This window comes from Lissotriton vulgaris, chromosome 2_1 (genome assembly GCF_964263255.1).
Source record: "Lissotriton vulgaris chromosome 2_1, aLisVul1.2, whole genome shotgun sequence".
Classification (NCBI taxonomy): domain Eukaryota; kingdom Metazoa; phylum Chordata; class Amphibia; order Caudata; family Salamandridae; genus Lissotriton; species Lissotriton vulgaris.
In genome coordinates this window covers 1,821,668,150-1,822,821,582 of record NC_141687.1, presented here as the reverse complement: position 1 = coordinate 1,822,821,582, position 1,153,433 = coordinate 1,821,668,150, and the positions used below count along the sequence as shown (strand labels likewise).

The following is a 1,153,433-nucleotide window of genomic DNA, read 5'->3' as shown; positions in this document are numbered from 1 at the left end:
AAAGAAGGGCGAGAATAGACCAGTGACAGTTCTTGCCAGCTTGCGGCGAAACAGATGCGCCAGAGAAGACAGGCTGATGTAAAGAGGAAGTCGAAGCGTCAGCAGAGGAAGTTGAGGCAGTAGCAGACGTAGTATCGTAGTGAATAGTTGGAGCAGTAGGCAATGTTGTAGAAGTAGAAGGAGTATGTAGCAAAGGCGGCGGCCCTTGAGAAGGCTGTGCCGGAGAAGTAGGAACCAGCTGAAGAGGAGCTGGTGTTTGTGCAAGAGCTGCATTTCGTGCACCTGGGTGCGGTATAACAAAGCGCTTCGGGGGTGCAGTAGCATCTAGCGCATATGGGGGTGGTGAATTCAATAAGTGCGACATTAAAGGATCGTTCTCTGATTTCCCTTTTGAACTTTGTCCTTCATGTGGCAACATCGGGTAGCATTTATCTATTGGCAGTTTCTTGCTTCTGAGCATTTGTTCACTTTCCTGCTCTTCCTCATTATCTCTGTATGCAATGGCGGCTTGCACCATTGACATACCTCTTCTATTCTTCTTTGCTAATCTTATTTCTTTCTGTTTGGCTTCTTTGCGCCATAAGCGAAAAGAGTCAAACATCGCCGGCCGGGCTTTCTTCTTGAACAATTTGACCTCGAGGTTGTCTAATATTTTTGAGTCAAAACTACCATATTGGGGCCATTTTAAAACACCATCCTTGCGGGTGTATTTTATCCATACCTCGTTATACGTAATAGGACCTACTCCATGCTTTATATATAACTCATATGTTGGAGTTCCAATCGGAGGAACCGGACACGAATCCTCTAATCGGGAGTCCTTACTACAACCAAGACAAAACAAGTTTCCAAGTCTGCTGAGACCGGGCATCTTTGCTCACTAGTCTAGCTTCAAACTTCAAGGGATTATCTAATTATGATATTATAGTGAATACACGAACCCCTCGGTTTTGGTGCTTGCAAGTATCAATAATACAAACCGTATCTCTGGGATACCAAAACTAAGAACCAAACTAAGAACTGGGAGACGCTCCACTTATACTTAACTGAATATTGAAGATCGGTGACGTCACTAGAAGACTCGTCTATCGTTTCGCTCTACCAAGGATCACTGGGTCCAAAACAGGGCGATAGTCAGGGCAGCAGTCCTTCGTAGCCGTCGGGACGCGGGGAACCTCGCAGCAAAGACCTTCGGAACCACGTCGACATGCAGGGGTCGCTGAAGTGGCTGGCCGTCCTCCGGAATTTTCACACAAAGCTCCTCACGAACATCTGGCTTGGACCGTCACCGCTTGATATCGCCTCGAGTTGACCCGACAGACCCGAGAGCAGAGGACGGCCCGGGACCAGGGTTCGATTCCCGGCGCGGCAGGTTTCTGGACCAGGGTCGGCGGACTCGATAATTCTCTCGCCTCGGTGCCCACTCTGATCAGCGTTCACACTCGGCAACTCTGGGCATTAGCTTGCCTCATCTTCACTAACGGCCCCACCAGACCGCCGGGGATGCCTGGTCTCACCCTGGAGATACCCATTAAGGGACCATCTCTCAGGGAAGCCAGGAAGGGTTTCGCAGCGGTCGAAGCGCCTTGGGACCCTCCGGGTAAGTAGTGCGCTATATAAATGCCTATACATTACATTACATTACAATACACACCGAGTGTGGGTCTGACAGTCCCATTTTCTTGCCACAGGAAGGACATTGCTGAAATAAAGCAGGCATTCCGACTTGATAAAATTTGGGAAAAAACTAAAAAACAGTAGAATATGCCTCTAGGTATCAGAAATATGTCAAATTTTCTGATAAAATATAAAATATATCACTTTCAGTCGAAAAACTGAAGAGCTCAAACTCCAGCATCCTCACAGAAGGAGTCGGAAAAAAGAACTGACCTGTCACCTGTGCTGAATCATGGGAGCAGAGGGTCTCCTGCGGTCTTAAAGGCACGGTACCCTAACCATTGAAAGCCTTTAAAGGCAAGGTATCAGTTTTTTCTTTGTTTCATTGCTCTGCTATGCAGCCTACAGGCAACTGCCTGCAATTACAAGCTTTTCTTAAGGCAATAAAGCATTGTTGTATGACAATTTCTCAGTGCTTCCTCTTTTCCTTATGGGTTAGGAGGGTATTGTTCTTGCAATGCAAACCTATGTAATTTCGGCCATGTTGGAAACATTCTAGGCTGCATGTATATGTTTTCACATATGTATATATGTATGTGAACACGATCCCCGATAGCACAGGACCTCAAGGCACCAACCAGGAAACTCACCACAACGGCAAGTTTAAGTGTTCAGTGATTTATTTCCCACCATGCAGACATGTATGTATATATATGTATACTTTCTATATGCTCCGGGATGCCGCACATGGACGGGGATTATTAATAGATTATGACTGAGGAGTATCCCCTGGATGAGTAGTCTGATTACTGCTCTCTAACTGGTAGTAGTCCCAGCCATGGCACGCTTGGGGTGGGGATGTTGATGATCATTATAGGTAGTATTCCAAAATTCGACAGAGAAGAAAACAAGTTACTTACCTGTAACTAAGGTTATCCAGTATTGGTATCTTTCATAGATTCACATGCCTGAATTATAACATGTGGCCGAGGCGGGAGTCCCACGGTAATAATACATACAAAAGCAGTGCCTTAGAAAAAATTTGTAGGCTGACAAGACTATAGGCCCCAAAAGGCCCAAAACTTAGCAGCCTATCAACCTCATTATATGAAAAGAACTGAAAGTAGTTCCAACCAATCAGCTGTCATCACCCTCTAAAACCTTCCCAGCAGAGGCAATTCTCCTCAGATTTTTCCAGCACAAGTGAGAAGTACGTATCCCTAATAGAGAACTGTTCTGCCGGGGAGGAGGGTGGGTGAATGTGAATCTATGAAAGATACCAATACTGGATAACCGTAGTTACATGTAAGTAACTTGTTTTCTTATCCAGTATTGGGGTATCTTTCATAGATTCACATGCCTGAGTCAGAATAGCAAGCAGTAAATCTATACATGTCCTTTGCGGAAGGTGGGAGACAAATCGTAATTCTACATATCCCCCACTCATCTGGAAGGTTATAGAGCACTAGAAATGTGAATATACATAAATGCTTTTGAAATGAAAAAATTTATATTCAGAAAACATACTTCATATTAAAAACAGCATTTGATAAAAAAACATTACAGTGGATTATGCTATACTCTTAGGTCATAAATATTGTTGTGTTTATATCTAGCACCCTAATTCGATATTCCCGATCCTTGCCCTTATGAGGTTATAATCAAGAATGTCCTGATAAAGGCATAAGAATCATATCCATATTCAGTTATAGCCCATGCAGTCCAAAGCACAGCACGGCTACTCCCATAGACTCCTAGAAAGCACAACGCGTTCTTTAATCAAACTAAGCCTCCAGCAGCCCGGGAAATCCCCCCTGCTTTTATTTTGATTTGAACAAGAACTCCTGAAGTCTAGAAAGAACTGTTAGTTCTTAGTGATGTCTTATGTCCAACCTTACGTCAAACCCTGCACCTTTCAGGTATAAATATACCAGCAGTTGCCTTAAGCAAACACACAGTGGTTTGGAGCAGAGCACCCATCTACTTGCCCGAGAGCCCAGCTGATACGAGAGCCCACGGAAGCCGCCCTTCCCGTTTGACGCACTGAGAGAGACGCTGTCTTTTTCTCCAGCTGAGAAAATCCAGCTCCGGTGTTTCCAGCCTACCCTTGCGGGTTGCTGGGGGATTGAGTCCTGAGGAAAGAGATACCAGACCTCCCACATTCTATTACCAAGGTAGGGAGCTGACTAAACCCTTAAGAGAATTCTTGATGCAGATTCTAGGCAAAACAATCTTAACCAACTTGACTTAAACTGCTACTTACTTACTCCATCCCAAGTATTAGGCTTAAGTCAGGTACACCGGGGTAGGCGTAGTTAGAAGCACAAGTTGAGTACGTTAGTCAATGTTTTTATGTATGTATATATTTTATCTATTTTAAAGTATCATATGGCTAAGAAACCATATCAATGCTTTTACAGTATTATTTCATAATACTACTTTTACTGTACGCACTTTACTTTATGATAAGTATTGCAATTGTGGCAATTCATTTCTCTTGCATGAGAAAGAAGACTGCTCAAATAACACCTTTTATTGAAAACACCCGTCTCTATTTCTCTGCACTCTGGTGAAACTAAGTATGCACGGTTGACTGAGTGAAATAGCTGCCTATTGTTTTCACACGACTCTAGAGATACACTTATTCTGAGGGAGCAAAGTTGTCATGTTTATGCAGTTGTCAGAAACTGAATCCCTTCTTGTCTGAGTCAGGGAAGTTCATCCCTCCCTATTCATTCAAGAAAGTTTCTAGTGACCTCTGAGCTAGCTGGCGCAAACCTAAATTAAGTTTAACATAGTCAGTAGAGACCTAGATGACCTCAGACCTACGTCTACACTGCTGTTTATTTTAATCCAATGCGCAGAGCCTATTGGGAAAATAGGAACACTACATGGCGCCCAACTTTTGGTAAGGCGATAATCTAACGCAAGACACTAGAGTAACTCAGTCGTGCTTTTTCACACACAACCCTTTTTCCGTAAAAACTCCAAAAGACGTCTGGAGTGGGTGAAATGTTAATATCCGCCGGAACTTAGTAGGATGAGAATCCAATGTATTAGTTTTTGGTTTGATAAACGTTGAAGGATTTGAAGGATACAGTATTCCAAAATATTGTGCACCTAATCTTGGTTTCCTTGAAACTCGATCTGCAACAGAAAACTTTCAGTCAGTAAAATGTCAGAAAGTGACGAAGAGAGAGAAAGAGAAGCCTTAGCAGCTCGACTCTTAGAGGAAGACCCAACCCTCCAAGAAAATGACCCGAGTGTTATAATCATTCCGGTCAATATAAAAAGAACTAGAACTCTTAAACTTATAGAAAACCGACTGACACCACGAGGTGGTACAGTCATATTCGTGGTAGGGGCACATGAATATCGGCAGACAGAGGTATTCTATTCATGGATACCTTTTTCAGCAGCACACGCTGTGACAAAAAACTTCCACTATTACAAAATAGAGGAACCTCCGGGAGAATACACTTTTCGGGGACATCGAAATCCCACTAAATTACCAAGAGCACCTGCTCTGGTTTAATGGCGCCCTAAAACATAATAATCACATCACCAGGCTCGGTCCACTAGGTAGACCAGAAGCAAAGGGACCGGTCCTTCGCAACTACGCAACACACCCAGACTACAAAAGATTGTCAAGCGAAGAACTCCTAGTTAAACTAAAAGAATTAACAAAGGCATATAGAGAATTAGTTCAATTGGCAAGGAATGATATAAAGTAACTCCAGAAATTGAAGGAAACAGATATAGCAGACCAACCATTTGAACTCTCCAGAATCATAGAAAAATCCTATGAAGAACTAGGAAGAGCTAGTTTGGGTGGGAAACTGGTAAAACCCCAACTAACTGAAAATCCTGAAAAAACATGCATTAAAAATAATTTAAAAACTCCAAAAAAAGAGTTGGGATGGTAATAAACAATCCACTCCCAGGGAAAAACATTTCCAGTCCAGAGCAAGGTCTCCTCAGCGGAGAGAGAGATCTCCAGGCCGAGAAGACTAGTCTCCCCAAAGGGAGCCCTCTGAAAGAAGATATAACCTTAGAGATAGGGATAAAATAAGAAAACCCGACAGATAAAGATGTTGATACACATCCCTCTCGATCCTTCTCACTCAATCTTTCTCGATCTTCCTCACAGAAATCGGAAAGAAGAGGACGGTCAGAACACAGAAGAGCACGTCAAGTCCAGAGACAAGGAACCTGCTCATCAAAGTAAAAAATTACAATTTCCCAGAAAGAAGGTAGCAAGTATTAAAATTAAACATGCCGAGAATTCTGAGGACACAACTGAAAAACGGAGAGTGGGCACAGAGAATGCTAGACAGCGCAGCAGAAGTGATAATAGCTCGCAAGATCCTGATGAATCTTTTGGAGACAGTGGACACGAATGAATACATTCAGGTGGAAACTGCAGACACACAAGTTAGTATGCCCCATAAACTATATGAAATAACATTACTTATAGAGGGAGACAAAACTAGGAAAATAAAAGGTCTCTTTTGGGGAAAACTTTCTAAAGGCTATGACATCCTGTTAGCTGAGAAAGACTGGCCACCAGAGTTTGTCAGGAAGTGCCCTCATGGCGAAGAAATGATTATGCCTGCCTTCTCAAATCATATTCCGATTCATAAAAAATACACATTGGCAAGAAAATGGGCAGTGGCCCAAGCTCCTGCTTTATACAAAAATCATGTAGGATGGGATGAGGATTCTCCTCACCACAAAATCCAGTTAAAAAAATCAGCCCACTGCACAAAGGCAGTACCCAGTTAAACAAGAAGCTACAAAGCAAGTCAGGGAGATCTTAGATCAACTTGAATATCAAGGGGTGATCGAAACATGCACCTCTCAAATGAACAATCCTTTGTTTCCTGTCTCCAAGCCAGACTATTCATATCGTCTAGTTTTGGACTACAGACACCTTAACTCCTGTTGTAAAACATTTTCAGTACAAAACTCACTTAGTGCAGCACTAATGAATAACATTGTGCGCAAAAAATATAAAACGACATTAGATATCTCTAATGGATTCTTCTGTCAAAACATTGCAATTGAAAGCAGGTATTTGACCGCTTTCTCAATAATGGGATCGCAAAAACAATTTTGCCGACTCCCACAGGGATTCAAGAATAGCCCAGGGTTATTCTCAGCAAGGGTAACAGAGTTACTACAAATATATGATGATGAGGCATTATCTTATGTCGATGACATCTATCTCACAGATGAGGACCTGGAGACTCACTTAAAAAGAGTGAACACCATAATACTTGGGTTCGCATCAGAGGGTTACAAATTCAACTTTAAAAAGTCACGAATTGCCCATCTAACAGTCCTATTATTAGGATATGAATTATCAAGTGAAGGCAAAAGCCTGGCAGACAACTTCTTAGAGAAATGTGCTGTACTCCAAGCACCAAAAAAGCTGAAGAATTTACAATCAATACTAGGTTTCCTGAATTTCGGAAGAACATACATTCTAAATTATGCAGAGAGGGTTAAACCTCTGTATGAATTAATAAGACCAGATTTTAAACAAATCAATTGGACTCAGAAACACAGGTTTTTGAGATCATTGTAAACAGACATGTTAGCTAAAACAAAATTACAAACTCGCGAAAACATACGCAATCTTGTAATCCGAGTCATCCCAGGAAGATGCGGATTCACATACCTGACATCTAATGAGGGAGAAACGGTACCTATAGCTTACAAATCTCATTTGTACACAAGCTGAAATGAAATTCAGCTCTACAGAAAAAATTCTGACAGAGGTTCAAACTGCTGTAGCAAAAGAAAGAGCCCTAGTACAAGGGAAACAAATAATAATCGTTACACCTGTACCTGCCTTAGAAGCAGTAACAAAAGTAAGCATTCCAAATGCTAAAGCATTACATCCGAGATGGATACAATGGGTTAATTCTCTTGCTGCAACAGACTTAGTATACGAATTTGATCCTAATTTAAAAACACAAGAATTTCTCCAATATGATTATGAATGTCCTCTGCCGACTGAAATCCTGCCTCTGGAACATTACGGTTGTATAATATATACAGACGGATCAGCACAACCCGCAGTTGGGGGTAAACAAGCATATAGTGCTGCATGCGCGATCGTTAAAGGTCGTTGGCATGAAGGGAAATTTAGACCAATGGTCACTAAAACTCAATCTCTAGGAGATTGTACAGCTCAGCGAGCTGAACTATTAGCATTTAAGATGGTGCTTGAAAATACAGATCGTGAGCTCCCCACTCTAATAGTGTGCGATTCATATTACTGCGTTCAGTCTTATAATGAATATTTGCAGAACTGGGTTCAAAATGGCTTTAAAGATGCAAAAGATGGCAGAATCAAGCATAAAACGCTTTGGAAACAAGTAGTTCTTTTACAGAAAGGACTACAAAGGACTCACGTGATACACACACTGAGTCATCAACGTGATGGCGTTCACGTTGCAGGGAATTCATTGGCTGATGAAGCCGCGAAGGCAGCTGTGCAAACGGCTTCCGTAGCTGCTATCACCCGGTCAAAAAAAAATAGACAGCGATATACGACAAGCTGTCAGTGCTTCAGTAAAAGATGACAGAAAAACAGTCCCGAAAGGCTTTCCAGTAAAGTACTCATACATAACTGATGCGAACAATGTTCCATTTGCTCGAATCCCTGGAGTGGGGGATAGAGCAAATCCAAACATGGAACACAGATTAGGACTCATTTCAGCAGCACACGATGGGCTAGCTTCTGCACATGCTGGTATTTCCGCCACAACATCATTATTAAAACAGAGATATTGGTGGCCGGGCATGAGAAAGCAAACTAAGAACTATGTTCTAGAATGCGAAATATGCCTAAGAATGAAAGTATCAAAAGTAAAACGACCAGCACAGACGCCCCTTCTAATCTCAGATAAACCATTAGCATGTGTTTACCTGGACCACTGTGGTCCCTTACACAGGGATGGCAACTATAAATATATCATGGTCGCAGTGGATTCCTGTACGAGATTCATTTGGATGTGGCCCCAGCACTCGGCTGACGCCAGAACTGTTATAAAAGATTGGCGAGTCTTTATCGGCACATACGCAATTGGCATGCTACATTCTGATCAGGGTCCTGCGTTTAGCTCTCGAGCTTACAAAGAGGCCATGAACAGCAGGGGCATTGCATTGCGGTACTCTTCTCCCTTCCATCCTGAGGGAAATGCGGTAGCGCAAAGAAAAAAACGGGACATAAAGTAATCTATAACGGTGAGGGTATTAGGTTCAGGTGATGGGTCAAACATTTAACAAGTGTCCAACGTAGTCTTAATAATCTGCCAAGAAATTCTCTAAAAGGTCTCACTCCATACAAACTATTGTTCGGCACTAGAATGCTCATTCAGGATCTTGATTGTCACACCTCAGTGGTAGAAGAAAAATCCTTTGATATCAAAGATCGTTTGGCTGTTTTACAGGATTTAAATGAAACAAGAAAAAACCTGAGTAACAAAGTTGAAACAGCCGACAGCCACTGAAGAAAAAACACCTGTCCCAGCAAGACCTGTCTGGATTCCAAAGATTGGGGATCTGGTCAGAGAGAAGATCGCGGTGAAGAAGGAATTTGGGCCTTCTTACAGAAAAGCAGTACCTGTCTTAGCTATCAGCGGAACAAGATCAGTTGTACCACCGCCCCTTGCTGGTAAAAAGGAGAACAGAGTTGTATCCATCAACCTGGTAAAACAACAATCATGTGGCCAATAATAAGTAGTAGGCCAAGTGGACTCCCAAGAAATAGCAGAAAACAGAAATTTGCTACAATCCAAGAGGCTCATACTGAGAGACTAATCACATTTGATAAACCTGCAGTGAATAACAAAGGACTATGCAATAATGCCATGAAACTAGTGCCTCTTGAAACCCAAATTGCAACAGTTCGTCAAGAAACACCAGTCTACAATGATGTAGCCTCTGACTAATTGACAGAACTGCATCTGGCTACTTCATCAATTTCGATGACTTCTCCGAAGATCCAAGCGAGCATGAAGAAACGCCTCCAACAAAAACTTTCAAAGACAAAGTAATTGAACTTTTTCACCAACTAAAAGAAACATATCTGATTTCACCATGGATTGAATTTTGGATTGGGTTAGGTGTGCTTACTCTCCTGCTTTGGCTCATCATGGTTCTATGTTTGGGAAAATTCATTGATGGAAAATATAGTACAATGGACACAGCAAGTCAGAACATCAACTTGGTCCTAAAGCCTCACACATCCTCCTACATCGAGAAAAGAGAACTGTCATCTGTAAACATCTCAGCCAATCCAATACCCGGTGGGGTAGCATGGGACAGAACTGATTATGACATTTGTGGCCCGGTTAAGCTCTTGAAATATCCACACCAGTTTAAGGTTATTAAGTGACTTTGTGACACCAAGTACATTCTCTGATGATTGGGACGTTGAAAACATTAATATGATGTCAGATTTAGTAATGTCAGCCAAATTTACAGACCATGATTACTTACAGGGTTCATCGAATTATGAAGAGTTATACTGTTACAATCATTATGGTGATCACTATTTGCATAAAAGTGCTCAGCCTAGAAATGTTTTATCTTATAACCAATGGGAACACTGTCCAACTCCACCGAAAGGCAGTTCGAAAAGATTTTATGAGAAATTCCAGTACTTCTCAGGGTTTAATAACAGTGATCCAGAAACGTTTTATTTTAAAATGTTATTTAAGACAGGAATGAAAACAATGTTGACAAATACTAAATTAATTTATTCTGAAAAATTTATGACAAAATGTCTACATTTGGTTTCGAATTTTGGAAAAACACCATTGAAACAAAAAGGATCTGGGGTTCCAAAGATTGGCAAGTACAAGGCCTAGAAGCATTATTTAGGGCCTGCATGATCCCAGAACAAATGGTATTCTTGAGTGACAATTCAACAAACTACTTGTCTTGACCTAGCTAAGATAAAAGACTTAAATACACCGTCTATTCCGAAACCCATAACTGATAGTGAAAGCACTACAGATGTGGAGATAAACGTATCCCATATTTTACACCAACACAGAACACATCCTGATTGGAAAAAGTGGTTGATCTGGCCAACAGACACGAATAACTGTCAAGATAGATTCCTGAACAAAACACAGGGGTTCAAAATGACCAGGCCAGACCTTAGATACTCCCAGAGAAAACATCCAGGGATAGTTACAACATACAGTGTAGGGAAACTATGCCTCGAGTGGCTAGAGAAATCCACACTGGCTGAAATTAAGCAACACTGGACTTTACTTAAAGACGGTGCTGACTTGCGTGATTTCATATTGGGACCACGCAAACAGCGTCAAAACCGCTTGTTTCATAGCGGCTGGTATATACGCTGCGTACAACGAAGCATGGAAAGTAATGCAAATTAAGACAGCAGAAAAAATACGAGAAATTGATGGTATAAATTTGGAAAAATCACTTTCTGTAGTGGACAATGGGTTAACGACTCTGTCCTCCAGAATATATTCACTGGACAGCATTGTATCATCTGCTTTTGATATAATAAAGCAGGACTTACTAATGTTACAACATGGTCAGTCTCAATTACGTTCTATTGTACAGCTTGGTTGGACGTTGCAAAATCTGCGTTCAGGCTACGTACCATGGCGTTTAATCAACACGTCATTATTCAGTATCTTTAACCTTACTGATAAACAAATCAGTTTGGCACAAAAAGGAGCAGCCTATACGATTCTGAGCATTGAAAAACTTGAAAGATTACCATTGACATTGTCAGAGAGACTTGTCATTGAATGGATAACACACGGAACGATTACAATTCCGATAACAACTTTCCAGTTTAAATACTGCCAAGAGTATATACCTGCAGGCCAGTATGAAAGGTTGGGTAAAGAATACATCAAATCAACCTGGGATTTACCTTATACACACATTATAGTGAAGGGAACAAGGAGGTATTCCTTAGTGGTAAAAATTGTAAAAAATCACTAAGCGGTACACTTCTGTGTCAAGGTATTAACTTGCATGGAGCCTGCAAAGGGTTTTCGAATAACCTTTCATGTCACCTGCACGGCACGCCTGCAAAACAGATAGAGCCATTTTTTAGACCAATTTCTAACGGCAGTTACGTTTTAATAAGTGACCACAGCTGTTGTGGCATGCTGCCAGGAAAAGCCTATCTGACAACTGTAACTTCCAGGGCCGTTTGCTGTATGCAAGTATTGTATCCACAACGCAATCCAGATATGGGGGCTGCATTATGGCCTTCGTTGAATATCTCTTCTATTCGAATTGATACTTAAAGCAGAATGAAGTCTATTCTTTTACAGACAACTGTGCCTTTAACGTCATCGAAAGAAATGTATGATCTGCAAGTGGCAAGGACATTGGCAGAGATGCATTCCCTTTTATCAACAAATTGCCCCGTGTATTTCGTTGAAATGTTAAGCCAAATCTTAAACATGTCTAATACCAGTGGCATCACACATGTATTTAAGACAATTTTTTCGGGACTGTTAGCACCCTTTGAAACAGATCTGGGCATCTTCCCGGATTTTGTCAATTCGGTCTTTGGCGGCCTACCCTTAATCCTGGGACTCGTGGCAGGAATTTGGTTTTTGCTCCTTCTGCACCGATATGGCAAGCCAACCCACAGAGAAGACTCAAGCAATAATGGAAGAAACGATCCTAGCAATACGATACCGAGACCGTATCACTAAGGTCCTCGGATTGGCCCGGCTAAGAGATCTGAGTACAACCTGGTTTCTTTCATTTAGACCGATCTGGCAAGATTGCATCTTACCAGTGCTTCGATGTCTGCTATGCGGAGAAGAATGCGTGTTGGACGTCTGTCTTACACTACAATCAGCAGTACCAATGGATATCGATACTTTGCTAGGTCCTGTAACGACTCATGCATCGTGTTGTCCCCAGCGGCTACCCATTCTGATGACGGCATTCGTTGAGACTTCACCACTACGATTAGGTGGCGTTGAGGTACGAGAGGAAAGCAGCACCAAACAGGTACAACCTTCTGTGAGCATTGCAGAACCAAACATCGATGATAGCAATCACGCAGAGAACTGCACAGTTGCAGTATTTTCGAACTTGGTTGAAATTTCACCTGATGTTGTAGACCAATTTTTTGCGGGTCTGTCTGAAATAATGTTCTCTCCAGTCAACGAAAATAACTCTTAATAAAAACAATGAGCACACAGCGTTCCCTGAACTCTGAATTCGGCCTTCAGTTTTGATAAACAAAGCTACAGAAAATATTTGGAACTATTTTTCCCCTAAAAGCGAAATTTTTGTCCATTTTCCAAAATATTTACCTTTTTTTTGGCTCATGGTACTCTGCTTAAAGTAGAACTATTCTTAGAGAACAGAGCTTCTATTTCTAGGATACTAGAGACAATATTTTACCTCCGCCTCTAGCACATATACAGCATTTTGTATAAATATGTGATGGAATGGTCTCGACCTTTTCTGTATTCAGAGCCATTTCATGTGTAATTTTCGCAATTCATTCAGCTGATATATATGCATTTATCTGAATGACGACACTGCTTGAAAAGCGTACAGTACCAACACTCATTTTCGTGTATTTACCATATACCATTTCAAATGCGAAATATGTATTTTGGGGTGGGTCGGAAAACACACATGCATCGTTAAATGTTTACTATTGCTTAGTTTTTTTAGTAATGATGGACATTAATCCGTGGAGTGGGTGTTGTGTTTATATCTAGGACCCTAATTCGATATTCCCGAACCTTGCCCTTATGAGGTTATAATCAATGTCCTGATAAAGGCATAAGAATCATATCCATATTCAGTTATAGCCCATGCAGTCCAAAGCACAGCACGGCTACTCCCATCGACTCCTAGAAAGCACAACACCTTCTTTAAACAAACCAAGCCTCCAGCAGCCCGGGAAATCCCCCCTGCTTTTGTTTTGATTTGAACAAGAACTCCTGAAGTCCAGAAAGAACTGTTAGTTCTTTGTGACGTCTTACGTCAAACCCGGCACCTTTCAGGTATACATATACCAACAGTTGCCTTAAGCAAACACACAGTGGTTTGGAGCAGAGCGGCCATCTACTTACCCGAGAGCCCAGCTGATACGAGAGCCCACGGAAGCCGCCCCTCCCGTTTGACACAGAGAGACACTGTTTTTTTCTCCAGCCGAGAAAATCCCGCTCCGGTGTTTCCAACCTACCCTTGCGGGTTGCTGGGGGATCGAGTCCTGAGGAAAGAGATACCAGACCTCCCACATTCTATTACCAAGGTACGGAGCTGACTAAACCCCTAAGAGAATTCTTGATGCAGATTCTTGGCAAAACAATCTTAACCAACTTAACTTAAACTGCTACTTACTCCTTCCCAAGTATTAGGCTTCGGTCAGGTACACCGGGGTAGGCGTAGTTAGAAGCACCAGTTGAGTACGTTAGTCAATGTTTTTATGTATGTATATATTTTATCCATTTTAAAGTATCATATGGCTAAGAAACCATATCAATGCTTTTACAGTATTATTTCATAATATTACTTTTACTGTACGCACTTTACTTTATGATAAGTATTGCAATTGTGGCAATTCATTTCTCTTGCATGAGAAAGAAGACTGCTCAATAAATAACACCTTTTATTGAAAACGCCCGTCTCTCTATTTCTCTGCACTCTGGTGAAACTAAGTATGCACGGTTGACTGAGTGAAATAGCTGCCTATTGTTTTCACACGACTCTAGAGATACACTCTTATTCTGAGGGAGCAAAGTTGTCATGTTTATGCGGTTGTCAGAAACTGAATCCCTTCTTGTCTGAGTCAGGGAAGTTCATCCCTCCCTATTTATTCAAGAAAGTTTCTAGTGACCTCTGAGCTAGCTGGCGCAAACCTAAATTAAGTTTAACATAGTCAGTGGAGGCCTAGATGACCTTAGTCCTACGTCTACACTGCTGTTTGTTATTCCAATGCTCAGAGTCTATTGGGAAAATAGGAACTACACTACAATATAATATGACAGACCTTAAAAGTCTAACCTTAATGAAGAAGATGCTGCAGTACAGCTTGTCCCACTGCTGTATCGTCCTGCGATGCCGATTGCAAGCAGTAATGCTTTGTAAATTTATGTACACTTTTCCATGTAGTAGCTCGGCAAATGTCCTCCAGCGTGACCCCTGCAAATAGGGCTGTTGATGTCGACGTCATTCTGGTGGAATGTGCTTTCACCTTTCTGACTAAAGGCTTATTAGCTTTTTCGTGACAGAATTGTATTACTGAAGATAACCATCTGGCTGTCGTTGCTTTCTTCACGGCTTGCCCCCAATATGACTTGACCATAAGCAATAAATAATTGGTTAGATTTTCTGATATCTTTAGTTTTCTGAAGATAGAACTTTAGACAACGTTTCACATCAAGAGAGTGCAGGGTCTTCTCTGCCGGTGTGACTGGATCCGGGAATAAAGTCTTTAACTTTACCGGCTGATTTAAATGAAATTGAGACGGCATTTTGGGAATTAATTTTGGATTTGTTCTCTAAGTGACACAGTCTTTAGAGAAATGAAGGAAAGGTTCTGAAATCGTGACAGCCTGAATTTCACTAACCCTCCGGGCTGAAGTGAGAGCCACTTTCCAGGTTAAATACTCAGTTCAGTTCTGGGAATAGGCTTGAAAGGCCTTCTCATTAACTGAGACAAAATGACATTGAGATCCCATTAAGGTGGTGGAGGCCGAATTGGAGGAAAGGCTCAAAACAATCCTTTCAGAAATTATTTTATCAGTGAGGAAGAACATAGTGATGGCTTGTTCAAACTTTTTCTGAATCTGGATATAGCGGCAAGATGCACTTTGATAGAAGAGAATAATAGACCTGCCTTGACCAGTGACAGCAAGCAAGGAAGGATATCCTACGGTGGAGCCTGGAGCGGATGAATATTATTTGCTTCACACCAACAACAGAAGCGTCTCAATTTAAAACCGTCCGTTCTGATAGTACTTGGAGCACGGGCTTGGGACAGAATTTCTCTACAGTCTTGAGAAATCTTGAGATCCTTAAACTCTAAGAAGTCAGGAACCAGGCGTGCAAGTGAAGCAATTGTGGATCCGGGTGTAGAATCGGACCTCTTTCCCTTGTCAACATTGAAAGTGTCGGTTTGAGACGAATTGGAGGCTGCTGAGACAGCAGGAGCAGTTCTTGGAACCAGTACTGCCTCGGCCAGCAAGGAGCAATGAGGAGAAGAGTGCAATGTTCCCTCTTCATCTTTTGCAGAACCTCGGTATTAACGGTATCGGGGGGAAAAGCGTATGCATAGATTCCTGACCATCTCATGGACAGGGCATTCCCTCTTGATCCCAGTTGAGGAATTCTGCTGGCGTAATAAAGGCATTTGCTGTTCTGTTGCGTCGCAAACAGATCTAGAGTTGGTGTGCCCCATCTTCGAAATACCCTGTTCACCTGTTCTTGTTCCAGCTCCCATTCGTGGCAACCTGTGAGAGATCTGCGGAGGTTGTCTGCTAGAGAGTTGTGAACCCCCTTGACATGCTCCGCTCTGAGGGTTATGCCATGTTGTATAACCCACTCCCACATCTCTTGAGCTTCCTGCGATAGGGAGAGAGATCTCGTCCCCCCTTGCTTGTTGATGTAAAACATGCTGGTGGTATTGTCCGTACGCACCAGCACTGAGGAATTTGCAATTCTCTGAAGGAATGCTTGCAGAGAAAGGAAAATGGCTCTGAATTCTAGACTGTTGGTGTTTCTGCCGATATTTATGAGACCATCGGCCTTGAATTTGAAGGTCTTGGAGGTGACCTCCCCATCCTTCCAACTCCGGAAGGGTTGGAAGGAACATGAGACCCGGAGACAGGTGGCTTCCTTTTGACCACCATTGGAGAGCATGCCTCATTCTGGATGTTACCTTGATGTAATCGTCGAAGGGCCCTCCAATTTGTTGCCATTGTTGTTGCAATTCTTCTTGCAGCGGCCTCATCCTGAGTTTTGCAAATGGGACTAAACTGATCGCTGAAGAGCACATCCCCAGAAGAGACGCAAACATTCGGACAGGAAGTGACTTTTTTGTTGAGATTAGTCTTGCCAGTCTTTGAAGTCTGTTCTGCCGTTCCGGAGACAAGAACACCTTGCACTGTTGGGTGTCCAGTGAAGCTACCAGAAAGGTTAATACTTGGAGTGGTTGCAACTGTGACTTCTGTGCATTGAGAATGAGCCCTAGACTTGAGAATAGACGAAGGCAACTTTTGACAGCTTGTCTTGCAGTCTGTTTTGATGGTCCTTTGAGCAGCCAGTCGCGAGGTATGGGAAGACTTGTATTCCCTGAGACCTCAGTGCTACAGAAACTGGGGCTAAACATTTTGTGAATATTCTTGGTGCCGATTTCAGTCTGAATGGGAGCACCTTGAATTGAAAGTGGACGCCAGCCACCGTGAACCGTAGGTATTTGCAATTTTTGGGGTGTATAGGGATATGGAAGTAAGCGTCTTACAAGTCCAGAGAAGCCATAAAGTCCCCTTCATTGAGGCAACTGAGCACATCTGCCAACGTCACCATGCGAAAACTCTGCTTTTTCAAGAATTTGTTGAGTCTGCGCAAATCCAGAATCAGGCGCCACTCTCCTGACTTTTTCTTTATGAGGAAGAAGCAAGAGTAGAATCCTTTTTGCGAGATTGGAACCTTTCTATCCCATTCTTGCAAAACATGTTTAAGGCTTCTTCGAACAGTAAGTGAAGACGAGGGGGGAGGGGGGCCCTTGGGCGGGGTCGTTGGTGGTTTCTTTAAGAATTCCAGAGTGTGTCCTTTTTCCACCAGGTCGAGGACCCATTGATCTGATGTGATGTTCCGCCATTGTTGGAAAAAGGCGGAGATCTTCGCGCCCACAGGGAGGGGAGAATGTTGGACTGGCCCCCGGCAGAGCTTATTGACGTTTGTTGGAATCTCAGCCTTGATTATTTGATCTTCGTCTTCAGCCCTGATGAGAAATTACTGGAAGTAGATTGCCTGTATGAAGATTGGTAATACAGCTGTTTATACTGAGCATGGTATTGCCTAATTTGCGGATTGTGGTAATTTCCCCTAGAAGAAAAACCACAACCCCGTGGTCCTCTAAAAGAGCCTCTCTTATATTGCAGGGTACCAAGTGATTTCGCGGTGTCGGTATCCGTCTTAATGGTAAGCAAGGCGTCATCTATGTGCTTACCGAAGAGCGAGTCCCCATCGTAAGCCATATCAAGGATTTTCGTTTGCACTTCCGGTCTGAAGGGGGTTGCTCTGATCCAACCCTGGCGTCTGAGGACCGAAGCACCAGCTAACTGTCTAAAGTTAGTATTTGCAATGTCCAGGGCGCAGTCTATTATCTCTGATGCAGCCCTCTCTCCTTCAAGCACTATCTTACGTGCCTCCTGTTGACTGTCTTCTGGTATCAAATCTATGAACTTCGACAAATCTGACCACATCTGTCGGTCATAGCGGGCAAGAATTGCAAGAGAATTCGCTGCCTTGATGGAAGATGCAGCATTGGTGGAGAACTTTTCCCCTATTAAATCCAATCTTCTACCCTCTTTATCTGGTGGTGTAGAGATTGGAGTGGATGGATTCTTGGACCTCTGTTGTGCAGCTTGCGAGATTACAGAGTCCGGACGCGGGTGGCCCACCAGACAAGATGGAGTTTCTGGCGGTGCTCTATACTTCTTTTCAATACGAGGAAGAACTGCAGGAATAGAAGCAGGGGCGGTGCGTCCATTAGGGCGTTGCCCCACCAATTAATTTGAGGCACTCTAGAACAACTAACACGGGTTGCTGTCACTTTCAGTCTCACATCATTTATTTAAATAGCAGCCGCCGGAGCCAGTCAGCTCAGAAGGGGCGGGGCAGCAGGAGTCCAGAGTCTGTCATGAGTCATCGATACGGTTGGCAGAGCACACAGCAAGAGGGCGCATGTTCTGTTTAGGGCTTAAAGAATGTTGCGACCAGCCCGAACATGCGCACTAGGCTGCTCATTAGAAGAGTGAGGGTTGTTCCATGCCAGTCTTCCAATGAGCAGCCTTGAGCGCATGTTCCGGCTTGTAGCAAAATTCTTTAATCCCTAAACAGAACATGCGCACTACCTGAGATGCAGGCGGTACTTGCTAGCCAGCCAGGAGCGAGCGTGACGTCATATCCTCTTCCTCGATGCAGATGCACAAACATGCAGGAATGTTACGGTAATGAGAGCAGAGAGCTCTCCGCCTGGATCCGAGACTTCATCATGAGCCGTGTAGAGGTTCCAGGCAGGTTAATAGTTCTTTACTGTTTAGAATGAGAAATTAGGAGAGGCAAAAAAGTCAATGGTTTCAGGTTTCCAAACATACGAAGGCACGAGAGTCCTCACCACTACATGAAAAACATTGTGAAACAAAGGTGGGCGGGGTACTTCAGAGCGCTGGTGGGAAACATAACATTCACTTAACAAATTGCACACAACACCCTCCACCGTCAATGCACTGTGTTTTGGAACTGCTTCCATGTGCCCCTCCAACCGAAGGCTTGAATAAGTTTTCCTGATATAAATAAAATGATCAGAAATATATTTCTTCCGTAAAATGTCTGGTCCAAGAACACTCAGATGAGCTGTACCCCCACGGGTCACCCCTCGCATGGTAACAGATGAGGCGAGCGTGCGTACCCTGAATCTTAGTTTATCCACCTACCCCGTGCTCAGGGCTGCAAAGGTGTATTTGGAGCACACCAAACAAAACTGAAGAAATGCATACTGTGTGTAAAGTATGACAATCGTAAAAGCAGGGGGTATTTAAGTGTCGTGGAATAGGGGCTGCAATGGGTGCTGCAAAAATGAGCACGTTCAAGGAATATGCTATATTCTCTATGCTCCCGGATACACAGTAAGTGCTTAAACAGCAGGCAGCAAATCTATAAATATACAGAGAACCTTGTGCATGAATTATTTAGCACCAATATTAACTATCTATGAGCACCACGTTAATCATGATAGAACCGTTCACGTATTTAAAACAACGCGGACATCATCATATGCGGACATCATATCCTTAAATTAAGGTGCACTCATCTTAGCTGGAGCACTTTTAGCACGACGTTGAAAACCCTCGACTAGCCAGCCTAATAACTTCATATTCACTTGTGAGTACATACCGCATGTTCTTTCACCACTTTTCAGTTTTTTCTATTCAATGATATGCCATTTAATTTACTCACTACCAGATACCAGCATCGACCGCTTGCACTAACCTAGTTTTTATACACCCCACATTCTTTAAGCTAGAGACTGAACTCCGTGACTCCCGTCTAATGAGCTACACCTTTTCATTCATTTTAGAACATTCTCCAGATGAAGGCCTAAGGCCGAAATCATTGGGACTTCGGAATGTGATAATTGTGATTGAGCATTACTGAAGCACTGTGGGAAATGAAGTGCAATTTCCTGTTTAAGAAATTAAAATGAATACGTGACAACATAATTCAAAGTTGAAACTTTATTGAACTCTTAATCCTCTGTGGAGAAACCAGAAGCTGCGCCTGGGGAACATACCCCACTATTGTGGGGATGCGATCAATTCCACTTTAAAGGAATAAACATCGATTTTCGATCCTTCTGTAATTGTACAAGACAAATAAAGAGACTCTGGGAGACTATTCGGCTCAATGTATGGCATCTCCAGATATATATATAGCGAGAGCTGCCTCCTGGGAGTATCCTCACGGTGGTCCATGCTGAGAGGCATCCTTGGAGTAGTGACAGCCATCCTGAGAGACAAGTTGCTCCTACTTAGGGAGTCATTCGTTATTGTTTGTCGTCGGTGTAACCTGCTCAACCGTTTGTGATGCACCAGAGCACACTATGTTTGACTGCGACTTTGGAATTAGGCATCCTTGCGCAATGTACTGGCCTAGAAAATATTTTCACCTCCGCCTTCTACTTTGGAACTGTCCTCCGCCGGGTTGTGTGTAATGAAGCCTGCTAATTTTTTCTACTGTTTATGAATGTCAGCGAGAAATCCATGACTTGTAATCCTAGTACTCGATTATTTACTCTGAGTTCACAAACAACCTGCCCCCATACATTGGCGAAGAGGCTGCAAAAGTACTCATTCTTCTACTGCATTTCCATGAGCGAACTGCCTCACTTACCCTGCACTACGAGATGAGAGGGCTAGCAGCACTAGACAGGTGTTGTGTCAAAGTATCACTATGTGTGTTAAGCCTGTTAAAAGTTACATTTTCCCTCTACTTCTGAGAGTTTTTAACAAGCATTTACACAATGCAATGGTTTCGCCTTTGGAAAAGTTAGAGCTATTGGCATTGCTCATGACATTTTTTTTTTTATACTTATAAATAAATGGCATTGTTATTTACATTGCCAACAGCTCTCAGCCCTCACAGCCCACACAGCCCTCACAGCCCACACAGCCCTCACAGCCCTCACAGCCCACTGCATCCGATACCTATAGAAAAGCGGATTCTGCTTCTACGCTCTGTTATGTGTGCAGATTTAGCAGGATCTCATCTGTAGATATGTCTGATGAGTCTATGCACTTAGGAAGGGCTCGGAGTGATGGGAGGCTTCCTCACAGATTCTCGCAGCAAATAGGCAGCCCTGAACGATCTCAAGTGTTCTTCATGCACCCGCTGTTGGCCTGGATACCAGGTGCTTAGAAAGCAGAGCATAGACAAAGCCCCCACATGTGAAAGTGAAGCAGAGAAATCAAGGACTGGGCTATCTAGCAAGTGCAACACGTTTATAATCACAGACAGGACGGATGAATGTTGAGTCTGAGATAACCAGTCCGTGGAAGAATATATCTCTTACCCACAAACAAACAAAATTGAGTACAACAAAGCAACTGATCTTTAGCTATAACAACCTGTGTGGCTCTCTTGTTTTTAACTCCATCTAACCTGTAAAAAGTTAAGAATTTGGATTCTGAAATTATATTTTTATAAATGTATTTTTTTTTGTAATTCTTATTATGTCTTTGTCTTCTCTTCTATCCGCCTCAATACTTCTTTAGTTCAAAACGCTTTAGAAATTGGATATAAATAACCTCTTGTGAGTCGTGACTCCAGACAGGCAGGGTAAAGCTGAAGAGCTCCCGTCGTCGTGAATAACGGAGGCAGCGCTATGCTAGGCACTCGACACTGCCCACAGTGATAATTGTGTGGGCGGGCCAGCCATCTTCTGGGTGCACTGCAGCTATGTGTGGCCTCCAAAGGTGAAATGATAGCGATAAACTCCACACGTTTTTAATAGAGCTCAAAACTAAAAGAAGAACCTCGACAGGATTTAAACAAGTCCTTCCCGTTTCCACGGTCACATACAGTAATCAATGCGCCCGTCATGGTGAGACACTTTCTGCCATCAGATGTGCCTCCTGTATTTTAAAAGGGGTTCCATGAGGCATCGGACCTCGGTACCGCAGACAAGTACCCCTGCAAACTACAACAACCAAAGAAAACCATTTAGCGGGTCAGTACTGGTCCTAGTGTTTTCACAACGTACGGTATCGTGTTCATGTCTGGCATGTAAAGGTGACAGATCTCTCATGTTATGAAAAATTATTGTATGCGACAACTAATCATCGTATCTTAAGAACGCAAAGGAAGAGGCGTCATACATTGATACTGTTCATAAGACAGGATCCGGCAGTTTAACGATAAAACAATCAAAATGCAAGTAAAATTAAAAGCCCACCCCAAAAGCTCAATAAGAATGTATGACAAAGTTGTGAGGCGACTCTCCTATATGTCCAGATCTGTCCCTTCTTCAAATGAAAGATTGCATCCCCCCACCCCCTCAACCGGTGATACAGCTTCCGGGAGCCATTATGTCCATAGCAGACTTTTAGAGAGGTGCATTTAAAGATCAGGTCCTAGTCTTCCAAATAAGTGACATTTTGCCTGCTATCTGAATAAGGGAGACTTTATGTATCTGGGGTGACAACCCTACACAATAAAACAGGTATACAATTGAACGCGCAATCCCAATTAACCCTTAAAAGGGCGTTCTGGGACAAAGACCAGAGGCAAAAATGTGCGGAGCTGTAACCTGCTCCTTACAAGCTCAGTCACTAAGAACATGCGGCCTGAACTCTCTGCCGAGCCCTCGCTTGCGGACTTTCGAGTCTAAGAGAACGTAGCTGGTATGGAGACTGTTTCGGACTTTAAGCAGTCGACTACGGCAACTTTTTCTTCACCACGCAGACACACGACTCATTTGACTAATTCACCTGCCCGAGATCGTCCCGCACTCACAGCTTCCTGCCGCCTCCTATCTCCCCCAACGTACAATGCGACAAAATGGCGCCACCACAGGATGCTCAAGAGCACCCCTCGATTACTCTTCTTCACCAAAAGCAAATGGCGACTTACTGACTTCTGTCGTCGAGACTTGTTTCGGAAGCGCTCTCACCAGCCGCGGTGCAGACTGGGAGCGTCATGGCCACGCTCCGATTTCTTTTCTGCTTTTTTCGAATAAAACTTTATGAACAAAATCAAGAATGCACAAAATCAATTGCAGTATGAAAGAGGCATAACACGGCAAAAAATAAACTAAAAGTCATTACATCCCTTAATTAAAAACAATGCTCTCGGCACACCGACACACGGCACCTTGTGCACATGGTGTCCGACGGCTCCGGTGCCTATGAGGACAGCGGGAGGGGGGCGGTAAAGGAACGGACAGCGGGAGGGGCTGGAACGGGAAGACGGACAGCGGGAAAGGGGGGGGGGGAGAATGGGCACTCACCTGGACTTCTTCCGGCGGCGGTCGGCCTGGAACGAAGAAAAGATACAGAAAAAAAAAAACACGCCCATCGCAGAGATGACTAGCACAGAGGGGTGGAGAGGGAAAAAATCTCGGGAACGCCCACGAATCTGGTCCGGCCATGACAGACAGATCTCTGTTCCAATGGCTAGCCTCCATTTATGGCGCTAGCCAATGGAACAGAGGGCGGGACTAAGCCCCACACTGTAGGGACATTAGATTTCTCCTGGGCGGAGCTAGGAGCTCCGGCCCCAGGCGAAACTTAAAAAGGGGTGATAAAGTGGCGTTTCAGCCAAATATACCATGCTATTATTTTGGTAATTCGATTTTAAAAACAACAAAATAAAAGATTACACCGTATAGCATATAGGCATGTTTTTCCCCTGTAAAAGTAGCCAGTAGAAAGACCTTAGATTTTCTAGTATAGTTAATAGAAAGCAGACTTTGTCAACTTGACTGCGCTCCTGAAAAATATATTGTTATTGTTATGTATACTTGTAAAGCGCAACATTCATCCTACCAGGATATCACGGCGCTGCGAGATTGAGCAGTAAAACCTAGGGCAATTACCTGGGACTTATTGGTTATTCTGGTGTGGGGAATAATGCAGTTTTTAGTTTTTTCTTAAAGATGGGGTAGGAGTCCGTGAGTCTGAGGTTGATGGGCAGATCATTCCAACATTTGGCAGCAATGTGTGAAAAGGCACGTCCGCCCATCCTGGATAGCTTGATCCGTGTGATGGCTGCTTTGGCTGAGGCTTGTGAACATAAGTTCCGTGCTGGAGCATAGAACTTAATTTTATTCCGTAGAATGTAAGGGCCATTGTTGTGTATTGTTTTATGGGCGATGCATAGCATTTTGAACGTGGCTCTTTGCCTCATGGGCAGCCAATGTAAGGCTCTCAAGCAGCTTGTAGCTGAATCATACTTTCTTATTGCAAACAGCTTTAGCTGCAGCGTTTTGGACCAGTTGTAGTTTTCTAAATAAGTAGTCCGACATACCAACAAATAGTGAATTGCCATAGTCCAGCCTGCTAACTAGTAGTGACTGGACTAGGATCTGTCTGCATTCCAGTGGGATCCAGGGGAAGACCCGTTTCAGTCTTTTTAGTATGGCAAATCCTTTGCCACATATTGAGGTGACATGGCATTTCATCGATAGAGTGGTGTCCATCTGAATTCCTAAGTTTCTAGCAGACGATGTGGGATTGGGTGGAGAACCTAAAGAAATTGGCCACCAGGTGTTATCCCAGAGCTGTTTAGCCCCACCGAAGAGGAGAATTTCTGACTTGTCAGCATTTACTTTTAAATAATGGCCATGCATCCAAATGGATAGTTCAGACAGGCAGTTTTGCAGTCTACTTTTGGCGTCATTTTCCCCATTTAGGGTTACCATCAGCTGAGTATCGTCAGCGTAGGAGCAGATATTAATGCCCCATTTCTTGCCAATCGACGCCAATGAGGAGACGTATACATTGAACAATGTTGGGCTCAATGTTGCCCCTTGGGGCACTCCATATTTAATCTTTCGAGGGGTAGAGGTAAAGTTGCCTAGACAGATGGACTGGGATCTGTTTGATAGAAAGGACTCCAGCCAATTTAGGGCTTTACCTTGTATACCTTTTGCGGCAAGTATGTGAATTAACAGTTTATGGGACACGGTATCAAACGCCGCTGATAAATCAAGGAGTATCAGGGCGACCGTTTTGCCTTTATCGACCTGCATTCGAATATCATCCATTACAGCCAGGAGTGTTGTCTCTGCGCTGTTTGATCTAAAACCGGTTTGGGAGGCATCTACTAGTTTGTTGGTTTCCAGATAACTTGACAGTTGTTTTGTTACCAGTCTTTCTAAAACCTTGGATAAAAAGGGGAGCTGTGAAATGGGACGATAATTGGCTGGGTCGTTTATGTCCGCGCCCGCCTTTTTTAGTAATGGGATTACCGCCGATTTTTTCCAAACTTCTGGGAATACAGCTTGCTCCAGGGACTGGTTAAGAACTTTTGTGACTGCTGGGCAAATTATGGGAGTTAGTTGAGAGAAAATATAGTGTGGACAGACATCCCATGGCGAGCCTGATTTGATTTCTGACATGGCTTTAGTGACCTCGTCTTCTGAAAACGGGCCAAAGGTAGAGCAGTTGGTTTGCAAAGTAGAGTCCATCTGATACTCCACAGGGGCCTGGCTGTTATTTGTAAAAGAGGCATATATTTTGTCGATTTTATCACTAAAAAAGTCACTAATTTTTGTGCAATTTTCTTGTGATGGGGTCAAGTTAGATGTAAGGCTGGGGGGATTGCAAAGTTCTTTTACGATTTTAAAAAGCTCCTTGGACGAGTTTTTATTCTCTAGTATTTTTTGAGAGAAATAGTCTCTTTGCTTTGCGTATGGCGGTATGGTATATTTTCAGTTGATGTTTGTAAGTGGCTCTGTCTTCAGGGTTTCTACTAACTCTCCATTTATGCTCAAGTGTGGTGCATTTTCTTTTTTCAATTTTTAGGTCTGGGCCATACCATTTCTCAGAGGTTTTTGGTTTAGATCGGTTGGTTGTGCGAGTCCGCGAACAATGGTCTAGTGCTTTCTCTATGTTACCACGCAATAGACAAATTTCTTCTTCACATGTCATTTCAGAGTTGTGAATAGAAGAGAAATCTTCCTTAAATTTTTCCAAAGAGAATTTACTCCAACATTTAGTGGGGTTAGTCGGCTGAGCTGGCGGTCTTTTAGTTTTTATAGGTAGGTTTAATGTAAAATCTATCCTATAATGGTCTGTCCATGTCAAAGTGGTTATATTTGTAATGTTAGTCTTCGATATGTTAGTAAATATAAGATCTAACATGTGCCCCGCTCTGTGTGTGGGGCGAGCAATTTTCTGCGATAGTTGCATAATTTCCATGTCTGTGGCAAGTCGTTTAGTTAGGGGATTGTCAGATAGATCAAAATGAACATTGAAGTCACCGATGACTATGATGTTTTTAAAATTGAGACAGAATGGAAGGATTTGTTCTAGGAGTTGGGTGCTGAAGTCAATTGTACTATTTGGGGGATTGTAGATGATTGCACATCCGAGGATCACCTGAGAATTGATGGAGATGGAGATAATTAAAACTTCCTGTTTGCCTAGTTGTGTGACTGTTTCTTGACGACATGAAAAGCTATCTTTAAATATAATGGCCACTCCACCTCTCTTAGTCGATTGAGATTAATGATTTTGTACCCATTAGGTAGGGCTGCAGTAATATCCGGGGTATTGTGCTCACCGAGCCAAGTTTCCGTAATAAAAGCAAAATCAGGTTTGCTATCCTGTAATATGTCCCATATTTCAATAGAGTGTTTGGGGAGGGACCTTGCATTACGAGGTCAGTCCTTTAGTAGAAAAGACAGGTTCTATTTTTGATTGCCTCTGTCATGTCTATCATTCCATCTGGGTTTGCTTTTTCCCCGAAGAATTTAAGTACACATGATGACATTCCTTCTACAGATAACAGTGTGTTTTTCTCTGCCAATTGTAAGATTACAGAGTCTGGATGCAGAACTTGCATTCTGTAGAAAACAGGCTTTTGTATAGTTCTCACAGAGACACACGCTAAAGCACTTTAATTATCACAGTTTGGATTTCCTTTATATCTTTTAATCATTTGACAGCTCCTATTTGCTAATAACAAACCCCTTATAAAATGGTTTGTCGTTCAAAAAAAATATGTTCGAGCATGCTGTAGCTTTATTTTTTATTCTTCTACAGCACTTCCTGCACACTGCACAGCAGTCTAAATTCCTTAGTAGTTTTGGGCCTTTGAGAATACTGATAATTGCAGCAGCTTTCTGCTCCTCGACTACTGCAATGGTTTTAAAAGTGGGTACATCGGGCCTTTGAGCATCCCAATGTTGGTGGCACCTATATTATCATTTTCTGTCAATTGCATGTTGGGGGAGATTGAATTAACATGATCACCTCCGGAGTAGGAACAGGGTCTCTAGGATAGGCCACATATTTGGCTAGTGGCTCATGCGTAAAATAGATTGTCATTTCCAGGTAAGAGCTTCTGAATCAGGCCACATGGATAATGTTACTTGCGGGTTAGTACATCGAGATTAAGATTCATGCATGGCATCACTTTGTGGGCACCCTTTTAGATGTGTGCACATTAGACTTATAATGCCTGCTTGTGTGCATTAGAATGTCCTTTATGTGTGTACAATCGTTTCATATGTGTGCACATTAGGCTTCTAATGACTGCTGCAGTGGAGAGGAGCAGACCAAAGGGAAGCTTGTACCAGATCAATGGGTTTCCACGTTCTCAATTACAGGCACATGGAGGGAATTGTTTTTGCTTCATCGGGAAGTAGCTTAAGAAGAAACCCCTTAAAGACCTGCGTCCATTCTTGCACAAATCTGGTCAGTTTGAATAGGAAGCAGCGGCAACACCGTCTCCCATAGCAGCAAGTCTGGACACAGACTAGGGGACTGTGCGGGCGGAGTAAATAATTGTTGAAGGGTACTTTATTAGAATAACATCAAGTACTGAGGTGCAGTTTTTGAGAGCAACCAGGTCCCTTCCAGTGATGAAATTTTTCCTATACAACGTACAGGTAAGAAACACCAGTGAGCATTTTATAACTGCTTTAGTTATGAGAGTAACTCCTGACATTTCTGGTTATTTGCAGTAGTCATGTGAGTAAAAATGTGTTTTTCAGTCTCTGCAGATCCTGTCTACTAAATGCCTGTAACAAGTCCGCACTGCCTGTGAGTGCTAGTAGAGCTCGGCATTCGCGCTACAACCGCTGCTGACAGCGTTTGCTCCCACTTCACCATAAAATGTAGCGACCACTACAAAGTAATTGTGTTTTTGTGCAGACAGATGTATTGGTTACTCCACTCTAGTGCCATCCCACCCCCCCACATCCGAGTTTGATAAAATGCAGAGTCCCAGTACAGTGCAGCAGATGCCTTAACCTGCTGGGCTAGGTTGAACGTCATGCTCCACTCCGTGCTATGACTGACCAGAGCACTTCCATGGAGACCCTTCACTTGTTCCTTGTATGTTCCTTTTGGCCTAATGTCCGTCTTTGTGTGTTTTTTTTATAACTCCCTAGTTCATTTTGTTTCGTCTTTTATTACACACTCTGACTGCTTGGGGATCGCAGGAAAAATATTCCTAAACGATTTTAGGAAGTTTAACAGGAAAACAGTTAGTTCAGGGCCAACTGTCCAGCATTAAATTTAGTATTTGCCTTTGATGTGTTTAAAATTGTATTGGGTGTATTAGAATTGTCAAATGGAAATATCTTGTAGGAAAAAGAGTTAGATGTGTTTGCAAGAGAAACACAGTTTTTGGCTTCAATCTACCACTTTACGATACTCCCTCCCCCAAACATGCCAGTGCAGCTGCATTATCGAGCTTTTGTTGTTGATTGTAGGCAGGAGGCAGTTGTTTATATAGCGCCTAATAGTGTGGTTAAGCCTGCTTCTACGTGGCACAAGTTTCGCAAATGGTTAACTGAAGCACAGGGCAGTGGCGCAGCCAGCATCATAACTTGAGTCTGTTGGTACCACAGTGGAACAGTGTTGCACTGAGCATATTAACACCTCTAGTTAGCTGCCTCAATAGTGATGCACCGGTCATCGCTTCCATCTTGTAATGGCAGTGTTTTACAGTGGTATTTGTGGGGTACATCTGTGTTTCGCCATGCATGGTGCGCTCAACCTGTGTTCAACGCCCTGTCTGCATGTATGGCCAACGCCTCAAAGCACTGCACAAAAACATTTTTGATGTGTGAATAGTTTTCGCAGTTCTCTACTCATTTGTAGACTTGCATAAGAGGTGTCTGAAAGAAATGGAGATATGTTTGAGAGCCTTGGAGTGAGAAATTGCTATATTCTCTAAGCGCTAGTATCCAAGAAAATTCATCACCCTGTCAATCATGGTATTGTACATGTTCGCTTGTGGTTATGTCCAGTATGATTAAGAATAGTTGTGCTACTGCGGTACCAGTAAATTGTTGTTCAATTTAGTTCCATATTCACAGAGCATTCTCATTATGGGTCAAACTTCTATAAGGTTTCTTAACTCCCACAACCCTAAACATTAGTATTGATTGAGCTGTTCTTCACATCTTCTGGTTTGCTTGAAAAAGCACCATTTGCCCACTCTTTTTTTCAAAATGTTCTCAGGGGGAGAACCACCCAAACACCCCGTAGGTGGTTCGAGATCGTGCGCGAGCCGCTGTGAAGCGCGACAATTCTTTTACGCTTCACCACTTTCAAATGTCACCACCCGCCCCTGAATAGAAGCCGGCGTCTTCATAATCTTAAGACCTTCCTTCCAAATGAAATCATGATAGGTATAGCCCTGGTGATTTTCCTATACCCCTCTTTAAAATCGTGCAAAAAACAGTCCGGGACTGGGAGTTCAAATCTTGCAGCAGCCCTTTGCATGATATTGTGAAAGCCACCAATGTCCTCAGGTGGAGAGTCAGAGGGTTGCAGCAAAGAAGGCGAAGGCATGGGGATTATGTATTCATCCCACGGATTTCCAGTTGCATTGTCATGAGGCAACTCCATCTTCATCCGAAGAGGAAGTATTCTGATCCTCTTGTGGTGTGGGGTCTACAGTGTGTCTTGGCGACACTGGAATCTGCAGTGGTGGAGGCATAGGTACATCCGCCGGTACAGTTGGAGTGGGCGGTGTAGGCGGGAACCTCTGGCGATAGTCCGCCAACATGGCCTGTAAGTCCTGAATTAAAGAAGGAGGGAGATGACTTGTTTCCTCCGAAGGTGGAGCTCTAAATGGTTGTCTATAAAAAGGTGTAGACAAATCCTCTTGATAGAAATGCTCCTGAATATCCTCTTCATCCTCTTCCTGACATTTTATACTCCATTCTGATGGATTGCGAGCAATCCCAAAGGGACCTTCTTAGTCTCCATCAGATTCCTCCTCTTCAACATATGTTTCCAAAAGGTGCGATGGTAGTAGCGGAAAAATATTAGCATATTCCTGAATGTGACAGGTTTTCAACTGAACATGAGTATGCCACAGGTGAAGCATGAGACACTTAAGGTAAAGCAGGCCAGACTCTTGCAGGTGGAGTCTTGGAAATGACGGGACTTTGTTGATTTAGGCGTCTTAATCAGATGTGTTGAAGGCGGCTGGATCGTTGATGGAATTGCCGTCGACGGGCTCGTCGTTTATGGAATTGTCGTCGACTGGCTCGTCGTTTATGGAATTGCCGTCGACGGGCTCGTCGTCGATGGACTCGTCGTCGACGGTGTTACTGTTGAGGGACTTTGTCGACGAGGCCGCCTTCGACTGAGCTGCTGTTGACTGGGCCGTCAATGGATTCTTCGTCGACGAGGCTGACGTCGACGGGACCGACGTCGACACTTTGATGATCCAGTCGTCGACGGGCTCTTCGACGTCGATGGGCTCTTAGTCGACGATGACTTAGACGTTGAGGGGGTTTAGTCGACGATGGAACTGTCGTCGATGGTATGGTCGTCGACAATGATTTGGGTAAAATGGAAGAACTGTCCTTAGCCCCAGAAGATTTCTTTGAAGAAACCTTGGCTGACACAATAGGTGATGGTATAGCACAAGTAGACACCGTAGCAGAAGAGCTTGAGGTGGTAGAAGTCCGAGACTGTGTGAGAAGACACCAGTGAAACCGTTTTTGCCTGGGCTTTACTCACTGTTTTAGACACTGAAGATCCTGAAGGAGAAGAAGATGAAGAGTCAAGAGGAGGAGAAGATTACCTCCTTTTGGGTTCTGAAGCGCCATGATTTGTGATGTTTTTTCCTCTCAGGAGAAGAGCCATCCCTGGATCTGGCTCTCGTGCTGCAAGTTAAAGCTCTGTCATCATCTGTGGAAGATGATTTGAGCCATAAAACAACCCTCGCTTCCCTGTCCCTGATAGTTTTGGCAGGAAAGGGGCGACAAATCCTACAATCCTTCACAATGTGATGCAGGCAGTAGATGCAGTCTTTATGCTGATCATATACATGGACCCTCTTTTTATCACAGGTCTGCAGGCCTTGAAAAGGGCTTTCTTCTCAGAAATCCTGAAGTGAAAAGTAAAAAAACTGAGTAGGCACTCAGGAAGACTCCCTTCCACACGACGTGCGGTGAAAATCTGAGGAGAACTGCCTCTGCTGGGAAGGTTCTAGAGGGTGCTGACAGCTGATTGGTTGGAACTACTTTCAGTTCTTTTCATATAATGACCTTTTGGGGCCTATAGTCTTGTCAGCACTTCAAATTTTTTTCTAAGGCACTGCTTTTGTATGTATTATTACCGTGGGACTCCCGCCTCAGCGACGGGGAATGATTCAGGCATGGGAATCTATGAATGTTACCCCAATACTGGATAATGTATATTTTTCTTAAATTATAGCCGTCACCTGGTTGTATGTAACAAAAACAATAACATTGTTTGATAAAAAAGGAATATTTGAATTTAACTTTAGTTAATGAGTTGTCCTGCAAAACACAAGCCCTAGATCCAACAGCTGAAGTTCAATGTTGGAAACTGGGTCATTAATTTGGGAGGGGGAGGGGGAAGGGCGCCGATACTAAACTCAAGTAATACTTACAGTGTGGTTCAGGGTGGACAACTAATGTCACTAAATAAACCTGAGCTCAACCACAAGGAAGCTATGGAACAAAGCAGACCGGTTTAACTTCGATGCAATATGTAAAGTATATATGCAGTACTAAAACAGCAATAAAGTCGAAATGCAAAACAAAAAAATACCAAAACAAATTATTTTTCCCCATGTGTTTCACCCAGTACCATGTAAATATGCTCTTTATTTTCAATAAAAAATTACTGAAATAAAAAAAATAAAAAAATAGAGTAAAGGAATAAACAAAATGACGCTGACAGTGATAGAGCACATCTTGGATACAATTACCAGGTTTGTCCTGGCCAAAGGTTTTACCTTCTGAATTTAGACCTTTAAGTTTGAATCCACCACAGGAGTACACTTCTAAAGCAACCCAGGTGAGGCTCACAGGGTGGAAGGCAGAGGCCAACAGGAGAGTCCAGCTGTCACTGGTCAGCTGCAGGAAAGGCCTCTTGTAGCTTGCTGTATCCATGCAACTTTAACAGGAGGTCTGCCATATGATCCTTGGAGTCTACTTCTTTGCGACCTCAAATGAGAGGCGAAGACAGGACCTGCTCTCCCTCTTGTATCCAAGACAGACAGCAGGTCAAGTCTTCTTTTTTTCCTCCACAGATCCAGAAAGTTTTTTAAAGTGGGTGCCTGGAGATGCCACATTTATGACTGACGTGTTAATGGAGGGGATAGACCCTCAAAGATGCTATGACTATTGGGGTAAAGGTTCCCGGGGCTAACAGAACCCAGTTGCACTACAGATCCAACAGCAGCAAAAGCCTTACACCTGGCACTTCAAAATTACCAAATACACTCAAAGCACCTATCTTATATGTAGAAGACAAAAAAGAGCTCCATAAGCTATTAAGCCAAGCCAGCTAAGGAGACCATTTGACATGTAAGCCAAGCCAGCTACATGCACTACCTCTGCATCTCCTGAAAGGTTTGCATTACCTATCGCTTACATGTCAACTGGTTTCCTTAGCATCTACTACAGTTCCAAAGCTCAGCCTTCTGCACAGGCATTTCTCAACTAACAATCGCACTTGTGTACTCTACTTCCATGTCCCATCGCAGCTACACGGGTGGGGTAAAGAGCTGGAGATGCGAGGGGCTTCAAACAGAGGCTTGATGCCTGCTTAAGGGAAACAAGAGGCTTGCAGATTGAAGACCATGGAGCGCTTACAGTTTCAACTACTGCTACAAGCTCTGCTTCATGCTGTAAAGAACAGCTCGCTCTAACAGCAGCCAGTGCATGTCCAGAGAAGGGTGACAACCGAAGTAAAAGAACACCCATCCAGAAACATTTTTTCACGTGCAGCCAGGCAAAACAGACATTTGAATAGGAAAGACAGTGTGTCATGTCACTGAACATATTGGCAAAGAGGTCAACATAGACACAAAAGAGTTCTACTGTTAAAACTTTCTAAGATTTGCACACAAAAAGAGAAAGTTAAAGATCGTGTAATATCAGGAGAATAAAGAGTATAAATGTTGTATCCTGCTTTCAATACAGACATCAAAAATGGAAATATGTAATGCATCGTTATAACCATTTATTTTAATAGAAAATACAACATTTCACATTTACTATTACTACTCAACTCAGTGGAATTTATTTCAACTTTAGAAGAATGAATTAAGCTGCAAAGATTTATGCAAATCACATGCAGATATTTGCAGCAGACACTTAATGCAATTATCTATTTCCCGGTCTGCGAACCTGTGGCTGTTAATTACAAAGGATCTCTGCTACACAGAAGCATGAACCCAATGAGCTAGCTTAGGGTTCAAACATGTGACCTAAATAAATACAATTACCTACAGGTTTCATGCAGTGCGATAGAGAAGCATATTAGGTTTGCTGCTACACTTTGAAAATATTGATAATAAGTGGCATGTAACATAAGGGACACGTGCATGTGGAAGTGTGTGCATGCACTTCAAAACAATTAGCTGCTAAGAGCCACATTGATTCCACTTTCCTCCCCCACCCCCTAAAACACAGGTAGAGATTATCATAGACACAATTTTTGGGCATATATTCTTCTACAACCCAACTCAATGGAAGGCATTTCATCAACGTTCACAGAATATGGCTGGAGAGGATTCATGAAAATCTCATGCATATGTTTGCAATAGACATTTATTGCAATGAACCATTTCCCAGCCTCTAAACTTGTGTCTGTTGATTACAGAGAATCTCTGCAACAGCATAAACTGAATGACCTAGCTTAGGCTTGGCATTGCAGTTTGCAACAGTAAAATGTTCTGAACATCAAGCCCTTACTGAGCTAAGGCACTACTAGCAAAACAATATTAATTATTCTGCTAACTGCAGAATTATGAAATTTACCATGTGTGCATACTAGCAGCTTCATAGAAAGTAGCACGGCAGGCCAGTGGACACAATGGATTTGAAAATTACGCTAATTCAGCATTATGTTCGCAAATTGGCTTTACCAAATAAACTCACAAAATAATTATGGAAATCTGCAATGTGATTGATGGACAATATAACAAGTCTGCTGGCTGATGAATTATGAAAACTAGTGTGTTTTACTAGGCATTATCAAAACTTTTAAAGTGATACTGTATGCAAGTTTGTGCGTAGTATGGAAAACTAAGGTATGCTCACTTGTACATTATGAAACCCATACCTTGAAGGGCGTAGAAACATTTGTTTATGGTGCTCGAGCTTGGCAGAGTAGGGCCTTGTAGCTCAGATATGGAATTTGGACGTAGTGACTTAACATTAGTCATTTAAGCACTATGAAGCTTTGACAAATTCATCTTAAAAATGCACTATTTGCTAGTACATTTCCCAGATATTTACTGAAGGAGAATCCAAAACCTTTGTTGTAAAACCAGCATTTAATCTAGTTTAATAAGCAAAATGTGTGACTAGATATCCCCCAGAAGGTATTGGCGCCAGAAATCATTCGAAGAAGACCCCCTATTATCCTTTGCAAAGTCTTCTTTGTATTTTTCCTGAGTTACTGATGTAATGTACTTTAAAAACATACCTCTTGGCACTAGATATTCCCAAAATTAATTTGGAGGAGACCTCTAAATCCTCACAGCCTACCAACTTTTGCCCACACGTGACAGGTTATCTCTTCAATTTATACCTCTATATGATAAGTCTGTATGGTCTTAATTTAAATTTCTAATATTTTAACACCACATCTAGCTCAATAGGTGTTTTTGAGAGTGTGGCGCTACTGATTGCAGAGATGTTGGATTAGTTGATTCAATGGTATTACACTTTAATGTAAAGTAATGGATGCAATGAACAAACTCGCTAAAGTGATATATCGAATTTGAGTGCATCATCACTAGTCAAGGCCCTCTCTACAGAGGAACACAAGCAACCAACGACCAGATTTACCTTTTCAGCCGGGTCCTGTATGGTTCCAGTGTCACAGTGAGCAGAGGACCTACATCTGGGCACTCTTGGCCACTTACGGTGTTACTCAAAAGGAGATGGGAGGAATGCGTGCAGTTTGGGTTGACTGTTCCTACAGGAGCAGGGCCAAGACTGATTTGTATATGGCTGGAACTAATCTGAAGTGTCTTTGTGGCCAAAGAAAGAATGGGTTGGAATGCTACCTAGAGCGATTTCCAGTGCTTAGGCTATTTGCAAAGGACAAACGAGTAGACTTTTTAAAAGCAACTTGATCAGAACGTCCAAAAAGGATAACCTAACCCCTCCCCCAGAAAAACACTTCAGTGCACAATTTACTCAACTAAAGGAGACCCACTTAAACATAGGTCTCTAATAAAGGCATTATACCAACACAATCAGTTCAAAGTGTTTTAGATGGAGCAGGAACAAATACAATAACTGGTATAGATGCAAAATAGAACACTGTAGTCCCATGATAGCAATGTAAGGTGCAATATAGGTTTTAGATTCTTTCCAGAAAGAGTACCCCACTTCACACAATAGACTCCTTCAAAGGCGATTGCCTTTTTCCATTCCAACATAATATGTAATATACTGACCTTCATAACACTCCAGCACACACTGAACTGTATTCTCCGGTACATCACTTTCACCTACTTTAGCAGAATGCTCAATTACACACCAAAGTGATGTGAGAATACATTGTTACTATGTCTTTTTATATCTCCTCCAGTCCAATTCAACGTAATGGATGGTTCATGTAAAGAAAATAAACCACAAGATGCAAGCACAACTATTGTAGGACCCCCTGGACAGTTTCCAACTTCTTACTGTTAATTTAATGTGAAGCAGTCATACATGTGATCTCATTTCTGACCCAGGGATGCACTTAAACACTCACAGTGAAGGACCCTGCATGGAGAGCACTTCGGGAAAATATCTGCTGTTACTCAAACCACATTTTCAGTTTTAAGCCATTAGTTACTGCAATAGTATTTAACACCATTAGAGGACCGCCCCTTCCGCAAACGAGAGGACCATTAGAGTGCCATGGTGTCAACCACAACCTGCTTTTTTGATCCGTCAAACACTTGCCACCATTTTCAGTGGCTTTTCAAATTAGTCACGGTATTGCATCCAAAAATCAATGTACACCATAATAAAAATAGGCCTCAATATTTTATCAGGTGGAATTACTCCGTCTCTAACAAACTTGCGATTGACACATTAGCTGCTTATATATAACTTGATGGCTATTACTACACATTTCTCGAAAGTAGTAACGTCCAGTCGTTTATAGGACTATCTTAAAATAATCTCTAAACACTGCAAAAAGGTCTTCACAATAGTAATTTTATTAAATTAGTTGCTTTATAAAACACTGCAGAAGTCATAATTGTTAACATAACAATTTAGCCAATCGTAGTAACTTGCCATTTGTTAAGCGTGTCCCATGAGAAAAGAGTTGGCAGGGTGGGGAGAAGGACTTTTTAAAAGAAGCCAGCAACAAGGCAACATTTCCCCTACAGCATTTCAGCAGCTCTCAAAGAAGGCAATACCTTCACAGATGCAGACCTGCTGAGCGGTCAGCACAATGCAAAAACACATCGGCTAACTCTGCACAAGCAACATCCAGTGCTCTTTGCAATGAAAGAGCAGTCCCCTCTGGCTCACCCATACAATGGAGCAGAGACCAAGTCCAAAGTTATTGATCGAACAGTTGGTGAAGAAGTCTTAGACAGTAACCAGCACCCCTCTCCCCAGTACAATTAAAATCTGGAACTCCAGTACTAAGGCAATATATGATGAAGTAATACTAACGACTCAAGCCTGGTCATACACATTCCAAATTGCCATTGTGTGCAATGGAGGTGTCCAAAGTCCCTTCTGAGGAGGTAGGGTAGAGGACTACATTCCGGAATGGTGTTGATAGGAGTCCAACTTGCCATCACTCTCCAATCTAATGTCAAATCTGGTCAGCCAGCAAAACGGTCTCAAAACCTTCCTTGACTGCTGCGCCTTCAGAGGAAAGCGCCAATGGACTGTGGAAGGTGTAGGGGGAAAACAAAATAGCTAAAAATGCAATATTTGGACACTATTCGGCTCAATTACCTACTTTGGAATTCCTTTCTCTGGTTGCTACGAATTAAACACAGGGTCTGTGCTGCACAACATTCACTTTGTTCAGCCGATGCTCCAGTGAACTTATAACCTCATTTAACAGAGTGGAGGTGTACTCTATCAGAAGGACAGATGTAGGACCGCTCAGCAGCAAAGGGATATGACTCCCAAGAGACAGAAAACTTTCCACAAGTTCATTTTTGGTGATTCTAACAAATTATGTCCAGATCATTCCTTGTCTGAAGTGCATCCTGAGAGGCAGAGGTGATAAGAGGCATTTTTGTCAGGGAATAACCCACTGGCACCAAAGGGTCCAGATTTTCCAATAAGCAAACCTGAACACGAAAACACCCAACAACTCCTGGAGCTGTCCCCTCTAGATGCCATGGGGTTAACAGGCTGCATCGGGACACAGGTGTAGCATTCTGCAAATCCATTGAGCAAAATGGAAGATTTGCTACATGGTGTAAACGGGTCGAGGGCAAACAAGAAAAGAAAACCAAGAAAAAAGATAGCTGGTTTCGAGGCCGTCACATAAAATCTTCATATTCTCGTGCATAGCCAGCATCGTACCCGCCATAATCTGCAAGGTCGTCTTTCATGTTTGCTTTGAAACCTCCTCCAGGCAAAACACCTTTTTTCTTCTTTTTTGCTTTGTTCTGTTGACAGAAAAATATGAATATATCTATAAATAAAATACAAATTCAGTACTATGAATATTCATCTTACAGCAAACAGGGCAAGCTGCTTGTAATCAAACCCTTCCAAATTGGTATTTTCACTGAACTCAAACACTGAATAGTGTTGCATTTATGGAGGATCACAGAATCCTTTGTAAAATATATATATTTTTTAAATACCTATCTAAAAGCATAATTTGTTAACCAATTCAAAATAAAGATTTTCTGATAAGTTAAAATGTTAATTTTCACTCTCCAAATTAAAAGCCTACTTGAATATGCATGTGATCCTTTCCTGGGGCAGTCTCCAAGGTAGGAGTACATCTCTTACCAAGAATGAAGGAGGAGTGTTTCAATTTTTGGTAGACTCACTGTTCTGAGTGTAGGTGCAATATGAACTTAGGAAGATAAAGATAGCGGAGACTTCATGAAGTCTCCACCGATGGAGTGTCTGTGCAACATCAAAGCAGATGTCATGATTTTGAAGTTTAAGACTGCTTGTATCCAGATTGAAGAGGCCTTGAAAGTAAATGCTTTGATACCCAGTGTCTTGTGGGTGAGCAGAAATTGAGAGGATCAGGTTTCTCAGTAAGCACTGCACGAGGATCAACTAGGCTCTAATTTTTTTTTTTTTAAAAAGGTTTTTACTAAAAACATCCTGCCATTGTAGGTCTTTTTAGCAAGCCATACAGAAATGCCAATTACTTCTAAATTACAAGTATAGTACTTAAACAGTGATGGCATGGTGTCCATGAGAACGAGGAAGAAGATCAAACAATTTTCTTGGGCATAAAGATTATGGAATTGTCAGAGTACACCAAAAGATGGGAATGGTGCAATCCGAATCAATTTACATTAAATTATCCCAAAAACATGTGAAACAGTCTGGGAAGGAAGAGTAAGAAACAGGTGAAGGTCAGCACTCAAAAACTCTCATCCACAGAACAGAAAGGGAGATGTCTTTTCAAATGCTACTGCAGTGAATCTTAAGACACAAGGAACATTTTATTTAGCTTTAAGTAGCTTTTCATAGCATGCAGAGCTGTACATTCATTTGATTTACATACTCCTGCCACCTAAAGTTTGGCTTGGACACAACTTTCTTGCCAGCTTCCAGGGAGTTCAGTGGGAGCATGTGAATTTACAACAGTATACGCTACAATCCAATGGATACAGGGTAACATTTTCCATTTACAACATGTGATGCTGTAGATGGAAATGTTCTGCATCGACTGTAAGGAATATGCTACTTACCTATATGCATCTGTTCTTGGCATGTAGGGTTGCTGACATTCATATCTGTGCATAGATCGCCGCCTAGTGTTGGGTCCGGATGATAGCACTTAGTTGTCTTGGAAGAGTCTTCGAAGTATCACGAGATAGGTGACTCCTCCCCTGGACTAGTGCGCATGGGCATCTTCTCCATCCTCAGATTGTTTTTCGCCATTGTGGCAGAGATGGAGATAAGTAAAGAAAGATGGCCATGCCAGAGATAATGCTGCAGCTGCGACAGGCACCGGGGAGGAGGGCGGGCAATATGAATGTCAGCAGCCTTACATGCCAAGAACAGATGCATACTGGTAAGTAGCATATTCCGTTTGAGGCATGTGGGCTGCTGAATTCATATCTATGCATAGACTGTATAGCAGTATCTCCTCTAGCGGTGGCTACCTGTGCCAGCTGCAGCAGTTTGAAAAAGAGTTTTGAGGACAGCCTGGCCTACAGCAGCTTGCTGTTTTGCTTGTACGTCTACACAGTAGTGTTTTGTGAAAGTGTGTATGGTGATCCATGTGGCTGCCTTACAGATATCTTCAAGAGGAATATTTCCTAGGAAAGCCATGGATGCCCCCATTTTCCTTGTAGTGTGTGCTCTTGGGGGGACGGTTAAAGTGCGTTTTGCCTTTTGATAACATATTTGAATGCATTTAACTATCCATCTGGCTATTCCTGATTTTGAAATAGGATTTCCTTTGTGTTGTGGTGCAAAAACAACAAATAGTTGTTTTGTTTTCCTAAAAGATTTAGTTCTGTCCACATAATAAAGTAGAGCTCTTTTTACATCTAATGTGTGTAAGGCTCTAAGCTACTGACTGTGGATTTTGAAAGAAAACTGGCAGTTCTATAGATTGATTGGTATGGAAATTGGATACAACCTTAGGCATGAACTTAGGGTTGGTTCTAAGAACCACCCTGTTGGCATTTACCTGCATGAAAGGTTCTTGAATTGTTAGTGCTTGTAATTGGCTCACTCTTCTGAGTTAGGTAATGGCAACCAAGAATGCAACCTTCCACCTTAAGAATTGTAGTTCACATGAGTGTAGAGGTTCGAAAGGAGGACCCATAAGTCTGGTAAGTACTATATTTAGATTCCAGACTGGGGAATGGGGGTGCCTTGGAGGGATCACCCTTTTCAAACCCTCCAAGAAGGCTTTGATTGCTGGTACTCTAAACAGTGAAAGGTGTTGTCTGTTTTGAAGGTATGCTGCTATAGCAGCGAGGTGTAGTCGTATAGCAGTTACATCTTTGTAGATGCAGCAGGTAACATATAATGTTTTGTATGGAAGCGTCTAAAGGGTTGATTTTGTTATTGTTGCAGTAAATAACAAATCTCTTTCATTTAGCTGCATAGCAAGCTCGTGTGGTTGGTCGTCTTGCCTCCCTAAAGATGTTCATGCAATCTGGGGGCAAGTTAAGGTATCCAAACTCTAAGACCTCAGGAGCCAGATCGCTAGGTTTATCTGATTGGGATCTGGGTGTCTGATTTCTCCATGGTTCTGAGTTAGAAGATGGGGTGCAAGGCACAGTCTTTGATGAGGAACTACTGAAAGTTCCAGGAACATTGTGTACCACGTTTGTCTCGCCCATGTGGGAGCAACTAGGATTAGCGTGAGTGAGTTGTCGCAGTTTGCGTGCCACCAGCGGTGCTGGGGGAAAAGCGTACGCAAATCTGCCTGACCAGTTCATCCATATCGCATTGCCCTGTGACAACGGATGTGGGAATCTGGCGGCAAAGTACTGGCATTTGAAGTTTTCTTTTGTGGCAAACAGGTCTATTTATGGGTGACCCCACTCTTTGAAGAATGGCTGGAGAACTTGGGGATGTATCTCCCATTCGTGTAGTTGTTGGCTGTGCCTGCTGAGCAGGTCGGCAATCTGATTGTCCTTCCCTGGAAGGTGTTCTGCTAGGAGAAAAATGTTTTTTGGAATCGCGCACTTACATATGCTTTGTGCCAGATGGGATAACTATGGAGAGTGCATTCCTCCCAGTTTCTGGATATAGTACATTGCGGTCATGTTGTCCGTCCGGATCAACAACGTCTTGTTGTACAAGTATTTTTGAAATGCTTTTAGGGCTAGAAGCAGTAGTTTCTGTCCTGTAACTCCAGTTCTGTAGTAGGGGTATCTCTGTTATAGTCATAATCTAGTGAATAGTCCCGCCCATGTGCGTGGACCCCGGAGCAATCAAAAATAATCTCTTAAAGTGTCGAAAAAATGCAGAACTGCACAGACACTTGAGAGAATTTAAAGACAGATAATGCAGCCTATAAACAGGCTACACTGTCCAGTACTTCAACTAGAAATTCCACCAAAAATCCACAAACAGCAAAGCCTGTCAAGATTTCCCTTGCCTTAGCAGCAAAAACCCTCTGGAATGATAGAGAGGAAGACATGGACAGACAAGCCCCATAGGCTGCCATTATGTGGCTCAAAACAGGATACTGTGCCTTTAAGAGAACTTTCCAGAACTTCACAGTATCCCAGAATACACTGCAGGTCCCTTTTACTTTCAGTTCTTTTTTCCGGCTCCTGCAAGCAGGACCCTGGAGCATTGAGCTCTCCCTTCTTACGGGTTTTTTGGTGATTTTTCACTAGTTTTCTCATAGTTAAGTTCTTTGTTGTACTTTAGTGCCTTTCTCCTTGGTTCTTGCACTCTGTTTTTTTGTCGAATATGCCTGCATTATTCGATAAATGCCCGGAGTGCTCCAGGAAGAAGGCCAAATCGGATCCCCATGAGGTGTGTATCCTCTGCCTTTCTTCACATGTCCCAGAGGATTGTGTGATCTGTCAAGGCTTCTCTGGCAGGACCCTGAAGGACAGGAAGAAGATCAGACTTCAGGGCCTCGAGGAAAGAAGATTGAAGGCACAAGGTGAATCTGGAGGGGCTTCTTCTGTCCATACTGAGGCCTCTGAGGGCTCCCCAGGGGCAGGAAGGCCAGCAAACTTCACCATTCTCCGCCTGGGTCGATTGCGCCCACTACGGCGTCAAGAGGAATGACTACGGTTTGTTCCCCATCGTCTGAGTCTAAACGACGTCGAGGGATGTTACAAGACCATCGAAGTCCCCGGTGACTGTTTCATCGTCGTCAAGGTCGGCGTCGAGCGATCGTCGACAGGCCAGGCGTCGGCGCTCGCCGTTGAGGCGAGATCGCCATTGGCCGTCGGCGAAGAGGAAACGTTAGTCGCCGAGGTCTTCGTCGTCAAGGTCGCCGTCAAGGCACATGTCGCCGTCGAGGCGCAGGTTGCCGCCGAGGCGCAGAAGGTCGCGAAAGAGACGCTCGACGTCAAGGGGCCGGCGCTCGCCGTTCTTCGACGTCGAAGAGAGGTAGAAGGAGGCCTGACGCCGTGGGAAGTCCGCCAGCGTCCCAGACTGGTAGAGAAGGAGGTTCGCCGGGCTCGGTGTATCACGAGGTGTATACCCCGTCAGGGAAGGTGACTCCACCTCCTCCATTGCCGAGGGGTCCCCCTCCGAGGAATCCTACTCCTCCATTGCCTCGACCGCAAACTGGGTCAAGGTTGCCAGTGAAGCCGCCTCCGGTTCCACCGAGGTCGACCTAGTTGCCTTTTCTTCCTACGCCTCCCAAGGGTACGCCTAAACCGAAGGCCCCGTCCAAGCCCAAGTCACCTGCTCCGGTCGATCCGGTTGATCGTCCTCGGCCGAGGAGGTCACGTTCACACTCCGGACGGAGAGGAAGATCAAGGAGTCGTCATAGATCCTCCACCAGATCAAGGCGTCGCCATAGGAGGCGGGGGTCTAGGTCCCGCACGGACTCTTCCAGGACCCGTTCCTACTCGCCGACCTTATCGGACTTCTCCGAGACCAGGGTTTCCCCAGTGGATGACATTGCCACTTTCCAGGAGGTTCTCCTGAGAGGGGCTGCAAAGTTGGGTATCGCTGTGACGGCTCCTACACCTTCTACAGCTGTGGGCTTGGAGAATCCCAAAGAGAAGAAGTCCTACCGGCCGTTCCAAAGACGGTACGGTGCACAAGGAAGAAGACGGGGGCAGTCTTCGGGACAGCAGCAACAACAGCAGCAGTTCTGGAGACCCTTCCAAAAACGACAGAAGGTTAGAGGGGGACAGCAGTCCTCTACTGCGAACAAGGGCTCGGCCAGGTCTCGACCCTGAGCGGTTACTTCCCCTTCACCCATTACCTGCTCCGGTGGGGGGGAAGCGTTCAATTTTTTTCTGGCAGAGTGGAGAAAAATTACTCAGGACAAGTGGGTGCTGAATATTGTTTGCATTGGATACAGTCTTAGGTTCATCAGCCCTCCTCCAGCGATCCCTCCGGTCAGCTCGCAGTATCAACTGCGTGAGCTCCAGGCGGAGGCCGATATCCTGTTAAGGAAAAGGGCAATAGAAGACATACCTCTGTCTCAAAGAGGAAGAGGTCTGTACTCCCGGTTCTTCCTGGTTCGCAAGAAGGACCAGAACGAGTTCAGGACCATTATGGACTTGCGGCAGGCAAACAAGTGGATTCGCAGAGAAAAGTTTTGCATGCTGTCGTTGCATCAGATTTATCCTCAGTTGCAACAGGGAGACTGGCTTTGTGCAATAGACCTACAGGATGCGTACTTCCATGTGCCCATCGCGTGCAAACACAGGAAGTTTCTGCGATTTCAAGTCGGCACCAATCATTATCAGAACACAGTGCTGCCATTCGGGCTGAAATATGCGCCCAGAAAACATTCTCGAAGTGTATGGCAGTGGTAGCGGCACACCTACGGAAGAACAAGGTGTTTGTCTACCCATACCTGGACGATTGGTTGATCAAGGCCTCCTCTTTCTCGGAAGCTCAAGCACACTTCCAGTAGACATGCGTTCTCTTGAACAAGTTGGGGTTTGCCCATCAACATGTCCAAGTCTGTCCCGATCCCGGTCCAGTGCATTCAGTACTTGGGAGCCACCATCAATGCGCTGTCAGCAAGCGTGTCCCCTTCAGAGGAGCGACGGTGATCAATCCTTCGGAAGGCTCAGCCTCTTATGACCTCTCCATCTACAACAGTGAGGACGGTGTCTTCTCTACTGGGGTCGATGGCCTCTTGTACCTTCCTCACTCCTCATGCAACACATGAGACCTCTGCAGGAGTGCTTGGAAAACCAATGGGATCAGAGGAAAGGATCTTGGGACGACCAGATAAGACTGTCTCTGCATGCTCTTCAGTCTCTGAAGTGGTGGTGTTCAGCGGAGAATCTCCTCAGAGGGGTTCCCTTCCACACGGACATTCCTACACAGACTATCGTGACGGACGCCTCTCCACGGCTGGGGAGCGCATTCGGGAGACTTAGATTCAAGGAACGTGGGCTCCGATGGAGTCCACATATCACATCAATTTCCTGGAACTCTGAACTGTTCACTTGGCACTAAAGGCCTTTCATCCGTCCTTCCAGACCAACTCTCTGCTTGTACAGACTGACAATACGACCACGATGTATTACCTCAACAAGCAGGGGGGCTCGAGATCACGCACCCTGTCTCGGGAGGCACAGACGATCTGGCACTGGCTTCTGGCCAGAGGATGGACGATAACGGCTACCCATCTACCAGGTGTGCAGAATGTTCAGGCAGACTCACTGAGCAGACTGATTCAGGAAAACCACGAATGGGTCATAAACGACTAAGTACTAGAAGTCTTCGAAAGGTGGGGGACTCCAGACGTAGATCTGTTCGCCACCGCCGAAAACAGCAAATGCCGAGACCTCGCCTCCAGGTACTACAAGCAAGGGACGCTGGGGAATGCGCTATGTGTCAACTGGTCGAACAGCTTTGTGTACGCTTTTCCACCCATTCCCCTGATTCCAGCGGTGCTCATCAAGCTGTCCCAGTCCAGGGCACGGATGATCCCGATTGCCCCGGAATGGCCCAGACAGTGGTGGTTCACGGATCTGCTTCACCGGTGTCTCCTTCCGCTCAGGCCGGACCTTCTCTCGAAGTTCGGGGGGCAGATGTTACACCCCAACCTCTCGTCTTTGAGTTTGGCGGCATGGCTCCTGAGGTACCGAACGAGCACAATACCGTCGAAGTCGAAGGCCTTTTGAAAAGTTTTGTTTTCGATTCCGAAGTTGGAGTATAGAAGTTAGCATCCGAACCCAATGGCGGAAAAAAAACAATCGGAGGATAGAGAAGATGCCCATGCGCATTGTAGTCCGGGGAGGAGTCACCTATCTCGTGATACTTCGAAGACTCTTCCAAGACCACAAAGTGCAATCATCCGGACCCAACACTAGGCGGCGATCTATGCACAGATATGAATTCAGCAGCCCACATGCCTCGAACAGCAGTTTCCGCCTTAGCAATGGGTAGTGGCCAGTTCATGCAAATGTTAGAACAATGTTCTTAACACGGTTTGGTCAACCATGGCCTATTGATGGGGTAGTTTGTACCCACGGTAGTGCTTTGTAAAGGTGTGCTGTGTAGACTAAGAAGCTGCCTTGCAGATATCTGCTATTGGGATGTTCTCTAGGAAGCCCATGGTATGCCTCGCGCCTCTTGTTTGCATGGAGTTTGCCCTTGGAAGGACAGCAAGTAAAATGTTTAATTTTATAGCAGAAAGTTTTGATACACTTGGCAATCCATCCTGAAGTACCTGCATTGGAACGGAGGTGATCTTTGTGGTGTTTATCTAAAGTTACTAAGCGTTCCGTAGGACGTAGTCCTGCCAACATATAACAAGCGCTGCCTGATGTCTAAGAGATGTAATGTCCTTTCTGCTACAGAATCTGGTTGTAGAAAGAAAACAGGAATCTCAATCTGGTTTATGTGGAAAGATGAGACTACGATGCAGAAAATGACCTTGGATTAGTTGTAAGTACTAATCTGTATTATACACCTCAATGAATGATTTGAATACAGAGTGCTTGTAATTTAGTGAAGTGTCTGAGGAAGGTTATTGTTACTAAGAAAACCACTTTACAGTGAAGAAACTGTAGGTTGAAAAAGGAGAGGGGGTTCAAATGGTTGACCCATAAGCCTTGTGAGAACTATGTCAGGGTTACAGAGGATTAAGGATTTTTTTTGGGGGGGCGATTAGGGATTTTGAAGAGCAATGAGTATTCTCCATTTTTCTCATATTGCTGTAATAGCGGTCTGCTAAGTGAAGGTCTAATGAGGTATATGCATTATCTGTCATTTGATGTTGTAAAAGGTAGCAATGTCATTTTGAACGCTGATTCAACAGTGGACAAATCTCTTCGACTTGCCTGCATTACATGCATGAGTGGTAGATCTACGAGCTGTAAACTCTTGACAGCCATACTTTAAGACCTCAGGTGCCAAAAAGCTAGGATGAGCTGTTAGGGGTTTCTGTGCCTAATTTGGCTGTGTTGAGTGAGAAGGCGTGGCCTGATCGGTAGCTTCGTGGGGACTGATGGACATCTACAATAGCATTGAGTAGGAGGGCTGCCTGGTCTAGGTAACTAGGATGAGGGTCATGAACACTGCTTCACCCCCCCCTTCCAATGGGTTAAATGGGAGACAAGGCAAAGCTTAGGCAAGCATCCATCCAGGACTGATTGATCCACAGTACATTACCCGTGGACTTCATGAATTCTGCCTAGCGGGTCCTCGAAGTTGCTTTCCATACACATTTATACACACAAATACACAAAACTATATTGTATACACACACACATATTCATACATACACACACACACAAGAATCCTAAGTAATTATTGGTTAAAGAATGCCAAAACTGCATTTAATTGTTAATTTAAAATAACACATTTAACATTTCTGTTAGACGGAACTTGAACACCTTAAATTTCACAACTTATTCTTTGACAGGAAACCGGCAAGGGGATGCAAAGCACGGTTAGCCAATCAGCTGCATTAAGAACAGAACTGTGCCTTCAAGACCGCCTCAAACCCATCATGCCCCACAGGTGACAGGCCAAGAACGAACCAAGAAAATATTTGCGGATAATAATCATATCACAGCTGTTGCATAACGTATTCTTCCAGGGAGGATTGCTTATGCCTTTGATGAGCATTCATCTGCAAGAGAACTAGGATTACAGGCAAGTAACTTATCCTTCTCTTTAAGGGGATACTCATCAATAGTGATAAACGCTAAATAGAATAGCAAGTCCATCCCCCATGCCTGTGGGCAAATACACAAATCAGCTGTTAGCAGCTAAGGGCATATTACCCAAACAGATTCCTTACCCCTTGTAGAATGAGCTTTAGACCTACAATGAAGGAGTTTGTTAGATAACTGGTAAGCAAGGGAGATGCAAGAGACTATCCAACTCGAGATGGTTTGCTTGTAAGAAGGTAATCCAGTGAGCACTGAACCATAATTAAAACAAATGATCGGATTTTCTTATCTGTTTGGTTGTGTCAAGGTAAAACTTCAGAACCCTTTTAAGATCGAGGGAGTGTAAAGCCCTTTCTGGTGGTGTGGAAGGGTTTGGAAAAAACGTGGGAAGAATAATGGTCTGATTGATATGGACAACAGAGATGACCTTAGACTAAAAAAAGAGTTTCTTTTTATAACCCCCGTTTGAATGGAAAATCAAATAAGGCTCTTAAGCACAAAAAGCCTAGATTTCACAGACTCTGCGTGCAGAAGTGATAGCCACTATGAAAGAGGTCTTCCAGGAAAGGATCACTGTATGACTCCGCGGCCAGGCTTGCTTACAGGACGTCTGTTAAAGCTTACCATCGTGACATCCTCCTTGAAAAAAAAGGTTATTTTGCAAAGAGGATTGAGACTGCAAAGAGATTTTTACTATTGTGAGGGAATGCCCCACGCACGAATTCGACCAAGGCAGCTCCTTCGGAGCCGTGGGTAAGTGCCCTTGCCAACTTTTTCACCACCAAGATAAAATCGATCCAGGACTCTTTCCCCCTGAGGGCGGCTGGATTATCTCCCAGCACTGAGGGTGGATCAGATTTAACAGCTTGTTCGGATCCGGTTTTGGCAGACTTTCCGCCACTCTCAGTTTCCTAGTCTTTGGAACTTATGGCCAAACTTAAATCTGGATCGCCTCTTGACCCGTGCCCTGCCAAATTTTTGGCGAAAGTGGCGGAAGTCATTAATCCTCTGGTGAATCCCATTCTGAATCTTTCCTTGAATGGGGGGGGATCATTCCTCTACTCAAGAACCCTGGTTTAGATCCCGAGGCTCTTGCCAACTACAGGCCCATCTCTCTCCTGCCTGCTTTTGCTAAGATCTTGGAGAAGCATGCGCACATTGTGCTCTCCAACTTTCTAGAATCCCACAATTTGCTGCATTCCACCCAATCCGGCTTCCGTACCAACTTAAGCACCGAAACAGTTCTTTTGGAAGTGTCGGAGGCAATCAAGGAGGTACTGGATTCAGGAGGCAAAGTAATGCTTGTGATGCTCGACCTGTCGGCGGCTTTTGACACCGTCCCCCATGAGGGTCTCCTCGCCAGACTTCATGAGATCGGTCTGAGGGGGACGGTGCTCAGCTGGTTTAGATCTTTTTTGGCTGGCAGCCGACAAACGGTCTGGGCCTCCCCTTGCTCTGCCGTGATGCCGCCATTGGGAGTCAGAGTCCCGCAGGGCTCAGTGTTGAGCCCGACTCTTTTCAACATCTTCATGACCCCTCTGGCGGCACTGGCGGAGTCTTTTGGGGCCCAGATCGTATCCTATGCCGATGATATCCAGCTCCTCTTTACGTGTGGGAAAGGAGCAGATTTTTACGGAGAGAGTATCCGCGGGTGCCTCGGGGCTGTTTTTAACTGGTTCCAGCTTAACAGCCTAAGTGCAACTCAGATAAATCTGAGGTACTCTTCTTCGGTTGCCGGTCGGACCCAGATTGGCAGAAATGGTGGCCTGTCAACATGTTTCCTCCAGCAGGCTCTTCCCAGCTAGCCAAGAATCTGGGGATCAAGATCGATAATGGCCTGACGTTGAAATCACAGATCCTGGGCCTAACGGTTACATGCTTTGGCCTCCTCAGGATGCTCCGCAAATTTTTTCCTCTGCTCCCGGAAGATCATAGGAAGATCACGGTTCAGGCCTTAATTGGCTCGAGATTGGACTTAGCTGGTCTCGGCTTATCTCGGCTTGCCGGAGTATGTCTTACAACGGCTGCAGGTGGTCCAGAACTCGGCAGCACAGGCCATTTTTGGCCTCTACGGGCGAGCCAGTACCTCCGGCCTCTTGCAGTCACTTCATTGGCTGCCTATCCGGAAGCGGATAGTTTTTAAGGCCTTGACCTTGGCCCACAAGGCTCTTCACGCTTCTGGAGCGAAATATCTCCAAAAGAGGCTAGCCTTCTACCGTCCTGCCCGATCCCTGAGATCCGAGTCTCTGTTCCTTGCCGTGGTCCCTCGAGTAAAAAGGGCACGCATTGTGGGGCCGATCTTTCAGGCTGTTGGCGCCACAGCTCTGGAACACTGCCCGTGGCACTGCGTAGTACCTCCAATCTGTTGGATTTCAGGAAGGGCCTTAAAACTTGGCTTTTTGCTCTTTAGATACGCTCTTTTCTTCTGATTTCTGGTCCTTTTTATTTGCCTTGTGTTTTCTGCTACAGGTTTACAATAAAGCGCCGGGACACTCCTTGGAGTAGCCGTGCGCTATAAAAGACTCAGATAACATAACATAACATAACATAACATAACATAACATGGAGCTGCAGAGTCTCCTTGTGTATAGGCTCAAAAAGAGGGCCAGTTAATTTGGTGAGAACCACATTAAACTACAAGGAAGGAGTGACCTTATAGGAGGATAAATATGTCTTAAACCTTCGAGGAAGTCCTTGACTACAGGCATTTGGAAAAAGGGAAACTTGTGCGGGTGGCTTTCTGGATGGCTGTAATGGCTGCCAGATGCACTTTTATAAATGTGAACTGAAGTTCAGATTTGGCTACGTGTAACAAATAAGGAAAGATCACCTGTTCTTGACCTAAAATAGGATGACTACCATTGCTAGTGCACCATAAGTCTAATATTTTCTGGTAAAAGACCTCCTAGATTCTCACAAAATGTCCATACAGTCTTGGGAAAGGCCTAGATGTCTATATTGCAAGAATTCAGGAGCCAAGCCTCAAAGTTGAGAGGGGGAAGGGTGGGATGGAAAATCCTCCACTCTAGCTAGGACAGGAGATCCAGTCTGCATGGCAATCTCCTGTGTGGTGTTTCGGACAGGCGAAGAAGGTTCGGATACCACCACTGGCCAGGCCACTCCGGAGCGATCAGGAGTATCCTGGTTTTGGCTCTGTAAAACTTGTTGATGACCAGAGGAATGAGGTACGGGGGAAAGCATACAGTAATATGCATGATTAGTTGTTCAAAAGAACATTCCCCTTCGATCCTGGTGGGGGAAATCTGGATGTGAAGATGCACCATTTTGCATTTGCTTCGTCGGCAAACAGGTTGATTTGTGGTGTTCCCAACTGATGGACAAAGTCCTGAACAACTTAGTCGTTTAGGACCCAGATATGCGATTAGACAAAGTAGCGACTGAGGGAGTCTGCCTGCACATTGAGTGCGCCTGGCACATGGATCTCTGGCAAGTGGTCAAGCCCATATGGCTTGAGCCTCCAGAGATAGGGGCCTCCCTGCTTGTACAAATAATGCATTGCGGTTGTATTGTTGGTTTGCACCAAAAGGGTGCGTGGCAGGGCTGAGCGCAGTCTCTCTCGTACTCAAGTCCTTCTACCTATCCATTCAAACATGTTGATATGATACAACTTTTCAGTTTCCGACCATGGACCTTGCACTTGCAGACCTTGGAGTGAAGCATCCGAGAGTCTGTGGAAGGGTGGTGGTGAAAAGGCACTCCATTTGAGCGATTCCTTGGGCATCTGAGAGATATCACCCTGCCTTCAGAGACCCCAGACCTGCAACCATTGGTCTTCTAATGCTTGCTTAAGAGGACACATGTGAAGTCTGGCATTGGGAACAATGTAGATGCATGACGCCATGGACACCCGCAAAGAGGTCACATCTCTGGCCGATGGATAAGGAGTGTGGAGGATATACAGGCACTTGTTGATTGTGGATAACCTTTCCTACGAAAGGATATACTCTTGCATTTTTGGTATCTAGAATTGCTCTCAGGCAGTGAATCTCCTGCATTGGATTGAGAATTGACTTTTTGAAGTTGATTTGGAGGCCCCACTGTTGTAGCACCTGTATGCAGGTCTGACTGTGTTCCTGCAGGAGGAGAAATGAGGAACTTTTGATTAGCCAGTCTAAATACGGGTAAATGAAAAGCTTACATCTCCCCAGATAAGCAGCTGCCACCGCCATGCATTTGGAGGAAGAGCGCAGTGCGGACTTCAGCCCGAAAGGAACAACCTTGTATTGGTAGTGCTTGAAATGCAAGAACTTCTGGTGTTTCCTGATAACTGGAATGTGGAATTAGGCATCCTGCAGATTGATGGCGCACAACCAATCACCCTGTTGGAGTTGGGGGTAGATCTGGCAAGGGGCAAGCACCCTGAACTTCTTGTGGATGAACTTGTTTAAGAGTCTCAAGTCTAGAATGGGTCTGTACTCTTGATTGGACCCCTTTCCCTGCACTAGGAAATAGCAGAAGTATATTCTTAGGCCTTGTAGGAGGTCGGTACTTTTTCAGTAGCATCATTTTGCATCAGAGTGAAGACTTCTGCTTGTAGAACGAGAGTCCTTTGGTAATTTTTACATCTAATGATTTACTACTGATGAACGGTTGATATTTTCAACCCTTTCATCACCTCTCCTTGGCTATTCTTGGAACAGAGTCTGTTCTCACTCATTGTCCTCCACACCCCCCCCCCTCCCTCCTATCAGCGTAGCGTGTAACAGCATCCCTGTTTATTTTTTCTACCCGAGAGTCCTCGCGATTTGCCTGCTCTGGACTTTTCCCAACAAACCAACAGTCTCCAGAGGATCTGTGCATTATGTACAGACCTCCGTTCCTCGAAATAAGAATTAGTTTGTTCCCAGTAAGAGCCTGCCAGACCACATGCTTCCCTCGGCTACACCTCTTACGGGCGTCTCCCTCTGGACCCCTGTCTTGTTTTTTTCCCATGTCTACAGCAGCAGTACCAATCCCTGAAGCGTCGACCCAGAGTCACCGACTGAATTGACGGACCTCTTCATCCTGATCTCTGAGCAAATGTTGTTATCCGGTGAATTTATCAGTCTCACTACAGTTCTGACATTCCTACCAGTATTGTACATATCAGCACTATATATTGTGCCTCCACTGCACTTTTCCACCCCTATCTTACACCGTTCTATTATCCCCCCACCCCCTGCAAACAGACATCCCTGGATCATCCTCATCTTGGATACCTTGTACCTCATTACAGCAGGAACATGGTCCCGTGTCCTCACACCGGTAATACATTTTTCTCCTGCTTGGTCCTAGAGCCTACTTTCCCTACCCAATCTTGGGCTGCAATTCTCATTCCTTCTTACCTTCTGCAGCACTTCATCAAAACCATTAACCTGGTACCGATGAGGACCTGAACTGAAAACAGGTCGAAACGCCGTTGACACCTCATCGAAACTTGGCCCTTCTTTTGTGTTTTCATGAAAACAAAATGTTCCCATCATTATACATCGATATTTTGGAACCACTAAAGTTTTGTAGTTAATATTGATATTTTCTGTTCTCATTGACTTGCGTCACCTTACGCTGTATATGTTATTTTTTACTTTGGCCGTTCACTTTTTACTTCACAAGCACCATTGTGTACAAGTCCTTATGGGCTACATGTACATTTAACATAACTAAGTGCCACAGTATTGTTTTTTCCTGTTTTCCTTCAATATTGCTATGCCGGTGAAAAATAAAATTTGCAATTAACTGCTCAAATTATTGTGGTCTCCCTGCTTTCTCCCTCCGTTTGCAACTTTTTTGTGCATGCTCTCTTGTAAGAAACATTGTCCTTTACTAATGCCTGACATTGTTGCAGGTGATACATATGTACCCAGGTCTCAACTGGGTTGATGGGTAACCTCCTGCTGTATGATTTTATATTATTTAAAAAGCAATCAAACATGGTGTTCTGCTGACCCCAGCAGCCCACCATCCCTGTGATTGTAGCCATTCACAATGGGTCGCAAATGGCGACCTGCCTCATGAATATTGATGAGGCAGGTCTATTTGCGACCCACTGTGAATTGCTAACGGTGTCAAACACACTGTTGTACATTGCAGTTAATGATTTCCTAATAGCGAATCGCAAAAATTCGCTATTTTTAGGATATTGTAAACACGTAATTTGGTACATCTGGCCCCCTGAGATGCGTCCTAGATTGTGATATCCATTTAGATGGTGATTGTTTCTTCTGGGGAGACCTACATGGAGACCTTGTAGTAAATTTGAGGAACTGAGACCCTGGATTGGGAATAGGTCGGCAAGTAGTCCGACCGTGGACTATGATGCAGCACTCTCCATTCCTTCACACTCTGGAACCAACGTGGTGAAAGGTTGATTAGTTCTGTAGTATCCTTTTGGACTGGAGATCCCACTGGGGAAACCTGAACAATTGTGATCCCTGGAGAAGATCTGCATATTACGTCGACTGTCTGGGTCAACGTCGATTTATGCCTATGCGACTTCACCTGACCAGACTGTATATTTCTCAACAACGATGTCTACCAGAGATGCAAAAGCGAGGCTCTTGACGTCTAACCAGGCTAGTCTGGTGGTTTTTTCGATCTCTTGCACGATGTTGAGTGTCATGACTGCGATAGGGTCACCTCAGAATGGAGGACAGTGCATGCAGTCTCGCCGTCTACTTTCTCAGGGTCAACCGAGCGGTTACTAAATGTCTCTACGGCAATCTCTACGTCGGGTGTCTCAATGTCTATGCATTCTGTAATGGCCTCTACGACGTCGACCGTGATGCCGATGGGGGACACACTGGTCATGCAACGTGTACCTCCTACCTGTTGAGGGAGAATGGAGTTTTTGGTGTCTCCCGATTTCCCCGTGTTCAGGTTTTTCACAAGAGGAGGGCTCTTTGTAAGGGGGTTGAGACACTCCAATGCCACTTGAAGGTTGTAACTTGCCTCTTGCAGAGTATGCAGTCTAATAATTCTGTCCTCACAATGTTTGTCTGGAAAATTGTTTACAGTAGTAGCAAGTCTCTGGGTGATGAGAAGAAGGCAAAGATACAATACAAACATACCAGTATTTATCTGGTTTTTCCCTCTTTTTGCCACAAGAAGGGCATTTGTTGAACAGATGCCGTTTTCTGATTTCTTTTTAAAAACATTAGTCAGAAAAGTTGTTAGAAGTACAGCGGGTACTAAATAGTAGAGTTAAAGCAAAAAAGGTGGTTTCTGAAGAGAAAATTGACAGGAATGTCATAACTGAAGAGCTCAGACTCCAGGGTCCTCACAGAAGGAGCCAGAAAAATAGAACAGACCTAACTGTCACCTGTGGGGCATGATGCAATTGAGGTCTTTAAGGCACGATGCCAGTCTGTTCTGTTATGTTTTTAATGCAGCTTATTGGCGAACAATGCCTTTCATTCACTTGATTTTTTCCTTTCAAATAAAGGTTATGTTGTGAAATTTAGGGTTTTATGTCTAGCAGAAATGCTAAATATGTGGTTATTTTAAATGAAAATTTCAAAGCAATGTTGGCATTCTTAAGCCTATAATTATGTAGGCTGCATATCATATATATACATACATATATACATACATATATATATATCTATATACGATATGTAGGTGATTTTGCACATATGTATGCCTTAGAGTACTTAGTACTTGTAGGCTTAAACCTACATAAATAATGTACTTGATATATGCTCCGGGGTCCCAGACCGTGCGAAGGACTATCCAGTGCTTATGACTATAGGAGAGTATCCCCTGGAAGAGAATCGGCCTTCCTTTGGAATGAGTAAATACATGTCTTTGTGGCAAGAAGTGTATAGTGCTCGTTTGGAACAGCACTTTAATTGCTCTTCCAGAAACGTGAGGTGGCCTTGGAAAATAATTTGGGGTGGTGGTGAGTTTTATGGGAGTAATAGACTGAACTGGAGTCAATAGCCCTGCTTGACTACTGCCAAATCCTATTCATCCAAGCTGATACCCTGACAGAGTTTTGGAGGTGGAAGCTTCTTTACCAAAGCCGCCTCTACCCCAAACGTTGTTGTTGCCTCTGTAACCACCCCTTGTATTTATCCTCTCCCTGTAACTCATGAAAGGCCTGCAGTTGGTGCTTGTAGGTTCGTACCCGATTAGGAGGTTACTCTGGCCGCACCACTGGGCTGTCTGAAAAAGGCCGTGCTAGAGCAGCAGTTTGTAGATCACCCATGAATGTCACTACGCAGTCTTATTTTTTCTAATACCTCATTCACATGGGGACCAGCGAGGTGTTTCTTTATAGAATGGAATGTTAAGGAGGTGCTACTGTGTCACCCAGAGATGTGCAGCCATGTCTGCTATAACCTCCACCCCCTGTCCTACAGATTACCCAGAGGTGCTGAACCAATGCCCACATTTTCTCTCAGTGAAACCTGCTGTTCCTCCACAACTTTGTAATCCACCAGTGCATATCTTTCACCACACACCCTTGCCAGCAGTATTAAGGTACTTGCTTTCTTTGTCTGAGAGGAGAGCGTCATCTGTGGCTTGTGCAGGGACATTTTTAAGCTGCATACACCAATAAGGAGTATGGGTGTACCTGGGCAAAGATTTAGAGCGAGTCATGGGGAGTGCTTTGACTTTCTCCATTAGGGGTGGGATAAACTTCACCTTGATGGGCTCTTTGAAGTTGTCCGGTGACAATGTTAACATGTCAATGAGCATAGGGAGGAATGGGTCTGCAAGATCTAGTCCGGAGGGTCTCTCCATCAGCATACGATCCTCCTCCTGTAGGCCATGATTAGCCACCTTGGGGTGGTGAGCTGCCCTTTAAATGACCGCATGAACAGCAGCTGATTCATGTGGGTGAAACTGCTTTGCAGGGTAAGGCTCCAGATCTGTAGGTTCAATAGAATTCTCCCAGAAGTTGTCCCCTTTCCCTGCCCACAGAGGTTTGTCCTAAGGAGCCACACTCCCATAAGGGTTGTTGGATTACAAGAGCGCCAAACTCCCTGGAGACTGGCAGTGGTTGTGGTTTATATGGGGGCGGTAGTGGTGGATGTGGAGACCGGGGTGTTGGCGAATATGGTAACTGTCTGGATGTAGGCAGTTGGGATAGTGGGTGTCATTATGCTTCTTGTCTAGGTGTGTCTTGGGCAATTTTTTATATTTTTTTCAAAGTCTGTGCAAGCAGTGCTCTGTGTCGGCGTGGGGGTTTTCTACCATGACTGTTGTACTGGTGTCAATACACACACCCCTCTGAGTCATCTTTGTTCTCAGCAGAGGATGCCCCACCCTGGGCCACTCACTCGGATGTGCTCAAGGACAGCATGGCTGACCTGTTGAGGGTAGGTTGAGCCGCTGAAAGCTCTGGGGAGGAGGGGGCGGGTGACCTCCTCCTGTGATGTCAAGAGGGTTCTGTTCCTTGTAGGCGGTGGGGGTCGACGAGAAAGATGGAGGCTGCATCTTCCATATGTGCTCAGTACCTTTCCCTTCAACATGTCATGGTCTATTCACAGCAAAAGGTGAGGCAGACTCCACAGGAGAACTTAATGTTTTGAGGTAAAGGCAAAATGTTGCAAACGTAACTTTGGTCACCCAAGGATATTTTGCGTTGCACCTTGGACAGAAATTAAAGGGTGTGCGTTCCACCACCCACTACATGTCTTCACTCTCTGAAGCAAAATCTCCGAAATAACTTCAAGAAGTCTCACCTGGATCAGCCAAGGCCTGATCCTGGGACCTTTAATCGAGATAGTCATAATTGGTGGCTATGGTCAAACTGTCAGCTGGGTAGGTGCTGACTGCATGGTGGTAGTTTATCTGGACTTCGGTCTCGCAGGGTAGAGCAAGTAGGCCGGAAAAGGATAGATGGAGGTAGGTGTAGGGGGAAATTTAGGATGGAGTCTGTGCCTATGCACATTGTGTGTAGTCACAGCCCATCCCAGGACTCAAAACGTCTTAGAAGGAAAACAAATTGAAATATCTGAGCCCAACACTACGTTGCAGGAGTGTGGAAAACATGTACATCTATAGCCACACAGCTGAGAGATGGCACGATCAATTTTCCATTCTCATTTAAAGGCCTCCACAAAGTAATTATAATGTTTATTCGAGCATGCCAAAATGTGCATTTAAGTAAACTAATATAGGACATACTCTGTAAGCATCTATTCGAGACATGTAGGACTGTAGATTCACATGCTCTGCATACTTTGGCCATCTAGTTTTGGGTCTAGATGTGTGCAAGTTGTTTTCCTTTTAAGAAGTCTTGAGTCACGAGGCAAAGGGACTCCTCCTCTTGGTGATAATGTGCATGGGCGTTGACTCAATTGTTAGACTGTTTTCCCACTGGTGGGTGAGAATGGAGTGAGTGTAAGTATCAGAAACGGGATGTACATGCAAATGAAATAGTGTAAAGAAACTGCAATGGCCACAGGTACGCAGGGAGGAGGGTGGGCACATGTGAATATACAGCACTACATGCCACGAACAGATACCTCAAATGAAATATGTTACTTACCCTGTAGGCATGTGTGGCTGTAAATACACATGCTCTGCATAGACTAATGCAGTCCCTCTTCAAAAGCGGTGGCCAGCCTGTGGATGTTGCAGTTGCTTGAAAGAGTTTGTAGCATTGCCTACCCTACCTAGGCTTATTGTGTGCTAAAATAATTGCACAATAATGTTTGGTGAAAGTGGGTGGTGTAGACCATGTAGCTGCCTTACAAATGTCAGCTATTTGAGATATTGCCCAGGAAAGTCATGGACCCCCCCAATTTTACGAGTAGAGTGCACCCTAGGGGTTGTAGGCGAGGTCCATTTAGCTTTGGCAAAACATGTCTGAATGCATTTAATTATCCATCTTGAAATGCCACACTTGGATATGGGCTTTTCTGTGTGAGGAGGAGAAAAAGCAACAGAGTTGGTTAGTTTTACAGAACTCTTTACTTCTGTCAATATAATACATTAGAGCTCTTTTAAAATCTAGGGTTTAATCAGCTCTTTCAGCAACTGAATCCGGTTGCAGAAAGAGAAACGGACAAATCAACTGACTGAGGTGGAAGGATGAAACCCCTTTTGGAAGGAACTTTGGGTTTGTTCCAAGGAGGCTGTGTAGCTGATTGAAAGGTTCTTCCAAGGTTAATGCCTGGAGCTCACTGACAAGCCTAATTGAGGTAATGGCCACCAAAAAAAGCTGCTTTCCAAGACAAGAGTTGTAGGGAACAGCTGCGCAAAGGTTCAAATGCTGGACCCATAAGTTATAAGAGTACAATATTGAGATTCCATGCAGGTGGAACTCTAGGTGGAATTACTCTTTTAAGGCCTTCCATGAATGTCTTGACTTGTACCTTGAACAAGGATAAATGTTGCATGTTCTGTAGATAGGCAGCAATGCAGCTAAATGTAGACATATGGAAGTGCAAGTGAGGCCACATGTCTGCAAATAAAAAACAGTAGAAAACAAATCTTTTCCACTTCACTGCGTAATATACTCTAATTGTAGGTCTACAAGCTTCTTTAAGAAAGGTCATACTTTCAGGGGAAAGATTAAGGGAAACAAATTCTATAAGCTCACTTGGATTTAGGTGCCCGATTTCTCCATGGTTCTGAGTGAGACGGTCAGGGTTGAGGGGAGCTTCTTGTTGGCAACTACAGAGATTTTGAGCAAGTGGGAGTTGCTAGAATGAGGGTGAGAGATGTTTGCCTGAGCCTCCAAACCAGAAATAGAAAAGGGAGGGACAGAAAAGCTTAGGTAAATATCCCTGACTGCTAATCCATAGAGCACCGCCTTTGGATATTGGGTGTGGGAACCTGGAGGAGTAGTCTGGGCATTCTGCGTAGTCTGCAGTTACGAACAGGTCTATCTGTGGAAAATCCCACTTGTGAAATTATGGGAGAAGTATTTGTGGGTGGACTTGTTGCCACATCCTACTGAGAAGGTCGGCAAAGTGGTTGTCCATCCCTGGGAGGGGTTTAAGACTGCAGATGGATGTTGTGAAGTATTACCCAACGACAAATCATCTGATCTAGGTGTGATATTTGTAGACAGTGCCCCCCGCTCCCTACCCCCGTTTTTGAAAATAGTAAATGGTTGTCATGTCTGCCGGACCAAGACAACCTTGCCTGCCAGGTGGGTTAGAAATGCTTTCAATGCTAGGTGAACAACTTGAAGCTCGAGGGAGTTGATGAAGACTATGGTGATTGAAATCCCAGTGACCCTGAACTGCGAGATCCTGAAGGTGAGCACCCCATCCTGTAAAGGATGCATCTCCTGTGAGAATGATATGGGGCACAGGATCGAGGAATGGCCAACCCTTTGATAGATTTTCTATGTTCCACAACAGCGGAGGGCGATGAGTGCGGCTGCCCACCAACACTAGATTTTGTAGCCGACCCTTTGATTGAGACAAATGGCGTGCCACACATTCTTGCAGCGGTCGCATATGAAGTCGAGCATGAATTGGAGTTTATTTATTCAGGATTGATTACTTAAAATCTTTACATGTAAACAAGTTTGGCAATACAGTTTTAAAACTCACAAAAAGAATAAAAGTTGACTTAAGTACTGACGCAGGGTTAATAGGATGCTTTACTGTTCCTTACAGCGTTGCTGTTCCGACTTTAAGGCTTGCTAATTGCTGATAATTATTTTAATTGTTTGTGGCAGGGCGGCCTTGATTGTGTCAGTAAATTTCCCCAATCTGGCCAGGGTTTGTGTTGTGTTGGTGGAGTAACTCATCTCAGAGACTTCTCAGCAGTGTCTGAGGACATAGGACCTGCAAAGTGGAGTTAGTATACATTGTTCACTTGCCATCTTTGGACAGCCACACAGCAGATGAAACCAGGATTCGCGTTTGTAGCTGCACAGGCGACAGGCAACCGGGTCATCCCGCAGGTCCCAAGATGGGTTTAAGTCTGCGATGGGCAGTGCCAAGAAATCTCATGTAGGTAATTTTCTTTCATGCCTGGGCTGTCAATGCTTGCTCGAAGTATGGCTGAGCTTTGACCAAGATATAGGAGGCATCCAAGGAGGCAAGGTTTGATCTATGACATAGACTTTCCATGTCCTTTTCAAATGAGATTTTCTTGACATGTGATTTCACTGTTTTTTTACAAGCTGTTACCGAGATGTAAGAGTAATGCAGATTGCAGACTTTAATTTCGAAAAGGCTTGTGGGCACTGCCAGCTGTGCCTGCCAAGGGGAGCCTACCTCTTGAAAGAGGGTTTTGATTCCTGCATTCAGTGAGAATGCTGTGGCACGCAGGGTACTGATGTAATATCTTAAGTCGCCTAAGCATATAAAATCCAGGCAAGCTAGTCTCAGCTCCAGCCTCACCTGGCTCTACTCGCCTGCCGGGGAAGTGTTAAAAAAAAATTGTAAGCAGAGATTTGGAAATTTTTGAGGTACTTGTTCAGTTCACTGAGGAAAACCAGGAGACCAGAGGTGGGGGGGAGGGGGGTCCTAACTTGGGTCTTAAAACCTTTAATATCCGTTCTGCGGTTGGACTGTAAATGTTGATTTAGTCGTTTCAAACTGTGGAGGATCCGGGCTCCTTTGCTTTTGAGTTGTTTTAAGTTGGCATCGGGTTTGGCACCGTCTGATAGTACGACGGCAAGATAATTGTAACTCTTACATGATTTTATTTGCAGGTCACCAAATTGCCATTGAGCTGTTTTCTTTTGTGGCTATTTCCCAAAGAGGACTGTCTTAGTCTTCCCTTGGTTCACCAAATGTTTGTTTTCATTGTATCTTTCGAGTGCTATGAGGGCTCTCTGTAAATCAAACTGAGTGCTCCATTACTACAATATCATCTGCGTACTAGAGGATTTGGAGCTGCACCTCCCCTATCCTCGGTGTTAAGCTGGCACCTAGCAAGGCTTTGACCAGATCTGCTGTATGAGGTTAAAAAGAAGGGGGTGAGGATACAGCCTTGAGGCAGTTGTTGGTTGGTACCTTTGCTGTTGCAGTTGTTTGGCTGTTTTTAACTCGGACCCACGTCCCCTTGTATAATGCAGTTATCGTCTTTAGTAGCTGTTGGGGGATTCTTCAGGTAACTGGTTTCTCCTACACTTTCCCTCAGTCCACCAGATGAAACGCTGAGCTGTAGTCTACATAACAGCATAAAAAGAGCTGGGTGCTTCGGTTGTGTAGCTAGATTGGACAGGTGACCCAGTGCTAGAATGTTATCTGTTGTGGAGATGACGGGCCTGAATCCGGATTGGAAAAAGGGGAGAATGTAGTTGTCCGTTGGCCAGGCTTCTAGTTCTCCCATTAGTATTGAGGAGTACACTTTTGCTTCTAGATCCAATAAAGCAATGAGCCGGTAATTTTGCGGATTTGTATGGTCCCCTTTTTTGTGGATTGGGAAGAGAATTGATCCTCTTCAAGACTGGAATTTTTGGGGTAGCATAAGCGTGGTTGAATAGTGGAGTAAGCTGTCCGGACCAATAAACGTGCGAAGATTTGAACACTACTGCGTGGGGCTCAGTCATTCCTCTTTTTTGATTGAGTCTGTGACAGTGGCCTCGGCGATACTAGTAATTTGGGGGAGCGAAAATGGTGTGGAGAGTGATTGGTGAGGGTGGGTGTATGAAATGCTCTGATGGTTGAAGTACAACTGCTTGACGTAATTAACCCACTCATGGGCTGCCACTCCATTCTCCTCGGTCTGGCCGGTGTTGCTTCGTTAGTTGATGTGCTTCCAGAGCTGAATCTGTACCCTTTCTTTGAGGAGGTTAAAGATTTTCAGCCATTCTGCTTCAATCATCTTTGTTCTACGCTGCCAGACTTTCTTTTTGTGAATTGCTCAAAGAGCGGGGATTGTTTGTATTTGCAATTTTGCTTCCTTTTCTTCTTGCCTAGAAGGCCTTTAGACGTACTAAGTTTTGTTGTATGTAACTGCTTCGGTTTGATGTGTAGGTGGAATGGGCAGGCATAAGTAGCCAGCATCAGAATAATTCTGGGTCCACCTCCTAGTTCCTGTTGAAGATATGCTAGGCTCCAGTGCTCCGAGAGAGTGACAGTCCCCATTACTATGTGGTTTGACTCTTTATATGTTATCCACTCTGAGTTTTGGACCAAGTTTTGCAGACCAATTTATTCTGCTCAGGGCCTTGTGATGCTCTTCCCCGGTTGGGTCCCCTAATCTTTGGAGTTTGGGAGCAGCTCTACCATCTAGTTGAGGAATTGCCCTCAGTAGTCTATGGTCACCCTTCCCTGTTGTCAACTTCAAAGTTGCTGAGATGTGGCGTCAGCTGGCCAAAGATTAAGATTTAGTTAATTGTAGATTTGTTCCTGAACTAGGGGAGTGGGAGCCATTAAGTGTCCGGGGGTCTCTTTAATTGCATGCACGGAGGCCAGGCTTTGACTGTCAAGGCGCTGCAGAGGGACAGCCACCGTTTGGGGTCGGGGATGCTTTTGCGGATTCCCCAGCTTCCGAGTGTTTAGGTCCCAGACGAGTATTGGATAGTATGAGACATATACTTAAAAGAAGATCGATTATTGTTGCCAATGATTTTAATGCTTGTTTTTAGGTCTCGGCTAGCGTAGGCTGCGCACATGTGCAGTCTCGCTGGTGAGATTTAATGATATTGAGTACGTTTCACAAGCGAGGTTAAGTCCCGCCCCTCTTTTCCATTGTCTGGCATCTCCGTTCATCCTACACGGTGGCCAGCCATTGGAAAAGAGGTCCTAGTGGCGTACTCTTTTCTTTTTTGAAGCCGTCCCACATGGACTAGCGTCTTGACTTACTGCTGTGGTAAAAGGTTTCTTATCTTCTTTATGGGGCGAAACAGATGGCCCCATAAAGAATAATATTAAACCTTTTACCACAGCAGTAAGTCAGGCCAAGCCCATCCAAGTGGGACGGCTCTAAAAGAGAAATTCCTTTTATTTTAGTATAATCGCGGCACTCACGCTTTACTTTTAAAATGTTACAAGTAAAGCGCGGGTGGCGCGATTATACCCAAATGAAAGAAATAGAAAAAACATCCATTTCTTTCATTTTGTTGTAATCGCGGCACCCGCGCTTTACTTTTAAAATATTAAAAGTAAAGCTTGGGTGCTCAGGGACTCAATGAAAGACAACAAACATGCCGAAACTACAGGAAAGCGATACTCTTGCTGGCAGAAATAGGCATATGCGTGCGGTAAGTTTGTGGCTGCCTTATAAGCAACCTGGGTGCGCTTGGCTGCGCTGAGCAGTACGTAATCAACTTGTTGTTTTTGCTGCCCTACTGTTTAAACCTGTTCTCTGATAGTGTGCACGGTTTTACTTTCAAACCGTGCACACCAATGGGCTCCCAATTGTATGCGTGCTCTAGCAAAGGTTTCTCCTCATTGAATCTGTCCTGGTTTAACATGATCCGGTCTCCTGTAAAGCGCTCTTCTTACAACCATGGGCCAATATACTTTTAAAAACGAGGGGGTGAGACATCTCAACACTAATTAAACTGGGTAAAAGCGGACTGGGGTAATCTGGGCCCATTTGGCCGTTAGTGGTTAATATAACTTGTGATGGGACAGTGGGTATTTGGTTTGCAGATGTGACTAGACCAGGCCTGCCTTGTGCTTTAGTGCTAAATGTTAGAGGGAAGAGGGTTGCATTGCTTTAGACTGGAGGGGTAAGGCAAGGTCTGTGATGTCAGTGCACCACTAAAGTGTGTGGTGGGAGGTGGTTGCGGGTCTGGCCCAGACACATCTCCGCTCATGAGGTGGCGTCTCTGCTGTTCCTGTGTCTGCTCTTTGAAGTTGAGCTGCTCCAGCCTGCAGTGAAGTCACCTTTGTGCCTGCTCACCCCCCTTCTATATCTACCACATTCTTCCTGTTTGTGAAGCTCAAGCGCTGCCAAGGCCCTGTGCTCGGCCGCGCCCAGCAGGAAAAAGAAGCCGCCGCTTTCAACAGAGGACCAGAGGGGATCAATGTCAATCATCCCAAGGATCTGTGGGGCTGTGGATATGAATAATCGCCTCCCATGTTAATCAGTGGGTGATCATAGACACCTGTGGTGTAATGTTTTCTGGTTCAACATTTAAATGCTGTGGTGAAGGTTGTGGAACAGAAAAGGGAGGAGGTGGCAGGGAGGTGGCAGAGAAGGAGGAAGAGAAGGATGCAGAGGGTTGGTTGCAAGTCCAACGGCTATAGCGGTTGACTTCGAAGCTGGGGAACCGGGTTAGAGTCTCTGCAGGGATGCTCAACATCCAGCGATGCTTTTGGGGGAGGGGGGAAATCACAATCTCTGCATGCCGAACAAAATGAATGCGTCCGTCTGCAACACAACTGGTAGTCATGTAAAGCACTCCGATACCTTCGGGTCTAGTTTGCACTACATAAACCTCTGGAAAAAAGTCTTTTTAGCAGGCACTAGTATATCTATGGCCTCTGCAAAAGAAAGCTGGTGCTTAGTTCATTTGGATGCAGAGTGAACAGTCTGAGCTAAAGACGGAACATGCAAGAGTGTATATGTAGTTTTTCTGCTTCAGAACAAGCAGCTCCTGCATGATTTGAAGGATTGGTCCCGAGGCTACATGGATGCCGAAGCTGATGTCTTTGGTGCCGAAGTAGGTCTCTTTTTCGGAGCGGAGGTGGTTGGAGCCCAAGATGCTGGAAGCAGGATGCTTGAAAATGAAGAGGCAGCAGTTTGACTTGATGCAGAGTCTGGTAGGTGCAGGGGGTAGGTGTTTTGGCTTTGCTTTCGGTGCTAATCCGGAGGGCGTGGCCTCCGCAGAAGCTGGTCGGTGCCTACCACGGCCTGCTGCAGTGGAGGCCCAGGAGCCGTATTTTCAGTCACAACAGTGTTTCTTGGGAGGTAGAACAGTCATGGGTACGCGGGGTATGCTGGCTCGGAGGAAGATCTTGTTACTGGAGACCGATGGTAAGGTGGGAGGCCTCATGATGCTTTTCCTGCCCCATATCTTGACCAAAGATGCCGGGTGTTTTGGCTATATCTCTGTGCTGCATCTGTCCATGACACCCCAGATGGTCCTGCAATGTCTTTAGATTGATATAAGTTGCAAACCTGATGGACGTCAGTTCTTGGGTAGTACTTTTCGTGGCACCTGGGGCAGAAGTGAAATGGAGTTTGTTCCATTAGCAGCGCATTCTCCGTAAAATCCGGCGAAATAAAGAGTAGGCCTGAACAGGCGAAGCCCAAAGGCTGCGACTGGAGCACATCGAATCGACAGGAAAATGTTTTATGGTTTTCAGTACATGACGATGGAAAACATGATCGGAGTGCTACACAACACGTCCAAACCAGACGGCGGAAACTAACCAATCTACAATGGAGTAAATGCCCATGCGAATTGTCACCAAGAGAAGGAGTCACTCCTCGAAGAACAACAACTTTAACACACAGGGACTCAACACTAGATGGCGGAAGTATGCAGAGCATGTGTATCTACAGCTACACATGCTTCGAACAAATGTTTTTCTGTAAAATGTTAAGCAGACATAATATAGTGTTTATCAATATAGTTCGTATGATGTGAAAAGGACAAAGTCATGCATGATGAAAACACACTTCACTATTGTTCTTTCTGGATACTTTGAGAAATAGAAGCATGTGTTTTGCTTTCAAAAATTTTGGAATGTACCTCAGTTTCTCTAAATATTACAAAATAGGGAACAAAACAATGCTAATAGCCCATTTCAGTTACGTCCAGCAACACTCCAACCTCAGCATCCCAGTACAGAGGCATACACATCTCTGCCAAATCACTTCAATCCTGACTGGTATCAACTAGAATAGCAATAATATTAAAAATACTAACCTACATCTCTCCCGTCAAGCTTCTGTGTGTGTGTACACACACATATACATACATATTATGCATATATTTTAAATATACACACGTATATAAAAAATGCAGCATAAACCATAATACAAGGCTCAAATGTGCCAATATTGCATTGAAGTTTTTCGTCTGAAATACCTAACACAAAATAAAATTTTCATGACAAACATGTACCTCCAAGATATTTTTGAACATAGCCTTTATTTTCAAAGGGAACAAGCATTTGCAATGCAATAGGTCTCGCATTAATTAAGTTTGAGCTATTGGCATTGCTAAAAATTGCAACACCAATTGCAACAAAAGTCTTTAAATTGTAGGCCAAAAAAATGTAAATCTATTTTTGTAGCAATGATGGCATGCTGCGCTTTAGATGAATATGTTTAAAAGTAAAGTGCGCCATACTGCGATTGCTACAATAGTTAATTGTGGATGCGTTAACAATTGATGTGTGCACTGATGGCTGGTGGTGTGTGTGCCTGTAGAAATCATGCACTGATGGATGGTGGTGTGTGCCCCTGGTGGAAGCATGCACTGACTGCTGGTGGTGTGTGTGTGTGCCTAGTGAAAGCGTGCATTGACATTTGGTGGTGTGTGCCCGGTGAAAGCATGCACTGACGGCTGGTGGTGTGTGCGCGCGTGCCTGGTGAAAGCGTGCACTGACGGCTGGTGGTGTGTGTGTGCCTGTAGAAATTATGTACTGATGGATGGTGGTGTGTGTGCCTGTAGAAATTATGCACTGATGGATGGTGGTGTGTGTGCCTGGTGGAAGTCTGCACTGCCAGCTGGTGGTGTGTGTGCCTGGTGAAAGCGTGCACTGATGGCTGGTGGTGTGTGTGTGTGTGTGTGTGTGTGTGTGTGTGTGTGTGTGTGCCTGGAGAAAGCATGCACTGATGGCTGGTGGTGTGTGTGCCTGGTGACAGCATGAACGGACGGCTGGGGGTGTGTGTGCCTGGTGGAAGTGTGCACTGACGGCTGGTGGTGTTTGTGCCCTGTGAAAGCGTGTGCTGACGACTAATTGTGTCTGTGTCTGGTGAAAGTATGCACGGACATTGTGGTTGTGTGTGTGGTTGCGCGTGCGTGGTTGTGGGTGTGTGTGTGTGGTTGTGGGTGTGGTTGTGTGTGTGTGGTTGTGTGTGTGTGTGGTTGTGGGTATGGGTGTGGTTGTGTGTGTGTGTGTGGTTGTGTGTGTGTTGTGTGTGTGTGGTCGTTTAAAGACGGATTCGCCCTTAGGGTGACCAGGTCAAACATCAGAGCTTCTACAGTCAAAGCATGGTTGCCCTGTGCTAGTCAAACAACAAGTTTTTAAAGTGTTGTCATTCTCATTAGGATGGCTACAATTGCTTGCAGAGAATTTGCACACAAAAAAAAACAATAGGTCTCGCCTTTGGGACCTTATAAGTGTTTAGCCATGCAACAGTTGATGTTGCACGAAGGATATTGTACTGGATTACTAAACACCTATAATGTCCCAAAGGCGAGACTTATTGGCTATGCCAATGCTTGTTTTTCAAAGTACGGATGCCGCAATCTGAACGCTTACTAAGCGAATTAAGGAATGTATTTGGTACGTGTTGTATGTACTGGCAGGCGCGTCTCACAGATCACTTTCCCAGCTCCAGTGAGGTTGGCGGCTGAAGCAGGTGTGCAGTTTGTGCCAAGAGGTACTCTGACTCGCTGGCTGCGTGAGGGAGTGTTGTCAGGCTGGGCTGCTCAGCGCCCCCTCCCCCTCCTTCCTACACAGTACACAGTACCACCCCGCATTCTGAAAGGGAAACAAGTTTTTGGAGCCAGCCGGCGGGGTGGGGAATGTTAATAAGTGGCTGTAAGTCGGGCTGCTTCTCCATGGCAACCGGCAGCTCTCCCGGCCTGTGCTTTAAGCCCGGGACAAGAAAGGGCAGTTGTTGAAAAAGAGGTTTTCCCTGAGTGTTCGTGTTAAGATACCACTTTATATTGGTGGTGCATTCTAATTAAAAGTAAAATTATACCAACATGCACGTGTCTGCTTTAACGCTGTCCAAGCGTATACAAGTCCAAATATACATTTATGAAGGTACCGGAAATGAAGACAAAAACCATGTCAGTGCACTGTACCAAGGACTATAAAAAATGTGTCCGTGCTTGTCCTCCGCCGCGCAAAGAATGCGATTGAGTGGGCCCGAAAGAATACGTTTGCGAAGTCATAGATACATTGATACTCCCCCAAGAGAAATGTATTCTGCTTCCTGCCGGTAGGTGTCAGTGTTGGGCTGTGTATGATATCAGAGGATCTCACAAATCTTGGGAAATTCAGCTCTTGGTAGGTAATTCACACCACCTTGCTAATAGGTGCGAACTTGACCAGAGCTGGACTGTAAAATATTAAACTGCACGGGAAGCAGTCTGGACCGCATGTTTACGCCTTTTCATATGCGTGTACATCAGTTTGTGTTTCTGAAATGGCATTGGCACGTGAATGTGCACCCTTGTTTCTGCGAGTATCTTGGTATTTAGTTGGACATTGTTTCTAACTTGTGTTTAAGACTGTGGTCAGTTCATACCTAGTCCGTTATTGTGGATTTACAAAGTCTTTCCAATGTGGAACACTATCCAGAAAACCAAGCTCCGAAAAGCAAAACACTAAATATAAGTGTGTTCACAGCATCACAAGCTGTGTGTCAGAGTCCACTGCAGCTTTGCTAGTATGTGCGCCACAAACAAGCTGGTTAGCCTTGAAGGAAACAACAAAATTAAAACAGTGGAGAAAAAGGAGCAAAATAAAGGAAAAATGTTTGCCACGAGCATGGCGAGCAGGGAGGGGCTGGAGAGGTGAGGGCACAGAGAAAAAAAAATGCGAGTCACGCCCTGGCGGCCGTGAAGTGTGAAGCAGTGGGCAGGGAAGCAGGAGCAAATGGTAAAGGGAGCCTTTGAAGAGCAAGGCAGGGGGATATAAGCGCGTTCACGAGCACGTGCACTTCTACAAATTCTCAGCTTTCTGGTTTGACTGCAATAGGTCTCTCTACGAGACCTAAAAAGGCAAGGTGATAGCAGGCAGATTAGAATGCTGCATATAGACACTCAGAAAAAACAGGTGTAGTGCCTTTAAGACCTCCAGGCTCCCATACTGCTCCACAGGTGACAGGTTAGGTCTTTTTGACGGCGTATGTTATGTTTTAACAGCTTATGTAGCGCTCAGCTGCCCCAGCAAAGGGGCGTCCCGGCGCTTCCAGCAGCTAAAAAACAACGGACTACGATGAAGCCCAGCAAAATAATGTCCAGGAAAACTTATTTTGGGGAAAAAGATGTTTTAACTGCCTTCCTGAAATCCAACAGACCCTCCAGTTCTCGTATGTGTACCGGTAGCGAATTCCACAGCTTTGCTGCCAGATAGCGGAATGAGGGGCCTCCAGCTCTGCAGCGTTTCACCCGAGGTACCAAGACCAAGTGCTGTTAGCATAACGTAATGCACGGGAAGGGACATATGGGGTCAATAGGTTACAGAGCATTTTGGGTGTGGCGAATTTCAGAATTTTAAAAGAGACATAGTGTCTTAAACTGAATCCGCTGAGCCATAGGGAGCCAATGAAGCCTCCGGATGGTGTTGGTGATGGAGCAAAACAGGGAAGACCAACTAAAGCTCTAGCTGCCGCATTTTGGATGCGCTGCATATGGGTGATCTCAGGTCGAGTGGCCCCAAAAGCAGAGAGCTGGCATAGTCCAAGCGAGAGAGAACAGTAGACTGGACTATCAGCTGTCTAGTAGATGAGTCGAAAAACTTTAAAATAGGTTTAAGACCTCATAAAATGCCAAAACATGTGGCAGCAACATTTTTAGTGTGGAAACAGAAACTAACAGAGGAGTCCACACTCCCAAGTTCTTGACTTCTCTCTTAGGTTCCGGGGCCCTATCTAAAGCATTAGGCCACCAGTGGTCGCCCCATAGGTCAATGTTCTTACCGACAAGCAGAACTTCCGTCCTGTTTGCATTTAATTGCAAACAATTAGACGTATGTTATGTTATAACAGCTTATGTAGCGCTCAGCTGCCCCAGCAAAGGGGCGTCCCGGCGCTTCCAGCAGCTAAAAAACAACAGACTACGATAGAGCCCAGCAAAATAATGTCCAGGAAAACTTATTTTGGGGAAAAAGATGTTTTAACTGCCTTCCTGAAATCCAACAGACCCTCCAGTTCTCGTATGTGTACCGGTAGCGAAGGTGCAGATAGTCTGGTCCGGAGCAAGATCTAAATGGAGATTTAGATCGCCAAAAATGCTAAAATTAGTCCCCACAGTAAGCGTTCCAACTGTCTCTAAAAGAACATTTTTAGAAATTGGCAGCTGGTCCAGGTGACATGTATATCAGTAACCCAGAAAGACTTTGTAGCGGTTTCTCATTTTTGTGGCGGCTGGGTGGAAGATGAGCGTTGGTTATTGAATATGTGTTGAAGCACCTTTTGTCCGACTTGTGCTTCCTTGTTCATCTGTATATTCACGCAGTAGTGCTTCGTGAACGTGTGCACTGAAGCCCATGTTGCCGCCAGGCATATGTCCTGGATGGGTGTGTTGGCCAGGAAAGCTATTGTAGCTCCCTTTTTCCTGGTAGAGTGGGCCCGTGTCCCCCCTGCCAGTTTGGGGCAGAATTGTATCGTCTGTGCGATCCATCTCGCAATTGTTCCTTTAGTTACTGGCTTTCCCATGAAGCTCTTTGCGAAGGAAACAAAGAATTGCTTTGTTTCCCTGTGATCCTTTGTCCTTTCAATGTAGTGCATGACAACCCTTCTGGCGTCTAGGGTGTGAAGAGCTCGTTCAGCACTTGTTGTCGGTTTCTGGAAGAAACTTGGTATTTGTAAAGTTTGATTCATGTGGAACCCTGACATCACCTTCGGCATGAAGTGTGGGTCTGTTCTCATTACCACCCTATCATTGTGAATTTGGATGTAGGGTTCCTGTAACGTTAACGCCGGAAGTTCGCTTACCCTACGCAGCGAGGTGATTGCTACCAGGAAAGCTGTTTTCATTGTTAGCCTCTCTAGGGATGCTTTGTGAATTGGTTCGAAAGGATGTTTCATCAGTTCTGTTAGTACCAGGTTAAGGTTCCATGCAGGTGGTGGCACCCTCTTTGGAGGTGCATCCTCTTTGCTCCTTCTAGGAATCTTTTAACCACTTGTGAGGTGAAGAAACTCTTACAAGTCTCCCCTCTTGTGTAAGCGACTATTGTTGCTAAGTGAACGGTCAAGGAGGATAAGCTTAGTTTCTTGTCCAGTAGGTGCGTGAGGTACCTAAGCACCGTCGAGTCCCTTTGCATCTTATTGTGCAGCTTCTCTCTCCTGCACCATAGAGTGAATCTCTTCCATTTTGATACATAGCACTTTCGCGTGCTGGGCCTCCGTGCCTCCCGAAGTACCCTCAGGGTGCTCTCTGGTAGTATTAGATGCGCACATTCGATGTCTTCAGGAGCCACGCTACCAGGCTCAGGCTCCCTGGGTGTAGCACCTGCCCGTTTTGCATGGTGAGCAGGTCCTTTCTCCTTCCGAATCCGTGGGGTGCGCTCTGTGCCATCTCCATGATCTGTGAATACCATGTCTGCCTGGCCCACTGTGGTGCGACCAGTATCAGTGTCATGTTGCTCGCTCTGCACTTGCTGAGGACCTTGTGCATCAGCGGTATCGGGGGAAAAGCGTAAGCAAATGTCCTCGACCAGTCTATCCATAGGGCATTCCCCAGGGACCCCTGCCCGGGCCGCCTGGATGCAAAGCTTCGGCTTTTTGCATTTTGGCGTGTTGCAAATAGGTCCACCGACTGTGTCCCCCACCTGTCGATCAGCCTTTTAGTCTCCTGTGCATTGAGCTCCCATTCGTGGGTTGCCGATGTCTGCCTGCTGAGCCAATCCGCTTCTACGTTTTCCTTTCCTGGCAGATGAATGGCTAGCAGGTCTATGTTGAGAGGGATGGCCCAAGTCCATGTCTCCTGCGCCAGCTTCGAAAGAGTGGCTGATCGTGTTCCACCCTGCTTGTTGATGTAGAACATCGCTGTAGTGATGTACGTCTGGATCAACACCCTCTGGTTGTACAGTTTTGTCTGAAAGGCTTTTATAGCAAGGAAAACTGTCTTCAACTCCAGGAAGTTGATGTGCTTTATAGCATCTGCTGGTGTCCACAGACCCCTCACTTTGAGTTTCTCCATGTGAGCTCCCCATCCCTTCAGGGATGCATCTGTGGTGATGGTCACCGTTGGCGGCGTTAGAGGATTTCCCCTTGTCAGGTTCTCCATGTTCCACCATGCCATTTCTTTCTGCACTGCGTGCGTTACAACCACTAGATCCTCCCAACGCCCTGTTGCTTGTGACCATTGCCCTTGTAAATACTCCTGCAAGGGTCTCATGTGCAGCCGCACATTTGGCACTAGGTGAATGCATGATGCCATCATGCCCATGATCTTGCTCGTTGTTCTCACTGTCCGAGCTTGCCCCCTCTGGTAGAGCTTCGTCTCCTTCACCAGTGCAACTGACCTTCTCGCTTGGGAACACCTTGCTCTGTACGGTGTCTATCTGAGCTCCAAGGAAGATCTTTATTTGTTCTGGTTCCATTGAGGATTTCCCCCAGTGTATGGAGAATCCCAGGTCCATCAGTGTTCTTGTCACTCTCTGTGCATGTTCCTTGCATATCTGGTATGACCTTGCTTTTATTAGCCAGTCATCCAGGTAAGGGTATACGTGTATTCCCTCTTTTCTTAGGTGTGCTGCAACTGTTGCTAGGCACTTTGTGAAGACCCTTGGTGCAGATTTTAGACCAAACGCTAGGGTTGTGAACTGATAGTGGTGTTCCCCTATGGCGAATCTGAGCAGATGTTTGTGACTTCTGTTCATTGGTATGTGTAGATAGGCATCCTTTAGGTCTATGGTGACCATGAAGTCTCCTTTTTGCATTTGAGGGAGCACCTCTTGCAGGGATGTCATTTTGAACTTTTGCATTCTTATGAATTTGTTTAAGAACCTTAGGTCCAGGATGGGTCTCGTTGTTTCGTCTACCTTTGGCACCAGGAAGTACGTACGTAGAATACACCCCTCTGTTCCTTTCTCTGTAAGGTACTGGTTCTATGGCTTGTTTTTGCAGGAGCTCTCCCACTTCCTTTTGGAGCAGCTGCAGCTTTTTCTTTGCTAGTTGCCTTCTCTTTGGCTTTCTGCTTGTTGGTGTCTTTTCCATCTCTATGCAGTATCCGAACTGCATGATGTTTAGAACCCATTTGTCTGAAGTTATTTTCTTCCACTCCTGGAAGTAATGTTTTAGTCTTCCTCCCACTGGTCTCACATGCCCGCAGGCACTTAGTGCGCCTGACCCCTGCTTGCTGTCCTCGTGCTTCACCCTGGGAGCTCTAATTTGGGTGGGCACACGTTGGCTGACCAAGTCACTTGGTGGGGGTTGCTGACCTCCTCTCCTATTCTGCCCCGTCCATTGCCTCTCCCGCGAAAGGGCTGGCCCCTCTGCTGGTATTGCCAGGACTGCTTTTGTTGGCCTTGCTGTGTTGGGTTCTCTGCCTGTTGAGATTGTTGGAACGCCTGGTGCGATGTTCCTGGCTGGTTCCCACCCCTGCCGTTGGGTCTTCGTGATGGGGTGCCCCTTTTGGACCCTCTGAACTGCAATGCCCCCATGGACCTTGCCGTTTCATTGTCCTTTTTTAGTTGGCTGAGCTTTTCGTCTACTGGGGCCCCGAACAAGGTCTGTCCGTTGAACGGGGTGTTCAGTATGCGGTGTTTTACTACTGGCTTGAAGCCCAACACCCTGAGCCAGGCTGGTCTTCTTTCTGTGATGCCCATCATCATGTCCGCTCCGTCCAGAGCTGTCTTGATTCAAGAGTTTACCACATTCTTCCCTTCTTCGACTAGGTTTTCAGCTCTCTGAATTCCTGAGGCATATTTTTCATCAACTTGCCCAGTTCCTCCATGATTTGGTACTGCTGTCTGTTTAGTAGTGCGTTGGAATTGGCCATTCGCCAGTGCATCGCAGCATTCCTCTCAATTCTTCTCCCAACCAAGTCCATCCCCTTGCTCTCCTTGTCTGGAGGTGGTCCTGAGGTAGTAGACACATTAGCCCTCTTCCTTGCTGTGGCAGCAATGATGGAGTCTGCTGAGACCGTGCCCTGGATGTAGGTTGGGTCCTTGGAAGAATGTTTGTACTTCTTTTCAGCCCTTGGGGTGACTGCCTTGCATGTAGCCGGCTCCCTGAATGAGTCTTTCCCTTGTGCCATGACACTTTCTAGCATTGGCAGGTACTGGCTCTTGGTCTGTGTGGGGAGCAATGTCTCGAGAAGAAAGTCAGCCTTCTGCTACTCTTCGTCGAGTTTCACCTTGAAGACAGCCGCTGCATTCCTGATGACCGTGTTGTACACGCCATGTCATCTGGCGGCGAAGGCCTTGAAGGATAAGTGTTGACGCTTACTTTGGGACTCTCTGTGTCGACATCTTGCCAGTCGATCTCCTGACTTTCCGAGGCCGCCGAACTCAGGAGCGTCCTGCGGTCGTCCTCATAGTAGTCGAAGGCCTCTTCTTCGTCCGGTTCGTCGAATGTTTCGACATTCCCCGACTGTTCCTCAACTTCCTCCTCGACCACCTCATACACCTGTGGCTTGGGCTTCGTCGGGATGTAGTCTTTCATCCTTGCGTCGAAATCCTTCTTTCGTTGCAGGATGTTTTCCATTTCGGCTTCGAGACGCCTCCTCTTCTCCATTTCGGCAGCCAGATCTGCGTCTAATGGGTCGGCCAATCTCGTTGGCGGTAAATTTTGCGCCGAACCAATTTTCGGCGTTTAAGGTTTCGGCGCCGAGCTTATCTTCGGCGTCGGCGCTGGGGCCTTTTTTGGGTCCTTCTCCCTCAGCGTCGGACGTTCCTTTTCGGAGACGTTTTTCGACGGCTTTAGCTGTTCTTCAGCTCTCAGCGCGGGGGACTCCTTCTCAGAGGTTCCGCTGGTACTGGGTTTAGGTGCGGGCGCCGAAGCTTTCCGCGCCGGCGCTTGAGGATTTTCCCTCGATCTTTCGAGACTCATGGTCTCTCGAGGCTTCAGGGGCCGTCGATTCTCCTACCTTCTTTGGAGTCTTCGTAATATCGGTCTCCAAGACCGTGTAGCAGTCTTCTTTGTCTGCGTCGTGGTGGTCTTCTTCGTCTGAAGATAGGCCCTGGTCTCGAAGGGATGGAGGCTGGATCTTGCCCTGCATCGTGGCGTTGGCTACTCTCTATCTCGCTCGAACTCGAAGAGTTTTCGGCGTAAAAACTAAGCAGGTGTAGCAGTCGCTGCGCTCGTGGTCTACTGGTAGGCAGAGGTTGCAAACTGGGTGCTGGTCCTTCTGTGCGTACTTGTGGTGGCAATTCGCGCAGAACTTGAAAGGAGTCTTGTACATCTCATGCGTTTAGCGGTCCCCCTGCGCTCGCATTCCTCGATGGAAAATCGAAGTTCTAGAACTTCCTTCCCTATTTCGTCGTTCTTCTCGATGGCTTAGTCTCCTGAAGTCTTCCATGTTTTTCGTACAAAATCTGCGTCTTTTCTTCTTTTTCTCCAAAAATGTCTGGAGCCCTCTCGGGAACGATCAAGACCCAACCGCGGAAAAAAGAATCTGAAGACGGCGTCCAAGAGTGGGTGCTTCCACAGGAAGCGTGCCGACGTCACCGGAAATACACCAAAGAGTGGGAAGTGGATGCCCGCCAGGGCTACAAAAAAAAAAAAAAAAAAAAAAGGGCTACGATTCCGGACCCAACCACAAGACCGCGGAATAATGCACAGCATAGTGAATCCAGAAAGATTCACGCTGCAAAACCAGTGCGCATTGGACCATAGTTAACAAAGATGATCTGACTTCCTTATATCCTTAGTTCTAGCCAGATAGAATTTTAGCACACTTTTCAGATCAAGTGAATGCAACGCTCTTTCAGGAGGCGTGGTAGGATTAGGAAAAAATGTGAATAGAGTGACCTTGATTAATATGAAAATCTGAAATCACTTTAGGTAGGAAACTCTGGTGAGTCCGCATGACCACTTGATTCGTATGGAACATGAGAAGGGTCTGCGGAGCATAAGGCCTGAATCTCGCTTACCCTACGAGCTGAGGTAATTGCCACTAGAAGAGACCTTCCAAGAGAGGTGCTATAGAGAAGCCTTGTGGATGGGTTCAAAAGGGGACACAATTTACAAAGGACCACATTAAGTTCCCAGGTAGGGGAAGGTAACCGAATTGGAGGGTAGACCTTTTTTTAGCCCTTCCAGGAAGTCTTGAACAACTGGCATTTGAAAGAAGGCCTGAGAAGGAGAATTCCTATAAGCTGTAATTGCTGCCAGATTTACTCAGATATAGGAAAATCTTAAGCCTGCTTTAGCTAGGTACAAAAGATATTGCAAACTAACCCGTTGTTGACCCCTGATAGGGTTCTGACCATTAGCTGTACACTATAAATAGAAACGCTTACATTTGAAAGCATATGACTTTCTCGCCGAAGGCCTTCTCGCTTCCTTTAAGGTCTGCATACAGTCTTGCGAGAGGGCCTAGGTGACCATATTGTAAGACCTCAGGAGCCATGCTGTCAATCTCAAGGACACTAGGTTGGGATGGAAAACAAGGCATGGGAACCTCCACTAATGTGTCTAGGAGAGGTGCAACACGTCTGTGTACCACCACTGGCGAGGCCATTCTGGTGCGATCAGGATCATTTCCATCCTGGATTTGTAGAGCTTGTTGATCACCAATGGTATGAGGGTGACTGGTGGAAAGGCGTAAAGTAATTTCTCTGACCAGTCTATCAACAGTGCATTCCCCCGGGAGCCTGGTTGCGGGTACCTGGACGCGAGAGCGCAGCATTTTGTGTTTGCTGCATCTGCGAATAAGGTTATGTCTGGAGAACCCAATGTCCGAAAAATGTCTTGTGCTATTTATTCTTTCAGCACCCAGTTGCGCGCTTCGACGAAGTTTCGGCTTAGGTCGTCCCCCTGTATATTGAGGGAGCCTGGAAGGTGGACTGCAGATATGGACATGTTCCTTGCCAGAAGCCATTTCCTAATTGCTTGAGTCTCCAGAGACAGGAGTCTGGATCTGGTACCTCCCTGCTTGTTCACGTAGTACATTGTTGTGTTGTTGTCCGTCTGAACCAACAGGGAGTGCGACCCTATGGAGGGGAAGAATGCTTTGAGAGCCAGATGCACAGCTCCGCGTTCCAACATGTTCCAACATGTTCCAACATGTTGAAGTCTTCTCCTTGTCCGACCACATCCCCTGCACCTGAAGAGATCCCTTGTGAGCACCCCAGCCCTGGAGAGACGCATCTTTGACGACACTGGGAATTTCCAGATGGAAAGGAACTCCTTGCAGAAGATGAGACTGTTGCATCCACCATCTTATTGAGATTTGGACTGAGTTAGGAAGTGTTATGGTCTACTTACAACCATTGGAAACTTGGGACCACTGGTTCTCTAGCTTTTACTATAAAGGCCTCATTTGTAACCTGACGTTCGTGAAAATTAATATGCATGACACCATCAAACCTAGCAGAGATGATACCGGTCTGGCTATAGGATGAGTTATTTTTAGAAGATTGCGACCTTTGTCGAGTATTGATGTTAGTCTCTCCTCCGAATGAAACGCTCTTGTGTTTGCAGCGTCTAGCGTAGCGCCAAAGTAGTGAATCCTTCGAGTAGGATTTAGGATAGACTTTTTACAAGTTCACACAGAGGCCCAGTCGATTTAAGATTTGGATGCAGAAACTCAGATGATTCTGCAGGAGACTGGGAGAGGCCTGCTCGAGTAACTAGTCGTCTTGATAAGGATAGACAAAGATTTTTTGCTTTCTCAGGAAGGCCGCCACCAACACCATGCATTTTGAGAAGGAGCGAGGAGCAGACTTGAGTCGGAAAGGAAGGACTTTTAACTGGAAATGGTCTGACTCCATCCTGAATCGAAGGAACTTCCTGTGTTTGAGAAATTGGGATGTGAAAATATGCATCCTGAAGGTCTATGGAGCACATCCAATCCCATTGATGGATGTGTAGGATGATTTGATGTAAGGCCAGCATCCTGATCTCTCGCTGAGGACGTATTTGTTTAAGAGTCTGAGATCTAGTATTGGCCTGAACTCCTTTTTTGGACCTCTTTGGAACCAGAAAGTAGCATGAATAAATCCCCTGTCGATGTTACCAGGGAACATTTTCGATGGCCTGTTTTTGTAGCAGGATGGATACCTCCTCTTGCAGCAAATCTAGCCGACTGACTGGGATTTTTCAAGGAGGAACAGATGGTGGTGGAGACTTTAATCAAATTGGGTACCCATTCCGCACAATATTGAGTACCCATTTGTCCTGCATTATTTTAATCCACTCTTCCAAATAAAAACATATACTTACTCCCACCGGAGTGGGTAACAGAGTTGGAGGAACCAAGAACTCACTGCTTAGATTGTGGTTTTGCAGTAGGAGGGGTTGGTCTAGAGCCCCATCTTCCTCTACCAGGCCGTCGCTGATGGAAATGCGATCTCGCATGGTGTTTCTGCGAGGACCAATGAGGTGTTTGAACCCTCTGCTGGTATTGACAACGATCATAGGGTCGGTAACTACGTTGAAAGTCCTTTTTTTCCTCCAAACCAACTGCTTCATAGGTATCCAACTCGGATTTCATCCTTGACATCTCATCGTCCGCACGAGAGCCAAAGAGAGATGTACCATTGAGGGGTGGTTGAGTTTTCATGATCTCTGGTTTTAGACCTTTGAGTCTCACCCATGAGGATCTCCTAGCACAAGTGCCATGTGAATAGCCATAGGCAGCAAGGTCTGAGGCTTCAGCTGCCGCACTGATTCGCCACAAGATCTCCTTCGTGCAGAATCTCCTGAAAATGTTGCCGATCTTCCTTTGGCAATTTTTCTGTAAAGCGTGAGACAGAGTCCCACAGCAAGCGGTCATAACAACCTAGTAGAGAGGATGTGCTTGCCAACTTCATGAAAGAGGCAGAGGTGTTGCACATTCTCTTTCCAATGGCGTCTGTGGCTTTGCTGTCTTTGTCAGGGGGAATAAATGAGGCGGTCCCCGTGTGACCATTTCATGCAGCCGATACAATAACAGTCTGGTGGTGGGTCAGACCTCAGAAAAGAGGGTCCTGCTCTGGAGCACTGTACTTTAATATCCTTGATTACGCCACTCCCACCGAAGTCAGTGCCAGGAAAGTGTGGAGCCCCGGTTCTAGCAAGCCAGGCACCAAGGGAAGAAGAGGTCTTAGGGATAGGTTAGTAGGTGGAGCATGGTGCACTGGAAACGGAGAGCCCTCCAGCGCTACCTGGACGATTCGCAGTTTGAGGATGACACTTCACGCAAGCTCTTTACCAGTCAGATCGTGGATCTACCTCTATGCAGACGGATCACTCAACGTCGACACTGGTGAGTGATTTGTTCTCAGCCTCTTGGCTGGTCGAGACCTATGAATGGAAATAGGCCTCGACATATACCTCCTCGACGCCAACCCTGCCAGTTACCTTATCGGCGTCGGAGATGACCTTTTTCTTGACGGAGGTGACTTCCTCTACGGCGATGCTCACCCTCCTGTCGGCGACAAAGCAGTAGAACGGCTATGAGTGGGTGCCGGGCCTGGGCATCTATGTTTTATGTACTTTCGACGTCGGTGGTGTTTGACGGCGACCTCACCTGTCGGCGAGGTGTCTTAGAGCGTCTGCCTTCATCCATCGTAGCAGAGCCTGACTCAGACCACCTGCGAGAGAGTGTCGACGTTGATAGGTGAGAAGTCTTAGCCGTACCTGTAGTATTCCCCTTCGACGGCGCAACAGACTTTGTCGTCGGTCTCGGCATTGGGGATTTCGACGCTGAAGAGCACCAGGGTATTTTTGCTGTTGACCTTTCCCTCAATGGCCAATTTGACGGATGTCTTCGTTTTACATGTTATTTCTTGTGCTCCACGATCCTCACAAAAGGAGCCCCAAAAAAGAACTGACCTAACTGTCACCTGTGGGGCATGATGGAAGCCTGGAGGTCCTGAAGGTCTTCAAGGCACGGCGCCAGTTTCTGAGTGTTCTATATGCAATATTCTAGGCTAATCTGCCTGCTATCACCTTGCCTTTTTCCATTTGAAAATAAAGGCTATGTTCAACAAGCATTTACAATGCAATGGTTTTGCCTTTGTTAAAGTTAGAGCTATTGGCATTGCTATTGACATTTTTATTTATGTTTTTTTTAACATAAATGGCATTGTCATTTACAATAGCTAATTCAACCACTCATCTAACCCATCTGAACACCCAGCCACTGATCCACCCGCTCATCTATCTACGCATGCGCTTGCCAATCTCTTCATTCACCCACCCAGCTGCTCACTTGTCCATTACGGTACCCACTCATCTATCAAAGCAGGCGCCCGCCGACCTCATCATACATCCGCTCCCTCGTCCCTCCCTCCAGCTGCCCACCTACTCATCCATCCACTCATCCTTCCACCTATTCATCCATCCGCTCACACATCCTTCCACCCGCTCATCCATCCTCACTCATCCATCCGCTCATCCTTCCACCCACCCATCCGCCCGCTCATCCACCCACCCATCCGCCCGCTCATCCATCCACTCATCCTTCCCCCTATTCATCCATCCACTCATCCTTCCCCCTATTCACCCATCACTCATCCTTCCCCCTATTCATCCATCCGCTCACACATCCTTCCATCCGCTCACACATCCTTCCACCCGCTCACACATCCTTCCACCCGCTCACACATCCTTCCACCCATCCTTCCACCTACTCATCCATCCACCCATCCTTCCACCTACTCATCCATCCACCCATCCTTCCACCTACTCATCCATCCACCCATCCTTCCATCCACTCATCCTTCCACCTACTCATCCATCCACTCATCCATCCATCCACTCATCCATCCATCCACTCATCCATCCATCCACTCATCCATCCATCCACTCATCCATCCATCCACTCATCCATCCATCCACTCATCCATCCATCCACTCATCCATCCATCCACTCATCCATCCATCCACTCATCCTTCCACTCATCCTTCCACCTACTCATCCTTCCACCTACTCATCCACCCACCTACTCATCCACCCACCTACTCATCCACCCACCTACTCATCCATCCACCTACTCATCCATCCACCTACTCATCCATCCACCTACTCATCCATCCACCTACTCATCCATCCACCTACTCATCCATCCACCTACTCATCCATCCACCTACTCATCCATCCACCTACTCATCCATCCGACCACTCATCCATCCGACCACTCATCCATCCGCCCACTCATCCATCCGCCCACTCATCCTTCCGCCCACTCATCCATCCTTCCACTCATCCTTCCACTCATCCTTCCACTCATCCTTCCACTCATCCTTCCACTCATCCTTCCACTCATCCTTCCACTCATCCTTCCACTCATCCTTCCACTCATCCTTCCACTCATCCTTCCACTCATCCTTCCACTCATCCTTCCACTCATCCTTCCACTCATCCTTCCACTCATCCTTCCACCTACTCATCCATCCACTCATCCTTCCACCTACTCATCCATCCACTCATCCTTCCACTCATCCTTCCACCTACTCATCCATCCACTCATCCTTCCACTCATCCATCCACTCATCCATCCACTCATCCATCCACTCATCCTTCCACCTACTCATCCATCCACTCATCCTTCCACCTACTCATCCATCCACTCATCCTTCCGCCCACTCATCCTTCCGCCCAAACATCCTTCCGCCCACTCATCCTTCCGCCCACTCATCCTTCCGCCCACTCATCCTTCCGCCCACTCATCCTTCCGCCCACTCATCCTTCCGCCCACTCATCCTTCCGCCCACTCATCCTTCCGCCCACTCATCCTTCCGCCCACTCATCCTTCCGCCCACTCATCCTTCCGCCCACTCATCCTTCCGCCCACTCATCCTTCCGCCCACACTCATCCTTCCGCCCACACTCATCCTTCCGCCCACACTCATCCTTCCGCCCACACTCATCCTTCCGCCCGCTCATCCTTCCGCCCGCTCATCCTTCCGCCCGCTCATCCTTCCGCCCGCTCATCCTTCCGCCCGCTCATCCTTCCGCCCGCTCATCCTTCCGCCCGCTCATCCTTCCGCCCGCTCATCCTTCCGCCCGCTCATCCTTCCGCCCGCTCATCCTTCCACCCATCCATCCGCTCATCCTTCCACCCATCCTTCCACCTACTCATCCTTCCACCCATCCTTCCACCTACTCATCCTTCCACCCATCCTTCCGCCTACTCATCCATCCACCCATCCTTCCGCCTACTCATCCATCCACTCATCCTTCCGCCTACTCATCCATCCACTCATCCTTCCGCCTACTCATCCATCCACTCATCCTTCCGCCTACTCATCCATCCACTCATCCTTCCGCCTACTCATCCATCCACTCATCCTTCCGCCTACTCATCCATCCACTCATCCTTCCGCCTACTCATCCATCCACTCATCCTTCCGCCTACTCATCCATCCACTCATCCTTCCGCCTACTCATCCATCCACTCATCCTTCCGCCTACTCATCCATCCACTCATCCTTCCGCCTACTCATCCATCCACTCATCCTTCCGCCTACTCATCCGCCTACTCATCCGCCTACTCATCCGCCTACTCATCCGCCTACTCATCCTCCCGCCCACTCATCCTCCCGCCCACTCATCCTCCCGCCCACTCATCCTCCCGCCCACTCATCCTCCCGCCCACTCATCCTCCCGCCCACTCATCCATCCGCCCACTCATCCATCCGCCCACTCATCCATCCGCCCACTCATCCATCCGCCCACTCATCCATCCGCCCACTCATCCATCCGCCCACTCATCCATCCGCCCACTCATCCATCCGCCCACTCATCCACCCGCCCACTCATCCACCCGCCCACTCATCCACCCGCCCACTCATCCACCCGCCCACTCATCCACCCGCCCACTCATCCACCCGCCCACTCATCCACCCGCCCACTCATCCACCCGCCCACTCATCCACCCGCCCACTCATCCACCCGCCCACTCATCCATCCGCCCACTCATCCATCCGCCCACTCATCCACCCACCCCAACCCACCCACTCATCCATCCACCCATCCACCCAAACCCGCCCACTCATCCATCCACCCATCCACCCAAACCCACCCACTCATCCATCCACCCATCCACCCAAACCCGCCCACTCATCCATCCACCCATCCCCGCCCACTCATCCATCCACCCACTCATCCTTCCGCCCACTCATCCTTCCGCCCACTCATCCATCCGCCCGCTCATCCATCCGCCCGCTCATCCATCCGCCCGCTCATCCATCCGCCCGCTCATCCTTCCGCCCGCTCATCCTTCCGCCCACTCATCCATCCGCCCACACATCCATCCGCCCACACATCCATCCATCCGCTCATCCTTCCACCTACTCATCCATCCACTCATCCTTCCACCTACTCATCCATCCACTCATCCTTCCACCTACTCATCCATCCACTCATCCTTCCACCTACTCATCCATCCACTCATCCTTCCACCTACTCATCCATCCACTCATCCTTCCACCTACTCATCCATCCACTCATCCTTCCATCCACCCATCCGCCCGCTCATCCGTCCGCCCGCTCATCCGTCCGCCCGCTCATCCGTCCGCCCGCTCATCCGTCCGCTCGCTCATCCGCCCGCCCATCCGCCCACTCATCCATCCGCCCACTCATCCATCCGCCCACTCATCCATCCGCCCACTCATCCATCCGCCCACTCATCCATCCGCCCACTCATCCATCCGCCCACTCATCCATCCGCCCACTCATCCATCCGCCCACTCATCCATCCGCCCACTCATCCATCCGCCCACTCATCCATCCGCCCACTCATCCATCCGCCCACTCATCCATCCGCCCACTCATCCATCCGCCCACTCATCCATCCGCCCACTCATCCATCCGCCCACTCATCCATCCGCCCACTCATCCATCCGCCCACTCATCCATCCGCCCACTCATCCATCCGCCCACCCACCCACCCGTCCACCCAAACCCACTCATCCATCCACCCAAACCCACTCATCCATCCACCCAAGCCCACTCATCCATCCACCCAAGCCCACTCATCCATCCACCCAAGCCCACTCATCCATCCACCCAAGCCCACTCATCCATCCACCCAAGCCCACTCATCCATCCACCCAAACCCACTCATCCATCCACCCAAACCCACTCATCCATCCACCCACCCACCCAAACCCACTCATCCATCCACCCACCCAAACCCACCCACTCATCCATCCATCCACCCAAACCCACCCACTCATCCATCCATCCACCCAAACCCACCCACTCATCCATCCATCCACCCAAACCCACCCACTCATCCATCCATCCACCCAAACCCACCCATCCATCCACCCAAACCCACTCATCCATCCATCCACCCAAACCCACCCACTCATCCATCCACCCACCCACCCAAACCCACTCATCCATCCACCCACCCAAACCCACCCACTCATCCATCCATCCATCCATCCACCCACCCATCCATCCATCCACCCACCCACTCATCCATCCATCCACCCACCCAAACCCACCCACTCATCCATCCATCCACCCACCCAAACCCACCCACTCATCCATCCATCCACCCACCCAAACCCACCCACTCATCCATCCATCCACCCACCCAAACCCACCCACTCATCCATCCATCCACCCACCCAAACCCACCCACCCACCCATCCACCCACCCAAACCCACCCACTCATCCATCCACCCACCCAAACCCACCCACTCATCCATCCACCCACCCAAACCCACCCACTCATCCATCCACCCACCCAAACCCACCCACTCATCCATCCACCCACCCAAACCCACCCACTCATCCATCCACCCACCCAAACCCTTCCACCCACTCATCCTTCCACCCACTCATCCTTCCACCCACTCATCCTTCCACCCACTCATCCTTCCACCCACTCATCCTTCCACCCACTCATCCTTCCACCCACTCATCCTTCCACCCACTCATCCTTCCACCCACTCATCCTTCCACCCACTCATCCTTCCACCCACCCATCCATCCACCCACCCACTCATCCATCCATCCACCCACCCAAACCCACCCACTCATCCATCCATCCACCCACCCAAACCCACCCACTCATCCATCCATCCACCCACCCAAACCCACCCATCCATCCACCCACCCAAACCCACCCACCCATCCATCCACCCACCCAAACCCACCCACTCATCCATCCACCCACCCAAACCCACCCACTCATCCATCCACCCACCCAAACCCACCCACTCATCCATCCACCCACCCAAACCCACCCACTCATCCATCCACCCACCCAAACCCACCCACTCATCCATCCACCCACCCAAACCCACCCACTCATCCTTCCACCCACTCATCCTTCCACCCACCCAAACCCTTCCACCCACTCATCCTTCCACCCACTCATCCTTCCACCCACTCATCCTTCCACCCACTCATCCTTCCACCCACTCATCCTTCCACCCACTCATCCTTCCACCCACTCATCCTTCCACCCACTCATCCTTCCACCCACTCATCCTTCCACCCACATAGCTGCCAAGGTTTCAGATTGCTTTGTGTGACATTTTCAGAATTGTACTTTAATTATGAGTGACATTTAATGACTACGAGTGACACAACGAAAATGAGGGAAATAGGTATAGGCTGAATAAATAAGACTTTACGCAAATGAGTACAGCGTCTTGTTAACAAAACTGTAAATATCACAATCGAACTGCACTTTAACACTATTGAAATCATTAACCCCGAGCGGCCGCCCCTGTTGGCGCGCTGCTACCTGCCCAACCCCGCAGGTATCGGCACACATCAACATGACCCACTGGCTATCACAGAGACTTTGCTGACAGACTTTGGCGACACCACTGGCACAGAAAATAATTGGACGGGCAGCGGCACCACTCATAGTCACAGAATCCATCAGTACTGTGACCCCGACCGTCTCAACAGGAGTTTGTGGGCTTAATGTCACTTAAGTCAGAGAGTAACTTCAGCTGTAACAGGGCACATGTACCAGGGCACACTGTACCCTCTCACCCCTTAGTTGAACCAACAGCACGCATTTTATGTGCAGACTTCTTTCTGGCATCCTGACGCCCTCAGACATCCTGAAGACTCTACCCGCTAAACCCCGCAATGGAGCAGCACCGACAAAGGCAGCAGTTAGGGTTATAAGAAGCAACAATTTTTAAGTTAGGAGGGGCACAGTTTACTTGTAATCCATTAGGGTAAGACACAGTTACCGCTTTCTTTCTTTGCGATGTGTTCCGACCACCGGCCGCTGCAATCGCCGATCACTGTGTGACGTGCAGCTCAGCTGTAACTGAATTAGGACCGGTGCTGGTCCATTAGATTTTGATTGCACGCAGCAGCCCGGACCGGTGCGGGAAGCAGAAGGAGGCAGCGCTGCATGCGCCATGATTAAAGCGCCATCACAAATTTGCCCGTAACAAACCCCTCGGCTTTGGAAGCAGGACGTGACGTCTCCCTCCTTCCGTCGTCACTCGTAGTCATTAAATGTCACTCATAATTAAAGTACAATTCTGAAAATGTCACACAAAGCAATCTGAAACCTTGGCAGCTATGATTCAGAACTGAACTGCAAGGAGAGACGAGACGGATCATGAAACCCACCTCAGACATGGAACAAGGCAAGCAATAGAAGTGTTCCGAGTTAGAACAGTCTTTAGTTGTAGGGGAGGGCTGATGGGCGGGGGCGCCGCGTGAGACAGGAGCAGGAAGGCGGGTGCCCTCAATCCCGGACCAGATTCGGGGGCGTTGACGAGAAGAGGCTTTCGGCTGACGTAGCCAAAAGCCAAAAATTCTCGGGAACGCCCCCGAATCTGGTCCGAGATTGACGGACAGAGCCCTCTCCCAATGGTTAGCCTCCATTTATGGAGCTAGCCAATGGGAGGAGGGGGCGGATACCCGACCCCACACAGAAATCATAACGTTTTTTGGCGCATGCGCACTACGTGCGCATCGCCAGTCAAAACCTAAAACAAGTTCGAGGTACATTTTCTTTGTCATGAAAATGTTATTTTATATGTTTAAGTATTTCAAAAGAAAAAATTCAATGCAATAAAGGCATATTTGAGCCTTGTATTAAGGTTTAAGCTGCATAATTTATATATGCGTGTATATTTGAAATCTATATATCTATATCTATATATATACACACACACACACACACACACATACATAAATAAAGGTAAATAAAGGTATATGCATATATTTTTTGTTAATGCCCCAGGGTGCCTGCACGTGAGCGGGACTATTCAGAGCTAATGACTACTGAGGAGTATCCCCTGGAAGAGAACATGCATTTAAAATGAAGTTGAGGGTTGGGGTAGAGTCACTGTTAGAGGGAGTGAGGTTTGCCCTCCAAACTACTCTCTGCCAGGAGGTACTTATCCATTTCTTCTGAGGGGTTACCACCAATCTACTTACCTTTTCTTGTTTCTGCTTTTCACTATATAGCACAGACAATGAATTAGAAATCTTCTTCAAGTCCTCCACTTCCACTACAAATAAAAAAAGAAAAAGTGAGGTGAATGTAGGAAATAAATGAATTTCTCTTAACCACCAACACTCGCATTATAAAGTTATGAAATATCTGTAGTGATGTATCCCTACATCTGGAGGAAACCCATATGCAGAGTTGCCGCTAAAACCTAACTTCTAGGTATAAGGAAGCAAAGGGTTTTAATTAGTTACGGTCTCTGTACTACTGGGGTTTTGTCTTCAGACCACCAGGATATCTGCACATTTATCTACTACAATCACAGTAATGAGTTATAAGGGTAAAAAAACATTGTTCAAATTTTATTTTGCTATCGTGGTAATTTTAATTGAATGATTGAGACAACAGAATACCTCAATCTATGTACATGATAACAGAACAAATCTTTGAAAAACCGTTTCAGTGAAAAAGCATCTCAGTGATACAGGACTTTTTTTTTAAAGGGCGGCAATCGGAAGCAGATAAAACACTGTTCTAAAAACAAAGTAGAAAATGGTGCATAGCGATCAAACTTTACATACAACATTTGACAATGCAGTTTTAGAGAACCCAAGAGGACCAGTTAACCTGTATACAGTAAGGTAGTGCATTTTGAGAGGAAGACCAAAGTAAGGATCCATGGATTATGTGGTTTGTTAATGAATTCAAAGATGACCTATATGTTAGAGAACTAAGATTACATTAAAATAACAGTTCCTTCAGTATGTATTCTTCTTAATATTCAGAAACAAACAAGCACACACATTTAGACTACAGTGATTGTTTGACAAAGGCATGGAAAGAAAGGTATGAATCTTAACTGACATACTGCAAACAGGTCTGACCCACTAATGGGTCTGTTACAGAGCTAAAGGTACAGTAAAGTATCACAAATGTGTGGACAACTCACCACATCGCTGCTGTGTAGTTCTTGGAGACTGCAACATTTTACAATGGTAGCACTGAACTTCAATAGAAGCATCTTAGGAGCCTTCTGAAGGGGCCTGACACATTTTTAATTAAAAAGGTTAATGTTGTGTGTTACTGATCGTTATTTAGTGTATTGAGGATGCTAAATCAGTTAGGCAAGCTCCTGATTCACATATATGTGAATCCCTGCTCCCGTTCCCGGCAAAAGTGACAGAAAAGATGGTCAACAAACAGCTAACCCGCTACATCGAAGACAACAACATCCTGGACCCTTCCCAATCTGGATTCCGCAGCAACCACATCACAGAGACCGCCCTCATCGCCGCCACTGACGACATCAGGATCCTGATGGACAAAGGAGAAACAGCCGCCCTCCTCCTCCTGGACCTATCAGCAGCCTTTGACACAGTCTGCCACCGAACCCTATCAGCACGCCTCCATGACGCCGGAATTCAAGAGAAGGCCCTGGCCTGGACCACATCCGTCCTCTCCGGCAGAACCCAGAGCGTCCGCCTCCCACCCTTACACTCAAAAACCACGAGATCTGCGGCGTCCCACAGGGATCCTCCCTCAGCCCGACGCTGGTCAATATCTACATGGCACCGCTCGCCCACGTCGCACGACAACATAACCTCAACATCATCTCTTACGCCGACGACACCCAGCTGATCATATCCCTCACCGAAGACCCCCACACCGCCAAAGCCAACCTCCACAAAGGAATGAAGGCCGTTGCCGACTGGATGAAGGACAGCAGACTGAAGCTGAATTCAGACAAGACGGAGATCCTCCTCCCCAGACCCACCTCATCAGCCTGGGACGACTCCTGGTGGCCCACATCGCTAGGTACAGTCCCGGAACCCACAGACCATGCACGCAACCTGGGGGTGATCCTCGACTCCACCCTCTCCATAACCAGGCAAGTCAACGCAGTCTCCGCGTCCTGCTTCAACACCCTTCGAATGCTCCGCAGGATCTTCAAATTGTTCCCCCCCCCACAAGAAAAACTGTCACCCAGGCCCTCATCACCAGCAGACTACTACAGGAACGCCCTCAGGAACAACCAAGCTCCTGAGACGACTACAACGAATCCAGAATGCCTCAGCACGACTGATCCTCGACGTCCCCCGACGCAGCCACATCACACCCCACCTAAGAGGCCTGCACTGGCTCCCCGTCAACAAGAGGATCACCTTCAAACTCCTCATCCATGTACACAAAGCACTACACAACACCGGACCCACATACCTCAACAACCGACTCAGCTTCTACACCCCCACCCGAAGCCTCCGCTCAGCCAACCTCGCCCTCATTCCTCGTATCCAGAAAACCACCACCGGCGGCAGATCCTTCTCCTACCTCGCCGCCAAGACCTGGAACGCTCTCCCTACAAGCCTACGACAGACTCAGGACCTGCTGGCCTTCAGGAAACTTCTCAAGACCTGGCTTTTCGATCAGTAGCAGGCCCCCCTCCTCCCGCGCCTTGAGACCCTAACGGGTATGCAGCGCGCTTTAGAAATGCAATGATTGATATAGAAAGGGACATTCAACTCTCAAAAACACTGGTAAAACAGGGATGTCTGCAACTACACCGGTGATAAACAGTAATAGTATCCAAATCTACTATAAATGGAAATCTGAAGGCCAGAGTAAGCCAAATATACAACAAAGTGCCACTGTACCTTCTTGGACCTTGTGCAAAAACACTGATTCTTTGATACTACAGGGAATCAAGAGCCAGACCATCAAGTCGAGTTCAGGGAAAGCAGGCTGTGAAGAAAGATCTTGCGTGACAATGTGAACTGAAAGGCAAACCTTCCTTGGCACAGTTCGCGTTGCTTTTGAGGCAGGAGAAGATTACCTAAACACCACAATTGGAGTGGGAGGTACAGGGCACTAAGCCCCATCATCATTCTGTATTGCTTCAATTTTGTGACTGTACTGAGGAGAGATACCAGAAAATAAAAAGTTTAGATAGGTTTCTGGAAAGGCCATTACTTTGGAGTTAAATCTATGGATACTTGGATATGAAGTCTGCACCTTTTGCTTATCGGGCAAATATTTCAAAATGTTTACTCTCTCAACAGAGAATGCTTAAACCAGCACTTTGCCTTGCAGTGTACGCTCCCACTCTTCAAAAGGTACTTGTTCAATCAGTTTTCCTTTGACAATTGTAAATCTGGATGAGGTCTTCCTGTATTATAAAGACTGAGGCTAATGTCCGTGCCAAATTCTGAGACACCATGGATGGGGCCCTTGACTGCATCCCATCCATTTGTTCAGATTGTGCAACTGTCTATCTGGATCAAGACTGTGCTTGGTGTTGTGAATAGCAGAAATGACAAATACTGCTCTTACCTTTAGTTTATTTCTATGGAATAATTAGTCCCTGGTTAGCAATTTTCCATGTAGATGAGAAAAGGCCCGCTCAACATTCTCACAATAAAATGACTGTAGAGTTAGAGTAACTTGACAAGAAACTTTCATCTGTTTTCTGGCATTGCAGAGTCTTGATACCCTCATTCAGAGTTTATGTAAAGTCTAACATTTGGGATGGTGAAAACATCATGGATCACAAACAAAGGGTAGATATTTCCACCTCTTTACTGAAAAATCTTAGGCCAAATACATTTTAGTAAAAAGACAGCCAGCCAGCCCTCTAAAGAATAACAGTTTCCAAGTACTGGATCATTTGTACTGGTGTGGTTATTTTCATAGGTTTTCTGGATGAAGTAATAATTTAGATGCTTCTGGAATTCATGATTTACCTTCTGGCAAAACTGAGGTGTAATTAATAGATTATAAAGGTATGGGTAGACTAAACATTCCGGCATCTTCGGTTGCCATACATCTGAAAAATGCATGTGAGGCCAGCATAAAGCTGAAGACCTTTGTACTGTTTAGTGTTGGCTGCAGATCTTGAAATGAAGAAATAGCATGTCCTTTTTTTCAGGATTCATATAAATGTTTGTAGTAGCAGCACCCTAAATTGTTTTGATTTAATGTGGATTGGAAATCCTGATTTGGTCATTTGAGTCGGGTAAAGGCCAAAGTATTTTGTTTATCTGGCATTACCTGACACAACTGGTACAGTAGACAAGGCTTCAACACCCAGAGTGGAACAATGGCTTGGTAACTTGTAAATCCAAGCTTGTACTCTTTCCTTTTGGTCTTGTGTTGAATATGAAGAATTCAATAGGCTACCTGGTGCTGATTTGGTAAATTGTTTCAATTTCTGGAGCTCCCTACCACACTGCCAAGGGTTTTGTTTTTCTGCCCTAATCAATTGTTTGTCTTCATTTACTAAGTTCTTGTTGAAAAAGTATTCTTTCTTCCACTTTTTTCCCCACACAGAACAGTCCAGCCCGAACTGCAAAGCCATGTCTTCCCTGGACCGGAAACAAGCTTCAGAGGACCGGTTTCTGGCATTCCAGCCTTCTTCAGCCCGGCTTGCTTGAATCCAGTGGCAAAGTGAGCAAGGGACTCACGTCTGAGCATACCCTGCCACACTTATGGCGGCCAAAAGCTGTACAAAAGGGGGTGGTGATGGACGGAGCACCTGAATCAAACACTCACACCCAGTCAAAAGATCTGGGTTTAATCCATCACCGTTCTTTAGCTCACTCTGCCACCCCAGTTCAGACATGGCTATATGGAAATCAGTCTGACCAAGTGCCTCATGCGAACAGTCCAGCCGAACTGCCAAGCCATGTCTTCAATGGACCGGAAACAAGCTTCCGAGGACCGGTTTCTGGCATTCCAGCCGTCTTCAGCCCGGCTTGCTTGAATCCAGTGGCAGAGTGAGCAAGGGACTCAGGGCTGGACTGTTCCCATGAGGCACAGGGTCAGACTGATTTGCATATAGCCATGTCTGAACTGGGGTGGCAGAGTGGGCTAAAGAACGGTGATGGATCAAACCCAGATCTTTTGACTGGGTGTGAGTGTTTGGTTCAGATGCTCCGTCCATCACCACCCCCTTTTGTACCGGTATGGATGAGTAGGCATCGCAGGTGGGTGTTGTAAAATCTGATATGTGCGAGAGATAAGGCCCTTCGACTCAAAGGAACGGACAAACTGCTCAAAGGGGGTGATGGACGGGTAGCTGCCTGTTGAATCTCCACCGAGGTGACCTAGTTGCGCATACTGTAGTTCAGATCCCAGTGGGAGGCCAAGTTCTTCCCTGCAGTGCACAAATGTTTTAAGCACTCCCTCCTCGTAGCGGTCGCAAATGGGTACAGGGGAGACCACATCCTCCCTGTACCAATCTATCAGAAGCCTGGGAGCAGTAGGCCGGGGGAAATAGCGGGTTGCCCGCAATGGGAGTGTGGGGAGAGGGAAAGGTTGTAAGGTCCCTGCGCACCGCCACCTTGTCCCAGATGTCCAATACCATTTTAGTGGGTATCTCCATATAGGCGCTTCTAGAGCGCACTGTACGGTGGAGCCACGTAAGGTCCCTGATGGTGCGCCCAGTGACCATCCTGTCCATATGGAACCAGACGTTTTCACTTTCAGTGGTTGTCCACTCCAACGCAAAGCAGAGATGGGAGGCCGAGTAATAGTCTAAAAGGTTGGGACAGGCTAAACCTCCTCTATTGCGCAGCAGCATAAGCATCTTCTGGGAAAATCTCAGTCTACGCCCACGCCATATGAACGCGGGAAGGTCAAGCTGAAGGCCCTGTATCTGATGATGCGGAATCGGGGTGGGTAGGCATTGAAATAAGTACAATATTTTAGGGACTCGCCCGCAGCCTCGCTGAGCCTGCCTCGCCGACCCCGCCCCCCGCCGTATTTGCGTGTACTGTTTGTTTTTATTTTGTTTCCTTTGTTTCCCTGCATCTTGTTAATATTATTATTGTTTTCCCATTTGCTGTAATAGATTTTTTGTGATTGCCTGTGCTGTTGTCCTGTCTCTCTGCCCCCTGTGCCTGCCCGCCCTGCTCCCCGCCGCCGTGCTAGCGGCCACGCCCCCTTTTCCTTCTGTGCCCTCCCCGCTCCCGCCTCCCAGCTGCTCCTCCCTCCCTCCCACTTGGCCATAAATGGCGACCGCGCGGCGTAGGTCAGTGTGACCTGTTCTCAGGACACCCCCGCGCCGCACGGCCACCAGCTGTGTGTGCGACTCGCCCCGCTGCTGCCCGCAGCCTCGCCGACCCCGCCGCCCTGCCGTATTTGCGTGTACTGTTTGTTTTTATTTTGTTTCCTTTTTGTTTCCCTGCATCTTGTTATTATTATTGTTTTCCCATTTGCTGTAAAAGATTTTTTGTGATTGCCTGTGCTGTTGTCCTGTCTCTCTGCCCCCTGTGCCAGCCCGCCCCACTCCCCGCCGCCGTGCTAGCAGCCACACCCCCTTTTCCTTCGGTGCCCTCCCCGCTCCCGCCTCCCAGCTGCTCCTCCCTCCCTCCCACTTCGCCATAAATGGCGACCGTGCGGACGCGCAGCGGGCGTGCCGAGGGCGTGCCAAAGGTAAGCCCGTCTGCGCCCGTCCGCGCCTGGACCGCGCCAGGACCCCTGGCCCCCACCGACGCAAGACGACCCGACAGACCTACGACACCGCCGCCCTCAACGCACTCAATGCCGGCCGGAACCCCGCCTGCTGCCGGGCCGCCCCGAAACGCTTCCACGGACCCTTCACCTGCACAACCTGCAAGTTCACCTGCCTCCGAACATGCACCGCGCCCGCCAAGCCAAACCCCAGCAGCGACCTCAAGTGCATCCTGCTCAACACCCGCTCCGTCCACAGACACGCCGTCGAACTCTGGAACCTGCTCGACACAACATCACCAGACGTCGCGTTCCTCAACGAAACATGGATGAACGCCTCCTCAGCCCCCGCCATCGCCATCCCGGATGGATACAAGATCATCAGGAGGGACCGCGTCAACCAGACTGGGGGAGGCATCGCCATCGTCCACAAGAACACCATCCGCATCACGACCGACGCCGACGACACCTACACCGCCGCCGAACACCTCCACTTTCAGATTCACACAGACCCAAAGACGATCCTCAGAGGCACCCTCATCTACAGACCCCCTGGACCACGCACACAATTCAGCGAAGACATCACAGACTTCATCAGCCCACACGCCCTCTCCTCCGCCGACTACATCCTCCTAGGGGACCTCAACTTCCACCTGGAGAACAACAAGGACCGCAACACCGTCACCCTGCTGGACAATCTCGCCAACCTCGGACTCAAGCAACTGGTCAACACCCCCACCCACTACGTCGGCCACACACTTGACCCAGTCTTCTCATCCAGCAAGCACATCGCCTTCAGCCACTCCACCGGACTTCACTGGACCGACCACAGCTGCGTCCACTTCAGCTTCAGAAAAACCACTACCCACCACCACCCGCAACAGGTTCCTCACAGGAGCTGGAGCAAGATCACCGCCAACCAGCTCACCACCTCCCTCAAGCCAGAGCCCACCTGCCAGAACACCGGACCCCAAAGAAGCAGCCCGCAACTTCACGTGGTGGCTTACCGCCTGTGCCGATGACCTTGCACCACTGAAGAACCCTCCCAGCAAACCCAGAAGCAAGAAGGCCCCCTGGTTCACCGACGAACTCAAGGACTCCAAGAAGACCTGTCGTACCCTTCGAGAAAGCCTGACTCCTCGACCGGACCACTGACAACATGACCGCCCTCAAACACGCGACCCGCAAGCACCACCAGCTCATCCGCACCACCAAGAAGAAATCACTGAAGGATCGACTGGACAACAACGCCCACGACAGCAAGGAACTCTTCAGCATCGTCAAGGAGTTCTCCAACCCCAGCACCGGCAACAACTACATCACCCCTTCACAAGATCTCTGCGACTCCCTCGCCTCGTTCTTCCACCGCAAGATTGCCGACATCCACAACAGCTTTGGTGCACCATCCTCGCAACCAACCGTCGAACCAACGCACCCCACCGCCACCCTCCGCACCTGGACCGCAGTGACCACCGAAGACACAGCCCGCACGATGAACACCATCCACTCCGGATCTCCGACTGACCCCTGCCCCCACCACGTCTTCAACAAGGCGGACTCCACCATCGCACCCCAACTCCGAGACGTCATCAACACCTCCCTCGACACCGCCTCCCTCGACACCGCCACCTTCCCGGAGAGTTGGAAGCATGCCGAGCTCAGCGCCCTACTGAAGAAACCTACAGCAGACCCCACAGACCTCAAAAACTTCCGCCCCATCTCGCTCCTCCCTTTTCCTGCCAAAGTCATCCAGAAGATCGCCAACAGACAGCTTGCCGCCTTCCTCGAGACGAATGGATCCCTCGACCCCTCGCAGTCCGGCTTCAGAGCCAACCACAGCACCAAGACCGCCCTCATCGCAGCCACGGACGACATCCGAGCCCTTCTCGACAACGGGGAAACAGCGGCACTCATCCTCCTGGAACTCTCCGCCGCGTTCGACACTGTCTGCCACCGAACCCTAGTCCAACGCCTCAGCAACACCGGCATCCAAGAGAAGGCATTGAAGTGGATCATCTCGTTCCTTGCTGGAAGAACACAGAGAGTCCGCCTCCCCCCGTTTCGTTCTGAGGCCACCGAAGTCGTCTGCGGCGTCCCGCAAGGATCATCACTCAGCCCCACCCTCTTCAACATCTACATGAGACCTCTCGCAGCCATCGCACGCCAACACAACATCATCTCCTACGCCAACGACACCCAGCTGATCCTCTCCCTCACCAGAGACCCCGACACCGCCAGAACCAGCCTCCACGAAGGGATGAAAGACGTCGCTGAGTGGATGAAGAACAGCCGCTTGAAACTGAACTCAGACAAGACGGAAGTCCTCATCCTTGGACCATCACCCTCCGCCTGGGATGACTCCTGGTGGCCCCCAGCCCTGGGCACCGCCCCCAAGCCGACAGACCACGCACGCAACCTGGGCTTCATCCTGGACTCCTCCCTCTCGATGACCAGACAAGTCAACGCCGTCTCCTCTTCATGCTAGCACACCCTCCGCATGCTCCGCAAGATCTTCCGATGGATCCCGATCGAAACCAGGAAGACAGTCACCCAGGCCCTAGTCACCAGCCGGCTGAACTACGGAAACACCCTCTACGCCGGAACCACAGCCAAGCTACAGAAAAGACTACAACGCATCCAGAACGCCTCCGCCCGACTCATCCTGGACATCCCTCGACGCAGCCACATCTCCGGCCACCTGAGGAACCTGCACTGGCTCCCAGTCAACAAGAGGATCACGTTCAGGCTCCTCACCCATGCACACAAGTCTCTCCACAACCTGGGCCCCAAGTACCTCAACAACCGCCTGACCTTCCACACGCCCACCCGCCAGCTACGGTCCGCTAGCCTCGCCCTCGCCGCCGTACCACGAATCCGAAGAGCCACCGCCGGAGGCAGATCCTTCTCCTACCTGGCGGCCAAGACATGGAACTCCCTCCCCATCCACCTTCGGCTGACCCAGGACCACCTCGACTTCAGGAGACAACTCAAGACCTGGCTGTTCGAGCAGTAGCGGCCCCCTTCCCCCAAGCGCCTTGAGACCCTTCCGGGTGAGAAGCGCACTATACAAGTGCTATGATTGATTGATTAGGGACGACCGACATTTTGATAGCGTTAAGTCTGCCCAGCCATGACGCACAAGTTACTACTTGTGTAACGATATATCTGTAAGAGACATTAGTTAGTGATAGATTCCTTACCTTAGAATATCCCCAGGCGTCAGACTGGATCCGGAAATTTTTGCGTAGCAATACCCCTGCACATCGGTAGGCGGCGTCCGCGGCTCCGCGTCCGTGCCGTTAGCGCCGGAATGACATCGGAGTACTTAGTCACCGCCCATGCGCGCTGACGTCAGTTCTGATACACAGCTTTTCCGCGGCAGATACGCAGAGCCATGATAGAACCAACACTGGTGCCATGAAACTAGGGCCCTGAAAGGGGAGGACCTTAACCCTAGATATCGGTTCGCATAACGGGGAGGATGGGTGGGTCGGTAAGGAATCTATCACCAACTAATGTCTCTTACAGATATATCGTTACACAAGTAGTAACTTGTGCATCTGAAAGACACGTTCGTGATAGATTCCTTACCTTAGAATAGATACCCCAGCAATACCAACCCCGGTGGTGGGTCTGCGAACCAATAATCACACCAGAAAGTCATGGAGGACGGAACGGCCAAAGAAGCCTTCCCTCCAGACTTGGCTGTCCAGGCAGTAGTGTCGTGCAAACGTGTGCAGCGAGGCCCACGTAGCTGCCTGGCAAATGTTCTGCAAGGGCACTCCTCGGCCCAGAGCAGTTGTAGTTGCCGTGGCCAGAGTAGAATGAGCACGCAATCCAGCAGGGGGCTCCTTTTTGGCCATGGAGTAATATGCCTGGATACACAAGGTGATCCACCGCGAGATGGTCCACTTGTGCACCGCCTTTCCCTTTCTAACGCCCACGTAACCAACGATGAGTTGGTCATCCACCCGGAACTGGCGTGTGCAATCTAGATAATGAGAGCGCACGTTTTGGGTCCAGACGGTGGAGCCTTTCTTCCTCTTCCGAGGGATGCGGAGGCGGAAAGAAGGTGGGCAAAGTAATGGACTGCCCGATGTGGAAGGCCGTGACAACCTTGGGCAAGAAGGAAGGTCTTGTTTGCAACACAACCTTGTCCGGATGAACAGAGAGAAAAGGAGGTGTAGAAGAAAGAGCCTGGAGCTCACTCACTCTCCTGGCAGAGGTGATGGCAACCAGGAAAGCAGTCTTCAGAGTATGAAGACGGAGAGGACGGTTATGGAGCGGCTCAAAGGGAGCACACATGAGGTAAGTAAGCACAAGATTAAAGTTCCACTGGGGCATCACAAAGGGAACAGGAGGGAACATGTGTGTGATGCCCTTCAAAAACCTATTTACAAAGGGGGACTTGAACAAGGAAGGCCGATCAGGTAGCCGTAAGAAGGCGGAAAGGGCAGAAAGGTAGCCCTTGAGAGTGCCCAGAGCAGAGCCCTGCTGGGCAAGAGAAAGAAGAAAGAGGAGAACCTCAGAAAGGGGTGCAGAGAGTGGGTCCACAGCCTTTGCTGTGCACCATGCCACAAATCTGTTCCACCTGCAGGCGTGTACCGACTTTGTGGAGGGACGCCTGGCTGCCAGAACGATATCACAGACTTCAGGAGGCAAGTCAAATGGCCCTAACTGCCGCCGCTCAATCTCCAAGCTTGTAGGTGGAGACTGGACAGGTTCGGTGCAGAACCGTCCCCTGCTGCTGCAAGAGAAGGTCCTTCCGAAGAGGCAGACGAATCGGGGGATCGACTGACATGCTGAGTAGCTCGGGATACCAGTATCTTCGTGCCCAGTCCGGAGCCACAAGGATAACCTGGGCCCGGTTGCGCCTGATCTTCAGCACTCTGGGCAGAAGTGGTATAGGCGGAAAGGCGTACAAATGCCAACGCGCAGAACTGATGACATTGCGCGTTCTCTTCTGTGGCGAATAGATCTAACCAAGGCTCTCCCCATTGCTGAAAGAGGCCTTGCGCCACGTCAGAGTTCAGACGCCATTTGTGATCCATCATGCACCGACGGCTGAGTTCGTCCGCCCTGGCATTCAGAGAGCCTGCTTGGTGTTGAACCACCAGGGTCATGCCCTGATGTTCCAGCCACTGCCAGAGGCGCAGAGCCTCCTGGCATAGGGTCCACGACCCCACCCCGCCCTGTTTGTTGCAGTACCACATGGCGGTGGTGTTGTCCGTGAACACCTGCACTACACTCCCCCGAACAGAGGGGAGGAATGCCTTCAGTGCTAGACAAATCGCACGCAGCTCCAAAAGGTTGATATGGAGCCGGGACTCCGCCGGAGACCAGAGGCCTCTGATCTCCGCCTCTCCCATGTGGCCTCCCCAGCCCTGGAGGGACGCGTCCGTCACAACCACGTACTCCGGGTGGGGTAGGGAGAGGGATCTGCCACTGACCCAACCGCGGTCCGTGAGCCACCACTGCAGTTGTCTCGCAGTGCCCTCCGAGATCAAGACATGATCGGACAAGTTGCCCTGATGCTGGGCCCACTGACACTTCAGGTCCCACTGCAGAGCCCGCATCCGCCACCGGGCGTGATGCACCAGAAGGATGCAGGAGGCCATCAGCCCCAGAAACCGCAGCGTCAACCTGACTGAGACTCGGGATAAAGGCTGGAAGATTGGAATCCGAGCCTGTATATGCTGAACCCGCTGTTCGGGTGGGTAAACCCGAAACTGCGCCGAGTCGAGAACCGCTCCAATGAAGAGGAGCTTCACAGAGGGACACAGGTGCGACTTCGGCACGTTGATGGAGAACCCCAGCAGGTGCAGGAAGTCGGCCGTAGTCTGGAGGTGGCTGACGACTGTCTGGGGCGAGCCCGCCTTTAACAGCCAGTCGTCGAGGTTGGGGAAGACGGACACCCCTAACCTGCGCAGATGAGCTGCGACCACCGCCATCACCTTCGTGAACACCCGTGGGGCGCTGGTAAGGCCGAAGGGGAGCACGGTAAACTGAAAGTGCTCGTGGCCTACCGGGAACCGCAGGTAACGCCGGTGGGCCGGCAGGACGGGGATGTGAAAATAAGCGTCCTGCAAGTCCAACGCTACCAGCCAGTCTCCAGGGTCTAGGGCAGCTAAGACCTGAGCCAAAGTCAGCATCTTGAACTTCTCCTTCTGGAGGAAGCCATTGACGTTCCGCAGGTCCAAGATAGGGCGTAGGCCCCCTTTGCCCTTCTTGGGTACCAGAAAGTAGTGGGAGTAACACGCACACCCTACTTTCGGCCCAGGAACGTGCTCGATGGCCCCCTTGGCCAAGAGGGCCGTGACTTCCTCTTGCAGAAGTTGCAAGTGATTCACCGACATGCGGTGGAATTGCGGTGGCATGGCTGGAGGGGTCGCCTTGAAGGGGAGGGAGTAGCCCCTTCGGACGATTTGCAGCACCCACCTGTCAGACGTGACAGTGCGCCAGTGGTAGAGGTGATGGCGAACCCTACCTCCCACCAGCGTCACATGGGCCTGAAAACTCTGAAGGTTTTTTTGAGGCGGGTGCTGCGGAGGGAGGTGTGGACTGGCCTCGCCGTTGTCCCCGACCGCCGCCACGGCGGTTTCCACGGCCACCACCGCGCTGTTGAACATTCTGCGGCATGTGGCTGGCAGCACGTGTGGGGGTGCCCCTTCCTTGGCCACGAAAGGAGCGAAAGGCACCCGATTGCTGGTGTGTGGCAGAGAGGCCCAAGGACTTAGCTGTAGCCCTGGAGTCCTTAAAACGCTCAAGCGCATGGTCTGCCTTGTCGCCAAAGAGGAGACTGCCATCAAACGGCATGTCCAGAAGTGTGGCCTTTACATCGGCCGAAAAGTTGGCGGACCTCAACCAGGCGTGGCGTCGAACCGCCACCGTTGTTGCCATCGCCCTGCCCAGTGAGTCCGTGGTATCCAGCCCACACCGGATGGAATTTCGCGCTGCATCTCGGCCCTCCACAAGGGTTTGGGCGAGTTTAGCCCGGACCTCCTCCGGACATTGTGGCAGCACGTCCGCGACCGCGTCCCACAGGGTGTGGGTGTAGCGGCCCAAGAGACAGGCGGTATTGACAGACCGCAGCCCTAAGCTTAGGGACGAGAACACCTTCTTCCCGAACTGCTCATATCTCTTGGATTCCCGATTGGGCGGAGCAGACGGGAATGCGATCTGGGAAGTGGAGGCCTGGATAACCAGACTCTCGGGGGTGGGATGGGTGGACAAAAAGCAAGGGTCACCCAGGGCCGGGCGGTAGCATCTGGCCACGTTCCTATGCACAGGCGGACCTGTGGCGGGTTTGGACCAAGTGCCCACAAGAACGTCACACAAGGCCTCATTGAACGGCCGCAGAGGCTCGCTGGAGCTTGTCTGCGGTTTGAGGAACTCAATGAGGAGGTTAGTCCTCACGGCCGCGATCGGGAGCCCAAGGTTTAACACCTTGGCTGCTAAGGGTTTTCCCGCTGGGTGCTGGAACTCATTTTTTCCCATTGTTCATGACAAGGTCAGCTCGTCATAAGCGCAGCGCAGGTAACACCCATGACGAGCGGACCTTGTCATTAGCATGGAAGGGGTTAAGGCCTTGGCCGCCCTAGTCAACACTACACTATAAGTAGACCCCTCCTCCGAAGCCACAGTCGGAGGGGAGACAAATCCAGTGTCTGGCGAACTGTCAATACCACTGGCCTCCCCAAGCTCATATGTCCAGTCCTGTTGTGGCTGGTACTCCAGTGCTAGAGGGTCCTCAGACCCCTCCCAATCTCCCTCGTCACCGGTTTCCTGTAAAGCAGGAATAACAGACGGGGCCTCCTCATGGAAATAGAGTCGGACCGAAGGGAACATTGGGGACGGCGTCCACAGTGGGCACCGGGGGCGACACCCGTGGGACCGGTGAGTTAGTGAGGTCGACCGGCGACGACCCGGAAGCGGATCCGGTGAGGTCCGGCGGCGTCGGGGCCGAAACGCCCGGCGGCGTCGGGGCCGAAGCGCCCGACCCGCTAGGGACTCCAGCCGGGACCGTTGGGCCCGGAGGAGCCACGGAACCAGACTGAGGAGGGAGGGACCTCATGGCCATGAGGTACCGATCGATCTCCGGCGTCGCGCCGTGCCATGGACCCGAAGTTGTGGGGTAGGCGGCGACGCTTGCGACTCCCTCAGAGCCGCGTGGGTGGTGTTGCCCGAACACCCGGCCGCATCGTGCGTCGGGGTGGGCCGGAGGAGCGATGAAGTCTCTCCGACCTCTCATGCCTCTTATCGGAGGACTTGGATCCTGACGACCGATATCCACTCCCGGAGCTGCGATGACTCCGACCCCGCGACCGGGACCTGGAACTGCGCGGGGCCAACTAGCGGAGCTCGATTCGCTTGCGGGACCGCTCCCGCCTAGCTTTAGATGTCAGGGCCCAGCAGTCGCAGTAGGTGCGGTCGAGGCCTAAACACTTCAGGCACCGGCGATGGGGGTCCATAACCGACATTAGTCGGTCGCACTTCGAACAGGGTTTGAACCCGGGCATCCTTACCAGCACCGATAAGAGTCGAAGACTCGAAGAAAGAAATGATCAAAAAGATCAAAAAGTTTAGTCAAAAAATGACTAGGGGTAGAGCTTCTCTGGATCTGCGCTAGCTGGCTCGGAAAAAAGAAGAAGAACTGACGTCAGCGCGCATGGGCGGCGTCTAAGTACTCGAACGACGTCATTCCGGCGCTAACAACGCCTACCGACGCGCAGGGGTATTGCTACGCAAAAATTTCCGGATCCAGTCTGACGCCTGGGGATATTCTAAGGTAAGGAATCTATCACTAATGTGTCTCTTTCAGATATCATCTTCGTAAGTCCTCCAGCACGGCCCTCCAACATTCCCGCCAGTTGATTTGAGTCCGTCTAAGGTGGGGGGTTAGTTTAAAATCTAGATATTGAATATGGTTGGCAGCCCACCGATACGGCGCGAGCCTCCCCAGGGTAGGTATCTCCTCCTTGGGAATTGTAAGATTCAAGACCCAAGATTTGCCATGGTTGATTTTGAGGCCTGATGCCCTTTCGAAGGTTTGTAGCAGGGAGTGTAAGGCCGGGAGAGAGATTTGCGGGCGTGAGTGGGAGGATAAGGTCATCCACAAAAAGCGCCACCATGTTCTGTCTACCCCCCATAGGGATGCCATGTATGTCTGCCCTTTGCCTGATCATCTCTGCTAGGGGTTCCACCACGAGGGCAAACAGTAGATGAGACAGTGGGCATTCCCGCAGAGTACCCTATGAATGAGAAAGTGCTCATTGAGTTGTCCATTAAGCCGGACCCTGGCCCTTGAGGAACGGTATGGCGCCATAATCCTAGAGATCATGTTCCGGTCTAGCCCGACTCTGCAGCACTGCTCGAAGGAAAGCCCAACCCACCCGGTCAAATGCCTTCTCCGCATCAAGCGATAGAAGGCAAGCTGGTATGTTTCAGGCGCGTGCTTTCCCTACCAAGTGTGCAATTTTACGTACATTGTCCGCCCCTTGACGATTGCGGATGAAGCCAACTTGGTCCGGCTCCACCAAACCAGGCTTGTGGGGGTCCAGACGTTTGGCAAGAATTTTGGTATAAATTTCAAGGTCAGTGTTCAGTAGCGCTATGGGACGGTAAGAGGTGCACAGTGCGGGATCCTTCCGGGGTTTGGGTATAAGTGCTATTTCCGCAATGCCCATGGAAGGAGTTGGTCAATCTGCGTCTGAGAAAGAATTATACAATCACAAGAGGAGGGCACAAGCTGTGTTTCAAACATGCGGTTGAAGGCCAGTGGCAGGCCATCCGGACCCGGTGTCCTTCCAAGAGGGAGGTCCTTTAGCACCGACGCCATCTCCTCCACAGTTAGAAGCCCCTCCAGAGCCTGGGCGTGATGTGGATGTATCTGGGTCCAAGCACACTGATTTAATGCATTCTCAATGAGCTCTGGGGACAGTGATTCTGCCTCAGAGTGCAGCATAGTAGGCCCTAAAGGCCTCGCATTTGGCCCGCTCTGAGGTGACCTGAGCAACGTCTGGGATGTGAATATTAGCTATGTGAGCCTTCGCTATCCGTGCTCTGGCGCCTTGCCAATAGCCCGCCCACCTTATCCCCCGTTCATAAAACTGCTGCTTCAGGGATCTTTCCGCTTTATTAGTGCACAAAACGCGAAGTTGTCCACGGAGATTTGAAAGCCACCGTCGAGATGCAAGCGAGGTGCGGGCCTGATCTAATTTTTCTGCTGCCTTAATGTCGGCAGAGAGGCTATCTTCCATAAGGCGGGCCTCGAGAGCGAGGTGATGTGACCTCGAATCGTGGCCTTGAAAACATCCCACACCACGGGGAAGGGGGTCTCAGGGGTGTCGTTTCTCACGAAGTAAGTCAATGGCAACCCGTATGCTTTCCACATCTGCCGGGTCCCGCAGGATACTTGGAGGCAAGCGCCATCGCGGAGCGGGTGAGCGGCCGGGTCCTGCAGGAGAAGCTAGACGTGGGCATGATACGAGAGCGATATTGCAGACAGATACCGCCAGCACATCTTGCACCATGGCATGAGAGATAAATAGATAATCGATGCGCGAGTATGAATGATGCACTTGAGAATAGTATGAGAAATCCAGCGCCTCCGATGAATGGTATCGCCATGAATCCATCAAGCCTAGGTACGCTATTTGTGCATGAAGTGTGGAAGACATGGCCCCCGCCCCATGCAAAGATGCACCACTGCCATCCACCCCAGGGTCCCATACTAGGTTAAAGTCACCCCCCCAGGATCAGTGAGGGGTCGCCCTGCGGGACATGGTCCCTCAAGAGTGCTCAGAGGTAAGAGTCCTGAATCTGGTTTGGTGCATAGACATTGCACAGTGTGAATATACGCCTCCCAATTCCAACACTCACCTTAATAAAGCGCCCATCTGGGCAGCGGAAAGCTTTGATTTCCCCCTGCCTGATACCATTCCTGCACAGAATTGCCACCCCAGCCGTTTCAGTGGTCGGCATGGTCCAGAATATATCAATTTATACAGGTATACATTGAGTTCTTCATATCCCCTATAATTATGTTACCAACATTTATGTACCTATGGTCGGTATTTCAAAGCCTGATATAGACATAGCCAAGTGGGGACCGGTATTACATTCTGGTCAGAGTACCTTGATTTTATGAGGTATTTCATATAATCTTTTTTCCTTCCTAGTGTTATGAATATACATTTAGGTGACAAACAGAGTCCACATAATTATAACAACCTATGATATTCACCTATGGAATCTGGGTTGTAAAGATTCGGTTATAAGATTCGGTTGATAGTTGGGTGGTCCCATGTAGAGATCAGAGGAATATGAAGAATGCATGTCTGAGTGAGCAGTGTCAAAGGTCGGAATCTGTTATATGCATTTGTGGCTCAGAGTAGACTACGAGTTCAGATACCCAAGATAGGGAAAATGTGGTTATAGATTTCAATAGATAATTTGTTCAAATACTGCCTTTTTAAAATACAGGAACTTGTTATATGCATTTGTGTATCAATTAGGATTACTTTATGAGGACAATTTGTGGTTTTCATAGATAATCATTTTAGGGTTCAGCAACAGTGCACTGCTCCAGGGGGATTTGATGAAGTAGACTAAAACTGAAAATTTGCTTAAAATGTTTTTTAGAACACTTTATATGACAAGAACATGATATAATTCTAATGTTTGGTTCTATTGTTTTTTAGTTGATATAACTTGAATAAGAGACCATGTATAGTTTTGTCTGGATAAAGGTGGAGCAATATCAAGTCACAACACCGAAACGCGTCAACGCACATATTCATCATTAAATCAGAGGAGCTACCAGGGTGTTATTAGTTGACATTAACTGCACCGCAATAATTGATTCTAATCGGATTAATAATTCAAGATGGTTTCTAAATGATTCACTTTCCTTTTTTGTCTCTTATGTATATTTTACTATGACATTATGTGTAATTTCGTGAAAACTGTTTTTAATACTATGATTTTGAGATTTTTATGTATTTTTAAATGTTTGATGTTATAACTGTATAACAAATTTACAATAGACTAAACATCAGTTAAGTTATTGCTATATTTAAATTCATATATTTTCTGCTATGTTTAGTTTATTAATTTATTTATTTTATTTTGACAGTTTTATATAGCGCGAACAAGATCTTTGCAGATATCAGAGCGCTTTACAGTTCAGTAGTGTTCTGATCTCTGACACTGGAGTGAATGAAGGGTGTTTGAATTAGTATATTATCATTCCGAAAAGCTTTTTTACTTCCCAAGGGGCCTCTCCTTTGTTGATTGCTCTTCTAATGTGGCCAGGAGTTGCCATAGTTGTTTCTGGTCCTCCGTGCGGGCATCAACTGTTTTTTCCTGCCCATTTCCCCAAGTCTGCAACCTCTTTTCTAAGTTCCCGTACACACGAGTGAACCTCCATGCGCAGGGAGCCAATTTCCATCTGGAGTTCGGACATAAAGAAGGCCATGGGTTACCGGCATCGAGTCCCCCGCAGCCTGCGTTGCCACCTCTGCAGGAGCAGACAATCCCATCTTGCCACACATTGCCGCCACTAGATTGTCTCTGGGGGTCGCCGCAAAACTTCCTGGCCCCCTCTGGAGCGCGTCACCGCCATGCCCTTAGTGTCCCGTAGGTAACTGGGTAGCATGGTCTGTGTGAGTCCGCTGTGGTGTACACTAAGTCCACCTCGCAAACAGTCGCAATCCTCCCTGTCTTACAATGTACGAGATTGCCGCAGGGTGAGACCAATGCGCAGGACCCTCAACACTGACTTTAGTCCACCAAGACGCGATTCATATCTTGCCGAGATACTCCGCCTCTCAGCCCTCTCTACAAAAGCATCTGCACGCAGAGCACTCAAGGCACTGAAAGGCCCCCACACGGAGCCAGGGAGTACAGGCGTCCGTTTCTAGGGTCCCTACTATTCAAGGGAAGTCCACTTACACTGCGCACCCCTCCTATGTTAGACAGACTTTAAGCCCTTCGGTGCCAGCAACACATTTCGACACGCTGGGTGGTATCTATCACCCCTTTCCATGACCAGCGCACTGCCTCTTACACCAGTCAGATCACATGCTCAATGGGAAAGACACTGTCATCATGCGGGGGCCAACACCCCCACCTCCGCTATGGACCTCCCCGCGCAACTCCTGTCGGCCAGCGCGTTGTCTCCTTGCACCGTGCCTCTTGCTCTTCCCCCAGCCAGCCCAAGGCAGATCACAGGTTTTCCGGGTCCAAGGGTCGGCTTCCCGGTGTTTCTAGGCCGCCCCTGTCTGGTGGCACAGGGTGGCAGGGTTTTCACAGGGCCAGGCGTACCCCCTCCCCCCCCCGCTCCGTCGCCTAGCTGCCAGTATGCAGGAGTCTCCAAATGGAAGTATATCAGGGCTCTGGATTCAATACTTCCCACAGGGGGACCAATGCTCCGCACCCGCCTCACCCCCTCATTCCGTGCGTCAGGGCCTGGTTTCAAAATGGTGGTCAGACCCCCAGGGAGCTGCAGTCTCGTTGCCCGCCCCGCAGCAGCCTCAGGGGGAGTTCATGATGGCAAGTCCATCCACCGGGGAATCGCGGCAGGCCCGGGGAAACGTCTAATGCAAGGGCCAACTGCAGTCCGGTAAGGGTCCTGCAGGCCACACGCCCAGCAATTGCAGGTCAGCTTTCAGTCCTTCAGATTACCCAGAGCCAGCTCCACGCACTCACCAGTAAGGCCTAGGGAGGCTGTGCAGGCCGCTCATTCACCCTACATAAACAATCATCAGCACTTCAGACCCCCCCCCCCCCCGGGCCACGCGTTGCCACTTGTCTGCAGGGCCCCCTCCGCTGTACTCTGCCGCAAGTGAAGTATTGATCGGTCCTTACTTATGCAGGGGTCCAGCCCAGTCCTCCCACGAGTGGCAGCAGCACTTCCTCCTCAGCTAGGCGCTAGTCTGTTTGGCCACGGTCTGTCGTCTGCGCTTTGTCAGTAGGGCTCTGTGCCCCAGTTACAGTGTTTACTGCTTGCATATATTGGGGTAGACTTTCAAAGACAAGCCGCGCTGTTCCTCCGGGGCTCCACTGCACAGAGGGCTTAAGATGGCGGGTTTCCGCGCTTGGCCGCGCAGCTTACCAGTGTCTTCAGGCGGAGGGTCCGCCCCGGGTGGGGAGATCACAGGATGTTGAGCCTCGTTGCCAAGACTCGAACAGATTCATCAGCTTCGAGGTCGACCGCTGTAGCCGTAAGGCTACATCCTCTCCCCTCATCAGCTCTATGTTTCTGTTGCAAGTGTTAGGATAATTTATTTTGTATTGTTTGCTTTTGCTAGTCAAATATATTCACTGGCACACCTTGTTATGAGCAAAACTGCTGCCTCTACCTACTAAGTAAACACCAACACATTCATTACCTAGGTATTGCCTTTAACTAAAGATGCATTGAGACGTAGGGTGACAAAATGGAGAAACAATATTGCTGAAAATTCTTGAAGGTGGTGAGAAATATATTGACAGAGCCAACAACCTCTGTGCCGTGAACAATGGGTATGCTCACCTTAATTACAGGCTTTGCTTTAAAGTAGACTGCTAGCACTATCTGGCTACCAAATTATAGAAAAAAATGCAAGAATATAAATACAGCCATGCAAGATTTTTAAGATTGTGCCTCGATCCCCAACAGTAGGAAGATTTTAAAGCACATTAAGGAAGGGCAAAGTTGTCAAGTAATGTTTCACCTCAGTGAGAAGCTAAGGTCATCGCCTTCCTGACCGAGATCTGGCTAAACGAAATCTCCGCCCCAGACATCGCAATGGCCATCCACGACGGATACAAGATCTCCCGCAGAGACCGCGCCAACGGAGTCAGAGGAGTATTCGCCATGATCCACAAGAACACCATCAAGGTCTCCACTAACACAGACGACACCCTCACCACCGCCAAACACATCAAGATCCACATGGACCCCAAGACCACCCTCAGAGGCACCCTCGTCTACAGACCACCTGGCCCACGTCCCCAATTCTGATACTCCATTGCCGACTTCATCAGCACGCACGCACTGCCCTCCGCCAACCATATCCTGCTCGGCGACCTGAACTTCCACCTGGCAAACAACGACAACAGCAACTCCTCCACCCTGGTCGATAACCTCGCCACCTTCGGACTGAAACAGATAGTCACAACCCCGACCCACACCGCCGGCCACACACTCTTCTCCTCCACCCCACACATCGCCTTCGGCCACGCCTCCGAGCTCACCTGGACCGACCACCACTGCATCCACTTCACCTTCCAGAAACCCATCACTCACCACCGCACCCCACAGATCCCCCGCCGACGCGGAGGCAAAGTAACCAAGGAATTGCTGGAAGATCACCTCGCAATCAACCCACCGACCAGCCCCACCGACCCAGAGGAGGGGGCCCGCACCCGCAGACTCTGGATGGAAAGCTGCGCCAACACCGTAGCACCAGTGTGACTACCCGCCGACAGACACCAGCCAGAGAGCCAGCTGGTTCACCCCGGAGCTCCTGGACTCCAAGCGCACCTGCTGGAAACTTGAAAACATCTGACTCAGCGATAGAACACCCGACAACCACACAGCCCACAAAGACGCCAGTCGCAACCATCCCCGCCTCATCAGGACCACCAAAAGAGCCTCATTCAAAGACCGCCTCGACAACAACGCACACAACAGCAAAGAGCTCTTCAACATCGTAAAGGAACTCTCCAGTCCCAGGTCCTGCACCAACGACATGCCGCCTTCGCAAGCCCTGTGCGACACCCTCGCCGCCTTCCTCCACCACAAAATCACCAACATCCACATTAGCTTCAACCCACAGACGAAACCAACGAACCCCACTACGACGAACACACCCAACCCCACTGACCACGACCTTCTGACCACATGGACCAACGTGAGCACCGAAGACATAATCAAGACCATGAGCACCATCCACTCAGGCTCCCCTTCGGACCCTCTCCCCCACCACATCGCCAACAACCTCATCGCACCCCACCCGAGTAAACTCATCAACCTCCCCTCCGAAACCGCCACTCTGCCTGAGAGCTGGAAGCACGCCGAGATCAACACCCTACTAAAGAATCCCAAGGCGGACCCGACCGACCTAAAGAACTTCTGGCCCATCTCCCTGCTCCCGTTCCCAATCAAAGTCATCGAAAAGACCGTCAACACCCAGCTCACCCGCTACCTAGAAGACAACAGTATCCTGGACCCCTCCCAGTCTGGCTTCCGCAGCAACTACAGCACCGAGACCGCCCTCATCGCCGCCACAGACACCATCAGAATCCTCCTCAACGGCCAGACAGCAGCCCTCATCCTCTTGGACCTCTCCGCCGCCTTCGACAGTCTGCCACCACACACTGCGCACACGCCTCTTCGAAGCAGAGATCCAAGACAAAGCCCTGGATTGGACCAACTCTTTCCTCACCGACAGAACCCAGTGAGTCCTCCTCCCCCCCGTTCCAATCCGGTACCACCAAAACCATCTGCGGCGTCCCACAGGGATCCTCCCTCAGCCCGACGCTGTTCAACGTCTACATGGCTCCCCTCGCTCACATCGCCAGACTACACGACCTCAACATAATCGCCGACGACACCCAGCTGATCCTCTCCCTCACCAAGGCCCCCCTCATCGCCAAATCCAACCTGCACCAGGGTATGAAGGCCGTCGCCGACTGGATGGAGGCAAGCAGGCTCAAGCTGAACACAGACAAGTCGGAGATCCTCATCCTCGGGCCCAACCCCTCTGCGTGGGACGACTCCTGGTGGCCTCCATCCCTGGGAACCCCCCAGCACCGAACAACCACACACGCAACCTAGGGGTCATCCTCGACTCTACGCTCAGCATGACCAACCAAGTCAAGCAGTCTCCTCCTCCTGCTTCCACACCCTCCGCAAGATCTACAGATGGATCCCGACAAACACACGGAAAACAGTCACCCACGCTCAGCAGCCGACTCGACTACGGAAACGCCCTCTACACCGGAGCCCCGTTCAAACTTATCAGCGGACTCCAAAGAATCCAGAACGCCTTCGCACGCCTGGTCCTAGACGTCCCACGCAGGGACCACATCACCCCTCACCTGAGACCTACACTGGCTCCCCGTCAACAAAAGAATCACTTTCAAACTCATGATCCACGCACACAAAGCACTCCACAAGACCGGCCCAGCCTATCTCAACAGCAGACTCTCCTGCTACGTACCCAACAGGATACTCCGCCGACCTTTCCCTGGCCACCGTCCCACGCATCCACAAAACCAACATCTGGGGCAGATCCTTCTCCCACCGTGCCACCAAAACCTGGAACGCCCTCCCCCACGACAGACCACAGACCTCCCGGCATTCAGAAGACTGCTCAAGACCTGGCTCTTCGACAACTAGCTGCAGCGCCAAGCACCTTGAGACCCTAGCGGGTAAGTAGCGAGCTTTACAAATTTCTTTCTTGATTGATTGGTCAAATTGGTCCCATAAGCTAATACTCTGTCAAAAACTAAAAACTGGCAAAGAGGGATACTAATCACTACCACAATAGTTTAGAGTAGACTGTAGCATTGAGAATTAATGTAACATCACAACCTTTGCACTTGGTTATAACTGGTCACCTTAAGATATTGAAAACCAGGTCAAGACCATTTTCTGCCAACACTTCCTCAATCCGGTTTGGTAAAGTATTTGATGATACTAATAAATTAGGAAAGTCCAAATGGCTGTGACCCAGACTACACCCGACATCCTTTTGTGGCAATCAATTTTTTGCAGATTTTATAACCTGTGTAAGGTAAAGAGTGCAAGAAATTTCGCTGCACTCCACAGCTTTTCCAGTTTCAGACGCGCATTCTCAAAGGAGCAGAAATTGGCTAGTTTTGTTTTACATGTGATGTATCTAACTATTTGAAGAGAAATAACTACAGACATTAGTAAAAGCTTTGCAAGATTAAATGCACATCAAACCTTACATGAAATACAAACATCCCGTAGTAAGGTCTCCAGGAAGTTTGTGTAGTGTAGAGATTTTTCATAGTGGGTGATTTTTTCTTTCAACAACCTTCCAAACTCTGCGAAGTCCTCTTTGGAAGATGGGTTTAGAGCATCAATGTGCACGGCACAGTCACCTAGAAAAGAAAGCAGCAGCTCTTAAACTTATTGGAATGCCCAATCGATTATATTGTACGTTTTGTTTACGTAGAATTGTCCAAAGGAGCGCACATGCATAGAAGCTTTAGATTTTATACTCTAAACTCCCCATGCTACACAAAATGTTACATTCATTTTCAACTGGCCACAATGTCTGACAAGCCATAAGAGAATTTTAAATCTCACATCACTGCTCCCTTAGCAAAGAGGAACAACTGCATAAGAAGATTTTTAATGCTCTTAAGGCAGAAATTGTCTCCATAGTGGCTACTTCGGTGGGGCACTGCCATGCTAAACCCCACTCTTGTCAACCTACACTTACCAAAGGCTTCTTTAGCTAATTCCAAGTCAGATTCCTCCTGAAGTTTCTTTAACCTCAATTTCTCAGCCACCTGTTCCTCTGGTGTAAGTTCCTGCTGGGGTTCTTCTAACTGAAAAAAACAGACCACCAAATTCAAATGTACTTCAACGGCTACCACAAATGGAACAATGTCTGAATCAGTGCCCCTGATACAAACCCATAGGCAGACTAAAGACTCCAGAACCACAAAATGCATGAAAAGAACCAGTTTTATGTATCACCTTTTAGTATGGTTCTACTGGTTTCGAATCAACAAGTTAACTGGGGGACAAAGTGATGTGATAAATTAGGCCATTAGCAATGTCAAGGCCAGTTTTGCCACACAGGAGATGCCACTGTAAGTTTATCACCTTTGGGTACACCTCCTTTTGGCAATGAAAGCATGATTAAGCACGAGGACTCAACATTTAGATCAATTTGAAAAGTTAAAGCCATGTGAAGGACTTACCCAAATTACGCTGCAGTATTAGATTAGGTTAGATCTGCTATGTGATGTCCACCCTGCCGGTTCACAGAGGTCTTTCCTACACTCATCTGAATTTGTTGAATTCCCATCTAATCTGCAGCAGGCAGTTGTAAATAGGTTAACTACAATTTCTAGGCATACTCTTCAGTACCCTTCTGAAAAACATTCACTCATTAGGTCGCAACGACTAGACAGTTAATGCACTGTCTGTTGTAAGACATTCTGGCTTACAAGAACATACAGGGGCTTCCTGTGACTTGCTTTTTATTTGATGGCTTGCCCTTTCCGGCTTCTCTCTGTCTGCCCCTCTCCTGGAGAAGGAATAGGCTACTTACCAGTATGCATCTGTTCTTGGAATGTAGGGCTGCTGACATTCATATCTGTGCATAGATCGCCACCTAGTGTTGGGTCCGGATGATTGCACTTTATTGTCCTGGAAGAGTCTTCGAAGTATCACGAGATAGGGGACTCCTCCCCTGGACTACAGAGCGCATGGGCATCTTCTCCATCCTAAGATTGTTTTTTGCCATTGTGGCAGAGATGGAGATAGTAAAGTAAGAGATGGCCATGCAAAAGATAATGTTGCAGCTGCAACAGGCACCGAGGAGGAGGGCGGGCGATATGAATGCCAGCAGCCCTACATGCCAAGAACAGATGCATACTGGTAAGTAGCATATTCCGTTTGAGGCATGTGGGCTGCTGAATTCATATCTGTGCATAGACTGTATAGCAGTATCTCCTCTAGCGGTGGTTACCTGTGCCAGCTGCAGCAGTTTGAAAAAGAGTTTTGAGGACAGCCTGGCCTACAGCAGCTTGCTGCTTTGCTTGCACGTCTACACAGTAGTGTTTTGTGAAAGTGTGTATGGTAGTCCATGTGGCTGCCCTACATATGTCTTCAAGAGGAATATTCCCTAGGAAAGCCATGGATGCCCCCATTTTTCTTGTAGAGTGCTCTTGGGGGGGGACGGTTAAAGTGCGTTTGGCTTTTTGATAGATAGTTAAATTCATTCAAGTATGCTATCTGGCTATTCCTGACTTTGATATTGGATTCCCTTTATGTTGTGGTGAAAAAGCAACAAATAATTGCTTTGTCTTTTCAAATGATTTTGTTCTGTCCACATAGTAAAGCAGAGATCTCTTTACATCTAGTGTGTGTAGGGCTCTTTCGGCTACTGACTGGATTATGAAAGAACACTGGCAGTTCTATTGATTGAATAATGTGGAAATTTGATACAACTTTTGGCATAAACTTAGGGTTTGTTCTAAGAACTACCCTGTTAGCATGTACTTGCATGAAAGGTTCTTGAATTAATAGTGCTTGTAATTCGCTAACTCGCCTGAGTGAGGTAATGGCAATCAAGAAAGCTACCTTCCACGTTAAGAATTGTAGTTCGCATGAGTGTAGAGGTTCGAAAGGAGGTCCCATAAGGCTGGCAAGTACTATATTTAGATTCCAGACTGGGGAAGGAGGGTGTCTTGGAGGGATCATCCTTTTAAGACCCTCCATAAAAGCTTTGATTGCTGGTACTCTACAGTGAAAGGTGTTGCCTGTTTTGAAGGTATGCTGCTATAGCAGCTAGGTGTAGTCTTATTGAAGAGTATGCTAGGTTGCATCTTTGAAGATCAGGTAACATATGTTTTGTATGGAAGCATCCAATGGGTAAATTTGGTTATTGTTGCAGTAAATAACAAATCTTTTCCATTTAGCTGCATAGCATGCTCTAGTAGTTGGCCGTCTTGCCTCCTTGATAATGTTCATGGAATCAGGAGGCAAGTTGAGGTATCCGGACTTCAAGACTTCAGGAGCCAGATCGCTAGGTTCATCCTATTGGGATCTGGGGGCCTGATTTCTCCATGGTTCCGAGTCAGAAGATGGGGTGCAAGGCACAGCCTTTGATGAGGTACTACTGAAAGCTCCAGGAACGTTGTGTACCATGGTTGTCTCGCCCATTTGGGAGAAACCAGGATTAGCGTGAGTGACTGTTGCCGCAGTTTGCGTGCCACCAGCGGAATCAGCGGTGCTGGGGGGAAGCGTACTCAAATCTGCCTGACCAGTTCATCCATATCGCATTGCCCTGTGACAATGGATGTGGGAACTTGGCGGCAAAGTACTGGCATTTTGAGTTTTCTTTTGTGGCAAACAGGTCTATTTCTGGGTGACCCCACTCTTTGAAGAATGGCTGGAGAACTTGGGGATTAATCTCCCATTCGTGTAGTTGTTGGCTGTGCCTGCTGAGCAGGTCCGCTATCTGATTGTCTTTCCCTGGAAGGTGTTCTGCTAGGAGAAAGATGTATTTTGGAATTGCCCACTGCCATATGCTCTGTGCCAAGTGGGACAGCTGTGGAGAGTGTGTTCCACCCTGTTTCTAGATATAGTACATTGCGGTCATGTTGTCCGTCCGGATCAAGTCTTGCTGTACATGTATTTCTGGAATGCTTTCAGGGTTAGGAATATCGCTAACAACTCTAGTTGGTTGATATGCAGTTTCTTTTGTTTGGTTGTCCAGAGCCCTTGTACTGTGTAGTGAAGGAGGTGGGCTCCCCAGCCTGTCAGTGATGCGTCCGCTGTTAGTACTAGTTGTGGAACCGGCTCTTGGAACAGTCGCCCCTTGGAAAGATTTTGTGGGTTCCACCACTGCAGAGAGTTGTGAGCGCGACTGTCTACCAACACTAGGTCTTTTAGTTGTCCTTGAGCCTGGTTCCATTGCCGTGCTAGGCATTCCTGCAATGGACACATTTGAAGTCTGGCATGGGGGACAATGAATATGCAGGAGGCCATCATGCCTATGAGCTGCATGAAGACTCGAGCTGGCAGAGAGTGTTGTGGCTAAAATTTGCGAATGAGCATCTGCATGCTGGCTATCCTCGCTGAGTTTGGGTATGCCTTTGCCACTGAGGTATCTATAGTGGCTCCCAGATATTGTTGTATGTGGGACGGTTGCAGATGCGATTTTGGGTAGTTTATCGAGAAGCCTAAGCTGTGTAGCAACTGTAGTGTTTGGGAAGTGTTTTCTGCACATTGTTGGTACGATTTTGCTTGTATTAGCTAATCTTCCAGATACGGGAACACATGAATGTGTTGCCTCCTGAGATGTGCCGCTACTGTTGCTAAGCATTTTGTAAACACTCTTGGAGCTGTTACCCCGAAGGGCAAGACCTTGAATTGGTAGTGTTGACCTTCTATTGTGAACCGGAGATATTTTCTGTGAGCTGGATGGATGGGTATGTGAAAATAAGCGTCCTTCAGGTCCAATGTTTCTAGGAAGTCTCCTTGCTGTAGTAATTGGCTCCCGGTGGGCAAAAGGGTCCAGTTCAAAGCATTGTGCTTCGCCTTCAAAATTCTTAAAACCTCCTCCCCCCCAATGCTTCGCCCACTTCTGTCAAAGTACATCCCTAGGAGATTACTCCGGTCAGAGGGGCAGCATCTTGCGATCGTCCCCCGCACCAGACTGGCAAGAGTGGGCGGCCGCTCTTTCAGTTTCCTAGCGGCCAAGCTATGGAACAGTCTCCCTGAAGCTATCCGCGGGATTCAGGATCTCCTAGTCTTCAGAAAGGCTATCAAAACACACCTCTTTCAACAATAGTTCCCTCCTTAGCGTCTCCACCTCACTGTACTCTGTCCTTCCGCAGCGCCGGGACGCCCCTTTGCTGAGGCAGCCGTGCGCTATATAAATCACTATAGCATAGCATAGCATAGCACTTGCTGTAGTGTGATCATATGGAAGTGCTCCGACAGTATGTATTGATTCAGGGGTCTGAGGTCCAATATTGGTCTGAGGGAACGGTCCTTCTTGGGAATAAGGAAGTATAGGGAACATACTCCTGTCCCTTGATGTTGGAAAGGGACTGGCTCTATGGCCCCCTTTTCCAGCATGCATTTCACTTCTTGTTGTAGCAGGGTGATGTGTTCTTTGGACATAGGGCCGTGTCTGGGTGGTATGTTTGGGGGGAGGGGTGGGGGGGGGGGGGTAGAAGTGAGTTCCAGGCAATAACCATACTGGATAATTTGTCTCACCCACCTGTCCGTGGTAATTGCTTTCCAGACAGGTAGGAATTGTTGGAGTCTGCCTCCGACCGGTGTTTGGTGGTCTGGAGGTTGCATGATGAAGTCACTGTTTTGTGGCAGTGGAGGCTCTGGTGTTATTGCCTCCACGTCCTCTTCCCTTATTATTGTTTCCCCTATAACCTCCTCTGTTGGAGTTTTTGGTAAAGGAACTTTGTGTGTTGCCTTTGTATGATGATGATGTTTGGGAAGTATTGCCTCGTGTAGCTGCCCTGTATGAGGAGCGTCGAAAGGAACTTCTGTGCTGCTGAATCTGCAATGCTCCCATTGACTTTGCGGTTTCTGTCTCCTTCATTTTATCTAAAATGGTGTCGACAGCAGGGCCAAAGAGGAAGTCTTGATTGACTGGCTGATTAAGGATGGTGGACTGCACCTCGTTCTTAAAGCCCGAAATACGCAGCCATGCATGTCGCCTTAGTAAAACACTAGTGTTAATAGACCTGGATACAGTGTCTGCTGCATCAAGTGCACATTTGATGGAGGCGTTTGTGATTAACTTTCACTCCTGTATGAGGTCATCAGCTTGGGCTTTAAAAGGCTCAGGTAGGTGTTGCTTTCGAGCTGGGAATAGTGTGCCCTGTCGTAACGAGCTAGCAGTGCTTGTGTATTGGCAATCCTCCATGAATTTTACCTGAGGCTTCTAGTATCTTTGATTCCTTATCGGGGGGGGAGGAGTTTCCCCCGTTGTCTGTGAGTTAGCCCTTTTGCGTGCATTAGCCACCAATAGTGAGTCTAATGGTAACTGCCATCTGATGTAGGTAGGGTCTGTAGGGGCTGCTTTATATTTTTTCACAATCCTGGGATTGATTACCCGTGCCCTGGCTGTATCTTTAAATATGTCAGGTGCGTGTTTTAACACTCCCTTTAGCATAGGAAGTGTTCTGACACTTTTTTTCTGAAGTAGGGAAGGTGTGAAATAAGAAGTCTTCCTCTACAGGGTCATTATGCATATCTACATTGGGGTACTGTGCTGTCCTGTCTTAATTGGTTGAAGACAATGGTGTCATCAGTGGGTGAAGGCTTAGTTGGATAAGAGGAGACATCAAGGATGGGATGGGTGTTACAAGGGTCAGTTGCCCCCTCCCCCCCATAGTTCATCTTGAGGGTTAGGATCCTCTGGATAATCATAATCATGCTGTGGATCCTCCCCTGTGTTTCCCTCATTGTCCCCATAGTAAGAAGGAGTGTAAGGAGCAAAAGGAGTAGTAGGCATAGTGGGATAGAAAGGAACGAAGGGTCTAGAGGGAGAAGTCCCAAAATCTTTCTTTAGTGGAATAGGGGAATGCGAGTCCGTGTCCAGTGGCCTCCTATTCCTGTGCAGGATTGTCACTTTACCAGACTCTGGATTAATATATATTTTTGCCTGGTCGTCTGCTGGATCAGGATGGAAGAGTTCTTCCTCCACTGTTTTTGGTTGTGACTTTTTTGGTTCGACAACACCTTCTGCTGCGACGACTTTTGGTGCCTTAGTGCTTTTCTTCGGCTCGGGCCCTTTTTTCGGGTCGGCGAGTGTTTTTGGGTCAACCGGGTCTTTTGGTTCGACACGTTTCTTGTGCCAGACAGGCTTTTTTGGTTGGCTGTCCTTTGCAGAGTCGATGGTCTTTTTAGGATCGACTGGTGTTTTTGGAGCACGGGTCGAAAGCCTTCTCCGGCCGGATTATAGGCTTCGATACGGCACCCTTCCCGCCGGAGACCTTCTTTGGTTCGGCGACTTTTGACACAGCCGGCTTTTTCAGGACGACGTCCTTTGTGTCGGCGCCCTTCGGCTTGGCGTCCTTTTTGGGCTTAACGGCCTGTTTGGGGTTAGCGCCCTTCGGCTCGACTGCCTTTTTCGGATCGACTGTTTTGTTTGGGTCGACGCCTTTAGGTTGTACGGTCTTCTTCGGCTCGACTGCCTTCGGCTCGACCTTTTTAGGCTCTGGAACCTTCTTTGGGATTGCGGTACTTGGCCCTGGGGTATCTGAAGGTTTCGGAGCCGAGCCGGATGGCGGGGCTGGCAAATGTTTCTTTGGGTCTTGGCTAAGGCCTTTTGGCGACGCCTCGACCGGAGCCTTCGGTAACTGGCTAATCTGTGTCGGGGGCAGTGTACTCACGATTTGCCCCAGTGGGATCTCGTCATCGGAGTCAGAGTAGTCCTCGACGGTGACGATCTCTAGGTCCGAATCTGGAGCTTCTGGAAGTTCTTGGTCATCGTCGAAGATGTTGTCCGGTTCCGGTGTCTGTCGCATCTCTTGCCTAGCGGCCCGTCGATTCCGTATGGTTTTCTTCAACCGAAACAGGGCGCAGGCTGGGTAGGTTTCTTCCTTATGGTCTAGAGAAAGGCACTTGTTGCATACGTGATGCTTGTCAGTATGCGGGAACTTGGAGTGGCATTTAAACTGGCTCCTTTCCATCGACAGCAGGCCCACGTGGTGTCGAAAAGTCCCAACGGCCCGCGTCGATGACAGATTCAAGATGGAAAGCTTTATCTAGTCAAGAGGTACCGAGCGAGAATACCTTCGAAGTCGAAGACCTTTATAAAAGTTTTGTTTCGATTCCGAAAAACAATCGGAGGATGGAGAAGATGCCCATGTGCACTGTAGTCCAGGGGAGGAGTCACCTATCTCGTGATACTTCGAAGACTCTTCCAGGACAACAAAGTGCAATCATCCGGACCCAACACTAGGCGGCGATCTATGCACAGATATGAATTCAGCATCCCACATGCCTCGAACTTCCTTTTTGCTTGTGTCCTTCCATTGCTCATCTTTAGGGACCTACTTTTATTTTTTAACGCAAGAACTCCAATAGAGTACATCAGTTTTCCAACTATCTTCCCTTGACCCCCCTCCCGTGTGTTGTATGCACCCACCATGCGCTTCGCCCAGGCCCATTCGTGCTTTTTCTCCCTTGCTTGTTGCTTTCTTTCCTGTCTGCTTCTGCTTGCCGGCCCACATTTCCCTGCATGCTTCACTTTGGTTTTGCCTATTGCCACTCTCCCCCACGCCCCCATGCCCTCCGCGTTGCTTACTTCCACCCTCTTCTCGCCTACTGCTTCCCCCTGCCTTTGTGTTGCTCCCCCACACTGGCCCTCTGTGCTACTCACCTACTACAATGGCAATACAGGCTGGTCTAATTTTGTAGGCACATCATTTTGTAGGTGAATGCACTACACATGCATAAGACTGCCACGTCCTAGCACATTTCGTTCGGTAGGTTTGTCTTTAGCCATTTTGCACATTGAAACAACGAAAACTCATTGGCAAAGCCAATAAGTCCCAAAGGTGAGACCTATTGGCTTTGCCGGTGCTTATTTTTTTTGATGCGACTTATCCATCTCCAAAGGTTTTCATATTAAGCTCACTTTGTAAACAAAATTGTTAAATGAAGCATCATTATTCATAATCTATCGGGAAATGTAACCGTGATAAGGCTCATGAATACAAAAACTTTTTCCAACAATTTGTTTAATCTAGAAGACCGCAAGTGTCATTTGAGCTCCTTTCTGCCATACTCAATTTAGTTTGGTAAATTCACCATCTCACAAAGTAAACAATGAAAAAAAAAAGCCACTTTGCACATTTGTCTGGCACTCCTACATTGGGGGCTGACAAATGAAAATCATTAGATAGTAGCCTTTAGTACAAAAACAGTACAAGGGAGGAGGAGCTACGCGGCCATCCAAGATGGTCGCGTGAGCAGAGAGCTCCCGAGACCCGCACCGCTCTTCTTGATTTATCCTTCAGTTATCTTGGTCACTTTGACGGGCTTTTGAAGTGTTACTCTTGCTGATGCTGCTGAACTTTTTTGGGCCGAGATCGGACTTCGGGGACCATTTTTACATTGTCTCTAACTTCCTGGCCTAGCCCCGGACGGGACCGGGGACTCTGCTGTCTTGGATGGCCGAGCTGTAATGCAACAACAACGGCTGCCTGTCATCTGCTACACCAGTGAATTGCCACTTTCACTTTGGGTTTCTGGTCCCCCCCGTATCCTGACTCCCTGTGACCTGCTCTTCGATCCTGCTTGGCCGTTCCCACTGGCAATACGCTCTTTCGCAGTGCCGGCTCAGTGGCCTGTGATAATTTCTTGCAAAAACCAGACTTTCGAGGTCGAGAATCGCCGATCTCCTGTCGCACCCGGGTTGTCCCTGTGGGGTGCCGACTTTACCATGGCGACAAAACCCGACATGGAGAAGCGCAGAAAGGCTAGTACTCGTGGGGGGTCGGTCCAGTCCAACGTGATCGACCGCTATACGCAACCGAGAGGTTCCCCCAGTGCTGCCAGCCGAGGCTTGGAAGACCTAAAGACTGACATGGCGACCTCCTCGGACATGTCACTTCAGGACCTACTGGCCGCCATTGCAGGGCTCAAGGCCGATATGAGTCAGCAGTATGAGGCCATCGTGTCGAAGATAGACACGGTGGCGGTAGATGTTACTCTTATTCGAGCCGACCTGGCCAAGACCAATGAGTGGGTCAAGGCGCTAGACCTGAAGACATCCAGTCTGGTAACGGACATGGCGGAAGCACAGTCAGAGATTGGGAATTTGCGTTCATCACAAGACCTGTTGGCCAAACGCATGGAAGACTACGACAATAGGGCCCGGCGGAACAACATTTGCCTAGTCGGAGTGCCGGAGGACAATGGTGTTGCCTCGATCGATCTACTGGTTGAGGAGCTAATTGTCTCTAAACTCGCTCCCACAGGCCTTAGCAAGTTTTTTGCAGTCGAGCGTGCTTATCGCTTCCCGGGTGGACAGGTAAAGCGGGGGGGACCCCCGAGGCCTATCATCGCAGGCTGTTCCATTTTCGGGACAGGGTCGCCATTCTTCAGGCCGCCCGCAAGCACGGCCCGCTGAAGTTCGATAACAACTCTGTCTCGATCTATCCTGACTTCACGCCTCAAGTGCAACGGCAACGTTCTGGATTCCTTGGAGTGAAGCGTTGCTTGAGGGATTTGGGACTAAAATATGCTATGTTATTTCCTGCTCACCTACGTATCGAATACAAGGGACGCGCTTACTTCTTCGATCTACCAGATAGTGCCAGTGACTGGTTGGACTCTTTGCCAAAGGACACCGAGAGCGGAGGCCCCGGAGGCGCGGACGGCGGTGCAACGGCACAGGACTGAATTCGGGCCCCAGAGGTCCGATTTTGGATCATAAACTTTACAGAGTAACTTTTTTCATACGCTCAATGTTTATGTCCGGGGTGGGGCGGGTTGGGGTAGTTACTCCCTTCCTCCTCAGGGGTTTCTTTGTGTAGATCAGATGGGGCGACAGGCACACTGCAGTTTGGGGTGGCTTTCTAGTCAGCAGGGGTGCAGGGTGGGGGGTGTTGTAACGGGTTCATGGTTGGGGGGTGGTTGGTGGGGACTTGGTTGTGTTGTGTGTTTCTTGTTTTTCTTTTCACATGGTATACTATTGATTGCGTGCATCCTTGCTTCGAGGTTCCGGGAGGGGGTTGGGTCGTTCTTCTTGGGATGGGAGGGGGGGGGGGGGGGGGGGGGGGGGGGGGCGGGCGTTGGGAGACCGAATTAAACGTGGCATTGTGTTGCAATTTATAAGACGTCATGCCCCTTATGTTGTGTTACTTCAAGAAACCCATTTGATTGGTAATGCCTGTAAAGCTCCTCACCGTCGTGGCTACCGGTTGGTCGCTCATGCTGGTTTTACGTCCGCTCCCGAGGAGTTGGTATAATGATTAAATCCTCCTTGGCCCTTGAGATTGACGATGTCACCCTTGATGATCGGGGACACTATGCTGCTGTCTCAGGGGGAGGGGAAGCTAATTGTGATAGTGGCTGTATATGTTCCCCCGGGGCTGCAGGCAACTACATATGCTGACCTCGGCAAGACTCTTCTTGGTCTCCCTGATGGCCTACTGATTATGGGTGGGGATTTTAATTCTGTGATGTCTGTTGATTGTGATAGACTGCCTCCTAGAGTTCTGCCGCTGTCCCAGATGTGGCTAACTGACATGGCTGAAACTTTTGGTCTGGTGGACGTCTGGCGTTCGCTACACCCCACGCAGACGCAATACACCTTCCACTCTGGTGCACATGGCAGCCTCTCGAGGATAGACTACTTTTTCATGCTGACCTCTAACCTATCCCTGGTGCGGGAAGTTCGGCATCTCCCCCGGGGTATTTCAGATCATTCCCCTTTGCTGCTTGCGGTTTCTGTGGGTGGTCTTGTTGGTAGCAGAGTTCCCCCTGTCCCGCCCTGGCACTTTCGGAACCCCCGGCTCCGCTCAGATTTGGTAAAGGCCATCGATTGCTACTTCGATGAGAATGTGGGTTCGGTGACTTCCCCTACGACTCTTTGGGAGGCCTTTAAAACTGTTATACGGGGATCCGCACGGTCTCTAATTGCAGCTGAAAGGAAGGTTAGGAGGGAGGCCGTGCTGGCCCTTGAGACCGAAATAGCCACACTTGAAAGTGAGTTGGGTGGGGATGACACGCCAGCGCTCCTGCATACTCTTGAACTGAAGCAGGCGGATTATAGAGCCTGTGTGACTGATGCTGCTAAGGTGATGCGTGTGAACCAGCTGGGCCGTTTGTATGATGTGGGTGACAAGGCTAGCAAACTCCTTGCTTGGCTAGATAAGGCTGAAAGAATGAATCGTGTGGTACCTATTATTACCCGTGAGTCTGGTGAATGTGTGTCTGACCCCGGTGAAATTGTTGACTGTTTCGTGGACCATTTCCAGAAGAAGGTTTATACCCCGGTGAGTGACCGTGATGAGGCAGACTCCCGTTTACTGTTGCGCGATATTGCTCTTCCCTGTGTCTCGGAAGAGGATGGATTGGCTTTGGAAGCCCCTTTTACGGTGGACGAGATCGCCCTACCCATCAGATCCTTGCGTTCGGGTAAGGCGATGGGGCCTAATGGTTTGCCTATCGAGCTCTATAAACTTCGTCCAGACAAAATGGCCGCTCACTTGCAGACCATGTTCCTGGACGCATTTGAGGCTGGAATCCTTCCGTCTGAACAGCGCCTGGCCACCATAGTGGTCATTCATAAGGACGGCAAGCCTCGTGACCGCTGCACCTCCTACCACCCCATTTCATTACTGAACGCGGAACCCAAAATCCTTGCCAAGGTCCTGGCCAATCGGCTGTTGATTGATCTGTGACTTGATACATCCGGATCAATCCGGCTTCATACCCCATCGCAACACGGCCCTTAATCTTCGTAGGCTCCACGGCGTTCTCGCGAGAGCTGCAACTCTCGCTGAACCAGCGGTGGTGGCCTCCTTGGACGCTACCATGGCCTTTGATACCATTGAATGGCCATATCTATGGGCGGCCCTCTCCAAATTTGGCTTCGGCCCTAATTTCATTGCGTGGGTGAGGCTCCTGTACGAGCAACCGTTGGCTCAAGTTGTAGTGAATGGCAGAAGCTCTGACCCATTTCCATTGGGACGCGGCACCCGTCAGGGGTGTCCGCTCTCCCCACTTCTGTTTGCACTGGCGCTCGAGCCCCTAGCGGCATGGCTCCGGTGGGAGCCCTCGATCAAGGGGATCCGGTGGGCGCCGGATTTGGAAGATCGCGTCTCGCTCTACGCCGACGACATCCTTTATTTCACCTCCCCCCCGAAATCTTTGAACGTGCTCTTCGACGTTCTAAATTCTTTTGGTAAGAACTCCGGACTGGTTATCAATTGGACCAAGTCCTGTGTTTATGTCATAGCCGGGGTGTTACCACCGTTGCCCCGTAGGTTTCCAATCCAGGTGGCGGAGGATGGCTTCAAATATTTGGGGATCTATGTTTCCATGGTTCCCGCGGTGCGATACGATCGGAATCTCTATGCCCCCCTCCGTCGCCTCAAGCAAGATGTGAAGCGATGGCGTGAATTGCCTTTATCCCCGCTAGGGCGAGCGGCACTTTTTAAAATGATGTCGCTCCCCAGATTTCTTTATGCCCTACAAAAGTTTTTCGATCCAATCCCTGCTCGCTATTTCTGTGAAATCGAAAGTCTACAGCGGCAATTGATTTGGGACGGACGTGCCCGTATCGCGTTCTCAACTTACACTCCCCTGGTACGATGGCGGTATCGCTCTATCAGATATCAAACGATACTACTGGGCCTCGCAGTTAAGCGCAATTAATCATGTAACATACTCTTCGGAACCCGCTCCTGCCTTCGCCCTAGATAAATTCCTACTGCCCGGCGGCAACTTCAATAGAGCTTTGTATTCGAAGACACCACTCCGTCTCCTGACTGGTCCAACGAAGTGTGCGGTGCGTGCCCGGGAGGATGCTACTGTGGCTACGGGCTGGGGCGGTAAATTGACACGTATGACCCCACTGTATGATTCTGAGCAGCTGGGCAACCTGTGGCGGACGAAAGGGTTCGATAGGTGGGATATGATTGGGATTAGTAAGGTGGAGGATCTCTGGGCCAGGGGCACTGTAAAATCCTTCGAGGCCCTGAAGGTGGAATATCAGCTGGATGATAAGGAGTATTTTCGATATATTCAGGTGCGTCATGCCTTGTCTTCCGCTTTTCCCCCTGGGACTGATATTCCCCAGTCATCCCCACTGGAAGACCGTATTCTGGATGGCCACGTCCTCGATAGCACGATTTCTCTAATCTATAAGAAGCTTATTAAAAACAGGGCTGACCTACTGAAGAGGCTTCGTGCCTCCTGGACGGCGGATGGGCTCGAACTGGACGACGAGGACTGGCAGATGGCTGTTTCCTCTCCTAAAGAGGTGGCTATTCCGGCTCGGCTTCGTTTTGTCCAACTAAAGATCCTCCACCGTGTGTATGTGACTGGTATACATACGTCTGGTGCGAATGGGGCTTGCGGCGGATGGACTGTGTAGACGTGGATGTGGTATGGATGGTACCTTTCTTCATGTCTTGTGGGAATGCCCGGTTGTTTCAACTTTCTGGACCAGGGTGCATGATGTGATGGGGCGTGTTACTGGAGTCCCCCTCCTTCCTGAGGCACGACGCTGTCTGCTCAATGTGTGGGCGCCTACGGATTGTACTGCTGCCCAGACCTTTTGGGTCACTCTCGGCAACATGGTTGCCAAGAGAGACATAGCTCAGCTCTGGGGATCCAATAGACCACCGAGGCTCAGTGCCTGGAAAGACAACATGGACTGGTGCATGTTTCGAGAGAAGACGGTGTATGAGGCACGGGGTCGTCCTAGAAAGTGGAACAGGGTCTGGGCTCAATGGAATGCATACCGAGGTGATATCTGTACCCCCCCACTGGACTATGCCGAGGCTACTCCCTCCTCCCCATGAACGGCGTTCCTTTTCACTACTTACATTCTATATTCCCTCCATAAACCCCCTCCCATGTTAGTCTTGCTCCTGTTCATATCTACACCTTCCCTTCCCCCCCCCCCTCCTGTGAGCCTTACCAATATTATACCATGTGCTTGTTCTTTTCTCACTTCGACAAAACTATAAAATTAAACCTTTGATATCCTGTTGCTTACTATATTGTACACTACACCATAACGGACGCTAGCTGGCCACCTCCATTGCATATGTCTTTATTTATTTCTTTTAATGTTTGTCATAGCGGCCTGCCTGATTGGGTTGTAGGCAGACGCTGTGTATTGTGCACTCAATAAATAAAGGTTTAAAAAACAAAAACAAAAAAAAAAACAGTACAAGGTAGTAGGTGGTGTTTTTATGACATTTTCCATGAATTGACCGAAATTAAGCACTTTGCATCCTAAAAAAATAGGAAATCTTTGAGAGGCAGGACGTGAAGAATAGTGCAACAGAGTCCGTCAGGCAGATGCTAGAAAACCTTACAGGCTTTGAGGACCCAGTGTGTTTTAAGTTCTCTAGATTGGTCTGAAGGAAAGTGCAGTTAAGTAAACTTGTAGCCACATTTATTACATAAATTGGTGTGAAAGAGACTAAGGCCTATGCTGAGTACTTTGTAGTGTGAAAGTATTATATATTTGCACTAAGAAGCCAAAGGTTACAGGGATGCCCTAATTAGGAAATAGAATTAAAAAAAAAAACCTTAGAAATTCAATGAAAAAAACGAAATTGTTACTTACCAGCAGGAATAGTTTTGCAGCTTGAAGACTTTTCTGGATTCCCATGCTTTGCATTATTCCACCGTCTAGTGGTCGTGTCCGAATAGTGTTTTGGGGGGGGGGGGGGAGGGGGGGGGGTGGGGGGGTGTTGTCAGTCATCCTCCATTTGGTGCCAGGTACGTCCCCTGATTGATGTCAGGCGGCTCCCTGGAGGTCGTTGTGAGTGGTAGCCATCTTCGGATTCTTGTTTTTCTGTTTGTGTTTTTTGTCTTTTGTCCTATAGAAGATTTAATTATTGTAACTTGCTTCCCCACCGGGTTGTATTCCTTGCAGGGGAGGCTGGATGGGTCACATGTGAATCCAGAAAACTCTTCAAGCTGATTACGTAGCGGTTTCTCCCATCTTGGGGAGGCTGTGGTAAGAGGAAGACATTGCGAACAGATGTTGAAGTACTTTGTCCTATTTGTGCTTCCTTATTCATTCGTATGTCTACACAGTAACGTGTGGTAAATGTGTGTGGTGATGCCCATGTAGCTGCTGCACATACAGAGTCAATGGGCACATTAGCCATAAATGCCAGGGTTACTCCCTTCTTTCTAGTGGAGTGAGCTGCTGGTTGTATCGCTAAATCCTTGTTAGCTGTGGCATAACATAGTAGGATGGTTTTTACTAACCATCGTGAGATTGTTGCCTTTGTGACAGGTGTTCCTGTGTTGGTATGTGCCTAGGCAACAAACAACTGTTTGGATCTGCGGGTTTGTCCGTTCTCTGTAGGTAGTACAGTAGTGCTCTCCTTACATCCAGGGTATGGAGGCTTCTTTCTCCCTTCATTTTTGAAGAAAACCGGGGGGGTTCCTGTAAGGTCAATGCTTGTAACTCCCTCTCTGTAAGGATGTAATGGCAATGAGAAATGCTGTTTTCAAAGCAATGTGTTTGAGTTCTGCTTTATGAATGGGCGCAAAGGGTTTTGCCATCAGTTGAGTGAGCACTGTATTTAGACTCCACATGGGCACTGGTGCTGTTCTAGGGGGGAACAATTTTTTGATCCTTCTAGGAATAGTTTTAGAACAGGTCTCGTGAAGAAACTTTTGCATGTTTGCCCCTGGTGTATGTTACGATGGCAGCAAGATGCACTTTTATGCTCGAGTAGTTGGTCTGACTGTCTAGGAGATGAATCAGATATGTGATCACTGTGTGGTTACTAAGTTCATTAGATTGCTAGCTGTGCACCAGGTGGTGTACCACTTCCATTTTGCGGCATAGCATTTTCTTGCCTCCTTTAGAATATCCATTGTTCTTTGAGGCAGTCTGATGTGACCAAACTATGTATTCAGGTGCCAAGCCGCTAGATGTAGCGTTGTTGGTTCTGGATGAAAGATTTGGGTCAGTTGCATTGTCAATAGGTCTTTGTTCGATTTAATTTTGATCATTTTTCCTCTGGACAGTTCTAGCAGACGTGAGTACCATGTCTGTCTTGGCCACTGTGGGGCAATGAGATTTAGGTCTTTGTCATCACTAGAAAGACCCAGGTCCTTAAGAGTAGTTTTCTTCAAGGTCTGAGACATTGTGACGTAGTGGGCCTACCACTGTTTTCGGTGAGTCTGGAGTGTTTTCGGCAGGAAAGTCACACAGGCCTCAAAGTCCTTGTCTTTATGATCCTTGGGCAGGCAGAGGTTGCACACGTCGAGTGGGTCCCATTGTGCAAACTTGTGGTGGCACTCGGGGAAGAACTTGAAGGGGCTATTTTCCATAAACCCTACCTCGCCATTTCTTGACCGTAGAGGTCTTCTGTTGTCTCGATCCCGGAGTTCTGTTCTTACTCCTGTCGCGGTGTCGATCGGTAAACTTCACTGGAACTTTTGGGATTTTTCTTCTATTTTTCGGGGATATCCTGAAAAAACTATGCAGCTTCCAGTCTTGCTTTCAGACCCAAAAAAGAATCTGAAGATGGTTACCATGCACAACGACATCCAGGGTGCCGTCTGACGTCACACAGGGGACGTACCTGGCACCAAATGGCGGTTGACAGTGCGCAAACCAAGAAAAAAAAAACAGACACTATTCCGGACCCAACCACTAGATGATGGACTAATGCACAGCATGTGAATCCAGAAAAGGATTCACTCTGCAAAACAAAGGTTACAGGGACGTTATACTTTGGGTAAGATTTTCCACAGATCCATAGAAAGCCAGAGCTTTTTTTTTTATTTACCATGGGTCCTCCATAAATTTGTGGTAAAAATGTTTTTTTTAAAAAACACTTTTGGGCCAATGTGGGGTACCTGTGACCCCCTCCGCCAGACCTAAGGGGTTAAGGTATTCCTACCCTGCCAATTTTTTTTTTGCGTTTTTGGGCGGGACTCAGACTGAGTCACGAGTTGGCTGCCAACACTTCCTGGCTGAAGTGCTGGCAGCCAATCCGATCACACCATGAGATCGGTCAGCTCCACGTCCCTAGATATATAAATATTTTTTCTTCAATAACTCAAAAACTACTGAAAGGATTTACTCTAAATTACAAAAAACACTTTCTGGACCAAGATCTAGCTTTCTGCCAAACTTGGTGTAATTTCATTCAGTGGTTCAAGCTGTAATTATCTTAGATCGGCCACCCACAAGCCAATTATAGGCCTTGACCCCACCCCCGGGGCTGAAATTTAACTAATAGGGGAGTCCCCCCGACCCATTAATGACCCTGGGACCCATCCCCCAGGGATGGTTCACAGGCTATGTCCCAGGGTGCCCATCCCCTGGACACATCTGTTTCCCTGTCCGTCGCAACATGGGCAGGGAAACATACATTTGCTCTCGTTTGGCTAAAGCATTTTTTAAATCTCCTGCCAGGTAGGAGCAAACACCAAGTCCGCTCCCAACTGGCGGAGCTTTAAAAATGCTTCTACAGGCTGGGAGTAGACTTTAGATCTGTATGCCTGCAGTGAGGTGGGCAGGCAAAGCAATTTAAATATTACTCTCACCAGCAAACTGCAGCATGATTAGTAGCTCCCTGCAGGCGGGAGCAACGTCTAATCCCGCTGGATGAGACCGTGTGCACAAGGTGTTAGCCCATCTTCTCAAGTTTTCACAACAGTAAAAAGAGCAGGTAGTAGAATGCGTAGCAGTTTCAGATCTTGGTTATTTTTTCAGATGGTATCTTTTTTTTTTCTTACAACTGTTGCATAGAGTGTACATTGTTCTTAGTAGATACTTTTATAAACTCTGTGGTATTTTTCTTATTTAAGTTTAACTGTTTGCACTCAGTGTGATATATAGTAAGCTCTCTCCATAGAGAGCACTTTTTACAGTACTCCATACTTTGATTTTAACTTAATTTCTCAATGCAGGTCCGGTGCATTTCAGATGTTTTATATAGATAAAAGCTGTCTTCTAAGTCATTTGTTTTGGAACTGACATTCACACTTTTGACTTGCGGTCTCTGAACAGTCGTATATTAAAAGTCAAACATATACACACATCACTAGAAATCCAGGTCCTAACCCCCTCACTGGGTGCTTGAAATAAAACAAACAAAAAAAAGCAGGGCAAATATAAATTCTGCAATAAACAAATTTTGTTTTTTGATTTATAGAGCCTAAATTGCTACACTTATGTTGTTCTGCTGTGACAAGTGGCATGGATAGAGGAGGATTGGAGAAGATTGGAATTTGAGCTCCAAAGGGCGAAGAGGTGGGGTGGCGGGCTAGCAAGAGGGAATGATGGGTGTGGTGAATACGAATGTATGGACCAAGGAGATGGAAGTTTGTCTGGAGCCTGGGAAGAACAAATAGTTTCTTACCTGTCGGTGTAGTTTTGCAGCTTGAAGATCTTTCTGGATTCACTATGCTGTGCATATTTCGCAATCTGGTGGTTGGGTCCGGAATTGTAGTCTTTTTTCTCTTTTTTTCCCCGTAGCCCAGGCGTGCGTGGACGTCCCACCATTTGGTGTACCTTAGGTGACGTCGGCATGCTTCCGGCAGAAGCTACCACCCTTGGGCGCCATCTTCTGATTCTTTTTTCTGTCACTTTTCTTTTCTGTGTTTGTAGTGTATCCATGGCTATGTTTGTTAATCCTTTATCTTTTAATGTAATTCTTTTCACGTATCTTGTAAGCTTCAACTTTCTTTCTTTTTCTATGTGTTTCCACTTTCGCTTCCAGCCTCATCTTTCTGGCAGAGGCGGGTGGGTTCGCTAGTGAATCCAGAAAGATCTTCAAGCTGCAAGACTACAACGACAGGTAAGAAACTATTCGTTTTGCAGCGTGAATCTTTCTGGATTCACTATGCTGTGCATAGATTTTGTAGCGGTTTTTGTTACTTTTGTGGCGGTTGGGTGGAAGATGAGCGTTGGTTGTTGAATATATGTTGAAGCACTTTTTGTCCTACTTGTGCTTCTTCGTTCATTTGTACATCCACGCAATAGTGCTTAGTGAACGCGTGCACTGAAGCCCATATTGCCGCCAGGCATATATCCTGAATTGGTGTGTTGGCCAGAAAAGCAATTGTTGCTACTTTCTTCATGGTCGAGTGGGCTTGTGCCCCTCCTGTTAGCTCCTGTCCCGCTTGCTTGTGGCAGAATTGTATTGTCTGTGCGATCCATCGAGCTATGGTGTTTTTAGTCACTGGTTTACCCATGTAACTGTTTGCGAAGGATACGAAGAACTGTTTTGTCTTCCTGTTTCCCTTCGTCCTTTCAATGTAGTGCATCACTGCCCTTCTTGCGTCTAGAGTGTGGAGTGCCCTCTCCGCGCTTGTAGTGGGGTTTTGGAAGAAGCTAGGGATCTGAATACTCTGATTCATGTGGAACCTTGACACCACCTTCGGCATGAAGTGCGGGTCTGTTCTCATCACAACCCTGTCACTGTGTATCTGGATGTAGGGTTCCTGCAGTGTTAGAGCCTGTAGTTCGCTCACCCTCCGTAGCGAGGTGATTGCTACCAGAAAGGCCGTTTTCATAGTCAGCATTTGCAGTGATGCTTTGTGGATGGGTTCAAAAGGTGCTTTCATGATCTCTGTTAGTACCACATTCAGGTTCCAAGCCGGTGGCGGCATTCTTTTTGGTGGCGCTATTCTTTTAGCCCCTTCCAGGAATCTTTTTACGACTTGAGATGTGAAGAAGCTTCTCCCCGTTTCTCCTCTTGTGTATGCCACAATCGCTGCCAGGTGTACCCTTAGCGAGGATGAGCTTAGCTTAGCCTTTATTAGGTGTGTGAGGTACCTTCGCACCGTAGATTCCCTGGTCAGTTTTCTATGCCGTTTTTTCTTGCAACACCATTGAGTGAATCTTTTCCATTTTTCCCCATAGCACTTGCGTGTGCTGGGCCTTCTTGCCTCTCGCAGCACCCGCTGGTAGTTTTAGATGTGAGAACTCTAAGTCCTCAGGAGCCAGGCTGAGAGGTTGAGGCTCTCCGGCTCTGGGTGTAGAACTTCTCCATTTGTGGCGGTCAGACCGCGGGCGTGTCCCAGCGCCGCTGATAATTTTAACTGCAATTCAGCTGACTACGAGCTGTCTGTGTAATTTTTAACTTGACATTGTGCTTTGTACAACTGCGCCCGCATTTCTAACTTCTTGATTAGGTAAACAGCTTACCTCATTACTCTCGCTCTAGACCCCGGTCCGCCCCGGCAGTGTGCCGTTTGTGCGGAGTGTCCTTCTCACGAGCGACACTTCCTGCTCTGCACCACTTCCGCCCTGCCTCTCCACCGTGCAGGTGAGCGGTCTAGTGGTTCACGTCAGGCAGTATAAATGGCGACCTGGAGGAAGCGCAGCGGACGAGCACAGGGTTATAAATAAAAGTATGTATTCATTTGGAATGTGACTTTTCTGGCGGTTCCCTTTAATTATCAGTAAGGAATCATTCAAGCCACCCTAGAACACAATTAAAAGTGCTTCCTATTTATATTTATATTTGCTGTTCGAAGTACGCACAGTTAAGTGCTGAAATTAGAGCTTTAGGTGACTGTTTATTTTTGTACCGTCGGGGGCATCAAAATAATGAGCTGGCAATCCTAATCGTAAAACTGGAAGTTTGTTGCAGGATTAGCACATTATATCCTTCACCTCACCCTCGATCCCTGATTAATGCCATGATAGCAATAGTTTAATTTATATCTAAAACCCTACACCCCGTCAATACCATGCTGATTTAATTCAAGTGTCTGGGAATGCACCCTACATTCAGACAACTCACTCCTCATTCTCACCCTGCACTCACTGCGCATAGTTATGGATTTCCCGCATCTGCCACATAATCCATAATCTGCTGCATAATTTTCAGATTAAAAAAAAAAAGACTTTTTTCTAGCTCAAATGGTTCAAAAGTTACACGTTACCTCGCAGTGGAAGTCCATTCCTAAAGGTGGACTGCTCACCTTTAAGTTGCTTATTGCTATATGCGGGCGTTAATGTGGTACTTATGAGGGGCAATAAAGGCGAGGACAGTGTTAACAAATGTAAAAATTGGAAAATAATGCAGAAATGCTATTGCATAACATGCAGCATTATGCAGTATAATTGGCCTTCGCTCGCTGCAGAATTTGGTCAACCATGCTGCATAATTTGGCCTTCTCCTGCTGCATAATTCCAATGGCCGTGTTTATAGTGCTAGGAGGTCTCAGTCTGTGGCAGAAAGCACTGTAAATATAAAAGTCATTATTTTAAAACAGTATTTAAATACTCTAACCTAGGCTGCTGCAAAATGATGCCGTGATCGAGATAAAACAAGTTCTTACAAAATACACTTTATAGTAACAAGTAATAAAACTGTATCGAATGTAGGCATTTTTGTAATTGTCTCCACTAGTCCAGATCTCAGCTGATACCACCCTTACATTACATCTCAAAAAGAATAGATCTTTGCCACCATTAAGCTTAAAGCAGAGCCATTGGAATTATTCAGCAGAAGACAACATTATGCAGCAGGCCTGATTAAATTATTCTGCACAATGCGCTACATTTTGTGGTTAGCATTACTTCATTATTTTGTCATTTTAACTCCAGGTGAGGCCGTCAGGGGAAATATTTCACCTCATTAGTAACAGTTTAACACCCAAATACAGCAGTAAGCAACTACAAGTTTACCAGTCCATCTTTGCAAAGGGCCTTCCACTGCTCCGGGAACTGTAACGCTTTAAGTAATTTTTGTTCCGTTTGAGCTAGAATCAAGTTTTTTGTTGTTGAAATCTACAGATTATGTAGACAATGCATTAAACTGATAATTATGTGGAAAACGCTGCTGCTGCAGACACTCAATTCCAGTGGCCCTGTTTTTAAGTGACTCAATTAATGGCAGGTAAAACGGTTTTTTTTTCTGCACTACCGCCACACCCTTCGCTTTCAGGCAGAGGTACCTCAAAGTTAGTATTAACCATTCAGGCACAGTTTTAGTGCGGTACTTAAGCTATAGAAAAAGTATTCCTGAAATCATCTCATAAGTCCCACTCCCTGCACGCAGCCATGTCCCTCCCGCTCCACCAATCCTTGCCATAAGGTTTTGGAGGGACGCCCGACCTCATAACAAATTGCTTTAGGAGGAGGGGGGGGGGGGGGGGGGGGCTTAGAGTAAAAAGTTTGAAGGCCTCTGTTCTAAGGAGATTTAAAATCTTTTAATTTAATGACAATACAAAAGTACCAAATTTGAACATCTGTTTGAAAGGAAGGGAAGAAGCTTAACTGCCAGTTCACTGTGTGATTTGTTCTTTTTTTACTTCTTAATTTAACTAATTTGATCTGATATACAGATACATCTCATATCACTCTATAGCTTTATTTATATATTGCCAATCTGAGAGGTTTGGCTTTGAATCCACAGACTCTTTATGGATGTGAGACAAGACGTCAGGTCCAATCTTTTTTTTTAAATGTTAATAGTGATCCACAAATGGTTACTGATTAATGGTCTACATAGCTCCAACTTGATAGACAGTTTATATGACTAAGGGCTTCTTGAGACATTTTTTATTGCCAATGTCTCAAAAACTACTGAACTGATTTACACCTAATCAAGGAAAAGCACCTGCTTGAGTAAAGATTTACTTTCATGCAAATTCTAGTTTAAATCTGTTTTACCTATTTTTAGGTCTCGCCGAAGACGGCACATGTGCGGTCTGTTGCAAGAAATATTCATAGCTTATAGTGGGCTATTGCTTACCATTGATCGGTTTTATTGGCATCTCATTTGCTTACCTATTCAACAGTTTCAGTGGGCTTTACTTCCTCTTCTGGTGTTTGTCCCTCAGCTGGAGCACGGAACCATTAACTTGTGTCCTTCCACTGCTTGCTTCTCGGGTGCTGTTTTACTTTTTGGTTATGCACTCTACATGAGTGCATGTGTTTCCCATCCATCTCCCTAGAGTACATCATGTTCCTCTTTCTCGCCCATGTTTTTATCCACTCTGCCCTACAATCCGTTGCTGCTTTTGCTTGCTCACCTTCGACCCTCAGTGTACAATCCCAAACCCAACCAGCCACCCTGTTGTCTACTTGCTTCACCATCTCAGTTCTCTCATCCTCCATTGTCTGCGTGCTTTACAATCTTTCCAACCTCAATTGTCTGTGTGCTTCCCCATAATGTTATCTGGGTTTCCCTGCCCTCTGTTGCCTGTGAGCGCCCCTATCCCCCACTCTTTATTGTATTGTCCACGTTTCCCAGTTCTCTTGCTTGTTCTCCACCCTCATCCGGCTCTCACCTTCCATGCCGTCTCATCTTGGTCCATTCCCCACCTCGTTTTACAAAAAAAAAAGTGCTTAGCGATATATACACAAAACATACATACATACATATATCAAACATACATACATATATCATACATCATACATGCATACATACATCATACACGCATACATACATCATACACACATCATACACATACATACATCATAGATACATACATATATCATACATACATATATCATACATACATACATATATCATAGATACATACATATATCATACATACATACATATATCATAGATACATACATATATCATAGATACATACATATATCATAGATACATACATATATCATAGATACATACATATATCATAGATACATACATATATCATAGATACATACATACATCATACATACATACATCATACATACATATATCATACATACATCATACATACATACATATATCACATACATACAAACATACATACAAACATACATACATACACATACATATATACATATATACATACATACATATGTATCTCAAGCATTTGGAATGCAATAGGTTTTGCATTAATTAAGTTTGAGCTATTGGCATTCCTAAATATTGCAACACCAATTGCAATAAAAGTCTAGAAATTGTAGGCCAAAAAAAATGTGGCAATGGTGAAAAATTGTCCACGTTGGGGGGAAAAAAGTATTTACAGTTTCGGTTGCATCTGTGTAACTACGGAGGGTTTGAAGTTTACATGTAACTCAAATTCGGGGAAACTGGGAATGTAACCTCGGTGAGATAAATAGGCAAATCGGCCCTGCCAGATTAATGCAAACATGCATCCTTAAAAATAAGACCAATCTGCGTTGAGCCACTAAACAAAACTACCATGCAAGCTAGGGCAGGGTTAGTAAGTACCCACGCTCAAATTTGCAATGCAAGCAGCTACGGCAGAGATAAACATGGCTTGATGTATCTGGGGATACTTAAGAACAATCTGAAACCGTAAAAATGAAAGTCTGAGTATGGCAGATGAAACAATGCAAGCATAGAGAAATTCTGTTTTATCTGAAAACGAAGTGGGGGGAACCGGTGATATTTGGGAAAAGTGCAAAACAACTCTGCGTACCTACGCATATCCGAGTCTAAATGGGAGACTCCCTCGTCAATTCGAAGAAATTATCATCATCAAGAAGAAAGTGGGGAAAGTGGGGAGGAGGGGAGGAGGGGTCAAAAATCATACCAAATAATAGTGGTTAACATCACAAAATTCCATCCCTACCGTTTGGAAACTGGTAAGCATAGTCTCACCCTGGAATTATCAAAACACTCACAGTGTACTGGGGGAAGTAAATCACCCATGTATTCAAACAATAAACAAGTAGGCACATTTTGAGTCTCGCACACACTCTGTAATAACGTAGGATAAAAGTTCAGCTAGCAGTTTCCAACTACCTCTTTAACAAGCCTGTGCTTGACTGCGGGCTGGCCAGCCAAACTGATAGCCATTGTTGTTGGAGACCATAAGCTTTCCTGTGCTCCGAAGCAGCATTTTCCAGGCCACTAATGTTTCAGATCCTTCAATAAATAAAGCACATTTTTGTGCACTGAAAACATTTTCTACAGAATCAAAACGACAGCATGAATAAGCACTGCAAAATGTGTTGTACTACAATATCATCTGGCTACAGCAGATTTTAAAACAATGTTAATTAAATAAACAAGCATTGGAAATGCAATAGGTCTCGCATTAGGAAAGTTTGAGCTATTGGTATTGTAAATGACACTTTATTTATGTGTTGGTTTTGAAAGTAGCAAAATTAATAGCTTTGTCAGTTACAATGTCAATAGTTTTACCTTTTGCAAATGTGACACCTATAGCATTTGTAATGCAATGTGTGTTGTATTTACGTGACTTAGATGTATTGATATTACAAATAACAATGGCTTTTAATTTTGTAAATAATTAATACTTAAATAAAAGTTATTGTAATTTATAATGGCAATAGCTTAAACGTTTGTAAATAACTTTTGTGAAGATTATGTTCAGTGTATTTTATTGTGACGACAATCCAAGAACATTGCATTTGCACCTACACACACACACAGCCACACACATGTAGATGTGGTGGTGGTGGATCTGGGGGATATGGTGGTGGAGGATGTGGTGGTGGTGGAGGTGGTCGATGTGGTGGTGGAGGTGGTCGATGTGGTGGTGGAGGTGGTCGATGTGGTGGTGGAGGTCGATGTGGTGGTGGAGGTCGATGTGGTGGTGGTGGTCGATGTGGTGGTGGTGGTCGATGTGGTGGATATAGTAGTGGTGGGTGTGGTGGTGGATGTGGTGGTGGATGTGGTGGTGGATGCAGTGGTGATGGTGGATGCAGTGGTGATGGTGGATGCAGTGGTGATGGTGGATGCAGTGGTGATGGTGGATGCAGTGGTGATGGTGGATGCAGTGGTGATGGTGGATGCAGTGGTGATGGTGGAAGCAGTGGTGATGGTGGAAGCAGTGGTGATGGTGGATGCAGTGGTGATGGTGGATGCAGTGGTGATGGTGGATGCAGTGGTGATGGTGGATGCAGTGGTGATGGTGGATGCGGTGGATGTGGGGATGGATGCGGTGGATGTGGATGCGGTGGATGTGGGGATGGATGCGGTGGATGTGGATGCGGTGGATGTGGGGATGGATGCGGTGGATGTGGATGCGGTGGATGTGGGGATGGATGCGGTGGATGTGGATGCGGTGGATGTGGGGATGGATGCGGTGGATGTGGATGCGGTGGATGTGGGGATGGATGCGGTGGATGTGGATGCGGTGGATGTGGGGATGGATGCGGTGGATGTGGATGCGGTGGTGGTTGCGGTGGTGGTGGATGTAGTGGTGGTGGATGTAGTGGTGGTGGATGTAGTGGTGGTGGATGTAGTGGTGGTGGATGTAGTGGTGGTGGATGTAGTGGTGGTGGATGTAGTGGTGGTGGATGTAGTGGTGGTGGATGTAGTGGTGGTGGATGTAGTGGTGGTGGATGTAGTGGTGGTGGATGTAGTGGTGGTGGATGTAGTGGTGGTGGATGTAGTGGTGGTGGATGTAGTGGTGGTGGATGTAGTGGTGGTGGATGTAGTGGTGGTGGATGCAGTGGTGGTGAGATGGATGCAGTGGTGGTGATGGATGTGGTGGATGTGGTGGATGTGGTGGATGTGGTGGATGTGGTGGCGGTGGTGGTGGTGGATGTGGTGGATGTGATGGATGTGGTGGATGTGATGGATGTGGTGGTGGTGGTGGATGTCATGGTGGATGTGATGGATGCGGTGGTGGTGGTGGATGCGGTGATGGTGGATGTGATGGATGCGGTGGTGGTGGTGGATGCGGTGATGGTGGATGCGGTGATGGTGGATGCGGTGATGGTGGATGCGGTGATGGTGGATGCGGTGATGGTGGATGCGGTGATGGTGGATGCGGTGATGGTGGATGCGGTGATGGTGGATGCGGTGATGGTGGATGCGGTGATGGTGGATGCGGTGATGGTGGATGCGGTGATGGTGGATGCGGTGATGGTGGATGCGGTGATGGTGGATGCGGTGATGGTGGATGCGGTGATGGTGGATGCGGTGATGGTGGATGCGGTGATGGTGGATGCGGTGATGGTGGATGCGGTGATGGTGGATGCGGTGATGGTGGATGCGGTGATGGTGGATGCGGTGATGGTGGATGCGGTGATGGTGGATGCGGTGATGGTGGATGCGGTGATGGTGGATGCGGTGATGGTGGATGCGGTGATGGTGGATGCGGTGATGGTGGATGCGGTGATGGTGGATGCGGTGATGGTGGATGCGGTGATGGTGGATGCGGTGATGGTGGATGCGGTGATGGTGGATGCGGTGATGGTGGATGCGGTGATGGTGGTGGATGCAGTGGTGGTGGTGGATGCAGTGGTGGTGGTGGATGCAGTGGTGGTGGTGGATGCAGTGGTGGATGGGGTGGTGGATGTGGTGGTGATGGTGGATGCGGTGGATGTGGTGATGGTGGATGCGGTGGTGGTGGATGAGGTGGTGGTGGATGAGGTGGTGGTGGATGCGGCGTTTCAACCCGTCACAGCTAGTATTTGTGGTTTAGAACAACAGACATATGAACTTCGATTATTTCAAAAGCCAATTTCCAACATGAAAATATTACCTTGTCTGACACAGACTCTTCTCACTGTGGTAAGTGTAATGCCGATAGTTAAACAGCGCGCAGGCTCTTGTGATTATTGTTGAGCATGTTTGGCCCACACCTTATCAATAAAATACACCGAGAGTGTCGTGGCTGACCACCGACACAACAGTAAGGGCACATAGTTAACTGGCTCTCGGAGTGTCAGCTAGTCTTGGATATTTTAACCGAATGGGTAAAGTTACACCACAAGTCCCGACGTGCTAATTATAGACTTAAAAGTCCGAAATTGTTATGCATGGTTTTAGAAGCTGCAGCTCACTGTCAGGAGAGGGAGAGCGGATTAAGGAGAGCGGGAGGAGGCAGCGAAAAATAACTGCCGCAGCGATGCGGTTAAAAGAACAGCGAGCCAAGACGGAGGGCATTGCTGTGGGGAGGGGGGGAGGAGAAATGTGACACGGCAGGCGGGTGATCATTTGAATCTATTTTATGAGTCAAGCATTGTCCGCATCCGTTCCCTGCAGGGTGGACAATGTACTCTAAAGAGCGGTATAGGAACGTTTCAGAATGGCGGTGGTCCTTTGTATATATCTAACCTAAAGGATGTAAACCAATGTCCAATTAAAGCTCTTGAAATCTATTTAAAAGGTTGCTATATGCACTGTAACAGTTGGTGCAGATAGTAATCTTGGTGCCTTGGCGCACAGTCTAATCAGCAAACAAACATTCACACCATAAAACATGACCTCATCTAAATTAATAACAACTGTTTGCTAATGACATGGGAATGTAAAGTGCTATCATGTGTTTGAATCTCTACTAGGGCCGACGAAGCTCGGCATCCTTCTGAGTTCGATTAACTCAAATGCTTTAAATAGGACTATGGCAAAGATCTTATTTCCAGCTTTACAACGCTGTAGGAGCAAGCACAAAGGGGGAGGGTGCATAACACGAGAACATCCGACCACATAAGGGCTTGTGCAGATATGTAGGACCCTCACGGCTCCTAGAGCAGCGAAGGGCGGTGAGGCAGATGGACATATACATGGGGCCCGCGGAGGAAGCACACAGCCTGGTGACACCATGGTTGTGTGCTGATAATGCTCGCTGCAGCCACACTCCGTGCCTAGATTTCCTGCTGGGTTTCCTCGGCTCGCGCCACTACTTCAGCACACAGACCAGTATTTTTAAACCAATCAGGGGTGAAAGATTTTGGGTAAATGCTACCTTTTATTAGCAGCCTAAATAAAGAATGTCAAGTGCTACTGTATTTCTTCTATGTCTATTCTGCAACAAGCGGTCTTAGGTTACTGGAATGGAAGGGAAGGACGGCAGCAAGTGAGAGACACGAGGGAGGTGGAAAAGGATTCAAAGAACGAGTTATGCAAGTGAAAGACAAGGGCACTGGGGTGGCGGGATATGGAGGAAGAGAAAGATGGGTTTGAAGTGACGGGAAGATGGTTGGAGTATTTAGAAGGGAGCAAAAGAAGTATGAGGGACAGAGCGAAACAAGGAGAAACACGAGAGACGGCCTGCGGCCGTCAAAGTGAAAGTACGGCCGGCTGAGGGGATTGCTGTGGGTAGGGGGGATGAGAAATGCGACACGGCGGGCAGGGGAGGGGGCGGAGCGGGGAGAGCGGCATGAGGGTGTGAAGCAGCAGGGGAGGAGTGCTGCTGGCGATTGACTGGCGATTTGATGTGCACGCGCATTTTAGGTCAATGCGCATGCGCATTGACCTAAAAGCGCACGGGCATCGCATCAAATCGCCAGTCAATCGCCAGTCTAGGTAAAGCTTATTTAAGCCCCTATATATCTTCGCTCCCGCTCAATGCGCATGCGCATTGAGACAGGTCGCTCGACCTAAAAAAAAACAAGCGCAGCTGTGAAAGTGAAAGCGACCGTGCTGTGTTAATTTGTAACATGATCCATGAGGTTTCCCGAGAATAAAAAGCAATTACTAGAGCTCAGCGGATTCCAAGCAGCTGTCCGTGATGAAAGGGGTCTGTGGTCGGTGTCAAGGTTCCCCCGCCGGGGGAGCCCTGATAGTGCACACGCGCATCACAGGCTGAGGGTTGGCTGTGCGCGCTGCAGACAACGCACACGCTGCAGGCGGCACTGCATGCACGGAAGCTCTGCAGGGAAGATTTTACATTCTGTGATGAGAAGTGAACTGTTATGACCCTGGTGAGGGAGGCAGCATAAGGGCCCTCCAGTATATCAATTGGCTACGCTGCACGCATTGTTTAGGGTGCTGCAGATAAAACTACTCATCATACAGACGAAGGATATCCTTATCGATAGTGTGCATGCGAGACAGCGCAGCAAGATATTGCACGCGCTGCAAATGACCCATTTGTCACTGAAGACAGTGCACGCGCGTCAGGGGCAAGGTGCACAAGCTGCACAAACCAAAGACAGAGCGCACACTGGAGAGGGTGGCACATGACGAGAGTATAGTACAAGGCAAGAGGTAGCATTGCATCCAGTGATAGAAGTAGCGCTCCAAACGGGGCGAAGCAACGCTGCGAAGACGGCATTGGGATCCACCGCATGTAATTTAAACCGAAACACTGCAGCCGGTTAACCGTATGTTCTGGTTTATACATATATAACAGGATTGGGAACTGAAAGGTGTCGCTCCCACCAAGTTCTGCACCTTGTGCATCCAGCGTTGGAAAACGTATTGTATGAAACGAAGAGGTGTGTGGTGGGAGGGAGACAAACGTGGTACACACTTCTTTTAGTGCAACACTTTCTTTGCCAATGCTGAGCTCCCACAAAGCATACTGGGGTGGCTGACTGCATCCACCATGGATGGATCTGTAGATCTCTGCACTGAGGCCTGAGCATGGTGAGTAAAGGAAGCCCCACGTGGGGAGTGGGGTGGTCTGTGCTGCCGTGGGAACGATACTAGATAGGAGCGAACAGGACGCGTGTGGACAGAACACACATACCAGTTCATGTGCCTTTAACATGTGAATTGTCATAACAAAACAATGGAGTTATTTTCTACCAAAAATGCAAGGGAAGAGGCAGGTATCCCATCCTGCTCATGGGTGGATTTGGACCAACCGGCAAGGATGAGAGGTGGAGAAAAACACTAGCTGCCGATTACTATTTGGTTCCCAGTCAGCAAAGGAAATCCTGCTTGACTGCCAGGGGTAGAAGAAGGTGGAGAAAAAGACGCGGTGTGTCGGGTTGGGGTAGAAGAAGGTGGAGAAAAAGAAGCGCTGTGTCGGGTTGTGACGTATGACAGGTGCAGGAGATTAGTCTGCCCTGTTCCCATGATGCACTGGGCCAGGGACAGACTGATTTGCATATAGCCATGTTCTGAGCTGGGATGGGGCAGTGAGATAAATAACGGTGATGGATCAAGCCCTGATCTTTGGACTGGGTAAGAGTGGTCTGCTCAATTCAGACACTCTGTTCATCACCACCCCCTTTTGTAAATCGATTTTGGCCACTATAGGTGTGGCAGGGTATACTCAAACATGAGTCCCTTTCTCACTGCTCCATCAGGATTCAAGCAAGCCGGGCCGAAGAGGCTGAAATGCCAGAAACCGGTCCCCAGTAGCTTGTCTCCTTTCTGGTAAAGAATTGGCTTGGTAGTTTAGTCTGCCCTGTTCCCATGATGCACTGGGCCAGGGACAGACTGATTTGCATATAGCCATGTTCTGAGCTGGGATGGGGCAGTGAGATAAATAACGGTGATGGATCAAGCCCTGATCTTTGGACTGGGTAAGAGTGGTCTGCTCAATTCAGACACTCTGTTCATCACCACCCCCTTTTGTAAATCGATCTCTGCACTGAGGCCTGAGCATGGTGAGTAAAGGAAGCCCCACGTGGGGAGTGGGGGGGTCTGTGCTGCCGTGGGAACGATACTAGATAGGAGCGAACAGGACGCGTGTGGACAGAACACACATACCAGTTCATGTGCCTTTAACATGTGAATTGTCATAACAAAACAATGGAGTTATTTTCTACCAAAAATGCAAGGGAAGAGGCAGGTATCCCATCCTGCTCATGGGTGGATTTGGACCAACCGGCAAGGATGAGAGGTGGAGAAAAACACTAGCTGCCGATTACTATTTGGTTCCCAGTCAGCAAAGGAAATCCTGCTTGACTGCCAGGGGTAGAAGAAGGTGGAGAAAAAGAAGCGGTGTGTCGGGTTGGGGTAGAAGAAGGTGGAGAAAAAGAAGCGCTGTGTCGGGTTGTGACGTATGACAGGTGCAGGAGATGGGACAGGGTGGAGAATTAGAAAGCGAGTCAGCAAAAGAAGGCACATGCATGAGCAGAGAAAACAGGAGGCGGGAGAAAATATATGAGTGATGGTTAGCGAGGAAAGGGGACACACGTGTGTCATGTGGGCAAGCCGTTAACACGAGTGAAAGGAGAGGTACAGATCTGGGAAGTGTTTGAGATGCATCCTTTTTGGCGGAGGGATTGCAATGACGACTCAGTCAAAAATACAAGTTTACTTCATGAAATAAACCGAGGAAATGCAAATTCAAATGCAACACGCCTAACAAAGAATAGCGTCCTGCGAGTGGTGCGCGCGTGCTGTAAGAACAAGCGATGCGCGCTCTGTGCTGGGGGAGGGCCATTAAAGGAAGGGGTGAGAGGAGCCTGTGAGAACTCGCGGCGAGATCAAAGGAAGGGTGGGCGGCGGAGTGTCGCACACGAAGTGGAAGTGTCTGGTAGCAAATGGCAGCTGTTCACAATGCGCGTGGTTGTGCTCACATGCACTGTACCCGATCCGCAGTTTGGGTACACTTTTGAAAGCCTTTCTATTATCTCGCCAGCATCCCTAACGGGACTGCTTAGGCAAGACCAAAAAAAAGGCACTTTTTGCACAGCTTTGTTTAGTAATCCATCTCCGATTGGGAAATAAAAGTGTGCCTTTTTGCAGGTGTGTCATTTAGCAGGTGTGCACCTATATAATAATGCCATAGCTGCTTCATTGTTTGTTTTTCTAGGTTATATTCAGTCATGCTGCACAGCAACTGCGCTGCTGTATGCTACTTTAAGTCAGGATTCTGTGACCATACAGAGATACTAGGATAAAGGTTTTTAAGTTCAAATAACACAAAGGTGACTTGTTATATCCTTTTTAGGTCTCGCCTAGCGACGTAGCGCATGCGCTGCTCCCCTAGGCGAGATCTATGGTCATGCCTTTTTTGGCTGAATGGAGACAGGGGATGTGCACGCGTGCCTGCCCGGACAGGAGATGTGCACGCGCGTCTCATTTGCTCGCGGCGTCTCTATGCAAATATAAAGCAACATGCAAAGTCACTTCTGCGCGCCGGGCATGCTTTCACTTTTGTTTTTAACAATGACTGTCGTCGCCGTCACCATACCATTCGCAGGATGCTGCCCTTGAGCAATGGCAGCAGCACACAGGCGCAGGACGCGTGGAGTCAGTGGACCCGAACACAGCGCTTCACCTGGGCACAGGCTGGTAAGGTCTATGTATTTCACAGTACACTTCTCTATGCAAATATAAAGCAACAAGCGAAGCTGCTTCTGCGTGCTTTCACTTTGGTTTTGAACAAGTTGTGCCGATCTGCTTAATAGTGTTTTGTCTTTTCATGTAATGTGCAACATACCATTGAAATACTGACACGATGAGGGTACTTAAATCGTATGCACAGTGGGATATTGCAAAAAGTACTTTACACTCAATTTATCTAAACTTTTCACTGACGCTCAACTTGGAGCAGCCACCGTAAAAGCCACTACAAAATCAAAATAAACATTAACCAAGGAGCATCTAATGTACAAATATAATTCAAGCAACAATTTATGCCATTAATCAGGAATCAGCAAAATTGAGAGTTCAAAGCAGGCTTTCTTCTTCACTTAGTCAATTCTTTAATATTATCATTTGATGACGATATCCACTGTATCGGTGTTCATTGCATTTTCACAAACAACTGTTGCATATTCTATACAATTTCCACAGCTACAGCCTACGCGTTTCGTCCCTTCAGGGACATCATCTGGGCTGTGGAAAAATAAAAAACAAAAAGTAATCATTATGGTCTACCACCTATTTAAATACAATTACTCTTACAAAAACATCTCCTATGACCTGCCTATATACCATATACCACCCCCTTTTGTACCGCTTTGTTTGCCATAAGTTGGCAGGGTTTGCTCAGACGACAGTCCCTTGCTCACTTTGCCACTGGATTCAAGCAAGCCGGGCTGAAGACGGCTGAAATGCCAGAAACCGGTCCTCGGAAGCTTGTTTCCGGTCCAGGGAAGGCATGGCTTGGCAGTTCGGGCAGGACTGTTCCCATGAGGCACGGGGTCAGACTGATTTGCATATGGCCATGTCTGAACTGGGGTGGCAGAGTGGGCTAAAGAACGGTGATGGATTAAACCCAGATCTGTTGACTGGGTGTGAGTGTTTGATTGGTTCAGATGCTCCGTCCATCACCGCCTCCTTTTGTACCGCTTTGTTCGCCATTAGTTGGCAGGGTATGCTCAGACGTGAATCCCTTGCTCACTTTGCCAAAGGATTCAAGCAAGTCGGGCTGAAGGCGGCTGAAATGCCAGAAACTGGTCCTCAGAAGCTTGTTTCCGGTCCAGGGAAGGCATGGCTTGCCAGTTATGTTATGTTATGTTATGTTAGTATAGTCTTTTATAGCGCACGGCTACTCCATAGAGTGTCCTGGCGCTTTTATGGACAACCCGTAGCAGAAAAAACACAACACAGTAAAATAACGCGGACCAGCAGAAAGAAAGAAGAGCGAACTAAAAGCGAACTAAAGGGCAAAGCGAACTAAAGGGCAAAGCGAACTAAAGGGCAAAGAGCCAAGTTTTAAAGCCCTTCCTAAAAGTCAGCAAATTAGAGGTGCTACGTAATGCCAGAGGCAGAGTGTTCCAAAGCTGTGGCGCCAACAGCTTAAAAGAGCGACCTCCAATGCGAGCCCTTTTTACTCGTGGGACCACAGCAAGGAACAATGATTCCGACCTCAAAGATCGAGCCGGAATGTAAAAGGCAAGCCTCCTATGGAGATATTTTGCTCCAGAGGCGTGGAGAGCCTTGTGGGCCAAGGTCAAGGCCTTAAAAACTATCTGCTTCCAGATAGGCAGCCAGTGGAGTGACTGCAAAAGACCGGAGACTCTGGCTCGCCTATACAGGCCAAAAATGGCCCGTGCGGCCGAGTTCTGGACCACCTGCAACCGTTGCAGGAGATATTCCGGTAGGCCAAGATATAGGACGTTGGAGTAGTCCAATCTTGAACTAATTAAGGCCTGCACCGTCGTCTTCCTATGATCTTCTGAGAGCAGAGGAAGGAACTTACAGAGCATCCTGAGGAGGCCAAAACATGTTCCCGTAAGACCAAGGATCTGAGATCTTAACGTCAGACCGTTATCAATCTTGATCCCCAAATTCTTTGCTAGCTGGGATGAGCAGGCTGGAGGAAACATTAACAGGCCACCATTCCTGCTAGTCTGGGTCAGATGGACAGCCGAAGAAGAGTACCTCAGATTTATCTGAGTTGCACTTGAGGATGTTAAGGTGGAACCATTTAAAAACAGCCCCAAGGCACTCACGGATACTCTCCATCGAAATCTTCTCCTTTCCTGCACGTAAAGAGGAGCTGGGTATCGTCGCAATAGGATATGATCTGGGCCCCAAAAGACACCGCCAGTGACGCCAGAGGGGTCATTAAGATGTTGGAAAGAGTCGGGCTCAACACAGAGCCCTGCGGGACTCCGACTCCCAAAGGCAGCATCACGGCAGAGCTGGGTGAGACCCAGACCGTTTGTCGATGGCCAGCCAAGAATGATCTAAACCAGCTGAACCTCAGACCGATCTCATGGAGTCTGGCGAGGAGACCCTCATGGGGGACGGTGTCAAAGGCCGCTGACAAGTCCAACATTACAAGCATAGCTTTGCCCCCCGAATCCAGTGCCTCTTTAATGGCTTCAGACACCTCCAAAAGCGCCGTCTCGGTGCTTAAATTGGGGCAGAAGCCGGATTGAGTAGGGTGCAGCAATTTATGAGATTCCAAAAAACTGGAAAGCACAGTGTGCACATGCTTCTCCAAGATCTTAACCAGCGCAGGGAGAAGAGAGATAGGCCTGTAGTTGGCCAAAGCCTCCAGGTCTAGGCCAGGCTTCTTGAGAAGGGGAATAACCATCGCCTGCTTCCAAGCTTGCGGGACCACCCCCCGACTCAAAGTTCGGGCTGGACTGTTCCCACGAGGCACAGGGTCAGACTGATTTGCATATGGCCATGTCTGAACTGGGGTGGCAGAGTGGGCTAAAGAACGGTGATGGATTAAACCCAGATCTGTTGACTGGGTGTGAGTGTTTGATTGGTTCAGATGCTCCGTCCATCACCACCCCCTTTTGAGCCGCTTTATATACCATTCTAGACATACTTTAGTCTCTGACATAGCCTGCCTACATAACAATCTTTGTTATTATCCGTATTGTAACGTGCTGTTTAATCATAAAAAGCAGAAAAACCTCCCTTTGGTGGCCTGTTAATGTAAGCTTATAGACATGCATCATTTCAGAACATTATTGATGGTTGAACATTCTATGTTAAACATTAACACTAATTAATTCGCAATCGTTATTTTCTGACATCATTTCTCACCTTGAAATAGAATTGTCCTTTCTCCAGTCCAAAATACTGCTGTATTAACTATTTGCCTTGTGACTATTATTCAGTGCCCATGATACTAAAAAGAAAACGTAGTCAAAGTAAGAGCCAAGAGTAACTAGCTAAAAAGTCTAATTTCACCAGTCCCAAGACATGAAGTCTCCACTTAAACCCTTATTATTGCACTCACCTAACATATGGCGTACGAAAGTTCGTCAAGATAAAAATATAATGGCCACAGGTCGTCACAAATCTGGCACTCAATATTGCATTGTCCGTCAATGAAACACGGCGACTGATAAGTTGCCTGTAACATATTTACAATAAAGATGTAAATAACTGTGCACTTATTTCAGGCCCCTACTTCTTTTGCAATCTTAGAACATGCCGTACTCCCAAAAAAAAAAAATTTGTATCATATGGACTATTTGGCCATAGTTCTGTTTCCTATTGCCACTATTCATTACTTATCCCCTTACCCTAATCAAGGTATACTCAGGAATTCTTATTTCAAACTATCACACTCCCATTGTCTTCGATAAATATTCAAATGGCTCATCTTATTCTCAATCGCCAGTCGCCCTGTCTTCTTAACTTCACTTAACCAAATTCCCAATCGTTTCCTCATAAGGAGTCATATCAAAGAAGACCTGTGGTCTGAAAAAGCACACTGAACAACTAAGAATACAATTACCACTCGTTCTCGACCAGATTTGCATCTCAAGTTCAAAACGCCTATTCTCTGCGCTTACCTATATACTCGACCCGTATTATAGAAGCATTGTTCCTTCTGACAACCAGTGCAATAATTCCTGCCGTGTCTTTCTGCGTTTGGGACCCCTCTATTTATGGCCGCAAACAGCCAATCGCTTTAAACCAAATTTCCCGCATAATACCGTGATCGCTTCACCCTTGTTTCCTCTGTGGTTCGCACCTCCCTTAGAGTTTTTATTTATTTATTTTATTTTTAAAGTTTTATATAGCGCGGACAAGATCATATCAGAGCGCTTTACACAGAAGGGGTACATGAGGGAGCATAGTCAAACAGGTAGTTCAGAGGAGCAAACAGTACAGTCATGAACATCAATAATACAAATAATACAGATAAGCAACGGGGTCAAATAAGTAGTACAGATCGGTACAAGTTCTTTAAAGGGTCCGAGATAATAATTCAGGTGTATTTTGCCATGAGGATAGCTTTTATTTCTTTCTTAAAGAGTGTAGTGGAGGAGATGAGCCTGGTTTCGGGAGGGAGTGCGTTCCAGATCCTGGGTGCCATTCCTGAGAAGGAGCGTTTGTAAGTTTTTTCCTTCCGGTATCTACGAGGTTTCAGCAGAAAATTGTTTGCGCCTCTGGTGTTTCTAGCGCCGCCAGAGATTGTCAGCTTCTGAGCGAGGTAGCCGGGAGAGTTCAGGTGTACCGCTTTGTGAGTCATGCAGGCGATTTTCAGATGTATTCTGGCTTCAAAAGGCAGCCAGTTCAGGGATTTCAAGTCAGGGGAGATATGAGAGTGCTTTTTTGACCCAGAGAGGAGTCTCGCTGCAGCGTTTAGTGAGGCTCTTAATGGTGCGGTAGTAGTTAGGGGGAGACCGCAGAGGGCGACGCTGCCATATTCTATTCGAGGGATGACTAGTGCTTGTACTGCGGTTTGGAAGTCTTTGGCTGAGAGGAACGGTTTAAGTTTCCTCAGGGTGTTGATTTGGAAGTTCGCTCCCTTAGTTGCCTTGCTGATATGCTGCTGCATGTTGAGATTGGTGTCGAGGGTTATGCCTAAAGCTTTTGCTGAGTCCACTATGGTGGGCTGGACATTGAGTGCGGTTAGGTGTTTAAGCCAGGTTTGAGTGGTGGAGACCTTCGCTGGAGGTGAGATCAGAAGGAACTCTGTTTTCAGAGCATTGAGTTTGAGATGATTATCGGCCAGCCAGGACTGGGTGCTTCTGATCGTTGAGTTCAGGAGCAGAATGTCTTTGGGGGATTGTATTTTGAGATAAAGTTGGGTGTCATCGGCGTACATGTGAAAGTGTAAATTGGATGCCTGTAGCAAGGTGGTGAGAGGTTCCATAACTAGGTTGAACAGGGTTGGGGATAGGGAGGATCCTTGGGGGACGCCCAGCGTTACAGGTATTGGTGAGGACATCGTGTTGTTGATTTTGAATTTCTGCGACCTGTTGTGTAGAAAGGAAGTGAACCACTTGAGAACAGTTCCAGATAGACCCATTCTTATGTTTAGTAGTTCAAGTAAATTCTCATGTTTAACGGTGTCGAATGCTGAAGAGAGATCAAGAAGGATGAGGAGGCAAGTGACGTTTTGGTCAAGCATTTGAAGTGCGTCGTCAATTATGTGAGTCATAGCAGTTTCTTTGCTGTGTCCCACTCGGAAGCCTGATTGATGAGGGTTGAGGAGATCAAACTGTTCAATGTGTTTAGTCAGTTGTAGTTGTGCGCAATTTTCCAGCAGTTTGGTGAGAGTGGGGATATTAGTGATGGGACGGTAATTGTTCAGGTCAGCGGGGTCAGCTGTAGGCTTCTTTAGTAAAGGTGTGACTTGTCCTACTTTGAGGGAGTCTGGTATAGTTCCTTGTTGAAGAGAGCTGTTGATAATTTTAGTCCAGAGTGGGAGAAGCAAAGGGGTAATGCAAATGCTACTTACCAGTATGCATCTGTTCTTGGCATGTAGGGCTGCTGACATTCATATCTGTGCATAGATCGCCACCTAGTGTTGGGTCCGGATGATTGCACATTGTTGTCCTGGAAGAGTCTTCGAAGTATCACGAGATAGGTGGCTCCTCCCCTGGACTACAGTGCGCATGGGCATCGCCTCCATCCCCAGATTGTTTTTAGCCATTGGCAGAGATGGAGTGAAGAATGTGAGTGATGACCATGCCATGAGCATATGTATGCATATGAATGAATTCTGCAGCTGCTACAGGCGCCGGGGAGGAGGGTGGGCGATATGAATGTCAGCAGCCCTACATGCCAAGAACAGATGCATACTGGTAAGTAGCATTTGCAGTTCGAGGCATGTGGGCTGCTGAATTCATATCTGTGCATAGAATACATAGCAGTCCCTCCATTAACGGCGGCCGCCCGTGCCAGCTGCAGCAGTCTGAAAAAGCGTTTTTAGAACAGCCTGACCAACAGCTGCCTGCTGTTTGGAATGCACGTCTACACAGTAGTGTTTAGTGAAAGTATGTGTGGTAGACCATGTGGCTGCTCTACAGATATCTTCTAAGGGAATGTTACCTAGGAAAGCCATTGAGGCCCCCAACTTCCTGGTGGAGTGGGCCCTCGGTGGGATAGTGAGAGTGCGCTTAGCTTTAGCGTAGCAGATCTGAATGCACTTTACTATCCACCTAGCAATCCCTGCTTTAGAGATAGCGTTTCCCTTGTGGTGAGTGGCAAAAGCAACAAAAAGCTGCTTGGTTTTGCGAAAATCTTTTGTCCTGTCTACATAATACATCAAGGCCCTCTTAACATCAAGGGTGTGGAGCATGCACTCCGCCAGCGTTTCTGGGTTTTGGAAAAACACTGGCAATTCAATTGTCTGGTTTAAGTGGAATTGGGATACCACTTTGGGCAGGAATTTAGGGTTAGTGCGGAGCACCACCCTGTTAGCATGTACCTGGAAGAAAGGTTCTTGGATGGTGAGCGCCTGCAGCTCGCTAACCCTCCGTAGCGATGTAATTGCTACTAAGAACGCAACCTTCCAAGTCAGAAACTGAAGCTCACAAGAGTGCAGTGGCTCAAAGGGAGGACCCATCAGCCTCGTAAGAACCACGTTGAGGTTCCATTCTGGAGCTGGTGGGGTCCTTGGTGGAATGACCCTTTTGAGTCCTTCCAGAAAGGCTTTGATAGCAGGAACCTTGAAGAGTGACAGGCGTTGCCTATTCTGGAGGTATGCTGCCATAGCCGACAGGTGAATGCGGATGGAAGAGTATGCCAGATTGCATCGATACAGGTGGAAAAGATAGCAAATGATGTTTTGAATGGAAGCATCTAGAGGGTCAATATTGTGGTTAGCACAGTAGATGACAAACCTCTTCCATTTAGCCGCATAACAAGCTCTGGTAGTGGGCTTCCTTGCCTCCCGAATGATGTTCATGCAATCGGGAGGGAGATTGAGGTAGCCAAACTCTAGGACTTCAGGAGCCAGATCGCCAGGTTGAGCTGTTGCGGATCTGGGTGCTGAATGTCGCCATGGCTCTGCGTCAGAAGGCTGGGAGTGAGATGAAGCCTTTGATGCGGCACCACGGACAGTTCTAGAAACGTGGTGTACCATGGTTGGCGAGCCCACGTTGGAGCAACCAGGATGAGAGTCATCGAGTGCTGCCTGAGCTTGCGTGCCACCAGCGGTATCAGAGGTGCTGGGGGAAAAGCGTACGCAAATCTGCCTGACCAGTTCATCCACATCGCATTGCCCTGTGATTGGGGGTGTGGGAATCTGGCGGCGAAGCTTTGGCATTTTGCGTTCTCCCTTGTGGCGAACAGGTCTATCTCTGGATGACCCCACCTTTGGAAGTACGGTTGGAGTACTGATGGATGTATCTCCCACTCGTGCATCTGATGGCTGTGCCTGCTGAGCAGATCCGCCATTTGATTGTCCTTGCCCGGGAGATGCTCTGCCATGAGGAAGATGTTCCTCTGAATGGCCCACTTCCACATGCTCTGAGCCAGATGAGACAGCTGTGGAGAGTGTGTGCCCCCCTGCTTCTGAATGTAGTACATGGCCGTCATGTTGTCCGTCCGGATCAACACGACTTTGTTGCACAGATGTACTTTGAACGCCTTCAAGGCCATGAAGATTGCCATCAGTTCCAACACATTGATGTGCATCTTCCTTTGCTGTAGCGTCCATAGTCCCTGCACAGTGAAATGGAGTACATGCGCTCCCCATCCCTGGAGAGAGGCGTCCGTCGTCAGGATAATCTGTGGGACAGGCTCTTGGAATGGTCGGCCCTTGCAAAGGTTGTGTGGATTCCACCAATGCAGAGAGTTGTATGCCCGACCGCTCACCAACACTAGGTCTGTCAGTTGCCCATGAGCCTGAGTCCACTGACGTGCAAGGCACTCCTGAAGCGGACGCATATGTAGTCTCGCGTGCGGGACAATGGAGATGCAGGAGGCCATCATGCCTATCAACTGCATGAACACCTTCGCTGGAAGCGAGTGTTGGGGTCTGAATCGTTGGATCAGCGCCTGGATACTGGCGATTCTCACTGAATTCAGCTGCGCGGTGGCTGCCAGAGTGTTGATCGTCGCGCCCAGGTACTGTCGCACGTGGGCGGGCTGGAGATGGGACTTTGGGTAGTTCAGAGAGAATCCCAGATCGTGCAGGAGATGAATGGTGCGTGACACGTGGTCGACGCACTGCTGTTCTGTCCTTGCTTGAATGAGCCAGTCGTCCAGGTAGGGAAAGACGTGGAGGCGACGGAGATGCGCTGCCACCGTCGCTAGGCACTTGGTAAACACTCTCGGTGCCGTGGTGACCCCGAACGGCAGAACCTTGAACTGGCAATGCTGGTCTAAGATCGTGAATCTGAGATACTTCCTGTGGGAAGGATGCAGGGGGATATGAAAATAGGCATCTTTCAGATCCAGCGTCAAGTCAAGTCATAACATTTATATAGCGCACTACATACCCAGAGGGTTTCAAGGCGCTTAGGAAGGGGAGTAGTATTATTTGTCAAATATCCACGTTTTAAGCTGCTTTCTGAACGCTAGGTGATTTTGGGTGAGGCGAAGGTAAGCGGGGAGTGAGTTCCATGTTTTGGCAGCCAGGTAAGAGAAGGATCTGCCTCCCATGGTGGTCTTGTTGATGCGAGGTACAGTGGCGAAGGCTTGGCTGGAAGAGCGAAGTTGGCGATGGGGGGTGTAAAAGGACAGTCGAGAGTTAAGGCACTCTGGTCCGATGTCGTAGAGTGATTTGTGTGCGTGGGTAAGCAGTCGGAAAGTAATCCTCTTATTGACGGGTAGCCAGTGGAGGTCTTTAAGGTGACCAGAGATGTGTTCGTTGCGTGGGATGTCTAATATGAGCCTGGCTGAGGCGTTTTGGATTCGTTGTAGTTTCTTCTGGAGTTTTGCGGTAGTACCTGCGTAGAGGGTGTTTCCGTAGTCCAGTCGGCTCGTGACCAGAGCGTGGGTGACTGTTTTCCTTGTTTCAGCGGGGATCCAGCGAAATGTTTTTCTGAGCATGCGAAGAATGTTAAAGCATGAAGAGGATACGGCGCTGACTTGTCTGTTCATTGAGAGTGAAGAGTCCAGGATGACGCCTAGGTTCCGTGCGTGGTCTGTCGGGATGGGTGCTTTTCCGAGGGCTTCCGGCCACCAAGAGTCACCAAGAGCGTAGCCAGGAAGTCCCCCTGTTGAAGCAGGGGAAGCACCTGCTGCAACGTGAGCATATGGAAGTGCTCCGAGAGGATGTACCAGTTCAGGGGCCTGAGGTCCAGGATCGGCCTGAGGGATCCGTCCTTTTTGGGAATCAGAAAATACAGGGAGTAAACCCCTGTTCCCCGCTCTTGCAATGGAACGAGCTCTATTGCCCCTTTTTGCAGCATGACAAGAACTTCTTGCTGCAACAAGGTCAAGTGCTCGCCTGACATAGGACGGCTCCTTGGGGGTATGTCCGGTGGAATGGACGTAAGTTCTAGACAGTACCCATACTGGATAATAGACCTCACCCACCTGTCCGTGGTGATGTTTTTCCACGCCGGCAGGAACTGCTGGAGTCTCCCCCCGACCGGTGTTGCATGGTCGGGGGGCAGTGACAAGACGTCACTGTTTGTTGGTGGTGGTGGACCTGGAACTATTGTTTCCACGTCCCCTGCCCTTGACATTATTGCCTCTGTAACCACCTCGACCCTTGTTGTTATACGAGGCTTGGGGGTTACTTTTGTAATATTGGGTTGACTGGGACGCCTGTCCCCTTGAGGTGCCTCTGGAGTTTGAGCGGCGAAAGGAACCACTCCGAAACTGCTGACTTTGTAGAGCCCCCATAGACTTGGCAGTTTCCGTATCTTTTTTCATCTTCTCCAGTGTGGCATCCACCTCAGGGCCAAACAGGTGGTCAGGATTCACTGTTTGATTGAGGATCGTAGTTTGGATGTCGGGTTTGAACCCCGAAATTCTAAGCCAGGCATGGCGTCGAAGCAGCACACTGGTATTGATAGCCCTGGAGGCTGTGTCTGCCACATCCAGTGCACATTTGATGGATGCATTCGTAATGAGTTTACCCTCCTGAATGAGCATCTCCCCCGCCTCCTTGTATTGTCAGGCAAGTGTTGCAGTATGGCCTCTAATGTGTCATAATGGGCTCTATCATAACGTGCAAGTAATGCTTGGGTGTTAGATATTCTCCAGATATTAGCTGCCTGTGCAGCAATTCGTTTGCCAGAGGCCTCAAAGATCTTGGACTCTTTGTCTGGGGGAGGAGCGTCTCCAGTAGTTTGAGAGTTCGCCCTCTTCCGAGCATTGGAAACAACCAAGGAGTCCAATGGCAAGTGTCCCTTGATATATGTAGGATCCGTGGGCGCTGCCTTATATTTCCTGTCGATGCGAGGGTTGACCACCTGCACTCGGGTCGGCTCCTTGAAAACCTCCGTTGCATGTTTAAGCACCCCCTTAAGCATCGGTAGCGTTTTGGACTGACTTTTCGGCTACCGAGAAGGTGTCGAATAAGAAGTCCACATCCACGGGGTCCGAGTGCAGCTCGACGTCGTGGTTAGCCGCAGCTCTCTCAATCAGAGCATTGAAGGCCGTCGAGTCCTCAGTCGGGGACGTCTTGGCCGCAAAAAGTTGTGTCCTGACCCGACTGCGGGTCCTCCGTGTCGCCTCCGGCGGACCACGGAACGTGCTCCTCCTCCGGATCCGAGTACGCCGGATAGTCGTACTCTGCATCTTCCTCGTCCGCACCGGCTGCGTCGAAGTGCGTCGGCGAGTGTCCTAGGGTTTGTGGGGACACAGGTTCCACCAGAGCCGAAGAGTCCTCAGAGTCCCTTTTGTTTTTGAGAGGGATCTTAAAATGTTCCAACGCCGGCTCAGTTGTGATCTTCCTTTTGAGGAGCGACAGTTTTCCGGTGTTGGCGTCGATGGTTACCTCACGACGTTCCTCTTCAGCAAGCGGTTGGAGTCGAAGCTTCGACACCACCAAGGCAGCTTTCGGTGCCAAAACCTCCTTCGAGGGTCCACTCTGCTTCGGCGCGAAGGCCTTCGGCGCCGACTTGGGAGGAAAGGTGAAACGGATAGGTGTTTGCTCCTTCGCCGGCTTAGGCATGAGCTTTGGCGCCACAGTGCCCAACGCGGGAACCACACTGTCCTTTCGAATCCGCTGGAGGGATTCCGCCACCTTCTTCGTCAAGGCCGGAGAGGGCTTGACCGGCTCGAGCGACTTCTCAGCATCGAGAGCCCGATCACCCGAATGCGCCTTCTTCGGGGCCGACGGCCCATGGCTATGCGCGTCGTCGCCCTGACGCTTCTTCGGAGCCGACTTCGGGTCCACAACCCCTTTCGGAGCCGACTTTGGGTCCACAACCCCTTTCGGAGCCGACGCAGCCGCGTCGGACGCTTTCGCCTTCGGCACCGACCCCGATGGCTTCGGGTCGGCCATCTTGGCGTGGCTCTTCGAGTCGGCCATTTTGGTTTTCTTGGAAGTTGACGCCTCCAGAACCTTCTTCACCAGCGCAACTTTCACTTTCGGTTCCGCATCCGAGGGTGCGTGACCAGTTGGCTTCACTTTCGTTTTCTTCAACGTAAGTGATGGTTCATAAATGTCCGTGACCGGGCCCGGAGGCGGGGACGTAGGACTCAGTCAGATCTTGGGTAAGGCCCGAAGGCGATCCCTCAACCTGGGCCGTATGAAGGGTAGTAACCCTCGAGTCTGTTTGGGGATGCTCATCCTCCGAGCTATCACCCATCGTGGCAAAAGCCTGTTCGTCGTCCCCTACCTCGTCGGTGACTTCGTCAAAGTTCTCAGCATCCTCGTCGTAGGGTTCCCCCTCGGATGCGGGATTAGAGTCCGAACCTTGCACGTCGTCTTCTCCCTCGACAGATTCCTGGAAAATGTCATCTGGTGGGGGCGCCGTAGCCGATAATTTAGCCTGGAGCCTATTGGCCCGACGAATCTTTAAAGTCTTCTTGCTCCGGAACTTCGAACACGCCATGCAGGTGTCTTCGCGGTGATCCGGTGACAAGCAGGTATTGCACACAGGGTGCACGTCGAGGTGTGAATATTTAGAGTTACACACCGGGCACTTCTTAAACTGAGTTCGCTCCATAGCAAGAGTGTAGTGTAGGCCCGACCGCGCCGAAAGCACGTGGAAGGGCAGCAGAGATCGGAGCTGAGAGTCTGAAAGAAACCCGTACGTAACTATACCGACGCCCAGCCTAAAGACCTTTTTGTCTCGAGTCGAATTTGAACAACTATCGGTTCCGACAGAGGGAACCGAAACACATCCGAACCCAATGGCGGAAAAAAACAATCTGGGGATGGAGGCGATGCCCATGCGCACTGTAGTCCAGGGGAGGAGCCACCTATCTCGTGATACTTCGAAGACTCTTCCAGGACAACAATGTGCAATCATCCGGACCCAACACTAGGTGGCGATCTATGCCCAGATATGAATTCAGCAGCCCACATGCCTCGAACAGTCTTTTACAGCGATAGCAGGAAGGGGGTCTGTGAGGTGATTGGATGGTTTCAATGTGCTGAGCAGTTTGCCGATTTCTTCTTCAGAGTAGGTGCGAAAGGTTGACCATGTAGCATTGTTCTTTGGTTCAATGTGTGAGGGGGGTTTGGAATAGAGGCTAGCGTCAATGAGGAGGTCATTCTTTATGTTGTCAGTTTTTTGGATAAAGAAAGCAGAGAATTCTTCACAGGAGGGAGCTTCGCGCACAGTGCTGAGCGGTAGGGGTTGTTCCTTGGATTGGGTTCTGATTAGCTCAAACAGTTTTCTCGGACGGTTTTTCGCTTGGTCGAGCTGGAGGCTGAAGAAGTCTAGTTTTGAGCGTTTTATTTTCCTGAAATAGGCGTTTCTCTTTTTCTTCAGGGTTTTTAGGTGCAGTGCAGAGGGAGCTGATCTCCAGGTGCGTTCTGCCATTCGCATGTCTCGTCTATCCTCATTGAGACTTCCGTCGTACCATGGATTGGAGATTTTGGTGGAGACTCTTTTTAGCTGCATAGGTGCAGCCTCATTAACCGCATCGCTGCTGCGGCGATTTTTGCGCTGTGCGGCATTTTTTAAATTACCGCGATACAGGACGAGATCAGCTCGTCATCAGCACACGCCACCCGTGGGTGATGACGAGCTGAGCTCGTCATCAGCATCGAAGGGGTTAATTATTGAGGTCATAGTGTTGAGGTAGTGGTCAGTCAGGGGTTGAACGTAATTGACGCTTGCCGGTGGGAGTAGGAGATTGCAGCTGTTAGGAGGCAGAGAGCTTGGGTTGAGTTTTTTCAGGTCTCTTTTCCAGACTTTGGGCTTGGAGGATTGAACCGGGTGAGATTTAACTTTTACATTGATGAAGAATGTGACAATATGATGATCTGACCAGTCACATGGTTGGATGGACTCGAGTTGGATAGAGTCCTCTTTGGAGATGATGAGGTCGATGATAGAGCCTCTCTCATGGGTCGGGCTGTTGCAAATTTGGGTGAGGTCAAGGGCATTGAGGAAAATGTTAAGACTATTTACCACTGCGTCATTGCGATCGTTACAGTGGAGGTTGAAGTCGCCAAGGTATATTTGGGTGAGCTGCCGTCCCGAATTGGTAGAGATCAGATCAATGATTTGTTGGGAGATGGTGGGGTTGTCTCTGGGTGGATGGTAAATGCAGTGTAGAGAGCAAATCGGTTTGCCCCCACTCAATGTCGAGGCAGATGTATTCAAAGGATGCAGGGGCTGATAGGGAGGTGGACTTGCCTTTCAGAACGGAGAGGTTGTTCACCATCATGCATAGCCTACAAGTCTCAAAACGGAAATAATACAGTTATTTGCTGTTCGTAAATTCAGCCAATCACCATCCTTCTTATTTCTATTCATCTTGCACCGACAACTCCCAATGAACATTCACCCCTTGTTCCTCCGTGGTTCGCGCCAAACTTATTATCGTCCGAATCACGAGTTTTCCGGAGGAAGTCCCGGGCCGGAAATACTGCAATTCATGTCCTGTTTGGCGTAATCAACCAATCACCATCATTTCCTATTCCTAAGCGAAATACTGCAATTGACTTCTTATTTGCGTGTCTCGCCTAAAGCAATCCTGGTCGCATTTCTATGCGTCTCGCATAAGAATGTTCCCCCATCAAAGGACCTGATAAATCTAATATAATGCAGCCATGACCGGACCATAATAACATACGCTCCTAACCACAAAAACTACCCAAACATAGAAAGTCGATGTTGACCGCTTGTATATAAACGATCAATACAAAACGCCTACATCTACATTCATAGAATCACTGCATGTGGTCATTTACCCCACTGTACTTCACGCCAATCTTGTGTTACATAACGTAATTCTGCAATCCACAATTAACTGATATGTTCACCAGGTTTCTAAACATCTCACCATCAATTACTAATACCTTTTATTATATCCTCAAATATTGAACAAAAGAGGTCTACTCGCAACGGTTACATAGTCTGTTGCTACAGCTTACAGATTTAATGTCAATAGAACGACCCAAATGCTCAAAAGAGTTAAAATACACTTTCATGTATTAATTGCCTCTACTACTACACTTTCTATTCATACCACAACTTTACAGAAAATCGGTTATGCTAAAATATCCTCACCTATGGCGCTGACGCCCCCATCTGGAGATCTATTTGTACATAATCCCCTTAAATATTATACTACAGGGGCATTAAAGGTCCAACCATTATTGCAAAAAGTTGTGTAATTCTGAATCGCTGTTCAAACCCAACTTAACCGCTCTGCAGCGGCTGATCCACCTTGCTTCTTGCTTTCTTATTAATAATTCCCAGTCACCTCCTCTGTTCCTACGTTCAATTTTCTGAATCCAATGGAATTTAAATTCCTTGAGTATTAGGATTTTCCTTTATATGTTGAAAAATAGGTGACTTAGGTTCTTGGTTCAAAATGGCACGTCTGCTTTTGTATCCTGATTTTAAGATTTCTCTTGGTGCTACCGATATACATTTTTCTGCATGAACAAATGAGCACATATACCACCCCAGTGCTATTATAGTTGATGAATTCCTGAATCCGGTACGACTTCTCACTGTTAGAACGGAATTCCTTGGTACGATTAATGCCAGCATAGCAAACGTTGCACGATTCACAAGTACAAAAATTTATCTTGACGAACTTTCGTACCCCATATGACAAGTGAGTGCAATAATAAGGGTTTAAGTGGAGACTTCACTTCTTGGGACTGGTGAAATGAGACTTTTTAGCTAGTTACTTTTGGCTCTTACTTGGATTTAGTTTTCTTTTTAGTATCATGGGCACTGAATAATTGTCACAAGGCAAATAGTTAATACAGCAGTATTTTGGACTGGAGAAAGGACAATTATATTCCAAGGTGAGAAATGATGTCAGAATATAAGGATTGCGAATTAATTTGTGTTAATGTTTAACATAGAATGTTCAACCATCAATAATGTACTGAAATGATGTATGTCTATCAGTTTACATTAACAGGCCACCAAAGGGAGGTTTTTCTGCTTTTTATGATTGAAGAGCACATTACAATAAGGATAATAACAAAGATTGTTATATAGGCAGGGTACGTCTGAGACTAAAGTATGTCTAAAATGGTATATAGGCAGGTCATAGGAGATGTTTTTGTAAGAGTAATTATATTTAAGTAGGTGGTAGACCATAATGGTTACTTTTTGTTTTTTAATTTCACAGCCCTGATGATGTCCCTGAAGGGACGAAACGCATAGGCTGTAGCTGTGGAAATTGTATAGAATATGCAACAGTTGTTTGTGAAAATGCAATGAACACTGATACAGTGGAAATCGTCATCAAATGATAATATTAAAGAATTGACTAAGTGAAGAAGTAAGCCTGCTTTGAACTCTTTCATTATGCAGATTCCTGATTAATGGCATAAATTGTTGCTTGAATTATAATTGTAAATTAGATGCTCCTTGGTTAATGTTTAATTTAATGTACAACTAACCACAGTCTACTCTGCACAATGCCTTCCCCCACTAACCGGGTACCCCTAAGTTAACGGTTGATTGTAGCATTTATAATGTAATGTAAATAGTGATACAAAATGCTGCGACAAACTGTGTGGCCTTTAATGTATATTCAGAAACAATAAACCTTACCAAAATTTTTTTTTATTTAACAAAGCTTATGTTCAGAGCCAGCTTCTCTTCTGTCACAGCTGACATGCTACGTGCGCTCGAACCATATCGCAACTTAAAGGAGAGTGTTGCTTGTTAATGCTTTCTCCTGTAGAAAGGCCTATCGAAACTGGTGCAGCCACAGAACGGGCAATAAATAATAGACTTGGACGGCTGCCCGGATAAGTTCAGAAGTCATGTGTTTTCGGCATCCGATGGGGATAGAGCAGACTGTGTAGGCCTGCCTGGTCATCATTCTTTGACCTCACTTTCTATGAATCCGTAATGTTTCGGAGCAGTGCTGGGGTGTGGCAGGGGTTAAAGATTTGTTATGGCTTGTCAAAATATTAAGAGCAGTTCTTTTTTGCATGACCGTGCAGACTATCAGAGGAAAAGCTCAGAACCACTCCTCGAGCTGCCAGTCACTTCCTCCATGTGTTTTGCTCTGCTGCAGGGGTCCTGCTTTGACTCTTGGCTTTTTCGCGCCTACTTGCCTATGTCCAGGACCGGCTGTTGCCAGCTCTGAGAACATTGCAATGTGTCAGAGACCCGGTGGAATATAATCTGTAATGTGATATGTCATCATGTACAGCTAGAATGATTGTGCTATATGGAAGCGGCCACATGTGTGGATCTGTTGAATGACATGTTGCGTGCAGCTGTGATGCCAACAAGTTTTGATAACACTGCAGTGTGTAATGTCTGTTTATATGATCCATTATATATAGAATATAGGTGTCTTCACAAGCCTAGCTATAGGTTGCAGCTGGCGTCTCATGAATGTTCTTCTCTGGCAGTTACGTTACCTCTTGAGAGATTACGGTCTAGCCGGACCCGTTACCATCGAACTCTGATAGGATATGGCTTCCATATGAGCAGATAAACCCCAGCTATGAAGGTTGCAGAGTGTGACGGGGAGGTGAGCATACAGATTGGGGTGGAACGCCAGACTTTGGCGGTGCCCAGCTGTAATGGGCCCGGAAATAGGTGGAACAAGTCTAGTGTCTCTACGAAGTAAACCTGAGGATACCGAAAATTCATGTCGCACGTTCCAGAATTTCCTTGTCTCTTCATCTAGACTATTTATACCTTACCAACCTAGTCACAAACTCACAAACCTTAAGAATGATCGGATCATTTGATATAGAAGTCTTCCATTCATCCTCGGTCAAAACACCGTCAGTCACTTCACAGACTTTATAATCATCAAACTCACATTCAGCACCTGCATCATTGCATTTGTCACACGGATCATTCCCTACAAACAATCAGAAACTTTGTTTTGTGTACCAGGTATTTGATGTACAACAAAATCAGTCCTGTAATGCTACAATACACTTTGATTCTTGAAGACACAGCATCAAGACTCTACTTTATAAATAAGTCCTTCAATGGTTTGTGGTCAGATTGAACCGTAAAGAAGCTTCCCCACAGAAACTTCTTAAGTTTAATTGCCCAAAATATACTGAGTCTTTTTCAATTGCAGAATAATGTAGTTCAGGTCCCGTGAGGGCTCTTGACAAAAACATAATCGTTGTTTCGTGATCACCATTGATTTGTTTAAGAACAGCTCCAAGACCTCTAGAGCTAGCATCTGTAACAAGTATAGATGGTGCAGACGTATCGAAGCTGTAAAGAGAAGGAGCATTGCTCAAGGCTCGCTTCACATCATAACATTTGTCCTGACATTTCTCTGACCTTAAAAAGGGAGCAAAGTTTATTTGAAGTGTTCTGAGAGTGTGGGTACGAGAGGCAAAGTGTGGAACAATTTTTTTTATAATACTCTGCCATTCCAAAGAAAGTGACAAGTTAGTCTCTGTTTTGAGGTGCAGGAAGATCAGTAATGGTCTTTGCCAACTTCTCCTTAGGTTTGACCCCCTTCTTAGAGAGTTTGTGACCTAAATAGTGAATCTCACTAAATTTGAATTTAAAATTACTCTCACGTAGTGTCAAACCACGTGATTTAAAACGATCCAGTACAGCCTTGAGCCTTTCATCATGAATATTTTGAGAAGGGCCGTGAACTAACACATCGTCTTGGTATATCTTTACACCGGGCAGTCCCTGCAAGACATCCTCCATAGCTCTTTGAAACAGAGGCTGCCGAATTGAACGGAAGTCTAGTAAACTTGTACGTACCAAACGGTGTTATAAAAGCTGCGAGATTCTGTGATTCTTGATTAATCTTGATTTGGTGGTACGCGGCCCGGAGATCAAGTGTTGAAAATATTTCAGCACCAGCCAGTTGAGTCAACATCTCTGCAATGTTGGGGAGGGGATACCTATCAGGCACAACTGCACGATTGAGAGAGCGCAGATCAACACAGAGACTGACCTCGCCTGAGGACTTTCGTGCAAGAACCACCGGAGCTAACCAATCACTTGCCTCAGTTTTAACAATGATACCTTCCTTAAGTAATTTTTTCAATTCACTCTCCATGGAATCTCTCAGAGCTAACGGCACATTCCGCACCTTAAGAGTTACAGGGATGGCATCAGGTTTTAAGATGATTTTGTGAGTGTAGTCTGATAGACAACCTAGAAGTTCACTAAAGACCTCTTTGAATTTTGAGTGTAGATCATCTACCTGATCTACTTTAGTAAGTTCAAGGTGTGGAGGAGGATGTACGTTCGGTGGCGGTGGTGAAGATTCTCTTGAAGAGGGTGAATGGGTCTTTCTCTTAAGACAATGCAGGGATTACCACCGGAAATTAGCATGACTCCTGTTTCAGCTTGATGAATCCAACTCACTATGCTATCCCCTTTTGAGGAGATCGCTATTTTCCCAGCTGTGAGTCGATCTCTGAACTCAATTTTACCTTCAAAATAACCAATTTGATAGGTCCCCCCGGTATGTGAGGGGCCTTATATCAGGTTTCAAAACTTTTATTTTTACCTTGAGAAAGAAGTCATAAAAAAAACTTCGGGACCAAAGTAATCTTTGCACCGGAGTCGAACAGCATTTTAACTATGTCCGTTTATAAGGACGCTATCAATAGGGTTCGAGTACTTCATTTGAGAAACACGAGTGAAGATCTCACCGCAATGTAGATCATCAGAACTGGATTCAGATCCACTCTGTATCCAAACCTCTTTAACAGGTTTGTTCTTTCTATTCTTTTTCAGCCTACAAACTTTGGCCAGGTGACCAACCTTCCCAGTTGAGACATTTTGCATTTATGGCAGGGCAAGATTTATCAGCCAGATTGCCAGAATTGTCACAACGAAAGCATTTCCCAGGGAAAGGTTTTCTTTGCCATGATGTTTGAGGTTTGAAGCGTTTTGTTTTGATGACATGAGATTCGACATTCTTAGAAGCTCTTACTTGAGACAGCTTGAACCTTCGCATCGGAAGTAGTTTGAGGGTCAGTTTATTTTTCTTTATACTTTCAACACATGCTAACAAGTGCTCAATACGTTTTGCAATTGCGATGACTTAGTCGAGTTTGGGGTCATATTTCTGCCACAATTCATCATTCACTTTCTCAATTGTACAACCAAGCATGAATTGTTCTCTTACTCTTTCTTCGAGAGCACCCTCAAACTTGCAAGTGGATGCGAGTTTACGTAAATGAGATGCATACATTTCTACTGTTTATTTAGGTTGTTGAGTTCTTTTCCCAAAATGATAGCGATCCAAAACTGTGCTCAAGTTTAGGTAGAAAATGTTTGTCTCATTTTTGTATGCAAATGTCAAATTCATTGAGGCAGTCAGATTCGGAGTCATCAAGATCAGGTAAGAGTTCAAAGACTTCCTGCCCTTCAGTACCTAAACAATGTAATAACAAAGCCGATTTCCTCTCGGCACTGAGAGAAACTCCACATACCCTGGCGTAGTTAATAAAAACTTTTTTCCACTTGGACCATTGTACGGTAGGTTCCCCGGGAGTGGAAAGAAAAAATGGTTGAGGCGTGACATTTTGCATAATCAAAAGACAAGTAGAACAATTTTAGACAATGAAATGACCGTATTAAATAAATAAACACTGTAGAATGAGTGTTGTGTTTGTTAACGTTGAATTAACTTGTTCAGAGAATTTTTTAAACCAAGCTTGTCAGAAAAATCAAATATTTGTTTTTATAAAATGAAGCTGTGAAATTTACGCTGTGCGTGTCAGCGAGGAAAAGCTTGACAAGCGTAAAGCTGTGCGTGTTAGCGCAAAAAGAAAATGTACATTTTTGCAGGGTTGGGTACTTTAAGCTGTGCGAGTCAACGCGCAGAGAAGAAATGAGAAAGTAATGCTCTTGACAGGCTAAAAAGGAAACACTAGTTGGGCACTTAAAGCTGTGCGTGTCAGCGCACAGTGAAGAAATAAGATAATGCTCATAACACGCTCTTAAACAACTGTGCATGTCAGCGTTCGCTAGGAAGAGGAGAGAAACAATAACGTGACTTCACATGAACAGCATATGCGCGGGCCGCACAGCATGCTGGTGCTCGCCCGGAGTCATGCGCAGGAGCTCTTGCAGGAAGTAGTGATTCGCGCTCAGTCATGCGCGGGAGCTCGTGAGTTACGTGACTCACGCTTAGTCATGCGCGGGAGCTCGTGAGTTACGTGCGGTCCTGTTGTCTCGCGCAGGGGCAATGGTGTCTTGAAAAACAAAAGTACTTACAGAAAAGCCACATCTAAAGTCGCGGCAGTCGCAGCATGTCAAAGTTAGCCCACCTCAAAGAAGGCGCCTGAGCGGAGAAAGGTTTCACTGCGAAGAAGTCAGAGTAGAGCTGCCCGGGGCCAGAGAGCGGCGAGAAACACGGAAGAATAGGTACCACAGCTGCTTCACCGGTGAAGAGGCTCCGACGTTCACTCCGAAGTTGAAACTGTGGACAGGGAATTCACCAGATGCTCTGCTGTTCAGTCCGAAGTCGAAGCTGCTCACACGGAATTCGCCAGATGTGTTAGGACGTTGGCTGGGTTAGTTTCAAATCGTCGCCAGTGTAATGAAGTAAGTACACTGGTAGAGGTTTGAGAATGGTCTTATTTATTTAGTATATTAAATTAGGTAAGAGGTAATACTTCCTATCCACATTACAACCCTGAGCAACTGCCGACAAAGGAATACAGACTCCTTCTTGAACACAGCACACAATGATGCTAGGCATTCTAAAGGGAAGGCAGGATCATTACAAGAACATACTTGGCTGTGTCCTAGCCATCTTGTTTTGTTTGGCCAACAAAGACCGGAGAACGTCCGGACAGTAGGGAAGCCCTCTCTGGCAATGCCCCATAAAGCATGGCTGTACCAAAGAAAAGACTATCCAGAAGATTGGCTGGAAAATAATTCATACTGACCTTACTAGTTGAATCCTAAGCTACCAGGTTTTCAGGTGTAAGGTTTCTAGTAAAAAATATCTGATAACCCTGGATCAGTCTATGCCGCCTAACCACAGATCAACTGAACGGAAGGCCAGAACACAGCCTAGCCCAGTTCGCCATCAAAGTATCAATGTAAGCTAGATTCCTGGAGAATTTGAGTCTTATGAAGGAGAGCTTGGTCTACTGTTCCTGCATTGCCTTCGGGTACATTAGGAAACACTTGTATGACAGAGTGGTGACCAGGGCTCAAGGACCATAGAGACACATTGTATGGGTCAGTGATCTAAACATGCTTCCTCCAGTCCTTGCGCAGCTGGAATCCGGTCATTTGCAGATTGAAAATTAACCCTAGCACACTGCTATATAAGGATTTTGAAGGTATCAGAGGTAGGGAGTGGAGCTCTGAGCCTACATCTAATGGAGGAGAAAGAACTGATGTCATTGCACAGAGATGGCTCTTATATGTAGCTTTACCCGTTCCAAGACGTCATGAAGTCACTGTAGGTCAACAATGCACCACCTGCCAACACAGGACAATTCTGGAAAATATTTCCTGATTCAGTCTGGCGCCTTGGACTAATCTAAACCAGAGGAATCTGCGTTTAGATAAGTTTGCACACAAAAACCCCAGCTTGATCTACTCCCCACGAAATCTTAAGAGGTAAATCTAACCTCATCTGTGGCCTATCTCTACGACCGGAACACATTAAATTGGACTATATGAAATCAATGTGGTCTTCTTATAGTCCCTGGTTTGGCCCATTCTAGTCTCTGGTAAATATACTCAGCCACACAAGTAAGGTACTGCTTTATTGTGAAAAGTGTGGGATCGCTGGGTAGCAGGAATATTGAAGATACCTGCAGATTCTGAATCGTGGAATGCATGATTTAGCAAATGTTTGACGCCTACTGCTGTGTAAGTAAACTTAGTGGCATCCATGCCAGGCGCATCCCCCTGGATTCAGCTCTCTTTTTACGTTTCAATAATGCAGTGTTCATAGGGTTCCCTAGTTGTTGGTAGACCCGGAGTCCAAATAGTGCAACCATTCCCTTTGGCAAGTGAGAGGAAATGGGATTGATCCCCTCTGCCAGCTCAGATGGCAAAACTACACCCAAAAGAATAAAAATTTCCTCTAGCTTGCCATGGGCATGCTCTAGGCGCCCGGGGCCAGAAAGGATGTTGTAGCTATAGGGGTCGGACTGATAACTGGGCGGGCCATCCATTTTTTATTTCTTTGGAGATCTCAGCGAGCTTTCTGTCTCCCCAGCCTAGACTGGAGGGTGAATATTCCAATTTTCCCCCCAGGGCAGCGGAAACACATGTAACTTGTGGAGTCCCCCAAGGCTTCTTCCTATTACCACATCTGTTCAATGTGTGTATTAGACCATTAATAAAAGAGCTGACTAAGAGAATGCAGTTTGTAAAATTATTTTCGCTATTACTTCACTTTGACAGCTGAACAGCCACATAATTTGAGTATCAGAACACCATGAAGTTTATATGGAGCTGATGGGTATCAATCAAAAATCAATTCAGTAAAAAAAAGAAAAAGTGATCTTAAACAGAATAAACCAGTGGGACAATTATTGCCCGTCAGAGATGGGAAATCCATAGACACCTAAAAAAGAAAAAAGCTTCAGAGTACTCGTAGACAGTCAGCTGACAAGGACATCTCCGATAAGAATGGCGATTTTCAAATGTATTTACCTATAAAAACTATTAGGAAATTAGTAATCCCTCATGCCATTAGAAGCCTTAAAAAATATTGAAACAAATCACAATCAGACTGGACTTCGCAAATTCCATCTACACAGCACTGCTCAATAAGGCTACAAGTGATCCAAAATGAAGCTGCTCGCCTCATACACCATCTTCCCTGAAACTCCCACTGAAGCAACTGCATTGACTGCCTGTAAAATAGGATTGTATTTAAACCTGCTGCACCACATTTAAGGCCATTAAAGGAACAGTCCACCTTCCCAAGTATTCTGAACAGGAAATGTAATAAATATATTCTCACAACAACACTTCAACCCTCTGGACCAAACTACCTAGCCACTCTTAAGATGCTCAAGGAAAGGAATGGCTGACTGGAGTTTTCTGTTCAGGCACCCAAATTGTGGAACACCTTCCTGGATTATCTATGATTGGAAACAGAGTACCTCCCTCTCTAGAAAAAGTACTCTGCGGATCATTTCTCAGATTAGCTATCTTTATAAAGTTTAGCACCAAGGATCATGTGCTTAACCAAGAATAAATAAGAAAGTAACAGACTGCTGATGCTTAGAGTAAGGGGATATGGCCAGACACATCCCGGGCCCCAGCCACATCCATGCCTGTAGTAGGCTTTCTGCCCCTCCTCCCTGGAACATGTGATTTTTCCCAGCTGAAAAAACAACATCACTGAAGTCTTGTGATTAAACGGAGGTTTCTAAGTTATATCCCACATAACTAAAGTCAGACACTGCACTATATCTTAAATTTTGTTGCAGGTTTGCTGAACAAAATTAAACCAATTGAGCAACAGTTGTGATCCTCTGCTACAAACAAATGTGTGTCGTTTTTTGGCATTTACCTTTGACACACCTAGCCTGGTACTTGCAACAAAGTAATTTTGCATTTGTAAAACCATGCTTTTCTATTTACTTGAATGTATGGCATTCAGTTCCAATGCATTACTCATCTTCATAAGTGTGAAGAGAAATCATGTGCTGTACTCCGCTACCAGAGAGCATTGTTCTGAGTGCGGGCAATTACAAAAGGCCTTCCAAGATGGACATACATTCCAAGAGCACCCGTTCGGAGCCAAAGAACAATGGCAAATAAAACATCTGAAAGAAGCCATCCATGCCTAAACTTGAGTGCTGGAGGCAGAAAGGAAGGGTGAGGTGAATACTTTAAAAACAGAATTTGCAGCAGAAAACAGCAGTCAGAATGGACGTTAACCTCAACAAAGGCTGTGGAGTAAGCAGAATTAAGGCAATAAATGAAGAGGGGATAAATGCAGTTGCAGGAAACGAGGGAGTACCCCAGGATCTCAACTGTCCGGGCCAAACACGAACTTCAAGCATAACTATAGTGAGCCTAGGCCCCAGATGAAACAAAGGACCAGAGTAAGTTTGGTCCTTGCCCGACTTGATTCTCCACTGAGAAAAAGGCGAGATACTCTTATCTTACGTGGAGCACCGAAGGGATCAGCTTTCAATCAAACCTTCTATTGAAAAAGCTAGTACTACTGTTTTAAGTATTTTAGCAAACACTATAAAGACGAGAAAGATTCTGCTTATTATCAGAAGCTGCCACATTAAACTGTGTGTAATTGCCTAAGTGGATTTCATAGCTAGTTTCTTCATCAGTAATTTGGATACCTTCAGGCACAGCTAGTTGAAATTGGTAGCACATTTAATGGCAAGTGTGAAAATCTTTAGTTAGTAAAAACCATAATTTTTTTTACAATAAAACAGTTATTAAAATGACAAAGAGGGCACCAATGTGACACCAATGTTGGCCATGGCAAAGAAAGTTATACAGTGAATGAGGACATGTTTACGGTCTGTGTTTAAGGGTATAAAAGTCCAGCGAAATACCTTATGATCTTTGGACGGTGAGTAAATAAAGATGCGGATACCCACGGGGGATGAGGGGGTTTCGGGTGGTCACAGGATCACACTGAAGTTGTCAGTTTTTTTTTTAGGGACGTGCTGCTCCACTTTTTTTTTTTTGAAAATCTTTATTAACATGAAGGCATAATATGCATTTATTATGGTACAATCAAAGTCTGGTTTTGCTTTTTCGTACATCCATATCCACGTAAAGTCTAGTATTCACGTTATAGGCATAATTTATGATGCAGGAATCCACACAAACCCCTATATGCATTCGCATGTATTCTTATAGCAATCATCGTATTTCTTCAATTTTCCCCCTTTACGTGCTGGTCAACATGAACAGGTCCTTTATAATTCAAAGTAAACAAGAACTCCCCTTTCACCCACCCAAACATGAGTCACCACTGCTAATATGCCCACACCCAATCTAACAATCAGCAATTTCCCCTGCCCCCTCGTCACCGCTTAGTTCAGTTGTTACAAAACAGTTCTTCCTCCGTCCCGCTGCGGCCACCATCCCCAGTCTCATCTCTTACTCGTCCTCCTCTTCGGAGTCTAGGTCGTCACCTTCTGGCAAAGGGTCACAAATCTCCCCCCTATATACATTCCATGCTGCCCACACCGTGTTCCATTTGCTGGGGGCCGCTCGAAGGACGTATACCGCCCTTTCTGTAACCATCAGAACGTCCATGTTCTTAGCCCACCGGTTCGCGGTGGGTAATTCTGGAGCCCCCCACTTCTGTGCAATATCCCGTTTGGCTACTGTCATGGACAGGGTTGCCCAAATCAGTCCATACCTATCTAGGTCATTAGGGCCCCATATATTTAGGAGGCATTTGCGTGGTTCCGGCAAAACGGAAATCTTAAGTGTCTGAGAAATCGTGCGCATTAAAGTTGTCAGTTTTTGAGCAAAGGTAGCAAGGTGGGGTTGAAGTAGGTCTTCAAGCTCCTGGACATAATACTGCACCTCAACAGGGTTCGTGTGTCAGTGTGGGAGAAACACAGTGACTATGCCTCCAGGCATGAGTGGATATCCTTTAGATAAACTGGTTTAAGGAGAGATCTTCTGGGGGAGTCGATCGTGGGACAACAGCACAGAAGGTGGAGCCATGATTCTTTCTTGTACTTACACAAGCTGCAGACCCCCTCCTTTCCTGATGGAGCCCATTGGTTGAAATCAGCCACTGGTAGTAAAAAAAAATGTTTGAGGACCCGTCTGTTCATATCTTCTGAGAGGTATGGTTGGGACTTCCCGGTAAGTAAGAATCATTCAGGGGGATAAGATAGTCGAGGACTTTAAAGAGGGGGTATCCAGCAAATGTGAGGTTAGTTTCAGCTGCCTGTTGATGTTGATGACCCTTTTCCAGGCTCTGTGAGTGATAACGTATGAGTTTGTATGAGTTTAGTGGAGTGCCTTCGATTTGTACAGAGGTTATAGATTTTTGGATTTGTCGGTGCCAGGGATACCGATGGCTCTCAATTGCCTTTCAGGTGTGCTTTAAGAGTATTTTCAGGTGCTTTTAGGGCATTTATGTAAAAGTTCAGGGTGTCAGCTACGCAGGTGAGTGATTGTCTTGGAATGCCCAATTCCAAACGTAGTCTGGTCCTTCGTATGTATATGGGCAGTTCAAATACTCACCTATAGGCCGTGCATTGAGCGTAGTCTAGGCTTGCGGCACAAGCCTCTGGGAAGGCCTGTTGCCCATTTTATAGCGCTGGGAGAAGAGTGGCTTTCTTGACTTAGTATAGGAACGACCAATGAGCTGTTTAAGATCTAATTGAGACAGGTCAGGCTCTGTGTAATGGCTCTGGCTTTCTTTTTCAGGGCGGCTAGATGGGTCGCTTGTCTGGAGGTCTCGTTGAAGCATACCCACAGGTAGTGGTACGTTGTGGTTGTTTTAATAATCACAGCTCCCATGCACTAACTTAGAAGTTTCTTTTTTCTACAGTGGCCAAAGATCAAGACGTTGGTCTTGTCCTGGTTGATCGTACGAGAGTTGGCTACAATACAATTTCAGGCCAAATTCACACAAAAGGTAAGAGGTAACCTACTTTTTCTCCTTCACCCACAAAAGACTATGTCCTGGATGTGTTAGGACTGCAAAGTATCTCACAGGTGGAGCGTAAATGCAGAAAGCTAAATAACAAAAGAGGTAATACCTTGATAGAAATTTTAGTCTAACAAAAGGAGGATCAAATAATCAGTAAAGGTTTTTCTCAGTTGATCAAAATGGAGAATAAAGATGTGTGAAAACTCAACACTAGCTGAGAGACAGGAAAATCTAAAAGTGTGAAAGATCTAGGGTTTCTCTATGAAAATTAAAAGACTGAGCCCAATAAAAATCATTGCATAATTTGCGCATACTTTTGAACAAAGATTCCAAGTATGGTGTATGTAGATCACTGCAGGTGAATAAAAAGCAACAATAGGAATACTGCAGAATTTGTCCTTGTTCTAACACTGGATGCTGCAAGAAATAAAGAAGGGGGAATCCAACTAACAAAACATGGAAAAGTTACTTACTTGTAACCCCAGGTCATCACAGTACTCACTTTACATATCAATACTAAATACATCGAAGTGTGAATTCTAGACAGGAAGTAGGGGAGGGACAAGAGGAACACGGAGCACTCCCTAAAAGAGCAATACATTTTCCTCCTAGGTTTCATCTGCAGCAAACCAGAGGCTGCGGAGCAAAACATGTTCTGCTAGACTTGGAGTTCAGGATCAACAGTGAGTGTAGCAGATTCCTCACATTCACAATAATTCATGTCTAGGCAAGAGACCCAAGTTCAGAGTTGCACATTCTCAAAATGATCCCTTTATTATACTAAGGTATGCCCAGGTCAATCTCGGACCCAAAATGTGTGCCTCAGCAAATTTCCTCTATCTAAATAAGTATGCCCAAAGCAAACAGTGCAATTCTGCAAGAGGCATGTGCCGGAACAATTCTTTGCTCAATGTGAGGCTTCCTCCAGTCACTTCCATGATTCAGAATAAGCATTCGGACAAGTTGCTAGACATAAAGCACTCTGAGGTATAATGTCAGTTAGAAACTAGGCATTGCCTGTCCGATTGTCAAGAATAGGCATATAATGTTCAAAGTTTTTGAAGTATCGTATAGGCTTCAGCTGGACCATTCCCATGGTGATCAAGGGACATGCAGATAACAAGTCATATCAAACCAATCCACATGAACATGCATTATAATAAGAGGTTGACTTTCCAAAGAGGTTGAGATTTTATTTTATTACAGCTAGTGTTCTACTGACTTCACGTCAATCAACACAGGAAGACTCAAACTCTTTCTATATATTCACTTCCTTTAATATGCCATGCTGGTTAATGTTAGCATTGCTTTTGCACAGAAAAGCAATATTGTTACATATTTCTTTTCATTCCATTACAGACTTTTATTCAAGTAAGCTGTACTATTTTACATGGACCCTACTTAATTTGTTTTTATTATGCATTGTATCTACTGAAGTGTTCCCAGTGGCAAGAAAGTCAGTCTACCATCTCAGCCAACACTGCAGTACTATTAGCCTGGTCAGAACAGTTGTTCATTTATTTTTTTCCAAGGTCTAAACTGATTAGACTAGGACAGGAGAAACATTAACATTGAGTATGCAGGGTAGCCCAAACAGCATGTGGATGGACTGTCTTAAATGATAAAACTAAAATCTTTTATGTGAATTATATTCTAAATACAAACTCAAAATACAGTATTAAACTTACTTGCTTTTGAACTTCCTCTTGGTTTTTTTTCAATTTCAATTCTTTTTCTTTTATTTTGTCTTGTAATTTTTTCTTTTCTGAAACTTTTGTGTCTGAAAGGAAAACAAGTCTTTGTTATTATAACAAATAGTGAATTAATTCTTACAAGCCAAGCAGAATTTGTTGAAGGTGCAAACTTCAGAACCTCAGGTATGGAAAATGCACAGGACAATGTAAGGTTGAAAAGAGGAAATGTTCTGCTACTTGCAGTTCAGGATATCAATCACTAAACCTCAGGATGGAAATTCAAACAGGTCAAAGAGGTCTCAGGATGTTTATGATCAGCTCCCATTGAAACAGTACGGTAGTGGTAAAGGCACACCGGATCCGTAACCCAAATTCAAAAACAAAATTCAACAAGCATTTACAATGCAATGGTTTCGCCTTTGGAAAAGTTAGAGCTATTTGCATTGCTCATGACATTTCTTTTTTTTTTTACTTATAAATAAATGGCATTGTTATTTACATTGCCAACAGCCCACACAGCCCACACAGCCCTCACAGCCCTCACAGCCCTCACAGCCCTCACAGCCCTCACAGCCCTCACAGCCCACACAGCCCACACAGCCCACACAGCTCTCACAGCCCACACAGCTCACACAGCCCACACAGCCCACACAGCCCACACAGCCCACACAGCCCACACAGCCCACACAGCCCACACAGCCCACACAGCTCTCACAGCCCACACAGCTCTCACAGCCCACACAGCTCTCACAGCCCACACAGCTCTCACAGCCCACACAGCTCTCACAGCCCACACAGCTCTCACAGCCCACACAGCTCTCACAGCCCACACAGCTCTCACAGCCCACACAGCTCTCACAGCCCACACAGCTCTCACAGCCCTCACAGCCCACACAGCCCACACAGCCCACACAGCCCACACAGCCCACACAGCCCACACAGCCCACACAGCCCACACAGCCCACACAGCTCTCACAGCCCACACAGCTCTCACAGCCCACACAGCTCTCACAGCCCACACAGCTCTCACAGCCCACACAGCTCTCACAGCCCACACAGCCCACACAGCTCTCACAGCCCACACAGCTCTCACAGCCCACACAGCTCTCACAGCCCACACAGCTCTCACAGCCCACACAGCTCTCACAGCCCACACAGCTCTCACAGCCCACACAGCTCTCACAGCCCACACAGCTCTCACAGCCCTCACAGCCTTCACAGCCCACACAGCTCACAGCCCACACAGCTCACAGCCCACACAGCTCTCACAGCCCACACAGCTCTCACAGCCCACACAGCCCACACAGCCCACACAGCTCTCACAGCCCACACAGCTCACACAGTTCACAGCCCACACAGCTCACAGCCCACACAGCACTCACAGCCCACACAGCTCTCACAGCCCACACAGCTCTCACAGCCCACACAGCTCTCACAGCCCACACAGCTCTCACAGCCCACACAGCTCTCACAGCCCACACAGCTCTCACAGCCCACACAGCTCTCACAGCCCACACAGCTCTCACAGCCCACACAGCTCTCACAGCCCACACAGCTCTCACAGCCCACACAGCTCTCACAGCCCACACAGCTCTCACAGCCCACACAGCTCTCACAGCCCACACAGCTCTCACAGCCCACACAGCTCTCACAGCCCACACAGCTCTCACAGCCCACACAGCTCTCACAGCCCACACAGCTCTCACAGCCCACACAGCTCTCACAGCCCACACAGCTCTCACAGCCCACACAGCCCACACAGCCCACACAGCCCACACAGCTCTCACAGCCCACACAGCTCTCACAGCCCACACAGCTCTCACAGCCCACACAGCTCTCACAGCCCACACAGCTCTCACAGCCCACACAGCTCTCACAGCCCACACAGCTCTCACAGCCCACACAGCTCTCACAGCCCACACAGCTCTCACAGCCCACACAGCTCTCACAGCCCACACAGCTCTCACAGCCCACACAGCTCTCACAGCCCACACAGCCCACACAGCTCTCACAGCTCACAGCCCACACAGCTCTCACAGCCCACACAGCTCTCACAGCCCACACAGCTCTCACAGCCCACACAGCTCACAGCCCACACAGCTCACAGCCCACACAGCTCACAGCCCACACAGCTCACAGCCCACACAGCTCACAGCCCACACAGCTCACAGCCCACACAGCTCACAGCCCACACAGCTCACAGCCCACACAGCTCTCACAGCCCACACAGCTCTCACAGCCCACACAGCTCTCACAGCCCACACAGCTCTCACAGCCCACACAGCTCTCACAGCCCACACAGCTCTCACAGCCCACACAGCTCTCACAGCCCACACAGCTCTCACAGCCCACACAGCTCTCACAGCCCACACAGCTCTCACAGCCCACACAGCTCTCACAGCCCACACAGCTCTCACAGCTCACACAGCTCACAGCCCACACAGCTCTCACAGCCCACACAGCTCTCACAGCCCACACAGCTCTCACAGCCCACACAGCTCTCACAGCCCACACAGCTCTCACAGCCCACACAGCTCTCACAGCCCACACAGCTCTCACAGCCCACACAGCTCTCACAGCCCACACAGCTCTCACAGCCCACACAGCTCTCACAGCCCACACAGCTCTCACAGCCCACACAGCTCTCATAGCCCACACAGCTCTCATAGCCCACACAGCTCTCATAGCCCACACAGCTCTCATAGCCCACACAGCTCTCATAGCCCACACTATGCTGCTGTCTCCAAGAGAAGCACTTCCCAAATTCAAAACAGATCTCAGTTTCAGAGATTCATTCCCCAAATGCAACTACAGACATGTGCTTTCCCAAGGAAATATACTGCAAAAATAAAACTAGCATTTACAAGTGGGGCCGGAGACACGGACAGCGGGAGGGGGGGCAGGAAAGGGCACACAGACAGCGGGAGGGGGGGGGGGCGGGAACAGGCACAATCAAAAGGCAGAAGGCAAGAAAAAACAAAACAAAGTTGTATATGTTATTTTGGTGCAGGCTAGAACCCACTTGCATGAGCTAGCTGCACAAAGGCGGAGTCTTATTTCAGGCCTGGAGGGACTCCCTGCACAGGGAGGGAGACTGGGGACAGGCCTGAAGGGACTCACTGCACACAGAGGGAGACTGAGGACAGGCCTGGAGGGACTCACTGCACACAGAGGGAGACTGAGGACAAGTCTTGAGGGACTCACTGCACGGAGAGGGAGACTGAGGACAAGTCTTGAGGGACTCACTGCACAGAGAGGGAGACTAAGGACAAGCCTGAAGGGACTCACTGCACAGAGAGGGAGACTGAGGACAGGCCTGGAGGGACTCACTGCACAGAGAGGGAGACTGAGGACAGGCCTGGAGGGACTCACTGCACACAGAGGGAGACTGAGGACAGGCCTGGAGGGACTCACTGCACACAGAGGGAGACTGAGGACAAGCCTGGAGGGACTCACTGCACACAGAGGGAGACTGAGGACAGGCCTGGAGGGACTCACTGCACACAGAGGGAGACTGAGGACAAGCCTGGAGGGACTCACTGCACACAGAGGGAGACTGAAGACAAGCCTGGAGGAACTCACTGCACAGAGACGACGAGTCGGGTCAGGTGTAATCCTTATACATGACAACACCAGACACGTATGTGTACTCTTGTTGTGGGCAATGAGGAGTGTGTGTCTCGTGTTTATCAGTGAAGCCTGCTTGTCTCCTGTTTAGTAGTGAGCCTGTGTGTTTCGAGTTCAGCAATAAGGTCTGCTTGTCTTGTGTTCAACAGGGAGGCATATCTGTCGCGTTCAGCAATGAACCCTGTGTGTCCTCATTAGTAGTGAGGCCTGTGTGTCTTTTGTTCAGTTGTATAGCTCGTGTGTCTCGTGTTCAGCAAGGAGGCCTGTCTGTCTTCTGTTTAGTAGAGAGGCTTCAGTGTCTCGTGTGTAATAGTGAGGCTTCCGTGTCTCATGTGTAGTAGGTTGGCCTGTCTGTCTTCTGTTTAGTAGTGAGGCCTGTGTGTTTCGAGTTAAGCAGTAAGGCCTGTCTGTCTTCTGTTTAGTAGTGAGGCCTGTGTGTTTCGAGTTAAGCAGTAAGGCCTGCATGTCTTGTGTTCAACAGGGAGGCATATCTGTCGCGTTCAGCAATGAACCCTGTGTGTCCTCATTAGTAGCGAGGCTTGTCCGTCTTTTGTTCAATTGTAGGGCTTGTGTGTCTCGTGTTCAGCGGGGGGGCCTGTCTGTCTTGTGTTTAGTAGTGAGGCCTGTGTGTCTCGTGTTCACCAAGGAGGCCTGAGTATACCTATTTAGCAGGAGCCTGTTGATGGTCTTCAGCAGGGAGGCCTGTCTGGCTCGTGTGTAGTAGTGAGTCGGTGTGTTTCTTATTCTTGGGTTGAGCCTGGAGGTCCGCCAGGCTCAGCAAGGCAGACGTGTCGGTGTCTAGCGCCGAAGCCAGCCAGCCTTGCTTCTAGCAGTAAAGCCTGCGGGTCTGCGTGTCTTGTTTTATCACTCACGCGTGTGTCACTATAGCTGGTGATTGATTACCAGTAATGCCCTAGTGCTCCGGAGGGCTGTGACACTGTCTCACTGCAGCGCTATATATAGCACTGAGGTGAGTGTGAAGGTATGACTGGGCTGGCGTTTCATGCCGATGGCATCACGTCGGGGTGTGCCAGTGTGTCACGGTGCCCGAGTAATATGCGAATGGTGCCCTCTTAAGGTCTGCGGTTTTTGTGTGTCTCTCGGTGGTGTGTCAGTGCCATGTTTAGCAGCGAGGAGTGTGGTGATTGCATCACTGTGTCACAATGGCCTGTCTATACATTCTTTTACCATTTTTACTCACCAATCTGAGCTAGAACGGTGAATTAAAAAAAAAAAAGGAGCATGAAATCGTTGTTTTAAAACGCAGCACGAAAGTGCTTAAAATTATTTTTATTTACCAATGGGAGATAAATCCTTAAATAAAGAAAGTATGAAAGCAACGTTTTAAAATGCAGCATGAAAGTGCTTAGACATTGTTTTTTTCCATTAAAAAAGATGACTAGTTGCAGGAGCAGGTTGGAGGACTGGATTGGGGACAAAACCCGGTGAGCCGAGGAGAAAAACAGTGGTCAGGGGAGAATCAACACAATCAAAAGAGAGCAACATGGACCACATGGGGGAGGAGAGTAAGCACACACAGGGGAGAGAGCGCAACACTACTGTGAGTGGGGAGAGAAGCACAGGGGCAAGCGAAAAGGAGGGGAGATAGCTGGAAAACACATACACTCTCATGGGGCTACAAGCCCCTGTATATTCTTGTTAAGCCCACAATATATCTTTTGCAACCACACAGTTTGCGCTGTCTGTTAGGTTCGAACTAAACTAGGCCGGCCGGAGTGGGGCCTCGCTGCCTTGATCCGTTATTGCACTGTTCTTTAAACTGTAATACTATCTGGTTGATATGTAACCGTGAACATTGTATAAAAATATAGGCCTTTAATATTTGCTTGGTACTTGGAACACTAATCATTGACGTTTTCAGGAATCCCATGGATTGCTCTGCCTTTTCCTTTTAATCTACATGTAGATAATAAAAATGTGTACTGGTTAAGATGATTAAAAAAATCTACATGAAGGCTTTTATTGCTATACATTTTATTGCTATACATATATGCACATTAAGATGAAATGTGCATATATGTATAGGGTGGAATACACTTTAAAAGAAGCAGAGCTTGCTGTTCATTTTTAGACAGTGACAATTGCAATGTGTTATTAATGGTTTATGCTGTATTTTAATAATTGTGAAAATCGAAATGTATTTTTTCGCCCACTATTACTGTGGCGTGTTATGTTCGGGTACACATTATTTTGTTTGAGAGTTTGCATTCTGTTACCTTTTCATCTGAACAGAGCAAGTGGATAAAAATTAATTGTGATAATGCTGCACAAACTAACTCAAGAGATTGAAACTATTGTCTGGTCTTTTGTTAATTCGATACTGCTGCACAAAGTGGTTTTAAGGACGAGACAACGCTAAAATGCAATTCGACACAAACATTTGTAAATGGGGGGCAGCACTGCAATGCAAGACGTGCCTTTTCTAAAACAAACCGGAGCAGGTATGCAAAACTGGTCTTTTCTTAAACAAACAGGACAGCAATATCCCTGGACAGGCCCCGCTCATTAAATATTCGTATTTATCTGCCCCTAGCTGGCGAGCCGTCTCCACCGAGGGTTTGGGGAAATGGCTTGGTGTTCGGCGATAGATTTTATGAGCATAACTTCATGATGGCATTAGCATGTGCTTTGATCCACGTGTGAAAGGCACCGGCTCGGCTCTTGTTGCCATATCCAGATGGCGGGACTGGGAACAAACCGTGGTGTTTCAAAAGGCTGTCTAGACTGGCCCTGCAGCAGACAGATACCGCTGCCCATCAAATTAGCGCTTGTCAGATTTATGCTAATGGCTCACCAGAACCCTTCCTGTCACTGGCCGCAGCCACGATTTACACCTCCACAGTTATTTTGTCTTTCACGGGGATGTGATTTCATTTTTTTTTTTTTAAAGTCTCCCTCCGTTTCTTTGAACAGGGGTCACAGTTCTGAAAGTGAAAGCGGTGGCTGCGGGTTAGGCACCGAGCTCGATAGATTGGACAAGCTTGCTGGAGGCCTGGTTAGAGGTTTTGTTGTTGACAAAATATGCCTCTCATCCCCGTTCCGGTAGAACAGAAACATGTGCCGCATGTGTGCCGTCCTGGCCGCGCGGAGATTTCAAGTCTCGCCCCGGCAATCCGAGCTGCGTGCGTCCGCGGCGCGAATTACCTCCTGACAGACAGTATATCCACGCGACTGGAAATGTTTTTCCAAGTCTGGGCAGCGCCTCTTTGATCTTACCTGACTGGATTTGAGGGGCTTGGGTACAGCGCGATGTTAAGACCGCAGGTTTCTGGCACGGCGCCCGGTCAATCCATTTTCAACTGCACGTAAACGCCGTGTGCGCCTGGGCTTCAATAAATAGATCTCCGTCACGCGCATCTACCTCCGCCTTGTAACGGCTCCATTGGTTAGTGCAGGAATCCGCCCACCGCCGAGATGACGTGCACAGAGGGGCGGAGAGGGAAGAAATCGCGGGAACGCCCACGAATCTGGTCCGGCCATGACTGACAGATCTCTGTTCCAATGGCTAGCCTCCATTTATGGAGCTAGCCAATGGAACAGAGGGGCGGATTCCCAACCAACATTTTATTCTCATTAGGTTTTCACCTTCGTGAAAAGCTGCGCAGCTTTCACTTTGGCGAAACCTAAAAAGTAGGTTTTTTGCCTGCGACCGGGGTATTGCGGACTGGTCCACCAGCCTGAGGTGAATAGGAGTGAAATCCCACCTGGAAACATTCCCCAATACACTGCCAAACTCCCAGAGGAGGTTCATCCAATGTTACTCAACAGGAAAGTGATTATTTTGAGTAATTTATACTTTTTATCATCATAGTTATGATGATAGTTTCACTACTATTACATTCCTGCACTTGGATGCACCCGGGATTCTCTTGGTCTTTACGTGTGGTTAACTTCTGGTCCTTTGTCTATTTTTACCCCTTTCTGCATGCAATACGCTTCCTATTGAATCTCACTCATGCAGAATATCTTCCTCCCGAGTATGGCGGTAAAAGTCCTTAGAAACAACATTTTTAATCAGACGTTTGTTCTAGTGTTGAGGCACAATATGGGGCACGCATGTTTTTTTTTACTATTACCTGAAATTCACAGTCACCACGTTAGTTGACCTTCAGTCACATTGACGTGATTAACATTACTGGCATTATGGCACCCACTTTTTTTACCATTATCCTAAACTTATTGTGGAAGAGTTAGTTTACCTTTGGTCACGTTTCCTTTATTAACATCCCTGGTATTTTGCTAAGCATGGCCATCACATATTTTCCGGTTGGCACAATTTCATTTTACCATTCCCCAGTCACCAATTTACTTCACATAAAATCAAGGGCCACTATTTTTATTCCTGTGTCCGCTCTGCGGGGTACAGCTTTCACCTCACTTCATAGCATGATAACACAAATAGTTTTATTACCTTTCACAGTCATCCTTTCCTACATTTTGTACCCAGGTTGGTATGCACTGCACACCCTTACAATGTTTTACTTTGTTTTTACCTCTGTTTTTAACTTGACAGGATTACTGCTTCATTTTTTTACAGATCTATTTTCCACTGATGAAGTGTTCCCCGGAATGCATTGGGTCCGGACGACATGACTCATTCATTTTCTATGACGATGCTACACTCCGAAGGAATCTAGACTTGATTATAACTATGATGCTGATTAAAAGCATATACAACTCTAAATCATCACTTTCCAGTTGATTAATATTGGATTAACCTCCTCTGGGAGTTTGGCAGTGCAATTGGGGGACGTTTCCCGGTGAGATACCGCTTTTCACTTCAAGCTCCCACTGAAAATATCACTTGAGCGATGAAGGGCTGAGTAATAGCATAGTGGGGTAACACAGACCTGGGACTGAGGTCCTCGCTAGAAAAAGCAAACTCAGCAATTCTCAAACAGGATTCCAATCTACCATAGTTACTTGCATCAGGTGGATGTATGTAACCCATTACTGGTAAAGCAAAAAGCAAGGATATCAATGTACATCAGAACATAAAGGTCCATATGTCCCAAACCACGGGAGCTTTATAATGGATAGACGCAACTCGACTTCTGCAGGAGAAAAAACAGTTTCTTTGATAAAGAAAAAAAAAATGCATCCAAGTGCCACAGAATACAATATGCAAAAAGAACAATTGATTGACAGAATGCAGAGCAAAGTCACACATTCACCCTAGTACAGAGATCTGGGCCTTAATCCATCGTTTTTTTGCTCACCATGCTATTCCAGTTTGGACCCAGCAATATGCAAATCAGTCTGGACCCTGCCCCCAATGGAACAGTCCAGCCAAACTGCCAGGCCAGGTCCTCCCTGGACTGGAAACCAGCATCCTAGGACTGGTTCTGGGCTTTCAGGCCTCAACAGCCAGGATAGCTTGACTCCAGTGGCATGGAGAGCACAAGACCCACGTCTGGGCATACCTGTCCCACTCGGAGTGACAAATGCAAAAAACAATTGGACAGAATGCAGAACAATGTCATACCCTGTACAGAGATCGGGGCCAAAATCCATCGTTCTTTTGCTCCCCATGCCATTCCAGTTTAGACCCAACGATATGCAAATCAGTCTTAACCCTGCACCGAGTATACAATATAGCAGCTGGGCTAGTTCATCCACGCACAGTTGCTTCAACAGTTGCTAGTCACCGGATGTGTAAACAGGACAGGTCACCTTCTGCCCCTCCACACCCTTCTCATAAAACTAGTCCTTTATCCGTTAAGCTTCCTAGACAAGGGACACTCCTACTTATTCATACTCCTTTAAATATCTGAGGCTGTAACATTGTCAACCACAATATCCTACTAAGGACTCAGTGACAGAATGGGAGATAAAAAGAAAGGCTCTAGGGCGATTCTATAATAGCAATCAGATAAAAAAAAACCCTCAAGATAAATTGGAATCTAGCTGATCTATCCGCCACTTATTAAGTACTACAGGGCGGTATTCTATCCCCTACTCTCCTCAATCTGTACATGAAACCTATGACCACAATCCTCACACAGTCAAACACTTCCTACTATATCCATGTGGATGATACACAGCCAAACCAAATCTTAAATGACATTAGATTGTGGCTATCTTGCTGGTATCAGATGCTAAATTAACTCAAGATTGAATTCCTCATTTCCCCCCGAACTACAGTGCAATCCAGGTCCAAGACCAGTGGGCCTCTAAATATCTTAACCTGCGAACCCCAAAAAAATTGAATGCTCCAGTTCTCAAAATCAAATAGCACCTGAATTATCAAATACACAGAAAAGCCACAACAAAGTCCCCAGCACCTCAGTATTGCCAAGAATTTTAAACCTATTATCCCAAATTCAGACTTTGAACTTTTAGTACATTCATTGGTCATAGCAAGACTACTAGAGAAATGCTCTTCTCGCTGGTATAAGCAAGGCACACTTTGCACAAAGAAGGCAGTGCTCTGTGCTGCAGGAAGACTTCTCATGAGCTATAATCACGTAACCCAGTTGTCTTCAATCTTAACTGGCTCCCAGTCAAAGCCAGAAGAATCTTAAAAGTATTTTGCATAACTCACAAAGCCTTGTTGTGGCACACCCAAATTACTGGTCTCAAAAACTAATCCTGTCAGGGTAGCCACACTGAGCTGTGCTAAATCACGCTTATAATCACCCAGGTTCAAGAAGCAAAAGAATAATCTTACAAGTGCATCTAGGACATGCAATGCTATCCCCATCACCTCTACAGAGATTAGCACGAACGCCTCCTTACAGTACCAACAAAAAGACCCAAAAAACACTAATCCACAAATACCTTATTAACTAACCTCTTGTTAATTAATGCCCATTTACATAGCCTATAGTTTATTGACCCCTCTATTTTGTTGCAGACTATAATCTTACTTTTAGAAGCAGTTTTCCTATTCAGTCATTAACTTGATTAAGGACACCAAACTGTGACAAAACAATCCTACAGTCTAGTGTGGGCAATAAAAAAAAAATACAAAATGAATAATCTATTTCATCAGTAGGGATGTTCACATCTGTAAACATTCCATTTTATATTGCAATAACCAAGTAGCATTTCCTCTCAGTATATACGCAGTCACATTCAGCGCCATTCATTAGCGCTATGTCATTACAAGCTGCATCGTACACCTCCCACAAGCAACAAAATATACAAAGCCTCAAACCTAGTAGCCAATGGCAACCAAAGCCTTGACCTACCTGGAGAACCACCCTTCGTGCTTCAGTTAACATAAAATTAAACTAACCACTTATACACTTACTAACGTCTGCTGCTCAGAAGCTGTCCACCGAGTCGGTTTAGCTTGTAACCTTACCATTAGATTTTCTCTTCACATACGATCCATAAAAAAATATAATTTTAAAAAACCACACAAAATCCCCCACCAACGAATCGTTTCACTAAAGAAACTTGACAATATCCCCTTCCCAATATCCAATGGGAAAGAAAACAAGCACTGGCATAGCCAATAGGTCTCGCCTTCGGGCCCTTATAAGTGTTTAGTTATCCAGCACAATATACTTGGTGCAACAACATCAAGTGTTGCATGGCTAAACACTTTAAGGTCCCAAAGGCCAGACTTATTGGCAATGCCAATGCTTGTTATGAGTGTCTCGTGCAGGCATGCCACTGTGAGGTAGAGATGCGAGTGCTTTTACAGGAGCCCCTATTAGATTGAGCTTCTTCAAAATGTATCTTGGGTCTGGTGTAATACTTCTAGCCCCTATTCCAGTCTTCTCGCACCCAATGCATCCGTAAATGCCCCATGTACAGTCGGGGTTGACCCTCCTATTACCCCTGCCTCCAGTGACACTTTACCGGTCACGGGTGGTGGAGTTGGACATGGTGGTGGTGGTGGACGTGGGGGGTGGACATGGGGTGGCGGCCGTGGACGTGTGGGGGGGGGGGGGGGGGGGGGGGTGGCCGACATGGGGGGTGGACATGGGGTGGCGGCCGTGGACGTGTGGGGGGGGGGGGGGGGGGGGGCGCCGACGTGGGGGGTGGACATGGGGTGGCGGCCGTGGACGTGTGTGGGGGGGGGGTGGCCGACGTGGGGGGTGGACATGGGGTGGCGGCCGTGGACGTGTGGGGGGGGGGGGGGGTGGCCGACGTGGGGGGTGGACATGGGGTGGCGGCCGTGGACGTGTGGGGGGGGGGGGGGTGGGGCGCGGCGGACGACGTGGGGTGAGGCGCGGCGGACGACGTGGGGTGAGGCGCGGCGGACGACGTGGGGTGAGGCGCGGCGGACGACGTGGGGTGAGGCGCGGCGGACGACGTGGGGTGAGGCGCGGCGGACGACGTGGGGTGAGGCGCGGCGGACGACGTGGGGTGAGGCGCGGCGGACGACGTGGGGTGAGGCGCGGCGGACGACGTGGGGCGAGGCGCGGCGGACGACGTGGGGCGAGGCGCGGCGGACGACGTGGGGCGAGGCGCGGCGGACGACGTGGGGCGAGGCGCGGCGGACGACGTGGGGCGAGGCGCGGCGGACGACGTGGGGCGAGGCGCGGCGGACGACGTGGGGCGAGGCGCGGCGGACGACGTGGGGCGAGGCGCGGCGGACGACGTGGGGCGAGGCGCGGCGGACGACGTGGGGCGAGGCGCGGCGGACGACGTGGGGCGAGGCGCGGCGGACGACGTGGGGCGAGGCGGCGGCGGACGACGTGGGGCGGGGGTGGCGGACGACGTGGGGTGGGGGTGGCGGACGACGTGGGGCGGGGGTGGCGGACGACGTGGGGCGGGGGTGGCGGACGACGTGGGGCGGGGGTGGCGGACGACGTGGGGTGGGGGTGGCGGACGACGTGGGGTGGCGGACGACGTGGGGTGGCGGACGACGTGGGGTGGCGGACGACGTGGGGTGGCGGACGACGTGGGGTGGCGGACGACGTGGGGTGGCGGACGACGTGGGGTGGCGGACGACGTGGGGTGGCGGACGACGTGGGGTGGCGGACGACGTGGGGTGGCGGACGACGTGGGGTGGCGGACGACGTGGGGTGGCGGACGACGTGGGGTGGCGGACGACGTGGGGTGGGGGTGGCGGACGACGTGGGGTGGCGGACGACGTGGGGTGGGGGTGGCGGACGACGTGGGGTGGGGGTGGCGGACGACGTGGGGTGGGGGTGGCGGACGACGTGGGGTGGGGGTGGCGGACGACGTGGGGTGGGGGTGGCGGACGACGTGGGGTGGGGGTGGCGGACGACGTGGGGTGGGGGTGGCGGACGACGTGGGGTGGGGGTGGCGGACGACGTGGGGTGGGGGTGGCGGACGACGTGTGGGTGGCGGACGACGTGGGGGTGGGGTGGGTGGCGGACGACGTGGGGGTGGGGTGGGTGGCGGACGACGGGGGGGTGGGGTGGGTGGCGGACGACGTGGGGGTGGGGTGGGTGGCGGACGACGTGGGGGTGGGGTGGGTGGCGGACGACATGGGGAGGGGGTGGGGTGGCGGACGACGTGGGGTGAGGTGGCGGACGGGGTGGGGTGAGGTGGCGGACGGGGTGGCGGACGGGGTGGGGTGGCGGACGGAGTGGGGTGGGGGTGGCGGACGACATGGGGTGGGGGTGGCGGACGACATGGGGTGGGGGTGGGTGGCGGACGACGTGGGGGTGGGGTGGGTGGCGGACGACGTGGGGGTGGGGTGGGTGGCGGACGACGTGAGGTGGCGGACGGGGTGGGGTGAGGTGGCGGACGGGGTGGCGGACGGGGTGGGGTGGCGGACGGAGTGGGGTGGGGGTGGCGGACGACGTGGGGTGGGGGTGGCGGACGACGTGGGGTGGGGGTGGCGGACGACGTGGGGTGGGGGTGGCGGACGACGTGGGGTGGGGGTGGATGGCGGACGACATGGGGGTGGGGTGGGGTGGATGGCGGACGACATGGGGGTGGGGTGGGTGGCGGACGACGTGGGGGTGGGGTGGGTGGCGGACGACGTGGGGGTGGGGTGGGTGGCGGACAACGTGGGGGTGGGGTGGGTGGCGGACGACGTGGGGGTGGGGTGGCGGACGACATGGGGAGGGGGTGGGGTGGCGGGTGGGGTGGCGGACGACGTGGGGTGAGGTGGCGGACGGGGTGGGGTGAGGTGGCGGACGGGGTGGGGTGAGGTGGCGGACGGGGTGGGGTGAGGTGGCGGACGGGGTGGGGTGGCGGACGGCGTGGGGTGGCGGACGGCGTGGGGTGGCGGACTACGTCAGTGGGGTAGGGGTGTAGCGGCCAACGTGGGTGGGGGTGTGGCGGCCGACGTGGGTGGGGTGGGGTGGGGGTGTGGCGGCCGACGTGGTTGGGGTGGGGGTGTGGCGGCCGACGTGGGTGGGGTGGTGTGGGGGTGTGGCGGCCGACGTGGGGTGGGGGTGTCACAGACTACGTGGGGTGTGGCGGCCGACGTGGGTGGGGTGGGGGACGACGCGGGTGGGGTGGGGGACGACTGTCGGGTAGGAGGGTGCTGGCAGACTGCGGAAAGAGGAGGATCTCGAAGGGGCACATGGGAGAGCAGAAAGAGGCCCAATATTATAAACAAAAAACGGCGAGTAGATAGAACACGAAACAGATTTACAGGGGTGGTCCCTTCTTATAGAGCATGCAAATGTTCCTTAGCACCCCGTTTTTAGTAAACAGGGGGACCGTGGGGAGATTAACTGATTAATCATGCATGATGATCGCGTGCGGAAGCTGGTGTTGCAATATTTAGTAATCTAAATGTCAACAAATTAGGTACAAGGCTACATCTCACAGGAGGTGAGGGTAGAACACTGCTTTCACTTTTCAAGCACTCGCACGCGTGCTTGTGGTGGCATCAACCTTGGGGAACGAGCAGCTGTGCGGCCACATTAATTACCAACAGCGCGCCGCTGTTCGCTCCCGCAAGGTGGATGCAGCCACAAGCACGAAAGCAAGTACTTGAAAAGTGAGGACCGATTGCTAAAGGCCCTCTCTTAGGGCTGAGCATGCGCGCTGCCCAGGCGAGACCTAAAAAGGAAAAAAAATTATAAAATCAAGACTGCCTTGTGCTGGGGGAATAACTTTAAAATAAAACTTAGGTCAATACTACTACAACCAAGACAGCAAATGAAGATACCTTACTTACCATAAATCGGCAATTGAATGCCTCGCTGTGCAATTCTCAATGTCCTTCACCTACCCCATTACATTTAATCTAATGCCAATCCCTCGCACTCCTCTCGAGTTGACAAACACGTACAATGAATCACCCTCTTCAACACTAAAGTCACCAATGTGTCAACTTCCTAGACTCCCACACCGCAAAATAAACAAGTGCGACTTAAGGCTCTCATATATACACATTCTAAGCTATAAGGCAACCTCATCTATTCAATATTGGTAAAAGCCTGGACCTCATCCTATTGCAATCCCCCTCCCTCTGACTTCTGAATTGTCACACTGCCCTAACCTCTCATGACGATTTCTAAACTCCTACAAAGCATTGCAAAAAGCTGTCTTAAGAACTTCCAACAGAACCTTCACCTCAACTGAGCTGCAGATGTGGGCACTCTCCTTGGTTGCAATTCAACCTAACTCCCACACAAACTGCCATACAAAGGTCAAAATCAAAACCAAATAAGCTCTTGTATATACAAGTCCTCTACATATAAAGAGTGCAACAACAAAGTCTTAAAACTTTGAAGGGAACTACTCGGCTCTCAACTGTATTCACCATCCTAAAGCTTTGGCATAGCCAAAACAGACCTCTACATTCATATCATACCTCTCAACAGTTTTGTAAATTCATTCCTACATCTGGTCACACTAGTCTCCATCTAAATATCCACCAATACTAAGCACTTCATTATAACTAAAATAAAGACCATATGCCAGAATAGACAAAACTCTGATCAACAACCCAGTATTGTGCCTCATAACCCTTCTAAACTTGTGCTTCTAGCCTCCTTAAATCAACAATCTAATCAGTACTTTATAATCTCACGGCAGCTTCACAAAGTTAAATACTTGCATCAAATGCTCACATCTCACTTACTGCTCTTATTAATACATCACTGCTTCCTTTTTTCTTTTTTTTCTTCTTTTATTGGGGTGTCAGAACACAAAAAGAAGACGAGCATAATTCATAGACAGACAAAAAACAAAAGCTGTGGCTGATACCAAGTATTTTTTCTGATATTTTCTCCTCCCCCACCCAGGTGGATCTATCTTCAAGCAGAACCAAAAATCAAAGGACCCAAGAGAAAGGAATTACAAGAAAAATGTACATAGATATATCACAACAACAAAATATTTCATGCCAAGCTATTAAGCCAATTAGTCCAAGGCAGCCAGAGCTTCTCTCCTTTCTCTCTAGCCTGTCTTCCCTTCCTCCTCACCACCACTATCTCAATTATATATAGATAGAAATGTATTAAACCAAGCATATTCTGTCGGCGGAACTGCATCAAGCCATGCTGTGGCCAAGCATAAACGATAAACTGCCATAGCGATAAACACCAATTTGCTATGATTTTCATCCATCGCTTGGTTAGAAATTCCCAACGTTATTGCCTGCGGGGTAAGTGTCACCATGTGACCCAGTATAGCCCCCAGCCTTTGTTGAATTTTAGGTAATATTTGGGAGAGTCCCGGACACGTAGCGAACATGTGTGTGCTATCAGCGGCCACCACCCCACAACGAGGGCAGTGAATCCCGGTAGTACCCCCCCCCCCAATCTGTGTATACGAACTGGAGTCACATACAGATTACACCAGGTCTTGAAACCCTGTACTTGCGAATTTGCAGATATACATGCTGTTTGACTGAAGAACAGAGTCCTCACAATCCCCCTGCCCAGCCTGCAGCTTTGTATGCTTAGTAAGATCATCCCCCATTTGTTCCGTAATGGCAGCGGTGGATTACCTTTAAGAAAATCAAAAAGCGGGATTAGATTCCGGTTCTGGCATTTTTTCCTCAAAGAAATAGCGACTTTGTAAGAGTTTTAAAAAAATCCTTATTCCCTATGCCAAATCGGTCTGAGAGCATCAAAGAAAGTAGGTTATCTCCAGAAAGAAGATCCCCTATGCAATAAATCCCTCTATTCCCCCCACCCATCTACTAAAATAAGCATCATCGAAAATTTCCAAGCATATGGCATTATCGGAAAGAGGGAAATACCTATGCAGCTGGCCAATTCCAAACCTTTTCCTAACTGCAGTTCAAACTTTATAGACTCCTATCAGAACCTTAAACTTAACCCACTTATAGTAAGCAAAGTCAATCTGCCGTAATAAAAGGCCTCTGGCTTCTCCCCTGCAGGTAAGTTGGAAGATGGAGATTTCAGGATTGTCCGCATTGTATCCATTTATCAACTCGCCTGAACACTTCAAGGTAGTGGCCCAGTAAAAAGTCTGGAAATTAGGGACAGACCAGTACCCCCGATCTCTGGGTAGCGTCATAAACCTTAATGCCCGTCTTGGGCGCTGTCCCGCCCATAGAAACCAAGAGACAGCCTGATCAAATTTCCGAAACCATAACTTATAAAAACTCCATGGGGATGGCTCTAAAATAATATATCTTGGGTAAAAAAATAATTTTAATAACGTTACATCGACCCATAAGCGTCAGAAAGATTGCTCATCTCCTTGGATTGCTCATCCTCTTGGTATCAGATTTCATTTTGACTGTTAAGGGCGCAAGATTTAAATTTACTATAGCAGCTGGGGTGGAACTTCGACATTTGCATTTGCTACAATCTGTTGATCAACGAGATACACTTTTCCATTGACTATTTGGGTTTTACTTTCGTTCAGATGATAGCCGGACACTTTACCAAATCGAGATAACACATCTAACACCTCCAAAGTCTGCTGTGAAGCCGATGTGACTATCGCTAAATCGTCAGCATAGCCTAGAATTTTTACCCATGCTCCTCTGGCAGAAACTGGTAATATTGCCTGGCTCTCTTGTATTAATCTAATTAACGGGTCAATATAGATTGCCAATAACAAGGGAGAACAGGGGCACCCTTGTCTAGTGCCCCACTCTATATTGATCTCCCCCAAATGTGTTCTCATCAGTGCTAGCTTGGCAATTGGTTCTTGATACATACTTTTAATGGCCCGAATAAAGCCTTCCCCAATTCCATAATGCTTCATGGCTGCTCATAAAAAGGGCCAGGAGACCCTGTCAAAAGCCTTTTCGGCGTCCAATAAAATTAAGGCCATAAGGTCTCCTGTCACCTTGGTGTAATCAAATAGAGTTATTACTCTGCGAATATGATCTGTGGTTTCCCAACCCGGGACAAAGCTGTGTTGACTGTGGGACACCATTTCTTTTATTACAGACGCCAATCTATTTGCCAGGATCTTTGAGTAATTTTTACATCGTTTTTAATCAGAGTGATTGGCCGATAGGCCCCTAGGTCCGTGGCCGCCTTCCCTTTTTAAAAAAAAAATATAACAATTTTGGCAAGCCTCCACAAATCCGGCAGAGGCGCCCCCTTGGATCAAGCTAAATAACTAACATAATTGGTGCAAGCTGTCCTTGGAGTTTTTTTTTTTATTCTCCTGGAAGAAAATCAGGCCCTGCCGCTTTGCCAGATGGGACCGCCTCTAGTACATTGCTGACCTCCCCTAAAGTGATCGGAGCATCCAACATTTCCCTATCTGCCAGGGTCAGTGATTCTATTTTAACCCTATCAAGCAATCCCGCTATTTCATCCTGTAGTGTTAGAATATTCCTCCTATCCTCAGAGTACAGCCTCTGGTAAAAATTTTCAAAGGCGGCAAGGATAGAGTCTGGGTCATTCACAAAACCAATATCTGGGTCATTAACTCCCGTGATCCGACCTTGAACATCTTTTTCCCTTATTCGGACAGCTGACGTATGCCCTACCTTTTCATTACTTTCGTAAATTTTCGTACACCAGGCAAGATACCTGGCTGCAGTTTTGGCTGATGATATCTCAGTTATGGCAGCTCTAGTACTGAAGATCTTTGTTTGAGCTGCCTCAATATCACTTCTTTCTGAAATTACTTGAACCTAGTTTAGCTCAACTTTGATCAATTCTGCATAAAGTTTATTGATCTTATTTTTCTCTAGCTTCTGAGCCCTCCATCCGAACTGCGTGGTCTCCCCTCTTACACCAGCTTTTAGCGTATCCCAGACATTCTGCAAACTAGTACTGCCCCGATTCTTTCACGAATCTAGTGATCCAAACCCCCATATGTTCTACATATTCATTGTCATTCAGCAAGGCCCTATTAAATGTCCAGATAGAGGTATTCTTTGGACACTTAATACACACTTCCAGGACCAGAGGATTATGGTCTAACATAACCTTGGGATATTGATCAATTTTCAGCCCAACACCAGGCTACGAGAAATAGAAACAAGCACTGGCGTTGCCAATAGGTCTCGCAGTAGGAAAGTTTGAGCTATTGGTTGTGTAAATGACAAAGCCCTTTATGTATTCAAAATGATAACAACAGTGAAAGGCATTGTTATTTGCCATTGTAATAGTTCCACCTGTCGTACTGCGAGATCTATTGGCAACGTGAGTGTTTTTCGTGTGTGAGTGGCGTTGTGTGTGTGAGTGGCGTGGCGTAGTTGAGTGGCGTGGCGTAGTTGAGTGGCGTGGCGTAGTTGAGTGGCGTGGCGTAGTTGAGTGGCGTGGCGTAGTTGAGTGGCGTGGCGTAGTTGAGTGGCGTGGCGTAGTTGAGTGGCGTGGCGTAGTTGAGTGGCGTGGCGTAGTTGAGTGGCGTGGCGTAGTTGAGTGGCGTGGCGTAGTTGAGTGGCGTGGCGTAGTTGAGTGGCGTGGCGTAGTTGAGTGGCGTGGCGTAGTTGAGTGGCGTGGCGTAGTTGAGTGGCGTGGCGTAGTTGAGTGGCGTGGCGTAGTTGAGTGGCGTGGCGTAGTTGAGTGGCGTGGCGTAGTTGAGTGGCGTGGCGTAGTTGAGTGGCGTGGCGTAGTTGAGTGGCGTGGCGTAGTTGAGTGGCGTGGCGTAGTTGAGTGGCGTGGCGTAGTTGAGTGGCGTGGCGTAGTTGAGTGGCGTGGCGTAGTTGAGTGGCGTGGCGTAGTTGAGTGGCGTGGCGTAGTTGAGTGGCGTGGCGTAGTTGAGTGGCGTGGCGTAGTTGAGTGGCGTGGCGTAGTTGAGTGGCGTGGCGTAGTTGAGTGGCGTGGCGTAGTTGAGTGGCGTGGCGTAGTTGAGTGGCGTGGCGTAGTTGAGTGGCGTGGCGTAGTTGAGTGGCGTGGCGTAGTTGAGTGGCGTGGCGTAGTTGAGTGGCGTGGCGTAGTTGAGTGGCGTGGCGTAGTTGAGTGGCGTGGCGTAGTTGAGTGGCGTGGCGTAGTTGAGTGGCGTGGCGTAGTTGAGTGGCGTGGCGTAGTTGAGTGGCGTGGCGTAGTTGAGTGGCGTGGCGTAGTTGAGTGGCGTGGCGTAGTTGAGTGGCGTGGCGTAGTTGAGTGGCGTGGCGTAGTTGAGTGGCGTGGCGTAGTTGAGTGGCGTGGCGTAGTTGAGTGGCGTGGCGTAGTTGAGTGGCGTGGCGTAGTTGAGTGGCGTGGCGTAGTTGAGTGGCGTGGCGTAGTTGAGTGGCGTGGCGTAGTTGAGTGGCGTGGCGTAGTTGAGTGGCGTGGCGTAGTTGAGTGGCGTGGCGTAGTTGAGTGGCGTGGCGTAGTTGAGTGGCGTGGCGTAGTTGAGTGGCGTGGCGTAGTTGAGTGGCGTGGCGTAGTTGAGTGGCGTGGCGTAGTTGAGTGGCGTGGCGTAGTTGAGTGGCGTGGCGTAGTTGAGTGGCGTGGCGTAGTTGAGTGGCGTGGCGTAGTTGAGTGGCGTGGCGTAGTTGAGTGGCGTGGCGTAGTTGAGTGGCGTGGCGTAGTTGAGTGGCGTGGCGTAGTTGAGTGGCGTGGCGTAGTTGAGTGGCGTGGCGTAGTTGAGTGGCGTGGCGTAGTTGAGTGGCGTGGCGTAGTTGAGTGGCGTGGCGTAGTTGAGTGGCGTGGCGTAGTTGAGTGGCGTGGCGTAGTTGAGTGGCGTGGCGTAGTTGAGTGGCGTGGCGTAGTTGAGTGGCGTGGCGTAGTTGAGTGGCGTGGCGTAGTTGAGTGGCGTGGCGTAGTTGAGTGGCGTGGCGTAGTTGAGTGGCGTGGCGTAGTTGAGTGGCGTGGCGTAGTTGAGTGGCGTGGCGTAGTTGAGTGGCGTGGCGTAGTTGAGTGGCGTGGCGTAGTTGAGTGGCGTGGCGTAGTTGAGTGGCGTGGCGTAGTTGAGTGGCGTGGCGTAGTTGAGTGGCGTGGCGTAGTTGAGTGGCGTGGCGTAGTTGAGTGGCGTGGCGTAGTTGAGTGGCGTGGCGTAGTTGAGTGGCGTGGCGTAGTTGAGTGGCGTGGCGTAGTTGAGTGGCGTGGCGTAGTGGAGTGGCGTGGCGTAGTGGAGTGGCGTGGCGTAGTGGAGTGGCGTGGCGTAGTGGAGTGGCGTGGCGTAGTGGAGTGGCGTGGCGTAGTGGAGTGGCGTGGCGTAGCGGAGTGGCGTGGCGTAGCGGAGTGGCGTGGCGTGGCGTAGTGGCGTGGCGTAGTGGAGTGGCGTGGCGTAGTGGAGTGGCGTGGCGTAGTGGAGTGGCGTGGCGTAGTGGAGTGGCGTGGCGTAGTGGAGTGGCGTGGCGGAGTGGCGTGGCGTAGTGGAGTGGCGTGGCGTAGTGGAGTGGCGTGGCGTAGTGGAGTGGCGTGGCGTAGTGGAGTGGCGTGGCGTAGTGGAGTGGCGTGGCGTAGTGGAGTGGCGTGGCGTGGCGTTGCGTAGTGGGGTGGCGTTGCGTAGTGGGGTGGCGTTGCGTAGTGGGGTGGCGTTGCGTAGTGGGGTGGCGTTGCGTAGTGGGGTGGCGTTGCGTAGTGGGGTGGCGTTGCGTAGTGGGGTGGCGTTGCGTAGTGGGGTGGCGTTGCGTAGTGGGGTGGCGTTGCGTAGTGGGGTGGCGTTGCGTAGTGGGGTGGCGTTGCGTAGTGGGGTGGCGTTGCGTAGTGGGGTGGCGTTGCGTAGTGGAGTGGCGTTGCGTAGTGGAGTGGCGTTGCGTAGTGGAGTGGCGTTGCGTAGTGGAGTGGCGTTGCGTAGTGGCGTTGCGTAGTGGAGTGGCGTTGCGTAGTGGAGTGGCGTTGCGTAGTGGAGTGGCGTTGCGTAGTGGAGTGGCGTTGCGTAGTGGCGTTGCGTAGTGGAGTGGCGTTGCGTAGTGGAGTGGCGTTGCGTAGTGGAGTGGCGTTGCGGAGTGGAGTGGCGTAGTGGAGTGGCGTTGCGTAGTGGGAGTGGCGTTGCGTAGTGGAGTGGCGTTGCGTAGTGGAGTGGCGTTGCGTAGTGGAGTGGCGTTGCGTAGTGGAGTGGCGTTGCGTAGTGGAGTGGCGTTGCGTAGTGGAGTGGCGTTGCGTAGTGGCGTTGCGTAGTGGAGTGGCGTTGCGTAGTGGAGTGGCGTTGCGTAGTGGAGTGGCGTTGCGTAGTGGAGTGGCGTTGCGGAGTGGAGTGGCGTTGCGGAGTGGAGTGGCGTTGCGGAGTGGAGTGGCGTTGCGGAGTGGCGTTGCGGAGTGGAGTGGCGTTGCGGAGTGGAGTGGCGTTGCGGAGTGGAGTGGCGTTGCGTAGTTGAGTGGCGTTGTGTAGTTGAGTGGCGTTGCGTAGTTGAGTGGCGTTGCGTAGTTGAGTGGCGTTGCGTAGTTGAGTGGCGTTGCGTAGTTGAGTGGCGTTGCGTAGTTGAGTGGCGTTGCGTAGTTGAGTGGCGTTGCGTAGTTGAGTGGCGTTGCGTAGTTGAGTGGCGTTGCGTAGTTGAGTGGCGTTGCGTAGTTGAGTGGCGTTGCGTAGTTGAGTGGCGTTGCGTAGTTGAGTGGCGTTGCGTTTGCTATTACTTTATATTTACATCGGAAGGATGAACCGCCCAGCTGACATTACTTGAATTCAGAATTCTAACTGCAGAACGCATGTTGGTCAGTAGCAGCGTTTAACTTTAGCTCGTTGACCAATCTGGGTATTGAAATCATCAACACATTGTCAGCTTGTTGCAGTTTTGGCAATTCCGCCATGCCTTCCTTATAAGCCACCCCCGTACTATTCACATTTATTAATGTTTTAATTGTGTGCATTTTTTTTTTATAGCAGCTCAGGTTGGAAGTATTTAGAACTGGATAAATAACGCACAGCTCTACAAATTGCGGCCACTTGAGCGTACATTAGGAGCTGTTAGGAGTGGCGCTGATGACTTCCTTCTCTGCTTGCATGTGCCGTTTCTTTTTTGAGCCCTCATAAAAACTAATCTGCGGTCGGAAGTAGCTCTGAAGTTTTAGGTGTGTGCACATGGGCAGGCAGTGTGCTAGCTTGGGGCACCTTGAAAGACACTGCAAGGAGCTAATTGCATAAGACAAGAAGTTATGAATTGCTGTGGGTACATGATAGGCCACGGTGAGGTAATTGAGCAAAATGATAGAGAATGTGAGGAGTTTGCAGTGCCACGATCAAGGAATTGGCCTGTAACTCACTGCAACTAGCACTTTTCACAAGTAGCCCCAGGTGACTTTTCTACACGAGTGTAATCTCACGTAAATCATTATTGTGTTTAGTGTGTCTCTTAGATTTCGGGTGCGGGTGCTTGGCTCTCAAATGTAACAAGAAGCCAACATTTTAGAAGGGAGCGGCCGCGCTCGTAAAAAAAAAAAGAGCTGAGGCTGGAAGGGGTTAATATACCACAATGGCTGCATAAAGGTGAGAGGAAGACGGAGCCTCGGTGGGTCCGTAAAGTGCTGGGAGGGCGCTGGAGCAACAAAGCAGCAGGGCGTGTGGTTTGAGGAGGCCTGAGGCAGTATGGGGAGGCAGGGACATCAGACGCTGGGGCTGCCCATTCATACCTGGGTGAGAGGAGCCACAAGGCTGCATCAAACTCCGATTACCACTGAAACTGTTGGAGAGGAAGTAGAAAGCGGCACACACGAGTTTGGTGGGGGGGGGAGGGGGGTGAATCAGATGTTGAACATGCATTGGCGGCCGCAAAATTAAATTAAAAGCATGCAGGCATGTGTGACTTTCTACGTCATGAGCTGGAGCAGTGCGTTCCTGCGGGGTGCAGAATCAAATCATGTTGCAGAGCTGGTTGGATTCAGCTGCCTAGGAAAGCTAATTATGTAACATGTTATGCAAGTGCATTCTCTGTTGTGGAACATTCTGTGGGATTACTTTGTAGTGCGATTTAGTGCATGGGGAGGGGGCATATTTACAAGGCCAGGAGAGAAAATAAAGAGAAACAAGCGGAAAACTAAAGCCGCCGGGAGAGCCTGGGTCGGGAATGCGAGCGAGGGGAGGCAGGCAGATTACGAGGGAAGCCGGATGGGGGCGGGAGAGCCTGGTGGGGGAGCCTGAGGGGGGAGGAGAGAGTGCGATGCGAGCAGCAGCAGGGAAGGCAATCAAGCGGAAAACGAAAGCCGCCGGGAGAGCCTGGGTCGGGAATGCGAGCGAGGGGAGGCAGGCGGATTGGGAGGGAAGCCTGATGGGGGCGGGAGAGCCTGGTGGGTGGGCGTGAATGCGAGAGAGGGGAGGTGAGCACACAGGAAGGTACCAATGTAAAAAGTAAAAATTAAACAGACAAGCGGAAAACGAAAGCCGTGCAAAACTAGATGGGCCGGCCAGCAGTGAAAAAAAAGTAATGTTTCGGGAGAGCCTGGGGCGGGAATGCGAGCGAGGGGAGGCAGGCAGATTACGAGGGAAGCCGGATGGGGGCGGGAAAGCCTGGTGGGAGGCGTGAACGCCGGATGGGGGCAGGAAAGCCTGGTGGGAGGCGTGAATGCGCGAGGGGAGGCAGGCGGATTGGGAGAGAAGCCTGATGGGGGCGGAAAATAGCAAAGGAAACAAGTAAGGGTAAAAGAGGTTAAAAAACTTGAAAATTGTTACAGAGCACACAGGAAGGTACCAATGTAAAAAGTAAAAATTAAACAGACAAGCGGAAAACGAAAGCCGTGCAAAACTAGATGGGCCGGCCAGCAGTGAAAAAAGTAATGTTTCGGGAGAGCCTGGTGCGGGAATGCGAGCGAGGGGAGGCAGGCAGATTACGAGGGAAGCCGGATGGGGGCGGGAAAGCCTGGTGGGAGGCGTGAATGCCGGATGGGGGCGGGAAAGCCTGGTGGGAGGCGTGAATGCGCGAGGGGAGGCAGGCGGGAGGCAGGCGGATTGGGAGAGAAGCCTGATGGGGGCGGGAGAGCCTGGTGGGTGGGCGTGAATGAGGGGAGGACTGGGCTGGGCTTGCATGCGATGCGCGTGCATGTACACGGGCACTGCATGAAAACCGCGGGGCTGAAAGCCCTTTGGTTTGAAGATGTTTTCGCCACATGAATTCTCGCTACGCTCGATGCGCTTGCGATCATCGATAGGTCGCGAGACCTAAAAATAATCTAATCTTGAATGTGATTAGTGTGGGGCTGAATAATACGTGAACCCATCATCCCCACATCTAATTGCTGCCCAGGCATCCACTAGCGACTAGCCCATGAAGTTCTTTCAGCTGACAGACCTATAAACTTTTGGCTTACGCCCTTGATAAACCAGTTCAAGTTGATTCGATACTGTACAGCCCATATTTATGTTAAAGTCTCCACAGATTATGAGTGGCAGCAGCCACCCCACCAATTCAGTGTTCAGCCAATCATACAACTCTGAAGCATCTAAAACCGGGCCATAGACTAAACACAGAGTAAAGATATTATCAATGACACACTGAGTTATGGCCTGTGAGAAAGTGCCATCTTTCTTGCCTTGGTATGCCCCCACTTTTTTCTGAACTGCTGATGTGCTTTGACTGAGTGTGCCCTGGGTCCCTGCCAACCAGGGACCCAGGGGATGTGTTCCTTCCCTAAAAACTAAAGCTGAAACAAAATACCCAATTGGCATCTCTGGCCACCTGTCAGCCTCTAGTAAATGGTACCCTAGGTACCCAGGGCATGGTGACCAGAGAAGGCCCCTGAGTACTGCAGCACTGATTGTGCCACCCTCAGGGGCACTGTACCCTAGCACCCACACACTGCCTTTGCAGGCTGAGAGCCTAAGTACAGAACTGAAACTAGTGTCGAAATAGCACACATCCCTGTGTGCCATGCCCACAGAACCCACTGCCCTGGCATACCTCAGTCACCCCTCTAGCTGGGTGCCCTATGCCAGAGGTGAGGGAACGGGTGCATGAGCCCTGTGCCCCTACAGTACCCAGGGCCATTCCTGGGCACTGTAAGTGCAGTGATGCCATTTAAGAGTATATGGTGCAGGGGACAAATTTGGTACCAAACTTCTCAGCACATTAAACCCGCACTGATGCCAGTGTGGTATTCAATGTAACATGCACGAGAGGGCATCTTGGAGATGCCCTCCAAAACCCGAACCGGCAATCCACGTCTGGGCTGAGTGGCTGCAAAGGCTACCATACAGCAAACATGTTGCTGGACCCCTGGGTGGAGACCGCCTCGCTCTCCTGCGTCTGCAACAAAGGACATCCTGGGCGAGATGCTATGTCTCCTCCCCCAGGATGGACAGGGGGAAGCTTCAAAGGCATACCGCCTCTGAGAGCTTCTCCAGACCATTTGCTGTACCCAGCAACCAGCCCCCCCACCAGTCCTACCCCCACTCTGGCGGGAAGACTGGCAGGAAAAACTAAGTCAGGAAGGGGGGGTGTGTGCCAATTCCACCCCTCAGGTGGAGGAGTGGAGGTGAAGCACGACCCCGGGCTCCGGCCATCTTCTAGATGGGGAGCCCTGCCCAATCCCAGCTAGGCTCCTGCCCCCTCCCACAGGAGAGCAGGCTAGGGGGTGTACTCACCCCAGGACAGGGACCCATTGGTCCCTGCCATTGCCCTACCTGTAACTCCCCTAAATTTATAATTATGGTGTTCCCTGAACCTTACTTCCTCAGATCTCGATATCAAAAAGAAGAAAAAAAGATCAAAAAGAAGACCCGCCGTGCATCTAATAACAGGACAACAACAACTGACTTGGCCCCAGCCCTACCGGCCTGTTGATCCTGAAACCTGCTCCTACCTAAACCCGGCGACCTCCGGGGACAGCAACCTTGGGACACCCAGAGGACCTGCCTGCCTTGACCCTATCGACAATTGGGACTCCCATCAGCAGAGGCTCTGCTGCAGCAACCCACCTGGTGCCCACCAGGAAGCTCCGGACCAGCCCACTCTGCACCAGCCGAGCCCAGGCCGGGCCAACCCGAACCAAGACCACGAGGACGCCCCCCCACCCGCGACTGGGACTCAAAGTCCAGTGCCCAAAAACCCTCCTCGACGAACCAGCCGACAGCTGCAGACCTAGAACCAGGGTCCACCCCAACCCCGACCAGCAGGGGATAAGCTTTTCCGACCCTTAGGAACACCTCTGAACCCAGCGCCCCATGGCCCCCTGTGCCTCCCTTTGGGGTACCTACCTGTGCTCCAACATCCCAACTTACCTCTCGAAGTGCTGGTCACCCCTGGAGAGTCACCGTCTCCGAGCCTGCAGCCTTTGTTCCCTTTGCAAGATCCTCATTGGATAACATTGAGCGCCCGACGGCTCAAAAGCACCCGGCACCCAATTCCCCCCTTGCCCTGAGCAAGGGACCAGGAGCCCAGCTCCCAGAGCCGCGTGGCCTGCTAGCCAGCAGCCACCAACCGAAGGCCCCCTTTCCCTCATTGGATATCAATGGGCCTAACTACCTCTGCACCCGGCCGCCCCTATGCCGCTGTTATTGAACTAACTGTACTCACCTGACCCTGGGGGACCCCAGAGTCTATACCCAGAACCATAACTTCGCCAACCAAGTACTCACCTTGAAACCGGTAATTCACTTACTTGCCATTGGATAACATTGACCCATTTTGACTCGAAAATTTTCTAAGGGTGAAGATTTGAAAACTGAAAATATTCCAATAAAAATCAGCCAAAGTCCGAAATCAAAAGTACTCACCTGTGATCAGGGGAGAAGCCAGTACTGTACCTATCAGCCCAGTACTGAACTGCAAAAGTAATCCCTAGCTGGTTTACTAGTAATCTGTATTTTCTCCATAGAAACCCATTGTCTGTTTTTCTATGAAATTTCTTTAAGTGTCTACTTTTGACAAATGCAAATATTCTTTAAAAATCGTACGAAATACTGAAACGTAATTACCTACCTGTTTTGAGTTAAGCCCCCAGTGCTGGCCCAAGGAGACTAGTGCTGGGTTACAAAAGTAACGCAATCATACTTTACCTGCAACCTGAATTTCCTCCCATTGAATAACATAATCAGATTTACCTTGAAAAGTTTCTAAGTGTGAACTTTTAAAACGGTATTATATTCATGAAAATTCCTCACAGTAACTAAAAAGTTTTTGCTAATCTGGTTTCAGCTTAGACCCCAGGACTGAATCTTAAATCTAGTCCTGGAACTACCAAAGTAATCCTTTAAAGTAATGTACTGTAATTACCTGTGAAAAACACATTGAGCTCAATGCTAGAGTGTGTTTCAGGACTGTTGCTTACTATCGGTCCTGAAATTATTGTGTGCACAAACTTCATTTGCTTCCCTGCAAAGTATTTATATGAGAGTACTCCTAACTTGAAAAATATATTTTTATAACCGTTGATTCTAAAAATAAAAACTATATCGGAGGATATAATACCAATTGGCCTGGAGTTCAGTTCTTGAGTGTGTGAAACCTTTTGCTGGCTGAGTGTGTACAACAAATGCTTTGCATTGCCCTCTGGTACTGCCTTACTGCTCGACCAAGCTACCACTTTGGAGAGTAAGGTCAGTTTTGACTTTAACCTCTGTTATACCTCTGGGGTTGGTGGACTCTATACACACTGTACTTAATTCTAGTCCAGTATATATAGAGCCACTTTCTCACAAGGCCCATCTGCCATACTTACCTGAAATAGAGCGTGAAAAATGTGCCAAACCACGGCGGGCAAATATGGCCACCGCTCCTGATCTTAACCTCCTGCTTAGAGCATATGATCAGCTGAAAGCCATCTAATTCCATAATTTTGCTTCTGGTGGCTTCAATGTGGGTCTCCTGGAGGCAAATAAGATCTGCCCTAAGAATTTGAAAATCCTCTTTAATCCTGCCCGCTTCGCTGGATCGTTCAATCCACATATATTAATAGTGGCTATCCTGACTCCCCCCATTGGTTATATATACTATACCAGAAATAAACAGAGCGGAAAGAAAATTAAAGATACATCTCCAGAGCTGCCCCTCTTATTTCCGATTCCACTCCCCCCTTAACAAGGATCCACCCACCCCGGCCCCTCCCACCCATCACTTCGGCAAAAAAGGTCTCCAGACCCTTGTGATGCGTCTCACGTTGGTGCGCCCCTGTTGCTCCCTGACCAATATAAAAAATAGCAAGGGGGCTAAACACCCCCATCACCCAGCGCCCTTGCCCAATATCCCCTAACCCATTGTCCCATAAGACCCACGCCCTTGTATACCGCATCGTGAGTGAAAGAAATACAACCGACAACAAGGCCAATAGAAGAAAGAGAAAGGGAGGGGACGGGACAGAATACCTATAGCCCATGGCCTTTGTTTCCCTATTCCCATACCACCCCTATACACCCCCCCCCCTTCTTCTTGATGCCTGGTTTTTATACAGATTTATCTATTCACCCGATATCTCCTTTAAAGAATCCCCTGCCTGAATCTGAGGTGAACACCCTTATTTGACCCTGATAATTCACTTTCAAACGAGCAGGGTTCATCAAATAGACTTCACAAGGAATATGCTACTTACCAGTATGCATCTGTTCTTGGCATGTAGGGCTGCTGACATTTATATCTGTGCATAGATCACCCCCTAGTGTTGGGTCCGGATGATTGCACATTGTTGTCCTGGAAGAGTCTAAGTATCACGAGATAGGTGTCTCCTCCCCTGGACTACAGTGCGCATGGGCATCCTCTCCATCCTTAGATTGTTTTTTGCCATTGTGGCAGAGATGGAGTGTTGTACAGTAAGATATGTCCATGCAAGAAAGTGTGAGTTAGAATGAATGCTACAGCTGCGACAAGCACCGGGGAGGAGGGTGGGCAATATGAATGTCAGCAGCCCTACATGCCAACAACAGATGCATACTGGTAAGTAGCATACCCCGTTCGAGGCATGTGGGCTGCTGAATTCATATCTGTGCATAGAATGTATAGCAGTCTTTCCCTTAGCGGTGGCTACCTGGGCCAGCTGCAGCAGTCTGAAACAGAATTTTTAGAACAGCATGTCCTACAGCAGCTTGCCGTTTGGAATGTACATCAACACAATAGTGTTTTGTGAAAGTATGTATGGTTGTCCATGTGGCTGATTTACATATTTCTTCTAGAGGAATGTTTCCTAGGAAAGCCATGGATGTCCCCATTTTGCGTGTAGAATGCGCTCTTGGGGGAACTGTTAAAGTGTGTTTTGCCTTAAGATAACATTTGAATGCACTTAACTATCCATCTGGCTAGTCCAGATTTAGAAATGGGGTTTCCTTTGTGTTGTGGTGAAAAAGCAACAAACAACTGCTTTGTCTTCCTGAAATCTTTTGTCCTGTCTATGTAATATAGGAGAGCCCTCAACATTTAGTGTGTTTAGAGCCCTTTCAGGAACGGACTGTGGGTTTGGGAAGAACACTGGAAGTTCTATTGTTTGATTGATGTGTAAGTGGGATACCACTTTTGGCATGAATTTAGGGTTTGTCCTAAGCACGACCCTATTTGCGTGAATTTGGAAGAATGGCTCTTGAATAGTTAGGGCTAGCAGCTCGCTAACTTTTCTAAGCAAAGTAATTGCTTAGAGAAAAGCCACCTTCCATGTTAAGAATTGTATTTCACACGAGTGTAAAGGTTCAAAAGGTGGTCCCATTAGTCTGGTTAGAACAACATTTAGGTTCCAGACAGGTGACGGTGGATGTCTTGGAGGGGGGGGATCACTCGTTTGAGCCCCTTCATGAATGCTTTAATTGCAGGCACTCTTGAATAGCGAAATGTGTTGCCTGTTTTGAAGGTAAGCTGCTATGGCAGCCAAGTGTATCCTAATGGATGTATAGGCTAGATTGCAGCGGTGAAGGTGCAAAAGATAGCATATGATATTTTGAGTTGATGCGTCTAGTGGGTTTATGTCATTGTTGTTACAGTAAATGACAAAACGTTTCCACTTTGCCGCATAGCATGCTCTTGTGGTAGGTCTTCTTGCCTCTTTGATAATCTTCATGCAGTCAGGAGGTAAGTTTAGGTAGCCAAACTTTGAACTCAGGAGCCAGATTGCAAGGTTCAGCTGCTGTGGATCTGGCTGCTGAATGTCTCCATGGCTCTGCGCTAAGAGACTGGGTGTTAGTTTTAGTCTTTGATGAGGCACCACGGAAAGTTCTAGGAATGTGGTGTACCACAGTTGCCTCGCCTATGTTGGAGCAACCAGGATTAGCGTCATGGAGTGCTGGTGCAGTTTGCGTGCCACTAGCGGTATCATCGGTGCTGGTGGAAAAGCGTAGGCAAATTTGCCTGACCAGTTCATCCATATCGCATTGCCCTGAGACTGCGGGTGTGGGAACCTTGCGGCGAAGTACTGGCATTTTGCGTTTTCTTTTGTGGCGAACAGGTCTTTCTCTGGTTGCCCCCACTGTTGGAAGTATGGCTGAATCACTGTGGGATGAATCTCCCACTCGTGCATCTGTTGGCTGTGTCTGCTGAGCAGATCCGCTATTTGATTGTCCTTGCCTGGGAGGTGTTCTGCCATGAGAAAAATGTTTCTTTGAATGGCCCACTTCCACATGCTCTGAGCTAGATGTGACAGCTGTGGAGAGTGTGTTCCTCCCTGTTTCTGTATGTAGTACATCGCAGTCATGTTGTCCGTCCGGATCAACACGGCCTTGTTACAGAGATGTACTTTGAAAGCTTTCATTGCCATAAAAATTGCCATCAGCTCCAGTAGGTTGATGTGCATTTTCTTTTGCTGCGTGGTCCATAAGCCCTGCACTGTGTGGTGGAGGACATGGGCTCCCCACCCTATCAGGGATGCGTTCGTCGTGAAGACTATTTGTGGTACAGACTCTTGGAACAGTCGTCCCTTGCAAAGGTTTTGTGGATTCCACCAATGCAGAGAGTACTATGCACGACTGGTCACCAACACTAGGTTGCTTAATTGTCCTTGAGCCCGGTTCCACTGACGTGCTAGGCACTCCTGCAGCGGACGCATGTGTAGTCTTGCGTGAGGGACTATGAAAATGCATGAGGCCATCATGCCTTTTAGTTGCATAAACACTCGTGCTGGAAGAGAGTGTTGGGGCCTGAACCTTTGGATTAGCGTCTGAATGCTGTTTATTCTGACAGAATTTGGTTGTGCCTTCCCTGCCAGAGTGTCTATAGTCGCTCCCAGGTATTGTTGTACGTGGGCCGGCTGAAGATGGGACTTTGGATAGTTCAGCGAGAAACCTAAACTGTGCAGGAGGTGAATTGTGCGTGACATGTGGCTGGCACATTGCTGGGCTGACTGTGCTTGTATCAGCCAGTCGTCCAGATACGGATAGACATGAATATGCTGTCTTCTCAGATGTGCAGCTACTGTCGCTAGGCACTTGGTGAAAACTCTTGGGCTGTTGTCACCCCAAAAGGAAGGATTTTGAATTGGTAGTGCTGATTTTGTATTGTAAACCCGAGATATTTCCTGTGTGCTGGGTGTACTGGTATATGGAAATATGCGTCTTTGAGGTGTAGTGTTGCGAGGAAGTCTCCTTGACGCACCTGCTGTAGAGTGAGCATGTGGAAATACTCTGATAAAATGTATTGGTTTAGGGGCCTGAGGTCCAAAATTGGTCTGAGAGACCCGTCCTTTTTGGGTATTAGAAAATATAGTGAGTACACCCCTGTACCCTGGTGTTCTAAGGGTACCAGTTCTATGGCCCCTTTTTGTAGAATGCTGATGACTTCCTGCTGCTATAAGTGTAGGTGTTCTGCGGACATAGGACGGTGTCTTGGAGGTATGTTGGGTGGTGTGGAGATTAATTCTAGGCAATAGCCATGGTGGATAATTTGCCTCACCCACCTGTCTGTAGTTATGTTTTCCCAGACCTGCAGGAACTGCTGTAATCTCCCCCCGACCGGTGTTACATGGTCTGGGGGTAGTGACAAGAAGTCACTGTTTGGTATTGGTAGAGGATCTGGTGGTGTTATTCCCTCGTCCTCTACCCTTGCTGTTATTGCCACAGTATCCACCTCTACCGTTCTTGTTGTAGGTGTTTTGCGTGTTGCCCTTGTTGTATGAGGTTTACTGTGATGAGCCTGCTCTTGCAGCTCCTCTGTTGCCAGAGCGACGAAAGGAGCCACCTCTGTATTGTTGGGACTGCAAGGCTCCCATAGACTTGGCAGTCTTGGTATCCTTTATTTTGTCTAGTATTGTGTCCACATTAGGGCCAAACAAATAATCAGGGTTCACAGGTTGATTGAGTAAAGTGCTGTGAACTTCATTTTTAAACCCAGATATGCAGAGCCACGCATGTCGTCTAAGCATGACACTGGTATTGATAGCCCTGGCTGCTGTGTGTGCCGCATCTAGCGCACACTTGATGGCGACGTTAGATATGAGCTTTCCCTTTTGTATTAGGTATTCTGCCTGTTCCTTATCACCATCGCTGCTGATGGTTTTCCCCTCCTGTGCTGAGAACCTTTGATTACCATTGTTCATGACGAGCTCAGCTCGTCATCAGCAAAGCTCAACCGTGCCTCATGACGAGCTAAGCTCGTCATGAGCACTGAAAGGGTTATAAAGGTCAGGCAGATGCTGGAGAATATGCTCTAGTGTGTCGTAATGGGCCCTGTCATACCTGGCTAACAGGGCTTGTGTGTTTGAAATTCTCCATATGTTAGCTGCTTGAGCAGCTACCCTTTTGCCCGAGGCCTCCAGAATTTTAGACTCCTTGTCTGGAGGTGGAGCCTCACCAGTAGTCTGCGAATTTGCACGTTTGCGTGCATTGGATACTACCAAAGAGTCTAGAGGTAGCTGTCCCTTAATGTAGGTAGGGTCCACTGGTGCTGGCCTATATTTCTTCTCTATCCTGGGGTTAATGACTCATGCCCTGGTTGTTTCCTTGAATTTGTCCCCTTCTGTCGAGGGCTCTTGCTCTTCATGTGCTTGAGCTCTTTTACCCGTTATCGCCTTTTTTGTTGGCGTCTGGTTGATTTCTGTTGTTGGTTCGACCGTTTTTTGCCTCATGTGCGTTGGAAATCCAAATTTTATCGGTCCGAGGGACTTTGTGCCTCCACAGTCTTTCGGCTGGATGAACTTCTTCGGTGCTGAAATGGTTATCGATCCGACAGTTTTCTTTGATTCAATAACCACTTTTTGGTTTTGTGTCGTTTTCGAAGCCTCCTGCTTCGGAGCGATTATTTGTTGGCTCGGCTCAACGGACCCCTTCGCCTCGATCCTTGCCTTCGGGTCGAGTGTCTTTGTTTGCACCGTCTTTGGCTTGTCGACCTTCTGCTTTGATTCGACAACCATCTTTTGCAGGAGTCCTTTGTTTAAGTTGCCCGGCGTCGACATCGGTCTTGTCGGTTCGACGGCCTTCAGCTTAGGCATGTCTCTGGGTGTACTGGCTCTCGGCTCGACAAGCCTCATACGTGACCCAGCCGGGTCGACGGCCATTTTCTTTTTGGTCGGCGCCGATGGATCCGCACCTCTCGGTCCGAAGACTGTAAAGTCTATCAGTTTCGGTTTCTGTTTTGCTTCCTTCACTTTCTGTTTTGATATTACCAAGGAATGGTAATGTTTTAGTGATGGCTCTTGTCTTATATTCTTAGCCGGGCTAAATTGCGGGGCTATAGCATCGATGTTAGGATCTTGGCTAAGGCCTTCCGGCGATGCCTCGACCTGAGCCTCTGGAAGCGTATCAGTAACAGTACTGGGCTCCGTACTCCCGGTTGGCCCCGTGTCCTCGCCGGAGTCGTCCTCGACAGCTCCTATGCGTGGATCGTCGTCCCCTACCTCGACGATGTCGTCTTCTTCGTCGACGTAGTAGCTGGAGTCATGTTCCGACCCCTGCTCCGACTGTTGGTCTGAGAAATTTTGAGTTACAGTTGGGGCATCTTTTGAATGGACTTCGTTCCATCGACGATCGGCCCTTTGGTGTTGAAAAGGCCACGCGGCCCGATTAGACGTTCTAAGTAGAAACTACAGATTTGTCGGTACCGATCGCAATAACAATACAGACGCCCCCGAAGGCCTTTTAGAAAAGTTTTTTTATCGATTCCGAACTCAGAGTTGGAAATCACATCCGAACCCAATGGCGGAAAAAAACAATCTAAGGATGGAGAGGATGCCCATGCGCACTGTAGTCCAGGGGAGGAGACACCTATCTCGTGATACTTCCAAGACTCTTCCAGGGCAACTATGTGCAATCATCCGGACCCAACACTAGGGGGCGATCTATGCACAGATATGAATTCAGCAGCCCACATGCCTCGAACCCAAGTTTTTGAAAAGGTGAGATCTGCCTCAGGCGCCACCTTCTCTACAAAAGTAGTATGGCAGAAGTCAGGTCACACAAAGTCTGCCCTTCCGCTGATTTCTTGGCATCGAGCTTTTTCGAATACTGCTTGCTGCAATAAGAAACTCCCAAATAATATAACAATAGCTCGCGGCCTTTGGTCCTGCCCGGGATTTTTCCTAACCATTTTGGGGAACCGGTGAGCGCGCTGGATCTCAGCTTCCCAGTTCCAGAATGAAAGTTCCGGGAAGGCAGACTTAAAAAGCTTAATAACAAAGCTGCGTATGTCCCCCCTTCCACTTTTTCTTCGATGCCCAGCAGGCACAAGTTATTTTGTCGCTGTCGGTTTTCCGACTCCGAGCTTCCATAAGATGTCCACCATTCTGGCATCATTGGCGGATGTCTTCTGTTCCGTACTCTCCAGTCCAGCCTCGAGGCCTACCACCCGGTCCTCCAGCACCGTTGTGCGCACCATAACTTCGGTACAGGCTTTTGTTGTCTTCCTAATTGCGCCCTGGATTTTTTTTGTCGCCAATTGAGCCCTCTTATGTTCCTGACTAGCCTCGATTTGCATTGCTTTAAAAGTCGCATATATGAGAGACATTGATGGAGCCGGATCGCCCTTAGCGCCAGAGACCTGAAGGTTCTCTTGGAATCTAAGCCCTTCCTCTTCTCCTTCTCGACCAGGGTTGGTATTAGAATAATCCCACTGGAGATGTATATCAGAGTCGGTATGGGTACTTTAGCGCCGAGAGCCAGGATCTTTTCCCCCTTTAGAGTGGCTGGCAGCTTGTCTAAGTGTGTCTGCAGTGTTGAGTGCACTATCTGTATCACTATCATCGGCCAAGCCATCTCCCTCCGAGGCCTCCATATCACTTACCCCTAAGTCCAATTCTTCTACCATAGAGAAGAAGTTCTCCCCGTCAGGAGTACCAGGTATCGCACCCACTCCTTCCTGCGCCTCCAGAAAAGAAATCCAGTCAGGATCCGGACCCATTTGATCTGGGCCAATGTTATCCTCCACTTGCCTTTCTGTTTGAACCACCAAGGATGGCACTAGGGTGGATGGTGCTGAAGTAATAGATACTGTACCCCCTCCCCCCCCCCCCCCAGGGGGTGGAACCCTTACAGCTTCCAGTCCTGCTGCGGTGCCATCCACCCCAGGTGTTACTTGGCCTAAGTTTGTCTCAGACAAAGTAATATGGCTGGCGTTACTAGGAGTAATAGGGATACTAGGGGTGGTAGAAGTGCTCAGTATAGCTGTAGAGTCAGTACTGGGAGTCATAGTCTTAATCACAACAGCCTCGGATACACCTACTGCAAGCGCATTGGAGACAGTTTTCTTACTCCTCAACTGGATGGGCGCTCGATCAGCATTAGATTTGGGCTGGAGGTTCGGTGTGCGGCTTTCCAGCGAACATGCCAGACACTATCAAAGTCTTTCTCTTGGCCCCAAGATCCAGAGGAGTGTGCTCCATGCCGGGTTTTCCGCTACACTCAGCTGCCATCTCTGCAGTATCTCTTCCCCCCCCCCCATGGTTAGTAGCAGAAGCTAAATCGGGGATAACTAATGTCTCCATTTTTTTCAAGTACTAACGTCCTTACTGTTTGCACCCCCATCCTCTGCAACAACTCGAGGGGGGGAATTTTCTGTCTGCAAACGTTCCTCTCCAGTGGCAATGAATGTGTGTTTTTCGGCGTCAGCGCGCAAGCCTCCAAGCTCCGCGAAGATGCAGTTCCGTCAGATGGAGCAGACAGAGCGTAAAGGTAAATATCATCAGTCTTAGATGATTTTTGCCGGTTAAGAATCTTTAAGGGAGTAATGCGGTATAACACTTCCGTGAGCGCCTTTGGGGTACTCTGGCGTGCTCAGATGGTCAATGGGCGCCGAAAGCAGTTTGAAAAGCTTCACGCGGCCGCCATCTTGCCCAGAGACCTCTCTGCCCACCTCAAACATCACTGCTTCCATCTGCAATGGTACTTACACTTCCACCTAGTAAATTGGAGCAACAGCAAGTAGAAGAACATATTTACCAACACAACTCGTAGAGGCCACAATCAGGGCTCACAGCTTCCGGATTCCTCCATCATTGAAGACTGTCTTCAACACAGCTGGACAGAAACTATTTACCATTACATTACTCTAGCTCCCATGATCCATGCAATAAAGCATAAATTTCAATGTTCCTTATTAAAAGCCACGGACTATAAAAAACTGATTAGGTAGAATACATTCTGTGCAAAAGTTGGATCACCAGCCACAGACCCACAAGAAAAATTACGACACGCACCTATTTCCCTAACCCCTATCAAAATCACCAGCCCCCACCTTCGATCTTCCAGAAGAGTAACAAGCATTTGCAATGCAATAGGTCTCGCATTAGCGAGAGTTTAAGCTATTGGCATTGTAAATAACAATGCCTTTTATTTTTCTGTTTTGATAATTAACACAGAAATAAAAGGAATTGTCATTTAAAATGATAATAGCTCTAACTCTTGTAAATGCGAGACCTGTTTCACTTGAAAAAGCGTACACCGTTGTCCCGGGCTGCTTGGTAAGAAAGCATGCACGAAGCGCTGAATGTTGCAGGAAAGTATGTCGTGCCTGCAGTAGAAATTCGCTCATTAAAGAAAATAGTGCTTACTGACTAAAGACATACCGTGTAAAAACAGAAGCAAAATGGTCCAGTCCTCATTGGAGGTTACAAATGAAGACAGGGCTGTTCTAAGGAGAGACTAACAAGGGTATTAACTAATCCGAAGCAAGCATTTACAAAAGGACAATTACATCAACCAATGAAAAATATGGGAGGAGATTGGGTGGAGCTTCAAGTCCATACTCTAATACAGAATGCCGCAGAGCAGTCCATGCGCTACCAAGCTCGACCCAACAACAATGTACTAATTCCCCTTTCAAATCCATGCCCATCCTTCCATCCCTACTCAATACACTACTAAATACACAAGAAATCAGGAGCACAAACCCAACAAAAAAGGAAAAAAACATTGTTACTAATCTATTAACTATTTACACCTTATCTTGGGTTCCGGAGTATTGTGCTGCTCGCCGCAAAGCACTTCAACGCTCATCAGGGGTAGCAAGTACTATATAAATAACATTTACCTCTGCAGTGTTTCTACTTCAGCTTTATAAACTATCACTTCCAATAAATGACTCTCAATGCAGTGATGTAATCTGATGCACTAAAGTGACATGCACCTTCATTACAAAGAAAAAAATGTTTAGCTTTTATTTGAAAGCCCTTTATTTGTTTAAATGGCATTTATTGCGTCTGGCAAATATTTTGATGGCTTGTGCTTGGGTTCTCAGAGCCAAGCCAGACCCCTGGCTTGGCTCTCCCTACAATTTTCGCCCACCTTTCCACCCCTGTTATTTCCTGCCCTTCCTTTGAACTCCTTCCTTCTCCATTCCTCCCTCTTTTTAAGCCCTCAAATTTCTTCGGTCTCCTCTCCTCTCTTAAATGCCCTTCTTTTGTCCTTTCCATCTCTATCTTCAGACTATAGCTTTTCCATCCCTTCATCCACCCCCTTGCACCCTGCCGGCTCCCCTCATTCTTTTCCCTCTCTCTCCTCCTGCTCTGTGCCTTTCTCTCTTTTTATGGCTTTGTGCTATGCTCACCTCTCCCTCCCCCTCTTAGTCTGCCTTTCATCCTGTGGAACTGCAGAGGAGAGGTGGAGCAGTAAGTGCAGCGCGGCTGGTGCCAGGTCGCTGTGTCCTGCTCCAGCCTTCTCCCTTCCTTCTCACCCTGCGGGCAGGCTTTGCGGAGTCAGTGATTTGATGTTATTGGAGAGGGCCCAGCCTGGTACCCAAATGCCCCCTGGCCGCATGAGAACGACACAACGCTGTGGCCTCCGCAGAGGGTGTTCCATACACACAACCACTTGCTGTAGTGCTTTGTCCACTTGTAACGGAATCTGGAGAAGGCCGGGGGTGAAATGTCAACAGAGGAAAGAAAGCAAACTCAACCTGGGGGCCGGAGCTGGAAGCCATTTTATTATCATAACACCCCTCTTAGCGCTGTATAGACAGATAAGACAGAAACGGGGCTCCAGTTACGAGACGCATGTCTTCAAAATTGCACCCATGACATTTTGTTCTAGTGTTCCTGGTGTCCCGGGTACATGTATTGACACAGCCCCCTGTATTAAACTGAAGTAGCCTATAATTGGGTACATGCACTGAGCTGTCATGAATCCTACCCCCACCACACAAAGGTGGTCTCTTACCCCTTAAAACGGTTCAACACACTGTAGAGGAGACGCCAACTTCACGCATATCTATGCGAACAACAAATCTATGGTTCCAATCGTGGAGTTTAATTCTTCAAAATACACCACATGGGTTCGTGTGGTGTTCGAATTCTAAAAAGTCAGAAAAAAAAACGATCTATTAGTAGATCGATCCCAGTACTGAAAGCTACTTATCTAATTCAAGCAGTGTCCAAAAGATATAAGATAAAGTCAGCAATATAACACCAACCAACCGTACCTGTGTAGAATCACCCTCGATGAGACTCGCGTCCTCGACCCGGAAGTGACTACCACCCGACCCGGAAGGCAAGGTTATAGCCTCCACAGGTAGAGAAAGCCTAGAATGCGAACCTCCGTTGTGGATGGCGAGATAAACAACGGGCTGAATTACCGCTGCGGAGGTTAAAAGTCCCGAAAATATAATTAGGGAGGTTCGGAGTCTCGTTAGTAAAAGTGAAAACCGACAAGTCAAAAGTATAATGAAGCGGCTCCAACTAAATCTTAAGGCCGTATTACGGCTATCCTGACAAAAATGCTCATGTACATAAAAGGCCACCATTAGTAGCACACAAAGGTCCCCATGTAACACAAAGAAAGCGGAAAAGAAAGGGCATTGTGAATAACGAGAAGTTGTAAAACGAAGAAAGAGTGTTATAGCAAGGCAATATGAGAGGCAGGCATGGGAGGAGAGGAGGAGGGGGGAGGAGAGTAGGGGAGGCACGGCCTAGCGGCCGTGCAATCAAGTAGTGAGGGGGCGGAGTTGTGGGAAGGCTGAGAGAGAGAGTAGGCGGCTGGGTGCATGTGCACGCGCATTTAAGCTCAATGCGCATGCGCATTGAGCTTAAATTTATCGTGCACTGCAAGGAATCGCCACGATTCCTTGCAGTGTGGATAAAGAGCCGATAAGTGCCAATACTCTCGCCTTGCTCGATGCGCATGCGCATCGACAGGCGAGACCTAACAACTCACTTACTGTCCACCAGATGCACATAAGGCATGCAGATCTATGCTGCAGAAAGCATTAGGATTCCAACTCCAATATTAACTTCTTTCACAAGGAAATACATCTGATTGTGGAATCCCAAACTTCATTTAAAGGAGTGTTGCGGCTGGTTGCTATATTAATCACTCCCTATTTGCCAAGGTCCCCTGTCCAATGTGCAACTCACAACACGCAGACCTCAATTGTCAAAGATAGAGGAAAGAACAAAAGACACAGACAAGAACATCAGCACTCTGTACAAAGAAATTAAGAACTTCTAAACATATTCCACATTCACTCAGGCTAAATTACAAGACCAAACCACCTTATGGGATCTTACAACCCGCAGAATTCACTGCTAATTTGGGATGGCCAACTACCCCAAGAGGATGAATACATGTTAGATACTGCATTACATCATAATTGGAACATATACGATATGAGGGGCTGGGCATATGCAGTATGTAAAATGCAATATGGCCTCTGCAGCTGCAATTTAGCACCAAACCAAAAAAAGACACCCTTCAAAGACAGACCAGAAATATTTGAACGCAGTGGGCTAGGACATGACAATTGTGGGAAAATGACAGAAGCTATGGAAGAAATAGAATAAAGATAATGTGAGAAGTGGGTTGGGATGAAGCATGTGTGTGGATGGGGTTTCTTTAACTACATTAATCTATGTATGAGGGAGAGGCAGAGTACCTTATAATACATTCCCACTTGTCTTCACTACAGTCGCACTTTTAGAGCCACAATGCCCCCTCTAATATTCAAAACAAGCCATTGCATGTCAGGTACGATCCAGGCAACTAGCAACCTCATAAGCACTATTATCACCAGCCAGCTGGAAGGTTTAACGCCAGTCACTATACCAAGGTTTCCTCAATATACATCTGCCTTACAAGCAACTATGTAGAAAAGTGATTGGCAATATTGCCAGACTGCTTGCTTTTTAAGGCTCCAACCCTTCCGGTTGCAAATTTTAAAATCCTTAACTGCACCATCACTGAATTTCACCCCACCTTAAACTCAGAGAAAGGCCGTGAAGCTCACCCCGCTCAAACCGGGGCAGAATGTGCCACACCTTGGGTTTATTCAAGAATGGAGATTGATGCAACTGTTTATGGTTATGCCATACTCATATCAGTATGTTGCTCATTTTGCAGACGTCAAGTCAAGCACAGAAACCTGAAACAGAAAATGGAGGATGCCCAAAACAGGCAGAAGAGTCCAGCAAAACCTTAATAGTGTAAAGCTTTCATAAACTTTCAAGTCAAAAAGATCTACCCAGGGTTCCGAATGCAGAGCACCTAAATATTTTGTATATAGTCCTCCAAATGTGTGACAATAGGAGAGACAATGATTGACTGGTGACAAGTAGAGGACAATTAAATGTTAAAGTACATGCCCAGAAGCCCTGAAAAGTATCACCTCACCCCATATGAGGTCTGCTCATTAACAACATATACCATTTATCTTCTATATCGACTGATCATGAAAGCACACAATGAATCTTTAGTGGTCGACTATCACAACATAACTTACTCATTTCAAAAGAAACTTTGAATCTACTACTTATTAATCCATTCACTCAGGGTACACTCCACAAGAGAACGTGAAGACAGCTGTCAGTTAAATTTATTTCATAAATTCACGAGTTGCAGCTCTGAATATGGAATTGTGTAAAACTATTCACACCTTTTATTATTTAATTAAGAGCTATGTAAAGCGCAATATGTTGCCTGGTGGGCACTTTCAATCACAGAAGTTACTGAACCAAGCAGCTTCACACCTGTTTTTTCTGCTTCTTTTTTTCTATCTTCTGCTGCTTCCTCTTCATCATCCCAGTTATCCTGCAAAGAAAAATATATTTATTACAAAGTAGCAATGTCAGCCATGCCCAAAGTCCGAAAATTAAGCCAAGTCCAAGATTCTTTACGCAGGCATACACTACCTTAACACTAAATGCAAAGTAAACCTACTGCAACATAACATTCTTTCACAATAAAACGTTAGTGCATTTTGATATTAAATTACTGGGCTTTAATTCATATTGCAGCGTATGCATAACTACAAGTATGTACTGGCGAGGGAGATTGATTTGACACGATCAAGTATGAGCAACTGAATCAGGGAAGCGAACGGGACCCTCTGGTCTCTGAGCAGCACATGGGATACTGTGCTCTCGCTGAAGAACCCATAAACAGAAATTGTGGATCTGAAGGGAAATCTTCGAAAACATGGGGCAAATGGATAGACCACTTCCAAGATATTGTCCTCGGGATATTCTTGTGCAGACTGCAGGTGGGTGACCCAATTCCCTTACGAGTTATGTCTTATATTGAAGTCCATAACATTACAGAATACACATGTACTAACAATGTGCGCTCATGTACGTTTACTGCCTGTTTTGGTTTACAAATAAAAACATGTGTTAAAAAATTAAACCTTTACAAAGACTGCACAATTGAATTACATGTAGCTAACATAACCCTACCAGCCTGAGAATGTGAAACTTGGTTAAGCTTATAGAATTTGCCTAAAATAAGCCCAGCCATTTCTATGACAAAAAAATACAAAGAACAGGTTGGGAACAGTTGTTTTTTTTAAACCAGTGGTGGAATGCAACTGAAGCTTCTCTCATTCTAGATGAGAGAGGGCGAAGTGACTACCTCCAAATCAGGATACGAAAGTTTAATTTTAACAAGTGCTGCCGAAGTAGTTGCCATTTAATTTCTTTTCTGTATGATTATTTCATAATCATGTGTAAGCTTAAAGTATTTGTTTTCAAATTTTCAATGTAACCCTCATTATATGCACCCCTCCCTTTTTACAGTTAGATGGTTATTGCTAAAATGTCTTAATTGTAATAAGTAGCTGGCTCCAAAGATGCATCTAAACCAATCTGGCCCAGAAGTTGTGTAAACTGGCCCAAGTTTAAGCATAAACGTTCTCAGCTATCAGCTTTATCCAGTTTGCCCTAGCTCAAAATGAATGGCACATCTATAAAACGTCTTCAGGAAACCCCCTAACCCAAAAGAAAGGCAACTGAGCAATGAGGCCCTTTACAAATTGTGGCAGTCTCAACTGTAAACCCATATTCTCACTAGAAAAAGAAATACAGACTTAATGAGCAAATATTTCTAAAATTAGCAGCACTTTCAGGTTGAAAGAAAATATACCCAATAGCAATATATTGCTTCAACCAACGTCCACTTTGCAACATCAGCGCATACTAAGTAGACTAGTTCACATACACAAATATAGCCCCATTTCATTATACCACTGAACTTATAGGCCCATATGAATAAACACTCTTCATTGCCAATCATTTTGGTAAACCACACGCCAAACGTATTTTCTGACAGAGAAAAGGATGGAGTCCTAAGCATTCGGCAACACTCGGCAGTAAACATGCCACTTCCTCCCACTGACCCAACGGGTCTTCAAAGGAGGATACTTCTGCACAAAACTGACATCCGTACCAGTCTATGATGTTACAGTCTCTGGAATTTCTAGCAAGCACAGCATCCTTCTGTGTACACGTTTCTCAACTGCCCTCCTTGGCGAAATTATTTAAGGCTACCTAGATTCCATCCAAGACTGTGTGCTGCGCTGCAATAAACACTCAGTAAACTAAAACCGATTGACTGAACTTCTAAAAACCCTACTCTTGCAAACGCCAACAGCCACCGCTACCTAAGATTCACAAAACAATCCTCCAAATCTCAACTTCATCTCAAACTTACTGTTCTGAACCCACCCTGGTTTCCTTCTCCCTCAAAACATGGCCCCTTTAATTGGACCTCCAATATAATTTCCCCTACCCCCAAACACTGTCACACCATGTATTTACATATTATAGTCACCCACTGTAGCTTATAGGACGTGTTCTCTCGCTAAATAATTTGTGTTCTTCACCTGATTGCATGTGGGGGAATAAAAATACAACACAATACAATGTGAAATAGTAGACAGAATGTACACAGTGCGTTACAAAACTCTCAAATACATGAATAAGGAACATATACGATGAACCTATTGAACTGACTGGAATTTTAGTTTTTAAAATGTGGCTAATATGTCGGATTCAAATTACTCTTTCAACACACAAACAAATGAAGGCACACAGAAAAGTGCCCAAGATCACACTCGATATATGGTGTGAAAGCGTGTATTAAAAGCTAGTTAACTGATATTTCAATAGTTAGGTAATATATTTTTGCATATCTTCTGTCATGAACAAGAAAGTAGAATAAAACACATTCTTTTAAGTAACATGAACTTATTAAATATGGGATTTTGAAGACTATTAGCCTTTAAAGCAGTGAGACTTCTCTCTGTGCTGTGCGCTGTCTGGTGGTGTCAGTAATGGAAGAACAAGGTGCCTTGCAGGTCAAATTTGTGGTGCTTTGGCAGGGCTGTGTGTAGGTTCTTGTTCTCAAGTAGTTGGGAGGGTTGCTCAGGGTTGAGGTGGAATTTTAGCGGAGACACTACCAGAAAAGTAATTGGGAAACTTGTTGGTGTTGCTTGCACAGAAACGTGAACATTTTCACAGCACGTTCCTCATCTTCCTTGATCGATGTACAACAGAACATGAAAGTTTAACATGGGGGAGTTACTTTCTTAGGGCAAAGCCACAGAAGGAGTGGTCACGGTTGTAATGAACTAATAATAGTACCAGCTCGCCAGTTGTATCTTCACTCTTGCTGTAGAAACTAACCTTTAACAAAATATTTTCACTACCAAAATACAAGGCAGCAAGTGTTATTGGTTAGCTCTTTTCAGGCTCATTGACTACAGGTGGATGGAAATTACTCCGCTGTACGAATTGGCTAAATAAATTGTGTAGCTTGCTGAGTGAGCCTTGCTGCTGTGTTCAATGCAAAAACAGTTGATGGACAGAATGCAGAACAATGTCATACATTCACCCCAGTACAGAGATCTAGGCCTAAATCCATCGTTTTTTTGCACTCCACACCATCCCAGTTCAGACATGGCCATATGCAAATCAGCCTTGACCCTGTGCCTCATGGGAACAGTCCAGCACGAACTGCCAAGACATGTCTTCCCTGGACCTGAATCAAGCATCCTAGGACCGGTTTCTGGCTATCAGCCGTCATCAGCCAGGATAGCTGGACTCCAGTGGTGTGGAGAGCACGGGACTCACGTCTGAGCATACCCTTCCCACTCGGGTTGACAAATGCAAAAACAGTTGATGGACAGAATGCAGAACAATGTCATACATTCACCCCAGTACAGAGATCTGAGCCTAAATCCATCGTTTTTTGATTCCGGTCCAGGAAAGACATGGCTTGGCAGTTCGGCCTGGACTGTTCCCATGAGGCACAGGGTCAAGACTGATTTGCATATGGCCATGTCTGAACTGGGGTGGCTTGGTGAGCAAAATAACGATGGATTAAACCCAGATCTGTGACTGGGGGTGAATGTTTCGCCATTGTGCAACATTCCGTCCATCATCTTGTGTGTTTTGCTGTGCACCCTATGTGGGAAGGGTATGCCCAGACGTGGGTCCCGTGCTCACTAAGCCACTGGAGTCAAGCTATCCTGGCTGAAGACGGCTGATAGCCAGAAACCGGTCCTAGGGTGCTGGATTCCGGTCCAGGGAAGACATGGCTTGGCAGTTCAGGCTGGACTGTTCCCATGAGGCACAGGGTCAAGACTGATTTGCATATGGCCATGTCTGAACTTGGGTGGCTTGGTGGGCAAAATAACGATGGATTAAACCCAGATCTGTGACTGGGGGTGAATGTTTTGCCATTGTGCAACATTCCGCCCATCATTTTGTGTGTTTTGCTGCTGTGTTCAGCACTCGGGAGAAATTGGACAAGCAGAGAGCTAAGGAGCCTCGTTCCAGTAGCCCCTCAGTAATAACCAGTATAGCTGCTGTGGTTTAGTTTACAAGGTTATGCACAGACATGTGACATCACCTTCGGAATGTTGAGGTGCAATTGGATTGTGGGGAAACTGTGAATGGAAGTTGGTAGAGGCTGTGGTAGGATGCACCTGTGTCCCACTCTCCTTCCTTTTACAATGAAGAATCCTACTAACGCCTGTGTCCAGAGTATCCTTCACTACAATTTGGCAACGACTTTCGGATCCACGCCCTCCCACCTGTATCTTCACACTTCCATGCGAGGGTGTTGCGGTAACCTACATTCTGCCCTGGGATGTGGCAACCTATGCGTGAAGATATTTGTGGCAGTGAGGAGGGCGCAGTATCTCTGCTTAAAGGTATTGTGGCGGTGTTGGCGCTTACTGTTTTTTTTTGGTCCCTGCCTTCCTTCACACTTTCGGATGAACGGTACGCTTTGTGTTAGTGTGTTCTACTTAGGGGCCACTGCTCTGCGCGTTTTGTCACTAGGAAGGAGAGCAGACACTTTCTTAAAGAAACATTTTGGATTTTAACTGAACTGCTGGTTGTGTGCTACTCTATTTTGTTGCGCACCCTTAAAGCATAGTCATTGTGAACTTCTCTGGGGAACAACTCTTGCGTACCTTTGATGCAGCGAAATGCATTGGGATCTGTGAGGTGTATTCTGTTCAGCTGTGTCACTGGCAGTCTTCCCGTACTTTTTGCTCACAACTGCCTGAGCACTCGATCCTCTCGAAAGTTTCAGCGCACTCCCCCAGGTCATCAGCCATTTCCCTCACAACAGTGGCCATCTTATGTAAGCTCTCCTTCCAGTGTGCCTTTTCAAGGTATTCAACAGTTACCTCTACAACGCATGTCTACACGATGACACGCACACCCTTCAGCGTGTGATCAACATCATTAACAGCCATCTTATGTGAGATTGCTTCCCCACGCCAGTGTGCTGCCTTTCCGTGGTACAGCGAAAAATTCCTTAGTGCGTGTTGCATGGTGATGCGCACACCTTTCAGCTGGTCATCTGTTTCTGTACCACCTTTCACATTTGTGTCTCCACAGTGATACACACGCTTTTACTGCTTCGCAAATCGTTACTTGGAAGTTTTTTTTAATCTCGAAGCAAACCACAGTGATAGGAACACTATCACCCTTCACCTCTGCGTGTCAGTGATATGCACACTTACTACAGCGCATCTAAGCACAAGTTAATGCACCCTTTATCGGAATTTAACCCTATTCAAGTGTATCTTGAGGTGATAAGCACACCTTTACTATTAGTGCTTATTCTGTGAATCCTTCAATGGTGACCTACGTATCTGCACCCCCCTGTGCGTGCACACTTTAGTACTCTATACATTGCAATTCTTTGCGCCGTATTTTGTGGTCATCAGCAATGTGTGTGCACAAACATTTTCATTGACACCATCTATTCCTTTTCTCCCTAAACCTGGCGAACCAGCAATGAAATGGTCAGACTGGAAAAGTTTTTTTTTAAATTACTTATCTGCTATAGAATAAGGTAGTGATGAATTTACTAGTAACAGGAAGAAAAAGATTCTATTGCACAGTCTCGCCCCAGAGGGTTTAACGGTGTACAATGAGATAGTAAAAAAAAACCTAGAGATGCTCAGGATTAGTATGTTTTCAAGCATGCCCTAGAAAATCTAGAAAGTTATTACCAACCTGTAATACGTGCAGCCATTGACAGATTTTTTCAGTGGAAGCAAAATAAAACTGTAGAGGATTATGTTTCTGCCCTCACAAAACTTGCAATCAATTGAAAATTTGGCACCCTACATGACAAATGTATATGTGATCAGTTAATAATGCCTTCTGTTAACACTAGTGTACAAGAGAAGTTATGGGTGTGTGGGTATGCATCTCTCAATGAGATTATTGCTATTGTTAAAAAAGCGGAAATATCTAAAAGGTGTGCTATGTCTGCTAAGAAAGATAATGAGATTACAGATTCTGTATGCAAAGTTTCAGATAAGCAAGTAGTTTCTAGTAACAAGAACATACATTCTGGGAACAAAGGAGGCAGTAAAGTGGTTAGAAGTACTTCCGCACATAGCAGGTCACACACTGACAACGTCCTTGCTATTTTAGATGTGGTAGTCATGGACACATGGCTAAAGACAAGAATTGTGCTGACATAAGGTCCAAATGCACCTATTGCGGCCTTGTTGGACATTTCGTTAAGGTATGCAGGAAAAGGTCTAGCAATGCCACAGTCAAGTGTGTATTGCATGAAGAGAACACTGATGCAGAAGGTGAACATGAATTTGAGAATGAGGATTGCTTTCTATGCATTGAAGAAACTGTTTGTCATTGATGTGGTAGTTAAGAAAAAAACATCTTGTCATGTGAAAATTGGGGATGTAGGATGCAGATTCCGGTTTGCCATACACCACAGTACAACAAGAAGTGTGGGAGAAAGAATTTGTAAAAGTCTTGGAAAATCAATTCCCACTGATGTCCACCCTGTGACATTCACTGGTGAAAGAATCCCCATGATAGGCTTTAGACTCCTCAATTTTGAGTTCAAATGCAGACAAACTGTTGGCAAATTTTATGGCATTGGGAATTATCCTTAACCCGAATTGTAAAGGCCAGGTTCTATTGAACGGTAATCCTGTTACATACATAGAAGTGGAATTAAAAAAATATTTTCCTGCGGTTTTTTGTTGAACCATCGGCAAACTGTCAAATTCTCACATAAAATTGTCTTAAAGGAGGGGGGTCACACCAGTAAGTCACAAAGTTCGCAACATTCCATTTAATACCAGGGAAGCTGTACAATTGAGTTGAACAACTTGAAAATAATGGTATCATAGAATCCATAGAGTGCTGAATGGCTTGCACTCTTAATTGTGTAACCAGTGCCTGCTTCGCAGCCAGAGGATCAGGAAAGTCAAAATGGGTGGCCGCGCTTTTTCCTATCTGGGCTCCAAATACTGGAACAAGCGTCCTGAACAAATCTGTTCCCTCCCCCAACCTGCCACAATTTAAGAAGATGCTCAAGACATGGCTATTCTAATAGAGTGTTCCACTTGACCTCCTTCTGGGAGCCGAGAGATCCCCTTGGGGATGATTTGTGCGCCTTACAAATGTGTAATAATAATAATAATAATAATAATAATAATAATAATAAAGTTGTGGCACGCAGGCAGAATAGTAAGTTACGCTTATGCATCGACCTCAGAGCTGAACAAAAATATTGTTATCGACAAGTTTCCTCTCCCTAAAATTGACGAACTAATTGCACAAACTAAAGGGTTCCATTGGTTCGCCATAGATCTCATGACAGCCTACCACCAAATCTCCCTACATCCGTCTTGTAAGAAATGGACATCTTACATTACTCCCTTTGGGTGTTACAGATTTGTGCGTATACCATTTGGATTGGCATCAGCTACCACAGTATCAGTGGCTGATGCAAAAGCTATTCAAAGACTTAAAGGGCGTCTTATACTTTCAAGACGACAGTTATGGGCAAGAACAGAGAAGAGCACGATTTCAAATTGAAACAGGTGTTGAAGTTAGCTGAGAATGGTCTCACAGCAGAAATAGGAAAATGAAAGTTCGCTCTCGGTTCTGTAACTTACTTAGGGCATGAGGTAAGTGACAAAGGCATCACACTTAAAAAATACATTGCCACCGCCATTAGTTCAGCTCCAGCATCTAAATCTAAAGATGAAATTAGATCTTTCCTAGGCCAGGCAGAATTTTATAGGAATACGTTGAAAATGTTGCCACTAAGACTCAGAGCATGCGTCAACTTTCAGGGGAAAAAAAAGTACACCAACTCTTGGAACTCTGAGATTAACCTAGAATTCAAAAGCATCAAATCAGACATTTGCAATGCCATTCCTCTTCATGGATTTGAGATGTCAGCACCGAGCATTTTAACCACAGATGCTAGAAAAAAAGGGTTGGAGGCAGTCTTGTCCCAATTGTCTATTGATGGGTCGGAAATTTCCATTGCATTTGCTTCCCGTTCACTCACCCCCAATGAGAAAATTATCAGCTACCGAGAAAGATGTTGGCCCATGTCTGGGCCATGGAGAAGTTCAGGCAGTATCTGTAGGGTCAAGATTTACCCTCAGAACAGATCACAAACCCTTAGTCAAAGTCCTCATCTCCAGTGGCAATGTGAAAGCCACCCCCCGTATTGCAAAGTTGACCCATATACTATTCGACTATGTCTACGACGTAGACTATCTGCCAGGCAACAACGTGGCAAACTACTTAAGTCGTTCACCTTTGACCTTGGATGAACATCTACACAATGAAAGGGATGATTACAATGTTGCATTCACTGATGAGAAACAGGATGTACAATGTTGCATTCACTGATGAGAAACAGGATGTTATCAGGGCACAGGGATGGGAGTCAGCCTACGACAATGTTCATATGCAACTGAAACATTTTGTAATGCATGGTTGGTCAGAGAAAAGAAAGTTACTAAGTGAACACATGAAATTTTGGGAACTCAGATGAATTATCCATCATTGATGATGCCAAGTTCCTCCTCAGAGAAGACAAAGTAATTCCTCCTCAGAGAAGACAAATAAATTCCTCTTGAAAGCATTAGCAGCCGCATCCTCAACATAATGCATGAGGGACACTTGGGCATCTTAAATTCCAAAAGAAGAGTTATATCATCTTACTGACGGTTTGGCATGGACAATAACGTCGAAAAGAATGCGAGATTGTGTACATATTGCGCCAGTGCTGACAAGTCTTTAACAATGTTGAGGCCTCCATAAGGGGAGGACATGTGCCCAGACAATCCATGGGATGAACTCTGTAGCCATTCTAGGTCCCATTTTAGATTCATGGGGTGAACCTGAATACATTATTGTCTTAATTGACAGACACTCAAAATGGCCAGAGTTAGAAATATGTGAAAAAGCTGATCCTCAGTCATAGCTTTTTTAACCAACACCTTTTTGAGGGATGGTATTCCTAGAACCATAACTTGCGACAATGGTCCACAATTTATCTTAGACAAATGGAAAGCATTCATTAACAGGAATGGGCTCAAAAGCTAAACATACCCCAATTCATCACCCTGTGGGAAACGGGACAGCGGAAACGTTTCAATCAAGTCATTATGGGCTCAGTCCAAGCTGCCATAAATCCCAATTAATTGGGAGAGAGAAGTTTTCAAAACTGTATGGGCTTATCGCATAACCCCCACGGTCTCTGGGTATAGACCCTTCAAAATTTTGCGATACAGAGAACCCTTCACTTAAAGCACAGTATGGATGGACCTCAAACTTCAAAGCAGATAGCCACCCTCGGTGGTGAAGAGCAATCTCATGAAAGCTCAGAAGATCTACAAGGAGTATTACGACAAAAAACATAGGATGAAGGACCCCAAGTTGGCCGTGGGGGATTGGGTCTGATTGAAGCTAGGCATACTCTGCAAGAAAAGTAAGAGCAAGTTCAGTGACTCTCTCCAAGTCATAGAACTTTATTCTCGTTCCGCTCCGTTACACGACAATATATGGTCCTAGGAAAGAATGGCCAAATGCAACAAAGTTCTATGGGGGAAACGTGATGACAACTTGACAAAGGGAGATGATGGTTGGTTATGGTCTGAAGTTGACCCCCTTGACCATGCCTCAAACAATAATGGCCAGGTAACTGGTTCGGGAGGAGGTGTTACTGTCCAGAGTAAGCTTGGTGACTTAACCCTTTTGATGTTGATGACGAGCTCAGCTCGTCATCACCCACGGGTGGCGTGTGCTGATGACCAGCTGAGCTCGTCATGTAACGCGGGTTTTAAAAAAAAAAGCAGCACAGCGCAAAAATCGCCGCAGCAGCGATGCGGTTAAATGAGCTTCGTGACTCAAATGATATACAGGAGTGGAGCAATTACTGTGGACGAGGAGGCTCACATTCCCCCTGTTACTCAAGTGTCCACCTGTACAGGCAGACCGGTCGCTCTACCAAAAGGATATGATGAACTTGCAATAATGCAAAAGTCTTGAATTATTCTGTATACACTTTACCATTGATACTTGTTCAATCATAGCATTGTTATTTATGTATTAATGCACTATTTATTGACCTAGGTATTGATCCGTTCTTTCACATATATTTATTCAAAATGTATATTGCTCTCTGCTTCCCTCATGATGTTCTTTTATTATTGTTATAGAAGGGGGAGATGTGTGGTGTCATCTAGCTTAGTCTAGAACGTTCTACACCTACACCTGTGATGTCACCTTTGGAATGTTGAGGTGGAATTGGATTGTGGTGAAACTGAGTGGCAGTTGGTACCGGCTGCGGTCAGAAGCACTTGTGTCCCTCTCCTTCCTTTCACAATAAAGAATCCTATTTACGCCTGGCTCCAAAATATCCTTCTCTACAGCTGCCCTCAATGGAATTAAACTATAACCGTGGCCTAGGTAACCACAAGGACTGGGTCGGAGTGTCCTCCTCAAAATACAGAATTACCAGGACCTGTGTTAGAGCATGGCTGAAGAGCTGGACAGTGTATCTCTGGCTGCTAATACTTTGCTTTTGATTCAGTTCATCATTTTGGCAGCAAAAAAGTTCAGTCTGGCAGAAATGAGCTGCATTAAATCGGTACTTAATGACGTGCGTGTACAGCGTAACGTTTACTACGGGGCACTTACCACGTAAACGTCTTTTCCACGCAATAATCATTCCGGTCGGGAAAAAAAAGCGTAGGATTAAAAAAAGGGGAGTGGGGGTCTCCCTCTCCCCATAAAAAAAAGAACCTGCCGTGCAGAAGAAATCAGCGTCGTTAGAGAGGAAGCTGGAATAAACTTCCGCTTCCTCTTTAAGACATACGAGCGACGTGGTAAAGGTGATGCGGGGAAAACGAATTCTGTTGTAACGCATGCGTGGAAAAGGCATGCGTTGCAACGGAACACGTAGTAACGACATACAACCAATTTGGGCTTACCCAGAATATCATGCGATTTAGAAGGCAGAAAAAATAAAGCTATGGGGAAGGCAAAGACAGCCCAGTTTGGTATAACCAAAGATAGAAGATGAAAGGGAGGAAATATGTCAGACGGGTGAACTTACCAGGGGGATGGAAGGGTTTACTTTAAACGAACATGTCGGAAAATGGTTCCAGTGAAAAGCAATGACGAGGGAGTAAGAAATAAAGTAATAGTTGGTCAGGAATAAAAAAAAATAATAACTGCCAGGCGAAAGGGAAAAAATGCATCATGGACACACCTGTGTTTATTTTTAAGTTTGGTGAAATGCTTAAAAAAATATTGTATAAAAAAAAAAAGCCAAGGTTTTGCAGGGGGGGGGGGGGGGGGGGGGGGGAATGCCACCAAACACCAATTTGTTTTTTTAAGGTTTATAGAGAACATTAAAGTGTTTTAACCAGTGCAGCGTTATTTACTCTAAATTTAGACCTATGCTGTAACAGTACTTTAACGCCACTGATAAATCTCAGAGAAATTAAATGGACTATATTTTTATATTGCAAGCCCATTTATCACATCAGAGTACTGGGCAGATTCCAAATTACTAACTATATTGAAAATAATCATACCAGTTCTTATAACCTCAGATTTGAAAGTTACAAGACAGGAATATGGATCTGTGTAATAGTCTTCTGTACAAATGCCGCGAGCCAAAGTGATTCCATTAAACTATAAAATAACATTTTACCTTCCTGTACAGACTAACAGTAACTGGTCTCTTTCCATTCTTTCTCCGGCCACCAACTGAAAGACTCTGCTAACAGAGCATGCCACGACATGCAACATCTTGCATTCATTATAAATGCAAAAAAGCAAAATACTCAAACTATCAGGGCCCTGTATTGCATGAATACAAACAAAGGGGCTGGCCAAGCTCTTTCACCAAAGCACTGCAAGGATGCAGGTAGAATGAACAATATGTTCTTCGCTTGCACAATTGTTGTCTGCCAAGGGCGCAAAAAAATGATGGATGAAATGATTTTAAGCATGATCAATCCTTGAATCCACTAACAGTCTGCAATGTTCTTGCCCAAGTCCAAACAGTAGCTGTCCAAAGAGTAACCAATTTAAATGCTGGAATATTTGAGCCTCTCTATGTACAATGGCAAACCTTCTGTATATGCTCCATGTCCTCAAACCACCTGCTATTGGCCATGCATAACTGGATTAAGCACAATCTTATACTGTAAAGGCGATGTGGAGAATATCAGAGTAAATAAATAAAAAATTAAACACACCCCTCATCCCATTCACTATCATCAATATTGCTTGTGATTTTCTTGTACAGCCTGTGAATCCCTGCTGAGGAGTTGCCGGTAAGACCTTAGCTGCTGCATAACTAGGAGGTCTTTATATGACACCATGAACGCGATTAACTATGCACATAAACACAAGGTAAAAGACTTACTACCTTATCTTCTGGATTCAGTAGGATGCACATGTGATTGAACAAGTGTTAATTGATTTTAGTTTTGCCAAGAAATCAGTTCTTCCATGCCCGGAGCAGGTCCTCATACTAGAGTAGCCCCTTCTTTCTCAATATTTCTCCCACCAGATTGCTGTGCTAGAACGGTAGAGCTGTATTACAAAAATACAAAGTAAAAACATAGCATGCAGGCTTCAAGTGAACTGTGTACTTCCGATTATGCTACAGAGCATGGTGGGTGCTGGAAAACAGTTAAATAAGAATAGGTATGTGGAGTTATTTTAGGACTAAAACATCTGAAGGGTTCTGGACACAAAAGTGATAAATGGAAGTGTGAGAAGCTGGACTGGTGCATGGTGCCCACTTACAATAGTGGACATCATATACCAGGGCAGACAACCCATATGGTGATTTAAGAGGTCTTAGACAACCTTAGAAAGCTCTCCAAGTGGTAGCTGTGGAAAGCAGCCTACGGGCTTAGTCCAGGAGGAGTGTAAAGCAGCTTGTTTTACAAGAATGCAACCTTGCACTATAAATTACGTGAAAAAGAACCACACAAGGTGTTTATAAAAATGGGCATTATATAATACTCTTACACGTTTAGATATCTACTACCCGAAGATAATCACAATGCACACAATACTTTGCAAAGAAACGCAGTAAATAGCACAGAATACACAGTGGGCCCCAGGGGGGGCCCCAAACCAGATACTAAGTGGTATAAGAACCACTACTTGGGTCAAGACAAAGTCGAGAGGATGTAGAAGTGCTGGGGACCCAGGGAACCACCCAAAGATGAGGGACTAGGAACCCCACAGAGAGTGTGTGCAGTGTAGGAACACAACCGTGTACTCCGTACAACTCCACACGTAAATCGCAGTTGGATTTGTGAAGATTAAGGACCCTTCTCATTGGACCATGAAGAAACCCAGTGGAAGACAGAAGGTAGGAGAGCCACCCTACCCTTGGCTACCCCTAGTGCCGACGTTACCTGCACCAGAGAAGCGGGATGCATAGAAGCGAAGTGGTGTCAGAAACCGCAGTCGAACCCAATGGAGGACTTCAGGAAAGTGCTGCTGCTAGAGAAGGTGTCCGGTGGAATCCGAAGGTGGATTCTAGTTGAGGTACCTGCAAGCAGAGGGGACAGAGTCTATGTCACTCAAGAGCGACCAGGAGATATGGAAGACGTGTACCCACCAATGTCTGGAGTTGTAGTAGAATGGACAGTGACCTTGACTCTGCAGCTGTGAGGACCAGGCGACGCTGAAGAAGACCAGGAGCTGTGCACGAGCTGTCCCACGAAGGATGTTGAGTGCTGAGGAGTCGGTGTCCGGCAAGAGCACCAACAAGCCTTGGCAAATGCAACCAATGCAGGAGTTGAAGGAGAAACGTCAGGACCTGCCACGTCGAGGGGACTCACCACAAGCAGGGGAGTCAGGGCAGAAGGTGGTCAGTCCCCCAGGGGGTCTGCGAGCCAGCGCTGAGGCTTCCCTGTCATCTGCTCCCCCCATCCTGTCTAGCGGGGGTGCTGCACTGAGAGGCTTGGCTCGGTCTCTGCAGCTGGAGATTTCCGCGCGCACCGCCATCTTGTGCACGCGGGCTGGAGAGCATGCAGCGGCCGGGAGGAGGCTTGAGGCACAGGACCACTGGCCAACCAGATTCCTCCAGAAGCACTTCTGAGGCCGCCCTGTCCATCGCCCGGCCGCGGGTGACAACGCACGTCCGCCCCCAGGACTGGTCCTCCAGCGGCATACTGGTGAGTCGGGTCCATCTTTCCTGGAGCGGGCTGCGGTGTGCGCTGGGGGTTCGGTTACCACATCGGGTGGCGAGCCGAGCTGTGCTGCTACGCCCTCCTTCGCGCCCCCTCCGTTCAGCGGTGTGCCCAGACTGCCATACTGACCGGGCGGCGGTCTGTGGAGCCGTGAACGGGTCCACCCCCTGCGCTGAGGTGTTCCCTGGCCCTCGGCCGAGGGGTTGTGGGCGGCTCAATTCGTGGGTTCGAATGGTGGTCTGGTTGGCCCGTGCCTCCTCCCGGGGTGCCGCAGCGGCCGCCTCTGCATTTGGTGGTCCGGTGCGGACGGGGGTGCTCTGATCCCAGATAGTGCGACATCATTGCTGCCCCCACACGCGAGTCGGATACGGATGAGCCGGGGGCCTGAAGAAGATCCGCTCAGCGTACCGGGTGGCTGAGGCCGCCTGTCCTGTGATGGTCCTCCTAAACTCCTGTCGGGTGACTCCCCGCACCCATGGGCAAACCCCACGCACTCCTGGCCCCTGGCCCCACATCTCAAATGACAATAGACCAGTTCGCTAAAGCGGACCGGGGACCTGGTGGAGGAGTGGTGCCCGGCTCTGGCCCAGCTGGGGGGGGGGGGATCTATCGACCATTCTTCAAGTGATCTCTGCATCCCAAACATCTGTCGAGAGCAAGATAGGGGAGGTGCGCGTCGACATGGCTCTCATCGGCCAAGACCTTCCCAAGCCAACGGAGCGCATTACAGAGGCTGAGTCCCGGATCTCCAATTTGGAGGACGATGTCACTACCCTCAAGTCTCAGATAGCCCGTCTCCAGTCGCAGACCTCTGAGCTTCGTCACCGGGCCGAGGACGCCGAAAACAGGGCACACCGGAACAACCTGCGACTCCTGGGCTTCCTGGAGGGCGTGGAGAAGACCGACGTGGCAACCTTTTTGGAGAACTGGATCCACTCCTGGATGCCTAAGGAAAAGCTCTCTAACCGGCAGGAGCACCAACAAGCCTTGGAAAATGCAACCAATGCAGGAGTTGAAGGAGAAACGTCAGTACCTGCAACGTCGAGGGGACTAGCCACAAGCAGGGGAGTCAGGGCAGGTCCGGAGCAATCGGGGGAGCCCAAAAGAAACAAAGGTGACCCTCATAAGGATCCACAGGCCGGAGGCACTGGAGTCTACTTGGAGCACGAAGATCTTCTTGGTAAGAAGCTGACAAGCCTTTGCAACTGCAAGTTGACGCGGTGCACAGGGGTTCGGTTATTGCAACCCCCATGAGTGATACTGGCCTCAAACTTGGTGAGAGGGCAGGGCAAGCCTCGAGAGCTGTGTGAAACTACCACCTGTGTGGCAGAACCGTACGGAGTCCAGAGGAGCTCAGGATCAGAAGACCGGTTGACTTAGTTACGGGGCCTGCAAATGCAGGGGTGTGACTTTCAGTCCAAGGGAGACTCATTGAGGTGTCTGATGCCCACAGGCCTTGGAAGGTTCCTGTGTGGTGCACAGGCACAACGATGCAGCAGACTGAAAGGGAGCCAAAGTCGAGCCCAAACGAAGTCCAGAGTGCCAAGATGGTAGAATAAGTGCCTGATCTGAATCTTGTCCCATTCAGAATCTAGGGACCTACACCCAGGTAGGCCCTTTAGTACCCCAAGGAAAGGGTTGGGACACTTCAGGGGACAAGTCTGGACAGGGTGGGGGGTTTAATGGGACATTTCTCCCATGTCTTTTGTTCAGATTCACAACAGAGCAGGAGGCAATGGCTCCCAGGACTGGTTAGAACTGGACTAAGCATGGGGACACAAAATGTGCCCATCATGCAGACTGAATGGCATTGGCAAGCGCACCCACCCTACCCCAAAATACTAAATCCTGTCTGTGAGGTGATCACACCTCCCGTTACAGGATGCCTATTAGTCCTTTCCCTGCTTGAGCTTGGCTCAGCAGCAGGAGGGCAGAATCGTGTCTCTGGTCGGCAGCAACCATTTTGTGTTGTGTGGGTCAAGAAGGCTGGTACCAGGAACACAGAGCCTAGCAGAGGGCTTTTCCAGTGCTTAGAATCATACCACCCACAGTTTACCCATGCCCTGGGTACCTTCGTACCATATACTAGGGACTTGGGGGTACCCCAGTACCCAATCTGGGATGTACCCGAGTGTTAGAAAGTGCCATCTTTCTTGCATTGGTATGCCCCCACTTTTTTCTGGCTGCTTATTTGCTTTGACTGAGTGTGCCCTGGGCTCCTGCCAACCAGGTACCCACGACCTGTGTTCCTTCCCGAAAACTGTGTTAAAACTAAAACCCAATTGGCATCTCTGGCCACCTGTCAGCCCCTAGTAAATGGTACCCTAGGTACCCAGGGCATGGTGATCAGAGCAGACCCCTAAGGGCTGCAGAACGACGTATTGTGCCACCCTTAGGGGCCCTGTACCCTAGCACCCACACACTGCTTTTGCAGGCTGAGTGCCTAAGTACAGAGCTAAACAAAGAGTCGATAATGCCCACAAACCCACTGCCTTGGCATACATCAGTCACCCCTCAAGCTGGGTGCCCTAGGCCAGTGGTGTGGGGCACAGGTGCATGAGCCCTGTGCCCCTACAGTACCCAGGGCCATTACTGGGCACTACGTGCAGTGATGCCATTAAGAGTATATGGTGCTGGGAGGTCGACATTACGATATGGTGCTGGGAGGTCGACATTACGAACTACACAACACCATAATGGCTACACTGAAAACTGACAAGTTTGGTATCAAACTTCTCAGCACATTAAATCCACACTGATGCCAGTGTGGGATTTAATGAAAAATGCACCACAGAGGGCATCTTAGAGATGCCCCCTGAAACCTAACCCCAATCCACGTCTGGACTGAGAGGCTGCCTAGGCTGCCACACAGCAGACATGTTGCTGGACGCCTGGGTGGAGAGCCCCCCGCTCTCCTGGGCTTGCAACAATGCACATCCTGGACGAGGTGCTTGGTCTCCTCCCCCAGGATGGGCAAGGGGAAGTTTCTAAGGCCTGCCGCCTCTGAGCTTTGAGAACATTTGCTGTACCCAGCAACTGGCCCCTACCAGTCCTGACCCCCACTCTGGCGGGAGAAACTACGTCAGGAAGGGGGGTGTGCCAACCCCACCCCTCAGATGGGGGGAGACTAGGTATAGCACAACCCCGGGCTCTGTCCATATTGAAGATGGGGAGCCCTGCCCAATCCAGCGAGGCTCCTGTCCCCCTCACACAGGAGAGAAGGCTAGGGGGTGTACCCACCCCAGGACAGGGACCTATTGGTCCCTGCCCTTGCCCTACCTGTAATGCCCCTAAATTCAGCATTTAGGGACTCTCTGAATCTTCTTTCCTCAGATCCCGATAAAAGCAAATCAAGAAGACCCGCCGTGCAGCTGCTAACAGGACGACAACAACTGACTTGGCCCCAGCCCTACCGGCCTGTCGATCCCGGAACCTGCTCCTGTATAATCCCGGCGACTCTTGCAGACAGCAACCTTGGGACACCCAGAGGCCCTGCCTGCCTAGACCCTCTCAAAGCCTGTGACTCCCATCAGCAGAGGCTCTGCTGCAACAACCCTCCTGGTGACAGCCAGGAAGCTCCGGACCAACCCACTCTGTACCCGCTGAGCCCGGCCCATGCCAGAGTGATCCAGGACCACAAGGACGTCCCCCCAGCGACTGGGACCCGAAGTCCAGTGCCCAAAGACCCTCCTCGATGCCCCAGACTACGACTGCAGTCTCTACAACTGCAGTCTCAGGACAAAGGACCCCTTCGACCGCGACCAGCAGGGGTAAGATTTCCCAACCTCAAAAGACACCCCTACACCCAGCGCCCCACGGGCCCCCGGTGCCAAAGTCCTGGGTGCCTACCTATCCTCCAAGATCCCAACTTACCCCTCAAAGTATTGGTCACTCCAGAAGATCCTCCGTCCCCGAGCCTGCAGCCTTTGTTCCCTTTTCAAGTTCCTCATTAAATAACATTGAGCGCCCAACGGCTCAAAAGCCCCCTGCACCTAGCCGCCCGAGTGCCCCTGGCAGTGCAACCTGTACCCTATCCTACTTCCCCATTTGCCCTGAGCAAGTGACCAGGAGCCCAGCTCCCACAGCTGCGGGGCCTGCTAGCCAGCGCCACCAACCGGAGGCCTCCTGCCCCCCATTGGATAACATTGGACACAACTATCCCTGTGTCTCAAGCCTCCTGCCGGCCGCCGCATGCTCTCCAGCCCGCGTGCACAAGATGGCGGTGCGCGCGGAAATCTCCAGTCGCAGAGACCGAGTCAAGCCTCTCAGTGCAGCACCCCCGCTAGGCAGGATGGGGGGGGGGAGCAGATGACAGGGAAGCCTCAGTGCTGGCTCGCAGACCCCCTGGGGGACTGACCACCTTCTCCTCCGCTCAGGCCCCCCTCGATTGGGGACGATGGTGCCCGCTCCGGGCCGGCCTCTCCTCGCAGCTCTCCTGTAGGGATGGCAAGGCCCACACACAGCCCCAACACCAGGCCAGCAGGAGAGCCGATCGCCCTCACCGCCACTCACCAATGGGCAAAACAGCACGTCCTGGGGGCAGTCTTATCGTCTGGGCAGCCCCCACACGCGAGTCGGATACGGATGAGCCGGGGGCCTGAAGAAGATCCGCTCAGCGTACCGGGTGGCCTGTCCTGTGATTGTCCTCCCAAACTCCTGTCGGGTGACTCCCCGCACCCATGGGCAAACCCGCGCACTCCCGGCCCCTGGCCCCACATCTCAAATGACAATAGACCAGTTCGCTAAAGCGGACCGGGGACCTGGTGGAGGAGTGGTGCCCGGCTCTGGCCCAGCCGGGGGGGGAAATCTATCGACTATTCTTCAAGTGATCTCTGCATCCCAAACATCTGTCGAGAGCAAGATAGGGGAGGTGCGCGTCGACGTGGCTCTCATCGGCCAAGACCTTCCCAAGCCAACGGAGCACATTACAGAGGCTGAGTCCCGGATCTCCACTGTGGAGGACGATGTCACTACCCTCAAGTCTCAGGTGGCCCATCTCCAGTCGCAGACCTCTGAGCTTCGTCACCGGGCCGAGGACGCCGAAAACAAGGCACGCCTGAACAACCTGCGACTCCTGGGCTTCCTGGAGGGCGTGGAGAAGACTGACGTGGCCACCTTTTTGGAGAACTACATCCACTCCTGGATGCCTAAGGAAAAGCTCTCTCCCTGGTTTGTGATGGAGCGAGGCCACCGCTCCCTGGCCCCCAAGCCGCCACCGGGAGCCCCAGCTTTTACTTTCATCCTCCGCGTCCTTAACTTTCGCGACAGGGATGCCATCTTGGGGGCGGCCAGGGAGTTGGGGCCGCTGCACCACCAGGACTCCAAGATAATGGTGTCCCCGGACTACTCAAGGGAAGTTCAGTTCTAGCGTCGTTCTTACGACGAAGTTAAGCAGAAGCTTAGAGCAATGGGCCTTCTCTATGGGCTCCTCTTCCTGGCCCGGCTCAGTGATCTTTCAGGGCAAGACCCTCTTCTTCGACTCACTGCAGGCGGCTTGGACCTGGCTCACGGAGGAGAGGCCCCTTCGGCTACAGATGACTCGCTCCCAGTTCCTGAGGGCCCCCAAGTGGACGGACAGTACAGCGCCGAAGCCCAAGCGCCGCAGGACTGGATCCCAGAGGAGGGCTGCCCGCCGAGGGGGAGGGGTCGGGGAGGGGGGGGGGCTCACTCGCCGGAGACACGGCTCCAGCAACCCTCGTTCCAGACTCAAGAGCGCGGCCCTGATCCCCTGCCGCTGGCCTCCTCTCGGATTGACCTAGGCAACGTCCTTGGACCTGCTGAAACCTTACGACGCACCATGTCAGACTCAGACCTGTCCGGAAGTCCGGTGATTCGCGGCTCAGATGGGGATTCCGAACCATGACCAATGTTACCATCGAGGCCTAGCGCTCCGGCCTGGAGCCCACTGCCCACGGCCACGTCTCTGGCTCTGTGATCAGGCTCAATCAGAGATCACCAACTTGAACTGTTGGGGTCACCACATTACTGTAACTCTGGGTTATGACCAATTTACCCCACAGATGCATTTTTAATCCTGTGTGACTTTTTTCCTTTACCCTGCAACACTCTTCTTTGAAGCGCCCTTGTTTAACACTGTTGGCATTTATCCTATAATATGGAGTGGGGTCCTCCTTAGCAAACTCTTGCCGAGTGCTATTTCTCCCTGCTAACCGTTTTAGTTTAGCACCTTCCCCATGCGGGGTCTTTGTTGGATTGGAATTCGGGGCGACAGATGCTTCCTGTTTTGAAGTGTAGGGTGGGGGGAGTTGGGGGGTACGGGTGGGTGGAGAGTCCGTTGCCTCCCATTGGTTTGTTGTTTTCGGCCACCTACGGGCCGCCTTCTGATTTAGCTCTGTTCGGCCGCTCCTCTGCTATTGTTGGTGCTACCTACGGGTGGCTGGTTGCAGCTCTCCTTTGGGAAATGCAGTGGGTGGGTCCACGCCTGACACGCATCTCCTGTGGTCCAACACTTATTTTCGGCCGCCTACGGGCTGCCATGGGGGGCGGGGGGCTGCAGGTGGTTGCCTCCCCCCCTTCTTTCCCCTCGGGCCTCCAATGTTCCACTAACTGCCCCAATTGGCTCCCTCTGGCGCCGCTGGCCCTCTCTCCCTGTGTGCGCTCCCCGGCGATCCTCCGCGCTCCCCCCCCACATCTTCTCCTCCCCTGATGACGTACACGCTGATTAGATCCCTCCACATTCTCTCCTGGAACGTCAATGGTCTCCTGGACCGTATTAAACGCACGGCTATCCTCCAGGCGACCCACCGCCACGCGGCAGATGTCCTTTTTCAAGAGACTCATCTCTTTGGCACGCAATGCAACTTCCTTGCGATAGTTTGGCACTCTAGGTTTAAACGCGGGACCCGAGGGGTGACAATCCTGCTCAGAAAAGGCCTTCCCTTTACCCTAACCAGGGCAGACACTGACCCACAGGGGCGTTATGTGGCGATCTCTGGCATGGTGGAGGGTTGCCCTCTAAATATCCTGAGTCTCTACATCCCGCCCGCCCTCCTGCCCCCGACACTTCGATGCCTTACACTGGTTCTCTCCTCCCTTCCACAGGGCCTCACGGTGGTTGGGGGTGATTTTAACGCCGTCATGCAGCCTCAACGCGACACGACCAGGACTCCGTCCGCTGTCAGGATTTCCTCGGCTGCTGCTCTGTCGGATTGGGCCTCCGCTCTGGGGCTCTGCGACGCTTGGCAGGTCTGGAATCCCCGCAAGGCGCAATATACCCACACAATCACACCCATTCCCGTATCAAACACCTGCTTCCGGCCACTGACTGCCACCTGGTCTCTGGAATGGCTATTCTGCCCTGGAGACTGTCCAACCACTACCCCGCTTCCCTCCAACTTCGTTCTTTAACGTGGCGCGGGCGGTCTGGCATCTCAACGCTTGGTTCCTACAGGACCCCACACTGGTTGACTCACTGGAGCAGGAACTAGGCCACTATTTCTCCACCAATGAAGGTTCAGTTCCCTCGCCTGGGACCTTGTGGGAAACTGGCAAAGCCGTGATTCGCAGGGTGGCAAGGGGGCTTGTACATGCCAAACGTGCGGACCAAATGGCCCGACTCGCAGAGCTGGAGTCCCGGGCTGCGCGGTTGGAGGCAGAGCAATCTCTTGCTGGGCGTGCGGACCCCGCCCGGCAGTTGACATTGGTAAGAGAGGAAATCCATTTCTTTGGACTCAGCCCAAATGCTGTGGCGATCATCGTGGGGCGGGTGTACGGCTGTAGGGACAAAAACGGCAAACTCCTCCATAACTTGGTCTCTTATCTCAAAGTTCATCGCATTATTCCAGAGGTCCGTGCACAAGACGGTACCCTCCAGGTGACCTCCATAGCCGGAACCTTTGCACACTTCTACGCGCGCCTTTATGCAGCGCGACCAGCAGATGCGCCCCCGACCGCCCTGTTGGACGTGCCCGGCTCCCCTCTCGCGCAATTCCGCGGAAGCCCTGGATCGCCCCTTTACCCTGGACGAGGTTCTAGAGGCCATCCCCCGCCTGCACCCTGTCAAGACGCACGGCCCGATGGGTTTCCGCAGGAATACTATGCTACCTTCCGAGATACCCCGGCTCACGACTATTGGTCCTCTTCCAGCATGTGGTGGAAACCGGCTCTTTCCCCCCCGAGTCCGATCTGGCTACGAGAGTTGTCATCCCCAAGACCCAGCCACCCTCCATGAACTGTGCGGATTACCGCCCAATCTCGCTGATCAACAATGACATCAAGCTCTTTGCCACGATATTGGCCTTAAGCCTCTCCTGCAGGATCAGGTTCATCCCGACCAGTGCGGGTTCATGCCGGCTAGGGGCACCCGTCACTGCATTCGTCGCCTCCACCTGGCCTTGGCCCACCGTGCCCACCTGTCCCCGTACCTGGCCCTGCTCTTCCTCGACTTGGAGAAGGCCTTTGATACAGTGAACTGGGACTACCTGCAGGACGTGCTGGAGGAGATGGGCTTTGGCCCTTTGTTACACCACCTCATCAAGGTCCTCTATGCCAACACAAGAGCCCGGGTGCTTGTCAATGGGGAGCTCTCTGAGGCCTTTCACAGTAGAAACGAAATACAGTGGCAGAAACAAACAATACAGAGGCAAAATGCAGAAATAAATACAGAGGCAGAATACAAACAATTGCAAGGACCAGGAACTCAGCTGCAGGGCTGCGGCGAACTCGGCAGAGGCGGGGGGCAGCCTGGGCTCACTCACGGGGAGTGTGCGTGGAGCGACCGGCCCAGAGCAGGGTTAAGGGTCATATCAATTGGCAGGTGACCAGGAACCTAGGTGTAATATGGGAAATTCAGAGCCAATGCATTAGTGTTCCTATAACCAGGGTATGGCTAATGGTCTGGTTTTCATAATAGCTATTTGGCCTACATATGTAAGAAAAGAGACAAATGCTATTGACAAAGATTACAGTGTTAAGTGACTCCCACACAGCTATCAGGCACGGACCAAATACCCCAAAAGTGTAAGCAAATGAGATACCTTACTACTAGCAAAATTGGCTTGGGCTAAAGGAGGAGAAAAAGGTGATTCACCGCGATCGGACAAGGAGGGACCAGTGGTGACCCAGGCGCCAGGACCAGAGTGGACTCTGCATGATGTTATGGGGGCGATAGGTGGAATATGTACCTCTGTGGACACGGTCACAGTGGAGGTCTCATTGCTCAGAGCTGACTTAAGAAAAAATGGATGAGAAGGTGAAAGAATTGAAAATTGTGAAGAGCGCCCTACAAGTGGACACCTAGGAGCTCCAGAGCCAGATGCTAGAGATGCAGAAAAAACAGGAAAGGATGTCGCAACAGCTGGATGATTATGAAGGACGGGCCCGCAACATCCGAATTTTGGGGGTTCCGGAACGGACTGAAGGGCCAGCAGCAGACCTATATGTGGAGGACTTAATCTTAAAACACTTGAAGCCCAAGACAGTGTCCAGCTACTTTTCTGTTGAGCGAGCCCACAGGGTGCCTGGCGGACGACCTAAAACGGGCGCACCCCCGAGGCCGCTGATTGCCAGAGTGTTCAACTACCGTGACAGGGATCTAATCTTGCAAACTTCGAGATCTGGACCCCTCTGAAAGTGGATAATTACGATGTATCGTTCTTTCCGGACTTCACGGCCAAGATCCAGGCGCAGAGGAGAAGCTTTCAAGCGGTCAAATAGGAACTGAGGGGACGAGAGGTGAAATATGCAACGTTCTTCCTGGCGAGGCTAAGAGTGGAATTAGATGGCAAATTGTGGTTCTTTGACTCACCAGAACCAGTGTAGGACTGGATGGAGGGCTGGAGCACGGTAGGGAACCGGAGGAGAAAATCGACCTGATAGACCTGGACGGCAAAAAAACACTCGCTCAGAGGCGGCAGGTACGGAGGCTGCTGTGGAAACAAGCGGACTGGAGGAGTAGGAATGAGCGGATCCTGTGTTCCACGGAGAGACCTTGATATGTGACCATATGCAAGAAGGGGGTTTGTCAGGGGGTGTGACTCTGGTTCATTGAAAGGCTATTGTTTTGTGCACTCGGCGTAAATGATGTGAATTATCTGTGGACTATACTGATGCGATATGATGTTGCTTAGCTTTAGTACTATAAGGATGGCTATGATTTTAGACAACTGTATAGTGTATCTGCAGGAGGTGGGGGGGGCCGGTTCCCTCTGCATTTCTAGTATTTTCGGGGGGTGAGAAGCACTCTGCCATGTTTGGGGGTGGGTAGTTCTAAATCCACAGGCAGGGCAGGAGGGTGGGGGGAGAAGGGGGCAGGGGGGATGGGGGTGTTGGAGGGATTGCGGTTGTTTTCAAAGTATTGATAAGTGTTTTCACAGTGGACGAGCTTGTTTCTTTGTCAAGGGTCTGATACAGTCCTCACTGTGATTGTACTGTACTACACGGTTTCATCTCGTATGTTTCGTTTATATATGACAGACTGAAGGATATTGCGAATTCCTTTGTGTGTCAGTTACAAATGATATTGCTGACCGGGTATCCGAGCTGCGACATATTGTGTATCATTTTGTTAGATGATGGCTGACCGTGATTCCGTGCTCTCCGTCCTTACCTGGAATGTTAATGGTCTGGGTGACAAAATAAAGAGGTATTGTTCAACAACACCTAAAGAGACTAGCCCCGGACCTAGTCCTCTTGCAAGAAACCCACTGGATTGGCAACAAAAGTAAGGCCCTCAATAGATGGGGATACAAGCTCCTTGTTCATGCGGACTACACTACCGGCTCTCGGGGTACAGGTATTTTGGTCAGGAAAACAGTTCCCTTGATAGTTTGGAATACGTGGGCGGACTCGGCTGGGCGGTTTGCAGTGGCTGAGGCTCAGTGGGAGGGGAGAGCCCTGAATATAGTTTGTTTACTTGCCAACGGCACTGGGTAGGGCGGCCTTGGTGGAGCTGGGCCGGGTGCTAACTGATCTTCCCGATGGGGTTCTATTAATAGGGGTGGGGGGGTGGACTACAATATGACCATGAACGATGTAACTGATAGGCACCCAAGACGGCAGGGCATGAGGCCCAATGAGCTTATGGCAGACTTTACCACGGATTTGGGTCTTTCAGATGTGGGACGGGAGTTACAGGGTGCTCCTATAGACTTTACCTATTTTTCTAATGTGCATGGCAGCCTTTCCCGGATTGACTACTTTTTATGTTTAAATTTATCTTATTAGTTTCAGTATAAATCACAGGCAATACAAAGCAATAAAGAGGTCTGCATAGGAAGAAAAGAACAATCCATACATTCATATTGAGCATATTAACCAAGTAGCTGCTGGCTGCACAGACCTTTGCGTGCTCGGAAGGAGGTACCCATCCGCACATAATCAGCCAAACCAGAACATCCAGAAGAGGAAAAACTAAACAAACTAAACTAAACCTCCACCCCCTCCCCACCCAGTGTGCCGGAATTCCGAATTATGGTTTCTAATGAGTTTCGTTCCGTGGCTATGGTCCGTCTGTCTTCCCCGGAGCGTCAGGTGTAGGTGTTTTCAGGCGTAGTAGGCGGAGATATCTGGGGCATGTAATTTCGTTAAATTCTTTGGAGAGAAGAGTGAGTATCGGTAGCCAAACTTTCTGAAAGGTAGCCGATGATTGTGAGAGAGTGGCCTGTATTCGTTCCACCCCATCGTGAACCATATCTTATGCAACCACCCCGTGTGAGTAGGCCTATTGTTGGTGACCCAGAGTGATAGTATATGTTGGGAGGCGGCTTGCATGGCAATGCCCATCTGACGCCCTCTTATCGAAGTCAAGGGGAAGGTGAGTGCGTTCGGGGGGCCGAGAATAGTGAAGGCCGGGAAGCGTGGGATTTCGGTATCGAAGGTGCTGTCTATGTCATTGAGCACAGCCGTCCAATAGTCTCGGACCTCCCTGCAGTCCCATAGCAAATGAGTCAAGGTACCCCTCTCCCCGCAACCCCTCCAGCATAGTGCACTGCGTGCAGGGTTACCCCTATTAAATCTCACCGGCGTAAGGTACCAATACGTGGCCAGCTTTACCGCTGTCTCTGCCTGCTGCATTGCGTGCCATGTGATTGGCCCGGAGGTGGATCGAGCGCCACTCCCGAGGTGATAGTGTTCTCCCCAGCGCCGCCTCCCATCGTTTTTGTCCTGCTGCGTGGAATGTCTCGGGGGAGGGGCGGGGGGGGGGGGGGTGTTTGAGCATCTTGTACATGTCTGTGATAAGCCCTTTATATAAATCCAGGAAGTATTATTAATGCAGTGTGTTACATATGTGACACGGGATATAAGAAATGTTAAGCAGGAAAAGCCATACAGCATGACAGTATTAACACTCAGAACTCAGATTCCTCCCAGGACACAATTATAACACCCGTCGAACATCTCCATCCTTAATAATTAGGAACCCATTTCAACACGAATATAGCGGCATATATCCTCTCAGATCACTCAAACTAATTGTTTTGAGTTACATGGTAATCCGGGACTATTTATATGCGACATTCATTTATCTACACTTCTTTAAATAATTCGCGCTTTAATGCCCAGTTTATTGCTGTTTAATAAATAACTATTTTTGATCGCCAACACCTAGTATTTATCGGCTTGTTCATTTTCATTGTTCGAAACTTCCCATATAATCACGAGTAGAATAGACTTTACAAAATGGCCACCGTTATGCTTTCGCTACTTTAGAACATTTCCGACCAGCGTTTCTCCTTACTCGTTGCATAAAGATTCAAGAGACCTCAGATTCTCTGAATGCGGAAACCTAAACTTCTTTGAAACACGGTGCACGACAAGCTCGTTTTCTTGTCCCCAACGTGAGCGTTTAACAGATTATTGCATGCGAGACTAGAATAACCCTTAAACAGGCCATTTGAGAAATTTACGAGACTTTATCTTGTTTTCAGACAACGGATGAAAATCTTCATAGAAGGTATTTCGACCGGCTTTTACGTTTTTATTATACATTGTATATAATGTGAGAGTATTGCGCTATGCCGATAGTTCCTAAATGAGGTTTTTACATATTCATTTCTAGACATAACCTTCGCAATCATTTAGAAGGCACGAAAACAAGTGGAATTGAGAAGGTATGGATAGTTGGTCTTTGAGTTGGCTGTCATGTTGATACTATTGTTTCCGTGTATTACTATGTAACATTAAGGTCAATTTAGCATCATACGTTATCAACCTAAACGCTGGGAACCCGCGCCGTGGGGCGATGATAGCAGCTCGCGATCCAGGCCTGAAAGCGCTCACCCACCCCGAAATGTGCCAGGAGCTTCTGTAGGAAAGACCAATCGACGCAGTTGAATGCTTTTTCAGCGTCTATCGCTAATAAGGCCGAATCAGACTGCTGGAAGTGGGTTTTGTCAATTAGATGGAGAATCCTTTTAGTATTATCTCTGCATTGCCTCCCGGGGACAAAGCCAGATTGATCCGGCTCAATGATCCCAGGTAAGCACGGCCCAAGTCTCGCGGCCAAAATATCGGTGAAATGCTTCAGGTCTATATTAAGCAGAGAGATGGGCCGAAATGCCTAACATTGTGTAGCCTCCTTGCCCGGTTTCGGCAAGACCACAATCTCCGCCTCCAGCATATCCGAGGGGATGGAACCTGGGCCTTGAGAAGAGTTAAAAAGTTTAGTGAGAAGAGGGGCGAGCAGCGAGCTGTAGGTCTTGTAAAACCCAGCGGAGTAACCGTCTGGACCGGGCGATTTTAGAGGTTTGAGCCGGGAGATAAATGCTATCACCTCATCCAGGCAGATGGGGGCATCAAAGGAATTCGCAGAAGATAGGGCAGTGGTGGCTGCGCCTGCCAGGTAGGCCTCGGCCCCAGTCGCCGGGTTGATTTCGGCGTGGTATAGCGAGGCGTAGTAATCGCGGAAGGCGACTCCTCTCAGAGTTCAACGCCATTCCCGGCACGCAGGTTCTGGATTTTGGAACGTTGGCTCTTCGCCTTCAGCGCGCTGGCCAGTAGTCTCCCTGTCTTATATCCGTCAATGTAGTAAGTATGGTGAAGGCGGAGGGGGGCATATTTTGCTCTATCCGTGTCCAAACTGGCCAGTTATGCCCTGGCGGCTTTTAACTGCTTCCAGACCCTAGGTGCTGCAGTGCGGCCATGGACCCTCTCCAGCTCTACCACCTGGGCCGTCAAGGCCTCACGTTTCGCCTTGCGTTACCTTGACTCCGCCGCCACCACGATCGCAATGAATTCTCTGCGCACCACCGCCTTCAGGGCTCCCCATAGCGCAGCTGCTGACGTCTCAGGGTTATCGTTATTAGTTAAGTAATCAGTGATGCACTGGCGGATCTGTTGGGCCACGTCAGCGCGTTGCAAGAGGGGTTCCCTCAGCCTCCACCCGCCCGGGGGTCTTCTAATCTTGGGAACTGTGAGTGTGAGTTCCACCGCAGCATGATCCGAGATAGCCGCTGGAACGATATCGACATCTGTGACCCGGGCCTCTAGTTCTGAGGACCCGAGAAAGTGATCTAATCTGGCATAAGTGTGGTGTACGTGTGAGTAAAAGATGAATTGTGATGTCCCAGGGTGTTTAGCCCTCCAGAGGTCCACTAGACCCCTTTGCCGCAACCAGTCCCCGCCTGCCTCCGAGATAGCGCCCGCGCTACCATATCTGTGCCCCGACCGGTCCTTGTTAGTGTCCATTACTAAGTTAAGGTCCCCCCCCAGAAGCAGAAGGGGATCAGCAGCAACGCCTCAGAAACCGCGTTCCGCAAAAATGGCTCTTGTCCTGTGTTAGGTGCGTATGGAGACCCTACTGTCAGCTGCTGGTCTACTTGGATGCTGTAGGCCAACAATCTACCCTTAATCTCGCCCACCTTGCCCTTTAGCCCATGAAAATGTTTAGACACTAAAATCGCAACCCTTGCTTTCTTCTCCGGTGTGGAGGAGAAGAATTGATGCGGAAACATGAAGGACCTCATTCTGTGCCAGTCTTTCACGAGTAGGTGAGTTTCTTGGATCAGACATAGCTCAGCCCCAGAGTTTTCCAGGTAAGAAAGCACCGCCCTACGCTTAACGGGGTTGTTCAAGCCCTTTACATTTAGTGTCAGAATCTTCAAGATAGCATCAGCCATCACTCATACCAAGAGCTCGGAATGCTACATAAGGCTGACGGCAGACCGTTACCGTGCCCGGAGAGGCACTGACCTTTGCAACTCGCTGGCCCCCTGCGGCACACTGGTTCCCTCCCCCTTCCCCCCCTCAACTAACTCCCCCCACCCACCCCTCCCCTCCCCCAACTAGGAATCCCCAAATGTAAACCATAGTCCCAGGCCTCTCAGAACTCAGTACAGGCCCGTAGAAACTCAGTGTGGGGGAGTTTGTGGCAGTGGCAGCCCCGTTGGCACCCCCGCACTTGTGGATTCAGTGCGAAGAAATTAAATCCCTTATTAATGTTGCCTCAGTGTGGGGCCATCGTGTCCTTGACCACCTCTTTTAGGGCTGCTGCCTGCTCCTGGGCCATGGTCTTCGGGTCAGGTTTAAGGTCCGCCTTAGGAGAGCGTTGTCTTCTCACTCACTGCCATCCGTCTCTCGACTGCTGCGTAGATCCCTCCTGCGACTGTCGCGGTGATGCCTTCCCCGCCCGTTAGTCCTCCTCAAGGTCGATGTCCAGCAGGGCGCAAGTGTCCCGGAGCGAGGGGAGTTGGTGTAGGGCCCCTTTCCATTTGAAGATGAACCGAAATGGGTGACCCCAAGAGTAGGGTACCCCATTATCCCGCAAAAATGCTGTGGCCACCCAGAAGGTTTTCCTCTTCTGCAGAATAATGGCTGAAAAGTCTTGAAATAAGGCCACAGGATAGTCCTGGAATTGGAGAGGCTGTTTCTGGCGGGCTTCCTTCAGGATCCGTTCTTTCAAGTGGAAATCAGGAAGAAAGGCCAAGATGTCCAGCGGGGGGCAGGCGCACGCCGCGTCAGGGTGACACTGTGCGCCCAGTCTATGCGAATTTCAAAGTCGGCGGGTTCGCCTAGGATCTCCCTGAACAATCCCTGCAGGTAGCAAGTAACGCTGTTCCCCCCTGCCTTCAAATGGTACTCCCCGACCCGTATGTTATTCCTCCGGGAACGGTTCTCGAGATCCTCCGCGTGTGATTGGAGGTCCACTTGTTGCTCCCGGAGGCGGAGGACCTCTTGCTGCAAAAGTTCCACTTCTTCGCTCCGGGACTGGTCCGCCTCTTCAACCGTTGCCACCCTCTCCCCCAGGCTATCCACATCCCGGCGGAGTTTGCGTTCCTCCCCGGCCAAATCTTGCTTCAGGGTCTGGAAGTCTTCCCGCAAGGAGTTAAAGAGCGGCTCCAGGAAGGCCTTAGTGATAGGGGCTCCTCCATCCTCCTGCCCCAGGGTGTTGGCCGGTGCCATCGGGGGTGTCTGGCTTTTCTACCCGTTTGGGGTGCTTTTGATTAACATGTCTGTGATAGTGCGGCCTCCCCTATGCCCCGAGTTGGCCATTCCACCTCGGTTGCGCTGTTCTGGAGGGCCAGGTGGGCCGGCTTCCCCAACCGGGTGCGTTGTAGTGAGTGGGCGCTCCCAAGGCGGCTGGGCAGCTCAGCGGGAGGTCTGGCCGCTCCCGCAAAATCAGTGACTCGAGGGGACCACTCTGCAAGGGGACTGCCTCCCTGCTCGTTCCCGGAGCCCCCCCCCACTGCACCAGATCAGTCCTATTTGTGGCCTGTAACTGGGCACCTCTGCTCCCTCCGTGCCCCTCCTCAACTGTCGGACACCAACTCCTCTTCTGGGCAGTACAGTCTTTAGAGCAGTCTGTGCCCCCGGCGCCGCCTGAAGTCCCTCAGGAGCGCCCGGCACACCGCCTCTTCCCCGCCGGCAGTCGGGTCATCATAGGCCCAAAGCCTGGGCCTCGATTTTCGCGTCTGTCTGTGCCGCCTGCCCCGGCCTCAGCTCACTCGTACAGGACTCTCCACAGGCAGGCGAGCAGCGGGGGCCAGCACCAAGATGGGGCCACGCTGTGGGGCCCGCTGTACAGAGTCCCCGTCCGTGTCAGGGCTGCGGCGAGACCTCGCTCCTCCACAGGTCCGAGACCGGGGTCTCGATTTTCGTGACGTCCCATTAGGTGCCCGCGGGCCGTCACCACCTCCGCCACCAGGTGCTACTCTCTCTGCGCCTGGACCCCCCCCCCTTTCCTGCAACGGGTCCCGGTCTCCCAAGCGTTCGTTCTGTGCCACGCTGCCGGCACCCAGCAGATCGCCCGCCGTCCGAGAGCAGAGTCTGCCTCCTCAATGCTCAGCCGCCATTTCGCCGCGGCTCCCGGTCAGGTCACGAGTTCTGGCGGGATGTGGCTCCTGGGGCCGCCTCTGCGCTGTGCCTTGGTCAAAAGGGCAGCGCCAATAAGCGCAGCTTAGCGGGGTAATATGCCTGCGTTTTCAGGGATTTGCGGGCATATAGAGGGGGCAAAACAGGGTTCAGGGCCGGGGAGCCAATCGAGACGTCTTCAGGCCGCCATCTTGGCCACGCCCCGATTGACTACTTTTTAACGTATGCGGCCTCGGTTGGGAACTTCAGACGACCTAGGACGTATCCTCGAGGCCTATCAGACCATTACCCAGTAGGGATAGACTTCACTCATGGGGAAAGACAGCAGAATCGATCTATAGTCATTAACCCATGGATACTCAAAATCCTGGATATCAGGAAGAGCTTGGGGTGCAGACTGGATATTTTCTGGAAGAAAATGTGGGCTCTGTAGAATCAGCAGACGATCTGGGAGGCGTACAAGGTGGTTCTGAAGGGATATACCCCATCGCTGAAAGTGCAATATGTTGCGATACGGCGTGAGATTTTGGTGCAGCTGGAGGATGCGCCTAGACAGCTTAAGGCGGAATACGCAATACATGCTTCAGAGGGGGCACTCCATACCCTGCCGCTCAAAAAAGAGGAATACAAACTAAAGGCTCGGGAACATATGTTGGCTAAACAGGCGGCTACCCATCACAGGCTGTATGAGCTCAGAGATAGGGCAGGAAAGACGCTGACATGGTTGGAGAGAAAGGAGCAAGGTGCTAGATGGGTGCTTAGATTGACGCTGCCGAGTGGGGAAGTTCTTTACCACCCAGGTGAAATAGCAGATGCATTTGCTACTTATTTCGAAACAATATACTCTCCCTCGGCCATATATACCGCGGAATACTAACGTCAATTGCTGGCAGAATGAGACGTGCCAACTCTTTCGAAGTGGCTAGGGAGCTATTGGAGGAGGACCTTTCCGATGAGGAGATTCGGAAGGCCATTCATTGGTCAAATTAAATCTGGAAAGGCGATGGGGCCCAATGGTACTCCGGTAGAATTTCTTAAGGCAGTGGGTACCCAGATGGTCCTGCTCTTGCGTGGAATGTATCAGGAAAGCTGGGAAAAGGGAACCCTGCCGCCAGATCAGCGGCTGGCAAGCATTGTGGTGATACACAAAGCTGGTAAACCGGTAGATGATTGTCGGTCCTACAGACCGATTTCATTGATTAATATAGAGGCGAAGGTCTTAGCGAAGGTGCTCGCCACGCAGCTAGGAACAGTGAAATCCTCCCTTATGCATCCAGACCAGTCTGGATTTATGCCAGGGAGAAATACGGCCCTCAATATCCGTCGGCTTCATACCGTTCTGGCGCGTCAGATATCTAGAAGAGGATGCAGTCCTACTGGCCCTGGATGCCTCCTTGGCGTTTGACTCGATTGAATGGCCATACATGTTTGAAGTTCTGAAAAGGGCGGGATTAGGCCCTAAATTCATACGGTGGATATGGCTACTTTATACAGAAATTTTTGGACAGGTCAGGGTAAACAATTACACATCCAGACAGTTCTCTCTCCGAAGAGGCCCTAGACAGGGTTGCCCTATGTCACCATTGTTGTTCTCACTCATGTTGGAGCCCTTGGCGGCCTGGGTACGGCGTGATGTTATGACAAGGGGTCTAAGGTGGTCCCAAGATTGCGAAGATAGAATAACACTATGCAGATGATGTACTGCTGTATCTTACGAACCCATACTGGTCCATACATATGGTTCTCAATATTTTCACAAATTTTGGGAAATATTCGGGGTACGTGATTAACTGAGGCAAGTCGGTGTTGTACGTGCTTCATGGACAGACCCCGCGACTTCCAAAAGACAGTGCTTTAATGGTCTCAGATGACGCTTTTAGATACCTGGGAATCTTGGTCATGCCGGATAAGGCCCTCTTTTATAGTCGCAATTTGGCTCCCTTATTGGCAAGATTGCGGGCTGACGTCCAACACTGGCGATCTTTGCCACTGTCACTGGTTGGCAATGCTGCTCTTTTCAAGATGCTCGTTCTTCCACGGTTTCTTTATATGCTGCAAAATTGTCCACAGAGTTCCAGATGCCTACTATACGGCAGTAGAAGAGGAGGTGCGGACGCTACTGTGGGATGGGAAGGCCCCGAGGATTGCGCTTGCGAAATTGATGAAGGGGTGGTATGATGGGGGCATTGCGCTACCTGACATACGGCTGTATTACTGAGCCTCACAGCTGTTGACTGTGAATAGGTGGATATATGCCCCGCCGGATGATCCGGCATGTGCCTTGGATAGATATCAGATGGATAAATCTGGATATCTAGGAGCACTTTATTCTAGTACTAGGAACAAGCACTTTGTGGGTCCCACTCAACACGCTGCAGATCTGGAGACTAGCTAATTCTCGGTTGGGATGGATAGGCAGACTTACCAAAATGACGCTGTTATGGTATTCCCAGAAAGTAGGTATGCTTTGCCAATACCAGGGATTCGATAAATGGGATATGATCGGTATCTCGACGGTTGGTGACTTGATAAAGAAGGGTAAAATCCTTTGGTTTGAGGAGCTACAGAAGGCATACAGGCTAGAGCCCAGCGAGGTCTTTCGCTATCTACAAATACGACATGCCTTGATGATGGCGTTCCCTAGCTGTGTAGATATACCGGAGTCGACCCCTCTGGAGGACCAGCTGATGGATGGGCAGCTGCACACCAAGGCGACCTCCCTCACGTATAGGAAACTTAGTAATAATGTGCATGATCCCTTTGGAAAGCTTAAGGAGAAGTGGGAGGGGGACATAAGGACAATTGAAGAAGAGGACTGGAGGCAGGCGTTAACGTCTCCCAGAGAGGCTGCCATCACGCTTAGATTCAGTCTTATCCAACTCCGTATTTTCCACAGCTCATATCTGACTGGGGTCACTCTTGCGAGGATTGGGTCCAGGCCAGACGAGCTTTGTCTAAGGGGCTGCCGACAGCCAGCCACCTTCTACCATATGATATGGGAATGCCCGATGGGGCAGAACCGTTGGGACAGGATCACGATGCATATGCATTCCGCGCTGGGAAAGCCGCTTACTTTGACGCCACAACTGGGCCTGCTAAATACATGGCAGGCGACTGATCATACGGAGACAGAACAGCAGTTTGTAATACTAGGTTTTACACTCTTTAAGAGGGAAATTGCTAGGGGGTGGAGTACGACCACCTGCAGTGACGGTTTGGAAGAGGGAGCTGGATAGGTGCATGATAGCTGAGAAGGAAGTGTTTAATGCGAGGGGGTGCCCGAAGAAGTGGGACAGGAAATGGTCCAAGTGGAACTTGTATAGGGGAGAGGTTTGTGTATCGCCTAGAATTGTAAAGGAACAGAGATGGGGAGCAAAATGTGTAATATGTATGTCAAACTGAACTGGATTCCTAATATGATGCTAAATGTAACTGACATTGTGAATTGTATGAGTAACAGTGAATTTGTCTAGCATCTTTCAAATAAAAAATATATTTACAAAAAAAAAATTAGATACTGTATAGAGCACGAAGTACAATACTGTGTCTTCAGTCCAACAAATGTGTCACATACGCAGCGCTTTTACTACTGCAACTGTGATCCCTGCAGAGCAAGGGATTAGTCATGCAATTATCTTACAGCTGTGTCTAGTTGCGGTACTGTAGTTGAACTGCAGAAAAGGCCAACCTGAAGCCCCAATATATATGCTCACTTAAGTGCTAGTGTGTTTAATCAGACTACCACTTAAAGTAAATCATATCCTTATACTTTGTTAAAAACAAATAAGCAGCCCCTATACTTAGATCCTTATCTAGAGACTGTCTGTATATTTCTTTGCTGTAATTTAATAAGCAATTGCTCATTAATTCAGGTTACAAGAAAGTAACAAAAAAGTGTATTTAGCATTTTATTTCAAAAACCTAGATTACAAAATGAGATATCAGAATCTTATTAACTCACTCCAGAAGTTAGTAAGTCGGTGCATTCAGTTGAAGCACACAAACTTTATGAGCACAGTAGAAACAGCAGAATGTAGCAGCTAATATAAGAGTATCAATGACATGCATAGAAATGCACATTTAATGTTTAATATAGTAATACCTACTATATAAAAGGAAACAAAAGTAAGAATATTAAAATTCGGTGTCACTCAGGCACTGATTTACGAAGACTGTTGTGCAAGACAAAGAGTTGCACAAAAGCTTATTAGGGATTTTCAAAACTTAGAAAGGCTTGATTTGTGTGGCTCAGTAAAGAAATTAAACGTAACGGCTTGTGTGACATTGTTTACTGATAGGGGTTCCATGGGTGGAGCATGGGCATTCCTGTGTATCCACCCATGGATTTCACACAATTCCAGATTTACTAAGGTTTATAATGTTGGAATTGTGTGTAATCAGTAGGACTACCAGAGGCGTAACGAGGAGAAAAATGTTTAGTTCTCCTCGTTACTTCCGATTTCTAGTTCTCCTCGTTACTTCCGATTTCTAGGTGTGATGCTTTCTCCATCACACACAAAAAGATGACAATGCCTTTTTAGATCATGCCCATAACGCAGGCACATTTGTAGCACAGTGCACGTGTGCCTGCGTGGTGGCTAGGCTTTCACTAATGGACCATCGCTGGGAGAGAGCAGAAGGGAGCCATATCTAAAAAATATGGCACACTGTAGCTCTCTCCTATTCAATCAACGCAGCAACTTGCACTGCTGTACTGTGTTGAGGGAATTCTTAGTAAATCTACCCCCTAGTGTATAATAACAAACATCAGTAGTTTAACGGCTGCTCATCCAGTTGATGTGTAAATGTAGGTCTTTCTTTATACCATTTATTCTTTACAGCATGTGCTTCACCAAAGAAGAAATTTAGGAAAAGCTTCACAAGTGAAAAAAGATAAATACGTTTATGCAAGCCATGAGCCCAGAGAGATAGGAAAGAAGTGGATAGGAACAGTAATAAGGGCAAATTAGCCAAAGAAACTAATCACAGATGGTCAAGCAAATATTTATTTTTTTTTTACATTGATGATCCTTTTTCTAAAAAAATATTTATTCTCCTGTTTCAACTTGTGTGCAGGCCTGGCCTATTTTGCGGAGTTTTGCTACGCGGAACTCCGCAAAGTTACAAAAAACCTCTGCGAAGTTCCGCGAGTGCGAACTGCAGTTTGCTCTGGTATTCCTGCCGCTCGGGTAGAAATTCTACCCGAGGGGTAGCTTGAGCTCGTGAACTAACCATCCGCGATCGCAATTGGGGAATAAACTCTGCTGCACATCGCGAAGCAGAGTTTTCTGCACTCTGCGGAGTGCAGAAAACTCTGCGAACTGAGCCAAGTTCACCGCCCAGGCCTACTTGTGTGCTCCTGCGATACCTCTGTAAATATACAAAGTGTGCCTTATTTTGACTAGGGAATACCACTGCATCCACGCCCCTCTTTTTAACACAAAGAGAAAGTGATTCGCATATGAGAGAGAGAGAGAGAGAGAGAGAGATAGGGTGGGTGGGGGGAGAAAGCTGTGCAAGAACGCCAGTATATTGCTGAAGGCATTCTAATGCGCCCCAACTGGTTTATAAACCAACATCTGCTGCGAAGCACTCAGTACGTAAATCGGGAGGAGTTGGACTTGGTAATAGTTATATCAGAAAATGAACTTCTTTTAAATACCAAAGAATTAGTGTAACATAAAATTATTTGAGCTATGCGGAGGCGATCAATAAAAATCAGTTGGCCCAGTAACCAGTATCCAATTACACTTCACATGAGATCGCAAATGTCGAAATTATGTCCAATGAAGACTGCATACATTTTCGGGACAAAGTACAACATAAGAATTTCTTATTATGATACTTTATTCTTGATTTCTTTTCTTCAAGAAAGTACTTATAGTGGTATAGCCACAGAATGCCCAGTTATTTACCGGTATTTATTTACAGTTATTATCCTTAGTCCCTAGTCCTTGTTACAGTCATTACTTCTGAGGTCGAACCCACCTCAAAAGTAAGGACTGGAACCATGACATGGGAATAATGTAACCGTGTTAGTCAGCTGTTTTCAGAAGCCAGGTTCGGAATAATACAGCCACAGCCAACGGGCATATCAGCAGTGGTGACATGCAAACCTTTGAGCTTTCCCGAGGTTTTGGAAATCGGTCTGCTGCTAAAACAATTCGTGCCCGAAGCAGACGTTCTGCATTTTACATGCAATCAGTTTCGCTGCTGTTGCTCATAGGGTCAGAGACAGCGGTACATTCACTGGCGGTCTGATTTGCTGGAAACGTGTTAAAGTAGCTAGTGAATAGTTACACTAAAAAAATAGTGTTCGAGTAGGAAAAAAGCATGACATTTTGAAAGATTCTATTACAGGACCGGAGGCTTCGTATTATGCTTCTCTTTCTTATATTTGCTACTCACAGCAGCCAATGAAAATCATTTTGTATGCAAATAAAACTACATTTCCCATGATGCTTGCCCATACATCACATCCTGTATAGCCCCAATAAGAGCTGCTGCACCCTGTGTCTCCTCCTCTTTCTTTGCTGCTCACCCAGAAAGTTAAGTGCTTCAGAACTGTAATATAATTTTGTCTTCTTGTATTATTAATGAATTTGTGACGATTGTATTGCTATGCTTGCACGTAGATCGCGCTAAGTTTTAAACTCTGCTGTTTGGTTTGTATACGTGCTTCGCGCTGATTGCTAATATAAATAATTCAACCGCGTGTAACGCGCTAGTGTTTTCAAGCTTCATTTGCAAAGTTGTGCTTTTCAATTTAATGTCCTTAGACTTCCGCACGCACCGCGCTGCGTTTAAGCATTTCGGTGATGCAGCGTGTATCGGATGCATCACGCTGATTACCCGCTAATTAGCCCCTGCCGGGAGAGTTAACTCCAAGAGGCTCTCGCTGAGAGCAGAGGTAAGGCGTCATGCGGGCGGCCCCCGGGCTTATAATTATTCACCCGCGCGGATAAGGGGTCAGTTTGTGTTAGCGCTCCTTCCCCCATTTCAGGCCTAAAATGTCTTCAATGCGGCTGTGCCCAATTGTTTGTCCGCTCATGCGCAAAAGCACTTCTCCCGCTTCCGGCGGGCGTAAAGGCTGTTTTAAGACTTCCAGCCTCAAGGAATATGGGAGAGCCTTACTGCAATATCGCGCTGCCTTTCACAGCATGCTTTCTAGGTGTTCTTTGTGTCTGGTCTCTCGCTGCGGCCGTCTAGTCAGACTTCCTTTGGAAGCACACAGTATAGTGGCTAGCGCTGCCTCCCTCTGGAGCTGTACGTGCAGTATACGTCTGGTGTCGACATCTGCTATTCAATTACGGTGGCTCGCGCTCAGCAAGACTTCCACTCTTGATGGCTTATCCTATTTATTGAAGGTATCCATGGGTATTATACCTCTACATTGAAGGCCTGACGGGCCTCTGTTATATGTAGTCAATGTGTTAATATGTTTTTACAGTGAAGGCCTTGCAGCTCTCTGTTACATATATATTCATAAGTATATATACACCTGTTATAGGAAGGACATTGCAACTCTGTTATCTACTGTTCCCTTAGTTTCTCATACCTATCGAGCGTTCCCGACGGGGATTGTTTTGCGCCAGCGGGCGAGATAATTGGCATGTTCCTGACCGGTTGGGTTTTAGCAATGTGCGCCAAATTGCATTGCCTGCGCAATTTTGCATTATACGCTCATGCCCCAACTGCCTAGTAGATGAATAGGTGTCATTACACGAAAGGTTAATCCCTACCGGTCCCGTAACCTGAAAATGCTCCAATGGGAGTGGATATAGCGTGCTCTCATTTTACATATTAACTCTATGCATATTGGTCCAGCTGGACACAAAATACATACGCACCCAGGAGAGCAATGCACTGCGCTGGGTCCCCAGCGTACCCACTACGCCACTGTCAGGTAGTGAGGATTATTGTGTTCAATGCAGGTGGGTAATATGTTGTTCAGATCTAGTTACCTCAGAGTACGTCCATGTGTTTTATAAGAGAATACTTCCATTCATGGCGCAGTTTCGCGCTTACCCGCCAAAGGCCTTCCCTAGTGGCTGAGTGCGGATTAGAGTCGATGACGCTCCGGGGGGCGTAACCCAATCAGGTTCAATTTATACCAGTTTGGATCACGCACTTCGCACGCGTTCCCAGTTTGCTCCTAGGTTCCTAATGCCTTATGTTCAGATGGAGCAATTTTTGTCTTACGCCTTTCCGGGCTGTAACAACAGGAGGGCCTCGGAGTGCGCACACGCTCCTTATAACTAGACACGGCTCGTACGCCCTTGTGGGCTGGAATGACTTGGACTACAGCTTTGCTGAGAAGCCAGATATATTATTATTATTGTTTCACTTCCAGTGTGCAAAGGGTTGGCTCCCCCTTTACTCCTCCGTGATTGGTGCCTGGCACTACAATATTGCATTCAGACACCCTTACGCAGGAAGGGTGAGATACAAGGAGGATGAAATCTACATTAAAGGAGCGTTTCGCCCCAGAATGAACTGTGTGCCAATCGGGATTTTCCGTCCCGGTGTCGGTAATCAGGGCCCCAGGAATACAGTCCCCAGCACGGGGTAGCAAGTTTCCATGAACGCCCATCATAATTATTTACGCATATCCTTTGGGCGTGGTTGTTGTTTGTCTAATTTCTTGTCTTGTTTCATTTTCTTGTCCTTTTTTCTTATCCTTTCCTCCTATTTCTCTCTCCTAGTGCTAGGGTCGGTCTTCTTCCTACCGTTTATGTCCGCTTCCTCCTGATCTTAGATCTTTATAAGAAGGATTATTCCAGAATTGTCGTGCTAGATGGCTCAGTCTTCCGGTGGCTCCGCGGATTGCAGTGAACACAATATGTTTTTTTTGGGGTGCATTTTTCGTCTCATTTCTTCCAAGAGCTGCAAATCCTTTTTTCTGCAAAATGGATAATTTGACCATGTCAAATGGGTGATCAATGGCCATTAGCTTCGTTGCTTAGGTATCTAGAGCATATGCGCACGTCTAGCTTTCCCCTAGATTCCCAAAGATACTTCATAATGATTCAGGGTGGCAGCTTCCGGTCCCTTTTCGGGAATACACAATATCATGGCTGGTTCCAGTTGCTCTTCAGTTCCCCTATGTCTCAGGGGGTTCGCCTTCCCATCAGTAAATCGTTCACTGACTTGTCTCTGATGGTGCGATCCTTCGCGTATTATTTCCCTCAAAGCTTATTCTGGAGCTTTCAGTGCATGAGTCCCTTCGGGCACTTGTTAGTGTGCTGGTATTATTACCTTCGTTCACGTTAGTTTCTGACACTTGTACAAGGTATTTGTAGCCAAAGCTACCGCCAAATTGGAGGTTTTCCTGATCTGCTTACTGTTGGAAGGGTCAAATCCTAATCTCTCAAACAACCTTCCAAGCCCTTCCATTGGGAAGGGGTGTGGCGCCAAGGACTGACGCTGTAATCTGGGTATCACGGGTCGATCCCCTGCGCCAGATTAGCCCAGCACCATGTGACTCGGGCAATAGCTGGCTTAATCTTCATGACGGCCCTGCGCCTTGAGAAGCCCTTGCGAGTGATCATTCGCGCTTTACATTGTGGATTATTGTTATTACACCTTCACTGTCAGCAGAAACAGATCCTAGAATCTCGGTTGTATGAAGGTTTCTATGCCAACTTCAAAACCCGGGCGAAGGGTTGTGTACTGCTCAAGGGGTTTGTATCAGCTCAGGACTCTACTGTGGGGTTATATTTCCCCCACACGATGGACGCTCTTCTATCCAAAGGTTGTACATATTGATTTTTGCTCGGCTTCCTTCAGCCGTTCAACCGTTTTCGGCTACTTGCCAACAGAGGGTGAATGGATGGGCTTGTGCCAATTTTGCGTCGGGTAGTCTATCAACTCCCTCCTAGATTAGAATATTCCTTTCCAAGGCACAGGTTTTCTTTGGTTTTCCCTATGTATAATAGTCTATTCATACATGCTACCCAGGATTAGATTCCGGTTTATGCGGTGATGCTAGGTTTTTATACCTGTCGCAGTACCTACAGCAGGTATAACGGACTGGATTTTTACAGGTACGGTAGCCATTTTTAAAACACGCTTTCATTTTATACCAGGATCACAGCTTACCAGGATCTGCTGTATAACAAGTTTCCAGCTACAACTTATGATTTACTGTCTTATAATTTACAAACGGTCTTTGTTACTGCGGTCTCGATAGCTACTGATTCGCGTCTGCTATAAAGTAGCAAGGGTTCCTACCCAACTGTTTGGGGCACATTCTGTTCCAGGGCTTCAGTATCCAATATATATTAATGGTTGGTTGCATTACACAAATTATTTTGACAGGTGCCAGCGACTATACTAACCACATGGTTGAGGACTATTATGTCTGGGAATAGTTTCATACCGAATGTCCGGTCACAGTATACTCCTGATGCCATGGTTCTTAATGTTATGATTATTTCTGAATGTTTAATCACCTCAAGGTCTCGATTTCTGAATTCTGTTTCAGCAATTATCACAAATCGGTGGGTGATATAAATGTTGTTGTGTATTATAAGCGTTAAACTAGCATAATGCGAAGCCTTCGGTCCTGTAATAGTATAAAAAATTTGCTAGCATTCGCGCCAAGAATTTTCAATTCTATTAAGGACACGGAGGCGAGGATTATCCCACCCAGTTATTACTATATTGGTAATAATTACCCACCCGCATGTATTTGATATGCTTTTTAAGCAAAAGTTACGGGTTCTTCCTGTCTCGTTCCTTTCAGGTTCGGAACAGACGTCGGAGCAGGTGTGCTTCTGGTTTCGAAGACGTAGACTTCCCAGTCGGAATGTGGTTCTTCCTCGGAGGATGGTTATCGGGATTCCCTCTCCTTGGTTTTGGACTGCTATTATTAATGTTACTGACTGTTAAGCTTCGAGTAAAGAAGAAGGAGCAGGTGTTCTTCTGGCTTAGAAGACGTAAACTTTCCAGTTTGAAGATGGTTCTCCTTGTTGCAGGATAATTATTGGGACTCGTATCCCGCGGATTGGACTGGATTTATTAATGTTGTTTGGATTTATTAATATGTGGTCTATATAAGTTCGAGCAAAGAAAGAGAAGGAGACACAGGGTGCAGCAGCTCTTATTGGGGCTATACAGGATGTGATGTATGGGCAAGCATCATGGGAAATGTAGTTTTATTTGCATACAAAATGTTTTTCATTGGCTGCTGTGAGTAGCAAATATAAGAAAGAGAAGCATAATCCTCGCCTCTGTGTCCTTAATAGAATTGAAAATTCTTGGCGCGAATGCTAGCAAATTTTTTATTCTCATGCACAAGATGCCTGGTGAAAAACGCCCATTTTGTGGGGCATACATACACTGTAGGTGAAGCGTGAAGGTGACAACCTTTGCAAATATGTGTGTGCAAACGTGTCACATTCACAAGACTTTGAAAGGAATTACTGGAATTAGTAACATTATGATGGTGGCCAAATTTTTCTGGTCAAAACAAATATTCATTCATAGCAACACTCCAAAGCCAATCTGCCACACACAGCCACATAGAAACAGCTATATGCTATCCCAAAAGCTGGTATAGAAAATACTTGTTGGAGCAGTTGAATAATAAACAGGAAAAAGCGAGAGGCACTTTCCGCAAACTCCTTGAGCACAGCTTCGTCTGAACGAGCCCGTTTTTGACCGTATGCTTACCATATGCGCACCAAAGGCTTTGCAAATACAAAAGCGTGAGGGTTGGTTGCACCCTTTTGAAATCTGAAATGATCGCTGGCATTTAACGTGCACATACATCGCCCGATACTGTTTTTCTGCCATGCGTAACAGCTGTTCTTAACCAAATCAACAGTGCTCAACTTTCTGACCTCAGAAAAGAGAACTGGCTTGAGTGGCATTGGAGTCAATGACTTGCAGGTCGCAGCTGATGTCAACTGTCAACTTATACTTCACTAAGCCATCCCATCATGCTGTCAATGTCACAAGACACCCCTCCACCCCCCGAATTACCTTCACTTCCTCCTCTTCATCTTCACCGGCCCAACGATCTGCCACCACCGGGACAGTTGCCACTCCCGGGACCTCAACCGCCGGTTCAAATTCGTCCACATCTACAGAATTAAAGAGGGACGAGTCAGTAAGGAAAACTAATGACACGGAATTTAATAGGATAGGAACCAGGAGAAAAGAAAGGTGGGGAAGCCTGGTAAGGAAGAAGGGAAGTGGTGGAAAGACAAATTAAATGATGGCTAGGGACAAAGACAATCTGTAGGTATTTTAATAACTGAGTCCCAACGGCAGAAGCAATCAAATGGGAAGAGAAAGAGCAAAGGTGTAAGTTTGAGGCGGGAGAAAGATTGAATTCAGAAGGCCGAGGAAGCACGACCAGAGATAGACAGAAAGTAGCAAGTCCGTGGCCATTAACGGCTACAATGGAGTAAAGAGTCACATGCCGAAAGAGTCACTGAGGTTAAGGGAAGAAGCAAAGGCCGAGGTCCAAGAATCCGCCTTACCCCAGGAGTCAGGCTCCGCCATCTTTCTTGCAGCTTGCTCCCGTCCGCGCGGTGTATGAGTCACTGTCTGACGCTCTGCGTATCACGCAACCGCACAGTCGTGTTTTCTGATTGGTGAATGCTCTTGTCCATCATCGATTGGAACTATATGACACGCTCTTTGACGCGAGGCAGTTCTGAGTACTAGCACATTGAGATTGCATGATCTAGCCACCCAGTATTATTCGAATGCGCCTCCTTGTTTCTGGAGCCAGGGAGGAATGCAGGGAGACTTACTGAAACTCACAGCACGCCCAATAGTAGGTGAAACAGAAAACGAATCACTTCAGAAATTAAAAAGAAAAAGGTTCACAGTTCTCGCACTGAGTAATCACAGAATTCCATAAAAAAACTAGAGTGCTAACTTTCTGAATGAGACACCGTAAGGTGGCTGCAGGCGCCATGCTGCTTGAACAGACAGCAAATAGTGGCGCTTACTTACGTTTTTGTTCATCTACAGTTGAAACATGCCTTTGAAACAAGCATTTGCAATGCAATAGGTCTCGCATTTGCAAAAGTTTGAGCCATTGGCATTGTAAATGTCAAACCCTTCATCCATGTGTTGGTTTTGAAAACAGATAAATAAATAGCATTGTCATTTACAATGCCAATAGCTTAAACTTTGGCATTGTAAATGACAATGCCTTTTATCCATGTTTTAAAAAAAGAAACATAAATAAAACACATTGGGATTTACAATACCAATAGCTCAAACTCGTAAATACCAAAAATACTCGATCTCTGAACAGCAATTGATGCTTCTGCTTTTCAAACTTAAAAACATATGTTGTATTAGAAACACCTTAAAAAAAAGTAATCCAAAAATTTCCCTTTTTGAAAATATGTCGTCCATACATAAATAGTATTTTATAGGATATGCAATTAATGCACACATCTATGCACGGTCTTCGAAGCACTAGATATAAAGGGGCTTCCAGTGCAGAGAAAAACACAGCCCTGTTTCCCCAGTCCGCAACTTCTAACAACCACCAGTAGAAGTAGAAGTATTTGTGATGTCTGCTGCGGCTTTGAACTGCTCAGTGAAATATCTCACTGGATTAGGTAGGTCACTAAACAAATGCTCCTTTAAATGTCCTGTAATTTCTATGCGTGGATACAGCTGAAGCACACTGTCCCGTTCTACACAACCACTGTCCCTCAAGCAGTGGCAAGTAGAATGTGTGCATTTTTATATAGCACCAACTTTAAATGGGCATGCATGAAAGATTATGAGTGACACTATCCTACCAGCAAAATCAAGCAATATAGACAACAGAGCCATATATAAATATAAATTACACCTATTTGAGCAACAAGAAAATCTAAGATATTAAAACTGCTGTAAGCAAGCACCAGAAATGCAAGGGCACTAAGTTTGGCTGTGCGTCGTTGCAACCAGGCCCCACTGGATCTTACTGATGAACTTCTCGAGCAATCCACCGTGGCGTTGACCAGCTGCGCACCGATCTTAGAACATTGGGTGGCAATGGCGGCTGAAATCGGGAGGGCACGGGTAAAGCTCAGAACTGCGGCCAGGCAAAAAAAAAAATACTCTTCTGTCACAGTCGGGCTGGCATGTCCGGAAAGTGCTGTGTTGCGTGGCTCCACTTGTTTGGGCAGTAAACTGCTAGTTAACGTTATGATCAGGTTATGCTGCCAATTGCAGTCCGCCTGGCCCAATCATGTCAGCCTGCCTTGTGGTGCACGAACACAACAAAAAATGTTAGATGTTGCTGTGCATTCACAATAGGTCGGGCGCAGGACAGCAGAAATGAAAAACACATTTAGAACCTGGGGAAGAAAGGAGCATTCTGCATGTGGGCAGGTACAGTGCACAGAGGCGGTGCATGGAGGAGTAGGCACGTAGAGAAGCTGCACCCACCCAGGGAGTCTGGCACAGGGCGGGCATGGTTAAAGCACCAGCACTTCCAGAGACCAGGAGGAAGAAACGACTGCATTTATTGAAAAAGAAAAGCAATGCTATGGAGGCCAACACAGCCGCGTCTGACGTCATTAACACGCGCAGCGCGGTGTCCTTCCAAAAAGTGTTTTGTTTAAATACACCTACCTTCTTTCTGCTTCCAAAAAATAAAGTTTTTCTAGTTGATTTTCAACGGCGAAGCTGAGCATGTCGAACCTGAGCATGTCTCGTTCTAACTCAGCTATCAACCAATAAAGTTTATTCGTAGCAAGCCTCATACCTGACTGTGACACTGCTGCTTTTGCTGCCGAGTAGTGGGGGCAGGGTCTGGGGGTGTTATCTGTGTCCAGGGCGCAGCAGTGCTGGAAGGCACACAGCGCTTCCGATACAAAGAAAGGCGCCCTTGCTCGCGAAAGTGAAAGCGTGGGGGAGTACAAGAAGAGACTCGCGCGTTCACAGCCCATGTCTCCAAAAGTGCGTGGTCACAGTCATTGTCTCCAATGTGTTTTACAAGCTCGTGCACCTCTCCTGTCCCACTTCGCTAAGCTACCCGGCAACAATAAGTCTCGCTTACACGAACAGCACCATGCAGTGCATGGCGCTGCATCGGTACGCAAGACCTAAAAACGAGAGAAAAAATAGAAAACATTTTATCATTCGTGAAGGAAAGTTTCAATTTTCTTAAGGACAGTGAGGCGAACATTATGCTTAACGTTCGTAATCTCTCACTCCAGTTTTAAAATATTGGCACCTATGTATATCATTCAGTAGTAGCGCTGCTCCGTAAATTGACTGTCTGTTCCTTTGCTATTACGGGTAAGAACATTGGCAAATACAGGAAAACAAAATACTTTTAAAATAGAAAATGTATGATTTCCTTTTGGAACAGCTTTCGGTAAATGCTAATAAAAGTTTAGCTGCTTCCAGTTACCTTAACTGGGTTGTCGTGTTCTTGCTGCACAAACCCAAGCAGCGACACGTCAGTTGCATAAATTGCTTTATTGGTCTTTTCTTTGTGCTACATACATACAGGCCCGTGCCCTCGCTGTCCAGGAATGTCCTTCCCACTCCCTGACGTGGTGTCCGGTTCCTGTCCCTCCCATCATGTGGGTGCATGGTCCTAGTGCCCCCTGACCCTGGTCACTACATCTCCCCCCTCCGTCAAAAGAAATGATGAGAGAAGAGAGAGAGAGTAATGATGACCTTATCCCCATCATTACATTTCTTCTATCAGTCTTGTTGGCCTTTTGCTCATTCTTTTCGGACATGTTCCTTCTGTGATGCCTCTTCTAGTCTCTCACCGTTGTATGTCCTTCTGTTCTTGTCCATAACATACTCTCTTTCATGTCTGTCACTGTTCTCTGCTGCTGTGTCCTCCCCGTTTCCATCCATGGTCTTTAGTCCCTCTGAAGTGAGACTTATCCCGGGTGATCTAGTATGGGCCAGATGCAGCTGTAATCATTGACCCTTTGACGCTTGTTATCGTTAGCGGTTCACTTGAAAATGCACTGTCTGATTTTCTCACTTGCCGCTGACACACCACCACTGAGTCCTCTTGCTTACGGTGCAACGGAGTGGCATGTCTCCAGGGGTGGGGAATTCCTATCTCCCGACGCCCAAGACATCTAGATTTCTTAGGAGGGCAAGAGGTTTTAATTTGCATTTTGTCCAAAGGACAAGTAGACAGTTTTATGGTAATACGATACACAGCTGTTCAACCCTGTAGGTCACAGCCAGTAAATAAGTTGCTGTGAGCAGTTTATTGGCAGTGAAAGGGTCAATGCAAAAGCTGGGGCCTGCACTTTAATTTACCCAGAGCAGAACAACAAAATGATAAAGCAGAGCTCAAAGTTAGAAGCAGCTCGATAAGCTTATGTGGCTTCCAGGCCCTCCCCTGGTCCTTTTATTTTCTTCAAGCATGAGACACACATTGAGCTTCTGCAGCTCCAGTACACTGGCAGCAATGGAATGTAAGAGGCTACTTTTTCTGCCTCTTGGCCCCTTGCTCTGACTTGAACTGTATGACCCCTGCCTTGTATTCTCTCCTCCACTCCTGGGCCTCATAGGGCTCCAATATCCCTGCTCATCTTCACTTTGATTTCCCTTCTCATGCACCCCCTCCTTGGCACTTTGCATTTCCTGTACGCCTTATGTTACACCCGGTGCCTGAACCTGCTAACCCCACCCCACCACCCCACCCTCCGCCGCCCTCTATAATATCCCTGACCCGCTCCCCTTGACCTCTCATATCATCAAGGGCTTACATTAAATCTCATTAGTTTCCCCATGAGCTTTCATGCAGGTCTAAGGCCACCCCCAATTCTGTCCTTGCACTAGGCCTCTCATCACACTTTGTGCCTGCACCAGGGGCATTGTGAACACACCGCTGTAGCAACAACAGCAGCTGTAGAGTTTTTGATGGGCTCTTCAGTCTGCAAGTCCGCAGACAAAGGCCCATAATGGACTTGAAAGGGTGGGTGGGAGAGTGAGTGAAAGGGTGGATGAATAGATGCAGGGATGAATAGTGAAAGGGTGGATGGATAGATGGATGTATGAATAAGTGAAAGGGCGGTTGTACAGATGCATGGATGAATATGTGCACGAGTGGATGATAGATGCATAAACTAATTAGTGAAAGGGTGAATGAATAGATGCATGTATGAATAAGTGAAAGGGTGGAGGCATAAATGCATGGATGAATACGTGCACGAGTGGATGATAGATGCATAAATTATTGAGTGAAAGGGTGAATGGATATTTAGATGAATGAGTGGAGTGAAAGGGTGGATGTGTAGATGCATAAATGAATGAATGAGTGAAAGGGTGGATGGATAGGTGCATGGATGAATGAGTGGATGGATAGATGCATGAATGAATAAGTGAAAGGGTGGATGTATAGATGCATGGATGAATATGTGCAAGAGTGGATGATAGATGCATACATTAATGAGTGAAAGGGTGAATGGATAGATGCATGGATGAATGAGTGAAAGGCTGGATGGATAGATGGATGAATGAGTGGAGTGAAACGGTAGATGCATAGGTGAATGAGTGGATGGATGTAAGGATGGATGTGTGAAAGAATGTCAGGATAAGTGCAAGGGTGGATGAAATGATGGGCGAGTGGATGGATAGGTTGAAAGTGGATTGATGAGTGAAAGGATGGACGGCTTATTGAATGGGTGAGAGAGTAGATGAATAGATGGCTGAGTGGGTGGGGATGGATGGGTGGGTGGGTGGAAGGGTTGATGGGTGGACAGTTGAGTGTAAAGGTGGATGGAGGGATTAGTGAAAGGGTGGATGGATATATGAGCGAAACGGAATATGGACGGGTGAAAGGGTGGATGGACAAGCGAAAGCATAAATGGAGGAAGTGAAAGGGTTGGTGGATAGATGAGTGTAAAGGAGGATGGATGGATGAGTGAAAGGATGGATGGAGGGATGAGTGAAAGGGTGGATGAATAGGAGTGAAAAGGAGGATGTGTGGGATGAAAGGATGGATGGATGAGTGAAAGGAAGGCGGGATGGATCAGTTGAATCAATAGGTTTGGAGATGGCAGGATAGGTTTGAACAGGGGCTTCGTGAACGCCCCGCTTTAGTAGCTACAGTAGAGGTGGAGCTCTTGATGGGCTTCTTCTGTCTGCAGCTCGGCAGACTAAGATTCATAATTAATGTGAAAGGATGAATGGATGTGTGGGTGAAAGGATGAGTGAGTGGAAGTGTTGCTGGCTAGATAGATGGATGGATGGATGGATGGATGAGTGACCAGGATGGTTGAGTGACAGGATGGTGGTGGACAAAGGATGTTATAATGAAGGAAAGGGTGAATGAGTGGATAGGTTACAGGGTGTAAGGATTAGAGAGCGAAAGGATGGATGAGTGTAAAGGATAAATGGATGGATGAGTGGAAGGATGGTTTGATGGATGGTTCGAAGGGTGGGTGGAAGGATGAGTGAAAGGGAGGGTGGATAGATGAGTGAAAGGGAGGGTGTATGGATGAGCAAAAGAATGGATGGATAGATGGGTGAAATGGTTAGGTTTGGAGATGGATGGGTAGGTTTGGATATGGATGAGCGGATGGACTGACGGATGAACAGATGGACGAACAGATTGGTGAAAGGCTAATGGATAAAAGAATGAATGGGTGCCAATGTAAAGGTGAAATGCTAGATATCAGTGGGTGAAAGGATGAATGGATAGATGCTTAGATGGAAGAGACAAGAGAGCTATTCTGTCGACAATTCCAATGACTTTTTTTGCTTGCTTGGTGTCATAAGAACTTTGGATCAACGTGGGAGGTATTTTAATTTTCTGGTTACTCGCTTGACCTACACTATACTCCTTTCTCTACCTTGGGATTATCAGGTAGGCGTGGTGCTGTATGCCAGCGCGTTCTTTGTCTCATAAGGCCACATTGCCAACGAAATTCCTGGAACTGAACAAAACTACTTTGTAAAAGAGCAGAATGCTGTGACACAATGAAGCCAGTTCACAGATAGGAAGAGATAGCATTTTATTAAAAACAAAATATCTTGTTTAACTCAGATGTACTTAGGGGCTCAAATGTTAAAGTCTCAAAAGTGCACCCATGATATAAGTTCTTGTATTAATGCAGATTTACGTTTTTCATGAATTCACACGAATTTCCTTAAGTAGGCCAGGAAACCGTAGTCCTAGAAAATATTTGTGAATAGCATCTTAGCATGAGCAAATATGAATATGCCCCAGCGGAAATCTGTTGAGTGTTTACAAGTTCACCTTTCTCCAACCACATTTTTCCCAGCCCTGGAAGAAACTTTACTTCTTCCATTGTCAGGGGTAAATTGCCGACATTTCTCAGTATGGGAAAAGATTAGAGCAGAGCTGGTGAAAAACTCCAAAATTCAAATCCTGCTATAGTTTTAGCCTGACATAACCAGAGAGGCTATTATCAGAGCTCTTCTATAAAGAGATTGCAGACATTTTTTGACAGCGCTCTACAAGGCACCAAAGGGACAAGTGGATTTTGTTACAGGACATGTAGATTTATGAAGCTACTTGTCCCATGGACAAGTACATATTTCATTAAATTCCACACCCCTGTGTCTCCTAACGTCTGCATATGTTTTAATCTTTTCCTTCGCCTCCTGGTCTCTGAAAGCGATACTGCAGTGTTCCAGTGGCAATTTTGCCTCTAGTTGTGGTAGTCTTGTTCTTCCCAGCACTAGTTCAGCTGGACATCGTCCGAAGGAGCTATGGGGAGTGTTTCTATAGTCCCTTAGTATTTGACAGAGTGCCTGTCCTATGGAGATCTGCGCTAACTTTGCTCTTTGGACAGCCTTCTTTATGTTCCCCATGAACCTCTCCACCATGCCATTCTCTTGTGGCCCCAGAGGCGTTAATTTCCGGTGGTGAATGCTTAAGTAGTCCCTGAACTTGGGAAATTCCTCCCCTGAGAAGGGAGGACCATTGTCTGTCTTTAAGGTCTGTGGGGAACCCAGGCTGCAAATATGTCATCCAGTATTGGCAACGTCGCGGTCACTGATGAATGATGACTGTTGATGAGACATGTCGCACCAATGGGAATCTGGAGTATTCGTCAATGACCACAAGCAAGTAGTTTCCTGTGTCCAGTGGCCCATAGAAGTCTGCTGCCTACGTTGCCCACACTGCCTCTGGAAGCTCCGACATCGGTAGCTTCTCCGGTTTTGCTGGTCATCCTGTTATTTGGCATGTGTGGCAATTTAAGATGGAGTTTTCCACCAGTCTTTCTAGCCCAGGGAGTCATACCTTCTCCCGTAGTATCCTATTTGTTGCTACCATTCCTCTGTGGGATTCATGAGCCAAGTTTACAGTCTGCCGACGTAGTGCACTTAGCATAACAAACCTTGTTCCCCTTAATTATTATTCCCTTTTCAGTTTCTGATATTTTTTCATTTATCTTTTTGAATGCTAGCATTACTTCCTTGTTAACTCCTTCTCCCAAAGCGCTGTTGTTGTTGATGTGCCTGCATCTTTGCTGTCGTGTAATCACTTTGACTGCCTGCATTGTGGCGTCCCTTGCTGTTTCTTGCTCTAACTGTGTTAGTGTGATTGGTGCAGGGGTATTCTGTTTTAGCACAAAATTGAGGTATTCCTCAGCCATTGATGCACTTTCTTGTGCCTGCGGTAAGGGGTTCCGTGACATGTAATCAACCGGATTTTGTTCCTTCCCTGTCTTGTGCACGATATTGAAGTCATAGTCCATCAGTCTTATGCCCCATCGTTCAATGCAGGCGGTATCTTTGCGTTTGGATTGCCGTATATTTTCACTAGGGCCTGATGGTCTGTGATGATGGTAAATGGTTTTCCGTAGATGAATAGTTGGTAGTGTTCACACGCCCATAGCACTGCTAGGCTTTCCTTCTCTGGCTGGGAGTATGCCCTTTCTATGTCCCACAAGCTTTTGCTGGCATATGCAACAATTTCCTGGACGAATCTCTACCTGGCATGTGTTGTGCTATGATTGCTCCTAGTCCTACTGGGCTGGCGTCCACTGTTAGCTTTGTGCATATCAATGGGTCAAAGTATGCAAGATGATCCACAGCCACCATGGCATGTCTGATGGCCTCAAATGCCCGATTGCATTCTTGTGCCCAGATGAATTTTTGACCCTGCTTTGTTAGGTCCCTCAGCGGTGTGCTTACTGTGGTGAAGTCTTTTATGTACCAAGCACAGTAGCTGGCAAGACCCAGAAAAGACCTTACTTCTGCGACGTCTGTTGGAGGATTTGCCTTTTCCAGTGTTTCCACCTTGCGGGGGTCTGGCCTCATTCCATTCCTTGGAAAGATGTGTCTGAAAATACCAGTTCATTCCTCCCAGTTCGCACTTGTCTTCATTTAGAGTTAGTCCTTCGTGTTCCAACTGTCAGCAGACTTCGCGTAAAGCTTTGTCGTGTTCGTCATCTGAACGACCGAATACTAGGATGTCGTCACTGTAGTTCAGACAGTTTTTTACCGACCTTATCACTTGGCGTATCCTTTCTTGGAATATCTCCACTGCCGATGATATGCCAAAACAGAGTAATTTGTAACAAAACAGGCCCATGTGTGTTGAGAACGTGGTGATGTACCGTGATTGCCGGTCGAGCTCCAACTGATGATTTCCTTTGCATAGGTCTAGTTTTGAAAAACGGCAAGGGCCCGTGAGACAGCTAATCATGTCATTAAGGTGAGGTCCAGGGTGTCTTTCCTTCTCAATTGCTGTGTTGGGTACTCTCATGTCCACACATGTGCGAATCTTTGAAGTGTTCTTTTTTTTTGGTACTGCCACTATTGGCGACACCCAGGCGGTCGGCCCATCTGCTGGCTCTATGATGTCCTGGGTCAGCAGGCTTTGTATTTCTTCCTCCACCTGGGGTTGCAAGTGTATGGGCACTCATCAGTGATGTTGGGCAACCGGTTTTATCGCCTCATTAATATGCAAAGTTATTTGTCTTTTTTTTAGTTTTCCTAGCCCTTGGAGTGTGGCCGGATGTTCTCGCAAGATGTTCCGTCTTTCAGACATGCTGTATGTCATTGCTAGGAGACCCATCACCTGTGCTGTGACGTTGCTTAGCAGGCAGGGTGCTGGAAGGTCTCCTCGTAGGACATGTATTTCCTCTGTGCTTGATCTTTCTTTGTAAGTCAATGTCTCTGTAAACGTTCCCATGTTTACTACTGGTTTCCTCAAGCCCCACGTGAATACATTGACAGTGGACGGTGATAGTTTTGGCTTCACTTTGATCTTCTCATACTCAGACATGCACATGATGTTGCATGTCGCCCCACTATCTAGCAAGAAGCGTGTATTGTTTCTCCCCACTTCGATGTCCACTGTCGCTGTCTTCTAGAGCTGATGTTTCTCTATGAGATTGATGTGTTCTGGTATTTGATCTTCCACTGGGGCATTCAACATCAGATATAGCCATTCCACCACTTCTGGCACGGCTGCTTCTTCTGATTCAGCTGAGGAAATGTGATTTGTTCTTTCCAAGTGTCTTGCGTACCTGCTAGGCACCGTCTATGGTCTAGCCGGTCTTCCTCTCTCACTTTTAAATTGACCACTCATGCAGGCACTTGTGAAATCATTTTCCCTGTTGCATTTCCTGCATTTGTGGCCCATTGCCGGGCACGCGCCGACATGCGGAAACTTGAGCCCACACCAATAGCATGTTTTTTCATGCTTCCTTCTTGGTGGTGGCGGTGTGACATCTCTCCTCTTGCTGTTTCTAGTTAGACGGTTCGCTTACTCCACTCTTCTTTCTTTCCTGAGTTCCATCTGTTTGGCATGCGTCGTTGCTCTGGCTTCCGCTCGAGCCATGCTCAGTATTTTCTCTAGTGAGTTCGGCTCTTTCAGAACTCGTGCTCGGAACTCCATTGACTGACAGCCCTCCATGATTTGGTTGATTCTAGCTTAGAGGGCGTTTCCGTAGTCCAGCCTGCTTGTTATGAGTGCATGTGTGATGGTCTTTCTGGATTCGGGAGGGATCCATTTAAAGGTCTTGTGAAGAATTCAGAGGGTGTTGAAGCAAGTGGAGGTGACGGCGTTGATCTGGCGGGTCCTGGTGAGAGAGGAGTCAAGTAGGATGCTGAGGTTCTGGGCGTAGTCAGTTGGGGGGGAATCCCAAGGGGGGGTGGTCCACCAGGTGTTTTCCCAAGCCGAGGGGATGGGTCAGAGGCTGAGGACCTCAGTCTTCTCTGAGTTGAGTTTCAGACAGCTGCTGCTCATCCAGGGCGCAACATCCTTCATTCTTTCCTGAAAACGAAGTCTGGTGGAGTTGGGTTCCTTCATGAGGGAAAGGATGAGCTGGGTGTCGTCGGCATAGGATACGAAGCTGAGTCCATACTATCTAACGATGGCGGCGAGGGGGCCATGTTGATGTTAAAGAGCGTGGGACTAAGCGAAGATCCTTGGGGTAGTCTGCAGTTGAGCTCTGTGGGTTTGGAGAGGAAAGAAGGGAGTCTGATCCTTTGGGTTCTGCCGGCAAGGAAGGAGCGGAGCCAGTCGAGGGCGGTTCCCTGTATGCCAGCGTCACGGAATCTGGCTGCGAGAGTGCGGTGGGAGACGGTGTTGAAGGCTGCGGAGAGGTCTAATAGGATGAGGGCCGCGGTATGGCCTTGGTCGAGGAGCGTGCGGATGTTGTCTGTGGCAGCAAGAAGGGCAGTCTCTGTGCTGTGGTTGCTGCGGAATCGGATTGGGAGGGGTTGCGAATGGCGTTCTCGTTGATAAAGTTTTTCAGCTGGGCGCTGACGGTCTTCTCAATGACTTTGCCTGCAAAAGGGAGAAGAGAGATGGGTTGGTAGTTTTTCAGGTCCGTCGGGTCTGCTGAGAGTTTCTTGAGGAGGGACTTGACTTCTGCACATTTCTTCAGTGGAGACTGGGGTCCAGGTAGTGATGGTAGGCTGGGTGTCGACGTTTGAGGGAGGGGTGGTATCTGGAGTCTGTTCGCAGATTTTGTCATAAAGGGCCTTGATCTTCAGATGGAAGTAGGAGCATAGCTTTTTGCAGAGGTCCTGTGAGGGTGTGACGTCTGTGGCTTCGCTGAGGGGTTTGGTGAATTGCTGGATGATGCAGAAAGGTTCCTTTGTGTTGCTGGAGTTGGCGAGGATTTTGTTCTGGATGAAGGTCGATGTAGTGAGCGCAAGGTAAATAGTTTTATTTATTTATTTACTTACTTTTTTACTCCTGCCCGTCATATGTCCGACTCCACTACCACCCCACCCCACCCAGCCCCTTCCTCGCAGAACTCCCTCTGCGATCCACCACTGCAATTTAGCAAAGACTCAGATTTTGCTTTACTGTTATTCTGAACGTCATGTTTCTGGTATCACTCCAGTAGCTATTTACCTCGGGTTTAACATCTATGACTCCCTCTTGAAGTTTGTCAGTTTTAAACTGCAATCATGGAGTCATCTCCCACTTAGTCTAACAGGGCGATGTAACATCGTTAAAATTAACATTCTCCCTAAATGTCTTAACATTGTTCGTTCAATTCCATTACGAGTGCCTGACTAATTTTTTTAGTGACTTGAGGGGGTCAGCTGCAGTTTTATCTGGGGCTATAAAAGAGCCAGGCGGGCAATGCGCTTCATGAAATTACCAGCTAATCAAGACTGCTTGCTACTGCCTAATTTTAACCCCTTCCATGCTGATGACGGCCGGCAGCCGTCATGGCACACAGTGCTCGTGTGCTGATGACGGCTCCCGGCCGTCATGACCCTACCCGCGATCGGAATTTGCACAGAATCGCGGCCGTTCCCAAGGTTTTAAGTTATATTTCTGGGCAGCTTTTCGACTCCATATGCGGAATTTACTTACATATTTTAATCCTGATTCTTTTGTATTGGATTATCAATTGGCTCTGGGCTCTGTCTTTAGGTTATCTCTTTGCAGGTGGTCAGACTCAAATTATTTTAAACGGGTGTGGTTCAAAATCATTAAAGACATTCATTGGATCTAGGGGGAAATCTGTATTATTATGCCATGCCGCATATACATCTTATACTCCGTTGTGGGCCAAACCTGATTTTCCACCTATCTTCCACGATAAGGTGGTCAGGCTGTGGTTTACACTAGGCTCAGCATGGTTATTTCAGCAGACAACATTACTGATGCATTTGATATCGTGACTACGTTTGTAATTTTTCTTGATGGGTTAGATTGTAACTTCTTTTTTCTCTCTTTTCTTTGTGACGTGTTATATCTTTTCTGTTCCTATATAATTAGAAAAGTATTCTGCTATATTATTTTTACATATTTGTTAATATCTTTTTTAAATGTATCAAGACTGCTGTTATAATGGAACTTACGTAACTAAATAAAAAAAGGAAAAGCATTACAACAGTGCATTCATAGTATGAGACAGAGTATAACCTTTGTGTGTGACATGGAATCCTGATCAACTGGCATGTATTGATGCATTGAAACCGGGTTACATTTCCAACGTAGCTCCTATTTCTAGATGGAGGCCACAATATTGCTCACTGTTTAGTTGCAACTATACTATAGAGACATAGGTAGGTATTTTGCATGCAGTTGGAGATACAAAAATAAATGTGGGTAAACCGTGAGGTTCGACATAATAAGAAAGATAGTGAGCCAAAGTAAACATATGTAGAAAGAGAGGGGAGAAATGCAGAACAAAGCCGTGTAAGTGGCGAGATGACAGAGGTTTGGTAAATTATCTCATCTGGTAGGTCCATATTTTGCAGAGTGGACAGAAGAGCACAGGAAAGTGTGTATGTGTTGCTCGTGTTGGAGGTCTTTGGGGGGCAGGGGAGAGTCAACTGTTTCTAGGTATTCGTCCAGTTTAGCCCAGATAAGTGATGAGAGTTTTAGACACCCTTGTTGTATTGTGTGAATAAATAATTAAGACCCTCTTAGGCATGTGAATCATTTTCCAACACAGTTACATTGATATACGCTTTGCCGATTTCCATTCTGAGAGAATTGGGTTATTGGCTTTTGATCTATAAGTGCCTAGTGTGAGGATGGTAAATTAGGACCCTGGGGGGCAGCGTGTTTTCCTAGTGATGTTGTAACAAAACCAAGATTGATGTGCATTTAGAAAATGTCTTGGAGTTGTACACTTATAGAGCCCCAGAGTGAGTATATCAGCTTGCACTTAAAGATCATGTGTAGGAGGTTGCCTACTTTTTCATTACAGTTCAAACAGGTGTCTGATGTATATAGAGCAAGACTGGTAACTTTAGCTGGCGTCCAGAATGCTTGATGAAGAAAAAGAGTTTGCACTGGAATAACATTGGTATTATTTTATTTCTAAAGGTATTGCCACAGATGGGTACCCAAGCCTCCTTGGATAGGTGTGCCTGTTTAACAACAATAGTTTTGTATTCCACCTACCTAACAGTGGGGCTGTTTTTTGGCTTTATTCTGGTTCATAATTTTCCATTGGGCTTCTCCACTGGGTTGCCTAAGGTCACTTTCCATCAATGGAGCCAACAGAGCATGCATTGACAGAAAGCGGACAGTCTACCCATCTCTAAATGTGGCGGGCAGTCAGTCAAGTTGACGGACAGGGTACTCTGTTGCGTTTGTGAAGGAGTACCCCGCCTGCCAAACTAAAGCCCGCAGTTCCTGTAAATTATTTGTTGAGACAAACAAGTAATTTGCCTTGGTTAATGCTCTTTATGATGGGAAACAGCCTTTACAATGAACCAGCTGCCAATCATTGTTTCACATTTCAGCGCAGGATAAAGAAAGCCTGTGGCTCCAGCATCATGTGCGACGCGCGTGTGTAGAGCCCAGGCAAAGGGCGGGCCCATCCGCACCCGTCAGAGCCCATTCCCCCTGGTGTAAGGTACTGTATGCCTTGCCCCCTGCGCTGCCTGCTGCCCCTGCACTGTCTGCTGCCCCTGCGTTGCCTGCTGCTCCTGCGCTGCACTCTGTCCATTGCTACCTGATGCCCTCTGTCCCTATCCCTGCACTTCCTTCTGCCCCTGTTCCTGCTGTGCCTGCTGCACCTGCTGTGCCTGCTGCCTATGTCCTTGCGTTGCCTGCTGCCGCTGCGCTGCCTGCTACTCCTGTGCCACCTACTACCCCTGCGCTGCCTGCTGTCCCTGCTCTGCCTGCTGCCTCTGCGCTGCCTTCTGCCTATGCGCTGCCTTCTGCCCCTGTGCGGCCTGCTCTTCTACCACCCACCACTAATGGAGGCCTTCGCATGACCAAGCAGTGCCCGCATGCAATAGGGGCATTGCCAACGCACCACTGAGTGGACAATGCCTAGCGCTAGGACCCCTTGCCCTCCCCGCCACCCGACGCTGCACTTCCAAGGAACTCCTGGACCATAGACGCTGAGTCAGCTGCAATTCTTCCTCCCCATGATCCACCAAAGGACCCTTCAGCTGACAACACTGCCACTTCTTCTGCGACACAACCTTTAAAAGATCCTGCACCACTCCTGCCCACACGACAAGGATCTCCCCGCAACCCCTCCATTGTATTCTGCTAAGCGCCATCTCTCTCTGAAAACACGCCAAGGAAATCTGGGATACCATCACCACCCTCTCCACGGACATTGCCTTCATCATCGCAACGTGGCTTTAGCCCTCCTCGAACCCAGACATCACCACCACCATTCCCGAAGGCTTCAAGATGATACACCGAGACTGCGCCAACAAACAAGGTAGAGGTGTCTCCATCATCTTCAAGGAAACCATCAGATCACCATCACCAGCTAGGATACCTGACATGGAACACCTCAACTTCCTACTACAAACCGACGCGAAGACCACTATAAGAGGCACCCTTGCCTAGAGGCCCCCGAGACTCTGAGCAACATTCTGCAACACCATCCCCAACCTCATCACCCCATCCCCCCCACCCCTGACCCTCTTCCCCCCAGCAATCGACTCTCACCACTACATCCTACTCGGCGAACTTAACTTCCACATTGACAAACCCAGTGACGCCAACTCCATCACCCTCCTGGAGAACCGTAACATCAGCCTCACCCAACTGGTCACCGAATCCCCGCACAAAGCCGGATACACACTTGACCTCCTTTTCCCCTCCAGTGACAGAATCAAATTCAACCATACCAAAGAACTCACCTGGACTGACCATATCATTGTACACTTCACCATCACCGATGCCCAGCACACTATCACCAGCCGTCAGATCTCCTTTACTGCAGCTGGAGCAAGATCACCGAAACTCAGGGGTCACAGGCCCTCACCACGTCCAAACTCAAGGCTTCAACTGACCTCAATCAGGCTGTCCAGAACATGGCCGCCTTGATCACTGACAGCATTGACAAAGTCGCCCCACTAAAACTACAAAATCCAACAAGATCCCAAAACATGCCAGCTGGTACTTCCCAGAACTCAGGACCACCAAGTGTAACTACCACCAACTGGAGAAACAATGACACGCCCCCAAGAACCCTGCAGACAGAGTTGCTCACAAAACAGGCCTCAGCAACTATCACCGGCCCGTCAAAGAAGCCAAGAAAGCAGCCATCACCACCCGCAGTGACTCCGCAGACAACCACACCAAGGAACTCTTCACAACAGTGAAATAATTCTCCAACCCGACAACAACACAGAACACCATTCACCCCTCCCAAGAACTCTGCAACACCCACTCAGACTACTTCCACAGCAAAATCACCAACATCTACAGCAATATCAACCTCCTACCCACTACCCTCAACCCAGAGGGCATCAACCAACTAGCGAACACGAGCGAAACCAACACCACCTCGTCACCCCATCTCAGCCATCATGGCTTCCATACATGCCGGGACGCCCATCGACCCCTTGTTTCCACCACCTCTACAACCTTGCAACAAACCCAATCAGCACTCAACTCACCAGCACCCTCAACACCTCAATCTCCACAGCAACCTTCCTGGACAGATGAAAACATGCAGACTACAGGCCCCTCCTAGAGAAAGTCTCCGCTGACCCTAACGATCTAAAAAATTATTGTCCGATCTCCCTGCTCCCCTACCTGGCCAAAGTTCTCAAGAAAGCCATCAACCAGCAGCTCACTGAATTCTTGGAACAAAACCACCTACTGGATGCCACTCAATCAGGATTCTGTGCCAACCACAGCACTGAGACCACGTTGATTTCTACCACAGATGACATCAGAACACTCCTCGACAATGGGGAAACCGTGGCCTTGATCCTCCTCGACCTCTCTGCGGCGCTCGACACAGTCTCCCACGACACCCTCGTCAACAGGCTCCTCAACATAAGAATACAGCAAAAGGCCCTCAAGTGGACCGCCTCCTTAAAGGACGCATACAGAGCATCTGACTGCCTCCCTTCACCTGCTCACCCAAAGACATCATGTGGCGTACCAGAAGGATCATTACTCAGCCCACCCTGTTAAACATCTACATGACTCACCTCGCAGACTTCGTCAGATCCCATGGACTCAGCATAATCTCCTATGCAGATGACACCCTCTTCTCTCTCACCAAGGATCCTTCCAACGCCAAAACCAACTTCCACAGCCCCATAACCAATGTAGCCAAATGGATGAGAGACAATTACCTCCAACTCAACTCTGACAAAACTGAAGTACTGATCTTCGGGGAGAACACCTCCACATGGGACCACAGCTTGTGGTCTGCAGAGCTAGGACCCACACCTACAGGCCACACACGCAATCTCAGCATCATCCTCAATAGCCAACTGACTATGAAACGACATGTTAATGCAGTTGCCTCCTCCTGCTTCCACATACTTCGCATGCTCCACAGAATCTTCAGATGGATCCCTTCAACACCAGAAATATCGTCACTCAGGCCCTTGTACAACCATACCGACTACCGCAACACCCTTTTTACGGGTATCTTCACCCAGTTCCTCAGAAGACTCTATACCATACAGAACACTGCAGTCAGACTCATCCTGGACTTCCCCAACAGACCTTGACTGGCTCCCCATCCAGAAAAGATGCCAGTTCAAGCTCCTCCCGCACACCTACAAAGCACTCCATGACCTAGGACCTGCCTACCTTCTATTCCCACGTCCTCGCATCCATCGCGGATGCCGGTCCTTCTCCTACATTGCTGCCATGACCTGGAAATACTTCCATCTCTGCACAGCCCCTCGCTGGCAGACTTCAGAAAGAGCCTCAAGACCTGGCTCTTTGTCGGAGAAACAGCACCCAGATACCCCTAGGGGTGAAAGTGCTGCACTTTACAAATGCTATTGATTGATTGATTGATTGATTAAAAAAGAGATGAAAACAGATGCTAGCAATAAGTCCATGTACCTGTACAAATGAACACAATTTATGGCTGACTGGAAGAAAATGTACTTGCTAATTTAACATATCACTGAGCAACATGGCTAACACGCTTATGGAGCTATGTCGTTTGTTAGATCTCGCCTGAGACGGCGCATGCGCTGCGAGACATTTTGTAACTGGGCTTTTAAAAGTGCTGCCAGACGCTTCGGCTGGCCTAGTGCTTGCGGCCACGCGCGCGTGCGCCCGCACAGCCACCAGCTTTGTTTACTGTTGCTTAACCGTGCTCAATCGCGGCACCCGCGCTTTACTTTAACCATGTTAAAATTAAATAGCGGGTGCTGCGATTGTAGCAAAAGTATAGAAAAAGATTTTTTTCTATTTCTTTACTTTTGTGCAATCGCGGCACTAGCGCTTTACATTTAATGTGTTAAAGGTAAAGCGCCGGTGCCGCGATTGCTGCAAAAGTAAAGAAATAGAAAAACCCCCTATTTCTTTACTTTTGCTACAATCGCGGCACCTGCGCTTTACTTTTAACATGGTTAAGGTAAAGCTGTGCTTTACTTTAACCATGTTAAAAGTAAAGCTTGGGTGCCGCGATTGTAGCAAAAGTATTGCTGCACCCGCGCTTTACTTTTAATATGGGGTCCGCAAAGGAATGATGTTTTTCAACATGGTGGTTGTTTTTTTTTAGACAAATGTTTGCGTGTGAACCTTGTACCCCAGGCTTTTTACTAAACCGGTCGCCACTTTCTAATAGCGGGTAGGTGCTTTTGAGTTACACGGCAGGGCCTTGTTATTATATAATTGCTGGTTAGCTTTCTGTGATGCATTAGCCACTGATGACTGCCTCAACACACTTCCTGCCATACACTGACATTTGTCTTAATGGCCGCCTTTACATTTCATCCTGCCACCACATGCATGTTACATCAAACAAAACTGTAATATTCTGCTCCGACTCGCTTTAAGTACACGATTTCCCAGCAGATTATTTCTCCCTTGGTTCTTTTATGTCTGTAGTCTATAAACGAAGTTCATTACAGAAGGGTACATATTTTTTTAGTTTATTACATAAGATCAGTAATGCATAAAATGATCTTACACAAAACTGCATTTGAAGGCAGCGCATATTGAACAAAAAAATAAATACTTTGTGATTAAAACTGGCTTTTGAAACACAACAGTATTTCTCAAATATATTTTGATGTATATGATGGAGCCTAATAGGTAGGCCACTTGAAATATGTCTGCCCTCCCTGCCCCTCTCCCTCCATGATTCTCCTTCCCTACGTAGGGAATTAAAATGGTCCGTTTCATTGGGAGCGTATTTTGTTTATGCTCTGCTGTTTGTGCCGAATTTATTATAAATTGGTCCCTTTGGTTTTCAACTTGTTTTCTTTCTTCAGCATGCAGCCACGTTGTCACTGGTGAGGCGGGAGGTACTTAAAATACTTTGGAATTTAAAAACAACACCAGGTATCTCTATACATTGTTGGATACATACGTTTCCCGGATTCTCTTCATTAAGGGTGGCTCTAAGGGACCATTTAAAAAATAAAGGAGTGCCTCAGACACTTACCTCCTTATCTTTGTCTTAATATCGCTATATTTGGTAGTGTTTTGAAGAAATTCTTCCTAAAACATAGCTGATTTTGTCATTTGTGTAGCCTTTTAGTTTGCATGTGTTCCTATTTAGGTCAGTTTGAGTTGTCCTGCCAGGTGTTTCATAGTTTGATTGTTTGATATGGAAAGATAGTTATATTGCGGGGCATAAAAACACATATTTTTCGTTTCTTTGCAGGCATTGACTCGATCTCTATCTCATTAACCCCTTTGCATGAACTCTCTATCACAATAATTCTCCTTTCCGATTTCTGTTTTTTAAAAAGCCTTTAAATAAGTTCTCGAGAACAATAGGGTAGTTTGGTAAGATGCTTGTCCTTCCTTTAGGCTGTCACACTATTACTGTTTCAGTTTCTAGTGATGCCTAGTTCATGGCTGTGCTACATCTATGTAGGTTTTATCCCTCGGATTTATATTTTTGCTTTATAAAAAAGACCTCCCAGTAGGGTGTTGTGGTAATGTTAGAGTAGAGGTATTGTTGTCCCACAGAACCACTACGTCATGCTGACTGAGAGAATTGCCATTACAACTGGTGGTTTCCCCAGTGGTCAATGGCCCCTAGCTTCGAAATATCTATCTTTAGAGAATGGAAACTGTGGTGTCTTCTAGGATAAGAATAAATAGACTGGAAGCAGGAATACTTCAGCGTAGGTTTTATTAAACCTCAGCCACAAATGCTCAGAGTCAACTGACTCAAAACACAATCAACATTCTTGAATACAGAATTCTAGCATGGAATTAAATGACATCAGAGATAGAAGAAATAAAGAAACAGAGAAGAATTAATAAGTGAAACACAACATCACACATTTTCCTTTGCAACAAAAGAAAGAAAGTAAAAATAAAGAATGAATTAAACAAATAAAGAATGAATTAAACATAATCCTTCATGTACATTGGTGCATTACATAACATCATGCTCCTCTTACGGGCATTACAAGATGAAGAAGGAACAGCTGCAGAGAAATTAATAACATTAAATGAATCATTTTCATTAGGCAAATCAGAAACTAAAACATTAGATCTAACAAGCACAACACAACTCTTATTCCAAATTCTCCCATCCTGAGTTTTTATGGCATTCTTGAAAACCTTTATGACTGGTCAGACATTTGTATACTTAGACCACGATTTACAACCAACAGGTGCTTTTATTTTGACAAGATCACCAACTTTAATCTCTTGAAATCGTACACACTTCTTCTTGTCAAAATAAGTCTTTCTCAACAACTGTTTATTCAACTCCCTTTCTCTACATTCTCCTATGCTATTGTCAACCAAACCTTTATTCATTTTCATCCAACCAGGACACCACAAGGTATTAGGTATCCTACCTTTGAACAATTCAAAAGGAGACCTCCCAGTAGAGGAATGAGGAGAACAACAATAAGCATTAATCCTATCCCGAAGGGCCACAATCCAGTTCAAACCATTTGACCTAGCCAACTGTATAGACTCTTTAAGTGTTTTGTTTACCCTTTCAACAGCTCCATTGGACTCAGGATGATATAAAGAGCATCTCTTATGAACACCACCACATTTTTTCAAAAAATCAGAAAACAAACTAGAACAAAATTGAAGACCATTATCAAACAATAAACTATTTGGAAAAATCGCCCTTTTAAATATATCTTCCAAAAATTTAATGACAGAGGTTGAGGTAATGTCTCTAACTGTAGTCACTTCAATCCATCTAGAATACAAGTCAATAAGGACAATCAAGTACGGGGTGTCAGATACACCACTAAGTGGACCTAAAATGTCAATAGCAACCTCATCCCAAGGATGACTAGGCAACTGTCTACACACCATAGGCATCTGTCTAGTTTTTCGAATCTTATCACTCGCACAACATTCAACACAATCTCTGACTAATCTCTCTACTTCTAAATCCATATTAGGCCACCAAAACTGCAAACGCATCATTTCCTTCGTTTTTACAATACCCAAATGACCACTATCAACATGTGACAACAGTGTTTTACGAATACCAACAGGAGGAACTAACTTAGTACCACGAGTCAGCATACCATCAGTAACGGAGAGTTCATCAGCTACAAGAGGCCAGGGTTTATCCAAACGTACATTTCCCTTCAAAGAATTCATAACAGAAATCATCTCATCATCTTTTTCCAATTCACTTTTCCATTCGCATTCTTCCACAGCTCCCTCAGTGACTTCACAAACATTAATAAGCTCCTCCGTATCACATACAGCTTCCGCATCACAACTCTCACAGTCAAATAATCTCGATAAACTATCCGCAGATTTGTTAGCTACCCCCGGAACATATTGTACCTCAAAATCAAATTCTTGCAAGGAAATAATCCATCTTCTAATCCTTGAAGAAATAGAATCCAAACCTTTTTTTAAGAACACTTCTTTCAAAGGCTTATGATCAGAAAATACCACAACCTTGGTACCCCAAATCAAATTTTTGAACTTTCTTAATGCCCAATAAATCGCCAATGACTCTCTTTCAATTACAGAATAATTTAATTCAGACCCCCTTAGACACCTGGAAGAACAACAAATCAACACCTCTTTTCCCTCCTTCTTTTGGAGAAGAACAGAACCAAGACCCTTTTCACTCGCATCAGTAAACATATAAGTAGGAAGAGAAGGAGCTTTTTTTAACTCATTCTTTATACACTCAAACTCATTCTTGCAGTCAGATGACCACTCATACATGACATTTTTTTCCTGTCAAGTTCCTTAGATTGAATGACTTTTCTGCAAAGTTCAGTATAAACTTCCCATAAAATTCTACCATCCCAAGAAATGAAAGCAATTCATCCTTGTTAACTGGCTCTTTAACTTTGTCAATTGAGTCAACTAATTCTTTTTTTGGAAACACACCTTTGCAAGTAATGCGATGATCAAGATAATTTACTTCCTCCAATCCAAATTTACATTTTTCCTTTTTTAAATACATGCTAGCACCATTCAAACGTTCTAAAACAGTACACACACGCAAATTATGCTCCTGGATGTTCTTGCCATAGATCAAAATATCATCCTGATAGCATTTCACACCCTTAAGACCTTTAAGAATCCTAGACATTATACGTTGAAATACAGAGGCTGCCGAAACAAGGCCAAAAGGCATTCTCCTGAATTTTACCGTACCCATAGGTGTAATAAAGGCAGTAAAATCCTGAGAGACTTCATCTAACTCCACCTGGTGATATGCGGAGGCCAAGTCTAATGTGGTAAAGTATTTTGAACCCTCTAGTGTATCAACCATCTCATCGATGTTAGGAAGAGGAAAACGATCTACAACTACCTCCTTATTTAAAGCACGTAAATCAATACATAAACGAATCTCATTATTCGGTTTCTGAGCGATAACAACTGATGCTAACCATTCTGTGGCCTCAACTGACTCAGTAATTTCATTCTTAACAAGTCTTTCAATTTCTTTCTGTACACTAGCTTGTTGAGATAAATGAATTCTTCTTACTTTTGCTACAACGGGAACAGCATGCTCCTTTAACCTAATATGATGTTTGTACCCCTTCAAACATCCTAAACTTTCTTTAAAAACATCAGGAAATTTTCCCAGAAAACATTGCAGACATGTCACATATCTCTTGAACTATAACTTGAGGAGATGCATTGGGATTGAGTTAAACACCAAGATCACGCTGATGTAACCATTCAACAAAGCATCACCTTTCTTTGTCACATATATCTTCCCAACTGTCAAACGACTACCCAATTCAAGCTTAGTAATGAAGTAGCCTAACATTTTGATGGGTTTATCCCCGTAACCCAAAGGAGCAATATCACATCTTAATAGTTTAACTTTACTCTTAAAATTTTTATAAACAGTTCTTCATCAATCATTGTAATATGTGAACAAGAATCACATTTTAGATTTATCATCACATTTTCAACAGAAACTAAATGAGAGGGATGATCATTTTTTTCACAATTGACTTGAAAAGTCACAGTTTTCACTTGTGGTTTGGACCACTTTTTTAGTTGAACTCTCACCACTAAATATTTTAGACCTACAGAATTTTGCAAAATTTCCTTTTTTACCACAAGTGTTGCACAAAGTTTTTAGCGCAGGGCAACTAGGAGAATTTGCTAAATGACTAAATTGTCCACACCTGAAACAAGAAAACCTATTTCCTGAATTAGTATTGGAGACAAATGGCATAGAATTTTGCTTCTCCACAAACACCTCTCTACAAGGAAGGGATTGGTGGACTAGAGGTCCATATGGAGCTAACACCTCAATTTAATGGGTTAGCACTTACTGAGCTGGCACATACCCGAATCTCTACTCCTGTAGCTCCCAAGAATGATACTGAATAACTGGTAAGGTAAAAGATATCCATTTTTAAATGGCACTTATAACAGACAGTTAGCATGTTTCTCTCAGTGCTCCCAGATTTGGCAGGTCAATATAGCATAGGGGTCGTAAACTGATATGATCTCACAGAATATTCACAGGTGGAGTGGTGGAATCACTGCTCAGGATCCTTTGACTGTCAGTGGCAGATCCACTTTAGGGATTTACAAAAGACTTCACACTATATCATAACACTATATCACATGTTCACTAAACATTTTGTTATAACTTAGAAAAAGAATTCAATTTTAAAATATTTTATGGCATTGTAAATGAGACACAGTACATGGTTTATATAAATTAGGTATGAAGGTATGGGAGAGACCCCTTACAACCAAGGGATTAGGGTACTAGTTACTAGTCAACAAACAGATCATCCCTTGGAGAAACCTATCAATATCCTAGGATGTGTACATTTACATCACTACAGCCCAAGTATAAGAAGTAAATATTATCACATCATAAATTTTTCTTTCGGTTGTCTTTTTATTAAAAAATTATTTTTTAGAAACGTTCTTATACAGGTCAAGGGGACCAGCATGGGGGCCACATGTGCCCCCAGTCTGGCCTGCTTGTATGTAGGACATTTTGAACTTACGCACATCTATAATGAGATGGCCCCATACTTTGAAAATGTCTCTCACTGGTATCGTTACATTGACGATATCATCTTCGTCTGGAACGTGAGGACTTACTATCTTTCTTGGAATGGCTGAACATTGGAGATGAGAATCTCAGATTCATAGCACAATATAGCAACATCAGCATAGATTTCCTTGATATAAAGATAAAAGACTCTGATGGAAAATTGGAAGTGGAATTATTTTCAAAACCAACCGATAAAAACACTCTATTGCAGTATCAAAGTAACCATCCCCGCTCACAGAGGGATAATATTCCCTTTGGAGAATTTTTAAGGCTACGACGAAACTGTAGCAATCTAAACGATTTTTATCATCATGCAGGAAATATGGAGAAAAAGTTAAGGGAGCGAGGATACCCAAAAAAGCTGGTGAAGCAATCACTCAAACAAGCAAGATTTTATGACAGAGACCACCTACTCAATATCAACAAAGAAAAAAAGAACAAAGTCCAAAATAGGATAGTTTTCGTGACCCAATTCTCAGGGGTAAGCAACCAAATAAAAAACATTGTCAATTGGAATTGGAAGATCCTGAATGACGGTTTAGTAGCCCCAATACCGAAACCCATGTTCTCGTTTAGACGGAACCAAACCATCAAAAATACCTTAGTACATACATATAAAAGATCAGAAGGCAGTTACCAGAGTACCCTCAGCAGTACCAAAGCAATAGGAAACTACAAATGTGGGTCCTGCTCAATATGTCCAAATTGTATAGAGACAAAATCCCTAAATTTTAATGGAAAAAATGTATCCTCAAAAACACTCAACAATTGCAGGAGCAAGAGTGTTATTTACCTGCTCATCTGTCCTTGCGGACTTGGGTATGTTGGAGAAACAGGAAGGGAGCTTCGGACAAGACTTTTAGAACATAGATCATCTATAAAGAATGAAAAAGAAAATGCACCTTTGACCGACCACTTCCTGAAGCATAATCATGGATGCAATGATTTTTCATGGTATGTTTTAGAAAAGGTAAATATTAGCAGGAGAGGCGGTAACGTAGAAGCAGTGAGAAAAACTTGTGAACAATGGTTCATTTGTTATCTGAACACAGTGGACAGAGGCCTTAACAGTAGAGAGGAATGGATGAGACTAATAGTGTACAAATAGACTGAATAAGAATAAAAACAAATATTGAAATAATACCTGACTAGAAAAAACATGAATGTAATTTAGAGTAAAAAAAGAAAAAGAAAATAACACCACTATAGCAATGAGATGACGATCTAAAGGATCGCTTAGGACAGGTCTTAGTAGGGAAATAATAAGTAAGAAGATAAAAACCGGAATTATATGGACAACGCATTTTGCATGTAAATATGGCACAGAGAAACGTCCTCGCCCAACAGGACAGGACGAAAGAGAGGCTTGGTATTCCTGGCCAATAGAAGAAAAGGAAACATTTATAACGCATTTTGCGTGTAAATACGGCACAGAGAAACGTCCTCGCCCAACAGGACAGGACGAAAGAGAGGCTTGGTATTCCTGGCCAATAGAAGAAAAAGAAACATTTCCTTTCCGGAGTAAATAGTGAAACATAACAGGACTTCCGGTTCAGACTAAGAAAGCGGGATATGTAATAGATAACAGCTGATTCCATTTCAGGTTCAACCAATAAGCCAAAGCGCTGACCGTATAAAAAACAGATCCTGGTAGGCCACAGATAGATATCGGTTGGGTATTTCGAGACTGTGGAGGAAAAATCGAGATTGCGGTAGGACCCGGCGCCCGAGAATATTAAGGTAAATGAGACCATTCCCCTAAACTTAGAAATAAGTGTAGACATCGAGCGGTCTGCTCAAGGAAGGGCAGGGAGGATTCGACCCCTTTTGCAGTGAAAGTGACAATATTTTCCGCATTAATTAATTCGAACATCCACCTAAGTAAGGCCAGTTCCAAATAATATTCGTTTATCTCAATTAGACCGAGTCAAGCAGAGCAAGACATTTTGAAGGGAAACCACCTTGGCCACATGACCAACAAAGAAGATTCCATCTACCTTTTTTTAATGTAAGTGAAAGATGTTACACAAATGAAGTGCAGGTACAGACAAACTAGGCACGGCTTAACTAAAAAACTCAGGGTATCTCTCTAATCTTTAGTGCAGAGGTTACTGAACAACATACCAAATAAGCTACTAGAGGAGTAAAAAATCGAGAACTGGGAGAATTCATCTGGGAAAGCAGTACTGAAACTCCTGAAAGGTATGTAGATGGTTTGAGAACAAGCTGTAAGAATAACAAGCAAAATAGGAGGATCACCTAGATATAACAAACCCGACTTCATATTCCATTTCAGAACCGAAAAGGGAACATCATATTCCCCCCTGGACAGTAGAAAATCAATCAAAGCCTGAATATAAAAGTTAACATACAAGACAGACTATTGTTTTTTAAATAAAAGGTAAAAATAGAACAACAAAACCGAGGCCAGTCTAACCCAGTTGAAAGAGGGAAAAGATCTTCGAAAAAGAGAAATAAACTAAAAAAATCTTTCTTTCTGTCACTCATAGCGCCAGGTGTAAACACAATAGAACCAGAAGAAACAAGGACCAATGGAAGAAAAAAGTCAAAGATGATATAAGGTGAATTAAACAGTAATACATCCAGTTGAGCCCAAATAGTAGGCTTTAATGTAGTGGGTCACCGTAATACAAAACCACGGGGAGGGATACCCAAGGGCCAATGATGAAAAATATGAAGAGCCCACATATAAGAAATGAGAAATATTATAATTTGAGGCTTGGTATGTATGAAAATGTCAAAAAATAATAATGGACAACAATGAATGATCACAATGGCTATACTACCATGTACCAAAATGTTGAGAAAATGCACTGCTATGAATTTATAAACAGAGACAGATGAAACCATTAATATAGTGGATACAATGTAAGGTACCATGATTGAAAATGTTTGTGTGACCACTGTAATAGACAGGCTTGATTTATCACTAAAAGAATACTCATTGAAGTATATCTATTCACAGGTTTCTTGAAAACGGCAACCACCCAGTGCCTGATCACAGGAGAGGCCTATCAAATTTGGTCTTGAAAAAGATGGTCAATTAAAAATAATACCATCGAAACGCGTCAACACCGAATGTAAACACAATCAAGGGATTGAGCCTACTCCATAGATAACAAAATAAGTTTATATCCTGGAGTGGCTTCTAAAAATCAGGCTCCCTGATGTGTATCTAAAAGACAAAAAATACTGTCTGTTTTGCTCTCTCCTAAACACTCTCTCTTGATTCATTTTTCCTCTTTTTAATAATTTCTTTTTAATTAAGAGATCCTTCTTCACAAAAGGATTGCTTTTAACACAAAGTAATGATATTGTAATTGTTTTTTGATGTATTGGATGATGCTTTGTTTTTAATCTTGTATACAGACTGTATAAGAACCTTTCTAAAAAATAATTTTTTAATAAAAAGACAACCGAAAGAAAAATGTATGATGTGATAATATTTACTTCTTATACTTGGGCTGTGGTGATGTAAATGTACACATCCTAGGATATTGATAGGTTTCTCCAAAGGATGATCTGTTTGTTGACTTATATAAATTAGGCACTCGCTGGGCTTGTCCAACTCAATTTCCAGTCAGGATCCGCGCAGATACGTTCTAGGGGAGCAAGTTATAGGGTAAGTGGGTCCCATATAACTTACATTGGAAGGTTTGCTTCCACCTACAGAAAAAACTGCACCGCAGAACAAAAGTATCTGAACCTTGGCATGCAACTAACATTTTGCTCAAAATAGTTCCTTTGGATAGGATTAAATTGGTTCTGTAGTGTTTGAAATATTGTGTTATAAAAAGCTGTCATGAGGGCTTCAAAGGGTTAATCATGGAAGAACCTTTGAATATTGTGTCCATTTATTATGCAGAATCAGGAGTCAATTATCCAATTTTTTGAAAACTCATCAAATATTATTGGACCAGGGAACATTTTTTTCCTTTGTCCAATGCGGGATCCATGGATCCTCAAAGGAGTCATGGATCCACGCAATTTGACTGGCTGACAGCAATTGAAGGATTTTTTTCTAGTGGGTATTACAAGATGCTGGATACTGATGTCTCCATCCTGATAAAAGAGACAGAGTGAGCATAAAGGGGCAGAGAGTATATATGCCCCCTAGAGAGGCAAATAAAAACCGAAAAGTAAAAAAAAAAACTTTTTCACATGATTTTCAGAACCAAATTTGTGTCAACAGATCCATGAATTCATGTGCAGATCAACAAATATCTAAAAAAAAAATAGATCTTATTGTAAACACTAAAAAATTAAGGCAGACGTCACAGTGAAAGTCTGCATGGCAAAGACTGTACACTAGCAGGACTATTGACCCAGTCAAGCCCCAATATGCACATCTGAAGACTGTACAGCAGGGGTTGGGTTCGCAGGAGGATGAGCGCAGGGCCAGGACTTGCGGCCAACCCCCATTACACATGCTGAGCGGGGTTGGACATGGGAAGGTTGAATGCACAGGACGTGGTGCTGAGTGCCAGCCCTCTGGTGCACTTAACTCAAGGCTGATTCAGGCATTCCAATCAATGATAGATCCTTTAGGAAGAATTAATATCTGCAACTCAGATTACCTGCCCTTCATCATAGAAACGTGGCTAGTGGATATCCAAGCAGCCCTCTACGTTACTACAGTCTTGAAACAGTCTTCGTAAGGGGACTCAACTCAGTGTCAGGAAATTATCCCATTATCTGAAATAATCACCATATCCCCAAGTTCAGTTTCCATAAATGCTCGCACACTGACTATCCTAACACAAGAATGCATTTTAGACCATGGAAAATGTGACCTAGACTCCTTTTAGCCTGAACTTTGTGATGCTCTGCTCAAGGACCCAATGATGACAGTCAAAAAGATTCACCTATAGCTCTTTGATGCTTTCAATATAGTGGTTCCCATCAACAACTCGCATTGCCAGCAACACCTCTAGAAGACTATTCTGGAACGACAGTAGAAAAAACACACAATTACAACAGGAGAACTGGCACCTATAATATAACAGAATATACAAATCAGCCATCAAGAAAACCAAAAGATCTCACCACACCCTGTAGATCACTAAAGCAATATTGCCAACTAAATTACTTTTCAAAATCATCTGTCAAATCTGTAATCCTGGTGTCACCTCAACATACCCCATCCATACTCATGAACTTTGTGATTATGTGATGGGTCACTTCATCAGAAAAGCTAATAATCCTGAATAATAATTTCTCTCAAAATCTAGATCAATAGCATTGTCGGCTCACTAACAGAACCATGTCCCATGGAATATTTAAAAACCTCCTTCTTGCATAAACTAAAATCATTCGAGGCAGGGAGAGATTGGTGATTCCTCCCTTTCACCCGGAAGTGTTCCCCACTGTCCTAAAAGATCTAACATAAAACCTGCCCTGAAGAAGTAAGTTCTTGATCACAGGAATTGGACAAACTACAAGCCTGTAACCATCAACATGTTTCTGGATAAGCCTATTGAAAAAAGTATCCTCTTCACAGATCACAATCTTCCTTGAACACAACAACTGCTTTTCGGACAGATAAACAAGACCTAATGTTGAAGATCCTGAAATGACTGAAAGAACACAGCTGATTCTACTGAAGACATTGTCCTCCTCCTACTTGACCTCACCTCAGCCTTTAAGATATGGAATAACCAACTACTACTTCAAAGATTAAACACCATAGGAATTTAGGGTCATGTCCTGAGCTGGATCAATTCTGCCTTTGCTGAAAAAGCCCAAATTGCCGCCTCTGCCCTATTATGCTTAGCACATTTAACCTCTCATGCAGGCATCCCTCACGAAGGCTTGGCCATCACCGCTCAATTCTTCACTGAATATGTTAACTTTTTCAAACCTCAACTCATTAACTCTTACCTGGTATAACTACGCCAACAACGTGCATTCATTTTAAAGATTGAAAAACCTTCACTCCGGGACATCTCAGCCCAATGCCAATGTCCTCAGTCGGTAGACACTGTAATGCAATAGGCCTGTATAAAACTTAATTCCTCTTAAACAGAGATTCTCGCCTGTGGTTCTTAGGTAATGACACAACAATTGCATGGCCTTAGGACAATGAACCGCTTCCAACCCCCTCCTCTGAAGTAAAGATCTTGGCTGTGATAATGGAGTCTAACCTCTCCCTTCAAACACAGTTAATCTAAGTTACCATAATCACTTTCTGTACATTAGGAATACCACACCATACTTTTCTGCAGACTGGATTTCGCCTCACAGTCCATGCAGCAGTAGCTGTAGCGTTGTCTAGTCCCGACTATACCAAGGACTCCTTATCGGAGCCTCTCCGTACACAATGCACAGGCTACAATACATTGTGAGTGCTGCCCCAGACACGTTCTAAACCTGCACAGAAATTACCACATCATCTCAAGTCTCATTGTACGGCCAGCAACAAACTGTAAGATAGATTACCTACCAGACACTCAACATCGCTCAGTGGGCCACTGATTGAACATTAGCAATACTCCATCAATACAAACCCAAAATATACCACCAGTAGAGGAACCTCTGATACCGATGGCCGCACTCCTAATCATCTTCTTATTTAAAAAAACCTGCATGCACAGGTGATCTTTCTGCACATAAAGTAGACTCTTAAACATTATCCCAACATAAATAAGGAAAATCTGCAATTAAGTAAATTTCCAAAAAGCAGTAATCTGGCGGCTCCCTAAAACATCCTGTGACAAGATGTACCAGTTTGTATAGGCACACTGTGATCCTATCTCTCTCTGTTTGACATTTGCGCCTCATACGTAAGCACTGCAGCAATATAAGCACCCCTGAACCTCTCACATGACACCGAGCAGACTTCTCTCAATCTGCACCTTATTCCGACACTCTTTCAACCATGCATAGCAAGCTGAGTAGCTGCTCACTTGACCATCCATAAAGCGCTTTGGTTTCTCATTAAGGGCAGGAAAATGCTGCAATAGAATACAATCGAAAGCAGGGATGCCAAGCATTCCAAATGAAAATTTGTTTTTTTCCTTTTTCACAATCTCCTTCTGATTTTAATTTGTCACAGTCCTGTGGTGACTTTGGGATTGTTCCTTGGAGGATCTTAAAGAAAGATGACTTTTTGCTGGGTATTTTTCCTCCATTGATTTGTGGTGGCAGTTACAGTCAGAGGCTATGGTTCAAAGCGAAGGTGAGAGGGTTGTCAATGCCCATGGGGATGAGCCTGCTCTTCCCCTCAAATCTGCAAAGCTTCTCAATCTGCTCTGCTGGATATGGCACCTCAACTGAACTTAATAGTGTGTCAAACATGGAGTCTCACCGATCCGAGATGGGTGTGTTGGCCTTTGCTCCTAACAACACCACAGATAGACACATGTCCATGGATATTCCGGTAAACCACAAAGGTCTGGCATAATGAGCTTTGAATGGCTTGATCGGTGTGCAGAATCTTCTTGATGGGGCCATAAATATTATGGTAATACATTAGCTGGAGAGCAGAGTACAGCGATGAAAACCCATGTATCCTGCAAGCTGTCACTTGTGTGGTGAGTGTACCGAAAAGCTTTCATTTCTCCCACATGTACATTTTTGTTTGCCCTCCAGGCAGAGAATGAATTGTTCTCTCATTTTTGTGCATAATTTCACACACTGCCTTCAGACTGTGGTTCTTTTGGGGGTTTCCGTTGTGGTCTGCATTCCATTCTCAAGTCTGTGTTGTTGTGCACAAAGTAGCAGGTGTACTCTTCTGTTATTAAAGAGTTTGATGTCGTGTTGGGGAAATGGTATCTCTTGAACAAACGCAAAGAGCAGGATTTTGTTTTTTTCCCCTGAGCTAACTATGTGAAATTTGAGCTTGTAGTCGTGCAGACGCAAGCTCCATCTATCTTTGCTGGAGCGCATCTTTGTGCTTCTGGTGGTTCTGAAATGTCAGGCTCGGTGTTCAGCACAACAATGACATCTTTTCAACAGAGGAAATTGTACAAATATTCGTTGTAGCACACAATTGCCAAACTTTCTTCCTCAGCTTCGGAGTAGGGTTCTCTGACCAAACTTGGTTCCTCAGCTTCGGAGTAGGGTGCTCTGACCAAACTTGGTTCCTCAGCTTCGGAGTAGGGTGCCCTGACCAAACTTGGTTCCTCAGCTTCGGAGTAGGGTTCTCTGACCAAACTTGGTTCCTCAGCTTCGGAGTAGGGTGCTCTGACCAAACTTGGTTCCTCAGCTACGGAGTAGGGTTCTCTGACCAAACTTGGTTCCTCAGCTTCGGAGTAGGGTGCTCTGACCAAACTTGGTTCCTCAGCTTCGGAGTAGGGTGCTCTGACCAAACTTGGTTCCTCAGCTTCGGAGTAGGGTGCTCTGACCAAACTTGGTTCCTCAGCTTCGGAGTAGGGTGCTCTGACCAAACTTGGTTCCTCAGCTTCGGAGTAGGGTGCTCTGACCAAACTTGGTTCCTCAGCTTCGGAGTAGGGTGCCCTGACCAAACTTGGTTCCTCAGCTTCGGAGTAGGGTGCTCTGACCAAACTTGGTTCCTCAGCTTCGGAGTAGGGTTCCCTGACCAAACTTGGTTCCTCAGCTTCGGAGTAGGGTGCTCTGACCAAACTTGGTTCCTCAGCTTCGGAGTAGGGTGCCCTGACCAAACTTGGTTCCTCAGCTTCGGAGTAGGGTGCCCTGACCAAACTTTCTTCCTCCGCTTGGGAGTAGTGTTCCATGACCAAACTTGGTTCCTCAGCTTCGGAGTAGGGTGCCCTGACCAAACTTGGTTCCTCAGCTTCGGAGTAGGGTGCCCTGACCAAACTTGGTTCCTCAGCTTCGGAGTAGGGTGCCCTGACCAAACTTGGTTCCTCAGCTTCGGAGTAGGGTTCACAGACCAAACTTGGTTCCTCCGCTTCGGAGTAGGGTGCCCTGATATTCTCCAGCCCTCAGGAGGCTGTCACATGTTCATAGTACCTCTCTCCTGCTGCTGTAGGAACGCAAACACAAGAGTGATGCAAACGGAATCACAAACTGTGACGTCACTCTTTGCAGGGATAGGAGCATTGCTATATTGAGGGGGTGGGGGGAGGGGAAATATTACATACGTAGGAGGGAGAGATGCATGGGAAGTCACCTCGAGGCAGACATTTTATAAACTCCACGAAGAAAAAGTAACCTGGACAGGCGTGATGTCAGTCAGCTAGCTCAGTAGGCGTAGCTTCATCTGTGGAAATGTGTTTGTAAACTGCAGGTCAGAGGTGCAGACTCAAACCTGTTATTCTGCGGCGGATGAACACACAGTACCACTTACCTGGACAATCATTTAAGGTTGAAGTTTACTTTTCGTTGGCAGTCATGGTTTAGCTGACAATATAAAGAGTACATTAAAACACCTTACCACAGAGTGTTGGCTTGTGGACTGGGCACACCTCTGGTCATATCACCAGCAGTGAGAGCGATCGGGGGGCACTGCTCGAACAACGCCTGAATTTAGAACGGGTTACTGCGAAGTGGACAAATAAGGGCTTCTGGGCACTGTAATGCATACGCACAGAAGAGCGGGGCACACCCCTGGACACTTCTTAATCAGCATTGTCGACAGGGTGGACGTTGCACGTTTTCACACTTTCTATCAATACTGCTCACCTGGACTCTCTGAGAACTCTTCTTTAAGCATCACTGAAAACAGTGAACATCAACAGCGGTTCTTCTCTCACTGCCCCAGACAAGACTACGAGGAGTGCTTCGGACACCATCTCATTATTGCAGGAGCCGCGGTTTGTCTTAATATCCCGCAGGCAACTGAAAAGAAAACAGATCTAACTCCGTGCTGCAGAATTTCTACTTCTATGAATAACAGCTAAAGCGCCAAGACATTTTTGTCTTGTCTTGGTAGTGTGTTTTTTAAAGCTATATTATCATAAGTTAACATGGGTCTTTTTGTATTGCGATGAAGCTTTTATAAAGCGCTGCCCAGATGGTGTTTCAAAACGCTCCACTTTGCATTTGGTGTACTTTTCGAGTTTGTGATTGAAATTAGCTGAAGATTGGCCTATTTTAAGGTGTTGTCGAGGGGTTTGAAGTGCTTAATTTGTACGGGTGAATGCAGTTGGTGGGCACTGGCACTCACTTTTTGGGGGGGACAGAGACCGAGACATATTTTATCATTAGACTCGGACTCAGAGCAAGAGAGAAACCAGCAGAAAGATTAAAAGAATGAGGCAGCGAAAGATAGGAACATTGTGACCCATAGAGCAGGCAGGAACGATAAAGCGCCTGCAAGAGGGAGATAATGAGGCCGGAAATGTAGGGTGGGGGAAGAGGCAGAAGGTAGAATCAAGACTAGGCAGCCTCGGTGTTCGGCTGCTCTGGCAGCAGGCTCCAGAGAAAAAGTTCTCCTGTGTACCTGCGCACGTGTTTGTGTGTATAGTGTGTTTATTATGCACATCCTTGTCGCTCGCTGTACATTGAGCAGTCTGTGCCTGGCTGTGCATGTGCATTTGGAGATGTGTGTCGAGCCTTTGTGTGCACCACTGTGTGTCTGGTTGCCTGCCTGCCTGTACTGTAGCATGTGTGTGTATGCCAGCTAGTGTTTGTCATTGTGTATTAATGAAAGCATGATGTATTTGCTGTGGTACATATGTGCATCATGAAAACCAGGTAGACATGTGCATTACTACAGCAATGTAGAAGTAGGACAAATATGTTTGCTACTGCGTAATTGTATCAATATAGCGCTTACTACCCCTGATGAGGTGTCGAAGGACTTTTCAGCGAGTAGCACGCTAACTCTGGAACCCAAAATGGATTAGTGGTGCAATAGTATAAGGAAATATGGATTCATTTGAGTGGAGGACATGTGAGTCTGTTAGCTGGATTGACAATGATAATGGAGGGATAGAAGAGGGACGAGTCTGGAAAGTGTCTATTGGGAGATCATAGTAGTAAGAGGAGGTTTGGGGGAGTAAAGGAGAGATAGAGGAGGGAAACGTTTCTAGAAATGGATTAGGGATTCCCTAGTAGTAAAAAGAGGTCTCAGATGAGTCTTGGGAGGGATACATAAGGGAAGAATTTAGAAAGGATTGTTTGGGAGATCTGAGTAGTAAAGTGAGATTTGGGCTGAGGCAAGGAGAGTTAAAGGAGGCAAGAGTCTAGAAAAGGTTCTATTAGAAATCATAATAGTAGAATGAGGTTTGGGAAAAGTCAGAGGGCAGAGGTAGAAAATACACAGAGGTATAGGGTAAAACATAGGGTAGTGCATTAGAGAGACGCAAATATGTTTTTATTTAACTATAGGAGTAAAGTAATAAATATATAGATACACAAGTACATGAAGGTTTACATATCAAAGGAAGGTAATATATCAAGATTTAAGTTGTATGTAATAAACAGATTTTCAAGTATTGCTGTACTTTAAGTTAATTTATTAGTGTTTTTTTTCTTTTCAATAATTCAATAGTGAAGTAATTGTAGATAAATAGTTATGTTAGAATGTACATGTTGTGATAAAAGGAGAACCATAAATATCTAATCAAATAACGTGTATGAAAACTATGCAGTGACCTTTAAACATGTTAAGCATAGAATAATAAAACCATAAGTAATATGTACATTTGTTAAGCAGACCTAAAGAATATCAATAAACATTATTATACATATTTATACAAAGAAATACATATATCTAGATCAAATGAAGTGATTATATATACACACAGTGTTATGCTGTACATTTATATTTGAGTATATTGGTTACGTCGGGAAGAGCCAACACTTGAGTAGTCTTAAGAAGTTAAGATAGTTATCCGTGGATCTTATGCTTGCAGGTAACAAATTCCATAGTTTGGCTGCTTTAACAGAGAAGGATGTGCCACTTATGTTTTTTTCCTTGCATGGTGGGAGTTTGCGGCGAGGTGCCAATCTGGAATGGAGGTTCCTTTGTTGAATGTAGTTGGTGATTTTGTTCCTGATGAAAGGTGTCCCTGTTCCATGTATTGCTTTGTGGCTGATACAAAGCAGCTTGAAAGAGGATCTTCTGGCAACCGGTAACCAATGTAGGGCTCTGAAGGCGGGGAAGATGTGGGTTTGTGGCTGTACATGTAGGAGTAGTCTGGCAGCAGAGTTCTAAATAGTTGTAGTCTTTTCATAGTTGATAAAGAGTATCCAAGGTAGAGGCCATTTGCATAATCAATTTGGACAGTACAAGAGAGATAGTAGCCTGGACCTTGTGTGGAAATCCCAGGTGGGGGAAGATGTGTTGCTGTTTTCATAGTAATGAAGCTTGATCTTGCTAATTTGTCCACTTGGGCATTCATTGATAGTTTGGAATCCATGGTAATTCCAAGGTTTCTTACTTCCTTAGATACTTTAGGAGGTGTTCCCAGATCATCGGGCCAGGCAGCAAGTGGGACATCATTTTTCCAATTGTCACATGTGAGTATTTCTGTTTTGGAAGTATTTAATTTGAGATGACTCCGTGTCATCCACAGATCAACGGCTTTGCTGCAACTGAAAATTTAAGAGTTTAACTTTCTAATGTCTTTGGGACTTTCCAGTTTAAGGAATATTTGTATGTCATCTGCATAGTTACAGCATGAGAGGTGAAATTCATTGATCATTGCCGATAATGACTTCATGTAGATGTTGAAAAGCATGGGTAAGATAATAGAGCCTTGAGGGACGCCCAATTTTGTGACGTATGGTTTGGATGAGGAAGTGAGAGAATGGATGACATTTGTTCTGTTTTGAATGAATGAATGAATGAATTCGGATTTCTAAAGCGCGGGTAGCTGCCCTGAGGCGTCCAAGCGCTAAGAATATAGCTGAGGTTTAAGTTGAGAGGAAGGCAGATTTAGCTCCTTTGATTATGTAGTAAACAGTAGCGTTTTCAGCTGTTTGCGGAAGGAGAGAATGTCGGGGTTTGATCTGAGATGCTGAGGCAAGGCGTTCCACTTTTTTGCCACATTGTAGGAGAAGGAACGGCCTCCGGACCTTGATTTCTTTATTTGCGGCACAATGGCTAGATTAGCAGAGGTGGAACGCAGCTGTCTAGTGGGTAGGTAGGGTGTAATGAGAGGGAGATTGATAGCCGGGCCTCGAGACCAGAAAGTCTGGTGTGCGATGCAGAGTGATTTGAAATCTACTCTTTCCTTTACGGGGAGCCAGTGCAGTATCCTTAGTCCTGGTTTTACTGAGGATCTGCGGGGGATTTGTAAAAGTGTTCTGGCTGCGCAGTTCTGTATTAATTGTAGTTTGCGTAAAGTGAAGTCAGGAGCTCCGAGATACAATGCGTTTCCATAGTCCAGCCGCGATTGGATCAGGCCCAGGACTACGGTTTTTCTTGCTTCAAAGGGGAGTAGAGGCAAGATCTTCCTGATGACTCTCAGGATGCCGAAGCAAGTGGCAGAAAGTTTTGTTGCCTGTTGGTCAAAGGACAGGGACCTGTCGAGCCAGACACCAAGGCTCTTAATGGCGTCTTTGGGAGCTGGAGCCGGACCTAAGCTGGGGGGCCAGAGAGTGTCTATGGTAGATGGTAAAGTGTGACCCAGGAGCATGAAGTCTGTCTTGTCTCCATTAAGTTTGAGACAAGACTTGGTCATCCAGCTTTTGACCGTCTCCAGGCAACCTGCGAGATCTACATTCGCCGAGGGACCGCCTGCCTGTGCCAAGGAGACCACCAGCTGGGTATCGTCCGCGTAGGTAACGATCTTAATACCAAACGGGCGGACGATCTCACCCAGTGGCCTCATGTAGACGTTAAATAACGTCGGGCTTAGGGATGATCCCTGCGGGACTCCGCACCCCAGAGGCTTGCTGGAGGAGGTGACATTGCCCTCGTACACCTGGAAGGATCTATCACTCAGGTAGGATTTGAGCCACTCCAGAGCTCTGTCAGATATTCCGTTTTGAAGGTAGGATGTGATCCAGTCGTGAGCAGTTCCTTTTATGCCGGTTTCGTAGGGTCTTTGTATTATGTATTAAAGTGTCATGGTCAACTCTGTCAAAGGCATCTGAAAGGGCCAAGAGAAGTAGAGCAGCAACACCATTCCAATCTACGGTGTTCTGGAGGTCAGATGGCGATGAAGGCAGATTCTGTGCCTCTTCCTGGATGGAATCCTGTTTGGAAATCAGAAAGTATGGAGTTATCTTCAATTAATTGTGGCATCTGGGTGAATACTGCTCTTTCTATCAGTTTACCCAGGGAAGGTCCATTTGTAATTGGTCTGTAGTTTTCAGGGTCAAGCAGGTCCAGATTCGTTTTCTTTAATAATGGGCACATATATGCCTTTTTTAGGTCTTCTGGAAAGATTCCTCAAGTTAAGAAATTATTGTTGATGATTCTTACTGGGACGTCAGCAGAGGTAGTTAGAAGAATGTTATTGAAGGTTTATGGTGACAAGGGTCAGAAGGGCTGCCAACAGGCAAACATTCACTTTGATATTTGTTTGTAGGAATGCCGAGGCTGAGTAAGCCTACTCATGGAGGTTTTTTTTTTAAAGGGTTGCTGGTGGTGGTTTTCCTTTGTTTTAAATAAGAGTCCACTGTGTCTGCTTTGGTTGTGTAAGGATTTGACAGTTTGCTCATGAATTCTTGAGTAATGGGATGAGCTTTTTCTATGCATTTAGGTGTGCAAAATTCAGTGAGAATTTTTATAAAATTCTTTATTTTCACATTTAGCATTTTGAATTCTGTCTGAATAGTCCCTTTTCTTGCTTTTTTAATTGCTAACTTGTATAGTCTGTTAAGTTTCTGTAGGTGAAGGTTGTCTTGTTTGCTGTTTGTTTTAGCCAGGTGTGTTAAAGCTTTCTAATGTGCTGTTTTATCTCTTTTAGTTCTGTATTTCTCCAAGGTGTTTGTTTTCTTTTGCCCTGTTTTGTCGGTCTGAATGTTATTGGGATATCAAAAGCTTCCTGTAGCAACTCATATCGTTTTCAAACTGAATTTATTGTGTTTAGATCTGTGCTGGATGTTAGTCCTGTTTGTAAGTGTTCAAAATTGAGTTTTTTCCATGTTCGATAGGTGGATCCATGTAAGTGGTTTTAGGTGTGTTGCTGTGTGGTGTTTTCTGTTTGAAAGCTAGCAAACGGTGGTCTGACCATGTGACTGGAGTCATCGTTTGAAAGGTAACTTGTTCTGGATTTTAAAAAATGACATCTACGATGTGCCCTGCGATGTGTGTGGGTTTGTGGGCGATCTGATGTAGGTCCAGTGTGTCTAGATCAGTGAAGATGGTTTTTGAATGGGGCATATTGGGTTTGTCAAACCAAATGTTTAGGTCACCAAGAATGCATAGGTTGGAGTGTAGTGTTATCAAGTTTGAAATTGCATCTAGAAATGTGTCTGGGAATGTTGCATTTCTAGGTAGAGGTCTGTAAAGGAGAAGGAAGTTACAGGGGGAAGTTGGTGTAGGGTTGCATCTGGAGCAGAGGGCCTCACAACCTTGTATGGAGACGTCGCCCACTTTAGTGAGTCCACCTCCTCTTTTGCCTGTATGATTTTGTGTGCTAGTTTGATAACCTAGAGGAATGGCTTCATGCAACACAGGAGTCAAGTATCCCAACCATAATTCATTTATGAAGAGTAAGTCAGGGTGAGTGTCAGTGAGTAGGTCGTAGATGTAATGCTTGTTTTTAGAGAGTGATTGAGCATTTATTAGTTACTGGATAACATTGTAACATTAAGTCTGGCTCTCCACTTGATCCCTTCCCCTCTTCTAAGCTTAGATGCCTGGACGAGCCGTCCCTCGAGGTGATTACCAAGCTTCTTAATTCTTTTCTTAAACTGGGCCAGCTGCCTCGTAATTGGAAGCATGCTCTTGTGCTTCCTTTGTTGAAAAAGACTGGCTTAGATCCCCTTTGTTGGTCAAAATACAGGCCTATATCTCTCCTCTCCATTTTCTCCAAAATATTGGAAAAACACATTAACTCCCAACTCTCTGTACATGTGACAAAACATACGTTATTATATCCATCACGGTCTGGCTTTCGTCCTGGTCATAGTACCGAATCAGTGTAACAAAAGTCCTGTGCACACGAAAGTGGTACGTAGTTCTCAGGTGAGAACCAGAATTAGAGAGGTTCTTTGAGCGAAGTAATATACTTTTACAGAAAGTTTTTTTAAAGAAAGGTTTTAATTTATCGGCATTGAAAATCAGTGCAAACAAGAGCACAAAAGTCGACACGCGTTTCGTCACACCGTGTACGGGTGGTGACTCATCAGGGCTACAGGAGTGAGAGTAGGGGTCAAGAAACGCCGAAGGAGGCGATCCTCGCTCCGGGTGGGGGTGGTCGTGAAAATTCACGAGTGCTGTACGAGGACGGGTGCGTACTGGAGAACAAGCTTAATTCAGTGGAGGCACGGGTCGTGCGGTGGTGACGGTCTGCATCCGGGTAGCTTCCACTACCACTACCACTAAAAGGACTGAGAAAACCAAACATTTAATGACTAGTGGTGATTCAGACGATGATTACCTGGAGGATTTATTAATGAAAAATCCACCACCTTATAATGAGGAACCAAGAACAGTAAATCCGAATAACCCGTTTTTTAAACCACCTTATAATGAGGAGTCAAGTACAGCAAATCCGACTGCCCCGTTTTTAAAGCCACCTTTAATTCCACAAGTGATGCATGAGACCTCCATCGAAAGGGTATTACAAGAAAGAGAAAGAGAAGCTTTAAATAAACAGAGAAGTGAATTAATTCAGAAAGTTTCCCAATTAAATACAAGTCCTGAGGCGTTGACAATTCCAGTAACAATTGGCCCAGTTGTTCCCTTGTACGGAGATAAGCAAGCTAGTCCAAAAGCTCCAGTTATAACTGCATCAGTAGTACAACCAAGAAAAGAACCGCTGATAATAGACGATCAGGCAAGCGAATGCGAATCAGTGATATCCTTAATGGATTTACCAATAAGGGAAACTGAAGGTGGTTCAATGAGGAAAACCACACCTACAACCTCAAGGGAAGTACAGATAGAGACTTCATCAGGTACGAGAAGTGCCACTGTAGTAACTCCTGAAGAAATAGACAGATGGACACGAGAAATAGAGAGACCAAAGACACAGTCTAAGCCACTAGACATATACAAATTGAGGATTGAAATAGAAGAAATGATGGCTGGGAATGTGGGAATGGAGAGATTAAATACCCTTAGTGAAGATGAATTACTGTTTATTTGTAAAAGCATTACTAGAAATACAAAGGTGTTTCATGAGAAATTAATGGACACTGCAGCTAGCATGAGAATTGACATCGGGAAATCTAAAGTATTGCAGAAACCCTATCAAGTAGAATTCTCTGACAAAGACTTAGAAAACATGAATGTGTCAGGGAAGAAGGTGCAGATAAGAGAGCTGATGACATTAATGCAAAAATGGGGAGAACTAGAGCAATGGAAAGCAAGATGGGCAAAGAAAAAGGAAGAAATTCGATCAAGACAAATGACTTCAGAATATGTTTTAAAAGAAGCAGAAAAGGTAGAAAAATTATGTCCCATGTGAGAGGTACCAGGTGGAGGTTATGTGCATGTTCCATGGTTCTGACAGGATATTTTGTCATTTACAAATGATTTCCCAGAACTCAGAGAAAAACCTGTAGAGTGGTTCAGACAGGTCGAGAGATTTTTAAAAGTGTCTTTTGAAAGACTAAGATGGCTTATTTGACATTGTAGTCCCCGTAGATTTGTGGACAGAATGCAAAATTGCTGTTGATTGGCCTAGTGATGAGTACCCAAGAGACCCGAAGACAGGGGCACCTTCTACAGATGTAATGAAAAAATAAAATCAGGTAATACTTTACCTAAAAGGAAAGGTGCCTGAAAGGAGGCAGACTGGATGAAAATAGATAGAACCAGTCAGAATAAAGACGAAACAGTGCATTCATATTATGAACGTCTATTACAGACATTTAAACAATACAGCGGACTAGACAACATTGACATGAAAGATATGACACATTTTATCTATCGATTTGTGCTAGGATTGAGACCAGAAACTTCACAATGGATTAAAGACAATAAAATTTGTTGGCAAGCTAAGCCCATAGACGAGGTCCTTAAATATGCAAAATATTGTGAAGATGAGCTAGAAAATAAGCGGAAAGAGTTAAAAGAGAGAGTCATGTGGGCACATGTGAAATTAGCAGAGCAACAAGAACAACAGTTAAATCAAATGGCCAGTAATCAGAATAAGGGTGATGGAAGTGGGAGAAGGCCCAGGGGAAAATTCAATAGAGAAGATGCGAAAAAGAAGTTCCCCTGTCACGGATGTGGCAAGTTGGGGTACTGGACGAGTGTAAGGCTGTGCAGAGTGGTAATGTGCAAAATAATGATTTAAATCCACAGAAAAAGCCTGAGGTGCCACGGAAGACCCAGCAGCAGGTAATACAGAACCAGATACCCCTGGCGCCTATGCCAAATTATAGGAGCAAAGCACAACAGAATGTAGAGACTTCGAATTGGGATGGAAGGCAATTTCTTTTGAATGACACATTCTTTTGTGAAGAACCTTACTGACGGTGCCTGAGAGGGGAGGACGTGGAGTGCGTGCTTGGCGCCTTCTTGCCGGTAGACCAGTCAGGGCCATACATTGAAGGAAATGTTGAAGGAAATGACGTCACCTTTCTGTTGGACACTGGTGCTACCCGAACTACTGTGAGAACAGCAGACGTTCCAAACCTACCCCTCTCGGGAGAAGCGATCCAAATAGTGGTCGTTTCTAATAAACAAATTAGTACCCCAGTTACAGAACCAATGGAAGTAAACATAGGGAATTTTAAAGAAATGCATAGATTTGTAGTTAGTGACTCAAGTCCTGTAAATTTGCTAGGACGAGATTTGTTGTGCAAAATGAATTGCACCATCTTTTGCACTCCAAATGGCGTTGAAATTCAAACCCCAGACAAAGACGGAGTTTATAAGTTAATGTTAGCAAGGCCAGAGACCGAAATTGCAAGAATGACAATAAAAGACTTACCAGAAGAACTACAACAGACGATAAAACCAGAGGTATGGGACTTTACTGGAAAAGATGTAGGATTAATGGCAAATGTTGATCCAATAAAAGTGACCATAAAAGAAGACGCAGTCTACCCAAACACTCGACAGTACAAAATGAGTGCAGAAATAAAGGCAGGTGTTGCAATAGAAATAAAGCGTTTGGTGGAAGCAGGCATTTTGCAAGAAGTAATGAGCAGTCCATGTAACTCCCCCATAATTGGTATAAAGAAACCAAATGGTAAGTACAGGGTTGTACAAGACCTTAGAAAGGTTCATAAGATTTTTGTCCCTTGCTGTCCAGTTGTGCCAAATCCTGCAGTGATTCTGTATCAGATACCGTGGGAAGCTGGATGGTTTACTGTCATTAACCAATGCCACGCATTTTTCTCGATCCCATTGCACCCAGATAGCAAATTTATTTTTTAATTTGAATTTAACAGTCATGTCTATGTCTGCAATCGTGTCCCTCAGGGGTACACAGAAAGCCCCTCAATTTTTAACCAGATTTTGAAAAAGTGCCTTGAGTCGGTAGTAGTACCTGGACAGTCAGTCTTGGTTCAGTATATAGACGACCTTTTGGTGGCCTCCAAATCACGAAAAGACTGTGTGGTCGATACCATAGCATTACTGAATCATCTGGGTGAAGGAGGACATAAAGTGTCCCCAGAGAAATTGCAATTTTGTGCTACCCCAGTGAAATATCTGGGACATCAGATAGAGAGAGGTGTCAGGAAGGTTACCACAGAAAGAATTAGGATAATTTAAAGCATGGATTTGCCAAAAACACAAAAAAAGATCAGAATGTTTCTTGGAGTTGTAGGATATTGCAGGTAATGGATTGTGGGATTCGCAGTCCTTGCAAAACCTCTGATACAAATGACAAAGAAAAGAGCCAAAGATCCAGTAGAGTGGGATGATGAAAGCATGACTACCTTTGTGAATTTATGAGACTGCCTGTGTACAGCCCCAGCATAGGAATGCCTGACTATACTAAAGATTTTGCACTTTTCTGTGACACACAAGATAATTGTGCACTTTCAGTTTTGACTCAGATTCATGAACTAGTGCGACTCCCAGTGGCATATTTTTCGTCCACATTAGACCCAGTGGCAGCTGCATTTCCCGGATGTCTGAAAGCAGTAGCTGCAACTTGCATGAGTCTTGAACAGGATGAATCCATCATTATGGGACATCCTGTAACTGTGTATGTTCCACATGCAGTTGTAATTTTGCTAACCCGGACTAAGACTCAGTATCTCATACCAAGTCGGCTGACTAAGTACGAGAGAATTCTTGTAGGTGCAGGAAATGTAACCATTGCTAGGTGTAACATTTTAAACCCAGCAACCTTACAGCCTAATTCATATAGTGCAGGACTTAAGGCAGATGTGTGACACTTCCTGCTGCGAGAGCTGAACCATTCCGCCAAACTTGAAATGTACGGTCACTAGCCCATTGTAACCTTGATACACATACATTCCAAGTAGCTTATCCTTGCTGGAATGGTGTGATGTTAGATCTGCAAAGCACTACACCAATTCTATATCAATGAGCCAACAAGGTTGTTAATCTTCACGGCACACAAGAGCTTGGAAATGGTGAGCAAATGGATTTCAATTAATTGGTCAGCTCCTCCTGCAAAGGCATCTATGCTTAAGGTGATGTGTCAAGCTACAAGAGATGTACCAATGTTCTTACACCTGTATTGAGAAACACACTCTTGGAAAGTAACTCCTATACACTGCCTCATACATTTCTTACCAGAGACTTTAACACTTTAACAAGGTTCTCTGCCAGGTGGTATTGGGTAGACACATCTCTCCTGATCCCTCTCTGTCTCTTTGGATTTCATGGGATCTTGGAACTCTTCTTGGACATAATTCAGCTGCATTGCCCACCACTGGATGCTTGATTAGCTAAGGCTCTCTCATGTTGCAGGTGATCTTCGACTCATGTTGCAGGTGGTCTTCGACTCATGTTGCAGGTGGTCTTCAACTTACCATTGAAATGCAGAGGGCCTGCCGGGTACTTTGCCCCACACCTTGCAGGCACGCTGTCCCACACACTATGGGCCCGCCCACTTTTCTGAAGCGACTATTCATTATTATCCTCACTCCCCTTTTTCAGTGAAACAAAATGACAAAGGCACGGCATAGTTTTCATAGCCAAATGGCTTTAAAAGGTACGTTTATTATTGCACAAATACACACAGGGTAGACAGAGTCACGTTTTTATTCCACATTTAGAAAATATAACGACTGACAGCTCAGAACATCAAATAAAGAAAGAGGAGAACATTGCACCCCAAGGTGACACTGGCCCGAATGAGGACGCTGCTGGACATTCCTGTAAAACAATAAATACATTCAAATTACAGTTCAGAAGTAAACTTTTGTTGATTAAGGAATTTTACTAAAGCTTGCTTTATCTAATAAAAACACAAGCTCAGACTATGCTAATGTTAATGAGAGGGCAGGAGACGGCAGACCTTCTGCCCAAATGCCTACTGCTCAAACCACACATTTCCCTCTGCATGCTGAGAAAAGAGAAGAAATATGTATATATTGCCCCTTACCCAAGATACATCTGCTCTTGGCATACAAAAGCTGTAGAGTCATATGCTTTGCATAACTCGCCATCTAGTCTTGGGTCCGGATGTTTGCACTTTGTTTTTCTTCGAAGAAGTCTTTCCAGTCACGAGGTAGCTGACTCCTCCTTTCGGTAACAGTGCGCATGGGCATCGACTCCACTGTTAGATTGTTTTCCCGCACAGAGTGATAATGGAGTTAGTAAGAGTAGTAAAAGGAGATGTCCATGAATGCATGTATCTAAGTAAGATGTTACTGCAACAGGTATAGGTCCCCGGGGCGGCAGGTGGACGCTTATGACTCTACAGCTCTATATGCCAAGAACAGATGCATTCTGGGTAAGTAATCGAGGCATATTAGCTGTACATTAAATGCTTTGCATAGTTATCTCGCAAAGGGGTGGCAAGCTGTAGCTGTTGCAGTGTTTTGAAATAGTGTACATAAAACTGCCTGGCCTACTCTAGCTTGCTGTGCTGCTAACACATCCATGGAATAGTGTTTTGTGAATGTGTGAGGTGTAGACCATGTTGCAGCTTCGCATATATCATCTATGGGTATATTTCCTAGGAATGCCATAGAAGCCCCAAGTTTGCGTGTAGAGTGTGCTTTAGGGAGAGCTGTTAATATTCGTTTAGCCTTTGCATAGCATATTTGAATGCACTTGACTATCCACCTTGCAATATCTATTTTTGATATAGGATTGCCTTTGTGTGGTGGATCAAAAGCAACAATAAACTGATTTGTGTTACTGAAAGGTTTTATCATTTCAATGTAATAAAGCAATGCTCCTTTCACATCTAATAGTTGTAGTGCACGTTCTGCCACTGAATCTGGTTGAGGGAAGAACACAGGCAACTCAACAGATTGATTGATATGAAAAGCAGAAATGACTTTAGGAAGGAATTTAGGGTTGGTCCGAAGAACTACTTTGTTTTGATGCATTTGTAAAAAAGGTTCTTCTATAGTTAATGCCTGAAGTTCACCCACTCTTCTGAGTGATGTGATAGCAACTAGGAAAGCAACTTTTCATGTGAGAAATTGCAGTTCACATCTGTGCAATGGTTCAAAGGGTGGACCCATTAGTCTGTTGAGAACAATGTTGAGATTCCACACTGGAGCAAGTGGACGTCTCGGGGGAATAACTCTTTTGAGTCCCTCCATAAACGATTTAATGACTGATACTCTAAAAAGAGAAAGATGCTGTCTATTTTGGAGGTATGCAGCTATAGCAGCTAGATTTATACGTATGGACATGTATGCTTAATTGGAACGTTGTAGATATAACAAATAGAATATAATGTTTTGGACACAAGCGTCAAGTGGGTTGATGTGGTTGTTATTACAGTAAATCAAAAACCGCTTCCATTTTGCTGCATAGAAGGCTCTTGTGGTAGGATGTCTAGCTTCTTTGATAATATTCATACAGTCTGGCGGTAGAGGGAGATAGCCAAACTCTAGGACTTCAGGTGCCAGATCACCAGATTGAGTTGACTGGGGTCTGGGTGTGTTATGTCTCCATTGTTCTGTGTGAGGAGATTGGGAATAAGACGCCGTTTTTGATGAGGAACTACCGAGAGTTCCAATAGGGTTGTGAACCATGGTTGACATGTCCATGTGGGAGCAACTAGGATTAGTGTCAGGGACGCTTGTTTGAGTTTACAAACCATTAATGGAATGAATGGGAGAGGCGGAAAAGCATAAGCAAATATTCCTGACCAGTTCATCCATAGTGCATTGCCTTTGGACAATGGATGTGGATACCTGGACGCGAAGATTGGGCATTTTGCGCTTAGTGTGTGGCGAACGGGTCTATGTCTGGGAGGCCCCACATTTGAAAGAATGGGAGGAGAACTTGAGGGTGTAGTTCCCATTTGTGGGTTTGCTGTGTCTGATGACTTAGCGATCTGCCGTCTAATTGTCTACTCCTGGGAGGTGTTCTGCTAGGAGATATATTTTGTGATGAATGGCCCATCTCCTGACGTCCTGGGCTTGGTGGGACAGTTGAAGGGAATGTGTCCACCCTGTTTTTGAATGTAGTACATGGCTGTCATGTTGTCTGTATGAATTAGTACAGTCTTGCTTGCTAGCTGAGCTTGAAATGCTTTCAAAGCCATAAAAATCGCTAACAGTTCTAGATGATTTATATGAAGCTGTTTTCCACATGCCTTGAATTGTGTGTGTTTGGAGATGCGCTCCCCAGCCTGTCAGTGATGCGTCTGCTGTCAGTACTATCTGTGGAACCGGGTCGCTGAAGGGCCGCACTTTCAAAAGGTTTTGTGTGTTCCACCACTGCAGAGAGCGATGAGTGCGGCCGTCTACCAACACTAAATTTGATAATTGACCTTGAGCCTAGTTCCACTGATGTGCTAGGCATTCCTGTAGGGGACGCATCTGAAGTCAAGTCAAGTCAAGTCAGAGAATTTGTATAGCGCACTACATACCCAGAGGGTCTCAAGGCGCTTGAGGGGGGGTGGGGAATTACTTGTCGAATATCCACGTTTTAAGTTGCTTTCTGAATGCTAGGTGGTTCTGGGTAAGGCGAAGGTAAGTGGGAAGTGAGTTCCAGGTTTTAGCTGCCAGGTAGGAGAAGGATCTACCTCCCATGGTGGTTTTGTTGATGCGAGGTACAGTGGCAAGGGCTTGGTTGGATGATCGTAGCTGGTGGGAGGGGGTGTAGAAGGACAGTCGTGTGTTGAGGCATTCTGGTCCGATTTCGTAGAGTGCTTTGTGTGCGTGGGTTAGGAGCCGGAAAGTGATCCTCTTATTGACGGGAAGCCAGTGGAGGTTTTTCAGGTGACCAGAGATATGTTCTTTACGCGGGATGTCTAATATGAGCCTGGCTGAGGCGTTTTGGATTCGTTGGAGTTTTTTCTGGAGTTTAGCGGTAGTACCGGCGTAGAGGGTGTTTCCATAGTCCAGTCGGCTCGTGACCAGAGCGTGGGTGACCGTTTTCCTAGTTTCGGTGGGGATCCAACGAAATGTTTTTTTGAGCATGCGAAGAATGTTGAAGCAGGATGAGGAGACGGCGTTGACTTGTCTGTTCATTGAAAGTGAGGAATCCAGGATGACGCCCAGGTTCCGTGCGTGGTCTGTCCGGATGGGTGCTTTTCCAAGGGCTTCTGGCCACCAAGAGTCGTCCCATGCGGAGGGGGAGGTACCTAAGATGAGGACTTCTGTTTTATCTAAGTTCAGTTTCAGACGGCTGTGTTTCATCCATTCGGCTACTTCTTTCATACCTTCGTGTAGGTTAGTTTTGGCGGTGCTAGGGTCATTGGTGAGTGATAGGATCAGTTGAGTGTCATCCGCGTAGGAGATGATGTTGAGGTTGTGTTGGCGGGCGATGGCCGCGAGGGGGCTCATGTATACGTTGAAGAGGGTGGGGCTGAGTGAAGACCCTTGTGGTACGCCGCAGATGACTTCAGTGGCCTCTGACTTGAATGGTGGAAGGCGGACTATCTGGGTTCTTCCGGTGAGGAACGTGGTGATCCATTGTAGTGCTTTTCCTTGGATTCCGATGTTTCTGAGGCGCTGTAGAAGGGTGCTATGGCAGACTGTGTCGAAGGCTGCGGAGAGGTCGAGGAGGATGAGGGCGACAGTGTCTCCATTGTCCAGTAGAGTTCGAATGTCGTCTGTTGCTGCGATGAGGGCGGTCTCAGTGCTGTGTTTTGCTTGGAAGCCGGACTGTGAGGAGTCGAGGGATTTGTTGGCTTTGAGGAAGGCGGCGAGCTGGTTGTTGACAGCTTTCTCGATGACTTTGGCCGGGAATGGAAGGAACGAGATGGGGCGGTAATTTTTGAGTTCGGTGGGGTCCGCTGTGGGTTTTTTCAGAAGGGCGCTGAGTTCAGCGTGTTTCCAGCTTTCCGGGAAGGTGGCGGAGTTGAAGGAGCAGTTGATGACGTCTCGGAGGTGCGGTGCTATGATGGAGTCTGCTTTGTTGAAGATGTGGTGAGGGCATGGGTCTGTGGGGGATCCTGAGTGGATGGAGTTCATCAGGCGGATGGTGTCCTCAGTGGAGATTGGGTTCCAGTCATTAAGGATGTTCGAGGGGGGTGAAGGTCCAGCAGATGGTTGGGTGGGTTGGTCTCCGGGTTGGTTGTCGAAGCTCTTGTGGATGTCTGCAATTTTGTTGTGGAAGAATGAAGCTAGGGAGTCGCAGAGGGCTTGAGAGGGGGTGATGTCGTTAGAGTTGCCCGAGGGATTGGTAAATTCCTTGACGATGTTGAAAAGTTCCTTGCTGTTGTGGGCGTTGTTATCTAGTCGGTACTTGAAGGCGGTTTTCTTGGCCTTTCGGATCAGTTGGTGGTGTATGCGGGTGGCGTTTTTGAAGGCGTCCTTGGTGCTGGTGGTTGGGTCTTTTTTCCAGGCCTTCTCAAGGGAGCGGCAGAGTTTCTTGGATTTCTTAAGATCATCGTTGAACCATGAGGCCTTCTTGCTGCCAAGTTTGCTTTGTCGTTTTTTCAGTGGTGCTAGGATGTCGGCGCTGTTGGATAACCATAGGGTGAGGTTGGTGGCGGCTTGGTCGGGGTTTGAGGAGTGGGCTGGGGGGTTTAGAAGGAGCGATGAGGAGATCTGGTCGATGGTGATTTTGTTCCAGTTTCTTTGCAGAGTTGGTAGGCACCATCATTCCCAGTAATTGCATGAATTCTCGAGCTGGTAAGGTGTGTTGAGGCTGAAACCGAGACATCAGGTTTTGAATATTCCTGTTTGTGGCAGGAGTTGGGAATGCTAGAGCTTTTTGTTTGTCTTTAGTAGATCTAGATCGTCTTGAGACATGGATGGTTGGAGATGGGATTTGGTCTGATTTACTGTGAATCCTAGTTGGTGAAGCAGTTGCACAGTGATTTGTGTGTGGCGTAGACAGTTGTTGTGGGAACTGGCCTTTATGAGCCAGTCTTCTAAGTATGGAAAGACGTGAACATGTTGTCTTCTCAGGTGGGCTGCGACTACTGCCAAACATTTTGCGAAAACCCTGGGAGCGGTTGTCACTCCGAAAGGAAGGACTGATATTGAAAATTTTGGCCTGCTACCACAAACCTGAGGTATTTGCGGTGCGCAGGGTCTATTGGAATATGAAAGTAAGCGTCCTTTAAATCCAGAGTGGATAGAAAGTCGCCTTGCTGAAGGAGAGGAAGCACTTGTTGGAGTGTTACCATATGAAAATGGTCCAACCAAATGTATAGATTTAGTTCTCTGAAGTCCAATATAGGCGTCAGAGAGCCGTCCTTTTTTGGAATTAGGAAGTAGAGGGAGTGGTTCTATTGCCCCCTTTTGCAACAGAGAAAGACCTCTTGCTTTAGAAGGGTGAGATGTACTTGTGACATGAGGTGTGACCTTGGAGGAATATTCGGTGGAGTGCCTGTAAGCTCCAGGCAATAACCAGATTGGATAATTTGTAGAACCCATTTGTCTGATGTAATCGTATTCCAAATGGGTAGATTTTGTGAAAGACATCCCTGACAGGAGTGGAATGATTGGGGGTATGGAAAATAAGTCACTGCTTGTTGTTTGCAGGGGAGGCCAGTGTTGAATTACCTCCGCCCCTTCCCTTGCTGTTGTTTCCTCTATATCATCCTCTAAAATAACCTCTTGAAGAGGACGATTGATTGTTGCCCTTGTAAGAGGAGGAGTGATTCTCTGTAGATACACTTTTGTATCTTCCCCTATAGAATGAACGACAAAAGGAACCCTTTTTAGAAGGTGATTGTAAGGCTTCCATGGATTTAGCAACTTCGGTATGTTTTTTCATCTTTTCTAGTGATACATCGAAATCTGTGCTAAAAAGATGTTCCTTATCAAAAGGTTGATTAAGAATAGAGGCTTGTACTTCAGGCTTGAACCCTAAAATCCTTAGCCAAGCATGTCTACGAAGTAGTACACTAGTGTTTACTGCCCAAGCTGCTGTATCTGCCTGATCTAACACACACCTGATAGAGGTATTAGTTATTAATTTGCCTTCGAATAAGGTCACTGGCTTTAGTCTTATGCTCATCCGGTAGGAATTTAATGAGCTTTTAGAGTTCATCATAATAAGCTTTATCATAGCAATACGCCAATTATTAGCCGCTTGTGAGGCTATCCTTTTTCCCGAAGCATCTAATAATTTGGACTCCTTATCAGGAGGAGGGGCGTGCCCTTTTGTTTGAGAGTTAGCTCTCTTACGAGCATTGGAAACGACTAGAGAGTCTAAGGGTAATTGGCCTTTGATATATACACAGAGTCATTAGGTGCAGCTCTGTATTTTTTCTCCACCCTAGGAGTGATGATCCTAGCTTTTACAGGGTCTTTAAAAGATATCTTCAGTGTGTTTGAGCATCGCTTTTAACATTGGTAATGTTTGTGTAGCCTTTTGGGATGAACTCCATGTCACCAACAAAAAATCCTCCTCTAAACTCTCCTTATGAAGCTCTACTCCATGATATTTTGTGGCCCTATTAACCTCTTCTGTGTTGATGACGAGCCCAGGCTCGTCATGCAGCACGGTGCTCGTGTGCTGGTGACGAGCCTGGGCTCGTCATGAGCCGTGGAACGCTCACACGCGGGGATAATTCCCCCGCTGTGCTGAGCGTTCGATTGAGCGGGCGGGCTCATGACGAGCCCAGGCTCGTCACCAGCACACTAGCACCGTGCTGCATGACGAGCCTGGGCTCGTCATCAGCACTGAGGTGTCGTGCGCGGCCCCCCTCCCCCCGCGCCTCGGGGGAATTAGCCCCGCGGCGAAGGGGTTAAGGAGCTCAATGTAACCAATGCTATCATCTGGAGGCGAAGGCCTGGATGGATATAGATCGGGAATATTACCTGGTTGAGGGACAATAATGATCAAATGGATCAGGATCCTGTGGTGCATAGTCATCTATATCCCCATTCCCTATATCCTGTGGTGATGGTGGTGTAGGGGAATGTGTAGGTGTAATGAGTAAGTCTTCATGAATGGGTGAAGAAGGTGAAATATAAGGTGGAGGAGGGTTAGTGGCCACATTTTTCTTCTTTAAAGGAATGTGGTAGTCCTCTGGTAAGCTCATTTTCCTCTTTCCAGAAAGTTTGGCATGAATATGTCCAGTTTTGAGATTAATTACGATTTCCTTTTGTTTCGGATCCGAAGGTGGATGTTTGGTCCGAGGCTCTTTAGTTGCAGTACTTTCTCTAGATGCCGGTTTTGGCATCGAAAATTTTGACTCTGAAGTTTTCGGTTTCGAAGATTTAGGTTTATGCAAAGGTGGCACGGAAACCAGAAGGTGTATCGTTTATGACGCCGAAGGTTTCGGGTTGGCACTGGCGTGGGGACGGGAAGAGCCTGAGCCGGAAGGCTGTTAATGTTTCGGCACCGAGCCCGAAGAGCGGGGTGCTCGAAACCTTTTCTCGGTGCCGACCTTGGCCCGAAGGCAGAGGAGGGACCCGAGCCTTTTTCTTATAAAGGAGATGGTATGGGAACGAAGTCTCTTTACTCACGAGCCGTTGTCCTGGTGTGAGGTCTTCGGCATCGGAGTCAGCTTCGGATACGGAGACGTGCTCCTCTTCCATTTCGGCTTCCTGCGTTTGTGATTCTTCGTGTTCGGACTCTTCTCCAAGGAGGTTCGGTGCAGAGCTGCTTCGTTGGTACTATTCGTGAAGTCAAGCCCAACGGTCATGGAGGGTTTTCTTCGACCAAAACGACCGACACATGTCGCTGTCTGTCTTGTTGTGCTCCGGGGATAAATGTAAAAACAACAGTTGATGGACAGAATGCAGAACACTGTCATATTCACCCAAGTACAGAGATCTGGGCCTAAATTCATCGTTTTTGTGGTCACCATGCCATTCCTGTTTGGTTTGAAAAGTTTCAGGACTCCGTCCATCATCTACTTGTGTTTGCTTTGTTCGTCCTAAGTTGGCAGGGTGTGCCCAGACGTGGGTCCCTTGCTCACTTAGCCACTGGATTCAAGTTAGCCTGGCTGACGAGGGTTGTTAGCCCGAAACCAGTCCCAGGATGCTTGTTTTCCGGTCCATAGCTTGGCAGTTCGGTCTGGGTTGTTCCCATGAGGCACAGGGTCAAGACTGATTTGCATATAGCTGTGTCTGAACTGGGGTGGCAACGTGAGCTAAAGAATGATGAGGGATTCAACCCAGATCTGTGACTGGGGTGAGTGTTTGAAAAGTTTCAGCACTCCATCCATCATCTCCTTGTGTTTGCTGTGTTCCGGGGATAGGCAAAGGTTGCACACTTTGTGCAAGTCGGTGTGCGGAAACTTAGCGCAACACCCTTGACATAACTTGAATGGAGTCCATTCCATCAGCTGCTACCGATCCCGGTGCGGGTAGGCCCAAGGACCTTCCACGAATTTTCCAATCGGAGGTTTTCGAGAGAAAACGATAAGCGGAGAATGGGAAATGTGATCAATAAACAATACCGTTGAGGGTAGTGGATTGCATGTCGAAGGGGGCCTGAAGAACGGTGCTGAACCGGAGCGCAACAATTCACATCCGAACCCGATGGCGGAAAAAAAACAATCTAACAATGGAGTCGATGCCCATGCGCACTAGTACAGAAAGGAGGAGTCACCCACCTCGTGACTGGAAAGACTTCTTCGAAAAAAAACAAAGTGCAAACATCCGGACCCAACACTAGATGGCGATCTTCTATATCTATATATCCTCTTCTCTCGCGTGTTCCTTGCCATTCCAAAACGAGAGTTGCGTCGTCGCTGTGACCCCTCGAGAGCGGGTCCTATAAATCAATTTCAAAATTGACGACGCATGCGGTTTCAACGATTTTATTTCGCTGTGTTTGATAGCTTGATAGTGGCAGCGAAATAAAATCTTTGAAACCGCACACAGCATTGTCAATTTTGAAGTGTATGTGCGCATGTTTGTGTGTGTGTGAGATTTGCCCTAAAGGTTCTGCATAATCTGGGGCCAGTGTATCTTAGACTGGGAGACGTTGAAAGACCACTTCAACTCAGGCCTGCATGCATTGTGTCACCTGCCAGGTTGGGGCAGAATACACCTTCCTAACAAGTGAGTCCACCGCAGAAGGTGTCCAGCATCCACTCAGTGACTTCTTACAAACACTAACTGCTCAACTGTGCCATTCCCAACCATCAAGCATGCAGGAATTCATCATCTTTGTCCTCACTCAGAAGCAGCATCATGGAATCCCTGCTGATATGTGAAGCAAAGACTTCCCAGACCATAGCAGACAGCACTTCTTGCATCTCATCAGAGCTATCTCTCAGATTGCCAGGCTCAAGCATTAGATAGCAGAACTGACCCTCCATTGACAAGAAAACTTGGGAATATTTTATCAGGGAACTTTTGAGTCTGGAGCCTTGGAGTGTGAGGTGAACGCCAGGTTGTGCAGATCCAATAACAGGAAGCCAATGACTGTAGACCTCCCCCAAAGCTGCTGCTCTTTTGTATATCGCATGTGCTACGCACACAGTCTTACCTCTGAAATCAACTAGGTTATCATCCCAAGCCGTAAGCACGAGGCTGACAGCACGCTGTTGCTGCGGGTCCAGAGCACTCAGTTGCTGCGGGGTGATGGCGGCAGCCTGTTGATAATTAAACATCTGCAGCTTGGAAGCACTGAAGACCACCTAGGGAAGAAATCACATTAGCCACAACAGAGGGGCCCACCAAACTCTTCTTACTTCTAAGTTACTTGATTATTTTTATGTTATGTTATGTTAAAATTATTGAGTTAGCACACATACACCAACGTTTCTTGGACCTATAGAATCTAACCCACCAAATCAGCAACACAGGGTGAAAGCAAGCACTAAAATCACTGATTAACCCCTTGCATGCTTCGGACCGCCCTTGGCCATCCGACGTCACGTTGGGCGTGTGCAGAGGATGGCCCCCGGCGGTCTGAATCCCGCCTGCTCTTCAAATCGCCCGCATAGCGTAAAAATGTGCGCCGCATGCAAGGGGTTAAAAAGCCAGGTTTTCTGCTTTTTCTTATAAGGGTGCATGAGTTTTAGAACTTATGTGCAAGTGCATTGAGTTCCAGAGCTCAGGTGCCGCCATAAAGAAGACTGGGGCTGATTTAGATCTCGGCGGAGGGAATATTCCATCACAAACGTGACAGATATCCCGTCCTTGTATTACAATCCCCATAGGATATAATGGGATTGTAATACTGGGGACGGGATATCCGTCACGTTTGTGACAGAGTTTTCCACTCCAAGACCTAAATCAGGCCCACTGTCACCAAAGCACACCTATGTAGACCTGGGGGCTGATGAAAGAAACTGATTGCCACAGCAGATTTCTGATTGGACTATACCACGAGATTTTGGCTGCCAGAGACTTAGTCATCCAACACAATATCTGTCCTGTGTTCAAAAATATATGTACTGAACCAGTAGCACAGTCCCTTCGATTCTGTGATGTGGAACCTCATACTTCCCCCGGCAATGCACCACAATGCTGGTCTGATGTTCTGCACCTAAATGTTTGGATAGCCTGCATGGAGCTCCACTGCCTCAAACTTGAAAATCTCTATAAGTAACAAACACAGTCTATTCAGTATGGTGTGCCTCGAGTTTCTGGTGGATTTCTGTGCACTTACCAGTGATTGTTTGTCTTGTGTTTTTGAACATAGGGACAACATTTCTGATAGAAATGCTCTAGAGAAAAAAAAAAGTCGAACTATCTGTTTATAATATTTATAAAGCAGATACTCATCCCAAAGGAATATCCTGGAGCTAAACACAGTTCTGACTCACTGAAGAAAAGAAAAGAAAAAGCCATTGTCAGGCGAAGAGATGAAAAACCATAGAAGAAAGAGAAACTTCTTCATAGAAAACAGCCACATTTTCGGTAGTTTCCAACATGCAGTTCATTCAGATGTTTAACGCAGTTTTCGAGGAAGAGCATTTCAGTGAGTGGATGCCAGATAAGAGAAAGATCATCCTCCCATGTGAGCCCTGGTAATGCACCTTTGGAAAATGATGGCCTAATTGGCTGATCTGAGTGCTCTAGAGAGCTTGTAAAACAGCCTGTGTTCCTAAGAGCCAGTTGAACAGTAAGATAAATTGGCTGATGCACGTGGCAGAGCAGTTTGAAGGTGGCTCTCTTGTGCATGGGTAGCCAGTGGATAGAAGTTAGGCTCGTAGACTCAGGAGTTCTGGCAGGAAGTTTATAAATCATACAAACAGCCTTGTTTTGAATGCTTTGCAAGTGTATAAAAACATAGTTGGCCATACCTAAATATAAAGTATTACCATAATCAAGCCAACGAATAATAAGTGTCTGAATTATAGTTTTAAACCCATAGATCAGAATCCAGTTCAATATTCTGCAAAGTAGTCCTTGGATGGTAAAGCAGCTCCCGCAGACCTTATTGATTTGGTCTTTAATGGAAAGGTAATTACGCTACAGAAAGCCCAAGTTCCTCGTTGCTTCTTTGGCTTCAGGGCAGATTGTTCCAATAGAATTGACCTTTCTAAATAATAAGATCTCTGTTTTCTTAACTCTAAGCTTTTAGTAGTGGGACAGCATCCAGTCAGCCGTTGCAGTACGACAGAACATAAGATTCCCTCTTCTTGATGTGCATTTTTCATCAGTGGAGACAATTGACTCAATGTCATCAGCAGAAGATGTAATACCAAATACCCCAAGCTCCAACAATACTAGTCAAAGGAGTCATATAGACATTGAAGCGCGTAGGGCTCATAGACGATCCCTGTGGTACACCACAGTTGACCACCTTTGGCTTAGTCCTGAGGGGAGGAAGATGAACAGACTGGGACCAGTTACTCAAGGAGGAGCTGAACCACCTGAGAGTAGTTGAATGCAGCCCAATTTCATTTGATCTTTTTGCAGGAGCAAATAGTGGGAAACCATATTTAAAGCCGTGGACAGGTCCAGGAGGATGAGTAGGTCTGATTTGCCGCCATCCACCAGGAGCCTGATAATGTTGTTTCACTGCTGTAATGCTCTAAATCCCAATTGGGAGAAATCCAGCAAATTGTTATCATCCAACTATTGTGTAAGCCGTCTCCTCCTCCTGCTTCAACACCCTCTGCATGCTCCGCAGGATCTACAAGTGGATCCCCACTGAAACGAGAAGAATGGTCACCCAGGCCCTCGTCAGCAGCAGGTTGGACTACGGAAACACCCTGTGCGCAGGAGCCTCAGACAAACTCCTGAGACGGCTCCAACGCATCTAGAACGCCTCTGCACGCCTGATCCTCGACATCCCTCGCCGCAGCCACATCACACCCCATTTGAGAGACCTGCACTGGCTCCTGGTCAACAAGAGGATAACCTTCAAGCTCATCACCCACGCACACAAGGCACTCCACAACACCGGACCAACAGTCCTCAACAAACGACTCAGCTTCTACACCCCCACCCGCCAGCTCCGCTCCGCCGACCTCGCCCTCGCCACAGTCCCCCGCTTCCGAAGAGCGACCTCTGGCGGCAGATCGTTCTTCCACCTCGCCGCCAAGACCTGGAACACCCTCCCCATCCACCTATAGCAGACCCAAGTCCTGCTGACCTTCAGAAAACTCCTCAAGACCTGGCTTTTCGAGCAGTAGCAGCATTCCCCACCCGAGCGCCTTGAGACCCTCACGGGTGAGTAGTGTGATTTACAAATGATATGATATGATTGAGGTTAATCAGTTTGTCCAGAACCTTCACATGCTAGTTTGGCGTAAAAGAAAGATAATTCTTTGCAGCTATGCTAGTGATACTCCATGTTAACAAATGGGACTTCCAGCAGTGCTACAGTGAAAACGATAATTGCGAGCTTTCACTGTCTGGACATGCGAAACATAAAAGAAACATGTTGTCTTAAATATTTGGCACCCTGCCTTATGGGGTACTAAGGCCCTCCATAAGGGTTACATATAAATGTTTAAAAAGAAGGTTTTGACTTGGCAAAATGATTTATTTTGCCACGTGAGGTAGGAAGTTTACAAGCTGCCGAACTAGGCACAGTGGACTAATAGGCAAGTAAAATTTGCCAGTCAAGTATTAGCCCATTAAACATTGACTTTGAGGGTACAGAGCACATGCGATGGGGCCCGGTAAGCAGAGCCCAAAGCAACTCAGAGTCAAAAAAACAGCAGCATCAGTCAAAAAAGTTAAGGGGGTGAGAATGCAGGAAGAGTCCTTTCCTCACAATCATAAATGTAAATGTAAATGTACAGGAATTTATATAGCGCCAATCACCACTGGTTTCTAAGCGCTTGCTTAGGGAACCCGTCCTGGTATTCCCCTGTGAGATAACCCCGGCAGGGTATCCGCAAGGTGAAAGCCAGGCATCCCACCGCGAGGGGCCGTTGTGGAGATTAAGCAAGCTATTGCCCAGAGTCGCAGAGTGTGAACCTATGAATTGAGTAGGCACCGGAGCGAGAATTGTCGAGTCCATGGACATTTTTTTTTTAGGACTCAAGACCCCGCCGAGCCAGGAATTGAACCCTGGTCCCAGGCTGACCTCTGCTTCCAGGTCTGCCTCCTCTAACCAGTGAGCCACACTTCTCCACCGTGAGCCACATAAATTCCATTGGAAAACATAGGGATGGGCCGATCAAATAAGACTGATATGCTCAAACCTGTGGGTAGGAACATGTTAGTTAGCCAAAAGGATCTGATGGGGTCATCTGGTGGGTTCAGATCAGTCGGCGCTCCCATTTTTATAATTATTTCTTTTACATTTGGTCACTATATAGCCATATCGGAATGCATTTGTTTTTGTTCTAAGAAAAAAATTAAGCTGAAACTACAACTTTTCCACATATGCTTATCTGAAAACGGCTTTGATGCCTGTCGTTTCACTGCATCTGAAAACACTAGTATTGTAGTATTGTCATAGAAGCACACATGCTTAAATATAAATTCTCCTACTTTTTGTAACTATCCATTTTGTAAATCTGCAATCTGCCCAAATGTATCCTTTTAAAAGACTTTATGTAGTCTATACTACGTATAAATGCTATGGGTGTCACTCTGAGGGCCCTGGTAAAGTCGATTCAGGTGCAAATATTACTTACTGTGTGCCTGAATTGGGATTTCAAGTTAAGAACAAATATCCAACAGAGATGACATTTCTTCTCGGCACAAAACTGGCAAAATTTGTGAGGTGGAAAACCACAACATTCCAAGCTATTTATGATAACTACCTATTAGGGGTGGGCGGAAAATCCGTTCCGCTCGCGGATTTTGCGGATTTTCGGGAAATCCGCAATCCGCGAGATTTGCGAATCTCCCGCAAAATCCGCAAATCCGCGAGCAGCGGATTTTGCTCGCACTGCTCGCACTGTTCGCGTGAGTTCGCGCCCCGCGAATAAGTGCAAAATTGCAGAAATACGATCTTAGCAAAACTGAAAGTAACTACTTACCAGGTTCAAAAGTTCAGGCTCATCATTAGTAGCCATTTCCTGTAGTGCTTCCTGAGGGGCCCCTCCAGAGTTCAGTTGCCAGTTGAAACTGTTATGTGACCCTGCTCTGAACCTCAGAATAGTTACACATATGCCACAAAGGTCCTGAATTACAGCTAAGGGAGACAAGCAGGAGCCAGGCTGGAAGTTAAAATCCATTAATCAGCCCCTAATTCATTATTGTCAGTTGGGGCAGGGCAGGTGTTGTAACTAATTTTGCAACAATGAAAGCACTTAGCAAGTGCAAAAGATCACTAATCAGGGCGCACTAAGGAAGCAGGTGCCAGCTAAAAAAATATTCTGTGACACATTATTCAGCCCCAAATTAATTCAGGTCACTTGAGGCAGGGAAGGTGTGCTTTGCTTTGCCGAAAATAATGTACACTGGACAACCAGAGGGTGTGGTGATGAAACAGAGGGTGGCATGGGTGGGCCAGAGGGTGGCATGAGTAGTCAGAGAGTGGCAGTGGTGACAGAGAGTGGCAGTGATGAAGAAGAGTGTCCCAAACAGGCTGGACACGTAGAAACAACAAGTTCGCGAAACTTGCGACCCGACAGGTAAGTTCGCAATTTGCGAAAGTGTACAAAACCCTCGCGAACTGGCAGAAACACGGGCGAACACAAAAAAAAAAAAATCCGCAAATTCGCGGGAATTCGCGGATTTTGCGGATTGCGAATCCGCAAATCCGCAAAATTCGCGAACGCGAGATCCGCAAAATTCGCTCATGCTTACTACCTATGTGACTAATGCACACACAGCCTAGTAGCTCCACAAACCAGAGTTTCCATGATACACAGACTCACAGCAAGCTTTTGGGGAGGAATCAGAGATATCGCCAATGGAGATAGACCTTCAATTTGATCCTTCACCAGGGAGGAGAGTTCCACATCTTGGAGGCCAGCTTAAATAGTTGAAAAGGAAATATGGCATTAATACAGAATACTGCCAAGAAGCTTCCAAAAGTCTACAAATGTAAAGCAATATCAACTCATCTGAAGTGGGATTCACCAGAAAGGAAAAAGCCCTGGTAAGACAAACATCAACTGAAATACAGAACAAAAGAACAGAGACAGGGGCAGACAGAGAATGGGAGAGACATTGAGAGCGAAGGAGATTACGACCCTGGAAAGAGAGAGATGACAGTCTTATTAGGGAGGGTTTCATAATTCCCAAAAGACCTGAAGAACTAAAAGGGCCCTTCCCACAAGAGCAGTGCACGAGAAATACTCTACACAATCAATAGAATAATTACAGACTCTCTTCTCAGCTAAACATCACACAAACTATTTCCCAAACTAATAGAGAAAGTATTCCGCAAGACCTTACCGGCAACAGAACCCATTTCAAGAAAGACATCCACGGTCCATCCACTAACCGACCCGAAGGTGCTGGGCTGGGTGCAGAGCCGGCTGAGGGCCTCAAGCTGTGCCTCGCTGCAGCTCAATGCCAATGTTCCAATGTACAGGACTGACTTGCTGGAAAGATAATCATAATCCTGTTATTCTTTATTGCTGCTTATCTACTATAACATTAGATAACATTAGATTTTCTCATGAAACCTTCTCACAAGACTGACCAGTTTTTTTCCAACTGGAATCCCGTCTGTGGAAGGAGCTTTCCTTGAATATTGTAATGATAGAAGATCACTTCTGCTTTTGGCTTTTTAAAGAAAAATAATTTTAACAAAAATAATGCACTTGTGTGTCGATTGGAACACTGTTTTGTTGTATTTAGTCAACTTATGCAACTGACATGAGCAGTGTTAGACAATACACTTTTAGTATAACATATAACTTGTATGCAAGAAAGGATTAATTTACCTTAATGGTGACTCCATCACTCCTACTCTGTAGGGTTTCTACCATTATTAACGTGGGCGCACCATAGCACCTATTGCCGGAATCAGAAACTGCTACTATGGCAGTTAATATACAGCTTTCCCAGCTGGTAGCATGCATATAGATGTACAACTTATGCAAAAATGTTCCCTTCTCTTTTCCTTTATCTACCTTTCACAAATTCCTTTCGTAAACAGGAGGTTTATTTTTGGATGATGGCTAAGGGGTGATGAGAAGGTTATGAAGGTTATGATATTAGGAGTAGGATCAATGGATTAACAATGTAGGTAAAATTATTCTATACCCGGATCTCATTGAGAGAGAGAAAGTAAGAACAATTGTTACTTACCTGTAAACAGGTGGTTCTCCAGTATTGGTGTCTTTCATAGATTCACATGCTTGAATATTCCCCGTCGTCGGAGTGGGAGTCCCACGGTAAATAAAATAGCAATAACATACCAATATTATGTAAATGTAAAACATAACAGATGAAATACACATTAGATAAACAGGCAGTAAATGCCTAGACATAATTCCTCATAGAAATCCATGAATAGAGAAAAAACACTTGTAGCCTATTCCTGTCATTATGTTGGTCCAAACTGTAGCCAATCAGGCGCCATCAGACCTCCAGAACCTTCTCCTCAGAGCTCAACACCACAGATTTTCGTAGCACAAGAGTGACCACAGAGACTATGAGGAGAAGAGAGCCTCTGAGGAGAGGAGGGTGGGTCGCATGTGAATCTATGAAAGACACCAATACTGGAGAACCACCCGTTTACAGGTAAGTAACAATTGTTCTTCTCCAGTATTAGGGTGTCTTTCATAGATTCACATGCTTGGATATAGAATAGAAAGCAGTAATATCGGAAGAAAACTTCCCAGTCATGATACACATGCATAGACTTATAAAACCAATATGCGTATAGTCATGCGAAACATACAGTAATAAGGTAAACCATAATGGAGGAGGGACAGAGGCTCACCTTATTGAAAAAGATTGCGAAGCACAGCCTGCCCCACTGCAGTGTCTGCTTCGTTGATGGCACCCAGGCAGTAATGTTTCGTAAACATGTGCCTGCTTGACCACGTGGCTGCTCTGCAGATCTGATGCAGCGGCACACCGGCAAACAGGGCAGTTGAAGAAGACATCGCCCTGGTCGAATGAGCCCTCACTGAAGACTGAAGAGGCTTGCCTGCCTGTTGATGGCAGAAAGCAATGGCAGAGGAAACCCAACGAGCAATTGTAGGTTTGGTAACTGAACGCCCTTTGTGGAAACGTCCATAAGCTATGAACAGTTGATCAGCTTTAAGAAAAGGGGCTGTTCTGCTGATGTAAAACTTTAAGCACCTTTTAATGTCCAAGGAGTGCAAACGCTGCTCCGCTGGAGACTGTGGATTAGCAAAGAAAGTCTTCAGGAAAACAGGTTCGTTGATGTGGAAATCTGAAGGCACCTTAGGCAGGAATGTGGGATTAGTACGAAGCACTACACAGTCAGGTTGAAACTGCAGAAATGGAGGATTTATAGTGAAGGCATGTATATCACTTACGCGACGAGAAGATATCAGTGCAAGGAGAAGAGCAACCTTCCAAGTGAGAAACTTCAAGTCTGCCTTGTGTATAGGTTTGATAGGTGCTTTCAAAAGTTGTGACAACACAATGTTAAGGTGCCAAGTAGGAGGAGGGCGCCGAATCGGTGGGAACTTGCGAAATAATCCTTTGAAAAATTGGCGTATTATCCTGGAAGAACAAAGGGAAGTGACGCCATCCTGACGGAAGCGGGAAATTGCCGCCAGAAAAACTCTCAAAGTTGAATGCGATAGTCCAGACTGAGCAAGTTGCAAAAAGAATGGAAGGAGCTGCGCAGGCGTGGAATGAATGGGATGGATCCCAGCAGCTGCGCACCAATGACAGAATCTCTTCCATTTAAGTTTATAGGTTTTAACAGTTGACGGAGCTCTAGCCTGAGCGAGGATGTCTCTACAGTCTGGTGGGATGGCTAAGTGAGCAAATTCAAGGTGCTCAGGTTCCAAGCTGACAAATTCAGAGATGAGGGGTCTGGATGGCAAATCTGACCCCTGTCCATCGTGAGAAGGTCCACCCGAGGACGAAGACGGATGGGCTCGCACTGGGATAGAAGAAGTAGCTCTGAAAACCACGCCTGACGAGGCCATCTGGGGGCGATCAGAAGAATGTGGCAAGGCTGTCTCCGCATTTTCCACAATACCCGAGGCACCAGAGGGATTGGAGGAAAAGCGTAAGCAAAGAGATTGCACCAATTCATCAAAAGGGCATTGCCCTGTGATCCTTGGTGGGGATGCCAGCTTGCATAAGATGGGCATTTCCGGTTCTGTGGTGTGGCAAAGGGATCCAGCGGTGGATGCCCCCATCACCAAAAAATCAGTTCGAGTGATTGATGGTGTAACTCCCACTCGTGGGTCGATGACGTGGATCTGTTGAGGGAATCCGCTAGGATGTTGGAAACCCCTGGTAGATGGACTGCAGTGAGAGTGACTTGATGACTTAGAGCCCAGTCCCAGATCGACTGCGCCAGATGCAACAAGATTGGAGACTTTGTTCCGCCCTGCTTTTTATATAATGCATGCTGGTTGTGTTGTCCATCTGAATAAGGACTGACTCTCCTTGGATCAAGAGATGAAAGGACTTGAGCGCCAGAAAAATGGCCATCAGCTCCAGCCTGTTGATGTTCCAGGCTCTCTGAGGCAAAGTCCACTTGCCCTTTATAGACAGGCCTTGAAGATGAGCACCCCATCCCTCCAACGAGGCGTCTGTCTTCAGAGTAAGTTCCGGAATGATGGAAAGGAACGACGACCCTGTCGAAAGATTGGATGACCGCGCCCACCATTTGAGGGCCGCTCTCATGCGGGCGGTGACACAGACTATGTCGTTGAAGGAACCGGTGACCTGGCGCCACTGTCCATCCAGTTCCTCTTGAATGGTACGTGTCCGTAATCTGCAATTTGGGATCAATGCAATGCACGATGACGCCATTCCTAGAAAGGATTTTAATAGTCGGACAGAAACGGACTGTCTTGCGCACAAGAGAGACACCAATTGAAGAATCTTTTGTTGTCGCTCCTGAGATACAAATGCTTTTGCAAGAGTTGTATTTAACGTGGCCCCTAAAAAGTTTTTTCAGGTTGCTGGATGTAATTGGGACTTGGCCATGTTGATGGATAGACCGAGGGAGCGAAACACCTCCTGACAAAGGTGAGTGTCCTGAAGCAGCTGTGTACGAGACTGAGATTTTAGGAGACAGTCGTCCAGGTAAGGAAAAATCTGTACACCCTGAAGACGTTGATAAGCTACCACAGGAGCCAACACCTTCATAAAGACGAGAGGGGCTGAACGTAGGCCGAAAGGCAGTACTTTGAACTGGACATCCCTCCGTCCCACACGGAAACGTAAATACTTCCGATGTTGCAGTAGAATAGGGACATGGAAGTAGGCGTCTTGGAGGTCGATAGTTGCCATGAAATCCCCCACTGAGAGTAGTCGTAAGATCTCCACCAGTGTTAACATGCGGAAGGATTGGCACTTGAGATATTTGTTGAGTGCTCGTAAATCCAATATCGGCCTCCAATCCAGCGTCTTCTTCTTGACAAGGAAAAAACGGGAATAAAATCCCATTCCCCATTGAGACTTTGGTACCACTTTGACGGCACCCTTCTGTATCATAAGACGAACTTGATGTAATAGTTCCCTGATGTGTGCTGGTGGTGGGCCGGAAGGTGGAGTGGGCGGAGGAAGTTTGACGAACTCCAGAGCATGGCCTTTCTCTACGATGTCCAGAACCCAACTGTCCGAAGTGATGGAGGACCACTGAGAACAAAACAGGGAGATTCGACCTCCAACTTTTTGGGGTAAAGGCAAGTCATTGTCACATGGGAGCAGATCCCCTGTAAGAAGATCTCCCCCTATAGGTTTTAGAAGACTGTTGTCGGGAAGACTGCTGCTGGTTGTTTGAATAGCGTTGGTTGCCTTGGTTGTAGGAACGGTATTGAGTGTTTCCTCCTTGAAAAGTGGAAGAGGTACCGCGTCTACGTGCACCCCGAAAGGGCTGTTTCCGAAACTGCAAAGTTCCTAGAGAGCGAGCAGTGTCCGTGTCTTTTTTAATGGACTGTAAAGCTTCATCAATATGAGCCCCAAACAAAGGCTCGCCGTCATACGGCATATCAAGGATCTTTGCTTGTACTTCCTGTCGGAAAGATGTGGAATGCAACCAACCTTGTCTACGTAGAACCGCCGCTCCAGCGAGTTGCCAAAAACCAGTGCAGGCGATGTCAACGGCACAATCAATTATCTCCTCCGATGTTCTCTCCCCTTCTTGGAGATGTTGCAAAGCCTCCGCCTTTGAAGCATTCGGAATTAAGGCCACATAAGCTGTCATGTCTGCCCACATTTGGCAGTCGTAACGCCCCAAAATGGCCAAAGCATTGGCCGCTCTCACTGTGGTGGAAGCCATCGTAGAAGACTTGCGGCCTATAGCATCCATGCGACGACCTTCGCGATCTGGTGGGGCAGTAACAGCCGATGCAGGATTCCGCGAACGACGCTGAGCTGCTTGTGTAACCACGGAATCGGGTTTTGGCTGTCCAATGAGGCATGCTGGAGTGCCAACAGGTGCCTTATATTTCTTTTCCAACCTGGGCATCTGAGCCGGAAGTGTATTAGGGGTCTGCATCAATTTTACTCCTTCGTCCCAAATAAAGTCAATTATAGGCACAGTATGGACTTGTTTGAAAGGCTGGTTTTTAAAGTCATAGAGAAAACAATCCTCCTCTCTTTGGACCCTAGGCAATTTGAAGCGTTGGGCCGCCCTATCCATCAACTGATGGAAACTCGCAATATCTACATGAGGAGAATCCCCTGGTGAGGCCGAGATGGGGACGGTGTTTGAACTTGGCAATTATCCCACTCTGCCATATCGTCATCCTCATCATCATCACAAACCTCACCATCTTCGCGGTCAGGAGAAACCTCATCCTCATCGTCGGCATACACAGTTGTGTGTATCCGAACAGATGTTTGAACTTGAGGAGCAGAAAATAGGCAAAGGTGCCAAAGGAGCCGGAGCCGGCATAGTAACCGGTGGCAGAATAGATGGGGCTGCAGGCACTTGTGGAGATGACGGAAAACGTCTGTTGTAGTCGTCCAACATATGTTGGAGATTAGAGATAAGCGACAAGGGTAACGTCGTCGTAGGAGCTTGAACCGGCGTAGTTTCCTGCTGGAAATATTGGTCCTCATCATCGTTACTGTAATCTTGGCACTTGATGACCAAATCAGATGGACTACGTGCTGCTCTAAATGATTCGTGAACATCTTCTTCTGAGTCCTGCTCCGAGTCTGTGGCAAACAAAGGCGAGGGAGGCTGCGGATCACTGGAGATGGAAATCTGGTCCACAGGTACCTTGCGGCGTTGGTGAAGAGATTCAACATCGGCAGATCCAGTGGACGACAATGGCAACATTGGCAGTGACTTACTAGAAGTGTAGGGTAGAGCACCGCAGTTTCAACTGAAAGATTTGTGTTGTTTTCGTGCCTCCGGGGCTCTCTCCCCGTCTGGAGAGATATGATTCAAACCTCTGATAGCAGCTATACCTAGCTGGGTGTAGCTGACCCCCCGGGCACCGATATGTGCTGAATCAGCTCTAAGTTTCCTGTTGCTCAGGTACCGAGTTTATAAAGATCTGTGTTCCAAATAAAACGGTTACTCCATTATTGATATGTATTTCATTTATTCTTCATGAAATTATTTTCCAAAAATTAATTTCCATTATTTCACATGAAAATCCAATGCATTTCGGCAGTATGTTTCTGCCTTCATCAGGGAAATAGTAAATCTACAAATTAAAGAAACACGTTTTTAATCTTATGTACATATAGGTATATAGCATCTTTTTCAACTTAACTTTTCGATATCTACAATCATTTCATTATGACTAAATCAGCGGGCATTCTGTCTCAAATTCATGGGGACCTTAGATTCTCATTAGAACTATGGGAATATTACGAACTGGATCCTACTGAATCTCACTCCGTTTCTTAAGACAGATGGATTCGCTAAGCTCGATTCCTAGCTGTTGTTTCCTGCCGTCTGTGAAGCGGTTTAAAAAAATGAATGAAAGCCTCGCGTTACGCGCTGGCGATGTCGGTTTAAACAGAACCGAATATCTAAACGTGGTGCGTGGGCTTGCTATTGCTGGGCAGGGTATGATTACTGGTATTATTCGTATTTTACGCGCTTAAACCGCCTGTGTTGGTTGTTTGTCAGCTTACCTCGGCGTTTCTGCTCCTCGCGCCATTCCTCTACGGACTAATCCTGCTTACTTCCGGTGTTACGCCCCTTGCGCCTGCGCTCTATTTGACTCCCGCTGACCCGTTTTTTTGAATGTGTGTATTCTCGCTAGCTTTATTGGTTTTCTATTGTAGGGGATCTGTGCCAGTGCTCGCTTCCACTATGTGATTGTGCTGTTGCTACGCTAGCACGGTTTTAGTGTAAACTATAGGGATTATACTCATAGGTGTCAATGCAATGAGAATATTTTACTCATTTAGGATGACTCAAATGTTTATAAATAACAAAGAAATTCTGAAAGAACAGAATTTCTTTGTTATTTATAAACATCTATATATATATTATCCAGTTCGTAATATTCCCATAGTTCTAATGAGAATCTAAGGTCCCCATGAATTTGAGACAGAATGCCCGCTGATTTAGTCATAATGAAATGATTGTAGATATCGAAAAGTTAAGTTGAAAAAGATGCTATATACCTATATGTACATAAGATTAAAAACGTGTTTCTTTAATTTGTAGATTTACTATTTCCCTGATGAAGGCAGAAACATACTGCCGAAATGCATTGGATTTTCATGTGAAATAATGGAAATTAATTTTTGGAAAATAATTTCATGAAGAATAAATGAAATACATATCAATAATGGAGTAACCGTTTTATTTGGAACACAGATCTTTATAAACTCGGTACCTGAGCAACAGGAAACTTAGAGCTGATTCAGCACATATCGGTGCCCGGGGGGTCAGCTACACCCAGCTAGGTATAGCTGCTATCAGAACATTGGCAGTGAGGCAAACGTAGAAGAAGTCATCGATGGAGCCACACTGGCAGCATCCGGTATAGTCGACGGTACTGCCGTCGACGGTAATGGCATCGACGTTGCCTTCGTCGACGAAGTAGACGACGAAGATGACTTATTTTTCGTCGACAGGGTCGCCGATGGTGCGGTCGTCGACGGCGCGGTCGTCGACGTCGACGGTGCGGACGTCGACGAGGCTGGGGAAGGCTTCTTCGTCGACGACAATGCAATCGGAATGACAGACAGCACATTCTTGAAACTAAGTGTTACCTTCGTCGACGACGATGACGTGGTTGAGACAGTTGTCGACGATCCAGAAGTAAACGTTGTCGTCACCGTCGTCGTCGATGATCCGGAGACGGCAGATTTTGTCGTCGGAACAACTGTCGACGGTCCCGTCGACGCAGAAGCATGTTTTTTCACAAAAACATGAGCAGAAGATGCAGTAGACGCCTGAGAGCCAGGTCTCGTGGGCGTGGACGTAGTAGGCAGAGGTGAAGACACCGCAGGGGCCAAAGAGAGGGACATCTTCCTCTTCTTGATGAAAGGTGAGGGCAACTCCTGCACACTACTACGTTTAGATACTGCTTGGGAACGACCAGAAGTGAAACTTTCGGCATCAGAAAGTACACCATCCTTGTCCTTGAGTCTCTGAAGCCATAACAGAAGGCGGCCTTCCCTGTCCTTTAGAGTTTTTGTGGAGAAAGTTCTACAGAACTTACACTTTCCCACTTCATGGTCGGGGTAAAGACAGTAAATACACTTACTGTGTGGATCCTCTGAATAAAGACGCAGCTTTCCACAAGAAGAGCAAGGTCTGAAGAGAGATTTCCTACTTGTAGACATTCTGAAAAGCACAGGAAAACCTGAAGAAACTGAGAAAACTGAGCAGAGCTCAGGGAGAGTCCCTTACACACGACCTGCATTAGAAAATCTGAGGTGTTGAGCTCTGAGGATTAGGTTCTGGAGGACTGCTGGCGACTGATTGGCTACAGTTTGGACCAACATAATGACAGGAATAGGCTACAAGTGTTTTTCTCTATTCATGGATTCCTATGAGGAATTATGTCTAGGCATTTACTGCCTGTTTTTCTAATGTGTATTTCATCTGTTATGTTTTACATTTACATATTATTGGTATGTTATTGCTATTTTATTTACCGTGGGACTCCCACTCCGACGAAGGGGAATATTCAACATGTGAATCTATGAAAAACAACCTAATACTGGAGAAGTGTGTGTACACCTGTATGTGCGCGTGTGAGTGCGTGCGTGTATGTATCGATTATAGCTCTGGCGCAGATGTTCTGACACTGGATAGGCAGATTATTAAGCACAATACAACAGTGGTAGAAGAAGGAAGTAATCTGTCTAGCAATCGTGAATTTAGCAACTACTTGAAGGGTGTCATTGCCACCAAAGATCTTTAACAGTTGGACCATGGAATACAGAGTCCTGGTTTAGTACACCATGGTTGAATAGCATTTCCACAGACAAAGTGCACAGATTACAAAAAAGGTGTTGGTCAGGTTGGAGTGGGAGTATTGAATTCGACTTTTCCAATTCTCATTTTTGCATCCAATTTTTTTTTAGTTTTAATTCTTAAAGTTGTTATTGTATAATGTTTTCATTGTTTAATATCTAATGCTTGTAATTAATATGTATAATTATTTATGTTTACATTATAATTGTTTTAAATTTTTATTATGTTTTGGTGTTATTTTAAGTTTGTTACATGTATTATATTCATCAGTAAATTGTTTAATATTTCTAATAGTATAAGTAAAAAATGTTAAATGTAACATTGTTCTTAAAGTTAATATATGTTTATATAGTGTATAATAGTAACATTCAATAAAATTGTGACCTATATTTTCGACATTACATAGAAGGCATGTAAAGTCAATATTTGGGTCCTAAATATTTCATTGGTGATATTTGTGTCCGTGATATTTTGTAAAACAATTGTCAATGATTTGTCCAGCCTTAGAGATGGAGCGCAGAAACTGCAGCAGGAGACAACACTTTTCATGAGTTTGCAAGACACAGTCAACAAGGAAAGTCTACTCTGTCCAAGATGGCGAGGATAATCTGACTATGGAGAAACATTAAAAAGGTTAGAGGTTAGGTGCATGAGCCTACATACCACTCTTAGACACTCCGATTCAGAGTTTGTGACCACAAAATAGCTTTTCCCTATTTATCAAACACATTTTAGGAGGGGTATCTTTTGCCAACCTATTTAGGTATTCTTCCAAATAGTGAATCTGTATGAGATGTATCAATGCTTTGCAACAAAAAAATTACTGACTCTCGAATTGTGGTGCTAACTCATTAACAAAATGAAAGCAGTCCCCTTGTGAATGTAGTGATACCAAAGGGAATGTTAACACAAGGTTTGTTGGGGAGTAGGCAATGCCAACTCTTAACCTTTTAAAAAAAAAGAAAACTTTCTTTTAAGTGCAGCCTTGTTTCATTTAAGCAAAACAGGCTGCATAAAAAAAGTTTACTTTATTTAAAGGTGAATACAGACATGATGTTCTGCTATTCCTCGTAGACCACCAACCCTTTGATGGGCACCAATCTGAGGGAGCCTCAATTTGTGACCTACCTCATTACTATTCATTTGGTAAATTGGATTACAACCCACTCTGAATCAGAATATTACGAAATGACCTAATGGTTTGTAAAATTCTTCACTGGTTGCAAAAATACTGGTCGCATATTGCTACCAATTATTTAAGAACAGTATTTCGTGCACCAGGCCTTTAGTTTTAATGGTGATTCTTCTACATAATAAAGGTGGCAATTCTTCATGCTTGTATAATGCAAATAGATGACTTTGAAGTGAATCTTTTGGTTGACACTGGGTCAAAAATCATCATCATTGCCATGACTATGTACAAAGGAATGCTACATAATAATAAATAAGCAGAGTAACATAAAACCTAAGATTGTACTTAAATGAGTATTTAATGCCAAGATATAAAATAGGGTGAAGCGTTAAAAACAGTGTGTTTTAGACAACGGAGATGGAGTGTGTCAGACCAGGGAGATTTTGAGATGAGGTAAGCGGAGGAAGCTAGGGAAGCTGCAAATGATAACTGATGCATGCAAAAGGACATTCATTTTCACTGCGGTAATGGATGATTTATCTTGAAAACATTCTACAAGATTAAAAAGTGGGTTCAGAGTTAGTAATGTCACTTGGCAAATCATGTATTTTTAAAACACTGGATGTAAATGCAGCTTATCACCAGGTAATGTGCCACACGGAGTCAAGAAAGCTAACTGCTTTCATAATACTGGAAGATTTATTCCAATTCTGCAGCATGTCTTTTGGATTACACTTAACCTCTGCAGTATTCCAATGTATAAATAAATAAATTATTTAAAGGTATGAAAGGTGTTTTGTGCGGAAAAAGGGCTCATTGTAAAAATGCTACACCAGCATTATTACACCATCATATACTCCTATAATCAGTGTTCGGTTGTGCATCTGTTCTCGCTGTAATCCCTTAACTTTCTTGGTCAAGTAGTTGAACCTCTGGTGAATGCTTTTTCTGTATTTGGGAAACTCCAAATACAAATTATGAATTAACAAAAGTCATTTTTGTTATTTTTCCATTTTTCCTTCGTTTCTTGTTTTGATTTTTTTTATCTTCTCTTATTTCCCTTGTATATTGATATCTTATCCCCTTTCTCTCTTGTCACTATTATTCATTTTCTCACTATTCTTCTATTTTGTGTTTTAATCAACTTGATTGTTTAATCTTCCTAATTATTGCTATGCATTCCACTAACACATATGTATATTTCTTTGTATGTTTGGGATTGAGCGGTATTATTTTGGGTTTGGATGGACTGTATTATGAATCTTATGATCATTTTATACTTAACTTATATTTTTATGGACCGTTTTAAAATATGAAATTCCCATAATGATGATTTTATATTTTTATGAAAATGTAATATTTTCCACTATATGCCTAGACGCGGATTTATGATCTGATTTATTAACCATAATTCAGCTTGAATTTATAAAACAATATGAATTTGAAATGTGTTTTTTCGGCTACAAATGGCCGCAATAACGTTTCTATGATGATGATGATGGATATTTCTTTTAATGAATACACTACAGCCTTTAAAAATCCCTAAGCCTGCATGCCATACTGTAGAGCGAAATTTATGTTGGCTAACAATTGTAACAATAAATAACAACAACAATTTAGATCTAAGGAATAGTTATGTCATTCTTAGCACAGGTCTCTAATTGTGTGTTAGAATGTTTTATGAAGAAGTTAATAATATTACCAGAAACATCCTATAATAACTGTCTTGCTATCTGTATATGAACCCTTATACTTTTGAATTAATAAGGAGTAATCAGGAAAAATCTGGTAGAAGCATCCACCACAGGATCAACTAATAAAAGGTGTGTGTGCTGTCCAGAAAGATGTATTGATGCACAGTTCAAAAGCAGGGAGATAGGTTGTAATGTTGAGTTGGCCTGACCTTGAATAAAGGACAAATGCAAGCACAAGTTGAGTACATGGGTCATGTTGTAAGCATAAATGGTGTGCAAACAAACTCATCCTGTGTTTCTGAGGTTGTCAAATCGCCAGCCCTGAAATCCAGTTAATAGGCCTGCAAGCCATACATGTCTTAAGTTTATGCGAGTTCTACTCTAAATTCTTCGCAGTCTTCTGAAAGAAGATGTTGATTGTTAAATGGAAAATACATTGTGAAGAAAACATAAAAAAGGTCAAGGAATAACTGCAAGTTGTACCATCTGTACAAACATTGAAAAATGTTTGTTTTAGTTGGTACTCGATGCAAATCAAGGGCACTTGGATGCAGTATTGAGTCAGATTGATGGTAGCAAATCCAAAAATATACCCTTTGCTTCGAGATAACAAAAAGATTTAGAGAAAAAAGAAATAAGATACTCTGTTATTGGAAGGGAGTTAATGTCATGTGATTGGACTGCAAGCAAGTTGAATACCTTTGAGTGGGAAAGAACATCCATTATTTGAACTGACCACCAATCATTGGTAAACATTTTGATGACAGGTGGAAAGGGTAAGTTCTCAGCACGTACAGCAAAACTGGTGTGCCCGTTACATAATTGAAACTCTAGTTGCATACAATGTTATTGCAGTTTATTTATCTCGTATGCCTTGTCAGGAGGACAATTACAAAGATTATGATGATGTGGAGAATGTATTTGTAACATGTATGTCTAGTGATAAAAAGGGATGGAGTGCAGTTAATGAAACAGAGTTGATGCAGAGCGTGAAGAAGTTAAAGGTCTCATTGTGAGGGAATGGCCAGAGGAGAAAGCCTTGAGCGTAATTCTGCATCCTTATTAGAAGTTTAAAGAAGTTATCAATTGAGTACGAAATCATTGTGCATGAGGGGCATACTGGCATAAGCCGCATAATGAAATGAAATGAAAATTTCTTTTGTATAGCGCATTACTGCCCTGTGGTGTCTAGGCACTTCATGCTGTAGAAAGATAGGAAACAAAAAGGTATGGAGGCTAGTGGGGGAGTTCCTTACAGGGTAGAAAAAAAACGATTCAATAAAAATACATGTTTTCAGGGCTTTCCTAAAAGCACGAAGACCTGTGCATGTCTTCAGATTGAGAGGGAGGGAGTTCCTTATTTTGGATGTACATTGAATGAAAGTCCTGCCTCCCCAATGAGTTCTTCTGGCTTTGAGGACCATCACATTGAGGGCTGAGGTGGCCGGCAAAATTGTAGACGGGTGGCAAATTTCAGTTTCAGATATTTAAGCCAAGGCCATTCAAAGATTTAAAAGTGATGCAAAGTGCTTTGAAGTCAAATCACTTGCAAATAGGGAGCCAATAGAGCTGAGCCAGAGCTTGAGAACCTGTATGATGCTTGGGAATCCTAAGTATTATACGCCCGCACCATTTTGCAGAATTTGCAGTTCATTTATGACTCTCTGCTGTAGATTGACATCAAAACTTGATTATTGCAATGCACTGTATAACACGAGAGCGGTAACTAGCAGGTTCCGTGGAATGAATAGAAAAATCTTCTTCAAGATTTTGACAATGAAAAAGATGAGGAGGTAACAGTATTGATATTTGTATTAAATGACAATTTGTTACGGAAGATGATACCCAGGTTTTTAGCTTTAGAAACCGGTATGGATAGTGCTCCTACATCCCGTGACCACCAAGTAGGGGACCAAATAGATGTATTGTTGCCCAGCAGGAGGACCTCGGTTTTGCAGGAGTTACATTTTTAGCAATTGTTAAACATACAATTACTAATCTTCAGCATGCAGCTATGAAATCTGCCAGTTGTATCCTCCGGGTTGCCAGACACTGAAACTACTATCCTCGTGCCGTCTGCATAACTGGTGACTAAGAAGCTAGACTTTTTGATTAGTGTGGCCAGAGGGGTAACATATAGGTGAAAAAGCATAAGGCTCAAAGATGAGCCCTGCAGAACCCCACATGGTAGCAAGAAGGTGCTGGAGAGCAATCCTCTAGGGCCACAAATTGTCTTCTCTGCGACAGAAAGGATTTTAGAATGACTGCGCAGAGGCCCTTATACCTAGAGCATGGATCCAATCAATCAATATAGCATGGTTAACCTTATCAAATGCAGCTAAACGTTCCAACAGGATTAAAGCTGCATTTAATCCTGCATCAAGATTAGTTCTGAGTTCTTCCAAAGAAACTATCAAGGCTGATTCTGTCTTCTCCCCTGATGCCAAACTATGAATGGGCCCACAGATGGTCAGACTGAAGGACTGTTATCAGCTCTTAATTAAGTGCCTTCTCTATAATCTCAGTGAACAACTGAAGTTGAACTATTGGTGGCCAGCAAAGGATCAAGAATTTCCACACCCCCACACCCCCTGAAGAGATTGACATACAGATCTCGGTGGCCGGGCTTATCCTTGACCTCCCCAGATGGACCCACAGCACCCCTCAGCTTAAGAAGCTCTACTAGCTCCCTGTCCACAAGAGATGCCAATTCAACATTCTGACTGACTCCCAAAAAGCCCTGCACAACCACGGACCAGCATACATCAACCACCGCCTGACCTTCCACCAACCGTGCAGAAGCCTGCACTTTACCTCCCTCTCCCTCGCTCACACCACCCACATCCGATGAAGCAAAAGTAGAGGACACTCCTTCTTCTAACTCATCGCATTGTCCTGGAACAGCCTCCCCTTCCATCTCAGGACATCACCCTCTCCCAAAGGATTTAAAAGGGACCTGAAGACCTGGCTATTCAACTGATGCCACCCGAGCAGCTTGGCTCTTAGTGCCTGTATACCCTTGTGCATGATTAGCTGCACTTTAGAAATCCTGATTGATTGACAATGAAGAAGCCGTATGACTGCCTTAAGGAAACCTGTACCAAGGTAGTGAATGGTGACTGTCAAGATGAAGTTATCTAATCTGAAAACAGGACTAAGTGAAGGAATACAAGCTCAAACATAAAAAGAATGAGTGTCACAAAGGAGGCATCCAGTGCAAAATGTGTTAAGCAGTCTTCCCCTGATGCTATAGATACTGAGAAGACCTCTGCAATTGAGTCTGTGAATATGAGGAATATGAGGAACTGTGATGGCTTCAACAGCAGTGAAGACGACACTGCAATGTTGCAAAATTGGGTTCTATTTGATCATCTTTCTATTTTCCCTCTCTGTGATTCCCTGACCTCAATGCGGTAGGGCCAGGGCCAGACTGGCAATTCCGGGCACCGGGCAATCCCCCGGTAGGCTGGATGGGGTGGGGGCCGGTTTCGTGACAGGGGGCCGGTTTTTTGAGAGGGGGCCGGTTTGGACCCTGGCGTGACCAAGCAGCAAACAAGCATACTGCAACTATTGCATAAAATGCAGCTGCTGCCTTGTGGTGCTGCACGCACTTGTCCATCCGTGTCCAGCACTGCAGAATATTATTTATTTAAAAATCCACTGGGTGGTCTGACCGTTGGCACCATGCGCGGCGTAGTATCCGCCTTCACGTCTGCGTGGGCGTGGCGCATCATTAACTCTTATGGTGGGGGCGTGGGTCTGGAGTCAGTGGTCAGAGGTTATCATGCGGAAGCGCATTGGGGTCACGCAATCGAAAGTGCGAGTGACTGCGACGTAGAGGAGGCCAGAGAGTGAGCGAGAGGCCCCACAATTATATTATTTGTAGCGTGCCTCGGCCCCCGGCTGTGTCTGCAGGCTGCCACCCAGCGTCCACAGGTGAGTGATTACCCTTATCATTTGCAGGCACTGGGACTGTCTAGGGGCGTCGTGTCGTGGCCGGGCCGGAATTAAAAGCAATTAAAGCCTGGTTAGCTTAGGCCCCGGCCCAGTTCCGCAACCGCAGCGTGGTTTTATTCAACGTGACCTTAAGTCAGAATGGGTGAGTGAGCAAAGGTCTGACAATGCGATGTATATTTTACTGTCTTTGTATGTGAAGAGCAATTGTGCCGTGTGGCCGCCACTCTAAGTTCTCTAGCGTGTTTGTGTGGTAGATGGCAGGCAATAATTAGCAATGGTGAATTTCGAGTCCAGTGCCACAAAAGCGAAGCAACGGTCTTACACGTATCGAGGGAGCACAGTAGGAGTATTTACAGGCCCATGTCACTCTGCCCAGTTGAATGCAAAATGCTTTCCATGCTGCAGCAATGATGGGGCTCAGTGTCCTGCTCAGGTACGGTCGCACCATATTGGCAACTCTTTTCAGAATGCCGATGGAGAACTATCTGATAATCAGCAGTCCAGATCACGGGTGCCTTGCTGCTCCAACCTCCACATGCGAGATAGGGTAGGTGTACTTATCAATGAAAGTTGCCATGGGCCGGTTAGTCGAGTTCTGCCACATCTAAGTAAAGTTCTAATGTTGGTCACAGACACACACACAGTAAGAGACTTTTCAGGACTTGGATATGTAGCGATGAGCTGCCCAGCGCTTTTTGAAATAATTACAGCGCCTGCTGTAGTGCCTCACTCAGTCTGAGACTTGCCTAATCAATGCCCGGAAGTGCTGCTCTCGAGTCAGCGAGTTTAGTACTGACTGTTGGGTGTTGATTCTGTACTATAAATTAAGCACCTGGGAGCTAAACGGTGTGCCCCTGGCTGCAGTGCCTGTGGGGCTGGGAAGGTAGCGGCGCACCGATTGTGACAGCTTCGGGTCATGATTTGATTTGGCCTGAAAGTAGTAACAGTTTTTAAATAACTACTCTACAGCGTCCGACCCACCTATCTCACTATGTGTGCCTCAGCCTTGCCCAGTGCCAGACCACGGAAGTGTGTGGAGTCAGCTGACTGTTGACTCCTAATTTTAATTACGCAATGCAGCTGAGAAGGCTCTCCATCTTCTCAGCTGCTGTGCGTAATTAAAATTACGAATTTTGCGTTGTTGAGGCCTCACATCACCAATCCTTTTTTTTTCTCTCCATTCCTTGTATTTTAGTTCTATATTTTACCTTGTGTAAATTCAGAACTAGAAGAACCAAAAAACAAACCTCAACTGGGTGAGCTATGCACAAATTAATGGAATTGAAAACCCTCTTTCAAATAGAAGAGGTGCAACATCTTTAGGTGCCATTCAAGCTTCCTTGCATAAAACAGCGGTATTATGAGCAGTAGGCGCACCAGCTTCCTTGAGGGAAGTATCACAATTTTGTAGCGTGCACTAATAATCCTTGAGCACACAAATAATCTTGAGCATGGGAGCAGCTCCATGTTGCTCTCTCTCACCTGAGTGCTTCTCTTCCTCTCTCCCACGCTCCGTGTTGTATGCTCCTTTGGATCCCACAGTATTCCTCTTCCTTGTGTGCTGCTTTTCCCCTCCCCATTTCATTCCTCCCAGAACTGCACCTCCAATTCCCCCACCACTCAGTCCTATGTTTTTTAATTATTTGTTTTTTTATGTTATACTTTACCGATTCCTTTTCTTAAAAAAAAAAGAGGCACTTGCGTCAATTTGGAAGCATGCATGGTCATGCACAAGGCGCTTGCATAATGACACATATATTACATCACATATGCGCTATCGCAACTTTTCTTTTCTCTTTGTTGCTGTATAGAGTACAGCATAATGGATTGGTAGAGCCAATAGTCCTCAAAGACAAGACCTATTGAATTTGATTGAACCCTAGACGGGGATCCTGGGGGCCCAGCGGGCAAAGCTGGCTGAGGTAGGAATAAAGTTGTTTTTCTGCCGCCCACCCTGCAATACTACTAAAGGCTGAGATGAGAATGTTGTTGGGGCCTCGCATCCTGTTTGGGCCGGGTCCCACGTGGGACAGAGAGGCACTGGAGTCCACACTGTGAAGGTCTGCATCTGCGCATCATTAATAGCCAGGGACCTGGGAGGAGTATGAGGGCTCACTCAAAAGCCTGACTATGGCAATCGGTTGTTAATTGGCTTTTCTGTCGATCCGTCAGGCAACACATCAATAAGTCCAACCAGGCTCAGGTAGCGCAGTCCTATGTCTTCCTGCCTCAGCCTGTGCTCCTGTCGAACCCAGGTGTATGTCTATTTTATGTGCACAGAACTTAATAAAGTACTGCCTCTGAAAAACGTGTTTAATATCATGGTTACACATTCGTTTAACAGGATGATCTGGTTACAAGGGCTCAAGTGCTCTTCAATTTCTGGTGCTTTGCAGTAGTTTTAAAACCTTGTAAGGGTTTCTTGTTGCTCAAATGGTTGTAATTTCTGATATTTATATGATTCCCTTGGCGTCTTTGCTTAATTGTGCTCACAAGAAAGTCACAAATGTCACACATAGCAATCTGAAACCTTGGCAGCTATGCATCTTCCCAGCCCCCATGATCCTCTATTTTCCGTCCAAGTAGTGATCATTACCATGTCGTCTACTTCATGGCCTGCAGCATGTGTTCGCTGGTCCAGAGCCCAACAGATCCACTCTTCATCAAATCCCGGGGGCTCCATTACTCTGCCATTCAAAGGCGAGCTGGCTAGATTTTATGGTTAGTGCGAGCCGGGGGGTCGGAGACTCCCTCGGATCAGGGATGTGCACTGTGATGTTTGCAGCACTTGTCTTTATCCAACATATACCCACAAATTGTATACCCACAAACCAACTATCATACTCCAACACGCAAAACCAAATAAACCCAAATGCAAAGAAATTGTCTAATACTTGGAAAGCAGCAATGCCACAAACCTTTAAATACATGAAACTTAAAAGTTAAGGCATTCCCTCATTGTGATATTTAAACAGTGGCCCTATCACGTAGCCTTCCCCCCAGAAAGACTGACCTCTGTGCACCCGTTACTGGTCGAGCTATTTTTAAGACCTAATTAGCAGCAACAAAGGAGGAATAATATAAATGTTGTGGAAGCCTCATCCAGTGGAAAAAATATGAAAAAGAAAGAATACTTCTCTTTCTGTGAAAATTGGAGCCAGGCCTATAGCTGGAGCGCGCTGACAGGCCGCCGCCTGCCCTGTAGGAGCCCGCCTCTGCCGACTGCCTTCTTGTCCTGTAGGAGGCCGCCTCTGCCTGTAACATGTACCCTGTAGGAGGTCACCTCTGCCTGTAACATGCCTGTGTAACGTGCACTGGCAATGCCTGGGAAATCTTGGCTCTATATGAAAATAGTTGAGCGCCGCAGAGGGAGTGCTGGGACTTGGAGCCCTTCGTCCCGCAGTTGTGAAGGTGGAGGTGCGGGCGGGAAAGCAGCAGAAACCCTCAGAATAAGAATAAGAATTTCCTTCCCTCTGGACTACGAGTTGAAAAAGTAAGCCTTACCAAGAGAACCATTGAGGATTCCGCATGTGGTGGCTGACCCAAGCCCGAAAAATGCAGCCATTCAGCATGGTACTGACCAGGAGCGGTTACAACATGCAGCTGTAGCCAGATGTCAGGTATACAGGTTACTGCCCGCCCAGGTCGACTATGAGGGTATTTTAATCTATTTCCACGTGCACCACATTTTTTCAAATATTCTGGTCCTGACGAGGCGCCAACGACCCTTAAGGCGACACAGGCGCGAAACATGTTGACCTATGTCTATACCCTGGCATAGTATGCCCTTGGGGCTAGATTTTATTTATTCAGCAACTTAGACTGCTTTGGGTATAATTTACAAACATTCGCTGCATGGTTACCCACTATGTACTTTACACAATATTTGCACGCACTTTCTATCACCCTCACATGACCCCTTACCCCGCACACCCACATGCACCATCGGGCAGTCCTAAAAAGATCTCCGATAAAGAGACCCTTCGGGGGGCCCATAGGGAATTGCAGCGCCGGCCCTACGAGGAGCAACTGCCCGATGATGAAGCATGACACCTCTCGAGGTGTGTGAGGGCAACAGAGGACACTAAATGTTTTCCCTGTTCACTGTGGGTCACTTTACCTAGGAATCCTGTTTCTCTTTCCTTCTTGGTTTTCAAATATGGGTGACTTTTTGCACCCGCATACATAGGTGACTTTTTGCACCTTGTATTAGGAACAGTGTCCCCTTTGTTGTAAGCAGTATTAAATTAGGAGCATGGACACTGGACCTGGTCAAGCTCCTTGGTCCCCCTCCTCTCTTTTTGTTAAGTCTATATGAAAATAGACATAGATTTGAGTGAGTCACGCGCATGCGGGTAACTGAAGGGACGGGTTGATATTTATTTCACATTTTATTCTTTATTTTAGGTTTTGTTTTTAAATAAAGGATTTGACCCAAGGGGCACGGACACTGAATATAGCAAGGGGAGGCCTAGAGGAATGGGTTATTATGGCACACAATTGGCGTTTCAACTGCACGGTCCTGTGACCTACTTTTTCAATGCACGGTCCTGTGACCTACTTTTTCAAGTCCCTGCCAGCCTTTTCAAAGTCCAGCCTCTACCACAACAAGCCTGACAGTCAGAGGAACTAGCCTAGCTGACTTGATTTTTATCCCACTGGGTAATATAGTTCCGCATTTAGTGTGTCCCATTTAAGTAGTGAGTCCGCCTTTCATCTGTATGAAGTCAACTGACTAACAGTGAGTTCGGAAATATTAACTCCATTTGTTGAAATGTGTTAAAATTATGCCATATTATGTTACCTAGGATTCCAATAGAACATAGTTATCACCAGTGGGGTATCATGGCTCTTAAACTCTCTGGATGTGGTAATTGTGTTTCAGAATCGGTTTCATCAATGGTTTTGCTTGAACAGTGTTTTTCTGTGTTGTAAACCGGAGACAATTTTGTTTATATTCTGTTTGGACCAGCATCAAAATGTGTGCAAATTTATTTGACCCGTGTTTTTTTTTCTTTGTGCAACTTCCTAGATTTTCTGTAATACTGCCTTATGGTGTTTGTTGATTTATCTGAGATTATTTTGCACCCACAGTCACTGTCTAGCACAACCATTTTAAAAGTCCTCTAGAACTGAAATGTCATTCAGTGCCCATGTTCGGTCTCAACTGGCACTCCCAGCTATGGAAGTGCAGTGTAATCCAGCTCCTACCTCCCCTCTCAAAACAACTGGAACGGAAATGTATTTAACTGCTTGCAATACTTGGCCTGTATCTATGTCTATTCTACCAGGACTGAGATGCAACTAAACTGCAAGTAACCTGCCAGAACGGCCCATGTTCTTTGGTCACACTCGCCCCCTCTCTCTCTCTTTCTCTCTCTCCCTCTCTTGCTCCCTCTCTCTCTCTCCCTCTCTCTCCCTCTCTATTCCTCTATTCCTCACTCTCACTCCATCACACACTCTTTTTATCCCTCTCAATCTCTCTATTCCTATCCCCCTCTCAGTCTCTCTCCCCTCTCTCTCCCTCCCACTCTCCCTCTATCCCCATATCTGTCAGTTCCTCTCTCACTCTCTATCCCTTTCTCTCTATCCTTTTCTCTCTCTATCCCTCTCTCTTTTCTATCCCTGCATTTCTCTCCCCCCTCTCTCTCCCTCTCTCTCCCCTCTCTATCTCTATTCTCTCCTGTCTCCCTCTGTCCCTCCCACTCTTTCTTTCTCTTGCTCCCTCTCTCTCACTTTCTTGCTCCCTCCCTCTCTCTCTATTTCTCTATTCCTCTCTCTCGCTCCCTCACACGCTGTCTATTTATCCCTCTCACTCTCTATATACATATCCCTCTCTCACTCTCTCCTCCTCTCTCTCCCTCCCTCTATCCCCCTCTCTGCCTCTCTATCCCCACATCTCTCTTGGTTCCTCTCTCACTCTCTATCCCTTTCTCTCTATCCTTTTCTCTCTCTATCCCTCTTTCTATCCCTCCCTCTCTCTCTTTTCTATCCCTGTATTTGTCACCACCTCTCTCTCCCTCTCCTCCCTTTCTCCACTCCCTCTATCTCTATCTCTATCTCTATTGTAGGAGAGTAGGGTCTGCTTCCTATGGTCACCCCCACTTTTTGCTCCACTGGTTTTCGACTTTAGTGTGGCTGTGGGCCTGCTAATCAGACCCGCAGCCCAGCTGTGCTCTCTCTAAATTGATACCATGGACTTTAGGTACATGCCACATTGGATAATGGGTCAACCTTGTCAGTCCCTGTACAGTGTACCCTAGGTACCCAGGGCATAGGTGCACCAAGGCCTACCAGGGGCTGCAGCATGTATTATGCCACCCCTGGCTGACCTTCCTAAATTGACAGAACTGGCTGATCACTCAGCTGGGGCAAGGTGGTGTAATCATCCTTTGCTTAGATATAGTGTACCTATATCTGACTTATATATAGACACATAGTAACCTGTAAGCCACTCCTATGGCAGGCCTTAACAATCCTGGAGGCAGAGTGCTTGGTTTTGTGTGAGAGGGTGCCCTAGCATGAGCTAAGCCCCTCTGCAGCTTGCGGAACCATGTCCTTATAGCTGTTCTAGGATATCGCCATACCATATACTCTTAAGTGCATTATAATCCTCGCGGTTATTGCTAACTTTGGTTTGGCTTTATCGAAACATGTCGTGTAAGGTGTCATACGCTTTGGAATACTACCCCCTCGCCAGTTCTGGCGACGGGGGTAGCATTCCACCCTTTTAGAGGGAGAAGACATGTTGTAACTACTGTACCTGGTTAAAGTTAACCAGAGCCTCAGCATCACAAAATGGATGCTGCTGCCACAGACACGAGTCTGACCTCCTGCAGCTGGGAGCCCTTCCAGCAAGGGAGGCCTGGACAATAGGTTTCCTGTCAGGGGAGGTGCTTGCACCTCCCCAGACAGCCATTAGTGTATTGGGGCAGGGTGGGTTGAATGAAATGAGACATGCATAGCCCGGTTCAAACCAGTTGCTGGGACACTTTCATGCTCGACATTTCATTTTTAGTGTTCTCTGTAGGAATGTCTGTGATATATGACTGGGTATCCTGGTGCTCTACAAGGTAATCCTTTACTATGCTTTAAACGTTAATACAATCTAATATGTAATGAGAAATGTGTTGAAAAATGCTTTGTTTGGAGAAGTGTGGCTCAGGGGTTAGAGGCGGCAGACCCGGAAGCTGAGATCGGCCCTGGACCAGGGTTCAATTCCCCGCCTCGGCGGGTCTTGGGCTAAAAAAAAAATTCCACGGACTAGATAATTCTCGCTCTGGTGTCTTCTGGACTCACGGGTTCACACTCTGCGACTCTGGGCAATAGCTTGCCTAATCTCCACAACGGCCCCTCGCGGCGGGATGCCTGGCTTTCACCTTGTGGATACCCTGCCGGGGTTATCTCACAGGGGAATACCAGGACAGGTTCCCTAAGCAAGCGCCGGGAAACCCACTACGGGTAGCTGTGCGCTATATAAGCTCAAATACATTTACATTTGTTTTGGCCTGTCTCCCAAATTTTCGTGGGGGGAGAAGTTCAACTCCCCAAACTCCCCCTAGCAGTGGTTGCTCACTGCGCTTGCTCGCTACCCACTGTGTGGGGGCTGGTCTCACTGTGTTCTCTCTGATTCACTACTTGTGTCTATTTTTGGTGCTTTCTGAAAGAATGTCCTATGGGTACATATGACTGGGTGGGTAACCTGATGTTCTTTAAGGTCATCATCTACTATTTTCTGTGCTTTGAAAGTTGATACAGTTTGAATATGTAATCAAAAATGTTCTGTAAAATTCACCATTTTGGTCTGTCGGTTTCCAAAATTTTCTTGTGGGGAGAACCCCCCCAAACCCACCTTGTGGTGGTCGGGCTCGCTCGCTGCGCGCCATACTGGGGCTGGTCTGGGAAAATTTGCCAGGGCTGCTTTCAGTTCCCAGTCCGAACCTGGGAAGGGCACAAGGTATTTAGGATCTTGAGGTTTGCGGGATGATGGAGGAAGAGCTGAGGGAGTTTAAAGGGCTTCGAGTCATGGTGTTGCGCTAATTGGTAATAAAATGTGTTACACTTCATCTGTGTAGGTGTAGTCTTGTAACAAGGTCCTGCTTCCCTCTTGCCGGTTCCCACTTCTCATATTGCCTTTCTGTCCCCCACCTGTTTCTCACACCTGGCTAGTTCCTGTAGTGTCCTGCTTCTGACCGGTCTACTGGAAAGTCATGTGGCTGCTTGATTATTTGTCCCTCATTTCAAGAAACGTGCATGCTAAGCATGACTGAATGACATGAAACTAATACTGCCTTCTTATTTTGGTACCTCAAAGGACTATTGCACATGAACAGCCAGATATTTAATAACGAGCCAGTGTCCATGAAATGGGTTAGACCTGGAATCTGGGCTTCTCGAGCATCAAGGTTGCTGTGGCTAGGATGCCGGCTAACTTCCATTGGGAAGAAAATCGCCTGTCAAGGTTTGGAGTGGGTACTGAGTAGGATCTATGGCTGGCTTTTCTAGTTCTGGTCTTTTCAGTTAAGTTTTGCTTAGGTTCTCCTTTACTTATATGGAACTTTCCCTGCTGCTGCTGGAAAGAGGCTTTATGGCGAGTGAGGAGCTGGATTCCCCAGTAAAGTCAGTTTCTGGTATGCAGGTGGTTAACTGGGGGACCATCTGCATGCAGTTTCAGATAGTGGTACCCCAATAAAAGCGGCCCCATTAGCTAAAAAAAATGGGCCACATACTGCAAATTGAGGCTGTTTTCCACAAGTAAAAACAGACTGTATAGGTGTTTTGAAAGGCATGCATTTGTAGTTGCTGGAGGCGATTTTTGTCGTATTAGGTGGGAAATTACCAGACCCTAAAAAGGCCCACTGGTGGAGTGATTCCTTTGTCTCCATTGTCCCATTTTCCTTCTTCTCTGTGCACCCTTGCTCTGTTGTCTCCTATTCCATAATCTAAATGATGACTTAACACATGGTTGTTTATTATGACAGTTTTAGGTAAGCTTTTGGGTGCTTAATATTCGTTGTAAGACTTTCAGATGAACAGCATAACGTTTGTCAGATGGCCTTGGTTTGCCCGAGGATTCAGGGCTTGATGATGAGTTCTGCTTTCGTGGAGAGCTGAGGCTGTCACCAAAGTGTGGATGTGCTGCTTCTGCTATGCCAGGTAAAAATAGTGTCTTGATGGGTGAAGGGCCTTTTAGGGCCAAGCGATAGGGCTGGTTTGGGTGCAGTTACTCATACTTGTGTATTAGCACCAGGGTTAGTGTATGGGTCAGTTTATGGATGTACCAAGCATGGTCTCTTGCAGTGTGAGTGCTGGGTGTTTGATTATCCGGAAACCTATTTGCTCCTAGTGTTTCCCTGGGACTATCTTGTAGTGGGTTGTAACAGTTTGCTAGCCCAGCTGAAGTACTGCAGGGAGAGACACAGACGCAGAGGTGCATATATAAGTCGCTCTGGTGTTAGAAGTTGTATTGGTGATTTGGAGAGTAGTTAGTACCAAAATCGTTGGAGCCCAAATCTCTGGTCTTCAGTTTAGGGCTCAAGGCATTCAGAGAAGTATCTGACCTTATGAGGTCAGTTACCAGCAAGAATCACAATCCCTGAATCTCTTGTCAGACAGCAAGGTCAATCCCGCTTTCTCCCCATGTAGGTTAACCCACTTCCTGTAAAGAACTCAGAACAGTGGAGATAACCTAATGGAAAGAAAAAGAGAGGTATGGGAGTGAGTGAGAGAGAGAGAGAGTGAAATATATCTGCAGGCTGGATGTTTGAAGGTGCAGACAGGATTCTCAGAGAGAAGGGATAATTCAGTATAACAGTAGAAAGGTACCAGAGTACAGCGTATCTGGTGAAGTGCAGAGCAGCACTGTAATTAGCCCCAAAGTAAATCTGGAACACCGCCTAAGTGCTGAAGTAGGGAAGAGCTCCAGGACGCCGTAAAGCTGTATAGTGCTGGATACACAAAATGGAGACCGAAGCAGAAGTTCAATACACTGGTTAAACAAGAAGGACACAGAGAATCTGGGTAAGGGAAGCATTGGGTCACCGAGGGAACGGACAAGGGAAAAAACAAAGGTGAGGCATTGAGGTACAGATGCAAACTTGTATGAAAACTGAGGGAGTCAAAACCACCAATGTTGCAAGACAATGGTCTATGGGTCAGAAAACATTATAGGGCTATGCCTCAGCTATTCTGGAAGTCAAATACTAGCGCTGTAGTGGATAGGGGAGTGTGTCTTGGACCCAACTCAGGAAGTCTCTGTCCTTCATGATTGTAGCTTCCATTGCCCCGGATGATGTTTCCTAACTCTCTTGTGGGAGACCTGACAGCTGTGCCCAACTTTGGATATGAGGGGAATGGATAAAGTGATCCACACTGGTCCAGCTGTTCTTAATCTGATGGGCCAGAGGTCTAAGATTTGTCCACCTTCTCAAAGAGGGGTACAACCAATGGGAGGCCCTAACGTAACTATTGAACTTCTGGTGTCATCTGTGACCCCGAGGGTTACAGAGGCCGAATCTCAGTGGGAGAATTTGTGACTAACTTCTGTCCATCAAGAGTGGGACAAAAGAAAGAGTGCCATGTACTTCTTGGTCCAGCCCTTGTCAGGATGAGACTGCAACTCAAAGGAGGGCCTAGGTTCTACTCACTGATGGAATACCTCCCTCCTCTAACAATAACTGGAGCAAATTAAGACTAAGGGGCATATTTACAAGATAATGTCAGTCTGTTGCTGAAAACCATCTTGCTGCACAGAGCTGGGTCATTAGTAAGGTACAGGGATGATTCGCATTTACAACAATACGATGCATCCCTGTGCTTTCCTCTGTGCTGGGGCACAATAGGCTGCCTAGCGCCAATGCAGGCACCTGTGCACCATGGTACAAGAGTGCCTGCGTTGCAGGGATGATTGTTTTTGTGCAGGAAGGTGTGCCTTCCTGCACAAAAACAATCATTGATGGCGTTTTTCTCCTATGTGTGCTGCATTTTGCAGCACACGTAAAAAGAGAAAAAAAACAAGGATAAATAAAAGTATTTCTCCTTGTTGCGCCACTTTTACGCCTCCCCTGAGGAGGTGTTGGAATCTGACACATTTCCAGGTTTATAAAATCTTGTAAATGTGGGAATGCTTCAGAATCCAAGGGTGTTGCGTGGGAACACCCACAGCAACACCCATCGAATGCCCCTTTTACGCAGAGTAATGTGCGAAAGTGGGCCATATTTACAAGCTGATGAAAAGCCAAGCAGGGTTGCTTTGCAAGGCATTGTAAATATGGGCCAGCACACTGCACCAACGGAGCGCCAAAAAAAGTGATGCTGTGGTAGCGCAAGGGCCTTGTAAATATGCCTCTACATTTCCCTAACACACAGATGGTAAAACAACCATGCTTGAATTCTCTATGCCACAAGTCAGAAGAACTGACCTAGAAAGAGAGACTTACTCTATCCCATGGTGTAGTAGTAGGTTTCTGTGAGAAATCGGGGTTCAGGCAGGGAGGGGTACTCAATGGAGTCTCCGGTGTAGATCAGAGTGAGGCTCCTAGAGGGTTTTTAGCTCTTGGACACTTCATGACCTTGCTTTGAACTTTGCCACTGGATCCAGCTGAAGTAAACTGTCTGGAGCTTGGTGCAACTTCAGGGTAACTCAGTGCCACTCACACCACATGGATATTGCCAGTGAGGGCAACCACCATATAGAAAGTGAGTGTCCCTAAAAAGGGTGGCTCACTGTTACATTGACAGTAAAGATGTTCAGTGCATCTGATTTCTCAACCCTTGTATTCTTGATGAGGTCTCTTATTGATGATGAAAGCCAATGTCTCCTGTGGCTTAGGTTTACATTTATCCTACGGACAAGCCACATAGCTCCAGATTGACCAGTATGTATGTTAGCGCATAGAGAAGCACCAGATGGCTACTACCAGAGCGCATGGTATGTGGATCAGCTGCTGCAAACTGATTAAAATCTGGAACAAAAGTGGCTCCATGTCTCTGAGTAGGAAGTTTCTGAATGCTAGAGGGGATTGCAAATCCAATAAATATGTGAAAAAAGGGAACTGACTAACATACACAAAGAAATGGGGGCACTGCAAGACATAAATCACCACTTGTTGCTGCAGGAATGGCATGTGACCCACCAGTCTCCATCTCCCTCGACAGTGCCAAACAGAGCCAAGACAGCGCTTGATGCTGACAGCGAAGAGGGCAAAGGGATATGGATCTGAGAAAAGGTCAAGAGAGGGCGTTGAGTTGTGTTCACAGAGCTCGTCCTGTCAAATGGAGTCTCTCTTGGGCATTGTAAGTCTCTCACAAGTGACTGCATTAAACATAACAGAAAACGACTTTTACTCTCTGCTCTTACAATAACATGCAGTTTTTCATTTACATGGTTGCATACGATTGGTAACATTTTACAGAATCTGATAAAAAAAATTTGAAGGATCACTTTAGCAACAGGTGCACTAAAGCAAACAGTCAAGATACTAATGTCACACCAGCTTTAATCATCAAATGCGGGTCTTGTCCTGTTCCTATGTCCTATACAGAGCTGATAAGGCTCGCAACCGGAGTCACAAAAAAGAAACAAGGTTCACTTTTAGTTACAACTTTTTTCAGGCCAGGGAACATGTGGCAACAAGTTCAACTGGAAACACATCAAGATGTATAATGAGAACGCTCCTCTCGATTTGACAACGCCTAGTAGCACTTCAATGAGTAACAACGGGTTAGATGACACACAGCCACATCTCACCAAAAGGGAACCTAAAAGGCAGAGGAACGCCAGGAATAAGATTCAGTCGCCCTTAAATCAGGGTCAGCTCACTGTTTCCAATAATTACAAAAAGTCCAGCTTTATTCCAAATCCTGCACTGATAAAGGAAATCTAGCGGGGGCAATGGACGATTAGGCAGTAGAGGATGTAACAACACTGCCACCATCTGTAGTAATGGAGAGCCTTTGCTCTGCATTTCAGAATGTTGATCTATTAAATCATGATAATACTGTGAAACTGCTTCAGCATGCCCCAAACCTGTTCCACTTCTCTCGCACTTGTTCAACCACTGGAAAATGTTCCAAGTTATAAAGCTCCAAGAAACACTGGGGCGTATTTACAAGCCCCATTTGCCACTTTTTTGGACGCTCCAGTGATGTAGTGCAATTTCCTATCTTGACAAGGTGGTGCTAAGCCACTTAATGTGGCTTAATGTCCCCTTGTAAATATGCCCCTTTCTGCCGCAATGCTCTGCGACAAAGGAGTGTGCTATGGGTGTCACAGTGGGCTTTCCAGATTTACAAGGCTGAGGCAGCGCTAAAAACGTATGCCAGGGAATACGTGATCTTAGAAGGGCGATACGAGTCTGCAGCACTCCTAGAAAGAGCAAATTGCTATTATTGATTGTTTATGTGCAGAAAGGTGTCCCTTTCTGCACATAAACAATGGCCCCTGCAGTGCATGCACCCTTGTAACATGGCAGACGGGTGCCTGCACAGGTGCTAGGCAGCTTTTTTTGCACCAGCGCTAGGGGAAAAACTGGGGTGCGCCATATTCTTGTGAATACGGCGCATCCATACGTTTAACAACAAATCAGAGGGCCACATTGGCAAATTTGGCATAGCTGCGCGCTCTGACATTTTTTTGTAAATATACCCCATGGTCTATGAACTCCTTGACATTACTGGGCTTTACTGACTTCATTAGCCCGGTGATCAAGTCAACAAAAATAGGCACTTGAAAGTGGGGACTTGCGACTCATATAACTGCGACTTAATAGGTGGAAAGTGCAGTTGTGCACCAAGAGGACCCAGGGCTCTTGATGGTTCAACTGGATAACTCGTCAACTGAACAGTCTTCTTCCTTAATATTAATGAACATGTGTATACACCATGACACAAAAGCTAAAAGAGACCTTTCATATAAGCTAATATCCGTAATTATCAATCTGAAAAAGTGACGGATTCCAAATGAAATCTTGGTGTCTGGGGTTTCAACATGAATTTGTTTCTAGCATTTGAACCTGATGAGCAGATCCTGGATAAGAATTTTACTTGGAGCATCCTGCTCTTGATGTTCCAGCAATCAAAGTGTTGTGACAGGTTAGGGGAGTGCTTCATAACGGAGGATGAGTAGGTGGGGCCAAGGGTGTTAAACGGAAGACTTTCAGGTCCATCATGGATACATTATACTTCAAGAACAAACTCTCTCTTCGATTACACTATTGTTTTCTTCTCACTTTTTAGATACAATAAGATCTTTTAATATTGAGCAGTGAAAGGAAAGCAACCATTTGCCACAGAAAATAGAGCGGGTGGCTACTCCACTTCTACGTTTGTATGCAAAAAATGTTCTAGGCTCAACTTACAATCAAAAACAAGCATTTACAATGCAATAGGTCTCGCCTTCGAAAAAGTTAGAGCTATTTGCATTGCAAATGACAAACTTTTTATTCATGGGTTGGCTTTGAAAACAGATAAATAAATGGCATTGTCATTTACAATGCCAATAGCTTAATCTCTCTCAAATGAGAGACCTATTGCATTTGCACACACCCACACACACAGCCACAGAGACACACACAGAGCCACACACACAGAGCCACACACACACACACACACAGAGCCAAACACACACACAGAGCCACACATACAGAGAGCCACACACACACACAGAGCCACACACAGACACACACACACTGCCACACACACATACACAGAGCCACACACACACACAGAGCCAAACACACACATAGCCACACACACACAGAGCCACACACACACACATACAGAGCCACACACACACACAGAGCCACATACACACACAGAGCCAGACACACACACACAGAGCCACACACACACACACACAGAGCCACACACAGAGCCAGCAGTCATTTCAGCAGTACATGGCGCCACCTGGTGGCTGTGCAAAGCACTGCAGGGACTGATCGCAAACCGTAGTTTAACAGTAAATAGGGTTTATTAATACTGTGCAAAACTCTCACTCTCCTCATGCCCATCGGCAGGGCCCACGTTGTGGAATTGTTCTGGGTAATATCGCAAGGTTCTGAGTTGAGCTGTGCAGCTTATAAAGTGGGAAACGCCACTTGACAGCAAGGCCAAGTTCACGCCACCACCACGTATGATATTACGGTGACACCTGACCACTGTCGAATAAGCACTTACTTCCTCGAGGAGAGACCTCCAGAATCGAAAACACCTTTAGTCCAGGAACACTACGTAGGATTATTACCAGCGTGTAAATATAAGAGAGTCAAGAAAACAACACTGAACCAACAAGGATTGATTTTTGTGGCTCTCTGCTTCCACATAGCCTGCAGTGATCATATTAACCAACATAACGTAAAATAATGAAGTTCCCACTAATAGGAATTCACTTGCATTTTTTTTCATGTGAGGGGGCGTGTGGAAGGCTAACAAAATAGTTTCAGAATATTTTGTTCTTTGTAATCAAATATTTGAGCCTGCCCCACGATCACTGACCCAGGCCCCTTTGCACGGAGGATCAACGTTATAGTAGTTTCTTCACTACACCTCGACAGTCGATTAAAATGTAGAACACTACAAGGCAAAACATTATCGTGCTCAGATTAGGTATTCTTTCAGGAGCCTAACAATCTCTGGAAACCTCAGATGCAAATCACATTCCTAAAATTTCTACTAAACTGCCACATGCAGAAATTTGTGCGCTCGATTTGGAATATGAGATAAATGTTCGTTGCCTACAGCGACACTGCGAGTAAGTAATACTCTCGCTCTCGAATGAGACGCAGCATTTCACACCCCGATCTTGCTACAGTTCCACCCCAAACTGTGCCGTCTTACCAGTAGACAACATTTATTTTCACCGGCATGGCTACAGGACAGTATCACCGACTACAGATCGGACGGACGAAGCTCCACTTCCAGCAGTGACACAATTCCTTACGTGAAAAACTTTGCGCATGCTCCGTCCAGGTATTTAAAAGGACATGCCTGTCCGCCCATTCAACAAAAATGAAAGAAATAGAAAAAACATCTATTTCTTTCATTTTGGTATACTCGCGGCACCCGCGCTTTACTTGTAACATTTTAAAAGTAAAGCGCGGGTGCCGCGATTATACTAAAATGAAAGAAATTTCTCTTTTAGAGCCGTCCCACTTGGACAGGCTTGGCCTGACTTCCTGCTGGAGTAAAAGGTTTATTATCTTCTTTATGGGGCCATCTGTTTGGACCCATAAAGAAGATAACAAACCTTTTACGCCAGCAGTAAGTCGGGGAAGTCCGTCCGAATGGGACGGCGCTAAAAGAGAAAAGAGTACGTCACTGTAACCTCTTTTCCAATGGCTGGCCACCGTTTAGCATGAACGGTGACGCCAGCCAATGGAAAAGAGCGGCGGGCTGAACCCTCGCTAGTGAAAGTACTCTAAAACATTAAATCTCGCCAGCGAGACTGCGCATGTGCACAGCCTATGCTAGCCAAGACCTAAAAACCATAGTGGTCAGACTTTTTAATTGCCACAAAAGAGTTACCCTCCTAGAAAGTAAAGCAATGCTTACTCCATCACAAAACTGGGAACATTTTATGTGAAATCTAAATTTGCCTGCCTTAGCAGAAATAATATTTTGAATTCAGATAAACATGAATTTAAGGCCCACAATAATAAGGCTTCAGCTTCTTGCACGTCGGCAAAAAAGAAAGTTAATCAGGCAGTTAGAAAGTTAAACCTGTCTCAATTCAACAGGCACTTAATAAAAAAAATCTAAGACACAAGAACAATATATAAAAGCCTATGGAGGGAGAAAAATATGCAACAGGATGATTTTTGGGTAAAAGTTGTACAAGTAAGGATAACCACTGCAAAAATGTTTGGAAGGTTTTAAGTAATATTGTCAACGGCAGTCACATTGTCAATAATGCAGATATCACTGAAACCACCTGGTAAGAGTTTTTAAACGCACACTTCTCCATTCCGAAGGAGGCTATGAAAGTTAATCATATTTCAGCGCAAATTAAAACTATCCCCTGAAACTCTCTATTGTTCAATGTGCAACCAGGTTCAAAGATATGTCCACCGCATGAGATGATTACTGACAATGTAGAGGAATAGCTAGAATATACACCTAATCGAATAGCTGTGCAAACAGGAAACTGATAAAGCACCTGGGTCAAATGGCTTTTTCAAAGTGTAATGTCTTGTAAAAAAGAACGCTGGAACTCTTTTGGTTTCCACTGTATACGGTAGGCTTGTGACGTAAGCATTGGAGGGATGAGTCGAAAGCAGACTTAGAATGTTGAGTTCTGCCTTACACGAAGTGGAATAAAGTTGTGTAAAATTACTCTATGTGTGTTGCGTACTTATTGGAGAGTGCCTATGCTGCCAGGGCTCTACACCAACCCTGTATTATTGGTCAGCAAAAGTAATGATGGTCTTCAATCATATACTTTAAATTGAGGAGATACCCAACCCCTGGAGAGGCTTCATAATCAACCCGATCTCTAAAAGATGGGCCAGATTATCACCTGAAAATGACTGTCTAATAGCACTCCTAGACAGAAAAATACTTCCGCTGGTTCTAGTACATTTCACAGCTTGAGCAAAACACAGGGAAATAATTCCCATTAATCAAAAGGGCTTCTGTCATGGGTTGGGCACCTCCATAGACCACCTAGCTCTCTTCCTAATCATGGACAAAATACAGAAGGCCTGACCCTCTCTAATTCATAGTTTTGAAGACATTAATTCTGCATTTGATTGTGTTCTGAGACGTAATTTGTGGGAAAAGCCGACCCAAAGGGATGGGGCCAATCAGCTCCTCTATACTAATACTTGAGTGAGAATAAAGATTGAGGATGGTTTGCCTATCTCCCACAAAATCGACACCTTTTTGCTGCTGAAGCAGGGTTGTGTTTTAGCTCCCCAACCTTTTAATCTCTATTTAGCCAATCATATTTAACCTTAGAGGCTATTAACTTTCATGCACCCAAACTTGGAGGACTCCAACTATCGAACATGCTCTATGCAGATGACGTGATTCGTATCAGTCAAACAAAAGTAAGCCTACAATGACTCTTAAACATACTAGCAGAATGTTCAGCAAAGATCGGCCTCATTATAACCCTAACTAAAACAAAGTTTATGGTGATAGATAAAAATATAAGGAAAGAGGAAAGTTTGGATCTTGGAGACCAACAGATAGATTGGAAAAGTGTAAATAACTTGAGGTGATAAGACTCTAGAGGGTCTTTCCAACCCCACAAGCAGCAACTAAGAGCTAAAAGAAGCACCTTAATGGCAGCATTCTTTAACTTTATATACATCTTTCAGTGGCCTATCTCTTATTCCAATGCTGAAAATAGTCACCACAAACAACTGCCAACAATCACGTACTGTAGCGAAGCTATGCATGGAAGAGGTGCAAGTGTGCTGGACAACATTGTTTCTATCACTTATAAACATCTCTTTGGTCTTCCAAAAACGTATCCCTGACTGTGCAAATATGCCTAAAATTCAGCATCACAAAGCAAAATTAGTGAGATAGGGGGTCTTTATAAAATGCTGCCACAAACTCATAGCACAAGAGAGCAAACCTCAACAGCTGGTAGACAGAATTAGAGAACAGCCAGAACTGCGTCACCAATAGAATCTAGCTGGAAGACTCCTTGAATTTACTCCAGGTAAAAGATCTGTGGAACACGTCAGTCATGCATGTGATTTTCAAAAAACGTGTTGAACAGTGGAGTAAGGAAGTTTGCTCTCCTTTAATACTATACTACTTTGTTGAAACAATCCAATGCATAGATGCTCTTGAACAGTTGCATCAATTTGAAAATATAACTATACCTTGGACCAGGGTTTTCAATCCATGTCAATCCATATAAAGAAAAAGGGATGCTCTTTCGGTTTGGATGTCTTCTATCGCTTGACCATATACCACGATGCATCAAAAACCATGAAAGTAGGAATTGCAGATGATGTGGTAACATAAAGGAAGACAGGATACACCTGACCTGCATTTGCACTATCCTTATGGATGACAGAAGAGAGCTCCTACAAACTGCTTTTAACCAACTGAACATATGCACTTGTAGACATGCCATAATGGCCTGTCTGATTCAATGAACTCATTACTGAATTGCCTATTTACTAAGTTCTTGATAAGGATAGACAAAAAACTAATGACACATTTATTTTTTGTGACATAAACGGCAGAGGATACTTTCAATATAGGACAAGATAATCAAGAATTGAATCCTACTCCTATTTTGTTAAAAAACATTTTGTATTTGATGCTGCTGTTAGCTTTTTACATTTAAATCCCTTTGTATATGTCTTGTGTATGCAATGATTTTAATTAATTATGCATGATAAACTTGCTTGCAAACAAAGTTCTCTCGGGTTTTGTACACAACACAATGAAGGGCCAATAGACAGCTGTTACAGCACAACTTAGAAAGTAAGGCAGAGTTTTGTATGTTGATTAAAGGGGCCAGTCAAAAATCCAACATAAGTTTTACAATCCAAACAAAAATATCAAACTTGTCCTAGCTAATCACTAACCTGAGGCCTATGAAGATAGTGCTGAAAGAGGTTAAAGAGTTCCAAGGATGCAAGGAAATTCTTCGATTTTAAGCTGCAGAAGAATATTCAGGAAGTGTCACATGCAGAAAACCTCTGCAAAGATGAACTCGGGGTTCTGCTTGAGCTGGAGAGCCAGGAACACAAGTGAAAAGTTGAGCCCCAGGAAGGAAAGTCAAGCTACAAGTCTCACCCTGGGTGCGACTGGTATGATCCTAGAATCCTGCAGTAGATCCTTGAATCCCTGGATCCTTGAATCCCTGGATCCTTGAATCCTGCATTAGATAATTGAATCCTACTGTAGCTTGCCAATCAGATAGGGAATACTGTGACAGGTTTTATGGTGCCCACGTGGGACAAAATTTGCTCTGATGATGATGAGAGGAGTCCGAACTGCGTAGCATGGTTTTATAACTTAACAACTACTGCCTAAACCACGACTTCCTGAACAACGATAGCTAAACAACAAACAGTCCTTAACCACTACATTTTTAACAACTACTTCCTAAACCACGAAAAAAAAGATTACATTACCCATTACCAATTAATGCCAGTATATTGTTTCGAATAAACACGCAAAGAGCTGTGTCCAACAACGAGCACATTGAAGCAGAATGAGATGAAATGCTTTGCTTATCTGCTAAATCACCTAACAAGTGACGAAAATAAACACATCAAGCTGTGCACCTCTGCGCTTACACAATCAAGGACTTTTGACTCGTTTTGCTCGTTTTTTAAAATGATTTTGAATACATTTAAACATATAAATGACCTACCTGATAATTTTAGTTAATTCCAAAATATGCTATTCCCATGTCGTGCTACCAAACTTCAAAAATGCAAACTGCATCCAAACACTCTTTTGTCAATCCTCCGAAATGTTTGCAGCAACGCCTTTTAAATTCCATGGATGTCGAAAAATAATTATTATGCAAAAAAAGTGCCATGTCTGTAGCATCGTGCTACAAATAAATACAGACACTGCTTGTAGTTTTACTGGAACTTTATTATGCATGTCCAGCATCAACCCTGTCCCTGCTCTAACTGTCCTGGTTCCTATCACTGGCTCCTCCCGTTCCTGCTCCTCCCTCTTAACTCCACCCCAACCACTAGACTACATCATACAATCCGACATCTCCCCCCTTCTTAACAAAATGAACTTAATTTCCACAGTGTTCGCAATTCTTCAATCCACCACACGGGTTGGTGGACAGCTTGTTCTTCGAACATCAGTAGTGTTGAATCCGTGGTGGTCCTGACGTTGATCAATCTTTCTGGTGTCTTAACCAAGACATCCTTGACTACGGGAGTGCATTTTTGAGAATGCAACCCATTGCGTGTGGGCTGCTTATTATCCGGTTCCGCAGTTATCATGGTTCTTTCATGTTGTGTGACTGCTACTGGCTCAGCTCGGCAGTGGCAGTCTGCTTTCCTTGGTGACTCTTGTTCTATTGACGGTTGATCTCCTTCGGGAGTGGACAATGTTCTGGTCTTCTTCCAAGCTCCCACCTGTAAGGTTATTTCTCTCTGTCTTGTCAGGTTGGGAGCAGCACTGCTCTTCTGTTCACCATCAGGAATGCCAGACGTTAATGTACTATCTGAAATGGGTGTCCGGTCTTGATTCTTGGACTCGTTTGCTGCCTCTGTTTGTCTCTCCCCCTCCCACTCGTGTTTGAGACTGGCGAAATCCCTGACCATCCGGTCATGTACCTGTTTCTCTCTCATTCGGTGACAGTCTATCTCTGTCACCACTTTTGGTCCTCCTCCCGGGGTGACAGGATAATCCTTTTCCACTTGGTAGATACTGTCCCATCTCTTTGTTTTCCTTCCGTCAGTTCTTTTAGCCAGCCTCGCTGACCCCATCAGGGGTGACGGCATATTACTCATGTCTTAATGGCGATGACTGATGTGACATGTTGTCCTTTGGTTCTGTTGTGCGTTCGGGTGATTGATGCCATGGACGTGGTCGGGACCATGATTTTGTTGACCTGAATGATCGGACAGACATGTTTTCCGACTCGGAGGAGTCGTTCGCCGATTCCTTTTGAGAACGTTCCTTTGAGGGCATCGTGACTGATAAGTTTATTGAGTTGGTGGTCTGGGATGACATGCTCCTGGAGTCGGAGCTATCTACGGAGCATTCCTTTGGGTACGTCTCTTTATGTGTCTTTTGTGTTGTTGCGATGGAGAGATTGTTTGCTAACCACACGTTTACTTCTTTAGTTTGATCTCGGAGCATTTGGTCTTTACCCTTTTCACGGGACATCACTTGTCCCTTCTCCGTTTTCTCATTGACACAACTGTCTTGAGTGCACGTGCCCCTCCCTTTTCGGTGTCTTACCACTCCTCATGTGGTTGGTTTCTTCTTCTCGTTTGTTAGGCGTGCTGACGTCCGTGCCATTGGGGTGATATGTCTCGCTGATTGATGCTTCCTCGGACTCATCTATGAACTTTGGTGCATAGCGGGAGGATGCCCGGGGATGTTCGTGTGCCGATTTCCGGCGTTGACGGGACTGGTCCTGTCTTCTGTAGTTTGTCTTGCTTGCCCTCTTGTTGAGCAATCTGCCATCTTGTCCATGGGTGTGATCTGACCCGCTTGACACTTCATCTGCTTCATAACCATTTTCATCATCGGTTGACTGACTCCTTGAGGTTGAGTAACTCTGTGAGGTTGTATCAGTATCATCATCTGTTGACTGACTTCTTGAGGTTGAATAACTCCGTGAGGTTGTATCAGTGCCGCTTTCGCAATCCTGATTCATCCTGGTCTTTTGTGATGGTGACTTGGAGTGTTCCATGACGCTGTGTCTCTTGTTTCGTCTTGGCTCTGATTCACCCGCCTTCCTTTCAGTTTTGTTTGTTTCCTGGGCCTTGCCCCCAGACATGAGGGATGTCTCTCTCCAGACATCCATGTGTCTTGTATTCGATTGCACGTCTTTCGATAAGTCTTTTGCTTTTATCCGCACTCCAACCTCGGCCCCTCTGATGATTCTCTTTAGCGACCACTGTTCCTGAAGAATCTTGCGCTTCGTGTCTGCGCTTGAACAGCCTTCGATTATCCGGAGCCGAACTGCTTCTTCATTTGTAAATGGATTGAAGTAGCAGCAGGGTACCAGACTTAGTAACCGGGTGATGAATTTCGGCAATGGTTCTCCTGGTTCCTGCCGTGCTGTATTGAAAGCGATGCGAACATGATCCACTTCCACCTGTGCATGGAAATGGGCACGTTATGTTATGTTATGTTATGTTATGTTAATAACATTTATTAGGCGCAACAGCTGCCCCAGCAAAGGGGCGTCCTGGCGCCTGATCATATGCAACAACACAACAGATCATAGCTGACAGAGGGGGATATTAGCCTACAGAGATGAACAAGTGGGTTTTGATGGCCCTTCTAAAAAGGGTCAAGCTGTTGAGGGCCCGAATGTGAACAGGAAGGGAATTCCATAAATCTGCCGCCAGCACGCGGAAGGAACGTCCTCCCATCCTGCTAAGCCTGAACCTAGGCTTGTTCGCCCGATACTGGGCTTCGGATCTAAGGGATCGCGAGGGGACATAAGAAGAAATAAGGCCTGTCAGGGCCGGAGGTGAAGACAGCTTTAAGATCTTAAATGCCAGACAGAGAACCTTAAATTTGATTCTCTGTCTGACCGGAAGCCAGTGCAGAGAGGCCAAAACAGGAGAGACAGAACATCGTCTCGGGAGACCTACAATGGCCCGTGCAGCAGCATTCTGCACCCTCTGAAGCCTCGTCGCCTCAACCTGATTGACTCCAAGGAGCAAGGCACTCCCGTAGTCTATCCGAGAGAGGATAGAGGCCTGGACCACCAGTTGACGTGTGGGAGGGTCGAAAAATTTGAGAACAGGTCTAAGTCCTCGCAGAATGCCATAACAGGTGGCTGCTGTCTTCTTTGTATGGCTGGCAAAAGAAAGGTTAGAATCCAGCCATACCCCCAGATTTTTAACTTCGTCCACTGGAATAGGCATCGCCCCCAGTTCAAGAGGCCACCACTGGTCTCCCCAGAGTTCCGCCTGCTTCCCTACAATCAGAACCTCGGTCTTTTTTGCATTAAGCTGTAAGCAGTTGTTACGCATCCAGCTAGCCACAGCTATCAGTCCTGCCCGGAATCTGGGCGCAGTCACCTCAGGGTCCCCACTAAGTGTCACCGCCAGCTGCGTGTCGTCGGCATACGATGTCATCGTAACTTCACTTGGAGTCTTTCATAGCTCTCTGTGTCCCTGTTGGGAAATGTTCTGATTAAGCGTCGGCCCTCATGACCGACCAGTTGAAGGAGTAGCATCAGACATTTTCTATCTCTTCGCTCACCAATTGCCTCAAGAAAATCGTCCAGTGATTCCAGCCACCGGTTCCATTTGAGACTTAAACTCTGACTGTCAGTCTGTTGCACTGGGGGTGGTACTTCAATGCAGAGATTGGACCGATGGGTTGCATTTACCCCCGCCATGATGGAGGAAAGGTATTGTCTACTACCGTCGCAGGATTGTTCACTTTGCCTCCAGTCTTATTTGCTGACCTTCTTCGCCTGAGATTCTGTGTCGTCGTCTCCTTTGATGTTGGGAAGGTTCGCCACTCCTGGGTGACTACTGTATTCTGTCCGCCCTTAGCGCGACTGTCTCGGTAGGCTTCAATGAGCGAGGCTTGAATTTCATGATTCCGAAATTGAGTGAACTTGGGTTTCTGGAGTTCAGGCGGGCTACCCCTCAGCAACCTGTGCGTGACTCGTGGCTTCCTTTCTTTAGAGTCGTATGTTAGCTGCAGGTGATTGAGGGCTCTTTCACGATGATGCCTGACACATTTGGCGTCTTATACATTCATGCATCTCTTCTGGACTAGCACAGGTCCTCCACTCCCTTTGCTGATGAGAGAAGGCTTCCTCACTGCTTGTGTTTGTCGCATTCACGGTTTGTGCAGACTTTAGCTTGTTTTCAGCGCGTTTCTTGTACTTGCCAGTGTCCGCTATGTTTATTGACCCCTGGCTCCTTTCACGTCTCGTTGCTCATTTGCATTCATTGGTTACATTTGATGCGTTCTTCGCTTATTTGGAACTGTCTTCTGCAGTTCGGTCCTCCTCTGGTCGTAATCGGCGTTATCTTTGTTAATCTCGGGCACTTGCTTAGGCTTATGCCTCTGCTTCTTTCGCCTGCTTGCATTTGCATGTGCTTGTCTGTGCTGACCCTTGTGTTCGTTTGTGCGTGTTTACCCGTTCTATTCACTTTTAGTTGGCTAATGCTTGTTTGTTAGTTCACATTTGCATTGGCTCATGCTTGTTTGTGGTAGCAGATTTACATTTGCTGATACTGGTTTCCTTTGTCCACTTGCATTGCTCGATGCTCGTATGTTCTTATTGTCTTTGCCAGTGCTCGTTGCAAACAGTCGCTTTTGTTCATTCCTCTTCTTGTCACTTGTATTGGTGCTTGTTTTCTTTTATATTTCTTGCATTGGCTAATGCTTGTTTTCAGTTTCCAATGTTTGTTTCATCAAGCTGGAGGTTGCCCCTACCACTGCTTCTCCTGCATTTACCAATGCTTGATTGCTTGTCTCTTGCCTTCGCCAATGCTTGTTTGGTCTTCGCCAATGCTTGTTTGGTCTTTGCCAATGTTTGTTTGGTCTTCGCCAATGCTTGTTTGCCTGTCTCTTGTCTTCGCCAATGCTTGTTTGGTCTTCGCCAATGCTTGTTTGATCTTCGCCAATGCTTGTTTGGTCTTCGCCAATGCTTGTTTGGTCTTCGCCAATGCTTGTTTGTTTGTTCTTTGTCAATGCTTATTTCCAAACAGTGCTTGCCTGACTTAAAGATGGCCGCTCCCAATTTTCACAGAGATGTCCCATTGGCTTGCCTGACTCCAATATGGCCGCCGTCCCTGAAATCCCAGCTTGCACGAGACTTTCACTTTGCTCATTCGGACCCGGGCTGACTCAATCAGGACTCACCGGCCGCCGGTCCCAGGGACATCAGCACTTCTCCAGGTCTCCACACTGATCCACAGGTGAGGTTGGGGTGGGCTCCCGCTTCGCTGCGCTAGGGGCCGCGTCTACGCGGCGACAGCATGCCAAAACACACGCATCAGGCGTGAGATTTCTAGCATCGGGGGCCACCGAGGCTCCAGGTCCACCGCGCTCGACTGCGCTCGCTGCCAGACCTTCTTGGGGCACTGCCCTTCACTCAGGCACTGGTCCTCTGCTTCTGGGGCGCTAGGCAGAGTCGGGGTGGGCTCCCGACCTCTGCTCTTTCTGTATGTGCTGGGGTGTACGCATCCAGCGATATTGCGTTTCGGCGCGAACTGTGCCGACTTTTCGAGCGGTCCAACGCTCGTTGCTGCGGCTCCTTCTTTCCTCCCTTGGGGCATCTGGAAGGACAGGGTCACCTGCTGCTGGCCTCTTTCGTCAGGCGGCAGCTCCACACAGCAGCATCTCGTTTTCTTCGGTGCTGCACGGGACAGGGCACATTCGTGAGGTTCTGTGGGCTGTGTTTATGCCCATCCCACCCTCGTCGCCAGTTGTAGCATTGTGCTACAAATAAATACAGACACTGCTTGTAGTTTTACTGGAACTTTATTATGCATGTCCAGCATCAACCCTGTCCCTGCTCTAACTGTCCTTGTTCCTATCACTGGCTCCTCCTGTTCCTGCTCCTCCCTCTTAACTCCACCCCAACCACTAGACTACATCATAGAATCCGACAATGTCCAAATAATGTGAGGCATTTCCAGTTACTAAACTGTTCAATTCAGAAGAGTTGGGGGGCGGAGAATAGTGATGTTATACTCCAACACTGGCGAATCAAAGTGCAGATTAGGTTTTGTGGGAGCGGAAAGAAGTGACGTGCCTAACATTCTTTCTGGATACAAACAAGACGTCAGCATGTATCCGGACTTCGTGGAAGAGTCGTGGTTCCGGACTTCGTTGTTCCGGACCTTGTTGAAGTGTCATGGTTCGTTGTTAGGACTTAGTTATAAAAGTAAGTCGCTGTTAGAAATTCGTTGTATAGGATGTTTCCCGGGTAGTATACATGTTGCAGCTGCAATTCTAGGCAGCATGACTTCTATCACACCACCGTGGATGACATTCTGTGTGGCAGTGCCCTGAGAAAGGGGTGAAAATACCAGAGAAGGATGGGAGAGGCAGAAGACTGTGGCAAGCCACAACAGCCATTGCCTGCTATACAATCAGGTTCTGAACATCCCACATGTTGTAAATAAAAGTGAGTAGGATTGTGGAGTGTTGTTATTATTAATTAGTATTTGTACTGGGCACAATTGAGCTTTTTGTGTCACTGTACCCATGTTTACTTATATTTTTGCTATCATTTTTGGTTGGTTTCTTACATTGTTATTTTATTCCCTGCAGCCCAAGAATTTTGTTTCATTTCTCTGTTGTTGAACCTGTCATGATGTTGGGGTGGAATATCTCATGCATTGTATATGGGCAAATATTCCTGCCCTGAGTGACCGCACTGCATTTGAAACTGGCCAAGCTATCTACCTACTCTGGCATGTAAGCTGTGGCCTCAGCCTGTCATGGTAATTCCAAGGTCCTGAAATGGTTCTGTTATCTGGAGGGGTGCACTATGTGTGCTCTTTTTGTTGACGTAAGACTCCTGTCCATGTCTGGGTTGTTCACATTTATTTTTCATGGCAGCAAACTGATTTCTGGAAATTATTTGTCTTGATCAAACTTTTTTATGTGTCAGAAAGGTATGGCCTATCAGCCCTAATCAGAAAAAGTTCCACTTCAATGTGGCACTAGGGACCTTGCGCTAATGCGTCAAGTGCATTTGTACATTGTACGTTTGTGACATATAGAAGCAAGTGAGACTGTGTGTAATGTAAATATGTTTTCTGGGACTAGTCGGATCTATTTTGGATGGTTTAATATGGCACAAGATAGAGTATGGATACAGCTTCCCCCAGACAGCGACAGTTTATTGCTTACATCCCTGATGCTAAAGTTGGTGACCCATACACTGAAGTGAGGGAGGACAAAGATGGGCTGTCTTTAAGAATTCTAGGGATACCTTTTGGCAAGGAATTGCTGATTAGATTTCTCTGAGCACTGCCATATGGTGGATGATATTCGCAAGGGGCGAGTCTTTAGATTCTACTGTTAAAGGGGAGGATGCTTTTTAGGCAGGAACTCCCCTTTTTCTTATTGCTACTTCAGGAGTGCTGATTACAGCTGGGAGCAGAGTTTTCACACTTCAATGCACCCATGTTTTTGATACTTCTACATGGAACCAGCATCATCACTACCTACTGTGACTTATCAGCTTACATGTACAGGTATGTTTTGTGTATTTGTATAGCGCACAACTCACCCAGGACGCTATCCAGGCACTGAAGCAGCAGATTAAGGGCCAAGCCTCGGGCAGGGCTAGGTGAACAGCCATGTCTTCAGCTTCTTGCAGAATTAAAAAACTGGAGATGTTCAGGGGAAGGTCATTCCAGGCTTTACAAGTGAGGTAGAATGCCCGACCGTCGGATCTGGTTCTGCATATGCAAAGGGTGTGTGACAGGAGGAGTCCAACTGAGAAGAGATGTTTGATAGGTTTGTGGAAGTTTATACTGTTGTTGAGGTATGTGGGGCCAAAGTTCTGTAATGCTTTCTATGTGTGTGAAGTTTGAAGAGTGCTTGTTTGTGGATTGGGTGCCAGTGGAGTTCCTTGAGGTGCAGAGTGAGGGCGAGCCTGGCGGCTGTGTTTCTATAGTCTGGAGTCTTTTGGTCAGTTGAGTGTTGATTCCGGTATAGAGTTTGTCTCCTTAGTCCGACTTACTGCTGATGAAGGATTGGATGACAGTTCTGCAAGTGCAGAATGGTAACCATTTGTAGTGTCTTCTAAATAAAAGAATGCTGGAACTCTTTTAGTTACAATTATACACCGTAGGCCTGTGACATAAGCATTGGAGGGATGAGTTGAAACCAGGCTTAGAATTTGGAGGTGTGACTGACACGTGGTGCAATAAAGATATGTAAAACTACTCTCCATATGTGGTGTGGTTATTGGCACGTACCCGGGCTGGTAGGAAGCTACAACTGGCAACAAGACAGGGGATATGAAGCCCATACACTTGGAGCTTTCTTCAAGAGAGTTTAACATGGTCCAGCAAACTGCTCGTGCATGTGTGCGGCAGTTGAAGTGCAGAATCGATGCTGGCACTGGTGGAGTCTCAGCGCAGTGCCAGCCTGTGTAAAATGCTTGAAGATAAAGAAAGCAACATTGAAAATGTACATGTCGGTGGCCAGGAACTAAATGAAACTGCCGCAAATAAAAGGTACTGCGCCATTATGCAAGTGCATGCCATATGCTATACGGACTAAGAATGCTAAAGGCGGATGCAACCAGTCTATGAAAGCAACGTACAACAATAGTTCAGTACAAGTCAAACTGAAATTCATGTGCCATGAGGTACAGATTAGCCAGGTGTTTGTGAAGGAAGATTTAAGCACGAAGCTGACTGAATATAATAACGTTATCTGCTTTGATGTACTTCTAGTGTACAAAGATTTATGTACTTACCTAAATTACTAACGACTGATCGTGCAACGGCATGCTGCAAAATGGCCCCCGAAGAAAGATCTGAGTTGTGTTTGACAGCTGTGTGTCCCACCACCAAAGCTGTGTGTAGGGAGCCAGAACATCTCCACAGACCGCCACCAGTTACAGAGCTCCTATGGACAGGCAGGGTGAGATTCGCGCTCCAAAAGCCATTAAAGTTGACTGTGAAGCCAGTAGCACCAGGCGCCAGAGAAGCTCTGCCTGATCAAGTTCCACATGAAGCACCTGAGAGATCACTACTATCCACAAATGTACATTGAGCTGCTGCATTCCTAAAACCGGAATCTGCATTTGATACTGCCAAAAAATACAATATTGGCAATAGATGGACTGCATGGACAGAGAGTTTTGAAGATTTCATTGATGCAACAGAGCAAAAGATGATAAAAAGTTTACTAAGTATCTGAGGAACATGGCTGGTGAAGGAGTGAAATAAGGCATAAAAAAGATACCACCAGATGGTGACGTGAGGTACGATCAGATGAAAATAGCCTTGAAGGTTAGGTTTAATCCAGTGCCTAATGTTGTTTATGAAAGATGCATAATCAGTCAAGAACACCCACCTCAGATTAATTGATGGATTTCTGTCAGATTCCTTTTGATGACGAATGCTGAAGTAAACTCTGAGCTTAGAACAGGTACTTAAGGCTGCCCGCGCTGAAGAGCATGCTGACCATCAAGTGACTGACATGGGGGCCGTAGGTGCCTAGAGTGTGTCAGTCATGAGCATGAAAAGTAAAAGTCAGAGGGACACAAGGCGATGTCTCCAAAGAAAAATAACGTGTGTTACAGATGTGGACTGTCGTTTTTACACAAAGGTATATGTCCTGCCTTTGGACCAATATACAGTGGCTGTGGTAAAGTGAACCATTTTGTGACAACTTGCAAGGCGAAGAGAAAAGTAAGTGTGTTACAGCCTGTAGACTAAATGGGCATGTGAATGATACCTCAGCGGCGTTCGACACCCTCCCACAAGGCCAAGTAGTCACACTAACTGAGTCAGATCAACACCAAAGAAAGTCGATCATCATCTAAATCATTAACAAAGTTTCTCAGTATCAGTTTTCAGTGAAAGTGACAATGACAATTGTGCAATGTCGATTTTCACTTCAGAAAGGCATGCACAAGTGGGACTAGTCGAATGTGAGGAAAAACTTAAAGTAAAGAAAAATCGACATGAAAAAAGCACCATAAATATTCAGACATTGTCCAAAGGCCACTCTAACGATAAATTGATGTTCAAGACCATTCATAATTGACAGTGGTGACAAACATTTTTATTGTATATATGTACTTGCCAATTTATATTGTAAAATACTTTGTTGTGTAATTAGGACCCAGTGATGTGATTAACAGTGAAAAGGAATTTATTGTGTATGCTTTGATGGTTTTAAAATTTTTAACAGAATAAAGCGAAATCTTGACTTGACTTGACAGTGGTCCACCGATAGACAAAATTCTTGAGGAGAAGTATCAATAATTATCTCTATTACCACAACTTATGAAGTCAAAGACTAAAGTATACACATGGACTGCCTCAACGCCCTTAATTGTCAAGAATTGTTTGTAGCCACAATAAAACATAAGAAAACTCTGGAACAAGCGCCCTTTCATCTACTTCAAGGAACAGCTTCAAGTGCTGATATCTTTTTTAAGAGTAATCATTATTGTACAGTTAATTAAAACTCACAATTTAAAACTTTCAAGCATTAAAATACATAAATCAGCCTTGTCTCAATATACATTAGTGGTTAAGATTTGCACGTCCAGGTTAGCTTGTTGATGTTGTACTATGAACGAGTGTCCCAGCTCCATTATTTATACGGTCCTTCCAATAAATAAGTCATGGACGAGGCGCGTTGTGCTTCGGGTTGCCAAATCCGGTCACCTTAAAATGAATAAGAGAAAGACATAATAAAGTGCTTGTGCTTCAAGGTGCCAAAACTTGGACAAAACAAACCCGCTTTGGGTTGGCTGTTGGAGTGCTCTGTAAGGTATGCTAGCTGCCTGCTATTCTGCTTCCACATCTTGCTGGTGCTTTAGTCTTCCAGACACTAAATCGAAGTACTTTGCAAGAGGGCAGTTTAGCTGGATCTCTTCTGGCTTAAAACACAGTTTTACAGCCTGCCTGCAGGTCCTGATGCCCTTCTGGTTCCATTTTACTCGAAGTAAGGCGCGCCTTATGTCCATCAAACATGGGTAAATACAGCTAATGTGTATTAGATCCTCATTTCCTGTTTTCCAGAGACGACAGGGCTGTTCTTGTTGTCTCCTTTTCCAAGATGCCAGGTGAGGGAGAATTGGTAAAATGCCAAAGCGCAACTTTAAAATCTTTTCTTTTATCTTCTGTTTAATTCCCTTTTTCAAATAAGCTTGTGTCGTAAGCGCTTTATAGTCATTCAACACTATCTATCCATGAGCCCTCTTGGCCTGAATTTCCTTATCTTCTGGTAAGGATATCATTTTCGTTACTTTGGTTACAACCTTTTTAAAGCTCTTGTAATCTGTTGATGATTCCCAAAGTTCGGACAGTTCGAGGCTTTCTAATGATTCCAACAGGTACTCCCTGGCAAGTGATTTCTCTCATTGTAATGACTCCGTCCAGAGGTGGGCATTCAGAGATCCTTGCTCTGTACCTCTTATCTTGTGCCAACATTTTATATTGGTGCCCCTTCTTTCCACTGTTTGCTTCTGAAGGGCAAATTCGAGGCGTATTTGGGCAGGTGATACATAGTTAGGTAGCTGAAAAATGTGTCTGTATGTACTGCTAATAATTTTATCTAGGACCAACGCATCTTTTCCATGCGTTGGTTTGCTCCCATATGTGAGCATTGGCAGCAGTCGTGCTCTGATCACTTGTAGGAGAGGGTCAAGTGTACAGTCTGGTAGAACTTTCTTCAGGGGCTTCATCGCGAGATAACACATGGTACCCTTTTGACTCAGGGTCGCTAGTTGAGGTTTAAACGAGCCTCTGCTGTCCAGTAGTACACCAAGGTACTTGTAGCTAGTTACCTGATTCAGTTTCCACCCTTCCCAGTATTTTTCCTGGACTTGTTGTAGTTCACTGTCATAATTTTTGTTTTATTTAAATTAATGCTTAGTCTCTTACGTTGCGAGAATTTGCTAGTGGTATCCAGAAGGTGTTGGAGACCGGCTTATTAGGACCAAGTCATCGGCATATAGGAGATTAAACAGCGAGATTTTTCCCAATCGTGGGGCATGTGATGTAATATTGTCCATTCCCCCAAAAGGTCTGCTAGAAAGAGATTGAACAGCATGGGGGCCAGAACGCACCCTTGTTTTAGGCCTTTGGAGGTGTTAATCCGCCTTGAGAGATGCATCCCAGCTCCCAACTTGATTTTGACCCAGGTGTTAGTGTGTAATAAGATCAGCTGTTTCAGAAGAGGTCTCAGGATCCCCACTTTTCCAACTTCTGCCATAGTTTGGCCACATCTACATGGTCAAACGCTGCGCTATAATCTATAAAACATAAAAATAGCGAGCTCTTTGCTACTTTTGCCACGTCCGTCAGCAGGGTTAGCATCATGATGTTCACTGTAGTACCCTGTCCTCTGCAGCATCCTGTTTGATTTGCGGGGATTATGCATTTTGACGATGCCCAAGAAGTTAATTCCTCCAGGACTAGGCCTGCATAATACTTTGCCTCTATATTAATTAGGGCGATGAGCGGATAATTGCAAGGGTTGCTCCTGTCACCCTGCTTATAAAGTGGACGTATTATCGAGCCTTTCCAAGATGCTGGGCTGGTTTCTGACACCTGAATGTCCTTGAAAACTGGTACCAGTATGTTGCTCCATAATTCAATATCTTACTTATACATAATTGGGGGTTTTCCATTTGGACCTGGGGCTTCTTCCGACTTGCCTTTTAATATTTGTGATTTTATCTGAGCCGCTGATATATTAATACTATTTTCTTCACTGGTTAGTGGTACTTTTGGGCTTGTTTTGCCTACCTCCTGATCCTCCTTTTGTTCATGCAGTTTCTCATCCTGTTTGGTGTCCTTGCTAGTCTCTTGTTTAGTCTTTCCTGTGTTGATGCCATTCTTATTCCTCTTAGTGATCCATGATTTCTCTAGAGTTGAATTCCCCTCTTGATTTTTGTCATTGAAGTGATTGTACAAATAATTTGCCCAATCTGCCTCTTCTATATGTGAGCTTATTCCGTGGTGATCTGGCCGTTGGAGGCTATGGATTGTCCTCCAAAACCTGGCGCTGTTTCTCAATTTCGAGTCGTACATTATCTTAGCCCAGAATTCATCATTCACTTGCCTTTTCTTTTCCCAGATCACCATTTTTAGCTTTGCCTTTAGGTTCAGTAGCTCCGTTTAAGTCTTTTTTTCTCGCTAAGTTTGCTTTTCCTAATAAGGGACTCAGAGAATTCCCTTTAAAAATATTTGGCTTTGTGGCATATTTTGTTCCAAGGGCCATTGTAAATTCCTCCCAAGCTTCAATTAGGTTTGTAATCAGGTTCTTATCTTGATGAATAAGTTCCTTTGCACTTGTGGAAGGATTGCACCTTATTCTTATGAAATCCGAGGTGTACTCGGTCCTAGAGCTTATCCTTGTTTCCATGTGGCTCCCTCTGATTACGCTTAGCGTCACTTCTTGCGGTAGGTGGTCCTTTGACCATTCTCGCCCAATCTAAATGATTTGATGATGTCAAATTAAGGAAGAGTTGCCAGAGTGAAATCTAGGTAGGAAGAGATGATTGAGGAGTTATAAGTTGATGGTGGCGGAGTGTCCTCTTTGAATCGGCAGTTCAAAGCCCTCAGGTTTAGTTGTTCTAGATCCTTCCGTAATTGAAATGAGCACCTTGTTTGCCTATTTGGGAGGGCTTGGGCTTGATTTGGTATTCCCCAAGCTATGTTCAGTTCCTGTGCTAGTTCGTCTTCTAATGAAGGTCCGAAGAGGAAAAGATTGAAGTCGCCTGCCAGGATCAAATTCTCCATATCACTCTCTTCTATGATTCTTGTCATTTCTTTGACCAGTTCCTTTGCCCCTTTAATTTTGTGCTTCCAATGTATAGATGAATTGATTATAATAAGTGGCTGGTCCACCTTTTTAATTTTGATTGTTATGGCTATTACCTGTATGACACTTGGGGCTGTAATTTTAACCTTGATCTCTTCTGTTGTTCCGATTGTAAGAATTGAGGCAAATGTCATCAGACCGCCTGAATCATGACCAAAGGTTGAGCTTCTAGTGGCTGGGACGATTTTGACGTGTATCCTTGTAGAGCTATTGTGCTCTTCCCAGGTTTCTTGAAGTAGTATCAGGTCAAATGACCTTAAGTAATTTAATATTTCTGGATCTTCCAACTTGTTTGTCAGGCCATTGATATTCCAGATACATATTCTAGTGTTAGTTGGAATGGTGTGTGATGAAGTCAGGGTGGGTCACTGCCCGCCCCCGTTTGTTATTGTTCACCGTATTTTTGCCCAGGTGGGGACAGATAGTTGTGTTGTTAAGGTTTTTGTGTATAAGTGGTTCCCGTGAGGACCTGGAGAGTGGTAAGCGCACCTTTTAGAATTGATGTTACTGGCCTATTTTACATTCTTCTAAAAAGGGTGTTGGATAGGCAGGTCTTTTTCCTTGTTCCAGCTTTATTCCCCACGCAGATAATTTGTTGATTTCCCCCAGGATTCGTTCAGCCAGCTCATTTGATTTCCATGTTGTGTTTGTCTCTTCTGGGCTTTGTTGGTCAAATGTAGATTGAAATTCGATTGCAAGCAAATCTGTTGAGTTGATGTCTTCCAGTACTTTAATTGAGTGGACGAGTCTCAATATATTTCCTCTGTTTAGAGTGTCCACTCTTCTTCTGGATTTGTATTCTGGGACAAATAGAATAATGTCTGTCTCCTTTGAAGTGGTGGCCCGGGCTTCCTGGAGTGAGGATTCCTCATAATGTTTGACCCTATCAGAGAGTTGGTTGTTATTTTTACTATTTAGTATAGCAATTCCAGCTCAGTTGGATTCTTCCGGTGCCTGCACTATAGCCAGCTTATTCCCACTTTGTATTTTTTCCTTGACAGGCTGTCAGTCTGTCTCCTTGCTCTTGTCACTTTCTGACTCAGTTCTTTCCCATTGTTGCGTGTGTGTTTCCATATTACTCTCCTTCAGCCCAGGCTGTTCGCTTGTTGTCTCAAGTAATTCAGTTGGTGTTGGGATTTCCGGTATATTTGAATTCCTTATAGTTTTCAGTTGCTTGTCAGGGGGTGGGGGGTGGTGGGAGGGGGGGAGGAGGGGAGTCTGCTTGACCTGGATAGAAGTTGGAGTTTTCTTTGTTTGCTCTTTTTTACCAGGGTTACCACTGGCTAATTCTCCTCAATGTTGCTCGCTGCCATTATTTTCCTATTCCTGCCATTCCTTTTTTGTTTTCGGCGGGCTTTTGAATTCATAAATGCCTCTGCGCTGGCTCTTTCAACGTTTGAGTTGGTTAAGATGGAGTTTTCTGGCATTTGTCTAGGGTTGAGGAATAAGTTCTCTTCTTTATGAAGTCTGGTTTGCTTGTTATCGGTTTCTTTTACTCGTTCGCTGAAGGCAGTGCTCAAAGGCGCCGTCCATCATCCCCTTTGGTATCGCTTTGTTCGCCCTAAGTTGGCAGGGTATGCCCAGACGTGGGTCCCTTGCTCACTCTACCACTGGATTCAAGATAGCCTGGCTGATGAGGAATATGAATCCGAAACCGGTCCCAGGATGCTTGTTTCCGGTCCAGGGAAGACATGGCTTGGCAGTTCGGGCTGGACTGTTCTCATGAGGCACAGGGTCAGACTGATTTGCATATGTCTGAACTGGGGTGGTGGAGTGAGCTAAAGAATGGTGATGGATTAAACCCAGATCTTTTGACTGGGTGTGAGTGTTTGATTGGCTCAGATGCTCCATCCATTACCACCCCCTTTTGTACCCCTTATGATGAGGCCATTTAGATCTCCAAATTTCCTCTCTATCCCAGAAGTGAATTCCGCTAGTGTGTGAAGGTCTGTTTACTGTATATCTAATTTATCAGATTGATATTGCAGTGCTGTTGCGGATAGTTGAATAGTGTTCCATAAAGTTAGCCAAAATGCATCTGACGGGCCTGTGCTCCCTTCTCCATGCATGCTGGTAAGTTCCTCTGCATGACGATTTTTGGGGGGTTTTAAGTTGTATGAAGCCACTAGATCCTCCCATTCTTGGGACGCGAGAAAGGTCGTATCGCTGTCTGTGGTGCGCGAGTCCTCCTGTAGCAAATGCAATGAGGAATTGGATTGGTCGGTTTCCCTCTGCTGGTTTGAAGCTATCAAAGTGCCAGCTTGTGCAATCTTCGACATCAGTGAAGGGCTGTTTTTTGACTGGGATGTTATAGTCCTTCTATCCTGTCCATTCTGTGATTTCTGTTCTGGGGTGGGTGTTGACTGGTCCCCCTAAACGTTAGATCCTTGATGTTCTGAAGTGCTTGCTGGTTCTATAGCCCTCTCCCTTTTAACCCTGCTGAGTGTTGTTTCCTCATCTTGTGGGCTTTTTAATGGGTTTTCTATTGGGCTGCTGGCCCCCACAACCCATTCAGCCATTTTTCCTCCTCCGACTCCATCCCCCACTGGGCTTTTTGGCCAGCTTGTGGTGAACGCTGTGTGACTGTTATCCACGTGTATGTCAGCAACTGTGACCTTTAGTGTTCTTGGTGTTCTCAATGTTTGGAGTAATGGATATTCTATTCTCCCGGGCTGCATTGGGGTTTGTAAGCCTTCTATGTTCTCATTTTTTGTGTAGATTGCTTTTCCAGGGTCTTTTAAAAAACAAATTTGGTGTAACTTTTTGGCTGGTAGGAGTTTGAGATTCTTCCAAAGGGTACTCCCTCTATGTTTATACGTTCTTCTATTCTTTTGTCCTTCTCAAGTATGTTGTTTAGTTGGTTTGTGTTTTTTGGTCCTTTTGTGACTCCTAGGCTGCTGTCTTTAGTAGCTTCTATGCCAATGGTCAGACAGGAGCTGATGTCTTTGCAGGTGCTTTTGTTAGTGTTTTTGACATCCTCGTTGTCCTTGATGTTGGTTGTTTCAATGATATCTTTGTTTAAGGCTGCTGTGTTACCGCTGTCTTTTAATACAGCCTCTCTTTTATTCCGTTTTGGTGTTGGCTTTGTAATGGACCTTCTTACTCTGCCCGACCTCATGACTGACCATGTGGGCAGGTAGCTGATATCAAAGACAAGTGCCGAGTCGACCAATTGCTGGCTAGTTTCTGTCCCCTTTTGGTTAGTGATTTGTTTGGTGCTTGGGTTTGAGCCTCGATGTGAGGGATGCTGATCAAGAGAGAAGGAGACGTGGCCACAGGTTTGCAGGGCCTTTTGTGTATATGCCCCCTTTCTTCCAGGCACCTTATCTCCTAGTGGGACTCTAACTCAAGTTCAGCGGTTCTGGTTGTTACCACACATCGTCAGGCTCTTGCAGGTTTTTTACTGTAGACTTTTGAGAGGGCTTGCGGGAGGAGAGGTGACTGGGGAGGGTAGCGGGCCTGTGAGGAGACTGTTAGCAGGCTAACTGCAGGTTAATTGATTTTGAAGGTTAGCAGTAACTCACCTCCATTTCCCGCTTCCTGCCTCTGCTGCACGGCTCCCTCTCACGCTCCTGTGCTCACTGCTTTCTGCCTCGCGCTTCAAACTCTTCACTCCGGCTGCCCAGACTCTTCTCAGTCTCTGCTCCTCCTCTGTACTGCTCCGGCAGCTTTCCCGGTTTCCAGCGACTCCTACAGCTCAGTGGCTCCTAGCTACGGCGGTTCTCCCGCAGCTTCCTCAGACCCGGCGGCAGCTTCGGCGGTTCCTACAGCTGCGGCGGCGCAGTCCGTCTCTCATCCATCTTTCGTCTCAAGAAGTCTCACTCGGCCTGAACTGTAGGTATCAACCCTGGTGGGGTTTCAAGCTCGGTCACCCGTCAGTCTCTCTTCTTCCTCCGGGGTATGAGCGCGCACCATGAACGTACAAAAATGCTGATATGACTCTAACAATGCCAAAGCCCAACTTCTCAGGAAGAACAAATCCGTATCCCGCGCCACCCTGGTGAACTACAATATGAATGCTCATCATTAATTGTAAGTACATTTCCTTCATTATTTCATGGGTTAGGAAAACTCAAAACAATGAAAGTAAGTAACATGTAAAAGAGTATGTTCATCCTGTTGCTCAAAGACAGACAAATTGCGTTTCACTTGCAAGATGCAGTTGAAAAGGAACTTAATTTGTTACTTAAACATTACATCATTGAATGCTCCACTGGTCCTACGTCATGGGTTTCTCCCATTGTAGTAGTGCACAAAAGAAACAATGAAGGAGCTGTATGCATATACATTGACATGTGTCAGGACAACAAAGCCATTGAGAGAGACATCTTGGTCTGCACATTGCTGATATGATAACTCAACTGCATGGTATGAAGTTCTTCTTTTGAAGTGACGTAAATAAGGAATAACACCAATTGGATCTTCAACAAAAATCCAGGTACACTACAAACTTGTTTATGCATATTGGGCTGTTTCGTTATAAGTGATTGCATTTTGGTGTATTCACTGCTGCAAAACATTTCTAAGACGTAATTCAACTTATCTTATAGCCTGTAGTGGATGCATTTAACCATTGTGATGAGGTATTGGTTTTCGGAGCCAAACAGAAAGAGCATGACAAAGCGCTCATGTAAGTATGTTGTTTGCTGAACGATGCAGACTTAACTCTGAATGCTGACAAATGTGAATTTCCCAAGAAAAGCTTGAAATTCTTTGGACACGTCTTTTCTGATGGGGTATGAAACCTGATCCAGCTAAAGTGCAAGAGCTGTCTACTGCAAACCCCCCACAAGACATTTCAATCTTACAATCATTTCTTGGAATGGCCAGTTACTGTTCCAGATACATACAAGAGTTTGCAATGACGAAAAAGAATGTCTTTTCATTGGTCATGTGAATGTGAGACGAGCTTCCAAACAATCAAACAATGTATTGAGAGTGGCCTACTTCGATCTTAAACTCCATACAGAGGTTATAGTTGAAGTTAGCTCTGTCGGGTTAGGCTCAATCCTTGCACAGCATAAAGGACAGCCAAATGCCCAGAGACATATCCTGGCATAGCCAGTAAAAAGCCTGTCACAAACAGAACGTTCTGACTCGCAACCTGAGAACGTTTTGCAGTGGTCTGAGCTTGCGAATATATCCATGTGTTGTTTTACGAAAAGCCTTTCACAATAGTGACTGATCATCAAGCACTGTTGACAATATTTGGCAATCCTAAAGCCATATTGTCTCTTTGAATTGAACATTGAGGTTTAAAGTTGCAAGAATGTAACTATACAGTTCTTCATCATCCAGGGTAAGATCAGAATCCTGCTGATTCTTTTTCAAGAGTGAAATTGCAGTGCCCTGGTACCCCATCTAAGAAACTGGAGGCCTACATCTATTTCATTCTGAACTAGCTGCCATGTCTTTAGAACAAACTGTTACTACTAAGAGCCAAGATAGTGACATGTTAAAAGACATTATTAAGAACCAGCTCACTAGACATCTCAATAGTGACAGGGAGTATTTGAAGTGCTAAAATATAAGAGATGAACTTTCAGTGACTCAAGAAGGCCTCATTCTGTGAGGTACACAAATTGTCATTCCCAGGAGTCTACCACAACAAGTGATCGACGTCGCCCATGAGGGACATCAAGGAATAGTTGCCACTAAGAGAGCTCTCTGTGACTTATTCTGATTTCCTTATCTCTACAAAAGAGTCAAAAAATAATTAAAGACTTGCCATATATGCAAATATCTTTCGTCTCAAGTTAATCAGCACCCTTTGAACATGTCAGAATTGCCACATCAAGCTTGGGAGAGACTTGCTGTTGACTTCCTTGGTCCTCTTGAGAATGGATATAATCTTCTAGTCGTTGTTGATGAATACTCCCATTTTCCATTGGTAAAAGACCTTTCATCCACTACACATGAAAAGGTTATTGAAAGATTAGATGGCATCTTTGCAACATGGGGTGCACCTGCAATCTTAAAATCTGGCAGTGACCCACCATTTCATTGTCAAGGATTCAAAGACTTTCTAAATCACCTCAATATAAAGCATCAAAAAAGCGCTCCTCTTTGGCCCCAGACCAATGGCTTGGTACAACGGTTCATGAGGACCCTAAAGAAAGCTGTTCTGCCTGATGCATTGGAGAAGTTCGACCTCAAGTTCTTTGAAACACTGCTCTCTGAACTTACCATTCAATCCCCCCCACTCAAAGATGGGGAAAAGCCCTGAGACTCTAATGTTTGGAAGAGCCATGACGATCAAGCTGCCCCAATAGGCCAACCTTGGTTTCAAGAATGAGGAAGACATTCATACTATGAGCTTTGGTCAAAAACAGAAAATGAAAATATATGCTGTCAGACGTCATGTGAAAGATGTCACCTTTACAAAAGGAGATCGAGTGGTTGTCAGACAACCCAGCAAAAGAAAGTCTGATGCTCCTTTCAAGGCTGTAGTATTTACCATCTTTATCACCAAAGGACACATGGTGACTGCCCAGTCACTTAAGAGAGATTCCTCTCATATTCGACATGTGGCTCATCACTCACCAAACATCGATGTCAATGTAGAGGGGTAAGGTCCGAACAGACTGTTGATGACTCTGTGCCTGCTGATGATTCCACATGTGCAGATCATTGACTTTGACTGCCAGTTACTGGTTTCCAGTGACCCAATTAGGATGTGAGATTAAGGCGCCATGATGATTAATTGAAGAATTATAATTGCCTGTATATCTATGATCATCTGTGTGTTTATTCATGAATTTATTCGTGTATTTGTTTATTTATCAATTTTGAGAAGCTATAATTTATTATTTAGCAAAATGCAACATGTAGTGTCTTGTAAATAAAATAATGCTGAAACTCATTTGGTTCCCACTGTATACTGTAGGCTTGTGATGTAAGCGCTGGAGGAATGAGTTGAAGGCAGGCTTAGAATGTTGAGTTCTGGCTTACACGCAACTGAATAAAGACATAAAAAACTACACTCTGTGTGTGACGTGGCTATTGGTGAGTACCTAGGCTGGTAGGATGCTATACCATTCAAGATCCTCCTGCCAATATTTCCTGTGTGGAAGTAGGAGATGGAGACTGCAATCATTTGCCCGGTCATGGTGAGTTGGTTGTCAATTACTATTCTTTGAGTTGGTTATTGGGAGGTTTGTAGGTGTGAATTCGGAAGGCCACCAAGTGGAGTCCCGGAGCAAGGTGTCTTTACCAAAGATTACTACTTCCATCTTGTATGTGTTGACATTGAAGTAGTAAGTTTTCAACTGCGTAAAAAACTTGAAACCAAGTCCCAATGTGTATTATGGCATCCCTGCAGCTTGAAGAACTGCTACTGCCGACGTAGGACGCAACCTCAGGGGAGACGTCTCTTAGAAGCAGGAAATTTGTCACAGCCCAGAGGCTACAATTGTAAAACAGCTTCACCCAGTCCAACCTGTTGCTCTGCTACCTTCAAGAGAGAAGACATCTGCTCTGATTGAATGATGCCAAAGAAGATGCTGACAGTGTAAGCTGTCATGCACATCTTTCAGCGAAAGACTGTAACATGAACAAAGATATGCTGCAACAGGAAGTTAACTTATAGATGGGACTATTAGGGATTAGAACTGCTAAAAGTGACTCACAAGTCCATGATGTGGCAACAGATTAATAAAACTTACACCTGTTCCTAATCTTTCCAAAACTCAACTTGTGGTGAGGTCACCACAGACATTAGAGGGCACCGCAGAATGGGGAGAAGGGCAGAAGCTCATCTTAGAGGGTGTAGTGCTTCATGAAGAGCATGTGGGTGAGAATGTTTACATTTGAAGTTGTACCCCCTTTTTGTTTACTATTCTGCACTGCTGCGGTATTAAAATACTTTATTTTACTAAAAAGACAAATACTGGGCTGGACAGTGATTTACTGTGTATATTGTTTGACTTTTGAGTTCTGAGTCTTTGCCTCCCACCCACACTACCTCTTTGCGTAGCCTCTGCCCGATTGCCCTCACTTCCTTGAGAATCAAGTGCAGAAAAGGGTATGACGGGCCGGAGGACAGCTATGACAAATGACGCTAACCACCACAGTTGGGGCTGGTAGCTTTACCTGCCCTGTCGTCCCTGAATGGGGTCTGACAGAGCGCAATTGCAAGCCTCGCAATCTATTTGGCCCAAAAGCCTAAGAAGGACGTGTGAGACTAGGCAATAAAAAGGTTTCTAAATGCTTTAAGTGGAAACTGCACGACAAATGTGGGGTTGAAAATATATCATACTAGATAATTATAAAAATGTTATACTTTGGCAAGCATGTATTATCATGCCCAATCCCTTACTTATGAAGTGCCATTACACTGAGGAAAATCCTACCTGGATTTCTGGTAGGGGCTGTGAGAAAACTACACTTCTTACAGTATTAGTACCTAAAAGACAGTCAGCCACAGTCATTTGAAACTAATTTTTTATGTTACTGGGTTTTATATGGCGCATGTGCACCAAAGGTTTCTTGGCGTAGAGGAGATAAACTGAACCAACATAAATATACAAATGTCTGGGGGAACAGGCAACCTTTCAGTAGCTTCCTAAATTTCAGATACTAAGTTTCCAGTTTAAGGTACAGGGGGCTAGAGTTCAAATTTTAGGAGCTAAGTAGGAAAAACACCTACCACATGGGCGTCAGTTCACCAAAATGCTAGGTATAGCATAAGTGACATCACACATCCTTTGATCCCAGTGACATCATAGGAAGCGATGTCATATTACCTTTGCCCCTGACGTTAAGAAACCCGTAATAAGTTCACAGTTAGTGTGACACAGCAGTTACCAACGTGAATACTTGTCTAGTTTATATACTACTGTATTGTAATTGGGATGCTGACATGATGTGCCAGGAAATCTTTGCACATTTCTTTTCTTTTGAACTGGAGGATATTGTGCTATAAAACAAAACATGTTTTTGGCTTACAGTATTGCAAGGATTGTAAACGTTTTCATTTATGATCACGTAATGACTCTAAGAACAGGGGTGACGGTATGGTTCTAACATAATCTTTCCTGTATTCAAAATAAAGAAACTTGATCATTTGTTCATCAATGTGTGTTTTTATTTAACTTTTTCTTTTTCAGAAGAGTGGCATTCCTGCAGAAGTTATTTATTTTAAAGTATTGAATACCAGTGGGTGCAGCAGAATGTAAACAGTGGTCATCAGGAGACAGTTTCCTTTCTTTTTTGGGACTACTTTTGCCACCTCTGAGGCCTGGGGTCGCAAAGGAAGTGCCAGAAGTTGCAGTGAGCAGGCCAGGGGTCGCAGCTGCAACCCTTAAATGATGTCCATGATCTACCCCCTGTTCTCACTTTCTTGAAGCGAGAAAGAGTTAGCAGGTGTAGGTCAGAGAATCCCAAAAGACGCGTAGGAGTATAGTGAGAAATCCTTTCATTAATCAAATCAGGGGCTCGATAATGACATGTCTTTAAAACAGTGCAGAGTGCCTTACACTGTACTCGTTGAGGCACTGGTAACCAGTGCCAACGGTACAGTTAAGAGATAGCATGGGCCGAACGAGTAAGTTCGATAGAGAGCCTGGCTGCATTGAGGTTGGAAGGCCAAGTCAGGTGGCATTCGCGTAGTCAATACGAGTGAGAATTGTCACCAAAATCTCTTTGCATAATGCCTGGGGTGACAGAAGAGGGGCAGCTTCCTCATAGAACAAAGCAGACCAATACAAGTTGCCGTAATAGAGTTGACTTGGGGCAAAAGAGATAAATGGCAGTCGACTGTCACGCCAAGAAATTTGGCCTTGTGAATGGGGGAGGGGTATGCCCATCTCAGCTGGCTAATAAGGTCCGAGAGCCTGGCTGGATCTTTGATAATGCCCTGCTCAGTGGCACACAATGAAATATCCCCTGCTTCAAGTTCCTGGACTTCTAGACTGTTAGTGCCCTGGAAGCATATTTGGATTTGATTTCTATTCCATGAGACAGGAAAGTGTACATTCAATTTAGACATGACCCCCCCCCCCCCCCTGAAATCTTTCACTGATAATATGGCCTTTCAATCATGTTGCATCCATCTTATGTCCCGGATGCAAGTCTACAAAAGAATTTGTAGCCCATGTTTTATTCGCGTACCGAGCATGTTCTAGTACCCGCTCAAGGGGTGGATCAAACCGGTTGCTAGGGAGCTGCAGCAGATCCGCCCTGAGGATATTGAGAACTGACCCTAGCCTCCTTTAATCTTGTTCTGCCACATTCCTGGGATGTATGTGGACCATCAAGAATCAGGCTATTAAGCAATGGGAGATGAATGTATAATAATGCTGTAAGTGCTAGAACACCTTGCTATGACACTCGTGTATCTGTTTGCCTTCTTGTACTGTGTCCGATGCTCTTTATTTTTACTGCTGCTTCAGAAATGATCTCCTGTATCTTCATGTCTGCCTGAGCTGTTTTCAGCCAGGTCTCTTTATTGTCAGTTACTGAGGTGGGGATATGTAGAACTATGTATGGTGTTATATGTTTCTTTTTAAAGATACCTGAGAATTGACTCTAGATTCCTCCCTGATAGATTCGGGCATGCATCGTCTAGGGGGCACGTGGTCCATCAGAAGATTGATTTCCACAAATGGGGAACGAATATATGACAACATGGTTTTATTTTAACGCTTTTTTAAACACATGGCTGTGTCTAGTAGCAAATTCTAGTCCCCATTCTAGCACCATATTTCAAATGTTGGGTCAGCCTACGGGTTCCTTTGAAACACAACACTATAGATTAATTCCAGTTTGTATTGAGGCTGGATTAGGCTTCCCAAAACAGGTTGCAAATGACAAATGCAGATACCGGTTTTCCGATGGTTTTATACATTTTATTCTTACATTTATGTGTGTGATGCATGTGTTTATCCTTTTTTTTGTGCGGTGCCTTTAAGGCACAAGTTGTCTAAATAAAACTTTTTGAATTAATGAATGACCTGCTCAGTATTGTCTGGGTTCAGTTCCAGAACAAATGATAACCAACGACATAGAAATAGCAGAATATGGACCTCTCTAAAAAAACACAAACGAACACACACACACCCTTTCAAGTACTGTACAACACTTGAATTATATCTTTTTCATTTTGCGTTACTTTTTGAAGGTTGTTTGAGTATTTTGTGTGAGTTTGACATGTTCTTTGTCATCTTACCAAAATTCCTGGGACGACAAGCGTGCCATATCTGATGTTTTCATGCCACACACAATGCCTCCGAGTGCCACCAGTTTCACGGAGTCCAGGTCGCCGACAGACAGCCGCGATGCATTCAGGAAGGAGGTAAAGAGAAGGTTGAGCTGCAAGAGAGGATACAACCTGAGATTACTCCATGGACCACCACACTGTCACCTTCACTCATGAGGATAAAAAAAGATCTCACTTGACCCCGGAAGTCACTACGGGAAATCTCGCGCTAAAGAAATAAGCATTTACACTGTCATGACAGCCTTGAGGTAACAGCAAACGCAATAAATTCAGTATTATTCATTTATTCAAATGCTATATTTTTGGCTTCGTTACAGTGCGACGCTTTGGTGGCGTTTGGTGTGTTTAGGTCTGGTGCTGTAATACCAGCCACCAGAAAACTGTCGCACAAGTTACTACTTGTGTAACGATATATCTGTAAGAGACATTAGTTAGTGATAGATTCCTTACCTTAGAATATCCCCAGGCGTCAGACTGGATCCGGAAATTTTTGCGAAGCAGTACCCTTGCGCGTCGGTAGGCATCGTCTGCGGCTCCGCGTCCGTCGTCGGCGGCGCTGTGATGACGTCGTCGGAGTACTTAGACGCTGCCTCCGCGTGCTGATGTCAGTTCTTGGACACAGCTTTTCCGCGCCAGAAACGCAGAGCTATGCTAAAAACCAACACTGGTGCCTTGAAACTAGGGCCCTGAAAGGGGATGACCGTAACCCTAGATATCGGTTAGCAGAACGGGGAGGATGGGTGGGTCGGTAAGGAATCTATCATTAACTAATGTCTCTTACAGATATATCGTTACACAAGAAGTAACTTGTGCATCTGAAAGAGACATGTTAGTGATAGATTCCTTACCTTAGAATAGATACCCCAGCAATACCAACCCGGTGGTGGGTCTGCGAACCAATAATCACACCAGAAAGTCCTGGAGGACGGAACGGCCAAAGAAGCCATCCATCCGGACTTGGCTGTCCAGGCAATAATGTCTTGCAAACGTGTGCAGCGAGGCCCACGTAGCTGCCTGGCAAATGTCCTGCAAGGGCACTCCTCGGCCCAGGGCAGTTGTAGTCGCCGTGGCCCGAGTGGAGTGAGACCTCAGCCCAACAGGGGGTTCCTTCTTAGCCAAGGAGTAGCACGCCTGGATACACAAGATGATCCACCACGAGATGGTCCACTTGTGTACCGCCTTTCCCTTCTTGGCGCCCACGTAACCAACAAAGAGTTGGTCATCCACCCGAAACTGGCGTGTGCGATCCAGATAGTAAGAGAGCACACATTTTGGGTCCAGACGGTGGAGCCTCTCTTCCTCTCTCTCGGGATGCGGAGGCGGAAAGAAGGTGGGCAAGGTGATGGATTGCCCGATGTGGAAGACTGTGACTACCTTGGGCAGGAAAGAGGGCCTTGTCCGCAACACATCCTTGTCCGGATGGACCGAAAGGAAAGGAGGTTTACAGGATAGAGCCTGGAGCTCACTCGCGCTCATGGTAGAGGTGATGGCTACCAGGAAGGCAGTCTTCAAAGTAAGAAGGCGGAGAGGACAGTTGTGAAGGGGCTCAAAGGGAGTGCACATCAGAAAAGTAAGAACCAAGTTCAAGTCCCACTGAGGCATCACAAAGGGAACAGGAGGGAACGTATGTGTGATGCCTTTTAGGAATCGATTAACAATAGGGGACTTGAACAAAGAAGGTTGATCAGGCAGCCTCAAAAAGGCTGAAAGAGCAGAAAGGTAGCCCTTGATAGTGCCCAGAGCAGAGCCCTGCTGGGCAAGAGAAAGAAGAAAGAGAAGAACATCAGAAAGAGGGGGAGAGAGAGGATCCACAGCCTTTGCTGTGCACCATGCCACAAATCTGTTCCACCTGCAGGCGTATACCGACTTTGTGGAGGGACGCCTGGCTGCCAGAATGATGTTACAGACTTCAGGAGGCAAGTCAAATGGCCTCAACTGTCGCCGCTCAATCTCCAAGCATGGAGGTGGAGACTGGACAGGACGGGTGGAGGACCGTCCCCTGCTGCTGCGACAGAAGGTCCTCCTGAAGAGGCAGACTAACCGGGGGATCGACTGACATACTGAGTAGCTCGGGATACCAGTACCTTCGTGCCCAGTCCGGAGCCACAAGGATGACCTGTGCCCGGTCGCGCCTGATCTTCTTCAGCACTCTGGGCAGAAGTGGTATAGGCGGAAAGGCGTACAACAGACCGCAACTCCACTCGCGACGAAAAGCGTCTCCGAGCGAGTGCCGGGTTGGAAATTCCAACGCGCAGAACTGATGACATTGCGCCTTCTCTTCGGTGGCTCTCCCTACTGCAGAAAGAGCCCTTGCGCCACGTCCGAGTTCGGACGCCATTTGTGATCCATCATGCAACGGCGGCTGAGTTCGTCCGCCCTGGCGTTCAGAGAACCTGCCAGGTGTTGAACCACCAGGGTCACGCCCTGATGTTCCAGCCATTGCCAGAGGCACAGAGCCTCCTGGCAGAGGGTCCACGACCCCACCCCGCCCTGATTGTTGCAGTATCACATGGCGGTGGTGTTGTCCATGAACACCTGCACTACACTCCCTCGGACAGAGGGGAGGAATGCCTTCAGTGCTAGACGAATCGCCCGCAGCTCCAAAAGGTTGATAAGGAGCTGGGACTCCGCCGGAGACCAGAGGCCTCTGATCTCCACCTCTCCCATGTGGCCTTCCCAGCCCTGGAGGGTCGCGACCGTCACAACTACGTGCTCCGGTTGGGAAAGGGAGAGGGATCTGCCGCTGACCCAATCGCGGTCCGTGAGCCACCACTGCAGCTGTCTCGCAGTGCCCTCTGAGATCAGGACATGGTCGGACAGGTTGCCCTGATGCTGGGCCCACTGAAACTTCAGGTCCCACTGCAGAGCCCGCATCCACCAACGGGCGTGATGCACCAGAAGAATGCAGGAAGCCATCAGCCCCAGAAGCCGCAGCGTCAACCTGACCGAAACTCGGGATAAATGCTGAAAGATTGGAATCAGAGCCTTTATATCCCGAACCCGCTGTTCGGGTGGGTAAACCCGAAACTGCGCCGAGTCGAGACCACTCCGATGAAAAGGAGCTTCTGAGAGGGACACAGGTGTGACTTCGGCACATTGATGGAGAACCCCAGCTGGTGCAAGAGGTCTGCCGTCGTCTGGAGGTGGCTGATGACTGTTTGGGTGAGCCCGCCTTCAACAACCAGTCGTTGAGGTAGGGGAAGAATGAAACCCCTAACCTGCGCAGATGAGCTGCGACCACCGCCATCACCTTTGTGAACACCCGTGGGGCGCTTGTAAGGCCGAAGGGGAGCACGGTAAACTGAAAGTGCTTGTGGCCTATCGTGAACCGCAGGTAACGCCGGTGGGCCAGCAGGACGGGGATGTGAAAATAAGTGTCCTGCAAGTCCAACGCTACCATACAGTCTCCTGGGTCCAGAGCAGCTAAGACCTGAGCCAGAGTCAGCATCTTGAACTTCTCCTTCCGGAGGAAGCCGTTGTTGTTCCGTAGGTCCAAGATAGGGCGTAGGCCCCCTTTGGTCTTCTTGGGTATCAGAAAGTAGTGGGAGTAGCAACCACGTCCTACTTCCGGCTCAGAAACGCGCTCGATGGCCCCCTTGGCCAAGAGGGCCGTAACTTCCTCCTGCAGAAGCCGCAAATGATCCCCCGATACGCGGTGGTGTTGCGGTGGCATGGCTTGAGGGGTCGTCTCGAAGGGGAGGGAGTAGCCCCTTCGGACGATCTGCAGCACCCACCTGTCCGAAGTGACAGTGCGCCAGTGAGAGTGGTGATGGCGAACCGTGCCCCCCACTGGCATCACGTGGGCCGAAAAGCACGGACTAGGAGGGTTTAGAGGCAGGTGCTGCGGGGGAGGGTGTGGACTGGCCTCGCGGTTGTCCCCGACCGCCTCCACGGCGATTTCCATGGCCGCCACCGCGCTGGATGTTAGTCTGCGGCGTGTGGCTGGCAGCACGTATGGGGGCGCCCCTTCCTTGGCCACGAAAGGAGCGAAAGGCACCCGTTTGCTGGCGCGGGGCCGAGAGGCCCAAGGACTTGGCCGTAGCCCTGGAGTCCTTAAAGCGCTCAAGCGCATGGTCTGCCTTGTCGCCAAAAAGGCGACGGCCATCAAACGGCATGTCCATCAGTGTGTTTTGGACATCGGCCGAAAAGTTGGCGGACCTCAACCAGGCGTGGCGTCTAACCGCCACCGTCGTTGCCATCGCTCTACCTAGTGAGTCGGGGGTATCCAGCCCACACCGGATAGAATATTTGGCTGCATCCCGGCCCTCCACAAGGGCTTGGCCGAGTTTGGCCCGTACCTCCAACGGACACTCTGGCAGCACTTCCGCAATCGTATCCCACAGAGAGTGGGTGTAGCGACCCAAGAGGCATGCGGTGTTGGAAGACCGCAGTCCCAGACTAAGGGAGGAGAAGATCTTTTTACCGTACTGCTCGTACCTCTTAGATTCCCTGTCCGGCGGAGCCGACGGGAATGCGGTCTGGGAATTGGATGCCTGGATTACCAGGCTCTCGGGGGTGGGGTGGGTGGACAGGAAACACGAGTCGCCCGGGGCCGGGCGGTGGCGTCTGGCCACGTTCCTATCTACGGCGAACCCGTAGCGGGCCTGGACAGGTGCGCAAAAGAACGTCGGTCAAGGCCTCATTAAAGGGCAGCAGAGGCTCGGCCGAGCTTGACTGCGGTTTAAGGACCTCAGTGAGGAGGTTAGTCCTCACAGCCGCGACGGAAGCTCAAGTCCCAAGGCCTTGGCTGCCCTCATCAACACCACACTGTCTTTTGCCCCCTCCTCCGAAGCGACGGTAGGAGGTGAGACAAAACCAGTGTCTGGTGAGGTGTCCAGACCGCTGGCATCCCCAAGTCCACCTGTCCAGTCCTCTTGAGACTGACACTCTCGGGTCAGAGGGTCCTCAGACCCCTCCCAATATTCCTCATCACCCATACCCTGATAGTCAGGGTTGTCAAATGATGGGGCCGGTTCATTGAAGTAAAACTCCCCAAGCGCCGTCGAGAGCGTCGCCCAGCGGCGCTGCTCCGACGCCGGAAGCGTGTTGAGGGAGGCATCGGGGACGGCGCCCCCCGAGGACGGCACCGGAGGTGACACCTGACGGACCGACACCGGGGGGGTCGTAAGGTCCACCGGCGATGACCCAGATCCCGAAGCGGATCCAGTGGGGTCCTGCGGCACCGGGCCCGAAAGCGCCGGCGGCGTCGGGACCGCGGGGCCCTGCGGCGCCGTGTCGAAGGCGCCTGCGGCGTCGGGGACAAAGCACCCGACGGCGTCGGGCCGAAGCCCCGCCCCCCGCTAGGGGCCCCAGAAGGGTCCGCTGGGCCAGAAGGCGCCGCGGAGCCCATCGGAGGAGAAAGGGACCTCATGGCCATGAGGAAGTGCTCGATCTCCTCCGGCGTCGCGTCTCGCCCAGGGACCGGAGGGTGTGGAGCTGGACGCGGCAACCGCGACTCCGACGGAGCCGCGTGGGCGGTGTCACCCGAACCGCCGGCCGCGTTGCGCGAGCGTTGGGGGGAGTCAGAAGAGCGATGACGCCTCTTCGACTTCTTGAGTTTCTTACCTGACGACGACTTCGACCCGGGGGAGTGGTGCCGACTCTCGGAACTGTTGTGGCTCCGACCCCGCGACCTGTCCCTCGACCTCCTGTAGGACCGGGACCTCTCGCGGCGCGGGGCCGACTGCCGGAGTTCGAGTCGCCTGTGGGACTGCTCCCGCCTGGCTTTCGAAGACAGGGCCGGCAGTCGGGGCAGGCCTTGTCGTCGTGGTCGACGCCGAGACAGAGTAGACACCGGCGGTGAGGATCCGTGACCGACATCGTGCGGTCGCAATCCTTGCATGGCTTAAATCCAGGCATCCCTAAGGCATCGATCGGAGTCGTTCGACTTCGAAAAGATGATCAAAATGATCCAAAAAGTTAGTCAAAAAGTGACTAGAAGTTCTGCTTTTTCCAGATCTGCGCTTGCTGGCGTGGAAAAAAGAAGATTTGATGTCAGCACGCGGAGGCGGCGTCTAAGTACTCCGACGACGTCATCACGGCGCCGACGACGGAGGCGGAGCCGCAGACGACGCCTACCAATGCGCAAGGGTACTGCTTCGCAAATATTTCCGGATCCAGTCTGACGCCTGGGGATATTCTAAGTTAAGGAATCTATCACTAACGTGTCTCTTTCAGATAGTAATATGATTCATGTGTGTTGTAGTCAGAGGAATCAATGGATTATGGAGGGCTCTCTGTGTCTATGCATTTAATGGACACATTCATATACAAATAAGGAGGGCCCACACAGCGTTTCTAAAATCAAAAGATAGTGCAACCAAGAATAAAATAACACCTCCAACGTTCGGGCAGGACATTGGTCCTATCGAGCCTGTAATTTAATTACATATTTGAAAGAAACACAGTAATCTGCACAAGATAGATCAGGGCAGCTTTGCAGCACTCCCAGTACAACAAAGCATGGAACGACTGGCAGTCAAAGGCCCACATTGCCCTGGGAGATGCATGTAAGACAGCAGACACTGCTATTAGATCCAGGCAAAAGTGGGCAGTGTGAAATGCTGGCACGAGTTGGGCTAGGGAAAGAGTAAATGACAGTGCAAGGATGAGTGTCATCATTAGGGTCGGAGTAAGGGTTACTGTGAAGATTGATATTAGGGGCAAGGATTTGGCAAAGGATGAGGGTTTAGAGTAAAAGTTAATGTATGTCTTTGTGCAATTCACACATGCAGAGGTAAAAATGTAACTTTTTAACTCCACGTTTGTATTTTCTATGGATATACACGTTTACCACACCTTTTTATCTCTATTGTTTTTACTTTTCCATGTTCCACTCTACTATTTTGCATTCTACTTTATTACATGTAATCCTTTATGGAGCCAGGGAGAGAGGAGACAGTCTACTCAACCAACCTAACCCATAAGCCATTTCTCTGAGGATTTATCCAGATTTTACACCCCACAATCCAAAGACTCGTGTTGGAGTTATAATCAGTAGCATTTATTGCACACATTTTTCACAGTTTCTTACAGGTGTGAAATGCAAGGAGACAGAGACAGAGTGAGCAGTAAACACAAGCATTGAAAATGCAATAGGTCTCGCCCTCGTTTAAGTTAAAGCAATTCTGTTTGTAATTAGGTGGCTTTTTAGCTTAGCTTTTATTAGTGTTTTTCAAACTTTCATGTACATAACATGCATATGTATGCATATATGTATATGTATGTATGCATTTATATTTGTATTTATATAGATATGCAGAAGTATATATATGTTTATATATGTATGTATATATATATATGCACACATACATATATATAAATGCATATATATGCGCATATGTGTGCGCGTAGAGAAAGGTAAAGAGAGAGGTAGAGGGGTAGACAGTAGAGAGAGGTAGAGAGTGAGTAGTAGAGAGAGGATTAGAGAGTGAGTAGTAGAGTAGCTAGTGTGTAGTAGAGTAGAGAGAGTAGTAGAGAGTGAGTAGTAGAGAGTAGTAGAAAGTAGTAGAGAGTAAGTAGTAGAGAGTGAGTAGTAGAGTGAGTAGTAGAGAGTAGTGAGTAGTAGAGAGTAGTAGGGAGTAGTAGAGACAGAGTAGTAGAGAGTGAGAAGTAGTGAGTAGTAGAGAGTAGTAGAGAGTGAGTAGAAGAGATGTGAGTAGTAGACTGAGTACTAGAGAGTAGTAGAGTAGTAGAGAGTGAGTAGCAGAGAGTAGAGTAGTAGAGAGTGAGTAGAGAGTAGTAGAGTAGAGCGAGTAGTAGAGAGTGAGTAGTAAAGAGTAGTAGATAGTGAGTAGAGAGTAGTAGAGTAGAGAGAGTAGTAGAGAGTGAGTAGTAGAGAGTGGTAGAGAGTGGGTAGTAGAGAGTAGTGGAGAGTGAGTATTAGAGAGAGAGTAGTAGAGAGTGAGTAGTAGAGAGTAGTAGAGAGTGAGTAGTAGAGTTAGAGAGTAGTAGAGAGAGAGTAGTAGAGAGTAGCAGAGAGAGAGAGAGTAGTAGAGAGTAAATGTAAATGTATGTATACTTGTAAAGCGCACTGTTACCCCATCACTCAGGGCATCCTGGCGCTGTATACCGCTGGGGAACCCGTCCTGGCTTTCCCTGTGAGAGGGCACCCCCAAGGTGAAGCCAGGCATCCCCGGCGCTGCTAGGGCCGTTGTGGAGATTAAGCAAGCTATTGCCCAGAGTTGCAGAGTGGGACCCATGGTTAGCGTAGGCACCTAGGCGAGAATTGTCGAGTCTGCGGACATTGCCCAAGACCCTGCCGATTGAACCCTGGTCCCAGGCCGATCTCTGCTTCAGGGTCTGCTGCTTCTAACCAGTGAGCCACACTTCTCCACAGAGAAGTGAGTAGAGAGTAGTAGAGAGAAGAGTAGAGAGTAGTAGAGAGTGAGTAGTAGTGAGCAGTAGAGAGTGTAGTAGAGAGTGAGTAGTAGAGAGTGTAGTAGAGAGTGAGTAGTAGAGAGTAGTAGAGTGAGTAGAGAGTAGTAGAGAGAGTGGTAGAGTGAGTAGTAGAGTAGAGAGTAGTAAAGATTGAGTAGAGAGAAGTAGAGAGCAGTAAAGAGTAGTAGAGAGTGAGTAGTAGAGAGTGAGTAGTCAGGAGTAGAGAGTAGTAGAGTGAGTAGAGAGTATTAGAGTAGAGAGAGAGAAGTAGAGAGTGAGTAGAGAGTAGTAGAGAGCAGTAGAGAGTAGTAGAGAGTGAGTAGTAGAGGAGTAGAGATTAGTAGAGAGTGAGTAGTAGAGAGTAGTAGAGCGTGAGTTGTAGAGAGTAGTAGAGAGTGAGTAGTAGAGAGTGAGTAGTAGAGAGAGTGTATTAGAGAGAGTGTAGTAGAGAGACAGGTTCTGAAGATAAAACCACGCCTCTGTCTCCAAAGGACATCTGTGTCACTGCCCCAGGGCAGCAGCTCTAAAAGAAAAGAGCGGAAGTGAAAGCACAGGGAGGCCAACTAAGGGAGGGGCAGGGCTGCTTAATGGATCTGGGAGGAGATGAGGGGGAGCTATTCTTTCACTGAGCACAACTGTGCCTTGGCTGGGGTTTGCACTGAAAACAATTCCCAAGGACTCATCTATAGTTTGGAGGGGTCTTATAATCCTTTAGTTTCTGAAAGAAAATCTAAATGTGGAGAAGGAGCACCCGTAAGAATTTCCTCCAACACATGGATAGCTGGAAAATTCAGCCGATCATTGTACTCCGAATTAAGACTGTCCTCCTGAACTTGGAGAATGTCTAGTTTCCTCCAAACTCTAAATGAAACCCATCGAGATGTGAGTAGTGCTCAAGCAACCGAGGCCAACAAAGGTAGTGCTCAAGAACAGCGAGGCCAACAAAGGGAGGGGCAGGGCTGCTTAATGGATCGGGGAGGAGATGTGGGGGGCTATTCTTTCACTGAGCACAACTCATAGTGAGCATATCACACGTTATATAACCGTTTGTGGGAGTGATGTGGAGGGAAGGGGAATAGACAACATTACAGAGTGACAGGAACTGAAAGGAAAAGAGGCAAAATTGCAAGAAGGAGGAGAGATTGGTACTCTGGTAGACGGCAACATTTAAGCAACGTGTCTCTGAGATAGACGGAAGGGGAAACAAATACTGCTTCCCCAGTAATTAAAGGCAATAGTGTAAGGCCGCGGGTAAAAGACCCAATCCCGGTGGGCGTGCCGCAAAGAAGTCAGGGTGGCAACAAGGAAAGATTGACATGCCTTCAGTGCAATCATTGCACTGCCTTTGGCATAATTTGTGACGCCAAACGACGCACACGAATAAAAGCTGAAGGCTGAGCAGGGACGAGGCTTCTGTAATCATCGATTCCAAGAAGCCTCGTATGATGAGGCAGCGCATGCGCTGTTTACGTCAGGCCGAGACCTATAAAACCTGTACCTGAGGAGAGTTTCACAGTTGATGCCCTGAACATGACTATATTCCACTGTCCCATTCACAAGTGTCAAACCTCACCACGCAGGTAGGAACACAGACCCTTCTCCGGTACAGTCACATGCTTGAATATACCACAAAGGCAATCCAACTCTTCTTTCAGGACCTGCAGGCACTGCTTAATTTATGTGACTGGCAATCAATATTAGGGACCTGGACTCATATTTCATTATCAGACTTTGACCTAGAGAAAGAAGCAGAAAAGTGAAGACGTGGAAAAGGATAAGAACACAACGACAAGGGGAGAAAGCAGATTGAAAACTGTGGGCTCTTCTCCCGGTCAGAAATCTCTGAAATAGCTATGCCAGTGTGGCAGAGTGTCTTCTCCAAAGACCAGCATTCACAATTGGGCATTCTGTGGACCCCACAAATATTTAACCAAAATACCAATTACCTCAGTCCCACTCCAATGAAAATCGTAACCACAATTTTTAATTGCGAAAAACGGGTGAGTTGTGACCTGCAGAGGAATGTGTGTGCAGTAGGGTGGTCAGTAAGTGAGCTTTTGGAGGGGTTCCCCTTGACAAAATGAGGCACTGGAGAGACAGATAAAAATGTTTGTGACAATAGTTTCTTGATTGTAGCAATGAAGATTGTCTCATAGATCCAGCTAAAGGTCCATCTACCAGGGCACTGCTCACTTGCGTGGTCAAACCTAGAAGCAGAGGCCCTTTTCTTTAGTAAGCACTCACTGCTTACCTTGTAGAGAAATCCAGTATCTTTTCCCGTGGCCTTCGGGTACTAACCTAGTTTCATGGGAAGGGAGGCAGGGGCGCTTGATGAGGCAAACCACTGTCCCTTGCTCTGAGCAAGTAATGAAATCCATGGCTACATAATGCAGGGTCACAATACAGGGCAAATGTCCTTCTTCTGGTGTTAGCTTTGACCCACCTGGTTTAGGGTCCAATCAGGGACTTTGCTAAGTGACTGCACTGCCTGCAGGTCGGATAAGTTCAATTTCCGCAGATCTTGATCAGAGAACTGAGATGCGATTCTTCCAAGCTGTGCAACCACAATTGGAGGCATTGTTGCTGCTGCACCGAAGATCTGCAGTGGAAAAAATGACCAAAAGACACCAAGCTCACAACAACTTAACTGAAGGATTTACCACAATATAAAATTCACACAGAAGGATGAACCACAATTCTAAACAGTGCCTTTCAAGGCAGTACTACTATATTAACAATGCCACTGAAGGAAGTACCAATAACATAAACAATGACACAAAACAATAACAACAACTGTATATGTCACCCAATGAAATGGCAAAGACTTTTGGCCAATGAACACTTCCACACAATGCTCCAAAAGCACAAGTCCATAAAATGATTAAGTCAACAAATAATATCATTATCATTAAATTATGTTTTATCTATCGCAAACTTGTGAACCTCTATCCAGTGTAACTTACATCTAAATAAGGCAAAACACAATCATACAGACCACTTAGGGTCCGGTCAATGAGAGCCCCAAAACCGTGAAGGACGGCTAGATTGCAGATGCGCTTCATGACTATGCAAGTAGTGGAACGAATTAAGCAAATGCACTTACAATAAAAACATAATATAACATAAATAGAGCTCAAAGCCTCATATTGAGATTCTGCTTCTTTCTAATTCACTAATATTGAGTACCAAGTTTACTATTACTGTCTGGCATTACCGCACTGTGCATGTGACACAAATCACGTGCAGTAACTCGGAGAGATTGAATCCTATAGGTTTTCCAGAAAACTGACTTGAAAAGGACACAAATTGGAACTCTATTTCTAGATTTCCAGCTAATTTAATTAATTAGCCTATGTGCAGCATGCAGCGCTGCTTCCAGGGGAGCAAAGTGTAGCCTTGGAATCCCATCAAGCAAAGAGATGCCCTAGTCTAATGTTGATAAGACTGGAGATTGAACCACTTGCTTAAATTCTTCAGTGGATATGTAAGGATTAATGACGAGCAGAAATCTGATTTGGAATTCTGCTGTCTTTGCTGATGGGTTCATGTGGATTTGTAGGATGAGCTTATTGTTGAGCATGAAGCCTGATAATTTAGTGCTGACAAGGATGGCTAGGTGACGGCAAGAATGGCAGGCAACAGGCAAGGATGGCAAGGCGACAGGTATGGATGGCTAGGCATGAGTCAAGGATGTTGGTTGTAATTAGCCACACTTTGCCTGGGATTTTCCAGTCGAAGGGAGAGGAACCAGCACAAATTCTGTTATCAAGGGTTTACTTTGAGGTGCTGATGGCTCATCCGGGCATGAATTTGATCAAAAATCAGAGAGGGGACAATGTTCTCAGGGGATGCTACTTCTATGTAAAGTTATAAGGTCAAGAAGTGGTACGAAATGTTGGAGTTTTTCAGAAGCGATCAGAGGGGTTCCTTGTATAGTTTGAAGAGCATGGTCAAAGAGAATGGAACTTTGAGGTAATCCCCTTTGTAGTATGCAAAGGTTGAACAAATAGTTTAAGATTTGTATGGTCTAATAACTATTGATCAGGTGTGAAATGGGTAAATTAAAACCATTTCTCTGAGGCCCATTATCTTTTTGAGGATCTGTGGAATGGTTGACTGTCTCATATACCGTTCCACTGCACAGCTCATCACATTATGTAAACCAACCCCCTCCATTTTTAGGTCAAGCCTAGGCAGCGCAAGCACTGTCTCTTCGAGACATGCTGTATTCCCTCTGTGGGCTTGCAGCCCACCCATTGCCTTTTTATTCATCCCTTTGAATGTCATTCAAAAATGCTTGCTTGCTATTGCTTAATCCTTCCTCTTTGTCCCTCCTTTTTAGGTTTTGCCTGCGAAATCTATTGCATTTAATATATTAAAAGGGCTACATCCCACCCCAACTTTTGATTAGTTCCTGTGCTTGCCACTTACTTTTCCTCGATTTCTATTGGTTGTAACATACTATTTCCTGTTGTTCCTCCTGTGTGTCTCTTATTAGTTACCCAGGGCCCAGCTACTGTTTACATCTGCATGGTGGAACTTCTTTTATTAGGTTTCCCCTACACAGCGTTTACCGTTTACCTTTATCTAATCTCCTCCAGGCTGCATGTATTTGTGTGCTTGTTTGCTGTCTTTTTTCATGCCCACGCCAATTGTTCTAAAACATGTCCTCCTTCCTAACATCACATCTCAGCAAACAATGCTACATTTCTCACCAACTATCACCCCATTTCTTCTGTTCAGCATGTCCTGATCCTCTCAGCATGCCCTTCGTTCCTGCCTCTATTCAACTTGCCCTTTCCACTGCCTCTCCATAGCCATGCCCTCTACTCGTGTCTCTCAAGCTTGCCGCCTCTCCCTCAGTTATTCTGATTTACCATGGCGTCCATACCAAGCATGTCCTATCCTGTTTCAAACAACTTACCCTCTTGTTAATTGTACGCTCCCCTCGCCCTCCAGCTCACCCCCTAGCAATAGGTGCACTCCCATCTTGGAGCTCTGCTCACCCTCTGCAGGACCTGTCCGGAGGTGGACACCTTGCGGATAAGCTTCTGAGGGGCTCCCAACTCGGATTCTAGGTCACTGTCCTAAAAATGCTTAGGCAGCAGTGCTGTCATCCTGGAACTGTGTTCAGGGTTGCGTGGCCCGGCAAGGGGCGACATCTGCCATGTGGAGCTGGAACGACTACAGCCTGGTGATCTGAGGCCTGCTTGCAACCTTGAGTCCTCCGGGTGACTGGCGCTATTGCAGACTGAGATTAGCGGCCTCGAGTGGGAAACATTGCTTACAGTGACTCTAATATATTTTCATGCTTTCAAGGAGACCGATTTTGGGTCTCGTAGAGATGAAAATAATATTATATTATGTGCCTGATTATGTGCTTTACATTTATTTATTTATTTGTAAAGTTTTGTATAGCGCAAACATGACCCGTGAGGGTATCAGAACACTTTACAGATGATCGGAAGGAAGAAACACGAAAGCCAACAACGGCATAATCATTAGAGGTACAGACTGTGTAAGCTCACAAATTGAGGTAAGTTACCTCTATAGGGCCAACTACACCCCTGTGCACACTTATGCATTTTTATTGCACGCAATATATATTGTGATACCACAGAACTTACTGTGTAACAGCAAAACCCGTTTGAAAAAATGTGGGGGAAAATTGTCCTTTATCGTTTTTATACTTTTTTACAGCTCTACAAACAAGCGCTCGTTAAAAGGTTCTGAAGAGGTGTGACCATTATTTCGTTTAAAACACATATCTGTTTCAGATTATGTTCATATTGACCTGAAGTGATCTTTATTACAAATGCGTCCAACACTTGTCAGATCTGTTTTTTTATTTCAATGACCAGTGTACTTTTGAGTCTGATTTACATCAAATTGACTATTTTCCGAGATCTTCTGGGCACAAAGTGCACAAGTTTTTAGGTTTCGCCTGCAGAGCGCTTAGCAGCGCAACTAGTTAAAAACATGGTACTCAGCAGGCAAGCGGCTGTGGCTTAAAGTTCAAAAGTAAGCCCTATGATGCGGTCAACCCTGGCCGCATCATAGTGCTTTTTTGAAACACTTTAAGCCTTGTTGTACAGCAGCTTGAGCTACTATGTAACATGTCTAACTAAACATTGACAAAGTCACTAGTTCTCTCTGGCGGCTGTTATAGGGCCAAGTGATGACTGCACTAAATCCAGGACTTGTAATTTCCAAGCTTGGATGTTTAACATTGTTGTTTATGTTTTATGAGCTGCTTCATTGGGTCTGTGAGATTGGAAATATGAGCTCTGGTTGAAGTGATACTGCTTGCTAAAGGAAAGTTCTTGACTGTATTCTTGACTGGAGTGTCTAACTGCCTAGCGGTGTGAACATGGGCTATTGTGACCACAAGAGTACCATGCCCACTTGCCAAATGTGAGTGGATATCCGTAGAACAGAAAGGGAAAATGCTTGAAAACATGCAATTGGTGTCAGCTGGTTTTCTACTTGTCCAGCAACCTGAGTTATCATCATATTTTTGGATACTATTAATGTGCATTCTTTCCCAGGGGACAACTTAAAAAATGTTATCCATCTGGAAAAAAGAGCAACGTTTCTGACGGTCTAGTTAGCTATCTTTTCATGCCTCTATTGCCTGCTTAATTTAAAATGCCTGCTTTTGTTTATTTAAGGGAAAGTGAAGACACACAAACAGTGGTGTGTACACAGCTTATGTACACTTCATTTCTCTCACACTAGTCCCACATTCACCACGTTGAAGAGCCACTGGCTACATCTGTAATCATGGCCTTGTACATTTTTCAACATGTGAGTAGTTCTTGCCAATAATATGAGAAAGTCTGGATTTGATTTTCAGTCACAGGACTTCAGAGTTGATTGTTCTTGAATCAAATTAGGTTTAACTCAATGTATACTAAATCTTTCCATAATTCCTCGCAAGAAGGCATTTTTCCTTAAAATTTGGCAGCCCCAGCTGTATCTCATCAGAATTCCACTACTAGGTAAAGGAGCGAACTTTATATTACCACCAGTTACTACACAATATATTGCCTTTCTCAAAAAGCAAGTCATAACATTTATAGAGTTTCTTTAACTTATATTGCACAACTATTGCACAACTGCTCACCAACCTTAAACTTAAAAAAAAAGTATTATTAATGGCATAGGTGAAATCTATTGCATTTGCCAATGCTTAATGTGTTTGGTTTCCTTCCACAAAGCACTTGCACAATTACTGTTGACATTATGCTTCATTGTTTATGTGGTCATTTGGGAGACTATTTTTTTCTTTGATTCTTGCTCATGTCACTGTTTGCCCATCTTCGGTGGTTCAGCTTTGGCACCTATCACCTTATCTCCCCGTTCAAATACCGAGATGAAATCTCAGACACTTCTGATGCTGTTTTTGAAATCGCCTCCTTAATTTTCTCCGACTTCAAAGTGTGAAGATTTCCCCCAAACTCCTCCTGCTTCCCTGCTTGTAGGTTTAGCGAGTCTTGATCACCGGACCTTCAGCAGCCTAACCTTGCAGCACAGTTAAGGGCAAGGCTTGGGCAACTCCTGTTGCAGTTTCTCTGAAGCTCGTTTATATAATGTGAACTCGAGCGATCCAAAGGTGTTGAAGCTCTTTACATGAACGCTGGTTACATTACATGTCAGATTAATTTTTGGAGACATCTTTGTAGAGTGCTAATTTGACTGACCCAAAGGCATTGAAGCGCTTTGTCTTAGCAAATCTCTTACTCTAGGTTTTGAGCTAAGAGGAGAAATTGTAGGGAAGACAACTATGTACGTATGATGTCATCCATCATGCAAAGATGGAAAACATTGCAACAGAGGTTGTGCTCTTCCTTAATTATAGTAGGTCGGATTCATGCAGCTTGTATTGCTCATCGCCTCAGAGTAGCCCTCTGTTTTGAGAACAATAGTACAAGTGCCCAGAATGTAGGCCACCTGCACTACTCTTACTCCTATGAAATTAATTCAGTTCTGCCACTGGCCAACTATTGCCATGGCAGCTTTTCTATGCACTTTATATACATTTTGTTTGTAGTTTTTTTATAGTGCGAACCCGACCAAAGGTATCAGAGAACTATACAGGAGCACCAGTTGTATTACAGACAGACACATTAATTTTTTTTAGGCACGTGGAAATTAAGTGATTGGCCCAGAATAACAGGATTTTCAAGGCCTCCCGTCAGACTCGAGCCTGGTCTTCCAGTTTCAAAGTCAGCCACCCTCACCATTAAGGCACGCCCTTAAGTCTCTTTTTAGACGTTAAGTAGAATGTCTATGTGCTTCTAATAAATACTCTACATGCCCCCGGACAGATACACTAAGCAACAAATGTACTACTAAACAGGTATTGTCAAGGGCCTGAGTACAAAACATAGATGATCAGACTCTAGAGTATGCCTTTCAGGGAGCTGTCGGCTGTGGCATGAAGGGGTGTCTGTTCATCAACAGAGAATCCGAGACTTCATTGAATTCTATATGACAACATTGTTCAGAGAGACTTGGTCTAGTATGTTTTTTATTTTTTATTAATTTGAGTTTTATATAGCGCTGGCTAGACCCGGAGGTATCAGAGCGCTTTACATAAGGTACCACAAAGTTACAAAATTACATCCGTTACCAATTACATCAGTTACTAGAAAAACATTTCAAGACTGTCAAGACGAAATAGAAAGGAGCTAAGAAGGGAGAGGGGGTAGGGTAAAGAGATAGAAGGGAAATAGGATAGAGAGACGAGTCTGAGTCTGCCCAAAGTCCGGCAGAGTAGGTGACTGCCGAGGGGGAAGTCCATAGCCCATCTCCTGTATAGCTATCAGGTAGCTCCACCGGGCATCGGCCGATTAGCTAGGTCTCAACTTAATAACATTAGGAAGGGGACAAGAAAATGGAGCATAGAGGGGGAAAGAGGATAAGGTAAAGGGAGGGGGGAGGGAGAATGCGAAAGCGAGATGAGGGAGAGTCTGCCCAAAGTCCAGCTGGGTAGGCTAGACCCGTAGGTGTCAAAACGCTTTCCATTGGGTTACATAATGTTACAGAAACATAATGAAAAATTACACATTACATCAAAATATACAACACTGTATAAGAAAAAAGAAAGGTGAAACAAAGAGAGCAGGAGGGGGTAGGTGCAGGTGTAAAGGGAGAAGATGAGGGAAAAGACTCTAGGAGAGACGAAGAGAAGTCTGCCTAATGACCGACTGGGTAGGTGACGGCCGAGGAGGGAATCCACAGCCCGTCTCCCCTATAGCTAGCAGAGTAGCTCCATTGGGTATCAGTCAGATAGCTAGGTCTCTACAGACGAGGGAAAGTTCACAGAGAGGACAAGAGCTGGAAAGAAGAGAAGAGTAGAACAGATAGGGGTAGGGTGCAGGGGGAGGAAGAAGATCACATCAGGCGAGACAAAGGAGAGTTTGTCCAAAGACCGGCTGGATAGGTGACAGCCGAGGAGGGAATCCATGGCCCATCCCCCCTATAGCTAGCGGGGTAGCTCCACCGAGCATCAGTCAAAATAGCTAGGTCTCAATTGTTCAAGAGGAGTTCATCGAATAAAAGTCCTGGTGTGAGGTTAGGAACAGGGTATAGGCTGGACCCGAAGGTATCAGAGCGCTTTACATGAGGACGGAGCATCAAAACATTTTTACATTGTTACATCAATTAGGATTACAATTAACAATAAATGCTAAGGAAAGAAAGATGTGATCTTGACACAATAATATAAGATATTAGAGCGTAACTTAACCAAGACTCACGTTATAGGAAAGGTGGAGGATAGAGGGGACAGATAGTCCGGATAGAGGCAGGTGGATAAGGACAGGGGGGGTCTGAAGGGGGAAGGTACTCAGTGTGAATATAGCAGTCGAGTAGTTGCAGAGAAGACAGAGGAGCCATGAAGAACAGTGAAAATCAGTGTCCGAAATCCGGCTGGGTAGGTGACGGCCAAGGGGGTGAGCCAGAGCTAGACTCCGCTATAGCTGCATGAGACATCGGTCAGAGTGTTCAGTCTCCACGGTAAAAAAGACACAGTTTAAAGAAGAGAGCAGGGGATAAGGGAGAGACAGGGAGAAGGGGAGACACTGAGTCCAAGGTCCAGCTGGGTAGGTGACGGGCAAGGGGATGAACCAAGGCCGATCTCCTCAATAGCTAAGCTGAGCAGCTCCACCGGGCGACGGACACAATGCTCAGACTCCGCTGTCCGGGAAATGATCAGGTGCGCTCTGAGAGAGACAGATTGGTGCAAGGGGAGTGAGAAACCATGGTCAGAAGGGAATCCGGACTCCATCGTGAGGACAGGCATGTATCTGTAGGGCTGCGCAATGAAAAAGTTCAGCTCGGGGACAAAATCACCACTGGCAGCCATGTTAGGATCAGGCAGCTATCTGCTTCAGCCTCGAGTGTGCAGGGGCCCCCTCTCCACATCAAACGTATACCAGGCCCCACCGCACTTCCTGGGGAAAGAAAGGATGGTCCTGTCATCCCCTGCCACCTGACCCACCTGGACACATCACTCCTCACGGCAGGTCATCGCGGTAGGAGCCGCCATTTTGCGGGGGTGTCCGCTCATCTCTGCCCTCAGCTACTGCTGCCTTCGGGATCAAGGGCAACCTGTCCAGCTGATGAGCAGCCTGTCGCGTTGTAGCCTGGGGCCCAAGCAAAGGCTGGATGGGGTTCCAATTGTCTCCGGCTGGCAATGGAGGTCAAAACAATAATCTGGGGCACAACTCTCCAATTCAGGCTCTCCAGGGACTGCTTACCCCGGGGCTCAGAAGAGGAAGCGGAGGGCAAATCTCAACCAAAGTCTAGAACCATAATGGCACAAAAACGAATATAATCGATGTGAGTAATATAACTGCCTTCTTTGGGTGTTACAATCCTCCAGCCTTTACAGCTACATCTTCTACACTTAAACACTTCAGAACACATTTTGCTTGACATGATTGCAACTTACATGTAAAAAATCTTCATTAAACCTTTTGATTGATGCTTCGCACCAAACAAAACAATGTTAGCAGATTTTTCGTGTTTCATATTAGAGCTGTCAAGGCTGGAGGCTCGCTACACCCGAGAGTGGCCAGTCTGTCGAGATCTTGTCTTTATCTGTCAGATGCCTTCTGACAGTGATGAGTTTTGGATTCCGAGTGGTAACCTCATTACCCCATATTCATTTTGAGTTTTTTGTATCTGTTTCGGTTTTCATATTGATGTGTATTGTATTGTATTGCATTTATACAGCTCTTTCTCCGGGACCCATGAAGGATTAGTGGTGAATTAATATTGTGAACTATGAAAGTAATTTGAGTGGTGGATATTAGTCAGTTATTTGGAGTGAGAAGGATAGCTAAGGGTTAGAAGGGGGAGAAAGGTTTGCATTCATATAGTGCTTGTTACCCCTGAAGGGGTGTTGAAGCACTTTTGTGGCGAGTAGCACGCTACTCCCGAACCCATAATGGATTAGTGCTGAAAATTAGTATAAAGAAATATGAAGTAATTTGACTGGTGGATATGTTATTCAAGTTATTTGGATAGAGACGGGTAGTGGCAGGATAGAAGAAGGAAAGAGGTCTGTATTTATATAGTGCTTGCTAGCCCTGATGGGGTTTGAAGCACTTTTTTTGGTGAGTAGCACGCTACTCTGCAACCCATAAGGATTAGTGTTGAATTAGTAGAGTGAAATATGAAAGTAATTTGAGTGGTGGATATGTTAGTCAGTTATTTGGATTGAGAAGGGTTGGGGAGGGGTAGAAAAGGAAAAAGGTTTACATTTATATAGTGCTTGTAACCCTGATGGGATGTTGAAGTGCTTTATTGGCGAGTAGCACGCTACTCCAGAACCCATAAAGAAAGCATTAGTGTTGAAAATTAGAATAGTGAAATATGAAAGTAGTTTGGGTGGTGAATGTGTTTAGCTGGATAGAGAAAGGTAGCAGAGGGATAGAAGAGGGAAAAAGGTTTGCATTTATATAATGTTTGCTTATTGAAGTGTTTTTTTGTCGAGTAGTACGCTACTCTGGTACCCATAAAGGATTAGTGGGAATTTGTTTTGTGGAATATGAAATTTGAGAAGTGAACATGGTAGTTTGTATTTTGATTGAAAAGGATAGTGGAAGGATAGGAGACTGAAGTATTTGTTTTTTGGAGGTCATAGAGGTAGGAGGAGGCTTTTGGATGAGTAAAAAGGGGTTGTGGAGGGGAAGAGTCAGAGGGAAGAGTTTAGAAAGGTTTGTTTTGGAGATTGTAATAGTAAAAGAGGTGTCAGATGATGCAAAGCGGGGTATAGTAAGGGAGAGTCTAGAAAGGGTTATTCTGGGGATCATAGTAGTGGTATGGGGTTTGTGATAAATGAGAGAGTGGGTATAGAGTATTTATTAATAGATGTATCTGGTGAGAAATACGGTAGCGCATTGGAAAGAGTAGTAATACTAGAAAGAAGTTTGAGATGAGTCAAAGTTGGGTTAGAAGATATATTGAGAGAAGCATAGGGTGAGAAATAAGGTAGTGCATTGGATATGCTGAATTAGAAGAATGTGATCAATAAATAGATCCATAAGTACATTGAAAGTATATAGATGCATAACGGAGGTAGGTATATGTAGGTTAAAGATATTGCTAAAGGTACAGGATGAGAAATAGTGTAGTGCATTGGATATACTTGTCAGGAGGAAAGTAACAAACACACAGATCCAAGTACATGGAAGATACATAGATGCACAATGGAAGAAGTACATGTAGACCAAATATGCACCAAATAAACTCTGGTTTTAAAGTGTTATTGTACTTTAATTTTTTTTAAATATAATTATTCTTCATGTTTATACAAAACAATACACAAAGATAGGTACATATCTACAGTAAAATAAATGATTATATACAGAGGGATATGCTGTAAATTTCTGTTTGCGCATGGTGCTTATGTGGGGAAGAGCCAATTCTTGATCAGTTTTCTGAAGGTAAGGTGGTTGTCCGTGGATCTTATGTTGGGGGGTAAAGAGTTCCATAGTTTGGCTGCTTGAACAGAGAAGGATGTGCCACCCATGGTTTTTTTCTTGTATCTTGGGATTTTGAGGCGAGGTGCCATTTTAGAGTGTGTTTGGCGATTTTATTCCAGATGTAGAGCGGTCCCATTCCATGTATCGCTTTGTGGGTGATACATTGCAGCTTGAACATGGATCTTCTGGCAACCGGTAACCAATGCAGGGCTTTCAAGGCTTTCGATTGCGTGAGTCGGGAGAAGCTCTGGGGCGCCATGGAAAAAATGGGCGTGGATAAAAACCTAGTAAATTTTTTAGAAGATATGCACTCAGATACTAAAGCGAATGTCAGATACACCAAGGACCTAAAAGTGACTAAAGACTTTGGAGTGTATCGGGGCGTCCGACAAGGGTGCATTTTGGCCCCGTTCCTTTTTAACCTATACATTAATGACTTGGAAGAGCACCTTTTAAGCACCAACACAGATTATCCGTATATTGGTCGAAAAGGACTGCCGGTTCTATTATATGCGGACGACGCAGTCCTTTTATCTAGTACGGCCAATGGACTCCAAATTCTATTAGATTCCTTTTACTCTTTTATGAAGACAAGAGATTTAAGTATTAACAACACCAAATCCTACATAATGAAGGTTGGTCAAGGCTTTAAAAAATCAAATCGCTTAAATGTAGCTGGAGTAGAAATCCCTGTAACTCACACATTCTCCTACCTCGGGGTCCTCTTTGACAGTCAACTAAATTGGGGACCCGTGATCCAAAAAAAGAAGGGAGATGTTACTAGGGTAAATGCGGCCAATTTGGATTTCTCCAGAAAAATGGGAAATAGCCCAGTTGCCGCTCTACTCCAACTTTACAAGGCCAAAAGCGTTACCACAGCATGTTATGGCAGTGAAATATGGGGATATGTTCCTCTGGATGCACTACAGATAGTTGAAAATAATTTTTTAAAACAGATTTTAAGGGTCCCCAGGGGTACAGCAAATTTTACTGTGCATGAAGAACTGGGGGTTCCGTACGTATGTGATAAAATTGCAGTGAATCCCCTGTTATGCTGGATGAATTGTTGGCTAAATGACAATATCCCACTTACCAAGCTTATTCTAAGAGAAGCACTTACATGGGATAACAGGAAGGAGGTTCCTTGGCTTAAGTACTTATCTAAGTGCTTTACTGATCTAGGCCGCTCTGAACTTTTTCTATTTCCGGAATCCATCACTAAAATGGATCTTATTACGGTCAAAAATGCTTTTATTGACTCTAGACAACAGGAAAGGGAATCATGTGAACTAAAAAAAGAAAGTGTACGTAACCATATATTAATTAAAAGCACTTTGTTTACGGAACCCTACCTGACATGGCAAATGTCGAGTTATGACCGTTTCCTGCTGACAAGGTTCAGGTTCAACCTGTTTCATTTTTTGTTGGCTGTTCCTAGGGGTTCTCATTGAGGTCAAGTGTTGCCGGCTTGCGGCTGCGACGATAAGTCTCCGCAAGACCTGGCACACTTTTTGTTCTTTTGTCCTTTTTATGCCATACCAAGGAAGCTATACTTGAAACCCTGTTTGAAAAAATTGAACTTTGTACAATTTCGCCCTGCACAACATTTTCTACAGCTGCTAAACTGTGAATACACTTTGTTTATATGTAGTTTTTTAAAGTTGGCAGTTAAATTCAGAAACAGCATGGAAGGATAATAATACTGATATATGAATTGTTATTTATATTTGTTGCTAAAGGAATTCTATTTTTAAACGGTCTTCAATGTCTGATATAGTCTAGTACTCTTAATCTTGTGATTTTTAATTACAATTGAACTCTCTTTTTTAAATGAATATGTGTTTTATTAATTGTAATGTAAATACTTTTATGGTTGTCAAAACGAACAACCGAATAAAGTTTATTGACTTGACTTGACTTGAGGTACATATCTACAGTAAAAATAAATGATTATATACAGAGGGATATGCTGTAAATTTCTGTTTGCGTATGGTGCTTATGTGGGGAAGAGCCAATTCTTGAGCAGTTTTCTGAAGATAAGGTGGTTGTCCGTGGATCTTATGTTGGGGGGTAAAGAGTTCCATAGTTTGGCTGCTTGAACAGAGAAGGATGTGCCACCCATAGTTTTTTTCTTGTATCTTGGGATTTTGAGGCGAGGTGCCATTTTAGAGTGTGTTTGGCGATTTTATTCCAGATGTAGAGCGGTCCCATTCCATGTATCGCTTTGTGGGTGATACATTGCAGCTTGAACATGGATCTTCTGGCAACCGGTAACCAATGCAGGGCTTTCAAGGCAGGTGAGATGTGGTCTCACAGTTTGGTATGCAAGAGTTGTCTGGCATCTGAGTTCTGAATCCGTTGTAGTCTTTTCATGGTTGTTAAAGGTAGAGGCTATTGGCGTAATCGAGTTTGGACAGAACAAGGGAGACAGTTGCTTGACCTTGTGTGGAAATCCAAAATCAGGGAAAATTTGTTGCAGCGTTTTATAGTTGCAAGGCTTGATCTTGTTACTTTGTCCACTTGGGCATTCATCGATAGCTCGGAGTCCATGGTCATTCCGAGGTTTCTTACTTCCTTCGATACTTTAGGTTGTGATCCCAGTTCATCAGGCCAGGCGGCAAGCGGGTAATAATGTTTCCAATTGCAACATGTGACTATTTCCATTTTGGAAGAATTCAATTTGAGGTGGCTCCAAGTCATCCACTGATCCATGGCTCTGAGACAACTGAAAATTGGGGAGTTTCCAATGTCTTTGGGGCATTCCAGTTGAAGGAGTATTTGTGTGTCATCTGCATAGTTATATCATGTGAGGTGAAATTGATTGATCAGTACCGGTAATAACTTCATGTAGATGAAAAGCTAGGGCGAGATGATACAAGCCTTGAGGGACCCCTGCTTTTATGGAGTATGGTTTAGATGAGAAAGGTGGGGTATGGATGGCATTAGTTCTGTTTCAAAGGTAGGACTCGATCCAGTCTAGAGCAGTCTCCTTTATGCCGGCTTCATAGAGTCTTTGTTTTAGAGTATCACGGTCAACCGTGTCAAAGGCAGCTGAGAGGTCCAAGAGGAGAAGCGCGGCAACTCCGTTGCGGTCTACTGTGTTCTTCAGGTCACCCCAGACGGCAAGGAGGGCAGATTCTGTGCCTCTTCCTGGAAGGAAACCTGTTTGGAAGTCTGAAAGTATGGCATTCTCTTCAATGCTTTGTGACATATGGCCAACCACTGCTCTTTCTATTAGTTTGCCCAGGAAAGGTTCATTTGTAATGGGTCTGTAGTTGTCAAGGTTTAGCGGGTCCAAGTTTGTTTTCTTCAGGACTTTTTGAGTTATTCTGGAAATATTACGGTAGTTAAGGAATCGTTGATGATTCTTCTTACTGGAGTGGCAGCAGAGGTTGTTAAAAGAATTGTCTTGAAATTTTGTGGTGGACACGGGTCAGAAGGGCTGCCGGCAGGCCTGCTTGCTTTGACCAGGTCCATAAATTCATTGTGTGAGATGTGTTGGAAGGAACAGACAGGCTGGGTTAGAGTATTCTTGGATTGTTGTTTTGTCAAAGGGTTAGTGCTGGTGCTTTGTCATTCTTTTAAGTATGAGTCCAACGTTTCTGCTTTGTCAGTGTAATGATTTGCCAGTTTGTCTGTGAAATCTTGAGTAACAGGATGAGTTACTTCTAGGCAATTTGGTTTGCGAAATTCATTGAGTATTTTATAGAATACTTTAATTGCACATTTAGCATTTTGAATTCAAATTGAGTTTGTTCCACGGTCGATAGGTGGATGGATGTAAGGTAGTTTTAGGTGAGTCGCTTAGTGTTGTTTTATGTTGGAAAGCAACCATGTGACTGGAATTATAGTTTGAAAGGTAACTAGTTCAGTTTAGCAAAAATGACATCTAGAATATGGCCAGCGATGTGTGTGGGTTTCTGGACAATCTGATGCAAATTTAGTGCGTCTAGGCCAGTGATTATTGTATTTGGATGGGTCAATTTGGGTTTGTCTATCCAAGTGTTGAGGTCACCCAGAACGCATAAGTTGGAGTTTATTGTTATCAGGTTTGAAACTGTGTCTAGAAGTGCGTCTGGAAATGCGCCTTGCTAGGTAGAGGTCAGTAAAGGAGCAGGAAGTTACAGGAGGAAGACGGTGTAGAATTGCATCTGGTGATAAGAGCGTCACAATTCTTTATGGTGATGTTGTCAACTTTAGTGATATGTAATGTTTGCCTGAACACAACAGCTAGGCCACCTCCTTTTTAGCCTATACGGTTTTGGGTGATTGTTTGATAGCCTAGAGAAACAGCTTCATGCAGGAAATACTCCCCACTGCCCAAGCTCCTGTCAACACACCCCCCCTCGGCTCGACCCAAGTTAACAGGTGCTATTCCAACCCCCACACCACGAACTTGAAAAACCACGTCTGTCTCGTGCTGATGAAGGTTTAAATGACCCCCACACCAAGACATTGAAAAACCCACATCTGTCTCGTGCTGATGAATGTTTAACTGACCCAAGTACCCCCCTCCTTGCTGCTATCTGCATCAATGCCCCCCCTCTACCTTGCCACAACTCCTATCACACACGATTCGCTCCAATAACAGGAGTGATGACCACCCTACCAAACCTAACAGTCAGGCAGGATCGGATACTCACCCCTTAGGATCTGGATCTTACAATCTCATGGCCAGGAACCTTGTTGATGTCTCCTATACGCCGAACAATAACAGATACTCACCCACACAACACTACACGCCTCACAATCCTCTACTCCTCCTAAATCCACAGCCTCTCCCTATTCTTGCTCCTAAGTCTGATCTCTATCTCGAGCATGACCCTATCTCCCTATGTAACTGTGCCAATGGTCCTACCCAACCATCTACTAACACTACCACAGCGGAACCTATCCTACCCGAGGAGGCTACTCCTGCAAATAAGTGCTTGAGCAATCAAGACCTTGAGAAGAAGACTGATGACCTCAAACATGATATCTCAGTAGTCAGAGAGTTGGTGCAAAGCATGCTGCAGTTCTCCTTGAAGACAGAGAAGCGTTGAGTTTCACCCCCGCACAGAGGAATGATAGCTACAATTTACAGAAGTTGTACTCTACCCAATTCTTGACATCTTAATCCCTCCCGACTACTCTATTCTCAGAAGTGATCGACTCGATAAAACAGGAGGGGGCTTTGCCTGCATTCATCACTCCAACCTCACAATAGAACAATCATCTTGTACTGTCTTATCTTGTTCACAACAGCTAGTCTCTGAAATCTGGAACAAAAGCAAGAAGATTTGTGTGCTACACTCAATCTATCACCCTCCTGGTGACAATCTAGTCATCACAGAGCAAATCATGGAGTTCATTAGCTCAAGCTCGGATCAAATCTGCCACATATTCCTCGTAGACTTCAACTTTCACTGGAATGACACAAATGATCCAATTGTCCATTCCTTTAAGACTTTCCTCTCTGACCTCAATTTCTCACAGCTCTGTAAAGGCCCTACTCACAACAAAGGCACCACTCTAGACCTCATCATTGAAAAAGACAACCTTACACAAATAGGAGCAATCCTACACTGTGACTGGTCTGATCACTTTCAAATTCCCTTCCTCATCTTAGACAAGGGATTGGGTCGACAGGGACATAAAAACTTTAAATGCTGCACTTACCCAAACTCAGCAATGGTTAACCCAGAATCACATCCTACAAAACACTCTCAAAACAGAATTTCTTTTGATCACCCCACCTAACCACTCAGCTCCTACTCTTCACTGGATTAAGCACCTAACTGCTCTGAACTCACTTTGTAGACTTTGTAAAATCTTTAGGTATTACCTTGGATAAACACCTAAACATGCAAGCACACATCAGTGCTACTACTAAGGGAGCAAATTTCCATCTCAACACACTGAAGAAAATCAAACCATTCCACCCCCGAAGATCTCAGGCCGGCGGTCCAATCCCAGATTATCCCTAGATTGAAATATCGGCTGGTGACCCTCGCAGGACTTCCCACAGCCAGCTTGGCCCCACTCAGAGCTACCTTGAATGCTTCAGCCAGGCTTTTGACAGGTTCTAGGAAATTTGATCACATTTCACCTGACCTTTTGCAGCTAAACTGGCTATCTATTGAAGCTAGAATCCGACTCAAGATAGCTTGCCTAAGTCATAAAGCCATATACCACAATACCCCATACTACCTAGCAAATAAACTGAGCTATCGGGCTCCAGCCGGAACCTCAGAAGTACGTCCATCCTTCTCTTGAAACCTCCAAGATTCAAAAAGAAAAGGTCGTACAACTGTGCGTTCTCCGGTCTTGCTCTGAGAACCTGGAACTCCTTGCCATCTGAGATCAGATCAAATCCTCCCACTACTTCCTTTAAAAGATTAACGTTAATGCACTGATCATGCTCATGTGTTTTGTTAACCCCTTCGATGCTGATGACGAGCTCAGCTCGTCATCAGCTACGGCGCTCGTATGCTGATGACGAGCTGAGCTCGTCATGTAACGTGGGTTTTCGAAAAACCCAGCACACAGCGGGAAAACCGCTAGCGCGCAAGAGGGTTAATAACCAAAATCTTGAAGTATTGTCACTGATGTACTATATGACTTTTATCTTCTTTTGTTTCCAGGTCTCGATAGCTCCTTTAACTACATCACCTATTGAATTGGCTCGTTCATTCTCAGTCAATATTACGTGATGCACATCACACATCTTGGTTCTTCCTAATTTATGATGTTGTACTCGGAGCGCTCTATGGCACCTCAGATACACCCCTTTTATTTATTCCTGAATGTTTTTCCACAGGTTGTAATTTCACTCACCTTAATTATATGCTTGTGTGTTTTATTAATAACCAAAAGCATGAAGTATTGTAAATGATATTGTATATGTTTTTACCTTCTTTTTATTCCTGTCCTTGATAGCTCCTTTAACTGCATCAACTATTGGTTTTTGGGCTCGTTCCCATTTTTTTTGCTAATATTCCTTGATGCACATCGCACATCGTGGGTCTTTCTATTGTATGATATTTTACTCAGAGCGCCTGATACACCCTCCTCTTTATTCTTAAATGTTTTCTCCCAGGTTGTAATTTCACTTACCTTCTTTATGTTTTGTATAATTGCTGATGACAACTCTACACAGCGCTCAATGCCCCTTTGGGTCTTGTTCGCCCTCTATAAAAATTTTCAAATAATAAATAAATAAAAATAAATAAATGTGGAAAGGGATAGCAGAAGATCTGATACATGAGGAAAGGGATAGCAGGAGATCGGATATATGAGGAAAGGGATGGCAGAAAATTGGATATGTAAGGAAAGGGATGGCAGAAGTCTGTATTATTGAGGTAAGAGATAGCAGGATATTGGGTTCATGAGGAAAGGCATGCAAGAACATTGGATACATGAAGCAAGGGATAACATGCAACTGGAAACTCACATACCACTATATCAGAAAACTGGAACCATACATCATCATCTAGATGTCGACCTCAGAAGTGAATTTTTAGATGCTTTTTGGCGGTCTTGGTCAAAGACCTGCATTATTCCATGTTCATGATTGTGTGAATGTTTTGCCTCCAACACAAAGCCCAATGTTTTCAACTGCGGAATTAATATTCAGAATTAACATCAGTAGGCAACAATATTTAGAAAGGAAGTCAGAGATGGTACAGGAGAGGAACATACACTCAGCCTTGTGGGTCAGAAAATTGTGTACCTTCCACGGTTTTAAATTGGTCATAGTTTGAGGAAAACAAAAGAAGTCAATTTCAGATCATATCTTCTGCTATAAATGTGCATCATCCTCACACTGTTTCTAGGCACATCTTTAGTCAAGTAAATGTGCTCTACTGCTTCCATATAAGGGCCGAAGAGAGTAGAGGATGGAAAGAAATGCTGGGCTGACTCTGTACGGCACTCTAAGACGGTTGGTAAGAGAATGCTCGATTCTCACTTGTTGTAGCAGTTCCCCCATTTGGAGTAGAACCAGCCCAGAGGTTGAGCAACAAAAGATCAAGTGATATTTAACCCCTTAAGTGTTGCCTCGGTGCATTGGCCGACGGCAGCACTACCTCCCCAGTGCTGCGCACGACCATTGGACATCCATTCAGCACTAGTTCCAATGGACAGCGCAGCACTGGGGAGAGATGTTTAATAGCATCTATGAGGTTAACGTTGTCAGGAAGGATCCCCGATCTTCAGTACCTAAGGCACTGGGCAGGTCAAGTAAGATCCGTAAGCAGAATTCCGCTTTGTCTATGACACGAAGGGCACGGTCACGGATTGGCAGTATGGCAGTTTTGAGTCTGTAGCTAGGTGTGAACCCAGAATAGAAATCAACCAAGGGGTTGCTGTAAATATTCTCCAATTAGAATGCCACACGACTTTCAGTATCACTGGCCAGAAAAGGAAGATCAGTAACGAGACTCTATTCCTCAAGTCGTATGGGTTGTTGTTATCTATTTAAATGGAGGAGTTTGATTTCTTCAGTTTTCAGGTTATTGGAGAAGGGGATCTTGGGGGGCAGCTGAGCATAGAGAGGTCTGCCCCCCGGGATGTTTGGGGAATGGGAGCGGCACAGGACTCTGCTCCCCCTTCCTTTTGGGCTGGTTGGGCTTTTTGGGCTGGTTGGGCTTGTTGGGCTGTTTGGGCTATTTTCTAGCCCAAGGGATATTTATTCCTCCATTTTGTGTGTTCCTGTCACAATTTTGAGTATTCCTGTTAGCTGGTCCCCAGCTTTCTAGAATTTTTTCTTTGGTGACCTGGTGGCTGGGAGCATTTAGTCAGGAAATTTTTTATTTTAGTCAGGGAAATTTTTGTGCTGCAGTTTAGTTATTTTTGGCTTGTTATGGCTTCGGCTTCTGGACGGAGCAGGTCACAGGGATTTATTAATTGGAGACATAACAGCGGCGTTGGTTGCTTGCACGTCGTAAACGCCTAACAATGAACCCGGTTTTGGAGCAGGACCGCCTGCGGTCTAGAAAAGCGGTGGCGAAGGCAGTGGGAGCGAGGTAAGCGGGGGGTGGGGTGGTGTCATGGGTGGCAGTTCTTGTATGGGAGGGGGAATGGCGCAGTTTGGGGGGTGGGGGGAGTTTCAGCCTCGGGGTGTCTCCTTAGCAGGTCCTGAAAGGGGGAGAGGGTGAGGTGAGGTCTTTTGGATTTTCAGAGGGGGAATTGGTTCCGGTGGCAGGGGTGCACGCTTGGGAGAGCATAGATCCTTTTTTCTTCTTGGGTGAAAGGGGTTTAGGGGCTCTGGGTTTGGGGGGCTACAGGTACCTTAGTACCCCTCCACCAGAGTGAGTCCACCTTAAGGGGCACAGTTCAGCATTTCAGTCATTGTGATGAGGAAGTGAGGTTTGGGGTCTTTTGGGGTTGGTTATGGTGAGTGGGGAGTTTGTCACGCGGGGCCTCCCCCGCGCCTGGTTTTTTCAGGATGTTTTGTGTGGAGTGGGGATGTGGCGGAGGGGGACCCCTCCCCCTCCGCCGCCCTCCCGGATAAGTACGGTGACTTAAGGCTCAGGGGGCAGGGTGCTGCTCGGTTTTTTCGAGGGTGGTCCTTGGGCCAGGGGAGATTGCAGGCCAGTTAGTTTTTGGGCGCTCCCAGCACTCCAGTCCAAATTTGTTTTTAATAAGTTGAGGAGCGTCGTAGGTCGGCAGACTCAGTAGGGTGAAGTGCGGCCCCAATGCACCGAGGAGAAGGGAGGGTTGAGCCTTGCGCGGCACATTCCGTACCGGCGGGGGAGCCCGGTGCGGCCAGCACACGAAGGTCATGCGCGACCTCGCGGGCCCCAACGTAAAACAGGACTCATTCATCAGAGCGAAGTGCGGCCCCAATGCACTGAGGAGAAGGGAGGGTGGAGCCTTGCGCGGCACATTCCGTTCCGGCGGGGGAGCTCGGCGCGGCCAGCACACGAAGGTCAGGCGCGACCTCGCTGGCCCCAACGAAAAACAGGACTCAGTCAGCAGGGCGAAGTCCGGCCCCAATGTAATGAGGAGAAGGGGGGTGGAGCCTTGCGCGGCACATTCCGTACTGGCGGCGGCGTGGTCAGAAAACGAAGGTCAGGTGCGACCTCGCTGACTCCAACGTAAAACAGACGCTGCAGTCACCGCAGGGGGGAGTACCGGCGTGTACAGCGGCTCCCTCGCCAGGAGTATTTTCACAGGCCGCAAGGGCTGGTGTAGGCAATGTTGGGTCGGCTGAGGCCCGCAGTGTGGGTTTCATGATGGATCCTATACAGATTGAGGAATCGTTTGTACTGTATTATGATGACTTCCCTGAGGAAGGGGAGTGGAGGGACAATGTGGAAGGGGGTGCCTTCTCATGTGTCTCCTAGATTTTTTCAGGCACCGGAGGCGGTGCAGCCCATGTGGGCAGCGGCGTTGGGGCCCGGATGAGAGCGCGGCCCTTGGTGAGGGTTCCTCAGACGGTGGACCCGGTTGAGCAAATGGCATGGAGCCAATGGTGTCAGTGGAGACAAAGGGTGAAGTATTTTTGGGAGGAGCTGGGTGGTAAGCTCCGTAGGTGAATCGGTTAAAGAGCGGAGTGAGAGTGTTGTTCCACGGGCCAAACCAAAAATGGTGTCGGTGGAGGCAAAGGGTGACGATGTTTGGGTGGAGCAGGGTGGTAAGCTCCACATGGGTAAATATATTAGAGACCGAGCGGAATGAGATGGTTGTTCCACGGGCCAAACCAAAAATGGTGTCGGTGGAGACAAAGGGTGACGATGTATGGGAGGAGCCGGGTGGTAAGCTCCACATGGGTAATTATATTAGAGTCCGAGGTGTGGGGACTGGTGAAGTGGTGGCATCAGGCACTAAGTGGAGAGTGGCATGAATACTGGACAGAGGGGCTAGGTAAAGAGCCTTGCAGAGTAAAGAGCTAGTTTAATAAAAACCTCCTGTACATGGGTGTAGCAAAAAGCCCCCAGGTGCGCATTTGATGTTGGCCACGAAAGAGCACGTTTAAAGGGGGGGAAAACATTGTAAGGTTGAAGCTACTTCACAAGGAGACACGGTCTAAGGAGGGTCTAAAGAAGAGAGGTATGAGCTGGCCGAGCGGCTTACGGTGCCGTTGACAAATGTAAACTGGAAGGCCTATACTTACCGTAAGTGGTTACCTGTAGGTGCCGGCCCCTTCAGGAAAGGCCTACCCGGGGAGGGGTGGATAGGACAATAGCTACACAGTCAGGATCAGGAGCGTGAGGGGAGTTTTTATGAAGGCTTGTGTACAAGTGGAGTGGTGTGGCTCACTGGTTAGAGGCGGCAGACCCGTAAGCAGAGAACAGCCCGGGACCAGGGTTCAATTCCCGATGCGGCATCCCACTGAAAGTCATCGTTTCGAAACCATAGTAATCTGTCAAAGGAATGCAAAATTGACCTCCTCATGCACAGGTCCACCTACACACCAGCCAACAAGCGGATATAGTGTAGAGGCAGCTAATGACCTGACAACGCCCTACCCAATCTCCTGCAAAAAATCCTACCAGCCCTGACTACCCTACAGCCAACATTGATATAGCCCCGCAAAAACAGGATTTACATCTTGGCAGCAGTGGAAATTATCTACAAGCAGGCGGCTAGGGTTGTGCAGTTTGTGAATTGGTTGCAGGTTTGTTTAGGCTTTATATGGCGTTCTGGGCATTTTTTTATCCCTGGTGTGAACTGGGAATTTTGCAGCTGCTTGGTTTCATTCGCAGAGGAGGGGTTTCTGTGTACTGGCCATTTAGGTGGTTAGGATTCCGACCGCAATACCGGAACAGCTTTGGTATGTATACAACGCAGGGTCTGTCAGCTGGTGGTAGGTTCTTTTTCAGCTCCTACTTGCGGCAGTTCTTTCTCTGGCCTGAGACAATTTATGGCAGGTGTTTGTCAGCGGGAAGAGTCATGGGGGTGACCAGGGGTTGTTTTTCAGTTTAGGGGCGTTGCCTGTATTTTGCAGGGAGTGTTTTTGACGTACACTTGTTTTATGAACAGGCTTGTTTTCTTCTGGGGCCTTTTGGGTATCCGAGCTCTTAGATTATATTTTTCACCTAGGTGTCTCCTGGCAGTAGGTTTTTCTTAGACTTGTTTCATATGTCTGGAGAGGGTTAGGTGGGATTTCAGTTCGCAGGTATATCGTTTTTTGTTGGCTTGGGCTCTGGGACGTGTGGCTCTTCCCTGTGTGAAAGTTTTCTCTGGGCAGGGGTTTGTTCTGGCTCATTGGGGTGGCAAAGGGGTGAATTGGTCCTAGGTTAACCACGTTGCTGTGGGGTTTGCTGGCACTCAGGGTATTGGAAGGCTGCCCATGGGTTCGGAGCATAGCAGGCACTAGGTATTAGGGAGTCGGGCATGTACTGTTGTTAGCAATGTGTTCTGGTCAGGGGGGATACTTCATTTTCTCTACATATTTTTTGGCACATGGCTTTGTGAGGAGAGGGGCCTGGGGGGAGGTAGCTGCTATTCTCTTAAGATAAGTTGTTAGGATTTTACGTTCAGGTGAGTCATTCCATCGGTTGAGCGACGGCCAGGTGGGTTGTGGACTGGCCATTTGGGACATCGGTTGGGTCTGTACACATGGCAATTGGAAGACTTGGAAGGGGTTTGTGCTGCCAGGACTTCTTTTTTCGACGCTCATGTGGCTTGCATTATTCCTTCATCGTAGGATCATTTTTAAGGTTTTTAGTGGTTCCCTTTTCTCGTTGGATCGGAGTGTTTGGTGCAGGTTTCTTTTGCAGAGTTTCGATTGGTTCCCCGTTTTTGGGGGGCAGAAAAAAGGGGAGTTTAGCCCCCCTTTTTTTCTGGGTGGCGGTTGGCACTCAAGTTGACATGTTTTTGCCAAGTTTATTTGTTATTGACAGAGGCAATCCAGGCTGAAAGGGAACGGGCAGACAAATTCTCGAGGTAGGATCTTTAACCCCTTCGAAGCTAATGACGAGCTGGGCTCGTCATGGCGCTTACCTGCCGTGCGCGGATGACAAGGCCAGCTCGTCATGATTTATGGACTTTTTGTTTTTTTAGCGCAGGACGGGAAAACGCCTAGCAGCCATGTGGTTAAGGTGCTTTAGGAAATTAGGTTAGTGACAGGTTAATAGTCGTAAAGGTTAAGGTTGAAAGGTCAAAGGTAAAATGGTAAAGTTCATAGGGAAAGGTCAAAAGGTCACACCAAAGGTTCAAAGGTCAAAGTTCAAAGTGAAAGGCTGGAAGGTCAGTCCAAGGGTAACGTTCAAAGTTCAAAGGTCAAAACTGAAAGGTCACAGTAGGTGGTACTGAATGGCAGGTTTTTTATGTTGTGTGGGAGAACCTTAGGGGTGGGGGTAGCGTAACATAGGTAATAGCTTGTATAGTGAGGTTGTAGTTTTGTTAGGCATTAGGCCAAGGGCCTTGTAATTGTGATGTGCACCTATTTCAATAAAAGCGGCCTTTTTCACACTATTTCGGTGTCAGTGTCTGTGTCGATCCCCATATTCCCCAAACTTTCTTGATAAAAACCGGGAAATACATCAGTTTTGCTCTGTAAGGAGTGGCAGATTTGGCACGAGTAAGCGGAGTACTTCAAAGTATTTACACCTCAAATGGGCTGTATAATGTTGTTGTAGAACAGTGGGTCAAAGGTCAGCCAGTTTCTCACGGATGGAGGAGATGGCAGGGGCAACAACAAAACGCATACACTTAATTCTAAGAATGTACTGTCTTGCCGGACAAAATATTCCTATAGGATACTATAACTGCATCTATTAAAAGTAAGATTATAACTATAGCTGCCCAAAACAAAGCAATAGAAACAACAAGTGCAAGAACTTCCAAGAGAACAAACAGTACAAACATAGGCACAATGAAATGCTCAGCAAAAGGGCAAAGAAAGAACCGGATGACACTTTGGCTCAAAAAGCTATCTTTATTTAACAAGGCTAGATGATTTTGGCAAGTTTAGTAAAAAGACCCTGTATATCCCACACAATTATACTAAAATCTTCCATGAGTAGACAACGACTTCTTCAGAACAGTAAAACAGCTACAGAAACAGTATGAGCTATTGGTATTGTAAATGACACATTTTTTATTTATGTGTTGGTTTTGAAAATAGCTAAATTAATAGCTTTGTCATTTACAATGCCAATAGTTTTAACTTTCGCAAATGTGACACCTATAGCATTTGTAATGCAATATGTGTTGTATTTACGTGACTTAGATGTATTGATATTACATAAAATAATGGCTTTTAATATTTTTTAATAATTAATACTTAAATAAAAGTTATTGTAATTTATAATGGCAAAAGCTAAAACTTTTGTAAATAACTTTTGTGAAGATTATGTTCAGTGTATTTTATTGTGACGTAAATCCAAGAACATAAGTGAAATATTAACATCTTTTTGTGACATTTGTAATAAAGCTTGAAACATTGAGAGAACATATTTGAACCAGTTGTTGTTGATTGGTTGCACAGATTGATGCTGTGGTGGCGCTGAGTGATGTGGTGGCGACGAGTGATGCTGTGGCGCTGAGTGATGCTGTGGTAGCGCATTGTGATGTTGTGGTGCCCCTGCTTGATGCTGTGGTGGAGCGGAGTGATGCTGTGGTGATGCGATAGATAGACAGAGTGAGGGCGGTGAAAACCCTGTGTATATTCCCTATGAAAACCTAAGAGTCCATCCACTGGGAAAACCATGTCTGCATCTTCTGTGAAAACTAAGTGTGCATAACTGTGAAAACTAAGTGTGCATCTACAGTGAAAACTAAGTGTGCATCCACGGTGAAAACCAAGTGTACATCCACTGTAAAAAAACAAGCATGCATGCACTGTGAAAACCAAGCGTCCGTGCCTTGTGATAACCAAGTGTGCATGCACTGTGAAAGCCAAGTAACTTGCCCATGCGAGGCTGCATGCAGACGCCAATAAAACTCTATGGCCAGAGGCTCAATGAAAGCCATACAAGAAATAAGGACATTAAGGAGAAGGGGCTCGGCCTAGCGATAAAATAAATACAGTAACACCGCACGGTGGGTGGTCCGAGGTCGGGTAGGTAGCGGCCCGACCTGCCCTGGCTGGACATGCTGTGGACATGGTACTCAGCTCCTGAGGCAGGGTCTGTGGCACCAGAGACCGGAAGAATGGGGGATACTCGTCTGCCGCGGGATAGTTCACCCTTTTCAGAATGCCTATCAGCTCTGCCTGTGCTCCCTGCAAACACGGCTAAAGGGATGCTTCGCCCACCAGGCATGCTCCATAGATGAGGCTTGCTTTGCAGAAACAAAATGTGCACAAAGAAGTCATGCATTGCTTTCTTCCAGCCTAAACATTTGAACACTTCAGGGACTGGTTCACTTTAAGGTTCTGCTGTAAAGCGCATAGAATTGCGAGGTGCTCCACCTTCGTTACTGACAACTAGGAACAAGTAACACCTTCTGTTACACTTCTTTTAAAGAGGTGGGAAGTTCCCAAAATGCTTGCGGCTCCTCGCAGCAAAAAAAACCAAACAAATTAACAACACTTCCTCTCTGAGTCAACACCTCTTCCGTAACAAACACTTGCAGATAAATGAATGTCTGCTTACAAAAGCAATGTCTGTAGCGCTGTTTTCTAAAAACCCGTCGTGGGATACGCAGTGCGTGTAGACACATTGGCATGCCCCTCCGTTTAGAAGACTGGTCTGCAGTGCTCATATGTTGGTGGAACATGCCTAGGATGACCAAACAAAGGATTTGACGTGCTCAAAGTGCTTCACTACGAGATATCTACAACACGCGAAACAGAAACATTCCTGCAAATAATCAAACAACCCTTTTGCATCTATTACCTTCATAGATCGGCCGAATCCAAATGTCGTCTATGTAGGAGTTTCGAATCCAGTATCTAGGCGCGCGTGTTAGGATTCATGGCCTGTCCCCTTTCTATGACCATGTTATTTCCATCATGTGACTTACCTGATAGGGGATTTAAGTCAGTCCCTCCTCTGCCGCTGTGCTTGGTATCTTTTTCATGTTGGTTCCAGGTCCTGGGTTCATAGCTTTACTGAGGACTGAGCGAAGCGGTGTTCACGGGCTCGTGGGCATCTTAAACCGTCCTTCCCTGTTCCTGGTTTCCGGATCCAGCGTTCGTGTTTGTCCCTCCCTTCCTCCCTGTGGTCCAGCGTTTTGTTTTCTTTGTCCTTGGTGCATTTTGGAGCTTTCCGTATTTTGCCCTGTCCAGGATTCAAGAGGGAGTGTTGGGGCTCCAGCTCCCTCTTTGGGCTTACAAGGAACAAACACCTTGTTGCTGCTAGAATCGGGAGTCGTGCAGTGACTCGCGTCAATATCGCAATCCTCTTCCGCAATACTTTGGACGCTATCCGCATCGTTGTGCAGCAATTGGGTGTATTTCCGGAGTTAGTATGAGGATCGCGTCCGGAAAACCCTTTCCTTTCCCATGTAGGCTCCTCGGTCCCTAGTTCTTCTGGTACATAACGCAAAGCAAAATAGGTTTTTTTTTTTGTCAACTCCTTGACTTTTTCCCCTTCATTTTAGTCTGAGATGGGTTGGGAGTTCTGTTACCTGTCCTTTTGAAACTTAATTCGAATTTCCCACTCGGAGAACAGTACTTGCTGTATGGACTCCTTCACAAGATGCCACCAGCATCCGATAAGGGTAAGGAGGTCATTTGTTCATGGATATGGCATGGTCATGGTTTAAGGTGGAGGGGTGTTATAAGTAGTATGGCAGAGGTATAATGCTGTGCCTTGTTTTATAGGTGCAGATACGTCGAGGCAGTCTGAAGTCCGATTTGGGTAAAAGAAGTCCCTTTTCCTTGTTTTCTTTCCCGCCCTCTCCCCAGAGCTCATTTGTTTACTCATTGTTTTCTATCATATGAGTGGCATTCGGGCTGGCGTAGCGGATCGGGCCATACTACGTTCCCCGGAGTGTTACGGGCATTGGAAGCGGAATCCAACAGCGCGCTTTAAACAAATAATAGAAAGAAAGGGTCTTGGTTGTTATTCACAGACTGTTGATCATGCGGTGGGAAATGTGACTTGAGTCCTTGACATCCATCGATTGATATTGAACAGTGTATGGGCGGGTCTCTGATCCCGTCAATACCTTTTAAAGGGACTCACAAATCAGATGAAGCAGAGAGCCATTGGCAGTGAGGGCATGTGGTCCCGAAGACTGGGAGAAGCCTGTGTGTGCTTGGAGGAGTGTGGTGCACCACCGCCGTTCACAACAGAAATGCGCAGAATGCACCACACAGGAGCAGCAGCAGGTGCAAACGACGTCTGCAGTGCGCACACACAGTGTACAAAAGAGGAATGCAGTGTGCTCCTGCAGAGTGCAACAGGAGCACGCAGTGAAAGTCTGAAACCGCAGTGTGTAACTGAAGTGTGAGGTGTCCAACCACAAAATACAACTGATGTATATGTGCACACAGAGGTAGGAGCCCATGGAAGATGTGACATCACAGAGGTAGGAGCCCATGGCAGGATGTGACATCACAGAGGTAGGAGCCCATGGCATGATGTGACATCACAGAGGTAGGAACCCATGGCAGTGTGTGACATCACAGAGTTACGATCCAATGCTGTGTGACATCACAGAGGCCCCGCTCCCGCCTCTCAGCTGCTCCTCCCTCCCACTTCGCCATAAATGGCGGCGACTGCGTGTACACACAGAGGCCACGTGCAGCGGGCGCGCTGATTGCACGCCGAAGGCACGCCAAAGGCAAGCCCGTCTACGCCCGTCCGCGCCTGGACCGCGCCCCGCGCCAGAACCCCTGGACAGCGCCAGAGCCAGCCAACCCGACTGAGCTACGCCGCCACCACCCTCCACGCACTCAACACCGGCTGACATCCAGCCTGCTACCAAGTCACCCGAAACACACCCACAGAGCCTTCACCTGCCACGCCTGCTACTTCACCTGCACTCGGCCCTGCACCGCGCCAGCCAAAACAGCCGCCAACAACAACCACCTCAAGTGCATCCTGCTCAACACCCGCTCCATCCACAAGCATTCCGTCGAACTATGGGACCTCTCGGACAAAACGGCACCAGACGTAGCCTTCTTCACAGAAACCTGGATGAACGCCTCCTCAGCCCCCGACATCGCCATTGCCATCCCGGACGGCTACAAGATCATCCGGAGGGACCGCGTCAACCAGACCGGAGGAGGCATCGCCATCGCCCACAGAAGCACTATCCACATCACGACCAACACCGAGAACACCCTCGCCACCGCAGAGCACCTGCACTTCCAGATTCACACCGACCCCAAGACCACCCTCAGAGGAACCCTCATCTACAGACCCCCGGAACCACGCTCACACTTCAGCGAGTCCATCGCAGACTTCATCAGCCCACTCGCCCTCGCCTGCCCGACTACATCCTCCTAGGAGACCTCAATATCCACCTGGAGAACGACCAGGACAACAACACCACCGCCCTACTAGACAACCTCGCCAACCTCGGATTCAAGCAACTGGTCAACACCCCCACCCATTACGCTGGCCACACGCTCGACCCTGTCTTCTCCTCCAGCAACCACATCTCCTTCAGTCACACCACCAAGCTCCACTGGACCGTCCACAGCTGCGTATACGTCAACTTCAGGAAAACAACGACCCACCACCGCCCTCAACAAACCCCCCGAACATGCTGGAGCAAGATCACCACCGACCAACTCACCACCTCCTTGCACCTTAACCCTCCCACCAACACCACGGACCCCAACGAAGGAGCCCGCAACCTCACACAGTAGATCACCGACTACACCGACACCCTTGCTCCACTGAAAAACCCTCCCAGCAACCTCAACAGCAAGAAAGCCCCGTGGTTCACAAACGATCTCAAAGACTCCAAGAAATCCTGCAGTGACCTCGAGAAATTCTGGCGCCACAACCAGTCAACGGACAACATGACAGCCCGCAAGAACGCCACCCGCAAACACCACCAGCTGATCCGCACCACCAAAAGGTCAAGCAAGACCACTGACTCATTGTCAGTGAAATTGCTCTCCCACCCTCGCAGCTCCACCATTAAGTGAGGTGCCCCTGCTCCTGCACTCTTGCGTGTTGGTGATCGAGGCCCTCCTCCACACGCAGGTTTCCCTGCGCCTCATCCCTGGTGGTCCAGTGGACCTCTGTCTCCTTTCTTTCTTTCTGCTCCTTCACTCGTTTTTCTCCCCTTTCTATCTTTCACCTTTCTGCACCTCTGCTCTTTTGTGCCTTATTTCTGCCCATTTTCCCTTTCTCTCCCTCTGCTCCTTCACTCGTTTTCACTCGTTTTTCTACCCTTTCTATCTTTCACCTTTCTGCTCTTTTCTGCATCTCTGCTCTTTTGTGCCTTATTTCTGCTTATTTCCCCTTTTTTCTTTATCCCTTCTTTCCTCCCTTTACCTTTCCCCGCCGCTGCTGCCCCCGCGGCCCCTCCCCCCCCTCCAGCGCGACCGGCCCAATCTAGCTCCCCTCCCCGCTCCCGCCTCCCAGCTGTTCAGCCCCCCCCCCCGACCCCTACTTAATGGCGGCCACTGCGCGGCCGCGGGCGCGCCGCTGGTGCACCGAAGGCGCGTCAAAGGCAAGCATGTCTGCGCCCGTCTGCGACCCGTCCACGACCAGCACCAGGAACCCTGGACCTCCGCCCCGCCAACGCTACGACCCAGCAGCACTCCACACACTCAACCCAGGCTGCAACAACAACTGCAAGCTAGCATCACCAGCCGACACCCATGGACCCTTCAGCTGTCACCGCTGCCGGCACACCTGCAGCACCGCCAAGAACACGGATCCAGCACAACCCGTCCACAAGAACACAACCGAACCGAAGACCCTGCAATGCATCCTCCTCAACGTCCGATCCCTCCACAAACACGCTACAGAAATCTGGGACCTCCTCGACAGCACCACCCCAGATGTAGCATTCTTCACCGAAACCTGGACCAACACCACCTCGGGACCGGACATCGCCATCGCCATCCCCCAAGGATACAAGATCTCCAGGAAGGACCGCCCCACCCACCCAGGAGGAGGAATCGCCATCGTCCACAAATCCAGCCTCCGCCTGAGCACACTCCCTGACGAGTCCACAAAACTGGTGGAACACCTTCACTTCAAGATACTGGCCAGCCCCACCGCCGCCCTCCGAGGAACCCTCATCTACCGACCCCCTGGACCCCGCGGACCCTTCGCCAACTCCATCACGGACATTATCTCCCCGCAGGCCATCGCATCCACCAACTACACCCTGCTGGGAGACCTCAACTTCCACCTCGACAATCAACTGGACCCCAACACCACATGCCTCCTGGACAACCTCCACAACATTGGACTCCGCCAGATCATGACCGAGCCCACGCACTCAGCAGGACACACCCTCGACCCCCTTTTCACAACAGGAAACTCCATCACCTTCAGCCACACCACCGAACTCCCATGGACCGACCATCGTTGCGTCCACTTCACCTTCAGAACACCCACCATCCACAGACACCAGCACCTGCTTCCACAAAGAAACTGGACCAAAATCACCGATGACCAGCTCACCTCCTCACTCAACAACTCCACCCCAACCATCGCGGAAAACGACGACCCCAACACCGCAGCCCGAACCCTGCATAGATGGATATCGGACAGCACCAACACCATAGCCCCCCTCAAGAAAAACAACAATACCCGTGCCAAGAAAGCCAGATGGCTTACCACCGAACTTCGAGAGTCCTGGCGCACATGCCGCCGCCTCGAAAAGACCTGGAGAAACACCAAATCCACAGAAGCCCACAACAACTTCAGAGCCACCACCAACGCCCATCATCAACTCATCAGAGAAACGAGGAAAAAAGCGACTGAAAACAGAATCTCCACCCACGCACACAACAGCAAGGAACTCTTCAGCATCATCAAGGAGTTTGCCCAACCCACCAGCGAGTCTACCGACATCCCTCCCTCACAAGACCTCTGCGACAAACTCAGCATCTTTTTTCACCACAAAATCAAGAGCATCTACGACAACTTCGACGAAGACAACCAACACACTGAACCCTCACCAACCACCCCCGACACCCGGAAACCAGCGATTGATGACTGGACAGCCCTCACCACCGAAGACACACTGAAGACAATGAAGTCACTCCACTCAGGGGCCCCCACGGACCCCTGCCCCCACCACATCTTCAACAGAGCCGCCAACACCATCGCACCCATGCTCTGCCACACCATCAACCGCTCCCTGGCGACCACCTCGTTCCCCGACAACTGGAAACACGCCGAGGTCAACCCCCTCCTGAAGAAACCCTCAGCGGACCCCACCGACCTCAAAAACTACAGACCCATCTCCCTGCTCCCGTTCCCAGCGAAAGTCATCGAGAAAGCCATCAACAGCCAACTCGCCACATTCATTGAAGAACACAACATCCTCGACTCCTCCCAATCCGGCTTCAGAAAAAACCACAGTATGGAAACCGTCCTCCTCGCCGCAACAGACGACATCCGCACCTTACTGGACAAAGGAGAAACAGTAGCCCTCATCCTCCTTGACCTATCAGCGGCGTTCGACACAATCTCCCACCGCACCCTAATACGCAGACTCTACGATGCAGGAATCCAGGACAAGGCCCTCGACTGGATCTGCTCCTTCCTCTCCGGCAGGACGCAGCGGGTCAGACTCCCCCCTTTCCTCTCGGACCCCACACCTACCACCTGCGGAGCCCCCCCAGGGTTCCTCCCTCAGCCCGACGCTCTTCAAAGTCTACATGGCTCCACTTGCCCCCATCGTCAGAACCTACGGACTCAACATCGTGTCATACGCAGACGACACCCAGCTCATCCTCTCCCTTTCCAACGAGCCCAATACCGCCAGACGCAACTTTCGAGAAGGCATGGAAGCCGTCGCCAAATGGATGAAAAACAGCTGCCTACAACTAAACACCAACAAAACAGAAGTACTCATCATGGGCCCAAACCCCGACGCCTGGAGCGACACATGTGGTCCACCGCCCTCGGAACCCCGCCAACCCCCACAGACCACGCACGCAACCTGGGAATCATCCTGGACTCTGAGCTCAAAATGGACCGCCAGATCAACTCTGTCTCATCTTCCTGCTTCCACACCCTCCGCCTCCTTCGTAAGACCTTCAAATGGATCCCCCTCGAACGGATCACTGAAATAATATCGAGGGACAAAATATCGACTTGCCAAAATATCGTGGACAAAATATCGACAGTCAAAATATCGAGTTTGTATCTACAAACAGGTAAGTACAAAAATATCGAGTACAAAATATCGTTAACAATAATATAGATGTAAAAAATATCGACTTTATTAAAAACAGTGTTAAATTAAATTAATATTAAATTTTAATTACTAAAATATACTTAAAAATACTTAAATTAAATTATAATAATTAAATAATAAATGAAAATAATAAAAATAATTTTTTATAATCTTATTTGTTGACCCTGAACCCTAAAATATACCCCTTTACCCAAAAACCCAAAACTGACCCTGAACCCTAAAAATACCCCTTTAGCCAAAAACTAAAAACTGACCCTGAACCCTAAAAATGCCCCTTTACCCAAAAACTGAAAACTGACCCTGAACCCTAAAAATGCCCCTTTACCCAAAAACTGAAAACTGACCCTGAACCCTAAAAATGCCCCTTTACCCAAAAACTGAAAACTGACCCTGAACCCTAAAAATGCCCCTTTACCCAAAAACTGAAAACTGACCCTGAACCCTAAAAATGCCCCTTTACCCAAAAACTAAAAACTGACCCTGAACCCTAAAAATGCCCCTTTACCCAAAAACTGAAAACTGACCCTGAACCCTAAAAATGCCCCTTTACCCAAAAACTGAAAACTGACCATGAACCCAAAAAATGCCCCTTTACCCAAAAACTAAAAACTGACACTGAACCCTAAAAATGCCCCTTTACCCAAAAACTGAAAACTGACCCTGAACCCTAAAAATGCCCCTTTACCCAAAAACTGAAAACTGACCCTGAACCCTAAAAATGCCCCTTCACCCAAAAACTGAAAACTGACCCTGAACCCTAAAAATGTCCCTTTACCCAAAAACTGAAAACTGACCCTGAACCCTAAAAATGCCCCTTTACCCAAAAACTGAAAACTGACCCTGAACCCTAAAAATACTCCTTTACCCAAAATGTATCAATATTATTTAATTACCAAATAATTATTAATTAACAATAATAATAAAGTAAATATATTAGCACATTAGCTGTAATTATTTTAATAATTAATATTATTTTTTCCCAATTAATTACTTACCAATAACACACAATTATATATATTAAAATGTACTCTAATTAATGTAATTAACTAATTATAATTAATTAATTACCAATTAATTACTAATACAAAATATGTACAAAATTATATTAATTAATTAACTAATTATTATTAATTAATTATCAATTAATTATTAATTATAAATATTTACAAACATATATTAATTAATTAATTATAATTAAATTACTTCCCACCCTATTCCCCTATAAACCCACAACCCGCTACAGAATTACATTACGCAATTATTAAAAAAACAAAATTCATTTAATAAAATATTTTATAACATTAATACACACTTTTCACACATATTATTACATAAAAATACACTATAAAATATTATATATTATTAAAAATTCGATATTTTTGCTATCTATATTTTACACAGTCGATATTACTTCACTTACCTGAAAAACGATATTTTTGTAGTCGATATTATGTCCAGTCGATATTTTGTCCAGTCTATATTTAAAACTCGATATTATGTCCAGTCGATATTTTGGAGTCGATATTTTGTCTGTGCACCCCCTCGAACACCGAAAGACAGTCACTCACGCCCTGGTCACCAGCAGACTCGACTACGGCAACGCACTCTACGCCGGAATAAACAAAAACCTCATCCGCAAGCTACAGAACATCCAGAACGCCGCCGCAAGACTGGTCCTCAACCTGCCAAAACACTGCCACATCTCCCAGCACCTGCGCACACTCCACTGGCTCCCCATTGAGGCGAGAATCACCTTTAAGATGCTCACCCACGCACACAAGGCCCTCCACGGCACCGGACCAGCATACCTGAACAGCCGACTCAAATTCCACGCACCCCAAAGGACCCTACGATCAGCCCAGCTTTCCTACGCCGTGGTCCCTCGCACCAGAAAGACCATATCGGGAGGCCGCTCCTTCTCCTTCCTCGCGGCCAAAGCATGGAACGCCCTTCCGCTCAACCTCAGACAGACAACATTGCTCCCCATCTTCGCAAGAAACCTCAAAACCTGGCTCTTCGACAGACCCCCTCCTTGATGGGATGGAAACTGCACCCCCCCCACCACTAGCGCCTTGAGACCCTCACGGGTGAGTAGTCGCGCTTTAACAAACTCCTGATTGATTGATTGATTGATCCTTCAGAGAACGACTGGACAACAACACCCACAACAGCAAGGAACTCTCCAACGTCGTGAAAGAGCTCTCCAACCCAAACGCCAGCAACAACGACATCACGCCTTCTCAAGACCTCTGCAATTCTCTGGCCACCTTTTTTCACCGTAAGATCGTCGACATACACGACAGCTTCTGCGCTCAGAACACGTACCCCACCACCGAACCTACACCCCTACCACCACCATGTGCGCCTGGACTCAGGTCTGCACGGAAGATACCACCCACACGATGAGTACCATCCACTCGGGCTCCCCAGCCGATCCCTGCCCCCACCACATCTTCAACAAAGCCGACTCCATCATCGCACCCAAACTTCGGGCCATCATCAACAACTCCTTCATATCCACCACCATCCCGGAGAGCTGGAAGCACGCAGAGATCAGCGCCCTCCTGAAGAAACCCACCGCAGACCCCTCAGACCTCAAGAACTTCCGCCCCATCTCGCTCCTCCCCTTCCCTGCAAAAGTCATCAAGAAAACCGTCAACAAACAGCTGACAGCCTTCCTGGAGACGAACGGCTCCCTCGACCCATCGCAGTCCGGATTCCGAGCGAACCACAGCACCGAGACCGCCCTCATCGCGGCCACCGACGACATCCGGACCCTGCTGGACAACGGAGAAACCGCCGCCCTCATCCTGCTCGACCTTTCGGCTATGTTCGACGCGGTTTGCCACCGCACCCTGGCAACCCGCCTCTGCCACGCCGGGATCCAAGGAAAGGCCCTGGAATGGATCACCTCCTTCCTCTCCGACAGAACCCAAAGAGTCCGTCTCCCGCCCTTCCTCGCAGAAGCCACCAAGATCATCTGCGCTCAGCCCCACCCTCTTCAACGTCTACATGAGCCCTGTTGTAACCTAGTTCTGGTTTCCCCCTGCAACCCTAGGCAATTGTGGTAATAGTAAAGAAAAAAAAACGCAAGACTACTGGAATCCGAGCAAGTTCATGAGGTGAGCCTGGGTAGCCGGGTGGTGGTGAAGTGAGCGGAGCAGGGACCCATACTAACATAACGTCTGTAACCGCATTTAATGATGTTTAAGCTGCGCGTTAGCGTGTGAAGTAAGTACCTCCAAACATTCAGCGCAAACCCAAGGCCAAACGAGTTAACGCTCTGAGGAAAACAAAGAATCACCTGCTAAAAGTACATAAGCATTGAAAGTATTTAGCGTGTCAAATTCCTCACATTGTTGAAGTTAAGTGCAGCGCATGACAAATAAGCCGTGTCCTGAGTGAAAGTGAGGTGCATTTAGAGCGGCGCAAACCCTTGATTGTTTAACAATCCGAAAGAAGAAGGGCGACTCTCCTCAGCGCGAGGCGAAGAGGCTCATTTAAATGTTAGAAGTGAATCGGCATCGGCGAGTGTCAGCTGTCCTTCTGGCCCTTTTCTGTATATTCTATGGAGTGATTAGCTTACCTTGAAGCAGCACATTCGGGAGCTTGAGGGAGGTCGTGGCTGGCAGACCTTGGCGGCGCTCGGCGATCGTAGAGTTTTCCTCAGCACTTTGGCGCGAAGGTGAGAACGACGCACTTCACGCAGCAGCGCCACCTTGCTGTCGAAGGCCGTAACTGCTTATGCACACGATGATTTCGAGAAACAATGAAATCGAGTGGAATAACAAATGAGTGAATAAGAACAGTACCCCTGGGTGGAATTTATGAACTACACTTCAAGAAAAGTGTTAGGAAAAAAATTACCTTATACACTAAATGGGCTGATATAGGGAAATGTTAAGAAAAGGTATACCCAGTTTGTAAAAAAAAAAAAAAGTCTGAACACCCTCTTCTAAGTAAAATTCTGAAGTTATAACTAATGAGCTAGGAAGAAACTACGGTACGGTTAACACATAAGGGAAATTATATAAGTGGAATTTGTTTGCAGCAACTATATGGATAAAAACATAAAGTGCATCTTACCCCCACCAGAGAAAGAAGTCAAGAAGGGAGCAAACAGAAATGTATTTGAGGAGGTGATGGACGATTTAAGTGTACATTACAAACAAAAACTGTTTGTCAACGCACAAAAAGTCAAAATTCAATGGGAATATGGTGTTTGTAAAAATGAATTGGACGTATGTGAAACCAAACCTGAAAGTACAATTGACATAAGTGGAGTTGGAATCGACGTCATCGCTGATTCAGGTTCAAGTTGTACAGTGATAAACAAAGATATTTGGAAGAGTAAATTGACTATGACACAAGGGAATGAATTAGATGAAGCTGACACATCCCCTAAGACATACACAGGAGAAAACATTAACTTAATAGGTTGTAGAGAAGCAAAGTTGAGCTATATGAAGAGAAGTACATGGAGTATAGTTTATATTTCAGAAGAAGGACCCTCGGTACTGGGGTGGGAAGAACAGAAGAAATGTAAAATAATGATAGATCCCAACCGTACTGAACCTTTGAATAGGCTGGCACAAAACAACAACAAACTCAGTACAAGCTCCAAGATGTTGAGTGAGAGAAAGCCATCGTCCACGACCAAAAGTGGATGGACAAAGGCTGCATGGAGTAAAGAATGGAAAAATGAAGCAGCCATTGACAAATTCAAACTAAAACAAAGTGCATTCATGAGTTATGTTGTTGAGGACAATATTAGTGAAGAAGTTCTGGTAGATAAAGGTGAACCGGCCTACGAAGGAACATGTATGGTTTCTCAGTCCACGGTGCTAGTGGAGGACTTTTGTAAATCTACCTGCCACAAAGATGAGGAAGTGTGGCACTCTACTGCAATGATTAAGTCAAAACCCATCACAAGAAAGAATGATGCTGATGACAGTGACCAGGAAGAAGATTATGGTCTGTGTCTGGTGGAGTCTAGGTGTAACATGCTAGGAGAGTACTATGACTGGTTATATAATGTAGAGCCAGGGAATGAAGGTAAAGAGGCTCACAAACACGTACTATGTCCTCACCCCAAAGCTCAGTTAAGGAACAAAAGGTTGGTGGAACACTGGAGAGAATGTGAGTTAAGAGACACAGAGGACACAACCACATTCTCTAGTGGAACTCACTTGATGAAATTGGAAGGAGGACAGGTCTTTGTGGATGCATGTATTGAAGGAGTGAGAGTTGTTGGAAAAGATAGTACAAGTGACACTGGTACAGAGTACAACAAGAGAATTGACGTCAGACATACCACCGAGGGTGACAACGTGAGGGACACCCGTTGTATGAGTAAGCGTAGGCGTAGACGCAGTACATTATGGTCCTGGAAATATCCCAAGAAAAAGGATTCTAAAGCCGTGGTCACTCACCTGGATGGAGAAGTCAGTACAAGTAATAGCAGGCAGGAGCACAATACCAAAAGGGATTGCCAAGGTGGAGTGAACGATGAGGAATCAGAGAAAAGGAACAGGAAGGCACTCAAACCAGCACTATGCCCACACCATGTGGCAAATATAGGAATTGACTAGACGCATACTAGACTTGCGGGCCAGCATAAGACCTGTGGACCAAAAGATTCAGCGAGCCCTCACGGAAGTTCACCATTCACGTTAGGGACCTAACTGAACTGTGTGTGGGCCTGCACGAAACATTGGCAAGTTAAACGATGTAGTGTCAGACGATGAAGAAATGGACACACTCAAACACCTACAATGTTCCCACCCTGAAGGTTCCATGCAAAGAGATGTGAGTTGATGGTGATAGAACCAAGTTGGACGCCGTCCCACTTTCAGAAACACGATTCACACTTTCTCCCACCTGCCACTGACTCAGCTGACTGTCAATCACTCAGACCAGCTTCTGGGGGTCACTCCACGCACTCCGATCACCTATCGGAGCTGTACGGTGACTCCCACTCTGTCTCTGAAGCCTAGTTTGGCGGTCACTGCTGGCAGAACCCACATGAATCCCATTCTGACACAGAGAGTGTTCCTCATGCCCTTGTTACCAAAGGAACATCAGGGAGAGCCGTCCGCTATCCCAAATGTTATCAAGGCCTTGTCGTGACTAATGTTGACAGATATATATATCACCAAAGTTTTCTCTTTGCAGAGTATTCCTCATGCCCTTGTTTCCAAGGTAACATCAGGGTGAACCACCCACAACTCCAAATGTATTTAGACCTTGTTTGTGACTAATGTTTACTAGTTCACTTATCTCCAAAGTTCTCTTTGCCACACGTTGTGCCTACCTGTCAAAACCCTCAAGAGAGGAAGATGTGTTGTAACCTAGTTCTGGTTTCCCCCTGCAACCCTAGGCAAGTGGTGCCTACCAGCTCTCCTGCGCGAGAGCGTCCATTGTTCCCTGCCCTCCTGATTGGTTCCCCAACATTCCGCACTGTCCTGGTTCTGTTCCCTTGCCCCCAACTGCCATAATGATTCTGACTAACTGACCTACGCACTGCCTTAAGGTGTGGGGCTGATTTAATAAAACTTCTATTTCTTTATCTTACCTTGACTCTAACTTTAATTGCAACAAGCCCCCTCGCAGCCATCGCACGCAAGCACAACCTCAACATCATCTCCTATGCCGACGATACCCAACTGATCCTCTCCCTCACCAACGACCCCACCTCCGCCAAAGCCAGTTTCCAGGATGGAATGAAAGACATCGCAGACTGGATGAAGCTCAGCCGCCTGAAACTGAACTCAGACAAGACGGAAGTCCTCATCCTCGGCCCATCCATCACCGCCTGGGACAACTCCTGGTGGCCCCCTGCTCTGGGCCCCCCACCCAAGCCCACGGACCACGCACGCAATCTGGGCTTCATCCTTGACTCCTCCCTCGCGATGGCCAAGCAAGTTAACGCCGTTACCTCCTCCTGCTTCAACACTCTCTGCATGCTGCTTAAGATCTTCCGCTGGATCCCCACTGGAACCAGGAAAACGGTCACCCAGGCCCTCGTCACCAGCCGTCTGGACTACGGGAACGCCCTCTACGCTGGGACCACCGCCAAACTACAGAAAAGACTCCAGCGCATCCAGAATGCCTCAGCACGACTCGTCTTGGACATCCCCCGACACAGCCACATCTCCGCCCACCTGAGGGACCTGAACTGGCTCCCAGTCAGCAAAAGGATCACGTTCAGACTCCTCACCCACGCACACAAGGCTCTCCACGACTTGGGCCCCGAATACCTCAACAACCGCCTCACGTTCTACACGCCAACCCGCCAGCTCCGCTCCGCCAGCCTCGTCTCGCCACTGTCCCACGGAACCGCAGAACCACCACCGGAGGAAGATCCTTCACCTACTTGGCGGCCAAGACCTGGAACACCCTCCTCACCCACCTATGACTCACCCAGGACCATCTCTCCTTCAGGAAGCAACTCAAGACCTGGCTTTTCGAGCAGTAGCAGCCCCCCCCCTTTGCCTTGAGACCCTAGCGGGTGAGTAGCACGCTTTACAAATACTCCTGCTTGCTTGCGCGCGCGTGTGCATCTGTGTGTCTGTGTGTGTGTGTGTGTGTGTGTGTTTGTGTGTGTGTGTGTGCAGGGGGGCTGGCTGTGTGTGTGCGCTGTTACTGCATGCGAGCCAAGCTATAGCAGGGGCTGTGTGTGTGTGTATATGTAAGCGCGTCTGCGCAAGAGCGTCTCAGAAGCGCATCCACAGACCCCAATCGGCGCATCCCCCGGTCTGTACCACTTGGCAGGCAAGTCCATAACAATCGATCTCGCTGTCAACAGCGATTCGTGCTGCATCACCAGTGAGACCTAAAAACAGTGTATTATGAAGATACCATGCTTTTAATCGAAGGCATTAAAACGGGATTAGATCAACCCAAATTTCTGATTCTAGGTGCTAAAGAAGCATCAGGATAAGAGAGATGCCAGACAATTCCACAAGTCATCCGGACTATTCTGTTAGTGACAGAAAACTAAACCCTTGACCTAGACAGTTTTAATGCAAAATTCCACAAAACATTGAAATACTACGCGTCCCCCAAATTACATAGATAACTGTATCTGTTCCAGTTCTATTCCAAAAATACAGCAAATTCCCAACAATCTGAGAAAATTATAGACTGATCTCATTATTAAACAGTGATGGTAAAACATACACACAAAAAATAGCAACAGGCACCCTCGAATGTTAATTCAACATTTATAAGCACAGTGCGGACAGGCTTCCTGAAAAACAGAAAAACAAGACACAACTCCTTTGCAACACTATTGATAAAGCAAACAAAATATGTTTCTCTGGGGCTACTGTTAAGTTCAGTTGCTAAAAACCGCTTTGATAGGGTGTTGTGGGGTTTTCTTCAGGTGGTTCTTACACAACATCACCTCAGGCTGAAATAATGACATAGGACTTAGCTAGGAGCAGAATACACTTTATAACTAACACCGCAACATCTCTACACAGAAAGCCTTCCGACTCCCTACTAACCGCCAACATTTTAAGTACAGCGTGGGAGGTCCTTGCATGCATAGATACGCTAGGGAGGTGTTCAAGGAAAGACCACAAGGGACGAGACAGATACCAAACATGGCAAACCTTGCAAAATGTAAATACCATGGAGATGCTTTGAATAAACTGAGATATTACCCAACCCAAAAATTCATCAAAGGTGTCATGAACCTTAGTCGCCATGTCAAAGAACAGTCACAGTCAGAGGGGTCATCTCAGACTACTTTGAATTTCTTAAAGATACAAAGGGGGGGGGGGAGAATTATATACTTGTGTATAGATCACCATCTGGTGTTGGGCTCGGATGTTTGCACTTTGTTGTTATATTTGAAGAAGATCTTTGTAGTCACGAGATAGGTGAAACCTCCTTAGGACGATAGTGCGCATGGACATCGACTCCATCTTTAGATTGTTTTTCGCCATAAAGGGTGATGATGGAGTTTGTGAGAAATAGAAAAAGATGTCCATGTGTGATGTATCTAAGTAAGATACTCTGCAACAGATACAGGTACCCGGGGAGGCAGGTGGGCGGATATAATTCTGCAGCTCTACATGCCAAGAACAGATGCATACTGGTAAGTAGCATTTTCCGTTCGAGGCATATGAGCTGCAGAATATATACTTGTGCATAGACTGTATAGCAGTACTCTCCCTAGCGGTAGCCACCTGTATCTGTTGCAGTGGTTTGAAAAAGAGTCTTTAGTACAGCTTGGCCCACACTAGCCTGTTGTTTTGAATGCACATCTACACAATAGGGTTTTGTGAAAGTGTGTGGTGTAGACCATGTTGCTGCTTTACAAATGACATCCATGGGAATGTTCCCTAAGAATGCCATAGAAGCCCCTAATTTGCGTGTGGAATGTGCTCTAGGGCGAATGGATAATGTACGCTTAGCTTTTTGGTAGCATATCTGGATGCATTTAATGATCCACCTGACAATTCCAGCTTTTGATATAGGATTGCCCTTATGTGGTGGTGAGAAAGCTACAAAAAGTTGTTCACTTTTCCTGAAAGTTTTTGTCCTTTCAATGTAGTAAAGAATAGCTCTTTTGATGTCAAGTGTATGTAGAGCTCGTTCTGCTACTGAGTCTGATTGAGGAAAAAAGACTGGCAGTTCAACAGACTGGTTAAGGTGAAAAGCAGAAACAACTTTTGGTAAGAATTTAAGGTTTGTCCTAAGAACCACTTTGTTGCGATGTATTTGTAAAAATGGTTCTTGGATGGTTAATGCCTGGATTTCACTAACTCTTCTGAGAGATGTGATTGCCACAAGGAAACCTACTTTCCATATGAGAAACTGTAGTTCACATTTATGTAAAGGTTCAAATGGGGGACCCATGAGCCTGGTAATGACAATGTTTAGATTTCACACTGGAGAGGGTGGAACTCTGGGAGGAATTATTCTTTTAAGGCCTTCCAAGAATGCTTTAACCCTAAACAATGACAAGTGTTGTCTGTTTTGTAGGTAAGCAGCTACAGCAACAAGATGTAATTGTATAGATGTGAATGCTAGATTATATTTTTGTAGATGCAGGAGATAACAAATTATGTTTTGAATTGAAGCATCTAGTGGATTGATTGTGTTGGTATTGCAGTAGATCACAAATCTTTTCCATTTAGCTGCATAGCATGCTCTAGTGGTAGGACATCTAGACTCCTTAATGACGTTCATACAGTCCGGAAGGAGATTTTTGGTAACCAAACTCTAAGACTTCAGGAGCCAGATCGCTAGGTTGAGTTGAGTTGGATCTGGATGCCTTATCTCTCCATGGTTCTGCGTGAGAAGCTTTGGGGAGAGGGGCAACTTTTGATGAGGATCATTGTGAGAGACTGTTGTTTGATCTTGCGCACCAGTAATTGAATTGCGGGAGAGGCGGAAAAGCGTACGCAAATCTGCCTGACCAGTTCATCCATATCACATTGCCTTTTGACAATGGGTGTGGATACCTGGGATGCGAAGCTTGGGCATTTTGTGTTTAAATGTGTGGCAAACAGATCTATGTCTGGGTGACCCCACATTTGAAAAAATGGATGAAGAACTTGCGGATAAAGTTCCTATTCATGGATCTGTTGTTTCTGACGACTGAGCAGATCTGCAATCTGATTGTATACCCCTGGAAAATGTTCTGCTAAGAGGTATATTTTTTGAGGAATGGACCATCTCCATATGCTTTGCGCTAGGCATGAAAGCTGCAGACAGTGTGTCCCCCCCCCCTGTTTTTGTACAAAGTACATTGCTGTCATATTGTCCGTATGGACGAGGACAACTTTGTGTACGAGATGTATTTGGAATGATTTTAATGTGAGAAAAATCGCCAGTAATTCGAGATGATTGATGTGGAGCAGTTTCTGTCGATGGGTTCAAAAAACCTTGAATGGTATGGTTTAAGAGATGAGCCCCCTCCAGCCGGTTTGTAATTAGCTTTCCCTCTTGTATGAGGTTGTTAGCTTTAGACCTATATTGTTCTGGAAGATGTTGCATGAGTGTCTCCAGCTCATCGTAATGCGCTCTATCATACCTGGCCAGCAAAGCTTGGGCATTAGCAATGCGCCAGTAATTTGCGGCTTCTGACGCAACCCGTTTACCAGATGCATCCAATAATTTAGATTCTTTATCCGGAGGAGGGTCGTCACCTGTTGTTTGGGAATTTGCCCGTTAACGGGCATTTGACACTACTAGAGAATCTAGAGGGAGCTACCCATTGATATAAGCTGGATCATTTGGAGCTGGGTTATATTTTTTATCAACCCTGAGGTTGAGAACTCTAGCCCTGTCAGGGTCTTTATACACATCAGGGGCATGTTTAATCATACCTTTTAACATAGGTGAAGTATTAGTTGACTTTTGTGATTGTGTAAAAGTCTCTAATAAAAAATCTTCCTCCAAAGGGTCTGAGTGTAATTCTACTCTATGATCAATCAATCAATCAGAGTACTTGTAAAGCGCGCTACTTACCCGTGAGGGTCTCAAGGGGCTGAGGAGAGGTGGGTGCTGCTACTGATCAAAGAGCCAGGTCTTGAGGAGTCTTCTGAAGGTGAGTAGGTCTTGGGTGTGCCATAGGTGGGTAGGGAGGTTGTTCCAGGTCTTGGCGGCAAGGTAGGAGAAGGATCTGCCGTTGGATGTTGTTCGTTGGATGCGAGGGACAGTGGCGAGGGCGAGGCTGGCGGAGCGAAGCTGGCGGGTGGGGGTGTAGAAGTTGAGTCTGCTGTTCAGGTAGGCTGGTCCGGCGTTGTGGAGTGCTTTGTGTGCGTGGGTGAGGAGCTTGAAGGTGATCCTCTTGTCAACGGGGAGCCAGTGTAGGTCTCTCAAGTGGGGGGTGATGTGGCTGTGGTGGGGGACGTTGACGATCAGTCGGGCGGAGGCGTTTTGGATGCGTTGTAGTCGTCGTAGGTGTTTGGCTGGGATTCCTGCGTAGAGTGGGTTGCCGTAGTCCAGTCTGCTGCTGACGAGGGCCTGTGTCACCGTTCTTCTTGTTTCGGTCGGGATCCACTTGTAGATCCTGCGGAGCATGCGGAGGATGTTGTAGCAAAAGGAGGAGACGGCATTGACCTGTTTAGACATGGAGAGGGTGGAGTCGATGATGAATCCTAGGCTGCGTTCATGGTCGGTGGGTGTTGGTGCTGTTCCCAGTGTGGTCGGCCACCAGGAGTCGTTCCAAGGTGAGGGGGTGGTTCCGAGGATGAGTACCTCCGTCTTGTCCGAGTTTAGCTTCAGATGGTTGTTGATATTTGGCTGCTCTATTTATGCATTGCGCAAAACCTATGTTGTCGTCTGGAGGGGATAGTTTAGATGGATATGAGTCTGGCTCAGGTATATCTGGGATCTTAGTATAATCTTCCCATGGGTCAGGTGGTGGGAGACTGTGGATATCAACATCATCATCCCCTTGTGGCTCTCAATCCCCATCCCCACCCCCAAATTCCTCTTTATCCTCTTGTGGTGCAGGTGAGGAAGGAAGCTATGGAGATTGTGCTGGAGAAAGTGGTATAGTTGGAAGATTTAGAGGGGGAAAGGAGGGTCTGCTATGTCTTTCTTCTTTAAGGGTATTTCAAGTGCCTCCGAGGTGTCCAAATTCCTCTTTTTAGGTGGTATTGTGATGACATGGCCGGTAACAGGGTCAATGTGTAAAGTTTTTTGTTTTGGATCCGAGGGATCTGGTTGAAACAGTTCCTTTGAGGTATTGTCTTTTTTTGGCATTGACGACTTTGGTTCAGAGTGTGCTTTGGTTTAGGTTCTGTAGCTTTAGGAAGGGTATTGGTCTCCTTATGCTACAGTGGAGTTTTCGAGTCTGAAATCTTTTTCAACTTTTTTCGGTTCCGAGGGCTTGTCCTCTGCGTGTTTCGCGATGCCGAAGCAGTCGGCGTCGAAGCCGTCTTCGGTGTCGATAGAAGCGTTTCTGGTTTCGACTTTAGTTTCAGTACCGGAGATGGTGTTTCGGTACCTCTATGTGGCTGGCTCGATCCCGAGTCGCCGGAAGGCTTGTTTCTCGACTTCGGAGCCAGACCCGAGGGCGGGCTTCTGAAGTATTATCACTGTGTCGACCGAGCCCGAAGGCGAAGGTGTCACTGGAGCCTTATATTTTGTTTAAGATGGGGCAGGGGTCTGGATCTGGGTACTCACGATCCGTTGACCTAGAGTAATCGTCTGATCCTCTGCATCTGATTCGTCGACCTCGGAGATGCTGATGTCTTCATCCTCCGGTTGTTGTTCTTCTGGAACATCGGGCCTGCATTGAAGATGTCGTCCGGCGCCGAGGTAGCTGATTGAGACATTACGTGACGTCGAGCGCGGCGATCACGTATGGATGTCTTCGATCTAAAGCACAGGCCTTGCAGTCTTTGTACTAGTATTCTGGAGAGAGGCAAAGGTTACAGACCTTGTGGAGATCAGTGTGTGGGAATTTAGCACCACACAGGGGGCATTTTCTTAAATGGAGTTCTTTCCATTGACTACCGGGCCTGATGGCGCAGATAGGCCCAAGGGCCCGCGTTGATGACTGGAATTAAAGGTCTTGCTGAATGTTTGGGATGCGTGTCGAAAGGGAATGCAATCAAAACAATACCATTGAGAGGTGAAGCATTGCGCGTCGAAGGGGGACTGAGTACGACACCGTCCCGGAGCGCAGCAATTTACATCCGAACCCCATGGCGGAAAAAAACAATCTGAGGATGGAGTCGATTCCCATGCGCACTATTGTCCTAAGAAGGAGTCATCTATCTTGTGACTACAAAGAACTACTTCCAATACAACAACAAAGTGCAAACATCCAAGCCCAACACCAGATGGCGATCTATGCACAAGTATATATTCTGCAGCTCATATGCCTCGAACTGTAAGTTTCTTTCGAATAGATAGGTGTAAGTCATATTTAAGCATAAAATGGATTAGTGAAATCTACAAAGCCACAGCAATGGAAAGAATAACACTTACCGGAAATAGATCAAGTTTCCATGTTCAAGCGTGGGAAAAATTCCTGGACTCTTACGACTAACATTATTGCTAACTATATTATATAATATCAGATATTACAAGCAGGAATAACATCTTATTAAAGAGATAGGAAGGTATCCAGTGAAATAAGCTAATCTTAGGAGCACTAGGAAAGATCAGCTTCATTTATAGAATTTTAAGGTGATCCACTATAGCCGTAATTACGAGCTGCACAGTACTGGGGCAGATTCACTGCACAACAAATGTGCATATTTATTTACCCTTATCATGCAGATGCTGTAAAATTAGATCCAATACCGTGCAATTATGAGTTTATACCCCAATGAAATGGGGAATTGCTGTGTGGGACAGTTTTTGCAGACCTAAACCACATAGAATTTGCTATTCCACGGGTTTCCCCATAATGGGTGATTTGTTAGGGACTTGGCACCATCAAGACAATACTAAGGAGGAATAGGGTAGAGAGGATGTGGTGTTGGAAGATGAGAGGGGGGGTTGAAGCCTCAAGTGAGGACTTATACCAGACATGGCCAAGTACGGGGGCAGGGTGCGGAGATGCTATCAATCAGGAGGCGTGGGTAAGGGGAGACAGTATGGAGAAGTGTGGCTCAATGATAAGAGCAAGACTATATGCAGGAAGGAATTTATCTCTCAGAATTAATCAGTTCAAATCTGCATTTTATTTGCACACTTCTTCTTTTTGAAGAACTAATAATAGGAGAGGCTCCTTCCAACAAAACCAACAGGGTCCTTTTTTAGGAAGAGGCCAAACAAAACCACGAGGGAAGCCGAGATACAACCAACCATGGGAGATGTCAACCAGACGTCACAACTACAAAAACTGACGCCCTCACTGATTTTTAACATCTCCAATAAAGTCCTAACCAAGGATGAAGAAAATATACTCCAGAAAGGACTTACATTTGTCCCTTCCAAAAGGACTGACTTTGTAAAACTAAAAACAGAAACCATTGAATTTTTCCGGAAAGTTAGGTTAAAAACATACTTTACAGAAAATCCAACTACCACCAATATGGAAATTACTGGACTTCATGACAAATCAACTTTTTGTCCCCCCAATTACAAAACACCTAAGGAATTACTAACTTTTGAGAGAACCATCCTCTCAGCAATTGGTGAAATGGAGAAAAAGACCCAGTGGGTGAAATATAACATCACGAAATTGGAGTCCTTAGCACTAACAAACTTAACAAAAGATACATCTGTAGTAATAAAGCAAGCAGACAAGGGAGGATCAATCGTGATATGGGACCGTCAATTGTATCTGAATGAAGTCAAAAAACAACTAAGTGACATCAAGTGCTACCGCAAACTGACCAAAGACCCTACAATGGAATTAAAACACCAATTGCATTCCATCATTGATGAAGCCTACCAAAAAGGATTTCTTGGAAAAAAGGAGTTTGAATATCTAAAAATAAAACAGCCGAGGATTCCACTCTTTTACGTACTCCCGAAAGTACATAAGAACGCCAGTGCTCCACCTGGACGACCCATAGTATCCGGGTGTGAGTCCTTGATGGAACCGATTTCAAAATTCGTGGACTTTTTCCTGAAGCCGTTTGTTCCTAATGTGAAGTCCTACATTAGGGACACAACTGATTTCATCAACAGACTACAAAATGTGAAATTTGATAAAGGAAGTGAGTGGCTGGTTACTATGGATATAACATCCTTATATACCCAAATTCCACAAGATGAAGGAATACAGGCTTTGAAATACTATTTGGAAACACGAGAAAAACCGGAACATGTTCCAACAGAATTCATCATACAGCTAGCACAGTTTGCCTTGAAATACAATTACTTTCTTTTTGATGGAGAGTTCTACTTCCAGATAGGAGGAGTAGCTATGGGCTGTCCATTTGCCCCCGAGTTAGCCATCCTCTTCATGTCCATTTACGAAGAAAAATTCATTTATCAAAATAATCCATTTGAACATGCCATCAAACATTGGAGTCGTTTCATCGACGATGTTTTTTTCATATGGTCTGGCACTGAGGAAGAATTAAAATCGTTCAATCAATGGCTCAACAACAGAACCCAAGAGATCAAATTCAGCCTTGTTTACTCAAGAAATAAAATCCCATTTCTAGATGTGGAGATATACCCTTCGGACGAAGGAGATCTAATAACTACTCTCCACAAAAAAGAAACAGATCGCAACAGACTGTTGCATTTCACCAGTAATCATCCCCGTAGTCTCAAAGAAAACTTACCCTACGGACAATATTTGAGAATTCGGAGAAATTGTCATGACAGACAAGAGTACGAGAAACATGCCGAAAAACTGACAAACAATCTAATCGATCGGGGGTACCCAAAAAAACTTTTACACCGCTCCAAGAAACGTGCATGGTGGACTCCAAGAGAACACCTGCTGGAAAAAAAACAAAAAAGAAACAGGACCGAATAGTCCTAGTGACTACTTTTTGCCCAAATTCAAATATGCTAAAAAAGGTTATAAACAACAATTGGCATCTGGTCAAAAATCTGAGCGAAGAACTAAAAAAACCACCACTGTTCGCCTTCAAAAAAGAATCCAATTTGGCCAACAAATTGGTGAGAGCCGCATTACCGACAAAACCACCCACCAACTTAAGAAGCATGATGGGCTTACCCCCAGTGAAGGGTCACCATAAATGTGGAGGATGTAATTGCTGCGATTCAACCGAAGAAGGATCAGTGTTCAAACACAATGGATTATTGTGGAAACATGAGCAATTTACTAATTGCAAAACAAAATCTGTGATTTATGGGATCAAATGCCCATGCAAACTCCTATATATTGGGAAAACCAATCAGGAGGTACGCTCTCGCATACAACAACATAAATCCAGGATAAAACGGAAGGTACCCAACGCCCCACTAGTCAGTCACTGGCAATCAAAAAATCATGACGACAATGACTTCCGATGGACGGTGTTGATTAAGGTGGAACAAGATCCTAGAGGAGGAGACATAGACATGAAATTGTCTAAAAAAGAGGCCTCAATGATTGTCAGATTCAATACGGCCACCAATGGATTAAATGAATTATCTGAAATGTTCAAACTATAAGAAAACATTGACACTGACGTTATAATTGATGAATAGGTCCCCTATCAAAGAACCCCCCCCCAACGGAGACACTACCGGAACTGATTGCAAAATTATACACGCTTTTTTTGTTAAAAAACATAACTCAACATTAAGAGCAACCAGGACCTCAAGGAAACTTCAAGGGAATATACCAACAGACACAAAAGTTAAGCGTCGACATTTGATAATTTTACCATTCAAATATGGCGACCACAATACTTGAGGAAGTCACGTGACATTTAAACCAGGAAGTTAAAACACCATCGGGTGTCTCCATTACTAGATCGGAGGACGGGACCCGAACGGAGCATACAGCGATCTGAAGGTACGACTACAAACTCGCACTGAAAGCACTTGAACTTGCCTCATATGCGCAAATACTCATTGAGACATTCCCGTTTTTTACCCCACAGACGCGATGCGACTCCGCGCCCGACCAGACACCGATGCTGGCGTTTAGCGTTGCATTTACCGGTAAGAACCGCTACGAAACACAGTCGAGACCTGTAAAGTGCTTGTAGGTTTTGATGAATTACGTCCACCTCGCGCAAATGTTCACTAAGACATTTCTGCTCTTGGCCCCCACAGACGCCCTTTGATCACCAATTTGATTTATCATAAAGCAAACAATGTCGGCGTTACCACCCAACCACCCGGTAAGGAACACCGAGTTATGCATGTGAATTTCAGCTCCAGTTTAAACACAAGCCACTGACATAATCCCTGTCCTTTCCCCATTCCAGAACTAAGGAGACATATATCATGCCAGAAGTAAGTATGAGGTTGAGTATGAGTGTAACGGAATGGTGTCATTAGAAAGTTGTTCCAATAAACGTGTATATTTGCTACACAGGTGGTCCCGCTCCGCGATAGATGTTGAATATATGAGGCACACCTTGCTACACTTAGAGAGGTAAGAGGTAGAGAAGTGGGTGTTGAACCCAAGTAGGCTCACGCAGAAACAGTTCATACATTAACACAGGTCCCCACTTTTTTGTCATTCACAGCCATTGGTCCTGACGAGAACTCCTAAACTCAGGAGTTTGAAACGCGTAGACCCCTTTATATCACGTTTCTCACGTGGAAACCATAAGAGAATTGAACAAATCTGTCGATCAAAGTGATTCATATCAAAAAATGCATATCTATGGTTTCTCGCTCATATATTGTATATAATTGTACTAAAAATGTATTGTCTTTTATAGTGTTAGTAGTTTGAATGAGTTCACAGTATGATTGCAATGTCTTTTTGGAATGAATGGTGTATATAGGTGAGTTGTGACATGATTATCTTTTGTATTGTTCATTTGTAATGTGCTTCAAAAAGTATCTTTGAAATGAAAAAATGTTTTGAAAAAAACACACACAAAAAAGAAGAAGTGTGCAAATAAAATGCAGATTTGAACTGATTAATTCTGAGAGATAAATTCCTTCCTGCATATAGTCTTGTCCATATGCTTGGTACTAAATAAGTGCAGTGAAATCACTTGGCAGTATTGGCATTCAGTTTTGGATTAGTAGTTAAGGCAGGGTTTGGCCTTACTGTCTGGAAACCCATACCCAGTTTTGGTTTATCTATCAATGATAAGAGCGGCAGACCCTGATGCAGAGCCCGGGACCAGGGTTCAATTCCCCGCGTCAGTGGGTCTTGGGCTCAAAATTCCACGGACCTGATAATTCTCGCCTCGGTGCCTATTTCAATCAAAAGGTCCCACTCTGCAACTCTGGGCAATAGCTTGCTTAATCTCCACAACGGCCCCCACAATGCTAAGGATGCCTGGCCTCCACCTTGGGGGTGCCCAGGAGTGGACGCCTCACAGGGAAAGCCAGGATGGGTTCCACAGCGGTATTCGTACAAGCGCCTTGAGACCCTTGCGGGTGAGTAGTGCGCTATACAAGTATCAATTTACATTTACATATGCAAGAGATGGTGGGTGGTAACAGGCAGTAGAGGTGCAGAGTAGGGAAGGGCACAGGGAGCAGGAGAGGAGCTGGATATGGTTGCCAGAGCAGGGTGTAGGGGAAAGGGGGGAGGGAGCTTAACGATAGTGCACCGGACTTGCATTTTGTATTTCAGACTCCGAGTCAGGGGTGACATGCTGTCTTGGGAAAGTCTTATGAGACTAACAAACCCAGAGGAGAAGAGATGACAGGATTTCGGGAGGCCAGCCAGATATCGTTGTGGGACAGCAACAACATTGCCTCAAAAAGGTCTGGAGTGGCCCCTGCAGTGCAACGGCTGAGACAGGTCAATGCAGCCTCTAGGACAGCAAATACAGGTGATAGGCGGAGCAGCTTGTGGGCACAGGCAGGAGGGCGTATCTCAACCCCTTGTCTGCCCTCCGAGTTGGTCAGTGGTTCACAAGTTGGCATGGGCAGCAGGTTGGATTAGCAAAATATGAAGCCAAGAAGGCTGGAAGAGTTAGAGCACAAGTCAGAATGCCTGGATTATGATGAGGTTACATTAGAAGAAGGGGACAAGTGGTGGGGGACAGGGGGTTCACGTAATGCACTTGTTTATAGCTCGTTACAGGAGCATCACGAAAGACTTTGCACACGTCAGATGCTATTGGCTGGTGGAGCCCCTTCACAAGAGGTTCAGGTGCTGGATCCACTTAGTAGGCCAACCTTGATGCCAGTTAAGGTTGCTGTTATCACACAGGCAGCTACAAAGCATGGAGTCTGTGAGGATGACAGTGGGGTTGACAAGGACAGGGTGGGAGATACATTTACATAAGGGAAATATGTAAAGGATACAGGCGTTGCCACGGATGCACAGGATGGTGTGCAGTGGCGGTGCGTCCATTGGGGGCGTTCGGGCGTTGCCCCACTAGCCTGGACGAGACGACCGCCGACTGCACTGAATAAAAAGCATTTGCATTGCAGTATCATCAGTCTGTCAGTATTATTTAAAATTAATTTAAAACTGAGCGCACTAAGGCCCGGGAAAAGCCCGACATGGTCGGGACTGGCACTGCATAGGGAAGTGGGCCGGCGGCGTGGGGGGCGGGGCTGCGTCAGAGTGACAGGCAGGCAGGCAGCACACAGGCAGAGGGATGCGCATGTAAAAGGCAGGAGTAGTCGAGATTTCGACTGGCCTGCGCATGCGCACATTTGAGACCTCCACACCCCTCCCCCTATACCAGTAGTGTCCGACATAGGCATGGACCCGGGTCCAGGTCTCAAAATGGGCAGATATCAGTCTGCTCTTAGGCCAATCCTGGCGCAGTGGCGCTGCTAACGCCGCGCCAGGATTGGCTACTCCAGCAGTATGGTGCCGCGCGTGGGTGTTGGCTGCTCTAAGGGATTGTCGTTGGTGATTGGCCACACTGCGCGTGCTGGAATCATGCCACGAGGCCCACGAGTCCGACAAGTAAGTGAAAGTGAAAGTGGAACTTTACTTTAGTGATGATGTTCATGAGATGAGTCATACTAGAGTCAGTGGGCGCGTGACTGTTGTTGTTGTCGGACTCCGGGACTCGTTGACTCAACTCGACTCGTGACCACCAGACGTGTGTGTTGTGTATGTTGTCACTGACTGACTGGTGTCTGCCACTGGACCGCCTGCCTGGAGGGACCTCACCGAGTCACCTACCTAGTGTGACTGACATCGAGACCGGGTCCCCCCACCCACGTAAGTTAGTTATGCCACCACCACAATAATTTACTACCTTGAGGTTTTGTGTCTATACTGACTGTACTATTAATTTAATTTATAACTGCATTTGCACGACGGGACTGGGGGACGAATAAGTAGTGAGGCGGCCCGTGATTAGAACTGGCTACGTCCCACCCCCACCCCCCTCTTGCAGGTTGAAAAACGAATTCACTTCAGAGGAGCAGGACAGATGCGACACAAGGCCATCCTGCCTCGAGACTGGCACTAGGGGTGACTGTGCATGCCACGCGCCTCGAGGCACTCACGTCTGGTCGTCTGCCCATGAGCGCTAGCTTAGGGGAGTGGGAGTCATCAGCCGAGGGTGCCGGAAGAAGAGGGGGTGCTGTAGGCTGCATCGCGGCGAACCACAGGGCCTGGACACAGTGAATTGAAGCGCAGATGATCAGGGTTCTCGGTAAACGAGAACCCCAAAGACCGGCCCAGGGACAGCGCCTCGAGGAGCTAACTTATATCTAGGAGGGAAGGGCAGGAATCCTGTTTGCAGCGCCTAACACCGGTATTTGCCCAGTATTTGCAGGAGAGCGAGGAGAGAGAGGGAGAGACACAGAGGCAGCAAGAGAAGGGAGTGGGATATAGAGAAAGTGAGAGAATCTGAAAGTGCCTCAGAGCGGTAAGGGAGGTGAAAGTGCCTGTGAATAGTGACAGCTGCATGGGAGGTGAACGTGCCCGTGGATAGTGATAGCTCATAGCTGCATGGGAGGTGAAAGTGCCTGTGAATAGTGATAGCTCATAGCTGCATGGGAGGTGAAAGTGCCTGTGAATAGTGATAGCTGCACAGGTGTGTCTTTACTGTACTATTAATTTAATCTATAATTGCACGACGGGACCGGGACGAATAAGTAGTGAGGCCCGTGATTAGAACTGGCTACGTTGCAATGTTTTCATACGTATTGCAAAAAGCTTGACTATTAGCACCACCCAGTGCTGTAATGCAGCGCCTGCGAATCCGGACACAATGTGTGTGATGCTGGGCGCTGTATTACCGACCCCTGGTGAGAAGTACGTCACCAGGGGTCGGTAATAAAGCCTACCTGTTTTCTGAAGGCAGACACTATCCAGCTTCCAGGAATCGGGATGTGGGCTGGAAATGTTAAAGAGGAAGTTCTCGGCTCTGCCAGGGGCGTTCTCTCGTCAGGCAGAGACAGACCCTTCCTTCACCGCACGGTGCTGTTCCTCGGCCTCCTCCCTGTTCGTAGTTGTGCACTAAGATCTTAGCAGCAGATACATACAGTTCAAAGACAAACTTGCAGATGGGTGTTTAATCCCATTCAAGCCAAACGCATGAACAGATCAATTCAGAGAATCAGAGTAGTGACACTAACCATGACAATTCACAGCATTTGTTTATCAAACGAAAGCTAAAGATTTTTACTAAACAGCTTTTAAAGTAATTGTTATGCTGCGGTCAAATGTCAGCTAATTGCAAGTTAGGTGGTCTGGTCAACAAGTAAGTGTCAGCCCCCACGCAGCGCTGGCTGCGCACGCGACGCCGGTGTTGATGTCCACAATTTTTGTTATTAAAGTTCAGCAGTGCGCACGTCGTCCTCTGGTGCATCAATGCATTATGCCAGCTTGCAATATTGTACAACAGCCAATTAAGTCAGCCCTCACGCAGCGTGCTGCACGGCCTGTGTCACAGTTTATTTTTATAATGTTCAGCACAGCAGTGCCAGTGCACGTCATGCTCTGGTGCACTGCATCAATGCCATTATGCTTGCAATATTGTTCAACAAGTTAGGTACAGTAAATAGTGGCAACTAAATGGAAACGAAACCCCTATAATCAGGTAGGTTACCGTGGACATAATTTACACTTTCTGCAGTGTTCTTCACATGATCAGTGTCCGCCCCACTACTTTCAAATGTCACGGGCCGCCACTGATGGTGTGGTCAAAGCTGGGGTCACTAACATACCCCCTGGGGAACAGGGGAAAAAAGTGGTGGACATTACAGTCACAGAAGGAAAGGAGACGCCGCAGGGGACTGTAAAAGGGGCAGACGCTCAGGAGAAGTCACGGGGATGACACTAAGAAGAAAGAAGGCAAGGAAATAAAGATCCAGAAATTGCCATACATGGGGTGACTAAACCACTGGGTGTGCATCTAATGCTGATGACAAAAGAAAAAATATGGAAAGGGAAATATGTGGAGACTCTGAAGCTCCTCCACAGAATTGAGGGCTAAGGAGGGGTCCAAAGAAGAGGAGTTCGAGTTTGCTAGAATGCCTAGTGTGTGTAAAACGATAAAGACCTGGACAGCAGGCTTTCTTATTTTTGCAAGTGTTTGTGAGAAATATACAGAGCAGTGCGTATCAATATTTGAATATATGGACGTAATCTGCAGGTACCAACGTACATTTGGAGGGGTATACGTGGGCGCATTATGACGAAGAATTTAGGGCACGGATGGTATGAACGCGGAGGCAAAGTGGGGGTTGGGGCAGGGGACACTGACCTATACCAGCAGACAATGGAGTCAATCAAGTTCCGGTAAGACGACATACGCAGCAAGTGGTTTGCCGTTGGTATATCAGCCTTTTCTGCCCCACCCCAATTGCAGGGGGTGACGGTGATGTGCTTGGACTTTAACAAGAGATCATGTACCAAGGATTGTTGCAAGTTAAAACACGAATGCTCGGTGTCTGGGTAATATTCGCTGGGTCAATTCTAGGTTGCAGGAAAGTCCATGCATGGTAATCAGGCAGGACAGTGGAATCAGTATCACTGTGGAGTTACGGACAGTAGGGTAACCCCTTGGCAGCAAACAGAAGAGGACGAGTGACACACAACTAGAGGAGAAAATACATGTACATCAATTAAGGTTGACAGGCTTGAAGCTTGGCTGACGGGATATCAGAACAAACAGGATGCTAAGTTGCTGAGTGATGGCTTCACAGAGGGAGCTCAGCTACAGGGTCCCCAGACTTACCAGATGGGCTTGACAATTTGTTATCGGTGGCCACACATTCAAGTGGTGAGGGAAAAATTGGAAAAAGAGGTACAGGAGGGTAGAATGGCAGGACCTTTTGGACCGTGGCCTATGCTTAACTTGATTGTCTCCCCAATCGGGGTGCTACCAAAAAGGAGCAGGGTCAATTCCACCTTATGCAACACTTATGGCCGGAGGAGAGGTCAATAAATTATGTAATTACAGGGGAGGAGACCTCAGAGTTATATTCCTTGGTTTATGTTGCAATGGAACAGATAAGAAGGGGCGTTCTCATGGCTTTTGTCACAATTGAAGTTCAGCACTGTGATGGGCCTCAGGTAACGGTCAAATGGGTTTGCAGAAATGTCCTCCCGTTTCATCGCAGAGTCTAGTCTCTGTCTGTCAGATGCCTTCTGTCAGTGATGAGTTTTGGATGCCAAGGCCGTAGCCTCACTGCTCCACATTCATTTTGAGTTGTTTTTTTGTCACGGTTTCACAAGGTCAGCGCTGTGATGGGCCGCGGGAAGCGGTCAGAGAGTGGCCGGTTGGAACACCCACATATTTTATACCACGGAGAAGGGTGTAGTCTGGCACAGCCAAGGACAAATGCATCCATTAAAAGTGTTGCCTAAACAGGTGAAGCCTTTGAGTGCGGAAGGAAGCCACGATCTGACAAAAACGTTTCCCTAGTAAGTACTTTAAACATAAACTAAATACAGTATACAACTTCCACAAGGTCTATTAATATTCAGAGTTCTAACAAACGAAGTCTTCAGCACAAACTTTTGTATATTAATAAGTAGTTAAGGAAGGAGGACGAGACAACACATTTTAATAAAATACATCACACGACAGACACAACAACAAATGACGACAAAAGTAAAACCAAAGGGGGAGAAATATCTTCCTTAAAAATATATTTAGTTGAACTAGTTTAAGTACTTAGCAATTATCTTGGTTATCTCCATCATATGTGTCATTGTCTCTAATACCTATTTGATGAATTGTTTATTGATTGGCTTACACTGAAAAGCACTGGTTTGGCACCACTGCGCTGATGAGCATATTTGTTACCACAGTGTTCTATTCTGGCGAAAATGTGAATTGCATTTTTTTCTCAACAGAAGTATTTGTTGGGGCAGGCTAAACCTATCCTGAACTGTACTGCTGCTCCTACGGGTGTAGCAGAATGGGAATTATGAGGAGCTGTGCTTGTGGCCCAGCAGTGCCTCAGGAGGGTCCTGCACAATGAAAGGTTTGGAAATTGGCCAGTTATTTAAAATAAGCATTAGCAATGCAGTAGGTCTCGCATTTGCGAGAGTTTAAGCTATTGCCTTTGTAAATGACAATGACTTTTATTTATCTGTTTTGATAATTAACACACAAATACAAGGCATTGTCATTTACAATGCCAATAGCTGAAAGTCTTGTAAATTGGAGACCTATTTCACTTCAAAGAAGCGGCCGCCATTGTCCCTGGCTGCTTGGAGAGTGAAAGCACGCATGGTGCGTACAATGTTGCAGGAAAGCATGTTGTGCCTGCAGTAGGAGAAACTCATTAAAGAAAATAGTGCTTACAGGCTAAATAAGACATACAGTGTAACAACAGAAGTAAATGGGCCAGTCCTAATGGGAGGTTACAAATTAATACAAGGCAGTAATAAGGAGGGACTAACTAGCCGACTAACGAATCAAAAGCCAGCATTTACGAAGGACAATGATACAGGCCAATGACAAATATGGGCGGAAAGTGGGTGGGGCTTCAAGTACATACTCGAATACAGCATGCCTCACAGTGCAGCGAATGAGCTGCCCAGGCTCAACCTAAAAACAAGCATGTGGCATGGCAAGTTCTTTTGAGAAGACTGGACGAAAGGAATCCCTTTGTCAACAAAGCAGCTTCCAAGAAGTAGCTGCGATGCAGGCGAGTCACCGGAAAAAGTATTGAAACAGGCAGAAGCCTAGAACGCACTCGAATAAACGGTGGTGGCTGCCATCTTGATATTCTCATTAACATATGAATTATAACTGACTAATATATCACGTGTCCTCACAGCAGCAACAAAGTACATTTCCCGAAAAAAATTGAGTTATGAAGTGGTTTTCGTCTACAAGAAGTCATCAGCATAATATTTGAATATCTAAAAGTTGAAAATAGAGAAAATAAGCTTGCGATAAAAACAGATTCGATCAACGGTTCAGAAATATACCAGCATGCATTTAGCATTTTATTTGAGACAATTGTATTGAACATATTCTGTCGCATATTTGAAAAATAGAAAGTGGTAAGAATAATTTCAAAACTACTTAACGAGTAACTCAAACATAGCAGCTTCATAAACATGACTGCTATCAAATATACATTTTTTTGTTCAAGTCCTTTTTTTGTTTTTGCTAGGCAACGGGAGCTGGGGATATACGTCAATGTCGTAGGAAGCCGGCTTTGCGCAAAGGCAGAAGTACAACTGGCTGAAACTGATAGGAGATAAACACAAGAATTTTCAATGCAATAGGTCTCGCATTTGGGAGCGTTTAAGCTATTGGCATTGTAAATGCCAATGCCTTTTATTTATGTGTTTTTAAAAGCTATGGTGCTTTCACCCAAAGTGAAAAAAAATATATTTTCAAAAGCTTCTGTATTGCTGCCGCTACAGTGAAAGTAGCCCACTGGTAATTAAATAAGCGCAGCTGCTAAAGTGAAAGCGGACAGTGCCATATATTAATCAAGTACACGTTGATGCTAAAGTGAAAGTAGACCAAGCCGTATATTATATAATTAAATAAGCACGTCCGCTATAGTTAAAGTGGACCGCGCTGTAATTTGAATAAATAAATTACTTTAAAATAAAAGCAGGCGGGTGCTGCGATGTCGTGGGTGGAATAGGGGAAGAGCATTAAAGAAAATAGTGCTCACCGACAAACCATAACCATGTAGCAACACCACGTAAAATGTCCAGTCGTTGTGGGAGGTTACAAATGCTGACAAGGAGGTACGAAGGAGGGACTTATAAGCCTAATAACGACTCGGAAGCCAGTGTTTACGAAGGACAATGACACAAGCCAATTCAAAATATGGGCGGGACTTCAAAGCCATACTCCACTAATGCATGCCTCGCAGCAGCAATTGCGTTGCCCAGGTTCGACCTAAGAATGTAAGCGATATCTAAGAAATGCAACAATTTTGGCCCAAACATCACTTTGGCAGTCTCCAAAAATACGCTCATTTTGCCATCAAAAACCTTTTTTTGGATTAAAAGGCTCATTTTCCCAAAACAAACGTTTGTCATTTTCATGAACAAAACAACATTAAATTATAGTTTTTTTCCATTTTAGTAAATATTTTTGGTCCCTAAAATCAGCTTGTTATTTTGCACGAGTACTCTTTGACTACCATCACAGACACAGAATCTGACTTGCCTGCCAATTGATCTTCATCAAATGCCAGCAACATCTAACATGTGGCAGAGATTTCTGCCAGGGATAGTCAGAGTTATATATAAAATACACGAAATGTGTCAAAACTTGTACCATTATGCCACAACTCCATTACGGAACAATCAGCCACAAATTTGTCAAGGACAGGCACCTGATTCCACAAGAACCTTTAGGCCACAGATAACCATAATAACGTTATTTTATTTAGAGAATTTTATATAGCGCGAACGTGACCCTTTGGTATCAGAGCGCTTCACATTTACATGAGGTAGGTTTGGTATACATCTTATATGGCATGACAATTCAATGGTATGAGGTAGGTTTGGTATAAAGTTATATATTGAACATTTCACAAAGTATGAAGTAGGTTCGGAAATGACATATATCTGTATAATTCCTGTAAATGTCTATTTTCAAGGTTTCAATGGAAGTTGTTGCACTTGTCTACTGTACTGTACCAGTTGTATTGTGACTCCAGTACCAATAGTTCCGTATTGTCTTTTTCCGTGAATTCTACATCCATAAATCTGGATTAGTATAGTATCGACACAGGTTATCCTCAGTATAGCATGTGACTTTCTCTTCACTTCCATTTGTTGTTCTGTTTTGGAAACACCTATGTCCCGGTGGTGGTGATGCCTTGCCCATTTGAGGAACTTACTCATTACGAAGATCTTAGCTTCCCTCTTGAATGTTGCAGTTTTTGGAATTTTCCTAATATTTGAGGGGAGTGAGTTCCAAATTCTGGGGGCAGCTCCGGAAAAAGCTCTGTTATAAGTTTTCTTCTTCTGGAACATGGGTGGTCTCAGCAGCAACTCCTTGGCATTACTGGCTGGTCTGCATCCTCCAGATAGCTCAATCTTCTGGGCCAGGTATCTTGGTGTTTTGTAGTGGAGTGCTTTGTGGGTAATACATGCCATCTTCAGTTGGATTTTGGCTTCGTACGGTTGCTATTTAATGATTTCAGGTGTGGAGAGATTTGATCGAATTTCTTCGCTCCGGTCATGAGTCTTGCAGCTGCATTGAGGCATGCTTTTAGTAGAGCTGTGGACATTTTTGGTAGACCTGCTAAGGTTGTGCATCCATAATCAATCCTTAAGATAACTAATGATTGTACTGCCAGTTTGAGGTCTGCTGTAGAAATGAATGGTTTCACTCTCCTAATGTAGTTCAGGTGAAAACGGGCACTTTTCGCCATTGATTTAATGTGGGCTTTCATGCCTAGGTTCTTATCTAGCATGATTCCTAGCGATTTCGCTGAATCCACTAGAATAGGGGTGCAGTTTAGTGCTGTGATCAGTTTGGTCCATTCCTTCACTTATGTGTGGTTCTTTGGTGGTGAAATTAATAGGAATTCAATTTTTGTGCATTAAGTTTCAGATGATTGATAGTTAACCAGCAAAGTGATACTTTTAGGGCCTCATTCATTACCTTGATGTCTTCCAGGGATGCGATCTTTATGTAAATCTGCGTGTCATCTGCATACATGTGATAGGATATTTTTGCGTCTCGGAGAATTTCTGAAAGGTGTTCGACATAAAGGTTGAAAAGTGATGGAGATAGTGTAGATCCTTGAGGGACTCCAATTGAGTTAGGACATGATGGGGATAGCGTCTGGTTGACCAGAAATCTTTGCGTTCTATCCTGAAGGGAGGATTCAAACCATTTCAGCACATTTCCTGACAGTCCCATCCTGTCATAAAGCCTGGCTAGTAATTTTCCATGATTAACCGTGTCGAACGCAGACGACAGGTCGAGAAGGACTAGTAGACATGTTCGATCGCGATCTAGGGCCTGTAATGCATCATCAACAATATGTAGGATTACTGTTTCCATGCTGTGGCCTGTTCTGAATCCCGACTGGCAGTTGTCCAGTAGCATGAAATTAACGATGTGTTGGCTCAGTTGATTTTGTACACATTTATCAATGAATTTGACAAGTAATGGAATATTGGTAACTGGGCGAAAGTTATTAGGATCTGCCGGGTCTGCTGTAGGTTTTTTGAAGATGGGGATGACTGGACCTGTTTTTAGGCATTCCGGAAGGATCCCTTGTGATAGTGAGGCATTTATTATTCTAGTCCATATTGGGATAATGATATGGCTGACTTTTTGTAGACATTTAGAAGGGAGTGGGTCATTAGAGTGATTATTAGGTTTGATATCCAAGAGCGTTTTGGCGATGGAAATCTGGTCGTATAGCTTGAAGGTATCCCACTGTGCTTTGGTCTTTGCCCTATCATGGTCAATTGTCAAGGTGGTATTGTTCAGTATTTGTGTTTGGTTGGGCATGTTGTCAGTTGCAGTCCTGAGCTCTCTTTCAAGCGTGTTGGCCTTATCGGTGAAGAAAGCTGAGAATTCTTCACAACTCAGATAAGTTTTAGTAGTTTCTTGGGCAGATTTGGCCAACTTGTTGGATTGCTGCTTTATTATCTTGAATAGTTTCCGTGGTCTGTTTTTCGCGTTATCCAGTTCTGATCTAATAAATTCTCTTTTGGAATTGAGGATATTTTTGTTGTATTCGTTTCTGATTTTTCTGAGCGATTTCAGCTCGAGGGATGATGGGTGCTGTGTCCATTTTCTTTCAGCTTGTCTTAGTTTCCGTCTATCTTCGTTCAGTGTCCCATTAAACCATGGATTTGTATCCTTTTCTATGACTCTTTTCAGTTTTAGTGGCAAGGTAGAGTTGACTATATTTGTTACTGATGTAGTGTAGTGATCCGTTAGCTCATTAACATTCTGTAGATTGTTAGGCGGATTCAGTTCCTTCTCAAAACTTTATACCAGTAGCTCAATATTCGAGTCTTTAGTGTCTTGGGTCCACTTTTTGAGTTTAATAGGCTGCGTGGTCTTGTTCCTTTTCAAGGTGGGTATAAGGAATGTTATGGCATGGTGATCCGACCAGTCGCACGGAACAACTGAATGGATTGAGATATTTTTGTTTCTCTAAATTATCCAGTCCAGTGTTGCTTCTTTCGAGTGTGTTGGCTGTGTGCAGGCTTGGGTAAGGTTTAGCTCCGTTAAAATAGCTTTAGGAGTGTTGATCTGTTTGTCCTTATTGTCGTCCCAGTGCCGGTTAAAGTCGCCTAGGAATATGTTGTTAGAGTGATCGTTAGCGTTAGCCGTGATGATCTCCATTAGCTGTTCTATGAAGGTTGCATTATTACCTGGAGGGTGGTAAAGCTCATGCAAGTTGCACCTTTGATTGTCTGTCGATCCTATATTAAAACCTAGATATTCACAGGATTCAAGTGGGTCGGATTGTGTTATGTTGATCTCTATATCCGATCGGTGGACACAGGCTATTATACTGTCCGCATTCAGCGAGGGATGGGCAGCCTTAGGCCAGAGCAATTATTATTCAAGGATTATGCACTAATCTGCCAAGTGTTTCTACAATATCCAGGTCTGCTTCTTGGCTTTATTAGAACTACCTTTCTTTCTGACCATCTGTTACTTACTGTAACTTGCAGAGGTGCACTTCACATGTCACAGTGATTCTAGTTATTCACAAGTTAGACATTTCTTCTCTGTCTCTCGCTCACTCTTTGACTCTGTGCTTCTCTCGCTTCCCCTTTCAGTCCCTTGAATGTCCTTTCCCCAGGCACAACCCCCCCCCCCCGCGCCCAAAACCACAGCTCAGCTTCTGTGCTGTACAGTGTCCTCCCAGGCCATGTCTGTCCCATGCCATCAGTCTCTGTTTATTGTATCCCACATGAATGTACAGCACTCCGATGTTCAATATAGCTGGACCCGCACTATATTAATCATACATATGGATACATACATGAGCAATGTGAAAGAAAGGTAGAGCATGATCTATATAAAACGTGTACGTATATAAAATTATTCAGAATAAGACCGTAACGTTATCTACCACAATATTAAACAATGCGAAGACACGTGTGATTGGATGCTCAATAATACTGCAAAATTAGTAAAAAAAAAAATCCAAACCATGCCAGCCGAGTATGTATCTGGCTGCCAAATAATTCCATGGCTGGATGTACTGTACTGCACGTCTAAACAATAGGATGGAAAGAAGTACCTGTATTCTAGACATTTCTATGGAAATAGGGAGTAATATTTAAAACAATATCAGGAACAGTTACTCCATAACTCTAATACATCCAAGGAGGAGGTACCACCTGTCTATACACTACAGCTCAAGGATGTACCTCAATCCCAAACAATACCACTTTACAGTAGTCCGTAGTTATCAACATCATGAGGGAGTGTGGTACCATGATTCTGAACAATGCCTGGGACCTCAGAGCTCCAATGTCCTGTGCACATCCCCAGAAATATGCGCTTACGTCAAATACAGTACTATGTCACGCAAAGGGCATTTCTTACACCCGCCAAAATCAATAGATATTTCAACGGTGCGGATGCCACCTGCCCCCGCTGCTCCCTTAGGGACGCAGAGCTAACACGTATGCGGTGGGGCTGCCCACACCTGCGCGCCTACTGGGAGGAAGTCGCAGACTCTTTGCACGGACCGCACGTTACCATTTGACTGGCACTCCTACATCCTGCATTTCTATCGCAGAAGCCGAAACAATAACGTGACCTTCAGGTTTTTAGACTAGGGAATGGCAGTCGCAAACACACTATTCGCAAAAAGATGGAAAAAACCCCCAGACTTACCTCATATACTGCTCACATGGGCCAAGGCCGAAGGCATTGCACTTCGCCGAGAAGACACCATGGGTTGGGTATACTCCAGATCTCATCCCACTTGCTGCAAGCTGGTATGTGATGCCAACTGCGCTACTATACATTCACAGCACCAGTATGGAAACCATATCCTCAGAAAGTCCCACAGCTAGGGAAACTCACTCTCAGTGCAGGAAGGGTTTGAACCGGGACATGGAGGGAACAGACATGACAATAAATGGGAGCACGCACCACTTACCACTACCCCTTATACACATACTGAAGACAAGTACTCGCTGAGAAAAACAATACACAAAACACGCCAAACGGGGCGGGGGGGGGGGGGGGGTTTGGTGGTGTCGGTGGAAAGCTTCAGCATAGTTAAGCACCCACCTGTTATATTTTGAGTTGCCCCGCCACATTATCATATGTCTCCAAAATACATTAGAAAATGTGTAACGATGACCCATAGCGCCAATCACACTGTATAAATGAACACTACTGGCAGCACGTGGAAACTAATACCCATTGTCAAGGTCCTCTTTATGACTAGTTCAGCCATATATATGTTGCAAATGACAGTTTCGATAACGTTTGATATGGAATGCCCACTGACACAATGTCCGTTGCATGTCAACTACTTAATGTTCTGTTTAAAATGTATGTGTATACGGTTGCCAAAATGTGGAAAATTAAAAAATGAATAAAAACAGATTGCTGGGCGCCGGTTTTGCAGAAATGCTGCAATATCGGCCTCCAGTAACAAAATTATGATTCTAAGCAATGCCTCTAAATTGTGTGCACAATGAATTTAAATAATACTATGGATGAATGGGTCCTATGAAAACAGAGGAATGATTTATCATGATCTTAAATGTTTACAAGGGCAACTACAGATTTCTGTGGAAGGGCATGAAACAAAGGAGCACTACAATGGAAAAAGGTAGAGGAGGGAGGGAGCTGCCATCTGACACACTCTCCATCACCACAAGCTGACGCCGTCACCAGCCTCTCTGAAGTACCACTATCTCCCTGTCTGCCAATCCGCCTCTTTCCATCTTCTGGCAGTCCAAAGTCCACCACCTTATATTCCACTACCAAAAAGATTGTAAGCCTCGATTTAAGTTTCAACATGCTATTTTTATGGAAAGCTATTTTAATAAATATTTAACATTCATAGAGGTGACAGTACCTACCAGGCGCACTCTGGCCAGCAGCAGCGACAGGTCACTGGGAGTGAAATGCTCATCTTGCCCCAGTGCCTCCAGGCAGTTTTTGAACTCATCAGTGGGCATGTCAGCCAGGATGTCAGGTGGCCACGCTGAGGGCACGGTGGATTTCACGGCCGCACATGTAGGTGTCAACCCTGTGGAAAAAGCAAACACAAGGTTGCGCTGCCAGATTCTAAGTGTCAGCATTACGGTCAGTTTGTGATGACAAAGCGGCAGGACTCGTGCACACACTAAACACCGGAGATGACAACCAGAGATGTCCCACAATAACTCCAAACACCAGCATCTTTATATCCCTCCACTGGTTACCCATCCTGCAGAGATCTTTGTTCAAACTAGGTTGCCTTGTTTATCGGGCCCTTGATCACTCTGCACCGGCTTTTATCAATTCTCTGATTTCCCTCCACACCCCTGCCCGCACTCTCCGTTCATCTTCCTCTGCCCTCCTCACTGTTCCCCGTTTCCACAAAACTCGCACTGGTGGAACTAGATTCTCTGTTCTTGCACCCCGGTTCTGGAACTCCCTTCCTCTCTCCATGCGCTCTATCCCTATTTTTTCACACTTCCGTAAAGCGCTCAAAACTTTTCTGTTTGCCCTGGCCTACCCCCGCTAAACCTCCTGGCCCTGTCTGTTCTGTTCCTTAGAGCTCTCAGCGCCAGGAAGCCGTTTTGGCCATCGTGCGCTCTACAAATAATTTCATTCATTCATTCATTCATTCATTCATTCATTCATTCATTCATTCATGAGGACTTGGAAGAGACAGAAGGCGTGAACGCCAAACAGGAGAGAGCCAGGCAAAGAGGACACCATGTGGATAGAAAAATACCAATGTCACTGTGATGATCTGGCATAGAGTGACCTGCTTAGACAGCAAAACACCAGGGTCATTGTATGACAACAGAGCAGAGCAAGCAACAGGTGGACGGCAAACCATTAGGCAATACATGAGGACAGGACAGAGGGGCACTGTGCAGACACCAAAACACCTGGACCAATGCATAAATTTGAGTCAGAGGTGACAAAGTGCTAGACTTCAAACAGAAGGGTTAGTAATAATCAAACAGAGGGAGCCCATAGACCACTCTCAGGGCCCCATTACAAGAGGGCTGCATAATAGCTTGCTGTGCCACTGGATTCAAGCTATCCTGGCTGATGAGGGGTGAAACCCTGAAACCGGTCCAAGGATGCTAGTTTATGGTCCAGGGAAGACCTGGCTTGGTGGTTCGGGCTGGACTGTTCCGATGAGGCACAGGGTCAAGACTGATTTGCATATGGCCAGGCTTAAACTGGGGTGTCATGGTGAGCAAAAGAATGATGGATTTAACCCAGATCTCTTGACTGGGGGTGAATGTTTTGATTTGTTCTGCACAGAGGCACAACTAGAGCCACATTCCGGTGGGGGTGGGGGGTAAGAAAATATTTCGGAGGGGGCTCATTTTTCCTGCAATAGGCAGAGTGGAGATGCAGGGGCTCTCAGAAGGGGTGAAAAAACAACAAAGCCTCATAAACAAGCAAAGTACTCGGGCGCGGCTGTGTGTGTGCTCGGGAAGCTGTCTCAGCCCGGGCTGCCCCCAAACGATGGGGGGGAGGAAAGGGGGGGTTCTGAAGCCCTTTGAGCCTAATGGGTGTTGCACGCCTGGTTCTGCATTCCGTCAATTAATTGTGTGTCTTTTGCATAATAGCCCAGCTTTCCACCCCAATCGAATTCCTATACCATAAAAATTGATAATTTTCAGGCATTGGGGCATTACCCTGAATTACAAATTGAACATCAATGGCCCCCTAAGAAATGGATAATTACCAGGGAATTCAAAATGCAGCACTCGGTCCCTGCAGTAATTCTACATTATTTCACCGAGGCACTTCAGCAGCAGAAGTGGGAGGGTGAAAAACACTGGCTGCTTTACAACAGATCTGGTAATCCTGATGTGGCCTGTTACACCGTATCTGGCTTTTTTTGAATTAATATGGGGCTTGTATTGAGCTTCCATAGTGTCTGACCTCAATACTTTCCACAGCTCAAGGTGGAGGTTCGAGGGTCTTTTGAAAGTGATTTGGACCTAACATATGTCCTGCTTCCGATGTTGCGGTAATCCGGAAAATCCCATCAGAAAGTGTGCCCGGTGGAAAGCCTGAGCTGAGAAACCCTCAGTGTGTTTTTAACCACATCAATGCTACAGCAATTCTCCCTCTGTGCTGAGGAGTCTTTAAACACCATGGTTCATGACGAGCTCAGCAGTGTACTGCATGACGAGCTGAGCTCGTCATGAGCATGGAAGGGGTTAAAGAGATGATCCCTGGTACGATCCCTGATGCAGGGACTGCAGGTTTTTTTTTTGTTGAAAATAGTTGTTTTTATTGCCCATCTCCAAAAACCTTTTTGCTGTAGCTTATCATGCTCTGCGTGGCACAGGCAACTTAGTGCCCACAGTGCACAGAAGGACGTGCATACACTTCTGAGTGATAATTTGTGCAAGGAGGATCACTCTTAGAATCTCCAGAGACTTAAAACCTCTTGATGAATATGAGGTCTCTATGAGAGTGTCCCCTGGTCCTAAAGTTTCTCTTTCTGGGATAACAGGTACCACAACATCCTGCAAAAACCACAGGTGATGGACAGAATGCAGAACAATGTCATACATTCACCCCAGTACAGAGATCTGGGCCTAAATCCATCGTTTTTTGGCACTTCACACCACCCCAGTTCAGACATGGCCATATGCAAATCAGTCTGACCCTGTGCCTCATGGGAACAGTCCAGCCCGAACTGCCAAGCCATGCCTTCCCTGGACCGGAAACAAGCTTCCGAGGACCAGTTTCTGGCATTCCAGCCGTCTTCAGCCCGGCTTGCTTGAATCCAGTGGTGTGGAGTGCATGGGACTCACGTCTGAGCATACCCATCCCACTCGGGGTGACATCCTGCACCAGGACCGAACCACTAAACCAGGTGGTGGCATCGCCATCTTACAAAGAGACATCATCAAATGCACTGCCTCCAAGAAACTACTTTCTTTGAAAACCTACATTTCAAGCTCCATATGGACGGCTAAACCACCATCAGGGGGATCCTTGCATACCGCCCACCGGGATCCTCGAGCAACTTCAGCAAACTCCTCACCGATCTTGTCACCCCATTTACCATAAACTTCAAAGACTTCTTACTTTAAGGCGATGTCAAGTACCATCTTGACCATCCCACAGATTCAAACACCATAGACCTACTAGATAGCCTACAAAACATCGGACTCACTAAGCTCATGAAAGGGCCCATGCACATTGCAAGACACACCCTGGACCCTATCTTTACATCCAGTGGCAAAATCAAGGTCAGCCACATCTCTCTGCTCACTTGGATAGACCACTTCATCATACACTTTAACATCTCGATCGCACCCACCACACTGACGGAGAGGTTACACACCACCACCTGCAGCTGGAAGACCGAAGTTGCATGGCTCAACACACTCCAGCTCCACCCCAATATCTTCAGTGACAACACCAAAAGAAACACAGACTGTTTCAATAACTGTCTCTCCAACAGTGCCAACATCCTCGCACCCCTCATAAACACCAACCTGAAGAGGACAAACAAACATGCGAGCTGGTACACCGACGCACTCGGAGAATCCAAGAGGCAATGCAAATAGAAAGAAAATGGAGAACCTCACAAGAGCTTGCCTCCAGGAAGGCATACCAGACTTCATTTAGGCGCTACTACCATGAACTGAAAAAGACGAAGAAGAAAGCTCTGACTCAGAGTATTGAAGCCAGCAACAACAAATACAAAGGAACTCTTCACTACCAGTAAGGAATTCACTCATCCGGCAGTCACCTCCAACTCCATCGCAAGGACTCTGCAACCAACTCTCTGACTTCTTCTATGACAAGATATCTAAAAATCTACAGGAACTTTGACCCGCAACCACATCCGTCCTCTATTTCGACCTCCACCACTAAGATCACCCCACTCACAGTGAGGACCCTGATGACCAACGAAGACAGCAGCTATAATGGCATTCATCCAATCAGGGGCTCCCACAGACTCATGTCTCCACCGCATCTTCAACCTAGGGAGTCCCACAATAAGAATGGCACTCACAACCATCATCAACACCTCCATCAATATAGGCACTTTCCCAGACACCTAGAAACACTGAAAAGTGGCCCTGCTCCTCAAGGTACCATATGCAGACCCAGACGGCCTCGGCAACTACAAACCTATCGCCCTGCTCCCCTTCCCAGCCAAATTCATAAGAAAGGCCATCAACCATAGGCTCTGCCACTACTGTGAACACCACAAACTCGTGGACTGCTTGCAATCAGGTTTCCACAGCAACCACAGCTCTGAGACAGCCCTCAGTACAGCTTCAGACAGCATTCACGCCATACTAGATTGAGGCCACGCTGCTGCACTTATTCTCTTGGACCTCTTTGGTGCTTCCTTTGTCTTAGTCTCCTACAAGTTACAACATACTTATGTCCAGACTCCAAGAAACCGGAATCCAAGGACCAGCTCTCAAGTGTATAACCTCTTTTCTGACTGGAAGAACGCAACAGGTCAAGTTCCTTCTGTACACCTCATAACCCAAGGACCTAATCTTCCACGAACCGCAAGGCTCTTCACTCAGCCCAACGCTCTTCAAAGTACACATGACTCCTCTAGTAAGCATCATTTGGACCCACAGACTTAACATCATCTCTTACGCCTACAACACGCAACTCATCCTATCCCTCTCAGAAGACACCAGCACCACCAAAACTAATTTCAAAATATGCATGTCTAACAATGGCCAACTAGATGAGAAACAACTACCTCAAACTCAATGCTGACAAGACAGAAGTACTGATATTTGGCAACAATAAGAAACCCTGGTACTCCACCTGGTGACCCACAGAACTATGCCCCACCCCTCACACTCCAACCATGACAGAAACCTGGGCAATATCCTGGACACCGACCTCACTGTGAAACATCAAATCAATGCAGTTACCTCCGCCTGCTTTTCACAAGCAGACTGGACTACGGTGATACCCTTTACTAGGGCATCTCCGCACACCTGCTATACAAACGCCAAACCATCCAAAGACCGCAGCGAGACTAATCCTGAACCTTCCTCACCCCATGCACATCACACCTCACCTCCGAAAACCACACTGGCTTCCCAATCAGAAACGTTGACAGTTCAAGATGCTCACCCACGCCTACCAGCCACTTGACAACCAAGGCCCCACCTACATCAACCACTGTCTACACTTCTACCAAGCATCCAAGAACCTCCATTCTGCATCACTCATGTTCACCCACACCTCAGTATCCGTAGGTGCAAGTCAGGAGTTAAGGCCTTCTCTTATCTGGCATCCAAATCCTGAAACGACCTCCTCCTGTACATTAGGACAGCCGCATCACTTATGGATTTCCACCAGAAACTGAAAACCTGACTCTTCATCTGATCCTTCTTGCAGAACCTGCACCTACTCAGCGCCTGGATACCTTCACAGGTGACAAGTTTTGCGCTCTACAAATCCACATTACATTACATATGTTTATTTTACCTGCTTTGGGTTTCATCCTGTTGCCCAGTAGACCGATGGAGTACTGCACTAAGAACTGCTTGGACTGAAGTTGGGCATCCTCGCTTGCCTTTCCCACGTTCTGCTGGCATAATGCTCCAAAGGAGGTCTGAGCCCATTGCTTCTCACTGCCAAACACCAGGTCCAGCCGCTGCTGAGTGATCAGGGTCTACGGAAAAAAGCACATGGGACAGTTAAAGACGAGAGTGATTAAGGGAACTTTGACAGTAAATGCCAAGGACAGTACTGAACGGGGAGAGCAAGAGAAAAGCAAGAAGAGAGAGGGAGGGACAAACAGAGAGTAAAGGAGCAAGAGAAAAGTTGGAAGAAAGAGGAAAGGATAATCATAGAGGAGAAAAGCGAATAGTGAGAAGAAAAAGCTAGGGGGAGTCAGTGAGGTAGAGCAAGAGAAAAATGAGAGCCAAGAGGAAAAAAGAACTAGAGGAGACAACTGGAGAATTTCATGTTAAAGACTGCTAGACATCATTCAGACAACAGAGCAATGTTTTTAATCTTGACCCAAATGTCTTAAAAGATCTATGTGGGAAAAACACTCCAAATAGTGTCAGAGTCTTGTTTGTTTATGTCTTTAGAGTCCCAGAGATGTGCAGTTGAGATTCCAGGTGTCAAGGCGGAAAGAAATTTAGATTAGTTTCATCGCTGACTGGATGAGGAGCAACCGTCTGAAGCTGAACTCGGACAAGACGGAGGTACTCATCCTCAGACCCACCCCCTCAGCCTGGGACGACTCCTGGTGGCCGACCACACTGGGAACAGCACCAACACCCACCGATCATGCACGCAACCTAGGATTCATCCTCGACTCCTTCCTCTCCATGGCTAAGCAGGTCAACGCCATCTCCTCCTCCTGCTAAAACACCCTCTGCATGCTCCGCAGGATCTACAAGTGGATCCCGACCGAAACAAGAAGAACGGTGACACAGGCTCTCGTCAGTAGCAGACTGGACTACGGCAACGCACTCTACGCAGGAATCCCAGCCAAACACCTACGATGACTACAACGCATCCAAAACGCCTCTGCCTGACTGATCGTCGACGTCCCCCGCCGCAACCACATCACCCCCCATCTGAGAGACCTACACTGGCTCCCCGTCGAGAAGAGGATCACCTTCAAGCTCCTCACCCACGCACACAAAGCACTCCACAACGCTGGACCAGCCTACCTTAACAGCAGACTCAATATCTACACCCCCACCCGCCAGCTCCGCTCCGTTAGCCTTACCCTCGCCGCTGTCCCCCGCATCCGACAAATAAACTCCGGCGGCAGATCCTTCTCCTACCTCGCCACATACTGCAGTCCCAAGACCTACTTGACTTCAGAAAACTCCTCACGACCTGGCTCTTCGAGCAGTAGCAGCACCCCCTTCCTCCTCAGTGCCTTGCAACCCTTTCGGGTAGGTAGCGCGCTCTACAAGCACTCTGATTGATTGATTTCAAACAATAGTGACCTTACTTAAGTGAGGCAAGTATTCAAAGTGACTTCCCTCAGAAAATTGATTCACAATGATGAATCGATCATTTAAAATAAATGGCACTTAGTTCTTCACATACATATGCACTGGTTACAATAAACACATCTTGAAAAATGAATATCTCACTATCTTATTGAATAAAGTTTCCTCTCTGTTTTCAAAGTGTAGGCGAACTCTATAAGGGATGGAACCCTGAGGGCAAAGGCCGCCTCCAGAACCGGGGACTTTGGTGAGGTGAAAACTGAGAGAAGGAGATGCAGACATAGGGCATACCAAATTCAAACACAAGGAGAGCTTTCTGAATAGCCAAAGCAGTCACATTCATAAGATTTGATTACGTTTTGGTCGCTGGTAGTCCAAGGGTGCGTGGATAAGACAAGATGAGTAGGGGTGATGGTAAATGCACTGGTGTTTAGCCATTTCAGGTCACTGACTGAGATGGATGCCAATCTCACCAGTCCTGTGGGATGCAGGCAGGTCTCGCAGATGGAGAGTGAACAGAGAGTGAGAAGAGAACAATGTGGAATAGCACTGAGAAGTGGTCGCAAATGGACTCTAGCGCATGGAAGAAGCACTGGAATGGTGGAGGGGAGCTTACGAGTATCCCGACTGATAGGGTAGAGGTGCCGGTGTGGCAGCAGATGCACCCAAGAGTAGTGAACTGGGTAGGGACCTGTGATCGGAGGAGAGACTGGGCAGAAAAGGATAGTGCTTGAGGGATACAAGAGCCAGGAGGCTGGGCTGATAGGGGCTCAATTGGTACTGGACCCCACATGGCAGTGGGGTGTAATGAGAATGTCTGTGACTCATGGAGGGAGAGAAATGAGGGAAATCATGGATCCAGGTGGGAATGTGTGATTTAAAGAAGTGTGGCGAAATACATATTGGAAGTGCATGGGGAGAGAGATGAGGCCGGCTGCTAGTGACGTGATCCTACTGCTGAGAGTTCCCTGGTGATGTCGGGTTCAAACAACTGAAGGTGTGGTTTGCCTCACAGGCATCCATGAGCAGAATGTGGGTGGAAGACCAAGTCCAGAATGCAGAGAAAAGGGCCATGACACATGCAGTCATTCCATGGAGAGAGAAGGGAAAAAGGCAATAAGTCGTTGTCGAGCTGGGTAGACACTTGATGACAGGGGAGAGAATGAAAAGCATGGGATTGACTATGGCACTATGTTCTCATCTTATGCTGAGTGGTCCAGAAAAGGTTGGGGGGGAATTATGTAGACGGTTTTCAATTATTACACTGAGAAATTAGGACAAAAAGAAGTTTCTAAAGATGGGAGGGGGAATTGAAATGTAGGGCAGAAATACCACACACTATTAAAAAGCGGACAAAGTTTTTACAACATCCGGCAGCATAATTCGTCAGGAGGTACCAGTGTTTAGTGTATCTTTGTTCAAATATTTGGAAATTATAAGGCAGGCACAGCCAAATTTGGGGGGACGGCATCATTAACATATGATAAAGAATTTTGGTATACAAAAGTGAGGCCAGGAGCCTACTTTGAGGAGCCTTAGATAAAGGCTTATCGTAATACGTACGGCATCGACCAGGCCATTTATAGGAAAGTACACTCCAAGTGGACATACAGTACCATAATAACAGCTCCCTTTCCAGGGTGCGCAAACAAGGACATGGTGGGTATGTTCACAAAATTAGTAGGCAGTAATGCAGAGTGAGTTAGTCCTTCAATGAGGGTCTATGCACAAAATCCTCATGTAAATTGCAACATAAGTACCCGAATGGTTCCAATGCCACCAGGTGGCAAAAGCATACATTAATGGAGAAAGAGGAGGGAAAGGAGGTGACAGAGGACTTGTAAGAGTCCATTTAGACTGCACGTACTGGCAGGATGGATGTTGCATCATCTGAAACCAAGGGCCACTGTTTACTTGGGAGGGTTTACTCATGGTTTCAAGATATCATATAAGGGACCACAAATACATAGATTTTGGACAAATTGAAGAAGGAGGCTAGAGAGAGATGTATGAATGAGCAATCTAGTTACTTTGCCTTTGACAGACTTCCTCATTTGCCCACTGAATATAATGCCAAAATCCAAATAGGAGTACAAAAACATTCACAGCCTCTCTTGGCCAGAAGGGGGATCTGTAAATGATTTCAATAGCAGGGGTGACTGGCAGGAATGTACCCTAGTGTATCCAAGGCGCTCGAGATGATACTTGTAATTGTATTTACAATATCCAAACCAACCACTTCCAGGGGCTTACATGGAAAATCTCTACATTCCAATGGGGGACACCTCATCTTACACACCTTGTTACTGTTGTACAATACAAATACTCTCTCACCAATCTCTAAATCTGGATGTCCATCCCCAGCCACCAATAGACCATCCTGACTCTTGCCTTAGTTTTGTTTCTACCCTGGCATCCTTCAGGTGCAAGTTCTACAACTCTTTTCCTAAGAGATACAGGCACCACTAATCTCATTTCATGCAACATGCTGGCATTCTCCCATTACAATTCATGCCTCACCTTCTAATAGAACTCAAAATCAGACATGTTGTTCTTTCCCAAACTCTATCCATTTGTATAGACTCACCGCCTTTCTGTAAAACTAGAGCATCTAACCATTCATCTTGTGATGTAGTAACTTCAGAGAGCACACACACCTTTGCTTGTTCATCCTGATTGATTGTTTCCTCCTCTGTAACAATACTTAGCCTAGACAAACAATCCGCAACCTTTTTTCGGGACCCTGGCACATAACACATTTCAAAGCTATACTTCTGAAGTCCCACTAGCCATTTGCTTATCCACATTGAAACAGCATCCACACCCTACTTGCACAAACCCTCCGACAAAAGTTTGTGATCTGTCAGTACGGTGAACAGCTTTACCCATACAGCATTTCTCAAGTTTGCTATGGCCCAGAACACACTCAAAGCCCCTCTCTCCATAGTAGAATTGTTAGACTCCGCTCCATGTAGAGATCTTGACATATGTGTTATGGTGCATTCACTTTGAAGCAAAACCGCACCCAAAAGCACTTGTATCAGGCATTATAAAACACCTCTAGTTGTAATCAAAACATTGCAACCTATTGCCACACTGAAGACCACCTTTTACATTAACAAATTCTTTCTCACAATCCTCACTTTACAAAATCTCCTCTCTTTGTTTAAGTCAGTGTCTCATCCACCTTGTCCTTGATGCCAAATTTGGGATGAACTGAGCATGAAATTCTACCATTCCTAAAAAGGGCATTAACTCCTCCTTCTTCGACAGACTGCATAGTGAGAGTATACATGAAATCAATTCTTTCTTGGGACAAATCACACCACTTTTTATATTGTGTCCCAAATACTCAGTTTTTATCTATAATTCTTTCACTTGGAGAGTTTGAGAGTCAAACCATTCTTCCTTAGTACATCCAATACCTGCCTCACTCTCAAATCGTGTGTTTCCAATATTTCTATAAAAATCTAAATGCCATCCTGGAAACAATTCACTCCTTCCATGCCACCAAATAACATTGCTGTGTGTCTATTTTAGAGAGTGATGTATGACATAAGAAGGCATGCACATTTATCAGCATGTGCCAAAAGGAGTTATAAAAGCAGTGAGATCTTTGGAGTCAGGATACAATCTTATCTGTTGGTTTGCCGCCGTCAGATCTAGAGTGGTGAATAATTTCGCTCAATGCAACAAAGTTACCATCTCATTAATATTAGGAAGTGGGAAATTAACAATCACAATCCACTTATTCAAGGCCCTCAGACCCACATACAACCTGATTTCTCCTGATTGCTTAGATGCAACTACTATTGGAGCACCTCTTCTTAGCTTTCCTCCAACTTTTTGATCCCTTCAAACATAAGAGCGCTCCAGCTTTAATCCTACTGATTTTTTCATGGAAATGGGAATACATCTAACTTTACAAGTGACAGGAATGGAATCTTCGTTTAATTTTATTTGATGGACATACCCTTTTAAATACCCCAATTTATTTTCAAAAACATCCGGAAACTCATCCACAAAATAGTTTTTGAAATCTCCAGTTGTCCTCACAATCTCAAGGCTCTTCACATTAGTTCTCTGTATAACTCTAATATAATCCTCTCTCAGTCTAAAGGGCGGTGAGGCATTAGAATCCAAAAGAATACCCATATCCCTCTGGTGTGGCCAACTCAAAACACTGTCCCTTTTTACTGGAACATACACTTTACCCTGAACTTTACTACTCTGAAATACTATGCCAGCTTCGAAGAACCCCTTCAGCTCAATAGGCTGTCCTCCATAACCACCTGGGACAACAGCAGGTTCTTTTAAAGCTACTTTGTCACTAAACTTCTTGTCAAACAACTCATTAGCTCATTAGATATTAACATGAGACAAGCACAAGTGTCAATCGGTGCTTCCATACATAACGCATCAATAGAAATTATATCTATGGGATACTTTTTTCCAATTCAGTGGAAACTGAAAAAATACAATCTTCAAAAATTTGAATGGACTCTAAAGATGAATCATCACCCTTTCCCATGTTTTGTTTGACCGACAGCACTTGGCAAAGTGTTCCTTCTTATTGCATAATTTGCACAAAACATTCATAGTGGGTCACTTCTTAACGGAAGCAACATGGCTCATGTTACCACACCAATAACAGCCCCCGCTAATATACTCTGAAGCCGTTGAGGCAAAGGGGTGATCTCCTATCGGTGCACCTGCCACCGGATTATGGCCTGCCGAAATCGCAGACCGCATCGCGCTGACAGTGCGGTAGGCCAGTCCGGTCGAAGCTGATTCTGCCAAAAAATTAAAAACTGGCACGCCTGCGACCAGGGGAGCCAGGTCCCGCCGAAGACACCAGCAGGGCCATTTATTCCAGGCAGAGCGCCCTCCCGCTCTGAACCTGCGAACTTTAGGAGTGCAGGCCAGGTGCAGGTCAGCGAAGCGCAAAGCCCTTGTGGGTACATACAATGAGCAAAGGCCCTGTAGAATCTGGGGGCCCTGGCTAGATAAGATCTTATGAAGGATACAGAGAGTTTTAAAGTGGATTCTCTATTCGATCGGGAGCCAGTGTAAGTGTCGCAAGAGATGGGAGGTGTGACAGTATTTAGGAGGGCAAACAGAGTACGGGCAGCAGCGTTCTGCGCTCGTTGTAATCTCTTTGTGACCATTTTGGTAGTGCCCAGTAGAAGTCCGTTACAGTAGTCCAGGCGAGACAAGACTACTGCTTGAATGATCATCTGACGGATGGGGGCAGTAAAGAATCCTAGGATGGGTTTCAGCCCACGTAAGAGGCCAAAGCAGGTGCCTGCCACTTTTTTTGCTTGCAGTTCGAAGGACAGGGAATTGTCCATTAGGACCCCTAAATTTTTTACTGCGTTCTTTGGTTGAGGGGGAGGGCCCAACTCAGCGGGCCACCATTGGTGGTCCCAGTTGTGCGAGTCTCTCCCAAACAGGAGCACCTCCATTTTAGAGGCGTTAAGTTGGATGTAGTTGTCTGCTAGCCAGTCTGAGATTGCCAGGATGTCTTCCTGGAACCTCAGTTTATCTAGGCCAGGGTCTTTGGTGAAGGTAAACAACAGCTGCGTGTCATCAGAGTACAATAGCATCTTAATCCCAGGGGCCTTGGCCGGAAGGGCCAGAGGGCGAATGTAAACGTTAAAGACTGTAGGGCTCAACGCAGAGCCCTGTGGGACACCGCAGTTGAGAGGATGGATATTGGACTGATGAGGTGGGGCATGAATCTGGAAGGAACGTTCAGATAAAAAAAAGATGCAAACCAGGCTCAGGCCGTTCCACAGACCTCGATCTCCCTGAGTCGATGGAGTAGGATCCCATGGGAGACCGTGTCAAAGGCCGCACTCAGATGGAGCAGCACCAGAACAGTGGTGCCGCCCTCATCCAGTACCACCCTCAGCTGCTCTGTGACTGCCAGCAAGGCGGTATCCGTGCTATGATTAGACCAGAACCCGTTTTGTGATTCATCCAGAATCTCATTCTCCTCTAAATACTTGGTAAGGGTGGTGTTAACATGGGATTCCATGACCTTTGCCAGGTAAGGGAGCAATGAGATGGGCCGGAAGTTCTCAGAAGCAGGAGCATCCAATGTAGGCTTTTTTGGGATTGGGACGACCTTAGCGTGTTTCCATGATTTGGGGAGCACCGCTGACTCAAGTGATCTGTTAATCAGCATCCTCCTCTCAGTCAGGAGGCAGTCTTTGAACTTCCTAAAAATGTCAGGTTTGATCGGGTCGGTAGGCGAGCCAGATTTCACCTTGTTAGAGACGATGCCCATGTCTTTCCGGGAAGGGGGGGTAGGGCTTGGAGATGGGGAGAGGAGTCTGTGGTAGTGATAGGAGGCAGAGAATCCGGTGTCGCCCTACCCACATCAAGTGTAGTGTAGATGCGATAAATGTTATTGATGAAATATTGGGCTAGATCTTTTCACTGTTGGTTGGAGGAAATGATATTATTAGTGGTTGCTATGGGCTTCGTCATATAATCGACGAGGGAGAATATGGTTTTGGAGGGATTGGCACTTGAAGTGATTAAATTGGTATAATATGCCGCTTTGGCCTTTTGGACAAGCTTATGATAGGCTTTGATCCCCCGTCTGTTGAGTTGTTTTGCTGAAGGGTCATAGGAGCGTCTCCAGGAGCGTTCAAGGGATTTGCAATGTTGTTTTTCCTGCCTTAAAGACTCATTGTACCACGCATGGGATTTTGTACGCTTAGCGCAAATCAGTTTTTTTGGGATGCAGTAGTGCTGCTAAGCCAGCTCCTATAAGCCTTGCCCACTTCTTCCATATCGTTAGACCAAGTTGGGCAGGAAGCTTTTAGGCTGGACGCAAAGCCGGAGGTATCCAGTTTATGCTATGGTCGTTTCATAGTGGAATGCTGGAGGACTTGAAAAGGGGCGTCTGCGAGATCTAAACTTATATGAATGAGAAAATGGTCAGACCAAGCTAGTTGAAGGGGGGCATGTACGGTGACAGGCTGGATGTTAGAAAATACAGGATCCAGCAGGTGGCCAGCAAGATCGGATGCGCCCACCACTATCTGCATAAGCTGGCAGACCTCCAAGTTCCCCAGGAAATTAACAATATCCCGGGAGTCATGGCGGTCCAGGTGCAGATTCAGGTCGCCCAAGATGCTGAAGTTGGCAGCCTCCAAGGCAAGTGTGGATGCCGAGCGTGCGAGGGCCTCAAAAAACGTTGAAGGGGTCTGGTGGTCAGTAAATAAGGAGGCCTGACATGGTGAAAGTGGGTGATATACTAATTTTAAACTGCGCACACTCGCACTCTGGATTGTCATGGGGAGATAGGGTGCAGGAGAAGGTTTATTTAAATATTACTGCTAGACCACTAGGTCTATTCTGAGCCAACAAAGAATACCCAGAGTAGGGATTGCCACAGAGTCGTTTGTTAGCCATGTCTCAGGTACAAAAAGTATATCTGGTTTAGAGTCCTGAAGGAGATCATAAACGTCTCTGTGGTATTTAACTAGCGACCTGCAGTTCAGACTAAAGATATTGATCTGTAAAGTGCAGGTACGCCGAAAAGGAGGCCTGTTAGACACCTCAGCTTTAAAATCGCATACCATTCAGTGTAAAGGAAGCCTGGCAGGGTACAGACTGTGGTTGCCACATGATGACTGGTTATGCGCGGCAAGCAATTCCTCCCTGGAGTAGGTCTGAGCCTGAATAGGGCCAGGGGGCCTGGCGGCGTACCGGCACGGACGGGCGCAGACGGGCTTGCCCCTGGCGCGCCTTCAGCACAGCAGCAGCGCGCCCGCTGTGCGCGTCCCCTACGCATCTGGGCCGGCATGTGGGAGAAATAGGGCTGAGAGACAAGCGCCCGCCTCCACCGGAAGTGCGTGACCCACAGAGAGGGACGTTTGATTGGTCGGCTAAGCCCTCCACACAGCAGCCTATAGTGAGCGCGGGTGCCGGAATCAACAGCCCAGTGTAGCGAGGGTTGAAAAGAAACTCAGGCATCGCGGAGCTCAGCCAGTAAGTGCAAGTTCAAATACAAGTGCAGTAACACACAAATGAAGTTTTAAAAAGATGCAATCTCAACAGCGTAGCTAGATTTAAAAATATACAGTCTCAACAGCGTAGCTAGCACTATATCTTCGTAGCGCGTAGCGCGTCCGCTGTGCTTCTGGGGGGGAGAAATAGGGCTGAGAGACAAGCACCCGCCTCCACCGGAAGTGCGTGACCCACAGAGAGGGATGTTTTATTGGTCGGCTAAGCCCTCCACACAATCGGCACAAGCCGTGGTGGACAGGGGCGGCGACTAGGAGAATGCGGGGGGTGGGGGGGCAGGGCTCAACAAGAGGAACCCAGGAGGCAGCCTATAGCGAGCGCGGGTGCCGGAATCAACAGCCCAGTGTAGCGAGGGTTGAAAAGAAACTCAGGCGTCGCGGAGCAATGCAACATGTTGCGCCATATTTACGAAGTGTCGCATCCTGGCAGATGCGTCACTTCATAAACCCCTGTGCTACATTATACCTGCATCAGGTATAATGTATGCAGGGTGGGCGTTCTCCCGCAAGAAAGGGTCGTAGGAGTGGCGTAGTGAAATCAATGAGTTTTCACTGCGCACCTTCTAGAACGCCAATCCATCAACCCCTCATGGTTGCCTCATGGCAGGCGTAAGGGTGACGCAGGCTCTTTCACATGGGGCTTGCCCCATGTGAAAGGAACATTGCTGGAGTTCGTCGTGCTTCCGACACAACTCCAGCAATGCTCCACTTTTGCACCGACAGATACGTTAGTAATACTGACGTATCTGTCATTCCTTGCGACATGATGCGTCATACAGTAAATATGATGCATCATTCATGTCGCTAGGAGGGCGCACTGAAAAGTGTTGTATCGCTGCTTTCACGCAGTGATGCAACACTTCTCATAAATTAGGCCCTATATGCCTCCATGTCACAGCATGCTGATATGTATGGCCGGCATGAGGAAGCACTCTCACGAGATATAAGTATATATGTTACGCAGCTTGAAAACACGGCTTAAACCATTCAAAATGCCAAAACCACAAACAAACAAAAAGAGTGGAAGAACACATGGGTGAATTAGCTTTAGACACTGGCTGTAATCCTCTTAAAGAAGTATCGGGAGAGGTAAGATATGCGGTTAAAGCTGCAATAAGCCATATAAGTGTCAGTTAGAAAGGCACACAGATCATCTGGAGATCAGAGGAAGATAACATCCTCATTACACAGAGCCTTTAAAGACGCCAAAAGGTTTAAGTCCGCTTAACGAACCAGCACGCAAAAGTCGCTCACCACTTAAAAGAGGAGTACTTGTAGAAAATGAGTGGTGTTGAGGTGTTCTCGTCCAGTCGTCACCTCTGTCAAGATTCACTTATAAAGTCCTCTTGTAGGTAAAAATCTTCTTTATTACAGAGCACCTCATGCACACAGCTCCACATTCCCAGGTCGGCTCAACTGACACAGAACAGAACTCCTGAGTCAGATCATCACCCCCTAGGAATGCCCGCAGCATACAAGAAAGAGTTACAACAACAATAGCGATTTTGAAGAAGGCCAAAAAGTGCATCTTCCTCTATTTCTGAAATCAGAGTATATGGTTTATTGTAAGAGGAACCAACTTTGGATACCTGCGTGACAATATTTGCTGGATTGATATTCAGTTACATCTGGAGGCAATCTAATCATGAATTAGCTGTGATGTAATGCTCTAGAATTCACAATATGAACTCAGAACTTTGAAAGCAGTGACATAGGCATCTATATATTAATTTTGGCCCTGGAGCTCTAAAATAGAATTTTCGTTGCTGCACGACCAGATTTACCTTTCCTTATAATTACAATAGATTTCTAGTTCTTTCACCGCTATTTGAAATTTGTCGAGCACTTCAACGTCACGTACAGTCAGGCAAATGATCAAATACATTTTGACCCTCCACCGCTAAATAATAATACAGCAGACTTCGTTTGCAGTCAGGTTTGAATTTCAGACAGTCTATTCCACCAAGATAAGCACTGGAAGTCTAAAAGCACAAACGCCATTTCAGTGGAGGCTCCCCTGCTTCCTGCAGAAAAGTGGAGGGTGGTGTTACCAGTTGCATTATGGTTTAAAATATACAGTTTATATAGGAGAATAATAAAATAATAATTGTATTAAAATTAAGCAGAGTTTACTTCCCAACGTTTTTTCCTCACAGCAAAGCGTGCCACAATCTGTGACTACGTAGAACGATTGCAGTAGCTGCAAAACAGTGTAGAGATCAGCACGCGAGTGAAAAGCATGCAAATCGCTGTGTCAAAGTATGAACCCGGCAAAAGCTGCAGAATCATTTGAAGCTTAGCACAAGTGTACTATTCTCTGTTGAGAAATATGACTTTGCGAATCGCTGCAAAATAATTTCGTGTCAGCACAAACAAGCCTGTGTGTCGTTGCACAAAAACCTTGTAAAAGTAAGGTAGGCATATATTTCGTCAGATAAAAGGGTAAAGATGACTGGTGTTCAAGACAGACCAGACCGTTGCTGTCACTTTAGATGTTACCAAAGTTCCTCCTGCAATTACAACAAATGGCCAGTAAGTGTCAGCATAAGCTTGTTGGATTCTTTCATCTCGAAACACCGTGCGGTGCAGCACCATGGGACTCTGGGGAGAGCAACGTGAAGATAAATACTAGTAAGAGAGCAGTGGCAGTGCGGAGCACTTTAAACCACAAAAAATAGGGTTGCACGTTCGTCATTATTTTCTTTTAAGTCTGTAAGCCTTTTAGACCACTGGAGAACAAGTAGGAAGCACGGTTATTTAAAAATACGGCGTCTCACAAGACCAGAGCGCCTACGAGTGTGATGAAATGTAACAATACCACCAACAGCTAAGCGTGAGGGAGCTCATAGAAGTAAAACCGATTATACCAGCACGCATCCTGGGCCTTAAAAGCGGGCAGCAAATAGCTCCCGGTCCTCCCTCAACCCCAGTAGTAAGAGTAGAAAACAAGCATTAGAAATGCTATAGGTCTCGGATTTTTTTGAGTTGGAGCTAATTGAATTGTAAATGGCAATGTGTTTTAGCCATGTGTTATGGAGTGTATGCATGTGGTGTGTAGTGGAAAATGTGTGTTGGATTGGAATAGTTGGAATGGTGGCATGCTGCACTTTAGATGAATATGTTTAAAAGTAAAGGGCATCATATTGCGATTGCTACAATAGTTAATTGTGGATGCGTTAACAATTGATGTCTACACTGATGGGTGGTGGTGTGTGTGCCTGTAGAAATTGTGCACTGATGGCTGGTGGTGTGTGTGCTAGTTAAAAGCGTGCACAGATGGCTGGTGGTGTGTGTGCTTGGTGAAAGGGTACATTGATGGCTGGTGGTGTTTGCACCTGGTGAAAGCGTGCACTGACGGCTGGGGGTGTGTGGTTGTGTGAGTAGTTGTGTGTTTAGTGGTGAGTGTGTGGTGGTGAGTGTGGTGGTGAGTATGTGGTGGTGACTATGTGGTGGTGAGTGGTGATGAGTGTGTGGTGGTGAGAGGCTGGTGTGTTTGTGGTGTGTGTGAGTGTGGTATGTGTGTGTGGTGTATGTGTGTGTGGTGTATGTGTGTGTGGTGTGGTATTTCGTATGTGGTCTTATGTATGTGTGTGGTGGACTTAGTTTGAGTGTTCATCTCCTGCACTCACACAGTGCCCCTATACACTCATACACTGCTCTCCCTGCACACTCACACTGTTCACCCTGCATAGTTTACACTGTTCATCCTGTACACTCACACACTGTGCACCCTGCACACTTACACAATGTTCACCCTGCACACTCACACAGTTTACCTTGCACACTCACACACTGCAGTCACTGTCACTGCACTCACTGTTACTCTGCAGTCACACCCACTCTGCAGTCACTCTTCAGGCACTCTGCAGTCACGCTCACACTGCAGTCACTCTGCAGTCACACTCACTCTGCAGTCAATCTGCACTCGCACTCACTCTGCACCTGCACTCACTGTACACTCACTCTCCAATCACACTCACTCTGCAGTCACACTCACACTGCAGTCACTCTGCAGTCACACTCACTCTGCAGTCATTCTGCACTTGCACTCACTTTGCACCTGCTCTCACTTTGCACTTGCACTCTCTACACACACTCTGCACTGACACTCATTTTGCACTCACTCTGCACTTACACTCACTCTGCACTCACTCTGCACCTGCACTCACTGTGCACTGACTCTGCACCTGCACTCACTTTGCACTCACGCTGTACTCTGCACTCACTCTTTCTGCACTCCCTCTCTGTGCACTCTGCACCAGCTCTCACTCTGGACTCACTGACTGTGCACCTGCACTCACCCTACACTCACTTTGCAACTGCACTCACTCTGCCCCTGCACTCACTCTGCACTCAGCACTCTGCACTCATTTTGCAAACATTCTGCACTCACTCACACTCTGCAGTTACTCACTCTAACTCTGCAGTCATTCTGCACACACTCTGCACTCTGGACTCACTCTGCACTCTCTCTTATTCTGCACTCACTTCCCTCTGCACTTATTCTGCACTCACTCTACACTCACTATCATTCTGCACTCACTCTCACTCTATTTAATTCTGCACTCACTCTGCACTCACGCTGCACTCACTCTCTCTGCATTCGCACTCACTCTGCGCTCACTCTGCAGTCACTCACACTCTACAGTCAATCTCTCTGCACTCACTCTCACTCTGAACTCACTCTGAACTCACTCTGCAGTCAATCTCCCTGCACTCACTCTCACTCTGCACTGACACTCATTTTGCACTCACTCTGCACCTGCACTAACTGTGCACTGACTCTGCACCAGCACTCGCTTTGCACTCACTCTACACTTACACTCACTCTGCACCTGCACTCACTGTGCACTGACTCTGCACCTGCACTCACTTTGCACTCACTCTGCACTCATGCTGTACTCTGCACTCACTCTTTCTGCACTCACTCTGCACTCACTGACTGTGCACCTGCACTCACACTGCACTCACTTTGCAACTGCACTCACTCTGCCCCTGCACTCACTCTTCACTCACTGTCACTCTGCACTCAGCACTCTGCACTCACTGTCACTCTGCACTCATTTTGCAAACATGCTGCACTCACTCACACTCTGCAGTTACTCACTCTAACTCTGCAGTCATTCTGCACTCACTCTGCACCCTGGACTCACTCTGCACTCTCTCTTATTCTGCACTCACTTCCCTCTGCACTTATTCTGCACTTATTCTGCACTCACTCTACACTCACTATCACTCTGCACTCACTCTCACTCTATGTAATTCTGCACTCACTCTGCACTCACTCTCACTCTATTTAATTCTGCACTCACTCTGCAGTCACTCACACTCTGCACTCACTCTGCAGTCACTCACACTCTGCAGTCACTCACACTCTGCAGTCACTCACACTCTGCACTCACTCTGCACTCACAGTCACTCTCGCACTCAATCTGCACTCACTCTGCACTCACTGTCACTCACTGTCACTCTAGCACTCACTGTCACTCTAGCACTCACTCTGCACTCACTGTCACTCTGGCAGTCACTCTGCACTCACGGTCACTCTCACACTCTCACACTTACTCTTGCACTGACTCTGCACTCACTGTCACTCTCGCACTGACTCTGCCCTCACTGTCACTCTGGCAGTCACTCTGCACTCACGGTCACTCTCACACTCTCACACTCACTCTCGCACTCACTCTGCACTCACTGTCACTGGATGGATGGATGGATGGGTTTTTATATAGCGCAATATCACCGCCAGGTCTCAAAGCGCTTTGCATTGGGAACCCGTCCTGGTTTTTCCCTGTGAGATAGCCCCTACAGGGTATCCCCAAGGTGAAAGCCAGGCATCCCGCTGCGGGGGGCCGTAGTGGAGATTAAGCAAGCTATTGCCCAGAGTTGCAGAGTGTGAACCTGTGATTCGAGTAGGCACCGAAGCGAGAATTACCGAGTCAGTGGACATTTTGGGCTCAAGACCCTGCCGCTTCGGGAATTGAACCCTGGTCCCGGGTCTGATCTCAGCGTCCGGGTCTGCCTCCTCTAACCAGTGAGCCACACTTCTCCACTCTCGCACTGACTCTGCACTCACTGACTCTCGCACTCACTCTGCATTCACAGTCGCTCTGCACTCACTCTGCACTCACAGTCACTCTGCACTCACAATCACTGGCACTCAATCTGCTCTCAATCTGCACTCCCAGTCACTGCCGCACTCACTTTGCACTCACTGTCACTCTGCACTCACTGCCACTCTGCACTCACTGTCACTCTACACTCACTCTGCACTCACTCAGCACTGACTCTCACTCTGCACTCACTGTCACTCTGGCACTCACTCTGCACCCAGTCACTCTCACACTCACTCTGCACTCACTCTGCACTCACTCTGCACTCAGTCACTCTCGCACTCACTCTGCACTCACTGCGCCGTGAAACAGATGGAAGTGTTATATGACACCCAACAAGTTGTATACAACATGGCGGCTTACACAGATGGCACCCGAAGAACAGAATTTATGAATAAAATTCCACATTATGCTTTAACAAGACGCATATACAGAGATGCACATACAGACACAAAAACGCAGATAAAAAAGTAAACACAGACACGCACATACAGACACGAGATGTACATACAAAAACAGAGATACACATATATAGAGAGACACGTACACACTAAGACACAAACACAAGCAGAGATGCACATATAGAGACTATAGAGGCAGAAGTGCATACACATAGACACACGCAAACACATTCATGCACTTTCAGAGACATATTGCACATACAAAGACAGTAATACACATACACACCCTGGGCCCTAGAGACATGGGAAACCCAGTGAACCTTGATAATTCCTGTACTTTACTGTTCATCCACTTGTGAATGGGGGACCATTCTCCTTGCTTGCTCTATGGCCCTTGACACACTTGGTATTATGATCGGCATTCAATCAATCATGTTTCAACTCGCTGTGTCTTGTGACTTTAAGAGGCATCCAGCGTGTGAAGTTACAACATAGCTCAAAACGCCAGCAGACATCTTCAAAGAAACACTCTAGACTGCCTGATGCTGGTGATTGCCACGTGCTGGGCTGAGTAAAGAGACTTAGAGCAGACATCTTCAAACTGTGGGTGTGTCCCCCTAGGGATCCGTGGCTGCGTTCCCGGGGGAATGCGAATGTCTCAGTAAATACTTGTAAATTAAGATGGCGTGAAAAGCGTGACTGTGTTTATTTGGTGTGTTTTCAGGCTGTCTTCATGTACAAGCAACCATTAAATGTAAGCATAGAAACTGCGATCCTAAGTTGCATGAGTGCGGGAGTCACCCAGGCTGGAGGCGGGGTCAGTGACCTGCAGAACAATTAGCAGGTATTTTTCTAATGTTAAATCGTCGCAGGACTGAACTGGCTGCTAAATACCAGGTGGCCACAAAATCTGCAAATTGTATAAATGTGACCCCTGTACAAGCGTATTTTGAGGGGCTGCATATTGTAGCTCACTCGAAATGACAGCCCAAATCTGTCCTTATCACGCGAAATAACTGGGACATTTACGAAGAGAGCATTTTATGTTTGTACGACAAGTGCGCACAACTTTCTAATGTTCGTTTTTTCAACGCTGGCCCGGTTTTTAACGTATATTCATAATCCGTGCAGCTGTAGCGCCACTTTTTCTAAAGCGCCAATGCCCTAAAGGCACAGTATTAGTTTACATTGCCTGTGAAATGTCAAGGAGGCGTCTCACCTGAGGATTCATCAACTCTTGAAACTCGCACTAAAGCATCTGATGTTCCGTTCCACATCACTTACACAATATCCACAATTTGGTGAACTACCTCGCCTGTGCTTTGATGTGCTGTCTACCTGATTGCTCCTGGTACACTGACAGCGTGCCTCTCAGCCATTCTCCCCTCGGAGTCATAGCTGTCTGTCACTCTCTCCTGGGCTTCAGATGTCTCCATTTCATGCTCAGCTTTGTCGGCAGTATCTGTCTCCTCATCGCATCCACAGCGCACTCACACACATGTGAAAACCAGCTCTTCAAAGGCCAACACTTACACATGAAAGGATGCAGACGAACGCGCGCCCACCAAACTCACTGCAGACTGGTGAACGCGCCCAGAATATCTGGGTTCAATTACCGCGGCACCCTGACAGCTCGTAATTGACAATTTATTGAACTCCCCTGCGCGTAACCACACAGAATATGCAGGAAGTGCACAGACTGAAATCCATATGGCCTATTGCGTGAAGGCTACTAGAAACACAGCACTGCGAGGACCAATTAGCATGCAGATGCCAAAATAAACTACAGAAAAATCTCGCGCAGTGAGGAATTTCTACTTCACTATTCTGAGCCCCGTAACAAAACGGCTCGGAGCTCCGCCCCGCTTCTGATGAAGTGGTGACGTAGGCAGAGCCCTAAAAACCTCACAGTACTTTTCCTTCAATGGCTGAGTCCATACAGCATCATGTAGTTTGTCGCCAAAATTGTAACTACAGAAGACCATCTTCCAAGGATTGAACTTAGGGCCATATTATCTAGAAAGAGCGATACATTATCGCAGCTTTTATCGGCAGGAAACTGCCGCTAAAGCGGCGATAATGGACTTGATAATATGCCTTTGTGAATTCCCATAGAAGTTTAACAACAATGGAGGAGTACCCCCTAGATGCAAGGTATACAGTTCAGGGATTTCCTCTGTATCTAGAGCATAAGGCTTAGGTTAGCAATAAGTGCCCCAACCTTGAACCGGACAATAGTTGTCTTTTTGAGAAGACCCCTCACTCACCAACCTGGTTGGTGACATGCTTCATCATTGGGGTCCCACCCCATAAGCCGAATGCCTATGGGGTGTGCTGCGACACCTGGTTACAGTGGAGCGGGTTCTTTTGTTTTTTTATATGTGAGAAAATAATAGTGAAAAGTGTATTAAAAAGGGACACAACTGCTCACTGCAAGACTTTATTCTTGAGTGCTTTGTCCCTATTAAAAATTATCGTGTGGCACCTGTGCCTATTTAGGAAGGCTGTGGTGTCTCAAAACGTGTGGTATATCTAAAAATAGCGTAGTGTGCTATGTGTGGTTTAAAATTTAGGTCTACATGTTTCAACCATTTCAAAAAGATTCTATTGGTTTTCTTCAGGACCGTGTTTTTGAACGGGGTGGTCCGCACACGCTAAGGCGCGTCCAGCCCTCGTCCAAATTGAAGACCACAAATTATGGTCTTGTGTAAAAAGTGGTGTTTTATCCTGGATCAGGAAAAAACCTGTAAGAAAAAACATATAAAGGGTTGGGTTGTACGTACCGGGTAAGACAATACAAAGGTACACACTTAGTGGATAGGTGAACTAGGTGGATTCACCAGAGCTGTAGTGGTAAAAAAACCTAAGGTTCAGGTCGTACCAGTGGTCTGTCTCTGATAGAAGACAGTCGTGCCCAGGCAGTATTTACCGCATTTGTGACGTGTTGGGCTAAACTGGTTTGTTCATCAACTGGTTCTGTGGTAAACGATCTATATCGTATGCTAGTGGTAAACATACTGTGGGGGAGGGGAGGTAGGGGAAGAGCGATCACAACCATTCACGCGGCAGACACACAACATGCCGAGGCATACCTACAGGTGAACGTTCAATATACGGCAGTGCCTTGGAGGTGCCGCATGCGTTTGTATAAAATGCACTATGCAAAAAGTGCTAGCGTTGCTTACACGTGAAGCAGTAGATTTGTGCTTCATGGGCAGCTGGAGTTCCAAGACGGCAAGTATCCGTCACCTGGAACAATGCAGTAAATTGAAAACATACACTCCATTAGGATCGTGCCTCGTGTTAGAAGCGTTTCGGTCAGAAAAGTACGACCGCGTCATGCTTAGTTTCATACACCACTTACTTGCGGCTTCTGCTCGTCTGTCTTTAAAACCTACTTGGTTTCCTCTCTGTCCTGCCCCGTGGAGTGAACCGGAATGGAGACGCCGTAGTGAAGTAAGCAGATTGCTACTTCCTGGTAGGGCGTGGCTGTAATCAGAGGTTTACCGCGGGCCAATGGGAGCGCGGTTCGGGGGCGGGTGACAGATGACGCTTTCTGTTGCTTTTGCTCAGAGTGGTTGTCGAGGCAACCGTTAACAGAAAGCGAGTGCGGAACAAATGAAAAGGGATAGAGCTTTTTTGGAACATAGAAGTATTTGGAACAGTGCTTGTTTTTATTGGGACAGTATTTTCTTTTTCAAAACGGACCCGGGTGGTCATAGCTAAATGAGGAAATTATTGTTTCCGGGCATAGAATGGGTATCTAGAGTGGCAAAGATCAGGGAAATATTATAGGTGCATGAGACTACACCTAAATCCTGATGTTTTTGGTGTGTCTCAAAAAGCAAGGCAAAGTAGGAAATTTTAACCCATTACAGAGTGCCATGGGATATTGTCATTCAAACCGGTCATATGTGTTGCCAGTCTGTAGACCCATCGCTGCTCCTTTTCAAAAAGGCGTTGACTCAGGTTTATACCTGGTTTCACTTGCTCGATGATTGTCCATTGGATCTCATCAGGACTATGTCCCACAGAAAGATAATGTTCGGTCAGCCTAGTATTGGATTTTTTGCACCTGATGGTGCTTCTGTGCTCTCCTAGGCGTGTTTTTATTTTTCTGCTGGTCATTCCTACATAGCGTAGGTTACAGGGGCACGTTAGTAGATATACCACATTTTCACTATTGCAGTTAGTGTGCCCTCTGATCGTCCATATCTTGTTAGGCTCCAGTTGTAAGGTTTTGGTATTCTTAGTGAAGGGGCAAACACTGCAATTGCCACACTTGTAGTGGCCAGTTACAAGTGTGGCAATAGAATCTTTTTGAAATGGTTGAAACATGTAGACCTAAATTTTAAACCACACATAGCACACTACGCTATTTTTAGATATACCACACGTTTTGAGACACCACAGCCTTCCTAAATAGGCACAGGTGCCACACGATAATTTTTAATAGGGACAAAGCACTCAAGAATAAAGTCTTGCAGTGAGCAGTTTTGTCCCTTTTTAATACAATTTTCACTATTATTTTCTCACATATAAAAAAACAAAAGAACCCGATCCACTGTAACCAGGTGTCGCAGCACACCCCATAGGCATTCGGCTTATGGGGTGGGACCCCAATGATGAAGCATGTCACCAACCAGGTTGGTGAGTGAGGGGTCTTCTCAAAAAGACAACTATTGTCCGGTTCAAGGTTGGGGCACTTATTGCTAACCTAAGCCTTATGCTCTAGATACAGAGGAAATCCCTGAACTGTATACCTTGCATCTAGTGGGTACTCCTCCATTGTTGTTAAACTCTTTACCAGGGGACCAGGAGTTCCCACTACACATAGCCTGTGTAATCTCCCTTACTCTCTCCTTTGATTTACACACAATTCCCATAGAAGCCCAGGTTGACACCAGGACCTGGGCTTCTATGGAAACGCGCTTCCTGACGCACTACTGGTTGGGGGATGAAGTCCATTTTCCCAAGATCCCAAGACTATGGCTTGGGGGTCAGGGTATTCCTACCCTGCACCCTTTTCTATATTTTCACTTTTTTGGGGGACCCAGTTAAGCCCAAGATGGCTGCCAGCACTTCCTGGCTGAAGTGTTGGCAGCCAATCAGAGCTGTGGATTTCTCTGCACAAGCTTGTCTTAAGGCTTCGCGGCCAGATATAGCACAAACTTTTTCTTCTTAAATTTCTGAAAAACTACTGAACGGATTTGCACCAAATGACAAAAAGATAAATCTGCGTAACAACATCCACCTTTCTGCACAATTTGGTGTAATTCAGTCTAGCGCTTCGGCCTGTGGGTTCGACTACACTTTCTATGGGAATTAAAATGGGAAAAAGACTTTTTTTTAGCCCCCATTTTCTCGGCCCCCTCTCAACGGATCAAACTGAAACTTCCTATGCACAACAAAACTTACTTTGACACTTGGGTTGGAAATGTTTGTGAAGATTCCTTAACTGAGTAGATCCAGTAATTATACTTCCCTGGTGGGTAGGCTTGGCCAATCAGGAGTGAATCCAATGCTGGGAGGGGGCCGGGGGGCATTTTCCCTGTAAGATCCCATTCAGGGGGGTCCCAGGGCAGACAGAGGCTCCTGACCCCCAACTGAGGTGGTTGACATCATTTGCCACTGGTGTTCTGAGACCTGTCTTACTAGGGCTCTGCAAACTGGGCAAGTACACCCCTACTGCACTTGACTATCAGGGCAATGAAGGGCGCAGACCAAAGTGTCTCAGGGAGGTAGTGTCAGGAATACTGTCTCAGGTCTCAAACAGTCACACAATAGATGCAGTAATGTAATGTCCAACCCAATACTTGTCTTTTTATTGAAAGATACGTTTTTAATCACAACAGAACTTTTGTATGGTACACATGGAGTAAGCAACTCTACAGTGATGCACAATGGGGTTCTCCACAGAATGAAAACATGGACGTTATCATGTTTAGACCTCAGATGCAGGCTCACTAAGTTGCAGCAACATAGAGTTCTGTGACCCAGAGATCAGTTCTTAGCACATGTTTAATCAGTTCTTGAGCGGGGATGGCTATCTTCAATATATTATCCCATCAAACTCTGCTACCCAGGTTCACCGCCAATATCTCCCAAACGTATGGAATTACTTGCTGTGGTGCATGTGGTGCATGTGGATGTGGTGATGGATGGGGCATGGGGCAAGCAGTCACACTCACGGTTGCCCTTTGGGCAACCCCCATTCTTCTCTCCAGGTCCATCCGGCTGGCAGGGCAGCAGAGCTGCAAAGACACCTCCTTCAGCCCGCTCCAGCAGTTATGATGGGAGGGTCTTCCTCCTTCGGTCTGTGACACTGGTGAAATTGCTGAAGACCAACCAAGGCAGAGTCAGCACAGGATGGCTGCATCTTTTTCCGTGGCGGTTTCCGAATCAGACAATCTTTACTTTGTGGCGAGTTTGCCCTCTTCTCAGTTGAACTTGACTCAGCAGTCAGGCAAGGAGAACCGAGGACCCTGGGCACCTATGGGTCTTGTTGACACACTCCCACATTTCCTTTGGTCCACTGCTATCAGCAGGCTCAGCAGCTGGGTGCCCCCGTATGGGAAGATAGACTCCTGTGAGACAAGGCTCTCTCCTCTCCCTCCTCAGGCGGCAGAAAGCTCCCAATGTCAAAGCAAAGAACACCGCTTCTTCTGCAAAGAACACCGCTTCTTCTGCAAAGAACACCGCTTCTTCTGCAAAGAACACCGCTTTTTCTGCAAAGAACACCGCTTCTTCTGCAACGAACACCGCTTCTTCTGCAAAGAACACCGCTTCTTCTGCAAATGCTCGCAGAAACCAGATGATGTCCCTTCACATTCGCTGGACTGGCTGTCACTGGAAAGCAGCAGCTGTTGTCCTCATTAACTGAAGCGCCTTAAACAAAAAAAAGTGGGGAGGTTTGGGACCCACTTTTATACAGTATTTTCAGACTGAAGATGTGGATCCAGTGTCTGGTGTATAAATGGGGTTGAGCTGCTTAATTTTCATAGTTCATTTTCCCTCGACAGAGAAGACGTTTGTTGTGCAAGGTGATGGATGCTCCTCACATCAGGATGTGATGATGCTAGCTTTCAGCAGGAGTAAGCACAGCATGACTACACACAGGAGTATCCAGGACATAAGCATAGCAAGTGTGAAGCTCCTCGCCTAGCTCTCATCAGCCTTCCAGGATGGGACACTCAAAGCAAAACAAAGGACACATAAACTTCTACTTCACTAGCAATTGTCCCTTCTAACACACCGCCTATTACCCATCTTTAACCAAGTGGCAGCACTCAGGAAGGACTAAAATCATCAATCGCTTACTAAAAGGGCACACATAAATGATAAAGGGAGTTCTGTTTCCATTCCTCAACACTTCTGTACACAGAGTTACACAATCCTCCTCAGGAAAGTAGGCAATACACTTTCGCTGTCTGGGGGCTGTTTCATAACCTTCATCTTCATCAAACCAGGGGCAATCCAAATTGGATCCTACTGCTAACAGCATACATACCCACTCCTAAATAGCATGGAGCACTACTATCATGCACCGTACATGCACAAGCTCTCAACAGGATGTCAGCGCAGGGTCTACGTGAGTGGAACTTTACTTGAAAGGGCTTGTAGGCATTGCGCACAGATCGCTTAACAGGTAAAAAGGCTTGTGAAGCTACTAATCATGAAACACATGGCAACCTGCCACTACCACTCATTGTATGTGGTCAGGGATACAGATGGTAGTCATGTGGCCCACCAAGGGTCTGCTTCTGGTGCCCTTCCATGATGTAAGAGCCAAACTCTGAGCCTCAATGTCAATTTCAGAGTGGGCATGCAGGATTTTGTGTGTGCTGAAGCAGTGATTATTTTGTAAAACCAATAAGGGCAAGGGCGCTCGCCAGGAGGGCACTGCAGCTTCCAACACATATTGCCCTGCTATGCTGCCAATCATAGTAACAACACAACAACTAACCATCACACTCTTACAAGTGTGACATTTTGGACTTTTTCAACCCAGAAAGCTATAAGAACGGTTTGGGAGGCAGGTAGTAGTCATTTTTAATGAATATGACATAACATGTGTATTTGAAAAGCACAGGCTCGTCCAAAAAGGTACCTGGGCGCTGGATAACCAATGTTTATTGTTACCCAACTTAATGATACTCATTATATCGTCCTCAGAATGATAAAAGTCTGAGTGGACCCACTGGGATTTGAACCTGTGACCATGAGGTCAATGGGCCCTACAGAGAGCACATTAGTACACCAAGCCACCAGACCCAGGTTATATATAGAATAATAATTAACTGTTGTTGCGGTCATCTCTAAATTAGCTAGACAGCACCACCTTGTGGCAGGCTGCCACAAGCGCCGGTGCTGACAATTAAGTGCCAATGTCACGTACCGGAAACCTCTGGCTCAAATTAAGCACTGTGCTGGAGCCACTTGCTGTTGAGTTTCTCAGGGCAAGGCTAGATATCCTCTATCATAAAGGTGGACATTCCCATACCAACACTTCCTGTAGGATGTCCTTTTGTCTTGGGCCTCCTGCATTGATGTCCTTCCTGAGGAAGGCTTAGGCTGACTCAGGTACATGTGAAATGGTTTGAGACAGTGAGGCCATTTCACAAAGCTATGACCATCACAAACAGAACAATGGCAAGGGGTGAGTGTCAATCAGGTAGGGGGAACCCAGCTAGAAGAAAGAGTAGAGGCTGGCTGCCACCTTTTTTAGCACTCTGGGTTTACGTGTTTTCAGAGAAGTAGACTGGACCCATGTACTTGTGGGCCAACATGTCCAGGAAGGAAAACACCAGCCCAGAATAGAGGTGACCACTGGTTGTCCAAACTGTACAACCTACTTCAGATACACCTGCTAGCTCAGGTGCAGCGTACATTCTCCAAGGATGTGTGCACATAACTAGAGAAGGATCTGAATACGAGGGACCCTTCAAAAAATGTATATAGTTTACTAAACTGTTACTTTAACCTTTGCCTCCCCACCGATAGTGATGGTTAATCCTATTTGTTTGTTCCATACACACTTTCTTGACCTGGTTAGCCTTATGTGCCATGTTCAGTTGATTTGTTCCTCAGGTGTGTAGCAGCCCAGGTATTGCCTGTACTTGTAGGTGTCTGCAGATTCCCTTTACCTCAGCCAGTCCATCTCTCTGTAGGGGCTTTGCATTTGGTAGTGAGGCACATCCCTCTCATGCACCAATACCAGGATGGGTAAACTCTCCACGAGACACTATTCCTTCTGTTTCTTTTACCACAACTCAGGACCAACGGTCCTTCACTTGACCAAACTCATATCCAGATAGAAACTCCTGTTTGCCCCTGGGTGTCCAGACCCTGGAAACCCAAGCCACAGAGGGAGAAAAGTACGCCCATGGCAGAGATCAAGGAAAGGAGTGAGGACAGCCTGTCAGAAGGGAGAGTAAAGGTCAATCTAATTGGAGAGATGGCCGTTTAATGGTCAAATGATACAACCCGGGGGCAGGCAATTCAGGGGATCAAAGGGAGAGTTTGAGACGGGAGAGCAGCGGCACTAGCGGAAAAGCGACTAAAAAAGAGATTCAGGAAACAGCAATGAGAGTAATGGAAGGCAGAAAGGAAAAATTATAGGAGATGTCACAAAATTGCAAGGGGAAATCTCTAAGAGGAGTGCAAGGGCACTATTACAACATAAGAGCACATGAGCAAGGCACAGTAATGAACTAGAGTGCAAGGCAAAAGTTAGAAAAGACCGACAGATAGGGGTGTTTGAAAGGATTGGAAGGAAGCAGTCAAATGAATATCCAATGGGACAGTCAAAAGTCAGGTAACAAATAGAGGGGGCAGTAATGAAGCAATCCGACAAGTTATTAAAGAAACAGAGAGACGAAAGCACAGGTACATTTACAGAAGACAGCAAGATAAAAGAAAGGGGAGAGAGCAAGGATCAAGGAGGGCACACTTCTGATGCACAGGCCCAGATGAAAAGCATTCAATCTGAACAAGCCCTCCTGGCAGCTCTTAAATTGCACAGGACCTGATGGACAGCACTCGCATTGGGTACGCCTCTATAGAATGGTGCACACATTGGGCAAGCACTAGGGGTATATGGAACCACAGGACCCGATGGACAGCACTCGTTCCCAAACACCAATCAGTGAGAACCTTATTCTTCCTGGTTTTGAGGCCCAAGAAGGCAGCACTCACCGTGGGCAGGCCAGAGTGGGCAGCACTCACATGGAGTACACCCTCTAAATCAGCGCTTACTTAACATTCCTGAAGGGAATATATGATTATACCACGATTTCAATTACCACGCATGGCTTTACCACGCGAATTTTACATCGCAAGTGGCTTTACCACGCTGGTATTTACAACGTAGGATTTTACTACGCGTAGAAACGTCTTACCTGCACGTCTTTCTCTACGAGCCCTTACTTCCATCCTCCATGGAAACAAGCGTCAAAACACGTATACCAAAATAAAAAAAGGACTGCTTTTTTGACGTACACGGCACGTCTTTGGGGGAGGCTCTTTCCTTATTCTTCTAAAATTATGTTCGTTTTTTTTTAAAGTAACCTGCTTGTTATTTTTTTGGAGGGGAGACCCCCCCCAGCCCCCCTCCGACCCCCCCCCCCTCTGCCCCCCCAAGCCCACGCAGAACGACTTGAAGGAATACCACGTCTCCCCCCCAGCCCGTGGTAAAGACGTAGTGGAAGGCACCCTCGTTTTAAAGACGTTTGCGTGGTAAGTGTCACGTGGTAAACGTTAGTAGTGGTAATGCCTTCGTGGTAAATGATGTTTCCCTCCTGAAGGCAGCACTCACCTTGGACATGTACTGGAGGGTAAAACTCCATCCATTATGGTCATTGGTCATGTAAGTCAAAAAGCTACTGGTTTGTGTAGGTCATAAAGGGCACCGCTCACTATGTGCTGGTGAAGGAGTGCAGCACCCACCTTCAAGGTGTTTTGAAGTGCAGCACTCGTGCTTTTAAAGTCCTGAAAGGCAGCACACACAATGTAAATGTCTCGAAGTACAGCAAACACCTTGCAGGCTTCGAGGGCAGATTTCACCTATTCACAAGGCACAAGGTCTTGTAGGTATGCACTTGCCGTTTGCCAGTTCTGGATGTGAGTGTTTACTTATGTGCAGTTATTGGAGAGATGTGCTCACTATAATCCTTTCTTGGTTGGCAGCACTCACCTTGCCAAGGTCATTGACAACAGCACTCACTTTATCCAGGCCAAACAGGAAAGCACTCAATACGTGCAGAACTTTAACAGCAACACACACTATGCAGGTTTATGAGGGTGGTCCCTTACCTTACATAAGTAGCTTAACTTAAACATGGTCTAAAGAGCAGTACAAACATGTATGTCCTGTCGGCCAGTACTCAACAGTGCACATGTAAGAGAGTAATTAACACCGTGCACACTTCAAAGTCAAAATACAGGTTATTCGGCCAAAGGCCATAAAGGCACACATAAAAGAATAAAACCTAAATTAAAAATGTTATCTTATACAAAAGTTATGTACAGTATTCATTTTCCATGTAACAATTCTATCATAAAACTTTCATAAAAATCCAAAGCAGGTGAGCTAAATCATATCAAACCTTTAGGAAATAGCCATTAAAATTCATATCTCCTCCTAATATGGGACACTGATTTTATTAAATGTAAAACCGCAAAACAAATTTCAAGTGAGCCTAGAGACTTAAAAAATATAGACCATCCTTGTACTGTACACATTGGCCTTGCGCAGCAACAGCACAAAAAAACGGTGTCCTGGCTCTTCATACAAAGAGCAAAACAGAAATAAATGGCTGGTGCTTTGGAATGAGGAATTATCACACACACAGAAAGATATGTCCTGACACTATGCCCCCGGAAACTAGAGGGTTTGCAATCAGCCATCATCTTGTACGCATCCTGTGGGGTATCAAGCGTCTTGCACAGGTCCTAATAAGCAGCATTCATCCAGTGCAGGTTCTGGAATAAAGCACTTACCTTGCTCAGGTCTTTGAGTGCATCCATTGGAAGGAAGAATAGGAACCGGTCAACCTGATCCAAGACAGACGCAGTCCAGGAACCCACGGACCTGGAACAACATCAGGAGAGCTCTGAGTGAGGGCCCTGTTTATGTGGTAAGGCATGAAGTGCAGGGCAAGACACCGTCAGTGTGAGATCCAGTGTTAGTAAGAGTATCTTGAAGACGCGATCGCGCCAACATGGCAATGATGGGGCATAGGATTGATATGAGCGAAGGGAGAGCAGTGTGGTGACAGAGGGGTGGTAGGAGTAGCTTCATGAAAAAAGTGTGAGGAAATAGAAGTAAGTGTGAGGGATCAGAAGACATCCTGAGAGTTTGAGGTCTGCATGGGGTCAGAAGGGGAGCATGATGGTCTGCAACAAAAACATTTCCTGTAAATCTTTTTGATTTTTGGTGAGTGGACAGGTAAATGTAGGCTTTTTAGTCAAATGTTTTACCTTTTAGGTGCCCCTAGATGTGCCATTTAATAAGTTCCCCTAACTCTTTTTTTCAGTGGCTGTGGCTGCTGCTTGTTATTGTGTATAAGAACCAAAGGCGCATTGTCCAGGGCCTCAGAAAATCTAATAGCAAAGAAACAAGGTTCTAGAAGTATTTACTTGCAGCTACGAAAAGCAGTCCATACGCGGTGTGTTAAAAAGAGAGCTCTTAACTTCTTCCTTCTACCACCATGCATTTCTTTTCTCCAAATATCAGTGCAGTTAGAGGTTTGAACAAAATATGCTCTCCTTGTAAGTGTTACATCGGAATGTGGTGATGCTCTCGTCCGGTTGAGACTGGAATAGGGGTCAATACTATGAGTTGAATTAGGGAACCTTTGAGGACCTGAGCAAAAGCTGTGGTAAAGATTCCTGAGTTGGACCAGGAAGTGCCAACTTTATGATGATGGAAGCAGAGGACCTCTAGACCTCATAGTGCTGTGCTCTGAGTATCTGCATTCAACTGGCAGCCTGCATAAGTCCTGGGCAGCCTGAAGCCTGTCTGTACAGGATACAACCTCCTCTTGACTCTGAAACCAACCCAGTTCCGCCCTTTGGTAGAGCTGCCTGCGTTTAGGATCTCCTGCTGATGACGAGATGTTGGATCCGCCCTTCAGCTTTGGGGCGATCCAGTTGCCGAAAGATAGAGCTAAAAGCCATTCCCTGGAACCTCTGACGTCATAGGCCTGCCATCCAAATGCATACAAGTTTCAGTAATCCCCTTTCAGGTGTCTGGAAACTAAAATGTTGTGTCCTGGGGTGTACCAGCAATTGCGGCACACTTGCCTGTTACAGAAGTGGGAGCAGTGACGAGCAATAAATGAAAAATACACTATTTTATCCCCGTGCCACATGTATGTTTCAGAAGATTATCAGTACTTTAAGTCAAAGTGCAGGATACTGACACTGACAGAACTGTCGCTGAAAAAGCTTTATTTCCCTGTGCAGACCCACAAGATACTGCTGGCGAAAGAACATTAATCCCCACTGTTGCCAGTGGTTGCAGTTTTCTCCCTGTGACCCTAAAACTATTGGAGTGATTTCTCTCGAACCATTGGTGGAATGTGGGCCAGGTTTTGAAATATTTACATTATGTCCACCGTAGTACCCTTACACGTTAAAGAGCTGCTTCTCGTAATGTAAATACTCTGCCTGAGCATTCCTTTCTTAAGTACATTTTGACTGCTGGGTTGTAATGAAACGAGGTTCTCTCATCACCTCCTCCACAGCTCTGTCCTTGTCATCGAACTGCTATCAAGGGTGAGCCACAGGGTTGTAGGAACCCTCTACAGGGCACTGACAGAGGTGGTAGCGTGTAGCCTGGGCTGTGCCACTACTAGGCATACCCAGCTCTACTCTGTGGAGACAGACTATGAATTCTACAGGATCTTGAGGGGAGCGAATGAGTCTTGAGGGAACTATGAAAGCTGTCTAAGGGCCTGGGTGGCAGGTTGAGAGTCTGGGTGTTATTTGAAACTTTCTGGATATAGTTTTAGGGCAGGGTCGGTAGAGTGAGGGCTCGGATTAGTACTGTGAATGTCTGGATGGCATTGTGAGTGCCTGGATGTATGTTTAAGGGCTGGGGACAGTATGATGGTGTGTGAGCACACAAGGGACAGTGTAAGTCCTGGAGGGAAGTGTGTGAGCATGGAGTACAGGGTGAGGCTGGGAAGGCAGCGTGGGAGATGGGTTTCTTGAGGGTGTCTAAAGGCTAATCTGTCTTTGTCACTGGCCCCAAAAGTGAGCCCCTTTCAGTTGAAAATAACCCTCTTCTGTGAACAATGTTCTGGGTAGAAGGGCGCAGAGCCACAATGGCACCATAATACATTCAAACAAGTTTGCATTCTTCTCATGAGATCCTCTTACCCAAACATGGCCTTTTCCTGCAGCATGGCAGCCAGCAGCGCTTGCTTCTCTCCATCAAAGCAGAAGGCCTTCATGCTCTCCAAGTTCTGCTTCAGGACTACCCGGGAGATGCTGGTGAAGAGCTCACCATTCACGAAGGCGGTTAGGAAGCCCAAGTCACTGAGGTCTTTCGCAGACAGAGGACCACTGTACATCCCCTGAAACGAAACGATAACACTTGGCCCAAATCAGCACATCCCAGCAGAGATATTCAATTACTCACCACCTTACATTTTGTGTGTCCTTTTGTCTCTTAATAGAACTATCCACACTTGGAGTATGAATTATCAGAAATAGTATCTCCTTATGCTAGTGCTAGTGTGAGAAGAATGAAGCTACCTCTACAGTGACTCTGTAGGCGTTCTGCAATTGTAAACTTTGTGCATACCTTGATACCAACTGTGGTAGGAAAAGAAACATCTTAAGTGGGTCATTCAGAGCTTTTGTATGTTGGTACCATGTATGCAAGGGTGCTTCATATGCAGCATGTCCCTCTACCCCAAACGTATGCTCACTCTCAACACTCTTTTTTGAAAGATGGGGACACTCGGAGGCATATGTACAAACCCCTATCACCACCACAACGTCACTTTTATCGACGCTGTGGTGGTGATAGGGGCTGCGCCTTATTTACAAGGCAGCGTTAAGTCACTTAAAATGGCTTAATGCACCCTTGTTAATAAGGCCCTCTTTCAAGCTATGCTTAGTGTGAAAGGGGTGTGCAGTGGATGTTGCAGTGAACTTTTCACCGCAACACCCATTCATTTTCACGCTGCCCTTGTACATAGGGGGCAGCGCCAAAATTAAGACCAGGGAAAACCTGGTCTTAAATTGGCGAAATGAGGAAAAATTTATTATTTCTCCTCGTTTTTGCTTTTTCCATGAGTGCTGCCTTGTGCACCCCACTGGACCGACCACCGCTGCATCCACTTCACCTTCCTGAAACCCATCATACACCACCGCACCCAACAGATCCCCCAACGCAGCTGGAGCAAAGTCACCGCAGACCAGCTGAACACCAGCCTCGCCCGAAGCCCACTTGTCGACCCCACGGACACCGACTCCGTCGCCCGCAACCTCAGGCACTGGATCGAGGACTGCGCCAACACTCTCCGCCCAAGAAACCCTCCAATAGACGCACCGACAAGAGAGCCAGCTGGTTCACCTCAGTCCTCCAGGCCTCCAAACAAACCGTCGGAAACTTGAGAAGAAATGGCACCACGAACAGGCACCGGACAGCCATACAGACCACAAGAACGCCATCCGCAGACACCATCATCCCATCAGATCCGTCAAGAGGACCTCCTTCAAAGACTGCCTCGACAACAACGCACACAACAGCAAGGAGCTCTACTGTGAAGTAGTGTGGCTCACTGGTTAGAGGCGGCAGACCCGAGAGCAGAGGACGGCCCGGGACCAGGGTTCGATTCCCGGCGCGGCAGGTTTCTGGACCAGGGTCAGCGGACTCGATAATTCTCTCGCCTCGGTGCCCACTCTGATCAGCGTTCACACTCGGCAACTCTGGGCATTAGCTTGCCTCATCTTCACTAACGGCCCCACCAGACCGCCGGGGATGCCTGGTCTCACCCTGGAGATACCCATTAAGGGACCATCTCTCAGGGAAGCCAGGAAGGGTTTCGCAGCGGTCGAAGCGCCTTGGGACCCTCCGGGTAAGTAGTGCGCTATATAAATGCCTATACATACAACATCGTGAAGGAACTCTCCAACCCCAGCTCCAGCTCCAACACCAAAGACATCCCACCATCGCAAGACCTGTGCGACACCCTCGCCACCTTCTTCCACCGCAAGATCGCCAACATCCACAACAGTTTCTACAACCAGACCGCCCTGACAGCCACAGCCACCGACACCTCAGACCCCACACCCCACACCCACCATCGACTACGACCCCCTACTTGCCTAGATCAACATGAACGATGACGACACCATCAAAACCATCCACACCGGCTCACCGTCACACCCATGCCCGCACCACATCTTCAACAAAGCCAGCGCCACCATCTCACCCCACCTTCGCAAAGTCATCAACATCTCCCTCGAGACCGCATCCTTCCTGGAGAGTTGGAAGCACGCTGAGACACCGCCCTGCTCAAGAAACCCAAGGCGGACCCGAGAGACCCCAAGAACTTCTGGCCCATCTCGCTGCTCCTGTTCCCTGCTAAAGTCATCGAGAAGATAGTCAACAGACAACTGACCCGCTACCTCGAAGAGAACAACATCCTGGACCCGTCCCTGTCAGGGTTCCGCAGCAATAACAGCACCGAAACTGCCCTCATTGCCGCCACGGATGACATCAGGACCCTGCTGGACAACGGCGAAACCGCGGCGCTCATCCTCTTGGACCTCTCATCCACCTTCGATACAGTCTGCAACCGCACCCTACGTACACGCCTCCACAACGCAGGGATCCGAGACAAGGCTTTGGAATGGACCACCTCCTTCCTCTCCGAGAACCCAGAGCGTCCCCCTCACGTCCCCTTTCCGATACAAAGCCTCCGAGATCATCTGCGGCGTACCCCAAGGATCGTCCCTCAGCCCGACACTGTTTAACGTCTACATGGCCCCGCTCGCCCATGTCGCCCGACTGCACGACCTCAACATAATCTCCTATGCCGATGACACCCACTTGATTCTCTCCCTCACTAAGGACCCCCTCCCCGCAAAATCCAACCTCCATGAAGGAATGAAGGTTGTCGCCGAATGGATGAAGAACAGCCGACTGAAGCTGAACTCAAACAAGACGGAGGTCCTCATCCTCGGTTCCACCCCCTCAGCCTGGGACGACTCCTGTTGGCCGACTGCACTGGGTGCAGCCCCGACACCCCCCGACCACGCACGCAACCTGGGAGTCATCCTCAACTCAACACTCTCCATGACCAAGCAAGTCAATGCCGTCTCATCCTCCTGCTTCAACACCCTCTGCATGCTCTGCAAGATCTACAGATGGATCCCTACCGAAACAAGAAGAACAGTCACCCAGACCCTCGTCAGTAGCAGGCTGAACTACGGAAACGCCCTCTATGCGGGAGCCCCGGTCAAACTCCTGAAACGACAACAACGTATACAGAACGCCTCTGCACGCCTGATCCTCGACGTACTCCGCCACAGCCACACCACTCCCCTCCTGAGAGACCTACGCTGGCTCCCCGCCAACAAGAGGATAACCTTCAAGCTCCTCACCCACGCACACAAGGCACTCCACAACACCAGTCTGACTTACCACAACAGACAACTCACCTTCTACACCCCAAACCGCCAGCTCCGCTTAGCCGACCTCACCCTCGTCCCTCGCATCCGAAGAGCGACTACCGGCGGCAGATCCTTCTCCCACCTCCCTGCCAAGACCTGGAACACTCTCCCCCTGCTCCTACGACAGACCAAGGACCTGCTAACCTTCAGGAGGCTACTCAAGACCCCCCTCATCGCCTTGAGACCCTAACGGGTGATTAGTGCGTTTTACAAATGTATTGATTGATTGACTGATTGAAGGGCAATCGCTGAGGGTCCTTCAGAGGAGGCGGTGGGTCTGTTAGTTGTGGAGAATCGCAAGATATGTAGATAGCGAGGGAGGTAAGCTCTACGAACTCTGAGGATAAGCCACCGTGGACCCCCAGGTCTTATCAAATTTAGGCAGTGTGTGGTTGATCCCCGCCGTAATCCGTTCTATCTCCACCACCTCCCACAGTTTGTGTACCCAGGAAAACTACAGACTCAGTTCCGCCTCCCATCTACGCTGCACCGGGGATTGGGCCTGGGTTCCCGCCTTGTTGAGAAAGCCATAAATGTCTGACAGAAGGCGTTTGTTGGAAGTGCGCGTGATGAACCAAATCTCAAATTTCGTGAGGAGACGACCTGCATGCAAACAGATCTGGGGCTGTGTGACCCAGTGGCACATCTCCAAGTACTGCCAGTACGCATCATTGGGGATCCCATAGTGAGCCACAAACTTGGGGAAATCCAGGATTCCCAGCTCATCAAAGAGGTCGCCTATACGCTTCCAGTGTGCGTCCAGGTGTTCCCCACGAGGGCCGGGTGAAAATCTGGGTTTCCAATGCAGGGGGTCAAGGGTGAGACAGCCAAGGACAGCTGACACTTCTCCTGGACGCTGTCCCACAACTTCATAGTGGCTCGCAGAACCGGGGAGAGATATGCACCCAGCGGCCGATGACGTCTGGGTAGCCAGGGAACCTGCCAGATGTGGATCCTAGCGACCTCCCTGTCCATGAAACACCAATGTTTTTCGGACTCTAGTTGATGACATTCAATCATCCATCGTAATTGCGCCGCTTCGTAGTAGCGCCTGAGATGCGGAACACCGAGGCAGCCCTTGTCCTGCCCCAAATACGTGGAGTGACGGGTCATGCGCGGTCCCCCCCTCAAATTAAGTTGTTGATGAGTTGCTGCATTTAAGCTAACGTCGTGGGCGGCGGGCATAAGGGGAGTGTCTGCATGATGTAAAGCAGACTGGGCAAAATCGTCATTTTGACGGCCGCAATCTTGCCCAGCCAGAAGAGGACGTGTTTCTTCCAACTGCTCAGTTCGAGGTGCACTTTGTTCAGTGCCTCTGTATAGTTCACCTGAGCCGTCTTTGCGGTGGTCAAAAAAACCTTGAGCCCAAGGTATGTGATATCGGTAGTAGCCCAGGAAAAATGGAAGTGAAGCAACAGTTGGTGTTGATCTGCCGCTGGTAGCATGAGGCTCAAAGCCTGGGTCTTTTTCCAGTTAACTTTAAAACCCACGCCGCACTAAAAGCCTCAACCTCCGCCAGCAGAGGAGGAAGAAAGAGCAGCGGGTGCATTAAGGAAAGGAGCACGTCATCCGCGTATAGAGAGATCGTATGTTCCCCACCCCCATCCAGATCCCAGTGACCGTAGGAAGTTGGCAGATCCTTTCGGCGAATGGCTCCATATAGATCGCGAAAAGGAGGGTGAAAGGGGGGATCCCTGCCGCGTGCCGCATCCGATTTGGAAGGGACGAGGGACCACCCCATTGACCCGGATGCAGGATTGTGGACTGTGGTATACGCAATTTACCCAATTACGGAATCTGTCCCCGAGTCCGAATCGACAGACGACCTGTTGCCAATTTTCCAGTGGACCCGGTCAAATGCCTTTTCGGCATCCACCAAGAGAAGTATCGCCGGAAAATGGGTTTGTTGCGTCTTGTCCAGTAAGTGGCACACATTGCTATTTATGTAAACCATAACTATGTGAGTTTGTATGATTTTCTGTATGGAGAACATTGTTGTCATCCATGCTCACTCTCTCTCTTATTTAAATATGCTGCTAGTATAGAACTATTGCCATGGTCATTTACAAACAGTGCTGTAAGTGAAGCACAATTGTCTTGAATTTTCAGAGTGCCCGAAATGTAAAATACATAGGTGCTTATGTAGGTAATTTCCATTCTGCGATTCTCAAATTGCGATTTTTAAGGAATAGCTATTTGAGAATAGCAAAATGGAATGTAGGTAATAATTCGCACTTTTTTTGCGAATATCTAACATTCCTTATTTGCGATTAGCAAATTGCGAATCGCAATTAAGGAATGAGTGTCCCATTCATTCCTATAAGCCAAAAGGCCCATAGGAATGAATGGGGATACATTCTCAAATTGCGATTTTCTGTGAGAAAATCGCAATTTGAGAATCGCAATTCCAAGGGTGCCAGGGTGTCCAAAGGACACCTGTTGCACCCCTGGAATGTGCCTGTACACTTTGAAATTGTTAAAAAATGCATTTATAAAGGAAATCGCGAAATACCATCTACTTGAAGTAGGTGGTGTTTTGCAATTCCTTATGCCAAAATCACAATTTTTAAGGCACCCCTACATAGCGTTTAAGGAATTGCAAAATTGCGATTCATTAAATGCTATAAGCAAAATAAGGAATCACAATTTTTGCAATTCCTTATTTTGCTAAGTGCCAAAGTACTAAAGGGGCGTTTGCGATTCGCAATCGCCGAAATTCGGCGAATTTCGGAGTTTGCGAATCGCAATCGCCTACCTACATATGCCCCATAGTTAGGTTTTTTACCTTATTTCCCTGTATGACTTGTGAACCAGGCATTGTCATGGCTATTTTCAAATGTAATTGCTTGCTATGTAAGAGATTGCTGCAGTGTCATATTGCTCCTCATCCAGAGGCCAGCACCCACTAACTCATTGGCGACACAAGGTATGAAAGGTTGGAAATCTGATTCAGCACTCAAAGGAGTCACAGTGACTTGGCCACCTGGTTTTGGTGCACTGATAAAGAGCGAACAGGAGGGCAGATGGACAGTGGCAGATTATGGAGACTAACCTCCCCCAAAAAATGCTGTAACACCCCTCCCTGCCCAAGCCCAACCTCACCACTTACATACCTCACCCACCAACTGAGCAGTTGGAAGAAACACGTCCTCACTTTATGTGGATGAGTGTGAGTCAAGGTTGGGTCTTCCTGTCAGTCTGTGGTAGTGTGAGACAGTAATGTATAGCCCAAACTCTGCAAGCGTGAGATAGCAATACTTATTTCCTGGTCTGCGAAGGTGTGCTGCACATTTTCATCAGCCTGTGTGCGCGTGAAACTGTCTAAGTCTGTTGAAGCATGAGACATGTGGAAATGTGTGCGTTGCTCGGAGCTAGTTAAAGCCGAACCACTGTTCTTTTACCCAGTTATTGTTTCACATCTCGCCTCAAGATATGAGATTAGTTTTTTCCTAACTCTTCCTTTCATTAAACCTAGTTCTGACTAGGAATGGAGTTACTTATGACCTTGACAACAGAGCTACATTCAGTTAGGCTGTGCACCATTTCAATTCACCAGCTTTCATTCAGCCAGCAATCAACCTGATCCTCTTTCACCCAAAACAGGAAAATGATTAATTGAGTTTAAGGAGTGCCCTGTGTGCCAATTTGAAGAATTCTTTGCCTTGTGGAGTTTTGTTCAATCAATTTGTGGATATTTTCTTGATAGCAGCTTCTACGCTTGCCCGCAAGGCGTTGTTAAGGCAAGCTTCAGTGTTCCAGGCTAGATCAATGCTGACCCACCTAGATGCAGGAGGCGGTATTGTCAATTGGAAAAAAAATGAAGGAAAGTTTTGATGGGCATGAATTGCTCTTCCAGGGCATCTGCAAGCATGCATCTGAAAGTGCCGCTTGCCTTAAATCAACACTTTTTGTCGCATTGGAGAACCTTTGCAATTAATACACTAACTGAATTGTTATAGACCATTATTTTCTAGAGCCTGAAAGTGTGGGATTGCAGGTGGACTCTTCTAAACAAATGTGTGCTGACATAAATAGCTTCTTTATTCACAAGGTATGGGGCACTAAAAGGGAATGTTCCTGTAATCTAGCCAGGATGTTGACATCAACAGCCAAGCAAAATGGCTTCAAATAATACTTTGCCTTCTCTCACATCAGAGAAGGAGGCTTGAACCCTTTTGGTTGCACGGGGCTCCTCTTAATTTCAGGCTGAGTTCATTTCTCAATAGTTTGCTATATTGTGAGATATTGTGGCCTCTAAAACCTCTGCTCGTGCTGCAGGCCAGTTCCTATATGGCTAAAAGAATCTGTAGAGAAGCCACATTCAAAAAATGGGGGCGAGTATAGGTGGGGTAGGGACAGCGGGAGACCATGGGGGAAGGGAGGGTTGGAAACGGAGGGATAGATAGAGCTTCCACCCCGTAGGAATTTCCATGTATAATTACCATCGGTATTGCACAGTGTGTATGATATTGCAGACTTAAGTGCAGATTAATGTGTCAGAAACTTACCATGGCACGAGGTATGTGGACTAACTCCAGCACGTGATGACCTCCTGTGATTTCTTTGTTGATCTTTTACGTTGTTTATTGTTGAAAAAACAAAAAGCCAAACCTATTTAATTTAGTACATTGATTGTGAATGATGTTCCTTTACTGAAGTGCGAAATAACCAATCACGGACACAGCAACAACTGTATGGACCTCCCCAATATTAGCCTATTTTCGCACTAATATAGCGGCCGGCCCGTTGGGTTGTAGGCCAATGGCTGTGTCAAATGATAAGGAGCAATAAAGGTTTTGGGAAAAAAAAAATGTAAACATGGATTTAATTGTTTTTTTACAACTATGGTCTTATTGCAGTCTTCCAGGAATGTACGAACAGATGCTTGTCTACAAGCAGCAGTTGTTGTCAGAGAATAATCACATGCTAGAATGATCCCAGTGTGACGCCTGCCCCAGTCATGGAACAGATATGGCCCTGTGGCTGCTATGGGGTTATTGGTCAGTCCGCCCATGGTGATGTCCTAGCTGCTGGTGGATCTGCTACAGATTTTAAAACTGAAGGCTTTCAGACCACCTTTATGTGAGAACCAGAGTCTCGAGCACCAGTGCTGCAGCTCATTCGTGGCTGAAAGGAGACACTAATGCGAATGGAAGTGCAGCGGGCAATGGAAAAGGGAAGGATGTTTTCACAACATGAATTCGTGGCTTGGGATAACAATGGACCTTCTCTTTCCCTGCTGCATTTCAACACCTACATGCATACATTTATTTGGCACCTCTATACTCTTGTACAGATAATATATAGGTGTATTAGAAGTCCATAAGGTTGGTTCCCTCATTACTGGAGATCTGCAGGCAGCAAAGTTAGACAACTAAAATTGAATGGGGCCAAAATGGAGGTGCTATTCTGGATTTGCGCCACCTCCTCAACAATCTGTCTCCTATCACAGACTCCTCTGAGCTTTTTAACTTTACTCTGCAATCGATAAAGATATGTGGAACCTGAGGGTTCTCCAAGAAGATGATTTCAGAATGAATCCTCAGATGGGTGCTGCCTTTAGGGGGCCTTGTTTTTCATTTGCCTCTGCGCAATATGTCAGGATGCCTGCCAAGGGACATTAGTCCTGCGTTGATTGTTTCTCTGATGAATAAAAAAATTAATCACCCTCCTGAAATTCTAAGACTGTTGTTACCTGTGAGGATAAGGACCTCTTTTAAGATCTAGGGTATGATCTACAAGTGTATCTGTTGTAGGTACCATCTAGTCGCACAAGGAGATCTGGCACCTTGCACTTGGTCACAAACTGCACTTTTCAAACCTTCAGCTTTTGGAATCTCCTCCTCACCACCCATAGGTTGTCTGGTTACATACGGGCTGAGTCGGGAATACCGAAGACAGAACATTGAAGGGTCACAGTATTGTTACCGAAATATCGAAAGACAAAACATTAAAACGTACATTTGTATAGTTTCTCTTTACCTAACTCCTCTTATGGGTACCTTGGTGATAGATATATCTTTAGGCTATCTAGATGTGGACTTAAGAATAATAAATCTATACCTCTCTGTGTGCACTTACCTTTTCGATATTTTGTGCCTCAATATTCTTGGTCACAATATTGTGACCCTTTGATATTTTGTCTTTGATATGCTTTACTACAATTGTTGAATTTCTGGGCCTTTGGCTCATTACTGCAGAATAGGCATCTCTCACTATTTCTGCCTCTCTATCACTTTTGTTAAGGATGACTTTAAAACCTGCTTTTTTTCCATGTAGAGGCCTGTCACTAAGCCCACTTGCCAAGAATCCCTCTCTAAATTGGCAGTCCACCTGCTCAGGTGAATAGACTCAATGGCAAACAGGTCAAATATGTCTGCTCTATTAGACCAAGAGCATCTGGACTACGAGCTGCCAATCTCCTGCCAGCACCGCTTCAACCCAATGCTGTCTTCAGTCCTATGCACATATACTTTCATGGATGCTGCAAGGGAGAAGCTGAAAGCAAGGAAGGCGGTCAAGATCCTTTAGCCACCAGTGTCAGTGCACTTGTGCAGCTCCCAAGGCTGAAAGACCAGTCCAAAGCCTCAGCACCTTGTCACACCCAGCACCACTGGTACTTAGCAAAATGTCTTAACATGGATCTGGTACCGACCACTCCATCTGTACCACTGACCCCTAGCACTCCTGGCAGGGAATGAAACCATTGATGCTTTAGTGGCAGCTTGTCCACGAAAGACGACCTTGGGTGCCTTAATCTCTTACTCTTTCTTGCATTACTAAGAGGCACTTTTGAGTTCCAGTATGTACAATACAAACCATGAATTAGTAACTACAATAGCCGGTGTGAGACAAAGGTAGACAAAGAACATCAATAAATAACAATGGCACATATGTGTTAGTCATTGCAAGTGTGAGACAGGTATAAATCTCCCTCACTCTGTGCCAGTGTGAAACAGTGAAATGTATTCTCCAGTCCGCGCTATTGTAATAAAAGGATATGTCTCCTCCAGGCGGAGAAAGACCCAGATACACCTGTCACAAAAAACATGTGCTTTAGACTGATGAACTTTCTTCATTTCACAATATATATTGAGTTTTTGTGTCCCGTCTTTCGTAATTACCTACAACCACCCTGCGGGAAAATGCCCATCAAATAGTAGGCTTGCTTTATAGCACTTGTATAGCATTGTGGCACAAGATAGTTTTACATCAGCTTGTATCCTACGTTTTATCTGATTTTAAGGTGAATGCAACATAACTTAATTTCCATCCAGTGGAAATGGGCATAGAATGGCCATGACATCTCATAACTGTTATTATGCACATTGTACTTTCTGTTTGGATTTAGAGCTTAAGTGTACCAGCCAAAAGTTGGACTATTTTATGAAATGAAATGTTTTATTATGTATATGTTTTATGGAATGAAACCTTTCCGTAAGAACCATTTACTTCATTACTTATTTACTTACCAGTCACATCCTGTAGTAGTGTGGTGCAAGAACTTATCGTGCTTGGTCTGAGAATATGGGATGTGTGACCATGTCTGCGGTGATGTATTAATAGGACTGGTCTTTCTTATTCTTTGTTGATTCTGACTATATCAGTCTACAGAAATGTGACACAGGGATGTGTTTCTCAATTTTTCAGCTAGTGTGAGACAGGAGTAAGGCTACAGCAGACTCTGCTACAGAGAGGCAGAAAAACATCTCTCTCAGACTTTATTTGTGTAAAGCATTGATATATCTGTCACAGTATGGACAAGTGTGATATAGGCTGAGAGGGACAATGATATGAATACATTTAATCACAAAACATAGAAAGTGCAATTGAAAGCGAAAAGACACAGAAACCTAGTTCATGGAATCAGTTATGGGAAGAAAAGGGAAGTCGCAGGAAGCATGAGGAAACTGAGGACAAGAAAACAATAAGAGGAACAAAGGATCAGTAGTAGAGAAAGGTTAGAAGGCACATCAAAAATGTGGGCAGCAGACAAAAGCGACAGGATGCACAGTGAGCCACAGGGAAGTGATGGGAGACACACTGTGGAGGGAAAGGGAAGTGATGGGGGATGGGGGTGTGGTGGCGGGGTCTGGAATGCAATAAAAGGTATAGATAAGTGGTGGAAGACTATGCTCAAAGAAGTTGCAAGAAGGACACTGGCAGGCACTAAGAAGTAGTTGGCGGAGGAGCCAAGATGGCGACCGGGTCGGACGCCTAGTCCCTCGGCTCCGAGGACCATCTCCTCCTTCGCTACTATCCTGCCGGCGATCCTGCACCAAGGCGGCACATTGCGGAAGCTGATGTGTTCCGACGACCCACGGTGAAATCCTGAGGCTTGCGCTTCCTCGCAAGTGGGTGAAACGTCCGACTGCAGTTTGCGGCCCGCAGCAGCCCTGGGACCGGGGCCTCGAGTGGATATCGAGGCCGGGTTCCAAGCGAACAACACCGGGCTTCAGCGACTGTGGGGAGCCGGTCGGATCACTTTTACCAAGAAACGGCCGAATTTTGAAACGTATGCCCCGCTGGACTGCAGGTACGGAATAGGCATGGGCGGAAAATCCGTTCCGCTCGCGGATTTTGCGGATTTTCGGGAAATCCGCAATCCGCGAGATTTGCGAATTTCCTGCAAAATCCGCAAATCCGCGAGCAGCGGATTTTGCTCGCACTGCTCGCACTGTTCGCGTGAGTTTGCGCCCCGCGAATAAGTGCGAAATTGCAGAAATACGATCTAAGCAAAACTGAAAGTAACTACTTACCAGGTTCAAAAGTTCAGGCACATCATTAGTAGCCATTTCCTGTAGTGCTTCCTGAGGGGCCCCTCCAGAGTTCAGTTGCCAGTTGAAACTATTATGTGACCCTGCTCTGAACCTCAGAATAGTTACACATATGCCACAAAGGTCATGAATTACAGCTAAGGGAGACAAGCAGGAGCCAGGCTGGAAGTTAAAATCCATTAATCAGCCCCTAATTCATTATTGTCAGTTGGAGCAGGGCAGGTGTTGTAACTAATTTTGCAACAATGAAAGCACTTAGCAAGTGCAAAAGATCACTAATCAGGGCGCACTAAGGAAGCAGGTGCCAGCTAAAAAAATATTCTGTGACACATTAATCAGCCCCAAATTAATTCAGGTCACTTGAGGCAGGGAAGGTGTGCTTTGCTTTGCCGAAAATAATGTACACTGGACAACCAGAGGGTGTGGTGATGAAACAGAGGGTGGCATGGGTGGGCCAGAGGGTGGCATGAGTAGTCAGAGAGTGGCAGTGGTGACAGAGAGTGGCAGTGATGAAGAAGAGTGTCCCAAACAGGTTGGACACGTAGAAACAACAAGTTCGCAAAACTTGCGACCCGACAGGTAAGTTCGCAAATTGCGAAATTGTAAAAACCCTCGCGAACTGGCAGAAACACGGGCGAACACAAAAAAAAAAAAAAATCCGCAAATTCGCGGGAATTCGCGGATTTTGCGGATTGCGAATCCGCAAATCCGCAAAATTCGCGAACGCGAGATCCGCAAAATTCGCTCATGCTTAGTACGGAACCAAGCGTACCTGGCGATTTGATTGGGGGAATCACACGAGTGCAGGAGCCTTGGCTTTTGGCTGCCAAGAAACTGTTTGTGCATTGTCCCGCTATCGGCGGGAGGTTCCCGAATTTTCCGCCTCTTAAACATCGTACAGGGCGGCTTCTTTATGGGACAATGCTTATGGCAACATATCGGTTCTGTCTGCCGCTCCTTCAACATACAGATATCTGATGCCCCACCGTGCGCAGCCTGGCCCGACTCGGAGTGTCCCTACCAACGACCACAGGGGGCACAATGGAGTGCAGCCTTGAGGAGTCTGGGCTACAATGTGGTCGCGGACGTGTGGAGCAGGGGGACTCGTTCGGAGGGGAGCGTGGAAGTGACCGGGGTTATGGCGATCTTCTGGCGGCTGTTGTCTCCCTACATCACGATATGGTGCACTCTGTTCGAACCCTGACCAGCAAGGTGGATGATATTGTGTGTGCACTGGGACGTTCGAGAGTGGCTGACTCGCAGGTCCATAGCGACATTCTTCGCTCCACGTCCGTCTACGACAAGATGGCTGCCCTATGCGACAGTGACGGCTTTGAGACTCCAAGCCCCGAGACGACTCTTGCTGTAGATGATGTTTGCCCGGGACGACGTGAAAACCTCGGATTGAAATCGCGACGGGAGTCTTCTCCCCAAGTCATGCTCCCCGTTACCTGGGGGCTGCTCCAGAAGTGGTTGGACACTGAGACTTTCCTCCCTGGCTCGGCTCCGCTCTATATTATGAGGATGGTGTACTTTTGGCCCAGCCTGGGATCACTGGACCTGCGGGTAAATGATACGGTTGAGTGGTTGAATTGGATTGACACTTTTGGACTGCTGTTCACGCTCTCCTGGGTCACTTTGGTAAGCAGTGGCGGAAAAGTTAAAACGGGACAGGGATGAACGCTTCCTATCACAGACTGGCAGTTTCTTCGTTTCTGACCGAGATAGATGTGCGGCGTGCTGATTTCTCTGATTACGCAATGTGCCGAATTCGTGCTTTGTAAATTGTTTGCTAGTAATGTTTTTTGTCATCGGACTTTACACCTTGTGCTAATATCGGAGCCACGGGAGGGTGATGCCGGGGGACTGGTGGTGGGCTCCTCCCCGTTTCCCACTACTTTCATTGTAGTTATAGATTAGGACCTTTTTCTTACTTTCTATATTTCGGGACTCCTTTTTGTGGGGCGACAGGCACACTGCTATGGGGGGGGGGGGGGGGGGGGTAGGCCGTAGCCAGCTGCAGGGGTGCAGGGTGGGAGGTGGAAGGGGGCTTTCGTTTTTTCTTTTTTGTTCTATGGGCCTTCTATTCTTTTTTCTTTCTTTCTTTTCTTATGGGCTTTAGAGTAAATCGACTACCCGTTTATTGCAGATTGAATGGTGTGTAGTATTGACTATTTAGACGTTTTTCTTCACTGTGGATAGTCGTGGTTCTGGTAATATTAGTGAATTGTGTACTTGTCTCTCCTGATCCTTCAACGCCGGAACCAATGTGCTGACCTAAGACATCCTTGAAAAGCGAATGTGCTAGCCCTCAAAATAATTTTTCTCACTATTTTTGAGAATACACACAAAGAGAAATCTTTTGTTTGTATGGGTAATTTTATTTGACCCTTTTCATAGATTTTCAATCTTTGTTTAGAAACATTTTTTCATAGGTGAGAAAAAAGACACAAAATATTAACATTTACAATATTTACAACTCACATGCATACAACTATCATACCACTATGACGACTGCCATATATACAAATAATCCACAATATATATACAAGCTTCTTTTGAAAGAGGAAATAGATAACAATTAAACAACCACAAATAATTATTCTTTGTGGAAAATCAAGTCATTATAACGCCCAAACAGGGTCAAAAAAACAGAAAAGGCAACAAGAAATTGAATTTTAAACTCTGCAATTAATTCAAATTAGTGAATCAACAACATGAAAATGCTAGATCAGAAATGCCTATTTGCTGTTTTTGCCAAATGCCTATTTGCTGTTTTTGCCGATGCGTTTCGAATCTGGGTGGAGTCTCAGATTCTCCTCAGGGCTCTTTAAATGTAGATATTCTGGAAAAAGAGAGGAAGCTTGTTTTAACCACTATTTTTCGAATTGTGTAGACCCCCTGACTAAACAGATTGTCACAGATTTTACCTTTAGGAATGGATTGCGCGGTCCTGCGGTCCCATTTTTCAGGTAAGGGAAGGGCTTTGATTTTGACAGAGGTTCTGTTAAAGAATATATGATGGTTATCAGACCATCCAGAGACACGCAGTAACTGTGGCTCCAAAACTGAAAAGCTGAAAGGTCCTACCTTGCGTTGTTATAACGGCGAAGCTACTGATTTCTTTAGCGCTGAATTTTCTCCGCTTCCAAGGCGGGATCACTAATGCCTGGAACGTGTAAACACGAGCGGCGCTCAGTACATGTTGATTTAAGCATAACAATATTACAATGACGGGGTATGCGGTGGAATACAGTGGGACATACCTGACAAATGTGTTTTGGAGCAAAGTTGGTTACTAATGAGCCAGCCCGCAGTTCCTTTGTTGTCGTGCGGGCGGCGAGCCGAGAACTCTTACACGGCGTGCCAGAAAGCCGAGATAAATCACGCTGGTTTCTAGAGAAAATTAAATTGTGTTGTTTAGCGCGAAGTGCAAAATCTTCTCCGTCTAAGTATAAAGCTCGGGGCATACTGATCTAGCATTTTCATGTTGTTGATTCACTAATTTGAATTAATTGCAGAGTTTAAAATTCAGTTTCTTGTTGCCTTTTCTGTTTTTTTGACCCTGTTTGGGCGTTATAATGACTTGATTTTCCACAAAGAATAATTATTTGTGGTTGTTTAATTGTTATCTATTTCCTCTTTCAAAAGAAGCTTGTATATATATTGTGGATTATTTGCATATATGTCAGTCGTCATAGTGGTATGATAGTTGTATGCATATGAGTTGTAAATATTGTAAATGTTAATATTTTGTGTCTTTTTTCTCACCTATGAAAAAATGTTTCTAAAAAAAAGATTGAAAATCTATGAAAAGGGTCAAATAAAATTACCCATACAAACAAAAGATTTCTCTTTGTTTGTATTCTCAAAAATAGTGAGAAAAATTATTTTGAGGGCTAGCACATTCACTTTTCAAGTTCATATTAGGTCCAGCTGCCCCTCTGTCCCAGGACCAAACTCCGTTTTGTTTACAAAGACCTAAGACATCCTGACACCGTTTATCCTTATGAACTAAAATTTGAAATTAGACCTCAGTACCTCTGTAATTAATCCTTTGCGCACTGCCATATTGCTATGTACTGTCTTTGTGAGCCTTCAGGCGTTTTGTTGGGCTTTGTGTACAATCTGCTATAAATAAAGGTCTTCCAAAAATAAAAAAAAATAAAAAAGAAGTAGTTGGCGGGGGGTGTGGCTAGGCGCCGGCAGCAATGGCCGCCTAACTCGAGCTAATCTGCCCATAATCCGCGTAGAGCTGCACTCTTAGGGCAGCAATAGCCCGGCATAACACAGCGGCACCTAAGGAGCCAACTTCGGAGATTTGGCCTGTCTCAAATGCCGAGAGACTGATCCTGCCTGGACCCGCGCGCAGACTGGTTGTGCTGGAGCGGTGTGCGCGGGCCGACGATCGCGAGAGTCCCCGGTTCGGCGGCCTCGGGGGAAGAGGGCGGCGCATGCGGAGGCCTGTATCGAGGCCCGCGCTTCCTGCAGAGAGTGCAGCGGCCCCGGCGGGAAAGGAAATATCGGGGGCCAAAGGAAGGACGGACAGCCGACACCAGCTCCCCACGTTGGCAGCGGGGGCTGGCGGAGAAACGGTTTCCGTGTGAGGGGGGAAAGGCCCGGGGACTGTGAGGCCTAAGTGGTGGGCCCGGACGCCTGGCGGGACTATTCGTCTTGACCCTGTGCCTCATGGGAACAGTCCAGCCCGAACTGCCAAGCCATGTCTTTCCTGGACCGGAATCAAGCATCCTAGCCGGTTTCTGGCTATCAGCCGTCTTCAGCCAGGATAGCTTGACTCCAGTGGCTTAGTGAGCACGGGACCCACGTCTGGGCATACCCTTCCCACATAGGCTGAACAGCAAAATACACAAGATGATGGACAGAATGTTGCACAATGGCAAAACATTTACCCCCAGTCACAGATCTGGAATTAATCCATCATTATTTTGCTCACCAAGCCACCCCAGTTCAGAGCAAAGAGGCCAGGTGTACGACAGCGCTTGTGGGCCTGGAGGAGGCGCATTACTACATAGAAGACATCAGACATGCCACGAATATCCGGAGTGGGGATCCAAGCGAGATAGAAGACACAGCACCAGGCCTATCCACGGTGTGATCGGGCACGACAGTCACGATTGGGCCAGCCTACAAGCTCCAGAGGAGGGATAAGGCTGCAGGGACGTCGCGGGAGCCACAAGCGGACAAGAGGTTAGCCAGGGAGTACTTTGACCAGTGGACTGCCCAACTTGCTGGGGACCGCTATCTGTGGGACAGGGCCCCTGCCGGAAACTGCGTGTAATGTCGGCGGTGGCTAGGCGGACGGTGTGTTGGATGAGGAGCAGGGACATACGCTGAGCCCATTCAGAGAGTATGGCTGGTGGGTGTGCCGTGACGCATAGCAACTGGTGGAGGAGTGGACCCCTGGGGTGTGCCACGTGCCCAACGGTGGTGGAAGGGGAAGTCTATCAGCCGGGCTTGTGGCGACTGCAGGACCATAGCGGGGTAAGTGCGTGAGTTCCAGAATGAGGCCCAAGAACATCACATCCACGCAGTCAAATAAGTTAGACAAATACACAGTGCAGATGGGGGCACCCTAAGCGGAGGGAGCAGCAGGAGGTCAGACTGCCCCTAAAGAACCATCGCTGGCCTCCATCATGGTGCCAATACAGACATTGGGTACCAATCTGGAGACGAAAATTGACAAGATCTCTATCGGGGTCAATCTCCTCCGCACTGATCTCAGTAAAACCTCGGAGAAGGCCAAGGCAAATGAAGCTGATATCCAGGGGCTCCGGGCCTCCACTTAGGCACTGGAACAACGCGCCAACGACTTGGTCCACCAGCATCGCCAGGTGGCCCTGCGGCTGGAGGACCAGGAAGGGAGAGCCTGCAGGAGTAATATACACGTGGTAGGTGTTCTTGAGGAGTCCGAGGGGCCCAGCGTAGAACTCTTTCTGGAAGATTTACTCCTCAACCGCCTGAAGCATAAGCGCCTGTCGAAAATTTTCACCATAGAACATGCCCACCATGCACCTATCCCTAAACACAAGCCGGGGGTGCCGCCCAGGACAATCATAGCGAAAATCCTGAATTATAGGGATAGAGATGCCATCTTACAGGCAGCAAGGCAATCGGGTGACCTGCAATTCGAAAACGCCACGATTCGATTTTCCCCGGACTTCACGCTTCAGGTACAGCGAGAGAGGCACTCATTTGCAGGCCTAAAGGCAGCCCTGCGAGTTAGAGGCATCAGATACATTTTTTTTTTCCTGCCAAGCTCAAGGTCCTGGCGGGGGGCAAATCTTTGTTCTTTACTATGCCATTGGATGTGCAAGATTGGCTCGACAGGGAGTCGTCACGAGCGCAGGAACGGACAGAAGGAGAGAGCTGGAGAGACAACCAGGCGACGTCTCCAGGATAGACGGCCGGGAGATCGGATGTGGACGGGCAGAGCCAGCGCTCCAGGAGGTCGAGATCGGTCAGTCCTCGCTGGGGGACTTTGCGAGAGGCGGCTGAGCACTAGCTGTGATGGACCTGCTGACGTAGACCTCTGCGAACTGTAACGTATTATGGGGTTCAGTGCCTGGGTGTGGGTCCTGCTTCTTTGGGGATCCTGGCAGGGAGGGGGGAAACTACTCCACCATTAAAAAACATGTGGCGCTAGTCATGAGGGGAAGTGAATTTTGACGGTCCCCCCCTCTCTCCTGTGCATTTGGGGTAGGTACTGTCCCAAGATGGGCTGCAACGCTGACTATTCATGGTCGGGCCCGGACCTACAATGACAAACTCAAGCCTTGAGGAGTGTAAGCTTTAAGTAGTGCACTGTTATTCTATGAGGGGTGGGCGTGGGCGTCGGCCGGAGCTGGTGTTGGCGCACGCTCCTTTTGGGCAAAGGTTTTTCGAGAGGGGGAGGTTGTTTTTCCTCACGCCAGGTTTTTGGATTCTGGGCGAAAGGCGCTCTGCTAATTGGGGATGTGGGTAGTTCAAAGCCTACGGAGCAGGGAAGCAGGGAGGGGGGTCTGTTGTGGTTGGGGGGGCACCAATTCATGGGGGGGTACGGAGGAGGGGTCATCATTCTTTGGGTCGGGGGAGAGTTGGGGGAGCAGTTGTGGGAAGAGGGGTGGGGGGAGGCAGTTTGGGAAGGTCACACCGAGGTACGCTAGATGAGTGGAGACATGGGTTCAGGAAACGCAGGGAAAGCATGGTAAGCACCTATCTGAATGGCTATGAAGTGGGATAAAAGTTTGAAGCTGGTCAGCTGGAATGTCAATGGGCTGGGGGACAACTTAAAAGGAGTATAGTGTTACAATTCGCAGGAACAATTGATGGACTTTTGTAATTGGTTAAACAGAAGAACGGAAGACATCAAATTCACCGGTAATTTCTCAAGAGATCGGATCACATTCCTTGATGTACAAATTTATGCATCGGAAGGGACACTTGCTACAACGTTGTTAAGAAAAGAGACTGATCGGAATAAGGCATTGCTTTACACAAGTAACCATCCTAGAAATGTATGTCAAAATCTTCCCTTCGGGCAATTTTGAGGATCCAACGAAATTGCACCTTCAAAGATGAGTACTTTCAACATGCAAACAATTTAGTTGACCGTCTATTGGATTGAGGTTACCCTAAAAAACTTTTGAAGCATGCCCTCCGCCGTGCCTGGTGGGTACCATGGGAGACACTACTGAAAAAGAGAATCAAACAGGCTATGCAAAGAATGGTCTGTGTGACCACATTCTGCCCAATGCATATCAGTTGAAAAAAATCATAAACCAAAACTGGCATTTGGTGAAAAACCTGGACGAAGGGTTACGGCAGCCACCCCTTTTTGCTTTTAAAAGAGAAAAAAGCATTGCCAATTATGTGGTACGAGCAGCATTGCCAAAACAGGAAGGAGCTACATTACGGAGCATGATGGGGCTTCAACCAGTTAAGGGCCACCATAAATGCGGAACTTGTGTCTGCTGTGAACAGGCTATTGAAGGGGAGGTGTTCACGCATGAACGCATTTTTTGGAAACATAATACATTTTCAAATTGTAAATCCAAAAATATGATTTATGGGATCCTGTGCCCATGTCCAAAATTGCACATAGGAAAAACCAGCCAGGAGGTACGTCAACGCATTACCCAACACAAATCCAGATTGAGAAGGACTGGGATGAATGCCCCTTTAGTGAACCATTGGCAGATCAAAGAACATGCAGAGAAAGACTTAAGATGGAAAGTGTTGTCCAAAGTTGAAGTACACAGTAGAGGAGGAGACATGGAGGCCAGGTTAAGCCAATGTGAGGCACTACTCATCATGAAATTTAACATAGCCACGCATGGACCTAATGAAGTGTCAGAAATTTTACGTTATGAAACATTGATACCAGTAAGATTGGACCATGCTAAGGACGACAGCTGCCTGATGGATGCTCCCCCAAATGTAGGAGATAAATGGAGCATATAATTATAGAGCACACCAGTTCAGGCTATTAAGAAGCTGCCATCATTCCGTGACATAGAGGGCACGAGGGGGGTCAGGTCGTTCCTAAGCCTTGCCATCCAAGGAGGTCCGCATCCACTAAGCAACTGGCTGTTTCAAGGTCCAACATCAATAAAGTTTCATTGAAAGCAATGCGAAATTCAACCAACTTCATCAGCCATCATGTGACAAGCAGACATTATTGTCCTTTTTGAGTTATCTTCTCCCCTGCCTCTGTATGACATTTCAGCTTCATTTCAACCATTATATTCATAAAGGGTTTTCCACAGCGATGCGTAAGCTGTGCTGGTAACTATGGTTTCCAACACTCCACGGCACCCGATCACGTGACGTCCAGCCGTGGGTCATGATTGGGCGTACGCATTAAAACTACCATTCCCAGCAGCCCGGGCATCCCCGCTCTGCTTCCGGGAACAAACACCACACGCCAGAGCCGAGGGCAGTGTAGGCAGGTTTTGAACAAGTGTGGAATAGATCCAGGTAAGCACTATTCCTTATTCCTCGTGTCATACAAATAATTTTTGCTGAGGTGAAGCCCTAACACGGCTGCCCCCTTGCTTTGCCTCTTAGGTTTAATTAATGTCTGAATGTAAACCGTCTCCGAGCTGGACAATTGCCCTGACAAAAAGATTTGATTTTGTCTTCGTGCATCGGACGCCACACTGAGACGCCGTGCATGGGTAAGACTTCTCCCCGCATACCCCTGCAGTCGGGCCAACTTTACATGACTTTTAGGCTAATTGAAGGTGTGTTGTCTTGTATTGTTTCTCTCTAGATGTGCACAAAAGAATCCTATAACAGAATTTGCCAAGTGGCTGCACCAAAAGCAAGGTAGGCGGCGGACTCCGGTTAAGGCTGTTTTATATTTAAGTCTAGTTAGAAGTTGTATATTTACGAAGGTTTATTTCTTCATTTTCAGAATACTTGTGGTCCTGATGAGAACCGGACAAAGGGTCTGGTTCGAAACACGTCAACCCTGTTGTTTGTCCCTGTCGAAAAGAATTCGTGGATATTTATGAATTTTTCATCCGAATCATTTATGATGTTTACGTATGGAAGATCGTTTAATTAGAATTATTCCTACATTTTCCTATGAGTTATCTGGATTCATCATTTGACGTGGGATTGATTGTGTGTGCTGACCAGTTGAAGTGACACTGGTTTTGTTGTGTGGATGACAAGAGTGAGAATGCATTGTAGTTGTGTAAGAGTGTTGTAATGCTTGGGTGAAAGAAAAGTTAGATAGATTGGGGGTGTTACATTCAAGTTGAGTTTGGTGTGTGTAGGATTTTGTCATTTTCATTGGATTTGTCTCCTTTGTACACATGTATATAAAGTGTTTTTCATGAATTACAGTCCAAATGAGTTTGAAAATAAGAAACAAACATTAATGGATTAACCTCCTAATGCAGGGGTCTCCAAACCGGTCCTGGAGGGCCGGATCCATGCCAGATTTTTTGGATATCCCCATTGAGATACATGTAGTTATTTAAAAATTCTGGCATGGATCCGGCCCTCCAGGACCGGTTTGGAGACCCCTGTCCTAATGCATCTATATGTTTTATTCATATAGTCAAGGTAAAAAGTAATTTTGGTGATTGTTTCTCAGTACTGGCAATTGTTTTGTTGTCTATAGTATACGGACTCAGCCTTACTGAGGTGAGTCAAGGCCCTTGGGTGTTTGTTACAATTCGTAAAGCGGCAGCTCCCTGACGTTGTTCTCCTGCAGGAGACTCACCTGATGGGGAACACGTGTTATGCTCTCAATAGATGGGGATACACCCTGACTGCACATGCAGCCTTTACATCCGGGTCCAGGGGTGTTGGTATTCCTCTAAGACGCAACTTAGAACTTATTGAACACACAGAGGTGGATCCACTGGGGCGCTTTGTTGCTATCTCAGGGGAATGGGAGGGTCATCGACTCAACTTGGTGACGGTCTACATTCCGCCAGGCCTCCAAACACAGTCGTACCACGATCTAGGGAGACTGCTGCTTTCCCTCCCGGAGGGACAGCTCCTGGTGGGGGGACACTTTAATGCTGTGGTGTGGGGGGACATGGACAGGCGCCCGGCCAGAGATATTGGTGCAGGACAAAGATGGTTTCCCAATCTTATGGAGGCGTTTGGTCTAGTTGACCAATGGTGCCTCAAACAACCGACTCAAGAGCAATAGACCTTTTTCTCGGGCCCCCACCACACTTTCTCCCAAATAGACTACCTACTAGCACCAATGTACCAGGATGTAACAATCCGGGAAGTCGCCCATCTGGCGCGTGGTATATCGTATCACTCCCCATTATGGGCACACGTAACTATGGGTGACCAAAGAGAAGGGTGTGTGGCGCCGATTAATGCTTGGTATATTAAGGGTGGGGACACTAAAAAGAAACTGTTACAAGTTATCGATAACTACTTCGGGGAGAACGAGGGTTCGGTCGACTCGTCGTTGGTATTGTGGGAGGCCTTCAAAACGGTGCTGAGGGGTGAGGCCCTGTCGGCGGTCGCGGGTAACCGTAAGGAATGAGAAGCTCAGATTGTAGCAGTAGAAACTGACCTGCTGACTCTTGAGTGCGCTGCGCAGGGAGGTGGGGACCAAGACGCAATACACCAACTTCAACTTAAAACGGCGGAGTATAAGGCCCTGGCCACTGATGCGGCCAAGACTCTGGCACAAGACAGGGAGTGTAGGTTTTATGACCAAGGGGACAAGGCGGGCAAATTAATAGCTTGGCTACACAAGAAACAACAGGCACAGAAGGTGGTAGCCGAACTCAGGGTAGAATTAGGGGCCATTATCACGGAAAAACGCAAGATTGTTAGGGAATTCGCGACTCATTATCAAAGGGTCTACACTAGGAAGTCCGAACGGTCGGAAGAGGAATCGAAGGCTTTCTTGGGCGACATCGCCCTCCCTGCTTTATCTGCTGAACAACGGGAGACTCATGAGGCACTTTTAATAGTGGACGAATTAGTTAAGGCCATTCATGATCTCCATCCTGGGAAAGCTCTCGGGCCAAATGGTATACCGGTGGAGCTTTACAAGCTCAAACCTGACAGCCTTGGAGCACCCCTTCAGCGGATGTTTAACGACAGTAGGGCACCGGGGGCACTACCGGAAGACCAGCGCATAGCTACGATTGTGGCTATCCCCAAGGAGGGAAACCTAAAGAGTTGTGTGCCTCCTGTAGGCCGATCTCATTGCTCAATGCTGACCCAAAAATCCTAGCCAAAGTACTGGCCAACAAGCTTAAACCAGTCCTCCATACACTGGTACACCCAGACCAGTCGGGCTTCATGCCCAAACCGCATACGGCACTTAACTTGCGCCGGCTTCACAAAGTGCTGGGTAGCTGCCATCGGCTGCTCAAAGACGCTGCTGTAGTGTCGCTGGACACGGCAATGGTGTTCGACACTCTGGAATGGCCATACATGATGGCCGTTCTTCGGACATTAGGATTTGGCCCGGAATTTGTGAGCTGGTGCGTCTTCTATATGCCGAACCGTTAGCGCAGGTAGTAGTCAATAATACGGTCTCGGACGTCTTCACACTGGAGAGAGGGACAAGACAGGGGTGCCCCCTTTCGCCTCTGCTTATCGCCCTCTCCCTGACACCGCTTGCGGCCTGGGTTCGGCAAGCTTCCACCATAAAAGGGATACGATGGGCGGAGAACAGGATCTCGCTCTACGCGGACAACATCCTCCTCTACCTTACAAAACCGCGTGAGTCCATTGTGAGGGCGCTGGACATTTTTTATAAGTTCGGTGAATACTCCGGCTACAGTAATAAATGGGGAAAATCCCTCCTTTACCTCCTACATGGCGGCCCCCCTCCGATCCAGTGCGACTGCCCGATCCAAATAGCTGAAGAGGGGTTCACGTATCTGGGTGTCTTTAGCACTAAGGACCGGACTGTCCGGTACGAGCGGAACGTTTTGCCCCCCCTGCAGCGGCTCCAAAGAGACACGGCCACATGGAAAACACTCCCTTTGTCCCTGCTGGGACGGGCAGCGCTGTTAAAAACGATGGCGCTGCCACGGTTCCTTTACGCTCTTCAAAATTATCCGGATTTAGTGCCCCAAAGGTACTTGGCCATTATTGAGACAACCCAGTGGGACCTTCTCTGGACTGGCCTGCCCCGTATCTCCTTGCAAAAATTGACACTGGGATGGTTTGATGGGGGGATAGCGCTCCCAGATATCCAGACATACTATTGGGCGGCGCACCTCTCGGCCATAAACCAGAGCACATACTGTGCAGGGAATGATACCGGGTACGAAATGGACAAATGGCTCCTTTCGGGGGGGGGGGGAATTATGAGGCGGCCCTTTACTCACGCCCAGGTAGATACCGCATAACGGGAACTACCAAACACTCGTTCCAGCTGTGGCACATTGTCCAAAAGAAACTGGGGTGGGCGGGAAAGCTTACCCTAGCAACCCCGCTCTGGGCCTCGGAAATGCTTGGTACTCTTAGCCATACGAAGGGATTTAGAAATTGGGACTTGATTGGGATATCACAAGTTAAAGACCTATGGGGCCCGAATGGGGTAGTATCATCTGAAGTATTACAACACACTTGGCCAAGACGGAACACTTCCGCTACATGCAAGTCCGCATGCACTCCAGACCAACATTCCCCCAGGGACACAACCCCAGAGTCCTCACCACTTGAAGATAGGCTATTGGATGGCCAACTCCCGGAGAGAGCCATCTCTCTGACATACAGGAAACTCATAAATCAATCAACCCACTGTTGGCCCTTAGGGAAAAATGGAAAATAGATGACGAAGAGTGGCGAGAGGCATTGGCATCCCCTAAGGAGATGGAAATCTCTGCAAAATTGCGCCTCATCCAACTGAAAATCCTGCACTGAGTCTATGTCTCTGGCACTAGGATGGTTCTGATGGGCCGTAGTGAGGGCAGACTCTGCCGTAGGGGGTGTGGGGAGGTGGGTACCTTCCTGCACATACTATGGGAGTGCCAAGAGATACAGGCCTACTGGTCCCAGGTGCTAAACTGTATGAATGAGGTGTGGGGAGTTGAGCTGCGACCTGAGGCTAAGAGGTGCCTCCTTAATATATGGGAGCCCTCTGACCTCTCATCAAGGGGTAAATTGTGGGTTATACTAGGACTAGAAATTGCAAAGAGAAATATTGAGAGGCTTTGGGGAGTGGTTGCACCACCTTCTCAGCTCCTGGAAGAAGGACATGGACTGGAGTATGGTTCATGAGAAGACAGTATATGTGGCCCGGGGATGCCCGCGGAAGTGGGTGGCGATATGGTCTAATTGGAATGAATACCGGGGAAGTATATGTGAACCACCATGTATTTCCCGTGACAACGAACTGACTACCATATGAATATAGAAAAAATAGCGTTAATCCTGGACTTAACTATGATTTGGCTGAACTGTAATTCCTGTGACTCTTGTGTGAACCATGTCTTATCTGTATACCTTGGGAGTAACAACCAATGTTTGTTCTGATTATTGCAAATAAAAAGATTTTTTTTTTTAAAAAGAAGTAGTTGGCAGGAGGTGGTTCTGAAAGACTCAAAGAAGTCCTTAGAGTAATGTGACAACTATGGGAGACACTGAAGTGTATGAAGATGCATATGGAAACTATGAAAGGTTAGAGGGGAAGCTGTGGTAGGGAAGCTATTGAAGAAACATACAAGCTGGATGGGAAGAGGGTAGTGGTGTGACCTATGGTTATCAGTGGAAGGCACAGCGAAAGGACCTGATTCACAAATGTAACTTACACTTTTGAGTAAGTTGTGACTTTTGAGTAGGTTTACTGCTTTTTGGTATTCACAAATTCTGTGTGTAAGTCACTACCCAAAAACAGTACTACATCAAGCGCTACATAAGGCCAACCACTAATAATGCAACTCCCTCATTTAGAAAATAATTGAAGAAGGCTCTCATAATAAAACCCCATAGGAAATTGTCAGATTAAATTAAAAAAATTGTCAAAAATATAAATAAATATAAATTAATGTTAAAAAATATTTAAAATAGTACCTATTTTAATTTAATCATATATTTTCGTAACCTATTTTAAATTAAAAAAATGATTTAACAATACATTTTAATTTAAACTTCAGAAAAATACATTAAATTTAATATATTTCTATCATTGAAATTTTAATTCCAAATGAAGTTATTAGTGCTGTAACATTGTTAAAATGTTGTTATGCATTTAAAGTAAACAAATAAAAAAAATATTAATATTTAACATAAAAACATGTTCAATACTTTATGTAGAATTAACTATTTGAAATAATTTATTTTAATTTAACATTATTTTCTTGGGGTTATATATTATAAAACCCTACCCTCTATTATTTCCTATGGGACGGCGTTGCCGTACCAGTGGCTGGCCATATGTTGTGCTGGACTTATCACAAAAGAGTAAGTTACTACAAAAGTGCAGTTTGTGAATACCAAAAAGTAATAAACTTACTCAAAAGTGTAATCTTATTTTAAGTGCAGATTGTGAATCAAGCCCAAGGTCTTTGGAATAGAAGTACATGGATGCACAGAGACGATGTAAGAGGACAGGAAAGATGTGGGGCATTTGGAAATTGTGGAAAGTATGAATGGCATAGGAAGAACATACAAACATTGGGACTAACAGGAAAGGTGTAGGGGGCATATGGACATGGTGGAAGCCACTGGGAACCTGTTGGAGGCAAATGTGAGAAATAATGGGAATGAAGGGAGGCATAAGCAAGCAGTGGCCAGCACAGGGAAGCAGTGGGAGGCAAAGAGATACCATTGGAAGCTCTGGGAAGAGGTTGGGGGGCACAGTGAAGTAGTGAAAGGCCAGGGAATGCTGCAGGAAGTGCACAGAAGCTGAGTGAAGTCTCTGTGAGGCTGAGATCAACAGGCACAGGTGTGACATGCACCGGGAAGCTGTGGGAACCACAGGGAACATCGATGAAGCTGAGGGAACCTGTTGGACGGAGTATTTGGGTTGGATAAGAAACTATGAGAGACACAGTCACTGTTGATTAAGTAGGTGAACCTACGCAATGCAAATAACTAGAAAAGGTGTGAATTCATATGCAGCAAAAAGAGAAGAGAGAAATAATAACATAAGCTGGGAAATAGAAAATCTAGAATATATCCTTTGATAGCTATGAATGAGGTGAAACAGTGGTTATTGCTGAAAAAGAAATGACTAAAGCAGTAACAGGTGAAGGGAAGTACGGTAATGTTGGTGCAGACGTTAAAGAGTTAGACGTGACATCAATACTATAAGTAGAGTAGGGCAGGGTGGGGTAATGGGATGTGAAAAGTAGGAGACAAGAAGTAGGGAAGAAAGGATTTTCCATTTGTAAGTGCTTGTAGTGGAGAGATGATAGGGAACCAGAGTCTATTTACAATTGTTCATGAAAGAAACTGATAGTGTCTCACCAGCCTCTGAATCATTCTGTCCACCAGAAGCAGGCGCTGGTTTGCAGGAAGCTTCATCAAGTATATGGGTTGCAGAAGAAGCTGCTTTTTCAGGGCAAGCATGCTGTCCACTGGGAGTCTTTTAATTATGCTAATCCTATGAGAACCAAAAACACAAGTCTCATTTACTAGCTCTATGTGGTGGCCTATTTCAGACACACGACAACTCTAAATAAGTATCACGTGGAACACCAAGCTCAAGTTTGTTGTAAAGGCAACATATAAGACAGGAGACAACACAAGTCTCCCTACAGGTCCAATAGGAAACCTTCAACAAAACATCCCCTCATGGCACAGGGGGTCTGGCACAATTCAGTCAGCTGCATGTGAGCTATAGGAAACACCGAAAATGGGAACATGTAAAACAGGAGACTAGAACTAAAAAATACTATGAATTCCCACCATCTCTCCCTACAACCTAAACCTTCTCAGGGCCATACAAATTAAGCTGATAGTCTCAAAATGGACCACTAAGTAGAGTAACCAGCTAAATGAACTGTTATCATTTGAAATACCATACAGAGAACTTTCAGAACTGCTAAAAGTTGGTACCTTACGAAAATCGTAACCTGTGAACCTACCTCTTACACATCATCCATCACACTGCTAAGAACTGCGTCCCATAACACAATAAATGCATCTCTGTGGTCATCACGCATGACATGGAAACATTTCCCACATAGCATCAAGACAAAGACAACATCCTGCCAGCCACAAACCCTACACAGTGTAGCATGCCACCCATGTAGGTAATTATTTCAGTGCCCTATATAGGGATAGTAAGTACAGTACAATACAACAAAGATATCACAAAGACAACACAACACAAGAAGACTGTGTCAAGGCTTCACAATGGCATGCACTCTGGCATCAGGGACACCTGACACATGTTTTTCCCTATAAAGGTATCACAAGAAGCATAACAAATAAATACATACCTTAAAGGTATCACATGTGGCACTTAGGTATAGAATATCTATTTACATAGATTACAAGCAACAAGGAATGCTTGCTATAAAGTTATTACAAGATGCAAACAAAAACTCAAGCCAGGAGAACACTCCAGCACAAACCCTGTATAAAGTTACCAAAAGGGGCATGACTTAATACACACCTTCTGTAAGGGACCCATTTAAGACCATATTACATTCATTGCATGGCATCACCACACTAATCCAAAACGAATGCACCATATGAAAGCATGCTACTACTGCATACTCTATCACCTCAGTTTAACAAAACATAGAGCATACTATCATTCCATATGTTCTTGAGAAACCTTAAATATCATGGCTTCTAACCTTCACCCCTCTAGAAGACATCCACACGCTTTTCCTCTTCCTCAATCAATTTAAAATGGAGATCCCTTTCTTTCCTGCCTCTCTTATTTCCACTTCTCCATCTCCCCCTGTTTTCCAAATCTCACACGGCACGACTCACAGTGTCACCTTTGACTCATTAACTTCCTGCATCTACATTGCCTCCATTTCCTGCACTTGTAGTCGCTTTTAGCTTTTTCATTTCTGCCAGGTAACCTGTCTTACCGCATTACCAATTATTAAATGAATGATTCTACTGTTTTTTATTTCCCATGTAGATTATTGTGTCTCTCTTCTCTTTCGACTCTTGATGGAATCGTATCCCCTTATAGCTATTTAAAATGCTGCAGTCCACCTACTTAACATTCCTGTGCTTAGGTCAGTGTAAGACTATGGGACGGTCTACCAAATTAAGAGATGTTTGCTGGCCCCGTGAACATCTCCCTACATTGACAAGTACCATTGTAAATTTGGAAAAAGTTTGACGGGCGGTACAGTCAACCATCACAACCAACGGTCAAAGTTTTCAAAACCTTTTCGGTATTCAAAGACAAATTCCCAAAGTTGGAGTTTGTTTTTGAAAAACGAACAACTAATGACCCCTACACAGGTGGAGCTTTCTCTTAGGGTGTAGGGGTCATTCTTATTTTTTCCCTGTCTCTTACTGCCAGGTTTTACTTTACAGTGACAGGAAGGAAAGAATGGGTATTACACCATCCACCCTAAATACAGTGGACAATGTAATGCCCTTCCTCTGATAGCCCCTACTCTATTGGGCCTTCGGAGGACGTTATCCATCCACAGGGCCAATGGGGGCTATGTCGATGGAATAATTACAGCTCACTGTCTCTAAATGTGGTAGGTAGACCGAGGGTTAGGCGGGCAGGGTACCCGTTTGCATTTGGGACAGAGTACCCTGTCTGCCAAGCTAAAACATCTGGCCTTTATTACAACATTTGTCCTATCCAGCTTCTACATCACAACAAATTCATGCTCCAAACTGACTATCCACAGCCTCTGCCCAGGTATTCCACCATGCAGAAGTGCTTCTAACCCTATTCCTGTTCAATCCCAATAATATTTTTACTCTCACTTTCATCACAGGGGAAACAATCACCAGCCCATCATGCATTAAACACCCACAGCTTGGTGATAAACTGTCATAACCCTTGGACAACAAACCTTTCACAGAGTGATTTTGAGTCAACCTGTTAAACATGGAGTTCCTCAAAAGTCGATGCTTTCACCAGTACTCTTCAATCTCTACATATAGCCACTTAGTTCTATGGTGCATGATAAGAAAATATATCAAATGCCAATACGCTAATAAAATGCAGATATACCACAAAGTTTCCATCTCCTCTGACATCCCATCTCTTAAATTCTTTCTTGAAAAGTTAATTAAATAGATGCTTACTTTCTATGTAAAATTGAACCCAAACAAAACGGAGTTCCTCATACTCCATACGAGGAACTCCGCGCCACCAGTCAAAACATGGCTCTACTCCATTTGCCCATTGTGCAACACACTAGTACATCAGCACAATCCCTTGGTTTCATTATGGGTTCCCAACCTCGACCTAACTGTACACATCAATAAGCTAACCAACTACACATCCTACGGAAAATCAAATCCTATATTTGCCCGGTAGATTTGAGGACTGTTGTTCAACCTTTCCCTCTTTCAATGTTCTCCTTGCTGGACAACAGAAACATCAACTTTATCTCTTGAAGCGACTCTACACGTGGCAGCTCGAATCATCTCTAATACAAAAAAATTAGAGCATTTCACCCTCTCATTAAGCAACTACACTGGCCTCTAGAAGCCTGCATTAACTTCACATTTTTCTGCATTACCCTTAATATAATATGCGCTGGTCTTCCGTCTTCCATCAAACACAACTTTGCACAACAAGCAGATTCACAAGAGGAAAAAACAACCTCCTTCTTGAAAATCCTATATGAAGGAAAAGTCCAATGACTAACAAAGCCTTCTCCTGCCTCTGACCTAGACTTCGGAACTCCATCCTTGATGTCCTCAGAATGTACTCCTCTTCTCTTCAAAAAGCATTTTCCTGTATAAATTTCCATCTCATCAGATCATCTCCCTACCTGCCATGCTCTGTTTTAGTCCTACTTTCCCTGTCCTTCCCTTAATCTCTTGTTAACTTCTTCATGTGGTTTGTACCTCCAACACATTCAATGTGAAGCACGCTGCTCTCCTTTCACTTAGGTCTATGATATATCAGGGGCGGCTCTAGGCTCATGGCGGCACCGGGCAGGGAGCGTAGTTAGGGGGCCCCGGAAGAGGGGGTCCGGGCGGGGCGTAGCGTGGAGGCCATTGAAGAGGGGGGAGGTCAGGTGTTTGGAAGTGGAACAGAGCCGGAGGCCGCCAAATCCCTGCCAGGGGCATCCACGCAAATATGTATGCATCCTCAGAGGATTATTATATTAAGGATATATATTGGCGTGGTGACCCCTGGGTTTTGGTGGCCCTGTGCAGGTGCACAGCTTGCACATGCCCAAGGCCGCCCCTGGATATATAAAAACCTAAAAAAAATAAAAAAACATAATATCCTTGTTCCCTTAGACATATGATCCGCACTATCTACTCCCTAATTTCAAAGGCCATGAACTTTTATAAAAGGCCCAGTCACGACAAAATATAAAAGATAAAACTCACGGCACTTGCACAGCAATCTGAGCCCCTATGTTCTCCAGCAGACTTGGGGTGAGGATGAAATTATTCAGTTCTTCCACAATACACGTTTTCTACCAAAAAAAAATCAGACGACAATTTGCATTAGCCAATATTTAATGAAGAGCCTCTTCCTTATAGTTGGCAAAGGGCAAGTGCACTGGTATCATTGTCTTGCAACATCAGCTTCAGTAACATTTCCTTGTGAGCATTGTGTCCTATGACATAAGATACCTCTTTGAAATCACTGGCTTTGATATCAAATGTTTCTGGGAGTAACAGTATCTGAGATACAACCTGATTATTCTACACAAATGATGAACAATGAAAGGAATAAGTACTAAACACAGAATGAGGATAAGAGATAGATTACCAAGTATGTGTCCAGCTCGATGGGCAAATTCCGGAAGAAGGTCAAGGTCTGCTCGATACTCTCATTGGTCAGCATAGTTCGGAGTGAGCTACAGTCGCTGCCAGCAGCCACAGTGCCTAGAGATCTAAAGATAGACACAGATGAATCTTGCCTTATAAACTCCATAACTACCTAATGTCTATGTGATGGCCACCAAAACTGATGACCCCTTCCAAATTTGTCACTTATGAACTGAATGCTTGGAAATAGAATATAGGGGAATTTTTGATGTTAGAGAAATTATACTTACTGGACAATCCCTGAGCAGTGAGAGCATTCAAGGTTGATGACTACTGAATATTAGATAAGGGGTGATGACTTACTGAAATGGTGCATTCTGAATGTTCCTCTTGAGTAGTGATGTTTTACTGAATTAATCCATGTTGGATGTTGTGTACACCAGTGATGACTTACTGAAATTATACCTGCTCGATATTTCTTAAGGGGTGAAGACTTGTTCACATGGTGCCTGTGAGAGGCTGTTCTGGTATATGATTACCCCTAATGTAAGTGTATTTTAAGAAAACAGTAGTTCAGGGCCGAATCGGTCCCAAAAGAAGCAAGAGCAGTTGAGTTTAAAGCAGTGTTAATCAGTATGCCTGTAACAAAAGGCATATATAGTAGGGCTGGGTGTAGTTCACGAAGCAGTGCTACGTGTAGCTACACTAACTACATTGTTACCCTGTTCGCACTGTGCAAGATGCAGCTTTCAATGATTGCACAGTGCGGACAAGCATCCGGCACTGTGCATTCATTGAAAACGGCATCTTGCACAGTGCGAGCTGTAGTTTTCTGCCGCTCGAGGAGATTTTTGCTTGAGTGGCAGCTTTCTCAACGTGGACTGGTAGTTTCTCATTGCGAGCATACGCGACCACTTGCAATGAGAAACCAGATCTCCCTGCGTTGAGAATCTTGCAGGGAGGATTATTTTCCGCGCTCGCGATCGGCAACTTGGTGTTACTGATCGCGAACGAGGAAAAAGTCTTGCCAGGATGTCATTTTGCTTGCTCAATGTCGCCGACGTTGAGGACCGCGGGCAAGCAAAAAATTACCGCTGCGCTGCACTACGCTACGCATGTTTGCACTGTGCTACGTGCAGTTTGCGTAGTGCGAAGTTGCTCAAACTTCGCAAACTATGCGAGCGTAGAGTTGTGCTTTGCCCAGGCCTAATATATAGGCAATTAATGCTGGACGGAGCACCAGTAGGCAGCTATTTGAATGTAGACAGGCACACAGAGGGGCTTTGGCATCATGCAGTATTTATTTATAAATGATATTGCAACGTATTTTCTGAAATTACAGTTCAATTGCTCACTAGAAGTTGACAGCAAGCCTGAGTGAAAGTGACATTTGAAATATATTCATTGCATTGAAAACAAAGACAGAAGCTCCTGAGTGTAATTTAAACAGTAAAAGGAGTTTCTTGTTGTACAAGGGTCAACAACATTTCGATCTCACTGATTTGAGATCAGCATCAGGACAAAAAGTTGTGAGCATGAAGAATTGAGCAAACAAAAGGAAGCCAATGCGTGGGGATACTCCCTAATGATTTGGGCCGATTAAAAAGGGTCGATGTAGATGAGAACATACCAGCAAGAGGTTTATGTGTTTTGTATTAGGTCCCAATTATTTGAGGAGATGCTGGCACGTAATTAAATTAGACGGCCACAGCAAGGGTAACAATCCACGAGAGGAAGGCAGTCACCGCTTAGTCGGCGTTGCCATATTCAACTTAGTAATGGAGACCACGTGTTTCGGTCGACGCAGTTTGGGATGGGCAGCCTCTCTGTCTCGATTACTCAGTCGAGTGAATGTTGTGCCACTCTGCACCAGTCCAGACAACCCTTATGGTGATTTAAGAGGTTTTGTACAACCTTAGCTCTCTAAGTGGTAGCTGTGAAGAGCAGCCTTTAGGCGTAGTCCAGAAGGAGTGTAAAGCAGCTTGTTTTACCAGAATGCAATCTTATATGAATAGATTAAGTGAAAAAGAACCACCAATGTATTTATAGAAATAGGTATTTATTACGTAACACTCAATTTGTACAAAAATCTCCTACCCGGATATATACACAATGCACACAATACTTTGCATAGAAATCAAGTAAATAGCACATAATACACAGTGGACCCCAGGGGGGGGACCAAACCATATACTAAGAAAGTGGTATAAGAACCATGACTCATGTCAAGACAATGTTGAGAGGATGTAGAAGTGCTGGAGGCCCAAGGAACCACCCAAGGTGAGAGACTAGGAGCCCCACGGAGATTGTGTACATTGTGGGAACATAACTGTGTTCTCCGCACAAACCAACATGCAAGTTGCGGTTACAATTTTAAAGATTAAGGACCCTTCCCAGTGGACCCTGGAGAAACCCCTTGGAAGATAGTAGATTGGAGAGCCACCCCACCTGTGGATACCCTAGTATTCATGGTACCTACACAAGGGAAGCCGGGTGCATAGGTGTGAAGTGGTGTCGGAAATCGCCATCGAACCCAATGAAGGACTTCAGGAAAGTGCTGCTGCTGGAGTAGGAGAAGTGTCTGGTGGAATCTGAAGGTGGATTCAAGTTCAAGAGCACCTGCAAGCAGAGATGACAGAGTCTATGTCACTCAGGAGTGACCTAGAGACCTGGAAGACGAATGGCCACTAATGTCGGGAGTTGCAGGAGAGTTGATGGTGACCTTGACTCTGCAGCTGTGAGGACCAGGCGATGCTGAGGAATACCAGGGTCCATGCACAAGCTGTTCCACGTTCTATGTCGAGAGTTGAGGGGTCGGCGTCCCTCAGAAGCACCAACAGGCCTTGGCAACTGCAAACAATATAGAAGTCGAAGAAGTTGCAATGTCGGGACCAGCAAGGTCCAGGGGACTCACCACAAGCATGGGAGTCAGGGCAGGCCCAGAGCAATCAGAGAAGCCTAAAAGAAACAAAGGTGACCCTCAACAGGACCCACAGGCTAGAGGCACTGGAGTCGAAGAGGACCTCGAGCAGCTCACCCAAAGATGCAGGCCGTGGTGCAAACGATACGGTGTGGATGAAGATTCTGGTCACTGGAGATGCTTGAGGTTAGGGCTACTTGGAGCCAGAAGATCTTGGTGGAAGGAAGCCAACAAGCCTTTGCAACAGCAAGTCGATGCAGTGCACAGGGGTTCGGTTCCTGCAGCTCCCACAAGAGATACTGGTCTCAAACCCAGGGCAGGCCTCAAGAGCTGTGGAGAACCACCACCCTTTTGGAGTCCATAGGAGTTCAGGATCAACAGACCGGTCAGCCTTGTTGCGGTGCCTGCAGATGCAAGGAAGTGACTTCTTCACTTCATGGGAGATTACTTCAGGTGTCTTGGATGCCCACAGGCCGTGGGAGGTTCCTGTAAGGCACAGACTATGCTGCAGACCGAAAGGGGGATGAAATCGAGCCAAAACGAAGTCCAGAGTGCCCAGACGGTAGAAGTTGAAGTGGTATCTAAATTGAATCGTGTCCTACGACAAATCTAGGGACCTACACCAAGGTAAGCCCTAAAGTACCCCAAGGAAAGGGCTGCGATGATTCAGGAGACTCTCCCAAGGGAGGGTTTGGACAGTGGGGACGATACTCCCATGTCCTTTGTCCAGTTTCGTGCCAGAGCGGGAGCCAACGGCTGCCAGAGCTGGTTTGAACTGGACTATGCAAGGAGGCACAAAATGTGCCCCTCATGCAGACTAAGTTCTGCTGGCAAGCACACCCACCCGGCCCCAAAACACTCAATCCTGTCTGGGAGGTGGTCACATCTCCCTGTGACAGGATACCTATTGTTCTGCCTTCCCTTGCTTGAGTTTGACTCAGCAGCAGGAGGGCAGAATTGTTTCTCTGGTCGGCAGCAGCCATGTTGTGATGCCTGGGTCTAAAGACTGATACCGGGAGCACTAAGAGCCTAATGGAGGGGGCTCTTCCAGTGCGGGAGTATGATTCCACTATGTTTAATACCAAACATGATAGGATTTATTACAGCCAATTTTGAGATGGTCATTGTGTAATTACGCAGTGCCCCTCTATGAATGTATGACGTTACAACGCACACATTCACAACGCATACCATCACAACACAACTTTTACAACGCAAGATCCATTACAATGCATGCTATTACAACGCATGCCATTACAACGCAGATGCTATTACAACGCATGCCATTACAACGCAAGTATAGGTAAGTATATAATTTTATTAATATTAATTTAATTACAATTTTTTAAAATAATTTATTTAAATTAATTTTTAATTTTATTTACTAAAATTTAATTCACTATTCTAAATCCAGGGGGGTGTAATGGTAGGGTAAGTGTTGGATAGTGTAAGGGTTAAAATTACTTTTCTAACTACAGGGGGGTGTACTAGTAGGGTAAGTGCTGGATAGTGTAAGGGTTAAAATTACTATTCTAACTCCAGGGGGGTGTAATAGTAGGGTAAGTGCTGGATAGTGTAGGGGTTAAAATTACTATTCTAACTCCAGGGGGGTGTAATAGTAGGGTAAGTGTTGAATAGAGTAGGGGTTAAAATTACTATTCTAACTCCAAGGGGTTTAATTAAAATACATTTAATTCAAAATAAATGTAATTAAAATATTAAAATGTGTTATAATAAATTAAAATATAATTATTTTAAGAACATTTATTTAAAATTAAATTAATAGTATTTTAATTAAATACTTACCTTGTAATGGCATGCTTTGTAATGGATCTTGCGTTGTAAAGGTTTCGTTGTAATGGTAGTGCGTTGTAAAAGTTGTGTTCTTATGGTTGTTTCCCCCCTTCTATATGGTATATGGCTTCTTCACTTACAATCTGGGAGAATGGATTGCGTAGGCTGTAGGGGTGTCCTACTCATGCAGGGGTACCCTCACACTTAGAACCAAGCACCCTGCCTTCAGAATTGATAAGGACTGCTATATGGGTGACTTATAGATTTTAAGTGCAGTGACCCTAGATATAGGAAACCTATATCTTTCGTAGTTGGTGCAAGCAACCAGCTTACACAGGCTGCAAAGGCAGGCCTGTAGTTGCATTTTGAATGGTCTCCCGTGGCATAATGCATTCTTTAGCCCATGAGGGACCTCTTGGATACATATGCCCTGGGTACCTTAGTACCATATACTAGGTACTGATAAGGGTGCCCCAGTATCCAATCTGGTATGTACCTATGTACTGACCACAACAATTAAAGGTAGAAAGCAGAGAGACTGGGGTATTAATTAGCAGGATCCCAGTCAAACTAGTCAGAAACAGTATTACATCAAACAACACGCATTTACAATGCAATGGTCTCGGCATTGTTAAAGTTAGAGCTATTGGCATTGCTCATGACATTATTTTTATTTATATATTGGTTTTTAAAACATAAATAAATGGCATTGTCATATACAATGCCAATATCTTAATTGCGCGCAAATGCGAGACCTATTGCATTTGCACCCACACAGAGCCACACACACAGAGCCACCCACACAGAGTCATTCACATAGAGCCACCCACGCACACACAGAACCACCTACACACACACACAGAGCCACCCACACAGAGCCACCAACACACACAGAGCCACCCTCACACAGACAGAGCCACCCACACATAGAGCCACCTACAAAAAAAGCTACCCACACAGAGCCACACACACACACACACACACACACAGAGCCACACACACAGACAGACAGAGCCACACACAGAGACAGACAGAGCCACACACAGACAGACAGAGCCACACACACAGACAGAGCCCAACACACACAGACAGCCCCACACACACAGACAGCCCCCACACACACAGCCCCCCACACACAGCCCCCCCACACACACACACATCCCCCCACACACACACAGCCCCCCCCACACACACACAGCCCCACACACACACACAGCCCCCCCCCACACACACAGCCCCACACACACACAGAGACACACACAGAGAGCCACACACACACACAGAGCCACACACACACAGAGAACAGAGGCCAGAAAGAACGCTCACAACGAGGAAACAGAGGCCAGAAAAAATGCTCACAACAAGAGCTTTAATTTCACTGTCTCTTTCTCAGACCCCCCCTCAAACACATATGTAACCCACACACTCGCATGTAAACTCAGCGCTTTCTTCTCTTTTAGCGCTGTCAGTGGTTCTACAACTGGATACCTCCTTCACACAGTTTTTCATACAAACACAATTATAACTGGTATATCGGTGACCATAGCTCTGCGTCCTGCAGAGAGGCCAAGGATTGGATGTGCAAGTAGCTAGCACATTGACAGACAGTGAGTGAACTCGCATTTATTTGAGCTTCAACGCCAGAGCTCTCATGCGTGGCGGTCACCAACAGCCACTCACAATAAAAAGTTAATCAGACTCCTAGAAGCCAGTCAGTTCACAGTATGCGCTATACCCATATAAGTTGCATACAAAACCAGAAGCACAACATCTTGAAAAGCAACATTCTTGGGGATGAAAGATAAAGGAAGAGATGTGAAGTGCAAAGCGAGACGCCTTCCTTGGCATGACAACCGTAAGGGTGACTATATAGCGCCCTGACGAGGGGCGAGGCGCTTTTGATGTACGAGTAAGTAGCAAGCTGCTATGCAGGTCGCATTAGTAGGAAGGAGGGCAGTTTGTAACGTGGACAATGTGGGAAACGCAAGAGACAAGTACACAGGCTAACAACACGATTTTTACAGAGAAATAAAAGTGTCAACGCTTCAACGTACGGAAGTTACATCTCTGTTATCGCCTTTCACATGCAGTCTCTCCTGTCACCTCTGGTCTTCTAGCGGTCTCTTCTGCCCCTGTTACCTCGACTCTCTCACTCCTGCGCCTGTCTCAGCTGCCCCTGGTGTCTCAACTGCCTAGTCTAGCGGTCTCTGCTGGATGCTGTCTCGGCTCCCATCCCTCACATGCTGTCGTCTCTGCCACCCCATGTCCCCTAGGGGTCTCTTCTGCCCCTCCTACCTCCAGTCTCTCACCCCTGCGCCTGTTTCACTCTCAGCTGCTCCTGGTGTCTCCACGGCGTCGTCAGCGGTCTCTTCTGTATGCTGTCTCAGCTGCCCTGGTGTCTCCACCGCCTCGTCTAGCCGTCTCTGCTGGATGCTGTCTCGGCTCTCCTCCTGACGGCCTTGGACAGCTCCAAACTTTCTCTAACTCCCACTCAGTGATGTCACCGCGTGTGAGGGGCGGAAGTGAGGGGAGGTGAGCGTTAATGAGGGAGTGACCCGAGGGAGCCTGGGCTGGGAGCTTCAAGGCGGGCACCTCGCCTCATTCACCACACAGCCCGGGCCTTAATGACTAATCGTAAGGGCGGGAGCTGTAAAGATGGACCTACCCACTCCACGTCTGACTCCGATTTCACAGTTTCTGGGTCAGATGTAATTTTCTCATTGTCGCTTTTATTTAATGACAATACCCTTTATCTGTAAACAAGTTCAATATAGTTTCTTCCTAGCGCCGTAAGTCAAATGTAGTGTGCTTGAATAGCTTTTCAGTTCCGTAAACCACACGTACCGTTTATTTTCAACTATCTACATTTCTTCATAAGCAAGCATAGAACAATGAATTTTGCAGCGTGGGTTAAGTTTTCCTTTTGGTAAAGTAAGTTTGTCCTTCACTTAACCCGAGTCACGTGCGCGCACTTACATAGCGCATCTCCCTGGGGGCGGCTCCAAACACATCAATTCCCATGCGTGACGAGGTGTTTATTCACTGTGGTATTCACATCAGAGAGCGCTGCGGCCCTCCAAGTATGCTGACGTCTTGTCCTGCAGTTCTCCTCTGAACACAAGATGGCAGCCTTCCACGGATGCAGCTCTGCGCCGCTTTTCATCTTACACGCCATTAAATTCCTAATTCACACATTGTTTTTGCTGGCCAAAATGTAGCTCATTAAACTTGAACTCGAATAGCTTTTCAGTTCCGTAAACCACACATACCGTTTATCTTCAACTATCTAAATTTCTTCATAAGCAAGCATAGAACAATGAATTTTGCGGCGTGGGTTAAGTTTTCCTTTTGGTAAAGTAAGTTTGTCTCTCACTAAACCCCAGTCACGTGCGTGCATTTACATAGCGCATCTCCCTCGGGCGGCTCCAAGCACATCAATTCCCATGCGTGACAAGGTGTTTATTCACTGTGGTGTTCACATCAGAGAGCGCTGCGGCATGAGTTTACTAAGTGACAATGCTTGATGTGTCTGCTCACGCTGCCTGCACGCCCAAGTCGGCCCTCTGATTGGTTAATAAGGAACACCAATCAGAGAGCTGACTTGGGCGTGCAGGCAGCGTGATGAGGGGCTGCTCTCTCCCGATGACATCAGGGAGAGAAAGAAGAGAAAAAAAACGCCCCCAAATCGGGAAAAGAGGGGGGCTTAATGGGAGTGGCGCCCCTCTCCTCCAATGGCTGGCCAGCCAATGGAGAAGAGGGGCGGGTTCAAGCCCCTATACTAAGAAACATTAAATCTCTGACCGAGACTGCGCAAGCGCAGCCTACGGTCCTCGATCTAAAAAGTGGGGGTAACCATGCAAAAGGATCCTACCTTCCTAGAATGCCTGCTGGCTGTTCCCTAAGTAAGTTACTGAAATTATGCCAGTCAGATGTTTTATTGTGAAGGCACGATTCACTGAAATGATGCCTGATGAGTGTTCTATTGTGCAGTGATGACTTACTGAAATAATGCCGGCTGCATCTTATCTCTCATCCGTGATTTTACAGCTTCCCGGTACAGAAGTTTTGTCTATAAAAGGGAACAAAATTAAGACATTTTAGAAACAGAGACAAAGGTTCTCCCCGAGATGCACCTGTCGAATTCCCTCTTATGATCCCCTGCCTGAGGTTAAATCAAGGTCATGCCCAAATATACTTTTTCGAGGAAAAATTGCATACATTTCGAATTTTTTGATGTTGTCAGTAAGGATTCACATCTAGCAAATGTGCTGGGTGATTCTGCTTACCACAAACCTTAGAGCTCAACGTGCAAGAATTCTCTCTTGCTGTTATACATTTAATATATGTAAATGTAAAGCAAAATATATTACACCTTTGAAGGTTCTCAGGTTTAAAGCCTCTTTTCACAGTGGCAAAACGGAATATTGCCAAGGGGTGGGCGGGGGGCATCCAGACCAGCGGATATTAGGGACTGAGAAGATGATTTAGACTGGTGCTCAGGGGCCGAGAAGGTAACTTATGCAGCCAGAGGGTGCCCAGTGCCCACAAAAATGAGACAAAATATGGGGGCGGTGGAATACGGACAGAGGAATTTAAGATACTATGTACGTTACAAGGGTCTGTTAATGCGGGCATAGAATGTATATGAAGATAAGGAGGGCTGTCTCTCAGGGGAACGACAACAACATCTGATGCAGGGTTGTCAAAATATGAGGAATATGCTGCCTGTATGTGATGAAAAGAAGGTGTTCATGTTTTACTCCATAATTGTACTGAGAGTTATCAATAAAAAAGATGCTTTAAAAAAAACTCTGCAGTTTAGCTCATGCCACTAAAAAAACCTTTACTGGCACCACTCAGTTCAGGGAGTAATCTTCCTCAGGCATGATCTAACTAGGGGTAGGTGTAACAATCGTAATTTCATGTATCTGAATCACATGGAATTACCTAGAAAATTCCAATAGATTACACAGAATTATGCAAAAAGAGTAATTCTGTATTTAGTACTATATATCCCAGATGGATGCGAGGATGCATTTGATGCTAAGAAATCAGATGTGCGGCTCCTCCATAATGGCGGAGGAGCGTCACCCAACTGCTAGGAGGCAGCATATGAAAAAAAAATGATAGTAAAAGAATTTTATTATCATTTTATTTTTCACTTACTCCGCCAAGTCCTCCGCAACCAGAGGCCTCTGAAAACGGTCAACCCAAAGGCAGGGTGTACAATTATTTCCTTTTCTGAATGTGGACCAGACTTTCTCTTATTAGAACAAAGGATGTACCTTTTGGGTTGCTGTCTATAAATTACATGTATATTTTTGGCTGTGGCTTTGTGCTTCCCCTTTATGGATTGCGCACACTTCTGGTACTTAAAGAATTACTGCACAGTATCCTACAGCTGCTCCAAAAATAATGGTAGATTCATCAGAGGCCTGCTCAGTACACAGATCTTCTGATCCACAATGACTTCCAAATACTTTAAATGGATCTGTCTACAAACAGCCTCTGTTGACCTTGTTCCATCTAAGGCCACATCACACATAACTTTGCCATAATCTTCGAAACCTCCACAGAGATTTGAAAAGTCATACGTAAGAAGAAGAGGCACATTTCTGTCCATACCTTTTCCTAGTTGGTAACTGGCCCAGCCAATCGCTCTAAGAACTGCTGCACTGGGCATACTATCACTCCCTAGCAGTTTGACCTATTTACCTGGGCCCTGTGAGTCTTGGGAAGCTAACTGTCTGAAATAACCATGTGGCCCTGGAGACTTGGGGCAGGAGACGGCTAAAACTGTTGCTGGGTTGAATCTGACCTGAGACATTAGTTGGAGCTGAACCATGTGCTGATGGCAGTATTAAGACATAATCTGAAATTTTGTGTGGGAAAAATGATGTGTGCAGCCCACGTGATGACGTATGATTCTAAAATTTTGGGAGGTGATGACTATATGTATAGCTGCGCACAACATCAGATACGCTGTGTTTCTGGAGCTCTACGTGACATTTTATGAAGAAAGTCCTGAGCGAGGCAAAGGTAGTCGGGGAAATTTGACCTCTTGTCCTGGTGCAGCCATTGAAGGAGATGACACATATTATTCACCTGTTGGGTATTCCAGAGTCCTTCCCCCGCACTGCTGATATTCGATAGAAGTGAGTTCAGGCGTAGCTTCAGGGCGAGCAATGGTATGTCTTTTAGGAAAGGATTGAGGGCATTCAACCACTGCGTGAAGTTACTGGAGCTCTGAAAAAAAGAGGCACAAGTTAAAGGGACTCTACTAACAGTAAGTAACAACCTTCAGAGTTAGGCAGACCGTGACTGTAGATTACCGAAAGGTGCCAAGCAAACTATGTTTTAGGAAGCTTTGAACAATCCACAAATGGGGTTCCCAAGCATTACGCTCCCCCAGCATCACTCGTAGGACAGTAAACCCCTGGCTGGCCATTCCTACCATCAACAACAAACCCCACAGTGAGTAACCTCAACACTCGCAGCCTTAAGCACGAGCACCCGAGCTCCAGATACTGGGAGCAGAGGGGAATTCATGGAGGTGGACCATGTCACAGGAGGCATCATGTGAGAACAAGATTTCCAGTCTCAGTTAAGACATTGGATATATAGATCTTGAGAGCCCCAGTTAGAGAGAGCCTCAGGGGCTGGGAGTCCCAAACAATGTGAAAAGAAGCCCTGGCATATCACACCATAGAAGATCAAGACACTATAAGCGCTAAACACCTTAATCCCCAGTCACCACAAAGCCAAGACTTTGAGAGCTCAAATACTGAAAGGCCCAGGCACTGACAGATGCAAACTCTGCCAGACAAAACATTGACACCCACAGGCACGGAGAAATCATATACTAACTGTAGACACTGAAAGCTGTAGATACTTCTAGGTTTAAATGTGTTTTTCTTTGTCTTTTCAAAAACATCAAACCTATAAAGCTATCAGCACAGAGAGAAAAATCCCTCTCTCCTTCCTCCCAACCTCCCCTTCTCCTCAACTCTTCCCTTTTGTCCCCTCGCTCACCCTGGTCGCCCTTCTGTCTTTTTAATCCCTTTTACAACTTAATAAATCACGCCTCTTCGGTACTGTCTACCTCACTGTGGCATATAAGTTGGCAGTTTGAGGCTCCAGTTTAAGTCTTCTAGAACAATAAGTGACCTGAGTAGTTTGAAGCACAATGGTTCTAAAACTTTTTTTTTTTTTTTAACTTTCACCGCTGTACTGCACTGCTTATGACCATACATATTACATCACTGATGACATCTGAAATCTATGGTAGTGACAATCATGCAGTAGAAATAGAATACATCCTTACGAATTTGCGAATGATAGCTAAATATAAAAATCTTCATATATGTTTAAAATCATCCCTCGATCCTTTTTGTCACCATTTTCACATAATGTATTTATGATTTTATTTTTCTGCCTGTACATATTTTATTGCACTTTTATGGTCATTGACCGAAATAAAGTTATCAAAGTAAGTATTATTGTTTTTTTATATATTGTCATTTTCAAATATACATTTATACAAATTTGCAATTAAGCATAGGAAAAAAAGCCAAAAGAAACAATAAATAAAGAAACATCAACCACTGCACCACAGCATTCTGCCTCCCATCACTTGCACAAGTGCATTTTATGCTTCAGACAGCGTGTCATTTATATTATCCATACTTCGCACACTTTGTTCCAGTGACTGCGTTTTTAAATAATCAAGTAAATAAAACCAATAGTCTTTGGGTCGTGATTGAGCTGGGAGCTCCTCTTCATATGTTATCAGTGCATCTTTACAGTAGGTGAGGTCTTCCAACCAGTTCCGTATCGTTGGACATCTTTTACTGTTCCAGTGGAGTGAGATTCTGCTCTTTGCCATCAGCAACGCTACAACACAGAACTTGCACTTCCTTGCTCTGATCTGAGGAACGAGGCCCAGCAGACACACTTTTATCGTGCATTCAATGTGTGTTCCCAACATAGTGCTTAGAGCCTCCATCACCTGAACCTAGTAGTCCGCAACTTTCGGGCAATGCCATGCGAACAAAATCAGCATCATCTCTTCTGCATCTTTTACACTTAGAATCTGCACACAAACCATACCTATAAAGCCTCTGCGGAGTGTAATACATTTGGTGTAGGTATTTATAATGAATGATTCTCAGATTACCATTTGGTGTCAGCATATCAGTCAACATGCAAGTCTCGGACCATTCCTCAGGAGAGAGAGGCTCAGCCAGGTTAGTGTTCCATTTAGCCCTCATTTTCTCAGTGTTACCTGCTATATCCTCCTGCAGTTTGGTATATAATGTCGAGACCATGTGTGCTGCAGTAGGTGCCGTTAGTATAAATTGCAATGAGGACATCTGTTGGGGTTCCACCGGATATGTTTGATAGAGCTCTTTTATCGCCCTTTGCAAACGGTAATATGTGAATGTGAATAATAGTGTTGGATTGCTAATATATCTTAGGCTCTCTAGTGGCTTAAACTGACCCTCAACATATAGATCACCCATTGTATCTATCCCGGCCTGTCGAAGTAGATTCATGCCAACAGGTTCCTGGGTGACTGATAGTGCCGGATGGTGCGGTAGTGGTAAGGCTGGTGAATATAATGGTAGTTTACCAGCTTTCTTGCCCATCAGTCGCCAGGCTTCATTAGTGGCGTCAATGGTGTTTATATCTCGAGCGTGTAAAGGCGGTCGTTTATATGGCAGTATGGCCGACAGAGGGATAGGAAACGCATCACCTGTTTCGACAGCAATATGTGACATGAACGGTATGTCATGATACCAGCAATGTGCAAATTGTGCTTGCGCACATAAATAGTAGAGAAAGAAGTCTGGTACTTTGAACCCACCCTGTGCATAGGGTAGAGACAACGTTTGCAGTTCTAATCTGGCTTGTTTGCCTGCCCAGATGAGACTAAGTACTATTTTGTTTATATTGCGGAATACTTCTGCTGGTGGCTTAATTGGAATGTTGTTAAATAAATAGAGGAACTTTGGTAAAAGCACCATTTTGACTATTGCAGTTCTGTCCGCTAGTGATAGCGGTAGTTTATTCCAGCGATTGATCTTCTCCTCCAATGAAGAGATGACTCTCCCATAGTTTGTGCGAATGACTAATTCTGGATCCCTGTGAAACCACACTCCCAAGTAGCGTGATAGCTCCTCATGCCATTCTAATGGGTAGTCCAACGCAAATGGGATAGTGCTATCCGTCAGTGCTATAATTTGCGACTTGGACCAGTTGATTTGTAGTCCTGAGTGTTGGTCAAATTTTATATATTCACGTAATAGGGGGTTAAGGTGCTGTACTGGATTCTTGACATACAATACCATATCGTCCGCATATAAAGAGATATGTAGGGGTCGCGTCGGGAATTGAAGGGCCGAGTAATGATGATGTTGCCTAATTTTGCATGCGAGGGGCTCCAGTACCAGTGCGAATAGTATTGGGGACAAAGGGCATCCCTGTCTGGTGCCTCTACTTATCCTGATAGGGTCCGAGACATAATTGTTTATTTTTATGCAGGCAGAGAGATCACTATACAGCATCGATATCCACTGTGTGAACATAGTCGGTAAGCCCATGCGTTTTAGGACGGCATGGAGATATGTCCATTCAATCGTGTCAAACGCCTTGGTGGCATCCAGTAGAACCGCCACCGCTTTGGTCTCAGGGGTCAGGTGGTGGGATAGTGCAAATAGTGTACGTGTGTTGTGTGTCGTGGACCGCTCCGGAATAAATCCAGATTGATCCGGCCTAACCAAAAGTGGCATTAAAGGTTTGAGTTGTGTAGCCATTACACTCGCTATAATCTTGGTATCTACGTTAATAAGTGATAAGGGTCTATAAGAATCGCATTGATCTTGATCTTTACCCGGCTTCAGCAAAGCTATCAGAATTGCTTCACGCAGCGATGGGGGAAGAGTTTGGGCTTCATGCGCAGCACCGTACATTCTAACTAGATGTGGGGCCAGTAGATCCGCAAATGCCTTATAAAATTCACCCATGAATCCGTCTGGTCCCGGAGCCTTGCCGTTAGGGGGGGATTTAATAATACCTGTGATTTCCTCTACCGTAACCTGTTGAGATAAATATACCCTATGCGCATCTGAAAGCCATGCAATTTCAATGTCCGCCATATAAGACAATATGTAAGTCGTTGGAACCGTGGGGCATGATTCATATAACTGTCCGTAAGTGGCTTTAAACTCGTCTAGTATACCCTTTATGTCATATTTGAGAGTGCCAGCGTGGTCCTTTACCGCGTGAATGTATTGCGGGCATGTCCTGTGCAGATTTTCTGTGCCAGTGCCCTACCAGGCCTACCACCCTCCCCATACGCTCTCGCCAGCCTGCGTTTTGACACATAGTTAAGTTTGTCCGTTGCATATGTTTGATGTTCTACCAGAGTCAATTGATTTCACCTAATATGGCAGGGTCTCTCGTGTGTTCATACCGTCGCTCTAAATCGCGCAATTTACCTTCCCGAATATTTAGTTGTTGCCTAATGTCTTTGAGGATTCCCGCGGTCGTGCTGATGCATGTCCCCCTTATCGTCGCTTTGAATGCTTCTCACAGGAGGTCTTCGGTCGTGGGAGCATTAAGGTCAAAATACTCCACTACGGCCTTCTGTATGGTGTCCGTGTAGACCGAGTCAAGAAGCGCACCGGCATTGAACCTCCAAGTAAAAGGTGGGGGGATGTAATATGGCATTTGTAGGGACAACAGAACTGGGCTATGGTCAGACAGTGTATGCAGTAAGTGTTTCACAGAGGTGGTCCATAAAGAAACTTCACCAGTCCCCAGCCAGTAGTCAATCCGTGACCAACTGTTGTGCGCCACAGTTATGTGCGTGGCTTCAGTGAGAGTTGGATGTCGCACCCTCCATATGTCATTTAGACGTAAATCTAGCATAGCATCCTGCAGAGGTGCCAGAGCCCGTTTGTGCGGTTCTGTAGTGTTCGGTGAGCGATCTAGTCCCTCCCTCAGAGCAATGTTAAAATCCCCACCCAATACAATGTTCGTAACTTGTAATTCAGAGATGGTATGCCACAATTTAGTGTAGAACTCAGGGTCATCTATGTTTAGACCATATGTGTTTATCAATGCTATGTTCTGGTTACGTACAATGCCAATCACAATGACACTTCTACCATCTGTGTCTTTCAAAACATTTGTGACCTTGAAGTGGACACCTTTTCGTATGAGAATACTGACACCTCTTGAGTAAGAGGAGTAATGTGAGCTGTGTACCGCCTCGGCCCACCTAGAACCCAGTGTGGACGTTGCATTAGCTGCAATGTGCGTTTCCTGGAGGAATGCTATATCGATGTGCAGTCTATCAAAATAGGCAAATATTTGCCGGATTTTCTTCGGGTTATTAAGGCCCGCACATTCCAGGTATTGAAGTTTAACTGCGTGGATTTGACCACATCAGTAGGCATCCTAACTGTGACAGAGTAGTCTGGCTAAACATTTCGTGAGGCAGCATAGTGCCAAGAATCTGGCAAACATTGAATACTGTCGTTTTTTGTGAACTGGAGTTTGCAATGCGTCTTAGGTACAGTGATCTACAACTAACAACCCCCAAAGTCCCTGCCTTCCCCCCTCCCACTTCAGCATCCCAACCTTGCTAAAGCCATATTCCTGAGTGAACAAAACAATAGAAAAAACTCTTGTAGGGGAACACTCACATGAGGGGTCCACCAGGTTCGCACGTCGCCATCCACAGCGTGGATGTGGACGGGTGCACAACCGCAAACACTAAATGTGAAAATAGTGCTACAAACTATACAACAACAGACATAATGAACAGCTTGCAGGCAGGTGTTATACCTGACGATCGTTCAACATTGGCACATATCGTAAAGCAGCGTCTGGACGCAGACCCCACCACAGGGTCCACTACAAGCTTGTGTTATAGGTCCGCCACACTACATGTGCCCCATAATGAAAACCAGTGCGTGTGTCAGTAAGGCATCACAGTAGTGTAAGGCAGTAAGTGGTTGCTCACAAAGGTATACACAGCAGTCAACCTCGCTGTACCGGGTATTTACCCCAGTCAGTTCCAAAGAGAGGCAAGCAATGTTCGAACATGGAGCCACAACAGGCAATATCACAAATGCAGTATGCCCGTTCAGTCTCGGCATCTGTTAAGTACAACGATAGTGTGACTCAGAAGATCGCATAAGCACACAGCAGTCACAGATATTGTCACATGTAGAATAGTGCGTAACAAATGCGCAGTACATCCCACGTCGAGGGCTTACATGAAACAGGAAACGCAGATCCCCGATTCAGCTGGCCCAGAAAAGGAACATTGTTACCTTAATTGAGATACTCAATCCTCATCACTTGGTTGGTCCTCACGCCCAGTCACCCTGTGTCTGCGACCAAATTTCTTTATATATTCATGGGCAGCTTGTGGCGTGGAGAGGTTCGTGGTTCGGCCTGCGTGATTGACTTTGAGTTTTGCCGGGGAAATCATGGCATATGCAATACCCAGCTCCCGTAGTTTTTTCTTCGCTGGGTTATATTCTTTTCGGGCCATTTGTACCGCCATAGTGTGATCCGGGTAGAACTCCAGCTTATTGCCTTGATGGTTGATGTCGCCCTTCTCTCTCGCCAATCTCAGAACTGTATCTCTGTCCCTATAATTTAGCAAACGGGCAATGATGATTCGCGGGGGAGCAACAGGTTTTGGACGGGGCGCAAGTGACCGGTGTGCACGTCCCACAATGAATACTGACGACAGTTCTTCATCTCCAAATAGATCTTTGATCAAACCTTCCACATAATGTTCCATTTTCCCAGTGTTGGTCGATTCCGGAAGGCCTGCTATACGGATGTTTTTTCGGCGGGATCGCGCTTCCAAATCTTCCGCCTTGTTGCGCAGGACTTCCAACGTTTTTTCCATGTTTGCACAAGACTTATTGGTGGTTCTGGATTCGTCCACCACCGCCGAGATTCTCGTCTCCGCCTCCACGAGCCGCTTTTCATGCTTGTCCAGTTTGGCAGCCATGTTGTCCACTCTCTGTGTTAGATTATCCAGTTTCCCATTAATTTCTTGTAGGCTATTTTGAATTGCACGAAGCACGCATTCCATGCCGCCTCCTTCCTCCGTTTCGTTATCTCCCTCAGCTTCTGACAGGCCAGTGGCACCCTTGGTTTGCTTTTCCGCTTCAAATTGGAGCTTTGACTGTTGTTTCTCCGGTTTACCCATGTTGTTTGCACGATACGTGAGGTTCAATCTCCCGCGCGTGAGCACGGTGCTGATGTAGGTGGCTCTGTATAGTGAAATCGCCATATACCAGTATGGTTATTCAGACTGTTAGATATGTATGTTGGAAGCGGTACCTGGCAGCAGCATCAAGGTCCGCAGTAACTGTGGTGGTGCATAACAGCCAATCCTGCACAGATTGAACTGACGAATGGTCGACAACAGCTATATCGTCGTGCAATCACGACCGTTGTTGGGAAAGAGCACCATTCCAAGCAATGAACGACCAACCAAACCAGCCCAGTCGATAAGTCGCATCCGTCTCGCACGCAAGCATGGGACGCACTTCAGCAAAGCGCACGTGTGTAATAAGTGAGCTGACGTGCACAGTTAGCTGCTTGGTATTAATCTGGAAGTCTCTATGTTGATCGCATATGGCCCGTTACTTCGGCATCTCATGATGTGCCAGTGTTTTGTCAGATGTGGGTGGCCGACTCCGCAATGTTCTGCAACCTTACCAGCCATGAGCTAAATAGTTCGTCTGGGCATCGCCGTACACGTACATTCATAGTGTTCACAGTATACACGCGAATGAGCTGATCTGCCCAGTTACACAGCCGCCATCTTAAAGCACAATCACAAGAGTACCCCTCCAGCGAGTGGCGTCGTAGTAATATGTGGCAGTTCCTATCACGATCCATATCCAATTGCAAATCGATTCACTTTGTGCGTTTGCCTGTCCGCAGCAGCTTGGTGTTGCACGATGTTAAGTACGCACCTTTTATGCGGCAGCCACAATTCTAGTCTTCGTGCGTTTCAGCAGCGCCGCCATCTTAGTCGCTAACAAGTACACTTGGAACGCATCATATACGGTACTCACATACAGTGCCTTTCCGTTGCAACTCGCTTTTCGTTACCATCTGCAGTCACACGTAGTCCGTCCAAGACACTGGAGATCTTGTTAGGGTGGTTTTACATGAACCTTGCGACCTTCACAGCATCCCGATATCAGAGCGCGGGTGCCGCCATTTTGGGACTTCAGTAGCAGGACACTCGTTTCTCCTCATAAACAGTGTTGTGATCCATTATCAGCAACGTGAACTCTCGTAGGTCATGGCCACGGTGTTCCGATATCGATATCTGCGATCAAAAGTGCTGTAATCGCCGGCAACACCGCATTTGTAGCGGTAACAGGCACCAGTCCGGCGGAGCTGCCTCAGGAGCCAGCCATTCCGCAGTGCGCCCTCTAGCGCCCCCCCATGGTTCTAAAAGTTTCTGTTGAAGTAGTTCAGCCCATTGTTTTCTGAGTCCGTCTCAATTATTTAACCGAATTTAGACAATTCACTCATCCCTAACACCCAGCACAGTTTGTCCCCTCTTTTGTTTTTAGTGGGTGATGCTCTCTGCCCCCAAAGGGCAAGGATAGACTGCTTCACTGCCCAAGCAAATGGGAGATGAGCTGTTCTTTTCTCCCTGGTAGGGTCCCGGTGGTATACTTTGGTCGATGGTCTGCCTAGGAATAGCACTTCTGAAAAGCAGATACTTCAAAACCTGTTATCTCTTCATTGTTTGGAGAAACTTCTTCCAAAAAGGTTGTACCTAGGGGCAGGCAAGATGATGTGTGTATGTGTACCCCTTTCACCGCATCCACTCCAACATTTCACATCATTGCCAACCTCCAGGGGTGCAGTGTCATCTGTATAGAAGTTTCAACATTGTCTTCCTCCATACCACATGTGTGGCAAAATTGTTTAAAAAAAAAAAATAATAATATTCCATTGATATCTGCACTTCTTTATACCGAGTTAGTTTAAATGGAAATTTTCCTCCAGGTCTGTTTCAGTGAGGAACTTATAGATAGGAGAGGATATAAATCATGTTTCTTATCTTCTCACCTCAGTAATTATTCCTCAAAGGGAATGAGAGCTCTGCTTGCCCACATTATGATGCTAGAATGGAAGAGGCAATGCCTTAATTGGCAATATCGTAAGCGTTCAAGTTCACTTTCAGATCCTCAAATTATTTCACCTCACCATATTCGACCATGTCTCTCATCATTTTGCACACCCCACTTGTCAATGCCCAGGCCCGGCGTAAATTCTCTATTACCTCATACCTGGTCAGGGTGTACAATTTCTCCTGTTACTGTTTGGAGACACAATATTTAATAGTGAGATCAGCCTGTATGAGGCGAATTCATTCGGTCATATACCAGATATGGTGATCCAAAACACGAATGACCCTGTCATAGTGGGTTCTACCTGTTTCTCCCAAATCATCTCCTAAAATGGCCTGAAGAGAAACAGGTGTTTTTTTAGAAGACAAAGGAACCCTAAAGGTAGCCAAGGATCTAGGGTAACAATTTGTTGTATTAAACAATGGTCCTTGTTAGAGCAAAAAATAGAGAATGAATATAGATTCTATATAGTCAACCCAGCCGGATAAACAGTTTAATATACATAAATTAGGTTTTTGTCCGAGGACAGTTGCAATATCCAGTAGGATGAAGACAAGCGGGAGCAAACTGGCACTAAACACCTTATAAAAGGTGGCCAGGAACCCATCTGGGAACAGTGCTTAGGCTGCTTGCATCCTTGAGATGGCTGTTAATATTTAAATTGTTTTCATTGGTGAGTCTAATCTTAGTGGCTCTCTGGACGATAACCCGGGTAGTTGTGAAGCTGCCAGGTACTGCAGTCTCTCCTGATGACATACTGGATCTGTTGCTCACAGATGTTGGTAAAAGCTTTGAAAGCATCTGGCTTTATCATTCTCTTCCGTACATAGGTGACCGTCCTATCCTTTTACTTCCACAATGTGAGTTTTCAGCTGGCATGTTCTCAGCACGTTAGCTAATAGCTTACCAGATTTGTTGCCTAGTTCGTAGACATTTTTATCAAGTTTAATCTAAATTAAATCATAAACTGCTCTGTCAAGTTTTAATGCCCTGATTTGACCTCACTTCATTGTTATCTTTCTCCAGATTTTTTGTACTTGTGTTTGTTTATCAGTTCTTGGTCTTCTTATTCTTCATGCAGTTGGAACTGAAGGGACTCCCTCGTCTTTTTCAGTCTAGCAGCTTCTTCTACAGCGTCTCCTTGAGTACTGCCTTCTGTGCCTCCCACAGGGTTACTGCTTGATCTCTCCTGCATCGTTGTGTTTGATGAATGAGTGGTGATATATTGTGCATGGGAGCTGTACCACTTGGGGCTTGTAGTAAAAGCAGATTTTAATGGCCATGCAAAGTGATTTCAAATGATAAATCGAAAATGTGTGTTTAATTGTGTGATGTTTGTCCTTTTGTGTTCCAGATTATGATCCTGGTCAAGGTACAATTATCTGTTTGACCTGTTAAATGACTAATTACCATAAGCACAACGAATAGAGTAAGGAATCCAGTCATCGAGTAGTGTAGTTTGTTGCTGTGAAGTCCTGAAGAATGGCCACTTGAGCCGATTGGACAGATATAGGCGACATACATGTTGACTGCATATATTTTTAAATAAAACACCTATCAGGCTTATTAGGACAATTAAAGCCTGAATGAGCACCATATTTTTAATTAGATTAGTGAGCTCAATCAATAAAGTTACTTGACTATGAACAATGAGCACCACTAAATCTATTTTAACTCACTCCTGTTAAACATCACTTTACACCCACTACAAACAAAACCTACACACCCCCACTTCATTATACGGCTACTAAAAGATCCCTTGTAAAGAACCCCCTTGTGGATACCCATCGGGCATTGCAGCGCTGGCCAATGAGGAAGGAACAAGTCCAATGATGAAGCATGACACCTTCCGGGGTGTGTGAGGGTGCCTGATCCTATTGGAGAGCCCTCTTCATACTGGAACACAACAAAATCCCCCTCTCCTTTTTTCTCCCAATTATCCCTGGATTCTTAGGAACTGCACACTCCCCCTGTTTATAGAGAACATACAACACAGATAAACTGGGGCAGGACACCAAAGCCCTGTCAGTTCACTGGTTGAGAACGTCTACTGCTGTTAGAAATACTGCAGTGCTGTTGTCCCACAGCATTGACAAGTTACTTCTGTTCAGAAGTCAAGCTGTGAGGGTCATAAAGCACTGATACAGCACTCATTGGGGCTGGACTCAAATACACAGTGTTGGATTCTGAACTGGGGAATAAAGAAGAGGAATTTGCTAACACACACATATTCATACATAGCAATTACATAATTACCATTCATACACATCCTCACACAATTGACACACACAACAATCATTCACTCGTGAGAAATCAAGACCCGTTTGCAGTGTCCCCCCACGTTTTGCCCCCATTCTGACCAAAAGTTACTGGTTTTCTGACTTTGATTGTGCCCTGGGATCAGTTCAACAGACCCAGGACATGTGCTCCAATTAAAAGTACATGGTTAGTTATAATTATAATTAGCCATGACAGACCCCTATAAGTCCCTATATATAATAGGGCAGGGATGTTTAGAGGCCCAGTTGATTTCCTGCACTTGAGTGTGCACTGCTGTGTTGCCCATTGTCATTTTAAAAGCCAGCCCGCCTTGTAGGCTGCGTTTAAATTGTAGTTATATGCAAATTTGACTTCCAAAGTAGTAATGCACCTTGTTTTTAAGTCACCCCATAGGTCTTCCCGGGGTGCACCAGGGGTAGGGTGCCATGTAACTACAGGGACATTATAAAAGATGTTTTATATGCCCTGGTGAGGAAAAAAATGCTAATCTTGTTTTCCCCATTGTAGATAATTATCCACATGTGCTAAATTGGAATATACCATTTATGAATAAGTATAGATAGAAGGAGCTAATTTTGTTTATTAAACTCTCTTTTCTGGATGTCAAAATACAGCCTTCCAGCTGCTCTCTCCTGATTGGCTAGCCGATGACAAATTGAGGCAAGCTGTCTTAAAGAGGTGTGAAGTAGCCTGCTAGAGAGACAATGGGTTTCCTGTTTGAGGAGAACTGAAACTGCAGAAGCAGAAGGCAAGAGAAGAGAGGGGTAGCCAAACTGGTCTTCAGAGGGAGAATGACACTTAAGGACAGCATAGACACCCCCTACATCCTTCCACCTAGTGACACAAGAGCCCCTGTAATTAGAGTAAGGAGAGGGATGGAAGGGGAGTGATAGGGAATCTTAGCCACACCAGTGGGTTGGCTTAGCCTGATGTAACCTCCCAGTTGAGGATTTCTCCATTATGTATTTTGGAAGAATGGTGCTTTCTCTGACAAGAATTTGCCACACATTTTGGAGGAAGTGGTCATACATCTGGGTAGCACCCTGCACCCCTTTGGTCAGAAGTGCCCCCTTGCTTGACATCCAGGGGCACTGCATAAATATGGAAGAGTTGCCAAGCAACTTAGATATGCGTCCTGAAACTAGAAGGAGAAGAAGGACTGCCCTGCTGGAAACCTGATCTTCACCCCAAAGGTCTGCACTCTAAAGGAATGCACCGGTTGCACATTCTGGGACTACAGCCCTAAGGAATTTGCCTTGCTTCAAGAAGGATTAAGGGGTGGACTCCCTGCAAACTACAGGTTAACCGAGCTCACCTTTATCATCTCCACCAAGAAGTCCCCATCCTGTAGTGCGTTCAGTGGACTTTTAAGGATTTGTTCAGGTGCACTGTGGGAATTGCAGTCCCAACATCCCAAGGACCATCTCAGAGAATCTAGACCCCTGGACTGGTGTTGTGGACACTTTGAGCTCTCAAGGAGACCTTCTGGAAAAAGATCCAGAAGTTTGGTGAACCTTTTGAAAAAAGCTCCATTGGGTGACCGACTCGCTGTTGAGAGTCAAGTTGGCTACCTTCAACTGCAACCTGGCCTGGATTTCAGGTTCATCCTGCTGAAAGATTTGGAGCTCCAGACTTCATTGATTTCACTGGGGCCTCACAGAAAGTCAAGTCGAAGAACCCACACCGAATCTGGCCTAAAAAGGAGCCTCTCTCAACATCAAGAGATTATCTTCCAGATAAGTTCCTAATTGTGAAGGTAAAATTTGACCAAGGTCTCCCGCTTAGTGTATCCAACCAGGGCTTTATCGCAGTTGGTCTCAAACTTTGACTTTGTCCCGGACAAGTGTGACCAAATTGATTATTCTTTAAAAATTCATATCTCCGGCTCCCTACATTGTATTTTTGTCGTTTTAGTGTCTATTTGTTCACAAACATACAATCTATTTTTATAAATTGAATTTGGATTTTTATTATGTGTTGCACCTTACTTATTTAGTGTATTTAGTGTATTGGTGTTTTTAAATGTTTTACACGCTTATCTGCTAAGTTACGCCTGCCTGCTAGTTGCCAGCTAACCAGGGTTAAGCAAGGGAAATATTTATTGAAAACTTGACTCACCCTTTTATTGTGTTTGTAGCCTAATTACTAGTTGTAAGTCACTACCTATCACTGATAACCCACTTTCCAACAATTCATACATTCATTCTCTCATTCATTTATGCATACCTTCATGTATTCATTAGCTATATTTCGAAAAGTAAGGACCATGTTCACCATCCAGCAGTCATTTTATTTTGATCAGTAAGTAGCTTTATGTTTTTGATTTATTATCAGTATAAAAGTAAAATGCTACTTACCAGTATGCACCTGTCCTTGGCATGTAGAGCTGTAGATTCATATACTTTGCATAGATCGCCATCTGGTGTTGGGCTCAGATGTTTGCAGTTTGTTTTTGTTCAAAGAAGTTTTTGCAGTCACGAGATAGGTGACTCCTCCTTACAATGACAGTGCTTATGGGCATCAACTCCATCCCCGGATTGTTTTTGCCATAAAGGGTTATGATGGAGTTAGTAAGAATAGAAAGAGATGTCCATGTGTGTTTTATCTAAGTAAGATAATACTGCAACAGATAAAGGTACACGGGTAGGCGGATTGGCTTATATGAATCGACAGCTCTACATGCCAAGAACAGATGCAGACTGGTAAGAAGCATTTTCCGTTCGAGGCATCTGAGTTGTAGATTATATACTTTGCATAGACTATACAGCAGTTTTGTTTGTGGCGGTGGCTAACCTGTATCTGTTGCAGTGGTTTGAATAAGTGTTCTTAAGACAGCCTGGCCCACACTAGCTTGTTGCTTTGCTTGCACATCTACACAATAGTGATTTGTAGATGTGTGCGGTGTAGACCAAGTTGCAGCTTTGCAGATGTCATCTAAGGGAATGTTCCCTAAGATGGCCATAGAAGCCAATAGTTTATGTGTAGAATGAGCCCTAGGGGAAATGGTTAATGTACGATTGGATTTAAGGTAGCATATTTGGATGCACTTAACAATCCATTGTGCAATACCTGCTTTTGAAATGGGATTGCCTTTATGAGGTGGGGAGAAAGAAACAAAGAGTTGATTAATCTTTCAAAAGGATTTAGTTCTTTCAATGTAATAGAGTAGTGCCCTTTTAACGTCTAGCTTGTGAAGAGCCCTTTCTGCCACTGAGTCTGGTTGAGGGAAAAATACTGGTAGTTCAACAGACTGCTTAAGGTGAAAGGCAGACACAACTTTAGGTAAACACTTTGTTGTGATGAATTTGCAAAAATGGTTCTTGTATGGTTAGTGCCTGAAGCTTACTCACTCTTCTAAGAGATGTGATGGCTATATGGAAGGCTTCTTTCCAAGTGAGGAATTGTAGTTCACATTTGTGCAGAGGTTCAAATTGTGGGCCCATGAGCCTTGTAAAGACGATATTAAGATTCTACACTGGAGAGGGCGGAACTCTAGGGGGAATTATTCTTTTAAGTCCTTCCATAAAAGCTTTAATAGTGGGTACTCGAAACAAAGACAAGTGTTGTCTGTTTTGTAGCTAAGCTGCTATTGCAACTAGATGTAGTCTTATAGATGTATATGCTAGGTTACAGCATTGTAGGTGTAATAGATAGCAAATAATGTTTTGACTGGAAGCGTCTAGTGGATTGATTTGATTGTTTGTACAGTAAATTACAAATCGTTTCCACTTCGCTGCATAGCATGCCCTGGTAGTAGGACGTCTAGCCTATTTAAGGACTTTCATGCAGTCTGGTGGGAGATTAAGGTAGCCTCAAACTCTAAGACTTCAGGTGCCAGATCGCAAGATTGAGTTGACTGGGATGTGGATGCCTTATCTCTCCATGGTTCTGAGTGAGACGTTTGGGAGAGAGGTGTAGTTTTTGATGAGGAACTACTGACATAGGGTTGTGAACCAGTGTTGTGGATCCCATGTTTGAGCTTACGAACCACTCATGGAATGAGTGGGAGAGGCGGAAAAGCGTAAGCAAATATCCCTGACCAGTTCATAAATATCGCATTGCCTGTGGACAATGGGTGTGGATACCTGGACGCGAAGGTTAGGCATTTTGCGTTTTGGTTTGTGGCGAATAGATCTATTTCTGGGTAGCCCCACATTTCAAAGAATGGAAGAAGAACTTGAGGATGAAGTTCCCATTCGCGGATCTGTTGTTGTTGAAGACTGAGCAGATCTGCGATTTGATTGTGTACTCCTGGGAGGTGTTCTGCAAGGAGATATATGTTTTGTGGAATGGCCCAATTCCATATGCGTTGAGCTAAGTGTCATTTTATGTTATGTTACATGGTAATTTATAGAGCACTCATTCACCAACAGGTCTCTTGGCGCTATGGGGGCACAGAGGAGGAAGAGAAGACGAAGAGAAGAAAAAAAAAAGGAAAGAAACAGCTAGTTATACGCCAGGGTGAACAGCCACGTTTTGAGTAGTTTCCTGAACCGCACATAATCCGTCTCAAGCCTAATAGAGGTAGGCAATGAGTTCCAAAGCTTCGGGACCAGAAAAGAGAACCGGGTCCCACCAATGGGTTTGTTTCTGACTCTGGGCACTGTCAAAAGATTCAGATGCATTGATCTCAGAGCACGCTGGCGCAGATGCTTATTAATACATGAGGAAATGAACCTTGGGCCAGTTTCTTGAATGGCTTTGAAAAGAATGAAGCCAGTTTTAAACATTACACACGGCTCCACTGGAAGCCAGTGGAGATCTTTAAGCATTGGAGTGATGTGGCATTTTCTATCCTTAAGATAGATGATTCTTGCTGCTTGGTTTTGAATTATCTGAAGACGATGCCTAAAATATAGTGGGATACCAAGGTTGAGGGCATTTCCGTAATCGATTTTTGAGAGAACAAGGGCAATCACGATTTGAATACTGGCCTCTTTACTAAAGAACCGTCTAATCTTACGCAATTTGCGGAGTTGGACGAAGCAGGCAGAAGTAACTGAATTAATTTGGGTGCTCATAGAGAGGTCTGAATCAATATGGAGACCAAGGCTCTTTATCACGGATTTAGGAATTGGGGCCACACCTAGCTCAGGGGGCCAGTAGGATGGTGTCCAATGAGCCAGTTTATTGCTAGGAATAATTATCTCAGTTTTTTCAGAATTGAGTTTCAATTGGTTCTTGTCCATTCAGGTTTTTACATGCATCATGGAGCTCCTGACAAAATCATTTGATTCAGTACTGTTCTCCAGAGTGAAAATTAGCTGCATGTCATCAGCATAGTTGAAGATTTTAACCCCCAACTGCAGGAGACTCGAGATTAGGGGACATATGTAAATGTTGAACAGAATCGTCGAGAGAGAGGAATCCTGTGGGACCCCGCAACTCATTTCAACAGTATTAGATTTAAAAGGTCAAAGCCACACTGATTGTTTGCGGTCCTCTAAAAAGGAGCTGAACCAGTCCAGAGCCAAGCCTCCGAGACCCGCTGTGGTGATGCGATCCAACAAAATGTTGTGGTTCACGGTATCAAAAGCCGCAGACAGGTCTAAGAGGATGAGGGCCTGAGAACGGTCAATGTCAGCCTGTCCTTTAAGATTGTCTAAGACAGATAAAATCACAGATTCAGTTGAGTGTGCTGGACCAAAACCAGCCTGGTGGGAGTCCAGAAATTTCTAAAAAGGAACTAAGGCAGGCTGCTACATGAGTCTCCAGAAGTTTTGCTGGAAACAGCAGTAATGATATGGGGTCTGTAATTCTCCAAAAGTGTGAAAGCTGTAGAGAGTGTGTCCCTCCTTGCTTTTGTATGTAGTATATTGCTGTCATGTTGTCTGTACGGACTAAGACATCTTTGCCTACTAGATGGAGTTGAAAGGATTTTAATGCCAGAAAAATTATGAGTAGTTCCAGGTGTTTTATGTGGAATTGTTTTTTTTGTGCAGTCCATATGCCTTGAATGGTAAGGTTTTGGAGATGAGCTCCCCAGACGGCGAGCGATGCGTCTGTTGTTAGCACTATCTGTGGAACCGGGTCGAGGAACGGCCACCCTTTGGAAAGGTTTTGTGTGTTCCACCAGTGCAGAGAGCGATATGTGTGGCTGTCCACCAACACCAGATCTGTTAGCTGACCTTGAGCCTGGTTCAATTGATGTGCTAAGCATTCATGTAGAGGAGGCATGTAGAGTCTTGCATAAGGGACGATTAGAATGCAAGAGGCCATCATCCCGATTAATTGCATGAACACTCGAGCTGGTAATGAGTGATGAGGCTGAAATTGTGATATTAGAGCCTGTATGTTGCGTTTTCTGCCTGGGTTGGGTATGATAGAGCTTTGGAAGTGTCTATTGTAGCTCCTAGATACAGTTGTGTGTTGGATGGTTGGAGGTGGGACTTGGTGAAATTCATAGTGAATCCCAAGTCGTGAATTGTTTTACAGGTGTGGTGAACGCAGCTGCTCTGTGACTTGGCTTTTATGAGCCAGTCGTCCAGATACGGGAACACGTGAATGTGTTGTCTTCTTAAGTGAGCTGCAACTACTGCAAAGCACTTGGTGAAGACTCTAGGTGCTGTGGTCACCCTGAACGGGAGGACTTTGAACTGGTAGTGTTGACCGTCCACCAGGAACCTGAGATGTTTTCTGTCAGCTAGATGAATGGGAATATGGAAGTAAGTGTCCTTTAAATCCAGAGTGGAAAGAAAGTCGCCTTGTTGAAGCAATGGGAGCACTTGTTGGAGGGTGACCATGTGGAAGTGATCTGACTGAATATAGAGGTTTAGTGGTCTGAGGTCCAGTATTGGCCTTAGACAGCCTTCCTTTTTTTGGAATTAGGAAATATAGGGAGTAAACCCCTGAGCCCTGCTGAGGCAAGGGGCTGGTTCTACTGCATGTTTTTGTAACAGGGAGAGAACCTCTTGTTTTAGGAGGGTCAGATGTTCTGATGACATTGGACGTTGCCTAAGAGGGATATTTGGGGGAGTGAAGGTGAGTTCTAGGCAATTACCAAACTGGATAATTTGTCTTACCCACTTGTCTGTTGTGATGGAGCTCCAGACAGGTAAGAACTGTGAGAGACGTCCCTCAGCAGGATTGGAATGGTCGGGGGGTATTGTAGGGAAGTCACTGCTTGGTGGTAGGGTAATTGCAGGAGTTGTTACCTCTGGCTCTTCCCTTATTATTGTTTCCTCTGTATCCTCCCCCAAAAATATCCTCTGGAGGAGTTAGACTGATTCGGGATTTTGTAAGATGAGGAGGGATTTTCTGACGACATTGTTTTGGAGCAACCCCTGTAAAAGGAGCGGTGAAAGGAAGGAAGTTGCAAGGCCCCATGGACTTAGCAGTCTTGGTATCTTTCTTCATTTTCTCCAATGAAGTATCGACTGTAGGTCCAGAAGATGTTTTTGATCGAAGGGCTGATTGAGTATGGTGGTTTGAACTTCTTGCTTGAATCCGGAGATTCGAAGCCAAGCGTGCCTACACAGTAATATGCTGGTGTTAATGGCACGAGATGCTGTATCAGCCGCATCTAGGGCGCATTTTATGGATGTGTTAGGTATAAGTTTGCCCTCTTGAATGAGTTCATTGGCCTTGTTTTTGTGTTCCTCTGGTAAGTGCTGCATTAGTTTTTCCAGCTCGTCATAGAGCTCTCTGTCATAGCGCACTAAGAGAGCTTGAGCATTGGCAATGTGCCAATGGTTAGCAGCCTGTGACGCAATTCTTTTTCCTGAAGCGTCTGTAAGCTTTAACTCCTTGTCAGGAGGTGGGGCGTTGGCTGTAGCTTGGGAATTAGCCCTCTTGCTTGTGTTAGACACAACAAGAGAGTCTAAGGGTTCCTGGCCTTTGATATACACCGAGTCTGTTGGAGCTGCTTTATATTTTTTATCCACCCTTGGTGTAAGTATTTGGGCTCTACAAGGGTCTTTGAATACTTCTGTAGCATGTTTTAACATGCCCTTAGGCTTTAGCATGGGCAGGGTGGATTTTTGTGAGGGTGCGATTGTTTCCACTAAGATGTCGTCTTCTAGGTAATCGCCCCATGTGATCCCCTAGAAGACGATGATGGCCTAGAAGCTTGTTTCCGGTCCAGGGAAGGCATGGCTTGGCAGTTCGGGCTGGACTGTTCCCATGAGGCACAGGGTCAGACTGATTTGCATATAGCCATGTCTAAACTGGGGTGGCAGAGTGGGCTAAAGAACGGTGATGGATTAAACCCAGATCTTTTGACTGGGTGTGAGTGTTTGATTGGTTCAGATGCTCCGTCCATTACCACCCCCTTTTGTACCGCTTTTGGCCGCCATAAGTGTGGCAGGGTATGCTCAGACGTGAGTCCCTTGCTCACTTTGCCACTGGATTCAAGCAAGTCGGGCTGAAGACGGCTGGAATGCCAGAAAACGGTCCTCGGAAGCTTGTTTCCGGTCCAGGGAAGGCATGGCTTAGCAATTCGGGCTGGACTGTTCCCATGAGGCACAGGGTCCTACTGATTTGCATATAGCCATGTCTGAACTGGGGTGGCAGAGTGGGCTAAAGAACGGTGATGGATTAAACCCAGATCTTTTGACTGGGTGTGAGTGTTTGATTGGTTCAGATGCTCCGTCCATTACCACCCCTTTTTGTACCGCTTTTGGCCGCCAAAAGTGTGGCAGGGTATGCTCAGACGTGTGTCCCTTGCTCACTTTGCCACTGGATTCAAGCAAGCCGGGCTGAAGACGGCTGGAATACCAGAAACCGGTCCTTGGAAGCGTGTTTCCGGTCCAGGGAAGGCATGGCTTGGCAGTTCGGGCTGGGCTGTTCCCATGAGGCACAGGGTCAGACTGATTTGCATATAGCCAAGTCTGAACTGGGGTGGCAGAGTGGGCTAAAGAATGTGATGGATTAAACCCAGATCTTTTGACTTGGTGTGAGTGTTTGATTGGTTCAGATGCTCCGTCCATTACACCCCCTTTTGTACCGCTTTTGGCCGCCATAAGGGTGGCAGGGTATGCTCAGACGTGAGTCCCTTGCTCACTTTGCCACTGGATTCAAGCAAGCCGGGCTGAAGACGGCTGGAATGCCAGAAACCGGTCCTCGGAAGCTTGTTTCCGGTCCAGGGAAGGCATGGCTTGGCAGTTCGGGCTGGACTGTTCCCATGAGGCACAGGGTCAGACTGATTTGCATATAGCCATGTCTGAACTGGGGTGGCAGAGTGGGCTAAAGAACGGTGATAGATTAAACCCAGATCTTTTGACTGGGTGTGAGTGTTTGATTAGTTCAGATGCTCCGTCCATTACCACCCCCTATTGTACCGCTAGAAGGTGGTGATGGCCTGGAGGGATACAGATCAGGGTCATTGTGTAGATCTGAATCTTGATCATAGTCATCCCATGAGTCTGTCTCCTGTGGTATGTTATGGTTGACATCATCCCATAGTGTATCCCCATCCCCACCATCATCATCATCCTGTGGTGCAGGTTAGAGTGTAGGTGATGGTGAGTTTGCTGGTGAGATAAACAAGCTAGGATCACGAGGAGTAGGAGAGGGAGGTATATGAGGGGGAGAAGGGTTAGTACCCGTGTCCTTCATTTAAGAGGTATGTGAGAGTCCTCTGGGAGGTCTAGTTTCAGTTTCTAAGGAGGTTTGGTGAGAAGGTGCCCATTTTCAGGGTCAATATGCAATGTTTTCTGCTTTGGATCTAAAAATTCTAGAGTGGTATGTGTTGTTTCGGCACCGGAAGCTTAGGCATAGAGCGATCCTTAACAGGCTTAAGCTGTGAAGATTTTGTAGGTTGTTTTGTCTCCGAAACGTTTGGTGAGGGAATTTTTGGCTCTGAGATTTTCTACGGCTCCGAGCCTTTTGGTTTGTCCTGTTTCGGCTCCAAAGCTTTCAGTTTGTCCTGTTTTGGCTCCAAAGCTTTCGGTTTGTCCTTTTTCAGCTCTGAAGCTTTCTCTTTTAGTGGCTATGGTGTCGAGGTTTTCGGCGTCGAAGGTGTCTTCGGTGCTGGCAATGAAGGGTGGGGCACCGGCTTGGTTTTAGGCTTCGCTGCCGAAGGTGTATGTTAGGTGCCGGAATGGGGCAGACTTGAGCTCGAGAAGGAAGGCTTTTGTCTCGGTTTCATAGCCGAGTCCAAGTGAAGTATGTTGACAGTGTCGACCTGAGCCTGAGGGCGAACGTGTTACCGGAGCCTTAGGTTTGGGTTTGGTGGCAGCCTGGGTGTTAATACTCACTGTCTGTTGAGCCGGGGTGACGTTCTGCTTGTCTTCCTCAGAGTCGACGACTTCGGACACGGAGATATCCTCTTCTACAGGTTGGAGTTCTGGATGGACATTAGAACCTGCTCCGAAGATGTCTGGAATTGAGCTGCTGCCACATGACATTTTGTGACGTCAAGCCCGACGATCACGGATGATTTCCTTCGACTGGAACGATGTACAGGCCGGGCGTGCTTTTCCTCATGCTCGGGGGGGGTGGGAGGCAGGGGTTACACACTTCGTGTAAGTCTGTGTGTGGGAACTTAGCATCACACCTGGAGTGTTTTTTAAACCAAGTCCGTTCCATCGACGGCCGGCATGGTCGGCGTGGGTAGGCCCAACGGCCGGCGTCAGAGCTCTTGGTCTTGGTTATTTGCAGTTGGAGGATGCGCGTCAAAAGGGGAACGTGATCGAGAACAATACCTTTGAGTGGTGAAGGATTGCGCGTCGAAGGAGTGTTGAAGACGATACCAACCCGGAGCGCAGTAAATCACATCCGAACCCGATGGCGGAAAAAACAATCTGGAGATGGAGTTGATGCCCATGCGCACTATCATTGTAAGGAGGAGTCACCTATCTCGTGACTACAAAGCCTTCTTCGAACAAAAACAAACTGCAAACATCCGAGCCCAACACCATATGGCCATCTATGCAAAGTATATAATCTACTCATAAGCCTTGAACAAATACTTTGTAAGCACATAATGCTGCTGTGTAGTCCCCATTGCAGCACATTAACAAATTAAGAACATTATATTTCAGCATCAATAGGGTTCTGAAGAACACATGTATGACAAATGTTGTATTGCTTGTTTTCAGGTTGTAATGGTATGATCTGTTATATCCATTTCATGAGTTTTTACACTGCCTCTTTTGTTATCATTTATGATGCATTTTCATTAGCTTAAACGAGCGTACCGGTGTTGCACTGCCTTTTTGATCGCATATTTGCTTTTCTCTAACAATTCTGAAACAAGTATCTGTCAGACGTAGTGATTACATTTTGGTTTTCTGCTGCCAGTCTGCAACAAGTGTTTATTTACTTTTATGGTATTTGACATATATTTTTCAAAATGTTTGTTATTGTTTTCTGTCATTGCATTTTTGAAAATTAGAGTTCCCCACCCTATATGATCTGGGTTCAATGCAGCAGTTACATATCTGCATCAAACACTATATGTGAGTACTGTGTCGTGGCACGGGAGAGAAGAGATAGAAGCAGAACAGTGACAGACTCAATGGGTTGCTGTAGTAGAAAGTCTAAAGGTTGGTTCAGAAGACACAGGAACAAACTCACAATCTGAGAGAACACACATTTCCATCTGAATCCTCATTCAGCGTAGCCACCTTTTTTGTTTTGGTGGAAGAAGAATATGACGTACCCACATCCTCAAAGAAAGGACCAGCCTGAAAGTCACCATAACAGATCTCCAATCTTATGACACTTGTTGCACAAAGGTGTATCGATCACCAAAAAGTGAATGTTTCTCAAACGAAAGGTTACTTCCCTACCATGAATTTCCATTATGGCCCAATACATTTTAGTCTGATTGAATGACCCACTTTGGTGCCAGATATCTAGAAAATTGGATGCAATGTCGACTTCAGGCTCACTTTGCTACCTGAAACTCAAAATATCTTGAAAGTTTTTTTTTCTAAATGGGGATTTTCTTTTTCATTTTCTCAGTAAATCATGACTATGAAGGCTTGCGTTTCTTAACGATTTACCTACTGCAATATCTGGGTGTACCTAAATCACATTTTAATCGATTGCAGCTTATTCAAAATGTGTCTGCACACATCTCACAGAAACTAGAGGTTGGAAGTCATGCTTGCCCGCCCTTGCTTCCTTACATTGGTTCACTTGTCAGGGGCATAAGAAAGACAAAGTACTTTCCTTAATCCAAAGACACGGTTATCACGCAACGTCAGGTTCAGATTTATACAAGTGATGATATTGCACAGAGCATATCTGACCCCCAAACGGCTACATAAAATGTTTCCGGATTCCCCCCATAGCTGTCCACGTTGTGGAGAGGATGAGGCTGGTTTCCTCCATATGACCTGGACTTGCATACGACTTCGTGGGTATTGGTTGGAGGTGTGTCAGACGTTACGGTCAGTCACGAACCTGCCGGTACCGGTAAAAGCAGCGTCCTGCTTATTGTGGCTGCGTAGACGACCTAAGCCACTAAAAGCCCAATTGAAATGGCTAGAACTGGCTCTCCTATTGGCCATTAGGGCGATAACGATGAGATGGAAATCCCCTAGGTCACCGGGAACACACCTATGGCAAGCAGAGGTGCTAAAATGGGGAGGTGCTAAAATGGGGACGGGCAGAAGGTGCAGCACTTAGGAGGGAGGAAGCACGGGGCCATAGAAAGTACCCCATATCCCAAGATTGGGAGAGTATGCTCTTAACACTTGAAGATATAGATCTAACCCAGGCACTGGGACACGGGTCGCAGGGCTAGGACGGAGGGGGCAGGGACTGCCTTGTTCGAATCTGAGAGTTCCCGAAGGTCGTACACTACCCTAAGATACAGCACCTGTTAGAGCGCATGAGAGCCAGAGAAGACCGAGCTTAGAAGTGAGAACTTCCTGAACCACCAGGAGACAGGGAGGGTGGGGTTAGTACGAGGGAGGGAGGCAGGGGGGGGGGAGGGAAGATGAGACAGCCTTATTGTTTAATCCCACGCAGTTACTGATTGTACAAACAGGCATGTAAATGAGATGCGATGTAGACTGTAAAGAAATAACTGAACTACCGCTGGTTACATGTGTGAGAATACAACTGTAAATGTGGGAAGTTATGGTTGGGGGGGAAATCAAAAACACCGGCTGATGTAATACAGATGATAAATGTAATGTCATGTTTCTGATGATACAGCTGTGAATAAAGTTAAAAAAAATTAAATAAAATATAATATCCCCTGCCTTGCACTGTACTATCATTCAGAAGCACACGGGCACACTGCTCTATGAGAAATAAATATTCACGTTTCTCAAAAATAAAAAACGTTATTATGACCAAGTACTAATAACTCCTAAATGTGATCATCAGCAGTCATGTTTCATGACGCAGTCTAGTGTTCCCATGACTTGGCTGTCGTGTCTGGAAACAAACAAACACGTGTGTGCACACACACACAGGCCACATGTGTCTTGCCTGGAAGACCCTCATCCCTCAGGCGTGTTGCTTACAGGAGCGTGAACGTACAATTAGTTCCCTTGCACTTACCTCATGTCAGCCCCTAAACAGGATGAACCAGCACCTCCAACGTTCTCATCATCGGTACTCAAACCAAGCAAGCTTCGATTTAACACATGGACCACTCACCACCAGGGCGCCGATGAAGCTTGTCCTCTGGGCTGGGCTGAGGGATGCTTCATACTTCACGAGATCAGGTAAAACTCTGACCAGGGAGTCTGTGGGTAAACTCTGCAGAATGCGAGGGCTGAGGCCGCAGACCAGAGATCCCAGGTTACCCAACACCTCTGGAGATACCTGCCAATGGGAGAGAGGTCAGCTGCAAGTCCCTCTCAGGAGACGGTAGCATGTCAATCAAATCACACTATCCCAGTGCTAAGGCACTACTAGCACCGCCTCACAAAAACAACTCTCGTTAGAATCACCAGAGCTGGGACACAGTCACCACACACTCTTTCAAATACAGCCAGAAACCTGTAACTCCGAGGTATACATTCCACGCAACAATATCAATAAATAAAAGGCGCCAAACTCAGTCCACACAAATCGCACATGGCTCTAGACAGTCACAGAGGTGGCCACACAGTCTAGTGCGATCACATAAATTGGCACAAGCAGACTGACACACAGACCAACAGACACAGTAACACATGCACTCAAACAATAGCAGCTGGCAGACTTACACAATTACACACATTAAGAATACAGTCAAACACAGTCATAGAGCACCACATGCACTGTCACTCAAACTTACCTACACATCTCCACACAGTCACATAAATAGTAATGTGCCATCACATACACGCTGAAATAGAGCCACACACTATTACAAATGGTTTCACAATTGTTCAAACTAGAATCAAATACAGCCAAACAAAGCCATTCAGTGTCACACACAATCGTGAAAACACTCTCACACAATCAGATGCAGCCTCATTCATACACAGTCTCATACTGTTATAAAAGGTCATACAAATGGTCACATGTGGTAACCAGACACAGGCTAACATGATTGTCGTAGAGAGTCACACATGAAAAGACTAATTCATTCACAAGATACTGACCCAAAAAATATTTAGCTACAAATGGTTATAAGAAGACACACACAGTGAGACTTGGTGGTTCCGAGCACACACACACACGCACACACGCATGCAAGCGCGCGTGTGCTCACACACACAAACGCACACACACACACACACACACACAATGATCAGTGGCATGGGGAGATGGATGAAACACAGATACAGGTAAACATTGTGAGGTGTATGGGAGCACCAGGGAAGACGCAGATATAGTCACACGGACATTGAGGCACAGACAGGAGAGACACTTACGGACAAAAAGAGACACCTGCACTGAGACAGACAGAAGAAACCCCACATCCAAAACAAAACAACCTCTACTTAATGCCCACCGCCATAGGAGGTGAAGAGAGCTCCATTTAAATGCACTCACTGTTCCGTTACTGAAGAGTTTGTCCACAACCACGTGAGCCTGCAAGAGAAGTAGTGCTGGTTACTAACCGTACGGGGCCTCGTTTGCTTTGCACTGAAGTCTTACGAGTCGGTAGTAATACCTCATGGCCCAGGTCGTCGCTCACGTGTTCTTTTTTTTTTGTCTGTACTAACAAGATTTTATGAATTCCCAGAGGAGCCCTTCTTAACAGCAGATTCATACAATAAACACAATGAGTGCTATATTAGAAAGAGTGCAACTTATGAAGTGGAAGTAACAAAATTATATGTGTCAAAAGCAGTAACCCACTTACCTGTTTACATATAATACAAATCTGTGAGCTTCATGTTACATGATTTGCTGTTCAGTAAGCACATTAACCCTTGATGTTACTCTATGAGTCAAAACTGTCATTGCAAAAAACACAGATCTCTTCCAGAATGCATAAACCACCAGAGTTATCTTAGTGCTACTATAATACCCTCAAAATTGTTGTACACATAAAGATATCTACAGCTGGAGCCTGTTCCTGTCAGATATTTTAAAATAGGCCTCTTTGTGACCAATTAGGTAAGCTAGAACAGATTTTGTGTCACATTTGTCCTTGTTGCCAATTTCTTTTCAGCAGATGTTTTTATTTATTTATTATTTTTTATTTAATTACTCATAAAACAGACAACAAGCCACAATACCGTAAAACATAAATGATGTGACAAATTACATGATTTTCTATGTTTTTTTTTGTGTTGCATATTTTTAATAAGTAAGGGAGAGAGACATACAGCATAGATAAACGTCATCCAACAGTCAGATGTGACAACTTCATACAGTAGTAAATGAGATGAGACGATACATAGTAATATGAAGGGAGGCCAACGCAAGCGAATAGGGACCTTCACAAAGAAGGTCTCATGTAATGCGCGTTTCAAGTTAATACATTTTAATTTCTTGCACCGCACCTATCCCACTCCAGTCCTGCTGCAGCGTTACTCCCCAGATAGAGGGGGTGACTGCCCCAGATGTGGGGTGGGGTGAGCAGGGTTCCTGCATTTGTCCTGGGGTTGTCCTTTGGTTCAGAGTTTTTGGGAGAGGGCGGTGGACCATATCACTGCCACTACAGGGATTCGCGTTCAGCTGACACCCCTATACTGCTTGTTGGCTTTAGTAGCTAGACCCAGGAAGAGGAAATTGGCTTATAAATTGATGCACTTGATGCTGGTGTTGGCTAGGCGCCGGGTGGCTATAACTTAGATGGGTCAGAGGGCCCCAGAGATTCCCAGGTGGTTGAGTGATGTGCGTGAGTGGTCCCTGGCGGAGGAAGCACATATGCAGAGCTGTAGGAGGGATGAAAGGCTGCAGGAAGATCTGTTGGCATGGCGCATGCTCTGTGCTGAGATTGGGGTCCTGGATCGCGCCTCGCATAGTGAGTCAGAGAGGACGAGTGGAGAACTATTCTCACTGATGGACTCGAGTACTGAGGGGGAAGACGGAGTTCTTCCCGGAGCCGGGGAGGAGGTGCAGTGAGGAGTGGGTACTGGCCCGAATGCTCACAAATGACTGGCTGCTGTTTCATATTTTGTACAGTGTTATTGACGCCTGTGTAAGTCAGTGTGACCGCGGTTCGTCCAGCCGTACCTTAATGAGTCTGTCAATGTGCATAGGTGCAGTTTTGATGCCTCTGGGGGGGAGTTATTATATGTTTTTTCTGTGAAATGACAAAAATAAAGTAAAAAAAAAAATATATATATATATATATATATGAAGGGAGGCGGGTAGGAAAGCACTTGCAGGAGTGAGGTAAGAGACAATATACAAGAGCTACTGGGAGACACTTGTGAAATCCTAAAATCTGAAGCTCTTGTTTTAGAATCTGAATCTCTCATTTTCTAATTAAGCTGTGCTTCATGCATGCTCACCTTTGACCTGTTTTTCAGCCTGGCTCTATCCTTGTCATCACAACTGCATAAACATTAGGTAACAAATCTAAATTGAGACATTGAAGGCTGTGTAAACATGCAAACTTAGCACAAGAACAGCTGATGTCTGCACTGTGGGTTTCAGTTTAAAAAAAAATAGAGGTAAAGCCTTAATTAAAGTCTGTTCAGAATAGCCTATCTTGATATGCAGCTTCAGGAAGCAAAATTTACACAAGACAGCAAGGTTGTTGATTCTTACCATTGTCTCATTTGCATGTTTTTCCCAAAGCTTTATTTACCTCTGGGCATCCCTTGCCTGTCATTTTACCATAAAAACCCATGTAATCTTTGTTCATCGTGCGCCCTCCTTGGGTAGCTCTATGGTACACATTGGATGGAGACCCATTCTGAATGCTTAAATAAATTACCTATGGTTTGACTTCACTCCATTGTCGATTCCTCCTTACTCGATAAGGACTAGTGGCAAGAGTTGGGACCCCGCACCAAGCAGATTAGAATTAATCTGTTCCACAAATTGGCGCCCGAATGTGGATCCCCATCAAAGACTTGCAGTCGGACCAGGGGAGGAGATCGCGTCGGTAAGATGAACTTTGCTGAGGGGCGCCCCACCTGAAGAGACTAGTGTTGCTCATGGTCCAAGGTGATTTTTCAGCTCTCCGACTCTGATCTTCCTGGCGGCTGCTTGCCTTGACTGGGGCCTTCAGATGGTAATTTTTGGGTCAGGGAGGATCGACAGGTGGGAGTCGAAGACTGCACATAAGGTAAATGTATATTGTACCGGTTCATTTGTTTAGGATTTGTTTGATATTTGTTTGATTTGGTATTCGTCTTGACTTGGTATTTGTTTGGTAATCCATTCGGAAGTGGTAAACCGTTCGGAATCTGTTTGGTATTTTGAAACCTAAGTTCTGTTTTGAGACTTGTTATTTCTTTTGGCTAACATTTTTTCTTATAGGTAATATGAGAATATTTTTTATTTCTCTCTGTTTATAAGTTTTTTAAAATCTTATATAACATGCCTGTGACTAGCACTCTTTGGAAGTTTTGTTGTTGCTGCTGCAATAAGCAGAGCATTTTGGAAGCAAGTCAGCTGGCACCACCAGAAGGAACACCGAATTTTGATGTATACATCAAATATAGTATTTTTCCCATCATGTATAATGCATTGTGGAACAAATATACAAAAGGGGGATTGCCAGTTATAATGTCCATTAGAGGGAACCATGGACCCTCACAAATTCGAGTATTTAGAGAAACAACTGTTTTTAAAGAAAATTAAGCCAGCTATGTTTGACAGTTTGCATATGTGAAAGAAAGAAGTAAAGGAGCCCAGCTCAAAGTGGAGCAGATACAAAGGAAACAGGAAAGGAAAACAGAGTATCAGAAGTATAAGGAATTGAAGGATAAGGAAGTTCAGGAGAAAAAGGAATGTTTAGATAGAGAACATAGATTACTAACATCTAAAGAATATATAGTTAGACCAACCGTAGCGTTTAGGTCCACCAAGAAAATGTGGACTCAGATGGGTGTTGATAGAACGACCCCCGCCCCCATATGTACCTTTAACACCTCTTCCCCCTGGACTCCCAAATGTCGCCCCCGATGGTATCCCCGGCTCCCCCTCCTTTGCCCGCTGTAATCCAGCGTACTATTTTTCAACCAGTACCGGTACATCCCTTACCCCCACTGTCCCAAGTCACTGCGCCCCCATCCCAGGCCACTGCATCTGAATTGACTGATGATCCCGTACTTCCTGCATCTGTCCTGACCCCTCGAGTTCTTTGCTCTGCAATACCTCAGTTTTGTCAGGATGCGATAAGATTGATGATATTAAATTGGTTGAGTAATCTAGAAATGGAGGTAGGAGAAATGATAGATTAAATACAGGATTTCTCTGAGGGTGAGCTTCTTTTTCTTATAAATAAACTTTCTCATCAATTTATGGTTCAATGGGAGATGATTACAGGACAGAATGGCCCAGATGATTTTAGAGCTATTAATCGACAATGTCAGATAGGGGCCTTCCCTGTAAGTAGAGTTCATGCTGCCAAAGCAAAAATAATTGTATTCCGGAATGAACTCGCTTCCTCTCCCTGAATAAGATCTATGAGGGAAGCTGCGCCACAGTTCATTCCTAAAAGAGGGAATGCAGATAATGATGACCCTATTGGTCCCAATGCTAGAGCCCATTTTTTATACAATTGGATATATACACCCTGGAAAAGGATGGATGTACGTACTTTAAAAGCCTCCTTACCAGACATAAGGAAAAATGATGATGTCCAGGCAGCCATTGATTCTTGTATCATGACCTTAGCAGATATTTATATGTTTTTCTTGGTATGATCCTGCCACCAGATATGTGGCGACTTGAACGGAAACAGGATCATGTTGTTGATTTGGAAGGAGATTGCACTGTCATAATAGTGGCTGATAAAGATAGGAAGCCTGTTCAGAAACCTATTCAGCTTATACTGGATCTTCCTGGTAACATACTTACTTGTATAAAAATGATGGAAAATAGATTGAGCACTCTTTACTGCTAGGAAACAAAAGCAGGGAGTGGCCGTCCCTGATTTCTTTACTCGCTTTTAGGAAGTTGCCTCTAATGTATGTAACAGCCCTAATCTTCCTGACCTTAAAAGAAGGGATGTAATACAGGATAAACGTTTGTTAATTTGTGATGGATTTGAGGGAAAGTAACAAGATAGTAGTCCCTCAATATCCTATTGTTTCCTAGGTAAAGTTAATACACCTGTGGGATTTTCTGGCATCTCTGTTCAAAGCCCTATTTCACAACAACTGAATGTTGGTATAAGGGTCTTCAACATTTTCTGTAACAAAAGTCACTAGTAATGTAAAATAAGCACCCCATCCAAGAGTGTCAGCAGTGATCAAATTGGTACATTAGGCAGGGTTTTCAGTAGTAATGAAAAAAAGCAAGGCTAGGACAATTTAAACTGAAGACCTACACGTGTAGTACTTGCAAACCATAGCTAGAATACCCCTTGCACCAAGAACGAGAGAGACTGAGAGAGAGACTGACAGAGAGAGAGAGAGAGAGACTGACAGAGAGAGAGACTGACTGAGAGAGAGACTGACTGACAGAGAGACTGAGAGACTGACAGAGAGAGAGAGCCTGGGAGACTGACAGAGAAAGAGAGACTGACCGACAGAGAGAGAGGCTGACTGACAGAGAGAGACTGACTGAGAGACTGACGGAGAGAAACTGACTGACAGAGAGAGAGACTGACTGACCGAGTGAGCGACTGACAGAGAGAGTCACTGACTGAGAGAGAGAGAGGCTGAGAGAGATACCGTCTGACTGCGAGAGAGAGAGAATGAGAATGACTGACTGAGAGAAACGGACAGAGAGAGATAGAGAGAGAGAGAGAGAGAGAGAGACTGTCTGGAAGACTGACTGACTGCCTGAGACAGAGAGACTGAGAGAGAGAGACAAAGAGAGACTGACTGACTGAGAGAGAGACTGACAGAGACTGACTGACAGTGAGAGACTGATTGAGAGCGAGACTGACTGAGAGAGAGAGAGACTGAGACACTAACAGAGAGAGAAAGAGACTGACCGACAGAGAGAGAGACTGACTGAGAGAGAGACTGACTAAGAGAGAGAGACTAAGAGAGAGAGAGACTGGCATAGAGAGAGTGGAGAGAGAGTAGAGAGAGAGAGAGTGGAGAGAGAGTGGAGAGAGAGTAGAGAGAGAGTGGTGAGAGAGTAGAGAGAGAGAGTGGAGAGAGAGAGAGTGGAGAGAGAGACAGTGGAGAGGCAGTGGAGAGAGACAGTGGAGAGAGAGAGAGAGAGGAGAGAGAGTGTAGAGAGAGAGGGTAGAGAGAGAGGGTGGAGAGAGAGTAGAGAGAGAGAGTGGAGAGAGAGAGTGGTGAGAGAGTAGACAGTGGAGAGAGAGTAGAGAGTGGAGAGCAAGAGAGAGCGAGAGAGAAGAGAGAGAGTGGAGAGAGAGAGAGTGGAGAGAGAGTAGAGAGAGAGTGGAGGGAGACAGTGGAGAGAGAGAGTGGAGAAAGAGTGGAGAGAGAGAGAAAGAGAGAGTGGAGAGAGAGAGTGGAGAGAGAGTAGAGGGAGAGTGAAGAGAGATTGGAGAGAGAGTGAGAGAGTGGAAATAGAGCAGAGAGAGAGAGAGTGGAGAGAGAAAGAGGCGAGAGACAGTGGAGTGGATAGAGAGACAGTGGAGAGAGAGTGAGACAGTGGAGATTGAGTTGAGAGAGAGGGTGGAGAGAGAGTAGAGACTGACTGACTGTTTGTTTATTTAGACCATAGTCTTTAAACAGTACAAAACACAATTGGGATCCAGATAGTGTAGACAATCTAAATTCTATAACAAAATAAATAATTAAAATACTATACAAGTTACAAGAAGGTTGCACCCTCGGAAGCATACAATTCATAAAACACAATTTACAAAGAACTCTAAATTCCCCCACAAAAAACACATTAGTGGGAGAGCCCCAAAAAAATTTAAGATCAATGCCTCTCCTTCAGTTTCTCCCTTACAAATTCTTTTGTGGCCTTCAGGAATTTTCCGAGTCCTATTGCAATTTCCAACGACGACATATCTGTAAGTAAACAAACCGCTTGGGCACGCAAATTTATCTTATGTGATCAAAATATTGGGCGTAAAAACAATTTACGTATGGCAAGGACAAATGTGCAATCAAGCAATATGTTCAAAATGTCATTTCTTAGCCCTAGCCAAAAATTACAATTACCATCTGATCCAATCAATGCAGCCTTTATTTTTCCTTCTATCTTCCAAGGGTTAATCCCAACTCGGGTCATTAAGATGTCATGTCGTAAACCTTGGTTGGGCAAAATATCCAAGTACGGAAACCAAGCTTCGTTTGCCCATGAGCTTTTTAACCACTGGACCGATTTTTTCCCTGACATATAATCAAGGTCCTGGGACCTTCAATAAGACTGCCGTTGTTCACTAAGCGTCCTCTTTGTAAAATCGACCACCAAAGCAGAGATTTATACTTATTTATTTAGGGTGGAGCCTGCCAGTAGCCCTGCCTGTAACTTCCTTTACTCCCACTATTGACTATGTCTTCCTGGAGTAAATTTAATTTCTATTTGTTGCACAACATTTCCCTACAGAAATCCATCTGCTTTGTCAATGATGTTAATCCCGGGGACTGAAGCAAACAGTGCACACATTGTGTAGAATTTAGGTAAGCCCACAGTGTATTGAATTATGTAAATTCTTCACAGGAGTTGTTCAAGGGACCGTTCCAAGACTTTGGGTTGTAGAAGACAGAGTGCAAAGTGAACCCAATTGACAACAGAACAGAAAACAGAGGAAGACTGGGGTACAGACAGTCAAACAAACAAATGGAAGGCAATAAGGAGACAACCATCACCTGCGCTGGTGAGAAGGACACCAACTTCATCTTCGGGAGGGCTGTGATGATCTGCTCCGGTAGCAGGTTCTGCAGGAATCCCACTCCCAGGAAGGGCATGACGACTGCCAGGTCCAGGAGCTGCTGCCCACTCAGCTTCCCGGACTCTTTCACACTTGAAAAGCTGAAGAGGAGGTCCATGAGCTTTACGGGATCCAGGAGGGAAAGAAAAATACGTAAGGTCACTGCGTGATGCTTTAAAGTGACAATATCATGGGAGGGAAGAAAGAGCATGCTAGGTGACTGCGTGAAGCCATGCCATATCTCACACTCACAGGATGGAAAAAAGCAAAGGGCTGGTGACTTTGTGAGGGCATGACACATCCCACAATGCCACAGTAAAGAATAAAGCACCGTCAAATTCACTGTATGGTGCCAGGCCACATACCACGACTCTGCATGCATGGTCACTGAATGACACCACGCCACATCACACAATCCAAAAGGAGAGTCACAGGTCTGGTCACTATGTGAGGACAAGTGACGTAAGGAAGGTCACTGTGTGAGACTGTGCTCCATCTGACACAATCCCATGGAGTGTATGAAACTAAACGTCTGGATAATGAGTGAGATGGAGCTTCACATCGCAAAGGGTCATGGGAAGGAATACAACATGAGCGTAACATGCCACAGGAGGTTTTACAGTACAGATATGCACAATGTGTGAGGCTAAGCTACATCACACAATTCCAAAAGAGGGAAATAAGACTAGACCTAGTACCTGTGATCAACTGTGTATGCAAGCCACAGTCCCACAGTGTCTGTCTGGGCGAGGGATGAATCCATTCAGGGTTTGACCATAGTCGCCCCTCTTGTGCATATTTATGGAGTCCAGTCTCCATGCTCATGCCCATAAAACCCTTGACCCTTCTCTTATTGGATTAGCGGTAGTGTAACTGAACCTTTTCAGTACATGACTCCGCTGTAAAGTGGTATATTCTTGACATGAGAGACAATACCAGCTGGTGTGCCTACTCAAGATAGAATCTCAAGGACTTAGGGAGATTATTTAACGAGTTGCCCAGTCACATATAATAACGTTCCCATCCACCATCTCTTCTCTCAATTCAGGGGCCACAGATTTGGTCTATGATGTGAGAATGACAACTTGTGCCATATATGATGACTGCTCCTAGGTCGCGTGCATCTAAAACAATGTCTACCACTTTCCACAGAGGCCGCCAAATGGCCTTGAACAATAACAGGAGCATCTCTCCAGCATCAAATTCATGCCAGCTTACCGTCTCATCAGGGATCATGGTCCCATTCTGGATACACTGCAGCAGCTGAGCCTTTAGGGCACGGAACATTGTGTCGTTCTGTTTGAAGGGGGAAAGATCTGAGGAGTTGGCCAGACACAGAAGTTTACCCAGCCTGGAAATGAAATAATGGACGAAAACATTAGTCACCAGAGACCAGGCATGAGAATCACCAGCTAGTAATGATGGTGGCTTTAGGAGACAAAGGATTACATGACTGGGGGAAAAACACAGGAAGAGCCGTTCTCTAAAGTTACTTTCATCAGGCCTGAAGAATGATGCTCTGGGATGCCATACAACAATTGGGAGTCTGGATGGGATTTTCAGCATCATGGCTTAATACCACAGAGGTAATAAAACGGCACACATCCCCGTAGTGCCTATTCTGTAAATGTACACACGATTCACTGTGCTCCTACTTCGTGCTTGTGCGTAGCCTCCAGAGTAACCCCAATGTTGAGGCCCTACCTCTACCCAAGGCTGCTCCTCTGCTGTGAGCACCAAATCCATCTGGGGACCAAGCAAAGGAGGTGGATGGGGAGCTCAGCGCCTGAAAAAGGATTCTGTGATGTCATTGGAGGTGGAGGTGTGTGATCTGGGATCTGAGTACACACACCCAACAATCAGGCCCTCAGTAGCTGTGAAGGTCTTATGGGTCCTGTAGGGATGGCTTTAAAGGAACAGGTTTATTTCCTGACCCCATTTAAATATCATAGGAAGAGAGGAAGCTTGCTCTATTCCTCTCCTGAGCTCCGAGGGTAGTTAGACAGGCTGTCTCTCTCAATCACTTATCCTATAAATTCTTTCTTTTGTCCCTTCTAGCCATCATTCATCTAAGGCAGGATGTAAGTCAATGACGTTCGGCTCGAGGTAACTAGGAACAGCAATACTTTAATACTTTCTCAATTGTCCATTTTTGGTTGTAATTAAGTTGCATTTTTTTTAATTTTCATTGAAACTGTCACTGGTTGTTTTGCTACTGTTTTAATGATATGTACATGAGAGCAAAAAGGTGTTACTGCGAGTGACCCCCGTGTCTCTATTCCGCTCAAGAGCTTTGCCTGGCCCGAGATACAGATTTCCATCGCCAGGTTGGATTGCGACGTGAGTAATAAAAGGCCTCAACATTTTCGCGCCTCAACATACATACTCTCTGCTCCTGTGCAGGCTGTTCAGAGGAAGTTACTAGACTGAGCTGCACATTCAGAATAATGCACTTGGAAGTCATACCCCGGGAAATCTCAAATGTACTTACATACCAATGATATACGTTGAAGTAGGAGCTACACACTGAAGGTAAGAGTTTAGCCTTATTCTGTAACAAAGTCCTTTAATGTCATGCCTTTCCCAATGGAAGTCTAAGGTGTACTTATGGAATATTGCATGGAAACGCCTTACACTGAAGGTAGCAGTTGGGCTGTACTTTCATAACCATGCTCTGAGTTGGCAAATATTGAGGTATCAGATGGGTTTGGAATGGGAATGGCGATGCCCTGAGATGCTACACAGTCTCGCCTGCATATATCTGGGAATGCTCTGAGGTTTTCCAACACCCCGACAATGCGGGGCAGATTTACAAGCCCCTTGCGCTACTTTTGCGTCACATTTCCCATGTTAAAAGTGTCGCAAAAGTGGCGCATGTGGCTTGTGAATAAGCCCCTTCGTTTTTTGGCAGGCCTTCTCCGTCCTCAGTGTTTACTACATAAGCAGCGCTACATGCAGCAGCCAAGCTTGTCTCCGACAGAAAGTACACTCCGACTGCCCATTTTCTTCACAGTTTTGCACTTTAGATTGAATCTGAAGACTGCATAGAGTGGGACACCCCAATATCGAGCCCATAAAAAGCGCCTCATGGACCGTCAGAAACGTACTAGGAGGCGCACTCATGAAAATAATGCCGGGAAATGGTAAGTACTGGGTGAAAAGCTTCAGTTAATATCCCAGACGAATCTAATTTAACAATAATCTTCTCCACACTGTATTTACTGAATACATCACTCAACTCATAAAAGTTTTTTTCGGGCATTAAACATGACCAATGGGCGGAGTTACCACTAGGGGAACACATTTGTTTCATTACATGCCTTAACAACACGAGCCTCTGTTTCACTGAGAAGGCGCCGGCGGAGCTCACAAACACGGATCTCAGGCACACGATAAGGAAGGTATCGGACTGTACTTACAGAATGATGTCCTGGGAGGTTGCATTTCCGTTTCTCAGCACAGTTCCAGAGATATACCGCGCGCGGGCAGGAGAGACATCAATGCTCAGCAGAGGGCCCAACACTGCCAGGATCTGCAAGGAAGAAGGTACATGGGGTGAAATATGGGGGTTACATCATTCATAATACAACAAAATAACTGCCAGTACTGCTACGCTATTCTCAAAATCTTTTTGGGGGAAACCTATTGATGTGGAACAATAAGTACCATGGATTTCTTTTTCAATCTGAAGTCAATCTATTTCTTTTATTTAATTTTTGTATCAAAAACATTTTTTCATTTTCTTAAATTTAACACATAATTGACATTATGTTCCTATGGCCGAAAGAAAAATGGTCAAAAGACCATTTTTCTTTCGGCCATAGGAACATGCTCATAATGTTATAATTGATACTGAACCATCTTAGCAATCACCCTGAAAAATCTTAAAAGCAAAATAGCAGGACCAAACCTGCTCCCGCTGCTTGAAGTGCTTTGCGCAAAGCTGCTGCCCATGCTCACATACGGCAACGAGGCCTTGCGAGGGTCGGACGAAGAAACCCTCAATAAAACGGTTGCTAAAGCTTTAAGAATAATCTTCAAGCTTCCTAAATACACCTCCCCAGCCCAACTACGCCTCGAATTTGGAATAGTAAACCAGAGAATAAGCAGGAAGGCCGCGTATGTAAAGAGCTGGTATAAAATAAAGAGTGCAGAGGCGGGCTCGCTCAAGGAAACATGCCTCAACGGCCAAAGACTACCTCCAATCAGGGATCAGCTTGTTAGCTCTGGAGAATATATGGGAGTCAGGACTCCCATTCAAGACCGTAAAAGACCTGGTGAATAAGTCAACAAAGCTCGTCTCCACCGCAAATGATAAAGAATGTCTAAATAAGAGGGCCCATAGCTGGTTCGTGATACAAAGCTATCCAAAATGCTCACCACAACCGTACTTCAAGACCAGCTTTTCCGGGCCTTTAAAAGAAGGCTTCTTGGCCTTGAGGATGGGCATCCTTCCTGTCAAACCACATTTGCCCCCCTGGAAACGTATATTCAGATCTACACAATGCAGACTATGTGGCGAAACCAAAGAAGATATGCTGCATCTCCTATGCATATGTAAGTTCCTAGACCGGGAGAGGAGAGAACTGCTAAAACCACATATAAATGAAATGCATATCCGGACGTGCAGACAGACAGTGAAGGCGTGCTTCAGCGGGGCCAACGTTAAATTAGCCTGCAGCTTCGTCCGCTACATGAAAACTGCCCAAACAAAGCTCCTTGTCGCAGCCTGAGCACAGTTGCGTGCACCCAAGCTCTTTTATTCCGGCAACTCTCTTTGACTCCCACTACGTTCCTATCCTGAGGTAGTCGTCCACGACCAAACAATAGACTACTAGAACTATGGATACTGGCGTCACCCCCAGACGGGGACTTACCCTTACTTCTTTTTTAAATTTTATACCTTCATCACAAACAAACTGTATGTAATTTTAACCAGAAAATTGGTCGATTTTAATGCATATTAATCACGCTGTTTTTTTAAAGACAATATGAAATAACGTCACATATATGTATCCTTTTATACATTTTTTATTGATGTGTGTACTGCTAAGATTTTAATTAATCAAGCAATAAACTTACTATACTACTACTATAATTGATACTGACTTATAAAAAACTGTCCATGGCTTTGTTATCATGAATAGATGTAAAATGTATATAGCATTTTTGTAAAATGATCAGTTTTTCTTGAGACAGGTTGTGTATTGTATGGATGGATGTATGTAACAGAATGTGAGAAAGAGAGAGAGTGAATGCAAATGTTTGTATTTTGTTTTCTAGGTATATTAAGGTGCAAATGTCAATTACGTGTTAAATTTATGTAAAGGAAAAATGTTTTTGATACAAAAATAAAATAAAATAAATAGATTGACTCCAGCGGTTGTCATTACTTTTATCAAGAACCTACAGGGGTTTGGACCCACACAACACTTACCATTGGTTGAACTTCCTGTCACTCTCCTTTAGCTGCTCCTAATTTAATTTTTTTTGCCCATCTTGTGTTTGTCCCTCCCATGGAGCATATCCTCTTTACCGATCTCTTTGACAGGCTGGTTTATAAGCTTCCACTGATCGCGTTTAGGGAACTACTTTTTTCTTTTTACTCTATTACCCCAAAGGTGTGCATATGTTTTTCAGGTGTCTCTCCTGTGTGCTTTTCTCCCCCTTCCACATTACTCATTCTGGCCACTGCAATTCTTTCCCTCACAACCACTCACACACGAGATGTGCTACCTGCCTCAGTGTGCTTCTCCTGTACTCCCCTGCGGTCTACATTGCTCTCTTTCACTCATGTTACATCTCACCACCCATGCACTATTTTCTCACCCCAAGCCCTCTACCATAACCCAGCTGCTCTTTTTTGCGCTTTCACACTGCATTTTTGAACTGTACTTTTAAGATCCTTTTAAGGTGTGGCTTGACAGCACAGCTGTCGTGATGTGATTGACCTAAAAAAGAGCTTTCAGGAGTTCTACAGAGAGGGAATTTGGTTCCACCCACATGTCGGTAGCCAGGAGTACATGTTATGAGTGGACAGATGTTTTGTGCTTCAACAGAAAAAAGTGTTTTCCTTCAATACAGCTGTGATTACTTTATTTATTTATCCAGCTGCTGGAGCCAGCAGCAGAATGGCTGCATGAGCTTGAACTTTCAGGAGCACACACCTAACACTGTAATGCTGTTAATGTGTCTTAGTTAGCTAGTTTACAATGTTTTTCTCTGGCGGCAGAACAGATGTGAAGAGGGCAGGTATGAGGAATATATTGCAGTCCCACCCACCTCCATCATTAACTTTAGACTTCAGAGGGCAACTTTGTGTTTGGGAGCAGTATGGAATGTCCAAGGCAACACTAATCTGAATGGAAGTTTAGGTCTGGCGTGACTGGTAGTTATCATTTGACCTTAAGTGATCAACAAAATAGAGCTTTTAGGGTTTTACACAGAGAAGGGCTTAGGCTCCACCCATATGTTGGTTCCCCTGGGTACAGGATTTGATGGGGGCCATGCTCCTGTGATTTAACTATAAAGACTGCTTGAGTTTTTTGACTTGTGGCAAAGCTAATACTCAATACAGCAGAACTGAGTTGGTTATGCCTGCAAGCCAATGATCATGGCTAAAGGCTTGATCTCTTTATTATGACATTTATGAAAAAGGCTCTAGGCCTGTCATATGTATTGTTATAAGCATCTGTTTAAGTCAATAGTCATTTAAGGGATTGTTATTTCTCTATATTAAAGCCCACAGATAGGTATTTTGTTACATGGAACCTCACAGATTCCCGTAGTAGGCAAGTGTTTTGGAAATGGCAACAACTCTGACAACCCTTGGGGTTTTCAAATGGATGATTCTTGTGAGGCCCTGTCAAGAGGAGTTGTATACTGTTCTACAACCTGTGTGTTTCTATACATTTGTAATTTTACAACTGTATGCATGATGGTTGCTAGCTTATGCACACTTGAATAGACCGGTATTGGGCAAGGTGTATAGCCACAATGGTAAGTGATAAAGGCTTCATCTGAAAAAGTCATGTACATTTCATAGGTTTGATCAAATTATTATGAAATGTTATGACAATGCAGTAGGCCTGATCTACTTATTAAGAAAAGCTTGTGTCAAAGACAATAGGCGTTTAAGGATGGATTGTAATAACACTATTGTAAGGAACTTCCTATTTTTTGCATGATCACCCCCAAACATTTGGACTGATGCTGCTGGCTTTTTTTACTCTGAAAGTGCACTGGGACCTACTAACCAGCCCCAGTGCCACTGCTCTTAGCCACAAAAAGTGTATGTACAACTGTGTGACACTTAATTAACATAAGTGAACTTACTTATAAGTCCCTAATACATGGTAACAAGAGCGACCTCTGACCCTGTCTACAGGTTAGGTCGCCCCCACGCCGCTGCTGCCTGCTCTCCCTGTTTGCCCGCTGCCTCATTGCCGCTAGTTTTTCCCGCTGCTGCTCCCTGCTGCCCTGCCCCCCCGGACCTCCCTGCTTCCCCATTCGCCGCCCCGCTCCCGCCACCCAGCGGCTCCTCCCTCCCGTCAGCGCTCTTAAGGAGTCCTCGCGGCAGCGCAGGGAGCGACCTCTGACCCTGTCTACAGGTTAGGTCGCCCCCACGCCGCTGCCGCCTGCTCTCCCTGGTTGCCCGCTGCCTCATTGCCGCTCGTTTTTCCCACCGCTGCTCCCTGCGGCCCCGCCCTCGGACCCACCTGCTTCCCCATTCGCCGCCCTGCTCCCACCACCCAGCTGCTACTCCCTCCCGTCAGCGCTCTTAAGGAGTCCTCGCAGCAGCGCAGGGAGCGACCTCTGACCCTGTCTACAGGTTGGGTCGCCCCCACGCTGCTGCCGCCTGCTCTCCCTGGTTACCCGCTGCCTCATTGCCGCTCGTTTTTCCGCCGCTGCTCCCTGCGGCCCCGCCCCCGGGCCCGCCTGCTTCCCCATTCGCCGCCCCGCTCCCGCCACCCAGCTGCTCCTCCCTCCCGTCAGCACTCCTATGCAGACCACGCAGCGACCGCGCCGCTGGGGCGCCTAAGGCAAGCCTGTCTGCGCCCGTCCACGCCTGTACCGCGCACCGCGCACCGCGCCAGGACCCCTGGACCTCGACGATACCAGCCCTCACGTCGGACCAACGATGCCGCCACCCTCTACGCACTCAACGCCGGCCGGAACCCTGAAGGACTGGGCTATTCTAAGGCCCAGCGCTGCCAGGGGACAACACCTGAAACCTTCGTGGGTTACCTGTTCCGGCGTACAAATCACAGAGACACAGGACACTTCCTTCGGCATCAAAGATCAGCGTTTATTTACTGCAGGGATACAGAGATCGCAAGAAGTACACAAAGTGTAGGTTCTGAGAGACTGCTTCGAATTGCAAAAGTGGATCGCTCCTTTTATACACATTTTCGTCATTGCACAACATGGTGAACAAAAGGTTACAACTCAGTTCCCACAGTAAACTTCAAAAGGGTTGCATTCATGTTTTCAGAAGCCCGGAACATAATTACAGTAGCATTGCCGGTTCCCAACTGTAAAAGCACGTTATCTCCATATTAAGCACATTCCATCGCGACTGTAAACGAGTTAAGAAAAAGGGACAGAAACAGGTGCAAGGAAGACAAAGACAGACAATAGATTGGAAAGAGTGTAGGGGGGCAATATCGGAAGCATGATCGCAGGATCAAAGGATTTGAGCCTAACGCATGCACGGCTGAAACAATAGACCGGCACGGCAAGATGAGCCTTGAGCGGGGCCATCTGCGTTTGCTGTGTCATCCCCCTAGTCATAAAGACACACTCAAAGGGATATGCGTCTTCCGCAAGAGCTTGGGAAACCCAGGGTCATGAAGCGGACATTGTCCGTTCGGCGGCTACGTGAGGGCAAGAAACAAAATGGATGCCGTATCTAAAATGGAACCCGTGGGTTCAGATGAAGAAACCCACGAATAAGACGAATGCTGCAAAGTAGAGTAGCGAAAACGCGTACACCCACTAAACTCGTCATTTGCGGTTCGTAGATACCGAACTCGTCCATATTCGAACAAGCCCAAAACGTCATTACGATTCTCACGGAACCTCAACCCTGCCTGCTACCGAGACACCCCGAAACGCACCCACGGACCCTTCACCTGCCAAACCTGCAAGCTAACCTGCCTCCGGACCTGCACCGCACCCGCAAGACCAAGCACTAGCAACAATCACCTCAAGTGCATCCTGCTCAACACCCGCTCCGTCCACAGACACGCCGTCGAACTCTGGAACCTCCTTGACACAACATCACCAGACGTCGCCTTCCTCACAGAAACCTGGATGAACGCCTCCTCTGCCCCCAACATCGCCATAGCCATCCCGGAAGGCTACAAGATCACCCGGAGGGACCGCATCAACCAAACCGGAGGAGGCATCGCCATCGTTCACAGAAACACCATCCGCATCACGACCAACTCCGAAGACGCCCTCACCGCCGCCGAGCACCTTCACTTCCAGATACACATCGACCCCAAGACCACCCTCAGAGGCACTCTCATCTACAGACCCCCGGGACCACGCACACAAGTCAGCGAAGCTATCGCAGACTTCATCAGCCCGCACGCCCTCACCTCCTCAGACTACATCCTCCTAGGGGACCTCAACTTCGACCTGGAGAACAGCAATGACAGCAACACTGCTGCCCTGCTGGACAACCTCGCCAACCTCGGACTCAAGCAACTGGTGAACACCCCCACCCACTACGCCGGCCACACTCTTGACCCCGTCTTCTCCTCCAGCAAGCACATCTCCTTCAGCCACTCCACTGGACTGATCACAGCTGCGTCCACTTCAACTTCAGGAGAACCACGACCCACCACCACCCGCAACAGGTTCCCCGCAGGAGCTGGAGCAAGATCACCGCCGACCAGCTCACCACCTCCCTCATCCAGAACCCTCCCACCAACACAACGGACCCCAACGAAGCAGCCCGCAACTTCACACAGTGGCTCACCAACTGCGCCGATGACCTCGCACCACTGAAGAACCCTCCCGGCAGATCCGGCAACAAGAAAGCCTCGTGGTTCACCAACGAACTCAAAAACTTCAAGGAAAACTGCCGCACCCTCGAGGCAGCCTGGCGCCACAACCAGACTACAGAAAACATGACAGCCCTCAAGAATGCCACCCGCATACACCACCAGCTGATCCGCACCACCAAAAGGACAACATTCAAAGAACGACTGAACAACAACACCCACAACTGCAAGGAACTCTTCAGCATCGTCAAAGAGCTCTTGAACCCCAGCGCCTGCAACAAAGACATCACACCATCGCAAGACCTCTGTGACTCACTCACCTCGTTCTTCCACCGCAAAATCGCTGACATACACAACAGCTTCGCCTCACAGACCACGCACCCAACCACCGAACCAGCGACCCCCACCACCACCCTCTGCAACTGGACACCGGTCAGCACCGAAGTCATCACCCGCACGATGAACACCATCCACTCTGGATCCCCAACCGACCCCTGCCCGCACCACGTCTTCAACAAGGCCGACTCCATCATCGCACCCCAACTCCGGGACATCATCAACACCTCCCTCACCACCGCCACCTTCCCAGAGAACTGGAAACAGGCTGAGCTCAGCGCCCTCCTGAAGAAACCCACTGCGGACCCCACGGACCTCAAGAACTTCCGCCCCATCTCGCTCCTCCCTTTTCCTGCCAAAGTCATCGAGAAGACTGTCAACAAACAACTCGCCGCCTTCCTCGAGACAAATGGATCCCCCGACCCCTCACAGTCCGGTTTCCGAGCTAACCACAGCACCGAGACCACCCTCATCGCAGCCACCGACGACATCAGATCCCTGCTTGACAACGGGGAAACAGCTGCCCTCATCCTCCTGGATCTCACAGCAGCGTTCGACACAGTATGCCACCGCACACTAATACAGCGCCTCAGCAACACCGGAATCCAAGGGAAGGCACTGGAGTGGATCATCTCGTTCCTCACTGGAAGAACCCAGAGAGTGGGCCTCCCCCCGTTCCGTTCCGCAGCCACCAAAGTCATCTGCGGTGTACCCCAAGGATCCTCGCTCACCCCCACCCTCTTCAACATCTACATGAGCCCCCTCGCAGCCATCGCACGCCAACACAACCTCAACATCATTTCCTATGCTGACGACACCCAGCTGATCCTCTCCCTCACCAACGACCCCGCCACCGCCAGAGCCAGCCTCCAGGAAGGAATGAAAGACGTCGCAGAATGGATGAAGTCCAGCCGCCTGAAACTGTACTCAGACAAGACGGAAGTCCTCATCCTGGGATCATCCCTCTCCGCATGGGACAACTCCTGGTGGCCCCCGCCCTGGGCACCGCCCCCACGCCAACGGACCACGCACGTAACCTGGGTTTCATCCTGGGCTCCTCCCTCACGATGACCAAACAAGTCAACGCCGTCTCGTCATCCTGCTTCAACACCCTGCGCATGCTCCGAAAGATCTTCTGATGGATCTCCACCAAAACCAGGAAGGCGGTCACCCAGGCCTCGTCACCAGCCGACTGGATTACGGGAACACCCTCTACGCGGGAACCACAGCCAAACTACAGAAAAGACTCCATTTCATACAGAACGCCTCCGCACGACTCAACCTGGACATCCCCCGCCACAACCACATCTATGCCCACCTGAGAGACCTGCACTGGCTCCCCGTCAACAAGAGAATCACGTTCAAACTCCTCACCCACAAGGCTCTCCACCACTTGGGCCCCAAGTACCTCAACCACCGCCTCACATTCTACACACCCACCTGCCAGCTCCACTCGACCAGCCTCGCCCTTGCCACCGTCCCACGCATTCGCAGAACCACCGCCGGAGGAAGATCCTTCTCCTACCTGGCGGCGAAGACATGGAACTCCCTCCCCATCCACCTACGAATGACCCAGGATCATCTCTCCTTCAGGAAACAACTCAAGACCTGGCTATTCGAGCGTAGCGGATCCCTCCCCTCCCAGCGCCTTGAGACCCTAACGGGTGAGTAGCGTGCTTTACAAATACACCTGATTGATTGATTACCTAGGGCCTGTAAGTTAAATGTTGCTTGTTGACTGAATCACTTATTGTGCCACCATGAGCATGACAGAGCAAAGCATGGCTCTCAGGCTGCAATTGCATACCAGTTCAGCAGTTTAAAAATGCTAACTCGACTTTGTCTTTACAACTCATGTCAAAGAGCAAACCTTCCTTTTTAGTATTTATAAGTCACCCCTAAGGTAGGCCTGATGTCTTGAAGGCAAAGTGCATTATGTTAAAAAGAAGAACACGTGTTTTTGGCTTTACATGTCCTGACAGTAAAAACCCTTCATTGTCGTTTTTACTGTAGCCAGGCTAGTAGCCCCCTTGGCTAACATGGAGTTAAAGGCTCACCATCCAACTGTGCTAATTTCTAAGTGAGATTACTAAAGTTGATACTTCAAGGTATCAAAATAATTGTTGCATTAAACCTATCTTGTTCTCCTAGTCGAATTTATTTCACATATTTTTTCAAATAGCAACTTTAGAAAGTTACCAATTTTTGGCCATGTTTTCCAATTTCAAACAGCTGCTGTCCCCAAGACAGCCTGCTGACTTCCTGGGGAGCTTAGAGATCAACTCTAAGGAAGAGAAACAAAAGACCTGCTGACAGATGAGGTGTGACCTCCTACTGACAGGATGGCCAGAGTAGGTGTGAGCTTCAACTGGAAAACCACATTTCAATGGCAAATGCTAGTCACATTAGGAGAGGGCTGCTAATTTGTTTAGGCAGACAAGCTGGCATCTGGAGCAAGGAGGAAAATCCCATTGTCAAACCGGTTTCCCAGGAAGAGTGTAGCCCTACACCTATGGGTTGGACTAGGGATCTCAACACATCAAGAGAACAGTCTGGCCACGTTGCCATTGGTCAGAATAGTGCATTGTTGGATAGCTAGTTAACGCTTCACAGGAAGTAGTGGGTGGGCACATGATAGCTCATTGGCTAGTTAGTTGCCACTACTCCTAAGCTGATAGCGGGCATAAAAGTGGCACCTCTGGCACCCATATCTCAGATCACTACTGGACTTGAAAGAAAATCAAAGAAAGACTGCCCTACTGCACTGGACCCAGCAAAGAGAGGCTGCATCAAATACTGGACTGCACATGCAGAACCTGAGGACTGGCTAAGAGATGGTTGTATCTGCAGTGCCCACTTGTGGAAAAGTTGTGCATGTGTGCCAGACTGAAGACGTGATTTTAGGAGTCAGTTGGCTGACTCTCTTTTACAGCTATAAAGTCATAAAAGCTGAGAAGCCTGCAGCCTTGACAGCCCACACCAAGAGCCTGGACCGCTGCTGGGCACCTGGGAGACTGAGTACTGACCCTCACAAGGTGTCACTGAGTCTAATGGACCCAGGAAGCTTTATAGATGAATTTAAAACGTATTTATGAGCCTAATTAATGTGCTATTGTTTTGGAAGTGTCTGCAGAAGGCACTTTCATTTAGCCGCAATGCATAGGCTCCAACCGCATGGCCCAAAATCACCTGTTTAAATGGAATAGGATAGTGAGAAGGGGCACATGCACCTTAGCAAATACATCATAGGTTTGTATCTATAATGAAAATGTCTCTCTGTCTTGAGCACAACAGCATTTGGTTTTGCCATGGAATTGCTGAACGCAGTGCTATACAGAAGCTGCTTGATATTATGCAATGATTGTGTAATGTGTTTCTGTGCAAATGACATTACAGTCTTAGTGGTGGAGCCCTTAACACAGAAGAAATATGACTCTTTGCAGTTTTCATTCTGGCACAAATCTAGGCCAGTGTTCTAGAGCGCATTACAACAGAACCAGACTAGTTAGCAAATTATTAGGTGTCGCCTCTCGCATGTGAGAGATGATTGATTTCAACAAAGGGCTTGGAGCCCGCCCATTGCTTACCATTTGTGGGCTTCATTGTCACTCTCATGTGCTCACTTTTAATGGGCAGTGTGTGCTGGCTTCACTTCCTCTTCTTTCAAGTGGAGCATGGACCAAGTACTGATTGCTTTAATCTTGATTAAGATCCTTCTGCTGCTGGCACTGTGATTGAGATACTGCTTTTTAGGTTTTGCCTGGCGAAAAGATGCGCTCTGCGCATCTTTTTCGCGCAGGCGAAAACCTGATGAGAATAGTACGGCAGACAGGAACGCCCCCGTCTTTCATTGGCTAGCTCCATAAATGGAGGCTAGCCATTGGAAGACGGGCCTGTCCGTCAATGCCGGACCAGATTCGGGGGCGTTCCCGAGATTTTTTGGCTTTTGGCTACGTCACGCTACGTCAGCCAAAAGCCCTCGGGAACGCCCCCGAATCTGGTCCGGCATTGAGCCGGCACCTGCCTTCCTGTGCCCCGTTCCCGCCCCCTACCACTGCCTCGGCTCCCGTTCCCGCCCCCTACCGCTGCCTCGCTCTCCGTGTCTAGTTGCTAATTAAGCCGCTCTGTTCCCATAGACCGTGATAATATCTGTCACATACATCTGCTCCGAGCACCTAGAGGACCTCCCATGCCAGGTACCACTACTGCGTCCCTGCTCCCATAGACCCTGGTCGTTTTACTCGCAGACATCTGCTCCGTGCGCCTAGAAGTCCATTCTTTCTAAATACCGGTACCCATCTCTGTTCCTATAGGCCCGATTAGATGCACTTGCAAATGCCTGTTCCGTGCGCCTAGAAGTACATTCCTTTCAGGGACAGATACTAACTGCACCTCTGCTCCAAAATCCCTGTTATCTTGACTGGTGGACGCCCACTATCTTCTACCTCGAAGTCAGTCCCTTCGAGGCACTTGCATAAGGTCCATGCTTCTGTAGTGAGTCCTACTTATACTGACAGACACCTCTTCCGAGCGCCACGAAGTCCATCCCTTTAGGTCTGCTCCCATAGACTTTTCCAGCTGCGCTCGCAGACACCTGCTGCGCGCGCCTCACTTCCTTACGGTGCCTTCACGTCACTATAATATCCTGACCAGTCCGCAGCCTTTTTTTTAGCCGGATCACCCCCCCCCCCACCTCACTCCGGAACGCTCTAAACCCCTGCGCTCACCCTTCTAACCCCAGAATGCCTAAATCCCCTCTCTTTCCTATACCAGTCCAGCTGCACCCGCTCACTCTCGCTCCTGTAGCGCCCAGAAGCCTCTCGATTTCTTGAACCGTTTAATGCCACTTGATCACCCTCCAGCCGCAAAGCCTCATGCTCCTCTAACTTGCACCAGTCCAGTCTCAACTGCTTACCAACAACCGGCAGCGCCTGGAAGCCCCTTGCTTCGCTTACCTGGACCAGTCCACCTCCTACGTGTTCACAGTCCTGTCCATCCCCAGCGGCTCGATCTCCTACCCGCACCAGTCCCGTTCCTCTCCCGCTCACCCACCACCTGTAGTACATGTAAGATACTCGCCCGCGCCCCCACCCCAGCCGCAGCGCCTAGAAGCCCCTCGCTTCGCTTACCTGTCCCAGTCTAGTCCCGCTTGCTGACAGTCCATCCCCAACGCCTCGAGCTCATCTTACCCGCAAAAATCCCGTTCCTCTCCCGCTCACCCATCCGCTGCAGTCCCTGGAAGGCATTCTCCAGCGTCGCATCCCACCCACAGCGCCTAGAAGCCCCTCGCTTCTCTTACCTGTCCCAGTCCAGTCCCACTTGCTCACAGTCATCCCCAACGCCTCGAGCTCCTCTAACCCGCACCATCCCGTTCCTCCCCCGCTCACCCACCCCACCACCTGCAGTCCCTGGAAGATGCTCTCCCTCGCACCACCCGCAGCGCCTAGAAGCCTCTCTTACCTGTACCAGTCCAACCCCTTCTCGTAGGCGCGGTCGAAGAAGTGGGGTTTGGCCCCCAGCGCCCGCACCTCCGGGTGGATCCGCAGGAACTCGAGCAGAGCGCGCGTGCCCCCCTTCTTTACCCCCACGATGATGGCCTGGGGGTAGCGCCTGGTGCCGGGGCCGCTGAACACCGGCAGCGGGGCGCTTTCCTCTGAGTCCTCCTCGTCGTCCTCCGTCCCGGGCGCTCCTCCCCCGAGGGGCCCTCCCCCAGGGGCCCGGGGGTCGCAGCAGGGGCCACTGAGGCAATAGAAGAAGTAGCTGCAGAGAATGATCATGCTGAGCAGGAGGGGCCCCCGAGGAGGGGCCCTCAGCAGCACCCCCAGCTGGGGGGCTCCTCCCATGAGGGCCGAGGACATGTCCCCGGGAGCTGGGGCCGCATGCTCCCCCCTGAGGAGGACGCTGCCTCCTCTTGTGCTCCTGTGCCAACCTCCTCTGCGCCTCAGGTGCCGGCAGAGCCCTGGCACCCGGGGTGCCCCGTACCAGGAGTAGGACCGGCAGCGCTCCCGCGAGGGTCACCAGCCGGTGCCAACCTGTCCAACTCGCCCACTCGGACCAGCTCCGAAGTGCACACACTTTAATTCCTGGCCAATTATGCCCACAGTCTTGAAATGGGACAGGCTCTGTCCACAAACCTTGAAATTGGACAGTCTCCGCCGATACTCCTGAAAACGAGCCAGTCTTTGCCCACAGTCCTTCAAATGGGACAGTGTCCGCCGACAATCCTTGACATTGGACACTCCCTGTCCTGTCCTTAAAGTTGCCACTTCTCGACCCACGTGCTTCCACACGAATCGACTCTGTCTTGGAAACAAAGCCTCGTGACACTGGGTCCACTCTGTCCACAGCCCTTACTGTTGGAGCACTCTGTCCACTTTTCTGATAGAAGGACAAGGTCTGCCCCCTGCCCTTAAAGCGGGGTCAACTTAGTCCGCACTTTCTCCGGGAGTCAGCTCTGTTCACTGTCCTGAAAATGGAACATGCTGCGTCCTCTCTGCGTCGCCACTCTGTCCACATTCCTCATCTGGGATCGATTCTGTCCTCCGGTGAGATCCGCTCTGTCCTCTGAGATCAGCTCTGTCCACACTCCTCTGAGATCAGCTCTGTCCACACTCCTCTGAGATCAGCTCTGTCCACACTCCTCTGAGATCAGCTCTGTCCACACTCTTCTGAGATCAGCTCTGTCCACACTCTGAGATCAGCTCTGTCCACAGTCGGCCTCCGAGATCAGCTCTGTCCTCACTCCTCCACCTTGCTGAGCTCTGTCCACTGCTGAAAGCGGGGCGCGCGTTGTCCACCCTTCGCCAGTGGATCTGTCCTGTGCACTCCTCTGGGATCCGGTGGTACAGTCCTCCGCCCCTCCGTGTAAAGTTGGTGCCTTCATGCTTATTGGTGGAATTTTGTTCCTGGCGTGACGTGTCGGGTCTCCTACGTGGTGACGTGTCGGGTCTCCTTCTCCGTGGGTCTCCTTCTTCGTGGCTAAGGAGTTTCAGGTAAGCGATTTTGCACCCTAGCAGCTCTTCTCCATCTTGCGCGACGTCCTTTCCTGAGCCCTGATACCGATTCGCTCTGCTAGGAGCTCCCTAATGGCCACCAAGTTCCACGTTGACACAATCTATGCCTACCTCCTTTAGTGCCTATTCACCACGAGTGCTGTTGCTACATGTATGACTCCTTATTTTTTGTTCTCTTTGCATCGGAGGCCTAATCTCCGCATGGTACCGCAGTTATTCTTTCCTTCCCCTTATTGTTGAGGGCCACTGTCTGGGCGGCACCCCACGTCCTCACCCTCGTGTCGGCAGTTCCGCCCACAAGCCCTCGTCCGCCCCCCTACCGAACACCCTTGCCCCCTGTCCTGCCAAGCTACCCTCGCGCTCCCGACCACGCATCCACTATCCTCCCCTGTGCCCCCCCCAACACTTTACAAGCAGGCACCCTTTCCCGGGCGCCACTCCCTGCGCACCTGTCCCGAGGCCCACTTCTCCCATCCTTCACACCTACTCTCATGCACTCGGTCTCGCCCCTCTGCTGTTATTATTGTTACCCGAGCACCAATAGCAATCCTGCCCCATTCCGACGTGCGCCACTCCAAATGCCGACCTTTTCCCAAAAGTAATGACACCAATCTTGTCAATTCCAATCCATCCATGAAACCTGGGCACCCCCATTATCAGGGTGACGCAACACTTAATTAACCAACCCGCACCCTCTGAGCAACCCTCATTTGTATCCATGCGGTGGAATCCAGGACGCTATACCTGTTCTTTGTATGGGCAGTAGAGGCCTTCTTACATCGTGTTCTGTTGCTGGCTTTTCCCTGCCTTTCCTTCTCATTGACATCGCGCGTGCTTCCCGCTCAGAAGGCCTTTCGTAACCAAAACCCCACGAGCCCGCCAGCCGGGGTGGCCTGTGCGCGGACAAGGTAGGTAGCAGAGGATGTCCCTTTCGGCTGATTAAGCTGGAATATGCATCCAAGCAGCCTATTAGCATGGCACGCTCAAAGATGTATCAAGGCCTTTAGAGTAGTATGTCAGGGAGGGCATGTGATGAGCCCCCCGCCGTCACCACCGCCCCCCAATCCCTCGGTGCCATTGGCCTTTATTTTTAATTTATTTATTTCTGTATTTTTTGATATGACAATGTTTTTCTCGCTGCCTAGTAACCCTCAACCTTTATGTAACTCATGTAATCCCTAGTCCTTATGTTTGCAACTAGTTCTTATGTAAAGCGCTCTGACACCTTCGGGTAAAGTTTGCGCTATAGAAAATTGCATCAAATAAGTAAATTATGGCCAGGCAGTTCTGTCTGTTGTCTCGTTCATTAACCTCCGCAAGCACAGGAGGGGTGGGGCAGCTCCCTGGTGTCGACCCACCATGCTCTCGTCCCAGCCGCACCCTCCTCCTCCCCTCCTCCTGTTGTCCTGCCCCTCCCCCAATGCATTCACTGCATCGGGCAATTTCCGAATGGCCCCAACTGGTCATCCCTCGCCCGCTCTGATATCCTTATCTATATCCATTCATTCTCCTGGACAGCCCCCCTACCCCCAGCCTGGTTCCTCCCTCCTTTACCCTGCAATCCGACCCCACGCTGCCTCTTCCTTGGTCCCTACTTAGTGCCTTTGGCTGGCTTTTTACTATCTTTTACAGTGGCCTTGAAGGGGCGTTCTCGCGCATCCAATACTCACTCAGCACTTTTACCCGAGCAAGTTATCTCTATCTATCCATCGACATTATAACGCTATGCATGAAACATACTACAGGACCCAGTGAGGTGTCTTATCTACCCGGTGTTCCTGCACCTTTGCCTACCTTAATCGGCACTTAATGAGTGATAATAGTCAAGAGGTGAAATCGCCCTCTTATTTAAATTCCGTTACCAACCAGTGTAAAGCAGCAACCGAGGCATATGTCCACATCTCACGCATATGCATCCCAATCCTCAAAAAACAGCCTTTTTTGCATTTTCGTATTTTTGTCTAGGAGTAGACCCCACCCCACCGTGACTTGCTACCACCTCTGCGTGCTCCCGAATCCCCCACCCCACCCTCCACCCCTGTATTACTTCACTTTCCTTGCACCCCCGCAGTCCGGGACACCCTCACCCCACCGGCGCCCACCCTGCCCCCATCCCCCCACGTCCTTCAGACATCTGAGCCCCCAGCTCCAAGCATAGCCCCCCGTCTTGTCACGCCACATCCTCTGCTCCTGAGCCCCAGCCCCGTCTCCGCAACCCTCAACGAGCCTCTAACCATTCCCCAGCGCCCCCCCTTTTCCGACCACCCGTTTTTAATGTCAGCAACAGAAAACCTGTAAATTGGACTGCAGTCTAGATTAGAAGTGGATGCTACAAACTGGCCGAATACAATATACTAACTGAGAATGTGTGGCATGCTAGTGAAAATCAAATAATAAAGAAAACATAACACAGCGTGCTAACCGAAATGCACTATTCTGTAGTTTTGTCAAAAAACAAGTGTTGCGAGTAGCCAACTCAAAGGTATGCTTTCTTTGAAATCTAAAGGAACTAAGGAAAAATGCCCTCAGTTTTGTAAAGCGCCGACTTTCATCTTGCAATCACGTAGTAAATAAAGTCAGTTACTAACGGCAGCCCGCGTTGAACACCATCCGACATGTGAAGGGTATAGAGTGAACGGTCCTAGGTAGTTTACTAATTCGGAAGCAGTTTCGTTCAACTTGCAGAAAGTCGCGTTGTATTTCACCAGCACATCCAGGTTACACATAGGGTGCACACGCCCTCCGTACATGCCTTTCTTACACTGCTAACTCTGAAGTGATCCTTTGGACTTCACACAATCTGATCTGTCATGTGCACTTTCGTTGTACTATATATAAAGTATTCTGGTACCCAATCTTTTCCTTAACTGAGAACGTAATTTGTGCACTCCTCCACCCATCTCCTGCCATCCTGTCTCACTCCGTTCCCAGCATGCCCACCCCGAAATGCAAACGTACTCCTCCGCATTACTCTTGCCACTGTCATAACCGCCGCCAATACACCCTTCCTGAAAACCATTCTTCGGACTTTAATTTGTTGTTCATTGCGCTCTCACTGCCGGGAGGAGGAGTGGGATCTTGGGTGGTAAATAAAAAAAATATTGCACCAATTCAACCGGAAGCATTGTTTGGAGGGTACGTGTAAAAATACTGTAAAACGTAAGATTAAAGTCGGATGCGGTTTCCGATAGTAATGACTCATTGTAGCAAGCCGACTAGCAATCGTGATGGTCGTGTGAGGCCATTGAAAAGGAGCGCTGCATTTACTTCCGCCTTAGTAACGCGTTGGACGGTGACGTCTTCTTAAAGCCCCAGCCATGTACTGGTGTCCATCCCCGTTGTATTGAAAAACGTGTTGCTATAGCTCGTCAAGTTTACTGTGTATGAAGTGGCATGTATTCGATGTGTTATGTCTTAAATCACTTTTAAATGCTCGAACTCCGTCCAGATCGTGGGTTCTGATAGCAAGGTGAATGTAATGCATTTTGGTCCAGTAGCCCCAGCACCATTTTGGTCACTTTGTATCACATCTTAATGCCAAACAATACCAGGCGCACACACGGAGCATGCGTAATAACACATTGTAATCTTACACATGACGTGTCATTTTGACAAAATTACTCATTTTAAGTACCTTATACTTGGGGGGGCTTTGTGTGGCTGTGTGTGTGGGGGGCTTTGTGTGGCTGTGTGTGTGGGGGGCTTTGTGTGGCTGTGTGTTTGGGGGGCTCTGTGTGGCTGTGTGTGTGGGGGGCTCTGTGTGGCTGTGTGTGTGGGGGGCTCTGTGTGGCTGTGTGTGTGGGGGGCTCTGTGTGGGTGTGTGTGTGGGGGGCTCTGTGTGTGTTTGGGGGGCTCTCTGTGGGTGTTTGTGTGTGTCATTTGCGAGATAAAGCTAGTGGCATTGTAAATGACAATGCCATTTATTTATGTTAAAAAAACATAAATAAAAATAATGTCAAGAGCAATGCCAATAGCTCTAACTTTAACAAAGGCAAAACCATTGCATTGTAAATGCTTGTTTATTATAGCTTGGGCAGTCGTCCATGTTGCTTCTTCCCTCCCGTCCCCATCCCCCTCTAGTCCGTGTTGCTTCTTCCCTTCTATCCCCACCCTGATGCCTGTGTTGCTTTTTGCCTCCACCATCCCATTCTTCTTCCCTTCCAACCTCACCCCTCCCCTCCTGTTGTCTAAGCACTATGATGCGGCCAGCGATGGCACGTCATAGTGCTTTTTTTATATCCTGTTCCTGCGTCATAGCATTTTTAAAATAACTTTTAGCCATGCTGTAGAGCAGCCACGCTGCTCTACAACATCCCTAAAAGACATGGGGAAACCAATTGTCTTTGCCAATGCTTGTTGGCGTTGTTACCATGTAGTGCAGTGGATCTCCGCCCTCATATCCTTTCAGCGAGCACCGCTCAGTGCAGCTCTAGAACTGTGTAGAGGTAAATCCCTCACCCCACGCACACCGTGAACGCCAAAGTGCTCATTCGGTATTTGTTCAATATGAAAGAGGACAGTTAGCAATGCAAACACTTGCTGCCAAGAATGCTGTTCCATCTACATATAGTAGGAATCCATATCCACCTCAGTTGTTAAGTGCATGGAAGCAGCGCACAGACAAAATAAGCAGAAACCCTGCCTGATGTCAGGGCTGCTGTTTCTGAGAGCAGATGAGCTCCGGTGCATTATTTTCATTTTCTTAAGACATATGCTGCTTTTCTTTACAGAGGCATTTCCATATCTTATTACTCGATCTCTGCAAATTACTACAGCCATATGCTAGATGGACTACATATATCGTCTGCTAGCAGCAAGTACACTCTACCAGTAGAACTCATGATAGGGGACATCTTTTCTAATAAGTGCAGTCCTTTTGAGCCTACTAGATAGTGAAAACGCCGTCTGCTGCAAAGCATATTGTGGCTTACAAAGAACATAGAGGTGATTGAAGGCTACACATTTCTTACCATTGGTTGGCTTTCCTTGTCACTCTCATTGCCTGCTTTATATTCTTGCCCCAGATTGTCAATATTGGGTTTGTCCCTCATGGAGCATTGCTTCTTTAACATCTCTTTGACTGGCTGGCATCGCTGCTTCCGCTGCTTACTCTTCAAGAGCTGTGTTTTTCCTTTGCTTGAAGCACTCTATTAGAATTCTTGTATTTTTTAACAGAGTCCCTTATGTAGGTCTCTTCGCCTGCACTCTGTGCAGTTCTCGGTTGCTTGGTTTCTTGGTTTCTTCTCCCCGCCCTTCTCCCTCTTGCACTCATCAGGTGCCTTTCGCCATTGCTTCCCGACCCCCACCCACGTCCTCCGTGTTGCTTTCCCCCAAATCGGGTGTTGTGTTCAATCCCACCCTCCCATTGCTTTCATGTCCCCTCCAGACCTCCCCTGCCATCTTTTTCTCATTCCTTCCCATGTTGCTTCGCCATTCCCCCACCCTCTGCAGTGTTGCTTCGCTGTTTGACCCACCTTTTCTCTCTGTACTGTTTCCAAGTGGCACCCCCCACGTTCCCTGTGTTGTTTCGCCGTTCCTCCCTCCCTTCCTATGTTCCTTCTGAACCTCCACTCCATCTTGCTGCTTCACCGTTTCCCCCCAACCTCCTGTGTGTTGCTTTGACATGCCCCTCCCCCCCAACCATCCTGGTGTTGCTTCTACTCCCCAGCCTGGCTGTTTTACAAAAAAAGATTGAGCATGTTTTATTTTCTTCTTAGTTACTGTTCCAACTCGGATCGATAACTAGAATGGAAAAAAACAGCACCCATATCATTTTGTTGGTGTGTGCATGCACCTTGCATACACTTACAAAATGACGCAAGCGATCACATGAAAAGCTTTCTTTTTTAACTTTAGCAACATGGCATAACATCACATATGCAGCGTAGCTACAAACTACTGACAAAGAAAGACCTATTGGCTATGCCAAGACTTGTTATATAGTATTACTTGAAACACATTTATTGCTTTTTTCTGTAGTAATTAAAAAAAAGTCATTGCCTATATGAGTCCCCATTTCTTTGAGTCGAGCATGTTCTTTTCCAGTTGCCTCCCTTGTGTTCTTCTCCCCCCCCCCCCCGCACTCTGTACTACTTTCAGTTGTTCATGTGCTTCTCCCCGCCACCTTCATGTTGTGCTTGCCTCGGGTACTTCGCTCTGTTGCTTCCTTGTCCGTGTGCTTCTCCCAATCTGCTACTCTTGCTCTCTCCTTCTGGGTTGCCTACCCCCACCTGTGTGCCCTACTTCTCTCTCACCCGTTAAATCTACTCTGTATCCCCCCCCCCCCCCACCCCCTTTGCCTGCTAGCCAGAGACCTTCTTCCCACCTGCTCTTCGTTGCTTTCTCATGTTGTGCTTTTGTCCTCTTTGTGTTGCTTTGGCCCCCATTGCTGCCCCTCGCATGCTAAAAAACCCAAACTTTAATGTGTTTTTTTCTTTTCAGTTACCAATTCAACTTGGATCGTGAACTAAACAGAAAAAAATGCCTCCATCATTTTGTAGGTACAAAGTGGTCCTAAACGTTGATATTAAATATTTAATATTACAATTAATGACACACTTATTTTTTTCATCATGCGATTAAGTCCTGCAACGGAAACAGAAAAAAACAGTAGCTAAATACATTTGGAATAGAAAACAGTACCCACAGATATGGTTAGTGCAGAAAAAAACAATTTAATATCTGTTTCAGCAAATATTCTCATTGATTTAAGAACACAATTGGACATATATTGAGGGGGTTACTACCAAGTAGCGTGAAAGAGAGGTGACGAAATAGGTGCTCGTGTGAAAGAAGACCAAGAAGGTCTGAGAAAGTAATGGGAACACAATGATTCTTCCATATAGTAGCAATCTAAGGGTCAATTCCTTATCTTGAGAAATGGGCCTGCCTCTGTCTGTCTTTCAAAACAAAGCAATTTATCCTTGTTTAGCCGTGTCACAGCGAAAGTTCATCTGTGACCATAGTTGAGGGGAGGGGGGCTCAGAGGGTACAGGCCCCAAAGGGGGATTATCGTTGAGGTTTCGACCCAAACGCCTGTAGGGTGAGAAAATTCTTCAGCTACGGGTCTCCATCAGGCCGGGGAGGGGACCTACTTCTTAGAAATAAACACCCTCAGCAATACGGTGGGCAACCTGTTAGTGGTGTGCCATTACCTCAATTCAATGAAAAAAACTCCAAAGGGCCGTACTGAATACGTCCGTTCATAGGCAAGAATTCCTATCCAATTCCACTGAGTGCGTGGCGGTGAGAGACCCCGACAAAGTTAAAATATTTCCACACGGTGTCCACGTAACTATTCTGTACTATTCTTATTTCTAACCAGCGTGTGCAGCCATAGGGGCTCCGTCTGAACAGACCTCATTTTGTAGGCACACGCATGTGTGGTGCAGGTGCCTACACCATGAAACGGGCAGCTGAATCATCCTCCCTAGTCTGGGTACATGCAAATGATCATGCCACACTCGGAGCTTGGTACTACAAATCTTTATTCTGCAGCGTGTAACCATTACCAGAACATTTTACGTCATGAATTCTATCACCCAAACCCACGCAGTCACATCACTCTTCTATGGAGTCCATCAGGAACCAAAAGGGTCCAGTCATCTCTAACTCACAAGACACTACCTCCACCCCTTTTATTGAGTAAAAAGTAAAAATAATACATATATACATCACAGCTCTTCAATAAGTCGTTTCGGTGCTTGAATCAATTGCCCAGCTCTGGTCATGTGAGGTTGTGGAGAAACAGAAGAAGAGTCCATGATTGGCACTTGTGACAGAGACACAGCTACAGTCATTGGGCTTTCCGGATTCTCAGGTGGACAAGTCTCACTTCTGACATCTGGAGCTGGTAAAGGTCGAGGGGGGTGGTTGAAGTGCAAAGAATCTTATGTAATCATAGAGTGGCAGCTCCTCCACTAAGGCAGAGGATCGTTGCCTCGCCCCACTGCTATTTGAGCAGTTCAAAAAACAATAAGAAAATGATAATAACAAGCCATTTTTATCATTTGATTTTTCTGCGAGGGATTGAAGCCAGGTTGGGGCGGAGCGGGACTGAGCACAGTGAGGAGTGTTTTTTTTACTCCCATAGTGCGCGTGCTTGTTTGGTCGATCCTCTTGGGCCGGCCAAACAATCGTGTACTTAGCATGTTCTCCACCTGGCTGAGTTGCACAGCCCGGTGGAGAACATGCCCAGGCTCCCAGGCACTGCCTGAGCGGCCAAACAGGACGCTCAGACCAATCACGATGCTGCTCATGCAGCGTCATGATTGGCTGGGAGAGGCTGGGCGCCTGGGTGCTTCAAGTGCTGCAGAGTGAGCACAGAGGAGAGGAGAGTGGAGATGGCGGCAAAGAAAGTACGTTTTTAAAAACAATGTTTCATCCAATTACCCCTGCCCCACCACCCCGTTCCAAAACAGCAGCCACTGTAATCATACTCCTGTAATCACAACCCCCACCTCTGAATGCGAGGGGGCATCTTGGCTTTAGGATTGCCGAAAATGGAGAGCAGTGCTTGTTGGTTGGTGATAACTGTGAAGTGCTTTCCATACAGAAACACATGAAAATGCTCATAAGCCCACACCACAGCGAGGCTTACTTTTTCAGATTGTGAATTGGCACATTCCGTTGACGACAAACTTCAGCTAGCATAAGCACAATCTGTCTTGGAGCATTGGGGTGTCCAGTGTGCTGGGCAAGGATGCACCCAACCCCACTGGGCTTGCATCAACAGCAACCTCCGTCAGCAATTTCGGAACAAAGTATGCCATTTCAATGGCGTTCAATTTGATGCTTGATTTTCTTGAAGCCTTATTCACATTAACTTGACCATTGAAAAGGGACATTTCGTTTCATCAAGTCCCTCAAAGGGGCACTTAAGTGGCAAAGACACATATACACCTTGAACAGTATCTGGCCATACCAAGGAAGGATCGCAGCATAGGTACATTTTGTGGGGGAGAAGTGGATGAAAAAGTTTGTACTTTATTTGGATCCAGTGTCATTCCACCATCAGAAAAGATATGACCAAAGAACTTCAGTTTGGTTGGATGAAACTCACACTTGGCCAAATTTAAAGTGAAACTTGCATCGGCAAGTATACGACACACTTGTGTTAGAGCTTTATCATGTGCCTTTTGTGTGGCCCCAAAAACTAGTATGTCATCACTGTAATTGAAAGCATTTGTGACTGGCTGTATTATGCAATGAATGACAACCTGAAAGCTGCAGCTGAGGACACTCCGAAACATAGCCTTTTTATATCTAAAATCTATATCTAAATAAACCAACATGAGGCGAAAGGTAATAAGGAACCTGTAGTTTTCTACCAATTTGAGCTGATGATACCCTTTGTTCAAATCAAAGTAGGAGAAGACTTTAGCTTCATTCAGCTGCGTAATCATATCAGCAATGTGCGGTCCTGGATGTTGCTCTCTTTTAATCACCTTATTCGTGTGCCGCATATCAACGCAGATGCGCATGGTTCTCTACTATCCTTTTTCAACACTACCACTATGTTTGATACCCTTGGAGTCAGACCAGTGGATCACTCAATGATGTTGTGCTTTGAGAGTATCTCAAGTTCTTTCTCAACAGCCTCTTGTAAATGAAATGCAATTGAACATTGTCATTGAGCAATAGGATGAGTGTCCTCATTTATGTGAAGTGCACTTTCATTGTCTTAAATCTTCCTAGTCCATGAAACAAGGCTGGAAACTGATGCACTGATTAACAGAAATCAGCTTCATATCAGAAGCAGTAATGTAACTTAGTAATTTTTCACTTGATGAGGTGCCAGGCAAGACATAAATTGGTGCTTGTACTTTCGTCTTTTTATGTTTTACAGTCACTATGGGAAAACCTTGACTTTACAGTGGCATCAATCAGCGCACGTATACACTTTGGTTTTCCACGCGGTTTAACGTGGCACTGGAGACAGTTCATTGCATTTTTCCACTGTCCTAGTGTTTATCGATGCACCACTGTCTATGATCAAAGGAATGGAGCATTCATTCACTTTCAGTGTGATCTTGGGACAGTGTCCAAAAGAATTGCACGCGTTTACTTGTCAACCTAACCTGACATTCTTACTTGCACAAACCTAATCCTACTTGTGCACATTGTCCAGCAGTGAACATAGATATTGCACACTCATCTTCCTCACTACCGCTTGACAATGAAGGTGATGAACTTTTAGGTGAGGAATTTAATTACAATCAATGTTGTTCAGTTTCTACTTGCCTCAACTGATGTGGTCGCTTGGCCTTGAGGGCTTACATAGAACATCGCGTCTGGAACATCCATTTTGTTTTCTCCATGTGATGCACTTGATCTTTCATCCATTTTATTTTCTCAATGTGATGCCCTTGATCTTTCCCACAGCCTTTGCGTATCTGTCCAATGGCGAGACATCACCTTCATGTGGAAAGGAAAATTCCCATAAAAACCACACCTTTTTCTTTGGAAACATCACCTTATGGCCTTCTACCTTTTATTTGGACTTACTCTTCACATTCAGCTCTGATTCATTTTGAGACGTTCCGGCTTCCATGTAAGTTGTCTATCAGCTCTTTCTTCCACTTTGGCAGCCATGAGTACTAAATCCAAGCTGAGTGTCTCTTTCAGCATCCATTGTCTGAAGGAATCAGAGAGATAACCATCTATTACTGAGACGCATGGCCTCATCATCATTGAGCTCGTTGAACTTGCAATGTTTGATGAGCGAATCAAGTCTTTCTACAAACTCATCTATCATTTCACCAGCTCTCTGCCTTTCCTGACTGAAATTGTACATTTCATAGTTGACATTCAGCATTAAATTGAACTTGGTGTTTAACGCTTCTTTGATTTGACGGTACGTCACTTTATTAGCTTGTGGTATTTTCTTTATCTCTTCCTTTACTTCTTCACCTGCTAAATTTCTTAGATATTTAATTATCGTTTTGCCATTTTCTTCTTCCATTGTATCAAGGAAATCATTGGAGATTTTGATCCAGGCAGTCCACCTGTCACCAATATTTAGCTTTTTGGCGGCATTGACAGTATGCTTTGGTTTTAGGAATCCAGCAGCATCAAAACCTGTTTAACTTTCTGCTGTCGGGAGTGGAGCTCACTCCACCAGAGTCTGCTGCCCGCTTGTGCCGGCACCTTCGTTACGCACTATCTGCATGCTGACATTTGAATTGTTGCGCCCACTCTCTGGTTGCATGGTGCTGTCTTCTTTGGCGGAAAGTAGCGCCTTTGTTTCTTGCACAGGTTATTCGACTCTCTTGCCTCTTTGCATAGTATCTGTTTTTACTACCTTTAATGTTTCTTTGCATAAGAAATGTTTTTGTTTTTCGCACTTTCTTGCACTTGGCTATCACTGCCTTCAGTGCTTCTCTGTACCAGGTTGTCATTGCCTTTAGTGTTGTCGTACTGCATGAATGACGGCTCTGAGTCCGGTTGTGGCACAGTATCTCTTGTCTTCACTTAACCAGCAAATTTCTAGCCGCTGACAAACAAACTTTTTGTAAGGCATTCACTTTCTTCACAGGCTTTGCACTGGATGGAGTGGCGCTTTGACTCCACATATGCCAACCATTGATTTTTCTATTCGACTGAGCTACACGTGGTACATATGAGCAGTTTGCTGGACGATTGCAAACTCTCCGGGAGAGCATTCTCCATTCTTCGGGCTGCAGGGTTTATGTAAACCGATATCTTGTCACCAGTTGTAGCGTCCTCCCCTGTGTGGGTACATGCAAATGATCACACCGCACATGGAGCTTGGTATTACACATCTTTATTCCCCAGAGTGTAACCATTAACTGAATATTCAACTTCATGAATTTAATCACCCCACACACTTACGTCACTGTTCTACGGACTTCGCCAGAAACCAAAAGGGTCCCGTCATCTCTAACTGACATAACACATGATTCTGTGCAGCTTGGATAAAACAATTGCCAATGACCATAGGTCACAAAGGCGTGACCTATTGGCTTTCCCAATGCTGGTTATAATAAAATTGCAGTAAAAAGATTGTATGACATTACCACGCGCTACTTTACCATGCATGTTTTTACAACGCAGATTTTCAAACGTATACCGCTACCACACATTTAAATTCAGTCACATCTGACACACCTTTACCACACAATCCACTACCACGCACACTTTTCCCACTTTTACAGTTACATAAATATCCAGTCATAGTGTAACACTGCCATCTACTGTTCAAACATTACACAATAATCTTAAACAATATTCTAAACCAATTATACATAAAAAATTACCTTTATGTCAATTACAGGTTTACTTTTAGGGGGAGACCCCTCAAACCCCCCTTTTTTATTTACCCTTAAAATATATATAAACTAAACACCGCATAGTCACCAATTAAAACATGTATGCGGTGTAAAGACTTGCCTGGTAAAGACCAGCATGGTAAATGTAATTCTGATGTAGAACATGCGTTGTATTTGCATTTCGTGGAAAAGATTTGTGGTAAAGGCTGTTCCCCAGTAAAAAGACCTTTTTAGACAGAATGAAATCTCATCTTAGGATGCAATTGTAAAGATTTCTCCAATGAATGTAATGACATGGAATTCAGATCATTTAAAAATAATTGCTGAAATATGGTGTCCTAATCGTTTTTTCACTACAAATATAGGCAAATACAAACGCTTTTAATAATTTATCAAGAAATCTACTGACCGTAATTTGAAATGACCCCACTTGAGAAAATATAAACAAGGCAAATCTTTTTTCATTCAATATTAAAATCCCCAATCTTTTTATACATTTATATACTTATACACTTCAATGGTTTAATAGTATACATTTTGTATTCAAAATAAGGTGCATCATCTACAAGTCTCTTAGAAATTTTCTGAGAATGTAAATTATTTTTTGTCTCTATTTTTACACCTTTTGTTACTTGTTTTTTGTTTCCTTCAAATTTTATTTTGATATGGTATCTTGGTATCTTACTCTGTGTTCGTACTCTGGACTGCTTCTAAAATTGTATAGTAAAATTGACTTCTTATGTCCTGAAGAAGCAACTATATTTAATAAATGTTGTGAAACACGTGTTGGCATTTTTAGTACCCTTGACTTAGTGTGCTCCTGCTGCATCTTAAACTGTAGTCCAGAGAGTACATATATATTTTAGATTGTAAATTTGTCTCAGTAATCAACAAACCATTTATTAACAAATTAACTTTTTCCCTACTAACCTTCTTGACCCTAAACTTGTATTTATTTTTTGTAATTCTTTTTTATTAACAAAAGAAAACAAGTTGTGGTCATCACAAGCAAGGCATACAGCATTCACATGTGCATCGTGGGAAATCACAGAGCATAAATAGCATATATAGTAACAAAAGTAGGCGGAACAGTGCATCACAATACTTTTACAGTGTGAGCGGTTCGTCAATCGGGACAATTCGGGGGGGTTCACAGATTTTTGCCTCTATATTCATTCCAGTTGGACCACACTTCAATCCCTTTCGGTGGGCATCCATGTGCCACGTACATCGTTTTCTCCTGGAGCATGCACCAGTCCATATCAGTCTTCCAGGGGCTCAGTTTAGGAGGCCTAGTTGCCCCCCACATCATGGCTATATTGCAAATCCCAATGTAGCCCATAGCCTCCCACGAGGTGGTAGATCTGTGGGTTCCCATATGTTTAGCAGGCACCTCTTTGCTTCCACTCGCAGCTCCACCCCCAAACCTCTTGCATACAGCAGGTCTACCGGGCCCAATAATTCCTTAGCAGTGGTCATTCCCACAGTATATGGAAGTAGGTCCCTACCTCCCCACATCCCCTCCTACAGAGCCCATCCTCACTGCGGCCCATTCGCTGCAGTCTAGTTCCTGAGATATATGCTCGGTGGAAAACTTTTAGCTGAATCAGCCGGAGCCTGGCCGATATGGCTACTTCCTTAGGGGAGGTAAGCGCATTTCTCCATTCTTCCTCATCTATTTCTAGCCCATCAGCTTCCCATTTCCCTTTGAGGGGCAGCAGCAGGTCTGGGGAGTTGTTTATGATTTTTTTGTATGTGATTGATATGGCATGCTCGGGGAGGTGGCCATCTAAGAGTCTATCCTCCAAGGGGGAGGAGTCAGGGGGTTGGGTTCCCGAGGGGATGTTCGCTTGGAGGGAATGTCTAACCTGTAAGTATCTGAAATGTTCTGTGTGTGCCAGTTCGTAGGTGCGTTGGAGTGAGGCAAAGGACACTACACCATCCAGGCCCCACAGGTCCTGAGTGTGGGAGATGCCTATGAGGTCCCAGTTACGGAACCCCTTGGTTTGGCCCAGCGTTTCCAGTTTCTCTGAGACCCATAGAGGGGTTGCCATCATGAGGGTGTCGGCCCATCCCAGCTTGCGCTGCACAATATGCCACAACTGTACCGAGTGTTGCGTGGGCCCAGTGAGCGGGTACCTACCAGGCCTAGAGTAGAGCGCCGCCTCGAAGTTCCCGCCCGGCAAGAGGCAACGATCCATTCCATACCCAGGGTCATTCTCGTCACAGCATGTGCCCTGATTAATGGCTGAGAGTTGTGCAGCCCAGTAATACTTGGAGTGCTATGCCGCCGCCAAACCACCCCAGGGTCAATTTTAGGAGGGATATGCGAGGTGTTCCCGACAACAGCAGCTCTCTCTGCGTGGCCTCAATGGATGCGAAATATGAGTGCGGGACCAGGTTCGGATAGTTTTGTAGGGCGTATAAGAATCTCGGCACCGGCATCGTTTTGAAGAGCGCTAAACTTGTCATTTTGAATTAAAACTGGGTAGTGTTTGGGGAGAGACACTGCGTCTTAAGGTCTAGTGCTGGCCCTAGTTGAGTCATTTACCCTTTTTCTAATTTTTCTGTTCATTTTGCACTCTATTCAATACCCTTCAGGAATGGTGTTAAGTACCCATACGTCTGCTAAAAACTCCTTTCAGTAAAATTGAAAAACTGCAGCAGATAAGGTCTGCCCCCCACACCCACTTCCCCGCTTTGGGGTCGGATGAAGGGGCAGCGCAGAGACTGGCTGGAACTGGGATTTAGCAGTGGAAGGGTTCCCCTGGTTTTGCCCCCCCTTCCTCAAAAGTGTTGACTCTGGAGGTGGACTGAGAAGGAGAATGCATTCAGGCTCAAAACCACCGCCCTCTACCCACAGGGCGAGTTGTGGTCATTAGTTTGCTATCCTCAGCAGATCTTTTAATAACTTAGTACAAATGAACCCCCAAATGTTTTTCCCCTATAAATGGAAGATGGCTTCGCAGAGGCTTTTGGCTTCATGCACACATCCATACATTATGCCATGGTGCGATAAATGAACTGGAGGCAGCAGCTGACAAACATAAACAGTCAAATGAAATGCCAGAAAGAAATATGCCTTGTTGCTCAATAATAGCTAATCTATAGGAAAAGTCCAAATAACGGAGGAGTGAGTAGAATAGGAATACTTTTGTTTGGTTTGTTAAAATCGTAAAAGGGTGGAACATACCACCATGTAGTAACAACAACATATAGCATAAAACATGCCCCCATGTGCTGGGCAGCATTGCATAAATGTACATGCTGAGTAAAAACAGGGAGAGGGCTTTTAAATATACAAGAAGAATAAAAACAGGAGTAGCGCTTAATGAGGCGATGGCCCTCTCATTAGAAGATTGGGGCCAGTAAATGGCTGTTATAACAACGAATGCAGCACATGTTAGAGCTTATATTTGGTTAAATGTGTCTGTGCCCCCTGTCTCAAGTAAAGTGCTTGCAGTGTCTGTGAATAAAGGAGGAGAGGGAGGAGAGTAGGCTGTGAAGTACATCAAGGAGGATCTGGGTCCGGCGGCAAAGTGTCCATATGTCCCAGTTCATGTTTTACTGCTGCCTTTTTTTCGAGCTCTTGAGCCTCAAATGTCAGGAATTTGATTGTTTTGCAGGAAAGTTGTATCTGCTGAGGTTTCGAAAGACTGATGCTGTCAGGAAGAAAGGCATAGTGGTGGAGTCACGCCCTCAGTGGACCACACAAGCTGGTGGTGTCACGCCTAGGCCTGGGTGATGAACTCTGCTCAATTCGAGGAGTTTTCAGAGTTGTTTGCACTCCACGTACCAGAGAGTATTTTTTTCCTTGCTCGCCTATGGTAAGTTGGCGAGTGAGAGCAAGGAACAGGAGACCGCCTGCCAGCGAGATTTCTCAATGTGGGCGGTCACTGATGGTCGCTATCATTCACGTTGAGAAACCTTCCGTTTGCGTTGAAGAAGCTGCTGCTCGAGTAGTAGAACTTCTTCTCGAGTGGCAGAAAGAAGCAGCACCCTCTGGGGCTGCGCGCAATGCCATTTGTGCTGATTTTACAGTGTGGGACAAACACCCAGTGTTAAAAATCAGCAAGAACAAAGCGAGGTAGCATACTGCACCGCTTGCTGGACTCTGCGTAGCTTGGCGGAATTGTTTTGTCACTTTGCGGAGTTCGGCATAGCAGAACTCCTCGAACTCCACCCAGGCCTGGTCACGCCCTCAGCGAACCACGCAAGGTGGTGGACTCATTCCCACAGTGGACCACATAAGGTGGTGGAGTCACACCCTCAGTGGACCATGCTCAAAGGAAATTGCTGGCCAAGAAGTCCACCCTCTCAGCCCCGCAGGACAGGGAGCCTGTACAAAGGCAAATTCTCACGATTCTTCCCTCCCTCCTAATGCTGACAACAAATAATAGTCAATAATAGGGACAGCCTAAAAAGTGTATTTCATTTTTTCATGGTGATTAAACATTGCCTACGGGACGAGGCAAAGCCTCACTTGGGGCCTGATGTAGGTGCCCTAATACCAGTCGGAAACGGCCGAATTCGGCCGTTTCCGACCGGTATTACGGTTTCCAGATGTAGGGCATGCATTTACAGAATCGGTATTTTACCGATTCTGTATTTACAGATTCGGTAAAATTACCGAATCGGTAAATACAGACTCGGTAAAATACCGATTCTGTAAATGCAGATGTAGCTGGCACATGTCAGAGTGCCACAGGGCTTTAAGAATCGGTATTTTACCACCCAATCCTATTGGGTGGTAAAATACCGAATACAGGTGTGCATGCACATGTGTGCATGCACACCAGTGCCATGCGACACACAGACATGCCCTTAGGGCATGTCTGTGTGCCACATGGCACACGTGCCTGAATTCAGTGTGCTATAGGGTGTCAAAGTGACACCTCCTGCACCCTTGCAAAAATCGGTATTTACCGAATCGGTAAATACCGATTCTGTAATGACCATTCATTCCTATGGGCTGCAATGCCCATAGGAATCAATGGGCTTTACCGATTCGGTATTTACAGAGTCGGTAAATACCGAATCTTAACGATTCAGTATTTACCGAATCTGAAATACCTACATTTCCCCCCTTCTAATTTACCACTTCTTAAATACCGAATCGGTATGATTCGGTATTTTAGAAGTGGTAATTTAGAATTACCTACATCGGGCCCTAAGTAGTGTCCAAATACCGGTCGGAAACGGCCGAAAATACCGATTTTCGGCCGTTTCCGACCGGTATTTGGACACTACTTATGTAGGGGTTTGAAAAACTTACAGATTCGGTATTTTTACTGATTCGGTAAAATTACCGATCGGTAAAAATACCGAATCTGTAATTTGCTATGTAGGTAGCACTGTTAACAGTCCTACAGGCCATTCAGGATTCGGTATTTACCATGTAATACTATTACATGGTAAATAACGAATTCCTGTGTACATGCACATTTGTGCATGTACACCTGTGCCATGTGGCACACAGACATGCCCTAAGGGCATGTATGTGTGTCAAATGGCACACAAGCCTGAAACAGGGGTGCAACAGGGTGTCAAAGTGACACCCTGTTCCCCCTGCCAATTCGTTAAATTTACCGATTCGGTAACTACCGAATCGGTATTTGCTATTGATTCCTATGCGCTTCAAGGCCCATAGGAATCAATGGCAAATACCGAATCTTACCGAATCGGAATTTTTTACCGGTTTTTTACCTACATAGGTTTTACAGATTCTTAAATACCGAATCGGTAAAATTCGGTATTTAAGAATCGGTAAAACCTATTTACCTACATCTAGCCCTAAGTAAAGACTGGGACAATAAAGACAGGAGGCTGAAATTTGCTGCCTGTATTTAAGATTCCTTTGCCCAGACGAAGATTGCATTATCACTGAGGCTGAGCAGCACTGGCTGGTTCCTATTGTAAATCCTTACATGTCTTTACACTGGACAGCCTATCAACTGATCTATTGTTGAACCAGTTGGGAAGTACCACAGAATGAGGTGGATGTATGAAGAAGGACTGGAGCCAGGGCTAATGGGCATCCACCCTCAGGAAGGAAATCACACTGTTCAGCAAAGCAAGATATTTTTTGATAGGAAAACCCTTGGGTAGATGAACAAACCAATGGATAGATATCATAAATATTGCACTGAAATTTGTTACCTGCTTTGATGTCAGCTGCAAAAACTGATCCAAAGGGAGGAAGGAGAGGAGACTGCCAACGTCTTTCAAGTAGGAGGCAGACAGGGAAGGAATGCTGCTAAACTTGGAGGAGCTCCCTAGCCATACCCCCAGGGCCTGCTTCTGCTCCGCAGAAAGGTTCCCCAGATTGGAGCGCATTGAAAGCAACCTGTAGGATAAAGAAGAGAAACGTGTGTCAGGAGCATATTGTGGCATAATGTTATTAGATACTGGCAGAAATATTTTGTGGGCCCCGTGACAAGCAATGGTTATGGGCCCAAAACGAGGCGATTTAAGTCTTTTACCACTGATGTCCTGGGGCCTGAACCACTATGGCACTGCAAACGGAGCCCCAGGCGCACCCTTCAGAAATTGACTCTTAGGGAAGTGAGACTTAGAATTCAACAATCACGCAATATCCCTCACTAATGACTGCCCAGCCCAGTGCTTTAGCTTTATGAAAAAACGAAAGTAATGTATTACAACCAACTATGCAATACAACACAAATAGATTAGGTAGGGGAACACAAGTTTCTAAGAGGTGGCACAGGTAAGACAATTGTGAGTTATAAAGGCAAATCACAGTGAATATTCAAACTGGGGTGTTAGCATGATACTATGCTTGTGACCAGCAGTGCTTTATTTGTAAAAGTAAAACAAAACACAAGTGCCAGGGCCCTTGTCATGAGGCCACTACAGCTTACACCATCCATTGCCCTTGCCAGTGCTGGTAATGTCAATACCAACACAACTACTAACCATCACACTCCTACAAGTGTGACAATTCAGACTATTCCAGACCACGCAAAGTTACACGAATTGCTTGAGTGGCAGAAATTAGTCATTTGTAATGAATATTGACTTATTAAATAACTATTTTGTTCACCTCAAAATTGCTGGGTTTGACAATTAAGTGCTGGTGCCGAGCACCTGAAACCACTGGATCAAATAAAGTACTGCCTGGCAGGTCTGTCTGTATCTCAATGGTATCCTGTTTCTTAGAAATTAGAAATTAGACCCACAGCCTCCGTTCTAAACCCTGCATTTCTCTGCGTCCACCTTCGGTTAGTGTTTATCCTCTTCGGTGTAGTAAGACAGAGGGTTAAGGGTGCGCTGCATGCATGGGCATCTATCTTTTATCTCAGGGCTTCAAGTGGTACCGAAGATAACAGGGGTGTGCAGCATGGTGGCAAGTCAGGCACTGCCATTGCCAGTGATGCAACTAAGGCCCAAACTCAAACCAGCCTCCTAAATGGTTATGCCACCCCACCCTCAGATCACTAGTGAGTCTGTTAGGGTCACGAGTGGCACCAGCACGCCTCACAGCTCTCAGTAGCACAGCACCAAGAAGACCGCAGGGCATGGTAACACTTCCCTTCATCAGCACATGGCATCAGTTTCGCAGGGAAGGCAGAGACACCTACTCCAGCACCTGGGTCAGCTCCTGCAAACGTCTCTCCTGGTCGGGTGTGACCACAGGCATCAGTCCTGCTTGGAAACTTTGGTGCAGCACAACTGGCTCAAATGGGGAAAGCAGAGAGACTCACTCCATCACTTGGTTGTCTCCTGCAATGTCCCTCCAGCAGGTCCACTCTTCTGGGCAGTTTCCTTTTCCAGGTGACAACTGGTCTTCTCATCTGGGCAGAGGTCCTCCAGCAATGTTTCACTCTGTTCCCGTCTATTAACTGGACAGACCCACAGCTCTCCTCCAGCAGGTGACAGAAAACTTTCAGGTGACATTACCTCACCTTTGGGAGACAGGCTGTCAGTGACAGCAGCCCTGGATCTCAAGACATCCCTGACATTCTCCTGAGTGTCGCCATGTGGGTCAGTGAGAAGTCTGTCTTAGAACTATTTGAGGAAGTTTCAGGTTTTCTCTTATAGCCATTTTCCAGACAGGGAATGATAATGTGACTATCACTGTTCTGGAACAGTTTTTCAAGTGGTTCACTTAGTTTGTGCATCCCACCTATCCAGAGCAAAGACTTTCATCAAGAAGAACCACATGCCCGACAGACATTCCAGCTAAAAACCCAATCTCATTTGACCCTTTATTAGAAAGCTGATAGAAAAAAACAGCCTTCTCCCACCATATATATTACCCATATAAGCCTCACAACAAACACACTCTTCCAACCATAGCACTACCATACAGTACCATGCTATACGCCCATCAATGCACTTTGGAGACTCACAAGCAGGGCCGGCTGCTACGTTTGGGCGGAGGAGCTTCGCCTACCCTGCTGAGAGCCAGCAGAGGCACAGGACAAAAACTGATAATGTTAATATAATTTTATTTTTCGACCTGCTGGCTGCCAATCCGAGCTGAAGGCGGGGTTGGCCATCCATACTGATACATCAGCACAGGGTGGAGGCGGGAGTGGTGTGCACTGCTAATTGCGCATGCCAGTTTGGTTGGCAGTCTGGGGCCGGCCAAACTGTCATGCGCACTTATCCTTTCTTTAACCTGAGCTGTGTTCTAGAGCCGGGTGAAGAACCAACACTGGCTTCCAGTCCATGTCTGAGCGCACAGGGCACTCAGACCAAATCAATAGTATTCCCAGTATGAGAGCTGAGCTGGGATTGGCAACTGGGAGCCTACTCAGTGTGCAGCAGTTCCCGGACGAGAAGCGAGGGTCGGGAGCAAGGGGTCGGCTGTCAGAGCAGGTAAGTTCTATTTTATATATTCATAATTCTGTTTTTTTGTTGTTGTTTGTGTTTCCCCTCCCCTCCTCACCACTTCATAATACCAGCGGCCGCTGCTGCTTACAAGCAGTGCTTAATTTGAGCTGGTGGTAGCCGTAGGGGGCTACCTGCACTTACTTTTGTGTACCGGCACTTATCTTTCTTCATCAAATATCTACGAAGTGCAGGAGAGGAAAAAACACCCACATTGGAAAGATGGAGGAAGAGAAAGACATAAAACCACCCCAAAAGGGAGAAAGACAAAACCTGCAAGGTCAAGAAAAAGGGGTAGGGAGTGTCTGGTAGTGGATTAAAGACTGCCAGCATTGGTATTCAGCGTGCTAATGTTTATTTGCACCAGCCATCGGCTTCTGAACAGATGCTCAGGTACCTGCACTAAAATTAAGCACTGCTCACAAGGATTGGTGTTATATAAATGCAACTACATTAGTATTCAATAGACCTAAGTTCACATCTGTAGAGAGGAAACCTAACTAGAGAGCAAAAGAGCGCTGAACAAGCTCTGATTGGTTACAAAGAAGCATGATGCTGGGTGGTGAATCCTATTGGTTGGAGATCTAGTGTGCTCTGAAGAAGTGCATCTTCAACCCTTGTCTGAATTGCAGAAGGGCTGGGGCAGTTCTGATGTTGAATATGTTGTCCAAGATCCTGGGTGTATTACTTCTACTAGATTGGCGACCATAAGCACGTACACATCTGTGTTCTCCTGCAGCGATGGGAGGCTCCAGATGTCGGAAGGCAGTAGGTAGCGCAGGTATGGCGCTAGATCCGGGAACAGGGTGACATCCGACTGTAACTGATTCTTGAAAAACACTGTGGCTAGCGTGCTGAGATACTGCTCCGTCACCTGCAAGCAGAAGGCCACACTGTTAGAGGAACATTTAAAAAAATCCAAGACGTTGTTTAGGCCCTTAGCTGTTTTCAGGCCTTGTGGTTGGGCACGGAGAGAGAGGGAGGGTGCATTGTATAACAGTAGTACACCGAGGGGAGAATACCTTTCATCAATTTAAATGTAAAACTTGCACTGGGCACTCTGTCAGGGGTCAAACAGGGCAGCTATTTTGACCCGTTTGCCGTTTTCAAACCTTTTGCAATGGTACGTTTTTATGTTTCACCATGGCGCTGTGTTGCAAAACAATTTTGTTTAAACTAGTCCGATTGAAAGTGCCTCCTAAATAGGTTAGCCTATATCTATCTTAAGGCAACCGGACACTGTCTACTGCACTGTAAAGGGCTGCATTCTGTGGAATAATGGTTGCACTTTGATCCCACAACCACAGTCCAACCACTATCCACGCAGAAAAGTGTCATCTTGACCCTCTATAACTATAGCAACCTCCCACTAATGTAAAGAGAGGCACCAGACCCAGGAATCAAGGTATTGGAACCAGGGGCGTAGCTTAGTCAATAATGTTTGGAGTTGTGATGCTGAGATTTCCCAACAAGACATGAGATGTACCCAACTTAAAAGATTAGAATGGGCTGGTGCCACTGGACAGTGGTAACGGACAGGGTTATGAGTGTTAGTTTTCAATTACTTGGGAAAGGTCAGCCAGTGTAGGGCCTCTGCGGGATAGTTTGGACTATATTGCCATGCTACTCCAGATCCTCCTCGGAGTCCAGTTCCTCCACTAGGGCCGAAAGGCCCAGAAGAGCAGGCAAGCATAAGCCCATACCTAACATCAGCAGACCAAGCTTAGGCTGGGCTGCAAGAGAAGGCCTTTCAGTAGCCCAAATTGAATGTGCCTTAAGTCTGAACATCTTTATAACATACTGACAGGCTGTTAGAAATTTGGTTACTGGTTGAGGGGGTGAAACCCTACTTATGCTCAGCTACAATTTCTGTCGGGGTGAAGTCACAAGCAACCCCAAATTAACCTGTGCTTAACCCTCTTGTAGCTTGGTACAAAAGCAATCAGGCTAAAGGTAGAGGCAATGTGCAAAATAGTTATGTAGCACTTCAAACAGTAATAAAGTGAAAACACAACACGAGAATCCCACATCAATTTAGAAAAATAGAATAAAATGTAATAAATTATTTGACACAAAACCACAAAAATCAAATCAGTAGAACTAGAGTTATGCGATTTTAAAGCTTTCAGGTAAGTAAAGTACCTAAAAGCACAAAGCACCACTCACTGTTATCTGGTTGTGCGAGACCAAGTGAAAGTCACAATTTCAGGCTGACTGTGATGGAGCATGGGTCGGATACAGGGAAAAAGTTAATCCTGCCGAAAGAGTGGACTTCAAAGTCCAAGGTGAAAACTTCCATTCCAGTTGGAAGGGGCCACAAGGAGCAGGGAGAGCATCGTAGATGGTTGTTGATGTAGCACAAAAAGCAGGCCGATGTCAATGATGGTTATTGCTATGGTGCAAAGATCCTGTCAGGCGTCACAGATGGTCATTGCTGGAGCTTCACATTGGCAGTCACCATAAGTTGTTTATGCTATAGCACGAAGTACAGATCTCGTGATGCCGGGTGTTGTTGGGTCTCAAATAGTCAATTTCAAAAGAGCTTTGCTTTGCTTTGGGAGTTGATGCGAGTGGCCAGATCTTGGCATGACCTGCCCCATTAGCAAAGAGCCCAAAACTTCAGGATTTCTCCTTTTCTTGATAGGATAGCTCAACTGATGCCGCACCAATGGTCCAAGACCTGAGTGGCAATCAGGAACTCACTCCAGCATAAGCCAGCAGGGCTCACGCAGGCCAAGGGAGCAGGTCATCTGGGCCATTGCAGGGAGCTTATGGAGCATCTTATGTTCCTGTAGCTGAGAGCAGGAGCAGTCATCAAAGCAGCAGTCTCGCAGGGCAGGGGTGCTGTCCGTCTGAAAGCAAAGCAGCACAGTAGTCCTTCTTCTGCAGTGTCCAGAGATTCAGGAGCGTACTGAAGAGTTGGGTCTGAGGGTCCAATATTTATATGGGATTCCCACTCTGGAGGAGGGGAACTTTCTAGTGAATTCCTTTTGAAGTCCTTGAAGTTTCCTACCTCACCTGCCCTGGTTTCAATGTAGCTGCATGAATAAGGAAGTGGTGACAAGTCATTTGTGCCAATGCAGGGCACAGCCTATTTAGTTGCAAGTGGGGCTGTGCCCAGTTCCAGCCCTCCATCCTGCCAGTTGATGGCCCATCCATGCAAACCGAATCCCTCTATGGTGTGGCTGTCTGGGAGAAATAAACAAAGCCCAACTGCCAACTACATCCAGTCATGTGACCCAGGAACAGGCTGCACGCATCAAATAGTTAGGGCAGGAAAATGCCAACTTTCTAAAAGTTTTAAGCAAGTAAGTATACTCCCAATACCATAAATCCTATTTAAATTTACAGACGGATACTTTACATGTTCATATCTGTGATTGTCATTTATGACTAGCATTCCTTTCTTAACTTTTTCTTTAGTCACTCGGCTACCTAACACGTGCCATTAATGTGAATCTAAGTTAACCTATCACATACCATTAAATGAAAAAAGGAAAAGAGAAAAGACATAGCATATATGAAGTGTATTTTCCACTTGATTTTAGTGTTTTTACCTGTACTACATTCAATATTGTGCAATAGATAAATCATACAAATGTTATGCAAAATTGAGACAGCACAATAGAAAAGAACATATACACAAAATCCAACATAATTACATTATAACATTACATTTATAAGCATCCGACATATAAAATCACAAATAATGTGTGCTGTAAAAAAGTGTCAAATATTTAACCCTAAAATGGTTACATATTGCAATGGACTGGGGACATATTGTAACCCTCAGTAATGTGATCCAAAAGATACTGCGGGACGATTTAGTGGCCGGAGGTCATTCTAATGGTCCTAGATGTATCAATACTCTCTTTGCCTTTTGTATGGATTACTTCTTTCTTTATTGTAGAATGGATCTATGACAGAATTTCGACAGACAGAATTTCGACCTACACAAATATCGGCGTAATTATATCGATAGCAAAAATATCGACGCCCTATGTACAACATAGTAAGTACCAAAATATCGAAAAATTAATATCGATGTTAAAAATATCGTTGTTAAATATATCGATTTTTTTAAATTTAAAATAACATAAAAAAACTGTAAATAATACTTATTAATTACTTAAACATATTTAAATATATGTAATAATTGTTAAAAAAATAATAATACATATTTAATAAAAAAATAAATAGATAAATCATATATAATATATAATTACTTAACAATAATTACTATTCCCACTCCAGTGGGTGCAACAGTAGGGAAAACTGACCCTGAACACTAAAAATACCCCTTTACCCAAAAACCTAAAACTGACCCTGAACCCTAAAAATACCCCTTTACCCATAAACTGAAAACTGACCCTGAACCCTAAAAATACCCCTTTACCCAAAAACCTAAAACTGACCCTGAACCCTAAAAATACCCCTTTACCCATAAACTGAAAACTGACCCTGAACCCAAAAAATACCCCTTTACCAAAGAACTGAAAACTGACCCTGAACCCTAAAAATACCCCTTTACCAAAGAACTGAAAACTGACCCTGAACCCAAAAAATACCCCTTTACCCAAAAACTGAAAACTGACCCTGAACCCTAAAAATACCCCTTTACCCAAAAACTGAAAACTGACCCTGAACCCTAAAAATACCCCTTTACCCAAAAACTGAAAACTGACCCTGAACCCTAAAAATACCCCTTTACCAAAGAACTGAAAACTGACCCTGAACCCTAAAAATACCCCTTTACCCAAAAACTGAAAACTGACCCTGAACCCTAAAAATACCCCTTTACCCAAAAACTGAAAACTGACCCTGAACCCTAAAAATACCCCTTTACCCAAAAACTGAAAACTGACCCTGAACCCTAAAAATACCCCTTTACCCAAAAACTGAAAACTGACCCTGAACCCTAAAAATACCCCTTTACCCAAAATAAATTAATATTACAAATAAATTACTTCCCACCCTATTCCCCTATAAACCCACAACCCGCTCCAGTAGTAAAACATATAATTTAGTTAAAAATATACATAAATTATCAATTAATTAATCAATTAATCAATTAAAATAAATCATTGCCAATTAATATTTAATTGCAAAATAAATTAATCATTGAAAAATAATTATTTAATTACAAATAGATTACTTCCCACCCTATTCCCCTATAAACCCACAACCCGCTGTGGTAGTAAAACATATTATTTACTTTTATATATTTTTAAATTATAAAAACATATTAAACACATATTATAACAATTAATTTAAATACTTAACTAATATTTCTAACACATATTAGTAAATCGAAATTACTTACATCGATATATATGCTATCGATATTAGTAATTTCGATATTACTTACCTTAGGGTCGATATTCTGGCCATCGATATTCTGGACATCGATATTCTGTCCCATCGATATTAGCAACTCGATATAAGTGTAGGTCGAAATTAAAAACTCGATATTTTGACTGTTTACCTTGTAGAATGTCTATCTCCTAGCCACTTTATTTTGTACGGCGACACATTTTGACCTTCTTGTGGGGGCGGAGTGTTTTTTTTGGGTGAAAGTCTTCCACAGGGCAGGAACTATGCAAGAGACCCCGCCCTTTCCGTCGGTGTCTCAGTCCTTCTTCTGAGCCCGGGCTCAGAAGAGTCTGTGCCAAATGAGGTGAGGCCAATACCCTACGCAGGATAGGTGTGGAAATCCTCCGTCCTGTTTAGAGGTATCTGTGGTATTCACAAAAAGTGAACACAGTGATGATGATTTTATTTTATTTTTTCAAATTTACTTTATTGTTTCGTGTGTTGCAGTAGCGAACATATAAGCAAGGTCCTGAAGAAAGCCAGGGCAGGGTGCCCTATTGGCTGAAACTAGTCTACCTAAGACCTGCGGCACATTTGTTGGAAGCCGCACCTGCATCATTTTAATAGGCATGGGAGTGGACATTAATACAATTGTTGGGTTTACTGCCATGTCCTTTTTTAATTCTTTTACTAATACTGCACTACAATCTTTTTTGATTTAGTCTGAGTACTTGGGACTATAGGCTTTCAGTCATCTAACACTGTTTTGTAAGGTGTTCTGGCTTTCTGGTACACAATCCTAGATCACGGTATCATCCCCTGAGTTAATGGGGTGATGTGACAGGGAAGCTAGGATTCCAAATGATGACACTGGCCGCGAAGGGCAGTTGATGGAAATCCTTCTTTCATCTTCCCTGAACAGGGCTATATGTTTTCCTCAGGGTGTTTAAATTAGAACCTGACTTGTCTGTAAGTAACCACGTTTTTCTCTCCCTCTCTTCTTCAATTACATTTCTTTGATATCATAGACCACCAGATCACAAAATATTGTAGCCAGTCTATCGACTAACACAATATCGTGGCGGTACATACAGGTAAGTATATATTTACTATTTTCAACTCCACGTCTACGCACCTTGAAGATACCAGCAGTTAGACGTATGCGTGAGCTTGCTTCCTTCTAGAAAGACAATTGGTTAGGATTTCTAAATGTTGTGGCTTTACACTAGGTTTAGACTCAGCTGCTGATGGTGTTAATCAGTGACTCAATATGCGTAATGTTTTCTGATATGTATGTGATGTTAACATTTGCATTTTTTGCTTTTCTGGACATGCCTGTCTCTGCTTCCCACTGTAATCCAGTGGGTGAGAACATGTTAATTGCACCTGGGGCATGCTCTGAGTACCTTTTGTGTCAAACAATGAGTGCTTCAATGAAAGTCTCATCCTACCTGCGGGTCTCCTTGGGTGGCTTTCAATATGGCGAGCAGGTTCTTTGCAGCCTGTGGGCTAAGACCCGTCACGCTGGCTCGAAACTCACTGACCGGCAAACTGAAGTATTCCTGAGAGTCAAGAGGTATGCAGTTAGTGGCATCAAAGTTTTCATAAGTCATCTCTTGGCACACATCTATTTACTTTATTCCTTTAAGTACAGAATTAGTATCACGCATACTGCATAACTGAATTGCTTCTAGACGCGTGCACAAGAGAGCGCAAGAAAAGAAGTGTCATGAGAAGAGTTAGAAATTGGGTGGGTTTTCAGCTTTTTGCTGAATGCATGCAGGTGGTGCGAGCTACGCATGTGCTGTGGGAGGTTGTTCCAGTTGTGAAGGCTGGTTTCAGAAACAGACACCCATCTCCACACTAGAATGTGTGCAGGTTGTGAGAGGTGCACATGTGCTCTGGCAAGGAAAGCTAAAGAGAAACACTTTTCGCTTTTCCAGTCCATACTAATGGTCGATCCTGCTGCCTGTACTTTTGTCTCTCAATTGCTCTGTACCCACAGTTCCAAGGAACAAACATTGAACGTGTTCTGCAGGACGAGGACTAGTTAGTCTTCGGCAAAATTAGGTGGTTTCAGTGTTTAATTTGAGCCAGAGGTCCGGCACTTACTTGTCAACACCGGCACTTTTAACAGTCTACCACATGTTGGCATTGTTTTTCTAATTTTGAAATGTGCTCTGCAACAGTTGTGCAATAATTTAATATACATTAAAAATGACTAGTACCTAATTTCCAAGCAATTCGTATTATAGTTTAGGGTGGCACTTGTATGAGTGTGATGTTAGTAGTGTTTTGGTACTGTCATTGGCAGCGCTGGCAGGGGCAATGGGTGTTGCGAGCTGCAGTGGGCTCCAGACAGGGGCCTTGGCACGTCTTATTTTCACAAATTAAGCACTGTCCTGTTTCGCTTAGGTCAGCACACATGAAAAGACCCTGGGACTGGAGAAAGGCTAGTAACATTTTTAATGTATCCAGAGGAGTCTCGGCCTCAACACTGCCAGTAACTCCGAGGCGCCAGCCTGTTAGAAATCCTCCTGATTGAGGGGCCAGTTTAGGTAGGGTGGTAACGCTCAAATCTCCCAATTGTACATTGCAATTTGTGAGTAATTGAGATGAATGGTATGCACGGTTACGCCATTTGTTGGCCAGGGGTGTTGCACTCTGTTACAGGGCATGAAGCCCTTGCCTCTGTCTCTCTGATGAAGAGAGGGGCAATGGACCATTCCCTCGCCGCCCCTAACTGGGCCCTGTAGATGTCTCACTACTGGAATACTTGTTCATAGTTCGAGTCTGGACAGAAGCATGTTGCGAGAGTTAGGAACGTCTAGACAGATTCAGAATTGAATCAAGACTGCTCTGAAATGAAACCCATATGCAGATGGCTGGTACTCCTCAAAGTGCTCCCATCTCATAGATGGCAAACTCTACTAAGTATAAAATGCCACCCCAAAGGCCACACGCACAATTCGAAGCAGCAGCGAAACACTTCTTTTAAGTCTGTGGACTGAGGGGAGCACGCACCATGGAGCAAAGCTTTGAGATGAAGTGCGGGGAGCAGCAGGGAGATACAGGACAACTTCTGCTGCAGGGAAACTCCATGCTAGCTTATAGCATTTACCTGTTTATTTTCCTTTAAAATTTATTGCATTTCACTGTGTCTGCTTGTTTTATGGTTCGAGAAAAAACGTATTAGCTGAACGATGTTGTCTGTTTCATAGGGTTGCATTTCTTACGTAAAAATCTGCGCTTTTACATAGATATACAAATAAAATCTATTGTTTAAAGCAAGGGTTCGCCAGGAATTACAAGTCAGCAGCATACTTTGAATGTGCTTACAAAAGTCTTGAGCAACAGGGGCGGAGGCGGAGAAAGAAAACTGTATGTGTATAGTGCAAGTGTCGATTAGGAGTTATTTATAATATGCTTTGAGCAAGTCTGTAACAGGCTTGTGTAAAAGGGTACATTTTGACAAGGCAGCCCTTGGTAGCATCCTGTAATTAAGAAAATGTAGTGTAAATTAGGGGTGTCAGAGGGACAGCTATTTCTTACCTTAGTCATGGATGAGTGAACGGTAGCTGAACCATGTCATCTGTTTCAGTGTATTGCATTGCTTACATGAATAGCTGCATTTTTACAAAAATGTACAAATAAAATCTATTGTTTAAACCTAGGGTTTGCCAGGGGTTATAGGTCAGCAGCATGCGTTGAATTTGTTTTGTCAAAAGCCCTGAGTAGCAGGACCAGGGGCAGGAGGGGCAGAGGTGGAGAAAGAAAACTGTATGTGTTTAGTGTGGGCGCTGATTAGGAGTTATTTCAAATATGCTTTGAGCAAATCTGTAACAGGCTTATGTAAACGTGTTAATATTGACAAGGCATCCCTTGATAGCATCTCATAATTAAGAAAATGCAAGTGTAAATTTGGGGTGTCAAAAGAACAGCCATTTAATTTTTAGGTCTCGACCTGCCAATGCGCTTGCGCATTGCAGCTCGAGACATATAAAGGTGCATCAGGAAAGCTTACCAAGAGGGCTTTGGCAGGGGGATTACGCACAGTGCATGTGCTCCATGCACGAGCTTGCCATTTGCTCCCCGAGCCTCGGCATGTGCCTCGCATCATCGCTCACATCCCATATGCTCGTTCCCTCCCCGACTTCAAAGGAGCGCCGCTCCCCTGCTCCCCCGCCCCACCGACACGCAATGCCGAGAGCTTGTTTTTTAATTGCTGATCTCCTTTCACAGCTGCGCTACTGCAGCTTGGCCAATGCGAGTACAGAGATGTTATCCCTTTCCTTTGCCAAGACTTTCTGAGATTGCTGTTCCCTTCAATGCTTCTCAGCTATTTTCAAGTATTCTCGTGCTGCCCTGCGCATCCCAGGGGGCCAGCTGTAGAGATTTCTGGGGAGCAGTTTCAAAATGATTTGTTCTGTTTATTTAGTTGCTTTTTGATATAGCGCGAACTCGACCCCATGTTATCAGAGCTCTACATGAGTACCAGTTGCCTTACAAAGATACACATTAATTTTTATATTTTGAGGCACACGGAGAGATTTCCCCAGAATCACAGGATGCTTGAGCCGCCCACCAGACTCGATCCTAGTTCACCCGCTTCAAGGTCGGCCACTCCAGCCGTTAAGCCGCATCAGTCTGGTATACGTACAACATAAAACCGGAGGACTTAAGCAAACGTGCCCATCGGAACATGCTGTGTTTGCGCAACATTATGTTATCAGAATAACATGCAACTGGTAATGCTTCATGGAGCTACTGCCGAGGCAACATAACAGAACAAGAGCGGGCCGGCTTAAATTAAGAACTCGATTTATGTAAACAATTTGAGTTTACCCCCAAGACAAGCAGAAATGGTTTGTTGCAAGTGGGGTGCGTCTGATTTCAGCCGCACCCCAGTACTTCAAAGGTCGGGGAAAAAAATGTTGATGTTAAGTAGGCTTCCCGGTGTTATCACTCCCTTTTCGACCCCCTGCATCTCCGCTCTGAGGGAAGCGGGGAGCCGCGTTTTAGTCTATGACCTGCCCTGGGGCCAACATTCTTGTGGTTCTCGTCCAGAGCACTTATGCCTACTTAATGCATTTTAAAATTCCTCTTACCAATTTTACATAGTTGTGCTCGTCTTTCACTTACACAAAAAACGCCACTATGTGGCAGACTAAAGCTGGTGTTACAAATTAAGTGCAGGTGCCGAGCACTGGCTCATATTAAGAACTCAACCTATGTAATAAATTGGAGTTCACGCACAAAACAAGCTTAATTGTTTAGCTGCAAGTCGCGCGAGCATGTTGTTTTTTATTTCTTTCATGGGGTGGAAGAAAGTAGCCAATTTATGTCACAGAATCTAGCCCTTCATATCTCAATAAATCTGCTTACAACGCTTACGACTGTTACATTGCGCGACATTGATCAACAGTAGCTTTGCCAACTTTTTATTACGCCATTACGTGCACTCTGGCGCTTAATTTGAAACGATGAATAACGGAACACGCTGATGTATAAAAGCCTTTCTAATGCTGCAGCAGCACGTTTCCTTTGTGTTTTCTACCAAACAAATGTATGCCCACACAAAGCCACATGTTATTTTAAAGACGTGTATACTACCTCCTGTGGACGAAACGTGTAGACTACCTCCCGTGGACGAAACTTTTACGTTGGGTTTTGGTGGTCGGACGGGTTTTCGTTCCATACCGGAAGGCCATAGTCTGACTCGTGCATTTAATCTGTTGACTAAATTATTAAACGCAGAACCAGCCCAGCTGAAGATAGGCTCCATACCATTCATCGCGTTTGAGTTCTAGATTCCGTGATTCGCTCCTGCGAAAATTCTCTTCAACTTACCTTTAAGAGGGCCGGTACCACATTGAAAACTGTATTTGAAACTGGTCCCCATTGTGCCTTGTATTTACTTACCTCCTTAACATTACAGAGGCGGATGGTTTTAGCATGGTCGTATTGGTAAGGCAGCCACCCCATTCTGACAATGAGCTAGTATCTGAGTAGCAGCTGTGTACCGCGTTTTAGGTCTTGGCCTGCCAATGCGCTTGCGCATTGCTGGCGGAGATTTATAGTAAGGGCAAAAGAACAGTCTACCAACGGTGGATTAGCCACAGTTCATGTGACCTATGCGCCTGCACAAACCAGCCACATCACAAACCATCATTTGTCTGTGCCTCACATCACACTTCAAAGGGTGCCGCTCCCCGCCCTCGTGCACATCGCACTCTCCTACTTCCCCTCCCACCTCCCACGGCCACTCTTCCCATTCACGCGCTCTGCAGGTCACAATTTGCCAGCATGCTGGAGACTTCAATCAGGCTCCTCTGCTTGCCGTAACCCCTCCCTTTTCCCCCTCCCTCCTGGTCAGCCTCGCTGTCCCAAGCGCCTCACTTAGGCACATACATACACCACTCACGTGCTCCCCCCTGCTACCCCCCATCACTTTCGCTTTCACGTCCGTCCGTCTCCCTAGATATAACACGATTACATGCAAAACAGAAAATGTATAGTTCAGCTGTTGATCTCCCAACTCAAGGCAGTATGTGCGACATCAAAGAGTTTAAATACCTACATTCCAAGAGGAGTGCTTGGTCTTGAAGACCCGCGTTAAGAAAATAACTCTAAAAGGATTGTATTTGCTTAGGGGTAAATCACAACTGCGATCAGAGACCTTCGTTGAGAACCCCTAAAAGGCTATGTTGTCGGAGATTCATGTTTCTACTTAGTTTCACAACTTGTCTCCACCAGCACTGACCTCAACTGCCTCTGGACGCTTCCTCTCATGTGGTGCCATTTCCACTTCTCGCTCTGTTGGTTGCACACTCGTTCCCTCAGCATGTTTCAATAAGCCCAGTATGCCTGTCACACTCTACTCTCCATGTTAGTGAATACACCAACCCAAATTTGGTTGGTGTATTCAGTAACACGCTGCACTCCACACACTGCTGCACGCCTCACACTGCTGCACGCTGCAGGCCACACACTGCTGCACACCACACACTGCTGCACGACACACACTGCTGCACGACACACTGCTGCACGCCTCACACTGCTGCACGCCTCGCATACTGCAGGCCACACACTACTGCACGCCACACACTGCTGCACACCACACACTGCTGCACATCACACACTGCTGCACGCCACACACTGCTGCACGACACACTGCTGCAGGCATCACACTGCTGCAGGCCTCACACTGCTGCATTCCTCACAACACCACCACATCACTCAGGGACACCACCATGTCACTCTAGGGCACTATCACATTACTCTGGGACACCACCACATCACTCTGGGACACCACCACATCACTCTGGGACACCACCACATCACTCAGCCAAACCACATCATCACTCAGCACCACAACAGCATCACTTAGCACCACAACAGCACTGTCCTTGCTTGCTACCAACGAGCATTGCCATAGCCAATAGGACTCACATTAAGAAAGTGTAAGCTATTGGCTTTGTGAATAACAATGCAATTAATTTATATATTTTCAAAGCCAACATATATTAAAAAAATTGTCGTTTACAATACAGCTCACACCTTCCTAATGCGAGACCTATTGCATTGCAAATGCTTGTTTTAACAGCGAGGGCTTAAAGACCTCTGTCACAGTTTAGTGAATGGTAGCTGAACCATGTGGTCTGTTTCACTGTGTTGCATTGCATATGTGAAAATGTGCATTTTAATTTTTTTTTACAAATAAAATTTATTCTTTAAACCAAGGGTTTGCCAGGGGTTAAAGGTCATCAGCATGTTTGAATGTGTTTTCAAAAGCCCTGGGCAACAGGACTGAGGGGAAAAGGGGTGGAGGTCGAGAAAGAAAACCGTATGTGTTTAGTGCAAATGTTGATTAGGAGTTATTTCTAATATCCTTTGAACAATTCTGTAATGTTATGGTTAAGGATCTAGCGCAGCCCCTGTGTTTAGATGCCTGAACTGTTTAGTGCAGGTTCAAAGCCCTTGCTTTTCTTAGCCCTTTGTGTTACAAAGTTCGCTAAGAAAGCCGGGCCGGCAACTTTAGAAGATTTTTGAGTCAATCAACTATGACGCGTGTTGTTTTTATAGCAAATGTGTCTGCTCTGCACACAGGAAATCCCAGAATTAAGTCAAGTCAAGTCAAGTCAAAGAATTTATATAGCGCACTACATACCCAAAGGGTCTCAAGGCGCTTGAGGGGGGTGGGGAATTACTTGTCAAATATCCACGTTTTAAGTTGCTTTCTGAATGCTAGGTGATTCTGAGTAAGGCGAAGGTAAGTGGGAAGGGAGTTCCAGGTTTTAGCTGCCAGGTAGGAGAAGGATCTACCTCCCATGGTGGATTTGTTGATGCGAGGTACAGTGGCAAGGGCTTGGTTGGATGATCGTAGCTGGCGGGGGGGGGGGGACTAGAAGGACAATCGTGTGTTGAGGCATTCTGGTCCGATTTCGTAGAGTGCTTTGTGTGCGTGGGTTAGGAGCCGGAAAGTGATCCTCTTGTTGACGGGAAGCCAGTGGAGGTTTTTCAGGTGACCAGAGATATGTTCTTTACGTTCACAATGTTCTTTATGTTCTTTAATTAACATGTAACGTTCACATATGTTCTTTATGTTCTTTAATTAACATGTAGCCACGAGGAAACAGTTGAATTTCAGCAAGTTACAGATATTTAGAGCACTATACTTCTAAGCCTGTTGCTTACTTTATTGTCTCAGCATTGAAGATTAAAAAAATATATTTTTGTGTATGTATTTTTACAGGTTATGAAGCTCACAATTATGCCAAACCTCAGCAAAAGGTAGCCCCTCATAGCAAAAGTGTTGGCCAGAACCTCAGCAAGTCCTGGAAAGGTTGTGATATTGTTTAAAAAAAGGTCTTTGGGGCCTGTAGACGAACCGGCTATAAAGAAAGGAGTTCCACCAAGGGGCAACGCAGGGCTATGAAAAATGAAAAGCAATGGTTAGACAGGTGGTTACAATCATAAGATTGTAAAGAGCTGTGAAGGCTTTTTTTCTTTTGTTTCCAACGTAGAGCCAACACAAGAGACCAGCGCTAGAGTACCATGAAAGGTTAAGCATACGTCGACGCCGCTAAAGTACATCACAAAGATCCATTAAAATGACCCTATGCAACCAGTGAGATGCCCAGTGCCAGTGGCGTAACGAAAGTCATAGGGGCCCCCCTGCAAGATTTAATCCGGAGCTCTCTGGTGTGAGTACAGTGCTGAGGGGGCCCCCTGCGGCCCCTGGGCCCCCCCTCACTGCGGGGGAAGCGGGGGCTGTGTTACGCTCCTGCCCAGTGCGTCATAACAAACCATGCGCGGATCGCCAAATGCAGACCTTTGAGACACTTGTTACTCTAACCTCTACACTGCTTTACCAGCAAAACCCACAGGCAGTATAGCAAGAACGCATACAGGAAGGCCTTTTTGGGTAGAGGTGTAGACCTTAAAGGGTGCACACTTCTAGCTGCAGACACACATTAGCCAGGGCCTCATGTAAATACCAGGAAGTAGATCGCACGCAAAAAAAAATCGAATCGTCTTTCCTTAAAGAAGATGAGATCCACGTTCCCAGAACTACAAACGGTCTGTTTAGATCTACCCTTAAAAACACAGTTACTGCGCAGCATATCCCCACAATCTTCATGCATGTAAATTGTCACCGTCTGAGAGGGTAAACGCGATTTGGTCCCCAAAGGATTCCCAAAACGGACTATAAATATCTCACATAGCCTTTGGGACGGGTGGCTTGAAAACAATAATCCAAAAGCGGGCACACTTATAAAAATCACACACACTCTGTTTGACGAAGGGTTTGAAAACAATCAATTTTCAATTCAATTCAAAATATCTTTATTCGAATATAAAATATCCATAAAAGCACAATAAAAAGAAGAAAGACAATACATACATAAAAACATATTAATGCACAGAGGTACAGTTTGTTTATAACAATGACTAAAATGGACCACATTTTAAGGAATGTATCATATATTCAAAATCGATAGGGTGCGTTTAACAACATTACAATGATGATGTGCAATTCTGATGACCTTCATTGAGTACCCATAGTTCTGCGTGACCGTACGTCTGACTTCAGGAATACACCTTCCTCTAGTTTAAGCACTTCCGTGTAAACTGCCCTGAAGTTGAAAATGGCGCGTTTTAAAAAAAACTGTATCAAAAAGCCTTTTGTGAATTTAGAATAGAAAATCAAAAATAATAAAAAAATGAAACATTGGTTGATTACTATGTGCGTTACATGGGCGGGCAGTTCATCAAGATCAGCAATGTAGCCCAGAGGGAAACATAATAAATATTTCATAGTGCCTGCCCATTAGTGAAGTAGCAGCCCTCTTTCCCAGTGTCCTATAGGTTTTAAAAGGTATCTGGGAAGCAAGTGAGAACAATCCTCTATGGGCATATATCTTTCAAATGAGGTTTTCTTGATCTCTCTCTGATGCCTTTCATCACTATTGTTGGACCTGGCCCTTTTTGGCAGGTTCACCCCAAAACTTTTTGCTTTTGCCTAGCCTGTTTCTGTAACCTGGTGTTGGTGATTTTAGGTCTCTGCGCACTTTTTCACTGTGATCCAGTGTAAAGTGCGTGCGCTCTCTGTGTGTGTGGTGAGTGACCTACCCTCCCATAAGAATGCATGGGGAATATGTGTGACCATAGTAGTTCCTGATGTGTGGGGAGTGCAGGGTTGAGTTTGGTATGTGCGAACTCGTGAGATTGAATGCTGCACAATGATGTATGCGGCATGATTGTGTCTAGTGTGGAAGTGCCACTTCTAGAAGTTGGCATGTTAGTGGAATTTGTGTCTAGCGTGTGATTGGCTGGAGCTGGCTGGGGAGCCTGGCTCCAGGAGTCAGGATGGGTCTGCCCCGGTGGTGAATGGAGAGATTAGCATGCTGATGTGAGGGAGGGGTGCACCTGGGTCCTGAATAAGGCTGGGCTTTCCCCACACAATGCTGGCTCCACCCCCTGTGATGCGTCTGATGTCCCTAGCCTGGCCAGTGAAAGGAGTTCCCCATAACCAGTTGTAGCTGGTTCTCACATTGCCTGCACCCTGCTAGACAAAGGATTTTGTGTATAAAAAGAGGCTGTGACCTCTTGTAAAACATTCTTGTGCTGCACTTGAAACAACCATGGGCATGCTGCTGCTGGGGCCCAGGGGAAGGCTTGCCACCCTGGGCCCTGCCCAGCCACTGGATGCTGGAGGATTTCTCTTATTGGGAGCTGCTGTGCTGCCTCCTTGATGCCTCAGGACTGCTGGAACCCTTCTTGGTATAGGGGTCATCTCTGGGGACTTTTGGGGCTGGCCGTGCCCCCAGCGTGATGTGAGCGCTTTGTTTTTTGGCAGAGCACTGTGGTTTTCCCTCGAAGGGAAAGGCTCCTGCCCTGTTGTGCCTCGAGTGCGCAGGAGCCCACCCTGTGTCTTCGCGATGATTTTACCGTTTTGGAATTCCTCATGGGTGCCACCCCGTTTATTTAGTGGTTTCACGGGTGCCCATCCCGTTTCTGATATTGTTTTATGTTGCAAGGGTGCCCACCCCTCGTTGTGCCCCGGATTGTCGTTCCAGCCCGGCCGCGGCCGCCCCGGAAGTCAGGCGAGTCAGCCTGTGACAGGGGCGGGGCCACGACAGGACCGGAAGCTATGCGGCAGGCAAGGGGAGAAGGAGCATGGCGGTGCCGGTGCCAGCAGGGCTCCCGTGTCTAGGAGAGAGCCCTGCTGGTGCACAGTAAGGCCCGGGGTCCCAGGAGGGGCCCGGGTGAAGGCACAGCTGTTCCGCGGGGCTCCCATGTGTCAGGGAGAGCCCCGCCTTTGGCTGCGAGGAAGAGATCCGGCAGCCCTGGTTGCGAGGGGGGGGAGGCAGCATTCGAGCGGCCCCGTGGCAGCGGGCCGCTCCTTTGTTTTCTCCATGACGTGTTTTAGAGCCCCGTAGGCTCTAACGATGGTCCGTGTCCTGTCTTCATTTTAGGAGGACATAGTTGGTGCATGCAGGGCAGCCCCGGATGGCAGTGGGCCGCCCCAACGTGTTACTGGTGATTCAAGAGCCCACGAGGCTGACCCATCCAGGCGACATATTTGTTGTTGAGCCAAGAGAAGCTCAGGGGGCCTTTCTTTTGTTCACGAGTCCCCAGAAGGCGGACTCCAACATTTTGGGGGCATGTTTGTTCAGAGCCGATTGACTCCAGAGGGGCATGGTTGATGCGAGCAGCCCGAGTGCACCAAGGGCCATGTATGTATTCCAGAGCCCAGATGGCTCCAACGCCCCTCAGCTGTTTTAGAGCCTAGGTGGCTCCCTCGCCCCCATTATTTCCTAGAGCCTAGAGGGCTCCAACGAGTTGGCACAGTTTTTGTTCCCAAGGGCCAGTGAGGGCCCAGGCCACAGTTTGTTTCTCAGCTGCCCAGCAAGTAGTGGGCAGCTGCACCGTTTAGGCGCCAAGGGAGAGAGAGTCCCTGTGTGGGACGAAGATCGCACAGAGGTGCCAGGCCTTCTACAGCTGCGCAGCACCTAGTGCCAGCTGCCACGTTTAGGCCCTGTTACTGTTCCCAGCTGCCCAGCAATTACTGGGCAGCTGCAACATTTAGGTTTGCGCCGGTGGCGCACCCCTGACTGGCGCTGCATTGGCAGCGCGCCCTGACATTCTGGACACAGGGCATTTGAGCCCCTTCTTGAGATGGCCAGTTGGCCAGGGGGCTGGTATGTGGGTAGGGCGCAAGGCCCTAATGTGATTTTTGCGCAATGTGATTTTACTATGTTTATAATGGTAATTGCCTAATGTGATTTTTGCGCAATGTGATGGTACTATGATTATGAGGTTATTTTACCTATGTAGGTTTATGTTAGTGAGAGTTTACTTCACTGTGAGTTATGCCCCTAAATGTGATTTATTCTTAGGAGGCAGAGTCTAGTGTGTTTACACTAGTGAGGAGATTGCCTACTGTATTTTTACTGGTTAGTCCTAAATGTGATTGCTGCGTAATGTGCTTTGCCTTTATGCTTGTGTTACACTTCTAAAGGTGCTCATGCTTAGAAGTTTGCTTTGCCTAGTATGTTATACTAGAGAGGTTATGTGTCCATGCGTGATCTATGCCTATGGTTATTAGTATTCCGTAGTGTGTACCTACCTGTTACCAGTGGTTACTGGGGGGAGCTGCTTTTGCTGACCGGAGAGTTGCAGACGGCCGGGCTTGGCTCCGCTGTGTGTTCGTGGCCGGGCTTGGCTCTGCCGACCTCCTGTCCCTCGCTGTGGTTGTCCTTGTGGGCCGTGCTAAGCTCCGCTCGTGGCCTTGCCGGGCTTGGCTCCGCCGGGCCGAAATTAACTACAACTACCAGCCGCCCCTCACGGCAAGGACGCCGCGCACGCAAAAAGGAAACGCCTGGAGGCACATAAAGGAGCCCTTGCTGTGGAGACCAGGGGGGAGCTGCTTTTGCTGACCGGAGAGTTGCAGACCGCCGGGCTTGGCTCCGCTGTGTGTTCGTGGCCGGGCTTGGCTCCGCCGACCTCCTGTCCCTCGCTGTGGTTGTCCTTGTGGGCCGGGCTAAGCTCAGCTCGTGGCCTGGCCGGGCTTGGCTCTGCCGGGCCGAAATTAACTACAACCCCCAGCAGCCCCTCGCGGCAAGGACGCCGCGCACGCAAAAAGGAAGCGCCTGGAGGTGCATAAAGGAGCCCTTGCTGTGGAGACCAGGGGGGAGCTGCTTTTGCTGACTGGAGAGTTGCAGACGGCCAGGCTTGGCTCCGCTGTGTGTTCGTGGCCGGGCTTGGTTCCGCCGATCTCCTGTCCCTCACTGTGGTTGTCCTTGTGGGCCGGGCTAAGCTCTGCTCGTGGCCTGGCCAGGCTCGGCTCCGCCGGGCCGAAATTAACTACAACCCCCAGCAGCCCCTCGCGGCAAGGACGCCGCGCACGCAAAAAGGAAGCGCCTGGAGGCGCATAAAGGAGCCCTTGCTTCCTCGTCCCGCGGGAGGCGCGCGGGCGAACCCGGGAGAAGCCCGGGACAAGGGCGGGGCCGTCTGCGGCCGTCAGAGGCCAGAAGAGGCTGGGCTGGGCGACGGACATTGGTTCTCTCCCTGGATTCTGGACTACTTTGTAAGACATATTATTATTTTTTGATTTTTAACTTTTTTTTTGTTTCTTGGCCTTTTTCCAACTATATAAAACAGTATATCCACTGGATGAGACATTGTTAAATATCCTTAATTGTGTATAGTAACTTTGGTTCCAACATGTCAAAGCTTAGAGTAACAAAACCTGCAGTTGCTAATGATACAAGGACAATGGATAACTATCTTGTAAAGGTAGTCAATAAAATAAACAAAGAAAGGCGATTATCTTTAAATAGGACAAGCCTAGATAAGACAAGGCTGAGTTTGCCTACCACTCCGTCGCCTCATTCAGATAGTTGTTTGGATGACCCTAACGTCACTGTCAACAGTGATGTATCCATCACGGTGACACCGGATGAGCGGGTAACTATAACTGATTCTATCCCCAGTCAGAGCCCGATACCTTCCCCAAGGCCCTCACCAACCCATTCACCGGTGCGAAGAATGTTGCGGGCATGTAGGAAGGCCCCTGTCAAAAGGGTGGTGGGCCGGAAGTCAAAAAAGGCAGGAACCACATCGACTACATCAAACAGCGGGGGAAGTACGCCAGAACCCATAAAGAACGCTGAGGTAAATACTCTGTATCCTGCCCATATAGAGCTTCTGGCAACTATCTTTGAGTCAAAACTAGAAGCAATGATTAGACCACTGGTGGCTAAGCTAGAGCAGGTCGCCCAAGAGGTCTCTAGAATAGGGGGCCTCCAAGATTCCCATATGACTCGGCCTCATACACCTACGAGCCCCCCTCCTGGTCCCTCTAGTTCTCCTGGTAACATTATAGCTGGGGCTGTAGCACCTGCTTCTGTTAGTAATAGGGATATAGGTTCAGCGGTCACTGTACAGAACTCATCAGCTTCACGATTACAGAAAACTCCACCCTCCATTTTACCACCGGGGGGAACTCCAATAACACAATCACTAATACAACCAGCCACATCACATACTGTTAGTCAGAATATAACAGCAGGGGGAGAAAGTGGTGGGAGAATTAGGTCTAGGAGGAAACATTCTGTCAATCTCCCACCGGAGTGTGTCCCATACACTGTGGTATTAACAAATGTTCCAGAGGTTGACTCTTGTCTAACTGATTCCAGGCTAGAAACCCATGCTGCTTTAAAAAATAAAACACTAGAATGGCTAAACAGGAATTGTGGCTTTCCGTTTGCCTTTTCAAATGATATAATATCTACTCGTAGAGTTAGCCGGATTGGCAATGCTAGAAAGAGTTCGAGAGGGGACTGTATCATTGTACATTTTAAGCATTCCCAACATGTGGCAACAGTCCTCCTCAGAGCAGCCTCTTTACCAACTGAGGAAAACTCTGTATGTGCTAGACCCCTTGGTTTTTTCTACAATCACCTGGACAACACACAACATCCACCACCACATCAGCATAGGTATCCAGCTAATGGGCACAGAAGGGGGGTCCCTGGTTGTGTCCCAAATGCCCAACAACGTCAAAATAATGGGGAAACATATTGTTATCAGCTAGCAAATAGGCAATTTGATTACACCCTACCGTTATACAATCGTTATACTTCTTTATCTTTGCTTGAGGAAAACGATTGACTGCCTATTCAATTGGGGAGCACTGAGCAACCACCAGTACCGACTCTCAAAATTGCTACATGGAATGTTGCTGGTATAAAGAATAAAATCGGAAATGCTGATTGGCTTAAGACATTAAAATCCTTTGACATAATTTCCCTACAAGAGACTTGGGACCAATCGAATAGTTTCTCTTTGGATGGTTACAGCCACTTTTGCAATCCTGCAATTAGTAGTGCTGCAGGAAGAGCCAAGGGAGGTTTATTAACCATATTTAAACTGGATGTAAAAGGTAAATTAGTTGAGTGTTTTTCTGGTTGTGAAAACTGTCTGATTGTTGAACTTTCCATTCAGGATAAGGCCAAGATTCTTTTTGTTAATTTTTATAATTCAAATGCAAACGAATGTACCAGTCAAAATTTGGAAGTACTGGATACATTTTTGTCAGTCTATAGTGCAAATGTAAATACTTTTGAATTAATATTTTAGGGGACTTTAATATTCACCCATGCACCCTACCATGTATTAGTCAGGTTGATGAAGGTCCTCCCCTCTCCTCTTCTACCCACTTGGAAAACACCAGGCGAGGAGAGCATCTTGAAACTTTTCTTGCGAGAGGGAATCTATATGAGTCAGGCTGCGGGGAGGGTACAAGTAGGTCCCCTACTTTTAAAGGAAAAGATGATGGCACTAATATAGATTATATTTTGATGTCTTCTTTATTGTTAAATAATGTGATAAATTATTATACAGAGGTATCAGTGTTTAGCGACCATAATCCTGTCCTACTTGAAGTGAGGCATACAGACTTACTTTCATTAAAAACAGTGAAACATAGAGGGGGATTAAATGTTGCTGTTAAAGATTAGAAGCGCAGGTTAAAATGGACAAAAATAGTCCCTGAAACGTTCCTTCAGGAGGTTCTGTCTAAAGTAGAGGATGAAGTTGCAGTATGCTTAGCAAATCGAACACAGAATAAAGAGGTTATAGTGGCATTTGACAATATCTGCATAGAAATTAATAATAGTTTACAGATTGAATCTAGGCAGAAGCCGCGTTAGGGTAAAAGATGGTTCGACAAAAAATGTACGAATGCGCATGGGGAGCTACTTAAAGCATGGAAAGCCACGCCTAAAAATCGTGTAGACATAGCTAGAGCAAGGACTGTATACAAAAAAGCTATTATAGAAAGGTATAGCATGGGCTCAACTTCTCCACCCAGATACACTAAAAAATAGTGGCTTATTTTTGAAAACTATAAACCAGCCACTTTTTTCTGGTGATGAGAATTCCCCCCTGGAGGCGAATATTCCAGATGAGGGCTGGATCCAACATTTTAGACAGATCTATGCAGAGATTAGCAACACAGACTCCCCTGTTGTAACCCTTGAGGTAGTGGACGTGGTACCTTGTAATGCAGAGGTCCCTGCCGTCAATTTTGAGGCAGACGAAGTGGAAAGGGCAATAGAGCTGACCTTGAAAAACAAAGCACCGGGCCCCGATGGGGTACCAGGAGATGTCTTCAAAAGTGCCCCGAAATTTTGGTCTAAAGTTTTATGTAATGTTTTTAACGCTCTTAAACAGGACAATATCCCAGCCTCTTGGAAAAAATCTATCATCATACCGGTCTTTAAAAAGGGTAACAGGCAAGACCCCTCCTGTTACAGACCTATTTCATTGATTGATTCTTCGGTGAAAATATTGGGCCGGGTTATTTTATCCAAACTGAATGACTGGTTGAATGAGAAAGGGGTCCTTTCAAATGTCCAGAACGGTTTTAGACCAAAAAGGAGTACGATAGACCAAGGTCTTAACCTGCACCTATTGGTGGACAAATACACTAGGGCCAAGGAGGGGTCCATGTACCTGGGGTTCATGGACCTCTCGTCTGCTTTTGATCTCATAAATCGATCAAAAGTGTGGCAAATCCTAATTGACATGTGTCTGGACAGGGCCCTTGTTAACCTTTTAGCGGACCTGCATACCGATCTTATAGCATCGGTTAGAGTTACCTCGGAGGGTCGTTGCACAAGTCACTTTAACTCTGAAAGGGGTGTCAGGCAGGAGTATATACTGGCACCCCTCCTATTTACCATCTATATAAATGCCCTGGAGCCAGCTCTAAAAGAGGCAACCCTTGACGTCCCACGTATAGGAGAACTTGGAATTCCAGTTCTTCTATACGCGGATGACGCCGTCTTGCTTTCACGGACTGGGGTTGGTCTCCAACGCCTCTTGGATGCGTTTGAAGACTTCATGGGTTCTTTGGACCTAAAGATAAATGTAAAGAAGTCTCAAATTATGATAATGGGCAAGGGGAATAAGAACAAGTCTTTAAAAACATTTACATGTGGCAAACAAGAGCTATGCAGAGTAGCCACTTTTCCATACCTGGGGATCACTTTTGATGAGAGAGGCACTTGGGGTCCCCAGTTAAAAAACAGAAACATTTCCCTTGCTAGATTATCCTCTGCACTACAGGGTTTTACGAAAAAACTAGGAGCTAGGTGTTGTAAATGAAAGGATGACTCCACAAGCAGGTAAGTGAAGTAATGGCTTTAATGCAGCACAGGTATAGGTAGGTCAGCCCCCCTGCCAACAGGGCGAAGGAGAACTCCAGAACCCAGAACACAAGGAGAGATCTAGAGTGCTGGCCCAAGGAAGAAGCAAAGCACTGTACAACATATCTCCCCCCTTTGCAAGGAAAGAAAACACAGGAAAAGGAAAGAAACATTAATGCACATAGTCATTCAAGTACATGGGTGGGCGAGAGCTCCTCAAACCGACATCAACCAAAGAAGAGGAAGGAGAAACAGGAGCACGAGGTACAGAAGCAGGAACAAGAGAGGCAGGAGCGGAATCAACCACAGAACCAATATGATATGTACATAAAGATGTGGAGGCATCGCCACCACCCACCTCCCCCCGTCCAGTTGGCAAGGGGATGGGAGAGGAAGGACCACCAGAGGACAGTAAATAACCATTACAACCATCAAGCTGAGTAGGAAACAGGTCATCAGAAGAAGAATCTTTACGTTTCTGGTAGAGTGCTACCCTCCGATAGTTCCAACTTTCACCATTGGCCAAGACAATGAAGTGAGGAAAAACCTTCTTGACTCTGTAGGGACCCCTAAACTTGCTAAGACCCTTAGCGAGTCTCCCCGGCTTAACCTTAACCAGGTCACCCACGGAGATGGGCAAGGGGGTACTGTCATGAATTAAGGGGACATCGCCACCAGAGCCCTTCAACCAAGCAGGGGTCAATTTAGTTACTGGTGTGCGACCACGCATTAGTTCAAAAGGAGACTTTTCACCACTCTTATGTGGTGTGGAGCGGTAAGCCCAGACCAGTTCCTGGACACGCTCATCTGAAAAACAACCAGTCTCTACAAACATCTGAATCACACCCTTAACGAGGCGATTCACTCTTTCACAAAGGCCATTACCCTGTGGGTTGTAAAGACTAGTCTTCTGATGCCTGATGCCACAATCATTAACAAAAGAAGTCATTTTCGAGGACGTGAGTTGAGTCCCATTGTCTGAAATGAGGACAGAAGGATACCCCTCGTTGATAAAAATACTCTTCAAAAACTTAATGGTGGCATCAGTAGTGATCTCTTTTACAAATTGTACACACAGCCATTTTGAAAAACAATCGATTAGAACAATTGCGAAACGATGATCAGTAGGTAGCTCACTCATGGGGCCTATGAAGTCTATGCAGACACTATGCCAGGGAGTATTCTCAAAGACAATTTTATGTGTGGACTGAGAGCCGAAAACTTTGAGGCGCTTCTCGCCTTCCCTGCAGAAACTACACTTCAAAACACAATCAACTGCATCATTATCAATAGAGGGCCACCAAAAGTTCTGTTTGACACGGCGTTGAGTGAGACTTTGACCCAAGTGTCCCTCATGGGCCAAGTCTAGAATCCTCCTTCTTAATAGATTAGGAGGGACAAAGCGATCACCTCGCATCAAAACATCTTTTCCCTCTAAAGAAAGTTCATCCAAAATTTTCAAGAAGGGTCTGACTGAAGGACTAACAGTACTTTCCCTCCTTGTTCCATTAGAAACAAGACTGATAACAGCCTTCAAAGTCAGATCTTCCTCCATGCCCTTGGACCATTCATCACGGGAAAAAGAACCACCGCCCACCAACAAAACATCCTCCATCACGGCAACAGCAAGATCATCGGACGTGATCTCAGAACCACAACAAGTGGAAGGAATAGGGAGCCTAGACAGACAATCCGCTTGGATATTCCTCCACCCATGAACAAATTCGATCTCACACTGATAGTCCTGTAAGCGAGAGGCCAGTCTCGCCAACCTTGGAGAACCCTTACCAGCCCCACCAGGAGCTAGAACATTTAAAAGAGGTTTGTGGTCTGTACGCAGAACAAACTTGTAACCCCAAAAGTAGGTTCGAAAGTAACTTGTTCCCCAGACTGCGGCAAGAGCCTCACGCTCTATTACGGAGTAGTTTGACTCAGAGGTGGACAGAGGCCTAGACGCGAATGCTATGGTCTTCTCAACACTACCATGTCTTTGTAAGAGAACTGCACCAAGGCCAATGGCACTGGCGTCAACCATCAGGATGGAGGACCGAGCAGTGTCAAAAGGGGTGAGGACATTTGCAGATTTAAGTTCCCCTTTGATCAACTTAAAGCAGGATTCGTGCTCAGCAGTCCAACAAAACTTGACACCTTTTTTTAGTAAGGATCTCAGGGAAGCAGTCTTGGATGAGAAATCTCTTACAAATTTCGAGTAAAACTCGATCAAGCCCATAAAGGACCGAAGTTGATCCTTATCAACTGGGGAGGGTGCTAGCTCAATGGCTTCAAGTAAGTTTTTCTTAGGTTTAATGCCTTCTTCCGACAAACAAAATCCTAAATACTCTATCTTTTTCAACAGAAAAGCACACTTCTCTTTTCTTAATGTTAAACCAGCCTCATCCACCCTAAGTAACACATCTTGTAAGATTTTATTGTGTTCTTGTAGAGAATCACCATAAATCAAGATATCGTCTTGAAAATACAGCACCTTATCAAGACCCTTAAAAACTCTAGAGACAAGTCTCTGGAATACGCTAGCGGCTGAGACTAGCCCAAAGGGTAGCCTAGTGAATTGGAATGTGCCTTCACTGGTGATAAAAGCAGTTAAATGCTTTGAGCTATCATCCAGACAAATTTGATGGTAGGCGTGTTTAAGGTCCAATTTACTGAAGAACCTTGCCCCTTTAAGGGTTGATACCAATTCACCAATGTTTGGTAGAGGGAATACATCGGCTACAACACACTTATTTAGGGAAAGAAGATCCACACAGAACCTGATCTTGTTGTCCGGTTTCTGCGAGATCACAACAGGCGAAACCCAAGGAGATGCTTCAATGGGTTCAATGATTCCCCCTTGGAGCATTTCCTCCAGGGTGGCCTTCCGTAAAGCAAAGGGCACTCTCCTTACCTTGTGTTGAACAGGTAAACTGCCCTCCTTGAGAATTATGCCTATAAGTTCACCTAACTGGTCCCTAAAAACGTTTCTATATTTGGCCAATATGTCCTCCAAGGATGAGGTCTCAACAATCGAAATGGGATTATCAGATCTAGGATCAACGACAATGTGCAGATCATATTGATGGTGACGACCTAAGATTGCTGGTCCATCCGTTGATATATATATTTTACCATAGGCTGATCTGCCTTTGAAGTCAATCTTAGCTTCAAAGAAACCTAGCATATCAATCTTTTCACCTTGGTAGCCAGACGGGAAGATGTCACACGTCTCTAGTACCCTTTCACCCCACACACTCTTCAATAGAGAAGAAGGAATTATGGTCCATTTTGAACCCGTGTCAACCATGAGAGAAATGATTTTCCCATCAATAACAAAGTCATCCTTAAAAGGATTACCTCTCTGGTTGCTACACAAACAAACCGTGTCAGACAAAACCAAAATTTTGTTAACATCACGTCTCAAATCATCACATTCATTAATGACTGTAATTCTTGAATTGTTCTTATTTCTACACATTTTTGCGAAGTGTCCTACCTTACCACAACGCAGACACTCTTTGTTGTTTGCAAAACAAAATTTCCCATCAGAAGAATGAGAAAAACTACCACACCTAGAGCACATTTTTTGACTATTTTTGCTAAAAGATGACTGTAACACATTCTTTTTCTGAAGAACATATCCTTTTTTCCTAACAATTGCAATGGCTGTAGCTTCATCATCGCTGTTATCACTAAGCATATTCTTATTGGAGACTTCCGCCACTTTAGTCTCAAGACCACTTTTCTGCAGTTCCTTCATACACTTTTCGCTTTCTTCCACGACCTTAGCTAGTTCTATGGCATCTTTCAATGTTGGATTCTTGGCCGCCCACAAGCGTTCTTGAACTTTTCTATTGTTGGCTTGGACAACTAACTGGTCTCTAATTAATTTGTCCGCCATCTGGCCAAAGTTACATTTAATCGATAACTCGCGCAGTCTTGCTACAAATTCATCAATGCTTTCATCAGCCAATTGCTTGTTTTTATAAAATTTATATCTCTGAAGAATAAGGTTCTCTTCCTTGCCAAAACGAGTTTCTAACCTTGTTACTGCCTCTTTAAATTCATCTAGATCAGCTTGTGACCCTGCAGGTAGTACTTGTGGTAAATATCTGAAAAGGCGCTGTCCTTCTTTACCCAAAGTGGTCATTAATAGCGCTTTTTTACGTTTGGGTGAATAGTCCTCTCCATCTAGGGCTTCAATATAGTTATTGAACATGACTATCCAGTCCTCCCAAGCTATAGGTGGATTGCCTGGCTCTGATAAAAATTGAGGAGGAAGGGCAACATTAATTGATTGAGCCATGGATAGAGGAACTTCTATAACGACCACAAATGGAGTAAAGGGCAGAATAAAGTTCACCACACAGTAAGGAGCAGATAAGTTTTTAAATGTGTGCTTACTTCAACACGTAGTGAAGATCCAATGGCAAGTAACGATATTGTACGCGCTCCGCGCTGATCGTATCCCTGGAAACAGTCAACACTAGAGAAGGATACTTTTAAAATGGCCGATTACGTTGTGCGTGTAATTGACACGTCAGACGTTCTTGACAGTGAGAGTCTACGCACAAGGAGGCTGCGCTTGAGAAACGCTACTCACGTTGCTATGCGTTTCCGTGACGCTAGTCGTGTTGAGCGGGATTGGTGACGCTGGAGACGCTGCCGCCTGAGTTGGTGATGACGCTGCCGCCTGCGTGATGATGCTGCCGCTTGTGTTGTAGTGATGCGTTCGTATTTGACAGCAACTCACCAGGGTTCTGAGACGTTGGAGAGTATGACGTCAATCACCGCCAGGAAGAAAATGACCATAGAGGCAGGAAACTCCACGAAGGACTATTTTTTTTTTTTGGATAAAATAGTCACCGCCAACACTGAAGACGATGTCTGCGTCCTCGCTGTCCACACGGGGTTCTTGAGGGGCTCTTGAGCTCTACCGCACTGTAATGGTTTCCTTGGCTGCAGCAACACACGGAGAGGCAATGGTCGGACGCTCCACCAGTCCAAGTCGCCAAATGTTGTAAATGAAAGGATGACTCCACAAGCAGGTAAGTGAAGTAATGGCTTTAATGCAGCACAGGTATAGGTAGGTCAGCCCCCCGTCCAACCAGAGCTCCAACTGCCAACAGGGCGAAGGAGAACTCCAGAACCCAGAACACAAGGAGAGATCTAGAGTGCTGGCCCAAGGAAGAAGCAAAGCACTGTACAACACTAGGCCAATAGCAACAGTAATAAATATTTATAAAGCAAAATGTCTTGCAGTGGCCACATATGGGAGTGCAATCTGGGGATACTGTTCTCCGGAGAGTATTCAGACCACGGAGAATACATTTTTAAGAGCTGTCCTCTCAGTCCCACAGTCCACTCCAACTTACACAATCCATACTGAATTAGGAGTAGGATATATTACAGATTTGATTAAAATGGCCCCTGTTCTAGCGTGGCTGAAGACCTGGTTGAACCAAGAAATCCCCCTTAACCATAGTATTCTAAAAGACTGTTTGCAGCTAGATAGAGTATATAAAATTCCGTGGCTAGCTTACATTAAAGACAGTCTTGCTAAGTTAAGGAGATCAGAGCTCTTCTATTACCCGGCCTCTATAACAACTAAGGACAATGCCGTGATTAAAGGTATGATGGGAGAACTGCTAAGTCTGGAGAGGGAACAAATGGAACTAGAGAAACCAACGGTGAGGGCTAGCATTATTATGAGTACTCAAGCTGGCCCCGAATTGTATTTAACTACTGTGAATAAACCCTATCACCGTTTTCTTTTAACCCGTTTTCGGTTTAATTTGATTCATTTGAACCTCGGTCATTTTCCAATCTGGTGCACCCCAGATAACGCAATGCCGTGTTCTTGCGATAATTTCTCTACCCAGAACACATTGCATTTTTTGATGTTCTGTGGTCACTACATGGCAGTAAGAACGAAATACCTGATCCCCATTTTAAAGGAAGCAGGGTTTATTCAGGTCAAGCCAGCACTCCTGTTTTTACAGTTATTGCAGACCCCTAGGATTATGTTTCATGCTGCCAGTTTCCTAGTGGGGGCTGTTAGGATCAAGAAGAGGAAGATGACCATTAATTGTTCCAACATGGTTCTTTAGCGGATAAAATCAAATATTGCATATATTAAGGGGAATGCTCACTTCATCAAATTGACTTGTGTAATTGTAATATGTATGTGATTATGATGTCCTACCTAACTGACCTCTTTTTATAGTATTTTTAAAGTATTTTAATCTATTTTAACATGTATTTATAAAGGAAAATATTTTTATACCTCTTTTTTGTAAATATATAAATTGTGTAAATTAATCATGATTTTATTCTGTATTACTTATGTACTTTTGTGTGAATATTTGTATTGTGCTTTTGTCTTTTTATGATATTGATTTATCGCAATAAAGTATTTGACTGACTGACAGTGGTTACTGGTTGTGGTCTATAATTGTGATTTGGGTGTGACAGTTATTCTAAGTGCTAGTTCTACTAAGTGCTGATTCTGACAGTGACCCATGTGGCCCTGTCCTGGTGTAAATAATCCCTTGTGAATATTGCCCGTGCCAGTTGGCACAATGTATATTGTGTGATTACTATCTGATGTGTTTTGACAATACAAAAGTTATTTTTTATATAACCTTGTGTGGAGTTCCTTTTGTGGTGTGCCTCGAATGTTGTTGCTGTTGTGTGCATGCGCAAATGCTTTACACATTGCCTCCGGGATAAGCCTGTCTGCTCGTGTCAAGCTACCAAGGGGGTGAGCAGGGGTTATCTTGGTGTGTGACTCCCTTGCCCTGACTAGAATGGTAGTTTCTTCCTGCCTTTGGCTTGAGCCTTAGCCAACCAGAAATCCTAGTTCTAACAACTATACTTTTTATAAAGTGACTCTTGTATCACCTTTTTGCTAATTAACTCGGATTGGATTGGGTTACAAAAAATGCGCAGGTAGTTCACGCTCGTAAGGCTATTTGTTACTGCAGCGAGCCATGGTATGTCCCCACCCCTCTCACAACTAGGGCAATCAATTATTATGTCTCTGGTGAGGGTTGCTGCGCTGTTCTTCCAAATTGCAACCCAGAACAGTGCTGGACGCGCCCTAATATAATCTTCAATATAGGGGAGTTTCAGTTCTTTGTGGCACACATATACAGAGAAGGAAATCGGGGTTCCCAAATGTTTCTGCATAGTCTGTTTTCTTCACATTGAATGCTACTACATTTGGTAAAGCCCCAAATTTCTGCTCCATAGGTTGCAGTGGGGGCACACTGTAGTTTAAAAATTTTCTTAAGGGCTAAAACGACTTCAGACCTTTTGGGTTGGGGTGGACTCAAAATTGTGTTAATAGTTCTTGACAACTTACATCTGCTGTGTGTCACGTGGACAGACCAGGAGCCATTAGTAGTGTAAACTAGCCCAAGATAAGAAAAAGTGCAAGTGCTTTGTAAACTATCCGAATTGAATTGATAGTGATTTTTTTAATAGGGCGCTTTTTCGGACCGCAAGCCATTAAATTATTTTTTTTTAAATTAGTCCTAAAGTCTAAAAGAGCCATAAAATCTACAAAACCTCGTGCTAAAATGCGTAGGGCATTTGGGGTGCGTACCATTAAAACCGCGTCATACGCATACAATAAGGCGTGGAGTGTATTATCGTTTATTCTCAAGACTTCATGAGTGAATTTACTAGTGAGTCATGCAAGTCATTAATAGGAGTTGGCAACCTGGATGTCCACCAATTGCCTCAAATTAAATGGCAGTAAGACCGAGGTGATCGTGGTGGGGGGGAGCCCATCTGTGTGGTCGTCGGCGTGGTGGCCCTCTTGCCTGGGTGAGGCTCCAACTCCCTGTCAGGAAGCTAGGAACCTCGGAGTTTGGCTTGATGCTGATCTGTCCTTTGGTCCTCAGATAGGCCGTGTGGTGGGTGTTTGCTTCAGCGTCCTAAAAAGTCTGCGGAAGGTTTTAGATCTCCTTCCCATGTCTGCCCGTAGGACGCTGGTGCATGCCCTTGTCATATCGCGCCTGGACTATGGCAACTTACTGTACCTGGGAGCAACCATTAAGGTATTAAATCACCTCCAGGTACTGCAGAACGCGGCAGCTCGCCTCATTCTGAAGTTTCCTAAAAGATCGGCCTCTAAAGCAGCCCTTCAGACTCTTCACTGGCTTCCAGTGAAGAGCAGGGTCGAGTTTAAGGCCCTTTGTTCCTGCCATCGAATCCTTAATGGGAAGGCACCAGCACCACTCCAGAGTCTGGTTACCAGGTACGAACCTATGCGAGCTCTGCGCTCCTCCCATGGTGGCCTATTAAAGGTCCCTAGGACAAGAAAGGCTCGCATGGGAGGTAGATTTTTTCGCTACTTGGTGGCGAAAGGCTGGAATGCCTTACCTCTGGACCTTCGCCTAGAACCGTCTGAATCCAGCTTCAGGAAGAAGCTAAAAACACACCTCTACACACGGTAATCCGAGCTGACTCTGCGGCCTGCTTACCTGAGTTTTTCTGCGCGGGGACACGCCATTTGAGCGTAACCAGGCGCTTTATAAAACTCCCTTATCATTATTATTATTATATAAAATAAAAAGAAGGGGTGCTAGGACGCACCCCTGTCTAACTCCTCTATCAATTTCGATGTCGCTGGATATGTCCCTGTCCTGACTGATCCTCACCCGGGCATGCAGATCTCTATGCAAATACTCTAAAAAGTGGACTAGGGCTTCTTCCAGGCCTTGTTTTAAAAGAATGGACAATAATCGTGACCAGTTGACAAAGTCAAACGCAGAAGTAAGGTCCATAAAGGCGAGATACAGAGGGGATTTGTTTGCAACAGTGTACTTGCCAATAATCAAATTTAGGTTTAGGCACTGTTCCACCGTGCCTACTTTACCTCTAAACCCCAGTTGACACGGCCTTAAAATCTTATCTCATCTTGTTATAGAGAATTCTACCCAGGATTGTCAGGGTGTTATCGATGAGGGAGATAGGTTTGTAACAGCTGGTGTTAGAACGATCACCCTTTTTAAAAATGGGTACAATGATACTCATGGACCACGTACTTGGAATTGTAGCATAAGTTAAATTATTGAAAACATTCAATGAAAGAGGTGCCCAAAAATCTGGTTCGTTTTTAATAGGATCGATGGGCAACCCATCAGGGCCCGGGGCTTTACCCCCAAACTTTGTTTGATTGCATCCTCCACTTCTATCAAATTTATATCAATTGGGGTAGGCGCATTATATTCATATGAATCCTAGCTTCCAATTGGGACCGAGTAGATGTTGGAGAAATGAGCCACCCATAAGTCGCTAGATATATTGCAATCAATAGCGGTCAGGGGATGTCCCAATGTCCTAAGCTTTTTAACTGCTGCCAAAAAGCCATTTCCATTTTTTAAAGATGTACTACAAGCTAAGCTATCCCAGTGATTCTTTAGGATTTCATCTTTCTGTCATGTAATCTATGTCTTGTAATGGTGTCTCAGGGATTTAACAAGAACCAGGTCCTTAGGGGTCATTGACAGTGCCTTGCGGAGCTTACTGTTAGCTAATGAGCAGTCTCTATCAAATCACCTCGATCCCATTAATCGAGGTGGTTTGTACAACCGTTTAGTACCCTCACATAGTTGGGTAAAAGCACAGATTACATCCGGGTTATAGTCTTTAAATGTCAAACAAGTGTCGACAAGTGGCGAGTAAGCAGTTAACATATTGACAAATAACTTATTATCAATACCTCGCCAAACTAATATCAAATTATCTGTGGAGGTTAACAAGTTCATAGCACCACAGTCCTTATTGTTTACAGGCTTAGGAGCAATTTTCAATAATTTTCTAATAGGATTGTGGTCGCCATGATGGGTCGGCATGACCTCAGCACTTAACAAACAGTCTTCTAAGATGGAGGAAATAAAAACATAATCAATAGTAAAGGCACAACCCCTGCCTCTATATTTCTGTTCAATGCAATTATCTTTATCGGGGACGGCAGCAATATCCATGGTGTTAACTAGGTTATGGTTATATAGATAATTTAATAGTTCTACCCCCCTAGTGCAACGAGAAAGACTGGTAGTTGGGAATATTGTTGAATTGTTGCCCATTGGAATCCTGGCATTAAAATCCCTCCCACACACAAATACCAACAACATTAGAAAAAGCCTTGAGGTTTCTTAGGGTTACGATAAAATTAAACAAATTATCAAAATTAATATTTGGCACAGAATGAAAATCAGTGTTGTAAAAGTTGATTAAACATATGGAGATTCCCCTTGTGTAGATCAATGCTTGTATATTAGAATTTCGTGTGTATAAAACATTTACCTCCTGTTAAAATGTTCACCCATATCGAAAGTCCACCAGATGGTCGCCCTACCTTGGGAACTGGCACAACAATAATAAAACATTGGAACCCTTCTAAGTAGAGATCCTGGGTGGCCCAGGTTTCCTGCATCATTATAATATCCTGCTTTCAACTATTTTAATCCAGTCTGAATAATTCAATTTAGACGCCAGGCCGGCAGCGTTCCAACTAAGTATACTCAATTTACAATCGGTACCAGTTCTATTTGGATTTGAGTGACCTCCCGGTTGACATGAATCAGGTAGACTATTGACTTAATTTAATAACCTTATGGGTGCACAGTCAGTCCTGGGTATCAATAGAGTAGACAGAGGCAGGAACCTATTAAGCCTCAGTAGGGGTGCACTGTCATTCATTTGTAGGCTAACAATTGGTCTATAAAAGTATGCCAATGGCAGCAAGCAAATATTACTGGAGCCCATGCATGTATCTTCCTGTACCTTTAGTAAGGATTTGGCCATTGCAGGGTTTCGAAAGTTGACAACAATACAGTCCCCCTCAATGTTTTTGACAGAGAAGCCAACCCAGCTTACCCTACGAACCATGATGATATTATTGGCATCAGCCACCCTGTATACCTTATGTTTCGAGTCGTCTTTCCTTAAAGACGATTAGATCCACGTTCCCAAAACTACAAATGGTCTGTTTAGATCTAGCCTTAAAAAACACAGTTACTGCGCAGCCATATCCCTGTAATTTTCATGCATGTAAATGCTCACCGTCTGGAAGGGTAAACGCGATATGGTCCCCAAAGAATTCTCAAAACCGACTATAAATATCTCACATAGCCTTTGGGCTGGAAGGCTTGAAAACAACCTCCAAAAGTGGGCACACTTATAAAAATCACACATACTCTGTTTGACGAAGGGTTTGAAAACAATCATCCAGACCAGGACCTGTATTCTGCATGTATAGGGCTACTCCGGGGGCTAACCGCTGAGCCAAAACCATCTATAGAAATCATACAAAACCTAGTGGATGAAGGGCTTGAAAATGTAAAGTACTCACATGGCTGACCTCCTATCTGATGGGACGTACTCAGAGAGTCGCCCTTACGCCATATGAATCTCAACCAAAACAGCTTTGGTGTGGGGTACCCCAGGTCTCAGCTCTGAGTCCTCTATTTTTTAACCTCTACCTAGCTCCTCTGTTTTCCCTGATTGCCAACTGGTGAGTGAAAGCAATCTCCTACACAGACGACACCCAGTTGGTTTTCTCCTTCAAAGAGGAGACTGTGGATGGTTTTAAGAATTTCAAGGGATGCCTACGCGACATAGCCATTTGGATGAATTCTAATACATTAAAGCTAAATGCGGAAAAAACAGAGGCTCTGTTTTTTGGGCAGAGAACTGTGCCAGAGTCAGCACTATGGTGGCCATCAGAAATGGGTGCTCCACCATCTCCGGCCACCTCTATTCGCAACTTAGAGTAAAATGGGAAGCGAATCTCGCTTTCTCAGCTCAAAACTACAGGTCTCTGCAACCTGTTTCAGCAAATTAAAAAACTTTTGGAAAGTCTTGCATTTTATACCGGAAGATTGCGGCAAAACAGTAGTGCATTCCATTGTAACATCTAGGCTAGACTATGCCAATGCTCTGAATCTTGGCCTCCCTACATATGCAATCCACCGCCTTCAGATGTTCAAAATGCGGCTGCGAGACTGGTTTGCCGTATACCATTCCGACACCATGTCTCTCCTCATTTACATAAACTCCACTGGCTTCCAGTGGAGAAAAGAATAATATTTAAGGCTATGAAAATGGCCTATCGGTCTCTGAACGGAAACTGCCCGAGCTATCTGAAGGAAAGACTATGCCCCTACAAGCACAACTGGATGTTGTGCTCAAACTCTCCCAACTTGCTACAGACCCCACGTTTTGAGAAATCCCGACTAGGTGGGAGAGCATTCACGGTCAGAACGGCCGCTCTGTGGAATGCCCTACCAGTTTCCTTACGAAATGCCAAGTCAGAATCCTGCTTTAAAAAGACCCCGAAGATGGGGGTTTTCAGGGCAGCTGCAATGAAGGATCGATAAGTGTACTACTCCTTTGACGCATTCTCAGTATTATTATTATTATTAGCATTCCGAAACGGACACTTCTTATTTAAGTACAGGGTTTCTCAAGGGGCTGACAGTTGCCGCAGTCATTCACAGTGTTCCTCCTAATGTTGACCCCGAATGGCAGCAGCCACCTGTTCCCAGCCCAAATGCTTCCTATTCCTCTACCAAGCAGAGCTATTATGACCAACATTTACTTTCACCATATTCTATATCACCGATTACTCCTCCAGGTGTGTACAGTCCCACCAGCTGCACGTCAAGTGTAAAACCTCCATCCCCCGCCTCAACATACCAACATACGCCGACAGCAGTACAGGATGGAGTGGATGTCATAATTAGAGCTTTGAAACAGAGTATAGCGTTGAGGTGTCCTCAAGAGCAGCTGGCGGAAACTCCCCTGCATTTTTGATTGGGTACTGCTTTCTTTGATCCCCCAATTCCAGACCTTCATAAAAGGTGTTAGTGGGGGTAGCCCAAGAGCGTATAGCAATATACGTCTCACTTCTATTTTTACAGAAAATGCCCACGGATGTGGGTTTTTAGCCCAAAAAGCTGTATTAGGGTCATATGTGAAAGATATGCACCAGGTTATCAGAAAACTAAAATCCAGTCTGAACTCTTAGGCCATAAAACTGTGGACGACAGAAACTGAGAACCGAACCTTGAGTGATGTACAGAGGAAGTTAATACACAGGGTACAAAGGTGTAGAAGAGAGGTGCTACAAACTTGTGAATCAGTTGTTTCAGACGCAGAGGTTATTTCATCTTAACGAGGTCTGCAGCCCTCCCTAAAGAGAGCGGGTTCCAGCTTTATTAATAACTTACAAGTTATAAAGTTCTTACGAGTTTGCATGGCCAAAAATAAGTTAGAACCCTAGTGACATGGTCTAAAAGTAAAAAATACCATGACAGCTCATCCTAAAAGGCACAGCTTGGACCACCAAATTCAAATTTAGGCGAGGGCTGTAGGCGCTCCAGGCGTTCCAAGAGCTCATGGGTCAAAGCTGAGATACCCAGATACACAGAACACAAAGATGGTCTCAAAGTAAAGGCGAGTGACGGGGGAATCCACGAGGGCATTTTCAGCAAAAACTCCATAGACCGTTCAAACCAGCTCCTGGGGGCTGCCTAAAAATGAGTGGGCTGGTAAGAAACAAACATGGCTAATAGCGGCAAGCAGTGTAGGCCTTTAACCCCTTCATGATGGAGCGGTTCCATCACGGCCCCGCCCACTCATTAGAACGTTCAGCGCAGGTGCGGAATCCGCGCCGCGCAGGCGTTCCGAGCGGGCCAATGACGGAACTGCTCCGTCATCAGCACAGCGCGACCGCCGCTGATGACGGAGTGGTTCCGTCACCAGCAGGGGAGGGGTTAATCAGTAAATTAAAGAAAGGCAAAATTTGTGCTGAAGGGAAGTTTTAAAATACATTGCCTCATAATCAAAGTCAGAACCCCCCAATAATGATTTGCCAGAGAGCACAACATCCAATGCAAACCACCTATCTGTGGATTCAGAGATGGTGTTTTTAGAGAGCGTCAGAAGGTATCGGCGAAATGTAGGGAGATCTAACGCTACAGAGTATTACGACAAATTCAGGTTTGTTAACTTAGAATGCATAAACTCATCTGATCATGGGTTTGTAGCTATTCACCAGGCCATACAAAAGCTCGTAGAGTCGTTGTTACATGACGTGTGGCCGAATGATTTCTTTCAGCTCTGCTTCCACAGGCAGGGTATTGACAGCCAACAGACAAACGCCTGCAATGTGTTTGGTGCTGTGGCATTTTTAGAAAGCCTTTCTAAACTTTTACAGAATAAAAATAAAGTAGAAATAGCAGCATTTTGGACCTTCAGAATAGTCACTCTTGTTGTTTCGGGATTGAGAGGGGGGCATTTTCAGACCTTTAAAGGTTAAAGAGTATATTCTATAGTAAAATCATTGAAAAAAAACCAGCAGTGATTGCTCAACTTCATCACCAGTGCGACCAACACGTGTCTGGCGGCTAGCATCGCTAGGTTACTAATGGATTGCAGCACCACTTATGCGGTCATCCTGTCTAGAGCGGTTAAAGCCCACGCTGAGCTTCAAATACATCCCAACAGAGTGGTAGGCTCTGAAGAACTGGGTCTTTTTGAAAACTATTTTGCCAACACTGTAAAAGTTCTTTACTACAGCAGATCATGGAAGTAGTTCACATCCGGAGAGCCTGTGACAAGTAAGACGGATTACATTCTCCATCATGAAAATCACTTTTACGGTATCTAGAACCTGAAGAGTTTTCCAGGAACCAAGTACGTGTGCACCCATTACGATCACATCTACAAGACACACACAGCTCACCATTGTGCAATGCATTGTAAAATGTGTCAATGGATTGCTGTATCGTAGTTGCGGATCAGAAGGTGAGGTGTCCTAGATGTAATCTATTCTGTCGCTTGCAAAACTGCTTGAGTACACACACCGAGGTTATTCAGTACATCCCTAAAACAGACTGTGAGGGTGCGGGCGCTTCACAGCCGCCGATCACGATTGCAAAGGGATGAAATGCCCCCGGTATAAGGCATCTTTATCTCTGGAAACAGAACACACGTGTTACAGGATTACAGGTTGGCCCCAATACCAACACAGAAGACTAGATAGTGTTCGATATAGAGTGTACCCAAGAGACCGGAGTGCACCAGCTTTAATATTTTTGTGCACCATCTAACTTCTGATGAAAACTAAGAGTTTGAAGGCCCTTGATTGAACGAATTCCCTAACACAGTCATTCTGACAAGATTCAAAGGGCATACCCTGATGGCCCAGAACGCAAAAGCGTATGACTCCTTCTTTATTTTGCAAAATATGATTTGTGAAAAGATCCCTGTAGAACTCATCTCTCTGGGCTCCAAACTGCTGATGCAAACTGCTGTACCTGTACATATAAGGGTCATAGATACTTTACATTTTCTGCCCATGAAATTGAGCAAGTTGCCAAAAGCGTTTGGTGTTCCAGGTTGTAAAGGTTATTTCCCCCACTTTTTTAACACCTGGGTGAATTAGAATTGTGAGGATCCCCTGCCTCCACCTGACAGCTACGGTTTTCAGTAATTGATGACTAAGGAGAAAGTTTTCTCTAGTGGTATGGTGAAAACTGCAAAAAGACGTTTCATTTTCAAACTGAGTTGAAAGCTTACTTTCAGGCAGATGTAATGATCTTGAGAAAAGCTTGCAATTTCTACAGAGACATTGTTGTGCAGATGACAAAACAAGAAAAGGTACCGCAACCCAATACCGGCAAGATGAAAAAATCCATAGAGTACATCGACCCTTTTCTATACCTCATGCAGGCTTCCATGTGTATGTCTATCTACAAACACATGTTTTTACAATCTGAAAGCATAGCTCTAGTGCTGCCTGACCTCTATAACGGTAAACAGAAACAATATTCAAACCCCTCTTTTCAATGGCTCAGGCACGTCTCTGACAAGGAAAACATCTTCATCCAACACGCCTTGCAAGGTGGCAAATACTGTGTTGGCCCTTATTTCCTAGATTGATAGGATGGAATTAACAGATTGTCAACCACCCATGAATACAACAGTTGCTTTTACCATGGTTGTCCTCACTGCTACAAACCCAGCAAGTTTAATAGCTGTTTTGTATCAAATTTGAACACTTGCACAGGTGTACTCTGTTATAGGCGCAAAATGTTGAAACTGTGGTTTTGTTCTGAGAACCCTCTGGAACATGAGTGGCTAGATTTGTTAACATCAGATGCAATCAGATACATTCTTCATTAAGAGCAATGAGTTACTTGAACCTTTTGAGCCAACAATGCCTTATTTGGGGGACGTACAAACGCTATACAGTTGAACAGGGCCATTGAAGAGGGTGAGAAAATACATTATTACGATTTCACAAGTCGGTATCCATTTGTGAACAAGATGAAGTTACACCCCTAAGGTCTCCCCAGTATCATATATAGGGACTTTAAAGCCATAGACGAATACTTTGGATTAGTTATATGTCAGGGACACCAACACCAGAGGCTTTACTTCCCTGTACTACTGTACAGAGTCAATGGTAAGCTAATGTTCCCTCTGTGTCGAACATGCACTGAGAGTAAAGAGACTAGCGAGAGCAGACACACTGATGAGCAAAGGGTGCTCACCGGGACCTGGTGTAGCACTTAAGTACAGGCGGCCCTGGAGAAAAGATACCGACTTGGAAAAATAAATACAATTCGGCACTTTGAGAGGACTACAACCTAACGCTTTTCTGAGTATATTAACTTATTTCTCAGAGACAAGAAGGAGGCATCAGGGGTTCAAGAAAGGTGCACTGACGAGGCCTCAAAGAAAAAATACATTGATTACTACGCTGAGGAGGGTATATGCTTGAGACCCAAATTCATTGACGTCAACTCCACCATACGACAGCTAGCCAAGCTCTGCCTCAATTCCTTGTGGGAAAAATCTGCACAACATACAAACTTGTGAAACAGGACCATCATCACAGATCCTGACAGACTGTTTAGATATCTTTTTGCACTGTGTTAGGAGGTGTCCAGCTGCAAGTTTATCGATGATGAAACCACAGTGCTGTGTTGGATATACACAAAAGAGGAGCCCTCAACTTGTAACAACAAAAACATCTTCAGAGCCTGTTTCACCACTGCTCATGCTAGTTTAGAACTTTACAATGTGATGGATAAATTAGGGGATGAAGATCCCCAACACAGTGATTATCTAGATAAATTGACCTGTGATCTAGAAAAGGTTGAGTACATAGTCCAGTTCAAGTCAACCAGGCCCAAGACCTATTGTTACAAAACTTCTAACAATGCTGTATGTATGAAAGTCAAAGGCATCAACTTGAATGTAAACAACAGTGTCAAAATCAATTTTGATAGTCTAAAGGATCTGGTGAACAAATACTCTACCTCGAGTGACCTTGAAAATGATGAAACAATCAATGTAAAACAACCTAGCATAGTCCGGTTAAAAAAACAGTGGGAAATTACAACCCAGCCATTGCATAAAACCTTGCCCATAGTGTTTGATAAAAGGGTCCTGACTGAAGTCTAGAAAACCCTACTGTAGGGTTATTGAAGGTGCATCAGAGTCTCACATCCTTGACTATGCACACCAGGTTGCTGCACCCCTTCTCTTGTGCTTTAGCAGGCCCTTCAAATTGAGGTAAAAGCTATTTTATAAAGAAACAATTAGAGAAAGCTCCCTGGGGCATATTATCAAGGGTAGGCAATAAACTCATCACCGCTTTAGCGTCCGTTTACGGTCGAAAAGCGGCGATTAGTTTATCGCAATATCAGCAAGATCATGCTAGTGAGTTTTTCTGATTTTGCTCCCTTTTCCAGCACGCCTAACTTAGCATCGCTAATGAGATGCAGAGTAAGCGTGTCTGTGGAAACAAAATGGGTAAATATCGCAAAGGCAGCTTTGCGATATTTACAACGCGGGAAGGCGATTAATTTAATCGCGCTAAGTATGCTTTAAGGCAGGAATTTAACGTCTGTTAAATTCCTGACTAAGGCATACCTAACATAGGAGGTGGATTCATGTAATATGACCACAGGGCGGTATCATCAAGCATATCGCAGTTTTACATGGAACATCACTGAAAAACCAGCGATGTTCCATGGGAAAGGGCGATATCGCTGGAATATACATCGCCATGGCGCTAAGCGTTGTTAATACAACGCCAGAGAGCTGTGACCATCTTGCCTCCAACGCGAGTGGTCGCTCCCCTCGCTTCCTCCCTCACCCTTCACCTGTGGTATCGTAGCGCTGACCTTTGCATCTGCCTTTCAGCTAGCGCGCTCGTTTGTTTGTTTAAATATCATCATAGCGCTTTGACTGACTGTAGCGCTGACCTCTGCATCTGCCTTTCAGCTAGCACGCACGTTTGCTTAAACATTATCATAGCTCTTTGGATGACTGTAGCGCTGACCTCTGCATCTGCCTTTCAGCTAGCGCGCACGTTTGTTTAAAGATTTTCATAGCGCTTTGGCTGACGGTGCATTGTTTTATATCTGCTGCGCATTACCTGTGATATTATTGGCTGCTCATTGTCCGTGATTACATTGGCTGTGTGAACTCGAGACTGCGTGACTATTTGCTCTGTCTCCGCGCTCGAACCCGCTCCCACCACAACAGTATCTGTAACATATTTTGGACCTCATAGCGCCCCATTGCTCCTTGTTGTTGTTGTTGCTGCCATTTTCCTGGTTGACCCGAGCCGTCCCTCGACCGCGCTCCCGCCTCCCAGCGGCCCCTCCCACCCACGAGAGCTACAGGCCGTCCTCACCCACACAGAGAGCTGTGACCATCTTGCCTCCAACGCGAGTGGTCGCTCCCCTCGCTTCCTCCCTCACCCTTCACCTGTGGTATCGTAGCGCTGACCTTTGCATCTGCCTTTCAGCTAGCGCGCTCGTTTGTTTGTTTAAATATCATCATAGCGCTTTGACTGACTGTAGTGCTGACCTCTGCATCTGCCTTTCAGCTAGCACGCACGTTTGCTTAAACATTATCATAGCGCTTTGGCTGACTGTAGCGCTGACCTCTGCATCTGCCTTTCAGCTAGCGCGCACGTTTGTTTAAAGATTTTCATAGCGCTTTGGCTGACTCTGCATTGTTTTATATCTGCTGCGCATTACCTGTGATATTATTGGCTGCTCATTGTCCGTGATTACATTGGCTGTGTGAACTCGAGACTGCGTGACTATTTGCTCTGTCTCCGCGCTCGAACCCGCTCCCACCACAACAGTATCTGTAACATATTTTGGACCTCATAGCGCCCCATTGCTCCTTGTTGTTGTTGTTGCGGCCATTTTCCTGGTTGACCCGAGCCCTCTCTCGACCTCGCTCCAGCCTCCCAGCGGCCCCTCCCACGCTCCGCCCCCTCCACTATCCATTTAAGATAGATGTCCCAACGCGCAGCGTCCACGCGCTACGGCCGCGCCGAAGGTGTGCCAAAGGTAAGCCCGTCTACGCCCGTCCGCGCCTGGACCGCGCCCAGCGCCAGACCCCTTGGTCCCCGACCTGCCCAGCCCACTCGCATCACATACGATGCCACCACCCTCCTAGCCCTTAACCCCGGCCGTTCCCCCAACTCCGTCCAAGCCGCTCCTGGACACACCCATGGACCCTTCTCTTGCAACTCCTGCAAGTTCGACGGCACCAAAACCTACTCCTCATCCACCAACACCAAACAGAGACCTGACGCCAACGGAAGATTACCGTCGTGAACCGTTAGAATGGAGCCATTGTAATCGCAGCAGCAGATCTCGGCTGATAACACCCTTACATTACATTTCAAAAAGAATACATCTTTGCCACCATGAAGCCTTAAGCAGAGCCACTTGAATTATTCAGCAGAAGAGGACCTCATTATGCGGCATGCTTGACTAAATTATGCAACAAGAAAAGCACTTTACCCACCTAGAACAAACACAACCAGGGACGGGTTACCCTTTGAAGTACCAGAACTACTTTTTTGGACAAGACCTACAAAGTCCACTACAACAAGGAAAGAGAAAGGGAAGATAGATACTCCAAAAGGTTTTTTTAAAGAAATAGGCTGGAATACCGACCGAGAAAATATCAGTGTGGTCAGAGAGGGATCCTACTAAGGACAACTTACTGAAAATATTCACAGCGCCCTGAAGAAACTCCTTGGTAGGGAGTGAAACGCGTTGGCTGATCTCACCATATATTTTATTGATGTGCCCTTTTTTTTGCTGAAAAAAGATAAATAAAGAACATTTCTCTACTTATATTTTTTTGGACTCTCATTTTGGTGCGCCCCCATGAGTATCTAAACTACCTGACGCCAACCACCTAAAATGCATCCTGCTCAACACCCGCTCGGTCCACAGACACGCCATCGACCTCTGGAATCTACTAGACACCATTTCTCCGGACGTCGCCTTCCTAACTGAAACATGGATGAATGCTTCCTCAGCCCCAGACATCAACATTGCCATCCCGGAAGGATACAAGATCATCCGTAAGGACCGCATCAAGCAAACAGGAGGAGGTATCGTTATCGTCCATAAGAACTCTATCCGCATCTCAACCAACTCTGACGTCAACCTTGCCAGCGCCGAACACCTCCACTTCCAGATCCACACCGACCCCAAAACCACACTCAGAGGCACCCTCCTCTACCGGCCCCCAGGACCCCGTGCACAATTCAGTGACGACATCATTGACTTTATCACCCCACACGCCCTCCCCTCCGAGGACTACATTCTATTGGGAGACCTCAATTTCCACCTGGAAAAGAGCTATGACAGCAGCGCCACTACCCTTCTGGACAATCTCGCTGACCTCGGACTTAAACAACTTGTCTCTACGCCCACCCACATCGCAGGTCACACACTCGACCCTATCTTCACCTCCAGCAAACATGTCTCATTCAGTCACACCACAGCTCTTCATTGGACGAACCACAGCTGCGTTCACTTTATCTACAATAAGACCACAATCCACAACCATCTTCAACCCACCCTGCGAAGAAATTGGAACAAAATCACCATCGACCAGATCTCCTCATCGCTTCTTCTAAACCCCCCCGCCCACTCCTCAAACCCCGACCAAGCAGCCATTAACCTCACCCAATGGCTATCCAACAGCGCCGACATCCTAGCACCGTTGAAAAAATGTCAAATCAAACTAGGCAGCAAAAACGCCTCCTGGTTCAACGATGATCTTAAGAAATCGAAGAAACTCTGTCGCTCCCTCGAGAAGACTTGGAAAAAAGACCCAAACACCAGCACCAGGGACGCCTTCAAAAACGCCACCCGCATACACCACCAACTTATCCGGTCTGCCAAGAAAGCCGCATTCAGAGACCGACTAGACAACAACGCCCACAACAGCAAGGAGTTATTCAACATCGTCAAAGAATTTACAAACCCTTCAGCCAACTCCAACGACATCACCCCCTCCCAAGCCCTCTGCGACTCCCTTGCTTCCTTCTTCCACAACAAAATCGCAGACATCCACAACAGCTTCGACAACCGACCCGGAGACCAACCCACCCAACCTTCTGCAGGACCTTCACCCCCCTTGAACATCCTTAACGACTGGAACCCAATCTCCACTGAGGACACCATCCGCCTGATGAACTCCATCCACTCAGGATCCCCAACTGACCCATGCCCTCATCACATCTTCAACAAAGCAGACTCCATCATAGCACCACACCTCCGAGATGTCATCAACTGCTCCCTCAACTCCGCCTCCTTTCCGGAACGCTGGAACACGCAGAACTCAGCGCCCTTCTGAAAAAACCCACAGCTGACCCCACCGAACTCAAAAACTACCGCCCCATCTCGCTTCTTCCATTCCCGGCCAAAGTCATCGAGAAAGCTGTCAACAACCAGCTCGCCGCCTTCCTCGAAACCAACAAATCCCTCAACTCCTCACAGTCCGGATTCCGAGCCAAACACAGCACTGAGACCGCACTCATAGCTGCAACAGACGACATTCGAACTCTACTGGACAACGGAGACACAGTCGCCCTCATCCTCCTCGACCTCTCCGCTGCCTTCGACACAGTCTGTCATAGCACCCTTCTACAGCGCCTCAGAAACGTCGGAATCCAAGGAAAAGCGCTGGAATGGATCACCTCGTTCCTCACCGGAAGAACCCAGAGAGTCCGCCTCCCACCATTCAAGTCAGAAGCCACTGAAGTCATTTGTGGCGTGCCACAAGGATCTTCACTCAGCCCCACCCTCTTCAACGTATACATGAGCCCCCTTGCGGCCATCGTTCGCCAACACAACCTCAACATCATCTCCTACGCTGACGACACTCAAATGATCCTCTCACTCACCAAAGACCCTAACACCGCAAAAACCAACTTACACGAAGGAATGAAAAAAGTAGTCGAGTGGATGAAACACAGCCGTCTGAAACTGAACTCTGACAAAACAGAAGTCCTCATCTTAGGCACCTCCCCCTCCGCCTGGGATGACTCTTGGTGGCCAGAGGCCCTCGGTAAAGCACCCATCCCGACAGACCACGCACGGAACCTGGGCGTCATCCTGGACTCCTCACTCTCGATGACCAGACAAGTCAACGCCGTCTCATCATCTTGTTTCAACATTCTTCGCATGCTCAAAAAATCATTTCGCTGGATCCCCACCGAAACTAGAAAAACGGTCACCCACGCACTGGTCACGAGCCGCCTGGACTACGGAAACACCCTATACGCCGGTACCACCGCAAAACTCCAGAAAAAACTCAACGCATCCAGAACGCTTCAGCCAGGCTCATACTAGACATCCCGCGTAAAGAACACATCTCTGGTCACCTGAAAAACCTCCACTGGCTCCCCGTAAATAAGAGGATTACTTTCCGCCTCCTAACCCAAGCACACAAAGCACTTTACGAACTTGGACCCGAATGCCTCAACACACGACTGTCCTTCTACACCCCCTCCCGTCAGCTACGATCCTCCAACCAAGCCCTTGCCACTGTACCTCGCATCAACAAAACCACCATGGGAGGTAGATCCTTCTCCTACCTGGCAGCTAAAACTTGGAACTCTCTTCCCACTCACCTTCGCCTTACTCAGAACCACCTAGCATTCAGAAAGCAACTCAAAACTTGGATATTCGACAAGTAATTCCCCACCCTTCCTCAAGCGCCTTGAGACCCTATGGGTATGTAGCGCGCTATATAAATCTTGACTTGACTTGACTTGACTTGACTAACTACAATGCATTGTTACCTACAGTCCTTGTAAACATGGTGATTGTAGACAACCTTATGAGAGAAGGTGGGGATCACCCTGAGATAGAGAAAGCTTTTACTCAATATTAACACCATCACAACTAAAGCATGTTACATTGTGCAGAACTTGCTTTACAAGGGTAAGAGCAGTCGTTCTACAGCTCTTAACACCTCATACCTAGTTTTATTTACACCCCACTCCCCAGACAAACATCCATTATAGGTTAACAGATGTAGCCCGGTAACATCCAGTTTTTCTTGGAAGACTTTAACCATGCTACCAAGAAACCTGACAGTTACTTACTGGTAGACTTAAAAACCCAGGGCCTCATTTATGGAAACTGTTGCATTGCTGCGTAAAAACAGCAATACAACAGTTTTACCTGCGCCCTCCTTATTACTTGATGGATGCGCCATATTTAATGTACAGCACTCCATGTCACAAGGAGTTACAGATACATCAGTATTTCTGACGTACCTGTAGGCGCAGTAAAGTAATGACGCATTACTGGAGTTGTGCGCGCAAAGTGACACAACTCCAGGTTTGGGCCATTACACATGGCCAAGTCCTGTGTTAAATATGCCTGCATCAGTCTTACAACTGCTGTTAGGCAGGCGTAAGATTTTGCCTCAGTGGCGACCTAGAAGTGGCGCAGTGAAATCTGATAGATTTCACTGTGCCACTTCTACAAGGCTTTTTACGGTGGGCAACGCCCAATCTGTATACATTATAACTGAGGCAGGTATAATGTACCACAGGGCTTTACAAAGTGATGCATATGCTTAGATGAATCACTTTGAAAATAGGGTGCAACAGGGCACATTGTTTACTCCGCCGGTATGTCACAAAAGGTGACGCAACGGCAGCGCAAAAGTGTCACAAGGCCTCCTAAATATGGTCCCCAATACTCTACAAGATTACAGACTTGGGCGCTGGTATTTTACCACCCGATCTCCCTGTTGCTTACACACTTAAAACCAAGCCCAAAACATACAAAAAGAATTGTTAAAGAGTCTCCTGTAACATTTACACTCTAGACATTTTAATATTCAGTATTGACCATGTCGGCGCATCTACGCCGCAAGCTAGAACTGTTAGTCACAGCTTGTCCCCAGCAAAGAAAGGACATCCTGCGTGCAGCTTCAGACGATTTATTGACTGTCATTTCTGAAATCATCCTAAACGCCCTAAAAGGTAATGTCCCTAGATCAGAGTGCCAGTTCCGTGTTTTGAATAAGAAGCACCTTATCTAGAAGCACAGTAATAAAAGGGTTTCCATCATTTCTAAAAAGAAACTGGTAAAGCAGTCGGGAGATTTTATAGGTTCTTTGTTGGGCTTAGCTATAGCGCTAATTGCCAGCCTCTTAACCGGGAACTGATGGATTATGCCCAAAAGAAGTACTTGGTACCATAGCAGCAGCATAAAACTGTTGGGGCCATCTACTGGCAACGCCTGGGATATTTGGAAAAATGAAGCACCTGGTTAGTAAGATTAAAGATGTTTTGAACCGTACTGATTTAAAACCTTACGACAAATCAGATCTTTACTCCAGCGCTCTTCAAAACTTTTGAAAATATTACAGGAAGTGGAAAGCTAGAAAGAACATATTGACTCAATATGACGCCGACTTTGAACAGCGGCCACCAACGCCACTTCAACGCCTCAAGTACCACCACCATCCTCAGACATCTTTGCTGAAGAACTTAAAAAAATATATAAGTCAAAGGTACAGAGGGGCCGTGCAAATATTGCTAAGTAAAATACCAGCTTCTAAAGACCTTTCCTCAGGGAATGAGAGAGGTGAATTCCTCTGCAAAGGTCAACCGGTTGTTGGATCCAACATGTACAACCTAGTCTAATGCACCTCAAAACACTATGAATGAATGAATTGACATTTATAATGCGTACGGTTACTCCATACAGTGCCCGGCGCTGAGCGGTAGCTCCCCACTATTATCTAGAGAACGCTTAATTGCAGAATAGCCATGTTTTAATTGCCTCCTGAAAGACGACAATTCCACTGTGGCTGTAAGAGCCAAAGGGAGTTGGGCTTCCAGGTACGTGAAGGATCTACCTCCGGTTCTAGCCCGGGGAACCCTGGAAATGATAGCCAGATAGCTCCACAAAGCGCCTAGAGGTTGGGTACAGTTTCTATGAGCCTCTACGGAACTCACATTCCTTTGCCGTTTGTCCGTAATGCTGAACACAGGCAGCTGCTTGAAGGTTTGAAAGATACAGCTTATGGCTCCCCAAGTACTCCAACACCTGCTGTTTTTAACCCTTTCCCTAAGATGCTAGCATCCCCTTTCTTTCACCGGCTATCCCCCTCTTGGAGCACCAAGGCTCTGCCTCTGGAACTTAAAACAAGCATTTACAATGCAATGGTCTCTGCATTGTTAAAGTTAGAGCTATTGGCATTGCTCATGACATTATTTTTATTTATGTTTTTGTTTTTAAAACATAAATAAATGGCATTGTCATTTACAATACCAATAGCATAATCGCTCGCAAATGCGAGACCTATTGCATTTGCATCTTCACAGAGCCACCCACACACGCACAGAGCCACCCACACACAGAGCCACACACACACACACAGAGCCACACACACACACAGAGCCACATACACACACAGAGCCACATACACACAAAGAGCCACACACACACAGAGCCACACACACACAGAGCCACACAGCCACACGGTCTGTATGTTGGGGCGGCTCAAGCTTAGCTCTCTGAGCTAAGTCAAACTTCTAACTCTGCTCTGACACGCCTCTTTCTGCAAATTCTCCGGCTTCTCCGCCTCTATGTATGATTTGCAGGTTACCTGGACAAAGAATGCCGTTAACTTGTCAGATTTCTAAGCCGCGCATCTTACATATGGCACACAGATGCTCCAACTGAAAAATCAAAAATCCAAAAAATACACCTCTTAATCAAACCTTCTCCTGCTAAGCACGATTATGGAATCCCTTACCTACAGAACTCAGGTTCAACTCCTATGTGCCAGATTTCTTGAAATGCTTAAAACCAAGAATTTTCAGACGCACCTAAATAACTAACATTGTTCAAAACGTTGCATTCTCTATAACATAACCTTATTGTTAATTTCCTCATAACTATAAAGACTCTGCTGCTCATTTGGCTATAGAAGTGCTAAACATATGTTTACAGGGAAAATAACGACCGCCCAAGTTCAAAATAGGGTTGCTTTATACCTGCCAACTATTCCAATTAAAGTTCAAGGCCAATCTTCCGCCTTTATGAAACGTTCAACCCATGAACGTCATTTAAGGCTGCATAGTTATAGCTTCGACCTCTGGCTTGCCTCATGCTACCCCCAGCACTGTCACTGCGATCTCCTGACCGTAGAGAACATTAGCTAACTTGGAAAAGAATAATTTATTGTTCCAAGTAATGTGGATCATCTCTGTGCTTCCTGTTGCCCCTGAACAAATGAATAGAGTAAGAAACAAATACAGGGGACAGGGAGAGAGGAGGTAAAGTTAAACAGCTTTGAGACAAAGGAAGGGTAAAATAACGAAAGGAAAAGGACTCCTGTTGCCCCTGAACAAATGAAGAGAGTAAGAAACAAATACAGGGAGAGAGGAGGTAAAGTTAAACAGCTTTGAGACAAGGACACTACAAAGACATGGGTGACCAAAAGAAAACACAGGCGGATGTATGCTTGAGAGAGACAAAGAGGGTTGAAAGAGACACCAATAATACTGTGACAAATAGGTGAAAAACACAGATAAGGGAGTATTTGGAGGGAGAAAGATGACCGTAAAAAGAGATAGAACAGTTGAGAAAGTTAGGTGAGAGAGGGACTGGGCCCCCTGCATACTAGACTTGTGGTACTTTATCCCATCTTGATCAGAAAATACCTTTATCGCATGTGCTATTTTCTACCACAATAACCTCGCGGCGCTATCCGCGTTCCCTGGTTTATAATTACAGTGTGTGAAGCCGCTAGGAGCGCAGCCCTTCCTGGAAATGGGCCTGCTCGGGAAATCCTAATTACTGGAGGATTAGAGGCTTGAGCGCTAACAGCGCCAAAGCCTGTGCCTGTACAACCAGCCTATAACTGCAGCAGCCGGGCTCGATCATTACAGAGATCGAAGGAATACCGCGAGCAAGATCTGTCGATCGATAAAGAACAACGTCCGGCACCCAGGAACTCTAATAACTTGAGACGGATTGATTCGGGCATCTTTAGTATGCTAGAACCAACATGTTGGGCCTCGTGCGCAATGCAAACCTACGAGTCATGTTGTGCACCGCTGCGATGCAGGGAGCAGTCCTGGCTGTTCATGTGCCCCAAGCTCCTCACAGCTTGCACAGGCACTCTGAACTCCTCTCGCTTGTGTGAACAGGTACCCACAGCCCATCAACTGTTAATGTACCGAAACTACTCACAGTAGGCATACGTGCTTTATACTCTCCCTGGCTGCACACGAGGATGTGGAGTAACGGCCAGAGCTGTCGACTTTGAGGTTTGAGTCTTGGCGTCAGCTCAACATCCTGTGATTCTGGGCAAATCACTTAATCTCCCCGTGTCTACCAATATATGAATGTGTCCTTGTGTAATGTAACTGCGGCTCATGTAAAGCGCTCCAATACCCCGCTATATAAAACGGCCACAAACAATGTACACCACTCTAACAGACTGTGTGCTGTCTAAGATCCTGGGATGCCCTTGTAGCTCAAGTCCCCCAGGAGTTGCTGTTTCCGTTTCGGCAGGGATGTAGGGTCGAGGCATTGTCGTACCCTGCTGCGACCCGGAACAAAGGCCCCTGGTTCTCGGAACGCAATCGCTGGGACAGAGCTGCGCTGGGACGGAGACAGCATTTCAACGGAGAGCAGAGGGGCTCGCTATGATCACTGGTCATTTGCCTGCTGGGCCACGAAGTAAGCGCTTGATGCCGGGCAGCACTGCAAACATACCGGGAGACCCGGGTCCATCCAGGCGGGTCCTACTACTTAAAACACTAAAGCATGAGTGCGGGGTCCTGACCCGGGCTCCCTGCTCACGGAAAGCAGTTATTCTGGGTCTCATTGGAATGCCTCTCAGAATGGCATTAGCGTCTCACCAGCACAGACTCAGTCTCCTCTTTAGCAGCGCCGCGCGCTGGTATGCAGACTCCCCCTGCATTCCAGCAGGCGCGCGTCGCGATCCGGGCTGTGGAGACAAGACCTGGCCGCGCGCACAACGTTATCCTATGGGGAAACGCTGCGCGCGGCCAGGTCTTGTCTCACTTCGGTGTTCTCAGAGTGCTGAGACGCCGACAAAAGTTCTCTGGCGAGAACGCGCTTTCAGTGCGTTATAGCCGATACCTAAAAAGGACCTGTTCACTCCTACTGATCACTCCACAATATGTTGCCAACAGTGCGCTTCTGCTGCTTAACTTCTAGCAAAAGCAGTAGCCTTTCATGACTACGAGTGTAGTGCTTTGAGTGACTCTCCTTTTCAAAAAAGACCACAATCCGTGAAACAGCCCTATTTCATGGCGCACATACATGGTCCATGCTCGCCCATGACAACAAAAATCAGCATTAGGGATCTAAACATAACTACATTTGGGACACTCAAAGCAGGATTGCACATTCATCACCATGCAAGGAACTTTTCTATCCCAACAAGTATGATTACTTATTCGGACCAGCTGCATCTCCTCCGCTATGATGAACACTTTTTATTATTGTTTTTTTTTCTTGTTCTGACTAGTCTTGGGGCGAGGCTAGGAGATGACAAGCACAGGGGGAGTGGTAATGCACTGTTGGCAGTGCGCATGACGGTTTGGCTAGCCGTCTCAGGCCGTCCAAACTGTCATGCACACTAAAGCGCTCTCCAACCCCAGTTGCATTGCTGGGTTGGAGAGAGCAGGCTTAGCTCCCAGTCTCCCTGGAAGAGCAAATTCAGAGCACTCGGGCAATTCTGATGCTGCTCTCCTGTAATGAGGCTGGGAGCCTGTGTCTGCAAGGAGAGGAGCGGAAGAGCCCGACAGGGCCAGCTGCAAGTAGTTTTTTTTGTTAAATGTGTTTCTTTTTTTATTTTGTCACGTGACCCCCGTACAAATCCCCCCCCCCCACTCAACACCATCTGCAACTGATTCGGACATTAATGATTTCTCGTTTAATCTTTGCCTCAACCACCACTATGGCCCTGATCTATGGATGTCTACTACCTCCCTTCGGATTACCTAGTCACCCCATCAAGAACCTTGGTAACTTGTCTTGAGTAATTGTAAATTTAACCTGTAAATATGACGTCTCGTCTTGAGTAATTGTAAATGTAATCTGTAAATACGTGCCCTTCTGTCTCTTATGTATCCTGCCCCACCCCCACTACTCGATCCGTTACCTGTTGATTCTAAGCATGTCTATGCAATGCTATGTTTTCTTGTAAAGCGCTCTGATATCCTAACGGGTCAAGTTTGCGCTCTATAAAACACAAAAATAAATAATGATGAGGAATGGATTGAAGTGAGGGGTGACTCGTTTGGTACCATGTGCTGTGACAAATATTGTTTGGCTCAGACAATTTACATATAGATACTGTAGAGGGAGGCTGAATTTATAGAATTAAATGAATATTAGTGAGTCTCAGAGAAAGGATGACTACCTTGTCTTTAACCCCAAGGAAATACATTGGCTGGAGTGTGGCAAATTTGGTACCTTTGATGGACACATTGCTTGACGGAGACTAATTCCTCACGTGCCTTGCAGAGGGAAAATATTTGTTTAAAAACCAATACAAATATGTGTGAACCAATGTGATATTCCTATTGGAGAAGTATGATTATTTATTCGTGCATGTCTCCACAGCAATGCACTTAAGTAAAGGTGATCCGTTTGGCGCTATCTATTGTGACCAAGTTTGTTCGGCGTGGACAATACATTTTGAGATAGTGTAGCGAGATGCTTCATTTGCTAAGACCTACATAAATATTGGTAAGCCATTGGAGGAAGGATGGCTAATTAATAGTCTATAACGTCCTAGGAATATAATGGCTGGAGGGAAACGCTGCTTGACTCAGGCTCACTCCTCATAAACCTTGCAAGGGGATGTGATGTATGTGAAAAACAAAAATATTTGTGAGACAAACACTACCTTCTTTTATCAGCTCAGACTGCAGGGGCCTGCCATGTCTCCAAGAGCCTCACGAGCAGCCCATTTTTTCACCACCAAATGCTACTTGGAGTCCCCCTGCAAGCGCTAGTGTTCTTAGAACATCGTCTGTTATGTTCGTTTCTGTCGGTATAGGCCCACCGGGACATGCCTCTGCAAAGTCACCCCCTTCCCCATGACTGAGTCTGACCGTCCGCCTCTACATAGCCAGCTACACTGTCAACAGGCCGCGGCCCGCGAGCGGCTGCACCATTACTTCCGGGGCCTTGGATTATTTGTTATCCAATTGCTGGGCTTGTGAGCCGGTAGTACTGCCTCCGAGCTCCAACCAATGTCGACCCTGAGCGAGAAATGTAGCTAGTTTCAAATAGAGTAGCGTTCCCATGGTCGACGAGAACAGGCTGAGTGGAACGGTTTGCATGTGGGAGTTGTTATGGGTCCTCGCCCGCACGACTGCATTTTCACTCCACTGGTGAGGTCCCGAGCACTTTCGGAAAATGCGCCACCGGTATGAATATGGAGTCTGGGGTGCCTGAAAGAGTCAGGGAGGCAGCAGATGATGATATTGGTCCCGAGGGCACAGCACCGAGGCCACATTCCTGGCTAGAAAGTACATTTCTTAAAATAACCACTTCTCCCACCCTGAGCATAACCATCGACGATCACCAACCTGTTGCCATCATTGCAGTGGAAAGGTACTTGGCTACGATATGTACCAGCGAAAATAAGACTCCGGCAGTCTCCATGCCTCCCCGCGATGACTTCTGCTATGACCTAACCATCTCCGATGGGGTCTACCAGGAAAAGTGGCACCTGGACAATGGGTTGAACTTTCTAGTGCAGAGAAATATATTAAAATGCGGCACAGAAGTGAACATTACAAAGTGTTCCTACATATACGATGAGAGACGAATGGGTTGGGGTTTTATGTGCATCGAAGAACTTTTTTGTGGAAAGGATGGCTTACGTCCCAAGACGTTACCTTGTAGAGAAATAGAAAAGAACAAGAAAATACAAGCCGTGAGTATGCATACTCCCGAACTTCCGGTTTCGGGATGTGCACGCTCACGGCTGTCGTAGGGCGGGACTTCCGTCTTTGCGAGAAGCCCGCGCCCATGGAGTGGATGGCCCAGAGGACCGGTGGCAGCAGAAGTCAGGAGTGGCGGTTGAGGCGGCTGATGCGGTAAGTGGGGTTTGGGGGGCTTGGCAGGTGTGTGTGTGTGTCTGCGCGTGTGTGTGTCTGCGTGTGTGTGAGTGTGTCTGCGTGTGTGTGTCTGCGTGTGCATGTGTGTCTGCGCGTGTGTGTGCCTTCGGCCGGCCTGCATAAGCGCGTCCACAGAGCCTGGTCCGCTCGTGCACCGCTCTATCTCCCTTGAGGAGCAAGTGGGTGACAATAGGTCTCGATGCCGAGACCTAAAAAAGACATTGGCCAAGATGAACACGTGGTTAAATGTCTTCTTTTGACTTTTGAACCTATGTATATGTGTGTCTGTGTTTGTGTGCATAATATTGCCATAATTAACATTTTGACGTTTTTCTTCTTTTATTTCTTTAGTAATTTTATCAGTATGATGCTTGCACCATGAAAAAACAGTTATGGAAATAAATCCTTTACCTTTTCAAAGTGTTTGTCATCTTTTCAAAACATTTTAATGTTGTGTCCTTGCATAAGAATAAAGATCCTGACTCTGCATTCATGTATTTATTCTTTTATTTTATACAGCCTTCATTGCACATAAGAGGTGTTACACGACCTTACACTTTCGGCAAACTGCTTATTCTGTTTTAACAATGCTTGATGTAGACCTAGAGTTTTCTTTCGCATATTTAATAACATTGTCATTGTTAACTAGGTCCTTCCAATGTAGTTAAAAAATATTCTAAATGTCATACCCTCATTTTACTAATAATATATTTACAATGCTTGGCGCATGTGACAGGGAGACAATTAAGCATGGGCGGAAAATCCGTTTCGCTCGCGGATTTTGCGGATTTTCGGTAAATTCGCAATCCGCGAGATTCGCGAATCTCCCGCAAAATCCGCAAATCCGCGAGCAGCGGATTTTATGGCTTGCTCGCACTGTTCGCGTGAGTTCGCGGCTTCCCAGTACAACTTCGCGCCCTGCGAATAAGCGCAAAATTGCAGAAATACGATCTTAGCAAAACTGAAACTACTTACCAGGTTCAAAAGTTCAGGCTCATCATTAGTAGCCATTTCCTGTAGTGCTTCCTGAGGGGCCCCTCCAGAGTTCAGTTGCCAGTTGCAACTATTATGTGACCCTGCTCTGAACCTCAGAATAGTTACACATATGCCACAAAGGTCCTGAGTTACAGCTAAGGGAGACAAGCAGGAGCCAGGCTGGAAGTTCAAATCCATTAATCAGCCTCTAATTCATTATTGTCAGTTGGGGCAGGGCAGGTGTTGTAACTAATTTTGCAACAATGAAAGCACTTAGCAAGTGCAAAAGATCACTAATCAGGAAGCACTAAGGAAGCAGGTGCCAGCTAAAAAAATATTCTGTGACACATTAATCAGCCCCAAATTAATTCAGGTCACTTGAGGCAGGGAAGGTGTGCTTGCTTTGCCACAATAATGTACACTGACTGGACAACCAGAGGGTGCTGTGATGAAACAGAGGGTGGCATGGGTGGGCCAGAGGGTGGCATGAGTAGTCAGAGAGTGGCAGTGGTGACAGAGAGTGGCAGTGATGAAGAAGAGTGTCCCAAACAGGCTGGACACGTAGAAACAACAAGTTCGCGAAACTTGCGACCCGACAGGTAAGTTCGCGTTTTGCGAAATTGTACAAAACCCTCGCGAACTGGCAGAAACCCGCGCGAACACAAAAAAAAAATCCGCAAATTCGCGAGAATTCGCGGATTTTGCGGATTGCGAGTTCGCAAATCCGCAAAATTCGCGAACGCGAGATTCGCAAAATTCGCCCATGCTTAGAGACAATGCTGTACCTGTATTTTGATACACTCTGCCCTCGAAGCAGCGTTTTTGTACATACTTGAATATAGGTTTTGTATAGATGTTATGTTCGGGGAATGCCGCTGCACTGTCAAACACTGTAACCTTGTCTTATCTAAAAACAGGGCAGCCCAGTAAGTTCCTTCCATGTGGTGCGGATATGTGTTAAAGACGAGCGTGTGGGGTCTTTCCGACACTATTTTGCCAGGTTGGTTAGCCCCATTCTCGGCACGCCATTCTCTTAGGACCAAACCAACTTCCCAGCCCCTTGGTTTAATGAGGACCTCAGAATGAGAAGAAAACAATGCAAACACCTCCGAAGGAAATGGAGGCGTAACTTCAATCTAGAGGATACATCGACCTATACATTAGTATTAAAGGACTACCACACAAAGGTTCATCTAGCCAAAAAAGCCTTCTTTGGAAAGAAGAATGATTAAGCTGGTAACGTATCTAAGGAGATCTTTAAAATTGTGAAATCTTTTCTTAGGCCTGAAGTCATTTCTAGAGACTGCAAACCTTCTTTCATGACAAAATTACTACCATTCCAGCAGATCTTTATAAAAAAGTGCAATCTGATTTAATTCTTCCTGATTTAATAGAGATTTCTATCCCTATTACGGGAATTCCCCCTTTGGTCAGTTTCTGCCTTCTATCCCTTGAGGATTCCTTGGCAGCTATTAAGAGCCTGAATTCGGGTTCTCCTTCTGACCCATGCCTTAAAGCAATGCTGACTTATGTAGCTCAGGTGATTAATCCAACTGTAAATAGAATATTAAACAATTCTCTATCATCTGGCAAGGTTCCGACACATTGAAAAGGGAAAAAGTGTTACCTCTGCTTAACCCCTTCCATGCTCATGAAGAGCTCAGCTCGTCATGCAGTACACTGCTTGTGTGCTCATGACGAGCTCAGCTCGTCATGATCCATGGACTTTAACAACTTCCAGCACAGGAGGGGAATTGCTGTAGCAGTCAAGGTGTTAAAAAATCTACAGCTGATCCGAAATTGCTGGCCAACTATAGGCCTATTTCCCTTTTCCCTGCTTTTTCCAAAATATTGGAAAAATTGGTTAATGGACAACTGTTCCAATTCCTGGAGGACAACAAACTTTACATCTTAGTCAATCAGATATCAGGCCACACTTCAGCAAGGAAATATCGCTTCTGGAAGTAGTGGAGTATGTTAGAGGCACCTTGGACATGGGAAGCAAGGCCATCCTGAGAATGCTGGTTTTATCTGAGGCCTTTGCTACCAATGCGCATCAAAGGCTGCTTGGGCGTCTTCAGGCAATAGGGATAAGGAACACAGCCCTGAATTGGCTATCCTCTTTTTTGGACAACAGAAGCCAAGAAGTTTGGCTGCCTCCTTTTTCGTCCAAAGCTGGTACACTGACGGTTGGTGTTCGTCGGGGTTTGGCTTTAAGCCCCACCCTGTTTAATGTGTATCTTACACCACTGGCGCTTTTGGCAGACCTGCAGGGTGCAAAAGTAATCCCTTATGCAGATGACAAGGAGCTTCTCTTCTCCTGTAGAAAAGGAGAGAAACTAGATGGGGAGGCGATTACAAACTACCTCTCTCAAGTGTTCCAGTGGTTGGCTATTAACCAACAAAAATGCAACCTGGATAAGCCCGAGATCATGATCTTTGGCGCTTCCTCCAATAAACTTTGGAGATCTTGCTGGCCAACGGATGTCCCACTTCCAGGTCCCCAACAGGGCTCCGTATGGAATCTAAGCATTACATTTGATAGTGCCCTCTACTTTCAACCACAGCTACAGGCTCTGATAGGCTCCTGCTCTGGAATGCTTTGGATCCTGAAAATATTTTTTCAGTCTGCTAGGATAGAGGTCATCCAAGCGCAAATAACCTCTAGACTAGACTACGGTAAATGCCCTTTACCATGTCCTCCTGGCGTATTTTCTGTGTAGACTTCAGGTGATTCATAACTTGGCTGCTACGTAACCACCCCCCCTAAATCACATATTATTGTTCATTTAGAGGCTCTTTATTGGCTTTCAATAAAAAAGAGGATACGATTCAAGGCCATGGTTTTTAATGCATAAAGCCCTGCACGGATCAGGTGCTGGCTATCTGGGAGGGAGGATCCATGACTACATCCCCGCCTGCATCATGCGTTCCTCTTCTGAACACCTGGCCAAAGTCCTGCGTATCTGCCAGTCTAGAACGGGCGGCAGATCGTTCTCTCACCTAGGGCCGTTTAACTGGAACAAGCTCCCTAGGGAGCTGTGTTTAACATTAGACCTCCTCATTTAAAAAAAAAAAACCTGAAGACTTGGTTTTTCCAACAATCTGCTTAGGTCAAATTCGTAGGTGCCATCTTGCCTTTTAGCGCCAGGACACTACGACTCCAGAGTCACATAGGTGCAGGCAAGATTTGTCTACTCCGCGTTCCGTTGCAAACGCGGAGTTCAGGCAAAACTCCGACTTCATGGCGGACCGTAGTTAACAGACCCCTCCACCTTCCCCCAAAAATTAAAAGTAAATAAAAAGGTACTTACCTGTCCTGTGGCTGCCTCCTCTTCGACATGGCTGCTCCCCTGCCTCCTCTTCGCCGTCCTTCTTCACTGATAACCCCTACTTTAGAACTTCTTGCGAGTGCGCATGTGCACAACGTATCATTACACCAATGTAACCCATTAAACGGAGAACACAGCTCGGTGCACAGACAGAATATCGAGTATTAAATGTCAAGATACATAAATATCGAAGTGGAAATATCGTGGTGCAGAAACATCAACAGCAAGCATATCGTGGTCAAGAATATCGACTTGGAGGTAAGAAATATCGTTTTTGAAAATATCTAAGTCATTAATATCGTTTGCAAAAATATAGTTGTTTAAAATATCGATGTTTTAATTAGTGTTATGTTTAATATATGTGTTACATTTATCAATATTATTTTAATTACATTTTGCATTTTTGTAGTGGGTTGTGTGTTTATAGGGGTATGGGGGAAAGTATTTTAATTATAATAATTGTATTTATGTTTTATTTATTAGCATTTATTAAATTTAGATTTCATAGTGTTGATTGTGGGAATTAATTAATGATTAATTAATTATCATTTGATTGTTAATTATTATTAATGAATTAATTGGTAATTATGTTAATTGTGCCTTTTTTGGAGCAGGTTATGGGTTTATATGGGAATAGGGTGGGAAGAAATGTAATTATAATACATTTATTAATATTTTGTATTTATTAACCTTTATCTAATTTATATTTTATAGTGTTATTTGCAGGAATTAATTTATTATTAATGATTTAAGAATTGCTTGGTAATTATTAATATTTAATTAATTGGTCATTAATTATGTTAATTGTGTTATGTTTTTTAGGAGCGGGTGGTGGTGTTTATAGGGGAACAGGGTGGGAAGTAATTTGTAACTCATTAATAAATATTTTTTAATTAATGCTAATTAATTAATTCAAATTTAAATATGGCAATTGTGTAATTAATTTTAGATGTGAGTTGTGGGGTTTATAGTGGTAAAGGGTAAGAAGTAATATATTTTATATTAATTAATAATTTGTTAATTGATATTAATTTATTATTGTTAAATTAGTTCTGGAAAATGTGTAATGCTTTTTAGATGTGGGTTGTGTTATTTATTGGGGTAGAGGGTGGAAAGGTATTTATGTTTAATTAATCAATAATTAGTTGCTCATTAATATGAATTCATCAATTCATAAATATGTATGGTAATTGTTTATTTTTATTTTATGTGTGGGTTTTGATTTTATAGTGGTGACATTTGAGGAGTAAATTAATTTTTATCGAATTTGTTTTTTAATTAATTATATTTCTTTACTTTCAAATTTAGATGTGTGTTGTGAATTGTGGGGTGTTATAGGGTAGGACATAAACAAGATTACAATTTTGTAATAATTAATGTTTTTGATTACAAATAATTTCTAATAAAAATATTTATTTGTTTGTAAATTATTTTAAAATTTTGGTAAAAAATCTTTCTAGGTATTTGTTAGATTTGTTTAACATGCTTTTATCTTTTGTAATTTTTGATATGTTTAGATATGTTTTCTTTTTTTTTTTTTTTTTATCTTTTGTGTTGTAGTAGATATTTTGTTTATTTTTAATTTTGAACTGACTCCAATGGGAATATTCAAGTTTAACCCTCTGCTATCCAACACGTTCCCTACTGTTGCACTCACTGGAGTGGGAATAGTAATTTCTACCCCTCAGCTATCCAACACTTTCCCTACTGTTACACTCACTGGAGTTGGAATAGCAATTTTTACCCCTCCGCTATCCAATACATTCCCTACTGTTGCACTCACTGGAGTGGAAATAGTAATTTTTATCCATCCACTATCCAACACTTTCCCTTGGGCATTATAATTCTATCATTGAACCGCACAATATCACAGCCTTAATCTGCGGTATCTTCAGCTGAGTCACACAAGCGCATATAGGTTAGGAATATCTCTGGGGCGGGAGAAGGACGGCATCAAATTCCAATAGGTCGCTAACTAACTCTATGACGACAAAGCGTGCCTCAGCCAATCCTCCAGCCTAGGGCATGGTCTGCGACACCAGCACATCGTCACTCTCCATTAATCACAAGCAGCAACAGTGCAACCAACTTGCGAAACTCTAAGGGTGCCTCCTTTACATATCCCAGCAGGAAGATGAGTGGTGTGAGATCAAAAAAGCCCTAGCACCTCATCAATAGCATCCATAACAGTATCCCAGTATCTACGAATGTCAGGGCAGTCCCATGTCAAATGTAAAAAGTTTGCGCAACTTGTCGAGCATCTGACGCACCTCATCAAGGAGGCCCTTTTTGCACAGCCACTCCAGAGTTTGATAGTGCCTGTACACATTTTTAAAGTATCAGCTGCAGCCTATAATTGAGCGAGAGTGCTCTAGACTGTGCACAACAAACAGCCATAAATCTTCCGAGATGGTCTCTCCCTATAAAGTTTCCCATTCTGAACAAGCAGGGGAGGTTCGAACCGGGGACAGTGCGCTACATTTCAGAGTACAATCTGATGTATTGGCTTATGTGGAGACGGATTCCCGAGAAGTCCCTCCAGTGCAGGCAGTGTAGGGGGGCAGCTGGGAAGGAGGCATAAGAGGCACACATGGTCCTCTGAAGCTGATGGTAGGTGAATAGGTCAAGCAAGTTTATCGTGTCCCCCTTGAGAAGCGGCTGCGTGAAAATAAAAGCTCCCTCGGGTAACACCGCACCTATAGTAGTAAGCTAGCGCCATCTAAGTCTTACGCATACACCTCCATCCTGCGTACATGGGAATCTAGGATGCCTAATCAAGGGATCGAAAGGAGCGAACAGAATGTCCAGCTGAGCTTGAAGGTAGAGTTCATGCCATGCCCAGACAGTACAGCCAATCGTGCCTGCCTGTGTTCAATACTGTTTTCTGTATAACGCCATAGGTAATGGATGTAGTGCCACATGATCATGCTTTGGCGCCGTGTGTGTCATAAACTGTGTAGGATATAACCAGTAAAACAGAAACTGTGCCTGCGTGCTGTGATAATATAAGTCCATATCCAGCGTTCCTAAGCCCCCGTGTTCGACTAGTAGAGTGAGAATCTCCTAGCCAATCCCGAGCTGGCTCCCCACCCACAACAATGCCACCAAGCTTGGCTGCAGCCTACGCCGAAAGCTGCCCGTCAGCAGCAGATGCAGGTTGATTAATAGAGACATTTGGCCATAATATTGTTAGCTGCCCCACCATTGAAAGAAGGAGGCAAGCCCATATAGCCACTTGACCCTCCAACCAGTCCACCACACACACGCACCCATAGTTAGCCTTCCAAGAACATCCACTTCCTGGCTGACCCAGATTCCCAAATACTTGATTGGTTTCCTCGCCCAGCGAAGAGGGAAGTCTGAGGAAAACTCCTCAGTGGCGTCCGTGAGTGGGAAGACCACTACTTAGCCAAGGTACTAGAGAGCCTGCAAAATCTTATAAATTCCCTAAATGGAGGGTCCAAATTTCTAGCAGGGTATTTAATATATAATATAATGTCATCTGCATACATCAAAACCAGCACCACCCGTGGGGTGAACGCAAGGCCCGATTCACATAATGTTATCGAAGGCATACAGCAAGGGTCTCCATAGCGATATCAAAAAGTATAGGGGATAACAGGCATCCCTGTCAGTTGCCCCATGAAACCCTAAACGGTGGAGACACTACTCTATTAATCTGAAGGCACGCTGGGGGATTTGCATACAGAAGACCGATCAGTGGAATGAATTTACGACTGATTCCAAAGCGTGCCAGCAAGGTGAACAGATAGGGCGTTTCAAGGGAATCAAATGCCTTGGTGGCATCCACGATGATAGCAGTCGTTGCAAGTGAAGGCTTAATTGCCTGAAGGGCCGCAAAAAAAGTGTGCAGATTATGTGTGGTAGCTCTCCCTCGAACAAATCCTGATTGATCCGGGCAGGTGATTAGAGGGAGCAGCAGGAGGAGCTGCGATGTAATCAACTTGGCCAAAATGTTATTATCCACATTAATCATCAATAGTGGCCTGTATGATTCACAAAGCTGTGGATATTTGTTGAGCTTCAAAATAGTGAATACAAGTTCTTCCCTAAGCGAAGATGGAAATTCACCTTTTTCCAAGGATTCGCTGAACATATTTAACACATGTGGTGCTGAAAGGGGTGCATACTTACACTATGTGTAAAACACATTCAACAGGCTGCCAAGAACTGGTGTGTATCGCCCAGGAGAGCCCTGATTACCTGAATGACTTCTTCCTCCACGAAGGGTTCATCCAAAAAGCGATGATGCCCATCCCCAAGCCACAGTAATTTCGATTGAGTCAAAAAATGCATTAAGATCAGGGGGGCTTTTGTTTCTGTTGTTTGATACAAAGAAGAGTAGTAGGACATTTCCTTCTGCACAGCTGCTTGGCCAGTGACCACTTCTTCCCCATCATCAAGCAAATCACCAATGTAATTGTTAGCCCAAGGTTCTCGTAACAGTTCAACCAGAGTCTTTTCCGCCCGGTGTCCTTCGCCATATCGTCTAGCTCAAGCTTCCTGTCACAAGTAGCGCATTTCGCGCAACACAATTTCCTCAAATTCATCCACTTTACTGCTTATGCCGCCTAACAGTTCTCTTCGCCATTAATGTAGTACTCGCGCTTAAGGGCTCGTGTCTCGGTCACAAGGAGATGAAGATCTCGTCTTAGATCCCAAAGGATTCCCGCCTGCTTAGCAATGCGCTCTGCCCCTGTTCACCGATTTTCAAGCCTCCCAAAGTATGGAGGAGGACTTCACTGATGCCTCATTATGACGAAAAAATTTAGGCAGGGCTGTACGTATGGCCTCGCGAAAAGCCTTATCCATCAGTCTGCCAGGCAAAAGTCGCCATGTAAACATCCGATCAGGATAGTTGGGACCAAGACCTCAAGTACCACCAGGGAATGGTCTGAGAGAATCCTCTGCAAATAAGATACCGCGCTTACCCATGCATCCACATCTCTAGTTGTGGGCCAGTAATCAATCCTTGACCATGAGGAGGTCGCCAAAGATATACAAGTACCCTCTGCTGTATTAACATGCCTGGTCCTCCACACATCTATTAACCCATTATCTGTTAGTAAAGTCTGAAGTTGGGCTTCTGCCTGATGGTGATAGTGGTGAGAGATAACTGACCTATCGCATTGTGGGTCCAAAATGACATTAAAATTTCCCTCCACACTACAGCTCCTGGCCCAATCGCATGCACATGTCTCCAGGGTACCACAAAGAAATCAGGGTCATCGGTATTAGGCCCATACACAGAAAGAAGCCACCAAGGTGCCCGCCAGCAGCATATTCCTCCTCTGTTGATCACAGACCACTGATCACCTATGCAAGTGCAACCCCCTCCCAATAAGGATAGCCACCCCTCTCGCATCATTGGAAAAGCACGCCACATATTGCTAACCAATCTAGCCCATAGTATGTTTGGTCAGATGTATTTCCTGAAGAAAACAAATATCGGCGCTACGGCGTTTCAAGTATGTTAATACCAATCTCGCTTTGCGACTGTCATTCAGGTCATGCACATTCCAAGTGATAAGCACCATGCTACCATCGTCCTCCACCGTAGGCTACCACCCAAGTCTCCACTCTGGGACCACCTTACCCTCCTCCGCTCCCCCGGCAGGGCACAGTCAGTTGTACTTAGGGCTCCTATCTGAGCAGACCTTCGTAGCCCGCGAAGGCTGTTCCCACTGCGCACTACTGTACAGTCTCGCCCACAACGTTGCAGGCGTCACTGCCATTTCTGCCTCCTCATGCTCCAGAGCTAGGCCATGCCGCTTCACTTGGCTCACGGCATCGCAATCAGGGCTCTGCCTGCGAAAAGCAAGCCTTCTCTCACTCCTCAGCAATAGGGGTGTCCTTCCACCGCCCGGTCACACAATGTGAATACAATGTCCGAAAATAAACGCCAAATTATCATTCCGGCCTGCAGAGTCTCACCGTAAGCTGCCCATCTTGTTGCTGGGCTTTCTGGCGCCCCTCCCGTCCCCACAATGCCGCATATTTGATGTCGTAATGTTTGAAATTGAAAGGATTTGAGGTAAAGAGACTGCTAAAAGCCATGTTGTTGACAAAACCTATGATAATAAGTTTCAGTAGTTGCCTCAAAAATAATGTTGCTTGCTGGGTTAATCTGGTATCGGCTGGGATGCTGAATGACTTCAGCGATACTCTTTCAATGGCGTACCTGGCGTTTGATAGCTGTAAAGTTTTGGCGTGAATCAGTCTGACGTTTGGGGAAACTTTCACTCTCTTTAGAAACAAACTAGTGGACAGTATGTCTACTTTATACTGTTCTGCATCCCTGCTGATGAGACATAATGAGTCCTTGTTGCGGTTAAGTTTGATCTAGAGATCGATACTGTTGATGAGCAGTTTATCATGGAAGAAAAAGTCTGAATGTATATGCCCGAGGAGGTCAAACTTGCTACTGCCGGTGGCGAAACTTTCTCGTTTTACAAAACCATGATTGTCACCGTCCAGCTTCTTGTATTCTAAAAGTGTATAATTATGTTTGTAGAAGAGCTCTGCTGAAAGATGTGTATACAGAGTGTTGCTGCTATAATTTAGAATACTCTTGATGTATGCTCTGTTGACATACATGAATCACTTTGTGTGATGAGTCGATTGCTGAGGGTAATGTCCATCTGATTAAACAAGGTCGGGATGGGGTAAGTGGTTGTCGCCATTTTGGTGGTGGGCGGTATGTTGGCACAGTCCGCATTTACCATTTTACAAACAAGATGCAGCATAGTATTGTTGAGGTCCAGATACAAATCCGTGGACCCTGAAACAAAAAACTCTATCGGCACCAATGGTGTCAAAGAGGCTAAAGGCGATAATTTAATTAAAAAACTGTTTTCGATACTCGTCTGAGTGGCCTTAAGAGAAAACAAGTCTAACTCCTGAGTTGACGCATTCTCCCAATGTGCAATGTACAAAGGCCATGTTTCAGATTGTTGCATTTTAAAAAATATTTATACTAGCTGGTGTTCTCTTGTTGTTTGAGGCTGTCTTCTGCCTTATGGATCTTCTTTTGTGAGCAAGAATTCGTGGCCCTCCACATCCGGCATGGTGTCTGTAATAGTCCCTGTAAAAAGCGGGGTCACTGTATGTTTTCATCATCACCATTAGGACTTCTTAATATTCGGTGTCAGGTCACAGCCTTAAATGAAGCTTAACAATAACTTTTCCATATTTAAAGGACACCAGCTCAGACTGGTCAAAATGGTTTTAGAAATTTGCTATGTAGTCAGTTTTAATATGTTGAATATTAATCACCGTTTTATTTTCCCCCTTCACCTGGGCCCATCTTAGCAATGGTAAATAACTATTCCCGATCCTCTGCGGCTCCACAATGTCACTATGCACATAGTGTACAGAACCCTCCATTAATATCGGGGCACATTGGGCCCAACTCTACCTGGCTTTTTTTATATTTTGTACTGTGCCTAAAACTCTTCGTAATGTAACCGAACAGATAAATTCTGTATCGCAATTTGGAGTTTAAGAAACACTTTCCTTCTAACGTTATCTGACACTAGCTGAATATTCAAATATGTTTCGATGCTGGCTATGGATTTGTTGATGGCCTCAACAACAGCCGCGACACTGGGGTAATAGTCATGAGGAAAGCCAGTGTGGATGCTCAAGGAGTCGTGATCACGCTTTATAATAAATTTGGCCTTGAGAATTGTAAATTTATTCCATATTCTAGGTCCTGGATTTCAGTTAGGGCTACATCCCAGTCTCCATTTAAGTCCACAGGTTTAGCGAGTTTCATGGTATAATTAGAAATATGATTGTTGAGGAACATGTTCTTCGAGGTGTTAGATGGCAAGGTAATATAAAATGACGTTGTCTCCATATTGTCGCCTTCAGGGAGCCCCCGTGCTCACAAACCCTGCAGGGAGATGGCCAGCACCCAACTGTTACATTTCTCGGGCCACCCCCTACACGTGACAAAGGCCTGTCTCTTAGCCCTGCTATCTTTCTGTTTCAGAATCTTTTCAACCCTCTACACAATGTGTGGATCCTCCGGTATATTTTGTAAATCTTTGGTTTGAAAGGCACCTGACACCGTTTCACCATCGTAGTCCTTTAACTTGTAAATATATATACCTTATTTAACCCCTTTGACGCTTATGACGAGCTCAGCTCGTCATGAGGCACAATGGAGATGTGCTCATGACAAGCTGAGCTCATCATAACTGCCGTGGAACGCCCACGCGGGGCTAATTCCCCTCCTGTGCGGGCGTTCCATGGGAGAGGGCGAAGTCGTGACGAGCTCAGCTCGTCATGAGCACAGCTCCACTGTGTAGCATGACGAGCTGGGCTCGTCACGAGCACCAGTGCGCTGCAATCGGCCACCCCTACCCCCCGCACCGCGGGAGAATTAGCCCCACGTGGAAGGTGTTAAGCTCTACCCTATCCACTATGAATCTTTCATTGCTAAAATTCTGCTGTTAGCCCTTCGTAAAGACCTCTTTCAACTTTGAAACCCTAATATGATTATCTTCTTTTAAAAGAGGCTTCTTCACTTTGGTAGCGAAACGGCTGCCGTACACCATTCTCCACATCGCAAAGGAATTATTGATGGTTATCTCTAGAGGAGACGTTTTGATGGCTCTATGATAACTGGCGTTATAAGCATCTATAAACACTTGTGCAACATCCCCATATTGATAGGTGTTATAGGCCGTGAAATATCTCCACATCTTAGATTTTAAAGTTCTGTTAAAACGCTCCATAACAGCAGCGTTTACCTCTGTGTGCATTACAAAATAATGAACAGCGTGCTGTTTTAATAATTTCTAAAATGGATTTTCACAAAATTCTTTTTAGGTATCTGTTTGCAGTTTTTGAGGGGTTTGCCCTTTCCTGAATATGGCTATGAGGGCCGTGGTGATGCGAGTACTACTTTTATCGCTTAGCGATTCTGCAAAGGCTTACTTGGACAACACATCTATTACTGTTAATATATATTGAGCTCCGTTATTATGCTTGGCTAGATATTGAAGACTGATTATGTCTGCCTGCCTTTGATAATGTAGCTGCGCATTAACAACGGTCAGTCTTCCCTTACAACGCCTCCTGGCTGGCTTGTGGAGTGAATACGCCTCTTCACCAGATAACTAGGTCCTCACGTGTGCTCTGTTTACTGGCTCATTTTCAATTAGCGCCCTTCTAAACAGACTTTTGGCGCTTTGGAAGCTTCCGACCTCACTTGTAACAAAGCTTCCTTAACCCACCCCCCGAATGTTATCAGCCTCCGCATCCCATGAAATGAAAGACAATGATTTTGTGTAAGGGCATTTTCTTAAAAATAAAGAATGTTAGCAATACATAAACAGGGTATACTTTACAGTTTCATGGTACATGTCTTGTCATTGTTGTTGGACAATTTGCTGACTTTTCACTCCATATACACAATATGACACATGCTACATACATTACTAGGTCCGGAATAACTTGCCTCGGTGTCACAAGTTTTTATATTTTTATAGCTAAAAACTCAATGGATCAAGACAGAGCTACCCTCTCACCCTTCCCATATTACTTTGTACACTCAGGAACTGATGGTATTTAAACGATTGTATAATTCTCTATCGTACAATACAAAATCTTTATTTCTAAAATAATCTTTGGTCAGAAGCTCCAAGGCGATATGTAAGCTGGTCATCAATGATAGTATTAACTCCCTCATATGGCATTTGTACAGGTTCCAGTATTCATCCGTTGTAGGTAGCCACGCATTGATACACTAGTTGGCTATGTACGAAGGGCTGTCACATTACATCGCTGTGGGCGGCTCATCCAGCTTCAGATAGCACAGAATTACGGGTTGTATTTCACCTATTCTTTCGTTAAGCAACAGATATACCAATCTGGCAAAACATATGTATCCTGGACAAAACTCAGAAGCATCTTGTGCACCAACATTCTGATGCTTGGCCTAAAAGTGAGTAACTATGTAATGGTACATAATACAATAATGACACGATACCGGGGGACTCATCATGTTTTTTAATCCAGTTTTTGTGGTGCTAAAGATCCGACTCATCTAATTTTAAAATAAATATTGCACATATGTCTTTCTATAGAGCTTTTTGACAGCCTTCTAACAAAATATGTACACAAAGCTTGCATACGTTCTAGAAGATTGTTCCTTCAATGGTCATATCACTGAACAATATACATCGGATTATTTAAGAAAGGTGACAGAGTTATAACAATGTTTACTTTATCATAGTTTTTATTTTCATTTAATGCAGTTTTTCATTTCACTTTTTTGTATAAAAAAGACATAGTTCGTCATAAATAAATTTTTCAAACTAGTATTATTTGCTTTTAAGAACAGACATAATTATTAACACACCAGTGATTAGAAAATTATACAAGGTTATAATACACAGTTAATTTTTAAGAAAACCACCTGATATAAAAAACTCAACTCAATTCACTGACATACACACATGCATACCACAAACAACCCACACTACCAAAAGGGGAAAAAGGGAGAAACTAAGTATTAATTGACAAGTTCACAAGTTGTCAAATACTAGGGTCTCAGAAAAATTCGAGACCCCCGCACATGATTGGTCGACGCGCGTTTCGGTGGGTGAACCACCTTCCTCAGGACCTTTTTTCTCTTGTGGATCGAAAATATCAGGGGACGGTGAAAGACAAGCAGATTTATATTTCTTTGTTTAGTTTTTAGGACCGGATACTTGTTACAAGGCATCAGTTTACGTTGCAAGTCAGGGTGCACTTACTCCAGTGTATTCAGAGAAGGTATTCTGTTCTCCAAAACGTCAAAATAAACTTATAGTGGTTGATGATGCCCTCAACGGTGCGATGCAGTTCGATAAAAGACGGCCTCAACAACTGTGGTATCTTATTACTGAGACGGAAATGTAAAATGTTTCTCTCTTTAGTCGGGTTTATGGCGTCGTACTTCGGACGGAAATTGAAAGTATTTCTTTCTTTAGTCAGGTAAATGACACCGTTCTTTATGCTGCATCCGAACATATGAAGTCGCGGAGTCTGCTTACATCTTCCTCGGTAATCGGCGATACTTGCAACGTAAACTGATGCCTTGTAACAAGTATCCGGTCCTAAAAACTATCAACTGATTGAAACTGAGCACCAAAGAAATATAAATCTGCTTGTCTTTCACCGTCCCCTGATATTTTCGATCCACAAGAGAAAAAAGGTCCTGAGGAAGGTGGTTCACCCACCGAAACGCGCGTCGACCAATCATGTGCGGGGGTCTCGAATTTTTCTGAGACCCTAGTATTTGACAACTTGTGAACTTGTCAATTAATACTTAGTTTCTCCCTTTTTCCCCTTTTGATAGTGTGGGTTGTTTGTGGTATGCATGTGTGTATGTCAGTGAATTGAGTTGAGTTTTTTATATCAGGTGGTTTTCTTAAAAATTAACTGTGTATTATAACCTTGTATAATTTTCTAATCACTGGTGTGTTAATAATTATGTCTGTTCTTAAAAGCAAATAATACTAGTTTGAAAAATGTATTTATGACGAACTATGTCTTTTTTATACAAAAAAGTGAAATGAAAAACTGCATTAAATGAAAATAAAAACTATGATAAAGTAAACATTGTTATAACTCTGCCACCTTTCTTAAATAATCCGATGTATATTGTTCAGTGATATGACCATTGAAGGAACAATCTTCTAGAACGAATTCTCTTTTCCCCTCTGTTCCTTGGTCGCAACTTATTTTTTGAGGGGGTCCCATCTTTCATGCGCTAACACAAAGCTTGCATACAACAGAGTTTTAACTTGGCTCGCTCGAGCATCGGATCTCTTTGAGCATGGTCGACAAGACCTAAATCATATCCAGGTGGCCATTTTTATTTTTCTCGGACAAATCATACACCCACCTTTACAGTTTATATACAGTGTTCGGGTCTAGCAAGCTACGTATATGGCGGATTGTTCTTGAAGTGTATGAGTCATATAAACACTTGTGAGCCTCCTGCTGATGATCATTAATTTTATGGCCGTAATGGAGGTTATAATAGTCATGTCTGGCACATGTGCTCACAACAATCACAGGAAGCCTTTAAGAGGCCATATGGCATCGTAGGGTATGCCTGGAGCTTCCTTTTCAAAATCTGCGATATTATAGGTACAAAACATCTCTTACGCGGCTCTTTGTTTTGGATTGTGGAACTTTCAGTCTGTTTTGAACAGCATACGCAGTAAAAATGTATGCTGTTTACCTTTGGAGATGTCCCCTTTACCACAGCTCTTTTTGTTGATGAATCAACAGTTCAAAAAAGAAAGAAAAACAGACTATTCATTTAGAATGAAATATAGCTGTACATACGGTACAAGTAAGCGTCTATAACGATTTCTATGAACCTCGTCATTTCGTGGGACCCAACGACAGCCCTGAAATCTTGAGAGTCGCTGGGGTCAATCGAGGCATAATCGGTGACAGAGTTTGTGCACTGCTGTTACACGATGATAGCCTCCTGAGACGATTCCTCCAGAAACCCCAAATCTTCATAAACTGGGGAGTTAGGAGCTGTTATAGATTCGTCACCATCTTCCATGTCGATGAAAATGTTTCCAGCATTTGCATAGTTACTCGGAGCTTCGCTGTCGCTGCTGGAGCCCTTAATAGAGGATATCAGTTGCTGCAAATCATTGGAGGCCCAGCATCTTCTTAGGGGGTCCTTATATGTATTCTAAGCATCAAAAAATGGGGTTTACTCCTCTACATCACAACATGGTAACCAGATCTCCAGGGGCTCTAGCTCGTTGAGGGCTGTTGCACAGCCCTAACCACGTGGTAGAACCACAAGCATGTGACTAGCACATCTCCAGGGTGATGTAACAACACACATGACCCAACATAGTCACATGACCACCACACCCCCAGAAGTGACGTCACAGCCCAGTAATGGGACTTCCGAGGGCGGGACAACTGTCCCTTTTGCTTGATATAAAAGGTATCCCTCCTTACTACTGCTGTGATGTCTCCATTGTGGATTAGAAGCAAGTACCTAGAGCAGTTACATTGGAGTGCTCTGTGAGTGTCTTGGCACTGGTGACTACATCACTTGGAGCTTGAAGGGGAAGGGTTTGACCGCGAGCACTAATAGCTGATGCATGTTTTCTCAATACACCATGAAATTCAGTTTGACAAATGGATTCTTTGCAATGTATAGTGAAGTGTTGAGAATGCTTCAACAACATTATTTTAATTTCTGTAAACAATATTTAATATTTTGTGTATTAAATATGAACCAAATTATCACCAAATTTCAGAGTGGTTGAAAACCTCTTGGGGGAACATAGGTCTGCATCCCTCTGTGGAAGTGAAATTGTCCCTCTATTCAACCTTCAGGGAGACATGCTGACCTGATGCTGGAGAGGGATGAGCAAGTAGAAAAGGAGTAGGTAAATAATGCATGATGTCAGTCACAAGAGCGGGGCACTATGGACCACAGATCTCTATGGTCCCTGACCTGCCATAACCCTTGTCATTCCAGTTCTGGTAACCCTGTGCCCCAAAAAACTCTGCCAACGCACCTAAATCTTGCCCTTTAATTTAGCATGATCTTCTAGTCCAGCGCAAATACCCTCAAACCCAGACAAGCCTGTCAATGCACAACGTCATGGCTTGATGCATTTTGCTTACACATGAAGTATGAATCCGACTGCATAGCTTAGTTTGCAAACCCAAAACAAACATTACAGAATGTTTTTGTTGCCTGACGTCAAATTGAGAAATGTTGCATGCATGCAATACTAAACTACATTGCAACTGGATACATGAATTGAGGACTAGAAAGTTCCAGCCCAAACAGGGCTTAGTGATCTACTGTCCATTAACCCCCTAGGCCAAGACCTCTGTCGGTTCCCTCACAGCCACTTCCAGGCCCATCTTTTGATGCCCCCAGACGCAGGTGGTTGTGTCATCAAGCCTACCTTTATTAGGGCCTCGTTCTTGGTGGGCAGTGACGGTTCAGCCAGCGCCAGCTGCAGCAGGGTGCCCTAAAAGTGATATAAGGACATGCTCAGAAAATGAAACAGAAGACAGGTATGCAACAGGCAGCCTTCATAGAGCATGTACTGCAAGGGATGCACCCAAAGAGCCCCAGTCACACCAACGGAAAAGGTGCACCAAGACAGCACCCATGGACACTTCCTCTGCACCCACAAGAGGGGCAGTACTGTCAGCGTTAGGGCAATGGTACCTCACGTGCATAAAAAAGAAACTGTCTTCACACACACACACACAGCAGATACAGCATTGAAGCAACCCTGAGAGCGTCTCTTGCATGCAGAGGAGATCCTGAACATGCAGCAGTGTCACATTCTTCCCTCATATGTGTGTCACAGATACAGGACAAGCAGGGCAAACCATGCACAGCACAGAGCCAGTGCCGGCAGCTGCACTGAAGGCTATAAAAGCACTCTCGGATCAGGTACAGCACAGGCAGTAGCCTTACGCTTCACTCACACAACAGCTCCAACACATGCAACAGTAGTGAAAGCATCCTCCACACGCATAGACATCATACAGCACATGCAGTATCAGTGAAAGCTTCCAGTGCTCACACAGACATTAGCAGTGTAAGCTGTCCTCGTGGAGCTGGCAAATCACAAACAAAGCAGCACATCTCAGCCATACCTGGGGCAGCGATGGCGGTCCCATTTCCACTGTAGTAAATACAATGAACGCTGACACCAAAGAATAGTAGGATCATAGACAATCAGAAGCGAATGTAAGCAGAGAGAGATGTTCCTTTAGGAGGAAAGAGAAACAGAGCAAAGTGCACAGCAGCAGAGCAAGCTTTCCTTTCACAGAAAGACACTCAGTGTCAGTCTAAGCTTCCCACACACACACACACAGGTACATCCCCTGGCAGTAGCCGCACACAGAACGCGTACCGGACAGAAAGCAGTAGTGCAAGCTTCCGTCTCTCACAGTGACACACAGTGTCAGTCTAAGCATCCCACAAACAAACAGATACAGCCTTGGCAGAAGCTGTAAACACAACGTGTACAGGACAGACAGCAGCAGCAGTGCAAGCTTCTCTCTCACACAGTAACACATAGTGTCAGTCTAAGCTTCCAACACACAAATGGGTACAGCCCCTGGCAGTAGTAACACACAGAACGCGTACATGACAGAAAGCAGTAGTGCAAGCTTCCCTCTCACACAGTGACACACAGTGTCAGTGTAAGTATCCCACACACAAACAGGTACAGCACTGGCACTAGCTGCACACACAACCTGTACAGTAAAGACCGCAGCAGCAGTGCAAGATTCCTTCTCACACAGTGACACACAGTGTCAGTCTAAGCTTCTCACGCACATAGGTACAGTCCTGAGAGTAGCTGCACACAGCACATGTACAGGACATGCAGTATCAATGCAACTTTGCCTCTCACACAGTGTCAGCCTAAGCTTCCCACAGTCAGGTACAGTCCTTGGCAGTAGCTGCACAAAGAGCATGTATAGGACAGACAGCAGCAGCAGGGACACTCATTGTCAGTCTAAGCTTCCAAGCACAATCAGGTACAGCCCTGGTGGTAGCTGCACAAAGAGCATGTATAGGACAGACAGCAGCAGCAGGGGCACTCATTGTCAGTCTAAGCTTCCAAGCACAAACAAGTACAGCCCTGGCAGTAGCCGCACACAGAACGTCTACAGGCCAGGCAGCAACAGTGCAAAATTAGCTCTCACACAGTAACACACAGTGTCAGTCTAAGCTTCCCACACACAAACAGGTACACACCTGAAACAAACAGAGCATGTACAGGCTAGACAGTACCAATGCCAGCTTCTTTCTCACACTGACGTGTAGTGTCAGTCTAAGCTTCCCACACACAAACAGGCACGGATCTGGCCATAGCTGCACACAGAACGTGTACAGGACAGACAGCTGCAGTGCAACCTTCCCTCTCACAAACTGACATGCAGTGTCAGTCTGAGCTCCCCACGCACAAACAGGTACAGCCTGACAGAAGCTGCACACAGAATGTGTACAGAAAATGCAGGAGTCCATCCTTTCCTCTCACACAGTGACACACAGTGTCAGTCTAAACCTCTCACAAACAGGTACAGCCCTGGCAGTAGCTGCACACAGAACATGGAAAGGACCGAGAATAGCAGTGCAAGCGTCCCTCTCACACAGTGACATGCAGTGTCAGTCGAAGCATCCCACACACAACAGGCACAGCCCTTGCAGTAGCGACACACAGAATGTGTACAGAACATACAGAAGCAATGTAACTTTCCCTCTCACACAGTGACACTCCGTGTCAGTCTAAGCTTCCACATACAAGCAGGTACAGCCCTGGCAGTAGCCACACACAAAACATGTACAGGACAAAAAGAAGCCACAGTGCAAGCCTCCCTCTCACACACCGACACGCAGTGTCAGTCTAAGTTTCCACACAGAAACTGGCAGTGGCTGCACACAAAACCTGTACAGGACAGACTTCAGTAGCAGTGCAAGCTTCCCTCTCACACACTGACACCCAATGTCAGTCTAAGTTTCCACACAAAAACTGGCAGTAGCTGCACAGAGAATGTGTACAGGACAGACAGCAGCAGCACAAGCTTCCCTCTCACATGGTGAAATGCAGTGTCAGTCTAAGCTTCCCACTCCCAAACAGGTACAGCCCAGGCAGTAGCCGCACACAGTAGATGTACAGGACAGACAGCGGCAGTGCAAGCTTCCCTCTCACAAACTGACACACACTTCAGGCTATGCTTCCCACGCGCAAATGGGTACAGTCATTGGCAGTAGCCGCACACAGAACATGTACAGGACAGACAGCAGCAGTGTAAGCTTCCCTCTCACACAGTGGCACAGTGTCATTCTAAACATCTCACACACAAACAGGTACAGCACTGGCATTAGCCACACAAACAACGTGTACAGGACAGCCAGAAGCGGCAGTGCAAGTTTTCTTCTCACACAGTAACACACATGTCAGTCTAAGGTTCTCATGCACAAACAGGTACAGTCCTGGAAGTAGCTGCACACAGCATATGTACAGGACATACAGCAGCAATGCAACCTTCTCCCTCACACAGTGACACACGGTATAAGCTTCTCACACGCAAATACGTACAGTCCTGGCAGTAGCTCCACAAAGAACATGTATAGGATAGACAGCAGCAGCAGTGCAAGCTTCCCTCTCACACACTGACACTCCTTGTCAATCTAAGCTTCTCACGCACAAACAAGTACAGCCCTGGCAGTAGCCGCACACAGAACATGTGAAGGCCAGACAGCAGCAGTGCAAAATTCTCTCTCACACAGTAACACACAGTGTCAGTCTATGCTTCCCACACACAAACAGGTACAAACCTGGCAATAGCTGCACACAGATCACTTTCAGGCCAGACAGAAGCAGTGCAAGCTTCTCTCTCACACTGACACATAGTGTCAGTCTTAGCTTCCCACACACAAACAGGCAGACCTGGCCGTAGTCGCACACAGATTATGTACAGGCCAGACAGCTGCAGTGCAACCTTCCCTCTCACAAACTGACATGCAGTGTCAGTCTGAAGTTTCCACGCACAAACAGGTACAGCCCTAACAGAAGCCGCATATAGAACTTGGAAAGGACAGACAATAGCAGTGCAAGCTTCCCTCTCACACAGTAACATGCAGTGTCAGTCTAAGCATCCCACATACAACAGGTACCGCCCTGGCAGTAACCACACACACAATGTGTGAAGAACAGACAGCATCAATGCAACTTTTCCTCTCACACAGTGACACTCAGTATAAGACTAAGCTTCACACCCAAACCGGTACAGTCCTGGCATTAGCCGCACACAAAACCTGTACAGGACAGACTTCAGCAGCAGTGCAAGCTTCCCTCTCACACACTGACACGCAATGTCAGTCTATGTTTCCACACAAAAACTCGCAGTAGCTGCACAGAGAATGTGTACAGGCCAGACAACAGCAGCACAAGCTTCACTCTCACATGGTGAAATGCAGTGTCAGTCTAAGCTTCCCACTCCCAAACAGGTACAGCCCAGGCAGTAGCCGCACACAGTACATGTACAGGACAGACAGCGGCAGTGCAAGCTTCCCTCTCACAAACTGACACACAGTGTCAGTCTATGCTTCCCACACGCAAATGGGTACAGTCCTTGGCAGTAGCCGCACACAAAACCTGTACAGGACAGACTTCAGCAGCAGTGGAAGCTTCCCTCTCACACACTGACACGCAATGTCAGTCTATGTTTCCACACAAAAACTGGCAGTAGCTGCACAGAGAATGTGTACAGGACAGACAGCAGCAGCACAAGCTTCCCTCTCACATGGTGAAATGCAGTGTCAGTCTAAGCTTCCCACTCCCAAACAGGTACAGCCCAGACCGTAGACGCACACAGTACATGTACAGGACAGACCGCGGCAGTGCAAGCTTCAATCCCATTCAGAAGAGATGCATCATGGCCTTGGCAGTGCAAATGTCCTCAAACAAAAACAGCACATATGCAGCAAGGTATAAAATAATTTGAATACAATCTTACCCCAAAGCACTGCAGGAGCTCTCTTTGACTGTCAGAGTCACCGGCCTTCTGGAGGTAGCTGAGCACTGACTGTAGCATGACTGTCTGCACTGCCCCTGAGCTAGTCAGGGAGATAATCTGACTATCCTCCAGGACCAGAAGCAGAAGCACCAAGGCGTCCAAGGCCCCATCATAGGCCTGGCTCAGGTCTGCAAGGGAAGAGCCCTGTAGGGGCAGTCCAGCATTCTCCAAGCCGCATTGCATGATTGGCAGAAGGCTGCCCACTGACAAACCACCGCCCTGACAGGCTGAAGGCACATCCACGCTGCAGCTCCAGTTGAACTGTGTCTTCACCATCTCAAGGAGGCAAAAGGGGGCTTCAGAGTCACCTGGACTGACAGATGTGCTTGCATTTGCACACAAAGGCATGATCCAGAGGTTATCGGGCTGACTGATCAAGTAGGACAGCAAATCCTTGTTCTGACAAATATGTGCCACAAAGTTGACCTGATCGTGATCCCAGCAGAGAGCCAAGATAGTAGGATCAGTGTTATCGTCCATCCAGGTGTCATACAAGCACATTTCACTAGGTAAAAAACCAAAAGGATCCCCAGGAGTGGTGTCGTTGATGCAGAGAGCAGATATTGAAGAGCCACCCAACAAATTCAACACATTGCCACAGATGTTATCTACAAAGTTGAGCTGGTCATAGGTGCTGCATAACGTCACAATGGAGATATCTACCAAGGCAGGAGCTGGCCACTCTGCATACTGACACAGGGACCGTACGGAATCATGGATGCTGTTGGAGAAGGAAGAATTCTTGTAATGGCAGGCGGGCTTCAGCCAGGCATTGACGGTGTCTTGTATCAACCTCTCCACCAAGAGTGTATTGTTACAAACCCAGTGGGTGAAGTTGCTCTCATCATAGACCCAGCAAAGCTCAAGCGAGGAAGAATTGACTACCTGCAGCTTCCACGCCTGATAGGTACAGTACTGATGGGTGCTAAACTTGTTGAAAACAACAGAGATCGATGCTGCACACAGCTCCGGGATCCAGGTGTTGTTGGGATTCTCTTTCAGCTGCCTCACAGCAGTGACATTAGTGCATATTGCACTGGTGAAATTTTTTCCATCATTGTCTGCACAAAACCGGACTAAACTGTAGTCGACGGTGGATGGATTCCATGTCTCATAGGTGCATTGATTTTTACGGATTTCAAACACATTTTTATGCACGGCCACAACTATGGAGTTGCAATCTACCTCTAGCCAGACGTTGTCAGGATTCTCCTTAATTTTTTTCAAAATATGGCTATTGTTGCATAGGTACTTAAGGAAGTTAAGCTCATCAAACGTCCAGCAGTAGGTGACAAGAAATGTGTCAATGGAGTCCAAAGTCCAAGTTGAATAAATGCAGGACCGCCAGACAATAAACATATTGAGGATGTCTGGATTAGATACGTTTATGCAAAAGTCCAGAAGCCAATCATTCCTCAGGTCTTTGGTGAGGGCCTGAAGAAGAAGGGCATCATTGCAAACATAGTCTCCAAAATCCCACTTGTCGTTGTCCCGGCAGGCTAAAAGAAGTGTGGGGACTACAGAGATTGTGCCAGAAGAGCCTATTGCCTTCGTAGACCAATCAGCATAGTTGCAAAGTTTTGCCAGGTAGGAATTGGGAAGATTCCCACTTGACTTCAGGCAATAATCATAGATCCAGCTATTGCTCGTGTTGTTAGCCAACATGTTGACAGTGGTGAGATTAGCACATACTATCTTGGTGAAGTTGGCTTTGTCATACTGTGCACAAAAGGAAACTGTGGCATAATCAACTGAAGCTGGATTCCACAGGGGATAGACACACAACTTCTGAGGTGTGGGCAGAGAGCGGGCCCCGTCATGTGGACTAAGAAAGGAGCAGTTTGGCTGGATCCAGAGGTAGTTTGGGCCCATGCCTATTTGATTATTGAGTGGTTGATTCACGCACAAAACATTGACAAAATTGACCTGGTCATACATCCAGCAAAACGACACCAAAAGCAGGCTGGGGTGTTCTGCGGTCCAGGTGGAGTAGAAGCAGACCTTTGTGGCCAAGAGTGTGAGTAGGTCTGGACTTGAATAATTTGAGCAGAAGTCCAGCAGCCAGTCATTTCTGGGGTCCCTGGTCACCCCCTGCAGCACACTGGCATTTCTACACACAGCGTTTGTGAAGTTCTCCTTATCACTTCTGCTGCACGCCATAATGTCGGCTGGGTCTATGGAGGGAGCGAGTATGGAGTCAGCTGACCATGCCATCCACTCAGAATACCTGCATTGCTCCTTTGTGTTTGACAAGCTACCAATAACCAGGCTGAAGTTTACACAGTGCTGGCTCAGCCAACTGTTGTATGGGTTAGTTAGCAGCAGCTGCAAGTTGAGTGGGTTGTTACACATTATGTTCTGGAAACTGGCGTCATCATATTCAGCACAAAAGCCGACCTTGGTGAAATCAGTGGTTGCTGGGTCCCACCAGCTATAGTTGCATAGAATGGAAATAGGCAGGGAGCCTGCTCCGTCCATTCCACTGGCTGAGCTACAGTTAGGCTCAAGGAGCTGCTTCTCAGAATTTACCCAGGATTGCTCCTGGAGATGGGCATTCACGCAGAGATAGTCAGAGAAGCCAGCTCCATCAAACATCCAGCAGTAGGTGACTAGGGAAGAATTTGGAGCAAGGCTGTGCCAGGTGGAATAATTACACACCTCCTCCAGGATAAACACAAAGTTGAAGCAGAACTTTTTCAACCAGCTGTTCCTGGGGTCCCAGGCCAGGACTTGCAGCAGGTTAGGATTATTGCAAACAGAATTCACAAAATCAGATTGGTCAAGGGTACTGCAGTCTTTCACAGTGGAAGGATCTACTGCGACAGCCAAAGAGGACCCATTACTGAAGTTGCCCTGCAAACTCTGCTGCCAGCTTGAATAGACACACATGCTTGATGGGAATGCTGCACTAAGCACGTTAGTACTGATGTTGATGCAAAGCTCGGCTATCCAGGAATTACTTGGATTTGCCAACAGCTGGTCTAGTGTGACTTGATTTCCACAGATGGTTGCAGCAAACTGTGCCCCATCATTTTTTGCACAGAAGGACACCTGGGATGTTTCTATAGTGGTCAAGTCCCACTGAGTATAGGCACACATGGCCGCAACTGGCAGGGAGCTGGAATCGCTTGGTGAACAGCTAGGCTCAAGCCACTGGTTATCAGGGTCCAGCTTTAATTCTTGCAGAACATCAGGGTTCATGCAGAGGTAGCTTGAGAAGTTCACCTCGTCATAGAGCCAACAGTAGGCTACTGTAGAGGCGTCTGCGGTTGTCCAGGTGAGGTAGTTGCAATCTTGGAGGGTGGAACGAAAGCCATTCATGGTGTAGTATGCACAATACCCGGGCAGCCAATCATTATCTGAGATCCCAGACAGCTTCTTGAAAACTACACTGTCCATGCATACTGCACGGATGAAGTTCTCTTTGTCATTCTCGCTACAAGTGGCGACAATGGATGGATCCACGGAGCTGGATTCCTGCCAGCTTGCATAGGCGCAAACCATAGAAGAGGACTTAGACATGCTCCTTCCGTCAACAGCTCCTTTGGTTGTCTGGTTGCACGGGTCAATAACCGACTGAGGCAGAGTCAGGAAATCAGCATAGGCAAGGCTCACACGATAGCAGAACTTTCCCAGCAGAATGGTTCCTTGAGAGTCTGGAATGTTCCTGATGACCGTGCACAAGGCCTCCAGGCGTGAGGCGTTGGGATGCAGCTGCTGGACCTGGCTGCACACCCTGTCCTTCAGCAGGGTAAAAGCTTTTTCCTGGCAGGCCTCGAGGAAGGAAAAGGGTTCTTGGTAGGATGTGTAGGACATCGTTCTGGAGCAAGACCACGCCCCCTGGCATTCACTTGAGTTCGCAGAAGCCGCTGTTTGGTAGGTAGCCAATGGCAAATCCTTGAACTTCCACTTCAAGTTGTGTTTCATGCCCCTGAGGGAAACAAAAAGACACTATGTTAAGCAATACCAGACAGACAGACAGGATTACTGTCCTAGAGAAAAAACAGTAGACCTCCACCATAGAAAGGTGTATAGCCTTTCAGAGACCACATCTTTTGAGATCACAGATTTACCACTGCAAAGCAGGCTTTTTCAGGGCAACCATCCTCTTGCAAAACACTCAGAATTTCCCTATAGGGCAATCGACAACTGCGGACACTGAGTATGAATGTACAACAAGTCTAGGTGGGTATAGTTCTATTCTGTCAAGATATATGGGATTTGGTACTATTTCTATAGACCTTATTGTTAACGTGGCCGTTTTACCCATGCCTTTCTCTGCTCTTTTTTCCCTTCCTAGACCCTCTCCCCTCTCTTTCCCCTGTCCTTTGGTTCATTCCTCCTGACTAGAGTAGAATGTTATGAGTGTGGCAGTTGGTAGTGAGGTAGCTTTCCTGTGAGGCGCTACTGGCAGGTGTTCATGAGATGCGTCTATGGTGGAATAAAGAATAACTCTTAATAACTATACTTCGTAGTAGTATTCACTTATGTACAGCAGGCCTGCTCAGCTATTCTATGTGAGATTTACCTGCATTCATTTATTAGAGTAACAGTACAGAGCACTCACTGCCGCCAACATACTACTCTTGTGAGTGAGTGAGTGAGGGGAGACTTATACCGCGCAACTTAGCCCAAGGGCATCAAGGCGCCAAGTCTTCCTGTCAACTCTCACCAGCTGTGAGATTAAAAGTACAGGGAGATGAAATATTATTAATTTTCGGTCACTCAAAGGCTTAAACACATTATCCAAAAGCAATGAAAAATGGTTACAAGTGGTAACACCGAAAAATTGTCATTGAAATCGAGCTGTTTTGTGCGACAGCCCAGTTATGGCACACTGTTCCAACATAGCATGAATTTCTAAATGGCGAGTAAGTATACTCTGAAAAGAAACGCCTCTTGTTACTTTTCCATTGCATGGACATCTTTGCATAAAGCTTTGGTTTTCCACAACACATGCAATTATAATCAAACATTTTTTTTTACGAAATTGAAAGACTTCCTATTTCAAAATGTTAAATAATGAATGCACTTCTCTTAAATTGCTTGCTCTGTCAACTACTGCTCTCAATCTCAGCAAATGTTAGAGCGATCCTCCCTGGAGAAATAGCATATATTTGATGCTGATATGTACATCTACTTGTACAACGTTTGAGGGTCTCATTCTATAGGGAATAAAATACCCCAATTATTGCAGGCCACCTCAGGCTTTCATGATTTTATAACATAACTAAATGGTCATGTATCACCTTACTGACCTGCGCCATCCTAATTGCATATTGATGGAGGTTCTTTAACACATATAAAATCGAGGGGCAGCTCCTCCACTAGGGCGGAGGGACGTCACCCCACTGCTTTCTCACAATGCGAGAAACAGAAACATAACATGGTAATACCTTTTAGTTATTACCATTTTGTGTTTGGTTGTTGTTGGGCGGGGCTGCTCTGCGAGCAGGGCAGGGGAGGAGTGGTGTGCCTGCCCACTTTCGAGTGCGCAAAGACTGTTTGGTCAGCCCCCCGGGCCGCCCAAACCAGTCATGCACACTCTGCCCTTCTCCATGCAGGCTGCATTGCAGCCTGCATGGAGAAAATAGCCTCCTCATAAGCCCCTAGCTGAGCGGAGACCAGACAATCACATCGCTGCTTGCAGCAGTGTGATTGGCTTAGGGGAGGGAGCCTGGGTGTCTGCTTCTACTTCCTGTTTCTGCTGGAGGCAGGAGAGCAGGAGCAGAGAAGATGCGGGACCCGGTTGGCAGAAAGGTAAGCTTAATTATTATTATTTTTTATTATTAAATTAACCCACCCCCGTGTGACCCTCCTGCCCCCCATCTGCCAGCAATGCCAGCTGCGACTGATAACATCCAGGTCAAGTAGATCTCTTAAAACAAAAGGAACTTTTTCTCAACAACACTAGTTGTGCATTGATAATAAAATGTAATATGTGGCAAAAAAAAACAATTATCACTAACCTGAACTTTTTTATATATATACTAGCAGCCCGTCCCGACGTTGCCCGGGAGCAATTAGGCTTCAGGGCCCCCTCCGGCCCCGCTTTTGTAACCTGCAGACGTCACTTTTTCCTCCTGTAATTTACTTTGTTTCAGGGCCCCCGCCCGCCCCACTTTTGTAACCTGCACACGTCACTTTTTCCTCGTGCACACGTCATCCACCCCCTTCCCTCCACTCCACCCAAGGGACGCAGGTATTCATGAAGGAAATATTCCTATATAAATATAATCTCCTATAGTGAAGCAAACGCATCTAAACAATAACATATTCACCGCTGACCGTTATGTGAGCAAACTCTCCCCTTTTTGACAGAAGGTGGCCTCGTTCGTTGCGCACTTTGTTAACGGCGGAGCACAGAGTCCCATTGAGAAGAGCATGGGATTATCCTACGGAAGCCGAGGTGGCTCAAAAGTTTACAGGATCTAAAACCTCTCTGGCTACATGTCACTTTTTCCTCCTTTTCCTCCTGTAATGCACCGTTTGTCTGACATTTGTAGTGCACCGTTTGCCTCCTCTTTCTTGTCCTCAGGCTTCCCCGACCGCTGCCCGCCCGTCCTATCCCCCGCCCGGCCCGTCCGGTCCCCCACCTGCCCTATCCCCGCTTGCCCCTACATGACTGCCCTTACCTCCGCCGGCGCTGCTCCCGCCTGTCCGCTCGCACCACCGCTCCTCCCCTGCGCCATGTCCGCCGCTCCTCCTCTGCCGCCAGTCCTCTGCTCCTGACGTCACTGCTCCTCCCCGTGCCATGTCCGCCGCTCCTCGGACGCCGCTCCTCCCCGTGCTCCTAACGTGACCACGCACGTCGCGGCCGGCGCTACTTTTGAGGGACTACTTTTTTTTAAATCTAAAATGTTAAATAACGTTTATTTTTTTAATTGATGTAGCCTATAACCATCTACACACCCTGCCGATTTCAACGGTGTATCGGGTGTGTAGATTGGCGCAGTGGTTCCTGAGTTTACCCGCCTCAAAGCCTGAAAGTTTCTGCTTTATTATAGTAGTATAGATATATATATATATATAGAAGGCTCCAAAACACCAACCAGTTGCACACGCGAGTGGGTGCACGCCGAATCGGGGGTGTGCCCGAGTAACAGATAAGCTCCAAAATCCCAGGAAAATCAATCCTAAAGGAAGGTAGCACACTCAGGGGAGGTTTCACAAAAGATTTAATGAGGAAACCAACAGCAACGACGCGTTTCGCCTTGGGGCTTCGTCAAGTTGTGCAGAGAGCCGAGGCGTGCGCCGGTTTAAAAAGAGGACAGCATGTAGATTCAATGAAATCAAAATAGGACTGTGCACATAATTACATGGTCGCCATATTGGAACGGTGTTAAATGCAATCTCAATACAGGCAATTGAAACATAACAATTCAAATGAATGCCGAACCGAAAAGTATACAAATCACAGAATATCCAAATTGTGAATATGCGTGCTAGTACAGTCTCAACAATGGATCGTGTCACAATGATATAGCCCTGGATGGGCATGCGGTGGCGACTGAATAAATTCCCCTCTCAATGCATAATGCATAAAATCAAGAGGCGAAAAACGAGCAAAACGGCTAAATAGCGCCAGAATTCAAAGCTCTACACAATAATAATGGTGCACATATCATCAAGAGTATATACTAAATTCAGTTAAACCGCACAGCGATTACGCCCTGGATGGGCAATGCATTGAATTTAAACATGCGTCACAAAATTCATTTTAAATATTAAATACATTAAAAGAATATGTCACATGAACATGGTTCATATAGACATAACCTGATCGGTGAAACACAGTCATAGAAAAATGAGGAGAATACATTGTATTTGATATCAAGATTAATAGATGCCCAACCAGTTAGCCTAAATGGACTGATAATTCCTCATGCATATTAAGGCCAAGCGGATGCTTACACTGTAAGTCTATTATATATCTCGATTCCAGTCGTCTGAGTCTAAGCAGACGATCACCCCCCTGATGCTCTAAGGTACACTATCTATGCATGTGTAAGCTAACAGATCCCTGTTACTTTTATGCATTTTGGCAAAATGCCTAGCCACTGGGTATGCATCATCCTTTTTAGCAATCGCACGCATGTGCTCTAATATCCTAAGTTTTACTGCATTGGTGGTGCTACCGATATAGTTTAGGCCGCACGGGCATGTTAAACAGTAAATGGCATATGGCGTGGAACATGTTAAAAATTTGCTGATTCTTTTGGGGATGGTGACACCAGGTATCTTGTAAGTAAGCGTCCGCTTACTAAATTTACAAGCCTTGCAGCGGCCACAAGGATAGAAACCATTGAGGGTAGGCAACTTGGGGGTCTTTTCAGGTGCAGAATAGTGACTGGAAACCAAATGATCTTTGAGCGATCTCGCTTTTCTGAATGTAACAAGGGGGTTAGATGGTAAATCTGCTTTGATGGTATTGTCCGACAGTAAGATATTCCAATTTTTTCTTAAGATTTTCTTAATTTGGCCTGCATTATGAGAAAAGGTAGTAATGAGCCGAAAGCTGCCATTCTTAGATTTATCTTGGTTTTTGGCTTTCAATAAATCTTTGCGTTTCGTGTTTTTAACTCTCTCATAGGCCTTACTTAATACCATATCTCCATAACCCCTAGTTTTGAACCTTTGCATGCTGGCATGGGCTGCTCTCTCAAAATCACTATCATTCGAGTTGTTTCTGCGTATTCTGAGTAGCTCCCCATACGGTATACTATCCACTAATTGACGGGGATGACTACTAGTAGCAAACAGCGTGGAATTGCCCGCCGTTTCTTTTCTAAACAGTTTAGTCTGTATACAACCACAATTGTCTATGTATATAGTGAGATCAAGATAATCAACTGAAGTGTGGCTGATTTGTCCGGAAAACCTGAGATTGATGTCATTATCATTGAGGGCATCTACAAAGCTATTGGCAGTATCTACAGGACATTCTAGTATGATGAAAAGATCGTCTATATAACGATACCACCTTATTATTCGACTGTCCCACTCAGGATGTTTCTCGCTCCAGGATGCCTGCTCCTCCCACCACCCCACGAAAAGATTCGCGAAGCTGGGGGCGGAGCAGGCTCCCATCGCGACGCCGGACAGTTGTTTGAACAATTGCTTGCCAAATAAAAATATGTTATTGTTAAGGCTAAACATCATGAACTCCAGCAGCATCTTGTTGTGCTCATAAAATCTTATGGGCCGTTTATCCAAGAAGCTGGCCATAGCTTTGAGCCCATCACCATGTGCAATACACGTGTGTAGACTGGTGATGTCAAGCACCAACATACAATATGTTTCTTTCCAGACAATTTCTTCAATACAGTTTAGTAAATGTTTAGTGTCTCTTAGATAGGATTTGAGGGACATTACCAATGGAGATAAAAATGAGTCTACATAAATAGAAAGGTTCTCAGTCAAACAGCCATTGGAAGCAACAATGGGCCTGCCAGGAGGATTTAACAAATCTTTATGAACCTTGGGTAGGTAATAAAAGGTGGGGATCACAGGACTCAGACACCTTAAAAACAAATATTCATCCGTGTTTAGCATGTTCACATTGTGCCATTTGGAAATCATTTCATGATAATCAGCCACACTTAGATTATATATCCTTTCATTCACAGTGGCATAGGTGTTGGTGTCTCCCAAGAGGCGACAAGCCTCTGTTTCATATTGGGTAGCTGTGAGTAGGACAATGTTCCCCCCTTTATCAGAAGGCTTAATTACCAATCCCGAGTCTTCACAAAGAGTAGTAAGAGCAAGCTGTTGAGTTTTGGTAAAATTATCTTTTTTAGGTACAAGTTTACTGGTGATGCGTAGTCTAGTGAGATCCCTCAACACAGCATCGGAAAAGGTGTCAATAGCGTCAGCACCCATTATCGGCATAAATGTAGAAGCCGGTTTAAATTCACTGGCCCCACCTTTTTGCTGTACATTCCAATTGTCAAGCATTTGAGTATTGGTTACCTCACCATCACCAACAATGTTGCTTTCCAAACGGAGGCCTTCTACTGCTCTCAGGCCTCCCAGCTCGCTACAGATAAGCTCAGTGTCCTCCACAGGTTTGCTGGCCACATTGCGCTCACCATGAGGTTTGAGTTTGAAGAATTTGTGGAGCTTGAGCTTCCTCACAAATTTGAAAATGTCAATACGCGTTTGAGCAAATTCAAAATTTCTCTGTGGACAAAAGGACAAACCTAATTGAAGTGTAGAATTTTCTTCATTCGTTAACACTTTCTCTGTTAGGTTAATAATAGTTAGAGTGTCATGGGGATCAGTGGAATCTTGAATACTTTTCAGTTCCTTTTCTTGAAGAACTTTTTCATGCTGCGGGTCACAGGAGGAGAGCTTAAAGGATTTCTTCCAACGGCCCCCCCGCCGCGTCTTCCTCTTGATCCTTGGTTGTCCGGGGGCTTTCCTCTCCCCCCTTCCATTTGGTTGTTGCGCATTACATGGTATTCCACTTGAAAAGGAGAAGCGTCATCACTCCCATCTTCACTGACTACATCTTCCGGATTGGCATCAGATTCTGAAGTTGCAGGTTCAGCGGTTGTAGAGACGCCCATCTTTTTCTTCATCTTTAGTTGCCTTCTAGTATTATCGTACTTCTTCGCGAAGGTCAATACTCTCCCCATTCGATAGTCATTCTCGTCCCTTTCAAATTTTTCTTCTTTTCTTTGTTTGATTTTCTGTTCATATTTTTTCAAACGTTTTTTTAGTAGTTCTCGTTTTTCCCCCAGGGTCTCCTGGTCTTCCTCTTTCAGTAATTCATCCTCAATTTCTTTGATCTGTGCCAAAGCCTTTTCGCGGTCACTCCAGGCAAAGCGTACTAGAATTTGTAAACTCCCTTTGCATGACGCGGCGGTGTGCTCTGCCCATGCATCTAGCAATTTAGGGTCCGGATTTTCGTACGCCGGAATGGTGTATATCCGCAAACCTCTAGGGACCCGGTCAACCTCAATATAGTTCTGTAATGAGGTTGCCTCCCACCACTTTCTGATCTCCCGTTCATATAGACGTTCCAGTGAGACCAGTTTGGATTGTAAAGATGTTTTGGCCCCATTGGCTTGACTTCCACCAGCCCTTTGTGGACCGTCTGACTTTTTCTTATTTTTAAACATTCCTTGTTCCGCCTCTCTTCTCTCTGCTTCGCAAAACATATTGAGGTAGTGCAACCGCAACTACCTATGAAATTGTGCTGTAAAATCCCCTTCACTCTGAGTTATCAGCCCGCAGTGTAAAAAAGAAGGAAGTCTTTTAAATGCGCACACTGCGCCTTACCCGAAAAGCTGATCAACTGCCTGTAGAGAATGTTCGTGTAGGCAACAGCAGCGGTTCCGGGTATCTCACAATGCGTGGCTTTTAAGGGCAAACTCGGTGCAACAGAGTAATAAATCCAGAAGGCTCCAAAACACCAACCAGTTGCACACGCGAGTGGGTGCACGCTGAATCGGGGGTGTGCCCGAGTAACAGATAAGCTCCAAAATCCCAGGAAAATCAATCCTAAAGGAAGGTAGCACACTCAGGGGAGGTTTCACAAAAGATTTAATGAGGAAACCAACAGCAACAACGCGTTTCGCCTTGGGGCATCGTCAAGTTGTGCAGAGAGCCGAGGCGTGCGCCGGTTTAAAAAGAGGACAGCATGTAGATTCAATGAAATCAAAATAGGACTGTGCACATAATTACATGGTCGCCATATTGGAACGGTGTTAAATGCAATCTCAATAAAGGCAATTGAAACATAACAATTCAAATGAATGCCGAACCGAAAAGTATATAAATCACAGAATATCCAAATTGTGAATATGCGTGCTAGTACAGTCTCAACAATGGATCGTGTCACAATGATATAGCCCTGGATGGGCATGCGGTGGCGACTGAATAAATTCCCCTCTCAATGCATAATGCATAAAATCAAGAGGCGAAAAACGAGCAAAATGGCTAAATAGCGCCAGAATTCAAAGCTCTACACAATAATAATGGTGCACATATCATCAAGAGTATATACTAAATTCAGTTAAACCGCACAGCGATTACGCCCTGGATGGGCAATGCATTGAATTTAAACATGCGTCACAAAATTCATTTTAAATATTAAACACATTAAAAGAATATGTCACATGAACATGGTTCATATAGACATAACCTGATCGGTGAAACACAGTCATAGAAAAATGAGGAGAATACATTGTATTTGATATCAAGATTAATAGGTGCCCAACCAGTTAGCCTAAATGGACTGATAATTCCTCATGCATATTAAGGCCAAGCGGATGCTTACACTGTAAGTCTATTATATATCTCGATTCCAGTCGTCTGAGTCTAAGCAGACGATCACCCCCCTGATGCTCAAAGGTACACTATCTATGGATGTGTAAGCTAACAGATCCCTGTTACTTTTATGCATTTTGGCAAAATGCCTAGCCACTGGGTATGCATCATCCTTTTTAGCAATCGCACGCATGTGCTCTAATATCCTAAGTTTTACTGCATTGGTGGTGCTACCGATATAGTTTAGGCCGCACGGGCATGTTAAACAGTAAATGGCATATGGCGTGGAACATGTTAAAAATTTGCTGATTCTTTTGGGGATGGTGACACCAGGTATCTTGTAAGTAAGCGTCCGCTTACTAAATTTACAAGCCTTGCAGCGGCCACAAGGATAGAAACCATTGAGGGTAGGCAACTTGGGGGTCTTTTCAGGTGCAGAATAGTGACTGGAAACCAAATGATCTTTGAGCGATCTCGCTTTTCTGAATGTAACAAGGGGGTTAGATGGTAAATCTGCTTTGATGGTATTGTCCGACAGTAAGATATTCCAATTTTTTCTTAAGATTTTCTTAATTTGGCCTGCATTATGAGAAAGGTAGTAATGAGCCGAAAGCTGCCATTCTTAGATTTATCTTGGTTTTTGGCTTTCAATAAATCTTTGCGTTTCGTGTTTTTAACTCTCTCATAGGCCTTACTTAATACCATATCTCCATATCTCCATAACCCCTAGTTTTGAACCTTTGCATGCTGGCATGGGCTGCTCTCTCAAAATCACTATCATTCGAGTTGTTTCTGCGTATTCTGAGTAGCTCCCCACACGGTATACTATCCACTAATTGACGGGGATGACTACTAGTAGCAAACAGCGTGGAATTGCCCGCCGTTTCTTTTCTAAACAGTTTAGTCTGTATACAACCACAATTGTCTATGTATATAGTGAGATCAAGATAATCAACTGAAGTGTGGCTGATTTGTCCGGAAAACCTGAGATTGATGTCATTATCATTGAGGGCATCTACAAAGCTATTGGCAGTATCTACAGGACATTCTAGTGTGCGACAGCCCAGTTATGGCACACTGTTCCAACATAGCATGAATTTCTAAATGGCGAGTAAGTATACTCTGAAAAGAAACGCCTCTTGTTACTTTTCCATTGCATGGACATCTTTGCATAAAGCTTTGGTTTTCCACAACACATGCAATTATAATCAAACATTTTTTTTACGAAATTGAAAGACTTCCTATTTCAAAATGTTAAATAATGAATGCACTTCTCTTAAATTGCTTGCTCTGTCAACTACTGTTCTCAATCTCAGCAAATGTTAGAGCGATCCTCCCTGGAGAAATAGCATATATTTGATGCTGATATGTACATCTACTTGTACAACGTTTGAGGGTCTCATTCTATAGGGAATAAAATACCCCAATTATTGCAGGCCACCTCAGGCTTTCATGATTTTACAACATAACTAAATGGTCGTGTATCACCTTACTGACCTGCGCCATCCTAATTGCATATTGATGGAGGTTCTTTAACACATATAAAATCGAGGGGCAGCTCCTCCACTAGGGCGGAGGGACGTCACCCCACTGCTTTCTCACAATGCGAGAAACAGAAACATAACATGGTAATACCTTTTAGTTATTACCATTTTGTGTTTGGTTGTTGTTGGGCGGGGCTGCTCTGCGAGCAGGGCAGGGGAGGAGTGGTGTGCCTGCCCACTTTCGAGTGAGCAAAGACTGTTTGGTTAGCCCCCGGGCCGCCCAAACCAGTCATGCACACTCTACCCTTCTCCATTCAGCCTGCATTGCAGCCTGCATGGAGAAAATAGCCTCCTCATAAGCCCCTAGCTGGGCGGAGACCAGACAATCACATCGCTGCTTGCAGCATTGTGATTGGCTGAGGGGAGGGAGCCTGGGTGTCTGCTTCTACTTCCTGTTTCTGCCGGAGGCAGGAGAGCAGGAGCAGAGAAGATGCGGGACCCGGTTGGCAGAAAGGTAAGTTTAATTATTATTATTTTTTATTATTAAATTAACCCACCCCCGTGTAACCCTCCTGCCCCCCATCTGCCAGCAATGCCAGCTGCGACTGATAAAATCCAGGTCAAGTAGATCTCTTAAAACAAAAGGAACTTTTTCTCAACAACACTAGTTGTGCATTGATAATAAAATGTAATATGTGGCAAAAAAAACAATTATCACTAACCTGAATTTGACCACCAACGGCCTAAAGCAAGGGTGCGTCTTAGCACCGACCCTCTTCAACTTATTTACAGCCGACTTACCACCTGCCCTAGAAATCTGCAATGGGCACGCCCCACGCTTGGGAGGCAAAGCGTTGCCCAGTATATCTTATGCAGACGACGTGGTCCTGGTCAGCCACACCAAAATAGGTCTCCAAAACCTCATCAACGCACTGCAAGGATATGCCGAAGCGAACCTGTTAGAAATAAATCTTGACAAGACCAAAGTTCTGTCTATAAATGGGAACAAAAAACTGCATACTTGGTTCCTTGGAACAAAGGTTGTCGCAAACTGTTTAGAATATAAATACCTCGGAATATTGTTCGACAAAGGAGGTCGCTTCTCGAACCAACTAGAGGGAATCAGGAGGAAACGGATGCTGATAGCGACCACGCTCAAACAGCTAAAGTCTAATCTGAATGGTCCGACTCTTCTCCCACTGCTCCGTGTGGTACAAGTTAAGCTAGAGTCATCTATTACATACGGCAGTGAGGCTCTAAAAGGCAAAGACGCGAAGCTGCTGGATACAACAATTGCAAAGGCCTATCGACTTCTCTTTAACCTGCCAACCTATACCTCACAGGCCCAGATCCGGCTAGAGTTTGGACTGACCTCACAAAACCTTGCAAGAAGAGGCTCGTACATAAAGTGCTGGCAGAAAATCAAGAACTCGCCAGAAAATTCACTTAACCATCTGCTATGGCTAGACTTAAGCAGCTCTCTTCAATTGCCGGCAAAAACTTTCCTAGAGGAATCCCTGACTGTCACAGGTCTTAAAGAACTATGGGAAACTCCTTTACCGCATGTGCAGTTCAAGCGTGTTGTAAACAAGAGCATAAAAAGTCAATCGTACTTGGAAGATAAAGCGACTTTTTCACAAAGGCGACACGCATGGATGACTCTGTCCACATACAAATCGCCTGGGCGACAGGCATACTTTGGTCTGGGGTACGGCAGGAAATCAAAAGAAGCCTTTTTAAAATACAGGCTAGGAATTTTACCCTCTATTCCACATCTGCAACCATGGTTGAGAAGGGACTGTGGGACAAAATGCAGGCTGTGCGGGGCAGAAAATGAAGATCTCGAACACCTATTATGTATCTGCCCAAGGCTGAAAGAGGAAAGAACAGCCCTGTTAAAAACTGCCTTCAACGAACAAAAAATCCGCACACGTAGACAAGCGGTTCTTGCTTGTTTTGACCCAGGCCTTCCCCCACTAAACGGAATGTTGGTAAAATTCTTGAAATGTCTGGAACTGAAACTCAAAAATCTGGCAGAGAGCACCAGACCGGACTAGTTGAAAATTGGCCAAGACTTTATACTATGACCACACACCCGTACCAAATTGTTTTTATTAAGTTCTCTTGTTTTAAAAAAAAAATAATAATATATCTTTCTTACAATCTTTTATCTGAATGCATGAGCTTTCAATGTACTTTTGTAATGGTTTTAATTAACCTAAAAACAATAAAAATACTTACTTACATATATATATATATATATATATATATATATATATATATATATATATATATATATATATATATATATATATATATATATATATATATACTAACCACTGATAGAGAATATCGTTATGAGCACCACTGCTTCACATGAAATCACTGAATACGATTATGAGCACGGGATAGATCAATTTGGGAAAATATTCATGAGTAGTTCAATTCACTGCCTCCTTGTATTGACTAGACACAGACTATAGCCATTTGTCACCATGTTTAAACACGTAAGATTGAGACTGACATACATGAAGTTATGATACAATGGATACTATACCCAAGTGACCTAATCCTTCTTGATATAATTCTATCTATATTTTTTTCTCAAATCTCAGATATAACGTCTATATCTCTATCATTTCCTCCCTCTTTTCTAGCCTGTCCCCTCATTCGAAACAGAAGGGTACTATACCCTAAATGCGCTATGTGTGACAATTTATTTTGAACCTAAAAAAATAAATGTATCACTTAACAACGATTTAAAAACCAAACAAATGGGGAAGTGCATTATTATGACTTTCAACAGTGATTCTTTTGTTGTTGTGAATAATGCATGCTTTCTAAAAAAAGTCTCCGTGTGATGTTTGTAAACACGGAGAACTTTCTTCCCTTTTTATGATTTCTGTCACTACTTAAATGAGGATGAAAAAAATGGTGGTCATGTGACCAAGAGCCCGTGAGCTCGAAACGCGTCGTTTGTTTATGCCCAAATAAACAACTTTTCCCAGTACCTGATGGTGTGGCTTGTCATCCTTTTCCTGATCGAGAGGAGTCCGTGGATATATATATATATATATATATATATATATATATATATATATATATATATATACGCTTCACAGTCCTGCTCCGTTCTCTGCCAAAGGAAAAGCTTTCCGCAAACAACCAACGGAAACCACAGGTACAGACCACTCCACAGCGCAGGATTATAAATTCAAAGGTGGTTTATTTTCTCGCAATTGCCAGCATGACGCGTTTCGGCCATGGCACGGTGACCTTGATCATATATGCATGGTGTGTGTGTATGTATAGATAAAACCTACTTGCGGTCACCAGTAGGTAGTTATAGTTAGGACCTAGTTTCCATAGGAAAAGCGTTTTTTTGGCTTGCCTATATGCCTATATCCTTGGTGCTACTTGACAAATCTTCAAGGAAGTTTCTAAACAAACTACGCCGGTGATTCTAGTTGTGCATGGAAAATTGCGTGGCAATCTGCCAAGAGAGGGCTGGGAATAAGGTTGAGGTAAAAAAATGAGTGCATTTCCCATGTTAATTCCCATAGGGATTTTAGACATGACTATAGCATGAACCACTGAAAGGGAATACACCAAATCTGGCAGAAAGGTAGCTCTTGGTTCAGAAAGCTCCCATTGTGTTATTTGATGTAAATCTGTTCAGTAGTTTTGGAGATATTAAAGAAAAATCCTCCAAGGATCCGGCAGTCCTTGTGTTTAAAATATGATTGACTGCCAACTCTTCAACCAGGAAGTGTTGGCAGCCATCTTGGAACTCAGCTTCAGTAGAGTCCCCCCAAAAAATGTTTGAAAAAAAAAAGGGGGGTAGGATAGGAATACCCTGACCCCCTAGCACAGGTACTGGGGACCCAAGGGACCTCGCTAATGCGGCAAATAATTTTTTTACAGGTTTGCCCTGAACTCACGATGGAGTCACAAATCCGTGGCAAAAAAAGAAGCACAGGCTTTGAAGATTTGCCCCCAGGTGGGCCAGGTCCCGGGGGCTTACTTTAACTTTAAATAAGGGAAAGGGGCACACGAGGCCCTTCTCCCCATGGCAAATCTTGGCCCCGGAGACCGCCACCTCCTTGGGGGGCTGACCAAGTCCAGACAAAATGGAGGAGGACTGCTCGGCCCTTCTCCTGAGGCTCTAACAGCCTCCACCTCCCTGGGGCTTTATGGAAAAAAGAAGGGGGGCCACATGCCCAAACGGGTCCTAGGGGCCACAACCTCCCCAGGGCCATATATATATAATCTTGGGTGCGGGGCTGCATGGCCCCCTTCCCTGGCCACATATGACCTCGGCGACAACCACCTCTCCAAGGCATGGCCAAACTAAAGGGAGAAAGGGGCTGCATGGCCCCATTCCCATGCCATATGCGCCCCCAGGGACAACAAAGTCCCCGGGGTGGCTCCCTTTGTCCCGGGGTGCTCATCCCAGAGACATAGCCGTTTGCTTTTTCTTGGCGGGAGCGAGCAGCTCCTGGCAAGCGACAGCAAACACTAACTCCGCTCCCAGAAAGTGAGAGCTGTCAAACTGTTCCAGCTTGCTGGGAGCGTAGTTTTCATCTGTTTCCTTGCCTACTGTCTTGCGGGCAGGAAAACTGATGAAAGATTGCTTCTGTACGCAGTGAGATGCATATGTAGCAATTCCCTGCTGGCTCCCGCGAGAGGTGGTGATCTGGCAGTGACCGTGAGGGCCTTGATGCCCCCTCCGCTGTCCCAATCATGGCACATGTCCCAATCATGGGCACCGGAGCCCACCCAGGGTACACTGGGTACCCTGGTGGGCTCCGGGGTCCCTAGGAAGATGTGACCGGGCCCCGGGCATTTGGTCTTCGGAGCAGAAATTGGCACAGGGAGGGGGCTGCACGTCCCCCCTACCTCAATAAGTTTTAGTCTTGCTCCAAGGGATGGGGCCACTGTGGTCAAAATCGGCCCAGAGAGTGGAGCCACACAGTCCACCTCCTCATTAGAGAAAAGGTCAAAACAGAGGGCAGAAAAACGAGCAGTAAAGGTAAAACAGAGCAGAAGAGAGCAAAACAGAGGGCAGAAAATCGAGCAGAAAAGGCAAAATAGAGGACAGAAAAACAAGTAAAAAAAAGACAAAACCCTCGGGAGAGCTGCACTCTACAAAATGATGGCCTTGCCACGATTTTTGTATGTCCTTGAAAATACACCTTACCCGGTAGCCCCTAGGTTTTTCCAAAAGGTTGCAGCGTTAGTATCTAACCTCCTATGGGGAAACCTCCCTGCACGCATAGCGCAATCCAAACTGCACAGAGGTTGGTATGACGGTGGTATCGCCTTACCTAACTTAAAACTTTACTACTGGGCAGCACACCTTAAGCCCATCAACCAGTGGATTCACGCATCACAAATCGAGCCAGCGTTTCAGGCTGACAGGGCACAATTAGGCACGAACAGCCTACTGGGTCCATTATACGACCAACGTAAAATTCGCGCTTTACTGGGACCCACTAGACTAACGGTGAAGCTGTGGCATACAGCGACGGCTGCTCTAGGTTGGAAGGGGAGGATCACCAAAATGACCCCACTGTGGGACTCTCGAGTATTAGGCAACCTGAGAAATAGTAAGGGATTCTCACACTGGGACACTATAGGGATTTCCACGGTGGGCGATCTCTGGGAGAGGAACGGGGTGATACCCTTCGATCGATTAAGAGAATTGTATGAACTTGGCGAAAGGGAGCTCTATAGGTACATCCAGATACAACACGCACTACTCACACCGCTGCCCCCAGACACAGACCTGCCCGAGTCTTCCCCGCTGGAGGACCGCCTCCTCACTGACTTTATGGTGGAACGTGCTACATCGCTTACATACCGCAAATTACTCAACAACTTACCAGATCCGACACTTTCATTGAAGGCAAAATGGGAGGGAGACACTAGTGAAATGGACGAGCATGACTGGAATGAAGCAATTGGGTCCCCTAAGGAAGTAGGCATCTCTGCACGACTACGGTTAGTACAAGTGAAAATACTACACAGGGTGTATTATACTAGGACTATGCTACATCACATTCACCGGATACAACATCCTTACTGCCTTCGCGGGTGTGGGGAGGAAGGTACGTTTTTCCACACTATATGGGACTGCCCCCGGATTCAGGAATATTGGAGACAAATACTACGAACAGTCTCATAAACACTAGAGATGTCGCTATTGCCCGAGCCAAAGAGGTGCCTTTTAAACATATGGGAGCCTACTGACCTCTCTAGACATGGGCAGCTCTGGGTTACAGTGGGGCTGATGGTAGCAAAACGGGACATCGCACAACGCTGGGGCGCGGCGGAATTGCCGACCAAGTCACAATGGTGTTTAAACATGGACAAGGTAATGATAACAGAAAGAGCAGTATATTCCAACCGTGCCTGCCCGGGTAAGTGGAATAAAATCTGGACAAAATTGAATATATACAGAGGGGAGATTTGCGATCCTCTGCCGGAGGACGACCAAGATGAGTCCGACGAGGAAGAGGAAGTGGGATAAAGCTGCGAGCGAATTGTTGTGAGGGGGGAAGCCAGGGATACTATGAGGGATTTCCTTACTACGTTGCTAGAGGGGGAGACAAGGGTTAAACTGCATGGTACAACAGCTAGGAGGGATTTGTACTCGTGCATACACATGGCCCCCTGGGGCCCCTTGAGTGAATGGGAGAGGGACTAGCGCAGGACACTCAAAGGAGGGACTTGCAACTCGGATTGTATTGCTCAACACACGATCACATTAATATTCCTAACGTTTTAGTTGGTTTGTTGTTGTTTTAAAAAAAATGTAAAATCAAAAACCACTACTAACGGTGACACTGATGCATGTGATGCACCTCATTATCGCAGCTGCCACTTTGATATGTATAGAGACTGATAATCCAATGAAGATTTTGAGATGCTGCATTGTAATTCACAAGTTGATTTAGCGGCCGGCCCACAGGGTTGTAGGCATTCCGCTGTGTATTTTACAGGTGCAATAAAGGTTTTTGGGGAAAAAAAAAGAAAAAACCGGGGGCGTGGCTAGCAGCCGATTGTGATGGCTGCGAAGCTGAAGAGCTCCGTGGGTGAGGCGCCATCTAACATTGATCCGACCATCAATCCGTCATATTCCAAGGCTCAGGAGGCTGCAGCTAAGGTCCAGAACCGAGAAGCGTGGACCGGTGAAATCGGGAGGCAATCCGACATTGTACGCTGGAGGTGGCGAGCGACAAGCTTTAAAGGCCTGCCCGACAGCCGCAAGCAGTGACCTGCCGTACTTTGGGAACCAGGCGGAAGTGAAGGAGACCCGGATAACGTGAAGCCGGAAGTGCACCTTACTTCAGCCGAGACGGAAGGTAAACAACAGAAGGCTCCTCACCTGTGGCCCATGGACAGTGGCGGTGATCCCGGTGCGGAAAGGGACTGCGGTAGGCACCGTGGTAGTGAATGAGACGGAGCGGCAGGAAGTAATACTGGGCCTGGAATAGCACTGCACGACTGTTGCCGCGCCGCCTGCACCCAGCGCCATTGGCATATACTGGCCCCCCCACCCCCTCCTACAACGTAACAACATCAGTGGGAGAGTAAGGGCGCTCTAAGCAACGATCATCACCTCACTCGGAAGGGGGCGTGGCGGCGGCCCGCGGGCCGGCGGACTTGGGGCAAGAACATATAGCGCAGCAGCGAGCGAACTGGAGTCATTAACATACCCCCTGAGCAGCGGGGAAGAAACGCATTGGCCAGCTCAAAGGGCGATAAAGCGGCGAGGAAGAGACCGGCAGTGGGGCCTCCCATTGAAGAATCCTGTGATCTGCGATTGCAGAGGAGTCGCGGAATTAGACCCCCCTTTTTAGGTCTCGCTCGAGACCTATTGCTGCCGAGTTGCTTGTCAAGGGAGATAGACCCTGGCACGAGCGCCGATTGCACATCGTGGACGCGCATGCCCAGCCCCCCCGGAGCCGTGCATATCTCCAGAAAGTCAGCCATGCCGCTCTCAGTCACTCTCTCACGCGCACGCGCACATGCACACGCACACACGCGCACACACACACACACGGGAACTGTTGGAGAATCAGAGGCCGCTTTGACGGACCACACTGCAGCACCGCGCGGCGAGGAAAGACTGCAGGCTTCACTCGCAGGAGACTGAGTTACACTTCTGAAGTGAGGAAACACCGAGGCTGAGCCGTGTCACTCGGAGCGCGACTGCTGAACACTTTTGACGTTCTTGGCTGAACTCTCCTCCCTCCCCGCGACCCGTGTGATGCGTCCCGTGGGGTCCTGCTGCGGGGCAACAGGTGGAAGAGAGAGCCCGTGGGAGTGAAGCGGGGTCCGGCCGGCACTGCATGGATCCTCTCCCGAGCTTAGACCCGCCAGAATGCACGACCTACCCCGGGAGGTAAAACGGGACCGCAACTTCCCAGGAGGGTATTTATTTAATGCGATTTTTTATAGCGCGAAGATTACCCGAAGGTGTCAGAGCGCTTTACAAAAAAACCAGTTGTGATACATAAGGATTTAAGATTACATGAGTTACATAAAAGATACAAACAGGAATTTTTTTGTGCAAATGTACAAGTTGTAAAGTCACACAGGGCCCTGCGCCATCCTCATTGTATGCACTGCCCCCCCCCCCCCCCTTCCCACAAAGTCTTTCACAACCTGCTCCACCATCGAGATAGACTGTGCCACGAAGCCTGTTGTACCGTAGACTCCCTGCCTCCACTCGCATCCTACCACACACCCTCACGATCCCTGCATACTGCCAACCACCCCCACACCTGCCGCTCAGGGGGGTTCCCAAAGCTTGACCTCTGCTAACAATGTGGGGATTTACATTTCACTTCAGAGCAAGTGATATAAGTCCGGGTAAGACAAACATTACACCTCAGGTGTGGGGAACTGGCGAGAGCCAACTTACAAACTAGTTGGCAGCTCTGCTTATGATGCGTTCAGAAGCCACAACAAACCCCGCTGACATCCGCCGCTGGCAACAGAAGGGCAATCCATCTCCAGGGGAGACATAACTCACATCCCCGGCAGGTGGGAATCTCGGCAGCCGCTCCCACATCGCTTTCGCTTAGTTTAAGTCCACGTCCTTCATGTACACGTACGTGTGTGTGTTTAAAACATCAATATATACGTTTATGTTCTCAATTATTAATTTATTATTTCTTTCTTTCTTTCTTCAGTACTTTTCATGTCCTCACTTTCTTTTTAGGGTTCGCCTGGCGTTGCAGCGCAAAGCGCTCCCGCTAGCGAGCCTTGTTGCCTCCTCAAGTGGTACAGACCGGTGCACGAGCAGACACCGGTCTGTGAACGCGCCAGCCGCAGGGAATGCCAACGTGCACGCTCACAGCGTCACGCTCCTGCCCTCCTGCGTCTCTTCCAAGGCGCGCTCCAGGCCGACTTGTTTAAAGTGGACTTTATATCCGGAGCACAGAGCGGGAGGACTACAAATAAGCGTATATATTTTATTTATTATAAAAGTTGCATGTTTCGTTTTGATATTGTTTCTTTTATTTACAGGGTGCTTGCAATGCCCGCAAGGCCCCCGCAGCCCACACTCACTACCCCGTTGCCACTTCTCCCTCCCAACCTCGTAAAGCACCGAGCGCCCACTCTTTGTCACCACCACAGGCCCGGAAGGCGCCCGCCGCTCGCTCACAGTGTCCTGCGCGGAAGGCTCCTGCCGCCCGCTCCTGTTATGAAAGCCTCTTTAATTATCTAAAAACAGCCCCGGGCCACTTTAAGAGCTGGCGTTACTGCCAGAGGCGAGAATAGGTCGAGCTTTAAAGGCCTTAATTGCCGAAGACTCGAAGATTTTCAGCTCCAGGGGGCGCGGCGCTTGGGTACTGGGCTGATTAGGCGCTAGTAATGTAACCGCTTTGTATGAAAGGGTAATCATCAGCGCAGATTTAAAGAGGAGGTCCATCCTAAACACAGCAGAGAGACAAACACAGCGATGGGTCTCCGCGAGTTTACTGAACTGCTGCTGAAAACGTGCCCAGGGATATTCTCTAAGAAGGACCAGGCTTGCCAGCAATTGCTATCCGAATATGCTGTGGAGGAGGTTGACTTTTCAAAAATTGTGCGAGTTCATTTCGTCCAACGAGTCCAAAATGATGGGCAATGCATTTCATGCATCTGTATTTCCTTCGCTGCTCATCGTTTTTGGCCTGAGATCAGTGCCTGCTCCGGGACAACTTGGACACCCCACACCACTCCGGGGGGGCCAAGGCCGAAGGATTTCAGGGGCGCATTTCACTGGGACAGCAGTTCATTGTTCATCCTGTTCTTTCGCCTCATGCACAGCTAAACTGGCCAGTCCTTATTTTACGGGGAGTGGGTAAGCTTTCCCCTCTAGGAGCACATAAGTTCGGTGGTAGAACACTTCTGAGCTCGAATAGCTGCTGCTAAAATGGCAAAGAAAGCTCACACTGCCTCAGGAAGGGCGAGGGGCCCAGTGGCACGAGGATTTCCCCTTCCCGAGAGACCCTGGGGGCCCCAGTGGCCATGAGTAGGGATTATTACCCCGGAGGGAGGATCAGGGGTTGCAGCACAACCGGCTCTGATTCTGGGGGACTGAAGGGGCCCGTGAGGGGCCCTCGCTTAAGGACTCAGGATGCCCGTCACCACGGAGTCCGTATGTGGCCCCGCACAGGCTGCGCAGCGGGTTGTGAGCTGGCTGCATGGTGTGTGAGAGTTCGCCTCACCCTTGCACCAAGGGAAGCGAGGGGCTTGGCTCCATTGTTCCCCTGGGTGCAGCAGTTATTGCCCGCGCCCCACACTTCTCGGGCATAAAACCCCCTGACCCATCTCGCCACAGACGCGCCTGGTATGCCCCTGGCTCTCTGCTGCTCACACTGTGTGGCGCAGCTGCATTGGCCCTCTCCTCAGGGGCTCGTTTTTTGGGCCCGCTGGTTTAAACATGCCAATCTGAAATGGATTGATGAGAATGATGCGTCCGTGAACCTCACATATGCAGGCTAGAGCGGGCGACTTTGGAGCTGGGGAACAAGGTTGAGTCTGGCAAGAGACTCACTCATCCTGTGATCCTGGGCAAACCTCTTAATATTCCCGGGCCTAAAAATGAATGTGTCTGTCTGTAATGCAACTGGTGCACATATAAAACGTTTTGATGCCTTCGGTTCGAGTTCGCTCTATTTAAAACTGCAAAGAAAAGAAGAGGAGGTCGTTTTGTGGATGTGATTTCAAACCCTCCTCTTTCCACAGCCCTACTGTCGTGGGTTTTGTGATACGGAGAAACTGGTACGGAATCAGTGTTCCACCCACGACAGAGGAGACCGGTAAGCAGAACGGCAGACGGGGTCAGAGAGTGCTGCCCAAGCCTATGCCCTGCTTCTGCAGAATGATCCCAGAAGGCAGTGGAGAGGGTTCGGGCAGCAAGAGCACAGATCGGAGTACATTAAAGATTCTGTTCAGCTGCCTCCAGAGGAGCTGCCTCAAATATCAGAAGCAAATGCGCCAGTACATAGAATGGTAAAAGTGAAGTGACTTAGTTGGAAATCCAGAACTGATTGAATTTCACCCTCGTGAAATGGGGCCGGTTAACTGTGCCCACTTCACATATAACATAACCCGTTAGCATGACTCTTCGTCGGGTATCCAATGAGATAGCTCAGTGAGTCAAACACTTCTTGAAATTGCTCATCATTCTCACCTCTCAGAAGAGTTTACAGCTCTTACCAACAACCGGCCTACAGCACCATGCAGACTGATGACACCTGCAAAAGAGGGAAACTGCCCCTTTATATTAGCCACCGAACACCAGGCTGTTCATGGTATTTAATGAGTTTAACTGGCGTCCTAAATAACCTACAACGGCTTCTAGGCCACGTGGCTTTTCACTTGCGCTTCAACTTTCGAGAGCACGCATCCTTCCGTTGTGATGGAACTGTGTACTAATTGGAATCAGATGTTTCCTCTGATCTTTCCTCTGACCCCCTTCAGCACCTTATATGATCTGCAATCATCAGGAGGTGAAAGCGAAAGGAGGCAGCCATGTGCGCACTGAGGGGTCCTTTCTTGTCAGCCGGTGCCGCGGTTCTCCGAGCACACCCTTACATTAACAGATAGGGGTGAGCAATAAATCTCACCCTTACCCTCCCACCACACCTCCTTGGAATGTGGCTGCTGAGAAATGTTTTTAAATATGTATTTAATGCATTTTTATAAAGCGCGGACTTTACCCGAAGGTGTCAGAGCACTGTACAATAGAACCAGTTACGTTACATGAGAGAACCGTTGCAGGAATAGAACAAACAAACATAGCATGAACAGAGTGTATAAGCAAAAGTAAGAATAAATATGTGTTGCTAGGGTCCTCCTGCAATGTCGGATGGTGAGTGTGCCTGCAGTGTGTGTGAGAGACACAGCAGTGTGAGAGACAGCATATGTGTGTTCTAGGGAGAGACCGCAGTGTGAGTGAGACCGCAGTGTGAGTGAGACCGCAGTGTGAGAGACCTTGTATTTATGTTTTGGTTTTTGAAACATAAATAAAACGCATTGTTATTTGCAATGTCAATAGCTCAAACTTACGTAAATACGCGACCTATTGCATTGCAAATGGTCTCGCATTTGCGAGAGATTAAGCTATTGGCATTGTAAATGACAAGGCCAATAGCTCTAACTTTTGCAAAGGCGAGACCGTTGCATTGTAAATGCTTGTTTTTGCATGGTGTGGCATAAGTACTGATCACTGTGGAGAACCCACGGCCACCGCCTCACGGATTGCTCGAGATCCGTCACCAACAGCAGTGCCATCATCACCTTGCCCTAGTGTGTCCAGGCCTGCGACTTAGAAAAAGGCACCGAGTCATAACACGCCCCCAATTGGACGCCTTTACCTGTCGGTTGCTGCTGGAGAGCTGGTACTGTGGCGCACGAAAAATTCCACTCCACTTACTAATCTGGCTCTATCGGTTACCTCCTCCTAAGTTTGACTTGGCACGGCGACCCGCTTGAAGAGTGAAACATGGCGGGCAGGGGTCCGAGGAACCACTCAGCGCAGGGTAAATTGGACAAATATGCATATGACAAAAATAACGTGCAGCCTGCGGAAGGACGTCCCTCTACAGGGAAAACGCCAGACGGAGATGGGGCAAAAAAAGCTCACGCTGGAAGATATCATGAAGGCGCTAACGGACGTGCAAACAACAGTAGGGAGAATCTCCACAGACGTCTCTCTGCTGTGGGCCGACTTTCACAAGATGACTGAAAGAATCAAGGAAGTGGAAATAGTCATGAAGTCGTTGATGGAGGACACATCCGAGATGCAGACAGCGATGGCTCGGATCGAGACGGAAAACAAACACCTGAAGGAGAAGCTGGATGACCAGGAAGGGCGCTCAAGAAGGAACAACGTACGGATTCTTGGAATTCAGGAATCAGAAGGAACACAAGCCATGGACCTGTATGTGGAGGACCTAATCACGACCAAATTGCAACCCAAGGGTTTATCCAATTTCTTTTCAGTTGAGAGGGCACATAGGGTCCCCGGTGGCAAACCTAAACCGGAAGCAGCCCCGAGACCGGTGCCTGCCAGACTGTTCAATTTTAGGGACGGAGATGCGATCCTCCAAGCGGTGAGAGCCTCTCAACCGATCCGTATATTAAATTCGACTCTTGCCTTTTTTCCAGATTACACAGCAGAGGTAGCCCGTCGCAAGAGGAGCTTCATAGATGTTAAAAAAACTTTGAGGGAGCGTGAATTCCCTTACTCCATGCTATTCCCAGCTCGACTCCGAGTAGTGGCGGATGGTAAAACGTGGTTCTTTGACACACCAGAGGCGGCAATCGACTGGCTGGAGGGCTGGCGGCAGGCAGGAGCGCGTCTGCACACCAACAAAACTCACCGGCACCCTCAGGAGGGAGGCCACGAAGGATCTCAGGAATCAGAACGAGAGGATCTGACCCGCTCACCAAGACTGGAAACAGATGAAAACGAACAGAGGCTAGACCTCTGACCTCCCGGCCCACTGTAAATAATGCTGTTTTGACAGATGAAGATCGAGCTGACTCTGGAGTCTGGACTGGGACGAGCCTGAAGGGGCGTAGGGCTGCTGCCTTTATGGACCTTTTACCCCAACAAGCAAGTACTATGGTTTGGGTTGGGGAGACGCACTCTGCTAAGTTGGGGAGGCGGGCGGTTCTGTGTCCGTTAAGCGAGGAGGCAGGGAGGGGGGTTGGTTGGGAAACTGGGGTTTTTGTTTTTCAGTTTTTGTTTATTGTGGCAGGCATTGCAGGTAACTGTAATCAAACAGGTCCACCTCAAACAAAGAGGTCAGTGCGTATCTTGATGACCTTGGGATACACACATGTGGTTAAAATACCCCTCACACACCAAAAGGGCCCTTGGTGTCATGCTTCATCATCGGGGTCTTCCCGCCCGGCTGCCGGACGGGGCAGTGCTGCGACAAGCGACTACGCTGGAGCACCTTTTTAATTGTGGGTGCTATGTGAGTGAGTGGAGTGAGTGTCAGTGGGGTCAGGGGTGATAGGTGAGTGATGTTAAAAAATACCTGGCCTAGTGATACAAAAAACTATTTAATAAGCACTGGCTGGTATTGTTAAAAAAAGGGGGTGTCGGAAAGAGTAAGCGGGTTTATGAGCTTACTTTCCTGTGTGGGTCGACATGTTTCGGGGCGACATGCCCCTTCGTCCGGACCGGGGTAAGAGATCCCCCTGTCACTCACTAGTGTGTCGCCACGGTGGGTCTTATTTTTACAAAAAAAATGAAAATAAAGGGATCAATGTGTATGTATATATATTTTATATTACTAGATACACATCCCTAGCTATGAAGTAAAGTACTCATGTAGTATGCTCTTTACGATGAGGACCAGTGCCTCATGGGCCAGCGCTAGATCAGAGGGTATAATAGGGGTCCAATCAACCCGCAGCCTCGTTGTGCTTCCTCCTCCGTCCGTGGCCTCCGTGGAAATGAGCATTGCAGGTATACACACACTGGGAACACGACGAACTGGCAGTTGCATCGAGATTAGATCGGGAGGGACGCTCCTTCACTCTAAACGCAACACTGATGTCACACATCGCACAAACTGACATACACGGTGAGGGCACACAGGACTCCATAGTAGCCCCCCTGCGAATACTGATGTGGAATGTCAGGGGGTTGGGTGATAAAATTAAGAGGGGACTGGTTTTGCAGGCCCTAAAACGCTATAGTCCTGCGATAATTCTACTGTAAGAAACACACCTCACGGGCAGGGCATGCCAGGCGCTAGATAGGAGAGGATACAAAATGGCGGTGCACTCCGAATTCACATCAGGCTCAAGAGGAACTGGCATTCTGGAAAAAAAACCTCTCTGTTTATAATACTACAAAGTAAGGTGGATGATCAGGGGCTCTTCGTCGCGATACAGGGGCAATGGGAAGGACGACTGTTCAATATAGTGTCAGTATATATTCCACCTGCGCTTCAGTCCATAGCACTGCCTGCACTGGGAGAATTTATTCTAGCCTTACCGCAAGGGGATCTTATCATAGGAGGGGACTTCAACACAACGGTAGATGCATCAATGGACAGAGTCCCTACTAAACAGCAACCATCCGGACCCTCCCGGTTCCAGGGCTTCCTTGAGGCAATGGGCCTGCTAGATGTCTGGAGACACATACACCCCACGACCAAACAGTACACTTTTCACTCTGCAGTGCACAACAGTTTATCGCGGATAGACTATTTCCTGCTCTTGAGGAATCGATTACAATGCGTAGAGAGTATCAACATTAAGCCCAGGGGCATATTGGATCACTCTCCGGTACTTTTGACGCTCACCTGCCAGGAGAAAACCCGTAAGAGGATATTTCCTATCTATCCCAATTATTTTAAGATTCCCAGTATCAAGAAAGACCTCAAGGTGGCGATTAAACACTACTTTGAGGACAAAACAGCCTCAGTGGAATCACCCTTGATACTCTGGGAGGCATACAAAACAGTCCTCCGGGGTCGGGCGATAGCATCTATCACTGGGTATAAACGCTCGCAGCAGCCAGAATTGTCGGCATTTGAGTTGGCCTTACACGCGTCGAACGTCACGCACATGGCAGACCCTACACCAGACACAGCACACGCCCTACGAATATGTCAGCAGCAATATGGGGACCACCTAGAGAAACATACGATAGATAACATTACAGCAACTACCCATAGAATATACGATGTGGGAGACAAAGCAGGGAAAATGCTGGCCTGGCTGGACAAGAAAGGGGGACACGCCAAGTGGATACAGCAATTGCACACAAAGGAAGGAACACTTCATTTGCACCTTCGGGAGATAGTACACATACTTGCAGAATACTTTCAGGAAGCTTATACTCCAGATCATGAAGTGTCGGAGGTGGCAGCTTTAGAAGCGCTCAGCCACATAGATATCCAGACACTGCCGCATGAAGCTAGCGTGGAGCTGGAGGCAGACCTCACGGCTGATGAAATACAGATGGCTATAGGGGCGATACAATCTGGGAAAGCAGTGGGCCCTAATGGGATCCCCATAGAATGGTATAAGATCATGTCTGACACCCTCAGCACACCGTTGTTGGCAATGTTTAATGATAGTCTGGTGAATGCAGAACTCCCATTGGATCAACGAACCGCGACGATAGTGGCAATTCCAAAACCCGGCAAGCCCCCATGAGAATGCACCTCATAGCGCCCGATATCACTGTTAAATGCAGAAGCTAAAATATTAGCGAAGTTGTTAGCCAGCAGGCTGATGGCCCACCTCCTGCAGTTAATCCATCTGGATCAGTCAGGTTTTATGCCAAACAGAAACACTGCCCTCAATCTCAGGCGAGTCCACGGGGTATTAGCGCGAGCCTCATCACTATCAGAACCGGCGGTGATACTATCACTGGATGCCAAAATGGCATTCGACTAGGTAGAATGGCAATATCTCTTAGCGGTTCCGTCCCGAATGGGGTTCGGCCCTAAATTTAGGGCCTGGATAAGACTTTTGTACACTAACCCAGCGGCTCAGGTGACAGCTAATGGACATTTATCACACACGGTACCATTGGCCAGAGGGACGCGTCAGGGTTGTCCCCTATCACCCTTGTTGTTTGCACTGGTCCTGGAGCCTTTGGCGACGTTAATTCGAGCAACCCCATTTCTGAAGGGTATTAGTTGGAAGGAGGGATGGGAGGATCGCATCACGCTCTATGCCGACAACATGTTGGTATGTCTGATGGACCCAGAACGCGGAATCCCTGAACTTCTCGCACTTTGTAACGTCCACGGAAAAGCGTCGGGATACACAATAAATTGGGCCAAATCAGTACTGTATGTTCTGAAGGGGCCAGTTCCTTCACTCCCGGTTGACTTCCCTCTTGTGATAGCGGAGGATTCATTTAAATACTTAGGTATATATGTTACCGGAGACGCGGTCGAATTCTTTGGGAAAAATTTGGTACCACCTTTAGAACGACTGAGACGAGATGTGACCCACTGGGCATCTTTGCCCCTGACGCTGCTGGGCAGGGCACGCTATGCAAAATGATGGCACTGCCACGATTTCTTTATGCACTTGATAACACTCCTTACCCGGTTCCGTTATGATTTTTTAAACAAGTAGCAGCCCTAGTCTCGACCCTGTTATGGCGGAACCGACCGGCCCGTATAGCGCAAATTAAATTGCACAAGAGATGGTATGATGGAGGGATTGCATTGCCCAATGTACAACTATATTACTGGGCGGCACAGCTGAAAACCCTCAATCATTGGATCCATGCACCCCAAGATGACCCGGCATACAGGGTGGATAGGGCACAGCTGGGCTCGAACAACTTGCTTGCGGTGCTCTTGCTCTATAATGAGACTTGCCACAAAACTGATAGGACGCACAAAACACTCAGTCACACTCTGGTATACAGCACAAGCGAGACTGGGGTGGAACGGAGTATTAACCAAACTCACCCCGCTGTGGAAACCAAGGCGTTGGGTCAATTAAGAAATAGTAGGGGCTTTACACAGTGGTGTAATCACACAGGATCTCAGAGGGAAAAGTAGGGTACCTACGGGATAGCCCTCCACTCAACGAGATTCAATAACAAAAAATCCCCGTACCCTGGATTTAAGTTAGCAACTGTCTAATCGACATGAGAACAAAAACTGATGGACCATTGCTTAGATTCCAACCACACCTCCTTTCAATTTAGGATTAGGTGTACGTTCTCTAATGTCATACTATCCATACCAAACCACTGTTTGTAAATGTAAGTAGGAGACTCCGGGTAGGATTCAACTTGACACATCCATTGATGTCTGTCTCACTGAAATAGTCCATCCATCCACACTCAAACCATAAAAAGATGAAAAAAATGTGTGGCGGAGAGGAAGGCACCTCAATGGCGAACAACCCTCGGGGGTCTTGGCAGATGTTACCAATACTCAGCCCCCTTTCTCATCATTGGTTGCCATTCCTTTTCCAAGAAAAAAAAAGTGTCAAAGCATAAATTAAGGTGCTAAACAGGAAGCTCAGGCAAATAGCTCCCTAATGTGACAAACAAGGAAAAGTGAAGATTAAAATCAACAGACACACCAATTGTACAACTTTTATTACTAACTCAGGTGTGTGCTGGTGAGTTAAAAAGGCTGGTAGCTTACTGTCGCATACCACTACCTGTAACCGACATGTTTCACTGCCCGGTAGACTTTATGGCAAATTCATCAGGGTTCACCACTTTGTCACCGCACCAGTGTTGGACATCTTTAGATAGGAAACCTCAACCAGCTATGTCCCATCATACCAGCTGGTCAGGACAATTACGGGACCGTATCATCCGGATGAGATACGGTCCCGGTTTCCTAACTGTACGATTGATATAACAATCTACTACAGGGCGGAGAATTGTCCTGACCAGCTGGTATGAATGGACATAGCTGTTTCCCTCCTACCTGAACCACGAAAATGTATACTTAATGTATGGGATCCGAATGATCTCACTCGCCACGGACAAGTTTGGGGAACACTTGGAATGATGATTGCTAAGAGAAACATTGCACAGAAATGGGGCGCGGCAGATAGACCTACACTAACGGCATGGTGTAATCATATGGACCTGGTAATGATTACGGAACATTCAGTATATGCAAGCAGAGGGAGTCCGCATAAGTGGAATCGGATATGGACTCCATGAAACGTTTTTCGAGGGGAATGATATGAACTATTGCCGGAGGGAGAAGTTGATAGTTCGGATGAGGAAGTAGAGGATGATTGAAATGGGGTGGTGGGGGGAGAACTGTCACTGACGGAGATCGAGATGTATTACTGCCATTATAAGTACTGTTTATTGAACTAAGGAATGGAAAATGATTGTAATTCTGTTATATTACTGAAGGTATTCCTGCCACTGTAATTGCCTTGTTTTACAATAAAAAATGTTTAAAAAAAAGAAAAAACCGGGCGCAGAAAAACAAGCAGACAAAGGCAAAACAGAGGGCAGAAAAATGAGCAGAAAAGGCGAAACAGAACAGAAAAGGGCAAAACGAGCAGAAAAGGCAAATCGGAGGGTAGAAAAACAAGCAGAAAAGGCAAGAGGGCAGAAAAACTAGCAGAAAAGGCAAAACAGAGGGCAGAAAAACAAGCAGAAAAGGCAAAACAGAGGGTAGAAAAACAAGCAGAAAAGGCAAAACAGAGGGCAGAAAAACTAGCAGAAAAGTCAAAACAGAGGGCAGAAAACCAAGCAAAAAAGGCAGTACGGAGGGCAGAAAAATGAGCATGAGAGGCAAAACAGAGGCCAGAAAAAAATGCAGAAAAGGCAAAATGGAGGGCAGGAAAACGAGAAGAGGCAAACAGAGGGCCGAAAAACAAAAAGGAAAGGCAAAACAAAGGGCAGGAAAACAAGCAGGAAAGGCAAAACAGAGGCCAGAAAAATTAGGAGAATAGGCAAAACACAGCAGGATAGGGAAAAACAGAGGGCACTCAGACTCTTACACACCCACTCACAGACCCCCTCAGAGACTCATGCACCCACACACAGACCCACTCAGAGACACATGCATTCACATTCAGAGACTAATGCACTCACTTACAGACCCACTAACAGACTCATGCACTCACAGACCCACTCAAAGACTCACAGACTCACACAGAACCACTCAGACACTAATGCACTCACTCACAGACCAACTCACACACTCACTGAGGCACTCGTAAACCACCTCAGACACTCTGACACCCACTCAGACACTCACATATCCACTCAGACACTCACACATCTACTCACACCCACTGAGACATTTATGCAGCCACACCCAGATGCACTCAGACTCTCACACACCCACTCACACACTCACTGAGACACCCATGCACTCACTCACACACTCACTCTCAAAGGGTACAGGATGCCGTTAGGAAATATAAAAAAACCTTAGAAATTCACTTAAAAAAGGAAAGGTTACAGGGGTGTAGTTAGTAAATAACATTAAGAAACTGTAGACATTAATTAAAAAACAAAGGTTACAGGCACTTTAAATTTAGCAAAAAACATTTTTAAAAACTTATAAATTTACTGACAATACGAAAGTTTAGAGGGACATTATAGTTAGGAACTGGAATTGAAAAACCTTAGACATTCACTGACAAAAACAAAGGTACAGGGACGTTATACTTAGGCTCAGATTTTACGCGTACAAAACTATTGCAATTTAGCAGTTATAGTTAACAGAGCTAACTTTAACTTACACCCCCACAATGTACTGCTTATGACCTCACATATTACATCAATCATGACATGGTCAGCGAGATCACTGAACACATCACTGATGACATCTAAAATTACATCACTGATTAAATCATCAACAGAACCACTCAGACAACTCACACACCCATACAACCAATCAGACACCTAATTACACATGGATACATTTTCGTACAGCCACTCACATAATATATGTTAGAGGTAAATACACTCTCACATACACTCACTTACCTATACAGCCATTCACAGACACTCACTCTGTAATACAGCCACCCAAACACCAACGCACTTAACTAAATACCTATTCAAACAGCCACTCACTCACCCCTACAGCCACTTAACTCCCAGTCACTCACTCATACAGACATTCAGAGGCCCACTCACTAACCCTTTCAGCCACTCACACAGCCACTAACTCACCCATACAGCCACCCACTCACCCACATAGCTACTCACACACCCACTTATACACCAATAGAGCCACTCGCACACCCAAACAGCCACTCACACACCCACTTGAACACAGATACATACAGTGACACAGTCTTCACATAATATATGTTAGAGGCAGTATCACTAAATAGTAGTACACCTAGTATACTAGTTTAACTTTTGTAGTAAATTAGTATTTACGCTTAACAATCATAAACTCTTTGAAAATACTTACAGCCAGAAAATCACTCACACATCCATTCACAGACTCAAAGAGCCACTCACACAACCACTGAAAAAGAAACACAGCTACTGGTGCACCCACTGGCAGATCCATACAGCCACTCAAACACACACACACTCACTGAGACACCCACTCACACACTCATACAGTCATGCAGCCACTGAGATAACATATATTAGAAATAATATCACTCACTGGCAATACAGAAAGCATACTAATTTAACTTGTGTAGTAGTTTAGTATATAACTTTAAATTGAACAAACTTTTATGAATCACTCACCCTCACTGGATGATGTAATCAGTGATGTCATCGGTGATGTCACTGACCATGTCATGAGTGATATAATATGTTAGGTCATACGCAGTGCATTTCTGCAGGGCATAAGTAATAGTTAGCTTAGGTTACTATAACATCCCTGTAACCTTTGTTTTTTTCAGTGAGTATATATATATATACATATATACATATATACACATATATATATATATATATATATATATATATATATATATATATATATATATATATATATATATATATATATATATCCATATCCATACTAATATAATAAAGAGAGAGCCCAAACCTTTGAGGCGGGTAATCTCAGGAACCACAGCACCAATCACAACACCCAATACAGCGTTGGAAAGGGCAGTTGCAGCAGAAAGACATAGGCTATGCAGACGCCCACCATATACATTTAAAAGGTAAAAGAACCGTGCCAGCAAAGTAGTCCCTTGTGGGCGTGTTCGCGTTGTGCTGTGGGCGTGTGCTGGGGGCGTGACAAACGCAGGGGGCGTGTGGTACGTTCCGCCCTTCATGCCATGTCTCATATCGTGTGCTAATCCCACCCGGCTCCATTTAAATACCCCTGCACCCCATAATCATAACCCACCCTTACTCCTTAAAATACCCCAACATCCTTAAACACTAACCCATCTTAACCCTATAAATATACCCTGTACCCCAAAACCCAAACCTAGCCCTGAGCCCTATAAATACCCCTGTACCTCAAAACCCAAACCTATCCCTGAACCCTAAAGATACCCCTGTACCCCAAAACCCAAACCTAGCCCTGAACCCTAAAAATACCACTGTACCCCAAAACCCAAACCTAGCATGAACCCTAAAAATACCACTGTACCCCAAAACCCAAACCTACCCCTGAACCCTAAAATGCCTCTGTACCCCGAAACCCAAACCTAGCCCTGTACCAGATTGACTGGGATTGTACTGAGCTACCTGTTCCAGCATGCATTAAAAACGCACTGAGCAATGTAAATGACTGACAATATGCAGCTGGGCATAAAATTAACTCTGGCAACACCCACAGTCTAAGTCGCCTCTGAAGAAAAGGCAGGAGCCTTGAAACGCGTAAGGCGCTATGAACTCTTTGGAATGCAGATGCTGGTTCCTTGTTGAAATAAACCTTCGGTTTGCACTTGCTGTCGTGTGCTTCCTTGAAAGCTTTTGGGCCATTGAAATGCATAAATCAACACGGCAGCCCTGTCGTGAAGGAATGCACCATCACGAAAGAGAGAGGCTGCTGGTTGGAACTATGTCCATGCCGGATTCAGCACAGCAAGTGAGGTAATTTAATCAGCCCTGCACTCTGTGTCCTACAAAGGAAAATAATTGACTTTTAAAAAACGTGGATGTTCTAACAGAAACCTACTAAAGGGATTGACTGGGATTGTACTGAACTACCTGTTCCAGCATGCATTAATAACGCACTGAGCAATGTAATTGACTGACAATATGCAGTTGGGCATAAAATTAACTCTGGCAACACCCACAGTCTGTAAGTCGCCTCTGAAGAAAAGGCAGGAGCCTTGAAACGCGTAAGGCGCTATGAACTCTTTGGAATGCAGATGCTGGTTCCTTGTTGAAATAAACCTTCGGTTTGCACTTGCTGTTGTGTGCTTCCTTGAAAGCTTTTGGGCCATTGAAATGCATATATATATATATATATATATATATATATATATATTACCTACTGGCGATAGCCAGTAGGTATATATAGTTAGGATTTTTTCTCTATGGAACTTTTGAAAATTCTATGTCTAATAACTTTGGCGGTTGTGGACGGAATCGGCTGAAATTTTCAGGAAAATAGCACATTTTGTTTCTGAGCAGCCCCTGAAAATTTGGGGGGTTTCGTCAAGGGGGGGCCGAGAAAAAAGGGGGGTCCTAAAACGCGTTTTTCCCATGTTAATTTCCATAGGGCGTTTGGCCTCATTTTTAGCTCGAACGGCTGAATGGATTTGCATGAAACTTGGCAAAATTGTAGGGACTGTTAGCCCGATGTGCCTTTGCTGGGTCTCAATATATGTGCTCCAGTGGATTTTGAGAAATTAACGTTTAAAAAAACAGATATATCTGTGACAGCGTCCTGGATAGCGCACTAGATCTCGTACTTTTCGCGTAACGGAGCTTTGCGAAGCGAAGCTGATTGGCTCTCCGGTGTCTGTCAACATTCTAAACAGTCCGGAGCGGCCGCCATCTTGTCTCTCGGTAGGATCGAGAGACAAGAGGAGGAGAAAAACGAAGGGGGAATTTAATGAAAGGGGGCAAGGTAGACTCCTCTTGACCCCCTAGGAATGATGTTGGGGTTATTAAAGGGTCCCGTGGGGAAAATAAAACAAATTGGATTTTTCGCGGTAGAAGCGCTTCCCGGTTCGCGAACCGGGCCGCAAACTGGTAGCGAAACGGGAATTCGCCATTTTGTGTTTCGGTTTAATTAAATTACAGGGTATAAGGGGGTACGGGAGACGTATCCTGACCCCTTATGTTTTCTGAGGGTGGCTGAGGAGGCTCATATATGTTGATACATGTCTTCCAGCGGCTGTGCGTGAGCGTTTTTTTTTGTTGCTGCGTGACGTCTGTTAACGTTCGATTCGATGGAAATCAGGAACTGTTGACCGCCATTTTGTCACTGCGAGTAAATATTTTGTTAAAAATAATTGTTATAAATTAATCCTTATTGATAAACATTGTCTGCGCCATCTTGCCTTTTTTGCAATGCCACACTTTTGTCGTGCACGGCAGCCATTTTAGATGCCTTGACCAGACCCACTCTCTGCACGCCTCCGATCCTCAGCATGGCTCCCCACCCTCGCAAGCATCTCCCCCACGCACTGGTCACCCCCGCTCTCTCTCTCATGCATGGGCCAGAAACCTCCTCCCATCTGCGCTGTTCTTCTGTGAGAATCACACCCTGTGCCCGCCCGATACCTCCCTTTCACCCTATTCACTACCGCACCCTCTGACACTCCTCTTCCTCGGTGTCCGATTGTCCAGGCCGGTCCCAGGCTATCACCTAGCCCTGCAGATGTAGTTTATGGCCCCAGCTGTAAAGAATCACCCCTCTTCAAAGGAGTTACAGTAGATCAAGGCCCCCACCCGATGAGATCCGTCACACCACACGCGTTCCTACTATCTGATAACCATCCTGTATTGTGCTTGGGGAGGGGATTCTCACTGTGAGGGTGTGTGGGTCCGAGCCTGAAGCGGAAGATTCCAGGGATGCCTCTTTGTACATTAAAGTTTTTACAATTATGTGTCACATTAAAAATATATAGCACTCCAACAAAGTAGTAGGATTATAAAACTTGAATAACTTATAAATATATACAACGCAACAAAAACAGTAAATACATTTAAACATTTTTTTGAAAAAAGAAGCAACAATGGTCAGTAGCTGTCTTTTGTGCGAATAGTCCCAAGGCAGCACAACGTGCTGAGTTCTGGACGGCACCCAGGTGATGTCACCTGGGTGCCGCACTGGTTTTGGTATCCTACAATGCTGCTCCGAAAAACGGCGTGGGGCGTCCCGGGGGGTTTCCTCGTCAGTAGCGGTCTGTTGTGCGAATAGTTCCAAGGCAGCAGAACGCGCTGAGATGTGGATGGCACCCAGGCGATGTCCATTAAGTTGCCGCACTGGTTTTGGTATCCTACAATGCTGCTCCGAAAAACGGCGTGGGGCGCCCCGGGGGGGGGGGGGCTTGGGGGGTGGGAGGCGGCGTGAATGGGCCATGGGCCTCCCCAGGTGGAGGCTCGTCTGCTGTAGTGGGGCGCCCCTTTACCGTTTCAGTTGCCATTCCGCCCGCTTTTGGTACACTGTGCCAAAATCCGCCATTCAGCTGAGTTGCGCCCACTCTTGCGGTTCAGCGATAGGCGGCTGCTACAGGACTCTCAAAATGGCAGCAGGCTCTTTCCTTTTTGGGCCTGGTCCACTAAAATGGCCCTGGGACACCTTGGAACTCGGACGCTTGTCTGCTCGGTCTTGGACCCCATTCTCGAAAGCGTCCCCTGAGCCTTGAAGATTCTACACAAGTCTTGGGGGCCCCCGACTCCTGCAGGCTTCCGGTGGGGAGCGGCTGCCATGATTGCTTGCGGAATGACCACGACGGAGCCACGAGATGGTGGTGCTTTCATGCTGACGCCAGCTTCAGTCTGAAACATCCAGAAACAAGGTGGGGCTTTCATCGTTTGGGAAAAAAAAATGTTTTAATCCAATGAAAAGTGTTATTTTTAGGTCATATGATCAAGCCTTCCATCATTAGGAAACCAAAAGTAAAATGAACCAATGAAAAGTTTTATAAACAAGTCACATGACCTGTTATGCGGCATAGGGCTATAAAAAGCGTAGAAAATCCGTTGGCACGTGAGGCGGCGGCAGTAGCGGACCGATGTGCGAATAGGCCGAAGGCAGCACAACACGCCAAGATCCGGATGGCACCGAGGTGGTGTCCAGCAAGTTGCTGCACTGGTGTGGCCATCCTACAATGCTGCGCCGAAAGTCGGCGTGGGGCGCCCCGTTGGCCTGTGAGGTCGCGTCAGTCAGTGGGGGCTGTTTGAGGATCTGACTGCATTGTGAAGCAATGTGATGCTGTGCGTCGCCCCCAAGATGGAGGCTCCTCGGCTGCAGTGGGGCGCCCCTTGGAGTTTCACTCGCTATCCAGCTGAGTTGCGTCCGCACTTGCGGCTACAGTAGGCCGAAGGCAGCACAACGCGCCGAGATCTGGATGGCACCGAGGTGGTGTCCAGCAAGTTGCCGCACTGGTGTGGCCATCCTACAATGCTGCGCCAAAAGTCGGCGTGGGGTGCCCCATTGGCCTGTGAGGTGGTGTCAGTAGCGGACTGATGTGTGAATAGGCCGGAACCAGCACAAGGCGCCAAGATCCGGATGGCACAGAGGTGGTGTCATAGTTGAGAGTTCTGAGCAGCGCTTGTAATGATGTAAATAATTAATTTACTCTCTTAATTTCTATGCAGGTAAGTACTTAATCAATAATAACTCAATCAGAAGGAAAGAAAACAGAGTCCGTGGTGTTAGAGTTTCTAAGGGTTTTATTCCTCATAAAGGAATCAGGATATCATGTTCTGACCACCACAGGGGTGTCAGAAGGGATAGATGAGCGCGCTCTCGTTTATTGACATTACATAGCTTATATACTTGATTTACATCATAAGTTTCAATGTGAGAGGCGTAACAGCTGAGAGAAGACAAGATAACAGTATACACGTGGTACCAATACATCATCAAAAGGCGTAAACTAGGCGTGAACTAGAGGTGTGTGCTAGAAACGTCACTGATAGGTGACGCAAGTGGGTGGCACCAAGGGGTGGTGCTAACAGAATGTTGCAATGTCAGCAGAAATCGGAAGCATGGATGCGCGCGCAGCTGCATGACGTGTGATTGACGGGGTGCAGGGGACTTGACATTTACACTGACGGAAAGAGACAGAAGTCTGGCATGTCAGATCAACTTGTACTTCTATCATATCTGATATCTGATGTTTAGGAACTATACTATCTGGGCGAAAAGGTCTCTAGGGCAGAAACTATTCTATGCTAACTGTGGATGCGTGTATGAGCGCCTGAGTGTCTACATGTAGAGCGTGGGGGCACGGGGCCTTCCTTGGAAGCATGGCAACGGAGGCTATGAATTACTTGCATTAAGACGGGTCGGCCCTTTGGCTCTGCAGCTGGAGAGGATGTTTACAGGATCTAGTAGGCAGGAATGTATTCTCGGGGAGCGGAACAGATAACTCGAAGGTTATAGTCAGTCTTGGCAGAAAGCAGGCTTGAGCTGGGCGCGAGGGGCCGCGCAGAATGTAGGACATAGTTCATGAGTACAGAGGTAGCCTGGGCAGAGTCAGGAGCCACAAAAGAGGTTCAGATGGCAGGAATTCAGGGCCTACTCTGGCTAGAGCAGGAAAAAGTGAAAAGCGTACTACAAAAAGACGGTGGCATAGCATACTTAGGAACGGACTACATAATCCATTCAGAGTGCATCTGAAAGAGGATAAGTTAACGGTGGACGCAAATGTATTTGCGTCTTCATAGCTGGCATAGGAGGGAAGTTACATGCACTTTAAGCTGGTACATGGAGTCGGTGGGGTACGCGCTAGGGAACACAACATGGCCAAAATTTAATTTTCCTCATTCCCTCCTTGTTCCCTACGGACCCTTCATGAAATATCGATCCTCATGAATCGATCAGTCTGTTCTTGTAACATCATTTGTTCTTCTTTCTTTCGGTTACGTTTTGAGTGGAAACTGGAATGTTCAATACAAGAAGTGGCACACAGTCCGCAGATCGCTGGCCCACACTGTAGGCACAGGCAGCAACTGAATACTAGGACTAGGCCAATGCCTAGGAAGGATAGGATCTTCCATCCCCAAGCTGTTAACGTTGTCCAGAACCAACCGGACCAAGTCCAGGTGCCTGGAATCTGATGTATCTGATTTGCAATTTTATGAAGACGGGTGATAGCTTGATATACAGAAGGTGCATTTTGTGGAATGAAAACACAGCAGCTTGACCCGATGACCTTACAGGCTCCACCTCTATCTGCCAAGATGACGTCAATTACAAGACGATTCTGAAGGACAACAACCCGCATAGCGGACTGCTCTTCTGTTAAGTTACCTAAGGCTGAGGTAGTTTCATTTACTACGGCTTCAAGTGTTCTAGTTAATCTGCGTATTAATTTACTATTCTGGACAGGACCTAAAAAGAAAAAGAATCCCTTATTAAAATCAGTGTACTGTTCCCATGCCGTTTCTGTGTAGTCAACAAGGGGGGCATCTCTTCTGGGTCTATTCTTTACTAGATTGCTATTTCTATGGTAATCAGAGGGAGCTAGAAAAACAGGTGGCAGAAGGAATGCAATGTAACAGGTACCATCCCAATCTGGAGGTAGATGAATGTATGCGGTATGACCACACACAAAATAAGAATGACTGATAGCTTTGAAAGATGATTTTCCACCATCACTGAATTCGACCACAGTAGTGCATTTACTATGACCTAAGTGTACTGAACCTTTCTTTTTGATACATAATTCACCAGTGACTGGCAGTACTGACATAATGGGTAGAACTGGTGTGGCTTCGGATTCGACAGTAAGAATCATAAGGCTAATTGTGTAATTACCTAATCCATATACTTCATTTTCTAGATCAGTTCCTTTTCTAATGGGGAGTCCCTCCTTATCCGGGTAACAGACGTCTAGTAGGACCAAGTTCAGGTTTCCCCAAACCCAACCCCCATCGAAAACAGCAATGTCGGGATCTAAAGAATTAATTATCTTAAACCATGCTCCACAGGAGCCATTGTGAGAGAACGGATACGGAAAGAGAGGCAGCGCTCCCTTGTAATTCTGGTAGGGAGGGAGTCGGCCACATATCCAGCAATTTGTAGCATTGTTAGTTTGATGAGAATGATGTAACATACTAATGAATGTATTGTTGCGCAGCGCAAGTCTGTAAGAAAGCTCATGAGGAGGTAACTCACTGAAAGTGTGTTCAGCAGAGACATTGTAAGCAGATTGTTCACGCTTGAAAATAGGATAGTATATGGGTAACAAGATGCTAGCAACAATGATTAATATACTGAGAAGAAACATAATTATTAGTGTCACTATGCAGTGACTACGAAGTGATTTGCAATATGTTTTTTTCTTTTCCTCTCTCTCTCTAACTCGATCTAGGGGATACATGTCAGAAACTATTTAACCGATTCACCTAGGGGAGGACTTAAACAATTAAACTGTCTGACTTGCTAGATCGTAACTTCATACGATATTGTTCTTGGGGAGTTTTGTCTCTTTTAACTTCGGTAAAGTCTTTGGGATCACAGTCTCTGGTGGGGGTGGGTGTGTCTTGTTCCGGTTTCAGTCCTGGGAATGGTTTGATATGGCTTAGGTGGACCCACCCCTTTCTGCCTTCCAACTTGACTGCAGTCCTTGTCGTAAGTAGAACGGTCTTCGGAGATTTCCAGCGGGGCTCCAACGGACTTTTCCTGTCGAAGTTTCGGACTAGAACAACATCTCCGGGGCGGACGTCATGCTCCTTCACATCGGTGTTGTCAGGGAAAGCTGCGGCAACCTGTGAACGACATGATTGGAGTGCAGACATCAAGGAGGCAAGGTAATCTGTCAACATATTAGAATCAACATCGGTGATCTTTTTAGGAATGGGCGTCCCCCACATATTCGGTGGTCTGCCAAAGACCACTTCGTACGGAGATAGCCCTGATCTCGAATGGGCGACCATTCTCATATAGAATAGTGCCACTGGCAGGGCGACTATCCAGTCGACCCCTTTGTCCTGACATATTTTTGCAAGGCGGATCTTTAATGTCTGATTATGCCTTTCAACAAGGCCTGCTGCTTCTGGATGTCGGACACAATGGAACTTCCACTGGTATCCCAATAACAAGGAAACTTCTTTCATTAGGGCAGACGAGAATGGCTGACCGTTATCTGAGTACACGACACGAGGCAAGCCGTACCGTGGGAAAAATTCACGAACCAACTGTTTGGCAGTGGTCGGAGCAGTGTAATCTGGGACTGGGTATGCTTCGGTCCAGCGGGACAGAGCACAGACAACTACGAGAACATATTTAAATCCTCGACAACGGTCCATCTGGATATAATCCATCTGGAGAACTTCAAAAGGGTGATCGGGAGGATGAAATCCACCTTGCTCTACAGGGACGCTTTTACCTGGATTGAACTGACAACAGATCATGCAAGTACGCACTTTCTGTTTTGCGGCTGCTCGTAAGTGTTTATTGTTCCAGAGATTTTGCAAACTGTCTAGCATTGCCTTCTCTCCTAGGTGGGCAGGACTATGTGCTGTATTTATCATGACTTGAACCATAGAGTCAGGGAGAAACCATGTAGATTTTCCCTTCGTCATCCAACCTTGATCTGTCTGGATCCCTCCTAGTTCGGTCCATTTCTTTATTTCGTCTGCAGTAGCATGTGTCTGAATATCAATAACATCTAGTGTGGGATCTCTGACTGTCATGCAGTTTGTCGGATCTGTTATCTTTGTCGTGTCAGTTGTCTGAGTGTGAGTCAGTGCTGTATGTTTTGCTGTCTGATCTGCCAGGTCGTTACCCTGGGAAACAGAATCTGTGGCTTTAGTATGTGCTTTACACTTCATAACTGATATGGCTGAAGGCAGATGTATTGCTTCTAGCAGTGCTTGAATGAGAGGACCATGCTGTATTTTTGTACCATGAGAGGTCAGGAAGCCTCGTTCCTGCCAGAGCATGCCGAAGTCGTGTACGACTCCGAACGCATAACGGGAATCAGTGTATATGTTAACATTTCTGTTCTTGGCTAGAATACAGGCTCGAGTCAGAGCGATGAGCTCTGCTGCTTGGGCAGACAGTGTATCAATACGATGTGTTTCTTTAACTTCAGTTTCAGTGGTCACGGCATACGCGGCCACTAACTCTCCTGTACTTGTTCTCATACATGAACCATCCACATAAAGTGTCAGGTCTGGATTTGTCAATGGAACATCTGTTAAATCTCGTCTGGGCTTTGTTACTGCATTAATAATTTCTATACAATCATGTGGAGCTGGATCTGTCATAACTGTAGGTAACAATGTTGCTGGATTCAAGATACTGCAGCGTCTGATTTCTATGTGTGGCTGGAATAATGTCAATTCGTAACCTGTCAGTCGTGCTATAGTTAAGTGTTGAGTCTGGGTTCTGTTTAACAGAACCTCTACAGAATGTGGAACTTGTACTGTTAACTGATGACCTAAAACAATTGAGTCGCTTTGTCTGATTGCTAACGCTGTTGCTGCTACTGACTTTAAGCATGCAGGGAGTGCCTGTGCTACTGAATCCAAAGTACTTGAAAAATAAGCGCAAGGCTTATGCGAACCTGCTTGATCTTGTGTGAGGACAGACAACGCTGTACCATCACGTTCTGTAACAAAAAGTGTAAACGGTTTGCTGTAACATGGTGTCGCTAAAACTGGTGCTTGGCATAAAGCTTTCTTTAATTCCTCAAAGGCTTGTGTGTGTTCCTGAGTCCAAGGGAGGACAGTCGAAGTTGCTGCCTCCTGTGTCGTTAACTGGATGAGTGGTTTAGCTAGAAATGCATATTGAGGAATCCATTGTCTGCAGTACGAGGTGAGGCCTATGAAGGCCCGTACTTCCTTTTGTGTCAGGGGTCGTGGCATGTTTACAATTAACTGAATGCGATCGGGAGTGAGCTGTCTCCCCACTTTGGACAGCAAGTGACCCAAGTACACAACTTGCTGAACACAGAATTGTAGCTTCGAAGGAGACACCTTGTGCCCCTTGTCGGCCAGGAAATGCAAAACTATCAGAGATGCTTGTTCACATTCGGGCTCACTTCGTGCGGTGATCAGCAGATCATCGACGTACTGTAGTAAAGCGGTATTAACTGGCATTTGAATACAATCTAGTTGTCTTTTCAGTGCTTGACTATAGATGCTGGGGCTTTCTGTAAATCCTTGAGGTGCGCGGGAAAATTTGAAACTTCGTCCATTTAAACTGAATCCGAAGAGATATTGGCTCTCCGGGTCAATAGGTACACTGAAGAAGGCGTTCTTGAGATCGATCACAGTGAAGAACGTTGCTTCTGAATCAATAGCAGTCAATAGGGAGGAGATATCGGGGACCACAGGATACTGTGGTACAATACATTTGTTCAGTTCTCGAAGATCAATCACCAGCCGATATACTGGCGGTGCATTGCGGTCTGTACGTTTAAGAATTGGAATGATGGGTGAATTACAGATATTGGAGTCGGTCTCTACGACCACTCCTTGGGCAATAAGCTCTTCAATGATTTTCAGTAAAGCCACTACAGCATCGGGTGGTAACTTGTATTGTCTGATTCTAGGTAGAACAACTCCTGTCTTGAGTGTAACACGGTATGGTGTGATATGCATACAACCTACATCAGCTGGGCCTTTTGCCCATAAGTGATCTGGTACATTTTTCAATCTGACATCAAAGTCACGTAGAACATAATGACCCTTGAAATCCCGTAGAAAGAGTCTGACTCCCTCCGGGGAACAGCAAATTATAGCTCCTAGAGCCTTCAGTGTTTTAATTCCTAACAGATTTTCGGGACATGATTTCGTAAGTAACAAATCTGTAACTCGAGATAATGGACCCACAGCTAGTGGTACTGGTTCTGATACTTCATTTACAATAGGCTGACCTGAAAAACCAAGGGAAACATTCTGTGAGCCTGAGAGGGGTGCCCCTGGAACTTCATTATGACTTATCGTAGTGCGACTTGCCCCTGTGTCAATTAAAAACTTTCTGTCTTTTCCTAATACGTGACTATGTACATAAGGACCTTCTTGATCTACAGGAATTTCAATAAGAGGCAAATCACTTTCCCTCCCTAGGCTGTTTCATGTAAATCGCTGATAATCTGGATATGCCGATTGGGCATACTGGTACATCTGCTGCGAGACTTGTCTAGTTGCGGCAGCGGGCTGTGTCTGAGCATGCTGTGGCTGCGGTACTGCTACTGTCTGTACTGTATGGGACTGATCATGCACAGGCTGTGTATTCTGCATTGGCTGTTCGTTCTGTGAGGTCTGTTGATGACCCTGTTCATGTCTAGGCGGACGCGGTCTTTCTTTAGTTTTACCTGTCTCGATGTTATGTTTCAGGACTGGACATTCATGTACGTAGTGACCTGGCTGTTTACAATAATTACATGTCCCTTTAACGGGAGCGGCAGAATGATTTGTCTGGGCCCCACCTTTTCTGTGACCCTCGACTGGAATCGTCTGTGCTACTAACATTTTCATTTTCGTGTCTTTCATACGTTTCTGTTCCTGGTCTTGTTCTTCCCTTATTCTGTTCTGGTGATATTGTAACATTTGTAACATCTGTGATGGCGTATTTGCCTGCCAAGTACTTTCAACCTTGTACACTCTATTTTTAACTAGTGGTAGGGCGTTCTCTACTAATTTTGTTACAAAAAGGTGTGGATATGACTCGCTACTAGTTTTTAGGCCACTATTTATGATGAAACATTTCTCGAATCTTGAATAAAAGTCGCTAGTATCTTCATCTTGTTTCTGTTTACAGGACGATATTGCGTCCCAATCTTCCTTTCTAGTTGTCAATAATCTTGGCAGAACCTGTACTATTAAACCTGGTAATGCTTTAGTCAGATCCCCAAGGCCTAACCCTGGGACTCGTTTCTTTTCTTCGTCTTCTATCTCCGCCCATGCTATCTTTGACTCTCCCACTTCCCAATCCTTTTCCTTTAATTTCTCGTAAATGCCCGTGGGCAACAGTACTTTTAACATTTTCATAATATCATCATACGTGTAATCTCCCATCAGTAACATGTCTTTAAGCTCTCTGTGAAAACCTGCAGGGTCTTTATCATGGCACGGAACTAATTTCTTCATTTCTAATAGTTCTAACTTAGTCAGTGGTGTGTGAACATACACACGCTTCAGGGTATGATCCTCACCCATAACTGGATGTACTTCTCGTAAGGGATTCTGGCTTTCAATGCCGCCACCGCATTGCATGTGGTACGTTTTTCTTTCTGGAGGCGGGGCGGGAATATATTCAGAGCTCAGGAAGGTGTTATACTTGCGTCGTTGTTCTAGAATTATTTGTATCAATTTGGTACTAAAACCTCTCCATCTATCCATGATTAGTGCTTCTAATGTTTCGTGTAAGGGACCTGGATCAGAATGATGGTTTCTGAACTTGATGAGGAGGTGCTGAATCATGTATACACCTGCTATTTTCTGCTCTTCCGGGGAAAGGTTCAAGAATGTCTGCACTAACGTGTCATCATTATATATGTCTGCGTTTTCAGCCCACAATACGGCTGACCGGGCTAGTTCCTGTTCATCCATAGAATTGAGTATATGGTACCCTACTCGATCTCGAAGCCTTTTATCAGTTTCCTGGAACTGATGCTCTGAAGAATTCGGATTTGTTAAAGCGGAGAAAAGAACTCTCTTGCTCTCCGGACGGACACCTTTCCTAAGGTAATTTCCCTTACCTACATATGCTATTATATCTGTAGACTTTTCTGATGTTTCATCTTCATCTTCCTCCTCGGAGGAAGTTTTATCAGTTTCTTCCTGATGTGCAGTTAATACTGCCTTTCTAATTTTCTGGGACATAGTGGCTATGCTAGTCCCCTTGTCATGTCTCCCGTCTGCTATATTTTGGCCCCACTTGTTTAATGCGTCTAACTCACTTTGATCTGTCCCGGGCCTGTCTCGTTCTCTTATCACACAATTAATGAAGAATCGTAAAATCTGTTTTTGAATGTCAACTTTCTGTTTATACATGGCAGCTTTGACACTGTCGGGGTCTTTCCCTGTCTGTATGAATTTGTATAGTCTGTCGAGAGCTTCCTGCATTCCTACATAGCATAGCAAGTTATCGGTGGCAGATCTTAAGCGCAGTGATGCTAATACCATTAAATCGTCTTTTCCGGGTACTGGATCATATCTGCAAAATGACATCCTATCTTTAAATGCGTCAAGCCGGGCTGAATAGGGAGACTGGAAAGGATTCTGTGTATCCTTTAAAGGCAATCTGTGTGTCGGTGGAGGGGTCTGTAGACCCGCTGTCGCACCTCCTGAGGCGGATGCTTGGGCTTGGGCATTGTCTCTTCGCGGAGTCTGGATTTGGACTTGAATCTGTCTTTTAGTAAGATCAGGTAGTACTGGTTTCGGTAGATCCGTCTTCAGTGGGGGAAGTGGCGGAGGTATCGGAACAGGGGAAGTCTGTCGCGGTACCGGCGGAGCTGTATCTGGGGGCGCAGTGCCACCCCCATCCCTGTCAGCAGGCAGGGCACGAACAGGCAGATTGGTGTAAGCTGGTGCTACATCCTCTAGATATGAATTCAGGAATATGTCTTTAGTAGTCTTGTGCATTACTTTAGTTGGAACTAATGGTGTCGGTAAGTTTTTCGGTATTTCTGATTCAGTTTCAGATGTGCCATCTGCTGCGAGATACATACCATTTACAAGATTATTTCGGGCACGGTCTATTTGTTCTGTTTTTACTCGGATCCCTTCAGTAACTAATTCGTTTTCTCGCTCTTTATCTGATTCTTTAAGTCTGTCTTCTCTACGGAGTGCTTTGTCAGCACGCTTACGTGATTCCTTACGCCAAAATTCTATGGCGTCCTTCTGAGATTGCCTAGCTTTCTTTTTCCATAATGCTTCTTCTACCCTCATGATGCACTCGGCATCCCATGTTCCGGTAACAGGCCATCTGTGTCTCTCGTCTAGGTGCTTGGTGTAATCGGCCCATAAATCTAGATATAATATGGCATCTATGCCGTGCTTTTGATACATAAAATTGCCTGGAGTGTCCCTAGGGGGGATAGGAATTTCTTCCTCTAGTAACCCTTTCCTAGTTCCGATCTGTTTTAACTTGCTGAGGAACGGCATCCTGTTTACTTATTACTTGAACGCTAGATCTTTATTCCTTGATACGAGTTGCTAGTTGATACACGAAATACAATAATACACAATAAAACAGTCACATTCATACCACAACATTAATTACATAAAAACATTAAAGACATAGCTAACTACCCCCTACACTGAATGTACCGCTCAACGGTACGGATACACTGGTGTAACAGTGCAAAAATTCGGAATACTTTATATACTGCTAAACAGTACAGATACACTGCCTAAAAACAGTGCAGACCGGACTTGTGTACCCAAACCCGTCTAGATACGACCCAGCAATGGTACTCACCGGGAAGCACGGAAACAGAAGGCCTCAGAAAACTCGACTGGACTCGACTCGGAAACTTCGGAAAACTTCGGAAACTTTCGGAAACTTCGGAAAAACTTCGGAAAACTGGTGGGCCTCTTCACACCTCGGACCTTGCTTCTTTCGGCTGGGCTCTGGTCGGGATCCTCCGCACTCCTCACCGCCTCGTCTGGGCACTGATCGCAGTCTTCGTCACCTCCGTGGGTCAGAGGGGGATGCAGGAAATCCTGCCAGTACACGTGTAGTCCGTCTAACTGATGGCAGGGGACACGGATTGCAACGCACCTTCCGGCGCGTGAGGTGGGGGAGGGGTCCCTGTTCGGGCGCCAAAATGATGTAAATAATTAATTTACTCTCTTAATTTCTATGCAGGTAAGTACTTAATCAATAATAACTCAATCAGAAGGAAAGAAAACAGAGTCCGTGGTGTTAGAGTTTCTAAGGGTTTTATTCCTCATAAAGGAATCAGGATATCATGTTCTGACCACCACAGGGGTGTCAGAAGGGATAGATGAGCGCGCTCTCGTTTATTGACATTACATAGCTTATATACTTGATTTACATCATAAGTTTCAATGTGAGAGGCGTAACAGCTGAGAGAAGACAAGATAACAGTATACACGTGGTACCAATACATCATCAAAAGGCGTAAACTAGGCGTGAACTAGAGGTGTGTGCTAGAAACGTCACTGATAGGTGACGCAAGTGGGTGGCACCAAGGGGTGGTGCTAACAGAATGTTGCAATGTCAGCAGAAATCGGAAGCATGGATGCGCGCGCAGCTGCATGACGTGTGATTGACGGGGTGCAGGGGACTTGACATTTACACTGACGGAAAGAGACAGAAGTCTGGCATGTCAGATCAACTTGTACTTCTATCATATCTGATATCTGATGTTTAGGAACTATACTATCTGGGCGAAAAGGTCTCTAGGGCAGAAACTATTCTATGCTAACTGTGGATGCGTGTATGAGCGCCTGAGTGTCTACATGTAGAGCGTGGGGGCACGGGGCCTTCCTTGGAAGCATGGCAACGGAGGCTATGAATTACTTGCATTAAGACGGGTCGGCCCTTTGGCTCTGCAGCTGGAGAGGATGTTTACAGGATCTAGTAGGCAGGAATGTATTCTCGGGGAGCGGAACAGATAACTCGAAGGTTATAGTCAGTCTTGGCAGAAAGCAGGCTTGAGCTGGGCGCGAGGGGCCGCGCAGAATGTAGGACATAGTTCATGAGTACAGAGGTAGCCTGGGCAGAGTCAGGAGCCACAAAAGAGGTTCAGATGGCAGGAATTCAGGGCCTACTCTGGCTAGAGCAGGAAAAAGTGAAAAGCGTACTACAAAAAGACGGTGGCATAGCATACTTAGGAACGGACTACATAATCCATTCAGAGTGCATCTGAAAGAGGATAAGTTAACGGTGGACGCAAATGTATTTGCGTCTTCATAGCTGGCATAGGAGGGAAGTTACATGCACTTTAAGCTGGTACATGGAGTCGGTGGGGTACGCGCTAGGGAACACAACATGGCCAAAATTTAATTTTCCTCAGTAACACTGTCTGAAGCTTATTTGTACCTGCTGCAGCTTCACTATTGCCCTGGTGTGGCCAAAGATCGCCCATGACATAGGCGGCCGGCTCCCGGGGTCCGGCGGAACTTTTTTCCTTTTCCTTTCTGCATCTTGTCCCACAATCCGTTTGACCTGAAGACACGACCAGGTCCCTGAATGTGTGCAGGGGGACGCTATTGATTGAATCAAAATGGCGGCTTCACACAAAGCTGACTCAAGCGTTGCTGCTGATGCTATACAGACAAAAACAGGTTTTCAGTTTGTACATTCTTCTGGATTTTTCCATCCAAAATGGCGCCGGTATAAATGGGACTCGTAACTCCTTGTTTTGTACTGGTTGCACAACCTTGATATCACGAGATACGTATGCAGTTTTGAAGCACATGGCGGGCGGGGACGAGAATTGATTGAATATTTCGACATCCCTATTGATATTAAGTTCTGATGTGTTATTGATTACTGTACTATTGAAAGTTCGAATTAACGTCACCCATGGTACTTGCCCGCAAATGTATATCTAGATAATTTTATTGTAAGTGGCCCTGTCGTATTTTAATTACAAAATGTACGTCCACCGATTCCGCAACTGTTAGACACCTTAGTTCTTGCAACCTAATGGCCCGCTCGTTACGTTCCTTTACAGTGTAAATGTCTCCTCATCATATACGATTCCAGTTTGCTCCGTGGCCGGCCCACTTGGTTATAGGCCCGTATTTGTATACTGACATTTTCACAATAAAGGTTTTTAAAACAAAACATGGTAGTAGTATTTACATTGGTAAAGTTTTTAATTTTAGTCACTGTTTTCGAAACAGTAAAAGGCAAGTGAAATAAAGCAGTCCAATTACATGACGGATAAAAGGTATAATACGCAGGAACGCAGTAAAGATAAATGGTCAAGGACTGTTGTGTTTTCTACTCCTGCAACATAAAGTGATCGATAAGAATCTGATATTCAGGCATATCGGCGACTAAGACAGCAGTCCGAGCCTCTTTTGCTCAACGGCTCCGTCATGGGACGAAGAAACGCCCTTTTTCTCGAAAAAGGAATATATTTTACTTGCAGGACAGTTGTAAATTTTCCGGGAAAGTACATTAGCCTGGAACATTATAACATATATGTTTAAGAAAAAATAATGTTCGAAAGCAATAAAAAGCGTAATTTTTAGGTCATATGACCAAGCCTTTCATCATTAGAATAACAAAAGTAAAATGAACCAATGAAAAGTTTTATTAACAAGTCACATGACCTGTTTTGCTTACGTTACGCGCTGCGCGCCGCGCACCGCGCCCCGGATCGCTTCCGGGAAGCTGCGCTTCGCGCACCGGAGCACTTCCGGGTGCGCTAACGCAGCGTGTCATATAACGCATTACGCGACAACGTAGGTCCAGAATATAGTCAAAATGTCTCCACCAACCAGCGGTCGGAACACAACCCCTTTCAGCAGTCTAAAAAGTTCTGTTAAATGACAACAGAAGGGACAGGCAACAAGAACCTTCAGTCAAAGAGGGGAGGGCAAGTTCTTCTCTACCGGGTCACGTTGGGGCGCTACCGGAACTGATCGAATTGGTAGTCTTCAGTGTTTCTGGATGTTTCAGACTGAAGCTGGCGTCAGCATGAGAGCACCACCATCTCGTAGCTCAGTCGTGGCAATTCCACGAGCAATCATGGCAGCCGCTCCCCACCAGAAGCCTGCGGGAGTCGGGGGCCCCCAAGACTTTTGTAGAATCTTCAAGGCTGAGGGGACGCTTTCGAGAATGGGGCCCAAGACCTAGCAGACAAGCGTCCGAGTACCAAGGTGTCCCAGGGCCATTTTAGTGGACCACGCCCAAATCTGAAGAGCCGGCCGCCATTTTGAGAGTCCTGTGGCAGCCGCCTATCGCTGCATCGGAAGAGCGGGAGCAACTCAACTACATGGTGAGCGAGACGCTGTAGTCGCAAGAGCGGGCGGTAAACAGCTGAATGGCGGAAGAGGCACAGTGTAGCAAAAGCGGGCGGAATGGCAACTGAAACGGTAAAGGGGCGCCCCACTACAGCGTGTCTTCAGGTCAAACGGATTGTGGGACAAGGTCCAGAATGGAAGAGTCATCAAAAGGCAAAAAGTTCCGCCGGACCCCGGGAGCCGGCCGCCTATGTCGGGGGCGATCTTAGGCCACACCAGGGCAACACAACTTGGGGAGGGGGCAGGAGCCAAGCGCCCCCTCCCAGTCCGCGCCACCACACCGTATGTTGAAAATCTGAAGCCATCGTTCTACAAACTCTCAACCAGCCTTGGATGGAAAAATCTTGAAGAATGTACAAACTGAAAACCAGTTTTTGTCTGCATAGCACCAGCAGCAACGCTTGCTATCAGAGTGCATGAGTTTCATGCTCGATCGATTGAGCTAGCCGGATCAGGCAACAAAAAGTATAAAATAGTTATTTAATAAAATGTTTTACCCTGTTACTTTGCTGGTGTGTTGTATATATTTATAATATTTGCATAGAGTTTATCGTTATTTTGGGCGGGGTGGGTGGCGGAGCCGAGCTGTCTTGCAGCCATCATGGTGTGGAGCTCAGTTCATCTCACTAGTTTCGTATTTCTCATGAAGGGTTGTTCCTAATGTTTCTATTTTAGCGAGGTCAAAAAGAGATCCCATTAGTGGCCTACTGATTTTGCTCGATTACTTTTGTTTTTTTACACGATTTTTCACTATCTGCAAAGATTAAACAGAGTATTGCGACTCTGTGCTTGTTTGTAAATAGAGAATGAACCAAAGAGAATCAATTCTAAAACAGTAAATGCTTGCATAACAATCAATCAAATGGAGAGACAAGCAGGCACGACGGATTACAACGGGGGCAAAGGCCTGCGTTAACTACCCTTCACTATCTGCAAAGAGAGAGTACTACTAAGAGAAAAGAGGGGGGGCAGCGTTCAAAGCACATCAGCGTGCATAAACACGAAAATGTTTTTACCTATCACGTACTTGACATTTGACAGCTTTTGATATTTGCTATTAAAAAACCATTGAAATTCACTGAAAAAACCATAGGTTTAAGGCCATATATAGTTAGGGATTAGCATTTACAAAACCTTAATTTACTCGCACAAAACCATTGAAATTTGCATATATAGTTAGATGCAATAACTATATATCGCGCACCCGCAATCCACTGCTGATGATGTCACATATTACATCATTCATGACATGGTCAGTGACATCACTGATGACATCACTGATGACATCTCAAATGACATCACTGATGACATCTCAAATGACATCACTGATGACATCTCAAATGACATCACTGATGAAATCACTGATAACATCTCATTTGACATTACTGATCACATCACTGATGATATCATTCATGTGATAATACGATGAACCTCTTCAGACTCTAATATAACCTTAGATACAATCAGTGTAAACAGACACTCACAGACTGTCACTCATCCATGGAGTTACTCACACACCTAGTCAGTCATGCAAAGAATCAATCACACCTCCATTTCCTCAACTATACAGTTATACACACCTTACTTATTCAAACATATACTAACACATATTTACTCTCTTATACAATCACTGATACAAGTTCACAATGATCCATACAGCCACTCACACATTCACTGGCTCTTATGCACAGTTATTTATATATATATCAACTCTTACATGTACTGTGTTTTACATATGTACTTACTTTGACATGTAGCACTGAGAAATCCAATCACTCACCAATACACTCATTCAGACAGTCAACCGCCCATACAGCTGTTTCCACATGCACTTTTGAACCCATACATCTAGTGAATTAACTGCTCACACATCTATGCACAGAGTCACATACCTCCCAGCCACCCCCACACACACACTCACTCTCCCATACAAATATTTGGGCAACCAATCAATAACCCGTATAGTTACTCATATGGCTACTGATCAACACATGCAGCAGTTTACAGAACTACAGAAATAATGATGCACAAATTAAGACAGTTTAGTCACTAACCCATGCACTCAGTGAGACACATTTAATCATTCTCTCATACAGTCAGTCATGCACCTACTAAATCCTTCATCCAAACACTTATACATCCACTCATTCTTCAATATGTAAGACATATTTTAACTTTACAGAAACATACAGTCACTGGATGGTGTCATCAGTGATGTCATCAGTGATGTCACTGACCATGTCATGAATGATGTAATATGTGACATCATCAGCAGTGAATTGCGGGTGCGCGATATATAGTTATTGCATCTAACTATATATGCGAATTTCAATGGCTTTGTGCGAGTAAATTAAGGTTCTGTAAATGCTAATCCCTAACTATATATGGCCTAAAACCTATGGTTTTTTCAGTGAATATATATATATATATATATATATATATATATATATATATATGAAGCCGACAAGTGAATAAAAGAAGTTATCACCGCAAATTTGGTCCGTGCATTGTATTCCTGCGCATGCTGAGGGAGAGCCGCCACGCGCAGGAGACTCTGGTCGTATATATATATATATATATATATATATATATATATATATATATATATATATATATATATATATAACGACAGCAAACCTCCTCCATTTGGGAAAAGAGCAGAGGACACAGCAGGGTTTCCTTTGGTTGTTTATTTAAGCGTGAACGGCATGACCGGTTTCGGCTGTGTGCCTTCTTCAAATGCCACAGTTCAATGCCCAAACTCCTAAAAGGTGTATTCAAATAGACTCCTCCTTGCCACAATGGTAAAGGACACACCTGCATCTCGTTTGCCTGGAGGGCGTTGTTGCAGTCCAATGTCAAAACTGCCGGTCCCAGAATGCAGGGGATAGGCTCAACAAACTCGTGGAAAATAAACAACCTTCGGTCCCCTACTTCCAGCCTACCCATCCAGATGAACCAAACGCTGGAGACATGAGGACAGTGCCTGTGCCTCTCCAAGAAGTCTTGGACCACCTTGTGACAGCAGCATCTCAATTCAGCATCCGGGTGGCGGGTCGCAGACATCCGATCCCTCAGTAAATAAACAAAGTCAATTGCCCATGTAGTCACGACCCAAAACGGAAGGGTCCTCTGTTGCGCACCACGGGCAGCACGCTTCATATGACACCAAACCTCCTCCATTTGGGAAAAGAGCAGAGGACACAGCGGGGTTTCTTTTGGTTGTTTATTTAAGCGTGAACGGCATGACCGGTTTCGGCTGTGTGCCTTCTTCAAATGCCACAGCTCAACACCCAAACTCCTAAAAGGTGTATTCAAATAGGCTCCTCCTTGTCACAATGGTAAAGGACACACCTGCATCTCGTTTGCCTGCAGGGCGTTGTTGCAGTCCAATGTCAAAACTGCAGGTCCCAGAATGCAGCATACTGGTAGGTGGCACGATGCAGGGGGATAGGCTCAGCAAACTAGTGGAAAATAAACAACCTTCGGTCCCCTACTTCCAGCCTACCCATCCAGATGAACCAAACGCTGGAGATATGAGGACAGTGCCTGTAACTCTCCAAGAAGTCTTGGACCGCCTTGTGACAGCAGCATCTCAATTCAGCCTCCGGGTGGCGGGTCGCGGACATCAGATCCCTCAGTAAATAAACAAAGTCAATTGCCCATGTATATATATCCCAAAACACAAGTTGCCCTGATGAAAACGCCACTCAAATGAAGAGTTGCTCCGTTTATTGACAGTTCATTACTTGTAATGGGGTGACCCTGTAACCCTCAGAACCTGGGTGGGTAATGAAACTATTAATAATGGTTCTGTCAGAACGAAATACACAATGATATAGTATTTCTTATTGCGTTACTTAGAGAATCAGTCCCTGCACGGGTACCAGAATAGTGGTATCAATACACACAAAGCACACTGACCACAAGGGAAATAAAGTTTTAGTCATATATTTCCATCATATCTGAATCATGTTAAAAACATTAATTTTGCTGTCCAACAAAAACATATAAAACATATACACTGAATAGACTTTGTGCAGAATTGATATACACTTAAAAACCAACATACATTGATGTCAAATCACACGGTTCTTTAACAAGGTCAACTATAATTGCAATAAACCAATAGGTACATCAATTAATTCTTGGGTCCTAGTGGGTTTTTGTATAGCTGATTCGTGAAAGAAGAAATGCGTCGACGTTTCGATCTTGGGGGGGGCGATGCGCTGGTTGTGGGCATCAAAGGCGGGTCTTCATCAGGACTGTACGAGGTGGGACAGCCTTCAATGAACCTCGGCTCCTCTTGAAAACCTGGTCCTGTATGATTAGAGTTGCTGGTCAGCCGACTCAGTCAACACAATTGTCCTTCGACTTCAATGGTGGTCAATCTAACGCTTGTGCAGATGAAAAGGTTATGGTTTCCTTGATTTAGAAAACGGGTGCCAGCATCTGTCTCCTTCTGTGCAGGTCACAGCAACACTCAACTTCCCACTTCCAGGTACATCGAAATAGCCAAACGTTTTTCAGAAAACAATTTTTTCTTGATCACTGGCAAGCACAAAGTCACAGCACCTATTTGGGAACATCAATTAAAGGTTTCAGAGTCCCCCCCCCCCCCCCCCCCCCCCAGTGGGCGTTATTGCAGCAATGCCTTCTGGTACTCCCAGTCCCCTACAGTTACTCACGGTGGATGGTGCAGTGTTTTGTGTAGTGCAAAAGTCTCTAACCCAGTGGGTTCCTAAGAGAGGAGAAACATTCCCTGTACTGCATATTAAATCTGGCAATAATGGACTCTCATGTCCTCTCAACATGCGGGGTTTCCATGCTGCAAGGCCGCTAATTGGCAGCGGGGCGTTTTCGCGATTAGGCTTCACCACTAATATCCCAAAACACAAGTTGCCCTGATGAAAATACAACTCACATGAAGAGTTGCTCCGTTTATTGACAGGACCACTCAGCAACACTTAGCTCCCCACTTCCAGCTACATAGAAATAGCCAAACGAGTTTCGGAAAACACTCTTTCCTTGCTCACTGGCAAGCACAAAATCACGGCACCCATTCAGAAACATCAATTAAAACTTTCAGAGTCCCTGCCCCAGTAGGTGTTAATGTAGCAATGCCTTCTGGTACTCGCAGTCCCCTACAGTTACAGTGGATGGTGCTGTGTTTTGTGTAGTCGGAAAGTCTCTACCACAGTGGGTTCCTAAGAGTGGAGAAACATTTCTTGTACTGCATAATAAATCCGGCAATAATGGACTCTCATAACCTCTCAGCATGCCATGTTTCCAGCGCTGCATGCCCGCTAATTGGCAGCGGGGCGTTTTCGCGGTTAGGCTTCACCACTAATATCCCAAAACACAAGTTGCCCTGATGAAAATACCACTCACATGAAGAGTTGCTCCATTTATTGACAGGTCACAGCATCACTCAGCTCCCCACTTCCAGGTACATCGTAATATACAAACGTGTTTCCGAAAACACATTTTTCTTGATCACTGGCAAGCACAAAGCCATTCAGAAACATCAATTAAAGGTTTCAGAGTCCTAACCCGAGTGGACGTTAATGCAGCAATGCCTTCTGGTACTCGCAGTCCACTACAGTTACTCACAGTGGATGGTGCCGTGTTTTTTGTAGTACAAAAGTCTCTTACCCCAGTGGGTTCCTAAGAGTGGAGAAACACAGCTTGTGCTGCAATTTAAATCCCGCAATAATGGACCCCCATGTCCTCTCAGCATGCCGGGTTTCCAGTACTGCAGGGCCGCTACTTGGCAGCAGGGCGTTTTTGCGGTTAGGCTTCACCACTAATATCCCAAAACACAAGTTGCCCTTTTGAAAAAGCCACTCACATGAAGAGTTGCTCCGTTTATTGACAGGTCACAGGAACACTCAGACGACTTGGCTTAGCAGTTCGGGCTGGACTGTTCCCATGAAGCACAGGGTCAAGACTGATTTGTATATAGATGTGTCTGAACCGAGGTGGTGATGTCAGCTAAAGAACAAAGATGGATTCAACCCAGATCTGTGACTGGGGGTGAGCGTCTGAAAAGTTTTAGTGCTCCGGCGATCATGTCCTTGTGGTTGCTTTGTTCGCCCTAAGTTGGCAGGGTATGCCCAGACGTGGATTCCTTGCTCACTTTGCCACTGGATTCAAGCTAGCCTGGCTGATGACGGGTGTTACCCCGAAACCGGTTCCAGGATGCTTGTTTCCGGTTCAGGGATTACCTGGCTTGGCAGTTCGGGTTGGACTGTTCTCATGAGGAACAGGGTCAAGGCTGATTTGCATATAGCTGGGTCTGAACTGAACCTGCGAAGTGAGCTAAAGAAAGATGACGGATTCAACCCAGGTCTGTGACTGGGGGTGAGTGACTGAAAAGTTTCAGCGCTCTATCGGTACCAGGATGCTTGTTTCTGGTTCAGTACTGACCTGGCTTAGCAGTTCGGGTTGGACTGTTCCCATGAGGCACAGGGTCAAGATTGATTTGCATATATCTGGCTCTGAACTGAGGTGGCAATGTGAGCTAAAGAACGATAATGGATTCAACACAGATCTGTGACTGGGGGTGAGTGTATGAAAAGTTTCAGTGCTCCGTCCATCATCTCCTTGTGTTTGCTTTGTTTCCCCTAAGTTGGCAGGGTATGCCCAGACGTGGGTCCCTTGCTCACTTTGCCACTGGATTCAAGCTAGCCTCCCTGATGAGGGGTTTTACCCCAAAGCAGTCCCAGGATGCTTGTTTCCGGTTCAAGGATGACCTGGCTTGGCAGTTCGGGCTGGACTGTTCCCATGAGGCACAGGGTCTAGACTGTTTTGCAAATAGCTGGGTCTGAGCTGAGGTGGTGAAGGGAGCTAAGAACGATGATGGATTCAACCCAGATCTGTGACTGGGGTGAGTGTCAGAAAAGTTTCAGCACTCTTTCGGTTCCAGGAGGCTTGTTACTGGTTCAGGGACCACCTGGAGTGGCAGTTCTGGCTAGACTGTTCCCATGATGCACAGGGTCAAGACTGATTTGCATATAGCTGGGTCTGAACTGAGGTGGTGAAGTGAGCTAAAGAACGATAATGGATTCAATACAGATCTGTGACTGGGGGTGAGTGTCTGAAAAGTTTTAGTGCTCCGTCCATCATCTCCTTGTGTTTGCTTTGTTCGCCCTAAGTTGGCAGGGTATGCCCAGACATGGGTCCCTTGCTCACTTTGCCACTGGATTCAAGCTAGTCTGGCTGATGAGGGGTGTTATCCTGAAACCAGTTACAGGATGCTTGTTTTCAGTTCAGGGACGACCTGGCTTGGCAGTTCGGGTTGGACACTTCCCATGAGGCACAAGGTCAGGACTGATTTGCATATAGGTGGGTCTGAACTGAGGTGGCGAAGTGAGCTGAAGAATGATGAATGATTCAACCCAGATCTGTGACTGGGGGTGAGTTTCTGAAAAGTTTCAGCGCTCTTTCGGTATCAGGATGCTTGTTTCTGGTTCAGGGATGACCTGGCTACACAGTTCGGGCTGGGCTGTTCCCATAAGGCACATGGTCAGGCCTGATTTGCATATAGCTGGGTCTGAACTGAGGGTGGCGAAGTGAGCTAAAGAACAATGATGAATTCAACCCAGATCTATGACTGGGGTGAGTGTCTAAAAAGTTTCGGCACTCCGTCCATCATCTCCTTGTGTTTGCTCATGTGGCAAGGGTGCCTGTGTTGTGGGAATGATTGTTTTTGTTCAGGAAGGAAGACCTTACTGCACAAAAACAATCATTGACGGCATTGTACTTTTTCTATGCGTGCTGCACAATGCATGGAAAGAAGAAAAATGAGAGAACTAAAAGTATTTCTCCTCGTTGTGTCACTCTTATGCATTCCCAGCTTTAGAAAACTTTGTGAATCTGGGAATGTATCAGGTTTCATGGATGTTGCGTGAGAGCACCCACAGCAACACCCATGGAATGCCCCTTTCACACGGAGTAATGCGTGAAATGGTCCCATATTTACAAGGCCATGAGAAGTCACGCACGGTGACTTTAAGTGGCCTTGTAAATATGGATCGGCACACTGCGCCCCCAGTGCATCAAAAAAGTGACGCACCAGCGGTACAATGGCCTTGTAAATGAGGCCCCCGGTCTTGTGCACAATGGGGCATTTCTACAAGCCCCTAGAACCACCAGAGTGTTACTTTTTTTGCTGCTGCGATGGTGCTCTAATCAAACTCATAGTTACGCGGACGTGCTAGGCCACTCTGCTTGGCTTAACACAGCCTTGCAAATATGGCCTTTTGCAATGCAGTTTTCTGTGGCAATCGAGCAGGCAATAGGTTTTGCTGTGGGCGTTCCCAGCAGCACCCATGGGTTTTTGACACTGCTCCAGATTTACAAGGATCTGTAAATCTGAGGCAGAGCCAAAAACAAACATGTTTCAAAAGGAGGCATCAAGTGGCACAACAAGGAGAAAACCTTCTTTTCTCCTTGTTTTTTGCTCTTCATATGTAAGCTGCATTCTGGAGCATACATCGAAGGAGCAAAACACTATTAATGATTGTTTTTGTGCAGGAAGGTGTCCGTTCCGGCACAAATACAATCATCTCTGCAATCCTGCACTGCACTGCTAACTCCTGAGGCGAAAAGCCGGGAGGTTGTTTTACTGCATTTTTAACCTGTAATCTGTGTAACTTGTGTATTGATTTTAAAAATACCCGCCGATTTTGCACACTCTGCTCATTTCCACAGCAGCTGAATATTAGCTGTCAGGAAAACAAAAACCACTCGTTCTTGGCGCCATTGACCGCCGAGGGAGAACGATAGCCACGCCCACCTCTTGCAGGCCACGCCCCCTCCGCTGTGATAAATAGGGCGCGCTGCTCCACTGCACTGCTAACTCCTGAGGCGAAAAGCCGGGAGGTTGTTTTACTGCATTTTTAACCTGTAATCTGTGTAACTTGTGTATTGATTTTAAAAATACCCGCCGATTTTGCACACTCTGCTCATTTCCACAGCAGCTGAATATTAGCTGTCAGGAAAACAAAAACCACTCGTTCTTGGCGCCATTGACCGCCGAGGGAGAACGATAGCCACGCCCACCTCTTGCAGGCCACGCCCCCTCCGCTGTGATAAATAGGGCGCGCTGACTCTCGCGCTGCTCCACTGCACTGCTAACTCCTGAGGCGAAAAGCCGGGAGGTTGTTTTACTGCATTTTTAACCTGTAATCTGTGTAACTTGTGTATTGATTTTAAAAATACCCGCCGATTTTGCACACTCTGCTCATTTCCACAGCAGCTGAATATTAGCTGTCAGGAAAACAAAAACCACTCGTTCTTGGCGCCATTGACCGCCGAGGGAGAACGATAGCCACGCCCACCTCTTGCAGGCCACGACCCCTCCTACGTCACCAGCGACCACTATAACTCATGTGTCAATATCGGAAGCGCAGCGGACGAGAGCAGCGGGCACGCCGTTTGCGCGCCGAAGGCGCGCTTAAGGCAAGCTCATCTGCGCTCGTCCGCGACGAGGACGCGCCTAGCGCCACAAACCCTGCCCTACACAGTCCGCCTTCCCCCTGCTACACTCGGGATGCACTGCTTAATCTTCGAGGGTATGCGCACGAAGGTAAGCTCACCTTTGAAGAGACTGCTTCTCCATTAACTGACTTCACCCACAAGGACCTAATTGCAGGGGGCCTCTTGAACGTCAGATCTTTACCGAAGCATGCCACTGAAATCAACCTCCTTATAGACTCACACCATCTGGATGTACTCTTCCTAACCGAGACTTGGACACATGCAAACTGTGAGACCGACTTAGCAGCTGCTTGCCCGCTAAACTTTAATATTCTTCATCTCCCCAGACCTAAAGGCCGCGGTGGCGGAGTTGGCTTCATCTTTCGAGCCTCGTGGCAAATAAACACCTTAGACATAGATCCTGCACCCGGTATCGAGCTCTTTGGTCTGACTATAAACAGCCACCAAGGAGCCACCTTTACGGTGATTATCTGCTACCGTCCACCTGGGGCCTTTTCTCTCTCGCAACAGCAAGCACTCCTCACGACTATCACCAACATGGCAACCTCTCATAATAAACTTATACTTCTAGGAGATTTTAATCTCTGGCCAAACGGCAGCCTAGACACAGGTCTAGACAATCTTTTGCTGTCCTGTGATAGTGTGGGGCTTCACCAGCTGATAAAGGACCCCACTCACTCCGCAGGCAACCGGCTTGACCTTATCTTCTCAAGCCCGGGTCTAACTCAAATAGGCGACATTCTACCCATGAGCTGGACAGATCACTCGCTCATCAAACTGTTCATCAATAACGCCACTACAAGTAAGCCCAAAAATCACTCGCCACCACAATTCTCTTATCGGAACTGGAAAGCTTTAGAAAAACTTAGCATTTCCACTAAAGTCTTCGAGGTGGAGGAAAGTTTCTCCCCCACCAGCTCGGTGGAAGACAATTACAGATCCCTTAGCTCGAGAATCACCTCCATTGCGGACTCTGTCGCCCCTCTTAAACTTTGTAAACCTAAAGGTAGAACACCTGCTCCCTGGTACAATGACTCTCTGAAAACCCTCAAATCAGCCTGTAAACAGGCTGAGAGAAAGTGGAGACACGGATACTGCAATGACAATAAAATCCTCTGGAAAAAGTCACTCCGTGACTACAAAGCCGCCATCGCAGAGAGTAAAGCAAAGTACTACTGCTCCACTATAGCTAATGCGGCCAACAGTCCAAAAAGTATATTTCAGATCCTGGACAACATCTAACATCCTGACTGCGTCAAAAACACCATTTCCCCATCTCAGTCCCTTTGTGATAGCCTTGCTCAGTTTTTCACTGACAAAATTGAGACCATCATCAACAACCTGGCAACGCCCTCGTCACACACTCATCCCGCCCTTCCCGAAGTCTGCCCTACCATTCCTAACTCTCTCAGGTCAGCCTGCCCTCCTACGAATAGACTACTGGCTTTTCCCCTTATCTCTCAAGCAGAGTTTGAAACAGTAGCACAGGGCATCACCTCGGGATCCCCCCTTGATCCCCTGCCTCCGAAAATCTGGAAAGCATGTGGGCACGAACTATTTCACACACTCCGGATGATCTGTAATCAATCCCTTAGCTGCGGCTTCGTCCCCCGTCCCTGGAAGCAAGCACTGATCACACCGTTACTAAAGAAACCAACGCTAAACCCAGAATGTTTGTCCAACTTCCGCCCCATATCACTCCTGCCTTTTCCGGTGAAGGTGCTTGAACGTTGGGTCAGTAAATGCCTCTCAGCCCACCTCGAGCAACACCCCATTCTGGACGAATTCCAATTTGGTTTTCGCCCAGCCCATGGCACTGAAACTGCTGTGCTTACTGCCATGGAGGAGCTTCGAATGCGCGCAGACAGGGGCCAAGCCGTGGCCCTGATTTTATTAGACCTGTCTGCCGCATTCGATACTGTTAATCATGGGATTCTGCTCGAGCGGTTGAGAGAGGCAGGGATCGACGGCACGGCCCTGATCTGGTTTCACTCCTACCTCAGCGACAGAAAACAGGCCGTATCCCTCCCCCCTTTCCAATCGGTCTTTTCCCCTGTCCCTCACGGTGTTCCCCAGGGTTCCTCTATCAGTCCGATTCTTTTTAATGTTTACTTGAAACCACTGGTCACGTTAATTAAATCACATAACATGACCACAGTAAACTACGCGGACGACACCCAGCTCCTCTTCTCTTGGGAAGGCGAAGATTCCGTTTCCTTGCAAGCCTTCCATGAGTGTCTAAGAGATACCGCGAGCTGGTTGCACCGGAACTCTCTTCAGTTCAACGCCTCGAAAACCGAGGTGCTGTTCTGCCCTGCGAGTCGTATACCCCGCCCTCTGCCCGCAGAGTTCTGGCCCCCGGAAAACTCTCACAACCCACCACCTGTTACCAGTGTTCGCAACCTGGGCGTCATGCTAAACCACCAACTGAGCATGGAAACGCAGGTCTCAAGAACAGTCGCTACCTGCTCTGGCCTTATGCGCTCACTGCGCAAGGTCTTGCCCTTGCTACCCTCCTCCGCCAGAGCCTTAGTAGTCAGGTGAACCATTCTTAGTCGCCTCGACTACTGTAATGCCCTGCTGCTAGAATCTCCTGCGACACTACTGGACAGACTCCAACGAGTCCAGTTGGCAGCAGCCAAACTGGCTCTTGGCTGGACCAGGAGATCCTCGGCCACCGCCGCACTGGCCGAGCTGCACTGGCTGCCTCTGAAGAAACGCATCGCCTTCAAGGCTCTTTGCCTGGTCTTTAAGGCACTACATGGCGCAGGACCCAGACCCCTTCAACGTCTGTTCTCCTGGTACACTCCCACCAGAACACTCAGGTCCACAACTGCCAGCCTTGTGAGAGTGCCCAGATGTAAGAAGGCCAGGATGGGGGGAAGATCGTTCAGAGTAGCCGCAGCCAAGCTGTGGAACAGTCTGCCTGTCGATATTCGCCAAATCCCCCATCTCCTCCCCTTTAGGAAACAAATCAAAACATGGCTCTTTCCTCTACCCCTTTAAACCAGCTAGCCACAGTTCATTTCCCCCCGGCAATAAACCCCAGGAGTAGCTACTAGCGCCAGGATACCTGCCAGGTGACAGCCGCGCTCTATAAATATTTTAAATAATAATAAATAAATAATGCTGGCACACTGGCACCATGGTGCAAGAGTGCCTGTGTTGGTGCTAAGAAGCTTTTTAAGCACCAACACAGATGTGAGCACAGGGATGCACTGTATTCTTGTTAATTCGGCACATCCCTGCATTTTGAAAATGATGCAGCTCAGGGCAACAAAATTGCTTGTGGCACCGCGCTGCGCGATTTTCATGTAAATATGCCCTAATGTCTCCTTATCAACATCTTTTGTCAGATGTACCAGATTTGTGCACATCAATCTACACACACACACACAAACACACAGACACACACATACACACACACTCTAAAACAGTCTCTGTTCATTGCAGGTACCATCAACACTGTGGTTGCAATTGTTGGTTTTGTTCATTGTGGTTTAGATGTAGTGGTGGCCAGTGGCAAACATAAATAGTGGGTGAATATTTAACTCACTGACATGCACTGGTGAAAAAAAAGACAGCAGTGCCCTTAGGCTCTGTAGCAAAGCTCTCAACTGTGGTCCGTTTCAAACAGTGTTGATGACGGGCCATGATTGAGAGTTCTGGAGTTGAGGCTGAAGGCCCTACGAATTTTTCACAATGCTGTCAGTGAGTTAATTTAAAATACAGAAAATTAGATATACTTACCCGACTTGGCACTTGGGGGCTCCTCCAGCATTGGCAGCCAGCTGCAAAAGCTGTGTCCAAGTCCCCTATATCAATCCTGGCACTGCTCTCATGCTGCTTTAGAGCAGCGCCAGGATTGGCTGGAGCGCCCTGGTCCGACACTCCTATAGGCCTTGAAAACCAGTGCATTCCCTCCACCCAGCTGTCTACGATAGCTTGGGTTGGAATGTTTAAAATGTGCATTTAAGCTGGCCGATGCAAGACAGCCAGCCAAAGTGACATGCGCACTTTAAACTGAAGTGCACTGGGCCCACTGTTCCTACCTTCTGCTGGCCCTGCCCTCTCAGGCTTGGCTGCTTGCCAGAATGAAAAACAAAATGGTAATACATTTGTTTTATTACCATTTTATTTTGTATGTTTCCCTTCACTTTTAGCGGAGGGGCGACGCTCCTTTGCCCGCATGGAGAATTGCCGCTGGGGCCAACAAAAGGGACCTATTTCTGTAGATACATAACGTAACCTATTTTGGCAGGAAGATTGTGATACTCAGTTTAGTTAGTGTCCTTTTAAAGGCTTGCAAACATAAGCCACTTGTGAACGTGCTATTACCATACTACCAGTCCCAGACTGCATTCTCTCTCTTCTGTCTTTGTCCCGTTCTCTGTGTGTTTTGAGCATTACAGCTAAATGAACATTAGATGATTGTAAATAGCATATTCCAGTTTGTTTCTGGATTTACCATCCTCTTTGTCAGATTACTAGTTTCATTGCCCGATTACAGTAAGACGTGGCTCATCGTCTCTGTCTACCCATTTTGTCTAGGAGCATTAAGTGCAGGGGACTTCCTGTTTCAGACTTGGTATCTTGAACATTTGATACAAGGAGATCCTCAAACTTCACCCATGTCTAGAACTCAGTGGTCCCTATGACCTAGAAACACGGAGAACATGTCTGACAACAGTCATAGCCTTTGTGGATTTGGTGGTATTGGGGCCTTGTGTATGCTTTTTTAATGCATATGATCATTGAGTGTTGGGGAGCACAGCCTGAAGTTTCTGAGACTGCGACTGTCTGAGTCTTCTCTCCAGTGGCCGATCCAATGCGGTCCCAGGAGCAATGCCTTCAGGAGCCCCAGGAGTACCTGTTGAGGGAGGGGGGCGGGGGGGGGGGGGGGCTTGTGGGTAAATCCATAGTCTCATTCAATTTACCAATGGTACTAGAGAGACCTTGGAAAATGAGGCTACAAAAAAATCCCAGCCTCCCTTTCAAGTCAACTGACTGTGAGACAGAGGCAATTCCTAGACCAGAAGTGAGGGGTCAGTCTTAAATTCAAAATTGTAAGGAAGAATCTCCAGCATTGACAGCAACATCGTCAAATCTACTTCTGACAATTCTAAACATAAAGGAGACGCGGGCAGCAACCTTAAAGCTCGGGTTGCATTTGTAGCGAAGAATACCGGGTAAGTGAAGAACTTCCCTAATCAAGTAAAACAGGCCCCCAAAATGAGGGGATTTGATACTAATCCGGGCACCATGGTTTGATTTTAGGTACGGTGGCTACACATTCAGAATAAGGTCAGTTGTAAAATCTACATATGATTCAGGCGACCGAGCCCCGCAACTGACCTCATTAACATCCACACATTTTCCCTCCATTTTTAGACTGATGTGACTACACTACGTCAAAAGGTCAGTTTCAAAAACTGCGGTTTTTCTGTCATCATAAGTGGTCTAATGCCAATATGTTAGTATTGATGTCAGCTGTATAAAGTTTTGTATGTACATCAATGTCTCCTTTATGTTTAGAATATTGTGACTTCACCACATGATCCCCACATTGGGCTTTTCTCCCTGTTAGCAATAAGGTAGGCGGTCCTCAGCCGGCCGGTGGCGGCATGTTGTCTCTTTTTTTTAAAATGAATATATTGGAATATGTGACTTAATCTTACACAATTGTCTCTTGTTTTATAGAACTGTTTGGTCCTGAGGAGAATTCCGCAATTAGGGAGTTCGAAACGCGTCGGCTGTAGGTGGCCTAGTGTCAATAAATAAGGCTTAGAAGGACATTGTTATATAAAAAAACTTAGGATATTTTTCCAATTGAACATTCTATGTAACACTGTTGCATTGAAACGGCCTCTAGGGCATATTAAGTGTTTAGAAAAACGTTTGTTGTGACACAAAGCCACATTTTATTGTTTCATTGTGTTTGTGAGGGAGGTATGATTGTAGAATGAATGCATTGGATTGTAAGTTTGGAGTAGATGAGTTGTAAATATGTATAGTAATTGTTTGTTATTATTATAGATTGTATTCAGTGGTGAATTTTTTGTATATGCACAAAAAAGTTTTTGTCTCTCAAAAAAAGCGATAAATAATTGCAAACTAGTGGAATAAATAAAATAATAAACTAGTGACGTTATATCAAACAGACCGGTATGTTTTATTCATATGGGTTCTAGCAGACTTTAGAAAGTTAAATGCAGTATTGGCATTTGTTTTGTCCAGTGCAAATAATCGGCACTGAGAATAAAACGGTAATATGTTAGCACCACAGCATTGATGCTAGTTCCACAAGCAGTGCACCAGCATCAGCTTTGGTGCGCAAACATTTATGAAGTGAGAATGAGGATTACCTGTGAAAACATTTACCACAAGAGCCCATCTAAAAGATGCCCGCTGCTGAAATGGTAGGTCAAAATAAGTAACTACAACACACCACCTAGGCACCAAGAATGCCGATGCAGCAGAGGTTGATGAAGAGGTCCTGGCTGCATTGACGTCCTTTCTCCAAAACATATCAAAAATGCTTCACTGTCGTCATATGAATCTGTGAGCTTCTCCTTGACTCCTCTGCCATCTCCAATTTGCTGCACTTGCTGGTAGGGCACATCTAGGGGTATCAGGCAGTGCTTTAAGTGGGTTGAAAAAGGCGTGAGCATGGCCTACGAAGCATATTTAGGGACTGTTTCTAAGGGGTGTGCGATGTCCTAAAACGTGGCCTAAATCCACATCCAGACTCCTGGTCATGTGGTCCAAGCCTTGATCCATGTCACCCTGAACCTTTTAAGGTTCAGAGTCTTCTGGTGGTCCCAATCCAGGTGGTCCTTCACGTCCCCTTTTTCCATCTCCTGGACTTCCCCGTCCTACTTGTGATCCTCCTGTTTGTCCTGTCGTTCATCCAGTTGGTCCTGGTCCACCACCTCCTCCTTTCTCTGGTCCTTATCCTGGCCCCCCTTGTCCTACAATTCAGAACTTCATTTTCTCAGCTCTTTTTTCCCTCATTCTGTTCCCACCCATTCTACCTAATGGAAGCCATCCAGTAATGATCTCAATTAAATCTGTGTAAAGAAATGGATACTACCAAGGAGAGATTGTCGAAGCAGACACCCTTTCTTACGTGCAATTCATCAAAAAACATAGGGGCCAATTCACAGAACTAACTTAAGACAAAATCATAAACTTACTACTTTTGGTATTCACAGAAGGCATTTAGTAGTCTAAAGTTAGGATTTTGTCTTAAATTAGGATTTTGTCTTAAATTAGGATTTTGCCTTAAATTAGGATTTTGTCTTAAATTAGGATTTTATCTTAAATTAAACTTAAGTTAAACTTAAGTTTATCTAAAGACAAAATCCTACCTTTAGACAAAATCCTAATTTAAGACAAAAACCTAATTTAAGACAAAATCCTAATTTAAGACAAAATCCTACTAAATGCCTTCTGTGAATACCAAAAGTAGTAAGTTTATCATTTTGTCTTACGTTAGTTCTGTGAATCGGCCCCATATACTTTTTGTACTTTTTGTTTTAGCACTTTATGCAAGTGCATGTGTTTTCTAGTACCCTCTTGTGTGCAAGGAATCAGGGAATCACCAATGAACTGAGACTTGGAAAGAGGAAGACCAGCAAAACCAGGAGGCACAAGAGAGAAAACAGGAAAACTAGGAACTGAGTATGAATCAGAACCGAGAGAGAAAGGTTCAGAATGCAGATCTAAAATAGTCAGAATAACCATAGGATGCAGGAGCCAAGCAAGTGAACCATCACCAGGACGTGTTCTAGGAAGGGTCTCATGAGAGAAGGAACTACAAGGACTATAATGCATCAGGGAAGTGGGACAGAAACCTGGGCTGGTAGGTGAAAAGAAACTAAGTGAGCTAAGTGGAGACATCCATATTTTCCTATAGTTATGTAATGGCTGGTTCCCAAAGAGCACACTCGAGTGACATCCAGTCACAGTATGATAGATTCCTGACAGTCTGTGAGGTGTTGTTTGAAAAACTAAAAGTGGAAAACATTTCACAATATTGTAGAAAAAACAAACATATATTTTGTTATCTAAACACTGTGCCGTGAAGTTAATACTTTTAATCTGAAATGGCTTTTTTTCAATACTTTTCACTCAGGAAGCTGAACAGAATTAAAAAAGAATAAGGAAATGTCAGAATCAAAAGAAAAGACTCACCAAGGCCTAATTTACATTTTTTCCAGAGGTTTATATAGAGCAAATTTGACCTAAAGGTATCAGAGCACTTTACATGAGCACTAGTGTCATTACATAAGGACACATTAATTTTTGTTAGGGACGGGGAGATTACGTGATTTGCCAAGAACGCCAAGAACCCCAGGATGTTGAGCACGTTGCCGAGACTCGAACTCGGATCCCCAGATTTGAGGTTGACCGCCCTAGCCGTTATGCCACATCCTCTCCCCATCAACATAGTTCAACCATTTGGTCCTTCTGTAGCAGCCTAGGGAGGTGATTTATAGGCCTCTGGGAGATGTGCTATTATAAGTACACCTCTGCTTCAGAAGCCAGCTAAGGGAGTGCAGGAGAATGCCCTTTCCCCAGTACCATAAAAGCCTTTAAATGACAATGCTTGTGCTTTCATGCAATATGTGAAATGGAGGAGATTAAGCGAAAACAACCCTTAATGCCTGCTTTTCAGCTGGCAAAAATATCTTTGTCGCTGTGCTTTTACAGACACAGGGGGAGCAGCATATGAAAGAGTGGATTGAGTTAGAAAACAAATATATTGTCATGAAATGCTAAATGGAAAAGAAAATAGCAATTACCAACATTTGAGCAGTGAAAGGATACAAGCCAGCCAATCAAAAGGATGGGATGTAACCCCACAGTAAATTAGCAAAAGATCTTTCTCAGCCAGACACCTTGCACTGTCTGGTAGGTTTGACCTAAAAATGAGATCTTCTTTGGAAAAGGCATGTTTCTCTTTTGCACGCGTAGACATACAAACCAGGCAGTTTAGAGAATTATTGGGAAATGCAAGGGGGTCAACAGTCATCAGAATAGGAGGCCATGGTACCTGGCCATAAACAGCTTGAAATACTGGGTGTCAGGGCCCGCTCACCAGGTTCTGCAAATGAGGAACCCTGGAGCACCTGCATCTTCCATATGGTATTGACTCATAAAGCAGCTATGCCATTTTGTTTCTTCTGAAACCATAGGGCACTACACAGTGCAGGGAGGCCGTACTACTCGAATGACAGCAACATGTTAATCTCTGTTTATGTAACATAACATCATACACCATAATCACAAAGATGGATGCGTACCCAAATCCTAAGTAGACGTTATTCGGGATCAGCTAGCCCCACCAATGCTTGACCACGGTCGCGTTAGCAAAGCAATGATGACAGCTAACATTTACTGAAAGGATAACCACAAAGATCATCTTCAGCGTGTATGTGGGTTGTTGAGAGGCACTGGCATGCTGTTTGGGCAAAGCTATACCCTATTCACATTACTATGACTGAATGACAGTCTGCTGGCTGCTAGGGGTCTGTATTGCCGCATTAGGCCTGCATAACTGCCTACCGCCCTGACTGCGAGGGTCATTTGTGTCACAAGGGAGTTGTGTTGAGGCTCCATTGGTCACATGAGAGGTGAGTGCAGCTAGCAGAAACAGAACAAACCATTCCAGTGTTTAGGGGCATTAAATGGAAAAGGATGAGAAACATGACTGAACACAAACAGAAGGAACAAGCAATTGAATCTGAGAATGTGTATGTAATGACAGACACATACCATAAACAGGAATCAAACCACAAACAGGGTTAAGTCCAGGAGCAGATTTGAATACAGTAATTGAAATGATAGAAAAAAGGAAGCTACTGCAGAGAAATAAGGAGGGTAACCTGGGTAGAAAATAAACTGCAGGGGTGAACGAGAGCAGGCCAGGTGGCCAAGAAACAAAGAGGAACAATAGTCAGGTCGTGGAAACACAAAGTAAGAACAAGGATTTTAGTTTCAGGGTAAGGTGGAACCATGCAATTCTTGTATTAATGATGTCAACAAGCATGAGCAACAGCACAAAAGAAATCTGAGAAGGCGGAATCAAAGATGGTGCCTGGTTTGCAAGCCATAGATGCAGGAGGAAGTTAAAGAGGAACAATTTTAAGTTTAGCAGAAGTCAAAATAATGTTTTAGTGTTTGAGAGTTTAAATATAGAAGATACTATCCAAGCGTGTACTTCAGTAAGGTAGTTTGACCAGTGGGGTAATATTAGCCCCCCATTGGCACTGTGCACAGGGGGCGGGCTCCTGGCCTGAGAGCTCCTGACTGGGTCCAAGGGGTGGGGTAGATACGGCTCTGTGCACTTTGCGGTGGGGCCCCCTCAAGTTTTGTTACGCCACTGAGTTTGAAACAGGGGTCATGGACGTCAACTAGGAGTAGCCATGTCTCCAGCTAAAACCCTTGGCTTGCTCATTGCTCCTTCTCGCACTGCCATTGTCTCAAGGGTTATGACGATTGCCACGTTTACAGAAGGTAAACAGGGCAGCAGTAACCCTATTTACTCTGTAGTTTTCACTCCCTGCTCTTATGATAGCCCTCTTTGGCAAATAGGAGGCTATTGGGGATAAAGGCAGCATAAGGGGGTGAACTTTGCGATGTCTTTGGGGGTCAAAAGCCTGGATGTCTATTCACCAAAGTTCCAAGGTTATTGCAAGTGCTGGCATACACTATTTGCTGTTATGATGACAGCACAGAAAATTATGTCCTAGGACCATGGCACTGCAGAAAGTGACACAGCGGGCCCTATGTACGAGAAAATAATGCAGCGCGGTGCCGCAAGTCATTTTGCTGTGCCGAGCTGCATTAGTTTCAAAGAACAGGGATGCAACATATTTAAAACATGTCGAATCTCTGTGCTTTTCCCTGTACTGGTGCAGAAACTGCTGCTATGCGCCGGTGCAGACACCCTTTCACCATGGTGCATGGATGCCTGCGTCATGGGGAGTTTGTTTTTGTGCAGGAAGGAGCACCTTCCTGCACAAAAACAATCAATTGAGGTGATTTCCTCTTCCAATGTGTGCTGTAGAATACAGCAGGCATTGAAAGAGGAAAAAACGAAGAGAAATGAAAACATTTCTCCTCCTTGCACCACGCTAAGCCACCCCTGGGGTGGCATAGCATTCTGAGGTTTGTCATTGCTCTTAAATCTGGGAATGTATCAGTCGACATGTGTGTTGGGTGGGAACACCCACAGCAATACCCATGTCACACCCTTAACATACCCACAGTAACACCCATGTCACGCCTCTAACACGCAAAGTGTTGCATGAAAAGGGGCGATATTTACAAGCACACGTAAAGCCGCGTAGGGTAGCTTTAAGTGTGCTTGTAAATATCACGCAGCAGGTTGTGCCGCTGGTGCATCACGCAACGTGATTCACCAGTTGAAGTTGAAGTTAAAACACTTATAAAGAGCACGTATAACGAGCGGTTTCTTGGCGCTAGGGACGGACACACCGAAGGGGACGGGAAGGGAAGCCACCTAGTGTGAGAAGGCACATGAGAAAAGCTGGGTTTTAAGGGCCCTGCGGAAGATCGAGTAGGAAGTAGCTGACCTAAGACTGAAGGGAAGAGCATTCCAAAAGGCGGGGACCAAGGTGGAAAACCTCATACAGCCATGTTTTTTTCTCCTAAATCGAGGGACGCACAAGAGAAGCTTCGAGGAGGACCGCAAGTCCTTACTTGGAACATAGGGTATGATTTTAGAGGCTAGAAATGTAGGCCCGCTGCCTGCTAAGGCTTGAAAGATCAGCCATCCCAGTTTAAAAAGAGAACGTCCCGAAAGGGGCAGCCAATGTAAAGAAATTAGCAAAGGAGTGATGTGATGATACTTGGGTAATTTGAAAATTAGATGTGCGGCTTGATTCTGAATAAGTTGGAGCCGGCGCAGCTCATATGCTGGGGCCCCAGCATATAATGCATTGCTGTAGTCCAAACGCGAAACAATCATAGCTAATAAAATGATTTTCAGAGCAGCCGTTGAAAAAAACGAGAGATCATGCGTATAACGCGGAGTTTAAGAAAGTAGGATGATACCACTGCGCTAATTTGGGAGTGCATTGAGAGGTCAGAACTGACTCAGTCTTGTCCCAAGAGTTTTAACACAGAAAGAGGGAGGGGGAGAAGGGCCCAGAGCGGAGGGCCAGAATGTGGAAGGCCAGGGACTGGGGATGCCACCTGTGAGTAAAAGCTTGGTTTTATCGGGGTTTAATTTAAGATGATTACAGTTCATCCAGTCCCTGATGAAAAGCATGATAGATTGAACGTTGAGAGCAGAAGCAGAGGAAGAAGAGAGGTTGAAGATGAGTTGGAGGTCATCGGCGTAATTAAAGACCGTGACCTCCAAGGTCTGTAGGGCAGAAATGAGAGGAAGAATATAAAGATTAAAAAGTAAAGGAGAGAGAGACGATCGCTGGGGACCGCCATAGGAGACCGAGCGAGAAGGGGCAGAGAAGCCGGCTAGCTGGACCGCCTGGTGGCGGTTTTCTAGGAATGAAGTAGCCCATGCCAAGGCAGTTCCCCGAATGCCCGCGCCCCTGACACGGTCGAGCAGGATGAAATGGTCGACTGTGTCAAAGGCAGCGGACAAATCCAGGAGGACCAAGGCCTGAGGGGAATTGTTGTCAGCACCACCTCTAACCTCATCAAGCACAGAAAGAACGACAGACTCTGTCGAATGAGCTGGGCGGAAGCCCGCCTGGTGAGGATCAAGAAAGTGGGTTTCCTCGATGAAGGAGCTAAGACATGTGGTGACGTGACTTTCCAAGATCTTTCCCAAGAAGGGGAGCAGAGAGATGGGTCGGAAGTTGGAGAGAGAGGAGGGGTCTGCTCCAGCCTTCTTCAGAATCGGGATAATTTTTGCCGACTTGAAGAAGTTGGGGACTATCCCCAGTGTGAGAGAATCATTAAGAAGGGTAAGAGGGGGTTCAGGGCAAACTGACATAAATTATCTGAGTATATGGGCGGGGCAGCTGTCAGAGGGAGAGTCAGTTTTGACCTTAGTAAGCAGGGAGGAGAAAGTTTAGTGGGTAATCAGAGGGAATCGTTCCAAGAAATAAGGATTAGACAGGGGCTCTGGGTGTGAGAAACTGTGAGAGGAAGGAGGAATATTGGATTTAATTGTCACAATTTTATCAATAAAATAATCGTTAAGGGAGTTACACAAAATTTGTGATGGAACCGGCTTGAGGGTGACTCTGTCGGAGGTGGAAAGATCATGGACAATAGAGAAAATGTCCTTGGGTTTATTAGTAGCGAGGAGGACCTTGGTGGTAAAATAATCCGATTTGGCTTGCAGGATAGCTTTCTTATAGTCAAGTAGCAGGGAAAGGTAGAAGGATTTTAAGGCTGGGCAGTACTTCAGCCTCCACCGTCGCTCGGCCTGTCTTAGGGCAAGTTTTTTTGTTTTGAGGTCGGGGTAAACCATCTGTTGGAATCATGAAGACGGAGGGTCCGAAGACGTTTGAAGGTAGCCAACGGATCACAAGCTGAAGTCAGCCAGTCATTAATTGCAAAGACTTGAGAGTTAGGGGACTGTAATCAGGTCAGGGGTGGAAGCCGAGAGAGAAGTGCAGAGCAAAGGAATGTCTACTCGTCCCCAGTTACGAGCCCAGGTATTAGAGGGAAGCAGTGGTTTATGAGTGAGTCCAAGGCGAGGGAGAGTGAAATAAAGAAATGATCCGACCAAGGGCATGGGCTGATAACTGGAGTAGGAATATGAAAATTTGTAGACCAAACCTGGTCCAGGATGTGTCCGTGTGTGGGGAGATGTATATGTTGGGAGAAGTTGAGGTTAGCAAGCAGATCCGTGAATTCTTTCGAATGAGGATCTTCGCGGGGGTCAGAGGGCCAAAAGTTAAAATCACCCCATACCAGGACGCAAGAGTTGTTGATCACCAATGTGGCCAGCACATCTTAGACTGCCTGGCAAAAAAGAGGCATGGGCTGAGGGGGACGATAGAAAAGAGCACAGGTTAAAGGGACGGTGGTCGAGGTGGAGCGGATGACTAGAATGTCAACAGCTGGGATAGGAGGAAACAACAAAATCTGGAATTGAAACTTAGCATGTATGATAGCAGCCACACCACCGCCGACCTTCCCCTCCGGGCGGTCGAAACGCAGCATGTAATATGGGTCCGGAATTGCTGCCAGTATGTCTGGCATAGAGTCAGAGGAGTACCAGGTTTCAGTAAGAAACAATATATCTGGCTTGACAGAATCTAAAAAAGTAAAAAGCTCAACCTGGTGTTTTACCGCCGATCGAGTGTTGAGGAGGTAGGCGGAAATGCTTGGGGGGGTCGAACGGTACAGGGGGGGCTGAGAAAGAGTATCAGCCCTGGCAGGTAAGAGGGAAAGGTTTGGGAGACCCAGGGAAGATGGCGGGGAGATCACAGATCCGCAATTGACAATGCCAAGGTTTTTAATTAGTGAGAGAGGGGGGTCAGAAAGAGGCCAATTGCCCCAGAGAGCAGAGAGGTCCTTAGAAGTGCAAGTCAGGAAAGGGGCCTAATGTTTGGCCCCTGGCCCCGCCCAGTCGTGGACGGGCTTGCCTTTCGTCGCATCCGCTGATCGTGCGCATGATCCCCCGAATAAATAGGTCTAAGCGCCAAAAGACTGGAGCGCCGACCTATCTTTACCCGGAAGTGTGTCTGACTGCCCCGGAAGCCCTCCGAACAACCGGCACACAGCCGTGTCGGACCGGGACTAGGGGCGAAGCAGTGAGTCTGGCAACAGGTAAGAGAAACAAAGTATGTTTTTTAAAAAAGTAAAAAAAATCACAGTTTAAAAGCCAATTTTCAAGAGGCACTACCATACACACGCAACCGCTAGCGACAGCCCTCTGCCACCGGATGCCAGTCGCATCCACCAGTCATCCAGTCCACCAGTGGTGAAAGGGGCTTGTAAATAAGCCCCTGCATCTGCATGTAGCTCTTATCAATATGTTCTTCATTCTCTAGTTAAACAATACTTAATAAATATGTATACAATACAGTGTGAAAGGGTACATTCTTTCAGAATGATAAGTAAGCAAGCCCCATCCATGAATGGATTGAAATTTGATAGTCATATGCAGAAGGACAGCACACTGCATTGTTATTCTGTACACATAAGGCCCAAGACAGATATTACCCTGGCTAGTCTTACAGTTGAAAGGTCATTATGTGCATTAAAATCGCAATTTCATACATTTACATGAGTAATATTAGAATTCCTAAGATTCCGAACATCTTGTTGATCAAAAATATTATCTTAGATTTCACGTCTTTGGAACATGTTTCCAGCTTGGATTTAAGCTAGACTACAGCACCTCATTGCCATCAAAGCAAAACTACAAAGTGAAAAAGCACTGACGCATGCAGAGTTAGCACATTAGAGCGAGACATACATGAGAGAGTTGCATTTCATTACCCCCTGGCATTTTGATGTAACAATGTCTACAGTATCCATCACATATTCTTCCCACTTTGCGGTCAGACTTTTCCCTATCACCACCTTCTCCCCATTTTCAGAAAGAACCTGGACAAAGGTCTGATCCAGTGTTAATTGTGTGAAAATACAGACTCATGTTCAAACCACTGCTGCCACTCATGCAACTTACCATAGGAGAAGTTGCTTCAGGTCTCCTAAATGAATGAAAAAGAGAATCAGAGTTAGAAAATGACAAACAGTACATGCCTCTGCTCCCATCAAAAATTGAACAGAAGAGCTAGATTGATCAGCCACATGCCAGATATGACTGATCTGTGTTGGTGTTAGGCACCTCATGGTAAATCCTCTAAATCCCATATTACACTGGTCCTTGGTACACAAGCAAAACAGTCCCTCTTTATGCACTGAATGCCTACTTTTTCATGATTCGAGGGCTTTTTCTGTGGATCCAAAGGCAGTCAGTTATTACTGGGCTCCATCTGTTATTTGTACTATTGTTTATGGCTGCTGTCCCAGGCCCCTGACACTATAACACTTCAATTGGATAACCGTATTACTCCTATTGTACACTTAACTCTGTTGGTCTTTTATTTACATGTAGGAAAGTGGAGCAATTAAACTAAAGAACACCATAGAAAGCCAGAAGTTACTAGCAGCCTGTGATGCCAAGACATCAACCAAACACACATGGTACAGGACTACAATGCATATCACATAAGTTCCTATGACCAAAATTATACTATATGAAAGTTTTGTTTCTAAGACAAAACTTGGAAGCTGTCAGGTCTCACATGTTTAACTATGGCCAGTATTTACAATGTTCAGTCGGTTTAGTGAAAATGACAGGGAGCCTGTTACCATGCAACAAGTGTCCTATAGTAAGTCCACCCTTTGCCCTGGTGAGCTGAAGGCTGGCCCACTCAGTGTGCTTGAGCCCAGGGGGCTTAAGCTCTGCAAAACAGATCCAAAAACTATAGTCACTCCAAAACCCAGCACCCAAAATGAGCATGGGTCCCACCCAAGACAACGATGATGGTTTCAAATTACTAGGAATTAGTTTCAAAGACACAATATCTCCCTGTTGAGTTAATTGAGCTACTTGGTGTCTGATGGTCAGTGTGCAAACAGCAGGCCACAGTCCCAGTAGATGCTAGAAAGGGTTTAAACTGTCATCCGAGGCTACTGGTGCTGATATTAGCCCAGAGGTCTACGTACATCTCCTGGGTGAATGAAAACATCCAGATTTCTGGCAGGTTGTGGTTAAGTTTCACAGCTTGAGTGGGTAACTACTATACTATAGGCACAAACTAGGCTAACCAGATAACCACCTGGAAATGGAAAAGGAAAACCGAATCCAAGGCCAGCAATATTAAACCATGATAACTGTGGCACAGTACAGGCTGCAAGTATGGTTAAAATGTCACTGGAATCAAGGCACCTGATTGAGCCATTGGCACACTAGCACAAGGCCTAGGTTGAAGAGGAAAACTCTCCATGTCCTTTGCAGGCAGGATAGAGTAATGTAGTGCCTCTCACTATGCCAGAGGTGGTTCAGGAAGGGTTAGGGGTGATGGAGGCCCATCACACTTGAAGACCTGAATGCGGTCTAGATGTTCCTGATTCCCTGGTCACACAATGTCATTCAGTCAGTTCTAGAAAGCTGGGTTGTAAGCTCATCTCGGGCTGTTAACTTCCATAAGACAGCAACCCCATCATGGGTTTCAGTCAGCTTGACATTGTTGCGTGCCCTTCACATCTCACGCCCGCTCCTCTCTACAGAGGGGACAGTAGAGTGTCGTCTTCTTCAGAAGAGGTTGCAGCAGTAGGGCTTCTTCCAGAATCTAACATTAGATCCTGACTTTGAAGGAAACTGAGATACAGAGCTATGTTTCTGCAAAAATGGCTAATTCTAGAAGTTCAAAGAACAGCTACTCTCGCTCCCTACCGCTTCACCCCTACAACTTTAGGAATAAACGTTGGGATACGAGTCAACCAAAATATGAACTTGGAATTAGTTATCATATTCACAGCTACTGCAGCCATATCCCAGGTACTCGGTGTTTGCAAAATCTGTAACCACGTACCCTACCAAACAGCTAAAGCACTTCTCTCGGTCACCACCCTAAGCAAGCTGGATTACTGCAAAAGCTTTTAATTAACCTTCATCAACAATCATTTCTACTACTGGACAAAGTTCTAAACCTAGGGCCAGATGTACAAACAATTTTAGCATGCGCAAATGGGTTAGCGACTCGTTTCCGCATGCTAACATTTTCAAGGCCATGTACCAACACAATTTAGCGAGTCGCAAATGAATTGCGACTCATAAAAAAAGTGTTTAGAAACTCGCTATTTGGAAGGGGCGTTCCCTTTCAAATAGCGAGTCTCAAACCCATGTACTAATGTTTTGTGACCGCAATTGCAGTTGCAAAACACTCGCAATTACCACCAACTTCAAGTAGGTGGTAATGCATTCGCAAAGGGGAAGGTGTCCACAGGGGACCTCTTCTCCTTTTCAAATGCTTGCAAAATTATTTTTTAAGGGCAGACAGTGGTTCCAGGGACCACTGCCTCCCCTTAAAAAATGAAACAAAAACGTTTCATTTTTTTATTTTTAAAATGCATCCGAGGGCCTGTCATTCCCAATGGGCTCGCAAATTGTAAGAGGCTCATTAATATTAATGAGCCTCGCAATTTGCGACCTTATTGGGAATCAAAACAGTGCTAAACACACTGATTTACAATTTGATTTTGTGCCTCACAATTTGAGACTTGCAATCTGTCGCAAATTGCAAGGCGCAAAATCCAATGGTCGTACATCTGGCCTCAAGTCACAAGAACTGTCTATAAACTTCCTAGTCATGGATTAGGCTGGAAATCAACAAAATAGAGAGTTAAAATATACCATTTAGCCTATAACCTTTTAAAAAGAAACTGTTGTGCACTTTTAACATTTGGGGGGCATTTTTAGGGGAACTAATATGTTGACTGTTGAGATGCTAGTTGCTTTTCCGAGTTTGATCCCTGTGCAGTCCACAGAGAACAAGCTTTGCAGCATTAACTCTCATGCCCTGCCTAAACACCACACCAATATTTTCGATATAATCCAGGAAAATGTCCCAGATGCCCTGTTTCTCACAGAAACATGGCTAAGCCAGGTCACGGCAGCAGAACCTTCCTTAGCGCTCCCCCAACCAGCTACCAATTGCAGCAGCGGCTCCTCCGCAATGGTGGAGGACCGTTACCCCACTGCATGGCTCAGAGCCAGCAAAGGAAAAATAAAATTATGTTCTAGCATTGTTTTGTTTTTCATATGCCGGCTCTGAGCCAGCGCTGTAGGGAGGGGTGGACCCGAGGCATGGGAGGGGGAAGACGAGTGCTATGTGCACTCACTAAGTATGCATATGTGTTTGGCCAGACGTCTCAGGCCAGTCAAAACATACATGCAAACAGGTTTCTCCTTCCTGGCTGCATTAAACAGCCGGACTGGAGAAACCCCACATCCTCCCTGGTCTGAGTGGAGCGTCTTTCCAGGGATTTGATGGGAGTCTGTCCCAGGGGCTGCTGGGACCAGGTAGGGAAAGGAGGTGTGATGTGACACGGGTGGTGGCAGAAGGCTTCAGGTCAGCTCGGTTTTAAGAAAATATATATAATAACTAACACCCCCCTGCACCCACTACCCTTGCTTTTCCCCCACCCACTCCACCTACCTCTGTTTGTGGCAGCAGCCACTGACCAATTGAAGAACATCAATAGAACCAATGGCAGAGGGAGTGGTATTGCTGTGATCTATAGAGGGAGCTATGTCTGTAGTCTAGCACATTGCTCTATCACAGACTGTGAAAGAACTGTTTTCATAATATCTTTGAATAGCAACTTCATCTTTTCAGGTCTTCTCATTTATCATCGTCCTGGCCCCTCCAAAGCTTTTAGAGTGGTACTGGTTGACTTTACTGCTCCATTTATCATTAAATTAGCCAATGTTAACATCCTGGGAGTCCGTAATCTTCATTTAGATGCCACTCATGATTGTGATCTTGCTAACTGTATAGATGATCTTGCTTCTCTGCAATTAACACAAATTATGTCTGGTGCCACGTACTCAGCTGGTCACCTTTTAGAACTGGTCTTTTTTAACCTTAGCTCCCTATGGGCAGCAACCCTATTTCCATGCTTTGGACTGGTCACTTCATGATTCCTCTGGCCATTCATCTGCCTTGTCAAATAAGGACGCCTATCTCTGATCTGATTATGAAACATCTCTGCCACCAGCTAGCTCGATCCTCAAACATTCGGGGACATTATTCAGGTTAACCATCCTCAGATTGCCCCCAACGCAGAGGCGCCTAACAATACTCTGCAATCTTGGCTTACCTCAGTCTCAGATTTCTTCATTCCTGCCAGGCAGGTCGCCAGAAGGAAGGCACACGCCATGCCCTGGTACAACAAACCCCTCATTTTGTCCAAAATGCACTGCAAAGCTCTAGAACACTCCTGAACGAAAGCTTACAATCCACTACAAAATATAAACATAGAGCAGCCATCAAATCCAACCGTAAACTGATTGTGGAAGCGAAGGCTGAATACAGCCTTATCAAATCTGTGATCCCAGCCGATCACACTGACTCCTCTAGTGCGCACTATGAGAATTTAGCTGAATATTTAATCAGCACGATAGAAGGTATCTACTCGCACTTTCCCTTGGATGCTTCCCTTGCAAGGCTAAATGACACAGCACAGCCTGCTGCTAGCAGTTTTATGCAGGCACTTAATTTGTTTCCACTCCTGTGTTTGCTTGAGCTGATTATCCTATGTAGTCAAGTCAAATCTAGTTCACCTGCAGATCTGCTCAAACAAGATATTTCTTTAGCTTTGTGATCCCCTCATCCCGGTGTGCTGAGAATTGATCAATCTTTCCTTATCTTCAGCCCCGTACCTGGCCCTTGGAAACATGGCAAGGTTATCCCCATCCTGAAGAGACCGTCTTTGGATGCTTCCAAACCTGGAAATTTCCCCCCTATCTTCCTTTTGCCTTTCCTGGTGAAGGTAACAAAAAGACGTGTTGATGGTATTCTGACCAAGTTCCTAGATGATAACCACATCTTGAATTTCTCCCAAAACAGCTTCCGGCCAAGGCACAGCACGGAATCAGCACTTCTCACGGTCACTGAGCAACTTTGCAGTACCCTGGACCTTCTGTAATGTGGCTTGTTCTTATGTAGATAATTTCTCATCGAAAGGCTAACTACCTACATTATCATTTTTATTTGCGCATAATAATGAATTCATTATTTTTCATTCATTTGTTGAATTGGGCTGAGCTGCATAACACAATTACCACACAAAAAAAATTCTGGTGTCTAATTGGGACATGAACCTTTACTTACAGGCCTGCCGCAGATCATTTTAGTTTGACCAGCCAAACTTCATGAGAGGACTGTTAGCTGCTGTGGAGTTGATAAACACCAACTGCCTTCGCTTGGATGCAAATAAACAGAGGTGCTCTTACTGAGAAAAATACCCACTTCTGGGGTAAACACTGTTAGCCTTCTCCCTCTGGCCCCCTCCTATACCTAAATTCTCCTTCAAAAATCGAAGTATCTTCATGGACAGCACCCTGGCCTTTGAGGCGCGAGCCAAATTACACTTGCTTTGGGTTCTTGAAAAGCCTCAAGCCCATCCTTGATCTTTTTGACGACCATTATCCAGGCGATAATCGTGTCCCGGCTAGACTACTGTGATGTCCTGTATCTGGGAACCAACAAGTCAGTTATTAGAAGACTCCAGCTGGCTCAAAATGCTGCGGCCTGGCTGCTTTTCTACCTCCCAAAATTCTGCTCTATCTCCGGCCTTCTTCATAAACTGCAATGGCTCTCAGTGGATAAGCGCATCCACTTCAAGACCTTGTGTGTTGTGCATAAAAATCTGCAATCCCAGGGGGCTCCCATCCTGTCCAACCTTATATTGCCTTACCATCCCTCCCGCTTCTTAAGTTCAGCTGATCTCAATTTTACCATTGTCCCTCGAACTAGGAGAGCAAGAACGGGAGGCCACTCTTTTTTGCGCCAAGGCCCCTGTTCCCTTGGAATTAGCTATCAATTTCCATTAGGAACACTGAGAACCACCTGCATTTTAGGAAAACCCTGAAGACTTGTTTTCTTTCGATTTAGTATCTCCTCACTTCTTGTTCCTCAATAAGCCGACTAATGCAGCACAACTCTTCTCTAGATCCAGTGCTAAGAAGCTCAGTTGATTGGAGCAGCGAAGTGCTTTATAGATACTATAACATAACATTTATTCTGGTATTTAAACCTGTAAACAATCTATCTGCCGGTTATCTATCATGAACGTTGAATGTTGAACATATGTGCACCTCAAGTAAAGAAACCTTTGCTCGACTGGCCAACACTTCTTTGCTTCCCATACACCTACAAGTGCTGTCGCACAATTCATTTCTTTCCAGCTACATGTAACTTTCCTTTCGAATATACTCCCTCCATGCTCTTACCACTCTCAAGACCGCTTTAGAATCTAAATTAAGAAAGCTGGAAAGTGGACTTAACTAATTCTCACTCACTCCTCTGTGCACAGCTATTCTCCTCTAAGATCCGATAATGTAAAGATACTATCTCTATATTGAATAGTGAGTCTAATAAGTTTGAGGGCACTGAAAGTCTAATCTGTTTATTGCCCAAATTTAAATTTCTCCAGCTGTCTAAACCTACACAACTATTCCTGTTTTACACCAAAGCTCTGTATCACCTTCTGTAATGTGGTTTGTTGTTATGTAGATAATTTCTCATCGAAAGGCTAACTACCTACATAATAATGAATTCATTATTTTTCATTCATTTGTTGAAATGGAGATGAATGATGGGCTGAGCTGCATAACACAATTACCACACAAAAAATTTCTGGTGTCTAATTGGGACAAGAACCTTTACTTACAGGCCTGCAGCAGATCATTTTAGCTCTTTTGAAACCTGGGAAAACCTATGTAAATCAACTTCTATAGGGAGACTATCCATTATGTACAAATATAAAGGTATGGAAATAACGGAGGAGGAAATAAGCTCATTTATAACACAATGTACAAATTTGCAAACCTCTAGTCCCAATGGGATCCCAATAGCAGTATAGAAGGATGATCGATGACTGCTGTGGAGTCAGGTTCCGAAGTTTGTTTTTAATCATGTTTTTTCCTCTGGACAGATACTAGCTTCCTGGCAAAGGTCTATAATTGATCCTCTTTATAAAGAAAGAACTAGAAACAATCTGGCTAATTTCCATCTTAAAGCCCTCTGAAGGGAAGGGAAACTATATGTGAAATATCTCCTGACTAGGTAACAAATATTAACGTTTTGTCAGTTGTCCAAGCAGGTTTTCGAACCAGATGTGCAACAGTCAGGCCTGCGTCAGATTGGTAACGCGGGCACTCGGGAAATGGTTGAGGGGCCAATATCCGAGTTCCAGCTGTGGGTCGTTTTTTGTCTGCCTGGGGGCTGATTTGAGCGGTATCTGTGCTGTTCGGAAGGCACCAGCGTCCCAGTGGGTCCTGACTGGTCTTTCTGGAGGCAAATGTGCCCTCAATACCTCCCTTTTACCAATGGGGCGGAGGTGTCACTCCCAGTCTCTTGCTCTGCTGGCCCATTAGTGTATGCAGATTGAGTAGGGTAGGGGTTCTAAGCTGAAGTGGAATCACTTGTATTCAGGTATAGTTCACCAGTGTGAACTAATCCATGCCTTTCTTTATCTAAGTGAATTTCGGAAAACATGCCTCTGTCTGAGACCGAAGCAGTGCTTTGCGAAAAGGTAATGTGGGCTACTTTTATTTAGTGTGCCTGAGCCTATTTTTGACCCAAATCCAACCCTGGCAACAGTATACAACATAACAGCATAAACCCCTATTATAGACAAGGTGCTGCATCACACAAGGTCGAGGAAGTGAACCATATGTTGTCCAAACGCATCTCCTTACTTATTGATAGCACTCGGTTACATCTTGTAGTCCCTCTACACTCCAAAACATGGTGGTCGCAGGTCAAACTGTCAGATAAATCTGCCTTCCTCGAAAGGTCACATTAGAAAATGGGCCTAAACAAGGCTGTTTCCTAGCACCTCTCCTTTTTTCTCTATATATTTTGGACATCGATTTATATATATCCATAAACCAAATTTTCTTTCCCTCAAATTAGGAAATCATCAGATTAGTCATCTAGTTTATGCTGACTTCGCAATCTGCTCGCTGGTGTGTTCAACCTGTATAACTATTACAGGTTTGACACCAGGATATAACTCAGATGTGTCTACTGGAAAACTCTAGGGTAGAACTCTCTAACTCAGAGATTCTAACATGCTGCATACACCTTAGCCAGAATTGATACGAGCTCCTCCGGAGGGCGCAAAAGTGAATCGCGGATCTGCCCCTGCAGAAACAGCTCCCACTTACACTACATCAACAAGCATTCCTTCCAGGGTAACAGCTGCAGAAAGAAATGTAAATGTGTGCAATTGGTTCATCAACAAAGGTGAAGGCTGTTTGGGAACCAGTATATGGCTTTAATCGTTATAGTCATTTAAGACTTTATGGATGGAAAGATGCATTCTTTTTGAGACGTAATATGAGTGTTACCAACTGAGTTCTGTAGTTTGCCCTCATATTCGTCAATGGAAAATGCTTACACTAGGTATAGTGTGATTGCTTATTACTAAAATGTATATTTTGAAAGCATTTGTTTTATCTTAGCTGCTAAATCATTTTGCCACAGCCTATCTTGTACTGTGAAATGCAGTTTTAAGATGATGTCTTACATATTAACTGTGCTTTCTGTCAGTCTGGGACATCATAGCACAATTGTTGGGACTGGAATCTTGGTATAGGAGGCATGTGTTTAAATCTAAACGCACCCTCCGGCATGATAAAAGAAGTCAAATGCCTCAACTCAGGCTTGAGTGAAATTTGGTGATAAGCAGCACTAATGTATAAGGCAGTATACACATTGGCACCCTTAAGAGAGGTCAACATTTCATTTATATTGGGCAGGGATCCCTATCTTCCCAGAATTTATTGCTGAGGTCCCTCAAGTCAATGCACATTCTCAAAGTCCAATTAGTGTTTCTTGGTAACACAATGGGGGACAACCATTGAGAACTTTCAATTTCCTCAATAATGCTATGCCAACACAGAGCATCCAATTCCTTTCTGAATTCCTCTCTAATGGTTAGTAGCACACACCTCACTTTGTGTACTACAGGAATAACCCGAGACTTTAATATGATTTGATGGGAAAAAACTTTATGTTTTCACAGTTTTTCTTGAAAAAATCTGGGAAAGCTTTGACCCACAGACAAGCACCCACAGTTGCCACATACTCCTCTTTCAACAACACCTGCTCTAGGCTATTGGTATCAAGAATTGTTCTCAAATTTCTCTGCTTTAACCACCCAAATAGGCATCCATCATTTTCTCTCGATGTGCAATAGATTGCACAATGGACTTCCTTTCCCAATATCTTTGAACCGTTTCCATTTTTTCGTACAAATAAGGGTGAAAAAGGAACCAGAATCGGTCATCATATTGACCGCCATATCAACAACATTCACCAGGCAAAATGGCCTTTGACCTTTTCAGGTCCAATTTCCATCAAACTTTTGTTCAGGCCATCCTCCCTCTTTTGTATTTAAAACACAACCTTTTCACCATCCGATTCCTCAGACGAATCATCCTTGTAGCTGTTGTATTCAATTATATTAATTTGTTTGGGATTGGGATCACCCCTCTGCCAGATTTGCACACGTTAGCAAAATACCCCCTTTTCCTCCATTTTGCAAATGTTTTATCCACAGCAGGACACTTCAGGAATTCCCAAGGTGATTCCTACTCTCACATCTGTAGCATTCCATGACTCTCTTCTTAGAGTCCTTTTTCTCATCCTTACGCTTCACAGAATCCCCCCACCTGGATAGCATGTACTGATGACCCAAGAGACATTTGTTCCATATAACTCATAATAGCGTTGATGCTACTAGTGACTTCCACTGCTATGTCCAAGGTTAGGGCATCCATGGTCAACAACTTTTCCTAAATCTTCATGTTCTTGATTTTTGCCACAATCTGATTCCTGATAATTTCTTCCTCGAACACCCCAAAACTACAGGTAGCAGTCATAATTCAAAATGCACTGACATAAGATTCAACAGATTCAACAGACAACTGTTGCCTAATATAATATTTGTGTCTTTCTATATAACGTTTTTTCTTGAACAGGGCATCTACATTTTTGATGGTTGTTGCATACTCACCAAAACATCCCCTTCCCTTAACACTAGTGCTAGGTACATGTATTAACAACTTTTTATTCGTCAACAGAAAGAAGCTACTGATCCACATTACAACAACCCAACAGAAAACAGAAAAAAAGGACTGCAATTACTATTAAGAATACATATGCAAGTATAAAATAGAAAGCCACAATTCTGTATGTTCACTATAAATGTAAAGTAAAATAATTAAAACTTAATTAATTATATTATTAAACTATTGCCAGACATAATGTCAGACATATTAAGATACATCACAGAAAGGGAAACAATAACTCTCTCTCACATTGGCTACATTTATAGTCAAGAAAGTGCAACACTAAAAATGTAATTGGAAATTTAAAAAACATGTTTGCTCTGGGAGGGTTACCATAAAAGATAATGCTGTTATTAATGTGAGAGAACACAACCACACCCCAAATGTCACTGAAATCGAAGTAAGACATGTACTTCAAGATTTAAGAAAGAAGCACAAGTTCCAAAAGCCCAATACAAAAATACTAAAATATATACTCCCTAAAGTGCCCAAACACATCACAGGCCAGCTGCCAGCTATATCCACCTTGAAATAATAGCATCAACTAAAAGAGCCACCAGTGATAGACACCAGTGATACTCCTCCTGCCCCTAGAAGATACCAAGATAGTCAAATTCCCAAACACTTGAACACCATACAAAATGAAGACCCTTTCCTCCTACACGGCAATCTTAAAAATGAAAAATGCATTGATGATGGATTATAGATGAGACATTCTAAATGTGCCCTAACCTATTCACTCAGTTATACGCCATACATGGTAAATATCAAAACACTAATGATCCAGTCATATACAATTTCTACTGAATAAACAAAGTAGCACTTATTACGAAATACTAAACCAAATTAAAATTAAATCAAACAACTACTCACTACATAAAATAAAAATTGAGTTTGAACAAGCCATGAACCTAACAATACTTAAACTAAATCCCTCTTACTTTCCTTACTTAGACCCGCACACAGTCATATAAGGGTGTTGCTACAATCAATCAATCAATTAGTGGTATATAAAGCGCTCTATTCAACCCTGAGGGCCTCAAGGCGCTGGGGATGGCAGCTCTGGATCAGTCGAAGAGCCAGATCTTGAGGTCCTTCCTGAACGTGTGCAGGGTCGGGGAGCGTCTGATGTTCACACGGAGCTCATTCCAGGTCTTGGCTGCGATGTAGGAGAAGGTTCTCCTGCCTGTTCTGTTTCTGCGGATGCGGGGGTCTTCTGCCAGGGCGAGGTCGGCAGAACAGAGGTTCCTCTTGCGTGCGTGAAAGGATACTCTCTCATTGAGGTATTTGGGTCTGATGTTGTTGAGGGATTTGTAGTCGTGGGTTAGGAGTTTTAAGGTGACCCTCTTCTCGACGGGGAGCCAGTGGAGGTCTCGTAGGTGTTGGGTCATGTGTTGGTGATGGGGTGCCCCGAGGACGAGTCTAGCCGCGGCGTTCTGGATGGTCTGGAGTCTGTTCAGAAGAGTTCTGTTGATTCTGGCATACAGGCCATTTCCTTAGTCCAGTCTGCGGGTTTTGAGCGCGTGGGTGACAGTCCTTCTGCAATCGGGGGGATCCATTTGAAGGTCTTGCGGAGGATGCGCAGGCAGTTGAAACTTGTGGAAGCAACGGCGTTGAGCTGGCGGCTCATGGAGAGGGAGGAGTCGAGGATGGTGCAGAGGTTTTGTGCGTGGTCTGTAGGGGTGGGTTGGCCTCTCAAGGGCATAGGGCCACCAGGTGTTATCCCAGGCAGAGGTGCAGGGTCCGAGGATGAGCTCCTGGGTCTTCTCTGAGTTGAGCCTAAAACAGCTGTCTTTCATCCAGGCTGCCACGTTCATCATTCCTTCCTGGAAACAGAGACTTTTGTCTTCGGGAATATTCGTGAGTGAGAGGATGAGCTGGGTGTCGTTGGTGTAGGATACAATGCTGAGCCCATGCTCTCTAACGATGGCGGCGAGGGGGGCCATGTAGATGTTGAAGAGCGTGGGGCTCAGCGATAATCCTTGGGGTACTCCACAGTTGATGTTGGTGGGTTCGAAGAGGAAGGGAGGGAGTCTGATCCTCTGGGTTCTGCTGGAGAGAAAGGATTGGATCGAGGGAGGCCCATCATTGTGAAGTCTGGCTGCGAGCGTGTGGTGTGAAACGGTGTCTAATTCTGCGGAGAGGTCTAGGAGGATGAGGGCTGCAGTGTGTCCCTGGTCGAGTAGCATACGGATGTCATCAGTGGCGGTAAGGAGGGCGGTCTGGGTGCTGTAGTTGCTGCGGAATCCAGACTGGGGGGGGGGTCTAGGATGGAGGTCTTTTTGATAAAGGCGGTCAGCTGGCCGTTTGTGAGTCTCTCAGTGACTTTGACCGCGAAGGGGAGGAGAGAGATGGGCCAGTAGTTTTTCAGGTCCGTTGGGTCGGCTGTTGGTTTCTTGAAGAGGGGTTTAACGTCAGCCCGCTTCCAGTCATCTGGGAAGATGTCGGATCTGAAGGAGGCGTTGATGGTCCGTCCTAGTTCCGGCCCTGTGGAATATGTGCGGTGGGCAGGGGTCCATTGGGGCTCCTGAGTGGGTTTTCTTCATGGTCGCGGTGATGTGTTCTACGGTGGCGGGGTCCCAGGTCATGACGGCTGGCTTGCCAGCGGCGGCGGGTAAGGGGGGTGGTGGTGTCCGGTGTTGGTTCGCTGAAGTTGTCGTAGAGGACCTTGATCTTCAGATGGAAGTAGGAGTTGAGCTTGTCGCAGAGTTCCTGGGAAGGCGTGATGTCCAGAGCTTGGCTGGTGGGTTTTCCGAACTGCTGTATGACTTTGAACAGTTCCTTGGCGTAAGTCGCGTTGGTCTGGACTTTGTCTCTTATGAAGGTCTGTTTGGTGTCTTTTATTAGCTGGTGGTATTCCTTCGGGGCGCTTCTCTGGTTGTTCCGTGCTTCCGTGGTTTTCTGGTTTCACCAAGTTTTCTCTAGGCGTCTGCAGGAGTGTCTGGCTTCTTGTAGTCCTGTGGTGAACCAGGCGGCCTTCAGAGGGTGTTGTTTGGCGGGGTGGCGAAGGGGTGCGAGCTTGTCGGCGCAGCAGGAGATCCAGCGGTGAAATTCAATGGCTGCGGAGTTGGTGTTGGACTACCAATTTCTTTTTTTTCTATAATTAAGTTTTTATTACGTGAATATACCACAATCACTATTTCTGGCCCCCACTATAAGTGCAATAGGAGAACTTCCATGTACATCCAACAGTATGAAATTAGCATTAACATCAGCAGTCCACACTGGCACATGTTCAGACATTTACAGTTGAATACCAAGCCCAAAATGGTCCAACAATTTGCTCCAAATCTTATCATGCTTTTTAAGGCAGCCCAGGGACTCGTGCACCGGCTTCTCCTGTTGCACACACCAATCCACCTCCTGGCGCCATTGCAACACTACAGGCGTAGTGGGTGATTTCCATTTGCAAGCTTTGTACCGTTTTAACACCATAGTGGCCACTCCAGTCAGTACCCAGTAGACCCTTGTACCCCCCCATCCCCTCAAAAATCCCTAGGAGAACGATCTTCAGTGACAGCTCCACCTCCCACCCCAGAACCTCTGATAATGTCCGGATCACCTCACTCCAGTAACTTATAATGAGAGGACATATTCACACCATATTATAAAAATAAACTAGGGTGGAAGGACACTGGAAGCATTGTGGAAGGGGAAGGAGATGTTCACTGTATAGACAGCTATGAGTGAGATATTTTTTTATTTAATTTAAAAACACTTGTAGAGCGCGGCTGTCACCTGGCAGGTATCCTGGCGCTGAAAAGCTTACTCCTGGGTTAGAAGTGATGGGAAATGATTATGGGGGATGGAAGTGGAAGGGGAGAGCTAGGGGAAGAGCCATGTTTTTATTCGTTTCCTGAAAGGTAGGAGCTGTGGAAATTGGCCAATGTCGGCAGGCAGACTATTCCAAAGCTTAGCAGCAGCTACTCTGAAAGATCTTCCCCCGATCCTGGCCTTCTTAAATCTGGGTACTGTGACAAGGCAGGCGGTCGCGGATCGTAGAGTTCTGGTTGGGATGTATCAAGAAAACATTTGTTGTAGGGATCTTGGTCCTGATCCGTGTAATGCCTTAAAGACCAAGCAGAGAGCCTTGAAGGCTATTCGTTGCTTCAAGGGAAGCCAATGTAGCTCGGCTAAGGCGGCAGTGGCCGAGGATCTCCTGGTCCATCCGAGGGCCAATTTGGCTGCTACCGACTGGACTCGTTGGAGTCTGTCCAACAGTACCGTAGGGGATTCGAGCAGGAGGGCATTGCAATAGTCAAGGCGACTAAGAATAGTGCACCTGACTATCAATGCTCGGGCCTGAGGTGGTAGTAATGGCAGGATTTTACGTAATGAGCGCATGAGGGCCGAGCAGGTGGCGACTGTTCTTGTTACCTGCGTTTCCATGCTAAGTTTGTTATTTAGCATGACGCCCAGATTGCGAACACTGGCGACAGGTAGCGGATTATCTGGGTTTTCCGGGGGCCAGAACTCCACAGGCAGAAGGCGAGGGATTCGGCTCGCAGGACAGAACAAAACCTCGGTTTTCGAGGAGTTGAATTGGAGGGAATTACGGTGTAACCAGCCTGCAGTGTCTCTTAGGCAGTCGTGGAAGGCTTCTATGGGGATGGAATCTTCCCCCTCCCAAGAGAAAATGAGCTGGGTGTCGTCCGCATAGTTTACTGTAGTCATATTATGGGTATTGATTACAGTGACCAGTGGCTTTAAGTAAACATTGAAAAGGATCGGACTGATAGAGGAACCCTGGGGTACACCGTGAGGGACTGGGGAAAAGGCAGATTGGAAAGGGGGGAGGGATACAGCCTGTTTCCTATCTCTGAGATAAGAGTGAAACCAGAGCAGGGCAGTGCCGTCAACCCCAGCCTCTCTCAACCTCTCTAGCAGGATCACGTGGTTGACAGTATCGAATGCGGCAGACAGGTCCAATAGGATCAAGGCCACGGCTTGGCCCCTGTCTGCCCGCACTCGAAGTTCTTCCATGGCAGTAAGTACTGCTGTTTCGGTGCCATGGGCTGGACGAAATCCGAATTGGAAGTCGTCCAGAACGTGATTCTGCTCAAGCTGTGTTGACAGGCAGGTGCTGACCCATCGTTCCACCACTTTCGCCGGAAAGGGCAGAAGTGATATGGGTCGAAAGTTGGAAAGGCATTCTGGATTCAGACATGGTTTTTTCAGTAGCGGGGTGATGAGAGCTTGCTTCCAGGGGTTGGGAACGAGTCCACAGCAGAGAGATTGATTTCAGATCCCCCGAAGGGTGTGGAATAGCTCGTTCCCGCATGCTTTCCAGGTTTTAGGGGGCAATGGGTCAAGGGGGGACCCGGAGGTGATGCCCAGTGCCAGTCTCTCAAATTCTGCTTCGGGGATCTGGGGAAAGGCCAGGAGACTTTCCCTAGGAGGGCATATTAAACTTGGAGGATCAAGGTTGGCGGAAACAGCTCCGGGGGAGGTTAGAGTGTTTTGCGATGGGGGGGTTGCCAGGTTGTTAATGATGGTCTCGATTTTGTCAGTGAAGAACTGTGCGAGATTGTCACAGAGGGACTGAGATGGGGGGGATAGTTTTCTTGGCGCAGTCAGGGTGTATGAGGTTATCCAGGATCTGGAATATGCTTTTTGAACTGTTAGCTGCGTTGACTATACTGGAGCAGTAGTAGGACGATTTGCTCTCTGCGATAGCAGATTTGTATTCACGGAGCTTGTTTTTCCAGAAGGTTTTATTGTTGTCACAATATCCATGTCTCCACTTCCTCTCAGCCAGTTTACAAACTGATTTGAGAGTTTTCAGGGAGTCATTGTACCAAGGAGCAGGTGCTCTGCCTTTAGGTTTACAATGTTTCAATGGGGCAATAGAGTCCGTGATGGATGTTATCCTCGTGCTGAAAGATCTGTAGTTGTTTTCAACCGAGCTGGTAGGAGAGAAACTATCTTCCACATCGAAGACTTTGGTGGTGGAGCTTAGTTTTTCTAGGGCTTTCCAGTTTCGGTACGTAAATTCTGGTAGAAAGCTTTTGTTGGGCTTTCTTGTTGTAGTGCTGGTGATGTAGAATTTGATAAGTGAGTGGTCCGTCCAGCTCACAGGCAAGATGTCGCCTACGTGTGTTAAATCAGGACTCTAAAAAACAAGGTCGAGTCGATTGCCTGCAGAATGGGTGGGTTGCTTAACCAATTGGTGAAGCCCCACGCTGTCACAGGACAGCAGGAGGTTGTCTTGTCCTGTATCAAGGCTGCCGTTTGGCCAGAGATTAAAATCCCCTAAAATAACTAGTTTGTTGTGGGAGGTTGCCATGTTTGTAAAAGTCGTGAGAAGTGCTTGCTGTTGCGGGATGGAAAATGCCCCTGGAGGTCGGTAGCAAATGATCGCCGTGAAGATATCTCCTAGGTGGCAATTTTTGGCCAGACCAAAGAGCTCAATCCCGGGCACTGGGTCTATGTCTATGGTGTTTATATGCCACCGCGGCCTTTGGGTCTGGGGAGATGCAGAATATTGAAGTTTAGAGGGCAGGCAGATGCTAAATCAATATCGCAGTCGGCATGTGTCCAAGTCTCAGTTAAGAAAAGGACATCTAGATGGTGGGATTCTATAAGGAGATTGATTTCAGTAGCATGCTTAGGTAGAGATCTGACGTTCAGCAGGCCTCCCAAGATCAAGCCCTTGTGGGTGAAGTCAGGTAGAGGAAACGCTGTGTCTTCAAAGGTGAGCTTACCTTCGTGAGCTGACCCTCGTAGATTAAGCAATGCATCCCGGGTGTAACGAGAGGGCGGCGGGCAGATTTGGGCATAGTTGGCGGCGCTGGTCGCGTCCTCGTCGCGGACGAGCGCAGACGAGCTTGCCTTAAGCGCGCCTTTGGCGCGCAATCGGCGTGCCTGCTGCGCTCGTCCGCTGCGCTTCCGGTATTGACACATAGTTTGTAGTGGCAGCTGATGACGTAGGAGGGGGGCGTGGCCAGCAAGAGATGGGCGTGACTGTACTCTCCCTCGGCGTGCTAATGGCGCCAAAGAGAACAAGCGTTTTGGGTCAAACAGCTAATGATCAGCTGCTCGGCGAGGCAGGGGTGAGTGCCAGAATAATATGCAATGTGCAAATAAGCAGGTTTTAAAAACACGAAACAACAAGTTAAAATGCTGCAGTTACAGGCTCCCGGCTTTTCGCCTCAGGAGTAACGCTTACAATGGAGCGGCGCTAGTGATCAGCGTGCTCTATTTATCTCTGTGGAGGGGGGCGTGGCCAGCAAGAGATGGGCGTGACTGTACTCTCCCTCGGCGTGCTAATGGTGCCAAAGAGAACAAGCGTTTTGGGTCAAACAGCTAATGATCAGCTGCTCGGCGAGGCAGGGGTGAGTGCCAGAATAATATGCAATGTGCAAATAAGCAGGTTTTAAAAACACGAAACAACAAGTTAAAATGCTGCAGTTACAGGCTCCCGGCTTTTCGCCTCAGGAGTAACGCTTACAATGGATACACATAAGAGAGGTAGTAAGTCTGTACAAGCCGCAATCTAGAGGAGATTGTGATGGGGCAGGGCGCCATCCTGGCATCCCGCCAGTCATCATCCTCTATGTGTCCCACTAAGTCCTCACACCGGGTTCGTAGTGGCGCAAATGTGTCAGAGGCACTAATGTTTAAAGAGCAGTAGATTTGAGAGATGTCCTCTTTTAATAGCACACCTATCAGGAGTTTCAATTCTGGAGCTCCTGAAAGGGGTGTATATGGGTACCGGACCAGGCGTTCCCCCAGCAGGGAGATGCCTTTCTTGTCCAACATGGTAAAGCCCCCCCCCCACCCCACCACCCCCCAGGTCAGCTGTTTCGTGCAGCCACATTCCTCTCCATAAAGGGGCCTGCAATGTTAGTTTGGAGTTCTAAGTCGTGTATTGCAGTTCTACCATGACAGCTGAGAAGAGCCACTCTGGTCACCTCGGGGAGTGTCCGAGGAACCTGAGAACCATAGAGCATCCCCATCGCGTTGTTGATACCCATCAAGGTCAGCTCGAACGTGTATGCCGGATATGACCAGCCCTGTCCAACCAATCATTGATAACAAGGTTTTGAGACATCAGGGCGTAAAGATAAAGATTAGCCGTGGCCAGTACCTCGTCGTGTGGTGCATGCTGACATTTGACTAATGCCAATGTTGGCCTGGACTTGAACCTGAGGAACGACATTGCCATTAGGTACATCTCACTGACCCACTGGCAGGACACCGCTTGTGGGAAGTTTGGTAAAAGATATAAAAAACTGTATTAGTTTCATCATTTGATAGAGTGCTATCTTTCCCATTACATTGAATGGGAGGGCCTTCCTTCACCTTCAGATCTGCTTTCACTCTTTGGAGTAGTGGAGAAAAGTTGAGATTCCATTCCATCTCGGGAAGGAGTGCAATATGGATCCCCAAGCAGTGGCAGCTCAAGCATCTCAGGAATGGACATCTGCCATTCGACGCATTCCCAAGAGGGAAGGAGTGAGACCAGCACCGAGTTAGCGTGATTGACCCGCAAACCAGATGCCTCCTTGTAGAGCTGGAGAATGCGATGACATCATGGCTCCATCTCCAAACGGTCAGACAGAGAAAGGAGGATGTCATCCGCATATAAAGCGATACGGTCATCATGGCCCCTATCCCACATCAAGCCCCCAACCTGCGCATCGCAGCAAACAAGTCATGCCAGTGCTTCTATAGCCAGGGCAAGGAGAAGGGAGGAGAGGGGCAGCCCTTTCTTGTACCCTTTGAATAGGGATGGGTCCGATACCTCTGAGTTAATTTGTACCCGGGTAGTGGGGTTTGAGTAAAGCAATTTGATGTAGCCACAGAAGACCAGTCCATTGTGTCAAATGCTTTTTTCAAAATGTATCAGTAGTAGGGCAATAGGTGGCGTCAGGAGGTTTCAGATAGGCAGTGCAACATGGAGTCACCAAATGCAGTGCCTCGTGCCCCTAGCTGGCATGAAGCTGCATTGGTCAGGGTGGATAAGGGTGGTAGGGACTGCTTTCAGTTGGGTAACTAGTTTCTTAGCAAAAGCATTAATTTCCCCATCGATCAGTGAGGTGGGCTGGTAGGTCACACAGGCATTGGATGGCAGGTTTGACGTTGGAAGCAGGGCAATTTTCATCATGTGAAGCTCGTACGGGAAGTGGCATTTTTTTGTAGCTTCTTCGTAAAGTGTGAGCAAGAGTGGGGAAAGGATGTCTCTGTATGTGCCATAAAAGTCTGTGGGGTAGCCATCAGAGCAGGGTGTTTTCCGGGTCGGCAAGTCAGCAATGGCAGTGGCCATCTTGTTGACTGTGATTGCTCTGTGTAACTCGTGTCATTGAGCCTGTGACATCTTAGGCAGGGGAATGCTGCCCAATAAAGGGAAGGTCCATTCAGCCTCTGGTCTCGGAACTGCCACGTACCACTCTCTGAATTTGTCCGCAAATGTCTGGACTATGACTGGGGTAGGCTGGCCAGGTATACCCTCAGCATTCAACACCCCAGGGATAGCATGGGATGCTAAGGGTCTGATGGCAAGCCGGTATAACAGCTTGCCATTTTTGCCTCCAAATGTATATATTATTGCTGTGGAAAAGCACCAGACAGGCGTGCCTCTTCTAGTGATATTTGCCGAATCTTGGCACATCGAAATGCTATCTGGTGAGAAATCTCACCATGAGGGTCATCTGGGAGTCGTGTTTCTAACCGCGGGGCACGCGTCTCCAGTCAGGTCATACGCTGGAGCCTATCTTGTTCCTTCTTTCGGCTAACGCTCCTGGCATACCCTCTAATGGCAGCCTTTCAGGCCGCCCACAGTGGGCCCACCGACTCCACCGGATCCCCATTGATTTCAAATTAGGCCATCAGTTCTTTGACGAGAGCACTTGAACAGTTCTCATCTTTTAGGTGCCAGGTGTTAAAGCGCCACATGGGTCATTAATGAGGGGTCCTGCCTCTGAATCGGAGAGGCACAGGGGAATGGTCAGAGATCCCCCTAGGGAGAATTTGTATCTCCAAAACATGCTAGCAGTCACTGACCGGAATGAATATAAAGTCTATGCGCGCAAGAGAATGGTGGGCAGGTGAAGTATGCATGCATTGCTGTTGTCTGGGATGCCACAGCCTCCACACATTGCAAAATCCCATGGTGTCCACCCACCCAGATAACTGAAGGGCCTTAGGACACATGTGTCTGGATGGGACACCCGTGGAGTCAATGCTAGAATCCAGGACAACATTGGAGACCCCTACCACCACCATGGTGCCGACTGGGAGCATAAGGAGAAGGTTAGTTAGGATGTGAAAGATTGACTCACTAGTCAAGGGAGGGTGCAGATGCACATCAGATTGAGGCCCTGTCCCTCCACTCTACCCTTGAGGGTGAAGGAGTGTCCCCGGTCATCGGAAATGAACCAGATAACGACTATTGGAAAAGAGCAGTGAAGTAGGATTTCTACAACTCAGGAGCCCCACATGAAGCTGGTGTGGAATAGCCTGTCATACCCATGACGGAGCAGAAAGGGGTATTGAGCACCCATTCAGACACAGAAGGGATCATCTCACTCGAACAGCAGTTCTAACAGTCTAACGTTGGTGCCACGACAGTAGAAGACCTGAGGCAGTAATCCTATCCACTGCCCACACTGGGCTCCTGTTGGACTTTGCCCTTTCTGCAAGGTCATCCCTAAACTTTTTGCCTTCACCCTCCTGTTTTTGGCTTTAGTCCATCTCTAACAATACTCTCTGCACGATTTGTGAGAATTCGACTCTCAATTAAACCCTGCATCCGAAATGGAGGGAAAACCAATATTTTTCCATGTCGCACCGAGCCTTTCCTATGCCAAGGCAAGCCCCCAAGTGTCCAGAGGAAGAATTTCTGGACACTCAGGGGCTTACCAAGATGTAGGAAGCGCTCGGTGTGGCATGGAAAAATATTGGTTTTCCCTCCATGTCGGATGAAGGATTGAATCAAGAGTGGAATTCTCACAACTCGTGCGGAGAGAGTTGTTAGAGGTGGAATAAAGCCAAATTTATCAATAACACCAAGGAAGATGTTGGTCTACAGTTCTGAGTCCTGAGGAGATCCAGAATAAGAAATGGGTTTGAAATGTGTTGACAAGTTACCAACCAATGTGTGCAAAATAATAGGTTCTGTTACCTAGGGTTTGATGCAATCTAAAACTTACATAGTCATTTCCCGGGTTTTTAACCAGCCTGAATCACCACTTAGGGCCATATGTATCATCAAACCATTTTGCATTTCCTAAATAGCGAATTTTAAGGAATCGCTATTTAGGAATTGCAAAATGGTATGTATGAACAAAATCGCTTTTTTATAGCGATTCCTTACCATTCCTAATTTGCGATTAGCAAATTGCTAATCGCAAATTACCCATTCCTTTCTATGGGCCAGGAGGCCCATAGGAATGAAGGGGCAATTTGCAATTAGCAATTTGCTATTTGCAAATTAGGAATTCTTTCAAGGGTGCAGGGGTGTCTCAAGAACACCCTGCTGGACCGCTGAAAATAAAATTTGGGGGCATATGGCGCACATACATGCCCTAAGGGCATGTATGAGCGTCATATGGCACCTTTGGTTTTTTGGAAAAAAAGCTTTTTTTAAAGAATTCGCAACTTACCACCAAGTAGAAGTTGGTGGTAATTTGCGAATCCTTATGGGCATTTTTTGAATATTTTTTCTTTGATACATTGCATTTAAGGAATCGCAAAATTTGGGATTCCTTAAGTGCAATCGCAAAATAAGGAATAGCAAATTTTGCGATTCCTTATTTTGCATCAAACATGTTACATACATACCATTTAGCTAATTACCATTCGCAAAGGCCGAAATTAGCTTGATACATATGGCCCTTAATGAGGAATTTTGCATGGTAGATTAAGTGTATGTAAAATAGCATTTCCTCTTGGGCAGCCAAAATCAGAACTGCATCAGTGGTTGTGGTACTCGATATGCTGTTATGTTTTGTTACGGAGTGTATTTTGTTTGTCCTGATGTGGGGTGGTTTAAATGTAAGGTACCATATTTTTGTGATATGGTCATATGTGTATTGCAATTTTAACCAAACATTGAAAAAATTGTTATAACTAAGGAATTGAAAAAATAAATGGTGATCACTGCTATTAGGTATAGTTCTCACGAAAACAAAGGTTTGCAGAAGTATAGTCCGTATTGGAATTTGTGTGGTGGTTGCATTTTCAGTGGCTTTTTGTAACTGACTTATAGGGGTCCAACCCCTATTGTAGATGGTAAACTATTAGAAAGTTGGTATTTTCTTGTCCTAATCATTTGATGCCTGCAGCCAGTATCCTACGTCACATGACTAGGTGTAGCTTGCAGTTGGTCTTTGTGTATTGCTCCCAGACAGTGATACAAAGGGGTAATAGGTGATGGCAGGACGGCCATCTCTGACTTGTAAGGGGTAGCAGCTGTCACCTACCACACAGGCACATTACAAAAGCTCTGCCTTAGCACACTTCCCACCAGTCTATTGTGCCTCCAGACAAACTGGGACCAGGGCAGGAAGGCAGGAAGTTCCAAACCGCTCTGGGGGCGGAAACCTCCAGAACATTTTCCTATTTCAAAGTTGGCTACAGTTATAAATATTTGACCCTTGGGGTGGCAACCTCCAGGACATTCTCCTACTTCAAAGGTGGGACTAAGTATAAATATTCGAACCTCGGACCCAACTCTATGGTACACCTCTGGACCTGTGGAAGACTCAGAAGGACTGCTGTTCTGCTCTGCTGCAAGAAGGGCTTCTACTTTGCTGCCTTGCTACCTTGCTGCCCTGCTGTCTGAGTGAAAAGGACTAGGCCTGCTTCTTGAACCCTGGACCACCAGAGTGACTAAGAGCTAGTTGGCTGGTCTCCTGATCAGAGCCTCAGAGACAGAAAAGGCTCCAACCACTTGGAACCCGGCACCTGGACTCAACTTCCACCCTATCACCAACCTCCCTTTACTCTCCAAAATCACTGAAAGATGTGTAGCTGAGAAACTCACCCAACACATCAAGGACAACAATCTTCTAGACAAATTTCTATTGGCTTCAGTCAAGGCTGCTGCAGCGAAACAGCATTGCTACAGGTTATCAACAATGCCCTTCGAGTAATGCTTCTGTAGTGGGAGCTGCAACCTCACTCCAACCATCACAAACTTCATAACACACTAAAACAAAGAATGGGAATGAAGGTGTAGTTCTTAAGTGGCTTGAAGCTTACTTAATGGGGAGATATCAGATGATTAAAATTGAAAACTGTCTCTCAACTCCTAAGACTGAGGATCAGGAGTCCCTCAAGGCTCTAGCCTTGCTCCGACCATATTTAATCTTTACATTGAACCGCTAGGAGTCCTGCTAAAAGAGGCTGGGATCCTTTATCACCTCTATGCTAACGACACCCAACTCTACCTCAAAGTGTGCACCGCACATGACACCCTCTTCTTGCCACCACTCAAACCATCATCCAAGAAATGATGACGTCTCATCACCTAAATCTGAATCCCTCTAAAACCGATTTCCTTCTTATCTCTACCTCAAATTCACCACCTCCTGTTCAATCATGGATGGATAAACTGAATGTTCCTAACAATAAACCTACCATTGTTGACAGTGCCAAATCCCTAGGTGTCATCCTGGACAAATTACTTTGGAGACTATTACGATGTCAGGTGAATGCACCGTCTTCGTAGCGGGGCCAACAGACCTCCGGTTGGCGGTCCCGACCACCTCATTATGATGAGGCCACACTATGGGAACATGTGTTACAGTCATAAACCAGCTGTAGTACATGCTCCCATAGAATATGTGAGGTGGTGTTAATCCCTGCACCACGTGGCGGGCACCTTGAGATGCCTGCCACAGGATGCAAGGAATAACAGAGGGGTACCATAGGTGCCCCCTTGGCCACCAACCAAAGGCCTCAAAGGAAAGAGGGACCAGCTACAGGCCCCTAATACATGCTTTCCGACAGGGTTTCTATGTCAGAAAGACCGGCATGGAAACCCTGCTGGAAACCATACATCATTACCCGGAAGGTGTAAACCCCTGTCCATTTGGATTACAGGCTAGTTCTGAATGGCGTACGGGCTCTTTGAGCTCGACAGAAGCCAGCCGGAATGAAATGCTGTTTCAATTCCGACCGGCTGAATCAAAATTAGCGGGTTGGAATTGAAACCGATGAGGTCAGTTGTAAAGCATTCAACCTATATTTGGAGTCCTACATCGTAATAGGCCCCTATACCTCCAATCTCAACCCGAACACGAAGGCCAAGAATGCACACTTCCACCTGCGCCTTCTCTGGGGAATTGACGTTACATTCCTGAGCAGGACCAGAAAACTCTTCTCCATTCTTTGGTACTTTCCAGACTGGACAACTGTAATTCTCTCTTTGCAGGCCTCTCCAAGACCCACTAATCGCCTTTAAAAACCATCCTTCACTTGGCTGCATGTTTAGTCTACAGGGAGAAAAGATCTTTGAACCACCACCTCTCTCCAGAGCTTCAAAACTGACCTTAAAACTCTTCTCTTCCAAAGAACTTTTTTGCTCAATAATCACTTCTCGCAAAGCATGCCCTCACATTTAATGGCATGACCCGGCATGTTGCATAACATTCGAGAATTTATAACAACCTTTCTGCTTTAACTCTGTAAATTTGTAATATGTATTTGTGTAACCTTAATCGTGTTAAATTTTCTAAATATACTATCTGTAATAAATACAGCAGCGGCTCTTCCGCCATGGGGGAGGAGCCTTGCCCCCCTGCCGGCAGATTTAAAATAAATAATAATAAACCCCGGTTCATTATTGTTTTATTTTGTTCCCAGCCCCAGTCTAGGAGGCGGGCCTAAGGGGATGAAAGCACCAACCGGTAGAGGTTTGGCTTGCTGTCTCAGGCCGGCCGAACTGTCATGCGCACTGAAACTCTCTCCAGCCCAGCTGCCTTGCTGGGTTGAAGACAGCAAAGCACAGGCTCCCAGTCTCCCTGAGAGCGCAAATCCTTGCCACTCAGGCCAATCCTGATGCTGCTGACATGCATGAGAGCAATTTCAGGATTGGCAGCAGTGGAGGCTGGGAGCCTGTGCCATCAGTGAAGCAACGAGAGGAGCAAAAGACGGGTGTAGGCAGCAAGTAAGTTCTTTTTCCCCCCCTTTTGTTGTAGGGAGGAACAGCCCCTAGCACCACCACGCAGGGCTAAAGGAGGGATGCAGGACAGCAGGAAGACAAGCACCAACCGCCTCCTAGCCAACAAGGAATATACTGGCTGGGGAATTACCACGAGGGATAGTCTCGAACTGAACACGGGCCCTGGCGGAGTCAAGGAGAAGTGGAGCAGGAGGTGCAGAGAGTCCCCAATTCCAACCAGAGCAGGGGGAGGAAACTAGTGCACCAGTCAGTCCCAAGAGCCAGGAAACAGCACCGAAAAAGCTTGAAGAAATGAGTGCGCAAGCGTCTTCGATGATAACTCCTATCCCATTCTTACCCAAACCGGGAGAGCCCCTGATGAAATGGGAAGACTGGAGAGAGTATATTCTCAACTACTTAGAGGCCCTGGAAGATGAGAATGAAGAGGCATTCACAAGCAAAAGGAAAAAGAGAATATTACTGCACCATCTGGGCCCGGAAGGGATAGGGTGTTCCAGAACCTGGTACCCAAGCCCCAACAAGCCGCAGATGACGATGTATTTGCGCACGCCATAGAGGAACTTAATGAGCATTACAGGCCAGTAGTATGCACGTCCATAGATTGGTATAATTTCCAGCAGCGGAAACAAGAAATAGGAGAGTCAATTGACGAGTGCGTGGCGGCGCTGAAAAAATTGGCGACGACATGCAAATTTGGTGCGTTACATGACGAGTTCATCAAGGACCAGATAGTGATGCACACCACTAACTAAACAGTGCAAGATAAGTTGTGGGCAAGCAGTGATGCCACGTTAAAGGAAGTAATTGCAATAGTAAAGAAGGCTGAGCTAACAAAGAGATGTGCGAATGCAGCTAAGAGGGAACCAGTCGTGAAGTCTATAGTGAACAAGGTCGATGACGAAGAACCCATGGGAAGGAACAAAGGAGCGGTGACAAACAACAGAGGACCCAACAAATGGATGGGGAAACCAGCGCAGCAAGGAAAGCAAAACAGAGGAGCCAGGAACGCATACTATTGATGTGGCAGCCAGGCCCACGAGGCCTACGACAAGAGGTGCCCGGCATTCCGAGCGAAGTGCATGTTCTGCGGCATAGTAGGGCACTACGAAAAGGTGTGTCGGAGGAAGGCCGGCCGCAGCACGGTGAAGTATGTGGATCAAATCCCCTGAGGATGCAGAGGAGAGAAGGCAAGAGGAAGAGGACACGGTGCTGTGTATAGAGAATCAGGTACTGGACGTGCATGGCCGAAGATCGAACAAACCGCAGTGCCACATGCTAATAGGAGGAGTACAGATAAGCATCGTGGTGGACTCAGGGTCACCCTACACAATCGTACAAAGAGCTGTATGGAACGAGAAGTTCAAGCCCCACTTGGGACCACGACTGGAACCTCGGGATATAAGACCGGTCTCGTACACGGGAGAACGAATCCCCATGGTAGGATACCGGAGGTTGAATTTTGAATTCAGCAGACGGAGTGCGTAATGCAAACTGTATGTGGCGGAAAAAGGCCCATCGGTCCTGGGCTGGATGGATCAAGGAGACCTGGGCATAAAACTGGACCCAGGGGGAGACATACAAGTATTGATGACGGCACCGGAACAGTGGCCAAACCTAGAAAAATTGAAGAAGGACTTCCCCAAGGTGTTTGGCGGGAAAGTCGGGAAGCTGGAAAAGTTCATGCACAAGATAGAACTTAAGGACAATGCCATTCCTGTGTCGCATAAAGTACGAAACATCCCCATTGCAGTGAGAGAAGTAGTGCAACAGGAATTGCGGGGCTTGAGAAGAATGAGATAATTGAGCCCATAAATTGTGCGGAGTGGCTGGCGCCCCTGGTGGTGGTAATGAAGCCCAATGGCAAGGTCTGGCTGTGCGTGGACCTGAGAGAACTGAACAAGTGCATTGTGGTGGAAAAGTTCCCATTAGCCCGCATCGAGGAAATGCTGGCCAAGACCAAGGGAATAAAATGGTATTCCACAATCGATCTGACGTCGGCTTATCACCCTTTGGGAGGCGGGAGAGGGCGGGTCCATGGGGGCAGCAGCGGCAGGAGAAAAAGGGGCAAAAATAAAAGAGGCTAATAGGAGGCAAAGGAGAAAGGACAAGCAGAGGGAAAGAAGGTAAATAAAGAAAAACAGGCCAAAAGGGAAGGCAAAATAAAGGAAACAAGCAAACAGAGGGAGGCAAAATAAAAAGGAACCAAGGAAGCAGGCAAAAAAGGAGATAGAAGCGGAGCGAGGCACAGGGACCTCGAACAGTGCTCAGAGGCAGTGCTAGGGGCAGAGGCACTCACGAAGGACCTGCTGTAGTGTTGCGATCTGACGTCGACTTATCACCAAATAGCATTACACCCGGAAAGCAGGAAGTTAACATCATTCATAACACCCTTTGAGTGTTATCAATTCTGCAGGATGCCGTTTGGACTGGCCTCGGCGGCGGCTGTCTTCCAGAAATGCATTTTCTTTTTAAGGACATGGAAGGAGTTCAATACTTCCAGGACGACATCCTGGTAATGGGGAAGGACAGGAGAGACCACGACGCTAAATTAGCCTGACTACTGAAGGTGCTGGAAGAAAAAGACTTGACAGCAGAATGGGAAAAGTGCTGTCTAGGGGTGGCTTCAGTCACATACCTTGGACACGAAATAGGGGAGCAAGGGATTACTCCCAAGAAGGATAACGTGAGAGCCATCTGCAACGCCCCGTCTCCTTCCAGCAAGGAAGAAGTCAGATCCTTTCTAGGGATGGCTGAGTACTACAGCAAATTTGTACAACACTTTGCCACCAAGTGACATCATATGAGACAACTCACAAGGGAAAGACGGTGTTCGCATGGACTGAAGAAACACAAAAAGAATTTGAGGGGATCAAGAAGGATGTCAGTCAAGCCATACCCCTGCAAGGGTATGACCCCCAAGGACAAACGGTGTTGACAACAGATGCCAGTGACAAGGGACTGGGAGCAGTCCTAATGCAAGAAAGAAGAAACGGAACAATGGAAACCTTAAGCTTTGCATCAAGAGCCCTATCAGAGACAGAAAATAAGTTCAGTGTCATAGAAAAGGAGATGCTGGCAGTGGTATGGGCCATGGGCAAATTATGCCAATTCTTGTGGGGCACGAAATTCCACCTGAAGACGGACCACAAACCACTAGTAAAAGTACTCACGTCCAGCGGACATGCAAACGCTACCCCTAGGATAGCCAAGATGACCCTGAAATTATTAGAATACCGATATAACGTGGAGTACATTCCTGGAAGTAAGAATAAGGTAGCTGACTGCCTTAGCAGAGCGGCAGCGATGGAGGAAGCAGTAGAAGGGACAGAAGAGAGTGAAGAGATGGTGGCTTTGGTGGAAGACCTGGAGAAAGTAATCAGCAACCAAGAGTGGACAGAAGCGTATGAAGAAGACCGGGACATCCAAGAAGTGAAGGAGTACATAGTTGGCGGGCGGCCTGAAAAAAGACACATACAGACAACCCTCAGGAAATTCTATGAAGTGAGAGAAGAATTGTCCCTAGACGATAAAGGAACCTTCCTGTATAGAGGAGACAAAGTTGTACCTCCGGCAGTGTTAATACCCCGGTTATTGACGATACTTCATGAAGGGTACCTGGGTATCGTGAAAACCAAGATGAGAGCTAAGCAGGGATATTGGTGGCCAGGCATGGACATACAAATGGAGAGACATGTGAGAGAGTGCGACCAATGCCAACGAGCGGATAAGACGATGACGCTGTTGAGGCCAGCACTAGGAAAATTCACCAACCCAAAGAACCCATGGCAGGAGCTCTCCATAGACATATTAGGACCCATTCTGGATGACCAAGGGACTCCAAAATACTTATGTGCTGGAGTGGACAGATACTCGAAATGGCCTGAGGTGCACATTCAAGAGGAAATGGACACTGATACCATACTCAAGTTCCTCACTGAGACCTTCCTCAGGGAAGGGATTCCCAAGTCTATATTAAGTGACAATGGTCCCCAGTTTACCTCAGAGAAATGGCTCAAATATATGGAGAGAAATGGGATTGTATCCAAACATACTTCCATATATCATCCGGCGGGTAATGGACAAGTAGAACGCTTCAACAGAGTGCTGATGGGGTCCATCCAGGCAGCCATCATGATGGGTAAGGACTGGGAAAAGGAGGTATTGAATATGATATGGGCCTACCGCATTACCCCGACGGGCACGGGGTACAGCCACTTTCAAATCCTAAGAGGTAGAGATCCCTTTACGAAAGATAACTTGGCGTGGAAGGAGAAGACGGTAACCAGTAAATGGTCCCCTGCTGTGGTGCAATACAATCTGGAGAAAGCTCAAACAATATATATGGAACATTATATTAGGAGGAAGAATTTGAAAAAAAACAGCTCTGGAGAAAGGAAATGGGTCAGGGTCAAGTTGGCAGAGCTACAGAAGAAAGGTGGCAGCAAATACAGCCGACCCTTACAAGTAAAAAAGGTATATGACCGAGCAGCGTTGCTCAGTGATGGGAAGTGTGGTCCCAGGATTCAATGTATCGGTGCAATAAAATATTACGATGGCTCCCCGGAGATCGGGAGCAAGTGGTGACAGAGAAGAGGTCACTGGAGAATGGCAGCATGAACCAGGAAGGAGAAGGAAGCATGGAGATGGCAGAACCGGAAACAGACTGGAGGGGCAGTGAAACTCCAAGAGCCGAGGTACAACCCCGAGAAGAGAGAGAGACTCCCGGCAGAGAGAGCCCGAGCACTTAAGAAGGTAGAGATATGGGATCTACAATGGTCAGTGCAAGAGACGTAACGTCCAGTCCAGTAAGACGCACAAGGGGGGGCAGATTGATTGTGAGACTGTGTGCTGGGAGAAGAAAAGTAAAACACACTACTTAGAAGGGGGTCCAAGGGCTATTTTAATGACTCACAGAAAATCCTTTACACCAAAAAGTACCCAGGAGTCAAGGATATATTCTACTCATAGACAACCAGCTACATGACATAAGAAAAGATTGTGGAACAAATGTGATTAAACACGTAAATTCATTTAAACCTAAATTCGTGCAACACGCAACCGGGGTGAGAATTTTTCCCATCAGTGGTCTCTCTGTACCACCACTATTTCATCATTTGGGTTCTCCTTACCCAGGAGTTTGTGTGCACACAGTCTCACAAGTTGTAAAGGAAAGACTGTGCGAGTAAGAAGACTCCACAGTAATTATTATACAAAGTGGTGTCAGTATGGTGTTACAACTGAAAAAGCAGTGCAAGTGAAGATAGTGAAGTGAATAAAATTAGGTGAGACTGAGTAGAGTAATTGATTTTAATGTTTTCTCTCAGCTCCCTAAACTTAAAAACAATAGTGTAAAGTGAAAAAAAGCAGATTTAACATAATATCTGCTCAGCGAGTGGTCGACATGTTTCTGCAATTCCTCTTCAGCCTAAGAAATTGCCCAAAGGTGCTCCTTATTTACCTGAGCTGCAGCCAGGTGAGGTGAGGCGCTATCCCCACAGAAATTGGGTGAGTGATATCATGCTAATTGATTCGTAATGACATGAACACTAGAATATCACTACTATAGAGTGTATTCTCTGACAAAAATGTGTGTTTCTTCTCATTTTCTCTCCTTGTTTGCATGACTACTCTACATTGTGGAGGAGAATCTGCACCTGACAAACAGGTGATATAATTTCTTTTTATCATTTTTCACATAACTTTACAGCAGTAGCAACATCTAGGTCCTGATGAATGCAGAGGATCTCTTCCTTCATGCTACGTCATCACGTAGCGTGAACTGCGGTGAAAGGCGCGATTAGGCGCGATTAGAGAGAGCCGGAGCCCGAGCAGTAAGGTGGCAAGCTCGGCGCTCTCTGTGGAATATAGCTAGTTAACCAATAAATAGTGTTCATGCACATTTACGTTGTCCTGTCTTCATTGGAGAACACGAAGACATTACACTTGCGTGATAGGAGACCATTGAATTGGGTAACAACAAACATGTTATTCAGCGCCAAGATACCTGTAGTGGTGAAAGTGCGCTTTACAAATACACATGTTAGAAATACACATGTTATGTTTCCTCACCAGAAAGTCCGTGGTCTTCGTTGGTAGTGACTAGACAATGTTGTATCATTTTTTTAATTCACTAGGGAAAGCTTAGCAGGGAAGCAGATTTTGCTCCTCTGCAGAAGCGCTACGAAGCCTTGAGTGAATCCTTGAGTGCAACACCAGGGCGCACAAGGTTATACACTTCACTCACCCTCTCGCTGGGTCTTCAGGGTGCCCTCAGAGGTGTGCAGGTTACACCTCTAGAGATACTAACAGCATTGTTCATACTGTGCTGTCAGGCTGCATTTCTCCACAACTCTGGGGCACCCGTACATATATATGTGTATTTTGTGTGAGAGGAAATTAACGCAAGACAGGAGGTGTACAAGAATTGTGTGCCTAGTGGTACATTTGCAGCTTAATATGCATGTAGGTGTAGTTCGGCACCTACATAACACTGTGCATTACCTAGATGCCGAACCCCACCAGACAGGCAGTGCCGGGAGTGATGGAGCTGAAAGTATTGAATTGTCATGGATCCTGGTCTACTGCTTGTGCAGTTAAGGCAAGACTTTAGACCCCGTTCATTATACCTCAACTTCCTTTTATGGCCACACTGGCAGCATCAGCTGCTCCTGCCTGCTAGTAATTCGTCATAACTACGCGTCCACCTTGTTAAGAGGTCCTGTATCTGATACACTCACAATTCAAGCCACAAACGTATGACTGTGTCACTTACCCTGTTGTGTGCCCTGCCCATGACTGCCCAGTCATAGGCCACGCCATTGGGTCAGGTGACTGTGCAAGCACGTGTAGATGGCTTGTTTGGGGAAAATCATGTTTGTGGAGTGGTTGTGACATTTGTGCACCCTGATGTATAGTGCTGCAAAGCTGAGAGCTCCGCAGTGGTGAGTTACAGAAGAAGCTCATTTGGCCACAGTGCTCCTTGGAACAAGTGCTGAAAAAGGCTTGTTGTCACTACAAAGATCACTAAACTCCACTGTCGGCTGCGACTCCTTGTGCTCACCTGGCAACTAAAACTTACCCCTTTACAGGGAAAAGTAAGGAGCACTGGAAGGGTGGAACATTTGATATGGGGTTCGGATTGCCTACTGCAGAGGTGGAAGGGGTTTTCTCTCAGTTAATGTGGGGTCCAGGGCATCCGCTTGTGGTGGTCAGGAGGAGGCAGCCCTCCCATCACCACTCATACGTAGGGTGCATTGCTAAATCACAGGTGTACACAGGGCGTGCTGCCCTATTGTGCTAACCTTTTGTGAGAAGTTGGGCAATGGATTTGTTTACTTATGGGAACCACTCCTGAATGACAGATGCATCGCTTTTGCATATCCAGTGGAAAAACCCTGTTGCTTTAGGCACTCTGCCACTACTCGCTCAAAAGAACCCTTCTCACCAAAATACTTTCCAAAGGAAAAACACACCTTCAGGTGCACGGACCCTATTACCTGAAGCGCACCCCACAGCGAACAGAAACCTTCTTTTCCCCATGGAGCACTATCCCTCCTCAACCAAGCCTGGAAACGTAACCCTTACGCGGTCTCTTCTGCAGCGGAGACCCCTCCTTGCCTGGTTTTTTACACTAACCTTCCACGAAATGACAACTCCACTTACCTTGTTGTGTGCACTGCCCCTGGCTGTTCAGAGCAGGAATAGGGATGAAGAGCTGCATCTCATCCATCAGGAATGCTACCGCTGCCAAAACAGACTCCTTGGCCACGGTGATGAAGTAGTTCTCAAAGAGGGGGAATACACTGAGTTTGAAGATCTCCCAGAAAACCAGCAGTCGCTGGGACAATGCCGCTGGCAGGATGGAAAAGGCACTGGCCAACCTGCTCTGGAACGATGCCCAGTACTCCAGCGTTGCAGCCAGGGAAGCAGTGCTGCTGGAGGAATCCAGGACAGAAGAAGCTCTACTGCTAGCTGCCACCGGGCATGATGCTGCTGGTGCTTCTAAACTTTTGAAGTTGGTGGCACCCGAGGTTGGAGAGGACTGATTTTCACGGGGCAAGATCAACAGATTACAGTCATCTTTCAGTATACAGCCTGTGAGTGTTTCCAGTGCTTGTTGAGATATTTCTGGAGAGCTTGGCTTCCAGAGCTCAGGCAATATTTTGAACATCTTCAAGTATCCTGACATCGCAGATCTTCCAAGGAAGCTGGCCAGGGTGGCCAGGACCAGATCTTCTTGCAGCGACCCTCCAAGAAGGAGCCGGGCCTCCTTGGATGAGCTTCTCTCTGCTGTTATATTATTAGATCTGGAGCTACGACTGTCAGAAACTGATGCCTGGTCACCAGTCCTATCCTGCAGGGATGGTGCTTGGCTACTGCTTCCATCAGCAGCAATCGGGCCTTTCTCCCATGACTCAACAGTCTTCTTCTCAGCTGGTGGTTTTCGATGGATCATGGTTGGGGAGCCTGCAGACATCGTCTCTGAAGAGATAAGAGTAGGACACATTAGACTGCTAGAGAGAGGAGGCTGAGGGAAAGAAGATGGTTCAAGTAAATAAAATGGAAAGTGTGATGGCACGATAGACAGGATAGATTTGAAGCAAAAGAAAATAAATACAAAGGGCAACAATAAAACAAATGGCATAGACAGAAAAAGAGAAGGGAGGTAAAGAGGAGAGAGACACAGTTGAAGGAAAATCAGAGACGAGGATACATAGAAGAGCAAGAAAGGAATACAGACAGAGGCAGAAATGTTTTAAGACAGTATATACACACACAACAACGCTACTGGGGAACTCCAAATGCAAGAAAAATTATCATGACAAGGATCATTTACAAACTGCCACTTGCCTATGAAGTGCATCAAAAATAAATTAAAGGAAGGGGAGGGCAATGTCCGTAACCCATGTTATGGTTCAGGAAATTAAAACAGGACATTAAAAAGGCATTTGGGTTGTCGTATCTACAGCCCTATGCCTGTAAATCCTTTAGTAGTTTTTTTGGTTCTCTTAGTTCAACTTTGGCATCTGGGGCCTTCTGTGACCATGAGGTCAAACACAGATTATTGGATACAATAAATCAATTGAAAATATCTTTATTCGGTTTTACATGGAAAACCATAAAAGTGCAAGTAAAAACATACCATTATTGTCTTACATGTAAACATTTGATGCTTAAGAAAAGAATCACATGTCTCAGTACCCACTCCTGATGGCTAATTGGAGTTAGTTCGAATATAGTAACTCAGGCTACGTAAATCGGATAATACAAGCCTACTTTGTGGCCATCCCTATTAATGGATTGATTACCTGATACTACTCTTGGTTGTTCCATGAATTTCATATTTAATAAATTTTTAATGCAACCATAAAGATTAAAAAAGATAAAACATTAAGAACAATTCATCCTTTATAAATATTACAAAATTACGTTTCTCGCAGCCAATTGAATTCTTTCTAAATTGTAATCCCTAACGGCGGTTAAAACATGTTTTAAATAAAATAAATAGTTCTGCACGATCGGACAGCAGCACAGAGAAAGCGAACTATAGCAATACATGTTTCATCATCTGAGAGACCTTGTAATGCAAGCATGGCTTGGGCACTATATTTATGGTTCTCGCTCTCATTAGTGGGACCAAAAAGCTTTTAGTGTATAACGTACAGAATTTACAAAAATAAAACCTTCCACTGCTGAGACATAACCTTGTTTCTTCTGCCCAAGACCATGTTTTTATAATTTCTCCTCATACAGGTCATCTCTTCATGATCTCGGGAGTTCTTACAGAGGCCTAAAACGTAGTGAACAGTTAGTTGGCCAGTGAGCATGCATGGTCAGACCACCGTTGCATGTTGCATGGGTCTAAGAGGCTTGTTAAGAGTTGTTTTAATCTTCTCACACAGGCCTACAAAGGCACAGACTACCTTCCCCTGTTCCTTATACACTTATAGACAGGTCGTTGCCAAGGCAATGTTCCCTGTGATTACCTTTTCCAAGAATTGTTTGGGGTCAGCAAATTTCCAGCATACTCTCATGTGATATCGGAGGATGCGCATATTTGACTAGACCCTGCTGCGGGTACAGGGCTTTCTCTGGCTAAAATATCGAATTCTACTATGACAATATTATGATCGCCGAATTGGGTCAGTATGATAGTGGTATAGTTTAGACTATTGGTCGGTTTTCGAGAGATAAATATATAATTCATGATCGCTGCACAATTTCTGTCTCTGAATGTTGGAATCGTTATGCTATCCCTACCGGCTATCTCTAAAGCGTTGTGCATATTTGAGAGGTCTAATAATGCCTCTAGCTCTTTGCCCCGGGTATCCCATCCCATGTCAGACATTGCAGGAGGACTATTGCTTCTAATTGGGAGCTTGGCGTTAAAATCGCCCGCCAGGCAAACGTATAGTTGGTGCCCTGTGTTTTCCTTTACATCTCCACTAAGGTGGAGATGTAATCAAATATAGCCTGCTATTTTTTGCTGGGAGTACTGTAAATATCGTTATTATAAAATTTCACAATGTGTAAATCCAACCCCCATATACTACTATTTGAAAGTTTCCCTCCTTTACTAGAAGAGCTTCTGTTCTACCTTTGAGTAGTAGATTTACCCAAATAGAAAGCCCCCATGATGTTCTCCCTGATTTAGTTGGTACTGCGGGGCAAGAAACACAAGCAACCCCATCAAGAGCAATACGAGTAATAACACATGTTTCTTGAAATAACAGAATATCATAAGTGTTTATTAATGACTGCCACTCTGGGAGTAAGATCTTTGAGTGGATACCAGCAATATTCCAGGTTAAAATTGATAATGGGCGTGAATTGCTAAGAACAAGGGAAATTTTGGACTCCTCGGGGTGCGGCGAGTTTCAAAGCAGTGTTGAAGAGTCTTGAGCCAGTTGTATCTCTATGGACAAGGCAGCAGGAGGTTGTGTATTCTTCCCGTATACATTATTCCATTGATCCAGCAGACCCTTTAGAACTATGGCTTTCCCTTTCAACAGACAAAGTCAGGCCCACACTCATGAAGACATTTAGGACCTGATGTATAAATGTTTTTTGAAGTTACAAAGCCTGCAAGTCAGAAAATCACAAGGCTTGGCATCTTAAAAACACCTTTGAGCAACGTAGCAATGTGCAAAAGACATTTTGGGAGTTGGGAAAGTAAATATTCTCTTGCAACCCTTACCCAAGTGTTAGGGTTGCAAGAGAAGAATAGTATAGGAGTGTTCCCTACCTCCCCATCTTGAGCGTGGTATGTATTAAAGAATTATGACAGCAAATTGGGGTAGAAACTGATTCCTTGAAACTGATTTGCAATGAGGATACTGTTCTTGTACTACATTGGTTGTACTGGAGAATCCAGTGAGTGTGCAGTTTGCACATACTAGTTACAACCGGTCCAATGGAACATCAGGCTCAGTGGGCTAGTCCTGCCTTCCAGAGCTGTGACAGCTAGCTTTCTCATTAACTCATATGGGCAGTGGAATACTCTGCCTGCTGGTGGAACGGTAAGACTCTTTTTACGAGTGGCCCGTAATAATGCCCAATATTCCCAACCCCCATAATTTTATTTATTTTTATAATCAATTTTATTGTTTTTTTAAACAACAGAATACCAACAATAATCAAATACAGCATATTACAGTAGTTATAGGACGTCACCACGTTATATGTCCGGAAAAGAGTATATTTGGAGTACATGATCTCATAGAATCCCACATAATACATACAGTTCCTGAAGTGAGGCGCTTTTATTCTGTCTGACCCAACCATTTGCCCCAAACCTTGCAGTGTTTAGCCGGTCACCCTCTGGCTTTATACATAGGCTTCTCTTGTGCTGCACACCAGTCCACCCCCTTCGCCATTTCGATATACTAGGCGGGACAGGGTTTTTCCAGCTGGCACCAATGTCCCTCCTAGCCACCACCATGGCTGTATTAAGAAATAGTTTATGAGTTCTGGATCCATCCAGTCCATCTGTGATTTCCAGGAGCATGTTTAGTGGATTGTGTGGGACCTCCCAACCCAGAACCTCTGTGAATTCCCTTTCTATGGAGTCCAAGTATAGCACAATGATGGGGCAAGCCAATACCATGTCAAAGAAGTCAGCCTGGTCTTGTTTACATTGTGTACATGATGTGGTTGGTTTCAGACCTGCTCTATGGAGGCGTTTTGGGGTTAAGTAAGCAGTGTGTAGGTAGTACAGTTGGACCAGACGGAGTCTGGCCGAGGTGGTGACTGTTTTAGGCACCATCAGTGCATCTCTCCAATCTTCCTCTTCAAGGGGCCTGATTCATTCCTCCCATTGGCTCCTAAGCTGGTCAAGTGTATTTGGAGTATTCTTAGTTAGAGAGCGGTAAATACGTGATATTCCTCCATTTCCCAGGTTTCCCGTCATGGTTTGTGCCTCAGGGGGGGCTATATTCTGGTAATGAAACCAATCATGTAGCGTAAGGGGGCGAATTGCCAGATAGTACAGGTATAGATTGGTCATGCCTATGCCTCCATCGAAGGGTGGACTCCGGCACTGCTACTGGGCCCTCCGTGGTCTTTGCCCGCCCCAAAGGAATCTAGGGGCCAGGCTTTCTAGTTCTTTAAACCAGGTCCGTGGGAAATGGAATGGGGTATTTTGAATCATATAGAGAAAACTCGGAAGTATCATCATTTTGAAGAGTGCGACTAAGCGGAAGTGTCTGCCATTTGCGGAGATAGTCTCGAGCTCTCTACACTAGCGGGGTAACATTGAGTGACCAGGCAAGGTCAGGGAGCAATGCCACCCAGATTCCCAAGTATTTGAATGATTGCCTTCTGATAAGTATCGTGGACTGCAAGTCGAAGCAATCTCTTGATATCTGGAGAGGGACCAGTACAGACTTACTGGGATTTCATTGCAGGCCAGAGACCTGCCCAAAGATGTGCAGCGCCAGGAGGCAGCAGGGGCCAGATCGGGCCGGTTCCACTAGAGAAAGAGTAAGACATCATCCACGTATAAGGCGATTTTATCTTCTTCAGAGTTTGACCACTTCCATTGCTGAATTTGGTTGGCGGACCGTATAAGGCATGCTAAGGGCTCCATCGCCAGGGTTAATAGGAGAGGGGGCAACCTTGCCTTGTCCCCCTCTTAATGGGAAAAATCTCCGATAGCACCCCATTGACGAGCACTCGTTCTTGCAGCTGGGAATATATTACCATAACCAAGTGCTGGCCCAAACCCATCTTGACCAGTACATCTTCGAGATACTGCCAGTCTACGGGAATCAAAGGCCTTTTTGATTGTTGAAATCAATGAGGAGGTTTGCTAAATCAGGGGGTAGTGATTGGCGATTTGCTAAGACTAGATGAAGGCGCCTGAGGCAGTGCATGGTCACACGAGATGGCATAAATCTTCACTTGATTGGGGTGGACCAATTCAGTAAGCTAGGGCCTCAATCGGTAGGCTAGGATCGAGGCAAATATTTTGACCTCTGTATTTATGAGGGAGATTGGGTGATATTCGGTGCAGTTTGGTGAGGGAGGTTGTGTTTTAGGGATGACCACAATGGTAGCGGTGTCTGTTTTTGGTGGAAACGAGCCTTTCTCAACAGTTCCGGTATAATCGTCAGAGAGATGCAGAACGGGTATCTCTTGGTAGGCAGTATAGTACTCTTGTGGGAGACCATTGGGCCTGGAGTTTTACCTGATGCAGTGCGCGATATGTCGTCATTAATTTCTGCCTGGGTAATACGAAGATCAAGCTCAGCTGTTTCGGTTGTACTAAGGCGAGGAAGGTGGAGGAGCTCCTGCTGATTATCTCTGAAAGGGAGATTACAGGGCGCTGTGCTGAGGAGAGTTTCGAATAATAAGTGGCAAAGACCTGGGCCATCGCTGGGGGTGAGCGGTGGACAATGCGTTTCACATATTTAACCTCCGTGATTATGCGATTGGTCATAGGGTACGTAGCTAATCTATGTAGGATTTTCCCATTTTTGTCCCCCCACCAATACACACCAGCTACAGAGGATCTCCATAGTAGTTTAGCATTTTCCATGGAGACTTGCTTGATTTTATCTCTCAAAATCTCAAGCTGCCTCTCTTGTGCATCGCCGTGCCTTCCAGGATACGTTTCTCAAGGAGAGTTGGCAGGGCCTCCAAGAGAGTGATTTGGGTGTCTTTGGCTAAGCGTTTGAGTTTGAGCTGGCCCTTGGTGAAGCCGCGGATAGGGGCTTTACCTGCTTCCCATTAGGTACCCAGGTACGAGACAGAGCTATGGTTTTTGAGAAAGTACTGTTGGAGCTCTGTCTCCACAGTTTTGTTAAAGTCTTTATCTTGGAGGAACCATGCGTTCATCCTCCACGTTGGGCGAAGCATGTCAGGGGGGTCACCCGATTCTCAAGAGTATGGGTGAACGGTCAGATATGCCCCTGGGAAGGATGGCGACCTCTCTGATCTTTTGACAGTCTAGTGAAGTCATAAAAATATTATCATTTTGAGTTTGGGTGTGGTGTGCTGCAGAGGTGTGGGTGAAATGTTTGCTTTGGGAATGCCAGATTCTCCAGGTGTCACAGATACGTAGGGTACTTTCCCAGTTTGTTAGGTGTTTAGCTTGTGTGGATCTTGTGGCGGGGGGGGGCGCTTGTGGTGTCAAGATCTGGATGCATGACTGCGTTGAATTTGCCTCCAATTACTGTCAACTCTGGGGGTAGAGAGGCGATAAGGTCTGTAATGCGTTTTAAGGGCGAAATGAGCATCGATGGAGGGGACAATATGGAGACTACTTAAGAGTGTTTCCTCATATAGTTCCTCCTAGGGCCATGAAGCATCCCTGGGGTCACTAGTGGCCATTGTGAGTACAAAGGGGAGATTGTGCTGTATGAGGATTGCCAAGCCCTGTGATCCTTGGGCGAACCCCGAGTGCCAAACCCTGTCATAGCCGTATCCTGCCCGAAAGGGACAGCTGTTGCCCATAAGGTGGGTTTCTTGAAGTGGGAATATATCGGACGCTTGGCATTGGGCATATCGATAGACTGCCGTCCGTTTAACCCTATCCAGTAACCCACTGACATTCCAGGATAGTATGTGGAGTGGATCTCTGATATTACATATGTTTGGCACGGTGGATGAGGGTGTAAGTGGAGGCCTGCTGGACTTGGGTTGGGTGTGGGATTTACTACGATGTACGCGGGCTGCGGGGCAACAACTGCATTTCCGTATTGTGGGTGATACGTGTGACTGTCCTGATTTTGAGTAGGAATTCTGGCGTGATGAACATAGTACAACAGAAATTCGGGACAAAGGTCCCAAGATATACTTCGAGAACAGAAGCATATATCATGCCAAATGAACAAAGGTGAGGCATATAATAGGGGGGATTGATTCAGTTAAGGACGTCAGAGGCTAGAATCTATAACACGTATTTTATCAACAACAATGCCTCTGACACCATAGATAACACTCTTTCTTTTTGCCACTATAGTCCCTTTTATTGACTTTGGGCTTTTAAACATATAATTTCTCCATTACTCGTAACTTTTTTATATATTGGTATTCACCATCATTTCAAAAACTTTTTTGTTCAACTCTCCTTATTTCAAATCATACATTACATTTAAGACAAATATACATACAACATCTATGTACACAATACATTGACTATACATCATATATACATTTCCACTGGTTTCGTGATTTCAGTCCTAAAGATTCCTCATATTAAATCATAGTACACATAATCAATAATTGATATAATCAAAAAGCATTATTTTTATCCCCTCTGTCCTACTTATACTCTCAAAATTGTCTGGCTGGGGTTCAAACCTTCTTTAGCCCTCAGTCACATCTATTTGTAAAGTCCTGTATAGGGTCGGGGATTTATACTTTGTACAATTATGCTCTGCTGGGAAATTAATCCTTTGCGTTGTTAGTTCCCATGAGGGGGGAATCTAAATGCATAAAGTCCTCCAAGCCGCTATTGATTGCCAAGGCGTTTCGACCTTCTCATATTAGGACCAGAAATTATTTTCATGTGTGGTCTTCCTCAGGGCTGTATGCTTTAGTTGTAGGACCTCTTAGTGTACCTGCAAGATGTAATGATATGTTTTAATATGTGTATATTATTGTGTGATGGGGATCTTTAGTCAGCTTGGTGTGATTTCATTCTATGTAGTCACGTACCCTTTTAGCTCTCCATCTGAAGTGGGCAGTTCAGACCTTTCACTGCTGGATCTTCATGCTGATTTTTTCAATTTTTCGAAAAAACAGTGTCTTTTCCTGTGGTTTTGATAAAGGAGGGTGTGCATTATTGATGCGGCTCTGTAGTTTGTTAGTGTCTACATGTCCCCCGTTTTCTATATGTTTGTAGGCTCATTTTTGGGTGTATTGATGACGGGTATTCTCTGTTTTGCTAGTCATGCTGATTGCTGCGGGGCGGTAGTCACCTCGATGCTTAGTTCTTTGCAATGGCGGCAGTGTGCTTAATGGTGCCCAGCCTGGGTGCTCGGTGAGTCCCCACTTTATACTATCTCACGGCGGGTTACCTAATGACAATCCCCCGCAATGTGCAGAGCGTGTTGAAAAGCTGTTCAGGTTTCGAGGTGGTTGAACAACAGGAACCCCAATATTAAATTCACACTATCCTGAAGTAAAAGAGAAATAAACTTTTTGGATCTGATGGTGAGACACAAAGATGGTCTCATTTACACATCTTTGTATACAAAAGAGACAGATCGGAATACGTTCCTACATTTTGCGAGCTTCCACCAACATAACGTCAAGGAAAATCTACCTCTAAGTCAGGTGTACGATGATTTAATATGAGGAATCTTTAGGACTGAAATCACAAAACCACTGGAAATGTATATATGATGTATAGTCAATGTATTGTGTACATAGATGTTGTATGTATATTTGTCTTAAATGTAATGGATGATTTGAAATAAGGAGAGTTGAACAAAAAGGTTTTTGAAATGATGGTGAATACCAATATATAAAAAAGTTACGAGTAATGGAGAAATTATACGTTTAAAAGCCCAAAGTCAATAAAAGGGACTATTGTGGCAAAAAGAAAGTGTTATCTATGGTGTCAGAGGCATTGTTGTTGATAAAATAAAATGACCAAAGGTGAGTAACCAAGTTAGAACTCTTGGGTTTGGAGTTGCATGGAGGACCCCTCCTTACATAAGGATACTTATCCCCGCATAAGGGAAGGTCTATGAGTTGTAGCGAGATGCGTCTACTTGAAAATGTCTCATTCAATATTTCTTTGGGTAGTCCACTGTTGGCTGGGGCGATCATTCCAGGAGTGCCGGACTTCGAGAGAGGTCTGAATCAGCTGAGTCCATGTGAGGAGTCTTGGGCAAGAGCTTCGGGGTTCCGAGTGGTCCATGGAGCCAGATCTTTCTAGAGAGTGGGAATTATTCAGTAGTGCTCGGTCTCTAGGGTGCAGTCCAGGGCTTGCGGGCAAGTCTGAGCTGGCCTGGCACGTTCCCGATCCCTTACGGGAACGTGTGCGTCTTTTACTCGGTTTAGGCAATCCCGTCTGGGCACCCCCAGCCCGAGCACCTAAGGACAAAGCCAGGGCGTTTGCTCTAAGAGAGCGTTCTTCGGTCAGCCAGGTACAGGCCGCCTCCGGGCAATTGAAAACTGAGTTTTATTCTGGAACACTACTCGAAGGCGAGCCAGAAAAAGCAGCCTGTACTGGAGATCCAGGGCGCGCAGTTTCAGTTTCACCTCAATAAATGATCACCTCTGGGCTGGACCGCCCGTGTGTAATCTGGGAAGATCATTATTGGTTGGCCTTTGTATGTCAGAGTTTTTTGGTTGCGTGCTTCATTTAGGATGGAGTCTCTATCCTTGAAATTAAGGGTCCTAGCGATAATGGGCCTATGTGGTGCTCCAGGCAGGGGTATTGGGGCCAGAGAGTGGTGAGCCCGCTCGATCGCAAACCATGTGGAGAGAGAATCTTTAGACATCCAGCATCTTATCCATTGCTCAACAAAGTTGACCATTTGCCCCTGTTCTGATGCCTCTGGGAATCCCACTAGGTGGAGGTTGTTATGTCTCGATCTGTTTTCAGCATCTTCTGCTCTTTTATGCAGCTCCTTAGTGTGGGTTTGTAGGAGAGTGACTTGTTTTTTTTAACTGAGTAACGTCATTCTTGATGGTGGAAATGTGGGACTCAGTCTCTATGATCCCGGCCGTCGCGTTGTGGAGATCTTGTCAGAGGAGAGCCATGTCGACCCAGACTTCACCAATTTTGTTTTCGACCGAGGTTTGTGAGGCGCTAATTGCTTGCAGAATTATATTGAGGTCAGCCACTCCGGGGGTGGATTTCTCTGCGGGCCCACTCACCGCCACCAGTTGGGTGGTTGTGTATTGGTCGAATTTGGTCTGCGTTAGGGAGGCTTAGGCTTTTGATCCTTCCCCATGACCAGGGCTGGGTGTCCGCCCCACTTGTGCCGGCCACTTCAGGTTGCGGCTTGTCATGTCCAAAGAAGAGAGACATACCCTGTGACCTTGAATTGTGTACAGGAGAGGGGAACATCCAGGTCCGGAGCTTGAGGGTTTTGCCCACTGCGCTGCAGGTAGGTGGCGGTATGAAGACTGGGCAATGGGAGAATTTCTGGAGCACCGGTGGTCATCTGGTTGCTCGCTCTTTTGATCCGCACCCCCAGGGAGTGTTGTTAGTCAGTTAGGGCGCGTGAGTGCGGGCCCCGGGTCGGGGCCCTGGGTCGGTGTCCGATTATATGTCCCAAGGTGTAAGAAACAAGGGGGAAGTCTCCTTCCATTGCCACTGGCAGGGTGGTAGAGGAGTGGCTGTGCTCCACCAAGGGTCCCCTTAGGACACCGCAGTCAAAGCAAACACTTGAAGGAGGACAGGGTCTGGTATGAGCCTGCTGTCGGTTCTTGTTGAGGCAAACGTGAGCTTCCCAGGCAGTGGCCCGCACTTCCAAGCCCCAGAAGCTTCACCACGCCACTCCTGCTGATCACCTGCCATCACCCATGGGGGCGGGTAAGAGGAGCACTGGAGTCGGCTGCAGGTCGCAGCAAGCAGGAAGCCCCCAGGGGGCATGAATCTGTATTGAGCCCCTTTGGGTTGGCCTTGGCCGACTAGATAGTCACTGCGGGGTGGGGGATTTGGTCTTTATTCGTGCTTCAGCCCCACCCCGACTGCTTACCGGAGTGTTCTAGAGGAGCGAGGGTGCCCCTGGTCAGCCACCAACCGCCAGTCCACCAGATCAGTCACCTCGTTGCTTCCCATTACAGCCCAGGCCGCAGTCTGCCGGGACCATCTTGATCTTCCTGCACTGCCCGGGCTCCTCCGCCCGCCTCAGATGGATCGTCTCTCAGGCCTTCTCTGAGGTGGCCCGTTGCCAGGCACCCCGGCAGGGGCACAGGGCCAGCCAGATTGCTGCAGGTAATTCCAGTCTCTGCCTCATCACCGGATGTAAGGCTCCGAGGGTCGGGTCCCCCGGGCCATCCCCGCTCCTCCAGACACAATCAGGCCTCTCTGCCCTCCCGTGTATTTAACTTCAGATTGTTCCCGGTTGTTCCGGAACAATCCCTCTGGTTATCCGCATATGTCCAGACTCTGGCCGCTCCTCTTTGAGCCGTCCACACTTGGGAACTGCGGCGCGGTGTGCACAGGCACCCGGGCAGGTGCCAGGCCGCACCGGGCCAGATGCGTCAGTCCAGGCCCCAATGCAGTTTGCGCTTCAGGGCCAGGGGTGTCTCCCAGTTGGTCTGTCGGCAGGAGCCCTGGGCACGATCACCTCAGCGCAGTCAAGTCTGGCCCACGGCTGGGGCACAGCTCCAAGGCCCAAACTTTCCTTAATGCTGCGTGCTTGAAGAAGGCCGCAGGTAGACTCCAAGTCCACCCCTTGGCCACAGTGGTGCTTTTCTCAGGCGGCGCCAGTGCCAGAACTGAGCTCCTACCTCTGTGCTCTGGTGCACTGCCGCGTAGATCTTGCACTGGTTCAGGTGGGCCCACAACGGGGCATCTTCTCCGGATTCCACGGCCTAGGACACCTCCGCCAGGCCTTGGCCCACGCCGACAACCAGGCCTTGTAGTTTCAGTGTATGAGCCTCACCGCCATCTTGCGCAGGCGGCCGGGTCCGGGCATTGGTAAACATCGCCTCCGATCCCACAGTGGTTCTGCTTCTCGTCAGATCACTTGGTATTGGACCAGCAAGGTGTCGCCAAATCTTTGAAGACGATTATGTGAGATAATATTCTGATAATGATATTTAGATACCACAACCCTCCGTGGAAACTGTCAAAGATGTTGCTGTAAAGTCTTATAGTGAGCTGATCCACAGATGTTTCTCTTTCTTCTTCTCAGAACCAAGAAAAGAGAAAGGCATGATCCCGGTCAGCAGATCATCTTATACTCTCTTCCACTCAGGACGACCCACAACTTTACTGACCAATCCCATGGAAAAGTAGGCTAACACAAGCAATTGATTAATCAAGTACCTTTAAGTGCCTCCCCTTTCATGATGACAAAACTTTGTCTAATACCTGAAAGCTCACTCTATAAAAGACACATGCATTTTACAGCTTAAAACTATTGCCACTTCCCCTTCCTCTCAGCAAGCAGATGCACCTCCAAGTTCATGGTGGCAATGGCGTTCTGACCTCCTCCTTGGCCTTGTTCACTGGGAGCCAATTTTGTTTGCATGCTCCACTATACACAGTTCTGGGTGAGGCATACAGATCTAAGGGCTCATAGAACAGTATGTACTAGCACCCAAAAATATTTCAGATGCTGTGAGGTAGGTTCTACTGAACACTATTCTAAGCCAAATATGTCAATTAGGTGTAGTCCCCGTAGATGCTACCCTGGCTTGTACTTTCATATCCTGACACTGACCTTGCCCTGCCACTTTATGCCACACAGAGTACAATAGCCTAAAATTACTCAGTCCTCTACACGAAGATTCCTATCTGGTCCTATAGGGATATCCTTTAGGTGTTAGAGGAGACACCTCACTCGCCATTTTGCGGTATGCTTCATCATGGGTGCCTCATCTCAACCGGGTAGGTGGATACCACCTGAATGGGCTCAACCCATTTGAAGAGATTTTTGGGGGAGCTTGTAATAAAGTTTTCATTTCGGAAATAAGTGCAGGGTTCCAGTTAAAAATTACAATGGATAAGCCGAAGATTTGTCTTTATTTTGTGGCGAGTCACTCTGTCAAACTGCAGCTATGACTTTAGGTGCTGGATTTGAAATGGGAATAGTTTTTGTGTGAACAACTCTTGGAAATCAAATGTGATATCATATTGTAGATTAGGGCTTGTTGTTTAGCTCCAATGTTCACTGGAAAACCTATGAAGCCCATTGAACAAGAACGGGCCAAGGCCTGTAATATGTGTAACAATAGAATCAATGGGCCCGATTCACAAAGGAAATTTACACTTTTGAGTAAGTTAACTACTTTCTGCTATTCATAAACTTCACTTTTGCATAACTTACACTTTTGTATTAAGTCCTGCACTATGCATGGCCAACCAATGTCACAAACTCCCACTGAAAATAATTGGAGGTAGGGAATTACTACAAAAGTGTAAATTATTGCAAAAGTGTAAGGTACTTCAAAAGTAATACTGAAAGTAACAAACTTACTCAAAAGTGTAAGTTAAAACAAAATGCAGTTTGTGAATAGCACTTTATAGTACGCTTTGTAGTAATACTGTAGTACTACAAAAATTACCACTAAGTGCAGTTTGTGAATCAGGCCTCTTTTTCGTAGGGTTTCACGCACAGCTGTTGCAACGCATTGTCCCTTCCAAATCAATAAAAAGAATCAACAACCCCAAACAAGAAGAACAAACAAAAATACAATAGGAGTCTGAAAACAAAAGACAGTGAGAACAACCCCAAAGCATAAATGCAATTATGAGGTCAGCAAGAAACGACATTGGGAACATCCCTAAAGTTCATTCTCAAACACGCTGCTGTAAATAAAGGGATGGATGCATTAACATGACCTCCATATCCTTTTAAAGTGCTTTTTGTCCTTACTTACAGTTACACCGTAAGTGCTTTTACAAGTATTTGTACATCAGCAAATTACTATTCAGTTTGTTTCTTTTTTTCGATGCTGAACTGCATCAACAAAAAACAATGACCGCTCCAATAGGTCTGCACTAGTAAATCTGAAAAACGAGGAATACTGGCTTTTATTATTGTGTCTTTCTTGGGTGCCTAGTGGCCACACGCGACTGTTCTACCCTTTACTGTGACAAATTACCTTCAGGGAAATCCAGCGGCCATTGTTCATTTGCTTCACTTGAGTTATTTGACTAAAATCGTTCCACCTATGATCAAAAAGCTGCCCTTTTGTTGTAAATAATGTTAAGCTTCGAATGGCCTATGTTCAGGGCTCTAGGTGTCTTATAAGTTACCTACCTGACTGTTCACACTATGGGAGCTTGGATCCTTGCTTTCACATCTAAAGCTAGGAAGGCATTTTAATATTGACACTTGAGTCTGCCATTAGTAGTTTGTGTTCTCATTATGAATTAACTGCCCGTGTTCTCCTAGGTAATCTTATCATTTATGTTTCAGCCTCTGGATTGCATGTCACCTGGCAACAAACAAAGAACTCTGTTGTCTGTATCTGGAAGAGCCTGGAGCCATTCTAAATACTTGTAAGCAGCTTACAGTCGCATTCACGCACAGATGCATACCCCTTGGAAGACGAAAGATCGTTCCCTTAGGTGACACAGGTTACTGAAGTTAAGTAAAACAAACCTGAGACAAAAATTTAGAAAAATTTAAAAACTGATTAAGATTAAAATGACTAAATGGTGGAAGAGCATGTCACTGCAGAGATACAAAGAGCACCACTTGGCTTACGCATCCTATCAATCCCTAGTTAGGAAGACCAAACCCCCAACCTAGAGATGCTATTGGAATGGGAACAAAACAACACCAAAGCATCAAGGAATAGCCTGAAGATGTTGGTAAAATATGCTAGCATGAAAAGAAAAAAAACTCTTATTGAAATTGAAAAGCTGTATAAAGCATTGTCGCATTAATCTGATAAAGAGACTATAAAGAAATTCGGTAGAAAAATTGAAAGCAGAGAAGTGCCAACGAGATAAAATTGCATTATAGTAATGGAAGTGTATACACATTTTCCTGGAGATTTGATTATCTCTGCAAAGAACAACATGGAGAACGAAATCAACAAAGAAGAGAATCATCTGTTTCAATAGACTCAGGATCATGTGCTCAGAGACAGATATGGAAATATCAGAGGTTGCAACACATGTAACCAGCAACCAAAAAAGTGTCTTTTGTAGGAAAATTCAGGATGATCAGTCTCAACAACCGGACTTTCGCAGAACAAAAGGAGGACCTTGAATGAAAAGCGAAAAAGGAATTGTAGGATCGGAGGAGTCGGAACTGCAGAGAGGAGAACAATTGAATACCAGAATGAGGAGGTGTGGCGAACAATATGGCAGCTCCTACTTTGCCTCTTCTCTTTTCATCCAATCCCTGCTTTCAGTCTCTTTTATCTCTTTTCACAAAGTGTGAATTTCTTAGTCCCACACAGAAATGCTGGCATCGTTTTTGCTTACTATCTAGGCTAACATATTTTATTGTTTTAGTTATGGATGACGACATAATATCATGGCGGTACACTGTGATAGCTAACTTGTTTTTATTATTTTAGGATAGTATAATCAATAAGTGAATTCAGGTGAAGCATTTATCACCATATTGTTTAGTCTTGTTTATAATTTAGTGTCTGTAAGTGCATCTTTGTTTTATGAATATAAAGATAAGGTCAGCAATCTGACACTATAAAAATGCAGGTCTCTGCCATGCGTTAGAGGGATTTCGCGCTAGGACTATCAAGCCAGAGTCCACACCAGTCTGCAGCATCAGCCAGCCCCACTTGGGACCACACCAGGAGAACTGCAGAGAAGTGGCATTCAGCTTTGCACTTCGTTATTTCCTGGAGAATGCTGTGATGAAGAACAGCTGAGTTGCTATATTTCTAGCCAAAACTGGTATGCTATGCACTCCATCTAACGAAACTCGAGACGCAGGCTTGTTTACTTACGGCTTGTGCAAAAATTTAGCATAGCACATAAAAACAGTTTTAGGGTATCAAGATGTCTGGAACTTGTGCACCATGTTAGAGAGGTTCTCGCACTTTTCGCTGACCACATACATGCATCGCTGCATTTCTTTTCACATTCTGTCTGGTTACGTTGATATTTTATGCACTGGACTAGGATTTTGAAATAACATTTTTCAAGTTCTTCTTATGTTTCTTAGTACTATTTTTGAGCGTGTTATTCAATAATGACAGAGGTTTGGTGTTCCACTGGGTACCTGCCCAATCTTGTGGGACTGATCATCGCCAGAAACATTTCCGGTGCAGTATTTTTCCGTGGGTTTGTATGGGTTGCAGTCTAATTGGATTTCTAAATCATGTTACGGTATTGATTGAGTCCTTGCTCGAGGGGGCTAGAAATCCTACACCTGCAGCTCTGATGGCCTCCCGCCAGAGAACGTATCAGAGGGGCAGAGTGAAATAAAGGTAATGAATGTGAAAAGATCTCTTGGTACCAGATATATAGAATTGAAAACGATAATTAAATTGAGTGTGGAGGCATTAACAGACAATAAAAAATCAAATTTTAGCTTTAGGATTGTCATTTTGCTAAGAAAAATATTTTGACTAATTCGAAACCTGGATTTATATCTGTAACATTATACACAAACTAAAATTGTTGAAATATTTTACACCACAAGAACGTACATCTAAAAAAGATATACGATGGGAAATATCCCCAGTCAAAAACAACCAATAAGAAGTTAAAAAAATCTAACTTGAGTTTGCAGTGTGCATTCTGATCTATCCTTGCCAAAATAAGTATATTGATGATCCAATTTTGTAAGTACATAAAAAAGTGCTATTGTATATTCGTGCCATAAAGAATGTCGATAAGACCTATCCAGTGGCACGTCACTTCTACCAATATCACCAAGTTAATGCAAATCTCATAAAAGTTTCAGTGACTGTTTGTGTTCCTAGAATGATGAGTGTGTGACTGAGAAACAGCTTTGTGAACACTTGAATCAGTGTGAATTATCTTATTCGATACAAAGGAACTCAATGGGTACGTACATCTGTGATTTAATTGCCCTTATGTAATCCTCTCATCAAATCTGTTTTTTAAATTTGTTTGTGTATTATTTAGCTATGGATGATTTTCTTTTGGTGCATCGTGAAGAAATGTGGAGCTACCTATAAAACCAGGAACAGAGTTTCATTTCAGAAAACAACCAAAAGTCTACACTTCAGTCCTGCCAAGTATTACGCATCACATGTGACACTAACACATTTCAGTGTGGTGTTCCACATCACCACACTGAAATGCTTTGTCACACATTTTTTATGCCACTGAAATTGGCTTCTGGGCTGATGCTAGCGCGCCGGCTCTGCTGCTCCAGACTTACCGCCAGCAGCTCTGGGAGTGTCTCATAAACAGTTAAATTCTTGTGCTCCTCAGCTCTGGCTGAGTGAGTCACTGAGAATGCTGGGTGCAGTGCTACAATGTTACATTTGCAGCCTCAGCCGCCTGCCAGCCTGGCTGCATTAATTAATTAATTCCTAGGCAGCCCACGGCCCCGCACGCCAGGCTGTCTTCCAGCCCACACTCTGCGGATCTAAACTGAACTGTGTGGCCGTTGGACTCTCACTACGGTGGCCTGGTTGCTTATTCAAGGGAGCACCATAGCACCATGACCCCTGACTGCAGCAGTGCTACCCCCACCGCCAGAGCGAGCATCATATGGGTGGCCGGCAGAAAGAAGCAAACTAGGCATCCAGCACATATGAGGAAATGGAGCTGCTCCTGCTGGCCTCACTGCAACTAAATTCAAAGAAGTAAGTGTGCACCTGGCCCTGAAGTCACGGGCATAAATTAAAATCGGAAATAAAGTTTAAAATGTGCTTTGGCTTGCCTTGTCTGGCTTCCTTCAAATTCCACGCACACATCATGACCCCGTCACCCGTACTAGCTCCCAGCCACACACAGACTTCACTTCAGACTGTAGACAGCACACACGGGCAGATTGCACGGAAAGTCAGAAGTCATTCAAATAATTATTCAACAATGGCAAAAGATAATATCCAGTCTTGATAGATATCTGGAGATAATCAATCTTTCATAAAATGGATTAGCCACACCCACTCTTTCTGTACTACCTACACTACCCCATGTGGACTCTGAGTGTAATCTTTGTCACTGTCTGTGAATCCTGGTTGGATCTCGAGCACTTCCCAAAGATAAGCTAGGTAATCATCTTCCTTTTTCTAGCTACTCTCTCTCTCTCTAGTTCCTTGCTTTCCTTCTTTTCTTCTAATCTTTATTTTATTTAGTTCCCACCTTATGCTTTTGCAGTCATGTTATACCTCTCTTTTTGCCCTACTTTTTACCCATATACCAACAAATATATCTTATAGAAATGTCTTGATCTGTCAATTCACACTGTACGGATTGCATTCAGCCTGTGTTGTATGCCAACCTTTTATTTGTATCTAAATTTTCAATAAAAACATTTGAAATAAAAAACCCTAAAAATTCACTGAAAAAACCCAAAGGTTAAGGTGACTTTACAATTAGGGGTGGTAATAATCTGTTACTTTATGTTAAAAAAATCTAGAAATTGACTGAGGAAAAAGAAAGATTAAAGTGATGTCAGACCAGGAGCAAGCAGGGCTCAACAATGCGTTCACTGCCCAGGAAATAGATATTGCGATCAAGGCCCCAAGACTCGGGAAAGCCCCTGATGGGTTTAATGGAAAGTTTTACAAATTCTTTTCATCAGTCCTAACCCTCCCTCTACTAAATTTATACCACAAATTCTGTTCCTCTGGTCAAGTTAATGGAACTCCGGCAGAAGCCATTATAGCAGTTATTCACAAAGAAGGAAAAGTCCCAACACTTCCCAAAAATTACAGACCAATTTCCCTAATTAACCTAGATTGCTAAATATATGCTATGATCCTTGCCAAATGACTTCAATTTTATTTACCCAAACTCATCCTCCCCTCACAAGTTGGTTTTCTAAAGAACAGACTTTCCAGTGACAATACTTGCATACTGTCTCATGTTTTGGAGAAGTCCAAACTTATAGACTCCCCAACAGTTGCTATTACCTTAGACGCGGTAAAGGCCTTCGATAAAGTAGACTGGTCCTGTTTGGAAGCGGCCTTAAGCAAATTCAACTTGGGAGAGAACTTTACGCGTATGGTTATGTTACTGTATTACAACCCCTTGGCCAAAGTTAGAGCGGGTGGTTGCCTATCGTCCTCCTTTAAGCTGGAACAGGGAACTAGACAGGCCTACCCCGTCTCGATTTCTACTTGCAATCGAACCCTTTCTTTTCCATCTTAGAAATAACAACCAGATCACCGGGGTTTGCTTTGACGACTGCACTGTCAAAATCACAGCCTATGCTGATGATGTTTTAGTGGTCTCTGAAAATGCGGAGTCTGCCATCCCGGCTCTAATGTCCTCAATAGGAGATTTTGCAGAGGTTTCCGTGTACAAATTAAATAAAGACAAGACCGAAGTAAAACTTTTGAAGAACTATGGCAGCAAAGAAATTATTGGTCACTCCCGTCTTCTGTGGCAACCTAAATGCTTCAAGTACCTGGGCCTGGGTTTTGAAAAAGATCTTATCACCACCTTAAAAACCAACAAAAACTCCCTCTATAAGAAAATCTCTACTCTGCTTGACGGCTGGTCCCCAAAATTCTTGTCCTGGTGGGGTAGGACTGAAACATTACAAATGATGATAACCCCCCTTGTCAACTACTTAGCCAGCCTGCTCCCAATGACGCTATCAAATGATTTCTTGAATAAAATCTATAAACTTTTTAACTCGTTCCTGTGGCAAAGCAAGAAACCCAGGATATCGTTGAATAAGCTGCAATTACCCCCCAAAAAAGGTGAACTGGGTCTCCCGAACTTTAGGAAGTACCAAACAGCGTATCTTTGTAAACAAGGTTCCAACTGGCTAACCCCCCAGACAGACTATACTCCAGTCTGGTTGGACATAGAAAGGTCACTCTCAAACGTGATGCCTCTGACCGCTCTCTTAACAGTGGACGCTTCCACTTTTCCCCACTCAAAGTACATTTTGCTCAACACTAAAAGAGCCTTGTTGCGCCTGTACAAGTTCTCCAAATATAGAATCAATAAGTCCAAGCTGGCCTCCTTATGGCATAGCCCAAGCCTAATGATAGATGGGAGGACACTGTATTGGGAACACTGGTCTAAAAATGGAATACATCTAGTCAAAGATCTCTACACAGGCACACTACCGTTGTCTTTTTCAGACCTCCAGAACCATCATGAACTTACCCCGCTAGATTTTTAAAAGTTCTTAAAACTAAAATCTCTTCTCACGCTGCGCTCCATCAAACCCTGCAACCCCTCGATAGTCTCCAAGATGTACCAGCTAGTGTCTCTCAGATATACAAACGTATTTTTCCCAATCCCTGCAAACATCACAAGAAGTTTGAAGCGAAATAGGAATCTGAACCTAATTCCTGTAACATTCCACTACTGCCCTGCAACGCTCCTTGCTGCTCCTTGCTGCCTGCTAACAGTCCGCGGGACTGTTATCGTATCGCCAGCGCCAGGGGACTCCAGTTCCCAGTGTCCCCGGAGGCGCGAGAGTCCAGCATCACTAGCGCGCGCCAGGAGGTGCTTAAATTACCATCAGGGCTCCCACAGCGCGGGTCCCACTACTGCCCTGCAATGCTCCTTGCTGCCTGCTAACAGTCCATGGGACTGTAATCGTATCACCAGTGCCAGGGGACTCCAGTTCCCAGTGTCCCCGGAGGCGCGAGAGTCCAGCAACACTAGCGCATGCCAGGAGGCGCTTAAATTACCATCAGGACTCCCGCAGCGCGGTATGAGCGCGGGCGAGCCCGGGCCAAGGGCGGGACCGTCCGCGCCCATCAAAGCCCGGAGAGGCTGGGCTGGGCCATATTCTTTGGCTCTTCTTTTTCAGACCTTATTTAAGGACGGTAAGATTGAAGAGTCTTATATGTACCTATAAGAAGAGCACATTGATCCCACGAACATTAATTTTGAGGACATTATAATTATTTTTGGTTAAGAAGCACCTGGATACACTTCTTGTTTGTAAACCTTTTTTGTAGTGAGAATTTATTTCTTTTGTTAGATAGTTTGTAGTCCTTTTATGCCACAGATATATATGTTTTTAATGGTATATAACAAACTATCCTAGATAACATATCCCGAATCTATCCACCGTGGGCTATTTCTGCTTGTTTAGGTCTAACTACTTCATCTAATAGAGTTGAGGTGTTATCTCCTAATTGTCTAGACTAAATGGGGAAAAGGAAAGCATCTGACACGATTATGGGGAAGAAAAAGATTGCTAAAAAGCAAAAATAAGCTAGTTCAGCAGCTGAGAATTGCACACTTGACGCTATTGATGAGCTGATTGAGGAGGTGGAAAGTATGTTATCAACAGGGAAAGAGTTTAATGCAAAGGGAAAAAGTAAGATCTCCTCCTATTACACCAGGAAAGAAAAAGTTAAAACTGTTAAAGTAAAAAGCCCTACTATTATTATCCATCAACCCCATAACAAGACATCCTCACAAGCATTAAGCATGTCTCCCCCAATTTTAAGACGGCCCACGGGAACAACTCCCTTGCCTGCCTTAAGTAATCATGTTACTTTAGGAAAGGAACAGGAAAGTATAATTAATAGTGAAGTAACTGACATAGAATGTTCAAATAGATATTTGCGCTTGGTGACCGGTGAAGAAGGAAATCAAGGTGATGATCCAGTAAGTGAAGTTGCGGTAGAGGAAGTAATGCAGAACAAAGTAAATATCACTTACAAGCTGGTGCAGGATCTATATGCAAAACTCAGTACTGTCCAATATGAGGTTTCTGCAATTAAAAGAATGAATGAAGTATTAATGAAATACCCCTCAACCGACCCTGGAATAGGAGTTATAGAATCGGGTGATAAAAGAAACAGGGGAAAGAAGGTTGAACCCCCAAATGTAAGAAAGCAGGCATTTCAAACTCTAGATCAGGGGTCTCCAAACCGGTCCTGGAGGGCCGGATCCATGCCAGATTTTTTTGGATATCCCCATTGAGATACATGTAGTAATTTGAAAAATCTGGCATGGATCCGGCCCTCTAGGACCGGTTTGGAGGCCCCTGCTCTAGATAGTCGTAATGAAAATCAAAATACCAATCAGACAGTCAATCACAAGCCTTGCCTCTTGCAAAGGTCGTGAACCAGTCCTGTGAAAACTTCTGGTCGAATAAGAAAGCTTCAGTAATAGAACAACCTGAGTTTCTTAACACCGCCGATACAGTGAACCTGTACCACCAGGGAGGACAAAATAATATAGGAAACAGAATGGATAGGTTTGCAAATAGAAATTGGGAGACCAATTTGCCAACTGGGGCTGGAACAGGGGTACTGGGTTGGGGAAGGAGGTCTGGTATTAAAGAGGTAGATTATAGACTCCCCCAATCTTTACAAATTAAACCTATGCATGAGCAAAAATCGCACTCTGTTTACCTAACCAATGTACCAAGGTTAGCCCAGAATTCTAGAGAAGATAGGGACTCCCTCGTAAACAAAGTAACCCACTGGTTTAGGAAGGTAAGGCAGTGTCGTTCCATAATAAGATCCGACATAAGAATGTGGAAAAGATTGGCCAGGATATGTTATGTTATGTTATGTTATATATCGATTTATAACGCGCTCTGTTAGTCGAGACTGTCCTGGCGCGGTGAGGAAACTGAATCAGAGTGATCGGGAAAAACAGCTATTCATGATGTATAAAAAGGTGAGTTTTTAACAGTTGTTTAAAATTAGTCAGGTTGGGGGAGTGTCTTAGAGCATCAGGAAGGGCGTTCCACAACTGAGCTCCTCTTACCGTCAGAGATTGCCCTCCCAGGCGAACTCTCTTAAAACTGGGAACGACCACCTGCTTTCGGGAGGCAGATCGCAGCTGTTGGGTCGGTAGGTAAAAAGCAAATCTTTTTGCAAGGTAGGGTGGACATGGTCCGTGCAGGGCTTTATAAACGAGTACTAGAGCCTTAAAACGCACTCTTTGGGCCACTGGAAGCCAGTGAAGCTCCCTCAGTTGCTTACGAACACTGAGCCTCCTCGGGATGTTATAGAGGAGTCTCACTGTCGCATTCTGGACTACCTGTAGCTTTCTAATCAGAAAGTCAGGTCCCCAGATGTAAAGGGCGTTCGAGTAGTCCAGGCGGGAGAGCACCAATGCTCTGGCTACCGTTTCTTTGGCCGCTTGTGGGAGAAGGGGAAAGAATCTTCGAAGGGTGGTCAGAGTTCCAAAACAAGTCCCAGCCAGTCTAGAAATCTGGTCGCGGAAACACAGATCGGCACCAAACCAGACTCCAAGGTTCTTAACTGTCCCACCCTCTCCCTTAGGGCAAGGAGATCCACTGGGCCAGATGGACTCTTTAAAGTCAGTTGGAAATTGGCCGTAGAGCAGGATTTCTGATTTGTCCTCATTGCACTTGAGGCAGGCTCTTGCTAGCCAAGCAAATACAGAGGATAAACATTGGCGAGATCCTGAAGTACAGATATTATCCTTGTTCCAGGTAAAGAGAAGTTGGGTGTCGTCGGCGTATGCCATTATCTTCGCACCCAAGTTCTCTGCCAGCCAAATCAAAGGTGTTAGGTAGACATTAAATAAAAGGGGGCTTAAGGTCGACCCTTGTGGTACTCCAGTCTCTACCCTGCGGCTGGAAGAATAAAAGGGAGGTAGCCAGATTTGCTGAGACCGGTCAGACAGGAAAGACCTGATCCACCCAAGGACCGTGCCCGAGATGCCAATATCCTCCAGCCTAGTCAAAAGCTGGAGGTGAGGCAGGGAACCTCGACGATATAATGGTTTATTTTTGGTCTAACGATATTGCTGCGAACCTAATATTTTTGAATTTGAGATCACACTCCCTTTGCCAATCCAAAATTGGTATTAGGCAAAGTAGATTTGATGGATCCAACAATTGGAATACATTCAGCAATCAACAAGGTTACAGTGATCTTGCAGCTATTGATTGACTACCACAATCCGTGCCCACCTATCCTGAATCAAATGTCACAATTCATTCCTTGACTCCAATTGTTGAACCACCTATTGGCCCTTTCTTTTCTGAAGGCTGTAGGCTTGAGGGTAACCGGTTAAATGATAATGTGGTCTTGGGGGAAGTAATGTCCTCTAATCTTAACATGCAACTTGAATTATCTACCATGGGAGATAATTCTGATAACACAGCTCCATATCTTAGGATGGTATCTTGGAACATAGCGGGTCTTGCAAGGAAATTGCAAGAACCTGATTGGCAGACTTATATCGACCTTTTTGATATCTGGCTTTTAAAGAATCTTGGGCGGTGCTTCCATTATTCAAATGTGGCTACAGGTCCTTTAGCTTAGAGGCGTACCAACCAGCCAGAGGGCGGCCATCTGGAGGCCTCACAATCTGGATAAAAAATAACATCGATGCCTCTATAGCCACTATTCCTACTGCCTCTGATGACATTCTGGGTCTTAGATTTGAATTTCCTAACAAATGTAAACTTTACTTGTTTAATATATACATAAGACCCAGAGACCCTTCGAAGGGATCAATTATTATTACCCAGTTAGAGGATCTTATTGACACTATTCATCCGGAAGATTTTGTTGTGGTGGGAGGTGATTTTAATTGTTGCTATGAGCCATCGCACAGAATAAATACGATCACCGAAGAACAAGACCTAGCAATGGGTGTTCCACTACTGGCAACAGAAAAAATGATGGCACCTTCTGTTCAAGGGTTTTAGATCATGTAATGGCAGAAGTCAACTAGATTATAATTGCTCACACACCTTTTCAAGAGGATCCTCATCTTCTCGCATAGATTACATCATGATAAGTATCTCCTACTGGTACTTTGTCCAAAGTTTTACTGTTGATACAAGTAGAAGAGAAAGCAATCACTTTCCCCTGTGTTTAGAACTGAAGGGGAAAGTATTTTTGTTTCATGCTTCCCCCCAACTAGGTATGGATTTAAATGTGATAACCCCAGTGGTTTCCAATAATAGGAGGGCATTAAGATTGCCTTCTATTTTAGGGAAGATTGAACCATTAACACATGTTTATAATATATTTGCTGACTCTGTATTACATTTCCTAGAAAATCATTCTGGTCAATTAAATATAACACAGGTACATCATACCCTAATGGAGAATATAAAACCTCATTTGACCAAAGCAGTCTCTGGTAATAGTAAAAACAATGTTAGGTCTGAGCAGTCCAATCTTTGGTTTGACTCCAACTGTGCATTTGCTAAACAGAACTTGGGCAAGGCCCTGAGAGGAGTAGGGAATTCAGTTCTAACTAGGCAGTGTAGGGATCTATATTGTAAAGCCCTGACAGTGGCACGCAGGAAGTGGGAAGATGACAGCTGGGAGGACCTGATAGCAGCTATTAAGAAAAGTGATCAGTTTTTATTTTGGAAGATCATTGCCAACGGCTCGAAGGCAAATGCCTCGGCCCAGGATTATAACTTGGACCCTAAATCCTGGTATAACCACTTTGCCCATCTATATACTGCTCCAGAACGTTCAAATGTAGATCCTATAACTGATACCAGCTCTCTTTTGTTAGATAATACTTCTTCTCCTTCACATTTTAGTATGGCAGATACAATAAAGGCAATCACTGCCATTAAACCGTCTAAAGCACCCGGACCTGATAAAATTCAGTGTGATTTATTCAAACATGCAGTGGATGTCTGGGCTCCCTACATCAATCTTCTCTTAAACGGAATAGCTAGCGGCCAGCCCATCCCTGATTCATGGAGAGGAGCGGAGATCGTTCCGATCTACAAGAAAGGCTCGAGGGATGAGCCAGCAAATTACAGACCAATTAGACTTCTAGATATCTTGCAAAAAGTTTACGCTAAGCAGATCCTGGATAGATTAAGTGAGTGGATCCTAGTTGATAACGTGCTTTCCACTTGCCAAGCTGGTTTTAGGAAGAAAATAAGCACCATAGATCAGGTCTTTAGGCTTTAAATTTTATCATGGAAATATACAAGGTTACGGCATGGTCACCTTTATGTGGCCTTCATAGACTTAAAGGCCGCATTTGATTCTATTCCTTGAGACCTTCTGTGGGCTAACCTACTATGGCAAGGTGTTCCGACCAACATTGTAACGCAGCTGGTTAGGCTCCATGACAACACGTATGCAAAAGCGCGATGGGGGAAATCTGGAGAATTGACGGAAGAGATACCTGTACAAAGGGGTGTGCGCTAGGGCTGTGTCCTGGCGCTAACCCTATTTTTACTCTACGTCAATGACATGATTGAAGTTCTTAAAAAATCTGCCCATGATTCCCCGAAATTAGGAGATGAGCACATCTGTGCGCTATCTTTTGTGGATGACACCATTTTGTTATCACAAACACCCAGGGGCCTTCTGAATCTTCTATATGCGTTGGATGAGTATTGCAAGCACAAGGGTCTTGAAATCAATCCAGCAAAAACCAAATACATGACAATCAGACCCCACAACTCTTTTACAAACAAATTGCGGTTAAACGACGTAAAATATTGGAGCGCGTTCCTGATTTTGTATATCTTGGGGTTACCGTTGACTCAAAACTATCATGGAACCCCCAGATTTCGACATCTAAATTGATTCTTATCCAAAACGTGTCTCCAATTATAAAAAAACATTTCTCCACAACGTCAAAAGCGATCACACCGGCACTGCAAGTTTATAAATCTAGAGCACAGACAGCAGCTCTATCTGGTTCAGAGTTATGGGGGTGGGAGGGTATTATCAGCAATAACTATAGGGACTATTTGAGATGTCATCAGTGATGTCATGAGTGATGTCACTGACCATGTCATTAGTGATGTAATATGTGATGTCATCAGCAGTGCATTGCGGTAAGGGTGGGCGTAAAATCCATTTCGCTGGCGAATTTGCGGATTTTCCGCGATTTCGCGATCCGGGAATCTCGCGAAACCGCGGTAAAATCCGCAAATCAGCGGGGACGAATTTTCAACCAAGCAAGGGTTACAGCAGTAGGTGCAAAAGTTGAACCTAATTTCTTTGTAACCTTTTACAAAACGGTTACAAACAAATTAACTTCAACTTGGACACCTGCTGCTAATTGCTTCCTGGCGCCTCGTTGCCTACTTGCAACTATTCTCTGACCCTGCTCTGACCCTTGAAGCAGGGTCAGAGAATAGTTACAAGTAGGCAACGAGGCACCTGTCCAAGGAATTAAACCTCATCAGGAAGCACTTACAGATATAAAAAACAGGAAGAAGGGAGAGGATGGCAAATACATCCATTTTGAGTTGTCAGGAGGGGTTAAACTAAAAGAGACCTTTACAGCACAATTTTCATATGCATTTTGCTAAAAATAAAAAGCTGTATGTTCTGTAGGGGCAACTCAGGAATCTGGCCCTTCAGAGATCCGGCCTCTCTTTCTTTCTCTCGTTCTCTCTCTCCCTCTCCCTTTCCCTCTCTTTCTCTCTCTTTCTATCTATCTATCTATCTATCTATCTATCTATCTATCTATCTATCTATCTCTCTCTCCCTCTCCCATAAACGACTGCATGGGTAACTTCGCTATGCAAGCGGCTCGCGAAGACGCAAAAAGCCCCTCGAACACCCAAAAACCCCTGCGAACACGCAAAAAACCCCGCGAACACGCATAAAAACAAAAATCCGCAAATTCGAACAAATTCGCGAATTTTGCGGATTGCGAATTCGCAAATTCGCAGATCGCAAATTCGCAAAATTCGCCCATGCTTACATTGCGGGCGCACAAGTTATAGTTAGCTGAACTAACTATAACGGGGGAATTTCAATGGTTTTGTATGGGTGAAATGTCCAGCTAACTATAACGTGTGAAACCTATGGTTTTTCAGTGAATTTCTAAGGTTTTTTAAATGCTAATTCCTAACTATAATGTGTGTGAAACCTATGGTTTTTTCAGTGAATTTCAAAGGTTTTTTAAATGCTAATTCCTAACTATAACGAGTGTGAAACCTATGGTTTTTTCAGTGAATTTCAAAGGTTTTGTAAATGATCATTTTTAAATGTATTAATTATCATCTTTCTTTCTTTTCATACTAATTTCCTACATTTTTATTATAAATATTTATATTTATTTTTTAAGTTATATTTCATATTCTTAATGTAAAATAATAACAAAACTCAATTCAAAAATATTTTTTTATTAATTACATTTTTTTGCAATATATTACAATTAAATTTTATATATTTCCTTTTTCATCGTTTTTTTTCATTTTAATCATTCTTCTTTGACTTTCTCAGGAGAACCATCTATTCTGTGGAGCTCCAGTCAATTTAGAACCAAACTTCAGTATGGCTTCACTTGTAGAGTCCTCTTCTGACCACTCTTCAGAGGAAGAATTTGTTCCAGAGCAGCCTCAGCAAAAAAGGAAAGAGGCTGTGATATGGACATTTTTTAATAATAATAATAATAATACAGAATTTTGTATAGCGCGAACAGCTACCTCACGAGGAGGTGTCCCGGCGCTGAGAGAACAAGTGTATAAGACTGCGGAAGCTGGAGGGGGTAGCATTTAGCGTGACTGGGTGAACAGCCAGGTTTTCAGCAGATGTTTAAAACAGGCTTCAGATGGGGCCTGTTGGAGAGTGACGGGTAGTGAGTTCCATAGTTAGGCCACATTGGCCGAGAAGGTTCGTCCGCCCAGTCGGGCTCTTTTTGCTCTAGGGGCTGTCAGTCGCACATGGTTGTTGGATCTGAGCGAGCGAACTTGGGAATACCTTGGTAGTCGAACTTTCAGGTAATTTGGGCAGTTTCCGTATAGAGATCTGAAGGCCAGAGTAAGTGCTTTGAATTTTATTCTACTGGCAACTGGTAGCCAATGAAGGGAAAGGAGGTACGAAGAGACTGAGTGCTTGAATGGAACCCTCATTAAAAGTCTCGCAGCCGCATTTTGGACCAGTTGTAGTTGCTGTATAAGGTACTTTGGTAGGCCCAGATACAGACCGTTAGCGTAATCCAGCCTAGATGTAACTGTGGCGTGGATTATAGTTTTTCGGCAGCTTCCCTGGCAGCTTTTTATGACCTTCCCTGAAGGTCATAAAAAGGTCAATACCCCAAAAGTCACATGTAAGATATGTGACACAACTCTCTCCAGGGGCGACCCCAGCAAAAAATATTCCTTCGGAACAACGAGCATGGTGCGCCATGTGAAAACTCTGCACCCTAATAATTACGCAAGTGCTTGTACACAAAGGCTGCGGGACAACCCTCCACCTCCTGTTCCAAGCACATCTACTGCACCACCACCTCAGGCAAGCAGTCCGCACCCAATTATCCAAACTGATTTTGCGGATCTCATCATTCATTGCAAATTTTGCAATAAGATGTTGTGTAATGGTGAACAATCGATTGACTTGATTATTCGGAAGAAACGGGAGCACCGTTGTTCACGTCATTCATTTTTTTTATTGATTTATTCCTGTTGGACACTTTTTTGGTTGCAGTTAAATATTTTTCGTTAAAAAAATGCCCAAAAAATACAAAACTTAACAAAACACAAAAAAAACCTGTTCTTTTCAGAACTACCTTCACTGGTCAAAAAAAGAGCTATATTTCTATGATAGTGTGTAAAAGTTTGTCTGAAGGAATGTGTAGTGCATAAATGAATGAATGAATACATTAGTGGTGTATGGTGAAAGTGAAAGTGCAGAACTATAAGGAAGTGCTACAGCAAAAATCTATAAGGTGTTTACTTATAGTATACCGTAGTACTTCCGAAGCACTTGAATGTAACATATGTGCATAAATATGTTCCAAGTCTATGCTTTACTTTGCACTGCTGGTGAAACTGACTGGGTGAATTTGTAAGTTTTAGGGGCAGGTTTACAACCTCCTTGTGCCTCTTTTACACTGCCAGTGCATCACTTTTCTGATACAGCGGTGGTGCAAAAGATGCGCCATGGTGTGTGGTATTTACAATGTGCTGCATCTGGGAGGTGCGTCACATTGTAAATTCCTGTACCAGAAGGAGACATTCCTACACAGGGGGAGTTCCGGGGCAGGAACACCTCATAAAAGTGGGGGAGTCACTTTTGAGCTCATGCTGCGTAGAAATCCTGCACTTGCTTGAAGCAGGCTTAAGGATTGACACAGCATTCTGAGCATAGGGCCCCCAGAGCATTGCTGGAGATGCGTTGCACTTGCAACGCTACTCAAGCAATGCGCCGCCTTCACGGCACAGATACATCACATATCTGTGCCGTTTTTGCCCCATGGTGCATCACAATGTAAATGCGGCGCATCCATGGTGGTGGTGTCACAGTGGCACAATAACTGGCCTATCCCTGGGGATGTGCTAGTTATTGTATATCTGCCCATTACTGTTTTAATGTAGTGAATGGATTACTACACATTGATCAATGAGTCACTACAAAACTATAACAGGAGTGACAGAGTGTTTGGTGGAAGTGTAAGGATATAGCCTGAGGAATTGAAGGTATAAAAGGCAAGTTTGCAGGTGCATAGAAGACTGCAAGCATAGTCTATAGGGGTTGGAAGCAGTCCATGTCCTAAGGCCTACTTTGCTCCATGAGTACTTGGGTACTGACTGGATGATTACAGTTCTGCAAGAAGAGTGCCTGACTAAATGTATAAGCCCTTCAGTTTTAGCACAGTGCCTAGATAAGGACATTCTGCTAAATGGCTCAGTGCAATACTGAATCAGCAATGACAGAGTGTTTGCTGGAAGTGTAGGGATACACATTGGGGAATTGAGGATATAAAAGACAAGTTTGCAGGTGCATGGAAGACTGCATGCATAGTCTATAGTGGTTTGAAGCAGTCCATGCCCTAAGGCCTACTTTGCTTCATGAATACTTGGGTACTGACTGGATGATTACAATTCTGCAAGGAGAGTGCCTAACTAAATTTATAAGAGCTTCAGTTTTAGCACAGTGCATAGATAAGGAAATTCTGCTAAATGGCTCAGTACAACACTGAATCAGCAATGACAGAGTGTTTGCTGGATTTGTAAGGATACACATTGAGGAATTGAAGATAGTAAAGGCAAGTTTGCAGGTGCATGAAAGACTGCATGCATAGTCTATAGCGGTTTGAAGCAGTCCATGCCCTAAGGCCTACTTTGCTTCATGAATACTTGGGTACTGACTGGATGATTACAATACTGGATGATACAATACTACAATACTGAAAAGCAGTGGCAGAGTGTTTGGAGGGAGTGTAAGGATACAGACTGAGTAATTAAAGGTTTAAAAGACAGGTTTTCACGTGCATAGAAGAGTACATGCATAGTCTATAGGGGTTTGAAGCAGTGCCTGCCCTAAGGCCTACTTTACTGCATGACTACTTGGGTACTGGCTAAATTATTACACTTCTGCAAGGACAGTGTCGAGTTGAATGTATAACTGCTTCACTTTTAGCACAGTGTATAGATAAGCACATACTGTTGTATGGCTCACTACAATACTGAAACAGCAGTGGCAGAGTATTTGGAGGAAGTGTAAGGATACAGACTGGGAAATTGAAGGTTTAAAAGACAAGTGTGTAGGTGCATAGAAGAGTGCATACATAGAACGTAGGGATTTGAAGCAGTCCATGCCCTAAGGCTTACTTTGCTGCACGACTACTTGGGTACTGACTGAATGATTACAGTTCTGCAAGGAGAGTGTCTGCCTGAATGTATAACTGCTTCACTTTTAGCACAGTGTATAGATACGCACATGCTGCTGTATGGCTCACTACAATACTGAAACAGCAGTGGCAGAGTGTTTGGAGGGAGTGTAAGGATACAGACGGGGTAATTAAAGGTTTAAAAGATTAGTTTGTAGGTGCATAGAAGAGTACATGCATAGTCTATGGAGCTTTCAAGCAGTCCATGCCCTAAGACCTACTTTGCTGCATGACTACTTGGATACTGACTGAATGATTACAGTTCTGCAAATAGAGTGTCGATCAGAATGTATAACTGCTTCATTTTTAGCACAGTTCATAGATAAGCACAACCTGATGAATGTCTCACTACAATACTGAAACAGCAGTGTCAGAGTGTTTAGTGAAACTGTAAGGATACAGACTGGGCAATTGAAGGTTTAAAACACAAGTTTTCAGGAGCATAGAAGAGTACATGCATAGTGTATAGGGATTTGAAGCAGTCCATGCCCTGAGACCTACTTTGCATACTTTGAATCAATAGAATAATGTAAAGAATGTATAAGTGAATCTATAAGTGCTTCACTTTTAGTACAGTGAATGCTTTAGTAGATATTACTCAAACCATTATTATAAAACAATAAATGTATTCTTCTAACATCTAATAATTTAACAGAGCTTCTAAAATAATTTTCATCAGGTATTTCAATGACATCAATTTCCTGGTTAGCAATTTTTGAATTTATACGTTCAAAAAATTTGATATCATCTAGTATTTCCACAAAATCAGCATCAAAGCTTTCGTTTTGGAAATCACAGCTCATATCTGCAGCACTCATTTCTTGTTCTTCACTCTCGCTGCCTGTGAAAGGTATGTTTCGTTATTCTATGAGACTGTTGCTAATTTCCAAACTTTCCTCTGTAATGTTCTGTTCTCTTTCCATAATCAATTTCTTATGTTGTAGGTCCTTGTACAAAAACATTCTAATACATAATACAAAACTAGCTTTATCAACTATTTTGGCCTTAAAAAATATTATATAAATACCATTGTCTAGTACTTTATAAGGTTATATAAATATAATTATTTATATGGATATCCTGTTCTTAAGTTTTCTTACATGTTCAAACCAGTCACTCCTTATGACTATAGGAAAGACTCAGGCTGTTATAGTAAAATGCAGTACTAAAAAATATAGAATATGTCTATTCACCTTACCCGTTCCAAACTAGTAAATGTGTTTTAGTAAAATGCAAGGAATACTGTTGGTTGTCCAGAATAACACTGTGTATCTGTGTATATTTAGGTACCATTATCACACTACGTTTTGAATACTTCATGTGTTTTCACACACATTAATTCTTAAAGACCTATCCAGCACTCACCTTTTAACATAATAAGAAAGTAGCGATTCCTTATATAAGTTGAAAATACTCACAGCAACAGGTATAGAACAACACTTCAACACAAAGTATTGTGTATGATAAGGACATATTTACATAGCGAAGAAAAACTACACACAGTAACTTATCCTGTTCTTCTAAACATAAAAGAGTATTTGAAAACACTCTCTGTGACATATTTTATGGAGAATAATTTGATCTCTTTTAATCCTAAAACTCTCTGGTCTCTACTAGTCAAGCATGTCTTTCTATTCAATACCATACGGGTATGTTGCAGAAAGCTGTTCTGAAGCCATGTTTCATTTTAAAAATCTCTATAATAAAAGTCTCTGGCATTTTTTAAATATATGTTCAAAGATATATGTTAACTTTCTCAAATGTCTTTAAAAGACACAAACCATCTTTGCACAGATATGTACTCCATCCATCTCTTATTCCTTCAGCTCTGAAGAAGCACATCCCATTGACCATTTTTAATAGTTACTTATACTTACCTTAAACATAATAAATAATTTTAAAAAAGTATATATTATAAAATTAGCATCTGTGGAAGACAACAAAAAATACAGTTACAATATATATTTTACAACGCAAAATAATTTGTAAAGAATTTCATTTGCCTTTTTTTCTGTTCCCAGAATATATTGAATTTCACTAGAAACAGTGAGTTCAATAGTACTCATCACATAACAGCGGGCAAAAAAAAGACAATCAATAAGATTATCTTAAAAAAAAAACATTCAAAATTCTCAATAACAATCTAAAAAATAGAAATAAAACAAATGTTAAATGTTTTTTCCTAAGAGCAATTTCTTACGTAAATATGAGACATCTCAAACAATCTTAAAATAACAAAACATTATCATTAATTTTCAATTACTGTAAATAATGTTACTTACAAATATATGCTGCAAAATATACAACAAAAAGTCCTTAATGGTTTTACATACTTTTCCTCATGGCCAAATACTATATGTCAAATCCTTAGTTTGGAAGTTGTTCAATAGTAATCCTCAGCATCCGCCTCCCAGCCTTATGATCCAAAACCACCGACATCATTTGCGGCGTCCCCCAGGGCTCATCCCTCAACCTGATGCTATTCAACATCTACATGGCCACCCTCACACAAGTGGCCCGCCATCACAACCTCAACATTATCTCCTATGCCGATGACACCCAGCTCATCCTCTCCCTCACCAAGGAGCCACATACCACCAAAAACAACCTCCACGAGAGAATGAAAGCCGTCGCCAACTGCATAACGATCAGCTCTCTAAACCTCAACTCAGACAAGACAGAAATACTCATTCTCGGACCCACCCCCTCAGCCTGGGATGATTCCTGGTGGCCGACTACACTGTGAACAGTACCAGCACCTACCGACCATGTACACAACCTAGGATTCATCCTCAACTCCTGCCTCTCCATGCGTGAGCAAGTCTACACCATCTCCTCATACTGCTACAACACTCTTCGCATGTTCCGCAACATTTACAAGTGGATCTTAACTGAAAGAAGAAGAAAAATGACACAGGCCCTCATCAGCACCAGACTACACAATGGCAACACACTCTACATAGGAATTCCAGCCAACCACCTACAACGACTACAACTAATCCAAAACACCTCCGCTTGACTGATCATCAATGTCCCCTGCTGCAGCCACATCACCCACCACCTGATACACCTACACTGCCTCAACATCAACAAGAGGATCAGCTTCAAGCTCCTCACCCTCACTCACAAAGTTCTCTACAACATCAGACCAACCTACCTTAACAGCAGTAATCCTGAAAGGCCAAATGTTGTTCCTAAAAGTTTGGCTTTAAAAATATTAGGTAAGAATGTTGTAACTCTTTAGGCAAACGTTATTTAGAAACCAATTGACTATCATTACAATGTATCCAACCTTTCGGACATTTTAAATAAACAGTGTAATGTCCAGATGTTGTAGAAAGACCATCATGAAAAATAATTGCTACAGCTACAGTTTGTAACTATATACCTGTTGTGATATGCACTTTTGTCTCCCATTTTAGGCAGATGCAGCGCAACACAGGTACATTACCACATGGAGCACATTTTCTTTTTGTGAGATCTATACAATAGTACACTAGATACTCAGGTAGATCCTATAAACGTAGACAGTCTTCAACTAAAGATACTTTCTTTACTGAGGTCCTGAAGAATCGCAAGTCATTGTACACACACGCGTGAAATATGTCGACCGTTTAGATCACACATTAAACGAGACTCATATAGGAAACATTGAATTCCAATGAGTACCGGCTAGTCTTTCATTTTAATTAAAGCAGGGGACCCCCAGAATAAACTTGATACTGGTACTCCTAGCTTTTTTTTTAACTCACATATACGTCTACGCTCTTCTGGCCCCACACCCACACTTCACCGGACGGCAGTTGGATAAAAGATCTCCGCTAAAGTGCCCCTCTTTGAGTTGTCGCCCGTTGGGTATTGCACTGCCGACACAACGAGGAGAAGCCCAGATGATGAAGCATGACACCTGAAAGGGTGTGTGAGGGCATTACATCCAACAAAATGGATACCCAACTGTAGGACTCATTAAGACCAACAGTATCCAAACATTAGTGTGGCACGTACATTCACCCATTTGAGGAACAGCCCGGCCTTCTTTGTAATACTTACGACTTTAGGGCACACGCTGAGGTTGGACCCCACACTCTTGACGAGTGGAAATCGCCCATCTAAACCACCTCCCCCTTGTTGTAAACAATACCCTCTTTAAACACATGACTTCCAATATTCACTAAAGCACTATCTACACTTAAACCTTGAGATTTATGAATAGTCACCGCATATGACAAAGAAACAGGAAACTGTTTTCTGCGAACATACAAATCTTTTACAAGCAAAAACTGAGCTGACCAATGACTAAATTGTTGTACTTCTTCAATTTGATCAAATTTGATTTTCAAAAATTCAATACCATCTCTATTTACGTAATTAACGAAATCAACAACTTTACCCATTGCTCCATTTACTAAACCTTTTTCCACATTCAAATTACGTCGTAAAATTACCCTACAGTTTACACATGCATATAAATTATTTTCTAAACTAGCAGTTTTACTTATCGATTTCTCTAAAGGATCCAATTTCCTCTTCAACTTTTCTGTCAAAATAATAGTGATTCCTTTATGCTCTATTTTATCAATAGCTTCCAATTTTATAGTTTCTTCATTTTCCAACTTTAAAATTTCTTCATTGAAAATAGAACATTCACACAGTGTTGGCATTAAGCAGATTACATATGTGTTTTCTGCTATTCTCTTATATATTTTCTCAGGAACAATATTTTCATTTGGAAACAAATTGGAAAGTAATCTTCTCTGTAACGCTTGTTTGCCATGTTCAGTCACTTTTCCAATTCTTATATCTTGAAGAATAGTTCCATAATCAGCATCATTTGCCTGTCGCATATTTGTAATAAGTTCCTTATACTCAAAATATGACCAAATATTAACATTTCCAATGCCCCCAAAGACTTTCTGGTATCTTCATGCATCAGTGTTTAAAACACTGGTTGTCCTTTTACAGGAGTAAGTTGTAGTAGATCTCCAAAAACTATGACGTGTTTTCCTCTAAATAATATGTCATACTCTTTTTTAAGAATTTGCTGCATTCTTAAATGCACAAAGGCAAGCATTAAGTTTGATGCCATGCTTACCTCATCAATAATCAGAAGTTTCATTTTCTTCAAGACTCTTGAAACTTCGCAACAAGCTTCGCCAAATAGTTTGTGGTATTCCAATTTGTTTTCATGCTCTACTGGTAACATTAATAAACAATGTAAAGTATTTCCTTTAATGTTGTGTGCTTCCAACCCAGTGGAAGCAGTGAAAACACAAGACAAATGCGACTCAGATGTTTGTTCCAGCTTGTCCACTCACGTATATTCGGATAGGTTGAAATGATAAGCAACAGCACTCTTTCTTTTCATGAAGTAATCCATGGTGAATCTGTTCTCTCACTTGGTCATATATTTGTTTCTGCTCAACATTTATTTGTTCTTCCAAGTTTCCTAAGTTTGTTACATCTTCTTGAGCTTGATACATTGCTGTTTTTACCTCTTCCATAGAAGTTGCTGCTTCATTTTGAACAATTGGTTCTCCTAGTGGATCCTGACTCAACGGAGCAGACGTTTGACTGTCTTGAGCACTGTCTCTAGCAATCTCAGCTGCAGTTATAGCTTCTTGCTCAATTTCGTTGTTCAACATTTTTACATAATTAGCAAAAACAGGACATTGTATAGTATCTTTACTTGCGTTGAACGAATCTTCATAGCTCTCAAAATCTCCAAGTAATTCCAATTCTGAATGCCACTGCTTGAAGAGTTGCAAATGAGCTAAATAGTAAAATTCCCTTTTGTCAGGAGTTTCGCAACTCAGTTTACGGTGATTAATCAAATGTCCTTTTCTTTGTTTCACCAAACATCCTTCAAAACCAATCACAGCATATATACCATTATTTATGTTTTCTGTATTATTCCGTTTAAAAATATAGTTTTGCAGCACTTCATAGAGACAAATGTTCTCAAGATGATGACTTCTATTTGGATAATATGTATCTAACATATTTGTTTTCATAATATCTGTACTTTCTGGCTCTTTTTCAGCTAAATATTCAATTTCTTGTACAGATTTAAGTCCTCGATTTCGTGTTGCAGCAAGACCTAGACTCACCCAAATGATTCTTCTACATTTGGAGTATAGACTTGCAGATGATAAGCGATCCGAACATTCATACGCTCCAATTTCTCGATGAGAGAACATCTTCAAACTGTAACTATATAATTTGTTACTTAGACTCTTCTCGTGGGAAATCTCTTCCCATATTTCCTTCAATTCCGTCTTTTCTGATTTGGCTATGTAGGATGTTACATATCGAGCAACAGTAATGGAATTGTCCGCAACGCATTGAATATCTATGTTAGCATTCCACATGGACAGAATAACTGGGTTGTAGTCATTTATGTATTTTGACTCTTTATTTATTCTTAAGTTGTAGGTATTTTTTGGAGACTTTCTTGTGATAGTATGTCGCAATGATGACATAAAACTGTTCACTCTTCCTTTCGATATTACAGGACGTGGAAATCCAAAACGACATTTGGTGTAGAATTTGTCATTAGAATTGTACTTTCCACAACAGTATTTCCCACAACGATGGCTTTGGAATCGTAAGACTTGTTGTCTTAAGTCCTTTTCTTCTGTGCTTTTGGGTATAGCACATGTAGCATATTCTTCAATAAAAGACAACACAGTATCATCCAAATCTGTTCCAAATTTGGGAGCATCTTTGATCCATATTAGCATATGTATGTGAGGAGCACCTCTTGCTTGATACTCCTTTCTCCAAAAGAAATCTAGAACCTCTCCAAGAGGAGGATTTTGTTTCTTGGTAATAAAAGACATTATAGCTTCAAATCTATGATTGAAATACCTGCATTCATTAACTAGATCTAAAGAGCACAATTCTCCTGGTGTCTTGTATTCAATATTTACTATATTTGGATTTGCCTCTCGAAGAAATTGAAGTAAATCATCCCAAGCATATTCAGCACAACTTAGAGTAAGGAACCATGTAAGAGTTCCTAAGTTCCTTAGCATACATTTAAGTTCTCCATGACGACGGTACAAGTACTCATTAGTACCACACTGACTTGCCATGAGATTAATCAGCTGAGATTCCAAAACATTATCTTTCTGCTGTACTTTATCCATAAATTCCTTTGCCGAAACATTTTGCAGATGTACACCTGTTTTCAATATATGGTTGACTGCATAAGAAAGTCCATAGAAGTCACTCTCAAACAAAAGATGAAACAAATACGGAATACCTTGTCGAAATCTTGGATCTTCTGCATATAATCTTGATGTCCGGTATTCAGATGCAGGAATCTGCACAGGTTGGTCATCATATCGTCCGGCTTTTCCTGTTGGAAACAACTGAGGGAAACAACGAGCTTCCAAGCTTTCTTCCCATACACTAATTGGACTTCCCTTTGCTTTTTTTATTTGAAATAACTCTATAGTATTCCTCATCACTGCTTTGGAATGAAGTGGATGAACACTGTAATGTTCGTAGAATTTCTTCAGTTCTGGACACATCCACTTTTTCAATTTGTCCACATGACGAGTCACTGTCTTCTTCCGCACTTATTTCTTCTTCTCCCACATACACATTTTTATAGTATTGATTATTTTTTTACCAGATACAACGTTGCCTTTTTCACTTTCCTAACATCCACTCATTCTTGCCAGATTTTCTTACTCTTAGTAGGAACGCCATTAACAAGAATAACTAAAGGTTCATCTTCTACATTTTCTACACCAATTGTTTCAAGATTTTTCTTTAAATCTAGAGGCAAATATACAACTCTTCCCTTTAATCCTCTCTGTAAATCTGAAGGAGGCAATTTCCCTGTCTTAGGCTCCATACGGACAATATAGCCTGAAATGGATGCAAACTTTGAATACGAATAGACTCATAGGTATTTAAATCCATCAATTCATAAGGAATATTTACCAACTCACGATTATTATGCACGATTTTAACAGGCATTTGATTCTCGTCTAATTTGTTATAACAATATTTACAAATACGCTGTTCTGAACCCAAATCAAAACAATTCTCTACCAACAAATAAGTTTCAAAATCCTTCTACTCATTATTATTTTCCTTTTCACTTTTTAAACACAAATTAACAGTCCTGGTCTGAGTTTCATAAGGAGTTCGTCGACAACAAATACAGGAATATTTTGGCTTTTCACCTGAAATCAACTTAAACTTCATAATTTCTTGCTCAAAATGTTCTGTACTACAAGGTTGTACATTCTCTTCCACATTTCCTTCTATTAATGTATCAGTTTCTGCACTGTCTTCCTCAGGACCAAAGTAACTAACCTGAATTTCATAACAAACATTCATTACATCTGATACAGATCCACGCAAAAGAGCACTGTTCAACTTTATTAACATTAGTGCTGGACTTTTTGCATAATACAATATTCTGACTAATTTCCTCATTTTTAGTATGATGATGTCCTGCTAACATCCTGAAATGGTGAAAAACACTTCGACATACTTTTTTAGATAGACAAGCAAGAGAATGACCTTGCAAACCAGTATTTTCTCTCACTCTGCAAGGATCTAGTCCTTGCAACATCTTAATCTTTTGTTTAACACTTTTCTTAGTATACTCATGTAAGAAATTGCGTAAAAATCAATAGATTCCTGCCGTACACTACAAATACTACTGCAATTCCAAGTGTACACTGGAGCTTTAGGACATCTCCCTAAAACTTCATCAGCTAACATCTCTTCTACATTTCTAGGAACAATTTTCTCTTTCTCAATAGGACAACCATTTCTAACCTCATAAGCATGACCACTAGTGTCAACTGCATGCAACAAATCATTACTCTGAAAATAAACTCTCTCCATTAAAAAAAGGCTCAGAACTTGAACTATGTTTCCATTCACCCAAAAAAACATCAGAAAAATTACTTCTGCTATTCTTCTCCACTTTCTTTTGGCCTTCATTAAATGGATCGGCTTATCTAGTGATCGAATTCTACTGATTACTAAAATAAACAACTTGTTTGTCAATTCGGAAGCCTTCTCAACTATATTTTCTATACGTTTCTTCTTCTTATAAAATGCTGTTTTTATTGTACATTTCTTCATTTCCTTTATCAAATTCGACCCAACTCTATTATAAAACATTCTTTTTCTAATTTCCTGAAAATGATTTTTCCTCCTTTTACTATACAGTGTTTGTTTACAAGATGATTTTCTATTGTTTTTCTCTTTTCTCTTGTTTTTCTTTTTTGTTGCAGATACACTGTTTGTATTTTTGACATTGTCCACCCTACTCCTAGTATTTGATAAGTTCTTCAAAAAAATATTTGTTGTCTTACCAGGAGTTTTTTTCTTTTTGTTCACACATTCTTGTTCAGGTAAATCTTGTGGATGACTTCTCTTTAAATAATAAGCTTTATTATGTTGTTTCCTCTTTTCACTTTTTGAAGGCATGATGGATTTCTTTTATTGTTGATAAATAGAATCTGTTATAAAAAACATATATAACATTATAAAAATAAATATATGAAATATACTATTCTATTACTAAATAAATACAATGTAAAATGGCTAAGTATAAAAAACAACTGTGTAACTGATAACAGAAGTGCATACATACTGCATAAAACTTTCAAGAACTACATCTGAAAGAAGAGTACCTTAATCAATTTATCAATAGTTGAACTTTTAATCAGTGAATGGATTAGTACATGCTACTATATGCATCACTACAACAGTACAAAGGGAAAAAGAGGAAGGAGTATGAGGAGAGAGCTGGCAGTATGAGGAGATAAGGGGGAATATGTGGAGAGAGGGGCAAGTATGAGAAGAGAGGAGGAGTATAACAAGAGAAGAGGAAGTACGAGGAGAGAAGGGGAAGTACGAGGAGAGAGGGGGGAGAATGTGGAGAGAGGGGGAGTATAAGGAGAGAAGGGGTGTATGAGGAGAGAGGGGATAGTATGTGGAGAGAGGAGGGAGTATGAGGAGAAAGGCAGGACTATGAGGAGATAGGGAGAGTATGAGGAGAGATGGGGTATGAGGAGAGAGGGAGAGTATGAGGAGAGGGCGGAGTATAAGGAGAGGGGGACGTATGAGGAGAGAGGAAGGACTAAGATGAGAGAAGAGGGAGAATGAGGACATGGGAGAGCATGAGGAGAGAGGGGGGAGTGTGAGGAGAAGGATACATAAGAGGAGAGGGGGAGTATGAGGAGACAGGAGGGTATGAGGGGAGAGGGGGAGTATGAGAAGAGTAAAGAGTATGAGAAGAGAAGGGGGAGCATAAGCAGAGAGGAGGAATGTGAGGAGAGAGAGGGAGTATAAGGAGAGAGGAGGGAGTATAAGAAGAAAGAGAGGGAGTGTGAGGCGAGAGGGGAGGAGTAAGAGGAGAAAGAGGAAGAGTATAAAGAGAGAGGGGGAAGTATGTGGAAAGAGGGGCGAGTATGAGGAGAAAAGAGTAGTATAAAGAAAGACAGGTGTGTATAAAAAGAGAGGGGAGAGTATGACAAGAGAGGGGGGACAATGTGGAGAAAAGGGGATTATAAGGAGAGAGGCGGTGTATGAGGACAGAGGGTGGAGTATGTGGATAGAGGGAGGAATATGAGCAGATGGGGAGTATGAGGAATGAAAGGGGTATGAGGAGAGAGGGGAGAGTATGATGAGAAGAGGAAAATTAAGGAGAGGGGGAGTATGAAGAGACAGGGAGTATGAGGTGAGAAGATGGATATGAGGAGAGGGGAGAGTATAAGGAGAGGAAAAAGTATGAGGAGAGAGGTGGGAGTATAAGGAGGGAAGGGAGAGTATGAGGAGAGAGACAGGGAGTGTGAGGAGAGAGGGGGAGTATGAGGAGAGGGGTGTGCATGAGGAAAGAGTAAAGAGTATAAGGAGGAGGGAGAATATGCAAAAAGGGGCGACTATAATTTCTAAATGTACATAGATGCACAGTCTGATTCTAGACCAAAAATATAAGACCATGCATTTTACCAAAACACATTTACTAGACTAAAACAGTGACTGCACACATTCCATGTATATAACTTTTACATTTCAGTGGCCAACCGTGACTCATTTTGCAAATACATATACAATTTGCTGCATTATTTTTGCCAACATTATATCAAAAATGTGACACAATAGAACAACAAAGAGGCGCAAGGGACTTGTAAATCCGCCCCAGAGTGTATACAGCACTGTATATATACTGACTGGGAAATTGTTACGGGGGAGGTATGAGGAGAGAGGGAGGAGTAAGAGGAGAGAGAAGGGAGTATGAAGAGAAAGGAGAGTATGAGGAGAGAGGGGGAGAATAAGGAATATGAGGAGAGAGGACGGAATATGAAGAGTGAGGGGAAAAAATGTGGATAAAAGAGCAATATAATGAGACAGGGGGTGTATAAGGAGAGAGGGGGCACTATAGGAAGACAGTAAGAAGTATGAGGAGAGGGGGGAATATGAGGACGGGGAATATGAGGAGAGGGGGAGTATGAGGAGAGAGGGAGGAGTAAGAGGAGAGAGGGGGAGTATGAGGACAGAGGGGAGTATGAGGACAGGGAGGAGTATAAGCAGAGAGAGGTGAGAATGAGGAAAGAGTAGGGGGAATATCAGGAGAGAGGGGGAGTATAAGGAGAGAGAGGGAGAGTGTGAGGAGAGAGGAGGGAGGATGAGGAGAGAGGAGGGAGTATGAGGAGAGAAAGAGGAGTATGAGGAGAGAGGGGGTAGAATGTGGAAAAGAGGGAATATGAAGAGAGGGGGGAGTATGAAGGGATGGGGAAGTATGAGGAGTGAGTGAGGTTTGAGGAGAGAGAGAGGAGTAAGAGGAAAGAGGGGGAGAATGGGAGAAAAGAGAAACATAAGAAGAGAGGGGTGTATGAGGAGAGAAAGGAATATGAGGCGAAATGGAGTATGAGAAGAGAGGGAACAGTAAGAGGAGAGAGGGGAAAATATGAGAAGAGGGGGAGTATGAAAAGAGACAGGAGAATATCAGGTGACAGGAGGGAGTATAAGGAAAGAGAAGATGAATATGAGGAGAGAGGGGGGAGTATGAGGAGAGAGAGGAGGAGTATGAGGAGAGAGGGGGAGTATGAAAAAAGGGGCAAGTGCGAAGAGAAAAGATAAGTATAAGCAGAGAGGGTATGTATGAGAAGAGAAGGGAGAGTATAAAAAGAGAAGGTGAGAATGTGGAGAAAAAGGGAAGTATAAGAAGAGAGGGGGTGTATTAGAAGAGAAGGGGTTCTATAAGTAGAGAGTGAGGAATATGAGAAGATGGAGGAGTATGAGGAGAGAAGGGGGAGTATGTGGAAAGAGGGGCGAGTATGAGGAGAAAGGGGGAGTATAAGGACAGAGGAGTGTGTATGAAGAGAGAGGACTGAATATGAATAGTGAGGGGGAACATGTAGAGAAAAGAGGAATATAAGGTGACAGGGGTTGTATAAGGAGAGAGGGGGTACTATAAGAAGACTGTACGAAGTATGAAGAGAGGGGGGAGTATGAGGACAGGAAAGAGTATGAGGAGAGAGAGGTGAGAATAGGAAAGAGGGGGAATATCCAGAGAGGGGGCAGTATAAGGAGAGAGAGGGAGAGTGTGAGGAGAGAGGGGGGAGTATGAGGAGAGAGAGAAGAATATGAGGAGATAGGGGGCGTATGTGGAATAGAGGGAATATGAAGAGAGGGAGGAGTATGAAGGGATGGGGAAGTATGAGGAGTGGGGGAGGTATGAGGAGAGATGGAGGAATAAGAGGAGAGAGGGGGAAAATGTGGAGAAAAGAAAATATAAGGAGAGAGGGGGTGTTTGAGAGGAGAGAGGAATATGAGGAGAAAGGGAGTATGAGGAGAGTGACAACAGTAAGAGGAAAGAGGGGGAAATATGAGAAGAGGGGGGAGTATGAGAAGAGACAGAGGAATATCAGGTAACAGGAGGAAGTATAAGGAGACAGAAGACGAATATGAGGAGATAGGGGGGAGTATGAGGAGAGAGAGGAGTATGAGGAGAGACGGGGGAGTATGAAAAAGAGGGGCAAGTATGAGAAGAAAAGAGGACTATAAGCAGAGAGGGGTATGTATGAGGAGAGAAGGGAGAGTATAAGAAAAGGTGAAAATGTGGAGAAAAGGGGTAGTATCAGAAAAAAAGGGGTACTATGGGGAGAGAGGGAGGTGTATGAAGAGATGGAGGCGTATGAGGAGTGAAGGGGGTATGAGGAGAGACGTGGAAGTATGAGGAGAGAAGGGAGGGTATGAGAAGAGAATGGGGAGAATGTGGACAAAAGAAGAGTATAACAAGAGAGAGGATGTATGAGGAGAGAGGAGGTACTATGACGAGAGAGGGAGGAGTATGAGGAGATGGGAGAGTATGAGAAGTGAAAGGCTATGAAGAGAGGGAGGAGTATAAGGAAAGGAGGAGTATAAGGAAAGGAGAAATATGAAGAGAGAGGGGAGTATGAGGAGACGGGGGACTATGAGGACAGAGGGGAGTGTGAGGAGAGTGGAGAGTATGAGGAGAGAGGAGGGACTTTAAGGAGACACGTAAGAGTATGAGGAGAGAAGGGAAACTATAAGGAGAGTGAGGGGGAGTGTAAGGGGAGAGAGGGAGTATAAGGAGAGAGGTGTGTATGAGGAAAGAGGAGGGAGTATAAGGAGAAAGAAGGGAGAATGTGGGAAAAGGGGTGAATATAATTGCTAAATGCATACAGACGCACAGTGTGATTCTAGACAAAAAATATAAGACCTTGCATTTTACCAAAACACATTTACTCGTCTAGACTGCACACATTTCATGTATATAACTAATACATTTCAGTGGACAACCCTGACTCATTTTGCAAATACATAAGCAATTTGCTGCATTTTTTTGCCAACATTACATCCAAAAAGTGACACAATAGAACATCAAAAAGGCACAAGGGGCTTGTAAATCTGCCCCAGAGTGTATGCAGCAGTGTATGTATGCTTACTGGGAAATTCTACATTTAGAATAGAAGTTTGGTTCTAGACAAAGAACACTATTAATTACTCTTGAAGGGCTAATATCACTGCACACATTACAGAAATATAATTATTGCATTTTACCGTACAACCATGAGTCATTTTAGAAATACAAAACCAATAACCGGTTTTTAATTCTATAAAAACTAGAAAAAAGGATAGCTTTATAAGCACTTGTATATCTATAAACACGAAACATACAAAAATGCTTCTCTTAGAACAAATCCTAAATCCACACAGACGCACAGTGTGATTCTAGACAAAAAATATTACACCTTGCATTTTACCAAAACACATTTACTAGTCTAGACACAGATAAGTGACTGCGCACATTCCATGTATATAACCAGTGGTCGAAGTGGGCGGGAACGGTAGGGCACGGCGTGCCCCTACTTCTTTAATTCTGTAGATTCCGTTCCCCTACTCTTTTATTATGAACATACGTCCCTGGACGTCAGAAATATTCTGCTCGTGGACGGGCGGGGAGCAGAGAAGGAAAAGGTCTCTGTCTCTTACTTCCTGCCCAGACAAGACAAGGAAGGTGTCTGCTTCTGCTCTGCCGCTGGCAGCTGCCCCCTCTTTCTTACTCCTATTCCCTCTCGTTCTGTCTAACTCCTCACTTTTCCAAAAATCATGAATCAAGAAATGGTTCTCACCGTCTCTTCCTGTCGTCCATTTGTACCCCTGTGAAATGGATGCAAAAAAGAAAACCACTTTTGCTGGAAATGCCGTTTTTACATTTTTCTATTCCAAAGTGCAGCCTCGGAAATAAAATGTTCAAACTCTGAAAAATAATTAAATAAAGCAAGATGGAGTGTTCTTAAAGTGACCAGATAATTGTTTTCAAACTTCAACACATTAGCGCCACTTTACAGAGTTTGCCAGTAAAGCGCTACTTTTGTCTTCTTGTCTTTCTTTGAACAGAATAGTATTCCTCCAGTACCTCCTACCTGGAGGCAGGGCCGGCGCTAGGCATGGGTAGTGTGGGCAGCTGCCCAGGGCCTGGCACTCTGCCTGCCAAGATGGGCCCCCCCATAATGGCAATTAACACCCCACTAGTCCTCGTGTATGTCTGCCGATCAGAGTGAAAGAAATGCTTCACAAACGGGCTCATGGGAACCCCCCCCCCTGCACCCCCACTCCTGGGGCCTCAAAGGGATGGTGTGGGAAGGCCTATGGGAGGGCAGCAAGTTCAGAGACTCGACAGGGCGCCCATTGTCAGAACTTTAGCCCACACAGGTTTAACTCAGCCCCCAAGCAATTCTCACACCTTCAGTTTGAAATCGGCTGTACAAGAGTTGATTGGGGTGGCTGAGAAGAGGAGCTGCGGCCCAAGTGGAGTCTGCACAAATCAGCTTGCCCGAGATCAGAAGGTGTCACTTATGTAGATTTCAGGGGCCTCCCACATTCCCTTTTGCCCGGGGCCCCCGAAAATCCTAGGACCGGCCCTGCCTGGAGGTACTGCAATACCTGGTTGATGGGTGGATTGGAAAACTAAATGTGTACGGCGGCTTTGTGTTCACAAATGTGGTCTTTTGAAACCATACTGCTTACGTTTTGTAAGCATATAAGCAGTGGACATTGAAATGGGTCCTTTCTGGGCCCTGTAGTTATGTCCCTAACTTTTCAGGCAAAAATACTTGTTGATTTCTGAATAATGACTGTAAAAGCGTTAAGTTCACCATGTTCCTGCTTACATTTTACATGCTTTATTAAATCTTTCATTCCTTATGAGTGTTTGCTTTTTCCAGGATGTTGTACCTTTTCTTTTAGGCAGCATATTGCTCTTGCCTTGTGTGCAATTTGAATTGAGTCGCATCCAGTTATTTATAGCAGGTAAAATTGGATTGTAGCTGAAGGCAGTATGAGTTTCCTTCAGTGGGGCAGTATGGAGTTCAGTGAGAGAGCAGATGTAGCACTGGGGGCAGAGATGCTAAATTTAGAACTGGGGAACCAGGTTCAGCATTCATGAACAGTCCCCCAGACCACTCTCCTGAGGGAGCACATTTCCATGCCAGACCTTAGAAGGCACCAGAAAAGCCCTATTGTATTAGGATCAGCAGGTGGGCCCTAGCAGTGGCAAGTGTGGGTTCACCTTGAAGGCTTGCCCATCACAATCCATACTGAAGTTCACCTCCAGTCTTGCGGGCAGGCCTACGAAGTAGCAGACCCTAGAGAAACAGTGACTCTGTCACTGAGGTCACAGGACCCCTGAGAAGAGCTGGCCCTAGAACGGTGCAACTGGTGTGAACGCAACGGGCGCTGACTTTGAGTGGGGGCGTCGTATATTATGGTTTTAAAAACACTTGCTGCCTCCTTCCTGGCCGCCAGCCATTTTGGGCAATAATAAAAATGTCATGATAACTCTGTTGAATAAACTTCTTCCTAGAGTGAGATCGGAGATTTGTCTAGTGGAAGTTTTGACTCATGGAAAGATAGCGCAGAGGGTTAATGTGTCTGCTGCAAAGAAAATGTACCAGGCCCATCACAAAGTGCACATATTGTAAATAGGTCAGTGGGTTACTGCTTTTGTCAGAGAGAACTTTTTTGCTACTTGCAGTTTATAAGTTAAAATCCTAACAAAGAACAGTGAGCTATTAACTTTCATCTAAGAGCTGCATACAAACTGCAAGGTATAAACTAGAGCGTTATGGTTTTTTCCCTAAGCCTTTGATTATCCTAATTTTGCAAAAAGTGTTATTTTTGATACAAATGTATAATGATTTTTAAAGGGAACCCCCAATCATGGTATTAAGTTTTAAATTCTGAGTTTGTGTTTCTCCAGGACAATCACTATTAAACTATACTGTCTACTAGTATGGTTATCATGTGACTCCTACACCTTGTAGTCCTTTGTCTTAGGTAACATTTCCTATACAGTCATTTACATATGTAAAATTGATAGTCTCTGTTTATATTGCTGACGACAGATACTCCATGGCTCAGAAACAAATGGCTTGTGCTTCCACTTTTAAGCATTTTTGGGACATTCTGTGATTAAAATAAATTCACAAAGTGGATAGCTCATATTAATCATTAAATAATCATGTGTATCTATTGGTTGAATTACAAGCTGCAACTGGTCAGTGAAATGCCACACAAAGACTAAAGATTGGGATGTTTTGCGCATCCTGGCCACACCTCTAACTCCGCCCACTGATTCAATCCTCAGTTTATTCCCGCCCGCTGATTCTCCGCCCACAGTTCCCCTATTTTTTTTCCCCACTTCGACCACTGTATATAACTACTACATTTCAGTGGTCAACCCTGACTCCTTTTCCAAATACATAAGCAAATCGATGCATTATTTGTGCCATTACATCAAAAAAATGACACAATACAACAACAAAGAGGCACAAGGGGCTTGTAAATCTGCCCCAGAGTGTATGCAGCAGTGCATATATACTGACTGGGAAATTGTAGATTTAAAACACGAGTCTGGTTCTAGAGAAAAAACACAATTAATTACTCTTGAAGGGCTAATATGAGTGCACACATTACAGAAATATAATTACTGCATTTTACTGTACTTTTGCAAATACATATACAATTTGCTGCATTATTTGTGCGAACATTTCATCAAAAAAGTAACGCAATGGCAGTACAAAGACGCACAAGAGGCTTGTAAATATATCCTAGAGAATTTACAGTAGTGTATGTATACCGACTGGAAAATTGTAGATTTAAAACACAAGCCTAATTCTAAACAACCAACACTATTAACTACTCTACAACTTTAAAAGTGACTACACACATTCTACATTTTTTAGTACTGCACTTAATTACACAAAGCTTACTCACTAAACACATTAACATACCAAATGGTTTTATCACAATAGTTATCCAAATGCAGACAAACTCTGAATGTGATTCTACACACTTTAGAAGGATAAACACATTACTCTTACTAAAAACAAAATGCACCACATACATTCCCTTGCAAGTTATCAACTCGCCTTTCAAATTGATTTGTAGATTAAGAAGAATGCCAGTCACACAGCAGATATTCTTATACAGAATCTCTCTACTTCAGTGTTCGCAGCAAAACCAGAAAATGGCACATTTTCCCTCTCAATTTACACATATATACATATTAATAACAAATCAAATTGCTTCACACATTAATTCAAAACCAAACACACATTTCTATTGGCTGAACATTTGAACCCTTTCCAACTCACATAACTTTGAACCCTACCCCCAACACATCATGCAAAAGTCAACTGTCCACAGAGGTCAAAAGTTCAGCACACTGTAAAACACTCCTCTTCAACAAGTTTAGACTCTGCAAAAGGTACTTACTTATAAGTACCAATAAAGAGAAAAGCTCTTGTTAGAACCAACCAACATCTAAACACATAAGCTTGATAGATATCTGTAAAACATATTTTTTTTCATTCTTTTTTCCTTGCTTAGGTACGCATACGGAATGACTTAGGAACCTCGCACCGTACGTCGTTCGGCCGCGCTTGGTACACGTACTGGAAAGTTACAGTAAAAAAAAATAGATCCTATCACTAATTTTTATTATCCCCGGGGACCCCATCCCCGGGTCTCAAATACAACGTTGGGGACCGTGGGGGGAGCCCCAAGGCCACCACAGTCCCAGCCGGCTCCCCGCGTCCTTTGTGAGCCGGCATTGCTTTTTGTCAGAGAGAGCAGCTAACATGCTGCTCCCCCTGACAAAATATGCTTTCCTATTTGAAAGAGAGAGCAGGTTTCCTGCAGTTTGCTATGGTAGGGCGGGAACCGTGAGGCTCCCACCCTACCATAGCAAAAAGCAGTGTCCCGGGGTAGGCACCCCAGGACACTGCAGAAACCGGCCCTGGGGGACGGGGGTCCCCAGGGTAATCAAAGGCTCCAGGAGGGGGGGCGCGTGGTCCCCCTCCTATCATCTGGGGGGGTCCATCACGGACCCCCCAATTTAAATATTAGAGCCCCGGGGAGGTGGCGGTCCCCGGGCGTGTGGGGGGGCTTAAATAACAAATCACATTTATTTGCACATTAAATCAAAACGAAACACTCTTTTCTATTTCTTGAACTTTTGAACCCTTTCCAACTGACAAAACCTTTAACCCTACCCCCATTCTGCTTTCTGCCTGTTACCATAGAAACACTTCCGGGAACAGTTAACTAAGCACACAGGTGAAAAGGTAATCGAACAACGTTGCAAATCAAAACAGCAAGTGTGCTTGACTTGTCAATATACCAGCTTATCTTGAGTAACATTCTTTTCTATCACTTTATGTTAACCAATAAATATCAGGCTTTTAAAAAACAGAACATTGCACCCTAGTTTTCTGTGTAAAATGTTTTCAAACAACCAATCATTTCTTTGCTTTTTTCAAAACTGCATCTTATCCACCATTTAAAAAAAATCTTATTTTTCAAACTGCCATTTCATTTACAGAGACCATCTAAGTGCATCCAGACCTCTTTTCAAGATGCTTGGATTGTGGGATACAGCTTCATTTTCTGGAGCCAAAGGTACGCATAACAGAAAGGAAATCACAAAGATCTAGGTTTACCAAATGTAGACATTAAATGGATTGGACAGAGAGGGTTAAAGTGGCACCAATTGATGTCATTGGTGAAATCCTTTTTGCATCTCCAACACCCTGACCTCATAATTGTGCACTGTGGTGGCAATGACCTAGGCACTTTGACTGGGGTAGGTCTGGAAATGTTTATGAATGAAACCTTTACAGAACTGATGTCGCTTTTCCCCCAAACTACCTTTGTCTATTCTAATATATTCCAAAGGCAGAAATTGAACTGGTCCAATGAAATTTGTCCACAGATTGAGAAAGCTAGGAAACATGTGAGCTTTTCTCCGAGACTATAAAATGGGGTCCATTTACCACAACAATCTGCGTTTCAATATGCATGGCATCTATAGGAGAGATGGTGTCCATTTTACAGATGAGTGGAACAGAGTCTTTCTCTTGAACTTTAGACTCTGCATCGGTACTTACTTGTAGGTACTACAATTTCCCAATAAACACAAGGGCTCTTTTTAGAGCCACCCAACATCTAAACACATAAACTTGATAAATATGTGGCAAATATTTTTCTTTTTCTTGCTTAGGTACGCGTACGGAACGACTTAGGACCCTCCCACTGTACGTCGTCCGGCCGCTCTTGGTACGTGTACTGTAAATTTACTGTTAAAAAAAATAACTCCTATCACTAATTTTTATTATCGCCGGGGACCCCATCCCCCGGGGCTCAAATAAAACATTGGGGATTGTGGGGGGAGGCCCAACATCCTCACGGTCCAAGCTGGCTCCCCGTGTCCTTCGGGAGCTGGCATTTCTTTTCGTCAGGGAGCGCAGCTTACATGCTGCTCTCCCTGACGAAAAGCAATCTGCTTTCATATTTGAAAGAGAGAGCAGCTTAACCTGCTCTCTCTTCCAAATAGGAAAGCAGTTTGCTATGGTAGGGCGGGAACCCCGAGGCTCCCGCCCTACTATAGCAAACAGCAGTGTCCCAGGGGTAGGCACCCGGGGACACTGCAAGAGCCGGCCCTGGGGGGTGGCGGTCCCCAGGGCCATCAAGGGCTCCAGGAGGGGGGCCCGGCGGTCCCCCTCCCATCATTTGTAAAGCCCTGGGGGGTGGTGGTCCCCGGGGCTGGGGGGTCCATCACGGACCCCTCCAATTTAAATATTAGAGCCCCAGGGAGGTGGAAGTCCCCGTGGCATGTGGGGGGGTTTCAGCTCCCCCCACCCCCACAGGTTTATTTTATTTGAAAAGAAGCCCCGGGAGTGGCTGTCCCTGGGGCTGCGGGGGGGCCGTGAGCCCCCCCGCATACAAAATATTAAAGCCCCGGGGGTGGTGGTCTCCGGGGCTGGGGGCCCCTCTGGGCCCCCCATTATCATAAAAAAAGAAGCCCAGAGGGGTGGTGGTCCCCGGGGCTGGGGTGGCCTCCAAGCCCCCCCAACCTATTAAAATAATCCCCGGGGGTGGTGGTCCCTGGGGCTGGGGGGCCCCTCCGGGCCCCCCTTAAGAAACAATCAACTGCCCCCGGGGGCTAAAAAAAATAAACAAATATGCAATTCTTTTTTTATCGACAGGGTATGTGTACCTACGCGTACCCTGCGATTTAGAAAAAATAATTTTTTTGGGGGCCTTGGGGGTCCTTGTGGGACCCCATAGCAAGCCTAGGGGGTTAGGGTGTTTCTACCCTGCCATCTTTTCGCAGTTTTCCCATTTCTTTTTCTGTTTTCTTGTGCCTCGGTTCTACCGAGGCACAAGATGGCTGCCAACACTTCCTGGTTTGTAGTGTTGACAGACAGCTTTTAGCCAATTAGCATGCAGCTCGTGCTCTCACATCCCACACAACCACTCACACATCCATACACCCACTCACACACCCATATTGATACATCCACTCAGAGACCCAGAGAACCACTCACACACTCAGTCACAGACCCACAAAGGCACTCACAAACCCACTTACACAGCCACATACACTCATGCAGGGGGTTGCTGAAGGCCATGCAGGGCCTGGAGATGGCTGGATGTGGGAGGTTGGACACAGAGCCTGGCTGCAGGCCAGGCCCTGCAGCCAACATCCTGCTGCACACAGCCAAAGGTTGGGCACAGAAGTGGTTGGATTAATGTATGCAATTAAATATGCGTGCCTTGTGGCCAACTCCCCAAATTCGCACGGGAAAATGCATGGGGTTGTATTAACATACAACAATTAAATATTAATTTGCATTAAAAACAACCATAGATATTCACTTAAAAGAAAAAAGGGATGTTATAGTTGGGTTCACATTTTAGACACACAAAACCATAGAAATTCGGCTGTTATAGCTATAGTTATCTCAAGTAACATTAACTCATGCTCTAAGGTAACTCACTCCCCCACCATGCACTGCTAATTATCCCACATATCACACCACGAGGTACATCTTTCATAAAATCATTGATAATATCACTGCAACATTTGCCGTGAAATTATTGATGAGAAAACTGTGCATGGTGGGGATGCGAGTTTAAGTTATCTTCAGGCACGAGTTATATTTACTGGAGATTACTGCTGAATTTCTATGGTTTTGTGAGTGTAAAAGCTTAACCTAACTATAACGTCCCTGTACCCTTTGGTTTTTAGGTGAACAAAATAACACATATGTATATATATACATATATATATATATATGAGTTTTGCGCAATCCAGCACAAAAATCTGCAATCGCGAGGGGATGCAAACATAGAGTTTCTTTATTGCAAATAGAACAGACACGTTTCGGCGTCAAGCCTTCTTCGGTGTCCTTGACTCTTTGAGTTACAGGCATTAATAAAGCATCACATCACGTAATTCCACAGTAAACACAAAGAAGGGACAATCTTGCCCATAAGGAACATAGGCGCCATCTTTGAATGTGGCAGAGTATAGTTATATTACTCTAAATCACAAATTTTCAGTTATTCAGTTTATAGTTGTGCCTCCTAATACCTTTAGGCAGTACATTAATGGAGTCGTGGATCGACATGTAACCCTACCGGTTGTCTTAGTAGGGAGCCACTGGTCATGCAAATTTCCTTATTTGAAATAATTATTCCATTTTATACGGAATTTACATGATTCAAAATTATAATTATAAAGGCTGCATTACGTGGTAATGTGCTCTCGCCGTGTATCGGCACAAGTCCCTTCGACTAATAATATCTGTGAAATTATGTCAATCAATTTAACCCCTACAGTTACCCGTACAAATACACCTTAATCTTGATACGTTTACATTATACAGTTCATTTAGAGTACAGTACTTATGATTACACAGTATCTGCATACATAAAAAACAGTTTCTCATCATTTGGCCAACGAGTCATCAACCTTGTTATCCCTGAAATATTGTAGCTCTAGATCATTTTATTTATTTCCTCCCTCTATGTGCCTAAATGTACAGTAAGCTCCTCACCACTGTTCAGGCCCCTTGGATGTTTAGACATAAGGTCCACAATGTACCTTGATTCAAGGCGGCAATGTTTTTTCAACCTGTCGCCCCCCCCCCTGGTGTTTAAGGGGATGAAATCCAGACCAAAATACTGTCGTTTGTTTCTGTCGCTGGCATGACACTCAGCAAAGTGTCTTGCGACAAGATACGCTTGGTCTGCTTTGTCTATTGCCCTTAAGTGTTCTAGAATTCTAATTTTGAGCTGATGTATAGTGCTGCCTACATAACATAGGCCGCACGGGCAAGCCAAACAGTAGACAGCGTAGGGTGTGCTACATGTTATATATTTCTTGATGTCTTTCGTTTTATTGGGATCAAGTAACTTATACGTTAAAACACGTTTACTTCCTGCACTCGCCTTACAGCGAATGCAAGGAAAGAAACCCTTCATTTCCCGAAGGGTTCCTGTACTTACAGTTGTCTTATCCAAATGACTCTTTACCAGCATGTCACGTAAGGACCTCTCCTTTTTAAACGTGAATAGGGGATATGGTGGAATATCATCCCTAATGACAGAGTCAGTTTTAAGGATATGCCAGTTTTTTTGTAGCATTTTCCTGAGATGGTAAGCTTCTGAGGAATATGGAGTGATCATGCGGAACTTGCCGCTGGTCTCCTTCGAGTTGTTTTTTGATTTGTTTATCAAGAGCTCTGATCTAGGTATTTTTCTAACTTTGTTGAGAGTTTTACTGAGAGCCTCGCTATCATACCCTCTCATCCTAAATCTACTGATGCTATCTGAGGCAGCTGCCTCAAAATCCTGGTTTCTCTAACTATTCCTACGCAGCCTCAAAAGCTTCCCATGCGGGATACTTTGGACCAGTTTGGGTGGGTGATTGCTGTTAGCACACAAAATTGAGTTTCCCATGGTGGGTTTACGGAAAAGGGCTGTTTGTAATTTTTTATTCTCAACGAACACCTTTAGGTCCAAATAGTCTACTGCCACTATGCTAATGGTACCCGAGAAGTGTAGATTGTATTCGTTGTCATTCAGGACATCGATGTAGCCGTAGGCCGTGTTCACCGTCCCCTGCCAGACAATGAACAAGTCATCGATGTACCTATGCCACCTGATGACTCTCCCACCTCCTTGCCCTTGGTACACCCTGGGCACCCGCTCCTCCCACCAGTCTACGAATAAATTTGCATAGCTGGGGGCGAAGCAGGTGCCCATCGCCGTGCCCGATACCTGTCTAAACAATTGTTCCTCAAACAGGAAGATATTATTTGTCAGACAAAACTCAACAAATTCCAGCAACATCTCATTATGTTGTGCACATCTCAGCTGCCATTTTTCTAGATAGTGTTTTATGGCAATCATCCCATGTTCATGTTTAATACTAGTATACAAACTAGTAATGTCAAGTTCCATTAATAAGTAGCTAGGATCCCATACCAAGTCAGAGATTTTGTTCAAAAAATCTTTCTTGTCATATGCTCAGTTAGACCATCAATAGAAGACACAATAGGCCTGCCTGGCAGCTCCTTATCATCTTTGTGCAACTTTGGTAGGTGGTAGAATGTCTTACCGGCAAGAGGCGTTACGACAACTCTCAGATGCCAAGTATTATCAGAGTACCACCAATGAAGCCTATAAACATAGTGTAACACAGAATGATACTTTTGTACGTAAGTGGTATGACAATTCGATGTTAGGGGCGGATGAACATTTGTTCCTACGAAGTAACAATCCTCTGATTCCAACATTCTACCACCTACCAAAGTTGCACAAAGATGATAAGGAGCCGCCGGTGGTCCAACTTGAGTCATATACCAGAGACACGAAAGATTTTTTTAACCATGCTCCAGCCTCTTGTCGACGGCGGTTCGTGCGTAGGTGGCGAACCTATAAATCAGCTCAAATTACCGTCACTTTAGGTAGCAATAAATGCACGAACTCCAAGTTTGCAAAAAGGGTAGCCCTTTATTTCAGCAAAATCGGCAGCAATCCACTCTACGCATTTCGGGAATCCTTTTCCCTTGCTCAAGAGTGATGGTACAGGGTATGTGGTAGGTTTAAATTAACATGTGACTAGTGCAGGATAAACAACAGTGAAAGCAGACTAGCAGCCTTCTCACGAATACCCCGGCCAGAACCTCGGCCAAGCCAGCTCTGAAACTCCTGCACTGGCTCCCAATAAGAGAAAGAGTAAAATTCAAGGCCCTCTGTTTGGCGCATAAACTTCTACAGGACAGGGCCCCCCCCCATTGTCAAAAAACCTTATCACTCCCTACAAAGCCACAAGGCCCCTCCGTTCGGATCACGAACACCTTATCACAGTCCACAGAGTAAAAAAGGCACGCACAGGAGGCCGGCGATTCTTGGTGAACACGGCTAAACTGTGGAACGCCCTACCTCTCAAACTCAGAAGTGAATCCAGTCACCTCCGCTTCAGAAAACTACTGAAAACGTACCTCTTCCCCTGATCCACTTCTTCTCTTATCTCCTTGGTCACCCCACCGAATCTGCGGTCTTGGTTTTTTAGCGCTGGGATGCTCCCGGGTTACTATGCGCTCTATAAAACCCACATTCATTCATTCATTCATTCACTTACTGCTGAGCAAAAGCTTCAATGAACGCGACATGAATGCGGTATTTACAAATATAATTACACACTCATTTCCTCACGGCAAATAATTATAAAGAAAAAAGAATTTTCAATTCAGGCGGTAACAATTGTATCTCATTGCCTAATATTTATAGCGTTCATGTTTGTTGCCTATCGCTTTTGGAAGTCTGTTACTTTTTTTCAACATTGAACTTTATTAATAATACTGCCACACGGCAGTTCACTCAATTCCGCCCCAGTGGGCACTTAATATATACTCCAATTCATTGCTGTAATTTTGTTGTAACGCCTCCGAATTCCAATTAGGCGGCAACAATTGTATCACTTTGCCTGATACTAATAGCGCTCTTGTTTGTTGCCTTTAACTTTCGGCAGTCTGTTGCTTTTTTCAACATTGAACTTTATTGACAATACTGCCACACAATCGAGCGAACTGCCATGTGGCAGTATTGTACAATCCAGTACATATGTGCGTATGGAGGTTTCTATGGGTAGAGCCTAGGTGGGTAACAACGGAGCAGTGCACTTCAGGAGCTCTGAGAGATATTACTCGCTCGAGTATGAGTTGTTCAGTAAGGTATCCCCAGGTGGACTCTTGCTCTACTAGATAACAAGAGGCCTGGTGGGGTCTACACCTGGATTTTCTGGTAGCTGAAATACTGGGCTTGATTGTAGTTGTCTGGCAATCCGCTGGTAAAACCTTGTGCAGAAGCTGGACTGTGCTTATGCTGGCCGCCCCTGCCCTATCCACATTTGATTTTATCAGCAAAGTTTCTCTATTCCTGAGGCGGCTGCCTGATTAGGTCCAAAGGGGATATTTCAGTACCTTTGCATTAGAGTAACATCCTTCCTTGCTAGGTGGTGTCCATGTCCTTTTGAATATTTCTTATCTTATGGTCTACGTTATTGCTTATAATGGACTGCTGTCAGAATCCATGTTCAGGCCTAGCAAACTGTCAGGATTGGAGTCCTGCACAGCCATCCTTCAATGCCAATCCCAAACATCTAAAAAATCTAGCCTGGAAACTGAAATGGAAATCTATTTCCAAGAGTACACCTAAAGGGGAAGCAAGAGGCTAATATGAACAACAGACTCGAGTGGAGCTGGAACATGGACTGCACAGCCACGGATGTATTGCTAGAAGGACTGGGCTCAGTGTCACAGAGGGGGATTGGGTATCCTCTGCAGACCATAAACTGCAAAATATACCGGTGATGCGATTAATCCTAAACTGAACCACCTTACCATATCCACATGTATTTGTACATTTGTTTCCGGTTACCTACTTCTACAAGAGGAAGGCATTGATGAGCTCTGGAATACTGGATACTGGAATTCCTTTCACTACCAAGCCTTCCTTTTTACACTCCTCAGCACTACATAATCGTTTTCTATCACAAGAGAGAGCTTTATAAAAACAAAAAACAAATAAATAAAATAGGCATTTAAGAGATACGGGTCAGAGGAGAGGTAAAGGGATTGAGGGTCAGGCGAGGTTGTAGAGGGAGAAATCAGGAGGTTGTGGTCAAGGGGCCAGACGGTGGGAATGTGGGAAAAGCAGAGGGTGTTGGATCACAGGGAAAAATCAGAGCGTGTGGGGTCAGGCTGTGTGGGTCAGGAGCGATTAGATTGTGCAGTCATAAAGGAGAGGCGGGAGGGTGAAGGGAAATGTGGTCAGGATGGGGTGGTCAAGGTGCAGGTGATTAGAAATATGTGGGGCGGATGATACTATAGGCGGTGTGGGATGATGGGGATGCACCAAAAGTGTATGGTTAGAAGAGTGCTGGCCAAGATGGGGGGAGGTTGGTGGAAAAGGCAGGTCCATCAGAAAGGGGATGAAGTAGTGGAGGCCTAAAAGGTAATTATTCCCAAGGGCCCACAATTTTCCTGGGTCACACATTTGAGTGGCAACATTTATTTAGAGATTTTGTACTGTGCTATTTAATAATGATGAAGAAGCTTAAATGGCTAATGCCCCTAGAAGACACCAAATGCTGGATCTGTTTACTCTTTCCCTCTGTGACATTCTTTTAAACTTTGAAACGGGTCCTTATTCCCTGAAGTGCACCACCTCAGTTTGTTGGCCTGGCCCCCATAAGACGCTTTGACATGCCTGGGGAGGGGCCGTGAGAAGGGCATTTAAGAATGGATGGGTCCCAGAGATGAATCAGTTGACAATGAGAGTACTAGGGTCAGTAGAAGAGGCTGCTGAATGTGAGGCCCGATAAGTGTTTGATGATGGGGTGATGGATTAAGAGCGTCGCGGGCAAGGGAACGGTCAGGAGGTCATTTATTCTGAGGAGTGTGTGGTTGGACGTGTGTGGTTTAGAAAATATAGTACAAAGAGGGAGCGGCCTGAATTGAGTGTGTTCAGACTCTCGTGGACCAATCAGAGGAGTCAGGAGGGTGGGGGTTCAGCGGGGTAAGGGATTCAGAGCAAGTTGGGGGTATAGTGAGGAGTCCTCAGGATGTAGGGCTGTTAAGTCCCAGGGAGCAGCTATGGGAGAGTCTGGTTATAAGGGGAAGGGGCTTACATGGTATAGAGTCAGCATGCCCTGGGGTCTTGAGCAAGGGGTGTAGCTTGATCAGTAACCTTGGGTGGGGTGTGAGCTTCAGATTTTCCAACTATCAGACTGGCATGTAAATGTTCAAATACATTATATGACAAACAGGGGGCATGAGAGGGGCTAAAGGGGCCATGGAAAGGGAGAGGAATGCGGATTGGTAGGGGTACCAAGAGAGAAAACACAATATTTTGTAAAATAACCAACATTTTAAAGACTTTCAAAACAGTGCTGGAGAGAGTGGGCGTGCGTTTTTATCTGTGATTATAAACTTCTGATTCGCATCTCACAATACGCGACTGAAAGCACCTGGAACCAACTATTAATCCGAAAATACATTTATTAGGGGGGGTGTTACACCCCAAACACCCCCCAATGAAGCTATTCCCCTGGTCATGAGTGTGATCGAAATGATGTGGAAAAACAGGTGTAGCTTTAGGAAGATGTAGTGTCAAGAGAAGGTAAGAGAAATGGATAGACAGCAAAACCTTTGGAAAGAGGGTTCATCAAGGTATGGGGTTAGAAAGCTTTGGTACCTGCAATGACGGTGAGCACGATGAAGGCTGTGAGTGTGCCGTGTCCCATGGTCCAGTAACTCTTCATTTTCTTCCTCATAGCTGCTCTGTGTGGAAAAATAATCTCCATTTAGGTATTTCACCTCATTATGCTGATAAGCTTACAAATTAATTGCACTGGTGATAGCCTTTGAGCACACACAGTTTTAATAGGACATGAAGGCGATAATGATAGGGGCTGGTTTAGAGTTCGGCAGAGGGGGGCTGCGGACCTCCATCCCGCCTTATTATAAGTGTCATGGATATGTACTTGTAATACAGGACACGGGATGTCCTCCACTTTTGTGATGGAGTAATTCTCCCGCCAAACTCCAAAGCAGGCCCTAGGCCTCCCCCTCCCCCTGCGCCCTCACCTGCTCAGGCAGTGGTCCACCTCCTCTCTGCAGGTCCGTGAAGCGCCACAGGGTCCAAGCAGCTTCCGGGCATCTTTTCGAGAACCTAAGCGTGAGCAAACGCCAATTGTTTAGTGCACACCGTTAATATTCTTCGGAATCCCTCAGTAAATACAAAGAATAATCAACCACCTGCCACCCTCAGTGCGCAGAGGCGGCGTCCGCTCGTGCGCACACAGCGCGCAGCTCCTAAGCTCTTCAGAGGTCTAGGAATCACGGGAGCCTGACGCCGACCTGGTGTGAAAGGGGAGCGTGCACGTCCAAGGCCGCACCCAGAACCACTCCCAGGGGGTAACAGGAGCCCATTCATTAAATTTGTACCAAAGGCTGCAGACGGCTCCGCGAGAAGGAGCTTCTCACACACTCGGTCCTTTAAATAATGCAGGCCTGCTCCGCCTGCGCCCGACCGCTCCCTCCCAGTAGTAGAGTATCCCATCTTGATCAGGCCTCCTTCCGTCCACCACGGCCTGCTGCCCCGTGCATGTGCCGTGCGTGATTTCCACAGTTGGTCCTTTCTCTCTTTCAGAAATATGGTCCTCCTCAACAATACTCCTCCCAAAAAACATAAAAGGCAAACCGACCTCCCTCCAGCTGAAGAGAAAACCTCTGATCTACAGAAACTGCGAAGATGCTACCCACAGGCCCAGATTAGGCCAGGACACAGGAAGACCCACCAGGGTGTGGATGGCTGCCACCTTCTGTTCAAGTCCAACCAGAACAAAAGCTGGTTTCTGCATCCTCCAGACTCACTCACTCTAAGATCATCCTTGGATGATAGGGATGTAAAATCTGGATGCAATGACAACAGAGGTTGCTAGGAGGCAGGTGTTTCCTCTATCTCTGCCAATAAAGCATGCAATCAATCCAAACGGTAAGTATTACCCAGTCATTCACTTATTTGGAGGAGCATGATTTGCTCCATTGTACTCAATTGCGCTGCTGCCTGCATCCCAGTTCAGACACGACCCTTCTTGGGGTGGCAGAAGTGATTAAGTTTGCCCTTGATGAGGACAAAAGCCTTGACTTGATTCTGTTGGACCTGTCGTCAGCGTTCAATACCTTCTCTCATGGCATCTTGCTTCAGAGCATGTTGGAATTAGGCATCAGTAGCACGGCATTATGTTTGCCGAAATCTTTTTTTGGGAGGGAAGAGCAAGAAATTTGGCTTACCGCCTATGTCGGTTCCAGCAAGCAGCTAGCTTTAGGGTTGTTGCAGTACTTGTCCATCTGCCCAAAGTTATTCAATAGCTACATGGCCTCCATGAATTGTAGGATCTTTAACTTATATTTGTTGGATGTCCTGCATTGGTTTTGCATAAGCCATCTGCAATACAATGCTGATAAAACAGAGATTCAACTGTGTGAGCAAGTGAGTGAGCACTGGCTAACGTCTAGCTGGGCGCCGGATCTCCCTTCTCCACCCGCACCTACTTCTGATTCCAGGAAACGTGAAGGTAGAAAAGCTCTTCGTTCACTCTCAGATTTTGTCTGTTATGGGGTGCTGTTTCACGTTACTCCGTGCTATTAGAAAGTTCTTAAATTTCCTCCACATAGAACAGTAATACCTGCCTTGATAACATCTAGACTGGTGAATGCTAACTTCATTTATCTCAATACTACAACAACAAGGTGATGGATTGGGAGGCTGTCCAAATGATTGCCAGTGGCTGAGATTAATTCAAGCATTCGATCCATCATTTTTCGCCCACCATACCATCTCAGTTTTGATTTAAACATTTGCAAATCAGTCTTGATCCTGCTCCAATGAAAACAGTCCAGCCCGAACTTGCCAAGCCAGGTCCTCCTTTGCCATTTTTCTTTGCTGTAGATTTTTAATAACTAAACGTAGAGCTAAATATCAGGCTCGGCTTTTCATGACTCCACCCCCTTTCCTCTTCTACACATTGAACTCCAATTTATAGGTTCCTGGAGTAACTGTTTCCAATTTTAGCACTGCCAAGCATAGAGTGTTTTCTGTGTTTGGGTACATAATCCATATGTTTCTTTACACAACATATAAAAGGGATTTTGTTAGTTTTCCAAACACATGGAATTTATTTAAAAATAGAAGATTTTGCCATTTTTTTGTGGCTAAATATTTTGTCCACCACTGATAGGAATGCAGCTAGCAGTTTCAAAAATGATGCTGCATGTTCTCTTCTGAATTATAGAAAGTGTAAGAAGTAGTTTATTTCCGGACAATTTCCATAAAAACATAAAAGGGTCATTAAAAATCACTTCACATCATTTTAAATAACATGCACACCACAAGTAGACAAGCTAAACTGTTGAGAACAATTTAAAACATATCTATAAAAACATGCAGTACACTGAAAGGAGAGATGTTTAAGATATTTCAGACAAAAAATGTCCCTTTTTTCCAGGCGTTTAGTAAAAAGAAAGATTTATAAATGAAATTGTTGAGATGCAAGGTGCCAAGTCTTGGCATAATATACAAGGTTTTGGCCAATGAGGGTTCAACCTCATCTCAGTAAGTCTTAAAAACAGGAGAGCACTTGCTTTCAAGAAAAGCCTTAGTTTATGATCTCTTAGTCATGCCGGAATACGGAAACAGCTTTTACCATTCAATGCTTTTACCTTTACCACACACATACGACATATATATAGATTCACTGAAATAAAAACAAAGGTTAAAGTAACATGATAGTTTTAAAAAAGATATTTTTATTTTCATTTTGTATCAACCAAAAAATGAAAAATTGCATGTCACATTTGATAACATTTGGCAAAGATGTACATATATAATCCACATCACATAAATTCCCCCTCCCCCTTTGCGGGCTGTTTGAGCCTGTAAGTCCCACTCAATCATTGATCCCTGTAGCGGCATCCCTCATATTGTCCTGTTCCAAAGAGTCAGAAGACAGGCCAGCCGGCCATTTTGACAAAAGTGTAGTACGGCTCCCTCCATTGCCAGCTAATCATCGCCGAGTCCTCCATCCAGGCCATAATATTTCCTCCATTTTCCCATATACTTTATGGAACTTTCGCGGGCAGCCGCTCGCTTTGTATGTGACCCCCTCTGACGCCATGTACATATCCAACCCCATCTTCCATTCTCGGAGCTGGGGAGGTAACACCGCCCCCCATGTGCGAGCTATGTCTTGTTTCGCTACTACTAGGGCCAACATTGCAAAGATAAGCTCCGGACGGCCCAGATCGTCATCCCCGGGTATGCCCAGCAGTATGAATTTGGGGTCTAGGGGCAATGTCTCGTCTAAAACCTTGATCAGTTCCCCCAGCACTATTTCCCAGTATGACTGTATGACATGGCAATTCCAAATGGTATGGCAGAAGTCCCCCTGTGTCTGGCCGCATCTCAAAGAAGTCGGGTTGCTGGCTTAACCCATACGATGGAGTAATTTTATAGTTTGTCAAATTTCTCATTGACAGCATTAAAGTTTGGAACAGAAAAAAAGAGAAATTCAGCAGTTACCGGTAGCAGCACTAACTATGACTTGCGCCCCCACCATGCACTTCTTATGACTTTACGTATGACATCACTCATGACATATTCTATGATATCATTTATGACATCACTGTTGACATCTCAAATGGCACAATTGATGACATCACTGATGACATCATCCAGTGAGTGTGCTTGTTTTATAGTTTACATAGTGGTGGGCAAGTACCATATTAATTGACTACCTAATTATATACAGCACAGGTCCATCTAATGGGTGTAAGTGTTTACAAAACACATCAGCTTCTAATGTACCATAGGTTTTTAGAGGTATTGAACATGTTACAAATATTTGTATTCAAGAGTAACTTTGTGTGCAGGTGACAGTTGATGACCTGTGCTCATTATGTTTGACAAGTTTTTTGGTACTGCAGAAAAGGTTTTCAACAGTAGTTTGATTCTACATAGTAGATACTGAAGGGCATATTTACAAGGATTTAACGCCACCACAGCTTAATTCTTTTGATGCTGCAGCTGTTTTTTTTAGCACCATATTTACAAAGAGACACTAGATGCCTCTAGCGTCACTGTTCCATCGCTAGTGCCTATTTTTTCCAATGCCAATTTGGCAATACGCTTTTTTTCGAAAAGGGTCTGCAAGGTAGGCGTTCCCTCAGAAAAACACCTGCAAAAGTGACACCGCCATATGTAAAAGAATTTTCCCAAATGTCGCAAATTAAAAAAAACTGCACATGTGTGTGCAGACAATAGTTGCACACTTTCATATTAGGACTACAGCCTGATGCCTCCACTGTGCACCATGGTGCTAATTGACCTTGCACAGAACAGTCGTAGATGTGTTTCATTGACCCCATTGCATAGGCAGTCTCTTGCATCCCACTTGAAAGCACATACAATGTCATTGGTAGATATCAGCAATTTAGTACACATAGCACCCATGGGAAAGAGTGCCAATGTGCTACTAGTGTGTTTGCGCATCATGCACAGTTTGAACCATGAGTCGGATGATCCCACACATGCGTATACCTTATTACACACACACAACACATGTGCAATCAGTGGCAATAGCCCAACCATACACATTACACAGAAAACAGCATTCACTGTCAATATGAACATGAACTATTCATCCCAAAATGTAAACAGTTTTTTTAGCTCTCATGTTAAAAACAATGAGGCAACACCACTCAGCAGGAAATATTTTCCCACAGCATACATAAAAAATTATGCTCTGTTAAGGACGCGCAATATCTACACTGTTTTCCAATATATGGCCTGAAGTGAAATAGTGACAATGTGTGCTAGTTAAAAAACACACACACACACACACATAGGCTGAAAACGTTCCATATTCACCCAGGAAATGAAGTAACGAAATAGGGGAACTGATTAACCCTTTCGATGCTGATGACGAGCTCAGCTCGTCATCACCCACGGGTGTCGTGTGCTGATGACGAGCTGAGCTCGTCATGGTGGCAGCAAAAGTGCAAAATCCAGCACAGGGGGGGAAAACGGCAGCAGTCATGTGGTTAAATGGATCATGTTGCTGCAAACAAGGAGCTATAAAGTTACTTTCACTTTCACAATCAGTCACAATTTTACTGTCTGTGCTTGGGAGTAGTTGGGTGTGGGTTGAGTTGGAAAGTGTTTTTGGATTTTGAGGAGTTTGTGTATTGTGTCTGCTGTCCCCCTCACACCACGGAAGCCGCGGAGGAGGGAGGATGCGAGGACTGAACTAATGGAAGTTCCATGTACCCCTCTTCCAGTGCGGCTCATGGGGCACTGACTCCTATTTATTCCAGCCCACGACTCAGAAATACTGACAGGGCTATAACTGTTCAATATTGAATGCCATATTGCAGTTGTATTATAATCTATTTTCCATTCACCTTTATATACACATAGCACACATTGTTGCCAACCTTAGTGAGTGACAGAGGGATCTGACCCTGTCCTGACGAAGAGGCAGTCAGCCTCGAAACATGTTGACAACACCAGGAGAACTAGTAGTTCTAGTTAAGCTAGATTATCTCCGCCACACTATTTTTAACGGTACCAGCCTATGACTAATAAATAATTTTTTGCTTTCATAAGGCCAGGTATTCTTTTAAATCTAACTTTTCTATATCACTCCTGACCCTACTCACACTCACTCAATACACTTCACATAGCACTTACAATATCTAAGTGCTCCAGCGTAGTTGCTAGTCGTAGCACGCCCCGTCCCACAGTGGGGCGGGAAGACCCCGATGATGAAGCATGACACCAAGGGCCCTTTTGGTGTGTGAGGGGTATTCTAACAAATACAGTGTATGCCTGATATACTCTGGCTCACGAATACCTTCTAGAGGTGGACGTTGTTGTTTATTTGTCCCCTGTTGTATGCTTGTGGTTCTAATTTGGTGTATATGGTTGTTAATTGCCCTGTAAAGTGTTGGGTATTTGTCTTTTGGGGTACTTTTGTAATTGGGGTATTAAGGTGTTTTGTGGGGGGTTTTGTTAGAGTTAGGATAGTTGGTACTCTGCCTATGAATTCTTAGGATTCTGGTACTTTCCTCTGGCTGGTCTGCCATTACCTACCGAAAATGTTGGAATGTGGGAACCAGGCTACACTGTCAAGGTCTGGAAGCGCATCAGGTAACAGATGCTGCAAATCCATGGTATTGACCATGAGACCCTACTACTCAAGCATTGCTGGGCAGATGTGGTTGGCAGGGAGTTTGACCTCCTGCAATACGTGGGCATTGAATTTGGTGGACAAACATGTAAGTACGCTATCTTATGTTTCTCATGTGACCACTGTTTCTTCTAGAGATCATTAAGTATGGTTCACAATGATGTGTTGAGCTGATTTGTCTTGCGCCCATGACAAAATAGTAAATGCCATTCCTATAGTGCAGGGACAATATGTGCACCAGTGCGTTCTGTGACACTGTGTGGCCCACACTATTGTCACTATTACCGGAGGTGAGAGAGCTAGGAGTTGATGTACATTGCCATAGCCTGTCCAGAAAATTCCTGCAATTACATGGCTGGTAGTACATATGTGCTCCAAAGCTGCTTTTTCCTCTGCAGACATTTGTCATGTCAATTTCTGATGGTGCATTACAGTATATATGTCATACATAAAGGGGCTTATTTACAAGGCCCTTGCACAGCTGTCATTTCCCTTCTTACAACGTAATAATATATGCTGAGGCTGAGCTAAAGTCCTGTGAAGGAATTCTATAGTGACGTGCCATTGATACTCCTTGGCATACCTCTCCTGACTTGGATAACGTCTATGATATCTGCTATGGCTTACACTGTTTAGCTCACCTCTAATTCATATCTGTTGCAATCGGTTTAGGGATGCATGGAATATAAGTGTACAATGACATGCACTCAGCAGCATTGACAGGTCGCATTCACAAGTTTCTTAGTTGACCAGTATGCATGATTGAGATGTATGTAACATATTAACTAATTGGTGTTTGTTTTACTGAGGGGCTCTGGGTACCATCACTTTACTGAGTATAGTATGTGAATTGTGTAGGTGCACAGCATCATCTAAGTCAGCTACCTTTGTGTAGTTAGGTAGTGATGCCGCTCGGCACATGGTTGTGCTAAATTACCAAATGATGCATGTGTAAGACATTCCAGGTATGTTTGACTTAGCCACCCTTACCAATGTGATCATCCAGGCATGTCAAGTGTGAACACTTACAACCTGATAAGCAACATGGCCAATAGCCTTGCATGTGTACTGTGCTGTTTTTGCTTATAATATATGTGTAAAAGGTTTATTCATGTGCTTTATTTTTTATGTCTTGTAGCTCGACCTCCCCCTTACACAGACCCTGAGATGGCCAACTTCTTCAACCCGAACTTCACCAGTAAGTGCCTTCATTTGTGCAATAAGTTTAGTGCAAGGAGTAAGAGTCATGTCAGAAGTCTTGGGAATTGTTTGATTTATTGTGCATCCTTCTCACTATTTAACTTCTTGAAGATGAGGAATAGGTAATAGAAAGTTGTAGTAACGTCTTGCATGTCTATCAGCCTCAGACTAGAGTCGAGGAGTATTTATTTATTTATTTATTTAATGCGATTTTCTATAGCGCGAACATTACCCGAAGGTGTCAGAGCCTTTTACAAAAGAACCAGTTGCGATACATAAGGATTTAGGATTACATGAGTTACATAAAAGATACAAATAGGAAAAAAAATGGCAAATGTACAAGTTGTAAAGTTACACAGGGAAGAGATACAAATAGAAAAAATTGCAAATGTACAAATTGTAAAGTCACTCAAGGAAGAGATACAAACGGATAAACTCTAAGAATCACATAGGAATGGTAGTGAGTACAAAGGTCTACTACATATACTAGTGGTTAGAGTTATCTCTATATACATATAAAAACAAATAGTAGATTTTCTCAGGATTCCATTTTACCAGCGATTCGGCTTGGACAAGTATATATCAAATATTTAGAGAGTGAAAATAGAAATACAAATAAAAAAAAAAATACAATAAAATAAAAATAAAAAAGGGTAGAGAGCGGTATGTGGGGGAGAAGAGTTAGAAGCTGAGATTGGTGAGAGGAGAGAGGTGGACGTGAGGGGGGGAGAGATAAGGCAGTCCAGCGTAAGAGAAATGTCTGAAGGTCAGCAGGATGGAATCCAAGGGAACAAAGGAAAGGACAAGAATCAACAAAATGGCGGACCTGGGTCGTGGGCATCGATGGAAACCATCTCAACATGGCAAGATGCACCCAGGGCAAGAGCGACAACAGGAGAGGGTCCCAAAATGGCGGGGCGCACACGAGTTCCAGTCCAAAAGTTACGAGGGCTAAGTCCAAAGAAAACCAGGGAGCCGACCCAACGGAGGAAGAACAAGATGAGAAAAGGAGCCAGACAGTCAAAAGGAGCAGCATCTTCAGTATTTGCACCTCCTTTCACCACTGCTGCACACACACAATCCCTGGTCTAAATGCTCCCACGCTCCTGTACTGGGTACCACAGTCCACCCGTGTCATTAGCTGGAGGGGTGTTAAAACAAATCCCCAGGTCTCCACCCAGCTTTCATGCTCAACAAAAAGCTGATGTCTATCTTGGCTGTCCCGGGGAAGGGGGGGGGGGGGAGCGCGTTAATGGCTTCATCATATGTAGGGGGTGAGCGCTGTAATTAAAATCCTCTCCCTTGGTGTAACCTGCCCCGCCCGTCCGCTGTGGCCACGGGCCTGCCATCCACACACTAAGGTCGGGACACACAGGCGGATGGAGGCTACAGATCCGGCGATCACGGTCTGCACCAGCTGTGGGTGCCCGCTGGGGAAGATGAAAGGGCAGCAGGGGGCCCGCTCCTGATGTCGCGGCCCCCGCATTATTACCTCATAACGTGGGCCCGTTTCACCGCGGCCCCCCCACTTCTACCTACGTTTCACCTCGGGCGCCATCTTGAGGTGTTATTGCCAGGGGTGGATATTGCCGATATCACGGCAGAGCAGCCGCTGGAAGTATCGGCGGCCCCAGCGGCAGGCGCTACAGATCATCCGATTTTGGCAATCAGGAATGACAAAATGAAAGTTGTGTGTCAGGGGAGCCACAATCCTAGTGTCAGACAATGCTAATGTATGTTGTATTGGATGCACAAAAGATCATGATGTGGGTGTGAATGCTACAACATGCATTTCATTTGCACATGCCAATATATATTGTGTACAGGTATTCAATGGTGGCATGGTCCACTTTAGAGTTGCTAATTATTTTTGAAAGTAGGGGACCCCTATATATTCATACTAGTATACTTGCTATACATAGGGAAATAAATCAGGTTGGAAACGGTCTATAGCCAAGTAAATTCAAAACTTATAAAAACTATATGATATGTATGTTTGTCAATACCCAGTGTTTAAGTGAAACAGTCACCCACAAACCAATTTAGGAAAATATTATTTCATTTATTTATTATAAAGTTTTTTTCAAGAAGATTCTATTATATCTTTTGTTGGTGTTCTTTTTACGTATAAAATTCTTTTTTTTTATATATTATTACATAACAGGTAGTAATTGATGAATCACATACATGAATTATAAAAACAGTTATAGACAGACAGTGAGAAAATAGAACAGGTGGTGTTAGCAATACGGCAAGATGGTTCACAACGCGCGTTTCGGCCAAAGTAGCCTTCCTCAGGTGGCCGTGTATTGCTGCAACCGAAGGTATCCAGACCTTGATATGTAAACTAGAAAAGGTATTTATAATATTCGCCAGCTCTTGATTGCAACATTGGATGTAATACAAGTGGTCTTCAGATAGTTATAAATTTCTAATGGTCGCGTTTTCTAGGTTTATGTCAAATTCCGCATCCGTGGTTAAAAGTATGCCGAAATGTTTGTAAATAGCCATCCTGAAGTTGGAATTGGTGTTCCGATATCGCTTCACTTCACTATTTTCCTCTTCTTATGATGAAATTGCTCTAGGCGTTCGATTTTCGAGTCGGCCGAGAGGCTCGATTCCGTAATAAAGGGTCGGTTTCGTCTTATAGTTCTGTTATCCGATCGAGAGCCTCTCGGTGTTTGGCTTTCAGAGCCACATCGCGGCGGATTCGGCGTGGTGCGTAGCTGATGGCTGGATGCATGTTTGCATAACTATAAGACGAAACCGACCCTTTATTACGGAATCGAGCCTCTCGGCCGACTCGAAAATCGAACGCCTAGAGCAATTTCATCATAAGAAGAGGAAAATAGTGAAGTGAAGCGATATCGGAACACCAATTCCAACTTCAGGACGGCTATTTACAAACATTTCGGCATACTTTTAACCACGGATGCGGAATTTGACATAAACCTAGAAAACGCGACCATTAGAAATTTATAACTATCTGAAGACCACTTGTATTACATCCAATGTTGCAATCAAGAGCTGGCGAATATTATAAATACCTTTTCTAGTTTACATATCAAGGTCTGGATACCTTCGGTTGCAGCAATACACGGCCACCTGAGGAAGGCTACTTTGGCCGAAACGCGCGTTGTGAACTATCTTGCCGTATTGCTAACACCACCTGTTCTATTTTCTCACTGTCTGTCTATAACTGTTTTTATAATTCATGTATGTGATTCATCAATTACTACCTGTTATGTAATAATATATAAAAAAAGAATTTTATACGTAAAAAGAACACCAACAAAAGATATAATAGAATCTTCTTGAAAAAAACTTTATAATAAGTAAATGAAATAATATTTTCCTAAATTGGTTTGTGGGTGACTGTTTCACTTAAACACTGGGTATTGACAAACATACATATCATATAGTTTTTATAAGTTTTGAATTTACTTGGCTATAGACCGTTTCCAACCCACTTTAGAGTTGCTACAGGTCAAATATGATAATGTTGTTATGCCTCTGTATAATATGATGTAGGGTACTGTTCCTGCATCCATTGTTACATGGGACACATACCAAGTTATCTGTATAGGTACCAATGTGTCCTGATATGACTCCTTGCCGTATCAATTACAAAACTTGAGGCAAGATGTGCTGTCAAAACATGACACTTCTGAATGTGCTAAATTCCAATTGTATTGCGGGCATGATTGTCTTTGTGCAGGAAGGGACACCTTTCTGCACATAAATAATCACTGATGGCATTTGCAGCACGCATACAAAGTGGAAAAACGAGGAGAAATGCATTAAAGAGGCCCATATTTACAAGGCCATGAATAGACATGCATGGTGACGTTACATGGCCTTGTAAAAATGGTCAGGTATACTGCGCCGTCAGTGTGTCAAAAAAAGTGGCACACTGGCGACCCTATATTTTCATGGGGTCTTTTGGTCAGGCAAGAGCACAAAAGGCCAAGCGGGTGAATTTCAGGGGAAAAAAACAGGGAGGTGCTGGCGCATAACTTATGCACTGGACTTTAATCCTTACCAGGAGAGAGACAGTAGGTGAAAAAGGAGAGAGAGAGATATAAAATATGGTAAAGGAGAAAAAAGAGGAGGGAAGAGGCGAGAAAGAAGAGGTGAAATGGAGAAAAGGAGCGCAGAAGAAAGTAAAGAGTCAAAGATGAAAGATGCATGAAGATCACAAAGAGAAAGTAAGCAAGAGAAGGGCAGACAGAATCCGAGGAGAGGGAGAGCATTATGTATGTTATGTTGCTATCAGGGCTTTAAGTGGGATAAAAAAAACTGGGGGTCTCTCAAAGGGACATAGCCAATGTATTTAAGGGTGTGGCTCAAAAACACATAAGCTGAAAATCTATGTTTAGTTTACTGCGCCGCACAACAGGAATTTTGCTGCTTCTGTCATTCCATCCAGCTATATATACAAGTAATGTTACACCTACTACCAGTCAGGACCATTAGCTTTCTCAATGGTTGTTAGTTGCATAAGATAAGCAACATCTATTTATTTATGCGTTTTTATATAGCGTGGACTTTACCCGAAGGTGTCAGAGAGCTTCACAATAGGAACAGAACTGATACATGAGAACATTACAAGTGAAGAAATTACAAAAGCAAATGTTACATTACATGAGGCAAAAGTGACAATCGTGAGCAAACAAAATACAAGAGGTAGCAAACGGTGCATTACAGGAGGAAACAGTGACATGTGCAGGTTACAAAAGCGTACAAAGTACAAGTAGAGGTATAATGCTGCAATAAATGGAGGACACTCAAACACAAGAACAAACGTTACGTAGGTAATGGTGGCACTTGTGCAATTATCGAAAGTAAACAAAATGTAAGAGGTAGCAAACAGTGTGTTACTAGAGAAAAGTGACGTGTGCATGTTACAAAAGAGTACCAAACACAGGTAAAAGTGTAATACTGCAATAAATGGCAGACTCTCAAACCACAAGAACACATTGAGAAGGCACTTCCATAGTCATGGAGAATAGAAATGTTTTATAATAAAAGGACTTCCTTCAGATAATAGAGAGGGTATGAATTAAATTTGGAAGTGTCTTTGAAGCAGGAGAACTTTGATGTCAGTTTTGAAGGCCTGGGAGGAGGAGGTGGTTCGGAGCTGAAGTGGAAGTGAGTTCCAGATTCTCACTGTGTTGCCTGAAAAGGATTGGGCCATCGATCTTTCCTTCTTGAAAGTGGGAGGTTCAAGCAGTAGATTTTCTGCATTTCGTGATGGTCTAGAGCCTCCAGAGAGTTTCAGTTTATTTGCCAGGTAGAGAGGAGAAGAGTGTAAGGCTTTGTGGGTGATGCAGGCAGTCTTGTAGATAGATCTTGCCTCGATGGGAAGCCAGTGGAGGGTGGAGAACATGGGTGTGATGTGGTCGCTTCTTTTGGCCCCATAAATGAAACGAGCTGCTGAATGGAGAACAGTCTTAAGAAGGGACAGGTGGGATTTGGGGAGGCAAGTAAGAAGAGAATTGCAGTAGTTCAGTTTGGAGAGGACCAGCGATTGGACCAGGGTTTTAAGGTCATGCTCCGGGAAGAAGCGACAAATCCCCCAAAGAAGGCAAATCCCCCAAAGAAGGCACAATCTGTTCCACTATTTGTGGGACAGATTGTGACCTAATGGCAAAATGCCATCTTTAAAGTTCGGTAATCAGGTTTGAGCCTTGAGGTTGGCTCAACCTCTTGTGATTCAAACAAATGAATATGTCCTTGTGTAATGGAACTGGTGCTAATATAAATCGCACCTTCGGGTCGAGTTCACAATGTAACACTGCAAGCAAAATCTGAAATTATGAGACTGTGAAAGAACTATAAACAGTCTATTTGAAATTAAACAAGTCTCAGAACCTGCTTTTTAGAGCTACCGGGGCTGAGCACTGGCAGGACCCGGCAGGGCTCAGACCCTTGGGCTCATTTATGAAAAGTGACGCATCGCTGCTTGAAAACAGCGATGCGTCACTTTTCACTGCGCTCTCCCTGCGACACTAACGATGCGTCATATTTAATGTATGACGCATCATGTCGTAAGGAGTTACAGATACGTCAGTATTTCTGACGTATCTGTAGGCGCAAAACTGACGCATTGCTGGAGTGTGTCACAAAAGTGGCGCAACTCCAGCAATGTGTACTTTCACATGGGTAAGTCCCATGTTGTTAGTGCCTGCGTCAGTCTTACGCCTGCCATGAGGCAGGGGTAAGATTTTGACGCATTAGCATCCAAGAAATGGTGCAGTGAAATCTTACAGATTTCACTGCGTCACTTCTATGATGCTTTCTTGCGTCAAAACGCCCCCCTTGCATACATTATATCTGGGGTAGGTATAATGTGGCGCAGGGGTTTACAAAGTGACGCATCTACCTAGATGCGTCACTTTGTAAATATGGTGCAACAAGGCACATTTTTTACTCCGCCGGTGCGTCAAAAAAAAGTGACGCACCAGCGGCGTAAAAGTGACGCCTTGTTTCTATATCATTGTCTCAGACAAGAAAATCCCTAGCTGCGTTGTCGCTCCCTTCCTGAAAACAATGATGGGCCAATGAGGTGATTAGTCTCTTCTGTGATCTCACTGCTCAAGTTACCTCATACTTTCGAAGAAATGCACAGTACTCTTACCCCGTTCACGTTATGTTTGGAGCAAATATAAATAACACATAGCGTAACAGCATTGAAAATGGTATATCTCAGGCAGGGACTCCCAACACATGACCCGTCAATAAAACGCTAACCCCTCCCGACCCTACCGCCTCCCAAATCCCATGCACGCACACACAGAAGCCCGGAGTCAGGCTTGCTCGGTCAGAGGGCCCCCGTCGCACCGTTGCTACAACAAAGGGGAAGAGACTAGAGACATAGTCTGGGAGATGTTTGATCCTGGACAGGCCACACGTGCCCGCAGCGGAGCGGCGCCGCTGCACCCGCGCATGAATAATGCACCGGCTGCATTCACCGGACAGGAAGCAGACAGCCAGCTCCGTTTCTTCCAATAATGATTTATAAATTGTTTATTCCTTCTAATAATCGCAGAGGTTCCCTGGCGTGCACCTGCACAGGTATTCGTGCAAGCGTGGCGAGCCGTGCAAATGCTGACAAAGAAGACAAAGCAGCGATGTCTCTATTCACTGGCAAAGGCACAGAGATTAAAAAAAAAAACGGAATATCAGTGACTTAATGTCACGGGGGAGCGTGCTGTTAGAACGTCCTTTTCCAGCTCACACCCTGCACAAAAAGCTTTTGCTGTAACAGAAGAACCACATGGTAGAGCCACTGAATCAAGTAGCCCTTGCAACTCCTGCGGCGCAAGGGTCTCCCACCTGGGGGGCCTGTTCAGCCTAAAATGAATACATTTATGCGAGCTATGTTAGTTGCGGGGTGCCCACACGACATTCCACCGGGGGCAGTCGTCATTTTGTGTAATACCACTGAGCAGACGTGTAATGTACCAACACTTAGATTATAAAAGGGTACGTGTCTGGGGCACCACCGTTGTGTTCAGAAGGCCGCGTCCGGCGCTATCAAAGGTCGAGGGTGCGAATAACAAGGCTGCGTAGTCTTCATTTCACCTCAGGCCTCTTTAACCCAGCCACAGACTCTCCCCGCTTCTTTAGCTTCTTTTTCATCTCTACTTTCGCCCTTTGTCATTTCTTTCTACCTTTCTCTACTATATTTCTGTTTCCCTTTTGCGTTTTTCTCTCTCCTGCTCCAATCAGTTAAGTGAGGAAAAATAAGTGCAGGTCTCCAAAAATTAGTACCTGGGGCTCCACCAGCAACTGCATGTTCAAAGTAAACACGTTGGGCCCGATTCACAAAAGTAATCTGAAACAAAATCCTAACTTTACGACTTTTGGTATTCACAAAAGACATTTAGGAGTGCCCTTTGTGAATACCGAAAGTCGTACAGTTAGGATTTTGGCTCAGTTTTGCAGTAGTAAAGATAGGAATCCTAACTTTACTACTCCTAAATGGCCTTTGTGAATACCGAAAGTCGTAAAGTTAGGGTTTTGTCTCAGTTTTGCAGTAGTAAAGTTAGGAATCCTAACTTTACTACTCCTAAATGCCTTTTCTGCAATCAATCAATCAATCAATCAGGGGATATATAAAGCGCGCTACTCACCCGTGAGGGTCTCAAGGCGCTGGGGGGCGGGGGGTGCAGCTCCAGTTCAGTCGAAGAGCCAGGTCTTGAGGTTCTCCCTGAAGGTGTGGAGGGTGGGGTAGCGTCTGATGTTGACAGGGAGCTCCTTCCAGGCTATGGCTGCGACGTAGGAGAAAGCTCTTCCGCCTGCTCTGGTTCTGCGAATGCGGGGGGTCTCTGCGAGGGCTGCGGAGCGAAGATTCTTCTTGGGTATGTGGAAGGAGACTCTCTCGTTGAAGTATTTAGGTCCAATGTTGTGGATGGAGTTGTAGGTGTGGGTGAGCAGGTTGAAGGTTACTCTCTTCTCGACGGGGAGCCAGTGGAGGTCATGTAGGTGTTGGGTCATGTGTTCGTGCCGTGGGGTCCCGAAGACGAGTCTGGTGGCGGTGTTCTGGATCGTTTGAAGCTTGTGGAGAAGAGTTTGGTTGATTCCGGCATAGAGGCCGTTGCCGTAATCCAGTCTGCTGGTTATGAGAGCATAGGTTATGGTTTTTTGCATTCTGGGGGTATCCATTTGAAGGTCTTGCGGAGGATACGAAGGTTAGTTGAAGCTGGTGGAGGCGATGGAATTGATCTGGCGGGTCATGGTGGGGGAGGAGTCGAGGATGATCTTGAGGTTTCATGCATGGTCTGTCGGGGATGGACGGCCTCCCGAGGGCGGAGTGCCACCAGGTGTTGTGCCAGACGGAGGTGGAGGGTCGGAGGATGAGGACCTCGGTCATCTCTGAGTTGAGCTTCAGGCAGCTGCTTTTCTTCCAGGTAGCTACGTCTCTCACTCCTTCCTGGAAACAGCGTCTGGTGTCTTCGGGGTTCTTCATGAGGGAGAGGATGAGCTGGGTGTCCTCAGCGTATGATACTATGCTGCGCCCGTGTTTTCTGACAATGGCGGCGAGGGGGCCATGTAGATGTTGAAGAGCATTGGGCTGAGCGATGATCCTTGAAGAACTCCGCAGTTGGTCTGGGTGGGTCTAGAGAGGAATACCGAAAGTCGTAACGTTAGATTTTGTCTCAGATTACTTTTGGGAATCGGGCCCGTTGTAACTGAATCAACGATAAATCAGCAGAATAAATGCTTATAAAGCAAGATGCAGTACGAAGAGTGTTTATTCATAAGGCATAAGGAACCCCCTCCCTCAAGCAGCAGCTTCTGCTAAAAACTGCCACTGTTGGAACCTAGAATCTTAGGCAGTTGCTTTGTGGGCCCCTTGTTATCGAAGGCTCTGTGTGGTATTGTATTGAATTGCAATTGCATTTATATAGCGCTTTATACCCATGAAGAGGCGTGAAAACGCTTTTTTGGCGAGTGGCACGCTACTCCGGAACTCATAAAGGATTAGTGGTGAATTAGTACTGTGAAAACATGAATGTAATTTGAGTGGTGGATATGTTAGTCAGTTATTTGGATTGACAAGGATAGTGGAGGGATAGAAGAGGGAAAAAGATTTGCATTTATATAGCGCTTGCTACCCTTGAATGGGTGTGGAAGTGTTTTCTCTGCAAGTAGCATGCTAATTCAGAACCCAGAAGGGATTAGTGGTGAATTAGTATGCATGAAAGGACACAAAAACCCGCACACTGATATATTTGTATGTGGCTTAGCTTGCTCTGGAACTGAACGCACAAAGGTGATGGTAAGAGTGCTAGCAACTAGTCTACCATTGACAAGCGCTTGGGTGCATTCAAACACATTGCTTTTTAACCACTGGCAATGCCTAATAAACCAGTCTGGGGTTGTGTGTGGTCCCTTCTGAAGGGGGTCGGACCTGGCAGCTCGGAATAGACTATTCCAATAAGGAGCAGATTTAATGCTGATTTGCAGAAAGCAGTCCTTTGTCTACAGTGACATAGTGCACAAAATATTGGGTATAAATGCTACCCTGAGCAATTGCTAGTGGTTTCACTATTTGCAATTTGTGGTCAAGGGTATGTCCAGACGTGGGTCCCTTGCTCACTGTTTCTAATTATATAAGTACTACCTTGCTGACGAGGCCAAAGAAGGCAGGGTTGCTTGTGGTCCCTTCTGGCGGGGCCTCACCACACAATTTGTGATGAACTATTCCCATGAGGAGAAGGGTCAGTACTGATTTTCCTAAGGTAGGTCTTTGTCTAGAGTGGAACAGTGGGCAAAAATGATAGGTTAGAATACTACTTTGAGCGATTGCCAGTGGTCTCCCTTCGCCTTTTGTGTGTATTATTACTCCGGAACGGGTGATCCAGACCATGGACAACCTAGTTAGGACCCTACATAATAGGGCTAGACAACCAGACTCTTCTTGTAAAGGGGAGAAACCATTTCGTCTCAAAATACACTAGAGATGCACATGTGCAACACTACATTCCTCCCAATATTTAGGATAACAGAAGGAACACATACAACAGACAATATCACTGAGGAAAGTCCTTATAACGCCGTGAAGACTAAGGGTTATCTCGCAAATGGCACCTCAGATGTCTTGACCTCCCATGGGGTGTCACCTGATAAAGTATCAGGACTTGATTGCCTGTCTTTCCCCAGCCTGCTTCGATTAGATGACTTAAACACAGAATCAGAATGTCACAGTTTTCCCGATGCCTATAAAGTGAGGCACTCAAAAAGGACCCACCATCTCTATCAGAAGGAAAACATCCATTACAACTCAGGCCTTACATTGTAATGCCTTTACAACGCAAGTCGTTACGACGACACGTTGTTTCATTGCATGCCATTACAACGCAAGTCGTTACAACGACTTGCTGTAGGGGGCAGAAGGTGTTGGGTTTGTTAGATTTTCAACCCAACACCTTCCCTACTGTTGCACACACTGAAGTTGGAATAGTAAATTATACTAATCCAAACTCCAGCACCCCCGCCCCTACAGCAAGTCATTATAATGACTTGCGTTGTAAACGCATGCATTGTAATGAGTGCTATTCAATCAGGAGCATTACTTTTTTCGAACTTTATGAAGAATGACACATTGCGTGTCAGAGTGTCTTCACCTTTTTCTGCAGTCACTTGAGTTCCCTTCACTCGAATTACATTTAACAGAGAATTATCAAACTGTGGTTTAAACGTTCTCCCAGGGAGTGAATCATTGAGCAACACCATGTTCATGTTCCCACATCTTTGACAGTTTTACTCCTTATTTTTTTAATATATATCTTTATTCGCATTTTCAATACAAAATCGCCTTGCCAGACAACCCCTGTTATAGGTGCATGTCTATTGATTGTTTCATATCCAAAGAGCCCAAGGAGCACTGGTATAAAGAGAAAGGCCCAGACTAGCATATTCCTGTTCCCAGCCCCTCCAAAGAGTGGGCCAAGGCCAGGGCACAGGACCAGTGTAACTGTACTGCATGCAAAGAACAAAAACAAACAGCAATCACTCTACCAACTTCAATCATGCAACACGTGTCCATTTCCTGCACCAGCTCTTAAATTATCCTCCCGGCTATGCTCCCAGTAGGTCTCGACGCTCACCGATGCCTGTCATCCCACCACTCCGCCCGGTGGGTCCCCAGCAGTTATCATGTCTACCCATTACCCTTCAAAATAGAGTCCCACTTGGCATTCTTTCTCCTCATCACTGGTCACCAATTGCACGCAAAACAGTACCTGTTCCGTTTACGTTGGGCGGTCGTCAGTTTTAGAGTTTAGATTGTCTAAGTAATTATCCCACAGGTTAAAGTGGGCTGTTTCACTACTCCTGGGGCATATTACAGTGTAAACTGCCAGTTCTACTCTAGCCCATTTAACCAATTTGGTGCACCAGCAGTGTAGTTGTGGCACCTCTACAAATTTCCTGCTCATGGCTATGTATAGATTTGCCAGTATCAAGGCCAGGCTATGAAAGCATGCTAGTCCTTTCACTTTTTTATGAACAGGGTGCTCATCCAACAAGCATTGAAGCAGGTGTAAAAGGAGGAAACATGCAGTCACCGCCGATATACATAGCACCATCTGGGACCAAAACTGAACTCTTCGACGGACGGGTCCCACAAATTGTGCATAAAGTCTGCAGCATCTTCTCCGCAGCAGGGTCATAAAGTCTATGCCCCGGAGTACATTTTTCCTGTTCTCTCAGGGGGTCACAAAAGTATGGCGGAGAAAATTAGATTGAATAAACCTAAATCTTGCCTTTCTTGAAACCTGTTTCACCGAGTGTAAACAGCTGGTCTTGTCTGCTATGTCACCACCCAAGATGCCTTTCCACCATTCCGGAAGCCTTGAGGTCACCTTGGTGTAGTGCATGGGTCTCAAACCTTTTCTATAGTGAGAGCTACTTCTGATTAATAAAAACATCATGAGCTACTGAAGGCCAAACAACTTGTGTATTGTTACCAGACACCCTAACGCAAAGCTTAATGACCTTAAACCTTATGTCCATAGAGTCAGATACTATGGTTTTAACAAAATATTTTAACCAGGGGCACTATGACAGGGTTGCCATGTAGGTCAGTGAGAATGTGATGTTTGAAGATGTATGAACATTTGCACGTATGAATGTGTTTTATGTGTATGGGTGGCTTAGACCCTGTGTCATATGTACTTGTGGCACAGGACATTCATTTTACCATTTGTGGCAGCATTAAACGTGTACCACAAACATAGAACCATTTTTAAATGGAAGAAATTTAAAGTGCAGAAAAATGTTCTTCAAAAATGTTCCATGATATGGAACATTTTTCTACCCTTGAAAGTTTTCCTATTTAAAAAATACTGTATTTTTCAGTTATACACATGGCACAGTGTCTACTGGCCACTGGGGGCAAGAGCCCTGCTGTTTGTAAATGCAACACTTTGAAATGGGAGAAAATTAAAAAGATTAAGGCATCTTTTCATTTTAAATTTCTCCCGTTTGAAACTGATCTAGCGCTCAGGGACAAACAAATTTCCACAAACCAGGCCCAAATCTCACTACCCAAGTCTGTTCATGCTGGGTTAGTGAATTTCTAAACAAGCTACCAAACTTAAAAATGACAAATTTGTGACCACATTTCTGACATACCAATTCTTGGCGACTGAATCTTTTTTATTGAATGATAGGAACTGGCAAACTAATTCTTGGTTGATTACCTAAAACTAAATAAACTCTAATAAAGACAGACTCATTTGTATATTTATAATGTTTATCTAAATAATGTAATAAAAATGTGCTCATTCAGTACCCAAATACAGAACAAATCATAGCTCATCACAGAAGAACAATATCAGGAAATAATGACAAAAAAATATATCACAAATCAGAAATGCAATGAAGGAGTGGAAAGGTGAAGAGATAAAAGTCTCAGAAATAAAATAAATGTGCAATTGATTATTCAAATTCTGGTTTCTGGCTATATTAACACAATAAGATAGAAAACTACCCTCTGGGAACGAGAGCAGTTAGGCCCCTCAAGAAGAATTGATGTGGCAAAGTCTAAGTCATCAAACAGCAAACAGGTGAACAGCAAACCGATGACAGCGACGATCTCCCGTGGATCTGCAAGTCTGCCTACAACCCCTCCCACCGGGCACCTCAATTATACCCTAAACCCAAATGTCCAACCCACATTTGTTTCTAAACAAAAGTTTATTTCAGATTTGATTGGTTAAGGAAAGGGATGTACTGTCACACCACACTCAATGCGCTCATCTCACTAAATTTCTTCTTGTTCTCTCCTTGATTACGTCAATATCGTCCACCCCAGGAAATACAATCTATGCCTCAGTCGTCCTTCTATTTCCTTTTCTCTAGTTTTGTAGCAAACTTTGTATAATTTTCTTAATCTGTGCCTTTCGAAAGGAAGCATTCCTTTGCTCACGGACAACATTTTGACAGGCACTCAAGACTCTCTGAAGGACATGTTCAGTGTTCATTGCACGTTCCCTCTAATTCTTCCATTTTCTCTCGAATATATTTTAATCCTCAATTCATGCAGAATAGAAACTCATACTCTCTATGAGAAATAAAACACAAACATTATTATTTACTTGTAATGCTTTTCATTTACGGGCCCTCCCAATAGTGCATCTAACCATTCGCAACCCATATTAGGTTTAATTTACCAGCAAATGTTATTAGTGTGTACAAAAGCAACATTAGTCTTTTATTTTTCATTAGTTAAAAAGCATTTGTGACCTAGTAATTTTTGTGGCCTACTTCAGTACGTTTAATACACACTTGCGCAATAGCCATTTTCCGTCATATTAAACACTTTTTCCACATTAATATATTCGATGCACACTGTTAGTAAATGTTAATGAGGGTTCAATCCGAGCAGGTTTTATTTTGCAAAAACCCTGCTCCATCAATCCCCCCTTTGATGGCATTTTTGAGCCATCACCAAAGACCCACTAATACTAATTGCCACTTTATTAAAATGCTGTTGTTCTCTCTCGTTTTATCATTAGTCCATCTAAATCCTTCATGATTTCCTAATAATTTCCTCTCCTGTCTTTTAATTCTATTTCTTCTCTCTTTCTCTTTTTTGGTCTTCGTTTCTCATCAAGTGTTTCTTTCTTGCATCTACACTTACAGCATTTACAGATCAGGAAAATCATTAGTATTACTGTAACTCCTGCTGGGTGGTAATATTTTCCCTAACAAACTATTCCCAAAAGTAGAAAACCAGTTTCCCACTGAGGAAAAACAATTGTCAAGTTTCTCCCAAGCACCATCAACCTTCAGTTCAGCCAAACCTTCATGAATACTTGTTAAATTTTTAATATATCCCTCAAGACTCTTACCTTTGTCAGGGATATAAGTGCAACATTGTTAAATTTTCAACATACTATAGACTGCTCCCTCGTTATCCAATAGGACATCAAGAGTAAGACTATTTTGTCAAACCATAGACCTAATTGCAACCATTTCAGTATCAATCATTAAAAACCCACCAGCGGTATCTGTCGATAAACGATCTACCACTGTAGACAATTTTCTAATTTTGTGGGAATTCAAGATAACACCAACTGAAGGTATCAATGTTCCAAAAATATCACCAACTGTTTCAGAAAAACGAGCTCCTCTCTTATTACGTATTAGTCCATTCCTTATTTAATAGATTCTATTATTTTTATCAATGTGGTATACTTTAGGTAATTCTATACCCATATAACAACATCCATACCAATGTGCAGACAACCTATAACATGCATTTTTACAAATAAATTCCTGGGAAAACAGGATCAGTTCCTCCTCTTAAACCCCATTATCCTGTAATTTGGAAAGTATGATCACGTTCACTAGAACCAATGAAATAACTTTTAAGTTCTGTCTTTAACCTAGGCACACAAAGCTTCCCTATATGATGCCAATCTAGGGTCATTGCAGCGTAAGTCTCACCCTTCTTATAATCTCCTTCTCTGAAGTACATGTGACTTTTGCTCAACAGCCTTCTTTTGAAAATCTTGTCTTCTATCTTCCACCATGTTAGTTAATTCTATTTCTTCATATCGCAAACTACATGTCAAATTGTGCTGATATGCATATACTACATCTATTGTTTTTGTTACCAGGAAAAAATCTTCCATATACTCCACATTTCTAGCACCATATATTCTATTCAACATTCTTCTAATAGGAATGTCTGCAAACACAAAATCCTTGTTAGAATAGTAATACTGGAGACTCTCTCTCTCGTAAAAGAGACTGGTTAATACACTACAAGACACACCATACGTAAGAGGTAAGTGGTGGTAAGTCACTCCCTCAGACACAGATGATGGCAATTGCATTCACCCATAACAATCTCTTGCATCCATTGTGTCAAAACACTCATACAACAGTTTAGTAAAGACATTTAACGAAAAGTCAATAATTGATTTATCATGATGGTAAATGCTATCATCCTCCATCTTTTCCATGTTAGTATTTAGAACGTCTTTAGAACTTTTAGTAACTAGTTTCTCACTTATCACACCATTAGTATTATTTTTAGGATTAGTTACCATTAGAACAGGCACAATAACAGTTAGTATTAACCACACCAACATTAGTAATAAGATACTAAATAAGCAAGCATTAAAACATCTATCTTTTAGATTCTGATTTTGATTTCCAGTCTCTTTAATTTTTGCGCTAGCCATCTTATAAGGCAAAAATCTTACTATAAACTAAGCTAAAAACATAACAAAAATAAAAGAAAAATTAGTGTATCCCAGCACTTCTTTAAGCCTTCTTACTTCTCCCCTCTTCTTTTTTTTTTAAATTCTTCTCATCCTTTATTTCTTGCTTACTCTCCTGAGTGATTTTCAATTTTTCTGCACCCTTATTTACTCAGTTCTTTGAAGGTGGTTCACAACCATTCGCATTGCTCAATTCTGCACCGTTCTGTCTCTTCTTTTTCTTCAGACAGTACATATGTCCAATGTGGTGCTAAATATTTCTTATTCGGAAACCTTTATCTTTTGGCTTCCGAACTTTATCTTCTTCTGGGTCATTTTGCTCTGTTTGACATGATACCTCTAGTATTGTATATATAACAAAGGAGAGAGTTAGGGAAATTGCACAGACTATGTGTGGTGGGAACTCCTGGTCCCCGGGGTTAAATGTAGCAACAATGGAGGAGTACCCCCTGGAAGGAAAAACAGAAAAGAATTTTTTCTGTATCTAGAGCACGAAGCTCAGGTTAGCACAGTTTGCCCCAACCCGTTACCGGACAGTGCATGTCCTTGAAGAAGACCCCTCACTCACCAACCTAGTTGGTGACATGCTTCATCATTGGGGTCCCACCCCATATGCCGAGTGCCCATAGGGTGTGCTGCGACACCTGACTACAGTGGAGCAGGTTTCTTATTCTTTTATATGTACAAAAAATTACAGTGATACGTGTGTTAAAAAAGGGCCAAGACTACTCGCTTCAAGACTTTATTCTTGAGTGCTTGAACCCTTATAAAATCAGTGTGGCACCTGTGCCTAACTAGGAAGGCTTTGGTGTCTCAAGAAGTGTGATAGGTTAAAAATAGCGAAGTGTGCTATGTGATTTAGAAAAATTAGGTCTACATGTTTCAACCATTTAAAAATTCTTGGTTTTCGTCAGGACCGTGAAGATTGGACGGGGTGGTCCGCACACGCTAAGGTGCATCCTGCCCTCGTTCAAATTAAGACCACAAAATGTGATCTGGTGTAAAAATGTGTCTTTTCCTGGTTCAGGAGAAAACCTGTAAGAGAAAGTTTTGTACAGGGTTGGGATTACGTACTGGGGAAGACAAAACAAGGGTATACACTTAACAGTTATTGTGCTTAGTGGGTTCACCAGAGTAAGGGGACAAGAGAACACCTTATTTATCAGGTCGTACCCGTGGCCCATCTAAAATGATAGACAGAAGTGCTGAGGCGGTAATTACCGTAGCGTGGATGTGGATGAATAAAAACAACCCAGCGCCTTCAAGATATGGTAGTCCTGCAGGGTAACTGGGATAGTGGCAGGGGGCAGGAGGTGTGGGAGAGTGATCGCCATTGCAGTGCGGCGTCAGGCGCGCTCAGGCATTACTGGATGTGATCGGCGGCTAAGCGATCGTGCCGCGGTTAAGCGGGTTACACTGTTATTGTTAACCCTGGTATAGAAAAACGTGGTGTTTACCTCTGCTTACAATTGAAGCGGTGACTACCGCTTCATGGGCATCGGAGTATCCAAGACGGCAAGTATCCGTCACCTACAAAGTTTGAGAATAAGGGCAGACATACAATTAATATACCGCCCGTGCTCAATGCATATGGTACAACACAGGAATGGTATGCGGCGCGGGCCGCCTCGTGCATCAGTGGGAGAGAGCACTTACTTGCGGCTTCTGCTCGTCTTGAGTTAAAACCTACTTGGTTGCTACTCAGGATGCCCCGTGGAGTGTTCTGATGGATCGACAACACCGAGAAGTAAACTGTGCGTTACTTCCTGGAAGGGCGTGGCGCTAATCGGGGCCCTCAGCGGGCCAATCAGAACGTGACAGAGGGGCGGTGCCCGCTGGAGTTCCGATCACGTGGAAGCTGACGTGTGGTGTTGTGGTAACCACAGCAACCGCGCTAGTGGAAACGGGACTGTTAATGGAATGAGGTCTAATGATTCATTAGCCAAAGGGGATTATGTGGGGATACCTTGAACAGAACAGGAATAGATCCGCTGTGGGATGAATTAGTCAGGGAGACTCGTGATAGTGGACAGATCTTGCGTCCGAGTTTTGGCATAGACATAGACAAAAAAGTGAAATAATTACTAAGTGACAACTGCTAGGTCACGAGTAGTGTTAATGACTATTTCAGTAAAAAGTTTATTTCACAAAAAAGGTGGCAGTTCAATGGCCTAAGAGAATTGTTAGAGAGGGAGGTTATCCCATCGCAGTGTTCCACGGGATATTGTCATTTAGGCCAGTTTTATGAGTAGAAAGTCTATAAACCCACCTTTGTTCCTTTTCAAAAAGGCGTTGATTCAGATTGGCTCCTGGTTTGACCTGCTCAATGATGGTCCATTGTATTTCATCTGAATTGTGCCCTACCGACAGATAATGTTCGGTGAGTTTGGTGTTGGCTTTTTTACACCTAATGGTGCTCCTGTGCTCTCCAATACGTATTTTTTTCTTTCTGCTCGTCATTCCTACATAGTGTAGGTTACAGGGACACGTCAATCTGTACACGACGTTCTCGCTGTTGCAATTTGTATGTCCTCTGATCGTCCAGGTTTTTGTAGGTTCCAGCTGTAGGGTTTTGGTATTGTAGGTGAACGGGCATACGCTGCAACTTCCGCACTTGTAGTGGCCTGTCACTTTGGGTAGCCCCCATGTGGTGAGTACCGTTTCATTTTCCACCAAATTTTTCTTAGGTCTGGTGTTCACTACTGCATCTCAGACCCCTCAGCAAGGATGAGGAATCAGTCCTAAATAAGGGGTTAGGCTTTGGGCCAACAGCAAACTTGGATAAGTTTAAGCTCCACTGCGAACTAGCATCCTTTTTCAGGAAATTGAGATTAAAAGCCTTTTTTGAGAAGAGAACCAACATGGAGGACAGCGCTGATACAAATGAGACAGGACTACGGAATAATTCCACATTTATGCCACCACCGCATTTGGTCCCAGTTGAAATCTCTACATTCGAGCAAGCGGTCTTCAACGAGGTTGAAAATGCCTCCCCAAAAAAACCATTCATGAACCTTACAAAACGGGAGAGAACCGCACTGGATAATCTACAGAATTCGGATACCATCATAATCAAACCCGCGGATAAAGGCGGAGGGATAGTCGTACTTGACAAATCATCATACCAGACCGAATGTCTCAGACTACTAGCTGATCACAGGAACTATCGGAGACTACCAGTGGATCCCACAGAAGATCTTAGAAATGAGATTACTTCACTTGTGGAACACGGAGAAGCAGAAGGATACCTTTCCAAACAAGAGGCGGATTTCCTATGTAAAAGTGAGGGGAGGATCCCCTACTTTTACACGCTCCCAAAAATGCATAAAAACAAAATACCACCACCCGACAGGCCCATTGTTTCTTGGTTAGGTTCCCTTTTGGAACCCCTGTCCTGTTTTTGCGACATGTTCTTTAAGACCATGGTACAGAAAACGAGCACCTATTTACAGGACACCAAAAGTGTGCTACGACTCTTGGACCAGCTCACCATAGATGACACCATCCTGGTGAGTTTTGATATTGAGAGCCTATATACGAGCATCCCTCAGGACGCCACTTTGGAGGTACTCAAAAGGGCTCTTGATAAAGAAGAATGGACATCCAGAACCCCAAGAGAATTCATCTTGGAGTGTGCTAGACTGGCCCTCAAAAAGAATTATTTTCAATACGAGGACAAGATTTTTCTCCAGACTGGGGGTACATCTATGGGCAGTACATTTGCTCCGAGTGTAGCAGGCCTGTATGTACATGATTTTGAGGAGAAACATATCCTCAGCAATACAAACCCCTACAGTTCTAATATCTTACTTTGGAGAAGATATATAGACGACGTGCTCACCATTTGGAAAGGCACTGAAGACACCCTATTATCCTTCTTCAACTGGATCAACACACTTGACGACCATTTGAAGTTTACTTACGTGAAGGACCTGAATTCATTGGTCTTTCTAGATCTCACCATAACAAAAGCAAACGGGAAGTTGTCAACGGTCACTCACTACAAACCTACCGCTAAAAACAATCTACTTTGGTTTGGAAGTTTCCACCCGAGACCACTGCGCGAAAACCTACCGTACGGACAATATCTGCGGCTTCGCAGAAATTGTAGCGAGCTTGACGACTAAAAACAACAGGCCCAAGATCTCACTCTCAGATTAAAGAACCGGGGATACCCCGAAAAGATTTTACACAAAAGCCAAAAACGAGCTCGAAATGAACCTAGAGCTGCTCTTTTGGAGGACCCAACAAAAACTGTGGAGGAAATCCCCTTAACCTGTGTCACCACGTACAATACCATCTCCAACGAGGTAACCAAGATAATAGGGAAACATTGGAGCATGCTCAACACGGGGAACCTGAGATGGGAAAAACCTTTGTTCTCATATAGAAGGGCACGAAGCATCAGAGATGCAGTAGTGAACACCAGACCTAAGAAAAATTTGGTGGAAAATGAAACGGTACTCAACACATGGGGGCTATCCAAAGTGACAGGCCACTACAAGTGCGGCAGTTGCAGCGTATGCCCGTTCACCTACAATACCAAGACCCTACAGCTGGAACCTACAAAAACCTGGACGATCAGAAGACATACATATTTTTATATATCTCAAGTTAACAACCATGTGAATGATATGGAAACATATGCTCTTTTGGAAAGAGATCCGACTGCAAAATTTCAAGCGCACTTAATGACTCTCTTACAAGAAGCTCATGAGGAAGGAACGATATCATTGAAAACCAAGAATTTTCTGAGCAAACAATTCCCAAAAACTCCATCAATACAAATGCTCCCTAAAATACACAAAGATCCTCTAAGGCCTCCATTTCGGCCCATTGTAAACACCAGAGGCAGTATACATGAGCCAGTTGGTCAATTTCTAGATGCACATTTGAAAGACTTCGTAACAAAGGCTGTTACCTATATCAAGGACACTACTGACTTTTTAGTGAAATTAACAAAAATTAACATTCCCAGAAATTTGGCATTGCACCATTGATGCCTAGGCGTTATACACGTCGATTCCGCACAACCTGGGAATTGAAGCAACAGAAGCAGTTTTACTGAATTCAACTCTTGATCAGAAGTTCCAAGTTTTTTTATTGGAATTGTTAAATTTCACACTATATCAAAGTTATTTTAGATGGCAAGAAGACCATTTTTTGCAACTCACAGGTACCAGCATGGGCAATTGCGCGGCGCCGTGCTACGCGAATATCTTTATGATGATCTTTGAAAACAATCACATCTTGAATGGCGAACACTGGAAAAAACATGCGAGTGTATTCTACAGATACATCGACGATATCTTTGTCTTATGGATAGGTCCCAAACTGACATTACTAAAGCAGTTGGAAGATTTGAACAAAATCAATGACCGGATACAGTTTACTTACACTATTGATCAGAAAAGTATAGCATACCTAGACGTACTGGTACAAATTGAAGGAAATAGAATCAAAACAACGTTGCACAAAAAATCTACGGATCGCAACAATTTGCTACACTATGCCAGCTTCCACCAGAATTCGCTGAAAAATAACTTGCCACTATCTCAACTATACAGAGTTAAGAGAATAGTCTCAGAACCTGAAGAATCCAAGGTACGAATACAAAACATGATCCAGCGTTTTCAAGAGAGAGGATATCCTGCGAAAATACTTGACTGCAACCACCAAATGTGATACTAAATCACGCACCGATTTATTGAGAAGTTCCCCTAAAACATCTGAAAAACGAGCTGTAGTTGTTTCAACATTTTCCACCAAAAGTTATGCATATAAACAATCCATTCTTAGACATTGGCAAATCCTATCCAATGAACCAGACTTCAAAGGGATTTTTCAAAAACCAGCCAAGATTTGCCTATACCCAAAGTAGAAACATTCAAGACATGCTCAAAAAAAGTACTCAAAATCCTACAAATGAAACATACAAAGGCACAGTACCATGTTTTAATTGCAACAATTGCCATGCAATTATCAAGGGCAACTCCATTAATCATCCTCGGCAAGGAAACCCTATACATCTCAAAGTAACGGCAACTTGCGACAGTATGAACCTGATATATCTTCTCAAATGCCCATGCTGCCTGGTATATGTGGGCAAAACTACCAGGAAGATTAAGACACGTGTGACAGAGCATAAAAGCAATATAAGAACTAAAAATGAAAAATCACCCATTGCTGTTCACTTCAATGAAAAAAAGACACAATATCTCACAATTAAAATTTCTGGTGCTTGAAATGATTACCAGCATTGGAAATCAAGATGTGAATAGAATACTCTTACAAAGAGAAAACCAATGGATTTTTAGGTTGGATTCTTTGAAGCCACATGGGCTCAATGAACGCTTGGACCTCTTTATAAAATACGATAACAGTGGAACCTTTATAACCACATTGAATGCATTTATAATAATATGAGTTATGGTTATGAAATGATGTTTTTTATACTTTAGATTTGATGATATGTTTTGATAAGAATTGTCGAGTTGTCTTGAGTTAGACGCTACTGGGCAAAATACACCTTTCCAACATGGCCGAACCTATTTGCCACCCCAACCTCAGTCCGTTTTCAATCTCTAAATCACCTGAGAGACAGGCCGTCTTCACTTTTGGAGATTACCTTGTTGCATTAATGACGACGGGTTGATCCCGCGGTTGTTCACTTGGCGAGTACTATGCACGTACCTTTTCAACAGCGGTAAGTCGATCACACTGGGAGTAGAATGGGGAGTAACAACAGGTTAGACGTATATACAAGACTCAGTTTAGAATGCGAATTTTTAAACGACAACTCAAAGACACTGTTTATAAGTAATTTTGAATTTGGTTTTTGTATGACACAGTTGGCTTGTGGTTCATAGAACCGCACCATGCCCACGTGAGGGGCGATAGCGTGTTTCTAAGTTTTTGGGAGAACTGTCGAATTGAGTTTGAGTAGGATTTTAATTTAGTAACAATCATGTGGAATAATGTACTGCATCAATATATCTTTCCATTCCGCAAAAAAAAATCCCGCATACCATCACTCCGCATTTTTAAGTCCGCAAAAACCATTACTCCTCAAGCCATAATTCCGCAAATTTTACAACGCATATGATTTCACTCCGCATGCAATTACAACGGAAATGCATGTGTGGTAAAGTCATATACTTTGTAAAAGTACCTTATCTTTAAAAATATATATATAAATATTTATATATAAATATACACACATATATATATATTTATATATATATATATATATATATATATACACACATATATATATATTTTTAAATAAAATGAAGCATTAGTTCTTTAAAATTACATTATATTTAGAACTATATTAATAATACACACACACACATATATATATATATATATATATATAAATATATATATATATATATATAAACACCCTAAAAACTAATTCCACCCTAGTCCCTTTAAATACCCCAGCACCCTTAAACACTAACCCATCCTGACCCTAAAAATACCCCTGTACCCCAAAACCCAAACATACCCCTGAACCCTAAAAATACCCCTGTACCCCAAAACCCAAAACAACCCCTAAACCCTAAAAATACCCCTGTACCCCAAAACCCCAAACAACCCCTGAACCCTAAAAATACCCCTGTACCCCAAAACCCAAAACAACCCCTGAACCCTAAAAATACCCCTGTACCCCAAAACACAAAACAACTCCTGAACCCTAAAAATACCCATGTACCCCAAAACCCAAAACAACCCCTGAACCCCAAAAATACCCCTGTACCCCAAAACCCAAAACAACCCCTGAACCATAAAAATACCCCTGTACCCCAAAACCCAAACTTACCCCTGAACCCTAAAAATACCCCTGTACCCCAAAACCCAAAACAACCCATGAACCCTAAAAATACCCCTGTACCCCAAAACCCAAAACAACCTCTGAACCCTAAAAATACCCCTGTACCCCAAAACCCTGTACCCCAAAACCCAAAACAACCCCTGAACCCTAAAAATACCCCTGTACCCCAAAACCCAAAACAACCTCAACCCTAAAAATACCCCTGTACCCCAAAACACAAAACAACCCCTGAACACTAAAAATACCCCTGAACCCCAAAATCCAAAACAACCCCTGAACCCTAAAAATACCCCTGTACCCCAAAACCCCAAACAACCCCTGAACCCTCAAAATACCCCTGTACCCCAAAACAACCCTTGAACCCTAAAAATACCCCTGTACCCCATAACCCAAACCCAGCTCTAAACCCTAAAAATACCCCTGTACCCCAAATCCCAAAACAACCCCTGAACCCTAAGAATACCCCTGTACCCCAAAACGCAAACCTACCCCTGAACCCTAAAAATACCCCTGTACCCCTTAACCCTTAAATACCCCTGCACCCCATAACCCAAACCCACCCTTAAAATACCCCTGAACCCCAAAAAAAACCATATACTTACCTTACAACTTACCTTAAAACATATACTTTTACCAATCATGCTTTTACAATGATTTTCGTCGTAAAAGCATGCCAGATAAAAGCATATAATATATAAAGGCATGCGTTATAAAAAAATGCGGAGTAAAGGTACCTGCGTTATAATGGTATGAGGAGTGAAAGTATGCGGAGTAAAAAATGCGGAGTGACGGTATTTTACCCATTCCGCAAAAAAAAAATCCCGCATACCATCACTCCGCATTTTTAAGTCCGCAAAAACCATTACTCCTCAAGCCATAATTCTGCAAATTTTTACAACGCATATGACTTCACTCCGCATGCAATTACAACGGAAATGCATGTGTGGTAAAGTCATATACTTTGTAAAAGTACTTTATTTTTAAAAATATATATATAAATATTTATATATATATATATATATATATATATATATATATATATACACACATATATGTATATTTTTAAATAAAATGAAGCATTATTTCTTTAAAATTACATTATATTTGGGGGCGTGGCTTGGCGGACGAAGATGGCGGTCGCAGCCTTGTAGAGCTCCCGCCGGCCCGGACATAATCTGCTCATTTAACCTGGCCCCCGAGCCCGCAGTTGGTACCTTGTGAGTGGCATCGGTTCAGGAGAGTGTCCTGCCTCCTCCGGTGTCTTGATCCCGCGTTTCCATCTCTTCTGGGACCCTGAGGCGACGGCGGCGACGTGCGGCCTAGTGACTGGCTGTGGACCGGGGACCTCAATTTTCAGGACGCCGGGTGGCGGTTGCAGGTACGCTGCTGGAGGTGGCATCGGCGGCGCGGATTCCGGCCCGGCCTTGCAGCTTCAGTTGACCACAGATCGCGGAGGTGCCCTGTATTCCTGTGCTGTGCCTTGGGAGGACACTTGCAGGCGACACGGCGTGGTGGAGGCCTGCCCCGCCCTTGTGAAGCCGGGGCCTCGAGTTTCGCGACAGCGGGACTACCCTGGCCTGGAAGCAACCCCTGTCACTCTTCCCTATGAGGACACCGGTGCCGACGTCCCAACCCGGGGCCTGGGGCCTCCTGCGCCCATAGCTGCGGATTTGCTCCCGAGGGTCTACTGAGAATCGTCGCGGGTGGTGCCCGCCCCGCTCAAGGAGAGGACCTGCTGAGCCTGAGAGCGGCCATGACCAGGGGTGGTGGAGGCAGCCCGCCTAAGCAAGGCCCTATTGATAAATGTACGGGGCCCAGTGGTGGCTCCGGGGCACCTGGCGGCGGCGGCGGGTCAGGGCCGGACAATGCAACAATCCTTGCTGCCATCACCCAATCCCGGGACATGCTTGATGCTAAAATCGGGGCAGTGGGAGCAGACGTTACACTGCTACGCCAGGACCTCCGCAATGCGGTGGAGCGGATCACTGAGACCGAATCTCGAATCTCGGTGACCGAAACGGACATTGGCGCACTGAAGAAAAGAATGGCGGAGGTGGAGTGTATCCAAAAGACTCTCGCTGCCCGAGTGGAGGATGCCGAAGGGCGCGCACGGAGGAACAACCTCCGCTTTATTGGTTTTCCGGAGCGGTGTGTGAAGGATGGCATGGAGCAGTTTCTGACCCGATGGCTGGAGAGCTGGCTCCCCGAAGGGGCACCGTCCGCGTGCTTCGTGATTGAGCGAGCGCACAGGGCCTTGACTCAGCGGCCGCCGGAGGGTGAGCGTCCTCGGCCTGTTATTGCTCGGCTTTTGAACTACCACGACCGCGATGTCATACTGCGAGAGGCAAGGAACAAGGGTTCGCTCACTTATGAAAACCACAACATTATGATCTTCCCGGATTATACGAAAATGGTGCAGCAGCAGAGACAGTCTTTTGTGGCCGCCAAAGCCAAGTTGCGGGGCCTGAAGCTTCAGTACTCTCTTCTGTACCCGGCCCGCCTGCGGGTGGTGTACCAGTCCCGGACGCATTTCTTTGTTACGCCCGAGGAGGTATTTCGTTGGACCGACAAAGCAGTGAGACTCAGGCCGCATGCCCAACCGGGGCTGGACCCGGGCGGGTCCCGGGGATCGTCGCAGGAGCGGACAAACCGCCCCAACCGAAAAGGGCGACATCGGAGGTCCAGATCGCGCAAACGGTCAGCCTCAGCTAGTGCAACGCAGACCAGTGGCACGAGGGACTCTGAACATTCCGATGCTGGCAGTTGAAATCTGGTGGGGCCTGGACCCTAGTTCTGTCTGGTAATGTGTTGCCCTACTTTGTGATGGATCGGCTGGTGAGACTGTTGTATTGGGACTTCGTTCATGCCAGTCTGTATACGCCTGAGACACTCTAAGGCTACTGGTGGGAACGCTGTGGGGCTCGGGAGGCGGCTTCTATGGGCCTTAGACCCTCACGAGTTGTGGGTGTTGTTGGGGGGGTGGTGAGTGCGTGATGACCGGGGTGTTGGGATCCATTGGTATGGCGGGCCCTGGGTCCTCTGTTTTGGACCCGGGTCTCTCCATGCCGCGACAGATACTTCAATGTTTTATGAGGTATAGGGGTGGGGGGAGCGGGGCGAGGGGGGGAGTTGCTCTGTTGTTGGTGTTTGGGGGGGTTCGGGCCTGGGGTGGACTGGTGGGTGTTGGGGCTGGGGGGGTGGGACCACACGTGTATATTGCTGCTGGATCAAGTGGATGGTGGGGTGCACCGGGGTGGCGCGGAGGGCCGGATGGAGGGGACTGCTTTGATGATGGCTGATCGTACGACTGTGTCTCCTAATAAGGCCATTCGTGTGGTAACGTGGAATGTGAGGGGGATACTCGATAAAATCAAACGTGGTGCTGTGTTGCGTTGGGGGAAAAGGGAGGCGGTAGATGTGCTGTTGCTTCAGGAGACCCATATGTTGGGCTCCAAGGTCCTTAGCCTCCAGAGATTCGGCTTCCAGCAAGTGTACCATGCAGGCTTCGCGAGGGGCTCACGAGGGGTGGCTATATTGGTTCATCGCAGGGTGGCGTATGTGCATGAAAAGCAATGGATTGACCCTCAGGGCCGCTATGTTTTCATTAAGGGGCTGCTGGGTGCCGATCCGGTGGTCTTTGGTAGTGTCTATGCCCCCCCTCCCATGCAGTGGGCCCTGTCTGAGAGACTGTTTACGTTATGGGATGAAATCCCGGATGTGTTGACTGTGGTTGGGGGCGATTGGAACGAGGTTATGGATGTGGGCTCAGACCGCCAGAGACGGGTGCCTGTTGTTGTGGACCCCTCCCCTGCAGCCGCGCACACTAGACTGCGTGCAATGGTGGATAGCCTGGGCTGGGTCGATGTGTGGCGCCACTTTCATCCTGCTGCGCGTGAATTCACGTATGTGTCGGCGGTGCATGGTTCCTTCTCGAGACTTTACTATCTTTTTATGCCAGGTGCCTGTTTGAGTTGTGTGAGGGACGCTGCGATACTACCCAGAGGTCTGTCTGACCACTCCCCAGTTGTGGCTACTATAGACCTCCCCTCGAAGCGACAGCCGTTTCGTTGGCGGATGTCTTCGTGGCATCTACAGCAGCCCGAATATGTGCATCACTTGCGTGAAGCGATTGATAATTATTGGCGAGATAACCTTGTGGGAGATGTGGATGCAATGGTGGTATGGGAGGCGCTGAAGCCCACGATACGGGGCGTTGATATCGCTTGGTGTGCAGCTGCATGGCGGAAGCATCGGGAGGCCATTACGGCCGCCGCCGCTCGAGTGGAGGAGTTGGAACAGCGTGGCCGGGATGGGGGTGACGAGGACGCGGTACGGCAGCTCTTGCAGGCGCAGCAATCCTACGCCTCGGTCCTATATGACGAGGCCAGGCAGGCGTGGCTCGCCACGCGTAGCAGGATTTATCAATGGGGCGACAAGTCCTGTACGATGCTTCACAGGTTGTGTCAGGCGACCTTCCAGCCTCTCACGTTGCCGGGTCTCACGGCGGAAGACGGTTCGGTAGTGACGGACCCGGCCATACTTGCAGCTAGCTTTGCCCATTATTATGAGACGCAGTACGCCTCCCGGGATCACCTAGAGACGGAGGAGATTTCCGCCTATCTCGATGACCTGCTGCCGCAGGCCGTCTCTGATGAAACTAGAACTGCGCTCGACGTCCCGCTCACAGCTGAGGAGCTCGGGGAGGCTCTGGGACAGCTGAATACAGGGAAGGCACCGGGCCCGAGCGGCTACCCGTGCGAATTCTACAAAAAGTTCCACCTCCAGCTGGGGCCTCAGTACAGGCGCGCGCTTGAGGCGGCACGGGCCCAAGGGGAACTGCCGCCCGATTGGCGCCATGCCGAGATAGTAGTTTTCCTGAAACCGGGCAGGGCGCCGGACAGGCATGACTCGTACCGGCCCATTTCTCTTTTAAATATTGAGGCCAAAATTCTGGCTAAGGCCTTGGCGAACCGACTGCTGCCCCTTATTACAGACCTGGTCCACCCTGACCAGGCCGGATTTATGCCCCGTAGGGCTACTCGCCATAATATTCGGCGGGCGCAGCCGGCGGTTGACGCCATGGGCGCTCGGGATGAGCAGGCGGCGCTCCTACTGGCGGATATGGACAGGGCCTTCGACTCTGTGAGTTGGGCATACCTGTTTACACTATTGGCCCGCCTTAACCTCGGCCCGGTGTTCCTGTCGTACTTGCGATTGCTATACACCAACGTCACGGCCTCGGTCCGAGTGGCCGGGGCCACTTCCGGGCGTTTTCGAATTGGTCGGGGCACTCGGCAGGGTTGCCCATTGTCCCCGTACCTGTTCGCCCTTGCAATGGAGCCCCTGGCGTCCCGAGTGCGGGCTGATGCCCAGCTACGCGGGTTTGTCTGGAATGACGACCTGGTGGATAGGATCGCACTCTATGCGGACGATGTCCTTTTCTTTCTCACCGACCTACAACGCTCGGGTCCCCGGGATCTGGAGGTCATGCGCGTCTTTGGCGAGATCTCCGGCCTTCGACTCAACCTTCATAAATCGACCTTGTGGGTGCTGGGCGGCGGAGTCGTGACTGACCCCTGGGCTGCGGGACTGCGGGTGGCGACGGATGGTCTGAAGTACCTTGGCATATTTCTATCGGAGTCGCGCGTCGTGGCTTGGGGTCGTGGCGTCCTGCCAGTGTGGGAACGGGTCCAGGCCGATGTCAAGAATTGGTCCAGAATGCCCCTTACCATCTTTGGAAGATCGGCCATCTTCAAAATGGTGGCGCTTCCGCGTCTGCTATATCAACTTCAGAATTTCCCGTACCCTATCGGCCCACAGTGGTTTCGCCAGGTCAATTCTGTGCTGGGTCGATTCCTATGGGCTGGCGGTGCGGCCAGGGTGGCGTTGAAAACGTGCTTCTTGTCTACTTATTGTGGTGGCCTGGCCACCTCTGACCTCCTCTCCTACTACCAGGCTTCCCAACTGCTTATTCTTAATGAATGGTGGTACAGTGATAGGGGGGACCCGGCGTATGCTTTGGAACGGTCGCTTATGGGTGACAATACACTCCACACCATTCTGTATTCAGCTCGCCTGCGTCGCATACTGCGGTCGGTTACCAGAGTGGTCTTCGCTATGTGGAGGCAGGCCCTACGCCGCATGGGCTGGTGGGGCAAGTTAACGGCCGAGACGCCGCTCTGGCACAATGGTCGGCTCCCGGAGCTGGCGGCCCTGGCCGGTTTTGAGGGTTGGGAAGCAATAGGTATCACGTTACTGGGCCAGGTCATGTCCGGCACTACCCTTAAATCGTTCGAGGAACTCCGCACAGAGTTCCAAATGCCTCAGTCCCAGTTTTTCCGCTACTTGCAGCTGCGCCATGCCCTCACCCCGAGCATTGCCAACCTAGACTCCTTACCGGAGTTCAGCCCGGTCGAGGCAAAGGTGTTTATGGGGGATCTGGGGGACAGAAAGGTTTCCCGGATATACCAGACGCTGGTCATTCATTGCTCCTCTACCCTACACTCTCTTCGGGCGGCATGGGAAGTGGACGTTGGCCCTCTCGATGAGGACGATTGGAGGGAGGCGCTAGAATCCCCACGTGGAACCGCCATTGCTGTACGGCTCCGACTCATCCGATTTAAATACTTGCATCGGGCCTACTATACCCGTGAACGATTGTGGAGAGCTGGGTTGATTGCATCCTCGGAATATTTGCGCTGTGGGACGGTGCCTGTGTCCCTGATACATACTGTGTGGTCGTGTGGTCGGCTGTCTGGTTTCTGGAGAGGTGTGTGGAGTTGTCTGTCCGAGGTCCTGGGCTGGGACCTTCCCCGCACCCATCGGCTGGGATTATTGCACGTCATGGAGGGCATCGGTGGGAACATATATAAGCGCCATCTGCTGCTTTTGGGGCTTGTTGTCGCCAAGCGGGACCTGGCCCGGGCATGGAAGGCGGTGAGGGCCCCCCCCCTGTCTGCGTGGCAAGCTGGGCTGGAATTCTTCATGGGCCTGGAAAAGCCGATCTTTGAGGCGAGGGGCTGCCCGCGCAAACACTACAAAATTTGGAAGCGATGGGCCGACTACCGGGGTCTGTCACTGGATCCCCCAGCGGAGCGAGAGGAGGACATTTGATGGCAAAGACATTGTTGGCCCGAGTCTGCGACGCTCCAGTCACGCTGCACCTACACCTTTTATTCTATTGCTATGTGTACACGTGTGGATGGGGGGTAGGGGGGGGGTTTGGGTGTTGGGGGGGTCGGGGTTGGGGGGTAGGGTGGGTTGGGGGGGGGGGTTTCATACTGAGCCTATTCTTAGGACCTACTTGGACATTTGCTACCTATGTGATTTATTGGACCGATATCGTTGTGGTGATCTCCGGCCTTGGGGGTGCCACGTTTTTATTGCTCATTTGCTCAATAAAATTGGTAGTGAAAAAAAAAATTACATTATATTTAGAACTATATTAATAATACACACACACATATATATATATATATATATATATATATATATATATATATATATATATATATATACCCTAAAAACTAATTTCACCCTAGTCCCTTTAAATACCCCAGCACCCTTAAACACTAACCCATCCTGACCCTAAAAATACCCCTGTACCCCAAAACCCAAAACAACCCCTGAACCCTAAAAATACCCCTGTACCCCAAAACCCAAACATACCCCTGAACCCTAAAAATACCCCTGTACCCCAAAACCCAAAACAACCCCTAAACCCTAAAAATACCCCTGTACCCCAAAACCCCAAACAACCCCTGAACCCTAAAAATACCCCTGCACCCCAAAATCCAAAACATCCCCTGAACCCTAAAAATACCCCTGCACCCCAAAACACAAAACAACTCCTGAACCCTAAAAATACCCCTGTACCCCAAAACCCAAAACAACCCTTGAACCCCAAAATACCCCTGTACCCCAAAACCCAAAACAACCCCTGAACCCTAAAAATACCCCTGTACCCCAAAACCCAAGCCTACCCCTGAACCCTAAAAATACCCCTGTACCCCAAAACCCAAAACAACCCCTGAACCCTAAAAATACCCCTGTACCCCAAAACCCAAAACAACCTCTGAACCCTAAAAATACCCCTGTACCCCAAAACCCAAAACAACCCCTGAACCCTAAAAATACCCCTGTACCCCAAAACCCAAAACAACCCTTAAACCCTAAAAATACCCCTGTACCCCATAACCCAAACCCAGCCCTAAACCCTAAAAATACCCCTGTACCCCAAAACCCAAAACAACCCCTGAACCCTAAAAATACCCCTGTACCCCAAAACGCAAACCTACCCCTGAACCCTAAAAATACCCCTGTACCCCTTAACCCTTAAATACCCCTGCACCCCATAACCCAAACCCACCCTTAAAATACCCTTGAACCCAAAAAAAACCATATACTTACCTTACAACTTACCTTAAAACATATACTTTTACCAATCATGCTTTTACAATGATTTTCGTCGTAAAAGCATGCGAGACAAAAGCATATAATATATAAAGGCATACGTTATAAAAAAATGCGGAGTAAAGGTACCTGCGTTATAATGGTATGAGGAGTGAAAGTATGCGGAGTAAAAAATGCGGAGTGACGGTATTTTACCGTACTGCATACATGTGTGCTATTTGAATATATGTTTGTTATAGAAAAGATAGATTGATGGACCCTCATTTATACGTATTATTTCTACAGATTCCCCTGATGAAGTACCTATCAGAGGTACGAAATGCATTGGGAAAAGTCTTATTTATAACAACAAATAATACCTGGGAGTCATATATAGTAAGTCAAACAGAATGGATCACAAAACCAATACTACGCAGATAACACCCGTGAGAACATCGTGCATGCTGGTAAATGCAGGCCAAGTCAAGGCTCAAGAGCATATGGAGAAAATAGTTCCCATCAGAAGCCACACTGTACCGCCCTCTTTCTCATCATTTGGGTTCTCCTTACCCAGGAGACAAAACGGCCGGTCTGATGTTACCGTGACCGATAAATGTGACAAGTGGGTAGTATGTTTTGTACAAAAATTAAAGTGGCTACTGAAAAAAGCAGTGTATAGTGGTAGAAGTGAAAAAGTGAGGGGTTTTAATAAAATTAGGTGAATCGGGTAGAAAAACAAATTTTATTAGTATCTCCCAATCCCTAAGGTTAAAAAGCAAGTGCAAGTGCGGGTTTGAAATAATAACCGTACTTGATGGTGGTCAACATGTTTCTGCATCATTAGAACAAATTTTCAAATGCATTCTTCAGGACCTTGTTATACAACACTACTGCTTAGAATAAATAGTAATGAAAAAATATCACCTGAAAGTCCCAGGTGTGTACTCAACCGTATACTGTTACCGCATTGTATCAACGGTATTGGATCCAGACAGAAAGACAAACAAACAAGAAAACAAAAGAACATGAATGTATCATATTCCCGTAGTTTTTTCAATAAAAAACAACAACGTGTGATGGAGTCACATTCACACCTACTAGGAAATAAATTCCAATATACACACTCACCCATATGTGATGGTTGAGAGGCTTCACCCCACCTGGCTGCAGCTCAGGTTTGAGGAGCACCGCTCTAAAAACAATTTATGAGTTATTTTTAACAAGGAGTTAGAAGGAGTTTACACGGAGGCAAACAAAGATGGCTTGACACATAGCAATGGCCTTTCCCCTTGCGTAACCACTGCCAAAATAATAATATGCCTTGTCGACAGAAATCAATTCCCAAAGACCTGCCTATTGTCTTGAACTACATGTCCCAGCATGCCCTGTATCACGTGACCGTACCGGATCACGTGACTCTGTCGAGCTGGAGACGAACATACAAACAGCTCTCCTTCGCGATCGCCGGTGCCCCCCAGACAGTTCGGATGACTGCCAGGAGACACCGACGGACAGGTAAGCCGACTGCACAGTACTCACACGCTAGTGCGCACGCTGCAAGCCTGACAATACCAACGCATAAGACAAGCAGCGCAAGCCTTTAATGCAGCCTCGGTTTCCTGTTTTCTTTTAAACTTCGATTCTTTCTACCTAAGCCTGGCCATATATATATTTGTGAACACGTTTAGTGGACTGTTCTCCACACTATCGAACATTCGTGTCACAATTTCAATTAAGCCATCAGTCTGATTGCTGGGGTCGAGTACAGGCGGGGTCACCTACAATGAACCTACGTATTATTTGATGGAGTAACTAAGCCATCTTTGTTTGCCTCCGTGTAAACTCCTTCTAACTCCTTGTTAAAAATAACTCATAAATTGTTTTTAGAGCGGTGCTCCTCAAACCTGAGCTGCAGCCAGGTGGGGTGAAGCCTCTCAACCATCACATATGGGTGAGTGTGTATATTGGAATTTATTTCCTAGTAGGTGTGAATGTGACTCCATCACACGTTGTTTTTTATTGAAAAAACTACGGGAATATGATACATTCATGTTCTTTTGTTTTCTTGTTTGTTTGTCTTTCTGTCTGGATCCAATACCGTTGATACAATGCGGTAACAGTATACGGTTGAGTACACACCTGGGACTTTCAGGTGATATTTTTTCATTACTATTTATTCTAAGCAGTAGTGTTGTATAACAAGGTCCTGAAGAATGCATTTGAAAATTTGTTCTAATGATGCAGAAACATGTTGACCACCATCAAGTACGGTTATTATTTCAAACCCGCACTTGCACTTGCTTTTTAACCATAGGGATTGGGAGATACTAATAAAATTTGTTTTTCTACCCGATTCACCTAATTTTATTAAAACCCCTCACTTTTTCACTTCTACCACTATACACTGCTTTTTTCAGTAGCCACTTTAATTTTTGTACAAAACATACTACCCACTTGTCACATTTATCGGTCACGGTAACATCAGACCGGCCGTTTTCTCTCCTGGGTAAGGAGAACCCAAATGATGAGAAAGAGGGCGGTACAGTGTGGCTTCTGATGGGAACTATTTTCTCCATATGCTCTTGAGCCTTGACTTGGCCTGCATTTACCAGCATGCACGATGTTCTCACGGGTGTTATCTGCGTAGTATTGGTTTTGTGATCCATTCTGTTTGACTTACTATATATGACTCCCAGGTATTATTTGTTGTTATAATATTGTGTTTGGGGCATGTACCTGGTCGGTCGGTAAACCCGCCCTTAGACCCTCCTCTCATTGTTTGTTGTGTATGTGAAAAGTCTTATTTATCCACATGGATTTATGGATATATAATTATGACATGCTTCAAGATGTGAATTTCAACATTTGAAAAAGGAAATAATAAATCTAAGGATGACTCAATAAGAACGAATTCATTATTTATTGGTTATACATGATTTAAAAACTATACAGATCGCAGCGTCGATCCAAAGTAGCAGCGCCCAGAGGGTCGTTCCTAAACTAAAGGGAACGCTTTTTGTTAGACATACAAATTGCAGAGAACGTCGTGTACAGATTGACGTGTCCCTGTAACCTACACTATGTAGGAATGACGAGCAGAAAGATAAAAATACGTATTGGAGAGCACAGGAGCACCATTAGGTGTAAAAAACCCAACACCAAACTCACCGAACATTATCTGTCGGTAGGGCACAATTCAGATGAAATACAATGGACCATCATTGAGCAGGTCAAACCAGGAGCCAATCTGAATCAACGCCTTTTTGAAAAGGAACAAAGGTGGGTTTATAGACTTTCTACTCATAAAACTGGCCTAAATGACAATATCCCGGGAAACACTGCGATGGGATAACCTCCCTCTCTAACAATTCTCTGAGGCCATTGAACTGCCACCTTTTTTGTGAAATAAACTTTTTTGTGAAATAGTCATTAACACTACTCGTGACCTAGCAGTTGTCACTTAGTAATTATTTCACTTTTTTGTCTATGTCTATGCCAAAACTCGGATGCAAGATCTGTCCACTATCACCGAGTCTCCCTGACTAATTCATCCCACAGCGGATCTATTCCTGTTCTGTTCAAGGTATCCCCACATAATCCCCTTTGGTTAATGAATCAATAGACCTCATTCCATTAACAGTCCCGTTTCCACTAGCGCGGTTGCTGTGGTTACCACAACACCACACGTCAGCTTCCACGTGATCGGAACTCGAGCGGGCACCCCCCCTCTGTCACGTTCTGATTGGCCCGCTGAGGGTTCGATTAACGCCACGCCCTTCCAGGAAGTAACGCACAGTTTACTTCTCTGCGTTGCCGATCCATCAGAACACTCCACGGGGCATCCTGAGTAGCAACCAAGTAGGTTTTAACGCAAGACGAGCAGAAGCCGCAAGTAAGTGCTCTCTCCCACTCATGCACGAGGCGGCCCGCGCCGCATGCCATTCCTGTGTTGTACCATATGCATTGAGCACAGGCGGTATATTAATTGTGTGTCTGCCCTTATTCTCAAACTTTGTAGGTGACGGATACTTGCCGTCTTGGATACTCCGATGCCCATGAAGCAGTAGTCACCGCTTAAAGTGTAAGCAGAGCTAAACACCACGTTTTTCTATACCAGGGTTAACAATAACAGTGTAACCCGCTTAACCGCGGCACGATCGCTTAGCCGCCGATCACATCCAGTAATGCCTGAGCACGCCTGACGCCGCACTGCAATGGCGATCACTCTCCCACACCTCCTCCCCCCTTCCACTATCCCAGTTACCCTGCAACACTACCATATCTTCAAGGCGCTGGGTTGTTTTTATTCATCCATATCCACGCTCCGGTAATTTCCGACTGAGCACTTCTGTCTATCATTTTAGATGGACCACGGGTACGACCTGATAAATAAGGTGGTCTCTTGTCACCTTACTCTGGTGAACCCACTAAGCACAATAACTGTTAAGTGTATACCCTTGTTTTGTCTTCCCCAGTACGTAATCCCAACCCTGTACAAATCTTTCTCTTACAGGTTTTCTCCTGAACCAGGAAAAGACACATTTTTACACCAGATCACAATTTGTGGTCTTAAATTGAATGAGGGAAGGACGCACCTTAGTGTGTGCGGACCACCCCGTCCAATCTTCACAGTCCTGACGAAAACCAAGAATTTTTAAATGGTTGAAACATGTAGACCTAATTTTTCTAAATCACATAGCACACTTCGCTATTTTTAACCTATCACACTTCTTGAGACACCAAAGCCTTCCTAGTTAGGCACAGGTGCCACACTGATTTTATAAGGGTTCAAGCACTCAAGAATAAAGTCTTGAAGTGAGTAGTCTTGGCCCTTTTTTAACACACGTATCACTGTAATTTTTTGTACATATAAAAGAATAAGAAACCCGCTCCACTGTAGTCAGGTGTCGCAGCACACCCTATGGGCACTCGGCCTATGGGGTGGGACCCCGATGATGAAGCATGTCAACAACTAGGTTGGTGAGTGAGGGGTCTTCTTCAAGGACATGCACTGTCCGGTAACGGGTTGGGGCAAACTGTGCTACCTCTAGTATTGTGTCTGGTGATCTTCTTTTCAGATTGTATTTCAGTCTTTTCACTCCTCTCGGCCACACATCACCTTTTCTCGCCTTTTTAACTTTCTCAGCTTCTTCTGTGTCCGAGTGAGTCTCACACATTCTTTTATTTGATTCTTTCTTCAGTTGTGTCTGCTCTTGACTTTCACTCACAACATTTTCATCATTGACTTCAACAGCAGTCTCTTGAGACCCAGTAGCTGGTGCCCACTCTATTTCACTTTGTTTTGATTTAATCACAGGTTCAACAGCTTCAGAATATGCCGTTCCAGTCTCTGCTTCAACTTCAGGCTCTACTTGTCTCTCTGCCTGTTGCTGTTCTTCCTCTTCTTGTCTTTCAAGTGGACTTGGGACTCTTTTTCTATGACTCGCATAAATCCAATTGGGCATGCCACCACACTTCACTGCTGTCGTCGTCACTAGAATTACCTGGTACGGACCATGCAATCTAGGTTCCAGACACAATTTTCTTACGTGTTTTTTCACCAGGATCCACTCTCCTGGACATAAATCATAGGCTTGTTCTTGCTGTGCTGTGGTTGCAACTTCACCAACCTGATGAGACACAGAACGCACCACATCAGCCAATCCTTTGCAATAAAAAAACACTAGATCATCAGTAATATTAATCAGTTGATTTGCTGGTACAATCAACTGTTTCATTGCTCTCCCCATTATTATTTCATGAGGGGATAATCCAGTGTTTTTTATCATGAATGCTTCTTAGACTCATTAACACTAGAGGCAAAGCATCAGGCCATTTCAGTGTTGTGGATGCACATACCTTTGACAATCTCGATTTTTTTTGTGCCATTAAACTGTTCAACCACCCCAGAGGCTTCTGGACAATAGGAACAATGTAGATTTTGCTCAATTTGTAATGCTGCGAAAATCATCGCCTTCCCCCTCCCAGCTGACCCCTCCTACCCTCTTATGGCGGCAGCTGCGCGACGGAGACGGCGACCCTTGACCCTCGGGTAGATCGCTTCCCCACAGCTGCAGCTCCGCCTGCCCCTGACCGCTGTTCCTGCTTCTGCTGTTCTCACCCCAGCTCGGCGCAGATTTCCCTGCGCAATCGCCGCCCTTGTCTGCCTGTACCCCTTGCCTTCTGTGCCCCGTGTGCCTGCCCTCACCCCTTCTTTTGTTCTGTACTCCGGATGATTGACTGATTTTTCACCTTTTTTTCTCCCCTTGTTCCTGTTCCTTTTCACGAGCGTCACCGGGCTCGTTTTTTTCCCGCCTCCCGCCTCCCAGCTGACCCCTCCTACCCTACTACCCTGTTATGGCGGACGCTGCGCGGCCGGGTGGGGCAGACGCGCGCAGCTGGCGCGCCACAGGTGCGCCGAAGGCAAGCCCGTCAGTGCTCGTCCGTGCCTGGACCGCGTCCAGCGCCAGAACCCCTGGCCCTCGCCGATGCCAGCCCACCCGATGGACTTACGACGCCGCCACAGTCCATGCACTTAATGCCGTCCAGAACCCCGCCTGCGACCGAGCCACCCCGAAACGCACCCACGGACCCTTCACCTGCCAAGCCTGCAAATTCACCTGCCCCCGAACCTGCACCGCACCCACCAAGCCAAGCACCAGCAACAACCACCTCAAGTGCATCCTGCACAACACCCGCTCCGTCCACAGGCACGCCGTCGAACTCTGGAACCTCCTCGACACAACATCACCAGACGTCGCCTTCCTCACAGAAACCTGGATGAACGCCTCCTCAGCCCCCGTCATCGCTATAGCCATCCCGGATGGCTACAAGATTACCCGGAGGGACTGCGTCAACCAAACCGGAGGAGGCATCGCCATCGTCCACAGAAACACCATCCGCATCACGACCAACTCCGACGACACCCTCACCGCCACCGAGCACCTTCACTTCCAAATACACACCAACCCCAAGACCACCCTGAGAGGCACTCTCATCTACAGACCCCCGGGACCACGCACACAATTCAGCGAAGCCATCGCAGACTTCATCAGCCCGCACGCCCTCACCTCCTCAGACTACATCCTCCTAGGGGACCTCAACTTTCACGTGGAGAACAACAATGACTGCAACACCGCCACCCTTGAGGTTCCGTGACAATTATAGTGGTGTTTTCGACTCGTTCGAATATGGACGAGTTTGGTATCTATGAACCGCAAATGACGAGTTTAGTGGGTGTACGCGTTTTCGCTACGCTGGTCTGAACCGTTCGTCTCATTCGTGGGTTTCTTCATCTGAACCCATGGGTTCCATTTTAGATACAGCAGCCATTTTGTCTCTTGCCCTCAAGTAGCCAGCGAACGGACACTGTCCGCTTCGTGACCCTGGGATTCCCAAGCTCTTGCGGAAGACACGTGTTCCTTTGAGGGTGTCTTTATGACGAGGGGGATGACACTGCAAAGGCAGATGGCCCCGCTCGAGGCTCATCTTGCCGTGCCGGTCTATTGTTTCAGCCGTGCATTCATTAGGCACGTCTCCTTTGATCCTGCAATCGTGCTTCCGATATCACCCCCTACACTCTTTTCAATCTGTTGTCTGTCTTCCTTGCACCTGTTTGTCTCTTCCTTAAACTCGTTTACAGCCGGAATGGAATGTACTTGATGATGAGAAACGTACTTTTACAGTTGGGAACCGGCGATGCTACTGTAATTATGTTCCGGGACCCTGAATACATGAAAGCGACCCTTTTGAAGTTTACTGTGGGAACTGAGTTGTAACCTTTTGTTCGCCATGTTGTGCTATGACAGAAATATGTATAAAAGGAGCGATCCACAGTTGCAATTTGAAGCAGTCTCCTAGAACCTACATGCGTTGTACTTCTTGTGACTTCTGTGTTCCCTGCAGTAAATAAACCTCGATCTTTGACGCCGAAGGAAGTGTCCCGTGTCTCTGTAATTTGTACGCCGGAACAGGTAACCCACGAAGGTTTCAGGTGTTGTCCCCTGGCACCGCTGGGCCTTACAATAGCCCAGTCCTTCAGTTGGCGCCCAACGTGGGGCGACATCAGCGGTAGCGGTCCAAAGCCCGACGATCGTGAGGAACTTCGTGTGAAATCTCCGAGGGAAGGTGCACCCCGCTTCATCGATCCTGTTGTCGAAATAAGTGGTCCGAAGACTTTTCCCGCGAAGATCCCCGCCTCCTGACAGCTGCGACGGACTGATGCCCTGACTGTTGACCTGTTTTGGCGCCTGGCGTAGTCCTTTGTACAGCGAGACGATTGACGGGCCTTCCTGGTGACGCCATTGCTCTTTCAGTTAAGTATTTGTGGGTCGCTGCCAGAGTCCTTGGTTGTTGTTGAAACTTGGTTGTTTGCATGGTTCCATTGCATTTGTGGTTCTTAGTTCTTGGGTTTTATTTGACGATTGCAATTGCCAAAAACGAGGGTCTTGCATTTTTGCGACGATATCGTAATTCGATAACCCTTGAAGTTTGTGAAACTCGGTTAGTGTGCACGATGCCTGGCCGTAGTACTTTGTTTAGTTGCTTTAAGTGTTCCGGTGCGGATTCCCGATTGGAGGACTCATGTCCGATACCTCCAGTTGGAACTCCGGTCTATGAGCTATATAGTCGCCATGGAGTGGGTCCTATCGCATATAATGATTATTGGATCCGCTATACAAAAAATGATGGTGTCCTTAGTTGGCCACCTCATGGTAGTTTCGAAACAGCAATTTTGGATAATCTCGAAGTAAAATTGTTCAAAAAGAAATCTAGGCCGGCCATGTTTGATTCCTTTCGGTTATGGCGTAAGGAGGCCAAGCAAAAAGAAATCAAACAGCTTAAGAGAAATAAGAGGGAAGGTATTGTTACAACGATGAGAAATGCAGAGCAGTTTCAGTGAGACAAAGAAGAGAAGGAGAAGGAAGTTTTTGATAGATTACAACGTATGGCGGTGGATAAGTGTTATCCTGTTTTACCGTCGAGTACTGATAAGAAGGGAGAGGAAGCGGTAGAGGACCCTTTGCTGTCCTACCTACTGAAGTCACCACCTCCATATGCACAGGATACTACAGCTCCTGTGGTTCCTCCTGTTCCTCAACCTGTTGTTCCGGCAGCTGCTGGTCAGCCTATCGTGATTCCCGTTCTTCCGAATCCCCTGGTTCCTCAAGTCGTCCCTGTTCCTTTACCTGCCCTTCTTCCTACTGCTCCACTGCCTATACCTTCTCAGTCTGCTGTTCCCGCTACTTCTGCTCTTTTAGCTACTCCTACTGCTCCTACTGCTCCTTTGTTTAGTCCCCATGTTGTTGCCCCTGTACTTCTCTCCTCTTCTCCGTCTGTCCGTAGTCGCATACCTAATGCCGTTGCTAACCTTTACTCCCCTTTTGGGCCTATCCTTGGGTCCGATGTTCCCGATGTTCCCGATGTCCCTCAACGGCGAAGTCAGATTCCTGGTGGTAGGGAGAGTGATACGTTAATTAAAATGGCGCGAAATTGGATTAGGTATCCCGTTAAAAATACCCCGCCATAATTTTTGAGACGTTCTCTCAATTTAATGAGCCCACACAGAGATTTGTGTTTGAGGAAATGTGTAAATGTTTACGAGAAGTGATGGATAATGATGAGGTAGATAATGTGCCGCCCGAAGTGACTGAACTTCAGCATCAGTTTTCGAGTGGTATGATTGTGGGTAGTAATGTTCGACGTGCTGTAGAACATCTTCTATCTTTTCGGCCTACTGTAATACCTCGAGCATTGTTTAAAGATGAAACTGAGGAGTGGATGGCTACACCTGCTCAGTATCCCATGCGAGAAGTTCCCCCAGTGTGGATGCCTGGTAATCCTGCTGCTAACCCTGCGATTTTACCACACTTCCAGAGAGTTTGGATACACCTCCCATGGAAGCGGTCGGAAGTCTTGCAGGTGAAACAAACTTTGCCTGACCCCCGTAAAAATCCTGCAGGTTATTACAAAGAGTTGTCCCAATTAGTGGATGCTACTATCATGAATCTTGCCGATATCGACATGTTGTTCGGCAACGTAGTACCCAGTGGCGGCTGGTGACATTTGAAAGTGGTAGGGCGTAACGGTTCGTCACTGAAACATTGACACCTGAATTCATCTGTCTTTGTCACTTAATAATACTGACGCTCACTCACTACAGCTCGCTGTCCACACTAACCATGCTCTCCAACATTGCAGCCCACCGATGGAATACGAATGAATGCTCCTGCAGTCCGTAAAACGTAATTAACTAATTAATAAACTGCAGTCCGTGTAGCTTGTAAAACATGAGAAATAGAGAGGAATTAAAAGAAAGGGAAGATTAGACGGACCCACGAGTCTTAAACACTGAAAGCGGATCAGAGCAAACTCATCTTGCAAACGAACGTGAGGCAACCGAAATATTAAAGACTCAACCCGGGCAAAGCTCCACCTCGTCGGTCTCCCCTCCAAAACTCGAGCCCTACCAGCCTCGGCTCCATAGCTCTGCCTGCATGTGTGGGGGATCCCCCAATCTACTTTTGACAGTAAACTCTCGCACTGAGCTCCACCCCGGTCAGTAGCGATACAAAGGCACAGCAAAGAATAACAGAGAGGAACAAAGGGCAGCCGACCTGGGCTGGAGGGCTGGTGTCATTCGCCACACTGTGCACGCATCGCCATTAATCCCAGCTCTCATTATGTAACTGCTGAACGGGTGCCAGGCCAGCCAGTGAGCGCTGAGGAGAGATGCGGTATTTTCAGTTTGGAATAACACAGACCGACAACAGAACTGTTTTGTAATCGCAGCGAGTGTATGTTTGTTTTTATGTAAAAAACCTTCTTTGCTTCTTAGCTGGGCCAGTCACTAGCACAAAAACACAGAAAGGCAGATCGGTGGGCTTTATGCTTCTGCGAAAAGTAGTATGACTAGAAACCAGATAAGCACCACTCGAATTAAACAACAAAAGCTGAACCAATCTCCAAACATGCTTCAACATCTGATAAAGGACCTTCGAGACCCATTGCTTTCCCGGAAATATTGCCCGGGTAGAAGTGGGAGATAACAATTCTGCCTTCACTTATCTAGCTAGCACTCTGCTCATCAAAGGCAAACTTGCTACCAATACTGAATACACGGCTCGCTCACAGTGGGGGCCAGGGGATTGGGGATAAATAAAATAAAAAACTTACTTACCTTGTCTTCACTTGACCGGGTCCGCACCATCTCTGCTCTGGGGTCCCGTTGGCGCCTAGACTAATTAGTAATGGCTGCCAACTTGCCGAGACACAGTAGTAGCCAATCCTGATGCTGCTCTCTTTAGAGGAGAGCTGCTCTCTAAAGAGAGTAGCATCAGGATTGGGCTGAGCATTAAAAAAACGTCGTTCGTTTTTTCAGCAATGGGGTGCGTTGCATTAGGCAGGCAAACCCCTAATCGGTTGTTTTTTTGAAATCCACATAGTTTGCTAGTTAAAAAAGCCCTGCCGGGCAAACACCACATGCGCAGTGAGTGCACACTGTGCCGGCACAGTCAGTCCAGCGCCACCCAGTGTCAGACAGTGCATACTGTCCATGTCCATGATGACACACACCACGGCCGCAGGGCAATAATTGTCGGGCAATTTATTCGAGCGGCGCGTTAATTTATAAAACTTTTATTAACGCGCCGCTCGAATAAATTGCCTGATAATTATAGGTGGGGCAACGCCCAAACGCCCTAATGGTAAAACCGCCACTGGTAGTACCTCAACCAATTTGGGCAAAAATCCGTCAAGAGAATCACATAGCAGAGTTGGGCGGTGATTGGGCTGCTCTTGCGGCGGCCAATGGTCGACAAGTTGGTGGGGCTAAGCCTGAACAGCTTATTGAGAATCTGCCCCAGAGGATTATTACGCTAATGAAGACACTTATGCCAGCAATGAGAGTTAATTGGGATAAACTGTCTGCGTGCAAGAAAAAGAAGGACGAGAGTGTCTCCGATTTCTTTACGAGATTTGAGGAGGCATTCATCGATCACAGTGGTCAGGATATGAGCACTGAGGGAGGTCAGCGATTGTTCGTAGATAAATTTGTATCGAATTTGTTGCCTGACCTTAGCAACAAATTGAAAGATTCCGAAAATTCGTGGGCTGTTTCTACCTCTGCTCAGATATTAGCCACGGCTCAATATTATGAGAATAGGGAGAAGGAGGAAAATGATCGTGCGGATATGAAAACAAAGGATCTCAAAACCAAAGTTCTGTTACAGCAAGCGTATCCTCCGCGCTCAAATCAAAATGCCTCTCAACAACAGAATAGATCGCAATCACAATCATCTAGGTCACAGTCGCGTAATGACTCTTCCACGCCGAGATCTATGCTTGGATATAACCAATGCGCATACTGTAGAGGCGAGGGCCATTTAAAGTTTGATTGTCCGGTTTTGCACGACCGAAATAGTGGTGGTTCGGCTCGAGGAGGTCGTAGTGGTCCTCAACAGGCTTCACGTGGTAGAGGTTGTGGTGTTACTCAAAATCAGAATGAGCGTTCTAATAATTCATCTGATTCTAACAATTGCTTTGATCAGCGTGGTTCATCGTCAGGTAGATCTGCACAGTATCATGTAGATGACTGTTACGTCGAGCATGATATTGATGACGGTAACTACTAGGACAGCCACAGACTAAGAGAGGGAGTAGTATCAGTTCCGGTTGATCAGAGAGGGCCTTACGTCGCAGTTGCCACATCGAGCGTAGTTGAGCCTTTTCTGTTGGACACTGGTGCAGCGAAAAGTTCCATCATGCATTCGAAACTCCCTGGCGCACCTTTGTCTGGCTTAACGAATGTTTCCGTTGGATTCTCTGGCGCCCCCGTTAGCAACCAGTTTCTAGCCCTTTGCCTCTCACAATTGGGCCTCGTGAGCTGAAAGCTCCTTTGATTTTGACTACTGGTTGTGGTGAAAATCTTTTGGGCCTGGATTTTTTGAAACGGTTATATGCGACCTTGTACTGTTCTCCTGCGGGAGTGGAACTTACTTTGGGTCAGAGAGTGATCTCTCCTATGTACTTGTCAACTGAAAAACTCCCACCGGAATTGAGTTCTCTTCCTAAATCTTTGTGGGCAACAGGTCCCAATGACGTGGGCCTGCTTGACATCTCACCTTATGTTGTCCAATTGAAATCGAATGTGCGATTACCACGTATTCCCCAGTATCGTATCTCGCTTGATGGTGAACGAGCGCTGTTAGCGATCATCTATGATTTGATCAAGAAAGATGTTATCGAGGAAACTCTGGGAAACGTGTGTAATAGTCCTGTGTACCTATCTTGAAACGCACTGATCCATCCAAACCTCCTGTTTACCGTTTTGTTATTGATTTACGGGAGGTGAACAAAATTGTGATTCCACAATTTTCTGTGGTGCCTGACATTACGGCTTTACTGACTCTGATTCCAGCTTCTGCTTCTTGGTTCTCAGTGATCGATCTGAAGAATGCTTTCTTTAGCATTCCGATTGCTGAGGAAAGCAGAGATCTATTCGGTTTCTCATTAGGTGGTCGCAGCTTTAGGTTTAAACGCGCTCCTCAGGGCTACTGTGAGAGTCCATCGATATACAGCCAAGCCCTGAAGAGTCAACTCGATGCATTTGTGTTACCGGCTGGTGCGGCCTTGATCCAATACGTTGATGACTTGCTTGTGGCTGCTGACACTAAAGAGATCTGCAAAACTGCTACGGTATCGCTGTTACAGCATCTCTGTGACTTACATCACAAGGTGTCACCTTCTAAACTGCAATATTGTTGTCAAGAAGTAACCTATCTAGGTCACTTATTGTCAAAGGAGGGAAGAAGGTTGTCCCCAGAGAGAATTGCAGTGATCGCTCGAATGACTGTGCCAACAACTCAGAGAGATGTGCGTGCCTTTCTAGGTATCACGTCGTACTGCAGGCAATGGATTCCAAATTTTTCATTGCTAGCGAAGCCATTGGTAGCACTTACGTGCAAGGATGTTCCAACTCCTTTGCCATGGACTGAATAGTGTCAGAAAAGTTTTTCTGAATTGCGTGATGCGTTGTGTTCGGCCCCTGTGTTAGGTACTCCTGACTACAGTAAGCCGTTTACACTATACGTTCACGAGAGAGAGGGTTGTGCGTTGAGTGTCTTGACGCAACAGTTTGGTGGTAAGCAGCGTCCATGTGCATATTTTTCCTCGACCTTGGACCCAGTAGCTCCAGCGTTGCCGAGTTGTCTAAGTGCGACAGCGGCAGCTGCGGTGTCCATTCGACAATCTGCAGGATTGGTCATGGATAATATGCTTACGGTGATGGTTCCGCATGCAGTTGACACTCTCTTGAATCGTAGAAAAGCTCAACACTTGACGAGCGCAAGGTTGTCCGGTTACGAGTTGACGCTCTTGGCAAGTCATATACAAATAAAACGCTGTAATGTACTAAACCCGGCGACATTGTTGCCGACTAATATGGAATCAGATGATGTACCACCACATGATTGCTATTTGCGAACTGAGGAAGAAACGAAGGGTCGTGTTGACCTAAAAAACACTCCATTGGCAGATCCCGATGGTACCTTGTATGTTGATGGTTCGTGTTTTAAGTTGCCGAATGGTGATGTGACGACTGCGTATGCTGTGGTGACGTTGAGTACGGTTGTGGAAACTGCGAGATTGAGTCAGAATTCTGCGCAGGCGGCGGAGTTGATTGCGTTGACGAGAGCGTGTGTTTTGTCGAAGGGAAAGCGAGTGAATGTGTTTACTGATAGTCAATATGCATTTGGCGTTGCACATAGCTTTGGTCGATTGTGGAGAGAAAGAGGATTTATGACATCGCATGGCACGAAGATCCACACGGACAGCTCGTGAACGATCTTTTAGACGCACTTATATTGCCTAAGCAGGTGGCAATAATTAAATGCAGCGCGCACGGAAAAGTTACGGATGATGTTGGTCGTGGTAACGCGTTTGCGGATGAGATTGCTAAAGAGACAGCTAAAAACCTTGCAACCCGAATGTATGTTACGAGTTCAGTAAGGTGGCCTGCAGAGACTGGTATGTGTGAGGACACTATTGAGAGCGTGAAAGCGATTCAGAATGAGGCCACCGAAACTGAAAAGACTAAGTGGAAAGAAAGCACGGGAAAGTTAGATGCGCACGGATGTTGGATTGATTTGTCGGAAAGTCAGAAGTGGATGTTACCGGATGCATATGTGCTAGCCGTTGTGACTATGGCGCACGGCTTGTCACATATTAGCGCGAAAGGTATATGCAAGTTGCTGTCCCCTGTATGGAAGAATGATGGTATCGCTAAGTGTGCTGAGAGAGTGGTTAAGAATTGTATGGTATGTATGATGTACAATCCCGGCAAGGGCACCCCCACACCACCTGGCCATTTTGCTCCTCCTACATGTCCCTTTGAGGTTATCCAACTGGACTTCATCCATATGGAGAGATGTAATAACCTGAAGTACGTTTTAGTTGTGGTTTGCGCATTCTCCAGATGGATCGAAGCCTACCCTCTCAAAGATAATACTGCCCTGTCCACAGCGAAAGTCCTACTGAAGGAATACTTTCCTCGGTATGGAATGCCACGAATTGTATGGTCAGATAACGGAAGTGAGTTTGTGGGGAGTGTGATGCAGAGTGTGTGTAAGGGCCTTGGAATTCGACAAAAATTCCACAGTGCCAATCATCCCCAGTCAGCAGGTTTAGTTGAAGGGTACAATGGTACTCTGAAACTGAAACTTGCTAAGATTCAAGCTACGACTGGTTTGTCATGGCCTGATGCCTTGCCTCTGGCTCTCTTGTCAACCAGGGCGACTGTGCACTCTCGAGTAGGGCTTAGCCCATATGAGATTGTGTTCGGCCGTCCTGCGAATGTTTGGGGAGTCCCTAGGCCTAAAGCCTTTGATAGGCTCGAATACCCAATGTTAATTGATTATCTTCATGATCTGACTGCTAAACTGAGGTTAATTCATCAACAGGTCTTTGAAGCACTACCGGCACAGACAGAGGGTCCTGGACATCGGCTCCAACCAGGTGACTGGGTGGTCACCAGTAATTTCGGCAGGAAGCGCAATTTGGAGCCGAGATTCGTGGGCCCGTTTCAACTCCTCCTTGCCACAAGAACTGCAGTTCGTCTGGAAGGCCGGAAAAACTGGGTGCACGCCACCCACACCAAGAAGGTGCCTATTCCTTTACCAGCAGATTCGTGGGTGAGGACAGGAATCGCCGCAACGGAAACAGAAACCCCAGTAAAATTTGTGCCGTTCAGTGATGCTCAACTTGTAGGAGACACTTCATTGCAGTCAGATACATTTGTTGAACCTTTATCATTGGAGAACTCGAGACTTGAACTATCATCTGATCGACAGGACTCTGTTCCGCAACCTGAACAATTATTCGAAGAGCAGACTCGTCCTGGAAGAAGCAGATATTTTCTTCGTTCTCACAACAAAGACTAATAAAACACTTTTTGCCTTTTTTTCCCCTTTTTGAATTCATATTACCCCCCCTGTCATTTTGAACATTATGAACAATTGCATATTCTATTAATTTTTGAGTTCTTTTCCACATATGTTTTTTTTTCCACAGCTAGGAGATTTTGTATTAAACTTGAATGCTTGATTAAAGAACCTTACATCCGGGTTGATCGTAGGGCCGTGCGGGTACTTCCTTCTGTTTAGCAGGTTCCTGACACTAGGTCGGTACTTTTGTCGATTCCTGGGAACTCCTGGGAATTGATAATCGCTACTCAGAACGAAGTGCGTCAAGAACGTTGCGGACGGTTTTTAGAGGATGGAATTCTCAAAGTTGTCGGAAGTGGAGAAAACTCTAGTTCAAAGATCGACACTACACAGGGTTGTACGAACAAAATGCTTTTTGTTTCAGGTGTTCCTGCTGTTCTTGACTGTTTCCATGTTATTGGTGGGTGGAGTGTATTTCGGAATACAATCGTTATTACCTTCTGCTTTACCTACTTCTTCTTTTGAACCGAAATCTATCCCTACTATTTCTCCACATTCCTTTCATCCTTTGCCCCAACACGAACAGGTTAGACGTGCGGAATTCATGAATAACTCCTTTGTTCAGCTTCTTCATCAACATCAGTTGGTGATGAATACTACCAACTGTTGGGTGTGTGGGTTAATGCCACATACCATGGATAGGGGAATTCCGTATTTGGTTCTTCCTTATAGTTCCCAGGGGTCAGCTCGAGCATTCCAAACTATGTTTCGTAGCGCACTAGATTCCTACCCCCATCGAGAGCCACGCACTGCAGATCATGGTCCCGGCCCGTACCACAAGCCTTTGACTAGAGCGATTGCTGACTTAGATAGAGATATTTTTGACGCATCGCTCATCCCAGAGGAAGAGGTGCGAGCATACAAGGATCTGAGTGAGGCTGAGTATAGTATGTCAGTGGGTGATAGGCAGCTTAAAAGCTCGTCTCCGATCTGGATCGTACCCCATCTTGGTAATTTCTGCTTGAAAGGTCTTGGCCGAAGCCCGCGAGCTCAGCTTGGGAGGAGTGCTTGTACTGAAACGTATGTTTTACCAACGTCCTCTTCCCCTGTTCTTTTGACTGCCAAGGGTACATACTTTGTATGTTACGACCGCGCATATACATGGTTGCCCCGTGACTTCTCGGGCACCTGTTATATTGCGAATCTGTTGCCACCGACCTTCACAGTTGCCTCGGACTATCACAAGACTAGAGTTGTGAGAGGCATTATTAGCGAAGAGGACACTGCCGGTCAAGAAGCAGGAGACTTCTTTAAGGGTTTCTTCCCGTTTTGGGGACCTATGATCAATAGTAGGAACCTAAGACAGTTGACTCGTGTGGTCGAATCGACTGCTAATATAACTGCAAGTGCTCTTGGTAATCTGACAGCAGAGCTTCAGGCGGACAGGCTTATGACGTTGCAAAACCGTATGGTTTTAGACGTTGTTCTTGCAGATAGAGGTGGTGTATGTAAGGTGATCCATTCGAGTTGCTGCATTTTCATCCCTGATAACGCTCCAACTGTCTATCAAGCCATCTAGAAGTTGCATAAGATCTCCGAGTCCATACACGTGGACGTAGGTGATTGGACGCTACTAGGATGGTTTTGGGGCCTGATGTCGACGTGGGGTTGGAAGATTCTGATGATCATTGGGGTTGTTGTAGCATTTCTGTTCACGTGTTGTCTTTGTGTGCAGTGTGGTCCTGCCTTATGTGGCCTCTGTGCTACGACGTGTACAAGACGGCCATCTGTTACCAAGGAAGCATTGATGGATAGAATGATGTTGCAGCAACATCTGAATGATCTGATGAATATCGAGATCGATTCTGATATCGACTAGTGCTTGCCTACATGAGGGCAAAAGGAGCGTCTGAGGTTCCGTGACAATTATAGTGGTGTTTTCGACTCGTTCGAATATGGACGAGTTTGGTATCTATGAACTGCAAATGACGAGTTTAGTGGGTGTACGCGTTTTCGCTACGCTGGTCTGAACCGTTCGTCTCATTCGTGGGTTTCTTCATCTGAACCCACGGGTTCCATTTTAGATACAGCAGCCATTTTGTCTCTTGCCCTCAAGTAGCCAGCGAACGGACACTGTCCGCTTCGTGACCCTGGGATTCCCAAGCTCTTGCGGAAGACACGTGTTCCTTTGAGGGTGTCTTTATGACGAGGGGGATGACACTGCAAAGGCAGATGGCCCCGCTCGAGGCTCATCTTGCCGGTCTATTGTTTCAGCCGTGCATTCATTAGGCACGTCTACTTTGAACCTGCAATCGTGCTTCCGATATCACCCCCTACACTCTTTTCAATCTGTTGTCTGTCTTCCTTGCACCTGTTTCTGTCTCTTCCTTAAACTCGTTTACAGCCGGAATGGAATGTACTTGATGATGAGAAACGTACTTTTACAGTTGGGAATCGGCGATGCTACTGTAATTATGTTCCGGGACCCTGAATACATGAAAGCGACCCTTTTGAAGTTTACTGTGGGAACTGAGTTGTAACCTTTTGTTCGCCATATTGTGCTATGACAGAAATATGTATAAAAGGAGCGATCCACAGTTGCAATTTGAAGCAGTCTCCTAGAACCTACATGCGTTGTACTTCTTGTGACTTCTGTGTTCCCTGCAGTAAATAAACCTCGTTCTTTGACGCCGAAGGAAGTGTCCCGTGTCTCTGTAATTTGTACGCCGGAACAGGTAACCCACGAAGGTTTCAGGTGTTGTCCCCTGGCACCGCTGGGCCTTAGAATAGCCCAGTCCTTCACCCTGCTAGACAACCTCGCCAACCTCGGACTCAAGCAACTGGTGAACACCCCCACCCACCACGCCGGCCACACGCTTGACCCCATCTTCTCCTCCAGCAAGCACATCTCCTTCAGCCACTCCACCGGACTATACTGGACAGATCACAGCTGCATCCACTTTAACTTCAGGAGAATCACGACCCACCACCACCCTCAACAGGTTCCCCACAGAAGCTGGAGGAAGATCACCGCCAACCAGCTCACCACCTCCCTCAGCCAGAATCCTCCCACCAACACGACAGACCCCAACGAAGCAGCCCGCAACCTTGCACAGTGGCTCACCAACTGCGCCGATGACCTTGCACCACTGAAGAACCCTCCCAGCAGACCCGGCAGCAAGAAAGCCTCGTGGTTCACCAATGACCTCAAAAACTCAAAGAAAATCTGCCGCACCCTCGAGAAAGCCTGGCGCCACGACCAGACAACAGAAAACATGACAGCCCTCAAGAACGCCACCTGCAAAAACCACCAGCTGATCCGCACCACCAAGAGGATAGCATTCAAAGAACGACTGAACAACAACACCCACAACAGCAAGGAACTCTTCAGCATCGTTAAAGAGCTCTCCAACCCCTGCGCCTGCAACAACGACATCACACCCTCGCAAGATCTCTGCGACTCACTCGCTTCGTTCTTTCACCGCAAGATCGCCGACATACACAACAGCTTCGGCGCGCAGATCACTCACCCAACCACTGAACCAGCACCCCCCACCACCCCCCTCTGCACCTGGACCTCGGTTAGCACCGAGGACACCACCCGCATGATGAACACCATCCACTCCAGCTCGCCAACCGACCCCTTTCCACACCACATCTTCAACAAAGCCGACTCCATCATCGCACCCCAACTCCGGGACATCATTAACAGCTCCTTCGCATCCGCCACCTTCCCGGAGAGCTGGAAACATGCCGAGCTCAGCGCCCTCCTGAAGAAACCCACCGCGGACCCCACGGACCTCAAGAACTCCCGCCCCATCTCGCTCCTCCCTTTTCCTGCCAAAGTCATCGAGAAGACCGTCAACAAACAACTCTCCGCCTTCCTCGAGACAAACGAATCCCTCGACCCCTCGCAGTCCGGCTTCCGAGCAAACCACAGCACCGAGACGGCCCTCATCGTAGCTACCGACGACATCAGGTCCCTGCTTGACAACGGGGAAACAGCTGCCCTCATCCTCCTAGACCTCTCAGCAGCCTTCGACACCGCATGCCACCGCACCCTGATACAGCGCCTCAGCAACACCGGAATCCAAGGAACGGCCCTGGAGTGGATCATCTCATTCCTCCCCGGAAGAACCCAGAGAGTCCGCCTCCTCCCTTCCGATCCGAGGCCACCGAAGTCATCCTCGCTCAGCCCCACCCTCTTCAACGTCTACATGAGCCCTCTCGCAGCCATCGCACGCCAACACAACCTAAACATCATCTCCTACGCGGACAACACCCAGCTGAACCTCTCCCTCACCAACGACCCCGCCACCGCCAGAGCCAGCCTCCAGGAAGGAATGAAAGACATCACGGAATGGATGAAGCTCAGCCGTCTGAAACTGAACTCAGACAAGACGGAAATCCTCTTCCTGGGACCAGCCCCCTCTGCCTGGGACGACTCCTGGTGGCCCTCTGCACTGGGCACCGCCCCCAAGCCCATGGACCATGCACGCAACCTGGGCGTTATTCTGGACTCATCCCTCACGATGACCAAGCAAGTCACTGCCGTCTCGTCATCCTGTTTCAACACCCTGCGCATGCTCCGAAAGATCTTCCGGTAGATCCCCACCGAAACCAGGAAGACAGTCACCCAGGCCCTCGTGACCAGCCGACTGGACTACGGGAACACCCTCTACGCTGGAACCACAGCCAAACTCCAGAAAAGACTCCAGAGCCTACAGAACGCTTCTGCACGACTCATCCTGGTCTTCCCTCGTCACAGCCACATCTCTGCCCATCTGAAAGACCTGCACTGGCTCCCCGTCAGCAAGAGGATCACGTTCAGACTCCTCACCCACGCACACAAGGCTCTCCATGACATGGGCCCCAAATACCTCAACAGCCGCCTCACATTCTACGCACCCACCCGCCAGCTCCGATCGGCCAGCCTCGCCCTCGCCACCGTCCCATGAATTCGCAAATCAACCGCCATAGGAAGATCCTTCTCCTACCTGGCGGCCAATACATGGAACTCCCTCCCCACCCACCTACGGCTGACCCAGGACCATCTCTCCTTCAGGAAACAACTCAAGACCTGGCTGTTTGAGCAGTAGCGACTCCCCCCCCCTCCCAGCGCCTTGAGACCCTTGCGGGTGAGCAGCGCGCTTTACAAATTTGCTGATTGATTGATTGATCCAAATAATTTCATTGTTAAAATGAGCCCTTCTATCTGTTTCTAAAGAGACTGGAAATCCGAATCTAGGACTAATCTCTCTCAAAAGCAATTTAGCGACTGTTAGACTATCATTCCTTCTTGTTGGATAAGCCTCTACCCAACGATAAAACAGACAAACCAACACATATCTGAGTCCATTACAAGGAGGGAGCTCAATGAAGTCAGCCTGCAACCTTGTAAATGGTCCAGCTGCTTTTCCAATCCGCCCCCAACTAACAACTGGCTTCCTTCCTGGATTTTGCTGCTGGCACACTACACACCTCTGGCATAGACTCTCTGCAATAACCCTACATTTAGGATTATACCATGACTGTTTGAAAAGACTGATCATTGCATCTCTCCCAACATGTGTCAACCCATGATATGTCCTTGCCATCTGAGAAAACAGACTATCTGGCATTATTGGTCTCCCATCTGAATGAATCCACATTTCGTCCTCCTCTCTGTGTGTACAACCTTATTTTATCCAGATTTCGTTCTCTTCCTGCAACTGTCTAATCTCATTCCATGTTTCCACAATTGAGAACATCAAGTGACAATTAGTTATATTTTTGTCTGTTCCTCTGTTAATTGAAACTGAATTTTGTGCACACAAATGAGCCACTTGGTCTGTGTATCTGTTCCCACTAGTCACAATCATTTCCTGATTTATGTGCTGGACATTTCGCCACTGCAATCTCTTTGGGCAATAGTAATGCATTGAACAGATCTTTTACATCTTTGCTGTTTCTAATCGGTGATCCTGAAAAAGTCAGAAATCCACATTGCATCCTCAATTGTCCAAAATCATGTACCACCCCAAAACCATATTGACTATCTGTGAATATGGTTACTCTCAATTTTTTGAAAAAACTTTAATAGAGAAGCACTCCCTTCTTTTTTATTTTAAGATTAATCTTTTACTATTTGTCCTAACCGTGCCTGCTCACAAAACCTTTGTACCTCGAGTTACATCATACTCGACCTCTGTGCACTGTTGCTACTTGTGATTTTTGCTTCATACCAAACTAAAAACACTTTTTAACATTTTTGTCAAACTTATTATTAAGGACAAATATCTCAATGAATCTTACACTTCAACAGGTTAAATCAACTCAAAATAATGCTCATAGACAGTAAAGCTTCAACTCCTCCTTTATCTTTGATTTGCGAATAATCACATAAACATTTCCCCAATTTCCCAAATTGAGTTTTAAATTCTTAAACAACAAACAAACAATATTATTGTCATCTCATGTTGATTCCAGTGGATGCCCAATGCATATCGAGCCCGATGGGCTCTTCTTCAGAGGCCTGAAAACTGAACACATGAAACTTTATTGACAACCAAAATTTCAATTTGAAAAGACTCGATTTAACATGATCTTTCTCTGTTAAGCATCTAATATGCCAAGGGTCACAATATATTTTACGTCTGGTCCTCGTGTTCGCACCGTTTGACATGTAAACAAAAATACTTACAGAAAGTGGATTCTCAGCACTTCTAACCCCTACACCCCACTGTGACAATGCGTGCTCTCAAACAAATAATTACTCACTCGATTCCCGTTGCCGAGTGTTATGTTTCCTTGGAAAAACTGTAAAACAGAAAAAATCAAACATCCTAAAACATGCCGCCTTATGAACTCGAAACCGCCACCTGACTACATCAGCCTGTTCGCTTACCTCAATGTTCTCAAACACAAAAGCCTTTTACTCCTCAAAACTCCTGAATTCAAACTTGCCTCTCATGAACCTTAAAAAAATGTATACGTCATGAAAACCAGCTTGTATCTTAACTGGGCTCCAACCACCATTCTGATTACTCTAAAACCCTTCGTGAAATCGAGCACATACCTGATCAACCCTGTCAATCTACGTCTGACAAGCGCCGGGACTATGAAGTTTTCAATCGCCTCCAGTTCATACTCTAACTTAAAACTAGCGTACAACCGGAACTTCTTGCCGCCGAATACAGCAACACTAACAATGGACAACGCGCCTCACAGACTACGGGCGCCATCTTTTAATGGTTACTAAACCCTATAACTCCCATACGAACAAGATCCTTAGGTTTCACGATAAATGTGCAACTCAGTGTTTACAGTGCTCATGCAATTAAGTGAGAAATAAAAAAGTAAAGAAAGAGTAAAGAAAAATATGTCAGAACTGGGTGCTCAGTTAACCATTTTTTTTTACCGTAAAAACAGCATACATCAGCCTAAAGGCTCAGGGTCACATGTCAAATACCTGGTAATTCACAGAAAACATATATAATCTATTTTCTCATTGGGACCCCTAGGTTCCTGTGTTTCTAAGCATTTAATCCAATAGATCTCCCTTTGAAGCAGGGATCTGGTTAGATCCATGCCTTCATGTGGTTTTATTTTCTCTAGTACTGAAAACTGAATCTGGGCTATGTTGTGCTTGCCCTCAATCCAATGTTTAGCCAAATTACTTTTGATGTTTTTATTTCGGATTGTACTTTTGTGTTCCACTATACAGATTTTAAGTTTTCTCTCTGGTTTTCCTACATATAAGGGCATTTTATATAGTTGATCAAATTGTTGAAATTGCAATCAGAATCATGATATAATGAAATAATTTTTCCGGTCTGAGGATGATGTAATGTTGCCCCAACTATTACATTGTGACAGTGAACACAATTAGCACATCTTTTTACCTTCCTCTATAATCTTTTTGGTATTGTACAGGTGCTGTCATTAGTATTTCCTTCAAATTTTTTGATTGTGTAAACGCAAAAATTGGTTTTTGTGAGAAGATCCCCTGAAAATCAGGTTCGTTTTGTAACAAATCCCAATGACAGATCACTATATTCTTTATCCTCTGTGAGCTTGTTGAGAATTTGGAGACAAAAACATGTCTCTCTACCACCTTTTTGGATTTTTGTTGAAGTAGATTGTCTCTATCAAAAGCCAATATACGATGTGTTGCTTTCTCTAGGACCTCTTGTGGATATCCCCTTTCCACATACTTCTGTTGTTGAAATTCCAAATGTCTTTCAAGATTTTGTGTCAGAGCAAATCCTTTTTATTCTCATGTACTGTGAAAACGGAAGGTTGTTTTCAAATTTTGAGGATGAAAACTTTGGAACAACAATGAGTTGTTAACATCTGTTTCTTTTCGATAAACTTCTGTATGAATTTTTGATGCAACATCTAAAAAAGAAATCTCAGTTTCGCTGATTGCTTGAGTAAATTTGATTTGATTTGTTCAATTTTTTACCAACTATGCATGCTCTGGTCAATGCAACCAACTCAGAAATTTGTGCTGAATTTACCATTCTTAGATAAGTTGCTTCTAGAACCATGGCCACTGTACATACAGCATATGAAGCACGTAATGCACCCTTTTCATCTCTCAAACAAGAACCATCCACAACAAACATCACACAATCTGATTCTGGCAATGGTGTATCTTTTATGTCAAACCTTGGTTTTGTACACAACTCTGTCACATCCAAACAGTCATGTTCAGCTTCTGCTCTTATTTCTTCACAACTTAAACTTGGCAACAAAGTTGCTGGGTTCAATGTTGTACATCTTGTCACCGTCACATATTCAGGACCCAAAATCACTCTCTCATATTTAGTCAAGCGTCCATCGGCATGTACTGTGTTCGTGCCCTTGTCAGCAAAATGTCAACAGAATGAGGCACATACACTTCCAATGAATGTCCCATCACAATTCCTTCACTCTGCTCCAAACTCACACAGGTTGCAGCCACTGCTTTCAAACAACTAGACAACGCTCCAGCCACTGAATCCAAAGTAGCAGAAAAATATGCCACTGGATGTTGTGCCATTCCATGTGTCTGTGTTAAAACGGAAAGTGCACACCCATCTTTCTCACAGCAGCATAATGCAAAATCTTTACAATAACCTAGCATTCTCAATGCAAGTGCTCAACAAAGACAATCTCGCAATTCGACAAAAGCCTTCATGCTTTTTTCATTCAATTCTATCGGATCGACTACATCTTCCATTTCCTTTTCTCTAGTTTTGTAGCAAACTTTGTATAATTTTCTTCATCTGCGCCTTTCGAAAGAAAGCATCCCTTTGCTTGCCGACAAACGTATGACAGGCGCTCAAGACTCTCTAAAGGACATGTTCAGTGTTCACTGCACGTTCCCTCTAATTCTTCCATTTTCTCTAGAATATACTTTAACCCTCAATTCATGCAGAATAGAAGCTCATACTCTCTATGAGAAATAAAACACAAAAATTATTAATCACTTGTAATGCTTTTCATTTACGCGCCCTCCCAATAGTGCATCTAACCATGCACAACCCCTGTTAGTTTTAATTTATTAGCAAACATTATCAGTGTATACAAAAGCAGCGTTAGTCTTTTATTTTTCATTAGTTACAAAGCATTTGTGGCCTAGTAATTTTTGCAGCCTACTTCAGTACTTTTAATACACGCTTGTGCAATATCCTTTTTCACTCATACCAAACACATTTTCCACATTAATATTCCACTGCACACTGTTAGTAAATGTTACTGAGAGTTCAATCCGAGCAGGTTTTATTTCGCGAAAACCCTGCTCCATCAAAAACATTCAGAAACATCATTTTGTTCTCACACTCCAATATTGAGTTGACAAGGACGTTTATTTAAGAGTTAAATACCTCAGTGCTTCAGTTCTTCACCTCTGTTCCCCAGCTCTGGTCAGAGTCATACATCTGACTGAGCACTGTTAATTATCTGGCCCTGCTATCTGCAGACTGATGATAACAATGTAAAATAAACGCAGCCTTCCCTTAACTTTGAAAGAAATGTCACCCTGTGCGGACTTAAAAATTAACTCAAGGCTATGAGCTACTCTAAAGGTGTCTGGGAGCTACGGATAGCTCGTGATCGACTGGTTAGAGACACCTGTGTTAGATTTTAGATGCTGTTAGCTGTTGTTAACTGCTAGAGTGATGTTTTTTTGAGGGACATAAAGAAGATCCTTGACTTGCAGTCTTTTAATATTGATTTTCAAGTTTCTTGTATGATCCATTTTGCCCCTTACCTATTCCCATAATACACTTCTGTCACAGATCTCAACAGAGTTCTCTCATATTGAAATACCACACTACATTGATAACTCTTTCATTGTATTTATTTGATTGTAATTTTTGTACCTAGACTACCCATGTTTGGCCCAAACTATTCATGTTTTGAAATTATTAACTTGTTAAGAATACCAATAACGGATTATGCACACATACCTAAGTGTGCAGTTCAGAAGTTTTCAACCCATCAGGTGAATTGTTTTGTTCACTTCTTTCAGTGGCTTAATCCTAGCTTGACTTAAGCTGGAGTTTAAACTTAAGTATGATGTTATGTATGCTATGCATAATGCTGAGTAAGTTCTTGTTTCTGATGTATGGGCATGGAACTGAGTTTGTCCCTTCTTTCACCAATCCCAGCTTCTGTCAAACTTTGGGTGGTGGAGGGGCGTGGGTTCAGAAAGCGAGTTGACGTTGCATTTATTCTTTATTTGTTGTTGTTGTTTCTGTTATGTTTCATTTAATTTCTTCTCTCACAGACATGAAATTATCCCCACGATATGCAATTGACTTAGCTACGCCAGTGCACTCAAGCCCGACGACCACACTAATTACGCTGAAAGATTTTCACAAAGAATAATTTGAGCATTATTTCCTTAAACATAAAGGGCATGAACCATCTGTGAACAAATGCAAAATCATGGATTACTTATTCAAATTCAAAGGAGACATAACAATGCTCCAAGAAACGAAAATAAAATAGGGAAGAAGGATTGGGTCTTGTAGTAACAATTCGTTCAATGATATATGCTCACCAGCTAAGAGGAAATATCACGGTGTGGTCACTCTAACCTTGCGCAGATCAAAATCAACACCCTCTCCACATTTACAGATGAGGAGGGCAGATGGTTGATTGGTAAACTGCAAAAAGAGCAGACTGAACTCTTTTTAGGGAACATTTACACCCCTAATAAAAATTACCCAGCTTTCTCGTCTAATTTATCCAGAAAAATGCAAATGATTCTGTATGATGCATTCATTATTTTAGGAGGCAACTTTAACACCTTCCGAGCGTCGAACGTTCAGCGCCCAGTGCTGAACGTTCGAATAACGAATGCTGACCTGTCGGCCAACGGTCGTGCGCAGCACTGGCAAGGTAGTGCTCGTGACGACAGTTGGCCGACGGCAGCACTTAAAGGGTTAATCCTCCTATGGACTGTGTGCTAGTCAGACAATCAAAATGTAAATATCGCCCTCCCAGTGCACGCAAAGAAATGGAAAAGTTGTGTGAAGAATTTGCATTAACTGATGCTTGGAGAATACAACATCTGGACACCAAGGATTTTACTTTCTTCTCATCTCCTATCAATTCATATTAAGAATTTATTATATTCTTATCTCTAATAAGCTCATATACAACATAGAACATTTGGCAACTGAACCGAAACACCTGTCAGACCATTCCTGCACAAATTTATCCTGAATGATTAAATCATATATCTCTGTGAACACTTAGTTCAGCTATTGTAGATTACTTGAATGACAATACCAATCCCGACTTCTCTTTTTTACTCATATGGGAAGCTTTAAAAGCCACAATCAGTGGTAAACTGATTAATTTTAGGTGGAAAATGAATAAATCTGCAAACAATAACGTACAGACGCTAGAAAAAGAAATAAAGCTTCTAAAAACCAAACATCAATTCTAGAAAGAATTCTCTCCATACTTTGTAAAATATACAAATACAACAAAATCTTGAGCGCAAGGGCAGGCACATGGATTAACATACAGAAAAGCCTCAAACTTTATGAATCTAAAGAGGCAGGGAAAATACATGCGTCCAATCTGAAATTTAAGCAACGCAAAAATGCAATCACTTCTCTTAGAGTAAAAATCATTACAGTTTGATTGCTAACAAAAAATGTATTCCAATAACCTCCAAACCACGATACAAGATTGAACAGCATTTAAATAATCTAAAGCTCCTGACATGATCTAAAGAAAATAATGACAACTAAACTCCACCATAACAACATCAGAAGTTGTAGAGGTCATTAAGAACGTAAAAAAAAGGGAATGCCCTGGGCCCTGATGGCTACTCTGGTCTGTTCTATAAAATATTTTACACTGTACTATGTTATTGTCTACTTAAACTATTTGACCAATTTGCTAATGCTGGGCAGGTATGTGGAACACCAGCAGAACCAATAATCATAGTCATTCCAAAAGAGGGGAAGGACCCCATGCTCACAAAAATTTTTAGAATTATTTCCCTCAATAACCTAGTCAGTTAAATATACTCTAAAATCTTGGCAAACCGATTAGATTCCATCTTTCCATCATTCATGAATCCAACCATAGAAGGTTTAAAAAAACACTGCTTTACTTAGAGCTGGCATTGATAAAGATCAAATGATTACCTCTCCTACAGTAGCGCGAGCACTGGAGACTGAAAAAGCAATCAACAAGGTTCTGTGGTCCTTCCTTAAGTCAACCCTCCATAAAGTAGATATCTGTGAAAAATCTATTAAAATGGCAATGTCCCTTAACATGAAGCCTAAAGCAAAAGTAAGAGTAGCAGAGATGAGTTCAAATTCTTTTAACTTGTCACACGGAAACAGCCATGGATGCCCTCTTTCCCCAAGCCTATTCCTGCTGGCCTTGGAACCCCTATTTCAAAATATAAGAACAAAGCAGAACATCACAGGCGTCAAGTTCTATGACATATTCTGGTGACATTCTAGAAGTCACAGAAGATGTGGCTCACCTCATTAATGGAAAAATTGATTACGCACTCTGAATGGAGATAAATCAGAAGTTATGGCTTTAAACCTACTGGCAACTAAAGATAGGTTAGGGAAATCTGGCCAAACATGGCAACCTAAACATCTGAAGTACTTGAGTATATCATTTGAAGACAATCTTTTGGACCCTTTAAAACATAGGGAATCAATATTATTTAAGAAAGTTACAGAGCTCCTTAAGGAATGGCCCCATTAGTTGCTCTTATGTTTTGGAAGGATAGAGACATAAACATTATGATTAGCCCTTAAATTAATTATCTAATTATCTATTTAGTACTGTTCCTTTAGTGGTGCTGTCACAAGACTTCTGACAAAAACTAGATATAGCAATCAACAAATTCTTGAGACAAAACAAACATCCCAGAATAGCCTTAAAAATAATTATTACTACCCAAAAATCGGGGGGTGGGGAGGTGGCGCCAATTCTTCAAATCCAAGAATTACCAAATATTCTTTCTTTTCAAACAAGGCTCAAGATGGATCATTCAACCAGATGACTATTACTTGTTCTAGTTAAAAATGTAAAGCTCACTCTTATACCCGCTCACTTGTCTTTCGTATCTCACCACATACAAACTCTGCCTTTCTCATTCGAAACCTATCATGGACAATTCCAAAACAGCCATTTAAGAACTGTTGTGAAATTAGAAACCAAATTTGCGAACTGAAACATAGCCTCTCTTTGGTATAACCTGAAAATCAAATTGAATGGATCTTCTTGCCATTCGCTTCTGCTTAAATATCTTGGAAACCGAATAAAAACACATTTGCTAATCTGAAAGAATCATAGTACTTACAAAACAATTAATTTGTATAACTTCTTAAAGTTAACATTGTGTCTGAATTTACCTACGATTTGTGATGAAGACCCCTCGTTTCCCTCTTTCACATAAAATGTATACAAATGGGGGCATTTGGTCTCCCAAAAAACATAAAGCCCTTCAACCTAACAACCCCAGGCTACTGCATTAAGTTCAATCCAAAGGGAAAGAGGAGTGTCTTATACTTAGCCAACATCTCTTTTGGAAATATATTTAGTCTTGCCATTTGAACCAGGGGCGACTCTTCCATGAAGGCAGAGGATCATTGCCCCGCAAACTAAAATGTACCCAAAAGCCTCAGAGTTTAAAAATAAAATGGTAATAAAGTTAATTTATTACCATTTTATTTTTCACCCCTGTCCTAAACCAAGGGTCAGGGCAGGGTTTGTTTAATGGCAGCAGCAGTGAGGACAGTGGGCTGTCTGGGCACTTCAGTTCAAAGTGTGCATGTCCCTTTGGCTGGACTTCTAGCTGCGGCCAGCCAGACATGCACACTTTGAAAGCTCTAACACAGCTGTCTTAAGACATCTGGGTTAGAGCAAGTGCAGGCCTCCAATGCCCTCTGGTGAGCTGAGCGAGACCTGAGACAGCATGAGAGCAGCCCCAGGATTGGTTAAGGCATTTGGCTGGGACCCACGCTGAACACCGACTGCACCAGCAGCAGGAGGCCGTGCAGAGAAGAGGCCTTGTAGAAGGTAAGTGGATTTTTATTATTTTATTGTTACCCACCACCCATTTGCCCGCCTCACCACTCTCCATAGATGCCAGCCAACAATGGTTTAAACTTGGAAACAGCGTTTACAAGGCTGCCATTACATCATTGTTGGAACGCGATGCCTTTACATTGCAAGTCATTAGATCGACTTGCTGTAGGTGACACTCCAACCTAAGGAATAGTATAATTCACTATTCCAACACAATCCCTACTGTTGCGCAGGCTAGAGTTGGAATAGTAAACTATACTATTCCTAAATCCAGCACGCCCCCTACAGCAAGTCGATCTAATGACTTGCGTGGTAAAGGTATTGCGTTCTCAAATGCGGTCATTGTAACGACCACGTTGTAAAGGAACGCTATGTAATAACATGCGTTGTAACATGCTATATTCGTTTAAATGCAAAATTACTCCTATACTTGCTCAAACTAAATTTATGATTCTCCACCAAAAATTCTGGACCCCTCAACATTTACATAGACTGGGCCATCGAAACGACTACCTGTTGGAATTGTAATACAACCATCAGAGACCTCCCTTATGTGCTTTTTATCTGGCCCCTTCTGAATACTTATTGGTCTTTAATTCATAACCTAATCCAATCAACCCTGCAGATAACCACGTCACAAGATTTCTCCTTTCTAATTACTGGCTCTCTTGATCCCAATTTTTAATCTGAGGATCAATTCCTCTAGATCCCATTCTCCCACTCTATAGTCTCCTACTCCACATGGTTGGAGTGGCTTCTATCTTTGAGGGGCACTAACAACATCTAACTATCACAATCCCTATGGAAAACTCTGAACATCTATTTGGAAGTTCCTTGACTCACCACTCAGCAAGATTAAACCCCCCATGAATCAAAGCTGTTTTATTCTTACCATGTCCTGAATTGCTGGTCATAAGAACTTCTTACAGTAGAAATACTGCATCTAACCAGTACCAAGTAGTACCCCGTCTGAACTGAGTGCATACATTAAGAACTTCATGCCATCCCTGCCAACTAATAATATTTTGGAGTATCTATGATTTGGAGAGTATTTTAGTATAACTCAGTTGGTGAATTATATTTAGTTTACTGTGTAAACAAGCTGACTCATCATGTATTACCTTCATTCACTATGGACAAACTCCACTTGGTTTTGTTTCCAACTGTTTATTTAACTTTTTTAGGTCTCGCGCAGACAGAGCTTGATCTATCTTTTTGAGAAATTTTGTTTACTGTTCGTGGATCTGGAGCCCTCCCATTACTTAACAAAGGTGGCCTTCAAAGCCACTCTCGATTGCTTGCTTCATGCTGGTCAGCTCTGCTGTCAGCACTTCGCTCTTTTTGCTAGTAACCGTATCCTACTTGCCGTGCCTTTTTATCTGATCTGGAGGCCTTAAATCTACGGCTGTGCAACCAGGGCCCTACTCACATGGCGGGATCCAATTCTGTCTAACCTCTGTTAGGACTGTAGTATCCCCGCTCTTCGGTTAGATTGATCCGATCATTTTGCAACCCCATTTAATCTGCAGAATTTTAAGCCGAGGGCAATGGCCTCCTCAACTAGCTTAAGCAGTCTCAGACTCTGGGGTAAGCTGAACATTGATTCTTTTAATACTCTTCTGTCAACTAACATACCTGATACTAATTTCCCCTTGCTTTAATTAAACACTGCTGTTTCAGACTGGTTAACTACGGCCGTAGATATCTGTCTGCCCCCATGCCTAAACGCAGTTGTACGCATTATCCCCCTGCCCCGTGGTTTACAAACTATCTTAAAATTACCAAGTCCATGTGCAAAGCCTTAGAAAGAAGTTGGAGGAGATCGTACTTCCCTACTCGTAAAGGTGATTACAAAGCTGCCCTTAAAAGTTACCATGCAGCGTATAAAGAGGCAAGAACTTCCTACGTTGCAAACACAGTCACTCAGGCATCGAATCGCCCTCGGGCCTTATTTTCTGTAGTGAAGAAGCTGGCTGGCTCTGACTCCACCCCCTCCCCCTGTCCTTGGTGAGATTCAATGCAATAACATTGCCGACTTTTTCATCCAGAAGGTTTAACTCATTTATGGGTCACTTTCTGCTCCTTCCTCCTTGTGTAGTGCGGTTTCCTTGCCCCACCTCACGTGCTACAGTAACTATAGTCAGACAGGCAAGCTCCACTCTTGGCTCCCATTCGATGAGTAGTCCTTCCATGACTGCTTTAGTAGTGTCAAGTCTGGTTCTCCACTTGACCCACTGCCCATTAACATTCTACGTCAGCTTTCTTTAACCTTTAAAGGCGTTCTTATAGAACTTGTTAACGCTTCTCTGCGGGAGGCCTTGGTCCCCCATGAGTGGAAGCAGGCCATGGTTGTTCCTTTATTGAAAAAGGCTGGAGCTGATTCCTCCATACTGTCTGATTATAGGCCCATATCCCTGCTCCCCGCCTTCTCTAAGGTCCTGGAAAAGCACATTGTAAAATTGATGAATGTATCTTGAGAGGTATACAAATCCAACAGTCGTAGGTATTCTTAAGTAGGTTTATTAGTTATAGGTTAGGTAGTAAGGAAGGCCACACCGGGAGCAGCATCCAGCTGCTCAGCCCCACTTACTCAAACTGACCACACATTCAAACCATGCATACACGAACATTCTAATGACATCACACACACAGGCTGAGCAGCAAGGAAGGAGAAGACCAGAATATAACACACATTAACACCCAATTGACACATTATGTTGAAAAAGTTGGTTTTCTTCATCATTCCCAATCTGAGTTCAGAGCCAACTTTTTAACAGAGACTGCTTTGCTTGGGGTCTCTGAGAAGTTGCATCAACATCTGGACCAAGGGGAAACTGCCACACTCATTTTATTAGATCGGAGTGCTGCATTCGACACTGTGTCACATAACATCTTGCTTAACTCCCTTAGGTCCCTTGGGGTGGAATGCTCCGCCCTATCCTGGCTCGCTTCATTCCTCTGTGGTCGTACCTTTCAGGTCTTTTCCCCCAAGGCTTCATCCAAGATCTGTGTATTAGCTCACGGAGTCCCACAGGGGTCTATCCTGAGCCCTTTGCTCTTCAACATCTATGTTAGACCCCTGCAAACATCGTGGAGGACGCAGGTTTATCCCTCTATTCGTATGCTGACGATACGCAGATTATTTTTTCATTATCCACCACTAAGGACGTCACAACATCTGCCCTTCAGTGTGGTTTACGGCAAGTGACAAAGTGGATGCGCCTCAACTTTCTGAAGTTGAATGGGGACAAAACCGAGGTTGTCATCCTGGGCAAGCACAAGGACCTATGGGGCCCTCACGACTGGCCTCAGGAAATGGGCCCCCTTCCCCGACCGATCACATGTCCGTAATTTGGGCTTTATTATAGATGAAAACCTCTCCATGAGGCAACAGGTGGTGAATGTTGCTGCCTTCTATTACGATCTTGAGATGGCTCCGCAAGATGATCTGGATGCTCCCTGTCTCAACCCAATGTACGGTAGTCCAGGCACTCATCACCTCCCGCCTCGACTACGGCAACGTTCTCTACCTTGGCGGGTGTCAGACGGTCTTGACAACGCCACAGGTAGTGCAGAACTCTGCAGCACACCTTCTTTGCCAAGTCCCTAGACAAGCTTCCATCTCGCAAAATCAAACAAAGCGTCGCACCAGCGTTTCTTCAAGAGCTCATCCATCCTTATATTCCAACTCGTTTCCTGGGTTCCACAGCTCATGGTGACTTTGTTATCCCTAGATTCAAACTAGTAAGAATGGGTGACCGCTCCTTTTCCTTCCTTGGTCCTAAGATCTGGAACTCCCTTTCTGTTTCTCTGAAGAACGACTCTTCGTATCTTAGCTTCCGAAGAAAGACTTGTCTCTTTTTCCAGTAAATGCTCCCCTGTTCACTCTCCCTCTAGCGATTTGCTAGGCGCCGGGAAACCATTTTTGGGTAGCTGCGCGCAATACAAATTTGATTTAATAATAATAATAATATCCTAGAGCTTGGCCCAAGTACTTGTGTCCTTACAATGCTCGCATTTTTGGGAGCTATTTTTTCTTTTTGTTGAGCCACTCTACAGAGTGCGTCTTTCGTAGCTGGTTCTGTCGTCTGCTCCATTGCGTTGTCGGTGTTTGCTTGTTCCCCCCTCCCTACCACCCATTGCAGTGCCCCCACTCTCCCGTTGTCTGTGCCCACTTGTTTATTGAGCTTTCAACACTGTTTACAACTGCATCTCGGCCACATCCTTACTATATTTTTTTCTTAAACAATTTTCATTTGCTGAGTCTATGTGTTTTAGGGCGTGACTGCAAGGGGACCTTTCATGTGAGTTTTTGTTTATTCTTAGCTCAAGCACACGTTATCACATTCGGGGAACTGCTTGAATGTAATATACACACTTGTTACATTTCATTCCCTTTGAGATAAGAAAATGTGCTTCCAATTTTCCTTTATCTTTTTTGCAGGACTTTTACAGGATTTCCAGCTTCAATGGCTACTGACCCGCAGATAAAAAGATCACACATTGCTGTGTGTTTTGTTATATGCAGAGCTGTGTCCTTTGAAGCTGGGGAACTCAAGTCCCACTGGTGCCACAACTTCTTGTGATTGTCGTGCAAATTAGTTATTGTGGCCATTTAAGAACCAGAATATTTCAGCTCTCCTTCCCCTCTTAACATTGCAAGTTTAAGCAGCATGGGAAGCACATTTTCTTATCTCAAACGAAATAGACCTTGCATGTGAGGGTTTCTTTATTTACCATTATTCCACCTTGGAAAATACTGCCTTTCGTTTGTTAAATTCAACATCTTGTAACATTATTTGTGACCGCATCTCAACCACAATCAAGTTTTATTCCTCTTGAGCAATATTGCCTTTCAATTAATTTGATAGACAGTTTTTCACAATAATTATGACAGCATAAACACAGGTTGTGTGCAGGGTACACGGGAGAATGTTACCTTTCACTTATTTTAATTTATGGATGTCCAAAAAGCGACCAAAAAGCAATATTTACATTCAGCTTAAAAATTACCTTTATCCCACCTTGGACAATGCTGCTTTTCATTTGATAAGTTAGACAGCTTTAAACAATATTTCAGACTACACCTCAACCAAAACATAAGTTTTATTCTCCTTGAACAATGCAGCCTTTCAATTCTTTTAGAAAGCTTTAAACAATAGTTGAAACTGTAAAAACAGTGGATGTGTGCAAGGTATATGGGAAAATGTTACCTTTATTTAAGCCTATAGGTGCCCAAAAAGCAACCAGGAGGGCAACATTTACATCCACCTTTAAAATTACCTTCATTCCACCTTGGACATTATTGCCTTTGATTTGTTAAGTGGAATGGCCGCACTCTGAGGCGGCTCCTCGGCCCTCGCTGTTTATACAAGCACTAATCCAGGGCCGGTGCTCCTGTTTTGCCCCTGTACTTAGGGAAATATCTTTGCTGACCACCTGGACTCCCCCATCCTCTCCTCAATTCCCTCCGACCCCCGAACGTCAAAGCTGACTCCCGGAGCCCGGCTCTCCCTCGGCCTAAAATGGCGGCCGCGACCTGTGGCCGAGGCATGGCAGACTCCGGGGCCGCTGGGAGAGCCTAGCTGCCTCCGGCGCAACAGTTCTGCCCGGTCGGGGCTAAAGGGGGCGATCGCCCATTGATCCGGGCTGGTCCCATCCTGCTGGGCCCCACGAGTGACGTCCAAGGTGTCCGGAATCAGGCCCTCCCTGATGCCCGGCGCCTCAACTACGCGAGTCCCCGGCTTTGGGCCTGCTGCCGGGGACCGCCTTCAAGTTGCCCAGAGCGCCCGATCCGGTCTGCGTGAATCGCGGCTTATTGTAACGCCCAGGTGGACTGCCTCTCACCACCTGGACCTGCTGCTGTGCCGCGGAGGGCATTTGGACATTCAGGGGGACCACAACTGCATACTTGGAGCGAACTGGAGCCTGATTCAGGAGCACGGAGGGTAGTGCTCACCCCTCCACCTCCACAGCCTGACTCAATATATCTGAGCCCACCCCAGCCTCTGAAGCCTGATACGTCTGTGGTGGCTCAAACTGTGAGAGACCCTGTCCCCCCCCCTGTATTGGGTGTGCCGATTGGACACTGTACCCTGGTGCCTGTTGCCTTGGGCCTGCCATTGGAGCCCAAGGGGGGCCTACCTTACCTCCACACGCACCGGCGCAGCGGCGACATGGCTGCCCCCACAGATCCTGGTGCTTTCCGACGAGAACTGGCCCCGGTGTGTCCCCCTTCATTCCTCCTGGGCGGACAGGCTGTGGCCCCCCCTGTGCTGAGAGCCAAGGAGTGTGACCTGCACGCTATACAGCTGTGAGTAGAGCACCTGCTCCCCCATACACTTGTCTGCTGCTTTGCCCCATCTCACCCGGCTTCCGCCTGCTCCAGAGACTATCAATAGTTAATATCCTGACAGGTGCGGAGACTACTTACCTGTCCGAGGCTACCGGGGGCCCCCTCCAGATCGCGCGCTCTTCAACCCTGCGCTACTGGGTCATATTGTACGTGTTGGACTTCACAATGGCCTCTAACAAAGGAGGTAAGCCCTCCAACCAGTGACAAATTAACAAACTCTCATGGGGCTCTAAGGGGGAGCCCAAGGATGCTAACCCTGATAATGCATCTAAAACTGCGACTCCTCCTCCTGCGACTCAGCCCCCCACTCTAGAGGACGTGATGGAGGCGATCGCTGGGGTCCGTTCCTCGCTAGAGACCCGTATAGACTCTGTGAACATTGAAGTGACACTTCTGCGTGCGGACCTCCGCAAAATGGACACTAAAGTAAAGGACATAGAAGTCAAAACCACGGCGCTAATCAACGACACCTTCACCCTCCAGCAGCAGGTGGCCCAACTTCAAAAACAGCAGTTGCAAATGGGGAGCTCCTTGATGACTATGAAGGGCGCGCGTGACGCAACAACCTCCGCATCCTTGGGGTCCCAGAGCGACTGGAGGGGCAGACTACTGATCTCTTCGTGGAGAATTTGGTACTCCGACATCTCCAACCAAAACAACCATCTACCTATTTCTCCATTGAGAGGGCACATAGGGTTCCCGGGGGCAGGCCGAAGCCGGGTGCTCCCCCCGCCCCATCATTGCCCGAGTGTTCAACTTCCGTGACCGCGATGTCATCCTTCAGACGGCACGTACAGGACTGCCCCTGCGCCTGGACAATGCCCAGATCACGATCTTCCCTGACTATACGGTGAAAGTTCAGGCTCGTTGGCGCAGTTTTCTAGAAGTAAAGAAGGCACTCTGAGCTCAATCCATCAAGTACTCCATGGGGTTTCCCGCTAAACTACGCGTGGAATCGGAGGGCAAGACTTGGTTCTTCGAGTCCCCTGCTGAGGTATGGGACTGGCTTGAAGGGTGGCGTCAGCCGGCTGCCCCTCAGAATCATCGCGGACGATCAGCCGACCACTCCGGCCCAGAGACGCTACCAGGGAGCCAGGATCTATTCACGGAAACTGCTTCCGGAGACCAATGATACTTCCTATTGTCTGGATCCAATCTGCAGGTCGTCCCGAGGGGAGTACCTTTTGCTCTAGGACCAGCCACAGACCACGGGGCGCCTCTACCATGGACCGGCCACTTCTTGACCGATTGGTACTTACTCCTGTTCTCCATGCACTTTCCTTCATTGTCTCGATGCTAGGATCCGCTCAGTCCTTGTTTCACTGTGGTGCTATGGGACAGTCATAGCTGTCATTGTTGACTTCAGTTGCGCTGGACTCCTTCCTTATGTACTCTCTGGGCGAAATCTCTTCGGCTGCTCGCTCCATCTCAGCTGTCAATCCAAGTCGCTGTCCTGGGACAGGCCTGATGAGACTGAGACTATCTACTCCGGATCGGACTGGGTTCACTGGCTAATGCCCACCCCTGATCTACTCATATCCTTTTTGCTGGTCCAGATACTATGGAACATCCTGCTTGTTTCACTGTTTCCTATACGATGTGAATGCTATTATTGATATACTTTGTTCTAAAGATACACTAGGCTAGACAATCCTTTTCTCTTACAGCTGGGGCACCCTTGGCTCTCCACACACCCCATCGATGTTTGGGAGGGCGACATGCACTCTGCCTAGTTGGGGAGTGGATAGTTTCAAGTCCGCGGGCTGGGTGGCAGGGAGGGGGGTCGGGCTGGGTGGGAAGGAGGTTCTAGGGGGTTCTGTTCTGATTTCTGTCCATCTCCTATGGCCTTTTTTATTTTCTTTGATGTTTTTAGTTATTGCAGAGTCCTCCTTACATATGGGCATAATAGACACAGCCGTCCAGCCTCAATTGCCATCCTATCCTTTACAGATATCTGTCCTTGGTCCTTGTTCCTGACTATCACAGTTTTTGGCTAGAATCCTTCCCCCACGTCTTTCACTATACAACACAACATGATGCAAACCCATACTAGGGCACTCACCCTCATGACGTGGAGTGTCAATGGACTTGGTAGCAAGATAAAGAGGGGAGTGGCGTTGCAATACCTTAAACGCCACGCTCCTGATGTAGTATTACTCCAAGAGACGCACCTGATGGGTAACACATGTCGAGCACTCCATCGAGGGGGGTACAAACTACTGATACATGCGGGGTTCACCTCAGGTTCCCGGAGCACCGGTATCCTCGTCAGGAAAAGTCTTCCACTTACATGTACTAAAACGTGGGCTGACCCTCTGGGCCGCTTCGCGGTGGCCGAGACCACATGGGAGGGGGGACACCTAAACATTATCTCAGCCTACATCCCGCCAGCACTGAGCAAAGACGCCCTGACGACTCTAGAACGACTGTTGTTAGACCTCCCCCAGGGTACACTGGTTATAGGTGGAGACTTTAACATGACGATGGATGACGCTATAGATAGACACCCTCAACGTGGCTCCCATAAACAGTGTTCGGACCTCTTGGCATTTACACAGGCGATGGGCTTAGAAGACCTCTGGCGGGCGTCACACCCCGATACCTCAGGTTTTACACATTATTCCAACGCCCACAACAGTATGTCCCGTATTGACTATATCCTTTGCCACACGGCAGACATTGGCCTCTTTCGCAATCCAAAGGGGTTCCCCCGAGGTATCTCGGATCACTCTCCCCTCACTGTCGAACTCACCTACCACCGACAGGTGACCAGGGGTCCCATAGTTATCAACCCATGGCTCCTGAAAATTCCTGACATCAGGGACAGTCTGCTCAAACATACTGAATATTATTTTGCCGAGAACCTGGGTTCAGTTCAATCGGCCGTTACAATCTGGAAAGCATATAAGGCCGTCATTAAGGGGAGGGCGATCGCTCTTAAAGCCGGATATTAACACAAGCAGGCCGAACTGTTGCTTCAAACCGAGTCAGAGTTGCTCAACTTAGAATCTGACCTTAACAATACCCCATCCGTTGAAATCTCTGCTCGTCTCCAACTGAAACAAATGGAATACAGAATGCTGGCCTTAGAAAAGGCTCAGGCGAAACTGTTGCAAACTCGCCACTGAGTCTATGAGCTAGGGGACACAGCAGGTAAAATGCTCGCTTGGTTGGACCGCCGCAAACAGGGATCTAGATGGGTGCCGCTACTGATTCGTCTTGATGCCTCGCGTATCACAGACCCACAGGTCATAGCTGAGGCATTTGCAGACCACCTAGAAGAGGTCTACTCCTCGAGAGCATACTACTCAGCAGACGAATCCCGCCTCCTTCCAGAGGAGATGCGATTACCCACTATCTCCGATTTGGATAGGGAGGCATTGGACGCGGTCCTCACAACCGAGTCGCTTACGAGCGCCCTCATTGCTATCAACTCGGGCAAGGCCATGGGGCCTAATGGTATCCCCATCTAATCCCTCAAGGGGATGGCCCAAGAAGTGATTCCTCACCTAAAAGCTATGTTTGAGGAAAGTCTTGAACGTGGCAGTCTGCCACTGGACCAGCGTCTAGCCTCCATAGCAGTCATTCATAAGCACAATAAGCCGCCCACTGACTGTGGCTCTTATGGGCCGATTTCTCTCATTAACGCCGAGGTTAAGATTCTGGCCAAACTTCTGGCCACCAGACTCCTCACAGTCCTCCCCTCCCTTTTGCATGACGATCAGTCAGGATTCCTTCCGGGCCGGAACGCGGCTTTAAACCTCTGTAGACTCCATAACGTAATGGGCAGGCAACCCTATATACAAGAGGATGCCTCAATTCTGTCCTTAGCTGCCACTCTAGCATTCGACTCCATAGAATGGTCCTACCTTTTTGAGGTCCTGAAACGTTTTGGCTTTGGCCTGGTTTTTATCCAGTGGGTCCGATTGCTTTACACCGACTTGTTAGGCCAGGTGCGAGTCAACGCTCATACATCCAGACAATTCCTACTGCATAGGGGAACCAGGCAGGGATGTCCCCTCCCCCCCTCTTATTTGTGCTTACATTGGAACCTCTAGCCCATTGGATCCGTACGGATGCCTCAATCTAAGGGCTGAAATGGAATGAAGATACAACTGATAAAATTTCCCTGTATGCGGATGACATTCTTGTGTATGTCTCCTCTCCCAGATCCTCCATCAACAGTCTGTTTCATGTCATTAGGAATTTCGGGAAATACTCTGGTTTTTCAATCAACTGGTCCCTGTTTTGTCTCCACGGCCCACCACCCGTGCTCCCGAGAGGGCTCTCCATTGCTGTGGCCAACGATGGCTTCAAGTACTTGGGTATTTTTGTTACTCCTGATCCAAAACTCAAATACAAACATAACCTAAAGGGCCCGCTCCAGAGGCTCCACAGTGACATTTACCACTGGCATACAATGCCCTTGTCCCTCCCTGGCAGAGCAGCTCTCTTCAAAATGTTAGCATTTCCACGCTTTTTGTATGTCCTTCAAAATTGTCCCTACCCAATTGCTGACTCCTTTTTCCGTGCATTGGAGGGTGATCTGCGGCTCCTCCTATGGGATGGTAAAGCGCCTCGAATTGCCCTGAATAAACGAACTTAGGGATGGTATGATGGGGGTATTGCCTTGCCAAACATGCGCCTCTACTATTGGGCCTCCCAACTAGTAGCCACCAACTCCTGGACCCACGGGTCAAATGCCAACCCGGCATTCCATTTAGAGCGCTATCAGACGGGACGGGAGGGTTACTTAGGCGCCTTATATGGCAAATTCCCCCGGAATCGGTATGTGAGACCCATGACACAAACTGTGGCTATCTCGCACCGGGCTACTAAAAGCCTGGGTTGGTCTGACAGATTTACTCAAGCCACCCCGCTCTGGGCGTCCCAAAGGCTAGGTCCCCTTTGTCACCTTAAGGGCTTTGACAGGTGGGACACGATAGGCATCTCCACTCTAGGCGACTTGATTCATAAGGGGAAACGATTGACTTTTGCCGAACTCCAACAGAAACACGATCTTGCCCAATCCGAGGCCTTCACATACCTCCAGATTACACACGCTGTCACGACCACTGTACCGGACCTCTCCTCCCTTCCTGAGGGCTCTCCCCTAGAAGATAGGCTACTTTCAAAGCCACTCCATACAAAGGCAATATCGTGCACGTATCGTAAACTATGCAACAATATGCCCGATCCTTCCAGGCCGTGCGAGACAAGTGGCAGGAGGACGTGGGAGACCTAGACGATGAAGACTGGAGATCGGCGCTAATGTCCCCTAGGGAAACGGCGATAAATCACTGCTTCAGATTGATCCAATTGAAAATTCTACACAGAACGTACATGTCCGCCCCCCTCCTGGCAAAACTGGGAAGACGCCCGGATTAGATGTGTCTCCGCGGCTGTGGCCGCCCTGGCACCTTTTACCACGTCCTCTTTCACCTAAGGAAACGCTTCTTAATATATGAAGTGCTACAGATCTCGCTGAGATGGAGCTTCAGTGGGTGGCCCTGGGTTTCCTGTTAGTAAAGCGAGCAGTGGCAATGCACTGGGTTGCCCCCCAGAGGCCTCTCCTGGTGGGTTGGGTGGCAGAAATAGACAGATGCATGCTGGCAGAAAAATCTGTATTTAAAGTCAGAGGATGCCCCAAGAAGTGGGATAAAAAATGGGGACACTGGAATGTCTATAGAGGCGAGATCTGTACCTCCCCCTCGGTGGAAATGGCAATGGATAGGGCTGGATCGAGACGATGTAATGATCTTTAAAGTGATTTTTTTTTATATATGCATGATTTATTGATTCTGTATTTTATTGCCTAATTGCTGGATGATGACTCTGCTTTTGTTCGTTTCTTCAATAAAGTATTAAAACAAACAAACAAAAAGTTAGACAGCTCTAAATAATAATTGTGACTGCATATCAACCACAATTATTCCAAGTTTTATTCCCACCAAGCGATGCTGCCTTTCAATTCTTTAGTTAGACAGATTAAAACAATAGTGGTGACTGCAAAAACACAGGATGTGTGCAAGGTACACAGGAGAATGTTACCTTTCACTTATTTTAGTTTATGGGTGTCCAAAAAGCGGCAAAGAGGGGAACGTTAACATTAAGCTTTAAATTTACCTTTATTCCACCTCAGACAGTGCTGCCTTTCATTTGTTATGTTAGACAGCTTTAAACAATATATGGGACTGCATCTCAACCACAACCTAAGTTTTATTCCCCTCGAATAATGCTGCCTTTCAATTATTTTCTTAGAGAGATTTATAAGATAGTGGTGACTACAAAAACACAGGATATGCGAAAGGTACAGAGGAGAATGTTACCTTTCACTTATTTTAGTTCATGGGTGTCCAAAAAGCAGCATAGAGGGGAACATTAACACTAAGCTTTAAATGTACCTTTATTCCACCTAGGATAATACTGCCTTTCATTTGTTATGTTAGACAGCTTTAAACAATATTTGCAACTGCACCTCACCCACAAACCTAACTTTTATTTTCTTTACTGTGGCAAAAAAACAAGCTTCACGGACACACTTTAAAAAAAAATAACATTCATTATTAGCTCTAGCACACATTATCACATTTGGGGAACTGCTTGCCTGCTATATACACACACTCTGTGGCATTCCGTTTCTGTCGTGACCACATGAATTGCCAGCACGCCCCCTCTTTCCCCCCTCTTCAATTAGGTCACCGCGGGGGCTGCCATGGGTGGCCTAAGGTCTATCCATGCACTGTGCTTCCCTTCCATTTCACATTTTGATTCCAAACTCTTCCCATCCCTCACACATTAACACATAAAAAAGAATAATGGCTGTTTCATAACAATTTAGAAGAAAACTTTAAACATACTGTACAGCCACAGTAATGTGCAACACAGCTAAAATATACTAAACCACCAGCTCTTGCAGGGACGAGACCTACTGGTGTTGGCATTGCTTGTTTTTTAACTGATAGACTGAATTGACCATCACAAAGAGCTTCTTGGGAGTAATGTGCTCTATTCGTCCGGTTGCCTGGTCGGGAGAAAGACATTGATAACCTCTGGCAGAAAATCATAGGTAGAGGGTAAACTTGTTCGGTTCTAAACATGGAAGTTGGAAGTGAAGATGATAGTAAACAATCAGCTGTTGTGGTTCAAAGCAAAGTTCCCCACCATCGAAGCGACAACAGTGGCACACAAATGAGCCAGGGTTGCAGTGAGAACGGCAACTAGCTCTGGCAGATTGCTACTCAGCCAGCCCTGGAAAGGGAGTAGGGTTGGGGGAGATGGGGTGCTAGCAAGAAGCATGGGGTGCTAGCAAGAAGCACCATCCTGCGTTTGTTAAAGGAGGCTGATATTGCTGCACTGCTGCAAAACTGGCCCCAGTGAAAAAATCAGCCCCCATCCGTCTGGCCCACCGGGGAAAGGCCCGGTGTCCACTATGGCCAGTCTGGCCTGAGCTGAGCTGAAATAGGTCCAAATGCCAAGCATGACCACCTCAGTGAGATGCGAGGAGGACCAGAACTTTAGGCTGTAGATCTCTGCCTCAGAGGGATCAGATGAAACATGAACCAGGCCATAAGATAAAGCCAGTGAGAGGCAACGTGACCAAATTTGTCATGGTTCTGGTCAGCAGATTCTGGACACTTTCATGCTGGCTTTGTGGGTGCAAAAAAGCTTTGCCCAACTTACTCCAGGTTAAAAGAAAAAGTAAAAACAAGACTGGCGATTCCCCAACTCAACACCCATTTGTGGTTGGTAGAGCTCATTTTGCATAGCTGGTCTCCTGTTGTGTTCTAATATCTTGCTAGATGGGATGTTGATACACCAGTTCCTTTGTTTATGGCCCAGTCACACATGGCCATCTGATCAGTAGAGAAGATTGAAATCGTCACCTCTTTTCTTGTGTGTGTAGTGCAGCGCAGAGTTGTTGTCTATCAATATTTGGATTTGTGACCACGGAAGAAGTGTTCTCATGTTTTTTCACAGCTTTTGCATCCAAGTGGATAATCATGATGTGAAGCATTTTCCTGGGAGATGACCACAAGGAATTCATTGTCATATTCGTATAAATGTCAGCTACCCTATATCAATAAAGCTAAGCATGTTGCTTGGATATTCAACTAAACTGATTTTTACAACTCTTAATTAATTTGAAAAATCAAGTGCCAGTAGGACTGATGAAGCTCCCAAAATCTAAAATTGAAAATAACAGTCTGAAACTGTTTATTCCTATCATTTAAACGTTAGAGACAATGGATGGAGGCAATTCTATACAACTATATTCTCTGGCCTGTTCTAATTTTTCCTTCATATGCAAACTGGTTAGTATACGTTAAAACATTCTATATTGCAAAACTGCAAGCAAATCGCATGGTTACTGAACCATGGAAGAAGCATTGTGATCAAGAGGTTGAATCCCTACCATGTAATACAGTGGAAGTCTATCCACCTTTTCGTTCCAAGAGATTATTTTGACTGCAAGCAAATAAATAAATAAAAATAATCGCTGTTCTCTAAGAAACAGATTCCCATTTATCATGGAAAAATCATATACTTTCAATTCCTTCCATAATTCTTTGCTCAGGTCTTATAGCTGAATTAAAGGTATATAAAGAGTCATTATCAATTGCTGCCAGTTTTCTTTAGCAGTTTCATTTTTTTTAAAACAAATTTCATTGGTTTTCACAATGTCGCATGTATCAATCACAACCATTTATCTACTATTTTTCTTGCTATCTCACATCTAACAGCATTTAAAAGTGTACATTACATTGCCGCTATGCGAGCGAATAACATTATCACTTTTATAATTTCATTCAATACATTGCTTCAATTTATAGTCATCCACATTGACAATGAGGTAATCAACTAAAAACAACTACCCCCTCACCCCCCGCCCTCTTTCTGGCCCATCGTGGCTACTGTCAGGTGTGAAGATGGCTCCCAGACCAACTTGCATAGGACTCTGAGCTGTGTGGGTGCGCATACTTCCTAGTCTCTCTGTTGCAGCCAGGGTGCTGAGCTTAGATGTGTGTTTACTGTGTAGTTGGGGTGCAGGGCCGGACTGGCAATGCCGGGCACCGGGCAATCCCCCGGTAGGCTGCCAGGGATGGGGGCCGGTTTTTTGGCCAGGGGCCGATTTTGTTTGCTCGGGGCCGATTTTTGTTCCCGCGTTAAGTTAGGCAGAATTGAAAGTCAGAGAAGTTCACTCACTACTCTGCGTCTCTCCTGGCTCTGCGCTCCGTGCGGGGGCATAATAAAGCACAATCTTTGGAGAGGATTCTCTACTGCAATTATATATAAAAATAATACATTGGAGAACTGTGCACATTGAATAGGGGCGTGCGCAGCGCGCAGATGTCTCCGCCGCCGTGGCACACGCAATTAAACGTGCGCGTGACTCGTGAGCCCAGAGCAGGTCGACAGGAGCATTCCAGAACTAAGTCAGAGTATGTCTGAGACGAGTCGATGAGAGGCTGCACCCAATAATGTAATTATTTCTGGCCCCTGCCTGTCCCCTGCCTGTCCCCGCTGCCGCCCGCTGCACTCACATTCCTCATGGCACTGTGGACCGGGGCAGGCCGGGGTTAAACAAAAGTATAGCCCCCCCCACTCCCCCCCGCTGTCCCCATGACTCAGGCGAGGCCCTCTAAATGAGCTAAAATATGCTTCTTGTGCCTGCCAAAGTCTACCTGTGCATCGGAGCTACACGTGCAAGAAGTGCTGTATATTAACGGAGCCATCATTCTGTATTGGTATTTTTGGGCCTCATGTGAAGCTGACAAGCAGGAGCACCAGATGCACAGAGATGAAATGGCAAACGAGGCTGCGATGTGCATCGAATGTACTTTGACTTTGCCCATGAATTCAGACCACTCGCTTTGTTATAGCAGAAAAGGCCACTTTATTCAGGATATAACTAATCATAAAATTTCCCAACAGATCATCAATCATGTAACTTTGGCATTTGAACGCAAACCATTTATTTATTTATTTATTTATCTCATTTCATTCAAAATTTGGACTTTATACCGAAACCATCAACTAATCATCAATAACTTCCCCAACATTTTCCTTCCATTTTTCCCCTCCATTGTTGTGTCTAATTCCCCCTATCTAACTAATAACTAGAGGAGCCCGCTCTAGGCTTCTCTTCCCTGGGGATTTTATGCCACCCAGGAAAACCAACGAGTTTTCCTGTCCCCACCTAAAATAGCACAAACATCTTGTTCATAACTTGGAATTGCACCAAACGTTGACCTGTAGTTCTTGTGCAAGCATGTCTCTTATTTCCACTAAATAGTAAGCCATGCCTATCTGGGACAGATGGACCCCGTCATCCCGGAAAAGGTGGCTCTCGCTACCCGAGAGGCTCTCATGTCGCAAAACCCCAATCTTCATAACCTTACAAAAAACTTTCATGGCTTTATTTAGTTTTCTCCTGGCCTTTTCGACTGCTCCATGGGACCTGGCCTGCCGCCACGATTGTCTGTAAACGAACTCAGTCCAAAACACACGAGTGGTCGGCCAATTTATCCTTAAAACTGTCACGTCAAGTTGCATTTGCTTGATGAGCGTGAGTCCTGACATTTTAACCAAGTCATTCTCACCCAGATGTATTACCAGTTGATCCGGGCATCCTCGTACGTGGAACATTTGCGATAGAGTAGGAAACAAATCAACCCACTTCATTCCTCCTTTACCCTTCCATACTACCTCGTGCGTCGCGCTAGGGATACCCAATGACCGTCCGTAAATCTGCTTCTCCGCAAACAGGGCTGGCCACTTTATAAACGAATGTCCCACCATCCAGGTCTGTTTCTTAAACTTCGAATTTGCCCCCCGCACTGTACCTGGAATGAAATTAAAATTAGACCCACACAACCTATCAGTTTTATAAAACAACAGCAAAATCATTTTCTAACATAAGGTTTGTAGCTGCTAGATTTCTATCTGCCTATGCGTTTTAGCACATCTACACCTAAACCCAACCTGCCAGCCTCTGTAGCCGCCCCTATCCGAAAAGAGTGTGTGGCAAAAAACTGCAGGTTTTCCCCCATAAAGGTCAGCGCTTTTCTTAACACTGCTAAGAATTGAGAACTTGTAATCTTCCTCCCAGATTCATGTATGAATATCGGTCCCTTCTGAAACTTGTCCCCAGAAGCAAAATGAACCCACTCTTGCACCGGGCAACAATCTGCTACCCCACTCTTGTTCAGAAAGACCCACGTCCCTCGGCCTAGCTGATCTGTTTTCGACCTCCTCACCCAAATTCCTAATTTGTGTTCTCTTACCGAAATCTCAGCACTGGATAAACCTGTGTCTTCTCCCACCCCCAAAACTTCGGACACCCTGAAAGCCCCAAAGAACATCCAAATCATAGCTAACCTAAAACGCCCCACCTCCCAAAGATCATAACAAATGAAACCCAACTGATCTAACAACTTCTGCAATAAGTCAAAAGTGATGGGAGCTCGCGGCTGCTGAACAACACTTGACCCCCTCTGTACACCTTTCAACATTCTTCTAACTAATTGATACTCAACCGGGTCAAAACCCCAGAACAACTGACCGTAAAATGGTAAACCTGACAGTTTTCCTGCTATGGTTGTATGTGACAAACCTTTATCTATGAGAGTCAAAACAAAATCACAGATACTACCTTTGACCGTCCCCACTGACTCAGATCTGCCCAAACTCTGTGAGTACTGTACAAACTCTTGCCACGCCTGCACATAGCTTCTTCTAGTCGAAGGGGCAATGGACTGTTCGACTATCTGACGTATCCTCACTCCCCTAGGGCCCATATGTTGTGCGGCACTGTCGTTTTGTGGAAATCTGCCCCAGGCGCCAGCTCGCGGAACTTCTGCCACTGAAATCGGGAAAGAGCATCAGCGATGGAGTTATTAACCCCTGGGACGTGTTTAGCCTTAAACATCATGTTGAAACTCAGACTTAAAAGCATAAACATCCTCAGTAGTTGCAACACTCTAACATCCTTAGCCTTTTGGTTATTTATCAAGTTCACCACTGCCATGTTGTCAACATGAAATAACACCGACCTGTTCTGAAATTCTTTGCCCCACACTAGAAATGCTACAATCAGTGGAAAAAGCTCCAAAAAGGCTATGCTCCTGCCTTGACTCTTCCAATGTACTGGCCAACCCTCTGCACACCACCTGCCTTCCCAGAAGATACCGAAACCAATGGATCCCGCTGCATCTGAGTATATTTGAACTTGCCAAATGAAGTTGTCATCCACAAACTGTAAAGGTACACCATTAAAATTGTCCAGGAAGCACAGCCACACTCGCAAATCTTCCTTGATGTGTTTCGTCACTCGCACTCTGTGGTGTGGGAGATACGCTCCCGATAAAGCCATGCCTAGACGTCGACAAAACGTCCTCCCTGCCCTCACCACCCGGCAAGCAAAGTTCAGATAACCCAACAAACGCTGCACCTGCCTCACTTCAATCTTAGTGGTATCCATAATCGTGAGGAGAAAAGCCTTAATTTCACAGATTTTACTCCGTGGGAGGCGCGCATACATCTGTTTGGTATCCAACTCTATGCCCAAAAAGGTCATGACTGTATCCGGTCCCTCGGTCTTGTCTGGTGCTAACGGGACCCCCAAAACTTCAGCCCATCTCTGAAAATGCATCAATGCCTGTTTACATTGCCCAGTGTTTGCTTTTCCTATGAACAGAAAGTCATCTAAGTAGTGACAACTGACACTTTCAGGACACGTCTGGGAAAAAATCCATTGTATGAATGTGCTGAACATTTCAAAAATCGCACAAGAGGCCGCACAGCCCATTGGCAATACCTTGTCGACAAAATAATGTCCTTCAAAGAACATTCCTAATAGTTCAAAGTCAGTAGGGTGAATTGGCATTAAACGAAAAGCAGATTGAACATCACATTTGGCCATTTCAGCTCCCTTGCCCATTTTCGTCACAAGCTCCATTGCCTGAACGACTGTTGTGTAGGATACTGATGTGTCGACTTCTGATATAAAATCATTGACAGATCCCCCCTCTGGCCAGGATAAATGCTGTATCATCCTATATTCTCCAGCAGCTTTCTTGGGAATAACTCCAAGAGGGGAGACCATCAGATTCGGCAAAGGGCAATGCCGGAAAGGGCCCGCTATTCTACCAACTTCGATTTCAGTTGCAAGCTTCTTACGGACCACCTCCGGCAGTTCCTTCGCCGAACGTAAATTGTCCGCCCACCTCTGGTGCCTGGGTCCCTGGTATCCCAGTTTAAAACCTTCTTGAAACCCCCAGAACAATCGAGCTGCTGAATCAGTATCAGGATATCTATTCAACCAGGGCACTAAGTTGTTCAATTTAATTGGAGTAGGCGCCTTTTGGGAAAGTATGGAAAGGGGCACCTCTGCCTCTTGTTGCCCAGCCCCCCTGCTCTGGGAACCGCTGCTGGTCACCGCCTCTGTACCCACCGAAATTCCCTGCCGGTGCATTACATTGCGTAAGCGGATGCCGTCCCCCACAATGGGAACAGTCGTGTTTGAAACGGCATAATGGCCTGTTGCACATGCCCCTGTTGTAATTCCAGCAGGCTCCTGTACCTGAAGAGAAACCTCTTCCCCCTGTACCCGCTCCAAATTGAGCGGGACGCCATAGAAAGGGCCGGTATGGGACTGGCAAGCCACTCGCTGTATGCGTCGTAGCTGACGGATGAGACGTGGACATCCATTGAAGCCACAACTCTGAATCCACATCACCCCAAGGCTTTTCTACACAGATGCTAATACGAGCTCTAAATTCCTCGTCATAATTCAGCCAAGAGTATCCACCAAAATGTGAATGTGCCTTCCTGACTATGTCCATATATTTGTACAAGGCCACAGATCTTTCAGGATACCTTTCACAGTAGATGCTCGCATAAATCAAGAAAGCTGAGGTCCAGTTCTCAATCGTGCGAGGCACCCTGGGACGTCGCGCCAACTCCCATTCTTCCTCTTTTGACCCCTCTTTGGCCTGTAGATCTCGATGAAGCAACTTGAATATATCTACAAACTCGTGATTCCAAATTCGCTGTTTAGTTTTTTCTGATAAGTGGGAACCCAAAGGCATCGCCAGACCCATATAGGGAAGCTGCTGCCTAACATTAACAGTTACTCTTTGATCGGACGCCGCCTCCTTTGTATTCCCTCCCACCACGACCGGTAACTCCTGGGGTAAATCTAACGTGCCTGTTGCTGTACTGGACGGCAGCTTACCTGGAACTGCCACGGCACGTGGTACCACAATCTTTCTGCCCTCTCCTCCCCCCACAAACTCCACCACAGGTAGTTCCCTGACATTCACTCTGTCGCTCCTTCCCTCATCCCACACTGCCCACCATTGATGCTTACCGCATGGTAGCTGTCCTGCCCGCCGCTGTAATTCAGTCGGAGCCATCCGCTCTTGATAGTCCCGTGGTGTCACATTTTGAACCGAAGAGTCCGCACTTGACCTCTGGAACAACAAAGAAGAATTTGTTGCCCCCCCCAATCCTGACCTCTTTCCCCACATTGCCCCCAACACTTTGTTTTGAATTTACACTCTTTTTGCTTTTCTTGAAATTCCCAGCCTGACTCCTGGATGCCTGACTAAACTCACCACTCCCTTGAAAATCAGCACTAGTCCCTGGGCAAGCCCCGTCTCCCACCCCCCAATCAAACTGTGACCAAATCAGACTTGAACTCCGCTCTTGAGGCCTATCTGATCGCACAAAATCTGCTCTGGATTCGCTAGAGTAAACTTGATCAAGCTCCCCAGTATACCTTGACACTATAGGGGCAGCCGCATTAACAAATGGCCCATTCCAAGAATTCACCATTTGCGCTTCAACCATGTCGCGCTGTGCTGTCGAGTTAGCCACCTCTCTGGAAACATGGCGCACATTTTGTTTGTCAGTGAAAATTGGGTGCTCCACCCAAAGCAACTGACCGTCTCCGCTCTCGCCCTGCGCGCTCTTCCTGTGTGGAATATCATATGGTGAAGGGCGTGCACATGGAAAAACATATTGAGTGTCCCATTGCCCGGCGTCTTGATCCCTAGACACAAGTCCACGTCCTTGGTCCTGCTCGCACTCTACTTCTGAGTCAGTCTCTTCATAATATTCTTCTTCTACCTCAGAATCACTCACATCCTGAGTCCCCTGACCTGAGCCCTCTCGCTGACCTGTCTGATGCCCCACCGCCGAATCCAATGGGGGCTTCCTCGCTCCAGTCTCCACCACTCTTGTCAGCCTGGCACTATTCTGAGGTATAGGGATAGGAATCAGCTGAATGAGGGGGGCACTGGTGGGTTGCGTGTCATAAACTATCGCATGAATATGCCACTAAAGAACCCGACCCCCCTCTCATGATGAAGTTCTGACTGGCAGAACTCTGCATATAGTCCTTGCCCGTCGCATCCCGCACGGGAAGACAGCTAAAGGTGTGGGAAGGTAATGCCAACCCCTGTTCACCTATTCTGTCTTGCGTAAGGGCCACCTTCTTAATCGCTTTTTCTTTCCCTTTTCTCTTCAGGGCTACCTGTGTACCCTTCTTAGCCGCTCCTGAAGGTACCCCCGCCACCTGCACATTTACCTCAGCTCCAAAGTCACTTGCTGCCTTCTGCCGTGTGAGGGAAGACGCTCTACGCTCCTCTGTACCCCTTTCCATCTCCACAGGTCTTAAAGCTGCTTCCGCACCTGCGCTCAAGGAACGAGCTCTCACCTTCTTCTTCTTGACAGAAGCCGGTTGACAGGCTTCAATGGCAATTTGAACCCCTTTTACCGCTTGTCTCCGTGGTGGGCGCTTCGGGGGGAGCATTTCCTCAAGTGCTGATTGTGTCAGCATGTCCTCCCTACCTTCCTGCTGTATTACCCTTAAGGCAGCTATCAAATTTTCACTCATATCCATTTCTCCCCTTCAACAAAACCCTCCTTTTCTCTCACTAAATACACTATTTTCTACAGTAATATCAATATAAACACTATCTACGCTCACTATTCTGATTTTACTGACAAACGCCCTCTCTATCTACCTACGCCTGCTCTCCTCACTAAAAAACGCCGTCTAATCTGTCCTAAACGCTCTCCCTGCCTCGCGCTCCTGGACCCTACCATCTGTGCAAAAATCCGCAGGGGGAGACGTCTCGCGCCGCTCCGCCTGCGGAGCCATTCTAATAAGGTATGTGCAATGTCAACGTCAAATAAATTTGTTATTACAGTGATGAAGCCTGTCAGTAAGAAAAGACAGGTATTGGACGTTATCTCTTTTAACATCAAGTACATTTTTTTAAAAGAGTGATTTAACTCCATAAGAAAAAAATACTAATTACCGGCCAGGCCCCGGGCCTTGGGCCTATACATTTTTGTTTAATCCCCGACCGGGTTCTGCGCTGGCAGCACAGCGCACTTCTAGCACCCTGGCCCCTTGAGTGTGACTTCACTAATATCAGAATAAAGCTGAAATCTGTGAGCTCAATCATTTCAGTGCAGCTAGTTCTGCATGAATATTATTTCAGTGAGTTGCGTCTTTCTTCATTTTAAATATTTTGTCATAAACATATTGGGAAACGTCATGCAACTGTGCTGATTAAAGACTGTAGTGTTGATAAATATCGCACCGTTGTCACCGTTTGTCTGGGAACTAAAATCAACCCTGGCAAATATGTCAATGGCACCGGGCGTAGGGAGCGCAGAGTTAGCTTGGGCGACATTTTCCGGAAAGTTTGGGTGGGTTCTCCACATTATAAAAATGGACATAGTGATGTTTTTCAATAAACTTTGTTCACGTTAATTGGATAAAAATATACAGAATTTGTAGCCAGATCTGGAGAGAAACCTATGACGTTTTCCAAAAGTGCAGAGTCCACTACTATATTACATTGGAGCAATATTTACCCAAAGCAGGAAGTCTCGTGTGAGTGTACCATTGAGAAAATAAAATTGGCAGGTGAAATTGAACTCAATGCACAGAAGGCAAATATTTATGGCCCAGGAGATGCCATCCCCGTTTGATGCAGTGTTTTCTAATGAATATATTATTATACAACAACCTACACTGAAAGAAAAAAAACACGAGTTTTAAATTGTGTCAGGACACAAGGCCCATCAGTGTTCCTGTGCCTAAAGAGACCATAGTCACCTTTGCGTTAATAATATGATCACAAACATGCGTTTCAGGGCTCCAACCTGTCAGGAGGGATCACTGACTCGCAAGACGATCAGTGCTGCCCACTGTGGCACAAGAGACAGCTAACATTGCCAGGGTGCTGGTCAGAGTGCCGTAGTTGTGCGCAATTCTAGGGTTGGCCAAGGTTATTCATTATAGAGGCACACTCTCATATAGTTAGCAATTACATTAAATGTATTCCCATGATGCAATGATTTACAATTTTACGGTTCGGAAAGCAGATATTGCACTGACAGTTTACTATGTTCATGCCAGCTTTCAGATTGTACTCTTTTTAACCCCTTCGTTGAGGCGGCTATTCCGCCGCAGCGCTAAAGGGGCGGGGCGGCCGCGCGGCGGCCACATGCTGGTGACGGAGCCGCTACGTCACCAGCCGCGGTTGAGCTATGCTGGTGACGGAGCGGTTCCGTCATGACCCGCCCCGCTCATTAGAACGCCCGCGCAGGCGCGAAATCAGCGCCGCGCAGGCGCGGCGGCTGGGCCATGACGGAACCGCTCCGTCATCAGCACAGCTCAACTGTAGCTGATGACGGAGCGGTTCCGTCATCAGCAGGGGAGGGGTTAAAGCACCATTGACAAGCCATAATCTACATTGATAGCATATGAACAGTACCAGTGTCATGCCAGACATATTCCATACAAGGACCTGCTTCATTATGGTTCTCTATGGTCTCCCCTTCCAGTCCACAGGCCTTTACAATCCTTTATGGACCGTGGTGGACCTTGGTTTATCTGGGGGCTTTTGAGTACAGAGGCGGGAGCTCCAAGGGGAAAATAAGGCATGCTTATTATGGCTGGTCTGTAAATGTGCCCCACTGACTGGCATGTTCCCTGAACCATCTGTCCATTTTGAGGGGCTGGTGCGGACCGGAACCATGTTGCTACAATGCTGAAACTGATCTGTAGTAACTTTTGCTTGTCTGAGTAGACACCCTTCATTGAAGAGATTGCTGTGCCTTTGCCATCTTGGAAACGGACTGCAGCTTGTGCTTTGGGGAGACCATGACCACAAAGTTGTTATTGTTGCAGGAAATGGCTTGAATATTCATTTAAGGTCTATTTTTCATATTTAGTAAACAGCAAATTAGTTAGTAAAATTTGATTTGCAGAAGATATTTAGGTAAAGTAAATTTGAGAAAGTTATATTTTCCCTGTCTGTAGTTTCTGGAGGCTAATTTCCATTAGCATGCCAGCAACTGCCCAGTAAGTGCATCACCTTAATGAGGTGTGTAAACGTTTCCCAGAGCCGAACAATTGCTTAGGACTAGTGACAGGATAGACTGGATGTGAGACATTTATCCAGGAAGGACAGTTGGGGTGGACGCAGGAACTTTACTAACTTGCAAGGGATAGAGATGAAGTCTCTACATTCAGAGTTTAGTGTATGGAGAGAGAAGAGAAAGACTATATCTTCATGACCCTCACTAACCAGGCTGGCTCTGAATCAGTTGGGAGGGACGGTGCCCCCCAGAACTGGTCTGGAGTAGATTCTGGGGTGGAGGCTTCTCATTTCCCTCGCCATATCTCTAGGTGGACACAAGAGCTCTGTAAAAGGGAGAAATGGTTACCCCATTTTGGATTTTAGGGGGCACTGTGGGAATGTTTGCAGTAGGGTAAACAGGAACTGCTGGCTGGTAGGTTTGTCCCTGGGAACGTTTTCCCCGCTGGTTAGGGAGCCCAGGATTCACCCCACCTACTGGCTATTGTAAATCATAATAGTGGCACCCTGAGCAGTCCTCCTCAGACCATGTTTGGGACCTGTGGAAGATCAGCAGAGGACTGGGCCTGCTGTCTGTAATCTGACAGAAGCCCTGAAGGACTAGACCTTATCTCGCTTATAACGAGGTCAAAGAAGCGGATGCCAAAGGGTTATGAGGTTGACTGCTATGTTCTCGGACATTACAAGCTGCAAGATGCTTTTTTCAAGAAGTGACTATTTGGCCACTACCAACTGGATATGGACTGGACCTTGTTAGTGGCCTCTGTTGAAGTGATTCCTGGCCCCTAATTGCTGTCCTTTAGGTACTCAGAGCCTTAGAAGTGACCTAGAGGAGCTTCTCCAGAAATCCTGCAATGTTGGGTCTCTGAACATTTTTGGACTTACAAGACCTCTAGATCTGTTGGTGCTGGGGGGTCCTCACAGTAAAGATGTCCATTTTATTGCACCTGCCTCTGGTAGGGTTTCAGGCTTGCCCTGCTGGAGGATTTAGAGCTCCATAAAAAGTCAGAAGTCAGGAGGTGAAACCTTTGAGCTGGATGAAGTAGTTTGGTGTATCTGACCAACGGTCAATCGTGGTTTACCCAAAATCACATCTAGGTCTAGGTCGACCACTTCTACAGGCTATCATGGGTGCTTTGTACTTTTAGGTACTATTTTTACTTATCCTCTTCGCCGCGGCGGACATAAAAAATCCGGGTCCACTTGATGAATTTTTGTTGTTTTGGTGTCATTTTGATCATTAAAATGTACTAAATGTTTCTAAATTGGTTTCAGTAATTTTATTGTTTCGCATTTTAACGTTATTACTGTTTTGATACTGTATAGTTACTCCTCTGTACAATAGCCACCTGGGGGTTAAGCTCAGGTGAATTTAATGACTTTAGGGTTCACCCTGACAATTTAGTGTTAATTTTCCTTGAGGTGGGTGACAGTCTGCCACAAACAATAATAATCTACTTTCTTACAGTAAATAGGTAGGGATCAATTTAGCATTCTTAAATCCACATCTACATATCTTAAAGAAATATAACTATATATTGTCAAGGTACATATATGTGGAGTTAAATATAAAACATGCTTACCTACAGATACCCACTTTCACAAACCTTTGGTTGTCAATATCAGTATTTTGATATTGGTATAAATCTGCTGCACTGCATTTAATAGCTTAAAAGGCATACCCAATTATTTGGAGTAGCTGGCCTATTTAACGTACATTGGTGCTGGTTCATACCCTAGCTGATGAGAAGGGGACATATCAAACTAGATAAAATTAAAAAATAAAATAATTTGAGCTTGCTGCAAAAAACTTATTAAATCAATGTATCTGTGAGGGTGTACTGTAAATTGCACCAGTTGGTTTAATTATAGTCTGAATTTTGTGTTAGCCATCCATGAAGTAGTGGATGATTTTATTAGTGTCTATCAGAGCTAGAATCTTCAAAATGATACTGTAAAATGCATAGTATAATTCATTGTTTTGCATACTGTCTCATGGATAGACCCACCTCCCTTCAACCTTTTGCCCTTTGTGGCAGTCAGGCTTACCTGCATCCTTTGTTAACTCAGTGCAGTGCAGCTGGATGTTCATGTGAAAGCTGTTTGAATGTTCGCCATCTGCCACCGCTCTATTGACATTTTACTGTTTGTAAGATGTGTTATTCACAATGGCAAAGAGACAGATACCTGATAGTGCATACACTTCTAAGCTCACCCTCAGTATGCCATTTCAGCTGCAGATAACTTACCTATATAGTCTCATCAAAAACTGAGGGCCCCTTTTTTTGGAGTTATATATAGCACACACTCAACTTGAAGGTATCAGAGTGCTTTACATGAGCACCAGTTGGTTTGCAGACAGTCACATTAATTTTGTTAGGCACGGGGAGATTAAGTGATTTGCCCAGAATCACAGGATGCTGAGCAGGGACGGCCTGGCAATGGCACTGGCAGCCCTTTGGTTCCTCCTGCCACTGCCCACGGGCCGCCGCCCCAGCAGTGCAGCGCTGACCTCAAACATGATCTCAGGTCAGATTCTGTATAAATGGGTTTTCTTTTCATCAGGTGTTGTTTGTGTGTGTGTCCGTCCGGGCAGGGCCAGGTCAGCTGCAATGTTCCGAGCCATCAGGCAGGATACGTGTGCTGCTCCCTTTGGTGGTGTTGTTATGCTTGACTCTTGGGGGCTGTAACTGGGGCGAAAGTTGGAGTAAGCAAGTCTGCTTAAAATATATTTTTCAGCACAAGCCCCAACTTGGAGCTTGTGCTGAAAAATATATTTTAAGCAGACAACAGGGCTTTCTAGTGTGTATTTTTAAACACAACTGAGTCCTTTTGTTTTTGTTTGCCACTGGTGTTGTTGCCACTGGCACTTGCTACTTAGGCTAACATGTACATTCCTGGGAGCCCTCAGTGAGTTCCCTTAACGCTGGCTCAGTTGGTTCGTGATCTCTATATTTTTTTTTAATTTTCCGGATTTCACATGAAAGGAGTTTGCGCTGTTAAAATGCGCACACTTGTGTTCAGCGGATGGTTCATTTCTAAAAAATGCAATCGGGCCACAGTGACGGTATGGTAGCTGCAGTTCCCAGTGTGCAATCTGTGTCAATTTTTGGTGCTCTCTGAAACAATGTCTATGGGTACATATGACTGGGTGGGTAACCTGGTGCTCTTTAAGGTCATCATCTACTATTTACTGTGCTTTGAAAGTTGATACAATTGAATATGTAATGAAAAACGTGCTGTAAAATTCAACAATTTCATCTGTCGTTTTCCAAAATTTTCGTGGGGGGGGAAACCCCCCCAAACCCCCCCCCCCCCCCCCCCCCCCCGTCCCCTAGTAACGCTCCGGCTCGCGAACTGCGCTCGCTCACAACGCGCCAGACGGGGGCTGGTCTGGCAAAATTTGCCAGGGCTGCTTTCAGTTCCCAGTCCGGCCCTGTTGGGGTGTCAGGATGAGGACTGGGGTCTATGGCTTTAAACCTCTCCAGCATAATATTCCATGTATATTGGGTGTTTGCGCAACCCCTGGGCATTCTTGCCTTATAGCTGCACTTTCGGCTCTGCTCACACGTACTACCTCGCAATGCCAAGTCTATATCGCAGGGGGTCTCATTGACTTCCACCTCATAGTTATGGACCATTTTGCTATTATAAGAGCGAGGGCTAGAAATCAAAGCTGAACTTTCTGAGAGCCTGTGCGTTTTCGCAGCCCTAATATGCACTCTTCAATATAGTCTGCAACTCGCAAATGTGTGGTTGCTTCTATAGCGCTGTGCACCTCTTCCCAAAATTCTCTGAGGCGTGGGCATGCCCATAGCATGTGGATGAGATCCGCCTCATACTTCTTACAATGAGAACAGCAATGTTGTGTGCTTGGGAACATCCGTTGTAGATGGCGTGGTGTTAGGTAGGACCTGTGAAGAACCATGCATCGTATAAATTTAAACTTTGCATTTCGGGTCACTTGTTTAGGGTGTTCTAGAATAACGGCCCATTCCTTGTCGGACAATTCCTGCCCCAGCTCTCCCGCCCATTTGGTTCTCAGATCAGTAAGGAGCACTGCTGCATGGGCACGGATAACAACATATAACCATTTTATGAGGTGAAACAGTGCTCCTACCGTTTCAATTCCTACATCAGCCCAGACCTGTGGCCTGCGCTTCGTGAGTCGCACACCAGGTATTGCTATCCCCAGTAGTGGAACATTTTCATTGTAGGGGATGGATACTTTTCTCTGGCACAGCAGTGCTGTTCTTAGCAAGGGTGATACATTCAGGGGGAGTTTGCTCTGTGGTATCACTAGTGTGTGCAGTGACCCCCGATTAATGCCCTGTATTGTGTACCCTAGCTCCTGCAGGTTTCTGCCCATGGTCCAATAGGATAGCCACTGCAACTGGCTGAAGTCTGGTACTCCAAGTCCCCCCTTATGCGGTTCCAGTTGCAGTTTATTAAGGTTCACACTTTGCTGTCCGGACCCCCAGATCAGGTCGAGGAGTATGGTGTCCAGCATACGAAAGATGGATGGTGGTACTAGTTTTGGCAAATTGGCAAAAAATATAATAGGCGGTGACGGACCAACATTTTAGATATAGCTACCCGGCGCATTGCCGATAAAGGCAATGATGTCCAGAACGCAACTTTAGATCGCATTGCCCTTACTGCTCTTGTGAGATTACACACAAGCATATCCGCCTGGGATATATATATATATGCATGTGAACAAGGGGTCTGGGAGCCCGAAAAGCGTAATGCACTCTCGCACAACTTGAGCAAATAAAAAGAAGAAACCTGACATCTGGTCCTTTGGTCTGTCTCCTGGGTTTTCGTTTTTGGATGCAAGGAGTTTCTTGTGGATAAATATATATATATATATATATATATATATATATATATATATATATATATATATATATATATGAAGGATTGTGAGCGGTAGTACAGGGCTGCCGCTTTCATCGAGTTCAAATCGACACGCTCAAAGCAGGACAGGTCCCGCTCTGAAACTTTGCACTAACCCACTGGGGTTTTAATCTTGAACACTGTCACTAGTTTACACGCACCCACTGAGGAAAATATAACAAGGGACTACAACATCCAGAAGGCTGTGTCTACAGCCATCCCCACTGGGGCGGTGTGTTGGAACTTAAATGTCTGCTTGTCAGCGCGCCTGTTTCACTCGTCAAACAGTGCCACTGAAGAAAGGACTGGAGCCCTGAAACGCGTCTGGCCAAATCTGTTTGGTGCTTGTTTCCAGTTGCGGTGAACCAGTGAAGGTTTCGGATCCTACATCTACCCAGCCCGGATCTCTACAACATGAAAAACAGAACAGGGTGGCTGGACAGGACAATTTAACAAAGAAATTTTTCAGGCACGCAGTCTATATGTACCACGTGACCACTGGATTTATATTCCAAAACACATTTATTTTTCTTTTTTCAGATTCTTGAAGTTTCAAAAAACGGGCACAAACAGAAAAACCATCAAGACAGTAGGTTCATGTACATAGTATCTACAAAAATACAAATTTACAAATGTACACTATTTACAACAATCGAGTCAAACGAGACAAATAATAACACACCAAGACATTAGAACATAAAGTGATTCAATTCAATTGCAGATTGAACAATGCAATACTGATGCATAAAACAAGGAGGAAAACCAGTCCTTAGAACTATGAAACCAAGGGACAGGCGGGATAGAGATGGAAATGAGTGCCTGCCTGTCTACCAAAACCTTGTGGTCAGATATTTAGATGGGGTTACACTGCTAGGGTCCAATACAGTGGAATTAGTTGTATCCTAGCGGCACCCTTTGAAGTTGCCACAGGGTGGGGTGTTGACGCGTTTCGCACCTGGATGTTATAGGTTCTCTTCAGGACATGGACTGGGGAAAAATAAATCTGCACAAGGGCACAAGCGTTGCCGTAGTGTGGGCAATTCTCAGAAAGCAATCAGTTCTGTGATTCATACGTGGGAAAACTGAAAACGTGATGTCCGCCTCGCGGTACACACTCAAAGTGGGTGAACAGCTCACATGTTTTGCTGCGCCGAAGTAGTTGGCTGAACGCCAGAGAATCAATAATTTAGGCGCACGGACAAACGAACCCAATTCGAGCCGGCAGGCGGTGTCAATTTCACCGAAGCCCGTCGTATTGAAGAAGTCAATCTCTCAATTCCAACCGAAGTTCCATTCGCACCCACTGAGGAAAATATAACAAGGGACTACAACCAGAAGACTGTGTCTACAGCCACGCTTACTGGGACGGTGTGTTGGAACTTAAATGTCTGCTTGTCAGCGCGCCTGTTTCACTCGTCAAACAGTGCCACTGAAGAAAGGACTGGAGCCCTGAAACGCGTCTGGCCAAATCTGTTTGGTGCTTGTTTCCAGTTGCGGCACCTGCTGGCAGGGTGCCGATTGAATAAAGCCTTTTGAACTTCATCAGCTTCCTGTGGCTTCACTCGATCTTGGTGCTACCTGTATTTTTGGATTTTTTACCGGTTTGTTGCACAGCCGGTGAGTGAAGCCCTTCGTGAAATGTCGGACCCATTCTGGCCCCGGTGTGAGCTAGAGGATATGGGAGGGAGGATTGTGAGCGGTAGTACAGGGCTGCCGCTTTCATCGAGTTCAAATTGACACGCTCAAAGCAGGGCAGGTCCCGCTCTGAAACTTTGCACTAACCCACTGGGGTTTTAATCTTGAACACTGTCATGAGTTTACACGCACCCACTGAGGAAAATATAACAAGGGACTACAACACACAGACTCCCGACCCCAACAACCTACAATGCATCTTGCTCAACACCCGTTCGGTCCACAGGCACGCCATTGACCTATGGAATCTACTAGACACCATCTCTCCGGACGTCGCCTTCCTAACAGAAACATGGATGAACTCCTCTTCCGCCCCAGACATCACCATCGCCATCCCAGAAGACTATAAGATCATACGCAAAGACCGTACCGGACACACAGGAGGAGGAATCGCCATCGTCCACAAAAAATCCATCCACATCTCAACCAGCTCTGACGTCAATCTCACCAACTCTGAACACCTTCACTTCCAGATTCACACCGACCCCAAAACCACACTCAGAGGCACCCTCCTTTACAGACCTCCAGGACCCCGCGCACAATTTAGTGAAGACATCACGGATTTCATCACTCCACACGCCCTCCCCTCCAAAGATTACATCCTTCTGGGAGACCTCAATTTTCACCTTGAAAAGAACAACGACCGCAACACCGCTACCCTTTTGGACAACCTCTCCAACCTCGGACTTAAACAACTGGTCACTTCCCCCACCCACATCGCAGGCCACACACTCGACCCTATCTTCACCTCCAGCAACCATGTCTCCTTCAGCCACACTATGGCTCTCCTCTGGACTGACCACAGCTGCGTCCATTTTACCTACAACAAGCCCAAACCCAACAACCACCCCCAACCTACTCTGCAAAGAAACTGGAACAAAATCACCATCGACCAGATCTCCTCATCGCTTCTTCAAAAGCCCCCCGCCCACTCCTCAAACCCCGACCAAGCCGCCACCAACCTCACCCTATGGTTATCCAACAGCGCCGACATGCTAGCACCCCTGAAAAAACGACAAATCAAACTTGGCAGCAAGAAAGCCTCCTGGTTCAACGATGATCTTAAGAAATCCAAGAAAATTTGCCGCTCCCTGGAGAAAGCCTGGAAAAAAGACCCAACCACCAGCACCAAGGAAGCCTTCAAAAACGCCACTCGCACACACCACCAACTGATCCGAAAAGCCAAGCAAACCGGCTTCAAGGACCGACTAGATAGCAACGTCCACAACAGCAAGGAACTTTTCAACATCGTCAAGGAATTCACCAACCCCTCGGCCAACTCCGACGACATCACCCCCTCTCAAGCCCTCTGCGACTCCCTAGCCTCATTCTTCCACAACAAAATTGCAGACATCCACAACAGCTTGGACCTTCACCACCCTCGAACACCCTTAATGACTGGAACCCAATCTCTACTGAGGACACTATCCGCCTGATGAACTCCATCCACTCAGGATCCCCCACAGACCCATGCCCTCACCACATCTTCAACAAAGCAGACTCCATCATAGCACCGCACCTCAAAGACGTCATCAACTGCTCCCTCAACTCCGCCACCTTCCCAGAAAGCTGGAAACACGCAGAACTCAGCGCCCTTCTGAAAAAACCCACAGCGGACCCCACCGAACTCAAAAACTACCGTCCCATCTCGCTCCTTCCATTCCCGGCAAAAGTCATCGAGAAAGCCGTCAACAACCAGCTCGCCGCCTTCCTCGAAGCCAACAACTCCCTCGACTCCTCACAGTCCGGCTTCCGAGCCAAACACAGCACTGAAACCGCCCTCATCGCAGCAACAGACGACATTCGAACCCTACTGGACAACGGAGACACAGTCGCCCTCATCCTCCTCGACCTCTCCGCAGCCTTTGACACAGTCTGCCACAACACCCTTCTACAGCGCCTCAGAAACATCGGAATCCAAGGAAAAGCACTAGAATGGATCACCTCATTCCTCACCGGAAGAACCCAGCGAGTCCGCCTTCCACCATTCAAGTCAGAGGCCACTGAAGTCATCTGCGGCGTCCCACAAGGATCTTCACTCAGCCCCACCCTTTTCAACGTATACATGAGCCCCCTCGCAACCATCGCACGCCAACACAACCTCAACATCATCTCCTACGCGGACAACACTCAACTGATCCTATCACTCACCAATGACCCTCACACCGCCAAAACTAACCTACACGAAGGAATGAAAGAAGTTGCCGAATGGATGAAACATAGCCGTCTGAAACTGAACTCTGTCAAAACAGAAGTCCTTATCTTAGGTACCTCCCCCTCTGCATGGGACGATTCTTGGTGGCCAGAAGCCCTTGGGAAAGCACCCATCCCGACAGACCACGCACCGAACCTGGGCGTCATCCTGGATTCCTCACTCTCTATGTACAAACAAGTCAACGCCGTCTCTTCATCCTGCTTCAACATTCTTCGCATGCTCAAAAAAACATTTCGTTGGATCCCCACCGAAACTAGGAAAACGGTCACCCACGCCCTGGTCACGAGCCGACTGGACTATGGAAACACCCTCTACGCCGGCACTACCGCTAAACTCCAGAAAAAACTCCAACGAATCCAAAACGCCTCAGCCAGGCTCATATTAGACATCCCGCGTAAAGAACATATCTCTGGTCACCTGAAAAACCTCCACTGGCTACCCGTCAACAAGAGGATCACCTTCCGTCTCCTAACCCACGCACACAAAGCACTCTACGAAATCGGACCAGAATGCCTCAACACACGACTGTCCTTCTACTCCCCCTCCCGCCAGCTACGATCATCCAACCAAGCCCTTGCCACCGTACCCCGCATCAACAAATCCACCATGGGAGGTAGATCCTTCTCCTACCTGGCAGCTAAAACCTGGAACTCCCTTCCCACTCACCTTCGCCTTACTCAGAATCACCTAGCATTCAGAAAGCAACTTAAAACATGGATATTTGACAAGTAATTCCCCTCCCCTCCCCAAGCGCCTTGAGACCCTCTGGGTATGTAGAGCGCTATACAAATTCTTTGACTTGACTTGACTTGACTTGTTTCACTCATCAAACATTGCCACTGAAGAGAGGACTGGAGTCATGAAACGAGTCTGGCCAAATCTGTTTGGTGCTTGTTTCCAGTTGCGGCACATGCTGGCAGGGTGCCGATTGAATAAAGCCTTTTGAACTTCATCAGCTTCCTGTGGCTTCACTCTATCTTGGTGCTACCTGTATTTTTGGATTTTTTACCGGTTTGTTGCACAGCCGGTGAGTGAAGCCCTTCATGAAATGTCGGACCCATTCTGGCCCCGGTGTGAGCTAGAAGATATGGGAGGAAGGATTGTGAGTGGTAGTACAGGGCTGCCGCTTTCATCGAGTTCAAATCGACACGCCCAAAGCAGGGCAGGTCCCACTCTGAAACTTTGGACTAACCCACTGGGGTTTTAAACTTGAACACTGTCACGAGTTTGCACTTACCCACTGAGGAAAATATAACAAGGGACTACAACCAGAAGACTGTGTCTACAGCCACGCTTACTGGGACGGTGTGTTGGAACTTAAATATCTGCTTGTCAGCGCGACTGTTTCGCTCGTCAAACATTGCCACTGAAGAAAGGACTGGAGTCCTGAAACGCGTCTGGCCAAATCTGTTTGGTGCTTGTTTCCAGTTGCGGCACCTGCTGGCAGGGTGCCGATTGAATAAAGCCTTTGGAACTTCATCAGCTTCCTGTGGCTTCACTCGATCTTGGGGTGCTACCTGTATTTTTGGATATATATATATATATATATATATATATATATATATATATATATATATATATATATATATATATATATATATATATATATATATATATATATATATTCAGCGAAAAAACCATAGGTTTGACACCAGATATAGTTAGCTGGAAATTTTACTGACATAAAACCATTGAAATTCCCACGTTATAGTTAGTTGGACTCACTATAACTTGCGCGCCTGCAATGCACTGCTGATGACGTCACATATTACATCACTCATGACATGGTCAGTGACATCGCTCATGACATCACTGATGACACCATACAGTGAATGTGTGTCTTTCTGAAAAATAAATATGTTTTATACATGTATATGTAAAGGTCGATGGAAGAATAAATGTTTAAATAAGTGTCTAAAATGATGTTTTTTTTAAAAAATTGATTGGTTAACTGGCTTATTAAGTGTATCTTAGTGAATACATATATTAGCGAGTAATGTTTAAATATTTTAATATATGTATCAGTGTTTCACTTTGTGTATAAGTGGCTGCATGGGTTGGTGAGTAGCTACATGTGTGTGTATATGGGTTATTAGATGTTTTTTTAGTGTCAGTATGAGTGTCTGTATGGTTTGGTGGGGGTATTACTTAGCACAAAGATGCATCAATGACTGACTCACTGTTTGTATGTGTTTTGAAGACAGCATATGTGCAGGACTGTATGGGTGGATGAGTGTGTATATGTGTGTGTTAGTGAGTGAATGACTGTCTCACTAGTGTCTTTATCAGTAACGACATATGTTTTAATCTAGTATATGTGAGTATTGATGTATATAAGTGAGTATATGTGAGAGTGAGAGATTGTAAGAGTTCCTGTTTAAATAAGTATGTGTTTCTATAAGTGATTGTTTAAGAGAGTAAGTATGTGTAGGTTTCCTTAGAAGTTAGGTGGTAGTGTGTGTATAGTTGTATATGCAAATAAATTGATGTTCAATAATTTATTTGCATGTGTGAGAGTAACTTTTGGATGACTGTCGGTGTGTACCAGGATGTATAGGTGTATCACTACATATAATGAGTGAGTATATGTATGAGTGACTATATAGAACTGATGGTGAATGAGTGGATGTGTATATAGATGGTGGAATTACTGAATTGGTTGTTTTAACTGATATGGATATCTCCATTTTTTTGAAAATGTTAGTTTCTATTTTTGAATATGTGTTTCAAGGGTTACATTACACTGAAAGGAGGTCTGTCACTCTGTCACAAGGATGGTGTCATTAGTGATGTCATGAGTGATGTCACTGACCATGTCATGAGTGATGTAATATGTGACGTCATCAGCAGTGCATTGCAGGCGCGCAAGTTATAGTGAGTCCAACTAACTATAACGTGGGAATTTCAATGGTTTTATGCCAGTAAAATTTCCAGCTAACTATAACTGGTGTCAAACCTATGGTTTTTTCAGTGAATTTAATAGGTTTTTTAAATGCTAATTCCTAACTATAACTGGTGTGAAACCTATGGTTTTTTCAGTGAATTTCAAAGGGTTTTTAAATGCTAATTCCTAACTATATATAGGGCCTCAAACCTATGTTTTTTTCATTGAATTTCAAAGGTTTTTTAATAGCAAATTTCTATAGCTATGAAATGTAATATTTTTTATAATGAATCCTATATTGTATATTTATGTAATACTATTTTTTTATGTATATTGTTCATGGTTTTTAATTGTTTTTTATTTTTTTGCCCTGGAGCGCCCTGACTGCGCTTACCGGTGCGCTCACCGGTACGCGCAGTCATGCGGCGCGCCCCGGTCCGCGTACCGGTGAGCGTCCCGTTAGCGCTATTGCGCAAACGAAAACATCATCGTGATGTATCGGGTAGCCGCATCTGCGTAATATGCACGGCGTAAGCGCACCCGGAAGCTCTTGAGCGCATACGATCGCGCTACGTCAGCGCCCCCGGGTGCGCCCCGGGGCATGTAGCGTAAGCGCGTCAGGTCATGTGACCTGAAAATAACACTTTTCATTGGTTAAGGACAGTTTTGGTTTCCAAATGATAAAGCCAGTGTCATGTGACCTGAAAATAACACTTCGTTGGTTCAGGACTGTTTTGTTTTCCAAAAGATGAAAGCCCCCAACTTTTTTCCTCATTCTCACTTTTTACTTTGACTGAGGAGGACCTGTTTGCAGACCTATTTGTACCTATTTGTACTGAGAAATGGCTACAGTAGCAGCAGGAGCATCTCAACCACCACCACCACCACAAGGACCACCACAACACCACAGTGGTGGAGAAGAAGAAGAGGAGGAGGAGGAGGAGGAGAGGCCATACCTGCCTGAAGATACTACCACCTATAAGCCAAAGGAGCACATTGTCTGGGAGTTTTTTAAAATCCCAAGGGGCCTCAAGAAAGTTAATGCGCCAAAGGTTACTTGTCTGATCTGTGGCATTGTACTTTCCAGGGGGAACCCTGCCAAAAAGTATTCTTTTGGCAACAACACCATGATTCGCCACATGCAACGCCGGCACCCATACAACTATGCTGCGGCAGAGGTCAGACAACTGACCAGAAACCCTCCCCAATCTTCACCCAGCACCTCCCAAAGTAAGCAACCCACTCCATCGGGTCCAGAGACAAGTGAGATGGTCCCAAACATCCAAACCCAGTTTGGAGATTTCAAAATTGTTTGCAAATGTTGTGGAAGGACAATTTGCTATGGAGAGCAAAGTATTAAACTGATTAACCACGCCCCTTTTTTCACCTCTCTGCAACGCAGCCCCCGTGCATGTTTGAAGAGGGGGAACTAATTCCCCTTGCATACTGGGGGCCCCTGGAGGCCAACTAGCCCACCAGGAGCCTCCAGTATGCGCCAGGGGCTGCATTGCAGAGAGGTGTAATGAGGCCACACCCTTTTTTACACCTCTCTGCAACGCAGCCCCCGTGCATGTTTGAAGAGGGGGAACTAATTCCCCTTGCATACTAGGGGTCCCTGGGGGCCAACTAGCCCACCTGGAACCTCCAGTATGCGCCAGGGGGCTGCATTGCACAAAGGTGTAATGAGGCTATGCTCCTTTTTACACCTCTCTGCAACGCAGGCCACTGGCGCGTTTCCAGAGGGGGGACTAATTCCCCTTGCATACTGGGGGTCCCTGGGTCCTATATGATAAAACACCGATATTCCGAACAATTGAAAATTACTTTTCTTGAGAAACATTCGGATTTGGATTATCAAGTCCTATACTTTGGAATTTTTGAAAGACTGACTTTGAGGATGCTATAAATTACTCAAGTCTGCCTGAATTCTGTGGGTAAAATTGATACCTAGTCACTTTGAATAAGAATGTACTTACGTCTCGTCTAACATTTGGAAGAAATATCTAGTTATATGACAACAGGATACCGACATAACTTGAAGGAAATAAGAACGCCCTGAAGAAGTTCTGTTGTACAGAACGAAACGTTTCGGCTGGCTGTGGTACATAAAGTTAAGGAAAATAAAAGCATTTGAATATACACCAAGATTCAGCGCTTCAATAAGCCTCTAAATGATATGATTTGATTGGACTTATTGTGCAAGTGGTGCTGTGCCAAACTTTGGAATATTCTCCACTACTCTCTACTACTTACTCTCTCCTGCTCCACTACTCTCAAATGCTCACTCGCTACTACTCATTCTCTACTACTCTACTACTACTACTCTCCACTACTCTCTCTCTACTACTCACTCCCTACTACTCACTATCTACTAGTCACTATCTACTACTCTCTACTACTCACTCTCTACTTCTCTCTACTACTCACTCTCTACTACTCTCTCTACTACTCACTCTCTACTACTCTACTATTCTTTCTCTCTGCTACTCACTCTCTACTACTCTACTACTCACTCTCTACTACTCACTCTCTACTACTCTCTACTACTCACTCTTTACTACTCTCTACTACTACTTACTCTCTCCTGCTCCACTACTCTCAAATGCTCACTCGCTACTACTCATTCTCTACTACTCTACTACTCTCCACTACTCTCTCTCTACTACTCACTCCCTACTACTCACTATCTACTACTCACTATCTACTACTCTCTCTCTACTACTCACTCTCTACTACTCTCTACTACTCACTCTCTACTACTCACTCTACTACTTACTCTCTACTACTCACTCTCTACTATTCACTCTACTACTCTACTACTCACTCTCTGCTACTCTCTCTACTGCTCTCTACTACTCTCTTTTACTCACTCTCTACTCTCCACCTCTCTACCTCTCTCTACTTCTCTCTCTACTAGTCTCTACCGCTACCTCTCTACCTCTACCTCTCTCTACACGCACACATATACACATATATATGTGCATATATATGCATATGCATTTATATATATGTATGTGTATGTATATGTATATGTATATATATATATATATACATACATATTTAAACATATATAATCTGTATATCTATATAAATACAAATATAAATGCATGCATACATATACATATATGCATACAGATGCATGTTATTTACATGAAAGTTTAAAAACACTAATAAAAGCAAAGCTAAAAAGCCTCCTCGTTACAAACAGAATGGCTTTAACTTAAACGAGGGCGAGATCTATTGCATTTTCAATGTTTGTTTACTTTGGTTCCATCAAGAAGGCATTCAGATGTGTCACACATTTGCCATAAATTCTGAATGTTAGCACTCTAGTTGCTCATTAGATCACTGTAGTAAAGCTACTGCTCACCAGGGAAGTCTGCTGCTGGTATTCAAAGTGCATGTTTCAGTCTGCATGTCAGAATTTTTTAATGAAATTGAAGAGGATTTGAGAAGTCACTCAAAATGTGCCCTAATTTTTCTTTCTGCAGCACTAATCAAGATGGCTTCAGGTGTGCCATACCTTTGTAATAAGTAGGACTGTTAGCGGTCTAGTTGTACTTTAGAACACTCTGGGACATTCTGTCATTGGGCTATACTTGGGCTACATCTGGGTGATATTTGGGCTACATTTGGGCTATTTTGTCTCTGGTGGCCATCTTGGGAGACTGCATGTCACAATTTTTTTATGAAATAGAAGAGGATTTGAGAAGTCACTTAAAATGTGCCCTAATTTTTCTTTCTGCAGCACTACTAATACTTTCTATGGCATAATATACCCCCTCATTTTGTTCCTTTTTAAATTAAATCTTTTAAGAGTTACCACTTTATTCCCATCACAATGGCTTCAGGTGTGCTATACCTTTGTAATAAGTAGGACTGTTAGCGCTCTAGTTGTTCTTTAGAACACTCTAGGAGGCTGCAGTAGAACACAAAGGAATCAACTGACAGTCTCTGTCCTTGTTGGATGTACATGTTTTACTGAGAATGTCAGACTTCATTCTCACATGACTGAGAAAGATAATGTGAATTTACAGAAAATATGCTTTCAGGTTAGCTTATAGATCCCCTTCCAAACCACTGTGGGAAAATCATGAGATATTAGTTTTCTTTCAAACATGATTCATGATATCACAGCAGAAGGCTTTTTCACATGGTAAAATCACCTTAGAACACACCACAATTCCTAAAATTAGTATGGTACCATCAACAAATGATTTATAATGTAACTAAAGTCCTAAAACCTTCTATTAACTACAATGCTTTTTAATGAGGTGATATCATGTATATTGCTCCCAAGATGGCTGCCAACACTTCTTGGATGAAGTGCTGACAGCCAATCAGATCAGATGTGTGGTTAGGCTCCGCCCAGATATATATATTTTATTGAACCTAAATTACTCAAAATCCACTGGAGCACATATCTTGAGACATAGCAAAGGCACATCGGGCTACCAGTCCCTACAATTTTGCCAAGTTTTGTGGAAATCCATTCAGCCGTTCGGGCTAAAAGTGAGTCCAACCGCCCTATGGAAATTAACATGGGGAAAACACGTTTTGGGACCCCCCTTTTATCTCGGACCCCGCTTGACGAATCCCCCCCAAACTTTCAGGGAAGGAGCGGAGCAGAAGGGGGAAATGACCATAAGGGGGCAGGGTAGACCCCCTCTGACCCCCTAGGTTTGATGTGGGGGTTATAAAAGGGCCCCACGGGGCGTTTTTTTGTTTTGCGCGGGGGGAGCGCCCGGTACGCGCACCGGGGAGCGGACCGGGGAGCGTGCCATGGGGGAAAAATGAATGATAGAGTTTTTTAAAAATGAAGCCTTTTTTTAATAAATTGGAGGTAGTGCTGAAAAGAACTGTTTTTTTCTTCTTTTTGTTGTTTTATATTTTTTAATGTTTTTTGAACATTTTGTACTTTTTTTGCCTTTTCAAAACAGTTTTATATTTTTTTGTATTTTTTTTAGGGGGAGAAACAAAAAAAAGGGAATTGAAACTGGCTCAACTGGAGCAAAAAACAAAAAAAGAAAAAAATAACTTCTTTTTGGGGCACTTGTGATTGTCACCTGCAAGGACGATGAGCTTTACGCTCTTTTCACCATAGGCGATAAGCTTGCCACATGCTGTACAAGTGATTTTAAAATCAGCAAATCGTTGCTGAATACAAGGCATCATCTCTGATGTTTCTGGTCCCGATGAAGTGGGTTCGTTTCTTTGGTAGGTGGTCCTTGATGACTGGGGGGGGGGGTTACTGGCCAGTTCCCCGAGTTCTGCACGAGAATAGTTGTTAGGGTTCTTACGGATCATATGTCGAATCATGGTATTGTTACCAAAGGAATACTTTTTGTTTGGGTTGCCACTTGAGAGTTGTTCCTTACAGATTAGGCAAGTTACCTTGTCCGCATTCACTTTTTTCTTTCCCTCTGGGAGTGAAAAAAACTCCCATACAATGTGTGACTTGGGCTTGTATTGGGTATTTTGTTCAGGCAGCCATCTTCTCCCATCCTTCTCTTCCTCTTCCTCCTCCTCCTCTTCTTGACCACCAATGTACTGTTGTGGTGGTCCTCTTGGTGGTGGTGGTGGTGGTGGTGGTGGTGGTGGTGCAGATGCACCAGCTGCTGCTTCTACTGAAGCCATTATATAGATGTAAAAGGTACAGAGAGGTACAATCAGGTCTTCCTCAGTCAAAGGACAAAGTCAGAATAAGGAAAAAAGGTGGGGTCTTTCATCATTTGGGAACCAATGAGAAGTGTTATTTTCAGGTCACAAGACCAGGGATTTCATCATTATGAAAGTAAAACTGTTCTGCACCAATTAAAAGTGTTATTTTCAGGTCACATGACCGACGTGCCCATGGGCGCGCCCCAGGTCGCGTCGTGTAAGCGCGTCGGAAGTTTATGTTGCACGATCGTATTCGCTCGAGTACTTCCGGGTGCGCTTACGGCGTGCGTATCACGCGGACGCGGCTACGCGATACGTCATGATCATGTTTTCGTTCGCGACATTGGAGCTAACGGGATGCTTACCGGTTCGCGCACCGGGGCGCTTCAAACGACTACGCTCTCCGGGGCGCTCACCGGGGCGCGCCCCGGGAGCGCTCCAGGGTCAAAAATAAAAAAATAAAAATAAAATTGTTTAAAATACAAATAAAATATAGGATTCATTCATTTTCAAAAATATTACATTTCATAGCTATAGACATTTGTATTAACCAAATTTTGAACTTCAAAGAAATAAACATAGGTTTGGGGCCTTATATATAGTTAGGAATTAGCATTTAAAAAACCTATGAAATTCACTGAAAAAACCATAGGTTTCACACCAGGTATAGTTAGCTGCAAATTTTACTGACATAAAACCATTGAAATTCCACGTTATAGTTAGTTAGACTCACTATAACTTGCGCGTGTAATGCACTGCTGATGACGTCACATATTACATCACTCATGACATGGTCATGACATCACTCATGACATCACTGATGACTCCATCCTTGTGACAGAGTGACAGACCTCCTTTCAGTGTAATGTAACCCTTGAAACACATATTCAAAAATAGAAATTAACATTTTCAAAAAAATTGAGATATCCATACCAGTTACAACAACCAATTCAGTAATACCACCATCTATATACACATCCACTCATTCACCAACAGTTCTATATAGTCACTCATACATATACTCACTCATCATATGTAGTGATACACCAATACATCCTGTTACACACCGACAGTCATTCAAAAGTTACTCACACACATACTCACACATGCAAATAAACTATTGAACATCCATTTATTTGCATTTACAACTATACACACACTACCAGCTTACTTCTAAGGAAACTTACACATACTTACTCTCTTTAACAATCACGTATAGAAACACATACTTATTTAAACAGGAACTCTTACAATCTCACATATACTCACTAATAAACATCAATACTCACATATACTAAATTAAAACATAAGTAGTTACTGATAAAGACACTAGTGAGACAGTCATTCACTCACTAACACACACATATACACACTCATCCACCCATATAGTCCTGCACATATGCTGTCTTCAAAACACATACAAACAGTGAGTCAGTCATTGATGCATCTATGTGCAAAGTAATACCCCCACCAAACCATACAGACACTCATACTGATACTAAAAAAACATCTAATAACCCATATACACACACATGTAGCTACTCACCAACCCATGTAGCCATTTATACACAAAATGAAACACTGATACATATATTTAAATATTTTAACATTACTCGCTAATATATGTATTCACTAAGATACACTTAATAAGCCAGTTAAACAATCAATTTTTATTTTAAAAAAACATTCATTAAAACATTTATTCTTCCATTGACCTTTACATATACATATATAAAAAATATTTATTTTTCAGAAAGATACACATTCACTGGATGGTGTCATCAGTGATGTCATGAGTGATGTAATATGTGACGTCATCAGCAGTGCATTACACGCGCAAGTTATAGTGAGTCCAACTAACTATAAAGTGGAATTTCAATGGTTTTATGTCAATAAAATTTGCAGCTAACTATAACTGGTGTGAAACCTATGGTTTTTTCTGTGAATTTAATAGGTTTTTTATATGCTAATTCCTAACTATAACTGGTTTGAAACCTATGTTTTTTTCAGTGAATATATATATATATATATATATCCAACACCGTTGATCCGTGAAATCAACGAAATGAGCCGCCACTCAGACAGTATCTTCTGCAAATCGATTTTAATTTGTTATTGTTGCACAGAAAACCGGTTTTCTGTGCAACAATAACAAATTAAAATCGAATTGCGGAAGATACTGTCTGAGTGGCGGCTCATTTCGTTGATTTCACGGATCAACGGTGTTGGATTGATTGGCGGCTTGGTTCGGCCGTGGTGAGCGACGCACCGCTGAGCAGCGCCATTACGGGGGAAATTGAGCCATGGAGTGTTGTGTATATATATATATATATATATATATATATATATATATATATATATATATATATATATATATATATATATATATATATATAAATCAATCCTCTACCCACTGGCACAGGAAGACGACGCCATGTTCTGCTTTTACCTAAACAGTTTTATTTTACAAGTCGGCTGCTGGGACGCGTTTCGCCTGTTCACCAGGCTTGTTCACCACAGTGCGAGTAAAGTTTGCATTACTTAAAGCCAACTTACGTTCAATTACGTGAATGAAGCTACAATTCAATTGCCACTGAAAACAGACTCGTAGTTTTTACGGGTCGGGTATTTTAAAAAGCGGTAACACTTTCTTTTAACTCTTGTATTTTTGTAAACATTTACACAGTCGGTTTTTAAAAAATGCGATTTCATTCAGAGCATTTAATAAAGTGACGAGTGCATACGAGTGTCAACCGACGTTGATAAATTAAGCGCAAGTGCGCATGAATACCAGTGTGCTATACATAAATCCAATTAGTAGCAAACAATAAAATACATAGGAATTGTACCGCTATGGATTCTATGATTGTTATGAGTTTATCCCTAGTGGGCAGTTTTGTTGGCGGCATATTTCATGTCAAGCATTCTCTAGTAGGCTTTAACCATATACATCAAAGAAACCCAAAATAATGAAAAAACTGTTAAAAACAACTGCAAACATTGAAAGGGTGTTTTTCTACTGCTTGAGAATTAAAGGTGTCTATGAAGATCTTCTTCCATGTTGAGACCTCCCGGGTACTTGCTATTTAACTTAATTATGTACCTTGACTCAAGTTTTCGCAGCTTTTTCTCATAATTACCACCTCTTTCACTTTTCTTGATCGCATCTATCACAAAGTAAGACAGTCCTGTCAAGCTTCTATCATGCATTTTGTCAAAATGTCTTGCGACAGGATATGTCTTAGCTCCATTTTTGATGGCTCGAAGATGCTGCAAAATTCGCATATGAACAGGGAGGGTCGTGCTGCCCACGTACTTCAAGCCACAAGGGCACTGAAGCACGTAGACAGCATGATCAGTTTTGCAGTGGTAGTGCCCTTTGATTTTGAATTTTCTGTCTGAGAGATTGGATGTATATGTTGAGGTGTTTTTACCATGAATACATGCCTTACATTTTAGACATTTTAAAAATCCCTCCTTTTTAACCAACCACAATTTGGTTGTTTTTTTGGGGGGAGGAACTTTCAAAGTGTTGCTTACCATCATTTGTTTGAAGCATCTGGCTTTTCGGAATGTAATCTGGGGTTTCTTGGTGGCAATTTTACCTAGAGCAGGGTCACTCCGTATCAAATGCCAGTGCTTATTGAGAATGCTTCTAACCTGAGTATGCTCCGTATTATAAGTAGTAATCATTCTGCAAGTATTCTGATTTTCATTTTCTTTTCTTTTGGCGCTGTTACTTTTGCCAAAAAGAATTTCCTCTCTTGGTTTTTTCTTCGCTTTAGTGATTGCCGAATTTACACATTCTGTGGTGTAGCCTCTGGCTTTAAAGCGGCTGCTCAGATTAGTAAGGGCATCATTACATCTGTTGGTAGTACTGCAATTGCGTATAGTGCGTAGACTTTCCCCATAGGGGATGCTACGAATCAGGTTCTGGGGATGGAAGCTCTTAGCGTGTAACAAAGTGTTACCAGCACTTGGTTTACGATAGAGGGCTGTTTCTACTTAGCCATTCTCAATGTAAACTGTGAGGTCCAAAAAATTTACCTCAGTTTTGCTGATGTTGCTGGTGAACTTCAGATTTAAATCATTGTGCTCCAGGTTTTTAATGAAGTTGACCAGATGGGATTCTGTGCCTTTCCACACGATGAAGAGGTCATTGATAAACCTACTCCAATGCATAATGTTGGTCTGCCAAATGTCTGGGTACTGCTTCCGGACTACCTGCTCCTCCCACCAGCCCATATGCAAATTAGCAAAGCTGGGGGCGAAGCAGGTACCCATCGCAGTACCACAGACTTGATGAAACAGTTCCCCATTAAAGAGAAAATAATTATTTTGCAGACATATCTCAGTCATTTCCAAGATCATTTGTGTATGAGCCCAATATTTGACTGGTCTACTCCCCAAGAAGTAACTAACTGCATTCAGTCCATCTCGATGTCTTATGCTTGTATACAAGCTAGTTACGTCAATGGTTGCCAATATATAATCCTCTTCCCATGGGAGATCATATACTCTTTTCAAGAAATCCCCAGTATCTTGAATGTATGATGGGAGGGATTTCGTAAGTGGGCACAGAAATGAATCGATATATTTAGATGTATTGGACAAGGCACTTTGTATCGCGGAAATTATTGGCCTACCGGGTGGATTTTTTTGATCTTTATGTACTTTTGGTATTAGGTACATTACTGGGGTAACAGGTTTGTCTATCTTGAGAAATGATACCTCCTCTTTTTTCAATAGGCCTTGCATATACCATTCAGACACTTTGCAATTGTAAATTAAATGGCTTTTGGTCATAACCGATTCATCTACTTTCACATAGTTTTGACAAATGTTAAGTTGTTTATATGCTTCCATAAGATATTGTTGCCTCCCCCACAGCACCACATTCCCACCCTTGTCAGCGTTACACACAATACAGTTTGAGTTGTTCGCTAACTTATTCACCAGAGCATGATATTCTTTTTGCTGCTGTGAAAATTTATTATTTTTAGAGTGGATTTTTGGGCACAAGTTTTTCAAATCATTGATCACCAATTCACTATAAATGTCAATTGAGTCTCTACTTGTGATTGGGGTGAATCTTGAGGCAGGTCTGAAAGATGTAGGATCATTGCTCATGATATTCAAGTTTTCCTCTGTTGCTATATTCATCGCTTGTCCAATATTGTCTCTCTGTTCCGTCGCTTCACTTTGTGATCCCTGTTGCATTTGGTACACTTCCAACATGAGATTCATGTTGTCTACTCTTAGTTCATTGTCCTGCATAACCTCAATAGAACTCCCCATTTGATTGGTCAAATTCGCTCTATTCAAAAAATGTTTTTTTTAATTTCAAGTTTCTGACAAATTTGAAAGTATCTATTCTGGTGGAAACGTAGTCAAAATTATCCTCTGGACAGAATGACAATTTATCAACGTCGGTTGACACTCGTATGCACTAGTAACTTTATTAAATGCTCTGAATGAAATCGCATTTTTTAAAAACCGACTGTGTAAATGTTCACAAAAATACAAGAGTTAAAAGAAAGTGTTACCGCTTTTTAAAATACCCGACCCGTAAAAACTACGAGTCTGTTTTCAGTGGCAATTGAATTGTAGTTTCATTCACGTAATTAAACGTAAGTGGGCTTTAAGTAATGCAAACTTTACTCGCACTGTGGTGAACAAGCCTTGTGAACAGGCGAAACGCGTCCCAGCAGCCGACTTGTAAAATAAAACTTTTTTGGTAAAAGCAGAACATGGCGTCGTCTTCCTGTGCCAGTGGGTAGAGGATTGATTTATACATAAGGACTTGGTCGAGTCAGTCCTTGATGACGACGCACTCTTCGATTTGGAGCCGCGGTGGTTGTGACTCGGCGACTGGAGCCGTATATATATATATATATATATATATATATATATATATATATATATATATATATATATATATATATATATTTCGCTCCGTTGCACCAAAATCCGGGTCACTCGCAGGCGGGTGCCTCTCGTGGCGGCGCCCCACGTGATAAATCACAGCTCAAGTTTCTTTCAAGTCCAAAGAAAGAAATTACGGCACTCACAGGGAAAGTGTTCAGTATGTTTTTACTCGCTCAGCAGACAACGCGTTTCGGTATTCCTTCGTCAGTGTCTACCCTACCGGTAGAACATGTTGTCCGAAGCCGATCACATCTGGGCGGGCGCTGGCAGGTGCATAAGTCAGATCTTTATTCAAATTAGGAATCGCCATTGTCTCATGAAGGTCCGTAGTAAAGGGACATACCCTTGCCGGGTTGTCATGCTTGCAAATAAAAAAAATCAACCAAGATCCATCTGGACTTTTAAAGGGCAGCAACATGCCAATTGGATGGTTATATCAATTTCCTTCAGCTATTCTAGTTTTATTCATGCCATCAGACAGCTTACAATGAACACACACTATAAGTTCCACTCATAGCAATTCACTAAAGATCAGGCCCGGGCATAGTTCGCAGAGTTTCACTACGCGGAACTCTACGGACTGACAAAAAAAGTCAGCATAGTTCTGCAAGTGGCAGAGTGCAGTGCAAACTGCCATTCACACTGATCTTCCTGTCGCTTGGGTAGAAATTCTACCTGAGAGGCACCTCGCGCTCGGCAACTTCCTGTTCGCAAGTGCAAGCGGGGAAAAAACTCTGCTGCACTACGCAGAGTGGAGTTTTCTGCACTCCGCAAGCTATGCAAAGCGCAGAAAACTCTGCAAACTCCGCGAACGGAGCTGAGTTCACCGCCCCGGAGAATACTAGGTGTACCAACAGATTTCTAGAACAGTGACAATTGTTTTAGTACTAAGGCAACAAAACGAACACTCTAGTTTGGCTATTAAAAACGTATTAGGAATTTGATGAACGGATCTGACCCCTCCCCCCCTTTCTTCACCCCAAGTAGGCACTTGGATGTTATCAAGAAACCTCAATAATGCCTAAAGATAATCACCAATGACAGTGATCCAGGCGCACAGGAAGTATATGAATACACTGTCTAACGTAATTGAAGTGGTCCCGCTCACAAATTGCGACATGTTAATCCGATGCCTTCAAGGGCATATTAGGAAGACCATCAGCTTTCTCATTCTTTCCTCTATAAACTTGATTAGGGCAGGCCTGATCTGGCAAGGAATACAATCATGGACGACTTACTAGTCAGTTCTTGGGGTATCTATTTTAAAAGTGCTGACTAGAAGTGCATCAAAAGGAGAACTATGTATCTGTGACACTGATGTTTCCACCAAGTCTGGAAGGCATGGAGTAAGGAGGAAAGTTGTAAACTATTGCTTTTGAGCACTGGAAGATTGTCCAGCTGCTGCACATAATTGAATGCCTTTTTTTCATTTTTACTCCTGTAGTTGACACCAACAAGAGGTCTGAAGGGGTTTGAACACGATTATGGTGTTGCTATTTAGCGCCCCCCTTCGATACAGGTTTCACAAATTGATTCTTCTTTTGATACAGGCAGACTCATTGAGTGCTTATGCTTACATTTTCATTATAACGCCCTCACCACCTGCCTGGCAATAAAGAATGCATTTGCATCAGGAAAGACAATCTAGCATCTGGTACTAGGTATCAAAATTAAAAGCATGTGCTTATACAGGCCTGAACTCACTCTGCACAGTACAATCCATCCATACATCCCACCCAGAAACCTGTGAGAAGCTACTGTGAAGATCGTTATGTGGTAGCACCATGGGAGAACACACAGCTACATTCTTAGGTAGATTACCAAATATTCCATCATCCACAATCTCCTTCATATCCGGCTCATGGACTGGAGTATAGCTCTTTATAATTGACAAAGCTTTGGATTCTCTTGCTCCCAATGCACTGAGAGACATACATTTTCTTTCCTGCAGCATCCTAGCTATGATTCTTTGTAGAGAGGAACCATGGACCAAGAAGACTGTTTCCCAATCCATACTGTAGAGAAAACTGCCATGAAGATTATTTGTATAGCGAAAAGGATTTAGACCTCAAAGTTTCTTGCTTGCTTGTGTTTATTGTGTTTAGCAAGAGCCAGGAATGTCTCCATGCGAAGAACAACAAAAAAACAGGGAATGACAAAAAACAATTTCTGGGGGAGGATGCGGAGTCGACATGGTCTTAACAATTATAGATCTTGAAGATGCGATTCAATGTCAATGAGATCCATACTTCGGCAGCAAGGAACTAGAAGGGACAGCTTTGTGCTCTGCTCTTCCTAACCTAAGGGAGTACTGGCTGATGTATGAATTCCAAATGCAGTAATCTGGTTAACTATTATAGTAGGAATTAGGCTTAGAGGTAAGCTGGGCTGCCAGACAATGTGTTGTGAACATGACAAAGGCATTTGAAAAGCCATATTTAGGGGGTTTGGAACATTTGCAGAGCCCCAGGAGTTCTGAAATGCTGTCCGAAAATAAGCTGAAGTCTACCGTGGGGATATTTTGAGGTTTGTACATTGAGTTCCCATAATCTAGGTGTTAACTTATCATCTCTTATGCCACTAGTTTGCTCTTGGATAGAGAAAGTGGGCCAAACTTACAAAGCATTCTAAGACAGCTGTAACATGACAAAAAGCCTTTGCTAATTGTTTTCAGAAGGGAAAGTGGTTGAAAATAAAATGTAGATTTTGTACTGCAGTAATGTGGTCTTCAAAAGACCTAAGTTGCTTGGCCACCAGTTACGAGACTAGCGTGGCTACTGCCAACTATTACAAACATTTTTATTCTGTGACCAGTTTAAACACATTAGAATTCATCCACTTACTCATGGTGGAGAAGATTATTGAAATCACATGAACGATATATAGCTGTGTGACAATTGGAGTTTCAACAGTCTATGCCACTAGGAAGAAGCTCTAATCAAATGATCAAGCAAAGCCATGTATGCAGAGGAATGAGCCCTCTGCTTCACCATGATCAAATCTTCCGAACGAGTATTGTGTGTCCACATTAGGTCTGGGCGAATACACCACCATTTTACATGCTCACGTTTTAAAGTTGACATCTTTCTTGAATGTTGACATTTTACACACATCTGCTTGCGGCCTAGATTGACTAAAACATTCAATGCTGCCTGAGGTGAAACACCACTTTTCACCTTACCGTGCTCTCGCCCTTTAAATTATTCAGGTTAGTGCCAGCACTGTTCCAAGGATATCTTTCAGTAAACAGTGCTTGGACATTAACAGTGACTATTTCTTTTAATTTTAGATGTATTCATGCGCTGTAGAGGTTCCCATGTGACTAATTAGCACGCCTCAATCCAGCCCACAAATAAGTGACCTTTGGCATACCTCCACCCTGGAGGATTTATTCACCGTGAGGGTGAGTTTTGCCAGATTATCCCGGTTTGTGATTACCATCCACATCACATATTGAGCACTGCCAGCAGGCTCCATTGATACTTCCTGTGGTTGATAGCCCCTGTGGTGAAGATATATACATTGACCGTAGTGAATCCTTTTCTCCTACACTGGTGACCAGCAGCGCTGTCTCACTTTCACTTAGACAGGCACCGCTGTCCCAGGTTTCGCTTAGACAGTCCCCGGCAGGAAATTCTCGACGTGGGTGTTTTAGCGGACATTAATTAATTTAATTATCAGGAGGGTCTCTGCATCCAATTAATGCAGGTTGCGGCTAACACCAGCCCTTCTTCTTTCTTTTCCTGCTTGGGTACCCTGGATTTTTTTCAGGTATCTGTAACACGTCCCGTATACCATTATACATTGGTGCCATTTCATTCATTACCGTAGGTAATTTATTTTCGTGTTTTTTTCAGGCAGCAGTAACCACCCTTGTGTTACCCCAGTCCTGATGATGACCTCTAGTCATGAAGGTCGAAACGCCGTGGACTCGTACCATCTAAAATTGGATCTCTAATTATGACATGCACCTTCATTTGTCTTTGTACTGAAACAATTCATGCATAATAATCTTCCAAATTGTTTCCAATACGCTGTTGTACTTTTACATTTCACATGTTTCACTTGCGATGTTTAAATATTTTTTCACAACTAGAATGTGTTCACCTTGAACTTAGTACGCAGTATAAAAACCTGGTGGATGCTGCATTACAACCTGTAAAGCATAGTTTATGCCTCTGTTGACATTATAACTGCATCTACTCAAAAAGTTGGGACATTGTGTTTTTGTTTCATGTGTAATTAATGTATTCACTAAAATGTGTCCTTCTACTAGTAGTGACTCCCATTGAGACATTGTTGCACGATACACTATTATTAAAGAAGCACAATGCCTTTATGATTTTAGGTTTTATATTAAATATATATTTTTAGCATTGGTTTTAGGAAGCTTTTTAGTCGCCTCACGTCCAAGGAGTTGGTGTTTTGTGGTCACACTTAGACCTGGGTGAGTACACCACCATTTTACATGTTTACATTTAAAGATGATATCTTTCCTAAACGTTATTTGACACACATCTTCTTGCGTTCTGGTATGGATAAAATTCTCTGAAATAAATTTTGCTTACATTTACATTTCTTCGTTGGCATATAATCAAAGGCTTGAATGTTCTGTACGTAAGCTAAAGTTCACTGAACAAAATGTTGATGTTTGTTATTGTTCACTTGGTGACAGCTTTGTCAGGATAGAATCAATAGTGATGGCTGGACTGGGACTTCAATTAAACAACAGGGAGTGGTGATGGACAGAGTTTCTGAATTAAGCAGAATACTCTCACCCAGTCAAGAGATCAGGGCTTAATCCAACACCGTTTTTTAGCTCACTGCACCATCCCAGCTCAGAAGCTGGCTACATGCAAATTAGTCTGTCCCTGGCCCAGTGCATCATGGGAACAGGGCAAACCAAACTACCAAGCCAATTCTTTCACTGGGAAGGAAACAAGCTTCCGGGGACCGGTTTCTGGCATTTCAGCCGTCTTCGGCCCGGCTTGCTTGAATCCTGATGGTGCAATGAGCAAGGGACTCACGTCTGAGTATACCCTTCCACGCTTATGGTGGACAAAATAATTAAACAACAGGGAGTGGTGATGGACAGAGTTTCTGAATTAATCAGAATACTCTCACCCAGTCAAGAGATCAGGGCTTAATCCAACACCGTTTTTTAGCTCACTGCACCATCCCAGCTCAGAACCTGGCTATATGCAAATTAGTCTGTCCCTGGCCCAGTGCATCATGGGAACAGGGCAAACCAAACTACCAAGCCAATTCTTTCACTGGGAAGGAAACAAGCTTCCGTGGACCGGTTTCTGGCATTTCAGCCGTCTTCAGCCCGGCTTGTTTGAATCCTGATGGTGCAATGAGCAAGGGACTCACGTCTGAGTATACCCTTCCACGCTTATGGTGGACAAAATAATTAAACAACAGGGAGTGGTGATGGACAGAGTTTCTGAATTAAGCAGAATACTCTCACCCAGTCAAGAGATCAGGGCTTAATCCAACACCGTTTTTTAGGGGACTTCAGCATGGCAACATGGGTGAAGTTCATTATATAAACATCACTCCTTTGTTTAGTTAGAGGAGCATTTTGCTGACACCATCGAGGTCGCCCCATGCCAGATTTCCAGTCCAGCTGAATTACCTCCGGAGAAGGATAGTGCCCAGCTCTACATAAGACGGGCTCCCGGAAGAAACATACTCACCTGTAACTGGGGAGTTAAATCACCCTACAGGGATCCTGGCAGATTCACTCACTCTAGGCACACTAGGATAGGGGGCGAAAGGAAGTAGCACAACTATAAACGTACTTCTATTCAGGCATATAATATATTTAACAGCACTATGGTTGAATTGTTCATTTCCTTTACCATTCTTGTGATGCTGATTACTATGTTTTGATTCCTTCTATTGATAATTGCACCACATGTATTTTACACAAGAATTTTATTGCTTTAATAAATATTTGAATTGCCAATTCAAGTGTTTCTAATGTCACCAATTGGCATGCAGGAGTTACCAAACGAAAGGTTTCTAGAACTGTTTCCAAGATTTCCTTGGGGAGACACGGTTGTCATGTTCTGAGGTTGCACATACCACCTGTTACCTTGCTAAGTTAGGGGTATAGATGGTGCACTGTGAGTTAGCCATGATTAAGGCCAACATATCCTGATGGTGTGCGTGGACTCAGTCTCGTAAGTTTGGATGTTTATGTTGTCCAATCAATGCACAGTTTTACTGAGAAAGTATGAACCGTACTACAGAGTACTGAAAAGTTTCAAGTTTCACTGCTTCAGTGTGGTCTATCCAACAGGACAATAATCACACAAAAGGGTTGATCATAAAGTCCTACCTTGAAAGGGTATCTATTAAGAATCTTGTGACACTTTGTTGGAGGCTGCACAGGGGACTAATACAAATCACTGCCACTCTGCCACCTATTTCATCTTATCAGGTCCTCTGAAATCGAGAGAACAGAAGTCTTTAATGAGCAACTGTATCTAAACGTTACTCACCTCAACAAATTCAGAAACTATCTATTGATTTGTTTTTCCATAATTAGCACTAGGTAGGGGTTGCATATATTTTGGTCCCACATCCCTTGTCCACATAGCCTTTTCTAATCATTTCCTCACTGTAACAAAGCTGGGTATACCGACATCTCTTGTAATCAATCGAGGGAGAGAGAAGCTAAGATCCATTCAGCTTCCAAACAATAAGCAAATAATCAATAGAGAATGGATCACTTGTCCTGTATTGTTACCAGGGTCAAGGGTTCTGACCATCTAAAAACCCTCATTCACTTTACAGGTGTCGGAGCGGTATATCTTGATTTTCTGCTTCAGTAGTTATGTGAAAAGCATCATCATATGGTCTTAATTATGCTTTCCTCCACCTGCAGGGAGACCAACTGGTGTTTACAGTAGTGATCAGAGATGGTGAAAGTGGAGTGGGTTTAAAATTACCTCCATATCTCTAACTTGGTTTTATTCTGTTGGAGATGGTGCAAGGTTAAAAAGGAAGGGCTACTGTTCTATAGCACCTACTTTAAGAATGTGAATGGTCGACATGTTTCAGCTCCTCAGGTGTCCCGTCGGGTCAGGGGGCTTTTCTCAGGACCAATAGGAGGCAAGTAATTAGTCTGTGACGTGCATAGGTAAGCTGTGCACATACCCTTCTTCTCAGTGAGCCTATTTGGGCCCTGGATGGTTACAGGCCTATACTACCTATAACTTGGATATGTTGCCTAATCAGCTTCGTCAGAGGATGAGGGGAGTATACATCACTCTAGCTCGAGGAGTCTTCTTTGCAACTTGCGCTCTCTCCGTCTACTGTGCCCTGGTCCGGGACACAGTTGTGGCAAAGAAGACTCCTCGAGCAAGAGTGAAGTCTGGTCCTCTCGTCCCCCGATGAAGCAGAATAGGCTACATATCCAAGTTATAGGTACTATAGACCCGTAAACATCCAGTGTTCAAATAGGCTTACTAGCATGGCAGTTTGGGCTAGACTGCTACTGAATTGCATATGGCTGGTCCCTGTCTGAGCTAGCAAGGTGGGCAAAAAAACAATAAATTGGGATGCAGCCTAAGTAATTACTAGTGGCTGTGATACCCATCACATTTTTGTATTCGTCAGGGAGATGAAGTAGATCACAGTTCCAAATCTGGCAAGGTCAGACTAGAGACACTGTGTTTGAACACCCCCAGGCTCACATTCAATTTCTGGTAACCCTCCAAATGGGTGGGGTTTAGCAAAAAGCATTCAGAAACGTTCCTCCATCATTTACATGCAGGGACATATCTGGACAGTGTCAATGTACTGATGAATAGGTCAAGAAGCCAAAATTGCACATGTTCTTTAGTGTCTGTCCAAAGCTAACCCCATACTTCCTCTGCTTGAATGAGGCAATAATGTAGGTAGGAGTATGACCTCTGCTGAAAGAAGGCAGTGGCCATCACCCCATTACTCTGTAAAGACCCCAGTAGCAGCATAGTGTTCAAAAGGCAGCGCCCTGCACAGATGTTTGTTTCCAACCCAAAATCCAGAGGTACACTGGAGCCAAAGTAAGCATTTTGAGCCTTTGCAGGTGAAGGAACTGGACACGATTATAAAGATCGAAGATGGTGAGATCTCTTAACTTTTTTCTTACAAGAAAGTGGTGGGAATAGAATCCATCCACTTTGTGGGTGGAAAGTGCTCATTGTTCCTAATAGGTGCCCTGCTATTTCCCGCAGCGATTCTTGGGATGCAGGCTGCGGAAGAGATGGCCTGATTGGTGGAGTTCATAAGAGCTGCAAAGCACTTCTGTGCCTCACCAGTAAGAGGAAGCATCAGTCTTGATTATATGGGTCAGAATATTTTAGCAGGGTGGGAAGCCTTATCTTCCTCCTAACCATGTCCCCCACTACTGTTGAGAAGTCTGTCTTATAGAATCAGGTTGAAGATGTCCGGTCCAAAAGCAATTCAATAAGCCTTCTTGGCCTTGCCTGAAGTTAGGGGAGCAGGCTTATTCTTACTCTGTAAAACTCTTCGACCACTGGCTTTACAAGGAAGACGAGAATACAGTTAGAGCCTTATGTAGAAAGTGATTTACTACTTCCGGGCCCATCCGCCAATCAGACACGCCTAGTTGTCAGCGCCACACACTACAAGACAGGAGCCTTGCAAGCTGCGCAGTGGATGCGCTTGACGAAGGTATTTTAATTTGCTAAGAGGAGCGCCGGAGAAGGGCTCCCTCGTACTTTTAACCTGTAACCTACAACTTTTAAATCCACTCTAAGAATCGATCTTTTTTTAACATGTATTCTGCACAATTGTATTTTGTACTGTACCTACCTGTTCCCTGGTCCCCGGTCCAGTGCCAATCATTTGGTTTGAGTGGAGGGACGCAAGACGAGATTTCGGGCCCCGGAAGTGATTTACTACTTCCGGGCCAATCAGACACGCCTAGTTGTCAGCCCCACACACTACAAGACAGATGCCCTACAAGTCGTGCAGCGGACGCACGCAGCGGGCGCGCCTCTGGCGCGACCGGGCCCAGGGCCTAGTATTACTTCTACCATAACCCCCAACCCCCTTTCTACTCGAGGGACTATCTCCTCCAACTCAGACAGACCCCTCAAGCATCCTGTGCCCACTCCATCTCTATGGTGGACTCCTCCAGCCACTGTCGCAACAGCCCCTACAACCTTGCGGGACATGACTCCTGCCCCCCTACTCTCACCCCATTTAGCATGGCCCTGCTCAACTGCAGGTCCCTGCCCAAACACGCCCTCGAAATCTATATGCTTCTTCAACACTAACACCTTGAAGTGCTGTTTCTTACTGAAACATGGCTCTCACCAGACTCCAACTCGGACATTGTTTGAGCACTCCCCCCAGGCTACCTAATAGCAATAATTTATAAAGACCATCTGTTGTGCCGCCTCACCGACAGCCCAATCTCAGATTGCGAAAATACTCTCTTCCTCATCCAAATCTCCCCCTTGAAATCTCTGTCAGGGATTCTCATCTACAGTCCTCCGGACACTGCAGGGCAATTTCGTAGCTCTCTCCTGGAATCCTCCCTCGCCCTGGCCAGTACTTCTCCGAATTTCACTATTCTAGGAGATTTAAACCTCCACTTTGATAATTCTGGTGACAAGGTGGCCTCCGAGTTGGCACATGATCTTGCTGCATACCAACTTAAACTCTTGAGCTGTCAACCCACTCATATTAAGGGCCACCTCCTGGACCCTTTATTTTCGACTCTCGCTGATCTTAAAGTGTAAAACCCTGTCCCTTTACCTTGGCCAGACCACTCCTTAATCTCTTTTAGCTGGCACATCCCGGTCTCTTACCGGACCAAATCCGCCCCCAGCACTCTTGAACGGCACTGGTCGAAATTAGCCATAGATGATTGGAGGCAACTTCTGGAACTCTCCCTTCCACCTAACGACCCCCTTACCCATGTTGCAGACACCAAGTTTTCTGCTTGGATTGAGGACTCCCTCGACATAATTCTTCCCAAGAAACCTGCCCACACCCTCGGTGGAAAGCCCAAATCCCCTTGGTTTAACTACGATCTCCGTCTCTTAAACAAACAGTGTAAAAAAACTGAAAGAGCCTGGAGGAAAGAGTTTGCCCCTCAAAAAAAGAAAGAATACAGCCACTCAGTCCTAATCTACAAAAAGGCCCTTAAAACTATACAAGCCGCCTTTTTTGAGGAAAAAATCAGAGCCTCTTCTAGTTCATCTAGGGAAACGTTCCGCTTAATAAATAAGCTCCTCCAAATTCCAGACCCCCCTCCCCCCGAAGACCCTTCTGGGGATCGCTGCAATGAGCTTGCTGAATTTTTTACTGAGAAAATTCAAAACATCCTCAAGCTCCTTCCGCCTGCTAAAGCAGATTGCCTTTCATAACCCTCCTCCAGTACACAGTTACAAAGTGACTTCTGCCTAAATTCATTCTCTCCTATTACTGAGGAGACTCTCCTTCCCATCTTTCTTTCTATAAAAAGCGGCTCCCCTCTTGACCCAGTCCCACCAAACATTTTAAAACTAGTTGCCCCCACCATCCTTCGCCCAATGGCCAAACTTATCAACACCTCTTTATCACAAGGTATCGTCCCCCCTAGCTGGAAAAGGGCCATCGTAAAAGCTCTTCCAAAAAAAAAACACCTTGATCCCGCTGAGCTGAGTAACTTCCGGCCCATTTCACTATAGCCCGGAGTCAGCAAAATTGCTGAAAATTCGTCAACCAGCAGCTTTCAGCCTTCCTGGAGGCCAGTGGACTCCTACACTCCTCCCAGACGGGCTTTCGCCCGGGCCAGGGCACGGAAACCGCTATGATCGCAGTAGTGGAAGAGGCGAGAAAGATCCTTGATTCAGGAGGATCAGTGGCAGTGATCCTCCTGGATCTAAGTGCAGCATTTGACACGGTGAACCATCTCACGCTGATTCACTGGCTCAGGGGACTGGGAATCTCTGGGCCCGCACTTTCCTGGCTGAAATCTTTTCTCCACAACAGGTCCTTTCAAGTTCTCGAGGGAACTTCTAGATCCAGCGTAACTCCTGTACATTGTGGGGTTCCCCAGGGCTCCTCCCTGAGCCCTACTCTTTTTAACATTTACCTGTCCCCCTTGGAGGAAGTTGTCACTCCCCATGGTGTTAAACTCGTGACCCATGCTGACAACACCCAGCGTGTTGTCTCTCTCAGCCAGCTGGACAACCCCCAGACAACCTTTACTCTTGCCTCCTAGACATATCCCACTGGATGAATAGCTCAAACCTCAAACTCAACAGTGAAAAAACTGAGATTCTGGTACTGGGCAACCAATCTCACTTTTTACCAAAGTCTCTGTGGCCACCCTGTATGGGACCTGTTTTGGCCCCAAAACAATATATTAAGAGCCTGGGCATGTGGCTCGACCAGGATCTCACGTTTAACACGCAAGCCAGGAAAACAGTGGGGGCCTGCTATGGCATCCTCCGGACCACCCGCAAGATCCTTCCCCTCCTCCCCCAGGATTCCAGGAAGTTCCTAATTCAGAGCCTCCTACTATCCAGATTAGATTATGGCAATGCTCTGTATCTTGGGGCTCCTAAGAAAGTCATTGCCAAATTGCAAGTAGTCCAAAACTCCGCAGCCAGGCTCTGCAAAACCTGCCCTAAGATCGCTCCACTGGTTGCCCGTCCAGGAGAGAGTACACTTCAAAACCCTTTGCACCACCCATAAAATCCTTCACGGTAAGGGGCCCCACATCCTGAAAAATCTGATCAGACCTCACGAAGCCTCTAGGAACCTCCGATCTGCACACTTACACCTAGCCTACATTCCTAGGATTAAAAAGGCTCGCACAGGGGGCCGCCTCTTCTCCTACAATGCCACCAAGCTGTGGAATTCTTTGCCCCTGACTTTGCGTGCCAAACCCAACCTTCTTGCGTTCCGTAGGCTCCTGAAAAACTTGGCTTTTTCCATAATCTTACACCTCAACTCCATCAGCTCATCCACTAGCGCTGGGACGCTCACGGGCAGCCATGCGCTTTATAAATCCTTCTTTCATTTCATTTCATTTCACTACCTGGCATCCAAATATTGAAAGGCCCTGCCAGCTGTATAAGAGATGATGATCTGGCACTCAATAATTTGGTCATGGGCTTGCTTGTCATCAATGTCTTAGAGCCCTTCCTCATGCACAGAGCCATTGCTAACAGAAGAGTCGGGTCAGGATCAGGTCTGTCTACATTAGGGATGCACACTGTGCGAGCTGCGGTTTCTTCTCAAGGGCACGGGAACGTCACCTCCTTACTCCTCCGCCTGCTGAAAGCCACGCAGGAAAATAATAAAATGACAATGAGCGCACTGCAGCAACGCCAGCACCGATCCCAGAGACATACTGGTTGTTTCTCTGCTGCCAATTGGAGGATTGAAGCAAGGCTGACTGGACACTTCAAATTGGGCATGTCACTTTGTCTGGCTGTTTTGTGCCGTTCAAAGTGACATGCGCACTTTGAAGCTCTCCACCAAGCTGTCTTAAGACAAATGGGTGAAGACCAAGCACAGGCCTCCAGGGCCTGAAGGAACGTCCAGCCAGCCCGCTCCATCCAATCCAGGTGCTTCTCTGATGCTTGTTAACAGCGTGAGTATCTAAAAAGGGGGCTTGGTCCACTACAGTCAGGAAGGACCTACTAACAATGAACAAAGAAAGTGTAACCTGACCTGCTGAACAAAGTAAGTAAATTGCATCAGAACATTCGAATAAGATAAAGGTCTTTTTTCAAACAGCAGAGGTTACACTTTGTTTGTTCATTGTTAGTAGGTCCTTCCTGACTGTAGTGGACTAAGAACCCCTTTTTAAATACTCATGCTGTTAACAGGCATCAGAGAAGCACCTGGACAGGAGGTCAGGTTACACTTTGTTTGTTCATTGTTAACAGCATGAGAGCAGCATCTGGATTGGTTAGGGGAGCTCTTCATGGATCGGAGGAGGGGAAGAACACCAAAGAGGACACGCAGCCCGTGAGCAAGTGCCATTTTCTTTTATATGTGTAATGCATGAAAGTAGAGTGGTTGTGTTTTATTTTGTAGTTAGTGTTCTGTTTTTATTTGGGCTTTTGGAGGGAGGGGGTGTTTTATTTTGCTTTGTTTGGGAAGTGGTGGGGCACGCCTCTCGCCTCGCCACTTTCAAGGGATAACAGCAGCCCCTCCGCACTGTGCCTCTCCAGCAAGAAGGAGGTATAATTGGCGAAATTCTCCCTTTTCCATAGGTAACTCTCCCGTTGTAATGGGTGCTCTGGGGGCTGAGATATGTCCCTAGTACCAATTACAATGAACGCAGCCAGAGACAAAACTGCCAACTTGCTTTCTCTTTCAGGCTAAGAATGACAGTGTGCATGCTGCTCGCTACACAGACTGAAGGGATGGGGACAATTTTGGCTGCAAGTGAAGCTCTTCTATCGCAGATTGACATTTCCCTTGAAATAGAAATCCTTTTGGTGAAGCATCAGATGGATTCTCTGGCTTCAGTGGGAGGACAAGTGTTCACCTCCTCTGCACTGAAAGGATCAGTTAAGGTACAGCTCTTCAAATCGTGACTCCTTATCACGCCTCTTTAGCAAAGATTAGCAGTTAATTCTCCAGTGCTATTAAAGAAAACTTTAGAAAGGACATATGCTATAATCCTGCACACTTTGACATGTATTTGGAACATTTTTTTTGTCTGCAACTATCAGCTTGTAGTGCTGCAGATTAACATGCTTTGTACACTCCTGCCATCTAGAGTTGGGTGCAGGCGTTACAAGGTGTTTTTCTTTGAAGTATAAGTTTTGGTTTTGAGGGACTAATAGTGATCTATACTAAAAAAACCGCAAAGCAACAGGACAAATATTTCATCTCAGATTGTTCCCTCCCCTACAAATGGGCAGTCGAAGTAACTAGAGTGAAGCAGGAATGTATATGTATATAGGTGCATTGAGAAAGAATCAGTGGATGCAATGCAGACCATCTGATACATAAGCACACATCCCGGAAGGTGGGAGAGAGCATGCACCTACCGAAGTAGATAACCTTTTTAATTTGTACCTCATGAAGTTGGACATCACATGCTTTGCAGAGACTAAAAAGAAGTAATTTACTCCTAAAGTGGCAGCTTGGGAGCAGATGTAAGGGTCAATACAGCAAGGACTATTTGCACTATATGTGCCTCATGTCGGACATAAATATCCACACAGAAATGCTTTGTGAAAGTGTACACCATGAGGCTGCTTTGTATATGTCTGCAAGTGGTATATTTCCAAGGAAAGCTATAGTGGCTTATTTTGGAGAGTGCTATGTGCCCTGGTTAGGCTGAAGAGTACATTTAGCTTTAGCTTAACTTACCCGTATACACTTCATTTTCCCTCTTGCAAGCACCTACTTGTAAATATTGCTAACCAAGCGAGTGTTCAGCAAATGTATTTGGTACAATCAATATAATACATTAGTGACCTCACCCTATTTAATGTGCGTAATGATCCCTCTAACACTGGCTGACATTTTAGAAAAAATTGGTATGTTAATGGTATGATTGACAAGCAACGGAGAGATGACCTTTGACAGAAATGACGGATTTGTCCTGAGGACAAGTCAGTTCTTTTTTTCATACATATAAATCTGTTTGTTGACAGTACAGTAAAAAATAAATACAAAACATAATTCTGTGTAATGTTGTGAAGGTTGGCACATCTATGATAGTGCACAAACCATGCACTCCCAAATGTCCACACACAAAGAGTTGTACCTGGAAACATCCAGTTAGCATTTCCACATCTGACAACAACTGGTTTGCATTGGCTAACTCCCTTAGCGATAACACCTAGATAGATGGCTATGAGTAACTCCATATCAGAGAACCTCACTGTAGTCTCACTGAATGTTAAGGGTCTCAACCACCCTGTGAAAAGACGCAAGGTCTTCGAATACCTCTCTAAATCAAAAGGGGATGTCATTCTGCTTCAAGAGACTAAGCTCTCAGAGGATGACATGCGCTTTATCAACCTTAACTGGATCTCTCACACTCTCTGCTCCTCCGCAAACCATAAGAAGGGAGGGGTGATCACCCTAATCTCAAAAAAATCTAACCTATCGGTCACCTCGCATACACACGACACGGACAGTAGACTACCAATTACCCATTTGTTGAGAGACGATGACCCAATCCATGTGGTGAACATATACGGCCCCAACTCCGACACGCTTGACTTCTTGGAATCAGTCTCCCAAGTGATAGAAAACATCCCTCAGGATGGGCTCCTAGTGGTGGGTGGAGACTTCAACCTTCCCATGGACCCCTTGTTAGACCGCAAATCAAAATGCCCATTCCAACTCTCTAGATCTCACGATTCACTTACACGCCTATGCAGTAAATTCCCATTAAAAGATTCCTGGCGGCTCCAAAACCCTGACGGGAAAGACTACACCTTTTACTCAGCCCCACACAACTCATATTCCAGAATTGAGTATATCCTGATATCTAGCCACTTCACTCACCTAATTGAGGAAACTGATATTGCCCCAAAGTTGATCTCCAATCATGCTTGCATTAGCGTCAAGCTCGCAGGTTCCCATTCGATCGTACCCGCAAGACGCTGGCGCTTAATGATGAAATTATATCGGTCCCCACAAACAAACAATTAATAGAAAGCGCCATAACTAAATACATCTCAATGAATGACTCCCGTGAGATTCCCACCTCCACAGTCTGGGAAGTACTAAAGGCCACAATTAGATGGATAATCATAGGCATCAGAGCACGAACAAACAAAGAATTGAATCAGGATCTAGATAGACTCGAAAAAGACATTAAATCCCTGGAAACCATCCACTCTACTGATTTAGACAACAAACTTGTTTTAGAGCAACTGGTCAGAAAGAACTACGAATATAACTCCGCTGTCAGTAGACGCGCAGGTGTCTGGGTCAATAAGTTCAAAGCCCTGAAACTATGCGATGGGAATAAAGCTGGGAAACTCCTCGCATCCTATCTCAAGCACAAGCAGAAATTGCTTACCATAAACTCAATCAAGGACTCGTCTAATATCACACACACCAGGCAGGGGAAGATTGTAGACACTTTCAAGTCCTTTTACGAAGACCTTTACAGGAATAAGATGTCATTTGACCCAGCAGCTTGCACTGAATACCTAGAGGCCTTGAATCTACCCAAACTCTCTGAAGAAGAGAACACTGCATTAGGCTCCCCATTAAAGACACTGAAGTCCTTTCCTCTATCAAATCACTTAAGAGAAACAAAGCCCCGGGTCCAGATGGGTTCTCCGCAAGTTTTTATAAGGCATTTGTCAAGTCACTAACCCCCATGCTCCAAAAACCCTTCAATTCGATAGCCCCCTCTGGTAGTGTTTTGGAATCCAGGAGCGAAGCCACCATAATTGAAATCCCGAAAGAAGGTAAAGATCCCCTCCTAACTAAAAACTACCGCCCCATCTCCCTCATAAATCTGGACTGCAAAGTCTACGCAAAAATTCTAGTGAACAGATTAAACACCATTCTACCTAAATTAATCAGTGACTCCCAGGTAGGGTTTTTAAAACACAGAATGCCCAACGATAACACACGGCTCCTTTGCCATATCCTTGAGAAAGCAAAGATAACACCCTCTCCAATGGTAGCCATAACCCTCGACGCTGAAAAAGATTTTGATAGGGTCTCTGGTCATTCTTACATCATTGCATGACAGCCTTTAACCTAGGGAACTCCTATATCAACATGGTTATGGCCCTTTACTCTTCGCCGTCTGCCAGAATCGCCATCAATGGTACCCTTCCAGACTCATTCCGACTACAACAGGACACCAGACAAGGATATCCTCTCTCTCCGGCCCTGTTTCTTCTAGCCCTCGAACCTCTTCTATTAGACATAAAACAGAATAAAGATATAGCGGGAGTGAACTTCGGAGACACACAGGTGTAACTAGCAGCTTACGCTGACGACATTCTAATTGCCACGGAGAAGCCAGAGACCTCCATAGAAGCTCTTATGGATACCATTGAAAGATATTCACTACACTCGGGATACAAATTAAACCACGATAAATATGAAACCCTTAAACGTCCACAGTACCAGAGACATGCTAGGCTCCTCAGGCCATACATGGCAAACTGGCTTCATTTAATATCTGGGAATCAAATTCGGCAACTCCCTTCTTACTCTGGTATGGCTTACTGTCGAGAGAGCCCTTATTAAAAATCTCGCCCCAGCATCTATCCTCACGGCTAAAATGAGCACGCCATGTTGCTCGATTCCCATTTTTAAAAACACAAGACTTGCCCTCCTCAAAATTGCAAACTGCTGCCTAAACAGATAATAGGCTCCGAATGGGAATCACTATGGCACAACCTCTCAATAAAATACAAAGGGATGCCTCTCCAGAATGAGACCTGGATCAACAAAGGGTTATTCTTCCCCTACCAACTGTTCTGTAATAACTACCCGCTCTCTTACAAAGAACTCAAAACCAAATATGGTCTAGTGGCCTCAGAGTTTTATAATTTTTTTAATATTAATATGGCAGTCACCAAAGCAAAGCTGTCCAAGTATCCTCCATCCCTTCCAAAGTATTTAGTCTCCCTCAATACGCTGGGTCACCAGGTCTCCAGACTCTATAAATTGCTTCGCCCACAGCACTCTAACCTCACTAAAGAACTCCAACAGTATTGGGAAGCTTACTCATCGTTACCAATTTCAGAAGGGGAATGGTCCATAACATGGGAATCTGCCACAAGACATAAAATAAACCCTACACTTTCCCAGATGAAATTTTGGCTGCTCCACAAAGCCTTCTGGACGCCGGCGCATCTCTTTACACATAACATCAGGGACAACGCCACATGTTGGAACTGTAACGAAAGAGATGGCGACCTTGAACACCTAATACTAAGCTGTACATGTGTTAAATATTTGCTTTCATCACAAAGGTTTTCTCCTTCTCCCCATCCAGAGTTCTCCACCTTAGTGACTGGGTTTACCAGAGCTACTCCACTGTCGGAGGATGATAGGGCCCTACTTCACCTCATGTTCACAGCCGGAGTGAAAATTATCCTAAATAACTGGAAAGACACCAGCAAGGCCTCCTTTAAATGCTGGCTACACTGGATCACATACCTGAGAGGTGCTGACAACATCTCACTCCAGAACACCCCATGGCGACCCCCCACCCCGCCGGCAATTGTGGACGTCTCTTGACAATTAATTCAGCCTGCACAAACCCCCATGATTCCCCGACTTGCAATCTCTGCCCGCCTGGCTTATGGGGTTGTATTTACTCACCCCCAAACTCAGTCAGTAGCCTCTTGTCAGCTCTGGTTGGCCTTGCCCGGGAAGGGCTGATATGTGCACCAACGCCCAACACTCCTGGGTAGATACCTTGCAAAAAACTAATGTCCACTATCATATCACCTTCACTTCTATTGCATATCTTTTTGTTGTTGCATATATTCTTTTTCGATTTCTGTATTATTATTTTGAACCTCCCCCATTTATTTAATGTACCCGGCAATATGATGATGTAATACCTCCATTTCCATTGTCTTCACTGCCAGACCGTCTGAACTTAGTTTGTCGCCTATGTTCCCTTTTTATTGTATGTTTTTTATATTCTTGCTTTGTTCTGGAAACTACCAATAAAAATTTGTGAAATCAAAAAAACATAATTTTGCGTGACTTTTTGTTAGGGTGCATTAGCACATCAGTTTCCGACATCCCCTGCAATACCTTCTTCCCACTTACCAACTCAGTCAAAATTGGTTAGGGACACAGATGGGCTGAGCATAGAATGTTATGAGGTGCTTGGTGACAGAGCATAGGAGCTTGGTATTTTGAAGGACAACAGCTGGTGAGCGCTGCTCAGCTGGGGATGCTGTAACTGCATGCTGTTGATCATTAAACTCTACTTGAACTGCAAATCAAGAGTTTGTGAATCTTTACACATATATTCGTCTAACAGCTGATATTCTAGTAGTGACGCCTCAGGCATCTCCAATCCTTTCAGCAATACCGCCCTTAGTGTGTGATGTATTTGGAGGTAGCGATAGAGCTCGGTGGGGGCCAGCTGAAGGTCGCACTGTAAGTCAACCCAGGAGAGAACTTCTCTGTGAGTCCAGAGGTCCCCAGCTTGGGATAGGCTAATTAAGTTCCATATATCAAATTTTGACAGTGCTCCCAGAGTACCTGTAATGGCAGAGTTTTTGGCTTTATTTAGCAGTGATATAGACCTTAATCTTGCTCACATCTAGTATAGGTATTCTTAGCCTGTGTTGGCCCTTTTAAGCCCTTTTTTCCAGACCTAGAAGAGGATAGCTGCTTAATATGATAATAGATCCTTTATTCTTGACTTTAACCTGTCTATTGCCTATTGGCTTTGACATATTAGACACATTGGTATGGTTTATGTAGGTATTCTGCATCCCTTTCAGGCCTACAGGCCTAGAGCTAGAGGGACTCCATCTTGATGAAGCTGAGAGGCTTTTTAGGGTAAAGGCAATGTTTATAGTTAAGGCTGTTGTGTGCTAGAGGAAAATCCAGTTAGGACTGCTTCTTATCCGAGAAATGTGTTTTTCTCTTGGGCCCAGACGTAACAAGCAGATGGCCACTGCGGTTGCGTGGAAGCCTGGGAGCTGGCACAGGAATTCGGTAGGAGACAGCCCTCCGGTGGAAATTTCCATGAGGGGAGAGGAATCCATATTAGTGAGCTACAGGAGAGGAGGAGTGGTCAGTTCAGTTTGGAGTTCAGTCCAGCGTGGTGTGCAGTTCAGCGTGGTGCTCAGAACAGCTTGGAGCACAGAACAGCTGGGAGCTCAGAACAGCTTGGAGCTCAGAACAGCTTGCAGAGAGAGAGAGGATGTCTGCTGGAGCTGCAGAATAGAGTGCAGTTCTTGAATGGAGAAAGAAGGCAGACGATTGCTGAAGATGAGGAGAGAGAAAGCAGTGCAGAGAGCATCAAAGAAGGCTGTCAGCTGGAGCAACTGAACCAGAGGCGTGGTGATGTGGTGAAGGAGGGAGAGACAGAGAGAGCCCTAATCCCACCAGAGGCAGAGAGAGAGCCCTAATCCCACCAGAGGCAGAGAGAGAAATCTTCCTTCTAATAGGTGAGGTAGTCTGAATTAGTTACACTTACAACACCTTAATCTTGTTCTTATTCCCTAGGATGTCTAACTAATCCTTTCCCTTTCAGCGGAGTGTTATGTTTAATCTTTTCTCTTTCAGCGGTGTGTTAAAGTTACTGCTAGTTATAGAGACCCCCCATAGTTTTGTATATGTATGTTTTATTATTGATAAAATAAATGACCCCATTAATTAGTGAATTAGTGTGCATGAGTTCTTTTATGATAAAGTTATCCTGGCTTCTAGCCAGTTGCTGTTGAGCCACTGATGGATCAGAAGGGAGTAGGAGCGCTTAAATCAAGAAATAACTCAATCACATAGTGTGTATCCCATACGGTGAGGGTAATCCCCTTTTCTAGTAGTATTACTGTTTGAACAGATGCTACCCCTGATCAGGTAAGTAATAGTGAGGGAGAGAGGAGACCTGCAACTAAGGGACCACACCCTCCCATAATCCTGTAAACAGCGTCTTCTGTTCCAAAGCATAGGTAACCTTTTTCCTCCTAGTCAGATGTTATAGCCAGAACAGATGTTGCCCCTGATCCGGTAAGTCTGAATGAATAGGGAGAACAGGGAGCCCTTGAGCTAGGGAATTGTTGACACTAAGTAATTCGGCTATCCCATAATATTATTGTAGTAGCAGACCTTTAGTGAAGAGACTTCCCAATATATATATATATATATATAGGTGTTCATAGGAATGTGGTCGTCGTTGATATACGGCGTTAGTGAGAACACTGGGGAGGATTACCAGTGCCGATACCCACAGGATTGTGGCTTGAATAAGTGAGAGCGCTAGGAGGTTGAACTAGCGTGTAGTTTTGCAGGATTGCAAACAGTTTGGAAAAGGGAGCATTGGGTTCTGCAGGCCCATGTGTAGACGCACCGGATTGTGTGTCATATCTGCCCTAGGGTAGACCGGTCTGGGTCTGAGTGGCCGCGAGACCAACTGATGTGATTATAAGTGTGGTGTAGGGTATGGATATCCCTAGTAATCAGTGAGTATTCTTAGTATCCCTATAGATTTAGTGGTGTTTTTAATAATATGAGCTTGTATATTGCGAGTTCCCCATCCTCAGGTAGGTACAGGTGCCTGGATAGTTGGTCCTGAGGAGGGATGTGATTACGTTCTGGCTGGGTTGGAGGGGCCCCTAGGGGCTGATCCCACCTACTCAGAAAATCCAGCCATAACAGTACCTCATTACGCAGTGTCCCATGGGGGTTTAGCTTGTGTTATTTTACTCCTCCATCCCAGTGCTTTTTTATCTGTGTGCCAGAGAGACACCACTGTTGCTTTTGGGCCATAGAAGGTAGTGTTTCTAGTTGAGCCATAGATAGCCTAGTGATAACCCCATGGCTGCCTAATCAGCCTGTCCATTCGGAATGCAGGCTCGTCCGGGGGAGAAAAATCTAGCTGTTAATGGTGGTAAGTTGCGCCACCCAGAAGTATTTCTGAATATCAGGCAAGGCCATCCCAACCATCATACCACCCCCTGGTGAATTCATGTAGCACCACTCTTGCTGGGATCTTATCCTATAGCAGTGTCGCCAGTTCCCCTTCGGTGGCTTTAAAGTATCTGTTAGGCACCGGATAAGCCGTGTTCTGTAGAGCTTAGAGGAAACAAGGTAGGGACATCCTTTTAAAAAGAGGAACTCTTCCAAGAAGTGATAAGGGTAGGGACCTCTAATGGGAAACATCTTGCCTCAATCTGTCTAGGAGCTGTGAGAGATTATTACTGAAAAACAAGTCTAGATCAGTAGTGATATATATGCCAAGGAAACAAAACCCCTCAGTAACTATTCTCACCCTGCAGTTACAGGGCAATCGTGGTGCAGGAAGAAATAAATAGTTAATAGTATAGCTCGAATAGCTGCCAGAATTAGTAATGATCTGCATTAACCTATTTAGTGTATTGACCGGGTCTGTCACATATAGTAGAATATTGTCTGCATATAAAAATATTTTGTCGTTCCAGTGGTCATTCCCTTGCAGACAGCGGACCAATGGGTCCTGTCTGATCCAGTATCAGGGCAAAAATAAGTGGCGACAAAGGACAGCCCTGACGGGTGCCATGCTGAAATCCAAACACCCAGGACGTTCCCCCCATTTACTTTCACTTGTGCTAACGCGTCAGTATAAAGTAGTCGCACCCATTTGATAAAGAGCGGGCCAAAGTCAGTCTGGCCAAGATCTCCAACAAGTAGCGCCATTTCATTATATAAAATGCCATTCTGGCATCCAGCGAGCGAGGGCGCTCTCTTGAAGATTGTCTGTCTGGCTCAAAACACCATGAAGGCACCTAAGGTTAAGAGTGGTACTTTGGCAAGGCATGAAGCCAGACTGGTCTGAATGGACTAAAGTTGTAATAACCAAGAGCAGGTGAGAGGCTAGCACCTTAGCCAGAATCTTGAACTTCGCACTTAGGAGTGATTTCGGCCAGTATGAGGCACAGTCCTCAGGCATTTTCCCTTCTTTATGAAATACCACAATAGTGGCTAGTCGCTGGTCCCTAGGCAACGAACCTTGTTGCCTACACTCAAACATGCGAAGCAAGGAAGGGGCCAGTTTCGGGGCCATCAGTTTATACAGTTCAATTGACACTCCGTTTGGGTAAACAGCTTTACCAGAGTTGGGGCTGGGTATTGCTTCCACAATTTCAGCTTCAGTAGGCTCTTCTTCAAGTTGAACTCTTTCAGAATGTGTAAGAGTTGGGAGGCGAATGTCGGTCAGGAGATCCATGGATTACTCTGCCATGGCAGTAAAAGCCGGGGAGTATAGCTGGTTTAACTAAGCAGCAATGGTGTCAGGTACACTTTGTATATCTCTCACCAGTGTTCCATGGTCTGTTGTCACCGCTAGTACGCACCGGCCTGCCATTTCCTGCTTTTCCAACCACTCTAAGAGTTTTTCTAACATGTTGCTCGCTTCATAAAGGCATGTCTTGCATAGCTCTATGACTCACCTTAGCAGCATAAGTAGCCTCGTCTTTATATTGTTTCGACTTTAACAGTAGGGCATGATGAGCATCAGTAGTGTTTTGAGTGATAAGACCGCTTTCCAAATCCTGAAGCTCTTGTTCAAGAGTCTCAGGCTTAGCCCTTTTTTCTCTTTTATGGCCAACAACCAGGGAGAGGCCCTGCCCTTTGATTACTGTTTGGATCTGTGGTGAGGCAACTATGGCCTTATTTTCAGAGAAATAATGCCCTGTTGCTTCAATGTTGCCCTCTTGAATATTCTGCACTTTGAAATATCAGGGATTAAACAATATCTCATGGTGCTCAGGCCCTTCTGGTGACTAACGGCTGTCCAAATCGGGGAGTAATCTTTAATACCTCTGGACTGATGTTGGATGTCCCAAAAATTATGAAGGTAAAGCATGAGGGTAAAAAGGTGATCAATTCGGGAAAGGCTGCCATGTGCCTCTGAATGGAAAGTGTAGTGTTGTACCCTGGGATTGTGAGCATGCCATAGATCAGTTCGGGCAAGGGCTGTAAGAAAGTCAAGTAATGGGCAGTGGGAGGATCACGCCAGCCTGGAAGCGCAACAATCTCACTCAGCACCAAGTTAAAGCGCCCCCCTCCAATCAGCAGTTTTCCTTCAGTTATTTGAAGCAATGGGGCGCTTAGGTCAAGTAGTACTATCCTGTGGAAGCGCGGCGGGACATACAGTGAGCAACCATTGACTGTTACACCCTCCCAACCCCTTGTGAGGGCCGCATATATCCCATGTGTATCCAACCACATCTGTTTGATAGTAAGCAAGAGTGACTTCCTTGTTACTTGATCATGATATACCTTAAAAAAAACAGTGGCGTTTGGCAAAACAGGAACAATTTGTTTAATTAAATATGGCATCTGAATTTATGGTGTTTTAGGAGCGCACATACCCCTTCCGGCCATGCGTACTTAATTGGGGCAAATCTCCCTTGACCACTGTGGTGTCGCTGTGCCTATCTGTGGGATTGATCTACAGTTTCCGGTACGTGCATTTGTTTGAAGGCTCAGTGACCTCGGGCCTAGGTTTTAGTGCTTGCCTGACTACGTTCTCATAAATGAAAGTATTGTTTTCCATATCAGCATCAACTGTTTCCATATTAACATCCTAATGAGAATCCCCACTCCTCCGAATCCTATATTGTAACCTGCATGTGCGACTATGTTGTATCCCCATCTATTCAGTGCTTGATATGTGTTGCCCATTATTTGGGTCTCCTGTATCAGAACAAAACCATGACCCCTCTTTTAATTTAATCTCATAGGCTATTGACATTCCAGGGTAACACTTTTATATTTGACCTGGCAGTGGAGTCACCCATGTGTATGCATGAGCCAGAGGCCTTGCCAGCCCAACAGTTCCACCCCTCTGCCCTTGCGCATGGGGAAAGGCAGAGGAATGGATGTATGTGCATTGCCAGTGCCACGGTATTGCAAAATAACAACACCATCAAAAATAAGCAATAAGTGCAGTACCCCCTCCCTGCTTCCCTGCAGGTGGACTTAAAACTGACCCTCTCCAACATTGCAGAGTGCCTGTCGCCCAAACTAGTACTGAACCAATAGGTGACAGTGGTGACCACCAAAAACAATAATCCCCCCATAACCGCTCCTCAGATTGCTCTTGTGTTACCAAGAGTCATATGTCTTCGTTAATAACTGAGTAATCCTTAGAAGCATTTGCATTCAGACCAGCATCCTTTATAGGAAAAGCAAAAGAGCCATTCGCTGCAGTGAGGCTCTGCAATAGTACAGGTCCAAATGTCCATCAGTTTCATCCCACACCGTCAAACCAGTCTTTGCGTATCTCTTGTTGAAGTGCTGCCCTCCCGGCCTGTTGCTGCAGCATTCATTGTCCATGTCTCATAACTTCTGTGTCATCCCTTTTGTCCGGAGTGTCACGATCGCGTTGCTGTTGGCAAGACTGGTTTCTTGGTCTTGCTTCTCTGGCTAGTCTACATACATCAAGCCAGTTCCATACCTCATCAGGGGTTGCAAAGTGCTAGGTCTTGCCTCCAGCCACTACTCGTAATTGTGCTGGGAACATCATAGAATATTCCAGGTCTCGCTCCCTACAGACTCTTTTCACTTCTACAAAACTATGGCGCAGTTGTTGGACTCAAGGCGTGAAGTTCAGGAAAAAGACAATATTTGCGTTTTGTATTGGACAGGAGGGGCACTTGAAACTGCTTGAAGATTTGCATTGCAATCTTTAAAATTTAGGAGGCAATCGATTATCATGCCGGGTGGTGCATCCGGCTTGGGCATGGTACTCGAGATCCTGTGAGCCCTTTCAACAGACATAGTTAGATAGTCTTCAAGGCTGCAAGACTAAGAATGAGGTCCTCCACTAAGAATTTGACTACTGTCGGACCCTCTGTTCCCTCAGGGACCCCGACTAGACGGATGTTGTTTCTCCTTGAGCGACCCTCAAAATCCTCTAGTTTTGCCCCCAAGACATCCGTGGTGATAAGTAGTTCCTTGACTTGTTTCTGCAGGGCTGCAGTTTCAGCCCTCAGGGTCATGAGTCCTTTTCTTCCTTCATACTAGCACTCATATTGTAAATGTCCGCCTGAACTAACATGACTTCTGTGGAAACTGTGAATTTTGGTCTCCAGGGATCCCCTGACTCCCTTGATCGCTGCCATCTCCTTGCGTGTGAGCATCTCACTGTGCGAGAGGGATGTTCCACAGGGCTCAACTCACTCTCCACCAACTCCTTACCTGCCATGTCACAGAGAGTATGAATTTGTCGAGTTTAGTTTGATGGGCACCCAGTCACCGCAGTCGTGGAGCACATTCGTTGTCACACTCTCCTGTACCTTCCGTTTCCGATCTAAATTGACCTGATCAAATATGTACACATGTCACTACTGTTCTCATGCTTCCTACTACCACCTCTCCACGTCTCTTTACTCTCCTCACCCCCCTTACCCTCACACACCCTCACCCTCACACCCCCTCACCCACACACCCTCTCACCCTCCCCCACACACCCTTTCACCCTCACACACTCTCACTCACCCTCACCCCTTATCCTCACACACCCTCACACACCCTCATCCTCACACACCCTCACCCTCACACACCCTCACCCTCACAACCCTCTCACCCTCACACACCCTCACACACCCTCACCCTCACTCACCCTCAGACCCCCTCACCCTCACAGCCCTCTCAACTTCACTCACCCTCACCCTCACATCCTCACACCCCCTCACCCTAACAACCCTCTCAACCTCACACCCCCTTACCCACCCTCACACCCCCTCACCATCACACACCCTCACCCCTCTCACACACCCTCACCCCCCTCACCCTCACACCCTCACCCCTCTCACACACCCTCACACCCTCACCCTCACACCCCCTCACCCTCACAACCCTCTTATCCTCACACACCCTCACCCTCACACACCCTCATCCTCACACACCCTCATCCTCACACACCCTCACTCACCCTCGCTCACCCTCACAAATCCTCACCAGCATAGCATAACAAAACACAGCATAGCATAGCATAACAAAAAATGCATAGGATAGCAAAACATAGCATAACAAAACAAAGTATAGGATAGCAAAACATAGCATAGCATAACATGGCCAAAGTGGCGGAGAAGGCAGTGAATATGCAGTTAATGGAGTTTGTGGAGGAGGCAAGTCTCCTTCACGATACTCAGTTCGGATTCCGGCCACGACATTCTACGGAATCAGACCTACTTAGGGCAGTTGAGACCTTGAGGCAGGAGGTGGATGAAGGCAAAACTATGGCTTTGATCCTGTTAGATCTCAGCGCAGCATTCAACACTGTAGCCCATGCCACCTTGCTACAGTGTCTGAACAAGGGTGGGATCTCTGGTGCTGCGCTGAAGTGGATCCAGTCTTTTTTGACTGACAGAGGCTTTCAGGTCAGGCAGGGAGATCACTATTCGAGAGTGGTTAATCTGGGTCAGGACGTGCCCCAAGGGTCATCCCTGAGCCCGACCCTTTTTGACCTGTATGTTTCCCCAGTGGGTACTTTAGTTGAGAGCCATGGGCTCCGCATAGTACGCCGACGACACGCAGCTGGCCATCTCCCTATCGCGTGCGCCCGGTCTTGCTGCAGAGAACTTTAGAGTCTGCATGCAGGAGTTGGCAGCCTGGATGTCTGCCAACTGCCTCAAATTAAACGGCAGCAAGACGGAGGTGCTCGTGGTGGGAGGAGGCTCTCCAGTGTGGTCGTCGGCTTGGTGGCCACCTTGTCTGGGGATGACACCTACCCCGTGTCAAGAAGCCAGAAATCTTGGGGTTTGGCTTGATGCTGACCTCACATTCGGACCCCAGATCAGCCGTGTTGTGGGAGTATGCTTCGGTGTCCTAAAGAGCCTGCGAAAATCCTGGACTTGCTGCCGGTGGAGGCCCGCAGGACGCTGGTGCATGACCTTGTAACGGCGCGACTGGACTACGGCAATCTGCTATATCTGGGGGCGATGGGAAAGAACATCAGTCGCCTCCAGGTGCTGCAAAATGCCGCGGCCCGCCTGGTCTTGAGATTATTTGTTTATTTATTTATTTTTGAGATTTATACGTCGCGTAGAATTGCCCGTAGGCGTCTCGGCGCTAGAAACTTTGAATGTATTCCAGAGGTTAGGTCGGTAACTATTCTTGATCGAACAGCCAGGTCTTTATCTTTCTGCGGAAATGCATCAGGGATGGGCTGTCTTTGTTAGAAGCTGGCAGGGAGTTCAATAACCTGGGAGCTGCCACAAGGAAGCGTCTATCGCCCCAGTTAACTGTTTTTGTTTTTGGTATTTGAAGGATTTTAAGGTTGTTAGATCGGAGCGATCTTATGGAGGACTGGTATCGGAGATGGGATTTCAGGAAATGTGGACCACAGTTGTGCAGTGCTTTATAGAGTATGCACAGCGCTTTGAACTTGATCCTATTTCGAATCTTGAGCCAATGCAGGTCTCTTATAGTCTCAGAGATTGGTGAAAACTTTGGGATTCCAGACAAGAGGCGGGCTGCAGCATTCTGGATGGTCTGCATTTTGTTGGTCACTCTTGCTTGGGCGTTGATTACCTCGAAGGTCGGCATCGGGGAGAGCGCTTCAGGCACTCCATTGGCTCCCTGTGAGAAGCAGGATTGAGTATAAGGCATTATGTACATGCCACCGCATTCTGCATGGCAAAGCGCCTATACCACTGCGGGACCTGATTTCTCGCTATGAGCCATCCCGAGCCCTGCGCTCTACTGGAGCAGGGCTAGTGAAAGTCCCCAAAGTAAGAAAGGTTCGGATGGGGGGCAGGTCCTTCCGGTATTTGGCAGCCAAGGGCTGGAACGACCTGCCGTCGGAGCTGCACCAGGAACCTTCCGAATCCAGATTTAGGAGGAAACTTAATACCCATCTCTTTCTCCGCTAGACTTGCACTGCTTCCAAACATCTGACTCTGTCACTTCCACTTGTCATAGCGCGGGGACACGCCGGTGCGCGTAACCAGGCGCTCTACAAATCTCCCTATTATTATTATTTTAACAAAACAAAGCATAGGATAACAAAACAAAACACAGCATAACAAAACAAAACATAGCATAGCAAAACACAACAAAGCATAGCATAACAAAACACAACAAAACATAGCAAAGCATAACAAAACATAGCAAAGCATAACAAAACATAGCAAAACAAAGCATAGCATAACATAACAAAGCATAGCATAGTATTACAAAGCATAGCATAGCATAACAAAACACAACAAAACAGCAGAACAAAACATGGCATAAGATAACAAAACATAACATAACAAAAAAAAGCATAGCATAATAAAACCTAGCATAGCATAACAAAACACAACAAAACATAGCATACATAACAAAACATAGCATAGCAAAGCATAGCATAGCATAACAAAACACAACAAAACATAGCATAACAAAACACAACATAGCATAGCACAACAAAACAAAGCATTGCATAACAAAGCATTGCATAGCATAACAAAGCATTGCATAGCATAACAAAACATAGCATAGCAAAACATAGCATAACAAAACATAGCATAACAAAACAAAGCATAGCATAATAAAACACAACAAAACATAGCAGAGCATAACAAAACAAATAATAGCATGACAAAGCATAGCATAGCAAAACACAACAAAACATAGCATAGCATAACAAAACATACCAAACATGGCATAGCATAACAAAACAAAGCATAGGACAGTAAAACCAAACATAGCATAGCAAAACAAAGCATAGGATAGCAAAACAAAAAATAGCATGGCATAACAAAACATAACAAAACATAGCATAGCTTAACAAAACACAACAAAACAGCATAGCAAAACAAAACATAATAGCATAGCAAAACATAGCATAGCATATCAAACACAACAAAACATAGCATAACATAACAAAACATAGCATAGCAAAACAAAGGATAGCATAATAAAACACAACAAAACATATCATAACAAAACATACCATAGCATAACAAAGCATAGCATAGCAAAACATAGCATAGCATAGCAAAACATAGCTTAGCATAACAAAACACAGCACAGCATAGCATAACAAATCAAAGCATAGGATAGCAAAACATAGCATAGCAAAACAAAACATAGGATAGCAAAACAAAACATAACATAGCATACAGCATCAGTCACCACCACCACCACATCATCACTCAGGGGCACCACAACATCACTATGCGCTACCACAGCATCACTGAACGCCACAGCATCACTCGTTCGCCACCACAGCATCAATCTGTGCAACCATTCAACACCAACTGGTTCAAATATGTTCTCTCAATGTTTCAAGCTTTATTGCAAATGTAACAAGAAGATGTTAATATTTCACTTCTGTTCTTGGATTTTTGTCACAATAAAATACACTGAACATAATCTTCACAAAAGTTATTTACAAAAGTTTAAGCTATTACCAATATAAATTACCATAACTTTTGTTTAAGTATTAATTATAAAAATAAAATAAAAGCCATTGTTATTTGTAATATCAATACATGTAAGTCACGTAAATACAACACATATTCCATTACAAATGCTATAGGTGTCACATTTGTGAAAGTTATAACTATTGGCATTGTAAATGACAAAGCTATTCATTTAGCTATTTTCAAAAACAAAACAAATAAAAAAATTGTCATTTACAATACCAATAGCTCAAACGTTCCTAATGCGAGACCTATTGCATTGCAAATGCTTGTTTTAATATAGTACCCTGCAGTCATATTGTCAATGCAAATAATGACTGGCTTGGTGCGACCTAGAATGTAAAACTCCAATTTGCACAGCTGCCAGTGCTAAGAATTTGATGTTCATTTTCTGTTGTCGGTGCATCCAGGTTCCCCTCTAGATGCGCCGTACACTAAGAGGGAGGTATACGTGAAAATCATCACCTGCCACAAGCTCTTGGTGTGCCACCATCTCAGACTTTTCTGTACAGGCCTTGTACTCTACTAATCCTTGAGGGACCGAACACAGAGGAGCAGGGAGGCCGATTTGAAAGACGAAGGTGAAAACAAATGACCAACTAATCAAAACAGCCGCATAAAAGTGAATATATAAATTTGCGATTCCGAATTGATGAAGGGATCCCGAGCCCCCCTTTTGTTTTCCTTATCCAAGAATAAATTCCGGTGGCTCCTCCGTGTTTCATGACCCTATGCAGTGACCTCATCACAGGTACTACATGACTATAAGGAACAGATGAAACACCAATTTCCAGTTGTTTTAGAAGTCCTCTAAATTTTAAAAAGAGAGAAACTTCGAAATATAAGATTATCAATGAAATGTCAAAGTGTCCTGATTAAGGTGTGAATATCACAAACGAACACCGAAACGCTGCGTCGACTTTTTGCCTTGGACTCTTTTTAAGTTTTGTTCGCCATGTGGAATATTTATTTTATTTTAAATTTAGATTGTAACCCTAAAGGGAGGTATTTTAATAAATTTTGGTTTTATATAACACATTTTTGTTGATCTCATACAATTGGACATCCAATATAGAAAGTGTTCTAAATACTCTTTTGCCATTATATTATAATTGATATTTTAGGACTCCCTAGAGACCTGCCTGCCCCCACATTGTCCTGTTTTAGTCAGCATTTCTGATTCCATTTAGGATTAATAAACCACAGGGTCTCCTATTTTGGACTTTGCAGCTTTGAACATACAAATAGGACATGATTTAGATCTTGGATTTGCAACTGGCACAATTCACAAATTCTCTTCTTTCTAGGTGTTTTATCCCAGATGCCAGTAACGTCTCTTAAAGGCAGCAGATTGGATCTCCGTAGGAGTATCAGCCTTCTAATCCCATGGGGGATATTCCAAGTTAAAGAAGGCTGTGGTTTATTCTCCAAAGCGCTTCCACTGACCGATACGTTACTGGGCCTGGATTTACTTAAAGCAGTGTCTCTCGCCAAACTGATAGGGGATCTGAATTTCTTTAAAAACTGTTTCAAACCAGATTTAGGCATTGTAGAAGCGGGAGTTCAACTAAGACCGAAACTATCAATTGCACATAAAAAAGACCTAAAAAACGTGGATTGTTCTTTTAGAGTGCAAAAGATTTCTGTTCTCAGAGCAGCCCTAAGAGTAACCTCTTCCCCAAAAAGAGAGAGTTACCCCTCCTAAGAACTGCTGCCTGGGCTAAAATGAAGGATGAGACTAATCCAAATTCAAAGCGCAGAACATGTGGGGTAACCAGAGAATTTAAATTGAAAATTTGGCACATAATTCGTCCTTCTGCCTTATCAAACAAAAGCCAATGATTCATGTCCACCACCTCGGCAGCGTATATTAACGAGGGTGGGATTTTAATCTTGAAAACAGATAAGACATGGCTAAAATGGCATCTCCCTCAAGTTTTGTAGAATCAGTTTAATGCACTTGCCTGGGAGACAGCTTTAATACGAATAAGCTATTAAAAAAGATTTAGGTTCATCTGTATTTAAAAAAATATATAATGGTCGAAAACCATGTTTGATATGAGGCACACAAAAAATCAGTACTGAGCGATGTCTGCTTATTTGTTATGTCAAAAATCATTTATTTATGAGAGAAGACTGGATCCGGAAAATCTTTAGAAGTACACTTTCTTTTTTTTTAAGTTTGAGTTTATTAAACAGGAAGGAAATACAAAGAAAAAGCAAGCAGTGAAAAAAGAGTCAAAATATGAAAATCAAAAAAGTTATACAAGAAATGGGGGAAGGGAGGAGGGAAACAATCTGATACAACAATAATCAAATACATCAATAATCAAATACCTGTAATGAAAACAATACCTGAAATTATGACAATACTTTAAATAGTGACAAAGCAAGCATTAAGAACTTATCATAATGGATATGGGGCCAGATGCATCAAGCGAAATGCGCTCGCAAAAGGGCCAGATTCTCAGAATCTGGCCCTTTGCGAGTGCAATTTTTGCATTTGGGATGCATCGTCCCAAATGCAAAAATCGCAAATAGAGAATTCGCTAAATTGCGATTGTTTGCATTTAAGGAATCTCAAATTGAGATTCCTTAAATGCAATGCATGAAAGTATCAAAAATAGCGAATTCGCTAATAGGGCACGCAAATTACCACGAAGTACAACTTCATGGTAATTTGCAAAAACTTTGAAAAATGCACTTTTGTGCATTTTTCAAAGTTTCATGTTGCGCACACACATGCCCTAAGGGCATGTGTGTGTGCAACATATGTGTACAGATCACATTCAGGCGTGTAACAGGGTGTCCTTTGGACACCCCTGCACCCTTGAACTCGCAATCTCAATTTGCGAATCGCTAATTGCGATTCGCAAATTGAGATTGCGATCCCATTCATTCCTATGGGCCTCTAGGCCCATAGGAATTAATGGGGAGGTATTCATTAATTGCGACTCGCAATTTGCGAGTCGCAATTAAGGAATTCTAAGGAATCGCTATTTTTATAGTGATTGTTTGATGCATTCCATTTTGCTATTCCTTATTAGCTATTCCTTATTTTTCGCTAATAAGGAATCGCAAAATGGATGCTTGATGCATCTGGCCCATGGACGCTAAAAATGAGAAAAGATAAGTCAAGGCGGTTTGCGAACCTCAATAGAGTGAACATCATGAGTGATGGAGGAAGGGGCAGAGGAGGAGAGGTAGTGTACTAAAGGAAGCCAAAGGAGATCCCGCTTAATTGCTAGGGAAATAGGGGAGACAAAATTAGTATCCAATCTATGATGAAAGCATATTGCATTCCACCAGGATCGGAAAGAAACATTAGTGGCTTGTTTCCAATTGGAAGTAATGTGGTGAAAGGCAATGGCAATAAGGAGATCCAATAGGAGATAGTGAGTATGTGATTGGGGGAGTGCAGGGGAACGAGAACCCAAAAATATGTGAGAGGGAGAAAAAGGAATAGTGAAATGAAAGATTTTCTGGAGCTGGGACCAAACCAAGTTCCAGAAGTGAGAAATGGGAGGGCAATCAAAAAGCATGTGTTGTAAGTTTGCAGATGGACAAGGACAGGACCAGCAAGTAGGGAGAGAGTCTGTTGAGAAGGAGGATAAGATAGTTGGAGTAAAAAGGGTGTGGTTGTAAATAAAGTAAAGAGTTTGGGTCGTATTGGCAGCCCTAGAAGTCTTGTGTATTTTGAGCCAAATTTTGTCCCACAAAGCAACCGGCCAATCTGAAGAGAAATCCTGTTCCCAAGCTAGTTCAACCTTGGTTTTGGACCTGTCAGCAGAGGAACGGCGTGAATTGTACAAAGAGGAAGCAGAAGGAGAGGAGTCTATAAATGAGGCTGTAGTATGATGGGAGAGAGGAATGGTATTAGAGGATGGCAATGATGCTAGATAAGATAGAAGATTAGGATAAAGTGAGTCATATTGAGACCGCGCATTGAGTGGCAATGAAAACTGAGATCGAAGATCTGAAAAAGAAAGAGGAAGGTTGTGGGAGAGAAGCTGAGAAATCCATCGGATGCCACGAGAATGCCAGGACTTCCAAAAGAAAGTACGATTTCATATAGTAAGCTTTTTGTTATGCCAGATAGGTTGTTCATGTGTCGAAGAAGTACAAGGATAAAATGAAGAGAGATATGGAGAAATTAATTTACGGGAATGAGAGAGAACAGGATTGTGGAGACTATGGAGAGAGGAAGTAAATGATAAAAACTCACTAAATGTTAAAGGAGAAAGGAAAGAAGACTCGATTGTTAACCATAGGGGAGGATGGAAAGGAAGGTCCGTGGACAACCAGCGAGCAGATTGTTTGAGAGAAAAAGCACGATGATAGACTTTGAAATCAGGAAAACGGACACCAGAATGAGGTTTATCCTTACGTAAGGAGGATAGTGCAATACGAGATTTTTTACCCTTCCAGAGAAATTTCAACAAGATGGAATCAATCCTCTTAAAGTAGTAGTCAGGAATATGAATCGGTATCATGGAGATAGTATATAACCGGAGAGGAGAGAGCATCATTTTGATCGAACTCAGGCGGCCCCACCAGGACAAGAAAAGTGGATTCCAGCGAGTAATGGCGGATTTTAATTTTTTCGAGATATATTCGAAATTGACCTTCAGAGTTTCTGATAAATGAGGGGCGAACCAAACACCTAAATATTTGATTTTAGTCGGTTGCCATGAGAAACCAGAGATATCGAAAAGATGTTTGTGACAGTGCGTATTTAAAGGGAGAATTTCGTATTTATCAACATTGAGGCAATAGCCTGAGACCGCTGAAAAAGAGGAGACTTGATGCAAAAAAGAGGGAAGAGAAGATATCGGATCTGAACAATAGAAAAGAATATCGTCAGCATAGACAGAGAGTTTAACTTGTTGGGAGGCAAAAGGAAAACCAGAGATCGAGTCATCTTGATGGATTTTGGTAAGGAAAGGTTCTAAAGCCAAGACAAAAAGTAAAGGGGAGAGAGGGCAACCCTGCCGGACCCCTTTGAAGAGTGAAATAGTCGGAAACAGCACCATTAACAAAGATTGACACCTGAGGGTTGGAATAAATTAGAGAAATAAGAGATGAATTTAGAAGGGATACCGGACCAAGAGAGAGCTTGAAACATGAAGTCCCAACCAATCCTATCAAAAGCTTTCTCCGCATCGAGAGAAATGGCAGCAAGTGGTAGATCTAGAGAAGAAGCTCTGCTGAGTATGTTGAAAAAGACTCTGGAGTTGTCCGAAGAGAGTCGACCTTTTACGAAACCAGATTGTTCGGGACCAATCAGATCTGGTAGAATGGGGTCTAGACGGAGGGCTAGAATTTTGGCTAAGATTTTATAATCGGTGTTGACGAGTGAGATGGGGCGATCATTTTTACATAGGGTATGATCTTTATCATCTTTGGGAATTAAACAAATTAAAGCTTGTTGGAAGGAACCCCTGGAAAGACCAGAAGCTAGGAAGGTGTGATAAAGAGATAATCGTTTCGGTAAGAGAAGGGAGGAGAAGTGATTGTAAAATTTAATGGTGAATCCATCAGGACCAGGGGCCTTGCCATGCCGTAGTTTAGAAACGGCATGAGAAATTTCAGAGAGCGTAATGTCGGCATTTAGAGGTTCGAAATTCACATGAGCTGCGGGAGGAGAAAGAGATTGAAAATAAGAAAGAATGTCAGATGAGGAAGGAACGACCTCAGGTGTGTAAAGATTCTTATAGAAAAGCATAAATTCAGAAAGAATATCCTTATCCTTGAATAAGATATCGCCTGAAGAAGAGGTAATCTGTGCAATCTTAGTGCGTTCTTTCCGAATCTTAAGATAGTTAGCAAGTAACTTTCCCATCTTGTTTTGACCTCCATAATAGCGTGCCTTATACTTCAATAGTGAATTAGAAGCCGCCTCAGTGGTGAATTTGTTAAAAGAAACTTTGGCTTCTATGAGATCTTTAAGGGAAGATTCAGAAGAGTGATAAGCCAGTTCCAGATTTAGCCTTGTTGGCTTTTTTCTTACGAGAGACAAAATTAATAATGAACCCTCTAGAGGCCGCCTTATAAGAGTCCCAAACCATAACATAAGGGGAGGTAGGGGTATGTTTATGTAAAAAGAACTCTGTTGTAAAGTTAGAGAATTCTGTACAAAAAATAGGGTCGTGGAGCAAGGAATTATTGAATCTCCATCTTCCAGAATGGGGAGAAAAAGGGAAAAGGTCAATGTCAACGAGCACCGGGGCATGGTCAGAAATCAGAAAGGAACCGATGTCAGAATGTATAGCGTGCTGTGTGAGAGATTTGCTGAGGAAAAGATAGTCAATACGAGATTGTGAGTTGTGGGCAGCGGAGTAAAAACTATATTCCCTAAGGTCTGGGTTACAAAGTCTCCAAATGTCCACTGAAGCATTGTTGTGAATAGCATTTGTAAATTGGGAATGCATTTTAGAGGGTGAAAATCGAACTTTAGAGTGACGGTCTGAAAAGGGTTCAAAAACTAAATTACAATCCCCCCAAAGATGATATAGTCCTCAGAAAGAGCAGAAAGCTTGACAGAAATAGAAGGCCAAAACAGTTTATCAACTCCAGTGGGGGCGTAAACATTAACCAACAAAATAGGTATCTTATCGATAAGTAATCTAACTAGAGCCCAACGACCCTGATCATCACATTCCTGAGAAACGACAGAAACATTTAACTTTTTATGCAACAAAATCAAAGTTCCACCCTTTTTATTGTCAGTAGGAGAAAAGAAAACATGACCCACCCAACAACGTTTAATTTTTAAAGCCTCAGATTCTGAGAGGTGGGACTCTTGAATGAAAGCAACATCAGCCTTTAGCCTAGCTAGATGTGACAGTACTCGTTGTCTTTTAATAGGGTTATTCAAACCCTTAACATTCCAGGTAATAACACGGAATGGAAAACGATGAAAAATATATAGAGCAAGACGAAATTTCGCTTGCTAAGTCAGCAAAAATTGAGAAGGAAGAGAAACGAAATACAGCATTAGAAAAGTAAAGAGAAGTAACTGAATAGAAAAAAGATGGAAGAAGCAAATTAGAAGAGGTTGAAAAGGAGGAGTGTAGATGTAAAGGAGAAAGGAGTAAGGAAGAAGAGAAAAAGAAAAACAAAGCTAGAGAAAAGGAGGAGTAAAAAGAGACAAAGAACATGAAGACAGTACAGTCTGAAACAGACGACTGAAAGATGTACTTACGAAACAAAACGTGGAATAGGGGGTGACGACGTCAGAGACAACAGTAACAACAGCGAAGACAGCAACCGTGATCGGACTTCCACCTACATAATAAAAGGAAAAAGTGAGATGAGTAACCAACATGAGTAACAATTGAGACAAGAAGGTAAAAACGCCTAGGGAAAAAGAAAGTGGTAAGAGGAATTAAAACACAGGGCAAATATAAAAGGTAAGGACAATAGGAGGAGATGAAATCACATTGTGAAAAAAACATAGATCACCAGAATCAAACAAGATGGATATCATTCAAGTCAAAGATAAATCAGGTGACTTTAGAAGTGTCCATGGCGGATGAGGCAGATCCATGGCGGTGAAGAAAGTCTTGCAGGGCTTTCGGGTCCTCGAAGGTAGTCGTTCTCTCTTGATATGTAACTTTGAAAAGGCACGGGTGTAGCAGGCCATACCTAGCATTGAGCGCTCTCAATTGTGGACGCATATCCAGGAACTGTTTCCGGCGATCAGCTGTGACTTTGGCAACGACCTGAGACAAGTAGAGACGATGACCTTCCCAGATGATTTGCTTCTTGGCTTTGGCAGCAGAGAGGACTTGTAGAAGATCCGTGTACTGAAGGAACAACATTATGACACCGCGGGGTTTAGAGGAAACTCTAGGACCCAGACGGTGTGCACGTTGGATGTTTACCGAAGCCAGGGAAGGGGCATCCAAGATTTTTGGCAGAAAGGATTGGAAGAACGCAGTAGGGTTAGACCCCTCCGTTAGCTCCAGAAGGCCATAAAGGCGTAGGTTGTTCCTGCGATTTCTGTTTTCCAAATCCTCCGTCTGCCTCTTGAGTTGCAGGATTTCAGCTTCCATAGTCGGAATACGAGAAACAGAGCTCTGGAGAGAGTCAGTGGATTGTTCGAGAAGTGAGACTCGAGAGTCCAGGGTCTCCCATTTGTCTTGCATGGATTGTAGCGATTGCGCAGTTGATTCCATGAAGGGTCTGAGAGCCCGAAGCTCCTCCAGAATAAGATACAGTGAAGAGGAAGAAGAGCTGTTGTCAGGAGATGGGGGATCTTTCTTAAGCCTTTTGGAAGAGGCCAGAGTGGTCCGAAGCTTGCTGCCGTTGTGAGATTTCGAAATTGCTCCCAAATGTGACTCAGGCTTAGACATTGCACCCTCATCCATATCCTGCGAGAACGAGTCAGAGTCCGAGTTGGCAGAACCTTTGATAGAAGTGGCTAATTTCAAATTGCGAAGCTTCCCCATGTAGAAGTGACAGAAAATGGAAAGATGATATAGCAACAGTGACCTCCCACGGTCAGGAGCGGAGAGAAATTGACAAGTAATGTCACGAAATAAGCGGGGGAGGCGCCTGAAGAAGAAATCACTGGAGGAGAAAGTAATCGCGATGGAAAGCGCTCATAATGCAGTCATAGATATAGCACAGCCATGAGGGTGAAGAATACTCACAAGAAAAGTCAGAGAGAGACGCTACCGTCAGAAGACCATGGCCAAAGAATGCAAGATGTAGCGTGCGAGGGCCGGTGATGAAGTAGTAGGAGTCTCAACGTGAGAAGAATACTGGGCCAAACAAGGTAGACTTTAAAAAGGGCAAGATAAGCATATTATATGCACCATGGAGATCATTACATGAAGTGAGAGTGCTGAGGCATGAAGGTAAGGCGGGAGGATCGCTGTCCCAATCGGGAAATGGCGGCCGCAGGCTGAGAAGCAGGAAACGCAGTGTGAGGAGAGCCAAAAAGTGCGTAGAATGGCCAGCAGATAAGGAGCAAGAGGGCTCACCTCAAAGTATGGCGTTGTGCAGCAGGGCCGATACATCTGCAGTGTTGAAAGGGAAGCAGCGCACCTCGCCGAGTGAAAGTCACGGAGCTCCCCCTAAGATGACAAAATGGCGGACGGAGCCGCGAAATGCCGAGTCTTCAATGAGTGACCAGCGAGGCAGAGAAAGTTTCCGTAAATAAACGCACCATCAGGCTCCCGGCATCATGCGGCAATGCTGGAGGGGTTTGCAGACTGGAAGCAGCCCGTTGGTGCGAAGAAAAGGTGAAAGGCGTGTAGTCCGTCACAGGAGCTCCGCCGTTACACCGCCATCTTGGCTGGCGCTGAGACCACGCCCCCTAGAAGTACACTTTCATGCTGGTTGTGTTATCATGTGGCTTGCCCACAACACTGTTCCACTCGAGAAGTGCGGTGCCACATATAGGCGCTATACTTGTACACCGATATCAGTTACTTTGTAGGTGTCCGCACCCCCAGATGCAGAGCCCAACAGAAGATTAATCCTGACCAGTGTGGCAATTTCTTGAATTGGGACCTTTTAAAAGGAAAATAGTCTAGTTCATAGAATGGGTGGGTCAGTAAGGATGCTGCTGTTAGATACTGTATCCATCAGAAAGACGATTACAGAAGGTAAGTAACTTGTTCGTCAGATGGCTACTTTTAACCACAGATTCCACACCTTTTGAATAGATACCAAAGCAGTACATCCCTGTAGGTGGGTGTCTGAACTGGCTCAAACCAGAAAGCCCTGCAGGACCGAGAGGGCAAAATGCCCATCTCATGGCACATGGTTGTCCAGAAAATAGCGCTTTGTGAACTTGTGGAGCAAGACCCATGTAGCAGCATGCAAATTTCCCAAACATGCAATCTGTGTGCCAACACAGTGGTAGAAGCCTAGGCTCTAGTGGAGTGAGCTAGCAAGCCTTCTTGGATCTGCTCTTTGCCCAGTGTATAGCAGGCTTTATAGAGAACAATCCAGCAAGAAATGGTCATTTTCTGTACTGTCTATCCTCACTGCAACAAAGACAGATCAGCCACAAGATGTTACCTGATCAGTGTAGAAACTGAGCTCTTTTTTAGGATCCAACCTATTGAGTTTTTCCTCCTTTTTAGAAGGGTGAGCTGGGGCAAAGAATGCTGGTAGGGTGACGTTTTGCCCGACAAGAAAAGGAGTTACCGCCTAAGTGAAGAAAGGAGGCCTTGGCCCTAAACCTCAGCTTATCTTGAAAAAATGTTGTGTACATTGAGTTGACAGAGAGGGTGAATAGTTCACTCACATGCCTCACTGATGTTATGGCGATGAGGAAAGCAGCCTTGAGAGTTAAGAGCTGAAATGGACAGTTGTGCAGTGGTTCAAAGCGAGTACACTTTAGGGAGGTAAGAACTACATTCTTGACCACCCACTGTGGCATGATAAAGGTGGGGGTAGAAACAAAATTTACAGTTTTCTTTTAATTAAAAAAAAACACATCACAGCACACGAAGAGAGCTGGTCTGGCAACTGCAAAAAAAAAAAGCTAAAAGAGCCGACAAATCACCTTTAACTTAGCCCATAGCAAGTCCTTGCTGAGTTACAGTCAACACAAACCGCAACACTTAGGATAGTTTGGCTTAAAGTAGGTCTATCTAGTGAGTACTCCAAACCACAAACTTGTCCCAATGGCTGGCATATACTGATTTTGTGGAGGGCCACAATGCCACAATGACAACAACTACTTTATGAGGAAGGTCGAATGAAGCCAACTGGCACCGCTTAATCTCCAAGCTTGGAGATGAAGATTACGTAGCCCCAGGCACAGGATCTTGTCCTGCTATTGCAAAAAAACAAGATCCCAACCTAGCGCAGCCTGATCGGAGGACAGACACTCATGCCCAGAAGTTCTAAGGCACATACACAAAGATGCCCAGACTAAACACTGAACAGGAGAACTGAGCTCCACTCTAGGTGAAGTGTGTCTCCGAGAAAGAGCAATTTTAGGAACTCTTACACAAAAATGTTGATATAATAATAATAATAATAATAATAATAAAGGGGTTTATAAAGCGCCTGGTGACGCCTCCCGGCGTATCCCCGCGCTGTGGAGAAGGGTCAGAGTGCAGTAGGAGGGAGAGGGCCTAAAGGGCAAATAGGTAAGTTTTTAGCAGTTTTCTGAATGTGGTTTCATTATTCGCTACCCTAATATTGGTGGGAAGGGAGTTCCATTTGTTGGCTGCTGGATTTTTTTTATACGGGGGATCTTGAGAAGGCCCGTTCCCATCGAGCGAAGGGCTCTGTTAGGCTCGTAAGGAACGGCTAGGTCAGACAAGTAGGACGGTGCAGTATGAGAGATGATTCTATAGCACATGAGGAGTGCTTTAAAAAGAATTCTCTTCCTAATAGGCAACCAGTGTAGGGTTGCCAGGGTGGGTTTAGAAGCAACTCTTCTAGGTAGTCTCAGCACTAGCCGTGCTGCTGAGTTTTGTAGCACCTGCAGTCTCCTGACGTTCTTTTCCGAAGTTCAAAGAAGAAGCACGTTGCCATAGTCCATACGAGAGGTCACTAGGGCCTGAGTCATGGTACGCCTGGCCTCCAAGGGAAGGAGGTCCAGGGTACGGTTGAGAGTTTTCATAACCCCAAAGCACTTGCCTACAATTTTATTTACATGACTGTCAAATGAAAGTTTCGTATGCACCCAGACACCTAGGTTCTTTGCTTCCCTGCCAGGAGTGGGTAGAGACCCTAGACAGGGTGGCCACCAGTCTTTGGTCCAGCTAGTGTCCTTACCTCCTATTATTAACACCTCCGTTTTAGAGCCGTTAAGTTTGAGGCAGTGTTGGGTTATCCAATCTGCAAGATCGCTCATACAGGTTTTGAAATTTTCAGCAGTCAAGGAGGGATCTTGGGACAGGGAGATCAGCAGTTGGGTATCGTCGGCGTAAGAGACAAGCTCTACGCCGTACGATTGGACCACCCCTGCCAGCGGGGCCATATAGAGGTTGAACAGGGTGGGACTCAGGGCAGAGCCCAGAGGTACCCCCTGTTCTAAAGCTATGCTGTCCGAGAGAAAATTGCCTCTCTGAACCTGAAAGCACTGGTTGGTTAGAAAAGCTTTCAGCCAACCCAATGCCTTCCTGGTGACCCCAGCTTTGTTTAGACACTGTAGCAAGATGGAGTGTGCTACAGTGTCAAACGCGGCACTGAGGTCCAGCATAATGAGTGCCATGGTCTTACCCTCATCTGCTCCTTCCCGTAAAGTTTCGGTCGCTCTCAAGAGCGCTGTCTCTGTAGAGTAGCCCGACCTAAAACCAGACTGAGAGCTATGTAGAGCATTTTGAGATTCGAGATGAGCCATGAGTTGAGTGTTGGCTATTTTCTCTGCAACTTTAGCTAGGTAGGGTAGCAGAGATATAGGTCGTAAATAACCCTGGGCGTAGTGGGCGTAGTGGGGCTTCGCGGAGCTACGTGAAGTGGGCGAGAAACTACGCCCACCTCCGCACTCCGCGTAGCCCCACTACGCACCGCAGGCCTCCCTCCCGCCCTCCTTAAATACTTGAAATTAAAAGTGTAAAAGAATTAAAAGGCGCTTACCTTGCCCGCCGCTACCCGCCGCTGACCGCCGCGTCCCCGGGGCTCGCTATCTTCATTGCTGCCGTCTTGTGTACTAATGCGCATGCGCGGGCGGCCGCGCATGCGCATTTTTTCGTGAGAAATGCGCATGCGCGGCCGCCCGCGCATGCGCATTAGTACACAAGACAGCAGAATGAAGATAGCGAGCCCCGGGGACGCGGCGGTCAGCGGCGGGCAAGGTAAGTGCCTTTTAATTCTTTTACACTTTTAATTTCAAGTATTTAGGGAGGGCGGGAGGGGGGCGGGAGGGAGGCGGCTGGCGGCCAGCTGCGCTCCGTCTGCGGAGCGTGCGTAGTGCCGGATTCTACGCCTGCTACGCAAAATGCGTAGAAGCCGGCACTACGCACACTCCGTGCACGGAGCGTAGCCGCCCGCCCACCCTTAGTCGTAAATTCTCTAGGGTGTCCTGGCTCACATTGGTTTTTTTTTTATAGGAAGTACGATTGCTTTCTTCCAGTCTTCAGGCAGACAGGCTGTAGAAAAGGAAACTTGGAGCACGTGTCTAAGGTACGGCTCCAAGACAGCTAGACTAGCTACTAATACTTTGGGAGGAGCAGGATCCCGAGGGGAGCCTGATTTAATGCTTTGGCAGATTTTCACGAAGATTTCCGGGGGAGGGACAGTAAACTTACGTAGGCATGATTCTGTGGGAGCGGCATCTTCCCTCTCAACAAAGTCGTGGCCTGTTTTTATGTTGCCAGAGAAGTTGGCATAGATGTCAGTGATCTAGCCTGCAAAATACTTAGCGATTTTGTTGCAAGTAGCCACCGAATCATTATGGGAAGTATTGTTCGAGGTAATTACAGAGATTTTTTTGAAGATCTTAAAGAGCCCTTTCGAGGAACTCTCTGCTTCCATGATGCGATTGTTATAGTGGGATGCTTTGGAGACTCGAATCTTTTTGTTATAATCTTTTTGTGCTTTTTTGTAAAGGGTTTTGATTTTTGGGCAAAAATTGGTACGCAATGTCCGCTCAAATTTTTTACATGCAGATTTGGCTAAACGTAGTTCCTGGGTAAACCACGGATTAGTTTTCCTGACCCTCTTAGTGTTGGCTAGCGTGCAAATCGGGGCAGTGCTATCTAAAGCGGTTATGATGCATTTTTGTAGCTGAGTATAGGCTGTCTCACAGTCAGACCCTCCTGGAGGTCCAGCATTATCAAGTAACTTTATGAAGGTGTCAAGGGAGAAATTTTTCCATTTTCTACATTGATAGCGTTGAGCACTATCAGTGTTGAGTTCGGTATCAGCAATCTGTATTTGCATCAGAATTACGAAATGATCAGACCAGTGTACCGGTAGTGGAGACAGAGGGTGCACTCCAGTCCAGTTCCCAAATATGGGGTCCAGCAAATGTCCTAGTTGGTGAGATGGGTCCTGGTTCTTAAGATCTAGCTGTAAGGAGAGCAATTCAGACTTTATGTCCGAGGCCTCATTATCAAGGGGATCATCAAAGTGGACATTCATGTCTCCCAGCACTAGCAATCTGGTTTTTCTTAGTGCTAAATGAGTTGCAACCTCCATAAGGCTAGATGTAAAATCGTGAAGCCTTCCTGGGGGTCGATATACAAGGACACCCGAGAGGGAGTATTTCGGCCCTATTAAGATGGTAAAGGAACCGGCTTCACTATGGTCTATCGAGAGAGGAGATAGGGAGCATTCTAAGGGTGCTTTGGTTGCAATAGCAATTTCCCCACCTCTGCCATCCTTCCTATCGAGTCTGGAGAGGGAATAACCGGGTGGCATGGCCTCTATTATATCAGGGTCAGAATGTTCACCTAACCAGGTCTCGGTAAGAAACAAGATGTTGAGATCCTCATCCTCAAGTAGATGATAAATTTGAGTGCAATGTTTCCTAAGGGATCTGCAATTCAGCAGTGCCGCTTTTAGCAGCCCTTTCGTGTTAGATGTAGTAAGGGTTTTTTCAGGAGTAAATGGACATATGGTGCATCTATGTAGCGATATAGCCTCCATAGAGTGTTTACATGGAAGAGTAGTGATCAGACATAGATCCAACAATTCTTGTCTATCATACCGTATATCATGGGGCTTAGAAGTGCCAGAGTTAGTGGCCCGCGCCCCGTCCGGCCGCGGACGGGCGCAGACGGGCTTGACTTTGGCTCGACTTCGGCGCGCTTCCGGCATGCCCGCTGCACGCGTCCGCTGCGCGGTCGCTGACCAAAACACATTTATAGGGGAGGTAGGGGCCGCTAGAGCGCTGACCTGTCAGCCCTGAGCCCGGAAGTGCAAGGCTCCTCCTCACCCTCCGCTTCAAACGCCCATGAATGGACGCGGCGGATCGGGGCGGGAGTGGGCGGAATGCGTGGTCCCCCAAGCTCTGAAATCAGCCTGGAGGTGAGGTGCAATTACAAAATAACAAAATAGTGACACACAAAGAAACGTTTTTAAAAATTAGCCTTAACTCGCTAAATTAAAAACAATACGCTATTACAACAGCGCAAGCAGTGTGACCGCCTGGATTAAAAGCGCTAAGTAGATAGAGCCCGCCTCTGCCACCGGCAAGACTCTTCTCCATATTGTGCATTCTAAGCAGTGGTTGATATTGTGCATTCTATGCAGTGGTGGAGACATCAAACAAAGATTCTTCCCATTTGCAGAAGCGATCATATGGGGTTAACTGCCATTTAGGATGCACTAGGCATTGGTGGCCGAGTTTGTCCGCCCTGGCATTCAAATCTCCTGCCAGGTGGTGTGCACCAAGAAAATCCCCTGGAGATTAAACCACTTCCAGAAGGTCGACCAGCCATGCTTGCTGCAGTACAACATGGCAATGGTGTTGCTTATGAGAACTTGCAACAGCCTTTCTCTGAATGATGGAAGGATGGCTTTCAATACCAAGCGGATGGCTTGCAACTCCAGGAGGTTGATGAGTCAGGTTTCCACCAGATACTAGATGCCTCTGATTTCCACCAAAAGCCATATATCAGTAACCAGCATTTGCTCTGGGAAAGGTACAGCAAGGGGCCTGCCGCTGACCCAATTGAGGTCCAGCAGCCACCACTACAGATATTTTGTAGCCTACTCTGAAATCCAGACATATGCTGGCTGACAGATCTGACTGATAATGTGCCCAATAGAACTTTAGATCGCACTCCATATACCATCTGGCATGCTTTACCTAAAGGATGCCAGGAGCCTCAACAGCCGCAGTCACTCTGAATGAAATCCAGGACAGAGGCTGGAACATTGGGATCATAGCCCGAATCATTAAGTTACTTACTTTCAGTAACACCTTATCTGGTACAGAGTCTATCTAGCCACAGATTCCTTACCTAAGAATTATCCCCTTGTGTCAGATTGTATCTGGAACGTTTTGATTAGCAGTACCCCTGCACGCCATTAGGCAGCATCCTTTGGGCCACGAGGTTTCGTCGGACGCATTGTAAGTGACATGCGCAGTGCGTGTTTAGGTACCGCCCCAGTGGATGGACGTCTTTTTCTTTTTATGACTTTCCACGCCAGGAGGGCATGTGGAGGATGCGTGGGTCGGTAAGGAATTTGTGGCTAGAGTCTCTACCAGATAAGGCATTAGTGAAGGTAAGTAACTTATTCATCTGATAGAGTCTTTTAGCTGCAGATTCCTTACCTTACAATACCCAAGCAATACCTCACCAGAGATGGGTCTGCTGAACAAATTCACACTAGAAAGTCCTGCAGAACCGAATGGGCAAAGTGCCCATCTTGATTGACCAGACTGTCTAGGCAGTAGTGCTTGCTGAACGTTTGCAGAGAAGCCCATGTTGCTGCCTGGCAGATGTCCAAGACCTAACGCAGTGGTCGCAGCCTTAGGTCTGGTAGAATGAGCATACAAACCCCATAGGGGATGCCTCTTGGCCAGTGTGCAGCAGATTTTAATGCAAAGCACAATTCATCAGGAGATGGATGGTTTCTGCACAGCCTTCCCCATCTTAGCTCCAACATATCCTATAAAGAGTTGGTCATCCACCCTGAACTCTTTCATGTGGTCAAGGTGGAAGGACAACGCTCTTTTTGTCCATTCAATGGAGTTGCTCCTCGGCTTTAGAGGAATGCAGCAGAGCATAAAAGTTAGGCAGGGGAATGGACTGGCCTACATGAAAAGGAGTAACAACTTTCAGCAGAACTGAAGCTCTAGTGAGAAGAACCCGCATGGTTGTAAAGGTTAGGTATGGAGGCTTGGATAACCAAGTCTGGAGTTCACTGACCCTCTGGGCAGATGTTATTGCTACCAGAAAGACCATATTCATGGTAAGGAGCCAGAGGGAACAGTTGTGTAGGTGCTCAAAGGGAGCACACATCAGAAATGTAAGGATGGATTTGACGTCCTACAGAGGCATAATAAAGGGTGAAGGCAGAAACATATGTTAGAGACCTTTCAAAAACCTATTTACAATAAGGGACTTGAAGAGGGATGACTGATCTGGCAACCGCAGAAAGATAGCCCTTTAGCGTGCCCAAAGCAGAGCCCTGCTGGGCAAGGGAAAGGATAAACAGAAGGACCTGAAAAAGGGGAGCAGAAACAGAATCAGCTTGGTTTTCTCCACACCATGCCACAAACCTGCCCCAGTGGCAGACCCGGTTGCCAAGATAACATTGCAAACTTCGGGCGGAAGATCGAAAGCTGTCACCTGTAACTGCTCAATCTCCGACCCATAAAGGAGGAGCATTCACAGGTTCGGGTGGAGAACCTTTCACTGCTTTTGTGACAGATGATCCTCCCCAAGGGGCAACCTGATCAGAGGACCGATGGCATTACTCAACAACTAGAATACCAAATTCTACTAGCCCAGGCCAGAGCAACAAAGATGACTTGGGCACAGCTGGTCCTGATCTTCTTGAGAACTCTAAGCAGGAGTGGTATGGGTGGAAAAGTGCACAGGAGGTCTGAGCTCCACTGAAGATGAAGTGTCTCAGAGCGACAACCGCATTGTAAACTCCAACACACAGAACTGCTGACATTGCACGTTGTCAGCAGTGGTGAACAGATTTAACCAAGTCTCTCCCCACTGCTGAAAGATACCTTGCACCACCTCTGGATGAATACGCCATTTGTGATCCGCTAGGCATCTTTAGCTGAGTTTGTACACCCTGGCACTCAGAGCGCCAGCCAGGTTTTGAACCACCAGGGAAATGCCCTGACATTCCAGGTATGCCCAGAGGCGCAGGGCCTCTTGACAATGAGTTTGACACCACCCGCCCTTTTTGTTGCAGTAACGCATGGCAGTAGTGTTGTATGAACCCTTGCATTAGCCTTCCCATAATGGAGGGTAGAAAGGCTTTCAAGGCCAGCCAGATCGCCCCGAGCTCCCGCCGATTAATGTGAAGTTCAGATCCTGCTGGAGACAAGAGGCCTCGAATGACGAGGCTCCTTAGTCTAGTCAGAAGACTTAGACGGATTAGGTGAAGTCGAAAACCTCTTAGGTTTCTTACTCTTTTTCTTTTTGAGGGACTTACCCAAATGCGACGAAGATCAATGGCGCCGTAATCAATCCTGGCCATCCTCTCGACCGGGATCAAGACCTTTATGGTTTCGCACATCAAGCGGCAAGGAGCTTGCGCGATCTCTCCGTCAAAGCCTTGGGGTGTATGGTGTGGCAGGCAGTAGACACAGGTTTTCGTGTCATGGTTGCGTTGGAGGCACCAGAGGCAAACAAGATGCATGTCTGTCACCGGAAATCTGTTGTTGACAGGCGCTATAGGGCTTGAAGCCAGCTTTCCTTATGGACATTTTTGCCCCACTAGGAGACAATGTCTCAAAAAATCTTCAACAAAAAGATCGAGAAAAGGTCAGTCAAAAAGTGTCTGGGGCTAGCTCTCTCTGGATCTGCAATGACTGGCATGGAAAGAAAAGAACTGACATCAGTGCGCTGGGCTGGCGCCTATATAGGCATCACACGTCACTTCCGGCATGGATGACGCCACGCGGAGCTGAACAGTGCCACCTACAGTCAGGCAGGGGCACTGCTCACAAAAAATGTCTGGCTCCAATCTGACACCTGGGTATAATTATAAGTAAAGGAATCTGCGGCTAGAAGTCTATCAGATTTCCCAGACTCTACAGTCATGGGGAAGGCACAGAACTGCACCATGTCCAGAATAGCTCCAATGAAAGGGAGGTGTTACTTCAGCACACTGATAGTGAACCGTAAGGATTTTAAAAGGTTTGCCGTCAACTGGAGGCAGGGTGCGACTGTCTGGTGCAAGTCCACCTTCAGCCCTCGAGGTAAGGGGAGGACTAATCACCGAAGATGTGCTGCAACTAATGCCATCACTTTTGTGAACATACAACGGGCACTAGTGAGGCGGTGGAAAGAAAAGGGGGGTATAACTCCGCTGGACAATTTGAAGGACCCACTTGTCTGAAGTGATTGCTTGCCACCCTGGGGGAAAATACCAGATCCGACACGAAGTTGCTGCTAAAGCAGCTGTTGGCCCCTGCAGTCCACTTTATCTGTGGATGCCAGGAAAAGGCTGAAAGGTCAGCTGCACTGGCTACATGTGTGGGTGTTGGCGGTATTGGACACTCTTACCAAAGCTATGGAGGGAGCAAAACTGACGCATTGAAGTAGACAGGCCCAAGGAGGGCTATGTGGTCCTGCTGTCTTTAAAGTGCTTCAGGATCAAAACCACTTTCTCGCTGAAGAGGTGAGAGCCGTTGAACGGCATGTCCATTAGGGAAAATTGGACATCCCTGAAAAAACCTGCAGATTTCATCTAGGAATATCTCCAGAGTGTCCTGCTGGCCCTACCCTATAGCAAGTAGTACCAGAGTGACAAGAGTCTCAAAGGGCTTGAGTATATTGGCCCAATAGGCAGCTGGCATTCACAGAACTTAATGCCAGGCTAGTGGAGAACATTCGTTACTCCATTTGGTATGGTGGCAGGAAAGGTGTCTATGTTAACCCTGCTCATAGATGCTTACAACTAAGCTTTCTGGAGACAAATGATGCATCAGTAAAGCCAGGACACCTGTGGCAGCGCAGTAGCGCTTCGCTTCTGCCCATGTACTGGCAGTCCAGAAGGCGGCTTTTCACATGCTCTTAGAAGAGTGTGATAAAGGGAGGTAAAATCCCCTTTAGGGTGTGGTCACCTTGGTCACAATTCACCGACGCACCTCTTCACTGAGAGAACAAGGAAGAAAGATATGAGATGACAAAGAATCATATTGGAGTGGCACTTTTATTCGTTAAATCACAAGCATATCAATAAATGCACATCATTTCATATAACTAAGCTGAAACCATTAAGAAACCGTCAGGGATGAAACACAAGCAATAAATCACAGGATTATTTTTGTAATGCTCAGAAGTATAGCAAGCAGGCAGGATTAAAGATCTGTCAAAAGGCATATTTAAAATCAGTTGGAAGCTCAAAGATGAAAAACACATTTCATTTTGTAAAATTCTAGTACCAAGAGGCATAAACATTTTAAGAGGCCTTAACTGCAAGGAATTGGGTGTGGATGAGAAGTACCGAAAATAATCAAAGATAAAAAGGCAAAAAAGGTTATCTTGATTGGGAGGTACCACCTGAGAGAAGTAGGCTTTGAAGTCCCAAATCAGAAATACGGCAGGCCGGAGAACCCACGCATTTGTTGGACACAGCAGCAGAGATCTGGCTTCTACTTGTGGTGTTGGATCCTTTATACCTGAAAATGCAGAATCATCACACTATTCTGACGCACATTCTGATGCACTTTCTGGTGCAGGTGGTTTGACCGCATGTCCTAGGACACGGAAATGGTCTGGTGGCTAAACGGTTGGTTGGCCATGCTTGACTGCAAAACATAAACAATGAACAGCTTGTCACGTACATATCTCTAAAAATATATGTGAGAGCAGAACTTATGACAGGTGCTACTATCGCAAGATGCTGCGGCTTTTATTTGTGCAAGCTATCTTTCAAAATAATACTTTAGCAACTGTGATGTAGCAACTTGTACCAGCTGGGCCTGTGTATGTGTGTGTGGGTGTTGGTCTTGAAACTGTGGAAAATTACTGTACTCTGTGGTTGCCCAAGTTACCTCGCTATTTTCAGTGCAACAGAAATACATGTTTGAAATCATCAGGGCCTAGTGGAGTTTAATATGAAAAACTGATAACATAAGAGGGTGGCCTTTGGACTTTGGCTTAGGCTTATATGCAGAGGGTTCAAGGACTCTGTGGGCTTTCATTTACTGATAGTATATGGTGAAAAATGGTCACTTTAGCATATTTTCAGATTTTCTCTAGCAGGGCCCACATCAGACCTTCATTCTATCAAGGTCGATCGAAATGATATATACTGGGGATCAGATGGTAAAACGTGATCCTGCATCTCCCTTCTCTTGTTCATGTATGAACACACTTTTTACGGAATATCTTGGTGACTCTCCCGCTAGTGGGGTACTCCAGGGCATGTCGTTAACATAACACTTGAAGCTGCCTTGGCGTTGCTCTCTTTGTTTGGTATGTTCTCCATCTGGCCTAACAAGTATTTCGGCATACTCTGCACCTGATTCATTAAGCAGACATTCATATCGGACAGCTGCAGGGCTCTTATCAGGGTGTCCCTACCTGGTGGGAGTGGAGGAGCTGATGGTATGCCGTAGTGAGTGTCTGGTGCCGCTAGCTCACTCATTTCTAATTGCATCCCAGTCCCATCCCCATGAACTCGGTCCATGTCTTCGTACTTCGCTACCTGGTAAATCCCTGTGCTAGCGTAGTTCATCTCTACTGCCTTTGTGCCAAATCTCTTAATACAGTGGCTCCCTATCTGAAAGGCGCAACACAGAAGCAACATAATTCCAACTATGGGTATCACTAATTTCAGTATTGCTGTCAGCCATGAGGGCATCCAGCCAAAGTCGAACCAGTCCGGTGGAATAATGTCCGCAGGGGCACCTCCTTCCTTGGTCATCTCCTTTCCCAAGTTGGCCAATTCCTCAATGGCCCTTGCTATTGATCCGTTATCCTTGTCATTTCTTGGTATGAAAGTGCAGCAGGATTTTCCGATCCTATGGCACAAACCACCATCTTTGGCAGTCAGCATGTCGAGGAAGTAGCGATGCTCCAAAACCATCAGTCTTAGGGGGCGCAGTTCTTCCCTAATTGCATTCAGTCCGTCCCTGGTGCTGTTGATGGCCTTCATGACCTCATAGCGGGTCACTTCCAGCCAGCGGGCATTCGCATTAGTTTGGAAGATTGGAACTGACCCTTCGACAAAGAGCTGGGCCTCGTTGAAGAGGCGGAACTCTTGTGGAACATTACTAAGGGCCTCTGTTGCGAAGTACTCAGCTGTTCACCGGTGGAGGAATGTAACATCACCTGTCATTGGGTGTGACAGTATGTGGGAGGCATTTGATGCCGGCACAACCAGATGTACTTCATGCAGAGTCACCAAGGAGCACAGTCCGAGCCACTGAGGAGGTAGCTGGAGATAGAGCGTTCTCCGCAGGCCTAGTAGTAGTCCATCAAAGTGGAGGTGCCGAGCTGCATATCAAAATTGAAGATAGTTATGTTGCAATCTGTGTTACGCCCAACAGGTACAGAGTCATTACCTATGGAACAAAGAGAAGGGTTCTTTAGTTTAAATGCTTTTTTAGGTTTGGACATTCCTTCCCCACCCCAGGTATACCTGCCACTTTCCTGAGCCCATATCTGTTCACAGTCCTCATCAACCCTCCAGTCAATGTCTCCTTCATAATCTGTTTCTCCAGCTCAAGGGGGGCAAAAGGAAGCTGCTCTACATATTAGGCCATCAACACGGATCCATCTGCCCTTTGTGTAAATTTGTGCTAGTAACTTCAGCACAGTTCTATTGCGGCATGGACATGTGCGGTCGTCATGTGGTAGGGAATCATCGCAATTGGCTACGGGCACCGACACTGAGATATATTCTTGTTCCAGGATAATTGGTCCACGATGGTCCATATTATTTTTTTTATAAATATATTTTTATTGCAGATTCACAAACAGGCAGTAAAAATAATGCAACCTTCCCAACCTTGAGCATTATAAGGCACAGTTCGGTAACAAATTTGCACACAGCCATTCACCCCACATCCCGGAGGCCGGGCGGCGTTCGTGCCCAATCCGTCAAAATTATCAAGGAAACCACCTCATAGAGGCGTCCGGTCAGCAACACAATGTAGTATCTGCTTTTCTTTAACTCCTAACCCCCGTCCCAATACTATCACCCGAATAACAGTATTCCAGCAGTGGTAAGCAACATCAGTACTGATGCACCTTGCTCCGTCCACTCACACATCTAAGCTCCTCTGTACTAGATCACCCAACCCACATCCGTCAACCACTCAATATATTATCGAGAATTCGTTCCAAGGGCGTCCCTCCATTCACCCACACCGTAGTCTAGTTACTGCATACTTCCTTCCACTAACTGTAACAGGTCCCTGATAACCCTCCCCTCATCCCACCCCCCAACTGCTGCTGATGTGGGCCCAGTCCTATGTATTCAAGCAAATCTGTTCCACCTAAAGGATCTATAAGTTCTTGTCTATGTGTCTCACGGAACGTCCCGCAACAACCACCTCCTAGTCTTCATCGACTGTCAGGTAGTCCCTCAGTGCTTGTACTATCAACTCCCAAGCCCTCGCCATTTCTGGCACTTCTCATTTGCTGTACGAATGGCCCGCCGTAATCTGACCACCCCCTCACTCCCAGCCCATTTCTGCAATTCGTTCATCCATCTCCTGGCTGATGGGCCCTCCCTCGACTTCCAGTGCCAGGTGATCTCTCTCTGGGCTAAAATAAGTCCTAAGTCGATGAATTTACTTGTAATTTTCGTCTTGGCCGTATGAGGGAACCAGAGCAACAGACATGTTGCCATGTCGTACTCCACCTGTCGGTCAGTGACTGCATTGAGAAGCTCCCCCACCTCCGACCAATATGTCCCCATCCTCGGGCAGCTCCATAGTAGATAGTCCAACTCCACCCCCGGTGTCAAACATCTCGGGCACGCTGCATCCTGCAACTGAAAATACCTATGTATCCTCCCTGGGGTCAAATAGGCCCTATGTATCACAGAGAAATGCACTTGCTGGAAGCGGGCATTTCTGCACCCCTTCCATGTTCTTCTCAAGATATGGCCCCAGACCGTATCAGGTATGGGTTTGCCTAAACTCATTTCCCAAGTTTCTTTTAGAGCTGTGAGCGGCTCCAGTCCCTTGTGCAACATTCTGGTATGAAGGCAGGTAACCGCCTTAACCGTTCCCGCAGCCATTACTGCATACTGACAAGCCATGGTTGTGCCAGGCTCCGTCAACCCCGTCTTCCAATGCTTCTGGATCGCCACTGTTACCGCCGCATGTAAGAGGAAGCTCCCATCCGGGAGGCCAAATTGTTCTTGGAGTACACTGAAGGGCCCCAGCACCCCGTCAAGATACAGATCACCCACCATCTGAAGTTCCAAGTCCTCCCATTCCATTAGCGAGGACCAGTCCCCCCATGCGGCAGCGCCGTCAGCATCCCCAAAGGGATCTCCGGCGCGTACGGACGTGTCGTCCTTGCTCTCTTTAAGCTCCTATGCCAGCATAGGCGTATGGTCCTCTCCTCCATGGTTAGGCCCCTTAGCTCCAACTTCTGTTGCATGATTATATAGGATAGGATATGCCTCTGAATGCCTGTGCCTCTGACTTCATCCGAGCCCCTGAACTCTGTAGCAATGTTTTGTGTTAGTATCTGCAGCTGAGCTGCCAGATAATACAGCTCAAAGTCAGGGACCGCCATCCCTCCTTCAAGCTTGGGTCTCATCAACGTATTCAGTGCCACTCTGCGCCTACCATGGCCCCACAAGAAGTCAATCGTCAATGTTCTCAACTCTTTAAAAACCCGCTGGGGTTTCCATATTGGTAAAGTGCGGAAATAGTAGAGCAACCGGGGTAGAGCCACCATCTTTAACAGAGCCACCCGTCCTTGTACCGAGAGGGGGAGAGCCATGCACCCCCTCGGAGCCCTGATGCAGCATCCCACGTTCTCCTCCAGCATATCCGCAGGCTCGTGATATACCCGTACCCCCAAATAGGTGAAGCAAGATCCTTCCAAACGACATCTACTGTCAGGGGTGGACGATGCACATCCGGCCGTAACGGGAACACGCATGTCTTAGTCCAATTGACCTTAAGGCCCGACAGTATACCAAAGCCCGACAGCATTGCAACCGCACCCTCCAATGCCGGGCCAGTATCCTCCTGGTACAACAGCAAAACGTCCGCATACAGTGAGATAATATGCAACTGCTCGCCAATCCCGATCCCATTGTACGCCTCCCCAGAACGCGCCCGAGCCGCTAGGGGTTCTATTGCTAACGCAAACAACAGTGGGGAGAGCGAGCATCCCTGTCTCGTCCTCCTACGTACCAGGTAGTCAGATGATATCACAGATCCCAGTTTCACCCTGGCCGTCACAAAAGAGTAGAGAACCCTCATCCATCTCCCAAATTGTTCACCTAGGCCGAACTTCTCTAGTACCTTATCAAGGTACTCCCATTCTAAGCTGTCAAAAGCTTTCTCAATGTCTACCGACAGCACGGCTAGCTTCTGGTCTGGCTCCAGCTGGCACTCCAGCACTCGAACCAAGCAGCGGATATTGATTGAGGTATTCCTAGTGGAAATGAACCCGGCTTGGTCCGTATGGACCAGTGTGGTCATATGTGGCAACAGTCTAGTAGCCAAGATGCGACCTTAAAATGTTATAGTCCACTGTCAACAGACAGCCGTCTATAGGAGGTGACATCCGTAGCCTCTCTACCAGGTTTCAGCAGCGGTACCCCCATCGCCTCTCTCATCGAGGGAGGTAGGCACCCCAGCTTCAAAGCCTCAGAGTAGACTTCCAGCAACCTGGGTGCCAAGACATCGATATATTTCGCATAGAATTCGACCGGCAGGCCGTCAACCCCCGGCGTCTTGTTCCTAGCCATCTGCTTGACAGCCACTCTAATCTCTGATAGCGTTATAGCACCACCCAGTTCCTTCGCGCTGTCCGCGTCTAACACAGGGAGTCTAATGCCTGCCAAATAGTCCTCAATGTCAGAGGCCTCGGCGGTCAGTTGGCTCCTATACAAATTTGTGTAATAAGTCCGGAATCTCGACATGACTGCAGCCTGCGAATGGACCACCTCTCCAGTCACCTCCCGTATGCTCATGATCGGGTTCCCCCTAGGCTCCGGGTTCGCAAGTCTCGCCAGCAGCGTGCCCACCTTGTCCCCCTCTGCATGCACTTTAGTAATATACAGCTTGTAGTCATAGCCCCTCAGACATTCCGTCTCTGTCACGACCAGTTCCCTCGCTTCTTGCAACTGGGTCTACAGCTCTGGCCGCTCTGGTCTCTGTTGCTCTAGTTCCCTCAGTACCCTTTCTGCCTTCTCCACATCAGCCAGAACTGTTGCCCGTTCGCATGGAAACCTACCAATACACAGGCCCCTTATCACTACCTTCAGGGCATCCCATTCCACCGATCTGGTGGTGGCCGTACCCCCATTCTCTTCAAAGTAGCGCTTAATACCTTGGCGGACAGTGGCACCAAACACCTGGTCCTCCAACGTATCAGGCCGCAGCTTCCATGTGGGTACGGCTGACCTCACACGCTGCCACTGCACAGATATCAATAGAGGGTTATGATCTGATATAGTTCTGGTCAAGTATTCCGTATGTGTTATCCTGGCGGCTACCGGTCCACTACACAATCTAGAGTCTATTCGCACATGCAGAGCATGTATGGCCGAGAAAAAGGAATAGTCCCTGAAGTCCGGGTGTTGCTCTCTCCATACGTCAATGAGGACCCATCTCTCCTGCCAGTCCTGCCTATGCTTGGCTAGTCTACGCACTGGGGAGTCTGCCAGTGGTGGGTGTGACCTATCCAGTGATACATCTGTAATGGAGTTGAAGTCCCCTCCCAGTATTATAGGCCCTGCTAGAAAGTGAGCCAGCGAGCCGGTTAATCCATCAAAGAAGCGGGCCTGGTCCATATTAGGAGCATACACACTGCATAAAACCACATCACGGCCGTACAACCTCCCCTCCACCGCTACAAATCTACCTTCAGGGTCTACCAGATGGTTCGTGGCCTGAAAAGGGACTCCCGCTCTCACCTAAATCAACGCTCCTCTGGCAAATGCCGAATAGGTCGTGCCAAACACCTGGCCATGCCACCGCCTTTGCAGTGCGCCACATTCCTGCTTGGTGAGATGAGTTTCTTGCAGCAACGCTATTTGAATGCCACGCCTCACCAAATATGCATGCACTCTGCAACGCCTTGACATGGTTCGAAGTCCGCGGACGTTCCACGTAAGACATTTCAAATTAGGTAACGTCCCCATCGTAGTCATCTCTCAGGCACCCCAGCAGTGTCCCATGACTGCCCACATCAATACAGCATAGCCCCACATACAAAACTCCCCTGAAAACTCCCGCCACCCTCCCCCCCAGAACAGGACCTAATAACACAGTATCAGCCCCCATCCAAACTCCCAACACAGCACACATATTTCTATTCTGTAGTCATCACCACAGACCACCTTAAGGGCAATAGCAGGGTGGTTCAGGGCCAGCGGGGGTGGAACGCGCCCCCACCCCGAGCCCATGATCCCATATATTAGTTTGTCACAGTACCTGCCGATCTGTGGTCCACTGGGGTCAACAATACAATCACGGCCAAACATCAGTAGTCCACTGCCTGCATCGTCACTCATTAAAGATCCCATCTGCTGTTTGGGGGGTGACCGATGGACCTCCAGCGCTATCCACATCCGAGATGTCCGCTCCAGACTTTCCGCCTTCGTCTCCTGTGTCCGACCCCACCGACTGCCCTTCTCGGTGTGAGCCCGTTATCTCTGCTATCGCCACCAGTGCCCCTTTCCTGGCCGCTGCCATTTGGCCCTCCATCATCTTCTTGAGTTTGTTGCGCTTGCGGATGCGTTGCGATTTGCGCACCTGGACAGGTCTCTGCCGTTCGTGGTCCCCTCTATCTCTACGGTCCGTGCCAGCCCTGTACGATTCAAGCCAAGTCCATGTTTCTTCAGGAGTCTGAAAGAAGTGAGTCGTCCCATCCATAATCACCCGTAGCTTGGCCGGGAAGAGCAAAGAATATTGCATACCCTCATCCCTCAGTTCCTTTTTTACAGCCAAATACAAGGCCCTGCGTTTTTGAACCTCCTGAGTGTAGTCCGGAAAGATCGTGACCGCACTGTTGTCCACCTGAAAAGGACCCGCTGATCATGCTCTCTGTATCAACAGGTCTCTGTCTCTGAAATGTAGTACCTTAACCACCACCGGTCGAGGTGGGCGGCCCGGTTGAGGCGGTCGGGCCGGGACCCTATGTGCCCGTTCCAAAGAGAAAAAGGGGGATAGGCCCTCTGGCGCCACTACTGTTTTAAACCAGGTCTCCATGTAAGCGACTGCGTCATCCCCTTCAGAATTTTCGGGCAGGCCCACTACCCGTACGTTGTTCCTCCGATTACGACTTTTGGAATCTTCCACCCTTTATTCCAGTGTGACCAATCGGCCCAATATGTCATTCAGCTTGTGTTCCGCCGTCACCACCGCAGGCTTGAGTTCCTGAAGCAGTTGTTCATTTTCTTTCACTCTATCCGCTAGCTTTGAATGATCCGCCCTCAAAAGACCCAATCCTGCCACGACCTGCGCGATATCTTGATGTAGGGAGTCCTTGGTTGCCGCTATGGCGTCCAGTATCCCATCCAGGCGCTTATTCAATCTCTGCTCCTGCGCCATTTCCTCTGGGTCGATATGAGTATCGCGGTCAGATTCCAGTCCTTTTGCCAGATCCTGCCCTTGTTCAGTACCAACTCTCGGCTGTTCGTGGCCATCTTGTTCATCTGGATCCCGGCCTCCTTCTCAAGCACGTATAGGCCGGCCGTGCACACCAGGTCAATACCCCTCCAGAGATGCTTCCCCAACAGTTTGTCTCCCCTCCGCTTGTGTGCACCACCTCAGGGTCCCGCGTCGCGTGCGAACCTCGGGCAGCAGTAGGGTGGTCCCCCTTCGAGCTTTCAGCATTGGCGTCAAATCTTGCACTCCCCCTAATGTGTAGTTTCCCGTGCTAGGCCTGCTCACTGTGGTACAAAAGGGGGTGGTGATGTACGGAGCATCTGAATCAATCAAACACTCACACCCAGTCAAAAGATCTGGGTTTAATCCATCACCGTTCTTTAGCCCACTCTGCCACCCCAGTTCAGACATGGCTATATGCAAATCAGTCTGACCCTGTGCCTCATGGGAACAGTCCAGCCCAAACTGCCAAGCCATGTCTTCCCTGGACTGGAAACAAGCTTCTGAGGACCGGTTTCTGCCATTCCAGCCGTCTTCAGCCCGGCTTGCTTGAATCCAGTGGCAAAGTGAGCAAGGGACTCACGTCTGAGCATACCCTGCCACACTTATGGTGGCCAAAAGCGGTACAAAAGGGGGTGGTGATGGACGGAGCATCTGAATCAATCAAACACTCACACCCAGTCAAAAGATCTGGGTGTAATCCATCACAGTTCTTTAGCCCACTCTGCCACCCCAGTTCAGGCATGGCTATATGCAAATCAGTCTGACCCTGTGCCTCATGGGAACAGTCCAGCCAGAACTGCCAAGCCATGTCTTCCCTGGACCGGAAACAAGCTTCCGAGGACGGGTTTCTGGCATTCCAGCCGTCTTTAGCCCAGCTAGCTTGAATCCAGTGGCAAAGTGAGCAAGGGACTCACGTCTGTGCATACCCTGCCACACTTATGGCGGCCAAAAGCGGTACAAAAGGGGGTGGTGATGGACGGAGCATCTGAATCAATCAAAAACTCACACCCAGTCAAAAGATCTGGGTTTAATCCATCACCGTTCTTTAGCCCACTCTGCCACCCCAGTTCAGACATGGCTATATGCAAATCAGTCTGACCCTGTGCCTCATGGGAACAGTCCAGCCCAAACTGCCAAGCCATGTCTTCCCTGGAAACAAGCTTCGAGGACCGGTTTCTGGCATTCCAGCCGTCTTCAGCCCGGCTTGCTTGAATCCAGTGGCAAAGTGAGCAAGGGACTCACGTCTGAGCATACCCTGCCACACTTATGGCGGCCAAAAGCGGTACAAAAGGGGGTGGTGATGGACGGAGCATCTGAATCAATCAAACACTCACACCCAGTCAAAAGATCTGGGTTTAATCCATCACCGTTCTTTAGCCCACTCTGCCACCCCAGTTCAGACATGGCTATATGCAAATCAGTCTGACCCTGTGCCTCATGGGAACAGTCCAGCCCGAACTGCCAAGCCATGTCTTCCCTGGACCGGAAACAAGCTTCCGATGACCGGTTTCTGGCATTCCAGCCGTCTTCAGCCCGGCTTGCTTGAATCCAGTGGCAAAGTGAGCAAGGGACTCACGTCTGAGCATACCCTGACACACTTATGGCGGTCAAAAGCGGTACATAAGGGGGTGGTGATGGACGGAGCATCTGAATCAATCAAACACTCACACCCAGTCAAAAGATCTGGGTTTAATCCATCACCGTTCTTTAGCCCACTCTGCCACCCCAGTTCAGACCTGGCTATATGCAAATCAGTCAGACCCTGTGCCTCATGGGAACAGTCCAGCCCGAACTGCCAAGCCATGTCTTCCCTGGACCGGAAACAAGCTTCCGATGACCGGTTTCTGGCATTCCAGCCGTCTTCAGCCCGGCTTGCTTGAATCCAGTGGCAAAGTGAGCAAGGGATTCACGTCTGAGGCCTGCTCACTGTGCCACAGCACTATGTATGTCTGTCTCTGATACCTGGTCCTAGGTCTTCACAGCCCTCCAGGCGCTTTCAATCCAGGACTTCCTAAGTGCGTCCAAAATGGCCGTTCACGGACGGAGCCCGTTCCAGTGGCTCAGCGATCGTCCTCCAGAATTCTACACCTCTTTCAAAGGGAATCAGTGTTCTGCGAGCGTTCCACACTCCAGCTCGTCATCTACAACCACCAAAATCGGTAGGCAGCTGGGATCCCGCCGAGCGGCAATTGAAATACTGCAGTGCCAATCAGGTGTTTCAGTACCAGTTCATCGGTGCTCGCTGCCGTCCCGGGAGCCACTCCGTACTAAGCTGCGGGGCTGCCTTCCTGCAGTAATGGACTCTCCCCAGTGCGTCCTTCCCTGGTCTGGCCATGCTATGTCAAGGAGCTGCCCCACTCCGCTAGTCCCACAATCGGATATCTGCCAGCGCCACGATACGCACCGGGACGGATCTTTCAGCGCCCCCGATACGGGGCGGTCAGCCGACTCCGTCACTTGAGCAGCGACACCAGGCGAACACAGTCTTGTGCCCCCACAAGATCAGCGCTGCGTACCTCTCCAGCTCCTAGACAGTAACGGCCCGGCAATCCGGTGGGCAGTCGCCTCGGAGATCAAGATCTTCTCCTCACGGTCGCCATCTTGTGCAGCAGATGTCCCACCCACTGTCCCGGCTCTAAGGGGTCACAGGGGGATCCAATCCACTTCACCACTCACCAGCAGCTTCTAGTGGCATGGACCCCACTCCGCTCGTCCCTCCTGCTCCTTTCCGGTGTTCTTGCTCGATCTGGCGCTGCTCCGCGTCCTGCAGCCTACATTCCTCGACTCGGGGCTGCCGCCATCTTATGCCCAGAGCACAGCCTCACCAACCTCGACAACGGCATTCCACACGCCGCCTGGCACTCCGTGGTAGCGATAAGGAGTTCCTCGACTGCCCCCGGTTCGCCGAACAGGTCACCAGCACCGAAAACGACGCTGAGGCAGGAGTAATCAGGAGAAGTTTGGGATCGGACGCGGAGCTACAGGCTCACGCCGCCATTACCATCGGCGCCCAAGCCATGACCCCACGATGGTCCATATTATGCCCCCTTTGATGCATGTTCCCTATCTCTTCTGTCAAGGCGGCTGTCCGGTGAGAACCTTGTGTAGAATGGGGGTATAGTCCCATGTTGTGGTATTCACAAATACCGTATCCAATTCAACCGTGCTGACCTGGGTCTGTCCCTGCATGCGGCAAAGATACAAGCGCAGGAGGCACATGGCAATGTGTGGTGGGACTTCTTTAGGAAAAATGAGTCTGTCCGCTCCTACTGCATAGGGGATGTATGAACATACGTAGCACAAATCATTTGATATTGTTTTCCCTACTGCTGTCATGTCCCTGTACCAGGAGTTGTCTACTAGAGAGGAGTGTACTGAATGATCTCTTACTGACTGCTGTAGACCTAATATGGGCCCTAGGCCCTTTTTTTTTTATCTCTACAAGATGTTGGAATGTCTTATACCCTGTCCTCTGGCTTGGAGGCTTGCGAGGGACAAGGGGCTTTGTTCTGTGAGGGGAAATAGCAAATTGGGAGGTCTGTAGTGGCGAGAGGGGCGTTGACGGGAAACTTGTTGTGGTACAAAGACTTAAAAACGTTCTTGTTTCAACAGGCTTTCCCCTTGTAATCTGTCCATCCTGTTTTTCGCCTGGTTCACTTCGTCCTCAGTTGCTGGGTTTACCACTATAGCGCCAAGAAACCGTACGGTGAACCGCTGCGCTCTACAAATATTTTAAATTAGAAATTAGAAATTACTGTGAAGTTAGCAGACCTATCCCATGTACTGTTCCTGTCCTCTGGGGTGGAGAGTGAGAGTTTAAGATGCACACTGGTGCGTGTATTGCTAGTAGTACTACTGTCCGGAAGTTTGGGACCTAGTGTGCTGTGAGTTGTTTTCTGTTGATTGAGTGTGACCGCTGGTACAGTGGATGGAACAGTGGATACTAAGGCATTCTTGCTACCTATATCATGATAACTCTCTACAGCAAGAAAAAAGATATACCAATTAAATGTTGCTAGTGTCACTCCAACAATGATACAAAACATTAATGTGGTTAGAATACATAACTTTGTATCACGACTGCTGTATTCATGGAGCAGCACGTGAGTGTCGTCTTCTTCTTCTTCAACAGTGGAAGGGAAGCCGCTGTCCTCATTCAGGGGGACAATGGGCATTTCGCTTTCCTCTTTTAGTCCATTGTCTGTTGCTGCGGAGGTGCAGGGTCGAGCCGAACGTCCTTCCTGTGGATCCATGCTTTCTTTTCCGCTATCCGGATGGCAGTTGGAGATGAGTCGATCACCTCAAAGGGGCCTTCAAATTTGGGCTCCTTCCAACGCCTGACGTGCTTCCGGACGAAGATCAGGGTCCCGGGATGAATAGGTGGGAGCTCAGGATTGATGGGGCCCTTCTCTTTCCTCTTAGATACCTGGGCAGAAAGGAACTGCGCAGCGCGGCTTAGTGTGCACAAGAAATCGTAGAGCTCAGACTTAATCTCGGAGGATGATTCACTATCAGTTTTGGGTCTGGTGGAAGGGACAGCTGCATTTACGGATTGTCCAGTGACAAGCTGGTGGGGCGTGAGGTGGTGATCCGAACTTGGGGAGTTCCTAAGTGAAAAGAGGGCAAGTGGGAGGCAGTAGAGCCCTTTTTTACTGATAGTGGCGTTAAATTTTGCTTTTTTTGTTTTTGAGCAAGCCGTTGAGGCGCTCACAAATGCCATTGCTTTGGGGTTGGTAAGCGGGTGTCAGTTTGTGTCCGATACCTAGCATTGTGGTCAGAGAGGAAAAGATGGCATTTGAAAAATGGCTTCTGTTGTCTGTCCTAATGGCCTCAGGTATTCCCCACCGGGAAATGATGTCACGGAGCAGGTATGTGGCTGCTGCTTTGGCATCGCAGTGGACGCATGGTCCAGCTTCGATCCAGTGCGAGAATGGGCATACTACTACAATGAGATATCGGTAATTTTGGCATCGATCAATCATTGCGACATAGTCGAGGTGGAGTTCCTTGAAGGGGCCAGAAGGTTTGGGGATGGTGGAAGTGACTGTTTTGAGAGTTGGGTTTCGTGAATATTGTTGGCAGATGAGGCATTTATTAACAAAGAGTTGTATTAGTTTGTGGGCATTGGGAATGAACCAGTCTGTTTGCAATGTTGTGGACATGTTGCCTCTGGCGACATGTGCGGGAAGGTGTAGTTGGTCCAGTGCCACCTGCAGTAAGGCTTATGGCATGAAAGGTTTCCCAGACATGGTCTGCCTGTAAATTAAATCAGCAGGGTCCTGCTGTTCTCCTCTCTTCTTCCATAGCTCTTTCTCTTGGTGGCTCTTTCTCTTGGTGTGGTGCACTTTCTTGTATTTCTCTGAGATGTAGTTGGGCAATGCAATCATATTGTTGCGTGTTGTCGATAGGGTAGGGAGTATTTGTGTCAAGAGTTTCAATATTCACGTGTGTGTGCTGCCCTGGAGCTACACTATCTTCATGCGTGCTTGTCTGCTCTGCTGGAGCTATTCTTTCTTCTGTCTGCTCTGCTGGAGCCACTGCATGGGCAAGTAGGATAGAGGTGTTTTGAGGATCTGGCGCAGTCGCAGGTGGGGAGCCTCTGGCTGCAGCTTTGGCTGCCCAATCTGCCAGGGCGTTACCTCTGGAGACAAAGCCCTGTCCATTAGTATGTGCTGCACATTTAACAACAGCTACCTCAGTAGGAAGTGGAAGAGCCTCAATTAATTCTTCCAACAACTGTTTGTGACATACAGGCGTTCCATCAGATTTGAGAAATCCGCGCCTCTTCCAGCGCAAGATACTGAAGTGTGTTGTTGTTGTGACATATGTGGAGTCTGAATAAATGGTAATGCGATCGTGAGCCCCGTGGTTCAGAGCCGCAATTAGTGCCACTAGTTTGGCAGCCTGGGCTGAGTAATGTGGGGGTAATGCAATCTGCTGTACAATATCTAGGGAATCTGAAGACTCATGTTGTTGGGCCCTAACCACTGCTGCTCCAATGTAACTAATCTCTGTTTCTTGGTCAATGGTGAAGGACCCATCAACAAAATACACAGTGCTGTCTGGCAAGGGGTCCTCCTTTGCTGCACCTGACTCATCTGGAGAGTATGTGGCGCAATCTTGGGTGTCATCGTCTGAGGCTGCAATGGGATGGGCAAAGAATGTGGCAGGATTGACTGTGTGGCATTTGACAACTTTCAAGGACGGTAATGACAGTATGACTTCGTAGCCTGACACTCTTTGTGTTATTAATGTTGTTTTGGCTTTCTGAATTATGGCGAAAACTGCGTGCTCAGTGTACAGTGTCAACGGGGAACCCATGACTATGGGGGTGCTCTTTTCTACAAGAGCTTGTTCGCAGGGGTAATGACCTTTCATGACAGAGTCTAGCATGCCGCTGAAGTAGGCAATGGGCTTATGGCCCATGGGGTATTTTTGCGTGAGTACAGCAGTCATGACCTGACCATTGCAGTGAGTGAACAGGTAGAATTCTTTTGTGTAGTCAGGCGAGCCTAACAGCGGTGCATTTGTTATTTTATCTTTTCGCTGCTTGAAGGATGCTGTCATTTCAGGTGTCCAGTCTATTTTGTTGCATCTGTCTTTGGCTGCTTTAACGGCTTCAACAAAGGGCCAGTTATCGTGGAGAAATCAAAGACCCACTGACAGACATAGTTCACTAATCCCAGGAACTTCTGCATGTCTTTGATTGTTTGGGGCTATGGGGTATTTTTTATGGCCTCATTCTATCTGACGTGACCCGTCTCCCTGATGCTGACAGTAATTGGCCTAGATAGTGTACCTCTATTTGGCAGTACTGAAGTTTATTTTTGTCTACTTTGTAACCTCTGTGTGCTAACGTAGTAAGCAGAGAGATGGTGTATTTTCTGCACTGTTGTTCTGTGGAGCTGCAGAGCAAAATGTCATCGACATATTGCAGCAAGGTGCGGTCACATTGGAAATTTGATAAGGCTTCTTTGACAACTATTTTAAAGACGCTGGGGGACTCACAGTACCCTTGTGCTAATCTTGTAGAAGTCATTTACACCCCTCGGAACGAGAAAGCCAATAGGTATTGACTGTCTGGGTGAAAGGGAACGCTGAAAAAAGCATTTTTCAGGTCGATGACGGAAAAGTACTGTGCTTTCGGGGGGAACATTTGTGAGGATGACAGAAGGGTCTGGGACAATGGGAAATTCTGGTACCACTATGTTGTTCATTGGGCAGAGGTCGTGTACTAGACGCCATTGATTGGTCTTAGCCTTACGCACTGGGAAAAGGCAGGAGTTGCAGGAAGATACACAGGGGTATATGACTCCCTGATCCAGCAAGGACTGTATGGTAGGGGCAATACCCTCCTCTGCTTCCTTAGAGAGTGGATTCTGTGTTATTCTGGGTAAGTGAATAAGGCCTACATCATTTGGGCCGGTGGTCCATAACTGAGGCGGGACTTGAGCCAAATCTTCCTCGTGCACAGAATCAAATTTTGGTATGGCAGTGGGTGTTCTCTTTTTTACTGTCACTGAGAGGGGTACCTCATGCTGAAAGACGATCTCTGTTTTGGAATGTTCATCAGGATCGCCAAAGAGTTGCTTGTCTGAAATGCTTCATATCAATTATCCAGGCTCAATAAAAATGACACAGGCCCAGGTGCACATGTGGTCGTCACCTGCTAAGAATGCCCCATATGTGGGTGTTATTTCGAGAGCATGTATGCCTAGTATCATATTTCTGTCTGATATTTGGGAATCCTGGGACAGTGGACGAAAGAGAAATTCTTTTGGGAACTGGGCAGTTCGATTGAGCAGTTCTGGTGTGCTAGCCACAATGATATGTACCGCAGTGGAGAACGCTTGCTCGTCCACAGGGCGAGCTCTTATTTGATCTTTCAAGAAGGAGTCAACAGTGAGTGCCATCATCCTTGCCAAGGGTGTGCCTGGTATGGAGCAAATCATTGTTCCGTTCTCATGGAAGTGAATGGTCATGTTTAATTTTGCCATGAGGTCGCACCCTAAAAGATTCACTGGAGAATGTGGCGAGTAAAGTAATCGTTGTTCAAGCACACGGTCTCCTATCTGTATGGGTACTGGCTTGGTGAAGGGGACCCTTGCTATTGCCCTGGAGAATCCTTGTGTGTCCGCTATCTGATCTGAAATGGGCAGAGGTCCGCCTGTAATACAGGAATATGTGGCGCCTGTGTCAATGAGAAAGCGATATGTTCTGTTGTTTATCGTGACCAGGACGGTGGGGTCATCTTCATCGCTCATGGTGCATGATAAAACCGGGCACACAAGAGTTGTCTGTGGGCTGTCCTAGCAAGTTTATCCTCCTGTTTGGTATTGCTGGATGGTGCCTGCCTTGTGCGAACTGATTGTTGGGGGTAATCACCACACCACATTGGGGTGAAGCATTTTGGGCTTGGGGCATCACTTGGTAGATAGGGGTCTGCTGCTGCTGTTGCATGGGAGCTTGCATCTGTTGGGGTGACTGTTGAGCTTGAGCAATCATGGGTGCTTGGAGCTGCACTTGCTGCATGTTTTGCTGCGGGGCAGGTTGGGCATAGGCGTACAGTATCTGGGGTTGCTGTGGGTATATTTGTTGTTGTTGGAATCCTGGTGGTGCTTGTTGGAAGGGACCCATAGATTGCTGGCCTTGGTCTCGAAGTCTAGTACGACACTCTCTCTGCATGTGGCCCACCTTGTGACAATAAAAACAAGTGTGTTGCCCTGGCTGTAATTGGACCCTTTGCTGTCCCATTCCATTACCTCTTCCCTGCAGGCCTGTGTTTCTGTTAGTATTGTTTCTGTTATTATTGTAATACTGTTGCTGGTCATTACTGTAGGCAGGTTGCGCTGCTATGTATTGTACTGGGGGCTGCTGTTGCACATACTGCATGGCAGGCTGTGGTTGGGCCTGTACATACTGCACGGCCTGTTGGGGCTGTGCCTGCACATATTGTATGGCCGGCTGCGTCTGCATCTGCTGGGGGGCAGGCTGTGTATTAGTTGTTAGAGCGTTTAGGGCATTCTGGGGGAATGTAGTGTCTGCTGTCATCTGACTGACAGGCGCTACCAACATGACTGTGTCTAGGGTGTCTTTTTTCTTATTAAGTTTCTGTTGTACCAATTTTGCAGCTGCATTCTCTATAGCTAGCTGTCTATTATTTTCCTGTTCTTGTTTCTTTTTGCAGAAATGTATAATGTGGTCTTGGATCTCAGGCCATGGTTTTGCCTCCATGGCTACTACCCAGTCTAATTTTTCCTGTACATCTTCTGGTAGTCCCCTCTTGACCATATGGTAAAAAAGCCTGCTATTCCCTCCAGTTGCGTTCCATGAGTCTCCTAACTCCTGATGCCACTTTTCTTTCATCCTGGAGATAAAGTTAATCGGATCCTCATTCGCTTGCATTGTCAGCGACATGAGGGACCCAATGTCGGGGACATCAGGGAACTTTATCCGCAATTTGGCCCATACAAATGACCTTATTTTATCAAATGATTCTCCATCGTACTGGGTGTCATTCATAGTTATTAACCCTTTACTGACACTTTTGAAAATATCTTCTGCTTCTCCTCCCATGAGGAAGATGAGCAAACGTTTCATGTCGCCTATCCCTATGATGTTGTCTGTAGTATTTTTTTCTAGGGCTACTATCCATTTACCTGCACCCTCCGCGAGGAGTGGGAGGAGCTTCTTAATATCTTCCTTCTCCGGGTAAGACCAGCAGTTATAAACTGGGGGGGGTCAGTGTCTTTTTTGTACAAGAGTGGCATCTGATGTGTCACTCCTGCATCTAAATCTTTTAGGCCTTGTGAGGTCATGTTGTCTGGCATATTTCTGCCAAATCTTTAGACTGGCCCGCATGTAGGCATAATCCCAATCCTTATCTCCTGCACCCTGTAAGTACCATTCTACAGCTGTTGCCATATGCTGCGGCTCAAAGGACCCTTCTCTTGGCCATGGGAGCATCTGCGGGGCCAGGGACTCTGTCCAACCTGCCAGATCGTCCGTAAAAGGGTTAACAGCATAATCGGAACGTTCACCTAGTATCACTATCTCGTTGGGTGTTAGATCATTGTTTCGCAGGGCACATGGTCTGCTGAGGAAGATACCATTACCCTTTCTAGCTCGGGTGTTGCGCAAAGAAGCGGTGCCAGAGACATCATGTCATCCGGACATCCATGCGTCCCTAATACCCTGAGGTTTTCTAATTCTGTTTCTAATTCTAATTCTCCCGCCCGTATCATCTGAACTTTGGAATTCCTGGCGTTGTTGGTGAAATGGGTTTGTCGTATTTGTGGCGCGTGATTGGTTACATGGATCTGCCACGGCTGTGGTAGATAGTGGGGCAAACGGATCTATCACAGGTTTAGTGTTCCGTGGCGGTGGCTCTGGTTGTGTGAAGCGGACCTGAGCTGCCGAGGCAGCTGTATGTGTTGGCTCCGACGCCGTTGTCTGGAGCAAAGAGGAATGTCCATTGTGGTACAGTCCTCTATTTCCCCCAGTGTCTCCAAATGGACCTGTGCTGTGGGTGGGATTGGGGTGTTTATTGCTGCTTGGGCATTTGACGGTCCAAGGCTGGTATTTCCGAGTGTCTCAGTTATTCTGTCCTTTATTTGTTCTAGTTTTAATGACACGCGTCGAAGTGAATGAATTATATCGTCCCTATCGGGGCTGGGCGATCTTATTCTATTGAAGATGTCTGTATGAGTCTTTTCATTCGGACTATTCTCCAAGCTCTTGCTCATTTCTGTGGTTGTTCTCCATTTATCATAATGGACTGGGTGCAGTGCCGGGGGGGCCTGTTCTTCTCTGTCCCTATGCCGTTGTTGGACAGTGGAGAATGTGATCAGTGGGTCGTCTGTTTTTCGTGCTGCAAAATGGCAACTGGGCTTGGGGGGCGACCTCTCGCTCCTGTGGTGGTGGGGCCTTTGCATCATGGAGGCCGTTGAGATCAGGATAATGGGGGAGTAGACGGTGAGATGATGCGAATGAGTGGTGAAACGATGTATGTGAATGGTTCACTGATGCAAGAGAGTCACTGTCTGAACCTTCGTTTTCTTCCTCGGCAGGTGGGATAGTCATGGATGTAGGAACGAGTTTTAGCGTTAATTGCATGTCTATCTGTCCTGGTAAACCTGGCACTGTGGCATGTATGGTTGGTCTGCTGCTAGTGGTGGGTGGTGCAGGCGGGAGTTGGCAGGTGCGAGCAATGTGGCAGGTATGGTAGGGCCACTGCTGGTGTTGGGTGGCGCCGGGGGGGTGGACTGCATTCAGCAGTGTAAGTAAGTAAGTAATCTTTATTTAGCATAGTTACTTAAAACCATTGCAATATAAAAATGAGTTAAGAACAGAGAAGATAAAACTACAGTTTTAAAAGACTCAACATTTTAAATGTTCACATTTCCTTGTGACAGATGTGCTTGTATTTGGACTTAATATTTGTAAAGTATTGCTCAATGTCCTCATGAGCTCATGAAGTCGGTAAAACAGTCAGCAAAGTGATGTCAAATCAGTTGAACTGGGGCAGTTATGGATTAGGTTTTTTTGGCATCTTCTTTTCAACTGCCTTCAGAAATTTTACAAAGCTGCAGTTCAAGCCAGGGTCATTAGGATGAAAGCAGGCAAGGACCGCCGCCCTTCTAGTATGGATCCCTTGCCGATTGAAGTGGTGTTTTAGCCAGCGTTTCTGTTTGTCCCGTAGTTTTTCACAAGAGCATATCAAGTGCAGCATGTCCTCTTGTGCCAAGCCGCATAGCCGACAAAGGGGATCAGCTTTGATTTTGAGCCAGCGTGGGAGATTTTGAGTACAAGGTAGCAGGCCCAACCTGTGCCTTAGAAAACACATCTTGACACTTTTGGAGTAACCCTCGGCCAGGTAGCGCTGTTGTGCTTTAGTTGTGTACGAATTCAGGGTCAACCAGCCATGTGTTCTTTTCCAGAGGTCTTCCTTGCCTTGCAACCATGATTGTAATTTGATTGATTTTTTTACCAGTTGTTTGAAATTTGTGTGATTTGTTGGAGTGTTCCAGAGCTGTTGTAGACCTGTATTCGTCAGGCTACCCGTGAGGTACTTAGCTGCTGCTGAGGAAGGATGCTGTTCTAACTCCTTCCACAAGTGTTCATTCAGAGTTCCTTGTTTTGATTTCCTCACTTTGTCCAAGGCTATCATATAGGCTCCCTGCCTTGCCAGGAACTGTTGGTCGATGCCGAATTCGAGCCTGATTTGAGCGGGTGAGGTTTGCTTGGGTAGACTGAAAATGATTCTGTATGCAGCTGTTATAGTATTGTCAACGGTCTTGGCATCCCTCCCTCTGAGTGCCTCACTCCCATAGGTAATTGTTAGGAGAAGTTTAGCACGAATTACTTGCGTCAAGGGAGGGGCCGGAGAGTTTGTGATTTAGCAACTTCAGCGAAATCGCTAACGAAAGACCTTTCCCTCGTATGCTTGTTCTCTGAACCGAGAACTGCCCACCGTTGTCGATCTTCACTCCTAGATATTTGTATGTTGGGGTGTCTTCGATTCTTGTCATATTCCAATGCCATGATGTTGGTTTCCTTTTTTTCTTGCTAATGGTCATTGTTTGTGTTTTCCCCAGATTTATTGAGAGATTGTTCTTACTTGAGTACCTTTGTGTTGCATCCAAAAGATGTTGAAGTCCTACCTTAGTGTGGCTTATTAAGACGATGTCATCTGCGTATAGTAGACAAGGTAGCTGGAGCCCTCCTAGTTTAGGGGCGTGGGAATTACAACCATTTAGTATTGGGACAAGGTCACCTAGGAATAGGTTGAAAAGCGTGGGGGCCAGGACGCAGCCTTGCTTTAGGCCCTTATTGGTCTGTATGGGTCTTGACAAGGCGGATCCGTCCCCTATTTTTATCTGTACCCAGGTCTCTGTATGCAGGTTGATGAGCAGGTCCAACAGGGGTCTCGAGATCCCCCAGTCGTTCAATTTAGACCACAAAAGCGGCCTTGTAGTCGATGAAGCAGAAATGAATGGGCATTTTGTTAGATTCTGCTTTGTCTATGAGCATACCCATGCTCAAGATGTTCGTCATCGTGCCTACTGACTTAGCGAAGCCTGTCTGGTTGGCAGGAATTAAGGATCTCTCTGTAGCCCAGGCTGTCAGCTCTTCGAGTAGCGTACCTGCAAAGTATTTTGCCTCGTTATCAATTAAAGCCACCAGTCGATAGTTATGTGGGGAAGCCTTATCTCCTGCCTTATAGATTAGGTAGATGATAGAGCCCCTCCAGGACCTTGGTATGGTGTTGAATTGTCGTATTTTCAGAAAGAGGGGTTCCAGGGCTGCTGCCCAGCCTGGCACATCTTGTTTGTAGAGAATAGGAGGCATACCATTTGGCCCTGGCGCTCCCTCCTTTCTTCCTTTTTTGATTTGGCGCTGGATGGTGCTTTGTAAGTTCGGCAAGTTCTCAATATCATTTGGAGTATAGCATTCTGTGGGCCTTGTGTCAGTAATTGTTGTATGATTTTTATAAATGGCAGGCTCGTAGTGTTGGTTGTTCCCTTCAGTCTGACTAAAATGGGTGCCGAGAAAGCTTGCCCAGATTTCCTCTGAGATGTTTGATGAAACCCCGTGGTGCGCAGGTCTTATGAATGCATTTATTGATTTCCAAAACCTTGCTCCATCGTTCCGTTTGATATCGGAGTGAAGTCTCGCCCATAAATTGTCCTCAGCTGATTTGTTTGCTTCCCATTTTAGTTTTTTTAGTGTTGATTTTAGTTTTCGTAGATGGTTTTGCTTTACGGTGTCCATGGGTTTCCGTTGGAGTTCTCTCATTGTACGGTAGATTAAAGTCTTTATGTCTTTAATTTTCCCTTGGTCTTCGAGAGAATTTGCAGAAACTTACATCCCCCAATTGTGACTGAAACTTGGGTCTTGTAGCATACATAGACATAGTACTTGTAAAATGTTCCCATTTCGTTATTTCACTATCCCCAGAGCGGCTCTCGAAGTGCTGTTTTGCCCTTTCCACTAGCATTCCATCTGTTGCTGATGAATATTTAATTTTTTTTAAAGTTGATGGTTTGGGTTGACTCTTTTGGCACTTTTGATCGCTCAAAATTCGGCTTTATGATCTTGATGATAATTTCTTGGAGGCAGTGATCGCTTTCCCCGCTGCAGCCGATCCGGTATGATTTTAAGGACTGGAAAAAGGGTAATGATATAAAAGTATAGTCTAGAATGCTGCTTGTTTTTGTTGTGTGAAATGTTGCGACTGGAGGATTATCTCCAGAGGTCCTACCATTGAGGGCCCTGATGTTAAAGTATTCCAGATCTTCTAGTGTCCTGTTACCTAGTTTGTTTGTTTTGGATAACTGTGAGGTTGCTTGTGTTGGGATGTGCCAAATTGCGTTTTGGATTAGTTGTACGTCTTCCTGCGTCGCGCCCATGAGGTTAAGGTTAAAGTCCCCAGTAAGAACAACATTTGGTGTAGGTCTTTCCCTTATATGTGTCTCCATAAAGCTACAGAGGTCTTTAGCTGCTTTCCCTTTCCTTCTTGGGTTAATGTAGGCATTTATTAGAAGGAAGTCGGTTTCAGTAATGCCTTGTTTGAGTTGTGGCAAGCAGATTTTTACAGCCAGGGCTGCTGTAGAGGATGGTCCATCTTCTATTGCCGTCAGTACACTTGTAATCAGTATATAGGTTACTAGGCCGCCTTTGGAATGCCCATATTTAGCCGTCCTACTTGCAGCTGAGTAAAAACGTAAGTAGCCATGGAGGTTGGGGGGGGTCTGCAAGCCATGTCTCTTGGAGTGCCACTATATCAAATTTTCTGATGTAATTCATAAAATCTGAGTCAGTTATTTTGGAAGCCAGGCCATTGATGTTCCATGAGCATATTTTTAATGAGTCGTATACGTCTTCCTTTGGCTTGTGGCCGATTTGTCATTCGTTATGGTTTAGTATTCTAGCAATCCATCCTGAGTCAAACATTCCAGGTATTTGTGTGTGTTCATCTGCTGTGACTCCGGTGCTATTGATGTGTAGATCAATTTTGTTGCTCCCTGGTCCTACCGCTCCTCTGAGGACCGAGTTTTTTAGAGTTTTCATGATAGCTGGAGCTGCCGCTTTTTCCACCGGGACAAGAATGTCACTGTACCTTGGTTTGACATAAGGTTCTATTGTGATCCCCCAGCTTTCAAAGATGTCAGCCTCGGCAATTAATTTTTGTGAAATTGCCAGGGTTCTCCAGGATGCTTTTGTTTTTTCTTTGCCTGTAACCTCATCGGCTACAAATTCGATGGATACCAGGTCAGAGCTTTTTAATTCTGTCAAGGATGGAATATGGGATAGCAGCCTTAAGATGTTACCTCTGTTGAGTGTTGTGTCTTCCTCGCGATGTGTAGTCCGGGTTAAACCAGACAGTGCCTGTTGAGTTTTTTCGTTCTCCTGCTGTTGCACTCTTTATTACTGGTTGACTAGGTCCCATAACCTCTACTCGTCGTGTTGAAGTTGTTTCCAGTTGGCTAGCGGTGGGTGCAGTGACTCTTAACCGTCGGCCAAGTATATGTTCATTTGGTACAAACCGTTCAGCGTATGATCGTTCATCTGACCGTCGCTTAACCTCTACTAGTCGTGCTGCAGTGGTTTTGACGTTGTTTGTGCTACTTGTAGTTATTCTTAGTTCTTGGCCAGAGGTGTGATGGTTCCTTAGTACTGACCCGTCTAGATGGGGAATTTCACAAGGTCTAGAGATGTTGCACGTGGGGCCCGGTGTCCCCATAATAGCGGAGTCTACTTCTCTCCTTGTAGTCAGTGCACCTTCCATAGTCATAGCTGGATAGCTTTCTGGCAGCCGTTTGCCTGTCTCAGCAATAGCCGGTCCTCGATTGATCCCAAACTGTGTTCCCTTAGTGGGTCCATGATTTTTTATTTGCTGGCGGGCCGAGCTAGGCTGCATGCTGCTTGTTTGTGCTTGTTTCACACAGGAGGCAGGGGTTATGTTACTGGTTTCATCGAGTTGGAGACTTGAATTTCGTGTTCCTCTTCCGGGCTCTTTTTGAGTGCAGATGCTATGTGGTTCCAGATTTGTTTTTGTTTTGCTGTTGCCCCCCAGCCCTTTGGTGATTGTTGCCTTGATTGGGGTCTCAGGTGTGCATTCAGCAGTGGGTGAAGGAGGGTCTGACAGGGCATATAGGTTATCTGGGAGCTGGTTGTATCCAACAGCTGCCATATTATTCGTGGTAGAGCGTAGGTCTGGTTCTTCAGCTGGGGTGGTCGATAGTGAGGGGTACATGCCGCTGGGCTGCTATGGTGGAGGAGCCGAAGGGGCGGTGGCCATTGTAGCAGGGCGTTCCTGTGAGTTGTCTTTAAAGATATGCCAAATATCTAAGGTAGCCTTCCTTTTGTGTAGCTTAGTACCAGAGTACTTGGGGCTAGATGTAGGTAATTTAGATTTACCGATTCTAAAATACTGAATTTTACTGATTCGGTATTTTAGAATCGGTAAATCTGATGTGGGTAATAATTTGGTATTTTTTACCGAATCTGTAAGATTCGGTATTTACCGATTCGGTAAATACCGAATCGGTATTTGCTATTGAATCCTATGGGCCTTGAAGCCCATAGGATTCAATAGCAAATACCGAATCGGTATTTGCCGAATCAGTAAAAATACCTTATTGCAAAGGGGGACAGGGTGTCACTTTGACACCCTGTTGCACCCCTTTAACTGGCTTGTGCGCCATGTGGCACGCAGACATGCCCTTTGGGCGTGTCTGTGTCTGTGTGCCACATGTGCAGATGTGCCAGATGTGCATGTACACAAGGATTCGTTATTTACCATGCAATTGTATTACATGGTAAATAACTAATTCTAAAGGCCCTGTAGCACTGTTAGAAGTGCTACCTACATAGGAAAATACAGATTCGGTAATTTTACGATCTGTAAATTTACCGAATCTGTAAAATTTACCGATTCTGTAATTTTACAGAATCAGTAATTTTACCGATGTGGTAAAATTACCGATTCGGTAAAATTACAGAATCTGTATGTTTTCAGTGCCCCTACATACCAATGTCAAAATACCGGTCGGAAACGGACGAAAATCTGTATTTTCGGCCGATTCCGACCGGTATTTTGACACCTACATCTGGCCTTTGTTGTCTAGAAAGGTGGTGGCGTGCTCTAAGACCGTTTTATCAAAACTACCTTCTAAGGGCCACGGATAACTCATGTTCTTAGTGAGTTTGTGAAGTTCTCTACAATGTTTAAGTATGCCTTGTTCCTGCCCACAGAATGTCTTTAGAACGTGTTGAAGATGTGTCGCCATAATGAGATATCTGAATGCGTAAGTGCAAGATAACTCAGTTAATGGGAGGGGGTGTTGCTTGAGGACAGTCTGCTTATTCTTTCTCTACTCAGTGGCTGTAGTTAAGATCAGGTATAAGCTCTCCTCCTACACCCTCAAGGACACGGTCATATATACCGTTTTGCAACTCGTGGTTCTGTGTAGGAGTGCAGCCAGGGAACTGGAGCAGGCTGCCAAAGCAGGCGTCAGCTATTTTAGATTGTAGTGGTTTTCTGGGCCAAAAGCTCGATACAATTGTTGGTCCTTCCCAACTTTCAAGGTGTAAGATGAAATATATATAAAAGCCAGTAGTCGTTTTATATATAGTAGAACAAACTATCCTATTCATAGGGACACTAGTATCCATGCGGTTCACTGTGAGCCTGTGAGGAGAAGCGCTATTTGTTGCAAGGAAGAGTGAGTGCGCCTTGCCTGTGTGTATCTCACCTAGTTGTGGGGAAAGTTGGGAAATCAATCTTTTACAAGTTCGTCTCCTACCTCATTGAAAATAATAAGGGTGAGTATTAGTCTTAAATCTAGTTCCTCAGGTCCCCTGTATTTCCCCTCAGCGGAAAAATCAGGAAATTCAAAATTGTGGCCGGCAAAGGCGATAATAATTTTGCTCAGCAATGGGTTTCGTGGCCAGGAGGAAGTAAGTGTGGTGGGTATTTCTAACCCTGGAGATAGAAGACGGATGTGCATGTGGATCCAGTCCGGTGTTTTGTGCACCAAAGTGCCAAATATTCTTTTCTCATATACTGCCTAAAGTGCCTGCATGGGGCTTTCTGACGGTGAAGGGTAGGTGGTGCGAAAGGAGAGCAGGAAATATTATTTCCTTTTTTGCTTCAAGGGGCTCGTTGTCGGCTCCATGGGGTGTGAAAATGCTGGGGCGATAGACAGCGTGATCTGCGTAGTATGGCCGTAATCAATGCAGAGTGCCTGAAATATCGTGAGAAGGACAGTGCTAGTGAGGGGTGTCACTGTCACACGAATGAAACAAAACGAGTGACCGTCAGAGAGACCCACAACGTGATTGTTGATCAGGTATATTGTGACATTGTTATGGGGATTACCGTTCATTCCCTTATATTAAGTTGGAGCAATGGGGTGGGCTCTCAAGGTCAGGCAGGGATGCAGAGCCTGCGGGGTCTTGTAAATAATCGGACAACAGTGCTCTCAAAAGAGATGTTGTATCGTTCTGAGACTGTGGGTGGAAAGAATAGGAATCAGAGGCGGAAGGTGTTGGGGAATCGGGAACTTCAAAAGGTGGGACAGAGGCTGCTTCGGATGAAGCTACTAACTGTATGGAATCTAATGAAGATTCCCTGTTGGTGACAAAAATGGGGGCGGTAGCAGGATGGTCAGGGTAACCTAGGTGTTCAAGGGGAACAGAGTGAGGACAGATAGGGTGGAGGAATTAGAGGCTTCGTCAGGGTACAGCAGGTGAGGACAAGTAGTCTCTGGAGATGGGGGGGGTGAGAGATGTATCTGGGAGGGCGTCAAATAGGTCAGTCAAGGAAAGTGCAGAGATGCGAACCTGGGTGTTTTGGGTGAAGGTGGCCCTTAAAATGGCCCAAGCGGCGGATAGTAAGTCTCGGAGTACGTCATCAAGGGGAGTGAATTTACTGATAGTGGTATTATGGACAGCCTGGGGAATGCCATGTACAAATTGGATAGTGCAGTTGATAAGGCGTGGTGGGGCGTTGGACATCACAGGAGCGGGGGGGTATTGAACAATGCTGGTATGGGAGGTAAGAAAAGGGAGACAAAGGAGTAGGGGAAATACTTGCCCCCCCCTTTGGCAATCAATTGCAGGAGCAAATGAGACAAAAAAGTGGACGGAGGGTGGGGGCAATGAGAAGGCTCCCTATCTACCTAGCTGGCTGCAATAAGGAAAGTGAGAGGCCAGGCATAATACAACCCAGACAGCAATGGGAAAGGGGAGGGCAGTAAGGACACTCGGCAGGAGATGTGGTGCAGGACAAGGGCAAAAGAGGTAGGAATGAGGCGCTATGTTATTATAGGCAAAAGAGGCAACTTCAAAGCACAATTTGGCACAGAGCAAAACAACGTACAGAAAACATGAAACAAAACCAAATATTAACCAAGACAGTGTATGTAAAAGTAAATTAAAAGGATATAAAATGGATGCATCCTGACAAAAAATGAAAGTGACAGTAAAAGGACCTAGATATTAAGTCCCACTAGATACGGCGGAGGTCCATGAAAGAATTATGAGAAGCAAAGTGCACCACAAAAACGTGGAGAGGCAAAATCCGGGAGTGGGAGGCGTGGTGAAAAAGAGCAGGTAAGGGGAAGGGAGGTAGGGGGTCAGTATGTAGCAGTGTATAGAGAAGGGGAGAGGAGACAGAAAGGGGAGAAAATTAGGGGAAAAGCAGAGAGAAGAAGGGATGTGTAGTAGCGCAGGGCAGTCAACAGAGCTGTGAGCGACGAAGGGGAGGGGTAGGAGGAAGCTTGGCTGTAGTGCAAGGGAGAGAAAGCCTGCAGCTGCAGCAGCCAAGCTGGTGAAGAAGGAGCTGGTGTGCGCTAGTGGGTGAGGAAGGAGGGGGGAATCTGAAAATACCACAAGTGACTTCCTCTTTCTGTCGCTGCACAGAACACAGTGACAAAGCCCGAGGGTGAGAGAGAATTAAAAGTATAAGAAGCGATAAAAAGGCGACACCCAATCCTTGCAGAAAAATGTTGTGTGGAGAAGAAAAGAGAACAGGGAAAGACATGAAGGAAGGAGATCCGAAGGGGTAAGGACAGAGCGGGCACATGAAGGCCGCTTGTAGACAAGGGAGGGAGAGAGACTGGCTTGTGCGTGAAGGCACAGGCAGGAAACAGGTGGCAGAATGCGAAGTGCACAGGTGAAGGACGCTATATAGAAAAGAGGGTAGTGGACATCCGCAATATAATGCACTGAAGAGGGACATCAGACAATGTAAAAATGCAAAGTAGAAGCACATAAGACAATGGAAAAACACATCATGTCAAATTATATTTCATAAGAGAAAACCGTAGCGCCAATGCGCCAAAGGACTCACAAGCAATGCAATGCACTGGTAGTGGGACCAGAGGAGACTCAAACTCCCAAAGGAGACTCAAACTCCGACCCCCCTCACGGACTTGAACCGGAGGGGGAACACAAAATCTAGAACCATAGAACCTAGTAGTCTAGAACCATAGAACCTAGAACTATCCCTCCGGACTCCAACCGGAGGTGTAAACAGGACACCCACAACACCTGCAGCCACACAATGTAGACAGGAGAAACCACAAAATATAGGCAAAAGAAACCAACACTGTTATTTATATCCGATCTATGCAAGAGAAAGCGACACTGGAACCTGACAAAAAAGCGCCAAATCGTGACCACACAAAGAGATAGAGTAAGAGACAGGGTGTTTAATCGTGACCAGAGAGGCTTGTCTACGGGAGGTCAGGAAAAGCAGCCAGAGACGGCTGAACCGAGGCAGCCTCACACCCATAGAGCAAAGACCAAGGAACTGCAAGGGAAAACAAAAATCCTTGTCTTACCCGTGGTCTGCAAATGGGGGGAGTGTGGTCACCTTGGTCACAATTCACCGACGCACCTCTTCACTGAGAGAACAAGGAAAAAAGATATGAGATGACGAAGAATCATATTGGAGTAGCACTTTTATTCGTTAAATCACAAGCATATCAATAAATGCACATAATTTCATATAACTAAGCAGAAACCATTATGAAACCTGACTTCACTCCGCCAGGGATGAAACACAAGCAATAATTCACACAACTATTTTTATAATGCTCAGAAGTCTAGCAAGCAGGCAGGATTAAAGATCTGTCAAAAGGCATATTTAAAATCAGTTGGAAGCTCAAAGATGAAATACACATTTTGTAAAATTCTAGTACCAAGAGGCAGACCTTCCTGAAGAGAACTAGCCGTGCAAGATAAACATTTAAGAGGCCTTAACTGCAAGGAATTGGGAGTGGATGAGAAGTACTGAGAATAATCAAAGATAAAAAGGCAAAAAAGGTTATCTGGATTGGGAGTTACCACCTGGGAGAAGTTGGACACAGCAGCAGAGTTCTGGCTTCTACTTGTGGTGTTGGATCCATTATACCTGAAAATGCAGAACCATGACACTATTCGGACGCACAATCTAACGCACTTTCTGGTGCAGGTGGTTTGACCGCATGTCCTAGGACACGGAAATGGTCAGGTGGCTAAACGGTTGGTTGGCCATGCTCTGACGTAAAACAAACAATGAACATCTTGTCACGTGCATATCTCTAAAAATATATGTGAGAGCGGAACTTAATACAGGTGCTACTATTGCAAGATGCTGCGGCTTTTATTTGTGCAAGCTATTTTTCAAAATAATACTTTAGCAACAGTGATGTACCAGCTTGTACCAGCTGGGCCTGTGTATGTGTGTGTGGATGTTGGTCTTGAAACTGTGGAAAATTACTGTGCTCTGTGGTTGCCCAAGTTACCTCGTTGTTTTCAGCGCAACAGAAATGCATGTTTGAAATCATCAGGGCCTAGTGGAGTTGAATATGAAAAACTGATAACATAAGATGGTGGCCTTTGGCTTAGGCCTATATGCAGAGGGTTCAAGGAATCTGTGGGCTTTCATTTACTGATAGTATATGGTGAAAAATGGTCACTTGAGCATATTTTCAGATTTTCTCTAGCAGGGCTCACATCTGACCTTCATTCTATCAAGGTCGATCAAAATGATATATACTGGGGATCAGATGGTAAAACGTGATCCTGCTTCAAGTGTCCATGAGGACTTCACTGGAAGGCAACAGGGGCTCAGTAGTAGTCTGTTCGTGTTGGAGAACTTCAGTGAGAACATTGGTATTCACCGCCACAGAAGGCAATTGGCGGTCAAGAATCTCAGCAGCCCTTCACATCACAACTACAAAAGAGGCACTTTCCTCAGTAGCTGGCCCAGGAGGAGAAACCAGCCTAGTGTCTGGAGAAGTATTCAATCTACTGGATTCATACCAGTTCTCTTCAGTTAAGGTTGTGAAAACCTATCCCCCTTCATCATAGCTTTCATTATTAGAGTCTGTCCTGAAAACAATGCAGATTATCTAGGCCCTTCACTGAGGCATGGGCGAAGTGTCAGTCTGATGGGTTGCTGAAAGGCTGTGACCCAATGGGATCAGGTTGCAGCCTCGCTCAAAGTAGAGTCAGCACGCACTGTTGGTAGTGCTTCGTCATCAATGCTCCTGGGTCAGGTGCAGGATATAGCACCATGACCAGTGCTGGTACCAAAGCTGGTGCAGGGCACAAAATGGGTTCAGAGGTTCCAGCGGGTGCCGAGGACTGACCCACCACCAGAGTACCAGTCAGAAGTATGCACGGTTCCTTTGTGAGAAAGACCTGAAGCTTAGCTTCATGTACTCGTGGATTTGCTGCAGTCGCTGAAGAACCCAGAAACTCTTGCCGCCCTAGTACCAGTCAGAATCAGCTCAGAGAGAGTTTGGCAGTGAGACCGAGAGTCACATTTACGCCCTTGTGCCTTCGCATAAGTTTGAGAGTGGCAGAATCCTGCTTGGACTTGATGTGCATCTTTTTTTTTTTTACTTAGCCGAGGATTTCGACCACAACAAAAATCTGTCCTGGGAATGACTCCAGGTCCTTCCCTTCAACTACTCACAGCAGCGAGTCTTCTGTTGTTTAGCAACGTACAGCTTCCTTCGGTCCCAGATAGCATTCGGGTTCATCGAGATACAGTCGCCACAGGCCTTGGAGTTTTGGTCCAACCCAAAGCACCAAAGAAAAATCTGGTGGGGATCTATCAAAGACATTTGCTTGCGCTAGTCCTTACAAGGAAAGGCTTGAACCCTCTTATTTTAGGAGTTGACATTTTCCAGTGCACACTGATATGCAATATGTCTTAATTTTATGTAAAAGTAGTCTCTTAATGAGCCCAAAAGTGCCCCCGGATTGATATCTGGTGGCGTGGAAAGAAAAGAACTAACGTCAGAGTGCACAGGTGATGCCTATATGTGGCTCTTTATGTCACTTCTGGAGAGGAACAACGTCAGCAGTGAGCCACACAACTCCATTAACTAGCGCACAGGGATACTAAAGATTTTCCATTTACAGTCAGATGCCTGAAGAATATTCAAAGGGCGAGGAATCTGTAGTTGAAAGTATCCATCAGAATTAAATGATAGAAAATGAATTCACTCGTTTGATGATGTTGGTCGATCTGTGAGTGAGACCCTGAGTCAAGGCCAGTTGTTAGCTTGAAACGTGTTGGCCAGGAAATTGTGATTTTGAAATGCTACTTTGAACTTTTTGAAAAGACAATAAGAACGTTTTTAAAGATTCCTAAGTCTGAAGAAACGTCTGTGAAATGTGAGCATCCTGTTGGGAATATTTTTCGACATTTGATACGAAAACATTTTTAATGTGAACTCTGGCTACCAATTAACAGTTTCTAGGCTGACACAGCCAACTTTAGTTTTAACACCATACAAATGGTGGCTGTGATTGCGGATGCACATCATAGAAAAACTAAACTGTTGTGAGTTTACCCACACTGTAGGAAGTAAGAATCATCTTTCAAAGAAGTTTTCCGTTCTCTGTAATAATATTTCAACCAGTGCAGAATGCTTCTAGTTACTTCCGAGGAACATTTGCGGACGTTTGCAATTAGCTGTAGTGTGGAGTGTCAATGAGAAGGATATGTTGGCATACCGGGAATTCTTTTCAAATTCAACCAGCCCTTCTGATGGTGAAATGAATGCACTTGGGTGGGCAGAGTACTTCACCAGTAGTTTAACCAAACCTCTTCAGAGCTAGTCAGCGCAGTTCGATTCCTCTATTCAACCACAATCTCAGCAGACACATACTACTGCATAGTCTGTTTTTCCCACTTCCCACACAATTAATTCCATTTTCCCGCTTCCCATACAACTAATTCCAATCATCTGTGCTACAAAAAAACAAATGCCAGAAACCGGTCCCCGGAAGCTTGTTTCCTTCCCAGTATAAGAATTGGCTTGGTAGTTTGGTCTGCCCTGTTCCCATGATACACTGGGCCAGGGTCAGACTAATTTGCATATAGCCAAGTTCTGAGCTGGGATGGTGCAGTGAGCTAAAAAATGGTGATGGATCAAGCCCTGATCTTTGGACTGGGTAAGAGTGGTCTGCTTAATTCAGACACTCTGTTCATCACCACCACCCCCTTTTCGGAATTATTTTTGTCCACCATAAGCGTGGAAGGGTATACTCAGATGTGAGTTCCTTGCTCATTGCACCATCAGGATTCAAGCAAGCCGGGCCGAAGACGGCTGAAATGCCAGAAACCGGTCCCGGGAAGCTTGTTTCCTTCCCAGTATAAGAATTGGCTTGGTAGTTTGGTCTGCCCTGTTCCAATGATACACTGGGCCAGGGTCAGACTAATATGAATATAGCCAAGTTCTGAGCTGGGATGGTGCAGTGAGCTAAAAAAACGGTGATGGATCAAGCCCTGATCTTTGGACTGGGTAAGAGTGGTCTGCTTAATTCAGACACTCTGTTCATCACCACCCCCTTTTCTGAATCATTTTTGTCCACCATAAGCGTGGAAGGGTATACTGAGATGTGAGTTCCTTGCTCATTGCACCATCAGGATTCAAGCAAGCCGGGCCGAAGACGGCTGAAATGCCAGAAACCGGTCCCCGGAAGCTTGTTTCCTTCCCAGTATAAGAATTGGCTTGGTAGTTTGGTCTGCCCTGTTCCAATGATACACTGGGCCAGGGTCAGACTAATTTGAATATAGCCAAGTTCTGAGCTGGGATGGTGCAGTGAGCTAAAAAACGGTGATGGATCAAGCCCTGATCTTTGGACTGGGTAAGAGTGGTCTGCTTAATTCAGACACTCTGTTCATCACCACCCCCTTTTCTGAATCATTTTTGTCCACCATAAGCGTGGAAGGGTATACTGAGATGTGAGTTCCTTGCTCATTGCACCATCAGGATTCAAGCAAGCCGGGCCGAAGACGGCTGAAATGCCAGAAACCGGTCCCCGGAAGCTTGTTTCCTTCCCAGTATAAGAATTGGCTTGGTAGTTTGGTCTGCCCTGTTCCCATGATACACTGGGCCAGGGTCAGACTAATTTGCATATAGCCAAGTTCTGAGCTGGGATGGTGCAGTGAGCTAAAAAACGGTGATGGATCAAGCCCTGATCTTTGGACTGGGTAAGGGGGGTCTGCTTAATTCAGACACTCTGTTCATCACCACCCCCTTTTCTGAATCATTTTTGTCCACCATAAGCGTGGAAGGGTATACTCAGATGTGAGTTCCTTGCTCATTGCACCATCAGGATTCAAGCAAGCCGGGCCGAAGACGGCTGAAATGCCAGAAACCGGTCCCCGGAAGCTTGTTTCCTTCCCAGTATAAGAATTGGCTTGGTAGTTTGGTCTGCCCTGTTCCCATGATACACTGGGCCAGGGTCAGACTAATTTACATATAGCCAAGTTCTGAGCTGGGATGGTGCAGTGAGCTAAAAAACGGTGATGGATCAAGCCCTGATCTTTGGACTGGGTAAGAGTGGTCTGCTTAATTCAGACACTCTGTTCATCACCACCCCTTTTCTGAATCATTTTTGTCCACCATAAGCGTGGAAGGGTATACTCAGATGTGAGTTCCTTGCTCATTGCACCATCGGGATTCAAGCAAGCCGGGCCGAAGACGGCTGAAATGCCAGAAACCGGTCCCCGGAAGCTTGTTTCCTTCCCAGTATAAGAATTGGCTTGGTAGTTTGGTCTGCCCTGTTCCCATGATACACTGGGCCAGGGTCAGACTAATTTGCATATAGCCAAGTTCTGAGCTGGGATGGTGCAGTGAGCTAAAAAACGGTGATGGATCAAGCCCTGATCTTTGGACTGGGTAAGAGTGGTCTGCTTAATTCGGACACTCTGTTCATCACCACCCCCTTTTCTGAATCATTTTTGTCCACCATAAGCGTGGAAGGGTATACTCAGAATTGAGTTCCTTGCTCATTGCACCATCAGGATTCAAGCAAGCCGGGCCGAAGACGGCTGAAATGCCAGAAACCGGTCCCCGGAAGCTTGTTTCCTTCCCAGTATAAGAATTGGCTTGGTAGTTTGGTCTGCCCTGTTCCCATGATACACTGGGCCAGGGTCAGACTAATTTGCATATAGCCAAGTTCTGAGCTGGGATGGTTCAGTGAGCTAAAAAACGGTGATGGATCAAGCCCTGATCTTTGGACTGGGTAAGATGGGTGTGCTTAATTCAGACACTCTGTTCATCACACCCCCTTTTCTGAATCATTTTTTTCCACCATAAGCGTGGAAGGGTATACTCAGATGTGAGCTCATTGCACCATCAGGATTCAAGCAAGCCGGGCCGAAGACGGCTGAAATGCCAGAAACCGGTCCCCGGAAGCTTGTTTCCTTCCCAGTATAAGAATTGGCTTGGTAGTTTGGTCTGCCCTGTTCCCATGATACACTGGGCCATGGTCAGACTAATTTGCATATAGCCAAGTTCTGAGCTGGGATGGTGCAGTGAGCTAAAAAACGGTGATGGATCAAGCCATGATCTTTGGACTGGGTAAGAGTGGTCTGCTTAATTCAGACACTCTGTTCATCACCACCCCCTTTTCTGAACCATTTTTGTCCACCATAAGCGTGGAAGGGTATACTCAGATGTGAGTTCCTTGCTCATTGCACCATCAGGATTCAAGCAAGCCGGGCCGAAGACGGCTGAAATGCCAGAAACCGGTCCCCGGAAGATTGTTTCCTTCCCAGTATAAGAATTGGCTTGGTAGTTTGGTCTGCCCTGTTCCCATGATACACTGGGCCAGGGTCAGACTAATTTGCATATAGCCAAGTTCTGAGCTGGGATGGTGCAGTGAGCTAAAAAACGGTGAAGGATCAAGCCCTGATCTTTGGACTGGGTAAGAGTGGTCTGCTTAATTCAGACACTCTGTTCATCACCACCCCCTTTTCAGAATCACAAAAAAACAAAAGCCCTGGTTAAGGAAGTAGGTCTGGCTTTAATGTAATATTTAAATTGTATCCATATATGCCTACTCTCCTTGCAAATACTTGTTTCAAAGTCAGCGTGCAAGAGCAAACGTACCAACATGCTAACTTCGGTTAGGAGGGTAAATAATCAAATACTGTCAACTAACTGAAAGAAAAGTTGGTAAATGTAGGATTTGTGAGTTTTGCCTTCTAGTGACAACAAATCAGGTGGAGACTGAAGTAGGGTGTCTGCATTGTATGTGTGTGGTGCAGCTATCATGTTGTTCTAACGGCTCAAGCACGAGGTTTTAGGTCTTGCCTATGCAGCGCTTGCACGGTCTCTTCGAGACATGCTGCATTCAGGATATGGGCATGAAGCTTTGGCCACTTTCCGCCCATCTTTTTAAATGGCTCCTGTTACTGTCCTATATAAATGTTGGGTTTTCATTGGTGAATAGGCTTAGCAGTCCCTCCTTTTTAGGTCTCGCCAGCGCATGAGCTGTCTGCGAGACATTTAATAAGTGGGTTTTCAAAGTGCTACCCCACGCTTTTGCTAGCCTAGCGCTTGCGGTTACATGCACGCAGCCTCCAGCTTTCAACACCCGATCAGACGCCATCTGCCTTTCCTTTCTCTTGCTGTTTGAACGCTCCTCTGCCCCTCTCCTGCCCTGTCGCGTTAATTGGAAACATATGCTGCTTTAACTTTCGCAGCGGCTGGCGCTCGAGCGTGCAACATTTTTGAAGCCGGGCTTGTCTTGTTATAGTTAGTCGCGCGCGCACCACTCGGTCTATCCATTCACCCCCCCCACCCTCATTTCTCTTAATTGCGAGTGCCAGCTAGCTCAGAGGTCACTAGACACTTTCTCGAGTTCACAAGAAGGGATTAGTTTCTGACAAACGCATAAACATGACAACTTTGTTTCCCCAAGATAAAACTGATTTTCAGAGTCGTGGAAACAATAGATAGATATTTCACTCAGTCAATCGTGCATGCTTCGTTTCTCCAGAGGTGCAGAGAAATAGAGAGACGGGCGTTTTCAATAAAGGGATTTATTGAACAGTCTTCTTTCTCAAGCATAAGAAATGAACTGCTACAATCGTAAAACTGGTTGCAAAATATAATGCATACAGTAAACAAAGTAGGATAAAATAATACGGTAAGAGCATTGTATGGTTCCTAAGCCATAGCTAAATACATACATAAATAACAGAGGCTAAAAGTACTCAAGTGGTGCTTCTAAAATATGCCTACCCCGATGTACCTAACCTAAGTCTAGTACGAGGGAAGAAGTAAGTGTGGTGTAGCATAAGTTTAGTATTCTTTTGCCAAGAATCTGTCCAAGATTTCTCCTAGGGTCTAATCAGCTCCGTACCTAGATTTGGAATGAAGAAGGTCAGGCTCAGGACTCGATTTCCCAACAACCCGCAAGGGTAGCTTGGAAACACTGGAGCTGGATTTCTCGGCAGGAGAAAAGACAGCGTCTCTCTCAGTGCATCTGCTGGAGGGTCGGCTTCCTTCGGCACTTGCTGTAGCGAGCTGCGTCGGGCAAGTAGATAGTCGAACTGCTCCAAACCACTGTGTGTTTGCTATGGCAAGTGTGGGCATATTTATACCTTGAAGGTACAGAGTTTGACGTAAAGGTGTACATAATAACGTCATCAAAGAGTCTCAGTTCTTAGAAAACTCCATGAGTTCTTGGACAAGTAGCCCTGCCGTATTTGGACTGCATGAACTATGTCTAATTATGGTTATGATTCTTATGCCTATATAAGGATATGGTGATTTATACCTAAATAAGGAAATTAAACTGGAAAAAATACAATAGGGTCCTAAAATGTTATACAACACAACATGGTATAATTGAGAAGCATAACATGGGCAGCTTCACCATTATGGCGTTGAGGCACCACCATCCTCCCTAATTCACAGCCTAAAGTAAATAATTCCAATCTGTTACTATGCAGATTAAACATGTAGTATTAAAATAAATATGGTCAGTGCCTGGCCCCTCTAACACTGAGGTGTGTCAGGGAGCCAGGCAGCAAAAACAGTAACATGTATGTATGACACTCCAAGAATGACGCCATGCCACAGGGGCTACCCCTTATCAGCCCTTAGTGCAAAAGTAAGTGAAGCTGGAAGTCCATCAGTCTCTTCATGCTGATATAATGCAGTCCCTCAGTGTTTCCATGCACAGTTGAGTCCAAGGCTTTGGGTCACATCAATCTTTTTACGCAAATCCGACCTCATCACAGTTATCACAGGGTAGACAAATCAGCCAAATCACTCAGAATCACCCTGGGCAAACACCTGAATATGAAAAACCATATCAGCAATGTGTGTAAGCGAGCTAATCACTTGATGAGGACACTTAGAAATATCAAACCATTCCTTCCACAAAAGGATTTCAAGCAGGTGGTCCAAGCACTTAAAGATTGCCGTTCTGGTGCACAAAGCCCTGCATCTCAAAACTCCAAGGTACCTAGCACAAAAGCTTGAACTCTCCTGTGGTTACAGAGCCTCACGAAGGGCTAACACTTTCCTCTTGAAACCACTCATCCTTAGCAAAAAGAGAACCTGTTACCGAGCCTTCTCTGGTGCTGCCCCAAAGATATGAAACTCTCTTCCACTGGAAGTTCGCAGTATCTCCTCAATGGCTGCTTTTAAACTGGAGGCTAGAAGGTTCCTAATGAACAAATCCTTACCTTAATTTAGCTAGGTTCACCTGCCCGGAGTCTCTGATCCTACAATCAATGTACCTTTATTTAATTCGGCTCTTCTTTACTTCACAGTGTGTTCCCCTGCGTGGACTGCTATATACCTGTTTATTGTATTACTCTCCTTGATTCATTTGCCTTGTACTTTTGTGACTATTCCTGTTTGGTAGTCTTATCTGATGTCAATATTGCATTTATATCCTTCCTCCCATCCTGTTGTAAGGAAATCCGATATCCCTCGGGATCTTGTTCACTCTATATAAAACTTTATAAATAAATAAATAAAATAAAGACACACAATCCTGGTGACATGACTTAGTTGTCTGTTCTTATAACTTCTCCAGGCCTATCCATATTTAATGGACATACCCCTGTAATTTAGTCTACAGTTCTGGGACTAAAACTTCAGAAGTGCAGCTCGGGCAGTTATCCAAACTTAAGTGCACCCGAATCGGAGAGGCAACTTGCTCAGAGATAATCATTTATTTTAAAGCTGACAGAACATAAATGGCTTGCTGCCAAGCACATAAAAGCTATCATCTTAGGCCTTCAGCCAAATCCAAAGGGACTGCTAAACGATAAAAACTTATTGACAATAGAAATTTCTGTTCCCCATTTCTCTTATCCAGCCTATACCACAGATATAGAGAAGACAGGGCAGCGGGCGGTTTTCACATTGATATGTTTCATATAGGGACCCCAATATAGGCTCAGGTAGTCACCTAACCTTTCACCTATATTCTCCCCTACCATTACACTACATAACAGTTCTTGGGACGGACCTTTTACCTAATTACGATACTGCTTCTCTGAAAACTAGCCTCATCCATTATGCATGAGGATTCTTGGAAAATCAGCAGGACTACCATCTCCTGTATAATAACTGTGTATGAGGGTCATTCCTTCCATCATCCTGAGTTTGACATGACACAGCAAGGTAGAACCCCAGAGGGTTCCACTTTGGGTATATAAACACCATATCTTGCTGAGGTAGTCAGAGGAGATAAAGGACTTACATGCATACACACTGACGCGAGATGCTGAGGTTCCTGCATGCAGACACTCTAGCTCACAGTGGTCTGACATCCCTTGTGGAGTGTCCATCTCGAGATCAAGACGGGGACCCACAGTCTCTCACTTCAGGTAATGGGGTTGACTTTATCCTAGAGGGATTCTTGGCTTTACACCTACATACATGCTAGGTATACTTAGGTATATCTAGTTAGGGTTGCATCGTAGGAGTACGCATTTATTACGGTCATGTATTTTATATACTTGCCTGTATTATTTGTTTTAGCACTATGGTAGAAAACTACCAACCTTTCACTCTGTTGGTGCTTCTAATCTTTATATCTGTTTCTGTCTAATGGTTGTTTCAGCACACCTATTTTACACTAGAATGACGTTGTTTTCAATAAATGCTTATAGGAAAACGTCCCACTGTTTATTCTGTGTATCTCTCTGAGACAAAGTATTGCACTGTTTCCACGATCCTGAGGGATCAGGGTTGTCATGTTCGATAGTTGCAAAGAATTATTCTCTTCTTGGTAAGAGGGGTTTGTATTGACACTGTGAGCTAGCTGGAATATGGGCTAACATACCCAGTGGGGGTGATTAGAATCAATCTGGATACCACTCCTACAGTGTATGTTGTCTAAACGCGCAGGTCCTATACAGGTTTATAGGTACTACACGACATGGCGCCGCCAACGTTTAACAGTCAAATCTGAGTAGTTCAGTCGTGCTTTTCTCAGAGACCCCTAATCACATTTTGCGCAAGACGTCTGGAGTGGGAAGGGAACTATCTGCCACAGCTGAGTAGGCATATCCAATGTACTAGCTGTAGGTTTATCAAGCTTGAAGGACAAACAGTACCTATTGTGCATTAAATCTTATCAGTTTCCTTGAAACTCTTCCTTGAAAACCTTTGTCAACAATGGCTGACGAAGACGCTGCTGTGCGAGCACAAAGTGCTACAGTTTGGAAAGAAGGAGAGGAAAACGCACAAACTAAAACTAGCAGACTATGGAGTCACAGTTAGGGGTGGGACAGTAACATTTGTGATTGAGTCTCACGAGCCATATAGAACATAGATATTCTATTCATGGGTTAAATTCCCACAGGCAGATGCACAGTCACATACATTTCATTCTTACACTGAAGATGAAACACCAGATGAATACTGTCCTTATGAGGATATTGAAGTCGCACTCCCCCACACAAAAGACAAAGTAAGACTAAGTCCACTCGTAAGAGATAGATCATTTGGTCAGTCCTTGTGGCTTACACACCACATCCAGACATTGACTCAATGCAGTGGCAGATTTACATCCACTTCATAAAGAAGAAATAAAACTTTCCAGAAAACGGACAGTTCATGATGAGAACACTCACACTTCAGCCAACAAGAGCTACACAAACAGGACAAATTCAGGAATCTACAACTAAAATAACACCACAAACGCTACACGCAGTTATGGGTAACATGCCCACTAAACGAGCAAATGCCATTCTAGATAGTTAAAAAAATAACACAGCTAGAGGCAATATCTCCACACATAAGCCCTCAAGAAAAACATAGAATGTTAAAAATCTGCTTGCCTATGGGGATAGCTCTCCAGATGGAGGATTGTACCACTTGGCGTACAGTTTTCGCTGCCATATATATCAGAATCATGGTATCGCGTCATTAGCAGTACTAAAGACAAATACAGAGTAAGTATGGAGCAGACCCTGCTCTGAACTTAGAGATGAAATTATTAGGAAATTTTGCCCAGGTATCAGCTATCATATTAGCTAACGTTAAAGGGGTTGCACCAGCGGTAGCACTATGCAAACGCCTGAGGAATTTACTCCTTTACAACAGGAACGTGAATTATCTAAAATTATTGAAGACCCCTATGCTGAATTAGGTAGAGATAGTTTGGTAGCTTTAGCAACAAAACTCCAACTGATAGGAGGTCCTGAAAAGGATAACAAAGCACTTGATTCTTCCAAGAAGAAATGGAATAGCAATCAAAAACAAAAGTATAGAGAAAATAGATCACAATCCTGGGGTGGGTCTCCTCCCGCCAGAACCGGTTGCCAAGGTCAGAAACCTGGGGGTCATGTTTGACACCAAACTAACATTTCACCATCATGTGAATACAGTGATCTCTTCCTCCTTCTTTATTCTTAGAAAAATCAAAAAACTACTCCCTTACCTACCTGCTGTGGCAGGAAAAACTCTCATAACCACCTTAATATTTTCCAAATTGGACTACTGCAATGCCCTCTTGTTGAATGCTCAGGAGCAGGTTTTAGACAAACTGCAGTCTGTCCAAAATGCGGCGGCTAGAGTATTACTCTCTATTCCCAAGCACCATTCTGTATCTGCTGCCATATGTCAACTTCATTGGCTGCGAGTCAGAAGCTGCATAAAATTTAAGGCCCTCTGCATTGCCTACAAGGCTATCCACAACTCTGGACCACGATTTCTCAGAAAGTTTTTTACGATATACACCCCCAACAGGCCTCTTCGATCAGCATCAACCTATCTTCTACCAGTTCCTCGCACCAGAACGGTCGCCTGGGGAGATAGACGCTTCCTAGTGGCAACTGCAAGGCTTTGGAACACTCTCCCACTCACCATCAAGACCAGTCCAACACTTTTAATTTTTCGGAAACAATTGAAAACCTGGCTCTTTGACCAATGATCTCCTTAAGTATGGTTTATGTCATCTTGATAATCCTATGCGCCGAGACACCTTCGGGTATTTGTGCGCAATACAAATCCAATAAACATAAACAAACATAAACAGGAGTCCCCCGAAAGGAGGTACAAACTTAGGAACTGTGATAACATTAAAAAACCTGACAGATATCAGGATACTGATACAAGTTCCTCTCAGGGTTCATCAAAAAACTCAGAGGGGGAAGGAGGGTCAGAACACAGACAAGAAGAGCGAACAAAGTCCAGAGACATGCCACACACTTCTTATTATACTTCCAAAAAAGAAGAGAAGCCAAAATCAAAACCTCAATTAAAAAATAAGAAAGTAGCAGGTCTCAAAGTGAGACATGCCCAGGACTAAACTTATGAACGGGGAATGGGCTCCGACGATGCTAGACAGCGCAGCAGACGTAACAATAGCTCGCCAGAACCTGATGGAATTTCTGGTGACAGCTGAGTTGAATGAGCATATCACAGTGGAAACACCTGATACAAGGTTAAGTGTCCCATATAGGTTACATAAGATAACACTCCAAATGGAGGGGGACAAACCCAGAAAAACCAAGTCTTTTGGAAGAACTTGACTTATGGTTATAACATCCTTTTAGCTGAGAAAGATTGGCCGCCTGAAATTGTCATAGATTGCCCAGAGGGAGAAACAGTAATTTTACTGGCTTTCTCTGACCTCGTTCCAATATACTTAAAACACACATACACACAGGAGTGGGCGGTAGCCCTTGCTCCAGCATTATATCGCAACCATGTTGTATGGGATGCTGAGTCACCTCACTATATAATCCCAGTAAAAACGACTCCAGCTCCACAGAGTGTCAAGTTTCCATTCACCTGAAATCCATGATGTTCGATTTGAGAGATGACACTTGATCTCTACGCCCCCAAAAATCTACGCCTGTCAAACCGTATGTATAACGCAGCTTAACAAGAACAGATCTTCAAGGGAAGGGGAAAATGGGACAAAAGAAAAAAGAAAAGAAAGAAAACGCTGGATTCGGATCTTGGCACAACTGTGAAGCTGATCACAATACCTTAACCACTCTTAACACTGCAATTCTTCTGGGAAAATATCAATGTACAAATGATAAAGATCAATAAACATTCATTAATATACTTAATTGAATACATCCACTAGTATCCTGATTTACGTTGCACATATAGATTATATCTTTCACTTTAATCTGCTGGTCAACATATAGCAGAGATAATGTCTCCCTTTTATCATCAGGGGCATCACATGCTTAAAGTGTCGTTCTTTAACACGTGTAATAATGCTGCTCTCTGTAGTAAAATAAAAGAACACCTTGTCACCTTTTCAGCATAACACCAATAACTGAAATTCAAAGGTTCCTTGAAAAACTCACTCACTAACAAAAACACATTTTTCTTGCCTTCTACAATATCATAAAATAAAAGTAACACAACACAAAATAATTTTCAGCAGAAAATGTCCGCTTATTTCTGAGTAGGAAATGAGGCAGTCACTCTTTAATTTGAAACGTCTAATTTGTCTCACTCTTAAAATATGAAGAAACTATAGGTTACTGAACCTTGGAGTATTTCCTCTGTGAGCACAAAAGTCGAAAATTATCAGCCTTTGAAATTGAACAAAAAAGTACCCGTTTAATCTTTGACGCGCTGCCACTGCAAGCTCTGTTAATTAGAAATGCCTTACTTGACAGAGTGTTGCTTTTTCTTTCTTTGTTGCAGGCCGGGGTTATTTCCTAGACGGAACAAAGGAGGAAGTTGTGGCATTGTCCTGGAAACCACCAAGGACTGACTGGAGCAGATGAGGAAGAATGTTGCCTGCGGCACAGTAACTTGAAGGAAATCAGGTAAGTGGGGAATCATGAAGACGAGCTCAAGCGCGTTTCATTCTGCTTTCAAGCCTTTTACAGGCTTCGGGTGGGTGGGGTGGTTTAACTGAATTGCAAATTGTCAACTGTAAACCGGGAGTGGAAGGCACATGTTAATTGTCATTAGTCCTGCTGATCCATGGCTTCCTATGCAAATTGTCAACTGTAAAACAGGAGTGGCAGACACATGTTAACTGCCATTAGCAGCACTGCTGAATCAAGTTGTTTCAAGCTAAACGGATTCAGATACCAAGAACTACTTAATGCTTAGAACAGTATTACAGTATACCATACCAGTTTATACAAGAAAAATAAAAGCATGAAAGTTAACACTTGTGCAATTTCATAAAGCCAACCAAAAATAATGCAAACCAGAAATAAAGACTGAACATGCTACATATATTGGGTCAATTCTAATACACAGTATGAGGATTAGCCATGTTTATGGCGCAAATCTTAACAGTCGCCCCTCTCAAAGGACGCCCTACAGGGCGTGGTTTTTGTGGACATCGTAGATGGAACTGTCGAACCAATTTAGGGAAATGGACAAAGGAAGCTAGTGCCCACATATTCTCTGCATCGGAATAACCTTTCCAGGCTATTAAATAATGGAGCCGACCTTAAATTCTTTTAACATCAAGAATACGCATAACTTCATATTCTAGATGTCCATCAATGGGAATGGGTGGGGGTTCTTTTTTAGTTTCACAATTGTACTTTTTCAACAGAGAGACATGAAAGGTGGGTTGTACTGGGTATTCAGGGGGTAAATCCAATTGAACTGCAACAGGGCTTATTTATTGAAAATAATCCAATATAACATGGCTGTAATTTTCTTGGGCCTACAATTTTAAGGTTCTTAGTGGATAACCATACCTTATATCCAATGTTGTAACATGGAGCGGAATTTCTGTGTTTATCTGCTTGTTTTTTCATTACAGCCTTATAGTTATTTAAATATTTTTTTTTTCTTGAATGTCCAGTAAATTCTGCAAACGATCAGTGACTGCAGGTATAAGGGAAGACTCTACATAAATTGGCAAGGCCTTGGGGTGATATCCATTTAAGAAGACAAAAGGGGTACAATGTGTCGCAGGAGGAACACTGTTGTTATAAATGAACTCCGATAATGGCAAGGCCTTATCCCATTCACTAGTAATGAGATACTCCTGTGGGAGTTGATTCAAGCGTGGTATAAACCCATAAATAAACGTCAGTCATTAGGCAACATAAGGTCTGAAGTAGTGTCTGAGTTGCCCTTTCAGTTTGCCCATCCATTTCTAGATGTAAGGCTGTAGATAGGGCGATTTCCATTTTTAGATTTTTACAGAGTTCTTTCCAAAACCTAGATGTGAATTGACTTGCACCACCAGAGATAATTTTATATGGCAGGCCATACAAATGGACTATATTAGTCATAAAAACGTTACTAAATTCTACTGCAGTTGATATTTATGCAATGGAACGAACTGCACCATTTTTGACAGATAATCTACAACCACAAGGATGGTGGTGTACCCATTGGCTGCTGGTAAATTGGTAATAAAATCTAAACTAATAGAATGCAACAGGGTTGGAGGAGTAGATAAAGGTTGTGATAAACCTGCTGGTGCTTTAGGAAAATATTTATTTCTGGTGCAAATGGGACAAGATGCTACATAGTTTTGAACATCTTTAGACAAGGAGGACCACCAGAATTGTTTCTTACAATTATTGAAGGTCCTTTGATAGCTGGGATGACCTGCTAACGCTGAATCATGATTCCATGTTAACACTTTATTTTGCAGTTCGATAGTGGGTACGGATAAAAGACTATTAAGGTAGAATAACCCGTTCCGAATTGTGTTTTTTGGATTTGCTAACCATTCCTGTAGATTTAACTTAATGTATTCTACTCGTATCAAAGTCATGAAACTTTGTTGTACGACAGGTGCTACGATTTCATGAGGAGGAATAATAGGAGGGATTTCCATCTCTAAGTCAGCTTATGCCCAGAACGTGACAGAATATCTGATTTGATTTGTTTTGAGCCTGGCCTGTAAGTTATGACAAAGTAAAATGTGCTAAAGAAATTTAACCATTCGATTTGACGATGTGTAAGTGCCTTAACAGAGCTGAAAAATTGCACATTCTTGTGATCACAAAAAATGGTCACAGGATATCGAGTACCCATTAAATGATGTCTCCACTCTGTAACGACTAGTTTAATTGCTAGTAGCTCTCTCTCAGCCACAGTATAGTTCTGCTCAGCAGGAAGTAGTTTCTTGGAGTAAAACGCTACAGGATGTAATTGCCCATCCTGTGAATCCCTCTGGGAGAGAACTCCTCCCACTGCAACCTGTGACCCATCCGCCTCCACAAAGAAGGGAAGCTCAGGATCAGGATGCCTCAGTAACGGTACTAAAGTACATTTTTCTTTCAATCTGGTAAAAGCTTAAGCTGCCTTGTCTGTCCAAGAAAAAGCCTGTCCTTTTTGCAACAGTTTAGTGATAGTCACAACAGTTTCTGCAAAGTGAGGGATAAAATACCTATAAAAGTTGGCGAATCCCAACACTTTTTGTACTTTCTTAACAGACGTTGGTTTTGGTAAACCCAATATGGCACTCACTTTCTTTGGATCCATCATTATGCCAGCTCGTGACAAATAATACCCTAAAAATTATACGGTATTAGTATTAAACATGCACGTCACCAATGTCGCAAAGAGGTGGTTTTCTTGTAATTTTCTTCTTTATATTTTTAATAAATGAGAATGTCATCTAGGTACACTTTAACACAGATATCAAGAAACTCACTTAAGAACTCATTAATAAAATATTGAAATGCTGCAGGGGCATTACACAGACCAAAGGGCATGACCGTGTATTCGAATAAACCAAACTTGGTTCGAAATACTCTCTTCCACTCATCATGCTCTTTGACCCGTATAAGATAAGCCCCTTGAAGGTCCAATTTAGTGTACGTAGTGGAATGACTCAACTGGTCAAGTAAGACCGGTATCAATGGTAACGGATACTTATTTTCAATAGTGGCTTTATTCAACCCGCGATAGTCAATGCACGCTCTTAAGCCACCATCCCATTTTGGAATGAAAAATAGAAGTGAAGAGACAGGGGAAGTAGAATGTCGGAAAAAGACTAAGGCCAATAGATCCAAATAACTTCACAGGTATTGTGTTTCTTCCTCTGAAAGAGCATACACTCTACTACTGGGGAGCTCCTTGGATTAAATTTATACGACAATCGTATGATCTATGTGGGGGTAGAGTAGTAGCTTTTACAGGGTCAAAAACGTCTTTAAACTCCTGGTATTCATTAGGTATAGTAGGAGAAGGTGTTGTGGTGGCGGCGCAATGTAACACTGTCACGAAGTCAATGTGTGCTTCCTGGTAACAATGTGACTAGCAATGTAAAAAGTCTAAAGTCCCTGTTCTTAAATCCCAATGAATTTTTGGGTTGTGCACCATAAACCACGGTACACCTAAAATAAGTCCAAAGATGGGTGCGTCTATTAGGTCAAAACTTATTATTTCTGTGTGACCATTCTGACAGACCATAGTGATGGGACAAGTCTGATTGGTTATTTATCCAGATGACAATGCCGAATTGTCAACAGAACAAACTGGTTCTGATTGTGCTTAGATACTGAAGAAATATGCAATTTCTGTGCTAATCGGATATTTAGGAACTTTCGGTTGCTCCAGAGTCTAAAAGAACTGGAACTGAATGTCTGATTTGTGTACTTAAAATCAATGTCACCTGAATGATGAAATGTCTGGGTATACGAGCTACTGTGTTGGCTAAATGTTGGGAGATCTGTGAAACTGTGTCTCTCGTCAAGGCAACCTCCGTTCCTGACTAGCTCTTTAGTTTTCCTGCTCTGTATTAATGGAAGCTGTGGCATAAATCTTTTTAGGTACTTTTGTTTTTAAAGAGAAATCTCTGGCAAAATGTCCGGACCGACCACAATATAAACAGATTTAATTTACTCATCCTATCCATTTCTTCTCCAGATAATGGTCCCTTGATTCCTCCTATTAGCATCGGTTCTGGTAATTTGCTTTCCACATCTTTCTTGTCATTCTTAACCACAATAAATCTAGTATCCATTCTAGATCTTTCCCCTCTAGTTCTCCAAGGCGATGATCTAGTTTTACCACTAAATCTAGGAAGTCTGAGTAATCTTCTGGTAACTCAACAATATGTGCAAGAGCGTCTTTCAAGTCATCCCGCAATCCCCTATAGAATAGGGAAGTGCGTTATTCCTCTGGCCATTGGGTCTCCGTCAGTAACCTGTTAACGGTGGTTAAATAACTTAACAGGTCCTTACTTCCTTGTTTTAAATTCAATAACTCGTTATCACTACCTTGAACATGTGTGTGCTTAGCGAACAGTTTGGTCATGGTAGCTTTAAACAACTGCCAATTATACAAGATGGGGTCATTCCTATCTATGTATGGGATAGACCAATTAGCGGCTGTTCCCCTACCCCCCAAATAAGAAAGGACAACGGCCACTCTGGATGCATCAGTAGGGAAAGCTTGTGGCTTAAAAATAAAATGCAGTTGACACTGACTAATACATTAAACTTAGCACTATTACCAAAGAAACGTTCCAGTGCAGCCAAAGGAACAACATTAGGAACCACTGCGGTTACATGTACTGGCGATGATGCTGCATCAGATGCCATGAAAGTGTTCAACGTTTTTGATCTAACATCCTGGATTTCAGGTGAGTAGAGACTTGACAGAAGTTCTTTTTGAGAGATAAGGACCCAGAGAACAACCACATTGATGCTCAAGCTATGGCCTGCGGGGTCTTGAAGGATTTAGGAAAGGGACTGTCCCATAAAGACCCCCTAGGTTTGTATTGTATTAACTCATTGCGCAACTCTGTATTTTCGTCTTTTAATCTTTGCATTTCTAACTGCAGATTCTGTAGCATTTTTGATCTTGATTACTGTCCTCCATCAAAGCTTGGGCCATAGCTTGAGCATCAATGTGGTTGTTCTCTGGGTCCTTATCTCTCAAAAAGAACTTCTGTCAAGTCTCCACTCACGTGAAATCCAGGATTTTTGATTTGAGAGATGAGACGCTTGTTCTCTATGCCCCCATAAATCTACGCCTGTCAAATCGTATGTATAACACAGCTTAACAAGAACAGATCTTCAGGGGAAGGGGAAAATGAGACCAAATAAAAAAAGAACAGAAGAAAACAGTCTGCTGGATTCGGGTCTTGGCACGACTGTGGCACTGATGGCAATACCTTAATCACTCTGTAAACACTGCAGTTGTTTTGGGAAAATACCTATGTACAAACTATAAATATCAATAAACATTCATTAATCTACGTACTTGAATACATCCACTAGCATCCTGATTTACGCTGCACATATAGATTATACCTTTCACTTTAATTTGCTGGTCAACATATAACAGAGATAATGTCCAGAGATAATGTCTCCCTTTTATCATCAAATGCATCTCGTGCTTAAAGTGACATTCTTAAACACATGTGTAATAATGCTGCTTTCTGTAGTGAAATAAAAGAACACCTTGTCACATTTTCAGCATAACAGCACAATAACTGAAATTCAAATGTTCCATGAAACACTTACTAACAAAAACACATTTTTCTTGCCTTCTACAATATAAAATAAAAGTAATAAAACACAAAATAATTTTCTGCAGAAAATGTCAACTTATTTCTGAGAAGGAAATGAGTCTGTCACTCTTTAATTTAAAACGTCTTATTTGTCTCGCTCTTGAAATATGAAGAAACTATTGTTTAATGAACCTTGGAGCATTTCCTCTGCGACATCAAAAGTTGTAAATTATCAGTCTTTGAAATTGAACAGAAAGTACCCGTTTAATCTATGACACGCTTCCACTGCAAGCTTTGTTAATTAGCACTGCATTTTCTTGTAGCAGGCCACAGTTATTTCCTAGACGGAACGAAGGAGGAAGTCATTGCGTTGTCCTGGAAATCACCAAGGACTGACTGGAGCAGGTGAGGAAGAATGCTGCCTGTGGCATGGGAACTCAAATTAAATCAAGTAAGTGGGGCATCATGAAGACGAACACAAGCGCGTTTTATTCTGCTTTCAAGCCTTTTATAGGCTTTGGTTGGGTGGGGTGGTTTAACTGAAATGCAAATTGTCAACTGTAAAGCGGGAGTGGCAGGCACATGTTAACTGCCATTAGTTCTGCTGAATCAAGTTGTTTCAAGCTAAATGGATTCAGATACCAAACACTACTTAATGCTTATAACAGTATTACAGTTTACCATACCAGTTTATACAAGAAAAATAAAAACTTAAAAGTTCACACTGTGCAATTTCATAAAGCAAACCAGAAATAAAGACTGAACATGCTACATATATTGGGTCAATTCTAATATACAGTATGAGGATTAGCCATGTTTATGGCGCAAATCCTAACACAGAGACAGTACCCAATAAAACAAGAAGCGAAAAAACAGGTCAGGGAGATCTTGAATCAACTTGAATACCAGGGTGTAACAGAAGTTTACAGCTCTCCAATTAATAATCCTTTGCACTAAAACATTTGCAGTACAGAATGCACACAATGCCGCATTAATGAATAAAATTGCGTTGAAAAAATACAAAGCACTAGATATCTCAAATGGATTTTTCTGCCAAAATATAACACATGAAAGCAGATATCGGACAGCATTCTCAGCACTAGGCTCCCAGAATCAATTTTCTCAACTTCCCCAAGGGTATAAGACTAGCCCTGGCTGTTTTCCGCTAGGGTGACAGTTACTTCCAAATTTGGATGAAGGGGCATTGTCCTATGTAGATGATATTTATCTGACGGATGATGATTTAAAGGATCACTTGACCAGGGTGATCAACATTATTTTGGGGTTCGCCTCTGAGGGCTACAAATTTAACTTTAAAAAAACGAAAATAGCCCACCTATCCCAAAAATAGTCCTATTTTTGGGATATGAGTTATCAAGTAAAGGAAAAAGCCTGGCAGCTAACTCTCTAGAAAAATGTGCGATGCTCCAGTCTCCTTAATCGAGGAAAAACTTATGCTCCATATTGGGATTCTTAAATTTTGGCAGAACATACTTTTTAGATTACACAGGAAAAGTATAACCTTTCTACGACTTAATAAGACCTGATTTTTGATTTAGGCATTGGACACATGCTGACATGATTGCTTCAAAACCCTCGCGGACACGTGTAAATGTCCGCAACCTGGTGATCCTTGTTATAGCGGGTCAATCTGGGTACACTTCCCTAACCTCAATGAAGGAGAAACAGTACCCATAACATACAAATCACACTTCTACACAAACACTAAAATGCACTTTGCTTCTACAGAAAAAATCCTGACAGCAGTACAGAAAGCTGCAGTAAGAGAAAGAGCACTGGCTCCGGAGAAACTAATAATTGTTGTAACTCCGGCCTTAGAGGCTGCTACAAAGGCAAGCATTCCTAATGCTAAAGCCTTACATCATAGATGGCTACAAAGGGCAAATTCTCTGACTGCAACGGATATAGAATACAGATATGACCTTTGTTTAAAAACACAAGCATTCCTGCAATATGAACAAGAATATCCCGTACCAAATGAAATAATGCCTCTAGATCAGTATGAATACATCATCTACACTGACGGATCTGCTCAGCCGGCCATAGGAAGTAAACAGCAATACAGCGCTGCGTGTGCGATTATAAAAGGTCGTATGCAGGATGGCAAGTTCCATTCCAGCAGTACGAAGAGACCGTCTCTAAGAGACTGCACCGCACAGCTACCAGAATTAAAAGCCCTGTTACTGGCACTAATAAATATGGATCGAGAATTCCCCACACTGATTGGATGTGCGATTTTATTTATTGCGTCCAGTCATACAATGAATATCTTCACTACTGGGGTCAAAATGGGTTTAAAGACTCAAAAGGTGGCATGATTAGGCATAACATTCTTTAGAAACCGGTAGCTGAGTTGAAAAAACTAACAAGAGTTCCTGTGATACGCACGAGTCATCAACGTGGGGGTGTTCACGTTGAAGGGAATTCATTGGCTGATAAAGCCTCAGAGTACGTACCACTGTTGTAGCTGCAATCACCTGTTCAAAAACGATAATAGATGGACAGATAATGGTAGCTGTAATTGCTTCATGCAAAAACAGCACAGCCTTACCAAAAGTTTTCCACTCAACTACTCCTACAAGTTAGATGCAAACATTCTGGATGCTCAAATTCCAGGATTGGGGGATAGAGTAATACCAAACATGCAAGTTACTACTTGTGTAACTATATATCTGTAAGAGACATTAGTTAGTGTTCGATTTCTTACCTTAGAATATCCCCAGGCGTCAGACTGTATCTGGAAAGTTTTTCGTCAGCCGTACCCCTGCACGTCGGTAGGTAGTTTTGTACGCTCTGCATCCGTTGCTGGCGTCGTAAGCGCCGAGATGAAGTCACAGAGACTACTTAGGCGCCACCCATGCACGCTGACGTCAGTTCTGTTTTTCCATGCCAGCAAGCGCAGATCCGGTTAGAGCACGTACCCTAATCACTTTTTGACTAACTTTTTGAGACTTTTGTCTCTCCTCTTTTTGAGACTTTTGTCTCCTGATGCCAAGTAGGGATGCCTCGATTTAAGTCCTGTGGGGCCTGTCACCGTAAGATGTCAGTGGCCGACACCCATGGTGTTTGTCTCTAATAATAATAATAATAATAAAGTAGTTTATAGAGCGCCTGGTGACGCCATCCCGGCGTGTCCCCGCACTGTGGAGAGAAAAACCGCAAGCAACATTGACACCTTCCCCGCCCACTGCCCTGCTTTATAGGTTATACAAGTGGGTTTTTAGAAGACTTCTGAACTTGGCCTCCGATCTTTCCAGTTTGAGGCATATCAGGAGTCTGTTCCAGTTTAGAGCCGCTGCGACTCTAAAAGATCGACATCCCAGTTTGGCTCTTTTTACACAGGGAATCGTCAACTGGCCCATACCTTCTGAGCGTAAAACTCTACTAGGCTCATACCTATGTATCAGGTCTTGGAGATAGGATGGAGCTTTATGCCATATTATCCGATGGCATATTAGGAGAGATTTATACAGAACTCTCTTCTTGACCGGCAACCAGTGTAGAGCCGCAAGAGCAGGTTTAGAGGCTGCTCTTTTGGGAAGTCTCAGGACAAGACGAGCGGCGGCATTTTGAAGAACTTGTAGGCGCCCCATACTTTTTTCTGTGGCGCCTAAAAACAGGACATTCCCGTAGTCCATACGGGACGTCACAAGTGCCTGGGTCATGGTGCGTCTGGCTTCAAGAGGAAGTAGATCTAAGGTGTGATTGAGTGTTTTTAACACCCCAAAACACTTTCCCAATAGGCGACTAATGTGGCCCTCGTAAGACAGTGTGAGGTCAACCCATATCCTCAGATTCTTTGCCTCCTTACAAGGAATGGGAGTTGGACCCAGACATGGTGGCCACCAGTCCGGTGTCCAGCTCAGGTTAGCTCCACCGACCATCAGTACATCGGTCTTGGAGCTGTTTAACTTTAAACAACGTGAGTTCATCCATAAGGCCAGAGCCTGCATACTGGCCTTAAAATTGGATGCCGCAGTTAAAGGTGTTTGAGACAGGGAGATCAACAGTTGGGTGTCATCGGCGTAGGAGACTAACTCCACTCCATACGCTTGCACCACTTCGGCCAGGGGGCCATGTATAAGTTAAATAAAGTTGGACTCAGGGCAGAGCCCTGAGGCACCCCCTGTTCCAGCGCCACCTCTGTGGATCTAAAGGAGCCCCGTTGAACCTGAAAGCTTCGGCCTGTAAGAAAGGATTTCAGCCACCCCAGAGCGGAACCCGTAACACCCGCCCTGTTTAGACACTGCAGCAAGATGGAATGAGCTACAGTGTCAAACCCCGCACTGAGGTCTAGCATCACCAGTGCCATGGTGTGTCCGGCATCAGCCCCTCGTCTTAGGGTCTCAGTCGCTCTCAGAAGGGCCGTCTCAGTCGAGAAACCTGACCGGAAGCCCAATTGGGAGGAATGCAGGATGTTAGCCTTCTCTAAGTATGCCATCAGTTGAGAGTTTGCCACTTTCTCAGCCACCTTGGCTAGGTATGGTAGTAAAGAGATTGGCCTCAGGTTCTCAAGCACTTCATGGCTCACATTGGGTTTCTTCTTTATAGGAAGAACTACCGCTTTCTTCCAGTCTCCCGGAAGTGTTTGGGAGACAAATGAAGTCTGAAGTACATGCCTGATGTAAGATTCTAGAACCAACAGGCTCTCTCCCAACACCCTAGGGGGTGCTGGGTCCCGAGGGGAGCCAGACTTAACCCCTTGACAGATGCTGCGTCGCACCTCCGGGGGCATGACCGTAAAATAGTCCAGGCAGTTTTCCGTATTACTTGCCCCAGCCCCTTCCACAAAACTTAACCCACTTTCAGGTTTATTTGAAAAGGAAGCATAAATATCCCTAACCTTTCCTGCAAAGTATTCTGCTACTCTGTTGCACTCCGCCACCGAATCTTTATCTGGGGGATTAGAGCTCGCTACCAAAGAAATCTCCTTAAAAATCTTAAAGAGTTCTTTCGAGGAGTTTTCTGCCTTCCCGATACGATTTTTATAGTGGGTGGCTTTAGCTCCTCGCACCATAGTTTGGTACTTCCTCTCTGCCTCCCTATAGGTTCTCTTCATCTGTGGGCAAAAGTCCATCCGCCATCTACGCTCGATTCTCTTGCAGTCAGATTTTGCAGTCTGCAGATCGGGCGGGAACCAAGGAGATGACTTTTTGCCTCTGATAGCTGCCTTAGATACACACATCGGGGCCACAGCGTTGAGGGCACTAAGAATGCGTTCCTCTAGCTTTTTATTCACGCTTTCGCAGTCACCGCCCCCGGCGGGCCTCCTTCCTGCAGCAATTTGCTAAAGGTGTCCTGTGAAAAGTGCTTCCATTTGCGACCGGGGTAGCTCTTATGCTCCCCTCTTTGTGTGTCTATCGCTAATATGTTTATATTAAAGGGGACTAAGTAGTGATCCGACCAAGGTACAGGAAGGGGAGTATCCACCACCACTCCGTCCCAACTTGCAAACAATGGATCCAGTAGATGAACATGCTTATGGGTCGGAGTAATATTTTTCAATTCCAATTGTAATGTCTGCAGCTCTTGCCTTAAGTCTATGGCCTCCTTGACCCGCTCATCCTCAAGATGTATGTTGAGGTCTCCTAACATCAGAAGTCTGCTCCTCCTTATAGCTAAATGAGCGATACCCTCCATCAGACTTGTTTAAAACTCTTTAAGCCCTCCTGGGGGTCTATATACAAGGATCCCAGAAACCGAATATTGAGGTCCTAGTTTCAAATTAAAATGTCCTGCCTCGCAACTATCTATTTTTAGGGGTTCTAGAGTACATTCAAGCGGAGTCTTGATAGCTATAGCAATCTCCCCTCCCCTCCCCCGCACCTGTCTAGTCTGGCAAAGGTGTAGCTTGGCGGGATAGCTTCTATAATGTCCGGGTCAGAGTTCTCCCCCAACCAAGTTTCCGTTAGGAAGAGAACGTCCAGCTTCTCATCCAAAAGGAGATCCCAAATCTGATTACTGTGCTTGCTAAGCGATCTGCAATTCAGCAAGCCTCCCTTGAATCTCTTCTTGCATATCCCACTAGCCGGTTCTCTCTTGCCTTTAAAGGAGCACTTTATACAGTCTTGGAGTGTTAATGCCTCCATAGAGTGCCAGCTAGGCTCAGCCATGGGTGGACGTAAACATAGCAGTTCCTGTCTCCCATAGTGAATAGGAGTCCGATTAACTTGAATAGGGGTCATAGCCCCAAGCCCCGCCCGGCCGCAGACGGGCTTAACTTTGGCGCAACTTCGGTGCGCCCCCGCTGCACGCTTCCGCTGTCTCACACACATAAAAAGAAAGTAGGGCGGGGATAGGGGCAGCTAGAGCGCTGACCTGACTGCAATGTGCCCGGAAGTGCTGGGCTCCTTTGCACCCTCCACATCAAACGCCCATAATGGACGCAGGGGACCGGGGCGGGAGTGCAGTAGGTGAGTGACCCCCCCTCTACTATCTGGAGCGCAACCATGACACCTGGTCATGTTCCGACTGTCTAGCCATGGCTCCCAAGGCTTTGCGGGAGCGGTCCTGAAAGTTGCTGGAGGCCAGGCAGTCGTCTCCAGCGCCGTTTGAGGTCCAGGGGTCATTTAAGGGAACATCCGCAGAGCCATCATCATCGCTCCTCGCGGTCGAAGTCTTCGCCCTCGGAATCAGGTAAGTGACGTCACAAGAAAAAGTCAAAGATGTATGTTCCCTCTCCGATGTACGCCCATCGGTCTTCGGATGCAGATGAAGGAGCCAGGGGTCCTTCCCCTCCGGCTCAGTTGGAGCCTGGGAGTCCCGCAGCCTACCCACCTTATCCGGGTCCATCACAACTCCAGCCCAGGTGCAAGAGTTTCTTGCCACCATGGACCACCTTTTCAGGCCTAGGGCTCCCGCTGGTGTGTCTTCGGGCCCTGTGGTCCCTATAGAGAGCCCTTGCTCACTGCTGACTGCTCTGGAGCTGCAAGGTACCTCCGGCGTCACAGGTTCCTCTGCTGGTGGCTCCGGATGCGGCCCTCCCTGCGGCTCCGTTCCTGGTGCTGGCATGGCCTCCGCTCATTCCACCTCCGCCCTTGCCAGAGTTTCCGAGCAATTTTGCCCCGGCTTGGGACATGGAGCCGAATCAGCACCTGCCGGCGCCTTTCCCTACGCCGTTGGAGCATTTGTTTACTCCTGTGCCTGGCCTGGGGATATTCTAAGGTAAGGAATATACCACTAACATATATCTTTCAGATATGGATCTCAGATTGGGTTTCATACTAGCTGCACGAGGGTCTGGGTTCTGCACAGGCAGGAATTACAGCAATAATCTCATTATTGAGACAGCGCTATTGGTGACCAGGGTTAACTAAACAGACAAAGAATTTTGTTCTGAACTGCAACATCTGCCAGCAGATGAAGGGTTCCAACGTAGCACGTGCAGCGCAGACACCATTACTAATGTCAGACAGACCACTCGCTTGTGTCTATTTGTACCACTGTGGCAACTTACAATCGTATGGGGTTTACAAGTATATCTTGGTGGCAGTGGATTCATGCTCTAGATTCCTATGGGTTTGGCTTCCGCGCTCGGCTGATGCTCAAACTGTTATAAAATATTTGCAAGTCTTTATAGGGCCATAAGCAGTTGGGACATTACATTCTGACCATGGCTCTGCATTTAGCTCTAGGGATTACAAGTAAGCTTTGGGAAGTCTGAGTGTTGCACTGCGGTACTCCTCTCCGTACTATCCCGAGGGAAATTCGGCCGTGGAGAGTATTAGGTTTGAGTGGTAGTTGGGTCAATCACTTATAAGGGGTCCAACGAGCCGTTAATATGCCAAGAAGTTCCCTAGGTGTCACTCCTTACGTGGTCCTATTTGGGACGAGAATGTGTATACCTGATCTCGATTGTGAAAGCACAGTGGGAAATGAAAAACCATTTGACACCAATAAACGTTTGGCTGTTTGACAGGATCTGAAGGAATCCTGGGCACTACTAAACAACGGGCAAGGAAAATGCACCGCCACTGGGGAAGTCAAATCAGTCACGGCAAGACCTGCCTGGATCCCAAGTCGGGGATCTGGTCAGAGAAAAGTTTGAGGACAAGAGGGAATCTGGACGATCATACAGAAAGCCTGTACTTGGCCTGGCTGTTGAAGGAACAAGAACAGTACTTCTTCTGCCTCTTGCAGAAAAAAAAGAATGAGATTTGTCTCCATTTATCTGATCATACCACACTACAAGGCCGATACTGAATAGTGGGCCTCGGGGGCTCCTGGGTAGCCAATGCTCTTCTCTCGCTACTATACAGGAAGTTCAGATATAAAGACTCATAAGTCATAACATTTGAAGAGTCACCAATACAAAATGATATCTTTTAAGAACAATGGTCCTTAGCAAAGCAAACTTAAAAAAGAAATGGATACAGTATAGACCTTAATGGGTACTATAGTATTTCGATGTTCAGCCGGACAAAGAGTTTTAATCTCAGTGATAGAAGTAAATTTGTTACAATAAAGAAAAAAACAGTACACCGGAACGCAATCCTGCACCCGAAATTTAGAAAACAGAATAAAAACAAATAAACATTACGCATATACGACAAAAGAACACAGGCAATAATATGAGCTTTGGAGTTTGAACTAGTTATACAGTAAAGCAAGCTAACCCACATAGTGTCCACATTAATCAAATGTAGAATAAAAATTAATGGCACTAATCAAAGTGTTGACGACGTTTCGATCCCAAGCTCACAAATAATAGGGTCCACTATCAGGACTAGAACAATAATTTTGCCTGGTATTTAACAAAAAATTGCCTGTCGCAATAAAAACAGGGAAGAAAAGAGCCAGGGGAACAAGTCAGCTACGCAATTGAAAAACATTTAACAGCATGTTAACAACATGAATACCACTTAATGGGGACGAACATATACATTCTGGTGGATGGGTGAATAATGTATAGCCGGTTGCAGAGCAAATTGGTGAGAGGAGTGTCTCCGCATGCTGTACCGCTGCTCCAGGGAAGTTAAGTGGGGAAACTGGTGTTACGCGTAGCGCCAGTTGTTTAAGACCGTCGTGACAAAATTGTGAGGCATGAGTGGAGCGTATTATTGTGACCGCGGTGTGAGTTAACTCCTATGTGGCTATCGATTGAAGCTAGGGAGCAGGTGTTGGGAATAACGGCCGAAATTGTGAAGCGACGTAAGGTCAGGGCGTTAGACAGCGCCGGGTGAGGTTCTGACCTAGTTGGTTACGTTAGCATATAACTCAGAGAGCGCAGTTACAACATGCTAAGAAGGTTAAAAACTAAAACATGCCAAAAATACACTACCGGACCTTGAGGAATGGATTTTGTATTCCTCAAGAGAAGGATGATTGGAGACTCGATAGGTCGACAAAACTATAAATAAGGGAAGGCGTATTAAGCCGAGTAACGGTTCATGCAATTAAAAGGTGACGTTGCAGTGAATGCGGACTGAGGATATTTGAACAAGGTTGTCCTAACTGGTACAGCCCGCGTCTTTTTTTTCTTAAATTTTTTTTTTTTTTTATTCATCATCAGATATTGGACTTTCAACAATTTAAACAATTCAATGAAAATATATAATACAACATGTATTCTCCGTTTAGAATTTAGGATACTAAGACATACATCCATATATAAAAGCTAACATGAAGATATATACAGGAAAAGAAAGTCGAAAGAACTGAAAAATGACCAGAGAAAAAAATCCAAAAATGTTGAGGAGGCAACATATTATCCAGTCTATATAAAGACAACCTTCCATTTTGTTTTATAATTATTCATCTAACCTTAGTTTCCATTCTTCGACCGGTGCCCAGACCCATTTACCTAGCTGCCGCGCCTTCCAACCTTTTTTCTCATACAAAGCTTTCTCAAAGGTATATATGGCGAGCAGTTTTGAGAGCCATTGTTGAACTGACGGAGGGTTAGGATCTTTCCATAAAGTTGCAATGCACAATCGGCTCAAGGTCATTGCCATAAATATAAATTATTGATGAGGTGTCTCATATCCCTCTCTTGCTACCCCAAGGACCATAACCTCATTAGTTAACCTAATAGAGATCCCCAATTCCTCCTCGAGGAACTTTTCTAATGCTTGCTTTAAAGGATATAAGTTGGGACAAGATGCAAACATATGTATTGTATCTGCCTGCAGACTTTGACATATTGGGCAAGATATCCCATTAGTTCCCCCCCAGCAGGCTATTCTATGCGGTGTGTAGTAGATTCATACATGGTCTTATAGTACTGTGCTTGCAGATTCGCCACCTTTAAGATTGCATTTGCTAACATGAGCGATTTTTCACCCTCATTCCCGACTAGGTTTAACTTGGTTCTCCATTTATCAAATACCTTTACAGCCCGCTTCTTCTCGGGATAGCCTATTCTGCGAGGGCGCCACAATGGGCTTAATTTCAAGTCCTCTGAGGGGATAAAAAAAGAAAAAGGGAGGATTTTGGTCGGAATTAGGTGGTAGTGAGGTGGCAGAAACTAGCCTGCACGGGTGGGGTGAGCCTCTTACCGTCTATTCCATAGGCGAGGATACGCCTGTGGTTCTAGCATGATAGCTGGAACTATGTGTGTGTCAGACGTGATGGGGGTGATAAAGAGTAACGGGCGCCATCTTGGTTGAGTAGCCTGTGAGAAATAGACAAAAGACTACTGTGACAACGAAATTATTAAAAAAGGCATGGACCGCGTGGTGAAAATGTTGAACAAGGTTGTCCTAACTGGTACATCGGCTTCTTCTCTGGATAGCCTATTCTGCCAGGGCGCCAAAATGGACTTAATTTCAAGTCCGCTGAGGGGGTGAAAAAAGGAAAATGGAGGGTTTTGGTTGGAATTAGGTGGTAGTGAGGTGGCAGAAACTAGAGTGCATGGGTGGGATGAGCCGCTCACCACTTCCCTGATTTCATTCCGACAGGCAATTTTTTGTTAAATACCAGGCAAAATTGTTGTTCTAGTCCTGATGATGATCGCTATTATTTGTGAGCTTGGGATCGAAATGTCGTTGACACTTTGATTAGTGCCATTAATTTTTATTCTACATTTGATTAATGTGGACACTATGTGGGTTAGCTTGCTTCACTGTATAACTAGTTCAAGCTCTCAAAGCTCATAATATTGCCATTGTTCTTTTGTCGTGTATGCTTAATGTTTATTTGTTTTTCTTCTGTTTTCTCAATTTCGGGTGCAGGATTGCGTCCCGGTGTACTGTTTTTGTCTTTATTGTAACAAATTTACTTCTATCACTGAGATTAAAACTCTTTGTCTGGCTGGACATCGAAATACTATAGTACCCTTTAAGGTCTATACTGTATCCATTTCTTTTTTATATTTGATTTGCTAAGGACCATTGTTCTTAAAAGATATAGTTCCTGGGGTCCTTAGTTACTTTTCGGGTCCCCTTGTTTGTTTGAAATAAACTATAGCGCAATCGCTGGATTGCAAGGGTCATACCCATCAAACCCTCCCACAGAGTGGATCTTCCTAGCACCCTTTCAACCTTTCTTCACACCCTTACTCTATCAACCTTTATATAGACTGGATAATATGTTGCCTCCTCAACATTTTTGGATTTTTTTCTCTGGTCATTTTTCAGTTCTTTCGACTTTCTTTTCCTGTATATATCTTCATGTTAGCTTTTATATATGGATGTATGTCTTAGTATCCTAAATTCTAAACGGAGAATACATGTTGTATTATATATTTTCATTGAATTGTTTAAATTGTTGAAAGTCCAATATCTGATGATGAATAAAAAAAAAAAAAAATTAAGGAAAAAAAGACACGGGCTGTACCAGTTAGGACAACCTTGTTCAAATATCCTCAGTCCGCAAGGTAATTCTCCGCATTCACTGCCACGTCACCTTTTAATTGCATGAACCGTTACTCGGCTTAATACGCCTTCCCTTATTTATAGTTTCGTCGACCTATTGAGTCTCCAATCATCCTTCTCTTGAGGAATACACACTCCATTCCTCAAGGTTCGGTAGTGTATTTTTGGCATGTTTTAGTTTTTAACCTTCTTAGCATGTTGTAACTGCGCTCTCTGAGTTATATGCTAACGTAACCAACTAGGTCAGAACCTCACCCGGCGCTGTCTAACGCCCTGACCTTATGTCGCTTCACAATTTCGGCCGTTATTCCCAACACCAGCTCCCTAGCTTCATTCGATAGCCACATAGGAGTTAACTCACACAGCGGTCACAATAATACACGCCACTCATGCCTCACAATGTTGTCGCGACGTTCTCACACAACGGGCACGACATGCAGCACTAGTTTCAGCGCCACTTATGCCTCAAAATTTTGTCACGACGGTCTTAAACAACGGCCGCTACGTGTAACACCAGTTTCCCCACTTAACTTCCCTGGAGCAGCGGTACAGCATGCGGGGCTACTCCTCTCACCAATTTGCTCTGCAACCGGCTATACATTATTCACCCATCCACCAGAATGTATATGGTAGTCCCCATTAAGTGGTATTTATGTTGTTAACATGCTGTTAAATGTTTTTCAATTGCGTACCTGACTGGTTCCCCTGGTTCTTTTCTTCCCTGTTTTTATTCCGACAAGCAATTTTTTGTTAAATACCAGGCAAAATTAGTGTTCTAGTCCTGATGATGATCCCTATTTGTGAGCTTGGGATCGAAACGTCGTCGCCACTTTGATTAGGGCCATTAATTTTTATTCTACATTTGATTAATGTGGACACTATGTGGGTTAGCTTGCTTCACTGTATAACTAGCTCAAGCTCCCAAAGCTCATATTATTGCCATTGTTCTTTTGTCGTATATGCATAATGTTTATTTGTTTTTCTTCTGTTTTCTAAATTTCGGGTGCAGGTTTGAGTCCCGGTGTACTGTTTTTGTCTTTATTGTAACGAATTTACTTCTATCACTGAGATTAAAACTCTTTGTCCGGCTGGACATCGAAATACTATAGTACCCATTAAGGTCTATACTGTATCCCTTTCTTTTTTATGTTTGCTTTGCTAAGGACCATTGTTCTTAAAAGATATAGTTCCCCGGGTCCTTAGTTACTCTTCGGGTCCGCTTGTTTGTTTGAAATAAACTATAGCGCAATCGCTGGATTTCATCCCATGGAGTGGATCTTCCTAACACCCTTTCAACCTTTCTTCACCCCCTTATTCTATCAACCTTCTAAGCATGTCAGCACATGCGCCACTTTACTGGGATGACTACATAAAGAAATTATGCTCAGGACCATCCCTTTTTTCTGAAACACCTAACGCACCTACCCCCATTAACTCAACCCTTCCAGAGCAACTTGAGAAACTGAAGAAGAAACAAGTTCGTTTACAATTGATGATTCTAATGCTATTGGATTATCTCAAATCTGAGGTTATCCCTGTAGGCCTACAAGTCAGGAAGATCCCAGGGATCTTCACTGACAACCCTAAGTATATAACAGGCTTTAGTTATATTGGCACGACCTGTTCCTTGCACTGGCTTGCCCTAGGTATTGATATTGCTACAGAAACTCTCAAATCTTTGGAAATTGAGATCCTTGACATTGAAAAACTGTTACAATACTCTAATCCCACAGTTGAGACTAAGAAGTTGTTAGAACAACTAGAAAAAACAATCACTGACTTCCATTATTTGGAACAAAATAAGAAATCAAACAAAATCAAAAAAGACATTAAGGCCTATCACGTAGAAAACACCTACCCATATTTACAAAAAGACTTCTATAACAACAGGTCTTACTCAAACCCTCAAAACTCTAGACCCTGGGGACGCTTCAACAGACGCCAGAACCTGTTTGGCTTTTCTGATACCTCCGCCGACTCCTCAGACACATCTGACGAAGGAGAAGGGCAAAGCTCATCAAATGGAGGAGGCAACAACAGTAGTAATTTTTTAGTCAGAGGCCATCAAGACACACCACGAGTGGGTCGGGGTGGCCGAGGGAAACGGACCCAACGGTGGTACAACCAACCGGGGGAACATCAAACACGACAAAAATTCTACCAGTGGTAAACACAGATGCTAATATCATGTCAAACTCTGAGATCATTCCCATCTTTAATTTATCTAAATACCAACTAGCTAACCCCAAACATTTTCTTCTTAAGAAGGGACTCTCATTTGTACCGACAATTCCACCTAATTATCTGGAATTGCAAACAGAACTACTCCGTTTCTTTAGACGGATACGCTTACAAGAGTTTTTCCAACAAATCCCCACACCAGCCACCACTTCCAATACCCCTTTCCGTCCCCCGTCCTCATTTTCACCCACCGTGGGGATGATCCCTGCTGAGGTCCTAACCTTTGGAAAAATGGTCCTCAAAGTTTTAACAACCTTACGACACACAAGACACTTTATCCCATAAGACCTTTCTCTAGAGGAGAAGCAGGCAATCAGCACTCTAAAAAGCAATGACAGCCTGGTGATTAAAAGCGCAGATAATGGCGGAGGCATAGTCCTACAGGACAGAAATGCCTATAGGGAAGAAATCCTACACCAGTTATCCAATACCGAACATTACCAAAGACTCCCAAGAAATCCTACAAAGGAGATCCAGGATCTAATTTCCAAGATTACCAAGGATGCGGTTAACAATGTTTTTTTGTCTAAGATGGAATTTAACTTCCTAAATGTCAAATCCCCAAGGACCCCAGTGCTATACACTTTACCCAAATTCCATAAGAACGCCAGTACCCCACCAGGCCGGCCTATAGTGTCCGCATGCGGTTTGGTTCTGGAACCTCTGGGATCATATGTAGATTTCTTTATCAAGGACTTTGTACCTGACACAATCTGCTATGTTAGGGATAGCATGGCTATGATAAATTTGGTCGAACATCATACAAATAATCCTGACACTGACTCACTCTGCACCATGACCGTAGAATCCCTGTATACGAACATTCCTCAAATTGCAGCCCTATTGGTCATTCAAAAAACACTTGACAAACGCCCCGCCCCCACGCGGTGCCCACCTTATTTATCCTCCAACTACTTGAACTCTGTTTAACGCTAAACATTTTCTCATTTGAAGATCATTTTTTCCACCAAATTAAAGGCACCTCTATGGGCGCAATTTTTGCTCCAAATCTGGCCATTTTGTTTATGGACAATTTGGAAACATCATCTATTCTGACTGTCACCAATCCTTTCTACTCAGGGATTACCCTCTGGCGTAGATACATAGACAACATTTGTGTCATACGGAAACACTACACTGTCTGCCTACATAATTTTCTTCTCTTGCTGAATAACAACTGTGCAGGCCTCTCCTTCACAATCACTGTAGAAAAGGAATCCATTGCATTTTTAGACCTCAACATCTTCCATTCTGAGGGTGAATTAATTACTCGCCTTTACAGAAAGAGTACCGAACGAAATACACTGCTTAGCTACTCTAGTAACCACCCCGGGGTTTGAGAGATTCACTCCCTTATTCACAATTTTTGAGAATAAGATGCAATTGTTCCAACAAAGAAGATTACTTCAGAGAGGCAAGTACTCTAGCCATTAAACTAAAAGACCGAGGCTACCTGAAGAGAATAGTCAGGAATGCATCAAAGAGAGCTTGGTACTGACCACGTGAGTTTCTTCTAACTCCAAAACCTAAAAGAAATACTGAAAGAATCGCAAGTGTCACCACATTTTCACCAATCATCAACAAAATAGGGAAATCTATACTACAGCACTGGCCAATATTAAATGCAGGGCATTTAAACATTGAAAGACCGCTCTTTGCGTTTCGAAAAAGTCGAAACCTAAAAGATCATCTAGTTCGGGCAGCACTCCCTGCCCCAAGACCACCAGTGACAATTGATTCCGTATGGGGTTCTTCCCCTTTGATTGGCCACTCAAAATGTGGTTGCTGTAATGTTTGCTAATTTACAATGGAAGGGAAATCCTTCACTTTTAACAACATTGCTGTAAATTGTCGTGCATTCTCTAATTGTAACACTTGCAATGTAGTGTATTTGATTGAATGTCCTTGTTCCAAATTGTATGTTGGACAGACAAGCCAGAAAATAAAAACAAGAATCTGCCAGCACCGCAGCAGGATAAGGTGCAAGACACAGAATGCCCCCCTGGTAGAACATTTCATGCAGGCAAACCACTCTGAGAAAGAGTTTCGATGGACAGTCTTGAAAGTATTGAAACTCCCACCCCGAGGGGGCAATATGACCCTTCTACTGAACAGAGAGGAGCTCAAGTCAATAATCCTCTTTGACACCATAAGAAGCGTACTCAACAGGAATGAAGATTGGACAACGTTGCTCTGAATTCGCCTCAGTTATGGACCCTCCTCATAATCTTCTGAATGTTATCACTCTGCCTTTGACATGACTCCCAGGCAACCACGCTTCTACACCCTGTCTATGACACTACCCTACGATACCTGTTCATGCTATAACAAATACAAGTGGATGCTAGACTTTTATGGCTTAACTGGAATTGCCCGTATATGCCGTCAGATCAATCAATCAAGAGTATTTGTAAAGCGCGCTACTCACCCGCTAGGGTCTCAAGGCGCGGGGGGCTGCTACTGCTCGAAAAGCCAGGTTTTGAGTTGCTTCCTGAAGGAGAGATGGTCCTGGGTGAGTCGTAGGTGGGTGGGGAGGGTGTTCCAAGTCTTGGCCGCCAGGTAGGTGAAGGATCTTCCTCCGGTGGTGGTTCTGCGGATCCGTGGGACGGTGGCGAAGGCGAGGCTGGCGGAGCGGGGCTGGCGGGTTGGCGTGTAAAACTTGAGGCGGTTGTTGAGGTATTCGGGGCCCAAGTCGTGGAGAGCCTTGCGTGCGTGGGTGAGGAGTCTGAACGTGATCCTTTTGCTGACGGGGAACCAGTGCAGGTCCCTCAGGTGGGCGGAGATGTGGCTGTGTCGTGGGATGTCCAAGACGAGAAGTGCTGAGGCGTTCTGGATGCGCTGGAGTCTTTTCTGTAGTTTGGCGGTGGTCCCAGCGTAGAGGGCGTTCCCGTAGTCCAGAGGGCTGGTGAAGAGGGCCTGGGTGACCGTTTTCCTGGTTCCTAGTGGGGATCCAGTGGAAGATCTTACGGAGCATGCGGAGAGTGTTGAAGCAGGAGGCGGTAACAGCGTTAACTTGCTTGGCCATCGTGAGGGAGGAGTCAAGGATGAAGCCCAGGTTGCGTGCATGGTCCGTGGGCTTGGATGGGGGGCCCAGAGCAGGGGGCCACCAGGAGTCGTCCCAGGCGGAGATGGATGGGTTGAGGATGAGGACTTCCGTCTTGTCTGAGTTCAGTTTCAGGCGGCTGAGCTTCATCCAGTCTGTGATGTCTTTCATTCCGTCCTGGAAGCTGGCTCTGGCGGAGGTGGGGTCGTTGGTGAGGGAGAGGATCAGTTGGGTATCGTCGGCGTAGGAGATGATGTTGAGGTTGTGCTTACGTGCAATGGCTGCGAGGGGGCTCATGTAGACGTTGAAGAGGGTGGGGCTGAGCGAGGAGCCTTGAGGTACGCCGCAGATGATCTTGGTGGCTTCTGCGAGGAAGGGCGGGAGACGGACTCTTTGGGTTCTGTCGGAGAGGAAGGAGGTGATCCATTCCAGGGCCTTTCCTTGATTCCCGGCGTGGCGGAGGCAGGTAGTCAGGGTGCGGTGGCAGACCGTGTCGAACTCAGCCGAAAGGTCGAGCAGGATGAGGGCGGCAGTTTCTCTGTTGTCCGGCAGGGTCCGGATGTCGTCGGTGGCTGCGATGAGGGCGGTCTCGGTGCTGTGGTTCGCTCGGAATCCGGACTGCGATGGGTCGAGGGAGCCGTTCGTCTCCAGGAAGGCTGTCAGCTGTTCGTTGACGGTTTTCTCTATGACTTTTGCAGGGAAGGGGAGGAGCGAGATGGGGCGGTAGTTCTTGAGGTCTGAGGGGTCTGCGGTGGGTTTCTTCAGGAGGGTACTGATCTCTGCGTGCTTCCAGCTCTCCGGGAAGGTGGCGGATATGAAGGAGATGTTGATGATGTCCCGAAGTTTGGGTGCGATGATGGAGACGGCTTTGTTGAAGATGTAGTGTGGGAAGGGGTCGGCTGGGGAGCCCGAGTGGATGGTGTTCATCGTGTGGGTGGTCTTCCGTGCTGACCTGAGTCCAGGCGCACATGGTGGTGGTGGGGGGTGTAGGTTCGGTGGTGGGGTACGTGTTCTGAGTGCCGAAGCTGTCGTGTATGTCAACGATCTTAGGGTGAAAAAAGGTGGCCAGAGAGTTGCAGAGGTCTTGAGAAGGCGTGACGTCGTTGTTGCTGGCATTTGGGTTGGAGAGCTCTTTCACGACGTTGAAGAGTTCCTTGCTGTTGTGGGTGTTGTTGTCCAGTCGTTCTCTGAAGGATGACCTTTTGGTGGTGCGGATCAGCTTGTGTTGTTTGCGGGTGGCGTTCTGGAGGGCTGTCATGTTGTCCGTTGACTGGTTGTGGCGCCAGGCTTTCTCGAGGTCACGGCAGGATTTCTTGGAGTCTTTGAGATCGTTGGTGAACTACGCGGCTTTCTTGCTGTTGAGGTTGCTCGGAGGGTTTTTCAGTGGAGCAAGGGTGTCGGCGCAGTCGGTGATCCACTGTGTGAGGTTGCGGGCTTCTTCGTTGGGGTCCGTGGTGTTGGTGGGAGGGTTTAGGCGCAAGGAGGTAGTGAGTTGGTCGGTGGTGATCTTGCTCCAGCATCTTCGGGGAGTTTGTTGAGGGCGGTGGTGGGTCGTTGTTTTCCTGAAGTTGAAGTGTACGCAGCTGTGGTCGGTCTAGTGGAGCTCAGTGGTGTGGCTGAAGGAGATGTGGTTGCTGGAGGAGAAGACAGGGTCGAGCGTGTGGCCGGCGTAATGGGTGGGGGTGTTGACCAGTTGCTTGAATCCGAGGTTGGTGAGGTTGTCTAGTAGGGCGGTGGTGTTGTTGTCCTGGTCGATCTCCAGGTGGAAATTGAGGTCTCCTAGGAGGATGTAGTCGGGGGAGGCGAGGGCGAGTGGGCTGATTAAGTCAGCGATGGCCTCGCTGAAGTGAGAGCGTGGTCCCGGGGGTCTGTAGATGAGGGTTCCTCTGAGGGTGGTCTTTGGGTCGGTGTGAATCTGGAAGTGCAGGTGCTCTGCAGTGGCGAGGGTGTCGTCGGTGTTGGTCGTGAATCGGATAGTGTTTCTGTGGGCGATGGCGATGCCTCCTCCGGTCTGGTTGACGCGGTCCCTCCGGATGATCTTGTAGCCGTCCAGGATGGCAATGGCGATGTCGGGGGCTGAGGAGGCGTTCATCCAGGTTTCCGTGAAGAAGGCGACGGCTGGTGCCATTTTGTCCAGGAGGTCCCATAGTTCGACGGCGTGCCTGTGGATGGAGCGGGTGTTGAGCAGGATGCACCTGCAGTGGTTGTTGTTGGCGGCTGTTTTGGCTGGACCGAGTGCAGGTGAAGTAGCAGGCGTGGCAGGTGAAGGCTCCGTGGGTGCGTTTCGGGGTGGCTTGGTAGCAGGCTGGATGTCGGCCGGTGTTGAGTGCGTGGAGGGTGGCGGCGTCGTAGCTCAGTCGGGTTGGCTGGCTCTGGCGAGGTCCAGCGGTTCTGGCGCTGGGCACGGTCCAGGCGCGGACGGGCTTGCCTTTGGCGCGCAATCAGCGCGCCCGCTGCGCGCGTACGTGCGGTCCCCGCCATTTATGGCGAAGTGGGAGGGAGGAGCAGCTGGGAGGCGGGAGCGGGGCGGCGAATGGGGAGCGGGAGACAGGAAAAGCGGGCGGGGTCGCAGGAGAGCAGCGGCGGGGAGCAGAGGGGGGGTTGGAAAGAGCGTGAAAGCGGAGCGGGGGAGAGCGAGGGCAAGCCTGGAGAGCGAGGGTAAGCCTGGAGAGCAGGGGCCCTAAGGAGAGGCGGCAGCAAGAGGGCCAAGCAGGCAGCGGCAGCAGAATCCGGGCACACGGGAGCCATGCGGTAGTAGAGTGACCGGGTCAAGGGTCACAGCTCACTCCCGTGCGGTCCCCGCCATTTATGGCCAAGTGGGAGGGAGGAGCAGCTGGGAGGCAGGAGCGGGTCGGCGAATGGGGAGAGGGAGACAGGAGAAGGGGGCGGGGCCGCAGGAGAGCAGCGGCGGGGAGCAGAGGGGGGGTTGGAAAGAGCGGGAAAGTGGAATGGGGGAGAGCGAATGGCAAGCCTGGGGAGCGAGGGCAAGCCTGGGGAGCGAGGGCCCTAAGGAGAGGCGGCAGCAAGAGGGCCAAGCAGGCAGCGGCAGCAGACATGTGACCGTGCTTGACCGCTGAGTCGGAACGCCTTTTTCTATTGTTTTTTTCTATTGTACTTCTTAATAATTTGCTCTTTTAACCAACGTTATTTTTGTTGACGTACAACATTTATTTTTCAAAAAATTTGTGATTGTGGTAACAAATGTGGTTGTTTTATTTTTCCCAAAAACTAAAATACGCCATGTCTCAATTCACTCTTAATGACACCGTCCCTGGTTTTAGTGCTCCAAAATTCCGCTGCTCTTTGCCATACCTGCCGTAATTATTTTCACCACGCGGTCCATGCCTTTTCTAATAATTTCGTTGGCACGGTAGTCTTTCGTTTGTTTCTCACAGGCTACTCAACCAAGATGGCGCCCGCTACTCTTTATCAGGCCCATCTCGTCTGAGACAGACACAGTTCCAACTATCATGCTACGAACCACAGGCGTATCCTCGCCTGAGGAATAGACGGTAAGCGGCTCACCCCACCCGTGCACGCTAGTTTCTGCCACCTCACTACCACCTAATTCCGACCAAAACCCTCCCTTTTCCTTTTTTCACCCCCTCAGTGGACTTGAAGTTAAGCCCATTGTTGCGCCCTCGCAGAATAGGCTATCCCGAGAAGAAGCCGGCTGTACCAGTTAACACAACCTTGTTCAAATATCCTCAGTCCGCAAGGTAATTCACCGCATTCACTGCTGCGTCACCTTTTAATTGCATAAACCGCTACTCGGCTTAATACGCCTTACCTTATTTATAGATTCGTCGACCTATCGAGTCTCCAATCATCCTTCTCTTGAGGAATTCACACTCCATTCCTCAAGGTTCGGTAGTGTATTTTTGGCATGTTTTAGTTTTTAACCTTCTTAGCATGTCTCCGAGTTATATGCTAACGTAACCAACTAGATCAGAACCTCACCCGGCGCTGTCTAACGCCCTGACCTTACGTCGCTTCACAATTTCGGCCGTTATTCCCAACACCAGCTCCCTAGCTTCATTCGATAGTCACATAGGAGTTAACTCACACCGCGGTCACAATAATACGCGCCACTCATGCCTCACAATGTTGTCACGACGTTCTCACAAAATGGGCACGACGTGCAGCACTAGTTTCAGCGCCACTCATGCCTCACAATTTTTTCACGACGGTCTTAAACAATGGGCGCTGCGTGTAACACCAGTTTCCCCACTTAACTTCCCTGGAGCAGCGGTACATCATGCGGAGACACTCCTCTCACCAATTTGCTCTGCAACCGGCTATACATTATTCACCCATCCACCAGAATGTATATGGTAGTCCCCATTATGTGGTATTCATGTTGTTAACATGCTGTTAAATGTTTTTCAATTGCGTACCTGACTGGTTCCCCGGTTTCTTTTCTTCCCTGTTTTTATTCCGACAGGCAATTTTTTGTTAAATACCAGGCAAAAAAATTGTTCTAGTCCTGATGATGATCCCTATTATTTGTGAGCTTGGGATCGAAACGTCGTCGACACTTTGATTAGTGCCATTAGTTTTTATTCTACATTTGATTACTGTGGACACTATGTGGGTTAGCTTGCTTTACTGTATAACTAGTTCAAGCTCCCAAAGCTCATAATATTGCCTGTGTTCTTTTGTCGTATATGCGTAATGTTTATTTGTTTTTCTTCTGTTTTCTAAATTTCGGGTGCAGGATTGCGTCCCGGTGTACTGTTTTTGTCTTTAACAAATTTACTTCTATTACTGAGATTAAAACTCTTTGTCCGGCTGGACCTCGAAATACTATAGTACCCATTAAGGTCTTTACTGTATCCATTTCTTTTTTATGTTTGCTTTGCTAAGGACCATTGTTCTTAAAAGATATAGTTCCCCGGGGTCCTTAGTTACTCTTCAGGTCCCCTTGTTTTTTGAAATAAACAATACAAAATGATGGCATTTCCAACAATGAAATGGAACTTGTTCCTCTTGAAACAGAACTTCAAAACACAAACAAAAGACAAATTTCAATTTGACCTAACACCATTGTCTACATCAATATGCCTCAACAAGAGACACCTGTCTGTTCAACAAAACCTGCTGAGCTACCAAAAATAGATCGAACTGCATCAGGTCCAGTTTCCCGTAAGCAACAAAATCAAGATTTATACACTTTTCTGAAAAAACTTACTTAATATCACCATGGCTACAACTGGATAATAACTGGAATACATTTTTTTCTGTTCTGGATTGGCCTTGTGAATGTTTTCTTCTTACTCATGAATGGAAAATATCTCCCAGATGAACGCTCTGCAGTATCAAATGTGAACTTGGTCCTGAAACCTCATACATGATCTCATCATGAACAGAGACCTGTTCTCCCTGTACATTACATCTATTCCCATTCCTGATGGCATAGTTTGGGACAAGGTTGATTATGATGCATTTAGTCCCACTGAACTTTTGAAAATACCACATTTATTTAAAATTTCTTTAAATGATATCATCACCTCCAGTAAATTTTCTGATGATTAGGATTTTGAGACTGTAAATAATATGTTGTCTGATTTAGAACAATCCGCTGCCTTTTCAAGAACTGAAATGTTAAGAGAACACATCTGATTTTGATACTGTGTACTGTTACCATCATTATGATCATCACTTTTTACACAAATCCAGTATCCCATGAAATGTTTTCACATACCACCAATGGGAACATTGCCCAACACCACCAAAAGGTAGTTCAAAAACGTTTGCACAGAAATGTTCTTATTTTTCAGGGTGTAACACTTCTGACACGACCTCATTACTATAAGGGTGCACCTACAACTGCACAGAAAAATATGCTAACCAACAACAAACATATTTATTCTGTATCCTTTATTTCCCAACTGTTTGAACAAGGTTTCAACATATGGAAGGACACTATAGACATAAAATCAGTCTGGGGTTCAAAGGAATGGCAAGTTCAGGGAACAGAAGCACTATTTAGAGTGTGCCTCATCCCACAGCAGATAATATTTCTGAATGACACTGTGCAACAGACTTCCTGTCTTGGACTAGCCAAGAACAAGGATTTGAACACACCTTGTGTTCCCACACCTTCACACATCAATTTTAAATCACGTGGAGGGGATACAATAGATGACATCATGCAGTACAATTTTTTAGACCTCAATTGGAAGGGATGGTTATTTTGGCCCACAGATGCCAATCAAGATTCAAGGGTACAACCGAAGGGTTTAGTTTCCATAGGCCTGACCAACGATATGTACAAAGAGAACATCCAGGGGTGGTGAAATCATACAGTGTTGGAAAGTTATGCCTTGATTGGCTAAAAACCTCGACACAGTCCCAGGTGAAACAGCACTTATCCTTACTCTCAAATGAGGTGGCTCTAAGGGATTTTTTATCAGGTCCACGAAAGCCACGTAACAAATGTTTCCTAAATGCTGCCTATAATGAAATTTGTAAGATCTCTCAACAAGAAGCCGCAGAGAGACTTCGTGAAATAGATAGAATGAACCTAGAAAAGGCGTTAGCTGTAGTTGACAATGGTATGACTACATTAACATCCAGGATTTATTTACTGGGCAACATTGTATTTTCTGCTATAGATATTCTACACGAGGACTTGTCCATACTACAACACGGACAATCTCAACTACGTTCTATTAATTATGCTATTAAGCTGGACACTGCAATCATTGCACACTGGTTATGTGCCGTGGCGATTTATCAACAGTACGTCCCTATTTTCTGCATAAAATCTGACTGAGAAGCAGATAACGATGGCACAAAGGGGAGCAAAATATACAATGCTGTGTATTGAAAAACTGGAACAATTATCTTTTACTGTGACAGAGTCACCATCCACAGAATGGTTAATGCATGGCCATATAACATTACCAGTATTTTTGGGGGGTTGGAGGAGCACTCCACTTTTATTTAGTTTGGTACAGAAAAAAGGTGCTACAGCATTACACTTGCTGTCAACCCAAGTGTAAATTAATAGAAAACTGTTACAAGTTAGTCAACTTGTTAGTGCCGTGCACTGTTCACTAGGTACTGAGACCCAAGTCTCTCTTGAGACATACAAACTATTAAAACATGAATCAAATTAAACCATGTTTATGTTCAAATACATATAATTTTATATTAATTTATCATTCATTACTTCATATTAATACATCAATCAATATTTTGACATTTACAGTTTGTGTTCATAAATAGTTACACACTTTAAACATCAGCAGTGTGACTATACATGTGTAGGTACATAAACAGTGAAAAAACTTTCTTATATGTGCCCGATGCATTTCGGGACATTGGAGTCCCTTCCTCAGGGACCAACCTGTACACTCGAAATGCCCGTTTAGAATAGGTACGGTGATTGGTACCCGTTTGGTCAAAACAACGTGAATGCTTCCTGCGTGCTGCTAATAACACCTGGTCTTTTTTGCGTACACCACTGATATCCCGCCAGCACTTCCAGATACCAACGGACCAAAATACTGCACTCCTTTTCTCCCAAGGCTATTCTGACAATCGACGTCAAACATTAACACATAAAATTTCAAGAAGGAAATAATACAAGACATGTAATGTATTGACAATTATATTTTTATTAAAATAAAATTATAATCATTATTTTATTATGAAAAAGGTTTCAATAAAATCAAAAACATTCACAAATATTTTACAAAAATATGTGTAAGTCATTATGGACAAGTATAAATTAATATACAATATTTTCCCATGCTTTTTCATTGAAGTTAATGGGAGAAAATGTCCTTTTTTCATTTTTATAGAAAGAGACGACGTTGACGCCTAAACGTAACTTTCGGCATTACGGGGTTCGTCGCGGGAGAGAACAGATGCACAGGAGAGCTCCGTTAAGGTAAGACAAATTAAAATTAATCAAATGCATAGTCTAGTGGTAATGTTTATTGTAAGGAGAGAGGAGGGAGGTAGATAGTTTTAGAAAATGTATTTTGGTACTTTTGATGCGTGTTAACCAACAATTTCACTCCATTACAGGTTGCAGTAGTATGCCAACGTCGGGTCTCTTTTTTTGAAAGAATTATTGTTTAGTAAAGTTAATAGGATATATGTTATTAACTTTATAAAACAATAGTATTTTGAAAGAAATGCTTTTTTAATTTTGCAACGCGGTTTTAACAAAAAGAAGCTTTTTTTGACATCGCGATTAGATGTATTTTGAAAATGATTAAAAAGACAAAAGTTGCTAAATAGCAATTAGAAGTTTGGAAATTGTCATATCAATCTAAACCTAGATTGAGGATTTAAGATTAGTGATTTAGAAGTTATCAAGAAGGATTTTGATGGATGGCTTAACGAACTTGGATTACAAAAGGGATTTCTTGAAAAAGATTGGATTGGAACTTTGGAATGTGTTGCGTTTTTGCACACAAAAACCGTTTTTCAGGATTTTCTTGGGGGTGTTTTTTAATAATATGCACATATTTGTAATAAATATATTTGTGCACATATAAATAGTTTGAAAACGGGATATGGATTTTCAAAATAGAATGTGGATTTTTGGTAATGGATGAAATAAATGGAAAAAGAACAGATGGAAGGAACCAAAGTACAAGAGTTGAAAAAAGAAAACATCTGAAGGTAAGGAGACCAGATTTTTTTTTTTTTAGTTTTGAAAAAATGCCAATTTAATTAGTGTTAATTTTTTAGGACAAAACAGGCAAGTAAAAAGATAAGTGTGGGTTAGAAATGGAGGATGTCTGGAAGATTATTAAGGTAGTCTGAATCCACTGACAATGTAAACTGTTGTATTGCACTAAATAGTCTTTCAGACATTTCCTTTGCTCTTTTAGAAATACGTGGGTTCAGACTACCTGTTAATGATTGCAACATTCTCATTTCTTGAAATCTTTGTTCCTTCCTCAAAATTTCCAAGAAATGAAAGAAATTAGGATGAGGTTTGCCAATTGATCTATGGAAGGAGTTGTGCCATCCCTCTATGGCACTGTTTGTTTTTGCTCCTCCCTCTAAACAGGTCGAGTAGCAGTTCCACCACTCCACATGGAAACGTGGTTTCCTCCTGCAATCCGACCTGCTTAGATGGCCAATCCTTGTGCCTTCAAAATAATTTAGAATAGGTGCCAATTTTTCTTAGTTTGCGGTAAAGTAATCAGATTCTGTAATGGAAGTGTAGTACTCGTCTACACAGTCAGGAGGAACAAAGCAAAGGGCAGTGTTTTTTAAGTTCAAATTGTAATTAGCCATCTGATATATAATCCTCAATTAAGGATGTTTTTTTAATTTTTCGCCAATACGCCTGTGAAAAGTGAAAAAAACATCCTTGAATTTAGGTATCCGTGTACAATTTGGTAATAGTATTAATCATAGGTAATTCAAAGTCAATTAGTACTTTTCTATGACTTTTGTTTCATGTTTTAGATTTTATCACTGACAAAAACTCATTGTACGTTGAGGATTGTTTATCAGGTACTTAACGGTAAACTAAGGGAACTACTGTGTTGTTAATATATGCGTGAATGGTGTATATTTGGGTGAGTGGTAGGGGCGTGCTTTTAAATGTACCATCATCCAAATATCACTGTTCTCCCACCTAACAAGATTATGTGGTGTGCTAAAGATCAGAATTCTCTTTTGAGGGTTTTGGTTGTCATGCAAAAGGAAAGGTTTATTAGAAACAGGAGTTCAGGAGGAATTATTATATCAGACAGCATGAAAAATGGGACCCCCTCAAAGAAATAAGTTGCGACCAAGGAACAGAGGGGAAACAAGAAATTTGTTCTAGAAAGTTGTTCCTTCAATGGTCATAAGTATCAATAAACAATATACATCAAATAATTAAGAAAGGTGACAGAATTATATAACAGTGTTTACTTTATCATAGTTTTTATTTTCATTTAATGCAGTTTTTCATTTCACTTTTTTATATAAAAAGACATGATTCATCATAAATACATTTTTCAGACTTATATTTTTTGCTTTTAAGAACACACATAATTATAACACACCAGTGGTAGAAAAATGTATACAAAATTATAGTACACAATTAATTTCTAAGAAAGCCACCTGATATTAAATACTCAACTCAATTCACTAACATACACACATGCATACCACAACCACACTACCAAAAGGGGAAAAAGGGAGAAACTAAGTATTGATTGACAAGTTCACAAGTTGTCAAATTCTAGGGTCTCAGAAGAAATTGAGACCCCCGCACATGATCGGTCGACGCGCGTTTCGGTGGGTGAACCACCTTCCTCAGGACCTTTTTTCTCTTGTGGATCAAAGATATCAGGGGGACCTAAAAAGATTGATTTACAAAAGAGAAAAAGTATATCTGTCACCAACCCTTCTCATAGTAATTTACACACACAAAAATACCAACACATCAAAAAAGACATTGTTTAGATCTAGCATGGCTGCTCCTCACACGACCAATGATTGCACGAAAGAAGTATGCACTGAAGCCAATTACTCTGATATAGATGGATCATAAATGGTTCATTTTATTCTGATATAGATGGAAGGTAATTTAGATATTAGACTCTAGTTGCATGAGAATAAAAAACAATTACTACCCGTATTGTTTAACAGGGATCCCTTATGTGCTAGTTTGAGACACTAGAGGCATTGTCATGTAAACTAAGACATGGTTCTACTTACGGTAAAAGACAGGTAGATTTATGTTCCTTTGCTATTCAGTTGCTAGATTTTTAGGACCGGATACTTGTTAAGAGGCACCTGCATAGAGGATACAACGACCCTCATTCTATCTTCTGCAGCTAAATGAGGATAACATACAATACCTATCGGTGGTCAATCTTACCAGTTTTCGTTGCGAGACAGGGTGCAATTACTCCAACCTGTTCAGAGATAGTTATCTGTTCTCCAGGGAGTCAAATAAAACTACAAAGTAAAAAGTACCCATATATGAATTTAATTTCTTCTTTTGGTTTGCGAACACACTATTTGAACAGGATATAAACGTCCTAAATGGTATGGTGCTTAACTATACACCTTTTAATAACTGATGATGCCCTCAGCGGTGCAATACGGATCGATAAGAGGCGGTCTCAACAACTGCGGTCTACAAGAGTAAGAAAGGGAGACAACAAACCATATTGTCAGATATTCTACATTATAGTGCATCGGGTTCTTCAAATAGATATTAGTAAGATGATCTTACATCTTATTACTGGCACAGAAAAGGAAAGCATTCCTTTCTTTAGTCCGGGTTATAACGCCGTTCATCAGACGGGAATTGTGGGTATTCCTTTCTTTGGTCGAGTAAATGACCCCGTTCTTTATACTGCATCCATCTGAAATATGAGGAAGTTTGAGATATTTGTACAACCGGAAGCAGTATGGTAAATGTAAAATTCTATAACGTCTCTAGTCTCACACGTCTATGGCAAGATGAAAACGGCAAGATTTAAGCGCTGAGATAAAACGGTTAATACAAGGTAACGTAGAGCCTCTAATCGCACGAGATTTATAACGGGATAGTCGCGGCAGGAAATTAAGCCGATGTAATGGACAGGCAGCGTCTCAGATGGCTACGTACCCGAACGTATGAAATCGCGGAGTCTGTTTTCATCTTCCTCGGCAATCGGCGATAAGCGGCATACTGCGTCTCAAGTCCGGTTTATAACGCCTCCCTTTGAGTGTGAACTCGCAGATTATTATATCGCGAGAAGGCGAATGTTGAATCACAATTGACATAGAGGATGGACTCTTATTTTGAGGTAGAGAGAACATAAAAAGTGGACACTAATTTGTTATCTTGTCAAAGTAGAGAAAACGCAAAAAGTGGACACTGATTTGTTACTCGTATCGTAGTAGGGTAAACACAAAAGCTGGACATTGATTTATTAGTCCATTTCGCAACGTTTCACCGTCGCCTATATTCTAATAGGACATATTGGACGTGCTAGTCAATGACTATAACGCTAGTTGTAGTTGGGAAGCGAAACTATAAATAAAGAAGGGAGAATAAATAACGAGAAAATAAACTAAGAGAATGCAGAGTTGACAGGATCCATTAATAGTCAGTGATAGGGTTCCATGGGTAAGTTCAGCCAAATCCGTCAGATAGGTAACATAAATTAAGTATCATACGGAAAAAGCCCTTTGTATACATTCTGGCATGGTTCAGCAAGGTAGTTATGAGTACAGAGTAATACAGAGTAACACGATACAGGGAGATAAAAGACCAAAGTTGTAAGGTATGATCATAAGATGGTCACTCAGGACTAAGTACTAAGGCATAGATATTGGTTGAAAATAAGGTATGCATATGTTTATCTTGTAACATACCAGGAAATTTCCTCATTCAGTCCATGTTTCACACTATCAAGATGGTATATCCAAAAGGTTTCTCGTTTCTTGCGGGTAACTTCATTGGGCTGACCTATTTTAGAGATTACTTTCTCTAATATTGACCATTTAATGTCCTGCTCCGAATGGTTTTTATCCAAACAATGTTGGACTAAGGGTGCCAACAATTTTTTTGTCTTGATGGCAGACTTGTGTTCGCTGTAACGGACGCGGAATTCACGACCCGTTTCTCCCACATAGACCAAGCCACAACTGCAGAAGAGAATATAGACAATGTTGCTACTGCGACAGTTGGTCAGGTGTCGTAGTTTAATCTCTCTGTCGTTATATCTGATGGTCTCCGAGATAATTGCTGAGTCACATGCGTGGCATGAGCCACATCTGTGGTTACCTAGGACAACCGGTAAGCCAGTAATAGAACGTAGATTTTCTGAAGGGACGCTTTTGTTTTGTCTAGTATGCACTAACATGTCCCTAAGATTCCTATTTCTTCTGTAGGCTACCAATGGCGGTGGTAGAGGGGGAACATTTTCATCACAATTTAAAATTCTCCAGTTCTTATTAATAATATTCCTGATTTTGAAATTCAGGGTGGAGTGATTGATTACACATGTGATCCGATTTTGTTTCATACGTTTGGTGCCTTGAAGTAATGCCGCTCTATCATAGTATTTGGCTCTCTTATAAGCATGCCGCACAAGGCGGTGGGGATATCCTCTTTTGAGTAGCCTATCTTGGAGGGCATCTCCATGCTTATGAAAGGATTTCGTGTCCGTACAATTGCGACGAATGCGCAAGAATTCCCCAAAGGGGATGGATTCTCTTTGACAGTTAGGGTGATAACTGTCGAACTTAAGAATAGTGTTCTTGGCTGTGCTTTTTCTAAAGAGGCTTACTGACAGATGACCATTAGTATCCTCAATGCTGATATCTAAGAAGTCCACTTTATAGTTGTTAAAGTTCACTGGCTTTCTTAGAAATTAATTGTGTACTATAATTTTGTATACATTTTTCTACCACTGGTGTGTTATAATTATGTGTGTTCTTAAAAGCAAAAAATATAAGTCTGAAAAATGTATTTATGATGAATCATGTCTTTTTATATAAAAAAGTGAAATGAAAAACTGCATTAAATGAAAATAAAAACTATGATAAAGTAAACACTGTTATATAATTGTCACCTTTCTTAATTATTTGATGTATATTGTTTATTGATACTTATGACCATTGAAGGAACAACTTTCTAGAACAGAATTATTATATCAGAACAGGTTTGGGGTGTTAATCTTTGTAGATTACTTGCCTGTTTTTGTTGTTTAATAATAAATCTCGAATTAGGATTTGGGGGCATACTATATGCAACATGTGGTGGAATGTGTTGGGCTACCTCCCTCAATACTGCACCACAGGGTTCATTGAAGGTGGATACAATATCTTTAATTTCATTTAATGCCTGTCTTACTTCAATCTCCATGGCAGAGTGGTTATGATCTATGGAGTCACCAAAAGTAACCGCTCTGCCTGTGCAATGCGATGAGTAATATTGCACACACCTCCAATGACACCTGGACTCAGAAGGTCTCTCTTTATGTACCCACTATGATTTAGCAAACGGTAGAGAGCTTGATTGGATGAAATTTTCTGTAAAGGATAGAAAAAGGCTTTTTTTAGTAAATTTTGGTGAAAAATAAAAAGTTACGATAATGCAATTTAAACAACATTGTAAACTGATCCATTTTTTAAGTTATATTTAATGCTTATAGTGTGTAAAATTTCTGTATAGGAATAAGTTATTTCTAAAAAAAACTTTCTTGGGAGAGAAGTTTTATAATTGTGAAATATTTATACTGGTTTACCTTTTGCACAGTTGTAGCTTGATGCTTTTAAATAGGTGAATTGATTTCTGTCGGATAATTCTGTAAGGAGAAATAGAAAATGTGATGGATTATTTTTTTAATACTAATAAAGTTTACTAGGGAGAGAAATGTTGTTCATTTATTTTATTGACAGCTGATTTGTGTTATGTTACCTTTCTGTTAAGGTTGGTGATGAGGTTTTTGGATTTGGTGAAGTTTATCTGAGGTATGTAAAAGAAGGAAAATAATTGTTAGGATTTTTTGTACAATTAAATATGTTTTCCTGCATAAAAAGAAAAAGTTTATTAGTTCAAGAGTAACATTTTGCAATATTTTTGAACAATTTAAATGTGAAAGATAACATGCATTTATCTAATACAAGTATTTTAAAAAAGAAAATATATTTTTATTAAATAAATGTGTAATCACTTTTTGTATGGTTTAAAATCTGTAGTTATATTTGGATAAAAAGACATTCACCTTGTGATGGTATTTCTTTTAATTGTGGCGTATTTAAAATGTACTGAGGTTAAGAGATGTAAAATCTGTAAAAAAGATATATTAGAAACAATGGTTAATTTTTACATTGTTTGTTTTCGTATTTTGCAGAACTAGTTTATAATACAATATTGCTTTACTTTTTCTGTACATTTATAAAAAAAATACCTTTTTAAAAGATTAACAGAAGCTGTTGTATAGATTAGCAAATCTTCAAAATGTATTCCTCCTTAAAAGTTGAAGGATGCATTGTTTAACTGTTGATAACAAACAAATAACAATACATGAAAATATTTAATAGAAAATTCTGAACCTTTTGAAAAATTATTAATGAGTTTCACTTAGTATAATTACTTTTTTAACACTTCTATCCAGCATTTTCCCTGAGGGAAGAACCCTTTTGAGTTGGAATAGTAATTTAAACCTCACCACTATCCAGCATTTTCCCTGAGGTAAGCACCCTTTGGAGTTTGAATGGTAATTTAAACCCCACCACTATCCAGAATTTTCCCTGAGGTAAGCGCCCTTTGGAGTTGGAATAGTCATTTAAACCCACCACTATCCAGCATTTTTCCTGAGGCAAGCACCCTTTTGAATTGGAATAGTAATTTAAACCCCACCACTATCCAGCATGTTCAGTGAGGCAAACTCCCCTTGGAGTAGGAATAATAATTTTAACCCCACCACTATCCAGCATTTTCCCTGAGGTAAGCACCCTTTGGAGTTAAAATAGTAATTTAAACACCACCGCTATCCAGCATTTTCGACCAGGAATAGTAATTTTAACTTTACAATTAACATGTATTTTCATACCGGTAAGGATCTATTGGAGTTGGAATATGCAATTTAAACCCACCACTATCAACAATTTTTCTGAGAGAAGCACACCTTGGAGTAGGAATAGTTATTTTATACCCATTGTTATAAAATTTTTGTCTTTATGCAAGTGCTCTCTTTGAACTTTCTTTTTAATAATAAATGTTACCTTTCATGTAAAACGACAAAAAAAAATATAGGGGCTCATTACGATGGAGTAACGATTGCCACCTCCGAGCCATCGTCATGAGATTAACCCCCCCCCCGGCATATTAGGATGGCGGTGGGTATAGCAGCGGACGGAAGTCCATCCGCCTTTTATCCGCTGGTGGCAATCGCAACTATTGCCTGCTGGGCGGAGTAGGGGCACTACTATGGTGGCAGTGCCTAGCAGGCACCGTCCGCCATATCAGGATGTAGAATTTGAAAGGCCTTTCCATGCAAAGGCAGGTCGGGATTGGGTCCAGTGGCCCATTGCGGGCCACCCTTGTGTCTGGGGGAGGTGGGAAGCAATTGGGGGTACCTATGGTAACCCCCTACATTTCGCTGCACAAAGTGGTAGGAACCGTATGGTGCCTGCCAAGTGGTGCAGTGAAATGCCTGGCATGCGATTTTAACATCGCGCCGGTGCTGCTGTCAGCAGCGCCGGCTGCATTGTTAAATTGCAGAAGGCGACCACCATTTAATTATTTATTTATTTTGTAGAGGGCCTGAATCACCTCCGAAGGGGTTTCTCTGCGTTATGGATGTGCTACAGTAGGCCGAAGAAGGGTACTAATTAGAATAATAGTTTTGAGGAGCGTTTGAATTTAAGGTGGTCAGGGCATTGCTGCAGGTAGGTGGGGAGATCGTTCCAGTGGAGGGGGGAAAGGTGAGAGAAGGCTTTCCCACCCAACCATCCTCAATTTTTTCTAACTGAGAAACAAGGCAAAGAGATTTAGTTCCTGAGCGAAGAGATCTAGTAGGTGTATAGTGGTATGGAAAAAATTGAAAAGATTTGTATTTAATTGCTATATCGGTATAAATATTATTTTGTATATTAATTGATTTGTATTAATTTTTACATTTGTGTTTATTATTTTGCGTTAAATATAATAGAATTATATGTAAAACTTTTTAAAATGTTATCTTTTAAAAAAAAACACTGGTATTAAATTTAGTACAGGTATTAATTTGAAAAATCCACGTTTTAATACACTACCCCACCCAAAAGCCCTATTTTCCCTGCATTCCGTCCCAGGGGTTTATTATACAAAAAATAATGCATTGTAATATTATGCATTGTGCTATAATGCGTTGTAATGGATCATTTAATGTATTAATATACTTTTGCGTTGTAATGGTATGTGTTAAACATGCGTTGTAATAGTACTTGCGTTGTAAAAACTGCATTGTAAAGGCATGTGTTGCAATTGTTCGTATTGTAACGTCATATATTCCATGGTACTCCATCTGGGCACACCTCGAATTCACAAACTGAGGGGTCTACTAGGATGTCGGTCGGAAATTCCCCCCGACCGCCATGATAGCGGGAAAAGCCTGCCCGCCAGGACCGGGGCATAGCTGCCAGTCCAATTAGCATGCTACGCAGTCAAAATCCGACTGGGGTGGTACAATCACAGCCATTTGTGGCGACTGCTGCTGCCAAAAGCACCACCGCAATGTCAAAAGGAGCATGTCCTGCATTTCCCTGCACTGCGTGGCAGGCACTGTACACCTGGTACAGGGACATGTAGAGGGGTACCAGTGCACCCCCCCAACACATTGGGGGCCTACAATGGGCCCCCGGAACGGGTCTCCGCCAGTTTTTCTTTGGCGGTTCCACCGCAGCCGAAAGGCTGGCTACCGCCAGCATCATAATCATGCCGGCGAACCCCCTATTGATACCCTCCTTGGTTGTTACACAGGCATCCCCAGCAGCGGCTGTGGAGAATACGGAGGATCATCTGTGCTCGATTGACCTAATCTGTGAGGTGTTGCAGGGTCCGTCGTCTGTGATTGCAGGCAACAGTGATGTTGAATCTCCCAGCCGGGACAACAACATTTGGCTCATCCTGTGCTGGGGAAAATTGGGCTTTTTCAAAAACATCCAAATTTTGAATTTTTTTACAAACAAAGTTTTGCTAAAACTACATGGCTTTCAGTCACTCATAGTTGTTCAAACTATATATATATATATATATATATACATATATATATATATATACATATATATATATATATATATATATATACACACACACACAAACATATTTTAGTAAAAGTTCTACCGCTTAAAATACGATTTTAGCATTTTCAAAATATTTTTATACGCACTAGTTTTGAACTAATTAGTTGTTTGTGTACAAATGTCTAGAAGTACGTTAAAATTTTAGTATGTCGTCCAGTAGGATTAGGAGTGGGTGTTATGTTTCATATAGGTACCCCAATATAGGTCAGTTAGTCACCTAACCTTTCACCTATATTCTCCCCAGCCATTACACTACATAACGGTTCTTGGGACTGACCTTTTAACTAGTTACGATACTGCTTACAGGACGTAGGGCATTCCTTTAAAACTCGTCTCATCCATTATGAATGAGGATTCTTGTAAACTCAGGACTACCATATCCTGCATAATAACTATGTACAAGGGTCATTCCTTATGTCATCCTAAGTCCAACATGTCACAGCAAGGTAGAACCCCTAAGAGTACCACTTTGAGTATATAAACACCATATCTTGCTGAGGGAGTCAGAGGAGAAAAATGACTTCCATGCCAACACGCTGAGGTTCCTGCACACAGACACTCCGGCTCGCAGTGGTGTGACATCCCTTGCGGGGTGTCCATCTCAAGACCAAGAAGGGGTCCCCTAGTCTCTCTTCAGGTAATGGGGCTGACTTTATCCTAGAGGGATTCTTGGCTTTACACCCACATACATGCTAGGTACAATCAGGTACATCTAGTTAGGGTTGCAGTGTCGGAGTACGCATTTATTACTGTCATGTATTTTATATACTTGCCTGTATTAATTGTTTTAGCACTATGGCTGATATCCATCAACCTTTCACTCTGTTGTTGTTTATAATCATTTATATCTGTTTCTGTCTAATGGTTTTTTTCAGCACACCTATTTTACACTAGAATGACGCTGGTTCAATAAATACTTATTGGAAAACGTCCCCACCGTTTATTCTGTGCATCTCTGGGAGACAAAGCGAGCACGAGTGACTTAGCAAAAAGTATTGCACGATTTCCACGATCCTGAGGGATCAGGGTTGTCATGTTCAATAGTTGGCAAGAACTATTCTCTCCTTGTTAAGAGGGGTTTCTAGTTGCACTGTGAGCTATCTGGTACAAATGCTAACATACCCGGTGGGGGGTGTCTAGAATCAGTCTGAACACCAATCCTACAGACTGTTGTCCAAACGTGCAGATTCTATATAGTTTTATAGGAACTACACGACAACATGATCTGCTTCTAGTACACTCCAGGAATCTCTGCCCCACTACAGTGGCTCCGCTACCTGGTCATGAACACTGAGCACAACGCAGAGAGAGTGGAGGCAGAGGGTCAGCTGATGGTATACGTCTGTCTGAGACCAGGATTTAGCACTTACGACTGAACCGAATGATACTTACAAAGTCTTCAGATTGGCACCTGTACTCAAATGCAGAAACGTTTGTGATGGAGTCAGCACGAAATTATGCTATTTCACATCAAGGATCGACTAAAGATTGCTGTTCAATGAGGGCTATGTGGGGGAGTCGCCAGGTTTCTCCTCGCCGTAAGTACAGCACCCTGACGTTGGGAGTTGAGGCATAGGGCTTTTCCACTACCCAGTCAAGTGTTTCGGGGCAGGTTCCTTCATATACAGCCCATCCGCTCAAGCCTTGTGTACACTGCTGAATCGTGTGACGCTCCAGCAATGCAAAACTATTTGGTGTGCTAACTGGGCTCTGCAAAGTAATACTTGCATTGAAGACTTATGTGGCAGTTACATTCTTGGGGAGAATACTATAACCACAGTCTCGATACCTACTCTTCAGAAACACCACTCAGAAACATCTTACTGCGTCCTGACTCATAGTATGCAGTACACCAACATGGGTAAAGCTGCCTTGATGGATGCTGCAGTCTCTCTAAATCAGCAAGTAGAGACAAAAGAAGAATCATTAAGTACTTCTTGCTGACTGCGGTTTAAGGCAAAAAGCAAGTGTGATACATCTACAGGGGACTATCAACTCCAGTGTTACTCTACCAGGCAATAGTTGCATGGAGGAGGGAGAAAAAGAAAGGGGCAGTTGCCTGGGCAAGAACAATGCAACTCCATCGCAGGTAAGTCCTAATTTGGAGAGCTCGATAAGGTTAGCTAAAGGAATAACAGCTTTTTGCAAGATACTCAAAAGGTGGTGCTGATATCTCGGAACTCCCAAATCTCACCCAGGGTCTCTTTCTGCAGTGATGGCAAGACATGAGGAGGAAAGTAGAAATATCTGCGATTGATCACCCATTCAGCCTGTGGCAAATGATCCTCCAAGCAGCTCAAACCAAGCCTTGGATCAGCCATCCGTACTGCAGCTAACTAACTCACAAGGAGCTACGAAAATGCAGATCCCTGAACAGCCGGAAGAAGTGAGAAACCAACACCCATTGCCGTCCAATGACAACACTATTCCCGCTACTGCACTTAAAAGTCAGATAACACTGAACCAGCCACACCTGTCCCAGTCTCTTCTAGAGACCACTTTGGCAGAAATTTGGAATCTTGAGGAAAATCAAGGTCAGGAGGTAACCCTGCTACATCAAAAGTTGAATAAGAGGAGATTGTGCTACGAATACCAGCTCGACTGATAGAGGTGGAACAGAGGGTGTCAGAATTAGAATACTGTTCCCTCATCTGGGATTTATTTATTTATTTTGTTTTAAAAGTTTTATAGAGCGCGAACAAGACCCTTGCGGATATCAGAGCGCTTTACAATCAGTGAAGGATAGTTATGCAACAAAATAGCAACAGGTACATTGCGTATACATAGCCTAATGTAGACAGTAAAACAAAACAATAACAGGTAAATCAAGTACAAATAACATATTATGCAGAGTACACAAAGAAGTGAAGAATAGGGAGGCAACTGAGGGGCATAGGTTGTCTGTTTGTACACATGTGATAAAAGAAATATCGGTAGAGGTACTAGTGAACTCGTAGTTTTCTTAGATAGTGTTTGTGAATTTTTCCATGACAATCGCTTTTACTTCCTTTTTGAAAAATGCCGTAGATGTGATAAGTCTGGTTTCTGGGGTTAGTGCGTTCCAAATCCTAGGAGCCATCCCTGAGAAGGATCGTTTATAAGTTTTCATCTTGTTGAATCTGTGTGGCTTCAATAATAGGTTTTCTGCACTTCTTTTGGATCTATTACAACCAGAGATAGTCAATTTCTGGGTGAGGTAGCTGGGTGCATTATGGAGCATGGCTTTGTGAGCCATGCAGGCGATTTTCAGGTGAATTCTGGCTTCCAATGGTAGCCAATTCAAGGCTTTTAAGCCAGGGGAGATGTGGGACCTACTTTTCGAGCCTGTGATGAGTCTGGCTGCAGCATTGATGGAGGCTCTTAGTGGATCTGTGGTCACTTTGGGGAGGCCACAGAGAGAGAGACTTCCATAGTCCACTATGTAGATGACTAGAGCTTGAACTGCCATCTTGAAATCGTTGAATGGTAAGAAGGGTTTCAGCTTTCTCAGTGTATTATTCTGGAAATTTGCCCCTTTGTAGCAATGCTAATATGTTTATGCATGTTGAGGTTGCAGTCAAGGGTTACACCCAATGACTTTGCTGAGTCGATGATGGTTGGTAGAACGTTGAATGCCGTAAGGTGACCAGTCATGCAAGAGGGGTATTTTGGCAGGTTGAGATGGTTCTCAGCTAACCATAACTGGGTGTTCAAAAGCGTTTTGTTGAGCCATGTGGTGTCATCTGGTGTATGTATCTTAAGATACAGTTGTGTATCATCTGCATACATGTGAAATTGTACGTTGGATGCTTGCAACAGGACAGTGAGCGGTTACATAAATAAATTAAACAGTGTCGGGGACAGAGCCGACCCTTGTGGGACTCACAAAGTTACTGGCACAGATTTGGACAGGGAATTGTTGGCCTTGAATTTTTGAGTCCGGTTTTGAAGAAAGGAGGTAAACCACTTAGGCACTGACCCTGATAGTCCCATTCTGTGATTCAGCAGATCTATCAGGTTCTCGTGTTTGACAGTATCAAACGCTGAGGAGAGATCTAATAGGATGAGTAAGCATCAACCATTCAAAGGATATTAGTAACATTCAAAGACAGCTCACAAAATAAAACCAATGAAATTGAAAACTATGACAGGAGATCTAATATACGCTTCGTAGTGTACCGGAAGGTGCAGAAAACACGGGTGGTCATCAAAACACTCTTCAATTTATGGCATCACTGAGTAAATCATTCTTGATGATGCCCCAGTGGACCTCTCCATCACGACAGCCCACTGGATCCCTGCTCAGCACTAAGAAAATTCTAAGTTTGCCTGTACTATTATCGTAAACTTCGCAGATTATCACATTAAGGAACGTATTCTCTCAACAGCGATTCAAAAAAGAGCTTTTATGACGGCTGACAATGTGCAAACTTGTGTCTTTTCACATATGTCCACTGTAGCGGACCATAGGCAGAGAGACTGTAGAACTCCTGGGACAATTTAAAGTTGCTGGACCCTAGGCCTTGCTAGTGCAACAGTCGAAACTCAAGGTCCTGTTTAAAAGGCAATTCCATTTGCGTAAAAGCCTAATGCAAAAAAGTACAAACCTGAAGCAGTTTTACTAGATGTAATTTCTTTTTCTCTCCTTTTTTACTCTGTGTTTGGTTGAAGTTAGGGGGGCGCGGGTTCCCTCTTTTGGAGTGTAGCTTGGTGCCGCAACACAGCACCTAATAAGAGACTGGGACGACAGGGGGTATATGGTGGGTAATTCTCTCTTTCGTCACTAAGCATGTGGTATGCATTTATAGTTTAGGATTGCAGGGGTGATTGGGGGGAGGCACGGGGTGGGTCACAATTTTGGGGAAAAAACAGCAGATACACCAGGAAGAGATCAGTTCTATACAGATTGAAGGCAGAAGGGCTATGCTAGCTCGTGGGGTTGGAGCAGTCTGTTTAGATTCACCAATTGCTAGATGTGAATAAGGAGCTACCGCAAGAAGTACTGAGACTTTTTATTGGTCAGCAATGTTAGGATCATTTTGTGCAAGGTTAATGGCATTTTAAATAGGCAGAAATATAGGGCCCTACTGAGTTGGTTGTCCTTGTTCAACCTGGAAAAAAATCTAACAGGAGACCCATTTCAAAGATAATCGCACCAAGTTTATTATACCAAAAAAATACATGCATATTTTGCATAAGCCGGGATAGCCATGTGTGCAGTAGCAATATATCTGGCCAGGTCCATAGACTGGGATGTGAGAGATGTGATACGGGATAAGGAGATGGATTTAGCTGCAGATGCGTGTACAAGACATTTCCTTTAATCTAGTGAACTATTATAGCACAGTATTAGATGAAGTACGTGCCCGGAGGGATATGTATAATCTAGCTATAGGGGGAGAAGGGCACATGGTTTTTAGAGGCAGCTTCACTTTTATTCAAGATTTGAAGCTGTATACAGCTAATACAACACATAAAAAATTGAAATACAAAACAGACTCGATTCTTACTTTAATTAAACAAGATTTCTATCTGGACAATCCTTGCCGAGTGGATAGTCCAGGTATGGCGTAATACGAGTTTTGTCTCGCCAATTTATCACTGCATCACAACCTACTTTTTAGTGATGCAGACTCTTAGATGACGAAATACAGACATATTGCCTAACGCTTTCGCAGGTCATTCTATCATATGTATTCATTTGAAGTTTGAAGAGCTACATATTGCAAGACCACTGTGGGAGTTCAATAAAAACTCCTGGTAGACTAGGATTGGCTGCTGGAGATGCATTATTTTCATTAGGGAGTATATTGAATTAAATCAAAAGTCAGCCTCAGTCATCTGAATATGGGAGGCATTTAAAGCAAAATTTCCTGGCCAGGTGATCGCGTTTAAATAGAAACCGAATAAAATATGTAGCGCCCAAATACAGAAGCTACAGTCTGCAGTGGATGTAGCTCAAAGTACGTTAGGTAAGGCAAGATGGGATGAAAGCTTGAAGCAAAAAGAGCAGCTTATGCTGGCCAAGAGCAATACAAGAGACATATTTACCCTTGAAGAAATTAATAACTCAAGGACCTATCATAAAAAGCAATGAGGAGAGCCAGCTGATAGGTAGGCTACTTGCCTGGTCTACATGGATCAAACAGGACTCACAACGCGCTTTAATTTCTTTTTAAAATCTGGCCTCTAATACAGTCCAGACAGATAATAAAGAAATTGCAGAAGTGTTTTTCCAACAACATAAGAATCTGTATAAAGGAGCCCATTTAGCTTCTATATCGAGTCTTGAACAGTTTGTTTAATTAGACTCCCTCAATTATCTATCCATCAAAAAGATAGTTTACTAGAGCGCATCTCGGTGCCAGAGGTGGCAGCAGCCTTGCAAAAAATGTCTAATGCCAAAGCAAATGGAAGCCATGGAATACCAACTGAGGTGTACAAGGTATTTGCGAAGAAACTGCTTCCATTCCGGATTAAATTATTTAAATCAATAAAGAAAAGAAAGGATGGAGAATAAATTTACCATCTACCTTTAAAGAGTGTCAGTGATAGTTTTTTGAAAAAACAAACCACCTTTGTACGTGAATTCTTACCGCCCAATAAGTCTACTTAACAGTCAATCACGCGGTGCACCACACAAGGGTGCCCACTCTTATACGTGATAGTTGCTGAACCATTGGCCTGTGCTATTCCCGAATATCATGCACATAGAGGGCTGAGGTTCCCAGAGTACACACTAAATATCTCCGCTTATGGGGACGATACTTTGCTTTACATTCACAACCCAGAGGTCAATCGATCCCCAATACTGCGTGAGATTGTCCAGTTTGGCAGACATTCATGGTTACGAATTGGGACAAATCCATTATATTTCCTCTCACCCCAGCCACTGCGGAACCGGCTACGGAGTTCCCGCAGCGCTGGACCACTGAGGCAGTGCGGTATCTGGTTATACAATTTCACACCGATCCAGCGCTGGTGATCGGGAGAATTACGGAAGGGTCGCACAAAAAATCAGGGAAGACGTGGACAAATGGATTAGGCTTCCTTTGTCATTAATGGGGAGAATTTCTGTAAAGAAGATGTGGCTCTTACCCGCTTTCTCTTTTTGTTCCAAAATATACCTATTCTTTTGCCACATACTCCATTTAAACAGTTGCGTACACAATTGATTCGACTGGCCTGGGCAGAAAAGCAACCTAGAATACGGTGGAACTCCCTCACTTTACCCTACGAGCTCAGCCCAAGATTTAGATAAATATTACAGGAGCAGCAAATAGCACGTTTGACCATTTCTGGAAACATGGCACACAGGACACACCCTTTTTATACTTGGAGAGTAATGTGGCGGAGCCACTCACGTTACCCCAAACGCTTAACCATCCAGCTTCAAGGCGACTGCAAGTTTTTGACTCAGTGGCTGTTACAGCACAGGCCTGGCAGACATTGCTGCACATGCAGGCTGGACCTTTCCTGTACTCTCCAGAGATGCCGCTTCAGTGTGGTCTATGGTTTCCACTGGGGCAGGATGCGGGCGCGAGGCAGGCACTGCAGACTGTGGGTTTTGTCAAAATGGGTGATTTTTTCAAGGATGGTACACTGGCTAGCTGGGAGGCTCTGTAACACCCGGAAAGACAACCGGCAGACACAGAGTTGTTTCATTTTTTCAGGGCTAGGCACACCTGGCACGACCTCCTGGGCAAGGATTTGTTGGAATCACAAGCATTGGGGGTACTCACCACACTGAAAGTTGATGAACCCCTTAAATTGATAATTCCACACCAGCATGCAGGAAACCAGTTGGTCCGGCTGGACTGGCAGCGCGATTTGGGTGCTCTATTAAGAGATAAAGAGTGGTACTACTGCTGCTCCTGCACCCGGTCAGTCTCTCTTAATGGGAGACACAGACTCATCCGTGTTACATTTTTACATAGAGCTTACTGTACCCCTGAGCGTCAGTTCTGCTGCGGGTCACAGATGCAGGGCAGGATTCTGGCCTCTTGCTTGGCAATGTTCTGGGATTCAATTATTCTGGAGCACAGTGTTTCAGGAGTTAGGGACCATCATTAGTGCAGATCTGGAGCCGGACCCCGAAATGGCATTACTGGGGTGGGACCTAATCATTGACCAGACAATGCGGCCTTTACTGGCCATCGGGCTTCTCCTGGCAAGGCGGCGGTTGGCAATTAGTAGAGCAAGTGGCCTGCTACCATCGATAAAGGAATGGCACGCTGATATGTTATAATGATACACATATGCTGATGTATATAATGAGTTGCTACCTTCCCGAAGCCCACCGAACAGCTGCTGGGGTCCGTAGCAAACATATTTCCTAAGTAAATCTGCTAGTGTAAATTCAGACTCTCAGAATATCACTAATGAGGCTGTACCCCAGGAGACAGGTGTAAAGGAGAGTATGGAGCTCAGAGTTCGTGGAAGGATCAATGTGGCTGGGCTGCTGTGTAAGAGCTTGATTCTTAGGTCTTGCCTTCGCAACGCACATGTGTTGCAAAGGAAAAAGACCTTTTCCGATCGCCAAGGCTTTTCAGCCAAGCACGTGCACGCGTTCCATTGCCTTCAATGGCAACGCGTGCACGTCAGTGATTCACTCACGGGAGCCGCCACCATCTGGCAGCAATTATCGCTCCCGTGAGTCTTCACGGTGTTCGCATCTTTTTCTGATCTGGTTTTCTGTTTCGGAGATGGGCGGGTGTGAATATTTTGTTCCGTTCAGCACAGAATGGGTGTTTGCTAATTACGCGTATGATTAATAAGTGACGGGCGGCCGGACCTGCTACACGTCCGCTCCGTGCCCAGGGTGCAACCAGTGACGTCATGCGGCAGCGCTGTTTCTCCAGGACGGCTGGAAAGCTATCACTCCTTAGTCATGATGTGTTGACGTGTGAACACCAGCCGTTGCACAGTTGGCGAAATGGAATATAATCGGTCCCAGGCGGGTGTCTACACTATAGAGCTTTGCCACCCGAAGAAAGCTTCTAGGAGCTGCGTGTTTTACAGACCCCTACTGAAACTTTTCCAGGGGTGCGGTTAGAACACTGTGAGCCTGAGCTCTTCCTTTATAAATAAAAGTGGATAAATATTATTGATGCTTTGGCCATTGGCCATCTCCCGCGGAGATCGCTGTGCAACATGTAGGGCGGAGTCTGATAGACTAGCTCAGGGAGTTATTGAGAGTGCTGTCTAGATTTGTGTGTTTAACGTGTAGGTCGGCATATAACAACCTTCCTCTTTCTAAGATGAGGAAGAAAATCTCGGTTGAATACAACTATTCTAAAAGCGCCAAGAGACGATTTCAATTGTAAAGTGCAGTTTATGAATAATCCATGGTATCATGATTAAATTACACTCGACATTTACAGGCATTTTTCTATGGATATTGCAAATATAGAGTGACTTTACATTATTTCGCTGCGTGGTTTTTGTTTTTTTGAATCTTTGTGTTCGTTTATTTGAAATGAGCAGGCTGGTATTTCGATATTTATTGTAGAAAGTTACCTGCTTCATCTTCCCTGGTGCAAGAAATGTGCTAGAATATAACGCTCTCCATATCGTCACAGTGTGCTGCTTGCTTACACCCCTTGTTGCAGTTGTCCGGTATTTACAACTTTCTGTACGCGTATAAATAGACAAAAGTGATGGTAGAATGATACGAAGAACATAATGCAGATCTGGCCCGTGCTGGACACACATTAGGTTAGGTAACCACCTCTTCAAATTACTACACACCTGTTCATCCATTGTGCTCTCAGACCTGTGGGGCTGGAGAGCACCCCTCACCCCCTCTGAGCTGTCTGCATGTGTGAGGTGGCATCCCTAAGCTCGGGCCTGCCTTTTAGCATCTTTAGGATTAGAGTGTGTTTGTTTTAGAGAACAAACTGGGCAGAGCGTGGCAGTAAGATTCGGCGTGGAGGTGTGAGCTTTAGATTTTCCAACAGGTACGCTGGCATATAAATATTAAAATATACAACAAGCTGGGCGCATGTCACAAGTCCCTTTCAGACTCTTGGAATCTTACATGCTCTGGCAGGCAACCCAAGGAAGCCCTGCATGGGGGAAATTGGAAACAAGCCGTAATACAGAGAGGCATCTTATGCAGTAGTGTCATTGCTACAAAAAGGAATCCAATACTTCTGTAGGGTAGTGTCTATTTCATAACCATAGATTTCGATCGGCCATGCCTTTGGAGAGGGCTTTAGGCCATTTCCAATGGCAAGGAGTAGTTTGAACTTGCTAAATACCAAGATTAACACAGAGGATTGTTACTGTTGCAGATGGTCACGTTCACGTTTGCGGCTGCTTGTTTCTTACGTTGCTGTCTCCCATCAAAATCTATTACACTCCAGCTACACAGTGAAAAGTTACACTTTATTAGAGGAGCTAAAACTAGGCTTCATTCATTTACCCGCATCCACGTCAGGCCCGGACTGCATTTCCGCTGTGACCGCCGCATTTAAAAATCGCTTCAAAGACGGAGTCAGACGGGGAGCATAGGTGAACGCTCACTCTCTTTCATTGTTTTGGGCTTAGCATCCGCTGCAAATACAATTATGTTCCCTAATGCCGAAGTCTGTAGCTCAGGCCATGGCGCCACATCCTCCACTAGGCTTCATTTATTTACCCGCATCCACGTCATGCCCTGACTCGGCATTTTCGTTGTGACTGCCCCATTTAAATAAACAACAGGGGGTGGTGATGGACAGAGTTTCTGAATTAAGCAGAATACTCTCACCCAGTCAAGAGATCAGGGCTTAATCCAACACAGTTTTTTAGCTCACTGCACCATCCCAGCTCAGAACCTGGCTATATGCAAATTAGTCTGTCCCTGGCCCAGTGTATCATGGGAACAGGGAAAACCAAACTACCAAGCCAATTCTTTCACTGGGAAGGAAACAAGCTACCGGGGACCGGTTTCTGGCATTTCAGCCGTCTTCGGCCCGGCTTGCTTGAATCCTGATGGTGCAATGAGCAAGGGACTCACGTCTGAGTATACCCTTCCACGCTTATGGTGGACAAAATCATGAATGGGGATGCTCAGACGTGGGTCCCAGGCACTCCACACCACTGGAGTCAAGCTAGCCGGGCTGATGAGGTGTTACCTCGAAACCGGTCCGGTCCTCGGATGCTTGATTCCGTTCTGGGAAGGACATGGCTTTTGTAGTTCGGACTAGACTGTTCCCATGGGGCACAGGGTCAGAGCTGATTTGCATATCGCCATTGTCTAACCCAGGGTGGTGTGGAGTGCAGAAAAACGATGGATTTGGGCCCAGATCTTTTGACTGGGGTGAATGTGTGACATTGATCCACATTCGGTCCATCACCTGTTTTGTTTGCAATACCGCCATAAGTGCGCTGGGGATGCTCAGACGTGGGTCCCAGGCACTCCACACCACTGGAGTCAAGCTAGCCGGGCTGATGAGAGGTGTTACCTCGAAACCGGTCCGGTCCTCAGATGCTTGATTCCATTCTGGGAAGGACATGGCTTTTGTAGTTCGGACTGGACTGTTCCCATGGGGCACAGGGTCAGAGCTGATTTGCATATCACCATTGTCTAACCCAGGGTGGTGTGGAGTGCAAAAAAACGATGGATTTGGGCCCAGATCTTTTGACTGGGGTGAATGTGTGACATTGATCCACATTCGGTCCATCACCTGTTTTGTTTGTAATACCGCCATAAGTGCGCTGGGGATGCTCAGACGTGGGTCCCAGGCACTCCACACCACTGGAGTCAAGCTAGCCGGGCTGATGAGAGGTGTTACCTCGAAACCGGTCCGGTCCTCAGATGCTTGATTCCGTTCTGGGAAGGACATGGCTTTTGTAGTTCGGACTGGACTGTTCCCATGGGGCACAGGGTCAGAGCTGATTTGCATATCGCCATTGTCTAACCCAGGGTGGTGTGGAGTGCAAAAAAACGATGGATTTGGGCCCAGATCTTTTGACTGGGGTGAATGTGTGACATTGATCCACATTCGGTCCATCACCTGCTTTGTTTGCAATACCGCCATAAGTGCTCAGGGGATGCTTAGACGTGGGTCCCAGGCACCCCACACCACTGGAGTCAAGCTAGCCGGGCTGATGAGAGGTGTTACCTCGAAACCGGTCCGGTCCTCAGATGCTTGATTCCATTCTGGGAAGGACATGGCTTTTGTAGTTCGGACTGGACTGTTCCCATGGGGCACAGGGTCAGAGCTGATTTGCATATCACCATTGTCTAACCCAGGGTGGTGTGGAGTGCAAAAAAACGATGGATTTGGGCCCAGATCTTTTGACTGGGGTGAATGCGTGACATTGATCCACATTCGGTCCATCACCTGTTTTGTTTGTAATACAGCCATAAGTGCGCTGGGGATGCTCAGACGTGGGTCCCAGGCACTCCACACCACTGGAGTCAAGCTAGCCGGGCTGATGAGGTGTTACCTCGAAACCGGTCCGGTCCTCGGATGCTTGATTCCGTTCTGGGAAGGACATGGCTTTTGTAGTTCGGACTGGACTGTTCCCATGGGGCACAGGGTCAGAGCTGATTTGCATATCGCCATTGTCTAACCCAGGGTGGTGTGGAGTGCAAAAAAACGATGGATTTGGGCCCAGATCTTTTGACTGGGGTGAATGTGTGACATTGATCCACATTCGGTCCATCACCTGTTTTCTTTGCCCCATTTAAAAGATCTTCAAAGACGCCGTCAGACGGGGAGCAGAGGTGAACACTCACTCTTTAATTTTTTTTTTTAGCTGCAAATAATAAAATCATGTTCCCTAATGCCGAAGACAGGAAGCAGAGGTGAACACTCTCACCCTCTTATTGTTTTGGGCTTAGCATCTGGTGCAAATAATAAAATAATGTTCCCTAATGCCGAAGTCTGTAGCTCAGGCCATGGGGCCACATCCTTGGCCGCTGTGCTGCTTTTATCTTTAGAATTGTTGGCATTTATTTATTATCAGTGTGCCCACTTCATGGTCTGCAGCGGACGGGACTGTCGTCGACGGGCTCTTCGTCGTTGGGCTCTTCGTCGACAATGACTTCGACGTCGATGGGGCTTGCGGCGACGATGACTTCGACGTCGACTGAATCGGCGTCGATGGAATAGTAGTTGACGATGATTTTGAGGAAATTGAAGAAATATCCTTAGCCCCAGAAGATTTCTTCGAGGAAACCTTGGATGACATAATAGGTGAGGTGATAGAAGACGTAGACACCGTAGCAGAAGAGCTTGAGGTGACAGAAGACACAGAAACTGTGTGAGAAGACACCAGAGAGACAGTTTTTGCCTGGGCTTTACACACAATTTTAATTGAAGATCCTGAAGATGGAGATCCAAGAGGAGGAGAGTATGACCTCCTTGTGGGTTCTGTAGCTCTATGAGAGGATTTGAGATGTTTCTTTCTCTCAGGAGAAGAGCTATCTCTGGATCTGGCTCTTTTGCTGGAAGTAGACGCTTTGTCCTCATCATCTGAAGATGATTTGAGCCATAGAAGAACCCTTGCCTCCCTGTCCCTGATGGTTTTGGTAGGGAAGGTGCAGAAAATCCTGCAATCCTTCACAATGTGAGAGGGATGCAGACAGTAGATGCAGTCTAAGTGCTGATTATCTATGTGGACCCTCTTTTTATTACAGGTCCTGCAGGCCTTGAAAAGGGCTTACTTCTCAGACATTCTGAAGAGAAAAGTAGAAAACTGAGTAGGCACTAAGGGAGACTCCCTTCCACACGACGTACGGTGAAAATCTGAGAACTGCCTCTGCTTGGAATGTTCTAGAGGGTGCTGACAGCTGATTGGTTGGAACTTCTTTTTCAGTCCTTTTTATATAATGAGGTAGATAGGCTGCTAAGTTTTGGGCCTTGTTGGGCCTATAGTCTTTCAGCCTACTACAAATAATTTTCTAAGGCACTGCTAGGCTATATTTCATTACCGTGGGACTCCCGCCTCGGCAACGGGGAATGATTCATGCATGTGAATCTATGAAAGATACCCCGATACTGGATAACTGCCGCATTTAAATCGCTTCAAAGACGCCATCAGATGGGGAGCAAAAGTAAATACTCTCATTCTTTGCTTTAGCCTGCAAATAATAAAATCATGTTCCCTAATGCTGAAGTCTGTAGCTCAGGCCATGGCACCACATCCTCGGCCTCTGTGCTGCCTTTATTTTTAGAATTTTTGGCATTTATGTATAATCAGTGGGCCCACTGCATGGGCTGCCGCACTATAACTTGCAGTTCCTGAGATGAAAGGACAGCCGACTTGCAGCGCTGCCATGTTGGGAGCTGGGTTTGTATTAGTTGGCGCTGCAGGCTGGGGGTCAGTGTGGAGTGACTTGCAGTTCTTGTGAGGAAAGGGCAGTGCTGCAGGCTAGAAGTCAGTGTGGAGTGTACAATATACCGAACACTACCTAAACTGCTGGACCGTTTACTTCTTCTTGAATGTTGCTCCTGGGCCTCCGATTCGGCTGCCTGGCTCAGGGTGCAGTGGCACATCTGTGGAGCTGCAGTCCGTGCTGGTAGCAGCTGGTCTGTTATGTTTTTCTTCTTCTTTGCTTTCTGCACTGATAGACTGTAGAAAACGTCAAAGTTTGGGGAGACTTTTTCATTTAAATTCCATTGTATTAAATGGTTAGCAGGTTCTACTAGGTTTAGACCATATTCGTTATGTTCTAGCTTGGCAAAGTCCTGCATTTTGAGGTTACCTACTTTTACAAATGTCTGTGTTGCTGTAACTACTGAGTTCTGCTTCCATGTACCCATGTTGGAACCGTAAAGTAAAATGGTGTCAAATGAGTCCTTGTGCTTATGTGCATCAGAATATATATGTCTCAACTCCTTCACATCCGTCACAACTCCTTCACTTCCATATGCACGCACACAGCAACAATCTAGGAATGTTGAGTTTCTTGATTTAATTATTAGAATGCTCCAAAATGTATATCAGGGTGCAGAGGCACAAATGATTAGAACCACAAAAGTCAGCGAATTCGCTTAAAATCAATAGAGGCACCCGTCAGTGATGCTCAATGTCACCTATCCTCTTTGCCTTGTCATTGCGTCCTCAGCGGCTAGAATCTGAATTGCAGAATCCATCAGTCCCCTTATAGAAGAGATGCCTAAGATCAAATTGTATGCGGACAATATGATTTTATACTTGAAAGCGGATGGGCCCAATAGTTATGCGGCCATAAATATAATCCAGGAATATAAAACAGCAGGGGGATACAAGATTAATCAAAGTAACAGACTCCCTTCTATTTAACACCCCCACCTATGTTAAGGTATTTAGATTTGCAGCTCCAGTATAATGCACAACATCCAATTTGTTACTTAGGGATTTATCTAACAGATAAATATTCCAAATTATTCCAACTGAATGATAAAACTAGGTTAGACAAGGTAAAAACTCTACCAGTTAGGCAGGCAATCCTTGCACTGACGTGACAGTTTCTTTAATTAAAAATTTGTATTTTCCATTTATTTTTATATTTTTTCCTAAACTCACCATTAAAGTAAATAAGTTATTTTTTTTAAAGAACTAGATTCTCTTATCAGATGTGTGGAATGGCGAAATCTCCATGGTAAAATATTCTATTCAACAGCTAGAAACGGACCCTACACGATTATTTTTCCTATCATCATGCCATGCGGCTGGATATCATAGTTTGCAGGGGGAACGACTCTGGTGAGCTTGATCATTTTTTACTAGTTACAATGGTTCAAGAATTGGAAATTAAGGTGCTATTTTTTTTTTAAATGGCTAGGCTACCAAAAAAGACACGGTACATGGTGTTAGTTGACATAAAAATGGTTTAAATGGTTTTTTTTTTCAAGACCGGTGTCGCCGTGCCATAGGTTCATGCGGCTACAGGACTGTCAAGTTCTAAGTTTATATTTTTTTATACCAGCGCTTAATTTTGGGAATTCTCCAGGGTATAGATAAAAAGCGGAAAAAACACAACTTGGGAGGAAATGAAAAAGCTTTAGGGACAGGGTGCCATCGTTGCTGGCACAGTTTTTTGCAGAATATAGGATTCTAAACAATTATCAAGAGATGAGAGAATCGATGAAGACTCTTAAGTAATTAGCGAAAACTGGCCTAACAGGAATATGCAACTGGTTCAGAGACCTGAGGAACTATTTCAATGTCTTTGATCCTGGATTATTAAAATAAGAAAACAAGTTACTTACCTGTAACTTTGGTACCCCAGTATTGGTAACTTTCATAGATTCCCATGCTTTGTATCATTCCACGTCGTCGGAATGGGAGCCTCGGTAAATAAAAAATACCATAGTAGTAAGCACAAAAGTGGAAAAAAAAGGCCTAGGCCTCCTCTCATTTCGTAGCTTATCCACCTCTTTTTGTAAAAGAGACCAAATTCTTGCAATAACCAATCAGAGCAGCCTCACCACATAGAACCTTCCTGAGAGAGCCTCAGATTTTCGGAGCCGTTGTGGAACAGCAACAATATTTGTACAATAAGGCTGAGCTTTCCCAGGGGAGGAGGGCGGCGCATGGGAATCTATGAAAGTTAACAATACTGAGGAACCAAAGTTACAGGTAAGTAACTTGTTTTCTTGCCCCAGTATTGGAACTTTCATAGATTCCCATGCTTTGTATCAGAGTAGCTAGCAGTAAATATAAGGCATATTTTGTCACCTGTATATCTGCAAACACAAACATTATTCTGATAAGAAAAACAGATATACCTATATAGATATATAATATATATGTAAATAGATATCACAAAGTAGAAACAAACACAAGTGATACAAAATATGCAACACAGGAAGGCGGGATAGTAAGGAAAGCTCACCGTCTCATTGAAAAAGGTTCCTCAAGACTGCTTGACCCACTGCTGCATCCTCTCTCAAAAGAATCCAAGCAGTAGTGCAGAGTGAAGGTGTGGATACTGCTCCACGTTGCCGCTCTACAGATGTCCTTGATTGGGACTCCTTAGAATAGAGCCACAGATTAAGCTATCGATCTTGTAGATTGAGCACGAACTGTTCGTTCAAGTGGCTTGCCTGCCTCTCGATGGCAAAACTGGATTGCATTCGATATCCAGCGCGAAATACAGGGTTTCGAAATTGGACATCCTTTCCGCGGAGCACTGTAAGAGACAAATAGCTGGGAATATTTCCTGAATTGCTTTGTCCGCTCCAAGTAAAATTTTAGACATCTATGAACGTCTAAAGAATGTAACGCCTTCTCTGCTGGCGTAGAGGGCCGTGGGAAGAAGGACTTTAAGATCACAGGCTCATTCAGATGGAACTCTGATGGGACTTTTGGAATACATTTCGGATTTGTCCGCAGGATGAGAACATCATTTTTGAATTGCAGAAAAGGTTCTACAATCGAGAATGCCTGAAGCTCACTAACTCTTCTAGCCGATGTCAAAGCTAAGAGAAAGCAAGTTTCCATGAAACAAACTTCATATCCGCCCTGTGAATAGGCTCAAACGGAGCTTTCATCAGGTGTGATAAAACCAAATTAAGGTGACAGGCCGGTGGTAGAGGCCGGACTGGAGGAAAAACTCTGAACAAGCCCTTCAGAAATTGTTTAACAATTCTTGCAGACCAAATGGGAGGACCTGATGACGTGCGTCTAAATCTGGAAATGGCCGCCAGATGAACCTTCATGGAAGAATGAGCCAATCCAGACTTGGCCAGAGACAGGATGTAAGGCAAAAGTTGGTGCGGTGCCGAAGTGTATGGGTGTATATCTTGTCTCCGACACCAAAGGCAGAACCTTTTCCACTTCGCCCGATAAGTCTTATTTGTACTTGGCGCACGGGCCTGAGCCAGAATGTCTCTACATTCCCCTGGGAGATTTAAATTCTGGAACTTCTGTACTCAGGAGCCACGCTGTCAATTGGAGTGAGTTCAGATCCGGATGTAGTACTTGTCCGTGAGCCATGGTCAATAGCGACTAAACAGGCCTCAGGAGTATCGGGTGGTCTTGGGAGAGAAGAAGTAGTTCTGTGTACCAGAATTGCCGGGGCCACGCCGGTGCAATCAAAATCATTCTGCACGGTTCTGCTTTGAGTTTTCTGATCAGTCTCGGGATTAGTGGAATTGGTGGAAAGGCATAGACAAATGCGCCGTACCAAGCTATCAAAAGTGCATCCCCAAGGATCCTTGATGGAGATCCCTGCTTGCGTAGCACTGGCATTTGGCGTCCTGCGGTGTCGCAAAAAGATCTATGGTTGGGGTCCCCCAACGTGAAAATACTTCCACGAGAATGGTCTGATCCAATTCCCACTCGTGGCTGATTGACCTCTGGCGACTTAAAGCATCCGCTGTGGAATTGAGTGCCCCCGCGAGATGTTCCGCTGATAGAATGATCTTGTGTTGGATCACCCAGTTCCAAATTTTCTGAGCTTCCTTCGAAAGGGTACAGGATCTTGTCCTGCCCTGCTTGTTTATGTAGTGCATGGCCGTGGTGTTGTCCGTACGAACCAGCACTGTACGGTTCTGGATCCTTGGAAGGAAAGCCTGCAAGGCTAGACGAATAGCCATAAGTTCTAGCAGATTGATGTGGAATCTGCATTGGACTGCGCTCCAATGACCACTGACTTTCAGCTCTTGTAGAACCGCTACCCAACCCTCCATGGAGGCATCTGTTGTCAGCACCATGGGAGATGGAGGAAGCTGGCATGTCAAACCCACTGAGATGTTTTCTTTTACCAACCACCAGCTGCTTGCTTTCTTCATCACTGGTGTTACCACGATTTTGTCGAAGGAGCCTGTCGCCTGACGCCATTGCATGTCTAGTTGCTCCTGCAGTGGACGCATCCGAAGCCTGCAGTGCGGAATCCATGGTATGCAGGATGATATCGATCCGAGAAGGGAATTGTACCGACCGACCGACAGACTTCCTTGTTTGCAGGAGGCGAGCTGACAGTATAAGCTTGCTTTGGCGTTCTTCTGACGGAAAAGCCTTGCAACAATCTGTATCCAGGATTGCACCCAAAAACTTTGTCCTTTTGGATGGCCGCAGGATTGATTTCTCCCTCTTGAGCCGAAGACCCAGCTGCCTGAAAAGTTGACTGCAGCTAGTGACCGCTTTGTAAGCTTCTTGGAACGAAGGAGCCTTTACTAGCCAATCGTCCAGGTATGGGAAGACTTCTAAAGACTGCCTCCTTAGAAAAGCTGCCACAGGAGATAGTACCTTTGTAAAGATTCTTGGTGCGGACCGGAGACCAAAGGGCAGCACCTTGAACTGAAAGTGGCTCTTGCCTACTGTAAATCGAAGATATTGCGTGTGAGCTGGGTGGATGGGCACATGGAAATATGCATCCTCTAAATCCAGAGTTGCCATGTAGTCCCCCGGATTGAGCAGACGTAGGATGTCTTGAAGGGTGATCATCCTGAATGACAACTTTAGGAGATAGGTGATGAGCTCTCGAAGATCTAGTATCGGACGCCACTTCTCATTTGTCTTGTGAACGAGGAAGAAGCTGGTATAAAAACCCTTTCCCCTTTTGGGAGTGAGGTACAGGCTCTATTGCCCCCTTGATGACGGGTTGGTGGCTTCGAGTCGAAGAAGACCAAGATGTTTGGGCGTGTTGGCGTCTGGAGCTCTTGTTGGAGGAAGATGTTGGAACTCCAAAGTGTGTCCTTCCTTGATGATATTTAGAACCCACTGGTCTGATATGACCTTCCAGCTGCATAGACAATGGGCAATCGTGCCCCCCACTGGTGTTAACGAAGGGACAGGAACAGTAGACCACCGGGCCGCTATTGTCGTTTAGAGTTGTCTCTGCCCTGACGTCCTCTCGACGGCTGGCGAGAGACGCCGATTGACCTTGCCGCTGTGAATATTAGGGCTTGTACGATTGAGTAGGTTGTGAATAGGAAGAGTAGCACTGTTGGTTGCCGCCTCTGTACAATGAGAATCCTCTTACTCTTGCACCCATAAAAGGGACTTTGCGATAGGTCAAAGTTCCTAAGGAATTGGCCGTGTCTGTATCCTTTTTTATGCCTTGCAATGTATCATCCATGTGCTTCCCAAACAACAGTTCCCCATCATAAGGTAAGTCCAAAATTTTGTTTTGTACTTCCTGGCGAAACCATGCGGCTCGCAGCCAGCCCTGGCGCCGCAAAACCGCTGAGCCTGCCAGCGCTCGGAAGGCCGTTGTCGCTATATCCATAGCGCAGTCTATTACCTCTGAAGAGGCACGCTCACCTTCCATCAAGATCTTTTTGACCTCATCCTTCGACCCATCTGGAAGTTCTTCTACAAATGGAGACAAGTCACACCACATCTGGCGATCATACCTCCCCAGGATAGCCAGAGCATTTGCAGCTCGACCGAGGAGGCTGGCCATTGTAGAGAACCTCTTCCCCACATTATCCAGACACCTCCCTTCCTTATCCGGTGGTGTTGTCAGCAGCGTTGATGGGTTCTTTGATTTGCTCTGCGCCGCCTGGGAGATGACAGAGTCTGGCTTTGGCTGACCAGTGAGGCATGCGGGGCTGCCCTCTGGCGCTCTATATTTCTTCTCCAGCCGGGGGAAGAACCGGGAGGACAGTCGCTGGATTCTGCATGGCTTTGATACCCTCTGACCAAACATGTTCTATGATAGGGATAGAACAAACCGACTTCCTGTATGGCTCTTTGAAGTCGTATAAAAAACAATCAGTTTAAACCGTTGAAATGGGCAGACCAAACCTCTTAGCCGCTCTTTCCATGAGATTATGAAAACCTCCAATGTCTGCTGGAGGAGAAGTTGGGGTATCCGACACTTGGACATCTGGATCCTGAAGACCATCATTTTTCCAGTCTCTATCTGGATCCTGGTCAGGGTCAACCTGCTGCTCTTCATCGGATGAGACATTATCATGCTGGATATGAACCTCCTCTTGAGGAGCTTCCCTGGGGCTCTGGTTCCCGTACCCTTGAAGGGAACGGTGTTTCCGCCACTGCCTGCGGTGCCGGAATAGAGGGTGAAGGAGGACGTACTTGTTGTCCCTCCAGCTGAGATGGGAACCTCCTCCTATAATCTTGTAACATTAACTATAAGTCCGAGATAAGAGAGGACGGCATCGCCACCATGTCCTGGTGTGGCCCTTGCTGAGAACTCTCTGGGTGAACACACACTTGAGGTCTCTCTTCATAAGTGTTCTGCTGCATATAGTGGTGCTCTTCCACCTCGCCTTCGTCAGAACTGGACCCCTGGCATTTGACCTGCAGGTCTGATGGGCTATAAGCCGGCCCGTAAGAACCTTCATCCTCCTCTTCAGAGTCGTCGTCCAAAAGCAATGGTGGAGGAAAAGATGTGACACGCCGTGGAGACGTCTTTTCCGGAGTAATATGCCTCTTTTTGAGAGAGATACAGACGACTGGAGTCGTCGACTACGTTGTTGACGGAGTCGTCGTCGATGGTAGAAGTCTCGTCGACGATGTCGTAGACGGAATCGTCAACGAAGAGACTGCGCTAGTCGTCGAAGATTGGCTCGTCGACTGAGATGACTCATTGACGAAGGTTGGATAGTCAACAGTGTCGTCGACGAGCTCGTCATGATCATGGCAGCTGTCGTTGTCGTCGTTCTGGTTGTCGTCATTGCTGTCGACACTAGTCTCATCGTCGTGGATGATGTAAGTTTCATCGACGTTGAACAAGAAGCAGGCACTTTAAACGTCGACGACGGTTTAGGTGTCGTCGACGTAACTATCGTCGACGAGGCTATTTTCAGAGACAAGTCTTTCCTGACAGGAATCGTCGACGTACCTGTAGTTTTCGCCGTCGACGGACGCTGTTTTTTGTCCAAAGCAGTGTCCTGAGGAGCAGTAGAAGGGTTTTTGCCATTCTTTCCTTTTTCTGAAGGCGGAGAAGACCCAGAGACTACCTTCCTAGCTTTCTTTGCTGCCTGTGACTCCTCAAGCTGTCCCTGCCTCTCCTTTTCAGCGCGGTGAGATTTTAGGGAAGCAGGCCTATCAGACCTAGTGAAAAAATGAAGTAAAGTTGAGATAAACTGAAGAAAATTGAGCAGAGCTCAATGGAGACTCCCTAGCACAACGTGCGGTAGAAAATCTGAGGCTCTCTCAGGAAGATTCTGCTGCTCTGATCGGTTATTGCAAGAATTTGGTCTCTTTTACAAAAAGAGGTGGATAAGCTACGAAATGAGATGAGGCCTAGGCCTTTTTTTCACTTTTGTGCTTACTACTATGGTATTTTTTATTTACAGAGGCTCCCATTCCGTTGACGGGGAATGATACAAAGCATGGGAATCTATGAAAGTTCCATTGCTGGGGCAAACTAGATAATGAAATTGGGTGTAGGGCGACTATTGGTGAATGGGAACAAATCTCTATGTTGGGGTATAAGTCCCTCAGGGCAGCTAACTTTAAAAGAATGGGATTCCTCTTGAGATGGGTGGCATATTATACGACCCCCATGCAATACATAAAATGTTTCTAACTAGCCTGACCCAGTGCTTTAGGTTTGCACAAAATGCTAAAGGGGACAGGTTGCATTTTTGTTCTTTGCCGTCAATTGTTTCAACTCTGGAATTATGTATTTAGAGTCTTGAGTGAATGTTTACAAATTGTTATTACACCCAAGTTGTGTTAGTCCCATCTGGGACATATCGTGCAACTCGGAAACTATATAATTATGTAATATGTTATACAAGCTGCTTTATTAGTAGCTAAATACCAGATACTACTGTTTTAGAGGTTAATTAATGTCCCAATGGTTAAAATCTGACTCGACAAATTGAAAAGGACCCGAGCCTTTAAGGCGGCATTTTCTCGGCAGATTGGAAATATTATAAAGGTATACAGCTGTTTGGCCAGTTAGTAGCTTGTGACAATAATATGATTTAGATATGCCCCTTATTACGCCTATTGTGTAGCAGATGGTTATACATAATACACAAAGCACATTCATTCACTATATGCACTTTAATTCAATTGGCACTTTGTCTTTATGCTGCTATGTTTCTTCTATGCTTGATATTGTGTAAATTAATTTCTACCCAAGGGCTCAGTAATGGATAGTGCACTGCTCGAGCTATTAGATACGAGTGTGCTATGAATTAATGTGCATGATATTGTATAAGATTACCTTCTACCAAAGAGCTAAGCAGTGGATAGTGCAATGTTTGAGCTCTTAGATATGGATGTGCTATGAATTAATGAAAAAATGTATTATTAAAGTGACTCCTCTTCCATCTTACCGATATCTCAAAACTAGACGAAGTATTTCTTTATTTACACTGTATTTTAAATTTGCTTAGCACATATGCACTTTGCTTGTTCTAATGCTGCTCTTATGGTTCTTGTATTATATGCACTTTAATTTGATTAGCACTTTTGCACTTCGTCTCCATGCTGCTATGTTTCCTCTATAGATGATCTGGAATAAGACTAACTTCTACCAAAGGGCTAAGTAATGGATAATGCAATGTTTGAGCTATTAGATAGGGGTGTGCTATGAATTAATAAGAACATGTATTATTAATGTGACTCCTCTTCCATCTGATTGATAGCCTAGCTTTGAGATGTGTACTTCATGTACAATGTATGCATCCTAGATTTCCTTAGTACATATGCACTTTATTCCCTCTAATGCATCTTCTAAGGAGAGGCCTGCTATGTGATATGAGGGGGAATAAGTCTTGAATAGCTAGGAGAATATGAACACAATTTTTCATTAACTTACAATGGTCACTGTCTCACTGTATGTATTAATTCTGCTGAGTCGTTTTTAATTCTCTTTCTTGATAAATATATTTTTTCTGCTCAATTAATGAAGTTACTTACCTTCAGTAACAATATATCTGTAAGAGACAGATTGGTTATAGATTCCGTACCTTTAGAATTTCCCCCAGGCGTCAGACTGGATCCGGAGAATTTTTTTTCCTTGGCAGCAGTACCCCTGTGCGTCAAAAGATGGCATCAGTCGGCTCCGCGCTAGTCGTTGGCATCGTGGTCGCCGGGATGATGTCGTGGCAGCTACTTAGACATAGCCCTTCCACTCGGACGTCCGTTCTTTTACATGACATCCCACGCCAGAAGCGCAGAGCCATGCAAGACACTGACCACTGGTGCACAAAACTAGGGCCCTGAAAGGAACTCCTTAACCATAGAAGTCAGTTCGCAGAACAGGAAGGATGGGTGGGGAGGTAAGGAATCTATAACTAATATCCGTCTCCTACAGATATATCGTTACCGAAGGTAAATAACTTGTTCATCTGAAACATAATTAGTTATAGATTCCAAACTTTAGAAAAAGGTAACCCAGCAACACCAACCCCGGAGGTGGGTCTGCGGACCAAGTTCACACCTGAAAGTCCTGGAGAACAGAACGGCTGAAAAAGCAGTCTCTCTGGGCTTGGCTGTTGTCAGAACTCGAAGCTAAATTATGTTGGCTTACTGGTTCTTGCACGGGAACAGAGATTCTAGGTCCCTAATCCCTCTTAGCAATGCCCGGAGATCTTTCAACAGAACCTCCCAGTCATTACCTCAAGGGACGGGGGAATTGGATAAAATAACAAAGAGACTGGTCCAGAATAGGCTTTTCCGTCAGCTACTTGCCAAACGTTCTCTGTTCCTCCTCAGGAACCTGTAAATTAATACATCATTGTAACTAGCAACTCTATTCCCTTTTTATTCTTGTACTACTGATGGATATTAATATCTCCCCCACCCTGGCTATGCTGGACGTTTGCTTCTCTTCTGCTCTAGTTGTTTTACTGTCTTCCTCCTCTGGTTAGTTACTATTTAGAATAAATAACAATTTTAGTACTTTGTTTCTCTGTTACCTACACCTTATTTTATGACCTAATATTGTAAGTGCACTTACTTCACTAACTAGAAGAGTTGTTCCTTATATAGGTTCTGTTACTCACTCTCTTCATCTTTTAATCTGTATATCTGCGACCGCTTCTCCTAATACTGTTCTTTTATTTCATTACAGGTTTTGAGAAATGGGTGATTCAAGACTTTTTCAGGTGAGTTGATTATATATTGTGGTGTCTAAATAATAACTTTTTCTTGTTTGGCAAAGATATATGGAGGCAAATACGGGGTGTAGCCATGGGTTCCTGCTTCTCTCCCAGCTACGCGTGCTTGCACGTGGGGCTGTGGGAGGAGCAGGAACTTCCTGGCGTTGCTGGATTTGAACATGTCAAATATTGAATGCGTTTCATTGACGACATTTTCTGTGTGTGGGAGGGTGACATCAGCAGTGCCAAGAGTTTTGTCAATGCACTTAACAAGAATCAATTCAATTTATTTTTCACTTCTAGTGTCAGTGATCACACTGCTGAATTTCTTGATGTGTCTATACATATCACCAATGACCAAATTGTCACTGCTCTCCATAGAAAATCCACTGCTGGAAATAGTATTCTCCATGCTAGCAGTGGTCATCTAAACATGTTATCATGAGCATCCCCTTGGGAGAACTGCTACGCCTTAAACGTATATGTAACACCCAGGCGAAATTTGAGGAAGGGGCGTCTGCAATGCTTGCAAGACTAGAGGCAAGAGGATATAGCAAATCTTGTCTTGCCACTGCACTTAGAAAGAGCGAGGAAAGAACTAGAGAATCTTTACTAGTGCCCAAACCCCTTGAGAATAACACAACCTCTAATCCCAGCAGACTCGTAACAACACAGTCAGCAGCACCGCAAAATTAAATCCATTGTCAACAAACATTGGCCAGTCCTAAAAACTGATGCAGTGTTACGTGATTTGACCCCTGACAAGCCTACAATTACATTTAGGCGCGCGTTCAGTATGCGCAGTAAGTTATCACAACCCAGCCCTGAATTACCCATAATTGATCAGTGGTTCGGGAGAAAGGGCTTTCACAAATGTTCCTCCTGTCGGGCTTGCAAGTTTGGGCAGAACACCACCCATTACCGCACTCCGTTTTCTGACATCAATTTTTCTATTCGAGGCAACTATAACTGCCGTACGGAGTTTGCGGTGTACGTCCTAACCTGTACATGTGGCCTACGTTACGTGGGCAGCACCGGAGCTCAGGTGCATGTCAGGATACTGCAGCACCTTAGAGCCATAGTTAACCACGATGGAGCATATCCAGTGGCGCGTCACTTTAACAGCAGACACAATAGGGATTTATCATGTCTTACCTATTATGTCATTGACGCGGTGGCTCCCCTGAGACGTGGTGGAGACCGCGAAAAACTATTGCGCCGGCTAGAAACACAATACATCATCAAGCTCGACAGTAAACAACCAAACGGGTTGAATGCAACTGAGGACTTGCATAACTTTCTGTAGGAGCATTCATTTCTGCACACAAACTCTGCACAATAATATATATAGTGGGAAGAACGTGAGCACATTTAAACTGAATTGTATATAGTGTGTGTGTATATATGAAATTCTGTTGAATAGCACCTATTTTAGGTATTCTGTAGTCCTGTCTTCCTAAAGGTCCGGCTGTGTTTAGTCTTTCACACAGCTCAGTTTTTTAAACAAACACTTGGAACTTTATTGTTTTCTCTTTATGGTGATTCATTTACACTGGTATTTAATTCAGCACTTTTTTCTAAATTTGGGATACACAAGATTGTGATGTAAATAGTTCCTATATACAAATGATTTGGACATATCAATAATGTACAGATGTACATATATTTTGCCATATATAGGAATTCGGGACTATGCTATGTATACAATGGTTTAGGACACTTGGGTGCTGTTTTTGGTATTTTAAGTCACTTAAGTGAGGGTATAAACAGCAAACTGACAGTGCAAATGCCGTGATTTATATGTATTACTATATGTTGCTTCTACTTGCATTCATATGAAATGACATGTATTTATATTTGCACTTATGCACATTATTAGTTTTTGCCTAACCGTTAACAATGGTTAGTAACGCATTTAGGCGGTCATTTTTCGACTCCGTTGACAAAGTAACACGGTTTAGACGATTGGCTGATTAACAATGTAACAATGTATATGCGGTAGATGCGAGTCACATTTTGCCGAATATGTGTTTTCAGTCAATTGTCTATACGCATTCATGCGGTTATTTTAAAGTCTCCAGTCTAGCTGTCAGTACAATACCGTTGGCTTGGTAAGAGGCACTCTTGTAAATATGTGCAAGGCATTAGCAAAACAGTCTTTCTCTAGCAATGCAACAATGTAATATTCAACATGGTGCAACTATGCACTGTGCCTTGAACTAAAGGCTCTGTTGTTTTAAATATTTTATCACGTGACTCACGTTTGGAGGTGGGACCCGGAGGGCGTGTCTGCACTGCTAATGATTTAAAAAGTTTCCACTTTGTGCAATGTGGTGTGTGAACAAGACTACGCCAGTAGTCGAAACGTTGCATTTTGGAAGGCACAAGAACTGAATAAAACATCTTGCCTGGAAAGCGTGGGGTCTGTCTCTTCATTCGCCGCTGTGCCGTGGAGGTTTGGAGATTCTTTACTGATATATATATATATATATATATACACACACACACACACACATATAATATATATATACAATGCTTGTGGTTTTTGTCCTTCTGTATTTAATCAACCAGCATATTAAAGCTTTCTCTCATTTGCCTTCTTAACTTTCTGCTAGGAAGTTTCCAACAATTTCTCTATGTCAGGAAAGTTTTTGAATTATCTAGTCACAATTTTATCAAGACGTTGTCAACTTAGCTCTGACTAGTAGATATCTGCTTCTCTGCTCGAACGTTGTTTATTCAGGGAATTTCAGCTCTTCTACACGAACGTAATCACTCCAGACGACTTTCTCTCTCTAGACGACGGATTTCATGACTCCTTCTCCTCAGCTGACCACGTACTAATTCCTTCTCTTCAGCTGACTGCGTACACGACTTCTGCTCCTGAAGCTAACGCTTTACCAATATTGCCGCTTTGACTCGCGATTGAATTAACGCGCCGAGTCTTCTCTAAAACACTTCACTTCGTTTTAAACTAAACGGGGAACAAACAACTAGAAATTACTAGGTTTAGCTCGATCTTATTTTTAGCTTCTACAACGGGACGTCTTCACTGGCTTAGGGCTGTGGTGAAGTGCGCAGTTAGCAGGGGGCTCGCGCATCACCTAACCTTCCTTTAGCTGTGCCCAAAAGTCTAGACCGCCACCCCATTCCGGGACGTGGGCACTTGGGCGGCCATCTTGGTACTCCTTAACTTAACCAAATCGGACCAAGTATAGGCACCATGCGACTCTGGGAATGTTTAGGCCATACTTACACTGCAAAGCACATGAGCCGGTCTTAGGGGTCCTGACAGCTGTCCAGGCAGTAATGTTTTGTGAATGTGTACAGAGATGCCCACGTAGCTGCCTGACAGATGTCATTGAGGGGGGATTCCCTGTCCCAAAGCAGTGGAAGTTGCAGTCACCCTGGTGGAATGGGCGTGCAGTCCCATCGGATGCTCTTTCTTTGCCAAAGAATAACAAGCTTTTATGCACAAAACAACCCACCTAGAGATGGTCCATTTGTGCAAAGCACAACCTTTTGTGGCGCCCATGTATCTGACAAAGAGCTGGTCATCACCCAGAATTGCTTGCTGCGATCCAAAAAAAATGAAAGCAACAGTTTTGGATCCAGACAGTGGAGCCGCTGTTCCTCCTTAGAATGATGCAGAGGCAGAAAGAAGGTGGACAAAGTGATGGTTTGGTCAATGTGGAAAGAAGTAACCACCTTGGGAAGAAAGGAAGGTCTGGTACGTAGGACAACCTTGTCCGGGTGAACAGCCCGAAAAGAAGGCAGTGTTTAAAGTAAGAAGTGTGAGAGGACAGTTATGAAGCGGCTCAAAAGGAGCACACATGAGGTAAGAACCAATTTCAATTCTCACTGAGGCATTACGAAGGGAACAGGAGGAAAACATTGAGTAATGCCCTTAAAAAAACGATTTACAATAGGCGACTTGAAAAGAGAAGGTTGATCAGGAAGCCTAAGAAAGGCTGAAATGGCTGAGAGGTAGCCCTTTAGCATGCCCAGAGCAGAGCCCTGCTGGGCCAAAGAAAGGAGGAACAAGAGAACCTCAGAAAGAGAATCCACAGCCTTTGATGCGCACCATGCCACAAATGTGTTCCATATGCAGGCGTATACCGTCTTAGTGGAGGGACGCCTGGCTGCCAAGATAATATCACAGACTTTGGGGGGGAAGGTCAAAGGCAATCAACTGTTGCCGCTCAATCTCCACGCAAAGAGGTGGAAACTGTACAGGTTTCGGGTGGAGGACCGTCGCCCACTGCTGCGACAGAAGATCCTCCCGAAGAGGCAGTCAGATCGGAGGATCAATGGCCATGTGTAATAGCTCGGGATACCAGACTCTTCGTGCCCAATCCGGGGCCACAATGATGACTTGGGCCCAGCCGCACTTGATCTTCAGCACCCTGGGCAGAAGTGGTATAGGCGGAAAGGCATATATTAGACCGCAACTTCACTTGTGACGAAAAGTGTTGCCTACCGAGTGCTGCCTTGGAAATTGCAACGAGCAGAATTGCTGACATTGTGCATTCTCTTCGGTGGCGAATAGATCTAACCAAGGCTCTCCCCACTGCTTAAAGAGACCTTGCACAACTTTCAAGTGAAGATGCCAATGGTGGTACATCATGCACCTGCGGCTGAGTTCGTCCGCCCTGGCATTCAGGGAACCTGTCAGGTGTTGAACCACTAGGGATATGCCCTGATGTTCCAGTCATGTCCAGAGACGGAGAGACTTTTGACATAGGGTCCACGACCCCACCCTGCCCGGTTTGTTGCAGTACCACATGGAGGTAGTGTTGCCCGTGAACACCTGCACTACTCTTCCCCGGCCGCCCCACCCCAGAAGTGATCAGTCTGTCACCACTGTGTACTCTGGTTGGGGAAGGGAGAGGGATCTGCCGCTGACCCAATCCTGGTTTGTTTGCCACCACTGCAATTGTCATGCAGTGCCGTCCCAGATCTGAACACAATCAGACAGAGTCCCCTGATGCTGTGCCCACTGGAACTTCAGAGCCCTCATATGCCACCTGGCATGATCTACCAGCAGGAAGCCATGAGGCCCAGCAGCCTCAGGGTCATTCTGACCGAAACCCGGGATAGAGGCTGAAAGATCGGAATCATAGAATGAATATCCCAGACTCGCTGCTCGGGGGGGGGGGGGGGGGGGGGGGGGGGGGGTATTGGGACCAGAAACGGTATTGTGTCCAGAACCCCAGCGAATGCAGGAGGTCTGCCATAGTCTGGAGTTGGGAGACGACTGCCTGGGGCAAGTCCGTCTTCAGCAGCCAGTCGCCGAGATAGGGGAAGACTGCAACCCCATATCAGCGCAGATGAGCTGCAACCACCGCGATCACCTTCGTGAAAGCCCGAGGGGCACTGGTAAGGCCAAAGGGGAGCATGGTAAACAAAGTGCTCGTGGCCCACAGTGAACCGCAGGTAACGCCAGCAGGATGAGGTATGTGAAAATAAGCATCCTGCAAGTCCAACGCTACCATCCAGTCTCCAGGGTTGAGAGCAGACAGGACCAGAGTTAGCGTCAACATTTTGAACTTCTCCTTCCGGAGGAAGTGGTTGATGTTCCTGAGATCCAACCTAGGACGCAGGCCTTTGTCCTTCTTGGGCACCATAAAGTAGTGGGAATAGCAACTTCGACCTACTTCTGGGGCAGGAACTCCCTTGATGGCTCCCTTGGCTAAGAGAGCCATACCTTCCTGTTGGAGAAGGGCCAGATGATCCTCCGACATGCGATGGTACTGAGGTGGCAGCACTGGGGGTGTGGTCTCTAAGGTGCAGGAGTAGCCCCTTCGGACTATCTGCAAAACCCAACTGTCTGACATGGTGTGCCAGTGGTGGAGGTGATGGCGAATCCTGCCGCCCACTGGCAAGTGGTGGCCCTGAAAGGTCAGACTAGGCCGGTGGTGGACTGGCCTGCTCGCTGGCCACCAGACCAACGACAGCTCTGGGTGGAAGGTGGTGGTGCACCCCTTACGTAGCCACAAAAGGGGCGAAAAACAGACTGCGCAACACGGGTGGTGGAGTGGCACAAGCACTTGGCCGTAGCCAGAGTGTCCTTGAAGAGCTCTACCGCGCTGTCTGATTTGTCACCGAACAGGCGACGGTCATCAAAGGGCATGTCCATTAGGGTAGCTTGGACATCCCTGGAAAAACCAGTTGACCTCAGCCAGGCATCACGGCCAAGGGCTACAGACGTTGAAATCGTCCTGCCTAGCAAGTCGGCGGTGTCCAGTCAACATAATATGGTAAACTTGGCTGTGCCTCTCCCCTCAGTGACTGCACGGGAGATCACAATCTGGGCCTTCTCCGGGCACTGGAGCAGCACCTGTGCTACCGTATCCCACACAGAGTGGGTGTAACGGCCCAACAGACATGCAGTGTTTACCGACCGCAGTCCCAAGCTGGAGGAAGAAAACATCTTCCCAAGATGGTCCAGCTTTTTGGATTCCTTATCAGGTGGTGCAGTAGTGAATGCGCCTTTGGATGTGGAGGCTTGGACCACAAAGCTCTCAGTGGTGGGGTGTCGGGAGAGGAAAGTGGGGTCGCCTGGAGCCAGGCGGTGGCGTCGGGCAATCATCCTATCCACAGGGGCCCGTGTTGGGCCTTGACCAGGTGCTCAAAAGTAGGCCAGTTAGGGCTTCATTGACCGGCAGCAGGGGCTCCGAAGAGCTCGCTGCCGGTTGAAGCACCTGTCAGGTTAGTGCCAACTGCCAACATAGATCGCTTGAGAGCCTCAGCTGCCCTACGCAACACTGCGTAAGACGCTCCCTCCTCCGTAGCCACTGTAGGAGACGACAACATGCCAAGGTCTGATAGTATCCAGAACACTGGTTTCCCCAACTCCTCTCCAGTCCGGATCATACTTTCCCTCTCTCTCTCTAGATGTATATCCTTCTATTGTGTTTATAATGTACCTGTATTTTAATGTTGATACAATTCGCAGGCTGCTCAACGTAGCCTTATTTTCAGGCTTTGTGATCTAAGCAATAAAGTTCAATTTTAATTGACTGCAGACTAACCTATTTTCAACCCTGAAAAGCCTCTCTAAACGCTATATCTTACTTGTTATTTTCAATCTTGGGTTTAGGGGTGCTTGGGTACTGGTTGTTGTTCTCTAGGGGTGCCAGGCACTCTGTAAAGCAAGCGTGTATTTTAGCAATTGTCTTGTTTATATAAACTGACTTAATGGTGATTACAAATGTGGCGTAAGCTAACTTTCTGTGCTGCAACAGTTTGCCTTTTGTCTGCCGGAGCCGCAGGCAATCGTTTTGCCTTTAAGCAAGCCACACAAAGTAAAATATGTGAAACGCGTGTTCCGTTTCGTTTCGACCCTTACGGTGACACAATGTTTCTAATTCTAGAAATGCGCTAAGAGCTCTCCATACTCCGCGAGGGAGCCCGCAGCTGCGGCAGACAAAAGGCAAACTGTTGCAGCACAGAAAGTAAGCTCAGGCCACAATTGTAATCAGCATTAAGTCCGTTTATATATGCTAAAATACACGCTCGCTTGCTTTACAGAGTGCCTGGCACTCCTAGAGAGCAACAACCAGCATCCAAGCACACCTAAACCCAAGATTGAAAATAAAAAGAAAGACATAGCGTTTAGGGAGGCTTTTCAGGGTTGAAAATAAGTTTGTCTGCAGTCAATGAACAATTGAACTTTATTGCTTAGGGCACAAAGCCTGAAAATAAGGCTACGTCTACGTTGAGCATCCTGCAAATTGTATCAACATTAAAATACAAGTACATTATAAACACAATAGAAGGATATACAGAGGGAAACTTTTTTAAAATATAAACAGAACACTTTCTTTTTCCAATTTTTACAGATTACACCGTGGTATAAGCCCGGATGAAAATCCCCATAGCAAATAGGGGTTTGGAAATGCGTCTGCCCTTCCTTTATCAGCCCTGAGGGAAACGGATTTATTTTGTTCTCTGTAGAGGGTGGTGCACATTTAGATATATCCCCTCCGAGATGGACACTATTCTTTTTTTCCCCATGGGTAGCTTGTCTTCGAAAAGACAAACATAGGGCATTATGAGACAGCGTTCGCTGAACATTGCATACTGGTGTAATTGTTTCTAATGAATAACACTTATATTTTTAGTTTTTTCTTGCAACTGATTCTAAAGATCACAACTTCTGTTTTGATAATTCGCACTGTTATACGAGCTGTATATCTTTTGTATGACATATTTAAAGAGAACATGTAAAGAAGTATATAAATGCTTTTGAATGTAGCTACTTGATACAGCACGAGACAGTGACTAATTGTACTGCTTGCTAGTCTGCTAAAATAAATAGCAGCTTCAGAAACAGACGGCCTGGTTACCTTCCTTTTTTTGCAATTTTATCATGTCCTACCAGGCCATTTAGATGGATGTAACCCCCCCCCCCCCCTTTTTTTTTTAAGTCATCCCTTTAGCAGGCCTCAGGTCTAGCAGGCCTCAGGTCTCTAAGGCAGGCTGCACTATATCACAGATGTGGGCAAATGTGAATGAGCAGATATGCCCCTACAATATTTTAAGTCTATTCTTAGTTACTGTAAGTGCTAGGGAAGCCAGAGAGCATATGGGCTGCAAACTCGACAACTCTAGTTCCCCAGCACCATGAGAGCTTCTATAATACCCAGGAGTGTTTGGTACCGAACTACTCCTCTCAATAAACCCACACTAATGCCAGTTTGGGATTTATTGAAACGTACTCAGAGGGCACCTCAGTGGTGCCACCCTGAAAACCTACCAAACCTGGTGTGGTCACAGACTAGCATTAGGCAGCCTGTCGCCACCAGGAATGTAAAAGGCACACAGATGGACGGAATGCTAAGCAAATCAAACATTCAGCCCCAGTCAATGCTGGGTTAAATCCATCGTTATTTTGTTCCTAATGCCACCCCCAGTTTAGACCCAGCCATCTGCAAATTTTTCTTGACCCTGTGCCTCTTGGGATCACCAGAAATGTTTCTGGACCACTGGATCTAAAGACCCCACTCTCTGGGACCAGAAACAAAGCACGTCCTGAACGAAGTGTCACACCTCCTTCCACAGGAAGGGTACAGTGCTCAAGATGGAAGCTTCAAAGGCCTGCCACTTTTATAATGCAACCCCCAGCCTCTCTTTCTAGCAGCAGATGGCAGCCCCCGGTTTACAGCCCGATTTTGGGCAGGAAAACCGGAGGGGAAGAACTAGGAAAAATAGGTGTGCTCACCTCTGCCAACTCCACCCATAAGGTGAAGGAGGCAAGGTGAAGCACATCTTTCAGCCCCCACCATCTTGAAGATTGGTGGGGGCGTTCCCCAAGCAAGGTGCCCATTCGCCCTACCTGCCACTCCCCTAAAAGGATCCTACATCTAGTATTTAGGTAGCTCCCTCAGACCCTGAAATTAGTTCCTGTCAATCTAAGAAAGACGAAGAAAATATTGTGCAGAGAAGACTGTCGACGCCCACTGACTTGGCCCCAGGCCTACACGCCTGCCTGCAACTCCAAAGACCCTGCAAAAACAATGATGCCTGTCCTGCAGCCAGTGACCTCCACACCCCTGGGAGGGCTGCCTGCCTTGGAAGAAAACCAGAACTCCAAAGGACAGCGGCTCTGTCCACAAGAAAGCAACACAAAAGACTTGTGCGCTTCGCATCAGCTTTCCCTGACCACTTCATTCCATGCCTCCGGCCTGTGTCCAGGTGGCCCACCGATCCAGAGTCCAAGTCCAGCAGGCTGACCCCTCCTTGACTCCAGTGTGAATCCAAAGCCTCCCCGACCGGCTCCGGTAAGAGAAACCCGACGTCAAAGGACACCCCTGCATCTGAAGACCCTGGGACTTGAAGATCTTGACTGACAGCGTACCTATGCCCTACAGCATCCCAACTTACCTGCGCTGTAGCTGGTTTCTTCGTGCAGTCTCCAGTTCGTAACCTGCAGTTTGTTTTCCAAATTGAATTGCATGGTGTGCCCGACACTGTACTTGCACCCTGTACCCAGCATCCCCTATGCCGCTGGTGGTGTATATTTGGTGCTGCCTTGTGCACCCCGTGCATGCCTAAACCTTCGAATCTTGAGCCCTGGTGCCACTTCACTTGCCTGGAAGCAGTGAGTCTTCGTGCACCACCTGCCTCTATTAGGTAACACTGGCCTGATCTTCAACTTTGAACTCTGCACCCGGTCGCCGCTGTGCCGCTGGTGGTGCAGTCTTTTTGCCTCCCTGAACCTTGCCCTCTGCTAAACCTGCAACCCAAAGACTTGATTTGCAAGTTGTTCCTCAACCTGTAAAACCGCATTACTATGTTCCTGCAAGGTTAACATTGCAAAGACTGAAAATTGCACCAAGTATCCACTTTTGAAACTGAAAAAATTGCAATTTAAAAACGTATTTATCTTTTTTCAAAGATCTTGGCCTTAAAATAAATCTTGAGCAAAGCCTATTTTTTTTAAATGTCATACACTTCTGTGTTAGGCTTAAGGCTGCTCGCCCACACTACCACAAATGGAGCACTTTAAACTTGCATTGTGCCCTGTACACTTTTTGGGGAATCTCTGTAATCTGTGCACTGTCTAACCACAGAGTGGTATACCATATACCAAATCCAGCTTCCTACAAACCGTTTGTCCTTTATTTATTTTTTTAGTTTGTTTCACCAATTCCTTAAAATGGGTGTTAAGGGGGATTAGGTGGGCATGCTTGCTCACTACACTCACTTACACATTGCAATATGGAGTATGTATTTGTGCCCCACCACTTTTAAAGTTCCCCAGCTGAATGAACAACAATATTTTAAAGTAGGACTGTAACCCAGTTCATCTTGGCTTATCTCCGCCACTAGCCTTTCTCTTGTTGCCAGTAAGATCCCACATACAACCATAGAATCTCAGAGTTGGCAACCTTCTGCTATCAGCATATATAATTGGACACTGAATATTGAAAAAGAATGATAAACATAATAATGGGACTTGTAGAGATAATCACAGCTGCCAACAGAATAAACGTCATGAATTGTGCGACTATCTCATGACCCTCGTCCAATGTACCGCTATATGTTGCATCGAAAAACAAAACACCCCTTTTAACTGGCACATAGAAATGCTCCCCACATAGGCTCAAAACAAAGACAACACACTTCCAAACAATCACCCCGCACATTGCAGCGACTACCAGCTTGGGTAAGCACTTCAGCATCCAACATAGGAGTAGCAAGCAGTAACTAACAATACTAAAATACAAGCTTCCCCTTACTTTCAATTTAAGCAAAGTGCTATATTAGAGAGGATGAGCACAGATGGCATTAGTCCCAGAGAAAAGCCTAGCAGTTCTGGTGTGTGTATAAGGACCATGGAAAAGATGCTGATGTTTTCAAATCGGAAAGATGCCACTCTGTCATTAGACTGGCCACTTCTCAATTTGTCAATCCCAACGCACCACCTCAAAGCGTCCGACACAGCGCCTCGTTTTTTGTTCCCCTTGGGCCTTATTCCTTAACAAAATGGGACGATGGTTCAAAGAGAATACTGATGGAAACAGAGCAGAGCGCAGCAGCTTTTCTCAGTCCTGCTTTGAGCTGCTGAACGACTTACAGCATAGTCCTGTTTATTTACATCACCTTTCACAACATACAAATACAAACAGTTGAACCAAACATGATCGATACTACCAACTAATATTTTCACATAACAAAATAATGACCCTCCCAACATTTTTTTTAAACGCACTTACATAACAAATAATAATAATAATCGTTTCTGTGACGAACCTGGTTCATTTCAATCTGAAATATCAATGGTGACATTGGCAGCGGTATAAACAGTCTGTAAACAGATGACCCGTTGTGCCTCTTTCAGTCCGGAACACGCATAGCGTATTTTCAACAGATGTCAAGTGTGATTAGAGTCTTGCACAACACTTTGTGGGACAGAGGAAGAAAGCGGGAGGTTAGGAAGGGTAAACGCGACCTCAAGGGACATGTGCTCACTGTTTCCTACCGAACTAACGTCCTTCCTTCTGTGCCTATCCAACCTCACTGAGCTCGTTCCAACAGCCGAACGACCCTGAAGGACAAGTGGTGCTTGCCACACTGAAGTACACAACTCTATATTTATAGGATAGGGTACGGCAGTCTCTGCTGTAAAGTCTAGTATTCTTTAAAAACAAGTTCATCCAAGTGAGTCTTAAGTGGCTCGGTCCTAAATCTGTGTTGTAGGAAGTTTAAAAAACAAATCTAGGATGGGACCCCATGCTTAAAACACATCTAAAGTTGCTTGCATAATGGCGCCTCCCTAGCGCTCACTGGGAGCAAAACCAATTAAAGTCCGCAGGAAAAC

At 45.7% G+C, this 1,153,433-nt stretch overlaps 2 protein-coding genes and 1 pseudogene across 2 annotated transcripts; all 3 read right to left on the bottom strand.

Moving 5' to 3' along the window:
- Window positions 1-36,771: 36,771 nt before the first annotated feature.
- On the bottom strand, window positions 36,772-260,988 carry EIF3J (eukaryotic translation initiation factor 3 subunit J). The gene is made up of 8 exons (XM_086957911.1): window positions 260,850-260,988; window positions 260,347-260,447; window positions 216,806-216,866; window positions 174,732-174,823; window positions 112,740-112,848; window positions 112,240-112,395; window positions 87,816-87,889; window positions 36,772-38,214 (listed from the first exon to the last, which is right to left on the bottom strand). The coding sequence occupies exons 1-8, from the start codon at window positions 260,869-260,871 to the stop codon at window positions 38,086-38,088; spliced, it is 744 nt and encodes a 247-aa protein (XP_086814037.1). The 5' UTR covers window positions 260,872-260,988; the 3' UTR covers window positions 36,772-38,085.
- A 45,421-nt stretch (window positions 260,989-306,409) lies between these two features.
- On the bottom strand, window positions 306,410-802,449 carry LOC147733335 (uncharacterized). Its single transcript, XM_086956338.1, has 27 exons — window positions 801,636-802,449; window positions 768,656-768,680; window positions 689,662-693,652; window positions 685,080-685,145; window positions 618,520-618,630; window positions 612,475-612,629; window positions 609,059-609,245; window positions 576,667-576,779; window positions 574,466-574,598; window positions 573,186-573,368; window positions 565,858-565,896; window positions 564,529-564,696; window positions 539,600-539,740; window positions 537,496-537,563; window positions 528,782-528,905; window positions 528,394-528,482; window positions 524,353-524,488; window positions 496,349-496,545; window positions 493,964-494,054; window positions 465,915-466,101; window positions 460,325-460,494; window positions 394,566-394,721; window positions 383,693-383,835; window positions 322,428-322,576; window positions 321,905-322,002; window positions 316,143-316,303; window positions 306,410-306,479 (listed from the first exon to the last, which is right to left on the bottom strand). Exons 1-27 carry the CDS (start codon window positions 802,447-802,449, stop codon window positions 306,410-306,412), a joined length of 7,965 nt encoding a protein of 2,654 aa, XP_086812464.1.
- On the bottom strand, window positions 326,842-328,122 carry LOC147733336 (uncharacterized; annotated as a pseudogene).
- Window positions 802,450-1,153,433: the final 350,984 nt, after the last annotated feature.

Bases quoted from the DNA above. Each gene is read 5' to 3' on its own strand.
- EIF3J (XM_086957911.1), bottom strand. From the start codon at position 260,871: ATGGCGGAGCCTGACTCCTGGG. The intron at 174,824-216,805 runs GTGTGAAGCTGC...TTTTCCTTTCAG, and splicing joins AAAAGAAGCAGAAAAAACAG to ACACAAAAGTTTCAGAAAAG. The intron at 38,215-87,815 runs GTAAGTAGATTG...TTCTGTCAACAG, and splicing joins AAAAGCAGAAACAAGAAAAG to AACAAAGCAAAAAAGAAGAA.
- LOC147733335 (XM_086956338.1), bottom strand. From the start codon at position 802,449: ATGTCTGCAGGCTCCCCAACCATGATCCATCGAAAACCACCAGCTGAG. The intron at 576,780-609,058 runs GTAACAAATTTC...TCTTCCTTGCAG, and splicing joins TGCAGCTGACATCAAAGCAG to ATCCTGGCAGTGTTGGGCCC. The intron at 573,369-574,465 runs GTAAGCTGGCAT...GATCCCGTAAAG, and splicing joins CCATGATCCCTGATGAGACG to CTCATGGACCTCCTCTTCAG.